At 38.0% G+C, this 1,153,433-nt stretch overlaps 10 protein-coding genes, 2 long non-coding RNA genes, 1 other non-coding gene and 6 pseudogenes across 31 annotated transcripts; 7 read left to right on the top strand and 12 right to left on the bottom strand.

The window, feature by feature from the left end:
- The first annotated feature begins 17,584 nt into the window (after positions 1-17,584).
- LIPA (lipase A, lysosomal acid type) lies at positions 17,585-43,368 on the top strand. 2 transcript variants are annotated; one of them, XM_077125366.1, is made up of 11 exons: positions 17,585-17,750; positions 19,936-20,009; positions 20,356-20,467; positions 21,646-21,763; positions 27,952-28,150; positions 29,405-29,514; positions 30,898-31,034; positions 34,577-34,723; positions 35,653-35,724; positions 41,053-41,124; positions 42,005-43,368. In XM_077125366.1, exons 3-11 carry the CDS (start codon positions 20,357-20,359, stop codon positions 42,236-42,238), a joined length of 1,200 nt encoding a protein of 399 aa, XP_076981481.1. In that variant the 5' UTR covers positions 17,585-17,750; positions 19,936-20,009; position 20,356; the 3' UTR covers positions 42,239-43,368. The 2 variants fall into 2 exon arrangements, with proteins under 2 accessions (XP_076981481.1, XP_076981482.1); XM_077125367.1 differs by lacking the exon at positions 19,936-20,009.
- A 6,321-nt stretch (positions 43,369-49,689) lies between these two features.
- On the top strand, positions 49,690-50,828 carry CH25H (cholesterol 25-hydroxylase). The gene has a single exon (XM_077124389.1). The coding sequence runs from the start codon at positions 49,856-49,858 to the stop codon at positions 50,666-50,668; it is 813 nt and encodes a 270-aa protein (XP_076980504.1). The 5' UTR covers positions 49,690-49,855; the 3' UTR covers positions 50,669-50,828.
- A 1,851-nt stretch (positions 50,829-52,679) lies between these two features.
- Positions 52,680-99,256, bottom strand: LOC143653131 (uncharacterized). The gene is made up of 3 exons (XR_013161117.1): positions 99,088-99,256; positions 98,640-98,858; positions 52,680-52,860 (listed from the first exon to the last, which is right to left on the bottom strand). It is a non-coding gene; the product is annotated as an uncharacterized LOC143653131 (long non-coding RNA).
- A 119,433-nt stretch (positions 99,257-218,689) lies between these two features.
- LOC143654536 (calcyclin-binding protein pseudogene) lies at positions 218,690-243,669 on the bottom strand (annotated as a pseudogene).
- Positions 243,670-267,816: 24,147 nt separating this feature from the next.
- On the top strand, positions 267,817-268,589 carry LOC143653130 (RRP15-like protein pseudogene; annotated as a pseudogene).
- A 52,776-nt stretch (positions 268,590-321,365) lies between these two features.
- On the bottom strand, positions 321,366-356,483 carry FAS (Fas cell surface death receptor). 2 transcript variants are annotated; one of them, XM_077125364.1, is made up of 9 exons: positions 356,269-356,483; positions 338,471-338,633; positions 331,265-331,402; positions 330,178-330,286; positions 328,215-328,276; positions 327,989-328,057; positions 326,727-326,794; positions 325,724-325,748; positions 321,366-324,979 (listed from the first exon to the last, which is right to left on the bottom strand). In XM_077125364.1, exons 1-9 carry the CDS (start codon positions 356,296-356,298, stop codon positions 324,615-324,617), a joined length of 1,029 nt encoding a protein of 342 aa, XP_076981479.1. In that variant the 5' UTR covers positions 356,299-356,483; the 3' UTR covers positions 321,366-324,614. The 2 variants fall into 2 exon arrangements, with proteins under 2 accessions (XP_076981479.1, XP_076981480.1); XM_077125365.1 differs by lacking the exon at positions 327,989-328,057.
- Positions 356,484-408,758: 52,275 nt separating this feature from the next.
- ACTA2 (actin alpha 2, smooth muscle) lies at positions 408,759-424,221 on the top strand. The gene is made up of 9 exons (XM_077125363.1): positions 408,759-408,876; positions 412,609-412,763; positions 414,343-414,471; positions 417,028-417,138; positions 418,366-418,450; positions 418,812-418,973; positions 420,443-420,634; positions 421,813-421,994; positions 423,903-424,221. The coding sequence occupies exons 2-9, from the start codon at positions 412,635-412,637 to the stop codon at positions 424,044-424,046; spliced, it is 1,134 nt and encodes a 377-aa protein (XP_076981478.1). The 5' UTR covers positions 408,759-408,876; positions 412,609-412,634; the 3' UTR covers positions 424,047-424,221.
- A 20,986-nt stretch (positions 424,222-445,207) lies between these two features.
- On the bottom strand, positions 445,208-488,913 carry STAMBPL1 (STAM binding protein like 1). 3 transcript variants are annotated; one of them, XM_077125360.1, is made up of 11 exons: positions 488,487-488,913; positions 468,507-468,588; positions 463,681-463,898; positions 460,628-460,703; positions 458,757-458,852; positions 456,471-456,828; positions 455,127-455,251; positions 453,071-453,208; positions 449,354-449,466; positions 448,106-448,205; positions 445,209-447,392 (listed from the first exon to the last, which is right to left on the bottom strand). In XM_077125360.1, the coding sequence occupies exons 2-11, from the start codon at positions 468,534-468,536 to the stop codon at positions 447,336-447,338; spliced, it is 1,311 nt and encodes a 436-aa protein (XP_076981475.1). In that variant the 5' UTR covers positions 468,537-468,588; positions 488,487-488,913; the 3' UTR covers positions 445,209-447,335. The 3 variants fall into 3 exon arrangements, with proteins under 3 accessions (XP_076981477.1, XP_076981476.1, XP_076981475.1); XM_077125362.1 differs by lacking the exon at positions 488,487-488,913 and having other exon boundaries at positions 445,208-447,392; positions 468,149-468,588; XM_077125361.1 differs by lacking the exons at positions 468,507-468,588; positions 488,487-488,913 and adding an exon at positions 466,578-468,141 and having other exon boundaries at positions 445,208-447,392.
- An 11,856-nt stretch (positions 488,914-500,769) lies between these two features.
- On the bottom strand, positions 500,770-500,960 carry LOC143654696 (U2 spliceosomal RNA). Its single transcript, XR_013161891.1, has one exon. It is a non-coding gene; the product is annotated as a U2 spliceosomal RNA (small nuclear RNA).
- A 20,160-nt stretch (positions 500,961-521,120) lies between these two features.
- Positions 521,121-550,562, top strand: ANKRD22 (ankyrin repeat domain 22). Its single transcript, XM_077125359.1, has 6 exons — positions 521,121-521,438; positions 540,570-540,761; positions 544,724-544,831; positions 547,087-547,164; positions 549,300-549,398; positions 549,675-550,562. The coding sequence occupies exons 1-6, from the start codon at positions 521,418-521,420 to the stop codon at positions 549,750-549,752; spliced, it is 576 nt and encodes a 191-aa protein (XP_076981474.1). The 5' UTR covers positions 521,121-521,417; the 3' UTR covers positions 549,753-550,562.
- LIPM (lipase family member M) lies at positions 550,399-585,468 on the bottom strand. Of its 2 annotated transcripts, XM_077125354.1 has the most exons (10): positions 585,355-585,468; positions 574,268-574,373; positions 568,200-568,317; positions 563,369-563,567; positions 562,385-562,494; positions 559,343-559,479; positions 559,057-559,203; positions 557,727-557,798; positions 554,954-555,025; positions 550,399-552,260 (listed from the first exon to the last, which is right to left on the bottom strand). In XM_077125354.1, the coding sequence occupies exons 1-10, from the start codon at positions 585,369-585,371 to the stop codon at positions 552,006-552,008; spliced, it is 1,233 nt and encodes a 410-aa protein (XP_076981469.1). In that variant the 5' UTR covers positions 585,372-585,468; the 3' UTR covers positions 550,399-552,005. The 2 variants fall into 2 exon arrangements, with proteins under 2 accessions (XP_076981469.1, XP_076981468.1); XM_077125353.1 differs by lacking the exon at positions 585,355-585,468 and having other exon boundaries at positions 574,268-574,559.
- A 17,304-nt stretch (positions 585,469-602,772) lies between these two features.
- Positions 602,773-625,254, bottom strand: LIPN (lipase family member N). Of its 4 annotated transcripts, XM_077125356.1 has the most exons (12): positions 625,169-625,254; positions 619,240-619,317; positions 618,264-618,346; positions 617,851-617,966; positions 617,114-617,231; positions 614,854-615,052; positions 613,137-613,246; positions 610,596-610,732; positions 608,728-608,874; positions 607,239-607,310; positions 606,201-606,272; positions 602,773-603,723 (listed from the first exon to the last, which is right to left on the bottom strand). In XM_077125356.1, the coding sequence occupies exons 4-12, from the start codon at positions 617,953-617,955 to the stop codon at positions 603,490-603,492; spliced, it is 1,194 nt and encodes a 397-aa protein (XP_076981471.1). In that variant the 5' UTR covers positions 617,956-617,966; positions 618,264-618,346; positions 619,240-619,317; positions 625,169-625,254; the 3' UTR covers positions 602,773-603,489. The 4 variants fall into 4 exon arrangements, with proteins under 4 accessions (XP_076981471.1, XP_076981472.1, XP_076981473.1 ...); XM_077125357.1 differs by lacking the exon at positions 625,169-625,254 and having other exon boundaries at positions 619,240-619,349; XM_077125358.1 differs by lacking the exons at positions 619,240-619,317; positions 625,169-625,254 and adding an exon at positions 618,710-618,850.
- Positions 625,255-628,929: 3,675 nt separating this feature from the next.
- On the bottom strand, positions 628,930-681,333 carry LIPK (lipase family member K). 7 transcript variants are annotated; one of them, XM_077125347.1, is made up of 12 exons: positions 681,104-681,184; positions 675,483-675,554; positions 670,244-670,318; positions 663,994-664,105; positions 661,855-661,972; positions 660,154-660,352; positions 656,056-656,165; positions 654,747-654,883; positions 651,127-651,273; positions 646,042-646,113; positions 643,196-643,267; positions 637,933-640,053 (listed from the first exon to the last, which is right to left on the bottom strand). In XM_077125347.1, the coding sequence occupies exons 3-12, from the start codon at positions 670,276-670,278 to the stop codon at positions 639,814-639,816; spliced, it is 1,242 nt and encodes a 413-aa protein (XP_076981462.1). In that variant the 5' UTR covers positions 670,279-670,318; positions 675,483-675,554; positions 681,104-681,184; the 3' UTR covers positions 637,933-639,813. The 7 variants fall into 7 exon arrangements, with proteins under 7 accessions (XP_076981467.1, XP_076981462.1, XP_076981461.1 ...); XM_077125352.1 differs by lacking the exons at positions 637,933-640,053; positions 675,483-675,554 and adding an exon at positions 628,930-629,171 and having other exon boundaries at positions 681,104-681,333; XM_077125346.1 differs by lacking the exon at positions 675,483-675,554 and having other exon boundaries at positions 681,104-681,333.
- LOC143653393 (developmental pluripotency-associated protein 2 pseudogene) lies at positions 672,369-676,283 on the top strand (annotated as a pseudogene).
- Positions 681,334-694,161: 12,828 nt separating the features above from the next.
- On the top strand, positions 694,162-1,110,248 carry RNLS (renalase, FAD dependent amine oxidase). 5 transcript variants are annotated; one of them, XM_077125343.1, is made up of 8 exons: positions 694,162-694,269; positions 697,058-697,142; positions 766,968-767,073; positions 768,015-768,157; positions 776,751-776,909; positions 1,041,055-1,041,228; positions 1,084,299-1,084,474; positions 1,108,311-1,110,248. In XM_077125343.1, exons 3-8 carry the CDS (start codon positions 766,976-766,978, stop codon positions 1,108,461-1,108,463), a joined length of 903 nt encoding a protein of 300 aa, XP_076981458.1. In that variant the 5' UTR covers positions 694,162-694,269; positions 697,058-697,142; positions 766,968-766,975; the 3' UTR covers positions 1,108,464-1,110,248. The 5 variants fall into 5 exon arrangements, with proteins under 5 accessions (XP_076981458.1, XP_076981459.1, XP_076981457.1 ...); XM_077125344.1 differs by having other exon boundaries at positions 694,175-694,246; XM_077125342.1 differs by lacking the exons at positions 694,162-694,269; positions 697,058-697,142 and adding exons at positions 765,945-766,155; positions 1,106,046-1,106,148 and having other exon boundaries at positions 1,108,311-1,108,415.
- LOC143653129 (zinc finger protein 131 pseudogene) lies at positions 740,764-742,340 on the bottom strand (annotated as a pseudogene).
- On the bottom strand, positions 1,021,957-1,023,641 carry LOC143653128 (calpastatin pseudogene; annotated as a pseudogene).
- LOC143653943 (uncharacterized) lies at positions 1,061,489-1,115,006 on the bottom strand. The gene is made up of 3 exons (XR_013161616.1): positions 1,114,952-1,115,006; positions 1,080,642-1,080,677; positions 1,061,489-1,061,863 (listed from the first exon to the last, which is right to left on the bottom strand). It is a non-coding gene; the product is annotated as an uncharacterized LOC143653943 (long non-coding RNA).
- A 35,465-nt stretch (positions 1,115,007-1,150,471) lies between these two features.
- Positions 1,150,472-1,151,665, bottom strand: LOC143653127 (magnesium transporter NIPA2-like; annotated as a pseudogene).
- Between the last annotated feature and the right edge of the window lie 1,768 nt (positions 1,151,666-1,153,433).

The raw sequence follows: 1,153,433 nt of genomic DNA, 5'->3' as shown, positions 1-1,153,433 counted from the left end.
TTTCAAATCAGTAAAAACCAAAATTCTCATAAGATCTATGAGGCTGTATGTCATCCCCCCTTCCCCATTCACCGTTGCTGGGGTTGTAGAGTTGTGAAGCCACTCTGGAAGGGCAGTGTGGCGGCTCCTCAGGAAGTCAAGTATAAAACTGCCATGTGATATGGCAATCCTGTTACTAGGTATATACTCGGAAGAACTGAAAGCAGGGACATGAATAGACATTTGCACACTGATATCCACAGCGGCATTATTCACGATTGCTGATGAGATGAAGATGGCCCAAGGGTCCATCGACTGATGAGTGGAGGGGTGGAGGGGCGAACTGTCGTATATACATTTGATGGAATATTGTGCGGCTGCAGGAAGGAATGAAGTCATGATGCGTGCATGATTTGAGTGAACTTTGAGGACACTATGTTGAGCAAAATATGCCAGAAACAAAGGAAAATATTGTATGTTCTCACTAATATGAACTAACTATAATGAACAAACTCTGAGAGTTAAACTTGAGAGCATAGGTTATCAGGAGATAGAAAGAGGGCAGAGATTGGGCAATTGATGCTTAAGAGTACAGAATGTTTGATAAGATTGATTGTAAAGGTTCGAAAATAGAGTACAATACCGTGAGGTGGTAGCACAAAATGGAAATTAACCAAGTTGAGTGTGCTATGCCTGAGAGGAAGGCTAGGGGCATGTATGTCACCAGAAAGAAAGATAGAAGATAAAATCTAGGACTGATAACTTAGTGAAACCTAGAGTGGACAATGATGGTGGTTAATTGTGAAAATATAACAAAGTTTTTACATGAAGTAGAACAAATATATGTCACTATTACAAGGTGTTAATAATGTGGTGGTATATGGAAAAAAAATACAATTAATGCAAACTAAGGTCTATAGTTAACAGTAACATTGTAATATTCTTTCATTAATTGTAACAAAGGAACTATACCAAAGCCGAATATCAATAATAGGGGGATATAAGGGCGAGGTGTGGGATTTTTTTCCTGATGAAATGGGAATATTCTCATATAGATTGTGGTGGTGAATGCATAACTATGTGATTATACCAGGAACTATCGATTGTATACTTAGGATGGATTGTATGGTGTGTGAATTAAAATGTTAAAAAGAAAAAGTGGTGTGTATACCAGAACAACAACAATTAACTCAATAAAAAAACAATATTAAAATAACACAAGCATTTTCAAATCAGTAAAAACTAAAGTTCTCATAAGGATTTATGAGCCATACGTCATCTCCCCCTGGCCCCCAGTCCCTCCCCTTGGCTCTGCTAGACGTGCCACTGCAGTCAGGGTCTCTGCACTTGCCATGCCCCGCCTCAAATGTTTCTTGGCCCCAACAGCGACAGGACTAGCTCCTCATTTCCTTCAGGGCTTGGACACAAATGGTGTCTCCTCTGTCATAAATTTTAAAAATGTTAGATGGTGTAGGTGGTGACACAATAACAATCTTAAAAAGGATCCATGGAACTGTGCTACACAGTGAACCCTAAGTTAAACCATGGATTTTACTTCACCGTACAACTATAAAAATGAGCTATCCACACCAGTGAATGGTTTTGGTGGTAGGTTGGTATATTGTTCTGTAACAATCCTGCATGATTGTTCTGGAAACCTCCAACTTCTCTAATTAAAAAAAAAACAAAAAACTGTCCATTGGCAGCTAAGCTGTTAAGAAGGAATGGAAAATTGAAATAGAAACCACAACTTCAAAATGTACCCTGACTTATAAAACTGATAAGCTGAGCCAGAGCACAACCTGATGTTTGTATCACAGCAAAAATTCTTTCAATACCAGTTTGCTCAGACCCAGGTATCTTTTTTTTAAACAGGTTTATTGAGATATAATTCATATACCATAAAATTCATCCTTTTAAAGTCTACAATTCAGTGATGGGTTTTTAGTATATTCACTAGCGTTGTGCAGCAATCCCACTGCCAGCTGGGTTGAAAGGTAATACACATCTGAGGTATGACCTCTGAAGTAGGCATCAAGTCCAGTTATTCACAGTCATGGGGGAGGGTACTGAAGGCTCAAACTTATGTTTCTGTGTCCCCGGCTCAGGGCTAGCTCTTTAGTAGGTGCCCTTGGATATTGCTCATGGGAATCAAACGTAGATTATGTGCTAGAAATTAGAGGGCCTGTACACAATAGCTTCTAGAAAGTGTCCTGGTGCTGGGATGTGCCCCTGCTAGCCCCCATCACTTTGTGATGGAACAGATGCAAAGTCCAGAAAAGGAAAGGAAGAAACAGCCTTTGCTCACCTTCACTGGCCAAAGCCTGGAATGTCCGGGATTCCTGAACTCTACAGATTTCACTCTCTGACAACCTCTTCCCCTCTCCCTGAAACCTCTTTAACCCGGAAGATTCAGCTGCATGTGAATATACCTTTTATCAGAGCTTCTGATGGAAACAAAACAAGAGGAGACACATACAAGTCACTTCCCTTTGGGAGGCAGGGAGTCACTAGAGACGGAGAGCCTCGAATTCCTAAGCACTGAATTGTTGGCTGATAAGCGGGAATGAGAGAGTGAGGAAAGGGAGCTGAACAGGCCAAAGATCTGGGAGACACTGAGGTCCTAACATACGACCTTTTAGGGATGGACCACTCTGTGGAGGCGCCGAGAAATCAGAGATAGCTTTCTTGGGGAACTGCTGCCACCTACTGGCCACGAGAAATACAATATTCTATGTTTATTGATTGATTGATTAATTTATAAATTTTTAATTTAATTTTTAAATTAAAAAAAATTACAAGAAAGAAACACAAACATTCCCAACATATGATCATTCCGTTCTACATATATAATCAGCAAATCACAATATCATCACATAGTTGCATATTCATCATCATGATAATTTCTTAGAACATTTGCATCAATTCAGAAAAAGCAATAAAAAGACAACAGAAAAATAAAATGAAAACAGAAAAAAAAATTATACACACCATACCCCTCACCCCTCCCTTTCATTGATCACTAGCATTTCAAACTAAATGTATTTTTTTTATTTTTTATTTTTTTATTAACGGAAAGAAAAAAAAAGAAATTAACACAACATTTAGAAATCATACCGTTCTACATGTGCACTCAGTAATTCTTAACATCATCACATAGATGCATGATCATCGTTTCTTAGTACATTTGCATCGGTTTAGAGGAACTAGCAACACAACAGAAAAAGATATAAAATGTTAATATAAAGAAAAGAAATAAAAGTAGTAATAATAGTAAAAAACAACAACAAACAAACAAACAAACAAGCAAACAAACAAACAAAAAACCCTATAGCTCAGATGCAGCTTCATTCAGTGTTTTAACATGATTACTTTACAATTAGGTATTATCGTGCTGTCCATTTTTGAGTTTTTGTATCTAGTCCTGTTGCACAGTCTGTATCCCTTCAGCTTCAATTACCCATTGTCTTACCCTGTTTCTAACTCCTGCTGAACTCTGTTACCAATGACATATTTCAAGTTTATTCTCGAATGTCCGTTCACATCAGTGGGACCATACAGTATTTGTCCTTTAGTTTTTGGCTGGATTCACTCAGCATAATATTCTCTAGGTCCATCCATGTTATTACATGGTTCATAAGTTTATCTTGTCTTAAAGCTGCATAATATTCCATCGTATGTATATACCACAGTTTGTTTAGCCATTCTTCTGTTGATGGACATTTTGGCGGTTTCCATCTCTTTGCAATTGTAAATAACGCTGCTATAAACATTGGTGTGCAAATGTCCTTTTGTGTCTTTGCCCTTAAGTCCTTTGAGTAGATACCTAGCAATGGTATTGCTGGGTCGTATGGCAATTCTATATTCAGCTTTTTGAGGAACCGCCAAACTGCCTTCCACAGTGGTTGCACCCTTTGACATTCCCACCAACAGTGGATAAGTGTGCCTCTTTCTCCGCATCCTCTCCAGCACTTGTCATTTTCTGTTTTGTTGATAATGGCCATTCTGGTGGGTGTGAGATGATATCTCATTGTGGTTTTGATTTGCATTTCTCTAATGGCCAGGGACATTGAGCATCTCTTCATGTGCCTCTTGGCCATCCGTATTTCCTCTTCTGTAGGTGTCTGTTCAAGTCTTTTTCCCATTTTGTAATTGGGTTGGCTGTCTTTTTGTTGTTGAGTTGAACAATCTCTTTATATATTCTGGATACTAGACCTTTATCTGATATGTCATTTCCAAATATTGTCTCCCATTGTGTAGGCTGTCTTTCTACTTTCTTGATGAAGTTCTTTGATGCACAAAAGTGTTTAATTTTGAGGAGCTCCCATTTATTTCTTTCTTTCTTCAGTGCTCTTGCTTTAGGTTTAAGGTCCATAAAACCGCCTCAAGTTGTAAGATTCATAAGATATCTCCCTACATTTTCCTCTAACTGTTTTATGGTCTTAGACCTAATGTTTAGATCTTTGATCCATTTTGAGTTAATTTTTGTATAAGGTGTGAGATACGGGTCTTCTTTCATTCTTTTACTTATGGATATCCAGTTCTCTAGGCACCATTTATTGAAGAGACTGTTCTGTCCCAGGTGAGTTGGCTTGACTGCCTTATCAAAGATCAAATGTCCATAGATGAGAAGGTCTATATCTGAGCACTCTATTCGATTCCATTGGTCGATATATCTATCTTTATGCCAATACCATGCTGTTTTGACCACTGTGGCTTCATAATATGCCTTAAAGTCCGGCATCGCTAGACCTCCAGCTTCGTTTTTTTTCCTCAAGATGTTTTTAGCAATTCGGGGCAACCTGCCCTTCCAGATAAATTTGCTTATTGGTTTTTCTATTTCTGAAAAATAAGTTGTTGGGATTTTGATTGGTATTGCATTGAATCTGTAGATGAGTTTAGGTAGGATTGACATCTTAATTATATTTAGTCTTCCAATCCATGAACACGGTATGCCCTTCCATCTATTTAGGTCTTCTGTGATTTCTTTTAACAGTTTTTTGTAGTTTTCTTTATATAGGTTTTTTGTCTCTTTGGTTAAATTTATTCCTAGGTATTTTATTCTTTTAGTTGCAATTGTAAATGGATTCATTTCTTGATTTCCCCCTCAGCTTGTTCATTACTAGTGTATAGAAAAGCTACAGATTTTTGAATGTTGATCTTGTAGCCTGCTACTTTGCTGTACTCATTTATTAGCTCTAGTAATTTTGTTGTGGATTTTTCTGGGTTTTCTACGTATAGTATCATATCGTCTGCAAACAGTGATAGTTTTACTTCTTCCTTTCCAATTTTGATGCCTTGTATTTCTTTTTCTTGCCTAATTGCTCTGGCTAGAACTTCCAACACAATGTTGAATAATAGTGGTGATAGTGGACATCCTTGTCTTGTTCCTGATCTTAGGGGGAAAGTTTTCAATTTTTCCCCATTGAGGATGATATTAGCTGTGGGTTTTTCATATATTCCCTCTATCATTTTAAGGAAGTTCCCTTGTATTCCTATCTTTTGAAGTGTTTTCAGCAGGAAAGGATGTTGAATCTTGTCAAATGCCTTCTCTGCATCAATTGAGATGATCATGTGATTTTTCTGCTTTGATTTGTTGATATGGTGTATTACATTAATTGATTTTCTTATGTTGAACCATCCTTGCATACCTGGGATGAATCCTACTTGGTCATGATGTATAATTCTTCTAATGTGTTGTTGGATATGATTTGCTAGAATTTTATTGAGGATTTTTGCATCTGTATTCATTAGAGAGATTGGTCTGTAGTTTTCTTTTTTTGTAATATCTTTGCCTGGTTTTGGTATGAGGGTGATGTTGGCTTCATAGAATGAATTAGGTAGTTTTCCCTCCACTTCGATTATGTTGAAGAGTTTGAGGAGAGCAGGTACTAATTCTTTCTGGAATGTTTGATAGAATTCACATGTGAAGCCGTCTGGTCCTGGACTTTTCTTTTTAGGGAGCTTGTGAATAACTAATTCAATCTCTTTACTTGTGATTGGTTTGTTGAGGTCGTCTATTTCTTGTTGAGTCAAAGTTGGTTGTTCATGTCTTTCCAGGAACCTGTCCATTTCATCTAAATTGTTGTATTTATTAGTGTAAAGTTGTTCATAGTATCCTGTTATTACCTCCTTTATTTCTGTGAGGTCAGTAGTTATGTCTCCTCTTCCATTTCTAATCTTATTTATTTGCATCCTCTCTCTTCTTCTTTTTGTCAATCTTGCTAAGGGCCCATCAATCTTGTTGATTTTCTCATAGAACCAACTTCTGGTCTTATCGATTTTCTCTATTGTTTTCATGTTTTCAATTTCATTTATTTCTGCTCTAATCTTCATTATTTCTTTCCTTTTGCTTGCTTTGGGATTAGTTTGCTGTTCTTTCTCCAGTTCTTCCAAGTGGACAGTTAATTCCTGCATTTTTGCCTTTTCTTCTTTTCTGATAAAGGCATTTAGGGCAATAAATTTCCTCTTAGCACTGCCTTTGCTGCGTCCCATAAGTTTTGATATGTTGTGTCTTCATTTTCATTTGCCTCTAGGTATTTACTAATTTCTCTTGCAATTTCTTCTTTGACCCACTTGTTGTTTAAGAGTGTGTTGTTGAGCCTCCATGTATTTATGAATTTTCTGGCACCCTGCCTATTATTGATTTCCAACTTCATTCCTTTATGATCCGAGAAAGTGTTGTGTATGATTTCAATCTTTTTAAATTTGTTAAGACTTGCTTTGTGACTCAGCATATGGTCTATCTTTGAGAATGATCCATGAGCACTTGAAAAAAAGGTGTATCCTGCTGTTGTGGGATGTAATGTCCTATAAATGTCTGTTAAGTCTAGCTCATTTATAGTAATATTCAGATTCTCTATTTCTTTATTGATCCTCTCTCTAGATGTTCTGTCCATTGATGAGAGTGGTGAATTGAAGTCTCCAACTATTGTGGTATATGTGTCTATTTCCCTTTTCAGTGTTTGCAGTGTATTCCTCACGTATTTTGGGGTATTCTGGTTCGGTGCGTAAATATTTATGATTGTTATGTCTTCTTGCTTAATTGTTCCTTTTAATAGTATATAGTGTCCTTCTTTGTCTCTTTTAACTGTTTTTCATTTGAAGTCTAATTTGTTGGATATTAGTATAGCCACTCCTGCTCTTTTCTGGTTGTTATTTGCATGAAATATCTTTTCCCAACCTTTCACTTTCAACCTATATTTATCTTTGGGTCTAAGATGTGTTTCCTGTAGACAGCATATAGAAGGATCCTGTTTTTTAATCCATTCTGCCAGTCTATGTCTTTTGATTGGGGAATTCAGTCCATTAACATTTAGAGTTATTACTGTTTGGATAATATTTTCCTCTACCATTTTGCCTTTTGTATTATATATATCATATCTGACTTTCCTTCTTTCTACACTTTTCTCCATGCCTCTCTCTTCTGTCTTTTTGTATCTGACTCTAGTGCTTCCTTTAGTATTTCTTGCAGAGCTGGTCTCTTGGTCACAAATTCTCTCAGTGACTTTTTGTCTGAGAATATTTTAATTTCTCCCTCATTTTTGAAGGACAATTTTGCTGGATATAGGAGTCTTGGCTGGCAGTTTTTCTCTTTTAGTAACTTAAATATATCATCCCACTGTCTTCTAGCTTCCATGGTTTCTGCTGAGAAATCTACACATAGTCTTATTGGGTTTCCCTTGTATGTGATGGATTGCTTCTCTCTCACTGCTTTCAAGATCCTCTCTTTCTCTTTGACCTCTGACATTCTAACTAGTAAGTGTCTTGGGGAACGCCTATTTGTGTCTAATCTCTTTGGGGTGCACTGCACTTCTTGGATCTGTAATTATAGGTTTTTCATAACAGTTGGGAAATTTTCAGTGATAATTTCTTCCATTAGTTTTTCTCCTCCTTTTCCCTTCTCTTCTCCTTCTGGGACACCCACTACACGTATATTTGTATGGTTCACATTGTCCTTGAGTTCCCTGATACCTTGTTCAAATTTTCCCATTCTTTTCCAGATAGTTTCTGTTTCTTTTTGGAATTCAGATGTTTCATCCTCCAAATCACTAATTCTATCTTCTGTCTCTTTAAATCTGTCATTGTAGGTATCCATTGTTTTTTCCATCTTTTCTACTTTATCTTTCACTTCCATAAGTTCTGTGTTTGTTTTTTCAGTTTTTCTATTTCTTCTTTATGTTCAGCCCATGTCTTCCTCATGTCCTCCCTCAATTTATCGATTTCGTTTTTGAAGAGGTTTTCCATTTCTGTTCGTATATTCAGCATTAGTTGTTTCAGCTCCTGTATCTCATTTGAATTATTGGTTTCTTCGTTTGACTGGGCCATATGTTCAATTTTCTGAGCGTGATCCGTTATCTTCTGCTGGCATCTGGGCATTTAGTCAGATTTCCCTGGGTGTTCGACCCCACAGGTTGAAAGATTTTTCTGTGCAATCTCTCGGTTCTGTTTTTCTTATCCTGCCCAGTAGGTGGCGCTCGTGGCACACGTTTGTCTACGGGTTCCACCAGTGAAAGTTGCTGTGGGTCCTTTAACTCTGGAAAATTCTCACCGTAGGGGAGGTTCGGCAGCCGAAGCATCTTGGAAGAGTGCTAGCCGGCCTGGGGTTCCGAATGCGGGGAGGGTCGCCGGCCGCCGCAGCACAGGAGAGCGTCCGGCCGAATTAGCTAGTCAGCCCGGGGCGCCAAGCGTGGCGGGAGGGCGCCAGCTGTCGCAGCCCGGGAGAGTGCACTGTTCCCAGCCGGACGGGGGAGTCACGTGTTTGGAAGGGATCCCCCGGTCACTGTTCTCCGCAGTCTGGGGATTTCCGACCCAACTCTCTCAGTTGGTCCGGGGGGCCTCGCGTGGTGGGGGCACCAGCCGCCGTGGCCTAAGGGGACTGCCTGTCCAATTCTACCAGCTGGCCTGGGAAGGTGGAAGGGAGGGACTCCGGTCGCTTGCCGTCCCACCCAGGAAAGCCCGTGCCCCTTGGTGATCTCACCGGAGCTGGTTCTCCCAGATAGTCAGCTGTTCCAGGATGGGGTACGCCGTCCCTTTGATCTCCCTCGTGGCTCCGGGAGCTGCTCTGTATTATCTCCACTCCCCTAGTAGCTGTTCTGGAGGAGGAAAGGTGAGGGTGGCAAGGCTGTTGAGGCTGGTGGCGGAGGAGCCGGTGAAGGTGGAAGAGGGGAGAGGAGGGCAGGCGGGTCTGCTGCTGCAGGGCGTGGGCGCCGCGCGGCGGGCCGGCGGACAAACGAGGGGAGAGGAGGGTGGGCGGGTCCGCTGCTGCCTCAAACTAAATGTATTTTAACATTTGTTCCCCCTATTATTTATTTTTATTCCATATGTTCTACTCATCTGTGACAAGGTAGATAAAAGGAGCATCAAACACAAGGTTTTCACAATCACACTGTCACATTATGAAAGCTTTATCATTATGCAATCATCATCAAGAAACATGGCTATTGGAACACAGCTCTACATTTTCAGGCAGTTCCCTCCAGTCTCTACATTACATCTTGGATATCAAGGTGATATCTACTTAATGTGTAAGAATAACCTCCAGGATAAACTCTCGATTCTGTTTGGAATCTCCCAGCCATTGACACTTTGTCTCATTTCACTCTTCCCCCTTTTGGTCAAGAAGGTTTTCTCAATCCCTTGATGCTGAGTCTCAGCTCATTCTGGGGTTTTTCTCAATCCCTTGATGCTGAGTTTCAGATCATTCTAGGATTTCTGTCCCACGTTGCCAGGAAGGTCCACACCCCGGGAGTCATGTCCCACGTAGACAAGGGGAGGGTGGTGAGTTTGCTTGTTGTGTTGGCTGGAGAGAGAGGCCACATCTGAGCAACAAAAGAGGTTCTCTTGGGGGTCACTCTAATGCCTAATTTTAAGTAGACTTGACCTACCCTTTGTGGGGTTAAGTTTCATATGAACAAACCCCAAGATTGGGAGCTCAGCCTATAGCTTTGGTTGTCCACACTGCTTGTGAGAATATCAAGAATTCAACTTGGAGAGATTGAATTTTCCCCCATTCTCACCATTCCCTGAACGGGACTTTGCAAATACTTTTCCACTCCCTGATCAAATCACTCTGGGATTCATTGGGGCATCACTCTGGACAAACCAACAAAATCTCATGTCCTACCCAAGTCCATGTACTTATGTTGTTCAACCAAGCTATCTACATAAGTTATATTAGGAGATGCACTAGTCAAAATATAAATTTTGTACCAAATAAACATTTTTGCTTTAGTCTCACACAGAAGTTGAAATTTTAAAATATTAATTACCATCTATTTTCAGCACCCTGCAGTAATGACATTCCTTCGTTCTTCCTCATGCAAGACATTTTTAAAATTTGTACATTTATTCACTATCATTGTACACTCTATGCATTCCTAGATTATACCATCTCAATCTTTATCATCTATCTTTCTTTCTGATTTCATTTATGCCCCCAGCCCTCCTCCCTCTATCATTCTCACATTCAGTGTTTTAACATAATTGTATTACAGTTAGGTAGAATTGTGCTATCCATTTCTGAGTTTTTATATTCAGTCCTGTTGCACAATCTGTATCCCTTCAGCTCCTATTACCCAATATCTTACCCTATTCCTATCTCCTGATGGTCTCTGGTACCAATGAAATATTCCAAGTTTATTCACTAATGTTAGTTCATATCAGTGAGACCATACAGTATTTGTCCTTTTGTTTTGGCTAATCTCACTCAGCATAATATCCTTAAGGTCCATCCATGTTGTTACATACTTCATAATTTTATTCTGTCTTACAGCTGCATAATATTCCATCATATGTATATACCACAGTTTGTTTAGCCACCCGTCTGTTGATGGACAATTTGGCTGTTTCCATCTCTTGGTAATTGTAAATAATGCTGCTATAACCATTGGTGTGCAAATGTCCATTTGTGTCCTTGTCCTCATGTCCTTTCAGTCAAGACAGCATGTAGATGGATCCTGTTTTTTAATCCATTCTGCCAGTCTATGTCTTTGGATTGGGGAGGTTAATCCATTAACATTTAGTGTTATTACTGCATGGGTAGTACTTTCTTCTACCATTTTGCCTTTTGGATTTCATATGTCATATCTAATTTTCCTTCTTTTTACCTTTACTCATAGTCTTAATTTCTACACTCTTCTCCACACCTCTCTCTTCTGTCTTTTCATATCTATCTCTAGTGCTCCCTTTAGTATTTCTTGCAGAGCTGGTCTCTTGGTCACAAAGTCTCTCAGTGATTTTTTTGTCTGAAAATGTTTTAATTTCTCCCTCATTTTTGAAGGACAATTTTGCTGGATATATAATTCTTGGTTGGCGAGAAGACAGTGGGATGATATATTTAAATTATTAAAAGGTAAAAACTGCCAACCAATATTCTATGTTTTAATGGCTGAAGACAGCTCAACCTTTTTCTCCACACAATTTGTCCTTATGTACTCAGGCTAGGAGAGCTGGGTCATGGTGTTTTGAGGCCCAGGGTTCTCTAACTCCTTGCCTCCTGCACTACACTCTGAGGGAGCCTGAGTACATTTTGTTCAGCTTTGAATCCCCAACACCCAGGAGAATGCCTGGCACTCAAAAAAAGAAGCCATGAGTGGAAATGGGTTACAATTCTTGGGTTTGAATAAAGCTGGATCTTTGGCATCAGACTACTTGAGTTTGAATGTTGTCTGAACGATTTTAGCTACTGTATCCTTATTTGCAGAAGAGGGAAGATAAATCTGTTGAATGGCCAACAATTCAATTAGAGAATAAACATAAACTACTTGGGATTGTATCTGGCCCAGTCAGCTACCATAAATTATAGCTATTAGTTTTTTCTAGACAGGTTTATTAAGGTGTAATTCTGAAGATAAACTGTACCAATTTAAAGTGTACATTTTGATGAAATTTGACATATGTAACTGTACCAATTTAAAGTGTACATTTTGATGAAATTTGACATATGTAACTGTACCAATTTAAAGTGTACATTTTGATGAGATTTGACATATGTATATAACTGTGAAACCATCACTACAATAAAGATAATGAACATATCCATTACCTCCAAAAGTTTCCTTATGCCCCTTTTTAATCCAACACCTCACCTCCACCCCAAATACTCTCCTCAGGCAACTATTAATCTTTGTTCACTTACTAGGGGGTTAATTTACATTTTCTAGAATTTTATACAAATTAAATCATACAGTAATATAATATTTTGGTCTGTTAGTCTTCTTTCTCTCAGCACAATTAGAGTTCTATTTAGCACAGAATAATGGTACTTCTTGATTTTATTTGCACTCCCAGATGACTAAAGAGGTTGAATATCTAACTCTTCGTGTTTATTTGCCATCCATATATCTTCCTAGTGAGGTGTCTGTTTAAATTTTTGCCAATTTTTGATTGGGCTTTGTATTAGATTCTTAAGGTTACCTTAAATAAGTACTACAAACTTGGTAGCTTAAAATAACAGAAATTTATTCTCTCTTCAGTTCTGGAGACTAGAAGCCTGAAATCATAGTGTTGGTAGAACCATGTTCTCTATGAAGCCTCCTGAGGAGGATCCTTCCTTGCCTCCTTCTAGCTTCTGGTAGTTGCCTGGTGTTTCTTGCCTTGTAGCGGCATCACATCAATCTCTGTCTCTGTCATCACATCTTCTTCCTGTGCGTGTCTCCTCTGTGTCTCTAGCCACAAATCTCCCTCTCCTTATAAGAACACCAGTGATTGGATTCAGGGCCCATTCTAATCCAGTATGACCTCATCTTAATTTGTATCTTCATTATATCTGCAAAAACCCTATTTCCAAATAAGGTCAGATTCACAGATACTGGAGGTTAGAATTTGAACATATCTTTTGGAGGACATAATTCAACCCATCACAGATTTTTAAAGTCTTATTAGTAAGTTGTAAGGAGCATGCGTCATCACTTTAATAAAAATTTTAAAAACAGCCTTATTGAGATATAATACACATATCATAAACTTCACCCACTTAAAATGCACAATTAAGTGTCTTTTTCATATTTTCACAGATTTGTGCAATCATTATCACAGTTAATTTTAGCTATTTCATCACCCCAGAAAAGAAACCTGTACCACTTAGACCTGACACCACAATTCCCCCAACTCCATCCAGTAACCTGCTTTCTGTCTCCAAAGATTTTTTTTTTTTAGAGAGAGGGAGGAAGGGAAGGAAAGACAGAGAGAAGGAAGGAAGGATGGGAGGAAGAAAGGGAAACATCTTTAAACATTTTCTTGTTTTATTGTATTTTGTTTGTTTGTTTGTTTTTTACATGGGCTGGGGCCGGGAATCGAACCGAGGTCCTCCGGCATGGCAGGCAAGCACTTTGCCCGCTGAGCCACCGCGGCCCGCCCTCCAAAGATTTTTTTATTCTGCACATTTCATATAAATGGAATGCTCTTTTGTTTCTGGCTTCTTTCACTTAGCATAACATTTTCAAGGTTCTTCCATGTTGTAGCATGTTATCAGTACTTCATTCCTTTTATTGCTGAATTATGTTTCATTGTTTGCATATATCACATTCTATCTATCCATTCTTTAGTTGATGAACATTTGGGTTATTTCTCCTTTTTGGCTATTATGAATAATTCTCCTGTGAATGTTCATGTACATGTGTTTTCGTGGACATACATTTTTATTTCTCTTGCTTATATACCTAAGAGGGAAATTGCTGGGTCATGGAGCAACTCTGTGTTTGCCTTTTTAAGGAACCATCACATTGTTTTCCAAAGTGGCTGTATCACTTTACATTCCTACCAGCAGCGTATGAAGGGTTCTGTTTTCCTCATACCACCAATATTTATTATCAACTGTCTTTTTGATTGTAGCCATTCTAGTTTGTGAAGTGGTATCTTATTGATTTAATATCTGTTCTAGTTTGCTAGATGCTGGAATGCAATACACCAGAGACGGATTGGCTTTTAATAAAAGGGAATTTATTTTGTTAGTTCTTCAGAGGAAAGGCAGCTAACTTTCATCTGAGATTCTTTCTTACATGGGAAGGCTCAGGATAATCTCTACTGGCCTTCTCTCCAGGCCTCTGGGTTCTAACAATTTTCCCTGGTGTGATTCCTTTCTGCATCTCCAAAGGCCTGGGCTGAGCTGTGAGTGCTAAGATGAGGTATGCTGAGCTGCTTGGGCTGTGCTACCTTGTGCTCTCTCATTTAAGCACCAGCCAATTAAGGCAAACATCATTCATTGCAGCAGGCACGCCTACTAGCCGACTGCAGGTGTAATTAGCAACACATGAGGTTCATGTACCATTGGCTCATGTCTGCAGCAACAAAACTAGGTAACTTCACCTGGCCAAGTTGACAACTGAATCTAACTACCACAATGTCCTTTGAGGTGCTTTTTTTTTTTTTTTTTTAAATTTTGAAGTAGTCCAATCTATTGATTTTTTTTTCTTTCATAGGTTGTGCTTTTTGTGGTGTATTTAAGAAACCTTTGACAAACCCAAGTTCCCTAAAATATGCTCATATTTTTCCCTCCGGAAGTTATATATTATTAGCTCTCAAATTTTTATCTGTGGTCCACTTTGAGTTAATTTTTTTATATGTTATGAGGTAAGAGTTGGGGTTCACTGTTTTGCTATCCAGTTGTTCCAGCACCATCTGTTGAAAAGATTATGTTTTTCCCCACTGAATTGTCTTGGCATGTTGGTGAAAAATCGATTTGAGAGTCTATTTCAGGACTCATATTTTTAAGCAGCTTTTGTGCCTCAGTACAGCCCAATGCCCTGTATATTACAGATCGCTCCACTCCAGTACTCTGCCTCAGCCTCCCTGAATTCTCATCTCTCCTCCATTCAGGTAGATTGCTGGACTTTGCCAGGGCTCTCCCGTCCAGCACTGCAGACTGGAAATTCTCTCCAGGCAGTAATCTCGGCAGTTGCAGAGCTCACTTAATTTGTTTTCCTTCTCTCAGGGATCACTGTCCTCTACTGTTGTCCTCTTGTTCAATGTCTGAAACCATAGCTTCATACTTTTTTTCCTGTTTCTTTAGGGTAGGAGAGTAAATCAGGTCATCATTGCTCCAGGATCTTGGCATTAAGCAGAACTGCTAGTGGCACTGTTGTTCCTGTCTTTGAGCCACTAGTCTGGCTTGTAAAGTGCCCAGCACATGCACTTATGGACTCACATGAACACACAATACCTGCAACCTCCTGTCATCTATAAATTTTCTTTTTATAGTCAAAGCCCAGGTCATTCTTCAGTCATGAGGATTAAAATGGGCCAAAACAGAAAGGGGAGAAATCCTCCCTCACCTGGATCAAGGAACTTGGTTGCATTTCCTCCTTCCCTCCCCTCTCCTTCTCTTCCTTTCCATTTCCAGATGACAACCTAGATTTAATTTGCCTGGGCTACATTTTGGGCTGCGTCAGTTTCTATCTTCATGACTATGGGAAATTTATTTAACTTTTCTAAGGCTCAGGTACCTGGCTTGTAAAATAGGGATCTGAATGAAACACTGTACATAAAGTGCTTAGCACAATGTCTGGCACACAGAAATAGTGCTAATTCTGATACTCATTTCTCAGTGGGTGTCACTTCCCTCAAGCTATCATTGACATTTGGCCTGGATGATCATTTCCTCTTTCTTGAAATTTTCTTCAGTTAGTTTGAACTTCAATATTGTCAGTTCTTCTCTAACCTCAGTGACTTCTGAGAAGTCTTTGTATTTTTGGAATCCCTATGTACATTCTTCAATCTCATCTAGTCTCATGGCTTTAAATACCATCTTTAAGCTTATTATTCTAAAATTATATTTCTTGTCCAGTGTCTACTGAACTTCTCCATCAGAATGCTTGTCTTTGGCTCTGGATCCTTTTCTTGACCTTCTCCTACTCCACTCTGTGTAACAGGAGGAGGAGATAGAGGTCTGGTCCCTGCAGAATACATTTCCTAGGCTCCTGTGTCAGCTAGCTTCTGGCTGAGTTTGACCCATGGAAGAGACTGGTAGGAGACTGGAGATGAGAAGGAAGGGAAAGCCATGGTTTTCTAGCTTCATTCCCTTGGTATTGGGTGGTGTCTCTGACAAAGGCTGCACTACAGCCTTTGGGCTCTGGTGATACCACGTTTTCTCAGTGATGCCCCAGTACTTCCGACTGTTGCTATTAATCTCTGCAGTTTCTTCCTAAACCCTGTTTGGGTTCTCAGCAATTCCATTACCCTTGTAACCAATTTCCTCTTGTTTAGAACACCTATAGAGTGGTTTCAGTTTCTTAATGGAAGCTTCTTCTTGTTACAGTTCTCTTACAGACATCTCAAAATTAACATGTCTAAAACAAACTGTTGATTTCCCACCCAACTTGCTTTTCCTCATACTTTCTCCATTTCACTTAGTGGCAACTCAATTCTACAAATCCTTGACTTGACACCTCTTTTCCACTCAGAACCTGTATCCAATTCACCCGCAGGTCCTGCTGGCTCGACTTTCTGAAGATACTGGGAATTGACTATTTGCTCCAGTTCCAGTGCCATCACCACCTTTGTCCAAGCCATCATTGCATCTTGGTTGGATTATTGCATTAAATTTCTAACTAGTCTCCCTCCTTCCACACTCGACTCCCACAGCCAGAGTGAACATTCTAAGCTGTAAGTCAAATCATGTTCCCCTTCTACTGAAAACCCTCCACTGGCTTTTCATCTTTGGTCAGAGCAAAAGGCAAACTCTTTACCAGGACCTACATTTGGCCCTCAAGGCAACCAGCTATCTCCAGGGCCTGATCTACTGTCCTCTACCTTATGTGTTCTGTTCTAGCCACATCCATCATTGCTCTTGCTAAAGCCCTGCCTCAGGACCTTTGTATTTGCTATTCTCTCACCCAGAATACCCTTTCCTCAGTATCCACATGGCTCTCACACCTCTTTTCTGTCTGTGCTCAGATGTCATCTAACCAGACAGTTTTTCTCTGACTACAATATATATAATACAGCAGCGTCTTTCTCTCATCCTTTCACCCTGCTTTATTTCTTCATAGCACTTGCCTCCATCTCATATGTTATATAGTTATTTGTTCATGATGTGTCTCTTCCCATTAGAATACATGCTCCAGGAGAACAGGGACCTTGTTTGGTTGGCTGCTATACCCCCAGTATCCTAATAATTCCAGCAGTCAGTACGTGCTCAGTAAAACATTTGATAAATCATATGCACATACTAAATATCATCCCACTTTTCCTTCCAGTTTCATCAAATCTTAAATAATAATGAAAATAATACTACGCACTACAGCCTTGCTTTGTGTCAGGCACAATGCTAAACGCTTAGATGGAGCAGATAATTAATTTCCATTTATAGACCCCACGTACTCTGTGCCAGGCGCAGAGGATGCCAGAACTGAAGGGGCTCCTGGGGCAGAGCCGGAGGCAGTTCTCTAAGAGACCAGGTCGGTGCGGCCTGCAGCAGCCCAGGCTCAGCCCTCTCCCGCGACAGGACAGGCTCCCTCCTCGCCCAGCCGGAATACTGCAGGGTACCTGTCCTGTCGATTCCGGAGGCTGAAGCGTACGGACCGGACGGCGCTGACCGTTCACGGCGCATGCTCTGTCCTGGCCTCCCGCCAGCAGGGAGGGGGCAGCCCTCGGCGTGGGCGGAGTCTCCCCCGCGACTTCCCGGTTGCCCGCCGCTCTGATTGGTGACGTGAGTAGCCTGAGCCGACCCCTGCTTCCGCCCTCGGGGGGGAGCCGCCTCTCCCCTCCCCAGGTTTTCTCCCCACCAGCGGACACTGCGGCTTCGGACCGCGGCCGGGGAGGACCTCTCCAAGGTGAGTGCGGAGGCGGCGTGGGAGCCCCTATCTGGGCCGCCGGCGCGGGATCCTCTGGGCTGGCCGCGCATGGATCCAAGGTGCTCATCTTCCGCGCACCTGAGCCTCTGCAGGAGGCAGGGGCGGGAGGCAAGACCCAAGGACGCAGAATGAGGGGATCTTTGAAAAACCTTCTCCGCACCCTCTTGGGTTTCCTGAACAGCCTAGAGCCTCCGGACTGTGGGACCCGCCGGGGTTCCTGACTCTAGCTCTCCTTGGTCTTCCTCGTGCTCTCTTGCTGTTAGGTCCCGCGGGCAACCTTTTCACCTCTCAACTTGTTAGCCAACGCCGTGGTCGAGAGCAGACTTTGGCGTCAATCCTTGTCAAAATCCTGGTGATATTGCTGTTTAACCACCGGCTCTTAACCTGGGTGAACTTCAGCTGGCTGAAAAATAAGTTTAACGGTACTGCATAGAGCTGGTGGATGATTAATTGACCTAATGGGTTGGAAGCACAGCCTGGAATGGTGTTTCGTGCATAGCAAGAGCTTATATTGGGAGCCGTAATAATTTATGATGTTGATTATTTTTGTAAAGCTAAATGACAGGACTGCTTTTGGCCCTTTTCTTCAGCCGCTGAACTGTTGGAGCCCACGCCCACCCCACTTTTCAAAATTTGTGTTGTGCATCTAATATGTGCATAAAGTTCAATGCGACACTGGCTTTGCCCTTGTGGGGCTGGAGTAATACAAGGGCACACATGCACTCCATAGGATTGTTACACTGTAGAAAGAATTGGGAAAAGTTGGTAAGGGAACTCAGCAAAAGGCACTGAATCTACCTTGGGGGTGAGAGAGTCAGAAAACGTTCCTGGAAGGCGCTTCTTTTCTTTCTCGCTCACCCTTGTGGGAATTGCTTGACTGATAGATAATGTTGAGAAACCTTTTTAGTGTTGTGTTGGAAGGAAAAATTAACTTGGTGACATTTCCAGCTAAGTAGCTTCAGCTGTTAGTCTTACAGAAATTTCTTCCTGGACAGCTGGTCAGGTTCTCTAGAGTAGCCTCTAAATGGAAAGCAGCTACTGCCCCTTGCTTCCTTATTTTGAATTGTGTCTGTAACTTTTAACTACTCCTTTTCAGTCTACTCCTTATTCCCTAGTGCTAATGGAGTTTTGGGAGGTTTGTATTTATGATAAAAAGTTGCTTGGATGTGCACAACACTTCCCAGGCACCATAAAGAAATGTAAAGTCTGAGTAAAAGCAGTGAGCTTGCTATGCTAGTGAAGACTCAAGAGAGTGATTCCTCCTGTCTAGAAGTTTGGGGATCACCAGTGTCCAGAGAAGTAACTTCAGGAGGAATTTCAACAGAAAAGTGTCAAGTCACTTTTCATATCCTCTCCTGACGATCGGTTTCTTAGAATTCAACAACATAATTAAAGACTTGTGAAATTCGCAGTTTAAGTACAGGTCTTTTTCTTTGTCTCTTCAAACAGCTGCATAGGTATAATTGACGTATAATAGCAGGACTTATTTAAAGTGTACAATTTTATGAATTTTGACATGCATTTACACCTGTGAAATCATCAATACGATCAAGATAATGAACAACTATCTCTCACCCCCTAAAATTTCCTTGTGCCCTTTGGTGAGCCTTTCCTCCTTGCCCTCTTCTCCTGAAGCAACCATTGATCTACTTGCTGTCAAAATGAGATCATACTGCATGCATTCTTTTTTTGTCTGGCTTCTTTCATTCAGTATAATTTTGATGTTCATGTTATGTGTTCATTCCTTTTTATTGATGAACAGTATTCCATTATATGAATATACCACAATTTATGTGTCCATTCACTAGTTGATTGGCATTTGGGTTTTACCAGTTTTTGGCTATGAACACATAGCACACAAAGCTGCTATGAACATTTTTGTACAAGTCTATATATGGGTTACACGCATCCATCTTTTTAAGTGAGTAAATTTATTTTTAAAGTAGAAGTTCTAGATTGAAGTCCCAATTTTGCCACTTACCATTTGGGCTTGCTGGGGAGAATAATTTTCCTTTGCTTTTAACACCCCCACGGTTTTTTTTTTTTTGCTACTCTCTGATTTTGAGCCATCCTAGCCAGAAACTAGATATTTTTGGTTAGTGATTGGTGGAACTCACGAGGAGAGATGGGTGTTCTTCACCTCTGTTTCTCTCTTTCATTTCAGTTTTTCCTTGGGATGACACATTTGAATTCTGCCCTTTATTCTGGGCAGGAGCGGAAGTGAGTAGATAGTGGAAGGTAAGAGCTAATATTGGCTCAACTTAAGTGGAAGGGAAGAGGTGGGAGGTTAATAGACTCTGGAATTTTGCAGATCTTCCTTTTTCTCACCCTGGCCTCCCCTGAGCCCTCCTGTTATTTTTTCAGGAATGAGTTTAATTTCGTAGTCACATAATAGCTGCAGGGATGGGGTGGGGATGGCATGGTTGTTCGTAGTAAAAAAGATGTTTTCTTTTTTTGCTTTTAGATATGGCCAGATTCATTTGCTTTAATTTGCCCTAGTTTAGAACTTTTTTTGGTAGCATAAATCTTCTATTCATGCAGTAAAATTTAGGCAATTAATAATGGACTTGACTGCTTGATACAGAATGAAAATGTGGCTCTTCGGGTTGGTGGTCTGTTTGATCCTCGGGACTGTACGTTGTGATGAGCCCAAAGGGAAGCTGGCACCTGTGAATCCTGAAGCAAACATGAATGTCGTAAGTCTCTCAAAGTCACCTGCTTTTAAAATGCATCTGTGACAAGTGTTATTTTCTTAAATCCAGTTATGTGGCCTAAATGAAGCCACAAACTCTAGTCTTCTATCCCATATACTTTTTAGTTTGCTAGAGTTTTTTTGCCAGCTGATATGTACTTACACACTCCATTGTACTGTTAAGACTCTGTCCTTTTCATAAGATGAAATGATTTTTTATTCATTTCATTTTCATTCACACTCAGTTTATATTAAAGAGCAATTAAAAAGTGACAAAACTTTGCAAAGGATGCTACTAATGAGTGTTAGTTTTAGACTTCATTGAAATGGGATTATGATTAAGAATGTCCAAGTTCAATAAAAACATCAAAGTAGTAGCTGGAAAAAAACTTTGTTAGAACAAATAAACAAAAATAACACCTTTATTAATTAGAACATTTCAAAATTAACAATCTTAAGTAAACAATAAACTCTGGGGATTCCTCATTTTGCTGTAAAATATGGGGAAAATATAAGATTATTAAAGAAAACAACAACTTTGAATGGATGATGCTGTAATCAAACTGAAGAATCAGGCAATCTTGGAGACTTAGAGCTAAAATCATATTGAGCCAAGAGAGTGTGACCTGGCATTAGAATCTTAAGGTTAAGTTTTTTTTCATGTCCCAGATCTTTTCTTGTATCCTTCCTCCCTACCTCCCTTTTTTTATTCTTCCTTCTTAGAATGATAAAATTAAATCCTTTCAAGTATTTATGGTTACTTACTTATTTACAGGAAATTTTCTGCATAATTGAGTTATCCCTATTCCACTGAAATCCTGATTAATGTAGGATTTGAAAAAATTGTGCCAGACAGTGTTAAACAGGCAAGGACGACTGTATTCAAGGACAGCTGCAGAGAAGAGATGCTAGAACCTAACTTTATCCAAAGATCAGCAGGGCTTTTTAAGGGCTGGTAGGGTGAGCTAGTGGGAAAGTATTTGGAGGATTATGTTAAGGGGAGTTGATCACTGGGACAGGGTGTTGGCTACTGTATTCAGCAGAATAAAATTTAAAAAAACAGTTGATTTTTAAAAATAAAATCTAGAGGCTATCGTTGGCTTTTGTCTTCTCTTTTGCCTGTAACGTGCAAGATCCCATGAGATTCTGTTCAAAGTGTCTCTATTGTTCTTTATTTCACAGAGTGAAATAATCTCTTACTGGGGATTCCCTAGTGAGGAGCATCTAGTTGAGACAGAAGATGGATATATTCTTTGCCTTCACCGAATCCCTCACGGGAGGCAGAACCGTTCTAACACAGGTAAGGGTGTTTTCTGCCAGGAGATAGGAAAAGCCTTAAAAGTAATTGCATTGCTGGAGCTGGTTTTTATGGCAGTCACCAACTTTAGATTTAACTTGAAATCACTTGAAATGATTTTTTTTTTAAGATCAGTGTACTAAAAGTGTTACAATTATGTTACACTAATGCATGACATGCAAAGTACTTCCTCTTTTAAAGAAATAAGGACAAGAGTCATCTGATTTCATTATTTGCTTGATGCTCAAAGGTCAGATTTGATTGAGACTAAAATCTTGGCTTTCCTTGTTGTAAGGAAGCATCTTTTTCAATGAAATGTTGTGAGTATTAAATGGCTTTTCCTATATGAAAAGATATCTAAATTTTTGATTAGGTAATGCATTTGCGTAATTCAGAGATCAAAGACAATAAAATGATACATAGTGAAATGCTGTGTATCTCATTCCCCAACTCCCCTATTTCTTGTATATTCTTTCAAAATCTCTTTATGTATATAAAAATGAACAGAAATATAGATTTTTTTCTTCTCCCCCTGCCTCTTTTTACACAAAAGGTGATATGTAACACGCTGTTTATTCCTTGTTTTTTTTTTTTTACTTAATATTGTTCAGATCTTTCCATATACTACATAAAGAGTTTCATTTTTCATATCTACAGATATATGATATTCCACTGGGTAGCTGTAGCATGGTTTGTTTGGCAAGTATTCTACTAATGAATTTGGGCTATTTCCAGGTTTTTACTAACAAATACTGCTGCTATAAATAGTTTTGTATGTGTGCAGATTATTTATAAACTACATTTCCAGAAATAGACTTTTTGAGATAGAGGATGTAAGCATCTCTGCTTTTGATAGTTGTTGAATTGCTTTCTATGTGAAGTTGTACTGGTATTCATTCTCACTAGAAATAGATGAAATTTCTTCTATAATTATATTTCTCATCTTGTAACTCAAGCAAAACTGACTTTTCAAATGCAGATTCAGGAATTTCTAGATGGTTACTTAAAATTGTTAGGATCTGATTCTTATTCAATCATTTCTTCAGACGTAGTTTATCCTTTAACACTTTCTGTTTGTACATACTCTCTTTGGGAAATTAATAGGGCTTTTGATAATACTTAAGTGGCCAAGACAGTCAATGGATTTCTTGAAATTTAATTTCTAACTGTTATACGTATGTGTTTTTCAAATTCCTTCTTATAAACATGTAACTGAGTAGTGAGTTGCAGAGAGGACTTCTTTAATTTTTATTCTGGCTAAAATACACAAAGCATATATTTTATGCAGAGTGAACCTTTTATCTTGGTTTCCTTTCCCTTTTTTTTTTTCTATTTTAAGCCAAGTAACCTGTGTATACTGATTTAAGATCCTACATAAGGGAAAATATGTACTGATATATTTTTCCTCTTTAAAGTCATTAGTTGGGTGCACAGGTGGTTCAGTGGTAGAATGCTCACCTTCCATGCGAGAGACCCGGATTTGATTCCTCGATCCTGCACTCCCCCCAAAAAAGTCATTAGTTGACTCTTATAGTCAGTAATATGAATCATTGTTAAAAGATGCCAGGACCTAACTAAAACATACTGAAGGAATGCATCTTCTCTACTTTTCTTATATCCACCTCCAGGCTTTTCTGTCCACACAGTAATTAAACCAAATAGTGCTACATGGGCTACCTGTGTATTGCGCCTGCCACATGAAGGTGCCATGCCCTGGAATATGAAGTGAGCATGACTCTTGATTTGCTCCCAGATGGTGGGAAGAAAAGTTAGGAGACCTCAGGTCTAGACGTAGGTCTGTACCTAACTACTTATATGCTTTCATCCCTGTACACCTCATTCTTCATCTGTAAAAGAGCAGTTGGTCAGGATGATCTCAAAGTTCCCCTTTTTGTTTTCACTCTCTGGTTCTATGGGTTATATTCTTTGTTTCTTTTTGGTGGATGTATGGGTGAGGTGAATATAGTTGGTCTCCAGAATGGGGGACATAGACTGCGAGTTCTCTAAGCTAAATCTGGTCATAGAGTTAGTGCCCCCATTTTCTTACTCTGTTCTGAAGAGGCCTTTCTGGATGATTAGTGACCTGTATAATATCTGCTCTGAGCTCATCTGAGAAGGAAGTTTTAAAGGAGATCATGACAAATGACTCAGCAATCTAAAGGAATCTGTGATTTTCCTAACAACTGAATAGGTGCTTCTCTAATGGTTTCCATTTCCATGACCTTAGCCAGAACATGGGATTACGATCTTAATTGTCTTCCAGTTCCTATCTTAATTACTCTCCACTCCTAATTGGAAGCCCTGGTGTTACTTTGGCTCATTTGAGACCAAATAGGCAAAAAGGATCTGTAAGTTCCTTTACTCCCAGTGTGGAACCCTGGGACTTCATCACGCCACTCCTCGCCTGACTTCCTCCTCTATTAATAGCACTTGGCCTTATAATGACCTAGACTGGAAACTGCATTTAGACCCTTTGCCCAACAGAGTCAGAGTGGAAAGGAGAGTGCTCTGCCCTGTATCAACCCCTCCCCCAGGGCTACCTCTCTCTTGGTTAACTTCTCTTTATCTTGTGTCTCAGCTTATATAATGCTTCTTTAGGGAGGCTGTCCCTGGCCACCCATGCTGTGTTAGGCCCTTAGGTATATATCCTCAGAGCTCTGTGTGGGGTCCTTCATAGCAGTTAATATAACTAACTTATTGTCCAGGTGATGAGGCGTGTAACCTGTCTTCCCTGCTAGGCCAGGAGCTCTGTGAAGGCGGAAGCCTTGTCGGACTGTTTACTTGAAAAATACTCTAGCCCAAGGCTTTCGTCTATCTGAGGACATGCCCTGAAGGCCTCTAGGACTAGGGTTAACAAAGTTTTGAAATTCAATGTGTTCCTTGTCCAAGGCCTCATGGGTTAAGGATTCCTTCCTCCTAGGCACCGAAACACCACAAACCCAACTTGAGGGCTACCCCTGATGTGTTTAATTAAAGGCTGTTTAGCCTAGTAGTTAAATGTGAGCATGTTAACAGCTGCCAGCCTTGGGTTTAAATTCTAGCTCTACTACTTTAACTAGCCGTGTGGTCTTGGCAATTTACTTAACCTCACCTAAGTTTTAATTTCTTCATGTATTAAGTACCTCCTGCTTCATGTGCTGTTGTGAAAGTTACATGAAATAAGGCTTATAAAGCATCTCACCCAATATAAATGGAAGCTGTTGTTGCCGTTCTCATTTTTTTGAATACTGTGATGGATTTGAGGACAGTATGTAAGGCCTGCTTGCTCAGGTCCTAGTCCTCCCCGACAGGGAATATGTTCTACACCATAAAGAGAGGAGGAAGATGCTGTGCCAGGATGTGTTTATCATGGACAGAAGGTGCTGAAGTAAGAATACAGTAGAAAGAACCTTGTCTGGGGGTCAGATGATGAGTGACCAGGCACCTACCTGTAGAGCATCTACATTCTCTGGATCTCTGTTCCCTTCTATTAAAATGGGTGTTTTGGACCTGAGCTAGATAATCTCCAACGTTCTGCCAGCTGTAAAGCCCTGAGATCTCAAGATGCTATAAAGTGAAACTGTCTAAGTTAGACTGTGGTAGTTGCAGTGGAAAGCAGAGGGGCAGTTTGGCACAGAGATGCCGAGTACTTTGGTGTCACACTGGATTGGATTTGAGTCCCAACTTCATCAGTTGGTGTTCTCGTTTGCTAGCTGCTGGAATGCAGAGTACCAGAATCAGAATGGCTTTTACAAAGGGGAATTTAATAAGTTGCTAGTTTACAGTTCTAAGGCCAAGAAAATGTCCCAATTAAAACAAGTCTAGAGAAATGTCCAATCAAAAGCATCCATCCAGGGAAAGATACCTTGGTTCAAGGCCAGTGAAGTTCAGGGTTTCTCTCTCAGCTGGAAGGGCACCTGGTGAACATTGCATCATCTGCTAGCTTTCTCTCCTGGCTCTACAAAAAGGGACTCTCTCCAAAATGTTTCCTCTTTTAAAGGATTGCAGTAAGCAATTCTACCTTCAATGAGAGGAGACACACCTCTATGGAAATCATCTAATCAAAAGTTACCACCCACAGTTGGGTGGGTTGCGCCTCCATGGAAACAGTCAAAATGCTCCCACCCAGCAATATTGAGTAAGGATTAAAGACATGGCTTTTCTGGGGTCCACCACAGGTTCACACCAGCACAGTTGGGAATTGTGTGTCCTGGGGCAAATTACTTATTTTCTCTAAGTCTCAAAGTCCCCATTTGTAAAGTGGAAATAATGGTGTAAATGGCCTGGCACTGTTCTGGATGCATAGTAGACAGTACCCCAAGAAAAGTGTCTAGTCCATACGTGGAGTGTGTGTGTGTGTGTGTGTGTGAGAGAGAGAGGGAGAGAGAGAGAGAGAGAGAGAGAGAGAGAGAGAGAGAGAGAGAGAGAGAAGGAAAATGTTTTTTTTTCTGTCATTCACTTATTCCTTCATTCTTTCATAACATGTGCCAGACTCTGTGTTAACCTGCTATGGAAACAGCAGTAAATAAGACCAAATTACTGCCTTTATGGGGCATAATGATCACAATGATTCTGTGGCTGTGGTGGGGAGAACGGCATTCCCAAGGTTTCTGTTGGGCCTAGTCAGGTGGAAAGTATCGTGATGGACCATCAATGGGCTGCTTCTCTTTGCCAATTCTGTGCTATTTGAGTGAACTTGATAAGGTCATTTTCCCTCTCTGGGCCAAGAAATGGTCCTTTTAGGCCTTTCCCTCAGCCCCTAGCATATCTGGGAGGGCAGCCCTTGTCTTGTCATTTTGCTGCTCAGACAAAAGCTAGGTCTTGTGTGCTTGAGTGCATTGAATAAACTGGTCCTCAGAAGAACTGTCCTGGCAGGCAGGGTCTGGTTTGGTGTCCCTACCTCCCATTTTCTTATCTCCTGCACCTACTAGAGATTATTTTCTTCTAAGCACTTGGTGGACATACCTCCAGGATAGCTTCCCCCTTTGGCACATCATTCCCTGGGGTCCTTCTCTGTGTTCTAGAGTGACTTCTTTCTTGTTCACCTTCTTTCCTGTAGCAGTGATTAAGAGCACAGACCCTGGCATGAGACATATCTGGGTTCAAATTCCAGCTTCCTATTTACGTGCTCTGATTGAACTTTAGGCAACTTGCTTGACTTCTCTTAGCTATAATTCCTTGTTTTATTCAATGGGAATAGTACCAACTTCCTAGTATTTTCAGCACAGTACCTACAGCACATAAGTACTCAATGATAGCTGATTATCATTTCCATTAGTTTCTCTTAGCAAGGCAAAAGAGATCCAATTAAAATAATTCACTAGAAGATGTGAATGGCAGTGGGCTTAACCCAGTCTCAGAAGCTTCTTTTGCAAATCTTAAAATCCTTGATTGATTGTGAGATGTGCCATTGCTGGGAGCAGATGAGAGAAGTTGGCAGATAGGGGTCAGGCCTGTTTCCAATGCCCTCATCTATTTAGTACTTTCTTATATTCACTCAGTCAAGCAGTTTAGTACCCACTTTTCACAGATTTTCCACCCCAGGTTTTAATATCTTCTTTGTGGATGATCCCATCATGCTTTTTGGAATCACCACTTCCGAAATCCAGTGGATTATATCCTCTGCATCTCCCTCATCTGAAGGTCCCTGTGGTTCTGGATGAAAGAAACCAGCTTGGCAGGGTTCCCTGGGTATCAAGTCTGTTTTACTTGTGCTACATTATAGTGTCCCAGGCACAGGAGAGAAGAGAATAAATTCACATATACATATATGTATATGAATATTCATGTGAACATATATATATTTATGAACTTGTGCTTGCTTTCTTTTGGTTTGTTTTGCTAGGGTACATTGTGAGAAATGCAGTTACTAGGATATATTGTTAGAAATGCAGTTACTGGGGCCAATTGTAGAACCCGTTTATAAGTTCTTAAGAATATATTAAAATTTGTTTGATGGTTAAGCCGGTGTGGTTTGTTTTTAGCCATGTAAAAGTAGTCTTAAAAAAAAAAGTAGTCTAGATTCGCTGCTACCCTGCCAGTACTGTTTAAAAAATTCTTTACAGTTATATGGGAGTACATTGCTGCCTCAATATTTTAATATATTTCTATTTTGTTATTTGTGGCATCTTTTATGAATTATCTCTTAAGTGAAATGTTATGTTTGCTGTGAAGCTCAGCGGTGCTAACTCTTTAGCATGAATGTTTTTCAGACCCCAAGCCAGTTGTCTTTCTGCAGCATGGCTTGCTTGCAGATTCCAGTGTCTGGGTCTCAAACCTCGACAACAACAGTCTGGGCTTCATACTTGCCGATGCTGGTTTTGACGTGTGGATGGGCAACAGCAGGGGGAACACTTGGTCTCGGAAACACAAAACCCTCTCTGTCGAACAAGACGAATTTTGGGTTTTCAGGTATATTTGAGTTGATTACAGCATGGGTCTATTTCCTTAGTACTCTTAATGCAGATGTGTGGGGATTTCAGCAGTGGAGGCAGATAGATGAGCAACTCTGAGATCAAATGAGAGGGGAAACTGACGTCCCTTGAATGGGTTTGGGGGGTAGTGGGGGGTGCATGGGCCAGGAATCAAACCCAGGTCTGCATAGCAGGCGAGTGTTCAACCACTGAACCACCCATGCACTCCTTGAAAGGTTTTAAACCTCCTAAATTGGATAAATAGCAGACGGGGAAATTATGAACAAATAATTACATTTTAAGCATTAGATTCAATTAGGGATTATGAGTTTTTAAGTTATTTTGACATTCCTGCTGGTCTGCTGGGCAAATTTTGTCCCTTAGCCTTCTCCCTTCTTCCATAAATATATATTCCAAATGTTCACTTTTCTTCCTTCCAGAAATTCTCACCTCTGAAATTCTCCTCTTTCTCTTACTTCTGGCTCTAGCAATTAATAGCTGTATGACAGGCCTATGCCTCAGTTTCTTTATATGTAAGATGGGGATAATAAACATCTACTTCATAAAGTAATTGGGGGATTGAAGTAGAAGATAGTTGGAAGGGTCTGGCACACAGCCTGGCACACCATAAGAGCTCAGAAATAGTTGGCTTTTCCATCTCCTGAAGATAGGTCTTCAGGGTTCTGTGCCCATACAGGTTTTAGAGGAGGCGAGCGCTGTGGTCTCCCCCAGGCTTGCTTCCCATCTGTCAAGCCATGCCTCCCAGAGGACTTGAAACACAAGACTGAGAGCCTTTACCTAAAGACGTGTTTCCAGTAGCACTGTTCATAGTAGTGAAAAACCAGAAACCACCCAAATACCCATCATCAGTGGAAGGGAAAAATAAAATGTGGTATATTCTCACACTGGAATGAGAACAAGCAACCTACGTGCAACTTGTATGCAGCAACATGGATGAAGTCAGGTACAGAAGAATATATATTCTATTATTCCACTTATATAAAAGCTCAAAAAATGATAAAATTAAATTTGGTGTGAAAAATTAGGGTAATAGGTACTTTGGGAGGCATGACAGGAAGGGGGCTCAAGTGAACTCTTCTGGGTTTCTGCTTAATGTTCTATTTCCTGAGCTCAGTGCTGGGTCACCTGGATGTGTTCAGTTTGTGATAATTATTTGTGTGTTGTTACTATTTGTAGCCTGTTCTATTTGTATGTAATATTTCAATGAATCATTTCCTTTGTTGGATTACAGTTATGATGAGATGGCAAAGTATGACCTACCAGCTTCAATTAACTACATTCTGAATAAAACTGGTGAAGAACAATTGTATTATGTAGCTCATTCTCAAGGCAGCACTATAGGTATGTACTAAAGACTGAAAGTTGATAAAATATCGTTATTGCAGAATTTGCATAAAGAAGGCGGGCCACGGCGGCTCAGCAGTCAGAATTCTCACCTGCCATGCCTGAGACCTGGGTTCAGTTCGCAGTGCCTGCCCATGCGGAAAAAAAGAAAAGCAAAATAAAGAAATAATGTTAGTTTACATACAGTATTTTTTGTTTTTGTTTTTTGTTGTTTTTTTTTTTGATGCCAAGCAGAAATAAACAGGGCAAGGAATTTTGGTAATATTCGGTTTTCTCTAGAAGTTTAGACTTAATAAAAATTGATAAACATAGTATATGGTTTTCTTAAAATTGAACAAATTAATGTAAGCCACAACCTACTACATATTTTCCTAGTTAAGCATTATGGAATATGAGAAGGTGGGAAACAAGAAGTTTTATAAGTTCGGAGACTTAAAAAAAAAATACAAGACAATTCATTGACCTTTAAAATTAAGTGGAACAAAACTAGTTAAAGGTTGCTAGGTTACACTGTCATTATTTAAAAACATTTTTAAAGTTTTATATGCATTTTTAATTTATGGTGATTATAAAAGTAATGTGTTCATTGTAAAGAAACTTTAAAGAAAATAAAAACTGTCCATAATACTACCAACACATACATTCTGAATATCAAAACATCAGAATCTAAGAGTTTCTGTTAAGAGGTTAGGGTCCTGTACTATAATTTATTTAATCCTCCCTTTTCTGTTGCATATTTAGAGTATTTACAATAAGTAACGCCATTGTGCTCACGTTGCATGATCTCCTTAAAATAAATTTACTGTCCTGCAAGTACAAATGCTTTAGTGTCTTGATATATATGATTACATTGCCTCTTATCACCACCAAACACTCTTTGCCAATTTGAGAGGCTAAAAACAAAAAAGCAACTTGGGTACATTTGCATTTGTTATAAATGGAGTTAAGCACTCTTCCTTGGCTTGTCTAGTGCCTTTTTTTTTTACAGGAAATATGTGTCCTTTGCCCTACCCCTTTCTCAGGTGACATTCTGGGGCCTAGTTGAAGGCAAGAAGTGACCTACAAGGAGGCTAAAAGATATTTTAAAGTTACAGATTCTAAATGTGTATGAGTTCCTTTTAACCCTTTGATTATATGACTGAATGGGTTTGCTGGTCCTTAGGGATGGCAGGAAGGGACAGTGGAGGAGGAGGACGGTGGGGTGGAGCTGTTTCTTAGAGGTTCATTTGGAGGGCCCCATTTCAAGTGTTTTGCCTCCTGATTGCAGCGCTGCTGGCATGGTTCTCAGGCTGCCTGTAGCAGATGACACAAAAGGACAGCCCTTGCCTTTTCCAGCAACCTCAAGATGAAACTCCTATTATCTTCCTTTTGTTCTCACAGGTTTTATAGCATTTTCGTGGATCCCCGGCCTGGCCAAAAGGATTAAAATGTTTTTTGCCCTGGCTCCTGTGGTTTCAGTTGAATTCTCTACTAGCCCTATGGTCAAATTGGGACAGTTTCCAGATCTTCTCATTAAGGTACATTGATCTTCCCTCCCCCTGCCCAGAAATTTCCTTTTCAGATTTGAAGAATTGGCCAGTGGTGGGAAAATCTCTGTCTTCCTCCTCCACGTTTTGCTGTCAGTAGAACAAAAGGGTTTCTTCTCTTCATGGTTTCTTTCCCCTGTCACTCCTACTTCTGGTTGCAGGGAGTCAGGGAGGAATGTTGTTAGGTGTGAGCAGAGCCACATTGTACCCACAGTTAACATGCGTCAGCTCAGCTTTCTGCCCACCACAGGGAGCACAGGAGAGTGGAAGAAAATAATTTAAACATTCTTGCAGTTGCCTTTTTTTTTGATGCGGTGAGTGCTTACTTGCACAGAAGGAGACAGGAGACAGGAAATCTGCTGTTGTGATTTAAAGGCACTGCTATATTTTATAACATGGCCCCTAAACATAAGCCAAAACCTGAGAGGTCAGTCCTAAGGCCAAGAGAGCTCGAGTCTGTCAAGGAGGAAACAGCTTTCATGAGGAGGAATTTAGAGCCATCTAAGGCCAGATAACTTATTATGCTATCATTGTATCTGTAATACTATGCAAGCATTATAGATGTTTACATAATACATTTATTTATATACATTTTTGCACACACATACCTAATGTATATATAGATATATATAATCCTGTATGTGAATATATATACACACACACATATACGTATACCTATACATACATATATGTGTGTGTATATATATATATAAATAAATCATGTATTACATATCTCATGGGCCACTAAAACACCTTTTTACGGGAAATATGGACTATACTTGAGCTTCGGCCCGAGAGCATCCGAGACAGGATCTCTGCACCAGAGAGCAGAACATGCATATAAAATGTGCCTCCCTCAAAGCCATTTATTTTAATGCCAACGTAATAGATACATTGATTTTCATTATAAGCAATTCAAAGATTACAAATAAAGTACCCCTCAACTACAAGCCTTTTCCTAGTCCCCTCCTCAGAATTAAGCAGAACACTTAGTTTGAGGTGTTTTCCTATGGATTTCCTGTGTGCATTAACATACATGTGTTTGTTCTGGAAAAAATATATTGTTTTGCTTTAATGTAAACGGTATCCTACTGTATATGCCATTCTGCAGACGGCGTTTTCATTCTTGGAGGGCTCACATGGTAATGCATAAACCTCCACCATATTCTGTTAGAGGTGCTGCCTAGTAAGCTTTCCATTAAAAGGAACTAGTATTTATTTAAATAAGACTCCTGTTTGCTGTTGCTGCGTCACTGTTAGTATATCCTTGTGCCCTTTTTTTGGTATTTCCCTAGAGTGGACATGGAGAAGTGAAATTGCTGCGTCATAGGAAATGTGCACTTTTTAATTTTCTGTAACACATGCCTTTTAGAGTGGTTCTACCAGTTTCAGCCCCTATCAGTAGGTCTTGAGCAACCCATTTCCCCATTCTGGAGGATCCTCATAACATTAAAAATTCCTGTGTGCCCCAGTCCTTGGAAATGTGATTTAGTACTTGGTAAAACTACATATTCCTTCCCTCCCTTCTTTCTTTCCTTGTCTTGGATATAGTGTTCTGTTAAATCTGGAGTGAGATATAAGAATCTGTGTCCTTCACAAATCACCCCCTAAGATTCAGATGTAGGCTTAACATCCTGGTATTTGGGACCCACTCTTCCAGATTATAGTATTATAATAAGGCAGAGGAGTGACAGAGTGGTCAAATGTTCATGAGACCTTTGAAATAGCTCCTCTGACAACTGCATGTTACTCCCATGAAAGTTGACTAGTCCATCTAATCCTTTCTCAAAATACGAAGGTATACATTACAAAGAAATCTAAGCTGATGTGACCAAGCCTGCAAATACGTAAGGTGTATTTTGCTTTTTCTGTATATTTTGTTCTGCGTCAACCTAATTTTCAGTAGAGTTGTCACATTGGTATTGGGTAGCAGTTCTGAAGTACAAGGTCAGACTGGCATCCCATGTCAGTCAAAGGAAAACTCTATTAATTGTGATTCAAGTCATTAATGTGTCATCCTATAATCTTTTTTTTTGTTTCTATTAACTTTTTTTTTTTTTACTGTCATGGTAAACTTGTTTTTAATAGAGAACCTCACAAAAATACTATTATCACATGTAACCATGATATAAGCTGAAAGCCAGGATTTGTACAATTGATGTCTTTTCATATCACATGACCTCTGCATGCCATATATGTCTCCTGGTTCTCCCCAACTAATTCTAGAGTGATGAGCCTAGAAAAGGGGAAGATGAGAGGAGACCTGGTGTCTGTCTTTAGATCTTGAAAGATTGTTTTGTAGAAGACAGATTTCACAAAAATCACAAGTAGTGTGTTAAATTTGCCTGGAGACAGTGGAATATGGCCCATAACATGTTTTGAATTTAAATAAGTTGCACCATTTAAAAGTGGGATACTTAACATTACAGTCTTGATAGCCGGTTATTTTGATGGGGAGGAGAGAAAGCTGTGCTCCACTGGGCCCACAGACCTGTTTGCCAGGGAGAGCAGAGCAAGCGGCGGTGATGCCGTTTTGATTGAGCATAATCTTTATGCAGTTCTCAACACTTCCTTATCCAAAACAGTGAGGCAGGGTGGCATTTTCCTTTCACAATTTTACTAATTTATATTTACTTGCTGCCTTTTAGGCATTTGAATTTTTCACTCCTGCTTGTCCCTCCAGAGAGTAGGCATGAGCAAGAATGTAAATTATAGATGGGTTTAGGTTCAGTATAAGGACGATTTTTTACAATTGCATGAACGTGGGAAGATCTACCTTGGAAACATAGTAATTACCCTGGGAGTAATAAGAGCACAGGTTCAGTAACCATTGATCAGGAGTGATGTAGACCAGGTGTTGGGAAAACTTCTTCTGTAACAGGCCAGCTAGCAAATATTTTCAGCTTTGTGGGCCATAGGGACTTTGTTGCAACTGCTCAGTTTTGCTGTGGTCACATGAAAGCAGCTAGAGACAATGTATAAAGAAATGAGTGTGTCTATGTTCCAAAAAAATATTATTTATAAAAACATGTAGGGTGCCAAGATTTGGCCCTAATTGGATTAGATGGATGCATCCTTGGGCAGAAATTGCTTATCAGTCACAGTCTGAGCTCTTAGAAGTCACTACCAGTCCTTCACAGTTGGGTGAAAACTATTTGGAGATGGCTCTGAGATGAGTGGACATTAAGACCCTTTCACACTATAAATTCAGCTGTCAAATCACTTGATTTTCTTTCTCCTTTCCTTCATTTTTTAAATTTTGTTTTTCTTTTTGTTATTTTTTTTTGCCTTTATTTTCCTTTCCTTCATTTTGAGATTTTAAACACATATCTGTAAGATTGGGGAAAATAATCAGGTTTTGCCTTAGTAAACTTAATTGCATAAGTGTCCTATTTGAATTGCCATTGGTTGTCATTTCACTCCTGAATTCATCATGGAGATACTTGCCTCACATCTCTGTATCCAGGGATGGGCTTCCCTTTGTACCAGAAAGAGATAACTGAGATATTCTTAGACTTGTGTTTATTTTATAGGATTTATTTGGAGTCAAAGAATTTCTTCCTCAGAGCACATTTATAAAGTGGCTGGGTACCCATATTTGCACTCATGTCATTCTGAAGGAGCTTTGTGGAAATCTCATGTTTATTCTGTGTGGATTTAATGAGAACAATTTAAATATGGTATGTATGTTTATAGTAAGACTTATTTTAAGCTTATTTGGTCTATGGATATATTTCCTTGGATTGGGTGGTGTGGGAGAGACTTACAATTATTTTATTTTGTCTATGAATTTATTTCTTTGGATTGGATGGTGGGGAGGAATGACCTCATTAGAATTCTAAAGGGTCTTTTTTTTAAGAGACACAAGAATCAGTTTTGGTAGGTGCCTAGCATGCCATCTGCTGCTGTCATCAGGCAGGCAGTTGTCCCCTTCCTACATTACACCTATATGGACGCTTTTGTTTTGCATGGGCAGGCACTATGTGGACACTTCTGAGCGAGGGAATCTGTCACAATTTAATGTCTGTTATTTATATTCTAGTGGGTTTTTTCTTTAAAAAAAATTACTCTACATGTGTCTAAATTTGAATGGCCATTAACATATTTATGTACATATGTGTATATGTGTCTATTTTATAATCTATAAACTTTTGGCCAGCAATATACTGATGTTCTTAAATATATTTGAAGTTTATAATGTTTCATTTTTGAAAATAGATTTTAAAATTCTGGAATGAAGGTTATAGGAAATTTTTAAAATGAGTCTCATTTTTCTTTTATTCTGATGAAAGTATGATGTGATACATAAAATTTTGAAATTCAGAAAATCATGAAGAAAAAAATTTACCTGTAATCTCAACCCACGAAGCTCCATGTTTACTATGTTGTTGCATTTCCTTCCTATATAATCTGTGTGCACATGTGTGTGTGTAGAGCTGTGCATATTTTTATCGGACCTATTTGTAGTCAAGAAATTTTTTCACTTTGTAATCTTTCATGTTTAGATTACAGCTCTGTAGTTTTTAATGCTTTGAAGGATAAAATATGTTTAATACTGATGTCACTTTAATGCTGTTTTCATTTTTATTTCAACATGTTTATTTTGTAGTCTAGAGTGGATGTATACACAACACATGATCCTGCTGGAACTTCTGTGCAAAACATGTTACACTGGAGCCAGGTGTGTATTCAAGGATTACAGCTGGGAATTTGCATAAAGTCCTTGTTGGAAAGGTCTGTGCATTGCGTAAAGTACCTCTCTGCAAACGCTTTCTAAATAGAAAGACCATCTGCTTACAAATATGAGCTGATTTCATTTCCCAGAGTCCGGGGAAATGAAATCTTGTTACTGTGCTTGTATTGCTTTTGTTGTCTTCTCCAGAGCATACCACACCATACCACTGGTTCAACAAACAGTAATTGGGGTTGACATTTCTTTTCCCTTCCCTCTCCTCCCCTCTTTTCCCCTCCCTTTCCTTCCCTTCCTTCATTGAGTCTTGGATTTATTTTATTGCCGTGTTGCTTCATAATGTGTGATTTTAGAGCAGCTTTGATATAGAAGCTTCTGTTTCAGTATTAACCCATAAATATAATGTGCCTGGAACATCAGTGGATAAATGAACTAACCCTATCATTGATATAAATGGGAGCCTTTAACTTTTAAAATACAGTTTTAGTTGTTTTATTGCCTATCATAAAAGTAATGCTTGTTCATTCTAGGAAATTTAGAAAGTAAATATAGGCAAAAACTAAAAGCAAAGATTCTCCTAAAAAAAAGTTATCCTGTAATTCTCCACAGAGTTAGGAAATGTGTACCCAGAGATATGAAACATTTTTGCATTCTACTCTATATCATTTCAGAAAGATAAGGTTAAAGATGTAGATAGAAATTATAATATAGAAATAGATCAATTTATTTTCTTCTACTTACTGTTTTATAACTGGGTTTTTTTTGGGGGGGGTCACTTAGAAGTATGTCATGGACTTAGTTCTACTTTAGGAAATATTTTTCCACGACTGTTTTGTAATCAGTTTCTTTTATTATATGAACAACTTTGTTTAAATTCCAAATAAGATACTATAGATGTCTTGGAAAGCAGTTTCCAAAATGAGGTAGTCACTGCCTGTATCAGAATTACCTGGATTACTTTTAAAAGTATATATTGCTTTAAAAATAATAGGAGAAGTTGGGTTTGCAAGAGAGGTGTTGGGTTGGCTACAATTCAGGCTTTTAGAAAAAAAGATTTCTGTGTTCTGTCTATAGAGATTCTGATTTATTAGTACCAAAGAATCTGTATTTAAAAAAAATTTAAATAGCTTTTTTTGAGTTATATTTGACATACAGTAAGTTGAATGTATTTAAAGTGTACAGTTTGATTTGTTTGGACACATGTAGTCATTTGTGAAACTATACTCACAATCAAGAGAGTAAACATACCCATGTCTCCCAAAAGTTTCCTGGTAACCTTTCATAATCCCTCCTATTTAGTCCTTTCCACCTCTCCATCCTCAAGCAACGACTAATTCTGCTTTCTGTCATTATTAGTTTGCATTTCCTAGTTTTATATAAGTGCAATCATGCAGAAAATGCCTTTTTTGTGTCTGACTTCCTTTACTCAGCATAATTATTTTTAAATTTATTCATGTTGTGTGTATCAGTTGTCATTCCTTTTTATTGCCTAGCAGTGAGAATCAGTTTTCTTTTTTTAAGCGACCCAATAGATTCTTCTACCTCATCAGATTTGGAAACCACTGATCTGTGGTATCAGTTTGGAATGCTCAGCTGCCCAGAACTATCATCTGCTGGGAGTCCTGTACTAAGCCTCTCTCTGGGACTTATCTCTAAGGAAGCAGAAAGGGCCTTGCATGACTGAGGCTTTTAGCTCATTGTAGTGAATGTAAACTGAACTTTAAATGTCAGTGACTCAGGGACAGAGATTGTGGGGCTTAGAATAGGGGCATCTGAAATGGAAAGTAGGTTAGCTGCTGAACAGCACACTTACCATTCAAGGAAGTTCCTGAAACCTTCAAAAATCCTCAGATTCACAAGTGTTCATTCAGGGCTCTGCTTTTCTCCCCAGTCACATGTCTCTTTTTTTTTTTTAATAGTCATTTTTTCTTTGTTTACCCTACCACCCAAACTCCCTTACCTTTTTTTTAAAGCCTCTTTTCCTCTCTTCCTTAATGGACATTTTTCAGAAAGGGTGACATCCTGTCACCTCAGGAGTTAGTGTACCCCCAAAGATGCATGGAGGATGTAGAGGTTGAAGGCACATGCCAAGCTCCCCTCCAGTTTAGCGGCCTTCGCAGTCGGTACGCGATTCTCCAGGCGCCTTAGTGAAGCATGGAGGACTACCACGTAGCCTTGCGGGAGCACTGTTCTTGCTCCAGCCCTTTTTATCTGACAGCTGGTTGGAGTCAAAAGTTGTATTTTGTTCAGTTCCAGAGCACAGCTCTCTGGCACAGTTGTCACCTTGTGGCTTTAGGCTCTAACCACATTGGCGTTTGTTTCATGAACATTTTCAAAGCCCACATTCCCTGCAGAGGGCAGCCTTGCCCTTTGCCCTCTGCCCTCTGGATCATCCCTTTGTCAGTAAAATAGTTGCTTCATTGAGTGGTTTCACTGGATCCTCTCCTTGATTCCACCTCCTCTGGGTTGTTGGCCAGGGACTGCTGCTCCCTGCCTGGCAGGGACACACTGGGCAGGCTTCCCACTCCAAAAGGCAGCCATCCTGGGAGATATGTCCTGGTACTATAGATATGTCTTTATACATTAGGAGGTTGTTTTTCTTAGATGCATTTGAACTAGTAAACTTAGTGGTCAGACTTTGATACATATTATACTATAGAAAAGTTGAACCTGTTTATATTTTCATTAGTGTTTGAGGCCTAAAAATAACTTTTTACATGTCACTTTAAAACTGTTTATCCTCAAAATAAGGTTTCAGTGGCTAAGAGTTTTCAAAGAGTTGAGATGTCATTCTTATGCAAACTTCAGCCACATATTACAGATTGCCACGGTATGCCAAGCCGCAACAAACAATATTCTGAAAACCTGAAAGAATACTCTGGGCTGTTTCTAAGACTCTATAAAAGTTTTACTTATTAAGCTTATTTTTTCAGAAACTTAAAACTCCAGATTGTTCCTGTGCCAGATAAGCCCTGAAACCCAGAGGTACCATTCTCTCCAAGAACATTAATCATTTCCATTCCTCTACCCCATAATGCCAGCACCCCTTTTCAGCATAAAGAAGATAGAATGGTCATTGCCCAAATACTGCTGAAGATTGAGAGATCAATCAGATGAGTGAGAGGAGTTGTAACAGAAGTTAGGACTTAACAAAGGATTATCAGTATTGAATCATTACATAGCTATTTCTTTTTAGTTTACTGTAACAGCCAGAAGGAAACACCTGAAATTTTTTAACTGCAACCCAGTAGCCTTGATCTTTGGTAATGATTGTAATAACTATATAGCTTTTATCTTGAGACCATGTGATTGTAAAAACCTTATGATGTATATCCTCTTTAACCAGTGTATGACTAGGTGAATGATAAAAGACATGCATGGGAGAAAAAACGTAGAATACAGGGTGCCTAGAGATAGACAGACGTTAGAGAAGGGGGAGAGGTTACCTAATGTGTATCGAATTAACAAGCTTAAACTTAAATGTTTGCGAATGGATAGAGGTGACAGTAGCTTGGTTTTGGGATTATAAGAAATAGTAACATTTTTTAGGCGAATTTGATTGAAAGTAGCTGTTTAAAGTTCTTGCAGAAACCACTACAAATATAAAAAAACAACAACAGCGATATGTGGGAAAAAGCAGCTATTGCAAACTATGGACTATAGTTAACAGTAATAGTTTAAGGGTCTCTAATCAACAGTAACATTTATTACACCAATACTGTAGATGAACAATAGGGGGTATCAGGGATATGAGAGGATTTGGGTTTTATTTTTTATTCTTATTTCTGTTTTGGAGTAATAAAAATGTTTTAATACTCAGTCATGGGGATGTATGCACAACTATGTGAAGATACTGTGAGCCAGTATGTGGTTGTGTGAATATATCTCAATAAAATTGAAGAAAAAATCATTAAGAATTTTTTTCTAAAACCTGCTTATCCTAATTTTATAAGTATTTCCTCTTGATCTTTATCTGTATAAGATTCTTATGTAAATGTAACCATAGTGCATACTTTGTCATTTACTGGCTTTTTTCACTTACTATTTATAAACATTCTTTAGAAATAATTTCTATTTGTCTTATCATATTTGTATAATTTATGGCATGGCATACTGTTTCTGCATATTGTTGTAACATAGTGTATTTAAAATATCTATTAACGGGCTTTATCTTATTTCCAGGTTTTTCTTGCTCTAAATAAACATTTCCATATTTCCCTCCTTAGTTTCTGAAGTCCTAAAGTGGCTCTCAGCATAAAATTCAAGTTTAGAATTTTAACCTTAGTACTATAATAAGCAAGATTTTCCTTTACATTCCATGCTCAGTTCGGGTGCTTTATATAAATGCTGAAAGACATGTGACAAAGTGGTAAATTCATGTCTGTGTACAGCAGACAACAGCTTGCATTTACATATTTTCATTGACAATTAGAGATAGGGAACAGATGCATTAACAGGTGCTGTAAATCCATATTTTGTTCTGCTTCTTAAATATACCACAGATATTTATCATCTGTCATTTGAAATGACAAAAGCAGATGCTAAAATTTCTTCTGTAGCAATCCTCTGTAGTATCTAATCTCACGCTACATGTCAGTACATCAAACAGTAGAATTTTATGCAATTAATAAGGACTGAAACATCACATTAGTCAAAGGCAGTTCTGACAAAGCAGGCTGTGTATCAAGTTAATATGGTGCCACCATGTGGCCAAAAAATTAAAGTTTCCAATTCATTAGGAGTGCCAATTCCGGATTTAATTCTTGACATATGTTTAATTTCAGGGTCTGGGGCGGGGGTGGGGAGTATGACTTTGCAGTATTCTAACTTTTACAAATAAGTGACTTTTTGTTCATAGTCTTAAATCTGCATAGATTTAAACTTTAAATAACTTATCATTTCATGTTTTAATTTCTCCTCATCTAAGTAGAAGTTGTACTGACCTGGTAGAAATTGGTGATTACATAGGCACTGGTACTCAATAAAAAGTGCTAAGTCATTAAAAAGTAAACAAAAAAAATAGGATGGGTATATGGAATACACGATTTTTTTTGTATCTATCTATATATTTATTTTTTGTTTACAAGGTAAAACAGTTATTCTCTGAAAAAGTTTATAATTCAGATTTCATTGGAAAACATCAAAAGCTCATCCAATGATAACACCCGCTGATTCAGTATAATTCAAAGCATACGTGTGTAGCTGCTTTATTGTGCCAGGCTATAGTCACTGTCCAATCACACTATGAGAAATTGAATCATTTAAGTAAAGGAGACCAAAAAGAAAAAATAACTTTTTCCTAAACTATTTTCTTTTTAGAGTGTCAAATTCCAAAAGTTCCAAGCCTTTGACTGGGGAAGCCGAGATGAGAATTATTTACATTACAACCAGGTAAGTCTTCAGAGTCTTCAGAATAAAATGGGTCCTGAAGACTCCTGAAGGAAGCCAGCCTGGGCTGTTGAGACCCTGATCGGGGTCGTCCTGTGGAATTGTTTGGGAGAGTTGACTCGACCATGTTTGGCTTTCCCTTGACCCTGAACAACCCAGGCTCTGTGGTTGGGGCTGTGGGATGGGCCTCTCCTCCTCGTCCTGTCGCTGGCTGTAAACAGGAATCATCACTGTGACATGGCATCTCATGGTGACAACAAACACAGACTTAGGAGTCAGACAGTCCTAGGTTTGTTACTTGTTAGCAGTGGGGCCTTGGCCAGATTACATTGCCTAAGCCTCTGCTTCCATATACGAATCAAATGAGCTTATTTTGAGTGCTAAGTGTATAGTATATTTCCCCTGTTTTTCTTATTTAATTCTTCTAACGTCCCTGTGGCATGGATATGATTATCTCTGATGGACAGACGAGCAACCTGAGGCTTGGAGAATTTTTATAGCTAGGCTTCAGTCTCAGAGTGAGAACATGGGAGGGTATAACTCCCACATACGTTCCCAAGCTGGTGGCCCTACTGCCTGCCGTCTAGTGGGAGGGAGACCTGCGCCGCTGTCACAGCGGTCCCAGCCCTTGTCATGCACCCAGCATATGGTGGCAACTCAGTAACTAGCAGCCGTTACCCTTCCATCGTTGGGGGGGGGGGGGGTTTGGTTGTTATTATTCCAGTAATGGTAATTCAAAAGGTAAACTGATAGTGATTTTCAAAATTTAATCTCTTATTCTCCCATCCAGTTGACTGAACAATGTTTAAAGGAGATTGTGCTTGTGATTGTGAAAATTAAAAAAAAAAAATAAAACAACTTTTTGTGATCTTTTTCATTGTAGAGTTACCCTCCCACTTACAATGTGAGAGACATGCTGGTGCCGACTGCAGTCTGGAACGGGGGTCAGGACTGGCTTGCAGATGACAATGACATCCATGTCTTACTGACCCAGATCACCAACTTGGTGCAACACAAACGTATTCCTGAATGGGAGCATCTCGACTTTACCTGGGGCATGGACGCCCCTTGGCAGTTGTATGCTGATATTATCAATCTAATGAGGAAATATCAGTGAAAGCCAGGCTTGAGAGATTTACAATTAAGTCATGTTAAAATTTGCTTAATTTCTGTAAAATACTTATTTGTCTTTCCCAGGCCTTTTGCATTTTATATCCAAGGACATTGTGAGACTTCAAAGATGCCCGATTCTCTCCAGTAAGGATTAAAACACCCTAGCTATTTTTATTGTTTGTTTAATTCCAATCAGCAGCTGATTAAGAAATTGTTTCAGCCATAATGTTGTTTCTTCAAGCCTTTTAAAAACATCACTGACTTGTGAAAAGATCATTAAAACCATTCTGTGTATTCTTCTCATTTAAAATGCGCTATTACCTCTTTACTCCCACAAAAGGCAAGTTAACACTTGTTGGAATTTTTAAACTGCTGTTCATTAGTAAATGACTTGAGAAAAACTCAGTGTAAAAGTACCTAGCTCTCATCTCCTTGCCTTAAAAGACTTTCCGGTCTAAAGGTCTTGTATTTAGGGACCTAAATGATACTTTTCATGTTTTCACTCAGTAGGTACAGAGTCCAATGTAGTGAAATCTCAGCTGCGCCAGTTACAAAGATTCCATAATGAATTTTATTCATCAAACTTAAACTGTGATAGCTGTTACTTAGTAATTGTTTAAATTGTCAGGCCAAGCAAAATAATTTGCTGAAATCTTCAGAGACTAATTGCACTGAATCCTGTGGAGAAACTTATACCACTGGCTTTCCCTGAAATTAATATGCTTTCTTAACCAGCTGTTGTATCTTAGTAATGATGTCTTGGTGAAGCAAAAGGCCTGTGTCTGCCCATAAGAAGAGTGTCCAAGGTCAATTTCAGACAAAAGAAATGTGACCATGACTGTTTTCAGATCAAGATTCAGGGATTCAGGTTTTTTTTTTTTTTGTAGCCTTTTGTGTCCATATTTCTAGTCTTGATTTGCATCCCTATGTTAGGAAGCCCATATTCATATACTTTTCTTGCAATGTTGTTTCCTTACAATACTCAGATGGACAGATGTTTTTGTGATATAATTACTTTTGCTGCAATAACAATACTTGATATTGGCTAATATATGCAGGCAGAATAATACTACTATGTAACATTTTAAGGATCTTTAAACTTTTCAATAAAACTCAGTGAACCTCAGGCCTGAAGGATTGTGTGTATGTGGTTTGTCCTTGATTTCTGTTCTTCTATTCTCCCCTTTTCCTTTTTGGCTGGATGTAGACTTTCTTTCTTATCTCCATCTGCTCCTTCTTACTCCTTGTGAATATCGTTGCTACTGCTCTTGAACATTTGTTCCTCTCTTTTGGGGAGGGAAACACAGTCTAAAGAGTAAGGTGGGTTAGATATGGTTTGGAAGCACTGGCTTTGAAAGTCCGCAGGGACACTGTTAGTGAGGCTGTGATGGAGACTTGGCAGAGATTACCCCACCTGCAGCGGGCTGCAGGCAGGAACTTGGATTTGAGGACTGCCCACGCAACTCCTTCATTTCATCATACAGATGAGGCAACCAAAGCTGGCACAGACAGGTTACACTGTATGGACCCGAAACATGGATTTGGGGTCCCAGTATGATCTCTCCCTCTAGACTGAGTTTAAGTTAAGAGGCTACATCTTGCTTATCTACCTATACCCAGATTCTAAACCAGAGCCTGGAATATGGTGAGTCTTGGCAGGTTTATGTAGATTGACTAAATGCATGAAAATAAGTGGACGTCTTCATGTAGCCAAAGGAAATCAGATGGACAAGTAATATTTGGGGGAGTCTAAGGAGTGAAGAGAGATCTGTGATTTTTCGCGGCATCCAGAGGAAAGAGTAAATGAACTAGAAGCAAAGGCTATACTTGTGTAGGAGGGTGCCACCCTTCCCCACTGGCCATATGTCCCCAAGAAGCTCTTGTTTCTCCTTGAGCCAATAAACTGGTTTGGCCAAGCAGGTATATGTTTCTTAAGGCTGGAAAAAAAGGGGCAGTAAGTGGTTGTTTCTATTTTTTCCACCAACAATGGGGGTTGCTGCCAGAGAATGGCTTCAGTGCCATGAGTGACTTGCTTTCTCCAGCTTTGGCAGCTGCCCTGGGGCGTCCCGTAGATGCCCTTGAGAACTTGTGGTCAGAAAAGATCCCACACATCACACAGTAGGTTGAAGAATGAGCAGTGGCTGCATTCCATAGAATCTACCTTCCACTTGCCTGCTTCTCTTTGCCTCCTTTCCAGACTTCTCTCTGGGGACTTTTTCACGGTGTGAACAAGACTAAAGGTGGAGATGTTGCACATTAGTGCAACAACTGAGTTGAGCTAAGTTGCACATTTGCCTTCCCTAGTGCCCTCTTACCCCTGACATAGCTGCATAGGCCCTCTGTAGCCTCATCACTCTGGCTGTACCGACATGGTTAAATTATTGACTGAACATATGGAACAGGTTGGAGCTTTTGCTGCCAAGAGCTCTATGACAGGTTGGTCTGACTATGTTTTCAACTGGCTTTGATGTAAATTCTGACCTCTGAGGCAAGGAAAAGACAAGTTAATATTCACTCAACTTGGAAGTCTTCTCTAAGACATGGGGAAAAGAAGGGCCACCAACTGTAGTCACAATTTAGAAGGAAGAAAAGTAATATTTTCTTTTACCACAAGAGGGCACGCTTGACTTTGCAAACTTCCCAAGCCGTTGTGACTTCATTTGGCAGGGAGGCTTTCCCCAGTGCCTTCCTCACCAAAGGTAGGTGGCTAGTTGGCAGTATGACTAGTAAGGTCAGCTGTGACAACGGTCATGTGTATCAAAGATTGTGACTAATTTCTTGTCCAATGGATAACATCTGAAAAAAAAATCCCAAAGAAGCACTGTCTCCCAAATGTTACATATGAAAAAATTTTGCCTAGGAAGTAACCAAATGGTCAGTACCACAGACATGGGTGTGCAGCTGAGAAATGGAGAAAGCCTTAACCCAGACCTCAAACTAAATAAGGACTGGAATTTAGACCACTGAAATTACCTCCAAAGAAGGTGATTTTGTGTTCGGAGGATTAAAGGTATTAACTTGTTCAATGTTAACATCTAAAATATACTGTACCTTTAACTCCTGGCATTTATTTATTTTTTAATATATGGACAGGTTTTCAAAATGGAAGTAGTCCTGGACTCTTGTGACTCTTAAAAGGCAACATCAGGCAGTAATTATTCTTATTTTTAAAGAAAACTTGTCATTCATTTAGAGTTATTTCTTTAGTATTTATTGTATTGTGCTAGCTGCAGATTCCAAGTTCAATTCCAAATTAAGCAAGTTAAACTCTTTCTCTGCCAAATGGTTTTAGTAGTACTTAAAATAATAATTTACATTTTACAGCGTGTCTTCTGGGTTTTTAAAGCCTTTTCATAAAGCTTTGATCTTTGCAACAATGCCTTCAACAGATGAGGTGAGTATTATCGTCTCTGCTTGACCAGCAATGGTATCCCTTTTGATGGGGATGCTTCATGTGCCATACATGTTTTAAAGGGGTTAGTGATGGGTGCAACAATTTCAGCAGAAACATGGCATGAATGGATCAAAATGATAAAAATAAAGTGTTCAAACCAAATATACATTAGTATCTGGGTCAATGGAAGCATCAAGATGTCTCTTAGCGGAGCTAAGGATATCCCCCATATCCTTCATCAGCGTTCCCTAATGTTTTTGGTATAGTTAAAGCTTTCTTACAATTTGTAAAGTGCCATGTAAATGCAGCTTCAGTGCCCCTCTTCCAGCCTCAAATTCTTGTAGGAATACCCTGGAAGTGACACTGACTTGGTTTCATTCTCTGGCTATTAAACTTGACTTTCCCAAGCTGAATCTTCATTTACAAAATGAGGGATTAGATTTTGATCTTTGAGATTCTACCACCCTCTCTGAGTCTCAGGTGTAACACAACACTATAATAGACATGCCTCTTTGGTATCTAGGAATTGTTTTGATTTGATAGATACCAAAAAGAGTCTCACTCTCTTTGGACCTCTCCACAGAGGTCATTAAGAAAAAGAGAGATTACATCATTGATAATGGGCTGGGCCAAGTACATACTTTTTTTTTTTTTTGAGGGTAGGGTGACATCCAAAGGTGTTTAGTGGGTTGTACCAAATAAATTTGAGATTGTGTTAAATATACAAAGACTTGATTATAGTATTTCAGAAAATTGATCTGTGATAGCTAGAAAGGAAAGGATTCTTGTCTTTCAACCTTATCAGAAAGACCGTGCCAAGACAAAAACAATGTGCAAGAAGTCAGGATCAACTGGAGAGGTGTAAGAAATCGTGCAACTAATGTCCTATTGAAATCAGCATAACACTCCCTTCTGTGGGAAACCTGTCTGTAGGTAAGTAACTACCCAGGCAGCATCAGTATTCCAGAAAAAAAAAAGCATTCTATTTTTAGCCTTGATTTAGAACTAGCATCTTTATAAGTGGTTGTTTTCATTATTCAATTGAGTCCACAAATATCTTTTGAATACTCATTATGGGCAATGTTTGACACTAAAGGAGAGTCATAGAAGATACACACTCTATTTCCTAAAAAAGATGTAAACATTTAGTAAGCTATTAAATATATTCTGTGAAAATAAAAGGTATTTACAGATGGAAGTTTGCCAAATGAAAAATCAACATCACTTGAGTTAATACTAGATAGAAATTGATTTTATTTTGGTCAGTGAAGTGGTGCTGTTTTGGTTGCCATATTTATCATGCCTACTTTTTCAACATCCTCTGTAGAGAGGGTGATGAAAAGAGTTTAACTGATCTGTTTCCCTGAGATAGTAGTATTCGAATGTGGGGTTCAAACTTCTCCCCTGGGAGAACGCAGAGAAGCGGATTTCTATGGTAAAAAGTGCTGCAAGGTAGAAGGTGAGAACCTGGACAAAGCAGGCTGAAGCCATCCCCTCCAGTTCTTCTGCATGGATTGATGCAATCGGCCCTTGTAGAATATTCCAACAGGTTTACTGATGGTGGATGGAAACCCAAAGAAGGCAAAGAAGGAATTGGTTGGGGCTGGGGCTCAAGGAAACAGCCCTGACAGCAAATCTCATACCTAAGCCCAAATTAAGCAAACTGCCAATGCCACCCACTTAAAAAATCTGTAAGACCATCAAAAGCATCCAAGCGTGGTAGCTGAAACCGTAAGAAAAGAATGGTGTGTGCTGAAAGGCAATTTGAGGGCTGACTTAATTTCTTTTGAGGGTAAATTAGAACAACTTACTTATGAACAGAATTCATCTGTAAGTCTGAAAAAATGAGCTCCAATGATCGCTTTGGAGCTGTGAGGAGCCCAAGAATGAGAGGGGAAATATCTGTCATACAGCTCAACGGCAGGTCTATTTCAACAAGGAACAAGAAAGGAGAAATTCCTGGGTTACCCAAAACTTCAAGTGGAAACAGCAAATAGAAGAGGTAGCCTAGAAAGGACAAGTTGTTTAACTGGAAGAAACAAAGGAGTAGGGAGGCCAGAAACCTGAATTGTAGCTTTTCGCTACCATCTAGATATCAGAGTAATAGAAAATCAATCCCCTTTCCCTTTTTGCATTGGGTCAAGAAGCTCAGAGCTACTTACAAACCATTTTCTCAACAAAGCAGAAGCAGAATATGGTAATATTCTTATGTCACTGAGATTAAAAAAAAAAATCCCCACCTTCTGGGGGCTCTGGGAAATTGCATCTAAGGGATATTTGCATTTAAGGAATATATGCTTATTCTTCTCCCAATGGCTGTGTGTCGATACCAGATGGGAAGTTCTGAATCATGAGTTCGACTATGATGTATGTGCGTGTATTTATATTTCCTACATATTGTATATTATTAAGTTATGAATTACCCTATTATATATTATATTTCTGGGCATATGTATTGCCCTATATTTTAAAATTCCTTCCTCATTCAATGTCCCTCTATATTTCTTTTTACATAATATTGATTTCAATTACAAGCTTCCTTAATCATTTTTAGGTACAATGTGGAGTATAAATTTAAAATAAGTGTCCTATTTTGTGTGTTTACTCTGTGCCAGGCACTATGATTTTACTTTTGTAAAATCACAGCCATAATAACACCTACACCTACTTTGGCAGAGTGGGGGAGGTGAGCTCTCCTATGGAGTAAGTGAAATCACTTCAAGTAAAATTCTTACCTAATGCCTGGACATTACATTGTAGTTTTATTATATTATTATTATTTTCATTTTACTGTTCACAACAACTTCATGAAATGGCTCCTATTACTATTTCCACTTGGAAGGATAAGAAAACCAAAGCTTTGAGGAGTGAAGCGCGGGCCCCAACCGCGCAGACACAACTGGCAAAGCTAGGACCGGAGCGGTCTCTGGCTTCAGTTTTTTTGTTCAAAGCCTCTATTCTCTAGGCGTCCCGTGTGTCGCGTGTCAGCCACCCGATCAAACGCGGAGGTTGTTTTTTCTGCTCAGCCGGGAGTCTCCATTAGCGACCTCTGTGTGTGCTTAACTTCTGGCCAGTTTGGTGGTGGAAAAACACAAAGGATGAGGCCGGCCCCGGAGTCGGGCTCTCTGGGTCGGAGATAGTTTGGGAATAGCGGATAGAGGGGACCGGGCAGGTGGGCGCCGTGAAGCCTGCTAACGGAAGGTTAGGCTGTTTTTTCTCCAGCGTCCTGGAAAGCTTCAGGATCGCTCACATCATTTCCTTGAGGAACAAAGTGGGTGGCTTACTGGTTTTATTGGTTACGCTCCAAATTAGCCAGACCAGCACAGGCTCTGTGTGTTAAGCCCAACTTTTTTTTTTTTTTCTTTTTAAGGCGAAGCCAACCAACCGCGCGCCCGGGTTCCAGAGCCGCTGTGCCTCCGGATTCCGCGGGGCTCGTGTGGGCGCGCCGGCTGGGGCTTTGAGACCCACCCGGTGCGTCTGAGCTCCGCGCGTTCTCAACCGCTCCAGAGTTTGCAGGGAGCCGGGAGGTAGAGGCCCGCTCCGGAGGCGCTGAAACCCGCGGAAGCTCCCATCCCGTCACCGGTCCCTTCCCAGTTCCTGAGTTGCTAGCCGCCGCGGGCGGCGGGGGGACCTGTAGCTCGAATTCCGGAAGGATAGTTTGCAGCTGTAGTTTACAGCTACAATGAAGGCTGCGTAGAACAGAAAAGATCCTAAATACGTAAGGTACGTCGCTTTTTGAAGTTTGAAAAAACGCATTGATGTTTGCTTTTCATGAAAACACATGCAAATATACGCACGCGTTTAAAAATACGAGTAATTCTTCATTGGTTATCCAATGAAGACAATGGAAATAGTCTCTCTTGTTAGGGACTGTGGTGACATGAGTAAATTGAGCTGTCAAAACTCATGGAAACCCTACACTCAAGATCGGTGCATTGTATCGTATGTAAATTGTATATCAGTTGAAAAGGACAGGAAATGTAAATGCATGCATGTGAAAAGGTACATAGGCATTACATACATGCATATGTAAAAGCCAATTACAGACAGCTCTAGATGTGTGTATTTATAGCAAGTAAGCCCTACTCTGTGGTGTTACCTATTTATTCAAGCTCCTTTCCTGGGAAAGGGAGCCAAAACGCTGCTGACATCACTCGGGGCGGGGCTGCTGGTCCTAAGAAAAGCCAGCGGGACGCGAGTGGCAGCAGCAGCCCGGCGCAGCTCACCATGAGCCACGGCAATAGCTCCGACGTCCAGGTCCTCTGCGGCTCCGGCCAGCTGTTCCTGCAGCCCCTCTGGGACCGCTTGAGAACCCGGGAGGCTTTCATGCATTCGCCCTTCTTTCCAGTCATCTTCTCGATCATCACCTACGTGGGCTTCTGCCTTCCCTTCGTGGTGCTGGACGCCCTGTGCCCGTGGGTGCCGGCGTTGCGGCGCTACAAGATCCACCCTGACTTCTCGCCGTCCGCACGGCAGCTGCTGCCTTGCCTGGGCCAGACGTTCTACCAGCACCTGGTGTTCGTGTTCCCGGTGACGCTGCTGCACTGGGCCCGCACCCCGGCCACCCTGCCCGCCCACGCCCCCGAGGTACTGGAGCTGGCGCGCCACGTCGTGTTCTGCCTGCTGCTCTTCGACGCCGAGTTCTTCGTGTGGCATGTGCTGCACCACAAGGTGCCCTGGCTGTACCGGACTTTCCACAAGGTGCACCACCAGCACCCGTCCTCGTTCGCGCTGGCCACGCAGTACTTGAGCGTCTGGGAGCTGTTTTCCCTGGGCTTGATTGACATGGTGAACGTCGAGCTGCTCGGGTGCCACCCGCTAACCGTCCAGGTGTTCCACGTGGTCAATATCTGGCTGTCGGTGGAGGACCACTCGGGCTACGACTTCCCCTGGTCCACGCACAGACTGGTGCCTTTCCAGTGGTACGGGGGCGTAGCGCACCACGACCTGCATCACTCCCGGTTTAACTGCAACTTCGCACCTTACTTCACACACTGGGACAGAATTCTGGGAACCCTTCAATCTGCTCATGCCAAGTAACTGCGCGCTCCCAGCCTGGTGGTGTGGCTGCTGGGACATCTGACTTCATAAACTATGAAACATGTTCCTGCTGGACAGTGACCAAGATTCTAGTACTTGTTTTCCATAGAAATGTATATTTATTTTGAAACGAATGTTATTTGTGCTTTAAAAAAAGAATAAGAGCAAAACAAATACTGGCTCCTGTTTCACTGGCATTTTGACAAGAGGCAAAAGGGAGATGGAATGGGGGGTTGGGGGTTGATCAGCTGTAAAAGGCAAGAAAGGACTCTGGGAGTTGGGAAGTGGTAGGTCTGGGGGTGTATCTATTTTGGCCTAAAGATTTCACACAGGGAAACACAGTAAGTATTGCTGGGGAAAACACTATTTTTCTGAATGTTTTTCAGCTGTTTTCTGCCTAACAAGGAACTGATAGAATTAATCTGGAAAGTTTTACAGAGAGATGAACTCTGGATGACCATTTGATTGCTTGCTGGGGTGGTAGTGGTGGTGTTTGGAGGAGAGTGAAGACAATTGGAAGAACACCTAGCTTTGCAAAACAGGTAAGTCAAGCGTGTGCATTAGAGCGGCTGATAGACACATAAGGGGTTCAGGGTAAGCCCCTTTACATGAGTCAGCATCCTTAGATAATGCAAATGATCACTGAATTCAGTGGCTCTGCAATCCAGAATTTTGGTATATTTGGTTTTCCTAATTAAGACATAATTCAAAATACATACCCCTTTTCCAAAGAAAGAGAACAAGGGGTAATGATGTGGTGAAATTTGGCCTCAGATCCCTGGTTCCTCATCTGTAAAAGGAGACGGTGTCCAAGATGTTCTTGCAGATTACTCTTGGTTGTAAATGTCTGTTACTGAACACACGTGATTCACACATCACATGCGTATCTGTCTGCTGTCTAACTGTTTTCAATTTAGCATTTGAATGTAGTTCATGTTGTGGTAAGTTGAAAATTAAGAGTTTAGATGGAGAAGTATAAAGCAAAGCAGGTTTGCATCTCAACTCATAACTTATGATACAAACTATCTTGTTTAAAGATGAAAATATCTACCCTAACTGGTCTCCACAGTCTGCCAAATGAGACTCCTTAGAAATAGGTTTAGGCCCTAAGAAGGTGGGTGGAATGCAGTTGGAATGCCCAAGGACTGATTTCCCCACATCCGCTACCCCCTACCCCACCCCCAACCCCTGCAATGTGTATGCTCCCTTGGCTTCTACGCTTAAGATCACCTCCTCATTTGTCAGCAGCAGGATTTAAAGTTTATATGGATTTATGGTATGAAAGTGAAATCTACAAGCACAGGAGGTGAGATGTGAGGGGAAAGTGCTATATTACTGGAGGTAGTGTATCAATATCAGCAGCTTGCCCACTGGAGAATGAAGAGATGTGGACTAAACAGAAAGTCCAGCTGTGAGTCATTCTGAGCAGCTCCAGGAACCTAAAAGCTGCACTTTCAAACCCTGAATAATGAGGCTTTTTCACAGTTCACCCTCAAAAGAATTTTTCTCTATAAGGGAATTTTGTATTTGGGGAAAATTGTCCACATGGTTATTTTTTGGATTTAGAAACACTTTCTCAAAATCATAGCTTATCATTTGTGATACCTGGGTGGGAGGGTAGGAGTGGGAGAGAGGAGAGGATGGGCAATTTTTCAGGTAGTTTGAAAGCCTAACAATAGCAACAACAATGATAATAATAATGAGGAAATACCATTTGCATGCACTCACTCATTGTTTTTACTTGCTCCCCACAACAATACCCTGAGGAATGTAGGACAGTTATTTTTTTTTAATTGTTTTATTGAGAAATCTTCACACATATACTTTCTATACATACTGCACAATCAGTGGCTCACAATATCATCACATAGTTGTGTATTCATCACCATGATCCTTTTTTAGAACATGTGCATCACTCCAGAAAAAGAAATAAAAAGAAAAAAGAAAAAACTCATACATCCTATACACCTTACCCCTCCCTCTCATTGACCATTAGTTTTACCATCTACCCAATTTATTTTACCCTTAGGGCAGTTATTATCATCATCATCATCTCATGTTATGGGTGGAGAACTGGTATGCACACATGTTGAGTAACTTGTTCCATATTATAAATACCAGGTGTTGGAGCCAGTTCTTGAACTTAGTTCTTGAGAGTGTCCTTTCCACTTCTCGTACGGTAATCTTCACAGCTGCAAGAAAGATGGAAACTCTGCAACATCTGTTGCTCCTTCCTCAGCCACTGTCCCTCAAACCCAGCATTCATCCCCCACCCCTGGCCCAAACTACTCTGACACTGCTGTCTTCTAATTCAAAGCCTCTGCCTGTGCAGTGGAAAAAGCGAGAGAAGCAAGGCCAAAGCCAGTCTATACAGGAACTGGGCAAGCAGGGTGGCAGGTCAAGGACTCCTTTTCCTGCATTCCTCATTGCATACTGGTTAAAAGCACAAGTTCTGGGGGTGCGAAGATAGTTCAGTGGTAGAATTTTCGACTGCCATGTAGGAGACCTGGGTTCAATTCCTGGCCCATGCACTTCCCAAACAAACAAGCAAACAAACAAATGAAAAACAAAAATTCAACAAATGGTGTTGCAATAAGGGGGATACTCACATGGAAAAAGAATGAAATGTGACCGCTGCCATACAGCATACAAAGAAAAAAAAAACGAACACAAGTACTGAGGTTAGATTACCTGGGTGGGCATCTTAGCTCTGTATCTTAGTAGCTGAGTGACTACGGGCAAGCTTCTTAAACTCTGTGCCCCAGTTTCCTAATTTATAGCATGTAGATAATTATAGAACCCACCTCACAGAATTGTGAGGGGTTTTTAGGTTACTTTATATAAAATGCTAGATCGGTTAGAGGTCTTGGCTGTGATTGATGCTTCCTGATGTGAACACTGGATTGCAGTTCAGAATTATAATCCTCTGTCCACAAGCAAGTTTGAGTTCTTCCATCTTAATAGGTATGATGGTTAATTTCTTGAGTCAACTTGGATAGGTTATAGTGTCCAATTGTTTGGTCAAGCATTGGTCTGCTTGGGACAATGAGGGTTTTTGTATATGGGGTTTGCATCTATAATCAGTTGACTGAATCTACAATCTACAAAGGAGATTGCTTTTAGCAAGGTGGGTAATCTCCTTATCCAAATAGTTAGAGATCTTAAAAGTCAGAACTGAGGTTTTCAGAGGTCAGAGAAGAATTTCTGCCTCACCTTTAACCTTGGCTCTTGCTGGAATTTTCACCCAGCCAGCTTCCCTGGGGGAATTCAGACTAAGCACTTTAACATCACTTTTATCAGAGTTTCTAGCCATGGTTCTGCCTAACAGAGTTCAGACTTGCCAATCTTCATGGTTATGTGAACCAAATCCTCATAATAAACTCTCTCTACGTATATTTATACACACACACAAATCCTGTTGGTTCTGTTTCTCTGGAACCAAATAACGCAGAGCTTTTGATCTTGCTGTTTCTCTTTTGTCATCCTTTCAAGGTCAAATTTTGGAAAGAGACGGAAGGATGTGTTTGTCTCATTCTACTTCCTCAGCTCTGAGTCATCCACTCCCACCTCTTCCTCAAACTTTTCTTTCTTGGTTTACTGCTCTATTCCTAATAATCACTTTTCTAATAATTTATTTGTTTTCCATATCCTTGGCTCCTTTTTTTTTTTTTTTGATGTACTGTACTTGTTTTTGCTAACTGCTCTCTTCTTAGAATATGATTCTTAGATTTAGTGAAGTTTCTCTATATAGTTTTCTTTCCTAATTCTCCAGTTGCTTCTTCTCTCTTCCTTGGCTCCTCTTGCTTCATATCAGGGAAGCAAGCCTCAAGGCACTTCTCCTTTTTATTTAAAAATATCTATAACAATATATATAGTATACAGCATATGTAATGCATATCCTTCTTACCATCTCCTAATGCACCCCATAAATCTCTTATTTTATGGCATTTTAATGCACACACACACACAAACACAATTGCACATGTGTATGTACGCACATCAAATATATACATGCTTATGTGTGCTATATAGTATACATCCTATATACACAAAAACTACATGTACACATACTATATTATATGTTCATGTGTATGCCCACATGAGCTAAATCATGAAAGACTGGTATACATTCAAATATGGGTATGTGCATACACGCTATATAGGAATAAATACTATACATATATTATATAAATATATACACTATATGTACACGTTATATTACATATTGTATATATGTACACATATGATATATGCACAGTACACTATATGACACATGCTATCTATGTATAAGTGCATACCCTATGTATATATACACTCACTATATATAGACATCCTTTATAGAGACACTCTATATGTACACCCATATTATGTGTACTCATCCACTCTCTCTGTATATTTAAATCTCTCTCTCTGTATATATGTATACACATATATACCATGACCATTTCTGTCCTGTTTACCTTTATCACCAACCTGAGCACCATGTGTACTTCTTGATAAATAGTTGGTTCAGTATTGCATGAATCCTGGAAGGACTAGAAACACACCTTTCCCACTACTGACATCTTTCTCATCCTGCCCTTCTTGTTCTTCTCCACTCTCCATCACTACTAGGCCTTCCCAGCTTCTTACTAATGCCATGCTCACAACCAGTGAGGCCTGTTCTAGAAAAGGTCATAGTCAACTGAGGAAGAGAATCAGACAAGCAAACTCAGCTAATCTAATGTGGTTAGTGCCATAATGAGGATATGAATAGATTGTTAAGGAGGAAAAAAAAAAAGCTGGGACAAAGAATTGTCATTTAAGCTAAATCATGAAAAATTTGTATGTATTCATCAGACAAGATAAAGGCCATACCTGATAGAAGAAATGGCAGCTGCACAATCAGAGATAAAAGAACAACACATTGAAACAGCTCAGAGCACTGGATGGGTGTGGAAAGAACTCTAAGGCACATATTTAATAAGGAAATTAGAACCTGGGTTTGGGTCTCAGAAAGCAACAATTGTCTTGCCTCTTGAGAAGACATTGAAACTGCTTAAACTGTTTATTACCAGCCTATGTCACAGGGTTATTGAAATACTATAAGTAAAATTAATTTGAAGTAAATTTGAGGCTTTGCTATTATTTGTTGATTTATAATGGATGTGTGTATGCATACATTGAGACTGGATTTGGAAATGCCATGCCAAGAAGTTTGGATTATATTCTCTGGGCAATGGTGAAGGGAGGGCTCTGCAGATTTTAAGCAGAAGAGTGACAGGATTAAATCTGGTTTAAGAAGACAACCAGCTGCAGATAAGAGTGGTAGTGATTCTAGTTAGGAGATCGTCACAAGTTCTGCTAAATTCCCACTCTGGCTCTGGTACTTAGTGATCTTGAGCAAGTTACCTAATCTCTTCAAGGTTCAATTTCCTCACCTGTAAAATGACAGGCAGAGGAGGCAGCGGTGGTGATGTAGTATCTACCCTTAGGATTATGGTGCGCATTCAAGAAGATAACATTTAGAGAACCCACTGCATTCTGCCTGGCATAGAATAAGCATTCTGTGACTAGTAGCTCTAGAAATTGTTACAAAAAATATTATGATTATACGTGAGACATAATGAGCCTGTCCCCCAACCAGCAATTGTAGATGGAATGGAGTGAAGGAAATGAATATCTGTTTTGTTATAGAAGTAAGTAACATATGCTCATGGAAACATTTTGAACACTATAAAACAGTATAAAATAAACTCCCCCCTCATTCATTTATTCCCACTCTTTCTTGGATACCCAATCAGAAAGTGTCTCTCTCTTTGTTTCTGTCTTTCTATCACTTGATCTTCTACCCATCTCTATATCTACCTATATCTATCTATCTATCATCTATCTATCTATATCTATCTATCCAGTGTATTTAATCTATATTCCTTTTCAGCTGGGATGCATTTAATTGGTTTTATAAAGTTTAAGGACAGAAAATTAATATCAACCGAAATCCTTTAGATATTTGTATACCAGGGCAAAGGTGTTTCCCCCCTTGAAATATATTTTGCTTATTTCATTTTTCTGTTACAACTTGATCACTACACAAAACAAGAAGAGAAACCTAGATTCCCTCTCTTCCACAGCTTCCAGGGAAGCTTTGCTTGGTGTAACTGCTGCACCTGAAAGCCCAGGCTACAGGAAAGGCTAGATTTGCCCACAGCTGGGAGGGAGTGTTCCCTCCTCTGTGGCCTCTTACAGCCCCCTCCCTCCCTGCCTTCCCCTGAAGCAACTGTCTTTTCAACTGAAGAGAAAGATCTCCAAAGGAAGAGGACAGGTCTTCTAAAGCTTTGAAATCTTCAAGGATCTTGCACTTGAAGGCTCTCATGGACCTTCTCTGGAATTCAGGCCCTAGGGCTTGCAGCTGAAGAGGCTGGGTTTGAGTTGCCTGTTTTGGGCAGAGTGTCTATTTGGGGGCAGAATAACTGGATGGCGAGGAGCTGGACTAGCAGAGGCAATGTCAGCCTGAGACCCACCAGGAGAGGGCTCTTTCTTCTCTCTGTGCCATGGGACAGCTCCACACCTGGCGCTGCAATCTTTTAGATAAGGGGAATTTGGCAGCAAAGTGCTTTTGAAAGGAGAAGTCTCTTGGAATTAGACACTTAGCTGGAAAAAGTCACTCCCTATTAGACAGTTTGAGCCCCTGTTAGCTGGAGAAAGGGGAGTCACTCTTCTCCGCAGTGGCTGTGCTTAGTTCCAGTCCAGCACTGCTGAGGGGAGACGGCCCATGCTCCAGCACTGCCACATTCAGAGACTTCTGGAATGCTAAGCTGAAGTGCCACTGTCATTTCTCTGTTTAAAAAATGAGGAAACTGAGGCCCAGAAATGAGAAGTGACTTTCTCCCTCGTGCCACTGGGCTAGAAGTCAAAGGCCTGTGCTCCTCCTCCTGCTCCACCTGGCAGCTTCCCTCCTGCAGAGGCTCCTGATCCACAGAGCCACTGGGGGCTGAGTCTTGCTGAAGTTCAGAAATGCCGTCGAGACGCTGCTGAGAAATTGTTGCAAAACATATTCTTTGTTGATCATTTGCATAAACTCAGGAAAAACACCTCTAACGACTGAAGTGTATATTTACTAAGACTTATTTCTAGCACATCACTTTGTGGGGATTGGTGTGAACTTTTATTTTATCTCTGTGGACTCTGAAAAGCTTTATTATGCTTAAGAAAGCATCCATACACTGGAATACAGCTCAGCAATAAACAGAAATGACCTCATAATCTGTGGAACAACAAGGATGTATCAGCAAATAATTATGTCGATTAAAAGAAACCAGACAAAAAAAGGTTAATAGTATATAGTTCCATTATATAAAACTCTAGAAAATCCAAACGAATCCATTGTAACAGAGTAGATCAGTAGTTGTTTGAGGAGGGGGCAGTGTGGCCAGGAGGGATTAGCAAGGGATGTGAGAAAACTTTCAAGGATGATGGATGTGTTCACCAGCTTGATTGTGGAGATGGTTTAACAAGTGTATGCATATGTCAAAATTCATCAAATTGTATGTGTTGAATATGTGTAGTTTATTATATGTGAAATATACTAAATTAATAATAATGACAGATTAGTCTAAGACCTTAAGCTCTGAGTCTTAGTCTTGAAATCAATTCACTAGGAAAAAATATGGGAGAGGAGTGGATGACATTACACACACATGTGTACACACACGCACTCACACACACACACATAGTCTAAGATCGATTCTTTGCCTATCCTTACTCCTGACCTATGAGAGACATCTCTCAAGTGGAAGAAGACATATTTGGGAGATTGCAAAGCCAGATCCCTTTCTCTGAGAACTCCCCCATCCATGCACACACACAGGTTGAAGCCCTGTGACCATGGGATGCTATATGATCCCCAATCATGGCCACAGATTTCTGAACCTGGGTTGGAAATCTGATCTACATAGGAATAATGAAATTATCTCCCAGGAATTTAGCATACATAAACAAGGGAGTTGAGATTGCTGTGTTGTGGCTACCACGTTGTGCCATGTGAATGGAGATGCACTGAAAGCTCATCTGTTGAACAAAAGGAGGATAAGCTGATTTTTCAGGAAGAAGAGATGGGAGACACAGAGCCCTGAAAAGGGAGTTGCGGGGGGAATGGGGGTTATGAGAGCAGTCAGCCACCTTATTTTCTGAAGCCTTTCAGGACCCAGGTTCCAGGCCCTAAGCTTACTGCACTTCCTGCCTTCAGGTTCCATGATATTCCAATAAATTCCCCTTCTTGGCTGGTTGAATGCATTTTTTGTTGTATTCAAAGAGAAAGTTGGTTAAAAACATGAGGGTTCTGTGCTGTCCTTTGGCATTTAGGTTAAAGGAGGAAACCCCATTAATACAAACCAGTCTAAGAGTTATGGGTTGTTATCATCAGTGGATAACAGTAGCTGATCACAAGTAATGGTCTGAGGCTGTGGGCCCCCACAGGCCAGGCTCCTGACTATGTGTCATTGTAAGGGGCCAAGGGGAATCCTCTGACCTTACATAGTAATTCATAGTCATTACTATGATGTACATAGTAATGTATGTGTTGCTGTTTTATAACAACATGAGTGCAAAGTTTATTTCAAACTTCTGCTAAAAGAGAGTTTGAATCAAGTCCTACTTGGAAGCCCAAACCTTACTCCAATGTCTTTCTTCCCACAGAAAACATATGAGCATATTCTTATTTCCTAACCGATCTCTTATGGGCAATGGGTCCAGCAGTGGCACACTGAGTCCTCAATGGGTTTGAGGCCTCAGCCGATGCTAGCAGCTTCTTAGCAGTTTCACTTCCTCACTGGGTTAATTTTCCATTTGATGCAGCTTAGTGTTTTCCTTGTCTGTCTGTCTCCAGCAGTGTCTCTCTTGTCTCCCTTTTCTTTTCTTTTTGTATCATATTGTTCTCTGGCTGACATTCATCAAATCCTTACTATGTGCCAGGCTCTATCCCTCTCATTTTACATCTAGTAACTCACTTAATTCCTCTAAGCAGCCCCATGAAGGGCGCAGAGAGGTTAAGACACTTGCCCTGGATCACTCAGCTACTATGTAGCAGAGCCATGATGCAAACGAGACAGACTGCATGAGAGTCCACTTTTGTCATCATTGCGGTCTGCTGTCCCTCAGTTGCTCTCTTTTTCTGTATCATTATTTCCTTCTTATGCTCACATTGGAAAATGAATCAAGAGTTGCTTAGAAGAGCTTTAACTTTTTCCTTCATGCCCCTGTTCTTTTTGTCAGGAAAAGGCTGGTTTCTTCAAGCAGAGATTATATTTTCATAAAGGGCAGCTAGTCTGTGAAGTCATCCAAGGGAACATTTCAATGGGATACTTTGGGACAGGATGAGAGGACCATCACAGGCAGTGTTCATGGGTAAAGGAAGAATGGGGTCATAAATGAAAGAGCTTTGCAAAAAATGCAGTGTGACTGTAATGCTTTTTTTTTTTTTTCTGGTACAGTGAGGTAGTACCCTCTCTTAAAGGGCAATGAGGAGGGAATTGGTAAGGGATTGAAGAGCTGGGTTCCAGGAGTGAGTTCCAGTAGCTGGGCTCCCAGCCAGCTTTGCAGTTAAGGGGAACTGTGGTCTTCTCATTCAGGGTTAGGCTTCTTTCTACGCTGACTCTTCCTAGCAGCCTGCTTCAGCGCAGGGCCTCTCTGTGGCCATGTCACCTCAGCCCAGCCCAGCCTATCAGGTCACTCAAAACAGTTCTATGCTTTGTCCCTAGCTTCCTCCCCAAGCATTTCCTCCTAACATATTCATGAGCATGACAAGAGTGATCCTGATAACAATGATGATAATAATAATAATGGCTCAAACATTACAGTTGATTGCAATGCCTCAGGCACTGTTCTAAATGCTTTGCACACATGGTTCCTTTTCATCTTTAAACAATCTTGTTCTCAGAGCTTGTTAGCTTAGTTAAATAATATCTTTATCAGCTGATCTCAAAGATCCATTCCGGGTAATAAAAAGTAAACAAATGAATGAACAAATTAATTTCCAGTTATATTAGTGCTACAAAGAAAATGAAACAGGGCCAAGGATGAAGGGGGAAAGTTCCTGTAGATGGGGGACAGGGACAATCTCTTTGAAGAGGTGATATTTAAAGGAGACCTGAATGACAAGAGGGAGCCAGCCATATAAAGTATAACGTTGTGGTTATTGCCATCTCCCTGACAAGCAAACTCTGAAAGCAAATTGCACAAGATCAAGCATGGTGAGAGATGGAGCTGGGAGCCTAAGCTAGTCTAACTTCATGGCTCATGTCCTTTCCAAGGAATCCCCATAGCATGCCATGCCTTGTTTTGGCTGCCACTGCTTTACTTGTCTAAGAGGTCTCCTTTGCTTCTTGCTCCAGCAACACCTATCCCTTTTACATTACTGTTCCTCTCTGACTTTTTAAAAATTTTTATTTACTATGATTCACACTCATTATTCAGTTGTTAAGGCAGATTTTACCCTGGAAGATTAGCTTCCAACATGATATCTGGTCTGGTTTCAGCAGTAAACCTGGGGCTGAGATTGTACATGCCTTGCCACTGCGGTCTGTCTACAGGATGCTCCATTTCAGAGCTTCCACTTCAGTCCCCAACCCAGCCTGCAGAATAAAGATGATTGCCGGACTCTGAGTTGGATCAACAGTTAAGCCCTTTTCATATCGTATTATCAGCTCTACTTCTTCTCTAGATGCCTTCAGGACTCTATCAGGTGCCCCAGAAAAGTCCTTCCAGAATCTCACTACATTGGAAAGAGTTTTGGGCAGGCAAGAAAGAAGAGATGATCAGCAATTGCATTCCTCAAGTCTCCTCACCAGAGTTTCTCCACTTTTTCTGCCTCCTTACCGTGGTCCTTAGGGAAGCAGCCTCACCCTTCCATTAGCAACCCCTGTACATCTTCACTTCTGAGTTCAGACACCGTTGAGAACTAAGACTAGGGAGTCAAATGGGAGTTAAAAATACTTTGGAGGACAGAGAGGGAAAAGTGAAGCCCTCAAAGCATTCAACTTCTTAAAACATTAACTCCCCCCATTGGAGGAATATAGACCAATATTCTCCTAATTCATCAGACTGATAATTCACTAATTTCATGGGGAAAATTGTGAAGGAGTGGAGAATAGCGCTTCAACTTCTATTCTAATGAAAGTCCTTTCCTAGAAACATGAGACCAGGAGAAGAGAGAGCATGCCTATCTTTTTTTTTTTCTTTCTTTCATGGGCAGGCACCAGAAATCGAACCCAGGTCTCAGCATGGCAGGCGAGAACTCTGCCACTGAGCCACTGTTGCACCACTCAAGGCAATACTTTTATTTTGAGAAAATACTATTGCGACCTCTTCCAGCCCAAATAATTATATATTGAACCAAATCACGCAATCTTTTTAAAAATATTTTTTGTTGAAAAATCTTCACATACGTACAGTCCAGTCCATCCATAGTATACAATCAGTGGTTCACAATATCATCACATAGTTGTGTATTCATCACCACGGTCATTTTTAGGATATTTGTATCACTCCAGAAAAAGAAATAAAAAACAAATCAAAACTCATACATCCCATACCCCTTACTCCTCCCTCTCATTGACCACTAGTATTTTAATCTACCCAATTTTTAACCCTTTACCCCCCCATTATTTATTTATTTTTTATCCTTATTTTTTTTTACTCATCTGTCCATCCCCTGGATAAAAGGAGCATCAGACACGATTTTCACAATCACACAGTCACCTTGTAAAAGCTACATAGTTGTACAATCATCTTCAAGAATCAAGGCTACCGGACCCAGTTCAACTGTTTCAGGTACTTCCCTCTAGCCACTCCAATACACCATAAACTAAAAAGGGATAGCTATATAATGCATAGAAATAACCTCCAGTATAACCTCTTGACTCTGTTTGAAATCCCTCAGCCACTGAAACTTTATTTTGTCTCATTTCTCTCTTCCCCCTTTTGGTCAAGAAGGCTTTCTCAATCCCTTGATGCCGGGTCCTGGCTCATCCTGGGATTTTGTCCCATGTTGCCAGAGATATTTACAACCCTGGGAGTCATGTCCCTAGAAGGGAGGGCAGTGAGTTCATCTGCAGAATTGGCTTAGAGAGAGAAACTATATCTGAGCCACTAAAGAGGTTCTCTGAGGGTAACTCTTAGGCACAATTTTAAGTAGGCTTAGTTTCTCTTTTGCAGGAAAAAGTTTCACAGGCACAAACTCCAAGATCGAGGGCTCAGGTGGTCCCCAGTGCTTGCGCTAATATCAGGTATTCTTCAGATGGGGAACTTGAATACGTTCTCCTTTCTCCCCAGTTCCCCAAGGGACTTTGCCCATACTTTTTTATTCGCTGCCCAAATTACTTTGGGATATATTGGGGCAGCACACTAATCAGTACAAACCAACAAGATCTCATGCCCGATTTAAGAGTCCATGCCATTACAGTGTTCAAACATACTGACCATACAAGTTAAATAAGATAATGGGCTATCCAAAATATAAATTTTGCACCAACATCTCTTCCTTTGGTCTTACATAGAAGTTGAAGTTTTGAAATATGGACAATATCATGCTTTACTCAGTATTCTGATTTATTTTAGTCTTATCCAGATCAGCTTCATTCATATCTCCAGTCGAAGTCTGATCACTTTTTTAACTTTTTAAACAGTTGCTTTATGGGGGTAATGCTGACTTTCATAGTTTCAGTGCTCTTACTCAGAGTCTCAGATGTCACATAAGTACCTGAAGTTTCTGGGAACAACCAGGTTATACACAAATAGCTCACTATCTTAAAATTTAGAAATAACAGCTAAAACTTCTGAATATATGCAACTGCTGTTAAGAGCTTAAAATCTAAGGCCCTTTACAATAGGCCCCAACCTGACAACCCAATCCCTCAACATCAGTTCACCGAGTTTTTATATTATAGTTAGTCCATATGAGTGAGGCTTGAAAATATTTGTCTTTTTGTTTTTGACATTACATTCAACATACTGTCCTCAAGGCTCATTCATCTAGCTGAATGATACATACATATGTATAATTGTACCAAAAAATATAGTTGCATGCTTTGGCATATGGATATCCAGTTCTCCAAATACAATTTATTGAAGAGGCTTCTCTGTCCCAGGTAGGTTGGCTTGACCACCTTATCAAAGATCAATTGTCCATAGATGAGAGGGTCTATTTCTGAACACTCAGTTAGATTCCATACATATGTATAGTTCCCCTTTCCAGCCCTCAGTCATTGTACCCTTCGCCACCTCCATCCACTGTGAATTGAGAATACTGCCACCATAAACACCTGTGTGCAAATGCCCATTCATATCCCCACTCTCAGTTCCTCCAGGTATATACTGAGCAATAGGATTGCAGGATTATATGGCAACTCCACCCCTAGCCTCCTGTGGAACCAGCATGCTGCCCTCTGGAGGGACTGCACGTCTCAGCTTCCCTACCAACAGGGATAGGTACATCTCTTTCTCCACATTTTCTCTAGCACTTTTTTTCCCCTCTCTGTTCATTTTTAAACAGCTTTATACACACAGCATACAATCTAATGTAAGCGTATTGCCATGCCTTAATCACCATAATCCATATGAAGACATTTCCTTTTCTTCTGCAAAGAATCCATTCCCCTCTTCCATATCCCTCACTTGTTCACATTTAGTTTTGGCCTAATGCATTTGTTATATTCAGAGGAAGCATATTACATGTGATTGTTGACTACTGACACTAGCTTGCATAGATTGTACTTTTTCCTGTACAACGTCCCATTTTCAACACCTTGGAATGTTGACATTCATTTTTTCTCCCTCATGCAAAAATGTTTTTGCATTTGTACATATAATCACCATCATTGTCCACTCTAGGCATTCCTAAATTATGTTATCTTAACTTTATCCTCTGTCGTTCTTTCTGGTGTCATGAGTGTCCCCAGCTCTTCCCCTCACACTACTCACATTCAGCTTTGATCAGAATACTTGTATTATTGTGCTATAATCAGGTAGTATCGTGCTATCCATTTTTGAATTTTTACAATCAGTCTTGTTGCACATTCTAATTCCTTTAGCACCAAATGCCCAATCTCTACCATCTTCCTATCTCCTGGTAGCCTGTGTTCTTAACTTTAACTCTCAAAGTTCACTCATTAATGTTAGTTCATGTTAGTGAGACCATACAGTATTTGTCTTTTTGTTTCTGGCTAATATAACTTGGCATAATGTTCTCAAGATTCATCCATGTTGTTACATGCTTCATGACTTTATTCTGTCTTACAGCTGTGTAATATTCCATCCTATGTATATACCACAACGTGTTTAGCCACTCGTACTTTGATGGACATTTAGGCTGTTTCCATCTCTTGGTAATCACAGATAATGCTACTGTAAACATCGGTGTGAAATGTATGTTTGTGTCCTTGCCTTCAGTTCCTCTGAATATATACCTAGTAATGGGATTGCTGGAGCATATAGCAATTCTGTACTTAGCTTCCTGAGGAACCACCAAACTGCCTTCCAGAGTGGTTGTACCATTTTATATTTCCACCAGCAGTGGATAAGTGTGCCTCTTTCTCTATATCCTCTCCACCACTTGTCGTTTTCTGTTTTTTTAATAATAGCCATTGTAGTGGGTGTGAGATGATCTCCCATTACAGTCTGGATTTGCATTTCCTTAATAGCCAGTGAAGTTGAGCATCTTTTCATGTGCCTTTTAGCCATTTGTATTTCCTCTTCTGAAAAGTGTCTCTTCATGTCTTTTGCTCACTTTTTAATTGGGTTGTTTGTCTTTCTGTTGTTGAACTGTAGAATCTCTTTATATATTCTGGATACTAAACCCTTATCTGATATATGGCTTCCAAATATTGTCTCCCATTGCGTAGCCTGCCTTTTTACTTTCCTGACAAAGTTCTTTGATGCACAAAAGTGTCTAATTTTGAGGAGATCCTATTTATCTAATTCTTTTTTCATTGCTCATGTTTTGGGTGTATGCTCTAGGAAACCACCTCCTATCACAAGATTTACATTTCCTTACATTCTCTTCTAAAAGTATTATGGTCTTAACTCTAATGTTTAGGTCTTTGATCCATTTTGAGCTAATTTTCATACAGGTTGTTAGGTATGGATCCTCTTTCATTCTTTTGCATTTGGATATCCAGTTCTCCAAGCACAATTTATTGAAGAGGCTTCTCTGTCCCAGGTAGGTTGGCTTGACCACCTTATCAAAGATCAATTGTCCATACATGAGAGGGTCTATTTCTGAATATCAATTAAATTCCATTGGTCAGTATATCTATCTTTATGTGAGTACCATGTTGTTTTGACTACTGTAGCTTTGTAATATGCTTTAAAGTCAGGTAATGTGAGACCTCCCACTTCATTTCTTTATTCTCAATATATTTTTAGCTATTTGGGGCACATTGTCTTTCCAAATAAATTTGGTTATTAGTTTTCTTATTTCTGCAGAGTAAGTTTTGGGGATTTTAACTGGTATTGCAATGAATCTATAAACCAATTTGGGTAGAATTGACATCTTTTTTTTTTTTTAATTTTTTTATTAATCAAAAAAAAGAAAAGAAATTAACACAACATTTAGAAATCATTCCATTCTACAAATGCACTCAGTAATTCTTAGTATCATCACATAGATGTATGATCATCATTTCTTAGTACATTTGCATCGATTTAGGAAAAGAACTAGCAAAACAGCAGAAAAAGATATAGAATGTTAATATAGAGAAGAGAATTAAAATAATAATACTAATTATATATATATATATAAAAAGGAAAAAGAAAAAAAACAAAAACAAAAGATACAAACACACAAACAAACAAACAAAAAACCATATTTCAGGTGCAGCTTCATTCAGTGTTCCAACCTAGTTACATTACACTTAGGTATTATTGTGCTGTCCATTTTTGAGTTTTTGTATCTAGCCCTGGTGCACAGTCTGTATCCCTTCAGCTCCAATTACCCATTATCTTACCCTGTTTCTAACTCCTGCTGGTCTCTGTTACCAATGATATATTCCAAGCTGATTCTCGAATGTCGGTTCACATCAGTGGGACCTTACAGTATTTGTCCTTTAGTTTTGGGCTAGACTCACTCAGCATAATGTTCTCTAGGTCCATCCATGTTATTACATGCTTCATAAGTTTAGTCTGTCTTAAAGCTGCATAATATTCCATCGTAGGCATACGCCACAGTTTGTTTAGCCACTCTTCTGTTGATGGACATTTTGGCTGTTTCCATCTCTTTGCAATTGTAGATAATGCTGCTATAAACACTGGTGTGCAAATGTCCGTCTGTGTCTTTGCCCTTAAGTCCTTCGAGTAGACACCTAGCAGTGGTATTGCTGGGTCGTAATCCATTCTGCCATTCTATGTCTTTTGATTGGGAAATTCAGTCCATTAACTTTTAGTGTTATTACTGTTTGGATAATATTTTCCTCTACCATTTTGGCTTTTGTATTATATATACCATATCTGATTTTCCTTCTTTCTACACTTTACTCCATACCTCTATCTTCTGTCTTTTTGTATCTGACTCTAGTGCTCCCTTTAGTATTTCTTGCAGAGCTGGTCTCTTGGTCACAAATTCTCTCAGTGACTTTTTGTCTATAAATGTTTTAATTTCTCCTTCATTTTTGAAGGACAATTTTGCTGGATATAGGAGTCTTGGTTGGCAGTTTTTCTCTTTTAGTAATTTAAATATATCATCCCACTGTCTTCTAGCTTCCATGGTTTCTGCTGAGAAATCTACACATAGTCTTATTGGGTTTCCCTTGTATGTGACAGATTGTTTTTCTCTTGCTCCTTTCAAGATCCTCTCTTTCTCTTTGACCTCTGACATTCTAACTAGTAAGTGTCTTGGAGAACGCCTATTTGGGTCTATTCTCTTTGGGGTGCGCTGCACTTCTTGGATCTGTAATTTTAGGTCTTTCATAAGAGTTGGGAAGTTTTCAGTGATAATTTCTTCCATTAGTTTTTCTCCTCCTTTTCTCTTCTCTTCTCCTTCTGGGACACCCACAACACGTATATTTGTGCGCTTCATATTGTCATTCAGTTCCCTGATCCCCTGCTCAAGTTTTTCCATTCTTTTCCCTATAGTTTCTGTTTCTTTTTGGAATTCAGATGTTCCATCCTCCAGTTCACTAATTGCAGCTTCTGTCTCTTTAGATCTACCATTGTAGGTATCCATTGTTTTTTCCATTTTTTCTTCTTTGTCCTTCACTCCCATAAGTTCTGTGATTTGTTTTTTCAGATTTTCTATTTCTTATTTTTGTTCAGCCCATGTCTTCTTCATGTCCTCCCTCAATTTATTGATTTGGTTTTTGAAGAGTTTTTCCATTTCTGTTCGTATATTCAGCATTAGTTGTCTCAGCTCCTGTATCTCATTTGAACTATTGGTTTGTTCCTTTGACTGGGCCATATCGTCAATTTTCCAAGTGTCATCCATTATTTTCTGCTGGTGTCTGGGCATTTGATCAGATTTCCCTGGGTGTGGGACCCAGCTGGTTGAAAGCTTTTTCTGTGAAATCTCTGGGCTCTGTTTTTCTTTTCCTGCCCAGTAGGTGGCGCTCGTGGCGCTCGCCTGTCTGCACGGCAGTTGGCCCGGGAAACCGCGCGTGGAGGCGGGGGTCGCTGGCCGCCGCGGCTTGGGAGAGTGCCGGTCCTAATTGCCCAGCTGGCCCTAAACGCCAAGCGTGACGGGAGGGCCCCGCTATCCAACGTTCCCAGTCAGACCGGGGAGCCACGTGCGTGGAGGGGACCCCAGTCGCCAGCCGCCCCAGCCGTGAAAACGCGCGCCCCTCGGGTATCTCACCGCAGCAGATTCTTCCTGCCCGTTCAGCTGTTCCAGAATGGGGTACGCTGTCTTTTTGGTCTCTGTCGTGACTCCGGGAGCTGTTTCATATTGTTTCTGTTTCTTTAGTTGCTTTTCTGGAGGAGGAACTAAGACCCGCGCGTCTTACTAAGCCGCCATCTTCTCCGGAAGTCTAGAATTGACATCTTAACTGTATTTAGTCTTCCAACCCATGAACATGGTATGCCCTTCCATTTATTTAGGTCTTCTATGATTTCTTTAAGCAATTTCTTGTAGTTTTCTGTGTATAGGTCTTTTGTGTCCTTAGTTAAATTTATTCCTATATATTTGATTCTTCTGGTTGCTATTGTAAATGGAATTTTTTCCTTGATTTCCTCTTCCAATTGCTCATTACTTGTGTAAAGAAACACTACTGATTTTGGGGGTGTCGATCTTGTACCCTGACACTTTACTACACTCATTTATTAGCTCTAGTGGCTTTGCTGTAGATTTTTTGGGAATTTTGACATACAGTATTATGTCATCTGCAAACAGTGAGAGTTTTACTTCTTCCTTTCCAATTTGGGTGCCTTTTATTTCTTTTTCTTGTCTAATTGCTCTAGCTAGAACTTCTGGCACAATGCTGAATAACAATGGTGGCAGCGGACATCCTTGTTTTGTTCCTGATCTTAGAGGGAAAGCTTTCAGTCTTTCCCCATTGAGGATGATGTTAGTTGTGGGTTTTTCATATATTTCCTTTATCATGTTGAGGATGTTCCCTTCTATTCCTATCCTTTGAAGTGTTTTCATCAAGAAAGGATGTTGAATTTTGTAAAATGCCTTTTCTGCATCAATCAAGACGATCATGTGTTTTTTCTGCTTTGATTTGTTGATATGGAGTATTACATGAATTGATTTTCTTATGTTGAACAAGGCTTACATACTTGGAATAAATCCCACTTGGTCATGGTATATAATTCTTTTAATGTGCTGCTGGATTTGATTCGCAAATATTTTGGAGGATTTTTGTATCTATATTCATTAAAGAGATTGGTCTGTAATTTTCTTTTATTGTATCTTTGTCTGGCTTTGGTATTAGAGTGATGTTGGCTTCAGAGAATGTTAGGTAACTTTCCCTCCTCTTCAATTTTTTTAAAGAGTTTGGGCAGGATTGGTACTAATTCTTTAGCCCTCTTAAGGTTTTTCCTGGTTGCTGTAACAAAGTACCCCAGACTAGTTTGGCCTAACCAACAGGAATATATTGCCTCGTGGTTCTGGAGACTAGATGTCTGAAATAAGAATAGCATAGTTTGCTATGCATCAATATATAAGCAGAACAAATAATATCACTCAAGTTCAGATAGCTTTATCTGCAAGGATATTCAATACAACAAGTTCCATAAAGGCAGGAACTTTATCTTGCTCATTGCTGTATTCCCAGGCACTTAATAGATGTGTATTAAACTAACAAATGAATAATTAACAAGTGGATTAAATCTAAAAAGTCCAACAGTGGAGACTGGTTATGTAGCTTATGGTATGAGTACAATGGAAACTATGTACTCTTAAATAGATGTTACAAATGTCAGCTTCAACTGAGGTAGCCTGGTTCTGGGGCCTGTGCTCTCAGCAACTCACTAGGCTGCCTGGATTCCATAAAAATGCCAATTTGTGATCCATAAATAAATAAGTATATATATTAGAAAAAAGAACTGGATTATAGATATAGTCATTAAAATTTTAAACATGGCTATAATTAGAGCAATGGTTATGGGTGAATCTTTTTCTATTTTGTGACTTTCTATGTTGCCAGATCTTTTAGAATGGACAAATAATACCCTTCAAATGAAAATAAAAGGTCATTAAAATAATTAGAAGGCTTGGACTTTACAGAAAAGATTCATGGACTTTTTAAAAAAACAGCTTTATTGAAGTCTAATTGACATACAGTAAATGGCCCATATTTGAAGTGGACAATTTGGTTACATTTTGACATGTGCATGCATCCATGAAATCATTACCTAAATCAAGAAAATGAAGATATTATCAGTCCCATAATTTCCTTTGTGCCTTTTGTAAATCCCCCCACCTCTTCCTGTGCCTCTTCACCACCAATCAATGGTCTTCCTTCTGTCACTATCCATTTTTTTGCATTTTCTAGAATTATATATAAATGGACTAATATATTGGATATTTGGTTGTTTCCAAGTTGGGGCAATTATAAATCAAGATTCTATGGATACTTCTGGAGAAGATGGTGGCTTAGTAAGACATGCGGGTCTTAGTTCCTCCTCCAGAACTAAAGAACTAGAAACAGTGCAGAACAGCTCCTGGAGCCACGATAGAGACCAGACACACAGCGTACCCCATTCTGGAATGGCTGGACCAGCTAAGAGACTCTTCTGCGGTGAGGTCCCTGAGAGGCGCGCACGTCCCTGGGCTGCGGCAGCTGGCGGCCGGCGCCCCTCCCTCACACGCGGCTTCCCAGGCCAGCTGGGAGCCTCGGAGCGGCAGTTCCCCAAGCCGCGGTGGCCGGTGACCAGAGCCCTTTCCACACACGTGGCTTCCCAGGCTGGCTGGGAACCTTGGATCGATGGTTCCCCAAGCCGCGGCGGCCCTCCCGCATGCCGCTTCCCGGGCCGGCTGGGAGCTTTGGATCGGTGGTTCCCCAAGCTGCGGTGGCCGGCGACTGCAGCCCCTTCCACACATGCAGCTTCCCGGGCTGGCTGGGAGCCTCGGAATAGCGGTTCCCCAAGCTGCGGCGGCTGGCCACCCTCCCCCACAGGCGACTTCCTGGAGGGAAAGGAAAGAGTCTCTAACAGTAGTAGAGACTGAGCCCAACCTAACACCAATAGTGGCATTAATGAACAACTTCTGACTACTAAAAATAGGTCCTCAGCTCAGGCGAAACTGGTCAAGGCGGAAGTCGTCGATTGGGCTAACTGAAAAAGAGGAAAGGGGGCAAAACAGAGCCTTCTGTGGCTGTTTATACGGAGGCTTTTTTGCCTCTGGGCTCAGCACTGGGATTACATAGGTTACAACTGCCCCAAATGCAGAAACAGGCTGCTTTCAGGGCTCTCTACCACCTGAACCTTCCCTGCGGGAGGGGTGAAACACAAATCAGGTGGAATCCCTCTCTCAAGGAATTCAGATCCCAGGACTTCACAATTTGAATCCATTAAAACCAACCAACAACCTTTCCTCTGTCTCCACCACACACCCAGCAGCGAGAGTCTTCCAAAGTTAAAGGAGCCACAACATCTTTTGCTGGTGGGACCCGCAGACAGACAAGCACCACATACTGGGCAGGATAAGAAAAACAGAGTCCAGAGACTTCACAGGAAAGTTTTTCAACCTGCTGGGTCCCACGCTCAGGGAAATCTGATTAAATGCCCAGACGCCAGCAAAAAATGACAAATCACACCAGGAATATTGAAGAGATGGCCCAGTCAAAGGAACAAACCAATAGCTCAGATGAGATACAGGAGCTGAGACAACTAATTCTGAATATACGAACAGAAATGGAAAACCTCTTCAAAAACCAAATCAATAAATTGAGGGAGGACATGAAGAAGGCATGGGATCAACAAAAAGAAGAAATGGAAAGTCTGAAAAACAAATCACAGAACTAATGGGATTGAAAGACACAGTAGAAGAGATGAAAAAAAACAATGGACAATGGTAGATTTTTTGAAAATCATTGTTTTTCAAACAATTTTCAAAATTGTTTTTCATTGAAAAAACAATCTACAATGGTAGATTTCAATAGACAGAGGATAGAATTAGTGAAATGGGGGATGGAACATCTGAAATCCGAAAAGGAACAGAAACTATAGGGAAAAGAATGGAAAAATTTGAGCAGGGGCTCAGGGAATTGAATGATAATATGAAGTGCACGAATATACGTGTTGTGGGTGTCCCAGAAGGAGAAGAGAAGGGAAAAGGAGGAGAAAAACTAATGGAAGAAATTATCACTGAAAATTTCCCAACTCTTATGAAAGACCTAAAATTACAGATCCAAGAAGTGCAGCGCACCCCAAAGAGAATAGACCCAAATAGGCGTTCTCCAAGACACTTACTAGTTAGAATGTCAGAGGTCAAAGAGAAAGAGAGGATCTTGAAAGGAGCAAGAGAAAAACAATCTGTCACATACAAGGGAAACCCAATAAGACTATGTGTAGATTTCTCAGCAGAAACCATGGAAGCTAGAAGACAGTGGGATGATATATTTAAATTACTAAAAGAGAAAAACTGCCAACCAAGACTCCTATATCCAGCAAAATTGTCCTTCAAAAATGAAGGAGAAATTAAAACATTTATAGACAAAAAGTCACTGAGAGAATTTGTGACCAAGAGACCAGCTCTGCAAGAAATACTAAAGGGAGCACTAGAGTCAGATACAAAAAGACAGAAGAGAGAGGTATGGAGAAGAGTGTAGAAAGAAGGAAAATCAGATATAATATATATAATACAAAAGGCAAAATGGTAGAGGAAAATATTACCCAAACAGTAATAACACTAAATGTTAATGGACTGAATTCCCCAATCAAAAGACATAGAGTGGCAGAATGGATTAAAAAACAGGATCCTTCTATATGCTGTCTACAGGAAACACATCTTAGACCCAAAGATAAACATAGGTTGAAAGTGAAAGGTTGGGAAAAGATATTTCATGCAAATAACAACCAGAAAAGAGCAGGCATATATAAGCCTCCGTATAAAAGAGACAAAGAAGGATACTATCTACTAATAAAAGGAACAATTAAACAAGAAGAAATAGCAATCATAAATATTTATGCACTGAATCAGAATGTCCCAAAATACATTAGGAATACACTGCAATCACAGAAAAGGGAAATAGACACATCTACCATAATAGTTGGAGACTTCAATTTGCCACTCTCATCAATGGACAGAACATCTAGAGAGAGGATCAATAAAGAAACAGAGAATTTGAATATTACAATAAATGAGCTAGACTTAACAGACATTTATAGGACATTACATCCCACAACAGCAGGATACACCTTTTTCTCAAGTGCTCATGGATCATTCTCAAAGATAGACCATATGCTGGGTCACAAAGCAAGTCTCAACAAATTTAAAAAGATTGAAATCATACACAACACTTTCTCAGATCATAAAGGAATGAAGATGGAAATCAATAATAGGCAGAGTGCCAGAAAATTCACAAATATGTGGAGGCTCAACAACACACTCTTAAACAACGAGTGGGTCAAGGAAGAAATTACAAGAGAAATTAGTAAATATCTCGAGGCTAATGAAAATGAAAACACAACATATCAAAACCTATGGGATGCAGCAAAGGCAGTGCTAAGAGGGAAATTTATTGCCCTAAATGCCTATATCAGAAAAGAAGAATGGGCAAAAATTCAGGAATTAACTGTCCACTTGGAAGAACTGGAGAAAGAACAGCAAACTGACCCCAAAGTAAGCAAAAGGAAAGAAATAACAAAGATTAGAGCAGAAATAAATGAAATTGAGAACATGAAAACAATAGAGAAAATCAATAAGACCAGAAGTTGGTTCTATGAGAAAATCAATAAGATTGAAGGGCCCTTAGCAAGATTGACAAAAAGAAGAAGAGAGAGGATGCAAATAAATAAGATCAGAAATGGAAGAGAAGACATAACCACTGACCTCAGAGAAATAAAGGAGGTAATAACAGGATACTACGAACAACTTTATGCTAGTAAATACAACAATGTAGATGAAATGGACAATTCCTAGAAAGGCATGAATAACCAACTTTGACTCAAGAAGAAATAGACGACCTCAACAAACCAATCACAAGTAAAGAAATTGAATCAGTCATTCAAAAGCTTCCCAAAAAGAAAAGTCCAGGACCAGACGGCTTCACATGTGAATTCTACCAAACATTCCAGAAAGAATTAGTACCAACTCTCCTCAAAGTCTTCAAAAAAATTGAAGTGGAGGGAAAGCTACCTAATTCATTCTATGAAGCCAACATCACCCTCATACCAAAACCAGGCAAAGATATTGCAAAAAAAGAAAACTACAGACCAATCTCTCTAATGAATATAGATGCAAAAATCCTCAACTAAATTCTAGCAAATCGAATCCAACAACACATTAAAAGAATTATTCATCATGACCAAGTAGGATTCATACAGGTATTTCTTATGATTCATAAGAAAATCAATTAATGTAATACACCATATCAACAAATCAAAGCAGAAAAATCACATTATCATCTCAATTGATGCAGAGAAGGCATTTGACAAGATTCAACATCCTTTCCTGTTGAAAACACTTCAAAAGATAGGAATACAAGGGAACTTCCTTAAAATGATAGAGGGAATATATGAAAAACCCACAGCTAATATCATCCTTAATGGGGAAAAATTGAAAACGTTCCCCCTAAGATCAGGAACAAGACAAGGATGTCCATTATCACCACTATTATTCAACATCATGTTGGAGGTTCTAGCCAGCGCAATTAGACAAGAAAAAGAAATACAAGGCATCAGAATTGGAAAGGAAGAAGTAAAACTATCACTGTTTGCAGACGATATGATACTATACGTCGAAAACCCGGAAAAATCCACAACAAAACTACTAGAGCTAATAAATGAGTACAGCAAAGTAGCAGGTTACAAGATCAACATTCAAAAATCTGTAGCATTTCTATACACCAGCAATGAACAAGCTGAGGGGGAAATCAAGAAACGAATTTCATTTACAATTGCAACTAAAAGAATAAAATACCTAGGAATAAATTTAACTAAAGAGACAAAAAACCTATACAAAGAAAACTACAAAAAACTGTCAAAAGAAATCACAGAAGACCTAAATAGATGGAAGGGCATACCGTGTTCATGGATTGGAAGACTAAATATAGTTAAGATGTCAATCCTACCTAAATTGATTTACAGATTCAATGCAATACCAATCAAAATCCCAACAACTTATTTTTCAGAAATAGAAAAACCAATAAGCAAATTTATCTGGAAGGGCAGGGTGCCCCGAATTGCTAAAAGTATCTTGAGGAAAAAAAACGAAGCTGGAGGTCTCACGCTGCCCACTTTAAGGCATATTATGAAGCCACAGTGGTCAAAACAGGATGGTATTGGCATAAAGATAGATATATCGACCAATGGAATCGAATAGAGTGCTCAGATATAGACCCTCTCATCTATGGACATTTGATCTTTGATAAGGCAGTCAAGCCAACTCACCTGGGACAGAACAGTCTCTTCAATAAATGGTGCCTAGAGAACTGGATATCCATATGCAAAAGATTGAAAGAGGACCCGTATCTCACACCTTATACAAAAGTTAACTCAAAATGGATCAAAGATCTAAACATTAGGTCTAAGACCATAAAACAGTTAGAGGAAAATGTAGGGAGATATCTTATGAATCTTACAACTGGAGGTGGTTTTATGGACCTTAAACCTAAAGCAAGAGCACTGGAGGAAGAAATTAATAAATGGGAGCTCCTCAAAATTAAACACTTTTGTGCATCAAAGAACTTCATCAAGAAAGTAGAAAGACAGCCTACACAATGGGAGACAATATTTGGAAATGACATGTCAGATAAAGGTCTAGTATCCAGAATTTATAAAGAGATTGTTCAACTCAACAACAAAAAGACAGCCAACCCAATTACAAAATGGGAAAAAGACTTGAACAGACACCTCTCAGAAGAGGAAATACAAATGGCCAAAAGGCACATGAAGAGATGCTCAATGTCCCTGGCCATTAGAGAAATGCAAATCAAAACCACAATGAGATATCATCTCACACCCACCAGAATGGCCATTATCAACAAAACAAAAAATGACAAGTGCTGGAGAGGATGCGGAGAAAGAGGCACACTTATCCACTGTTGGTGGGAATGTCAAATGTTTCAACCACTGTGGAAGGCAGTTTGGTGGTTCCTCAAAAAGCTGAATATAGAATTGCCATATGACCCAGCAATACCATTGCTAGGTATCCACTCAAAGGACTTAAGGGCAAAGACACAAACGGACATTTGCACACCAATGTTTATAGCAGCATTATTTACAATTGCAAAGAGATGGAAACAGCCAAAATGTCTATCAACAGATGAGTGGCTAAACAAACTGTGGTATATACATACGATGGAATATTATGCAGCTTTAAGGCAGAATAAACTTATGAAGCATGTAATAACATGGATGGACCTAGAGAACATTATGCTGAATGAGACTAGCCAAAAACTAAAGGACAAATACTATATGGTCCCACTGATGTGAACCGACATTAGAGAATAAACTTGGAATATGTCACTGGTAACAGAGACCATCAGGAGTTAGAAACGGTACGATAATGCGTAATTGGAGCTGAAGGGATACAGACTGTGCAACAGGACTAGATACAAAAACCTAAAAATGGACAGCACAATACTACCTAATTGTAATGTAATTATGTTAAAACACTGAATGAAGCTGCATCTGAGCTATAAAAAAAAAGATTCTATGGATATTTCTGTACAAGTCTTTGCATAGAAATATGCTTCCATTTCTTTCGGGTAGATACCTAGAACTAGAATGTCTGGGACATGTGGTAAGTATATATTTAACTTTTTAAGAAACTGCCAAACTATTTTTCAAAGTGGATGTAAACATTTAATTTTCTCCCAGCAGCATGTTTGAATTCCAGATTGTTTCACGTCTTCAGCAATATGGGTTAGTTTTTTTGTTTAATTTTTTTTATTTAAGAAAAATGTATATTTATATCTCCCAAAGGCAATACAGAATTTTTAATAAAACCATATGTGAGAAAAGTATTGAGTTGCTTTCCAAATACAATCAGTGAGAACAGCAGTATCATATCAATATTTTAAAAACATGCAGCATAGCAACAAAGGGGCTTAAGTAGTAATATACAACTTTTTGTTACTAGCTGTTCTACTTTGCAAGCTGCTGGAATGTAATATAACTGAAATGGAATGGCTTTTATAAGGGGGAATTTATTAACTTGCAAGTTTACTTATAACTGTAAATTTATTAACTTGCAATTTTACAGTTATAAGTCTGTGAAAATGTCCTAGTTAAAGCAAGTCTATTAAAAATGTCCAAACTAAGGCACCAGCAAGAGGTTACCTTCACTCAAGAAAGGCCAATCAAGTTCAGAGTTTCTCTCTCAACTGGGAAAGCACATGGTGAACATGGCATCTGCTAGCTTTTTTTTCTAGGCTTCTTGTTTCATGAATCTCCCCGGGGATGTTTTCCTTCTTCATCTCCAAAGGTCTTTGAATGCTTCGGCTCTGGTCGCTCCTGTGGCTCTGAAGCTTTTTAAATTTATAGATTTTTTTTTATGGCCCAGAATGTGGTCCATCTTAGTAAATGTTTCATGTGCACTTATTTGAACAGAGTATGTATCTTCTTGTTGTTAGGTAGAGCATTTTATAATTGTTAATTGCATTAAATTGATTGAAGTGTTATTAAAACTGGTATATTGTTTGCTGGAAAACAATATACCAGAAATGGAATGGCTTTTAAAAAGGGAATTTAATAAGTCGCAAGTTTACAGTTCTTAGGCCATGAGAATGTCCAAATTAAGGCACCAACAAGAGGTTACCTTCACTCAAGAAAGGCTGATGCCATCTGGAACATCTCTGCCAACTGAGAAGGCACATGGCGATGTCTGCTAACTTTCTCTCCTAGCTTCTTATTTCATAGGGCTTCCCTGGGAGTGTTTCCTCCTGCATCTCCTAAGGTCTCTGGCTGTGTGGGCTCTGTCAGCTATGAAGTAACTGTTCTCCAAGGGTCTTCATTGGCTAGTGTCTGTCATTTCTGAACTTTCTCCAAAATGTTTCCTCTTTTAAAGGATTCCAATAAACTAATCAAGATCCTCCTTGAATAGGTGGAGTCACATCTCATCTAATTAAATGCCACACCCACAATTGGGCATGTCACATCTCTATAGAGATAATCGAATCAAAAGTTTCTGCCCTACAGTACTGAATCAGGATTAAAAGAACCAACTGCTCCCACAAGATTGAATACGGATTAAAACATGGTTTTTCTGGGGTACCTAATACTTACAAACTGGCACACTTGTTGATTTTCTTTGCACTTGTCTATCAACTATTCAGTGTAGGATTTTGAAATCTCAGACTATTATTGTGGATATGTCTATCTCTCCTCTTAGTTCTATCAGTTTTTGGTTCATGTATTTTTTTTTTTGCATGGGCAGGCACCGGGAATGGTTCGTGTATTTTGAACTCTGTTATAAGATGCATACACATTTAAGATCATTGTATACTCTTGATTTATTATTTACTATGTAATAATAATGTTTTTATTATAATAATAAGTTTATTATTTTATTAAAATAAGTCTTATTTTATTAAACTTATTATTTAATAAGTGTTTTTGCAGGTACACTTATTATCTGCAAAAAACTTATGCAATAATTACTATCTCTTTTTGATAGAGGAGAAAATTGTGGTAAAAATGATGAAGAACTTTGCACAAAGTTATATATAAGGATATATACGAGGATAGGAATCCAAGCTGTTAGGTTCCAGAGAAAATTTTAACTAACATACTCTTCGGTGTGAAGAAGGGATTTGATGTTGGCGATGAAGAATATTAAATTCCTTGCTCCTTTTGTTGTAGTTGTTGAACTAGTGCAAATCCTAGGACATAGTTCACACCTATTATCAGACAGAAGCACAAAATACATTCTTTGGCCAAATAGAAATAATTTGGGTCAGAGCCATCATTTAAGTTCCATATATTTCTGTTTCTCTCTCTGCTCTAGTTTGCTAGCTGCTGGAATCCAATATACTAGCAAGTGGAAAATACAGAACTTAAACATCATCTTTGATTAGAAGTCCAATACTCTTTCTCTTAGTGATTCAGCAAAAAACAAAGGTTGGGCCTATTGTAAAGGGTCCTAGATTGTAAGCTCTTACAGCAGTCACATATATTCAGGAGTTAATATACCAGAAATGGAATGGCTTTTAAAAAGGGGAATTTAATAAGTTGCTAGTTTACAGTTCTAAGACTGAGAAAATGTCCCAATTAAAACAAGTCTATAGAAATGTCCAATCAAAGGCATCCATCCAGGGAAAGATACCTTGGTTCAATAAGGCCAATGAAGTTCAGGGTTTCTCTCTAAGTGAGAGGCACAAGGCGAACACAGTCAAGGCTTCTCTCTCAGCTGTAAGGGCACATGGTGAACATGGTGTCATCTGCTATCTTTCTTTCCTGGCTTCCTGTTTCATGAAGCTCCCCATGAGGCTTTTTCCTTCTTCATCTCCAAAGGTCACTGGCTCATGGACGCTCTGCTTCGTGGTGCTGCAACATTCTCTGCTCTCTCTGAATCTCCTTCATTCTCCAAAATGTTTCCTCTTTTATAGGACTTCAGAAACGAATCAAGACCCACTCAAATGGGTGGAGACATGCCTCTACCTAATCCAGTTTGACAATCAGTCTTGATTAAATCACATCTCTAGGGAGATAATCTGATTACAGTTTCAAACATACAGTATTGAATAGGGATTATTCTACCTTTATGAAATGGGATTTTGATCGAACCATGGCTTTTCTAGGGGACATACATCATCTCAAACCAGCACACTCTCCTAGAACCTCCTGCTGGCCTGTTAGCTGGCCTATCTCTTCTTGTCCCTGAGTTATAAAAAAATCGGTCCCAAAGTGACTGGTGAGAAAGGAAGGAAATATTATTTAAATACATTTTGGTAAGTCTGTGAAATCCATTGCTAAGAATGCTCAGTAGCCAACCCCAATTTGCCAACAGAGCACCAATCATGCCTCTCCCTGAACCCCACTCCCCACGTACCTTTGTTTTTTTTTTATATCTTTACTGATAAATCTTAACATGCCAACATTCCATACATGGTTTACAATCAGTGGTTCACAATATCATCACACAGTTGTGTATTCATCACCATGATCACTTTTCAGAACATTTACATCCCTCCAGAAAAAGAAAAAAGCTTATACATATCATACCCCTTACCCCTTCCTCTCATTGACCACTAGTATTTCCATTTACTCAATTTATTTTAACCTTTGTCCCCCCTATTATCTGTTCATTCTCCATCCATATTTTTAACTCATCTGTCCATACCCTAGATACAAGGAGCATCAGACACAAGGTTTTCACAATCACAGTCACAGTATAAAAGCCATATCAATATACAATCATCTTCAAGGATCAAGGCTACTGGATCACAGCTGAACAGTTTCAGGTACCTCCCTCCAGCCACTCAAACAAACCATAATCCAAAAAGGGACATTTATATAATGCATAAGAATAACCTCCAGGATAATCTCTTGACTCTGTTTGAAATCTCTCAGCCACTGAGATTTTATTTTTTGGCGAAGAAGTCTCTCTCAATCTGTTGATGCTGGGTCCTGGCTCATCTCAACATGGGATTTCTGTCCCATGTTGCGAGGGATATTTACACCCCTGGGTTCCACATAGGAGGGGGAAGGCAGAGTTTACCTTCTGCATTGGCTTAGAGAGAGAGCACCACATCTGAGCAACAAAAGAGGTTCTCTAGGGGTGACTCTTAGACCCAATTTTAAGTAGGCCTAGTCTTTCATTGCAGGAATAAGTCCCACACCAAGACCAAAGGCTCGGCCTATTGACTTAGTTATCTCTATCGCTTGTGAGAATATCAGAAATTCTCTAAATGGGGAAGTTGAACACTTCCTCCTTTCTCCTCAGTACCCAAAGGATACCTTGCAAATAATTCTTTATTCTATGCCCAAATTACCCTGGGATATTGGGGCATTGTACTAACCTGGACAAACCAACAAAGTCTGGCATGCTATTCAAGATTCCATGTACATATGGTATTCTCTAAACTGACCATACAAGTTAAATTAGGAAATATAATGCACTACCAAAAATATAATTTTGTACCAAATAAACATCTCTCCCTTTGGTCTTACATAGAAGTTGAAATCTTAAGATCATCCTTTACTCTGTATTCTGACTGACCTTAGTTCTATCCAGATCAGCTTCATTCATATCAATACTTGAAGTTTGATCTCTTTTTCAACTTTTTAAACAGTTCCTGTATGGAGTAGTGCTGACTTTCATAGCTTCAAAGCTCTAATTCTGAGTCTCAGGTGTCACATACATACCCAAAGTTTCTGGGAATGACTAGGTTATGAAAAACAGCTCAGTATCTCAGAATTTAGAACTGACAGTTACAACTCCTGAATATATATGACTGCTGTAAGAGCTTACAATCTAGAACCCTTTACAATAGGCCCAACCTTTGTTTTTGTTGAATCACTCAGAGAAAGAGTATTGGACTTCTAATCAAAGATGGTGTTTAAGTTCTGTATTTTCCACTTACTAACAATAAGCATGACTTTGGGAACATGACTTAATTTATCTAAAAAATTGGTCTACTATAGTATCTAAATAAAGGTTATTTTGATAGCAATAAATAAAACACTGCTGCTACCACCACCACCACCAAAACTACTGCTACTGATACTTATTATTATTATTAATCATCTTTCTATTGATACATAAGGTATGTCTTCTTTCAGTATCTGCTTGGCAGACTGTGAGTTAATAATGATAATTATTATTAAGACAACCAACAGAATGGTAGAAAATAAGAGTTTAATATCCAGATTTTATAAATAACTGCTACTACTTAACAAGAAAAGAATAAATGATCCAACTTAAAAATGGGCAAAGATCTTAGATAGACATTTCCCCAAAAAAGATATGTACATGACCAATAGGCACATGAAAATATAATCAATATCATTAGCCATTAGGGAAATGCAAATCAAAACAACAATGAGGTACACCTTTCACCTAGTAGAATGGTTATTATTTAAATAAATGGCAAATAATAATGCTGGTTAGGATGCAGAGAAAAAGGAATCTTAATACATTGTTGGTGGGAATGTAAAATGGTGCAGCTGCTATAGAAAATAGTTTGGTGGTTCCTCAAAAAGTTAAACATAGAACTACCATATGATCCACTAATTCCACTTTTAGATATATCCAAAGAATTGAAAGGGGGGACTCAGACATATATTTGTACACCAATGTTCTAGTAGTTTATTTGCAATAGTGAAAAGCTGGAAGCAACCCAAATATCCATCAGCGGATGAATGGATAAACGCAATGGAATATTATTCAGCCCTAAAAAGAAATGAAGTTCTGATACATGCTTCTACATAGATGAAACTTGAAAACAACATGCTGAGTAAAATAAAAAGGAACAGATATTGTTGATTCATATTATATAAAATAACTTGACAGTGTAAATTAATAGAAAGAGAAAGTAGACTACAGGTTACCAGAGGCAGGGTGGGGAGGCAGAATGCAGATTTAATAATGGTTGTAGGGTTTCTATTTAGGGTGAGAGGAAGTTCTGTAATAGATGATGGTGAGTGTAGCACAACATTGTGAACATGATTAATTTCACTACTCCAGGCTTGAGAGTGGTTGAGATGTGAAATTTTATGTTGTATGTAGGTTTCCATAATTTTTTTTTAAAGCGAGACAATAACAACTAAATGCAACACATGATTCTGGTTTGGATCTAATAATGAAGGAGAAAATGCCTAAAAGGCCATTATTGGGACTTATGAAAAGTTAGAATATAGACTGTAAGCTTTATATCAATATTATATTTTTTGAATTTGATAACTGTATTTAATTAAGATGGTTACTTGAGTGAATATCCTTGTTCTCAAGAAAAGTAAATGGAGGTATTGTGTTCAAGGAGATTGGTGTATGCAATCTACTCTGAAATGTTTAGTAGATAGATAAATGATAGAGATAGCTAGACAGCTAGCTAGCTAGCTAGCTAGCTAGAGCAAACTTGGCAAAATGTTGGATTTGGGTTTCTGGGTGAGGAGCATGGTGAAGTTCTCTGTATGGATTTTGTATTATTCTTGCAACTGTTTTGTAAGCTTGAAATTATTTCAAACAAAAAGTTTATAGAAAAAAATATATCCAAAAAGAAAAAAAGTATTATTTACTGAGTCCCTTCTATGTGTCATACATGATCTCGTTTAACTTTCATTTAATCCTGCAACCTTGGAGAATCACTGTGATATCACCCTTTTATAGAGGAGCAAATTGGGGCTCAGAGAGGTATATAACTTGCTTATCATGATCACCCAGAGTGTATATGGATAAACAAAGTACAAATTCCATCTGTAATTAAGACCCATACTCTTTCCTTAACATCTCCCCCTAATTTCCTCCCTCAAGTGATCAGGAGGTTGCCCTAGGCCTGCCATGTTTCAAGTTGTACATTATACAGTTCTAGGGAGTATCATTTTTCATAGACATGAATGTGAATGGCATCCCCTGGAGTATGCAATGCACAACTTGCACAACTGTAGGAGAATGCCCTGGAGTGGCTAATGGATTATATTTAGAGGGGAGAGAAGAGTATGCTGGTAACCGCAGCCTTACCCCATCAAACCTCCTTTCAATTATTCTTGTAGATACTTTCTCTGCTTTTTATGATCCTGCATAAGTGACCTAAAGGGGCCTGACTATACCACCTCTTACCATGTGGTGTGAATTTCTTAAAAAGGTTCTGTTGGATATACCTGCATTTGAACTATTCTTTGGTTATTTACCTTCCACATTTCCCTACATGCCTTCAATCTTTGAAGAAATTGCTGTAAAAGAAACTCTCTGACTGAATTTGACATCATGGTATCAAATATATAGGCAAAAAGTGAGCTACTTTATTCAAGTTCGTCTTGGAAGATTGCCTGCTTATACGTGTACATGCCAAACCCCTAAAAATCTTGGAGGCAGTCTCCTAAGAAACAAACCCTTCATGTCTTGTTTTCCAGAAAACACAACTTAGCACTGCTCCAAGCCTTTGGCTATGAAATATGCTTTTATGAGTATATGAGAGGGACTATAAATTTGGGGATATGATAGAAAACATGAATAGCTTTCAACTGGACATGTTTCTTCCTCCCCGGCCAACTTCCTAAATGCTATGGTCCAAAGAAGCCTGAGAAGGGTCTAATAACTGGACTCAGCCCAATTAATAATTTCATTTAGTTTTCTCAGTAGTCATGAAAAAATTATACTCGCCTTACATTGATATAGGGTTTTACAGAAAGCTTTCACAGCAAGGAACTTTGATCTACATTATAACCGTGTGATGTTGGATGCATAGATGAATTCATGTCTAAAAAATCAGGAATCTGGAACCTGAGGCTAGAAATGTTAAACAAGAAATGCAAATTCACAAAGCATCTAAGTCTGAAGTCTATTTGAACTTTTTCCTCCCAGCATGCCTGCAGCAATAACTGAAACCATTTGGAGATCATGGAGATTTAAATGCTTTGCTTTTCTCCAGTTTCAAAGTCAAAGCTTCACTACAATGACATGGAGAACATTTAAAACCTCTCCAAATTATTGTAGTTATTTTAGACTAATAAGATTTGAGTGAGTATTTCATGTCTTTGTAAGCTGTCTCAAAGCAGAAGTAGCCCTTTCTGTAACCTTTGTCTCAGCTACAGTGCCAACATAAACAACAATTGGGCAGAACCCCAATTGCTGTCTACTAAGAATTGTTTCCACAAGAACGACCCCAAGACCAAGCAGGTAGTCATAGCCCAAGATAAACGTGAGGCTCTCCTTGGCCTACAGAGAACAGCCCAGCCTGCTGATTGCCATTAGACAGATCATGATGCTACATTGATCCTTAGGGACTTGGAAATTACTTTATCCTTAGAGAAATCTGTGCTCACTCCCTCTGAAGGAGTCATCTATATATATTACTTCTGTCTTAAAATGTGGCTCCAGGGGGAGCATCAGTCTATTGTGTCTAAATGTGTATGCCTGATAGAAGCATATGTATTAATGTTCATGGTCAACTGATGATAAATTAAGAGGTCCTTCTTGTTCTGTTTCAGTATCTAGGTGTTCGGGTGAACAGGAAGCTAGGCCTTTGGTATAAGAGGCAAAGGTTGTTTTAGAATGTGGAAGGTTTCTTAATTCAATGGAGGCTGGTGCTCATCCACAGGCCAGTGGGGAGTTTAGCAAAGAGATTAGCTTGGATCAAGACTGGAGCAGGTTGGAACCAGAGAGAGAATTTGAGAAATGGGAGAGTCATGGTTTGTGGTTTAAAATAATCCTCGTGGAGCTTGACATGGTTCCCAAAACTTCTTCTTCTAAGTGAAAAGCCAGTTTAGGAGTTTCACTGAGAGCTTATGTTTCCACTGCCTCCAGCACCCATGAGTACAAAATACCTTTATTAAAGCTTAATGTGGGGAGAGAATTTATGCCACGTAAGCACTTGTCTGACATATTCTCTCTGATTAGCCAGAAATATCAAAAGAAGACAAGAAGGAGAGAGCTGAAAATAGAGTTGCCAACTCTTCGTTGAAAATAAATGCTTGATAATATGTCTGTTCTAGGGTACTATAAAATTTCTCTCTGGTCTTAACTGAAATCTTATATGGAACCATAATAAAAAAAAAATAAGTAGAAAAAACTGCAACTGCTATGATTGATTCAACAGGAAGTATTTTTACAACCTCTTCTTAATCCACCCCTACGCATTCCCTGGGGATTCTCTAAAGCATCTCAGAGCTCTAAGTAACATAGTGAAAAAACCACTCAACTGGGAAATTTCTAGAATTTCACTGTCTGGAATGAGGTGGTTGCTCTGTGGCAATTGCTAGAGGAAGTTAAGAAGAAAGGATTAGGTGGTGAGCTCTTTGATGGGAAGGATCTTATTCTATTCATCTCTGTCATGCTGGTGACAAGCACAAGACCCAGCTCATGGTGGGTGTTCATTGGTGTTTGTTGAATTAAAGAAAACATTTTGAAAAGTTTGCATTTGAGTGTCAAGAAATACCCAGAACCAATGACATTGGAAAGAAAGCATGTTGAGAAGAAAAAATCTGGCCTTATACTGACTTGGCATCCTCATAACTGCTTACACGGAGGGTACCCTCTCACTATTGGCCCTACTGGGGAATGAGTATGAAACACTAATGAGTCTTTCAGCTCAATGAAGCTTTACTCTGCTGTATTGTCAGGCCCAGTTCATATTGCACCTTAGAGATCAGGCCTCAAGCCCCTGTGCAAACTGGTTCCCAAATTTTAGAATGCATGAAAATCACCAGGGGAAATTGTAAAATATATAGATTCCTGGGCTATACTCTAGAGGTTCTGATTCAGCAGGTTGTGGGAAAGGACCGAGAGTCCTTAGGCCAATGGTTCACTGGTCACAATTTGCAAAGCTTTGACTGCCCTGGTCAAAGGTTCATACAGGTTATGAAAAGTGACTGTTTGCTTCTTGAGGTGACAACTATACAGGAAACTCACAGTGGGTTTTTGTGAATTCTAGGCATCTAAGAATTTCCACCTGGAGCATAAAAGCAGCCCTAGAAGCACTCCCACTCCCCCCAGGGGTTCCCCAAATGGCAGCATCCACCTAGGAGGTTTCCCAGCTCATAGCCTGTGGTGGGGCTTACAGGAGCAGAGCCCTGAGGAGACTGCCCCAACTGCAGCTGCATTCTCCTTGTGCCCTTTTGACACATTTCTTAGGGGACTAGAGCAGTTCCCTACAAATCAAGCAGTAGTGGGAATAGGAAAAAAATTATGTGGAAAGAATGACAGAACAACACCGCACAAATACCTGTAACCTCATTCTTACAGAAAAAGCCACTTTATTAGCAGCGTCTGTTCTAATCTACCAGCAGGACAGAATGGAAAAATCAAATTCCTTTGTAATTATGCTATTATTATCATTGCTAAATATTTTGACTACAAGAGCATGACCATTTTTATGATAATAACAACTCTCATTTGTTTACAGTGAGTGTTTTCCAGGGGCTCTTCTGTTCAGTCAATCCACAAAACAGGCTTGAGAGGTAGATAAGACAGGTTTCACTTTAGCATATTAAGCAATTTTTAAACAAAGACACCTCATCTTAAGCAATATTGGTTCCATAGTTAGTTTCAATGTCAAAAAAATTTTTTAATACCTTTGAGGATAAATGAAATAATGTGTAGAGGATAAAAAGGCTTTGAAGACATGTTAGAAAGGGAGAACCCTTCCACCCGCAATGTTCTATGAAATGGGGGCTTCAGAATAAATCAGTATGGCATCCATGTTTCAGTAAAAATACTAAGTAATCAGTTTATAGTAAAAATGTTTTCAGATTATTGTGATGTCTGTCATCTCAGCCCTCAATCCTGTAAACTTTACTCAATTGAATGGGAAACTCCACAGTGAAACTCATTAAATCTAAAAACCCAGTTTACACACAATTCTAAGGGAATATATTTGGTCTGAGGATGCCTGCTAGGAAGACTTATGGTACTTAATTAGTGTTCTCTTAATGGAAATATATTTTTCAAACTTTTGGGAGCATATGCCCCCTTTTAATTAGCATTAAGAATCTCAAATTCCACCTTTCTTCCAATTCTAATGCATTCTCCTTTCTTCCTTTGAGACCAACTCTTCTACATAAATGGAATCTTCTGTTAACACAGAAGATTACATATATAGGATTGTACCAAAAAATAGGGTCCTTTCCTTTTTTCACTTATGACATGAACTCAATCTCTAGTTTCCCTTCATGCTCTGGCCTGCTATAATGTACCATCAGAAATATAACAAAACCATAAATTGTGATCAGGATCGATGGGAAATATAAAGTAGCTGACTCATTTCCCAGTCAGATAATTTCTCAGATGGGACTTTGGGGAGCAAGAACATCACTTGGGAAAGAAAGGAGAAAAGAATCAAGAGTCATGATCAGTGCTTATATATTATCTAGATAAGGTCTGGTACAGGGAAAAAATGAATGCAGTCAATCATACTTAGACGACTCAAAGGCAAAATCAGTTCAAGAGGAAAACTATTTCCCTGCCAATGTGGCTTTGAGCTCTGTCAAATAACTACTGCTATTAAATCTGTTCAGGATGAAAGAGCCACTGTCATGAGAAAGGACCTGAAAGTGTCTTCTTTCCTTGGCACATAATGTGGCAGTTTTCAGCAGTATTCTTGGCAGGAAGTATGTGCGTATGTGTTCTGACATGAATTGACTGGTTCTTGGCCCTCTGAGAATGCCAGCTAGACAGCCATCCTGAAGCAGACTATGGATTGTTTGATATGATAAAAAAGAAATTAAACAGCTGGAGAGTAGACTGATACTGCTGGGGGAACAAAAATATCAGGGGAGAGTCATATGGTAAGTTCTTTTTAGATAATTTTAGGCACATGTATGATATCTGGACTTAACTGACACCTGCCTTCCAGATAATATCCCATGGATAAAAACTTTTAAAAAAAAAAACCTTATATTAAGGAGTCACTAGGAAACCAACTCTTTCCCTTATCCAAAATTTGCCTTATATGCTTTTTGCCATTAAAATGACACAAAAATGTCTAAAATATACTTTAAAAAGGATATAGTTTGTAACATATTGTCTAAAAAATATACACCAAATTTTTAAAAGAAATAATCTGAGTGATAAATGTGTTTTTTGTTCTATGTTCATTTCCTATATTTTCAAAATAAAAATGTGCTATTACATCATAAGAGAAATACTGTTTTTTATAAAAAGTGCAATTATAACCACAGCTAGCAGTTAAGAAAGGCTTACTCTGTAGGAGGCTTGTGCCAGAAAATTAGTTATTTTCAAAAATTCCTTGATTTTGATTTTTCTTGTGAGTTGTCTCTTTTTAGAAGGAAAGTGCTCACACAATTTTGAGTGAATAAAAGTTCTTTTGGTGAGTTCAGGTTAATGGAGAACTTACTATATTCCTTAGGGGAGTGAAGTCAATGTTGTATTTGCATGCAGATGTAATATTAAAAATATTTCGCTTCCAACACTGCACAGGCACCCACCAATCATAACAGATGTCCTCCATGTCCTCATGGCTTCTGATGGGCCTTCCCTTGAAAGATTATAGAGAAATCTAGGAAGGTGGGGTGGGGAGAGGATAGGAGAGCTGAGACAACAAGAGGTATGGGGACTAGAACTACTAGCTGTTTATTAGAGAATGTGGAAGTATTTCAATATTTTCATGTCAGGTAAGGCCATTCTTGTGCATGAAGGTCAACATCACCAGTGGTATATGAGTCCATGGTCTTGGGCAACATGACCTTGTTCTATGAGGTTGACCTTCTCCTCTCATCTTATACCACCATTTCGGCCTCTGCTGGGTCTAGTCTAAAGCACTGACAAATTACTCCCTTCTTTTCCCATTTAAACTTATACTGTTTTTAAACAGAAATTTAACCTTCTCCATAAAGTCACCCTGATAACTTTAGTCAACATTAACTTCTCACCTCTGTCATAAATATCACTTCTTCATGATATCTTGCTTCTGAGCACTGGGGCTCTTCCTTCTACATCTACCCAAAGCTTACTCAACAGAATGTTTCCTTTGGCTTTCAGGTGCCATAGAATGCAAGAGCTCTTATGGGCCACAAGGATAAAAGTTATATTCATAGATTAAAATTTCATTTATTTGATCTAGCCTAAAATTTTAACCCTTAAGTCTTTTTCTTAACATATCAAATCCAATTCTACTACAGGCTGGATAGTTCCTCAAGCTCTGCATTTTGCAGTTGTTCAGGGCTACACTTTTAGATACTTAAATTGATACCTCCAATCCAGTCATAGCCACTTTCTCTATAACTTGACTATAAACTTCATAAGGGGAAGGACCTTGTCTGATGTGTTCACCACTGAATATCCAGTGACTCGTAGAGTGCCTGGCACATTATACATGTATATGGCTGCCTGAATGCCAATGTAAAGTTTCTCTTTTCAGTTCAGTCCTACCCTAATTAATAAACAATGAACCCAATTCAGATCAGTCTTCTTGGGCAGAGTGGCTGCCAGCCACATATTCATAGTCTTCTCAAGCTGCTTTAGAATTTCTATTGCCCACTGTCTGCCTCTTGTCAAGGCATTTATCACAAACTGCCTAGTATTATAGTGATTTATGTACATTTAGCATTTCCTCTTCAGGACTATTAACACTTCAGATAGAGGATTTGTGTTTCATTGGCTTTCATGTTCCCACTCTATCCTCAATGCCTAGCATGAATGTAGATATGTACTGTGTCTATCTGTATATGTATATGCATGCATGCCACCAAATGAACATTTATCATGTGCCAGACACTATGCTAAGCACTGGGGATACAGCTGTGAATAAACAAACATCCCAGTCCTTGAGGTGTTTACATCATAGTGAAAGAGACAAACAATAATCAAGATAAGTAAGATACACATTTCCTTAGAGATTGTCAAGGGCTAGGGAGAGTAATAAAGAAAGGAAGGAGTAGAAGCCACTTTGGTTGAGATGATAGCAAGAGTGGTGACACAATTTTACATAGGGTGGGCAGGGAAAGCGTCGCTAAGAGAGTGACATTTGAATAGAGCCTGAAAGGAAATGAGGGGGTCATGCAGTTAACTGTAGAGCATCCCAGTTGAAGGGAATCCCAACAATAATGACTCCGGCAGCAGACACATGTCTAGTGCTTTTGGGGAATAGGAAGGAGGCACTGTGGTTGGAGTGGAGTGAGTGACCAGGAGTGTATAGGAGTGGAGGACAGAGAGGCCAGATTGTTTAGAACCTTGTAGGCTACTGGGAGGACTCTGGGCTTTATCCTTTTTGAGAAGCCATGGGAAAGGTTTGGCAGAGTATATATTATAACTTTTTAGCATGTTCACTATGGTTGCGATATGGGGAATAGACTATAGATGTGAGGCTGGAATAGAGTAGAGAGTTGGGCAACTATTGCAATAAATAAATGAGCAATGGTGTGGCTTGGACAAGGATGTAGCTGTGAAGAGTGTGAGAAGAGGCTGGATTTTGGATAAATTGTGAAGACAGAATAGATAGGATTTACTGAAAGATTGAATGTAAGGTGTGAGAGACAAAGAGGAATAACACGATCCTAAGATGTTTGGCTTGAAAAATGGAAGAATGGAAATTGGCGATGTCTATGAAAAGAGCAGAATTTGGGGAAGGGGGTTGGGGACAGGAGAGACAGAAGCTCAGGTTTTGATACAAGTTTAAAATGTCTATAGAAATCCAGATGGATATATGAAGTAGGCAAATGGACATATAAGTCTAAGGTTCAAGGGAGAGGAATGGATCAGAAATTTATAAATTTGAGAGTGATCAGCACAAAGACAGTATTTAAAGCCATGAAATTCAATGAGATTCACAAAAGAGAGAGCATGGCTAGAAAAAAGGGAGAGCTCCCTCCAATATTTAGAATGAACAAAGGAGACTGAGAGGGGTGGATAGAGAGTTAGGGAGAAACTAGGCAAGTGTGGTATCTTAGAAGTCAAGTGAAGAGAATGTTCCAAGAAGGAGTAAGGGAGCTACTGTATCAAATGCTGCTAATGGGACAATCAGAAGACATTCAGCATTGACCTTAGATTTAGCAACATGGAGACATTGGTGATCTTGACAAGAGCAGTTTTGGTTGAGTGATCTGAATGAAAGTCTGATTTGAGTGGGTCCAAGAGGCAATGGAAAGAGAGAAATTTGACTGGGTGAGTACTGACAATTCTTTACTGAATTTTCTATGAAAGGAGAGAAATGAAGAAAGTGGGGGATCAAGAAAGTTCTTTAATTTTTTAAGAAAAGCGAAATAGCAGATATTGTGGTTATGGAAATTGTTGATGTAGGAGGGAAAATGGAGAATTTCTGATTAAATGAGAGGAGGTGGGATCCATGGTAATTATGGAGGTACACGAAAAAGTACAGAGAGTTCACTCCGCAATAATAAGAGAGAAGGTAGCTATGTGGGCATAGATGCAATAGGTGAGTGGACATGGTGGTGTAAACTTATGGAAGTTCCTTACTGATTGCTTCTTTTTTCTCAGTAACAGAAATCAAACTCATTAGATAAAAGACAGGAGAAGAGAGGCTAGGAGTTTGAGGAAGGAAGAGAGGGAATTAACCATCTAGGGGGTGGGAGAATGAATGAACTAGGGGAAAATAGTGTGATTTCCAAGCAACATTAAGGTACCACTTGAAGTTAGTGATCATGAATTTAAAGCATAGCCAGGCAAATGATTATAACAATTGACTATGGTGTTTAACTTGGGAAAGGAGAAAAGTGAAAACACAATGGGGAAGACTGCTTAAAAGTGGGAAGAATTTACGGATTATAGGTCCTGCTGAGGTCAAAGGACTAATGAAGTTGAGGCATTAGGGAAAGTGAGGTGTAAAGCTAGGCAGTGGGCAGGTTGAAAAACTGGGACAGTAGAAATTAGATTATGGTGGGAAAGCAGTTACTGGTAATGACAATATCAAGATAATTAAAATCATCAGTTGTAACAAGGACAGATATAGAATGGTATAATCTAATGATCTGAGAATCAAAGCTGGTGATTTTAGGGGTCTGGAAGGAAAAAGAAATGGAAGTAGTAATAAAGAGCAAGAAAGGCACCTAATTACCTTTCTTCAGACCCAATGTACAGGTGTTGGGAGAGAGTGGCATTTAAGAGGGCTGTGAGTGAACTAGTACCCTCAGGGGACAGCTAGGTTTCAGTTAGGGCATGGAAGTGAATGGAATGCTCATAAGTTAAGTTGCAATAAGGGATATTTTGCTAATGATGCATGATGAATATGAGCATTGGGTTTCATTTTGGTCTACAGGAGATGGGAAGGAGCTAGAAATGGGAGTCAGAATAGATGGTGGAGATTACAGCACAGGATATGGAAGACTTGAGTGACTTGTCTCTTTTTGGATTATTTCTAATGTTCTCCATCTTGCAACAAATCATTGGTATTGTTTTATTCAAAGACTCCTGCTCCTAACATACCCCTATCCCCACCCTTCAGTTCACAAAACTAGAACCTCAACTCAGCATGAATAAAACAGCCATGGGAAAGAATATGAGGATTAAAGATCTAGGGGGCTCGACAATGAGTGGCAGAAGGAAGGAATTTATAGGGGTTGCATATATGTGCCAAGTGCAAATTTCATTTAGCCACAATTTTCCCTGGAAAAAAAACTGCTTAAAATAATGACAAGAATTGAAACTTCTTGAGGATATTGTGCAAAAACCAACCAAACAAAAAACATACAAACCAAGCTAAAGCAAAATAGAGTTTAATAAAACTTGGTGTTAAAGCTATATAAAAGCCACATAAGACTGATATATCTCCAAATCTTCTACTATTGCTGTGAAAAGTGACAGATGCTTTAAAACATTTTCTTTTCCCAAGATCATTGACCAGATTTGAAAATAAATTGCAGATTGTGCCAAAGAACTACTGAATAACCCAATCTGAAATGGTTAAGCCAGTTTGGCAGTGGCCATCACTGCTTCCTAGTCCCTTGTTGTCTTCCTGCCTTGTGCTTGTGTGTTGGGGATGTGGAGCAGACGAGGTGGGTGTTTGGGTCTTTGCATCGCCCTGTGTGTGCTCTTTCCTTTCATCCTCCCACATAAATCTCTGTGTAGGTGTCTCCCTAATGCCCTTAGGTGGGCACTTGGTTTCCAGAACTACTTAGTTGGACTGAGATTATGCCTCATCAAGAGTGCCCTCTACTGAGGAATTTATATATGTTCTAACAAGAGGCAAGGTGGGGAAGGCAACAAACAGGTAGCCCTGCTTGGGATCACAGTTCTGCCTGCCCTCCGGCAACCTTTTCTGTGCTGTGGTCTGAAGTTCCCACTTTGAGATCTGAGGTTATCTCTTCTAACTCTTTGATCAGAGTGACTCCACTGGGTCAGTTTCTCCCCAACTGATCTTGGGATGTGTGTGCATGCTCTAGTTGACCCAAATGTTGGAGATAAAGGGTTGATGGCTTTCCCCTCATGGCCTCTTTACATTCTCCCTCATTGGGAAATGAATAGGACAAAAATGTAAATGATGCCCACACTAGGATTCCCTTCTTCACTTTGAACTGGCAGCATTTGATCTGAAGTTTGCTGAAAGGGTATTCTATTTGTTCTCGGAATAGATGTGAGGTTAGGGCAGCAGACTTAGACTTCCAAATTACCTCCACATCCCTCACCCTAAAGGGTTAAACCTTCTTAGAAATATGAAAAATGAACTTGAAATTCTTGGTGTTGGTGGTGATGCATTCATTTTGTGTGGCTTCTTGGATGTGAATTTATCTTGGCAATTCTAGCTGTTAATGGAGGAAGAGGTGAAGGCCATGGTGAGGTTTACTAAAGAATATATTGGAGAGAGAGATTCTTCTCTATCTAGCACTTCTTAATAAATAAAATCCTAAACCACACATTTCTCACTAAATATAGGATGGATTAGAACAAATTTAGCAGAATCAGCAAAATTGATTTCACTTTCTTTTTGTCCTCCTGCCCTTTTTAGGAAAGATATGTACAGAAAATAGTTTCAAATACTTAGAAATTATGGGGGAATCTTTGCTTTCGAAGTCTTCTCTGAATATCATTGGCAATATCTGATTGCGTAGTCCCCATGGATTCCCATGAGGCTTTCATTCCTATGCCCTCTTTTTAATTTGCTTCTCTGGGTTGTATTAGTACACTGCAGTGCAGAATCCTAGAAGGCTTTTATTGTGAATCAGGCACAAATCACAATGCATGATTCTGTTACACTTGGCTTTCCTCAAGTTAACATAATCTTTCTTTACTTGTTGAAGTTATTATTGCATTTCTTCTTCCAGAAATTAAGCTCACAGAGTTGGATTTGCTGGGTCCTAAAGCTATTGATATCTTTTGAGAAATAATAAAGATAGCTAATATTTATTGAGCACTCAGTATACACCAGGGAAGGAGCCACACACTTTATGTGCATTATAGTATTTAATTCTTACAACTACTCTGTGGGGAACTTGTTAACATCATCCTGTTTCTACAGTGAAGAAAACTAAAGCTTGCAGTCCTCAGCTTACTCAAAGCGACATGGTTAAGAAGGCACATCTATGACTCAAATTCACATATGCTATATTCTAACCCCCTTACCTATGTGCTCAACTGCAAGTTATGCAGCTTGTAATTTTGATTTGAGGTTTTGTTATCATAACTTGGGAGTAGTAGATTTGAGAGGCAAAATGGCTATAAATCAGATAAAATATTACTTAATACTATTCATACTTGAAAAACTACATCTTTAAGTTTCAGAGTGACAGCTGCTAGATTGCAATATTTACTAAGCAAGAATTCTGCTTTAGCTAATCATATAGTCAAGTGCTAGGGAAGGTCATAAAGACTAAAGTTTAATGAGATAGACTTGTGTTTATAATAGTGTATGAGAGAAAGGTAAAGTGTAAAATGCTTTCATGTTTATGTGTGTGGCATGGTGTGTGTGTGAGTGTGGTGTGCATAGTGTGATGCGGCATGTCTGTGGTATATCTGTGTATGTGAATAGTGTCTGTGTTGTGTGATTTGCTTTTTTCTGTGTGTGGGTTTGATGTGTGGCTGTATATGCATATGTGGGATGTGTGTGTGTGTACATATATGAGCAGTCTGTGTACATGTGGGGTATGTATATATGGTGTGTGCATGTATGCGTGTTCCTCTCTGTATATGTTTCATGCTTTAGTGTGGTGTATGTGCTGTGCTGTGTTTGTGTTTGTGTGTGGTGTATGGATGCACATGTTTGTGCTCATAGGAGCAGGCATGCATGTGTGAGTTTGTGCACATGGGAGGGTTGTGCTGGTAGTGGTGGAGTGCAATTATCCCACAGAAAGATCTTGGATTTCATTTTCTTTTTCAGCCTTCAGACTTGACTTAAATTTTCAATATGATGTTTGTCCTCAGTTACAAAGAAATCAGGAGACACTTTCAAGGAAATGGTCAAGTTACAATAATTGAAAGAAACACGTGACTAAAATGCACCAGATTTTTTTCAGTGAAAGCTATGGTACAGTCATAATTTACAATGAAAGCTTAGCACACATGGAATGCCCTGATACCAAAGAAATGTCTGTGCTGGTTTGAAAATGTTATGTACCCCAGAAAAGCCATTGTGCTGGTTTGAAAGGATTGTGTGCCCTAGAAGAGCCATATTTTAATCCTGATCCATTTTGTGGATTTTTAATCCCTATTCGGTGCTGTAGGCTAGAAACTTGATTAGATGGAGATGAGACTCCACCCATTCCAGGTGGATCTTGATCAGTTTACTAGAATCCTAAAAAGAGGAAGCATTTTGGAGACAGCCCCAGAGCCACCAACAGAGCCACAAGACCCACAGAGCCCATACAGACAGAGACCTTGGAGATGTAGAAGGAAAATACCCCTGGGGAGCTTCATGAGACAAGCCTGGTGAGAAAGCTAGTAGACGTCGCCATGTTTGCCATGTACCTTTCCAGTCGAGAGAGAAACTCTGAACTTCATTGGCCTTTCTTGAGTGAAGGAAACCTGTTGCTGGTGCCTTAATTTGGTCATTTTTATAGACTTGCTTTAATTTGGAGATGTTCATGGCTTTAGAACTTTAAACTTGCAACTTAATAAATTCCCCCTTTATAAAAAGCTTCTCTGTTTCTGGTATATTGCATTCCAGAAGCTTACAAATTAGAACAGCTGTGTTCTTTTAATCCTAGTCCAATATTTTGGGGCAGACTTATTGTTTGAGCAGGACCTTTTGATTAGGTTGTTTCCATGGATGTAACTCTGCTTATTCATGGTGGGCCTTTACTCTTTTTGAGTCCTTTAAAAGGGGGATATTTTGGAGAAGCATCCAAACAGATGCTTGGAGAGCCAACACAGATGGCTGAGGCCTTGATACAGAAGTTTGAAGAAGTCAAAAAAACTCACAGGAGCTGAGAGAGCTGTTTGAAACCACATGTTAGAAGAGAAGGACAGCAGACATCACCATATACCTTCCCATGTGATGGAGAAACCCCAAATACCATCGTCTTTTCTTCTAAATCAAGATATCTTTCTCTGGATGCCTTAATTTGGACATTTTCAAGACCTCAGAACTGTAAATTTATAACCTAATGAATCCCCTTTATAAAAGCCAACCCATTTCTGTTATATTGCATTCTGGCAGCATTAGCAAAGCAAAACAAAGTCTGTGCTTTGTATGTATATGAGCAAGGAATCTGACATCATTTTTCTTCCAACGAAGTACAAGTGAATTGATCTGTATTGCCCTACCCAGTTCATTTGGCAATAAACTGGATTAGACCTAGAGTGGGGATACTGATGCATCATAAATGGGCTTCCTCTCCCCACTCTCAAATCTAATACAGACATTATCAATTCATCACAAAATCCCCCACCTTCACCCAGCTAGGAGCTGTCTGCTAATCTTCGAATGTTTGGCTCTTTGGCCTCAACTTCAATTTCAGTTTCCAGCCCAACCAAATCTGTGGTTATCCCCTATGTACTCTGGTACATGGGTGATGGCTGTTGATAATGGGCTCTATCTGTATCTACCCTTTGCTTAAGCATCTCCTATTTTATCACCTGGAAAGTTTGTGTTCTAGTCTAAGAAATTAATGGAACATGGCCAATTGTTTGGTTGGCATCAGTTTGGGTCAATCTTAGCTTTTGATAGGACGTGGAGAACCGGCTATGTTATGTCTTACTTGCCCATTTGCATTGGTAAGCCTTTAAAGTCAGGAGTGAAGCTTTGTATTTCTTTGGTTTCCCCGAATGTTGCATCAGCCTGGATCCTGAACAAATAGCAGGACATGTAAAAACATGTATGAATCTTACAAACAATGTTGAGTAAAAGAAGTAAGAATACAATGAAATTCCATTTGCAATAATATTCCATTTATATAAATTTCAAATATGGGTAAAACTAAGCTATATTGTTTAGGGATGCAAGCATCGGACTACTTTTTGAGGTAGTTGCTTTGCTCAGTTGTCTCTCATTTGCCTGTGGGGTCATGTGGGCTACTTTGATAACTTTTATTGGGCCAGACTCAAGACCACCGGTCCTTAACCATGAGATTTTACCCCGAGGGGACACTTGGCAATGTCTGGGGACATCTTTGTCACAAATAAGGGAAACTACTGCATCTAGTGGATAGAGGTCAGAGATGCTACTAAACATCCTACAATGCCCAGGACAATCTTTTGCAACAAAGGATTATTTAAGCCAGAATGTCAACAGTGCTACTTCCACAAAACCCTGTTCTAGTTTGTGTCAACCCCTGTGAGTTCAAGGAGAGAGGAGAAAAGCCTTAGGACTCCCAGTTATTCTCCTTAGGAATCACCTACCTGGCAACCCTTCCGTGACTCGGGCTTTGTTTTCAAACGCTCAGAGAGAATGGGGCCTGGCAAAGGGATGTCACTTTGCTTGCAGGAGGAGCTTATGGTGGAAGGGAGGGCTCTTGAAGCTATTCGGTCCCATTTGCTTTCTTTGCTTTCCCTCTTCAGCTGCGCTTCCGCTCTGCTTTGATTCTCCTGCATCCGTTGTTTGTCCACTGCTGTGGATTTCTGAAGAGAGAAAGCAGGTAGTTATTGCCCTAAAAAAATGGAGCAGAAAAGGCAGAAGTACAACTAATTTTGTTTCTCCAACTTATCCTCCTAGAATATCAATCACTTGCCATCCTAGGCTGCAGCCACAACCCACAGCACCACTAGAGGCACACACACCCAGTTCAAAGCAGCCATCCATCAACCTAGATTTTTTTTCTCTTTCTTTTTCCTCTTCCCCTTCTTTCACCTCCCTCCTCTTCTCCTTCTTTTCCTTTTCCTTCCTCCTTTTACTTGTCCCCCCTTTCTCTTCCTTCTCCTCTTCCTTCCTTTCTACTCCTCCTCCTCCTTCTTTATCTTCCTCATCTCCTCTTCCTTCTTTTTTCCCTCTTTAATCCCTAAAGTTCATATATTGCTCTGTAGTTTCTCTGTGTCTTATTTTGCTGGAGGGAGCCAGCATTCTATTATAATTCTCCATCTTCACAGGCATTCTGGCCATTATGATGACAGCAATAATTAGACTGGTGATTTTGCAGTCTTGTTGATTTTAGAAAATATTGCACAATCAATCCCTTGAAGATCAGTGGCTTTTTGGGCAGTATCTTCACAAACAGTAAAAGCACAATTTTGTTCCCATTTTCTGGCTAACTTCTTTCACTTTTCTGAATAAGTCCCTAGAATATAATTGGCTCTGTTTGGAACTATCACCGAAAAATACAAAGGAATAGTAACCAAATGCTTTCATTAAGTTACCCCCAAAGCTTTGGCTACTTGAGAAGTCATGTGATTGCTTTTTTAAAGGTAAAAGAGGACTTTTAAACCAAAGTTCTTTGGAGAAGTTTCTCAGGTGTCAGTTTACAGGGGATGAGAGACAGTTGCTAGTTGATGCTTAATTAGACCTGCTTTATTAAACGGATAGAATGTACACCACAGAATAACTTTCTTTGGAGAAGAATTCAAAACCAAATGAAAAAAGGGGAAAATCCAACATAAATTGGCACTAGATGAGAAAAGCAAGGTGATCAAGTGCTTTTCCCCAGAAATATGTTTATTTTGTTTTTGCCAAAGCTAAATGCGTTCCTCTTGAAGCACAGCCAAAAGTCCTTGAAGCCCTGCACATCTTTGGCTTTATTCATTCATTCCTGCATTTATTCATTCACTCCTGAAACATTGATTGACTAGGGCAGGGACTCTGTCCTGTTCACCACTGTATCCCTGGCATATAAACAATGCCAGGAACATGGTAAACAGTCGTTGAATATTTGTTGTATGAATGGTGTATAAATTGCCTATTTTGTGTCATCTGAACAAAATGAATAAACAAGAATATCTGCAGAGGGTTTTCAGCTTTCTAGTGTTTACCAAGCCAATTCCTGGCCTAGGTATTTATCATCACCTGCATTATTCCTTACTCCCACAGTCTTCTAAACTCTTCAGGTATAAGGCACTTAGCACATATTTGCGGGGTAAACTTGATGCTGAATTGGAGATTAGCACTATTGCTGACAAGAAGAATTTAAGAAGTTTTAATTCTGCTACTTTCGGAGCTCAGAGGCTATTAGCCTTTTTTCCTGGGCATTTCTTCATAGGCAGCCAGCTGCCTCCCTAGCAATAACCTCCACATCACCAAGCCCCTCCCTCCAGACACCAAAAGTTGTGAGATCTGGTTCAAGTATCCCACGGTACTGATGACCCAGCAGAGGCAGTAGTGAGAAGCCAGATTACACTCTCATGTCTCACAGGACAGGCTCTTTAATAGCAGTGATATTTGGTTACCCATGGTTATACTTGCTCTCAGAAATCCTCTTTTTTTTTCTTTAAAATGCCAGACTAAATTCTGTCTTCCACACTTATGAGAATGCATTTATTCAGAAATACAAGACTCACATTTCTGGTACAAGAACCAGACGTGTTGCTTTGTCCTCTGAGTCATCTAGACTGTTTGGTGTAAGGATAGCCTGAAGATATTTGGGATAAATTTCATTTATTTGAGTCATGCTGTGTTCTAGTTTGCTAGCTGCCGGAATGCAACATACCAGAGACGGACTGGCTTTTAATAAAAGGGGATTTATTTTGTTGGTTCTTCAGAGGAAAGGCAGCTTACTTTCCACTGAGGTTCTTTCTTACATGGAAGGCATGGTCTCTGCTGGTCTTCACTCCAGGCCCCTGGGTTCCAACAACTTTCCCCGGGGTGACTTCTTTCTGCATCTCCAAAGGCCTGGGCTGAGCTGCGAGTGCCGAGATGAGGAATGCTGAGCTGCTAGCAGTGCTGCGTTGCAATTTCTCATTTAAACACCAGCCAATTAAGTCAAACATCACTCATTGCAGCAGACACGCCTCCTAGCTGACTGCAGATGTAATTGGCAACAGATGAGGTTCACGTATGGTTGGCTTATGTCCGCAGCAACAAGACTAGGTGTGCTCACCTGGCCAAGTTGACAACTGAATCTAACTAACACATGCTGGTACAGACTTCAATTCCTTTTTCCCATAAATTTAAACAGAAGATAAGATATCAAATGTGATATGTTACCATCATTCATAGTCCTATTCAATTTGACTTTCTTTTGTCTCCAATACATTTTAATGCAATTTTATTGAGATATGTTCACACACTATATAATCACCCAAAGTATACAATCAATGATTCATAGTATGATCACATAGCTGTGCACTCATCACCACAATCAATTTTTGAACGTTTTTGTTCCTCCAAAAAAATTAAGATAAGAATAAAAATAAAAATAAAAAAGAACACACAAAACATCCCATGTCCCTAATCTCCCTTATTATTTATTTATCTATTGTTTTTATTTTCTTACTCATCTGTCCATACACTGGATAAAGGGACTGTCAGTCACAAGGTTTTCATAATCACACAGTCACACCATAAAACCTATATAATTAGGCAATCATCTTCAAGATTCAAGGTTACTGGATTACCGTTCAACAGTTTCAGGCATTTCCTTCTAGCCACTCCAATACCCCAAAACCTAAAAAAGGATATATATATATATACTGCATAAGAATAACCTCCAGAATGACTTTTTTTACTCTATTTGAAATCTCTCAGCCACTGACACTTTATTTTGTTTCATTTCTCTTCCCCATTTTGGTCAAGAAGGCTTTCTCAATCCCACAATGCCTGGACCCAACTCATCCCTGGGAGTCCTGTCTCATGTTACCAGGGAGATTTACACCCCTGGAAGTTATGTGCCACATAGAGGGGAGGGCAGTGAGTTCACCTGCAGAGTTGGCTTAGAGAGAGAGGCCGCATTTGAGCAACAAAAGAGACTCTCTGGATGTGACTTTTAGGCATAATTATAGGTAGGCTTAGCTTCTCTTTTGCAGGAATAAGTTTAGTAAGGGCAAGCCCTAAGATCAAGGGCTTGGCCTATTATATTGGTAGTTCCCAATGCCTGCAAGAATATCAGGAATTCCCAAGGTGGGGAAGTTTAATATGTCCACATTTTCCCCCAGTCTCTCAAGGGGATTTTGCAAATGCTTTTTTTATTTTCTGCCCAGATTAGTCTGTAATGTATCAGGGCATTACATTAATCCATACAAACCAACAAGGTCTCACTCCCTTTTCAAGGTTCCATGTAATTATGGTGTTCAAATAAACTGACCATACAAGCTAAATTAGATAGTGTGCTACAGAAAACAAAAAATTTGTACCAAATAAATATATTTTCCTTTGGTCTCACACAGAAGTTGAAGTTTTAAAATACAGTCTATATAATCCTTTATGCTTTAGTCTAATTTACCTTCATCCTATCCAGATAAGCTTCATATTTCTAATGAAGTCTGATCAATTTTTTAGCCTTTTAAACAGTTGTTGTTTGGGGTAATGCTGACTTTCTAGCTCTGAATCTGAGGTGTCACACAGAATTTCTGAAATTCTAGAAAATGACCATTCTTTACACAAAGCTCAGCATCTCAGAATTTAGAAATAACTGTTAGAACTCAGGAATAGATGTGACTGCTGTAACAGCTTAAAACTAGGAACCTTTATAATAAGGCTTCCACTGATAACCTATGCTCTCGAATTCAATTCTCAGACTTTGTACATTATTGTTAGTCCATATCAGTGAGTCATTATAATATTTGTTTTTTGGTTTCTGGCTTATTTCACTCAACATACTGTCCTAAAGATTCTTTCACCTAGTTGCATGCCTCTCCAGTAAATTTTAGTATGCAGTTTCTAAAGTTTGTGATTGCATATGTTATTGGGGGAAAAGTGTAAAATAGGATAGTGCTGAGGACAAATCTTGTGAATGGGCCTCCACAGTTCTCCTACCACCTGTAGGGTAGCTATTCCCCTCCTAGATCATATTTTTGGAGACCCAAATGTTTAGAGGGAGTAGTAAGTGGGGTGGGAAGGGAAATTTCCATGCAACCAAGATGGAGAAATGTTTGTTGAGTGCCTATTGCATACTAGGAACTTGTTGGGCTAAATGTTTTATAGTTATTATATGTTATCCCATTTAATCTTCATTGAGGCCCAAAAAGAAAGGTATTATTATGGATAGATGCAGGTAGGCAACTGAAGTAGAAAAACTGAGGCTGAGTAAAATACAATAACTTGCCAAAGGCCCCTTGATGAGTAAGTGAAGGAGCTAGGATTTAAATCTGGATCACCAGGTTTAGTGTCTGTTCCTTCACAACTCTTTGGCTCCATTAGTTTCCTCCTTTGCCCAAACTTCTAAAGAATTATCTGCTTTTCCTGTCTCAGAAGGAAAGAGTGGCAGCATGAAGATTAGGTAGCTTCCACCAACACACTCCAAGAAGACAGCATACATCCCAGTTGGCCACCTCGGGTCTCCACACCCCTCTCAAGACTCCCCTCTTCTTACAAGGCCTGTAAATGCGTGGGCTCCTTTTTATTGTTCTGAATTTTTTCTCCATCTGAGGGATGAACTTCATTTCTGTCATGATCTTCCATAAGGCAGAGTTTCAGATTTTTCTCCTCCCTCTATTCCTCTGTTTCCTCCTCCTCCTCATTCTTCCTCCTTTTCCTTCTATTTATTCTTTAAATTTTTTACTTTCCTTTGTGTCTTTGACTTTGATGATCTTCCAAGTGTCATCACTATTGTGTTTAGCACAGGACACTGCTTCTTCATTTATCCAATTAATATTTATGGGGTGCTTATTATGTACCAGACCCTGACCTTGATGCCAGTGGATGACAGTGAAGAAGGTACAAATCCTTCCCCAATCAGCTTTTCATTTGTGAGAAGACAAGTAACTGATCATTATAATTATATAATTATAGTGTAATAAGGGCTATAATAGGGGTAAGAAAAGATGCCATGTGGGCATATGTGATGAATTTTCAAGTCAGTGTTGTGGGTGGGAGAAATCAGGGAAGGCTTCCCAGAGGGGCTGACACTTAAGCTTGATGTGAAAGTGTAGACATCCTCTGGGGAGCATCTCATTCTATCAGCTCTAAAGATGAAACTTTTCTTCTCCCCCCTCTCTCTTACACTCTTGCCTCAACTTGGATTCCTTCAGCCTTACAAGGCTCTTGACATCTTGTTGTGTTTCTGCTAATCCAGCTAGGAATTCTTCATCCTCTCATAAATCAAAGTTTGGTGAAGCATTCCTCTGGCCCTTTCACCTTCTTCTTGGACACAACAACCAGCTTGTGTTGTTGTACATTTGTTTTTGACTTCTCCTACCTCCACCTACCCCTTACTTTGCTTCAGCTGGTCAAAATATTCTTCTCTTTAAATATTTATCATCTTTCCTAGTTTATGCCAGCTTTAAACTTAGTTAGCAAGCTCTCTGTGTTGTCATCCAAGACTGGCAGAAAACATTGAATAGGGTAGGGTCAAAGAGAATCGTGGCAAGACATTGGAGCTCACTTTTCCAATTCATATGTAATCATCAATCGGCACAAATCCACTCATAATAGATTATTGCTCAGGCCATATGAATTCATATCATCCTCTGGCTACCATGAAAGTTACTACAAAAAAAAAGCATAGAATCTTCAGGTTGAGAAGTCTCTCAGAGATCTTTGAAACAAACTTGCCATCCAATATCCTAGTTGTCTAGCCTCTTCTAACAACATGGACTTTGGCATCTTATGAGGCCTCTATTCTGGGGTTGGGTATCTCTGTTTAGAAAGATCTTCCTTCAGTTGACCCCACTCCCATGTAGGGGGGAAGACAATGGCTTCACTTGCAGAGTTGGGCTTAGAGAGAGTGAGGCCACATCTGAGCAACAAAAGGGGTCCTCTGGAGGTGACTCTTAGGCACACCTATAGGTGGGTTAAGCTTCTCCACTACATACATAAGCTTCACAAGAGCAAGCCTCAAAATCAAGGGCTTAGCCTATCGATTTTGCTGTCCCTAATGTTTGGCAAATAGTAATGTATTTTAAAATGTAAATGAGAGGTTCACATGTGATTCGGTGGTAGAATGCTTGCCTTCTATGCGGGAGACCTGGGTTTGATTCCGGGACCATGTACTCCCCTAAAAAAAAAGAAAAAGAAAAAAATGTAAATGAGGTAGACTTCATTCAAGAAATGACATGATTTATTTTGGGTATGTTCACACTGTTTAGGGGATTATTGCTTTCTACTCACTTAACATCTACTACTAAATAGGCTTCTTATAGGCTCAATTTCAAATTCAATATTGAGCGTTCAGAATTTACCTTGTGCATTTTCTACTCTCTTAGCACTTCACTCATTCTTCATAATTCCTCTATAATTTATAGACATCAGTTCCATGATTACATGTGCACTTTCTCTTAGTGTGCTGGTTTGAAATGATGTATGTACCCTAGAAAAGCTATGTTTTAATCCTAATCCCATTTTGTAAGGGCAGCCATTTCTTCTAATCGTTAGTCAATACTGTATGTTTGAAACTGTAATTAGATCATCTCCCTGGAGATGTGATTTAATCAAGACTGGTTGTTAAACTGGATTAGGTGATGACATGTCTCCACCCATTCAAGTGGGTCTTAGGTTTACTGGAGTCCTATAAAAGAGGAAACATTTTGGAGAATGAGAGATTCGGAGAGAGCAGAGAATGCTGCAGCACTATGAAGCAGAGTCCATGAGCCAACAACCTTTGGGGATGAAGAAGGAAAATGCCTCCTGGGGAGCTTCATGAAACCGGAAGCCGGAGAGAAAGCTAGCAGATGACACCGTGTTCACCATGTGCCCTTCCAACCGAGAGAGAAACCCTGAACTGTGTTCACCATGTGCCTTCTCACTTGAGAGAGAAACCCTGAACTTCATTGGCCTTCTTGAACCAAGATATCTTTCTATGGATGCCTTTGATTGGACATTTCTATAGATTTGTTTTAATTGGGACATTTTCTCAGCCTTAGAACTGTAAACTAGCAATTTATTAAATTCCCCTTTTTAAAAGTCATTCCGTTTCTGGTATATTGCATTCCGGCAGCTAAAAAACTGGAACACTTAGCATCTTGGGATCTATTTCATTTCCACTAGAAGACCTGATTTATTTTGAGTACTCATATGCTTTCTGATGGCCTTTTACTTCTCTCTAGTCAATTTTTTTCTATCTTTCTTATTTAAAAGTCCTTCTTGAGAGAGGGAAGCAAAATCAGTGTAACAATGTCCTTATCCCTTTGAAATATTTTCCCATTATATCATGTATGTCCAGCATAGAGTTCCTGCCTTCCTTGAGTACCTTCTTGTTGTAAATAAACTAAAAGTTCCTTTGAAGACACAGACCTTCTGGAACGTATTCTGACATTTCAAATGTAGTCTGGTCTTTGACCAAGTAACATCACTTCAGTGAGATTACCACATCTGTGACAGATTTACATTTCAAGAATGCTTGTTGCAGCATAACTTATAAAAAAATTTTGAAACAGCTCAGATGTTCAACAGTAACAATCCGTCTCATAAAGTATGGTAAAGCCACAATATCTAACAATAAACAGTGATTAAAATCCATATTAATACTCTATGACATTAGCAAAGATATGTAATATGTTGCTGGGTAAAAACACACTTTTAATTTAGAGTATGATTACATTATTTATACAAGATGCACAGAAAGAAGACAGATGGGAAACCTCAAAATATTAATAGGGATTCTTACAGGGTAGTGGGATTGTGAGTAGTTTCATTTTCCATTTTGCTTCTCTTTCAAAATACAATTAATAAAATTATTATCAAAGTTCTTTTTTTCCCTTTAGATTTTGCCTGAGTTTTAGTTTTCTTGGGACTTCTTAACAGGTACATAAACTAACTCTGCATGCATTTTCCTTTCCTATTTTCTACTTGCCTTTTAAAAATAAGAGTGTTGTAAAGGAGCTACCCATCCAGCCTCAGAGATTTCTTTGGCTGGCTTCTCCTCACACAACCCTGTTATCTGAATTCCTCCAAGAGGGTCCCATCATGTTTAACCACCTACTATTTTATGTTCTTAGGTCTTAGGTCATGGGATCTTCCCATGTTTCCTCAACACTTTTTTTTTAATATATCAACAAATCATAGCAGAGATTTTATTCTGTTTCACTTTTACACATTTACCAGAGTTATGTTAATTAACAGATAAAATGTAATTTATGTAGTTGTCTTGCCTTTCTTTGAAAATTTTCCTAGTTACACATGGAGCTATGACCTATAGCTGACCACATATGCTTTTAGAGAAGTATTAGAGCAAAGCTGTGCAACTGACAAATAAATTTGGCTCTTTCATGATCTGCAGCTTTTAAAAGAATAACTAAAACCATGACTAACAGCACCATACCATTATTTAACATCATATAGATTAGTATCAGAATATAACATGTACAGTGCAAATATTGTCAAATTTTTAGGAATTTTATACAATCTCTAAATTTATGAATAATGTTATTTCACCTATGCAAATTTAACCAGCAACAAGATAGAAAATCCCCTTTAACCTCTGTAATATTTCCCAAATACCTCCTATACAATATATTAAACTGTTTTAGCATTTTACTTATACAAGATGAAAGAACAAATTATTTCTAATAGTTTTCCGCTTAAGAATGAGAAGACTTGTCTTCTGAAATAAAGGATGATAAGGTCAACATAAACATTAACAAGGATATTATTGTGGTATAAAATCTTTGTTTTCTAGACAGAGTACTCAGTTGATTAAGAAACATTTTTTCAAAAAAAAATTTACATTAAGTCCAGTTTAACAATGCCTGCTATTTTAGCAAGGAGAAAACTAAACCTTAGTTTTGTTTGAATACCCAGTTTGACACAAAAGCTTTTTTTTTTTTTAAATATTTGATGGACTTATAAAATTTTAGTCAGCACTGACTGACAGACAGAATTCACTTTTATATACTCCCCCCTGCTTTTTTTTTTCACAACTTTCCATATCCATTCAGGACTTATAGTACATACTCAGAAATAAATTTGATAATAATTCACGAAGCTTTTTGAACATGTGTACTTCCTTCCAAAAACAGTATTCATGAAGGGAAGAAGAAAGAAATCTACAAAACAATGGAAAAAGGAAGAAATTTATGCTTGGGTTTGGAGCACAGCCATGCACCACCTCAATACTTTTTTATATCTATTCTCTTAAAGTATGGGGTGCGTGTGTTGGCTAAGACTAAAATTCTCATCCTAAATCCTCACACATTCCATGATGTCACATTTGCTTTCTTCCTGACATTTTCATTTGCTAGCAACTCCCCTTTTGTGGACTAGAACACCTTGCATTTTCTTTACTTCTAACTTTTTTTGAAACTAAATTCTCCAAACTAACATCACCCATTTATCCAATCCACTCATTCAACTAATTTAAGCAATGTCTAAAGGTTTTGATTGCTCCTATATTTCACTCTGTCCCAGATGAATGATCTTTATCAGAAATACATGTTTTCTTTCATGGGATATTCTCCCAAATGTACTCACATCATTATTTCTGTATTTTTCTCATTTTTTTCTAATCCTCATCTTCAGATTTATATATTTCCTTCTCTGTATACAAACATTTCTAATCTCACATCTTTATGACAGAATCAAGGGCCTTTCAGAGACACACAGAGGCCCCCTCCATTGTTTAAACCACCGTTTAGATTTCTGTAATTTGCAGCAAAAACACTCCTAAACTGAACATGAGTTTATAATTGTATGATGAGGATTTTCCCCAGTTCTGTCAGGTATCTCCTAGGACTGTTCATTGAGGCTTGCTTTGGAGACTCTGGACAAATGGCTCCTGATCCCCCACCGCGGCTCTGATTGGTACTTACTTTCGAAAAAGGAGTATTTTTCTATTATCATATGTCAATTGTGCATTCCATTTAACAAAATCCTATTGAAACTTATGGTATTATGCTTGCCTCTTTGTACTAAGAACTCAAAATCACTCTATTCATGTCCCTCTTTCTGTGCCTTAGTTGATGGACACTGGTAGCTGGGAGTATTGTTTCAAACTTCACTTATTCCCATTCAATAAATGCTTCTCAGTTGCTCTTTGGCAGCTTCCTGAAATTTTTTCCACTGATAGCTTCCTTCTCCATGAGTGATCCTGAAAGTTCTCTACCTTGCCACCCTCAACCTGGATTATACAGCTCGTTCTTTATCCTAACATAGAACATACAATAACTAGGGTCTGCTTTCTTTCCTTTTCCTTCTTCTTTTTCCTCCTTTTCCTATAAAACTTCCTTTTTCTTGCTTTTCTCTGTTAATTTTTTTCTATTCTTCTTTTCCTTATAATATCAATAAATAGGAGTCATAATCCTGGGTTTAAAATGCACCTAGGCTCAGTGTACGCCACCTGACCCTGACCCCTACCCCTACCCCTACCCCTACCGCAGTTTTGCTCCTGCTGCAATTACTCTCACAGTTCTCCTTTTTCCAACAGTTCTTCTTGGCTAGTATTCATAGCCTTCCTCTGCCTCCTTTACCTTCTGAGATGTCTCCATGAGGCATACTTCTTCCCAGCAGGTAATGTTTCTCATGAAAGCAAAATTTATTTTTTCCTTAAAACTCTGAAAATTTTTAAATAAAATTAATTTAAAAAACTCTCTGTAAGCTTAGCATCGCAGGTTATATTATTCCCTGAGGAGTTAAATGGCTCCTAATACCACAAAGTTGGTGGAAAAACCATGACTAGAATCTCCAATCAAGAACTCTACCAGATGACATGGAATCAAAACTTAATGTTACCAGTTCAAATTCATGTGTCATGTTTCATAAATAGAGGCAATTCTGTAAGCTGTGATGCTGACAGAACAATGTTGAAACATGCTATGTGGCAACTGGCCTCTCTTTTATGGTTGCGAGTTTCGATTTCTTGTTTAGTCTGTTTTTTCAGAAGATCTGATGCAAATTAGCAGGGTAGAGAGCCAGTACAAACAGAAAGCCTGCAGATACAGGAAAAATGAATTCATCTTGCAGGTGAAGCCAGTGTTTTCAGACACCTAGTCTCTTTTTTCCTTTCTAAAACTAGGTTTTGGCATTCATTTCCTTGTAGCAATTTGGAGCCATTTTATTTTGGCTTTTCATATATTCCAAAATGGGTTTTATTATATATATTGCAAAGGTTTAAAAAATTGTTCAGCAGATGATAATTTGCTTTCACCTTAGTTTTCTTAAAATGAAAATGGAAATTTAACCAAACCAAACCAAGCAGGCAGACTATCAATCAACAAAAATAAAAGAATTAAACAGTAAGATGTATCTAACATTACATAAAATGATTGTCATGATTCTTGATTCAGAGTCAAATAATGAAAGCAACTTTTATTCATTAAGTTTTTTTCATGTTCAAGAGCTATGCTATGTGCTGTCATGGATGTTTTCATTTATTATTCACAACTGTTCCAGAGATGTAACCACATTTTACAGATGAAGGAACTAAGAGCTGGAGAGTAACTTGGCAAGAGTCATGCTTTAAAAAAGAGGTAGAGTTAGACCTCACGCAAAGATGGTTGTGACCAAAATCTCCATGCTAGTAACTGCCACATGACAAATTATTTATTTAAAAAAGTACCAATTTTCTAAAGAATTATCTATATACCAATTTCAGAAATAATTAGGTTCTCATACCATTCATAAATAAATTTCAATTGTATAAAATATCTACAGTAAAAGGTATGATCACCTGAAAAGAGAAAATATAAGAGAAATATTTTTTATTACTGGGAGTCCTTATGGATTGAATTGTGTCCCAATTCAATAGCTATGTCAAACCTTAACTTTATCTCATGAATGTGACCCTATTTGGAAGTAGGATCTTTGAAGCTGATATTAGGTAAAATGAGGCTAAACTGGATGAGGGTGGGCCCTAATCCAATATGACTGGTGCCCTTATAAGGAGAAAAAACTTAGGCACAGGCAGAGAGAAAGAGAGAGAGATGGTCATGTGAAGGAGGAAGAGAGAGAAAGAGATGGTCATGTGAAGGAGGAAGAGACTGAGTTATACCACAAACCAAAGGATGTCATGGATTGCTGGCAGGCTACCATCAGAATCCCACAAACTTCAGAGGAAGCAAGACTCTGCTGACACCTTGATTTTGGATTTCTAGTTTCCAGAACTGTAAGACAGATTCTGTTGTTTTAAGCCACCCAGTTTTGTGATACTTTATTTTAGCAGCCCTATCAAACTAAGACATGGGTAGACAAGTCCCTTTTAAGTGTGGTAGGCAGCCCATAAATCATGAAAGAAAATAATGACTGACAGGACTATTTAAAAATGTCACTAGGGGAGAAGACACCAAAAGCAAAATTTAAAGGGAATGATAACTGAGGAAAAATTGCAATCTAGATAACAAATGGTTAATATGTATAATACATAAAGAAAAACGAGCCAAATAGGGTAAACAGATAAACAAATGGAAAATTAGATTAATAATGTGAAAATACGTTTAATAAAAGGTATATTTGTCATGGTAAGATCAATCAAATTTATTGATAAATAAATAAATCAAATCAACCATAATATATTATTTTTAAGAGTGAGATATTGTTAAAATTTAAAAAGTTAATGCCAAATGTCAAGCACACATAGATAATACTGAATTGGTAAATATTAAAATAGCTATCATAGTTTTAAATGTCTTTTGAGATTTTTCATTTTAGAATTTATACTAAGAAATACCCTCATCTATGCAAAAATTCACACATATTAAATGTTGTATAATTTGAAATAGAGAAAAATAGAAACAGCTAACAATAGAGTACTGAATACATACTTTATGGGTGTTTTTATTCAATGACTTTTTGCATCCATTAATAATGAAAAGGTTGACCTATAAATTCTGATATGGAAAGGAGGGCATAATTTTTTATAAAATAAAAAAGCATCTTGTTGAACAGTATTATTTTATTTGTGTTGTAGGACCATCTTTCAAAGCAACAGAAAAATAACCTTGAAAGATAAGTACTGAAATATTAGTAATAGTTACCTCTAGGGAATGGGAAGGATGGAGAGAGCTTTAGTATTTATTTTTGAATTGTTTACATTTTTCAACACACGTGCATTTCTCCAAAAGCTTTTAAGGCAAATCAGAAATAGAACTTATTTCTTTCATAAATGAAAAAGAGATTATTTATTCAAGTGTCAACTGAACAAAATATAATTTTATGCTATAGATGGTTGGCTGGTCACTTTCATTCTGTTCTAGCTTCTTTGAAGAATCTTGAAGATTGTTTTTTTTTTAAGCTTTCTGCAGATTTATAAAGGTACTATCTCAAATTTTCCTGGAGTCAAAGACAATTTCATCTGACCAGAGGTGTGGAAATGTCAGTTGGTCTGGAGAGGTGGGTCTAAGCCCAGGAACCTTACTCACACTGCAAAGAGACAGCTGTCTCTGTAGTGGGGATGCTTATTGCACACATGGCCAAGTCTCCTCCATCTTAACCCCAAATGGAAATTCCAGTTATTATGAACAGCTTCCTGGCTCGAACTGTCAAGCCTTTAAAAGTCATGCCTTTTAAAGTAGATAATGTTGCTAATTGAAAGACAACAAAGTTTGGTTGATTTTGAGCTGGATGTTCACCAGCTGGGACATGTGGTTCTGAAACTGGGAGCGCTATTAGTCACCCAATTCACAGGATGGGAGCACTCAGGAGATTCCTAAAGGAAATCATTTTTAAAATCTCATCATTTATGGTCAGGATGGTAAAGTGTAGTCTATGAAACAAGAGAAGAGAACTGGAGGGAATTTGGGTGGGATAACTGGCAAAAAAAGATGATTAATAAGTGGATCAATGTCAAACTAGAGGGAGATCCTTAATATTATGCCACCAGGTTCTGCTCTTTGTTCTATCTTTTATTTTACTCAGTTACTTAGACAAGCCCATATAAAATATGATCGAGTTTATGTATGACATGAAACTGAGAAGAATGTCAAGTTCATTGGTGGAGACAGTATCAAAAGATACCTTAAATACCTAGAGATGTGGAAGGCAACCAAGTTCTCAAACACCAAAAGGCATATACACAGATTTGGAGTGGAGGAATATATGGTGCAGAAATGGTATAATTATCAAAAAATATTATGCTCACAATGCTTCAAAAGTGTCATGTGGCTGTAAAATAGTATTTTGGGTTGCATTAAGACAAATTAAGGGTTTAGATATACAAGTTTTCAACTTTAGTTACAAATTGAAATCACTTGAGCTTTAAAAAATGCTGAGGCTTAGTTTCCACCCCCAGAGATTCTGATTTATTTGGTCTGGGTGGTGCCTGGCCACTGGGATTTTTAAGAGCTCCCCAAGTCTAGGATTCTAATTAGAAACTTAATTGTATTTATCAGAAAGAAGAAATATATTGAGGATTGTTTCTTTTTCTTACCCCCAAATGAAATTGTTAGAACCATAGCAGTCTTTAGTCTTTTGGGTCTTGGCTAATATACATGAAACATAGTGAAAATAGATCATCCAGGAAGAATGCAGGCATCATTTAAATAATTATTAACGTCTTTACAGAATTCTGGGGAAGAGCCTGAAAGAGCAATACAGCAGCTAATTTGTCCCATTCCTGGATTAGGAAAGAAAGATATTGGCATCAGGCAGCTTTGCTAATTCCCAACTTTGCAACTTATTGGCCACGTGATCTCGAAAAAGTTCTTCCCCTTTTTTAGCCTTCATCTTCAACTTAAAGGTGATGTTAATTCTAAAATTTACTCATATAGTTGAGGTGATGATAAAATAAAATAGTGGATAGGAAGTGGTTGATACATTGATGCTTTTAGTTTTATTAATGTTGCCAATATCTTTGGATCCAATTGCTTTGATGTAGTGATTGGTTACAGACCATGACAGATTGAGAGTTATTGTAGAGTTCATTCCTAGTTCTTCTGAAATTGTCTTCCTTCTGTCTCATTTCTAGCTGAATTTTTCTTTGTTTTCCTGTCTTTCCTTTTTCATTGATCAGATACTGATTTTACATAAAACCCTCCAAATATTTCATGCATATGTGGAAACTTGTCATAACCATGTTACCACTTACCAGACTCATTCAGGTGGGACCATGTTTTCTTGAAATCCTCTGCTACATTTACCTGAATTCCCTTTAACTGTATTAAAATGTCCTTTTAATGGTCAATAGTTTTTGAGTGACCAATAGAACAGTGTCTTTCTCATTCCATTTTAGGCCACAGTCCTTATGATTTGTTTTCCTTGAAACCATGTCTCTAAAATCTGTAAGTAATTGGTCTCATTCCTGTTAAAATCAGAAAATTCAGACTTCTTGAGAAGCTGGAGCCAGATTGCTTTCTGCCCAATTTATTCTCCTATCCTGTAAAACATGTGTGATTTCTTAAAAGCAATAAAAACCACATGCTTTACAGTTTCAGTTTCATTATTTGCAGACTCAAGAATCAGTCTTTTCACTTTCATCTATTCTTTCCCTCCAAAATATCAATGTAATGCCCAATAAATAGGCCCATTTCCCCAAGAATATAATAAAACGTAAATGTTTCATGTAGTTAGTAAAATATGGAAACTATCAAAAGGTGGATGAATTTAGCAAATGCCTTTCCCCATGTTGGTATATATGCATATTGTTAAAAAAATAGATAAAACATATAAATGTGAAAAGGGACTTCAATTCCAATTCTCTTCTTAGAGGAAATAAGTGTATCATAAATTTATGTTCTTAATTAAATATCCTAATTAAATTAAATATCATCAAGGACTTTTCATAAGGTTAGAAACATATGGAGTCCTACTATGTATTAGATTAATTCTTGCGATAATCTTTTATGAAAATAAGCCAATAAAACGGTTTGGATTTTATTATTGTTTAATCCTTATATGTTTGAGGTAAGGCATTTTTTAACATAGATCTTTTACTATCATTTGATCATTGTTAGTTAAAATAAGATTACACTTTGAACTCTTCAGTTAAAGAAGAGCTATATCAGAATTGTATATTTGAACTTGATTTTTAAAATTTCCAGCAGTCTGGGATAAACGGGAATTTCTAAGTAAGGGCCTCGCTTAACAAAGGAAACTCAGTTATTTCAGAGAACAGATACCAATTTAAATATTTTTACCAGGGCAAAATATTATTAAATGACAACCAAAACAGACTCTTTAGAGTTTAAGCTTACTTTTATAGACCATTTCTGAAGTCTTTGTGAGAAATCTCATTTGATGGATATCAGGTTCTCTGTAGCTATATGGAAACTATATCCTCCTTATTTTGTAGAGATGTTTTTCACCAACAGTTAAGAGGAATTGCAGTTTTTCAAGATGAATGGTCAGAATTCCACTAGTTATCACTAAGAGAAGCGGATGGGGGGAAAGCAATTCTGGAAAGATCGAAATGCACAACCTGGGGGAAAAAAAAGAATAGAATGAACAAATGAAATAGTGGGTGCACAGTATTTTTTATCTACATTATCAAGTCCTGAAATTTGGTAAAGATCTATGAAATAAAGATTTATCTTTTGAGTTATTACCATAACATTCTTAAGAACTGTTCATTTCTATACCCAATAACAAAAATAGAACTAGATAGTATTTGAGAAAAATTCTTATGAGTGAGTTTAAAATTATTAATTTATTTGAAAAGTCGCATTAAATGATGCCACAAACTTAGTAATGAAAACATTAGCATGCCATTGGCCAATGTTTTTACTTCATGCAAGTAATACATCACTAACCTCAAGAGGGGATGTTTAGTGCTGATCAGTAAACCTTCTATATTTTCTCTAGTCAAATCATTCACCCAGTCTCTGAGATGACCGTCTTCTCTCCTCGATCTCCAACACCTCTTCTCGCTGTTTCATTTTCATCTGAGGACCTTTTCACTAAGAAAAAGGGGGCGATAGGAACAAAAGTTTCCTGCACTCCCACCCGGTCTCTCTACCTACTTTCCCTTCTTCTATGGAGGAACAGACTCTACCTAGGGCCACCCCCACTCCCCCATTTGTCTCCTGGACCCCAACTCCTCTCTTCCACTCAGGGCCATGGCTCTTGCAATTGCCTCCTCTTTCTGGAATATCACTCATTTTCCCTTCTCTTACTGGAGCATTGCAATCAGTTTGTAAACAGGCTTTAATACCTTCCAACTTAGAAAACACAAACAACTGTTCCTTGATTTCCACACCTCCATTAATTTCCTTTACTGTGCAGCAAAACTCCTTGGATTCACTGCCTAAACTTGTTGTCTTCAATTGCTCTCCTTCTTTTGCCCTTGAACCCATCCAGTAAGGTTTTCATCTCTCCCCTCTGCCATAACAGTGGTTTTCAAGGTCATTAATAATCTCTACACAGACACATCCAATGATCAGTTCTCAGGCTTCAGCTGGACCTTACATACTTGGAGTAAAATATTTTTTTCCTTCTTCTAGAAATACATAAATCCCTTGGCTTCCACAACCTGCTTAAGTTTCTTATCAAACTAGTTATTCCTTTTCATTCTTCTTTGTTTGTTCCTCAGATTCCCAAACTCTAAGCTTAGAAGCACCTTGGAGCTCTGTCCTCAAATCTCTTCACTTCTCCATTAACACAGTCCTTTAAGTAAATTCATCCAGTTCCATGGTGGACAATTCTCAAATTTTGTATCTCCATCCTGGACCTCTCCTCTAACCTATACTTGCCAATCCAAATTCCTAACTGACATCTTTACTTTTTCATATCCAATAACCATTTCCAATGTTAATATATAAAAAACCGAACTCTTCTTTGATTATTTTCATTCAAGACTGCTCCTTCCATGATCTTTCCCATCCCAGTAAATAACACCTCCATGTTTCCATTTGTTTCATTAAAAAAATTTTTGACTCTTATTTTTCATTCACATCTCACATTCAGTCTATCAGCAAATTCTATCAGGTCTTCCTTCAAAATGTGTCTGGAATCTGACCACTTCTTCACAGCTACTACTTTTGTCTAGCTGACCATATTATTTTCCACATAGTCTCTTACAATCACCTCCTAACTTGTCTCCCTCTTTTCCTTACGGTCTCAGATAAAAATCTCTTAATGGCTTCCTATCAGGCTGACCTCTTTGCTGTTCCTGGAAAACATTAAGAACACTCCTGCCTCAGGACCTTTGCACTTGCTCTTTCCTCTGCCTGGAACCCTCTTTTTTGCAGATAATCTCAACGCCCTTTCTCTCATTTCCTTTAGGTCTCTGCTCAGATGGCATCTCAGTAGAAAGGACTTTCCCTAATTCCCTTCATCACTCCCCATTTCTTTCTTTAATTTTCATTATACTTTTTATGTCTTGAAATGACATATACATATATTTGTTTTTCTGTTTATGACCTGTCTCCTTCCATTATAAATTTCTTAGAATTCAGTGTTTCTGTTTTGTTGATTGCTGTTCCTTAGTTTCATAATAGGTGCTTGATAAATAAAAGACCCAAGGAATGAATAAATAAATGATAGTCACCAGTTATTGAATACTTGCTCTATAAAACATATTATATTAAGCATTCTACTTACATTACCTCATTTAATCCTTACAAAAAGCCCTTGTTATCAATACCATCTTATAGTTGGGGAAACCAAATTTAGGAAGATTAATAAAGTTGCCCAAAGTTACTCTCCAGTGAATGGTATTATCTGGATGCCAAAGTCATGCCTTACATTTGTATCTTTGCATCAGTGTCAATCCATTAATACTCATTCTCACACACATTATCTTATTTTTATTTTTATCTGCAAAAGAAATTCCCAAGAAAAGCAAGAAATATTTTGTTAAGCTTGTTAAAACAGTAAAAAACAAAACAAAACTGTAACTCAGAAGGTTAAGATATTATCCCAGAGTTACAGACCTAATAAAAATAAATTTCATAGTCAGGATGTTAATGATAATAGCCTAAGTATGACAAAACAGTCATTTCAAATTTATCAATTTATTTTATGAAATATCTTACAAAATTTTACAGTTAGTGTACAAGGAGCTGATTATTTTATGGATAAAAATGCAATTTTTTCCCAAAAAAACCTGTCCAAGAACCCAGAATGTACGGTCCTTCTATTTATCCCCTAAAGCCTGACCCTAAGCCTTGTGTCAATAAATACTGTAAAATATAATTTATAAATTTCTTGTTCATGTTTTTTATAGTCTTATTCTCTACAAGGAACATATTGGCATCCATTAAATGGATGATAATGTATCTGGTAGTAACAAATTATTTTACAAAGAGTTAACCCCAGGAAAAATGATTGGCAGAAGGTGAGTTTATCTCCTCTTCTTTGCCCATGATTTTCCTGCTTCTTCCCTATTCTTTAATACAATTCCTACCCCCAAATTCCCAGGATCTCCTCATATGGATCCCTAGCAGTCCCAGGGCCTCCATTTTGCCCTCAGTTTAGTTTGTGGCATCAAATCTTCCCAGGTCCCACACCTTACCCCAACCTCTATCTTCTTTTCTTATCCCCAGCCTTTCTTCTGATTCTTTCCCTCTAGTGATCTTAGGCAAGTGGAAAAGTAGGTGAAATGTTCTCTTCAAAACCCTTGTTCCTTTTTCTGTTTTTTCACTGCTTTTCCTTGGGTTCCCAAAGTCTTGATAGTCTTTTCTCCCAGAAAGGTGAAGACATTATGGTGGGGGCCCCACTTCACCACATATTAGGTTTGGGGCTTGGGTAATAGTTTAAACTCCTTATCTGTGAAATGGTGAAAACGATAGCACCCACTTCATAGATATGAGTGTATAAAATACGAGTGCTTTAAATAAGTACTGATGGGAAATATTTATAATGCAATTGAATGAAACATTAGCATCTCACAAGTGTTTGCATCATTTATAATAAACTTCAGATGAGCAACTAAAATGTGTGATAAGCACTATCTAGAATATATTTTGATGGGCTGATATATCTGGAGCTCACTTTTTATTATACAGTCATATCTGATACCACAAGAAAAGCAGATGTGACTGAGCCTTAACAATGACACATTTACAAGGAATACATATTTTTAGATATTCATGAAGATTGTGGGAGGAGCTTTGTCCTAAAGCTTGCAAAAAAAGTGAATCCACTTCTCTGTTTGATATAAAAAAAAAATGACTAACATTTATTGAATAATTGCCATCTACCAGGAACAGAGCTACATGATTTATATCCATTCTCTAATTTCACCCTCAAAACATCCTAGAGGTAAATATTATTCTTTTAAATATAAAAGATAGCACATGAATCTCAAAATATAAATATATATTTAAGTTAAAAATTATTTTTTTAGTGAATGGAAATAAAGTCATTTGGAAACTGCTGACATAGTCCAAATCCCTCACTTGATATTTGAGGAAATGAAATCCAAAAAGGAAAGTGATTTGATTCATGACTAAATACAGGAAAACTTGGGGAAAGAACTCTGATCTTGGCACTGTCAGTCCACAACACCTTGTCTAAGTTAAATCAGGGGTCAAAAAGGAGAAGCTGAGTTTTAATTCATCTGGGAATTCTCTCTCTCTCTCTCTCTCTCTCTTGCTCTCTCTCTCTCTCTCTCTCTCTCCCTTGGGCTTTCATATATGGTATCATTCAGATAATTTGATAAACCAATGAGATTAGATTTAACAGCGGTGAAAGATAAATATATCATCAACCCACATCTTCTTCTATTTCAAGATTTCCTAAAATGCAGGGGTTCTCAGAACAGCATCAGTTGTCTAAGGGGTACCACGCCCAAACAAGGTTATGGAGCCAGAGTTCGAAAGGTTGGTATATGTGGGGTAGACATAGTCAAGTGGGTACCCGGTACCTGTGTGTCTGCATAATACCTTATTTTCTTTCACAAACCTACAAAGGTTTTACATGTAATGATTTATATCTGTATATGAACACATAAATATATGTTTATGAATATATATGTTTATTATATTCTAAGCATAATCTTTAGATCAGTATCTCCATGGGTTGGAGGGCTGTCCAAATTCTCTACCACAGAGGGACAAAGGAATGCATCAGGATGAAGTGCAAGGTATGACAAAGCCAGAATTTACCTTGATGGTCCATAGACTGGACATTGGGAAACAGTGATCTCAAACTTAATTTCCTTCTAAAATAAATCCCAGGCTTGGGATTAGATCTGTATTCAATTCCTAACCATATTGCTTATTTGCTGTGTGTCCTCAGGCAGGTTCCTTAATATCTGTCAGCCTCATTTCCCTATTCAGGAACCACAATAAGAGTTACCTCATAGAATTATTTAGTGAATGAGATGAGAGAACACGTGTAAGGACTAATCCCTGTGTCTGGAGCTCACAGCACACACTTAATAAAGGGGTAAGTTATTATCTCTCAGTATTAATAGTAATTCTCAACACTGAAACTGCCTTTCAGTATTTCAAACTGATTTTCGCCACAAAACTTAAAAGGTAAATCTTCTCAAAATTCAAATCAAAGCAACCATAACTGGTTGAGCATTTAACATGTACAGCACCCTGAAGTGGCTCCTAAGTGTGGCCTGAGAAAAAATGGCTGTGCTCAGCAATTAACTGTTGCTACTAGTATGTTTGGAATTAGAACCTTGCCCCAGAGAAGTTTTCCCCATATTTTCAGATCACTTACATAAAATGTATAGTTGATTCTGTTTTCTGTCTCGCCATCAAAATTAATCCTTATTAGGAGATGATTAGTGTTTTATATGTGACTCATTTAACAATCTGTCTGAAACTCACCCAATGGCACTGCTCTCATTTCTAACTCTAGCTCCCTCTTGCCTGATGAGAGCAGATGCCTCTGTTGTTTTTCATTCTATATTATTTTTCCCCGATCAGTTGAATTCAATTTAAATCCTTGCTTAATCTTGCAAGAAAATATCTGACATGTGTTTGAGAGTAGAGAAGGTGAAGGACATAAATATTTCCTCTGTCTTTGTAGATATTCTCTTTAAAACTCTCCCTTTTCCTCCTCTCCATTGCTCCCTAGGTTTTTCGTTCCTCCACTATATATGATATTTTTCTTCCTGGATAAGATAGCATCTCTATATCTGTAAAGATGTGTGTCTCTCTCCATGTCCAGATATCATATAAATAACCCATTAAGCACTCTCTAAGGAAGATTTCTTGGAAGGCTTATGCACCTGGCACAAGCTTCATCCAGACAACCTGATGGAAAAAGGCAGAGCCAGTAGTAATACTTCTGCACACGTTCAGTTATTTTCTGCAAGTCCAATTTCTGTATGAAGTGGCAGAACAAGGCAAGGACATTGCTTCTAACTCTAGTGACAGAAAAGAAGTAAGTATGCTTTTCAATCCAGATCTTATTCTCAGGGGAGCCAAAGAATGTGACTCTATGTTCTTGCTGTGGGAAAAATATCATGGAACTGTTTGTGAAGGCAGAGGAAAGAGGGGGTGACAGGAAGGAATGAAGTAGAAGCATTACACATTTCCCTTTTCACTCTGATTCAGTTCTCTGAAATATGACGATTTGGAAACACTATATCATCCTAACACTTCCTTGTTGCTTGGCCTCATGCTAATATGACTTGGTAGAAACAGAGAATGCCCCAGCCCTGCTCAAGAAGATAGCTGTGAGAATTTCTGATATTCTTGCAAGCAATGGGGACAACCAAATCAATAGGTCAAGTCCTCAATCTTGGGGTTCACCCCTATGAAACTTATTCTTACAAAGGATAGGCTAAGCCTACTTACAATTATGCCTAAAAGTCACCCCAAGAGAACCTCTTTTGTTTTTGTTTGCCTGCTCAGATGTGGCCTGTCTCTCTCAGCCAACTTGGAAGGTGTACTCACTGCCTTCCTGCCCACATAGGACGTGACTCCCAGGGGTGTAAATCTTGCTGGCAATGTGGGACAGGACTCCCGGGATGAGCCTGGACCTGGCATCATGGGAATGAGAAAGCCTTTTTAACCAAAAGAGGGAAGAGAGAAATGAGACAAAATAAAGTTTCAGTGGCTGAGAGATTTCAAATAGAGTCAAGAGGTTACACTGGAGGTTATTCTTATGCATTATATAAATGCCCATTTTTAGTTTATGATGTATTGCAGTGGCTAGAGGAAAGTACCTGACACTGTAGAGCTGTGTTCCAGTAACCTTGATTTTTTTTTTTTTTAACATGGGCAGGCATGGAATCGAACCCGGGTCTCCAGCATGGCAGGCAAGAATTCTGCCTGCTGAGCCACTGTGGCTTGCCCAGTAGCCTTGATTCTTGAAGACATTTGTATAAAGATATAACTTTTACAATATGACTGTGTGATTGTGAAAACGTTGTGTCTGATGCTCCTTTTATCCAGGGTATGTACAGATGAGTAAAAATAAATATGGATAAAAATAAATAATAGAGTGGGTTAGAGGTAAAATAAATTGGGTAGATTGAAATACTAGTGGTCAATGAGAGGGAGGGGTAAGGGATATGGCATGTGTGAGTTTTTTTCTTTTTATTTCTTTTTCTGGAGTGACACAAATGTTCTAAAAATGATCATGGTGATGAATACACACCATACAATGATATTGTGAGCCATTCATTGTGCACCATGAATGGAATGTACGTGTGCTAAGATGTGTCAATAAAAATATTAAAAAAAAAAAAAAGACAGCAGTGAGCCCCCATGGACATGTTCTTCCAATCCAACTTAGCCCCAAGACCAAAAAACCATGCCTGACATGGAGTTGCCCATGATTTTAAATTAGGGACTTACTAACAGGAGAAGATTTTTTCCCAATGGTGCTAGTGTGGAAAGGGAAGTCAGTGCTCTTCATAAAAGTGAGAGAGGGGTGCCACGGGAGCGGCTTTTAAGGGTTTAAGTCCACAGGGTGTGATAAGAGAGTTTCAGCAGGGTCTCCAGAGATTTGATTAGGGGAGTGGAGTTTTACATTCTTTACCCCCTGAGGGGGTCTCTTGACTTTTAACTTTCATGAAGGTGACGGCATGCAGTTACTTGTTCTCATAATGGAGGAGGGGGCAGGGCCTGGGCCCTGGGTCCTCACACCTGTCATTTATGAAAACAAAAGATAAAGAATTAAAGTGTCTATATAAAACTGTTTCAAACGGAGGCAAGATATGATATTGATTAAAAGAAATTAAAAGATTTGCTTATAGACAGACTAGTGCTCAATTCACAGTTTTGTGATTTACTAGCTCTGTGACTATTAGGACCCTGATCCTGAATTTATGTTCCTTCAACTATAAAATGGAATCATACATTCATTCAGTGATTACTAAGCAACAACCATACTCCATGTACATACAGGGCATACTGTGGAGAATGAAAAAAAACAAAACAAAACAGAAATCCTTGCCTCATGGAGCTTAACTTTGTGGGGGGAAGAAACAAATAAGATATATAAGTAAAATACATATAACATATTAGAGAATTATAATATATACATAATTATATGTTAGATAATTAGTTAAGTGCCAAGAAGAAAAAGAAAAACAAAGCAGAAAGGAAGTTGTTAATTGTTGGTGGGGTGGGGGCACAGGGGAGATTGTAATTGAGGATACCCAGGGTAGATCTCACTGACAAAGTGACTTCTGTGTAAAGAGACGAAGGAAGAGAGGGAGTAAGCCATGCAGATTTCTGATGGCAAATGAGTTGTATTTTTGGTTTGTGGTTTAGGGGAAAGGTCCAAGTTAGTGACAAAATGTAGAAGTCATCATCTAATAGATGAAATTATAACTGAAGTCATTAGATTGAATAAGATCACCTAGGGAGTCATCACAGGTAGAAAAGAAAATTGGTTTAAGGATTGAACCCTATGGCATGCCAATATTTACAGGTTCAAAACAGAGGAAATATCAGAAAAAGAGATTGAGAAAGATATTTAAAGAAAGTGAAAACAGTTTACAGCAGCATTATTAATAATAGCTAGCCATGGACACCTAAGTGTCCATCAACAAATGAATAGTTAATGGTACACAAATACAATGGAATATCATTTGGCCAAAAGAAAGAATGAAGTTATGAGACATGCTGCAATATGGAAGAACTTTGAAAACATTATGTTCAGTGAAATAAGGAAGGTATGAGTGGACAAATACTATATGATATCACTTACAAGAGATGACTAAAATAGCAAATCTGTAGAGAAAGAAGGTGGATTGGATTTGCCAGGGGATGGGAGAGGGAAGAAGGGAGAGTGTTTAGAAATTAAATATATATATTTAAAATTTTTAGAAAGAATAAATTGCAAAGAGAAGAAATATGAGGATAACCGAATGAGTGTGGGATTCAAGTGAAAAAATATATCTTAAGGGCAAAAAGTGATTAACTCTACATGGATCCATAAATTTTATAAAAAATGTATCTGTCCATTATTCTACTTTCCTAGTTTTGCCCTTAATGCCTCAGAGATTGATTTGCATGACAGATGTATTTGCTGTCTGTCTTTTAGGGTGACAAATGTAAAAGAAATACCCAGATTATTTCCCACACTTCACAGGAGACAAGCCTACAATTACAGTGTTTAATGAGGAGGCAGGCATAATGTTTTCATAAAATATTAATTGTCTGAAGAGCCCCAAAATGAACTACAACTATTTGTCAGATGAAACAAAATGCTTTTTACTTTTTTAGAGTCATTAAACCAAAACTCATTTTAGTACTTCTGAGTCATATCAAATCCCATACCACCTATTTGTAATAAAATAAAATAAAAGCAATTTTAATAATTAAAAAAAGTGATTAACTCTAACAAATGCAGCTGATACGTTAAGTCAGATGAGGATTGAGAAATGATAGCTGGTTTAAGCGACAAGAAAGTCACTGATATCCTTGAGAAGAGCTGTTTTGGTAGGGTAGGGAGTGGGTGAAAGAGAATAGGGGACAAACAAGGCTCATGAGTCCAGACAATTCTTTCAAAGAGTTTTGCTGTAAAGGGAAAGAAGGAAAGAAAGATGGTTTTGATGGAGATGAAGTGGATCAGGAAAGAGTGATACCTATTTATTATTCTGATAATACAAAAAAATTCTGGTAATGAAAAAAAAAATCCCAATCATATTTGAATACTAATAGAAATGATCTAGTAGAGTATGAAAAACAGACAAAATTTCCAAACCATGGAACAATATCTAGAGAGAACTGGAATATTAATAACCCTAAAAATGTAATTGATTTTTTTCTATTAAATCCTACTGTGAGCCAGGTTCTTTACTAAGCCCTTTACACTTAATAGCATCTTCTCAAATGCCCTGTTTATCATTCCTATTTTACAGAGGAGGAAACAGGCTTGGAGTTTTTAGGTATTGTGCTCTAGCAAGGGGATTTTCAAATTTCAGTGAGCAGATGAATCACCTAGGGATCTTGTTAAAATCCATATTCTGATTCGGTAATGAGGTGGGTCCCAAGATCCTGCCTTTCTAGCAGGGTCCCAGGATTTCATGGCAAGGAACCAAAGTATAGAATAGATTATGGGACATTAAGTGGCAGGACAGAGACTGAATTGCTGGCTTGTTTGATGAAAAACCCTAGTTCTTTCTACTGTGCCATGTGTCCTCCCATGTTCAGTGGGAGACCACAGATTAGAAAACCAAAGTGAGAGAGACCCTAACAAGCAATGGAGGAATGAAAACAAAATTCTCTTCTGCTCGCCTGGATTGCAACCTGTATGCTTATCATCGGTCCATGTGAACACCAAGATTTCCTCACCGAGCTGCCTCAGAGTGTCTGACATGCTTTTCTAATCATGGTGACATGTCAGCCCACCGCAATCCATTCTTATTTAGCCTGACTATGGTCCCTGCTTCAATAAAGTAACAACTTAAAGTTTGTCCCATACACAAACCAAGAATGAAAAAATAGATAGCTCACTATATGATAATCCTGTCTGATTATTCAGAAAGGTGTGGTGCAAGGTGGATCACCCACATTTGTGGCATAGACAAAGCTGTTTAAATTCTGGCTCTGCTATTTATTAAATGGCTGATCTGAGCACATTTTCACTCCCTCATCTCTAAAATGGAGATAATACTATCTAATTTACCTAATTTTAGCACCATGGCTGAAAGTGTAGCCATAGGAAAGGTTAGTAGGTGCTCAAATCTTAATGCTATGACCTCCTAGTTGTATTTTGAATTCCTCTAATGAGGAAAATAATATACCTACTTTGTAAGTTTGGTGTGAGAATCAAATGGGATAGTCCGTGCAGATTATTATTATTAACATTTATGCTATTATAACAAGGCTGTTATGAAGACTGATGGAGATAGTAGATGTGAAAGTGTATAGCATGGCCCCTTACATGGAGGAGGCATGCACTAAATCTTAGTTTTCCTTTTTCTATAACCAACAAACCAAGCAGACAATTCTGGGTTGACTGAATGAAGTGTGTTAATGGAAAAATTACAGAAAAATTAAAAGCACCTTAAGTATTCAAGATTTATCAATAAAATTAACATAGCCTGAGTCATCACTGAGAAGGAAAGGAAAGCTCAGAGAAATTTTGTGTCTTGGTCAATAGGAAATATCAGAATGATGAGGATGGTGAAGACGCTCTCAGAAATCTTAGCAGCTTACCCAGAAAGGTCTTCCTGACTTCTGAGTTTCTCACTGCTGGTGCCAAACCTGAGATGTGAGGGACTCTCCACACAGTGCCCACCTGTTACTGAGGCAGCAAGAAGTTGACAACCAACACTTCCTGCAGTTTTAAGATCCAGAGAGGTATTATAGCTAACTTTATAGGAGTTTCTACCTAGACTTTATTCATACCATATTGAAAGGTTGCTATTTCAACTCCTATGTCCTCAAATCCTATGTAGAGAGACATTTTTGAATTTTATATCTTTGTTCATTTTGGAGTATACAAAGTTCATTAAAATCCATGTAAAAGCATTATCTGATTTTATCATTTAAAACTGAAAGCAAAATATCATTTAAAAAATGTTCTTTAAAAGAATCATTTGCAAAAAGTTCAGCACCTATTCCATTATCTTATCTCAAAGTACCTGCCCGTTATGTACAAGGCACTGAGTTTGGTGTTATAACTAAAATGAAATGGACATGGCTTTGACTTTCTGAAAATTACAGAAGTGTGGGGGTACAAATAAATAAAGAATGAGGTAGAAATTGAGACTTTCTTAGTCAAGCCGTGGGTAAATACACTGACAGCTCAGAGGATATAGTTATTTCAGAGAAATTCATGGAGGAGTAAAAGGGGGGCTCAATCTTAAGGCTGAAGTAGGCTATAGAAGTGAACCATCAAAAGTCACTGAATTTGCACATTTGAACATACAAATCTATGTATACCAATTAGACACAAAACACAGGAGTATTTGAAGGTAAAATCCTTATTTAGCTATAACCAATAATTTCCATTATGGGTTGATTCCACTGAGTTAGGCATTACCCTCAAAAGGATCCTCATCTGGGTTGCTGTACTGCTGGCATGGGAAAAGAAACAAGTTTTTGACAGGTAGGCTTACATGAACTCATCAGTTCCGTCACTTCTCATGTCCTGGACCAGTCATGCTCCAGCAACACGAAATTACTTGTATCCCTTAAAAGAGCATCTTTTTTCTTTCCTTTGTGCTTTTGTCCGGGCTGTTCCCTCTGTCAAAATGCTCTTCTATGTCTTCACCTAGGTAATTCAACTTAGTGCAATCTCCACCAGGGTATGACTCCACAGAGAGGATCATGCTCCTTTTTTTTTTTTTTTTAAACTTTTTCTATTGTATAGTATAACATATATACAAAGCAAATAAATAAAAAAGCAATAGTTTTCAAAGCAGTCTTCAACAAGTGGGGTTATAGGACAGAACCCACAGTTTGTCATGCATGGGCTACCATATGATACTCTCAGATTTTTCCTTCTAGCTGCTCCAGAATACAGGAAGCTAGAGGGCTTAAATTTTTTTTATCATCACAATCGACTTTTTTCCTTCTTTTTTTTTGTGAAAAATAACATATATACAAAAAAAGCTATACATTTCAAAGCACAGCACCGCAATTAGTTGTAGATCATATTTCACACTTTGACATGGGTTACAATTTCACAATTTTAGGTTTTTACTTCTAGCTGCTCTAAAATACTGGAGACTAAAAGAGATACCAATTTAATGATTCAGCATTCATATTCATTTGTTAAATCCTAGCTTCTCTGTATAACTCCACCATCACCTTTGATCTTTCTATGCCTCTCTTTAAGGGTGTTTGGGCTATGGCCATTCTAACTTCTTCATGCTGGAACGGTCTGTCACTAATATGGGGTAGGGAGATGGAAATATCTGATGTTCTAGAGAGTCTGGGTCCTCTAGGTTACAGGACTTATCTGGCCCTGGGACCCATCTGGAGGTTGTAGTTTTATGGAAAGTTACTGTAGTGCATGGAACCCTTGTGGAATCTTACATATTGTCCTAGGTATTCTTTAGGTTTGGCTGGAATAGTCCTGGTTGGGTTTGGTAGGTAATGATAGGTAGCAAGGTCTAACTGAAGCTTTTGTAAGAGCAACCTCCAGAGTAGCCTCTTGACTCTGTTTGACCTCTCTCTGCAACTGATTCCTTATTAATTACACTTCTTTTCCTCATTTTGGTCAGGATGTAATTGTTGGTCCCACGGTGCCAGGTTGGGATTCATCCCTGGGAGTCATCTCCCAGTCACCAGGGAGACTTTCACCCCTGCATGTCATGTCCCATGTAGGGCAGAGGGCAATGGTTTCACTTGCAGAGTTGGGCTTAGAGAGACTGGGGCCACATCTGAGCAACAACAGAGGTTCTCCAGAAGTAACTCTTAGGCATGCCGATAGGTAGTCTAAGCTTCTGTGCTACCTACATAAGCTTCACAAGAGTAAGCCTCATGATCGAGGGCATGGCCTATTGATTTGGGTGTTCTTAGAGTTTGACACAGTATCACGGGATTCCCTGATGGTAAGGTTTAATAGTTCCATATTCTTCCTCTCCTCCCTCAGGGGACTTTGCCAATACTTTTTGATCGTCTGTTTAATATACTTTAAGATGTATCCAGGCATTACAATAATCTATACAGGATTAAAGGACCTCTTTCTTATTCTGTGCTCTCTGTGTTTCAGTTGTTCAAATGAGCTATACAGATAGGTTGAATTAGATTATGCACTACAGAAAATTTCAGTTCCAGACCAAATAAACCTTTCTCCCATTGGTCTCAAAGAGTATGTGTGGTTCTAAAATATAGACACTACCTTCCTTACCCTTACGTTCTTAATTACTTTAACTTCAACCTGTTCAGCTTCATTTTTATCTCTAAATATCAGGCTATATATAAAACAGCCTCTCAAAATCCAGAAATATTAATCACCACTCTGGACTTAATGTGTCTGCTCTAAAAGCTTACAGTCTAGGCCCTGTTTTCTTATAAGCATTTTCTAAAGGTGACCATACCATTGTGGTTTTTTTGTTTCTGGCTTATTTTGTCTCACCAAATGTCCCACATGTTCATTCACATCGTTGTATGCCTCACGACATTGTTCCTTTTTGTAGCAGCACAGCCTTCTTTCATAAGTATACACCATCGTTCCCCAATCTACTTCGCCATCAGTGCATCCTTCAGCCACCTGCATTCATCCAGGATCATGTATAGTACCCGAAGTCCACAGTTCATCGACATTCTCATTTTACTTAATTTCATTTTTCCCCAGAGAAAGAAAACCAATAAACACAACTTCGCCAAGTAGGAAATCTAAATCTCCTCTTAACTCTTGTCCCTCCCTCCATTATTTACCACTGCTGTTGCTGTGGTAGTGCTGATGTTTCCTTTTGAACACAGATCACGCTCCTTTTGCCTGTGCTGCTACTGTAACACCTTGGGATGATCGCTGGCCTAGACTGAAGGCAAATAGTTATTTGCCTGACTTTTCACTTCCCACAAGCTACTCACATTTATTCCACCTGTGCCATACACAGTCGCAGGCTCATATAAGCACCCCAACAATTTTTTAACCCACTCTGATATGATCTAATTGGTTTGTGTAATATTAGTTCACTTATATATTCTGTAATTTATTGATTTATTTCTACGGTCTAATTTTGTGCTATTTTTACCTGTTCTTCTGTGATTAATTTTTAATTTTCTCTTGCATTTTTTTGGATGGATCACTTTATTTAAACAAACTAACAAATCTTTAATTCTCGCAATGCTTTGTGGTCGTATGTTTTATATATAGTATATTCTGTTCTGGTGATTAAACTTAACATTTAAAAATGTATACTTCACTTTAGATAGTCAAGTAAATTAATGTCCGTACACTCCTGTTAAATAGTACAATGGCCTCAGAATGCTTTAAACCTTGTCATTCCTTTCAATTTTGCATATAATGGTCTGAAATTTTGTCTCTATTATAATTAAATGTTTATTTTTCAATCAACTCTACTTTCACAGAAGAGCAATTATATATGTGAATGGGTCTAATTCTAAACTTCTTTTTAAGTGTAGAATTTAATGATTCTTTACAAATGTATGCAATCATTTAACCACAACCACAACCACAGCAGAGAGTACAACCATCACTCCATATAGTTTGCTTATGCCCATTTGTAGTCAATATCCACCCCTACTCTGGTCCCAGGCCAACACTGATCTGCTTCCTGCTACTACTGATTAGACTTGATATTGATTTTTACCAAAGGGTGTTCAGTATCTAGAAAGGTAATCATATGATTTTTCCCTTTTAATCTATTGACGTGGTAAATTACATTAATTGATATTTTAATATTAACCCAATTTTACATCCCTGGGATAAATTAATCTTGGTCATCAGATATCACTTGTTATGCATTCCTATGTTCAGTTATGTAAGATTTTGTTGAGGATTTTTTCTTCAGTTTTCATGAGTGAGATTAACCTGTTATTTTCCTTTTCTTTATTTCCTTTTTTAAGTGTCAAAAGGTGGCTCCCAAAACATTACCAACATAACTCGTGGATAAGATAAAAGTGAATCTACTGCTTACCTATTTAAAGAGAACATCACTTCACAAAGCTTTGTCAGTGTCTTGGAGGGGGAGAAAGGAGTAAGGTCACAATTTATTGAGGATTGGAAATTTGCTTTAAGGAGGATCTTCCAAAAGGGTGGGAAGGGACAGATTAGGATTGGGGAAGCATTAGGATACAACAGTCCAGGATTGATAGAAAGAGGGGAGAGATTCCAAGAATTTTAGGGTATTAACTGTCCATTGATGTTTTCCATAGAAGAATTGACAGGTCTTTTAGGAAATTCTTGAAACTTCAAGCTGTCTGCCTGGTAGAGACTCTTGGAAGAATAAAACCATACTAATGAAGACAGAGGAATAGCACAAATCCCTGTTAATGGAAACATTAATGGGGTGATTTTGGTTCTCAGTGTTCAGGCTGAGTGTAGGTATAGATGGTTTTTATTTTCCGAAGTTTGGTATCAAAATCATGTCAGACTCATAAGATGAGTTTAGGAGGGTTCCTTCATTTTCCACATTCTGGAATAGTTTATATAAGATTGGAACAGTTTGCATAAGATTTGATGTTTGGAAGCCCTTGCCTTTTAAAAATGTCTAAGTTTGGTGTTTTCTTTGTGGGGGAATTACTTTTACTACTGTTTTAATTTCCCTCATTTTCTTGTAAGTTTAGCTTTGTATTTGAAAGGATGTTTGTTTTATTTTTGCCATAATTTCCAGGTATTTTATAGGAGGAGGTTTTCAGTGTATTTATTCCATCATGATGCCAGGGAAAGAAATCCCTAGAAATGTTTGTTGAAATGATTATCTTTCATTACTAGAAAAGAATATTGAAAAGTGAGTCTTTTAGAAGAAAAAAGATGAATTAGTGAGTTCAACAGTTTGTTGTTTTCTATATAAATTGATTTCTAAGATTTTATCAGCATGTATTGTTTTACATACATGCCATGATTTTACTTAACCTTTGCCATGGACATCATTTTCCTGGATCAAGCCCAAGCCTGACATCTGTGGTGAGTTCAGATCCTGTTTGTGGCTAAGCTGGGAGGATGTAAGGGTAGAATGAGGTCAGGAAGTGGTGGCCATTTGGCCTGCAGAAAGGGAGGAGACCACACAATAAAAAGACAGCCATATTGTTTGAAAGAGAGAATTATCACAGCTAAAAGATACTTTTCAAAAAAATGTAAAAAATATGACTCTTATGGAGATGTAAAGATGAACATGTGTTCAATATTTTGTTTAACTAGTTCAAAGGAGAAGTCACATAAACACACATTTATGTGGAGTAAAGGAATGTTGAAATGAAAGTGCATATGGAGACAAAACTAACTTCTTTAACAATGGGGGAGGGCAACTAATTCTCTATTGGATAGGATAGAATTGGACTGTCTTTAGATAAGAATTAATATTTACCAGACATCTACAATTTTTAGAATTGAAAAATAGGCTTCCATAGAATTACAATAAGATATCCTGCAAGGGTGTGCCATAAACAGTGCATAGTCTTCCAAAGAAGAATATTTTCCCTGCACTGTCTAGTGTGAAACAGATCCTTGGGGGGCAGTTTGTCAACCCATGAACTGAGGGTAATTTACTATAAAATCTCTAAGATTCTTTCCAACTTGGTGAGTCTAACTTTCTAAACGATACTTGATCCACAAACTTGGTGTTCAGTAAAATAGTGAAGAAAATGATAACACTGCCTCATCAGTCTGGTTCCCCTGCTGCTTCTGCCTGCCTAGGATTCTTCACTACAGTGTCTCATCCCTTCAAATCCATGTTTATCAAATGTTTTGGGCCATGGCACATGGTAAGAATATCTTACATTCATATACATCCACACACAGAAAAGTGAAACAATATTTTGCATAAAAAATCCTACCATTATTATGTGGAATATCTTCTTATATTTTTTTATCATTCTTTTTTTTTTTTTACATGCTAGTTGTGACACATTAATGTTAAGACTTATTAATGGAATGGCATTCAACTTTGGCTACACATCATAGTCACCCAAGGAGCTTTCAGAAATACTGATGCCTAGGTCCTACCCCCAGAGATTCTGATATAACTGGCCTGCATGGCTTGGGCACCTTATCACTGAAAGTTCCTCAGGTGATTTGCTGTTTAACCAAGATTGAGAACCACTGCCCTGGACAGAGCCATACTTTCCTAGTTCATTTCTTGGCATGCCTGGCCAACATTCCATGGGCAATAAGAGTTATGGTGATGGGATGTAGTACTCAGATAAATGAATTCTTGTTAATTGGATAAGATAATCATTTTGCCATAAGCAAGGCAAAGGGAACTTGTCACTTAAGATAATCTTTATGATATTACACTAGTTATTGGCGTTTTAGGCATCTGACTGCCTGGGGCAACCCAAACACAATACTCTTACTTTTTTTTCAAAATTAAAGAGTTAATTATTCTTTTTAAGCCAAACTTCGCACACCTGTAACTTTTGTGGTTCATCAGGTAATGAAATTATGCTCTACTTGCTCCTCTAAATTGCCTGAGACTATGCCATACTTAGGACTCTCAACTTTGCATCAGACTTGGGAGTTTATGCTGGAATCTTCTATCACCTTTCTGACATTAGTCAAACACATAGTCTCCATCTGTTTCAGTTTTCTCATTTAGACAAATCATTTTAATAATTTCTGCCTCATCACTCTCATAGTATTGCTAGACAAGCCTTTGAAATCATAACAAGACCCACAGCCCTCTCAGAAGCTCCCTTGTTCACTTTCACACATGTAAGCAGCCCATTTTTGTGGCGCTCTGACCATGTACCAGCCACTATTATAGGAACTGGATTACAAAGATAAATAGGATGCCACATTTACCACAACGTTGTTCACAGATGGAACAACAGACATGAAATTAACGGAATACAATAGCTGCCAGACTGGAGCCTTGTTTCAAGTGCAGTGGAGTCAAGAGAACATGACCTGAGTTTTCCTCAGAAGCAACACTGAAGTTTTCCCAGGGAAGTTGTTTGGAAGTGGTAAGGATTCTGATCTGATCCTAACACTAATTTGAAGACACTTGAGTACTGAAGATCAGTTGCAGTCAATTTAATCTTCTCTTTTTCCTATTATTATATTTATGAGTTCTCTCCAACTACTGTATTTTTTCATAATCAAAACCACATTTCACTTCCACGCTGTTAGCTAATCTTTTCTTTATGTTTTTTTATTTGTGTTTTTTTGTGTGTTTTGCTGTTCTCTAATCTTTTAATCTTAGAAACTTTAAACAACTAGAAATGTCTTTCCTGGCAGGGATAATCACTTGTTAAAATAGAGTAACAGGATTACTGATGAAACACCATCTCTTCCTTCCATACTTCCTTTTAAGGTCATCTTATTTCAGAATGTTATCTTTTGCTTTTTACCCCATTCTAGGAAAGTGCACAGAGTAGAATTTAATCAAGCCAGCTGTGCTTCCATGTAATAAAATTACTGGATTTTAACACAAATGGATGATATAGCAACCCCAACGGTATTAAAATTTTTTTAGACAGGACTTTTATTTAAAGACTTAAGCCATTTCATCAACAATTTTTTAATTCTCCACAGAATTTAATTTATTTTTCCATAGAGTGTCTATAGTATTCATGGGGCTGGTTTAAGAAAACTTGTCTTTCAGAGTTTAAGATTGGAGTTCTGTGAGGTGTCATTTGACCATCCTGTTGATGCCTTAGTTGGGATATTTTCATGCCTTAAAACTGTAAATTTGCAAGCTAATAAATCCCCATTGTAAAACCGTCTGGCAGCTTTTGCAAACTGAAACACTCACAGTCCAGGGATAAGAAAAAAGATGTGTATAGAAAATTTAAAAATAATGTGTAGAGTTATAGCATCAATGTGTGCTGGCAAATGACCAACAATTGGTTCTCTGGGGGGAAATGTATCCATACATAATTTCATTATACATTGTACTGATTAAAGAATGTGTTGCACACAATTTATAAATAATGATATAATATTGCAATAATTTTTATTGAAATTCCATATAACCAATTGCTTCTCAAAGAACACATTCATTGATTTTTGCTGAACGCTTGTAACTGTAGTCAATCTGTATTTACAACTGACAAAGGAGTGTTGTTCTGACATAAATGTTCACTAATATTTTCATATACATTAATGAATAAGATGAAAAGGAAACAAGGGCACATGTTGGAAGCTCACATCATTAGTGATGTGAGTGACTATATTGCTGAATTGGATAATGGTTTTAGAATACTAGAAGAATATTTCCTCAGAATTTGGTGATATTTTTATAATATAACAGATATGACCCATTTTAAAAATTTAATATACATTTTTAACATTTTCTTCATTGCTTTTGTAAATCTGGACCAAAGTTTGACAAATTATGACCTGTAGGCAAAATCAGTTGTACAATTCCAGCCCACTCACTTTTGTAAAAAAATGACTTTTGGGAACACAGGTATACTCATTTGTTTCTGGATTGTCTATGGCTGCTTTTGGATTAAAAGTACAAAGTTGAGTATTTGCAATAGGGATGGATCTTAAATCTAAAATGTTTGCTTTTTGACCCTTTACAGAACAAGCTTACTAACCCCTGGTCTATACAACCAATAAAAAAAGAAATCACTCTCTGATCTATAGTGCTTGTCAATTTCCATGGTGTAAATACTCCATGGCCTATTTCAAGCTACCAATATGACATCACAAGCATGGATTTGAGAAGAGAGGCACAGTGGCACTTCATTATGTAGTACTTGCACTGTATGGTTATATTTGATATAAATAATCTCAGAAGCACAGGTAATAATAAGATGGAGCAAAATAATTAGGAATAATAATAATTAGGAAAATAATTAGAAACAATTGTTTTAAGTTAAATGTATTTAATTTATGTTTATATAGTTTATTTGTTAATTATGGTAATGCTTTAACAAGTGGTCTGCATGATTCCTGACTATTTAATAATCAGCCCTCAGGATCTGGAATGAGACAGCTTCAGCACACCACTGTTAAGTATGTCTTTGTGCACAGGGAGCTACTGGTACAGAGGGGAGGGGTGCTTAGTTTCCTGGGTGTGTGGTCACAAAAGCTTCAAAAGGGGAAGGAAGAGGACAGGAAGTGGGGAGGATTGGGGATCCTTGAAAAATGGGCAGCATTTGACTAAATGAATCATTTTTTAAAACACTTATTGAGAACTTACAGGCATTGGCTCAGAGCGGAAGATACAAAGATGAGTAAGACACAAGCCTTATTCATAAAGCTCACAACTAGTGGATGGGGTTTTCATTTACTAACTCAGTCACTCACTCCTCATTCACTCACTCCCTCTCTCATTCATTCATTCACTCAATAATTTCTTGCTCTCTACTATGAACCCAATGTTATGGACATAATAGTCCACAAGATATCACAAGTAATTATGGGGCAAAATGTCAAATTCCGTAATAGAGGTATGTGAAAAAATGTTATGGGAACACAGGGAAGAAAGGAATTAACATGGTCTGGAAGGACAGGGGAGAGCTTTTATGGAATACTTTAGAGTACATGCCACATATGCACAACACAAGTAGTTTCCCATTAATTCTCTCTCTTTTCAAGTTGTGGGCGTCTTTCATGCCCTTTACTACCTTTTGACCTGGATTTTATTACCCTATCTGTCTATCAAAATTTGAACCATTCCTGAAGATTCAGTTTAAACCTGACCTCCTTCAGAAATTTTCACTGACTTCTAGACCACGGTTCTCTATGCCTTCTTCTGGGTCCTGTAGCATATAGTATTGTAAAAATTCTCTGAAGTATTTTATCCAAAAGTTTGGAGCATAAACACAAATCCTCAACTTTTCACAAAATGAGGAATCTGCTACTTGAAAGGAAAAGATATTTCATAAATATATTTACTGAAATGTAAAAATACTGGGGTTCAAGACCAATATGAACACATTCAGTACTTGTTTTGTCTGTTAGTCTTCCTTTGAGCTGAAGATCTTATTGTACTCACTCAGCTGAGCTCAGCTAACTGGTTTTAGTCTACCATGTGTATGGCCATATTCCCTGTTTTGTTTTCAGCTCACAGAAGGGTGGGTTCAAACAAGATTTCTAAGCTTTAAATGGGCATGAAATTCTTGAAAGTTTTGATGACTATCTGGAGGTCTTTATTTCTTTATGCCACCTTGAACTACTGCCTAGTGTCCTTTTGTTTCAATGTGAAGAATTCCTTTAGCACTGGTTGTAGAGCAGGTGTAGTGGTTTATCTGGGAATGTCTTAATCTCTTTCTCATTTTTTAAAGTCTCACCAGATATGAAATTCTTGGTTGGCAGCTGTTTATTTTCACTACTTTAAGTATTTCCTCCCACTGCCTTCTTGCCTACATAGTTTTTAATGACAAATCAGCACTCAATCTAATTGGCACTGCTTTGTACATAATACATTGATTTTCTATTACATCCTTCAGAACTCTCTTCCTGTTCTTTGAATTTGACAGTTCGATCAATACATGAGGGTGAAGGTTTTATGTTTTTTCTGTTCGGTGTTTTCTGGGCTTCTTGGATGTGCAAATTCATGTCTTCAGTAAGTTCGGGAAGTTCTCTGTCTATATTTGTTTGACTGTTCCTTCTGCCCCTTTCTGTCTTTTCCTTCTGGGATTTCCATAATGTATATAATGTTATGCTTGATGCTGTGCCAGAGGTCTCAGGCTATTTTCCCTTTTTATAATTCTTTTTTCTTTCTGATCTTTAGCCTGACTCATTTCAATCGTCTGGTTCCTTTTTCAATTTTCTATTTCTTTACTAAGATTCTCATATTGCTCATTCATTGTTTCCCTGATTTCTTTTTAGTTCTTTTTCTGTGATTTCCTTCATTTTCTTGAGCATTTTAAAGATCATTTTTAAAAAATGATCCTTTTGTATGTCCACATTCTGTTCTCCTTGTTGGTATTTTCTGGATATATGTTCTCTTCCTTTGATAGGCCAACATTTCCCATTTCTTTGTTTGTCTTATACTCTTCTGTTGTACATGGTACATCTGAAATTTAAAAATCTTAACTCTGGAGTTTATTACCTGAGACAGCCGTTTCTTGATTATGTAACCAGCTGGTGATTTGACATATATTTTCCTTTTTTTTGTTTGTTTCTACTAAGTAGTTGTTTTTTTTAAAATTCATTTGATCTAAGAGGAAATAGTGAAAATTATTTATTTCTTTGTAAATAAAATTGGCCAGAGTAGGTTTGGATAGAAATAGAAACAAAAAGAATAAATTATACAAGCTTTAAATTTGTGAAATGTATATTTAGTTAACTAGAATGTAAAAATGTATAAGGTAGCCTGTTGAGATCTCTTAAAGTTATGTTGTTTATCATGAATTTAAACAACTTTATACAAGAAAAACTTAAAAAATTATAGTTTGTACTATGCCACATTAATTTCTAATCTTTGTCATTAAATAGACATACTTTACATAGTTGTAATCAATAAATCCAATTATATTTAGGCCTCAAACTTCTTTATGTACATCTCTGAATATTAACTTAGTCTTCCTAACTTTCATTTTTAGTGGTTTTATTCCACCGTGGCTCTATGCTAAATTTTGCTTGACTCTTCTGCTATTTGGTGGGTATGTTCAGTGGACTTCGAAGATCAGCTGATCATATGACATATATTTTCTTGAGTGTCAGCCATCCTGCCAGTAACACCCAGGGTGAATGGAAAGTACAGAATCCTCCTTGTCTTTTTCTGAGCTTGTGTCTTATCCTGGGTTTGTACTTGTTAGTTGCTTCCAAGCTCCCCTGTTTACATGAGTTTGAATGCCCCTCTATTTCCCAGGGGACAGACCTCCTCCCTCTTCTGGGTATTTAAAACGGGTAACTACTTGCCCCAGGCCTTCAGCCTCAATAGTTTCTTACACTGCTTTCCTGTCTCAAGCAGTTTTTGCCTGGAGAGCAAACTGAGGGCTAGGGGATCAGGAAGGGCACCAGGAACTTACATGACTCCCCAAAGCTGCACTCCCACCCCCACCCATGGCAAAACATTTTTTTTCACAAAATCTCACTTTCTTTCTTAACTCTCTGTTCAAATATGTCATAAGGTTGGAAGCTGATATTTAATATTTGCCCAGTTCTAACTCTGAATACACACTGATGTCTTTTGGATGTTCTATATCCTCAGAATATTTAGCTTCCTTCTCCTTTAATTTTTGTTTTTAAAACCAAATATTGAATAAAGAGCTCAGAGGCTAAATAAATCAGTCCCTGCTGTCCCTCCTCACCCCCATTCATAACATAATTTGTTAGGAAATCCTACTTATAAAATTATCCCCTTTTTTTTGAGGATGCTGCTAATTTGGAATGAAAGTAACTAATACAGAAATGGCTTTCAATAGCAAATGATAGACAGACATTTTTATTGCACTGGGGAATAACCACTGCTTTTCTCTGTGGTTCACAGGAGACTGCTTTACACCTCAAAAGAGATAATTCAATGTGCCAAAGGGATTATTACAACTTTTTTCCTAAGAAATTATGGGTTTTACTTCTCTAAATGTAGACCAAGCTTTCTTTTTCCATTTATTTCTGGCTCTCTTGCACTTGCCTCAAGTGATTGAAAATGAGGAATTTTGGTAGGAAGGTTATCAATTTAAAGGGGAAAGCTCAGGGAGGAGTCTTAATGTAATACTGGGAATAGACAAATATACAATGAGCTTCATAAATCAGCTAATATAAATATAAACCAAGTATGCCAGTCATGGAAATGTAAAGGTGGTCTGGTCCCCCAAAGCAGCCTACTTCAAAAACTTTTAAGAATCTTTACCTTTATCCCACCAGGCAACTCCTTGTACTTCCTTCCTGGGTGTTAACTGATGCAAGGCACTAAATATATAATGCTCTTCCCTCCTACCACCAGGCAATCAACAGAGCAAAAACCTAAGTGTAGGCTGCATACTGACAGCAATCCATGGTGTGTGGTCCCTCAATATTCCTTCATTCCCTTCCTTGCTTGAAATTTAGGAATGCTTCCTCTTATTCATGTTCTTGCCAACCAGCTGATGAAGAATGGGAACAGGTATCAGGAACCATTGGAAGGTTTCCAGAAACTTGAGGAAATAAAAAGTCTTAGCCAGCATTCTTAACACAGTGAGACACTGTGCCAGGGGCTGGTAATACAGAATTGAGTAAGATGTTGTGTTAGTTTATAAGCTGCTGGCATGTGATATGCCAGAACTGGAATGGCTTTTAAAAGAGGAATTTAATATGTTACAAGTTTACAGTTCTAAGCCTATAAAATTGTCCAAACTAAGGTACCAACAAGAGGTTACCTTCACTTAAAAATGGCCGATGGGTCAGGAACATCTGTGTCAGCTGGGTAGTCATGTGGCTGGTATCTGCTGGTCCCTTGCTTCTGGGCTCCAATGCCTTCAGCCTTTGTTCTTTTGAGGGTTCCTCACTTTGCTTCTCCAGGGCTGGCTTTCATCTCTTGGCTTCCCTTGGCTCTCTACAGGTTCTGGCTTGCTTAACATCTCATGATGATGTCTGCTGGGCTCCAAGTATTTCCAAATATCCAGGTCTCTGTTCTCTGAAGCAACTGTTCTCCAAGCACCTATATATGCTGTCTCTGATGGCTCTGAGGCATCTGTCGTTTCTGGCTATCTCCAAAATGTTTCTCTTTTTTTCATTTTTTAATTCATTTTTTAACTTTGTATTTTATTTATTTTAAAATTTATTTATTTATTAATTAAAAATTTAACAACAAATGAACAAAAACATTAACATATGATCATTCCGTTCTACATATATAATCAGTAATTCACAATATCATCACATAGTTACATATTCATCATTTCTTAGAACATTTGCATCAATTCAGAAAAGAAATAAAAAGACAACAGAAAGAAATAAAATGAAAAAAGAAAAAAAAAAGATTATACATAGCATACCTCTTACCCCTTGCTTTCATTGATCACTAGCATTTCAAACTAAATTTATTTTAACATTTGTTCCCCTTATTATTTATTCTTATTCCATATGTTCTACTCATCTGTTGACAAGGTAGATAAAATGAGCATCAGAGACAAGGTTTTCACAATCACACAATCACACTGTGAAAGCTATATCATTATACAATCATCTTCAAGAAACATGGCTACTGGAACACAGTTCTACATTTTCAGGCAGTTTCCTCCAGCCTCTCCATTACATCTTGAATAACAAGGTGCTATCTACTTAATGCATGATAATAACCTCCAGGATAACCTTTCGACTCTGTTTGGAATCTCTCAGCCATTGACACTTTGTCTCATTTCACTCTTTCCCCTTTTCGTTGAGAAGGTTTTCTCAATCCCTTGATGCTGAGTCTCAGCTCATTCTGGGTTTTTCCTCAATCCCTTGATGCCGAGTCTCAGCTCATTCTAGGATTTCTGTCCCACATTGCCAGGAAGGTCCATACCCCTGGGAATCATGTCCCACATAGACAGGGGGAGGGTGGTGAGTTTGCTTATTGTGTTGGCTGGAGAGAGAGGCCACATCTGAGCAACAAAAGAGGCTCTCTTGGGGGTGATTCTTAGGCCTAAATTTTAAGTAGACTTGACCTATCCTTTGTTGGGTTAAGTTTCATATGAACAAACCCCAAGACTGGGGATTCAGCCTACAGCTTTGGTTGTCCACACTGCTTGTGAGAATTTCAAGAATTCAACTTGGGGAAGTTGAATTTCTCCCTGTTCTCACCATTCCCCGAAAGGGACTTTGCAAATACTTTTCCACTCACTGATCGGATCACTCTGGGATTTATCGGAGCATCACTCTGGACAAACCAACAAAATCTCATGTCCTACCCAAGATTCCAAGTACTTATGGTGTTCAATCAAGCTATCTACATAAGTTATATTAGGAAATGCACTAGTCAAAATATAAATTTTGTACCAAACATTTTTTGCTTTAGTCTCACACATAAGGTGAAATTTTTTTTTTTTTTTTTTTAGAGAGGGAGGAAGGGAAGGAAAGACAGAGAAGGAAGGAAGGATGAAGGAAGGAAAGGAGGAAGAAAGGGAAACATCTTTAAACATTTTCTTGTTTTATTATATTTTGTTTGTTTGTTTGTTTTTTTACATGGGCTGGGGCCGGGAATCGAACCGGGGTCCTCCGGCATGGCAGGCAAGCACTCTTGCCCGCTGAGCCACCGCGGCCCGCCCAAGGTGAAATTTTAAAATATTAATTACCATCTATTTTCAGCACCCTGCAGTAATGACATTCCTTTGTTCTTCCTCATGCAAAAACATTTTTAAAATTTGTACATTTAGTCACTATTATTATACACTCTAGGCATTCCTAGATTATACCATCTCAATCTTTATCGTCTATCTTTCTTTCTGATTTCAGAATGTTTCTCTTTTAAAGGATCCAGTAAACTAATCAAGATCTACCTGGAATGGGTGGAGCACATCTCCATCTAATCAAAGGTCACACCCACAATTGGGCTTCCCACATCTCCATGGAGATAATCTAATAAAAAAATTCCAACCTACAGTGTTGAATCAGGATTAAAAGAAATGGTTGCCTCCACAAAATTGAATCAGGATTCAATCTCTTCTGGGGTACATAATATTTTCAAACCAGCACAGACACGATGCCTGGTCTTTCCTTTCCCCGGAATGCTTACTGTGAGGAAACTGCTGGGAAGAGAAAAGAACATACTACAAAGTCAAGAGGCCAGTCTCAGACCTTAGTTTAGTATATATTTAACATATTTCAATGCTTATGACTAGTTCTTTTACTTACAAATAATGTTTATACTGATTTTCAAAGGTCTCGCCAATCAGTAATAAGTGGATTGTATCTATATTGACAGATCTTTCAACTAGAGAATGCACTGCCAACAGACAAGAACCAATCACATTTTTTCAGGATAAAGCTATTGAGAACAAGTTTTGGTTATCTTAAGAGCAGATTTACCCCTAATTCTGTTTATTCCAAGTCAAAGAGAAAAAGTACAACAAATGTAGGATCTTGATTTCATATCCCTGTAATATGTTTCTTTTCAATGTGTATTTGTGTATCTGCTTAGGTCTTCACTACATTCTCTAATATGCCAGTTAATCCACAGATGAACATATCCACCAGCCTGGAAGTAACCAAATGCTTTAGGATTATTCCTGGACTACTATTTCCCACATCTTTTCTCCATAGACATCTGGCACTGTTGGGTGAAACCACCCAGAGGTAGGGTAAAATGAGCAAAATAAGAAAATGACTGTTTCCCAAACACAGAGGGGGAATGGTGGTGAAAATTCTAACTCCAAACTTTGAGCTATAACGGAATAAACAAACATTTTTACATGAATATTTCAAGTTCATTCTCAGCTATGCATATATTCATGTTCTGCCATGCATCTTCACTGTTACAGATGTCTCTGTTTATAAGAATGTAAAACTAAATACATGCTACACAAAGATATAGACACTCTGCTAAAATCCACAAAAACATCCAGAAGCTCAAAAAATAGAGGCGCAAACAGATGGGAGATTATATGACTTGCTCAGCAGAAAACAACACAAGTGAATGAAGGCTACAGTGAAGAAACTGGGATGGAGGTAGGAAGCAAAAGAAAATCGGGCAGAAGAGAGGAACCACTCTGCAAATACTGGTGGTTTTGAGCATTTCACTCAAACTGAACTGGGAAGTCATCTGCTTTGCCCAAAAGTACAGATAAATATCCCCAGACACCAGGATAAAAGAAGTATATTTTAATATACTGTATCTTTGCTTCAAAATGATAATTTCCAGAATCATGTTGGCAATTAGAAAACCAGATCTAAAACCATACGAAGGGGCACGGCGATGTTGAGATTCAGAGCATAGTTGCTCACCACGCTGAGGGGCGAGATCACGGTCACCATGACGGCTAAGGATCTCCTTGGGATAGCTGGCTGCTTCCTACCCACATCAGTTTCAAAGAGGAAGCCTCTCACAGCAATGAATAAAAATTGGGCAAATGGCACCAGGTTCCCGCATCCCGGGTGCTTCTTTGAGCCAGTGACGTGGAAAACTCTCAAGGCTTCCACCGCACAGCGTGAGAAAAGAGCTGAGGACCCGAGGGAGGGCGTTCTGCTTACCCGGATGTGCCGGGGGTGGGGGTGGGGGTGGGGGGTTGGAGACGGGCGCGGGAGAACCAGGCTCTGCAGGCCCCAGACTGCTCAGACGCGGACCAGGGACTCAGGGCACCCACCGGATCCTGGGTGCCTCCAGGTCGGGGTGCCTCTTCTCTGGCTTCCTCAGTGCAGCCCTGGGAGCCTAGGTGTGGCCCGAGGTGGGGGTCACCTCAAACCCGGGGAAGATCCCAGGCAGGCACCTGGGAAAACTAGGCCGGGGCCGCCAAGGCGGGCGCAGGGCCCTGGCCAGGAAAGGGAGCCAGCAGGCAGGGCAAACGCCCATTTAAACCACTACCCCTGGAAGCCCGGCTAGGCCCTCCCCTGGGGCACAGCGTAGTCTCTCCAGCTGCACTCTCTTGAGCTGCCCAGCAAATTGCAGCCCTTCAGCTAACTGTCACCCGCAGCCCTGAGGAAGCCTGTGTCTTTAAGTCTCCTCAGCCGCCTTTGTCTGGGCTGGGTTGGAACAATGGCTGCCCTCAGAGTCCGTCTCTCCAGGGTTCCCAAGGCGACAGTCAGAAGATGTGGTCAAAGATCTGCGATGCCGATCTGCCTGCCCATCCCTGGACTTGGGTAAGTTGGTTTTTGTGTCCCTTTGTGTCACCAGGGAGCTACCAGAGGCTGTACCCCATGGCCGCCTGCTGTGGAGTGGGGGGGGGGGGGGGGGATGGGCGACGGTAATGGCCACGCAGAGAGAACAATCTACCAGTCTTTATCATACTTCACCAGGTTCTTCCTTCTGCTCTTTCCTGGATACTGTTTTGGCCTCCAGAGTTTTGAAATAGTTGTTTCATGCAGTTCTAACCTATTTCGTAGTTGTTCTGGTGGAAGGACTGAATCCTCGAATTTCCTACTCTGCCATCTTCCCATAATCCTCCCTCAAGTAATTTTAGTTGGTATGTGCAGCAGTGTAAGAGGGAGTGAATGCAATATAATCAAATTGGCATGCCTAGTCAGTGGTTTTAGAATTGTAGGACTGTATTGTATACCAATGGTTATTAAAAGAAGGTCATTTTTTTTTCAGGGTCATTAACTCTCTTGGTTTCAGTAAATATAAAGTCTAGATAAGATATGAACCCAAAGTATCCAGATATAAAGTCTATTTTTTAAAGCATCTGAGTCCAAAGGAAAGCCACATAATGCAGTGGAAAGAAGAGTATTAGCATTTAGGGGGATCTGCCCTTTCACTTTCTTATGGTATGACCTTGCATGAGTTAACTTTTCTGACACTATTCTTTTCTATAGAAGTGGGGGTGCTACACCTAACTCATATGATTGTTGTGGGGATTGCTAGACACGAAATCCTTGAGATTATGGACCAAATGTGACTTATTTTTCTGTCCCAGTGCCGGGCATTAATGGGCTTGCAGTGTACATTTGTTAAAAGAATGATTGAGTCACCTCTCAATTATTCCTCTGAAATCATTTAGAAATGTCATTACTTTCCACTGCAAGGAATAGATATATGAACATTTTCTCCACCCATGTGACCAAAATAACAACCTATATTTATAACTTATGAAGGAGCCAAACAAAACTAATGTTAAAAGAAGAAATGAAATTAAGCACTCAGTGGATTTTTTAGAAACATGATCCAGTTCCTTCCTGTGGTCACTCACTCTAGATCTGTCTGTTTCATTTCCTGAACACTTAGTGTATTTTTTTTTTTTTACTTTTACATTTATTCTTTTTTTTATTTTTTTAATAATGGAAAGAAAGAAAAAAAAAGAAAGAAATTAACACAACATTTAGAAATCATACCGTTCTACATATGCACTCAGTAATTCTTAACATCATCACATAGATGCATGATCATTGTTTCTTAGTACATTTGCATCGGTTTAGAGGAACTAGCAACACAACAGAAAAAGATATAAAATGTTAATATGGAGAAAAGAAATAAAAGTAGTAATAATACTAAAAAAAACCCTATAGCTCAGATGCAGCTTCATTCAGTGTTTTAACATGATTACTTTACAATTAGGTATTATTGTGCTGTCCATTTTTTTTTTTTTTTTTTTTTTGTTTTTTTTTTTTTTTTGAATTTTAATTTTATTTAATTTTTTTTCTCTTTCCTTGTCTCTTTTTTTTTTATTAATTAAAAAAAGAATTAACAAAACAATTAGAAATCATTCCAATCTACATGTACAATCAGTAATTCTTAATAACATCACATAGTTGCATATTCATCATTTCTTAGTACATTTGCATCGATTTAGAAAAAGAAATAAAAAGACAACAGAATAAGAATTAAAACAATAATAGAAAGAAAAAAAACAAAAAACCTATACCTCACATGCAGCTTCATTCAGTGTTTTAACATAATTGCATTACAATTGGGTAGTATTGTGCTGTCCATTTCTGAGTTTTTATATCCAGTCCCGTTGTACAGTCTGTATCCCTTCATCTCCAATTATCCCTTCTCTTTTTTTTTTTTTTTAATTAACGGAAAAAAAGAAATTAACCCAACATTTAGAGATCATACCATTCTACACATGCAATCATTAATTCTTAACATCATCACATAGATGCATGATCATCATTTCTTAGTACATTTGCATTGGTTTAGAAGAACTAGCAACATAACCGAAAAAGATATAGAATGTTAATATAGAGAAAAAAATAAAAGTAATAATAGTAAAATCAAAACAAAACAACACAAAACAAAACAAAAACCTATAGCTCAGATGCAGCTTCATTCAGTGTTTTAACATGATTACTTTACAATTAGGTATTATTGTGCTGTCCATTTTTGAGTTTTTGTATCTAGTCCTGTTGCACAGTCTGTATCCCTTCAGCTTCAATTACCCATTGTCTTACCCTGTTTCTAACTCCTGCTGAACTCTGTTACCAATGACATATTTCAAGTTTATTCTCGAATGTCCGTTCGCATCAGTGGGACCATACAGTATTTGTCCTTTGGTTTTTGGCTGGACTCACTCAGCATAATATTCTCTAGGTCCATCCATGTTATTACATGCTTCATAAGTTTATCTTGTCTTAAAGCTGCATAATATTCCATCGTATGTATATACCACAGTTTGTTTAGCCATTCTTCTGTTGATGGACATTTTGGCTGTTTCCATCTCTTTGCAATTGTAAATAACGCTGCTATAAACATTGGTGTGCAAATGTCCGTTTGTGTCTTTGCCCTTAAGTCCTTTGAGTAGATACCTAGCAATGGTATTGCTGGGTCGTATGGCAATTCTATATTCAGCTTTTTGAGGAACCGCCAAACTGCCTTCCACAGTGGTTGCACCCTTTGACATTCCCACCAACAGTGGATAAGTGTGCCTCTTTCTCCGCATCCTCTCCAGCACTTGTCATTTTCTGTTTTGTTGATAATGGCCATTCTGGTGGGTGTGAGATGATATCTCATTGTGGTTTTGATTTGCATTTCTCTAATGGCCAGGGACATTGAGCATCTCTTCATGTGCCTCTTGGCCATCCGTATTTCCTCTTCTGTAGGTGTCTGTTCAAGTCTTTTTCCCATTTTGTAATTGGGTTGGCTGTCTTTTTGTTGTTGAGTTGAACAATCTCTTTATATATTCTGGATACTAGACCTTTATCTGATATGTCATTTCCAAATATTGTCTCCCATTGTGTAGGCTGTCTTTCTACTTTCTTGATGAAGTTCTTTGATGCACAAAAGTGTTTAATTTTGAGGAGTTCCCATTTATTTATTTCCTTCTTCAGTGCTCTTGCTTTAGGTTTAAGGTCCATAAAACCACCTCCAATTGTAAGATTCATAAGATATCTCCCTACATTTTCCTCTAACTGTTTTATGGTCTTAGACCTAATGTTTAGATCTTTGATCCATTTTGAGTTAACTTTTGTATAGGGTGTGAGATGCGGGTCTTCTTTCATTCTTTTACATACGGATATCCAGTTCTCTAGGCACCATTTATTGAAGAGACTGTTCTGTCCCAGGTGAATTGGCTTGACTGCCTTATCAAAGATCAAATGTCCATAGATGAGAGGGTCTATACTGAACACTCTATTCGATTCCATTGGTCGATATATCTATCTTTATGCCAATACCATGCTGTTTTGACCACTGTGGCTTCATAATATGCCTTAAAGTCCGGCATCGCGAGACCTCCAGCTTCGTTTTTTTTCCTCAAGATGTTTTTAGCAATTCGGGGCAACCTGCCCTTCTGGATAAATTTGCTTATTGGTTTTTCTAATTCTGAAAAATAAGTTGTTGGGATTTTGATTGGTATTGCATTGAATCTGTAGATCAGTTTAGGTAGGATTGACATCTTAATTATATTTAGTCTTCCAATCCATGAACACGGTAAGCCCTTCCATCTATTTAGGTCTTCTGTGATTTCTTTTAGCAGTTTTTTGTAGTTTTCTTTATATAGGTTTTTTGTCTCTTTGGTTAAATTTATTCCTAGGTATTTTATTCTTTTAGTTGCAATTGTAAATGGGATTCGTTTCTTGATTTCCCCCTCAGCTTGTTCATTACTAGTGTATAGAAAAGCTACAGATTTTTGAATGTTGATCTTGTAGGCTGCTACTTTGCTGTACTCATTTATTAGCTCTAGTAGTTTTGTTGTGGATTTTTCCGGGTTTTCGACGTATAGTATCATATCGTCTGCAAACAGTGATAGTTTTACTTCTTCCTTTCCAATTTTGATGCCTTGTATTTCTTTTTCTTGTCTAATTGCTCTGGCTAGAACCTCCAACACAATGTTGAATAATAGTGGTGATACTGGGCATCCTTGTCTTGTTCCTGATCTTAGGGGGAAAGTTTTCAATTTTTCCCCATTGAGGATGATATTAGCTGTGGGTTTTTCATATATTCCCTCTATCATTTTAAGAAAGTTCCCTTGTATTCCTATCTTTTGAAGTGTTTTCAACAGGAAAGGATGTTGAATCTTGTCAAATGCCTTCTCTGCATCAATTGAGATGATCATGTGATTTTTCTGCTTTGATTTGTTGATGTGGTGTATTACATTAATTGATTTTCTTATGTTGAACCATCCTTGCATACCTGGGATGAATCCTACTTGGTCATGATGTATAATTCTTTTAATGTGTTGTTGGATACGATTTGCTAGAATTTTATTGAGGATTTTTGCATCTATGTTCATTAGAGAGATTGGTCTGTAATTTTCTTTTTTTGTAATATCTTTGCCTGGTTTTGGTATGAGGGTGATGTTGGCTTCATAGAATGAATTAGGTAGTTTTCCCTCCACTTCGATTATTTTGAAGAGTTTGAGGAGAGTTGGTACTAATTCTTTCTGGAATGTTTGATAGAATTCACATGTGAAGCCATCTGGTCCTGGACTTTTCTTTTTAGGGAGCTTTTGAATGACTAATTCAATCTCTTTACTTGTGATTGGTTTGTTGAGGTCATCTATTTCTTCTTGAGTCAAAGTTGGTTGTTCATGTCTTTCCAGGAACCCGTCCATTTCATCTAAATTGTTGTATTTATTAGCGTAAAGTTGTTCATAGTATCCTGTTATTACCTCCTTTATTTCTGTGAGGTCAGTGGTTATGTCTCCTCTTCCATTTCTTATCTTATTTATTTACATCCTCTCTGTTCTTCTTTTTGTCAGTCTTGCTAAGGGCCCATCAATCTTGTTGATTTTCTCATAGAACCAACTTCTGGTCTTATTGATTTTCTCTATTGTTTTCATGTTTTCAATTTCATTTATTTCTGCTCTAATCTTTGTTATTTCTTTCCTTTTGCTTGCTTTGGGATTAGTTTGCTGTTCTTTCTGCAGTTCTTCCAAGTGGACAGTTAATTCCTGCATTTTTGCCTTTTCTTCTTTTCTGATATAGGCATTTAGGGCAATAAATTTCCCTCTTAGCACTGCCTTTGCTGCGTCCCATAAGTTTTGATATGTTGTGTTTTCATTTTCATTCGCCTCTAGGTATTTACTAATTTCTCTTGCAATTTCTTCTTTGACCCACTTGTTGTTTAAGAGAGTGTTGTTGAGCCTCCATGTATTTGTGAATTTTCTGGCACTCCGCCTATTATTGATTTGCAACTTCATTCCTTTATGATCTGAGAAAGTGTTGTGTATGATTTCAATCTTTTTAAATTTGTTAAGACTTGCTTTGTGACCCAGCATATGGTCTATCTTCGAGAATGATCCATGAGCACTTGAGAAAAAGGTGTATCCTGCTGTTGTGGGATGTAATGTCCTATAAATGTCTGTTAAGTCTAGCTCATTTATAGTAATATTCAGAGTCTCTATTTCTTTATTGATCCTCTGTCTAGATGTTCTGTCCATTGATGAGAGTGGTGAATTGAAGTCTCCAACTATTATGGTATATGTGTCTATTTCCCTTTTCAGTGTTTGCAGTGTATTCCTCATGTATTTTGGGGCATTCTGATTCGGTGCGTAAATATTTATGATTGTTATGTCTTCTTGTTTAATTGTTCCTTTTATTAGTATATACTGTCCTTCTTTGTCTCTTTTAACTGTTTTACATTTGAAGTCTAATTTGTTGGATATTAGTATAGCCACTCCTGCTCTTTTCTGGTTGTTATTTGCATGAAATATCTTTTCCCAACCTTTCACTTTCAACCTATATTTATCTTTGGGTCTAAGATGTGTTTCCTGTAGACAGCATATAGAAGGATCCTGTTTTTTAATCCATTCTGCCAGTCTATGTCTTTTGATTGGGGAATTCAGTCCATTAACATTTAGAGTTATTACTGTTTGGTTAATATTTTCCTCTACCATTTTGCCTTTTATATTATATATCTCATATCTGACTTTCCTTCTTTCTACACTCTTTTCCATGCCTCTCTCTTCTGTCTTTTTGTATCTGACTCTAGTGCTCCCTTTAGTATTTCTTGCAGAGCTGGTCTCTTGGTCACAGATTCTCTCAGTGACTTTTTGTCTGAGAATGTTTTAATTTCTCCTTCATTTTTGAAGGACAATTTTGCTGGATATAGGAGTCTTGGCTGGCAGTTTTTCTCTTTTAGTAACTTAAATATATCATCCCACTGTCTTCTAGCTTCCATGGTTTCTGCTGAGAAATCTACACATAGTCTAATTGGGTTTCCCTTGTATGTGATGGATTGTTTTCTCTTGCTGCTTTCAAGATCCTCTCTTTCTCTTTGACCTCTGACATTCTAACTAATAAGTGTCTTGGGGAACGCCTATTTGGGTCTAATCTCTTTGGGGTGCGCTACACTTCTTGGATCTGTAATTTTAGGTCTTTCATAAGAGTTGGGAAATTTTCAGTGATAATTTCTTCCGTTAGTTTTTCTCCTCCTTTTCCCTTCTCTTCTCCTTCTGGGACACCCACAACACATATATTTGTGCGGTTCATATTGTCCTTGAGTTCTCTGATACCCTGTTCGAATTTTTCCATTCTTTTCCGGATACTTTCTGTTTGTTTTTGGAATTCAGATGTTCCATCCTCCAAATCACTAATTCTATCTTCTGTCTCTTTAAATCTATCATTGTAGGTATCCATTGTTTTTTCCATCTTTTCTACTTTGTCCTTCACTTGCATAAGCTCTGTGATTTGTTTTTTGAGTTTTTCTATTTCTTCTTTATGTTCAGCCCATGTCTTCTTCATGTCCTCCCTCAATTTATCGATTTCGTTTTTGAAGAGGTTTTCCATTTCTGTTCGTATATTCAGCATTAGTTGTTTCAGCTCCTGTATCTCATTTGAACTATTGGTTTGTTCCTTTGACTGGGCCATATTTTCAATTTTCTGAGCGTGATCCGTTATCTTCTGCTGACATCTGGGCATTTAGTCAGAGTTCCCGGGGTGTTGGACCCCACAGGTTGAAAAATTTTTCTATGGAATCTCTGGGTTCTGTTTTTCTTATCCTGCCCAGTAGGTGGCGCTCGTGGCACACGTTTGTCTACAGGCTCCACCAGTAAAAGTTGCTGTGGGTCCTTTAACTCTGAAAAACTCTCGCCGTAGGGGAGGTTTGGCAGCCAAAGCGTCTTGGAAGAGTGCCAGCTGGCCCGGGGGTCCGACATGGGGAGGGTCACCGGCCACCGCAGTACGGGAGAGCGCCCGACCGAATTTCCTAGTCGGCCCGGGGCACCAAGCATGGCGGAAGGGCGCCAGCTGTGCAGCCCGGGAGAGTGCACTGTTCCCAGCTGGACCGGGGAGTCACGTGTTTGGAAGGGACCCCCTGGTCACCGTTCTCCGCAGTCTGGGGATTTTCGACCCAACTCTCTCAGTTGGTGCAGGGGGCCTCGCGTGGTGGGGGCACCAGCTGCCGTGGCCCAAGGGGACCGCCTGCCCAATTCTGCCAGCTGGCCTGGGAAGGAGGAAGGGAGGGACTCCGGCCGCTTGCCGTCCCGCCCAGGAAAACCCGCGCCCCTCAGTGATCTCACCGGAGCTGGTTCTCCCAGACAGTCAGCCATTCCAGGATGGGGTACGCCATCCCTTTGATCTCCGTCGTGGCTCCGAGAGCTGCTCTGTATTGTCTCCACTCCCCCAGTAGCTGTTCTGGAGGAGGAAAGGTGAGGGTGGCAAGGCTGTTGAGGCTGGTGGCGGAGGAGCCGGTGAAGGCGGAAGAGGGCACCGTGGTGGTTGGAGAGCCGCCGGAGCAGGAGGGGGAAGAGGGGAGGGCGGGCGGGTCGGCTGCTGCGGGGCGTGGGCGCCGCGCGGCGGGCCAGCGGACAGAGGAAGAGGGGAGAGGAGGGCGGGCGGGTCGGCTGCTGCGGGGAGTGGGCGCCGTGTGGTGGGCCGGCAGACAGAGGAAGAGGGGAGAGGAGGGCAGGCGGGTCGGCTGCTGCGGGGCGTGGGCGCCACGCGGCGGGCCACTTAGTCTATTTTTAATGTTCCATTCTCTGGGGACCCTACCTTCTCCAAGTGGTCATGCCTGAAGAATTCCCAGCAGCCAGGCCAATCCAAATGTCTATATAGGGAATAAGGGTAAAGATGTGTGTCCAAGGCCCATGAACTTTCTTCTATGTTGGTGCTTTCCAAAATTGTTGTGTGCACTACAAACGTAAAGGTCTACCAAGATCAGAACTCATAAGAAATGAGGTCTGCTATACACTCATCCTAAGCATTTTTGCATCAAGTATTTACTGATTCAGATTTTGGAATTAAGTTACTGTCTTGCGTGTGGTAGGCAGAAATCATGGCCCCACAAAGATGTCTACATCCTCGAGGGGAGGTCAAGACGGTGGCTATAGTGAGGTGTGGAATTTAATTTGTCCTCCAGACCAGCTAGTAAATAGCCAGAAACAGTACAGAACAACTTCTGGGGCCACATCAGTAACCAGACACACAACATACCCCAGTGTGGACAAACTGGACTGGCTGCAAGACCACCCAGAAACATGAGTCCCCCAAGCTGTGGTGGCTGGCACCCCTCCCCCACAGGCTGCTTCCCAGAGTGGAAAGGAAAGAGAGTTTACCAGCATCAGGGGCTGAGCACAACCAAATTCCAGTTGTGGAATTAATTAACAAATTCTGAGTACTAAAAATAGGCCCCCAGCTCAGCTGAACTTCGAGTGAAAGCTGAAATTGCTGGGTTTTGCCCCAGACAGAGGGGGCAGGGCTGATGGAAAAAGAAAAAGTTTTTTGAATTGCATAGCACATAATACTTGAAAGGGTCTGGGCCCTGAAGGAAAGGAGGGGGCACGTAGGACCTGAAGATACACAGAGCAACGTACCAACTTAAGCTTTTGATTGGCAAACCTGAGGAATGGGGGTCCTGCTCTGAAAATGATTTTACTTTTTCTTTTTTGTGGTTGTGCTTCTACAGCTTGACTACTATTTGGATGCAGCTGCAGGGCTTCTCAGACTCCGACTGCTCCAGGCATAGGCGGAATTAAGCTTGTTTGAGAGTTCGTCTGGAGCCTGTGCCTTCCCCAGGAGATGGATGGGGCCCAACACAGGTGGATTCCCTCCCTCACGGAATCCAGACCCAAGGGTCTGGAAAACTGAAGCGATTAAAACCAACCTACAACCTCTCCTCTGTCTCCACCACACCCCCAGCAGGGAGAGTCTGCTGAAGGTAAAGGTACTACATCACCTTATGTTGGTGGGACCTGCAGGCAGACAAGCAGCATATACTAGGCAGGATAAGAAAAACAGTCCAGAGACTTCACAGGAAAGTCTTTCAACCTGCTGGGTCTCAACCTCAGGAAAAACTGATGCAGGTGACTCTTTCCTCCTTGGAGGAGGCCAGTTTGGTTTGGGAAAATCTGGCTGGGGTCTATAATACCCAAGTAGACCCTCGTAAGGGGGTGGTAGTGGTGGAAAAGGCACCATACAGGCAGGGCAAAAAACAAGAACACAAGAACTTAAAATTCTGATCTGTTAAACAAAACCTAAGCTCAAGGTCTAGAATAAGCTGAACTGAATGTCAAAGAACAGATAGACAACAAAGTCATCTAGCAAGAACAGACATGGAAACCTCATCAAAAATCAAATCAATGAATTGAGGGAGGATATAAAGAAGGCAAAGAATGAACGAAAAGAAGAAATTGAAAGTCTGAAAAACAAATCATAGAACTTATGGGAATGAAAGGCATAGTAGAATTGATGAAAAAAACAATGGAAACGTACAATGGTAGATTTCAAGAAGCAGAAGATAGGATTAGTGAACTGGAGGATGGGACATCTGAAACCCGACAAGCAGAAGAAAATATATGAGCAGGGACTCAGGTAATTGAATGACAACATGAAGCACATGAATATACATGTTGTGGGTGTCCCAGAAGAAGAGAAGGGGAAAGGAAGAGAAAAACTAATGGAGGAAATTATCACTGAAAATTTCCCAACTCTTATGAAAGACTTAAAATTACAGATCCAAGAAGTGCAGCATACCCCAAACAGAATAGATCCAAATAGAAATACTTCAAGACACTTACTAATCAGAATATCAGATGTCAGAGAAAAAGAGAGAATCTTGAAAGCAGCAAGAGAAAAGCAATCCATCACATACAAGTGAAGCCCAATAAGACTATGCATAGATTTCTCAGCAGACACCATGGAGGTGAGAAGACAAAAGGATGATATATTTAAGTTACTAAAAGAGAAAAACTGCCAACCAAGAATTCTATATCCAGCAAAATTGTCCTTCAAAAATGAAGGAGAAATTAAAACATTTTCAGCCAAAAATCACTGAGAGAATTTGTGAACAAGAGACCGACTCAGCAAGAGATGCTAAAGGGAGCACTAGAGTCAGATAGGAAAAGTGGCAGAGAGAGGTATGGAGAAGAGTGTGTAAATGGAGACTATCAGTAAAGGTAAAAAGAAGAAAAATTAGATATGACATATAAAGCCCAAAAGACAAAATGATAGAAGAAAGTACTGCCTATACAGTAATAACACCAAATGTTGGTGGATTCAACTCCCCAATCAAAAGACATAGATTGGCAGAATGAATTAGAAAACAGGAACCTATCTACATGCTGTCTACAGGAAATACATCTTAGACCCTACGATAAACATAGGTTGAAAGTGAAAGGTTGGGGAAAGATATTTCATGCAAATAACAATCAGAAAAGAGCAGGAGTAGCTATACTAATATCCAAAAAATTAGACTTCAAATGTAAAACAGTTAAAAGAGACAAAGAAGAACACTATGTATTAATAAAAGGAACAATTCAACAATAAGACATAACAATCATAAATATTTATGCACCAAACCAGAATGCTCCAAAATACATGAAGCAAAGACTGAAAACACTGAAAAGAGAAATAGACACATTTACCATAATAGTTGGAGACTTAATTCCCTATTCTCATCAGTGGACAGAACATCTAGACAGAATATCAATGAAGAAATAGAGAATTTGAATAATACCATAAATGAGCTAGACTTAACAGACATTAATAGAACATTACACCCCACAATAGAAGGATACACCTTTTTCTTAAGTGCTTATGGATCATTCTCAAGGATAGACTATATGCTGGGTCACAATGTAAGTCTCAATAAATTTTAAAAAATTGAGATCATGCAAAACACTTTCTCAGATCATAAAGGAAGGAAATTGGAAATCAATAATAGGCAGAGGGCCAGAAAGTTCACAAATATGTGGAGGCTTAACAACACACTCTTAAACACCAGTGGGTCAAGGAAGAAATTACAAAAGAAATCAGTAAATATCTCAGGACAAATGAAAATGAAAATGAAAACATGACATATCAAAATTTATGGGATGCAGCAAAGGCAGTGCTAAGAGGAAAATTTATTGCCCTAAATACCTATATCAAAAAAAAAGAAAGAACAAAAATGAAGGAATTAACTGTCCACTTGAAAGAACTAGAAAAAGAACAGCAAAGTAATCCCAAAGCAAGCAAAAGGAAAGAAATAACAAAGATTAGAGCAGAAGTAATGAAGTTGAAAACATGAAAACAATAAAAAAAATCAACCAAACCAGAAGTTGGTTCTATGAGAAAATCAGTAAGATTAACGGACCCTTAGTGAGGTTGACAAAAAGAAGAGAGAGGATGCAAATAAATAAAATCAGAAGTGGAAGAGGAGACATAACCACTGACCCCGCAGAAATAAAGGAGATAATGAGAGAATACTATGAACAACTTTATGCTAATAAACTAGACAATGTAGATGAAATGGACAACTTCCTAGAAAGACATGAACAAACAACATTGACTTGAGAAAAAATAGATGACCTCAACAAATCAATCAGAAGTAAAGAAATTGAATGAGTCATTAAGAAGCTGCCCAGAAAGAAAAGTCCAAGACCAGATGGCTTCACATATGAATTCCACCAAACATTCCAGAAAGAATTAGTACCAATCCTGCTCAAATACTTCAAAAAATTGAAGAGGAAGGAAAGCTACCTACCTCATTCTATGAAGCCAACATCACCCTCATACCAAAGCCATACAAAGATATTACAAGAAAAGAAAACTACAAACTAGTCTCTGTAATGAATATAGATGCAAAAATCCTCAACAAAATTCTTGCAAATTAAATCCAGCAGCACATTAAAAGAATTATACACCATGACCAACAAGGATTCATCCCAGGTATGCAAGGATGGTTCAAGTAAGAAAATCAATTAATGTAATACACCATATCAACAAATCAAAGCAGAAAACCACATGATCATCTTGATTGATGCAGAAAAGGTATTTAACATAATTCAACACCATTTCTTTATGAAAACAGTTCAAAGGATAGGAATAGACGGGAACTTCCTCGATATAATAAAGGGAATATATTAAAAACCCACAGCTAACATCATCCTCAATGGGGAAAAACTGAAAACTTTCCCCCTAAGGTCAGGAAGAAGACAAGGATGCCCACTGCCACTATTGTTATTCAACATTGTTTTGAAAGTTCTAGCCAGAGCAAGTAGACAAGAAAAAGAAATACAAGGCATCAAAACTGGAAAAGAAGAAGTCAAACTTTCACTGTTTGCAGATGTTATGATACTACATGTCAAAAACCCTGAAAACTCCACAGCAAAACTACCAGTGCTAATAAATGAGTACAGCAGAGTGGCAGGTTACAAGATCAACATTCAAAAATCTGTAGTGTTTCTACACACTAGTAATGAACAATCTGAGGGGGAAATCAAGAAAAAAAATCCGTTTACAATTGCAACCAAAAGAATAAAATATTTAGGAATAAATTTAACTAAGGATACAAAAGACCTATACAAATAAAACTACAAAAAATTGTTAAAAGAAATCACAGAAGACCTAAATAAATGGAAGGGCATACTGTGTTCATGGATTGGAAGACTAAATATAGTTAAGATGTCAATTCTACCTAAATTGATTTTCAGAGTCAATGTAATACCAATTAAAATCCAAAAAAAACGACTTCCGGAGAAGATGGCGGCTTAGTAAGACGCGCGGGTCTTAGTTCCTCCTCCAGAACAGCAACTAAAGAAACAGAAACAATATGAAACAGCTCCCGGAGCCACGACAGAGTCCAAAAAGACAGCGTACCCCATTCTGGAAAGGCTGAATGGGCAGGGAGAATCTGCTGCGGTGAGATACCCGAGGGGCGCGCGCTTTCCCGGGCTGGGGCGGCTGGAGGCCGGGGTCCCTTCCATACACGTGGCTTCCCGGTCCGACTGGGAATGTTGGATAGCGGGGCTCTCCCACCACGCTTGGCATCTCGGGCCAGCTGGGCAATTTGGACCGGCACTCCCCCAAGCCACGGTGGCCGGCGACCTCCCCTCCACGCGCGGTTTCCCAGGCCGACTGCGAGATTCGGATTGGCAAGTTAAAGGAACCACAGCACCTTTTACTGGTGGGACCCGCAGACAGACAAGCGCCACGAGCGCCACCTACTGGGCAGGAAAAGAAAAACAGAGCCCAGAGATTTCACAGAAAAACCTTTCAACCAGCCGGGTCCCACACCCAGGGAAATCTGATCAAATGCCCAGACACTAGCAGAAAATAATGGATCACGCTCGGAAAATTGAAGATATGGCCCAGTCAAAGGAACAAACCAATAGTTCAAATGAGATACAGGAGCTGAGACAACTAATGCTGAATATACGAACAGAAATGGAAAACCTCTTCAAAAACCAAATCAATAAATTGAGGGAGGACATGAAGAAGACATGGGCTGAACAAAAAGAAGGAATAGAAAATCTGAAAAAACAAATCAAAGAACTTATGGGAGTGAAGGACAAAGTAGAAAAGATGGAAAAAACAATGGATACCTACAATGGTAGATTTAAAGAGACAGAAGCTACAATTAGTGAACTGGAGGATGGAACATTTGAATTCCAAAAAGAAATAGAAACTATAGGGAAAAGAATGGAAAAACTTGAGCAGGGGATCAGGGAACTGAAGGACAATATGAAGTGCACAAATATACGTGTTGTGGGTGTCCCAGAAGGAGAAGAGAAGAGAAAAGGAGGAGAAAAACTAATGGAAGAAATTATCACTGAAAATTTCCCAACTCTTATGAAAGACCTAAAATTACAGATCCAAGAAGTGCAGCGCACCGAAAGAGAATAGACCCAAATAGGCGTTCTCCAAGACACTTACTAGTTAGAATGTCAGAGGTCAAAGAGAAAGAGAGGATCTTGAAAGCAGCAAGAGAAAAACAATCTGTCACATACAAGGGAAACCCAATAAGACTATGTGTAGATTTCTCAGCAGAAACCATGAAAGCTAGAAGACAGTGGGATGATATATTTAAATTACTAAAAGAGAAAAACTGCCAACCAAGACTCCTATATCCAGCAAAATTGTCCTTCAAAAATGAAGGAGAAATTAAAACATTCTCAGACAAAAAGTCACTGAGAGAATTTGTGACCAAGAGACCAGCTCTGCAAGAAATACTAAAGGGAGCACTAGAGTCAGATACGAAAAGACAGAAGAGAGAGGTATGGGGTAAAGTGTAGAAAGAAGGAAAATCAGATATGATATATATAATACAAAAGCCAAAATGGCAGAGGAAAATATTATCCAAACAGTAATAACACTGAATGTTAATGGACTGAATTCCCCAGTCAAAAGACATAGACTGGCAGAATGGATTACGACCCAGCAATACCACTGCTAAGTAACTACTCAAAGGACTTAAGGGCAAAGACACAGACGGACATTTGCACACCAATGTTTATAGCAGCGTTACTTACAATTGCAAAGAGATGGAAACAGCCAAAATGTCCATCAACAGATGAGTGGCTAAACAAACTGTGGTGTATACCTACGATAGAATATTATGCAGCTTTAAGACAGACTAGACTTATGAAGCATGTAATAACATGGATGGACCTAGAGAACATTATGCTGAGTGAGTCTAGCCAAAAAGTAAAGGACAAATACTGTAAGGTCCCACTGATGTGAACCGACATTCGAGAATAAACTTGGAATATATCATTGGTAACAGAGACCAGCAGGAGTTAGAAACAGGGTAAGATAATGGGTAATTGGAGCTGAAGGGATGCAGACTGTGCAACAGGACTAGATACAAAAACTCAAAAATGGACAGCACAATAATACCTAATTGTAATGTAACTATGTTAAAACACTGAATGAAGCTGCACCTGAACTATATATATACTTTTTGTTTGTTTGTATCTTTTGTATTTGGTTTTTTCTTTTTCCTTTTTTTATATATATATATTTATTATTATTATTATTTTAATTTTCTTCTCTATATTAACATTCTATATCTTTTTCTGCTGTTTTGCTAGTTCTTTTCCTAAATCGATGCAAATGTACTAAGAAATGATGATCATACATCTATGTGATGATACTAAGAATTACTGAGTGCATATGTAGAATGGAATGATTTCTAAATGTTGTGTTAATTCCTTTTCTTTTTTTAATTAATAAAAAAAAAAAAAAAGAACATGGCGGGCAGGCCACGGTGGCTCAGCAGGCAAGAACACTTGTCTGCCATGCCAGAGGACCCGGGTTTGCTTCCCGGTGCCTGCCCCATGTATTTAAAAAAAAAAAAAAAGAACATGGCTTTTCTGGGGGTACATAACAACTTCAAACCAGCATAGATGACAAGCACATGGTCTTTGTCAAGGTGAAAGAGGGCATGAATATTGTGGAAGCCACTTTGAGCCACTTTGGGTCCAGGAATGGCAAGACCATCAAGAAGATCACTGTTTCTGACTGTGGAAAAATCTAATAAATTTGATTTGTGTTTTGCCTTAAAAAAAATAATAATAAAAAACTTACTTTTCAGAAATAGAAAAAACAATAACCAAAATTATCTGGAAGGGCAGTGTGCCTCGAATAGCTAAAAATATCCTGAGAAAGAAAAATGAAGTTTGAGGTCTCACGCTACCTGACTTTAAGTTGTAGTATGAAGCTGTAGTGGCCAAAAAACAGCATGGTATTGGCATAAAGATAGATCTACTAACCAGTAGAATCTGTGTTCAGATATAGACTCTCTTATCTATGGACAATTGATCTTTGATAAGTCAAGCCAACTCATCTGGTACAAAACAGTCTTTTCAATAAATAATGCCTAGAGAATGGATATCCACATGCAAAAGAATGAAAGAGGATCCATATCTCATACCCTATACAAAAATTAACTCAAAATGGATCAAAGTCCTAAACATTAGATCTAAGACCGTAAAACTCTTAGAAGAAAATGTAGGGAAATATCTTATAAATCTTATAATAGGAAGCAGTTTCCTAGACCTTACACCCAAAGCATGAGCATTGAAGAAAGAAAGAAAGAAATGGGAACTCCTCATTTACACTTTTGTGCATCAAAGAACTTCATCAAGAAAATAAAAAGCCTATACATTGGAGACAATATTTGGAAATGATATATCAGATAAAGGTCTAGTATCCAGAATATTAAAAAGATTGTTCAGTTCAACAACAAAAAGACAGGCAACCCAATTATAAAATTGGCAAAAGACATGAACAGACACTTCTCAGAAGAGGAAATACAAATGGCCAAAAGGCACATGAAAAGATGCTCAACTTCCTTGGCTTTTAGGGAAATGGAAATCAAAACCACAATGAGATATCATCTCACACTCAGCAGAATGGCCATTATCAGTAAAACAGAAAACGACAAGTGCTGGAGAGAATGTGGAGAAAGAGGCACACTTATCTACTGTTGGTGGGAATGTCAAATGGTACAACTGCTGTGCAAGGCAGTTTGGTGGTTCCTCAGGAGACTAAGTATAGAACTGCCAAATGACTCGGCAGTATTATTGCTAGGTATCTACTCAGAGAACATGAGGGCAAGGACACAAACGGACATTTGTACACCAATGTTTATAGCAGCATTATTTACAATTGCCAAGAGATGGAAACAGCCTAAATGTCCATCAACAGATGAGCAGCTAAACAAGCTGTGGTATAAACATAACAATGGAAAATTATGCAGCTGTAAGACAGAATAAAGTTAGGAAGTATGTAACAACATGGATGGTCCTTAGGGACATTATGCTGAGTGAGATTAGCCAGAAACAGAAGGTCAAATACTGTATGGTCTTACTGATATGAACTGACATTAGTGAATGAACTAGGACAATTTCAGTTGGAAATAGAGACCACCAAGAGGTAGAAATAAGGGTAGATATTGGGTAGTTGGAGCTGAAGGGATACAGATTGTGCAATAGGACTGGTTGTAAAAATTCAGAAATGGAGAGCACAATACTACCTAACTGTAATACAGTTTTGTCAGAACACTGAATGAAGCTGAATGTGAGAATGATAGAGGGAGGAGGCCTAGGGGCACAAATGAAATCAGAAGAAAAATAGACAATAAAGACTGAGGTGGTATAATCTAGGAATGCCTAGAGTGTGTAATGATAGTGACTAAATGTACAAATTAAAAAATGTTTTGCATGAGGAAGAACATAGGAATGTCAATACTGCAGGGTGTTGAAAATAGATGGTAATTAATATTTTAAACCTTGAACTTATATGTGAGACTAAAGCAAAAAATGTTTATTTGGTACCAAAAAAAAAAAAGATGTCTACATCCTCTTCCCTGTGAATTTTTTACCTTAAATGAAGTGTTTTGTCATAGGGAAGATTTCCTGGATTGTCTAGGTGGCCCAGTATAATAATCACAAGGGTCCATCAAAGATGAAAGAAGGAGACTGGAAATGTGATGATAGAAAAGAAAGGGAGTGATGCAATTGTTGGCTTTGAAGATTGAGGGAGGAGCCACAAAGCAAGGAATGTAGGCAGCCTTTAGAAGTTGGAAAAGGCAAAGGAATGGATTCTACCCTGGGGCCTCCAGAAGAAATGCAGATTTTAGCCTAGTGAGACCCATTTTGGACTTTTGATACTCAGAACTGTAAGATGATAAATTTACATTGTTTTAAGTCACTAAATTTGCGGTAATTTGTTATAGCAGCAGTATGAAGTGAATACACCATAACTATGTCCTGCCCTGTAAATTATAAGGACTTATTGATGTCTTTCCTACCAATTCCCTACCCTTCTGCCTGGTCTTCCAGGGTCCCTATCATCTGAACCTGCCTCTCCTATGACAATCTTCTCTGCCTTAGTTTGAGCAGTATTTATTTCTCCTCTGCAAATTGGTGCCATTACTGCATGTCTAAAACACCCGGAACATAATACATGAGCATGCACATGCAGGCACACACTGCTCCAGAATAGTCCATCTCCTCCTCTCCATACATCCAAATATATAGCCCAATTCTACCAGTTCATACTGCCTTGTATCTGTTCCTAAATGGTTTCCCTGACTATTTCACTGTCTTCAGTTTATCCTAATACTGAACATTTATAACCATTTTTTTGTGGTTTGATATTTGATGACTGAATGCATATGAGATTAATAAGGCCCATTCCTTTTTTTTTTTCCCTCAACCCCTTTTTGACAGAGCTAGATAGTCAAGTTTAATAAATACTTGTTGCCTTCCTTACTCTTCTGAATGCACTGAACTGTCAAGCTTTGGCCAATTAAACTGTTATGACCTTAGGTGTCATCGGGTTATAAACTTAACTATTGCAGTTTCTAAAGAACTTTGATTTTAGTATATGATTCTGGATGGCTTCCCAGGCTATGAGTTTCTGACTAATGATAAGTCCTATACCCAGCATGGATGATTTCTTGGTAGCATGGGAAGTGCAAAGCCGTGCACCAATTCTATAGTCTGCATTGCCCAAAATACTTGTTTTCCGGTTCGTCTGAACTGATTGCATCAACCCTGCTATATCCCTAAACTTCATGGTAATCCGTGCACCAATTCTATAGTCTGCATTGCCCAAAATACTTGTTTTCCGGTTTGTCTGAACTGATTGCATCAACCCTGCTATATCCCTAAACTTCATGGTAATCCTAGTCTGGTTTTGTGTTGACTTGCAAAATAACGCCAATTTGTAGTAGTTTTGCTGTTGTGAGTAGCAATTTCCTTATTTTAAATGATATTCCAGATAGGCTTGCACCATTCTTTCTTGCTACCTGTCTCTGTGTGCAATGAATGTCAAGTGTCAAGTTTTGTGCTCTTTATTTACATCTCATCAGTACTTTCTTTTAAGTCCAACATTTGCAAGGGTGAGGCATGAATCTGATATTTTGCTATTGATAGACAAAGCCTCACATTAGCATTATTTTCTGACAGAGTAAAACTAAATGAAGTAGAGGCAAAACTCTCCCTGCTGACTACCCAAAAATTATTACAGGAACCACTTCCTCCATGTGACTTACGGAGTGTTTTTGCTCAACTTCAGCTATTACCATTTGGGATCTTGCTGTCTCTTAAAAGGGAAGTGACTGCAGAAATTTGTCTTTTATAATGGGACTAAAATTTCCAGCTCTATCCTAATTAGACTACCTACCTTCTCAAAGCCTATATAAAGGAAACCAGATTTTAATTAAACAATAAAAAGATGATGGGGAAAAGTCCAGGTCTGTGCTCCAAAGGTGAAACAGGTTTTGCTATAGTTGCATTAAAGACCCAAGGGAATGCAAACTTGCCTTAGGACCAAAGTTTTTCAGAAGTTGAGGGCACAATACAGTTGTCCTAAGGAAAAATGTTTCTAAAAATGGACCGGGGAAATTGCAGCAAACATCTCAGCACTGTTAATTATCCATGTTGGACAATAATAGCGGCTCACCAGATGGTCTTCCTGTCCCCTCCCTGATTCCTGCTCCAACCCAAATACCACTGCCAGAGTGATTTTCCTAAAATCACTGTTTACAGTTTCACTGAAGTCTACTTCCAACACCTTATAGACTATCTTCAGAATTTACACCCTGCCTGAGTCTCCAGAATCAGGTCTTCACATTCCGACATACTTCTTAGAATTGGCCATTAGTGCTGTGCTATCCATGCCTCCATTCTATTGTTCATTTTATGTATATCATGGGAATATTCTACCTCTGTGTTTGCTTGGCAAATGGCAGGTCCAACTCATCATTTGTGCTGGTTTGAAGCTATTATGTACCCTAGAAAAGCCATGTCCTTTAATCCTCATTTGATATTGCTGGTGGGACCTTTTGATTGCTTCCATGGAGATGCAAAACACCCAATTGTGGGTGGTAACCTTTGATTAGATGGTTTCCATGGAGATGTGTCTCCACCCATTCAAGCTGGGGTTACTTACTAGAACCCTTAAGAGGGAACCATTTTGGAAAAAGCTACCGAGCAACCAGAGACCTTTGGAGATGAAGAAGGAAAATGCCCCTGGGGAAGCCTTATGAAATGAGAGAAAGCTAGCAGACAACACGTGCCCCCTCCCAGTTCTGAGAAAAACTCAGAACTTCATCAGCCCCTTCTTTGTAGTTAAGGTATCTTCCCCTCAATGCTTTAGATTGGACATTTTCATGGTCTTAGAACTGTAAACTTGCAAGTTAATAAATTCCCTTTTAAAAGCCATTCTGTTGCTGGCATATTTCATTCCGGCAGCTTACAAACTAACACATCATTCAAAACCCATACTGCAATATGGAAAAACTAGAGAGTACACAAATACCCATCAATAGTAAAATGGATAAATTGTTATATATTCACACAGTGGAATATTATTTAACAATGAGATAGAACAGACTACAACTATAAACAAAAATATGGAGAGCATCAGCAAATAATATTGAGTAAAACAAGTAGGACACAAAAGAATGCATGCTATGCAATTTATGTTTAAAAAAAAGTCCTAAAACCAGGCAAAACTGAGCTATGGCATTAGAAGAAATAATGTGGTTACCCTTGAGGATGGTAGCTGGGAGGAACACAATGGGGACTCTGCGATGCGGATAGTATTCTGTTTCTTGATCTGGGTGTGCACACACTGTGAACATTTCTTGGGTTGTTTTTTATGATTGGTGCATGTTACTGAATATGTTGTTTTTTAAAAATATATTTTTATTAAGAAATATTCATATACAAACAATCCATACATGGTATACAATTACTGGCTCACAATATCATCACAAAATTGTGTATTCATCACATCATTTTCAGAACATTTGTATCACTCCAGAGAAAGAAATAAAAAGAAAAAAGAAAAAACTCATACATCTTATACTCCTTACCCCTCATTCTCATTCACCACTAGTATTTCAATCTATTCAATTTTTTACCCTTTATCTCCCCCATTATTTATTTATTTTTATCTCATCTGCCCATACCTTGGATAAAAGGAGCATCAGATCCAAGGTTTTCGCAATCACATGGTCACGTTGTAAAAGCTATATCGTAATATAATCGTCTTCAAGAATCAAGACTACTGGAGCACAGCCCAACAGTTTCAGGTACTTCCTTCCAGCCACTATAATGCACCATAAACTAAAAAGGAATATGTAAATAATGCATAAGAATAAACTCCAGGAAACCTCTCTACTCTGAAATCTCTCAGCTGCTGAAGCTTTATTTTGTCTTATGCCTTTCTTTCCCATTTTGGTCAAGAAGACTTTCTGAAACCCATGATGCTGCATCCTGGCTCATCCCAGCAGTTCTGTCTGGGATATCATGGTCCACGTAGTGGGGGAAGGCAGTGAGTTCACCTTCTGAGTTGGCTTAGAGAGAGAGACCACATCTGAGCAACAAAAGAGGTTCTCTGGGGGTGACTCTTAGGTGTATTTATAAGTAGGCTCAGCTTCTCCTTTGCAGGAATAAGTTTCATAGGCACGAGCCCCAAGATCGAGGACTCTGACTACTGAATTGGTTGTCCTCAGCTTGCAAGAATATCAGGAATGGGGAAGTTGAATATTTCCTCCTTTCTCTTCAGTCCCTCAAGGGGACTTTGCAAATACTTTTTTATTTGCTGTCCAAATTACTGTGGGATATATCAGGGTAACACACTAACCTGTACAAATCAACAAGATCTCACACGTATTCAAGATTGCATGTATTTATGTTGTTCAATTAAAATGACATTACAAGTTAATTAGGTAATGCACTACCCAAAATATAAATTTTGCACCGAATAAACATCCCTCCCTTTGGTCTCACACAGAAGTTGAAGTTTTAAAATATGGACCATATCATCCTTTACCCTGTATTCTGATTTACCTTGTTCCTATCCAGATCAGCTTCATTCGTGTCTGAAGTGGAAGTCTCATCATTTTTTCAACTTTTTTTTTTTTAACAGTTTCTGTATGGGGTAATGCTGACTTTCATAGCTTCAGAGCTCAAACTCTGAGTCTCAGGTATCACATAAATACCTGAAGTTTCTGGAAACACCCAGATTATTAAAAATTGCTCAACATCTCAGAATTTAGGAATAACAGTTGGAACTCCTTAATATACTTGACTGTTGTAAGAGCTTACAATCTAGGAGCCTTTAAAATAGGCTCCAATCTGATAACCCATTTTCTCAACTCCAGTTCTCTGAGTTTGTATATTATAGTTAGTCCATATGAGTGAGGCATGATAGTTTTTGTCTTTTTGTTTCATTCAACATACTGTCCATATCTCTGTATTGTGCACATACTTGATTTATAGTTGTATTTGCCTACTGAATTGAAATTTACATGCTTTTTTGTTGATTTTCCCTTCACGCCTCCAGATCCTTTTTTTCACTCTTCTCTTGCCATGCTTTGTGTCTCAGGAAGTTTACTTGGATGGGCTACATCACAGGCTTACTTTCACACTAGCTTCTAGTTGGGTTCAGCAAAGAGGAGCCACCAGCAAGAGGCCAGAGGGTTTAAGGAGAATGAGTGTTTATTCACCCCTTCCCTCCCTACCAACTATTGGCTATTTCCCTCTACCAAAGATCACAGCTCCTTTCAAGTGGCCTTCCCAGTAACTATAACTGCACTTTTTGAGCTCCCTCCTCTTGCTTCTTTAGGTCTAGGCATAGAAATGTCTCCCTACTTTACTTTGTGCTTTACTACCCCTTGTTTGTTTCCTTCAACTCTGGCCACAAATTTGAAAATAGTCATTTTATTAAACTCTTGTTAAATACTTTGTTTCCCTGAGCTATGTGCTTCTTCCTTGGACGTTGACTGATATGGCATGCTCTCCCAACTTGCTATCATCAACTTGAAGTCTGGAACCAAGTCTTATTCATATTTGCATCATATAAATCCTACTGACTAGTCCATGTCACATAGTAGGTGCCAGAAAATATTTGCTGTATTTCAAATCCTCAAGAATAATGTAAGATAATAGAATTTGTTAAAGTGCATGAACAAAATGGATTTATAAGTCCAGTATTTTAAAAGATCTATGAGTTTATAATGAAACTCAGAAAAGATCATCTTTTGATGTATACTGCAAGGGCTCTAACTGCTGATTCTGAAAAATTTTACATCAAGGGAAACAATCAAGCATTTATCCTGCCTTTGTTGTCCATACTATGTATGTACTAATACATATGTCTTAGCTAATTAGAAAATTACCATCTTGAAACCCATAATTAAATGAAGGGCTTGGGCAATAATCATCAGTACTTTATTCCACCTGTGCCCATCAGTCAGTCTTAACACACTGAAACAGAAAGACAGATGATATGTTTCCTTGTTAGGTGAATGGGAAAGATAGAAGATACTATCAAGTATTCTTACCAAAATAAAGGTTCTAGATTTAACTACTAGTTTGAAGGAAATGCAGAGGGTGGGGATGTATCTTCAACATCATCATAAGGATATAGTCAACCAAATATATTGTGTGGGATATTCTGTAGGACAAATAAACCAGCTTTTAACAATGAACATGATAGGGGTGAAGGGGGGAAATTGTATTATAGATTAAAAAAATTAAAACTCAAGAGACATATCAACCAAATGCAATGTGTGAATTTAGTTCAGATCTATTTCAAACAAATCAACTGTGAAGACATTTTTTAGATAAGTAGGGTCAATTTAACATGGCCTGGGTATTAAATAACATTAATTTTGAAGAATTTGAAATGGTATTTTGTTTATGTTAAAAATTCTTCCCTTAGAGATTTAAAAATGGTGTTCATGTGTGACATGGTAAAGGTGAATGGTTTAACTTAAAATACTCCAACAACAAAAAAAAATGACTGGATGAGAAATAGGTACATTAAGAACAACAAACTGCTGATAAATATTAAATCTTGATAATTGAATACATGAGAGTTCAATTTTCTATTCTGTGTGTATTTGTGACTACCTGACATTTTCCATAATTAAAAAAAAAAGGTTTTTAAAAGGTCTTCTATCTTCAACTGCCTCCTTCTGAGTTTTGCATTCACAGACCTTTGTCCTAAATTTGCTCTTTTCTCTTCTCAAACATTCTGCCTGGATGAGTTCAATCATTTCCACAGCTTCTAATGTCAATTCTTACCTAGATTACTGCAAATTTACAGCTTTTCTGTCTGTCTTAAACATAATTAAAATTTTTCCATAGCCAAAATAATATTTCTAATATGTAAATCACATCATATATTCTTTGAATATATTGATTAATCATCTGTTATATGCAAGGTATTATTCTAAGCACTGAAAACAGGTTCTCTTGCTTCAAGCAACTTACAGTGTAATGGAATGAGACAGCAAATAAAAAAAAGCAAGCATAAATAAGATACTTTTTAAAAGAGGGTGTGCCAGTTTGAATCTGTGGTGGACCCGAGAAAAGCCATATCCTTTAACCCTTATTTAATATTGCTGGCTGATTGTTCCCATGGAGATGTGACTCACCTGATTGTGGGTATTTTTTGATTAGAGGGAGATGTGACTCTACCCACTCCAGGTGGACCTTGATTAGTTTTCTAGAATCCTTTAAAAGAGAAAGCACTTTGAAGAGAGACATAGAGCCTCTGCCGCCAGAGACCTTTGGAGATGAAAGAGAAATACATCCCTGGGGGAGCTTCATGAAACAAGAAGCCTGGATTGAAAGCTAGCATACATCACCATATTTGCCATGTGCCTTTCCAATTGAGAGAGAAACCTTGAACTTCATCAGATTTCTGGAACCAAGGTATCTTTCCCTGGATGCTCAGATTGGACATTTCTGTATCCTTGCTTTAACTGGGGCATTTTCAGAGCCTAAGAACTGTGAACTTGTAATTTAATAAATTCCCCCTTTTAAAAACCATTCCATTTCTGGTCTATTGCATCTGGCAGCTAGCAAACTACTACAGAGGGTGTGTCTGTTATCTATTGCGGTGTCACAAACCATCTCAACCTTAAAGGCTTAAAACAACAATTAATATTTTACTTAAAAATCTGCACTATGAACAGGATCAGCAAAGACAGCTCATCTCTCCTCCCTTTATTATGAAGGGGCGCTTCAAAGGCTGGGAGCTGGAATTATTGAATACATGTCTGACAAGTGATGTTGGCAGTTGGCGGGGACCATAGATGAAACTGGCCAGAGCACTTGAATGTGCCATTCTGTGGGGCTGTTTGGCTTCCTCACAGCATGGTGGCTAACTTCCTAAGTGGGTTAGAGTACCAGGTTGAAGCAGGATTGCTGTTGGTGATGTGGCATTGAAGTCAGATGTCATAATTTCTGCTGCGTTTTATTTATTAGAAGCAATTCACTTAAGTTTGGCCTGTAGTGAAAGGGATTATTCTGTGTTTCCCCAGAATCTACCCCTATACTTGGTGCATAGTAGGTACTTAATAAATGAATCTCAGATAACCGAATTATCACAGCCCCCATTGCATTAAAAGTGTTTACATTTCTCTTCAGAGCCCATTTGGTTTAGGAATTTTATATGATTCATCTCTGTAAACACCTCAGGGAGTACACAGTGCCTTCCACCTAGACCTAGATGATGCTCAGAACCTGTTTGTAGAATGGGCAAAACCATACTTCACAATTGCCCTTAGGCCATACATGACAACTGTTAGGCTTGAACAATAACAGGGAACATGATTATCCACTAAATTATCTCAATTTCATAATAAGAATTCTCAGAAATATCCTCTCCATTGAATTCCTAATACTTAGTAGAATTTTGACATTCAACATACATTTATGGAGCAATTTCTATATATAATGCCCATTCAGAGGGTCTGAGTGTGCGTCCATGGTTCAGATGAAAGCAGGACAATAGTGTGACTAATAAAAACCTTGAAAACATGTAATTCTATGGAAATACACTAGGATTCTCCAGTGAATTTTAAAACTGGGTAATGCGTATTTTTGTAAAATTACTACATTGTGTTTCATATTGTAAGTATGCAAAAGAGTATCCCTAGAGGATCTACATATTTTTTTCATTTTCTGTCTTCAGAATACACTCTCACCTTCATCCTGTATATTTGTTCCCTTAAGTGAGCAAGAATCTTGCCAAAAACTCATCAGTCCAATAGTAGTAGAACATAACCTTTAAAGCAGCATAAGATAAAGCAGTCAACAAGGGAGGAGTCTTCTGTCTTAGCTTCCCAGAATCATGGGATTTGATTAATAAGATGCAGAAGTTCCTTATGAATGCTGTAGCTAATACCACAAACATAGGGTTTAGCACAATATAAATGTATTATCTTACACTTCTGTGGGTCATAAGTTTCACAGGAATAAAATCAAGGTGTCAGCATGGCTGCTTTTCTTTCTGGATGCTTTTTGAGAGGCCCATTCTCTTGCTCATTTGGGTTGTTGGCAAAATTCAGCTTTTGTGGTTTTAGGATGGAGGTCCCCTTTCTCTTCCTGGCTGTCAGCTGAGGGCCATTCCCAGATTCTAGAGGCCACCTGCATTTTCTGGCTCGTGGTTCCCTTCCTCCAGCTTCAGAGTCAGCAGTTGTGAGTAAAGTCCCTCACATTTTGACTCTGTCCTTCTTCCTCCTCCATCTTATCTCTCTGATACACTTGTTTATCATAAGCCTCTACTTTTAGAGATGCATATGATTAGATTGTGCCCACCCACTTGTTGGAGATTGAATCATGTCCTCCACAAAAGACATGCTCAAGTCTTAATCCACATTCCTATGGGTTTTAACCCATTTGTAATAGGACCTTTGAAGATGTTATTAGTTAGGGAGTAGACCCATTTGTGAATAGGATCTTTAAAGTTCCAATTTTGATGAGGTAAACTGAGTTAGAGTAGGCCTAAATTCATATGACTGAAGTCCTCATAAGGAGAGAAAATCTAGGCAGAGACACAGATGACTGAGCAGGAGAAGTCAGAAAGAGAAGCCATGTGATGGAGGCAGAAATGCAAGCCAAGGAACCCCTAGGATTGCAGCAACACTATAAAGATTAGGATAAAGCATGGCTTGTCAACACCTTGATTTTGGACCCTTAGCCTCCAAAACTGTGAGACAACTTACACCAATGTTTAAACCAACCTATTGTGTGGTATATGTCATAGCAGCCCTGGCAAACTAAGATACCAGGATAATTCTGTATCTCAAGGTCCTTAACCTTAGTGACATTTACAAAGTTCCCATTGCCATGTGTATTGGTTTGCTAAATGCTTCTGGAATGCAATTTATCAGAAATGAAATGACTTTTAAAATGGGAATTTATTCAGTCACAATTTACAGTTCTAAGGCCATAAAGATGTCCAAACTAAGGCACCCAGATAAAGATACTTTGTCTCAAGAAAAGCTGATCAGCCAGAACACTTTTGTCAGCTGGGAAGGCACATGGCTGGCATCTGCTAGGGTCTTTGCCTTTTTTTTTTTTTTTTTTTTTTTTTGCATAGGCAGGCACAGTCGAACCCAGGTCTCCAGCATGGCAGACGAGAACTCTGCCACTGAGCCACCATGGCCCGCCCAAAAGGTCTTCGACTTTTGATTTCAAACAGCTTCTCGGGGGGTGCGTTCTTTCTGCATCTCCAAACACCAAGGTCTCTTGTTGGCTCTGAGCTTTCTCCAAAATGTTTCCCCTTAAAAAGGACTACAGTAAACTAATCAAGGCCCACTTTGAACGAGCATAGTCACATCTCCATCTAATCAAAAGATCATACCCACTACTGGGTGTGTCATATCTTATGGAAATAATCCAATCAAAGTTTCATATCCTAAACAATAGGTCTGGCTCCACATGATTGGATCAGGATTAAAACATGATTTTTCTGGGGTATGTAATAGTTTCAAACTAAAACTCATCCCATGTTTTTAAAATAATTTTTTTCTGACTCATTGCCCTTTTCCTGACTCCAGACAGTTGAGCTTCTATTCCTTTCACTCTCATTGTTCTCTATTTTAGACACAAAAATATATATACCCTTGAAGATTAGCAGATCTTTTGTGGGCCATTAAATATTAATTTTTTTAGTCTTGACCTCACTTTTTAATCTCAAAATGCAGAACATTTCAGATTGTGCTGTTATGCTACTTTGTATTGATTAATAATGTTTACTTATCTGCCTTCCGCATTAATCAGGCCAGTTTCCTTGAAGACTGGATGTGTGCCTTTCATTTATGTATCTCTAGGGCTTAGAACCGTTCCTTACACATAGTAGGAAGAGTTAGTTGAATCAATTTCATAAACATTTCACAAACAGTAGATTCAGGAAAAACCTATCTGTTAATTTTATAGAAATTTAGGGAAAAAGTTAGCGAGAAATTAGCCATCATTCATATGGATATATCAGTGTTCAGTAAAGGTCTGGTGCTTTCTTTCCAGAATGCCATTGTTTGCATCATCCCTTAGTGCCTGCATTTTCATTCTGACAGCTCTTCTCCAAACTTTAATCCTCTCTTCAATGTTCACCTCAACTACTGCCTTGATCTTTCCCAGATCACCCCAACCCAATGAGATATCTCTCCCTTATTTGAACTTTTATTGCTTTTATACCACACTTGAAACAATAGCCAACATAATAATGTACCTAACATACTGCCCTGAATTGTCATCAGTTAATCCACAATATTATAAATTCAAGATTGTAAACTCCTGTAGAACACAAACTTATTTTATTTACTTTTGTATCTTGTGTGTCCCCAAACAGAGTGCTTTGATTTCAGTCAGTGTTTTACACTCCAATTTGAAAATTTAGGCAATGTCTTTGTAATGCTCAGCAGTATAACTGAAGATTGAGTTTCTGACAGCTATCTGAATGTCTTCCAGAGTGGAAGACAGGTTGAGTTTTCTACTTTTCAAACCAAAAAAGTCTGTTTTTGTATAGCAACAGACTTGGCAGACAAACCTAATTATTGCTCTTCCTTTTCCATGGAGGTTTTTCCTAGCTACTCTATAAGTCAGAATGATAGCTTTGTAGGTGTTCTAGTTTGCTTACTTCTGAAATATGATATACCAGAATTGAAATGGCTTTTAAAAAGGGAAATTTAATAACTTACAAGTTTACACTTCAAAGCCTATAAAAATGTCCAAACTAGAGTATCCAGTGAAGATACCATAATTCAAGGAAGGTCAATGTGTCAGGAACACCTCTGTCAGCTGGGTAGTCATGTGGCGGGCATCTGTTGGTCCCTTGCTCCTGGGCTCTGTTGTTTTTATCCTCTGTTTCTCAGTTTTCTTCTCTGGTGCTCTTCCATCCCTTGACTTCCCTGGACTCTCTCCAGGTTCTGGCTTCTTAACATCTCATGGCAACATCTGCTGGGCTTCAAGTATCTCCAGACATTTGTGTCTGTTTTCCAAGTGTCGGCATCTGTGTCAGCTCTGCTCTGAAGTTTCTGTGGGCCCTGTTGTTTCTGAGGTTTCTTCTGTCTTTTCTGACTCTCTCCAGAATGTTTCCTCTGTTAATGGATTCCAGTAAACTAATCAAGACCCACCTGAAATGGGTGGAGCCACATCTCCATCTAATCAAAGGTCACATACACAATTGGATGTAACATCTTCATGGACATAAACTAATCAAAGGTTTCTGCTCTACAGTATTGAATTAGGATTAAAAGAAAGGGCCACCCCCACAAGATTGAATCAGTATTAAAACGTGGCTTTTCTGGGGTACATAATATTTTCAAACCAGCACAATGGGTAATGGGCTTAATGTAGAGATTAAGAGTACAATTTTGAAGCTAGTAAAACTCAAGTTCAAATTCTTGCTCTGTCCTTTACGAGCTGTATTATCATGGTTAAGTTACTTAATCCTTAGAAGTTACAATTTTCACAACTCAAAAATGGAAATACATTATATTTCACAGAGCTTTTGTGAGGATTTCTGAGATAATTTATGTAAAGGGCATTGGAAAATACCTGACACTGTGATAAGTGCTCAATAATTATTTGCCATTATCTTAGTCATTTTAGGTAGAGCATGGGGTTGAAAATGAAGGTTTATTTAAAGGTGACTTCATTGTAGCCTCTGTACCAGGCACATACATAAATTGCTCTGCATTTGAACTTTCATTTCCAGGGGGGAAAAAAATTCACTTCCTGAAGGCCTTCATAAAAGTTATCTTCTTTGAAAATTTTAAAGTTCCATACTACTGAAATTACGTGGTTTGAACAAAGGCACTTTTCTCCATTAAATGTTGTATCCCTTTAGTATCTTCAGTTTGCTTCCTGCAAAAAGAAGCAGGAAAAGACTGTGTTAAATTAAGGAATTAAATTTAAATATGAATACTTTGGCATTGACATTAAAAGAATTTCTTTCACTTAGTATAACTGAAATAGATGACAAGGAATTCTCTCTTGGGACAAAGGCACATGACTCATGACCAAACTTTCCTTTTGAATTTTTAGAGAACCTCTCATATTGTTACATTAACTTACTCTTATTTAGAAATATTTTTGTTAAAAGTTTTAAAGTTTCGCAGCATGGGAATTTAAAGACTTGAAAGACAGCCCCAGACTGGCAGAAGACCAACTTTATAGGAATGTATTTTTGGCAGGAAAAGGAATTAACAGAAATCATTTCTCATTCTTACAGGAAAGAAAGGGCAGTTTGTTGTGAGACTGCTAATTGTTCCAAGCAATTAGGTGTGGAAATGTAGAAGGCAAACAGGAATGTGCTCTCCGAATCTGATATAATAATCTGTCTCTTACTCTTTGTATCCCAAGACCCATAAGGAAGACCATCAGAATGATCACTAAGCTGAAATGACCATTGGCCGTGTAGATTGGGTGGTTAGAGATTAATGTGTTAAAGATTAAGTAAGATTTGGGTCAATCCTTCCCTTTACCATTATCCCTTGTGGAATACTTGGTACCTAAATAGAATAAGAGTGCCTCCATGTTAACTGTGGAGTAAGCATCTTCTCAACAATTCTTTGAATACTAGTGTTAGTTTAAATCTGTTACATACCCCCAGAAAAGGCATGCTCTTTTAATCCATTCCTGTGAGTGCAGACCTTGTTGTAGATGGGACCTTTTGGTTAGGTTATTTCAATTCGGATGTGAACCACTCCATTCAAACTGGGTTTTAATCCTTTTATCGGAGTCCTTTATGAGAGTATAAAAGATAGAAAAAGCACAGAAGCTCATGGAGAAAAGATAGAGACTGTAGAAGGACTCCACAAATGCTGAATTGAAGAAAAAGAAAAAGAAACACCAAAATTAGGTAGAAAATTTGTGTTCTGGATCTACCGGTGTGTATCCCTCCTCCTCAATTGGTCCTGCACAGTTTGGGAGTTGCACAGAGGCAGCATGGCCTGGTTCTCTCTAGCTGTATTATAGAGCCACTCACAGCAAACAGTTATAACACCACACATACCCAGTCACAGAGACCTACGGTGGAATGCAGGCACTGAGGAATGCCACATACAAAAGTGCCCCGAAGGAAAAATGTGACCACAGCAGAGATGTTGGCAAGAGGTGCACAGAAACAATACAGTCTCTGTTTGCTGGAGCACCTAAATGCAAAACAGACGTTTTTGGGCTAACTCCATCTGGCTTCCCAGAATGGGATACCCTAACAGGGAAGAAACTGGAAGCAGAGAAACCTCATGGAAAAAAAAGGCAGGGAAACTGAACTGCTGTGAAACAGCATAGGCCCCAGAACTGAAAAGTGTAATGTAAATGGGACAATGAGTCAGGGAGAAAATTTAAACAAAGCGTAGGAATGGGAAGAAAATTCTGCATGAGAACAAACAGAAGTAATCAAGATTCCCAGAGAAGGGACAGAGGAAAGGAAGCTTTCTCCTGGAGGTAAAACAATTTCACAGGGAAAGGACAACCTTAAAAATTATACTGCATATCCATGACAAAGATTACATGCAGAAGAGCTGAGAAAATCTATGCAGTTAAACATGGACTTTTCTAAAGGTATAAATTAAATTGAAAAAAGCATCAAAGATGAATGTTAACAAAACTGATCAATAGTAAAACCCTAGGCAAGCAGGAGAAACTGACCTTCAGAGTTAACACATCAAAATAATAAGATTCCCAGACATCAGCAAAAAATTGCAAGCCATATTAATGTTACCGGACAAAGGAGGTGGATTTTTTTTGCCTGTGTGCTCAAATTTGACCAATTACTGAGACACCAGGATTTCCAAGAGAGAAAATGTTTATTTTGCTAGATATAAAACAGGAGATCAGATACCTATCAGACCAAAAATCTGTCAAAACTAGCACTTCTCATAGTTTTATAGCATTAAAAGATGGGCAAGTTTTAGGTTAATGAGCAAAATGGCCCCAGATGATGTAATTAGAGGTGGTCTAATGATTGAATATGTGCAAATTGATTACATGCTTAGTCACCAAACGTGTAAAAAAAAGGCAGCCTTAATATGATGATGGGCATGATTTTTAGTATTGTAATAAGGTATAGATGACTTATAGGTTAAAGTCTAAGCTACCGCACTTATCAGGTGGGCCCATTTTGGTTAGATCCAGTTTTGGTTATCAAGATAACTTTGGACTTGTGGTGGGTTAGTTCTGAGCTGACCCAGAATCACTCATTAATAAACATTAGGGGCTGTCTTTAATGATTACAAGACTGTAAAGTTGAAAAGCTTTAGATACCCATTTAGATAAATGGGTACAAATGAAGGTTAATCACAAGGTTTTTCAATCATAGGGGCAGAAGGTAAGGACTATACATTCATTATCAGAGATCAAGGCAGTTGGATTACAGTTCAGAGATTTCAGTTATTTCCCTGCATCTACTCTAATGTACAAGAAAGTAAAACGGAGTATCTATATAATAATTCAGTAATCTAATCATCCCTGAAATCCTAACTTCTTGGTTACACTGAGAAGCAGGAGGAGATGACTCAGGGAGCAAAATACAAGTTCAGAGGAGACACAGAGTTTGGTACAAATAATCAAAGAAGTTCAAACAAATCTCCCAAATTAATTCAAGCTTATGAAGGAAAATATGAATACAAATATACCAATGGTGAATATAGAGCAAGGCTATTAAGTAGAGGACAATATGTGCACATTAGAATGAGTTTGAAAGTTTAAAAAGAAGCATACATTAATATGTACAGAATTTTAACTAGGTTGAACTTAAACATTTGGTAATGGATAGTGGTGACAGTAGCATACTACTGTGAGATCAATTAATAATACTGAATGGTATATGAATATGGTAGAAAGGGGAAGTTTAGTGTCATATATGTTATTGGAAAGAAAATTGGAGTTTAAAACATGGGAATGTATAATACAGTGAATCTTGTGGTAGAAAATGTCTGTGATTAATTGTATGTAAATAAAAATTTCTTTCATGAACTAGAGCAAATGGATGACACTATTACAAGGAGTTAATTATAGAGGGGTATATGGGGAAAATGGTACCTATCGCAAATTATGGACCATAGTTAACAGTAATATTTTAATATTCTTTCATCAACAGTAACATGTACCACATCTATACTATGAGTAAATAGTGGGGTGGGGAATAGAGGGGATAAGGGGTATGGGAGAATTTGAGTTTTATTTTTTACTTTTATTTATTTTCTGGAATAATGACAGTGTTCTAAAATTGATCATGGGGATGTATGCACAACTATGTGATCATACTGTGAGCTTGCTATTGTATAATTTGGATGGTTTGTGTGGTATGTGAATATAGTTTAGTAAAACTGCATTTTGAAAAAAGTATAACAAATTATGGGGATGAAAGGCACAATAAATAGATATTTAAAATACACTAAAGGCATTTTGAACAGAAAGAAGAAAGAATCAGAAAAGTAGAAAACAAGACAATCAAAGTCATACAGTCGGAAGAACAAATAGAGAAAAGAATAGAAAAATTGAACAGTGTCTTAGGGACATGATTGAAACATGAAGAGTAGAAACATACACTTCATGGGTGTCTCAGAAGAAGAAGAAAAGGGAAAAGGGGCAAAAAGTATGAGAAAATTCCCAACTCTTATGAAAGACATAAATATACATATTCAAGAAGCATAATGTACTCCAAAACCTAATAGACCTACTCTGAGACACAAACTAATCAGAATGTCAAATGCCGAAGATAAAAGAGAATTCTGAAAACAGCCAGAGACAACTGATTCATCACAAACAAGGGATCCTCAATAATACTAAGTGCTATTTTCCCATCAGAAACCATGGAGGCAAGAAGGCATTGGTATTTTTTAAGATACTGAAAAATAAAACTGCCAACTCAGAATTCTTTACCTGGCAAAACTATCATTCAAAAGTGAAGGAGAGGGGCGTGCAAGGATAGTTCAGTCATAGAATCCTTGCCTGCCATGTGAGAGACCTGGGTTTAATTTAGGTCCGTGCACTTTCCAGAAAACAAGTAAATAAGCAAAACAATAAAAAAAAAAATGAACAAATGGTGCTGCAATAACAAGATACTCACATGGAAGAATAATGAAATCTGACCCTGCCATACAGCATATAAAAAAAAGTGAGGGAGAGTTTAAAATATTCACAAATAAACAGAAAATGAGAGAATTCATCAGCAAAGACCTGACTTACAAGAATTAGTAAAGGGGGTTCTTCAGGTTGAAAGGAAAAGACAGGAGAAAGTGGCTTGGAGTAGTGTGAAGATGTGAAGATCTTTAGTAAAGGTAACTGTTTTTGTTTGCTAATGCTTCCAGAACGCAATATACCAGAAATGGATTGGCTTTTACAAAGGGAATTTATTAGGCTACAAATTTACAGTTCTAAGTCCATGAAAATGTCCAAATTAAGGCATCAACAAGCGGATACTTTCACCCTAGAAAGGCTGATCAAATCCAGGGTTTCTCTTTCACATGGGAAGGCATATGGCAAGGTAAGCTGTCCTTCTGTCTGTGCTTCTGGTTTCAAATGGCTCTCTCAGCTTCCAGCATCCCCTGGGGTGATCCCCCCTGCATCTTTAAATGTCTGTCACCTGGTATCACTCCTCTGCTCTCAATGTCAGCTCTGAGCTCTCTGTATGCTTTTCTGTCTTTTATCCTCTTCATAAAAGGATTAAGGGCTCCAGCAAAAGGATTAAGACCCACCCTGATCAGGTGGGGTCACATAGGGAAGCAACCTAATCAATCCCACCCAACAATAGGTTTGCCCCCACAAGACTGGATTAAAAGAACCTGGCTTTTCTGAGGTACATAATAGCTTCAATCCAGCACAGTAACTAAAAGAATAAATGCAAAACCCAATAATATGTTTTCCTCAATATGTAACACTACTCTTTAATTCCTGTAAGAGTCAGATAAAATCGAACAGGGGTCATATTTCCTCATAATGGACACACAAAATATAAAGAGGTATCTTAGGACAAAAACAATACAAAGAGACAAAATGGAGGGATATGGAATCAGAGAATGTATATACTATAGAAGCTGGGCTAGTATTTTTTCAGATTTGCAGGTTATAGACATAGTTCGTGTAATACAAACTCCAGGGTAACCACAAAAAGTATTTAAAAAATATTTTTGTCTAAAAAGAGAAATGAGAAAGGGGTCAGAGAGTTATATCACATAAAAAAACAACCATGCAGAGAAAGAAGCTGCAACAAAGTGGAAGAGAGACAAAAATTATGACATAAAAAAGCCAAAGGATAAAATGGCTGAAATGACTACTGCCTTTACAGTAATAGCACTGAGTATTAATGAATTAAATCCCTGTGTTAGTTTGCAAGCTGCCAGAATGCAGTATACCAGAACTGGAATTGTTTTTTTTTGGCATGGGCAGGCTCTGGAAATTGAACCCAGGTCTCTGGCATGGCAGGCGAGAATTCTGCCACTGAGTGGAATGACTTTTAAAAAGGGAAATTTAGTAAGTTGCAAGTTCACAGTTCTAAGCCTATGAAATTGCCCAAACTAAGGCATCCAGGGAAAGATATCTTAATTCAAGGAAGGCCAATGGGTCAGAAACACCTCTCTCAGCTGTGTAGTCATGTGGCTGGCATCTGCTAGTCCCTTGCTCCTGGGCTCCACTGCCTTCAGCCTCTGTTCTTGTGGGGATGCCTCACTTTGCTTCTCTAGGGCTGGCTTTCATGTCTTGGCTTCTCTTGGCTCTCTCCAGGTTCTGCCTTGCTTAACATCTATGACAACATCTGCTGGGCTCCAAGCATCTCCAAATATCCATGTTTCTTTTCTCCAAGTGTTGGCATCTGTGTCACCTCTGGGCTCTGTTGGCTCTGAGGTGTCTGTCATTTCTAACTCTTTCCAAAATGTTTCTCTTTTAAAGGCTCCCAGCAAACTAATCAAGACCTACCTGAAATAGGTGGAATCACATCTCCATCTAATCAAAAGGTCACACCCACAAATGGGTGTGGCACATCTCCCTAGAGGTAATCTAATCAAAAGTTCCAACCTACAGTATTGAATCAGGATTAAAAGAAAAGGCTGCTCCCACAAGATTGGATCACAATGAAAACATGGCTTTTCTGGGGTATTTCAAACCGGCATTCTCCCCATCAAAAGACACAGATTGGAAGAATGGATAAAAAAGCACAATAAGAGACTCATCTTAGACCCAAAGACACAAATAGGTTAAAAGTGAAAGGATGGAAACTCTGCAAGTGAAATCATTGCCCTCCCCGCTATGTGAGACATGATATCCAGGGGTGAAAGTCTCCCTGCTGGCATGGGGGATGCCTCCCAAGGATGAATCTGACCCTGACACTGTAGGTCAACAATGCCATCCTGACCAAAAGGGGTAAAAGAAGTGTAACTAATAAAGCATCGGTGGCAGAGAGAGTTCAAATTAAGTCGAGAGGCAACACTGGAGGTTGCTCTTATGCAAGCTTCAGTTAGACATTGTTGCCTATCATAACTTGCCAAACCCCAACCATTCCAGCCAAACCTAAAGAACACCTAGAGCAAGATATAAGATTGTACAAAGGTTCCACACACTAGGGTAACTTTCCAGAGACCTACAACCTCCAGATGGGTCCCTAGACCAGATAAATCCAGAAATCTGAAGGGCCCATCAGATAGTTCCATCACCCTACCCATATTATTTCCAGTCCCTTCCAACATGAAAAGGTTAAAATGGCCATAGCTCAAATACCCCAAAGAGAGGAATAGAAAGATCAAAGGTTGTGGTGAGTTATACAGAGAAGATAGGATTTAACAAATAAATATGATTGCTGAATCATTAAATTGATATTTCTTTTAGTCTCCAGTATCTTAGAGCAACTAGAAGTAAAAGCTGAAATTGTGGAATTGTAACCCATGCCAAACTCTGAAATCTATTCTACAACTAATTGCGGTATTGTTCTTTGAAATTTTTTTTTGTGTGTATATGTTATTTTTCACAAAAAAGAAAAAAAGTGGTGATAAAAAATATATATATTCCTTCTAGCCTCCAATGTTCTGGAGCAGCTAGAAGGAAAAATCTGAGATGATGGTATGGTAGCCCATGACAGACTGTGGGATCTATCCTATAACTACTTGCTGAAGAGTGCTTTGAAAACTATTGCCTTTTTCTTTCTTTGCTTTGCATATATGTTATATTATAGAATTTAAAAATATTTAAAAAGTGAAAGGATGGAAAAAGATATTATATGCAAGTAGTAGCCAAAAATAACTGGGGTAGTTATACTAATATCAGACAAAATAGACTTTAAATCGAAAGCTGTTACAAGAGACAAAGAAGGACATTACGTATTAATAAAGGGGAAATCCACAAAAAAGAAATAGCAATCATAAATATTTATACACCTACCATAGTGTCATAAAATTCATAAGGCAAACACTGGCAAACTGAACAGAGAAATAGACACCTCTGCAATAATAGTTGGAGACTTCAGTACACCACTCTTATCAATAGGTAGAATATCCAGACAGAGGATCAATAATGAAATGGAGATCTAGAATAATATTATAAATGAACTAAACCTAACAGATATATACAGAACATTCCACCTCAAAACAGCAGAATGCATTGATTATTTTTCTAGCATGGTTCTAGCACAAGGATAGATATATAGACCAGTAGAATTGAATTAAGAATTCAGAAATAGATCCTTATGTCTATGGCCAGTTGTTTTTTGACAAGGCTGCCATAGCAAATCAATTGGTACAAAGTAGTGTCTTCAACGAATAGTGCTGGAAGAACTGGAAATCCATATGCAAAAGAATGAAGTAGGACACCTATTACGTACTAATTAAAAAATTAACTCAAAATGAATCAAAGACCTAAATATAAGAACTAGTTTTGAATTACCATATGATCAAGCAATCCCACACTAGGTAAATATTCAGAAGGATTGAAAGCAGGGACCTGAACAGACATTTGCACACCATTCTGCGAATGCAGCATTATTCACAATTGCCAAGTGTCCATCAACTAGTGAATGGATAAACAAAATGCTTTATATACATACAGTGGGATATTATTCCACATTAAAAAGGAATGAAGTTTTGATTCATGCAACAACATTGATGAACCTTGAAGACATCATGTCAAGTGAAATAAGCCAGACACAAAAAGACATATTGTAAGATCTCACTGATATGAAATAATTAGAATAAACAAATTCACAGAGTCAGAATGTGGAATACAGGTTACCAGGGGCTGATTTGTTGGTTGGGAATGGGGAGTTAATGCTTAAATTGTACAGAATTTATATAGCCATTGATTGTAATGTTTTGGTAGTGGATGGTGGTGATAGTAGCACAACAATTTGAATGTAACTAACACCACTGAATTAAATATGTGAATGTAGTTAAAAGAGAAAATTTTAGGTAGTAGATATATTATTAGAATAAGAATTAAAACAAAAAACATAGGACTGTACAACACAATGAAACCTGTTAAATGATGGACTATAGTTATAATACAATTATACCTATATTCTTTCATGAATTCTAACAGATGTACCTCATGATATAAGATGTTAATAATGGGGTGACATTAATGAACTCTGTACTTTATATATCTTTTGTATAATATTTTTGTAAACCTACAACTTCTGTAACAAAAAATATTAATAAAATTAGGCGGGCCGCGGTGGCTCAGCGGGCAAAGTGCTTGCCTGCTATGCCGGAGGACCTCGGTTCGATTCCCGGCCCCAGCCCATGTAACAAAAACGGAGAAACGGAATACAATAAAACAAGAAAATGTTTAAAAAATGTTTCCCTTTCTTCCTTCCTTCCTTCCTTCTATCCTTCCTTCCTTCTCTCTGTCTTTCCTTTAAAAAAAAAAAAAAAAAAAAAAAATATTAATAAAATTAGACTTGATTTTCAAAATAACCAATGATATAAGCATTTTCTAAAAAATTAGTATTAAAATTAAAGAGATGGGTGGTTCAGTGGTAGAATGCTTGCCTTACATGCAGGAGACCTGGGTTTGATTCCTGGACCATGTACCTAAAAAAATAAATGAATAAACCTAAAGGGATGGTGGTGCAATGGTGGCTCAGTGGTAGAATTCTCACCTGCCATGTCAGAGACCCGCTTTTGATTCCCGGAGTCTGCCCATGCCAAAATAAATGAATAAATAAATAAATAAAAACTAAAGGGAGAAAAGGATTAACAAAACCAACTGCTTTCTTTAAAAGACTAATAAAGTTGATAATCTCTTACTGAGATTTTTCAAGAAAAAAAGGAAACGTAACAGATAATCGATAACAGGAATTGAAAAGAAAACTACTGATCTTTCAGAGAGTAAAATGACAGTAAGTCGTTATAATGAATGCGTATATGGCACAAATTTGAAAATGAAGAAGAAATACACAAATTTATGAAGAAACACAATCCGGATGTAAAGAGAAATAGAAAATCTGAGTATTACTATCTCCTTGAAGAAATTGCATTAAAAATTTAGAGCCTTCCTTCATAGAAAATTCAGAGCTAAAAGATTTTGACAGTGAATGATACTGTATGTTTAATGAAGAAGTATCAATATTATAACATTTATTCAAATTAATAGAATAAGGAATTACTTACTAATATGGTTTATGTAGCAGTATACTTTTGATGTTAAATCTGTCAAAACCATTACAAGAACGAAAAATTTAAGGGGCAATTTCAATCATATAAATAGATGCAAAAATTCTAAACAAAGTGTAGTAAATCAGATGCAGAGAATATAAAACAAGTAGTATATTATTCATTTTTATTACTATTATTTATTATTTCATGATGCAAGGTTGCTTTAATATTAAAAATTCAGTCAGTGTAATTGGTCATATTACAGACTAAAGGAGAAATATATGATTTTTCTATGTGAATAGATACAGATAGAGTGTTTAATAAAATGAAATATTGGTTTGTGATAAAATATCTTAGTAAACTTGGATTCAAAGACAACATCCTTAATATGAAATAAAGGTATGTACCAAAAAGCCTACAATGAATATTAAACTTAATGGTGAAACATTTGTATCTTTCTTAGATAAGGAAGAAGAAAAGGATATTCAATATTCTCATTTCTCATGTGGATGCACTTCTTAGTACAATATAGCTGGAAAAAAACCTAAAAAAGAATAAGGTGGGAAAAGAAGAAATAAAACTCATTATTTGCATAATTGTGTACATAGAGTATCTGTAGATAAATTGTAGAGTTTGTGGGTTTGGGAGATATTGGCTAAATAGATAATATTAAAAATTCAATTGCATTTTTGTATATAATAAGCAGTTCAAATGCAACAAAAATGTTATTAATTGCAATGTATCAAAAACGTAAACTAGTTAAAGATCTATTGGAAAAGTTCTCATAGAATGAAAAAAAAATGAGTTCAGCCAGGACTCAGGATACAAGATCAATATACAAAAATAAGTTGTATTTCTGTATACTAAATCTAATGAAATGTGTGTCAGATCTGTACACAAATATTCATCAAATCGTATTGAAAGTCCTAAATAAATGGAGAGATATGCCAAGTAAATCTATTGGAAGCCTCATTATTTAAAGATTTCCTCAAACTGATCTACAGTTTCAATAGAATACCAATGAAAATCCCAAATGGTAGTTTCTAAAAATTGAGAAATATTGATAAAGTTATGTGGAAATAAGATAATTATGAAGCAGAAGACCCAAGTGGGAGGAAGTACTTCTCAATTACTAAGAGTCTGTATAAAGCTATCGAAGTTAAAAGTGTGATATTGAAATAAGGACAATCAAGCAGAAACACATAACTGAATAAATGTCCAGAAACAGACCTTCACAAATGTAGACACTTGATTTATGACAGATTCTTTCTTATGTGTGGGAATTACGCAGAAAACACAGACTTACCCAATACAGTTTGATTAAAATAAGCTTTAATTTCCTGCAGCCAAATACCAGACACCATGGGGAGGGAAAGGAAAGATTTCTAGCCTTTGCGAGAGTAGGTGTTACTCTTCCTAGCCCTCAGGGTAAGGAATGGCACTCAGTCCTTTAAAGGAGGAGATAAAACTTGGTCCTTGTGGTTGACAGGGCTCCCAGGAGTGCTGGGTCTATTTAATTCCATCTGTGTGTTCTGCAGCCATAAGAGCAATCACACAGTTTAGGTCCAGAAGGGACTAGAACAATCCCTTTTATGGTGCTGACTGTAGGTATGGATCTTCTGTGAGCACCCAGGCCTTCAAACACTAGGCCACATAAACTCAAATAGCATATCAGTCCCCTCAAGGAACATTAGTAAAAGCCAGTCTCACTTTTGCACTAAAATTACCATTTGTTTCTATATGAAATCACTGTAGTATACATATTACATTATCTTCCTTTTAAGTTTAGGCCTATAGGCACCATCTGATTTAGCAGACAGACTGGTGACCATCTGGTGATGGAATGAGAATGTTTGTTCCAAATTAGCTTTTGATGAAAGGGGCTGGGCTCCATAAAATGGCATTTCCTGGGCATCCCCTCCAATACAGGTAATAAATCTCTTTGCCTCAGTTACCTTCTCTTGATTAAGTTAATGCTAAATGCCTATAAAGCAGTGCTCTTTAGAGGGTCTTGGTTTTTGTTGTTATTTGCAAAAATATCCACTAAGAGCATTTTGAGAAATCGTATATCCTCTTTAAAGTTTTTAAAGTTCAACTGAAGTTAAGTATTGCAAGGGATGAATTGGTGATGTATCATAAATATTGACATTTAAAAATAAATCAGTTTAATCCCAATGAAATAATTGATTCAGATAAGATCATCAATGGATGGTTGGCTAATTGATGTGAACAGAGGTGTACATGGTCTTAAGTATGACCCCACAGAGTATTTATTGGTTACAAAAGAAAAAATGTACATTTACAACAGTGAGATCTGATACCACTTTAACCAAGTTCTCAAACTTAACATCCCCAGTGGTGGGAGAATTTGACATAATGTGCCTCCTTATATGAGATGAGAGAGATATAAAATCAAATATGTAATATTTCTGCCAGAAAAGTTTAGTCTGTATCTGATCATGAGGATCAATCAGAGTAATTCAGAACATAGGTCATCCTATAAGTCAGTTGATATGGATTCTTAAAAAAAAGTCACCATTAGGAAAAGAATAGTTGGGGCAGCTATTTAGATTGAGACATAACAAACAATTGAGAGCATGAATCCTGATTTTATCCTGGAATAAAAAATAAAGTAGCAAAGTTATGAAATTTGGGGTAGAGTAATTGTGGAAAATTTGAATATTAGTGGATATTAAATTAATGTTAGTTTTCTTGGGTGAAATAATTGTATTGTAGTTATATAGAAGAAGACCCTTATTCTAAGGTTATGTGTGTTTAGGCATTTAGAGCTCAATATCATAGTATCTGAAACTTTCTAATCATTGAAAAAAAACCAAAGTGTATGTATGTGTGTGTTTGGGGGGGGGTTGCTAGTATTGTGAGAATGCAATTTACCAAAAATGGAATGGCTTTTTAAAAAGGAAATTTAATAAGTTCCAAGTTTACAGTCCTAAGGCCATAAAATGTCCAAACTAAGACATCCAGAGATGTCTTAATTCAAGTGAGGCCAATCTGGGAAGGTTTGTGGCTGGCATCAGTTAGTCCTTTGGATTCTGGTTTCAAACAGTGTCCCTAGGGGCATTTTCTTTCTGAATCTCCAAATGTCTCTGTGCTGGCTCTCCATGCATCTCCAAATGTCTGTCTCTGTAACTATGTTTTCTCCAAAATGGCTTCCTTGTAAAGGACTCCAGTAAACTAATTAATATCTACCTTGAGTGGGTAGAGTCGCATCTCCATCCAATCAAAAGGTCACACCCACAATTGGGTGTGTCACATCTCTGTGGTAATGATCCAATCCAAAAATCCCACCCACAACTGGGTGTGTCATATCTCTATGGAAAAAAATCAGTCAGAGTTCCCACACCACAATATTGAATCCAGATTAAAAGAAACCTGACTGACCCCACAAGATTGCAGGAAAAAGGACGTGACTTTTCTGGGGTATGTAACAGCTTCAAACTGGCATGGGGGGAAATATGTCAAAATGTTAATAATTGCTGAATCTGGGTAAAGCATATATGGAATTTATTCTGCAGTTTTGAAGGTTTTTTAAATTAAAAGTTAGTGGAGCTATAAACAGAATCTATAACCTTACTCTTTTTAATTCATCAAATGGACTTTAAATACTGATTGGACACCCATATTCATCCATTAAAATATGTACATACATATGTTCCTTGTTAGAAACTTTTACATTTCCTTTTCTCTTGAAATTGTATTGCATTTAACAGTTATTTTTGTAAGTTGACATTTGTTTATCCTTGAAAGTTTTTTGTTGATCTTTCTAGCATACATCTCTGCATCAAATATATATATTTCTTATATTATTAAATATATTAATATATATTAAATAATATATATAATTGTCTCTTTCCTGTGGTCACAAGCCTCTAAATGTCAATAATTTCTTCTTACTATTGTAATTAATTCCTATTATTATGATTAACTATAATATAAATCAAAATGACATAAATAGATTATACATTTTGATAAATAATTCTTAAACATAAAACATTAAATATTTAATGAGGAAGTTGGGGGTTATGGCATAATTGATGGAATTGTTCTATTTCTCCTTTGGTCCCTGTGAATTTTCACCTTTGGGTTTTACATCCCAGTCAGATATGGGATGGGTGGGATGCATGCTGCTCTTCTGAAAGGGGAAAAGGGTGATTGTGAAAGGGGTTGGGGAAAAGAGAATTTCAAGCAATGGTGTCTTTTCAGGCAGATCATTTTAGAAAGAGTACCGATGGAAGTTAAGGATCTAAAAATTGATTCCCTTAAAAATAGCTGTTTTCTTTCTCTTTATGAATTTTCAAGTTCCCCAGAAGTATACAGTAGCTCTTTCATCCATAGTTCTCTTTTCCCTTTGCCTTTCTGTGACAGGTTGAGCTGCTTTTTTTCTGCTCCCAAGAGGACACATAGAATTTTTTTCCACTTGTATAAGCATTTGCATAATCCAAGTTCTTGGAGTGACTCTTGTCAGTTGTTAAGGGCATCAAGGATAGAGAGAATGGCAGAATGGGTCCAGGTAGTGGAACAATTTGCTCTTGGAAAAATGTTCCCAGAAAGTAGATAGAGGCTTCTTACAAGAGTTTGAACTTAAAGAGCCAGCTTTAGCAAAGAGTTGTAAAAGGTGAATTCCTGATCTTCACTTCCTGAACCCTTTCTTCCATATCAGCCCTCTCTCATCAAATATTCTCACTTAATTTATTTTTATTTCACTGCATTTTTACTGAGTATATATTATCTGCCACTCAGCATACCAGATCCAGCATATATGGAGGTAAACAAGGGATGGCCCCTGTCTTCAAGTCATAATTCACCTGTTAAGTTTCACATCATATTAGAGTGAAAAGAGTAAGGCCATCCTTAGTGAGTTTTGCTACTATTATCACCATCTATTACCAAAATTTTCCCACCACCTCAAAACAGAAACTCTGTACCAATTAAGCATTAATTCTCCATCCTTACTCCTCAACGAAATACTTGCAAATCAAATCCAGCAGCACATTGAAAGAATTATACACCATGACTGTGCTTGTTTGAAAGGAAGTATGCCCCCTAAGGAAAGCCATGTTTTGATATAAATCCCATTTCTTAAAGGTAGAATAATCCTTATTCAATACTGTATATTTGAAACTGTAATGAGATCATCTCCCTGGTTGATGTGATTTAGTCCAGAATGGCTGTTAAACTGGATAAGGGGATGACATGTCTACACCCATTTGGGTGGATCTTGATTGGTTTATTGGAGTCCTATAAAAGAGGAAATATTTTAGAGAATGAGAGATTCAGAGAGAACAGGGAATGCTTCAGCACCACGAAGCAGAGAGTCCACCAGTCAGTGACCTTTGGACATGAAGAAGGAAGATGCCTCCTGGGGTGCTTCATGAAATAGGAAGCCAGGAGAGAAAGCTAGCAGATGACCTGTATTCACCATGTGCCCTCCAACCAAGAGAGAAGCCCTGACTGTGTCCGCCATGTGTCTTCTCACTTGAGAGAGAGACCCTGAACTTCATCGGCCTTCTTGAACCAAGGTATCTTTCCCTGATGCCTTAAATTGGACATTTCTATAGACTTGCTTTAATTGGGACATTTTCTTGGCCTTAGAACTGTGAACTAGCAACTCATTAAATTCTCCCTTTTAAAAGCCATTCCATTTCGGTAATAGTGCATTCCAGCAGCTAGCAAACTAGAACAATGACCAAGTGGAATTTATTCCAGGTATGCAAGGCTGGTTCAACACAAGAAAATCAATTAATGTAATATACCATATCAATAACTCAAAGCAGAAAAAAACCACAAGATCATCTCAACTGATGCAGAAAAGGCATTTGACAAAATTCAGGATCCTTTCTTTATGAAAACACTTAAAAGGATAGGCATAGAAGGGAACTTACTCAACATGCTAAAGGGAAAATATGAAAACCCCACAGCTAATATCGTCCTCGAGAAGAAAGGCTGAAAGCTTTCCCTTTAAAATCAGGAAAGAGACAAGGATGTTCACTGTCACCAATGTTATCCAACATTGTGCTGGAAATTCTAGCCAGAGCAATTAGACAAGAGAAAGAACTAAAAGGCATCTAAATTGGAAAGGAAGAAGTAAAACTTCACTGTTTATAGATGAGATGTCACAAATCCCAAAAAATCTACAACAAAGCTACTAGAGCTAATAAATGAGTACATCAGATGGCAGGGTACAAGATCAACAGCAAAAGATCAGTACTGCTTCTATACACTAGTAATGAACACTCTGACAAGGAAATAAAGAAAAATTCCATTTATAATAGCAAACAAACAATAAGATATTTAGGAATAAATTTAAGGACACAAAAGACCTATACACAGAAAACTACAATACATTGGTTAAAGAAGTTATGGAATACCTAGATAAATGGAATAGCATCCTGTACTCATGGAAGGAGGACTAAATATAGTTAAGCTGTCAGTTCTACCCAAATTGATTTGTAGATTCAGTGCAATACCAATTAAAATCTCAACAACTTACTTTGAAGAAACAGAGAAACTAATCAAATTTATTTGGAAGGGCAACCTGCCCCAAATAGCTAAAAATATCTTGAGAAAGAAAAAGAAATGGGAGGTCTCCTACTACCTAACTTTAAAGCATGAAAGAAAGCTACAATGGTCAAAACAGCATGGTATTGACATAAGGATAGATGTACCAACCAGTGGAATTGAATTGAGTTCAGAAATAGACCCTGTCATCTTGGACAATTGATCTTTGGTAAGGTGGTCAAACTATCCCAACTGGGACAGAGCAGCCTCTTCAATAAATGGTCTTTGGAGAATTGGATATCCACATGCAAAAGAATGAAAGGATCCATATCTCACATGCTATACAAAAATTAACTCAAAATGGGTCAAGGATCTAAGCATTGCAGCTAAGACCACAAAATTTAGAAGAAAATGTAGGAAAATAGCTTATAAATATTGTGATAGGAGGTGGTTTCCTAGGCCTAACACCCAAAGCACAAGCAATGAAAAAAGAAATAGATAGGGTGCATGGGTAGTAGAATGCTTGCATTCCATGCAGGAGACCTGGGTTCCATTCCCAGACCATGCACCTTAAAAAAAAAAAAAAAAGAAGAAGAAGAAGAAGAAATAGATAAATGTGATCTACTCAAAAGAGTCACTTTTGTCCATCAAAGAACTTTGTCATGAAAGTAAAAAGGCAGTCTATGTAGTGGGAGACAATATTTGGAAACCACATATCAGATACGGGTTTAATATCCAGAATTTATAAAGAGATTCTACAACTCAACAACAAAAAGACAGACAACCCAATTAAAAAATGGGCAAAAGACATGAACAGACACTTTTCAGAAGAGGAAATACAAATGGCTAAAAGGCGCATGAAAAGATGCTCAACTTCACTGCTGTTAGGAAACTGTAAATCAAAGAAAGCCACAATGAAATATCATCTCACACCCACTGGAATGGCCATTATCAAAAACAAAAACCAGAAAACAACAAGCTAGAGAGAATGTGGAGAAAGAAGCACACTTATTTACCATTGGTGGGAATGTAAAATTGTACAACAGCTCTGGTGGCAGTTTGGTGGTTTCTCAGGAAATTAAGTATAGAATTGGTATATGATCCAGGAATCCCATTACTAGGTATATATTCAGAGTAACTGAAGGCAAGGTCACAAATGGACATTTACACAGCAGTGTTTATAGCAGCATTATTTACAGTCGCCAAGAGATGGAAACAGCCCATATATTTATCAATGGATGAATGTCTAAACAAGCTATGGTATATATGCACAATGGAATATTATGTAGCTGATAAGCCAGAATAAAGTTATGAACCTTAAGGACATTATGCTAAGTGAAATTAGCCAGAAACAAAAGGGCAAATACTGTATGGTCTCACTAATACAAAGTAACAGTAATGAGTGAACTTTGAGAATTAAATTTAAGGACACAGGTTGTAAGGGATAGAAAGAGGGTAGAGATTGAGCATTTGGTGCTGAAGAAGTACAGAATGTACAGCAGGCATGATTGTAAAAATTCGAAAATGGATATCACAGTACTATCTGATGGTAGCACAATAATATAAGTACACTGAATAAAACTGAATGTGAGTATGGTTGCTGGAGAAGGACTTCAGGCATGTATGATACCAAAAGGAAGGATAGAGGATAAAGACTGAGACAGTATAACTTAGGAATGTCTTGAGTGGACAATGATGGTGATTAAATTTACAAATATGAGAATGTTTTTGCTGAGGGAGAACAAATGAATGTCAACATTGCAAGGTGTTGAAAATGGAATGGTATACAGGAAAAATAAAATCAAGGCAAGCTCAGGTCTGTAGTTAACAGTAACATTATAATATGCTTCCACTGAATGTAACAAAGGCATTATGCCAAAACTAAATGTCAACAAGTGGGTGCTACAGCAGAGGGTATGGGATTCTTTGCAGAAGGAAAGGAAATATCTTCATATAGATTGTGGTGGTGAAGACATGTATACCAGGAAGCACTGATTTTTTACTTAATTTGGATTGGGTTGTGTGAATAAAACCATTTAAAAATGAACAGAGAGAAACAACTGCTAGAGAAAATGTGGAAAAAGAGATGTACCTATTTACTGTTGGTAGAGAAGCTGAGAGATGCAGCCCCTTGGAGGGCAGTGTGGTGGTTCCACAGGAGGCTAAGGGTGGGGTTGCCATATCTTCCTGAAATCCCATTACTGGGTATATACATGGAGAAACTGAGTGGGGACATAAATGAACGTTTGCCCATTGGTATTTATGATGACAGTGTTTGGGATTTGCAAAGAATGGAGGTGGCCTAAGTGTACAACAACTGAGGAATGGAAGGGAAAACTGTTGTATATACATACAATGGACTAAGAGCTGCTGCAAGGAATGAAGTTGTGAGGCATAGAGCTAGGTGAATGAACCTTGAAGATAGTATGTTGAATGAAATATCAGAAACAAGAAGACAAATATTATCATGCCTCACTCATATGGACTAACTATACTATACAAACTCAGAAAATTAAAGTGGAGAGCATGGGTTTTCAGGTTGGGGGTTTATTGTAAGGGGTCCTAGATTGTAAGCTCTTACAGCAACATCTATTTGGAAAAATTTCTAAATTCTAAGATACTCAGCTATTTGTGTGTTACCTGGTCATTCCCTGAAACTTCAGGTATCTATGTGACACCTGAGACTCAGAGTTAGGGCTCTGAAGCTGTGAAAGTCAGCATTACCCCAAACAGGAACGTTTAAAAAGTTGAAATTGTGAGCAGACTTTGATTAGAGATATGAATGAAGCTGATCTGGATTGGACTAAGGTAAATCAGAACACAGGGTAAAGGATGATATGGTCTATATTTTAAAACTTCAACTGTGTGAGACCAAAGGAAGAGATGTTTATTTGGTGCAAAATTTATATTTTGGGTAACATATTATCTCATTTAACTTGTATACTCAGTTTATTCACACACTATAATTACATGGAATCTTGAATAGGGTGTGAGATTGTGTTGGTTTTTCCAGGTTAGTGTGATGCCCCGATATATCCCAAAATAATTTGGGCAGAGAATAAAAAGTATTTGCAAAGTCCACTTGGGGTACTGGTAAGAAAGGAAGAAATATTAAACTTCATATCTAGGGAATTCCTGATATTCTCAAAAGCAGTAGGGACAACCAATTCAATAGTCTGAGCTCTCAATCTTGGGGCTTACCCCTATGAAACTTGTTCCTACAAAGAAGGAGCTAAACCTACTTATAATTATACCTGAGTCACCCCCAGAGAACCTCTTTTGTTGCTCAGATGGGGCTTCTCTGTCTAAGCCAACTTGACAGGAACTCGCTGCCCTATCCTCCTACATGGAATATGGCTCCCAGGGATGTGAATCTAGTTGACAACATGGGACATAGCTCCCAAGGGTGAGCTGTGACCTGGTATCGTGGGATTAAGAAAGCCTTCTTGACCAACAGGGGGAAGAGAGAAATGAGAAAAAATAAAGTGTCAGTTATTGAGAGATTTCAGAGTCAAGAGGTTGTCCTGAAGGTTATTCTTATGCATTATATAGATATCCCTTTTTAGTTTATGATGTATTAGAGTGGTTAGAGAGAAGTATCTGAAACTGTTGAACTGAGTGCCAGTAACCTTGATTCTTATAGATAATTGTATAACTAAATAGCTTTTACAATATGACCATGTGATTGTGAAAACCTTGAGGCTAGATGCATCCTTTATCTAGGGTATAGGGGGACCAATGAGAAGTACCACCAGTTTTACAGAGAGAAGACAACTCTGGGGCAGGAACTGTGGGCACATGGAAGTCAACCTTGGTGGCTGAGGATTCAAGTAAGCAGAGAGAATTCGGACATGTTTGAGGGGAGAGCAGCAAACACAGGGCGGGGAGCCAAGGAGTATCCCGTGCCCCATACTGTTGGATGCAAACGTTTTCTAGTGTGAGGTAAACAGGGCATCCATTCTACAGCCCAGCCCTTCAGCTGCACCTGGCAGCTGACTGACAACCCCTCTGCACCCATCACTGCACCAGAGAGGATCAGGCGATCACTGCACCTCTCATAACCCTCTTATCCACAAGAGAATGGACTCTCTCCTGACATTCAGGAGGAAAAAAACCTCCAGAACTTGTTTATGCCAATGTGCTGAGCCCTTGGGAAGTGGTCTCTCATGTGCATGCTTGGAACTGCATTGCCATATCACCAGAAGCTCCTCTCTGTCCTGAACCCAGTCCCCACCCCACTTAGCTCCTGCCTCTGTGGGGCTGGTTTTGTAGCAGTATCCCCTGCCCACTAACCAAAGGGGCCTTGATGGACATCTTACCCGTATAGCTTTGCTATTCAGGAGTGGCTGGGCACTCGGGGGCTCAGGTATGATCTGCACAGACCTGCCTTGGTAATACCCTGAAGCTTCTTTTGTCTTTCTAGAGAAGGAGACCCTCCTCAGCTTCATTGGCCAACCCAGGTTTAGGCTTCCCACTTGCTCTTTCCATGATCACCCAAGACTAAGCTGACTTCTCTGTACTTTTACTATCCCTGTATTTTCTTTGCATTTTAACCTTTTTTTAAAATTGTGTTAACATACATATAAAATTTACTATTTTAACCATTTTAAGTGTATAACTCAGAGTCATTAATTACATTCATAATGTTGTACTATCATCACCACCCTCCACAACCCAAACTTTTCCTTCACCCCAAACAGAAACGCTGTTCCTTTTATACAAAAACCCTCAATTCCCATCACCCCCCAGTCCCTGGCAACCTCTAACTGACTTTCTACTTGTATAAATTTGCTTACTCTAGGTACTTCATGTAGGTGAAATCATGCAGTGTTTATTCTTTTGCGTTTGATTTAATTCACTTTGCATGTTTTCAAGATTTGCCCATGTAGTTGCATGTACCAGAACTTCATTCCTTTTTATGGATGAGTAATATTCCATGGTGTGCTGGTTTGGAACTGTTATGTATCCCAGAAAAGCCAAATTCTTCTAATCCAGTCTTGTAGGGACAGATTTATTGTTGGATGGGACCTTTTGATTAGGTTGCTTCCATGGAGATGTAACCTGCCCAATTGTGCGTGGAACTCTTTGTGGGACCCTACCCATTCAGAGTGCATCTTAATCATTTTACTGGAGTCCTACAAGAGGGAGACCTTTTGGAAAAAGCATAGATGCTTGGAGAGCCCACACAGAGAGCAGAAACATGAAACCAAGTGGCGACAGTTGGACATGCAGAAGGAAATCCCCCCAGGAGATGTTAGAAGCTGAGAAAGCCACTTAGAACCAGAAGCTGAGAGAAAAGGACCAGCAGGCATCGCCATGTGCCTTCCCTTGTGACAGAAACCCCAGATGCAATAAGCCTTTCCTGAGTGAAGGTTTCCTCTTGTTGATACCTTAATTTGGCCATTTTCATGACCTTAGAACTATAGATTTGTAACCTAATAAATCCCCTGTGAAAAAGGCAAAAAAAAGAAGCACCCCATTCTGTATCTCCAACCCTGCTTCTAATATCCTGTAATCTAGTTTCTGACTCTGTGAATTTTCATATTATAATTATTTCATATAAGTTAAATCATATAATATTTGTCCTTTTGGGTCTGGCTGATTTCATTCCTTAATGAGGTGTTCAAGGTTCATCCTTGTGGTAACATGTTTCAGAACTTCATTCCTATTTATGGTTGAATAATTTCCCATTGTATGTAAATTCCACATTTTGCTTATCCATTCATCTGTTGATGGAAACTTGGGTTGCTTCTGCCTTTTGGCATTTGGGAATAATGCCATTATGAACAGTGGTGTGCAACTATCTGTTCAAGTTCTGCTTTCATTTCTTTTGGGCATATCCCTAAAAGTGGGATATACCAAGTTACAGAGAATTCTATACATAAATTTCTAAGGAAATGGCAAACTCTTTTCCATGGTGGTTGTGCCATTTTACGTTTCCACCAACAATGGACAAGTGTTTCTATTTCTCCACATCCTCTCTGTACCTTTTTGAAAGTGTTATGTACCCCACAAAAGCCATGTTTTAATCCTGATTCAGTCTTGTGGAGGCAACTATTTCCTTTAATCCTAATTCAATACTGCCATTGGGAACTTTTGATTAGATTATCTCCACAGAAATGTGACATGCCCAATTGTGGGTGTAATCTGGGAATTGAACCTGAGTCCTCTGGCATGGCAGGAGAGCATTCTTGCCTGCTGAGTCACCCTGGCCCGCCCTTTGCCCATTTTTAAATTGATTTGTTTGTCTTAATTGTTGAGCTGTAAGATTTCTTTATATATTCTAGATATTAAACCTGTAATTAATAGGTGGTTTTCAAATATTTTCTCCCATTCTGTAGTTTTTTTAAAAATTTCACAATGAAGTCCTTTGATGCACAAAGTTTTTTATTTTAATGAAGTTCACTTACCTATTTTTCTTTTGTTGCTGTTTTAGGTGTAGCCTAAGAAACCCTTCCTAAGACAAGGTTCTGAAGATGCTTCCCTGTGATTCTAGTAGTTTTATACTTTTTTTCTTATATTTAGGTCTTTGATCCATTTTGAGTTAATTTTTGTATATGGTGTAAGGTAGAGGTCTACCTTCATCCTTTTGTAAATGAATATCTAGTTTCCCCAACATTGTTTGTTGAAGAGACTACTGTTTCCTTATTGAGTAGACATGGCGCCTTTGTTAAAAATGAATTGAGAAGAAACACAATGGTCTTGTCCAAGATGGCGGCTTAGCAAAGTGTGGGATTTAGTTCATCCTCCAGAGTAGCTAATAAATAGCCAGGAACAGTACAAAACAACTGCCAGGGCCACATCAGTGATGGGACACACAGGGTACCCTAGTCTGGACCAGCAGCTGCGAGCCAATCCAGAACCATGAGTTCTCCAAACCATGGTGGCTGGCACCCTTCCCCCACAGGCTGCTTCCCAGAGAGGAAAGGAAAGGGACTTTACCAGCAACAGGGGCTAAGCACAACCAAACTCCAGTTGTGGAATTAATTCGCAAATTCTGACTACTAAAAATAGGCCCCGAGTTCAGCTGACTCTCAAATAAAAGTGGAGGTCGCTGTTTTTTGCCCTGGTGCAAAGGGAGCAGGGCTGATGAAAAAAGAAGAAAAAAAAAAAAGAGGTTTTTTTTTTTTTTTTGTATTTGAAAAGATCTGGGCCCTGACTGAAAGTAGGGGGCACATAGGACCTGGAGATGCACAGAGCAACATACCAGCTTAAGCTCTTGATTGGCAAACCCAAGGAATGGGGATCCTGCTCTGAAAAGGATTTTTCTCCTTCATTTGGTGGCTGTGTTTCTACAGCTTGACTGCTATTTGGATACAGCTTCAAGTTTCCTCGGGTACCACTGCCCCAGGCATAGGCAGAAATTAGCTTGTTTGAGTGTTTGTCTGAAGCCTGTGCCTTCCCCAGGAGAGGGATGGGGCCAAGCTCAGGTGGAATCCCTCCCTCAGGGAGGTCAGACTCCAGGGTCTGGAAAAGTGAAGTGATTAAAACCAGGCTACAACCTCTCCTCTGTCTCCACCATGTCCCCAGCAGGGAGAGTCTGCTGAAGTTAGAGGTACCCCATCATCTTATGCTGGTGGGACCTGCAGGCAGACAAGCACCACATACTGGGTAGGATAGAACAAATGGAGCACCATATGCTTCATAGGAAAGCCTTTCAATCTGCTGGGTCATACCTCAGGGAAAACGGACCCAGGTGACTCTCTCCTCCTGCCAGGAGGCCAGTTTGTTTTGGAAAAATCTGGCTAGGGTCTATAATACCCAAGTAGACCCTCCTAAGTGGGGAAAAAAGGCACCATACAGGCAGGGCAAGAAACAAGAAAACAAGAACTGAAAAATTCCAACCTGCTAAATAAAATCTAAGCTAATCTAATCTAAGGGGTCCAGAATAAGCTGAACTGAATGAATGTAAAAGAACAGATAGGCAACAAAATCATCCAGCAAGAAAATCCTAGGTAAAAAAAAAAAGTGAAAACAATCTCCAGAATAAACTAATTACTATAATTAAATGTCTAGATGCCAGCAAAAAATAATAAATCAGACTAGGAAACTTGAACATATGGCCCAGTCAAAGGAACAAACCGACAATTCAGATGAGATATAGGAGTTGAAACAATTAATTCAGAATATATGAACAGACATGAAAAACCTCATCAAAAATCAAATCAATGAATTGAGGGAGGATATAAAGAAGGCAAGGAATGAACAAAAAGAAGAAATTAAAAGTCTGAAAAAACAAATTGCAGAAATTATGGGAATGAAAATCACAGTAGAAGAGATGAAAAAAAACAATGGAAACCTACAATGTCAGGTTTCAAGAGGCAGAAGATAGGATTAGTGAACTGGAGGATGGGACATCTGAAACCCAACAAGCAAAAGAAAATACAGGAAAAAGAATGGAAAAATACAAGCAAGGAGTTGAATGACAACATGAAGCACACAAATATACATGTTGTGGGTGTCGCGGGAGAAGAGAAGGGAAAAGGAGGAGAAAAACTAATGGAGGAAATTATCATTGAAAATTTCCCAACTCTTATGAAAGACTTTAAATTACAAATCCAAGAAGTGCAGCATACCCCAAACAGAATAGATCCAAATAGACATACTCCAAGACACTTATTAATCAGAATGTCAAAGAAAAAGAGAGAATCTTGAAAGCACCAAGAGAAAAGCAATCATTAATAAACAAGGGAAGCCCAATAAGACTATGCATAGATTTCTCCACTGAAACCATAGAGCTGAGAAGACAGTGGAATGATGTATTTAAATTAGTAAAAGAGAAAAACTGCCAACCAAGAATTCTATATCCAGCAAAATTGTCCTTCAAAAATGAGGGGGAAATTAAAACATTTTCAGACAAAGAAATCACTGAGAGAATATGTGACCAAGAGACCAGCTCTGCAAGAAACACTAAGGGAGCACTAGAGACAGATAGGAAAAGCAGCAGAGAGAGGTGTGGAGAAGAGTGTAGAAATGAAGACTATCAATAAAGGTAAAAAAAGGAAAATTAGATATGACATATAAAATCCAAAAGGCAAAATGGTAGAAGAAAGTACTGCCTGTACAGTAATAACACTAAATGTTTATGGATTAAACTCCCCAAACAAAAGACATAGACTGGCAGAATGGATTGAAAAACAGGACCCATCTATATACTATCTTTGGGTAACGCATTTTAGACCCAAGGATAAACATAAATTGAAAGTGAAAGGATGGGAAAAGATATTTCATGCAAATAAAAATCAGAAAAGAGCAGGAGTAGCTATACTAATATCCAAAAATTTAGACTTCAAATGTAAAACAGTTAAAAGTGACAAAGAAGGACACTATGTATTAATAAAAGGAACAATTCAGCAAGAAGACACAACAATCATAAATATTTATGCACCAAGCTAGAATGCTCCAAAATACTTAGGCAAATACTGAAAAGAGAAATAGACACATTACCATAATAGTTGGAGACTTCAATTCCTCACTCTCATCAATGGACAGAACATCTAGACAGAATATCAACAAAGAAATAGAAAATTTGAATAATACCATAAATGTGCTAGACTTAACAGACATTTACAAAACATTGCGCCCCACAACAGTAAGATATACCTTTTCCTCAAGTGCTCATGGATCATTCTCAAGGGTAGACCATATGCTGAGTCACAAAGCAAGTCTCAATAAATTTAAAAAGATTGAGATCATACAAAACACTTTCTCAGATCATAAAGGAATGAAGTTGGAAATCAATAATAGGCAGAGGGCCAGAAATTTCATAAATATATGGAGGCTTAACAACACACTCTTAAACAACCAGTGGGTCAAGGAAGAAATTACAAGAGAAATCAGTAAATATCTCAAGGCAAATGAAAATGAAAACATGACATATCAAAATTTATGGGATGCAGCAAAGGCAATGCTAAGAGGAAAATTTATTGCCCTAAATGCCTATATTAAAAAAGAAGAAAGAGAAAAAAATGAGGAATTAACTGTCCACTTGGAAGAACTAGAGAAAAAACAGCAAACTAACCGCAAAGCAAGCAAAGGAAAGAAATAATGAAAATAGAGCAGAAATAAATGAAATTGAGAACCTGAAAACAATTGAGAAAATCAAGAAAACCAGAAGTTGGTTCTATGAGAAAATCAATAAGATTGATGGACCCTTAGCAAGGTTGACAAAAAGAAGAGAGAGGATGCAAATAAATAAAATCAGAAATGGAAGAGGAGACATAACCCCTGATCCCACAGAAATAAAGGAGGTAATAGGAAGATACTATGAACAACAATATACTAATGAACTAGACAATGTAGATGAAATGGACAATTTCCTAGAAAGGCATGAAAAACTAACATTGACTCTAGCAGAAATAGACGACCTCAACAAACCAATCAGAAGTAAAGAAATTGAATGAGTCATTAAGAAGCTCCCCAAAAAGAAAAGTCAAGGACCAGATGGCTTCACCTGTGAATTCTACCAAACATTCCAGAAAGAATTAGAACCAATCCTGCTCAAACTCTTCAAAAAATTGAAGAGGAGGGAAAGCTACCTAACTCTTCTATGAAGCCAACCTCACCCTCATACCAAAGCCAGGCAAAGATATTACAAGAAAAGAAAACTACAGACCAATCTCTCTTATGGATATAGATGCAAAAATCCTCAACAAAATTCTAGCAAATTGAATCCAGCAGCACATCAAAAGAATTATACACCATGACCAAGTAGGATTCATCCCAGGTATGCAAGGATGGGCCAGTGTAAGAAAATCAATTAATGTAATACACCATATCAACAGATCAAAGCAGAAAAACCACATGATCATCTCAATTGATGCAGAAAAATCATTTGACAAAATTCAACATCCTTTCCTGTTGAAAACACTTCAAAGGATAGGAATAGAAGGGAACTTCCTCAACATGATAAAGGGAATATATGAAAAACCCACAACTAACATCATCCTCAATGGGGAAAGACCGAAAGCTTTCCCTCTAAGATCAGGAACAAAACAAGAATGTCCATTGTCATCATTGTTATTCAGAATTGTTTTGGAAGTTCTTGTCAGAGCAATTAGACAGAAAAAGAAGTACAAGGCATCAAAATTGGAAAGAAAAAAGTAAAACTCTCACTGTTTGCAGATGATATGATATTATATGTTGAAACCCCCAAAAAATCCACAGCAAAACTATTAGAGCTAATAAATGAGTACAGCAAAGTGGCAGGTTACAAGATCAACACTCAAAACTCTGTAGTGTTTCTATACACTAGTAATGAGCAATCTGAGGGGAAAATCAAGAAAAAAATACCATTTACAATTACAACCAAAAGAAGAAGATATTTAGGAATAAATTTAACTTAAGAGACAAAAGACCTATACAGAGAAAACTATAAGAAATTTTTAAAAGAAATCATAATAGACCTAAATCAATGGAAGGGCATACCATGTTCATGGATTGGAAAACTAAATATAATTAAGATGTCAATTCTGCCGAAATTAATTTACAGATTCAATGCAATACCAATTAAAATCACAAAAACTTACTTTTCAGAAACAGAAAAAACAATAACCAAATTTATCTGGAAGGGCAGGGTTCCTTGAATAGCTAAAAGTATCCCAAGAGGGAAAAATGAAATCAGAGGTCTCATGCTACCTGACTTTAAGGCATATTATGAAACTATGGTGAGAACAGCATGGTACTGGCATAAAGATAGATATACTGACCAATGGAATTGAGGGTTTAAATATAGACCCTCTCATCTATGGACACTTGATCTTTTTTTTTTTTTTTTTTTGGCTTTTAAAAAGGGAAATTTAATGAGTTGCTGGTTTACAGTTCTAAGGCCAAGAAAATGTCCCAATTAAAATAAGTCTATAGAAATGTCCAATCAAAGGCATCCATGGAAAGATACCTTGGTTCAAGTAGGCCGATGAAGTTCAGGGTTTCTTTCTCAAGTGAGAAAGCACATGGCGAACACAGTCAGGGCTTCTCTGTCAGCTGGAAGGGCACATGGCGAATGCAGCATCATCTGCTAGCTTTCTCTCCTGGCTTCCAGTTTCATGAAGCTCCCTGGGAGGCGTCTTCCTTCTTCATCTCCAAAGGTCGCTGGCTGGTAGACTCTCTGCTTTGTAGTATTCCTCTCTCTGAATCTCATTCTCCAAAATGTTTCCTCTTTTATAGGACTCCAATAAACCAATCAAGACCCACCCAAATGGGTGGAGAGATGCCATCCCTTAATCCAGTTTAACAACCACTCTTGACTAAATCACATCATCCAGGGAGATGATTGAATCACAGTTTCAAACATACAGTATTGAATAGAGATTATTCTACCTTTTTGAAATGATGTTTTGATTAAAACATGGCTTTTCTTAGGGGGCACACTTCCTTTCAAACCAGCACAGGGCCTTTATTGATGCTTTTTTTTAAACCAAAGTTTTCTTTATTGTGCTACTACTATACCAGTCTAGCTGGCTTAATCCTACTCATTTCTCAAGTTTCAGTTTAAACAGTTGCTCATTCTTGCTCCCATTACTTTAAAAAGATATTTTAATTGACAAAACAATATACAAACACAAGCATTCTTAACATATGAACGTTCCGTACTTGGTGTACGATCAGTTGCTAGCTCACAATATCATCCCATAGTTGTGCATTCATCACCATGATCATTTTTTTGAGCATTTTCATCATTTTAGAAAAAGAAATTAAAAAGGAAAAATGAAAAAAGAAAACCTCATACATATCATACCCTTAGTCCTCCCGCTTATTGACCACTAGTATTTCCACCTACCCAACTCATTTTAACCTTTCTCATCCCATTTTTTGCTTGTTTTTTCTCAACCTTTTTAGTGTATAAAATAACCCGCATACAAAGCAAAGAAAGAAGAAAGGAGTACTTTACAAAGCCCACTTCAACAAGTAGTCAGAGAACAGATTCCAGAGTTTATTGTGGGTTATGTACCACCATCTCAGATTTTCCCTTCTAGCTGCTCCAGAACATTGCAGGGAAGGACTATATGTATTTTTAATCCTCACTTTTTCCCCAAAAAATAACATATATACAAAACAGCAATAAATTTCGAAGCACAGCACAACAAGCAGCTGTAGAACAGATTTCAGAGTTTAGTTATGGGTTGTGATTCCACAATTAAAGTTTTGATTTTTTTTGCTGTATTTTTTAATGAAACATGTCTACATACAAACACAAACGTTCTTACCCTATGATTTTTCCATTCTTATTATATAATGAGTAATCCACAATATCATCACATAGTTGTATATTCATCATCATGATCATTTCTTAGAACATTTGCATCAATTCAGACAAAGAAATAAAAAGAAAACAGAAAAAATTCACACATTCCATACCCCTTATGCCTCCCTTTCATTGATCACCAGCATTTCCATGTACTAAGTTTATTTTAACATTTTCCCCTATTATTTCTTTATTTTTAATCCATACGTTTTACTAGTCTGTCGATAAGGTAGATAAAAGGAGCCTCAGGTGCAAGGTTTTCACAAATCACAGAGTGGCGTTGTAAAACCTGTATCATTATACAATCATCTTCAAGAAACAAGGCGACTGGAACACAGCTCTGTGGTTTCAGGTGTTTCCCTCTAGTCACACCGATATGTCATAAACTAAGAAAGGCGATCTGTATCATGCTGAAGAATAACCTCCAAGATAACCTCTTGACTCTGTGTGAAAACTCTCAGCCACTGGCACGTTATCGTTTCACATCTGTCTCTTCCCCCTTTCGGTGAAGAAAGTCTTCTCAATCGCTTCATTCCGGGCCCCGGCTCATCTCGGGATTTCTGTGTCCGGCCACCATTTGGCAGACAGACAGACAACAACCGCCTGACGCTCAAACAGCCCGTACCTGTTTTACTTTGTTTTCATTCATACTTCTGACAAAGCCCCGGCTTCCACGTCCACTATTTAATGTTGATTTACATTTCATGTGATGGCTAAATTTGGTGATTTTTCCTGCCTGAAATGGAAGGCTTCCTCAGCCCGGGGTATACATTTCTTTCTGGAAAGTTTTGTTTCGTTGGTTGTGGCTGATCGGTCATTTGGGATATCTTTTTTCTTTTCTTTTCTCTCTCTCTCTCTTTCTCTTTCTTTCTCTCTCTCTTTCTTTCTGTCTTTCTTTCTTTCTCTCTCTCTCTCTCTCTCTCTCTCTCTCTCTCTCTCTCTCTCAACAATGTCTTCACTTTCTCTCGCTAAGAGGAGCTTCCAATATTTTACGTTTAGGTGTGCGTGCATGCATGCGTGAGTGTTTGTGTGTGTGTTGGTTGTGGTTCTTTTAACTCGGTGTGTGTTGATCTCTGCAGTTGAACACTGCAGGCCTAAGGATTTCAAGAGAAGCCTGAATGTCCCCGTGGTGTGTTCTGACTCTGTAGAGAAGGTGTCTATTTTAGGTTGTTTTTTGTTTTGTTTTGTTTTACTTTTTTTATTGTATAGTATAACCTATATACAAAGCAGAGAAATAGAAAAGCATGAATTTTCAAAGCAGTCTTCAAAAAGTGGTTGCAGGATAGATTCCAGAGTTTGTCATGGGGTACAATACGATCCTCTTATCTTTCCTTTTGATTTCATTTTGATTCTTTCCTCTCTCTCTCTCTCTCTCTCTCTGTCTCTCTGTCTCTCTCTCTCTCTGTCTCTCTCTCTCTCTCACTCTGTCTCTCTCTCTGTCTCTCTCTCTCTCACTCTCTCTCTCTCTCACTTTCTTTCTCTCTCTCCCTTCTCTCCCTCTCTGCCTCTCTCCCTCTCCCTCTCCCCCACCTCTCTCTCTGTTCCCTCATCAGTATGATCAGTGGTTTATTACTTTTGAGTGTTAAAACTTTAAAGTAAGTTAATAAGTGAAAGATCGTGGGTCCTTTTTTTTGATTGCCCTCTTTTTTTAATCTTTCATTTTGATTTGTGTATGTTTGTGTGTGCATGCGTGCGTGAGTGTTTCTTAAATCTTAAGAAGGGAGCAGAGATGATCGGTCTCTTATGGGATGTTCCTGGTGCTGCCTCAGGTTTCTTTGGCCCAGGGTTCCCGGGGGGGATGAAATAAAGCATCAGGCCCGAGAAACCATGCTTCTTCCTCTGAGCATTCTTCTCAGCTGTGCCTCCTCTCATCTAGCAGGAGACACTTGATCTTTGATAAGACAGTCAAGCCAACTCACCTGGGACAGAACAGTCTCTTCAATAAATGGTGCCTAGAGAACTGGATATCCACATGCGAAAGAATGAAATAGAATCCATATTTCACACCCTATGCAAAATTTAACTCAAATGGATGAAAGACCTAAACATTAGATCTAAGACCATAAAACTGTTAGAAGAAAATGTAGGGACATATCTTATAAATCTTATAATAGGAGGTGGCTTCCTAGACCTTACACCTAAAGCATGAGCACTGAAGAAATAAATAAATAAATAAATGGGAACTCCTCAAAATTAAACACTTTTGTGCATCAAATAACTTTGTGAAGAAAGTAAAAAGACAGCCTGCACAATGGGAGACAATATTTGGAAACGATAGATCAGATGCAGGTCTATATCCAGAATATATAAAAAGATTGTTCAAATAAACAGCAAAAAGACAGCCAACCCAATTACAAAATGGGCAAAAGACTTGAACAGACACTTCTCAAAAAAGGAAATACAAATGGCTAAAAGGCACATGAAAAGATGCTTAACTTCCCTGGCTATTAGGGAAATGCAAATCAAAATCACAATGAGATATCATCTCACATCCACCAGAACGGTCAATGAAACAGAAAATGACAAGTGCTGGACAGGATGTGGAGAAAGAGGCACACTTATCCACTGTTTGTGGGAATGTAAAATGGTACAACCACTGTGGAAGGCAGTTTGGCTGTTCCTCAGGAAGCTAAATATAGAATTGCCATATGATCTGGCAATACCACTGCTAGGTATCTACTCAGAGGACATGAGGGCAAAGACACAAATGGACATTTGCACACCAATGTTTATAGCAGCATTATTTACAATTATGAAAACAGCCAAAATGTCCATCAACAGACCAGTGGCTAAACAAGCTGTGGTATATACATATGATGGAATATTATGCAGCTGTAAGACATAATAAAGTCATGAAGCATGTAACAACATGGATGGACCTTGAGGACATTAGGCTGAGTGAAATTAGCCAGAAACAGAAGGACAAATACTGTATGGTCTCACTGATATGAACTAACATTAATGAATGAACTTGGAGAATTTCAGTTAAGAACAGAGGCCATCAAAACATAAAAATAAGGTAGATTTTGGGTAATTGGAACTGAAGGGATACAGATTGTGCTGTGGGACTGATTGTAAAAATTCAGAAATGGATAGCACAATACTACCAAGCTGTAATACAATGTTAGAACACTGAATGAAACTGAATGTGAGAATAATAGAGGGAGGAGGCGGGGGGGGGGCACAAATGAAATCAGAAGGAAAGATATATGATAAAAACTGAGATGGTATAATCTAGGAATGCCTAGAGTGTAAAATGATAGTAACTAAATGTACAAATTTAAAAATGTTTTTGCGTGAGAGAAAACAAAGGAATGTCAATACTTCAGGGTACTGAAAATAGATGGTAATTAATATTTTAAACCTTTAACTTTGTGGAAGACTAAACCAAAAAAAAACTTATTTGGTACAAAATTTATATTTTGACTAGTGCATTTCCTAATATAACTTATGTAGACAGCTTAATTGAACAGCGAAAGTACATGGAACCTTAATTAGGGCATGAGATTTTGTAGGTTTGTCCAGAGTGATGCCTCAATAAATTCCAGAAGGATTTCAACAGTAAATAAAAAAGTATTTGCAAAGTCCCCTTGGGAGAATGGTGATAAAGGGGGAAAATTCAACTTCCCCACGTGGAGAATTCCTGATATTCTCACAAGCAGTGGGGACAACCAAAACTATAGGCTGAACTATCAATCTTGGGGTTTGTTCATATGAAACTTAACCCTACAAAAGATAGGCTAAGCCTCCTTAAAATTAGGCCTAAGAGTCACCCCCAAGAGAACCTCTTTTGTTGCCTCTCTCGTTCAGCCAACATGACAAGCAAACTCACTGCCCTCCCCCTCTCTATGTGGGACATGACTCCCAAGGGTGTGGACCTTCCTGACAATGTGGGACAGAAATCATAGAATGACCTGGGACTCAGCACCAAGGAATTGAGAAAACCTTCTCAACCGAAAGGGGGAAGAGAGAAATGAGACAAAATAAAGTGTCAATGGCTGAGAGATTCCAAACAGAGTTGGGAGGTTATCCTGGAGGTTATTCTTACACATTAAATAGATATCACCTTTTTTGTTAAGATGTAACAGAGAGGCTGAAGGGAACTGCCTGAAAATGTAGAGCTGTGTTCCAGTACACATGTTTCTTTAAGATGATTGTATAATGATATAGCTTTCACAATGTGACTGTGATTGTGAAAACCTTGTGTCTGATGCTTCTTTTATCTACAGTATGGACAGGTGAGTAAAACATATGGATTAAAAATCAATAAATAATAGGGGGAACAAATTTTAACTTAAATTTTGTAGATTGAAATGCTAGTGATCAATGAAAGGGAAGGGTAAGGGGTATGGTATGTATGATTTTTTTTCTGTTTTCTTTTTATTTCTTTTTCTGAGTTGATGAAAATGTTCTAAGAAATGATCATGATGATGAATATACAACTATGTGATGAAAAGAAAATGAATTGACCATAGCTCTTGTGTTGTCATGTTAATGGCAGGTGGTGGATGCTGAATGGGTCACAGATAATCGCTACCAACATGGGAAAGGTCTTCCCTGCCTACCCCCTTCTGCTTACAGCCAGTGCCCATGCTAGCCAACATGTCAGTGGTGCCACCTATTTGCTCACAGACTGGCTGGCCCCTGGGAGGGAGGAAGGGGGGGTGGGGGTGTCAACCAGTCCAACAACAAGTGCATCCAGCAGACCAAGCCCTTTACCCTGGAACGCATCATCAACCTGACCCTCTTACCAATTATATTGTTGGTACAATAGAGCCCCTCTATGAGAAAGACAGCTCTTTTGTAGCCAGATTTCAGCTCATGAGGGAGGAATTTGATAAAATTGGAATGAGGAAGACTGTAGAAGGAGTTCTGATTGTACATGAGTATTGGCTACCCTATATGTTACTGCTACAACTGGATACAAGTTTCTTCAAATGATCTGGTGATGAACTTAACCCAGAAGATGGAGTTGAAAGACAGGAATGCGGGGACTTCCGGAGAAGATGGCGGCTTAGTAAGACGCGCGGGTCTTAGTTCCTCCTCCAGAAAAGCAACTAAAGAAACAGAAACAATACAAAACAGCTCCCGGAGTCACGACAGAGACCAAAAAAGACAGCGTACCCCATTCTGGAACGGCTGAATGGGTAGGGAGAATCCACTGCTGTGAGATACCCGAGGGGTGCACGTTTTCCCGGCTGGGGTGGCTGGCGTCTGGGGTCCCCTCCATGCACGTGGCTCCCCGGTCTGACTGGGAACATTGGATAGCGGGGCCCTCCCGTCACGCTTGGCGTCTCGGGCCAGCTGGGCAATTTGGACCGGCACTCCCCCAAGCCACGGCCAGCGACCCCCGCCTCCACGCGCGGTTTCCCGGGCCGACTGCCCCGCAGACAAACGACCGCCACGAGCGCCACCTACTGGGCAGGAAAAGAAAAACAGAGCCCAGAGATTCCACAGAAAAACCTTTCAACCAGCTGGGTCCCACACCCAGGGAGATCTGATCAAATGCCCAGACACCAGCAGAAAATAATGGATGACGCTCGGAAAATTGAAGATATGGCCCAATCAAAGGAACAAACCAATAGTTCAAATGAGATACAGGAGCTGAGACAACTAATGCTGAATATACGAACAGAAATGGAAAAACTCTTCAAAAACCAAATCAATAAATTGAGGGAGGACATGAAGAAGATATGGGCTGAACAAAAAGAAGAAATAGAAAATCTGAAAAAACAAATCACAGAACTTGTGGGAGTGAAGGACAAAGAAGAAAAAATGGAAAAAACAATGGATACCTACAATGGTAGATCTAAAGAGACAGAAGCTACAATTAGTGAACTGGAGGATGGAACAACTGAATTCCAAAAAGAAACAGAAACTATAGGGAAAAGAATGGAAAAACTTGAGCAGGGAATCAGGGAACTGAATGACAATATGAAGCGCACAAATATACGTGTTGTGGGTGTCCCAGAAGGAGAAGAGAAGGGAAAAGGAGGAGAAAAACTAATGGAAGAAATTATCACTGAAAATTTCCCAACTCTTATGAAAGACCTAAATTTGCAGATCCAAGAAGTGCAGCGCACCCCAAAGAGAATAGACCCAAATAGGCGTTCTCCAAGACATTTACTAGTTAGAATGTCAGAGGTCAAAGAGAAAGAGAGGATCTTGAAAGCAGCAAGAGAAAAACAATCTGTCACATACAAGGGAAACCCAATAAGACTATGTGTAGATTTCTCAGCAGAAACCATGGAAGCTAGAAGACAGTGGGATGATATATTTAAATCACTAAAAGAGAAAAACTGCCAACCAAGACTCCTATATCCAGCAAAATTGTCCTTCAAAAATGAAGGAGAAATTAAAACATTTATAGACAAAAAGTCACTGAGAGAATTTGTGACCAAGAGACCAGCTCTGCAAGAAATACTAAAGGGAGCACTAGAGTCAGAACCGAAAAGACAGAAGAGAGAGGTATGGAGTAAAGTGTAAAAAGAAGGAAAATCAGATATGATATATATAATACAAAAGCCAAAATGGTAGAGGAAAATATTATCCAAACAGTAATAACACTAAAAGTCAATGGACTGAATTTCCCAATCAAAAGACATAGAATGGCAGAATGGATTACGACCCAGCAATACCACTGTTAGGTATCTACTCAAAGGACTTAAGGGCAAAGACACAGATGGACATTTGCACACCAGTGTTTATAGCAGCATTATCTACAACTTCAAAGAGATGGAAACAGCCAAAATGTCCATCAACAGACGAGTGGCTAAACAAACTGTGGCGTATACCTACGATGGAATATTATGCAGCGTTAAGACAGACTAAACTTATGAAGCATGTAATAACATAGATGGACCTAGAGAACATTATGCTGAGTGAGTCTAGCCAAAAACTAAAGGACAAATACTGTATGGTCCCACTGAAGTGAACCGACATTCGAGAATCAGCTTGGAATATATCATTGGTAACAGAGACCAGCAGGAGTTAGAAATAGGGTGGGATGGTGGGTAATTGGAGCTGAAGGGATACAGACTGTGCAACAGGACTGGATGCAGGGACTCGAGAATGGACAGCACGGTAGTACCTAAGTGTAATGTGGCTAGGTTGGAACGCTGAATGAAGCTGCACCTGAAATATGGATTTTTGTTTGTTTGTTTGTGTGTTTGTATCTTTTGTTTTTGTTTTTTTCTTCTTCCTTTTTATATATATATATATTATTAGTATTGTTATTTTGATTCTCTTCTCTATGTTGGCATTCTGTATCTTTTTCTGCTGTTTTGCTAGTTCTTTTCCTGGATCGATGCAAGTGTGCTGGGAGATGATGATCATGCATCTATGTGATGATGCTGGGAATTGCTGAGTGCATGTGTGGAATGGAATGATTTCTAAATGTTGTGTTAATTTCTTTTCTTTTTTTTGATTAATAAAAAAATTAAAAAAAAAAAAAAAAAAAAAAAAAAAAAAAGAAAGACAGGAATGCTTAATGACAGAGATACTAGGTTGTTAAGATTGAGTCCTGAAAAACTGGGTCATTGATGACTGTATTGGTAATTGGTGGAGACCAAATTTTGAACCTCTTCAATATCCATATATTCCTGCACATATTACAAAGCCTAAGGAACATAAGAAGTTGTTTCTGGTTCAACTTAAAGAGAAACCCTTGTTTGCAGTTCCTAAATTACAAGCTTGTACAAATTACAAGGTGAATTGTATGACAATGCACCTGATATGGGCCCATCATTTCTAGTCTCCCTCAACTTTTGAGCAGGTTCAGTCCTATTACAACTGAATTTCTGTGCAGTGGAGAAGTAAAAGAAACTGTCTCTGTGAGCACAGCTATACAGTATAGAAGAATAAACATGGCAGAAAAGTTTTTTTGGTTTTATCTCTTTCTCGACCTCTAAATTGCCCCCTACTTTCTGTTGTTTGAATAGTAATGTTAATATAAAGAACTAGATAGTGGTGTAAACAAATGTGATGTTTAATTCACTTTGGTTCTATTCATATTTTTTTGTACAACATTAAACAAAGTGGACTTCTTTGTGAAAAAAAATGAATTGACCATAGATGTGAGGGTTTATTTCTGAACACTCAATTTAATTCTGTTGGTGTATGTCTGTATTTATGCCAGTACCACTGTGTTTTGATTTCTGATACTTTGAAAAAAGTTTTAAAATTGGGAAGTGAAAGGTTTTAAAATATGAGGTATTTGAGAGAAAGGAAAGTAGATGAAATTATTTTGTGAGCATGCTTTATTGGCTGTGCTCCCGGGCAGAGCTCACCGGACCCAAGATGGAGTGAGGTGAGTCTGCGTGTGGGCTTTGGTGAGTGCAGTTTTTAAGGGCAGGTGTTAGGTGATGGCATGAAAAGGGCGGCACATTAAACAAAGGATTATTATGCTAGTGGGTTGAGCAGCGGGTGGTCAGATGTCCATTGAGCAATGAGTGAGCTGCTTAAAGACCTTGGTTGTAATGATTCACCTCCCATCCGGAAGTGACTTCATGATTCCAGCCATAGAGCCCTCCCTTATTCCGCTGACCTAACAGTCCAGCCTTTTTGTGATAGCAGGGCGTCAAGATCTTTCTAACTATTTCCTGCTGTAGTGGGGTGGTGTGGGGCTATGGGCTGAAATTGTTAGGGATGGGAGAGAGGAGAAGCTGGCTGCAGGAATTTGGTGAGGTTGGGAGGTGGTGATGTTGATGTGGAAGCATTTGGTCGACTGCTACTTGGGATAGTTCTCTTATATGACCCTGGAGGAAATTAAGGAGGCAAGGAGCTAGGAGAAAAAAGAGACAAATTAAGATAACTGGACCTAGCAGTGGGACTAGCCATCCTGCTAATGGAGAGGAGAACCAGTTTAGGGCAGAGGAGGTTTCCTGTTTCCTGCGATAGAAATCTTCCTTTAGCTTGTTTAGGGTTTGAATGTTTTGCTTTACCAGACCCGATTTATTGATGTAATAGCAACATTCTTTTTGGAGGAATATACACATCCCTCCTTTTTCGGCTGTCAGCAGGTTTAAGACCCGTCGATTTTGAAGAGTTACCTGAGCTAGTGAAGTGAGTTGGTGTTGTAGAGAGGAGAGAGATTCGGCTGTTGATTTTAGAGATACCTGTAGTCGAGTTTTAAAGTTTTGAGAGGTTAGAATATTGTGTCCTAGTGCCCCTCCAGCTGTGGCTGAGGCTGCGACCGAGGCAGTTAGGGTTATGCCTGCTAGGATAGGAAGAAAGGCAGCCCCTTTTGAGCACGATGCGGGTAATAACCAAACTAGCTCAGATTCCCCGTAGAGGGTTAGTTGAGGAACAGTAGTTACCAGGAAGCATGGTCCTGGGGTAGTGGGGTTAAGGCACTTGATAAGACTTTTATTACACGAGAAATATTGCCCTTCGGGGGCATGGGTGGTGTTGTGGATAGTGACATTGGTTTGGCATTGGTTTGGTGCCCCTTGCAGTGGATAATGGCCACTTGTGAGGGCAGCAGAAGGGCTTGAAGGAGGCATTGGATTAATTTAGCATTAATTATTGGTGAGCCCTTTGTGGTAAGGAATCCTCACTCCCTCCAGATAGCTGAATGGCAATGTGCTATTAAAAAAAGCTTATTTAGAATCTGTGTAAATATTAGCTGACTTGTGTTTAGCTAAGTGTAAAGCTCTGGTTAGAGCAGTTAGCTCAGCTTTTTGGGATGTGGTTCCCTCTGGGAGTTGTATGGTCTTAAGTATTTCAGAGGGAGTGACTATAGCATATGAAGCTCTGCGCCTCCCCTGCTGGTTTATAATTGAACTGCCGTCTATAAAAAGGGTAAGATCCGCCTCTGGCAGCAGTGTGTCTGAAAGACCCTGGCGTGGGGAGGCAAGCTCCTCTATGATTTTGGTGCAAAGGTGTGTGGGTTGGGGGAAGGGGGTTGACAAGAGCTCTTGAGGGAGAAGAGTGGCAGTGTTGAGACTAGGTGAGGTAGAGAAATCAATGTCCGGGTTTTCCAGGAATAGTAAATGAAATTCTTGGACATGAGAAGGAGTGAGCAGAGACAGAGACTTATGAGATAAGAGGTCTTGCAGACAGTGAGGGGACAGAACTTGGAGAGGTTTACCCAGGCTGAGTTTCAGAGCTTCATGGGTTACGGTGGCCGCTGCAGCTAATGCCCAGAGACAGGGAAGCCAGCCGCAGACAGTAGGTTCCATCTGTTTGGAGAGGTAAGCTACTGGAGTATAAGTTGGTCCCAGAGATTGAGTTAGAACCCCCCACCGCCATTCCCCGCTTTTCATTAGTAAATAGAATACACAGTTTGTTAGGATTTGGGAGGGCAAGAGGAGGTGACTGAAGTAAGGCACTGCTGAGGACCGAGAAGGCTTTGGATATGGCGGAGGGGTCGTCCAGCGGACCTGCAGGTATTGCTTTGGCTGCATCATAGAGGGGCTTTGCTAGAATGGAAAAATTAGGGACCCAGTGGCAGAAAAAATCCTACAAAACCTAGAAAGGATAAAATTTGTTTAGCATTTTCTGGAGGCTGGAGTTTGCGGAGTGCTTGCTGCCTGTCAAGTGTGAGGTGTCGAGAGGTGGGAGTAAGGAGGAGGACCAGATAAGTAATAGTGGAACAGGAAAGTTGGGCCTTGGTTGGTGAAACCCAGTATCCTTTCTCCGCTAAGAAATTTAATAGGGTGGCCGTGGCTTTTGTGGAGGCGTCTTCAGAAGGGTTGCAGATTGATAAGTCATTTACGTATTGGAGAATAACACTGGGAATTAGATTGCATTGTGTTAGGTCTTTGGCTAAAGTTTGGCCAAAGATGTGGGGGCTATCGTGAAACCCCTGAGGTAATACTGTCCACGTAAGTTGCTGGGCAGCTCAAGAGTCCAGGTCTTCCCAGGTAAAAGTGAAGATTGTAACAGGCAGGGTCCAGAGGTATAGTAAAAAAAGGCATTTTTGAGGTCCAGGACTGTGTAGTGAGTAGTGTGAGGAGGTATTTGCGAGAGAAGAGTATATGGGTTGGGGATCACCAGGTGGATAGGAATAATAGCTTTATTAATTAGTTTGAGGTCCTGGACTAAACGGTAAGAACCATCAGGTTTTTTAGTAGGTAAAATAGGAGTATTATATGGTGGATTAGTAGGTATAAGGAGTCCTTTCCCTTTGAGCCAGTTGATGATGGGTTGCAGTCCCCTTCGATGGGTTATGGAAATGGGGAATTGTGGCTGGGAGGGGCATGAGGATGGATTTATTAGTCAGACGAGAACTGGTTCATGATGGGAAGCTATTATAGGGGTAGAGGTATCCCATACTTTTGGGTTGATTAGGTGGGGTTGTAAGGGGTGAGTGGGAAGGGTAGGGTCCTGGGCAGAGGCGGAAGCTACACATAGAGGCAGTAGTAGATTTGTGGGAGGAGTTTTTTTCGGTGTAGTGATACCCCTAACTTGGTGAAAATATCCCACCCCAGTAGAGGGCTAGGGCAAGAAGGCATTATTAAGAAGGAATGTGTAATAGGATGTCCCTCTGTTAAACACGTGAGTAGCTTCATGGTTAAGGGGTGTGAAGGATGGCCATTTATGCCTGTAACTGTGACCCGGGAAGGACAGAGTCGACCTGAATGGGAGGGAAGGACAGAAAAGGTAGCCCCTGTGTCCACTAAAAATGATGTGGACTTACCCGCTACCTTGATTGTTACCCTGGGCTCTGCGAGGGTGATTGGGGTTGCTGAGGCCAGGCATCATCAGTCATCGGTGGCCAAGCCCAAGACTGCCAGTGGTGGACTAGGGGTTGGAAGGACGCCCCCCCCACGGCCAGTTTCCGAGGGGCAGTCACTTTTCCAGTGTTCCTTTTTTCCACAAAGAGGGCATGGTCCCTTGGGCGTTCGAGGATTGGGGTATTGGTGGGACCAGTGTCCATCGAGGCCACATTTGAAGCATTTTCCTGGTGGTGGATTAGTCGTAGCTGGCTTCTTCTCCATTGCGGTAGGCCACAGGGCCACAATCAGGGATTGGGTTTATAAGTTCACCTTTTGGTAGTTTCAGGATTCCATTTTTGCCCTTTCCAATTTATCATGTGTATTGAAAACTTTAAAGGCCAGGTTTACCAGGTTGTGAATAGGGAACAAAGGACCGTCCTCAATTTTCCTAAGTTTGAGCCTTGTGTCTGGGGCTGACTAGGATATAAAATGTGTGGCTAATATGGTTTTACCAGCCTCTGAGTCAGGGTTCAAGTGGGTGTATTGAGAGAGGGCTTCTGTGAGTCGGTGTAGAAATGCTACTGGGTTTTTTCAGGACCTTGGGTGATTTCCCTTGGTTTATGGAAGTTTATTATTTTATGTGAATCTTTCTGCACACCCATTATGAGACATGTAAGCATTTTATCCCACCTAGTTCGCCCGTTTCTCCTTGCTGGAGTGTTAACCTGATATTTCCACCCTGGCTTTTGGTCTGGCACTGCCTTGGCTTTTACTGGCATGGTGTAGTTAGTTATATGGACCTGGTTGGCATGGGCCCTGGCTGCACTGAAAATATGGTCTCTTTCATCTGGGGTTAGGGAAGAAGAACAAATTGTATGAATGTCATGCCAGGTTAGATTGTAGGCATTAGCTAGATATTGAAATTCCTTAGTATAGGCTGTCAGGTTGCTGGAGAATGAACCTAGCCATTTCTCAGTATTAGAGAGGTCAGCTAGGGAGAAAGGGGTGTGTGCTCGAACTAACCCCTCAGGTCCCGCAACTTCCCATAGCGAACAGAGTAAAGAGTCCTTTGAGTGGGTATGAGAGCTTATAGGTGAGGAGAGCAAGGCTGTTGAGGACGGTGGGGGACTGGATGGAGATGGAAGGGGAGGATAAGATGGTGGCAGGAGTGCTGCTGGGGTGGTGGGAAATGAGGATGGGGACAGATGAGATGGCGGCAAGGGTGCAGGCAGGAAAGGAGACAAATAAGATGGTGGCTGGAGTGCCATTGAGATAGGCAGGGAAAGTGAGGGATAAGATGGCGGGTGAGGTGCGGCTGAAGCAGAAAGAGAAAGTAAGGGACAAAAAGGTGGCTGAGGCTCCACCAGACCAGAAGAAGAAGGCAAAGGGCAAGATGGCATCTGAGGCACCACTGGAGGAGAAGAAGAAAAGGGGCAAGATGGCACCTGAGGCACCACTGGAGAGAGAGAGAAGGATAGAGTGAGGGAGGAGAGGATTGTGTGGAAGGATTTTGCGGAGACAGTGGTCACTTGAATAAGGATGAGTCAGGGGTTCAGAAAAGGAGAAAGTCTCATCAGAGGAGAGGGAGGGTTTGAGAGTTTCCTTGGCTAGGAGAACCTGAGCCATGGAGCAAGGAGTACAAAGAGAGGGACAGGAGTGCAGGAGAAAATAAGCCTGGACATAAGGAATTACAGCCCACTTGTTATTCTTTTGGCAGAAATTATGGAGGTCGTTAAGGACCTTAAAATCGAAAGTCCCCCACTTAGGCCAATGAGAACCATTATCCAATTAGTATTGTGGCCAAGCCTTTTTACAAAAGTAAGAGAGGCATTTCGGCTGAATGTCTGGAAGCAAATTCAGGGCGGATAAGTTTGCCAGTAGGCAACTTAGAGGAGTAAGGGGTTGTTTTTTAGAAGATTTATTGCCCATGCTGAGAGGTCTCACAGAACAAAGAAATGGCTCTAAGAACAAAGGACTGGCCCAGGGGTGTTAGCGACCCAATGCTCTGAGAGAGTCCTTAAAGCTCTTATGAGCGGATTTAAAGTCCCGTTTAGGTCTTGGACCTGAGTTTGGGAGGGAAACGAGAAGCAGGGTGTCCCCACAACTTTTTGAGTCCTGGAAAAAGGGTATGAGGCTTGCAGGCATCCCTGTTCACCTCAGCTCTCGGGAGAGAACCTGACGTGAATTCACGATTTTCAGAGAGTAAGTTACGAACAGGCTCTCTCCTCGGAACTGCGAGACCTGGCAGCTGAGCTAGGAGGGGAGGGATTTACCCAATCAGTGATGGATATAGCAGCAGGCCAAAGGATCCCTGGTCTCTGGCTATGTGGAGGAAGAGCAAGAGGAAGCCGGGGTGCCCCTGCCTGGGCGGGCAGCACCCACGCTCCTCTCCCAGGTTTCGGCACCAAGATGAAAGGTTTTAAGATATGAGGTATTTGAGAGAAAGGAAAGTATATGAAATGATTTTAAGTGAGCATGCTTTATTGACTGCGCTCCTGGGCAGAGCTCACCGAACCCAAGATGGAGTGAGGTGAGTCTGCGTGTGGGCTTTGGTGAGTGCAGTTTTTAAGGGCAGGGGTTAGGTGATAGCATGAAAGGGGTGGCACATTAAACAAAGGATTATTATGCTAGTGGGTTGAGCAGCGGATGATCAGATGTCCATTGAGCAATGAGTGAGCTGCATAAAGACCTTGGTTGTAATGATTCACCTCCCATCCCAAAGTGACTTCCTGATTCCAGCCATAGAGCCCTCCCTCATTCCTCCAACCTAACAGGAAGTATGAGTCCTCCAACTTTATTCTTCCTTTTCTGGGTGGTTTTGGCTATTTAGGGGCCCTTATCCTTCTATATAAATTTGATGATTGGCTTTTTCATTTTTACAAAGCAAGCTGTTGGAATCTTGATTGGGATTGTGTTGAATCTATAAATTGCTTATGGTAGATTTGACATCTTGACAATATTTATTCTTTCAACCCATAAACACAGAATGTCCTTCCATTTATTTAGGTCTTCTTTGATTTCTTTCAGCAGTGCTTTGCAGTTTTCTGTGTAGAGGTCCTCTGCATCTTGGTTAGATTTATCCCTTGATATTTGATTCTTTTAGCTGCTATTGTAATTGAAGCTTTTTTTCTCTTCAGATTTTTTCATTACAAGTGTATAGAAATACTTCTGATTTTTGCATGTTGATTTTGTACTCTGCTGGGTTGCTGAATTCATTTTTAGCTCTGAGCTTTGTTATGAATTTTTCAGGATTTTTAAATATAATGAATCTTCTCATTTGTAAATAAAGAAGGTTTTATGTTGCTTCCTGTGAAATGGAGCTCGAAGGATATTAAGGAATGATGAGGAAGGAAGGGAGGGAGGGAGGAAGGAAGGAAGGAAGGATAAAAAGAAAGAAACAGATGAGTTCAGGGGGTCTGAAGCTTAAGTTTACATCAGACAGACTTCAGACCCCCTGAGCCCATCTGTGTGTTTCTTTCTTTCTTTCTTTCTTTCCTTCCTTCCTTCCTTCCTTCCTTCCTTCCTTTCTTTCTTTCTTTCTCTTTCTTTCTTTCTTTCCCTCTCTCTCTCTCTCTCTCTCTCTCTCTCTCTCTCTCTCTCTCTCTCTCTCTCTCTCTCTCTCTCTCTCTCTCCCTCCCTCCCTCCCTCCCTCCCTCCCTTCCTTCCTTCTCTCTCTCTTTCTTTCTTCCCTCCCTCCCTCCCTCCCTCTCTCTCTCTTTCTTTCTCTCTCTCTCTTTCTCTCTCTCTCTCCCTCCCTCCCTCCTTCCCTCCCTCACTTCCTTCCTTTCTTTCTTGTCATTCCTTAATATCCTTCGAGCTCCATTTCATGGGAAGCAACAGTTTTATTTCTTTCTGTCTAATTTGGATGCTTTTATTTATTTTTCTTGCCTAGTTGCTCTGGCTGGAACTTCCTGCACAATGTTGAATAACTTATCTTTTTATATTTTAATGATCTTGGCTACTAACGTACTTCATCAGAGTAATTAGGCATTAGATGAAGAAGGTGTTATTTCTTTATCACATTTTTAATAATATTGCTGAAAGGGTTTTGATAACCCTTTGCAAATTCTGGTTTAATTATGAATCAATAATACATATGATGAAAAGACAGGATATCTTTGGGTCCAACTATTTTCACAGCATAAAATTAAGATGACATTGAGACAATCTTCATACTTAACCTGTCTAGAACTAGCTTGAAAACCTGTCTGGATAGTTCAAATCTGGCTTTGTTCTGTGATCATATTCTCATTACCATGTCCCAGTATTGACTTATTATCTGAATTCTTCTAGCTAAATTTCTTTCCTGACCTACTCCACACCCCTTTCTTAATTAATCTTACTCTATCATCATATTGTTTCCAGGATCACAAATATTGAGTCATTTCAAAGGTATACATTTTATACTGATGTAAAAGAGTGTTGTCATTATGTAAAATATCCACATTGATACCTGTCATTTTATAAGGGAGAGTATTTTATGTATCAGCAGTATACAGCTAGCTTCATTCATTACTCTTGTTATGTCACAATGCTGTTAATCTAGTAATATTTTGGAGACATACATTAATGCTTGTGTTTGGTGAAATTACATGATGTCCTGTGACTAACTCATTGGGCCTAATTTATCTTAAGACTTACTTCCCACTTCTTGAAATCCTCTTTCTTATTGTTAACACCTGCAAACTAAATAAAGGAATTGAGGTAATGATTTAACAATGATGGTAAAAAAGTTAAAGTTCTGACCAAATGCCCCAATGCAAATTGTGGCTGTGATATATTGAATTGTGCACCCTAGTTTGGACATGTTCTTGGTCTGGGTCTTGGTCTGCATTTCTGCATTCTGGTGGGTGTGGACTCATTGAAAATAAGATCTCTTCAAGATGTTACTTCAGTTAAGGCATAACCCAACTGGATAAGATTGGGCTTTAATCCAGATTACTGGAGTCTTTTATAAACAGAGTGAAGTTCAGACAGGGAGTAGCCAGAAGCTAAAAGTCAGTAGAACCTGGAAGTGGAAAGAGACAATGTAGCCATGTGACAGAGAAGCCAAGGAACCTAGAGATTGCTGACCAGCTGAAAGATACCAATTCCTGGAGGAAGCAAGCCTTCTAGCCTCTTAAACTGAGCAAACAATTATTTGTTTTAACAGCTAGGAAATGAAAACAGTGGAAAACTAGTTTGCAGCTTGAATTCTTCCTTCATTTTGCTCAGATTATAGCAACTAGCTGACAAACAATTAGGCCTCATGTAAGAGGACAGGTCATCCTGATTCAATTGCAGCAAAATTACCTTTAATTTCAGTATCAAATTAGCAAGTCTTGTCCTCTCTATTTCACTTAATCACTCTCTACTATAATTATATTCCACTTTGATTCAACCACAGAGCCACATTCAGAATGAAGCTCAATAAAAATCAGTCACACCATATAAGACCAGGTTTGAAAATCAATACAAGTTTACTTTACTGCTTGCATTCCACTGCTGACTTTTCTTTGTAAGCACACTCCAGTGAAGGGAGGAGCTGCTTATGATTTCCTGTGTTCCATGTAATGGAACAAGAGGACAAAATTACTTGAACTATTAGTAACTTTGGGGAAGACAGAGTCTTTTTGAACTGTGGATAGGAGACAGGAGCATGAAATAGGGTTTCCAGTTAAAAATTCAACTTTTTTTAGGGAGAATAATGGCTAAAAATTATTGATCCTCAGTATAAAATTCTAAATATTTTACATGGGCATTATTTTACCCATTTTATAGATGAATACAGGAGTTTAGAGGTTAAGTAAATTTCTCAATATCAAATGCCTAGAAACATATGGAGCTGAGATTTAAACCCAAGTTGTAGTCTTGACATTATTGCTATTCTTCCAGTTATCATTTATTTCCTTGGCATTTAGTCACCTTTTATAGTGTGAGCGGACAAAATCTGTAATTTACAAGTATCCCAAGATTTTACTGCATGTTCCCCAAACTCATCCACTAGTGAGAATTTTGCCCATTTGGTTACTTCCTCTCCCTCAGATGTGGAAAACATGAAAAATGAGGAGAAGGAGAAGAGCACACTGGCTTGGATTTGGAAGAAATGTTTCATATAGTTTGGAGAGAGGATAAATGGGACAATCTGTGGTGTAAGTGAGAACTAGATGAGAGAGAAGGGAACATCATTCTCATGGTATTTGAAAAACAAGAGGAAAGAACATGGGTTACTTTGGATTATTTTGGTTGCCGGGTTATTTCTCTAGTAATGTCCCTACTAAGACTCTACCAGGTAACCTACTGAGAATAAGATTTATATCAAAAAATTTAGTCATTTTTATCCACATGGGTATATGAAGATGAATGAGAGATGATCTCTGTTATCAAGTCATTGTCACACCTACTCTTGGTATCACATTACACTAGAGTGAAAAAAATAAGGTAAGACTTCTTGAGTTGAACCTCTGACATTAGTATTCTTGGGAAGCTGGGGAGTGTAGATTGACTATACAGTGATGTTCAACAGAAGAAAAACTTCCAGAGTGGAAAACTGGAAGATATATCTCAGAGCTATGTATAGTGGAAGGCTTCCCAAAAGAAGTGAAGATGGGGGTTGGAGCCAATGAAAAGTCTTTAGTTGTGTGCTCTGATTTGGAAGTACCTCCCTATTACCCCACAAATATTAGTGAAAATGCAAGATTGTAATGTATTTGATGAGATTGGATTTCTAATGGGAGATAGCAAAAAGATAAATTTTGTGTCTAGGCCATAAGTGCCCATACCCCATGCTAGCGCAGGAGATAAAGGACTGTAAGAAAGTAAGATCAGGAATGTATAAACATCACTTACTGCAACAATACAAGCAAAAGACCACAAAGAGGGGCACTGATTCTCTAGTGTTCCATTTTTTCCCATGGAATAGCACCAGGCCATGGTCCAGTGACATGCAGGAATTGTGTCACTTCCAAGGAGCCCCAGACTTAAGGACTTCTGACTCTTTGTGGGCTTAGGGTACCAGGGCAAGGGAGAGAGAGAGAAGGATTAGGAGTGGAAAAATAGAGAGGCAAAGTGGAGAAAAGTGTCTTAGCCAAGACACTAGATAAGAAAGTCTTAGCAGAGATGTCTGGGAAGTGCCTTATCCAAGGCCCGAGATAAGCAGGCCTTGGTGGAAGCACCTGGGCTATGAATGCAGATACATTTATGGGCCTCACTGGCTCTAGAGATGAGAAGGGTGGGGAATGGGAGGGAGGAAGGTGAGAAGTTCATGGGAGTAGGTGTGCTGAACCCTTAATGCTGAAACTCACCCTGGAAACTGCAATGCACTGACTAGGCACTAAGTCTTTTGTGGAGAGGCCCACTTTCCACCATGAGGCTGCCCTGCAAAGCCTTATACTTGCCTGTTCTTGGGCCTGATGAATCAGACATAGGATTTTGGCCTGGAGTTGGACTCTACTACTATACCAGTGTTAGATAGAGGTTGTGTAAACTACTTTACAATTGGCCATAAAACCTTTGGGAGAAGAATCACTCAAGAGTTGATATTTTTAATGGGGAATCATATGTGTGTATGCAGCTTTATCTGAGAGAATAAGAATGTCTAAGAAACTCATAAGAATGTATATTAGAAGTTAGCATTCATTCCAAGCTTCATGTACAAATCATTTGTTAAGAAATTGAGGCCTTTCTTGGATGGGAACAGTTATGTGTCTTTTGATCCATGACCTTCTTTGCTTTACTTGCCACAGTAGGAATCCCTGGATACTGGGCAGACTACTGTTATGAACAGAGCTGCCAGTGATTTGTTAGAAGCCCTGGTCAAAGCTGCATGCTCCCAGAATTCAGAGGCATTTTCTCTGCAGAGACATTCATCCTGAGGAGGATGATTTGGGGTTGTGGTTAGACCATGTCCCAGATTTGCCTAGGATATGACTTAGTTTGGGTGCTCCCAAAAGCAAACCCAGAGATAAGGATTTGGGTGAAAATAGTTTATTTGGAGGCGACACCAGAAAGCACACCAACAGAATGAATAATACAGGGAAGGTAGGAGAGCCAATAACAGTGAGTTAATAAGCAGGTGAGTGGTAGTATATTGCTCAACCCCAGTGGGAACCCTCTGAGAATATGTGTAGAACCCATTTCTGAACCATTTAAACTGGGGCAAAGAATCTCCTGTTCTCAGTGGTTGAGGGTCATTCCTGGGACCTTACTTCCTGGCACTTCTAGCCTGGCTTGTGCACAGACTGAATATTTGGTCAATAGTACTTCTAGGCAGAAAGCTGCTGGAAGCCATTGTCCTGAGTGGAACTACCTGCATGCCCCCTTTGGGGTGGGCTGAGGATATATCAGCAAGGTACAAACAGCAACTGCCAGAGGGTGCCTGGCCTTGGAGATTGAGGGACAAAGGCATCCAGTTACTCTACAGCTTGTAGGGTCCAGCTTTAAGAATTATAAGTCATCATGGAGATATAAATGACTGTAACTTTGTGGCAGAAAATCCAGTAGCACTTCAAAGTGTGTTGGTGATGTGTAGTTACTGGATTTGTATGCCAGGTTGCCACAGGAAGGAAAAGACTCTTATACAATTGTTAAGACTTCCGCAAAGAACTGTACCACAAAGTGTTATAAAGTGTAATTTGGAAAATCAGATCCAACTGGGACTTGGAAGATCAAATGACTGCTCCACCCTTCATGTTCCCACTGATAACACTAAGAATAAAAAAAATTCAAGCAGAGGAAGAGTGGAAGGATGAAGCAACATTAGGGAACAAGACCAAAGAAGGAAGCCAGGTTGGGAGATGTTGGTTTAAATCCAGGCAGTGGAGCTTATGCAGGTATGATTCAGCAACTTGAATTTGAGATTCCACAAACAGGGTCCCAGAAAGGGAAGCTGAGGACCTACTTTTGGTCACAAAAATTAAATGTTTTTTAATTTGCTTCCAAATTGAAAGGTATAGAAAAGAGACAAAAAGGAACAGTATACTTTCTAGCACATAGTATGGCCCAGTTTATGTGTTGTGGACACAGGAGAGAGTTTAAAAGCAACAGGACAAGTGAAAAAAGAACTCTGTGTTGGAAATGCTCACCTACTTATTTTGGTTGTAAAAAGGACTTGTATCTGGTAGCAGGTTTGTACATGTAAGGGAAACTATTTTATCCCTCCAAAGAGCAGGAAATGTTGGAGGCAGTTGGAGTGGCAAGTTGCTGCAGCCCCATAAGGGGTAAAGATTGGAGGGAGGAGCTGCTTTTCAGATTGGGGTGGGGGGTGGGGCAGTGACAAAGAACAGCACCTTGCCTTTGAAGGTGAGGAGAGTGGCAGAAGAAATTCAGCCTGCCTTCAGGTCACCTCCAAACCTACTCTGCTCTAATTGATGTAATAAACAGATTCCCATTGCCCTGTCTCCCAGGGTCCCCATCAACATCTTCTGGTGCTGCTAGCCCCTTGCATCGATGATGTGGTCCAGTCTGAGAAGCTGAAAAGATGTTGTTCTCATAACTAAGTCCCCAGGCTGAGTAAGAATACAACACTTCCAAAGCCTGTCTTTGTACAAAAGCCCCAAAGACTTCTGAATTCTAAAGTCATTGTTTTCAGAGATGGGTAGACAGGAAGATATGTGCTCCTAGGAGACCCCAAATTTATGGTTGAAAGTCTTTCTCACAGGGGTTCTCATGTTTGAGGGATCACCAACCCTGCCTGAGCTGAAATATCTGCATTTAAGCAAGAGAATGTGTGCATTAGCCTCCCAAGTTGAAAGCTACTTTGCTGTCACTCTAGTTCTTTCTCCTCAAATAATTCACTTTGAATGGGTTCCGTGTAAAAAAAGAAAACTGGGGCATCATTATAAAAAAGCCAGTTAGATACTGTTTTGGGGATCATGTTCTGTATGTTCTTCCCAGACAGGGAAGTTGAAAGATCAGTTTGCAGATTGAGCGGTTAGTATGGGTGATAAAAGATGTCTCCGGATGTGTTTGTAAATAGCTTGAGTTCTTTCTTAGAGAAATTTATTTCTTAGTTTATTTGGAAAATCTTTGTTCCATTCTTGATAACTGAGGTGAAAGGTCACATGTTCTTGATTAAACAAAAATATTCTTGGTACAGAGGAAGTTAATACTAAGAAAGGGCTTTGTTCTGCTTTTTCTAGATTAGTTTTCCCAGAATTGGAGAATTGAAGCTCCTGCAGTCAAGGCTTTAAATATTAAGCAAGTTTTACTAATGTGTGAACCCAAACCTAGGCAGCTGTATAGAATTCAACTCTTAAAAACTGAATCACAACCACCTGTGATGCTCTCTTTGTTTTATAACACACTTAAGTTCCTAACTGGTTTATTTGGTCTGCCAAAATTTAAGCACAGCTAGTTCTTTTGTAACAACACCAGCCAAGCAGCCAAAATATTTTGAGATGCCAAGAGAAATTGTGTTTTCAAAAATGCATCAAAACCTTGTACCAAATCATTGCAGTTTCTTGAAGGTTTTCTATTTGTGCTTTTCCATACCTCCCTGTTGTTTCTTCTTCTGGGAATATCCTTTCTCTTCTCCTTACTCTCTTGGGAACTCCTACTTATTCTTCAGAATTCAGTTCAAATGCCCTTACCTGTGATTCCCTGAACACAGTGATTCTCTGCTCTTATGCCTACTACCTGATATTCACAATTATTTGGAAATTTCTTTGGTGTGGTCATTGTTGGATATTTATTCCTAGACTAGGAATTCTCCAAGTATAATCTTCGTATCAATGACATCAAAATAATGGAGATAGAAGGGAAGGTCTTGGTAAAATGCATATTCCTAGGCTTCACCCCAGATCTTCTCAATTGGGATCTCTAGAGAAAGAACCCCCAAAATGAAGATTTTATTTTAAAAATCTTCATTTTTAATAAGCAACTTAGATAATTTTAGGCAAGTGAAAATTTGAGAGCCACTACAATATATTGCAGACAAATAAGGACTTCATTTTATTCATCTTTGTATTCCTAATGTCTAGCATACTTTTAGGCATTCAGTTGGTACTTAATGTTGAAACTTCAAATAAATACCTCATGAATACAGCATTTCTCATTCTTTCCTTTATTTTTTTTTCATTTTGTCATTCATTTCACAAATATTTATTAAACTCCTGCTAAAGCCATACGCTATCCTCGGAACTAGAAATGGAGTGGTGAACAAAGTCCATTCATGTAGAGTTTATATTGCCATGTGATCTTTTTCTGAAATTGTGGTACTGTTGTCACATAGACAACAAGCTTTGTATTCAGTTCTTACCACATAGTACTCATCATTGTGACCTCATTATGATTTCCACATTTTATCCTCACTTTGGAGTTGTGGCTACAACATGTCCCAGAGTTACCTGGAATGTGACCTAGTTTGAGTGCTCCTATGAGCAAATCCAGAGATGAAGATTTGGGTGAAAATAGTGTGTTTGGAAATGACACCAGAAAGTATACCAACAGAGTGAGTGAGACAGGAAAGGGAGGGGAGCTAGTAGGAGTGAGTTAATAAGCAGATGAGTGAGTGCTAGGGTTTCTGGGACTCAACCCCACTGGGAACCCTCTGAGAAATTGCGTAGAATCCATTTTGAACTGTCCAAATGGGGGCAAAGAATCTCTGGTTCCTCAGTGGTTCAGGGCCATTCCAGAGAATGTCTGCTTTTAGTCTCACATTTCAAATTCCACCACAACTGCTAAACTCAATTTTAGTTTCATCTTCTTCATGAAGCCTTCTTCCTTAACACCTCAATCTTACATTCATCTTTCCCCTTCTAGACCTACCCAATTGCTTCAGCAAGGGAAGAGAGAAGTCTCCTATAGTTTCCTGGATTTGTTATGGATATATGAAGTGTCTTTCACATTGGATTATAAATTCAATGAAAGCAGGGGCTAGTCATATCTTCTGCTGCAAATCCATGACACTCAACTTTTCATTCACTTGCTTACTTCTCCATTTTATCCATAAATAGTCAGTGAGCTCAAACTATGTGCGAGGCTCTATTGGCCAGACCCTGAGGACACAAAGACAGAAACATTGCAATCAAGAGTTCCCAGGCATGAGAGGAGCAGATATGTCAGGAAAGAATTACAATTAAGTGACTGGGCAGCTAAAATAAAGGCACTAACAAAGAGCCATGGGAGCATTAGCAGGGTTCATAGTAGATGTCAACCCACTAACCACTGAGTTGAATTAATTATACATAGAAGCAGTTATTTTATGTGATTTAATCAAATGCATGTACTTTTCATTTGTAATGTAGCCAAATCTCTGAACGTTTTTGCATTCATATATATTTTCCCATATTTCATTCCTTGGCCCATCACTGACAAATGGAAGGTGAAAACAAAATGAATATATGAGCAACAAATGAGAAGAGGGTAGGGAGTGTGCTCAGTATTGACTCATGCCCTCCACAAAAGGCATGCTCAGGTTCCAACCCTTGGGCCTGTGGGTCTGAACCCATTTGGAAACAGGACATTTGAAGATGTTAAGGTGTGCCCAGAATGAATGAGAGTGGGCCTAATCCAATATTGCTGAAGTCCTTATAAGCAAAGAAAATTGGACTCGAAAGGAGAAGCTAGAAGCCAGAAATAAACAGACCTGGAAGAGAAAGGAGAGAACATCACCATGTGATGAAAAGCTAAGGAACCCCCAAGGACCTTGGGGAGCCAGCCTAAAATGCCATAGTCTTCAGGGAGAAAGCATCATTTTACTGACATTTTGATTTTGAACATCTTCTAGCCTCAAAACTGTGAGCCAATAAATTCCCATTGTTTAAAGCTAATCCATTGCATGGTAGTTATTTTAGCAGCTAAGAAACAAACAGTGGGGTAAGGGATGAGGAGACTGAATGGTGTCTCACTGTTGGTTTTTAGAAGCCGTAAGCAATCCTGGCTGTCCTTGAGCAAAATAGGTATACACACACACACACACACACACACACACACACACACCCCTACCTTTACTTAGTTTGCTTTCCTTTATGGCTAGAAGCAGAGAATCCTGAAAGAGAAAGATGAAATAAAAAAGAAAGCGATACAAGCTCTTCTGTCAAACCTTCTGTCAAAGTTTCCCCTTTTACTGAAAAAAGTTTGCATTTAATTGAGGTGTTTTCCTTAATTATGGAAAAACTGGATGTATTAGTACTACTAAAAATGGAATTTATTTTAACAACATTGTATCTCCCAATGACATATAAATATTCATATAAGTCATTATAAATATGAATGAATCAGTGAACTCAAGTGAAAGATGTAAACATCTTTTCCTATAGATAACTCTTGGATACTAGCTTGGTATGTTGCATGTTAAAATCACCCGGGAACATCCTAATGCCCACTTAGACCAATTAAGTCACACTTAGACTGATTAAGTCACAATATCTGGGAGCAGCGAAGATAAATCTGATTTTTAAAGATACATAGTTGATTCCATTTTACAGCAAATTTACTGTCCCACTAGATGTTCAATGAATGATTGACAAATGTCTACAGTATAATCATAAAGATCAAATATCTTTGGTTATCTAATGCTTGGATTTTTTAAATATCTACAGTATAATCATAATAATAAAATATCTTTGGTTATCTAATGCTTGGAGTTCTAAAGGAACCAATCTCATGTAGATTTGTATTGCATTAATATATGTAAAGGGTAAATGCAACAGGGTGAGTGGCTTGAAACCCTTTAGTATACTGTAAATCAGTTTGGCTATGACATACTATCTAGCATCTTTATTAGGGGTTCCAGAGGATAGTATTCAAAAGTGCTTGTCTTCCAGTGGTAAACATCATCTACTGGTAGGAGGTAGAGTCAGAATAATGCTAGAAGTCAACTAAAAATAAATAGCAGTTGAGAGAATATAAAAATCAGTCCATTTCTAAATTCTGAGATACTGAGCTGTTTGTATATAACCTGATCAGTCCCAGAAACTTCAGGTATTTATGTGACACGTGAGACTCAGAATTAGAGCTCTGAAGCTACAGAAGTTAGCATTATCCCATAGAGGAACTATTTAGAAAGTTGAAAGGGGAATCAGCCGTCGACTAGAGATATGAACAAAGCTGATCTAGATAGGACTTAGGTAAATCAGATCATAGGGTAAAGGATGATATGGTCCATATTTTAAAATTTCAACTTCTTTGTGAAACCAAAGAAAGAGATCTTTATTTGGTGCAAAATTTGTATTTTGGGTAGCACAGTACCTAATTTAACTTGTACGGTCAGTTTAGTTGATCACCATAAATATATGGAATTTTGAATCAGGCGTGAGATCCTTCTGGTTTGTCCAGGTTAGTGTGATGCCCCAGTATATACCAGAGTAATTTGGGCAAAGAATAAAAAAGTATTTGTGAAGTCCCCTTGGGGGACTGGGGGAGAAAAGAGGATATATTCAACTTCCCCATTTGGGGAACTCCTGGTATTCTCTCAAGCAGTAGAGGCAACCAAATCAATAGGTTGAGGCTTGATCTTGGGGTTTGCCCCTATAAAACTTATTCCCGCAAAGGATAGGCTAACCCTACTTATAATTATACCTAAGAGTCACCCCCAGAGAACCTCTTTTGTTGCATAGATATGGCCTCTCTCTCTAAACTAGCTCAGATGAACTTACTGTCCTTCCCCCTACATGGATATAACTCCCAGGGTTATAACCTCCCTGGCAAAGTGGGACAGAACTCCTGGGATGAACTGGGACCCAGCATCATGGGATTAAGAGAGACTTCTTTATCAAAAGGGGGAAGAAAGGAATGAGAAAAAGTTTCAGTGGCTGAGAGATCTCAAACAGAGTTACAAGGTTTTCATGGAAGTTATTCTTATGCACTATATAGATATCCTTTTTAGTTTAAGGTGTATTGGAGTGGCTGGAAGGAAGTACCTGAAACTGTTGTGCTGTATTCCCGTAGCCTTGACTCTTGAAGATGATTGTATAATGCTATAGCTTTTACAGTGTGACTGTTTAATTGTGAAAACCTTGTGTCTGCTGCTCATTTTATCCAGGGTATGGATAGATGAGTAAAAAAAAAAAAAGGATAAAAATTAAATAAATAATAGGGGGGATATGGGGTAAAATAAATTGGGTAGATTGAAATTCTAGTGATCAATGGGGGGGCATACGGGGTATGGGGTGTATGACTTTTTTCTTTCTTTTTCTGGAATGATGCAAATGTTCAAAAAATGAACATGGTAATGAATATACAACTATGTGATGATATTGTGAGCCACTGATTGTACACCGTGTATGGGCTGTATGTGTGTGAAGATTTCTCAATAAAAATACTAAAAAAAAAAAATGAGTAAGGGCAAGGAATCTAATTTAGGGGCCATCTACAAAGCACTGGGCTGAAGAGACTTACATTCCTTCTGTTTGTCAAGGCCTTCTAGAAGAGTGTTGATCAAAATATCAAATCCCAGATCCTTGAACAATTGCCTTCTACTCCTGAAGGACAGTTGCCTTCTACTGCTGCTATTACACTTTGATTCTTAAGGGAAACAGGGCAAGGACTCCAGAAATATCTTCATATTTTCCTTCCAGTCATCCTAGTTTGTGTCCCCCCAGATGTAATTTACAGATAAAGATTGGGTACAAGTATGTATAGAGGCATGGGAAACAGAGAAGGGAAGAAAGCCAACAAATGCTTTATTATCATGAGAGTTACCACTGATACCTACTTGAATTCCTCTCCTCCCATGGATTGACCCCCACCCGTCTCCCCAACCCACCCCACTTCACTCCATCCAGTCCAACTGGTCTCCTTACTGTTCTTCAAAGTGTTTTTGCTTCAGGGACTTTGCACTTGCTGTTTCCTCTGCCTGATCTGGTTTGCATTGAGTCTATAGTGTGATTTGGGGAAAATTGATCTCTTAACAATATTTAGTCATCTGACTCATGAACACACCATATCACTCCATTAATTTAAGATTTTTAAAATTTCTCTTAGCAACATTGTATAGTTTTCAGTGAACAGGTCTTGCATATCTTTTGTCAGATTTGTCCCTAAGTATTTCATATAGTTGATGCCCTTTTAAATGGCAGTTATTTTAAGTTTCCAATTGTTCATTGCTACTATATGGAAATAAATTAATTTTTATATATTGATCCTGTATCCTGATAATGCTAAATTAACTCATGAGTTCTAGTAAGTTTATTTAGTTTGAATTGTATTTCCTTGCAGACAGTCGTGACATCAGCAAATAAAGTTTACTTCTTCCTTTCTAAGAAAAAAAGCCAATCCAGAGTGGATAAATAAACTATGATATATACATATGATGGAATATTATATAGCTTGTTAAGATGGAATAAAGTATGCATGCAACAACATGGATGAACCTTGAGGACATTATGCCGAGCGAAATAAGTCAGAAACAAAAGGGCAAATATTGTATGGTCTCACTAATATGAACTAACTTTAAGGAAAGAACTCTGAGAGTTAAATTTGAGAGCATAGGTTATCAGGAGATAGAAAAAGGGTAGACACTGGGCCATTGATGCTTAGGGAGTACTGAATGTTTAATAAAGTTGATTGTGAAGGTTCAGAAATGGATAGCACAATACTGTATGATAGCAACACAATACTGTAAGTATAATGAACAAAGTTGAGTGTGAGAATGGTTGAAAGAGGAAGACTAGGGTCTTGTATGTCACGAGAAGGAAAGCTAGAGGATAAAATCTTGGGCTGTGTAGTTTAGTGAAATCTAGAGTGGATGATGATGGCGGTTAATTGTACAAATATAGGAAAGTTTTTACATGAACTAGAACAAATGTATGTCACTATTACTGGGTGTTAAAAGTGGGATGGTGTATGGGAAAATACAGTTAATACAAACTAAAAAATAATCATAAATCTATAGAAGACAAATTGTGAGTTTCTCATAGTCATTGGAATTTAATGGCAGTATATAAAATGATATATTCTGCACAGTCTCAACCTCCAGAATGTGGTGCTTATACAATCCAAAAGAGTAATATAACAGGGATATGTGAACCTATTACCTACTACTTTATACCAGGCATTTTATATATGTTATCAGGATTAATTATGCCATCAATTCTGTAAAGTGGATATTATTGTCTCCATTTTTCAGATGAAGACAGCAAAACTCAAAAATATTAATTTCCCAAGTCAATAAAGCTACTTGTGGTGGAGCCAGAATTCAAAATCAGATCCAAATGACTCCAGGATTCATTCTTCATATTACACAGAGCTTAAAACACCATCCTTCCCTTCATCTTCTTTCTTCTCCTGTATCTCTTCATCCAATGTGCAATCTGTATGCTCTGAGCAACAGCCTGTGTCTTATAGAGAATAGGGTTACTGATTACTGATGTGAAGAAGAGTGAGCTAACAGCAGTCATGAGACCTGCCTAGCACAGTTGGTTGTAGACAGACATGTTGAAGAAATTTGATCTCCTATGTTTTGAGGAAATTGCAAATCATAGCAAGAAGACTGCAATGATTTTCATGGCTTATAATGAGTCGAAAAAAATAAGTTGCTTATAAGACTTAAAACACTTTACAACATTCTGCTCATTCCCTACAATGAGTAGAGAAAATAAGTTTATTTCTTACAAGACTTAAAACAATTTAGCCTTTACAACATTCTTCTAGAGACTAGACAAGATGTTTTGTTCCTACATTTCCAGAAACCCTTGAGGAAGGAGGATGTAGTCTGCCATGAATCTTGCTGCCTTCGGAAGAAGGTCCTCTCACTTGGATATTTTTAGAACTTCTGCCAGCCATGTCTGAGAAAAAATGGTTAGATCCTGGTGGCCTTTTATGAAGTCCTGTGACTCACTAATCTGCCCTCAGCTGTCCTCCTACTCCTCTCCACCCACATCCTTGATTTGCGTCATTAGCTTTACTCATCCATGAGGCTTGAATATTCATCAGACTCTTAATTCCCACTCCACATTATTTGGATTGCATCACTTTTGTTGTATTATGAAGAAGATAGACTCTTGTCTATTTCAATGATAGTTTATTCTGCTACCACCCCTGCTATCAGCCGATAGATTAAACCTTGCTGGTGGAGAGAATAGAGACCTCTTTGCTGTGTACAGACAGGATGGCAGTGGAATTACTCAAATAGCTGCTTCACTTTAAAATTCTCTAATATTAAACTAGTGCTACAGAAAATGTAGAGAAAGATATGTACGTATTAACTGTCAGTAGGGAAACTGAAAGGTACAGCCCCTTGGAGGGCAGGATGGTTGTTCCACAGGAGCCTATCCCTGCAACCCCATTGCTCAGTGTATGCCTGGAGTGCAGGGACACGAATACACATTTGCACAATGGTGTTTATGGTGGCATTGTTCATGATTCACAATGGAATGTGAATGGAGGTGGCCTAAGGGTACAATGACTGAGGAATGTAAGGGGGAACTGTGGTGTGTGCATACAATGGACTACAGAGTGGCTGCAAGAAGGAATGAAATTATGACATACAGCTAGGTGAATGTATTTTGAGGACAGTATGTTGAATGAAATGTCAGAAATAAAAAGACAAATATCATGCCTCTTATGGACTAATGATAAGACAAACTTGGAGAGTTGAAGTCGAGAGCATGGATTATGTTTGGGAACCTATTGTAAAGGTTCCTAGATTGTAAGCTCTTGCAGCAGTCACATCTATTCCAGAGGTATAACAGTTATTTCTAAATTCTGAGATACTGAGCTACTTGTGTATAACCTTGTCATTCCCTGAAACTTCAGGAATTTATGTGACACCTGAGACTCAGAGTTAAAGCTCTGAAGCTATGAAAGTCAGCAGTACCCCATATAGGAACTGTTTAAAAACTTGAAAAGGGATTAGGCATCAACTAGAGACATGAATGAAGCTGATCTGTCTGGATAGGACTGGGGTAGATGAGAATATAGGGTAAAGGATGATATGATCTATATTTTAAAACTTCAACTTCTGTGTGAGACCAAAGGGAGAAGATGTTTATTTGGTGCAAAATTTATATTTTGGGTAGCATATTATTTAATTTAACTTATATATTCAGTTTATTTGCATACTATAATTGCATGGAATCTTGAATAGGATGTGAGATCTTGTTGGTTGGTCCAGGTTAATGTGATGCTCCAATAAATCCCAGAGGAATTTGGGCAATGAAGAAAAAGGTATTTGTGAAGTCCCCTTGAGGGGCTGGGAGAAAGGAGGAAATATTCAACTTCCCCACTAGGAGAATTTCTGATATTCTTACAAGCAGTGGGGACAACCAACCCATAGGCTGAGACTTGATCTTGGGGTTCACCCCTGTTCTAGTTTGCTAGCTGCCAGAATGCAACACATCAGAGATGGGATTGGCTTTTAATAAAAGGAGATTTATTTTGTTGGTTCTTCAGAGGAAAGGCAGCTAACTTTCCACTGAGGTTCTTTCTTACATGGAAGGCACAGGATGGTCTCTGCTGGTCTTCTTTCCAGGCCTCTGGGTTCCAACAACTTTCCCCGGGGTGACTTCTTTCTGCATCTCCAAAGGCCTGGGCTGAGCTGCAAGTGCTGAGATGAGGAATGCCGAGCTGCTTAGCTGTGCTACGTTGTGATCTCTCATTTAAGCACCAGCCAATTAAGTCAGACGTCACTCATTGCAGCAGACACGCCTCCTAGCCAACTGCAGATATAATTAGCAACAGATGAGGTTCACGTACCCTTGGGTTATGTCCGCAGCAACAAGATTAGGTATGCTCACCTGGCCAAGTTGACAACTGAATCTAACTAACACAACCCCTATAAAATTTATTCCTGCAAATAATAGCTTATGCCTACTTATAATTATGCCTAAGAGTCACTCCCAAAGAACCTCTTTTGTAGCTCAGATGTGGCCTCTCTCTCTATGTCAGATCAGCAGATGAATTTATTGCACCTCCCACACCCCTGCATGGGACATAACTCCCAAGGATGTAAATATCTCTGGCAACGTGGGATAGACTCCTGGGATGAGCTGGGATCCAGTATTATAGGTTTAAGAAAGCCTTCTTGACCAAAAAGGGAAGGGGGAAAATGAGACAAAGTAGTTTCAGTGGCTGAGAGATTTCAAACAGAGTCATGAGGTTATCCTGGAGGTTATCCTTATGCATTACATAGATCCCTTTTTAGCTTATGGTGCATTGGAGTGGCTAGAGGGAAGTACCTGAAACTGTTGGGCTGTGTTCCAATAGCCTTGATTCTTGAATATGATTGTGTAACGATATAGCTTTTACAAGTGACTGTGTGACTTTGAAAACTTTATGTCTGATGCTTCTTTTATCCAGGATATAGACAGATGAGTAAAAAAATATGGATAAAAAATAATGTGGGAAAAACACCACATTAAAAGAATTATGCATCATGATCAAGTGGAATTCATACCAGGAATGCAAGGCTGGTTCAACGTAAGAAAATTAATGTTGCACATTAACAGATTGAAAGGGAAAAATCACATGATCATATTGATCAATCCTGAAAAAGCATTCCACAAAATCCAGCATCCTTTCCTGATAAAAACACTTCAAAAGTTAGGAATTGAAGAAATAGTTCTCAATAACATAAAGGACATATATGAAAAACCCATAGCCAGCATCATACTTAATGGTGAGAAATTGAAAGTTTTTCCCTTAAGATCAATGATGAGACAAGGATCCCCACTGTCACTGCTATTATTCAACATTGTATTAGAAGTACTAGCTAGAGCAATTAGACAGGAGAAAGAAATCAAAGGTATCCAAATAGTACAGGAAGAAGTAAAACTTTCATTATTTGCAGATAACATGATCCTAATACTTAGAAAACCCTGAGAAATCTGCAGGCAAACTACTTGAGCTAATAAACAAATTCAGCAAAGTGGCAGGATACAAGATTAGTGTACAAAAATCAGTAATGTTTCTATACACAAGCAATGACCTATCTGAGGGGACAACTAAGGGGAAAAAAGCTCTATTCAGAAAAATTAGGCATCTAGGAATAAGGCTAACCAGGGATGTCAAGAACTTATACACAAAAAAATTACAAAAAAATGCTAAAAGAATTTAAAAATGACCTAAATAGATGGAAAGATACTCCATGCTCATGGACAGGAAAGTTGAATATCATCAAGATGTTAATTCTACCTAAACTACAGATTCAATGCAGTACCAATAAAAATCCCAAATTTGAAGACTTGGAAAAACTGGTTATCAAATTTATATGGAAGGGAAAGAGACCTTGAATAGATGAAGATATCCTAAAAAAGAAGAGCGAACTGGAAGGTCTATTACTTCCTGACTTTAAAGCTTACTATAAAACCACAGTGGTCAAAGCAGCATGGTGCTGGCACTAAGACAGAAGGACTGACCAGTGGAATAGAATCGAGGTGCAGAGATTGACCACCAAATTTATGGACATTTGATTTTCAATAAGCTCCCCATATCCATTGAATTGGGGCAGAATAGTCTTTTCAATAAATGGGCATGGGAGAACTGAATTTCAGTAGTCAAAAGAATGAAAGAGGACCCACACCTTACATCCTATACAAAAATTAATTCAAAATGGAGTAAAGACCTAAATGTGACAGCCAGTACCATAAAACTTCTTGAAAAAAATGTAGGGAAACATCTTCAAGATTTAGTAATAGGAGGTAGCATCTTAAACTTTACATCTAAAGCACAAGCTGTGAAAGAAAAAATAGACACATGGGAAGTCCTTAAGATCAAGAGCTTCTGTGCCTCAGAAGACTTTGTTAAAAAGGTCAAGAAGCAGCCAACTCAATGGGAGAAAATATTTGGAAACCACATATCAGATAAAGGCTTGATATCTTGTGAACATAAAGAAGTTATACAGCTCACCAACGAGAGAACAAACAACCCAATTATAAAATGGGCAGAGGAAATGAATAGGTACTTTCTTGAAGAGCAAATACAGATGGCTAAAAAAGCACATGAAGAGCTACTCATCTTCATTGGCTGTAAGGGAAATGCAAATTAAGATGACAAAGAGATATCACCCCACAGCTATAAAAATGGCTGCTATAAAACAAACAGGAAATTGTAACTGTTGGAGAAGATGTAGAGAAATTGGAACACTTATTCACTGTTGGTGGGAATGTAAAATGGTTCAGCTACTGTGGAAGTCAGTTTGGCGATTCCTCAGAAAACTAAATATTGAGTTGCCTTATGACCTGGCAATACCCATACTCAGTATATATCCAGAAGAGTTGAGGGCAGTGACACGAACAGACATTTCCACACCAATGTTCATAGTGGCACTATTCACAGTTGCCAAGAGATGGAACCATTCCAGGTGCCCATCAACAGATGAGTGGATAAACAAAATGTGATGTATACATGTGATGGAATATTATGCAACATTTAGACAAATTGATGTCCCAAAACATATTACAACGTGGATGAACCTTGAGGATATAATGCTGAGTGAAATAAGTCAGATACTAAAGGACAGATACTGTATGATTCTGTTATTTTGACTCTGATAAACTTGTCAGTGTTTTGGAGCAGCTAGAAGGAAAAATCTGAGATGAGGGCATGGTAGCCCATGACAAACTCTGGGAACTGTTTTGTAGCTGCTTGTTTAAGTGTGCTTTAAAAATTACTGCTTTTTTTTCTTTCTTATCTTTGTATTTATATGTTATATTTTACAACAGAAAATGGTTAAAAAAAAAAAAAGCTATAGGCAGTTATAGTATTAGATAAATCCCTGAAATAAAAAATTTGAAAATACTTAGTAACATAGCTAACTACTATAACAATGGTGATATTTGTAATCATTTTTTATTTGATATTTTGAGAATGTGCACAGTTAATAGTTAATCAAATGGTATTTAAGATAGTATTTGATATTTAGAATTCAAGAAACTCTGATATCTATCTATAGAATTTTTTCTTTCCTTACTTTAATTTTAAATTGGTTTATGAAACATATTGTATAGACTGGCTTTACAATGATTACTTTGGTATATATTTTTTAATATGCCTATGGATAGGCTAACTAAGATATCCATTTTAGGTGATTAAGATTTCCATGCCAATTGTAAAAATGTTTGTATCTTCATATTTTCTTAAAATCAAAAAAATATTTAGTAACATAGGTCACTACTATAACAATATAGATATTTGTAAGAACTTTCTACTTGATATTTTGCAAACATTCACAGTTTTGACAGTTAATCAAATGGTATCGAAGTTAGTGTTTAATACTTAGAATTTAAGAACTTTGCTATCTGAATTTGTAGATTTTTTCCTTGTTACCTTAATTTTAAATTGGTTTATGAAACTTACTGTGCAAACATAGGCTTTACAATTATTATATGGATACTTTATTTAAATATGCCTATGGTTTAGCTAACTAGGATATCCATTTTTGGTGGGTCTAAATGTATTGTTTGTTTTTTTAAATAAAAAAATTAAATAAAAATTAAAAAATAAAAAATAATAGTAGGGATATGGGGTAAAATAAATTGGGTAGATTAAATACTAGTGGTCAATGAGAGGAAGGGGTAAGGAGTATGTGATGTGTAACTTTTTTTATTTCCTTTTCTGGAGTGATGTAAATGTTCTAAAAATGACCATGGTGATGAGTACACAACAATGTAATGATATTGTGAGCCACTAATTGTATGCCATGTATGGATTGTATGTGTGTGTGTGTGAAGATTTGTCAATGAAAATATATATATATATTTTTAAATTCTCTAACACCTACTCTTTTACCAACTGGAAATGTTCTATGGCCAAAACACAGTTCTGACCCACTCTGTGCTTGTAGACTGCCTACCTGCCTGCCTCCCTCACTTCCTCCTTTCTTTCTTTTCCTTAACCTTTAAAGAGTTTGAAAATAAAACACACTGCAAACATTATCCTAAATAAGAAACATGATGAGGACCTCCTTTAAAGTCCCACGCTTACCATTTCTCTTCATCTAGGCAATGATGCCAAGTCTTTCCACCTCTTTTCAACATTTTATTAGAATCCCTAGCCAAAGCAATAAAACAAGAATTTAGAAGCTCAAGAATTTAAAGGCCTTGTGGTACAACAGTAGTATCTTACTCCAGAAGCATGAGAATTTTAAAGGAGAAATGACCTGCTGTTTTTTTTTTTTAGGATGATCATTTATTACATGGACAACCCAAAGAACTACTGACTAATTATTAGAAGTAACAGGAGTATTTAAGATTTTATCTGGATTAGTATACAAAAGTCAGTTGAGCTTTTCTGTGCACCAAGTAAAAATAACTACAAAGATTAAAAAGAAAACAGCATTAACTTTTAAAAGAAATTTTTTAAATTAAAAATGATTTAAAAGTAAATCAAGTACTCAAGAACGTTATACATAAAATTTGCAAGAGCTCTATAGGAAAAGCTAAAAAACCTTATCAGGAAACACTAATGCAGGCCTAAATAAATGGACAAATATACCTTGTTTAAGAAAAGGAAGACATAAATATGTAATTTTTCATGTATATACATATATATATATTCAATGCAATTCTAATCTAAACCACCCAGGAATTTTCATGGGACTTTATGATTCTAAAATTAATGTGAGATAAAAAAGAGTCAAGAATAACAGGATGTTCTTAAAAATATATGAAAGGAGCAGGACTCACCTTACTAAACATCAGAATTTATTATGAAACTATAGTAATTCAGACAGTGTGGTTTACTGCAGGCATAGACAAATGAATCAGTATAATAGAATGAGAAACAGACTTGGGCATGCAAGTTAATTCCACGTATTCCCAAATTGCTCAGGTGTGAGAGTGTTTCCTTCCTACAATATCAGCTCCATTCTAAGTGTCTAGGGGGTGAGGGATATACAGTTTATGAATGACTTGGACCACTGAATGAAGAGTTTTACACCTGGGATAGTTAGGTTGGAGATTAAGCAAAAGTTACGAACACTGATGGGCATTCATCTTATAGGATGACCAACAAATGAGGTGCCAACTCCTGCTTATGGGTGCTTCTGAAAAGAGTGCAGTGAGAAGGAAAACACATGTAGCTCCCCAACACCTCATGAGCAGTATCGTTGAATGGTAATCCTAAAGTTTTACCTAGGCTTCTGACTCAACCCCTGCAAAGATTCCTGGTGCTGGCAACCAATGAAGTTTGCTCACATGAAGGTTGGTTGACTTTTCATGTTGACTTCATTCTTCTCCATTTATTCCTGTCCCACTTCCTGGACTCCTCTCTTTCCTTCTACCAGTCCATGGCATGCTTTCTTGATCTGGGAGATGTTAAGAGAAGGAGGAAACAGTTCCTGTATTTTTTCCTCAATCTTTCAATTTCATCCCCACAGTTTAGAAATGGTTCTTCTATGGCTCTGCACTGATACTTTATCCTAAGGCAATAGGTGATATTGCCTTCCTGAAACTCAGTCTTCTGAGGAAGAGGAGGCATGCGGACTGGAGGAAGCATCTGTTGGTTCATTGGAATATTACACTTGCATATGTGTAAATGCTGTAAGACAGTATGTCATATGCAATTCTAGAGGCATGTAAGAAACTCAGTTGGAATATAACTAAAGGAGCCAGGAAATATTGGACAGTGGTGGTGTTATAACTTAAAAGTCTCCTAATGCTCACCCCATTCTTTGGGTTCAACTAGCACACCTGTTTGAGATTAGTGGCTACTAATGTACCCAATGCAGCTTTATCTTACTTTTTTTTTTGTTTTGTTCAGGATCAGATTTTTAAAAGTCTGATTTATTTAATACTTGCTCATCAAACTTCTTACAATCCTCTTTAATTTTTTTAAGTGTTTAATAAGCACATTTTATTTAAATATATTCTCAAGTAGGAGATGGATAATTCATTGTCTTTACTTGCAAGAAGGCTATGTAAATAATTAGCTGTCAAACTGTATCTGTGCAGTTACCCAACATTCCCTTATTTGAAATATTAATATTTCTATATTGCAGTTCCCAAAAGGAACTTTAAGTCTCAAAATCCTATGTCTCCTTTGGCTTGCTTTTCTCTTAATTCTACCCATGCTTTATTATTCACTTCATATCAGCATCTCCATTTGTGCTGGTTTGAAAGTGTTGTGTACCCCAGAAAAAGCCATGTTCTTAAATCCTCACTCAACATTGCTGGGTGGGATCTTTTTATTGTTTCCATGGAGATATGATCCACCCAGATGTGGTTGCTACCTTTTGATTACGTGGTTTCCATGGAGATGTGTCCCACCTATTCAAAGTGGGGTTGCTTACTAGAGCCCTTTAAGAGAGAACCATTTTGTAAAAAGCTTCAGCACCCACAGAGCCAACAGAGCTCACACAGCTAGAGATCTTTGGAGATGCAGAGGGAAGACACTCCTGGGGAAGCCATATAAAATTAGAAGAGAAAGCTAGCAGACATTGCCAAGTGCCTTCCCAGCTGAGAGAAGTGTTCTGGATGGCATCAGCCTTTCTCGAATGAAGGTAACCTCTTGATGGTGCCTTAATTTGGACATTTTCATGGCCTTAGAATTGTAAACTTGCAACTTAATTCCCTTTATAAAAACCATTCCATTTTTGGTATATTGCATTCTGGCCATTTTAGCAGCACAGCATTTCATAAATTTTCTTTAAATGTTCATCAGTCCTTCACTAGGATCTATTTCAGTATCATAGAAGGGCTTTTCTTTCTTTTTACACTATTTTTCAACCTGAGTCAGGTAGTCCCATTGCATGATTTCTTCTTTCTTTCTATATAAGATAAGAACTGTATCAGTCTTGACATTTTGAAATGCTTTCACCAGAGACAGGTTTCAAGAGATTGTTCACAATCATGGAATAATTCTTCCCATGTAAATTCTTCATGAGAAAATCTAATGCCTCTCTATGAAGTGCACCTGCACATTTTCAGTGGGGACCTGATGAACTCCAGTTAAGGTAATGTAGATTTTCACAAACTTTATCTGACTGATCCCATCCATACTTACTGACTTTCACTGTATATCCCATTGTAATAGGAGCAGCCACTGCTGTTGGCTTTTCATTTTCAAGAGGTTCTGCTTTCCCCCTGTGAATTCTGCTACATCTTGTTCTTGATTTCCATCTCAACCTTGGAGTTTTCAGTTGTAAGCACACCATGTACTCTTTTTCTAGTGGCCTTTTCCAGCAGTACCTTCACCTCTTCCAGATCTTTCTTATCTCTTGGAAACTTGAAGCCATAGTCTTGTTGTGTCAGGCCTAAGGCCTGAGCTACAGCCATGCAGAAAGGGGAACCGGAAATGCACTACCAAGCATGCTCACTCTGATTGTGGACCACACAGGATCGATTTGCAGTATGTGCAGCCAGTGTGCACACTAGACCTTGCGTGAGATCTCTGCCCACCTCCAGCATGCTGAGCCACTGGAACTTTTGCAATCAGCCACCTCCCACCCTGACTGCTGCCCCTCCAAGCCTGCACACTCCACTTTAAAAAATGGGATGGCAAAAAAAAAAAAACACAAAAAACACAAACTTATCTTGAATAGAACTACTTGGAAACTTGGAAATTAAAATTAAATTTAAAATTAGGCTCAGGAGTTAGACATCTTGGGAATCTGGATTTTTTCTTTTGTAAACATTCCCATTTCTTCAAAAAGAATTTGGTTAATGCCCTCAGATTATTTCTACGTGACTTCACAAATAGTGGAAGAAAATGGAAAATGTGTGAATTTATGTCAATTTTTTTTCCTGGCATAAAGACAAAAACCCAGATTTGTTTAAGCATTTTTGGTTCTGCACTGTTGCATCCTGCATATTTTTTTGTGAAAGATTTTTCCTAGGTTGGAAAAATCTGGTTCTGATAGTGGATTTTTGATTTTCAGTCTCTTTTCCCTTTTCTCCCTTTCTTTGGTCTCAATGTTATTAGAATTTTTATCCAGGTTGTTCTCTTCTATTTCAGTAATACCATGAACAACTCTGTCAGTAATGATCTTTTTCATCCAATACTGAAACCATTCCTTTTTGTGCCTTGCTCACACTGATTGCACAGTGGTTTCACACCCATCTCAAATTGTTTCCAGCCCTGTGTGGGCAAATAGTTGATCAAGTTCCAGGCCATGAACCGCACCCATGAACTGGCTTTCATGTGAAGCTGTTGTTTACAGAGAAAACTGGAACTAAGAATGTTGTGCAAACAATGCAAATTTAGTCCAATCTAAGGGAAAAAAACAACTCATAGTATGTAAGTTTAAGACCGTTTGTCAGAATTTGGGGATTCTATTTAATTGCTATCATTAAATTTGAAAATGGAGCAAATAATGAGCTCTAAATTGTCCTTTTATGGGCTAAAAAAGTAAAGATGATTCTAAAAGCACCTCACCAATGAAAGGAAGTTATTTTGATTTTATGAAGAAGAGTATGCTTTTTCTCCAATTCTTTAGATGTACATGCAGTAATCTCTAACAGTCATGTCTTTAACTTGCTATTTTCAGCCAGAGACAGTGAATATTCATGACATGCAGTAATTCCAGATGCAGGTTTTATATTATATGGAGTCTTTTTTTTAAAAAAATATATGATAATGCTCCATTTGTTGCCTAGACTTCTGAAATAACTTCACAATATGCCTCCTTCCAGGCAGAGTCACTCACTCTAACCATTATGCCCAACACAGGTTCTGGTATGTAATAGGTGCTCAAAATGTATGTGTTGAATGAATGAATAAATGAATGAATTCCCATTCATTATTCCAAAGGATGGTTTCTCAAGGATTTTCATACTCTAAGAGCATGAGAAGAAATTCTGTAAGGTAGATTGGGTAAATATTCTTTCAGTGATTTATTCAAAAAAATATTTACTGAGTGTTCTAGTTTGCTAGCTGTTAGAATGCAACAAACCAAAGACGGATTGGCTTTTAATAAAAGGGATTTATTTCATTAGTTCTTCAGAAGAAAGGCAGCTAACTTTCAACTGAAGTTCTTTCTTGTGTGGGAAGGCACAGGACAATCTCTGCTGCCTTCTCTCCAGTCGTCTGGGTTCCAACAACTTTCCCTGGGGTGATTCCTTTCTGCATCTGCAAAGGCCTGGGCTGAGCTGTGAGTGCTGAGATGAGGTATGCTGAGCTGCTTGAGCTGTGCTACATTGAGCTCTCTCATTTAAGCACCAGCCAATTAAATCAGACACCATTCATTATAGCAGGCATGCCTCTTAGATAACTACAGATGTAATCAGCAACAGCTAAGGTTCATACAGAACTAGGTGCCTTCACCTGGCTAAGTTGACAACTGAATCTAACTATCACACTGAGCATTTATTCTAGGGTAAGTGCTGAGATGCCAAAATTTTAAAAGATGGGGCAATTTTCTTACCCCCATTTTATAGATGACTTGTTCAAGTTTGTGTGCCTTACAAATGAGAGAATGAGTCTGGAACCCTGACCTTCAGTCTGAGTCTTTTTCAAATGCATCTGACTATATTGTTTTCTTTGTGCTGTGGCTACCTGTTTAAGTGGGTAGACTTCATTTGCAAAGATGAAATATACCTCCAGCATAGGTAAGTGATGCACTTTGAACACTTGTTTGTTTCACTATAGATTTACATAGCTGTAGGTGGCAGATGGATTTCTGCTAGGCAAAATGTAAACAGAATTTTATAAATTGAACCATTTTTAATGTAAGACAAAGATGCTCCTTGAGGGAAAGTACTGTCTCTTGTTTGTCTTTTGATTCTCAGAACCTAGGCCAATACCTGGTATTCAGGTGCTCAATACATAAATAACAATGAATGAATGGATGCTTGTTCTCATGGATCAACCAGGGCTTCTAAAGAACCTCCCTTGGATGCTTCTGGCCCCTATATTTGGTCATGTTTTTCTCAGGTTTTGAGAAAAGGAAGGAGTAGGTACCAAGCTGCAGAGGTGCTGAGCTGAGCCTTCTCTGTAAACATACTTGAAATGTTATAAATTGCCATTCAGTGGTCAAGATAACATCTTAAGCATCCTGAACAATGTGAGGTATGCACAGCAGACATAAACTGGATACTTCCTCAAAGAGATATTCATACTCACTGAGGTGGTGGAGCATCAACTAGTGATATAATAGGGAAAATCATTGAATTTCTTGACTTTTAATACTTCTGAGATCCCACCCTTTGCTAGGACTTTGCTGTTAGAGTCTCTTCAACTATAAGGAGTTGCAAACTGCTTTGAGATGAGGGCTTATGAGGCCTCCTGAATGAGGATTCTTTTGTCCATCTTTCTTCTGAACAACAACCATTAGGAAGAAAAGAAGAAATTCCATGGATGCATACAGCTTACTCCTTGTTCCACCCTTAATTCTGACCAGTTAGGACAGAATTATTTTATTTTACTAGTAGCAATGTGATCTCCTTCCATGGCCTTTATTCCCCAAACAAAGTTTCTCAGATCTACATTGACCTCCCTTGTCCTCTTCAGCTCCAAAAATCTGTAATGCAGTGGTTCCAGCAGAACAGCAAACATTTGAAGAATGCAAACTCTTAAATCTTAACAGAATCCTTTCCTAAGTTAAACAATGCTTGTTGATGGGGGAAAAAATCATCCTCAAAACAATTTATTCTCCATTACAAAATGTGTGTTATATTTCTTAAATTGAAATATGCCTCTAGAAGTTAAAAAACTGGTTAGGATTTATGTTGAGGGAGGTCCAAGATGGTGGCTTAGTGAGGTGTGGAATTAGTTCATCCTTCAGGAAAGCTAGTAAATGGCCAGGAACAGTACAGAACAACTGCTGGGGCCACATCAGTGACCAGACACACAACGTACACCAGTCTGGACAAGCTGGACTAGCTGCAGTCCCACCCAGAACTCAGTCCCCCAAGCCACCAAGGCCAGCACCCCTCCCACACAGGCTAATTCCCAGAAGGGAAAGGAAAGATACTTTACTAAACAACAAGGGACTGAGCTCAACCAAGCTCCAATTGCAGAATTAATTAACAAATTATGACTGCTAAAAGTAGACCCCCAGCTCAGCTGAATCTCTAGTAAAAGCTAAGGTTGTTGTTTTTTGTCCCAGTACAAAGGGGGCACAGCTAATGGAAAAAGGAAAAAAAACAAAACAAATGAACAGAGATTTCCTTGGTTCAGACAGCACACAATACTTGAAAAGGTCTGGTTCCTGAAGGAAAGGAGTGGGCACATAGGACCTGGAGATACATAGAGCAATGTACCAACTTAAGCTCTTGATTGGCAAACTCAAGGAATGGGGGTCCTGCTCTGAAAAGGATATTTTTCTTTTCTTTTTTGTGGCTGTGTTTCTATGGCTTGACTGATTTTTGCATACAACTGCAAGGCTTCTCAGCTTCCCACTTCCCCAGACAAGGGTGGAATTAAGCTTGTCTGAGAGGCAAAGATGGTCAGGTGAAGGAAAGTAATTCCCTGAAGGCTGTGCCTTTCCCAGGAGAGGGATGGGGCTCAGCTCAGAAGGAATCTCTCTCTCAAGAAATTCAGACCCCAGGGTCTGGAAAAATGAAGTGATTAAAGCCAGCCTACAACCTCTCCTCTGTCTCAACCACAACCCAGCAGAGCGAGTCTGCTGAAGTTAAAGGTACCATATCACTTTATGGTCATGGGACCTGCAGGCAGACAAGCACCACATACTGGGCAGGATAGGAAAAACACAGAATCTAGAGGCTTCATAGGAAAGTCTTTCAACCTGCTGGGTCTCATCCCCAGGGAAAACTGATGCAGGTGACTCTTTCCTCCTGAGAAGAGGCCAGTCTGATCTGGGAAAATCTGACTGGAGTCTGTAAGATTCCTAAGGGGGGAAAAGGAACTATACAGGCAGGACAAGAAACAAGAAAACAAGAACTGAAAAATTCTGATCTGTTAAACAAAATCTAAGTTAGAGGTCTAGAATAAGCTGAACTGAATATCAAAGAACAGAAAGACAACAAAGTCATTCAGGAAGAGAATCCTAGGTAAGAAAGTGAAAACAATCTCCAGAATAAACTAATTAAGGTAATTAAATGTGTAGATGCCAACAAAAAATAATCACTCATACTAGGAAAATTGAAGATATGGCCCAGTCAAAGGAACAAACCAACAATTCAAATGAGATACAGGAGTTGAAACAATTAATTCAGAATGTACGAACAGACATGAAAAAGCTCATCAAAAATCAAATCACTGAATTGAGGGAGGATATAAAGAAGGGAATGGATGAACAAAAAGAAGAAATTGAAAGTCTGAAAAAACGAACCACAGAACTTATGAGAATGAAAGGCATAGTAGAAGAGATTAAAAATATGGAAACCTACAATGTGAGAATTCAAGAGGCAGAAGATAGGATTAGTGAACTGGAGGACAGGACATCTAAAATCCAACAAGCAGAAGAAAATATAGGGAAAAGAATGGAAGAATATGAGGAGGGACTCAGGGAATTGAGTGACAACATGATGCACACAAATATACATGCTGTGGGTGTGCCAGAAGGAGAAGAGAAGGGAAAAAGAGGAGAAAAACTATAGAGGAAATTATCACTCAAAATATCCCAACACTTCTGAAAGACTTTAAATTACAGATCAAAAAGTGCAATGTATCCCAAATAGTATAGATCCAAATAGACATACTCTGAGACACTTACTAATCAGAATGTCAACTGTCAAAGAAAAAGAGAGAATTTAAAAGCAGCAGGAGAAAAGTAATCCATCACATAAAAGGGAAGCCCAATAAGACTATGTGTAGATTTCTCAGCAGGAACCATGGAGGCAAGAAGACAGTGGTATGATATATTTAAGATACTGAAGGAGAAAAAATGCCAACCAAGAATTCGATGACCAGCAAAATTATTCTTCAAAAATGAAGGGGAAATTAAAACATTTTCAGACAAAAAATCACTGAGAGAATTTGTGGCCAAGAGATCGGCTTTGCAAGAAATACTAAAGAGAGCATTAGAGATAGATAGGAAAAGACAGCAGAGAGAGGTGTGGAGAAGAGGGTAAAAATAAAGACTATTAGTAAAGGTAAAAAGAAGAAAAATTAGATATGATATATAAAATCCAGAAGGCAAAATGGTAGAAGAAAGTATTGCCCATACAGTAATAACACTAAATGTTAATGGATTAAACTCCCCAGTCAAAATACATAGACTGGCAGAATGGATTGAAAACAGGACCCATCTATACACTGTCTACAGGAAACACATCTTAGACTCAAGGATAAACATAGGTTGAAAGTGAAAGGTTGCAAAAAGATATTTCATGTAAACAACAATCAGAAAAGATCAGAAGTAGCTATACTAATATCCAACAAATTAGACTTCAAATGTAAAACAATTAAAAGAGACAAAGAAGGATACTATGTATTAATAAAAGGAACAAACCAACAAGAAGACATAAATGTTTATGCAGTGAGCCAGAGTACTCCAAAATACATGAGGCAAGCACTGAAAAGAGAAATAGACTCATCTACCATAATAGTTTGAGACTTCAATTCCCCACACTCATCAATGGACAGAACATCTAGACAGAATATCAATAAAGAAACAGTGAGTTTGAATAATACAATAAATGAACTAGATTTACTAGACAATTATAGGACATAACACCCCACAAAAGCAGGATACACCTTTTTCTCAAGTGCTCATGGATCATTCTCAAGGATAGACAATATGCTGAGTCACAATGCAAGTCTCAATAAATTTAAAAGGATTGAGATCATACAAAACACTTTCTCAGATCATAAAGGAATGAAGTTGGAAATCAATAATAGCAGAGGATCAGAAAATTCACAAATATGTGGAGGCTTAACAACATACTCTTAAACAACCAGTAGGTCAAGGAAGAAATTACAAGACAAATCAGTAAATATCTCAAAGCAAATGAAAATGAAAACACAGCATATCAAAATTTATGGGATGCAGCAAAGGCAGTGCTAAGAGGCAAATTTATTGCCTAAATGCCTATATTAGAAAAGAAGAAAGAGCACAAATGGAGGAATTAACTGTTGACTTGGAAGAACTAGAGAAGAACAGGAAACTAACCACAAGACAAGCAAAAGGAAAGAAATAACAAAAATTAGAGCAGGAATAAATGGAATTGAAAACATGAAAACAATCAAGAAAATCAAGAAAACCAGAAGTTGGTTCTATGAGAAAATCAATAAGATTGAAGGACCCTTATCAAGGTGGACAAAAAGAAAAAGAGAGAGGATGCAAATAATTAAAATCAGAAATGGAAGAGGAGATATAACCCCTGACCTCACAGAAATAAAGGAGGTAATGGGAGGATACTATGAACAACTATATGCTAATAAACTAGACCATGTAGATGAAATGGAAAATTTCCTAGAAAGGCATGAACAACCAATATTGACTCGAGAAGAAATAGATGACCTCAACAAACCAATCACAAGTAAAGGAATTGAATTTGTCATTAAGAAGCTCTCAAAAAAGAAAAGTCCAGGACCAGATGACTTCACCCGTGAATTCTACCAAACATTTCATTAAGAATTAGTACCAATCCTGCTCAAACTCTTCAAAAAAATTGAAGAAGTGGGAAGGCTACCCAACTCATTCTATGAAGCCAACATCACCCTCATTCCAAAGCCAGACAAAGATACTACAAGAAAAGAGAAAGTAAATTGCAGACCAATCTCGCTAATGAATATAGATGCAAAACTCCTCAACAAAATTCTTGCAAATCAAATCCAGCAGCACATTAAAAGAATTATACACCATGACCAAGTAGGATTCATCCCAGGTATTCAAGGATGGTTCAACATAAGAAAACCAATTAATGTAATATACCATATCAACAAATCAAAACAGAAAAACCACATGATCATCTCGATTGATGCAGAAAAGGCATTTGACAAAATTCAACCCCCTTTCTTGTTGAAAACACTCCAAAGGATAGGAATAGAAAGGAACTTCCTCAACATGATAAAGGGAATATATGAAAAACCCACAGCAAACATCATCCTCCATGGGATAAAACTGAAAGCTTCTCCCTTAAGATCAGGAACAAGACAAGGATGTCCACTGTCACCATTGTTACTCAACATTGTGTTGGAAGTTCTAGCTAGAGCAATTAGACAAGAAAAAGAAATACAAGGCATCAAAATTGGAAAAGAAGAAGTAGAACTCTCACTGTTTGCAGATGATATGATACTGTATGTTGAAAACCCTGAAAAATCCACAGCAAAATTACTAGAGCTAATAAATGAGTACAGCAAAGTGGCAAGTTACAAGGTCAACACTCAAAACTCTGTAGTGTTTCTATACACTAGTAATGAGTAGTTTGAGGGGGAAATAAAAAAATACCATTTGCAATTGCAACCAAAAGAATGAAAGATTTAGAAATTAAGTTTAACTAAGGATACAAAAGACCGATACAAAGAAAGCTACAAGAAAGTGCTAAAAGATGTCACAGAAGACCTAAATAAATGGAACGGCATACAATGTTCATGGATTGGAAGACTAAATATAGTTACAATGTCAGTTCTACCTAAGTTAATTTACAGATTCAATGCAATGCCAATTAATATCCCAAAAACTTACTTTTCAGAAATAGAAAAAACAGTAACCAAATTTATCTGGAAGGGCGGAGTGCCCCGAATAGCTAAAAATATCCTGAGAAAGAAAAATGAAGTCGGAGGTCTCACGCTACCTGACTTTAAGGTGTGTTATGAAGCTACAGTGGTCAAAACAGCATGGTGCTGACATAAAGATAGACATACTGACCAATGGAATTGAATAGAGTGTTCAGATATACACCCCCTCATCTATGGACAATTGATCTTTGATAAGACAGTCAAGCCAACTCACCTGGAGTCTCTTCAATAAATCGTGCCTGGAAAACTGGATATCCACATACAAAAGAATGAAAGAGGATCCTTATCTCACACCCTATACAAAAATTAACTCAAAATAGATCAAAGACTTAAATATTAGACCTAAGGCCATAAAACTTTTAGAAGAAAATGTAGGGAAATATCTTATAAATCCTATAATAAGAGGCAGTTTCCAATTAGGTTAAAACACTGAATGAAGCTAAATGTGAGAATGATAGAGGGAGGAGGGCTGGGGGCACAAATGAAATAAGAAAGAAAGATAGACAATAAAGATTAAGATGGTATAATCTAGGAATGCCTAGAGTGTATAATGATAGTGACTAGATGTACAAATTTAAAAAATGTTTTTGCATGAGGAAGAACAAAGAAATGTCATTACTGCAGGGTGCTGAAAATAGATAGTAATTAATATTTTAAAATTTCAACTTATGCGTGAGAGTAAAGCAAAAAATATTTATTAGGTACAAAATGTATATTTTGACTAGTGCATTTCCTAATATAATATATGTGGACAGCTTAATTGAACACCATAAGTACATGGAACCTTGAGTAGGACATGAGATTTTGTGGGTTTGTCCAGAGTGATGCCCCAATAAATCCCATTGTGATTTGAACAGTGAGTAAAAAAAAAATTTGCAAAGTCCCCTTCAGGGAATGGTGAAAAAGGGGGAAAATTCAACTTCCCCAAGTTGAGTTCTTGATACTCTCACAAGCAGTGTGGACAACCAAAGCTATAGGCTGAGCCCCCAGTCTTGGGGTTTGTTCATATGAAACTTAACCCCACAAAGGATAGGTCAAGCCTACTTAAAATTAGGCCTTAGAGTCACCCCCAAGAGAACCTCTTTTGTTGCTCAGATGTTGCCTCTCTCTCCAGCCAACACAACAAGCAAACTCTCCACCCTCCCCCTGTCTACATGGGACCTGACTCCCAGGGGTGTGGACCTTCCTGGCAATGTGGGACAGAAATCCTAGAATGAGCTGAGACTCAGTGTCAAGGGATTGAGAAAACCTTCTCGACCAAAAGGGAGAAGAGAGAAATGAGACAAAGTGTCAATGGCAGAGAGATTCCAAACAGAGTGGAGAGGTTATCCTGGAGGTCATTCTTATGCATTATGTAGATATCACCTTGTTATTCAAGATGTAATGGCAAGGGCGGGCCACGGTGGCTCAGCAGGCAAGAACGCTTGCCTGTTGTGCCAGAGGACCCGGGTTCGAAATCCAGTGCCTGCCCATGTATTAAAAAAAAAAAAAAAAAAGATGTAATGGAGTGGCTGGAGGGAATGCCTGAAAATGTAGAGCTGTGTTCCAGTAGCCATGTCTCTTGAAGATGATCGTATAATGATATAACTTTCACAGTGTGATTGTGAAAACCTGTGTCTGATGCTGCTTGTATCTACCTTGTCAACAGATGAGTAGAACATATGAAATAAAAATAAATAATAGGGGGAACAAATGTTAAAATAAATTTAGTTTGAAATGCTAGTGATCAATGAAAGGGAGGGGTAAGGGGTATGGTATGTATAAATTTTTTTCTGTTTTTGTTTTATTTCTTTTTCTAAATAGATGCAAATGTTCCAAGAAATGATCATGATGATGAATATGCAACTATGTGATGATATTGTGAATTACTGATTATATATGTAGAATGGAATGATCAAAATAAGAATGTTTGCATTTGGAGTTTTTGGTATTTTAAAAAAATAATTAATTAATTTAAAAAAAAAAAAAGAGGCAGTTTCCTAGATCTTACACCCAAAACCTGAGCATTGAAGAAAGAAATAGATAAATTGGAGCTTCTCCAAATTAAACATTTTTTTTGCATCAAAGAACTTTGTCAAGAAAGCAGAAAGACAGCCTACAGAATGGGAGACAATATTTGGAAATGTTATATAAGGGTCAGCTATCCAGAATATATAAAGAGACTGTTCAACTCAACAGCCAAAAGACAAACAACCCAGTTACAAAATGAGCAAAAGACATGAACAGACACTTCTCAGAAGAGGAAGTACAAATGGCCAAAAGGCACGTGAAAAGATATCAATGATATCACCAGAATAGTCATTATCAATAAAACAGAAAATGACAAGTGCTGGACAGGATGTGGAGAAAGTGGCACACTTATCCACTGTTGGTGGAAATGTAAAATGGTACAACCACTGTGAAAGGCAGTTTGGCGGTTCCTCCGAAAACTAAGTGTAAAATTGCCATATGATCCGGCAATACCATTGTTAGGTATCTATTCAGAGGACATGAAGGCAAGGGCACAAATGGACCTTTGTACACCAACGTTTATGGCAGTATTATTTACAATTCCCAAGTGATGGAAACAGCCCAAATGTCCATCAACAGATAAGCAGCTAAACAAGCTGTGGTATATACATATGTTGGAATATTATGCAGCTGTAAGACATAATAAAGTCATGAAGCATGTAACAGCATGGATGGACCTTGAGGACATTATGCTGAGTGAAATTAGCCAGAAACAGAAGGACAAATACTGTATGGTCTCACTGATATGAACTAATATTAATGAATAAACTTGGAGAATTTCAGTTAGGAACAGAGACCATCAGGACATAGAAATAGGGTAGATTTTGAGTAATTGTAGCTGAAGGGATACAGATTGTGCAACAGGACTGATTGTAAAAATTCAGAAATGGATAGTACAATATTACCTAATTGTAACACAATGGTATAAGTACACTGAATCTTCAAAGCTGAAAGCAGAATGGTAGGTTGAGGAAGGCTGGGGGCACAAATGAAACCAGAAGAAAAGACAGACCATAAAGACTGAGATGGTATAATTTAGGAATGCCTAGAGTGTACAATGATAGTTACTAAATGTGCAAATTAAAAAATGTTTTTGCATGAGGAAGAAGAAAAGGGAAAATTCAACTTCCCCAAGTGGAGAATTCCCGATATTCTCTCAAGCAGTGGGGACAACCAAATCAATAGGCTGAGCCCTCAATCTTGGGGGTTGTTCATATGAAACTTATACCTACTTTAAGTAGACTAAGCCTACTTAAAATTAGGCCTAAGCATCACCCTCAGAGAACCTCTTTTGTTGCTCAGATGTGGCCTCTCTCTCTTTCAGCCAACACGGCAAGTAAATCCACCTCCCTTCTCCTCTCTACGTGGGACATGACTCCCAGGGGGATAAACCTCCCTGGCAACGTGACACAGAAATCCTAGAATGAGCTGGGACTCATTCTAGGGATTGAGAAAACCTTCTCAATTAAATGGGGCAAGAGAGAAATGAGACAAAATAAAGGGTCAGTGGCTGAGAGATTCCAAACAGAGTAGAGAGATTATCCTGGAGGTTATTCTTACACATTTTATAGATATCCCTTTTTTAGTTTGAGGTGATTAGAGAGGCTTGAGGAAAGTGCCTGAAACTGTAGAGCTGTATTCCGGTAGCCATGTTTCCTGAAGATGAATATATATATATTACAACTTTCGCATTGTGACTATGTGATTGTGAAAACCTTGTGTTTGATGCTCCTTTTATCTACGATATTGACAGATGAGTAAAAAAACATGGATTGAAAATAAATAAATAATGGGGGAACAAATGTTAAAATAAAGTGAGTAGCTTGCAATACTAGTGAAGAATGAAAGGGAGTGGTGGGGGGTATAGAAAAAAATAGGGGAAGCAAAGGTTTAAATCTATTGAGTAGATGGAAATACAAGTGGTCAATGAGAGGGAGGGGTAAGGGGTATGGTATATGTGAGTTTTTTCTTTCTATTTCTCTTTCTGAAGTGATGCAAATGTTCTAAAAATGATCATGGTGCTGAATATACTATTATGTATTGATATTGTGAGCCATTGATTGTACATTATACATGGAATGTTTGTATGTTAAGAATGTTCATGTTTGTATGTTGTTCTGGTTTGATAATACAAATTAAATTAAATTTAAAAAAAGAAAAATAAGAAGAAAAAAACTTGTTAGATGTTATCACACTTCTCCACTCCACATTCTAGCCCCGAGTTAGAGAGTGATCAAGGAATCAATTTTTCTCTTTCCTCAAGGAATTCAGTAACACATGTCTTTTCTGTATAGTTTTGTAGCACAATTGGATGATTATCTGAGCACCAGCTGTACTTTCCTTTGAAAATATTTTTTTTTAATATAACTAGTGAGCAGGAATTCAAATGAAATTACCTTTATCTGCCATTTCCTACCCTCTACCCAAATATTCTGCCCACATGTTTGGCTTAGAAAGGAGATATTTCTTATTCCCTCTGTAATAACTCGTTTTGGCTAGAATGATTACAAATGCACCCAAGACCCTGAGCTGGCTGGCAGGCAGCCAGATGTCACATGTAGAGCAGATATTGCCAAAGCAGTCATTTCCTTTTGGGGCATGTAAATGCAAACTTGGCCCTTGAGTGGATGGGTCGTTTTTCTTTTTCTTTTTTAAACACTATCTTAAAATATAGGGAAACAGGTGAAAGTGTAACGTTATGTCCGCAAATGCTTTTTTTTTTTTTCTGTTGGCAAAACAACAAGAACAATAAAAGCATCTTAGTTTGGGACTCCTAGATCAAAATATTTACCCTGAAAACCCTCAGTTTAGGGGGGAAAATGGTCTCAATATGATAAATCTCTAAATGTTTCCCAGGCACCAGTGCCTCAGACTCTGTCTTGTCTCTTAAGGCTCTGATGCTATCTTCAGCAAGGCTTTTTCCTTTCTGAGTCATATCCATGCCTCTTAGCCTTAAAGATGCTCTCCTAATAGCCCTTATCTCCACGACTTGCTGGTTCCCCAATAACAGAGAGATGCTGTGCTTTTTCTCCTGGTTATGAAATTTCAACTTTTTTCTTAATTTCTTGAGTAGAATTACTCATCTTCTCCACTCATTCCTGCTTACTTTGCTCTTAACTGTTCTTTGTAGCACTAGCTGTCCTTGCATTTATTGACAACAGCTATCATTTATTATGCTCTTACATGAGAGGAAGTTTAGCACTGAAGATAAGTTCAACTTGGAGCACCCTACTGCTTAGAGTCATATTACATTGCTCTCTAATGGATTCAGTTGCATTCATTTGCATCAACCTCTTCAAGTCTGTAGTAGTATTCTCCATTACACATTTGGAAATGTTTGTCCAATTTGAATGGACCACAGTGTCCCATCAAGCTATATTTCCTTTCTATATGTGCTGCCATCAACACTGTGTAGGGGTTGCCTCTTCATTCATAAGTTGGTTGTAAAAACTTGGTATACTTTCTGACAGAAAGTGTGATGTGAACTATTTCATGTAAAGTGACTTAATATCAATCTAAATGAATTTCATTCAAATAATGATTCCAGGCAATGATCACTTTAAGTATTCCAGGTACTGAGCTCAATTTTTACATTTCTGTCTTCACATATTTCCACCTTTTCATATAACTCCTTCCCTTCATTATCAAAACTCGCTGTTAGACAGCATTATCTGCTGAGTAAATAAGGAAATTCACAGAGAGGGTAAGAGACTTGCTAGAAGTCACAGAGCTGAAAATAGTTGAATGTGAACACAAATTGCTCTGGCTCCAAAGGTTTTCCTCCTTCCATTACATATGAAGTCCAGTCTACTGATCATGACAGGGTCATCCCAAAGATAAAAGGAAAGAGTGGATGTACCAAGGGATTTTGTAGCTGTAATTACAAATTTAATGGGCAATGCCTGGCACATAAAATATTCTAGAATGACTTATTAATGTTAATAAATGTAAAATTGTTTGCTGTGCAGTAATTAAAGTCCATAATAAAGTTCTATTTGAATTACAAAGAATGCCCATTAAATAGTAAGGAATAATTACCATATGGAGCTTACATTCTGGCCATTGCTGTAATCCTACCTGTGAAGAACAGCATAGCAATGAAAATGTATTTTTGCTAGCATTCTATTTCCTGAACATTGTCTTTCAGAATAGGCGAAACATGAACATCTTTCGTTTTAACTCATTCGAAAAAGAACCATTAAGTTTAGAATCCATCTCCTGTATGGAAACTGAGAAAAACTATGAGGTCAGTGAGGGAAACAGTAGAAGTAAAATATGGGAAAGAAGAGATAATATACTTGTGTGATAGCTGCGAAGATAGATGTGGGAGTAGTAGAAGAAAATGCGGGTGGCTTCAAAACAAATTTTCATATTGTCTCAATAAAGAAACTTCAACACTTATTTCCGGTTTTAATAGTATCCATCATTCCCATGGGCATTTGGCTTCAGCTTGAAAGCTTAATTTTTATGCTGGATATGGTTGTTTCTTGTGTAGCAATGATCTTCTTAGCTTAATTTAAAACTATCTCTGCAACATGTTCTGTGGCTATGGTATTAAATAAAATGGATGTCCACTTTAATACAATTTGGGACCTTAATTTTAAAAGGTTTATAAACTAGACTCAAATGTAAGCAATCCAGTCTGAAAATAACCATTGTAGGTACTGCAGCTGTTTAAGCAGCTATATTAGATGGACTCTACAGCTGGTCCTTTGAGTGCTGCAATAAATGAGTGGGTTAAATGTCTCAATTTTAAAATAACAAATTTAATCTGTTTAAACATGGCTAAAACAACCTCCTACTGAAATGATGTCATTTTCAGTCTCATTCAGCAAATTTACTTTTGTGAGCAGATAAGTTATAATAAATGATACATTGCATTTCCCACAATAAGTTTCTATTATTTGTATACCCAAAGAATTCAGACATATTTGAAGGGGCTGCTTTGTGAAAGGGCCTTGTTAAGACTGGTGGCTGGCCACAAAGACTAACTGATCAGAAAACTGTGGCTACCTCTCAGCCCCTGGGAAGGAGTGTGAGGTAAGCAAGGGGCTCACATCTCAGGGACTTGGAAAACCTATGGTGGGCTATGATGTGGGCCTGCAAAGCTATAACCGAAAACATGAGTTGACTTCTGAGGCCTCTTGCCACTGGTGGTTTCTGAATTATAGTTGTCTTTTCAACATTTGGAGACATCTCTCTGTTTTTCAAAGACGTTTTTGTCCTACTTTTTAATCTCCTTCCTTGTGCAACTTAAGAATTCAGCAGATGTCTTAACAGTATTAGGCTCAGTTCTCTGCCCTTTCCTTCTCAGAGGATTCCTAGGTCCCTTGGATCTCTAATTTTTGTCATTTCTACCCAGTGAATCTGCTCAAAGCTCTATAGATTTCTCTGCTTTTTGGTAGTGACATAAGCCTTCTGCCTGGAACCTCAACCTCTTTCAGTAGCAGTTACCTTCAGGGGAGAAATGGATACAAGGTGATGGCTCATCCCTGACATTTGGTCCCAGCTTCTCTCAGATTTTCTCTTCTTAAGTTCTGGTTGCTTCAGCATTTCTCTGGTACATAAGCACAGATATTTTCTGCTTTTTTAATCTCTTGTTTATTGTTTTCAGTGAGGATATTGGTCAGCTGTAAGCTCAACAATCATAGCCCTTCATCTCTCTCTGTTTTTAAAAAGCACGCTGAAATTTTTAATTTAAATATGCTAAATACGTCAATCCATCTGGAATCTGTTTTGCTATTGGATGAAGAGGTAATTTTTTTCCCAAGTATCTGAGTTCCCCAACATCTTTTTCCTTAGATGGATTAATTTTGTTGTGATTTCTGTTTTCATTGCTTCTTTCTCTGTGTTTAAAAAAAATTCTTTCTCTATATGTGTTTGGTTTATATTTAGTTAAAAGGAGAACTAAAATCCAAACACAAAATTCACATTTGATACAGACCATTAAAAGAGAATCTCTGAACTGTTACTTTTCTCTAGAAAACAGAGGCAATAGCTTCAGGGCTGCTCAGAATTCAGATTCTCTACCTCACTGACAGATTGCTTCCTTCAGGGATCCTGGGCTTATATGTTCCCTCATTCAGCTCTTTCTTCTTTACTTTTCCTTGGAGCTCAGTGGAATTAAGAAAGCTTGGCTGCAGACTCTCATGCCCCATTCAAAACAGAGGATTGTTGATTTTGTTTCCCATGCTGCACAAACTTTCTTTGGAGCCTGTGCTCTGCCAGCTTCAAATTTCCTTCCTCTATGACATCCCAAAGCTTGGCTTGGTCTTTGCTAAATTTAGCAGCCTTTCTTCTTCTATTAGGGTTTGTGTTATAGATCTTTCATAGTTTCCTCAAAGACAAGGTTCATGATTCTGTGTTTCATTATCATTGTGATATTTGTGTAGTATATCAGAGACAAGGGCTGATACATCTTCAATCTGGCATCTTAAAATGAGAAAAATTATAGCTAACATTTAAATAATAATTTGTCTGTACCAAGTACTGTTTTAAAACAAACATATTAACTCATAATCTTCACTTAACAGATGAAGAAAGAGGAACTGAGAAGTTAAGTAACTCACCCTAGGTCACAGCTAGGAAGTGGAAGAGCTGATATTGAACCAAGGCAGTTAGGTCCAGGGGACCATGGTCCACTTTACTACACTGCTGCTCATTCTCATATATTTCCTGCTATTTTGTGAGTCTCCATTTGACATGTATATAGCTATGCCTAGTTGGGTCATTGTAATTGCTATCTATCTGTATTTTTCACTGATCCTTTGTTGTTGTTGTTTTTTTCATGTATCAATGCTATAGTTTTTTCTTTCTTTCTTTTTTTTGGAAATCTGAAATGCATTTTAAAATGTATGAGACTACCAGTTTCCATAAGTACATGGAAACTTGAGGAAGGAGTGAGATTTTGTTGGTTTGTCCAGGTTAGTGTGATGCCCCAATAAATCCCAGAGCGATTTGGGCAGTGAATAAAGAAGTATTTGCTAAGTCCCCTTGGAGGAATGGGGAGAAGGGGGGAGGTTCAGCTTCCCCATTTGGAGAATTTCTGATATTCTTGCAAGCAGTGGGAACAACTAAATCAATAGGCTAAGCCCTCTATCTTGGGATTTGCCCCTATGAAACTTATTCCTGCAAAGGATAGGCTAAGCCTACTTAAAATTAGGCCTAAGAGTCACCCCCAGAGAACCTCTTTTGTTGCTCAGATGTGGCTTCTCTCTGTCAGCCAACTCAGCATGTGAACTCACTGTCTTTCCTCCTAAATGGGACATGACTTTCAGGGGTATAAATCTCCTTGGCAGCGTGTGACAGAACTCCTTGGATAAGCCAGGACCCGGCATCAAGAGATTGAGAAAGCCTTCTTGACCAAAAGGGAGAAGAGAGAAATGAGAAAAAATAAGGTTTCAGTGGCTGAGAGATTTCAAACAGAGTTGAGAGGTTATCCTGGAGGTTATTCTTATGCATTATATAGATAACCCTTTTTAGTTTATGGTGTATTGGAGTAGCTAGAGGGAAGTACTTGAAACTGTTGAGCTGTGTTCCAGTTGCCTAGATTCTTGAAGATGATTGTATAAAGATGTAACGTTTTCAATGTGACTGTGTGATTGTGCGAACCTTGTGTCTGCTGCTCCTTTTATCCAGAGTATGGACAGATGAATAAAAAATATGTATAAAAATAAATAAATACATATTGGGGGGAAAGGGTAAAATAAATTGGGTAGATATTGGGTAGATGGAAACACTAGTGGTCAACGAGAAGGGGGTAAGGTGTATGTTATATATGAGTTTTTTCTTTTTTCTTTTATTTCTTTTTCTGGGGTGATGCAAATGTTCCAAAGAATGATTATGGTGATGAGTACACAATTGTGTGATTATATTGTGAGCCACTGATTGTGCACCATGTAAAGAAAGTATGTGTGAAAATTTTTCTCAATATAAAAATATATTTAAAAATGTATTTTTTTAATTTATGAGACCATGTCTCACTTTATTAATTTTTCAATTTTTGTCCTAACTGTTCCATTTCATTTATTTATGCAGATTAATTTTGGACTTCTCACCAACTTCCTAAAAACCACCTAGTGATATTTTTATTTAATTGCATTAAACTTATAAATTATTTTGAGGAGAAAAGACATATTTATAGCATTATAATTCTCTACACTTATTCTTTTATAAATAACATTCTTTTTGTAGTAGTTAGGTTCAGGTGTCAACTTGGTCAGGTGATGGTGCCCAGTTCTATTGCTGTGGACTTAAATCATCAGGCTGTGAAATTCATCTATGGCTGATTACATCTGCAGTCCACTAAGAGGAATACCTTCTGCAATGAGTGGCATTTAATTTAATTAGCTGGAGGCTTAAAAGAAGAATTCAGAAGAGAGAGAGAGAGGCAGCTCAGCACAGCTCAGGTCAGTGATCAGAGATGATATAGACCCAGATGTTTGAAGATGCAGAAGGAAAATGCCCCAGGGAAAGCTGTTTGAACTCAGAAGTTGAGAGAGAAGGCCAGCATATGTCTTTATGTGCATTCCCATGTGATAGAGAAACCCGGATGAAAGCCAGCTACCTTTCCTGAGAGGAACTAAATTTGTAACTAAATAAATCCCCTTTATAAATGCCAATCCATTTCGAGTGTATTGCATTCCAGCAGCTTTAGCAAACTAAAACATATATTTATATACAAGACTAATAAAAAATAAAACAATGAAAAAGGAAAGAATTTCAAACATGAGAGATTTTAAAATATTTAATGAGTATTAAAACATCTATATTCATTAATATAATTGATTATATGTTTTCAGTATTCAAAACTAGCAAGGGATTAACATCTAGAATATACAAAAAGGTTCTGAAAATTGACAAGAGAAACAACAGAAAGCTAGGCAAATGATATAAGGTGATTACAGAAGCAGAAACCCAAAACACATGGAGAACTAAATGCATTAACGTACAGGATCGAAAAGTGGCCCCCCCTAAAACTCAGATCTACTCAGAAACTGGCATCCTTATCAGAAGAGGGAACATGAACCCATAGACACAGATGGCTATATGAAGGAGGAGAGCTTGAAGTCATGCTTCCCCAAGCCAAGGAATGCAGGAGGCTAACAAAGGCTGAAGAGGCCAGGAAGGGTTATTCCATAGAGAATTTGGAGGGAGCATGACCCTTCTGACACTTTGACTTTGAACTTCTATCCTCCAGAACTATGAGAAAATAAATTTCTGTTTGAAGCCACCCAATTTGTTGTAATTTGTTAGGGCATCCCTAGGGAACTAATACAATTAAAGATCATAGAAATTCAAATTAAAACAACATGAACTGCCACATTACATGTTAAACTGGCAAAATCATGCTAGGTATGAGCAATGATGTAGATGTAGGAACCTTCCTGTGTGGCTGGTGTTAATGTGGGCTAGAATGATTGTTCTAAGGAGCAAACAGGTATTCACATCCAATTGGATTTATTCGTACACTGTGACCCAGCATTCCATTCCTGGACTTGTGTCTCAAAGAGATTTGCTCACAGGCCCAGAAGGGGACATGTACAAAGACTTTCATCTCCGTGTTGTTCATGGTGGCTCTGGAGTTGCAAGCAACTTGCACATCCAGCCCTAGAGGAGTAGAGAGGTAAAATGTGAGGGTACACACCATGGAGTCCTAAGCAGCAGCTACACCATGGTGTATACATAGCAACTTGAATCTTAAAATCATAGAACTGCAGGAGGAAAGACACAGAATGTATTTGTAACACAATGTCACTTATGTAAATTAGAAATGCATGCTCATGAAGCCACAAAGTGCATGTTACAAGTATACTTACAATGAAACCCGCAGAATACACTTTACATACCCTAAAAATGCTGCCAAAGGAAAGAGGAGGAAAAACAAGTGAAGAATGTGGCCAAAGGGAAATGAATGAATGAGTTTTGAATAAGTAGATGTCAAAGTAAATGAAAGCAAGGAGTCTGTGAACAGACCAACGATGTTAGTGTTGAGTGTGGCCTCAACCCTGCTCCTAAGTTTGGTTTTTATGAGTCATGCTAATCTTTTCAGTTCTGATAGTGAACATCTTATCATTTAAATTATTTTAAGTATGCACTGACACAGTGAATTTTTTAAAACTTTCAGCACAAAATAGTTAGAAAATAATTTTATTTTTAGAATTGCCAAATCTTCTCGAGTAAGATGGCATGGCTAGTGGTCAAACCCACTCTCCCCTGCCTAAATCTTGAGGAAAAAAAATTCGAAACTAAGTTTTATCCCCTTCCCACCATATCCTAATAGCCAAGAGTTAGGAAATGTGCTGCAAAAGGACTGAGTCCAAGGCAGAGATTGAGGATTCTCAGTGTAAATCTTGTTTATTCAGTTGATGCTTCAAGGCCCAACTAGACCCATTCTGATAAAGTACAAGCCAAGCACCAGAGTTTGCTCAGGCCAGCTAAGGCTTTGTCCATTAAAGGTCTTGAACTTCTGTATTTGCAGCAATGATATCAGCCAGGAAATGGATACCCAGTTCTGCAAAATCTCCTCCCTTGGCCCGGGCTAAAAGTCTAGGGGCCAGGCTAATAATTAGTCCTACTTGCCATTTTTATCTTTTTGCCTCCAAACCCAAATAAATTGATCTTCCCAGACCCTCTCACTTTGTGGGGGTGCATTGTGTGAAAGTTTACTGAAAATGAACAGATAAAAAATTGAATGTTTATACCAGTCACCAACTGTACATAAGGTTATATGAATGCATGTGAGTATGTGCAAAAAACCTCTCATAGTTGGTAAAGTCTATAGCTGCCTGGCATCCTCTGGGATTGTTGACTTAGTTTGCTGCTGCCAGTGAGCAAACATCAATGTACGGGAGCAGTTTCCATTGTTTCCCCCCTTTCTAGAATCATAGAATTCACAAGCGGTAAGGAAGTCAAGGCCTAGAAAGCGAGGCATAAATCCTTTTCTATAGTCTGCTACTTCCACATCTTTCTGCATAAAGTTTTTCAGATCTCCTCCTGTGGGGCTTTAGGACTACAGACATATCTGGTTTCACCAGAGATCCCAATTGAAGGAGAAAAACAGCTGCAGTCAGTTTAGTTTTACATTTCAAGATTACCAAGATACTGTAAAAAAAAAAACTGTACAGACATACTTCTGGGGAAGCTTTGGAAATGCAAATCACAGCTGTTACTGAAGCAAAACAGTCTGTGCATTTGTGGAGCCATTCAAATAGAGCAAATAGTAATAGGGTCCCTGGATCTTATATTTACTTTAGGAAGGAATGAGCATAGACCACAAAAATCATAGTTACTGATGACTAGGACTTGCAAGTAAGGTGACTACTGGGATGATAGAAAAGTTATTAAAACATTCAGGTCTTTAAGTACCTTCTCCTACTTGAGTTTTACTTCCTCTTTAATAAAAAAAGGCAATGACTGACTAACATTCGGAAGTACATTTACAAGATTAGAATGTGGTAAATGACCCTGTCTGCAGAGGATCACTCGATGGCACTGGACAACCAAGAAAATGACAAGGCCTGGACTTACCTTGTTTTCCCTGACTGGCTATCTTGTATTGACTCACAGTTGAGAGATACAGTTACCAATGAAAATTTAACAGATCAATATTAGTTTTTTCTCCTTATCACCCCTTACTGGAAGCTGGATATAGAGAATGTTGGAGAAAAGAGGAAGGAAAAGATGGTTGTAAAGAATCTGAAATTTCAGGTTCATTGGATTTGCCCTCATCCTCCACCCCTACCCCAACCCCTGCAATCAGACATAGCCTGAAAGTATGGGGGAGCCCATGTTCCTGGGGCAACCATTTACCAGGGGTGGTACAAGACCCTAGGTAAATGCTCCAGCCTCCACACCCGCTAGTGGGACAATTTTGAAGAATTTTTCACAAATTCTCAGAGGGTTCCCGGCAGGATTGAGCCTCACAGCAACTACACGTGTATTATCACTAAAGTACTGACTTTTCCCTTTTCCCCTCTCAGCATCCTTTATTTTTGCTTGGTTTTCCTGGAATCACTTCCCGAATAAACCAGCTGTACTCAAGTTCTTGTCTCAGGGAATTTTTTTAGTTTAATCTAAAAGTAAACATCCAATAACAATTTGAGCAAATTGTTATTTTGCTCTAAGCTACCTATTTTCATACCTTTTTCCCTGGATTTTTTACCCTTTTCTCTATTCATGACCCAAACCTTCCACAGCCCATGTCAGCTCCATGTTAGACATGCACCAATCAATTTGTGATCTGGTCTCAGGTTTAGTCCATTGTGGGGATAAAGTCTACATAAGCATTTCCTGCTTCATGGTTGGACCTTCAGTAAGGATAACAGCTGCTGGAAGCAGTGAGTTATCTGCAATCAAACCAACAATAAAGAAATGATCACAGGGCTGTGTGGTTCAGTGGAATTCCTCCCTCTTCCATCAAACAATGAGATACATCTTGATATTTCAGAGTGCAGTAAAGGTTGGCCAACTATTCTTATGCATCAAGTAGATATCATCTTGTTATTAAAGATGTAATGGAGAGGCTGGAGGGAACTGCCTGAAAATATAGAGCTGTGTTCCAGTAGCCATGTTTCTTGAGGATGATACAGCTATCACAATGTGACTGTGTGATTGTGAAAACCTTGTGTCTGGTGCTCCTTTTATCTACCATGTCAACAAAGGAGTAGAACATATGGAATAAAAATAAATAGTAGGAGGAACAAATGCTAAAATAAATTCAGTTTGAAATGCTAGTGATCAATGAAAGCAAGGGGTAAGGGGTATGGTAGGTATAATCTTTTTCTTTTTTTCCTTACCTGTGTTCATTTTATTTCTTTTTCTATTGTCTTCTTATTTCTTTTTCTGAATTAATGCAAATGTTCTAAGAAATGATGAATATGCAACTAAGTGATAATATTGTGAATTACTGATTATGTATGTTGTTTTATTTTGTTTCTTATTTTTTTAATTAATAAATAAATTTTTCTTTTAAGTTGGCCAACTTTCCACTTGTTAGACACCAATTCCTTGCTTTGGGTGAGTGATTGAGGGGTAATTTTCAGTGTACAATGGTAAAAACATAGGCTTTTGAATCAGGTAAATCTAGTCTCAAATCTTAGCTCTATCTCTTGCTAGATCCATGCCTTTAGTATATTATATAACTTCCTGCCTTTTGTTTTCTTCATACACATGGAATCCAAATAAAATTGGGCTTTCTTTTCATAGTCTAGTCTCTGTTGCAGAGAAACTTGGTGTAGCATATAAAGTAAACTACCAAAAAAATTTTTTAATAAATAAATAAAATAAAATAAATTACTGGATTTCCTCAAAGTATGTCAGAACAAGGATGCAGTTTTTAACATTTTAAAAAATTGTCCTTTCTACATTCCTTTCCCTTACAATTTTTTGAATCTCTTAGTTCTAAAATTTCTGTTCTTCCTTTCACTGTAAACTCCCAACCTTAAATTCTCTCTAAACCTTTTCATGCTTAGCCCTTGACTTCCTCAAGTTCTCCTTCTGTTTAAATCTCTTCTTTCTTATCTTTCTCTTTCTGCAAACAGCTCTCCTTCCTTTCTTCAAATGTGAAATACTTAAACCACTGGTCCTTAGAATTCTTTAGGCCTTTCTATTCATTACCTCATATTCTGCCCCAAAGCCAGAACCAAGTAAATAGTCAGCCTCAGAATCTCTCTTAGAAAGCAGAGGGAGAAATACCAGCTAAACAAATACAGTTCCTTATAGCAGGGCAGGTAGACAAAATGATAGTATGTCAAGATTTAATATAGAGGTAAATGACTGTGGCCATTCAGGAATCACATGTTACTACAGGGAAGAAAAATTCTCCAAAGATGTAAATGATAGCCAGGGTCACAGCACTGGAGCTGGAAGATGAACACAGACTGTGGACAGCCAAGGTTCTGTAGGAAACTGTAGGTCAGAAAAGAATCAGTTTTCTCCTGATGGTGAAGCAATGGAAGCTGACAATGAGAATGATGTTGAACCCTGTGACAAAGAAAATGAGAATGCTCAGAATCTGGTGTTGGAACTAATACATGCTGGACAGATGCCATGGCTAATATCCTTAACAAAAAAAACTCCTAAAAGAGAACCCACCATTTTGGTCAAAAACAAAAAGCTGGAAAAGGAAAAAGAAAAGTTAAAGCAAGAGAGACTAGAGAAAATAAAACAGCTTGATAAGAAACGGGAGTGGGAAATTATATGCAGAGTAAAGCTAGACAAAAAAAAAACAGAGAAATCTTCAGAGAATTGCAATGAGGGGTGTGGTGCAATTATTTAATGCTGTTCAGAAGCATCAAAAGAATGTCGATGAAATGTTGAAGAACCTGGAAGCTCAATTAGAAAGCATGCTAAGTTGATATCAACAATTTCTAAGAACGATTTCATCAGTGCTCTTGGAGGAATGGTTGGAAATAATATGAGAAAAATTCTACTGGGGAGGAACCCAAAAGCCAAACAGGCTGAAATTAAATCAGAAGAGAGCCCAGGATGGACTATCCTATGTGATGATTTCATGATGGGAGCATCTGTGAAAGACGGGGACAAAGAAAATGATGGGCCAGATGACAGCAGACAAGAATCTGGAAATGACTCTGACACATGAAGTTATATAGGAAGCAAAATCTTCAATCATTTTATTTTTCCTGGAAAAATTCTTGATGCTATGAAAGATGGGGAATTATAAAGATATCATTTGTAAAAAAGCCAAGACTTTTACTTTTACAAAGTTTTTGATGTTTCCTTTTTTCACATTAGATGTTAAACTGTATTTTCAAGACTTTTAAAAATTATAGCATTTTTATGCTAAAACATTTTCTCAAAACATTTCATAAAAGTAAATATTTCTACTTGATCAGCAAGATATTCAATTGCCAGGATCCTTACAAGTTTACGTAAGTCATGGATATTGGTGTCTTGATACAGTATCATTAATGTTTCTAAAAATGGCAATGCCAATTCATAATTAAATGAACTATTTGAAGTAAATACTTCTCTGCCTTTCTAATTGATAGAACTATATAGTTATAGATTTGGGGGAGGAGGGTTAGAGTCTATTTGTTATGATGAGCTATTGAGAAAAACATCTGTAGTAAAACTGAAAGTTACAGTGTTTCTGATTTGGGGTGGTAATTTTATTTTTAGATAATCTGGCAAATATTTTGGTTTAAGAAATAGTCCAAATTTCTACTTTTATAGCATTTCCTTTTATATACTAAGTACTATAAACAACTTAGATTTGTTTTAAATTTCAGGTTATTTTTGTATGAGAGATTTCATGAGATGGAACTCATGTTTGAGTTATGAAATGAAACATAATTTCTTAGGAAGTATATTTGAAATGTTTTAGTTTCTTTTTTTCCTAGATATTTGAGTTGGCTTAATAAATTATCTTTATGGACTGGCCAGTGAAATGGTGGAGTCAGACAGCAGGTAGTCTATATCAGAATACTTCATCTGATTTGAGACTTGATTCTATACTGTTGCATTAAAATTTATTAAACTAGGAGACTTTTAGTATCTACCTGTTAAACAAAAGGAAAGAGAAATGTTTCATGTCATTCCAAGATGTCTATGAAACTGAATCTAATATCTAAAGTTTATAAAGGAATTATCTTTTTAAAAATTTAGCATAGATTTTTTAGAAAAATTTATCCCTGTCAAAGATAAAATGAGGATGATAATACTTAATTACAGTGTTGTTAAGAGTATCATTTGAGAAAATACATGTAAGGTGTCTGGAATAATATCAGCATGTAATAGGAGCTCATGGCATCTTGGTTCCCTTCTTTCCAGGAAGATGCCCAACACATACAGGAGTAGAATTAACAATACCCAGTCAGTTGTGCATTAAGAACCATGGGTTTACTATACTAGAGATGTGTAGTGTAGCTCTCCCATTTGATTTCTTAAGGTCACAATAATCAACACAGGTTTTCCTGAACATGTGTGATGTCTTTATTTCATACTTTCAGGATTTCTTTCTAACCAAATTTGTCAGACTTTTTTCCATCAATTGTCACCAGCAAGCTAAGAGTAGGCAACTCTGTAACTGAGATATTTAGAATTGTTTGTCATATGAATTGGCCTAGTTATAGTTTACGCCCATAGGTACAGTTATCCAAATAATATGTTCAAAGGAGAGGTGGAATGCCAGGAATTATTTAGAAATCTTTTTTAAAAACCAAAAATCTTTATGAGCTTATGGAATGATTCATTGAAATATTCACCTGGCTGCTCTTTCAATTGAACAGCAATATATGATGAAAATCAGGCCAAACTTTCATAGACTGAGAATAGACGTGCTAATTTATCATCCTTCCATCATCTGAAGAATAACTGGCTAAAATGAGCACTTGAGAATTCCAGGCAGGTGTCTATTTGAAAGGAATTTTTCCTTGTGAAAATTGTCTCTTCTGAGGCTTAGAGTCAAAGCAAAGCTTAGCTACATTATGTTCATGCACTGTCAAATAGAACCAATTTGTCAAGACCATTGATTTTTCTTTACCTAAAGACCTCAAAGATAGGTGTCGTTTTCATCATTAATAATACTCATATTTAATCCTTAGTGCCTTGTGGAGTAAGTAGGTGTCATAGTCTTCATTTTACTGGTTAGGGGATGAAGACAAATATAGCTTCTAAAGGATCAAAGTCGAACTAATAAAAAAAAATGCCATAATGGCTCAGGGCTCTGATTCATCCAGTCCTAAATGTGGGCCCAGATAAGGGATGTCCCCAGACTCTCCAATGTTCCAAAAGGGATTTTGGAATATAAATATGAACTTTTAAATTTTAGTTTACTGTGGTAAAATATATATCACATACAATTTGCCATTTTAACCATTTTTACATGTACAGTTCTGTGGCATTAATGAAATTCACAGTGTCGTGCAATTAACACCACTATTTTCAAAACTTTCTCATCACCGCTAACAGAAACTCTGTTAGGCAAAAATTCCCTATTTCCCCTCCTGAGCTCCTGATAATCTTGTTTTACTTTCTGTTTCTATAAATTTGTCTATTATAGATATTTCATATAAGTGGACTCACACAATATTTTCTATTTTGTATCCAGTTTATGTCACTGAGCATGTTTTCATTATGGTGTATTGAAATCATACATGGTTTCATACAACCATATTGAGCATGTTCATCCAACCATGCTGAGCAATACAATATGCTCATCCATGTTGTAGCATGTATCAGAATTCCATTTCTGTTTATAGCTGAATAATATTCCATGATGTAGATATACCATATTTTGCTTATCCATCCATCCATAGATGGATATTTGGGTTGTTTACACCTTCTGGCCATCGTGAATAATGTTCCTATGAACACCGGTGTACAGGTATCTCTCTGAGTTCATATTTTAAGTTCTTTGAGAGAAAGGGTATTCCATTCCGCCTAGTAGTGGAATTGCTGGGTCATTTAGTAATCCTATATTTTGAGGAACTGCCAACTGTTTTCTACAGTGGCTCTACTTCTTTACATTTCCAACAGCAATGAATGAGGGTTCTAAGTTCTTCAGACCCTTGCCAACACTTGTTATTGTTATTATTATTATTATTATTATTTAATAGCCATCCTAGTGAGTGTGAAGTGATATCTCATTGGTTTGATTTGCATTTCCCTAAGGTCTGATGATGTTGAATATTCTTCCTGTGCTTATTGACCATTTGAAAATCTTCTTTAGGGAAATATCTGTTCAGGTCTTTTGCCATTTTTTTTTTTAAACATGGGCAGGCACTGGGAATTGAACCCAGGTCTCTGGCATGGCAGGTGAGAACTCTGTCACTGAGTCACCATTGCCTGCCCTGCCAGTTTTTAAATTGAGTTGTTGGTCTTTCTGTTGTTGAGTAACATGAGTAACAGGAGTTCTTTATATATTCTGAATATTAAATCCTTATCAGATATGTGACTTGCAAATATTTTCTCCCATTCTATAGGTTGTCATTTCATTTTCTTTTTTTTTTTTTCTGGAGGCAACTTGTATGCAAACTTCAGCTAGATATTGCTAATTAGCACACTTTGCCAAACTCCAACCAACACCATTCCTGTTAACCCTAAAGAATACCTGGGGCTTTATCTGAGATTCTACAAAAGCTCCATATACTAATTTTACTTTACAGAAAAACCTCCAAATGGGTTCCTAAGCCTGATAAATCCTGAAACCCAGAGGGGCCAGCTTCTCTAAGAACATCAACTAGTTCCATCCCCCATCCCATATTATTGACAGCCCTTTCCGACATGAAAACATTAGAATGGACATAGGCCAAATACCCCTAAAGATTGGGAGAAGGATCAAAGGAGAAGGAAGTGTCATTACAAAGCATATAGGATTTCATAAATGAGTATGACTGCTGAAACACTATATTGGTATTTTTTTTAGTCTCCAGTGTCTTGGAGCAGTCAGAAGGAAAACCCCGAAACTATGAAACTGTAGCCCATACCAAACTCTGAAATCTGTTCTATAACTATTTGTTACAATCTACCTTGAAATTTATTGCTTTTTTATATATATGTTATATTTCACAATTAAATTTTTTTTTAAAGAACTAGAAGGGATTAGTTTAAAAAGTCTCTTTTTGATTTTGTTGATTGGTTTATATCTGGGTGTATCTAGATGAATTCCTTTATGCAGTTCCCGATTTCCTAATAACACCATCTGTGATAAATTAGATTCTTCCAGGTCTGCAGGTACAAGCAGAATGAACTTGGGTTCACAGCCTGAGTATGTCCTAGCAACTGGCCCATGCAGTATTGGGTGCCTAGAAATGGAAGGAGTACAGAAAGGCTCCAGATGGACCAGTGGCTATTAAATAGATTGTATGGGTTTTTGAATGCTTACAATTTCAGATATTAATAACTATTGTTGCTTAGAAATTGTTGCAGTAAACAATTTTATACTTAATCCTTTGTTAACTGACTTGTGGAAACATATGTATAAATGCATGCACATACATATTTTGTATAAGTTCATTTGATGGATGCCGACCCTTTCTGAAGTTCAACACTTGGAATTTGTGAACTTTAAAGAAAATGTTTAACAGGTACCAAATGTCTTGCTTTGTTCAAAAGTCCTACAGATAAAATTTTAGATTATTAAATGTCCATGTCGCTTCAAGAAAGCAGTAAAACAATATATAGTGGATATTTGATCTGTTAGTTCTATTTGCTTTCTGGTGTGGTTCCTTTCTATACTTGAGGATAAATGCACTGCTACGGGATAAAGATGATAGTATAATTTGGGGATAGAAGAAAGAAATTCTTTCAGAAATAGCCTCAGAGAACCTTTAAAAAATCAGTAGATGAACAAAATCACCTAAGCCAAATCTCTGCCAAATGCCCTAAGGAGCTGACTAACCAAAGTTTCTACAGACTCTCTGAGCATTATGAAAATATATTTGGACGAACTCTGATTTTTACCTCTAATACATTGACTGCCTTTACAGAAAGGATAAAAATTCTTCAATATTCAAATTTATTGGGTAATTTTTGTTGTTTTGCCTTAAATAGCTTTGTTAAAAATAGAAAGTTTTCGATCCCAAGATAGGTTAGCAATTAGGAACATGCACTCTGAATTCATATGGACTGGGTTCAAATCTTAACTGTTACTTAGTCATTTTGTGACCTGAACAGTTACTTAACATCTCTCAGCCTCAGTTTCTCTGTTTTAAAAAAGTCTGTAAGAATAGAACATATCTTATAGGGTTGTTTTGATGGTTAAAAGAATTAATCAATTTAAAACAGTTAGATGAGTACCTGGCAGAAGTCCTTGAAAAGTGTTGGCTATTGTTATGTTTTTTATCATTTTTTTAATTGTGAAATATAGCAAATATGCAAAAAAAATAAATTTCCAAGTGCATTATAACAAACAGTTGTAGAACAGATTTTAAAGTTTGGTATGGGTTACACTTCCACGAATTTTCATGTTTTTTCTTCTAGCTGCTCCAAGACACTGGAGACCAACAGAAATATCAATATAATGATTCAGCAATCATACCCATTTGTTAAATCCTGTCTTCTCTGTTATACTACATCAAGGACTTATTATTTTTTTTTAACTTTTTAACCATCATATCGACTTTTTTCCTTCTTTTTTTGTGAACAATAACATATATACAAAAAAGCTATAAATTTCCAAGCACAGCACCACAATTAGTTGTAGAACATATTTCAGACTTTGACATGGGTTACAATTTCACAATTTTAGGTTTTTACTTCTAGCTGCTCTAAAATACTGGAGACTAAAAGAGATAGCAATTTAATGATTCAGCATTCATATTCATTTGTTAAGTCCTGTCTTCTATGTATAATTCTACCATCATCTTTGATCTTTCCATACCTCTCATTGGGGTCGTTTGGGCTAAGGCAATTCTAAATTTTTGATATTTGGAAGGGTCTGTCACTAATATGGGGTAGGGAGATGGAGCTATCTGATGTTCTGGAGAGGCTGGGCTAGGTTTCAGGACTTATCTGGACTAGGGACCCATCTGGAGGTTGTAGGTTTATGGAAAGTTACTCTAGTGCCTGGAACCCTTGTGGAATCTTATAAATTGCCGAGGTGTTCTTTTGGATTGGCTGGAATGGTCCTGGTTGGGGGTTGGCAGGTTATGATAGGTAGCAAGGTCTACCTGAAGCTTGTGTAAGAGCAACCCCCAGAGTAGTCTCTCAACTGTATCTGAAATCTCTCTGCCACTGATACTTAATTAATTACACTTCTTTTCCCCCATTTGGTCAGGATGTAATTGTTGATCCCACAGTGCCAGGTCTGGATTCATCCCTGGGAGTCCTCTCCCACGTCGCCAGGGAGACTTTCACCCCTGCATGTCATGTCCCATGTAGGGGGGAGGGCAATGATTTCACTTGCAGGGTTGGGCTTAGACAGACTGATGCCACATCTGAGCAACAACAGAGGTCCTCCAGAAGTAACTCTTAGGCATGCCGATAGGTAGTCTAAGCTTCTGTGCTACCTACATAAGCTTCACAAGAGTAAGCTTCATGATTGAAGGCATGGCCTATTGATTTGGGGTCCCTAAAGTGTCACACAGTATCAGGGGATTCCCTGATAGTAAGGTTTAATAGTTCCATAGTCTTTCTCCCCTCCCTCGGGGAACTTTGCCAATACTTTTTGATTGTCTACTTAATATACTCTAGGATGTTTCCAGGCATTACAATAATCTATACAGGATTAAAGGACCTCTTTCTTATTTTGTGCTCTCTGTGTTTCAGTTGTTCAAATGAGCTATACAGATAAGTTGAATTAGATTATGCACTACAGAAAATTTCAGTTCCCGACCAAATAAACCTTTCTTCCATTGGTCTTAAAAATTATGTGTGGTTCTAAAATATAGCACTGTCTTCCTTACCCCTATGTTCTGAATTACTTTAACCCCAACCTTTTTGGCTTCATTCTTATCTCTAAATATCAGGTTATATATAAATCAGCCTCTCACAATCCAGAAATAATAATCACCACTCTGGACTTAATGCGTCTGCTCTAAAAGCTTACAATATAGAACCCCGTTTTCTTATAAGCATTTTCTCTAAAGGTGACCATACCATTGTTGTTTTTTTGTTTCTGGCTTATTTTGTCTCACCAAATGTCCCACATGTTCATTCACATCGTTGCATGCCTCACGACATTGTTCCTTTTTGTAGCAGCACAACCTTCGTTTATAAGTATACAGCCACATGCACCATTCTACTTCTCCGTCAGTGCATCCTTCAGTCATCTGCATTTCTCGGGCATCATGTAGAGGGCCCAAAGTCCACAGTCCATCGACATTCTCAGGTTTAGATAATTTCATTGTTCCCAAGAGACAGAAAACCAATAAACACACCCTCACCAAATAGGAAATCTACACCTCCTTTTAACTCTTGTCCCTCACCCTGTTATTTACCTCTGCTGTTTCTGTGGTAGTGCTGATGGTTTCCTTTTGAACATAACTCATAGCATGCAATAGCAGTTTTCCCCCTGTACCCTGGACTTAAACACTCTTTATACAAGAATCATATCTTTGAAGTAATTCTTACAAGAACTCATTCATATTTCTAGTGTGAGTCAGTGGGACATGTAGGTCTATTCAACCCCTTTCAATCTTGTTCATCTTTAATATGGTAATATTACTTCTAAACCCTCTAGAGAATCACCTTTACTCCTATCTATTCCCATACATTGGAGTTCAACCTCATTTAGCTAATGGTTTACCCGTCTCTAGCTTCTATATATCTCTAGGTCCCCTGTATTCTGTATTATACCATAAAGGTGTAATCACAGTCTTGATCTACATTTCCCTTATAGCCAGTGAAAATGAACATCTCTTTGTGTGCTTCTGAGCCATCTGTATTCGCTCTTCAGAAAAATACCTATTCATATTTTTAGCCCATTTTATAAATGGATCATTTGTTCTTTTGTTGTTGAGTTGTATGATTTATTTGTATACAGGAAATCAAACCTTTGTCTGATATGTGATCTCCAAATACCTTCCCCCATTGAGTCGGCTATCTCTTAACCCCTCTGGCAAAGTCTTTTGAGGTGCAGTCTGCCAATCTGTATTTTTCAACTGGTAAATTTAATCCTATAACATTCAAAGTTATTACTGAAAAGGTTTTTCTTGATTCCACCATCTTATCTTTTTTATTTTATTTGTCAGATCTATATATTCTTTTCCCTCTTTCTCTTTGTATTCTTTAAATTACCCTTATTGGTACTCTTCAATTCTGTGCCCTCCTCCAGACCTCCCTCTCCCGTCTTTTTTTTTTTTTCAGCTGGCAGAACTCCTTTTAGTATTTCTTGTAGGGCTGGTCTCTTGTTGACAAATTCTTTCAGGACTTCTTTGTCTTTGAAAGCTTAAATCTCTCCCTCAATTTTAAAGGACAATTTGGCTGTGTACAGAATTCTTGGCTGGAAGACTTTCTCTTTCAGAATCTTGAATATATCATACCTCTGCCTTCTTGCCTCCAGGGTGCTAGTTGAGTGGTTTGAACTCCATCTTATTTGATTTCCCTTGTATGTAGTAGATTGTTTTTCTCTTGCCACTTTCAGGAATTCCTGCTTCTCTTCAACATTTTTTTTTTCGGCATGGACAGGCACCAGAAAACAAACCCGGGTCTCTGGCATGGCAGGCAAGAACTCTGCCTACTGAGCCACTATGGCCCTCTCTTCAACATTTGACAAACTGATTAGTATGTGCCTTGGGGAAGGCCTATTTGGATTTATTCTGTCTGGAGTTCTTTGGGTTTCTTTGACTTGTATAGTTATGTCCTTTATGAGGGTTGGGAAGTTTTCGCCCATTATATCCTCAACTACTCTTCCTTTACTCCTCTCTTCTACTTCTGGGACACCAATGATTCTTATGTTTGTGTGCTTTGTTCTGTCTATCATTTCCCTGAGTTCCCATTCAATTTTTTCCATCTTTTTGCCATTTTCTGTTTTGAGTCTTCAAAGTCAATAATCCTGTCCTCTATATCACATATTCTTTTCTCTGTCTCTTCAAATCTGGTGTTGTGTGCCTCTAGTATGTTTTTTATTTGGTCAACAGAGTCTTTCATCTTTGTGATTTCCACTATTTTTCTACTTATTCTTTCAAATTCCACTTTGTGCTCTTCTACTGTCCTCTTGATCTCCTTTATGTCATTTGCTATCCCACTTATTTTATTAAGTAGAGTTGTATGAATTTATTTGATTAGTTGTTCCAATGTCTGTGTCTCCTCAGACATTGGTTTTAGTTTGGTCATTAGGCAGGGCTGTATCTGTCTGCATTGTGATATGCTTAGTGATCTTCTGCTGTCTTCATCGCATGTAGATATCTTGATTGATTTACTTTGGGAGTTGATTTCTTACAGTAGTCTAAGGCCTTGTGTTTGTGGATGGTTGTACAGCAGGGAGCAGGGCACAGGGTGGAGCACTCAGTATGGTGATTTGTTTCAGTGCAGGTATGGATGCAAGTTGGGGATGTTATGCTGGTGCTTGTAAAAGTGGGTGCCCAGCGGCCAGGAGGATGTAGCTGTGCAGGTGCACTGAACTGGGGATTGTAACCCTGGTGTGCACTGGTCTGAGGCATGGGGCCCTTTGTGCTCATGCATAGAGCTGTGGCAGCAGGTCAGTGTTATGCCTTCATGGCTTGGGGGCAGATGTGACCTGGCTGTGCAGGTTGGCACTTTCTCAGAGCTGGGAAGTGAGGCTGAGGGCTGTGTGCATGCGCAGTTCTAGGACTGCTGTAACGTGCGTTCCCAGAGCTGAATGATGTGATTGGGAGCCTGTGCACATGTGTGGGCCTGGGAGTGCTGTTCAGGGATGTGCTGAGCTCAGGGACGGTGGGGTGAGGCTGTGTGACACTATGGGGGGTTGGGTGGGGGTATGGAGGTTAGTGCCCACATTCTTTATGTGCTGGTAACAGCCTGCAGGAAACAGGGAGGGGGAGGTAGTGCTTGGGAGGGGTGTAGGAGAGGTGGGTTGGGGTGCACTTGGGGTGGGGGTGCCTGGAGCACAGGGAATGGGAGCAAATGAGGGGGTAGTAGGTTCAGGTGCATGAAGTGTGGAGTGAGTAGCCGGTCACAGGACTGTGCTGATGAGGGTAGCAAGCCCAAGGAATGTGGCCTGGCTTACTTCCTAGTCCTGTGTTCGCATCTATGCACTCCTGCAGCTCCAGTGCTCGGCTCCTCCATGCCTCTGCTCCAGGCTCCAGCTTTGTGTCTCTCATTTCCTTGGCCTCTGCAACCAGGACTGCCGCATGTGGTGCAGAAGGCTCTCCCAGGTCAGCCGCACTCCTGAATTACTCAGTTCCCCTCCTGTCCTTTCTCTAACTTTTCCATGGAGCAGGGATAATCTCAAGCTGCTCTAGTCAGCCATCTTCCTGGAAGTCTCCTGGTTATTGTTACTTTAAACCTAGGAGATCAAAGCATTAAGTTAGGCATTCACTCACCTAACTGAATCAGTTTAATGTTAGTTAAGATTGATTCTATTCACTTTTTTGAGAATGTCCTTTGAGGTACAAAAATTTTTCATTTTGATGAATTCCAATTTATCCTGTTTTTTCTTTTCTTGTTTATACTTTTGATGTCATATCTAAGAATCCATTGCCAAATCTAAGCCATGAAGATTTACCCCAATGTTTTCTTCTAAGAGTGACTATGACTTTAGATTTTGTATTTAGTTTTTAAATACATTTTGAGTTAATTAATGCATATGGAGTGAGGTAGAGTCTAATTTCATTATTTGGCATGTAGAAATCCAGATTTCATAGCATAACTTGTTGAAAAGCTATTCTCTTCACAGAACTTGGCATCCTTGTTAAAAATCAATTGGCCATAGATATGGGGGTTTATTTCTGGACTCTCAGTTCCGTTCCATTGATTTTATATCTAACCTTATGCCAGTACCACGCTGCTTTGATTACTATAGTTTTGTGATAAGTTTTGAAATTTGGGAGTGTGAGACCTCCAAATTTGTTCCTCTTTTTCTAGATGGAACTCATGACCCCTTTGAAGATTGGTTTCTCCAATTCTTAAAAAAAAAAAAAAGGCTGCTGGAATTAATTTTGATAGCAATTGCACTGGATCTGTAGCTCACTTTGGGTAATATTGACATTGTAACAATATTAAATCTTCCAATCCATGAACATAGAATGTCTTCACATTTATTTAGGTCTTCTTTAATTTCTTTCAACAATATTTTGTAGTTTTCAGTACACTTCTTGGTTAAATTTTTCCTATATATTTTAGATGCTATTATAAATGGAATTCTTTATTGCTTTTGAATTGTTCATTGCTGGTATATGGAAACACAACTGATTTTTGAGTGTTAATCTTGTACACTGCAACTTTGATGAATCTGTTTATTAGCACTGGTAGATTTCTTTTGGATCTTTGGGATTTTCAATATATAGGATCATGGTTTGAAGCTTTATGTATGTCAAAAAGTACACTCTTAAAATTAATCCATTTCTGTGGATGTAAACCATTGTAAGTAGGAATTTTTGTTGACTAGTTTCTGAAGTTAAAATGTAACCCACCTCAATCAGGGTGGGTCTTAATCCTGTTACTGGAGTCCTTTATGAGAGAATGAAATTCAGACTGAAAGAAAGCCATGGAAGCAAGAAGCTGAAAGCAACAAAACCTAGAAGAGAAGGGAGAGGTCAGTAGACTCTGTCATTTTATAGAGGAGTCCAGGATCACCAGCAGCTGGTCATCAGGAAGAAGGTATCATCTTGATGAGGCCTTGATTTGGACATATTCATGGCCTCGGAACTGTAAACTTGTAAACTAATAATTCCCCATTGTAAAAGCCAATGCATTTCATGGTTGTTGCTTTGAGCAACTTAGCAGTCTAAAACACATATCATCTGGAAAAAGGGTAAGTTTTACTTCCTTCTTTCCAATTTGGATATCTTTTATTTCTTTTTGTTGCCTAATTACTCTGGCTAGAACTTCTAAATCAATGTTAAATAGCAGTTGTGAAAGCAGTCATCCTTATCCTGCACCTGACTTAGAGGAAAAGCTTTCAGTCTTTCACTGTTGAGGATAATATTAGCTGTGGGTTTTTCATAAATGCCCTTTATCATGTTAAGAAGGTTTTCTTCTGTTCCTAGTTTCAAAGTTTTGTCGTAATGAAAGGATGTGGATTTTGTCAGTTACCTTTTATGCATCTATTCTGATGATCATATAGTTTTTCCCTTCATTATGTTAATGTGGTGTGTTACATTGCTTGATTTTTTATGTTGATCTACTCTTGCATTCCTGGGATAAATATCGCTTGGTGTATAATTTATCCCTTTTAATATGCTGTTCGATTTGGGTCGCTAGTATTTTGTTGAGTAATTTTTCATTTTATTCATAAGAGAAATTGGTCTTTAATTTTCTTCTCTTATGATGTCTTTATCTGGCTTTGATGTTAGGGTAACATTGACCTTTTAGAATGAGTTGGAAAATGTTCCCTCCTTTTCAGTTTTTCTTAAGAGTTTGAGCATGATTGGTTTTAATTCTTCTTTGAATGTTTTGAAGTATTCACCAGTAAAGTCATTTGTTCCTGGACTTCTCTCTGTTGGGGGGTTTTTTGCTTACTAATTCAATCACTTATTATAGGGGGGATTTTCTGTTTGTTCTTGAGTCATTTTAGGTAATTTGTGTGTTTCTAGATTATCTAATTTGTTGGCATATAATTATTTATGATATTCTTATAATCCTTTTTATTTCTGTAAGATCAGTAGTAATGCCTCCACTTTCATTTCTGATTTAGTTATTTCTCTTTTTTTCCTTGTAGTCTAGATAAAGGTTTGACATATTATTTTTCCTTTCAAAGAACCAACTTTTGTTTCATTTATTCTATTGTTTTTCTATTTTCTCTTTCATTTATCTCCACTCTAAACTTTATCATTTCCTTCTTTCTGCTAGCTTTGTGTTTAGTTTGCTCATATAGTTAATCTTGGAGAATGTTCCATGTGCACTTGGGAAGAATATGTATTCAGCTGTTGCTCGGTAGAATGTTCTATAGATCTTGTTCTAGTTTGCTAGCTGCTGGAATTCAATATACCAGAAACAGAATGGCTTTTTAAAAAGGGGAACTTAATAAATTGCTAGTTTACAGTTATAAGGCTGAAAAAATATCACAATTGAAACAAGTCTATAGAAATGTCCAATCTAAGGCATCCAGGGAAAGATACCTTGGTTCAAGAAGGCTGATGAAGTTCGGGTTTCTCTCTTAAGTGGAAGGCACAAGGCATGCACAGTCAGAGTTTCTCTCTTATCTGGAAAGGCACATGGTAAACACGGTCAGAGTTCCTCTCTCGTCTGGAAGGACTCATGGTGAACACAGCGTCATCTCCTAGATTCTTCTCTCCTGGCTTCCGGTTTCATAAAGCTCCCCAGGAGGCATTTTCCTTCTTCATCTCCAAAGGTCGCTGGCTTCATGGTGCTGCAGCATTCTCTGCTCTCTCTGAATCTCTATTCTCCAAAATGTGTCCTCTTTTATAGGACTCCAGAAACTTATCAAGACCCACCCAAATGGGTGGAGACATATCATCACCTAATCCAGCTTAACAACCACTCTTGATTTAATTACATCTCCAGGGAGATGATCTGATTGCAGTTTCAAACATACAGTATTAAATAGGTATTATTCTGCCTTTACAAAATGGGATTTAGATTAAAACATGGGTTTTCTAGGGGACATACATCCTTTCCAGCACATTCAACCCTCTGGAGCCTAAAAAAGACATGCTTTCCCAATGTACAAAATACATTCATTCAATATCAGAGAACCTTAAACCATTTCAGTAGCAATATATATGAAATACAAAGTTAGAAACTTACAAGCTCCTATCAAAGTTAGTTACAGGCATGGTCTGTTCTAAGGCAAAGTTATCCTCTGGCTTTGGACCTTTGAAAGCTCAAAACAAGTTATTTGCTGCCAACATACAAAGGAGGAACAGTCATGGGACACATATATGCATTTCCATAGGGAGGAAGGAACACAGGGGTCACCGGATCCATACAGTTTCGAAAACCCACAGGGCAAAGTCCATTTGATTTCAGAGTCTGAGAATCATTTATCTTCAGGGCTTCTGAAAGTGGCAGTCCCACCCTACACAGAGGCTTTCCTCTCTCTGAATGCACCCTTGGGGGATATTGGGGAGACCACCTTTTTCTCGACTTCACCCTCTCCAAGCATTGGGGCCGCACCTGGACTCTCTGCCATCTCTGGGACACACACTCACCCCTTCATGTGGTGGCAGCCAGGCTCTCCCCAAACCCCAAGGAATGTGCTTCACCCTCTCCAAGGCAAGAGGCGGCATGACTCTTCCATTGCAATGAGGTGGAAAGCCCATCCTCTGCCTTTGGGTCAAACTCACCCTCTCCATGGGCTTGTGTGGGTCCGCTCTCCTGGCCTGAGGCTTCTTGACTTCAGACCTCAGCCTCCACGGTTTTGCCTCAGAAGTTATTTTACCCCCATTGTGTCCCTTCTCTGAACCCCCCAGTCCAGACTGGCAGCAGCTCTGTTTATACAGGTCCCACAGCACTCTCATTGGCTTTCTATGCAGTAGCCTTGGATCGTGCCCATCAGACATAAGGCGTTTCCACAAATTCTTCCTGGATAACTCCATGTCTGATCCTGGCTTTTTCTGAAATGGCTGGCTGGTTCCATATTTGGTTAAATCCTCACACAGGGCACTATTCTCTGGGATCTCCCTTTCTTGAGGCCCAGAACTTTCTAGAATATCAATTTCTAGTTTCTTTGTACCTGAGAGTTCAGTTCTCAGCTTATCTTTTTCCTGTCGCATTTTACTATAAGCTGTGAGGAGAAACCAGGCTGCACTTTCCACATTTAATTTGGAGATGTCTTCTGCTAAATATCCAAGTTCATGGCTTTTAAAACTTGCTTTCCAGCCAAAGCCATTAGTCAATTTTGCCAGATTATCTTCAATTTTAAAACAAGGCTCGCTTTCCTTCCAGTCTGTAATGACACATGTTTCATTTCGGTCTAGAGCCTGGTCAGAGGTATCTTTACAGTCCACGTTTCTACCAACAGTCTCTTCAAAGCATTCTAGGCCTTCTCTATCAAGGTTCTTACAACTCCTCCAGATTCTTCCCTTATCCATTTAAAAAACCATTCCATCATGTTTGGTATTTGCAAACTACAGCAGCAGCACCTGACTCTCGGTACCAAAATCTGTTCTAGTTTGCTAGCTTCTGGAATGCAATATACCAGAAACAGAATGGCTTTTAAAAGGGGGAATTTAATAAGTTGCTAGATTACAGTTCGAAGGCCAAGAAAATGTCCCAAATTAAAACAAGTGTATAGAAATGTCCAATCTAAGGCTTCCAGAGAAAGATACCTTGATTCAAGAAGACCGATGAAGTTCAGGATTTCTCTCTTAAGTGGAAGGGCACAGGGCGAGCACAGTCAGAATTTCTCTCTCATCTGGAAGGACACATGGTGAACACAGCATCATCTGCTAGATTCTTCTCTCCTGGCTTCCGGTTTCATGAAACTCACCAGGAGGCATTTTCCTTCTTCATCTCCAAAGGTTGCTGGCTCGTGAACTCTCTGCTTCATGGTGCTGCAGCATTCTCTGCTCTCTCTGAATCTCTATTATCCAAAATGTGTTCTCTTTTATAGGACTCCAGAAACTTATCAAGACCCACGGAAATTACGTCATCACCTAATCTAGTTTAACAACCACTCTTGATTTAATCACATCTCCAGGGAGATGATCTGATTACAGTTTCAAACATACAGTATTGAATAGGGATTATTCTGCCTTTACGAAATGGGATTTAGATTAAAACATGGCTTTTCTAGGGAACATACATCCTTTCAAACCAGCACAGATATCTTTTAACACTAGTGTTTTATAGTGTCACTCAAGTCTTCCATTTCTTTATTGATCTTCTGTCTAAATGTTCTGTTACTGAAAATTATGTATTGTAGTCTTCAACAATTATGCACTTGAACTTTTAAACCTATTTATTTCTTGTTTTACATCATTGATAATAGTAGAGTTTTTATGTAAATTACCTACTATGACAAATTATCTTTTGCTTTGTCTCAGATTACCAATAACTATTATATCTTGCAAAAAAATGTCTAGATGTCCTCTCTGACAAAGTTTTGAATGGTTTTTCTAACTATGTGGTTAGTTTTAAGCTGAATCATTCACCTTTTTCATCTTGCCTTTCAAGTGTACAACATTTCCTTAAAACTAGTTCTTCAAAGTTTTGACAAGAGCCTACTCTACTCTGGGCTAATATTTGAAGATTTATTTAGTTAAATTAATTCTCTTTGCCCTATTGTTCCTTTTGAGGTTTTTATAATCCTAGGCCTTATTTCTCTCAGGCTTAATCATTCCAAGATAAAAACTTAAGATATTTTTAGTCTCTTCTTATATTACCTGATTCAGATCATTTCATTATCTATAAAATAGAAATAGTATTCATATTATATGGTTATTATGGATATTAAATTTAATTAGATGGCTATGTAAAGTGCTAATCATAGTGCCTGGCATATAGGCAGGTAGGTACTATTATAATCCACATTTACAAATGAGGAAACTGAGATAGAGAATCTAAGAAACTTGGGCAAGTTTAGAGAGCTAGTAAATTGGTCAGATTAGGCGTTGAATCCCGGCAGTCAATTTCCATACTGCATGCTTTTTACAAATATACTGATATAGTAAAAGGAATTCTTATGTCAAGTATATAATGATGAATTTCATAGAGGTACCACTGGAAAAACCTATACTTTTGAGTTTTTATCATCTCCTTGATGGTTTTGTGGTGATTTAATTGCCCACTCTATCCCATAGCTCTTGGAAATGACCACCACAATGTATTTACAAGGTTGCTAGCAAACACTCATTGTGCCAATTCAGGACAGAAAGAGTATTCCTTCATGGAATACTAGCACGCTCATTTGTGGCTTCAACCCATCTGAGCCTTGGTCTCATTAGCACTAAGCTGTGAACAAAAGAAATTCTGCATACAAGTAAATTTTGTTTTAAAATAAATATACATTTGATTTCAATCTGATAATACTGCATACTAGAATGACTAACATGAGAAAAGTTTATCAATACCTAATCTTAATGAAGATATGGATCAATCAAAATTCTCATATACACTACAGGTAAAAGTTTATTCTAGCACAGCACTTTGGTCTAAGCTAAATATATGCTTTTTTGACCCCAAAATTCCATTTCTAGATATATAGCCAACAAAAATGCATGCATATGTTCACCGAAAGAAAAGCACTAGAATGTTCATTGCAGTATTCTTTATAAAGACCAGGATATTAGAAAATTTATCCTGTCTTGACCTTTCTATTAATATTCTAAGCAGTTGAATTTGGAATTTAGCACCTTTGTATGTTGCTTTGGGGAAAAATGTGTTTGAGTTCTCATGTGATGGTTTTCCTAACAACAGAACTTGGAGCCTGTGTCTATTCTGACAAAATAAGTGCTAAGTGTGATAGTTTGAAGTTGTATGTACCCCAGAGAAGTTCATGTTCTTTTAATCCATTCCAATGGGTGCAGATCTCTTATGGGTGGGATATTTTGATTAGGTTATTTCAATTGAGATGTGACCCATTTCATTCAACATGGGTCTTAATCTCTTACTGGAGTCCTTTATAAGAGAATAAAAGAGACCCAGAAGCAAAAAGAAAGGGAAGCACACAAAAAAAGCCCCAGAGAAGCTGAGAAACAAGGAGTCATGAAGAGGCTCAGAGAGGAGACCAATGAAACCAAAAGTTGGAAGCATTGAAACCTGGGAGAAAAAGGAGAGACTGACAGACATCACCATATGCTGGGCCATGTGACAAAGGAGCCAAGGATTGCTGATAAATTTTCCTCAGGAAGAAGGTATCTTTCTGTTGATGCCTTAATTTGGACATTTCACAGTCTTAGAACTTGAACTTGTAAGCTAATAAATCCCCATTGTAAAAGCCAACCCATTTATGGCATATTGCATTCTGGCAGCTTTAGCAAGCCAAAAACTTAGTGTACTGAAATTCTAGAATATTTAGTGCTTTTCAAAACAAGAAAGAGACAAGTACTGAAAAATAATTCAGATTGCCTACTTTCTCAGAGTTTTGACAGTAATTCACTACATTGTGATCAATATTCAAGGTGCTGAACATGATCATTCTGTTTTGCCTCAAAAGGTCATTATCCCATTTCTCTTGGGAACTCAAACTTAGCCATCATTTTTTGGGAACTTACTTTGCAAAAAGAACCATTACAGATATTTCATATTCCATATTTAATTTAATTTTTATTGTAACTATGTGATATGATATTTATCCCCATTATACAGATAAGGAATCTGAAGCTATCAAGATTGATTTGTCCACCTAGAATTCTGACTTCACACAGGAGTCAGGCGACATCATGTGACCCTCAAAAACTGTCTTCCTGTAGAAATTATCACTACTGAGAAATCTAGGATAAAGGAGCCTTGTGCTGTGCCCATCAAGGTGTCATCCTATGCCCTTAGATCAGCAGATGTGAGGCCCAAACAATCAGGTATGGAAAAAGGGATATGGGCTAGGGTGAATTAAGGGAAGATAGAGCTTGCCAAGCATTTCCATTACTTTCTGTTAAGGATGAGGACTAGGCAAGTCAAACGTAGTCCAAGACTTTTTCTGAATCAGGCACAATTTTTACTACTTTAATACAAGAAAATTTAGTAGCTGTTTTTCATCTGCACAAAATTTTGACAAGAAGAAGCATATCATAAGCCCCTTTTGTCCCATTGTCTTGACCTTGGAATTGCCAAAGAATGTGTTCATTTTTCTTTGTCAGAAGCTCTGTTGGATCTGAAGAGAGAAGGAACTGAATTCCGTAAACATAGTTAAGAAGGACACACTTTGGTTCCAGGAAAGGATTCATTTTGGCTCTGGACTCAATATGGACTGAATTGGCAGCGTCTGCATCTTCTCTGGGAAGCCCCTAAGTAGCTTGGAGAACTGATGTTGCATAAAAGGGTAATTGCTGTCATTTGAAAGAATTAATGGTGGGTTCTTCGGGTGATATTGTTAAAAGAAAAATATTTATTAAAGATTGGCCTGAGCATTTAAGAAAACACCAGACCCCAGAGACAGTAACAAAAGACAGGAGAAGTAAACTCAGTTCTCCCTAAAAAGGGAGAGAAAGGCTTTTGAGATAACTGATATTTTATTCTATGTGCCTTTCTCTTTAAAACAAAAATCAACTGGCAAGTAAACAGCCGGGCCACTTAGGCTTGTACCAGATTTTCCTCTCAGATCTCACAGGAACCTTGGCCCTACTGCTATTTTCACTTCCAAATGCCATTCTGCAGGAATTAATTAACTGCTTGTGTATCAGAAAACTTTTCCTTATCTTCTCTATCTCTATCTTTGAATGGAGTAATGGGAAGTCTTTGATTTGAAAGGTTGGACTTCAAAGACTTTCAATTTCTTGCTAGACCTCCACCACTACCCAAGTAACTACCATCAAAGCTGATGCCAAAAAATGTCTTCCCAGAGAATGGTCATAATTTCTGAATCCCACATCAGGTCTATCATTTGACTACATGTTTTCTGCATTGGATTATATTTGATTGTCCATTTGACATGAACCAAATTGAAGTACATTAGGAGAGTAGCTGCTCAATAAATGTTTGTTGAGTGAATGAATGGGCTTCCTACATAAGTCTGGTTTTGTCTATGAATCTGAGAAGCAGTAGTTGACATTGTCTCTCTCTTGGTTGGCCTAAAATTTGTTCCACTTGGAGATCTCTGGCTATCTTTCCTTTGGAGTTATTCCTTTAGAGTTCCTATAAGTAGGGGATCTTGAAAATGCAACTTGCTCTTAGGAGAGATTATAAACTAATGGTCCATGGGTCAAATCCCTCCCTATATGTTTTGATTGACTTTCACAGTCTTTTACAAAATTGTAATAAAAAACTGAAAATCAAGAAACTTCACCTAAAGTTATAGATTCTGACTTTCCTTATACGAGGTCCATAATTCTCCACGACATCATTCAAGTGGAACAGCATAGCAACTACCTACTTTAGAAAAGGCATGAGCACTGTACTTTACTACAGTTCACCTCTGCCATTCTCAGATGTCTCTCTGACACTAAGAGAAATTATCATTTTATTTTCACTGTTTCTTTTCTTTTAGTAAACATATTTTGATTAGTAACATAACCTTATACTAATAGCTGGATATTTCCAGAAGAAAAAAAAAGAATGTATGTTTTTCTTTTAATAGGAAAGTACATGTAAAAAAATTAGTAATTTAGAAAATCTGTTTGACCCCTTAGAGCATTTCAGTTTATAACTCTGGTCTTGTTGTCTTTGGCTATGATGTAGAAATTGCTTTTTATTTTCCTGTTGCACCAGAAATGCCAGAATGAAAAGAGAAAAATACTGTTGCCTACAAAATAAATCTCCTTTATTCCTTTCTTTTCCCCAGTCAGTGTTTATCTGAATGATTATTTCATCAAACTCAGGGTATAAACTTATCAAAGACTGCTGATGTGGGAGCAAAAATCAAAACAGTCATTTTAAGAAGATGAAGCCATGGGTCAATGCAGATAGCAGTTCAGCCACAGACTGGGACTCATCCAACCTAGAATCAGGCAAGAAGCCAAGAACTGGAGCCCTGAGATCTTACTGGAAGAGCAAGGCAGAGGTCAGGAAACTCAAAGTGAGAAAGTGTTTGGAACCTGTGCCCTGCCTACTTTTTAAGACTTCAACACACACAGGAGTTTGAGTCCGACTTGTTTTTTGGGGGTTTTTTTTTGGCAACTAGGTTTGCTTTAAATGTTTTTTAAAATTCATATTGTAATATTCTCTTTCACCAGGTAACTTAACATAGACATAAAATGATTTCTTCAGCAACTTTTCTTAGAGTAAATGCTTTATTAAAGTGTAACACATATAAGAGTGTTCAACTTAATGAAATCTTACAGAACAATCACCATGTAACTCAGCCCCCAAATCAAGAAATAAAACATTACTAGCACCTTCAAGTCCTTAAGGCACTAACCTTCATAGGATAACCACTAACCTGAAACACCATAGCTTATATTTTCTTGTTTTTGAACTTTATACAAATTATATAATACAGTCTAAACTGGCATCTCTCATTCAATATTATATTTGTGAAAATAGTTCCTGTTGTTTCACGTAACATGGTTTCATTGCTGTATACCATTTCATTGTATGAATGAGTCATAATTTATGCATTCATTTACTCTTGATGAACAAGAGTTTGGAGCTCTTACAAAGAGCCCAGCCATGCACATTTTTGTACATGCTTTATGGTGCTTATAGGTATGCATTTTTTCTAGGTATATAGTCAGAAATGAAATTGCTGGTACATAGGAAATATTTAGGTTCAGCTTTGCTAGATACTGTTATAGAATTCCAAAGTATTTATACCATAAGTGCAGGAGAATTGTGGTTTAACCCACAATATCACCAACACTTGGAATGGCTTATCTTTTTCATTTCATCCATTCATGCATGCAATTGTGAAATTGGTTTTAGTTGGTATTTCCCCTCTAACCTCTAGAGCTGAGTACTTTTTCCTATGTTAATTGACCATTTGAATATCTTCTTTTGAAGAATTCTATTGAATTATCTGATTTTTTCTTATTCAGTTTTACGAGTTTTTATATATTCTTGATATGAGTCTTTTTTGGTATCTGTATTGTAAATATCCTCTCCTATGTCTTGTCTTTTCACTATCGTAGTATATTTTCATGAACTGACATTGTTAATTGTACTATAGACCAATATACCTTTTTATTTATTTTTGTGGTTAATGCTTTTTAGTGTATCTTGTTTAAGAAATCTTTGCTTACTTCAGGGTCTTAAAGACAGTCTTCTGTTTGAATCTAGAAGCTTTATTGTTTTGCCTGTCATATTTTGATCTACCATCTGTCCATCTGGAATTAATTTTTGTTTACAATGAGAAATGAGGGTCAATGTACATTTTTTCCAGGTGGATATCCACTTAGCTCAGTATCATTTATTATATTGCTCAGATGTGGCCTGTTTCTGAGCCCAACTCTGAAAGGAAAATCATTACTCTCCCCCCTATGTGGGACATGATGAAAGCCTCCCTGGCAATTTGGGACATGACTCCCAGGAATGAGCCTTGTCCTGGCACCATGGGATTGGCAATGCCTTCCTGATAAAAAGGGGGAAATAAATGTAACAAAAAAAGGTATCAGTGGGACTTCCGGAGAAGATGGCGGCTTAGTAAGACGCGCGGGTCTTAGTTCCTCCTCCAGAAAAGCAACTAAAGAAACAGAAACAATACGAAACAGCTCCCGGAACCACGACAGAGACCAAAAAGACAGCGTACCCCATTCTGGAACGGCTGAATGGGCAGGGAGAATCCGCTGTGGTGAGATACCCGCGGGGCGCGCGTTTTCCCGGCCGGGGCAGCTGGCGACTGGGGTCCCCTCCACGCACGTGGCTCCCCAGTCTGACTGGGAACGTTGGATAGCGGGGCCCTCCCGTCACGCTTGGCGTCTCGGGCCAGCTGGGCAATTTGGACTGGCACTCCCTCAAGCCGCAGCGGCCAGCGACCCCCGCCTCCACGCGGTTTCCCGGGCCGACTGCGAGATTCGGATTGGCGAGTTAAAGGAGCCACAGCATCTTTTACTGGTGGGCCCCGCAGACAGACGAGTGCCACGAGCGCCACCTACTGGGCAGGAAAAGAAAAACAGAGCCCAGAGATTTCACAGAAAAACCTTTCAACCAGCCGGGTCCCACACCCAGGGAAATCTGATCAAATGCCCAGACACCAGCAGAAAATAATGGATGACGCTCGGAAAATTGAAGTTATGGCCCAGTCAAAGGAACAAACCAATAGTTCAAATGAGATACAGGAGCTGAGACAACTAATGCTGAATATACGAACAGAAATGGAAAAACTCTTCAAAAACCAAATCAATAAATTGAGGGAGGACATGAAGAAGACATGGGCTGAACAAAAAGAAGAAATAGAAAATCTGAAAAAACAAATCACAGAACTTACGGGAGTGAAGGACAAAGAAGAAAAAATGGAAAAAACAATGGATACCTACAATGGTAGATCTAAAGAGACAGAAGCTACAATTAGTGAACTGGAGGATGGAACATCTGAATTCCAAAAAGAAACAGAAACTATAGGGAAAAGAATGGAAAAACTTGAGCAGGGGATCAGGGAACTGAATGACAATATCAAGCGCACAAATATACGTGTTGTGGGTGTCCCAGAAGGAGAAGAGAAGGGGAAAAGGAGGAGAAAAACTAATGGAAGAAATTATCACTGAAAACTTCCCAACTCTTATGAAAGACCTAAATTTACAGATCCAAGAAGTGCAGCGCACCCCAAAGAGAATAGACCCAAATAGGCGTTCTCCAAGACACTTACTAGTTAGAATGTCAGAGGTCAAAGAGAAAGAGAGGATCTTGAAAGCAGCAAGAGAAAAACAATCTGTCACATACAAGGGAAACCCAATAAGACTATGTGTAGATTTCTCAGCAGAAACCATGGAAGCTAGAAGACAGTGGGATGATATATTTAAAATATTAAAAGAGAAAAACTTCCAACCAAGACTCCTATATCCAGCAAAATTGTCCTTCAAAAATGAAGGAGAAATTAAAACATTTATAGACAAAAAGTCACTGAGAGAATTTGTGACCAAGAGACCAGCTCTGCAAGAAATACTAAAGGGAGCACTAGAGTCAGATACGAAAAGACAGAAGAGAGAGGTATGGAGTAAAGTGTAGAAAGAAGGAAAATCAGATATGATATATATAATACAAAAGCAAAAATGGTAGAGGAAAATATTATCCAAACAGTAATAACACTAAAAGTTAATGGATTTCCCAATCAAAGACATAGAATGGCAGAATGGATTATGACCCAGGAATACCACTGCTAGGTATCTACTCAAAGGACTTAAGGGCAAAGACACAGACGGACATTTGCACACCAGTGTTTATAGCAGCATTATCTACAATTGCAAAGAGATGGAAACAGCCAAAATGTCCATCAACAGACGAGTGGCTAAACAAACTGTGGTGTATACCTATGATGGAATATTATGCAGCTTTAAGACAGATTAAACTTATGAAGCATGTAATAACATGGATGGACCTAGAGAACATTATGCTGAGTGAGTCTAGCCCAAAACTAAAGGACAAATACTGTATGGTCCCACTGATGTGAACCGACATTCGAGAATCAGCTTGGAATATATCATTGGTAACAGAGACCAGCAGGAGTTAGAAACAGGGTAAGATAATGGGTAATTGGAGCTGAAGGGATACAGACTGTGCAACAGGACTAGATACAAAAACTCAAAAATGGGCAGCACAATAATACCTAAGTGTAATGTAACTAGGTTGGAACACTGAATGAAGCTGCACCTGAAATATGGTTTTTTGTTTGTTTGTTTGTGTGTTTGTATCTTTTGTTTTTGTTTTTTTTCTTTTTCCTTTATATATATATATATTATTAGTATTATTATTTTAATTCTCTTCTCTATATTAACATTCTATATCTTTTTCTGCTGTTTTGCTAGTTCTTTTCCTAAATCGATGCAAATGTACTAAGAAATGATGATCATACATCTATGTGATGAAACTAAGAATTACTGAGTGCATGTGTAGAATGGAATGATTTCTAAATGTTGTGTTAATTTCTTTTCTTTTTTTTTGATTAATAAAAAAAAATTTAAAAAAAAGGTATCAGTGGCTAAAAGAGTTCAGATAGAATCAAGAAGATATTCTGGAGGCTGCTGTTAAGCAAGCTTCAGCTAGATATTGCGAATTGTCATGGTTTGACAAATCCCAACCAAAACCTTTCCTGTTAACTCTAAAGAACACTTAGGGCTCTATCTGATATCGTGCAAAAGTTTCAAGCACTGAGATTACTTTCCAGAAATCTACAACCTCCAGACAGTTTCTCTCCAAGAATATCAACCAGTTCCATCCCCCTGTCTCATATTATCAACGCCCCTTTCCAACATGAAAAAGTTAGAATGGGCATAGCCCAAATACCCCTAAAAGACTGGGAGAAGGATCAAAGGAGAAGTAGTTATAACAGAGTAGATAGGTTTTGACAAATAAGTATGTCTGCTGAATCATTATATCAATATTTGTTTTAGTCTCCAGTGTCTTGGAGCAGCTAGAAAGAAAAATCTGAAATTGTGGAACTGTAACCCATACCAAACTCTGAAATCTGTTCTATAACTACTTGTTACAATGTACTTTGAAATATATTCCTTTTTTGTATGTATGTTATATTTCACGAGAAGGTCTATTGGTCTTTTCCTTTAAAAAAAAAACAAAAATTTTAAAAGCAGATCACCACATGGTTTTACTAGACAGCAAGAAAATCCTCCCTTTCCTTCAGAGGCAAATATTATATCTTCCAAGGCTATTCATTATACAAAGATCCTTGAAAAGACAGCCAGGAACAAAAGGACAATTGGTGCCTTGCTCACAGATCAGCAGAGACCCATGAAGAATTGTTTCCCAGCTCCACTTAACTCTGCCTGGAAATTAGGAAGGGCTTCATAAAGTAATTCTCTAATTCTTGATCATACCTTTATCAGGTAGAGAAGTAGAGGGTAAGGCATTTTAGGAAGTGAAAACTTAGTGTGCAAAGACCTAAACACAGAATGAGAAAAGTAAATGGACAATTTGATATTACTCCAGAGTAAGGCATTATTCTCAATTTCAAAGACTTGACCATCTTCTAACTATTATATCAAATTAATTTTTGCTATAAACTAATTCTGCAGTGATCACAGTGATGTTTGTGAGACAAATCATTGAGCTGATACACCGAATAATGGCGTATAGATCAGGGCACAGTCTGCTGGGAGAAATAAGTATTGGCTTCTGGAGCCATACAGATGAATACCCTCCACCCCCACCACTCCTTACCTTCACTCCAGCAACTTTTCAGAACAGCAGTGCTACAGATATCTGAAATCAGCTTCCTTTCCTATGACTCTGGAGTCCTCAAAATGTTCAGCCTTTCCATCTGTCATCGTTTTTAAATCTTTTGATGTCTTCTTCTTCTTCTGGACTTAAACCTAAACATTCTTAAAGAGTCTCATCAGAACTGGCCTAATTTTTAGGTGATCTTGAGTCTATCTTTTAAATTCCCGAGTATGTAAGATTATTTTTCAGGTTCTGCTAGAAGTAAAATCACCAAAACAATCAACTGAGCAGTGAAAATGCCCATTAGTAGTTTGTACATATGGCTTTCTAACTGACATGGTCCTGGCAAGGAAGGTATTGACCAGTTTGGAAAAGACAATTCTTGGTAGCTTGATAATCCTTCCTGATTTGGGGTCAGAGGACTATCTGAACCAACATAAAGGGTTGGTGGGAGGAGAAGGTGTGACTGTGAAATGTAGATTCTGGACACTACTCCTTACAAATGAGTTTCCTTGCCAGTGGGGCCTGGGAAATCTGCAGTTTTTAACATATTTTTATGCACTATGATATTTAAAATTTCCTGTTTAAGAAGAGCTTTAAGAAATGAGTTATTTTGTCCTGAAGGATTTAATAGACTTCCCAGAAGAGCCAATACACTTCCCAGCCCCTGGGAGGAATTTTCCACCCATTCCTGCCAGTGTCCTCCCAATAACATGTCAGAGGAAAGGACCATTCATTCCCCTTATCTCCCCTTTGGGGTTGATATGGGAACAGAAATTGCATTTCTTCTCGTCCTGAAGGTGACCCATTTAAGTGACCCATAGCACAGTCTACATTTATGCAGCCTGAACATAATAATCCTCAGAAAAAGGTCCAAGTGGGTTATCAGGCTCTGCGCAAAGTACTGAAGTCATAGAGGTGATCGATACACAGTGTGCTTGAATGTCTAGAGAAAGGTCCTAGCAGTAAAATGGTGAACACATCCCAAAAATACATATTGATGTTAGTCCTTTGAAGGCAATGAATGGGCTGTAGTGAGAGAAGGAATGAAAGATCAATTTAGTTTATTATCTTTCAAAGATAAAGCAGTTTCGTGAATTCCCCAAAAAAAGCACTAAATCTGTGGGAAACTCAGAGGAACATACCTACTATATGCTGTAGAATAAACATGTGACATTATACATAATTACATTTAATGCATTATTACTTTAGTCTTCACAATATTCTTATAGGACAGATACTGTTACATATGTTTAATAGATGAAGAAAATGAGACTCAGTAGGTTTAAGTCATATATCTAGTTACTCAGTAAGCATTTATGGAGCACTTACTAGGCATGGAGTCAGTAGCTGAACTGTGACTCCAAGCCAGGCCTCCGAGTTCAGAGTGCTGACTTACTGTGTCTCTACTGTGAGATTTCTGATGCCATGGTTATAAAATTTACACATGTGAAAAGATAAGTTACAATACCCTAGATAAATTAAAGTATAAGAGCCATCCCCAAGTAGAATACAGAGGACCTGACGAAGCTTCGTACAGACGTATGGACTGGAGTTAGTTTTTAAAATATTAATAGGATTTAGAAATTAATAAGATTTAGAAATAGGGAGCACATGCTCTGAACTAATACAGGAAGTTTTAAAAAAGCCAATTACATACATTATAAAACAAGTTTACGCAATCAAGGATTATTTATTCATTGAAGATCTATAATGTACATGACTTCCTAAATCACTGAGCTCTGGGTCTTCAAAATCATTCAGAAGACACAAGCTCTTGTGAAAGAGTTCACAATCCCATTAGGGTGATAGGATATGAAATGATAAAATTATTTGTGATATAAGCTAAGAGCTTTAGGAAGTTATATATTAAACTGCTCAATTGTCCAGATTAAGGAATATGACAGTAAATGGTAAGGTTGTGGTTGTTTAGACAGTAAGAGCCAAAGGAAGTAGATGCAAAATAAATCTGACCGCTTGATGATTTTTGGAAGTTCCAAGAAGAAAAAAAAAATACCGGGGGTAAATTTGTGTGCGTGTGTGTGTGTGTGCAGGTTTGTGTTTTTCCAGGAAGAATAGACCCAAGGTTGTGTTCCAGTCTTTCTGTATTCTTTTGAAGTAGATTATTTCCTGAAACTCTAAGAGGAAACTCATGTGGTATTTTCCCCTCCTCTTAAAATGACCGATTTTTATCAAATTCCTATTTCTTTGAGTTTTATCCTGTAATAGTCATTATTCTTTTCCTGAAGCTGTAAATCTTTACTTCCTATTGATTTAAGACATTATAATTATAGTCTTAGGAATGGAATTTTTGTTTATTTTATACTGTTTTTGTCTGATGTACATTTAAAAAATATTTTTATTTTAAAAATATGAAACAAATATGACAATCTGCTAATATTTATTATACATAGTTGGGATCACATGAATGTTTTTTACATTACATTTTAAAATGTCAAAATAAAATCAAGCTTTTTTTTTTGCCAGTTACAGTACTCTCAGATTTCTGACACAAGGAATACTGCTCACAGCTACATACAGCTACACCAACATCAATAATGAAGCAAATTCCAGGATGACTTAAATTCAACACTGCGGAAGGAAAATAAAAAATATCAGCTAGGACTGACTGTCACAAAGCTGTTTTAATATAAAAGAGAGTACCTTGTTCTAATTGCAATCTAGCCATATCAAATTGCTGTAGAAGTAAAATGTACCATCCAGAGAATAAAAGAAGAAATACATATAGTTCAACACTTAGATATTCCTTTTCCCCATCTCCCTTTAATACTACCAAACACATAAATCTTCATGGAGGCATTTATATTTCAAGTTCAGAAAAGCCTTTAGGAACCCAAATAAATAGAGAGACTTGCTGCATAATAGTTTGGAAGCACAATCTCAGTGGGAATCAATATCAAATCATAGCATGTATGTTCCCTTCTTATTTAAGCAGCCGGACCTAGACTTCCATCAGAATCAGTGGATGTGTCTCCATTTTTTTGAAAAATTTTTTTTTTGAAAAATTGTGTTTGGAGGGCAATGAACCTTTTAAAAAATAGTCTTTATTTTTTAGAGCTGTTTTAGAGCTACAGAAAAGTTGTGAAAATAGTTCAGGGAGTTCCCATATATCCTCAAACCCAGTTTTCTATATTATTGACACATTAGTGTGGTTCATTTGTTAAAATGTAATGAACCAATACTGATAAATTGTTATTAATTGAAGTCACACTTTATTCACATGTCCTTAGTGTTTCCTAATGTCTTTGTTCTGTACCTGGGTTCCGTCTAGGATGCCATGTTACATTTAGTTGTCATGTATTCTTCTCTTGGTTGAGACAGTTTCTCTGACATTCCTTGTTTTTTTAATGACATCGACAATTTTGAAGAGTACAGCTCAGATATTTTGTTGCATGTCCTTCAATTGGGATTTATTTTTTGATCTTTTTCAAATGATTAGGCTGGGGTTATGAATTTATGAAGAAAGGTCCCAGGGGTAAAGTATCATTTTCATCACATCATAACGATTCATGTTGTGACTACTGCTGTTGACCTTGATTGCCTAGCTGAGGCAGCATTTGTCAGATTTCACCACTGTGAAGTTACTCTTAACCGTCTTTCCATAGTGCACTCTGGAAGGAAGTTACTCCTTAAAGATGGAGTATCTATAGAAAACATTTTAAATTCCTCTAAATATCTTAAACTCTTATGTAAGGGATAAGATTTATCCCTTATTCCCTGTTTATTAGTTTATACAGTCATTCATTTACATTGGTATAGGCACGTGGCTATTTATTTTACATTTTGAGTTATAACTCAGTACTACTTTGCCACTCAAATTGTTCCATGTTTGGCCATTGGGAGCTCTTTATTTAGCTCCTGCCAGACATTTTTTTTTAAAACCTAAGAACAATGATCTCATTAGCATTTAGAGCATGGATTTTTTTAAATGTTGATTCATTCAAATTATAAAATGATATATGCTTATTTGAGAAAATTTAAATAATACAAAATGCATTAAAAATTAAAATCACACAGAATACACACTCAGGGGGGAAAATTTTAACATATCACTTTATAGTTTTTATATGGATATTTAGGGACCTTACTGATAATTTAAGGTTACTTAGCACATTCTCTGGTCCTCAAAGGAATATAATATGAGAAAGCGCTTGGTGAAAACAAATATTGGTTTCTGATGGTTTATTAGTTTATAACCAATAAAAAAGGGGAAAAGATTAGGTAATGACAAGTCATTATATATTATATTAATAAAATGTTTCTATTATAAAAAATAATTTTATAAGTTCTTGACAGAGAAAATGGTTATTACATTACTTTATACATCTTTTTGTTTGTAATTCATACAAAGCAGTGCCTGAGAGTACATAGTGAAGCCATTGTTGACATGCAACTACTTAATAGGACATCACCCTAGGGTTGTTATAAAGTTTTCAAAAAAAGGTAAGAGATTCCTTCTATTAAAGGGATGATGAATGTGATGCAGGAAACATATTGAGAATAAAGCATAAGCAGAGAAACAGCGGAAGGAGACATGCATAGCCAAGCATTGGCCTCCAAACTCCAGAATCAAGAATCAGCTTTAAACAGGATGAATAAAAGACCTACAATCCATTTATACCTTGTGTTCCCATTCTTGAGTCCTATTACTTTGAGTCCTCTATGCCATTAAAATTCCATCTTTAAACCATTTTCCTCTAAGAAGAGGAAATGGTTTTTATATTTTTTTCAGTACTTGTCAGATCACTCAGACTATTCCTTATGTTGCTGTTAGATAAAAGACAGTTTACCTGGAAATAAAAAGTATAGGGCATTATTTTTTCTTTCCATTGTCTTAGAGGTTTAGAGTTGATGAGGCCAGCCTGAACTTTTATCTTTTTTATTCAGTAAAAATTTTCCTCCTGTTTGGATGCTCACCCCGTTTAATATATAAGGTTTGCAAGCACATATTTAGACGGAGGTTCTTGTTATTGCTTTTTGCTTTCACTGTTAATCTGACAAATTCAGCTGTTTCTCCAACTTGATAATGTTGTATTCAGTCATACCAACTCTTCCTTTGATTCCAATTGTGATAGTTTCTGACTTGGAATCCTTGTACTTATTAAGTTGGAACTTAAGTATCTGACCTTCATATGGCTAATGTTCGTTTTTATCTTCATGAGGGAGCTTTCAAGTTCAAATAGACTGTTTAAAGCTATTGGGTTTAAAATTAATATTCAATTTATTAAAGTAAAAAAATTAGAAACCTAGTTATCCATAAACCTTTTTAATTCTGCATCAATCATAAATTTATAGATTGAGTAAATGTTATATAAAATAGCAAATATCACTTCCAGTAGAGTCTTTGATTTTAATGTTCAGTCATCTCAACTTAAACATAGTAAACTCTTTACAAACTTGGTAAATTAAATTCTTTGAATCTCTTAACATGCTGGCGGTGTGACTGTGGCTCAGTGGCAGAGTTCTTGCCTGCCATGCAGAGACCCAGGTTCGATTCCCAGTGCCTGCCCATGTTAAAAAAAAATAATAATCTCTTAAAATGCATTTACAATTGTTATGTTCAATTTCCCAGTTAAATACTTCAAAACCCAGACTCAACAAACTTGCAACTCTATCAGCTTTTTCATAAGTACTTAAAAAATCATTGTATGTCTAATAAATTAAATTATGTAGTTTATCTCAAATTACCTTAAACATTCCAATATTACTTGTGCTTATATATTTCGGTGAATTAGTATTATTATTTTTGGAATGGGCAGGCTCCGGAAATCGAATCGGTGAATTATTTGATACCATTCAATTTAAATCCAAAAATCTAAAGTTAATTATATAGTTCATGAAGAATCACAAGGTTTATATGTCAGAATCTCTTAAACATTGCAAACATTTTCAATTCAAATACTGGGAAACTACCCCACTGGTTCCAAAACTTATTCTTAAACCTAACTACAAATGGTAAATCTACAAGCTAAATGTTTCATCATCTCCAAATTTATTTGCCAAGGAAAGAGATCATTTTCATTAAGAATAGCAGAGTCGACTTATTAGGATGAGGTTACCTGATAAGATGAACTAAGTTTACCTTCTAGGTGAATTGAAGTTACCATCTCAAGCAGGTTGTAGTTTCTGGGTTGACAGTGATCATTTTAACATGTTATTTATCAGTTAAAGATATGGACCCAACATGAAGAGAGAGACATAATTCCAAAGTGTGTCTTCCTGAGCCTCAGATGGAAGCACCAAGTTCCCCTCCATTCTTTTGGGCAATTGCAAAGATGATGTAAATTCCAAATTAATACTTGTCATATAGGGTTAATTTTAAAATTCTGACCCCTTCATATTTTTCAAGTTTACCTTCACATGAACTTCTTTTAAAATGATGTGATGTGGTTAGATGATACTCTATAGCCCCTAGCTATATTTTTGTTTATTGATTGGATTAAACAAACCTATATAATCCCTGAGTATAGTAACCATGACTCTAAAATCATTTTAATGACAAATATTTGTGATCTCCTCCTTTTATCTTTTGCAAATCCTTTTTTCCTTTACTGGACATACAGAGAGAATTTAAGTTCCTTTTTCCTGCATTTGATTTTTCTCCAATGTAATTAGATTATTTTAAATTAAATGTATATTATAAACCTCCCCTGACCCTTATGCATTATGAACTTTTTTAAATAGCCACTTCTCACTAATGCTTGATTAATTTTTTTTTTTAGTTGAATCACAAAAAACAACTGCTAAGCCCACGTGTAAGATTAGAATTGTATTTTCCTTGGGGAACTAGCAACACTGAATTTAAATACAGTAACATTAAGTGTATGAGGTGTGATAGTGGAAATGACTTCATATGATTTCTGAGGCTAGGTCATAAGGGGCAATGCATCTTCTGCTTGGTTCTTTCGAGTGTGTGCCCTTGGGACCCAGCCACTTCTTTACCTATGAAGCCCTATGAAAGGTTGAACATTGAATTTCTGGCACTGCCCAAGCTGAGATTCCAGGTTATAGCCATCCTGAGCACTTTCACAGGTGAATCGGAAGTGAGTCTTCTTATGATACCAGCCTTCATACCTATAGTAGGATTTAGCATCCATGGTGCCTTCATCACTGCCCTCTCTCCTTCCTGGGACATGACTCCCAGGGGTATAAATTTCCCTGCCAATGTAGGACATGACTCCTGGGAATGAGCCAGGCCCTAGCATTGTGGGATTGAGAAAGCCTTCTGGATCAAAAGGTGAAAGAGAAATGAAACAAAATATGGTCTCAGTGGCTGAGAGATTTCAAATAGAGTCAAGAGGTCATTCTGGAGGTTATTCTTATGTGTTATGTAGATATCATTTTCAGCTCTGGGTGTATTGGAATAGTTAGAGGGAAATGCCTGAAACTGTTGAAATGTAATCCAGTAGCCTTGATACTTGAAGATGATTGTATAACTATATAGCTTTTACACTGTGACTGTGTGATTGTGAAAACCTTGTGACTGATATCTCCCTTAATCCAGTGTATGGGCAGACAAATAAGAAAAAAAAGGCAAAAATAAATAAATAATAGATGGGAATAAGGGGTATGGAATGTTTTGGGTGTTCTTTTTTAGTTTTATTTTTATACTTATTTTTATTGTTTTGGAGTAATGAAAATGTTTTAAAAAATCTATTGTGATGATGAATGCACAACTACATGATGATACTGTGACCCATTGATTGTACACATTGGATGATTATATGGCATGTGAATATTATAACATATCTCAATAAAATTACATTTAAAAAAAGATGCCCTCCTTGACATTCTGTGCAAAATAAGATACCATGCAGAAGTAAGAGAATGCTTCCCACATACACTCAGAACACGTTCTTATGTGCTTCACTTGTCCTTCCCGATAGATAGCAAGTTCTCAGGCAGCAGAGACTGCCTGGTATCCTCATTTGTATTCACACACAGTATATATACTCTGTTCTGAATAGGAGTTCCGTGAAGGAGGTTTGCTACCTCATGTTATAAGAAAATAAGCCTTCTGTGATGGCTTCAGTTAAGGTCTATTCCTATGAAAAATGCAACATCTGAGATGTCCTAAGTTTCTCTATGAGTATCAGATGGCTCCTTTTTGAGTTAAAGATACAAATCAACAATTTAACCTAGCTATAGCTTTGAATTGTGTTTAAATCTAACTATCAAAACAAATACCTATATAACTTATCTACATAGTAAATGTCTTCAAAGGTAACTTCTGTGGATATATATATATATATATATATGAAAATAATGATCTCAAATAATTCCACTATCTGGAGATTAACGCCTTATGTTTTCATGAATATCCTTTCATATCTATATAGAGGCACAATTAATAGGTAGAAGTTTGATGTCATTTCCTTGGAAACCCTTCCCTGATCATCCCCACCCAAGTCTATATTATGTTCCCTTCTTCTATCAGTTTACAGCACCTATATTTTCCTTAATACCCCTTATTACAGTAGAAATTGAGTTAATTTATATAAATGTTTTCTGCTATGTATGTACATCATGAGATTATAAACTTAATATAAGAAGAGTGTCTATTTTATGCATTGCTACTTCTCTAACACTTAGCTGAATACTGGGAAAATAGTTGGTTAAATATTCAGTGAACATTTGTTGAGTTAACAAAATGTTATGTTAAAAGTCTCTGTGTAAATTGAAAAGTATTGGCAAAGTCCCTTGAGGGATGGGAGAAAAAATATGGAAATATTAAACTTTACCACCAGGGAAATCTCTGATACTGTCTCAAATATTAGGGACTCCTAAGTCAATAGGCCAAGCCCTTGTATCTTGAGGTTTGCGCTTGTGAAGCCTAATTATTTAGCAGAGTAGCTAAGCCTACCTATAGTTATGCCTAAGAGTTATTCCAGAGGACCTCTTTTGTTGCTCAGATGTGGCCTCTCTCTCTCTCTCTCTAAGCCCAACTCTGTAAGTAAAATCATTACCTTCCCCTCTGGTGGGACATTGCATCCAGGAGTGAAAGCTTCCCTGGCAATGTGGAATATGAATTCCACAAATGAGCCTGGCCCTGGCCCTGTGGGAGCTACAATACCTGCCTGACTGAATGAGGGGAAAGTATTGTAACAAAATAAGATATCAGTGACTGAAAGAGTCCAAAAAGAGTTCAGAGGCTCTTCTGGAGGCTACTGTTACTCAGGTTTCAGCTAGATATTGCTATTTACCATGGTTTACCAACCCCCAACCAAAACCATTCCTAGAACACCTAGGGTTTTATCTGAAATCCACAAAAGTTCCATACACAGTGATTACTTTCCAGAAACTTACAACCTCCAGATGGGTTCTTAGGCCAGATAAGTCCTGAAATCCAGATGGGCCAGCCTCTCCAGAACACCAACTAGTTCCATCTCCCTATCCTGTATTATTGACAGCCCCTCCCAACATGAAAAAGTTAGAAAGGTTGTAGTCAAAAGACTCGTAAAGATTGGGAGAAAGATCAAAGAAGAAGGAGGAGTTATAACAGAGAAGATAAGATTTAGCTAATGAGTATGACTGCTGAATCATTATATTGAAAATTCTTTTAGTCTTTAGGGTCTTGGAGTAGCTAGTAGGAAAAATCTGAAATTGTGGAACTATAACCCTAACCAAACTCTGAAATCTGTTCTATAACTACTTGTTACAATGTACTTTGAAATTTATTGCTTTTTTTGTATCTATATTTCACAATAAAAAAAGACTCTGAGTATATGTGTTGCTTTTCTAAAGCTGTTACCTCAATCATTTTGTCAAGTGCAATTGTGAGAGAATCATGTGGAAACAATGCTACTATAATTTTAGTTTGAAACCATTTCATTTTTCAACTTGAAACAGAATAGGGAATTCACGCGGAGATGGAGATGAGAGAGAGAGAGAGAGAGAGAGAGAGAGAGAGAGTTTGTGTATGAAAAGCAATAAGGGATATAGATTATGCTTGGCGGACTTGAACCCTGTGTGGTCATTTTTATTGTGTCAAATGAGAATCTTCTCTGGGTCAGGGCAGGCACCACCTCATCTAACTCTAGATCTCATACCTAGTTGGTGTTCAGTGAAAGTTCATTGGAACTCCTGGTGAGGGCTCAACCAACATTTCCTACCAATGACATTGCTCATTATCTTAGGAATCTCTCTGAAGTGTAAGAACCCAGGCTGGGTTGTCACAGCAAAGCTGTATGAATTTTACAAAGTCTTATCTTCTCTGAGCCTAGTTTCTTCATCTTAAAATGGGGTACCTACCTCAAAATGTTCTTGTGAAAATAAAATGAGCTAACAGTTGTATGAAGTAATTTTTATTATTAATAATAAAAGTTTATTATATCTGTGCTGGAGTTCATAGAAGTGGATTAGTATAAGAAGAAGAAAAGAAAAAAAAAACAAGTAATTTGTAGGCATGAGAAGCAAAACTTAATCCTTAGGTCAAGATACATTTAATTAGCACTAACTTTGTGCCAGATTCTGTGTATGTGTATATACATATAAACACACATAAATATACACATATATACACACACATACATAGATGATATATGTTATGTATAAATATTTAGATTATATAGGCTATATAGATAGATAGATTTTTAAATATATATGCATAATATGTATTAATCCTCAAATCATGGTTCTGAGTGGAAACAATGAAGTATATAGTACAGTACCATTTATATAAATTGAAATGCAGTTACACAAAACAGCCAAATACACTTTGCAAGACCACATTCATACAAAAAATTGCATTAGAATGATTACCTTATTCAGATGGAAATGGAAGTGGAGTCTGGAAATAAAATTCATTAATAAAAACAAATCCATAAAGGGTTCTTGCATGAATTAATACACCATAAACTGAGGAGTAAGATGACTGCAGCCTGTGCAACTGACCCCATCTCCACCCCCAATAGGAAACCAAAACAGTAAATTTCCCTTTTTGAACACTTGTTCTTATTGACTGTAAAAGCATAACACTCAGGTCAGGCTATGAGATGATCTGTCAAAACAATTACTGATGTCATCCATATTCTGGATCTTTATCCAAAGCAAATTAGCCTTAGAAAACAGAAGTCTAATATACATTATATACATTTCATTTTCCTTGTGTCAGCTTCTGATAGCTGAAAAATCTAAACCTTTAATTAAAGGCTAAAAGGACTTTAATTGCTGCTTTTAGACAATAGCTAGCTGTCAGCATTTCCTTTTCTGGGTGTGCAGTAAGTAAAATCTACAGCTTCATTTGATTGTTTTTAATGCTAAGAAAGGGACTTTCCAAATTCCATTTCTTATGAAAGCCCTTTCTCAGTGAAAGGATGAGTAAGGTGTGATGCATAGGTCAATCACTGGCAAAATCAAGTGATGGGGGTGGAGAAAATGTGTATAGGCAGAGTATGGTTTGCCCAACAAGAGCTTAGAATGATGGGAATGTAGAACTGCCTTCAGTTGCTGATTCAGACTTCTGCTAATTCACAGGCTCTCCAAACTGCAATCAAGTCCTGCATTCACATCAGCATGCATTTCTAGTAAACCCTCTCCTAAAACTTAGTCCTTCAACTCAATCTCTCCCAAGATTTTGTCCTATAATGAGGCCACTTGCAATTTGAGCATCCAGTACCTGGAAAACACTGTATTAGTCGCCAAGGATATAAAGATGTGTTGAGCAAGGTATTTGTTGCTCAGTAGAACCAAGTCTATGTAATCTGGATCCCTGTTACCTCCCTGACCTCATCACCCTTGAATTTCACCTTCCTCCTCCACTATAGTCACATTCGCCTCTTTGCTACTTCTCACACGGGCCAGGTGTCTCTGCTCCTAGGGCCTTGCTCTAGTTGTCCTTGTTTGGACCTCTCCTCTTCAAGTTTCCTCAAATCACAATGAAGCTTCTCCTGTCCACTCTATTTAATAACACATTTTCCTTCTTCCCCTATATCCTTGCTTCCCCAATCCCCTATACCCTGTTTTACTTGCCAGAGAACTTTTCACTCTTTAATATATGATAATTCGCACAGTCATTATGTCTATTATTTGTTTCCTGCTGATAGAAGTGCCACAATGTGAGGAGCTTCAGGTACCTTATTCATTGATGTTTTAGGTAAGGACCTAAAATGGTGCTTGCTTCAAAAATAATGTTTGTTCAATAAATATTTGCCGAAAGATCAAAATCTTGTAGTTCGATATAAGTGCCTTCCTTTTGCTATCAGTGTGAAGTTTAAAGACAGTCCAAGTTAAACAAATTTCTGCACCCATTTCTGAAAACACTACTAACAACCCTATCTGCTGTCATATAGGTGGGACTAGAACACCCCAAATCAGGTGTTGGGGATACTGCATCCAAAATACTGTGCCTTGGCCACAGGCCCAAGGAGCCAGACCGCACATCTTTCCTGCTATAGGAAAGATCTGAACCAGACCTTCTCATCTAGGGCAACGGCCCAACGGTGGAGTACCCTCTGATGAGTGGGGGACTGAGTCTTTGTTTAGAGACCATGATAACACTGCCACTACCGTCCAAAATTCCTGGAGGTCTGTGATAGCCAAACTGATGGAGAACTCCAGGAAATTTGTGTAATTTCATTGCTAAACTTCCTGCACAGCTGCATCTTTCAGCACCGTGAAGCCTGTGATTCAGCCACTTCCAGAAGATACTGAGTTATTAGGACACAAAGATAAATCTGTTTTGGTTTAATAATGCTGCTGGAATGCAATATACCAGAAATGGATTGGCTTTTATAAGGGGGATTTATTTAAGTTACAAGTTTACAGTTCTAAGGCCATAAAAATGTCCAAATTAAGGCATCAACAAGAGTATCTCTTCACTCAAGAAAGGCTGATTCCTGTCTAGGGTGTCTCTGTCACTTGGGAAGGCACATGGCGACATCTGCAGGCCCTTTGCTCCTGGGTTTTGTTGCCTTCAGCTCCAGGTTCCAGTGGCCTCCTCTCTGAGCTTCTGTCTGTCTCCAAGCATCTCCAGATGTCTGTATCTGTCTCCGAATGTCTGAACTGTTTTCTCTCTCCATGAGCTCTCAAAGATTCCAATAAACTAAAACCCATCTGGAATGGGCAGAGTCACATCACCATCTAATCAAAAGGTTACATCCACAATTGGGTGTGTCACATCTCCATGGAAACAATCTAATCAAGAGGTCCCACCCTACATCCTACAATATTTGATCAAGATACAAAGAAAATGACTTTTCTGGGGTACATAAAAATTTCAAACTAGCACAGGGCCACAGTCAGAGCTTAGTGTAATTCTTTTGAGTCTGCTAGGTCCTGTTACCCCAATGTACCTGTAGATAAGAATACTTTACAGGGCGGGCCACGGTGGCTCAGCAGGTAAGAGTGCTTGCCTGCCATGCCCGAGGACCCAGGTTCAATTCCTAGTGCCTGCCCATGTTAAAAAAAAAAAAAAAAAGAATACTTTACAGACTGTTCAGCTTTGTTGTCCAATTATCATGCAAGAAATATTTCCAAATACTTGCTATGATCATTACAAGATGAAATATATAGAGAGATATACTTCTTCCCTTAATGAATTAACCTAAGAGTAGGGGGATTATGAAAAACTGTTATTCAAAATAGAAAATAATGTCATTGATGGAAACAAAGAGTTAACATCTGTGCCCCCATCTCTTTTCTTCCACTGATATGTATTTGCACAATGCAGTTTCTCAAATTGTGGTCCAAGGAGTTATCAAGGATATTTGGTAACATGCGGATTCCCAGGCACGGTGCTAGGAATATATATTTTAAAAATTTCGTGAGGGGGCTCATAAATATAAAGGTTCGGGATCCAGTGCCACAGCAAATTATTGTGAGTGTAATCAATGGCACTGAATGATCGAGGTGAGTGTGGTTAAAAGGGGAAACTTTAGGAAGTAAAAATCACTAGAGTAAAAACTAAAAAATAAAATATAGGACTGTATAACACAATGAATGCTATGATAGATGATGGAATACATTAATAGTACAAGAATCTTATTACATGAATTATAGCAAATGTACAATATTAATGTTAATAATTGGTCTATGGGAAAAATACATCTAAGGTAAATTATGAATGATAGAAAATAGTACAATTTTAATAATTTTTTCACGAATTTTAACAAAGGTAACTACTTTTAAAAAAAGTACAAGACAGGGACACGGATAGACATTTGCACACCGATGCTTATGGCAGCATTATTCATGATTGCCAATAGATGGAAGTGGACCAAGGGTCCAGTCACTGATGAGCAGAAGGGTGAACTGTGGTGCATACATATAATGGAATATTATGTGGCTGCATGCAGGAAAGAAGTCGTGGTGCATGCTATGACATGAATGAACCTTGAGGACATTATGTTGAGCAAAGTAAGCCAGAAGCAAAAGGGCAAATATTGTATGTGGTTTCACTAATATGAGCTAACTGTAATGAGCAAACTCTCAGTAGGTTATCAGGAGATAAAAAGAGGGCAGAGATTGGGCGATTGATGCTTAAGGAGTACAGAATATTTAATAAGGTTGATTGCAAAATGGCTCAGAAATGGATAGCACAATATTGTATAATGGTAACACAATGTTGTAAGTGTAATTAACAAAGCTGAGTGTGAGTTTGGCTGAAAGAGGAAGATTAGGGTCATGTATGTCACCAGAAGGAAAGCTAGAAGATAAAAACTGGGACAGTATAACTTAGGAAAACCTGGAGTGGAAGATCATGGTGGTAATTGTACAAATATAAGAAAGTTTTTAAATGAACCAGAACAAGTGTATGTCCCCATTACAAGGTGCTAATAAAGGGGTGATATATGGGGAAATACAATTAATGCAAAATAAAGTCTATAGCTAACAGTAACATTTGTTCACTGACTGTAGCAAAGGCACTGTATCAAAGCTAATTGTCAATAATATGGGGATATAAGGGGTATAGGATTTTTTTCTTCAGAAGAAATTAGAATGTACTCATATTGACTGTGGTGGTGATGCATAACCATGTGATTATGCCAAGAGCCATTGATTATACACCTTGGATGGATTGTAGGGTGGGTGAATAAAATTATTTTTTAAAAAAAGAACTGTCACAGTATATTATAATTTGTTAATTTGCACATATATTTTCTTATCTTGTTACTCACAATTATACAGTTAGTGAGAAGGGCAGGCATGGTGTGTCTTCATTTTATAGAGGAGAAAAACCTCAGAGATGTTAAATTCAAGGTCACGCAGTTAAATAGTGGTTGAGCTAGGATTCAAACTTGGATTTGTCTGACTTTATATTGAATCCTTACCCTACTTCATGCTGTGCTGCTTTTCTGCTGAATCAAAATATGAAATGGCTGGGATATATTTCCATTGCAATAAGAGCTGTTTATACCAGGAGGCTCAAATCTTCATACTAGGAGAAAGCCTGCCATCTTGTGGCCATATGAAAACTAAAGGTAGCCTTATTGAGCAGCAGGTGAATTCCTCTGGCATTCTAATCATTTTTGAGCAATGGAAATGGATTTGTATCGAGCCAGCCCTGCTCTCCACAGATTCCCGTAGACTATGGATTTGAAGGACCTCCTGACTGCATAGAGAGAGATAGCCTTTGGTTTTGTAGCTGAGATTTTCTCCTAGCCGAAGTTAATTTACTCACCTGGGCAGGGACCACAGGATACCAGTTAATTAGTGCCATGTGTATCAGAAGAGCCAGGAGACCCTGGTGAAATACTTTGTGCAGCCAAAATATCTCTAATTGTCGGTATTTTTTTTCCTTGCCATAGTAACAAAACCTTCCTGAAAGGAGTTAAGTTTGATCTCATTTGGGGGAAGTAGAGAAACAGCCTCTACCCAACCCTCTTCCCAGGAGTGTACAGAAATGAGTGGACTGGATCCCTCTTCTCCATTCAGTTTTACCACATTTATCTCTGCAAATTCATAGAACACAATCATTGGGCACTAACATTTGGGTACACATGACATATAGATCACAGAACTAACCAGAGAACTACAAATAGAGCCAGCACTGTCTAGTGAGGCACATATAAAACAATCAGCCTCCAAGGTAACCAAATAGCTGTTTAACCCACGCCAGACATCTGTGCAAATTGTTAGTTACTGACCAGTTCTCCATTTTAGAAATCTTTACACACACCTCCCCTGCTTCAAACAATGATCTTCTAAGTCACTTTCCTGACCTTGAATACCAGGTCAGATCCTCCTTTCATGATACCCCTCTACCTTGTCTTTTAATGGCTTCTGTCACAGTTGTGACTTAGCATTTGATTGTACCACTATCCCATTAATGTTTGTCTTTCAACTGGAAGCCCTAGGAGGTAACTGTTTATTTTGACTCACTAGATCTAGAGGTGCACAGTGCCTGGCACAGAGTGGAAGCATTCAATGAATGAATGAACATATAAATGAGGCTAATCCTGGTCCACCAGCCTCATTCTACTCCCCTCAAAACATATCTTCCTTACCACATCTTTGATGAATGGTCTGCTGTAGCCTCCAGAGTGAATCTGAGATCTTTTGCTGTCAGTCATCTCCAAGATTCTGCTTAAGCCCTATTTATCTTAATGCAAACCTCAGGGAAGTGACAAATTTGATAATTTTAGAGTCCAAAACCTTGAAAGATTGCAACTTTGCTTGACCCTAGCCTGCTATTTTCTTAGAATTCTCTACCTGTACCAGTTGAGTGACTTTGGAAGGGTTAATTGTCCTTTTCAAGCCTCACTTTACTTCACTGTAAAATGGGATGACAGAGGAGCTCACGGGTCCATTGGATAATATAATTCAGTTCTTCCCCATTAAATATGATGTTAGCCATGGGTTTTTCCTAGATGTCCTTCATGAGGTTGAGGAAATTCCATTCCTAGTATTGTAAAAATTTTTATTATGAATGGATGTTTAATTTTGTCAAATGCTTTTTCTGCATAAGCTCGCAGAATGGTTTATGATAAGCACTCTGAAGTTAATTGTCTCTCTCTCTGACTTTCTCTTCCTCTGCCTCCTCCCTGTCACTTCTTGGTTTAACTAGTTGGTCAGCGCTGAATAACATGGAAATAATCTTTTTTGCTTGGCAGGCGAAGAAAGGATATATAGCTCCAGAACCAGCACTTTTGAACTTTGCTTGAATGAGGCTCATATTGTGGGCTGAGAGTTAGAAGATAGGGCTGACCCAAATATATCTACTTAGAAAAGTCAATTTTCAGAATCAATCTGTTTTCCTTGATTTTGGTCCAGTGGTCCCCACTTCCCCAGCCACCCAGAGCTATGATGCTCATTGGAGCTGCTGTCCTAGGCAGGGCCCAGTTTCTGGGATATTGCCTCCTTGTACCTCCCAAGTCTTTACTTTAAGGTGAAGCAAATCAAGTAGGAACTTAAGTGTTAATGACCCATAGTGAGTAAATTTTTTCCTACACAGCATTTGTATGTTAGCAAACTAAATTATAAACTTTGTGTTTTAATTATGATACCGCCAAACAGGGGAATATTTCATAGTCAAAAAGAAGCAATTATTATAAAACTATATTCATTAGCAAGAAAAAATGTTGAGTGAAAAGCAGGTTACAAGCTGTGGTACTTAGGTTCAGGTGTCAACTTGGCTAGGTGATGATGCCCTGTTGTTGTTTCTGTTGCCTTAAATCATCAGTATGTGAAACTCATCTATGGCTGATTACATTTGCAGTTGGCTAAGGGGAGTCCCTTCCACAATGAGTGAGATTTAATTTAGTTAGATAGAGGCTTAAAAAAGAGGTCAGAATAAAGCTCAGCGGTTCAGCATACCTCATCTCAGCACTCACAGCTCAGTCCATACAAATGGAGATGCAGGAAGGACTCGCCCCGCCCCAGGGAAGGCCGTTGGAACCCAGAAGCCAGGAAAGGTGTCTTTCCCATGTGACAGAGAACCTCAGATGCTACCTTTCTTCTGAAGAACTGTAAGAGTTTAACTAAATAAATCCCCTTATTAAAAGCCGATCCATCTCTGGTATGTTGCATTCGGGCAGCTTTGGCAGACTAAAACACAAGGATATATGGTATGATCATCTTTAGTGAAATTCTTAGTGTATGTATGTTGGTGTGTACAAAGATATCTGGAAATTCACCAGAGTGGTTACCTCTGAGCAGTGACATTGGGTTAATATGCACTTTCTTCTTTAAAGTTTTCTGTATTGTTTAAATTTTCTAGACAACTATGTATTGACTTCATAATCAGGAGGAAAAACAATGTATGTTTTTGTTGGTTTTTCTTCAGAATCACCTACGCAAAAAACACAGGGAGTTGGTTGCTCCCAATATTGTTTGAGGAATGAATTAGGAATTGATTGGCTCATTCACTTACGTGCTCATTTGTGCGGGAAATTTGTCTTGAATACTTAGACATGCAAGAATAATCAGATATAATTCCTGCCCTCCTGCTTTTAGGGCGATTGTTCTGTATATCATTACTTATGATGAGAATGACAATTGTAATAATAGCTACCATTTTTGAATGAGCCAGATGCTGTGCTGGGTAATTTATACAGTCATTGCTAATCCACAGTACAAAAAAGTAAGGGAGGCATTATTAATCCTGATTAATCAGGTGGGGCCTGAGCTCTAAGAATGCTAGAGTAAGAAAGAGATGTTACTTTCAGCCTGAGAGACCAGGGAAGGTGTCATAGTAAAGTGGACCTCAATTAAGCCTTGAAAGAAGGGTGGTGATTGAAGCTTCCTAGATGGGAGAAAGGGGATTTCAGGTCAAAAGAAGTCTAAGAAATGGTTCAGAGGACGGGTAATCATGAGGTCAGATTACCTAACCATTTAGGTTGTTAGAATTGTTGGGAAGACTTTCAAAAGAGATAAGCTTGGTTGGGAGCAGACTGAGGAGGAGAGTGCTCTGAGTGCCAGGTGTAGGATGCAATTCTAAAATCACTGCAATTCAGAATCTGAGCTTTGTACTTTAGACAGAGGGGTTTGTGATGGGGGATGGGAGAATGCCACATAGGGGAAAAAAAAACTTTTTTGCTACTTCAATATTGCTTTCCTGTCACATTTGCTGCAGCATCATTGAGAAGAGTGAAAGGAAGGCATGAAATTAGGGGAGTCTTGACCTATTACTTGTGACGATTTTATTTGTCATGAATTTTGACCTCTCCCTCATGGCCATTTCACTGCAGACTCATTTTAAAGCAGGTAGCCAGAAGAATTTTATGGCTAGCAAAGTCAAGTCCAAAGCTTTGTGTGAAAGCCAATGTATATTCAAACACTGTTATCTCTTTGCACTGTCATCTCAATAAATCAATTTAATGAGTCACATGTCAATGACATTCATGTGCCGGGCACTAAGCTGGGCCTTTGAGGCCCTGGATATTACTGTATTATAGGAAAACTGTACTGAACACTTACCATGTGCCAGACACCATTCTTTGTGCTCTAGGTGGACAATCTCATTTAATCCTCAAAGAAGCACTACATGGCAGATAATACTGTTAGTTCTCTTTAACAGATGAGGAAACTGAGACCCTGAGAGGTTAAGGAACTTACCCAAGGTGGCTGAAGTCCAAATTCTATGAATGACAGGGATTCACATGCACTGCCTTCAGAGCCTGCCTTTAACCACTTCTTTATGGTTTCTTTCTTACCCTGAAGGACCCTACAGTTTATGTGTGTGTGTGTTGGGGGGGTGGCTCAAGATATATACATACACACCACAAATCAAGTAATACAGAAGTGCATTTTGAAATGCCAAGTGAAGTCCAGAAGATAGGTACAGATTACTTCAGAAGTGACATAAGTTTACCAGAGAGCTGGTGATGGTTTCACAGAGATTCAACACTTTCTCTGGGCCTTTGAGGAGGGGTGGGATTTGGATAGATTTTCTTTTTTGAGGGGGGAATGGGTAGTAGAGTATAGGTAGTGATGGGAGGATTTGGACAAAGGGTAATGATGCAAGAAGCTAGAAGAGGATTGGGCATCTGAGGCAAGCAGTAAGAAGTAAGGCTGGAATGCTATGGGAAGAGGGGAAACTCAAAGGGCCTTGGATACATATGATAATTCAAGGATATGATTATTTTCTTAAGGAAAAAATAATCAGCCTCTCTACCAAATGCCTGTCACAAAGTGACACAAATGACTAGTATAAACATTTATTCCTTAATTCATTCATTCAAGAAATATTGATTGAACATCTACTCTGTAGTAATCATGGTTTCTACCCTTGTGTGGCTGATAGCCTAGCAAAGGAGAAACGATTAAACAACTAACTGCAAAATAGCATTATATGTGAACACATATCAGAGATACATGGTTTGGATGACATTGGGGTAAGAATCCCATAGAAATGGACATTTAGGCTGAGATTTGAGGAATAAACTGGTAATAGGTAGGCAAATTGAAGGAACATGCTATAAGAAGGGGGGAAGAAGTAACAAAGCAAAAACTCAGAGGCAAGAATTGCATGACAGCTTTGAGCAACAAAAAGTGTGTGTTTGTTTGACATTACTGGGCCTTAAGGCTGAAAGGGAGACAGTGTTGAGAAAGGATGTAGAGGGGGCTTGTGAGGACCAGGGTTCACAGTACCTTGTAAACCAGGTGTAGACTCGATTCTGAGAGCAACAGGAGCAACATAACTAAATTGGCTTTTTAGAAAGATCATGGCATCTGCTGTTTGGAGGATGATTGGAGGGGCAAGAGTGAAAGCAAGACCAGTTAGGAAGCTGTTACAATAACTCAAGTTAAGAAGGTGGTCAGGAAGAAGTTTGTGGCAGTGAATGAGATTCATTGGATGGATTCCAGAGATATTCAGGGAGGAGAATCCACAGGACCTGGTGACAGACTGGCTATGAAGGGTAAGGGAATTCATACTACCTGTTACTAAAGTATGTCCTCATAAGAATGAGAGAAGGAAACGATATGACCAAAGCATGGAATAGAAAAAGAGAGAACAAAGATGGGGAAGAGAAATAAAAGAGAGCAGAGGGCAAGAGAGCTGTGATCTCACACCAGTGATGAAGAAGAGGGGAGAAGAAAAGAAGGAGAGAGGGAGACCAGAAAGGAAAGAGAATAGGGTGACACCTCTGCTTTGCTGGCCTGCTAGCTGCCTGTGATCCACAACTTCTGTATTTTTGAGTTTGTAGCTCAGTTAACTGACAGTTGGAGGTGACTAGTGGCATCTCCCAAGGGGGCTAATGCTACCAATTAGACCTGTTGCTTCTCATGAAAAACAAACAAACAAAAAAACAATGCTGGTGTCAGTCAGCTCCCTCCAGGAATTAGTGTGGTAGAAAAGTAATTAGAGCTTGGCCTTAATTTTATTGAAAGTAAATATCTCCAGACAGAAGCTTAGCTTGGTGTCTAAAAAGTAAATGGGACTTTAAAGCTGGAAGCAAATTCTGCAAAAGTCCACTGACACTCACTTAATTACGTAATAAACGTATCTCCTTTAGAAATGCTAAGTAAGACTTGTCTGGGCAAAGCGGCTACCTTTCATACTTGTAACCCCAAATCTCCCAGCCTACCAGTAAAGTCCCTAGCACAGATCTCCAGAGAACCTCAGTGCTTTGCCTCCCTCAGTGCTTCCTGAAGTGTTTGGGAAGCTTTCACTTAGACTTCTGGAAGTCCTCCTATTGTTTGACCAGACAGGGCAGCCTCTGAGGTTGGAGGGCCTTCTCCACTCCTTCACCAGGCACCATAGCCTCATGTCACTGACTCACAGAGCAGTGGTTTGAACAATAAGCTTCTGTTATGGTTTGGGGGAGAGACAGGGAAGAAATGAAAGAAAGAAGGAGCTCGGATCCTTTTACATTACATTTTGTCACAGGATGAGAGGCCCTGGTTTCTTTCTAAAACAGCTCTCTCAATTTTCCTTTTTTGCCCTATCTTTACCTAGGACACAGGCATTTATCTGTAGACTGAGGTGGCAAAAGATTCAAGAGATAGATGCCCTTCTATACTCAAAATACTTTCTCCTGCTACTAATCAAGGCATTTTTACTAAGTCAAATTCAGTATGCCTAATACTTTTTTCACTCAGAGTGAGTACTCTTAAGAGACCATTTGGCCCTTGTGAATCTGGTCAGTCTGCTCCCTCTCTCTTTTTTTGCCTGGGCAGGCACTGGGAAATGCACCCGGGTCTCTGGTATGGCAGGCCATGGACTCTACCTGCTGAGCGACTGTAGCCCACCCAGCCTGCTCTCTTTAACAGACACTTTTGGGGTCTGTTGAGCACAATATACAGAGACAACTATATGTTAAAAAAAAGAAAAGAAAATCAAGAAAGCTGGAAGGAACTAAAAAGCTTCATCAGATAATGCTAAGAGTTTCAGAAGTAGAAACTAAAGGGTAGTATTAGAGAAGCATTATCGAAATAGCAAATAGAGAATTTTCAATAAATGACGGAATACAACTCTGTCTTTCTGAATGAAAGTGAACACTTATTAAATAGTTTAAGTAAAAAATACATTTACACTTAGAGTCATTGTAGTGAAAGTTCAGAACATCAAGGAAGAGGATGCAGGAAGACAGTAGCTTAATCTGTTCATAGTGCTGAGGAACAATTATAAGTACTCTTGTAATTTGGTAGAGAATTTTATACCCAGATAAATTACCATCGAAATGAGGGTTGGAAAAAATTCTAAATTGCATTGATTATAACTCTTATCCAGATAGTTGTACAGAAGTTGATGGTTCAATAGCTAAACATGTTCTGATCAAATCAGAGGCAGGAGAACTCCATGGGCATGCCAATGAAGAAGGCCACGTCATCTAAGTAAGCAAAGCTCACCATGTGATCTATGACCTCTTTCTGTAGCACATGGGCAACCCAAATGATGACACTCTTTGCTGGGATGCCCACAACAGAGATGACCAGGTACACTAGGATGAGGATGATTTTGATACAAGGAGGTACCTTAGATCTGGAACATGGCTGTGAATGTTAACATGAGAGCAGTCATGCTCAGGACCATTGGGTAAAGCTATGTGGAAAACAGCCACACAACAAGCCCAAACACTTCAACCTCTCTTCCCAAAGGAGCCCAAAGCTCTTAGCTGCACATCTCTAGGGGGGCATAGTATGTTCTATAACTCAATTTCATCTTGCAAAGTTGAACTTCCATCAAGAATAACTAGTACCAGAATTGTCCTCAGCTGTCTATGGCTAGACACAGAAGACAATAGTCAGTACAGACTGTGATCCTTCAGAGAAGAGAAATTAATAAGATGAGCCCTTTGATCAGCCAGTTTTTCTGCCTGGACAACAGTATAGAAGAGGATCCCAAGGAGAGCACAGTCATCTCACTGAGTGGAGGAGTCAAAGATTGAAGTTTGGGAGGCTAAGCCTGTCAGACTGTACAGGTAAGAGTATTGGAAAGGAGGGAGCTATGGAAAGAAAGAATTCCAGAAATCTGTAGAGAGGTTCTCTTGAGTCTTTGGCTGAATACCACATGCAGAGTCTTGAAGAGCTGAATAAAGAACAAGTAGTGAGAATGAATAACTAATGGGGAGCTCCCAAAGCTCATGCAGGGTTGAGAGGTATTGAAGTTCCAATGAATCAGAAGGAAGAGCTCTCGTTAAACAGACCATGGAAGGGCCAGACCTTAATAGTGCTAAGCTAACTGTAAAGTTAAGGTTACTTTAGACCTGCTCTAACAAAGATATGAACCTTTGCTATCCAATACGGTAACCACTAGCCATATGTGCCTATTGGATATTTGAAATGTGGTTAGTCCAAACTGAGATGTGCTTATATATAAAATACACACCAGATTTTGAAGACATATGAAAAAAAGAATGTAAACGAGCTCATTCATAGTTTTTATATTGATTACATTTTGAAGTGCCAATACTTTTTGTGTAATAGGTTAAAAATATATACTATTAAAATTAAATTATTGGGAAAGGGTCAAGATGGCAGCTTAGTGAGGTATGGGATTTAGTTCGTCCTCCAGAACAGCTATGAAATAGTGAGGAATAGTACAGAACAACTGCTGGGGCCACGTCAGTGACCAGACACACAGCGTACCCCAGTCTGGACCGGCTGTGAGCCGCCCCAGAACCGTGAGTTCCCCAAGCCATGGCAGCTGGCACCCCTCCCCGACAGGCTGCTTCCCAGAGGGGAAAGGAAAGGGACTTTACCAGCAGCAGGGGCTGAGCGCAACTAAACTCCAATTGTGGAATTAATTCACAAATTCTGACTACAAAAAATAGGCCCCCAGCTCAGCTGAACCTCGCCAAATCTGAGGTTGCTGATTTTTGCCCTGGTGCTGAGGAGGCAGGGCTGACAGAAAAAGAAAAAAAGAAACAGAGGTTTTCTGGATTCCATAGCACATAATACTTGAAAGGGTCTGGTCCCTGAAGGAAAGGAGGGGGCACATAGGATCTGAAGGTATGCAAAGCAACATACCAACTTGTGCTCTTGATTGGCAAACCCAAGGATTGGGGGTCCTTCTCTGAGAAGGATTTTTCTCTTTCTTTTTTGTGGCTGTGTTTCTACAAAGGCTTGACTGCCTTTGCATACAGTGGCAGGGCTTCTCAGGCTGCAACTGCCCCAGGCATAGGCAGAAACAAGCTTGTTTGAGATCTTACCTGGAGCCTGTGCCTTCCTAAGGAGAAGAAGGGTGCCATGCTCAGGTAGATTCCCTCCCTCAAGGAATTCAGACCCCAGGGTTTGGGAAATTAAAGCTATTAAAGCCAGCCTACAACCTCTCCTCTGTCTCCACCATGCCTCCAGCAGGGAGAGTCTGCTGAAGTTAAAGGTACCACACAACCTTATGCTGATGGGATCCGCAGGCAGAACAGCACCACATATTGGGCAGTATAGGGAAAACAAAGAGTCTGGAGACTTCACAGGAAAGTCTTTCAACCTGCTGGGTCTCGCCCTCAGGGAAAACTGATGCAGTTGACTCTCTCCTCCTGACAGGAGGCCAGTTTGGTCTGGGAAGATCTGGCTGGGGTCTATAATACCTAAGGAGACCCTCCTAAGGGTAGGGGGAAAAAGGCACCATACAGGCAGGGCAAGGAACAAGAAAACAAGAAATGAAAAATTCTGCTCTGTTAAACAAAATTTAAGCTAGTGGTCCAGAATAAGCTGAACTGAATGTCAAGAATAGATAGACAGGGCGGGCCGCGGTGGCTCAGCGGGCAAAGTGCTTGCCTGCTATGCCGGAGGACCTCGGTTCGATTCCCGGCCCCAGCCCATGTAACAAAAAACGGAAAAACAAAATACAATAAAACAAGAAAATGTTTCCCTTTCTTCCTTCCTTCCTTCCTTCTATCCTTCCTTCCTTCTCTCTGTCTTTCCTTTAAAAAAAAAAAAAAAAAAAAAAAAAAAAAGAATAGATAGACAACAAAGTCATCCAGCAAGAAAATCCTAGGTAAAAGAAGTGAAAACAATCTCCAGAATAAACTAATTAAGATAATTAAATGCCTAGATGCCAGCAAAAAATAATGAATCAGACTAGGAAAACTGAAGATATGGCCCAGTCAAAGGAACAAACCAAAAATTCAAATGAGATACAGAAGTTGAAACAATTAATTCAGAATGTTCGAACAGGCATGAAAAACCTCATCAAAAATCAAATCAGTGAGTTGAGGGAGGATATAAAGAAGGCAAGGAATGAACAAAAAGAAGAAATTGAATGTCTGAAAAAACAAAGCACAGAACTTATGGGAAAGAAAGGCATAGTAGAAGAGATGAAAAAAAATGGAAACCTACACTGTCAGGTTTCAGGAGGCAGAAGATAGGATTAGTGAACTGGAGGATGGACATCTGAAATCTGACAAGCAAAAGAAATATAGGGAAAAGAATGGAAAAATATGATCAGGGATTCAGGTAATTGAATGACAACATGAAGTGCATGAATATACATGTTGTGGGTGTCCCAGAAGGAGAAGAGAAGGGAAAAGGAGGGGAAAAACTAATGGAGGAAATTATCACTCAAAATTCCCCAACTCTTATGAAAGACTTAAAATTACAGATCCAAGAAGTGCAGCGTACCTCAGACAGAATAGATCCAAATAGATGTACTCCAAGACACTTACTAATCAGAATGTCAGATGTCAAAGAAAAAGAGAGAATCTTGAAAGCAGCAAGAGAAAAGCAATCCATCACACACAAGGGGAGTCCAATAAGACTATGCATAGATTTCTCAGCAGAAATCATGGAGGCAAGAAGACAGTGGGATGATATATTTAAATTACTAAAAGAAAAAACTGCCAACCAGGAATTCTATATCCAGCAAAACTCTCCTTCAAAAATGAGGGAGAAATTAAAACATTTTCAGGCAAAAAGATCACTGAGAGGATTTGTGACCAAGAGACTGACTCTGCAAGAAATACTAAAGGGAGCACTAGAGGCAGATACAAAAAGACAGGAGAGAGAGGTGTGAAGAAGAGTGTGTAAATGAAGACTATCAGTAAAGGTAAAAAGAAGAAAAATTAGATATGGCATATAAAATCCAAAAGGCAAAATGGTAGAAGAAAGTACTACCCATACAGTAATAACACTAAATGTTAATGGATTAAACTCCCCAAACAAAAGACATAGATTGGCAGAATGGATTAAAAAACAGGACCCATCAATATGCTGTCTACAGGAAACACTCTTAGACCAAGGATAAACATAGGTTGAAAATGAAAGGTTGGGAAAAGATATTTCATGCAAATAACAATCAGAAAAGAGCAGGAGTAGCTATACTAATATCCAACAATTTAGACTTCAAATGTAAAACAGTTAAAAGTGACAAAGAAGGACACTATGTATTAATAAAAGGAACAATTCAACAAAAAGACACAACAATCATAAATATTTATGTACCGAGCTAGAATGCTTCAAAATACATTAGGCAAATACTGAAAAGAGAAATAGACACATTACCATAATAGTTGGAGACTTCAATTCCCCACTCTCATCAATGGACAGAACATCTAGACAGAGGATCAATAAAGAAACAGAATTTGAATAATACAATAAATGAGCTAGATATTGGGTAATTGGAGCTGAAGGGATACAGATTGTACAACAGGACGGAATGTAAAAACTCAGAAATAGATAGCACAATACTACGTAACTGTAATACAATTATGTTAAAACACTGAATGAAGCTGAATGTGCGAATGATAGAGGGAGGAGGACTGGGGGCACAAATGAAATCAGAAATAAAGATAGACGATAAAAACTGAGATGGTATAATCTAGGAATGCCTAGAGTGTATAATGATAGTGACTAAATGTAAAATTTAAAAATGTTTTAGCATGAGAAAGAACAAAGGAATGTCATTACTGCAGGGTGTTGAAAATAGATGGTAATTAATATTTTAAAATTTTAACTTATGTGTGAGACTAAAGCAAAAAATGTTTATTTGGCACAAAATTTGTTGTTTGACTAGTGAAGTTCCTAATATAACTTATGTGGACAGCTTAATTGAACACCATAAGTACATGGAACCTTGAGTAGGGCATACGATTTTGTAGGTTTGTCCAGAGTGATGCCCCAATAAATCCCATTGTGATTTGAACAGTGAGTAAAAAAACTATTTGCAAAGTCCCCTTGGGGGAATGTGAGAAAGGGGTAAAATTCAACTTCCCCAAGTGGAGAATTCTTAATATTCTCACAAGCAGTCGGGACAACCAAAGCAATAGGCTGAGCCCCCAATCTTGGGGTTTGTTCATATGAAACTTAACCCTGCAAAGGATAAGCTAAGCCTACTTAAAATTAGACCTAAGAGTCACCCCCAAGAGAACCTCTTTTGTTGCTCAGATGTAGCCTCTCTCTCCAGCCAACACAACAAGCAAACTCACCACCCTCCCCCTGTCTGCATGAGACATGACTCCCAGGGGGTTGGACCTTCCTGGCAACATGGGACGGAAATCCTAGAATGAGCTGGGACTCAGCATCAAGGGATTGAGAAAAACTTCTTTATCAAAAGGGGGAAGAGCAAACTGAGACAAAATAAAGTGTCAATGGCTGAAAGATTCCAAACAGAGTCAAGAGGTTATGCTGGAGGTTATTCTTATGCATTAAATAGATATCACCTTGTTAGTCAAGATGTAATGGAGAGGCTCAAGGGAACTGCCTGAAAATGTAGAGCTGTGTTGCAGTAGCCATGTTTCTTGAAGATGACTGTATAATGACAAAGCTTTCACAATGTGACTGTGTGATTATGAAAACCTTGTGTCTGATGCTCCTTTTATCTACCTTATCAAGAGATAAGTAAAACATATGGAATAAAAATAAATAATAGGGGGAACAAATGTTAAAATAAATTTAGTAGATTGAAATACTAGTGTGAATGAAAGGGAGGGGTAAGGGGTATGGTATGTATCAATTTTTTTCTGTTGTCCTTTTATTTCTTTTTCTGAATTGATGCAAATGTTCTAAGAAATTATCATGATGATGAATATGCAACTATGTGATGATATTGTGAATTACCGATTATATATGTAGAATGGAATGATATGTTAAAAATCTAGTGTTTGTTGTTATATTTTTTAAAAAATTAAAAAGTTAATTAAAAAATTAAATTATAGGAAACTGAGATGGTCCAGTGGTCATCAGTAGCTAAACAGAAGGCATGTGGAAAATAATATTTCATAGCTTTCTTATCAATACAGTGTGCTCCTTAAAATTTGTACCTTCTTATCCACATTCTAGTATCTAGCATATAATTTTATCTAACAAATAATCATGTGTTGTTCTGGAAGGGTATTCTTGGTAGTAACAGCCTATTGAGAGAATTATCTAATGTTAAAATGGGAAAAAAGAGACCAAAGAAAGCATTAAAGATTCATAAACTGATTACACTTAATAATAGCGAGAATGAAGACAAAAAACAAAAGACAAGCCACCACTTAAAAAGAAACAACCAGAAATACTAAAAACTTTATTTTAGTTAAATAATTTTATGTATATTTTCTATTTTCAATCATAAAAGCTCTTTAGGTTTCTCTGTCTGCTTCAGTTTATTACTATCTTCAATTTATGTCTATATAAATATTATTTATTAAAATCCACAGTTAATAAGAACTTTTGGAGATGACTAAATGTAAAAGCAATGAAGAAGCAGTTGTCAAAAGGGCTTAAATGTCTAAAAAGCTGCAAGAAATAGCAAAGGCAATTCTTAAAACCTGATGGTTATTTTGCCTTTGTTATATGTAAACAGCCTCTTGCTGCAAGAGAGAACACATTCTGAAACAGAGCAGACAAAATGAGGATCCACCTTACCAACTTTGGTGGTAGAAATGGGTTCGTGATATGTCATAAAGCTACCTTCTGTAAGAGGACTTAGTCTTTCCAAACCAAAGACTAGGCTAGAATTCTCTAAGGGAAGTCCTGGCTTCTAATGGTGGTAGAAATGGGTTCATGATATGTCATAAAGCTACCTTCTGTAAGAGGAATTAGTCTTTCCAAACGAAATTCTAGGCTAGAATTTTCTAAGGGAAGTCCTGGCTTCTAATGGAATGATAAGTGCTTCTTTGTGGTTCTTCCAAGTTTAGAGGTACAATAAGCTATCTAAAAACACATGAAGGAGAAAATGGATAGGTGACAATACTCTCCACTTAAAAAATACACAATATTCAAGCATTATGATTTAATCTGCATTTCCTATGTGAATTCAAAATTGAAATATTTCACAATGCAATGCTGATAGTCTGTGCAAAGATCTTTGAGGTAGAACTTTATTAAATTCTGCACTCAGATATCTGTATATATGTGTGTGTGTGTGTGTGTGTGTGTAAGCTTTACCTGTGTATGCTCTTCTCAAAATTTTAAACAAAATTTACAAAGATGATAAAATCAATAGAATCATCCAGGAGCTGGGGGAAATAATTCAGAGGCAAAGTGGCTTTTCCAGGGACTTGGACATAGCAACAAAAACTTACAATTTCTATTTATTCATGGAATGGGCTGGCCTGTGGATAGACATTTGTACCGTGCATGTTATGTTCATACCTACACACTCATGTGTTAGATTCTAGAGCATTATCCCAATGTACTGTCCATTGTATACACTCCCATTTGGGGACGTAATGTGCCATGATATTGACTTGTAACTGTCTCTTTCCCAACTCAATTTTAAGCATCCTTGAAGGCAGAACCATGATTCCTCAAAACCTATAAACATATTAGCTTTGTAAATCTAATATATCCAGTAAAAAGCCAAACAATTTTTACAACCTTTAACTAGTAAAAACTTACTGAAACAACCAGTTTTCCTTCCAATGATTGCACATACTCAGAACTGAGTCAGTTGTTTTTCACTATAAGCCAAGCTTTGTCTTCCATTTTCATTCTTGAAGTTTGCATCTTCATTGTCTTTAGTAATGTCCTTCTCGACATTATCCTGAATTTTCTCTGCAAGAGCACAAAGATTGGCTTTTTTGAGACTTTTTATCAAAGTGTTATATGCATCTTTCTTCCCATGAAATTGATACCAATTACGGAGCAGTTGGACTTTCTGTTCAGCTGTGTCTTGGGGATGGTCATTCTTGATCTCATCTATTTTGGCTTCATGGATACCATTCTTCCGAACAAATTCTTTAACTTGATTTATTGTCATTTGCCCAGCAATGTTAATGATATGTTTACTCAAGTCAACATCTGAAAAATAGAAAATAGTCTCTGAAAACTTGTTCTTCTAAAAGAAAATTCCATTACTGAAAATCATGTTTATTTCTCCCCTTAAGAATACAACCAAATCATAGAGATCTGAAGAGCTGATTGGGTAAAGAAAAGAAAACAAAACAAAACCCTGAGTTTTTATCCCAACTACTGCTGTTTTCAATGATTTGCTTCATGACTTCAGAAAGATAAATAATATCTCTTATCTTCTGTTCTCATCTGGCAAACAAGAGGGTTGGAAAAGATCACCTCTAAGCCCCTTACAAATCTGATTATCAATGATCTATTAACCTAAAAGGGTAAGCAAAGAATGTATGATCATCTTATCTCTGAATCATGTAAAAGAGCAGGACTGAATATAATCATGTACGTTGTTAGAAAGCTAGGCTACACCAAAATAAGTGAGTCTACAATTCAGGTCAACCTCTAAGTCAGTTTAGACAGGAATTCTACAATACACCTCACTGTTGAGGAGGAAAATGTGAAGCCCATAAGAATATAGTATTCCATTGCTGCTCCTTGATTTATTTTTAACTACGGGCAAGAGCGATAAATGTAAAGAAAATGCCTGAAAAATCCTTGAAAGTGAACAGGAAGAACTGTAAATGCAAGAAATAGCAAGATCCCACAATACATCACTGAAATGAGTGCCATCATTTTACTCTAAAATTAGCCTAGTACTTCTAAGGAAACCATCTCTGTGAAAATAAAATAAAACCTTACCTGGCAAATTAATTGGCACCAATTCCTTGGGAGAAAAAAAATGGAAACAGGGAGACAGATAAAAATATGTTTAGAATATTGTAAATATAATCTCTTAATTCTTCCTTGTTTCCAAAAGAAATGTAACCGGTTACTTGATATATAAAATTAGGACACTTCACTAATTTTAATCTCTGTAATCACCACTACACTAAGTGATTACAGAGATTCTTTCTCCATTAAAATTTTGATTCTGAAAGGTTCCAACTTTGTCAGAAACCAAGCAACATTTGCTTATTTTTCACAAAGGCAAGGAACCTAATGAATTCATGGGAATGGGCTGAGATTGTTTTTCATATAGATTTATTGAAGTAAACGTAATCATTCTAAAATTTATTTTATTGTAGCTGTTCTTATTGTTGACACCAAAAAATGAACTTTTTTACCATATTGATTCAAAGAACCCCAACTCCCATTGAGCCCTGCCCCCAAATGTGAAAATCATTATTCCACACAACAGACCTGTTTTTCTCTCCCCAGTATCTATATCTGCTGTTTGAAATGCCTAGATCTCATGCTGGAAAAAGATATGGTGAGGGATAAGGTCAATAGGCAGCTGGAGAGAGTTGAGCTCTCTTGACGCTTAACTCTAATGGGCCTCAAGAGGTATTTCTTTGCCCTGTCCAGGTCTGGATATGGAAATCATAATATTATTCATCTGCCATGGAAGGATGTCTAAGCAGCCTCTGTGTAGGAATAATGCCAACGTATAACACGGAAGTTGGCCCTGTCCTTATTTTCAACTCACTGAACACATTCTCTCTTACCCCCTTTGTTGAGTCTTACGTTATTTTTGCAGTAGTTTACTTTATATTAGGTGCCACCTAATTCATTTTGGCCACTCTAAACTATGCTTATACAGTAGGCCCAAAATAAATGTTTATTTTAAACAAATAATAAATAAAAATCTGAATTACTACTTTCTCTATTTTTAAAGAAAGTTGATGTATGTTTCAACACCTACAGTGGCTGAGACTGTCACTTCAGGGTGATCAATCCTTTCTCTCTTGCTCTTTCTACATCTTCGCATCTCTGAAAGATTAAAGAAATTTCTATCAGATTCAGTTATCAGCTGTATAGGAAGCATGTGAGAGCGTACTCTCACACTCAGAGAAGTGTGAAAAAGAAGGAGAATTCATTGGTGAAAGTTGAAGTGGCCAAATATCACAAGAGGAAGCATTTGTTTTGGAAATGAAGTGAAGGGAACTTCCACTTGAAATTTTGGAAATTAACTTAGAGGGAACAAGTGTTGTAGGGATATGCCACACCTAAATTGAGGTATCCAATTACTATACACTGGCCTAGCCTGATGCTGGCTTTTGACTTATGGCCTGGCCACCACTGCCCTCTACCACCAGAGGAGAGCTGCATGGTGTGGCTGCAGCAGGACACAGAAGCCACAGGAAATGGCTTGCCGTGGAGTGGCATTTAATGTCCAGAAAGTCAGGTACACACACTCAGTGAGTATCGGACTTGGAGTCAGTGTGACATGGAAGAACATAAATCTGTTACCCCCAAGTATAATTTAGTATTTAAACATTGAGAGTGTATTTTCAGCTAAACAACCTCTAAATGCAAGGCAAACTCTATCTTCAGAAAAACTGAAGAAACAGTTACTTATTCCAACAGAGAAGGAAAAACTGGTAGCTTCAAAGCTACTGAAAGTTAGATCCACCCTGCATTTAATGGATGGCTTAAAGGAATTTTCTAGAGTAACTATGGTTATATCCAATTTTTATTTACCCACTGACTTTACTAAATAACCTTGGCATAAAATGCATCTCCACAGTATTTTAAAATAAGGAAAAAGAATTTAAAAACGCTTGGTTTGGTCCAAGGGAGAAGAGAAACAGAGTGGAACGAGTTCCTCGAGAGCCGTCGGCAATGCCTTTCCCCTTGCTCTTTGTGTTCTCTTTGGCGTTGGACAATCTCAGTGAACATGGAAGCGTTACTTCTGACTTCTGGGCAACTCTGATTCTGCCATTGCAGGGAGGGCAGGAATACCAATCAATTCCCAAAAACATTTGCTCAGAAATAGCAGCTGAGAGATGATATCATCCATTCTTATCAGCTCTCAGGAGTGCATCCAGTGGGAGGAATTGGAATTTAACAATACAACAGAGCTACCAAGGTGATAGGAGCTTTCTTGTGGAGAGGAGAGAGACAGAAATTCTTTTGAATGTCCCAAGCTATTCAATCTACAGTTTGAACAAAATAAGAACTTACTCCAGTATATTAAAGGTATAAGAAGCAGGAACAGGAAGAGACACCACCATATTGAATTAGAGTTGGATCCTGTGGATTAGAACATTGGACATTGTATATAAAAATTAGCAATCTTTAAAGTTAAGCAAAGTGCTCTCAGAGATAGACTCCAAAGGGATTGATATTTTTTTCTTATTTTACATTGCGGATGGGAAAATGGAATATTGCCATAAAAATAAACCATAACCTTTTTCTTTACATTTAGTGTTACTGGTTGGAGTGCATTTCTCAATGATTCCATGTTCACACCTAGAAAAAAATACAAAAGAAATACTAAAAGTTCTGGTGGAGTGATGCCTCAATCATTTTCATTGATGCACTATAAGCCTGAAGCCATTTTATTCATCTTTGCCTCTCTGGAAAATTCTGTCCCTCAATATTTCTAGATTAGCATCTAAACCTAGTACAACTTAACATAACCTGTATGAAAAATGTCTTAAGGAGTGATTCTATGTTAAGTAGTTAAAGGAAGATAATCAAATATTAACATATAAGAGAGGGGAGAAAATAGAAACAAAAATAAATTTAAAACTGGTAATAAAGCAAACTCTTTTTTACTTTATAAATAATTAAGAGCAATTTCAAAAATGTACTATGGGGGGTAAGCAATGAGGGCTCAGTGGCAGTGTTCTTGCCTGCCATGCCGGAGACCCAGGTTCAATTCCCGGTGCCTGCCCATGTTGAAAAAAAAAAAAAAAAAAAGTACCATGGAGCAACAAAATGGCCAGAAAATGGCATTGTCTATGATCCTGCTTATGGTAGACTACTAGCTTGGTTACCAGATTTAGCATCAAGTGGTGATTAGAAGAGGCTCATATGAGATTTTTTTCAGGTTGACCCCCACTGATAGACTGTCTGAGTTCACAGCTTGCCTCTGCCCCTTACTTAACTACGTGATCTTGGGCAAGTCACTTAGCCCCTGTGAGCTTATTTGTTCATTAGTAACAAGGAGATAATACTACTACCTACCACACACAGGGTTGTGGTAAGAAGAAAATTAAATCAAGATTATAAAGTATTTTGAACTATTTTCAGACACTCAGAGCTAGAAGGAAGAGGATCGAGTAGCTGTACGTGAGTTACATTTTTTTTAGTGATAAGGAACATAAAGTATAGTGTCCTTACTCTTTATGCCTACTATATGAATCCCTGAAAGTTTCTCAAAATTAATTATGAGTTTTAGAAGAAACAAAAGGATAGTAATCCTAAACCTTTATAAATTGTACAAAACAATGTCTTAAAAGGCAAAAGCCACTTTCACAACACATGATATCAATCTGATCTTCATAGGAATGAGGCAGATAGGACAAGTAATAGAATTTACCTCCTATGAGAATTTACCTCCTATGAGTGAGGAAACTGAAGCTCAGAGAGGTTAAATGACCTGCCCAAACTCACTCAACTAATCAGCAGAGAAGTGAAATGCACAATCAGGTTTTCTAACTTTGGATCAAAACCAAGCTCTTTAGCATGAAATACAAGGCCCTTTATGATCTACCCTGACTCCTTCTCCTATCTTACCTATACTCCAGCCAGATACCCTGTTCTCTTGAGCTTCCTTTTTCTCTTTGCAGCTGCTGTTCCCCTGCCTGAAATGTGCTTTCTTTCCATGTAAACCTGTTAATGTTTTTTCTGTTCCCCTGCCTGCAATCTGCTTTCCTTCCATGTAAACATGTTAATGTTTTTTCTGTTCCCTTGCCTGAAATGTGCTTTCCTTCCATGTAAACATGTTTGTTTTTTCTTTCCTTTCTTCAAGTCTCAAGCCACGTGTCTTATCTTCACCCCTGTCTGTCCAGGCAGAGTTGAAAGGCTTTCCTGTATAACTCATAACACCCTGGACATAAGTCCCTTCGGATGCTTACAAGATATGACCCACAATAACCATTTCTTTTCTTGACTCTTTACCTCTGGACTGAGACTCTTGTTGTCAGAAATGTGTCTTGCTTATATCTTTAGTCTAAGCAGCCAGCAGTGTTAGGCACACAGGAGGTATTCAACAAATGTTTAGTGAGTGGAGCCTGATGACCATCTAGCTGCTTGGAGGGTAAGACTAGAACCCAAATTTCTGCAACCAGTGTTTCTTCCCCCTAGGAAGACATTATCTCTCAAGGTATATTTAATACTTTAATCAGAGAAAGACTAAAACTTACACAATGCAAGCTTCACAGTGTTCGCATATAGGAGCAACACAGAAAAAGTTTGATTTACATCTGCACTTGGTATTCTGGGTCCGGGTACAGTTTTTTTCCACTTCAAAGCCTAGAAAACCAGTTTGCAGACTGTTAATAAAAATGATGGACTGGAGTAACATGGATTTTTGAGATCTATGTTCGTATCAACAGTCATGCCATTTAACATAACTAGTGTTTAAATGCAATGCAACCGACCCCAGGTTGAGAAGGCCAGTGATCACTTAGCAGAGTTTTAAATGGACAGACAATCCAGAAACCAAGATAACACCTTCTCTTTTCCTCTAGTCTAGAGCCTGATGACTCAAAGTGAACCAGCAGCATCAACATAACTTGGGAGTTTTTTAGAAATGCAGAATATCAGGTCTGCCCAGAGCTACTCAATCAGACTTATTGATTCTGATTTAATTGCCCTGAGGTGGGACCTAAACACTCCATTTTTAAAATCTCCCCAGGTGATTCTAATGTAAAGCCAGGGTCGAGAAACATTACCTTGGAGTCTGACTAGGGACAAGAGAAGTTATGTCCGAGGGTTCACAATGTCGAAACTGGGAGGAAATTTTGAACATATTGTAATCTGGGCTCAACAGATTGATATATTCATGAAAATTTAGGTCTTCTACTGGAATTATGACAAATCAAGTCCCCAAAGAAGTGTGGCTTCCCTTCCACCTCTTGGTTCCTCTGTCCTTGTATCTGCAGGCTTTTGAGCACTTTCTGGACATCAATAAGAGTCATCACACAAGCATAAATTGAGGCAAAGAGCAGACAGGTTCTGCTGTTTTGATTGAAGGTGATGAACTTTGTTCACAAAGTCCATATTTAGTCATTCTCCTACATCTGAGAGAATTGCCTAGACTTGACCCACAAATATTTTGACCAGTGATTAGCTGAGTACCTGGTCCTGCTTCACACAGCCTGCCCTGACCTGTCCCTTCCTGTGTGCCATTGTGGCACCTGAGTAGGCTGCACTTCCAAATTGTATTATAAATCGTTGTACATGGAGTACCAAGATTGATTGCTTTTGATCACTTTTTAAGACACTTACCATGTCCTTCATCACAAAATCGACATCTTACGCATTTAGATAAATAATGTTCCTCGTCTGTGTACTCTTCCCCTTCTGAGCAGAGCGAACAGTTTGGTTTGCCCGCATTGACTGTGCAGTCAGTAACTTTCCTTGTACCTGCCCAAGAAAAAAAAAAGGGCAAGTTTTTTTTTTTTTTCTCAAAGTGCCCATGCCTAAGAAGTGCACAGGATGACACAAGATGGGGAGTTAGGCTAATGGCATATAACTACAAGGGGGAGAAGATTACAAATCGTATCAAGAGACAGAATCATATCGGTCTCAAGACAAAAGCTAAAAGAGAAGCTGAGGATATCTGCCTGCAGAAAACAAATATTTGACAATTGTTACATATAAAAAAGGCAGTTAAGGATGACCAAATGCATAGGAAGAAATGTCTTGATCAATTAACTCTAATTCCTTTTGGGGAGATGGTGTGTATTGATAGGTACATTCAGGGTAGAAATGACTGACACTGGCCACTAAAATTATCTAACTAGTAATTGACATTTCTCTGACTTCTGATTTTACTTTCCAAACTGCATGAATCCTGATAAGAGATTGTGTGGTGTAAGGAAAAGAACATGTGAAGTTCGAAGGACCTTGGTCAAGTCGTTACTAGAGATACAGTTTTTAACAAAGTGCTTGCCTTTCTCTAAGCCTAATTTTCTTCATGCATATGGAGATAATAATACTTCTCTTGCTTTGTTGTCAGAACTGCTCGGGGCCTGTCTAATAAGCACTCATAGTCCCCTTTTCTTTCCCCTTCCTTTTTATTACTTTTCCATCAAGGAACAGAGTTCAGTTTTGATAGGCAGACCTGACCACGTTTATAACATGACCTTTATTATCAGCCTTGTATTCTAAATACAAACACTTTTCAATGGTATTCATGTGTGCTTTAAATGTAAAGTGCAGGGCGGGCCACGGTGGCTCAGCAGGTAAGAGTGCTTGCCTGCCATGCCCAAGGACCCGGGTTCGATTCCCGGTGCCTGCCCATGTAAAAAATAGATAAATAAATAAATAAATAAAAGTAAAGTGCAGCCCCCTTGAAGGGCAGTCAGCCCCTTAGAGGGCAGTGTGTGGTTCCACAGGAGGCTAGGGGTGGGGTTGCCATATGATCCTGCAACCCTGTTGCTCAGTATATACCTGGAGGAACTCAGTGTGGGGATTCAAATGAACATTTGCACACTGCTGTTCAATCCACAATGGATGGAGGTGGCCTAAGGGTATAACGACTGAGGAATGGAAGGGGAAACTATGGTGTATAAAAACAGTGGACTATGAAGCAGCCACAAGAAGGAATGAAGTTGTGAGGCAAGCAACCAGGTATATGAACCTTAGGGAATGTATGTTGAATGAAATGTCAGGAACAAAAAGACAAATATTATCATAACTCAATCATATGAACTAACTATAATATAAAAGCACGGTAAACTGAAGTTGAGAGCATGGATTATCAGGTTGGGGCCTATTGTAAAGGTTCCTAGATTGTAAACTCTTATAGCAGTCAATCTGTTCAGGAGGTGTAACTGTTATTTCTAAATTCTGAGATACTGAGCTGTTTGTTTATAACCTGGTCATTCCCAGAAACTTTACATATTTATGTGACACCTGAGACTCAGAGTTAGAGCTCTTAAGCTATGAAAGTCAGCAGTACCCCATACAGGAACTGTTTTAAACTTGAAACGTGATCAGATTTTGAGTAGAGACCTGAATGAAGCTGATCTGGATAGGACTAAGGTAAATCAGAATACAGGGTAAAGGATGATATGTTCCATATTTTAAAACTTCAACTTCTGTGTGAAACTAAAGGGAGAGATGTTTATTTGGTGTGAAATTTATATTTTGGTTAGTGCGTTTCCTAATTTAACTAGATGTATTGGTGACTGTTGAGCTGTATTCCAGTAGCCTTGATTCTTGAAGACAATTGTATAAAGATATAACTTTTACAATATGACTGTGTGATTGTGAAAACCTTGTGTCTGTTGCTTCTTTTATCCGAGGTATGGACAGATGAGTTAAAAAATATATGGATAAAATAAATAAATAATAAGGGGACAAAGGGTAAAATAAATTGGGTAAATGGAAATACTAGTGGTCAAGGAGAGGGAGGAGTAAGGGGTGTGGTAGGTATGAGTTTTTCCTTTTTTGTTTCTTTTTCTGGAGTAATGCAAATGTTCTATTGCCTTTTCTGGAGTGATGCAAATGATCATGGTGATGAATACACAACTATGATGATATCATGAGCCATTGATTGTATACCATGTATGAAATGTGTGTGTGAAGATTTGATCAATAAAAATATTTAAAAAATAAATAAAGTGGATCACTAAATTGTGATTGCTAAGCATTATACAACAATGCCTTCTCCTGGAAAATTCATTGATTTAACAAATGTTTGTTAAATGTTAGGAACATTCTAGGAACTGGAGGAAGTGCAAGACATAAGACAAAATCTTGGTCCTCAAGGACTTTCTTTTCCTTCTTATGGTAGAGTCACAAAAGACACAATTAAAAATATCATGCTATAGAGACAGACAAGAGATACAGTCTATTTACAACAAATATAAGGACACAGTGTGAAAAGAACCATGCAGAAAGTGAATTAGGGCAAGGATACAGAGAATAAAGAAGAAAAAGACAGAAAATGTAAAGGAAAATCTAAGAGAACAGCATTCAAAGTTACTAATTGTTAGTGGCATAACTAATTTTAAAAACAGGCAAAATCACCGACTGGAAGCTATGGGCTATAGTTGTCAGTAATATTTTACTATTCTTTCATCAACAGTAACAAATGTACCACACCAATACTCTGGGTCAACAATGGGGGTGTGGATTAGGGGTGTGGGAGGATCTGAGTTTTCTTTTCTATTTTTATCTCTTTTTCTGGAGTAATGGAAATGTTCTAAAACTGATTATGGGAATGTATGCACAACTATGTGAATATTCTGTTAGCCAGTGATTATATACTTTGGATGGTTTGTAAAGTGTGTGAATATATCTCAGTAAAATTGCGTTTTGAAAAAATAGGCAATGTTTATTCTGCTTCACTCTAATATACCACAAGAATATATTATGCCATTTTTCCTGGGACATAACTTTCTTGAATAACTTCCTAACATTCTTTTGATAAAGGAAAATATTTACTATATAAGCAAATTAGGAAACTTAAACATTATATATTTTACTAAACAAAGGCAATAATATTTCAATAGAAAAAATAAAGGAAACCATGGAAACCCAGAATTAAATAAAAATATGGTGTATCAGGACTATATAACATTGTAGCAATATTTTAAACAAAGCCCAGCCAGTCAAAATACAATTTAATTTGCTTGCTGGTGGTATTACACCAGCTCCTAATGAATTTCCTAGAACAATGCCTACAGCATGATGACAATATAATAAATCACAGCTTCTTTCTTTCCTCCAAAGCATTCAAACTAAATTCATTAAAATATAAATGAGCGGTTGTTTTCTTGAAAATAAGATTTAAGATTTTTTTTCTGAGATAACAATACATATGCTCATTGTAGAAAATTTAGAAGAGGCTGGAGAGTATAAAAAGCAGTTATATATCAATTACTCTGAGATACAGCTGTACTCCAACCATATAAACACATGCACACACACATATATATACATGGGAGTTTATGTACATGTATATGTAAGTATGTATATGTATAATATATATGCAGTTTACCACAGAATCCTTCTAACTGGATATGGTGGTGTGGTCAGTACTTTTTTAACCAGTTAATCAAAAATATCAGCTCACATAAAGAATAACTGAAAAAAAATTGTAAACATTTAAAATTTTCACTTTATAAAATATAACTGTATACCTAGAATAAGAATGAGGGCCTTTAATCCTGTATTGTTTAAAGTAATGCCTGGATACATCCTAGAATATAGTAAGCAGATAATCAGAAAGTATTGGCAAAGTCCCTTGAGGGATGGGAGAAAAATTAAGGACGATTAAACTTTACCATCAGGGAATCCCCTGATGTGTCAAGCATTAGGGACACCCACATCAATAGGCCAAGCCCTTGATTTTGAGGCTTACTCCTGTGAAGCTTATGTAGGTAGGGGAGAAGCTTAACCTACCTATAGGTAGGCCTAAGAGTTACTTCTGGAGGACCTCTTTTGTTGCTCAGATGTGGCTTCACTCTCTATAAGTGAAATCATTGCCCCTCCTGCTATGTGGGACATGACATCCAGGGGCAAAAGTCTCCCTGGCAGCGTGGGCGATGACTCCCAGAGATGAATCTGGCCCTGGCACTGTGGAATTAACAGTTCCATCCCAAACAAAAGGGGGAAAAGAAGTGCAACTAATAAAGTATCAGTGGGTGAGAGAGTTCAAATAGAGTTGAGAGGTTCCTCTAGAGGTCACTCTTATGCAAGCTTCAGTTAGACATTGCTACCTATCATAACTTGCCAACCCCCAACCAAAATAATTCCAGCCAATCCTAAAGAACACCTAGGGCAATATATAAAATCCTGTTCAAAGGTTTCATGCACTAGGGTAACTTTCCAGAAACCTACAACCTCCAGATAGCTCCCTGGACCAGATAAGTCCTGAAACCTAGAGGGCCCAGCCTCTCCAGAACATCAACTAATTCCATCTTCCTATCCCATATTATTGACAGCTCCTTCCAACTCGAAAAAGTTAGAAAGGCCATAGCCCAAATACCCCTAAAGAGTGGGATAGAAAGATCAAAGGTAATAATGGAATTATACAGAGAAGGTAGGGTGGGTTAACGAACGTATATGATTGCTGAATCATTAAACAGACATTTCTTTTAGTCTCCAATATCTTAGAGCAACTAGAAGTAAAAATCTAAAATTGTGGAATTGTAACCCTTACCAAACTGTGAAATCTGTTCTACAACTAATTGTTTTGCTGTGTTTTGAAAGGTATTGCTTTTTTGTATTTAGGTTATTTTTCCAAAAAAAGTTGATGGTAATGATAAAAAAATATTCCTTTTAGCCTTCTATATTCTGGGGCAGCTAGAAGGAAAAATCTAAGAGGATGGAATGGTAGCCCATGACGAACTCTGGAATCTGTCTTGTAACTACTTGTTGAAGAGCGTTCTGAAAATTATTGCTATTTCTTTCTTTGCTTGGTATATATGTTATATTATACAATAAAAAAAAGTTTAGAAAAAAGTGTAACTGTATAATCGTTTGCCAGTCTTATGATATAGAACCAAGTTATTAGAACTCAAGATTTTTTCTCTTAAGTCACACCCATATTGCATCATCTATGGTTTCCTGTTTCTCTGTCATTCCTACCTTCATCTCTCTCTTTTCTTTGTTTCTTTCTGGAAAATAAAGCTTAAAGACACCAATAATCTCTGTCTCAAAACCAGATGTTTGTGATTTTTACCAGTATTTCACATTTTTATGCCCTCACCTAGTTCCTCAGTAATTTTTTGGCAACTTAACTTTACTGAAATTCCCTAAAGCATTCACCCTAGTTTTCAAAGAAATAAAATCTGTTTTTCTGCATTTGTGTATAATTGATTTATATAATATTTGACTAAAAGGCATATTCATGTAATGCGATCAATAAATATAAACTGATTTGGAAGACATTTGAATATTGATAAGTGTAAAATTCAACAAAAAGGAATAGAAGTATAAAGTATTTGGCATGCATTGGACAGCATTCAGGTTATATTAGATAGGGAGACGAAAGAATCAGTTCATCCAGCTGGCAGATCAATTAGATTTCACTTAAGGTGGATTTATGAACACTGACGATTATATCAGAAATGTATCAGAAAATATGACTTTGATAGATACATAATATTCTCGCCTTTGGATATTCCATAATTTAATTTAATCAATCCCACATCGTTGCATATCAAATTGAAATGTCGTGCATACAGCAGTTTCTTTTCTTTTTTTATTTTCTTAAAGCATTTTCCTAGAAGTGAGATTATTGTGTCAGAGAGTATGAACATTTTCAAGTTTTTGTCCCCTATATCCAAATTTCTTTCTTAAATGTTGTTACATTTACATTCCAACAGTGGTATATGAGAGTTCTCAGGTGACTAGGAAACTCACCAGAACTGAGATAATTTCTTAAAGAAAACAAAACAAAAGGACAAACAGAAACTCTTGATAGTTTGATATGCAAAGCATATTATCTTTTTAATTTACATTTTAATTTTAAAAATTATAAGATTCCAGTTCATATGCCAAAATGATTGTGCTTAGAGTGTTATAAAAATGCCAGGAAGCCATTCTTAATTCCCATTTGACGAAGAATAAATGTAAATGGGTCAGACCATAAGGGAGATTTTCCCATAAGGGAAATTAAAATCTAGACAGGAGGCCAAGGGAAATTGCTGGAGTCTTTTTATAGATAGGACTCGCTCCTGCTTAGTAGTTGAAGTGCTGGAAGCATGGGAAGCCAACCATCAGAATTACCACAATCCTTTCTGGTTCTATCGATGTCTGAATCAACCCCTGCACTGTCCTCCTTTATCCTCCTATCTTACTTCACAATGCAGTTAGGAGAAATCTACATTTGTATGTAATAGTAGCCAACTCTAAGCAAGTTGTGAAAAAGTTTGCACAATTGCATTTTGCTTAGCTTCTAATTTGCTAGTGATTGAAGGATTTCTGTTCTGAAACTGTTTTGCATTTCAAAATACTGAGTTCTTAAAAATGATCTTTTCTGTCCATTACTTTTCTAGCTCATCTAGCTACTTGACTGCAAAATGCAAATGTATTTTGCAGGCTTCAGCCAGGACAAATAACTTTCTTAGAGATGTTCTGATTGAAAGCAGGTGCTGAAATACATTTCACATGGTGGAAATCCCTTGCTTTCAGAGCACCACAGTTATTGTGCCATATCCTAATCCATTCAGATGTGACATTTCAATAGCCAAAAATGCATCTTCTTTTGCTCCTGAAAAGTGAAGCTAAATAGAAAAGTCCTCTCATTTTGGATGCATATATCATTTGTATATTGTAAGTATTCATGCCAACATCAGCATGATGAATAAAACCAGTCTTGGGAAAATAATGTCATTGTGGAGTTTTTGTTTTACCCTGCAATGCTCTAATGCCAGAGAATCAAAAATGGAAAAAAAAAGATTTTATTCACTATTACTGTAGGCTCCTCCTTAGCCCGGTTTTCCTGCTAAACTCTGGGCCTTTTGTGTAACATACCAGGAGGACATGGTTGACAGCAGAATTGGCCGCTATAATGAAGGCCTTCCAAGCACACAGTGTCACTTTTAGTAACATTCCACCTCAATTTCGATCCCTGAGAGTTGACATCAGTCACTTGGCCCTTATTACTTTTGGACAACACTCCAGTATTGGTAAAAACCTGTAAAAGAAAAGCATAAAGAGAATTATGTTGACTTCTGAACTAGGCAACTTGGTAAACAGCCATGACTCACCCAAAATGGTTGTATCTACTGTGACATAACAAAGTCTCAGTTTTGGGGTTTTTTTTTTTTAATCTATAATGTGGAAATAATCTCCTTCTCATGGGTTTATTGTGAGACTTATGTGGAATAATGCACTCAAAACTCTTAGCACAGGACCTGGCACATAAGATTTAGGTGCCCAGATTAGTGGTTAGAATGCCCACCTTTCATGTGGGAGACCCAGGTATGATTCCCGGACCATGCACCACCACCACCACCCCCAAAAAAAAGAATTAGGTGCCCAATTAATGGTATTATTGTTGCTGTTATTATTATTATTGTTATTGTTATTACTATTAGCAGCAGCAGTATCATCATCATAAAGATCCAGTGAGAAAATTTACATTTTGGGCAGCACGTTCCCTAATTTAACTTGTATGGCCAGTTTAGTTGAACACAGTAAGTACATGGAATCTTGAATAGGGTGTGAGATCTTGTTGGTTTGTACAGGTTAATGTGATGCCCTGATATATTCCAGAGTAATTTGGACAGTGAATAAAGCAGTATTTGCAAAGTCCCCTTGAGGGACTGGGGAGAAAGGAAGAAATACTCAACTTTACCATATGTGGAATTCCTGATATTCTCGCAAGCAGTGGGGACAACCAAATCAATAGGCTGGGCCCTGGATCTTGGGGTTTGCCCCTTTGAAACTTATTCCTGCAAAGGAGAAGCTAAGCCTACTTACAATTAGGCCTAAGAGTCACCCCCCAGAGAACCTCTTTTGCTGCACAGATGTGGCCTCTCTCTCTCAGCCAACTCAGCAGGTGAACTCACTGCCCTCCCCCACCATGTGCAACATGACTCCCAGGGGTGTAAACCTCCCTGACAATGTGGGACGGAACTCCCAAGATGAGCTGGGACCCAGGATCGAAGGATTGAGAAAGCCTTCTTGACCAAAAGGGGGAAGAGAGAAATGAGACAAAATAAAGTGTCAGTGGCTGAGAGATTTCAAACAGAGTCAAGAGGTTATCCTGGAGATTATTTTTATGCATTACATAGATATTCCATTTTAGTTTATGGTGTATTGGAGTGACTGGAGGGAAGTACCTGAAATTGTTGAGCTGTGTTCCAGTAGCCCTGAATCTTGAAGACAATTGTGTGATGATACAGCTTTTACAATGTTACTGAGTAATTGTGAAAACTTTGTGTCTGATGCTCCTTTTATCCAGGGTATGGACAGCTGAGTAAAAAAAATAAGGCTAAAAAACAGATAAATAATGGATGGGTATAAAGGTAAAAAATTGGGTAGATTGAAATACTAGTGTTCAATAAGAGGTAGGATATGTGATGCATGAGGTTTTTATTCTTTTTTCTTTTTCTGGTGTGATAAAAAATGTTCTAAAATGGTCATTGTGATGAATACACAACTATGTGATGATATTGTGAGCCATCGATTGCATACCATATATGGACAGTATGTGTGTGAAGATTTCCCAATTAAAAAAATGCAATGAGAGGCAGTATAGTGGAGAAAAAAAGCATGAAACTTAGAAATGCTTATGGTTTGTAGTCTAGCTCTGCTATCAATACTGTGAATTTAAGCAAATTATATAACATCCCTAAGCCTCAATTTCTTTAGTTGTGAAGTAAGAATAGTACCTTCTGTCTTTAAGTGTTGTGAGGATAAAAAGTGATAATTTCTACAAAATCCAGCACTTGGCTTATAACATAACCTATTTCTTCTCTTTTTTATCCATAACCACTGAATCAACAGCTTTGATATACTTCTCACTCATTAGCCAACCATATTTATTTGACAATAAATAACCCACTAAACTTAAAGGATTTGTTTTCAACCTTTGCTCAATATTGGGCTAGTCAAAAGCACTCAAAAATGATATCTGTGTGTGTGTGTGTGTGTGTGTGTGTGTGTGTGTGTGTATGCTTCCTATGACTGTAATATCTTATCTTCCTTGGTGTGCTCATTTTGCCTGGTATTGATGAGACAATATTATGAGCAGGTCCGCAATTTCAGATTTAAGTGGTCAAGTGCTCAGAGGGAGGAGCACACTCCACATTTTTGGACTGTTACTTTTAGCACTATTTTTTTTAAATGCGTATATACTCAACTTTCTGGAGCTGTCTAAAAGAAATGTACTTCCTAATTCATTTTGTTTTAGCTTTAAATTTCAATTGAAAATCAAAATAATCAAAATCCATTACACAAGGCATATTCAGAATTTCAGAATTGTGAAATCTAGAAAAGAACAATGAAGAGATACACAAATACCATTGACCATGAAGCACAGGCACCAGCACTGACCCTGTTGTGTACCTAACCGTGCCTGCCTTGCAGAGTTGAATTTCATCAAACTTTTCTTACTCAGGTCAGCATCAAAGAATTATGTCAAATGGAAAGTGGAAAGATGGCTATAAAAAGCATGTGGTGACTGTTTCATGATTGATACAAGCAGCGTTCCTTGCTACCATATGCTATTTTTTAAATTTATTCATTAACTCAAGTTTGCAGTATGCAAAGATTTAACCCAAATTTTCCGGACAGAAACTGAGGCTTTTCAACTGCAACAAAGCAGGAAATCCGCAAAGAACTAAATGTTCTGAATGCTTAATTTTTTTTCATAAAGCTGAAAAGGTCTGACAAATGAGTTAAATCAAAGGTCTGAAATGTGGATAAACTAAGGCAAATGAGCCAAATGTATAAGAACAAGGAATTAAAATTTAAATCTTCCATCATAATAAAGATTTAAAAGTCAGAGAAACCTCGCTTCTGTATTCTGTTGGACGTAAAAGTACTTAATCAATCAATCAATTAAGGAAATGTTTTCTGAGTACCTACTATGTATCCACATTATTCACATATTGGGAACAGAGCAGTGCATAACAGATGAAGTCTCTGCTCTCACGGAATCCGTATGCAAGTGAGGGGAGATGATCAATGAACAAATAAAGGTGTAATATGTCAGGGAGGCATAAAGTGCTCTTAAATGAATAAAACAAATTTAGAAACTGGGGCAATGTTGTTGTAGAAAAACTGGTCTGGGAAGGCCACTGGATGAGATGACATTTGAGCAGTGACCTGATGAAAGTGCAGGTAAGAGCCACATGGATGGAAATTCAGGAAGGGCTTTCCAGGCAGGTTACACCCAGAAATGTTATAGAAACTTGTCTTGGCTAAAATGGAGATGGACCCGAGGTCCTCAGCAAAAATACCACAGCAGCTATGAAGAGAAATAAAACCAGTGTTTGCTGAACCACACAGGTAATTAACCTGTTTAACTCTTTGGGCTCTAGTATAGTGGGACCATCTAGCCTACCACAGCCAGAGGTGTTACAATTTTACAGAATCCTGGAATGTCAAAGTAGAAAGGAACTGTAAGCCTTAGATGGAGACACTAAGGCCTAGAGCGGTCTACTGAATGCCAAAGGTACTCAGTCACCTATGCAGACATGCAGGTGGAGAAAACAGCATCTCATGTCTTGAGAGCTGTGTGCCCAGTGCGTGTGGTATGGCATGAAATGCAACAAAATCCAGTTTTCTGCTCTCCTCTAGACTTACTTTTTAGGCTCTTAATCCTTGTAGCTATTTTAATTTTTTACCAAGATTTATTTTGTTTCCTATTTTGCCATTTAAAGGATTTGGCAACTGTGTCATGTCCCAGAGCTATTAAAAACAAAAATAAATAAAAACTAAGGTGCCTCAGAAAATCCCATGCAAATAGCATTATAAAACAAACAAATAAAGCTGGAATACGAACATTATCCTTATTATACTTCAAGCAATGGTAACTAATCAGGAAAGTAGCCACATTGTGTGTGTGTGTGTGTGTGTGTGTGTGTGTGTGTGTATTTATGGTTAATATACAGAAATAAATGAATGTCTCAGGACGGGCCGCGGTGGCTCAGCAGGTAGAGTTCTCACCTGCCACACCAAAAACCCAGGTTCAATTCTCGGTGCCTGCCCATGCAAAAAAAAATAAATAATAATAAATTAATGGCACAGGCCAGGACAGGGGACACTATTATCAGTAAAGGCTGTGTCCGATTTTTATTAAAGTCAAACTGTCCTTTGATATTGATGTCCACTTTTCATTGAATTTACTCGAAAAGGTGTCAAATAACTATCCCTACAGTACAGGTAATGGAAGTGCAAATTTAGACATATCACTATTGTTTTTTCCTTAAGAAAAGACTTTGTCCCTAAATATTTTTTGTTATATGCATTTTTATACATATCTCTTGGATTTCAGCAATTTAATGAGATCAAAATATCATTATTAAACATAAAAATATGATCATTTGTGGAAATATCATCTCTACCCTTATTTTTTATTTTTTTATTTTTATCTTTTTGGGGGTGCATGGTCCAGGAATTGAACCCAGGTCTCCTGCATGAAAGGTAAGCATTCTACCACTGAACCACCCGTGCATAGTTTACCCTTGTTTTTTTATGTCTCATATTCCTGACCATAAAATATGCCCATATTTCCTAAAAGCAAATTAAATCCTTTGGTAGCTCAAAATGAACACTATGGAATATCTGCACCTGATAATTGAACTGAATCAAAATGACTGAAATGAGCAGGCACAATTAGAATTTGAATTTTAAAAGGCTTGTCTAAGCTTTTCTTTTCTGTATGCCTATAAACATTGCACTTCATTGAATTGGTGGGTGGGATGCTACTCAAGAGGCTATAATTTGTCCAAAAACAAGTCCCAAGCCAAAAGGAAATGTTCAAAACAGGTTTTGACTTTTTTGAGCCATGAGGATAAAATCGAAATTGAATCACAAACATGCAGGGACCACAATGTGGCAAGATATCCAAAGGAACAAAATTCTAAAAACTGTCCCACTGCATAGATCAACTCTCACTTGCCCCAATATTCTGTCTTTGCAAGACAAATTGTAAGCCTCTTTCCGGTAGAATTCATATCTGACTTACCTGTGTACTCTTCCCAATGCCTCCCAGAGTCCTTGTTTATAGTAGTGTACGCTAAGCATATTTCAAAGTGTGATGTAGTTGCCCACCAAAAATCTCAACATTGAAGTGTTAACAGATGGTTCCCCCAGTCCTCCTAGCTTCTGTTCACAGATATAAAGGGATCTGTCACCTGTGAACACATCTATACATTATTGCAAAACTCCAGTGACTGTCAGGAGTATTTATTAATATACACTATTATTACATCCCTTGTTCAACTTTTATATTATAATATTTAGCATTTATTGAGTATTTAATTATATATCAAGTGCTGTTCTACATGCTTTTCATGTCCTTTAATCCTCTTAACTATGTCCTCTTCCACTTTATAGCTTAGGACATTGAGGCTGGACAATTTGCCCACAGGCCCTCAGCTATTAAATAATAAGAGTTGGGTCTTAAATTCAGATACAACGGTTTGAGTCCACATTCTTAACAACAATGCCATACTGACTCCCTTTAGAAGTAGTATCTTTCCTTGATGAATAAGGAATTATGCCATGGGATAAAGACTAGGCTGGGAACCAGTGATACGGGTTCAAATCTGCCTGTACTACAACGGTTGCCTGACCTTGGACATGTTACTCATTTCTAGAGGACTTGGTACATCTATTGTACTTTCCTTGTGAACTCTTTGCCCTTGCTTCCAAAACATCCAGGTATGCATCTCTGTTTGGCATCAGGATAGATTTTTGAAATGGATTTCCATGGGTCTTTCACTATCTACAGGACTTTAATATTTTCTGCAAACTGGAAAATTCCCTAGAGAGCCGTTTACCCATTCCTCATGAAACTCCCACATGGAACTCATGAAACTTTACAAAGCTCCTTCACATACACCACCTCATTGGCAGTTACAATAAACCTATGCATGAGGAATTATTATTGTCTTATTTTATAGTTGAGGAAGCAGAGCGCAGATTACATGAAGTGACTTGTCCAATAACCCACAATTAGGAGTGGCTAAGGGAGGACTCAGACTCTGCTCTCTGGCCCAAATCCAGGTTTGTTTTCATGTTTGTAGGTCAGTTTCCTAATTATTTTTACTCCATCTGGGCACACAAATGACTCAATTTATTTTCAGACAATTGTTGGCAAGAAACTTGAGTGTTAGTTATACTAATGAACTTTCAAAACAAATGCATGTTGGGGAGGGCAGTGATGGCAAATGGGGTCTGGTAGGAATTGCCTAAAAACCAGAGTCTGCCCAAGTCCTCTAGTCTGGGAAAATTGTTACAAAATTCCCAAGGCCAGTCCTCTGTCTGGGAGGGAAGTTGAAATTCTCCTGCCTGGGCCATTAGCATAGGAAGAAATACTCCGTCCAGTTTGGGTGCTGAGTTTCTGAGAAAGACCATGTGGCACTCCCACCCCACCTACCACTTGCAGGAGCTGGGATCTGGAATGCACAGACGAATTATTAGGAATGGAAAGTCATTCTGTCAGATACTTTGCTCCCTTTGAACCTCTCGGAAACAGGGATACATGAGAGGGTAAACTTTTCATGTTATATTAGATGATGACAAACTGAGAGAATAATTGGATATTCCCTATTAGTCTGTTGCATCGATGATGAGTCACTTTTATAGCCAACTAGATTATTGAAAAAAATAGACGAAATTATCCTGGAATGGCCAGACCCAGATGATACCACATGTCACTCCTGCCCCACCTCCAGTCCGACAGGCTCTCACACTTCTCAGGAAATGTAAACACATCAAATCTAAAACAGTGACAAATACAGTAACATTTCAGTGACCGAATTTAAGTGCTGGAAGAAAGTAAGATTCCCTTTCAGTAATTCTCTGAAGAACCAGTACCACATTTGGTCCTGAAAGATGAGCTAAGATTTTAAAAGGAAGTGAAGAATAACTTTTTTGTTTTGGTTCTTATTGATCAAAGGAAACAGGAAAAGCATGTTTTTATGAACAGCAAAAAAGGAAAATAAAGGGCAGAGGTGGGAAAAACAGCAGCCATCCAAAAGGCGAGAAGGAGCAGTCAGTGAGGCTTTTCAAGTACTGAGCACAGACAGACAGACTGACCGTGAGTGGGGTATCATGACATAGTGAGACAGCAGCAAGCTGGGCGGTCGTCATTGTGGAGAGTTTTGTCCTTCTAACCACAGCCCAGAAAGGAGTTTAGTCAAGATGACCAGTAGTAAGGAAAGGGAGTATAATGGTGATCTAGACAATTCAACACTGGAAGTTTAAGGTTTAAGGAAGTGGAAGGAAGGGGGATAAAAGGAGGAAATTTCAAGAAAAAAAGCAGAAAATTATATTTAACATATCGAAATATTAAGAGACGTATGTCTAGTTGATGAGACTAGGAGTGACATTGTTTTTTCATTTTGCTTAACTTGTCTAGTCTGGACATGTACTAATTATCATTAAAAAGAAATCTTTGAATTATTAACAGTTAATCCTTCCTATGCAATTTCTGAGTCTTCCTCTTCTAGTTTTTCTTTAGTAGTTCTAAAATTTTATTGAATCTTACTTCATTATAAACATTAACCATTGTTTAATTGTATGTATATCCTAAAAAGACTTTTCCCAGCTATTTCATTTCCCTTTGGTCCACTGAGATTGAGTACGTCATCACTCATAATAGTAGTAGTTTATAAAGAAAACTCTGTTTTAGCTTTGAAGTACACAAAGTACACAAAGGATGTGTCATACTAACGGAAACTTATCTTTTTAATTTACGAAATTGAAAGCGGAGTTATACAAATCAGCACAAACTGGCAGCTACCGTTTGTAGTAAGTTCCATCTCATTAAATCTTGTTTTATTTTTCTTAAAGAATACTTACCTGAGAAATAGACCTTATTAACCACACCCTGATAGATTCTTACAGAGAAAATGTAGCACTTGAACTCCTAGGTTGTCAATGAGAAGATAAGACAAACCAAAAATTCGCAGGCTTTGGCATGTCATTCTGCTTCTGTGAACTCTGAATAAATAGATATATTTCTTAGAGCAAGGTCTATTTGTAGACACTGAGAGTGGATATGGGCTAATTTTGCTGTGTGTCTTATAAACTGACTGAAAATAATCCAGTAGCGCAGTTTTTTGATTGTTTCATACCCCCTGGAGATTACTTTGGGGGAAAACAAAAGGCGTTCATTTGAATGTATAAGTTAGAGAAAGTTTGCTTTAAAATGTCAGGAATATTCCTTTATACTTGAACCTGATATTTTAAAAATTGTACCTCATTATTCAAGTGTAATACCTTCCCTTCGAGTACAATAAAATAAAACACTTAAAAAGTAATTTAAATGCATATTAATAAAATGCAATACTATTTCACATCACTAGGATGGTTATTATAACAAAAATGTTAGATCATAACTGTTGGCAAATATGTAGAGAAATTGAAACCCTCTTGCATTGCTGTTGGGGATGTAAAATGGTGCCACTGTGGAAAACAGTTTTGTAGTTCCTCAAAAAGTTAAATAAAGAATTACCATATGACCCAGCAATTCTATTCCTAGGTATATACGCCCCCCCCCCAAAAAAAGAAAAAAACATATTTGTATAATTTTCTCAGCAGCCAATTATTCACAACAGTCAAAGATGGAAGCAGTGCAAGTGTCCATCAATAAATAAATGAATTAATGAGATGTGGTACTCACATACAGTGAAATATTATTCAACCAGAAAAGGAATCAAGTTCTGATACAGGTGAGAGCATGGCTGAACCTTGAAAACACTATACAAAGTGAAATAAACCAGGCATGAAACAGCAAATACTGTAAGATTCCACTTATATAGAATAGTTAAATTTATGGAGACAGAAAGTAGGTTGCCAGGTTTCCAGGGACAGAAACTGGGGAGAGAGTTATTGTTTACTGGGTACCGAATTTCTGATTGGAGTGATGAAAAAGTTTTGGAAATTGATGGTGATGATAGCTGTACAACACTGTCAATGTAATTAATGCTACAGAATTTACATTTACAAATGGCTAAAATTACAAATCTTATGTTTGAGATATATATATAATTTTTTTTTTTTTCTGCATGGGCATACACTGGGAATTGAACCCGGGTCTCCAGCATGGCAGGTGAGATCTCTGCCTGCTGAACCACTGTGGCCCACCCTTGTTATATGTTTTTTAAAATGCATGTTAATAAAATGATTCAAATGTTAGACATCTCCAACAGAAACTGGATATTTTAATCCCTGGCTTTGAACTTCAAATTCGTTGACGAGAATACATGGATTACGAAGTCCTAGAGAAGAAAAGTTGCTTTCCCTGCAATAAGCAAAATCTGTCTGAGAATTCAGCTAAGAGTTATCAGGAGAGCACCGCATTTGGGAGAATAGTAGAAACAGAGAATAAAAAAAATAAAAAACTTTAAAGGTGTTAACACCAGCAAAGTCTCCAGGTAATTCCTAAGACCTTCTGTTTTAGCACTGAAATTTGTTGTTTTGTTGTAATGATCATTTTAGGGTAGAAAGGATTTTAGTTAGTGTCGGCCGAACCCAAACTCCTTATCTGACAGAGGGAGCTATGATGTGATCTTCTGAAGTGACATTTCCAATCTAGCTAGCTCAGGAGATTCAGACCAGTACTAGAGCCTCTGGATTCCCTCAGATTCCTGAATTGAAGGACATCAGTGCTGCACATACATCTGGGTTCTCTTAGCTGAGCCCAAAGAGGATATCTCCATCTTAAACTGTCCACCAAGTTAAATAGACATGAGATTTCCCAGGATCTGTAGAACTGGAATCATCAGTAGCTGATGTGGACTGCTTCCCACCCCCTATTGGTCCCCTTTTAGGGTGGGTTGAAATGTTACTCCCCTCTGCTTCCAAGGACAAAAAATGGAGCAAGAGACAAAGCTCACTCTCCCTAATTCTGTTTGCTTGCTTTTTAAAACATTTTATTACTTATCCACACTTGGGGGGAAAAAAAACCAGTAATAGTTCATCCTTTCCAATAATATAACATATCTCTAATATATTTTATAAAAATAGTAATGATATTTTAGTAGGTTCATTACTGAAAAACTGAAATAAAAATGAAATAATTTTTTCTACATGAAAGATAAGTGAAGATTCCATTAAAACATTTTTTAAATTTTTATATTTTAAAATGTGTAAAAAAAACTACCCAGTGCTGTCCTCTCCCTTCCTAAAGACCAGTTTCAGGAAAGAGGTACTTCAAAGATCAGGAGTGACTGGTTAGGGTTGAGATTGAGCAAGCAATAAGAAAAAGAAAATGAGGGAACCCAGAAAATTCCACCTGGGGTTAGATTTTGAGTTTACTGCAAGGGTTAGAAAATAGTTCCCAAAACCCTGATGGTCATCAGAATTATGTGGGGATGCCTGCACACATACACACACACACAAAATAATGCTCAGGCCCCATCAACAGATCTAACAAGACAGTATCTCTGACAGTGGGGCCCTTCAGCGGATTGTCTTCAACAAGCGCCCCTAGTGATTTTGATGCTCACTACTACCATTGGAGAACCGCTGGGCCAGAGGAAGTAAAATCTGAAATTAGAAGCAATCAGATTTACCTTGAGAAAAATAAAAGTTTTGTAGAACTCACAGCATCTGAGTTTTGCCCTTGTGAATCAGAATTTTACCTTTCATGGTCAAATAATGATCCTTCTAAAAATGAGCTTGTAAAAAAGAAAAGTCATCTTTGGTGGGGGATGTGGATTATATGAGAGCCACAAAGTCCTAAACTTGAACCCTAGAGCCCATAAGTGCCCAGCGGGACCACAGAGATAACCCAAGAGTGAAGCAGCAGGTGCAAAGGACAACAAGGAGTGGGCAAGGGGGTGGTGGGCGTCAAACTGGAGAGCTCCAGCCTGGATCAGAGGGATGGCCATCATTAAACTCCAGAGGTATATGGGTCCAGATCTTCCATTCTTTAGGAGAAACCAAAATCTTCCAACATTAAAGCATTGGCAATTAATATTAAAAAGGAAAAGATAAATAAATATTTTGTGTGTCAATACTAAGCAGGTCAAACAAAACATAGTTCAGGGGCCATATAGGCCCAATTCCTAAAAGCAGGCCTAAAACCCTTCTAGGCACGCATGCAAAGAAGGACTCTACTAGGATCAAAGGCTTCTCTTGTGATGATGACTATAAACCAAAGCTCAATACTCAGCCAGGGGCAATAACTTTCACCCACTTGCTTGGGGCTCACTCTTTTTTTTTTTTTTTTCCAGATCTCTGAACTCAGAGATCAAAAGCATTGATGTTCTTCATGTCTTATATTTTTATGGCTTCACAGAATACAGACAAAAAGGAACGTATAATGCTACAGGACTTGATTAGAGGACATGATGCCATTGATGACTACAATGCTTTTGTTCTAATTGTGCAAGTTTATCCCAGCCCACTGTTTACCAAATCCTTCAGTAAACCTGCCTGCATCTGTCGCAGGGCTGAGTAAATATGCAGATTAAATTTCTGGTCAGATTTGCTAATTTACAAGGCTGGGCTTGCTCAAAGTGCACATAATCCCATATTAAAGTTATCACCATCCCCACTCGTGGAAATCTAGCCAGTTGTCCAGTATGATTATAGCTGCCGTTGCATCAAACATACTTTTCAAATCAGGAAAGGAATTGTGATTTAACGGGCAGACTAGCTCATTTCCTTCTTGAGGGGGTGAGATTACAATGTTACAATGATCAACTTTTTTTTCTAATTTGGGCTTTACTACTCACATTCTCACTTCAAAGAAAATGAAGGTAGGTGAGTTGGTTTCAATTATTTGTTTCTGTTTAAGACTGAATTGATGATACTTAAATGTCATTAGAAGGAATCCAACTATATAAAAAGCTAAAGAAATTTTATTCTTATTTTTAAAGCATAGGTTTTTTAGAAAATAAGAAAGACTTACATTATTAGGTGGTTAAATGTGGTTTTGCCACTTGTTTTTGTGAATATATATACACACGAAAATAGCAAAAAGAATACCAAGCTTTATACTAAGATTCTTAAAGTGGTTCTACAAATAATTTCTCGGTAATAGGAAAAAAGTTTTATATATACCTCCATCCCAGTACATTAAAGAAATGCTTTCTTTATAATAATAATGAAGAAGATATAATAAGTAAATAACATAATAAATGACAAAATATAATAACCCAGTTCATTTAACAAATGCCCTCTCTGAAATGTACCAAATAAAAATTATAAGATGACAGTTTTGTAGAAATAGAAAAGGTTTGTGTATAATGTATATTTGTATATTTGCTTATCAAGATTTACAATGGTTTTGTGTATAATGTAAAGTGACAAAGAGCAGACCATAAATTGCACTGATAAAACATGAAATTATGTATTGTATAGACAAGAGTAGGAGGCTATAAGTAAACAAAAAAAATTCTTGTATGAGGGTAGTGGAATAATGAGTGATTTTATTCTGTTTTTCAATATTTTCATTACTTGTTTTTACAACGTATGCTCAATTTTTCTATAATTTGCCTATTTTGAGAGATGGAAGCAAGAGTTGGATTCACTGACCTAAATTTGGTTTCAATTTGTTTTTTACCTTATAGGTAGAGTTTAAATTAGGTTCTTCCATTATTTCACTATTTTTCAGCATAGTACATAGTCTCTAATACTTATTACAATCCTATGCTCTTTAAGGGACTTTTTGCAATTCATCAAAAGGCACTTAACTCATTAGGGGCTTTCAAGGGGGGGATTTCCTTAATCAAGTTTCTGACCATCTCTGAGAAGACAGTTATTTTCTCCAACTGGCAGTTATGTCAGGTGCTATATAGTGAACTGACTCCCCTAAAGAATTGTAGTAGCCTTCAGATATATATTCCTTTGAAATATTTATACTTCCACTGTTAGAGCTACTTAGAAGTAAGTTACTTATCCAGATCCCAAAGAGACTTACTTAAAGGCAAAATCCAAATCCAAGTTCCTCTTTGCTCCTATACATCTTTCCCCACATCTAAACTCAGTGCAAAAAGTAAAATTTATTCTTCCAAATTAAATTCTTAATTTTCCACCGAGAGGGATAATTGTGTTGTGGGCAATGGAATATAAAAGACTTTTCATTCATCTAACTGTGGTCTCTATATATCAACTTAACTTCCATCTCCCGATCTTGCTATCATTTATAAATTTGTGTTTTTCCATCCTGGTTGTTAATGTCTTACTTTACATTTCATAATTGTATTGTATTCATAAAACTTATCCAGTCCTTGTGATGTAATTAAAGTCCATTTATAGACAAAACACATGCTACAACATGGAAGAATCTTGAAGACATCATGTTGAGTGAAATGAGCCAGACACAAAAGAACAAATATGATATGATTTCACTTTTATGAAATAATTAGAATATCCAAATTCATAGAGTCAGAAATTAGAATATAGGTTACCTGGGGCAAGGGTGAGGAGGGGGAATGAGGAGTTAATGCTTTGTTCATGCAGAGTTTCTATTTTGAATGCTGGAAAAAATTTGGTAATGAAAAGTGATAGCTCAACATCATGAATTTAATCAACACCGCTGAATTTTATACTTGAAAATGATTAAAATGGGAAATTTTAAGTTTATATGTGCTATCAGAGTATAAAAATTTTAAAACCTCATAGAATCTCCCTGGCAATGTGGGACATGACTCCTGGGGATGTGCCTGGACTGGGCATCGTGGGACTGAGAAAGGCTTCTTGACCAAAGCAGGGAAGAGAAATGTAATAAAATAAAATGTCAGTGGCTGAGCGATTTCAAATGGAGCAGAGAGGTCATTCTAGAGGTTATTCTTATGCATTATATAGATATCCCTTTTTAGTTTTTACTGTATTAGAATAATAGGAAGAAAATACCAGAAACTGTTGAACTGTTAATCCAGTAGCCATGTTTCTTGAAGATGATCGTATAACTACCTACCTATAGTGTGACTGTGTGAGTGTGAGAATCTTGTAGCTGATACTCCTTTTATCCAGTGTATGGATGAATAAGTGAAAAAATAAGGACAAAACATAAATAATGGGGGAGATAAGGTGTATGGGATATTTTGGCTGTTCTTTTTAAATTTTTATTCTAATTTTTAGGTTTTGGAGAGTAATGAAAATGTTCAAAAACTGATTGCAGTGATGAATGCACAACTATATATGATGAGACTGTGAACCACTGGTTGTACAGTTTAGATGATTTATATGGTATATGACTATATCTCAATAAAATTGCTTTAAAAACTCATAGAACTGTACAATATGAAAAGTGAACCCTAATGTAAACTATGGACTATAGTTAATAATATAATTATAATAATATTGGCTCATCGGTTGTAACAAAGTTACCACAATAATGAAAGTGTTAATAGGAAAAACTGTGTATGAGGGAAGTGGGGTAGACGGGGACTTTGTACATTTTGAAGATGTAAAACTACAACTGCTCTAGTAAAAAATTAAAGACAGAAATAAAATCAATAGACAGAAACATATTGCAGCCCCATTTCACGTTTCTGGGGTTGACTGGAGGAAAATGATTAAATTAAAAATTAAACAACTGTTTACTTTTGTCCCCAAAACCATGCTGTACAATTACTTGAAAATATCCTGGTTTCTTTTCCAAACATCATCTCCTCTACCTTGTCCATTGTTTTGAGACAACTGCTCTAAGAAAATATAGAGGTGGAAACTGTCCACCTCGTGGTTGCCTAGCTGTGTTACTAAGTAGTACAAAACAAAACCTATAAGTGCCATGTGTTAGTATTTTAAAAAGGCCATGCCCATAGCTATTTCACACACAAATTTCTAAGGTAAGTTCGATTCTTGTGTCTCTTTTAGAAATTTGTGGATGTTTTGGGATTTCAAACCTATTTATTATAGCCACCGTGGAAACAGTATTCAGAAGCTAGGGGTGAGAAAACTAACTCCAAATGGATTGAGAAAAAGGAAAATAAACAGGGGTAACTGATGGGGATATATGCTGACTGTAACATTAGAATTAAGGACGGAGAGAGGAAAAAAGGAGAAAATAAAGCAGGTGCCAACTCCTTCCAGCCTACTGACACGATTTAAACAAAATTTGCTTTTGTTTTCCATGTAATTAGCACTCCTCCCATTTTATATATTATTGTCAGAAGTAGCACTGTCCCTACTATTACTTCCCCATAGCTCATTTGATATCTTAAGTGCAAAGGTATAGAAAAAGCATTTTTGAAGACACATGATGTAACACAATATTGTGGAAATTTCTTTAAGAATAGGGGCATGAATAGGCCGAGCCCTCAGTTTTAGGGTTTGTTCATATGAAACTTATCCCTACAAAAGATAGTCTAAGCCTACCTAAAATTAGGCCTGGGTGGGCCACCATGGCTCAGCAGGCAGAGTTCTTGCCTGCCAGAGACCTGGGTTCAATTCCCAGTGCCTGCCCATGCAAAAAAAATATATATATATTAGGCCTCAGAGTCACCCCCAGAGAACCTCTTCTGTTGCTCAGATGTGGCCTATCTATCTCTCAACCAACATGGCAAGCAAACTCACCACCCTTCCCCTGTCTACATGGGACATGACTCCCAGAGATGTAAACCTCCCTGGCAACGTGGGACAGAAAAAAAAAAAGAGCAAAAGAATAGGGGCATGGTGTTGGGCAAGTGGTGGACACAAGGCAGGCCTCTATGTAACTAAATGTGAGAGTCATATTATGAGGGGGGTAGGTTGGAAGATACGCAACAAAATGTTAATGATTTTACCTAGATGATAGAGTTATGTCAGATTTTTTATTTACTCATCCTCACTTATAAATTTAATGTAATAAACTGATTTCCTAGTCCACACATCATACATAAACAAAATTAAAATGTTTATATTTAATTTATAATATTACAAATATAATAACTATGTATGTATACGTAAATGTATGTAAATATGTATGCATATATATGTGTGTATATATGTGCATTCTTTCAAAAAAGCAAAGTTTCCTTCGTCCTTTAAACATGTATCATCTAGTAAAGATGCTAGTGTACAAAAGTTATAACAAGCATAGCTCCGGGCTCCAAAATTTTTACTACACTTTGCTAATTAGTGCTGCCCCAAGAACTAAGGAGGATTTTCAAAACAACCAACACTGCAATATCTCTATGATGAGGAAGAGTGTTGTCTGTGGTTGTATAAATGGTTCCTCAACTTTGAATTTTAAATTTTCTCTAAGGAAGATTCTGAAGGAGCGCAAATACAGTACTACTCATCCTTTCTGGAAGGTCCAGGATATTTTCCCCAAGTCATAAGATGGCCCCACACATCACAGACCTTTCTTTTACTCCTGATGCAATCCGAAAGATGCATTTCACTAGTTAGGATGAGACGAGGGTTGTATGTATTTTATCTTCCGGGCTGCTAATGCTGCACAAAAAAACACCTTCAAAGTACGGCTCAAATACATCCAGGTTTGTAGACCATCTCCACCCAAAGCTCCTTTTTACTTTGAAAAGTTTTTAGCCCTGGTTAAATGCAGTGGGTAATAAAAAAATGTCAGGCCCAGGTAAAAGCTTATAAAACTTACAAAAGAAACAGCCTGAACTTTGGCGTTAGATCCCAGCTCTGCCACTTACCAGCCACATGGGCTCGGGTGAATTACGCGAGCACTGTGCGTCCCCCATTTACCCTGTCTGTAAAATGGGAATAATGACAACTTTACCACAAGGCTGCTGTGAGAATAGACTAAGATCACATTTGTAAACACTCCTATCACTGTGCCTGGCACTTAGTTGGAGCCAAAAAAATAAAAATAAAAATCCATTGACTCTCAGAGGCTTGGTATTCAAAAGAACCTCTTGGGGTCAGTCCCTTGGATTAGCAGTCATCAGGCTGGTATCTCCAAGGAGGGACCCTCCAAAAGAGGTGGCGGTTGTTCACGCTTCAACACCCAGAAGCATGCGCGGTGGGAGCAGGTATCATCATGCGAGGAGGGAGGCCAAAGCTTCCTCAGAAACAGCCGTGGGAGTGCTGGCTACGAAGTGATGAAAGAAGTTCAAGAAGGGATGGGGGAGCGGAGAACCTGAGGCGACAACTCAGAGTTCTAAGGAGAGGGATTCCAGGAAGGGAAACAAAACAGTTTCTTTTTCTCTGTTGTGATAAGACCGTAAACAAACCTCCAGAGGCACATTCACCAAAATAACTTTTTCAAGAGAAAGAAACGGTGCCTTCTGAAGCCTCTGCTTTAACTACTGCCTAGGGGCAGATTGATTCCCTAACTTGGAGAACTGTCAGAAAAACGCGCAATTCCTGTTCCCAGGACCTCAAATTCTCCCACCACCCTAGCGTCACCGCGCGCACACAACCAACCGCAGAAGCAGACCTTTGACTTGACTTGTAAGGACTTGTCCAGAAGAGTTCCTCTTTTCCCCTGCAGGGACCTCCCTCCGGAGATTCAAAAACCTCCCCGGCTCCTGTCCCATCCCTGCGCGCCCTCTGTGACCAGGTCTCCTCTGCGGCGCGCACCGTCTGCCGCGCCTCCTGAGCTCCCCTGCCAAAGGCAAAGTTTTAGCAGCCCCCCGGGAACCAATCTGTCAAATGCCGGTGGCATCCGAAGCGCGCATCCTCCGGCCGCCGTGGGTGCCGAGCAGGCAGAAGCCCTCACGGGAACGGAAAGGACTCACCAGACTTAGGAGAACCAAGGGCAGGAGCATGGCTGTGGAGCAACTCGCCGAAGTGAAAGCGCCGGTTTGATTCGGAGTAGAGCAAGCCACCCACCCCGGGAGAAGCCACAGTCCCGCTCGGCTCCTCCCAGAGCTTTGGCTGGCCTAAGGGTGTGCTCCCCGCCAGGCCCCGCCCCCGGCTCGCGGGCAAAGTTACTCTTGAACCGCTTCCCTTTATCTCCCCAGAAGCGTCTCTAAGCACTTTTTGTTGTTGTTGTTTCTCTTCCGAAAGAAACAAGATGACTTTACGAAATGCCCCCGGGGGAGGGGCCAAGCTTTGCTGGGGAAACCCGGGCCCGGGAAGGGGGCACCTTTGATTCAGCACTTGGCCTGCGGGGGCAGGAAGGAGTCAGGGTCTATTGCACAAGTGGGCATTCCCCATTCCAGGGCGTTTCCGGGGACGGCTGGCAAGCTCTGCTCAGGTGAAGAACCTGAGAGCTGTCATGCTGTCCGGCCTAAAGCCTTCTTTAACTCAAAATGAGGAGCTTTGGGAGGCATCGGAGCAGAAAAAGGAGGGCCTAGAGCCCAACTCTTGGTTAGGTGCAGGAGGCCCTTGGCTAAACTACTGGCATAAATCAAAGAAAGCCTGGCCTTCACTCAGCTTCCTGCATTGTGGCTGCAATCTGAGGGGCTCGCAGGAGCCTATGAATAGTGCATAAAGTGATAATTAATCGAAAAGATTCAGAAATTGTGTTAGGTTTCTGAAGAGGGAGGAGCATCTTAGTTTTTAAGTTTCCAGAGAAGAACAAAACTAACTACTTATGACAAATCACACAGCTTCGGCTATATCAAACGTTCACAATTAGTTCCTCTCCTTTGTTACTCATTATTTCCTGGCCAATTTTCTTAAGTATATACATATATTTCTTGTAATTCTTTAGTGCTCTGGTTAATACTTCAAAATCACTATTGCTTTGTAGAAGTAGATCTCTGTTTAGATAGTTTTGCATGAATTTTTACAGACGGGAAGTTTGTAAAATGACAGCCTCATAAGCCTGAGTCTGGAAGCAGTTCAAAGGCTGGGCAAAACTGAAAGTGTTCAATATTTCTTCAACATGCATTGCCAAACTCTTCACCTCACTCCATTGCCCCTCTTTCCTTCCAAGTTGGCTTCCTCCTATTAGGAATGCCCTCCTCCCTTTCACTTTGCCTGGCTGGCCCCTCATTCTTCAGGTCTTAGTTGACATTTCCTTCTGGAAGTCTGTCCTGGGTCCCCAAGTCTGTGTTAGGTCACTCTGTACTTGCCCTGCTTTGCATCTGTCACTGCATGATCTGGTAGGGATTGATTTGCTTTGTTTTTGTCCCCACTTTACTGCAGATTGTTAGTGCCAGGAAGATGCTGGCTATGCCAGTCTTGTCACATAGCTCCAGGCACATCAGAGACATAAAGAAGAAGGAAGAGGGGGAGGGGAGGAGGAAAAGGAGTAGAAAGAGATGGAAGAGGAGGAAAAAGGAGTGTAGGGGGGCATATAGAAATTCTCTGCATTATCTTGGTAAATTTCCTGCAAAACTATTCAAAAAAATAAAGTTCATTTCAATTAGACACACACCAAAGGGGGGAAAAGGTAGCAAAAATAGCGTGAGAAGGGATGATTGACAAAATCACCATCTCTTGAGTTTGAGTTATAAGCAAGCAATTTTCACAAATGATTATCCATCACTTAATACTTATCATTTTAACCCAGTGAGATAAATGATTATTAGACTTACTTTACAAATAAAAAATTGTAGCCAAATAAGTTTGAGCAGCATTGGCAATGTTCTTGGTTGGTAAATGGCAGAGCCAGGAATTAAATTTAGATATTCTAGCTGTCAAGGTTCTGCTCTTTATACTCTTCCCCCCTTCTCACTCCTATGTACATAATTTCCCTCAAGTTCAATTAGATACTAAAAGATTCTTCATAGGGAGAAGGAAGGGGGGAAATGTTCCATGGTCAAATGTTTTGGAAAATTCTGGCTGAATTTAATTTAAACACATCTCTTTAATCCAAGGCTTTTCAGAGCCTTTACTATGTTAATGTGCATTGTAAATATCTAAGGGGGGGGTGGTGGGTGGTGAGCTATAATACAGATATTGCCTAAACTTGTTTGTCTTTGGAACCCTTCAAAGAATAACTGTTAAAACCTCATGAATGTTGGTGTTCTGAGAAAACCAGTTTGGGCATCTCTGAAGGTATTTTTATTTTAATAACACATTCTTGAGGATGCCCAAGATGTCAAGTGTATATATATATATAAGATCAAAGACCATATATATATGGTCTTAGTTATAAATTAGGCACTTTATCAGATCTGGGATATATTTTAGAAAAACATCCTGATTTTATGAAAACCAATCCATATAAATTAAAATTTGCTTCTTCTATTTTACAGATACGCTTGCCTCTGAACAACTCTGAATAGCCTTTAAACTTGTTCACGACTATGTAAAAAGCTGAGGCAAACCTATTCCCCACCAATTTATTCCTTTCCCTTATGGACCTAATGTTTTAAAAATCATTGTCAATCAAATTGCTCTTACTAAATAGCAGTAAGTTGATTTTAATAATTCTCAGCAGTAGTGGCCACACATGATTGTTTATCCTCCTTCACTTCTTCCTTGTAACAAGGAACTGTCCCTCTCCCTTCTTCCTAGCTATTGACGTGGGTGGCATTGACACCAATCCCAGATCCAACAGGTATATATGGGGGCCTGTAGGAAGAGGGGAAACCAGGAAGTCCACTTCACTTAAGCCAATCAGCACATCACATTCGATCAGAGAAAACCTCCAGACCTTTGCTAGAAACTCTGGGACATAAACTCCTTTTTCTTCTCTTGTGGACTTGAAGTGGGGGAATGAGCTGGTGCACCTGCCAGAGTTGAAGATGGAGTCATCCCACAGGAAACAAGGCTGAGAGGTGGAGCCTCAGTCCTGAAATCTCACCCAAACTACACAGTTACTCAACTCAATGAATTCTCAGTTGTTACTTAAACCAGTTACTTCTAACTAAAAGAATCCTGATATATCATCAGAGTTTATGATCAGTATGAAAAATCCTTTGTATCAAAATTAGTTGTCATGGTTGAATTCTCACCTGCCATGCCAGAGACCCGGGTTTCATTCCTGGTGCCTGCCCATGCACCGCTCCCCCCAAAAAAATTAGTTGTTACAAATTAAGTATGATTTCAGGAACAAGTAAGGATAATTGCCTAAACAATCCCATAGAGATAGCTCTTCCTTTACTGAAGAATTTTTTGTCACTAGAGGGCGGCAGAACCCACATCAGCCAAGTGACAGACAACTGAATTTTTTAGCAGTTAATAGGAACATATTTGGTTTCTTAGGAAAGACAAGGGGGGGCAGTGGGGAGAACTGGATTTGGCAGGCTAATATGTGAAACTGATCATGCAGATATTTTCATCTCCATGGTAGTTTATTAATTCTTACAGGGTTAAAGAAATGATTGATGCAAAGCTTCTAGCACAATCAATGAATACTAGTTAATAATTTTATTATGTAGCTATATGTAACGTAATTTTACACTGTTTTTCCCAAATGAGGTATCTTCACAGGAGCAAGTCGCTAATCTGAGGCCGTAGTTCAGATGGAAAGAAAGACAAATTGAGTAGCTTCCTTTCCTGTGCTGCTTCCTTTATGAACTGCTCAGATGTCTGAAGACAGCCTGGCCTAAGGAAAAGTGCTGTAGAGTCTGACTGACCAGGGTTGGAAAGTTTGGCCACCATTCAACTCAGATATGAAGGAAACTGTTACATCTCCCAATTTCTTCCACCATGAGACTGGTATACTAATTTACCTCTTGAGCAGTAATCTGGAAAAGACAGTGGATTAAAGAAAGTTTAGATCATAGCAGCTAGAATTCAGAAAGCATTCTGAGCCATAATTGGGTGGAGAAAAATTGTTCAGTGGGCCCTGGATTCATAAACCAACTGGGCCCTCTTCCTGTGCCATTTCTGCATATAGAATTTCCTTGAAAGCATAGATAATCTATGAATCCATGTGTGACAAATGTGCCCACTCTCAGATATTCAGAAATAACATATGAGATGCTAGGAACCACTTTTAAAAAGGCTCTGGTCTGAGGCAGATTAGATTTAGTTTTGGGTGGGCTCAGTTTAAAACTATGATTCTTAGACCTCACCTATTCACACCCCACCCCTTTGTCATTTCTGTGTTACACTTTTACTTTAAACTAAAACATATTTTAAATCAACTTACTTTGTTTCTTAAGTCATTTTATTCTAAGTTGAAAGATTGCATTATAGCCATAAATGGAAAAAATCAGCTCTCCTTAAAAAAATTAGAAGGTATCCATATACAGCTATTGAACCAAAATATTTTCCCCGAAAAACTGTTTCCCAAACCACCAGTGGTAAGATGGCTATGCTTCTGAAAAGGCTGGCTTAAGGCATGGTTGTGCCTTCTCTCTTGTTTAGGAGTAGCCCTTCTCCTTGGTGTGTCCTCTGCCTTCCCCCCAACCCTGTCCCTGTAATGACCACCAGAGAAAATACTAGAAAATCTGGGGATCAGGCCCTCTCTAGGAGATTGGCAAGGAGTGGATGGGAAATAGCAAAAAAAAAGATGTCAGAGCAGCACAGGTGAGGGGCAGTTGTGGAGTCAGGCATTTCTGTGGAGCCATGTTTACCCATATGCCTTTCCTTAGAGAACTGAGACACTTCAGTTATAGGTTTATGCTTGGGTAAGTCCTTAGCACCCTCCAATGATACAGAAAGGTGGGCCTGTCCTGCAAGGTTCTTGGGGTTTTAGGAGGAGCTGTTGTTATACACAGGGCCCACTCTCTATCCCTGTTCTGTAAGTACCCCAGCACCAGTCCTGCCCACCAACAGCCTTGAAAAGGATGCTCAGTACAGGCCCTGGCTGAGTCTCTTTCGTAGGAAATAAGTGCCCAAAATAAGGGAATCCAAATCAGAGTTCAGATTGCCCTAAACCTCTGAAGAATCCATGGTCTTTATGGTTTCAGTGTTTCTGTCTAGAACACCAACTGACTACAACCTTTGGTCCTGAGTGTGGGCAGATTACTGGAAAATAAAGACTTTGCTCTCTAAGACTCTTTTCAGATTCATAACCTTCTATTACTGAGTCCTTATTATGTGCCAGACACTTTGTTTGGTGTTTTAAATTAATTATCTCATTTAGAGATGGCTCTAATATATGCACGAATAATCTGAGACTGAGAGTTAGGTGGCCTGTCCAATGTCACATGGCTGGGAAGGAGTAGAAAAGAGAATTGCTTCCAAGTCCATCCCATTACAAATCCTAGGCTCTTAACCTCAACACAATGAATGGGTGTCTGGACTATGTTGTTTTAATTCAATGAGGTAGTCTGACTTAGAAGCTTTTATAAACCCAGTCATGGCATTACCATTTTCTTTTAGGCCCAATGTTCTAGGCAAAGTTTGAAGCAACTTACAGATAATTAAGGATTGGGTAAACATAAGTCCTTTCAGCAACAATGGTTTATCTCTGTGTTTGTCTTGACTTTTGTAAATTTGTTTTATTTTATTTTTGCAATTTGCACAGGGTCCTCTCGAGACCAGGCAGATCACCAACATTTTTACTGGTGACAACTTACATGGGCCCTGTCTACTGTCACCAACATCAGTGTCCTTTTTACTTACCTACATTATTCTCCTCAGCAGATTAAAGAGCATAACCCAGCAGCTCATCATCTTGACTTCTCTGAGAAGAAAACCATATTTCAAGACAACTTTCCCCAAAAGAAATAAAACAGTATCATTGGATCAGGCTCTTCATTCCCATGAGAGTCACCTGTTGTCACCGCTGCTCAGGTCTGAAGGTAGGGAGATGTCTCTCTACTCTTTTATGATGTGGCCATTTAGACTGGTCCAGTGGTGTTGTGAGTAACTAAATGCAAACTGCAGGCCAACGTAGCTCTGTGTCTATGGTTCATTTACTGGTTCTATATTGGAAAACTGATAAAGTTTTATTTGAAAAGGAAATAACAAAGATATTAATGGCCTACTTTATGATGTGCCTAAATAATTATAAAGTAATTCAAAACCGTAAGGGGAAATGGCCAAAAAAGGCCATTTGTCCATCATATATGTATGTCACTCGACATTCATATATGATTAGAAATGGTTTAAAATTTCAAACCACCCCTCCCATGTACATATCACCTTCTAAGGATAGTTTCCTAGAAGACACTCCTGAATGCTGGAATGGCTGTGAGTCTACTGGTTCAGAGAGAGTGGGATGAGCACACTTGCCATGTATGACAGTGGGTGGAGGATTAAGGTTGGGATGGGGAACTTTGGGTAAGGATGGATAAGGCAAGAGCCAGGGAAGTGAGGTCAATAAAAATGACTTAGGAAAAGACCACTCTGATGCATTTTTTTTTCCCACGAAAATACTCTGTGCTGTGCCCTGTTTGATGGGTCCTCTCACTGCAAATAACCACATGCTTGATTCTATTGAATTTCTTTTGGAAGGGGTAAAGGGGCCAGAGAGAAGCATGGAACAAGGGAACCATGGACCACAGGGGCATGTACACTAAAACAAGACCTTTCAGAGGTCACGAGTGACCCCAAGAGCCTGGGCCACATCTGGCTTTTGACGTTCTCTTGATATATTCAAGTAAAATAAAAATGAATATGAATATCAAAACTGGTTGACACTGAATGTGGTATACTTTAAGGATTTCCATTAAAAACTTGGTGCTTTTAACACAAAAAGTGTCAATGCAGAATCTCATTTGGGGTTAGTATCTAAAATCTTCAATGAGACCTAGGTCAAATTGCCATTCGATCAATCACTGAGAGCCTCTGATCTATACAGTCACAGAATCTTAGGCTAGAAAGGGCCTTTAGATTAACATCTCCCACTTTGCCCAGTCCTCAAATAGCCCTAAGAGCCAAGCACCAGCTTTAGCTTGAATCTTTCCACTACTTCATGTTTCCCACTACTTCATGAGGCTGTACATTCCATTTTAGAGCATGTTTCAATGGTTAGAAATTCTCCTTGATGTTATAACTTCCTGGAGTTTGACCTGTGTTTGCTCAACATCCACTCTGCAAAGAACACTGCTTATAAACAGAACTGGACTAGTTCCGTGAAAAAGGTTGATAGTAGCCCTCCTGCCCAGCTGAAGTAGGAAGAGGCATTTGACTATCTGACACCTCCCCATCACCTCTTCAACAAACCTGCATCTTAAGAGTCTTTTATCCAGGTGGCAAGGAGGAGAGGTGACCTGGCTCTATGATCATAGCAACCCAGGGGAGGGAGGGGTTGGGACTTTTAACAGCCACCACTATCCTGAAGAAAGATACTGAGCAGGCATTGCTCACCTGGCTTTGAAATTCCCTGGGAGCTTCCAAAATGGGAAGGGAGTTATCAACATTCTTTTAAAAATTTCTTCAAATTTGTTTTTATTTGAACCGTGAAAATATGTTGGGAGGTATAGTTTAAGAGGACAGGAATTATGAAATCAAACAAAAACAGATTTTCATTAGTAATGTATCAAATATTTACATAGGGCTGGGGACAGTTGTTTATTCTTTCTATATCTGTTAATTTATCTAAGCCTCTGAGCCCCCAGTCTTGGGGTTTGTTCACATGAAACTTAGCCCCACAAAAAATAGGTCAAGTCTACTTAAAATTTAGACCTAACAGTCACCCCCAAGAGAGCCTCTTTTGTTGCTCAGATGTAGCCTCTCTCTCCAGCCAATATGATGAACAGTCTCACCACCCTCCCCCTCTCTGCGTGGGACATGACTCCCAGGGGTGTGGACCTTCCTGGCAACGTGGGACAAAGATCCTGGAATGAGCTGAGACTCAGCATCAAAGGACTGAGAAAAACCCTAGAATGAGCTGAGAATTAACATCAAGAGACTGAGAGAACCTTCTCGACCAAAAGGGGGAAGAGTAAAATGAGGCAAAGTGTCAATGGCTGAGAGATTCCAAACAGAGTCGAGAGGTTATCCTGGAGGTTATTCTTACACATTAAGTAGCTATCACTTTGTTGTTCAAGATGTAGCAGAGAGGCTGGAGGGAACTGCCTGAAAATGTAGTGCTGTGTTCCAGTAGCCATGTTTCTTGATGACTGAACAATGATATAGCTTTCACAATGAGACTCTGTGAATGTGAAAACCTTATGTCTGATGCTCCTTTTAGCTACTATATCAACAGAAGAGTAGAACATATGGAATAAAAATAAATAATAGGGGGAACAAATGTTAAAATAAATTCAGTTTGAAATAGTGGTAAATGAAAGCGAGGGGTAAGGGGTATGGTACGTATAGTTTTTTTTCTCTATTATCATTTTATTTCTTTTTCTGTTGTCTTTTTATTTGTTTTTCTAAATCAATGCAAATGTTCTAAGAAATGATGAATATGCAACTATATGATGATATTAAGAATTACTGATTATATATGTAGAATGGAATGATTTCTAAATGTTTTGTTTGTTAATTTTTTTTAATTAATTAAAAAAAAGTTAAAAAAAAATTTTATCTAAGCCTCACAACTACCCCATGAAGTGGATCTTGTTAACATTCCCATTTTACAGATGAATAACTTGCAGCAACTTACCCAAGGTCCTCAGTCACGAGATGGCAGAGGTAAACCTCTGGAGTGAATATTGTTACCACTGTGATCCAGTTCCTCTTTATAAACATTACGATAACAGCCTTCTGATTAACAAGTAAACTCTCCTCAAAGCAGTAAACCCAACTGTTTTGTTGAATGTACAGTTTTTGGTTGATTAACAGCATACTTTTATTTTATTTTCATTAAGTTCAGGCTTTATCTACTAAGATCATAAAATATTGAGCTAGAGGGACTCTTTTTTGCACTAGTTCTCTTGAGTAAGAAATGTTTCTGTGTCTATATCCATTCCTCTTTTAAGAATCCTAGTTTGTATCCATGTAAATCAGATTGAAATAAAGACTGCATAATAAAGGTTGAGTGGCCACAACTCCAAACTCAAAGTCAGTGCTTTCCAAACCTTGGTATGGATATAAATCACTTGAGGGGAGTGTTAAAATTTGAATTCTGATTCAGTAGGTCTGAGAAGGAACGTGAGATTCTGTATTTCTCACAAGCTCTTAGGCGGTGTCGATTCCACCATTTAGAGAAGAAACTTAGCAAAAGTCTCAGGGAAACAATCCATCAAACCAGTCACTTGATATATGGATAAAACAAGCTGGCTCTATTGCATTGGCCAGTTGTATTCATGCTATTTGAGCCATCCGTTGATTGCTATTAGACAGGAAATGTTGAAAAATCAACAAACTAATCTCAAAATAAACATTTTTCCAGTTTCCTTTTAGTTTAATATTGTACTATTTAAAACAAATCTTCAGTTAGCAGAAACTAGTCTGACTTTACTTCTTAGATAAATTCTATTAAGAAAAAGAAAGGAAATAAAAAACCTAGCTCATTTTTCAAATGCAACCAGCATTTATTTCTGTGAACAGAAAGAAAATTGGCGAGAAGCCTGCTGATTCCCTAAGCCAATCAGAATAATGTGACCATAAATGTCCATGAAATCCCACCTTAGTGAGTCTCTGCTTTTTTTTAAAGTTTCTGTTGTGGGGACATGTGTCATACATTTCTGTGCCATATATTCTGCCTTTTATGTCTTTAATTATTCTCTTCAAATAGGAGATTTAAACTCAGCGGGACCTCTTGGCTGGAAGACAGTGTCTGTTGAGAGCTATTAACTTAATACACTTGAAGTTTTTTATATACTACCATCAAACCTGCCTAGAGCATTTACATGAACCAGGTACTATTCTCAGGACTTTATAAATGTGATTTCATTTATGTTCATAAAAATCTTGTGAAGTAGGTCTTCTTATTATGCCCACTGTATAGAGGAACACACCAAGGCCGCAGGCAGTTAAGGATCTTGCACTAGTCGCACAGAGAATAATTTAAAGGGCTGGGATTTGAACCAAGGCAATTCCTTAGTCCGTGTAACAATATACTATACTCTTGCTGAACTCATACACACCTGCTAATTGAGTACTGACTCTGTGTCAGGCTCTTTTACATATATTATCTCATTTAATTCTCATACCCACTCCTATAAGGAAAGATACATTTTTTTGTATCTACCTGAACAGGTAATCTGATCAAGTTCATGTGGCAAGTAAGGGACACAGGTCTGTCTGACTATGGAGACTGTGTTCTTTGCACAATATCACAACATCTCCCACCTATTTAGTGAATGAGACTGTTTGCCTGATGCCACTTTATATAGCATACTAATGTGAAACATTCATCTATACCCAAGCGCAGAATGAAACATGTGGTATCTGTTATTGGGACATTTTCTGGAAGGCTCCGAAATACCTTGCCTAAGTCTTCTTTCCATCCTTTTTCACGTCTTGCCTTTCCCACCTCTCCCACAGTTCCCTTTTCCTATGACATCATGTCTCCCCCACTCTGCCACCTAGCTTTCTGTGGCCTTACTAACAAAGTAGACATTGGACTGAGCTGGGAAATGATCCTCTCATGCTTTTCTCTAACCTCTTCCCCATGCCCTAGGATTGTACCTCTCCATTTTGCTTCCTATTCCTTGGATATTAGTCCAGATCTCACCCCAAATTGAATTTACTAGATCATTTTCATGTTGGGAATACAGCTAAAGTCTATAAACCACAATGATGGAGGATAAGGCAGTACCTTCTTCCTTCAAAAAAGCCGTTGCTTTCCCAGCTTAATGATGAACAAATCTCTAACATTTATCAAGGATTTAATTGCACTAGAAAAGTGCTTCACTACCACAGTATCTCACATGATCCTCACATTATCTTATCCAGCATCTAATATGATCCTCATCTTCCAGTTTAAGAACTTTAGGTTTAGAGAATTAAGTCATTTACCCGAGGCCATATAACCCCTTTGTGGCTAACACCTCACTAACCGCTTGGCCACATATCCCTCCTTCTTTGATTGTAATGTCTTTGACCATTGCTTAGGTTGACTTCTTTGTGTTCTGCTTCCCCATACCCCGTCTACACCCTGCCATCCAAACTTCCCCTCTGGAGGGACCATCTTTCTCCACTTTGACAATCCAAATCCAACTTTTCATATGAGGCAAAAATCAAAACCTCATGGCCTTACCTGATTCACTGCACCTATTGTGACCTTTCTAAACCTAAAACTTTCTCTGCACTTTCGAGGAGTGAGTGAGGCTAATTTTCCTATTTGGAGTCTTCCTTTAAATGGAAAAAGCAATTTGGAATCTTTGAAAGTTGCCCCTCTCCTTTTTAAACTTACACTTTGGATAAATCCATATTCACCTGGAATTGAACTATCACACTCTTCCTTACGTGTTGCCTTGGAACTGTACTTGACTTTAAAGGGCATGAAACACATTTTGCCAAAGATAAACTGAAGCATTTAAAATTTTTTGTTTAAGTTTATTTGAGCAACATGTGACTTGTGAACCAGGCAGCACCAACCAGAAAAATGATAAAAAGCTTACCTAGGGGGTAGAAAGGGGAAGATTATATAAGGGAAAATGAAGAAGCAAGCGAGGAAATGTTCTGATTGGGTGACATGAAGTTTCCATTTTATATACGGGGGGTTCCTACAGAGTGGGAAACAGATATACAGTGATTAGTATGTATGCTGGTCCATTCTGATAAACTATCTCTGCTGAAGGGAAATTGGTTCATCATCAGGTGTGATCAGTAATTCTGAATTCTGTAGGTTCCATTGTTCCACTTTCTCTCAGAAAGACTCTGTAGGTCAATTGTTTTTATATTCTGGAAAACTTTTCTTGGAAAAAGGGTCCCTCCCAGTGCAGCAGCCATTTTATTTTACTTAACATTCCTACCCAGAATGCAAATTGTCTGAGTGCTTTTTTTCCCACTTTATTTAAATGAGGGTTTCAGGCTTAAGTCTGCCTCCCAACAACCATTCCTTAATTAAGCAAGTATTTATGAGTACCTACTCTTTCACGGACTGGGGGATAGTAGCAGGATGGACATAATTCCTACCTTCATGGACTTCACATATTAGTGGGGTCAGCACATTACACAAATAATTATGATGATCAGCCTGACTTTTCTTAGCCTCCTGAAACAACTTCTCTTCTTTCATTTACCAGACCTCACTGCTGTGGTCATTGCTTCTTTGTTGCCTTCACGCTGGTTATGTCTAGCATCCCTTTACTTACTCAAGCAACATCCTCAGCCCCCTGTTTGTTTTACGCCTTCAAAGATGCTTTAAAGCCTCAACCACTCTTCTCAGATCGTTATCTCTTCTCAGATCATTTTCAAATCTACACCTGTGGTGTTTAATTTTATGTGTCATTCTGGCTAGGTCATAGTGTTAAGTTGTTTGGCCTAGTTGTTCCTGTGGAATTATTTCGTAAAAGAGATTAGCATCTACAATCAGTTGACTTTAAGTAAACGAGATTATCTTCAGCAATGTGAGTGGGTCTTATCCAATTAGTTGGAAGTCTTAAAACTAAAACCTAGAGTTCAAGAATCAGATGGGATTTTGCTTCAAGACTATACCCTTTCACCAGTCCCTGGCCTCCCCTACAGACTCCAACTAAACACAGCATCACCCTTACTGGAATTTCCAGCCTCTAACCTGCTCTACAGAATTCAGACTTGCCAGCCCCAAAATTGCTTGAGCCGATTCCTTATACTCAAACTCTTTATATATGTGTGTGAATGTTTGTATGTGTACATGTATATGTAACTTATGTTTCCCTGGAGAACCCTGACTAATATAATACCTCATGTTCTAACTTCTTAGGTTTAAATATCAAGTGTATTATTTTAAATTATTACTCATTTTCCACACAGTGTTTCAAATTGTTAGTGTTCCTAAAGCAGATCTCTTTGATTTCTACTCAGAGCAGAAGGCTAAAGAGTTTGGAAGCAGTGAACACTGTTGAAAAAAAAAAAAAAAAGGAAAGAAAGGAAAAAAAATAGATTATTAAAAAATAAAATGGGGGCGGGCCGCGGTGGCTCAGCGGGCAAGAGTGCTTGCCTGCCATGCCGGAGGACCCCGGTTCGATTCCCGGCCCTAGCCCATGTAAAAAACAAACAAACAAACAAAATATAATAAAAACAAGAAAATGTTTAAAGATGTTTCCCTTCCTTCCTTCTATCCTTCCTTCCTTCTCTGTCTTTAAAAAAAAAATAAATAAATAAATAAAAAAAATAAAATGGAATTTCAGGTAGAAAGACATCCACTTCAGTCTGGACCCATCTAGCCATCTTTTGAACCCACTTTGCTACTGACCTTTGCCTTTTTCTGAGTCTGTCAATCTCCATAAAAGATTGGAAACTCCAAGAACTATGTCTTTTAGTACTCCATGTTGCTGTTGGCCACCCCAAAACCTTACAGGCACTTCACTCATGTTTGAGGAGGTGTGAGATAACGATGCAGACTCTTGAAATGGCCTTTGCTGTTGTCCTACAGAGTCACCTACATTTGACTGTGGAGTCAAGCAGGACAAGACAGTTAGCAAATTACATGGTCAAGTACCTTGTGGTGGGTGGAATTATGTACACCAAGGAGAGACATGCTCTTAATCTTAATCAGCTTTCCTGTGGGTCTGAACATCTGGGTAAATAGGACCTTTTGAAGATGTTATTTTTAGTAAAGGTCATTTGAATCAGGTTGGACCTTAATCTGTATTACTGAAATCTTTTATAAGTGGAAGAAATTCAGAGACAGTCAATTGGAGAAGGCCAAACTGGAGATGCCTGGAGTCAGCAGAAACAGGAAGAGCAGACATAGGAGAGTGAGATCACTGTAATGCGAGCAGAGGTACAAGCCAAGGAATCCAGGGATTGCTGTGAACCAACAACAGAACTTCACAGATGCCCAAGAGAAAGCATAGCCTTGCTGAGGCCTTGATTTTGGACTTCTGGCCTCTTTTATGGGAGGTAAATAAATTCCCATTGTTTAAGCCAATCCGTTGTGTGATATTGGCTATCATTGCAGCCTGGCAGACCAAGACATACCTTTAACATTTTTTTAATGAATTGGACATGGATTTTGTCCTGATTTTTTATTGAAAAAACAAAGCAGTGCTCTCCTTCCCCCATTCTCAGATTTTACATACATGCTAAGAAAAGGAGAAACAACAAAAAAGCAGAAAGAAAGAAGGAGAAAAAGGAAAGGAAGGAACAGAGAGAGGGAGGGAGAGAGAGAGGGAAATGAATCCCTATTTGAGACCATCATGTTCACTTTCCTCATACTTTATTAAGGTTGTTGCATTATTCACTTGGTAGAGTTTCATATTCTCCCAATATAAGCTACATTTTAAGGGTGCTTGGCAATTATATGGCCAGACACTCATCCCTTTTAATGCTAGTATCTTCTCTTGAACATCCTCTTTAAAGTCAGCAAGAATATCAGGTCTGTGATGAATCACAAAGCCTCTTTATTTAGGAGCCAAAGTTGGCAAAGCACCTCCCTGCAGAGCATGGAACTCACTGACCCCATTTTTCCCTTCCTTATATCTCAGCTCTCACGTCCTTCCCTGCCCCATGGCCTCACACATGATATACAACAGTGTAATGCATTACAGCTTGCTTAATAACAGCTAAAGAATTTATAATTTTGAATTGTGCTCCCCCCAGCCCCCAGCTTTCAGATTTTCAGACAGTAAATGATGCTTCTAAACATAAAAAAAAAGGCATTTATTTTTTCTTACCAATGCCCTTTTTTATTAGAGAAGTTGTGGATTTACAGAATAATCCTGCAAAAAATACAGGATTCCAACACCCCACCCCACCATCAACACCTTGCATTGGTATAGAACATTTGTTACCATTAATGATGGCGCTTTTTCTTTTTCTTTTCATGGGCAGGCACCAGGAATCAAACCTGGGTCTCTGGTATGGCAGGCAAGAACTCTGCCACTGAGCCACCGTGGCCCACCTTTAATGATGGCAGTTTTTATACTTGTACTATTAAATAAGGTTCATGGCTTAACTTAGGTTTCACTGTGTAATGTCATTCCATAGATTTTTAAAAATTCTTATTTTGCTACCATATATACAGTCTAACATGACTCCCTTCTAATTATATTCAGATGTGTATTTCAATGCTGTTAATTATGCTCGCAATATTGTGCTACCATCACCATCATACCTTACCAAAACATTTCCATCATTCCAAATAGGAGCCCTGTACATTTCAAGCCTTAACTTCCCATTCCCTATCCCCACCCTTGGTAACCTATATTCTAAATTTTGACTCATTGAGTTTGCTTATTCTAATTGTTTCAAAACAGTGAGAGCATATAATATTTGTCCTTTTGTGTCTGGCTTATTTCACTCAACATGATGTCTTCAAGGTTAATCCATGCTATCACATGTATCAGGACTTCATTTCTTTTTATGGCATGTAACTGTCGCTATTGTATGTATAAACCACATTTTATTTATCCATTCATCAGTTGATGGACACTTGGGTTGCATCCATCTTTTGGCAATAGTGAATAGTGCTCCTATGATTATTGGTGTGTAAATATCCAAGTCCCTGCTTTCAGTTCTTGAGGGTAAATGCCTACCATTTTTGGTATTGCCAAGTTCATGATAGTGCTGTACTTAGCTTTCTGAGGAACTATCTTCCACAGCGGCTGCACCATTTTACATTGCCACCAGCAATGAATGAGTGTCCCTATTTCTCCACATCCTCTCCAACACTTATTTTCTGTTTTGTTTTATTTTTTTTAACAGCAGCCATTTTAATGGGTGTGAAATGGTATCTCATTGTGGTTTTTGATTTGCATTTCCCTGATGGCTAATGATGTTGAGCATCTTTTCATGTACTTTTTGGTAATTTGTATATCTCCTTTGGAGACATGCCTGGTCAAGTCTTTGGGCCCTCTTTAAATTGGGTTCTTTGTTTTTTTTGTTGCTAAGTTAAAGGATTTCTTTATATATTCTGATACATTTACCAGATAATGTGGTTTCCAAATATTTTCTCCCATTGTATAGGTTGTCTTTTCACTTTCATGATAAAGCCTTTTGAGGAACAAAACTTTTTAATTTTGATGAGGTCCCATTTATTTATTTTTTCTTTGTTGTTTACGCTTTGGGTTTAAAGTCTAAGGAACCATTGCCTAACACAAGTTCCCCAATGCTCATTTTTTTAATGCACATTTTTTCTTTACTTCTTCCTTTTCTTTACCCCCCTCTTTTTTTCTCCAGTAAAGAGAGGACATGGTAGCAAAGCATTGTGAATGTAATTAACAACACTGAATTATTTGTTTGAATGTGGTTAAAAGGGGACATTTTAGCTTATTTATATATGTTATTAGAATAAAATTTTAAAAAATACCCATGGAACTGCAAACACAGTGAACCCCAAGTTAAACCACGGGCTATAGTTAATAAAACAGTTGTAAAAATGCGCTTTTATCAATTGTAACAAATGTATCACACTAATGCCAGATGCTAATAATAGGGTGGTATATGGGAATCCTGAACTTTATGCATGATTGTTCTATAAACCCACAATTAAAATAAAGAGAGAGAGAAAGAAGAGAGAGAAGACAGAGTAACAACTTACTTGATGTGGATGTAGATCAGGACAAGGAAAATGTTGTGTACGCCATTCACTCTGGGGGACTGTTCTGAGCCAAGATCCTTCTGAACCTTCTGTTTCCTAGGAGCCACATTTCCTGCACTTCTGCTTCCAAAGCCTCACTTGTATGAAGGTATTTTCCTTGTTACCTTGTGGAGTATGGTAGAATTCTGGTTTGTGCAATAGGGTGAAGTGAAACCTGATATTGCCTTTAACAAGGTGAAGGAGAACAGGAACTTCCCAGATCAGTTGAAAACCCACCATGGGGGTTTTATTCATCTTTAGATCTGTACTCAAATAGCTCTCAGAGCTGTGTGACTGTTCCATGTCTCACACATTGAAAGCAGTGATGAACTGGAACCATTACACATTGTCAGCTATCCTGGCTCTGGAGTGAAACTCAGGACCAATGCACTTCTGGGCTTTAATTCTATAAATGTTTGCTGAATTTGGGGCATAGTGCTGTCTTTGCAGTGACAGGAGAAGAGTAAGGTTTAGGATACAAAGATGAATGCGAGGCAGACCAGTATACTCCAAGGGCTAATAACATGGGCTCTGAAGATAAATTCTGGCCCCACCCACATTAGATATGTGGATATGGGCCAGTTTTTTTTTTTTAATCTAAGCTCTTCGTTTATTGATCTGTAAAATAAAGATAACAACAGAATTAACTTAAATGCTTGCTATGAGGGTTAAATGAGGAAATTCATGGAAAACATTTTTAGTAGTAGTGGTGGTAGTAGTAATATAGGAGAAGTAAAATTGCAAAGAGGAGGAAGGGCAGCCTCTAGCTTCAGGTAGCGTTGAAGGCTTTACAGAGAAGCTATTAGAGGTGGAGCAATTTAGCTGAGTTAATGGAGGAGAGGACTCACTTTAATAAATCCTCTCTCTCAGGATGGTCCCCAGATGACCTAGATTTCTGAGGTTTCCTCTAGTAGTAGGGTGACCTGAAGTTCTGAGGTGAATGTACTTAGCCTGACTAGCAATAAGACTCAAGTTCTCATCATGAGACTGAACTGGTTGCCATGTCTTCTTTTCTTTGGCTACAACAGCATGAAATCTTTTCTCAACTATCACTTGTTGAGAGGTCAGAGCTGGCACAGTAGAAACTTTATCAGTGCCCACAAAAAACAGCTTCATGCAGATTTGCACAAATCTATTACATATTCAAGGGTGTGTTTTCTTAGCTTTACCTACTGATGCAAAATGGAGAGTCGGTGTCCTTTTTTAGTTTCTTAATACTTTAGTCCCTTCCCAAAATATTAATTCATTGATGTCAAAGGACCAGAAAAGAAACTTCTTTTGGGATCCTTAGAAATGCACCTGGATGCTTCTCCAAAGGAATCTGGTGACAAAAGCCAAAATTCCCTTAACCAGAGTTATGCATCTGAACATAATGTAAACCTGCTCAACGAACATTGGTGTCTGTTTTGGTTTGTTAAATGCTGTCAGAATGTAATATGCCAGAAATGGTAGTTTTTAATAAAGGAGTTTATTAAGTTACAAGTTTATAGTTGTAAAGCCATAAAAAATGTCCAAACTAAGGCATCCAGAAAAATGTACCCTGACTCAAGAAAGGACCAACGATGTTTGGAGTTTCTCTGTCAGCTGGGAAGGCACACAGTGATGACTATTAGCTTTCTCTCCCGGCTTCTTTAAATGGCTTCCCCAGGGATGTTTCTTTCTGCAACTCCAAACTTCTGTGTCAACTGTGTCTTGTCTGAAACTTTTTCCAAAATGGCTACCTCTTAAAGAACTCCAGTAAGCAACCCCACCTTAAATGGGTGCAGACACATCTCCATGGAAATGACGTAATCAGAAGGTCCCAGCCACAGTTGTATGGGTCATATATCCATGGAAACAACTTTATCAAAAAAGTCCCACCCAACAATATTGAATCAGGATTAAAGAACATGGGTTTTCTGGGGTACACAACTGTTTCAAACTGGCACAGTGGCTAAGATCTAAAAGGGCCTAAAAATGTTTAATAAAAGAAATAATTATTTCCTTTTCAAATCCCAACTCTATCCAGATGTCCAGACATTTGCAAGTTTTGCTTTACTTAATCAAAGATTTTTAAGAAATTCTGATCAACATTTTCTTTCTGTTATAGCTTTTTGATAATGACTCTGCATTTTTAAACATCAGTAACATATGATTCTATTAATTAAAAATTATATTCAGTCTCAAGAATTATCATGTGCTCTAAAACGATATATCACTTAATTGCCACTCATTATATTTAAGATGCATTAAAAATATTATATTTATCATTCACAAATCACAGAGGAGGAAGTAGGTCTTAGCTATTGATTACAGAATTTTGGTTCAGAAAATCTGAAATCATATTGGTACAATGCAAGGGATATTTGAATGCAATTAATAAAATGTCTTTCTCCATTTTCATGATCCTCAGAAAGACCCAATATTGTCCTCAACTCTATCGAGGGTTAGACTCAAGTCTAAGACTAAGTACCACTCCTCCCACTCCCCATTCCTCCCCATTACTTTAGCATTTGTGGCAACAGTCAAAGCCTAAGTCTAGAAGGGATGTAAGGATCAGAAGCTCAGGCATTTGGCCCTGACCTCAAACTTGAGAAGAACCTCAGGCTTGGGGGATAATTCACAAACCTAACTGGAGGAGCCATGTGAGGCCTCTGTCACAAATATTGTTCTAACTCAAACTCTCAAATTATAGCTACATGGCATCATCAAGTAGTACTGTAGTATTAACCAACTCTAATAGGAGAGACAAGACAAATCCAGGAAAAAGAGTTTCAAAACTTCAAGTTGCCAAAGCTTACTGAGGCTCTTGAAGGTTCTGCTCTTACTGCCTTTTCAGTAATCTCCCAGTTGGTGGCTTTGCTTTTGTTCTAGAATATTAATTGTGAGTCTACAATGTGCCAAGTACTTTTTTAAGTCCTGGAGTTGTTTCATTTCGACAACAACAACAACAAAAAAAAAAAAATAGAAAAAAATATTCCTACCCTCATAGAGTTTACAATCCAGGGGAAAACAATTATGCCTCTATTTTACGGAGTCCACAGATTTGTTTTCTAATAGCTCCCTTTTCACTCTATCCTTGTCCCTTCCCATACCCGGCTCCCAATTCCCTCCTCACCTTATTAGAGGAGAAAAGAGATTCTTGAGAACCAGGGACTCAGGAATAACAGGAAACATTTTGTTATCTAATTTGTAAAGCAACACAGTTCTTTTTTAAGTACGGTGCTTCACCTTGTTTCTTGAAGATGATTGTATAATGATATAGCTATTAAAATGTGACTGTGTGGTTGTGAAAACCTTGTGTCTGATCCTCCCTTTATCTAGGGTATGGACAGATGAATAAAAAATATGGATAAAAATAAACAAATAATAGGGGAAACAGAGATTAAAGTAAATTGGGTAGATGAAAATACTAGTGGTCTGTGAGAGGGAGGGGTAAGGGGTATGGTATGTAAGAGTTTTTTCTTTTTATTTCTTTTTCTGGAGCAATGCAAATGTTCTAAAAAATGATCATGGTGATGAATACACAACTATGTGATGATAATGTGAGCCACTGATTGTACACCATGTATGGAATGTTTGTATGTTAAGAATGTTTGTGTTTGTATAGTGTTTTATCAATAAAAATATTTTTAAAAAATAAATTAAGATGCTTCATTTTTCTGAACCACAAATGCGGATCTCCAGGGATCCTCTTCCACTTCTGATTGAACACCTTTTTTTTTTTTCTTTTTGCATCAGCAGTCACCGGGAATCGAACCCAGGTCTCTAGCATGGCAGGCAAGAACTTTGCCTGCTGAGGCACTATAGCCTGCCCTGATCACCTCATTTTTATAAATATAACAGTCTTTTCTTCACAAATTTATAATGCTCAAATGCTCAAAGATTTAGGAAATGTAGAGTCAATTCACTGATTGCTCCCTTGAAGTGTTGTCCTTTTTCAACTGATTAGTTAAAATACTGGTTTTACTTTGACTTCAGTTGGTAATCTAATGGATCCTGTTGTAATAGTTAAATGCATTGAGCACTAATTAGGCATTCCATTAAACAATTTGCATTGGCCAATATAATTTTCAAGATAATCTGATTGTTTCCTGCATGTTAAAAATGAGATTAGAGAGATTAAGTAAATAGCCCAGGGTCACAAACCAGCAAGTAGTTTATCTGGAATTTGAGTCCAGCTCAGCTAACTCCAGAGTCTGAACTCTAGACCATTATACTTTCTACTGTTTATCCCAATGACCGTGCCCCTCTCCTGACTCCTGCCCATAACTGAGGAAGAGATGGATTATTATTTAAAAACAGGGCCTTGCTCCACATATTTTTTGACCATACAAGATTAGAGACTAGTCAGTTTCCCTAAAATGTTTCCTAATTAGAAGGAAAAAGATTTATTTTACCAAACAAAATTATGTAAGCTATGCCAAGGTCGACGGTCAGGTGGAATTTCACAAGAACATTTTTATTACTTAATAACCATTAACTGATCTATCTGGCTACCAGAAGAATTCGTTTTGGAAAAAAACATCAGTATTCAATTGCATGCTTTGGCAATTGCTTTTTCCCCTATTTTCAAATCAATTGGGTAAGGTTTCAGCTTCAATCTCACTTTTAATACACAAAGTACTTGAATTAAAGCAAAAACTCTCTGGACATCTATATTGAGGAAAACACCAAGAATGTTTATCTCTTTGTTGGTGGTTTCCTAAATAGAGGTCTTGAGGACCTGACTTCTTTAAGAGAAATTCAAGCCAATTGCAGCATCACTTTAGTCAGATTACATTTATGGGCTATCTCAATGTCCAATTTAATCCCAGGTTAAATGTTTAAACAAAAACCTAAAGATAAATATGCATATATATGTGCATATATACCTATTTGGATTTGGCCTGACCAAAACTAGATTTTGGGGTGAATTCTTTGGTTCAGTTGCAAAAATGAATATGGATTTTATTCAAATGTCTTAGATTAATGAAGACCATTTAGGGTTCATTGGATTTAAGTAGTTTGTACTTGATAAAGATGAGCCATGTTAGAGGCTTTGGAGGAGTGGAGACAAGGCCAGTTATTGCATCCCAAATAGGGCCTAGTTGACAGAGCTGCCTCACATCCGTGAGTACTTGATAAATAGATTCATCAGAGAAAATAGTATTTATTTATAGAAAGAGGAGGGAAGAAACCATCTCTAATGGGGGGGGGGGAAGTCCTCTTTGTAGAGAGCTCCAGTGAAAGGCTTTCACAATCATCCCCCCTGGTAATCTCTTGGAGTGTCTAATCACTTGCCCCATTAAGACATTCCTCTTCTTGTCTCTATTAAAGTTGTTCGGATGGTGATGATGACCTGGAGATCCACAAGTGTGGGAATCCATTAGGTCCATGGCAGGGATCTCCAGGGTCAGTTTTCTGTGCTCTATTTCCAAAGCAGTGCCAGGAATTATCCCATCAAGGAAATTCTGATTCTGTGGGTCACACTGAGGAAAGGAGGGGGCAGTCAGAAAAGTCCAGGCAAAGTGAAAATAGAAAAATGAAATGTAGAACTTAAAATTATTTTTGGAAAGACTAAGGATATACAAGGGCAGGTTTTAAAATAAAACAACCACAACTCCATCCACATGGGTTTGATCTTGTTTTCATATTCTGCAATGGCTCTTTTTGATCGTTTGGCCCTCATGCAAACACACACACACATACACACAAACACAATCTTTGCATCTGCCATCTAAAATGCCTGGTATGCTACAAAAGTATCTTGGGATTCTCAATTCCAACAGATATTGGGGAAATGGATTAGAACAGATTAAAAGATAAGCGGGTGCTCATTTTAGCAGCAAATACTCTAGTAAAAAAGTAGTGATACAGAATATATTAAAGCAATAGTTATACCATTTTATGGGGTTTACAAATATACATTGTAACAGGATGGAGGATACATATGTTGCCAGATTTGGGTTCCTAGGTTCTTGGCCATTTGTGGGGAAGAATTCAAGAGCATAGCACAAATAGAACAAACAAGTAGAAAATTTATTAAGAACACATATGAGAGGACATGTGTCACTCTCAAGAAAAGATTGGTGAGAGGCCCTGGCATTGTGGGACAAGCTGCTTTTATAGATTTTTATTCCTTTTTGCAATTTTTATTAACTGTTTTACTACTGTCCCCTGTTCCCTTTATCGCTGATGCTTGGTCATAGATCAGTCACTCAGGAGTGGTCATTTGGCTCCCAGATGCGCTTTCACTGCTGTTCTCAGCGATATCTTTCTCCTTAGGTACTGACCACTTCTTAGAATTTGCCCTTTGCTCAGTCAGCCACTGCCCTGATTCCAATGCTGCCTCACATGAATTTAAACACTTGTAACATTTCTCAATTTTCCTTGGAGTGGTACAATATTAACCCTAAGTGGAATGAATTATATACATAGGATGTATATTATAATCCCTAGAGCATCCACTAAAAAAAAGTGAAAAGGAATAGTTAACAAGCCAATAGATAAATTAAAATTATATTTAGAAAATATCTAATAACACAAAAGAAGACAGGAAAGGAGAAAGATGAAATTCAGATGGGACAAACAAAATAAAACATAAAATGTTAGCCTTAAATCCAATCATGTCAAAAATTACAGTAAGTGATAATGGCTAACAAATAAATGGGGATCAAATGTTTCCCTAAACTGTTCCCCATCTTCCTCTTGTGACATCAGTCACTTAAAAATCACAGTAGATCATCCCTTATTTTCCTGCTGCCTGAAAATCTGCCAATAGCTGAATTTAAACCCTTCTCCCCTTAGTTACTACCAATTTAAGAAGACTTTTTATTTGCTTGCAATGACCAATTAATAAGTACTCCCCTTGGGCAGCAGCTTCTAGTTCTCAAGAACTATAAATCTGGTTTTAACTATTTTGGAGAGGCTACCGACTGACATGTCAGCTCACCTTGAGCATTTCCCCCTTTGAATACTCATTCTTAACTGCTTTTTAGGTAAAAATTATACAACAAGGGAAAGAAGAGGGTCATTACACAGAAAAATTACTGAAATAGCTATAGGTATGACCATATCTGCATTATAGTCTTGCGCTTACAAAAGTTCTATTACTTAAAAAGAAATAAATCCCTTTAAATATTTGGCATTGTTACTTCTGCTTCTAGCACATACATAAAAAAATATATCAAACCCAAATGTTCTGGAAGGGAGGGAGTTAATCCCTTAGCAGATGGGATTTCTTTTTTTACTTTCAATTTTATTGAGGTATATTCACAAACCACACAAACCATCCAAAGTAAACAATCACTGGCTCATTATTCTCACATATATCCCCATTATCAAGTTTTTCCTTTGCATAGTTGTGTATCCCTCATCAGGGTCACTTTTAGAAGATTTGCATCACTCCAGAAAAAGAAATAAATAAACAAAAGGAGGGCGGGCTATGGTGGCTCAGTGGCAGAGTTCTCGACTGCCATGCCAGAGACCGGGTTTGATTCCCAGTGCCTGCCCATGCAAACAAACAAACAAACAAAAACAACAACAACAGCAAAAAGGAAAAATCCATCCATCCCATACCCTTTACCCCTCCCTCTCATTGACCACTAGTATTAAATCTACCCAATTTTTTTTTTACCCCTTATCCCTCCGTATTATTTATTTATTTATTGTCCTTTATTTTTTTTATTCATATGTCCATACTCTGGATAAAGGGAGCATTAGATATCAGGTTTTCACAATCAAACAGTCACATTGTAAAAGCTATGCAGTTATACAATCGTCTTCAAGAATCAGTTGGAATACAGTTGAACAATTTCAGGCACTTCCCTCTAGCCATTCCAACACACCATAAACTAAAAAGGAATATCTTTAGAATGCATAAGAATAACCTCCAGGATAACCTCTTGGCTCTGTTTGAGATCTCTCAGCCACTGAAACTTTGTTTTGTCTCATTTCTCCTTTCCCCCTTTTGGTCAAGAAGGCTTTCTCAATCCTGTGATTCTGGGTCCGGGCTCATCTCTGGGAGTCATATTCCACACTGCCAGAGAGATTACACACTGCCAGAGAGATTACACACTGCCAGAGAGATTAAGTGGGGATTATATCCCACTTAATGGGATACCAGTGAGTTCACATGCTGAGTTGGTTTAGAGAGCGAGGTCACATCTGAGCAAAAAAGAGGTTCTCTGGGGGTGACTCTTAGGCATAATTATAAATAGCCTTAGCTTCTCATTTGAGGAATAAATTTCACAGGGGCAAGCCCCAATATCCAGGGCTCAGCCTATTGAATTTGTTATCTCCACTGTTTACAAAATAGCAGATGGAATTTGAGCAAATATGTTTTAGTGATTTATATTTCCCCCAACACTCCTATTCTAATTTGAATTCAAATGGGCTATGCTGATAGAGATTGAAACAGATTGATAAGGCTCCATCCCATTGACACCTTTACAAAATTTGCTGCATGGGATTTGCTTATTTTGTGTTTGTCCTTAACTGTACTTATTTCATCATTTCATCAGGTTAGCACTTTGGGGATAGAAAGCAAATATATCATCTATTATCCCACATACTCAGAGGTGAATTCTCAATTAGGTAGCTAAATGTTTGAAATTCCAGCAAAGTTCTTTGGAAAATCCCTTCTTGCCTAAATCCATAATTATGTGAACAATGTTTGAAAATCAGATGCCATGATTCATGAAGATGTCTATTTGTGCCTTTTAGAGATAAGGACAAGAGATGACAAAGTTTACTTCTACATTTTCTTTGTACGCTTGTCTTTGGGTGGTAGAATCCCAGTGTCAGAGAGATCGCTGTCAGATTTTGGATTTACAAGCATAAAATGAGGAATCTTAGCACTATACATGCTTTTCAATTTTTTGGACTATTCAAATGCAATTTTAATATTTATGGTATAATTTCCTTTTCCCCAACTCCCATCACTCACTACTCATCTGAGTTGCATTTACCTAGAACTAAACCTATTTAGATGGTCAAGCACTGCTAACTGAATGCCTTTCCTAACCCTTGCTGACCAGATAAACGTGGTGTTAGGAGTCAAGAGAATGATGACTCAGCAATGGGTTGCATTCAAACAGAACTCAGCAAGAAAACAATCAGGGTCAACAAAACTTTGCTAGGGGCCCAGTGGGTTATCTGAGGATGGAATAGGAGTCAGAGAATGGAGACACACTTTTTGGAAAGTCAAAACTACCTGAAGGAGCCAGTGACTTTGCCTGTGAGTGGAGAAAGAGCTGGTAAGTACCTTGATCCAGGTACATAAAACTCTTAACTGTCACATCCTTCATTTTAACACTAAATATAAGGATTTATGAATTGTCTGAAAATTGGAAATAGTTTTCTACCTCTAAAAATGCATCCAAATCCATCTTTTTTGTTTAATAAACTTTTTATTATGAAATAATTTCAAACCTACAGGATACTTGCAAAAATAATACAAAGCCCATAAAGAGAGTTCCAGTATAATCCCCCACAGACACAATCAGATTTCTGGGTCCAACAACGTCTAACATTTTGCCACATATGCCTTATCATTCTATCTATCCATTCATCATCCATTCATGCATTCTGTCTTTATTCTTCCGTCTGTCTGCCTGTCTGCGTATTTTCTCAACTTCTTAGAGCAGGTTATAGGCATCATACTCCTTGAACACTTAATACTTCCATGTACATTTCCTAAGAACAAAGACAGTCACTTATGTAAACACCTAAGTATAATTATCAAGCTCAAGAAATTTAACATTGATATAAAGCTTACATTCTATATTCCAATTTTTTCATTCATCCCAATAATATCCTTTTGGGCTTTTTCTCCTCCATTATTAGATCCAGTCTGTATTTCTTTGTAATTATTACTTTAATTTCTCTCTCTCTTTTTTTTGTTCTCATTTGTGGAAACATATATAGAACATGAACATCCCCACCTCAACAACTCCCAAACATATAAATATTGTTGGTGGGAACAACAGTAATTAATCACATTCATAATGTTGCACTATCCTCATACCATCCATTAAAACTATCATGTCACCCCAAAGAGTAACCCTACACCCCCTATGCATTAATTCCCCATTTTCCCTTTCCTCTGTCCGTGATAACCTGTAGTCTACTTTCTGTCTCTGAATTTGCAGGGTCTAGCTATTTCATATGTTGAGTGAAGCAATATCTGTCCTTTTGTGACTGGCTTATTTCACTCAACATGATGTCTTCAAAGTTCATCCATGTCTTAGTACATATCAGACCTTCATTTCTTTTTAAGGCTGAATAATATTCCATTGTGTGTTTATACCACATTTTGTTTATCCATCTGTCTTCTGATGGACATTTGGGCTGCTCACACCTTTTGTCTATTGTTAATTATATTGTTGTAAACATTGGTGTACAGATATCTGTCCAAGTCTCTGCTTTTTATTCTTTTGGTGTATGGGATTGCCAGAAGTGGGATTGCCAGGTCATATGTCAGTCCTACACTTAACTTTTTGAGGACTCACTAAACTGCTTTCCATATGACTGCATCATTTTACATTTCCATCAATAATGTACTAAAGTTCTTATTACTCACCATTGTGCTGGTTTGAAGCTGTTATGTACACAGAAAAGGACATGTTCTTTTCATCCATTCCTGTGAATGCAGACCTGTTGTGGGTGGGACCTTTTGGTTAGGTTATTTCCGTTTGAGATGTGACTCATCCCATACAAGGTGTGTGTCAATTCTTTTACTGGAGTCTTTTATGAGAGGATAAAGAACAGAGAAAGCTTAGAGAGAAAAGCCCCAGAGAAGCTAAGAGAGGACACACAGAGGAAGCCACTGGAACCATAAGCTGAAAGCCTTGAGCCAAGGACCAGCATACTCCAGCCATGTGCTTTCCCATTTGACAGAGGCGTCCTGGATGCTAGCAGCCTGTCTTCACAATCCAAGTATCATCCTGTTGATGCCTTAATTACAACATTTTCATGGCCTAAGAACTGTAAATTGTAAGTTAATAAATCCCCATTGTAAAAGCCAATTCATTTATGATATATTGCATTCTGGCAGCTTTAGCAAACCAAAATAGCATCCTCATTAGCACTTGTTATTTTCCTTTTTTTTTTTTTAATAATAGTCATTCTAGTGGGTGTGAGGTGGTATCTCATTGTGGTTTTTATTTATATTTTCCTAATGGTTAACGATACTAATAGTCCTTAAATAGAACTTTTTTTAACTGGGTTACTTCTATTTGTTGTTGAGTTGTAAGAGTTCTTTATCTTAGATATTAAACCCTTATCAGATAATATGTTTTCCAAATATTTTCTCCCATTCTACTGATTGTCTTTTTACTTTCTTGGTAATGTCATTTGATGCACAAAAGTTTTTCATTTTAATTAAGTCCTATTCATCAATTTTTCATTCTGTTCCTCATGGTTTTGGTATGAAGTCCAAGTATCCGTTGCCTAATTCAAATTCCAGAGGATATTTACCTGTGTTTTTTTTCTACAGATTTTATTGTTTTAACCCTTTTGTTTAGGTCATTGATCCATTTTGAGTTAATTTGTGTATAAGGTGTGAGGTAAGGATCCACTTTCATTCTTTTACATGTGGGTATCCAATTTTTCCTGGAAATTCATGTTTATTTACAGTTGACCATGCAGTTACAGCTGAAGTCTAATATCAGCATATTTTTCATAAAGTGCCTAATTCATGAATGCATTCATTCATCATAACCTCCTGGAGAGAGTTCATGATCTACCAATATCAATGTGAAAGGTATTTACTGGCCACTGTGATAGACACTGGGAACACCATGATGAATAATCAGATGGAGTACATGCCCTAGTCTAGTAAGGAAAGTATACATTAATGAAATAAACATATATAAACATATTACAAACTATTATAAGTGCCAGAAGAGAAAGATAGAGTGATATTAAGGAATATAGCAAGATCTATTTGGGAGGGTGCGAAAGTTGTCAAGGAGGGCTTCCTTTAGAAATTGATCATCTGAAAGATCTGAAAAAGCCCGATGTTTCAGTTTGCTAAGGTTACCAGAATACAATATACCAGAAATGAATGGGCTTTTACAATGGGGATTTATTAAGTTATGAATTTAAAGTTCTAAGGCTATAAAAATGTCCAAATTAAGGCATCTAGAGAAATATGACTCTGAAGAAAGACCTATGGTGTCTGGGATTCCTCTGCCCAATGGGGAAGCATGTGGCTGGCATCTACTGGTCCTTCAGTCCCAGGTTGTGTTGCTTTCAGCTTCTGATTCCAGTGGTTTTCTCTCTGAGCTTCAGTAGGTCCTTGTTTACTCCCCCAGAGACACCTCCCTGAGTTCTCTGTGTCCTGCAAGTCCAAACTTAGTGTCTCCATGGCATTTCTCTTTTCCTGTGTCCTTCTCTTGGTTTCATCTCTCTGCAATCTGTATCTATCTCTGAGCTCCCTCTCACAAAAAACTCAAGGATTAAGACCCACTTTGAATTGTGTGGCTCCCATCTTCCTGAAAACAATAAAATCAAATGGCCCCACCCAACAATAGATCTGTCCCCACAAGATTGGAGTAAAAGGACATGGCCTTTTGGGGTATTTAATAGTTTTAAACCAGTACAGCTGAGTTAGAGTAAACCAGTCCTAAATGATCACGAGAGATGAAGACTAAAGCTTTGAAAGTTTCCTTTGCACAAAAAATATTCCATTCTGAGCTTCTTTATCCTGGATTTACAAGATCTTTCAAACAGAAACATCAGAGGTACATTGAGACAGGGTGACTGCTAAGCCTACATCATGGGTTTGGGCACAGCCATTGCCCAAAGGCATACCAGAATGAGGAAATATTCATTTTTTCCAACATAGCTTTTTTTAGATGCAATATTGGCACTCAAGACCTTTTATGGGAGACAAAGGAGATGGCAAGGTGAAACAGGGCATTTGAAAACTCTATTTTAATCCTATGGAAACAGCAACATTTTCCAATTTTTCCTACCCCTACCATTTGAGATTATACTTCTTAGTTCAAAATCAAGATCCTATTTACAAAAATTACTGTAGGGTCTCCAGTACTATCTAGTATTACAGAAAAAAATGATGAAGTCTTAGTACAACACAGATACAGTCGTACAAACTCTCCTCATTTTTATGTTCCCTGGGGTGCCTCTATTAAGAGAAATCTTATATTAAGATGCTTTTGCCCTCTGTATCTACTCTGGGGGAAAAGCAATAAAGCAAACCTTACTCAAAATGCCAAATCCATGCAGAGTTTTAAAAGAGACACTCTTTCTTCTCAAACTCTGGGAAATCCTCTCTCCACATCTACTTTCCAAGAAAAAGGGTTTAAGAGAGATGAGTGAGGTCTATGGACCTGCCAAAGACAAAATATGTACACAATCTCTTACTAGAAAAGATTTCTGAGTCAGAAATCCCAAAATCAGCAGTTGCCTGAACCCTTTTTAGCAGAGCTTCATTCCAGGCCAATCAGTGAGAATTAACCAGGGAAGACTTTCTGTGATTCAGAAGCTGCCTTCCCTTATAAAGTCAAGGTTCTCTGTAGTCGTATTTTGATTGCTTTGGAGGAGGGGTTGCTTTTATCCAGTTCTTTGAAGAATTTTCTTTTCCTCTTTACCAAAAAAAAAAAATTCCCCGTCGACAAATAAGTGCATGAAATGCAGACCACAAATGCATTCTTTCAGGTCACTGGAGTGCCTGTTTCACCAGTGTTCACAGCTGGTTTCTGGATAATATTATTGTTGCCATGGATTCAGGAAAGCAAATATGTTTTCAATTGTCTCATTATAAGTTTTAAACCGGAGGTAACCAAAAATGCTGCAAGTAGTTTTTCCAGGTCCCATGCCTACAAGGAATCACCTCTATTACAATTCTTGCTGAAAAAAATGCAAAAGTTCATGAAATACATAGATCTGATCACAAAATCCATCATTAGATACTCTGTCTAGTCAAATATTCTGGGAAAATGAGAACTGCTCTGTCTAATATATCTGAATTATCAGTTTTTAAAGATTGATTAAATATGCTAAATACAAATAATTCTACATGCATAAATGACTGAATTGAACACTTTACTTCTGAAGAAATGTCAGGACCATGAAATGCCTTAAGGTCACAACTGGAAAACGCCAATTATTGTTACAAGTCAACAGCTGCAAAAAAGCGGCTGTTATCCAGGAACTGAAGTTTTTGAATTCTGGATAAAACATAAGCTTCCAGAATGAAGATCATACATGTAAATTCATAAGATATTATTTGTCAAAAAAAAATCACATCCCCTAAGATGGGAAGAACAGGTGTATAAACCGTGATTTTTTCTGAACTGGCTGAAGTAATTCACAGAGATTGAGACTATTTTCCTTTTACTGGTTTTCACAAGAAACAGCTTATAGTGAGAAAATCATGACGCAAAACGTTTTATTTTGTGTGTTCACCTTCCATCTTTAAATGTTTATGAAGGAGAATATAAGTTCTATTTTTGTTACTGTTTGAAAGTTGCCAGGATGTATTACATTTAGCTATTTATGCAATCTGGAATGTAATAAAATGCACACAGGGATACAACAAGGCTGAGAAAATAATATTGTCTTAATAGTAAGTATTTCATTGTGCTGTCTCTTCAGACCTCACAGTGTCCTGGTGAAGTGGGTGTTATGCCATTCCCATTTTATGGATGAGAAAACTGAGGTGCAAAGATGCTGGATGATTTGCCTGATGACTCAAAATAAGTTGATGGGGGAAAAAAAAAGGGTTTGAATCCAACCCAATTCCAATGCCTGTACCCTTGCTTCTACTTTCTATGCCTTTCATGATAGATAGAGACTTGGCCTGTTCCAACTATCTCAAATTCCAATCTGGGTTTAAAGAAATGGGAGGTTCGCAGAATGAAATTACCCTATAGGGCCTCAATGTGGGTGGAAAGGAAGTGGATGCCTTGAATTCCATGCTGCAGCTTTTTGAATTCTTTAAGCATCTAAACATATCTTCCAGAGCCCTTCCTGTTTTGCTTTCTTTCCTTGGGACTAAAGTATGTCTGATGCTAGCACAAGTGTTTGTGTAAGCGCCTTGAAACTTCCACACTGATCTCAATGCATGGTCTGCCCTCTGTCAGACCACTTAGCTTTTTATGGGATTTTCTCACTCAGGTCTCAGTGTCTTATAATGGAACCCCAATTCATCATGCTTTCCACATCACTCTGGATATTAAGCATTTAAGCTCCTCCCAACACCTGATACTCACTTGAATTAACCCCAATATAGGCGATGAATGATACTATTTCCCATTGGTTGCAACTTTAAAGACATTTTATGTCTTTAACCTGCTCAGGAGCTGGTTGAGTAGAAGTTGAGTTACAGATGAGGAAACTGAAGTTCAGGTGACTTGCCCAAGTCACATAACCAGTGGGTGATAAGGCACTGGCTCCTGGGGCAGAAATTTAGCAACTGTACCTGAGTCATGCTTTCCTTTTGTGTGAATTATCAACCTCTTCTGTCAATTACCTCACAGCTCTCAACAGGAGAGTTTATACTTTCTATTTATATTTTCAAACTCAACATTTCAGTCACAGATTACTAGAGGTAGAAAGGATATTAAAATATATAGGTCCACAAACTTATAGCTATGGATAACAAAAGTGAGGCCAGACAACATGGGACCTGACTTCCAGGGACGAGCCAGGACCCGGCATCAAGGGATTGTGAAAGCCTTCTTGACCAAAAAGGGGAAGAGAGAAATGAGACAAAATAAAGTCTCAGTGGCTGAGAGATTTCAAACAGAGTTGAGAAACTGCATTATATAAATATTCCTTTTTAGTTTATGTTGTATTGGAGTGGCCAGAGGGAAGTACCTGAAACTGTAGAGCTGTGTTCCAGTTAGCCTTGATTCTTAAAGAAGATTGTGTAACTATGTAGCTTTTATAATGTTACTGTGTGATTTTGAAAACCTTGTGTCTTTTGCTCCTTTTATCCAGGGAATTTGCAGATGAGTGGAAAAAAAAAAAAGGCTAAAAATAAATAAATAATAGGGGGAGAGAAAGGGTAAAAATTGGGTAGATTGAAATTCTGCGGTCAATGAGAAGGTGGGGTAAGGGATGTGAGATGTATGAGTCCTTTTGTTTTCTTTTTTTCTGGAGTGATGCAAATGTTCTAAAAATTGTGATGAATATACAACTTTGTGATGATATTGTGAGCCATTGACTGTATATATAAGGTGGTTTGGCTGTATATTATGTGGATATTTCTCAACTAAAAATATATATTTTTTATAGTGAGGCCAGAGGGGTTAGTGAAACTGTTCCAAGTCAAACAGACAGTTAGTAGCAGAGTTTAAACTAGAGCATAGGCCTCCAGCCTCATCTAATCTCCTTCCCAGTCCATAGAGTATCCACTCTGCTCTCCCATAGCCTGGGACTCTGGGACCTAATGAGAGGCCATAATGATTAAGGACCCCTCATTATTTTTCTACATTTTTGGGAATTCTGCATGACATTATTATCCTGCCTTCTTATCCCAGTGGTTCTGAGTGGCTATTGTTTAATGCAGAACTCTAGACCCCACTCCAGGGAGTTTGGCCTGGGTGAAGTCCAGGAATGTACATTTTTAACAAACTCTCCAAGTGATTCTGATGACTATGGTTTATAACTTTAGGCCACACGTTAAGAAACTGCTCCCACTCACTATTTTAAAGGCTTTGAGTAGGGAAAAAAATGGTTAACTACATTTATGGAACAATTGATTTTTCATAAGACTTTTCCAGAGACAAGCCAACTGGCTGTTAATAAATGATTAGCAGCAAATCAGCCAAAGCAAGAGACCATGTATCATAAAATAGAGACTCCACTGTTCCTTTAGCACCTTCGCTCAGCAATCCCTGGACAAACCTGCACTTTATGAAAGTACAAGGAGAGAAGTATAGGGGGTACCCTTGTGTGCTTTGCCTTATAATACCTGACCTCCCAAACTACGGCCCAATCTACTTGGCCAAGGGCCTCTTTTGTGTACAACAAGTTTTGACAGTTTATGTATATTGATATACTTGCTTGACCTCCTCAGGCTGAAACTTTAGGCAGCCACACTGTATTTAAGGAAAATAGGGCAAAGCTGTTATGTTGTAATAATCCTGAAATGTGCTAAAGAAAGCCTAGAGCTATGGAACCTCTCTTATCTTACACATCTTATCTGTTCTTTTCTTAAAATAAATTAGAAAAACTTTCTGAAAATAACAATGTCTGAGATAATCATTGCAACTCTTTTAAGGCTTGGAGAAAATAGGAAGTTGCTTAACTACATTCTTGAGTATCTACTACATGTGGAAGGGCAGAGTGCCCTAAAAGAATCAGCTATCTCCTAAAGTGTATGCCTAATGGGGCTGTAGGGCAAATGTGAGAAAATATAGGAACTTGGAACAAGTAAATGTGTCAAGGAAATCAATGGAGTGATTAGAGTATTCTTGTGTAAACAAATTAATCTAAGACTTCTAGATGAATTTGAACAGGCTTTAAAAGTAAGGTAGAATGCGGCAGGACAGGGTTCAATTCCTAGTCCATGCACTCAAAAAAATTTTTTTTTCAACAAATGGTGCTGCGACAATGGAATAGTCATATGGAAGAGAATGAAACATGACCCTGCCACACAACATAGAAAAAAAAAAACAATAGTAAGGGAGAAACATGACTTAGCAAAACAAAAAGAAGGAAAGCATCGAAGGCTCTGGAAATGGAATGCATGAGGGCTTAGAGACTGGACCATATGAATTTGTGTGCTGGAGAAAAGGAGCAACTTAGGATATTAAAGACATTTGTGAAGCTTAGAGTGAAAATTGCAAGTGAGCAGAAAAAGAGGGGTAGAAGAGAGTCTCTTTTGAGTTCTCTCCTAATGTTTAATTCTTATAGCCACATGGAGGGAAAATGGCCAGTTGATGCAAAATATATAGATACAAAATGCAAAATACATATTTGCATGGTTCAAACTTAGACAGGGCCTGCTAGGAAAAACAGGAATCAGAAATGAGATACCAGAATCAGAAAGTGTTTTAGTCTAGCTAGAAAATTATTAGAGACTGGAGCATTGCAATAAAGTATTTGCAGGTTAGACATGAAGAAATAAAGGAACTTTAAGAAAATCTACAAGAACTAAATGTATGTTATACATCCTGGTTCTTTAAATGCCACACATGGACATCAATCTGATACTCCAGAATCTATGTCCTTTTTGACCAAAAATGGTAATAAGCAAGCCTGTGCATTCACCTTCTCACCAACCGTGAATGAAAATGACACTTGGCTGCAGACAGAAGTCAAATCTACCCTCAAAGGGCAGAGAGTTGCCAACATTACAGTTATTCAAAATAATTTGCTCATGGCTTGAACCATGGCTCCAAAATTGAAGATCTGAGCAGTGGCAGGCATTGTTGAAATAGTTTAACTTTCCAAGGTGACTTCTAAGAGAGGAGCAAAAAAATAAATTAAACTAAACTAAAATAAAAATGATAAAAAAAGAGAGAAAAGCAAAGCTTATTTGGCTATATAAATTCAGGTGAGGGTAAAATAATATTCTCCTAAGACTCTAATCATATTTGATCCTAGCAGTCAAATCTGCTGTCTTACTCCCAAATGGTAAGAAACTATTGCATTCATTTTCTTATCTATGTAATAAGCACTATGCTTGGGTACATGCCAGGTACTAAACAAATGCAAGTTCTATTGCCCTGTGAATCTTAAGAATTAAATTCAGGCTACCTAAGAGATTATCAAGCATTTGCTCCAAATCCTTGTGTTCCTCAAATATTGCCCATAAAATTGGCATCCTAGAAATTTCCCTGGATTTCCTTATGAAATTTATTCCACTTCACAGTAATCACTTAATGTTCAGATGGTCATTTATCCTTATTTTAGACACAACATAATGTGTCATATTTTTATGTTCGCACACTCAAGATTTTACACCATCTGTGCAATTATCTTCAAAGACAATGGCCCCAAAATTCTGTTACTTCTTCCTTCATAAGTGAAAGTTGAAAAAGCATATTAAAAGGCTGGTAAAAAAAAAATAAGAGGATCCATATATCAAATATCCTATATCCTTAACTGAGAATGTCCCTGTCCTGATTCAAAAGGATGTATGTCCCCTAGAAAAGCCATGTTGTAATCTAAATCCCATTTCATAAAGGCAGAATAATCCCTGTTCAACACTGTATGTTTGAAACTGTCATCAGATCATCTCCCTGGAGATGTGATTTAATCATGGGTGGTTGTTAAACTGGATTAGGTGATGACATGTCTCCACCCATTTGGGTGGGTCTTGATAAATTTCTGGAGTCCTATAAGAGAGGAAACATTTTAGAGATTGGAGATTCAGCGAGAGCAGAGAATGCTGCAGCACCATGAAGCAAAGAGTCCATCAGCCAGTGCTTTGGAGATGAAGAAGGAAGATGCTTCCCAGGGAGCTTCACGAAAGCCAGGAGAGAAAGCTAGCAGATGACGCTGTGCTTATTATGTGCCCTTCCAGCTGAGGGAGAAACCATGACTGTGTTCACCATGTGCCTTCTCAGATGAGAGAGAGAGACCCTGAACTTCCTTGGCCTTCTTCAACCAAGGTATCTTTCCCTGGATACCTTTGATTGGACATTTCTATGGACTTGTTTTAATTGGGACATTTTCTCAGCCTTAAAACTGCAGACTTGCAATTTATTAAATTCCCCTTTTAAAAAGCCATTCCGTTCCTGGTATATTGCATTCCAGCAGCTAGCAAACTAGAACAGTCCCCTTCTTTGGGTTTATTGCCCTTTTACACCTATTCTACTATATCATCTATAACATATTTTTCCTTACCAGTCCTTGATAATGTTCCTCACTTCTGCACACTCACACACCCCTCACCCCCATTTTCAAAAATCAATCATCCATTGAAATACTGTACGGTGGAGGAGTGCCAGGGAGCATTAGTGTGGTGTTTGGATTCATTGTTCTTGCTGTTTTCAGATCAGAATTTACAAACTAGAATTCTAATGAAAGGTTTGGTTTGGCCTCGGTTTTATTTTTATGTGAATTAATGCCATCATTTAAAAATGAGGGGCTTTCCCATAAAAATCACAATTTCTGGTCTCTCTTACAAAGTGGAAAATCTAGCAACCCTGAACTAGTATGTCAACAATGAAGAGGAGCTGAATGAGGACTGATTTCCTCGGGGAAACCTGGGTCTCTTGCTCATTGCAGGCCCCACTTCACCTTTTCAGCCATTCCTGCCCCTCTGGCATTTGGATTTGCAAAACTTGTGCTAGATTTTAGAACATAAATGACGACATATGGCAAAAATATCACATATAGATTGTGCACACTGGAAGAAATTAAGAAATAGAAAGGCAAATCAGTGCAACAATAACAGCCCTGTCATTTATGTTTGTGGGAGCATTGTCAGCAAACCCTTGCCTCAAGACTTGTGAATATCATTAAATCACAATACCTAGTACTTTCATGCTGAGGTTTAGCAAACACTGTTTGAGGGTAACAGCAAAGGGAAGATCATATAAAATTTCCCACATAGCACAGGAATCCTTTCTATAATAGAACTGAAACTATCTTGCTTCTGTTTATTTGGTTCAATGAGCACAGCACTCAATACCACATAAGGCAATTTGTCCTCGGTGTCATTAGGCTGTTAGAAACTTTAACCTAATTTTCTTGGTGGAAGTGAATGAAATTGCCTCCTTGTCGACACAACTTATGGATCCTAGTTATAATTTCACCAGGAGCATGGAAGACACCCGTTCTCCTATCTCCTAATACGCCAGCATGTATCTCCCCTAAATCCTCACTGTTAAGCTTCCTCACTCAGTGTGTGCAATCAGTTTTCTAGGCCTCCAACAAATCCTTGGTCATTTCTTTGATTATTAAAATTTGACTCTGCTGATCAATGAGAAACCCATAGATCAAGTCTCCGGTTATAGCTTTTCTAAGGCCAAGCAGGTGTCCAGGGAAGAGACAAGTTCTATAGTTTATAAACAACAATTACAAAACACTTCCCTTTTGGGAAGACAGCTTTGTTACAAATTCAAGGCATCTACTAGCCACAAGCAGGTTTCTGAATTACCTCTTACACCATAAACTCAACAGTTCCTCTGCCAGAACACTTGCTGATGGTTCCTTCTTCAGCTTGCCTTTCCTGTATTGTTCTCTGAAGTCAGTGGCTTCAATTGGGGTGGGTCCTTATTCTTCCTTCCACAGTGGGAGCATGCTGCTCTTCCTCTATTTCATATTGCAGCATGTCCTTCGGATATCTTTGGGGATTCCCTATTTCTCTAAGAATTGTAATTAGCTTTCTCTTTAACCCCAGGCCCCAAATTTGTACAGACTTGAAGGCTGCCACTTAGTAGTGGTGTGAACTTGGGCAAATTATTTAAATTCTTTCAGTCTCACTTTCATAATTTTATGAAGGAGTATATTAATAGTGCCAACCTCACTCAGGTAGTTGTAAGGATTAAATGAGACAATTCATGATAAATGCTAAGCTAGTCCCTGGTACATGGTAACTGCTTAATAAATGTGCATTGTGTTTTTTTAATAATGGTATTATAGATCGAAGTCTCCTATACTGTTTATACATCATGATGATCCTCTTCACGCTGCCCTATATAAAACAGGATCCTTTGCTACATTTTTACAAAGCCCATTTCTCTAACTGATACAGCTAATAATTTCTCCTCTTTCTCTGTCTCCTCAGGCTATGACTTCAATCCATTGTACTATATATATCCTCCTCGGTATGGCTTTTTTTCTCCTCCAATATGCTGGGTTCCAACTCCAAAACACTCCATGGTGGTAATATCAACAATTCTTTATTTATTCATTGTTTTGTGTCCAGAAGATATGCAATGTGGTTTTTAGACTAAATAAGTGACTATCAGTCGGCCTTCTAAGCAGTCCCCTGAATCCAGTGTCCACTATGTCACCCACACTCAGATCAGAGAATCATCAAGCTGGAAGGAATCCCAGCACATCATGTGGTTCAACTTCTTTTGACCATTTGTACCAATGATTCTCAAATTTTGGTATAAATATGAATCATTTAGAATCCTATTAAAATATATTCTCTATTTCAGACAATTTATATAGATACTCTGCCCTCAAGGAGGTGGAGCATAACTCCTTACTCCTTAGTGACTTCCTTCCAAAGAGCATAGTATGGAAAGGGGGAGAGGAAGAGAGAAAATTAATTTTAAAACGGAAAAACGTGATGATCACTACTGCAGTCAGGTGATAAAGATCAACTTCTACAGTAGTAAATCATCTTGTTAGCATATATACCCTTGATATGAAATGATGAGAAGGGCACTTTTATCTCTGGTGAGATAAAAACACATAACCCCAGTCTAATTATGAGAAAAATATTAGACATATCTCCATTGAGGAACATGCTACAAAATACTTGACCAGTCAAAGTCATCAGAAGCAAGGCACAAAATGATAGATATTGTGTGATCTCACTGATATGAAATAATTAGAACAAGTAAACTCAAAGAGTCAGAATCTAGAATATTCTAGATTATTCTAGTTCTAGTTTGCTAGCTGCCAGAATGCAACACACCAGAGATGGATTGGCTTTTAATAAAAGGGGATTTATTTCATTAGTTCTTCAGAGGAAAGGCAGCTAACTTTCAACTGAAGTTCTTTCTTACATGGGAAGGCACAGGATGATCTCTGCTGGTCTTCTCTCCAGGCCTCTGGGTTCCAACAAATTTCCCCGGGGTGATTTCTTTCTGCATCTCCAAAGGTCTGGGCTGAGCTGCAAGTGCTAAGATGAGGTATGCTGAGCTGCAAGGGCTGTGCTATGTTGAGTCTCTCATTTAAGCATCAGTCAATTAAATCAAACATCGTTCATTGCAGCAGGCACGCCTCCTAGCCAACTGCAGTTGTAACAAGCTACAGATGAGGTTCACTACCATTGGCTCATAACCGCAGCAACAGAACTAGGTACCTTCACCTGGTCAAGTTGACAACTGACTCTAACTACCACAATAGGTTGCCAGGGGATGGGGAGGAAATAAGGAATAGGGAGTTAAGGCTTAAAATGTAACGAGTTCCTATTTGAAATGATGGAGATGTTTTGGCAATGAATGATAGTGATGGTAGCAAAACATTATGAATGTAATTCATAGCAGATATAAATATATATATATATATATATGAATGTGGTTAAAATGGGAAATGTTTGTTGTATCTATGGCAATAAATTTAAAATTTTTTAGGATCCATGGAACTTCATTACACAAACAATGAATCTAAGTTAAATCATGAACTGTATTTAATAGTAGAATCACAAAAACTTGTTTCCATCAATTGTAACAAAATTTTTTTTGTGTGCTATATGGTGGGGGACATATTTCATTCTTTTTCCATGTGAGTATCCCATTACTGCAGCACCATTTGTTGGATTTTTGTTTGGTAGGTTGGTTTTTGCTTGTTTGTTTGTCTTTTGGGAAGTGCATGGACCAGGAATTGGACCGGGGTCTCCCACATGGCAGGTGAGAATTCTACCACTGAACTACACTTGCACCCCACCAATTGTAACAAATTTAACATAGCCAATGCAAGGTGTTAATAAAAGGGATATTATATGGGAATCCTATGTTTTATGCATGATTGTTCTGTAAACCCACAACTTCTCAAATAAATAAAATTAAAAATTGAGTTCTTAACCAAATATCAGTGCTTGGTAGTAACATGGCAAGTTGCTACTGTATTGGGCGGTGCAGATCTTAAACATAACCATCATCACAGAAAGTTTTGACGGACAGCAATAGTATAAACCATTGGTGTGAAGTGGATATTTGCGATCTTCTTCAGGACCATGTGAGAGGCAGAATCCCTAAAGATTTTCTATGAGTAGTACATAGTATAAACCACTCTTATCATTAGTGAAAATCTGAATGACCAACTTGTCTTGGTTTGCTCAGATTTTCTTGGTTTTAGCTATGAAGTTCCAAGGGCTTTTATGTCCAGGAGAGCTTCAACCAGGAGGAAGGTAGGAGGGTTGGGCTTGGACAGGGTAGGAAGGAAGACTTTGGTGCTGGAGAAGTCTCCTCTCACTTGGAGCAGTTGGTGTCAATTTTGTCTTGTGTGCCTAGGATTTCATGAGGCAAGGATGTTGAATAATGAAGTCATAATGCCTTTGCATGATGGTGTAATCTCCCACTTCCCACTAACTTGGTAACCCTTACTCTCACACCACTACCTAAACCTCTGTGGGTGTGTTCAAACTCATTCTCATGTCAAACTGTCTAGCTTTGAATCCCTGATTCACCACTTACTAGCTATGAGGTCTTTGGCAAGACATTTAGCTTATCTGGAACCTCCATTTTCTCATCTATAAAATGGTAGTAATAGTTTCCCATATGATTACTGGGAAGGTTAAATGAGCTGATTTATAGAGATCAAATAACTCATTGTTATGTCTGATGACTATTACTTGATGTTACTATTTTCTTTCTCAGAATTCACTTGCCCTTTTTGTTAAAAGCTTTTGTTTAAAACATGCTGTGCTTAATTTACTTTAGTTCAAGAAACATTTATTCAATGTTCCAAGTTTTACATGAAATCAATTTAGTTTTCACCCTCACAACTTATAGTCTAGACTCCAGTTAGATATGTTATTGTACAACAATTAGTGAGTGTTATGAGAGACATAATCATAGTGTGGTTAGGAATACAAAGGGGGGTTAACCAAAACAAGTGCAGGAGGGGCAGGGAAGTCTTCCTGGGGGAAATGACAGAAACTGAGTTGAGCAGGAGTAAAGCATGCCAGGTGGAGAAATTGGGTGTGTGAAAAGATGGAAGGGAGTAGTTAGAGGAGTGAATGGGGAAAGATTTTGTTGCAAACAGAGAAAAACTTGTAAAAAGATCATAAACTATGAACTGGTCTGATTTGTTAATGGGATGATCCATTGTTCCATATTATTGGGGCAATATTGATACATACTGCTTTGAAGTAGAAGTTGATAAGGTAGGAGAAATGGGCAAAATTTAAGTGTTGTTAACAAGGGATTGATAAGTATAGTCCCTCTCCTCCAGGAATTCAACTCAGCTTTTCTTTTTATTAAAGAAGTTGTAGATTTACAGAAAAATCATGCATAAAATATGGTGTTCCTGTATACCACCCTCCTATTCACACCTTGCATCAGTGTGGTGCATTTCTTACAATTCATGAAAGAATGCTTTTATAATTATACTACTGACTGTAATTATGAAACATTGCTTACAATAGGGTTCATTGCTTGTGTTGTATTTTATTCTAGTGACATGTATGTGACCTAAAATGCATTCTTTTAATCATAGTCAAATAAATAGTTCAGTGCTGTTAATTATATTCACAATGTTGTGCTACCATCACCACCACCCATTACCAAAACTTTACAATAAACCTATGCAGAAACTCTGTACAATTTAAGCATCAACTCCCCATTCCCTATCCCCACTCTGATCCTTGGTAATCTATATTCTAGACTCTGACTCTACAAGTTTGCATATTCTAATTATTTCATATCAATGAGATCTTACAATATTTGTCCTGTTGTGTCTTGATGGTTCATCCATGTTGTTGCATTTATCAGAACTTCATTCCTTTTTACTGCTGAATAATATTCCTCTGTGTGTGTGTGTGTGTGTGTGTGTGTGTGTGTGTGTGACATTTTATTTATTCATTCATCAACCAATAGATGCATAAGTTGCTTTCATCTTTTGGCAATTGTGAATAATGCCATTATGAACATTGGTATGCAAATATTTGAGTCTCTGCTTTCAAATCTTTGGGATAATACTTAGAAATGGGTTTGCTGGATATATAATAATTCTATATCTAACTTTCTGTAATACAGTTCTTAAAGCTCTGTGCTTTTAGTGGTAAAATGTAACTTCCCAAGTAATCTTTTAGTGACAAAGAAAATGTTAAAACTTTTCTGCCTCCAAAATATCTGGGTACTGTTTTTCAATCTACTATGTATTTGGCTCTTCCATACTAAAATAAAAATAAATAAAATGATATAAAGCGCTTGAAGTTTCCCCCTGTCTTGTAAGTATATTACCTTTTCTAGACATCCCAGAAATCTTAAAGGAGTGAAAGAGGCTAACTCTGCTTTCCTAGTTGGCCTTTATGTGATCACCAACAGACAGCTTTACAGTTCTCTGATCTTTTTCCTTAGACAGAATTTGGACACCTCCGTTTAAATTTCTATTAAAATGTTAGTAAGTATTAAAAAAAAAATGTTAGTAAGTGTATCTAATGTCAACACCATTGTTGAAAATCTTTTTTTTTTTTTTAATTGAAAACTATTGCAAATGCTTTGACACAGAACAGAAAACACATGTGTGTGGCGGGGGGCAGCGGGGTAGGGAGGGAATTGACAGTATGTGATAGGCAGAATAATGATAACCCCAAAATAAATGTCCACATGCTAATCTCAAAATTTGTGTGTATATTACCTTACATGGAAAAGAGAACTTTGAAGATTAAGTCAAGGATCTTGAAATGGGAAGATTATCCTGGACTGCCCTGGTTGGTCCAATGTAATCACAGGGGTTCTTATAAAAGGGAGGCGTGAAGATTAGAGACAGAGAGAGATTTGAAGATGCTATGCTACCGATTTAGAAGATGGAGAAAGGAGCCAGGATTCAAGGAATGCAAATGGCCTCTAGAAACTGGAAAAGGAAAAGGAAACCGATTCTCCCCCAGAACTTCCAGAAGGACCACAGCCCCACTGACACCCTACACTTAGCCTAGTGAAACAATTTCCTAGACTTCTGACTTCCAGAACTGAAGACAATAAATTTATGTTAATTTAAGCATTTGTAATTTGAGGTAATTTGTTACAGCAGAACTGGGAAACTAAGGTGTCACATTCTTCTGGCTAAGAGTTGACCTCTGCCCTTTTGTTATTTAAAACAGTACCTCTGTTATCCCTAGACCTAGATTCTTACCATAAACTTGATAATAATAATAATAGCTAATAATTACATAGTTTTCACCATGGGCTACGTGGAATTCTAGGCACTAGACATTTATTACCACATCGCATCCACATTACCACCTTGTGGTAAGGTACCATGAAATGCATTACTTTAACAATGGAAACTTATTGGCCTACAATCTTACAGTTTTGAGACTGAGAAAAATGTCTAAATCAAGACACCATCAGGTGATGCTTTCTGCTTAAAGACTGGTAGCTGGCAATTCTGGACTCCTCTATCACGTAGCAAGGCATATGGTATCATCTGCTGGTCTCTCCCTTCTCTTTCAGTTGTTGTTGCTTCAGTTTCTTGCTTCCATGGCTTCCTTTCTCTCTCTGTTTTCATTCACTTATAAAGGACTCCAGTAAGAAGAATAAGACCTACCCTGGGCCACACCTTGACTGAATTAATCTCTTCCAAAGGACCTACTTAAAATAGGTTTATTTCCACAGAGATGGGTTAGTTTTAAGAACTTCATTTATCAGGGTACATACAGTTTTAAACCACCACACTAAGGCACAGAGAGGACACAGTGCTAGTAAGTGGCGTATCCATAACTTCAACTCTCAATCATAATCTCTTGTATATCACTTCAAACTTCTTGCCTTTATACAAAGACAACTGCTCAGGGTCAGTTGTCACTAAGTTCCTCTGTCATGTTGCATGTCATTTCTCTCACATTGACTATGCCAAGTGTCTTGTCTTATGGGAGAATCTTTGTTCATCTCAGATTTTGAAATAAATAGAAACATTGTGAAAATAAACACCATCTACTGAGTATGAACACATCTCCAAGAGACAGCTCTTATAACTCCATAGGAGGCATCCAATCAAATTTCATGTAAAGATTTCTGATTCTGCCAAAGTGAAGACCAGAACAGGGCTTGGAAACTCCTTGCGGATGTGGCTAAGGATGTAGGGTTGAAATGATGGTCATTGGGCCAATGTGGGTTTAATGAGCTCGTCTGCTTTGGCTGTCATAGGAAAACTAGGCCTTTGGTTCCAACCTGGAGAAATTCCAAGAAAGAGAGATAGAAATGGTACTTTGCTCTCACTGTGTCTTCTCAAGCAAAATGAATTGGCTAGAATAGCAAAATACTTAGTGAATGTTATTGCTCTAGAGAAAATAATTCCTGTAACCCAAGTTTTCACCCGCAGCAGAGAGTCTTTTTTTTTCTTATGCACATCCATATTGTATGGATACTTGTCAGCATAGACATAGCATAATTTACTTCCACAAAGCAGTTGGTATAAAGAATAATCAATAAAGAAACTCTTAGATATTAACAGCACTGAAATATATATCCTGACTATGACTAAAGGAAAATTTTTGATTGTATATATGGTAACAGAATAAAATTTTTAAAAAATCCATGGAACTATGGTATACAAATAGTAAACCCTAAGTTAAATCATGGACTTTAACTAACAGTACAATTATAAAAATGTGCTATCATTAGTTGTAACAAATGTTTCACACCAATGCAAGGTGTTGATGGTGAGGAGGTGTATGTATTTTGTGCATGATTGTCTTATAAACTCACAACTTCTCTAATTAAAAAAAAAAGAAACTCTTAGGTAATTATTGAGCACTCCTTACTTCCTAAGCTCTGGACTGAGTCTGAGAAAGGATTAAAAAAATCTGATTGTCCCAGATTTTAAGGAATTTACTATAAATCATCACTAAATAACATTACCAAGATGATGTGTCATGATTGCAGAACAGTGTGTCTGGAGATAATTCTTGAATGTGTCCTTATAGCTTGGAACTTATTTTATAGTTTCCCTGAATTGCAACCAAGTCATCAGATGCTATACTTTTCTAATTGCTCCATGGCTTCTTGGATACATGGCTGACAACACCAAGAAATATCTGGCTACTTAACTGTAGATTTCTTTCTACAGACACATACGCATCCAGTTCTGCTTTCTCTCACTGAAGAGACTTGAATGGAGTATGAAAGTATAAATCTCAAGTCCAGACAATGAGACCATTTAATTACTTGCTCAGAAAGTTATTTTCAGTTAGCAGGTCTTCTCTGGTTAGTGTCATAGATAAAAAAAAAAAAAAAAAAGGTAAGACAAACTAAATATTGAGTACTATTCTTGTCTGTCTGTTTATGTCATCATAGTTAGCCTGATTATGCTCCAGGCTGTGACTGTATATTACTATAATCAAGGAAGAAAACTATGTAAGAATCAAAAGGTGAGCCGCAAAAACTCTTTGACGGATCATTCATTTCTTAAAACGTACAAAGAACTGCACAGACGCTGCTTGAGACTGAAGGGGGGCAAGAAGAGATTTTGTTTCTACTCAAACTGCGCTCTTAATCATGAAAAAGGGAGAACTTTTGCTTCACGTGATCCTTGTGATGGAATCCCAAACACAAGTTTATGTTGTACTGTGAGGTCTTAATATTTGAACACTCAGACAGTTAATATTTTCAGGTTGATGGAAACTAGACATGGCTGACAAATTCCTGAGCAATGCAGAGAAATCTTGTTATGATTTAGTTTTAGGCCATTTAAAATTTTCTAATGATCAGTGGTGCAATTTATCAAAGATAAATATGTGTTTGTGTGCATACCATGAATCAAACAAGTCAGTAAGAGTAAGAAGAGTCAACAGCTAGGCACAGCTGTAAAATAAAACCATTCATTCTGGTATTTTTCTCTCATGTCAGCAGCCTAGAAATTTCAGGATATTCATAAAAATATTTTTCACAATTTTAGTGAGGAACCTTGGCTTGGAGGATGGGAGTTGATAAATATAACATCACTGAAGTTATCTATCAACTCTTGGGAGTGAGAGCTGAAGGCTAGATTATTGTTCAATCACTGCCTACCTGTCAAATGGGTTAATGGGGAAACAGAAAGCAGGTTTCCTTTGAATACTCTCCTTTGAATACTAGACAATAGATAGCTCCTAAACATGATGCTAAATTACTCAATGTCAAGTTAGTAGAACTGCTTAATGTACCAAAAGATTAGAGGGGTTATGATAAAGTGGACTTCCAAGTTCCTCTGTGCAAAATGTGGGCCTGCCAAACACTGCCTCTATTCCTATGTCCATTAACACCACATAGAGACTTGATTTATAAAACCACGGTGGAAGCTTTCTCCTGGAGGTGAGACAATTGCATAAAAAGTACAATCCTATAAATTGTACTGCACATCCAGGGCAAGAATCAGAAGAAGAAGACCCAAAAAAATCTGATCAGTTAAATACAGGCTATTTTAAAGATATAGAATAAGGTGAGCTAAGCATAAAAGAAGAGCCTAACATAAAGCCAATCAACAATAAAACAGAGGTAAGAGAGAGAAACTGTCCTTCAGAGTAGACTCATCAAGATAATGAGATGCCTAGACATCAACAAAAAATTACAAGCTGTACTAAGAAATGGGAAGATATGGCCCAGTCAAGGGAACAAATTAAAACTTCTGAGGAGACTCAGAATTTGGAATAACTAATCAAAGATGTTTAAACAAATCTCTTTAACCAATTCAAGGAGATGAAGGAAAATATGGCTAAAGAGATAAAGGATAGTAAGAAAACAATATGTGAGCATAAAGAAGAATTTGAAAGTATAAAAAGAAATAACAGAAATTATGGTGATGAAAAGCACTACTGTGTTAAAAATTTAAAATACAGTAGAGGGTGAGCCATGGTGGCTCAGCAAGCAGAATTCTCACCTGCCATGCCAGAGACCTGGGTTTGATTCCCGATGCCTGCCTAAGCAAAAAAATAAATAAATAAATATAGTAGAGGCATAAAAGAGCAGATTTGAAAAGGCAGAAGGAAGAATCTGCAAACTAGAAGACAGGACTATTGAAATCTCACACACAGAAGAAGAGATAGAGAAAAGGATGGAAAAATTGAGCAGTGTCTCAGGGATTTGAATGGCAGAGAGAAGCATGCAAACATATTCATCGTGGGTATCCCAGAAGGAGAAGAGAAGGAAAAAGGGGCAGAAGAAATATTTGAGGAAATAACGGCCAAAAATTTCCCAACTCTTAAGAAAGACATAAGTATACAGGAAACATACTCCAAACAGAATAAATCTGAACAGACCTACCCTAAGACACATACTAATCAGAATGTGAAACACTAAAGATAAAGAGAGAATTCTAAAAGGGGCAATATATATATTTGTCACATACGAGGGATCTGCAATAAGAGTAAGTGCCAATTTCTTATCAGAAGCCATTGAGGCAAGAAGACAGTGGTCTGATATATTTAAGGTACTGAAAGAGAAAAGCTGCCAGCCCAAAATTCTTTATCCGGAAAAACCGTCCTTCAAAAATGAGGAAGAGTTTAAAATATTCACAGATAAACAGAAGCTGAGAGAGTTCATCACCAAGAAACTTGCTCTATGAAAAATACTAAAGTGAGCCCTGTTGGCTGAAAGGAAGTTAAAAGAGAAGAGCTCGGAGTGGTGTGAAGAAATGAATATTTATCAATAAGTAAAAAAAAAGAGAGAGACACACAAAAAGATATGACATATAAAAACCAAAGGATAAAATGGCTGAAGTAAGTACTGCCCTTACAGTAATGACAATCAATGCTAATGGATTAAACTCCTCAATCAAAAGACACAGATTGGCAGAATGGATTAAAACAGCATGATCCAACTATATGCTGTTTACAAGAAACTCACCTTAGATGCAAATAGGTTGAAAGTAAAAAGCTGGAAAAAGATACTCCATGCAAATAGTAATCAAAAAAGAGTTGAAGTAGCTATACTAATATTAATATATTAATAATATTAATATTATTATCATGCTTTGACCATAATTAAATGAAGCTGGAAATCAGTAACAGGTGAAAAACTAAAAATTTCACAAATATATGGCAGTCAAACAACACATTTTTAGACAATCAGTGGGTCAAAGAAGACATTGCAAGGCAGATCAGTAAATATCCTAAGAAAATGACACCAAGAACATAGCATATCAAAATGAATGAGATATATTCTGGAGCAGCTAGAAGGAAAAATCTGAAAGATGGTATGGTAGCCCATGACAAACTCTGTGATCTGTCCTGTAACTACTTGAGGAGTCCTCTGAAAATTATTTCTTTTTTCTTTCTTCGCTTTGTATATATGTTATATTATACAATAAAAAGGTTAAAAAAAAAAAAGTATGGGATACAGCAAAGCCAATGTTGAGAGGGAAATTTATAGCCCTAACACTTACATTAGAAAAGAAGAAAAAGCTAAAATCAAAGTCCTAACTGCACACTTGGAGAAGTAGGAAACTGATCCCACAGCAGAAGGAAAGAATGAAAATCTGGAGCATAAATAAATGAAAATGAAACTAAAATGACCATAAAGAGAATTAACAAAACCGAAAGTTGGTTCTTTGAAAAGATCAATAAAATTTACAAACCCTTAGTTATACTGACAAAGAAAAGAAAACAGAAGCTACAAATAAAATCAGAAAAGAGAGCGAGAACATAACTACTGACCCCATAGAAATAAAAAGGATCATATGAGGATACTATGAAAAACTGTATGCCAACAAATTAGACACTCTAGAAACACACAAATTTACAGACTCAAGAAGAGACTGAAGACCTCGACAGACCAATTACAAGTAGAGACTGAATCGGTCATCTAAAATCTCCCAACAGATCTTAGGTGGTGGGTCAGCTGACCCTAGGGGAGTGACTCAGGTCACTCACTTTGGCCTGTAGAACCACCACCACCATGGCCTGTCAGTCTCAGGGCATCCAGCAGCTGCTGCAGGCGGAGAAACACACCACCAAGAAGGTGTCCAAGGTTCAAAAGCAAAAGAGGCTGAAGCAGGCCCAAGAAGCTCAGGCTGACTTTCTCCCACCTACAGAGGGTGAATGAGTTCAAAGCCAAAGAAGCTGTGGCTCTGGGGTTCCATGGCTGTGGTAGCACTAAAGTGGAGAAGGAGACCCAGGAGAAGGTGACCATCCTCCAGACCTACTTCTAGCAGAACAGGGAGGAAGTTCTGGAGAACCTCTTGGCCTTTGTCTGTGACACCTGGCCAGCAATCCGTGGAAACTACCATGCAAGTGGATGGGGAGAAGGAACACCTGTTCTGTGGCTAGGCACTTTAGATGCCCTCACATGGAATATGAAGCTTTAGCAAAGCTAGAGTTATATTCTTGTGGAAAGGTATTAAATTATTTCTGTATGTTATATTGTCGTTCCTTTCACTTTTTGGAGAGGAGCAAACCTAGCTTCCTTGTACAGACTTAGAGCTTATTCAAAGATTTCATCTTTTTACTTTGTATTTCTTATAAATTTAATAGGTATATGCTGTCTGCTTTCCTATGTAGTTTAGCTCAAGTTCCATATATGGCAATATTGGCTTTTTCTTTCTTAGATCTAAGGCCAAAAACCCGCACTTATTTGAAGAAAGAAAGAGTTAAATGTTTTCTTAAAGGTCAGGGGCTTTACTGATGAAAAAGTAGTAAATAGTCATTTGTAAAGTATGTGAAGCAACAGCCAGCTTCACATAAAGTAGTCCTTTCTGTCCAAAGTTTAGAACAATGAGTGCAAGAATAATTGTTTGGACTGCTTTTAATTTCTCTTAATAGAAATTATTAGATAGAATTCAAGAACTTGTTACATTGCTTTTTATTGCTTAATGTACTAATAATCACTTAACAGTGAAGACTCTGACATGCAACAAGTAAACAAACAAAACCTTCCAACAAAGGAAAGCCCATGACCAGATGGCTTTACAGGTAAATTCTACCAGTCACTCCAAGAATTAGTGCCAATCCTGCTCAAACTCTTCCAAAAAATTGAAGACAAGGAAACATTACTTAACTCATTCTATGAGGCCAACATCACCCTTATACCAAAGCCACATAAAGATACTACAAGAAAAGAAAATTACAGACCAATTTCTTTAATGAATATAGACGCAAAAATCCTCAACAAAATACTTGCAAATCAAATCCAACAGTACATTAAAAGAATTCTACACCATGTTCAAGTGGGTTTTATTCCAGGTATGCAACATAAGAAAATCAATTACTGTAATATACCACTTTAACAAAACGAAGAGAAAAAACCAAATGATCATCTCAATTGACAGGAGAGTGCGTTTGACAAAATCCAGCATTCTATTTTGATAAAATCACCATGAAAAATAGGAATAGAAGGTGTGAGGGTTAAGTTCATGTGTCAACTTGGCCAAGTGATGATGCCCGGTTACCTGATCAAGCAAGCCCTGGCCTAACTGTCACTGCAAGGATATTTTTAGCCAGAAGTCTTGTTCCTCAGCATGATGAAGGGCATACATAAAAACATCACTGCTAATATCATATTCAATGTTGAAAGAGTGAAATCTTTACCTCTATATCAGGAACAAGACAAGGATGCACCAGTTTTTCAATATTGTGCTGGAAGTGACCAGAGCAGTTAGGAAAAAAAAAAGAAAGAAAGAAAAAGCATCCAAATTGGAATGGAAGAACTAAAACTTGCACTATTTGCAAATGACATGATCCTATATAGAGAAAGTCCTGGAAAATCTGCAACAAAGATACTAGAGCTAATAGATGAATTCAGCAAAGTGGTGCAATTTAAGGTCAATATGCAAAAATCAGTAGCATTTCTATACACTGGTAAGGAGCAATCTGAGGAGGAAATTTTTAAAAATTTCCATTTACAATAGCAACCAAAAGAATCAAACACCTAGGACTAAATTTAACCAAGGACGTAAATGACTTATACACAGAAGTATATATATATTTCTTCAAAGAGGAAATGCAAATTGCTAAAAAGCACATGAAAATATGCTCAACATCACTGGCAACTAGAGAAATGCAACTCAAGACCACAATGATATATCATTTCATGCTTACTAGAATGTCTGTTATTTAAAAAACAGAAAACTACAAGTGTTGGAAAGGGTGTGGATAAATAGGAACACTTATTCGTTGCTGGTGGAATTGTAAAATGGTGCAGCCACTGTGGAAAACAGTTTGGCAGTCCCTCAGGAAGCTCATATGATCCGGCAAGGTATATACCCAGGAGAATGGAAAGCAGGGACTCAAACAGAATGAATATGGTTATAAGGGGAAACTGTAGGATGTATATATTACTAGAATAAAAATTAAAAGATAAAGCATAGGACTGTACAATACAGTGAATCCTATTGTAGATAATGGACTATAGTTAATAGTATAAGAATGTTCCTTCATGAATTATAACAAATGCAAGGTGTTAATAATAGGGTAGTATATGGAAAAAAACACCTGATGTAAATTATGGATAATAAATAATAGTATGCTTTTAATGATTTTTCATCATTTGTGACGAAGGAGCCACTGTTAAAAAAAATAGAGTTATTTTAGAAATGCTATCATCAATTGTAACAAGTGTTCTATACCAAGACAAGGATTGAGGATGGGATGGTGTATGGAAATCCTGCATTTTATGCATGACTGTTTTGTAAACCTACAACTTCTCTAATAAAAAAAACAAACACACTGTGACTACTATAAAATCGTGACTTCACCTGTATATTTACGAGGAAATAGAAGCAATCTCTTTCTACCTTGCAGGCCACTTTGGTAGGAGAATTTTAAAAAATTTGTACTCCTCGGGGGCAGCCAGTTTGATTCTTCTCTCAGCTCATTAGGAAATGCCCTGAGATGCAAAGCATGGCAGCAGGCTGGCATCTCCTGAGGAATGTGTAAACCTTGCCTGCATCTGCCCTGTTTCACTAGTCCATGTCTCTGGGCATTTCAGCAGTTGTTCTGAAGGCTTGGAGTGTTGATCTCCCACAGGCAGCTGAGCTGCCTCGCGTTTCGTGAGCAGAGCAGTGGAATGCAGTGGAGAAACCCAAGCCTTCGGCCACCCAGATTAGAGAGTTTTGTGCTGAGGTCCCTATATGGTTGTGTTAGACTTAACGATGGGCTCAACTCTGTCTTTGCTCCTTGTTTGGGAAGCAAGTGGGAGGGGAGCAGGCCAAGGGGCTATATAACCCTTCAGCTTTCAGCTCCCTGAACACCACCCAGAGCAGAGAAGCCCGGCCAAGCACTGTCAGGGTAAGTGGCACCAGCCCAAGGATGTGACTTACAGATTCCAGTGGCTCTTTTATTACCCTGAATAATCAGATGTCGGCTGCAGGAATTTGGCAGGGCTCATGTACTCTCTCATATTCTTGAATGAAGGTTGTACTATTAAATGATGTTAGCTTTTAGTTCTAATTATCTGACTGTTAAAGATAAGGCTAATATGGAACTTAATGTGTGAAAAGGTGAAGAGGAAGATGAAATGAAATTTTTTGGATACATGTCACCTGTATAATCTATTTATACTAAACCAATACTCCAAATCTTGCAGCACATTAAAGGTACACACAGTCGCGCTGTTTGTTATAGGTTATTTATCTATTTATATTTATGCACATCAAGGATTTGGTTGTGTTTCAGATTTGGTCTGGGAGGTTTGCATTAGACTGTTTTTTTGGTGCAGTTAAGTCTGGAAGTGGATTTTGGAAGTGAACAGAGGGTAGTTGCCTAGTCTTTGATTTGGGCTGGATTTGTGAATTTGCTTCTGGGTTCCTCTGGCTCCAATTGGTTGTGTCTTGGGTCGAAAGTTTATGTCTCCAGAGTGTGGTCTGTGAGCTTACATTTTAGGATATGCGTCATTTGCAACTGAGCGCAACGGGCAGCCAGCTGAATCTTTCTCTGCAAAGAAAGAGGGAGGGTGCAGAATATACATCTGACAGCTATGTGTGTCTCAGGCTGTGGGGTGTCTGGTTTGCTTTTCTCTAGCCTGAAGATCCCCTCAAGGTGGTGAAGCCAGCGTAGCTGTGGCGTCAGCTCTGCCACCCCAGGCTGAATTTCAGGGCTTGGCTATGCTTCACCTCTGGTTGGAGTTTTCATGCTAAGATTTTTCCTTCCATTTTGTGATTCATGACTAAATATGGTTTGTGTTTCAAGTCCAATGAGCTGAGAACTGTAACGTTTTTCTCCTCCACCCCCTCCCTCTAACGACTCATTTTTGGCACAAGATGCACTCTAGTTGATTGGAGCAGACCCCCTGACCCGGGTGCAGTTCCAAAAGCAAACATTCGTGCTCGTTTTACCTAATTAGGAAATGCTTTGCTCCAAACGGAGCTTCTCATTCAGGTTAGATAGGAGTTGTAAACCACTGAGCCCTGCTCATTTTAGCCTGGGAGACAAAGATTTCTTCTTTTAAGGGCAGTGTACTTTTTAGAGATTATAATCCTCCTCCTGAATATTTTTGCCAAATAATAATACATTTACTGAATTTTAGATTTCTCTGCATCCTTGCTGATGCAGATGCTTTGTTTGCCATAGATCATAGTTACCCTCACAACCCTCCCTGCCCAACAAATGGGATTTTAAGAATATTCCTGTATTTATGGTAACCATACCTCCTCATTTTCAGAGACCATCTTAATTTCAAATAATTCATTCTTGTTTTTAAGCCCTTATTTTTGGTTTGGAAAGTCCGCTTAGCTTATTCACAGAGCCTGCTGATTTTCTTGGTGCTGGCTGCCTCTGACAAATACCCTAGCCATCCGTCTTGCTTCCCATACACTTTTTGCCTGTCTTCTGGCATGTTAATCTACTAGAGAAGAAGCCAAATCACATGGTTGCTAAACATAATTCAGTCTCTGGAAATGGGAGGGAAGGGTGGGAAAGGAAAGGACAAGCCATTTATAAATTCTGTTTTCCATTGTTGCATACGAAACCCGCAAGTTGAGTATTTCCATTCTAACTCTAGAGCCAGTGTGGAAAGGAAGCAAAGACTAGAAATAAAAAAGATCCGTGTAATAACAACTTTATAATTATATTAATAAGAAGAATGAAAGACATTTATTAAGAACTCATGTGAGCCACTGTGGTTATAAATGCTTTAAACATTTTTTAATACCTCTAAGAATCCTATAAGCTATATACCAATATTATTGCTATCTTGTAGATAAGGACATTGAGAGCTAGAGAAGTTAAACAACTTTTCTAAGCCAGAAAGCTTGTAGGTGGTAGAGTCTAGATTCAAACCCTGACAGTATTCTAGATTCTAGATTCTAATTCAAACCCTGACAGTCTAATGCCAGAACCCAAGCTTATAATCACAAGGCTCTGTAATCTGTGATGTCCTGACTTTGTCAGTTTGGGAAACTTGCATAAATCACTTTAACTCCTTGAGCCTCAATTTTCTCATCCATCAGTTGGAGATAATATTACATGCCTTGGGTTTTAAAATATATCATTTTACTCGAGGTTCATATTTGCAATATGAGGCACTGGCATGGCAGGTGTAGGCATCTGGAAAGACACTGACCTCGTGGAACAGTCTGAACCCCAACTGCAATCACTTTTTTCTTTTCTTACTTTCCAGAGATTTCCTTAGCAGAGTTGCCTTTTATACCCAGGTGGCTGTGCATTGAGTTCACCAATATAAAAAAGAATCTTCCTCAACTTGAAATTCTAACCAAGATCTCAATGCCAGGCAGAGAACACTGGGTGCCTCTCTCTTTAAAGGCTAGTTTCCCTTAATTCTGTGTGGAAAATGGAGGAGAGCCTGGATTGGAAAACTGAGGCATCTGAAGGCTAAAGTGATCTGCTTTCAAGTTCAAGTTTTGCCTCTAATGCCCGTGTGCCCTTGAGCAAGTTATTGCCCTCTGGGTTTTCTCTGGTTTATAAAAACGAATGTATTGGGGGAAAATTTTCTCCACTAGGCCTTCAATTTCCCAAACCAATAATAGATAGTTTTGCTTATATAATAGATTGATTTTTGTCAAAGTATCCAAGCTTATGAGTAAGCTATTTAAAATAAATTATTTTATAACTGAAGGGATATGGGCTCAGTTTAGAAAATAACAGAAAACCTAGAAAAAAAATTAGAATCCTATGAAATCCACTGCTCAAAAATAACCGCAGCAGTTGACATTTTGGTAAATATGTTTGCTCTTTTTTGCGATTCATATAAGCACATTTTTAATGGGATCATAAAATGTTAACTTGTTATTCATATATAAGACTATATCTCTAGCTTATCCTTTAATTTTATCCTTTTAATGGAAACACAGGATTTTACAGGTTTTTTTACACTCACTCTCACTTGTTGGACTTACAGGTTGTTTAAACAGTGACTTTTACTGATGGAGAATAATTTTGGCCCCTAAAGTTTAAAGCATCTTCCTAGAAAGTTTGATTCATACTAATGTTTTTCTGAAGGTAAAATAAAAGTTCAGAGTCTCCAAAGATTTTTTTTTTAATATTTTACCTTAAACATTTCAAAAATTTCATTTGTCTTAACTCTCAGAATCTACCATTTTGAAAAAAAAAAAAAGATGTTATAAATTATCTAGAAAAATGTGAGTTTGGATTAATTCAAACTGCAAATTCTACTTACTTCTTTAATGTATGGCAAGCAATATGTCCCTGTGAAGATCTGGTCTCATTGTCTATTTCCATCTGCACTCTGCAATTTGTCAATTTGATTCATTTACTTGGTCTGTCTTTAAAGTTCTAACTGAGCTGGTATGATGTGCCAGCCACTGTGCCAGGGGCCAGGTGGTGAAGATGAAGTCAGAGTTTCACCCTATAAGTTGAACATGAATTAGACAACCATGCAGTCTAATGAACACACTTTGAGGTAAATGCTGTGTTAGATAAGGGTCTGCAGAGGAGAGCACTGTAGGAGGACACAAGAAGGTCCCCAAGCCCAGTCTGGAAGGCAGGGTGGACAGGTAAGCACCACAGCTGCTCAGTGACAGGCTTCCTCCCTGTCTCCGTTAGGACCGTTTAGCGTAGCTCCAGCGACCATGTGTGAAGAAGAGGACAGCACCGCCCTGGTGTGCGACAATGGCTCTGGGCTCTGTAAAGCTGGCTTCGCTGGGGACGATGCTCCCAGGGCTGTTTTCCCATCCATCGTGGGCCGTCCCAGACATCAGGTAAGCAAAATTCTGATGAAACAGGAAGCACAGGGCTAAGGATTAGGTCTCTCCATGTTCATGGGTATCCACGGATTAGTCCATCACGCTCTGCCCAGAGGTTATGTAACCTTGTTAAAGACATATTTCCTAAATTTAATGTCCAGGAATGAGTGCCAATTCCACATGTACTGTGGATGGTTTGCCTGGTGGCTGTCTCTCAGCCAGGGTCTACCTCTTTTTCATTCGTCTTTGGTTTTGTGGTTATAATTAAGGGCAGGGTTAGTGCCGAGGTGATCACCGTGGCCTATGATCAAACGGGTTTTTAAAACATTTTTTATTATAGTGACATATATATATATAACTCAGGATTTCCTACTTTAACTACTTTCAAATGTACAATTGAGTGGTATTAATTACATTCACAATATTGTGCTACGGTCACCCATCACCCAACTCATGAGTTCTTTCTGTTGAGCATAGTCATATCACCACCATCATCATCAGAAACACTTATGCATTACCCTGATGTGTAACATAGCTGCTCTTTGGAAAGAAACGAAAATAAAATCCTAGGCCCTTCCCCTCATAGAACATGATGTTAGATGAAAATAATATTGTTATGAAATATAAGTTAACATAATGATGACTGTCAGCAAAATATACCCTGACAGCCATATGGTATTTGAGCCGATCTGACTGATGTTTACAGCTCTCAGCAGGGTGTACATTCACAAGAAGATCTGATAGAAGCCTCCCCCAGTGAATGAAGCTGGGCTGTCTCTGTGTTGGATTGTATGCAGTGGAGAGATTTTTGTATAAGCCATTATTTAATGGATCTACAGCAGCTATGGCAGTTTTGCAATTCTAAAACAGCCACTCCAGTGCGGTTTAAAATCCAGTTGTGAAAATTCTTTCTTTGTTTTATTATTATGTTTTTAAGGTTGACCTTAATGATGGAAACAAAAAATGCACCTGACCAGCACAGGCAAATGTTCTTCCTTATTTATTTATTTATTTATTTATTTGCATGGGCAGGCACCGGGAATGGAACCCGGGTCTCCAGTATGGTAGGCAAGAACTCTGCCTGCCAAGCCACCGTGGCCTGCCCAGGCAAATGTTTTAACAGCTGATTTGTGTGGTCTTATTCATTAGTCCATTTGTAGATGTAATGCTTTTGTTATAATGATTATAATATATTTATATACTCTTGGGTAGGTGACAATTTTAAAAGTACACTTGAAGGATTTATAAGAAGCAAAATGCCATTTATCTAATACATACTGGGTTCAGACATTCCTTCAACAAGTAATTATTGAGTGCCAAATATGTGCCAGGTGATTTGCTATAGTGGTGAACAACACAAACTTGATCTCTGCCTTAACAGAGTTTATCATGAAAGATAAAAAACATTATGTAAAGTTGCCTTACCAACAGGTTCTCTGGTTATTTGAAGGCTAATTCAGATCTGTTTCAAATCAATTGAGCTGTTTAAGAGCATAGTGACAATAAATCGCATTATACTGTTGCTGACCCCAAAAGAGGGGTCAATTCACAAGTTTGGGGAGAGGCTGACTCTTAATGTCTTGAACTCTTTTAGGGGGTGATGGTAGGAATGGGTCAGAAAGACAGCTACGTGGGTGATGAAGCACAAAGCAAAAGAGGAATCCTGACTTTGAAGTACCCGATAGAACACGGCATCATCACCAACTGGGATGACATGGAAAAGGTACTGGAAGGTTTTCTGCAGGCTGAGCCCTCCTGGGCATGACTTATGCAGCCCCTGATTCAAAACCTCTGATGACTACTTAAAAAATAACTAGCTTGCACTGCTTAATTATACTTTTACTTGTTAATGTTTATTCTAGATTACTGCTAACTGAAAAAAATTCTGAAGTTTTTTTTTATTAAACCTATGCTTGGCAGGTATTATGAGCTAACTAGTAGAAGACAGTTTTACAGATTAGAACAGCAACCTTTTGCCAGTAGTGAGAATTATTAGTCTGTTGCTCAGGCTAACAGGATTTCTCTCCTAGGATAAGCATCCTACAAGCAATGGCCCAGAGTATAATCCTCCCTTTCATTTTCATCAGAGGCTGCATGGCTAAACCCTCAGTGCAAATCTGCCAAAGGGGAATTGATGAGCTGGAAATAGACTTATCCCACACATTGTTGACTTCCTATTAATTTACCTGACAGTTAAAAAAGGAAAAGATCTTTAGCTTTGACTATAGAGAAAAGGAATTGCAATTTTGTGGCTTTAGTACATTCCTGAATGACCCTCAAATTATTGATGCACAGTAGCAACTAACAAAAGTTTTCAAATAAATATTTTAAAAATTATCTCTTCTATGTTTTATTTTGTGAGGTCTTTATCTCCCAAATTCATCTAAATGAGCTAATGGAGAGGAGAGTTAAATGCTAGAATGTTGATGTTTGTTATTAGGCAAAATAGAAACACCAGTTGTAAGAGAAAAAGCAAAAGAAATGGTGATGAAAGAGAAATTCAAATTTTTGAATTTGAGAAAGTGTCAAAATTTTGGAAATGCAGCAAAATATATTAGAACTACAACATTTGCCTTCTATTTATGTGTCAATTCACTATACACACACACATACAAATGCACGCACATAATAGTTTAAAAAAAAAACATACTGTGGGTAGAATTCATCAGTAATAATGCTTAATCCTATGTCTCCCTACAAAACAAAAGACAAACAAACAAGCAAAAAAACTGAATTTCATGAGGTTTGCTTAAACCAAGGCTCTGAATTTGCACATTGCAAAAAAACCTTAATTTGCACAGTGAGGATAAGATACCAATATCAGTGAGAAAATACTCAATATATTTTCCATGGACCTGGCAGCTCCTCAGAATATATGCACCCAGAAAAAGATTCTTGGAATGGAAAAAAAATCATTTCTACAATTTAAATTCAAATTGTTTTTTGTCAAGGTCATCCAACAGGATAGTGATAGAGATACAGAGAGGAAGAGAGGGTTAGGCAGGAGGGAGAGGGAAAGAGATTGCTTTTAAAATGATCACCACAGTGTTAATGACTGGCAGAATTTCTTGAGAATTCTGCCAATTTTACTCCATCAGCAGAACCAAGCTTTCAGGAGTCCCACTTCCTTTCAAGAAACCACAAATTTAAAACCAAAGAAACTGGAACAAGTTTAAGAGTCTTTGAAGTTCTTGCATCAATAGTTTATAAACTTTCACCAGTGGTTTTTGTTGCTGTTTTTAGTTTTGTTTTTCTTTAATTTTGGATGAATCTGATATTTCTGTTGCTGGTGAAGAATTTTCAGGCTTTTACAATTATTTTTAATTAATTTAGCCTTTTAAAAAATAAAATAATTGTTTGCTCCTGTTGGCACTTAGGCATTACAGAGTGTGCTTGACTGTAAATCAAACAAACTTGTGTCCAAAGCACATGAATTCAAATACGCTATATGTGGGCCTTGTTTTTTTTTTTTTTTGAAACCCCTGAAGTCCAAATGTCTGACCTATAGGAATGAAAGGCCCAGAGAGGGGCAAGAGACAGGTTTTTTCCCAACCCTGGAAAGCAAGACTGGAAAGGAGGCAAGAGGCAAGGAGACCTGTGCTCTTCTCACTGTATACTGCAGAGGGCAATTTGCCTAGAAGCACTAAAAATGGCAATTAGGTTCTCAGTTCAGCTTCATTGGTTTATTCATTTGATCATATATTCATTCATTTGTCCTTTTATTTATGAAACTAAATCACTTTCCCATCAATATTCTGTAAAATGGAAGGAGAAGGTAAAGAAGGTGTCATTGAATAATAACAACATTTGCTTGGTGTCAGGAACTGGGCTGAATAGTAACTCTGGGATAATTTCTTTAATTCTCACAAAAAGCCAATGAGATACACACTAAATGATTTTCATCCCCATATAACCAATGGTGAGACTCAAGCTGAGATGGGTTAAAACTTGCCTAATACTTGCACAACCAAGAAGTGGCAGAGCTGGGATATCAACCCAGGTCTGACTCCAGAGCCTGTATCTTTAAGCACATGGCCCCCTGCTGCACAGACCTAGACTCAGGTGTTTGTCGGTCACTTGCTAGATGTGAATCCTTGGGTAAGTCTCTCACATTCTTTGAGCTTCAGTCTCTGCATTTGTAAAAATGGAGACACATAATGAGTCTCTGTAACATTTCATTTGGCCTGGTTTCATTTAGCTCATTCTGCTCTCTTTTCGGGGTCTGCCCCACAACACCGTATTGCTGTGTTTCTTCTCTCTCCCCTCTATCCTCTGCTAGATCTGGCACCACTCTTTCTACAATGAGCTTCGTGTTGCCCCTGAAGAGCACCCAACCCTGCTCACCGAGGCACCCCTGAACCCCAAGGCCAATCGGGAGAAAATGACTCAGGTAAATCTCCACCCAGGATCCAGCCGTGGAATGATGGAAGATAGCTTCTCCAATTGGTTTGGGAAAATCCTGTTTGAAAGAGGTTCTGCAGGACAGCAGAGATAAGACCCAAACCAGCAGTCCACCATCAGATGGATAACTTTCCAGGGGCTCAGAGATTCCAAAGAATAGGAACATCCTGATGGAACTCAAATCATCAAGGAAGGAACAGGCCCTTTGAGCTTCTAGAGAAATGGGGAATTTAAGAGTTTAATTGAGAAGCTGATATGTTTGAGTTTAAAACTTCTAAGGAGAAGTCATTTGAAAATGCCTTATAATATATGGCGAGAAAATCTGGTTTTGGAGTTAGACTGATTAGGTTTGAAAACTGAATTTGTCACTTAGCCATGTGATGTTGAAGAACCCACTTTGATTTCTTTTTCTAGACATTGAGGATAAAAGTGCTATTATTTGTCAAAAGATTGATGTGAAGAATAATGAGGCAAAATGATAAATGTGTATCCTGGTGCCTGATATAATAAACATTCAATAAATGGTAGTTATTATTGCTATTATTGTTACTTCTTTGAGGCTCAGAAGTCTTTACTTCAGGGGATCATCCAGTCCTCCAGCCAGAGAAAGTTTCTAGTTTGAATGAGTTATTACTAATAGCACCTAATATCCATTTAACCCTTGCTATGGGCAAGCAGTGGCCTAAGTGTTTCTCATGCTTTGTCTCATTAAATCCTAACAATAGCTTTGGGAGGCAGGAACTATTATTATCCTGAGTATACAAATGAAAAAATCCAAACTGATACATTAAGTGATTTTTTTCCCCAACATCACATAGCTAAGAGTAGCAGAGTTTGGGAATTGATCCATGATCTTCCAGCCTTGGAGAAGACTAAATGTTAATACTGCAGGGCCTTTCCCTTAGAAGAGCTTTTGGTGTTTATACTAACACACCAGTATAATATGAAACCCCTGCAAGTCAGCAATTAGTTTGGTGAGTTCTCCCGGGTCACATTCAGCCTGGCAAGTTCATGTGTACACACTGCCTCCTCCCTTCCCCATTCACACCTCCATTTCTCCTCTTTGAGTGATGAGCACCGCCCTGGCCCTCTGTACCTGTACCTGCTCTGCCAGAACCAGGCAGGTACATCTGCTTTCATCAAAAGGGCATGTTCTCTGGAATATTCTTTGTAAGACTGGCAATGTTACTAATTAGCTCTTTGGATTGTTTTGCAGATTATGTTTGAGACTTTCAATGTCCCAGCCATGTATGTGGCTATTCAGGCTGTGCTGTCCCTCTATGCCTCTGGACGTACAACTGGTAAGGAGCTGGGAGGAGCTGGGAACTCCATTATCAGATATGACAGCTGTAAACACGTGGCTTGTGATATACTGGGAGTTTGTTGGACTTGGCAGGCCCAATGCCAACCCTAAAAGAACTCCTTTCCACATAGGAACAAACAAGCCTTTGACCTCATACTTCTGGCAGGGCTTTCTCTATTATCGTCTTTTCCTTTTTTTTTTCATCTTTCCCAAGCCGTGCCTTACCTCTTGTAGGCTATCAAATGCCTTCTTTCTTCCCTTTCAAATAAGAGGCTCAGAAATTCCCTCTCCTCCAAGGCTTCTTTCTACTCAGTCAGGAAGTGACCAGGTGACTTTTGTCATGCCCAATTGTACCCAAGGCATCGTGCTGGACTCTGGGGATGGTGTTACCCACAACGTACCCATCTATGAGGGCTACGCCCTGCCCCACGCCATCATGCGTCTAGACCTGGCTGGCCGGGATCTCACTGACTACCTCATGAAGATTCTCACTGAGCGGGGCTACTCCTTCGTGACTACTGGTGAGGCCTGCGGGAGATATGGGGAAGGGGGTGCTGAGGCAGGGAGTCCCTCACAGGGACTTATAGGACCCAGCGACTCTGGAAAGAGATGATATGGGAGCCTCACAAATGGCAAGGCCTGACTCTAATGCAACACAGGAAAAAACATAGCCTTTCTTGCTATGTGAAATTAGAAAAAAACGATTATGTTCTTTCCCTAAGGATGACAGTTATAATAATCCAATATTGTGAGACAGCTAGAGTTGAATTATTTGATGATTTTTTAATTTCCTCTGTTCACAAATAGAAAAGAGCACAGAGACAAAAGATAATGTGGTGAGATTTGGTTTTGACAGTCTTTGGGGATATCTGGACAGGGCATGGGCCCAATCCTGCCATTCACTAGCTATGTGAACTTGGACAACTATCCAACCTAACTGAGCCATAGTCTCTTTATCTCTAAAATGAGCATAATAGACCCTATCTCACATGATTGTTGCATTAAATGAGATAATGCGTGTGAAGTACCCGGCACAGAGTATGTGTTCAATATTTTTAACTGTTATTAATACCAACCCAGTAGGCAGTGATGAAAGTCTTCACTCTAAGCTGATGCCACCCAAGCTCCCATCACAAGGTGGCAGTGACAAAACTACTGAAAACATTGGTTTGTCCTTAGCACCCATTGCTCTAGCTGCCTTCTCCTTACCAATTTGGTCTTGTCCAAATGTTTGGATTTCTGGATATGCTTGAGGCTTACTCTAGACTCCCTGTTTGTGCCCTGAAGATGTTAAAGTCTCCTTTTATGATAGAAAATTGAATTAATTCCATTCTTCCTCTATTCCCCACAAAGAATCCCAAGACGCCTCCAAAAAGTTCTCAGGGACTCAGAAGTATCCCATAGCTTAGCACTTCAGAAGGCAGGAGCCTGAAAGGTATCTGCCTGCCCGTGTCCTCCACACATCCTTCCATATACATCCCTGGAGCCTTCTGGAGCAGACTGGTCCTAAGCCAGGGCCTGCTTCTTCCTAGAAGGGGATGAAAATGTCAAAGATTTGAGGTGGAATTTACCTGTGCCAGGCAACGGAATCCCTGAGGCTTTTGAGGACTTGGGGCCCCTGATGAGCTGATTCATCTCAAGACTTCCTTGTCAACTGAATCCAACATAACAATAAAACAATTATAACAGAGGGTGATTTATTACCCTGTAAAAAAAAATATTGTACTAAAGAGTTTCCTGCTCTGTTCCTTTCTCCAGCTAGCTATTTCAATCTTGCCATGCATTTCCATTAAGCACCTACTATGTGTGAGGCACTTTGCCAGGAACAGATGGGATTCCACAGTGGACATAAAATTTAATTACCATCATAAATTTTAAGACTGCAGAGTGTTGATTCTACACAGTTCTTTAAAGGAACATGCCATGTAGGAGAGATTGAAGGGAGGTACACACCCTAACATTTGTTGTAATGTTTGCATCTCATTGACAGCTGAGCGTGAGATTGTCCGGGACATCAAAGAGAAACTGTGCTATGTAGCTCTGGACTTTGAAAATGAGATGGCCACTGCTGCATCATCCTCGTCCCTTGAGAAGAGCTATGAGCTACCTGATGGTCAGGTGATCACCATTGGAAATGAGCGCTTCCGCTGTCCGGAGACCTTGTTCCAGCCATCCTTCATTGGTAGGCAACGCATGCCCCTTCCCTGGAAAGGGGAGCTCACCCTATTCTCCGGCATCCAGCCAGCCTTTGGCTGCCTGAGTCATTCTGCACGTGGGGCATATGGTAGCTGTCATAAGACCCAAAGCATTTCCAAACAGAGCAAGGAAAAAACTTTCTTATTTTTAAGATGGGAGCACTTAAGGAGCATTGGAAAGGGGTTTTCTTTCTAGGAAAACACTGATTATCTATGTTATAGTCAAGGCAAAAGCATTCTTAGTGTATGGTGAGAGAATCAAATATTGTCTATACTTAGGGCACAACAAAGCCACTGGAATGGGGAGGGAAGGGTGTGCTGAGAGTAAGGGAATGGTAGGGGAGAGAAAAATGGAAGAGCACCTCTGTAGTTGTTTACAGAGAGCAAGCTCTGGCAAGTGGTGAGTCTGTGTTTTAATCTCATTCCACCATGTCTGGCTTTTATGATTTTGGGAAACCATTAAATGAGGATGGTGATAGTACCTATGTCTTAGGATGACTCTGAGAATGACATGAGCCACATATAGAGCACTTAGCCCAGTGCCTAGCAAACTGTAAGTATGAGACATTGTTAGTAATCAATAATTAGATATTATTATTACTGTTATTTCTATTATTATTACATCACAGTCTGCAAAAGATGAAGGGCCACCCAGAGATTCTTTTCAAAGGTCCCACATCAGAAATTAACAAAAAGTTCAGACAGAAAAAAAAATTATCAGAATTGAAAAAAAATAAGTCTTTATCCAATTAGGAGGAAATACTTTTCCAAAGGTTCAGTACCATTTAGCTCTTATGGGTAAATACAAGGCAGCAGTCAAGGAGAGGCCTAGGAGAGTTCTGAGCAACGACCGTGACATTGGCTCAGTGTAGAACCTTCTTCAGGGAGTCAGATGGCTTTGCCCTCATCTGAACCATACATACTAGCGAGTGTATTAAAAACTGAGTGATCTTTTATTGCAGCCCTACTCTGGAGGTGCTGCAGCAGGACCTCCTCATTAGGCAGGAGGACATGGACACAGCAAGGCCCTTTGGTCTCTGACTTGGGTATTTCTAGATGGTCATATCTGCCTGGCTTCAGTCCACAGTAAGGCCGAGTCTGATCTTGCATGTCTGAGCCAGGTTTCAATCCCACCCAAAGATGTCGGCCTGGATATCTTTTCCAGGGATGGAATCTGCTGGAATCCATGAAACCACCTACAACAGCATCATGAAGTGTGATATCGACATCAGGAAGGACCTCTATGCTAACAATGTCCTCTCGGGGGGCACCACCATGTACCCCGGCATTGCTGACAGGATGCAGAAAGAGATCACAGCCTTAGCACCCAGCACCATGAAGATCAAGGTACGAACTAGTGATGGGCCCACAGCTGTGCTTCCAGCGGTGCCAGCCCTCTTACCAGATGTGAAGGACTCTTGGAGGCCACATCTTAGTCACACGTGCTCATGGGTTCTTGGGCTAAGCAGTGAGGGGAAAAAGATCCACCTGTTATAACTTATATGTCAATCCAGTTCATAAGAGAAACAGAATTATTTTGCATAAAATTTTATCCATAATCACCCTTATCCATCTGCTACATTCAGCAGCTGCAAAAAAAAAGAAAAAAAGTCAACAGATCTCCCTACACACCCACTTCTCTTAATTTTGTCTCTCTTTAATATAAATTTTTTATTAGTGAAGTTGTTAGGTTTACAAAAAATCAGGCAGAAAATAGAATTCCCTTATACCCCCCACGCTATGCTTTAGAAATATATATATTTGTTGTTTATTCTCATTGCAGGTATAGTGCATCTCTCACATAGAACATTAAAAAAAAGTACATTTGCCCTGTGCTTATTTCTGAAGCAATCTAAACACCGTGGACACTGGCGGGAGGGAGATGAAACCAGCTGACAATAGGTTAGGGCTATAGTACAGAAAGAGGCCATTGCTAGGACTGGGCAGCTCCTAGTTCTCCTAACCTGACTTCTTAAATAGAAATGAATGTGGAACTTCGGGCCACAGAGTGGTAAGGGAGAATAGAGAACAGTTAAAAACAGTCAGATGATAGTAGTCATTAGAGAAAACTGATTAAAGAAAACTGAAACTGGAGAGGGATATGCAGGAGCTCTCTGTTCTATCTTTTCAAAATTTCTGTACATCTGAAATTATCTCCAAATAAAAATCTTATTCCTAAAAATAAAAACCAAACACCTGGGGCAGACCTGGGTTTCAATATTGGATTTGATATTTACAGTCACTTACAACTGGTGTGACCTGGACAGGTGACTTAGACCTCTCTCAGCCTCCATTTCCTCAACTGTATAATGGGAATGATTTAAAACTTTTCCAGGTGGTTGGGAGAATTCAATGAGATAGACATGCAAAATGCTTAGTCCAATGTCTGGCATACGTAAGTGTTCAGTAAATGCTGATTATTTTTATTTTCAAAATAAATTCTTAATCAGAGCCTGGAGGTTAAAAAAAAAAAAATTAAACTCTCTAACCACAGTTTCAGAAGTATCTGGTTTGTTGGCCTAAAATGCCCATGTTCACTTCTACCCAAAAGCTAAGTCTGGAATGGAATCTAGAAGTCCTCAACTTGGGCTATTCCTTGAGATGCTACAGGTGGGGGAGACCCCTGCCTGAGTCACGGCTCTAGCTCCCATGGCAGCAGTGACATCTCCGGGATGAAACCATTGATTCCTTTAAGAAACATCAGCTCAACCTTGCAGGTCATGCCTGTGCTGTTGGTAAAGCAGGGTGACTTAACTCAGGGGAACGTCCACCCCAAGAGGGAGCCCTAAACCTATCAGTGTATATTGGTGGGGCTTCAGAGAGCAGCAGTTGACTTAAGCTGTTGGATGGGCACTTGTATAATAAGTGCTGGCACAAGTGAGAATTTCTCTTGTGCAGACACTGGTGTTTGTTTCATCAGAAAGGATATCTCCTGCTGAGTTCTGAGATATATCAGGTCTCTTAAGCGGAGATCATGGCAGAAGTAGGGGCCAATTTCCAGTGTACGCAATAGTAGAGGGAAGGCAGTAGAGGTGTTGCAGCTAATGTGGAATAGATCTTGTGAAGGAAGCCAGAAAAATCATATGCACTCATTGAAAGATCTCTACATCAGCGAAGCATTTGCATCTAACGGCCCTGCATGTCACTGCTGACCTGGAACTATAGCCGTATAATAGCCAAGTCACGAAGCTTAGACCGTGGTAGAACCTTGGTCCTAGGGCACTAAATGATCCTTTTTCTCTTCCTGACCAACAGATCATTGCCCCTCCGGAGCGCAAGTACTCTGTCTGGATTGGAGGCTCCATCCTGGCCTCTCTGTCCACCTTCCAGCAGATGTGGATCAGCAAACAGGAATACGATGAAGCTGGGCCCTCCATTGTCCACCGCAAATGCTTCTAAAACACTCCTCTGCTTTCTGTCTGTTTCTAGCACACACTGTGAATGTTTTGTGGAAGAACGCCTTCTATTCCTTTCCAAATCATTCTTAGCCAAAGCTCTGATTGGTTACCTATGTATTTTTTAAATAAATCTGAAATATGCTACCAGTAAATCGCCATGCGGGGCTCTGATCAACTCCTGGCTGACTGCTTACTTGTGTTAGGTTGACCTCACCTATAATAAGGTGAAGCTCTCTAATGGCCCCAGCAGAAATGGTACAGTGGGGGGGTTCCCAGACCCACTCCACATTTACATGGGAGGCACCACCTAACTGTGTGAAGGGGGGGGAAATTTGAGAACATGTTGGAGACTGAAAAAATAAACATGGATTAATGTATATCAATGCCATAATCTATAGTGGCTTCACAATTTGCCAAGTGATTTTATTACTTGGCAAACTTAATAACCCTAGTACTAGTAGCCTGACTGGTTAAACAAAAAACAACTATATATACATATATAATATACATTATAGTATATGTATATCATTTTTATATATAATACATGTTATATACAATACACATATTATATATATATATATTAAAAGAAGTTTTAAATTTATCAGGGAGGGGAACATGTTTGTAAAAACACTGAGAAATGTTGCCCTAAATTCTCGTTATACACCTGTACCAGCTGTTTCCCTTCTCCTGATCACCATCTGTCTCTGAAAAGGGTGTATGAATATATTCACATCAGATGGGATGGGAGAGGTAACAGTACTTTCCAGGGACTACTAATATCAGTTATTGTACTAAGGGTTTTGCACGTATTATCTCATTTGTTTTTCAGGACTATGTAGGAAACACATTATTATTCCTTTTATAGATGAAGAAACAAAGGTTGCTCCATAAATGCAGTTTACTGGGGGAGCTACCAATTTCAGCCATTCCATTGGCCATCTGGACTAGGGAGGCACAAATATACAACATCATACCTTCCGTGCTCTTCAGCTCGTGGCCGCCCAAGCAAGGTGTTAGTCTTAAAGCCCTTTCCTGCCCATCCTTCACAGCTCTCCAGCTGGGGGCTTCTTGTCCTCTGGTGTGTAGATATGTGAACGGAGCCAGAACCCGCTGAGTGTGCTGGGGAGTGAGTGGTCTCTGCCTAAGGCAACACCACGCTGCTGAGATCCTGGAGCTCAGGATTCGGCTTCCGTGTGGGACAGAAAACCCAAGCTTCTCTTGGTATTCTCTGGTTCTGGAAGCTTGTAGATAGACAATCAGGATCAAGATCACCAACAACAGTAGCTGACTTTTGTATTGGGTGCCTGCCCTGTGCCATTTCCTATTCTAAGCTCTTTATATGTTGTCTCATTTTACATTCACTGCAGCGCTATGATTTGGTGGTGTGACTGCCTTTGCACAGGTGGGGAAACTGGGGCTTTGAGTGGTTAAGGGATATTCCTGTTGCCACACTAATGGCAGACATGGAACTTGACGGTGGATCCAGATCCACACTCTTTGCCACCAGGCTAGCATTTCTCAACGAAAAGGCCACACAGATCAACCTCATCCGGGACTCATTTTAAATGGGAAGATTCCTGAGCCACATCTCAAGCCAGCCAAATTTGAATTTTGGAGCTGAGGGCCGGAGACTTGAGCTTTAAACAAATTTCACAGTGATTTTTATGCACAAGAAAATTTGAGAGCCATTGGCACGCTATGATTGAAGGAAATTTTCCAGCTCACATACGTTCCAGGCAAGGGTGCTCCATATCCAAGGACTTAAATTTAAGGACTAGTGTACAGATACTTGAAAACAGGTAGCTTTCTTAATCCAGGCAAAAATCACCAACATTTTATTCCATCACAGTTTACTTAAAGCAAAACAAGTCTGTTGTACTGTGTACTTTACATTAACCACCAGGGGGCATGTGCTTTCTGATAAAGAATTGGAAGCAGGCATACCAAGAGGCAAAAATCAGGAAACCCAGAACCCCCTGGATGTACCAGGATGTACATGAATGAAAGGCCTCTTCCTTGTGAGCTACCCAGCTGCAGTGCCTAGGCAGACACTTAACCTTGCTCTCAGTCACAGATCAATCGTTCTTCCTCCTGATTCTACAACACGCCAGCTACCTGAAGTGGGAGCATCTGTTGGGGAACTTTGCAGGGATCATCAGAGGAGATACAACTGCCAACACATAGGCTTTCCTATCTCCTGAGTAGTCTTCTCTGTCCTAACAATAACAAACGAGACTTTTATGTATATTTAAAAAAAAAAATTCTCTATAGTCAGTGTGGGTTCATTTGCGCAGCCAGGCTGAGCTTGATTCTCCTGGGTAGAATTCCCGACAGGAATAGGCTGAAGAATTTCTGACTGTAGGGAGGCTGCCTGGGCCAGCACACACTCAGGGGTGGGCCGGAAGCCATGGTGCGGCTAAGCTTGTTTTTAAAGATACCATTAAAAAAATAAGGGAAAGGGGCAACGGGGGATGGGGTTCCCCCACAGAGTATGAAAATTGTTTGTGCACAATCTTAGCAAGTAAATTCTTATTTCTGGGAGAGCCAAGTCGATTCAGGTAAGGTTTGAGGAGCACTTACAAGAGCTAAGATAGGGATAGCTGTGAAATTTGTAAAGAGAACAAAACAGAGTTCTGCCTAGGTGGAGCTTACAGTCTAGTGAGGAAGATAAGGTATGCTGTAAGAGTTACTAACGGGGAAATTTATTACATATACAATAATTTGCTACTATTGGCACATTCTATTACCAAAACTTTTCCATCACCCAAAACAGAACTACCCCAAGGCCCTGGTAACCTCTAATCTATTTTGAGGTAATATATGAGGTAAGGAAACCTGTCACCCAGGGCTTTAAACTGGGCCAAGGGCTCAGTGAATCCTCCCTGAGGAGGTAATGCCTCAGTGGAAGGGTAAGAGTTTACTAGGCAACTAGTGTGTGTGTTGGGGGGGGGGCGGAGGGTTGGAAGCTGAATTTGGGAGAGGGGATGTAGGGCACACCTGGGCAGAGATGTTAGAAATGTGACTATGACTTGACTACAATTTTCCAAAGCAGGATTCATCATATTTTCTCTGTGAAATGTCTGTCTTGAAATCGAACACCACTTACAAGCAATTAAGGTAATTCTGAGTGAGAAATGTATCGCTGATTCAATTGCCTTTTTTTTTTTATTTGCCATTCTTGAGCATTCCATCTCATCTTGCAGGTTAATTAATTCTTCATCTCATTTTCAGAAATGTATCTTGGAAACGAAAATCCAAACACTACCACCGCTAATGCTAATTTGTTCCTGATGGCTTCAGCTAGTCCAGAAAGTTCTCCTCATAGGAATTTAATGTCCCTTACGGGCTGAAGGGAATATAAATGATTGCTCTTTGCCTGGTTGGGTTCAAAATGTATCCTATTCATAAGGAAAACTGATGATTAAACAGGCTATCACAGTGTAGTCACTGACAGCTTTTCAGAGCAGCCTAATGCTCAGGCATCCCACCTTGGAGAGAAATACCTGGTACTATAGGCACACCAAATCAGAAGCTCTTTTATCGTCTTTTTAGATCATATCCTTCTATTTCTTTGCCTCCACATTTAGGTTTGTGTGTGTGTGTGTTAACATATATATGACATGAAATTTACATGTGATAAAATACATGTATATAACATAAACTTTACATGTTAATCAGTTTTTAATGTACAATTCAGTGGCATTTATTACATATACAATAATTTGCTACTATTGGCACATTCTATTACCAAAACTTTTTCATCACCCAAAACAGAACTACCCCAAGGCCCTGGTAACCTCTAATCTATTTTCTGTCTCTATGAAATTTGCTTATTCTAGAAATTTCATCTAAATGAAGTCATATATTTGTCCTCTTGTGTCTGGCGTATTTCACTTAGCCTATGTTTTCAAGGTCTGTTCATGTTGTAGCATGTATCACTTCATTCATTCCTTTTTATGGCTAAATACTATTCCATTATACAGACCACTTATCTGTCAATGAAAGTTTGGGTTGTTTCCACCAAATTTAATTTTGAACCTTATTTCCTCTGCTTTTCCATTGGATCAATTACTTCCTCCTTTAGAACTCTCTGCGTATATTACTCCTTACAAAATAGCCTGAAATCATTTAACTTCAGGCCTTCCTTTACAAAATGCCATCACCTAGTCATGCAAAAATATGCCAGGCAGGTAAATTTTACCCTTCTAAAGTAGAACAAGTCCTAGTTTTATAAAAAAAGTTATTTCGGGTGGATATGCCTTTGCCTTCTCTTTTATGAAGGCATTAACCATTGAATTTAATGGAAAGCAAAGGTAGAACTGTAAAGTGTTATTGCTGGTGGCTCTCATTGGTTACTTTCCCTTTTGTATTCCTAATTCTACCCAGCCAAAAGCGCCAACCGACTATCCTTGGTCTTGATAAAGGCCTAGGACTGGTTTCCACCACAGTAAGCTTGGCGACCACGAGTTCTAGAAGTTTTCCACAACTTGGTCAACTCAATTTCATCATGAAAAATTTGGCTTTCAAAGAATTAAGTTAAAAAGGCATGTGTTTGAAAAAAATTCTGTAAACACAAAACTTTATTGCTGAAAGTAACCTCCTTAATTATTTAATCTGCATACCTCATTTGTGAAGATCCCCAAAGTGATATAACTTGCCACAACATTATCCAAAGTTAGGAATACAGCGATGTCTTCTATTTGTTTACTTTACTCACACTGTTCATCAGCCTTTATCTTAGAAGGAAAACATAATGGAACTTATTCTTTGAACGATCTGTAAATACTTCTCTTAAAAAGCAGCAGAGGGACTTCCGGAGAAGATGGCGGCTTAGTAAGGCGTGCGGGTCTTAGTTCCTCCTCCAGAACAACTACTAAAGAACTAGAAACAGTACAGAACAGCTCCCGGAGCCACGACAGAGACCACACACACAGTGCACCCCATTCAGGACCAGCTGGACCGGCTAAGAGACTCCACTGTGGTGAGGTCCCCGAGAGGCGCGTGCTTCCCCGGGCTGAGGCAGCTGGGGGCCGGAGCCCCTCCCTCCCTCCTTCCTGGGCCGGCTGGGAGCTTTGGATCGGGTTCCCCAAGCCGCAGCGACCGGAGCCCCTTCCACACACGTGGCTCCCTGGGCCGGCTGGAAACCTTGGATCGACGGTTCCACAAGCCACGGCGGCCCTCCCACACACGGCTTCCCGGGCCGGCTGGGAGCTTTGGATCAGCAGTTCCCCAAGCCGCGGCGACCTGTGACCCTCCCCCACGCACGGCTTCCCGGGCCGGCTGGTAGCCTCGGAACAGTGGTCCCCAAGCTGCGGTGGCCGACGACTGCAGCCCCTTCCACACACGTGGCTTCCCGGGCCGGCTGGGAGCATCGGAACAGCGGTTCCCCAAGCCACGGCGGCCGGCGACCCTCCCCCACAGGTGACTTCCCGGAGGGAAAGGAAAGAGTCTCTAACAGTAGTAGAGACTGAGCCCAACCTAACACCAATAGTGGCATTAATGAACAACTTCTGACTACTAAAAATAGGCCCTCAGCTCAGGCGAAACTGATCAAGGCAGAAGTCGCCGATTGCGCTAACTGAAAAAGAGGAAAGGGGGCGAAACAGAGCCTTCTGCGGCTGTTTGTATGGAGACTTCATTGCCTCTGGGCTCAGCGCTGGGATTACATAGGTTACAACTGCCCCAAACGCAGAAACAGGCAGCTTTTAGGGCTCTCTACCACCTGAACCTTCCCCGCGGGAGGGGTGAAATGCAACTAAGGTGGAATCCCTCTCTCAAGGAATTCAGATCCCAGGACTTCACAATTTGAAGCCATTAAAACCAACCTACAACCTTTCCTCTGTCTCCACCACACACCCAGCAGTGAGAGTCTTCCAAAGTTAAAGGAGCCACAACATCTTTTGCTGGTGGGACCCGCAGACAGACAAGCACCATGTACTGGGCAGGATAAGAAAAACAGCCCAGAGACTTCACAGGAAAGTCTTTCAACCTGCTGGGTCACACACTCAGGGAAATCTGATTAAATGCCCAGACGCCAGCAAAAAATAACAAATCACACCAGGAAAATTGAAGATATGGCCCAGTCAAAGGAACAAACCAATAGCTCAAATGAGATACAGGAGCTGAGACAACTAATTCTGAATATACAAACAGAAATGAAAACCTCTAAAAAAACCAAATCGATAAATGGAGGGAGGACATGAAGAAGGCATGGGATCAACAAAAAGAAGAAATGGAAAGTCTGAAAAAACAAATCACAGAACTTATGGGAGTGAAGGACAAAGAAGAAAAAATGGAAAAAACAATGGATACCTACAATGGTAGACTTAAAGAGACAGAGGATAGAATTAGTGAACTGGAGGATGGAACATCTGAAATCCAAAAAGAAACAGAAACTATAGGGAAAAGAATGGAAAAATTTGAGCAGGTGCTCAGGGAATTGAATGATAATATGAAGCGCACAAATATACGTGTTGTGGGTGTCCCAGAAGGAGAAGAGAAGGGAAAAGGAAGAGAAAAACTAATGGAAGAAATTATCACTGAAAATTTCCCAACTCTTATGAAAGACCTAAAATTACAGATCCAAGAAGTGCAGCACACCCCAAAGAGAATAGATCCAAATAGGCGTTCTCCAAGACATGTACTAGTTAGAATGTCAGAGGTCAAAGAGAAAGAGAGGATCTTGAAAGCAGCAAGAGAAAAACAATCCATCACATACAAGGGAAACCCAATAAGACTATGTGTAGATTTCTCAACAGAAACCATGGAAGCTGGAAGACAGTGGGATGATATATTTAAAATACTAAAAGAGAAAAACTGCCAACCAAGACTTCTATATCCAGCAAAATTGTCCTTCAAAAATGAGGGAGAAATTAAAACATTCTCAGACAAAAAGTCACTGAGAGAATTTGTGATCAAGAGACCAGCTCTGCAAGAAATACTAAAGGGAGCACTAGAGTCAGATACAAAAAGACAGAAGAGAGAGGTATGGAGAAGAGTGTAGAAAGAAGGAAAATCAGATATGATATATATAATACAAAAGGCAAAATGGTAGAGGAAAGCATTACCCAAACAGTAATAACACTAAATGTTAATGGACTGAATTCCCCAATCAAAAGACATAGACTAGCAGACTGGATTAAAAAACAGGATCCTTCTATATGCTGTCTACAGGAAACACATCTTAGACCCAAAGATAAACATAGGTTGAAAGTGAAAGGTTGGGAAAAGATATTTCATGCAAATAACAACCAGAAAAGAGCAGGAGTGGCTATACTAATATCCAACAAACTAGACTTCCAATGTAAAACAGTTAAAAGAGACAAAGAAGGATACTATCTAGTAATAAAAGGAACAATTAAACAAAAAGACACAACAATCATAAATATTTATGCACCGAATCAAAATGCCCCAAAATACGTGAGGAATACACTGCAATCACTGAAAAGGGAAATAGACACATCTACCATAATAGTTGGAGACTTCAATTCGCCACTCTCATCAATGGACAGAACATCTAGACAGAGGATCACTAAAGAAACAGAGAATTTGAATATTACAATAAATGAGCTAGACTTAACAGATATTTATAGGGCATTACACCCCACAACAGCAGGATACACCTTTTTCTCAAGTGCTCATGGATCATTCTCAAAGATAGACCATATGCTGGGTCACAAAGCAAGTCTCAACAAATTTAAAAAGATTGAAATCATACACAACACTTTCTTGGATCATAAAGGAATGAAGTTGGAAATCAATAATAGGCAGAGTGCCAGAAAATCCACAAATACGTGGAGGCTCAACAACACACTCTTAAACAACGAGTGGGTCAAGGAAGAAATTGCAAGAGAAATTAGTAAATATCTCGAGGCGAATGAAAACGAAAACACAACATATCAAAATCTATGGGATGCAGCAAAGGCAGTGCTAAGAGGGAAATTTATTGCCCTAAATGCCTATATCAGAAAAGAAGAAAAGGCAAAAATTCAGGAATTAACTGTCCACTTGGAAAAACTGGAGAAAGAAGAGCAAACTGACCCCAAAGCAAGCAAAAGGAAAGAAATAACAAAGATTAGATCAGAAATAAATGAAATTGAGAACATGAAAACAATAGAGAAAATCAATAAGACCAGAAGTTGGTTCTATGAGAAAATCAATAAGATTGAAGTGCCCTTATCAAGATTGACAAAAAGAAGAAGAGAGAGGACGCAAATAAATAAGATCAGAAATGGAAGAGGAGACATAACCACTGACCTCACAGAAATAAAGGAGGTAATAACAGGATACTATGAACAACTTTACGCTAATAAATACAACAATGTAGATGAAATGGACGAGTTCCTAGAAAGGCATGAACAACCAACTTTGACTCAAGAAGAAATAGATGACCTCAACAAACCAATCACAAGTAAAGAAATTGAATCAGTCATTCAAAAGCTTCCCAAAAAGAAAAGTCCAGGACCAGATGGCTTCACATGTGAATTCTACCAAACATTCCAGAAAGAATTAGTACCAACTCTCCTCAAACTCTTCAAAAAAATCGAAGTGGAGGGAAAGCTACCTAATTCATTCTATGAAACCAACATCACCCTCATACCAAAACCAGGCAAAGATATTGCAAAAAAAGAAAACTGCAGACCAATCTCTCTAATGAATATAGGTGCAAAAATCCTCAACAAAATTCTAGCAAATCGAATCCAACAACACATTAAAAGAATTATACATCATGTCCAAGTAGGATTCATCCCAGGTATGCAAGGATGGTTCAACATAAGAAAATCAATTAATGTAATACACCATATCAACAAATCAAAGCAGAAAAATCACATGATCATCTCAATTGATGCAGAGAAGGCATTTGACAAGATTCAACATCCTTTCCAGTTGAAAACACTTCAAAGGATAGGAATACAAGGGAACTTCCTTAAAATGATAGAGGGAATATATGAAAAACCCACAGCTAATATCATCCTCAATGGGGAAAAATTGAAAACTTTCCCCCTAAGATCAGGAACAAGACAAGGATGTCCACTATCACCACTATTATTCAACATCGTGTTGGAGGTTCTAGCCAGAGCAATTAGACAAGAAAAAGAAATACAAGGCATCAAAATTGGAAAGGAAGAAGTAAAACTATCACTGTTTGCAGATGATATGATACTATACCTCGAAAACCCGGAAAAATCCGCAACCAAACTACTAGAGCTAATAAATGTGTACAGCAAAGTAGCAGGTTACAAGATCAACATTCAAAAATCTGTAGCGTTTCTATACACTAGCAATGAACAAGCTGAGGGGGAAATCAAGAAATGAATTCCATTTACAATTACAACTAAAAGAATAAAGTACTTTGGAATAAATTTAACTAAAGAGACAAAAGACCTATACAAAGAAAACTACAAAAAACTGGTAAAAGAAATCACAGAAAACCTAAATAGATGGAAGGGCATACCGTGTTCATGGATTGGCAGACTAAATATAGTTAAGATGTCAGTCCTACCTAAATTGATTTACAGATTCAATGCAATACCAATCAAAATCCCAACAACTTATTTTTCAGAAATAGAAAAACCAATAAGCAAATTTATCTGGAAGGGCAGGGTGCCCCGAATTGCTAAAAGTATCTTGAGGAAAAAAAAACGAAGCTGGAGGTCTCACGCTGCCTGACTTTAAGGCATATTATGAAGCCACAGTGATCAAAACAGCATGGTATTGGCATAAAGATAGATATATCGACCAATGGAATCAAATAGAGTGCTCAGATATAGACCCTCTCGTCTATGGACATTTGATCTTTGTTAAGGCAGTCAAGCCAATTCACCTGGGACAGAAATTATTCAATTTCTTCAATAAATGGTGCCTAGAGAACTGGATATCCATATGCAAAAGAATGAAAGAGGACCCATATCTCACACCGTATACAAAAGTTAACTCAAAATGGATAAAAGATCTAAACATTAGGCCTTAAACCATAAAACAGTTAGAGGAAAATGTAGGGAGATATCTTATGAAACTTACAATTGGAGGCGGTTTTATGGACCTTAAACCTAAAGCAAGAGCACTGAAGAAAGAAAGAAAGAAATGGGAGCTCCTCAAAATTAAACACTTTTGTGCATCAATGAACTTCATCAAGAAAGTAGAAAGACAGCCTACACAATGGGAGATAATATTTGGAAATGACATATCAGATAAAGGTCTAGTATCCAGAATTTATAAAGAGATTGTTCAACTCAACAACAGAAAGACAGCAAACTCAATTACAAAATGGGAAAAAGACTTGAACAGACACCTCTCAGAAGAGGAAATACAAATGGCCAACAGGCACATGAAGAGATGCTCAATGTCCCTGGCCATTAGAGAAATGCAAATCAAAACCACAATGAGATATTATCTCACACCCACCAGAATGGCCATTATCAACAAAACAGAAAATGACAAGTGCTGGAGAGGATGCGGAGAAAGAGGCACACTTATCCACTGTTGGTGGGAATGTCAAATGGTACAACCACTGTGGAAGGCAATTTGATGGTTCCTCAAAAAACTGAATATAGAATTGCCATATGACCCAGCAATACCATTGCTAGGTATCCACTCAAAGGACTTAAGGGCAAAGACACAAACGGACATTTGCACACCAATGTTTATAGCAGCACTATTTACAATTGCAAAGAGATGGAAACAGCCAAAATGTCCATCAACAGATGAGTGGCTAAACAAACTGTGGTATATACATACGATGGAATATTATGCAGCTTTAAGACAGAATAAACTTATGAAGCATGTAATAACATGGATGGACCTAGAGAACATTATGCTGAGTGAGACTAGCCAAAAACTAAAGGACAAATACTGTATGGTCCCACTGATGTGAACTGACATTAGAGAATAAACTTGGAATATGTCATTGGTAACAGAGACCATCAGGAGTTAGAAACAGGGTAAGATAATGGGTAATTGGAGCTGAAGGGATACAGGCTGTGCAACAGGACTAGATACAAAAACTCAAAAATGGACAGCACAATAGTACCTAATTGTAATGTAATTATGTTAAAACACTGAATGAAGCTGCATCTGAGCTATAGTTTTTGTTTGTTTGTTTTTATATATATTTTTTGTATTCTTTATTTTTATTTTTTTCTCTATATTATCATTTTATTTCTTTTTCTGTTGTCTTGCTATTTCTTTTTCTAAATCGATGCAAATGTACTAAGAAATGATGATCATACATCTATGTGATGATATTAAGAATTACTGATTGCATATGTAGAATGGAATGATTTCTAAATGTTGTGTGTGTTAGTTTTTTTCTAATTAATTAGAAAAAAAAAAAAAGCAGCAGAGGAATTGCCCTCCCCCTCTCTACGTGGGACATGACTCCCAGGTGTGTGGACCTTCCTGACAACATGGGACAGAAATCCTAGAATGAGCTGGGACTCAGCACCAAGAGATTGAGAAAACCTTCTCGACTAAAAGGGGGAAGAGAGAAAAGAGACAAAATAAAGTGTCAGTGGCTGAGAGATTCCGAACAGAGTGGAGAGGTTATCTTGGAGGTTTTTCTTACGCAATAAATAGGTATCACCTTTTTAGTTAAGGAGTAACAGAGAGGCTGGAGGGAACTGCCTGAAAATGTAGGAATGTGCTCTGGTGGCCACGTTTCTTGAAGGCGATTGTATAGTGATATAGCTTTCACAATGTGACTGTGTGATTGTGAAAACTTTGTGTCTGATGCTTCTTTTATCTATCTTACGGAAAGATGAGTGAAGCATATAAATTAAAAATAAAGAAATAATAGGGGGAACAGATGTCAAAATAAATTTAGTAGATTGAAATGCTAGTGATCAATGAAAGGGAGGGGTAAGGGGTATGGTATGTATGATTTTTTTCCTGCTTTCTTTTTCTGAATTGATGCAAGCGTTCTAAGAAATGATCATGATGATGAATATACAACTATGTGTTAAAAAAAGAATGTTCATATTGTATGTTGATTGGTTTTATTAAGAAAAATTTTTTTAAAAAGCAGTGGAGGAATGTCCTAGTTTGCTAGCTGCCGGAATGCAACACATCAGAGATGGATTGGCTTTTAATAAAAGGGCATTTATTTTGTTAGTTCTTCAGAAAGAAAGGTAGCTAACTTTCCACTGAGGTTCTTTCTTATGTGGGAAGGCACAGTATGGTCTCTACTGGTCTTCTCTCCAGGCCTCTGGGTGCCGACAACCTTCCCCGGGGTGATTCCTTTCTGCACCTCCAAAGGCCTGGATTGAGCTGCAAGTGCTGAGATGAGGAATGCCTAGCTGCTTAGGCTGTGCTACATTGAGCTCTCTCATTTAAGCACCAGCCAATTAAGTCAAACGTCATTCATTGCAGCAGGCACGCCTCCTAGCTGACTGCAGATGTAATTAGCAACAGATGAGGCTCACATACCATTGACTCAAGTCCACAGCAACAGAATGAGGTGCCTTCACCTGGCCAAGTTGACAACTGAATCTAACTGCCACAAGGAATTTTTAAACATCCTCTTCAGAGTCTAGAATATGGACGCACAACTCATTCCATTGGTACTTCCTGGGCCCACCCTAACAATGACTAAATGTAGTAAACAATTTTGATTTTTCATAGTCAGCTCTTATTTATCTGATGCAGATGCAAACCATTGGGCAAGCATTCTTGACTGACAAAAAAAAATCTAATTAACTCCATGTGGTTTGAGAATGTGTTTTGATATAGCTAATACCTGAGGCAATTTACTTCAAATAAACAGATTAAATAAAATAAGTCTGCAATTTTTTAATCTACCTCTCTCCTCCAGGGTCCATCTTGGTTTTCTTTCCTTCATCCTCTGCATCTCCCCAACTCCCCTATCCCAACCCCACCCAAATTCTGGTAAACCACAATGACAGGTTTTAGGAATATAAAGAGCTTCCTTTCTAAATAATGTTCTCTCCACAGTTTTCTCTTGATTTTTTCCCATTTTTTGATGTCTCCTTTGGTTATTCAAACATATAGATGAATAGGGATTTTATTATATTGCTTTAAATATAAAAACATAAAACTTAAAACACTATAAGTATATAACATTATAAAAATATAGTTTTAATTCTTTTTAATTTGCTTTTCAAGAATTTTGTTCTTCCATAACTTTGACTCTAATGTCTAGTATACCTAAATCAATTGGTTGTTCTGTTTGAAAACTCTTTTAATTTAAGTAATTCCTTAAATCTATTAGAAGGCATTTTAATCCCAGATCAGAGATACTTTTTAGTACAATAACTATAGGATCTTAGGAGATTTATAGCAGAGCCTCCAAACGGACTGCAAATAGACCCAAAATTAGCTTTGAGGCATTTTCTCTTAGATAATTTCAAAAAATATATATCGTCTTAATAATCAGCATTATGACTCTCTAGGAGCCACTAAATGGTGTTTTTGCTAGCTGTCCCCAAGGGAAATATATTCTTGCCTCATGAATAGCCAACAACCTAGAAAAGGAAACAAGTTTCTTAAGGAAACAGAGAAGAGTTCTTTGCATATTTATTGCCTTCACAATAAATAGCAAATTAAATTCTTCTAAGAACACAGGAGCTGAAAGTGAGCCTTCCTTCTTTTATCATTGCCAAATGTGTAACATTTTTCAAGCTTCCTCTTCACAGAAGAGGAATTGCTGGATAATTCTGCAAGAGATGCCTTAGGAGAAACATCTGCTTTCCACATTTTGCACCACATCTGCTGGCTTCATAACAGAAACCTCAATCTAAGGCCAAGGCCTTGTAATAACACAATCTTTAGTATTGTTAATATGGCTGCAGCATGGAATGGAATGGGGGTGGGGGAGGAAAAACTGAACCAATTATAGAATGTGGCTTTAACTGACATAAATTTGTTCCTTGTCCTCAGCGTAAATAAAATATCCATTTCCCGCAAGTAAAATTGTACCATAAAGAAACCAAAAGGGAGGATGGGTAGTTCAGTGGTATAGGAGATCCGGGTTTGAATCCCAGTCCATGCACCAAGAAAAAGAAAAGAAAAGAAACCAGGAAAAATTTCAGTGACTGAGAGCAATCCACACACGTTCTGCATTTGCTCTTAAGTGACTGAGAGTATCTGAGAGAATGATTCCTGCCAGAGCAACATGTGTCCCACAGGACAATGAAGAAACTCATTTCCAAGTCAGCCTATAGGGTGGGGGTGGGGGTGAAAAAGAAAAACAAATAACTCCAACAAATACTTAATTGAGTACTTATTAAGTGCCAGGCATCATGTACAGATTAGTGCAGGCTTAACTGGTTCATTCTCTACAGAAAGAAAAATCTATAAAAACTTAAGAACTATTTCTGTCTTAAGGGGTAAGGAAGTGGCCAATGGGGCTTTGGAAATGATTTATATCTGAGATTCCCTCAAAAGAGTGAGCTGCACTAGCCCATGGTGAATAAGATCTTCCAAAGGAAGACGGTCCAAAGAACACCTGTGGTCTCAAACACACATACCCGTGGGCCCAGGTTGACCTGCACGGTCTCTGCTTTCCTGACCTCACCATTGCCCAATGGTGTGGGGACATTTCTGATGCTTCTTCTTTCAGACACAGGTTTGCTGCCTCCAGGAGTCTCTCAGTTCTGTGACAAGTTTTGGTTTGCATTTGGCAATAAGAAAACCACATACCCTTCAAAAATAAGCTTTCAAACTTCACCTCAGACCTGAGGAGATTTTGCTTCTCACTGCAAGAAAATGAAAGTGCCCCAAAAATGACCCCACTCATTTAGGGGATATAATACACCTCTTAGTGAGAAAAAGGTTCTCTTCTAACTTGCTATTCAGAAGGGAAATAATTGAATTTGCATACCCATAGCCTCTCTGTTCTCTCTGGAAATCTAAGCTAAATGTTCTTGGCTTTCAATTGAGTCCTTTCTTTAGGCATTAAAATATCTATAGTTCTTTCAACAAGCACCTCTCATTTTACATCCTCTTGGTCTGCTAATGTATCTTTGATTTCTACGATGAAGATATCACTCATTTCTCAACGATCTCTAGTCCCAGCAGTCATTTTTACTTGAATAAATTATATAACATCTTCCTTTTCTCAAGTATGTAATAATATCATGGTCTCCTTACAGGCTAACAAGATGAGGATTGTATCACTTAGGAAAAAAGTATTGTCTGTGATGCCAGCCTTGCAGTTAATTTGCCTACAACTGTGGTGGCAGTGAACTCAAAGCCCACGCAAAGGGCAAGCCAAGCTCTCCTTCTGAAGCTTGGAACCTGAACTTTCCCAGCTACAAGTTGTCAAAAGGCAGAAACAAGCTACTGAGCTGCCCATTGTAGGCTCTTCATGAATGAGATTAGACCAGAATTTGGGTGGCATGATGCCAGTATTCATGAATAGACAAGGGGTGAAGAATGTTAACCCATCCAAATGCAGAATAGAGAGAATACACCTTTTTGGAAACACAAAAATTGCTGAACTAAAAAGTAGATGTTATCCTATGGGCTTCATTTAACAGGAAGTCAACAATAGTAGCACAGCAATACCAGGGGTAAATTAATTGCGGTGCAGGGGAAGGACAAGAGTTAAGGGGAGGTTTCGATTTTCTGTTTGATGAGGGTGTGTTAATCCGTTATTCTTCTCTTGGGAATAATGACAACTGTCTAAAATTGAGGGGGCTGATGATTATACATCTAAGTGAGGATAATGTGAAACATGGACTGTTGACTTTGGACATTATACGTGATGCCCAATGGATGGAGATGGCTGAAGGATACACTGAGAAGTAGAATGGTGAACTGCAATGCATACATATGATCGAACACTGTTGTAAAGAAGGATTTTATAAAACTTAACAGTAGCTAACTTTTCTTATGTAAAGAAGGATTTTATAAAGAAAAGAGTTATGGGCCCCATCAGGCTAAAAGAACCCGGGACTTCCCAGGGGCGGTTATCTGCTGCCTTTGTTATGCAAGGTTTTCTGCTGCCTTGGTTATGCAAGGTTGTAACTGCCGGAGAAAGTTTATCTAAGAATGCAACTGAGAAGGTTGAGTAAGGGAGTTTTGCACGAGACAGCTGCTTCTTGCAAGAAGCAGCTCCCATGACTCATGCGCGAAAAATGTTTGTTATCTGCTTCTTGCAAAATGTTCGTTATCTACTTCCTGCATAAAGCAGAACCTGTAACTAATGTTCAACCCTCAAACCCCACACCCTTATCCTGGCCCTCAAAAGGCTTCCCAAAACCCAGGTTCGGGGCTCTCTGTTCCTGCGTGTTCAGTGAGCCCCACGCATGTGTGGTAAATAAACCCCTTGCGTGTTGCATGAGAGAACGTCTCTTGGAGTCCTCCTTTGCGCGGCAAAACTCTCAAATTCTTACACTGTGATGCTACAGAAAGGAACAAAGTCATGAGGCATGCAACAATATGAGTAAACCTAGGGTGACATTATGTGATGCAAAATAAACCAGAAACAGAAGAGCAAATATTTATGGTTGCATTTGGAAAATACTTATAAGACAATCTGGGCCTAAATTGTAAGGTCTTATAGCAGTCACATTTAGTCTGGATTTGTGCTATTTCTAGATTTTGAGAGGCTAGTGCTACATATGTATAAGTTGGTATTTCCCTGGAACTTTGGGTACCTGTGTGACACGTAAGACTCAGAGTAGGAACTCCACAGGTCTTTCTACTGTGGAAGGCAGCATTGCCGCTTATAACAACTGTTAAAGAAATTGAAAAAGAGATCAGGGTTCAATTATAGATAAGAACAAAGCCGATATGGTCCAAACTAAGGTAAATCAGAATACAGGGGTAAGGAAGACACTGTCTATATTTTAGAATTTCACCTTCTCTATGAGACCAAGGAAGAGAGGTTTATTTTGTGCAAAACCTAAATTTTCTGTAGCACATAATCTAACTCAAGCTGTCTGGATAGATAATTTAAACAACCCAAACACAGGGAGCCCAGAATGGGAATGAGGGCTTGTACTTCTGTATAGCTTAATGTAATGCTCAGATACATCCCAGAGTATGTTGAGCAGGTAGTCAAAAAGTATTGACAGGGGTGCGAGGGTAGTTCAGTGGTAGAATTCTCACCTGCCATGTGGGAGACCTGAGTCTGATTCCTGGCCATGTACTTCCCAAACAAACCAACCAACAAAACATACAAACAAACAAATAAAAATTCAACAAATGGAGGTGCAATAATGGGATACACACATGGAAAAAGAATGAAATGTGACCCCACTATACAGCATACCAAAAAAAAAAGTATTGACAAAGTCCCTTGAGGGATGGGAGAAAAAAATTGGGACTATTAAACTTTATCACTGGGGAAATCCCTGATACTGTCTCAAACACTAGGAACTTCCAAATCAATAGGCCAAGCCCTTAATCTTGAGGCTCACTTTTGTGAAGCATATTTATATAGCAAAGAAGCTAAGCCAACCAATAGTTACGCCTAAGACTTACTTCTAGAGAAACTCTTTTGTTGCTCAGATGTGGCCTCTTTCTCTAGACCCAACTCTGCAAGTAAAGTCATTACCCTTTCCATCTAGATGGGACATGACAGCCAGTGGTGAAGAAGTCTCCCTGGCAATGTGGGATATGACTCCTAGGGATGAGCCTGGCCCTGGAACCACAGGATTAACAATGCCTTCCTGACCAAAAGGGGGCAAAAAAAAAAAAAAAAACCCAGTAATAAAATAAGGTATCAGTGGCTGAGAATTCAAATAGAGTTGAGAGGTTATTCGGAGTCCACTCTTACTCAAGCTTCAGCTAAATATTGCTATTTACCATGATTTGTCAAACCCCAACCAAAACCATTCTGCCAGCCCTAAAGAGCACCTAGGGCTCCTTAGCACCTGAGCATCTGAGATTCTACAAAGGTTCCATGTACTATGATTACTTTCCAGAAAGCTACAACCTCCTAGATGGGGTCCTAGGCCAGATAAGTCCTGAAACCCAGAGGGGCCAGACTCTCTAGAACATCAACTAGTTCCACTCCCCTACCCCATATTATCAAAAGCTCTTCCCAATATGAAAAATTAAGAGTGGGCATAGCCCAAATACCCCTAAAGATTGGGAGAAAGATCAAAGGAGAAGGTGGAGTTATAACAGAGAAGATAGGATTTCACAAATGAGTCTAACTGCTGAATCGTTATATTGATATTTCTTTCAGTCTCCATTGTCTTAGAGTAGCCAGAAGGAAAAACCTGAAATTATGGGAGCATAACCCACACCAAACTCTGAAATCTGTTCTATAACTAATTGTTGTACCGTGCTTCGAAATTTATTGCTTTTTTGTATATATGCTCGTTTTCACAATAAAAATATAAAAAAGAAAGTGAGTTTAAAAAAAAAGTAGATGCTAGCACATGCACACAAGGTTTTTTAGACAATTCAGATATAATTCCACGACAAAAGCAAAGCCTAGGAAATCTGTGGTTACTGTAAGTCAATGCAAAAGGGGAAGGTTAGATGGGGACTATGTTTGGCCCTGTTGGGAAAAACACTGGAGGTCCATCTATAGTCATATAGATGACTATAGAGAAGGAAACTGAAAAGTTGGAAGGAAAAAGGAGAGAGAAGAAAGATAGATTAGAGTAAGGTAAGAGCCCAGAGGCTGAGCAGGAAGAATCAAAGGTGACTGGAAGACTGTCATCAAGGAAAAGGCAATCAGTTCAGGATTTTCTGAGACAGTTGGGAGTAATTTCCACTGCAATTAAGGTTATAAAGTGTCCCATAGATTATTTAATACTCTTTTAAAATGTCTCCCCACAAATTACTTATTAATTACAAAGGGAAATGGTAATCTTGTAGAGGAGAAATCTGGTGGATTCTACCTTAGCCAATTCTCTAAAGGAACCAACAGAACTGGTACAAAATAGCATTATGTGCCTCCTATATGAAGCACTGAGAGTACAGCATCATGTCATGTGGTATTCCTACCAAAATGCATCACTAGAATCTAATCATGAAGAAATTAAACCCAAATTGAGGAACATTCTACAAAATAAATGGTCTGAAGTCCTCAAAAATGTCAAGGCAAAGAAAAAAATGGTTCCACATTAAAGAAGACTAAAGGTTTAGTATGATAAGTAAATATGATGTGTGATTCTAGATTGGATTCTGGCTGTAAAGAAAAAATGCCACAAAAGACATTATTGAGATAACTGATAAAAAATAATATATGAATTATGGATTAGATAATAGTATTGCATCAATATTACATTTTCTGATCTTGATAATTTTACTGTAGTTAAAAGAAAGTCTTTTCCAGAGAAGCTATATAATCAAGCATTTAGTGGGAAAGGGACTCAATAAATCAAGCTTACTGAAATGGTTTAGAAAAAAATTTGTATACGGATGTGTATGTATGTGTGTGTACAAGGATAAAGTAGATGGAGCGAAATGTAAACAACAGATGATCTGAGTAAAGGGTACATGATAGGTCCTTGTACTACTCTTGCAACTTTTCTACTTGTTCAAATTGATGTCAAAATAAAAAGGGTCCAAAAAATGTTTATTTGGTACAAAATTTATTTTGACTCGTGCATTTCCTAATATAACTTCTGTAGACAGCTTAATTGAACACCGTAAGTACATGGAACATTGAGTAGGACATGAGATTTTGCTGGTTTGTCCAGAGTGATGCCCAATAAATCCCAGAGTGATTTGAACAGTGAATAAAAAAGTATTTGCAAAGCCCCCTTCGGGGAATGGTGAGAAAGGGAAAATTCAACTTCCCCAAGTTGAATTCTTGATATTCTCACAAGCAGTGCAGACAATCAAAGCTATAGGCTGAGCCCCCACTCTTGGGGTTTGCTCATATGGAAGTTAACCCTACAAAGGATAGGTCAAGCCTACTTAAAATTAGGCCTCAGAGTCACCCCCAAGAGAACCTCTTTTGTTGCTCAGATGTGGCCTCTCTCTCTAGCCAACACAACAAGCAAACTCACCACCCTCCCCCTGTCTACGTGGGACATGGCTCCCAGGGGTGTGGACCTTCCTGGCAACGTGGGACAGAAATCCTGGAATGAGCTGAGACTCAGCATCAGGGGATTGAGAAAACCTTCTGGACCAAAAGGGGGAAGAGTGAAATGCGACAAAATAAGTGTCAATGGCTGAGAGATTCCAAACAGAGACAAGAGGAGGTTATCCTGGAGGTTATTCTTATGCATTAAGTAGATATCACCTTGTCATTCAAGATGTAATGGAGAGGCTGGAGGGAACTGCCTGAAAATGTAGAGCTGAGTTCCAGTAGCCATGTTTCGTGATGATGAATGAATAATGATATAGCTTTCACAATGTGACTTTGTGATTGTGAAAACCTAGTGTCTGATGCTCCTTTTATCTACCTTGTCAAGAGATGAGTAGAACATATGGAATAAAAATAAATAATAGGGGGAACAAATGCTAAAATAAATTTAGTTTGAAATGCTAGTGATCAATGAAAGGGAGGGGTAAGGGGTATGGTATGTATAATCTTTTTTTTTCTGTTTTCGTTTATTTGTTTTTCTGTTGTCTTTTTCTTTTTCTGAATTGATGCAAATGTTCTAAGAAATGATCTTGATGATGAATATGCAGCTATGTGATGATGCCGTGAATTACTGATTATATATGTAGAACAGAATGATTATATGTTAAGAATGTTTGTGTTTCTTTCTTGTCATATTTGTTTTTAATTTAAAAATTAATTTAAAAAATTTAAAAAAAGATATCACCTTGTTAGTCAAGATGTAGTAGAGAGGCTGGAGGGAACAGCCTGAAAATGTAGAGCTGTGTTCCAGCAGCCATGTTTCTTGAAGATGATTGTATAATGATATAGCTTTCACAAAATATGACTGTGTGATTGTGAAAACCTTGTGTCTAATGCTCCTTTTATCTACTTTATCAACAGACGAGTAAAACATATAGAATAAAGATGAATAATAGGGGGAACAAATGTTAAAATAAATTGAGTAAAATGCTGGTGATCGGTGATGGGGAGGGGTGGGTGATATGGTATGTATGAATTTTTTTCTGTTTTATTTTTATTTCTTTTTCTGAATAGATGCAAATGTTCCAAGAAATGATCATGATGATGAGTATGCAACTATGTGATGATATTGTGAATTACTGATTATATATGTAGAATGGAATGATCAAAAATAACGAATGTTTGTGTTTGGTGTTTTTTGGTATTTAAAAAAAAAGAAAAAAATTAATAAAAAAAGAAAAGAAAAAGGGTCCTGATTATTCAGCAGATTCTGAGAGAGTTAGCCTGAACAAGAGCCGGAAAACAGTGAAGTGAGAGCGATTACCCAGGTAAGCCTGACACGTTAACCTAGGCAAGACGGCCATGGGCTGGCCCACATCCCTGAAACTGCCCAGCCTGTATGTTTCTTATATTCTGATTTTCATGCTGTCATAGTGTTGGCTTGTACGTGGCAGAACCAGAACTTCAACCCAGGTGCTCTCGCTCCAGAGCATGAGCTTTTAATCTCTCTGCTGTCCTGCTTCTATGCTCCATTTGTGTCCCATCTTCCTGATCTATATAGTAATAAGCCTACCTACATTAATATGAAATAGATTTGGGTGGTATAAATAGTTCCTAGAAAAGTTATGGTGACTCCTAGTTAATCCTTGTTGCCAATTTTTATTCTTCTCTTTCAGAATTGTTCTTGGGCTCTGGGTACAACTGTTTATTTGGGGTCCTTTGAAACCTGAGCAGATCAGCAAGCTTGTGTGGCTACCACACAGTTTTCTCCATTGCCTTTCCTGAGTTCAACACACTGGAACATCTACTTTGCCATAGTGAGCATTTGGATTTCCTGGAAACTTTCCTACATGTTTTAGTCACTAGCCCCTTTTAGAGTTACCCACTATAGGGTCACTGGAAACGTATTCCCAAAACAAAATTCCCTTACAGACAACTCTCAGACAATGTGTTCACTTTCCTCCAAAGTTCCTGTCAATTCAGCATTCATTTGTTTTTCCTTGCTGGTTAACATTCAAGTCCTCTACAAAGAAATTAAACAATCAGTAAGTTAAATCAATGACGTATCATGATTTGCTTTCAGATGAACGTAATGTCCAACAAATGACAGGCGTGTTGAAGCCCCCATTGCTATTTCATGTTGCATCACTGTCAGCTTGCTTAAGCCCCCAGAAAGAAGGTACCATACAATATAGGTACCTATATATATACGTATATCCATACTGTCCTTCTATCTGGAGAGGCTAGACTTGGAGCCTCAACAATATCACTTGCATTTGTTTCTCCTTATACTTATAGCTAAATTTTCTCCACCCTCAGGATTTTCCTACCTATTCAACTTGAAAACATGGCACATGCATCTGCCATTCCTCCTATTTAATCTGTATCTTCTGATCCAGGTAAAACTTTACTATACAGAGCCTTAGTTATTCCATAACATTGTATTTAAATTACCCTATTAAATTTCCAAATTACCTTTTCTTTCTTATTCCCTATGCATTAATTTATATATAGATATATTTAATCACAAGTACTCTTTTCAAATTATTTCTTTTACCTGCTATTTTTGGCTGAGGATTATCAGTCATTTCCTATGCCCTACCTGTTCTCCTTGCCATTCTTGCTGACTCTCATAGTAACAGACTTCATATCTTTATAGGCACTTTTTTTTAGCCCTCTCTCAAGCTCTTCTGCTTTCAGTCTCCTAAATTAAATTAATGAGTTGTCGCTTCCCAGGTCCCTTGGATACCTCATCCCTAAGTAGAAGCCGGTTTTTCTGGTATCCCATGCCATGATTCACTGCAAACATTTCTCAGTCTGGCACTTGAGGAAATGGAAAACAAGGAAGGGCTCTATCATTTTAGCCACATTTCTTCTCATATGCAGAAGCGACTCATCTTCTCCTACCACAGGGAAATGTTGCAGAAATTGATGACCTGCCTTGGAGATCACCTACTCAGAGTTTTCTGGTAGAAGTACCTATTACACGAATGGAAAAAAAATCAGTGAAACATCTAAAGCTCTGAAAATGTACACAGAGACCTTTATAAATATTGGACAGATCATTGTTTGCAGCACAATTTATTATCAGGCCGTGGTATTTGGGTACATTAATAGGTACTGATTTAACATCACTGGGACCTCCCTTGAGACAGAGCAACCCCCCAAAAAAGAAAACTTTAAAATATGCAAAAGCAATAAATATCAAACCTTCTGATCTAAAATGTATAAATATAAAATATCAGTCATCTCTGGAAACTTCTTAAGAAAATGCAGCAACGATGTTCACGGGTGTTTGGTACTGACAGCACTGATGGTGCTAATCTTGACAGCACATCACCTCAGATCCAGCACAGTTATTTTAATGTCTTTTACCAGCACATGTTTGCATATCTAGGAAAGAAAAAAATTAGTTTTACATCATGATGTTTAACAGATGACTCCATTTAGAGAGGGAGTATGAATTTCCTAACTTTAAAAATATTTCCAATCAGAACAAATAAAATCAGGTTTGCTCAGTGTCAACAACAAAATATTTATGGAGGTGGCAAAGTGATTCATTTAATTCTTTTAAATGAAGTCTAACTTCAAAATAACGCTTCTCTGATATTACTGCCACAGATCTGCCAAGCAAACAGTTCAAAGGAAGAGATGTATTCAAATAATGTTTTCTTTGGGGCTATAAAATTTAATCAGGAAGTATGATGGCTGTTTTCATTGAATTGCTCAGAAAATATCAATTTGGCCATATCAAGCAGAAACAGTTCATGAGACATTTAATATCATTTTCTTTATAATCATTTGCTTTATTGGACTGAAGAAAACTTTTAGTGTGCAGGTACACAAACGAAAAGGTAACTTTATAAGTAACCAACTCTGCAACAAAATACTGGAATTTCCTTATAAATTAAAAAAAAAGCGAGAAAAAAATCAGAAAGTAAGAAAGTACAAAGATTTATTCATTTTCTGAGATAAGAAAATGCCAAACTAAGCAATATGGTGTTTTATCCTGTATCATACTGCTACTATTTCTCTTCTTAGAATAATAATAATAAAAAGCTTGAAAAATAAATAGCTACATGAAATAACCAAAACCATCTACTCACACTGAACAGCCTGGGGTCCTTGGTGTGCGGGTGAAAGCCCTTCTTTTTACAAGCAGAAACCTCAAGCATGCCAGCACTGGTGAGCCTGAAGACGCCAGTGCTAAATTTCAGGGTGAAAGAAAGGTGTAAAAATTAATGATCATTTGGGCTTTCCAGATGCTTCATTGACTAGCACAAGCATACATGTTCCTCAAATGGATACAGAAAAAAAAAAAAAAAACCCACAAACTAGGCATTCCATAGTGTTTTTTTTAACCAATACTGCAACTGTTGGCCTAGAAGAGAGAAGCCCAGGAGGGAGCGCTGCTGTGTCCATGTGCCCACAGGGTGTAATGGGGAAAAGGCACCGAGCATGTGTGAGACCTGCAGAGGGCAGAACGAGGCCCCAGGCAGAAAATTACAGGTGGCATATATCCCCTCATTAGGAGGGAAATATCCTAATAATGCTAGTACTATTTATAACAACAGCAAACAATTATTGAATGCATGCTGTGGCACCAGCACTTTGCTTCAACTTATTTTTTTATTAGAGAAGTTGTGGGCTTACAGAACAATCATACATGAAACACAGGAGTCCCATTTACCACCCTATTATTAACACCTGGCACATTTTTATAGTTGAACTATTAACTACAGACTATGGCTTAACTGAGGGTGTAGTGCAGTTCCACGTATTTTTTTTTTTAATTTATTCTGGTAACATACATACAACTTAAAATTTCTGTAAACTTTTTATCATCTAATTTCATCCTCACATTGACTTGTGATGGACACGTGTTAGGGATGAAGAAACTGAGGGTCACAGTGGCCAGGTGTCCTGCTACCAAATGTGTCGCCTGAGGGTGGCCCTAAGGATCCTAATAAAAGTTTCTCTGACTCCCCTGCTCTACAATAATCACTGTTGCCCCAAACTAAGAAGGTTTCAGAGGTAATTAAACTGAGGCTGGATTTCTTACAAAAAAGTAAATAATATAATAGAACTAAGATCTTGAAAGGCAAACTGGCATAGCATTCCCTATAAATTTCATCCATTCCAAGGTCATGCTAACTAAAGAGAATCAATATTTCTACCACTGAAAAGACCTCAAAACACAAAAAAACAAAGATCAAGGGCTGCAGATAAGTGGAACCTAGCTCGCGTACATCTTTTACCCAAGGGCATCCCTACCTAACCAAGGCAGGGGCACACCTGAGCCCACCACCCCAGACAAAGCTTTTCCCTGGGCTCACCACGAGAGTTACACTTACTCCTTATGTTTTGGTGAACAAACAATAGCAACAGCCTCTGGCAACATGAGCTGATAGGAACAGTGAGTGTGTAGATCAACGCTGGATAAGAATGCAGTTTGAGTTGGATGTGTCTACAAAAAGAAAAGAATACTCTTATTAGGATAGTTGAGACTTAGTCAAGGACACAGCCCATTCTCAGAAAAAGCTTACTTGCTTTTTTTTTTAAACCATCATTATTCAAATAGAGACTTAAAAAAAATGCTTTATTAGCATAATCCTTCCCTTCGTGCATTCCTTTTATTTCCTTCTTTGGAATAACTGTGACTTTGAGAAAAGGCTCCTGAGAGTGTTAAGAGAAATGTACATTCTTACTAGGAATGAAAGTCATGGAAATTAATTTGCCAGAGGCAAGTTCAAGTAGCTTGCCCGTGGTCACACAGTTGGTAAGCAGCAGAGCTGCGAAAGGAAGCTTGGACAAAGTTGCTTATACACAAGGGCCATGGACATGAAAGGAAACTTCTATTCAAAAAATTTGTCCCTTGTTGTTATGTATCCTTTTGTGGATCACTATTCCCTATAAATAGAAAACGAAACTATCCAAGCTGTTGAAAGCAACTCGGGACTCATCTTGCACCAAAACTAAATACCTTGTGATAAGAAAGAAGAGGGAATTTTAAATAAAAAAAGGTGTCTTCACGGGTTTTGACCACATACAAACTTGCGTTTATGAGAGATTGGAAACCAGAGGTTCCTATTTGAATATGACAAAAATGCATGCACACATAAATTTAAAATTCACATCAAAGCCTAAATACCCATGGAAAAGGACCCTGACCATTGTAATCATAAAACAAAGGTCCTTGACATGACTCTCTGGGCGTGAATCCTGGCTCCATCACTCACTAGCTGTATGACATCGCGAAGGTTACTTCTCTTCCCGGTGCCTATTCCATCATTCATAAAATGGGGGTAATAATCATTTTCTTTTTGGGATGGTTATGAAGATCAAATGGGACAATCCTTGTAAAGTGCTTAGAACAGTGCCTGGCACATAGAAAGGAGTCAAAATTGTTAGCTGCCATTATGACTGCTGTGTCAGTGCTTCACAGCACATTTAACGCTGCCATTATTAAAGGACATAAGCTCCCAAAGAGAAAGAAACACTTTTGAACACAACTACGGTCTCTTGGAGAAATACCAGATTTTCAAACTCCTTTATACACTACATAATAGAATGAAGGTAAAATCAGCTGATTTCTATGTACAGAAAACTATATGTTATGCAAGGGAAAAATAACATGGCCTGTACACACTTAGATCAACTGAGGAATGAAAATTATCCTCATCTTTTAAGCCCAAATATCCTGTGAGGGTCTGAGTGGGAGAGTCTGACTCTGTCTACATGATTTAGTATAAATACCCTCCCTTTCGGGCCTTCCGTGTCTTAATGAGAAAGTAATAAGTGCTCAAGGGCATTAGAAGGCTGTGGAGGTAGCTAGTAACCTGTCCACTTAAAAAGACAAATCCCTAGGCCCGGTCAATTTATTTCCAATCACATGAGATTCTGAGCCCTTCTATTCCACCAAGAGGAATCATTTCTGCTCCAGTAACAGCCCTCCCAAGGGAAAACAGTGCTCCCACTCCTTCACTCCTTGGAAATAAAAATGAGAGGAAGATGATGATACAGGAGCAGCAGATTCCGTTTATTGTAAGTGAATAATGTACCAGACACTAAACTACTAACTTCGTATGAATTACGTCATTTAATTCTTGCAATGACCCAGTGACATAAGAACTATTATCATGCCTATTTTACAGAAGAGGAAAATTAGCTAAGCAGGAGAGTAAGTAACTTGCTGAAGGTCATACACTGAGTTGAGTTGAAAAGTCTACATTTAAATCCAGCTCTGCCTGATGCTAAGCCCTTCTTCCTAATGACTAAACCTGGAAAAAGTCAGCTCTGGAATTTCTTGCTTTGTTATGCTCAATAAAAAACATCACAAAAGGGCACTATAACCATTGAGGTTCAAAAATGTAACATTTTAGTGTTTTTCCTTAAACCACAACAATTTAATATGGTGAAATAAATTACACAAAAACAAAATCCTGGAATTTGAGAGTTATGCCAACTTCATTATTTAAATGAGTTAACCTCATTGTAGTATGTATTATATTACACAGAAGGTCATAAGGAAGAAAACTTTTCTTTCTAAATTGGGAAAATATTTTTGTAAGAATTAATGAAAACTGCTAGTTCAATATGAATTTGTAATTAAATGGACTGTCCTTTTCTCTTGGTTTGTGTTACAACTTCTTTGCTACAATTTGTTTTACTTTAAAATGTATTTTTGTTCAGAAAATCATGTTAAACTAAACAATTTCTGTGAAATCCAGAAATCTCTAAGGAAGAGTAAGCCACATTAGCAAAGACATCTGGAAAGTTGTGCAAACTCTTCAATCAAAAATTCTTGCATTTGAAAGGCAGTTATACTTTTCAAAGGACTTTCACACCTGGTACCTTGGTTATGCCTCACATAAACCCATGAGGGAGAGAAGGCATTCATTAACTCCACTTGATCACCGAGGGAGCCTGGAAACAAGGAGGCTAAAGGTCCTGACTGCGGTCACACAGTCATTTATAGGTGGAGCTGGGACTAGAGCTGCCTCCACACTCCTAAAGTACATAATACCAGTGCTTGGTGAGTGTGTATGCACATACACTCATGTGTGTGTGTGTGCGCGTGTGTCCTGCCCCACCCCATGTCTCTCTATAAAGTAAATAAAATAGGCAATGACCACCAATCACTCTTCAGGGGATTTTAGAGGTCTCCAGGATGGGCCCTAACTTGTCCCTACCCAGCCATGCAAGAATGAATGAAAAAATGTCCCCCAGGTGGATTAAACCAAAGACAGAAAAAGTAGAGTATCATCGACAAAAGTACTAGCCTCACTTTTCTGAGTGCCTAGAAGAATGTGCTGATCGTCACTTACATTATCTTATTTAATTCTCCCTCTCTTATGAAATCAGGTCCTATGACCCCCATTTTAGAGATGCTAAAGCTAATGCGCAGGCTGCTTAAATAACTTGTCAGCGTCCTTAAGGTGAATTCTTAGCAGAGCTGGGATTTGAACTCACATCTGTTTCACACATAAGCCCTATCATGCTCCTATGATGGCGGATGGACATTCGACCTAATGTCTTTGCCCCGTCCCCTCAGTCCTACTTGTGGCAGTTTATACAGTGAAACATGATATATACCCTTAGCCTGCAGGGCAGGGCAGGTGGAGCGTATGATCTCTATTCCATATATACAAATACCTATTTCAAGAGTTCTTGATTTTGAAATATTTTCAGGCATTTTCTTAAATTAATCTAATTTAGACTCACAGCAAAGGGAAAGAAAACACTAATAATTGTCTAGTTAATTGGTTAAGAAGCTGGCCTACACTGGACTGTCTAAATTAACCAAAACAAGCCACCTAATTTTCAAATGTTTCTCTCTCTCTTTTTTTTTTTAACCTGTGGATGGCAGAAAATGCCTCTGATACCCGTTTCCAAATCAGCTTTCACAGACATAGACACGTACAACACAGAAGAAAAGACTTTATTTTGATGATATTTATTGCACTTAACAAAATTACACAAAAGAAACTCTTGAAATTAAGCTAAATTTCCTCAAGGAGGAAGACGACACATAAAAGAAAAGAAATGGAAAACCAAAAGGTCAGACATACGTGGATCCATCCGAGAGTGAGGAGATCATGTTGATCTTGGACACTGAATAATTCCTCTACGTTCCCCATGTCGCAGTAGTCTGGTCCCGCAGACTGCTTTGGCACGATTACGTGGGTAATGGTAAATTCGTTATGTGTCTAAAGAACAATTAGCAAAAAGGATAACAAGTATCTGGCTGAAAAAACCCTGAACAGGAAATGCAATTCTTGCTACAAGACTAGAGAGGATTCCTATCACTTGTATCATTTTCTCCCACCCCCAAATCACAATTCAAAAACGAAGTCCCAAAGTTGAAAAATGAATTCTTTGCCAAAAGTTTGTGAGTTTGAAAGTATGGAACTCGAAATGCATTTTTTTGGGTAATAGAAGCATATCATAAAATATGAATTAGCATCCAAAGCTGATCCCTGGAAGTTTAGTTAATAAATAATGCCTACAATGGGAAAATTAGAACAAAACAACAGCAGGTTTATTTGGAGAGGGAGATACTAGCTACTTTTGTGGTGTCACTAAAGGATATTCGTAAGGGTTGTGGAGGTTGACAGTCTTTTGTGGTTGTTAATATTCTACTATTGAGGGATCTTACTGGGACCTTCCATAAATAAGGCAATGTTTTTGATTTGCAATTAGATAAAGAGAAAGGAAAAATAACTATCCCCCCAGATAAAAGATAAGAGTTGAAGAGAGAAGGGTTGTGGGCAGGTGGCTGGGTCACAGGTGTCTGAGCTGTGAGGAGCTGTCTTCCCACTGGCAGGCTGGCCCTTCATCGCATCCGTGTGCAGGCTCAGAGCCCTCCTGCAAGCGCACACTACTCCTTCAGTCTTGACCGCAACTCTTCCTTCCATCCCGCCCCTCCTTTCATGGTCAACTTTCATGTAATCTTCAGGTCTCAGTCCAAACACGGCTTCTCCGGGATGTCCTTCTAGACCCTTGCAGATGAGGTCCCCAGGATGCGCTGCACCTCCGTTGCAAGCACTCAAGCCCACCTGGACTCTCTCGGCCGTGTGCATCTTCACAGACAACACGCAGGCCTCGTGTGCCGGGGCTGTGACCGTGACAGGCTACTAAACTCCAGCACCTCACACCATGTCGTAGCAGGGCCTCAGTAAGTGCTTGTCTGATGAGTGAATGAATCAAACTAACTACAACACATGGTGTGGGGAGGAAACACCAACAGCACCCCCATCCCCTGAAGGGCAAGGGGAGGGGACGGCAGGAGGGGAGGGGACGGCAGGTCATTCTCCTGTGCTTGTCATCAGGGCTTCCTCCCTCGTGGAGGGAAAGTGTTGGAGAACAGTCGGAGAATGCCTATTTAATAAAACAAATTCAGCTAAACAAGAATTTCCAAGGTAAATGTGCATGACTGAAAATGTCCCTGGTTGCGGAAATATAAGCTGATATCCAAAAAAGACTATGAAGGGACACCTCCAAAAAACACTTTTCCTCTTTGTGAAAGGTAGAATATTAAATGCATCATCTCTTTTATTTCCCTTTGTTTTGAAATTGTCTTCATCACACATTCCTGATTAAAAAAAAAATCTTCCATACGTAAATATGACCTGTGCTAACAGATTTCAGTTTGCTGAAACTACTGCCTTAAACTAAAGAAAACCCTAGTTTTAATTCTACATGTATCTAAAAAAGGAAGGAAAAATGATATGCAGCACAGGTAAAAGCAGGGAGAAAATTAATTATGTGCATGCATGTGACACCAACAATCGCAATGGAAATGTGATTTAGCAAACTAGCTGGAGGTGGTAATCTGAGGATCTCTAATACACCTTTTTTTTTAATATACCTTTTTTTCTAAGCAAAGATATAACTTATGGTTTAATTCTTAAAACCAAAATTTTATAGTATCTCTAAAATTTTATGATCCACTTAATAATAATAATTCCATTAATAATATAAGTAGTTTTATAATATAAATCTGTGTAATATCAATTTCATAATCTTCACAACACTTAATATGAATTTATTCTGCTCTATTATATCACAATAAAGCACATATTATGAAAGTATCCTGTCCGGAGAGATGTAAAACAAGGGCCATACCAGTTTCCCACAGAGTATTCCACAGGTTTCTATTCCTCTTACTGTATTGGATTCTGCCAGCAGCAGAAATCTGTGGCAAAGATCTCTTGGTAAAACTACGCATCTCAGTCCTTCAACTGCTAAATCTAAGAAACAGAAAAAGGAAAAAAAAACACACAGATCTCACGCCCCATCCTTCAAAAACGTTATTAGCAAGCATTTGTGGCTAAATAGGAATTTCAAAAATGAAATTACTCTGTTCCTCACTTTCCCTAATTTGTTTTAAAACGTTTAAGGGTAAATATTGAATAGAAGGAAGGTAAAATTGCATTTTACATATAAAATTCTTTTATAAACAAGGAGGGAAAGTGCAAGCAGTTTTACATCTCTGTGCTCCAAATTAACTATTTACATGTATGTGTGTGTGTATATGTTTTCTCTAAGCACCAGTAAACTATACTATTAAATGCACAGGCTTTACAGAATGTCTCATATCCTATAAAACATAGCACAAATATTCTTCGTTATACTGTGATCATCTATTAGTAATCAGTAAGTAAAATCACAAAGTTTTCTGAATTAAATAGCAGCAGAGCAGTTTATAAAATGGTTGCCTATTTTAACTCTTTTAAAATGAATGGGAAGACAAACTCCATTTGACAGTATCAGCCAGGAAGAAATCCCTATTTGATTTTAGAAATTTGTCAGCAATGATCTAGCATTATACCAAGAAACACTCAATAATTGTTGGCAGAAACACATAATCCATCTGGAGATTAGGTATGTGCATGAGACACTCCTGAGCCAGAGATAATGCTAAATATACTGAGCATAGACATTTCATTGCTAAGCAAAGGTCTGCACCAACAGTTTCTCAACATTTTCTTTCCTCTCCAGTATGTGTTTACCTTTAAGTGGTATGTGATTCTTGGTTAAAATACATGTAAGAAAATGCTTGGCATTTTTTCATCTCTGTACAATGACAAAACACAGTCCTATTACAGAGTCTCTGCTTTAATATGTTTTAAAACATTTAAATCATGTTTCCTGAATTTTTTTTTAATTTTAATTTTTTTGGGGGGGTGGTGGTGGTTGCATGGTCTGGGAACTGAACCTGGGTCTCCCAACTGGAAGGCAAGCATTCTACCACTGAACCACCTGTGCACCCCATGTTTCCTGAATTTTAAGGATACATGTAGTAAAAACTAGAGAGTACTGAAAGATTAGCTCTGTCATTCACATCACAACACGTAGGGGTCCTACCACAATTAATAAGGAAAGGAGGAGAACCCTCCCAGATGGTACAGAAATGTGGTCTCATCAGAAGTGCCTCAATAAGTTGTAGGAGTGCAATTAGTCACTTACTCTGAACAGCACTTAGAGTAGCTGCTGGCTTTAAAGCCCTGTTTACGGGAGGAGAGTGGCTAGCGTAACTGGTGGCGTCGCTTTTATTAGGTTGATCTGCAAATACATTCAGCAGGGAGCTGTTCTGGTGTGTGGAAAAGCAGGACAAGGCGCTCCCATCGATCTGCTCGGAGAGTGCTGGGCCCTCCCGACTCCGCATCTGACCTCGCGCTAATTCTTGCTTCTTGAGTTGATCCTCAAAGAACAGAAACTGCTCCGACTCCAGCTGCTGCTGGCGCATCTGAGCAATCCGCCTCCTTTCCGCCTCTATCAATCTCTGATGCTCCAGTTTTTTGAGAATTTCAGCTTTATATTTATTCTAAAAAATGTGGTTGCCAGAATAAAAGATTAGTTTCCAAGGTAGGAACATCAAGCTGGAATTCGACACTTTGAATCCTCCAGCAGAGAGACACAGCTTGAGACAGTGATATGCCCATAGGGACACTCATGAAACAGAGGAAAAGATCCCTCATGGCAAAAGCCCCTTAATCTGATTAAGACAGCAGTTCTAAATCCACTCATATTTTACCAGAGACAAGCCATGACAGTCAAGTTCCCTTTGTCTCTCTGAGCTTCTAACTCTTGGAAAATCAAAGTCAGGGTTTTCTGGTCAGCTCGATCAGACCCATGGGACAAAGTGTCTCAGAAATGATTATATCAATCGAGACTGCACTGTATAATACAGTAAACGCTAGCCATGCATGGCTATTTATGCTTACATGAATTAAAACTAAATAAAATGAGAAAGTCAGTTTCTCAGCTGCACATTTTAAGTGCCCAATAACCACATGAGGCTAGTGGCTACCACATCAGACAGTGCCAAATCATCACAGATAATCCTTTAGAAAGTGCTCCCCTAACATTTTGCATTTGACCCTAGAACTCTTACTGTTGGAGCTTTATAGGGAAGGGGGGGTATCTGCACTGAATCCTTAAGAAATTTCTCAAAATGTAGTCCAAACATCTCCTACAAAATATTCAGGGATTATGTCAGAGAAAATAAATTTTTAAAAAGCTCCCAAAATAATTTTGATGGAAACTAAATTTGGGAGCCACTGTAAAGTGGGGGTGGGGGAGGGCAGGGGTCCCATGTACAGAGCATCAGCTGCACATGAATCACCCTGGGGTCTTGTTCCAGTCCCCAGATGACGTAGGTGCTACCTGTAGCTGAGGCTCACAGGCACCTCCACTCATCCTTCCAGGTGTAGATGCTGCCGCTCCTACCTCATAAGACATGTCCACATGCCCAGGATTTGGAATCCTACAATGGACTACGAAGTAACTGGCATCACTGGAGGCAGCGTGGCATAGTGTGGAACGTGGAACAGCAGCCAAGGATGAGTGCGAAGCTCAGGATTATATATCCCTTGCTTTGTCTTAGCCTCCAAGATAATTTTTATCTTCCATATTTCAAAAAATATCAATATTCACAGGTGAGGGAAACTTCTGATTTAAACATACCCTCTGCCACTTAGTTAAAACACACCTCACTCAAACCAAGCTTCTGGGCTATGCCCAGAGAAACTAGAAAAGCTTGTGACCATTGCTTGAGCTAATGAAATTGAATTGAAATGCCAGTCAGTGAAAGTGGCAAACTCCAAAGCAAATAAACCGAGAAACAAATGAACAAAAAGGCAAAACAAACTTTATAATAATACCATAACACTATGCGTTGAACATGAGTATCTCACAGGCTGGTCGATTTCTTCCTCCCGTGCCTTTCTGCCTCTTACACGTCATTATCATACTCTCTGTATTTAAGAATGATCTATAAATCACCACCCCTTGGTGGGACAATTAGAGATACCAATATGGATAGCTATTCTTTTATCCCAGTGGAATTGAAGAATCGAATACGCATTTACAAGGCCTACATAATTAGATCCATCAGAAACCATACACGCACTCTCTACCTCCTACTGCCTCTGTTCACCTGGGAAAAAGCAGCCACCTGGCTCAAGGTTACAACGGCAAGATTTGGACATAAAGTTCTATCTAAATCACCGTAGGAAATCTATTTTCTAATGCATCACTTTATCAGAGGTTGCTGGGGAAATAAAATGACCACACCTTTGGTGCAAGTGCTTAACCTGGATGTCAACACAAATTTTTTATTGGTTTTAAATCACTGCATCTTTATTTTTAATTTAAATGCAATGGCATTTGGAAAATTCAGCATACGAAAATGCAATTTAAAAATATTTGCACAGAAAACAATCATGAAATAAATGTACCAACTGAACTTACTTTGCTTTGCAAATATTCTTGGTATTCTACGTTATATTTCTTTATAAGGTCCTTTTTCAATTCATCTGTCCTTGGGAATGCAATCTCCTTCAGTTTCTTTTAAAAATATACACATACATATTGATTAGTGGGGATTTTCAGTGTATTCTTTCAGATCATCAGCTGAGAAAGAAAAACAGCTGGTATGTGTATTAGAAATCAAGTCACAAGTAACCAAAGATGATGGCAGGAAAATAAATCTCTCTTTTCTAGAACTCTAAGACATAACTTTTCTGTAGGGAAGGGGAAAAAATGATCCCTTTTGTAAAACCTAAATTATCTCCACTGGTGAGATAAGCATCCCCCATTTTCAGATAATGGGTTTATAATTGCACACTCCACAGCACATAAATCATAAAGCATTAGAATCCGAAGAATCATTTAAGAATATGGTAGAAAGGGTTTCCTAAACTTACCATGCTGTAAAAAGCAACTAGAGCCCTTTTGATAAAAATAGAGATTCCTGGGCCTAAACCTAGATCTACCGAATCAAGTTCTCTAGGGAAGGATTTCAATTAACTTCCCCCAATGAATCTAAATGGCAGGAAAATCTGGGAAACCCAATGTAGTCCAACCATTACCACCTCCCCTTTAAGAAAAAAGTAATCAAGTCTTAGAAGAATAAAAGGGTTGTTCTGTGTCGTACAACTAGCTAGTGACCCCCTTAGAACTGGAACTGAAGTCTCCTGACACTAGCCAGGACTCCCTCCAAAATTTCTGTTCTTCCTTTTTCATTCATTCATTTATCCACATTCAATAAGCATAAACAAGGGAAATGTATATGCTTTGGGAAATTTTTTTTTTCCCTACAAATACAAATAAGAATATCCCTAAACTATGGTGAATAAAAAGTAACCTTGGCAACCTGGGACATTTGATTTCCATGCAGAACTCTCTGAAGATAAACTAATAAAAACATTTAGGGGAAATACTGCGGAAGGGCCCACAATGAATGAAGCTTCATAAAGCATGTGCAGAATATTTTTTTTAATGTAAATCATCATTTGACAAAATCTGGGTTCTGCTGACAGGCAACCCAGGTTGAACACAACTGGAGATAAGCTTTATTCCATTATATGTAATGGAATACATATCATTAAATGACTCTATTATCTTCCAAGAGTCATTTAAAATTTCTTGCTGTGATTAACTTTGGATACAATGTTTTATCTTCCTTCATATAAGATCAGGTTAAACTTCTAAAATAAAAAAAGAGGAGAAATGTCTTTAAAATGTTTATTTTAAAAACTACATATTCTCATGCTAAAGATATTTGAACTATGTATATAGCAAATGCTATTGATAAATAAATACACTTCGACAACCTTCCTTTTCCTTGGGAATATTTCAGGCTACCTCCCAAACACTATATTACCTATTAGGGTAGTACTGTAAGAGGAGAACAATTAGAACTTTGTGGCTACCTGAAAAATCAACACGAAGCTTTGAACAGTCATTTGATTTAGGGCTGTATGAAACAATCAAAGCCAGCCAAAATGACTACCTCAGGCAAGTATGGGGAAATATTACCATTCTCTCGATCTCTGGGAGGGATTGTGAAATCATTGTTTCTTCACTATATAAGGTGATTGAGCACGTTCTTGACCTTTCGTCCCCCACCTCCACCCCCAGTTTCAGTTAGACACAGAGTGGTTCAGTAATGAGGATTCATTGTCTAAGAAGAAATTGAAACATCATGGCTAATGGAATGAATTTCTTGTGCGTAAACTCTCAAGAGGATGTTCTGGAGAAGGAAAGGAGGAAGGAGAGTGGACAGTAATGTATACTTGTGCAGCATTTGATTCCAAGAGGGAGAATCAATCCCACAATACCTTCATGATGTCCTGCTTTTCGGGGACTGCACATTGCTGGTAATCTCGATGACTGGGCAGCTTTTCTACAAACAAGCTGGAGAAAGAGAAAACACGCTTTAACAATGCATGACAGAAAAAAATCAATGATGGCTTCTAATGCGGGAACGAGCATCCTTTTCAAAAATGATGTGCTTCACAACTCATTATTCAACCTATACTCTTCCCATCTGCTTTTCACCAAAGGTTGACATGAGCATTAGTTTGGCATTATGGGGTAGTAAACTTCAGCAAGCTAAACACTGATGCTGGCAGGACTAAGAACAGGGCAACTCCCTAATAGCACTGTCCTTTCTCAGGTCCTGGGCTGTTCTCTTAACCTTACCCGAGTACCATCATATATATGTGTGCTGCCGGCCACCGAGAGGGTCACTTAAAAATATAAGAGTTTGGGAAGATCAGTGTGATCACCTCTCACTGCTGAAAACAGTCACTAATGGCTTAGCAGTGTCATCCTTGTATATATCAAGAACTCTAAACTGAAAACTCATAGCTAAGGGAAACGACCAGAACCTTTAGTAGATCAGAAGGTACTGATTGCCAATACTGGGAATTATTTATTTTTTCATCACTTTTATGAGGAACAAGGGACAGCAGTCGAAGGAAGTCCCTACGAAGAAACAGGCACATAAATTCCAGGTCGGCTGAAGATCCTGCTTCCACAAGGGCCAGGAAACCTGTCTCCCCATCCCCAGCTGCTGTACCCTTTCTCCCTGCCCACCTCCCATCCCTGTAGAAGAGTGTCCAATCATAAGTGCTCAACAAATATTTGTTAAGTGAAGGAATATCCTTCTCTGGTGGATAATGAAGGGTGTAAATGTTGTTTTTAATCAATTGAAATGTGCAATCATATAATTACTTGGTGTTCTGCTGTTTACAGATCACACATCCATCCATTATCCCAAAGGACAATGCAGACAGGAATCATACCATAACTCCCATTTCTCAAATGAGAAAGTTAAGGCTTAGACAAGCCTCATAGATTGTTAGCTGCCTGAGGCTTTATAGGTCGAAGAGACCTCGGAGAGCACCTCCTACAAGTCTTTCATTTGTAGAAGGGGGGCTGAGACCCGGGGAGGAAAACTGAACTATGGAGCAGAACACCGCTGATGACAGAAGAGAACTCAAACACTCAGACCACTCTGTAACGCAGAGTGTATAGTGCCCTTTTCCTTCGCCACACTAAGGATTCCATGACGTGTGCAAAACTCGAGCAGAAGGTCAAAAACAGATAATATCAACCGGTAACTTATAGTTCTGAAATGTAAAAATTTTGGAAAATTTCTACATTCAATGGCAATTGATAACTTCCAATTTCATATTTATAGCTTAACTTTCCGGAAACAAGTGCTTTTCCCAGGGAGGGTAAAGTTCAACCAGTCTCTAAATTTCCAAGAAGTCAATTACCGAGAATAAAATGCAAAACCGAATTTCCATGCCCACTGCTGTGAATTTCACCCTTGAGAGGATCATGGGACACAGTTTTTTAAACAGATTATATTTTCAGCTTCTCAAAAGTTCTCAGGTTAAGTTCCCAACTAAAGTAGTGGAATTAATCAGTACATAACCTTCCATTTTTTGAAAAAGGGAGGGTTCAGCTTAGAGTAAGTAATTACTGACAGCAGGAGATCCTCCTAATCAGTTAGATGGCAAACTGGCAAGGGAAACCCCGATCCTAGTTCTTTTAATTCTTAAACTAGGATATACTAAAAATGAAAAAATCTACCGAATGGAAATTATACTTTCACGCAGTAGTTTTAATGTAGCCACTTTCATTCAACATTTAGAAAAACTCTTGTATACCTAGTAGTCTTACAAATAAATTCTTTTTTAATAAAAATTACTAAGTACTACATGAAACTGACTCCTACATGCTATAATTAATCAGATCCTTTTGATGGCTCCCAGCTGGTCCCTCAGTCTCACCCCATCAGTTCAAATTTTAAAGATGGTGAGTACATGTTCCAGATGCTGCACGTGGAACCACGTATGGCTCCAGCTCTCAAAAAGCATCCATTCCTCCTAGAACGAGCTGGGGCTCAGCATCAAGGGATTGAGAAAACCTTCTAGACCAAAAGGGGGAAGAATGAAATGAGACAAAGTGTCTGAGAGATTCTAAACAGAGTCGAGAGGTTATCCTGGATGTTATTCTTATGCATTAAGTAGAGATCACCTTGTTATCCAAGATGTAGTGGAGAGGCTGGGGGTGACTGCCTGGGGGTGTGGAGCTGTGTTCCAGTGGCCCCGTTTCTTGGGGATGATTGTGTGGTGGTGTAGCTTTCACAGTGTGGCTGTGTGGTTGTGGGGGACTTGTATCGGATGCTCCGTTGTCTACCTTGTCAGCAGACGAGTGGAACATATGGAGTGAGGATGGATGGTAGGGGGAACAGCTGTTAAAGTGAATTTAGTTTGAGATGCTGGTGATCGGTGGTGGGGAGGGCTGGGATGTGGTGTGTATGAATTTTTTTTTTCTGTTTTCATTTTGTTTCTTTTTCTGGGTGGATGCAGGTGTTCTGGGAGATGGTCATGGTGATGAATGGACAGCTATGTGATGATGTGAATTGCTGATTGTGTGTGTAGAATGGAGTGATCAAGATGGGAATGTTTGCATTTGTTTGGTGTTTTTTGGTATTTAAAAAAATAAAATAAAATAAAACTTTACGAAAAAAAAGCACACATTCCTGTGGGACAAGAAAGGCATTAAACAAGAAAGGAAACTGGTGAAGAGGATTATAGAAAAGTACGGGAAGGGAACTGTGCAGGCTGGCCTATTGGGAGGTTCTCATTTTCCTGAGCCTCATCCCACTCCTTCCCATTCCTAAACCCTGGAGGTGGTATGGGGACTCCTTGAAGCACACTACTTGGTAACCTAAAAACCTGAACATTTACTGCTTTGGGAAGACTGTAAAGTGGTCTGAATGTCAAAAAGTTCCTGGCATGCAAACAACCACTTCAAAATGTCACACAAATACTTCTCCAATTCATTGCAAAGGCCTCCACAACACAAGACTTACGTGATAAATTTATTATAAAGAACAAAGGCGTTTTCCAAGTTTCCTTCTTCCAAATACACAGATGCCATCCGTTCCATTTCTACCCCAGATCTAAAATAGCGGCGGGGAGTGATATCTTCATTGATTGTAATATTACAACCAAGCTTGCTTAGGGCACGGACTCGCTCTTCTGGGCTTAAAGAGACATCTGTATGGTCGGGCATAGCAGCTAACTTTTTCTGTAAAGTGAAATTTGAATATCTGATTATAAGAATACAACTGAAATTATGGATTCATTTTCTGTATTAAATACCTGACACTAAGACCTACGGAAATATTTTCATAAGAGTTAATAATATAAAAATGAAGTTATTTTCATTGAACCCAGGGTCTAAACACAAAAAAAGACATATAATCTCAAAGGAGACAGGCAGACATGCATTTTTAACAGGGTAAGATCTCTTTTAGGTTACAGGGTACAATTATGTGGCAGTTCCTGGGTACACAAATGTTTTAGGTCATTTAAGGTAGAGTTTACATCCCCATGGATGTTTCCACGCTGCAGCCTGCCAGGTAGGGCTCATGACATTCCACTCTGAAGGGTCTCCAAGTGATAGCTCGGCTTCAATTCAGTCTAAGGATTCACTCTATTCCTAATGCACCTAAGTTTAATAGGAAGCTTTCTGGGTTCCCTGCATCTTCACTGTGTGCATAAAACCCTACCAATAAACCCTGGAGAAGAATTTTCAGGTATAAGGACACCTCTACCCTCCATATTTTTAACATAAAATGACACAGAGTGGATAGTGTTGATGGTAGCACAATACTGTAAATGTAATTGATGCCATTGCATTGTACACTTAAAAATTGTTAAAAAGGCAAATTTTATGCTATGTATAAATAACCACAATTTAAGAAAAAACATGTGATTAGCCATTAATGGGAAAACAAAAACAACTCTTAGACCTCCACATAACAGTAATTACTATTTTAATTAATAATTAAATTATCTTTAATTAGTCCCTGACAGAAAATGATTCAAAAGTTACTATGAAACAGTCAGCGATATTAATTAATAAAGTTATACTTTATTCATGTATACACAGTTAGAAAAGCAAAGTGTATACACACTCAGGAAAATTATTCAATTAGTCGATAAAAAGTCAGACCACCACCCTCCCCCTTTCTGTGTGGGACATGACTCCCAGGGGTGTGGAACTTCCTGGCAAAGTGGGACAAAGATCCTGGAATGAGCTGAGACTCAGCATCAAAGGACTGAGACAAACCCTAGAATGAGCTGAGAATTAACATCAAGAGACTGAGAGAACCTTCTCGACCAAAAGGGGGAAGAGTAAAATGAGACCAAGTGTCAATGGCTGAGAGATTCCAAACAGAGTCGAGAGGTTATCCTGGAGGTTATTCTTACGCATTACATAGGTATCACCTTGTTGTTCAAGATGTAGTGGAGAGGCTGGAGGGAATTGCCTGAAAATGTAGAGCTGTGTTCCAGTAGCCATGTTTCTTGATGATGATTGAACAATGATATAGCTTTCACAATGTGACTCTGTGAATGTGAAAACCTTGTGTCCAATGCTCCTTTTAGCTACTATATCAACAGAAGAGTAGAACATATGGAATAAAAATAAATAATAGGGGGAACAAATGTTAAAATAAATCCAGTTTGAAATAGTGGTAAATGAAAGCGAGGGGTAAGGGGTATGGTACGTATAGTTTTTTTTCTCTATTATCATTTTATTTCTTTTTCTGTTGTCTTTTTATTTCTTTTTCTAAATCGATGCAAATGTACTAAGAAATGATGAATATGCAACTATGCGATGATATTAAGAATTACTGATTATATATGTAGAATGGAATGATTTCTAAATGTTTTGTTTGTTAATTTTTTTAATTAATAAAAAAAGTCAGACCAGAGGTTGGCACATATTTCCCATAAAGGGCCAGATATTGAATAATTTTAGCCTCTGTGGGATATCGAGTCTGTGTTGCAACTATTGCGCATGGCCAATGTGAAAGCAGCCATAAACAGCATGCAAACAAATGAGCATGGCTGTGTTCCAAAAATATTTATGTACAAAAACAGGGATATGAATGTGGACACAGTTTACTGACACTTGCTTCAGACCAAGTGTCACTCAAAGCAGCAGCATCACCTGGAGTTTCTTAAAAATGCATCTAACAGATCCGACCTCAGATGTACAGAAGCAGAATGGCTGATGGTGGGACCTGGTTGGTATCTGTGCTGGAACTCGTGTTCCTGGAGGAATTTATGCAAGCCAAAGCTCGAGAAGCCCTACTCTAGACCATTCTTCCATCATTTGATCTCCAAGAATGGAGTTAGCCCAGAGCTAATTTAGCTTCCTGAGTCCTCCTTATTCAGGGAAGGGCAGAAAATACTATAGTGTAAGCAATTACTTGATTAAGGTCTGCAGAAGCTACCAAAAAAATCAACCTAGATATCATTTTAGTCGGGTCCTGAGTTACTGAACCATTCAGGGGTCAGATATAGTGACTTAGATATGTGGAATTTTCTCCAATATTGTCTGGTCTACTTTGGTGGTAATTTTATATCAGAATCTCAGAGACCAGAAATGATTCTCCTGAAGGCTTAATATATAGCCAGGATAACAATAAACTTGCATTGCAAAGGCCCCATTCAGTCAGAAACAGGCCAGGCCTCCTGCACCATCTTTTTCTTTTGACCTGGCCTGGAATGAAACAGGTGAGTCTTCCTATTTCTTCTCCCCAGAGCAGCTCACACAGCTGGCCTTCCTCACCCTGAAGGTCTCCAGCTATCCCACCTGTAACAGAGTGGGTAGCCAATTCATTTAGAGAAGAGATAAGAAGACCTTTATTCCAAGTGACCAGGAATAAAGGACACACTTGGCTCTAATCCCCACCTGGCGTTTTATGTCCATTTTCTACTGGTGCAGAATGCTGAGAGCAGAGGTGTGGCTGGCAGCGTCACCAACACACAGCCCTTCCGAAGCGACTTCATCTCCAATTAAAATGCACATTTTTCTGTCCACATGCTGTTCTGCCGCTGCTCTAATGCTCTGAAAGACTTTCCAATTTCAGAGATGCCGTGAGAGGCTTTCCCCCTTCAGGACAGGAATCTGAGTTTGTGAGTTCTGAGCCTCAGGTTTGGGTGCACAGGATCTTTTCCAACTGAAATATTTCAAATATCATAGCAGCATATCCATTTTTCCTTAATCAAACTCACTTAGAACTCATCAGACCTAAGGAAAATAGGGTTATCCAACCAGAGGTCAATGCTCCAGTGACATCAGAAAATGATTGAAAAAAATCTATGGAAATTAGGGCATATCCTAAAGCAGGCTTCCAACCTCCTGTATGTACAAAAGTAATTTGTCCAACTTTGATTACTATACAGCACACAATGAATTATAATGATCTGTTTACAAGATTTCCCATCCCTTATCTACTCCTTGAGGGAAAGGAATATCTTGTCTCTTCTCCAAGATGCAGTGTTTCCTCTACAAAACTGATGATAATCAATAAAGAACAAATAAATGAGAAGAAAAACTGCAGAAGAGAGGAAAGGAGCTATAAGATTATAATTAGATAATCTTTTAACTGACTACAAAAATAAGATTTATTTTCTTTTCCTGAATAGTTATCCTTCCCAAATTTAAAATTGGTTTCAGAGATAAACGAGGAGACAACTAAAGTTCTCATTAATCTATATATGTTTCATTGAATGTGAGCTTCTTGGATGAAAACAAATTTTCCAGAAAAAAAGCCTTAGAGCTCATTTTCACATTGACATGTACACTAAAATGTTAATTATTCCTACATAACTTCCTAGGACAACACACTAAACACTCCATAAGGATAATTCCTTCCTTTGCAGAGATGGAAATGGGGCAGTCTTTCTTTCGCTACAATGGATTACAACATGGGTTCAAAAAGTGGGAAAGTTTCTGCAATTTTCTTCTCCTCAAATACAGTCTCAAGCCAATGGAGATCCTGTGAAGGACTTTCTTGGATCAGAGAGATGGTGACCTATTTCAGAGCAGGAATGAGATCCTTGATTTCTTCATGTTCCGGTGCTAGATTTTGTGTGTGAGAGCAAATGGGTGGGTGAAGAGGGGAGCCTGAAGGAAAAGAAGCGTAATGAAAGCGTCCATTTATTGAGCCCCCATAATAGCCTGGGAACATTAGAAATATTGTTTTCAGTTGCCATAAGGCACAAGGTAGAAAAACAAGAGGTTATGTAATGTGCCTGTGTTCACCCTCAGAGACTGAACGGGGACACGGAACAAGCCCTTCTGATCCCAAGGCCCCCGTTCTTTCCTCCCTTTGCTTCTAATATGAGTGTTCAGTGTTAGACGGTAAGGGAGAAACGGAGAAGGGCAAGAGTTTCAAGTACGCAGATATCAACATTTACTACCAGGGACCTAAACCAATATCCAAGTGTTAAAGATAAAACTGTTTCCTCGGTCATTACCTCACAAGGTAAGCCTCCAATTTTATCTGTCGTGCAACTGAGGCACAGAGAGACTGGGGACCTCCTATGATGCCAGCGTTGAAGATCTCTTCTCCAGTGTTCTACCAAAGGTCGACACTCGTGGAATGTAGCCAGACAAATTAAAATTTCACGATTTTGTGGGAAAATAAGCCTTATCTTGAATTCTAATGAAGAGGGCTTTATTAATCACTTCCTCAGAGGAAACAACCACACAGATAGATGAAAAACCATAAATGCCAAACATCTTGAAGTAATTCTGACCCCTTGCGCATTTGGTATGTTTCTGTTCTTCTTTTTAGGCTTTTCAACCACACGGAAGTCAGTTGGTGCTACCCACCAGAGAATTCACAGTAAACGGCTGATCCATGTCGTCCCGTCTGCAAATGGATGTGTTCACTCTTTCTTCACGATCACTTCATCTGTTTCAAAGACAAAAAGCAGAACTAGGGTTAGAACGCAATCCTCAACATCAAGGCTATTTCTGCTTTAGAAGCATCTGGACAAACTAAATGAACTTATATATGAAAACCTTGGTTTGTAGAGAAACATTTGGAAATATTTTCCTGCCGATCTAAAAGTGCAGGCGGATATGGGTTCTCGAAGCAGACCTTAAAAAGTGGAAGTGGGAATGGAATTTGCATTTGACTAGCACCCAGTATAGATCAGCTGGGTGTTATCCTACTTGAAATGCTTGCCCAAGGTTTTATCAAGTACCTCTGTTCTCTCCAAAGGGAGAAAGACTGTATCACAATGGGTAAGAACAGGACTCTGAGCCTGATGGGCTGGGTTTAAACTCAGCCTTCCATGCACTAGCTATGGTAGGCAGAATCTGAGGTGCCTCCTGTGATTCCGGTTCCTTTGTACCATAGTTAAAGGTAATTCCCTCCCTTTGAGTGGGAGCAGGACCTGTAGCTTGTTTTTAAACCAGCAGACTATACCAAAGGTGATAGGATATCAGTCCCATTTTATGTCATATGGTAAAGATGAGAAGATTTTTCAGCTGTATTAAGGCTCCCAACCAGTTGACTTTAATCACAAGGAAAATTATCCTGGGTGGGCCAGTCTAATCAGGCGAACCCTTTAGAAGAGGGAGACACCTTCCCGCTGGCCTTGAAGAAGCAAGCTGCTGTGACTGCTACAGCTTCAAGGAAATGAATTCCGCCAACAACCATGCGAGTTTGGAAGAGGAGCCTGAGCCCCAGGTGAGATGACAGCCTGGCAGGCTAAGACTGTGAGGAGAGGACGCAGGTAAGCTGTCGCCGGACTCTGGACCCACCCAAAGGTATGTGGTTGTTTTAAGTCATTACACACGTGGTAACTTGTAATGCAGCCACAGAAATCTAATACGCTAGCTAGGAAACTGCAGGTGAGTTACACAACCTTTCCGAAAAATGGGGAAATGATGGTATCTATGTCATATTTATGGTGGTGCTAAGGATTAAATGAGTTATAAAGTGCTTCGAGTACTTCCTAGCACTCAGTCCATACTACATACGTATTATCTGTTATTAAAATCTTTATTTTGCAGTTGAAGAAACAGGTGAATATACCCGATGCCCAGTCCCCTTCCTTTTTATACTAGTTTAGGCCAAGCTCTGCATAACCACTTCCCACTTGTTTTGGCCTTTATATGCCACTAGTGACTTCTGTGATTTGGATATTTATTTTCTCTTTAGTTTTCAATTTGTGACATTCTTTCAAGACATTCCATGATTGTAGACATCTCAGGAGGATATAGGTTAACGTTTCATTGCCTTAATCTGGCCTGAATCCATGGCTAAGAAACCCTCCAAGGAAAGTCATCCTGCGTGTTCTAGTCCTTCTCCTTTATCCTCTCCAGTGATCCCTGGAATAAACATTAAGGTCTAAGCCTGCAGGTTGCAGAAATATCCAAGAAACAAACAACCTAGAGAGAGCCAGAGTCACACTATAGTTTAAAATCCAAGTTAGCAATTCTGGCACCACTGAATGCAGGCGATCCCAATTGGGGAATAATCACTTCTCAACAAGAAGAAATAAACCAGAAAAAAAAAAGACTTAAAGAGTTCAAGAAATAGAACAAAGGTTTATGGAGTGTGTAGAGAGGGAGGGAGAAGAGAAGGAAATACTGGTCAGCTGTATATTAGTTCTTGCAAAAGTCGAGAATTATTTCTTCTACGGGTTGCTAAAAGAAACAGACAGCAAATTATAAACAAAGAAGAGCAGACAACAAATAATTTTTAAATTTGGAAATATCAGAACAATGGTTCTTAAACTTCCCTGTACCTAAAAACCTGAGACAACAAACCTGAAACTGTTAAAAATGCGGGTTCCTGGGATTTGACCACAAGGATTCTGAATCCAGTGACTTTAAGCCCATGAACAGGCATTTTTAGAAGTAGTCCAAGTAATTTGGATACATGAGATTTCTAAACAATATTTTGAAAGACACTGCATTTGAGAACGCATCAAACTTGGTTGCAAGCAAAGATACTGACTCTGAATTCATAGAAGGATAATGGAAAGATCACAAATTTCCAGGAGTACAAGAGAAATCAGGCTTGGAAGCTACACTCAAAAGTCACCCTGTGGCTCTGTACTTTAGGCCTAACTTTTCTGTAGAACTAAAACCTCTCTAAAAAAAATTTTTTAATGAAAAAAAGAAGAAAAAATCACCCTGTGGCACTGCTCTGGTGAAGACACTGTGCTGCCTGTCACTGCCAAACAGGGGAGTTTGCAGCTTCCACCATCAGCCCAGATGCTGCTTTGGAATCTGTAAGCAGCTGCTCTTATTTCAGTCACATCACTAGCTTTTGTTCACAGTATGAGATGGAGACTCACGGGCAGAGCCTCCTCTGGCTGTAGCACCTCGGCATCCTGTCCGCAGCCTGACTGTGCAGGAGGCAGAAAATGCAAATATCAAGCCTTTTTCACCTCTAGAGAAGGCCGAGGGCTCTGCCTTCCAAGCTATGGAACTGCCAAGTGAGAAAAGGCAGATTTGGAGCTCTCTGTCTGAGATAAAAATAAATTTTTAGCTGATACAGACCACCCAGCTGAAATCACCATTTCCCGGAGTTGGATGTGGCGATGTGTCCAAGTTCTGGCCAGCGGGGGTGGGGAGCAGGAGTGAGGTGACCAGCATCTGCATGGCTGGCTGCACCTCCCCTTCCCTTCTGCCAGCGGGACTGCTGACCCACAGATGGGCCATCTTGCATCATGAGGACAAGTGACAGCAATGCAGGAAGGATAAAAGAGGCATCCTAGTTTGTTTACACTCAGACTGAGAAGCACATAGAGAAGTTGAGAGAAAAACCAGAAAAGCTGAGAGAACACACAGAAAACAGAGAGAAACCACAGAAACAAAGAGGTAGCCAGAAGCTGGAAGCAACGAAACCTGGGAGAATGGAGAGACCAGCAGACATCAGCATGTGCCTGGCCATGTGCAGAGCTGCTGAGGGTCACTGGCAGCTGGTCTTTGGGGAGAAAGTATCGCCTGGTGATGCCTTGATTTGAACATTTCCACAGCCTCAGAACTATAAACTTGTAAGCTAATAAATCTCCATTATAAAAGCCATCCCATTTCTGATATAATGCATCTTGTCCACTTAGCAAACCAAACAGTTTCCACTGCCTCAGCCTCAGCACCTGTCTGTCCAGCCTCTGCATCCTGTCTGTCCTGCCACCACACCCTTGCCCCAGGTACAGGAAATAGCAGGAATATGCTCTTTCCTCCTTCCCTTCCCCTCAGCTCATGGAAATACTGAGCATGTGAGATCCCACTTCTCCATCTAGAAATTTCACCCTTCTTCAGTGTCAGCAGCACAATCCCTCAGGCGAGCATGTAAGCCAGATATTGTACCCTATAGCCCTACAGGCAATATTTGGCTATTACTCTTATTTAATTTGGTCATGACAGTAAATTTTAACTTCTAAATTAGTTACTAACACTTGAAAATTAGAAGAGTTCACACAAAAATTCAAATTTTGAGCTTGTCAAAAAATAAAACAAAATCAGAGAATCTAGCACCACTGGAACATTTATTTATTACTATTTGTCTTCTTTGCTAACTTGAGAACAGTACCTACTGCACAACAGGTACTTGATATATATTTGTCAAACAAATGAATGAAGCAGCAATCTACTTGGAACCTACAGTATGTCTCCATCCCATCTCCAGGTATAGAGAAGAAGCTTGGTAAATACTTGCTTGTAATTCTGTGCTAAAATGTGCCTCTGAGCCCAAACATACCAGGCTTAATACATTAATTCTCTTAATACATGACCATTCATTAATTCAGTCATATATTCACCCAACACATATGATTGGAGCACCAAGAATGCTCCAGGCACTGTTCAAGGTGCGTAGGTCATATTGGTGAACAGAATAAGCCAAGATTACTTGTGAAGTTTACATTTATAAACAGTAAATCTAATAAATAAGTTAGTTAGATGGTAATGGATGCAATCAAAAAAAGAAAAAGAGCAGATGAGGAGAACTAGGAATAGTGTAGGGTGGGCAGCAGGTTTCAGTGTTAAATGGTGTTGTCAAGGAATGTCTCACTTGGAAATAAAAAATGAAGCAAGCGGTTGAAGGAAGTGAGGTGAGGGGGTTGGGAAAGAGCTAACGCAGGAGCCCTAAGGTGAAGCCTAAGCCTAAGCCCTAAACTGGCTCTAAGGAGAAACCAGAAGGGCCGTGTGGCTGGTGCATGGCAGCAGATGGCAGAACGACGGGAAACAAAGTCAGAGCTCAGGAAGGCTGAGCTGTCATGGCCTTTGTAGATTGTAGAATGGGCTTTTGCTTTTATTCAGAGTGAAATGGGAGCTATTTAGGGTGTTAAGCAAGGGATTGACATAAACTGCTCTTCATTTTCAAAAGAGAGCTCTGGAGGAGTTAAGGTCTGATACATTCTACAATCTGGGTGAACCCTGAAAACATTACGCTGAGTGAAAAACGCCAGATACGAAAGGACAATACACATTGTGAGGGTTAGGGGCGCAGCATCCCCATGATATGGAAAGTCCAGGTAAATCTGTTTTTCAGGGTTTCAGGGAATTCCTCAGCTACCTCTTGATCAGCAGAGGTTGCCTCTCCCATCACTTTTACATCGCATATTTGCATACATATATTTTATGCATTTCTGAGCTTCTAAACTTTTTCTGTGTCTACTGGCCTTTGTGTGTCTTCTGCAGCTTTTGCAAAACTCCCCTCAAATTCCCATTTAATTTCTTAGGTTGTCCTGCGATATAACGAAACCCTGATGGAGAGAGTTGGGACATGGAAGGGATAACTGCATTGTATGATTCCACTAGGTGAATTATCTAAAATACACAAACTAAGAGAGACAAAGAGTAGATTAAAGATCACCAGGGCCGGGTAGAGGGGGAAAATGGAGAGTTATTGCTTAATGGGTACAGAATCTCTGTCTGCAGTGATGGAAAAGCTTTGACAGTGGATGGCGGTGATGGTAGCACAAAACCGTAGGCACAATGAATGCCAGTGAATTGCAAATAAAAACAGTTAATTGGCAAATTTTATGTTTTTTAAAAAAGAGAAGTTAGTCTATGTAAATGAGGAGGTAGCAAGCTCAGTTAGCAGGTTACTGTAGGAAACCAGAGAACTGACAGTGTTTTAGGTAGTACAGGGAGGTGGGGACAGCAGTGTATCAAGCAAATAGAACGAACGTTTAGTCTCTGAATGAGGAAATCGAAGCCATTTTACTTTCAGTTCTCTATTTCCGAAAGGAGGAAAGGCAAACAACTTAAGTGCCATGATTGTAAGTAAATGCTACTTCAGAGAAAGAAGCAGTCTATGCAGCATTAACTACTTGAGAAAGCTCAGGAAGCTGGCCAGGGGGTCTGCTCTAATTCCTTACACTTGAGCAATCACTGTGGGGAAGATAGGCTGAAGTTGTCTTAAAATGTTAAAGATAAGATACACATCACAATTTGGAGAACCGGAAATATCCTGAAGCAAGACAGCCAGAGAATGCCCAAGGCTGATGGAAGTATTCAACCTCCTGCACAAATGAAATATGAACTCCCGTGTGCTATGGAGTATACTGCGCGGACCCGTGCCTTGGAGTCACACAGCCCTGTGCAAGTCCTGGCACCACAATCTACTTGCTGGGGACCCTGATTAGCCCCCGCCCCCCGAGGCTCACTTTCCTTCCGCACAAGGGGCCTTTTACTTTATCGCTCTGAGAGGAGCTTACAACGGATTTGAAATGTTCAGCAGGAATTCCTGGTTTAATTTCAACCTATTCCTTACCCTCCCCGGCAGCGCCTACATTCTCGTTGCTTGATAACATCTGACCTACAGCCTTGTGATATATTTAACCTGTTTTAAAACCTCGTGAGAGCTCTTTCTGGTTCAGAGTTTCCTGTCTTCTTGCCTTCATCTCTAGCCTCTTTCCCTCATGGAAGCCTCCAAGGACTACAACCACCTTCACCCCGAAACTGACCTTAGAAAGAGGAGTATGAGAGCTGTGCTTTCTGTTGGTCCTGGCATATAAGGGCTCGGGGAACGGGGGCGACGAAGAGATGTGGGAACCATGTATATTCACCGTGAGCACCCGGAGGCCACCAGCCCCAGCTGTTCAGCTAAGAAGTAGCTCCTGGGCCAACCGATCTCCATGCCCAGAGGTGATGTGGCAAAAATGGAGTCTCATCCATGGGGCCTGGCAGGGGGCAGGGACCCTCAGCAAGCCGACATCCCAGAGCTCTGAGCTTGTAACACTTTACTCTCAGTTCTACAGCCCAAGGGCAAAATCCCCCTGACTTTGGGATCCCAATTCAATGACTCTAAGATTCAACACCCCCCACCCCCCAAGAAGTTATGGAAGAAGCCCTGCAAATCTGCCTCGGAGAGACAAGAATGAACAGGGGAAAATATCTGACCTAGTAGAGTGTTTATTTTGTGATTTTTTTTTCAGTCTTAATTTCCTTTTGTCTTTTTTTGTAAATTCTATTATTTTATTTCATTATTTTATTATTATTATTGTTTTTGTTATTTTTGGTTTGGCTAAGCTCAGAATCTTGGCTCATTTTCAGGTATAAAGCAGTATCTTCCAGCATCCGGGAAGGGAATCCCTAGGCAGCCAACAGTCCCTTTAGATGTTTGAATAGTGAAAGAAAGAAGAGTCAGTGAGTCCAACACCCCAATTTATCATTTTCTCTCTGGTGCTTCTTTCACCCTGAATGGTGTAGTCACCTCTATAAGCACCTCTATAATGGCCCAGCAGATGAGAGAAGCCAGGACACCTCACCCCAACTCCTGAAGGAGGTGGCAATATCCAGTCGACCAAAAGGAATAGCCTTTCCTTTCCCTCCTGGGTTAGAGTTCAGGTTTTCCAGGAAGAACACAGAGTGCTTTAAATAGTCTGAGATGCATAACAGAAATTATCGTAACAGATTGTGGGCTATAGTGATCTAATCTGATTTTGATAAAGGGAGGTGAAGGGTCACTCCAATGCCTTAAATGACAGAGGCACAAAGAAGGATCTCCTGAGTCATACACTTACAGTTTGGGACCTCCTCTAGGGAAAAACAACACAAAAACATCTAAGCCCACCCCGGCTGCTCATTTTGAAAGATTTTAAAATTCAGACATTAAAACCCAAAAATTACTTTGTTTTTTTTATACTCATCAGTAGTATCTGCAACTCTGAATAATGCTGTGACCCAGTTGATACCTTATCTGCACAAAAATGTAGATAAGACAAAAATGAAACTTAATCAGAATATATATAGCTTTTATTGCATAGTTTTCTATACTTGTAAGTAACATAGGTGAGGACATCGTAGGTGCCAGGTGCTTGTCTCATATCCCGAGACGTATAGTCCACGTTAAACGTAGCACAACAGCGTGGCTGGGATGAGATCACTTAGCAAGAATGCAGTCATTACTGAAAAATGTATTAAATAAACCATTCTGGGTGCATATTTTCAATTACATTGAAGTTTTGTCTAACCTGACAGCAATGGAGTCATACTTATAACCATAATAAAATGAAATAATTATTTTACATGGTGTGATACAATTTTTGTCACGACACCAGGATGAAGACATTGGCCACCTCTGTACTAAGAACTCAAGGCTTTGGGGCCATATACACTTGTATGAGAACCCAGCTTCCATCACCATGAGTTAGGAGTGCTACAGTATCTTATTTAACTTTTTGGTGACATTATTTTCATCTATTAAATGGGGACAATAATACCTTTCCAGAAGAACTCAAGTGAAAATGAAATGAAGTGATAAATAAATATTCTACCACAGTTTTTGGCTTGCAGTAGGAAAATTCAACAAAAGTCGGTGCCTTCGCACATCAAATGGTTTGAGAAGTAGATGACTTACTTCTGTCCTACATATCTTATAGATATCAGAGATGATTGATGTTTAACTACTTAATTCTTTGCAGTTACTTATTGACAGACCCTACCACTTGTCTATCGAGCAGCCAACCACCCACCCCACCGTCATTTCTTTCTTGCCTGCACTGCCCAATCCCACCAGTTATCCACATTCTCCACCTCCCCTGCAGCCAGAATTTGGCAAGTTGACAAGTTACTAAATCTTGGCCAATGGGAGCTGAAGGGAAATCTGTCAGGAGAATTTAGGAATGGAGTTTCATCTCTAATACAAAGACATCCTGGAGTATATGACAGATGCACACACACACACAAAAGGCTCTTCTGAGTCACACACTTACAGCTTCTCATCAGCTGGACGTTATGTTCTTCATGCAAGACTTGACATGCAGCCACTGTCTTGCAACTAGAAAAGCCAAGCCTAAGAAGCAGGCCAGTGTGCCCAGGATGGTAGAGACATAGGATGGAATGAGCCTGGCTCCTTGCTGACGTTTTGAGCTGCTGAACTAATCCTGTAACTGTTCACCTAACTTATTATGTAAGATAGTGAATGCCATTACTCAAGGCACTCGGTATTCTGTACCAAAGATGCCTACCTGGTATAGGGTTCCTTTGTCAATATAAAGGATATTTTTACCTATGTGAGTCCCATGACAATGGCAGTAATTCTGAATGGCTTTCAAAAGCTAAAATAAATTTTGTGATATTCAACCATGTTGGGAGGAAATATTTCTAAAATATGTTACATTCTTCCTTGACTTAACATATGAACACTATTTAGCTCTGTCTTGATGATGAACAGGCCTATTTCAACATATCTGCCAATAACAATGCTTATTTCCACTTCTAATTTGTTCCTTTTAACGTATAACAGGTCCAGAATTTCATTAAATAGCAACTTCTTTATTCAAGTTTTCTGACGTCAGTCCTTCTCCCCGCCCCCTTCTTTAAGCTATTTTATAGCAACAATTTAAATTTTTGGTGATAAACTTACAGAGTAGAGTAGGTGGGGATCTGAAGGACCCTCCTGTGATTAAACCACATGCTGATCACAGTGAATGTGCTCCATGAGTTCTAACTTCACTGCTCAAAAAGCATTTTTTCATCTTTGGTTTTTCCCCTCCACACTTTTCTAGATAATTAGGAATTGAGTTCTGGGTAGGTAAACCATTATGGTTAAGACTATATACTATTTTTAACATAGCAAAAGGTGGCAAAAGAGCTGTCAAAATAACAATAGGTCCCTTTTACAGAACACTTTCCTTCCCTGGTTAATTGAGATGAAGGAATAATGTACATATAATCTCAGCCCTCATGATAGCATCATTAAATAGGGGGGCAGTTGAACCTGGAGATTAAAAATGCAACATCCAGAGTCAGACAGCCTGGGTTTAAATTTTGATTTCCAGCAATCACTAAACTGCAGTTAAGTTTCCCAAACTGCAAAATGGGCTCGGTAAATTAATAACAAATGAACCGAGGTGTTGAGAAGGTGTAGTGAAATAACGTCTGTGAAACATACAGCACATGCCTGGTGTCGGTAAGCACTCAATAAATGACCCCTACTGCTCTCGCTGCTTTAGAGCTGAGAAAACTAATGTCTAAAAGAGTTAAGTAACTTGAGCAAATAATGGAGGAGGGAGCACAATTTAGGTGCATGTAACACCAGAGCTCATTCTCTTAGTCACACACTGATACTGGCAATTAGAGTTTAACAGTTAACAGTGAAATCCAGGGGAAGGGCAGATTCTTGGATAAGGATGAAAATTTACTGCAGAAATGAAGATTTCGATTCAGCATTACAAATATCTGATTCATAAACTTCTCCCTGCTGAAGAAATGAATGAGCATTCCCTTTATTCGCTGCTTTGGCAGAATGATTTGGGTCAGTGGACTAGCCCCTGGAATTCAGTTTAAAAATTCAAATGCATAATTATTATACCAAGACACCACTCAATTCAAAATATTTTCTGGTTTTTAATAACAAATTCTAAGCTTTGTGGTATTCAAAAGGCATTTTATATGCTCATAAACCAAGTTAGGATGCTGTGGGGTTTCTTTGTTCTTTGAATGAGATGATTCCATTAATATGCATCATAAAACATTTGGTGTCACTGGGCCTAGTGAATTTGAGGTGTTGAGGGAGAAATTCATATTTGTCCACAAATATTTCTGCATCACAAAAATGAATTTGTACATTTTACTCTGCTGCTGGTGAAACAGCAAAAATTCCTGGAAATTATGCATAGCCACTCAAACTTCAATGCATATTTTAATATGCTTCCCTTTTATTCAATTTGCTTTTAAGAAAATACTATCTAGAGACTACTTAATTCAATGGAGTATATTCAATGGGTGTAACAAGCCAGAAAGACATTTTTTTAAATATATGAAAATATATATAATATAATAATAAACATATTTAAAAATTTTCCTACTGGCCATATCCCTGAAGTTCAGAGTTAGGATCAGTCCTTGGGCATTTTTATTTCATTCCATGTAATCTTCATACATTTCCTAAGGACGTACTTCAGCAAGATGAATTTAGTCCAGCACTACTATTCACAAGCAAAAGACAACTTTTCTAAAATACTTCTCCAACTATCCTAACACAGGAATCTTTACTGTTCAACCTGTTCCATTCACAGACTTGGCTTCACACTAGACAATCTTCTCAATTCAGAAGACAAAGGCAAAAAAAGGCAGTGTCTCTAAATAACTTTCCCTGGCAGTTCTTGAGAAAGGCTTGAAGAGCTCCTCCTACTGCCAGAGCTGTTAGCAAGAGGCCCACCTGCCGTCTCTGTCTTCTCACCACTCATTCCCTCCCCACCTTCCTTCCTTGCAGGTGACATCCCCCAACTTCTGATGCAATATTTCCTTAGAGTGTAGATCCTGGATCAACTGCACCATAATTACTTGGTAGGGAATGGGGCTCTGATGACCAAAAGAAAATTTCTAGGCCCCACTGACTTAGAATTTGTGGGAAGCGTGCCCTGGGATCTCTATTTTTATCAAGCAGCCCACGGAATCTTTATGCACATTAAAGCTTGAGAGTCACTGCATCAAATAAACCTGTTATAAAGCAGTTAATCTCCTAAGTGCCTGGCCTTCATCGGCAGAATATTCCCTACTTTAGAACAAACCCTCTGCCTTGGTCTCTGTAAACTAGGGGGTTATTTTCTTTCTACCCTCTTTCCTCTCTCTTCATCTCAACTATTAATTTTCTGGGGTTTTTATTATACCTTTCTTCCACAAGATGCAATTTTTTCATGGTTTCAACGAAAACTACCTGAGCTTTAGCACTGAGCCTTCACATATCCTCCCATCCATTTATGCCAAGCCATTCAATCATAATTTCTTACTCAATATGTTCCAAGGCTAAATATTGCTAGCTTGAAATAAATTCATTCATTTATTTATTCAACATTATTTATCAAACTCCTACTTTGTGCTAGAAGCCAGTGATACAACAGTGAGTTTTTTGGGGAACTTACATTCTGCTAATGGTGAGGGGCTGGGGCGGAGAGGTGTAAGTAGATATTAAGCAATTTTAGATACAATTATATCATTAAAATCGTGGCAAGTGCTACAAAGCAGAAATACAGGAAACAGCGAGCGATATGCATTTTTGGCAAAAGAGTGAGGATGTGGAGGCACGTGTCATCAATTTGTCCCATTACTCATGATGTTAATTTTTTCACTTGTTTAAGCTATGATTGCTAAAATTCTCCATTTTAAAGATACTATTTGTCCCTTCATAATTAAAAAGTATCTTTAGGGAGTTATTTTGAGACTATGCAAATGTTTTTTGCCCACTAATTTTAGCAACCAAAGAGAACTCTTGCTGGAAACAATTAGTACTGTGGTGTTGGAAAATGGTGGTTTTCTATTTCCTTCATACCATCTACATTTTTTCTGTCATACAAAATTTTTAAATTTTAGGTTGTCAATGGACCTATTTTTTCTTTTATTGTATCACGGTTTATTATGCTTTATTAAAAGGCCATCAAACTCCCTGATCATAAAAATCTTTTAATTACATCCACCAACCTTTTCTTCTGGTAATTTTATGATTGAATACTTCTGTATAAATATCTTTGATCCACATGGAACTTACTTTTACATAAGGAGTCAGACCAGGATGAAGTTTCTTTTACCACCAGCCAAAATGGACTTCTTTCCTTCTGCCTCAAATTTTAACTGGGGAGGGACCCCCTGAGTCTGCTTAAACATGTTTAGTTACTTAAACATGATCTGCCCAAACTAGACACTTTAGTATGTGAAGTCACGGTCTATACTGGAATACAGGAGCATAAACAGGCAAGGGTATTTTTAAACGTTAGCATCTAAAGGAATTGGAAATGGCAATGCTTCTGACTTGAAGAAAGAAAACACCTCCCCGATCTTAACTTAGTAAATTGTTTGAATGTCATCTGAGTACTCAAAACTTACCAAAACCTTGCATTCTGCCCTCTCCCTCAACCACATGCCCAATCTACCCGGACATCTGCTCATTCTCCCTCCAAAATATTTCTCAGATCATCTTCTCACCATCTTTGCTCATAGCACCCTAATCTATGCCTCCCTGCTTTATTAGAAGCCTTCTAATTGGCCTCTCTGTTTCCATCTTGCTCCCTTTGAATTAATTCTACATACAACACGTATCATGACCTTTTAGAAATCTGACCCAGATATTGTCATTCCTTTGCTTAAAACTCTTTCATGGCTTTCCACCTCAGTCTTTCATGGGTCCCACAAAGCTCAGTCCCACCAGCTGCCCCTCAGCAGCTTCCTCTCGCGAGCCCTGCTTCACACACTGGTATCTTTCAGTTTGAGATACACCAAGCAAGATTATGCAAATACACTCCAACCTCACTTTACACTTCTACATCCGACTCATCTTTCCAGTGTCAGCTTCAGCATATCTCTTCTCAGGGAAGATGTTTTTGACCAGCTCTAGACTAGGTCACACCCTTGATGAGATACTCATGAAGAAATGTCAGACAAACCCAAGTAACTGTCCAGTACTCTGAAAAGTATCAAAATCATGGAAGACAATGAAAGACAGAGGAACAGTTCCAGATTAAGAGACTGAGACATGACAACCATAACCATTCAAGAAGCAGTGTTTGTGCCCCACCGTCCACCAATTTGTTCCTAGTGTTAAAAAAAAAAAATTATCCGTCAACCAATTTATAAACTACTCTTTCAAGGACAGAATGGATTGGAAAAACAACAACAAAAAACTAGAGTCAATCCACCAGAAGACTGTAGGATGAACTCACAGGTACAAAGGCCTACGTATTTCTTCTCAGTTGCTAGAATGCACATTTCCAGTGTTAAATCACCACTCCTGACTATAATTTTCCTCCTGCCTTTGATTATCAAAATATGCACTTGATTGACTGCCCAAGCCATTCAATCCTGAAATGGAGCATTCTCAAAATAGACTCATACTGCAACTTCTCTCTGAGCACAGGCAAATGTAAAACAAGCAGGCAGTGTTCACAGGGAGCACAGAAGGGTTAAAAATGAGTCACTGCTGATCTTGTGTTTAAAAAAAAATCTCAGTCATCAAATCAAATGATCAAAATGCATAATTCCTGATGCATCTCTTAAGAGTTATCTCTTCCTTGTATAAGCCTCTGCTGCGTCTTTGGTTCTGTTACCATAATGCCATTGAAATATAAGCACAACAAAAATTTAAAACAAAAAATAAAACACCAAATTAAACCTCGAATTCTGTCATACTTAATCAAGTTTAAACTAATGAAATTAAGAAACAGTTCCTTTTATTGGAAATTTAACTTTAGTTAAGTAATCAAATGTGTAACTTACATAGAAGGATAAATCAAAGAGACTCAGAACATATGTATTTCTAATTAACTTTTTCTAACATTTTGCCATATTTGCCATTGCCACATCATTTCGTCTATTCTCATGTTTATTTATTTTCTAAACATTTGAGAATAGACTGTATAAATCCTGCTCCTTGAATACTTAATATTTCCACGTATGTTTACTAAAAACAAGGACAAGAGTGTGTGTATATATATATTTGTACATATATATATATGTACTTGGTGGTTTTTTTTTTTTTTTTTTTTGCATGGGCAGGTATTGGGAATCAGAGTATATTTTTTTTTTTTTTTTTTTTTTTTTTTTTAAAGAGAGAGGGAGGAAAGGAAGGAAAGACAGAGAAGGAAGGAAGGATGGAAGGAAGGAAGGGAGGAAGAAAGGGAAACATTTTTTTTTTTTTAAACATTTTCTTGTTTTATTATATTTTTGTTTGTTTGTTTGTTTTTTACATGGGCTGGGGCCGGGAATCGAACCGGGGTCCTCCGGCACGGCAGGCAAGCACTCTTGCCCGCTGAGCCACCACGGCCCGCCCCAGAGTATATTTTTAAAGATGGGATTTTCATTTTTTTACTCAAATAGTGCATGTTTTACCCATGAACTTTATTCAAGATCAAGAAAAAATTTTGCCTCCTTAGAAAATGCAACATTTCTGAGAGTTATTTATGGGAACGAAGAATTATAAGGATTAAGTAATAATGTTAAAATACTGAAATCAGGGTATTTTCTATCCTAAAGAAGCTCCAGAATCAGTAAGTTTTTTTTATTCTTTGCTGCTAAAGTAGTCTTCCCACCTATAATTAAAATCCATCCTCTTATAATTAGCCTTAATTACTTCAACAAGTCAAAGAACAGCTAAAATTTACTCTGCTGTTACTCTATAAAATGCCCTGAATGTGCTGAATAAAAGTGTTTAGAAATGCCATCACTCACAGCTCATGGACAGGAAGATACTTCAGAATCTGGTAGTATGGAGAGAAATGGATGGCATAGCTTTTTCCAACTACTGATACCTACCTGCTCCAGAGTCTCATACATTAGACGACTTCATATAGTATATGTCAACAGTGTTAGACCAAATAAAATAAAAACAACCCTTAAAGTATAAGTAAAAGCACAAAAATTGGGACTTCATAAAAAAGAACACCATTTATGAAATACTAAAACATCAGCGAAAATTAGTAAAAAATTTGTAATTCTTTATTAGAGATGGCAAATTCTACATGGGAGATGACAGGAGTCCTGAAGCTCTACAAGAAAAAGTCCCTTTTTTGCTCCCTTCAGTGCCCCCAACACCTGGCAGGTAGTAAGTACATAGGAGGCAGGGATATGTACAACTTCGGAAAGGAGGCGTTAGAGTTAGATTATCTGGCTTTGACTTCCAGCTCTCACATTTTACCAGCCTATGACCCTGAACAATTTACCTACCTCTTCATATCTCAATTGTTAAGGCTGCAAATGGTACCTAGTACAAAAGGTTGCTTTATGAATTAATAACAACAATTATATATAGCACTTTGTGCCAGACACTATTCTGAGCACTTTTCATTTACACCTATTTGAAATCCTCCCCCAAACCCTATGAGATAGAAACTAATATCCCAGTTGAAAGATGAGGAAACTGACACTCAGAGGAGTTAGTAACTTGCCAAGGACATGCAAATAGTAAGAGGTAAACACCAGCCACATAACGTGTTAAGGCTTAGTCCAGTGCCTGCTAGCTAGCACATGTTCAAATAACTAATACATGTTAATAACTATTTGTCAAATCATTCAAGATTCTAAGTCTGTGCCAGGACTCAGCAGGAAAGAGTGCTCTGGTCGACTGGTGATGTCTGCTGTGGGTGTGGAATGCATTAGTGATCCTGCTCGTGCCATAGGTTTGCCACCCCTTTTCCACATAAAACAAAGAGTCCTGATTTATGCCTGACTGAACTTTTCCCTTCTCCATCTCAGTGTCCCTAAGATCTTATTTGAGGCTGCCATTATCACACACCAGATGACTGTTTTCCACTCCTTCTATCAGTTCATTTCCCAACCAACTGCTAAAGGACTCTCCCCAAAGATATTTTCATCAAGCACTCCCTTTCCAGGACCTGCGATTGCGCACCACATCAAATCCCGCGGTTTCGAGGGCCTTAGTAAGACTCGAAGGAACATGCCTTCAACTTCCATTCAAGTGCTCAAGTGCCTAGTTATCAAATACTTGATAAGAATGGTCTCGTTTTACTATGCAGAGCAGAACAGTGTTCGCCATTCTTCATTTTATTTATTTTTGGACATAGTTCAACAGAGAAAATATAAACTCACTTCATTTTTATTCTGAATGAAACAAGCTTAGGGAGCGCCATGAAGAATTTCAAAGAGAAAATCTGCTCTAACAATGCAATACAATGTTAATATCCGGGCATATTTCAGACAGCATTTTAATCTTTCCTCCTAAAAGTAGATCATGAATCACTGCGAAAACCTCTAGTGGCTGGGGATGGAAAGTCAGAACCAAAACAGTAAAGAAGACGGCATACAATTGGAGTTGAAGGGATACAGACGGTGTAACAGGACTAGATACAAAAACTCAAAAATGGACAGCACAATAATACCTAATCGTAAAGTAATCATGTTAAAACACTGAATGAAGCTGCATCTGAGCTATAGGTTTTTGTTTTGTTTTGTTTTGTTTTGATTTTACTATTATTACTTTTATTTTTTTCTCTATATTAACATTCTATATCTTTTTCGGTTATGTTGCTAGTTCTTCTAAACCAATGCATATGTACTAAGAAATGATGATCATGCATCTATGTGATGATGTTAAGAATTAATGATTGCATATGTAGAATGGTATGATCTCTAAATGTTGGGTTAATTTCTTTTTTTTCCGTTAATTAAAAAAAAAAAAAAAGAGAAGGGATAATTGGAGCTGAAGGGATACAGACTGTACAACGGGACTGGATATAAAAACTCAGAAATGGACAGCACAATACTACCCAATTGTAATGCAATTATGTTAAAACACTGAATGAAGCTGCATGTGAGGTATAGGTTTTTTGTTTTTGGTTTTTTTTTTTTTTTCTTTCTATTATTGTTTTAATTCTTATTCTGTTGTCTTTTTATTTCTTTTTCTAAATCGATGCAAATGTACTAAGAAATGATGAATATGCAACTATGTGATGTTATTAAGAATTACTGATTGTACATGTAGATTGGAATGATTTCTAATTGTTTTGTTAATTCTTTTTTTAATTAATAAAAAAAAAAAAAAAGAAGACGGCATAAACACCCTTAATATTAAAGACCACGCAATGTACCCATTGCCTTAACTAGAGCAAATCAAAGCACAGGAATTATTGGTGCTTACATAAAGAGGCTGCTGTTAATAAAATAAGTTACTAGGTAGCCCCCAGTTTGAATTAATGTCTCTAAGCAAACCACATCAATGGATAAAAAATAACAAGGATGTATTTTAATATTTAGAAAGAAAATCTAACAATACGTGCTTTGAAGACTAAGCAAGTGGCCAAATGTTTAACTGGCCTCTGCACTTGGCATGAAGAGATGCAGGATTGTACTAGAAGTTCCTCTGACTTGCTTAACAATGCAAATAATTTGACAAAAGCCACATCCAGATGTAGCTACGTCCAGATTATTCCTGAGTCGAATATTCTGATGTCAACTCAGGTTCTGCAAACATACACTCAAACAGTCAGCTCAACAGTTCACATGTTCAAATGGTGGAATTAAGCAAATCAACAGGTGCAGTACAATGTTTTTAAAAAAATTTTTCCCTTTACTTGAGGAAGTTGGTGTTCTTAGTTGAATATATTAACTAGGTTTCAATTTGATGAAATGTTTGGTGATTCATATAAAGTTATGGTTAACAATCAATATTAGAAGAGGTGATGTAGTTAGGCTGGGAAGAAGAAAAAGGCATTCTAGAATTGTTACCCAGTTAACAAATATTTATTGAGTAGCTGCTCTCTGTCAACCTCAAGAGAAAGAAAGCTGACTCTAATGATTCCAGAGATGGGATATGACTAATTTCTCATAGCTTCAGCTGAAGTCGCCTATAAATCTTTCACAGGGTCAAGGGAAAATGCTAGTTTTAGAGAGAATTACGAATCCATTGGACTCAGTCAAATGGTTCTAACTAGTAACTATATCCGCCAGAAAGGCAGGTGACACTTCCTGAGCAACAGCTATATACTTCCTCTCACATGTCTTCTCTCATCTTTTTTGAGTAAGAATGACCAGGCTTTGCTTCTTGGTAAAATCCAACCCCACTCCCTGGGACTGGAGCTGTAAGCAGATCTGGGAAGCATCCTTGAAGGAGGGGTAATGTCAAACTGAGTTGAATTAAGTGCCATGTGCCGAAAGGAAGCAGAGGTAGGGAACCAATAATACTAATCTGTTAACCGTTCTTATCAGTCTCCTCAAGAACCAGTCCAAGAGGCAGCTGCTGGTGACTGTGCCCCCCTTCTCCAGGAGGAACAGGCCAGCACTGAGGATGCAGCTCTTCCTACGTGAGGACATCACCCCAACACTGCCCCACCACTCCTCCCCCTCCCTCCAAGGGGCAATGAGAGTCCTATGAAATGGGACAAAAGTAGGCAAGAAAGTGGCCTTCAAAACCCAGACATGGCTTGAGGCCTTGGGTTCTTGGCCTTAAGATCTTAAAAAAAGATTTTAAGAAAACAAGCTTCTTCTTAAAACCCCCAAGAACCACCTGATACATAAATTACAGGTGAAGTATATGCACACGTAGATTCCCAAGGGGCAAACAATTCATTACATATATGCTTGAAGGGAAAACAAGCAGCCAGTTCATTTTCCAGGCAGATCCCAGTAATATTTCATGCCTTTGAATGAAGAAGCTGTACTGGAGCAAATGGCAAACAAGAACAGCGCACTGCTCAAAGGCGTAACACGGCTTAAAAAAGAGATGTTTATATTATAGCTACAAAATGGCCACTATAATTTAGTTGCAGGTTACATTTTTAAAGTTCAATGTAGCATCCATCCTGCAAGCATACAATTGATTGAAACAGGGTCTGGAAAAAAAATAGAATACAGCGGCTTTCAATCTGTGTAAAACGGCCATAGAAAATCACACCCAAAAATTCAACATAAAATCAAACACTCAGGTGCAATTTATCTGCTGGAAGAGCTCTGCCACGTTGCCTTTGACAGGGCCTTGAATCATGAGGCCATAAAGGAGCTTCCAAGTGATATAAATCTAGGACTTCATTTTTTCTCAGTAATAGCAGGATGTTTGGAAATTAGTGTGTTCACTGAGGCTTGCTTTGAAAGATGTTTCACTTACCACTAAATATTGCTTCCCAGAAAGCCCCTCCCTCCTTTCTTCCAACCCCCAACAATTTTTTTTTTAATTCCCTAGGTCCGGTTCTCTCTCTTGAATTATTTATTCCTTGTGTAAAATTTTTTTTTTTAATTTCAGTAATTATAGCACCTTAGGCTCTTGGCTATTGGCTTGTTTTATATGGGTTGTTTGGGCGAAAGTTCTGGTAAATCACAAGTTTTTATAACATTCCATTTCTGCGCATTTCTTTGGAAGCCTTCATTCTGCGTAGGGCACATGTCTCAGAGTGACTCGGAGACGACATAAAAGTAAAACTCATACAGAAAGCCGTGCCGCACATCCAGCTGGGTTAAAAGGTCCGCTTTTCCAAACACTCGCCCTCCTCCATCACACACGGGCAAAGAAAGAGCTTGCTGCCCCTCTGACTGCCGGCATTATCTCCAAGGCTGCACCCTACATCAGAACCAGAAATGCACGCACATCCACGTAGAGGTCACCTCCAGAGTTCCGCCCTGCCACCAGAAGCCACAGCTTCCTTCCTTCCTCCCTTCCCCATCAAGGTGAGACTAACCCCCAGGGCCCGGCTGGGGGCGCGCAGAGGAAAGAGCAGGAGGCTGCGGCCCCGGGGAGGACCGGCGAGAAGAAGGAGGACTCTGGGGGAAGCACATTTTCCTCCTGCCGAGCCAAACGCGACCGGACGCCGCCACGGGGCTCACGCACCGGGCACACGCACCCGTTGTGCACACACACTCGCCCGCGCCGGGGCGCGCTCACTCACACGCGCGCCCGCTCACCAGCAACCCGCGATATCCGGAGCCCGCGTGGGACGGCGACTGTGGCGGCTGCCCCGGCGCCTGCCGTGTGGCCTTCGCATCCGTCTGGCGGCTGCAGCCCGGGCCGCGGTGGCTTTTGCTAGAAGGCACTGCGGGCCGGGGATATCGGCCCCCAGCGAGGCGGCGCCTGCTCGCTAGCCTTGGCCGTGCCTCCTCCCCGTCTCTTCTGCGTCCCGGTAGAGCTTCGCGGGTTCCAGTCGCTCGGGCTGCAAGCGTTGCACTCCTCCCCCTCCTCCTCCTCCTCGTTCTCGTCGCTGCGGTGGCCTCCCAGGGCCTGGGACTAACAGCGCCCTCCGCCAACCCACGCGCAGGCTGTCCAGACTGCAGCAGCCTTCGCTGCCGCGGCCGCCACAGGAAGAGAAATTGTCACCGCGAAGGTCCGGGCCTCCCCTGCCTTGGCCCCTGGGTGCCGCCTCCACCTCTCCCTCCGCCCCCTCCTCCCTTCCGCGGCCGCGGCAGCAGGCTCCAGCATTCTGTAGAAAAAGTGACGGGTGGAAGCAAGTTCCTGTAGATGCCCTAAAGCTAGAGTAAATGGGTTGTGTGCGGCGGCTTTCGCGTCTGACACGCTGCATGCTTCACCCCTGGCCCAAGGAACCACCTGGGTGCTCCCTTTTCCCAGTATCACTTTTCACCGATATGAACAGGACTGGGTGCCTTTAAGACTGCAGAGTACACATGCAGTGATGCAGCTGGATTTGACCGTGAAACTGGCATTGGAATTGGAGGGAAAGGAAATTGGGAGTTTTGGTGAAAATCCCATTTATTACTCATAACAGAAATTCAGTTTGGGATTTATCCACAGCCTACCCTCACTTTTAAACACCCTCGCCCCTAACCGTGTACTCAAGAAATCCAAACGATTATGTCTTAATAATATTATTGTATTAGTAATCTTTTTCTCGTGTGCAGTGAATATGATGTGCCTGCACTGTGCCGGACACCCCATACAAATAATCTCATTTCATCCCCCCGCAGCCCTATAAAAAGATACTCTATTCCCATGACTGAGACAAAGAGAAGTAATTTGTCCCAGGTTACCGGTCTAGAAAGCAAGAAAAGCTACTATTTGAATGAACTCTGATCTGATACCAGAAGCTCTTTCTATTGGCTGGACAAATTCTATTAATTTATTAACATTTTACACACAGGGTTGCTACTGAATGAATTACAAGCACCTTTCCTGACTTTGTTAGTGAGATTTACTCCAAGTGAGAAAAGTAACTGCAGAGTGGGAGTGTTGCAGGGTGGGCTTTTGCTGGTTGGCTTTCCCACCAGACTTCTAGCCCTGGCTCTGTTACCAGCTGAGCTGTTGGACACCAGGCATTTCACCTTCCGAGGCCTCATGAAGCCTTAGTTTTTAAGATGAGGGGGTTTAGCTATTGGAGGTCACAAACTGGCAGCCTACAGCCTTGATTTTTAAGAAGCAACAATGTTGTTGTTTTTCTAATTTTTAAAAAAATGAAGTCATTGCAAACTTTATATACAAATCATAAACGTCAGTAAAGAAGTTCTTGATCCCATCTTCTTGGCTTATGTCATGAAGCATGATACATCTCATATGACCTGCAGTAACAAATGCTGAAACAAACCTCTAGCTGAATTTGTCCACCGTTTTCAAGTACATGTTTTCAAGTACATTCAAGCTGCCAAGCCACAAGTTTTGACCTACAAGGTTGAGGGCAGTGTTCAAATGGCAATGGTTCTCTTTGGATTCTGCTTTTCCAGCTCACAAAAACTCCATTTCAAAAACTGGACTATCAGGGTGGCCAACAATGACAAAATGGAAGCTTCCAGACATTGTCTTCAACAAATGGCTCCTGTGGCGAGATGTAAACAGCAAAAGCACTGAGAAGTATATTTCTTTTTATTTTTTTTAATTTTTATTGATACGACCAAACAACATACAAACATGAACATTCTTAACATATGGACATTCCATGCTTGGTATGCAATCAGTGGCTCACAATATCACCACATAGTTGTATATTCATCACCGTTATCATTTCTTAGAACATTTGCATCGCTTCAGAAAAAGAAATAAAAAGAAAAAACTTAGGCGGGCCACAGTGGCTTAGCAGGTAGAGTTCTTGCCTGCCCTGCTGGAGACCTGGGTTCAATTCCTGGTGCCTCCCCATGGCAAAAAAAGAAAAAACTCAAACATGTCATACCCCTGTTTTTCTGATTTTGAGTATGATTTCAAATTTATAAATCAGGAAGTTTCACGAAAATTTGGATTTTTGGCATCTTCTAAGCAATTAGAAGATTTAGTGACATTTGGTCCATGGTGGGTTATGGCAACTATCAGCTGGAGCCAATACCGGGTGCCTCTTTTGTCTGGGAAGATGATTGTCAGTTTTTCATACTCCTCAACACTCCCTTATGCCCCACCCCACAGATATTTCAGGCTCCATTTGACATTTGAGTTTGCCATTCTGAACTAGATAATTTCATGTAAATAAAATAATAATAATAAAAATTTCATGTTAATTAAGGTTAACCAGATTCCTAAAAAGTATTATAAAACAAAAACTTCCACATAAATGTTTATAGGAGTCATTAATCAGTGTCTGACTAAGTAGCATCCAAATCCTTATAATGCCAAAATGGCTCAAAACTCATTGCACTGTCCCCTGGCAGCTATGGCATAGTCATGGGACCAAAGTTCAGCTAATCAGAGGCTCCTGTCCAAGTCTTCATATCTGGACTCTGTGATTCGAAGAGTCGTTTTAGGGCTAATTCCATGACCTACCAAATGCCATCTGTGTCCAAGGACAGCAGTGCCAGAGGGATAGGTGGTTTGTCCAGTGGCAGTGCCAGTGGTGTGACCTCTGGCCTGATTCAAGCTGCCAAGCCTCCCTGTCTCTTTGCTAAGCCTGGCTCCCAGCCTTCTTGCTTCTTTGCTATGCCAGCTGATAGTCTGCCAATAAATTCCTCTTCTAATTACGTTAGTCAGAATCGGTTTTAGTATTTGACACCAAGAGCTCTGATATTGACTTTTAGGGTAATCCAAACTCTGCCTCCCTCTCATTAATTGAGTTAATGAACAGCTGGCAGAAATATATTCATGTAACTTGTATCTCAGAGAATTTTAGTGTCCTATAAGTTTACATGTACTTTTAAAGATTCGATCTCAATATTAATACAAATGAAAATTTTGGAAAAAGATAGGAATTTTCCCCCTTACCAGTCATTTTAGCAAAGATAGATTATAAATAAATATCACCCTCAATTCCGATGAGGGTGCAATGAAATGGACCTTCTGATCTAGTGGTGTAATTTTGATACACTATTGGGAAAAGAATTTGCCGTGAGGTTAACAGAAGCTATAAAATGTGCACACCCTTTTTGGGTAACAATTCTACTTCTAGGAAGGAATTTATCCTAAGGAAATCTGAAATGAGGAAAGAGATTTCTCTATGAGGTATTTGTCACAGTGTTATTTGTACAAACTAAAATACCAACTTTGAGCATCAAAATGATGCTTAGAATGGGGTTTTAATAACATTGAAACTGCTTAACAATACAAAGCTAAGCAAAAAAGAAAGATACAAAATGCATATGTATAAAATCTCAAGTGAGTAAAAATACAGGGAAAAAATGGAAGAATTTATTAAAATTACGCCTTGGAGATAACTTATAGACACTTATAGTTGTGTTTTTTTATATTTCACTATTTTTTTCAAATTTTCTATTATGGACATACTTTGCTTTTATTTAGAAAAAAATATTTAATAATTAGAAATAAACAAAATTGATAGCCAGATAAAAGTGAGGTTGTATCTCTCACGGTGCCTCATTTATAGCAGGTACATTGTAAATGTTTGTGGGAGATAGGACATAGGTCACACTATTTAACAGGCAGATTGATAAATTAAGGATTGTAACTGCAGTCAACTGCTTAGTCAATGATATTTGTATAAATTGGACATTACATTCTAAATTGCTCTCATTAGATAATGCTACTATGCTCATTTTAAACTGTTGTGTATCCCAGAAAAGCCATCTTCTTTAATCCTGTTTCAATATTGCTGAGTGGGATGACTTATTATTAAGTTTTTCCGTGGAGATGTGACCCACTCAGTCGTGGGTGGGACCTTTTGATTAGGTGGTTTCCATGGACATGTGTGTCCACCCATTCAAGGTGGGGTTGCTTACTGGAGTCCTTTGAGAGGGAAGCATTTCTGAAAAAGGTTCAGAGCCAGCACAAGTCCCAGACAGTTGGAGATGAAAAAAGAAAATGCCCCAGGGAAGCAGTTTGAAACAAGAAGCCAAAGACCCCAGCAGATGCCAGCCACATGCCTTCCCAGCTGACAGAGGTGTTCCAGATGCATCAGCCTTCTTGAGCCACGGTGTCTTTCCCTGGATGCCTTAGATTGGACATTTTAATGGCCTTGGAACCATATACTTGCAACTTAATAAATTTCCTTTTTAAAAACCATTCCATTTCTGGTACATTGCATTCCAGCAGCTTTAACAAACTAAAACAGCTGCATTTTCTTATTTCCCAGTTGATGACAAGTGACAAAACTTTGACACCTTTCTCACTAGATGGGTAACATGGGGTCAGCACTCAGATTTTTTTCCTGTCCCACAACATCAGAGATACATCTGTTCTGGAAAGCTAAAATATTCTCAGGCTGTCGGTATCCAAGGTGAGAAGCCCTTCTTGCCTCTGGCCATAATATGAGGATCTGTCACCCTCTTAGGGCCACCCAAGAGCCAGCACCCAGAGCAGTCTCCCCACATATCAGCATTCTACTCAGAACTTATTTCTTGAAACTGAAAGTACAAAGAGAAATTATGAAGGGGTTAAATTAACATTAACCAGGAAACCAAGATTATATTCATGTACTCTAATTTTTGGATGTACGCAAATAAGGGGTGGTCCCTGAGGTAAATAACTGCTCTTACTGTGGTTTCTTGGTGCAACCAGATGGGCCGGAAATGTTGTTTTTAGTTTCACAGATTTAAAAGGTCCTGCCTTCCGGATTATCTGTAGAGTTGATATCTCCAGGGAAAATCAACAATTGAAATATGCATCTGATTCTGTTGGAAGAGTTATCCTTCTCAGAGGTTATTATGGACTTAAAAGCATGTATCTGTTAAAAGCATGCACTTAAAAACATGTAACTGTTCGTGGTGATAACACGCTTTAGTAATGGATGGTGGTGATGGTAACACAACCATCCATTGTGAATGTATTTAACGCCACGGAATTGTCCATCTGAAGGTGGTTAAGTGATGAATTCTAGATGGTATATATGTTACCAGAATAAAAAATTTAAAACGACAACATAGAACTGTACAATACAACAGGGAACCCTAATATAAACTATGGACTGTAGTCAATAATCTAATTGTAATAAAATTGGTACACTGATTGTAATCAAGGTACCACATTAATGCAAAATGTTAATGATTGGGGAAAACTGTGGGGAGGGTGGGGCAGGGGAGTATATGGGAACTGAACTTCCTGTGTGATATTTCTGTAATCCTACAACTGCTCTAATAAAAAATTTTCTTAAAGTGTCCACCTCAGGGCTGGTCAGAGTTCTCGCCTGCCATGCGGGAGACCCAGGTTTGCTTCCCAGTGCCTGCCCATGCCAAAAAAAAAAAAAAAAAAAAAAAAAAATTGAAGTATGCACCTCAGAAATTATTATATTCTTCTGCACATGTAGCCTTAAATTCTGAGTTCTGACATTGTTTATACGAACGATTTCCCAAATGTCGTCCAGGGACCCCTGAAGACCTTACAGAGAGACTGCAAGGTCAAACTATTTTTATAACACTGTGAAGACAGTATCTGCCCTTTTCTATGTTCCTCCCCTCATGGATTTACAGTGGAGTTTTCCAGGGCTAAATGATGTATGATATTGCATTAGTTTGATTGACTGTAGAAGCTGAGATGAGAATCCAGTTGACTTCTTTTACGTCGGACATTACAGAGTTTTGTAAAAATGTGAACAATACCAGTCTTCTCACCAATTTTTTTTCATTTTGGAAAACAATTATACTATAATAAAAATTAGATATGTAGGTGAATGTGTAATTGGTTAATTATTGTTTATTTTGTTGTTTGGTGCTGAAACTCAAGTTATTACAGCTTTTAAATAAATTAACAAAATATCCCTTAAAGTTCTGTTTATTTTCTACTGTAGTAAAAATTGATATAATGCACATAAACAAAAGCTCTCTGGAATCCTTGATAGTTTTTAAGAGTATAAAGCAGTCCTAAGACTAATAAGTTTGAGAACAAACCAGTATATGCTATTAAGGAGCTAGTAATTCTGGATAACCTATTTTTCATTTGAGGAATTCTACAATAACAGTGATAAAGTAGCTAGTGTCATTAAATGCAGGAAGTAATTGCTTCACAAGTGGAAACTCAGGCACATTTGACTGACTTTTTCTGCTCACGTGACTTATTTTATGTGCCCTCCATTCAGTTACTTTAGACTTAAGAATTTTATGTCCGTTGTCCTTCTGTATCCAGTATGCTGGAAGAGGATTCAGAATTCCTGGAACTTTGTCCTCTGTTTCCATTTACATACTGTCCTGGGCCTGAAAACAAAAGAACGACAGCTTCAGATACCTGTGAGGGTATGTGTGAAGCCAATGAGCTAAGATACATGCATGAAAGTATTTTGACCTAAAATGTGCTTTGTGGCTATGTCTTAGTACTCTAGAAATGTTTCAATATACAAACCAACTTTTAATGGCAAATGTAAATTCTCTCTGCTTTTAATTGAACTGCTTTTAATTGAACCCTTGGATTTAGGTACATTAGACACTGGCAAATGTAGAACAAAATATTAATAGTCTTTGGGGTGTTCTATGTTTTTAGAGACCTTTTTTCCAGGCTGCTTTACAGATGAAAATTATGCATGTGGAAGGAGAGAAAGGTGAGGGGTGGCAGAGGGAGGTCATTGAAAATGTGTCTGGCTTGCTCCTCACAGTCAAAACACATCCTGTAACAGTCTCATCTCTCCAGGGGCAGCTCTGATGCAAATTTTGTTTCCTTTCATCGCGGGCTTTTGCTATTATTTAGCAGCCAATGATTAAGTTTGCGCAGTTTCTTTTCGAAAGAGAGAGTGTGAAACGCAGAATGGAATTATACCGGTTATTTACATTTAAAATTGCTTTGGTCAGCTGAAAAAGAATGTCTTCTGTTTATAGAAAAAACACAGTTTTTACTGGAGTGAATAATATTGTCTTAAAATACAGCTCTTAAATTTATTCATGGCTATACAAACAAAGATATGACCTTACCCAAGGTCAAATGAAGAAAATAATGGATATTTAAATATATTTTTAGGCCTGTACTGCTGGGTTTAATGTTTAGACTCCTAATGTAGATAACATTTATTTGTCACTTGAAAGTACACACAAATGGGTCTTGAATGAGACCACCCACGTAATTTCATACCAGTCTCTTAGAATGGGATTCTTTGCACTCCAGAGGTCAAATCGTCTTGAAACTGTCATTTTAGATATTGATTTACTCAGTCTCTCAGATTAAACCTCAAACGTTGCCGTCATACTTCACCCTGCCCTATTAGGTGGTTATATTTTCAGGAACTCGATTTAATACAAAGATCACCCGCCCACATCAAACTCTCCTCTTACCTAAAAAAGAAATGGAGAAGTTCTAAGAAGTTGCTGATGTCAATTTTCTCTGACTTAAATTTTGTTTTTTTCTATCAGAGGAATTTTTTTTTTTTTTACCATTTCTCAAGGTGGAAACAGGGTTCATTCTGAATATGCAGAATTCTCAAGTTTTAGAATCAGAAGTTACCATAGACAGCATCTGGTTCAAGTTTCTTACCTTACAGAAGAGGAAACAGTTCTTGAAAGCGATGGTGACATGTCAGGTCACTGAAGACCACAATAGTCTAGTCTTGTGTCTGTGCCATGACAGTCACTGGGAATCAAGAGATCCCATTAGCTGCCACTAGTTAGTTCTATTAGATTTTAGCTTTGCTGCTTGCTTATTAGTTTCCCATGCAGCATGCTAATTAGTTTCCTTAACAACCCTGTTGTGTAGGATGGACATATTTTAGGTCAAAAGAGGAAAGATTATTGTTTCTAGATGTGATGCTCAGAAGGAAACAGAGGGGAAAAGACTGCACATCTGCAAGGCATGTGACAATAAGGGTCAGAATTAAAGTGAACTCAAAGACCACATAGGAAAGAATGGGTATCTATTATATAGTGTAAAGGCATAAGTGACAGAAATTTGTAGAAAGTTGGCCATTAAGTGGCAGGGTCACTCAGTGCAAAAAAAAAACGGGTGTTTTTGTTGGATAGATTGTCATTCAGATATAAGTTGATTAATTTATCTAAGCATCAATTACTTTGTGAGTAAATATAGATTAATCAAAATAACTTCTATCAAGCCACTAATATGATGTCTAGGTCAAGAAAGGTCCCAGAAGGTTTTTGAACCTAGCCAACAAAAGGAGTGATGTTATCATTGCTAGAAATGAAAAAAAAAATCAAGCAATAGTAAAGGTGGTAGTAAGATGATAATAACTGCAGACCACTCAAATAGAAATGCCTAGTAGTCCTCAGAAATCAATTTAGCTATATAAATTTGGGAGTCACCTGCTAAATGGTGATAGGTAAAACCCAGGGAACAGGTGCAATTCCCAAGGACAGTGAGTGGTACAGAAGGCCCAGGTACTAAGGCATGAGCCTTGACGATGTCCACATGTACTGGGCAGCGGAATGAAGAGTGGCCAGGAAAAGATAATCTTACTTGTGAGCCTGGCATAACTGAGTATGGGTAGTATTAATTATAGCTGCTGACCTTTACTGATGCTTACTCGGTACCAGCCACTGTGCTAAGTGATCTGCCTGGATCATTTCCCTTAGTTCCCTGTGAGGTAGTTCATATTATGACCATTTTACAGGTGAGGAACCTGAGTGGGCAATCCATGATGACAGCTGGTGCTCTAAACCACAAGGAGGAAGAATCTCGAGGAGGAGGGGATGGTGGGCAGTGTCACATGCAGCAGTGATGGCAACGAAAATAAAGTCTGAGAAGACGGCAATTTGACTTGGACAATTGAAACTCTTTGGTCATTGAGAGTGCATTTTCAGATAAGAAGTGGGCACATAAGACAGGCTACCGGGTATTGAAGAGTGGATGTTGGGAAGGAAATGGGGACAATCACCATGGATCAGTTATTCACAAGGAAGATGAGAGCTGGATTGATGCTAAGAACGACAACAGCCTGCTGCCTGCACAGAGGTAGGATCTGGTAGAGAATATTTCCATTTTCCTCATCCCTACCTGGTAGAGAAAGGGTGGTGGAAGACTGTGGGAACAGAGACATGAAGAGAGTAAAATTCACAAAGAGACTAAACTGAGTGGGTGTTCTAGTTTGCTAGCTGCCGGAATGCAATATTCCAGAAATGGAATGACTTTTTAAAAGGGGGATTTAATAAGTTGCTAGTTTACAGTTCTAAGTCTGAGAAAATGTCCCAATTAAAGCAAGTCCTTAGAAATGTCCAATCTAGGGCATCCAGGGAAAGATACCTTGGTTCAAGAAGGCTGATGAAGTTCAGGGTTTCTCTTTCATCCAAGAAGGCACATGGCGAACACAGTTATTGTTTCCCCCTCAGCTGGAAGGGCACATGGCAAGCAGGGAGTCATCTGCTAGCTTTCTCTCCTGGCTTCCTGTTTCATGAAGCTTCCCGGGAGGCATTTTCCTTCTTCTCCAAAGGTCACTGGCTGTGGACTCTGTTTCGTGGTGCTGCAGCATTCTCTGCTCTCTCTGAATCTCCCTCATTCTCCAAAATATTTCCTCTTTTATAGGACTCCGGAAACTTATCAAGACCCACCCAAATGGGTGGAGACATGTCATCACCTAATCCAGTTTAACAACCACTCTTGATTAAATCACATCTCCAGGGAGATCATCTAATTACAGTTTCAAACATAGAGTATTGACTAGGGATTATTCTGCCTTTATGAAATGGAATTTAGATGAAAATATGGCTTTTCTAGGGGACATACATCCTTTCAAACCAGCACAGTGGGATTAAGAATGCAGGCAGGACAAAGAGATTTCAGAAGGAAGAAGAATGCCTGAAACTTAAGTTGACTCATGAAAGCTTCTTTCAGCGCCCAAACTTTAGAGAGCAATTCAAATCTTCACAGTGTGTGAAGATGCCAGAGGGAACCGCTTTCATAATGTTAAAAATTCTCTGACATTTTCAATAGCATATAGATGGCAGCTGTTCTGAGCCTTTTCTACTGTTTCCCCCCAACTCCAAACTGTACAAATATCTCTCTAATACAGCCTGCACAGGTCTCCTTATCTTCCATGCCGCTCTCTGACTCAGGTCTTTAGTGTGTAAATCTGTATAACTCCCTAGAGTTCTTCCTCATTTTCTATTCTTGAATTACCCAGACTGACCTGGCAAAGAAGCTTTTCATCAATCCTTCTTCCTCTCTAAGTTCAAGAAGAGAGCAGATGACACACACATAAATGATTGTATTCCTGTCACAGTTCTTTCCTCTGAGGCAAAAGGAAATTATGGAAGGAAAAGTAAGAGGCAAAGATATCTGGATGGTTTCTTCCCCCAAACAAAGTTCCTTTATATGAAATCCCATCAGATAAAAGTGTATCTGGAAGACAAGCTATCTTAACAAATTGGTGATTTTAAAAATTGGTAGTAAAAAAAATGGATAAGAAATAAACAAATAATAGTGGGAATAAAGGTTAAAATAAATGGAGTAGATTGAAATACTAGTGGTCAATGAGAGGGAGGGGTAAGGGGTATTGCATGCATGAATTTTTTTCTTTTTTCTTTCTAATGCTAGAGACATGCAAATGTTCAAAAAGATGGTCATGGTGATAAATACACAAATATGTGATGATATTTGTGAGCCATGGATTGCAACCATGTCAATAATGATTGTACGTTTGTTGTTTATAATTAAAAAAAAAATCGATGGACATCTGTACTCAACCAAATTCCAAGTGTTTTGTCCCCAAGAAAGTTGAACTGAAGGTCTACAGGTGGAATCTTTAGAGTTTGAGTGGATGACCTTTGCATTATCTTGGTCCAGAATGTTCTGCTGTACTTGGAGCCTCAGAACTCTGAATGAGCCATGCTGGAAGAAGACTTTAGTGCAACTATTAAGAGAATAAACTCTGAAATAGACAGACCTGAGTTGGAATCTTAGTTCTGTCTCTGTTCAAGTGTGTGACTTTTGAGCCAGCCAATTAACTTCTCTAAATTTCCATTTCCTCATCTCTAAAGCACCTCTCAAAGGGAGTTGGCATACTAAAGTGTTTACCACAGTGACTTGTATGCAGAAGGAACTCAATAGTCATCTCCGCCTTTAGTCGTAAAAGAGAATTCCCAAGTAACGGATAGTAATAAGGGCTGAGGAAGATGAGGAAGACATCCCTGAGCAATCCTGCACGTCCATTAGCCCCAGAAGAATAAAAAGCTGGGGTGAGGGGTGGTGGTGATAGAGGCACAAAGTCTGCCTGTGTGCTTACAACAATTTAGCTTGCAAATATCAAACAATTTTCTGGGAAAATGGTGTGTTCTACTTGTAAGGAAGGATTTGGTTACTCTTTCAACCCTGACATCAGCCAAAAAGAAGAGACTTTGGTAATGCAGTCTCCACAAAGGAGACAAAAATGCATCTATCAAGATTGGATTAAGATCAAGACATGGCTTTTCTAGGGTACATAAATCCTTTCAAACCAGCATATCAAATCTCAAGAAAATCAAACTTCAAAAAATCCTAGAAAGCTTGAGAAGCATATATTACATTTTCTTTATGACCTTATGAAGCACCACACTTCTGAGAAGTTGTATAGTATCAATATCAATTTCTTTACATGTCATTTTATTCCCCCAGAAAGCTCACATAGCTCCCCTTTTGATTTCAAATAGAAATTTCAAATAAAGCTCTGCTCGATTTTTTTTTAATGAAGGCATACAATCTTACGTGAGGATGCCAGGTCTGCACAGGTCACACTGCACTCAGATCTTTAACAACGATAAATGCAAACACCTAGGTTTAATCTGATATCGAGGCCCTCTTCCCTGAACCACACTATCATCTACACATTTGCCTCATGAACCTAGCTGTGCACAGAATTCCTATAGCAAATGGAGTCTTTGAATTCTGAATTGACACAAAGATCTCTAGATGACCTTTTTTTTTCCCCAACTTTAAAGCTTACGTTTATGAACCAACGCATGTTTCCCCCACAGGGGATGCACCGTTCCTGGGGGTACTGCGATACCAGGTCGATGTGTGGAGTGGACGGAGCAAGCTCCTATTCCATCTCCCTGCTCCAAAAATCCATTTAATATATAGTCCTCGGATAGAGGACGTATCAGATATTAAACTGATAAGAACAGATACTACACTTGATCTTAGCTAAAAGGCCAAGAAGCGATTCTAGATGACTTTTTAAAAACATGTTCCTTTGTTTTCCAATTTTAAAAATAATAAGCAAGTATTAGTTATTTATAGCAAATGGGATTTCTTCTTCCTTTTAAAATTGAGGATTAAACCAGAAGATGACTTCTAAGGCCCCTTCCCACTCTAACAGACTATGACTCTTTAAATTAAAAGGGAGTGCAATGTAATAGTTAACTTGAAGTGCAAAAGAGGGAATATAATCAAAGTAGCTTGTCTTAGAGGGAAGATGATGAACTATATGCAATGCCTCTTGGGAAATAGTTAGAAAAATATTATTTTTTATTATAAGGATGATGTAAAAACTATGAATAATATTTTTAGATAAGAAAATCAATATTAAACTATGTGCTCTTTGAGAGACAATCCTTCAAGTATAACCTCTCCCCCTTTTCTTTAACGATTTTCAGCAATGAATGTATACACTAACCAAAAAATATTAAAACTTGGGTCATTATTCAATCAATATACATGTGCTTGTACAAATCAATGAATAAACATTATATCTTGCATGAACTGTGAAACACTATCCTAAAAAGCTTTTTGCAGAGTAAGCAATCAATAATGATTAAACTCATCAATAGTTCTCATGAAACTGAGTTTTTTTATATCCTGGATTAAGTCAAAATCTCCAAGTTTCTAGCAACTTGAAAGCCAGGGATCTTCCACCTCTAAAGACTATATTATCAGGGGATTTTACCCCACAGCCAGGCTTTCTGGGTGTTACAATCCCCACTTCTTTTTTCTTTAAGACCAGATAGAGGAGAGATTTTACACCCAGATTTGGCAGATATGAAGGCAGATCATTTACCCACCGTGTAAGAGGATAAATAAACCAACCAATGAAGGACAAAAGATGAACATGAATAGGGATTTTCCCATGAAAAGTGGCCACTTCTTTAGCAAATCAGTCAGGACTGATAGATGTGTGTGAGAGAAGCCAAGGAGAAAATATTAGCTTGTGAACTCCAGATGGGTCTAAGAATCAGATGTGAAGACAATACAACCAAAGTCAATGCCAGAAATTATGCTGCTGAGCTAGTCTGGTGAAAATACTGTTGGCACCATTGCCGAGTTGGGTCACTACAATTAGTACATCCAATTTCATCAGCACTGGTGATTGAACCCCATGTTAGGAGACAATTCTCCATTGTGTCTTGCACTTCTGAACAACTTGTGAGCAGAGGCACTGATTGCCTATGCCCCAGACTACCTTCTCATAGATGATGTTATGAAAGGTAAAAATATTGTTTCCCTCCAGAGTAAAGGGTAGTCACACTTACTGCCAACTATAAAATATTATGCTTCCCTAAGATCAGGGCTCCTCTCCTGTACCACACCCACTGCTTGTGCAGGCATCTATCTGAGCCCATCTGCATCGCCTCTGTGAGATTTGGGGCAAGGGAAACCAATGCATGTGCTGACGTTCATATGGCTGACTGAGCCATGAGTGACAGTTCTTTTTCTCTGACCCAAGGGTCTCATGCCTTATGTCAGCATACTGGAAACTGTGGCAGGTGAATTTGTTACCTTGCAGGTGGGGTAAAACTAATCCTTTACAATTCTTGCAATTTGCTGCTAAAATTAGTGTATTACTCTCTTTTGACACTGCAAGCTCACTCTAGAATGGAAATGTCAGAGTTTCATTGGGGCTTTACCCAATTGTTAGCCCAAGTTAGCAGGTGCTTCTAACTGGTGGATGCCAGGCCGTATGCCCACGTCTGATGTGAAAAGGAGTCTAGGAAGCACAATATTTATTTGTTTTACTTTTTCCAAAAATGGGGAAGTCCTGTGTTCAGCACCAAAGCCAAAAACATGTACTAATGTCCACTATATTCAGACATTCTATGGTTCTCAAACTGATACATAGAGGAGTTCTTAGGACCCTTCCAAAGGTTAGATCCAAAGCAAGGGATCTATAACCATTCCTCAGAGGAAAGGTTTAAACTCCATGGCTCTTAGCAGACATGTTTGTGCCACTTGGCAAAAATAACCACATGGTATTCTAGATGGTAATTTTACTACTGCTTTCTTAACTACATTGAATGATACATATATTTTTTCATGGCCTGTTAATGGAGGAAAGGCAAGTCAGGGCATACAAGGATCCTTCCAGGAAAAGGAGAGGGAGATAGCCAGATTCCAGTTTTTGCTATCACACATCTCAAATAAGATGGTTTTCTGGATGATTCAGAGCTGGGAGGAGGCATGTGCTTCTGATGTCCACCGCTTGCCTTATCTAATCGTAGGTGGGACCCAATCATTGCCATTTGAGATAACAGTAAAAGGGCAGGACCGAGGATGGAAAAATGGCCCAAGAGCCTGTGCCTTCTCCAATTTAGGGTGGGGAAAGGCAGCTGTGCAGGGAGAGGGCCCATTGTTGGAAACTGCTTGCAGATTTAAATCCATTTGTCCTGGAGAAGGCTGGGCCTGTTTTTGCTTTTTAAATTGAAGAGTAGCATATATAAATGAATGTGTGTAGATCAGAAGCTGATAAGTTACCCTAGAATGTATATACCTGTGGAAACATAACCAATATCAAGAAATAGAACATTGCAAACACCTCAGAAACTCTTCAAGTTCCCTCCCAGTTACTATAGCCTTCTCCTCCTGAAAATTGGCAGTACTCTGATTCTAACACCCTGGATTTGTTTGTCTCATTTGAATTTATATAAATAGAATTAGACATATACATAAGAGGGTATACCCTTTTATGTCTGCTTCTTTGCTCAACATTATGTTTCTGAGATTTAGCCACATTTTTTTTTGCATGTCGTAATTTGTTCATTCTTATTGCTGTATAGTAGTCTATCATATTGATTTACCAAATTTTATTTATCCAGGTAACCATTGATGGAATTTGAATTGATCCCAACCTTTGTCTGTTGCAAATAATACTGTTTGGACAGTTTTGTGTGTCCTTGGTACACACATATTTACATTTTGATTGGGTATAAAGCTAAGAGTAGAATTTTTTGGTCATATAATATTCATGTGTAGAGTTTCAGTAGATACTTCCAAACAATTTGCCAGAGTAACTGTAGAAATTTACATTCCCACCTGTGCTGGGGTTAAACTTTGAAGGGTACCAAGCCTCTGAAGATGCATGGAATCATCTACCTTGTATCATCTGACTGCTTTGTTTGGTTAACTTAGTTTGTGGGATGAATGAATGTTTAGAAAGGTCTCATGTTTCTTAGTACCAACTGGTGCAGTCACCTCCTTCTCTGCCAGAAGGATTTTTCCTTCTCCCATCCTGAGTGAATGCCCAAATTCCTAAGTATGATTTTATAATCATAAATCAGAATAATAAACTAGGAGTCAAAATTAAGTTCAAACCAAGTTCAAATATACCAAGAGAAACTCAACTCATTAATTTGGCTACGCTAGAAATTTCCCTAGGGAATGGCTTTGCATATCTCTCTTTTCTTATCGTTTTTGAGACATGTATTGAAATATGGGTGATGACAGTTGGAAGAATAGCACTTTATAATCCTCTTGTCAGAGGGCATGGAATAGCCCCAGGTAAATACGGAAATTTTTGCTATTCTTTCTTTTTTCTACTTAGCATTTGAAACAGAAAATACAAAAAGCAATATTGAATTTTATAAGTCAATAGTTTTTCTATTGAGATGGCTACTTTGAAATATTTCCTTATAAAATGTGAAAATAAAAACAAGACAAGCAAGACAATTAAACATGTGTAAATTCTTTTGATGTATTTCTGAGTAGACAAAGCTGAACATTATCCATAATAGTTAATATTCACTGAGTTGTTGTAATGTGCTGTTACTTACGTATTCAATCTCTATATTTAACTCGAGAACAACCTTCTGAGTTATGCAGAATTAAAATCTCTATTTCATAGATGAGGAAATAGAGGCATAGTATGTGCATTCCATGAGGCTAGAGATATGGTTAATTTTATTTACATTACATACTGAGTATTTAAAATAGTGCTTTGCATATAGTGGGTGCTCAATATGTATTTATTATGTAGATTAATAAATGAATAAAATGGCACATCCAAGGTTTTATAGCAAGTGAATCTAGCTCTGAGTCCAGAGAAGGCATCCTTAACCTCTACTCTGTACTACTGAAAAGAGAAAAGTCCTTATGCTGATTGTGTGTCATAGATGAGGCTCCACCAAGCCAAAATGCAAAAAAGAGCTGAATGGAGATTGGCAGGAGATGAACTTCATCAAGGGGCTGGGGCGGGGGGGGAGGGAGGGGAGACCTAAACATTGTCCCAAATCCCTCAATCTATCATGCTTTGATGAAAATACATCATCTGCGGTCATTCAAACAAGCATTGCTTTTTGGTTAAAGACCAAATGGTTAGAGACCATTTGGATATTAAATTTAAGCAACTTTAAGCTCAAAGGCATGGGAAGTCATCTTGTCCAACCTCTTCATCTCTCAGTTGAAGAAAGTGAAGCCTAAGTAGATTCAAATTCACAAAAGAATTTAGAGCAAGGACTTGAAATCTGGTGTCCTAACCTTTTATACCACAGATTGAACCAAGGTCTAATGTTGGACTTAGGAGTCTGAAGCTTCAGAGAAGCATCTGGTATATGAGCTCACCCACACCATCAGATATCCTAGCATCCATGGCTGTATCTGCAGGGCTTGCTCATTTTCTCATCTGAATGTTAGGATTTGCTGACTGCTGGGCCTCTTGGGTATACTCAGTCATGCATGAAGCTGAGATGAGCCAGTGGAGGGTTTCTACCTGACCCAGGTGATGGAGCTGCGTGGGGAAGAAGATCCCTGAGGTGAGGGGCTGGGAAAATGTACAGAAAGCCTGACATTGGCTCCTAGCTAATTTGGCTTTCTACTTGATTAACCATTTACAAATGATTCTGTCTCATGCTGTTTGACTTGGGATTAAAGTCAGGAAGACTTTGCCCTGAAAGGGAAAAATTCTAAGATTTATGGATTATATTATTGGGTCCACGTTCATTAAATGCCATATTTGTAATCCAAAAGGACAAAACCTGGTTAAATTGGACTTAAAAAACTAACGTCAAAAGAAATAAAGGTAAAAGAGTTTGTATTTGCTTCATAGGACCGCCAAACAAATTACCATAAACTTGCTGGCTTAAAACAAAAGAAATTTATTTTTATAGCTCTGGAGGCTAGAAGTCCAAAATCAAGATTTTGGGGAGCTATGCTCTCTCTGAAGGTTCTAGAGAAGAGTTCCTTGCCTCTGTCTCAGCTTCTGGTAGTTCCTAGCAATCCTTGGCATTCCTTGGCTTGTAGCTGCATCACTCCAGGCTCTGCCTCTGCCTTCACATGGCCATTTTTCTTGTGTATTTCTCTTTGCATCCTCCCCTCTTCTTACAAGGGCACCAGTTACTGGATTTAAGGCCCATCCTAATCCAGTATGACCCTATCCTAACTTGATTATCTCTGCAAAGACCTTATTTTCAAATGACATCACATTCACAGGTCCCAGTGGTTAGGACTTGAACATATCCTTTGGAGGACATGCTTCAACCTGCACAGAGTCCAAAATCACAATAGGCAATATGGTGTATCAGAGGTCTCGTGGTGCCTGAGGGAGTGAGGCAAAGTAAGGTAAGGACTGGAAAACAAGAAGTCATCACACTGGCAAGAAGTCTATTTGCTGCCAAGGACTATAAAGCAAATTGGGGTTAAACAAAGGACAGTCTCTGAGGTAGCAAGAGTGTGCAGCAGTTCAGAAGAAGATTTGGAGACAGATCTGGGTTTGTGTTCAGGTTCTGCTGTTTACCTTTTACCCCTCAGAACCTTAGTTTCCTCATCAGTAAAATGGGGGTAATAATAGTACCTACCTCATAATGCTACTGTGGATGAGCATTAAGTGAGGGGATGTAGACGGGGTTCTTAAGATGTGTCTAGTGAGTAGTAAGCACTTAATAAATGTTTCTCACTATTTTTTATTGTTATCTCAAGGAATTACCAAGAGGATTAAACTAGGCTATTTGTTAAGCATCTGGCAGAAGACTTAGCACATTCAAGTGCTAAATAAATACCAGCTGTTACTACCCATGAAAAGGAAATGCTAGGTAATGCTAAAAATGACATTGAAGACTATTTTATAATATAGAAAAGACTCACTATATGAGTCCCTTTTGCTATTAAAAGGAAAATGTAGAATACAAAATTGTGCATAAAATCTCACTTTTTTGCAAATATATAAATTAACAATGAATGAAGGAAGGAAGGAGTGAATGAATTGTGCTTATATAGCCATCAGAAGAGGTTAGAAAGAATATATACTAAAAGAAAGGCCATATGCTCTAATGATTAAAATCCTGAATTCTGAAGCTAAACATCCTGGGGTTTTAACCTTGGTATCACCATTTATTAATCCTGTGTTCCTGAGCAAGTTACTTAATGTGTCTGTGTCTTAGTTGCCTTATCTGTAAAATGTGGGTGATAATCATACTTACCTCATAAGATTGTTGACCCTAGTAAAGGAGTTAATACATGTAAAGGGCTTAGATTACTCCCTGGCTACAAGCAAGTACCATCTATAGTGTTGATGTTATGTGTGAGTATTTTATACATATATATATGTATATATACACATATATATTTTATACATATATATATACATACACATACATATGTGTATATATATGTATGTATATGTATATATATATGTATGTATGTATGTATATATACACACATACATGTTTTGGGGATTTTTTTCATTTCTCTTTTCTATGTGTTCTATAATGACTGTCTAGTATTATTTTTAATATCAAAAAAGTCAAGAAGAGTTCATCATTTTAAAGACAAGAAAATCAAAATTTATATCAGTGAAAGTTGTGTTTCTCAGCCTTTTTATCAATGTTGCCCTCTGAGAAAAATTTGTACAAAATTTTCTCGTAATGGCCACTCCTCTGTAAAACTTTAATACCACATATATTAAATATCTGTTTAGGTACTCTATTTATCTGTGCTACATTCATAAAAAATAGTAAGATATTTCTTGCCCCACAAAAAATCAGTTTTGTCTCCTTGAGAGTGATATTGCCTCCCTTGAGAATGTATGAATTAAAATAAGAAAATTGTCACAGTCAGATTCATGTGTCAACTTGGCCAATTGTGGTGGTACCTGTTCGTCTGGTTGGGCAGGTGCTGGCCTGTCTGTTGCAATGAGGACATTTCATAGAATTAAATCATGATCATGTCAGCTGCATTCACAGCAGCCAAAGGGAGTGTTTTCTGCAATGAGTGATGCTTAATCTAATCACTGAAATTCTTTTAAGGAGAATTCAGAAGAGACAGGCTCTCTTCCTGTTTCGGCTGGTGAGCCTCTCCTATGGAGTTCATCCAGACCCTCCATCGGAGTTGTCGGCTTCACAGCCTGCCCTGTGGATTTTGGACTCTATGTTCCCACAGTCACGTGAGACATTCTTATAAATTTTATATCTGCAAGTGTTCCCTGTTGATTCTGTCTCTCTAGAGAACCCTAACTAATACAAAATCAACCAAATATTGATGGTTTTAAGGAAGAAAGATCTAGTGTCCAAGAAATTTAGGTGATCAAAATCATGGTACTAGCAATTCAGACACATAGATGAGCCTGTTCCTAGTTCATGGGTTATTTACAGTAAAGACTCTTTTTAGACTTAATGCCTAGAATAGAAAGGAGAGGGCAGCCTTGATCCCAAAACTGCCCAGAGGGAAATGAGTGAAGCTGATAAGAGTAGGTTACAGAAGTGTTAAGATTATAGATGTGTTATAACCTAGCTAGGGCAGGCGTAGGAGCACCCTGACCACAGGGAAAGCAATGTACTTCAAAGTATCAAACTCAGTATCTCGCAAAATTTAAGTACTTAATATTTATTTAATGAATAAATGAATTGCTTATTAATAAGGAATCCTAGGAATTTTTTGACTCTTTTTCTTGGCCCACTAGAGCCACCGAGCCTAAGAAAGAACTAATACATAGGGGAACTGATTCTGTTTCAGGTGAACAAAGGAAAAGACTCTTAAACAGAACTGCCATCAACCTTGGAGCCAATACCAGGACCTTTTAGGCAAGATCAAAGAACTGATGCCAGCTACGCCCAGTGTGGAAAGGGACCTATGGAGACCAGCAGTGGGAAAGGATAGAAAAGCTGTCCTTGTGTGCTTTCTGGTTTTGTTTTCTTTTTTTCTTCCTGGTTCTGTCTTCATAATATAGCATCATTAATTTTATGGGAGGAGTTTTCAAGTTTTAATACTCAAACAACTCATTTAAATATAAATGCAAAACATTGCAACCGAAGCCGGATAAAATGTTACATTTTTTCCCTGTGCCTTCCTTCCCAGGATTTTGTGTTTGAAAGATCAACTATCACCATTTCTCGAAGTGTCCTCAGCCTCCCAGGTTCAGACTTATCTGGGAGCCGTATTAAAATGCAGGTTCCAGGCCCTTACCTAGAGGTTGATTCATTATTCATCAACTCTGGCACGGATATGAGGAGTTTACATTTTAGCAAGCTCCCTAGTTATTCTTAGGTACATTACATAATAGTGTTAAGCAGAATGTGAATGACAGTGATAGCTAAAATGCATAATGATTACTGTATGTCTCATCCCAGGGGTTCCCCTGTATCCCAAGGAAGAGGAAATCCCAATAAGTATGCTCAATATTGGATTTTTTTCAGAGCCTTGGAAAGTAAGGTTCAAGCCACATATAATTTGAATTAAAAAATAAAGATGTCTGGAATGAGGCAAGGATGCCCACGCACCACTGCTATTCAACATTGTGCTAGAAGTTCTAGCTAGAGTAGTTAGCAAGAAAAAGAAATAAAAGGCACCCAAATTGGAAAGGAAGAACTAAAGCTTTCACTATTTGTAATGATATGAATCTGTTTGTATAACATCCAGAAAAATTTACATGCAAAACTACTAGAGCTAACATATGAGTTCAACAAAGTGGCAGGAAACAAGAGCATTGTGCACAAATCAGTAGTGTTTCTATACAGTAGCAATAAGCAATGTGAGGAAGAAATCAAGAAAAAAAATTCCACAGCTGCTAAAAGAATCAAATATCTAGGAAAAAATTTAACCAAGGAGGTAAAGGACTTGTGCCTAGAAAACTACAAAACATTGCTAAAAGAAATCAGAAGACCTAAATAAATGGAAGGGCAGTCCATATTCATGGATTGGAAAACTAAATATTTTTAAGATGTCAATTTTATCCAAATTGATTTACAGATTCAATGCAATCCAATCAAAATTTCAACAGCTTGCTTTGCAGAAATAGAAAAGCCAGCTATCAAATTTATTTGAAAGGGTAAGGGGCCCTAAATAGCCAAACACATCTTGAAAAGAAGAACAAAGTTGGACAACTCACACTACATGACTTTAAAGCATATTATGAAGCTACAGTGGTCAAAACAGTGTGGTACTGGCACAAAGATAGAAGTATCCACCAATAGAATCAAACTGAGAGTTCAGAAATAGACCCTCATATCTATAGTCAATTGATTTTTGACAAAGCTGCTAAGTCTACTCAACTGGGTAAGAATAGTCTCATCAACAAATGGTGCTGGGAGAATTGGATATTGATATCCAAAAGAATGAAAGAAGACTCCTATCTCACACGTTTTACAAAACTGAACTCAAAATGGATCATAGACCTAAAAATAAGAACCATGAAACTCCTAGAGGAACATGTAGGGAAGCTTCTTCAACATCTTGTGGTAGGTAATTGTTCCTTAGACTTTACACACAAATCATAAGCAATGAAAAAAGAAATAGATAAATGCGACCTCCTCAAAATGGAAAACTTTTGTGCTTCAAAACATTGTCAAAAAAGTGAGAGCAGCCTATTCAATAGGAGGAAAATATTTGGAAACCATGTTTCTGATAAGGGTTTAATAACCAGAGCATATGAAGAAATCTTACACTCAACAATAAAAAGACAAACAACCCAATTAAAAAATGGACAAAAGACTTGAGTAGATATTTTTCCATAGAAGAAATACAAATGGCTAAAAAGTACATGGAAAGACCCTCAGCATCACTAGTAGATTAGAGAAATGCAAATCAAAACCACTATGGTGCAGAAAAATCACATGATCATCTCAATTGATGCAGAGAAGGCATTTGACAAGATTCAACATCCTTTCCTGCTGAAAACACTTCAAAAGATAGGAATACAAGGGAACTTCCTTAAAATGATAGAGGGAATATATGAAAAACCCACAGCTAATATCATCCTCAATGGGGAAAAATTGAAAACTTTCCCCCTAAGATCAGGAACAAGACAAGGATGTCCACTATCACCACTATTATTCAACATTGTGTTGGAAGTTCTAGCCAGAGCAATTAGGCAAGAAAAAGAAATACAAGGCATCAAAATAGGAAAGGAAGAAGTAAAACTATCATTGTTTGCAGACAATATGATACTATATGTAGAAAACCCAGAAAAATCCACAACAAAATTACTAGAGCTAATAAATGAGTACAGCAAAGTAGCAGGCTACAAGATCAACATTCAAAAATCTGTAGCTTTTCTATACACTAGTAATGAACAAGCTGAGGCGGAAATCAAGAAACGAATCCCATTTACAATCGCAACTAAAAGAATAAAATACCTAGGAATAAATTTAACCAAAGAGACAAAAAACCTATATAAAGAAAACTACAAAAAACTGTTAAAAGAAATCACAGAAGACCTAAATAGATGGAAGGGCATACCGTGTTCATGGATTGGAAGACTAAATATAGTCAAGATGTCAATCCTACCTAAATTGATTTACAGATTCAATGCAATACCAATCAAAATCCCAACAACTTATTTTTCAGAAATAGAAAAACCAATAAGCAAATTTATCTGGAAGGGCAGGGTGCCCCGAATTGCTAAAAACATCTTGAGGAAAAAAAACGAAGCTGGAGGTCTCGCACTGCCTGACTTTAAGGCATATTATGAAGCCACAGTGGTCAAAACAGCATGGTATTGGCATAAAGATAGATATATCGACCAATGGAATCGAATAGAGTGCTCAGATATAGACCCTCTCATCTATGGACATTTGATCTTTGATAAGGCAGTCAAGCCAACTCACCTGGGACAGAACAGTCTCTTCAATAAATGGTGCCTAGAGAACTGGATATCCATATGCAAAAGAATGAAAGAGGATCCGTATCTCACGCCCTATACAAAAGTTAACTCAAAATGGATCAAAGATCTAAACATTAGGTCTAAGACCATAAAACAGTTAGAGGAAAATGTTGGGAGATATCTTATGGATCTTACAACTGGAGGTGGTTTTATGGACCTTAAACCTAAAGCAAGAACACTGAAGAAGGAAATAAATAAATGGGAGCTCCTCAAAATTAAACACTTTTGTGCATCAAAGAACTTCATCAAGAAAGTAGAAAGACAGCCTACACAATGGGAGACAATATTTGGAAACGACATATCAGATAAAGGTCTAGTATCCAGAATTTATAAAGAGATTGTTCAACTCAACAACAAAAAGACAGCCAACCCAATTACAAAATGGGAAAAAGACTTAAACAGACACCTACCAGAAGAAGAAATACGGATGGCCAAGAGGCACATGAAGAGATGCTCAATGTCCCTGGCCATTAGAGAAATGCAAATCAAAACCACAATGAGATATCATCTCACACCCACCAGAATGGCCATTATGAACAAAACAGAAAATGACAAGTGCTGGAGAGGATGCGGAGAAAGAGGCACACTTATCCACTGTTGGTGGGAATGTCAAAGGGTGCAACCACTGTGGAAGGCAGTTTGGCGGTTCCTCAAAAAGCTGAATATAGAATTGCCATATGACCCAGCAATACCATTGCTAGGTATCTACTCAAAGGACTTAAGGGCAAAGACACAAACGGACATTTGCACACCAATGTTTATAGCAGCGTTATTTACAATTGCAAAGAGATGGAAACAGCCAAAATCTCCATCAACAGAAGAGTGGCTAAACAAACTGTGGTATATACATACGATGGAATATTATTCAGCTTTAAGACAAGATAAACTTATGAACCATGTAATAACATGGATGGACCTAGAGAATATTATGCTGAGTGAATCCAGCCAAAAACTAAAGGACAAATACTGTATGGTCCCACTGATGTGAACGGACATTCGAGAATAAACTTGAAATATGTCATTGGTAACAGAGTTCAGCAGGAGTTAGAAACAGGGTAAGACAATGGGTAATTGAAGCTGAAGGGATACAGACTGTGCAACAGGACTAGATACAAAAACTCAAAAATGGACAGCACAATAATACCTAATTGTAAAGTAATCATGTTAAAATACTGAATGAAGCTGCATCTGAGCTATAGGGTTTTTTTTGTTTTTGTTTGCTTGTTGGTTTGTTTGTTGTTGTTGTTTTTTACTATTATTACTACTTTTATTTCTTTTCTTTATATTAACATTTTATATCTTTTTCTGTTGTGTTGCTAGTTCCTCTAAACTGATGCAAATGTACTAAGAAACAATGATCATGCATCTATGTGATGATGTTAAGAATTACTGAGTGCATATGTAGAATGGTATGATTTCTAAATGTTGTGTTAATTTCTTTTTTTTTTTTCTTTCCGTTAATTAAAAAAAAAAAAAAACCACTATGGTATATCATTTCACACTCACTAGAATAGCTACCATTAAAAAACCAGAAAATTACAAGTGCTGGAGAAGATGTGTAGAAATAGGAACACTCAGTCACTGCTGGTAGGAATGTAAAATGGTGCAGCCACTGTAGAAGACAGTGGGTCCTCAGGAAGCTAAGACTAGAATTGCCCATCTGATCCAGCAACCCTGCTATGAGGCATATATCCAGAAGAACTAAAAGCAGAGATGTGAACAGACATTTGCACACTGATGTTCATGGTGATACTATTCACAGTTGCCAAAGATGGAAGCAACCCAAGTTTCCATTAATTGATGAATAGATAAACAAAAAGTGGTTTATACATATGATGGAAAATTATGCAGGAGTAAAAAAGAACGAAGTCCTGAATCATGCATGCAACAGCATGGATGAACCTTGAGGATATTATGTTGAGTGAAATAAGCCAGACAAAAGTGACAAATATTGTATGATCTCACTAATATGAACTAATTATAATAAGCAAACTCATACAGTTAGAATCTAGAATATAGGTTACCAAGAGACAGAATGAGGATAGAGAATGGGGAGCTAATACTTAATTTGAACAGAATTCCTAATTAGGTTGATTGTAAACATTTGGCAATGGATAGAGGTTGTGTAGCACATTATTGTGTATATAATTAACAGTGCTGAATTGAATGTGAGTGTGGTTGAAAGGGGAAGTTCAGGGTCCTGCATGTCCCTAGAAGGAAAGCCTGTATGTATAACATAATGAACCCTATTGTGAACGATGACTGTGGCTGATGGTGCAAATATAATAATATTCTTTCATGAATATAACAAATGTATGTCACTATTACAAGGTGTTAATAAGTGGGGACAACCAAATCATAGGCCAAGCTCTCAATCTTGGGCTTTGTTCATATGAAACTTACCCCTGCAAAGGATAGACTAAGACTACTTAAAAATAGGCCTAAGAGTCATCCCCAGAGAACCTCTTCTGTTGCTCAGATGTGGCCTATCTCTCTCTCAGCCAACAAGGCAAACAAACTCACTGCCCTCCCACTCTCTACGTGGGACATGATGCCCAGGGATGTAAACCTCCCTGGCACATGGGACAGAAATCCTAGAATGAGCTGGGACTCAGCATGAACAGATTGAGAAAACCTTCTCAACCAAAAGGGAAAGAGAGAAATGAGACAAAATAAAGTGTCAGTGGCTTAGAGATTTCAAACAGAATCGAGAGATTATCCTGGAGGTTATTCTTACACATTATACAGATATCCCCTTTTTAGTTTAAGGTGTATTAGAGAGGCTAGGGGAAAGTGCCTGAAACTGTAGAGCTGTGTTCCAGGAGCCATGTTTCTTGAAGATGATTGTATAATGATATAGCTTTCGTAATGTGATGGTGTTATTGTAAAAACCTTGTGTCTGATGCTCCTTTTATCTACAGTGTGGACAGATGAGTAAAAAATCTGGATTAAAAATAAATAAATAGGGCAGGCCACAGTGGCTCAGCAGGTAGAGTTCTTGCCTGCCATGCCGGAGACCAGGGTTTGATTCCCAGTGCCTGCCCATGCAAAAATAAATAAATAAATACAAATAAAAATAAATAAATAATAGGGGGAAAAAAAACAAAAACAAGGTGTTAATAAAAGGGTGGTATATGGGAAGAAAATACCTAATACAAACTATGGACTATAGCTAACGGTAATATTTTTATATTCTTTCGTCAATTGTAACAAGGGTACCACACAAATGTTAAGTTTCAAATAGGAAAATAGAATGGGTAGAAGGGCTTTCTTTTTGGAGTAATGAAAATGATCAAATGATCAAATGAAAATGATTGTGGTGATGAATGCACAACTCTGTGATTATACTCAGAGTCTTTGATTATACACTTTGAATGGATTATATGGAGTGTGAATATATCTCAATAAAACTGCTTAAAAAAATAAAGATGCATAGGGTTTCTTAGGCCCTGAATATCGTGAAGAATTCCTATCTGTCACAGTTTGATTATTTTATTTAATGCTGCATTACACAGCTGGGTATGAGTAATGTAAAATTGGGAGGGGAAGAGTGACTAAGAATACGGGAAAACCCTTCCATCGTTCAGTGTGGTAGGTAGATTTAAAATGGTTGGTTATGAATGAAGTACTTAAAATGAAGTACATTTTTAAGTTTTTAGATGCTGCTATTCTTAATACTTTCAATGCAATTTTAAAAAGTCAACTTGATTGACTGTTTTATTTCAGGTCAGTGAAGAGGTCCGCTCACTTGTTTGTGACTGATAGAGGAAACAAAAGACTGTTTTGATTTGCTAGAGAGGCACCTGAAACGACTTCCTTAGGACCATACCTTATTCTATGATAGATGGTCAGTTGAAAAGGTCTGGGCATTACTAGGAGTTAGAGAAATAGGTCAGCTTCTAAAGAGAAAGGGTAGGATTCCGGTAAACCAAAGGTCCCTAATAACAGTTTCATTAAAAAGAAAAAAGAAAACCCTTATTATAACATAGAACCATAAAAACATGAGGTTATGGTTCATAGGCCTGGAGCAGAATATATACTGCAAAACACATTAGGGCCCTCAAAGGGAGTAGACATACCTCATCTCTTTTAAACTCTGAGAGGCACCAGTAGTAAGAGAAAATTATAGTTACAAGTTTAAAGTGGGCAGCACACTCCATCCGAGGTCAGAGTAGGAAACATTTTAGTCACATCCTAAAGAGTAAACTTGTCTTATACTGTGAAACCGGTTGTACTAGAAAGTAGAAAGAGTCTCACAATTTAAGTTCCCTGGCTGGTTTCTGAGTCACTGGAGGGGTAGTGGACAGTTTGCAGAATTAGGCTACTATATTCTTAGTCATCCAACAAAAAAGGACTTGTCAATATTATTATCACTCCCTAATTTTCTGTTTTACCAAGAAATGTTAGTAAAATCCCTCGTCTCAAATATGTTTAAATGCTGCAAAAAGTAGGAAACACACATCACAGCATTCCAATGACTGTGGAAGCTTGAGTATGATATTTATCCTTCGTGTTTCCATTAAAGCAGCATGATAATGACTAATGCCGAAAGTACATAGTAGAGGACGACACAGAAAGAGAATACACCATGGAATTAAGTGTTGCATGAGTGCTAAACAATCTTACTTAGCAATTAAATGACCTATTTTAAATTTAAACTTACAATGCCAATCTTTTTAAAAGCTGGTTGACCCCATTTCCTCCTCTGTTATAAATTTCTTATTTACTGGAAAACGCAAAATCGATTTTAAAATTGACAAGATTATTTATGATTTAGGAATAAAGACCCTATATTGGTGCAAAGCAATAATTTTTACTGCCAGTTGGCCTCTGACTCCTGGACTTAAATTTTAGTGAAGAAACAATATATAAAGCATTCACTGGCAGAATTACAGAAAGAAGTGGCAAGGCTCCAATGCCTACAACTCAGAAACACAAACATCCTGAGTAACAAAAGTATGTATTTCGTTTGATAGCAATTGTTCATATTAAAAGTGCTAAAATGAAAAGAAAAAAAGTTCTTTTGTTATTTAAAGAAGAAATAACTTTACATAATCAAGGACTTTATGCTGATTGTAGGGAAAACCCCCAGACTTTAATGAGGATCTAAATTCTTCCATTTCCTAAGCTAAGGCTCACTGGTCTATAAGCTAATGACTCTCAAAATCTTTCTCTGTAGCTCAAACCTCACTCTAAAATTTGAGAACCAAAAAACAAACTTACTATTGGTTATCTCCACTTAAATGTGCCAACCAGTACAAAACTGAGCTAACCCTCTCTCCCTTCTCCTTCTGTATTTGCTCCTTTTCTAGTATTTTGCATTTTGGTAAAAGATAATAAAATCTACCAAATTTTTAGGAAAAACACACTAGCTGTTTTAATATAAAGAAATTAATATGGATAATTGGTAAATAGATCTTGGAGGAATGTAAAGACAAAGAGCGAACACAGGTAATACAGAGATAGGACTGCAGGAGGAGCTACCACCCCTAGAACTGGGAAAACAGAAGGGGTTGAGGTTATGAGAATTTAGATGTTTGAGGGAAGGATCCTAAAACTCTGTAATCCAGGCCTTGAGAAGAGTTGATTGCCTGCTGCTTGCTGGAGGAGGAGCTCCGTGAAGTTGGCTAAGGGATGAGGGTGGGAGGTGATCGGCTGGTACTGGTATCTCTGAAGGGTATGCTTAAGCTGATCTTGGAAGTGTGGAAAAAAAGTTGAATCATTTGCTGTTTCTAGGTTGAAGGGTTATTGTTGGAATGATTCTGAGATATGTAGCACTGAGCGGGTCTCTTTCTTCACCTTCAGCCTTAGAGTCTCCCTGGAGCATCTCCAGTCTTCCTGGAGCACCCTCTTTGGGGAGAACCTAGTAGGAGGCCAGCTGTAAAACAAAGAAATGGGGCTTGCAGAGATCCAAGTGCTTTGGTTCACTGTTGTTGCCATAATGAAGTATCCCAAAGTATGTGGCTTAAAACAACAGAAATATATTTTCTCACAGTTCTGGAGACTAGAAGGCTGAGATCAAGGTGTCAGCATAGCTCTGCTCCCTCTGAAACTTTCGCTGCCTCTTCTAGCTGCTGGTGTTTCCCAGCAATCCTTGGTGTTTTTCTAGCATGTAGGTGCATTTGACTCCTTCTGATGTCTCCTCTCCCTTTCTTTTAAGGACACCAGTGATATTAGAGTAAAGATCAGCCTAATCCAGTTTGGCCTCATTTTAACTAATCATATCACCAAAGGCCATACTTCCAAATAAGGTCATCTTCACAGGTACTTGAACATATCTTTTGGGGGAATACAATTCAATCCTTAGAAATCAGGTTCAGTATCACAAAACAAAATATAGAAAAGTGGGTTTGGAGTTGGGAGACAGCCTAATAACTCACAGTTGTCAAAATCCTGCTATCTCTACCTCTGAAACTCTTCGAGTTCATTTTCTTCTCTCTAGCCCCATGGCTGCTTAGGTAGAATTATCTCTCAGCTGATCTAATGTAGTGGCCTGTAACTGGTCTCGCTGTTTCCTTTCTTGCTTACCTCAAAGCTACTGCCCACAAAATAACCACAGCAAGCTTTATTATATAACTAAAATTCTGATTATGACACTCCTTTACTTAAAAACCTCCAATGGGAACCTCTATACAATGCCAGCGGGTCAAGATCCAGTGGGAAATGGTGAGGGTCTGTGAGTCCCTCCCTAGCTATGCTCTACTGAAACCTTCAGGGAAAGCCTTTGGGATCCACCTGGGTGGAGCCTCTTTCCTCACAAGGCAGTAGATGCTGGACAGCAGAGGTGAGCCACATTCACAACCAGCACTGAATGGACACCTCTAATGTTTAGCCTCGGTGTATGACTCAGATACTATTTCTTGACAGAAGACATTCATGTCTGAAAGTAGTTTCTTAGAACTTCCTTCTCTTTATCTGTCTTTTTAATTATAGGCTCAGTTTGTCAGAGAGCAAATCTTAAATGCTTCTTTAAAAATGATCTGCTTATCAGATTTCATTTTGACAGCATTTCATCATATTTCATTCTAACATTATAACTTATGCTTCACCTTTAATTGTCCAAGGTTTTTCAAGCACTCATTGGAGCCAGATAATTATTTGTTGTAAAAGGCGGTCCCGTGGACTGGAGAGTGTTGAGCACCATCCCTGGCCTCTACCCACTAGTACCACTTGTGAAAATGAAAAATGTATCCAAGACATTGTCAAATGTTCTCTGGGGATGAGTGTGCCAAACAAAATACATGTCTCCCAGTTTAATTTGAATTTCAGTCAAGCAACAAAAACTTCTTTGCTATAGGTCTATTCCACATAATACATAGGAAATTTATTTGAAATTCAAATTTAACTGCGCATCCTGTATTTTTATTTGCTAAGTCTGACAATCCTACCTGGGAGACCAAATCACCCCTGGTTAAGAACCACTAGACTAGAGCTAAATACAAGTGTTTTGCCAATATTGCAACGAGTTCATTGTTTTTTTATTGGTTTGTTTTTGAGTCAACCCTACACTGAAATAGTTAATCTTTCACAATTATAATGAATATTGGGCCTTAAGAACCAGATGTAGCCGAGAGAGAGATGACATCACAGTCCTGATAGAAAAGTAAAGAAATATTCAGAGTTCTGTCTGGAAGGAAAGGGCTTGAAGAAGAGGGCTAGCAGCAAGCTTAGCAGAGAGGAAATGGGAGTGAAGACTCGCTCCACAAAGTTAGAAGAGGTTTCAAAAAAAAGAGAAAAGGGGTTACAAGAAGTGTTGCATAAAATAGCGAAGTACCCAGAGGAAATATTATTGTTTTTTTAAGTTAATGGGAAAACTCTAAAGTGTCTCAATACACTAGAGAAATGTAAAATCAAGCCAAGCCAAAGAGGAAGTTGGCTGCAAGCTTAGTGGATGTTGCAGGCTTCCAATTCCTCCAACAGAGGAATTAACTACTTCTTCAACTCCTGAGAGGTTGGCTTTAAAGCCACTCCACAGTGGAATATGGAGTACTCATGTTCCAGGAAATATAACAACTCCGTGTTACAGCACAATAGAAATAGCTCAGCATATCTAACAGTGGCAGGTAGGATACAGGGCTTATATCCTAGCCACTAGGGAACCTCATGCGACAGGGACAATGAATGACACAGTTAGCTTGTGGTCGTTGAACTGCTTCTTTTATGGATGTGTGTGAGGGGAAGTTTTAATTCTGGGAAAGTTAAAAATATTAATTTGATTGTATTAAGGTCAGAGATAATGTGAATATTTGGTGTTGTATTTTGGGTATAAGATGTTCGCAATGGTTAAGAGAATTTGGCATACTAGTATGCTTGACCAAGAAACCTGGTGATTTAACTTAAAATGTGTAATAGAGAATTGAATTTAGACTTAAGATTTTTAAATGGGATGCAATAAAATAATTTGGCTAAATTTGCCAACAGTAATCAGATATTTAAGACAAGTTAAAATTTATTAAGTTGGTTAATTTAATTTGTTAGATTTACAACATGCTTTAAGTAGCTGGGAAAGTGTTACTAGGCTGGCAATTGAAGTGCTTAAAAAAGAAAATTAATATACCGCATTAACCTTATAAGTGTTGTTTAAACATTTAAAGGGAATTTAATTAGGATGTAAGTGAGACAGCCTTCAAATAGTTTAGCTTTTTTCTATTTGAGTCGCTCAAACATTGCCCTTCAAGAGATTATGAGTACATTTAAAACCATGTATGTAAAATAGTCATAAATCAACCTCAATTTATTATTTGTTGTTGTATAAGTTAACATTCATCAAAGCTCTCAAGGAATGATAAATAATCTTATTTGTACTTAAAAATACCCAAGAATTCATATTGAATATCAAGCTGTATACACTTTGGCAGCTATTGTAGGTTCGCAGAAGTGAGTTTGTTGGTCTCTAGCCTTTCTCAATGATGACTGGAAACCAGATTTCAATTAGGAAATGTCCCAACCACCATACACTAATTTGAACCCCGAGTTCTTCCGGCCAATGTGAGAACTTTGCTTCCTTCTTTCCTGCAGGCTTCCATTGGCAGAGCAAAAATGACTCAGAAACCGGCTGGTCAGGGTTGTAACACCAGATGCTACGCCACTTGGGTCGTTACAGGGTAAACCACCGCCTTCACTTCACTTGGCTGAGCTCTCGAGCAGGTGGCTGGCTGGCTGCCCACGTTACTGGAAAAGCACTCACAGGTGTGGAAAGAAAGGACCCCTACCTGCGCTTCTAGGAGCCTTCTCTCTATCGGAAGGGATCTTGATGTGAATCAGAAATACCTCTAAAGAGTCAAGAAGCTTTGGAGGTGAATTAGGACTGTGAAGGGCCAGCATGGGAATCCTATACTCTGAGGTATGTAACTTTTTTTGGAAGAAGGGCTAGAAAGATATTTTAGACCACTCAAGCTTTTCAAATGTAATTTCCTATCCCGGTTACTGTGTCTTACTTTCTTCTCCTCAACTTTCTCTTTTGAGCGTTTAGTCAGAAAAAATAAAGTCCTGTGGGTTATTTTTATGGATATATTTTTTTATAGCAAATTAATTTGTGACTCCAAAATGTTAAGTAAATGTAAGTAAAAAGTGGTATGATATACATTTCGTGACGTTTAGATGTTTACAGGGTTAATTTGGACTTCAAAATGGACTCTAAATCGTGCTTTACTGACGTCGACATCCAGAGGAAAAGTGGTAATTGTACCCAAATAGGTTTTCTAAACTTCTGGAAGATTGACTAGTTTTTTTATGGGACTTTTGTGCAGTTCAAAAACCTTACAGCTTATCCTTTGAAAGGAAAGCCACCTCTAGCAATAATCCATAAAAACTATCGCTGTGTAGAAGAAGGATAAAAACAGTATCTTTTTTGACATTTTGAGTTTCTTATTGTAAAACGTTAAACATTCTTTTTACATCTGATGGGCACAAAATACTTTTCCCTGTGTTGAAGGTAACCTGTTAGAATCAAATGGGTTTTTAATAATGTTTCAAAGGTAACAGGAAACTGATGTTAAAACAAGAGTGTAAGAGGCTTAATGACATTATTATTCATGATTTACTCCCTTTCCCCTCTGACACAATTAACCAGTTAGTCTGCATTCCATTGCAGATGCTCGACAGACCCTCCTAGGGTAGTTTTGATAGAATATTAAAGGCAGTCTCCCTGTGTTTTCAGATATTTTTAATGCTGAGTATGTGAAATTGTCTTTCTATGGTAAAATGTTCTCTTTGGTTTGTAATTCTAGATTTCTTGCTGTGTGACCTTTGTCTTGTGAAGAGGTCATATATATGAAAATGACAAAAATATCTTTTAAAATGCCCCTGGTATTCTCGAACTTTAGATCATGTAAGTATCAGGGAGAAGAACTTGCTAAAAATGCAGTTTCAAAGACTGTGTTTCACTTGGTGGTAGGGTCCAGAAACCTAGGGGTTAGAGGAGCATGCCAGGGGCTGCCTGTAGGTGATCCGAGAGAAACACTGCTCTGGGCTAGTGCTTTTCAAACTTTAATGTGCGTACTGATCACCTGAAGATCTTGTTTAAATGTAGATTCTTTTTCTGTCGGTTTGGGTGGCGCCTTAGAATCTGCATTTCCGGCCCCTCCCCACCCATCCAGGTGTTACCGGGCCTTTGTCTGCCCTGTAAGTAGGTGAGGCTTTAGTGCAGATTTTAAAAAAGGCTTGGTGAGAGCAGTGCAATTGTCTGTTAGTGGGAGCTGATTTGGCAAGTGGCTTGAAGCAAGGCAAGACTTGAATTACCTCCAAGTCTCAATGAGAATATTCCAGGAAGTAGAATAAATGTTTCACTTTTCACATGTATTGAGGACAAATCTGCTATATATTTTTTAGAAAAACACAATCCCCCCCCACCCCCCGTCACAAACAAACCTAATTTACCTAGAAGCTCACAGGCAATTATTTAAAGCTCACAATATTGAATAAAAGATAATCAAACCTATTGTGAAATAAATGCTGTTGCCAGGCAACTTACTATCACAAATGGAAACAGATTCTAAGCCCTTATAATTGATCCTGCCCACTTGTCCACTTACTCTAGTATCAGCAATATACATATATGAGCCACCTGGAAAGTCTTAGGAAATAGTTGTTGTCTGCCCCTTTGGCAAATACATTGTCAATTTGCTTTAAGCAGAATTTCCTCTATCGTCAGCTTTTTGATATCTTAACTGATATTGTGCTGTAGGGTGCACGGGTAGTTCAGTGGTTAGAATGCACGCCTTTCATGTTGGAGACCCGGGTTTGATTCCTGGACCATATTCCACCCTCACCCCCCCACCCCCCCAAAAAAAATTGTGCTGTGAAATGTCCTGGACTAGGATAATCTGACTTGGGCAATGTGTGGAAAACACTGAAGAGGGATGAGGTCTTCTAGATTGAAAGGAAGTTTGGCTGCTTCTTATGGTTGTGGTGGAGTTAACATGTGGGTTTGCAGAATCTGGTCCCACCCTCGTATTCTGAGGCAGAAGGTCTGTGGTGGGACTCTCCCATCTGAAAATTTAAAAAGGTGGAGAAGCTCTGAAGTAATTTTTCAAATATTTGAACAACCCACTTCTCTGCCATATGCCATCTCTCACCTGTCACGTACCAGCTGTTCCGTGTTTCTCAGGTATAGAGACTGAGCTACTGATGGAGGCAAGGGCAAGTGCCTCCAGTCCTTCTCCATTCTCTGGTCTTACACCGCTTCAAGGCCTCTATTTTTATCTAATCCTTTAAGGAAATTCTACTTCCCATTTTGAACGTGGGAACCTCCTGTAGCTTTTCATTCTTCCTTCGAGCTTTGCATTTTTAGTGGTTCTGCATATGCCTTTTGAGAAAGAAGTGGAGAATGAGAGGGTGTCTCACAGATGACCCTAAAACCTGCAGTAGAGGATAAGCCTAGAGCTTGGTGAGGGCCTAACTTTGGAATAATCGACCTCAACGAGGTAAACTGGCCTTGTAAACACGGCCGAATTATTTTAATCCTTATCAAACACATTCGCTCCTAATGTTTTTAGTAATAAATAACATTTATCGAGAGATTAATGCATACGCCATCCTTCTATCTGTTCTAATAGATATCAATTAGTCCTCACACCATCTTATACAATAGTCACTACTTTTATTCTTATTTTATAAATAAGGAAACTGAAGCAAAGATGGTTTAAGTAACGTGCCCAAAATTATGCAGCTGGAAACCCTTCCTGGGGCTGGGGTACGAGATTTGTGCTTGTACATTTGGAGCAATTCTTACACCACTGATGAACACTCAGTTTTTTTTTCTACTTACTGTCTCAGTAGGGATGCCACCTCCTTTTCTAGTCCGCAAAGGAGGTGGTCTGCCTGCTCTGCCATTCTGCCTGTGCTCTTTGCACTAGGATAGACAATAGTCCTTTCCTTTAAGATAAAGAATGGAGTCAACTCAGTCCAGGTTCCAGAGAGGCACCTTCTCCTCCTACCCAGAGGAAGAGAACTGTTGCATTGCAAAGAATGAAAAATACTCGTAAGAAGGAAGATGTGTGAGAATGTAAAGACCCCGGGAACTCATGTTTAGGAGACCCACAGAATTTTACAGACTTTCCCGTAGATGCTTGACCCTGTCAGCTGTGGAAACAGGCTCCAAATGGAAGTTTCCTGCTAATCAGATCACAATGCTGCCTCCTTTTAAATTTAGTTATAAGGTTATAAGGAGATCTAATTATAAGGTTACCAGGAGGGGAGCAGGGTACACACATGTGCGTTATACAATCCTTTGAGAATGAATCCGTTTTTCAAAGAAGCTGATGTAAAGCTTTTTGCTATAGGAAAAGGGCATAGGGTTCCACAACGAAACAGTTTGGTTGAAGCCATCCGGTGTCCAGAGAGAGTAATTTAGGTTGAGGAAGGCCTTATTAGGGAAAGCTGGTAGAGGTGAGGAGGAGAACGCAGAGACAGGGAGAGTGCTGTGACTGGGGGGACATTGGCCTGGCACTCAGGGAGACCGAGCTGTATTCCTGATTGTGCCAGGAACACTGTGATTGGGGGAAGTCATTTTACCTCTCTGGGTCACACTTTCTGTTTGTATAAAACCAGAGAGCTGGATGAGATCCAGTTCAGCACTTAACATGGAGCCATTTTGTGGTACAGGGAAAAGAAAGACAGAAAAACTGGAAAAAAAAAAATGGACACCCTCACAATTTTCCCAGCTCTTCCTATCTACTATGTTTGATTATCGAACTCTGAGCAAATTTTGGGCATCCTATATGCAGAAAGAACACCAAGGGCTTCTTGGGCTTCTACCCCAATGGATTTCCTAAGTTTTTCCTTGTATATTGTAAGAATTATACAAATTGTTATGTGGTACTAAGTCACAATTCAAAAAAGATACGATAACTATAATGTCTGAACAGAAACCAGAACTGAAAATGTGTAAACATTCACTCATTCACCCATCCTCTAATTCAAACAACAAATATTTAGTGAGCATATAATATACTCTAGTAGCTGGTACATGGTGGTAAATTAAAGTGGTCCCAGACCTCATGGAGCTACTAATGTAAAAAATAAGCAGCAAATAAAAAGAATTATAAATAATAAAAAGGAAGCAAAGATGGAAACACAAAGAAGTGATCGTTTAATAGAGGAATAGGCAGGGGCCTATGTATTTAACTAGACTTGACCCAAGGGCTCCTCTTAGTAATGACATTCAAATTGAGAATCCAAACTTGGGAGCCTGGAAAAAGAGTGTCCTAGACAGACAGAATGTTTATGTGGGGCATCAAAATGAAAACACTGGGCCTGTTGTAACAACTGACAGAGAGTTAAATTAACAATGTGCCGTGGGGGCAGTTTACCTTAGTGCTGGCAATAAAAGCGTGTATTGTCTGTAGGAAAATAAAAATAATAAAACTGACTAAAAGTTGATTTACTTTCTGTTGTCACCATTCCCCAGTAGTTCTAAACATTGTCAGTGTAGGATGTCAGTTTAATTTCCTTCCACCAGGGCAAACCACTGCTGCTGCCCTTGGGTACCCTTTGCTTGACAGAAAGTCCTGTGCCCTGAGTGACTGGAGCTGCAGCTGGAGAAGTTATCAAGGACCGGGTCACATAGGTTTTGTAGGCCAAGATGAGAAATCTAGATTCTATCCTGAACCGAGTGGAAAGTGATAGAGGATTTTTAAAAGGGAAATAACATGACCCAGATAGTGTTTAAAAAGGTCACTCTGGTAGCTAGGGGAAATATAAATTGGAAAGATGCAAGAGAAGGAGCTGGGGGCCTGGAAGCAGGCTATTGCAGGAGACTAGGTGGTGATAATGGTGGTTATATTAGGCTGGCTGAGGAATCTGAGATATATCTTGAACAGAAAAATTTCCTGGTTTGGAGGTAGGGGGAGGGTAAAGGAAAGAGAAGAATTAAAATTGACATGTACGATTCTGCCTTAGGCAAGCCATTGGAGGCTGGTGCCAGTGAGATGGGAATGCCAGACAGAGGGAAGTGTGAGATTCAGAGTCCTTTTTTGACATGTACTGGAGACTCTTGTGAGACATCAGGGGGGGATGGAAGATGGATATAGGGAGATAGCTCTGAGGAGAGGCTGGTGCAGTAGGTAATAATTTGGAAGAAATCTGCATATAGATGATGTTAATAAAGCCATGGGAAAGGATGCATTCACCCAGGGAGAGATTATGGAGAAGCAGAGGACAAGAGAATGTTTTAGGAAGGCGTGGCTTGCCAGAGGAGTAAGAGCCATCACGGGACAACCTCCCCTGAGCATCTGTCTGCGGCTCATCAGACTGATAAACAAACACCTTAGTCAAACAAGAGGTTTTTAAAAAATATTTATTTTTAAACAAATCCTTTCTTTCTCATAGAAATAAAAGCTTCGGGATTTCCAGCCTCTGTCTATGAAGTTAACTGGATCAGTATAAATTGTAGTAAGTGAGGAAAATTGTCAGGAGTCAGTCCTGAGTTCTGTATATGAAGTTAGGCAATCAGAACAATATGTGGTAAATTAGGAGAAACTCAAGTTCTCAGTCTTGTAGAAAGACAAGGACATACAATAGCTCGTGCCCCAGAAGTTCTGCTTCTCTGAAAGCGCAAAGCAGGAATGTATTGTGGTTAAGAATTCAGTCAGCCTTTGGGCTCAGAAAGACCTGGGTTCAAATCTCAGCTCTACTAATGCCAAGGAGAAAGCAGGGGGAGGAAAGAAAAATAACAAACATTCTTTAAGGGGAAGAAAATAAGGCATTTTATTTGAATATGCATTCTACACGATAAACTAAAATTTTATTTATATTTGCGTAATATATATAGAAATTGCACATAATCTTTTGGCTAAATAAATGGAGTGTTTTAATCAATGGCATTTTTAAAGGACAGTCTAGGAGATTATTTGAGATGAGAAAAGAAGGCACAGAAGAGATTTCTTTCTTGTAACCATAAAGATTACATAGACTCTAGGCAATAATTAGTTTAATTAAAAGTCTATGCTGTTTACTTGCATTATATAAACAGCTCTAATGGTGACAATAAAAACCAAACCAACTTTTAGTCAGTTTTATTATTTTTATTTTCCTAAAATAAAAATAAAAAAATCTTTTTTTCTGTTATTGTTTTATTTCTTTTTCTGAATTGATGCAAATGTTCTAAGAAATGATGAATATGCAACTATGTGATGATACTGAGAATTACTGAATATATATGTAGAACGGAATTATATGTTAATGTTTTTGTTTGTTCTTAATTTTTTTAAATAAATAAATTTAAAAAATATAAAAAAATTATAGCTTCTCTAATCTTAAAATTATTAAGATTGGAAATGACTTTTTGGAAAACCTCTGAAATAGGGATGAGAATGGGAAATATTAACTATTTGGGAATCCAGAGAGCACTGCAACAAAATGGTTTTCATCATGAATAACTGGGAAGTCTTAAAATTGAATTTCTGAACTTAGGTTAGATTATGTCAACACTCTGCAAAAGCTTCCTATCAAACCGTGCTTGGTAACACCCAGGGCTCTTTGGTCCTGATTACCTCTCTAACCTCCTACCGCTCTCCTTGCCCCCGCTGAGACTGACCCCTTGTGTCCCTAGAACACACCAAACACGTTCCCACCTCAAGGCCTTGCCATTTCGATTCCCTTCATCTTTAAGTTTTTTCCCCCTTAAATTTGTCTGGCTCCCTCCACCACTTAAACATCGATCACGAATCTCTGCTCAAATCTTCACTTCTTAAAGTGATTTAGAAGAAAGACCCCATCATTCTCTGTCTATGCTCCTCCTGTGCGTCATTGTCCCCAGGGCTCACTGAAAATATTTTACATTTCCATTTGTTTTCTATCACTTCTACCTCCCTTACTAAAATGTAAGCTCTACGAGGGCAGGGACTTTGTCTGGGTCCTTTTTCCAATGTCTATAACAGTACCTGGCACAGCGGAGGAGATTAAAAAAATAATCGGTTGAATGGATGAATGAGAATTTAAATTAGAAATAAGGAAGATTTTTCTGACTTTTCAGGTGATGAAACATGAAAAGATGCTATCAATATTAACATAATACCCTTTCTCCAAAGAGCTTTACATCTCAGATAACTTCTTAATGCTCTAAGAATAGTTGGCTTATTGGCAGTGGGGGTACAAAATGATTTCTCAGGACAGTTCTAGTCCTTTATAATCTTACATATCTTTTTCATGGCCTGCCTTTGGGAGCTACACATTTTAAAGCTGCAAGCTCTACTGGGGTACACCTCGGCAAACGAAATGGTATCACTTTCATGTTGTTTAGGGTCGTTAGCTTTACCTAAGGCCATGTTTCCACTGATAAGGCAATGGCAAAGGAAAGGGGCAGCCATTTGGGCTGCAGCCCAAGCGTACCTGTATGGTATTGGGAGCTAAATCAAGGTGAAGATGTTAACAGCTGAGACCCAGACCCAGAGCTACAGGTCAATGAGAATTCCCCTGGGTGGAGCTCCATGTGCTTAGGGAATCTGTAAGTATAGGGAAATTCAGCTCTCCCAGATCCATAGACACTTGATTCCTTTGATCCTCTGGGAATCATAGCAGAGTAGTTAAAACTTGAGCTGTGTGCCAGGCAGACCTGACTTCCAATCCTGGCTTTGCTATTTATGGGTGGAAGTTACTTAACCATGCTTTTGGGTCTTGGTTTTCTCATGTGTAAAATGTGGATAATATTAATATCTAATAATAATCAGTAGGTTGTGGTGATAACTGAATGAAATAATGAGAAGAAAGCACCTGGAATGGTACCACATAAATTAAACATTTACAAATGTTAGCTATTATTATTGGTTTTTATTTTTTTTTAATTAGAGCAGTTCAGTGGCCAGGATTTTAGGTTTTTTCCCCCTCAGATCCCAGATAAAATATATTCTTCCCTACCTCTCTCCTTTGGCTATATAAACCATAGAAATGTCCATGAGATTCTAACATTTCAGTGTTGAAACTTTATTAGTTTTAGGCAAGGAAGGAATTTAGTCTAGCTCCTTTGTGTTCTAGGAAATAATCCTGCATATGAATCATGATTTATTTTTTGGGCCATAGTATTATTATTTCAAATCTTTCCAGTTTGTTGGAGGAGCCATCATTCATTTTTTTTCGTTCTTGTTATTATGATTTTATGATTCCTAATTTCCTGGATGCTATAAGGGAAGGTATAATGGCAGCTTTAATACCCCGAATGTTAGTTTGAAAAACATGCACAAAAAAAAAAAAAAAAAAAAAAAGAAGAGGATGGGCAACGGCGGTGGCTCAGCAGGCAGACTTCTCGCCTGCCATGCCAGAGACCCGGGTTTGATTCCCGGTGCCTGCCCATGTGAAAAAAAAAAAACAAAAACCAAATAAATAAAACAAAACATGCATAGTGTAGAAAATGATATACTAGGTTATGTGAGAATTACAAGAATAATATGCAAAATAAAATACTTGTTTTTCTCTAAAGTGCTTATAAGGGCCATAAGACAGAAATAATTCTCCATTCAATGCCCCTTGTGGGCAACTCTTGAATATACATGGCTCCCCATTTTATAACAGTTCAATTTTTTGCTATTATAAAGAAATTTATTTTGAATGAAATTTCATAACAACCAATAGTTATTTATGACATCAAAAAATTCCAACTGATCCTGGCACCAACCATCCACTTTTCCAGTTAATTGGTGCCACTGATAAAAACATCTGAAGCGTGGAATGTATTCTCATTGCACTGATGTATGATCAGACAACATGAATCTTTGGAAATATGCAAACATTTCTGCAAAAGGCATTATTTTTCTCCAACATACTTAAGATTTGGTGTGATGAAGCCTCAAAAGGAGGAGGTGTTAGCTATCTTTACAAATGATTTGTGGCTTCATCAACAACTGACCTTTGGCAGGCATCCAAGATCCCATTAGGGCTTAATACAAGGTGAGGTGATGTCTACTGTCTAACAACCTTAGGACTTCTCATTTCTGTGTATGTGACTAATCAATAAGAGTACCTTCCCACCCAGAGTACTCAAGACACAAGGCATTGGGGTTAAGAGTTGATCATAGGAAAAAGGCGAAGTTGAATGGCAGGGCAGGAGAAGAGGGTTTTATAGAGAAGCCTTACTTGGGAAAGGTAAATGAAGATGAGAACAATAAAAGGTGGTTCTACTGGAAGCTGGTAGCTACTTGGGGAGATAGTGGTTATTTGGATGGAGGATCAGGAGAAAAGAAATTGTCCTTAAAAAACAGTTGGCAAAGACCCTTTGGTGAAATGGTGAGAAAGGGGGAAAATTCAACTTCCCCAAGTGGGGACAACCAAAGCAACAGGCTGAGCCCCCCATCTTGGGTTTGTTCATATGAAACTTAACCCCACAAAGGATAGGCTAAGCCTACTTAAAATTAGGCCTAAAGTCACCCCTAAGAGAACTTCTTCTGTTGCTCAGATGCGGCCTCTCTCTCTCAACCAACAAGCCAAGCAAACTCACTGCCCTCCCCCTGTCTACAGGGGACATGACTCCCAGGGGTGTGGACCTTCCTGGCAACATGGGACAGAAATCCTAGAATGAGCTGGAACTCAGCATCAAGGGATTGAGAAAACCTTCTTGACCGAAAGGGGGAAGAGTGAAATGAGACAAAATAAAGTGTCAATGGCTGTTGATTCCAGAGTCGAGAGATTATTCTGGAGGTTATTCTTATGCATTAAATAGACATCACCTCTTTCTTTAGGGTGTAACAGAGAGGCAGGAGGGAACTGCCTGAAAATGTAGAACTGTGCTCCAGTAGCCGTGTTTTTTTAAGATGATTGTATAATGATATCGCTTTCACAACGTGACTGTGTGATTGTGAAAACCTTGTGTCTGATGCTTCTTTTATCTGCCTTATTGACAGATGAGTAAAACATATGATTTAAAAATAAATAAATAATAGGGGGAACAAATGTTGAAATGAATTTAGTGGATTGAAATGCTAGAGATCAATGAGAGGGAGGGATAAGGGGTATGGAATGTATGAATTTTTTTCCGTTTTCTTTTTATTTCTTTTTCTGAATTGATGCAAATATTCTAAGAAATTGTCATGATGATGTATAACTATGTGATTAAAAAAACAGTCGGCAAGCATATTATTGAAACCACAAGTGAGTGCAAATCAATTTAACTTCCTGTAAACAAAGATTGACAGATGAAAATTAATAGCACTATATCTCTCACTGCCTTACTTATTTTCCAGTGTGGAAAATATCACTTATGTTTTCTTAATTCCATGAGAATCATTCTTGTTTCATGTATGTCGAATTTTTATGATAGTTTTGATAGGTTCACATACCCTGGTCTCCTAATCTAAATTCCTCAATTATGAATTTTAGGGAATTTCAGCAATTTTATTAATGCTGCTGAATGCCAGGGAGGGACTATGTACTGTGATATAAAATGTGATGAGTTCGGCTGCCGTGCCAGAGGCCTGGGTTTGATTCCGGGGCCTCCCCAATGCAAAAAAAAAAAAACAGGATGAGTGCTATCACAGACCCTGTGTGAGGGTCTACTGGTTATATTCATCTGCATATCCCTAGAACCCAGCACAGTGCCTGGGAGCTCAAAGTCTGCTGAATTGAACTGAAAAATAAAAAGCAAAAAACTACCCATGTCTATTGATGCTTTGGGAACGTTTATGGGTAGGATTATGATGACGCAATGCACAGGGATGCAGGAGGGTAGGAGAGACATAGTGGGCTTCTGAGTGTTCGCGTCCCAGGCCCTTCCTCAGACCACCACTCTTCTAGGTTGGGGAACCGGGTGTACAGAAGCCCTGGGAGCATGTGTCAGTTGCTATCTGTGGTGTGCAGGAGCTTCATGGAGCCGGGGGAACCAGTCTATGAGAACTGGTAACACCATAATCACTAACCAGGGGCCTCTCCTTGGTAGTTTGAAATCAGCTAAGTGGGAGTACTTGCCCCACTGACAGTACAAACATCACAAAGAAGGTTTTCTTTCCTTTGATTCCTTTTGAAGAGCTGGTTGCTCCACATTAGCTAGCACACCAATACTTCCTTTCTTTTGTAAGTTACACCTCTGTTTTGTGGTCTGAGGTAGTAAGGGGTTCTCAGGACTTCTGTATTCGCACAGTCCTCCTCGCTGCGCCGGAAGAGCTCCTGAGATGGTTCTGGAGTTCAAGGCGCAGCTTCCTGCCAGAGAGGCTCTCAAGAAGACCTTGTTGGAGAAATGAAAGCATAGGTAAATGTGGGTTCTGCCTTGATTTCCCCTTCACAGCTGTCGTCCCTCATGACCCCAGTCCTGCTGGAAACTTCCTTCATGCTACATAAAGGCTAAGCGGGCCTAAGAAAATCTTAAAAGAAAAAATCTTATGCCTTTATATTTGTCTGAAAGAGGGAATTTACAAATCACAGTATGTGAAGGAGTGAGTCATCAGAAATAGACTTGAGATGAATTGTACAAATAAAGCAAAACCTAATAGGTGTTCATTATGTTCCCTAGGATTCCTTAATTTGAAAGGGAAGAAAACTGTCTCCTTTTGTTGAGAAAGCCTTTCATTAGTGCATATTTGTAATCTTTCACTTCAAAAACTGCCAAGTCTCATCCTCCTCAGAAATTGTGACAGAACGTCTTAAATGAGTGACAATTTGTTGGTTAATAAACAACTTTCAAGTCCTCTGAGCCTCAGGAAGAGTTCCAAATCATCTTTCCTTAGATTGGGAATTATGGAAAATCCATTAGATTTTAGAGGAAATGATACAAAAAAAGTTGGGTGGTGGGGAAAAGGTTTGCTTTTAGAGACATCCATAATGCACAGTGCAAACAGTTGGCGATTTCTATGTTAATAAAATAATACCAACTTTTTTATTGGCACCTTTATATATCTCTATATCTATATAGCTATAGAATTTCTATTTGATAATTTTTAAGTTGGCAGAAAATACAGAACCCCTGTATACTCCCCACCCCATTACTGACCCCTTGCATTAGTGTAGCACCTTTATTACAATTGATGAAAGAATATTATTATAATTGTAATCACTTATAATCCGTAGTCTACATTAGGGTTCATGTTTGTCTTGTACGATTTTATGGATTAAAAAAAAATGTTTATTAACATATATAAACCTAAAATTTCCCCTTTAACCACACTGAATGCTCCTTAACAATATGAGTTTAAGCATTGGAAGTATTTTTTATGGTTTTACTTTCATTATGAGGGCTGGTTTCTTTTACCTTTGCAGGGGTTTTCAACTGTCACTGTGCATCACAGTCACTGAGGACCTTTTAATTGGCACTAATGTCCTGGCCCTTTTCCCAGAGACTCTGATTCAGTTGACCAGTGGTGGGGGCTGGGCCAGTGTTTTAAAAGTGCCCTAATGCTTAGTCAGGGCTGGGAACCATGGAGCTAAAACATTGACCTGGTTCTCATGTGGAAACTCAGCCTCTCCTGATCTTAACCTCTTCCCTGTCCTCCCTTCCCCAGTTACATCAGGAGGATCAGTCTGTCAATCAACACATGGTTCCATGCTCGTTGGAGGTGCTCATGCTGCAGAGCGTCTGCCTTCAGGAAGGTTATAGTCTAGTTAAGGGGAATGGACTTAACTCACTGGGGCGAGGCCCACGAGCAGTGTGTACTTCTTGCTGTTGGTAGGAGAGGTCAAGGAAGGTTTCTTGGAGGTGGACTCAGACTGGGCCTTGAAAGATAGTACAGTTTGAAAGGCATAAGGCCATGGCAGGCAGGAACGCCAGAAGGTAGACATGAGGAGATCATCTAATCAGGAGGTGAGAACGTGTAGAAGAGCAGTGGTTTATAGGTGGTTTGTCTCCAGAGAGAGGCTTTGAAAACCAGGCTGAAAGCATTTCACCTGATTCTCTAGGAAGTAGGGAGCATTAAACCCAATTGATATGTGCAATAAAAAAATTAACACAGTATGATGTGCTAGAGAAGGCCTTGGCTGGAGATGTCCTTTTGATTGGATGTTCAGGGAAGTCCTCTCTGAAGAGTAACATAGGGCTAATACCTGATCTGGCCTAAAGGAAAGTCCACCTTGTAGTGCATTAGCAAATGCAAAGACCTAAAGACAGAAAACATTGAGTGTTCCAAAAGTAGCTGAAATGTCATGAGCCAAGGGGGGGCATGGCAGGAAAGGTTAGAGAGAAAAGTTGGCATTTCAGTGTGCTCCCTTAATCCCAGTTTTTCAGGTTGTACAGAACACAACTCTAGGGAGCTCCTTTCACAGGTTTTCCACGAGAATTTGCACTCACCTTTGGCAAATATTCCTTCTCTTCAATCTCTTCCTTGCCTATCCAACCCATCCTTTTCTATGCTTTCACTGAAATATGGCTTTGCCAGGCATCCTCCTCCTCTGACAGATCTCTAGTCCAGTCTATTCCTTGCTCACTATTGCTGTTTCAGAATCATGGCTCAATTTCCTACTTGACGTCTTTGCTTATGCCCCTTTGTCTGCCTTTTTGCTTATTTCCACCATATTCCAGGACTCTCTTCCATCTTCCTTTTTATTTTTTTCTGTTTGTTGATTTTGTCAGTGACCTCAATATCCTTGGGTCTTCATTCTCCTCACCTGACCTCTGTCTCCATTCCAGATCACCCACCCAACATGGTTACCCTTGATTTCTCATCCTTGGAGAAAGTTCTATCTTAACACTTAGAATTTGGTACCTCCTGTCCTAACATATTAACAGCTTATGTTTCCTGTGAGATTTCATGTAGAGTGCTCTGCTCCTTCACTTTGTTTCTACTTGGTTGTGTCTCTTTTTTTCAGCAAGCCCACCAGTCTCCTTCTGGTTCCCATAGATGGTGCCTGCTGTAGTTTACCAGACCTGCTATGGCAAACAATGCACAAAGGGTTGGCTTAATTGGCAAGCATTTATTGTCTCCTGATTTCAGAGGCTAAAAGTACAACATCAAGGCATTGATAGGGCTTGCTTTCTCCAAAATCTTTAGTGTTCCAGCAATCCTCTGTCACATGGTAATTTCTCTCTCCTTGCGTCTGCTGTTTTAGTTTTGGCTGACTTCCAGTTTCGGGTTTCTTCTGACTTCTGCATCAGGATTTCTTCTCTTTATTAGGCCTCCAGTCATAAAGATTAAGTTTGGCCACAAGAGCCTATGCATAAATAAGCTCATATCTTGACTCACCTTAGAATATTCAAAGATACTGTTTACAAATGAGGGTTCATACCTACTGGAAAGCAAAGTAAGATTTAAACATGTCTTTTATGGGAACATGATTAAGTCCCCAGCAGTGCCCATTCTGCCTGAATTCATAATAAGCTACTCTTCTCTCATAAGTTTCTAATAAGACTTGCTTCCTAACCCTTGCTCTTTGACCCCTGCACATTCTCCACCCTTCCCTGATCATAGATTAATTGAAGAAAATCACAAACTTGTATTGTAGGCTTGGTGCATTACACCTTTTTTTACTGTTTTTTGCATCCTGATGTTTAAAGCATTTATCATATTTTTTTTCATCTCATATAGACACTTTCCATTGTGGCTGTCCCAAATTTCCACCACCGTGCTCAGAAGCTCATCCACACTTGCCCCCATTTCATCTCCTATGTCATTTTAACCTATTCATCTATTTAAATATCACTGAAATTAATTAATTGATTAATTAACTTTAAATACATGTTAGTGTAAAGCATTGAAGATCAAACCTCTGACTTTCTGGCAAAAAAATAATAACTGAGCTACTCAATAAATGTTAGCTCATATTATAATTTATTCATTCGTTTATTTATTTATTTATCAAATCTGTCGAATGCCTGTGGTGTGTCCGGCACTATGTTGAAACTCATACCTTCATTTCCTTAGTTCAGGGGTGCATAGGAGGGAGTGGTAGGAGATGAAAACACAAAGGTAGGATGTGTGAGATCTGAGGAATCGTGTCCACTTGAAGGGTAGCATACGGACGGCAGTGGCCCTAGCTTGGTTTTCTTCAGGGAAGTGACATGAGGCTGCTGTTTGCAGGAGGGGTTGCAGCCAGGGTGGGTGAGGGTGGAGGAAGGGAGGCCAGCTAGGACTAGTTTTGCAATTGCCCTGCTGAGAAATTTATGAGGACTTGTACTTTCGTGATGAGGCTGGACAGATTTTTAGGAGATAAAATTAGAGTAATTCCCCAGGTTTCCTGAGTATTTTCCTCTATATCCAGAATTCTCCTAGTTACAGGAACTGCAGAGGCCAGGAGGGAGGCATAATTCCCTCAACCCAAATGGATGGCCCCCTTCCCTTTTTCATTCCTAGTTCGTCAGCCAGCGTTTTCCCACTGGACTTCCTTTCCATCAGCGGTCATTGCTTTAAAAACACGGAGCTGCCCCCTCGTGGAAAGAAGCAGCACAGACTCTTCCAGCTGTTGGTACAATCCATGGATCCAGTCATTCATATGCCTCAGCTAAGCCAGGAAGACACGTCACTTTTCAAAAACAGAAACTCTGAAGCATACACGAAGCCTAGGGAGTATTGAAAGATACGGCCAGGTTAATATTTTAAGTAATATTGCTCAAGTGGGATTGAGAAAGCGCTCAGAAGCACTGAGTGACTCTTAAGGAAAATTCTCTGCCTTTTCCTCCCTTTTCTTCCTAGTTAACTGTCAGTAAAGATTTTGACCCCTCAAGCAGAGGGGGACTTATCCTGGAGGTCTGGGGCCAGGCAGGTAACACGGGTGCATGAAATGAACCAGCTGGAAAGTGGAAGTGGGAGGGACTGTGGAGGATTGGAGCTGCTGCCCATTAACGACCATTGCTTGGTGCCCTATGGGGATGTGGGTACAGTATAGCAAATCTTTCCGTTTTTAAAGAGAAGCTGGAAAGCCAGATTACTACAATTTTTAAATATTAAGAAAGTAATAAAAAGTTTTAAGAAAACAAAAAATAACTGTTTGGTCATCTGTTTTCAAGTTCTGCATGATAGACCATCAGAGCCCAAAGGCTGGTCCCTGATTAGTACTGATCAGCAAAAAATTTTCACTGATCTATGTTGAAATTTAAAAAATAAGAAAATAAAAACAAAAGACAATGAAGTGAGTTTTCCCATAAAGCTAAATTTATCCAATATAAAGGACTGTTCCCCCGCCCCCGTGAATATATCCTTATATATTTTGTGCTAATGTATTCTTTTACTACAAACAGAGCATTTAGCCACTGACTTTTTGTAGGACATTTTGGTTATTTCTGGTTTTGGAAGATTACAAATAAAACTGATAGAAACATTGATATCTGTTTTGTGTGTGTGTGTGTACATAAACTTTCATTTTTGTGGCATACATGCTCATAAGTGCTTCAAACTTGTGTTAAAAGATCCTTTATTTTATGAATTGATAGCATTATTTCTAATGCATTTAACTGGTCAAGAGTTGGTGACTTTACATCAGTCTTCTTGCATTTTGTTTTGTTTTGCTTATTGAAATCCGAGTGAATGGGTGTAGGAGCAAAGGGTAAAAACAAGACCCACAGAATTTGTGGGGAACAGCTGGCCTTGGGGTGGTGGCGGTAAACTGTGGAGATTGTTATGTAGAGCAGTCTGGGAGGGAGAGAATGTCTACCCCTAATGGTTATGTTAAGTATGAAGGAAGAGAACACTGAAAATTAAGCACTCTGATTCCTCAAGAAATGCATGTATGCCTTTTGTCACCTTGTTAGTATATAGGTTGGATCTGGTTAAGAATAAAGTTGTCTGTTGTTTGTTTTGGCTGATCTTCAGACCCCCTGATCCTGTCCTTCTTTCTTTCTCATCATTCCTTAATATCCTTCGAGCTCTGTTCCATAGGAAGCAACAAATAGGCACCAAAGGTAATTCATTGAAAGTTTTTAGCATTATTTGTGTTGGACTAGTCCTAGACCTTTGCTATGATGTTGAAGTCCTTATAAGCAAGGATGTGAAAGTAGAAGCCACAAGTCAGAAGAAGTCAGAAAATGAGGCACACTGTCACATGACAGAGGCAGAGAGACGCAAGCCAAGGAACTCCAAGTATTGCAGCTAGCCAGCGCCAGAAATGCTGCAGACTTCAGGAGAAAGCATAGACTTTCAAGGCCTTGATTTTGAACTTCTAGCCTCCCAAACTAGGAACTAATAAATTCTCATTGTTTCAGACAACCAATGTGTGGTATTTGTCATAGCCTTGGCAAACTAAGTTAGCAGATTACCCGCTTGACTTCTCACTGGTTTCCTCTCTCACTGGTACTTACATACCCAAGTTTACACCTTTGAAATTATTTTCTTGATTTTTACTTTGTGTGTACGTGTGTGTGTGTGTGTGTGTGTGTGTGTGTGTGTGTGTGTGTGTGTGTTTGCCTTCTATTTCCCCACTTGGTAGATACATTTCACACAGTTAAGAATAATCTATTTTATACTCTTGTTTTCCCTAGCACCAAGGCTGGCACAATAGAAATTTGGCATGGTTATTAAATTAAATAATCACTTAATAAGAAATAATGATGTTTCATAAATTGAACACTTTCCAGGCATTATTTTAAGTGCTCTTTTTACATTGTCGAATTAAAGTCAGTATAAAAATGTTTAGTGTTTGCCTGTGGTGTGCCCAGTGCTGTGCTACTTGTTGGGGATATAGTAGAGGATCAAATAGCCTCGCCCGCATGGAGTTTACAGTCTGAACTTCAATGCCTCTCCTCACTCAGTGATGCCCTAAACCCCCTCCTTATGCATGCTAACCTAGAACAAATGAGAATAAGTAATTCAGAAAATAGTTACAGTTCTAAAATGTGAGTGAAGGAAAATTACTAAGTATTAGGAATCAAGAAAGACCTCTTGGATAAAATGAAAATGAAATGATGACCTGTGGGATAAGTAGGAATTAGCCCAGAGATGAGGGGAAGTGGGGGAGGTGTTTTATGCACTTCTTACAGACAGCATCTATCAAATTGTAGTTAATTATGTGATCTGTTACTTGTGTGTTGTCTAAAATCTGCCTTTCCCACTCTGCTAAGGAGGCAGAGACCATGAGAGTCTCATTACCCTGCTTTCTCAGTTCCTGGTTCAGGACCTGGACCATAAGGAGTGTTTATTAATAGTTTGTGGAATGAACACAGCAACACTGGGAGGTTAATTACGACTCCCGTTTTGCAGAAGAGAAAACTGGGGGATTCCATGAGGATGTGGTTGTAGGATCCCTCCAGCCTTGCTGGGCTGCAATAGCATGAGAGTGACAATGTGCCTTCAAGTCATTTATGAGTAGTCCAAGACAATCATCTCAGCTCACCGATGCGCTTCATCTATGTGATTTTTTTAGAGCAGTGCCTTTTCATCCCTGACTATTCTGTCACTTCCAGAGATTCTGATTTCTTTACTCAGGTGTGGTGCCCAGGTATTGGTATTCTTTGAAAGCTCCCCAAGTGATTCTGAGAGGAGTGCATGGGCAGGATTCAGAACCACCATTCTAGAGCATCTTCTTTTTCAAAGGTGTAGAATGCTATATGTATGAGAGAATAATGAAAATAAACCTGTTTAATTCACCCGATAAGTTTTGCATGGACATCTGAATGTTTGTTTCAGGCATTGAAAGTACTGGTAGCTTTATGCTGGATGGTGAAGGCTGACATCAGAGTTAAGTCATTTGCTTCACAAAGATATCCTTGTTAAAACACGTGATGGCTTGTAGTTTCTGACTTGAAACGCTAAGGCCTCTCATCCCCAGGTCCCGGCCTAAACCCCTTCTGATAAGGCTATTTTACCCTTAGAGAAATCCTACTTTTCTGAGAGGCCCATCTATCCCTGAGCATGATGAACAGTTTCCTGACTGAACAGAATCTACAATATTTCTTTCCTCTATTCACGCATTCATCTATTCTACGAACTTTTCTGTGTGCCTTGCAATTGAGGAAAATTCATCCTGATCTATGCCTGGTCTAGATTTAAGGCTAGGCATAACTGAGACCAAATATCTGATGTACCAAGGAATTTATTAATTTTGGAAGCGCATCCATTTTAAGTTAGTGGATAATGAGTTTTTTGGTGGTATAGTTATGCATATATTTCAAAACCTGTGTTTGTTTTTCTTTACTCAGCCCATCTGCCAGGCGGCCTATCAGAATGACCTTGGCCAGGTGTGGCGGTGGGTGAGGGAGGAGAACAGCTATGTCAACGTTCACGATGCCTTTAATGGAGACACCCCCCTGATCTGCGCTTGCAGACGAGGGCACCTAAGAGTCGTTTCCTTCCTTTTAAGAAGAAATGCTGATGTGAACCTAAAAAACCAGGTGAGGTCATGACACAGCCATGGAGGGAATAATCGATCATGGTAATTCCTTTCTCCGCTCATCAGTGGAAGTGGTGAACGTCGTTTTCTCGCCACTTATAGCTGCTGATAGCAACTGTAGACACGAATACATGCTTTAGAGAGATTCGCACGCGCCGAGGATGTTCTTTAGGCTAAAAAGCAGTGTGTAACGTAGTTCAGTCAGCAGGCATATTGCGTAGTCAATTGTGTCTTTGAACTTCTGAAGAGAAAGAGAATGGCTCACCCCGTTAGCAGGACAGAGTTTCCTCCTTTCTCCTCCTTCTCCTCTGCACTATTAGAGTAATGGAAAGGATTTCCTGGAAAAGAAATATTGACCTGGTGGTGCTATTTCCTTAGTTAGATTTTTACTTGCTGTTTCAGGAAAGAAATGCTTAGTCATATAGTTTGCTCGTACAATGAAAGACGGCAGCAATTTCAAGACTATCGGGACTGAAAAGGATGTTAGAGAAGAGCTGGTCAAATTGTTGATAACACAACAGGGGCCCACGGAGGTGAGGCCATTTGGCTAGCTGAGGAAAGAAAAGGAGCCTTGGGGGGGATAATTCTGCTTTTCCTGTGGTAGCTCAGGAAGCTGGAGGGGATGAAAGCAGGAGGACCAAGCATTCTTCCAGAAAAAGATGTTTTAGACAACTTGACTTTACGTGAAATGCTCTTTTCCTGTCTTACTGAGATAGGACTATTTTGAAAAGGGCAATGGATAAAGATTTTAAAGAGGCCCTAGGAGAACCCCAGAGTCTAAAAAGAAAAGATTCCAGGTTTCTCCCGTTGGCACGTGAGGCTTGTGAAGTGAGGGGTCCAGCGCAGCGTTTGCAGGGTTTAGTGTGCTTCAGATCTACCTGAGAAAGTTGCGTTTTTAATAAGTGCCTTTATTGACTCTAATTTAGCCATTCAGGGAACATTATTGAACAGAATACATAATCAAATCTTTTATTTCTGCTCATTAAAACAGTAAAGAACCACAAACCACATTAATTTGTTTAACACTTTAAGAAACAATCCGTGGAATTTTTTCCATTATGTTCTTCATTGTTTGATATAAATAGGATATCTCCTTTCAGATAGACAAAATAAAAGAAAAACCAAAAATTTAATCTCATCAGTAAGGAAAGTAGGGATTTTCAACCCTAGCTGAATAGCAGAATCAACTGAAGAAACATTTTAAAATCTACAGGTCTGTGTCCCATCCCCAGAGAGTTTGATTTAGCAGGTTTGCAAGGAATCTGGCAACCTGAATTTTTAAAAGCATCACAGAAGGCTACCAGTATCTGAGTAGAAAACGGAGTTCAACTATTACTTTGAAATATTCACTTACAATATTTCCTCAAGGCAAACAATTAAGTGTGTTGTGGTTGGGAATGCTGTTAGATGTGCCTTCCGATGTGATCGTCTGCTAAACGTGTGACCTTGGAAACGGGCACATACCTGTGGGATGCCAGCATGGGCACTGTAGCCCAGGGATGTGATGACAGACTATGATCCCTTAGCTACCCACTGGAGGATATATCCTTTGACTGTTTCTCTATGTTTTCCATCCTCATTTGAAAATATTATGGAAAGTAGGTTATCTAAAATTGTCCAAATACCCCAATGTCAGAATGGCTGTCAACTATTAAGAAATTTTCCATGAACAAGCCAGCTGTTCAAACAGAGGTTTCCATGCAGTCCCATAGAGAGGCACAAAGGATATATTGGAAGATGCAGTTTTAGCTGCCTCGGAGCCTTCAGGAGCGAGAACAGGACGTGCTAGCACAGCGGTAACCATGTTTCTGGAACTCCTTCTGAACGTCTAGTATCTGCATCATGGTAAAGGCAACATTTAAATTAGATTGACTAAAAATTAAGCATCATTTTTGCAATAGCCACAAATACCCTGTACCTATTCAGTGTGTTTAGTGAGAAAAAGAGCCCTATAGGGTCCCACTTGCTTCTTCCAATTCAGTTTAAATACCAGCTAATTTGGAATACTAATTTATTACCAGAAATTGATCCCTACTGGACTGTCTTGTGTAAATGTGCGAGTCACGTGTGTAGTGACTCTAACAGATACGCAGCCTAATAGAGTGTGATGTGATGGCCTCAGAACATGGCTGTGGAACCAGGGGTGTGGCAATGTGGTGGCAGGTGGTGCAGGAAGACAGATGTCTGTGGGATGATTCATCCTTCTAGGAGGATGTGCTCATCAACAGGAGGGAAGGAGGGGATTGACAGCCCCAGGCTAGGGCTGGCAACACACCGTTGTCTCTGTAGCAGAGGGGAAACGGGAACCAGCAGCTGGGCTTGTCTGGTATCAGAACAATCCTGGGGAGAACTTCAGTGGATACTTCTAGATTAAAAGAGACTTTATCAGAATAAATTTTTGGTTTGAATTTTCTATTTTTTTAATGTTTAGGTAATCTTTTTTATTTTTCTCATTTTCTAATCTCTCTACATTGATCGAACCAGTACTTTCTTATTTCTTAAATCTATGCTTATGAATAATTATCAGAAGTACCAAACAAATACCTTGAAAGCAAAATAAAAGGCTCTGCTGGTGATTCAGACACGTTCCCAATTAAACAAAACAAAACAAAACACAGGCTCAACAGAAAACAAATTAAAACATAAGGATGTAGTTTTTGTCTGTCCAGTTGACTAGGATTAAAAAAGAAAACTAAGTGTTGATGAGGAAGGAGGGGTAAATTATTATCTTTTTGGAGACCAGTTTGGCAGTAGGTTATAAAAAGCATTAACACTTTGTATGACAGGAATTCTATTTTTAGAAACTGATGCTCAGGACAAATTTAGAAGCGTTGACAAAGCTTTATGAATGAGGATGTTCAGTCAGTGTTATTTATAAAAATGAAGAGATAAAAGACCGGAAATGCTCAGCAGATAGGGTTTGGCTAAATAAATTAGAGTAGTTTCACTTGGTAGAAAGCCATGCAGCCATTAAAATCATATGTTTACCAATATTAAACAGCATGGAAAACGCACATATTCTAAATGTTAAGTGGCAGAAAAGCAAGGTCTGATTTTGCATCTACCATGTGATCCTACATTTTAAAATTCCATGATGTGCATTTAAAGGGACCAGAAGAAACTATACCAGAATGTCAGCATCAAACTCTGGGCAGTTTGATAATGGGTGTTTTAAAGTTTACCTTTATATTCTTGCTCAGTTTTCAGATATTTTATAGAGAACGCATATTCTTTGATATTTAGAAAAACAAAAACTGTTCTTATTTAAGAACAGCCTCCCCCATGGAAATGAACCTCTCTTTCCTTCTGAACCTCCCCGTCCTCTCATAATTCGGTTGGCTGGTCGTGTTAAGCTATTTGTGTGTTTCTGTCCACTTTTGTTTGATTATGGCTTTACATCCCCCATAATCCCTAAAACTTTAGTATATCACCTGGTAAATATTCACAAGTTTAAGAAATGAGTTATTTGTATCCTTATAGCCCTGCCAGTGTTAGCCTAGGTTCATGGAAAAATTACCATGTGGTTAAGATTTTCCTGGATACAAACAACGAAATGGATAATCTGTAGACCATAGATGGCTAAGGTATAACTATAGCTTTTAATACTTGATCCAGTACTATGTTTATATCTCTGTTTTTTTTTCTTCTTTTTTTTTTGCCCAAACTAAAACAAATGTCAGAATCCATCTTTTGATGATTTGTAAAATTCACCTCTTCTGTCTTCCTGTGGTCCTTTCCTGGCTTTTTGGTTTAGACTGGCCTATGTTCAGTATTCCAGCCAATGGAATCCTGAGTTTATTGATCACTATGCCCCACAGGAAAGATGTCTGGGTGAGAATCCTATGGAGTACCATAAAAATACAATGCACAAACTCAACTTTTGATATAGTAATCTGAAAATACTAAAAGAAATGCTTTTATTAATAAAAAATACCCCCCCCCCCTTTTTCTTTTAATTTTTAGAAGGAGAGAACGTGTTTACATTATGCTGTGAAGAAAAGATTTACCTTCTTTGATTACCTACTCATTATCCTCTTAATGCCGGTTCTGTTAATTGGGTATTTCCTCATGGTGAGTGCAACTCTTGTGAGGGCAAACGTGTGGGACATCACTGACCTGACTCATTAAGCTTTGATAGGCCACTGAGCTATTGTCAAGAGAGAATAATGAAATAAACCCTTGGTTTGTACTCCATAAATGATGTTTCCAACAGATAGGCAATCCTAGGTTTGAGGTAAAGCAAGAAGAAAGGTAGTGGAAGTAATCAGTAGTAAAATATTTCCCTCTCAACTAGGAGTCTTCTGAAGAGAAGACAAAAGTCTTGAATGTTAAGAAAAAAACTTCCCCTTCCTATTTTCTTTTCTCCTTTTTTGCAAGGGTAGTTTGTGTTGATGTATGTATATTTCTGAGTTTCTGATTTTTAAGGACTCCCTCTCATTTTTAGTTAAGAAACAGATTCTAAGAGATTTGCACCTAGAATCTGACAAAGACAAAATATATTTGTAGAGAATGTCAAGCCCATCTTTCACCTTAGTGGATTTATTCATGTTCAAAGATATCTTTGGCATGTAAAAATTTTCTCGGGAATAAAAGATAGGTGTAGTTTGTGTATGAATGTAGTCATACTAAGAGTAGAAGATGAACCATGAGTTTTTTTTTTTTTTTGAGACAAGGTGGCAGGTCTACATTTTCCTTCTGGTGCCTCATGACTCACCATGTATGTAATTCACTACAATTAAATAATCAAGCTTCCTCCTTCCTGGAACTTTTGGACATTAGTTATTCCTGTTAACATGAGCTCCAGAACAAAGTCTACCAGATGGAGAAGTTGTTACCTCCTTGGGCATTTAAATGTGTTACAGAGTTTGAGGAATAGCAGTAAAGTACCCTAATGTTGATTTTGATGCTTGGGTTTATGAGAAAGAGAGAGGGAGGGAGACTAAGAAATTGTAATTCACCAATAAACATAACCTGTTTATCTAGAGATTACGAATCAAAAAATCACAACCTGTCAAGTCCCCGTTAGAATTTGTTGACACATACCCTACTTACTAATGTTTAGGGGCTGGAGGCCTAGGCAAAAATGCTAACTGGGGTGAATAGCCCTACTTGCATGTACCCTATTCATTCATGGGGGCCTTAAAATGTAAAGTTATGATGTGTCAGGGACAAGAGACATGAGAGAAGTTCTGGGGAGAGCAGAGAGGATGCTACTATTCAGAGAAGGGTAGAAGGAGAGAGGCAGTGCAGAGACTGACACTGGAGGGAAGCACAAGGGGAGGATAAGGCAGCTGGCTGGAGCTTCCTGGGTGATCAAGGGGCCAACACCAGGGCTCTGTCTACAGGAGCAGAGAGAGCTTGGCTTCCTCCCTCAGGCAGTGGGATGTTGAGGGAAGCCTCCAACTGGCATAAAGCCAGGGCCTGAGGGGTCTGGGCAGGACAAGTGGATTTCTGAGGAAGCTAGTTCATTTCATTCAATCTTTCAACATTTGGGCATACCCTGTGCCTGGTAATTGCTACTGTTAAGAATACAATGATGAGCAAAACAGGTATGGCATCATCCTCATGAGAGAGGGTGTTGAAAGGGGGAGTCGTTAATCAAATAATGACACAACATATGTAAAATTACCATGAAGCAAGAGGTACAGAGAAATCATTGGTGTTTCAAGAGCATAGAAGAAAGGGATTCCGCCTGGCCAGGTATGTCAGAGCAGGCTTTCTGCAGGAGGGGAGGCTTAGGCTGAGATGGGGAAGATGACTTTACCGGGTAAAGAAGAGAGTGAGCAGGCAGGGGAACATCCTGTGCCACAGTCCTCAGACAGTGGGGAGCTGGGTGATAATGAAAGACTGAAAAAAGGCCCGAGTAGCCAGAGCAAGGTGAGTTCAGGAGTGTGGAGTGAGAGAAGGAGCTGGAGAGGTAGGTGGAGGCCGAGACAGATGGAGGCCATGCTTAAGAGACTACTTTGTCCTCAGAGCAATAGTAACTTACTGAAGGGCTTGGAGAGAGGACGGGATAGACAGGTCACTGGACCCCATCCTCAGCAGGATTACGACGTCTGATGTGGACCTGAGAATTTGCACTCCTAGCAAGTTTCTGGGTGGTGGTGGTGCTGCTGCTCCAGGACCACACTCTGAGAAGCACAGTTTAACTGATCGATGTCGGGGGATGGGGTGATGAGGTGGGGGACTCTTAAGAAAGATGCCTGGAAGCACAGCAATACTGGGTGTTATCACAAAAAGGAAGCATATTGATTAAAATAGCCTCAGACATAAGCTGGAGAAAATGTTTTTAAGCAAGGCTCTCTTGTACTTGCCATTTGTAATAGGTATCAAAGACCAAGCAGAATGAGACTCTTGTACGGATGCTACTTGATGCTGGTGTTGATGTTAATGCTACAGACTGTGTAAGTTCATATTTTTTTTAGCTGTTTTGAAATAATATTCAAAATGGTATTTGGGGGTAGCAGATATAACTGTCATCTGTAGAGCTGCTTGCTTTCTTTTCCTAGACACTTCTACATTTATTTATCATTTCCTTTTTTTTTTTATTGCCAGTAAAGTGACCTATATTCTGGAAACTCATGGGAATGAAATCCTTCTTGATCATAGAATGCTTTATAAAGAACTGGCTTTAATTTTGGTGAGAATTTAAGAAAAATGGAGGCTCTGATAACAAAGGTGTTTAAGAAGCTGGAGTCAGAAAGCCTATGTGCAAATCTAGGTTTCCCACTTTTTACCTATGTAAATTTTGGCAAGTTATGAGCTTATTTGTATCTCAGTTTCCTCATCTGCAAAGTGAGGATGTTGAGTGCATTTACTTTGTAGACTCATATAAAGGGCCTAGCAGAGGGCCTCATGCCTAGTAAGTGCTCAATTAATGGTAACAGCTGCTGGTGCAGCCAGATCCCAGCCCATTGGTAAGAGAGTCCCCATCTGTAAACTAAAAAAAAAAGATAAGGGCACAGAAAATTCAAATGATGATAATAGAAGCAAATAATAAGCACAGCATCAGCTAAGTTCATGTCGTCTGTCAGTATTACATTTTATTTTCATCTTCTACCCCTGTACCCTTGCACATATCTTCCTCTTGCAAATGATCATAATGGGTTAGAAGTTGATTTGAATAGATCTTCTATTTGCTTGTATTTATTGAATAAAACTCTGGGTTTCTAATTCATTTTTGAAAATGTAGGCAAACTGAAATATGGTTAAAAAGATAACATCCTGTTTGTGATACCTGACTTACATGTGCACGTGTGTGTGTTACTTTAGTTTGGGTTTGGTCATATTGGTATCATTTATCTAAATGTGGGCAGTTTACTGTGTGTGTATGTGTGAGTGTATGTGATGTGCACACGTGCATGAGAGAAAGTTGATGAGCCATTTCTTTTCTTATTTCCAGTGGAATTTTGTGATCCAGACTTTACTACTATGTGGCATCATTTCTTTAAATGCCTTTGAAATGTATTAAGTAAATTATTACTAAAGATGATGTAAAAGATTTGTTGAAGGTTTTTCTTGGACAGGAAAGTCTATTATTTTAAATTAAAATGGTTTGAAATGTGTGACTTTGACCAAAATTTCTGTGGATTTTTTCCTATGTATGTCTAACTGTATCTCTGGAAAGAGATATGACATTTCTGTGAATCCACATACGTAGGCACAAACACACACACATTTTTCATGACACATTCTCCCCAAATTATCAGAAAATAAAAATCCATTTTCTAACTTAAAGTGATATACTATTTTGTATTTTTAGAGAATTAGGCTCTCTTTCACATGGAAAACTTCATAGCCAGCTCTTGCATTCATCATGCCTTTACTTAATCAGAATAAATGGCTGCAGCATTATTTTCTATGACCTTAGAAGTGTTTCCAGGGAACAAGACCCAGTTTGTCCTTCGTCTGGATGGCCAAGGATATGATTTCCTCAGAAATGATCCAGCCATATACTTTTCACCTTCAGTTAGGGTTTTAAATTAATATCCGCAGAATGTCCCCACTGTTTCACAATGAATGCTAAAAGCTGCTGTAAACTGAGGATGGACAGCCTCTCGGTAGGACTGCACAGCTCTTGCAGGCACACTGTGGCAATAGGAGCGCCACATATCTCACGGGTTAGGGATTTTGATCAAGAACCACGGAGAATAGTATCTGCCCTATAAAGGCCCATGCGAACGTTCTTCAAGGCAAAAAATGGCAGCATGATCAAGGTAGTGATTACTTACACATGTAGAATTTTAAAAAGACAGGTTAGGTGATTTAGCGTCCGCTTTTTATAAGATGTATTTTTTAGTTCAGAACAGAAAATGAGGAAGGGTGGTACGGACGGCTCCCAGAGTGAAAGCCTACACGGAGGCAGAGAAGAAAGCGCTTTTTCCATTTAAGAAGTACAGTTGCCCATAGATGGTTTGCAGACTCTGTGTTGTGCTTAGTTGCACACTACCAAATGTGAAAAGGACTTGCTGAAGAAGCCACGTGCTGCTCCCCGGAGAGCCCACGTGGTGAGCAGTCACATTGGCCCTCTGTGTTTCAGTACGGCTGCACCGCACTACATTACGCCTGTAAAATGAAAAACCAGACTGTCATTCCTCTGCTCCTGGAAGCTCATGCAGACCCCTCGATAAGGGATAAGGTAAGGGTCAGCGGGCCGTGGTCTGAGTCCTTCCAGCAGCATACTCTCCGAACCTAGGTCTTCTGTCAAGGTCAATTATTTCCCTCTGACTTTAATAACAGAAGAATTAATTGTCCTCATTATAGAAATTAAGTGATCCTATTCCTATTAGAACCAAATGACATTTAAATCCCTTGCCAAGTATGAGAGTCAGTGAATCTAAACTGCTTACTAGACCCTTTGCATTAACATGTGACTCTATTATAAAAAAATAACAGTCATTTTTTTTCTCCTCAGCATGGTGAGAGTTCACTGGATATTGCAAGAAGATTAAAATTTCCCCAGATTGAATTAATGCTAAGGAAAGTATCGTAATCTCTGTGGCCTCACAGATGAGGAAGTAGACAAAGTTCAAGGACTTGGATTCTACTTCCACCGAGGACCGTTGGAGAGTGGGCCACTTAACCTGGATGCCACAATTTTATGGGGAAAATGATGGTTCCTTGGGTAGTTTTTGGAGAGTTTTGTATTTATGATGGTTTTTGTGCTCAGGAGTTCGCCAAGGCCATAGGCCTCTAGTGGGGTCTCTACTTTGGCCTAAAGATATGATGTTTCAACCTCAGGCTCTTCTGAAGGAAAGGATCAGGGTTATCTGGGAGAGTGTTGTCTCCCCAGCTGTTTCACTCTTATAAAGGGGCTGGCCTGCCTGCTTCAGTCCCTAGGAGACAAACGGCTCCTTCAGTGCACCTTTCAGTATTAAGAGGAAGATTTTAAACTATGTACGTTTTTACAGGGTGTACATGTTTGTGCATTCAGAGGTTCACGTGTAAATATTGCTTTGGGGAGCCAACCTCAACAAGATGTCAGTGGTCAATGGTGGGAGGGTTTATCCCAAAGGAATTGGCAAATGCCACAGGGCTGGTTCCCCCCACCCCCAGAGAGTCAGTTTACCAGCCACCACTCGGCATTACCAGTCGACAAGTAAAAACCATCTTGATTCTGAACATGATAGTATAGCTGTTAAAATTTTAGTTCAAGAAGGTACTTAGGATTCTCTTGAGAATACAAAGCAACTCCTAGACTTGTTCGTTTTGTTTATTTTTATTGATAAAATTTAAAAAACATTGTAAAGTATTTGGGTAAAGGGCTTGGTTACGAGAAATAAAGTTATATGATGATGTGGTGTTTGGAATATATTTCTAGGTAAGAGACCATAAACTGAATATCTGTCTTAACTCCTTTGTGAATAAGACAGAGTAGAAATAAATACATTTTTAAAAACATCATTGAATTTTGCAAATCACGCCTGAATGTCTCATAGCTGTGGACACAGATTAAGCCATACTATGCGTGATCACAAACACATTCTAAGAATGGAAAATTCACCATCCCTGAACAAAACAAAGGTCTAATAAAATCAAGTCCAGGAATATGTGTTGAACTATGATCATGTTATTCAGGTGCATTTTCTGTGAGGGAAGGGATGTGTAGAAATGGACTCTGAAGCCCTGAATGTCTCTTAATAAAGTATTTAAGATCCAATATAATTGACCTGCATTACCAGGTGACCCAGGGGGAGGGAAAAAAAACCTTCAACAATATTCCTGCTACACAAACCGGCATACCTTTGATTTTGTTGTAGAGTAGATTTTGCAACATTGTGCTATTACTCATGTAATTTACAACTGTCGTTTCTGAAACTGTGTGAACATTGAACAATTTTTCTAAAGAAATCTAGATTTGTGAACAAATTGGGGAGACCTTCTGACAGTAACTTTTTAAATATACAACAGTTTGCTTTATTGTGTCCATGAAATATAAAACTTTCTTTCTAGCTCTTAATTTTTGGAGGCAGAAAACTGGGCCAAAAATTCCTAGCCATTAGGTCTCCTAGCAATAGTCTGTGAACTTTCAAACAAGCTTGTGCTAGAGGCTGGGACTGAAATACACATGCGTGCTTTATGTAATGCATAATGCATGTATAGGAAAACTCATAAGAGTTAAATTATCTTCCCTGAGACCCAACAATAAAACTTTGTCCTATTGTGATATGTTTAAAATATATTTCACCCACGCTGTCCTTTCCCTCTTTTGTAAGCAACTTCGCTTCCTGAGGTAGTATTGTCTCTAAGGCAGTAAGGTAAAAAAAAAAAAAAAGAGTCTAGTTTATTTTATCAAAGTCCACAAAAGTCCAGTGATTTCGGACTACAGTATCTAACACAATTTGTCATTTTGCTTTGCTCCCACAACACGTCTTATAGAAAAAGTAAATGTTTTCAAGAAGGTTTACCCCAGTGACACAGAGAATGTCTAGTTAACTTCTGGCTGTTAGACAAAGTTTTCCCTTCAAGATGTACAATATATAATAGCACAAGAAGTCTATTTTTCCCCAATGAGTAGTTTAATTAACTGAGAAAAAAATTAAATGTCAGGTTTAGTACCGATGCAGGAAATCTGAAGGAATGTATATGCTATCTCTTCCCTCCCCTTTCTACCTCCCTTCCACTGATGTGGCAGGTTTCTAATTATGAATATCCTCTTCAAAATTCCATCCCTGACCCCTGGCTCTGTCTTCCATGAGGATGTTTTTAGGACTTGTCTGTATCAGATGCTTAACAGCCTGGTCTCTCATGTCCCCTGGGAAAGACTGGTTTCCTCCTGCTTCATCAGGTGTATGATTTCATTGTACACGCGGTGAGGAGCATCCAAACCCCAGATGAAGTCCGTGTGAGCCCATTCGGGAATGTTCTTATGGTAGATGAGGTTGGTCACTTCAGAGAGCAGAGTTTTCACGTCTTCTGGGTTGGATAGCCAGTCCTGACCTCCGGTCCACATTGCTGTGGGCACCGTCATATCACCAATTTTGTACCTCACAGGAGTCGGCTAGAGAAAAGGAATACTTTCAAACTCTAGGTAACATTAGGATTTCCACATCTATAATTTGCTTTAAAACAGATATAATAAATACTCCCTGAGCTGTGGTAGAAGGTGCATAGGCATTAGAGCTGTGGAGAATAGCATTAGCTTCCCTTCCACTTCCCACTTTCCGATAAAATTACTTATCAGTGAACCTCAGCTACTTTATCTGTGAAATGAAGATCACATCTGTGATAACTTTCTAGATCAAATGAGAAAACATGTGAATGGCTTAGCACCTTAGGCATTGAGTAATGTTCAATTCTTTTCCTTCTTATTAATAAATATTTTGCACATAAACTGCCTTTAATCAAATAATGTCATCGTGCTTTTTAAAACATCATCTCACAAATGTGTCATGAGGTAAGAGTTAGAGATATTCTAATGAGAAAGGCAAAAGAATGAAACCTACTAGATTGGGATTTTCAGAGACTCGCATCACAGGAAGTCCTTGAAGCAGGCTTCTCCAAAAACATGGGAAACCCACAAACTGACCTACGGCACAGGAACTGAGGTCATTTGAACCAAGGGGAGGTAAAAATTAGATCCTTGCTTCAACTTCCTGTCACCCAAAGAAGGGTGCCTGAATTTCTTGTTCCTGGGGATTTCTCTGATTGAAACAGGACTACCAGATCAGACTGGCTGTTTGAGCCTCGAGTCCATCAGCCCCCCAGACCTTCCCACAGAAATGGGGATGACCAATTCTTACTCAGCTAATTCACAGTGGAGCTCAGGCTCCAGCCCCAGAGGCCCTCATTCCTCTGTGTGGCTCCCTAAGAAGTTGAAGGTATAATCTAACTTAGATATGTAAGGTGGATTATGGAGCCGGTGATATTTTCTTCTCATCTCAGGTGAAACCATTGAACTAAAGGTCACGGGTCCACAAGCTCTAGGGTCCATGATTTTATTACACCTCTTTGTATGTTTGCTTCTCCTCCCTTTCCCGTAACCATGTTCCAATGCCTGCTCTCCACTTGTCATCTTCTTTAGAAATCAGTACAATAAATGTTAATGAATTAAAATCATAAAAACATTGTGGAACTGGAATGCTTTCTCCAGAGGCATATTTTTGGGATCAGTGAAGAAGGACGAGTCTTAAAGTGGTAGCTTATACCTGTGACTGAGAGCTTGTTATTCAGGGGGCACTACCCAGTCTCCAGTTTCCCAGCCTTTGATATGTGGTTGATATATGGCAGGCAGATGCTGAGTATGATATGAGACTTGCAAAGAAAGACTAGGATGTGTCTCTGCCCCCTCTGGCTTTCTGTCTATGGCCAATATTTGTTTCCATCTCACACCGGCTGACCAGTCACCTCAAGTGAAGATTTCATGCTCAGGAGAGCATTATAATATCCTCTTCTGATTCTCCACAAGCTTTTTTTTTACATTGCTGTTTTTGTTTTTCCTTTTTTTTAAATTGTGAAATACATATACAAAAAAAGCAATGCATTTCAAAATACATTTTACCAAGTAGTTACAGAACAGATTTTAAAGTTTGGTATGGATTATAGTTCCATAGTTTCCGATTTTTCCTTCTAGCTGCTCTAAGACACTGGAGACTAAAAATAAATATCAATATAATGATTCAAAAGTCTTACTCATTTGTTAAACCCTATCTTCTCTTTTTTAACTCCTCCTTCTTTGATCCTTTTCCCCAATCTTTAGGTGTATTTGGGTTATACCCATTCTAGTTTTTTTCATGTTGAAAAGGGGCATCGACAATATGGGAGAGGGGGATGGAATTGGGTGATGTACTTGCAGGGACTGGCATCTCTGGGTTTCAGGACTTATCTGGCCTAGGAACCATCTGAAAGTTTTAGGTTTCTGAAAAATAAATTCGGTGTGTGTAAGTTTTGCAGGGTCTCAGGTAGAGCCCTGAGTGTTCTTTAGGGTTAACAGGAATGATGCTGGTTGGGGGTTAGCAAACCGGGTTTCTTTACAACTTTTTAATTTTACTCCATAGATTTGACTGCATTATTTTCTTGACTATGTAATGACATGCTTTTTTTTCTTTTTTGCATAGACAGGCACCGGGAATTGAACCTGGGTTCTGGCAGAGTGTAGCTTGTGTTGGATACGAGACAGGCAGGCGAGAACTCTGCTTGCTGAGCCACTGTGGCCCACCCTGCTTTTACATTTTATTACTTGCAAATTTCAAATTCATACAAATGTGACCTGGGAGAATCCTTAGGAATTGCTTAATCCAATAATTTTTACGTTAAAGGTAGGAAACCCGAGGCCTGAAGAATCCATTCGGCCTGCCTGTGATCACATGAGCTTAGAATTCAGAGGCAGGCTAAAAGCAGTAATTCCCACTCACCATTAAATATTCTTTTCACTGTACCAAGAAACACACCTCCTTCTACCATCCCCTTTCTTTTTTAAGCCTAAAAGGGTCGTTCTTGTATCCAACACAAGCTACTCTGCCCTTTACTAAATCCACCCCATCTTGCTCTTGGAAGGCCCAGTTTCCAGTGCACAGAGGTAGTTAAAAAAAAAAAAAAAAACCAAAAAAAAACCTCTCCTTCTCCATTTGAGAACCAGTGAGGTCTCTCGGCTATTTTCTGCTTGAATTCTGTATTTTACCCCCATCTCTAGAATAAATTGCCTTTTCACACATATCAGAAGGATACGTTTTCAGTAGGAGGCATAATTTTTACCTGATTGCTTTTCTCCAGGTTTTTGGTCTCACTCCCCCAGTCAAATGCTCGGAGTTCTCCTGAATTCACTGCCTAAAAAGGAAACAGAGAAGATTATATGGCATTTAACTGTGGTATTGGGTTGCGGTAGGGGCGGGGGCTGGTGTGGAATTGTGCAGTTGTGTGGAAAGCAGAGCCCAAAGGCCAAGACTGCTCTTCCTTTCAGTGTCGGGATACTCTCCAGGAAAACCTAAGGGCAAGAAGGAGGTCCTTTCAGGAAGAAAAATGTATCACGGAAATACTTGATCCCCATGTTACACAACTCCAGGAAGTGTGCCCACAGCAGGCTATGTGGATGGGTACTCTGCACAAATCCATGGGCTACAGTGGGACAGCGCCCCCTGGAGTTGTGTGGCGTGATGGTCCTGGGAGATCGTGACCAAAACTTAATCAAATTCAGAATTCTTTGATTTTGGTTATAAGCGCCCCCCCCCCCCCCACAGACACACCCATACATACAGCAGTGGTCTTTGAAGAATAATTTGACCAGACTTGAAGTTCTTAGAACAGATAGGATCAACATTTATGATTTATAGATGTCATCATCATTATTCTTAAAACTTTTTGCTTCAGCTGTGTTCCAGTAGCTTTGGTTCTTGAAGATGATTGTATAATGATATAGCTTTTACAGTGTGACTGTGTGATGGTGAAAACCTTGTGTCTGATGCTCCTTTTATTGATCGTATAGACAAATGAGTAAAAAAAATAAATAATGGGGGGTGGTAAGGGGTATAATAAATTGAATAGATGTAAATGTTCTAAAACGATCATGGTGATGATTACACAACTGGGTGATGATATTGTGAGCAACTGATTATACCCCATGTATGGACTGTATCTGTGTGAAGATTGAACAATACAAATATAAAACAAAAAACAAAAAACTTTTTGCTTGAGTTAAAAGCCCTTCCTAATTTTTCTATAATCCGAATATTTTTAGGACTTAAGAATCCAAGGGTAGCTACGCATTAGCTCTTGGTCCTTATATCCATTCTATTTCCAGCACAATTGGAGCCATTCTATAGTATCACCTATAATGAACAATATTAGGGTCAGAGTAAAAACAATTAGATACATCTATGATACTCCATTGCCCTTTATTCAAATTTGAAATTTTTACCTTAAAATCAACCACCCCTTCCCTAGATTGGTAATCTCTTAGTCCTGTGATTGCAGGCAAAATATGCAGCACAGATGCCTGCTGTGAAAGCCTCTTTGGGCACTTAGCCATCCCCACACTCCCTTGGCATTTTTGGTTACTACTTAATCACACTGCTGGAGAAGCTGAAAGGAAGAATGTGGGCACAATTTCTTCTCTGGCCTCATCTTATAGTGGCTGGAGACTTTTGTTTTTTAATAATTTTATTGACAAAATAACATACAAACACAAACATTCTTAACACACAAACATTCCATACATGGTGTATAATCAATGACACACAATATCATCACATAGTTGTGTATTCATCAGTGTGATCAGTTTTTAGAATATTTGCATCACTCTAGAAAAAGGAATAAAAAGAAAAAAGAAAAAACTCATACATACCTTACCCCTACCTCTCATTGACCACTAGTATTTCCATCTACCCAATGTATTTAACCTTTGTTCCCTCATTATTTGTTTATTTTTTTATCCATATTTTGTACTCATCTGTCCATACCCTAGATAAAGGGAACATCAGACACAAGGTTTTCAAAATCACACAGTCACATTGCAAAGGTTATATCATTATACAATTATCTTCAAGAAACAAGGCTACTGGAACACAGCTCTACAGTTTCAGGTACTTCCCTGAGAAGGGATATCTATATAATGCGTAAGAATAACCTCTAGGATAACTTCTTGACTCTGTTTGAAATTTCTCAGCCACTGACACTTTATTTTATCTTATTTCTCTCTTCCCACTTTTGGTCAAGAAGGTTTTCTCAATCCCTTGGTGCCAAGTCCCAGCTCATCCTGGGATTTCTGTCCCATGTTGCCAGGGAGATTCACACCCTGGGAATCATATCCCGTGTAGGAGGGGAAGGGAAATGAGTTTACCTATGGAATTGGTGTTGAAGGAGAGGCCACATCTGAGCTACAAAAGAGGTTCTCTGGGGGTGACTCTTAGGCATAATCATAAATAGGCTTAACTTCTCCTTTGCAGGAATAAGTTTCATAGGGCTGAACCCCAAGATCGGGGGCTCAGCCTATTGATTTGATTGTCCCCACTGCTTGTGAGAGTATCAGAAATTCTCCAAATGGGGAAGTTGAATCCTCTCCCCTTTGCCCCCTTCCCCCGAAGGGGACCCCGCAAATACTTCTTTATTCACTGTAATTTATCGGGGCATCACACTAACCTGGACAAACCAACCAAATCTCATGCCCTATTCAAGATTCCCTGTATTTGTGGTGTTCAACTAAATTGATCACACAAGTTACATTAGGAAATGCACTACGCAAAATATAAACTTTGCACCAAATAAACATCTCTCCTTTTGGTCGGCTGAAGATATCTTGATTCACACTTTTAAGATCCACTGTAGATGTCCTTAGGCCACTCTGCCCTTCCCTCCCATGTCCTGAAAACTTTCAATGTCCTTGGTCAAATTCACGGTTGAAACAGCACAGGCAGGGTTGCTTTTCATCTCAGAATAAATGTGAAATAAACTCTGGGCTGTCAGTAGCATCCTTTGACTATTCCAGACAAAACATGCAATGCTTTTAGCAATTCTACACATTCAACATACTTACCTGGCTCCAGTGGAGAATATTTTGCACAGATGTTCCCGCTGGAGTATGGGCAACGTACACATTTGCTCGGCTCTGTAACAAAGCATGAGTTGTTTGTGGGGCATAGAAAAACTCACAAATTGTGCATCTTGTCAAGTCAAGTCCCCAGGATGTCAGACTAAGAAATGGGAAGATCGTTAAATTTTCAGCAGCTCTCTAAGAAACATTAATACACATATGCACATAAAAGTGTTACTCAATGTACTTCTGGGCACCTATATTTTTCATCTGAGAATCACTTCTCATTAGAGATCTGAATACTTTAAAAATTTCACTAGAGTGGTTATGGATGAGGGCTCTGAAATTGGGCTGCCAGCTCTGTTGTCTAATTTTTGGGTGAACTTGGGGGAATTACTTAATCACACTAAACTACAGGATACTAACCTATAAAGTGACAATATCTCTCTCCTAGGGCTCTTACAGGGGCTAATTTAGCTTGACACATAATAAATGTTTTTCAAATAGTAGCTACTAATGTTATATTGATAGACATTGAGAATTCAAGACTTCTTTCCTCAGCTGCTGGGAATGCTGCTAGCAGATAGTCCTTCCCTGTCATTCCCCTTTGGGGGCTGCCTCAACTGCAGTTTCTCAACATCTCACCTAGTCCCTGGGCAGCCTGAATTAAATGAAGTGGGAGGATAAAAGCCCAGCCTTCTCACCAAACTTGGGACAGCTCTGAAGGGTCATTTCATCTTCACAACTCCCTGTAGGATCAGCTGAGACTTCAGTTGAGACAGCATCACAGCTCAGCTATTCCATGTGCCAAATCCTATTTCCTTCCCTTCTCCAGATGCTATCGCGAGAGCATAGTTTTGAAATCACTCTGCACACTATTTGCAGCTTAATGTCAGCTTCCCAGAAAAGCCATCCTGTGACAGTCACCAAATGATAGCTATGCCTAAGCAGCCCCGAAACTCCCAGACGGTCCATCAAAGGACTTAAACACACCAGCAGACCCCCCAGTGCAGGGAAGGGGTGATGCATGGCAGCTCTTCCTTTCAACTCCTGAGTTCTAATCGCTTTTTTCATCTGCTAATTCACCTTAGTAAAACTGCTTTCAGACGCCTTAAATCAATTATCTGTGAAGTTAATACCTAACAAAGCCTTTATGTTTTACCTTGCCTCAGCCCATCTTGAAGGATTGCCTTCATATTATGATTTGTTGAGAATTGAATTACCAGAGGTATGTTGTTTCTCCGTCTTCAGTGTCATTACCTCCCCCTGCATGAGTGACTCCCAGCTCCCAGTTTTGCTTTGGGAATGAGAGAATTTACTGGGTTCCACTTACCATGTTCATATTGTTCGTGTTAAATCCGCCCAGAAGTAATATGACATTGCTACAAATCTGATCAATTATCACCTGGCCACAAAGGTAAATAACAAACTGTTTGAGAAATCTGTTCTGGTGAAGAAATTCTTTTTTGCCAAACAATCCCTGTAAAAATAGGAAGTAAAAATAGAGTCTATTCATTACAGGCAGAGAACTGGCTCTAATTTTTCAAAGTATATAGTTTAGCAAACTGTACTGGAAGACTCTTCTAGGAAGACAAGGGATTACTTGAGGAGCCACATACCTTGATCATCATATCCGGCAGCAACAAAAATTTGGTTCCAGGGCTTTTTGCATGTTTAACAGTGGCTACGGGTGCTAAAGCAAAATTCATTTTGATTTTCTGAGCCAGCTCTGGCATGGTAGAAAATGCAATAAAACCTGTGAGAGGAGAATTATATCAATATATATATATATTTTTTGAATATCTGTGAAATTATAAAATATTTATTCAAATTTTATTAAAATAGTTCAGTCAGCATGTGGGATTATGTCTTAACTCTTCTATGAAATTTTAAGTTCCTTGAAGGGGAAAAACACAACTCTTCCACCCCCCTGCCAAATATGGGAAAAAACACACCTCTATATTTCCTATGATGCCTAGCATATTTTCCTTCAAGTGGGAGGTTTTCATTAAATTACTGAATTAAATTATTAAGTCCAATAATAATAACTTTGAGGAAATATGTATATTGAGATATAACTATGTGTTAGGTGGACACTTTGTTGGGGACTTCCATAGTTCTTACCTCATTTAATTATGAGCTTTTTTTTTTCATCTCCAATTTACAAAGAAAGAAATTCTGAATCAGAGAATTTTCCTTGCTAATTGATAACAAATATGTTCGACTACATAATGAACATTGAGATTAGCCGGCTTTTTGATGGTTTTCCTTGATCCCTCACTTTTCTGGAGCCTAAATCTTAGCATAATCTAATGGACAAGCTGTCTAGTGAACTGTATTCCAATTCCTGTTTCTGCCACAGACTTGGTAGGAGATCCTAGTTAAATTGGTCTGTGCCTCAGTTTCTTTATCTATAAAATAGGGAGAGGAGTTCTTGGAATTACCACTGACCAGGGAAGATTTCGGAGGACACTTTGGGAGGAAAAACTATTCCATACCAGGCCATTGTCACTACATTTGAAATACTGTGTCTATTTCAAAAGAACCTGTGCACTCTTCATCTAGGCTGATAATAGCAGTTGGGGGTGGGAGTTGGGGGGCCTGGGCAGAGAGAAACTAGAATCACACAACTTCTGTCTAGTTCCCAGAAGGTGAGCAAGCAGTAAGGCAGAATTGATCTTTTCTACTTTCCCTCCATCTGGTCAGCCACATTCTAAAGCAGGTACCAAAGTAACCTGCTGTTTCTTCTTGCTCTCTCAGCTGTGCCATCAGTACGACTGGCTGGGAAATACATTAATTATATCCCAGCTTAACTCCTCCCAGCAATACTTCTTTTTATGCAAAGCACATTCGGATTCTTCAAATTAACAGCCCCGTGGTACACTTCTGGAAAAATCCTATCCTTTTTTTGCCCTCCTTTTTTCTCTCGACATAGCATTTTGCCTCATCATTAGCTTCTTTGTGTTCATATCAAACTGAAGAGTTTGGAATGTAGAGAAAATATTAAAAGGCCTCTGGATATTAGAGTAAAAGCAGACGTAACACCTGAACTTTCTATGAAGTGCATGGAGAGAACTAGCATCAGTTCTAACTGATCAGTTAGAATCAGTTAATGTTATTGAAAAGCAAGGAAAAGAAAATACGAGTTAAAAATGGGCCAACTGCACTTCCACTCTTGAGTTCCAACAGTCCTAGAACTTTTGATTCACAATTTAACCTGATTTTTTTGGAATAATGCCACAGAAGTGAGTAACAATCATAAATATTTTTTTTTTTTGTTTGAAAAGAGGCTTGGAAAATTCTATAGAAAAAGAGACTCTAGTAACACAACCAGTGCTCAGGAAGCTCCGTTGAGTCATATCTTCCATAATAGACAAATACAGAAAAATTAAGATTTATACAAATAAGAAAAAAGGGAGAGAATTAAACACAAATAGCCGAGTATCCTGCTGCATTTACCCTACTTGGGAGTTTGGTTAACCCTGTGTGCTAAACTACACATGATATCTGATTGACAAAAGTTGGTGGCCAGGAGCTCCAGGCCATATGGTTTAGTCTTGGCAACCAGGTTTACTATGCATCTACAATCCTTCTTTAAGATGCTAAAGCTCAGTAACTTGCAGGAGAGATTTAAGTGATGTGACTAAAGTCTGCTAAGAGGTTTTCTTAGAAAACATTGGACTTCCATACACATTGGCCTTCCCCTTTCAATGGCACCTTCTTTTTTCACTTGAAATTTCTCAGAGTAAGTACTTTATCTCTCTTGCTTGAGGATAGAGATTCGACCTGAGGAATTTCAGGGAGGGGTAAAGTTGCCACTTCATTGCATAAAAAGCCAGAAAAGCGGAACTCATGGTTTGACAACAAATAATGATCATTGTGAACTTTTGCAGAATCAAATCACCTGACAAATCAGTATCAGTAGCCAAAAAGAGTGAATGACCTGCTGAGATCTCAGAAATCAAATTGCTTAAGATTGACCCCATGGTGTGTGGAAGTAAAGGAACAGCAGTGTCTTTTGAGTTAACTAAAAAGCTGGCTGAGATTTACCCATTATTGTATTAAATTCATGTGCTTTAGGTATGACAATGGCTTTCTTTAGGGTCTCTATTTCTATAGCCTGAAGGATTTTTATGTAAGAATCCCCAGTAACTCTGGAGGTGGCAATAATACCCTGAACTCAGGGCTTCATTCATTCACTTAACACATATTTATTGGGTGCATACTATGTGCCAGGAACTACTCTTACAGCTGTTATCATAGACACAGTCTCTGCCTTCACAGAATGTATACTCTAACTTTATATACATTAACATTTTGAATACTTCAAACTCTCTAAAAGGAAAGCCTTATTATCCCTATTTTATAGATGAGGAAACTGAGATCAAGTTAGTAAAATGATTTTTCAAGGATAGTTACCTAAGAGGTAGAAGAACGAGTATCTGAATTCACATCTGGCTCCAAAGCCCTTCTCCCTTCTACCATACCAATTCAGTCCCTGTTTTGTGTGTGTGTGTGTGTGTGTGTGCGTGTGTGTATGTGGCTCTTGGAGTCACTGAGAGCATAAGGCCGAGATAAGGCGGGCACAGCCATAGCTGTGCAGCATATGCTTACATTTCTTCTGAGCATTTCCGAACAAACCTGTTTGCTTTTGAACCTACCTGTGGTGGTGCCTTGTGAATATCCAATATAATAGATCTTTTCCTGGCCTGTTTTCTGCAAAATAAAGTTTATCACTGCAGGAAGGTCAAACCTAGCCATCTCATCATAACTATAAGGGGAAAAGACAAAGTTAGATGAAAAATTATAATGAAAAACCAACAAAAGCAGCCCCACGGTTAACAAGCAAGCCTTTGTGTGGTCAGCCCCCAAGGCTTGTGTCCCTCACAACACGCAGAGTGGACTTGTTTCAAACCTGTGAGGCATGGGGTGAGGGGTGGGGCTCGGGGGCACAGCCGGCTGTTTTCTCTGGCTGTTATCACAGAGTGATAAGCATCATCAAGAATAGTACTGAGTATGTTATTCGCCTCCTAATGGAAATGTTCTGTTGCACTCTTAGCTGGACAGCAATGGGCCTTATAGATTCATTCATAAGGAAAGGATTAAAGAGGCTGCAGGGGCCCTTCTCTGTTGAAATGTATAAAGAGCAGATTGAATGCCCATAAGTACTTTAAATAAAAATGTTAAAATCCTTTTGTAAGAAGGTGAGAGATGTGTTAGTCAAATTGATGGTCCCTATGGCTTAGGAGTTTTCCTTATTTCTTTAATGCTGCCTGGTTGGTCTCACCTTCTCCTTGGGGTACTGGCCCTTGTCATCACTCACTGAAGTGTCAGTCCCAGAACATGCACCACAAGGAAATGGGACTATATACACATCTCTCGTTCCAGTTTCCGGATACCGGCCACCAACTGCCATTCTCACCCCATTTGCCGGGTCCAACTTTCTTCCTGGGAAGCCCAATCTTCCCCACTACCTTCTCTCAAACATCACTGAGACCTTTGTCAATTAAGACAATTGGAGGGGTATCGGCTGAGGATGTTGATAGCAACCAAATTAAATTACCCACATACTAGAAGCTATAATTCTTTACCAAGTTGTCCCAAGGACATTCACGTCCACCTCAGTTCTCACGATTTTTGTGTACCTGAAAGCCCAAAACTCATCTTGATCTATGGAGAGGGTTTTGTGTTTCCGAGACCAGGTGTTTCCCCGGCTGTTTCCCAACCACACGTCACAGCCGGCGTCTGCCAGAATGAAACCCAGGCTGTTGTTGGGCAGGTTGGAGATCCAGTTGGTGGCGTCCCCAAGCAGCCCGTGCTGCAGCAGCACCACTGGTCTGGCACCTGCAAAGACGAGAACTGTAACGGCGTGAAAGGGTCTCCACCTTTCGTATTATCCCCTGATGCGCAAGGGTTTTTAAGTCAGACAAACCTGCTCAAATCCTGATTCAACTGCTTGTTAGCTTAACAATCTTGGCTAGATACTTGACCTTTCTGTTCTCGACTTCCTTATCAGTAAAGCGAGTTTTGATATGATTAAATAAAATAGTGAATGAGGAGCAGAAGGCATAATGCCTGGCACAAAGAAAGAATCGATGTAAATCAGTTTGCACTGTTGTTTTGGGTAGCTACTATTCCAGGCCTGGGCTCCTTAGAGGATATTGGAAGTGCCCCAGGAGCAAGTGCAGTATGATGACATATATATATATACATATATATAATAGTTTTGGGCTTTGGAATAAGGTGTGCCTGTGTTTGAAGGCAACAGTTATTATTTGATGAAGGAAAATTAAAAGGCTTTTTACTACAAGCTTATAGGCATTTTTTTCACAGTTGTTTTCAGTAAGAATTTGATTGGCCCTCTTTTTTTTTTTTCAGAGAAGTTGTAGTTTTACATAAAAATCATGCAGAAAATATGGAGTTTCCCTATATTAACATTTTGTTAGTAGTTTGGTGCCTTTGTTACAATTGATGAAACAATAGCATCATAGTTATACTGTTACCTACAGACTATAGTTTACCTTTATTCTAAGGTTTACTGTTTGTGTTGATCAGTCCTGTTTTTTTTTTTCCCAAATATTATTCTGGTAACATGTATACAAGCTAAAATTTCCACTTTTAATCACATTCAAATATATAATTCAGCAATACTGATTACATTCACAATTGTGCTACCATTACTGCTATCTATTACCAAAACTTTCCCATTACGCCAAACAGAAATTTTGTACCAATTAAGCATTAATTCTCTATTCCCTACCCAAACCCTGGCTCCTGGTAACCTATACTTTAGTTTCTGATGCTAGTAATTTGCTTTATTCTAATTATTTTATATCAGTGAGATTATACAATACATATCCTTTTGTGTCAGGCTTATTTCACTCAGCCATGATGTCATTAAGATTCATGTTGTCACATGAATAAGAACTTCATTCCTTTTTATGGCCAAATAATATTCCATGGTATGTTTAAACTACGTTGTGTTTATGTATTTATCTGTGGATGCACAACTGGTTTGCTTCCATCTTTTGGCAATTGTGAATAATGCTGCTATGTACATCAGTGGGCAAATATCTGAATCCCTACACTTAATTATTTGGGGTATTTACCTAGAAGTGCGATTTCCATACCATACGGTAATTCTATACTTATGATAGCCACATTGTTTCCCACAGCATGACTGGCCCTTTGTTGAAAGGGTGGTAGGTACATACATTTTCTTTCAGTGCTGGAAAGGGAGCTGCGGGGTCAACATCAGCCACTAGGGGGCGCATTCTGCAGGGCTACACGAAGATTCCTTACACTGTGAGCTCCAGGGCAAGGCATACATAACCAAAGTAAATGGGGATGAGAAGACAAACTCCATCCATGAATGGGTGCTGCTTAGGAACTGCTGTCCCCACTCAATTGTTTGGAAGAGGCGAGAACCTGGCATGGAGTGGGGAGAAGGGGGTGAGCGGCTGCTTTGCTCCACCCCTCAGATTTGCGGGACTTAGTATGAAATTCTTTGTGTCCCCAATTTCATTTACTTTTATGAAATTCATGAATTCATCCCATATATATTTATTAACATTACAATGTGCTGGACACTTTTTCAGGCACTGGATATAGCCTTAAACAAAATAGATAAAGTCTCTGCTTCTACTGAGTTTATGTTGGAGGGAGACAGATATACAAACCATCAAATATCTATCACCTTTAGTGGTGATTAGTGCTTTAAACAAAAGTAAGTAGCGTAGGCTTCAAGTTGACTAAGACGGTGGCATAAGACACTCCAGGGTGCCAGTACCCTACAGAATCTTTGACTAACTAGCAAAAACTGACAGAGCTATCTTCCTCAAAGCTCCAAAAAAAGAGTGAAAAGGTTGCAGTAACTGGGCAAGGGCCAAACACAGCTTCAAAAATGGTAAGAGAAGCTCATGGTGCCCTCTTTGGTCTCTCCCCCAGTGCTGGCACAGTGTGGAGGCAGCCTACACTTGCCATGGTTACTCCCTGTCCCAGATCATAGGAATTATAGACATATCTATCAAAAATTGAAAGTGTGTGTACAGAGCCTTGACTTTTTTTGGGGGGGGACTCCATTTTTAATTTGTACATGTTCTAAAATGCAGATGCATAAAGAGTAATCATAAATCTATGGTTTTGGACATACAAAATATAAAAATATAATTTGTAGCAACTATAACAAATTATACAACAATTATCCAGCAATTATAGTTGGAGGGCTATGGGGACAATGCACATGCACGCTATTGAAGTTAAGTTGATATCAAATCAAACATGATTGCTGCAGTTTAGGATTAAATTTTAGCCCCATGATAACCACAAATAAAATATATGAAAAAATATATACAGAAGGAAATAAAAAGGTACTAAATATGAAACTCTACAAAAAAAAATTATGAAAGTAGGTATTAACAGAAGAATCAAGGGACAAAGACCAACCAGGAAAATGTCAGAAAAAATCCTGCATTATCAGTAGTTACTTCAATTATAAATGAATTTAACTCTCCAGCCAATAGGCAGAGATTGGCAGAATAGATAAAAAAGTGCAACTCAACTATATGCTGTTTACAAGACTCCCTTGAAATTCAAAGTGGGACTGTATGATTGTACAAGACAAACAGCGACCTCTGATGTTAACTATGCATTATGTTTAATAGCCCAATTGTAACAATATCCTTTCCTCAATTATAACATAGGTACCACACTAATGCAAAGTGTTAATAATACATGGGAACTCTGTTTTTCCTGCAGATTTCTCTGTAAACACATAACTTCTCAAATAAAAAAATATTAATGAATAAAAGCTAGCAGCGTAAGGGGTTAGAGCACAATTGGTGGCAAAAAATGACGTGGCCAGGGAAGGAATCTCTGACATGGAAGAAGTTGCTGGGCAAGCTGTATAGATACAGGATGATTCTGTCATCTGGAGGGGTCTGTAAGTTCAAAGGCACTGAGGTGAGAGCGTATGGACATGTAAGATAGCTGTGTAGCTGTTATGAACAGAAACATATTTTTTAAAAAGCAGTACAAATGCAAATCAGAATAAAATGAAATCCTGAAGCTCCTTTACCACCAAAGCCATATCACACACCTGCCCAGTATTTTCTGCTGAGACCATGGATTATAGTGGCAGAGAGATCATGATTTGAATGCAAATTTTGGCATATACTAGCAAGTTCAAGCACATACTTTCTGGGCAAGTTACTTCATCTCTGTGAGTGGCAGCTTCTTCCTGAAGTTAAATACTATTGCAAATAAAGCACTTAGCACAATGCCTGGCATATAGAAAAAAATACAATAAAAATGTAACTTCCTGTACCCATAACAGAGATTGTCTAGCAAACATGGAGCTAGAGTAGTAAAAGGAATAGAGTCAAGATAGAAATGGAGCTGGGGTGAGCTTTAATTAGTGATAAGGTACATTTTTTTAAAGCCTGCAATTGCTGCAAATCCCATATATGGAAGATAGCATTATATACATTCTGAAAATATGTATCAAAGATTGAAAATGTATATACAGAGTCCGGTTGTTAAAATTCCTTAGTCAAAGGCTGGATAGTACTGTAAATATTTGAAATGCTTTCTGGATGGTGAATATAGAGTGTGCAGAGGTGAATGCCAGGTGCCACACTGGAGTTTGCATTCTCCATGGGCAGGGATTGCAGTGGGCTACTCAACAGACTCCATCAGTGGATGTTCTAGAATATCTATCTATTTAGGAGGGGGTTGAGGCACAGGTTAAGTGTTAGAAGTGGGTTAGAAGTGAGGCAAGGAAGGGGATTTTTTTTTTTTTTACAGTTTTTGAAAAGCAAATACTGTATGTTTATTTTTTATTTTTACTTTATTTTATTATTTTTTTTTTACATGGGCAGGCACCAGGAATTGAACCCGGGTCCTCGGGCGTGGCAGGCAAGCATTCTTATCTGCTGAGCCACCGTGGCCCACCCTATTTTTATTTTTTGTGTGCTGTATGGCAGGGGTCACATTTCATTCTTTTTCCACATGAGTTTCCCTTTAGTGTAGCACCATTTGTTGAATTTTTGTTTGGTTTTTCATTTGCTTGCTTGTTTGTTTGTTTGTAAGTGCATGGGCCAGGAATCGAACCCGGGTCTTCTCCATGGCAGGCGAGAATTCTACCACTGAGCCACCCTCGCACCCCCCTGTATGTTTATTGGAGGTGACTGATGGGGTGGGGGTGGAGGTGATGCTGGGGGGAACTGAAGCCATTCCTTGTTCCCAACTACTGGGCCCCTGTCTGTATCAAGAACCCAGATTCTCGTCTACAGCCTCAAATCACAAAGAAATCTTTGCTTCAGGGAAGCCTGCCCTGCTGGGAGGACCTAGGGTGATCTGTACCTGTCTTTTTTTTTTTTTTTTTTAACATGGGCAGGCACCGGGAATCGAACCCGGGTCCTCGGGCATGGCAGGCAAGCACTCTTACCTGCTGAGCCACCGTGGCCCGCCCCGTACCTGTCTTCTTCAGTGGCACTAGGCCTTGAGGAATTCTGTTCAGAGAAAGGATATAGCCATCTTCAGTCATGACTTCATACTCCTCGCAGGGATAACCTTGATGCTGGATGATTTCGCTCTATGGAAAAAGCATAATTTCTCTGAAGTTCAGTTCTGGATGGCTGTGTTCTCAAGGATCTAACGTTGAAGAGTAGAGTCTTTTTTTTTTTTTTTTTTTTAAGGAAAGACAGAGAGAAGGAAGGAAGGAAGGAAGGAAGGGAAACATCTTTAAACATTTTCTTGTATTCTGTTTCTCCGTTTTTGTTACATGGGCTGGGGCCGGGAATCGAACCGAGGTCCTCCCGCATAGCAGGCAAGCACTTTGCCCGCTGAGCCACCGCGGCCCGCCCCAAGAGTAGAGTCTTTGATACTGCAAGATGTGAAGAAGAAAGACCTTGATTTTCCCTCGCTAATCATGTTATTTTGGCAAAATGAGTCAACCCCGCCCAGGCCTGAATTTCTTAATTGTTAATATGGGGACTGCACTAGAACAGCAGCTTTCCAGGTACGGGCTCTGGCCCGACAACACCCATGTCCTTGGGCCTTGTTAGACGTGCACGTGACCAGGCTCTGCCCCAGATCTACCGAATCAGGAACCCTGAGGAGGGGATCCAGCGATGCACGTTTTTAAAGGAATTCTGAAACACCCCAGAGCCAGAACAACTGGACCAGAACCCTCATTCCAAAACCTGAGGAAGTGTCAGAAACATCTGGGGCACCTAGACATACAGCCTCCTGGGCCCGCTTTAGGAAGAGGGCCAGATAATTCTAATGCAGTTAGTAGGGCACCTGTCCAACCTTGGGAACTCTGGGGCCGTGCATTCCCTAAGGGTCTTTCCAGTTCTAGGACTGCAGCTTCAAGCAGTGGTGATGAACATTTTGGGGCCAAAGATTCGTTAGAGAATTTGGAGAGAACCATAAGAATGAATATGTGTATACACGCACACACACACTTTGCAGACAATTTCAGGGGTTTCAGATTCTTTGTGGCTTATTTCTGGACCCCTGTTTAAGGATCCCCACTCTATATAGTTGATACATGTAGAAAAGCTCCGAAAAGCATGAAGCTTCAGAGCTCGCCTAAGGATCCTTGCAGCTCCTTTCCATCGCGGTCATCACCCTGAGAAGGAGGGCACTATTCTTTTTTATCACCTTTCTTTTAAAAGGAGCAAGAGAGTAGAGACCAAGTGCCTATGTGTCCATTGTAGGATATGGCGGTGTAGCCTAGTGGTTAGCAGAGAGGCCCTGGAGTCCCGCCGTGTCGTTTTAATCGTGGCTCTCACACTTATGCACAAACCAGCTATATGATCTTGGGAAATTTAGTTATCTCATTCATCTCAGTTCATTCATCTGTAAATTAGGGATACCTATGGTTCATACTTCATTGGATTTGTGCAAGGACTGTAAAATGGTAGTGTTCATATTAACACGAACTATATTGCCCAGCATATAGTAGGCACTCAATCAGCATGAGCTAATACTGTAATTAAAATCAGTTAGCCAAGTCTTATGGAATGCAATATGTTTATGTGTGTGTGAATCTGTGTGTGTGTGTGTGTGTTCGTGCATAGCACCATGCTATACTAAATCTTAAAGAATTTAGAGACCAGTAGTTCTCAATCTTCAGCATACATCAAAAGTATTTGGAGGGCTTGTTAAAACGCAAGTTGCTGGATCACACCCTCAGAGGTTCTGATTCAGTAGGTCTGGGGTAAAGCCAAAGAATTTATATTTCTAACAAGTTCCCAGGTGCTGCTGCTGCTACTGGCCCCAGGACCATCCTTCAAGAACACTGTTGTAGGCTATTTGTGGAGATCAGCATACAAAATATGAGAATGGAAGACACCTGTCAAGTGTTAAACGAGAGGGCATATGTTAGGTGTCAAATGAGGTATGGAGCATGTGAGTGAAGGAAGAAGCAAAGGAATTCTGAACAGAGAATGCAAAGTAAGCAGGTCTGTTACTGTTCGAGTTCCAGGACTTCCCCTGGGGTTTGCCGAGGCTGTTTTTGATCCTACATTCAGATAAGCTTCTCTGTTTGCCCAGTCCTGTTTCTTTGCCTTCCATTTCACAGATGTTGTTCCCAAGGGTTGCCCTTAAACATCATGCATGTGAATTCTGTCTCAGAGTCTGCTTCCCAGAGAATCCACTTTGGGACAAATATATATTTTTAAAAAATGGAATACAACACAGGCAGTTAAAATGATATCGTGGAAGGGCATTTAAAGCTATGAGAAATTCTTTATGATATATATGATTAAGTAGAAAAAAAATGAGAGAAGAGTAAACTATGCATGGCATATCCTTCCACCTTTAAGAGAAGATGGAAGGAGTCATAGATAAATTTAGAAGAAAGATGACAGAGTACACATGGCAAAATTATTAATGGTTAGTTTTGGGTACTGAGTGTACTGGTGATTTTGTCTCTTCTTAGCAAACGTCTGTATTTTTCAGATTTTCTGTGATGAACATGTATAATTTTTGCAACAAGGAAAAAATCAATCTTTAGAAGACAACTAAATATGGACTATTTACAGCTCCTTGATTATAGCACATGCTTAGCTGTCCAGAGGCATCCCACATACTGTTCTCTTTTCTTGAAACACACTTCTCAAATGTCACCTTCTCCCATCCATGCAGCCTTGCTTTCTCAAGTAACTCCTGTTCGTGTTCCAGATGTCAGATATAAAAAATTTTCTCAGAAAAGCTTTCCTAAGCTGCCTGCATTATGTTCCCCTATTTTACATTCTCTTTGATCTCATTACTCTTGAAATTACTAATTTTTCATCTTTCTTGGTATATTGTAAGCTCCATGCGGTTAAGTCATTTGATATGCTTAGCTGCAATGCATAGTACAATATCCAGGCCCTGTAGGTGATCAACAAACGTTTGCTAAAAAAATACATGGATGCAGCCAGTTGCATGCCAAAGACGATGATAGAGCATATCCAGATAAATCAGTATGCATTGTTAAGCCAGATAAGGCCCTGAACCACTTTTATTCTATTTCGTTGAATTATACCAACGGATATATAAATTCCCTATTTTACTTTCCTCTCCAAGCATAGCTACTCAATGACAGGCCCAATTCAATGGATGCGAGTATTAGATTTCCTGAAACCCAAAGACTGTGGGTGCTTAGCACACCCCGTGGGCAAAGCATAGGAGAGTGGCTCTGCTTACAATTGAATAGATTCTCTCTACCCAAGAACCTGGAGAAATTTGTATAGGACATGAAAGGGCCAGAAAGGTTGCCTCTACACACCTGTACAAATTAGGTACATCTGGACAAACCATCAAAAGACAGTCAATTATTGGAATGGTCAAGAGAAACCTGATATTTGGCATCATGTAGTTTAGAATATTTCTATGTCCTGACAGTGTTTTGGATCCATGCAATAAGGCTTCTGTAAAAACAGGCTTAAATCTGAGATAGAAATAGGGTAAGGTATTGGGTAATTGGAGCTGGAGGGATACAAATTGTGCACAGGACTGATTGTAAAAATTCAGAAATGGACAGCACAATACTACCTAACTGTAATACACTCATGTTAGAACACTGAATGAAGCTGAATGTGAGAATGATAGAGGGAGGAGGGCTGGGGGCACAAATGAAATCAGAAAGAAAGAAAGACAATAAAGACTGAGATGGTATAGTCTAGGAATGCCTAGAGTGTATAATGATAGTGACTAAATGTACAAATTAAAAAATGTTTTTGCATGAGGAAGAAAAAAGGAGTGTCAGTACCGAAGGTTGCTGAAAATAGATGGTAGTTAATATTTCAAAATTTTAACTTATCTGTGAGACTAAAGCAAAAAATGTTTATTTGGTACAAAATTTATATTTCAACTAGTGCAGTTCCTAATATAACTTATATGGACAGCTTGATTGAACACCATAAGTACATGCAACCTTGAGTAGAGCATAAGATTTTGTAGGTTTGTCCAGAGTGATGCCCCAATACATCCCAGAGTGATTTGAACAGTGAGTATAAGAGTATTTGCAAGTCTCCTTGGGGGAATGGTGAGAAAGGGGGAAAATTCAACTTCCCCAAGTGGAGAATTCTTAATATTCTCACAAGTAGTGTGGACAACCAAAGCAATAGGCTGAGCCCCCTATCTTGGGGTTTGTTCACATGAAACTTAACCCCACAAAGGATAGGTCAAGCCTACTTAAAATTAGGCCTAAGAGTCACCCCCAAGAGAGCCTCTTTTGTTGCTCAGATGTGGCCTCTCTCTCCAGCCAACACAACAAGCAAACTCACTGCTCTCCCCCTCTCTACATGGGACATGACTCCCAGGGGTGTGGACCTTCCTGGCAATGTGGGACAGAAATCCTGGGATGAGCTGGGACTTAGCATCAAGGGATTGAGAAAACTTTCTCGACCAAAATGGGGAAGAGTGAAATGAGATAAAATGAAGTGTCAATGGCTAAGAGATTCCAAATAGAGTCGAGAGGTTATCCTGGAGGTTATTCTTCTGCATTAAATAGATACCACCTTATTAGTCAAGATGTAATGAAGAGAGTGGAGGGAACTGCCTGAAAATGTAGAGCAGTGTTGCAGTAGCCATGTTTCTTGAAGATGATTATATAATAATATAGCTTTCACAGTGTGACTGTGTGATTGTGAAAAACTTGTGTCTGATGCTCCTTTTATCTGCCTTAACAAGAGACAAGTAAAACATAGGGAATAAAAATACATAATAGGGGGAACAAATGTTAAAATAAATTTAGTAGATTGAAATGCTAGTGATCAATGAAAGGGAGGGGTAAGTGCTACGGTATGTATGAATTTTTTTCTATTGTCTTTTTATTTCTTTTTCTGAATTGATGCAAATATTCTAAGAAATGATCATGATGATGAATATGCAACTATGTGATGATATTGTAAATTACTGATATATATGTAGAATGGAATGATCATATGTTAAGAATGTTTGTGTTGTTGTTATATTTAAAACAAATTTAAAAATTAATTTAAAAAACTCTCAAAAAAGATAAAAACAACAAAAACAGGCTTAAATCTGTATAAATGCATGTTAGACCCCTTTCTGTATACATTGAGTCTATGGTACCCAATGAGTATTGCACACAATCATCTAACTCATCTGGAGGTATTCTCTCTTCCTACTCACATGGGAGGGTTTATTGCAAAGTAATTACAATTATGGGGTTTGGGTTCGGGTTGACCTGGATTAAATTGTAGCTCTACTGTGTACTACTAGTGGTATGGCCTAGTTTCAGAAAATCTCTTTAATTCTCCGTTTCTTGATTTGAAAAATGGGGATGATCATACCTACTGCATAGGGCAGTGAGGATGAAATAAAATGAAATGGTATGTGTGCAGCTTTCATCACAATGTTTGGTTTCAGATGTGTCCGTATGTGTGGCAGGCAGTAGGAAAACTCAGCTAAGAATCTGAAAGTCAGGATAAAAAAAAAAAAAAATCTCTGGGACACCTAAAGAGATGTCACATCATTTTTCTCAGATTTTTTTCTAACACTCAGTCAGGGTCCTTTTATTGCCATTTTGGACAGAGTTACCAGTCAAGAAGAGGATAAAAAGAGTACACTAGAAAGGCACAGGATGCTATTAGAAGCAGGCACCCTGGTAGAAAGAAACTGGGGCTTAATATTTTAACAATATGGGAGAAAGTACAAAAGGAACGAAAAGCACAGACAAAATGGAACCAATCATAAAGGTCTTGGATTGGTCCAAGAGACCTCAGTGAGTTCTCTGGTCATAAGGATGAACCTAAGGGTTTAAGGAAAAGTTAAATTATGCTCACAGCCCACAGGGATTGAGTCATTTGCCAAAGTTTTTTGAACTTGTTGAAGGAAAAACCGAGGTCTACTGAGACCAACTTCAGCATTCTTTCCAGTACAATATGCTACTTTGCATGATGTTCTGCTAGTGTGAATCACCACCATCTAGAAATATAACTCATAACACAGATAATACACAGATGCAAACATTAACATGTAGGGCACTTCATTTTCTGAAAAGATTATGGAAAATCACAACTTACAATATTCATGAATGCTTCCGGGTCTGCAGCTTTAGTTGGCATTTGTCCTGAATTCACATTTCTTTGGAACAAATGTGCCAGCAGGATCAGAAGCCACATCTCCATCCTGTGTGAAACAATCCACTCTCTTGAAAAGATTTCTGACATGGTCCAATATCAGTATTTAGTTTTTTTCCTGGCAATATAACCACTAATTCTAAAGTGAGAAGAAGGATCTTAAAAACTCTTTCATGTGTTTCCCAGTTGCAATTCCTTCTCCAAAGTATGAAGCAACTTAGCCAGGCTTAATTGATAGGAGTGGAGGGACACGAAGTAGGCTGGAAACATGGCCCAGGATGTCCCAATACCACCTGGCTCCTCCCCTCCTCCCTCACCAACACGTAGCCGCCAATCCTTTGGCTTCTAGGTGTGTAGAGCTTTCTTAGATGCAAGCTCGAGTGATGTTCGTGTGCTGCCATCCACCAGATGGGAAGGACCACTGGGAACATCTTTTTACTATTATTACCATTTAAGTTTTTTCTTCCCTTGATAGGTAGCAAGATATGGAGTCTGCAGAAAACATTGCAAGTTTATGTAGTCACTTTCTGGGGCTTCACTGATCACTGTCTTTTGGTGGAAGATCAGTGTCAACAATTTTAAGACTATTTTCTATTTCTATCTTTTTTTTTTTTTTTTAACATGGGCAGGCACTGGGAATCAAACTCGGGTCTCTGGCATGGCAGGCGAGAACTCTGCCTTCTGAGCCATCGTGGCCTGCCTGGCTATTTTCTATTTTTAATGATGGGCGAGAACATTAACTGGAGGAAAATATATCTTCTATAATTTAAGCCATTTCTATCTTGTTCAACTAACCAGACATGTACAAACATTTTATTTGGGGCTATAATCACCACATTCATTGCTGAGAGATTGATTAGATGGATACTTGGTGATGAAACTGTCTGCAATAGCTAAAATAAAGACACGTTTAGTTTTTGCATGAACAAAACTTCCTAGTTCAGCTGACCATATGGAGATGTGGGCATTCCTTTAGCTTGTTTATTATTTAGCACACAGGCGGGTAGACTTGTTACCATTTTAATTAGGGAATTTATTAGAATTTAAGAAAAAATAGTATCCAAAGTAAAATATTTCTTCACTTTTACATCAGTTCTTCAGAACTGAGCCAAATGTGGGCACATCAGTTTGCAAACTCTCAGAATGTGGTTCGTGAAGTTGCTGAACCTGAAACTGGAAGGACAAGTCTTGTGAGAAAATACCTGCCCACATGACTCAGCCTCACACACTGTGGGCTGGCTGGAAAGGTGTGATGGCATAACCTTGGGCTCTTCCCTGGACTAATCTGAGCATTCCCACCGACTGTTGATCTCATGCGTGCTAGAGGACAAATTTGACCTAATTAGAAGAGCAGAGGGAAAACTTGTCCAACAAGTTTCAGCTTGTCTAATGCTACTGGTTTAATTTCATAGCATATATCTCCAGAAAGTATTTTTGGGAAGTCACACACATACATTTTTAATTAAAATGAATTAAGATCTATTTTGTTTTGAGGATTTTATGAGACCATTTATGGGAGTTAAAGATCCTTTAGGTAGAATAGAAACTGGGTCAGAACCAGAATAATAGTGTTGCAGGAGTGCGTCTGGGAACAGAAGCAATCCCTTCTTAGGGGGGATTTTTTGCTGGGGAGGGGTGAAGCCTCAGGTTGCTCCACAGCCTGGCATGGAGCCCACTGGGCCACCGCTTCCCCTGGCTTTACATCCACATTCACTAAGCAACCTTCTTGAGTATAAGGGAATTGGTAGTTCTTTCCCAGATAATTTGGGAAACTAGTAATACACTATTTGGCATAGAGGCTTGAAGCATTTTGACCACTGTTTTAGGGATAGTTTCCCTGAGAATGATTAAATTCCTGTGCTGGCTTCTGCATTAAAATCACCTGATTATCTGTGGGTGTGAATCAAAAATTCATTTAGTGTCTATTTGCCAGTGTGGGATTAGAAGACTGCTGACCACCTGGTCGCACCTGGAGACACTGCCATCCTGTCTGCTCTCTCTACTGCATTGCCTTCCACTTCAATCTGACTTTGCTTGGCTTTCTGAGTGAGTCTGTATCTGAAAATTGTTCTATTAAGGGAAGGAATTTCTTATTGTTCACCCAGGTGACTGCTCTTCCTGTTGGTCTGATTCAAATTGCAAAGTTGTAGCCTCTGGAGTGAGACGCTAATACTCTATCTCTATCTGCCAGTCTCCCCAATGACGCACGTTAGCTATGGTCCCCTTTCTGCAATGATCTACTCTTGCAGTCACCGAACCACTGATACTAGGACTCATTTGTGCTGTCCAGTTTCTATATCTCACAAACTGTGGGCACCAATTGGGTCACATTAATTGTAATATTTTGACCCTTGAATCCTGTGTTGAATCAGGATTTGAAGAAGCTCTGAAATGTCCCACAAAGGTGACCATCTTGGCATCTCACTGCTCACAGGAGGTTCTTGGGGCTGCTGCTATGCTGGGCCAATGCTCTTCACTTCTGGGCAAATAATGCTCACCCTGTCTCCTGCTGGGTCAATAGTGCCCACTTCCATTCTTTCCCGAGATTCTGCTGCCTTCAGATGGACATGTATTAGAAAGGCCACATGAGTCTGGCTCTCCTGCCACTGAGCAGTCGTTGGAACCCTTGAGATGTCAAATCAGCACGGAGCCCTTTTGCAAAGAGAGATGAGAATTCCTCTTCCTTTTGAAGCACAGGTTAGAGAGCTCTCAAGTTAGTACCTCTTCCCCTGCTCCCCCCGCCCCAAAGTGTTGCAGTGAGTTTTATTAAAACCATTCTTTCAGGTTTCATAACCCCCTGAGTTCAGCGGGAGCTGGGCATAGAATCGATCTGAAAGTCATGCTCTTGTGGGAATCCCTTTTGGCTCAAATAACCAAAACTTTTGGACTGAGTCAAGCTTGTGTCCTACTCCTTCGCTCTACATGAGTTATCTCACAGGAGGCTTGATGTCTTCAGACAAATGGGTTTTCAGTGCACCTGCACTCCCACTTTGTCCTTCTGGCTTGCCCACACATGTATGCTTCTCACTTAGACTCCAGTTGGTATCTCGGCTACTTTCATAAACATGTGATGGCTTCTTCACAGACTGTACCCCAGTATTGAAATATTATAAACCACTCCACACTAAAAGCACATAGGCAAATAATTTATATCTGATGACTAGTATTGGCCTAGGAATTGTATAACAGCAAACATCTTACAGTTTCTATTTTTTCTTTTCCAAATTTTGTCCACTTTTCACTGCATGTGGTAATTACGAAGCTCATCTGTGGAGTCGGAGTGTTCATTACTTGCTATAAATGAGTCTGGGCAACTTTCTCACATTCGCTGAGCCTCAGGGTCCACATTCTCGAGATGTGAGTAGTGATGGTCCTTCCCTAGTGGAAGCAGTGCCTTGTGCAGAGTAAGCACTGACTGCATAGCAGCAATTTCCCCTCATGCAGGTTTTGAGAGTTATGCTGCTAGAAAGATGCCCGGGTCCTCTGCTCTCTGCTCTGAAGCTTCCTACATAAACCTGAGTTTCTGCTTCAGTTAGTGAAACTGAGCTATCTGCAGTGCAGAGCTGCTTCACACCCCCACACCCTAAGCCAAGTGGCATTCTGCCTCTGTCTCTTCCTCGCCCTGCAATCTCAGTCAAAACACTTAAATCTCTCAGAGCCTCAGTTCATTTAATATTAAAATAAGATGCTATGAGGATAAATATGAAAATGTATACAAATGGAACAAGCATGTATAGGTGCCTGAAGAATCTCAATTCCTTTTCCTTTTTCTTCTTGAAGGAACCAGTGGCATGGACACAGCTTAGTGGCTTCAAATTTGTTTCTAGACCCGGTTTAACTCCTGGTATGTTAGACCTGAAATCACAGACTTCATAGATCATTTAGTTCAAACTTGTCACTTGTATTTCTTTGTTTAAAAATTATGTAATATACAGAATATGCATTTGTGATAAAACTTCAAAGACTACAAAGCACATAGACTAAGGGGTACATCTTATTTTTCCTCCTGGAATTAGTTCCTGTTAATAGTTTCATGTGTATGCTTTCAGGCATTTTTTTATGTGTTTATATACACAACACAATTACAAATGCACAACCGTATGCAACTTCAGTAACATATATGGATTATAAAGTATATGTATATATATATATATATATATACCCATTTATATATAGCCCTTTCTGTCATATAAAAGGCCTTTCCATGTCACTATTTTAGATCTATATCATTCTATTTATTTACTGCATAAAGCATAGTATGGATTTATCAAGATATGATGATTTATCAACCATTAACTTGATGGGCACTTTGATTGCAACGTTTACCTATAACAAGGAATATTATAGCAACTACCTTTGTACATTCATATTGTGTGCACATATGAAAGTATGTTTTTAAACTTTTATTATATAATATAACATATATACAAAGCAAAGAGAGGAAAAAAGTAATAGTTTTTAAAGCACCCTTCAACAAGTAGTTACAGGACAGACCCCGCAGTTTCTCATGGGCTACCATACCATTCTCTCAGATTTTTCCTTCCAGCTGCTCCAGAATATAGGAAGCAAGAAGGCATAAATTTTTTTTTATCAACACACTTGAGTTTTCTTTCTTTTTTTGTGAAAAATAGATATACAAAAGAGCAATAAATTTCAAATCACAACCCAACAATTAGTTGTAGAACAGGTTTCAGGGTTTGGTATGGGTTTTAATTCCACAATTTTAAGTTTTTACTTCTAGCTGCTCTAAGATACTGGAGGCTAAAAGAAATGTCAATTTTAATGATTCAGCAATCATATTCCTTTGTTAAACCTATCTTCTCATATAACTTCATCATCACCTTTGATCTTTCTATCACACTCTCTAGGGGTATTTGGGCTATGGCTATTCTAACTTTTTCATGTTGGAAGGGGCTGTCAATAATATGGGGTAGGGAGTTGGAACTAGCTGATGTTCTGAAGAGGCTGGACCCTCTAGGTTTCAGAACTTATCTGGTCCAGGGACCCTCTGAGGTTGTAGGTTTCTGGAAAGTTACCCTAGTGCATGGAACTTTTGTATAATCTTATATATTGCCCTAGATGTTCTTTAGGATTGGCAGGAATGGTTTTGCTTGGGGGTTGGCAAGTTATGATAGGTAGCAATGTCTAACTGAAGCTTGTGTAAGAGTGACCTCCAGAGTAGCCTCTTGACTCTATTCGGACTCTCCCAGCCACTGATATTTTATTAGTTACACTTCTTTCCCCCTTTAGGTCAGGGTAGAATTGTTGATCCCATGGTGCCAGAGCCAGACTCATCCCTGGGAGATTGGACAGTATTTTTATAGGCTAGATTTATAGATGTGGATACTGGGTGATAGGTTTTACACAGTCTACATTTTGAAAGTTCCTGCTAAATTGCCTCCAAAAAGGTTGAACCAATGTAATTTCTCATAATAGGGCATGACTATTTCTCCATACCTTCACCAATTCTGCATTTCATAAATCTTAATTTGGCCAATCTGATGGGATGAAAGTGATATCTCATATTTTAATTTGCATTTTCCTGACTATAATGAAATTGAGAAATTTTATATGTATTTTGGTAATTTGATTTTCCTTAAGAATTGTCTTTTCAAATTACTAGTCTATTATTGTTGGGCTTTTTTTTTTTAATTTAATGGTTCACCTGGATTTTTTTCTTTATTATGGATATTAATCTTCAGTTCATTATACATATTGCAAATATTTTCTGTCTTTTTCTTTAAAAATTTATATTATGGAAGTTTTAATTATTATTTCATCAAACAGAATTGTTAAAATGTATGAACTTAGATCTATTGAGGTTTTCATTTTTAGCTACTGGGTTTTCCATTTCCTTAGACAGGTCTTCCTTACCCCAGGGTTCTATAAAATATATTCTAATTTTTCCAAATATTGAAAGTATTTTATTTAGAACTCTAGACCATTTGAAATTTATTTCTCAGTATGGGGTGGCATTGAATCAAAATTATTTTCTTCTAAATAAATGTTTAATTTTACCACTATCACTTATAGTGTCTTCTGAGTTCACTGATATGAACACCACCTGTACCCTCTCACCCTATATTACAAAAACCTGAAAGCCTCAGAAACTCCCAGGATTTTATTAGAGCAACGGTTCACAACCCAGAACGAGTTCTCCTCTCAGGATGTGTTTGGGAATGGCTGGAGACATCTTCGGTTATCCTCAAGGGGAGCAGGGGGGCCCTACCGGCACCTAGTGGGAGAAGATAGCGAAGCAGCTATCCTACATCTCTCAGGACGGCCTCCCCAACAAAGGATTATCTGACCCCACCCAAAATGTAAGTAGCACTGAGGTTGAGAAACCCTGGTCTGGAGTCCTCACAGTATCTTAGTAAAAATAAATACATTTTCTCCAACTTAGAAAAGTTATGTGAACATGTTTCTTTTCTTTTTTTTCTTTCTATCTTTGGCATGTGCAGGCCCAGGGAATCAAACCCGGGTCTCCTGCACAGTGGGCAAGAATTCTACCAGTGAGCTGAACTCGTTTCTTAAATTTGTTTTCAAAAATCTTAGCTCTCAGTATCCATTGATGAATTCCCCAAAACTCGTTAGCATATGAGCTTGTCACCTTGCTTTAGTAACTGTCTGATTTCCAGGTGAGAATGTGAATTTTTCTCATTTTCCTTCTTGGAAGCAATGTCAGTTCATTTCTATGAGATGCTCCCCATTGTCCATGACACTGAAATATTTTTTTATAACCAAGCCTAGAACAGATTGTTTGATCCCCGGGCAACACATACCTATGTGCCTTGTGTGCTCTTTTCAAAGCATTTTAATCAGGCCAGGTGGGGCTCAAGTTTTCAAACCCGACTTTACTGTTCATCTTTGAGTCAAGAAAATTAGAATCATCAGAATCACCTGATGGATGATACTGGTTTCAGGCCCAACCCTGGCCACTAAAGCAGAGTCTCCAGGATTGGAGACCAGGCGTCTGTATTTTTATCAAGTGAATGAAATGATTCTGAGGCCAAGTTGGATTTGGGGGCCACTGCTGTGAAGTCCTCACAGATCCCTGCCTGCAGGGACAGATGCTCTCATCCCTGTACCATGAATTGTCCCAGCTTGGTGCCTGGAAGTTGGTTCCAGATAGAGAAATAAGACTGGGGCATTTAAGAATTAACGATTTCTAGCATGAAAAATAGTAAAATGATGATTCATAGTAATCATGACTTTGAGACTTTGAAATACATGGAGAAACTACAGGGGTTGAAGAAACAACACATTTGTTACTCATTTCTATGACTGGTAATGATAGTTTATGTTGGTTCAGTTTTCTTTCATCTCAAAGTGGATTTAAACATTAATTAAGCGTCATAAAACCAGCTAGCATTTAACAAACAAATATAGCAAAATATAGAGAATAAGATGACATGGGTTTGATCTGCATGATGCCAAGTGGAAAATGCAGTGAATCACCTAATGCCACCTGTGGAGGCATTTTGCAAATGGCCTGATGGTAAACCAAACTTTCCATGGTTTATGAAGATATTTAGCATTCAGACTCACTCAATCCTAAAAGTAAAACGGATATGAGAACAGCAATGAAGGACTCGAATTTCCAACTTTGCTTCAGTGATAGCAAAATAATTTTCTTAATGACCCTTAGCACTTAGGAAAAAATAAATGGTTATTTTGAAGTCTTTATATCTTGGCATGTCAGGTTTTTCTTTTAATAGAGACACTATATTTATTATCAAAATAGTTTCCTGAAGGATGTGCTAAAGAAGAAAGAAATTTGAAATAAATTAACAAAATTGAATATGTGTTTGTAAATCCCGAAGGGGGATATTTTGTGTCAGAGAAACAAACACAAATTTTTTTGGAGCGTTAGTGAGACCCATAGTTATTCCCAAGTGGAGTGCATTTTGGTGAACTAAAGCTAAGGGCAGAAATCGGAGCAGCTCTAAGGTCCTTTCTCTCCCCAGAGGTTTGGTGAAACCTGCAGACAGTCAGTGTCTCACCTGGTGTAAAGCCTGTGAGGAAACGTGACTGTGGACCTAACGGGGATGCTGCTTCATTGTACTTGCCCAAAAGAGAGAAATGTGGCATCAAAATTGTCTCCAAATAGCCATGGACAGAGAATCTCCTAGGTGCTACTTGTGGGTTAATGGCTTCCTGAGCAGGTGATCTGGGTCATGAGTGCAGACTGGTAGCAAATTGAGAAGAGGACTGGAAAAAAGGAGGGTCTTAGAACTTTTTACACTTGCTATAAACCAGCAAGAAAAGAAGTGAAAATGCTGATGTCTAAATCACCTAAGATTTGTGAGTAAATTTATACATATAAATGAAGCCAATAGTAATCAGATGTAGGATCAAATTATCCAAGAAGGCTGATGAATAAGTTAAGGCTTCCTAAATCAATTCCTTTCCTCCACAAACTTCTCTCTATCACTAATCATGAAAAATTTCCTCATTTTGTTTGGTCATAAGGCCTGAAATTCCACTAAAATCAAACAAGTTTGGTTAATAAGGGTTCAAATGACATGGAGTCAGGGGTCTGGGCTTTGGTTCCTCAGTTGCAAGTTGACTGTCCTTAGAGATGTCACTGCTCCTTTCTAGACCCCAGTATCTATAAAATTCAGTTTGAATCACATCAGCAGTTTTCAAACAGCATTATGTGGTAGCTTGCTTTCTGTAGAAGGGCTTCAAGAAACCTGCAAACATATGACTTAAATTTTGTTTTGAAATATAATTTTACCTATTCAAATGACTACCCATAATATCAAATGTATTATTGTATATCAAGTTTCAAGCCATAAGGAACTGCATACTCATTAACTTGTTCTGGAACTTTAGAATAAAGCTTTTTCAGCTATCTTGTATAATTGAAGAGAATTGAGTTTGTTTAAAACTTTCTAATTGTCTAAAAACAGTGATGGCTTCGATTATTTATTTGTGCAGATTTTTCATGCCATATATCCAAACAAAAACACTAAAGTGTAAGCAGAGACTGATATAAGCTAAAACACCAAAGTACTGTCACTTCCCTTCCCATTATTAATTTTGGGGACCATCAAAGTTACTATATCCTTATAACTTTATGATGTGTGAATGCCAGAGATTTGAATTTTTTTGTAACTCTTTTTTTTCACATAGCACAAAATTTACTTGCATTCAGTGTACAAATCAATGATTTTCATGCATTGTGCGAATATCACCGTAATCCAGTTGCAGAAGATTTCTATAACCTCCAAAATATTCCTTCATACCCAGTTGCAGCCAATCCCCCTTGCTCCCAGCCTACCATTTGAACTACCTTACACATATTACTGGCATTTATCATCCCAGTAGATGAACCTTTCTTTTTAATAATAGATGGTAATAATATAAACAAAGTATAAAATGTCATAAAACAGGGATTTGAATTTTTATATGACAAATTAAGATGGGCTCCTTTTTTAAATGTAGGTTGGGGCTTTGTGTCACCTTTTTATTTGAAAAAACTTTTGCTTCTAAAAATGTTTAAAAATCACTGAGAATGATGGTTTCTATAATCCTTCTCTGCTCTGGCATTATATTCTGGGCCCTTCACAAAAAAAGTAGATGGTATCTACATCAGTCTGAAACTTTGGAAATTTTGATGTAGGTAGTGGAGAAATGGCTGGGGATTATTTGAGGCCTGGAGTCCTTAGGGGAGGAGGGTCAGGCTTGGGTGGCTTCTGAAGCTAGGGTTTGTGGTCAGCTGGAGGAGAGCACGAGGCACCACAAACCCTTAGGAAGGGAGAGCGGAACTAAAAGCGGGGAGGTACCCCAGAGGCCTGGAATAGAGCAGGCTCGTTAACTCCCCTGGGTGGTGGGGTGCAGAAATACAGGGTTCTCCAGCTGTGCTTTCTTCCTGCCCTGGTTTGTAAGGGGATCACATTTATAGGGTTATAACACTTTGAGGCTGGCAAAAATCTGAGAGATGAGCTAGTTTTCCCTAGTCCATCCACTACCTGCACTGAAACCACTGACACTACAAATGCTTTTAAGTTCTTCTTAATGCCTCTAGGAAAAAAAATCCCTCACCTTTTTTTTTTTCCTTTAAGAAGTTGCTCCATTTCCAGAGCAGCTCTTTTTCTTTTTAGTAGATGGCCAAGTCGAGAGGAAAGCAAGCTCATTCCCTTGCTATCACATGAAATATGAAATAAAGGAATTCAAAAATGACTAATACTCATTTCTCCCTTTTTTATCACTCAAACTTGCAATCAACTCCCTTTAAAAATTCATTTATTTATATAAAATGTTACAACTCTGATGGGCAGTTTGGCACTATGTATCAAAATTTTTAAATATTCTTAATTGAGAAATTCATTTGTAAGAGTCATTAGCAGTGAACAACAATATTTACATATGAGGAAAAGAGTGAAAAATTGGAAACAGTATAAATAGCCTTGCGAGTGAAATAGTTAATAAATTCTAGTTCATCTTTACAACAGAATACTACACTGTCTTTACAAAAATAGTGTAGGCATATATCATAAGTCATACAAAAGTGTTCATGATATATTTTAAGGAGCAAAATGAAGGCTACTAAACAGTATTTATTGAATAATTTAAAATTATAAACCTAGATGATTGGAAATGTGACCAGAGACAAATCTACCAAAATATTAATCAAATTGTTTTCTCTGGGTGGCAAGGGTATTGGTGATTTATTCTTCTCTTTCTTTTCTTTTCCTTTTTTTTTGGCTTCTCTCTATTTTCCAAAATGTCTATAATAGACAGCTCTTAATTTTGTAAATAGATAAAAACACAATATATATTTTTTAATTTAAGAAAATAACCCATACCTATTTTTTCCTTTTCTTAAAGAGCAATTTTATTGAGAGATATTCACATACCATACAATCCATCCAAAGTATACAATCAGTGTCCCACAAATTCATGACATAGCTGTGCACTCATCACCACAATCAATGTTGGAACATTTTCATTCCCATGGGCATTTTAATCTCAGAGAAGAGCAGTGCAATTTAGAAGCAGAAAGAACCATAGGTGTGACCTACCTCAATGCAGAATCCATTTGCTGGAGGGCTGACTGAGGGATAATGCCACCCCACCTAGGATGCTGCAGTATAAAGGGAGGTTGGTGGCACCAGTGAAGGAAACAGGACACTGACTCCGCGGAGCTTCCCCTATTATCAGCCGTCACCTTAGCAACCAGCTTCCCCGCCTCCGGCCTGAATGCTTCTGCAGTTGCTTTAATATGTGGATACATTTTCCCTGTCAGCCGAGTGGAATTCATTAGACAACGTTTCCTCCTGAGTGGTGTGAGTACTGCTGGGATCACCGGGGATTTTAGGTGGTACAGTGGGCTTGGGCTTAAATAACATTGAGACACAAGTGTGAGAATTAATCTCTATATTAGTTTCCTATTGCTTCTGTGGCAAATTACCCCAAATTCAGTCACTGAAGACCACAGATTTCTTCTCTCACAGTTCTAGAGGTCAGAAGGCTGAAAATCCAAATACAGGTGGAGCTGCATTCTTTTGTGGGCATGGTGAGGGTGGGGGGCAAGTTCCCTTCCTTGTGTTTTCGAATTTCTGGAGGCTGGCTGCATTCCTTGGCTCACAACGTGTCACTCCAACCTCTGGTTCCACTTCACACCTTCTTTTCCTGACTCTTGTTTCCCTCTCATAAGGGTCCTTGGCTTACCCTGCAAGAGACTCTTCCCAACTTAATCACATTTGGGGGGAATCATCATTCATCCTACCGCAGTCTCCCTGTCAAATTTCAGCCTTCTGGGTCAGTCAAGGAGAAAGTCTAGGTTTGGCTCATGTCTGTGTTTCAAGTATTTAGTTATGTATGGGCCCTCCCTTGAGCAATGTAACACAATTTCCATTCTGTCTTCTTTTGATGGTTGGTTCTGCACATGGGTAGAGGGTGAACCCCCAAGACAGAAATCTCTTCCTTCTCATTCATGAAAAATGCAAATTGCCTATGGAAAATCTGTGGGGATCATTTATTGGGCATTGGCTATGGGCAAATCTAGTAAGGCTTGCTGAAAATTAAGGGTAAGTTCCTAACTTAGGTAGAGCACTACAAAACAGGGCAATTCAAGGTAGAAAAAGGCTAGGCACATGAGAAAGCAATGATAAGTACCACGGAATACAGGCAGAGAGATGATCCTTTCAGCTTGGAAGTGGAGAGGATGGGTGAGGAAGGAATTGAGTGAGAATGGGAGGACCAAGGAATCCTTCATGGTGGAGGTAGCTTTTCATCAGAGTCTTTAGCAGGAATTTCCCCAAGGAGCATTTGGGGTGAGGGAGTCTTGTCATTGCCAACCCTTTAGGTTTTCCCCTGATGGCATTCTCAGTTCTAGGAAGATTTCCTGAGTACCAAACACTTACCAGGCACTATGCTTGGGTCTTCATATATGTTATTGCATTAGGGGTAACACTATGAGGGTAGTTTTGTTATTTGTCCCCATTTTACAGAAGTGTAAACTGAGTCTCAGAGAGGTTCGGTTACTGGCTTGAGATCACATAGTGGTAAGGAGATATCTGTTTCAAGTACTGTCTGGTTGCAGCATTGGTATGTTTCCTCTGCAATAAGCTGATCTCAGTAGTCTTTTTTTCTTTTTTACCAACAAGTGTTTCTGCCAGCTTGGAACCAACTGACCTGAGTTCTATTTAAATGAATCCTGCTTCTGGTAGAGTTCACCATTCTCATTCAGTGAACATTCCTAATGCTTATTTAGTACTGAGTAATAGCCTCTCTTTGATGATGGAAATATTCTGCATGCATGTTGTCAAATACAATGACCTCTAGCTCCACCTGGCTACTGGGCACGTGATAGGTGGCTAGAATGAGGGATTGAATTTCACATTTTATTTTTAATTACTCAAAATTTAAATTTCTATAGACATGTGGCTAGTAGCTATGGCATTCAACAGCGTGGCATATAGACTACACTAAAAAATATTTAGAGTGAAAAAGATAATTGAATCTAACTCTCAGAAAACTGAGACCCAAAAAGAGAAAGTGACTTGCTCAAGGTAAAACAAACAAAAAATAATCCTCCAAAAAATAAAATAAAAAGCTCTAGTGCCTTAATTTTAGAAGTCATGTTCAGTGCCACATTTGTCCTCCCTGGAGAAGGAGGGAAGCATGTGGAATAAATTGAGAAATATGGTTACCAGCCCGTAGTGGGAAAGTGGTTGATTCCCAAAGGTCACTCAGGAAGGATCCAGCTGGCACTAAAGACTGACCACGTCTGAGACGTAGAGGATGCAGTTTGTTGGGGAAGTGTTCTTGCTTTCCAAATGGGCTAATACTAAGATTTCTTTAAGGGATCTGAAAGAAAATATCAGAAAATAAAAGTATACTGATATGAAAGAATACAGTAAAAGGGGAAGTAGATAAAAATGAAGGTGTGTCCTATAATTAATGTGATATTATATATATGTATGTATATATCCAGTCCACTCATATGATATACATATATAGATTGATAGATAGGAATATAAATAAATTCAGATGTAATAGACTGAACAATCCTGGAAAAATAGAATATACCAAAATTGATATAGAGAGAGTCAGAAACTTCATTTGTAACATTTCATTTCCAAACCTGGGTAGGTATAGGTGTTCGTTATAATATTTTCTATATGGTTTTAGAGGTTTGAAATTTTTTATTATAAAAAGACAACATAATATGTCATTGGTAACAGAGTCCAGCAGGAGTCAGAAACAAGGTAAGATAATGGGTAATTTGAGCTGAAGGGATACAGACTGTGCAATGGGACTAGATACAAAAACTCAAAAATGGACAGCACAATAATACCTAATTGTAAAGTAATCATGTTAAAACACTGAATGAAGCTGCATCTGAGCTATAGGTTTTTTTTTTTTTTGTTTGTTTGTTTGTTTTTGTCTGTCTGGTTATTTGTTTGTCTTTTTTTTTTTTTTACTATTGTTATTACTTTTATTTTTTTCTCTATATTAACATTCTATATCTTTTTCTGTTGTGTTGCTAGTTCTTCTAAACCGATGCAAATGTACTAAGAAATGATGATCATGCATCTATGTGATGATGTTAAGAATTACTGATTGCATATGTAGAATGGTATGATTTCTAAATGTTGGGTTAATTTCTTTTTTTTCTGTTAATTAATAAAAAAATAGTAAATGGGAAAAAAAAAGACAACATAAGTGATAAGGGAGGAGGAAGGAGATAGTGAAAAATTGAAAGAAAATTAACAACAAATTGCTAATTGCATAGATGCACTTCAGTGAATCCTGAGGACAAACCTGATTACCAAGGCCATAAGTCAGGGGAAAAGACTAAGATGTAAAAACAATGAGAGAAAAGATATCAGATATTGAAGAAACAAAGAATGGCTAAATGAGGTTTCTTGACTAGATTAAAACAAAGGAGTAGAACAAAGGACTAGATATAATATTTGAAAGCATGATAGAAGAAAACTTTTTGAGTTGATGAAAATTTATAGATATAGATTGAAAGGACTCATTGCAAAATCAAAATCAAACCTTTGTATATTTATATGTTTGCTAAACTGTTTGAATTATAGGAATGAAATGAAACATCAACAACAAAAGGCATACATGTTTGCAGAGAAATAATAATTAAAAATCAACTACAGGTTACCTACACATGTGTACAAACTAAGACCTCTCTGCTGTAAACTCCAGAAGACCATGGAAATATGTCTTCAGAAGTTTATAGAAGGAAAATGTTTTGATCCAAGATGTTTTGAGCCTTTGAGTTAAGGCAATACAAAGACATTCTCCGACACACCTAGGCAACATTCAACACCATCTTCCTTGAAAATTTTCCTGAAACATTTATTAAATGATTAAGAAATATAACATGTTAAAAATGGAAAAAAAAGTTAGAATGAGATAAATATAAAGAACTGTGGGAATATATATGCATTAGGCCAAATCCAAAAAAATATCCATTTAAGGGATGTTTGAAACATTCAAGTATTGAAACAATTTTACAATATTTGCACTTTGCTAATTTTGTATCAGGCACATGTATTGTTTTTGTAATATGAAAAAATAGTCAATTAAAACATTAAACATTCTCGGGTTCCATGTACACTGTGACAAGTCTTGTGGGACTGGGGATTTTTCTTTTGTCCCATCCCAGTGCTGAAAATGGCTGCTATTTTCAATGTGCAGTGCTTCACCACCCCTACACCACTGGACCCTAGTTTAGACAGAGTCAAGGGCCAGGTGTCCATTACCTATCACGTAAGTCCAGTGATCTTTCTTGGGGTAGGAAACAGGGCTCAGAAGTGTTAAAAAGAAATGTGCTTATTTTGATGAAGATTATTAAGGACACATGATACTTTGTATAAATTAACTTTATCAGGGCAATTGACTGGTTTGAGGAGGAAAACAATTCACCCAGAAATTAAAACGGCACACAATGGTAGGACAGACAGAAGAAAGCAAGGCTTGTCTCTAGAATTCCTCCAAAGAAGGAGTTTAGGGATGTTCTAGTTGGAAATGGGACGTTGGGAAATGGTGGGATGCCTTTGAAGCTGTTTTCCACAGAAAGCATACTGTTTTTACTAGATTCAGGTTTTTTATGTGTGTGTTTATATCAATAAAAATAGAAAAATATTATTGACACTTTTATTTGCATCTTTCAGAAGATTTTTTTAAAATGACCACGTACATCATTATCATCGCTATTATTATTTTTATTATTTTAATTTGTGCTGGCTGTGTAGGAGATGTGATGATGCTGATGGTGATTTTGATGGGCTGAAGCACTGCCACACCTTGATACTGGTTGGGGGAAATATTTCATAATCTATTAAGGTATGAACACCAGGAATCCATTTTTACCCAACCCCAATACGCTCTTTAACCACATGTTGACTCTACAAGGAAAAGAGAACAACATCAATGTTTTCCAATCTCCAAATGTCTGATTAAGATGTGAATGATAGGGTGGGTAGTCAAGTCACTGGAAGTTTGTAGAGAAACTGATATTTTCCTTTAGGGCAGTGTATACATCAGAGAAGGTGTCAGTACAGGCGATTCCATTTTGGGTGGGGCTAGTAATTAACTGAAATTTGAAAATCTGAACTGAATGTTTTGTAATTTCAGTCACCAATACTGAAAAGTTTAAAGATTGACCCAAAACTTGGAAACCACTCAAAATGTCCTTCAGTGAAATGGTGAAACAAATTGTGATAATCCATACTCAGCAATAAAAAGGAATACATTTGATAGATGCAACAACTTGGATGGATCTCAAGAGTCTTACGATAAGTGGAAAAAAAAAACCAATATCAAGTACATAATCTAAAGTGGTTGTACCAATTTTCTTTTGTTGTGCTTTGTGTTTTAACCATACTGGTGAATGTGTAATGATACATTGCATTTAAATTGGCATTTTCTGGTTAATTATGAAGTTGGGCACTTATATTTTGTATGAGGATATATCCTCCTTTATGAAGATATAAAAATATCTTGCTCATTCTTGTTATGTTGGCTGTCATATTTTAAAGTTGATTAGAATGAGTTATTTATATATTCTAATAAAATCTTAGGAGAAAGACATACATTTCTTCCAATCTGCAGCTTACATTTCACTTTTACATTTTCACTTATATTTTCTTTCCATGAATAGAGGCCCTTAATTTTTTTTAGGAGGTTCTTAATTTTAATGTAGTATAATTTACTAATTTTTTTCATGTTGTTTTGAAGACTATTAAAAGTTATGAGGATATTTTCAAAATAAACCCACTCTTCTATGGACAGTTCATCTTCAGATTTGGGGGGCTGGGGCAGTGCGTGGTCCGGGAATCAAACCTGGGTCTCGCTCATGGGAGGCGAGCATTCTACCACTGACCACCCTATGCTGTCTTCTGAAGTGTCATTTTACCATTCAGATTTAGACTTGTAATCTATGATTTTCACATATAGTATGAGGTAGGGTATGTAATTGTTAATAATGCTGCTATCAACATTGGTGTGTAAATGTCCATTTGTGTCCTTGGCCTCATGTTCTTTGAGTAGAGACAGCATATAGATGGGTCCTGTTTTTTAATCCATTCTGCCAGACTATGTCTTTTGATTAGAGAGTTTAATCCATTAACACTTAGTGTTATTATTGTATGGGTAGTACTTTCTTCTACTATTTTGCCTTCTGGATTTTATATGTCATATCTAATTTTCCTTCTTTTTACCTTTACTCATAGTCTTCCTTTCTACACTCTTCTCCACACCTCTCTCTTCTGTCTTCATATCTGTCTCTAGTGTTCCCTTTAGTATTTCTTGCAGAGCTGGTCTCTTGGTCACAAATTCTCTTAGTGATTTTTTTGTCTGAAAATGTTTTAATTTCTCCCTCATTTTTGAAGGACAATTTTTCTGGATATAGAATTCTTTGTTGGCAGTTTTTCTCTTTTAATAATTTAAATATATTATCCCACTGTCTTCTCGCCTCCATGGTTTCTGCTGAGAGATCTGGCAATAGTCTTATTGGGCTTCCCTTGTATGTGATGGATTGCTTTTCTCTTGCTGCTTTCAAGATCCTCTCTTTCTCTTTGACCTCTGACATTCTGATTATTAAATGTCTTGGAGTATGTCTATTTGGATCGATTCTCTTTGGGGTACGCTGCACTTCTTGGATCTGTAATTTTAAGTCTTTCATAAGAGTTGGGAAATTTTCAGTGACAATTTCCTCAATTAGTTTTTCTCCTCCTTTTCCCTTCTCTTCTCCTTCTGGGACACCCACAACATGTATATTTGTGCGCTTCATATTGTCTTTCAATTACCTGAGTCCCTGATCATATTTTTCCATTTTTTCCCCTATAGCTTCTGTTTCTTGTCAGATTTCAGATGTTCCGTCTTCCAATTCAGAAATCCTATGTTCTGTCTCTCGAAATCTACCATTGTAGGTTTCCATTGTTTTTTTCATCTCTTCTACTGTGTCTTTCATTCCCATAAGTTCTGTGATTTTTTTTTCAGACTTTAGGTTTCTTCTTTTTGTGCTTTCCTTGCCTTCTTTATAGCCTCCCTCAATTCATTGATTTGGTTTTTGATGAGGTTTTCCATGTCTGTTCGTACATTCTGAATTAATTGTTTCAGCTCCTGTATGTCATTTGAATTGTTGGTTTGTTCCTTTGACTGGGCCATATCTTTAATTTTCCTAGTGTGATTTGTTATTTTTTGCTGGCATCAAGGCATTTAATTACCTTAATTACTTTATTCTGGAGATTGCTTTCACTTCTTTTACCTAGGGTTTTCTTGCTGGATGAATTTGTTATCTATCTATTCTTTGACATTCCGTTCAGCTTTATCTGGACCTTTAGCTTAAGTTTTGTTTAACAGAGGAGAATTTTTCAGTTCTTGTTTTCTTGTTTCTTGCCCTGCTTATGTGGTGCCTTCCCCTGCCCCCACACTTAGGAGGGTCTACTTAGATATTATAGACCCCAGCCAGATTTTCCCAGACCAAACTGGCCTCCTATTAGGAGGAAAGAGTCACCTGTGTTGGTTTCCCTAAGGGTGAGACCCAGCAGGTTGAAAGACTTTCCTGTGAAGTCTCTGGACTCTGTTTTTATTATCCTGCCCAGTATGTGGCGCTTGTCTGACTGCAGGTCCCACCAGCATAAGATGATGTGGTACCTTTAACTTTGGCAGATTCTCCCTGCTGGGGGCATGGTGCAGACAGAGGAGAGGTTGTAGGCTGATTTTAATGGCTTCAAATTACCAAGCCCTGGTGTCTGAATTCCTTGATGGAGGGATTCCACCTGGGTGAGGCTTCACCCCTCCCCTGGGGAAGGCACAGGCTCCAGATAAGCCCCCAAAAGAGCTCACTTCTGCCTATGCCTGGGGCAGTTGCAGCCTGAAAAGTCCTGCCGCTGTATCCAGAGACAGTCAAGCCTTTGTAGATGCACAGCCACAAAAACCTCTGTTTCCTTCTTTTTTTTTTTCCCCCTTTTTCTGTCAGTCCTGCCCCCTTGGTGCCGGGGCAAAAATGAGCAACCTCCGCTTTGATCAGGTTCACCTAAGCTGGGGGCCTATTTTTAGTAGTCAGAATTTGTTAATTAGTTCCACAATTGGCGTTTGATTGTGCCCAGTCCCTGCTGCTGGTAAGGTCCTTTCCTTTCTCCTCTGGGAAGCAGCCTGTGGGGGAGGGGTGCTGGCTGCCACAGCTTTGGGAACTCACGGTTCTGGGGGGTGCTCGCAGCCAGTCCAGCTGGTCCAGACTGGGATATACTGTGTGTCTGGTCACTGACGTGGCCCCAGGAGCTGTTCTGTACTGTTTCTGGTTATTTAGTAGTTGTTCTGGAGGATGAACTAAAATGCGCATATTGTTAAGCCACAATCTTGACCGGTGCATATATCTGTTTGAGCCCCTGCTTTCAATTCTTTTGGGGATATACCTAGACATGGGATTGCTGAGTCCTTTGGTAATTCTACAATTACCTTTCTGGGGAATCACCATATGATTTCTACATTTCCACCAACAATGGACTAGTGTTCCTATTTGGTCACAACCACTCCAAGACTTGTTATTTTCTGTTTGTTTGTTTTTTTTAAATAGTTGCCATCTAGCAATTGAGAGGTGGTATCTTGTTGTGGTTTTGATTGGCATTTCCAAGACAGTTAATGACTTTGAGCATCTTTTCATGTGCTTATTAGCCATTTGTATTTTCTTTTTGGAGAAATGTCTATTTGACATTTTTTCCCATTTTTTTAAATTGGGTCATTTCTTTTTACTGTTGAGTTGTAGAAGTTCTTATATATTATGGATATAAAACCCTTATATGGTTTCCAAATACTTTCTCTGAAGGTTGTCTTTAATGAAATAATTGTTGAGAATGAGCTATGTTTAAGCTGAGAATGTGCTAGACATGGTTAGTTTCCTTCTGGGAGCTTATCTATTGGGAGAAGGGTAGAGCAACAAAGCACAATGCTATAAAACTGTGAGATTTTCTAGAATATGGAGGCCTAAACCTTTGAGGGTTTAAATCTAGAAGTAATACATTTCTAATTATTCCAATTGTGAATTGGTAGAGTTCTTATTATGGTAGTATTATATTAATAAATATTAATTTACTATCTTCAAATAGAAACCCCCTAGGCAGGTTACAGCATACATTGTGATGCAAAAGTTCTATTTTAGTGAGCATGCTCTGCCTGAGACAAGAGTGTGACTGTCTTGAAGAACTACCAGGCATTCTCTGGGATTATCATCACTTTTTGCTCATTTCTCTGCTTTGGGGAAGACATGGTATATTAGTTTGGAAGCTGCCGGAGTGCAATACACCAGAACTGGAATGGCTTTTTAAAAGGGGAATCTAATAAGTTACAAGTTTACAGTTCTTGGCCTATAAAAATGTCCCAACTAAGGCAGCCAGGAAAAGATACTTAACTCAAGGAAGGTCGATGGGCCAGTAACTCCTTTGTCAGCTGGGAAGTCACATGGCTCACATCTGCTGGTCTCTTGATCCTGGAATCCATTGCTTTCAGCCTCTGTTCCTGTGGGGGTTCCTCACTTTGCTTCTCCAGGGCTGGCTTTCATCTCCTGGCTTCCTGTGGCTCTCTCCAAAGTTCTGGCTTGCTTAACATCTCATGGTAACATCTGCTGGGCTCCAAGCATCTCCAAACATCCATGTCTCTGTTCTCCAAGTGTTGGCATCTGTGTCAACTCTGCTGTGAAGTTTCTGTCGGCTCTGAGGCTTCTGTTATTTGTGTCAGCTCTTTCTCTGTTGGCTCTGTCATTTCTGGCTCTCTCCAAAATGTTTCCTCTTTTAAAGGATTCCAGTAAGCTAATCAAGACCTGCCCGGAATGGGTGAATCTCATCTCCATCTAATCAAATGTTCACACCCACAATTGGGCATGTCATATCTGTGGAGATAATCTAATAAAAAGATTCCAACCTGCAAAATTAAATTAAGGTTGGAAAAAAATGCTGTTCCCACAAGATTGGATCAGGATTAAAACTTGGCTTTTCTGGGGTACATGATGTTTTCAAACCAGCACACACGGCATTGTGGAAATTTGGCCTAATTTAGGGAGGGGAAAAAAAAACCCCTGCTTGATCCCTCCTACTAGAAAAATTAATATATGTGTGGGCATTACAAAAAACATGTTGCTACCACTGGTCACTAGTATGACTTGAGCCTCAGTCGACCTATGGTTGCAGTGTTTATCCACTTGTCTGATTCCACTATGGCTGCATAGTTCAAACAAGAGACCGTCACACAGAAAAGCTATTTTTCACTAAAAACTTAAAATGTCATGTGGCCTTTCAGCCAGCAATTCTACTTCAAGGTATTTAACCCTGTAAGAATAGATGATAGTCGTACAAAGTACAAAATGATATTTGTACAAGGGTGTTTCTTGCAGCACTGCTTGTAATGACAAAATATTCCATTTTATTTAAATTTCCCTTAAAAATGGAATTCTATATAGCTTTTAATGAACTTGTATGGATACCACAAGATATAATTAAGTGATCAAAATGAGATGTGGAAAAGTATGTACAATATACTATATTTGGTGAAAAATGAAATGAGTGTGTACAGATCTATTTGAAAATGCATGGTATAGTCTGTAGAAGGAGAATACAAAAACCTTAGTAAGACTTAAGTGTCTTTGAAGGTGAGAATGTATGATGGAATCAGGGGAAGAAAACTTAGTTTTCATTGTATTCTATTTGATCTTTTGAATTTCATCTATGTGTGCGGTAGAATGAATTATTTCCCCCAATTACTAACTCCTCTATAATAGGACTGTAAATCTACGTCCTTTGGCTATAATTTCGCAGTACCTCCCACTGTTGGTGAAGCATGCTACCCACCTGCTGAATCTGGGCTTGGTAATGTGAACTGCTTCAGCCAAAGGCATGCTATCAGACATGAAGCAAGCTGAAGCTTAGACATATTGGCCTGGTTTAGCTGACCCTCTTGTGCAGTTAAATTTAATTAATTGTGTGTCATTTGACCAAGTGAGACAAAAGAAAAGGATCACTTGTATGAAATTACATTGTGTTCTTTGGAGAGGCTAGAAGAAAAGTTTGTTGCTAATAACTGTGGTCAAATTAGTCTAATCTCGGTAAATAAACGTTATGAAAATATAGAAGAATTTGGAGGATTGTAAGATGACAGAGTAGGAAGTTTTAGGATGCAGTCCTCCCACAAAAACAACTATTAACCAGTCAGGAAGTGTTTGAAACAACTACTGTGAAATTCCAGGGTCAGTCCAACACTGTACAGCACCCGGGGAAGAGCAAGGGCAAGGGGTGGCAAACAACGGTAAAGACCAGCAACTTGCATCCTCCACCTGGCCGTCTCTGGTCTCCATTCCCTACTGTCATGGCAGGCTTCTGGCTAGCTCACTGTTGACAAAAGGGATATAAAAGTCCTCTTTCCAAGATCAGGAGTGGGCACAGCAGACCACTAATGGCTTTTGAAGAGCAACTTTGGATTGCTGGGGGCTCAGCTCTGAGGGAAGCCATTGTTCAAACTAGCCCTGGAAAAAGGCAGCAGTGGAGGGGATGTAAAAATGCTGCTCTTCCTTGGGGCTGTGGAGGACAGTTAGTTGGAAGGCTATATTTGCTGAGTGGGTCAAGAAACTCAGCTTTGGGGATCCATGAAAGAGCCTCTTGCTGCCCTTCCTGATCCCCTCCCCAGAGCATTTTAGACCAATCTGCACCCTCTTCATGGGTCCCTGGCCCTATTTCAGCTGGGAAGGATTGACTTGGGAGACTTGTTCCCCTCTCAGCATTTGCCCTCCAGGTGAAAAGAAATCATTACTCAAACTAATTGGGGTTCCCTTGTGCATAACATGCTTTTTTATTCTCTTGCAACTTTCAAAACTCTCTCCCTGTCCTATGCATTTGATAGTGTGATCAGTATATTACAGGGTATACTTTCTTCATGTTTATCCTCTTTGATGTTCTCTGGGCTTCTTCATGTGCATATTCATACCTTTTGCTAAGTTTGGAAAGTTCTTTGTCATTATTTTTCGTATATTCCTTCTGCCCCTTTCTCTTTCCTCTTCTTCTAGGACTCCAATAATGCATCTTTTGGGGTGCTTGATGGTGTTCCACAGGTGTCTTTGGCTATTTTCACTTTTTATAATTCTTTCTTCTTTCTGTTCCTCAGCCTGACTCATTTCAAGTGTCTTGTCTTTGAGTTCACTTATTCTTTCTTTTGCTAGCTCCAATCTGCCCTTGAAACCTTCCTGGAAATTTTTTCATTTCAGTTAGTGTGGTCCTCAACTCCAATAGTTCTGTTTGGTTTCTTTTTAATAGTGCTTTTTAAGAATCAAGGCTACTGGAATACCATTCAACAGTTTCAGGGACTTCCCTCTAGCTACTCTAATACACCATAAACTAAAAAAGGGTTATCTATATCTATATAATGCATAAGAATAACATTCAGGATGACCTCTCAACTCTATTTGAAATCTCTCAGCCACTGAAACTTTGTTTTATCTCATTTCTCTCTTCCCCCTTTTGGTCAAGAAGACTTTCTCAATCCCATGATGCTAGATCCTGTCCTATTCCTGGGAGTCAAGTTCCAGGTTGCCAGGGAGATGTTCACCCCCTGGGAGTTATATCCCATGTTGGGGGAAGGGCAATGAGTTCACCTGCTGAGTTGGTTTAGAGAGAGAGAGTCCACATCTGAGCATTAAATGAGATTTTCTGGGTGTGACTCAGGCATGATTATAAGAAAACTTAGCTTCTCCTTTGCAGGAATAAAGTTCGTAGGAGTGAACCCCAAGATCAAGGGCTCAGCCTATCGAATTGGTTGTCCCCACTGTATGTGAGAATATCAGGAATTCCCCAGATGGGAAAGTTAGATATTTCCTCCTTTCTCCCCTGTCCCCCAAAGGAACTTTGCAAACACTTTTTTATTCTCTGGCCAAATTATTCTGGGATGTGTTAGGGCATCACACTAAACTGTACAAACCAAGAAGATCTAACTCCTTATTCTAGATTCCATGTAATTATAGTGTTCAAATAAACTGACCATACAAGTTAAATTAGACAATGCATTACCAAAAACAAAAATTTTGCACCAAATAAACGTTTCTTCCTTTGGTCTCACACAGAAGTTGAAGTTTTAAAATATAGACTACATCATCATTTACCCTGTATTCTGATTTACCTTAGTCCTATCCATGTACGCTTCATTCATATCTCTAGTCAAAGTGTGATCACTTTTTCAAGTTATTGAGCAATTGCTATATGGGGTAATGCTGATTTTCATAGCTTAAGAGCTCTAACTCTGAGTCTCAGGTGTCACACAAATACCCGAAGTTCCAGGGAACAACCAGGTTATACACAGATAGCTTAGTATCTCAGAATTTAGAAATAAGTTATAACTCCAGAATAGATGTGACTGCTTTAAGAGGTAACAATGTAGGAACCTTTACAATAGGCCCCAACACAATAACCCATGCTAATGACTTCAATTCTCCAAGTTTTTATATTATAGCTAGTCCATATAAGTGAGGCATGATAACATTTGTCTTTTTGTTCCTGAAATTTCATTCAACATACTGTCTTCAAGTTTTATTCACCTAGTTGCAAGCCTTGCAACTTATTCCTTCTTGCAGCCACTCAATAGTCCACTGTATGTAAACATTACAGTTCCCCATTTTTCCATTTCTTAGTAGATGTACCCTTAGGTCACCTCCATCCATTGCAAATCAGAACACAGCCACCATAAACCCCAGTGTACAAATGTCTGCTCATGTCCCTATTCTCAGTTTCTCCAGGTATATACCTAGAAATGGGGTTGCAGGATCATATGACAACCCTATACTTAGCCTTCTATGGAACTACCACACTGCCCTCCACAGGGGCTATGCCACTGCTTCCCTACCAACAGTGAAATAGCTATGTCTCTTTCTCCACATTTTCTCCAGCACTTGTATCTTTCTGTTCATTTTTAAACAGTTTTATTTGCACATTATGCAATACACCCTATGTAAAAAATCAGTGGTTGCTTGTATAATCACATAGTCATGTCATTGCTACCACAGTTTATACAAGGGCATTTCCTTTATTTCCGCAAAGAATCCCTTACCCTTCTTGCATATCTACTGCTTACTGACATTTAAAGTTTTGGCATACTGATTTTGCTACATTCAATGGATGTATATTACAGTGTTACTGTTAACTATAGACCCTAGCTTGCATTGATTGTATTTTTTTCCTTTATACCATCCCATTTTCAACACCTTGCCATGTTTACATTCCTTTGTTCTCTATTATGCAAAAATATTCTTATATTTGTACATTTAATCACCTCCATTGTCCACTCTAGGCATTTCTAAGTTATACCATCTAGTCTTTACCCACTATCTTTCCTTCTGGTTTCAGAGGTGCCCCCAGTCCTTCTCGCTCAACCATACTTCATCCATTGTATGTAAATTATCGTGCTATCATCAGATAGTATTGTGCTACCCATTTCTGAATCTTTACAGTCAGTCCTGTTGCATATTCGTGTACTAGAAGTTCTTGCTGCAGCAGTTGAACAAGTAAAATAAATAAAAGCCATCCGAATTGGAAAGGGCGAAGTAAACCTTTCTCTATTTATAGGTTACATGATCCTATATACTGAAAATCCTGATAAAATTCACAACAAAGCTTCTAGAGCTAATACACGAATTCACCAAAATGGTGGGCAAAAGATCAGCACTCTAAAATAAAAATCAATAGTGTTTTCATACACAAACAATGAACAATAATAAGAAATCAAGAAAAAAATTCATTTACAATAGCAGCTCTAAAAGAATGAAATACCTTGGGATAAATCTAACCAAAGGATGGAGAGTCTTATATGTAAAAAACTACAAAATATTGCTAAAAAAAAAAAAAAAAGAAGAGTTAAATAAATGGAAGGATATGCCATGTTCATGGATTGCAATAATAAATATTGTTAAGATGTCAAACCTAACCCAAATAATGTATAGATTCAACTCAATCCCAATCAAAATTCCTCCAACCTTCTTTGCAGAAATGGAAAAGCCAATCATCAAATATATATAGAAGAATAAGTGTTCCCGAATAGCCAAACCCATCTTGAAAGAGAAGAATGAAGGTGGAGGACTCACATTTCCAGGTCTTAAAACTTATTATAAAGTCACTAAATCAAAACAGCATGGTACTAGCCCAAGGACAGACATATAGCCCGACAAAATCAAACTGAGAGCTGAGAAATCAACCCTCATTTTTATGGCCAACTGATTTTTGATAAGGGGGCAAAGACCACTCAATTGGGAAAGAATAGTTTCTTCAAGAAATGGTGCTGAGAAAACTGGATCTCCAAAGGAGCTCCAGAGGAGGACCCCTACCTCACACCTTTTACAGAAATCAACTCAAAATGTATATAAGAGCCTAAACTATCAAACTTTACATCCAAGCATAATCAATAAAAGAAAAAAAATAGATAAATGGCACCTGATTAACATAAAAAACTTTTGCACATCAAAGGACTTAACATGAAAGTAAATGATAACCTACACAATTAGAGAAAATATTTGGCAACCATGTATCTAATAAGTATTTAATAACCAGAATAAATAAAGAAATTCTTAAACTTAACAACAGAAAGACAAGAAACTGAACCAAGAAACAGAAAGACGAACAACCTGATTAAAAAATGGACAAAATATTTGAATAGACATGTCTCCAAAGATGCTATACAAATGGCCAGAAAGCACATGAAAAGATGCTCAACATCCTTAGCCCTCAGGGATATGCAAATCAAAACTGTGAGATACTCTTTCACATGAGATACTATTTCATAATAAAATGACTGCTATTAGAAAAATGGAAAATTATAAGTGTTGGGAAGGATACAGAGAAATATGAACACTCATTCACTGCTGGTACCAGTGTAAAATGATGCAGTCACTGTGGAAGACAGTTTGGCAATTCCTCAGAAAGTTAAGTATAGAATTACCATATGACCTGGCAATCCCACTAATAGTCATATGCCCAAAGGAATAGACAGCAGGGATTCAAACAGATATTTTCACACTGATGCTCATAGCAGCATTATCTACAATTACCAAAAGATTTAAGCAACCCAAGTTTCCATCAACCAATAAATGGATAAACAAAATGTGTATACACACACACACACACACACACACACACACACACACACACACACACACACAATGGAATATTATTCAGCCGTAAAAAGGAATGAAATCCTGATATATGTGACAACATGGATGGATCTTGAAGACGTCATGTTAAGTGAAACAAGCCAGACACAAAAGGTACACTATTGTATGCTCTCACTGATATAATTAGAATAAACAAACTCATAGAATCAGAATTTAGAACATAGGTTACCAGGGGATGGGTTAGAGATAGGGAATGGGGAGTTAAGGCTTAAAATGTACAGGATTCCCATTTGGAATGATGGAAATGTTTTGGTAATGGATGGTGGTGATGGTTAGCACAACTTTGAGAATGTAATTAACATTACTGAAATATATATCTGAATGTGGTGAAAAGGGGAAATGTTAGACTGTATATATGGTGACAATTATTATTTTTTTAATTCATGGAATTACACTACACTAATAGTGAGCCCTAAGTTCAGCCATGGATTATAGTTAATAGTACAATTATAAAAATGTACTTTTATCAATTGTAACAAATGTTCCACACCAAGGCAAGGTGTTAATAATAAGATGGTATATGGGAATCCTGTATTTTTTATGCATGATTGTTCATAAATCCACAACCTCTCTAATAAAGAAAGAACTATATAGAAGGACTTGCATATGACATTGTTTCCCAAATATTTTAAAATTTTCACTCCATTTCAAAGATACTAAAACTAAAAATTGAATGTGATGACTCATGGATTATTTCTTAAAGACCAACCTAGGTTGTATCCAACCTAGAAATCCATATAAAAAAATCAAACTTCATTCTACACACAAATAATGGTGAACTAATTTACATTTATGTTTTAAGTTAAAATAAACTGTTGAAGGTATGTATGTGCATCATTTGCATATAATTCCCTGGGAGTCATAAACTCTTTTTCAGTAATTACATCTTCATAGAAGGTAAAGAAATTGTTCAAGTTCACATCATTGAAGAATGGAGGAATTGACTCTCAAATTCCAATCTTCAAACTGGCCAGCATTCCATGCTACTCTTTGAACTTTATCATAAACTCTAGAATCAATGTCCAGCATGCTTAGAGACTGAAATGTCGGCTCTTCCCAGTGCTTCCCTTGCTGATTACAGGTTAGGTTTTCTGCTAGCGGCTTTAAATGTTACTTGGGTACAAATGCAGTAGTATAATCTACTTTGATAATGAAGACATAAGGGCATATCAATTCACTTTATCTTCAGAGCAAAACAAGAAGAAATTATTTCCCATGTGTTATAAGTTAAGACTGTTGCCTGATGTCAATGAGTGACAATGCACTATTATTCAACAACTTTATTACTTTACTTTTCAAAGACACTTTTTAAAAACAGTGGCCAATAGTGACAATTTTAAAAATTAGTAATTCAGTTTACCCCATTATTCTCAATTTTGTCTCATTTCTTCTACCTTGGAACAGCAGAAGAAGCAAACTCCTGAAATATTTGAATTTTATTAGCTTTCCACTATGTTGTTTTCTTTCAGCTTGTTGATGTGGGTTAGGGTTTATTTCATGGCTTGTTTTAGTTGACCATAAGGTGATTGCTGTAATTGTGATTTCAGGTAAGCCACAAGGTAACAGAACCCCAAAATTATATTCTTAGATGGCTGCCTTGATGAGGTCTTACTCTCTAGCCCAGTAATCCTATGATTATGTTTAATCATTTGACAAAGGAGGTGGGAGTATTTTTTTTGCATGAAGCCACTGCTAATATGTGTGTATATTACTTGAAATAAGAACGAAAAGGCCCCTTTTAACTACTTTCCCAATTGAGCATTTAGCAAAGAAGAGTTTACTAGCTCATCTTGGATGAAAGAGAGAGCCTTACCTTGACTGAATGAGATTCTACAATTTCAGATATGGACATTTCTTATGAAGAAAAAGGAGACTCTTCACCAACAGCAACCAGGTGGAGGGTACTGGGGGCAACCTAACGGCTAGTTAGTATTTGTCCTAGACACCTTTGTGGACTGGGAAGCAACTTTTAACTGAGGTGAATATATGGCATTTAGGGATATGCCTTCATCAAAGCTATGATTTTACTGTATACCCGTTGAGCAGCATCAAGGCCCCAGATGAAATCAAAGTGGTTCCAGTCTGGCAATAGGTTGAAGTAACTGAGGTTCTTGATTTGGGGTAGAACCCTAGCCACATCCTGGGGTGTTATAAGGACATCTTTTCCAGCAGCCCAAACAGCAGTAGGCACTGTCATGGCAGTCAAGTCATACAGTGGGGGACGACTCTATGGAAGAGGAAAGAAAGAGAATTCATGGAGAAAGGTCCTCATAGCAACAACCATTGCAATAAATGGAAAGTTTGCTAAATAAGTATCTACTATGATCATAGCTCTGTTAGGTACCTTAGGAGATAAGGAAGAAAGCAGCAGTGGTCCCTACCTTCAAGGAGCTTGCAAAAGAGTGAGCAAGACAAGATAGCTAAACATTTGTATAGAGTGTAGTGTTAAATGCTATAAAACACTCCCAACGCACAATGAATGTAAAGACAAGGAAGAAATTATTTCCAGTTGGAGGCTTTATAAATAGAAATAATTTGAAATGACTCTTGAAGGATGGTTGGATTTTGATTGACAGGCAGGGATTGGGGTGGAGGGTGTCCACCCCAATAGATAGAAAGAGTGTACAGATGTTGATCAGGAATGGGCAAACTGTCTGCAATGCCTGGAGAGCAAAATGTGTGAGGCAGCACAGTAGGATATAAGGTTGGAGGTGAAAAGTCTGAATGCCAGGCTATAGTATTTGGACAACTTTCAGAAGTTTAGGGGGCAAAGCATGATCATTTTTCAGAGCTCTGTCTTAGGAAGATTGGATTGGCATCAGTGGATAAATTGAAGAAGGGGTAGGTTGGAGGTAGGTGCTGAAAAAAATCTAGACCAGTAGTATGGATGGTCTAGAGAAAGGGATATATGAAGCTACGGGGATGGCTAGTTCTTCCAAAGAAGGATAAAGAGCTCTGTTAAGACACTGAGGGAATGCCAACAATTTGAGAGAGGTAGGAGGAAGAGTAACCAGTGAAGAATAAAAAGGAAGCAATCAAAAAGGGAAGGAAAATCAGAGTTCACATTCTCAAGTAGGGAAGAGGGAAGTTAAGACATTTCTTTTATTCAACAAATATATTTTTAGTACCTATAAAGTGCCAGGTACTCTTCTGGGTGAGAAAACATCCAAAAACAATACAGAGGGAAATCCCTGTTCTCATGGAATTTACAAGAGTTAATACTCTTATTTTCAATAAAACATAAAAAGTGGGAACAGAGATGGAACTGGAAATTTGAGGAGAAGGCAAATTGTTGAGATTAGTCCTTTTACTCTGAGGGGGATATAATAAAAATCAGCTGCAAATGATCTAAAATTACAAACATTATAGGTTTGGACCAGGAATAGGTGGTAAATTCTGAGGATGTTGGCACTCTCACATTCTTTAGAATTTGACTATACAGGCTTTTGAGTGGTTTTTTTTGTTGTTGTTCTATTTTCTTGTCAGTGTAAAAAATATAAACAGAACATGCTCACTAAAAAAAATGAAGAAAAGAGAAGTATAGTCCAAAATGAGAGTCCTCCTTTACTTCTTCATGCCCATCCACTTCTCTTCTCCTTTCTTCCTCTCTCTGAAGGTAATCACTTTAAAGTTTTTTCCTTAAGCCTTTTCTAAGCATTTGAAGAAATATACATTTGCAAACATACATAGTCTGAGAGGCAGGGGAAAACTTTTTTTGTGGATTAAAAAAAGAAAACTTTTTTGATGGATTTGGTGGAGGGGGATTATGGGAATATTCTATGTCATGATTGTGATGGAATGCTTGTCAAGACTCACTCAACTGGGCACATAAAATTGGTGAATTTTATTATATACAAATCACATCTTAATCAAGCTGATTAAAATAAGGTGTTCATAGTTTGGCTCTTGTAGTTGTCATAAGGACTAGTAGAATTATTCCGCTAACAATTCAATCTATATCGAGAAAGGGACTGCTCTGATTGACTCATTTGATGCTCAAAAACAACTTAACTGATCTACATTTGCACCAATAAAGAGCTTCAAATATGTTAATCTGGGGAAGAGTAAATGCATTGGGAGTATGTAATTTAATGTGCGTAGTCAATGAGTGAAGTCCCAGCCCCCTGCCTGTGGGAACAGAAAGGGTGACAACAGGAATGATTAAAAAGCACTGGATGAATGAGTCTATGAATTTGATGCATACAATCACAGTGAAAAACAATATTTAAGACTCAGCTCTTCAAGGATGCATACTACTCTTAACTTCTATGTGGAATCCTGATTTTTTTTGCATTAGCATCAAGAAGTGTGTATTTATTTACTTTACATTACATTATTATACAACTATTAAATTTGTGTTTAAAAACATCTCAATAACATTGATTATCTCTGGATAATCAGTATGCTTTTATCTCTTGATAAGGGCAGTATGATGCTAAGCAGATTAGAATAAATACACCAAAATATTGTTATTCCTAGTTATCTCTGGATGGAGGGATTACACATAATTTAATTTCCTTTCTATGTGCTTTTTTCCCTAAATTTTCTGCAAAGAATAAAGATTAAAATTAGACTATTTTTGTGTGTGTGTGTAAAAGCTCCAGTGCAAATGCCAATTGCCAGGTAGGATTTTTCTCCCTCTCAATGAATTTATTAGTATAGTTTACCTAAACCGCTGTCTAGGAGTCACATAGGGTAGCTCACCTGATTATAATGATGCATGTTCTCGACTTTATTTCCCCAGTCATAAGCTCTTAATTCATTGGATCCATAAAGCTGAAATAAATAAGAGTAATAATATTATATAGAGAAAGCTCTGGGGAACCGCCAGAGTCCCTAAACTTGTGCCCTACTTCTTCTTTGAGCTACCTCTTGAGTTGCCTTTTGATATTTTTAAATTTTGAAAACCCTATCAAGGCAGCTGACCCATATAGCCAATCAAGCCCCTGGTCCATTACCTTTGACCAAGACCCCCAGTACAAAACAAAGCCTACCTACCCTAAACTCACCCCATCAGATAGGACATCCCCTGTCCAGTCAAGAGGAGTCAAACCAACTTCCTTTCTAGGGCTATAGAAATTATTGCCATGCCTAGAAAATCAAAACTACTTCCAGATTTACATGTGATCAGGCATCCTTGCTGCAGCAAGACAATTTATTCAGGAATAAATCGCTGTAATCTACAGACAAACTTGACTCCTAGTTGTCTTTTTTTCTATTTAATTTGTCTTTTGACAAGAGTAAGAATCATGAGGGCTAATAGCAAATCTTAGAAAAACACTGTGCACTGGTAATAAAATAAGACTTTTGGATAACCAGGAGGATGTGAATACCTTTTTGCCACTTGAAAAATGGGCTCCCACAGAGGGAGAGAAGCCGTGGCCTCCTGTGTTTGGAAGGAAAGGCTAATGGAAAACTAAGGAGGAAGTTAAATCCCAGATGGCTCCTTTCTGGAGAAGCTTCTGCTCTCCTGAGGCTTCTCCGGCTAATGTCTTGTCTCAGCTCAGGGGTCTGTTTTACAAGGCTGGTTTAAGATGGGATTCATTTGTGTTATCTACTTAATTTTAACTATATCCTGTTCTTTTTGATAAAATCTAGGGAAATCAGAACATATAGATGGTGATGGGATAAAATGGAAGCTAGCTGCAATGCTTCTTAGAGCAGGCCTGTTAACAAGGTCAGTTCTGTCTGTAAATATATCTTGAAAATAAAGATTGGAATATTTTTCCTTTTAGACTTTACCTGTTTTATATGCAAGATGTTCTGTACTGATGAGCCAGTGGGAGCATGTGACATATACATACCCATGCGACTCTGAAGGAAAAAAATCACTCGTTACAGCAAGAATCACCAATTATCGTAAATCATGCCTTTTAAATGCAGAGAATGATTGTGCTAAGAACCAGTAAATAAATATTGGAATCTTGAAAATGGTGAGGCAGAATCATTTAGAGATGTGTTCAAATCAGACACTTGGATGTGAGTGAATTATGGGCTAGCTAGTGGGATGGGTTCCTTGGGAGGTAAACCTCCACCAGCTCTGAAGCTGTGGGGTAATTTGCTGACTGAAGCAGAAGGAATAACAATGAACATAATGGAACAAAGCAACTAGAACAGTGCTGCATGTGAGTGTGTGTGCGTGTGTATGCACATACAGGGGCACAGTGACAGGCCAGTAGAGCAGAAGACCTGAATTTCAGGCCCTAACTTTGTTAATTATATGCTTTGTGTCTTTGGACAAGTTATTTAACAACTTAAAGTGTCTATTTTTCCATCTGTTCAGTGACTATACTGAAAATTATACTACCAACTTGCTGGACTCTTGTGAAGCTAAAATAAGATGTTGTAAAAGAAAAGCAAAAGAAAAACACAATCACTTCCATATGCATTGTATTTCACACTTGGCAAATATTATACAGAGGAAAAATTATAATTGTAATTCCATGTCTTAGATATAATGAAATGACTCAAGGGGACTATAAAAAATCTATTTTTTAGCAAGCAGTCTTTGAATAATGATATTGCGTTGTTTTCAGTCCAACACAACTTAGCTTCTTAAAGAATGTGAGTGGGACAAGTGGAGAACAGCTATCTTCTTGGGGCCTCGCTGTAAGTCTTATTGGCTGGCCTTTGGAAAACAGCAGAGAAAACCACTCAACCATAGTAGGTCGTGAATGTAAACTGTTCTCCTCCTCCTCTTTCTCTTCTTCTTTCAAAATTCTACATAACAGGAAACAGGACTCTTGCTTCTTCACAGGAAGTAGGTCCCATCTCCCTCCCATACTGTCCTTTATATTCTAGGTTAAGCCGTGAGTTTTATTTGAGGCCAAATCACTCAAAAGTGAAGACACATGTAAAATAAGCCTTGATGCTTGCATGTGCTTCTCTTCTTTTCTAGGATTTTTTCAATGCACTGTATTAATTGTTAGTGCAAATTAACTATAGTTAAGTGATGGTTGATTGCGAGCATGTGAAAATACTACCCATTATGGCACCAACATTCTCCTACGTTTGACAGCTATTCCCCTCTCCAATCCTCACTCTCCTGGCAGACTGAGTTCATGACACTCAGATTCCTTAAATATCTGATCTTCTATGCACAATGAATCTCTATTTTTGAGGGTTTAGAATGCCATATGGATTTAGGCAATATAATAGATGCATCAAAATGAATCAAAGGAAAACTGAAATTTCTTAAATTATCAAATAATCCCATAATCACTATACATACCATATTCATATTTTTCTTGTTGGGTCCAGCCCATAAGGACATAAAGTCACTACATAATGCCCAGAGTACTCTATTGTTGCAAATTCTGGCAGGAGGTAACTTCTCTTTCTCGTATCCTAAAAGGAAACCTTTGGTACCAAAAACAGCCTGTAAAATTAAAAAACAAAACAAAACAAACAATTACCTTTTCAAGGATCATCTTCAGACTTCCTGACATTTCCTTCATCCCAGGCATGAACCACACTTGGGGATATGTTTCTATTTGATGGTTCGGTCATAGAGACCAAGACAGTGAGGGAATGTGACTTATGAATCCATATCCAAGTGGAGAACACATATTAATTAAAAGAAGATTGTTGTAAGGTCCCTCCCAACCCCCAAATTCACTTTGTTTATTTAAAAATTTTTATATTTATTTATTTCTCAAAAAAATTTTTCCTGAAGGTTAGACAGTGCCCTGGATAGGAAAGAAGATCAGGCTTTTCCCTATTATGCATCAGCACTCTGGCTTTATATTATTTTCCCAAAATAGCTAGCTCTCCTGCTAAAAAATAGAAATCTGAGCACTAAAATGAGGAGCCACTGGGCAGGAAAGATTTGATGCTGTGATAGAAGGCAGTACAGTTAAAAATCCTAAAAAATTTGGAAAGTAAGAATGGGTAGGCATCTCTGACTCTCTGGACCATCAGTGGGCAGTGGAAGTTCTGAATCAGAGACTATGTGGGGGACGGGAATGGGACTTAGTGGCAGGAAATTTGGCAGTAAGGAAGGGAATTGAATGTGAAAGTCAGAAACATTCTTTGCCTCAGTCCTGAGCTATGTAGGCAGAACAATACACATACAAAACTGGCTTATTTCAAGATAGGTGTGTCTGCCTCTGTATTTAATTTAACACATCAGCCTGATCAACCCTGCCCAATTGTAGGAAACATTCAGAACTTACTGATCATAGCACACTTTGAAGTGTAATTATTAGCCACACAAAAAGGACGTTACCTCACTGTGCTTATAGTAAGCAAAACAATTAACTGGTATCAAATCAATCATCAGGTCATGGAAAGTTTCCCTCTGTTGGCTCACAATAATATAGATTTTTTTCTATTCCCAAAACTACCATCCATAGCCAGAGCCTCAACTTTAATTTATGTGAATTACTGTGAACCCAGCTTGTCTCCTTGACCTAATTTTAGCTCCAGTCCAATTTATCCTTTACTCCAAACTGAATAAGCAACTTTGGTAAAATACTGTATTCATTGTGGCAATGCCAATTTTAAAGAAACAAAAAAACAAACAGGAAAAAATACCTTTCAGTGAATAAATTTACAATGGGCAGTTGAACTACTTTTCTAATCCTTGGAAAATAGACAGTAAATATCGGAATGAATAATTGAGCCGCAAGACATTTAGACTCTGTATTTTTAGCTCTAGTAAATCAGAACAAGCTCCCAGATGGGAGGGGATATATCTGTCAGGCTTTTCTGACATCAAAGTCAGGGACAGGTGTAACTCCAAAGTCAAGTCTAACTCCAAAAGAGTCTTCCATTTTTTGCCATTGTGAATCCATTACCTGCCCAACTGAAGGCCACAAGAAAACTTGTAAATAGACCCTCTACTGATGCTGCCTTCATTCCAGCTAGAGATTCACATCAATGACTGAATATAGTAAATTGAAGACAAGGGCTCTAGGTACAATTGTACAGACATGCACTCACACAGGCACACACGTACATAAGCACATGCACAGAATCTGATTTCTATAGATTTCACCTAAATTTCATACTTTTGCTTCATAACAATTTTTAATGTGATAAGGATCAAAAATCCAAGATGAAATACTCAAATAAATTTTGGCAAAAGAAGGTACCTACCTTGATTATGGAATTTGGAAGTAGAAAAAAACTGGCAAAAACACTTCTGGGATATTTGAATGAGGCCATAGGACCCAAGGCAAAATTCATTTTGATTCTCTGCGCTATTTCAGGTATGGTGGAAAAGGCTATAAACCCTGAGGGAACAGGAGGCAAGACAAGCTCTTAAAAATTAGAAATATTTATGTATTGTGTTTAGTAACAGTAGTGGGGCCCTGATTTGGTGTTATCCTTCTGTTGCCCTGATCTTGGGGATGACTTGTGAAATTCTTCTAGCCGAGCTATTCTGCAGAGACAAGTTGCTTTCCGTCTTCTCTACTTCTAGGTCCCCAATTTCCTCTTATTTCCCTGATGGGCAATTTAAACTGGTTGGAGAGATGGAGTACTGGTGAGGAAAAGGTGAGACGCAAAATGTTGAAGCAGCTGCTTCTGGAGTGACCTGTGGGCAACCTCATTCCCTGGCATGGGGTGAATTGGTAACGTTGTCATTTTACCCCCAACTCTGAGATGCTGGAACGAGTCACAGAGCTTCCAGAAGTAAGGAATCCACGTCCAAGGGAGGGGAATCAACCTGTTCCTTCTGATCATCCAGTTATCCCACAGGTTTTCTTTTTCGCTATGAATGAGCACTCATTGCTTCCAGTGCTTCACTGGATGCTGGCCAACCCCCCAGACCCCTCTGTGATTCCAAGAGGGAAGGGACTTGCCCTGGGCCCTCCGGGGTCACAGTAAGTTATCCATCTGCGCTATTCTGTCATCGATAGCATTGCAACCATTTTTATAGCCTTGGGGAGATAAGGGGGGAGAGCAGCACAACACAGGAAAAATGACGGGAAGTATCTGTATTTTAGTTACCTGAGGTGCCGTTAGGGGCCTGTGTGTGTGTGTGTGTGTGTGTGTGTGTGTAAGAAGCCATTAGCAGAGACTTTTTTCTGGAATTCTTGTTGAAATATTAAAAGAGACTGGGCCAGAAAAAAGAACTGAAATGACTGGCTGAACAATACAAAGACTCTAAACCATGCCTAGGACTGTCTCCCCGGGTTGGGATATTTGGAAATGTGTGGAGATGGGTTTTGGGGGGCTTACACTGACTGGAAGCTCTATTGGCACTTAGTGGGCTGAAGCTTGGGTAGCCAAATACGTGACAAAGTGTGGGGTGGGCCCTTCCCACATAACAAAAATTGCCCTACCCAAAATACCAGGAGTGTTCATTGAAAAGTGTCACGCTCTAATTGCGCACAGGACACTGATGATTCACTCCTCCATGTTTTCTTTGCAGGCCAGATATAAGAGCACATCTAAGTCCTGCCCATTTTTCTAACTCCATCTCAAGCTTTCCCTCCCCTGTGTGGTTTTTGCACAGTGCCTAAACACCCCACTGACCTGGTTTGCATCTAGGCTCTGACTCTTAGGCACTATAGGATCGTGAGCAACTTGATGTCTCTAAACTTCTATTTCCTATTCCCATCTGAAGATTAGGGGAAGATAATATATGAAAAGCCCTGAACACAGAGTTCTATGTATAATAAATACTCAATAAATGTTAATTACCATGGGATAATTATTTGGCTGTTAGTGGCATTTTTGGGGGGGGGGGTCTCCTGTGAGTCAGATAATACTCAGTTGATATAGAAAACATAGTATATGTTCTCTGATGCTCACTGTCTCAAGCTTGTAAACTGCCCAAGAATCAATATAAAGCACTGAACAATATATGTTTGCTTTTGATGATAATGGCGATAATGAGAACATTACAAGAATATTTATTATCTTTTGCACAATTCTACCCAAGCAAAAATAGTGCCTTTCTACATGACACAATCCCCTAAAATGGCATATTTTAATGGAAAATCAATAAGAATTTCAATTTTTTATCAGTATAGGTTCCTTTTTATTTGGAACTGGACTATTGAATTCTTCCCAAAAGGTCTAGGAACTCATCAAAGAGTAAATTTCCAAAAAGCAGGGTCTTGAACTTTTTAAAAAATGTCCTCTATTGGTGCTTACATTTAAGTGTTTTTACGTTAAAAAAAAAAAAAGTAGACTTCACATTTGACTTATTATAGTGAGTTTTGTCTTCCAACCCACAAACAATATGTAACCATATTTTCTCAATTTGTTCAAATATAAGTAGGAATCCTTCCATTTATTTTTTAAGTATGATGTGGGGGTTGTGAGAAAGGCATTATTTATATATATGTACCATTCCTCAGGGGTATTTCATGGACCTAAGCTTTACTTTTTCAGAGAGGATTTAGAAGCTTGCTCTTTAGAATTATTTCTTTGGATTTTGGGCCCATATTTTTCCTGGAAATTTATGTCATCATTAAAAATGGGATTCTATAACCACAGAATGGGGAAAGGTTTGGTCTACATAGCCACAGTCCTGGGCATGCCGGGAGGGGCGTGCTCGGGCCTTAGGACACAAGGGGATCTGTCTCTCACAGGCTAGAGAATTACACATGCTATAAATGACACTCTGTTCCACTTTAATGGCGAACCCTTGCATGACTCCAATAATATCTGCCCTTCTAAACATACCTATTGTAGTGCCAAGTGAATGTCCGATGAAATACAACTTCTCCTGACCAGTTTTATTTACAATGAAGTCTATTATAGCTGGAAGATCATATTTGGCCATTTCATCAAAACTGCAAAATAAAACAGATGTTTATCAATACTTGCCACTAAGTTTAAAGCTCCAAGTGCTCGCTCACTCCTTTTCTACACTCAGAATTTTGTGCTGTCCACCTATTCAGTGTTTATTTTATTGTTTATCCAATCAAATCTGGGCTATTGCAGCTTTAGTTTGCTGTATGTTAATATTTTACTTCCCAATAACAGGAATGGATTTTAAGACCTGTATCTTAAGTTTGGTCATATCATCCCCTCTTCATCATTCTCTTGCTTTACATTTCTTTTTCTCTTCTTCCTCCATCTAGTTTGCATGCCTCTATTTCTGACTTCTCCAAGGAACATCAAGACTCTTAGAACCATTTAGTTCTCAATTGAAAACAGGACTGGTTATAAATCATGGTTCTACCAATTATCAGCTGAGTAGTTTTCAGTCAGTTACTTAAATATTTTGAGGCCAAGTTTTCTTTTCTGTATAATGAATGTGATAGTTCCTGGTTTGCAGGGTTGTCATAGGATGGACTAGTATGAAAACACCTCTAGTTGCCAGAGGGCACTTAATGCAATGTAGCTATTATTAATGTTTCAGCCCAAATAAAGACAAATTCAACATATACCAAAACCCTATAGAACCACTTTAGCTTGCATTAATACAAAAAAAGAGAAAGGGCCCTCTGTAACATTTAGTCAAGTCAGGTGTCCCATAAGCCAGAGAGCTGTTTATAAAAAACAACTCAATAGAGGAAATTTCTAGACTGATACTCCCAAGGGTAAGAGAATTGTTGTAATTTCCTTAAAGTGAGCAGGTTCCAAATGCTCAGCCAAATATAGGTGATACAAAAAAAATTTCCTGATTTGTTTACCTCTGTCCCAGAGCTCAACCATAATAATTTATTCTGTCTTCCTCTCCTCTCAACCAGTCAGTGGATACCGAATACCTCAGTGACATGATATGTATGCACACTGTTCTAGCTGCAAGCAAACAAACAGGAAGCTCAGGTCTGAGGAAGGGAAGTCCATTGTGGGATTGGCCTGGCCTCTGGCGCTGGCAAAGAAACACTCCCAAAAAGAATCAACATAGCAAAAGATTCCTCTTCATTGCCTAGTAAAAAGGTTTTAAAAACCTCACATTGGAGTTTGCCTGAAAATGGTATTCTGTGGTCTTAATGATGGTTTCTTTGCAAAAATACAGCATGATACGCATCATCTTTGCAAAACCTTTTCTGCTCAGGAGAAAAAAATGTGTAAACACATTACTTTACAACATAAACTTCATGAGGGTTAGACTTTGTCTTGTTCACAGTTGGATGTTCAGTGCCTAGAATGGTGCATAAATAGGCATTCAATACGTGTTGCTTGGGTGAATGTAGGCCTTGACCATACAGAATTTCCTGAGATGTTCCTTGAGGCAAACATATAATGTGATTATACAGAATTGGGTGTTCAAATGATCTTGTTCAAATGGTAAAATTTGTCTGTGGAAGAGTCGTTGGAAGTCAAATTTGCAGGCTTTTTCTCTCCTTTGAGATGTTGGTAGAAACTACAAGGAGCTATACGATTCTGAGATGCATAGATTATTATTATCAACACTATAATTTGTAAGGAAATTCTCTTGAGTTTTTACCTAAAGGCCCAGAATTTCTCTTCAGTCACTGAGAATGTTTTGTGTCTTCTTGACCAAGTGTTCCCCCGACTGTTTCCCATCCAAACATCGTAACCTGCGTCCGCTAGAAGGAATCCGAGGCTGCCATTGGCATAGTTCTCAAGCCAGACAGCATTGTCTGCAAACAGGGCATGCTGCAAATACACAACTGGCTGGGGACCTTGAAGGAGAGAGAGAGAGAGAGTGTGTGATAGAGATAGAAATAGAGACAGATAGAGCTAGAGAATCATTTATGATAAATAGAGCATCTCTGGAACATGATAGAAGCTCATATTCAGGAAAAAAAGTAGAACCTAAAAGCAGCATTTGCTTTTTCCCTTTGTCATTAATGTAGAGCCATATAATCATATAACTTAAAGCAAAGTATGATCACGTTCTTTGTACTTAATGCTGTGCAACTGATTTGTATGCATTTTCTCATTAATTCCTACAATCACTGTAAAAAGTAGCTGCTACTTTGAGGATCCTCATTTTACAGATGTAAAAACTGAAGCTTGAACTTTCCCAAGGTCACCCAGCTAACAAGGAACAGAGCAGGAACTCAAGCCTAGTTCTGTTCTCATGCCAAAGCATGTGTTTGTAACTGCTCTGCTCTACTACATGTGTGTACATATATATATGTTATATATTGGTATATGTTATATACGCCAGGCTTGTCTTAAAAGAAACATGAAATTTAGCATGTTTGATGTTGTCCTGTGTCTCTTCCAGAGAGGAAAAGGAGGTGACCATAAATGGGCACTGACTAGTTTGTCACCAAGTTTTATCCACATTCCCAGCCTCTGCGTACTGGGGAGCATCTGAAAATGTGAGTAGTAGAATCAGCTCAACATCTCTCTACGAAGTCCCAGATTTCCAAGGGAAAGAACTTCCAGGGAGATTTTAAAAAGCTGGGTGGAAGGTCCAGAAAGGGCACCATCCAGAGGTGAAGAGCACAGGCTCTGGAGCCAGGTTGCTGGGTTTGAATCCCAGCTCTGCCACTTGCTGTCTGTGTAGGGCCAGTCGCATTACCTACCGTGCTCCAGTTTCAACATGTGAGATGGTGACTATGAATAACACCCAGCTCATGGGGTTGCTGGGAGGCTTAACTGATTTAATTCATGGAAAAACACCTATTGTACACTTAACAAATGCAATTTGGTTTGCAATTCCAAATCTTTCTAAAACTTTCCCTCCTTAAGCAAGACCTTTTATATAAAAGCTTCCTCCTTTGATATTTCACAACCTCTTTTTTCCCCCATACCCGGAACAGCCAGATTTAGCAAAAGGTAAAGAAACAAAAAACTCCAGGTTGTCCAGTTAAATTTGAATTTCAGACCAATAAAAACATACTTATACTAAAAAGCTATTTATTGTTTGTCTGAAATTCAGATGTATTTTGTATAGGAACCCCATCCTTGCCCTACCCTGTTTTTCATTCTGAAACACTTGAATGACTGCAGATTTCTTTCTAAGGGGGACTGTTGAACACCATGGTTTTCACTGCATTGAGGCTGGATGATGGGAGAGAAGGTGCAGTGTGTACATGGCAAGCAGTTGCCAGTAAATGACTTGAGACTCAAGCCTTTGCTGGTATTTTGCTTACTCATTTCTCCCTCCACAGAGGCTTTGCAGTTATTGTTCCCTTTTTAAGGAACATCATTTCCCTGCCTTTGGGTGACTAGTTCCTTCTCATTCTAGAATCCAGGCCTTAACGCCACCATTTTCTGTCACTATATAATCCACCCCTTAGGTTAAAACATATGCAAATGTTACATTTTTCATTCCTGGAAAAAGTTTCAGAAATGTCATAGTTATTTAATTTAACTAGTTATCCTGCAGAGGAAGCAAAGTGATTCCAGTGGAGTCAGGAGAAACTCTTTTGGGGTACCCGGAAAATCTCTTTACGGTAGTGAGGAAATCCACTTTCCTGACACATTCAATTTTTCCACATGAGAAATCAGTCATAAGCTAGCAACACGTTGGTCTCCACCTTTGCATTTATACACTAATGAGCTTGTCTGAGGATAGTTAGCAAGATCAGTCTTGCCCTTTGTATTTTTAGGTTCTTGCCTGTCTTTAGAGAATTCAAAGAGAGTAAGTGAGCCTACCTGTTAACCCTTCAAAGACTAATCCAATAATCCAAACTAATTTTGATGAATCAGCCACTCCCTTGCTAAACAGCCAGCAGGGAATGTCAGACATATTCAGACCTCTTTTTCCGGAGAGACTTATCTTGTACCTGTGCTTCCAGACTCTCTTTGCCCATGGGGAATTCTGTTGACGCTAAGTATATACCCATCTTCCGTGATGACGTCATACTCCTCACTGGGATAGCCATTATAGGTGATGATTTCACTCTGTCCAGCAAAAAAAATGTAGGCATTAGCTGAGCTTCTTCTCTAAAGGATGTCAAAAGAAAAAGAACAAAGCATCTTCTGTGTGCTTTTTGGGATGAATTATCTGGTCTGTTGTGCCAGGTAATTGTAAAAATTTGCTGCATAAAGTTTTGATATAAATAGGACATTAGAAAATATCAGTTAGTGGCAAGTATATGTATATATATTTTGTGTGGGAAGAAGTTAGTATCGGCCCATTCTTTCTGAAGAATCTAGATTCTCAGGCCAAATGTCTTTTGAGAACTTGATTTGAAATCTCTTGATTTAAAGACAATAAAACCATAGATAAGTAGAGGGCATTCATATACGACATTAAAATGGCCTATTGTTCCTAAAATATTAATTCAAAAGAGGAGTGATCTATAAAAAATGGAATTATGTTTTTTATTATTAGGATATATTATTTATCCTGCCCAAAGACCAGCTCTATGCAGCTTGATATTTTATAGAGATGTTAAAAACCATCTATGTTTTACCTGTTTCCTTATCAGAAATTTTCTGCTATACCAGGACCTTTGATAATCTCACCACCAATTAATCCTGCTTTATGTGATGCTTTTTGGAAATTTCCATGACTTACAATATTCATCAACACTTCAGGATTCACTTCCTTTTGAAAATCAATTAATCCATCAACATTTAAAGTTCCACAAAGCAAACATGTTGTTGTTAAAAACAGCCACATCCTGGGAATGCCTGGCATAAAACATTTAATAGTCACAGATTAATTTTATCCACCAAAGTTGACTAATGAAATGAAAATAGAGCCCTAAAAACAGATTTGAATAATACCCAAGAAAGCTGAGAAAATGTGGAAGGGAAAAAATTCAGTGAGCAAATCTTGGAGCACTATTAATCTATTTTTCCATACATAGAAAATGTTTTAACACAGTCCAGTTCTCAAAATGAAATGAATGTATCTAGTACAGAGGCTTATTTTTTTTATGTCTTATTTTACTCTAAGCTTTTCAATAACTTAAAGTCTTGACTCACCTGTGAGTTGCCAGAACACCTAAAGGTTCAGATGGGAAGTTTCCATACCATGGCAAAGCTGCAGGGTAGGCTTATCCCCTGATCTAGACCAGGGTCCCACAAAACAAGACAAAAAACAAAACAAGGTTAATGAACAAATGAAACTTCAGATCCATAGGCTTGCAATCACCTTCTAGTGGCATGGCTATTTCTCAAGTGAACATCCAAAGGCAAAATTGGTATGTGAAATTGTGCTGTCTCACTCTCTTGCCAATGATTATGTCTCTTCAAAGGCTGGCCACAAGAGCACAGTGCTGTGTGCTCAGCATCTCGGGGCGGAAGTCCAACGGCCTGAATTTGAAGTCCAGCCTCAACCCCGAACACGCTTTTTGACCTTGGGCAAGTTATTTAATAGCTTTGTCTCCTGATTTACTCACTGGTAAAGTTAGAGTAATCATATAACCTACCTCACGGTTTTATAGTAGGATTCAGTGACATAATATATGTAAAGCCCTCAACACAGAGCAAGCTCTTAATAAATGCTTTCGCTGTTTTTCTTATTCTAAGAAACAGCAGGAGAACAGCACTATGAAGCCTTGACTGCAACCGCCAATCACTGGCTTCCAGAATGCAGAATTTGCTTTTGAAGTTAAATAGCTTCCCACACGTTTGTTGTAGGGTGGAGGATGATTGTGTATCTGTAACCGCTAAAATTTTTAAGCTTTGAGAGCAGTAACTGCTAATATCTATGGAGTGCTTACTCTGTGCCAGGCAATGTTCTAAATGCTTCATGCGTGTTTTTAAACCTCACAGAAACTCCTCAATGCAGTACTATTATTGTCCTCATGTGATTATTGAATAAACAAAGGCTTAGAGAGATTTAAGACCTGCCCTAGTTGACAGAGCCAGATGGGAATCCCATCAGCCTCGGTGTAACATCTTTATCCTTGACTGCCGCCCCAACTTGCCTTGGGGTTGCTTCAAATCTTGATCTTACCTAGTTAGATGAGCCTCCCCTGTTCCTGAGGACTCCTTTCTGATGAGGAACTCCTGAAGTTTTGTCTTTGGCACTAGGCTGAAAAAAGACATATGGTTGCAGAGACAGTTAGAAACTTGAGAGGTGAAAGACAGGAAGCTTCTGGAAATGAGGAAACCTGGAACCGTGACACATACTCCCAGGGTGTTTTCCTGACACACCAAATGCCATGATGCAATCACAGGTTGGAAAATATGGTCTGCATGATGCCTCATAGCCAGTTTGACTGAATCCATCATGCGTCTGAGTGCCTATTGCTACCGAGAGGGTTCAGCAACATTTTCAAACTAGTGGATCGCTAGTTTGGGGAAGTAGCATTCTAGTTGACAAGATCCGATACTAAATCTGCCTTCCCAACCCACAGAATGACTAGTAGGGTCAGATGAAGCCATGTTTATGAAAAGACGGTGTGAACAATAGAGAAGATAGGGATGTGAGTCATTGTAACTAAATTGGGAAGGTGAGGCAGTCATGACTCCCAACTCTTGAGGTCAGAAGAAATTTGGAAACAGCAGTTTGGCAGAGGAAAACTGACCCACAGACCAAAAAATTGTGGCCAATTTCAGTAGCTCCACAATCTTTCTTCTTTTCTTAGCTTTTTTAAACTCTTTTTTTAACTCATGGTAACATGTATAACTCAAAATTTCCCATTTTAACCACTTTGAAGTGTACAATTCAGTGGTAGTAATTTTATTTACAATGTTGTGCTACTATCATCACCATTTGTTACCAAAAATTTTCCATCACCCCAAACAGAAAGTCAGTAATAATTAAGTATTAACTCCCCCATTCTCTATCCCTGCACGAGATCTTGGAAACTTGTAATCTACTTTCTGAATTTATGAATTTCCTTATTCTAGGTATTTCACACAAGTGAAATCATGCAATATTTGTCCTTTTGTGTGTGACTTTTTTCCCTCAACCTGATATTTTCAAGGTTTATCTACATTGTAGCAAACATCATAGCTTCATTATTTTTGATAGCTGAATAATATTCCATAGTGTGTGAATGTGTGTATATATATATATATATTACATTTTCTTTTTCAACTTGTCTATTTATGAACACTTGGGCTTCCACCTTTAGGCTATTGTTCAATCACCTATTTGAATCCCTGCTTACGGTACTTTTGGGTATATGGTTACAATGAGATTGTGGTTTGATATGGTAATTTTGTGTCAACTTTCTGAGAAATGGCCAAACTGTTTGTCATTATACAATCCCACCAATGATATACAGACATTCCAGTTTGTCAACATTCTCATCAATACTTTTTTTTTGAATGCATTTTTCTTTTTATCAAAGAGGTTGTAGGTTTACGAAAGAATCATGCAGAGAATACAGAGTTCCCATACACCTCCCCTATCATTAACACTTTTCTTTGGTATGCTAGCTCTATCACAATTGAGGAAACAATTATTATTATAATTGTACTTTTAACTATAGTCTATAGTTTACTTTAGGGTTCACTGTATTGTAGAGTCCTTTATTTTTTTTTTTTAAATTTATTCTAGTGACATATATATAACTTAAAATGTCCTTTTAACCACATTCAAATATATAATTCAGTGGTGTTAATAACGTTCACAAAGTTACACTACCATTGCCACCATCCATTACCATATGTTTTCTGTCACCCTAAACAGAAATTTTGTACCAATTAAGCATTAATTCCCCCATTCACTTTCTCAACCCCAGACCCTGGTACCTATATTATAATTTTTGACTGTTTATTTTTTTAAATTAGAGAAGGTATAGTTTATAGAAAAATCATGCATAAAATACACAGTCCCCATGTACCACTCAATTATTAACACCTTGCATTAGTGTTCTTCTTCTTTTTTTTTTTTTTAACATGGGCAGGCACCGGGAATTGAACCCGGGTCCTTGGGCATGGCAGGCAAGCATTCTTACCTGCTGAGCCACCATGGCCTGCCCCCCCCCCTTTTTTTTTTTTTAAATAATAGTTATCCTAGTGAGTGTGAAGTGGTACCTTACATTGGTTTTGATTTGCATTTTTCTGATGGCTAGTGAGGTTAAACATCTGTTCATTGTTATTGGCCATTTATAAATGTCTATGCTAAATCTCTGCCCTGTTTTAATTGGATTGTTTGGTTTTTTATAGTGGAGTTGTAGGAATTCTTTATAGGTTCTGGATATTAAACTTTTATCAGAGATATGGTTGTAACTATTTCCTCTTATTTTGTGGCTTCCTTAATAATGTCCCTTGATGCACAAAAGTTTTAATTTTGATGAAGACCATTTTTCTTTTGTTGCTCATGCCTTTAGTGTCAATTTAAGAAATCACTTCCAAGTACAAAGTCATGAAATTTTCTCCTATGTTTTCTGTAGATTATTTGGGGGTAGTATTGGCATTTTAACAATATTAAGTCTTCCAGTCCATAAACATGGTATGGTATGCCGTTTATTAATTCTTCATTAATATCTTTCAGCAGGGTTTTGTAGTTTTCAGTGTACCAGTCCTTCACCTCCTTGATAAAATTTATTCCTAGATATTTTATTCTTGTAGATGCTATTGTAAATTGAATTGTTTTCTTAATTTCCATTTAAGATATTCATTGGTAGGGCGGGCCATGGTGGCTCAGTGGCAGAGTTCTTGCCTGCCATGCTGGAGACCTGGGTTTGATTCCCAGTGTCTGCCCATGCTAAAAAAAAAAAAAAAAAAAAAGATATTCATTGGCAGTATATAGAAACACAATTTATTTTTTTGTTTTATTTTATTATTATTATTTTTTTTGCATGGGCAAAAACACTGGGAATCGAACCCAGGTCTCTGGCATGGCAGGCAAGAACCCTGCCTGTTTAGCCATTATGACCTGCCCAACATAATTTATTTTTGCATGTTAATCTTGTATCCTAAAATTCTGCTCAATAAATTTATTAGGTTTATTAATTATCTTATGGATTCTTGGGGATTTTCTTTATATAGGTTCATGTCACCTGTGAATAGAGATAGTTTTATTTCTTTCTTTCAAATTTGGACATCTTTTATTTCTTTTTCTTGCTTTTGGTGAATAGCAGTGGTGTAAATGGGCACCCTTGTCTTGTTAATAATCTTAAAGGAAAAGCTTTCGTTTTTTTACCATTGAGTACAATATTAGCTCTGGGTTTTATATAAATGTCCTTATCATGCTAAGGATATTATTTTTCTGAGTGTTTTAATCATGAAAGTGAGTTGCATTTTGTCAAATGCCCCCTTTTTTAAAAATCAGTTGAGATGATCATGTGACTTTTTTCCTTTATCCTATTAATGTGGTGTATTATGTTGCTTGATTTTTTTTATGCTTGCATTTCTAGAAAAAATACCATTTAATCATAGCATATCATTCTTTCAATATGCTTTTGGGTTTAGTTTGCCAGTATTATATTGAGGATGTTTGCATTTATATTCATAAGGGAAATTGTTCTGTAGCTTTCTTTTTCTTGCAATGTCTTTATTTGACTTTGATATCAGAGTAATGCTAACCTCATGAAATGAGTTGAAAAGAGTTCTCTCCTCTTCATTTTTTCAGAAAAGTTTGATCAGTATTGGTGTTAATTCTTGGAAAGTTTGGTAGAATTCATCAATGATGCCAGCTCTTTGTTGGGAGGATTTTGGTACTGTTTCAACCTCTTTATTTGATATAGGTGTGTTTTGATCATCTGTCACTTCCTGAGTCAGCTTAGGTAAATTGTGTGTTTGTAGGAATTTATTCATTTCATCTAAATTATCTGATTTCTTTGTGTATGGTTGACCACAAACTGACAAACTATTTAACTATTACCTTAAGCATAGTAGAGTGCCTACTAACCCCTTAGGATGCCTAAGGGGTTAATGATGACAATTTAGCTCTAAACCCCATCTGTAATACCAGATAATAGAGGCATGCTTCAATTTTCTACTTCACTAAATATTAACTGAATCTCTTTCATCCTCCAGCATAAAGAAGGGTAGGGAAAATTAGGTGTTTTCAAATATGATACAGAAGTTTCTGTTTTATTAGTTATGGTCTGATACTCAAATTTTTCAGAAACAAAGAATTATTCATATGTGTCTAAATACTAAGATCTGCTTCATTGGGTGGGAAAGCTTTTGTTAATTAGGCAAATTATAGTAAAGGAAAGTGCATCGCTTGTTGGAACAGGTGGAGAAGTTATGCACCTCTCCAAACTCACTCAGTATTGGATGAAAGACTCAATCTTACTAATTGACAGTACCATGCCATGGGTGTGTAGGCTTGCTTGGAATCTCTCAGGGGCCATAGCTGTATAAACAATCCCTATTAACAAAACTTTAATGGACACCTCGGAGAGTTCTGGTAAATGCATTATTATTAATATTAATATTGATATCAAAGCTATGATTTCTTGTACAAATACTATGACTATATTTAAATTTATCAGGCCTTTACAGATTGCAAACTAGCTCAAATCTTAGAAAGATTTCTACACTATTGACTTCTCATATTTAAGGGTTAGCTAAATAATCCAGACAATTCTTTCAGCTTTTCATTTCCTTTTTTTGTACAAAAACATAAGATGTATCAAATAAATAAAGTTAATATTCTCCACAATGTTTTCATCTTATGTGAACTTATTGTTTTAGTACCTGTCCAATACATTGGAATGAATTAAAATGAAATACATTGAAAGCTCTTCTTTGACCCTGGGAAATACAAAATGATAGTCCCTATACTCTAAAAGCTTATATTTTTTTCTGCACTTTTTCAAAGAACTAGGTGATATTAGAAGTGGTAAGGGATCTTTTGCAAAAATAGCCTAATGAAAATCCATAAGAAGGCCTATGGTATTTCTGGTATCTTGAAATTATAACTGAGCAAATTATATAATTATGGCTGTCCATTCAGTTATAAAGATGGCTAAAATACACAGTTGAACATAGGTCCTTGGCTGTGGTGTCTATCTGTGAAAATGATTTTTATTTTCCTTTCAATGTCCTAATTAAAAACACATCTGTTGAGCATGCCATGGTGGCTCAGTAGGCAGAGTTTGTCCCTGCCATGCCAGAGACCTGAGTTCGATTCCCAGTGCCATGTAAAACAAAAAACAACCCCCCCAAAACACATCTGTTATTATAATATTTTATCTTTTTTTGTTTGATTTTTTCTCTCTTCCCAAAGACTGCCTTTCCTTAACACATTGTTTTGTGTGAAAGATGAAAATAACAGAAAATTGAAAGGTTAGGCTGCAACCAATAAAACTAAAATTAATTAGAATTTTGGAAAGAGAAATAATTTGAAATCTCATGTGCGTGGGATAAATTCTGCCTTGGAGAAAAAGAATTTGCAAGAACAAGAACATGGCGCTTGTCCCTGGTTCACTAGATAATTTCCCTAATCCAGCCTGCATCCAGAAATCCAAACAGGGGTCAATAGAGCCATAAGTGTGTGTACAATGACTAATTAGCACATTTTCACTTGAGGAAAGACATTTAAATTACATTTAAAAATTTCGTTTCTTTATGCATAAAACAAAACTGGTAATGTTCACGAAATCTATAAGGAACAATGTTGTTTTTTTCTTTTTTTTTTTCACATGGGCAGACCCTAGGAATCGAACCAGGTCTCTGTCATGGCAGGTGAGAACTCTGCCACTGAGCTACCACAGCCCACCCCAACGTTGTTTTTGAAATTATGCTTTCAAGTAGAGTCTGTTCCTCTTAGTGTTGGTGCTAATGAATTTCTGTTTCAGCTCCACCCTATACACCCATCTTCAAACACAATATGCTATGTTAAAGATGCCGAAGAAAGAAATGACAAATATCTATCATAAATAACTGAAATAATAAAGGTTTGTGAAAGGAGGGCTAATAAACTCTTGAATATGCATGCATCCCAATTAAAAATGCTCAAAGGGAAGATCACTTACATTTATAAGAGAAGTTATGATAGGAAGATTCCAGTGCCTTCCCTTGATGACATCCACATCTTGAAGTGGCAAGACCAAGGCTGTGTTGGTAGTAAAGGGCAAAGGTTTGCGAGATTGGAGAGGAAGGGCCGAACCATCAAACAGGAGGAAAATTATGCCATCTACTCCCCAGTCAGGTTTATCTGCCTCACTGTTTGCTTAATATATAGAACTTATTTGTGGTATTCTCTAGACTCATTTGTATTTGCATTCCCGTAGGAGGATTATTCAAATGGAGATTCTTTTCTAAAAAACCACACAGCGAAGACTTAGCCAGAAATTCAAGTTGGTTCTGGTTTATATATGGTTTCATCCAATTTGTGGAGGTAAATAAATGATGGTTAGAATTTGCAAAGAGGTAACATTGGCTGCTTTGATATAGGTTTTTGTTCCTTTCTTGAGTTAATTTTCCATTTTGTTGAATTACCATGAAGTCACCTTCAAATCTGCCCAGCACTCTTGAAAATGAGTAGATGGCTTTCAGTTTTAGAATATTTGGTTAAGACTCCTGATTTCAGCCCTCCCCTTATTGTCACCAACATGGCAGCAGTCAAAAATATTTGCTGAGTGAGTGACTAAATGAATGGATGAATGAATCCAGAAATCTTAGCTTAGTTACTGAGAAATAATAATATGAATGCTAATATTATTAATAACTGAATTATTAATTATTTACTGCATTCTAGGTGTTCGACTTTGATACATTATCAGCTTGGCTGTAAATTCTTCTGAATCTCTTTGCTCTTGAGTATGTTTAAATGGACATTTTTCTCAATATTATTACTAATAAAGTTTATAGGACAGAGGAAAATGCATAGGAAAAATTTATCTTGCTTTGTTTTTGAACTATTTTGGAAGAGGTGCACCATTATTCTTAGACTGCAGGGTATGCTAATAAAATAAAAATTTGCTATTCAATAACATTTCTCTTCTATTCAGCCAACAAAATATTCTTAAACCTGGTGACCACTGTGGTACAACCTGATATCTTTCATATAATCCATATTCTCTTATGCCTCCATTTATTTATTTATTTTTCCTCCATTTATTTAAAAGAAAACATAAATTCAGATTTATTCAAGTTTTTCTACAATCAGATTTTTTTAGGATTAATTACCTCACTCTTTGCTCTGTACCAATGCTGTTCAATAGGAATGTAATATGAACCACATGTATAATTTAAAATTTTCTAAGTCACATTAAAAAATGTAGAAACAGGTGAAATCAATTTTAGTGGTGCACTTTATTTTAGCCTAACATATCCAAGTGTTATCATTTTAACATGTAATGAATGTAATTATGAATGGGTTATTTTACTTTTTTTCATTCAAGTTGTTGAAATCAGTATATATGTCATACTTACTTCTTAATTAGGACTAGCCACATTTGAAGGGCTCAGTAGCCACGTGTGGTTAGGGGCAGCATTATTGGACAGTTCTGTACGTGTCAATCTTATGCTTGTTTTTCCCCCAACTTTTTTTCAACCAAATTATTTTTCATATAGAACTCACCTCAAATATATAACTTTGCATTATATATTTAGCTTGAGTGTTAATAAACAACTATATGTGTGTCTGTGCAATTAACATAGCAGATTTCTTAAGAGGTTTTGCTTTAAGATAACAGGTATCAGCATAAATTCACTGAAAATTGTTGTCCATGTACAGTTTTGTGGTTCCAAAGACCCATGTAATGGCCTAAGTTGTTCTCATCTCCAGCTGACCCTTCTAACCTGACTACTTGCATTTTTCTAATTCATTGTCCGCATTGCAGTCATGGCACTCATTTCAATGACACATCTGGTTGTGCTTTCAGACCTCTTGCATTAAAACATTTCAGTGGCTTTGCATTCCAAATCCCATGCGTGGTAGGAAGGCCTACAAAGCAGACTCTTCCGTCTCATCTTGCCTCATTCTCTCCCAAGCTCTCTGTGCTTCTTCCAGTTTTCTCCATCAAGTGTAGCTCCTTGCCACCTGAGCTCTCCTGCCTGTAATATCTGCCAGATGGTATAGGTCTTAGCCAAAGTTTCATTTCCTCCGAAAAGAATCCACAGATCACCAGATGAGGATGCACTTCTCTTGGGAGACTCATCACATTATATTTAAATATTTAACTATGTGAGTCAGTCACTGTGTAGGATCTGCCTTTTTCCTTACACTGTAAGTTCACTTGGGCAGGAACTATGGCTACCTTATTACTCTTGTTCTGAGTCTCTAGCTGTTCATAACGGATACTCACAACATGACAGAGTAGAGATGAAGACCTTGGGTATAAGAAATCCAAACTTCAGACTCTTGAAAACTGATATTTTGGGGCAGGTTGCCTGATATCTACAAATTTCAGTTTCCTAGTCTATAAGAAAGAGATAAGAATGGTACCATTATATAAGGATGTCCTGAAGATTAAATGAGATAATTCATATAGGGTGCTCAGACTGTTTTATTTTTTTCAATATAAAAATCCCTATATAAATAGGGCCAGTCTACTTTAATTTATATGATGGTGTTAGTTTTGAAAACATCTTTAGCAAATAAATAAAAGGAGATTAAGATATTGTGGCTTGCTTGGTGAACTTAGTTGTGAAATTTCTTTCCTGCTGCATTTCTGCCTTTTCAGCCATGATCTCTGAGTACTTCCTTCAGTTATACCTGTTCGGACTGTTCTTGCCTTAGATAAAGGTTCAGTGAATTTGAATAACTGTGGAGTTGATGATTTTTGTAAAATCATATTCTTCCTCTGGGTTTTTTATTCCAACTCACCAAGCAACATTTGAATACTAGAACTTCCCAAGTGTTTCATTACAGGGAAAGAATCGACCACTCTAGCCAATATATACACATACTTCTTTGACAATTATAACTTCATTGTAAATGATAAGCTGGTCCGCTGACCTGTGCAAACTTCACTTGTGCGGCTCAGCATTTATAAATACAGTTATTTCTGTAACATTGACAAGATTGATTGCCTGCATATACTAATGTGATATGCCATCATCATCAAAGCGGTTCCTTCTTGTGAAGCCTCTAGGTAATTCTTCCTCTGCCAAGGCACGAGATCCCCTCCCCACTGCCCCTTTATTTAAGCCAATAATAACTCGTTTCTTGAGAAACGAGTCTTAGCCAAATGTGTATTATTACATGTCTTAAAAGTACCCCAGTTTCTAAAGGGCCCAACCAAGTACTTCATAATATAGAGAACACTCCCAGCCATTCAGCAACTATTTATTGGTCACTGACTGTGCCTGGGTGGTTGTGGATGGAAACATGGACGAGACAGACATAACACCTGCCATCACTAAGCAACCTCCCATCCAAGTTCATTTGGAAACCAGATAGTCTTCCGACTCTGCCCCTTCCTTCATCTGTAGACACCTCAAGCCTTCCTTTATGACTTAGCTCATCCTTTTTCCTCTTCTGTGGTATCTATTCTGATGCTTTGACTTCCTGTGACCTTTTTTCCTTTAATATTCAATAATACCTCCAGCTTCACTATTCATGTGGTGTTTAGTGTCTAATATGAAATGCTATTCATGTGGCATTTAGTGTCTAATATGATATTTCTAATGCTTGGTTTCTTCATGTGTAAAATGAGGATACTAATTTGTAACTCACAAGCTATTATGAGGATAAATGAGATAATATGCGTCCTGTGTGTCTTATATGGTACTTGGCACATGGTAGGAACTCAATAAATTTTACTCCACATCACATTCAATACCTCCTCCTTTATTACTCCCATAGCAGATAGCAACAGCACTGGGTAAAATATTAAAAATTGATTGGGGGAACAAATGAAGAATAATTGATTGACAGAACTATTATGTTGGCAGTATTACACCGTGAATGGCAGTATAACATCACGGTTAGTTAGGAGTGCTAGCCCTGCAGTGAGGTAGCTCTGTCCAGACACTGACTCCACTACTTCAGGACACTTGTTACCTTCTGGAAATTCCCCGTCTCCTCATCTGTAAAATAGGGGAAATAATAAGACCTTACCTTCTGGGCTATTATGAGACTCAAACAAGATAATGCATGAAAAGCACTTATCATAATGTCTGACAAATGCTAAGTGCTTAAAAACAATGGGTAGAGAGTATGTCTGTTAATATTATTAAGATGAAATATATAAAATTTTCAATAGGCCAAAGAAATAAGTCATATGATTGTTTAGATATGTTTAAATATCTGGATTATTTATATATAGTCATTTAATCTATTTTGTATTTATTTTATTCCTATGTTGCTATGAATTCTATTTGCTCATCTAGGGGTCGTAATTAAAAACATTAAGCCTTTATCTGAACATAGCATTTTATAAATAACAATACCTAATATTTATTAAGCCCTTTCTAACATAAGTAGAATTGTACTAAATTCTTTTAATGCATTGTCCAATCTGCACAACAACTCAATAATGGACATAAAACATTACCTCCATTTAATACATGGTAAAAATGCAGATTAGAGTGATTATCTAACTTGCATTTGATAGGGAGATAATGAATAATGGAGCCAGGACTTGAACTTAGACAGGTTGACTTCAAGGCCCATATTTAACCACTATGCCTTGCAAACATGCTCACATTTACACCTCTGAACTTCATGATAGCCTATAGGGTAGGCAGAATGATTATCCCCTGTTTTAGAAAAGGAAATGGCTAGAATAAATACATTTCTAGGTTCAAACCAGCTAATAAGTAGTGGAGCACTGCTGGGACACCTGTTTTCCAGTGCTAACTTGAGTGTTCTTTCCATTGCATCCCATGTTAAGTCTAAATCAATAAAAAGGAAAGGCAATTTTGCTTGTGAAAGTACTTTGAAAAGAACATTAAGTGCCATAGAGATGAGAGTATTTGTTTTTGTGAAGATCTTTATAATTATTGGTAGTAACCATGATGTCCTAAAAACAGGACCGGCACAAAACTAGCAGGTTTTACTAAACCGAATGTATCCACCTGACATCATATTGGTGAGCAGGATGCGACAGTTAGAAACAGCATTGAAAGGACTGGTCCTGGAAGCCAGAACCCAAAAGATGTGAATATGTTTGGCTTCAGTAGAAGTCTCAGGTATGAAGACAAGGCAAAGATATCTTACAGGGGACAGTGACTCTTCCAATTGCTGATTCTATTCTATTTAGAAGGAGAGAGAGTTCTTTTGGGGGCCTGGGCAATTAATTCTTCAGTTTCACGATGTGGGGCTTCCTTGAGAGGAATTACATTGGGTATGGACAAGCGGTGACTCCTGTCTTCTGTCTTCAGGTGCTGTGGCAATGGAGAAGCCATTGTGACATACCTGTGAGCAAATTTCAGTCAGATAGGGACCAACCAAGCCAGCAACCCTAGCCCTGCTCTCTGCCAGTTTGATTTTGACTCAGAACTTAGGTAACCTGTTTTACATATCTATGGCACTCCTCTTCCTTCTTGGCATTGCCCATTTCCTCCCCTGCCCCTCTTGTTGGTTCAGCCACTCCCTCTTTTTGATTTGCTTTAATTACTCAGTTCACTTTAAATCTGTCCCACATTCTGCCCTTGCCCCCTTGTACAGATCCCCAAGAATTCTCTAACAATCAGGAGCTCTGTGCTTCCCTGACTAGGACACTCTGTTCTAGGCTTCCTTTATCTATATATCTTTTTTTTGTTTTTTTTTTTTAACATGAGCAGGCACCGGGAATTGAACCCGGGTCCTCTGGCATGGTAGGCAAGCATTCTTGCCTGCTGAGCCACCGTGGCCCTCCCCCTTTATCTATATTTTGATAGAGACAACAAAAGGAAGTCTTAAGACCTTGGGTTTTGCATTCAGATAACTCTGAGTTCAAGACCCAGATTTGATGCCAATTCTTAAATTTTGACCTATGATAGTATGCAAATTTTTCAGCATCAGTATTCTTATCTGTAAAATGAGATAAGCATAGTACCTGTATCATAGAAATGTGGGTAGGATAAATGACTTAACCATGTCTTTGGCACATAAAAGGCAATAGTTATTTTCCTTATTATACTCTAAGGGCTAAAAGTCACACACAAGATTTTTAAATTCAACATAAATGATAAAGGAAAGTACCATATTTTTCTTGTTTCATGTATGTCTTCAGCCCCTAACACATAGCAGGTGCAGGTAAATGCTTCTTAATTAGTGGATTGTAATGTTGAGGAAACTGCTTTGGGAGCAATTACAAAAACAAAACACACACAACACAACCCTATTGCTAAGTTGTGTCCTTCATAAAGTAGGCTTATTGTGGAACTGAAAAATGTTCAATGTTAAAATTTTCTTCTTTTTAGAAGCTGTGTGTTCAGACTCCCTAAACACATATGTAATATAAACTCAAAGTATGAAATTTATATGATTGATGATTGTGATGGTGATGTTTCTTGATGTTCCTTCTGGAAATAAATTAAAAAGAAAAAAATAATCGTTTAAAGATATAGCAATTAAAACAAGAAAATCTTACTTAATTGAGAAATCCAATGTTGGACCTAGTTTTGATTAAGCCCCATTCGGGTTAGAGTAAATAGTTTGAGCAAATCCTGTTGATGAGAATGAGAAAGATAATGTGAGAGGGTTATTAAGGGTACAAACCTTGCTTGAATGGGAGATGTTGCATCTGGTTAGGAAGAAGAGACAAATGTAATTGGGTAAGCATGTGAAATCAGATTATGGAAAAACCCTGAAAGACAGATAAAGGAGTTAGGATTTAGTAGGATATAATAATAGAGAATCATTGTAGGTTCTGGTACAGTGGTATTTCATGGTGAAAACAGCTTTTCAGAGACTGTTAGGGAATGTGGATCCATGTGTAAGCCTATAACTAGAGATCTTATGGAGGAAGATAGAGATATTAGATAGAGATATTCGGGAGGAAGCAGAAAAGCTTTTGGAGAGAAAGATTGATATGGCAGAAATAGCCTTTGATCAGCCTTCTGGTGATATGATGGTAATATTTGTCACTAACTCATACACCTTGGATGTGCACACAAACTCCTTCTGACTCTACCTACTCATCCCAAAATGAGAATGTTGGATTCCATCAGAGTCTCCTACAGTATGGTATTATATACACTGATAGTAAGAGACAGTTTTTGGTGGAACATAAAGGAACATTAAAATTTTTATTGTTCTAATTTTTTTGTAGTTACCTTCTATGTGTCAAGTTATGCTGGCTTTCTGTTAGCAGAATGGTACAATTTACAGTGATAATCTTGATACTTCTGCCATGAGGGAATAACAGGATCTGGAGTTACCACACCATAAAAATTAGAATATTGGAACCAAAGTAATAAACAACAGTTTTCAGACATTGGACATCAGACAGCATGGAACTATGAGCCCTAACAGAAATAAAATAAATAAATGAGACCTATGAAGACCTTGATTTTCTGTCTAGCAGCAATTTCTGGATAGTAGGAGAAAGGAGAGTCCAAAAGAGTTCTGTGACTTAAGGGGACTTAAGACTGACTTAAGGAGACAGAGGCTGAAGACACTAGAGTTTATGGTTCAAAATACTAGAGAGAGAGAGAAGAAATATGTAGAGAAAGAGCACCAGAAATTTGCACAGGCATTCCTGTTTGACTGAATAATAATCTGCATATGCAAAGGGTAAAATTCCAAAGACTAGACAAAGTAAACTTCCAGAGAAAGAACAATTACTTGGGAACTGTAAGCAAAACAATTCTTAGAATGTACATGGTGCACATAGGGGAATAATTTGAGCTTCCACCAATCAGTGTGGAGAGATTTTTCTGAACAAATTGAGTATGCAATAGATTTCAGAAGGTTCATGCTTCAGTAGTACAGCAAAACTTCCTTAGGGTAGAGGTTACTCTAGAACAGCCCTTAGAGAGATGAAAAATAAGCCCCACAACAATCAAAGTGATCTATGAGCAACTTAACCACCTGCTGAAAAAAATTCCTACACTACATAAGAATAAAACAAAATCCAGCATGCAGCAATGCAAATTCAATGTCCAGCACCAAATAAGAAGTATTAAATATATAAAGAAACAGGGAAATATAACCTATAAACAAGGAAAAAATCAATCAGGAAAATATAATGTAAAATCAGTGGAAAAAATCAAACAGTAGAACTAAGAAATGATAGAGCTAATGGAATAAGCAACTTTAAGTACTGTCTCAAAGCAGGTATTAAAATGTGCTCCTTTTGTTCAGGGATTTATATAAAAACATGAAAATGACAAGGAGAGAAACATAAAGAAGACCCAAATTTCTAGAAATGAAAACTACAATATCCAAAATGAAAAATACATTGAATGCAATTATAATAGATGACATACTGAAGAAGAAAAGATCAGTGCATATGAAGACAAAGCCACAGAAACTTTAAAATGAAGCACATAGATGACAAGTACTAGAAAAAATAGTGACTTGTAGGTCAATATCAAGTGATCTAGCAAACATGTAATTGGAGTCCCAGAAAAGGTGGGAGGTAGAGAAAATATTTAAAGAACTAAAGGCCAAAATTTTCCAAATTTGATGAAAACTATAAATGCATAGATCCAAGAGGCTCATCAAACTACAAACAGATACACAATAAAACCATGAGGCTTATCAAAATCAGATTGCTGGAAACCATTCATAAAGTGAATATTTTAAAAGCAGACAAAGAAAAATACTACATTAAACACTGAGAAACAAAGATGAGAGATCATAATCACAAACTATATATGCCAGAAGAAATTGAACTTTTTAAAGCACTGAAAAAATAACAACAAAATATGAGACATATCAATTTATAATTATATTCTCAGAAAAAAACAGCTTTTATAAACTAGGCAAAAATAAATATATTCTTCAGATGAACAAACATTGAGAGTATCAATCAGTAGCAGATATACAAAACCAGAAATATTTCAGGAAGTTCATCAGGCATAAGAGAAATAAAACAAGACAGAAACTTGGACCTACACAAAAGAATAAATTTCACTAGAAATGAGCTTTCTAGATGTAAATATAAAAGGCATTTTCTCATTTTTAACTTTTCAAAAATAATTACCTGTAAGGCAAACAAATGACAATGTATTTTGGGATTCAGAATATAAGTAAAAATAAAATGTAAGACAAAAATAGCAAAAAGATGGGGAAACGGAAGTGTACTGGTATCAGGTTTTTAATTACATGGAAAGTCAGATAATATTTGAAAGTAGATGATGAGATACTAAAGATTCATATTATGATCCTTCCTTATAGCAACCACTAAAAATAAAGAGGTGTAGTGAACAAGCTAATAAAATAGATTAAATGGAATATTCAATAATATATTATTGAAAGTCAGGAAAAGAATGAATAATACAAATATAAAACAAATACCAAGCTTTACACTAAATAATATCAATATTTACATTAAATATAAGTGGTCTAAGTGTTCCAATAAAAGGTAGAGATTATTAAGTTTATAAAAAGACCCATCTCTACACTGTCTAATAGAGACTCTTGCTTTGTTTATAAAACAGAGTTAGGGTAAAAGAGAATGGGTGGGGAAATGACATACTAAACAAATACTAATCACAAGAAAGCATGAGTAGCTAGATTGATATCAGGCAAAGTAGGAATATAAGTGGGTTAGAGATGTTTTAAATTGATAAAAGTGTCAACTCTTCAAAAAGAAATATAAATATGCAAAACTAACAACAGTTTCAAGATAAATGAAGCAAAAAATTGATGGAACTTGAAAGAGAAAAATCCACAACACTAGAGATTTTCACAGTCTTCTCTAGGTAATTGAAGAAGTAAAAAAAAAAAAAAAAAAAAAGTAAGGTTATAGAAGATTTGAACAACACAGCAAGCCAACTTGACCTAGTCAATACTTATTCAAAACTACACCCAACAAAGTAGAATAAACTGTCTTCCTAAATGTATATGAAACCATCACCAAGAAAAATCATATGCTGCTCCATAAAATATTTTAATAAATTCAAAAGGGATGAAATCACAGATAGTGTGTTCTCTGATCAAAGTAATTAGAAAGCAATAACAAAAAGATATCTGAAAAACCCAAGTATTTGAATTCAACAACTTATTTCTAAACAACTAGGTGTTAAAACGATATCAAAAAGGACATTAGAAAATATTTGAATGGAGTGAGCTATGAAAATACAACATCAAAATTTATGGTGTGCAGCTAAAGCAGTGTGTTCTAGTTTGCTAGCTGCCAGAATGCAATATACCAGAAATGGAACATCTTTTAAAAAGGGGAATTAAATAAATTGCAAGTTAAGAGTTTTTAGGCTGCAGAAATGTCCCAGTTAAAGCAAGTCTATAGAAATGTCCAATCTAAGGCATCCACGGAAAGATACCTTGATTCAAGAAGGCCGATGAAGTTCAGGGTTTCTCTTTCAAGTGGAAAGTACATGGTGAACATGGTCAGTGTTTCTCTCTAGCTGGAAGGACACATAGCATCATCTGGTAGCTTCCTCTCTAGGAAGACATTTTTCTTCTTCATCTCCCAAAGTTGCTGGCTGGTGTACTCTCTGCTTCATGGTTTTGTGGCATTCTGTCATCCTTCTCTGCTCTCTCTGAATCTCTAACTTCCTCCAAAATGTTTACTCTTTTATAGGATTCCAGTAAACTAATCAAGACCACATAGAATGGGTGGAGACACATCGCTATCGAATCAAGTTTAATACCCACATTGATTAAATCACATCTTCATGGACTTAACCCAATCAAGTTTCCAACCTATAGTACTGAATACAGATTAGAAGAAACCGTTGCTCCCACCCAGGGATTGAGATTAAAGCATAACTTATCTAGGGAACATAAATTCTTTCAAACTGGCACACAGTGCTTTGAGAAATATATCACATTCATTGCTTATATTAGAAAAGTCAAAAGGTCTGAAATAAATTATTCCAACTTCTACTTTAAAAAGCTTGTAAAAGAAGGAAAATGGAGCCCAAAGAAATAGAAGGGAAAATGGAACCTAAAGTATAAGAAAAGAAAATTGAACCCAAAGTAGCAAGAGAAAATAGTAGAGTAGAATCAATAAAATAGAAAAAAAAAAAGGAATAGCATATAATTTTTAAATGGTTTTTTGAAAAGGCCAGTGAATTTGATAATTTTCTAGTTAGACTCATAAAGAAAAAATATATAGACAAATTACTAATATCAGAAATGAGAGGTGTAACATGATTGCAGATTCTACAAACATTAAATGGAAAAATAAGGGACTATATCATGAACAATCCTATGCAAACAATTTGTTAACCTGGATAAAGTGGACAAATTCTTTAAAAATCATTATTAAAACTAAAAAAAGAAATTAAAAACCTTATGTCAACTGAAGAAATTGACTTTGAAATCAAAAATCTTCCCAAAATGAGACATGACATCCAGGGACAAAAGTCTCTCTGGCAACGTGGGACATGACTCCCTGGGATGAGCCTGGCTCTGATACACTAAAATGGACAACACCTTCCTGACCAAAAGGGGGGGAAAATGTAACAAAATAAGCTATCAGTGGCTGAGAGAGTTCAAATAGAGCTGAGAGGCTATTCTGGAGGCTATTCTTAGGTAAGCTTCAACTAGATTTTGCTAATTACCACATTTTGCCAAACCCCAACCATAACCATTCCTTTTAACCCTAAAGAACACCCAGGGCTCTATCTGAGATCCTACAAAAGTTTCAGGCACTATGATTACTTTCCAGAAACCTACAACCTCCAAATAGATTCCTAGTCCATATAAGTCCTGAAACCCAGCAGGGCTGGCCTCTCCAAGAACATCAACTTGTTCTATCCCCCATCCCATATTATCACCAGCCTTTTCCAACGTGAAAAAGTCAGAATGGGCATAGCCCAAATACCCCTAAAGATTGGGAGAAGGATCAAAGTAGAAGGTGGAGTTAAAACAGAGAAGATAGAATTTAAGAAATGGGTATGATTGCTGAATCATTATATTGATATTTCTTTTAGATTCCAGTGTCTTAGAGTAGCTAGAAGGAAAAACCTAAAATTGTGGAAATGTAACCCATACCAAACTCTGAAATCTGTTCTGTAGCTACTTGTTCCAATGGACGTTGACATTTTTTGCCTTTTTGTATGTTATATTTCACAATAAAAAAATTAAAAAAAGAAACTTCCCACAATGAAAACTGATGGCTTAATAATACCAATGTTATATATCCCTTTAAGAAAATAAAGGAATAAGAAATACTTTGATCCCATTCAATGAGGCTAATGTTACCCTGTTACCAAAAAAAGACAAAGATATTACACGAAAAGAAAACTATAAGCCAATATCACTCAAGAACATAGACATAACATTCCTAACAAAAGATTAGCAAATTAAGTCCAGCAATACATAAAATTGATGATGCACTTTGTCCAAGTATAGTTTATGTGGAAAAGCAAGATTGGTATAATACTCAAACTCAATCTACATAATTCACTATATTAGCAATATAAAAGGGATTATCCATATAATCATCTCACAACATAAAGAAGAAACATTTGAAAAAAATCAACACTCATTCATGATAAAAATCTCTCACCAAACTATGAATACAAAGAACTCTCTCAACCTGATAAAGGGAGCCTACAATGAACGTCACACATAGGGTGAAGGGTGAAATGTTTTCCTCTAAAATCAAGAAACAAAACAAGAATACCTAGTCTCATTCTTCATTTTGACATCCTTCTGGAGGTGCTAATTAACCAGTGCAATAAGCACAGCAGAACAGATAAAATGCACACCAAATTGGGAAAGGAAATATAAAACTGTCTTTATTCCGGATGATATGGTAGTACTAGACAATCCTAAAAAATCTACAAATGCTAACAGTTCATTTATTGAAGTCATAGGATACAATGTCAATATACAAAAATCTATTGTATTACCATTTGCTAGCAATGAACAACTGGAAATTACAATATAAAAATGCCATTTTTAATAGCATCAAAACCATGGAATACTTATGGACACATTTTCTGATATATTTGCAAGAACTGTACACTGATAATCACAAACCACTGTTGAGAAGGTAAAGGATGAAGAGGTAAAAAATGAGGCGATGATCAAAAGAGATTGAGATGGTGGTTCTGAGAATGATGAGGACCAGCATGACAAAATTCTGATGAAGGTACAGCAAGTGTTTCACACTTACACAGTAGTACTAATAATAACAAAGTAAAAATTTCAACAGATTTTTTGATAAGTCTCTTTCTCCTCTTGTCCATAAGCCAAAATGGCTTTTTATAATATCCTCCTTTGGAGAGTGATATGTGCTTAATGCAAGAATAATGGAGATATTCAAAATGATTGAATGAATGACTTACTAAGATTAGGTGATAAATGATCATACACTGAAGACTTTCTTGGCAAAACTTATTTTATATATTCCATTATTTTATTAGACTTTATATCATATGATGCCTTAGGCTTGTGATCTCCAAATTAGGGTAAAGGGACCACTAGGGGTATGGGGTAGAGAAGAGTTTCTTGGTAAGGTACAGGCTCAGACAGTTTAAAGGAAAATAATTTCCAGGCCTTCAACTTCTATATATATTCTTCCCTAAATCCAATCTTTCTAAACATTTTCCTGCATTCTTTTCTTCCCCTTCCCCACCATGACCCCTATCACAATGAGCTTTCTTCCACTTTAGAGTAGAAGAAACATCTCTCATCCATCCCAAGTCCTATCATGGTGCATTACCCCGGGATTTGAATCATCTGGGCACCAATCAAAGGGAAATTTAGATTGTGCAGCTCCTGAGAGAAGAGTATGAGAGGAAAGCAAAGAGAGTTTTTAATCACTGGTAGAAAAATGCCTTACTTCAAAAGTTTACTCAGGGAAGTTATGTGAAATGTATATGAAGGCTCTCCAAGAGGTCTAAAAATTTGGAAAATTTTAAAGGAATTTATTTCAAATCTTATATTTCTGTGTGTTACTTACTTTCTTAATACCTTTCTGCTGAGAATATAGGTGTACACTTTCCCACTTCCTCATTCACAATCGTCCTTTTTCCTCTACCAAAACAAAGACATCCTTTGCCCTCCATTATAAATCTTAAAGTGGTGCATTTCTCCAGGGGGTGATAGGCTCTAGGGTACTGAATCTTGATTGACCAAGTGGGTCATCGGTGTGGGTACTAGTATAGACAATGAATATTTATTAATACACTTTTGTAAAAGCATCATACATTCTCTTTTTACTCTTCATTTCCATAAAGTAGATTAAACTGCACTGTGAAAAACATAAAATCCACTTGCATTTGTGATGAAAGATAAAATATTCCCATAATTAAATTCAGGTTTAATACTCCGGACTTTAGAATACAAACTCATTTAGTAAGGATTAATCCCCCCACCCTCAGATGTTGATATGGTTTTCTAATTCTATCAAATGCATAATTATGTTTATTACTTTTAACTGTGAGATAAAGTTACTTATCTGTGTATAAGAATTCTCAATTACATGTCTCTCTAGCACATGTACTCTTAAGATATTTGAGGATAACCTACCCACAATCAAGGAAAGCAGATCACACAAATGCATAAATACAGGAGGTAGGAATCACCGGGGATCAACCACATTATGGTCTGTATGCCACATTATTATTACCAAAATTCACTTGCTGAGAGAAAGTGTATTTAATTTGGAAAACATTCCTTCATCAACTTAATTAAGTCTTGGTAAATTTCTTGGGGTGCATCCTGTCCAAGGTAAAAATCCACATGATTGTAGTGTGGAATCCACTTGTAATAAATAAGGTTGGAAATTTTAGGGAGTAAATTTGCAATATCCCTTGGATCAGCTATGCGGTCTTGTCCACCACTCCATACTGCTGTTGGAACTTCCATCTTAGTAACGTTGTACAAAGGAGGTGTAAGCTAAATACAAAGAAAGAGATAGAGAGGGATAAAAGAGTTTTCCCAGAGAGCCACATTACAGAATTAAAATTTCAGCCATTCTTCAAATGCTCAAAGGTGCAATTAGAAATTAATGATATATAAACATTTAATGTTAAAATTTAAAAAGAACTTAAGCATTTTTGTATAATAATACAAATTGTGAATAATCTGAACAATAAGGACAACCTTTATATCCTTGACTTGCACTTGGGGAAATAGGAAACAATCTTAGAGGAAGGAAGTTCTTATTTCCACAGGGGACTATCTTCCTAGTAGCACTTGGGGAATATATTCTTCCCAAACATAATGTTAGGTAGGATAATAGCCCTTCTCATATACAGAAATCTGGGCTCAGTAAATTATTGAGACTCAGCAACCCCTTCAGGAAGCATTGAGGCAGATGCATGAAAAAAACATTGGAAATGCGATAATTAAAAAGAAGCCAACCTATGATAGCAAAAGACAGTGGCGCTGATGTTACTCCCCTACAAGTCTCTCATCTCCCCTTCTTTCTAGTAACATATACTTTATTTGTGCTAACTCAGTCCATCCTATTGGCACCATCCCCTCATTCCAGAATGATCCAGGTGTTACTATTAGTCCACCTTTCCATAAGCCATAGCGGTTGTATGAGGGATGGGCAAGTGACAAAAATCTCCCTGAAACTCTTTACCAGAGTTGAGAAAAATATTGGCTTTTCCTTTGGGGTTGAGGATGAAAGAACTATACGAGTTAAGCACATCCAGTTACCATCTTACTACTATGTTAGAAAGAGCCTAAGAATGGCAGTAAAGATACAGAAGCAGAATTAAGAGAGAGAGAGAGAACTGACGACAAAGTTCCTAGCTATGTGATTTACCACTGAACTTTCCAGTTCCTTAAGATATTATTATTATTATTATTTTTGTAAAACCTAACATAGAGTTTGTTTCTGCTGCTTGCAACTGAAAGATATTTGTCTATTACAGATAATTACTGGTCACCATAGGTAAGTTTGGCAACAAGATTAGCAAGAAGAGGTCATGTAGATAAAGGTGTTGGTCCTTAGGAGACTGGACCTTAGCCAGGAAGAGATTTCTTAAAGGACAAGTTGTCTGCCTGAGGGGCAATCCCTGACCCCTGACGTGCACCCTAAGCAGGCTGATATTTAGGCAGAGGGTACTGGTACAGCCATTCTAGGTGGCTGTACCTAGATAACCCATCAACCCACTAGTTGATGGGTTAGTGCCTGGATCTTTCCATTACTAAGTAGTTTAAGGATATCACCTCTGTCCGTGGTACTAACAGACCTTAGATCTGGTCTTGGAAGTAAGTGGTAAATACGAATCTGTAGCTTTGAAAAGGCAATGCAATGAGCAGAGGAGGACTGAGTGCAAATTAGCACTGACTAGTGGTGCACGCAAAGGGAAGATGGGCTCAGGCAAGCCTGGTAATTTGTTTCAAATGTAAAGTGCAATCCATGAAAAAAAGAGTCATTTTTTCTTTCTTTCTTTCTTTTTATACTGTTGAGTCTTCTCAGTAGAATAATGCAAAGCATAAATATTTAAATGCAAAGACAGAGAGGGATAAAGTGTAGGAAAATAACACAACAGTAGAAGCAACAACAAATACCACAAGTTTTAAGATCTAAAGTAGGTTTCAGGAGGCCCTAAAAGCAGAAGGTCTTTAGTACAACATTACCCTGCTAAGGATGAAGGGGCTACAGAAGATGACAAAGCAAAAACAAATATCAAGATTAGGATTAAAATAATATTTGGTGGCTTTTGGCTAAAAATTTTTCTCTCTTCTTTGTAAGATAGGATTGTGATTTCTTTGTTAATTATACTGGTCTAATTTATGGTGTTTTAAATTATAGTTGTAAGTAAGGATCTTGCTTTTTGAACATGCATACACTTCAAACTCAGTGTTGTTTAGGTTTTCCTTAATTATTGTCACCCCCCTCACAGTCTCAAGGAAAAGCTCCATAAGTGATCCTGAGTTATCATGTAGTCATGATTTTGACTGAATCAATGCAAAAGCTGTGACCTACCCTTCATTGAAGCAGGTATATAGTCTTAAGAGAAAGGTCATCTCCCAAAAGAAGCTTTTGCTAAAAACAGCTATTGACTCTTGTTGGGACAAAGGGTTGGTTAATAACAGTGGTAAACAGTAAATAATGTGTATATGTGTACACACACCCATGCATATTTGACTACTGCAGTTTAGGGGAAAATATCAGATTTTTCATGCCAGATAAGCATTATCACTATTGCAGTTATTATGATAACTGAAAATTCATCATTTAAGAGAATTTCCATATTCTTGAATTGGAAAAAGCACATCTTTGATGACTACTTGCTCAATTTGATCTCAGACTATCAGCAAGAAGCCAAAATTATTATTGGATGTCTTTATATACTGGGATGACAATAATAAAGATAATAAAAGAGCAACAACAAGGAAAATACACATTTCCCTACTAAAGGGAAATAGAATTTTTATAGAATTTTTGCCCCTGAAATTTTCATAGGTGATGTCAAGAAATGTCTTGACACAACATTTCTTGAGATACAATCATTTCTTCCTAAAGGTGCTGTTTCTCTCTGGTATATCTTTAATAATTTATATGTTAGTTTTCAACAATAAATAGTAAATAGTATCTGAAAGAACCATTAGGACTGAGTTGGTCCATTTTATTAGAGATGGATAAGAAGTCAATATACGTTAGAAACAAAGATGTATGCATCTTTAATTCTGTCTTCAAAATATGTTCTCAATTATTGCTGAGGTTTTCTGTGTTTTTTTTTTTTTTGAGAAGCAATAGGCATACTGGAAGAAGAATGGACTTTAGATCCAGGAATCCCTGTTTTTTAACTACCTAAATAATATTTGCAATTTATCTAAACACCTTGAACCTCTGGGAAAATGGACATAATGGCATTTACCTTGAAAAGTCATTGTGAGAATTAGAAATGATGATCTGGCACATGGTAAGAATCCACTAAGCATAATTAGAATCCAATAAGAGCCTAATGTATATAAAAATATCCCATAGTGAATGAGATCTAGTAGGTACTCAACAAGTGTGTGCTCTATTTATTAATTAATTGCTTTATGCTATTGATCATTATTATTACTGTACCTGGTAGAAATGCATCATGTTCTGATCTGCGTTTCCCCAATCAAAAGCTTGGAACTGACCAGATTTAGCAGCCTAAAATAAAATGAAAATACTAAACATAATTTAAGTGGTATAAGAAAATAGTGTTATTTAAAGACAATAAACAAGAAATACACAAAGAGGTTTGCTATTACATCCCACTACTTAGGCACATTATTTTCAATTCAGTACAGGTCAATAAGCCAAATAATTAAAATGATGACATTTAAATTAATTCACAGAGGTGACTTGATGTCTTATAGACACAACCTTTTACTCCACTCTATACCTTCCCAGTGAAAATCGTTAGGCAGGGTGCCTTTAAATGTTGTAATACTACACGTAAAAATTTGAAAAAGAATGTTCAATTGAATGCTTCTTGAATATATTGACTCCCGGAATTTTGATAATTTCTTTTAAAAAAGGCACTAGCTATACATTTCATGCATTAAAAAATTACTGTTATTACTATTCAACATCTTTATACCTTTTTTATCCTAGTCATGTGGTCAGGCTATTATGATTATACTCCCTATTCTTAAACATTTTTTATTTTTGTATGCTGTATGGTAGGGTCACATTTCATTATTTTTCCATGTGAGCATCCCGTTATTGCAGCACCATTTGTTGAATTTTTGTTTGTTTGTTTTGCTTATTTGTTTGTTTTTGGTGCACGGACCAGGATTCGAACCTGGGTCTCCTGCATGGCAGGGGAGAATTCTACCACTCAACTACCCTTGCACCCCCATTCTTAAACATTTTCATTATACTTGTAGAGAAACGCCCACCCACAGAACTCCCTCCATGCTTTTTGGGTGGGCTGCAGCCTGCCCCTTGCCTGATGGGCCAACCTGCCTTCATATAAAAAGTAACAGAGCCACGGGCTGAGCCATTGAGTCACCAGGCAGGGGCCATTTCAGCATTTTTATTTTCAGACTTCAGATTTTAGAATAGAAACATTTATACACATTGACTTTCATTTTTCTGTTCTTTTTCATGTGCATTAGAGGCAGGAGGTGAAAACTTTCCACAGTTTACCTCAAGTATTTTGTTAAAACATTCCCAGACTATACTGTAAGGGGGTTTTCTACTAAGCTTGAGTCTCAGGGTTTTATTTTCACATTCATTGATCTTCTCTCAATTTTTAATTAAAAGTTATTTCCATCTTGGTTTATGCTTGCAGGAGATCAGTGGGCTGCTGCTTGAATTCCCCAGGTTTTCAGCCCTGGGTGGCAGAAGAGCGCACTGTACAATTTAAGAGTATGGCTTCTAGCATCAAACAGACCTGGGCTTGAATTCAAGCTTAGCCAATTATAGAATCTGTGACTCAGGGCAAGATACTTAACTTCTGTAAACTTGTTTCCTCATTTGTGAAAGGAAAATGATCATATTTATCTCATCAGGTCATGAAGATTAAATAAGGTGATGAATAGGGTCAAGCACATAACACCTAGTAATGCTCAACAATTAGCTCTTTTTACTAATGTTAATACCATCATCATCATCCTTGCCTCAGCCGGCTGCAAAACTTGTGACCACATACTTCATGCCCCTTCTTTATTCTCTCCTGAAGGGACTGTCAAAGCAGAAGCATTCTTAAGAGAAGTCAGCTAAGGAATTTATAAGGGGTTGGCTAAAACCTTTGAAGAATTAGGATAGCAGGGTCTTCACTGAAAGATTGTTGCAAGAATCCAATGAGAGTGAATGAAATTGTGCATGTGAACAGCAGGAAGAACACATAATAAGTGCTCAATAAACATGAACTGAAGTTGAGTTTACTGGGAGACCGTGCCCATCAGAGGGTTTATCTGTCTCCTCACCAGTAGGAGGCCCCATGTCTCTGAACATCTTTCTTCCTGTAGGAACTTGAAAGCTGATCTCCTGAATGTAGAGCTCTTCAAAGCAATACAACAAACTTCAACTTGAGTTTCAATCCATACCTGTACTAAAGAGAACTGTTTCTCTAAATCTTTAGTGTGGTTCTCAATTTTAAAGCAGGCCAAAATGCAAATTCCTAGAGATCCCAGTGGCCAACCTCTTTCTCTCTTTCCTCCCTACACGCATTGATTCCCCTCTCCTCCCAAAAGAATGCCTTCTACTTTCCAAAAGGGTTTGAGACTAAAGCCATTAGCCAAGAAATCAGGCAAAGGTTACATAATGAAAGGGATGATATATATATATATATATATATATATATATATATATATATATATATATATATATATATATATATATATATAAATATACACACACACACACAATAAGACATATTATATATATTCCTAGAGAACTATAGCAATTTGACTTACCTCTGAGCTTGCTGAATACTGAGTTAAAATAGCACAATAACTGAACTTAAACTGAAGATAGAACATGAGACATTAACCTATTTTGATCCCTCCCCAGTATCTGACTTGTTCTGAATAAAGCATTATTTTTTATACTTTGAAATGCTCCAAATGCCAACTCGAGGATGAACAGATCTTTTTGGAGTAGGTTGTAACATTTTATAAAGTTTTAGTAGAGCCAAAGAGGAAATAGAAGACTTTCTTGAAAAGGCAGTATGGAATAATTGAAGGATGGGAACTCAAATCAGAGTATCTGAGAACTGAGCTCAAAATCCACAAGGAGAAGGGGAATAATGGGGCTCAAAACCAGATTCCGTGGAAAGAGAGGCCTTGTCACTATGAGGAGTTGGTGTTGATTCCGGAACCTCACACTGACAGTGGCAGGTGCCTGCCAGACCCTGTGATGAGCTCTCTCGGAAGTGCTCCCGAGGGATATTGCAGAGACACATGTATGTGGTATCAGGAATAGGACGCATGTACCTGAGCCCAGTGCAGCATGTTCTGAACAGATGTTCCTGCAGGGGCCTGTGCCAAATAAACATCCAAGCGACTCTGCAGAGTAAAGAGATTATTTCTCATTTAGAGGGTAAATATACCAGAAGTAAACATTTGAAAGAAATTTGAATATTTTGTTTAAAGAAAAAAACTCTTACTATTTTCTCTGAAGACATATTAATCAAAGAAGCTGTTTTTAAGAACTTCCTTCTCCCCAGTTCTGTCCTGAGAAGCACCTCAGCAAATCCTACAGGGGTATTTGCCTATCAGAGATCTCAGATACTGCCTCTATCCTTTCCAGACTCACTTCTGACAGGTCCAAGAGTAGAGGGATAAAAGTCAAGGGATAAAAGCCCCAGTGACCTCTCTGGAAAGGAAACATCCTCCTTCATCCTGTGTTAAGTTCCAAAGAGCCTTTAGAGAAAGCCCTTCATAATAACAGTTGTAAATATTTCCCTGTTCCTTTTGATAAACAAGGTGGTCAATATTCTAAGGTCTCTTAGAAAATTGGTGGGATATAATCCATCCTCCGTTAACATTTAGATTTCTTCTAGATCAGACGAAAATTTATTTCTCTCATATTTAAATTGCATTACAACAGAGCTATTTTTCACTAACATGAGTTTTATAAACATGGAGCTTTAAAAATGCACCTACCTACAAGTCACCCAAACCGACCAAATCAGAATTTCTACGATTGAGTTCTTGGCCTGTGAATTTTTATTACTCAGTTACTCCTATTCCAAGCCTATTCGTATTTCAATAATTATCTCATTGCTGTGGTTATCATTGCAAAGGTATTATTGAAAAAAGAATAATTTTTACAAATGGCCTATTCTAAAGTATTTTCTATGCCTACCATTTCTACTCTCCAGGCTTAGTTGAAAGAATTCTAAACCACAACTCCGCCATCTTTCTACACTCAGTTTTTCACTCATATCTGCCTTGGGTGGTTAGAATCTGGGGGTGGGGATAGGTGAGACAAGAAAAGATGAGGTCTGATCTGTTGAACTTGGTTTTAAAAATTTTCAGTGAGGGCACTCAGATTTGAGAGTTTCCATGCCTGTCTTTTAATTATTTCCAATTATTAGCTCTATTTCACTTAAATCTATGACCCAAATAATTGAAAAAGGTCTTTTGTCTTTTTCTCTGAGGCAGCTCTCTGGTAGCTCAGGGAAATTCCAGTGCCAGTTTCTTTCTAATGTCCAGGGTTGTTTACAGTTATTATAAAATTTGAACTCTGCTGCCAGATGGCTATTCTTTCTTTCTTTTTTTTTTTTACTACAGAAGTACCACTTTATATATTTTTATAAAAGTGCCTGCTTATTTTTAAGCAATTTGAATAAAGCTCTTTGAGAATTGTATGTTACTTGGCTATCCAGAGGTATGAGATATATGTTGAACAGGCAGATAGACATAAATAGAAAGTTAGTTACATAGAAACACAGAAACACTTTGAGAGGGCCAAATAAAGGATTGAATATACCTCATTTCATCCCATTTCTGCCCTTTTGCAGAACAGTTTTAACAGCAATAAAGTGTTCTTTCCATAGAGTCATTCCCTAGGCCATTTCTACCTTGATTCTAAATCATATTGAGGCCAGATTGTGTTACAGAAATAAACTTTTTTTCATAAGCTCATAACTAATTTTCCCCCCCATTTTTCAATACAGCCCAAAGGTTTCCATTTTAAAGAATTTCTCTAATCAGTTACCAATTAGGAACACTTGACTAACATGAATGCAGTAAGATACCAACTGGCAAATCTAAAGACACTTAACATTTACTATATATTTAAGTAACACAATACTTAACAATTAAGAGGGCATTGTTATATGTAACACACCGAGGAACAGTTAAACAAGCAGTAAACACTTACTATATCTAGGTAACATGCACTGCCACGACAGAAAAGCCAAGGGCCCTAGGATCACTGACAGCCAGGCTCAGAATGCTGCAGTGTTTGGGAAGAAAGCATCACTTTGATGATGTCTCAGTTTTGGAACTCTCCTAACCTCGAAACCAAAAGCCAATACATTTTCATTGTTTAAGCTACACATTGTAGGATATTTGTTCCTGGGTGACTAGGACAGTTTTTAGTACTAGAAAAAGGAGTGCCACTATTACAAATATCCAAAAAATGTAGAAATGGCTTTGGAATTGGGTAATGGGTAGAAGCTGGAAGAATTGTGAAGCATTTGATAGAAAAGCCTAGATTGCTTTGAAGAGACCATTGGTAGAAATATGATCATTAAAGTACTTCCAATGAGATCTTAAAAGGAAGCTATGAATGTGTTATTGGAAACTGGAAGAAAGGTGATCCTTATTATAAATTTGCAGAGAACTTGGTGAAATTGTGTTCTGATGTTGGATAGAGGGCAGAATTTGTAAGTTATGAACTTGGATATTTAGCTGAGGAGATTTCCAAGCTAGGTGTGGAAGGTCCAGTCTGGCTTCTCTTTACGGCGTATAGTAAAAGTGAGATGAATGAGATAAGCTTGAATTAAACCCATAAGTATAAAGAAACCTGAGATTGATGATTTTGAAAATTCTTAGCCTATCCAGATAGTGTACTCTGAGACTAGGGCCATAAGTGGCTCTATCAGGGGCTTCCCTGAGTTTCTCAAAAGTGAGTTCCCAGAGAACAGGGTTCCATATAAGGGTTTAACTGAAAAATCCTTTGTCAGAGAGGATATGCCTGAATATGGACCCAGTCAGTCATTTCAGTGGAAATCAGGATTGGAAATGCAAATACCTATTAAGGATTTATGGAAAGTCCTTTGCTCTGTTGGTTTGAAGACCCTTGAACTGCAGAGTCAACAAGGTTTATGTGAAATTGTCTGAGTAGAACTACTGCCAGGAACAAATTGAAGGAACTGAGAAGGAACAATTGAAGGAAGAATAACTTTGGGAAGAACTATGGAAACCAAGGTCTATACCCAAAAGATCTTCTCAAGCCAAGAGAGTGGGCCAGTTCATGTGTGTGTAGAAAAGGTGGGTCCACCCTGCATTTGGAGGGCACAGGCCATCTGTCCCAGTGCTTGGAGGATGTGGGGCTTGTGCCCCAATATTCAGGGAGAGTGTTGCCACGTCAATGATCAGAGATGCATTCATGGAGAGCCTGGTCACCATCTAATGCTCAGAGAGGGTGAAGCCTCCACCCCACTATTCAGAGAGGGCATGGCCAGTATGCAAGTGCTTGGAAGGTGCAGGGCTGCCACTCCAGCAGACCTGAGGGATAAAGTATTGATCCACAGATGACTCTCAGATCTTGAAATCTAATGGAGTTTGTGGTACCAGGTTTTAGACTTTTTGGGGACCTGTGACCTCTGTTTTCTTTCCAATTCTACCTTCGGGAATGTGAATGTCTATCTTATGCTTGCCCTACCACTGTATATTGGAAGCAGATAATTTGTTTTTTAGGTTTCACATGTCCATCAGACAGACAGGAATTGTGTCCCAGGGTGGACCGTACCCATTACTGATGTTGATGAGACTTTGACCTTAGAGTTGTTACTGGAATGACTTAAGGATTTGGGGTTGTTATGATGGAATGGATGTATTTCACATATGGGAAGAACATTTATTTTGCAGGTCCAGAGGGTGGACTTGGGTAGGTTGAATTACATACACCAGAAATGTTCTTAATCTTGATCCTTTCCTGTTGGTGTGAACCCATTGTAAATAGAACCTTTGAAAATGTTGTTTCAATTAAGGTATGGACAACTGAAACAGGATTGGTCTACATCCAGATTACTGGAGTCCTTTGTAAACAGAAGAAATTCAGTAATAATGGAAGAAGACCCTGGGGGGAAGCAAGAAGTTGGAAGTCAACAGAGCCCATAAGAGAAGGAGAGAGTGTCACCGTGTGCACTGCCACGTGACAGAAAAGACAAGGACCCAAGGGCCACTGGAAGCCAGCCATGAATACCACAGTCTTTGGGAAGAAAGCATCGCTTTGCTGATGCCTCAGTTTTGGACTTCTCCTAGCCTCAAAGTCATGAGCCAACAAATTCCCATTGTTTAAGCCACCCTATTGTGTGATGTTTGTTTTAGCAGCTGGGAAACTAAGACATCTATCAAACTATCATACTTTTGAAACGACCTATTCTGTATTTACTTAAAGATCATCTTACTTGGCTCCATCTATAATATATGTTTCCATATACAAGATATGCTTTCACTAATTTATATGCGAGAATAGTTTCTTTAGTAAATAGAGAAAGTGAGAAAGGAATATGAGATGTTGGTGGCTAAGGCATGCTTTGTATAGAAAGTCCCTTATAAATCTTGCATGAAAACAAGGGAAGTGTTAATCAGTGTTTTCTAGCTGAAAGAGAGAGAATAGGGTCTAGGTGGTAAGTCTTTGAGGTGGAAATCACCTTCAGTTCTGTCATATCTCTGGTTTCGAACTTATTTCCTGTCTATCTGGGGAGTAAAGAGTAGCTTCTTCTCTTTCGCCCTCCCACTTTCTGGGCAACTCAGCTAGTGGTAACCCAGAAAGGAAAAGATCTCAACTAATTTGGATATGATCTAACAAGGACCCCAAAATCTATCCTTCTTAGGATGTGTTATAATAGTAGCTCTACAGCTATCAATGAAACGCCATTTCTTTAGCCCTTTGGATTAAGGAAGTAAGTGGATCACAAAATTATTATTTCTAAATCACCCACAAAAGTGGAAAACTGGTTTTTAAAAAAAGATATCTGGGCTTACTACCTGAAATTATACTTCATTAGGTCTGGGATAGGTCTTCAGACACCAGATAAGTTTTCAAATCATAGCCCTAATTATAAGTTTTCAAATCATAGCCCTAATTCAAATGAATGGCATTTCAAAGGTGGCATTTTGGGCAAAAGCAATAGTTGGTGAGAATCCTCCTTTAAACGTGATAGACCCTTAGCCCTGGTTGGAAGGGCTGCTTCCTAGTAAGTATATTCATATACTTACTAGATTTCAGGAAACAAAAAGTGAGACCTTGACATGTGGTTTCATGTAGTACGGAACAAACTCTCATCCCCTCTGTGCAACAAAGTGGTTACTTTCCCAGACCTGACTGCTTGCACATACCATGTTTAAGTTTTTTGGATCAAATCCACTCAAAGTAAATAGGAAGTTGCTGCAAATTTGATGAAATAGCTTCCTGTTACACACCTTGGTGGCAATAAATTGGTCAAAAAATGAATGAGGGTAGAACATCTTATTCCCAAATAAAACCTGCAAGATAAATTAAAAAAATAATCAAATCTCATGAATCTGGTAATCAAGTGTAAAATAAGTGGTAATGCAGACAAGGACTGGACAGAGGCTCCTGTCTACTCAGTATTGGTCCTTGTTGAAACCATCAAACCTGTTAAATTTTGCCTTTGTCATCCTCACACCTCACCTTGGTGGTTCTCCCAACTCACCTCTTGATGCCTTTTCCCCAAGAACATTTAACTGGGGTGTTTTCTTGGAATGTCCCCTCAGAAACCAGTCCCCATGGGAAATTGGTAAGGTTTTGGAGTCAGGTATACATGCATTTGATTCTAATTCCATCTCTCATATCTTAAGAAGGTAACTAAATTTCTATTACCTTGAATGTTCTCAATATAAAATCGAAAAATTAGTATCTACTAGGTAAAACTATTGTGAAGATAATAGGTCACATTTTAGAAAGCACCAAATATAGTTCCTAGCCTCTAGTAAACAGCTCCACAACAGTAGCTATTATAACTAACGAGGCAATGGGCTGTGCCCTCCAGAATCTTTTATTGAACTCTAGGGGCAAAAGCTTAACCCAAAATAGTGAATCTCAGAGGCAATGTTGCAAGTGAGTCAAATTCATCTTTTGAACTGTAAGAACCATTCATATCATAATATAAATTAATATTTAATCTGTATACAAATAAATCCATTCTTACCTTTGTTTCATAATAACAAGTTTGATAAACTTAGCATCATTTAAACTATATTGGATGGTAAAAGACTTTTTTAGCTCTTTAGAATTTTTGGCAACACCTACTTGAAATAAAAACTGGCCATTCTCCTCAAATCCTTTAGTAACTGGCAATTGCAACCAAAGAACAATAATAATTAGCATTTACTGTTATTGTACTAATGTGCCATAAGCTCTTACACTATATTTGGTAAATTCAATCCAGTAGTTCCCTAGTGGGAATAATTTGTTGAATTCAGAGTTTGAAAAATGGTTATTGTGTATTGTCAAAGGTAATCCATATTTAATGGAATATTAATAGAATATATAATACAGCAGGACTTCATATTCTCATATCATGCCAAAGAGAGCAGGAGAAATAAAGAGAGAAGACTAGAATATGTTAAGCTTGTTCAAATCACAAGTTGTCTCAGTACAGGAGCTCACCAGTGGAAGAGGAAGTCATGTTCCAAGCACCCTGAGAACATGTGGCTAAAGAGAGCAAAGGACGAGAAGGAAAGCTCTGTCCTCTGAAGTTTACACCATGCCTAAAAGGCTTTTTGTCATTTAATTGCCAAATCCTATGTATTTTATCTTCTTTTCATGCAACTCTGGTTCAAATCACCAACACCTATTAACCAAAGTATAACCATAACCATTCTCCAGAACTTTTGCCCCTCTTGATATCTTTTATACTTATCTACTCACATTTGTTACCAGGAGAATCTTTCTTAAAAAGAGCATTATGCATCTCACTTTTCTGTGTAAATATTGTCTATGGTCACCTATCACCTACAGAATCAATTCAAATTCATCAGCTTGGCATTCAAAACTTATTAAAACTTACCCATATTTTCAATATCAATATAAAATATAGGCTCATATTTTCCTTCACGAATTTTCCATCCCAGTTAAGTCAGTTACATGTGGTCGCTTGTGGCCTGAGCTCTGTTGCTTCAGTGTTGCTCATTGAAGCATCACTCCCCCTTGGTTTGGAAGACCTTTCTGCACCACCCTGTATATTGAATTCTTGTCCTTGAGCCAAAATTTAAATGCCATCTCACTCAAGAAGTCTCTTGTGATTCCACCAGCTAAAAGCATTTTTACTTTTCTCTAGCCTAACACTTTCTTTGCTCTATCGTTACGATGATTACATTTCTACTAGGAATCAGTGGGACACGTAGTAGCTCGTCTATTGCAGTAACAGCTCTTTGAGGACAATCTTTCTAAAAAGCGACTCTGACAGTGCACCTTCCTGGCTTAACATTCTTCAATGGCTTCCCATTAGGACAGGAAAAAGTCTGAGCTCCTTAAAATGACATAACTTCCCTCCATTAACTGGTCCCCTCCACCCTTAGTTGAGTCTTCCATTACTCTCCCATGTACCCTAATTTTCAGTCCTACAATCTGCTGAAGAGTCACCTTACAGACATAAACTGCTTCCTGATGCTATGCTTTTGATAAGGCAATACTGTTTTGCTGAATTGACTTGCACAGTACTATACCCCAGGAAAACAGAACACATGGAAGGTTGAGGCAGGGTTGTGTTAATTGAGGAGAGTAGAAAGATCCTGCCATCCCAGAATATCTCTGATCTGGGTGGGCATGCTGAAATAAATTAGCAAGGAATCCAAAGTTGTTTGCTGAATAATCTAGGATGATACTAGAATGGTAACCAAGGATGGACAAGGGTGTCAAGGTTGGGCTACACACACATAAATAAGAACACAACTGTAATGCAAGTGATCTTGACTCTAAAAATAGCTCCCAATATAACTTATTGTGAAGCCTCTGTGATACAGGAGGTCCAAGTACCATGAGGCAAATATATTTTTTGGCTTGTCCTGCTACCTATCTTTCTGGGCTTGATAGGTTGGACTTGAATCACCATGAGCTAATTTGTTTATCTCTCAACTCTTCTCAACTCCCAGAATCCCTGGGTTCTGTAAGGATTGTTTTGCTTTCATTTGCTCTCTCTGAGATCTCTGGATGATACAATAGCTGTTACTCTGCTATGGGAGAGGCCCATGTTACAATGCAACAGGAAAATCCATCAACTCACAATTTATTTACATAAATTCACTTAGACAGGGTAAGTGATCAAATTCCTTAGCTATCAGTTGACAGAGAGAATGTGGGGCCTGTGGTGTTGTCTAGGGTTTGGGGGATTGGCAGAAGGAGGGCCTGTGAAATGGCAGGCAATTGAGTAAGTTTGGGCTTCAAATGGTTGGAGAGGGTGTGCTGTATGAAGTTTATGACAGCAATAATAATAGCTGACATTTATTAAAGGCTAATAATGTACGTGACCTGCTTCTAAGGGATTTACATGTAACAACTCCCTTAATCCTCAGGGCAGCCCTATGAGGTAGGGACTATCATTATTCCCATTTTACAGATGATGAAGATGATTCAGAGAGCTTAAGATCTTGCCCAAATTTGCCCAGCAATCTGGCTCCATGCTGTGATCTCAACTACTATGCTATACTGCCCCTGAAAAATTAGGGCACACTGGAGAGAAATTTAACCTCATAGATTCACCTGGTGATTGAGGGGTGACATGGGAGAGAAGCTTCTAGACATAGGTGTGGACAATAGGATGGAATGATATTGGCATGAACTTCCTGAGCTTTCCTAGTAATACTTCATATAATAGTAAACCCACAGGGATGTTCTGAAGTCTGTAAAATGTCATTTATCACAGGTTCTCTCCTTGAAATGAATGGAAATAGAGCTACTTTTAGTTATTGGTTTTAAATGTGGGGAAGTCACGTACCTTGACTACTTTCCTAGAAAGAACTGTTAAACTTTTCAGAGGACTTCGGGTGTATTTTACTGTGATGACTGGAGCCAAAGCAAAAAAGATTTTAATCCTTTTAGCTAGTTCTGGATTTGTAGAGAATGCTATGAAAGCTGAAAAGGAACAAGACACTAGTTTAAAACAAATCTTCATCTATTTGAAATGATAGTAGAAGTAGCCAGACTAAAAAACAACACAACACAAAACAAACAAAAAACAATTCTGGGTAAGTATTGTTTGTAGGGAAAGATTTCGTGAATTTCTCAAGGAAAGAATTGGATAATTCAGAATAAAGTGAGTTTCCTATGCCTGGAGAGCACACTTCTACTTATTTGGGGTATTATGGAGAAGGTTCAAGTATCTGTTGTTAGGCATGTCTAGATAAACTCCAAGTGTCAATCTTTGGCATCAGACAACCTGGGCACTGATCTCAGCTTCCCTCTCACTAGCTGTTGAAAACTTAGGTCAGTTACTTCCCCTCTATGAGTCTCAGTTTCCTCAATCTGTAAATGTAGGTAATGGAATCCGTATAGCAATCTTTTTAGGGGTCCACATCCATACACAAAGCACTCAGTGTATTACCTGGCATTATCATCAATGATCTCAAAATTCAGCCATTTGTAAGATATTGATGATAATAATAGTCCCAGATGTCTGTGGTTTCCAATGAGAAATGCCTAGTGCAGTACAGGCATGTAAAGACCTACTTTATGCTAGAAACCTGAATAAGATTACGACAGAGAAAAGAGGCTGGAGGGAATTCTGTTGGTATTGCTGAAGTCTCTAGCCCAATAGAGAGCAGCTTGGGGAGTGAGGTGAGTGCTTCGTGGCACAGCTAATGTGGCCCTGCCTGTATTTTGCCCACTCCAGCTCATGTCTGGCAATAAAAGTCACCCTGATTGTAGCATCTAATGATCATGTTTAGTAATTCTCTGCTTTCTTTTTGGAGTTCCTCACTACACTGTGAGCTCTTTATAGGAAGGACAACATGCCATATTATCTCTGTTACCCTGCCATCTAGCCCAGTTTCTGACAAATATTTCTTGAGTGCACAAATGAATAAATGCCTAATACTCTCTCCTTCAGGCTTATCTATCAACCTCCAAATTCAGTGTTGGGGAAAAGTCCCTGTTGCCATTCTTTTTTTCACTCTTCAGAAACCAGCCCGTAAAATGGCTTCCCACTCAGGTTTCCAGAATAGATACTGCACAGAGAGAAGAAATCCTGACCCCTGTCATGAGTACAGGGAAAGAGCCATTCTCAGTCACATCTGTCCCCAGCGCACCGATGGTGGTTCCTTGAGAGTGGCCCACGTAGAAGAGTCGCTCCTGCCCAGTTTTTTCTACTATGAAATTGATGGTGGCTGGAAGGTCATATTTAGCCATCTCATCCATACTGCCAAGGAGAAGGAACAACAAAATTGGAAACACATCACATTGTTAGACCTGTAATATTTAAGCACATTTACCACAGACACAGATGTTTTGCTTTTATTACATATAAGACTGAGAGCCTAATTATCCAACATTATGAGACAGTGCGCCTGTTAAGACCATCATCTTGATTGCAAGAGACAAATTTTGTTTTCTATTTTCCTTTATTAGAAAAGAATAACCTGCTTTCTTCTTTTTTTATTGTGGTACATACATAAAATATGTCATCTTAATCATTTTAAGTGTCATTGATTTTATTAATAATGTTGTGCTGCTATGACCACCATCCATTACCAAAACTTTCTCATCACATCCAGGAGAATCCCATATTGCCTACTCATAATATCCCTACCCCATAATCCCACTGCAGCCCTAAGCAACCACTAATCTTCTTTCTGTCTCAATGGATTTCCCTATTCTGAATTTCTTATGAATAGAATCAAATAGCATATGGTCTTCTGTGATAGTGTCTCTCACTTAGCACAATGTCTTTGAGGCTGATGCGTGTTGTCAAAATTCATTGCTTTTTATGGCCAAATAATATTCCATTGTTTGTACATGTCATATTTTGTTTAACCATTCATCTGTTAATGGACACTTCGTTTGTTTCCACCTTTTGGATATTGTGGACAATGCCATATGTACATTGATGTTCAAGTGCTGTTTGAGTCCTGTTTTCAATTCTTTGGGGTATATACTTAGAGGTGGAATTACCAAATCATATGATAATTCTATTTTCAACTTTTTGAGGAACTGCCAAACATTTTCATGGTGGCTGTACCATTTTACATTCGTACCAGCCATACATGAGGGTTTTTATTTCTTCACATTCTAGTCAACTCGTGTTATTTTCTGCTTTAAAAAAAATAATAGTAGCCATGCTAATGAGTATGAAGTAGTATTTTATTGGGGTTTTGATTTGCATTTCACTCATGTCTAATATGTTGAGCATCTTTTCATGCACTTAATTGGTCATTTGTATATTTTCTTTGGAGAAGTGTCTACTCAAGTCCTTTGCCCATTATCTAATTGTGTTTGTCTTTTTGTTGTTGAGTTGTAAGAGTCCTTTATAGCTTCCGGATATTAAAACTTTATCAGATATATGATTTGCAACCATTTTTTCCTATTCTGTAGGTTGTCTTTTCACTTTCTTGATAATGTTCTTTGATGCACAAAAGTTTTCATTTTGATGAAGTCCAATTTATCTTTTTTTCTTTTGTTGCTCATGCTTTTGGTGTCATATCTAAGAATCCATTGCCAAGCCCAAGAAAAGCCAACATTTTTAAGAAATATTTTTTATGAATCAGAAAAATCTGATTTTCAAAGGCCTACTGCAAGGCTAGTAATATTTCCCATATGTCTATATCAGATTTACTAAACTCCCCTGGAAAGAACAATTACCTGGAGTGCTTATTTATAAAACAGAAGGAAGTAAACAGATTTTCAGGCCTCAGCCCTGATCCACTAAATCAGAACTTCCAGGGAAGAGGCCTGGTGGTAATCTGAATATCTAACTGTCATCTCAGGTTCTTCTCATTCTTCATACAGTTTGGGAAACACCGGCCTAGGGAATGCTCATGTCCCTTGCAATGGTGTGGTGGCATATCTACACTGGGGTGTGGATTTGGAGAGGCCAAATGCCTTTCAGGAACAAGGCAGAAATGAGGCCCAGGAACCACAGCTTTGTTGACCTTCAAGGCCTGGTTCTTATCTCCTATGTAAGTGTATGGATTTGTTCCTGTGACTACACTGGCCTGGTTTCTGAGGCAGACAGTATCCAATGGCTGCTGCCGCCAACTCTGTGCTCCCTATCCTATCTGTGATCAGGCTCTGTCCTTTACTACCCCAGGACCTGATTCCAGGGATGGTTTCAGCACAGCCAGCCTATTAGAGTATCATCTATACCCAAGGACTAGCTCACTCTTGGCTTACCATGAATATTTTGGGCTCAGGATTTTTTATCAGAACCTTGCTCCTATTTCCATTTCTCTATCAGCTTCATTTTACTTCTTAGTAAGGTAGGGGTCTCACAACTTCCTCCAGGATCCACGTTGATTATCAGTCCTGGAATTAACCTATTCTTTCTAAAATTGACTTTTGACCCCACATGCACACGTGCACTCACACACTTTGCGCACTCACACACACACACACATGCACACCAGGAAGCAGGGGTTTTAAAAACAAAGAGCATAAGTATAGAATTACCATAGGACCCAGTAATTCCGCTTCTAGGTATATAGCCAAAAGAACTGAAGGTGGAGACTCAGACATTTGCACACTGATGCTCATATTGGTTCATTTTATTCACAATTGCCAAAAGATGCAAGCAACCTAAGCATCCACCAATCAATGAATGGATAAACAGAATGTGGTAGATACATACCAAGGAATATTAGTCAGCCATTAAGAATGAATGAAGTTCTGATACATGCAACAACATGGGTGAACCTTGAAGCATTGTGTTCAGTGATATAAGCCAGACACAAAAGGACAAAAATTGTAGGATCTCACTATTATAAAATAATTAGTTTAAGAAATTCATAGAGTTAGAGACTAGGTTATCAGGGGCTAGGGTGGGTATAAGGAATGGGGAATTAATGCTTAAATTGTACAGTTCTATTTGCGGTGAAGGGAAACTCTTGGTAATGGATGGGTGGGGATGGTAACACAGCATTATGACTATAATTAGCAGCACCAAATTATATATTTGATTGTGGTTAAAAGGGAAATCTCAAGTTCATTCATATTGTCACACGCATCAGGACTTCATTCCTTCTTACAGCTGAATGATATTCTATTATATGTATATACCATATTTTGTTTATCCATTATGTTGAGTGAAATAAGCCAGACACAAAGGGATAAATATTGTGTGGTTTCATTAATATGAGCTAATTATAATGAGCAAATTCTTGGAGTTAAAATCTAGAGTATAGTTGACGAGGAGATAGAATGAGGGAGAGAATGGGGAGTAGACACTTAATTTGTACATAATTTTTAATAAGGTTGATTGTAAATGTTTGGGAAGGGATAGAGGTGATGGTAACGCATATTACTGTGAGTGGAGTTAACAGCACTGAGCTATGGTTGAAAGGGAAAGTTTACGGTCATGTGTGTCACTAGAAAGAAAGCTAGAGAATAAAAGAGCAAAATTTTTTATCTGTTGTGGATGATGACTGTGGCCAGTTGTAGAAATATAAGAATGTTCTTCCAGGAACTAGAACAAACTTTGTCACTATTCCAAGGTATTAATAATAGGGTGGTATATGGGGGAAAATAAACCTAATGCAAACTATGGACTCTAACAGTAATACTGTAATGTGATTTCATCAAGTGTAAGAAAGGTACTATACTAATGCTAAGTGTCAATAATAGAGGGGTAGAAGGGATATGGGATTTTTCCTTCTGGGGCAATGAGAATGCTCTAAAGTTAATTGTGGTGATGAATGCACAACTCTGTGATTATACAGAGAACCACTAATTGTACACTTTAGATATATTGTATGGTGTGCGATAAAACTTTTTTTCAAGAGGAAAATCTTAGGTTGTGTATATGTGACTAGAATAAAAAATTTTAAAATAATAACAGGCTAGAACACAACCATGGAACCCCAGTGTAAACCATGGACAATAGTTATAATTATAATTGTACCCTTTCATCAATTGTAACAAATGTATCACACTACTGTGTTATATGGGAGCTTTGTATTTTCTGCATGATTTTTCTGCGAATCTACATTTTTTATAATGAAGAAAAGAACAACAACAAAAAAACCAATAATGCAATAATATGGGTCTTTCTTCAGAGGCTGTGAAGGAAGCCTGGGTGGAGGATCCATTTCCTGGATCCCATTAGATGCATTTGAACAAGAAGGGAAAATGAGAGGTTGTCCAGACTTCTAACTGAACAAAGTACACCCCTTATTCATTAGTAGGTATCTCCTTACCTGAAGGCCCAGTATTCTGGTGACTGGGGTGATAATTGCAAGTGTTTTCTGGACCAAGTGTTTCCCCGACTATTCCCCAGCCACACATCATAACCAGTATCTGCCAGAAGGAAAGCCAAGCTGTTGTTGGGCAGATTGCAAATCCAGTTACTGGCAGAGGCAATTAAGCCATGCTGCAAATACACAACAGGCTTTTGACCTGTAAAACACAGGCAACAAGAATTTCATGTCTGAACTTCTTCAGTGTTTATGAGAAAGTCTCTTACTGACTTCCAGTAGTATAGAAGAAAAGATAAAAGATGAAATTTGGTGACAGACAAAAGATTCCAATATTTTCTGAACTACTTACTGGACAAGTTATTTATCTTCTCTATGTCTTGTTTTTCCTCATTTGTAAAATTGGGATTATATAGAATGCATTGTTTTGTTATGTAGTACTGGGGTTAGAGAGACTTGGTTCAAAATCCATTGTCACTTATTAGTATCTTTGCCCTCAGTTAACTCATCTGTATAATGGAGAATAACAGATTCTATCTCATAGTGTCATTATAACGATAAGGATTAAGTCACTTAAAAGACCATCTAGCACAATAAGTATTAGCTCTATTATTATTATTCAGGTAATAATATTTCTCAAGAAGTGCTTGATTACAAAACTTTTAAGTTTTGCTTAAGTTCAAATCTTGTTCAACTTCTTTCTTTCTATATGTGCGGCACGGGAAAATTACACTCTGAAGTCTCAGTTTTCACATCTATAAATTGGTAGTGATAATAATACCTACCTCAGAGGGTTATTAGGAAGGGTAGATGTGGTAATGCAGGTGAAGCACTTAACTCAATGAAACAAACAACAGGGAGGGGGTATGAAAAGATTCCCTGAAAAAGTAATGTGCATAAACTAAAATCTGGAAATGAGTTAAGTGGTGTAGCAAAATGTGGACATCAGTGGGGAACCTTCTGGGCAAAAGCCATTGGATTAAAGGGAAGGGACAGGGAGCAATTAAGAACTCAAGGAAAACCAGTGTGTTCTATTCAGAGAAGCCAGGGGAATGTGGTGGTACACGTGGCTGGAAATATGAGAGCAGGTCCTTCAGGGCCTCATAGGGTATTTATCTCAAGATCAATGGGATGTTTAAGCCTGGAATTAAAAGATCAGATTAACTTTAAAAAAAAATCACACTGGCTCAGATAGAGAACTGATTACAAGTAGTGTAACACCAGTTAGGAGGAGATACAGCAGTTGATGCAAGAGATGACATCCAAGCCGAGACTTGAATGATGTTAAAATGGAGAGAAGTTTTCAAATTAAAAAGAAATTTAGATGATAAAATTGATAGATCTTTGGGATGGCTGGATATGAGGTGAGGGAGGAGATGGTATCAAGAATGACTCTTAGGTTTCTGGCTTTCAAAACTGGAAAGGGCACTCTACTGTAAGAACAAGTTTTCCCTGTTTGTAAGGAGGGTAAAGTGGTGGAGAAAAGGAGAGAAAGGGAGAGAACTTAACAGTATATATGAAAATTCTTTAAAACCTCCAAAGGGTTATGCAAATGCAATGGGGTAGTTGAGAAAGACACAATGATTCCCACTTTAATGGAAGGAACTAAGACCTATTTCAGAACCAAGGCTGCCCTGCTGCTTCCAGGGCATCTAAGCATCACTGCTTCAGGCATTATCACTTTCAAAATGAAATAAAACCTACCCGTTGTCTTTGAGCATCCTCTTCCATGAGGAATCCTGTAAATTCCAAGGACATAACCATCTTTGGTCACAACATCATAGTTTTCATAGGGGTAACCCCAATAGGAAATAATTTGGCTCTGAAAGGAGGAAAGGAAAATAAATACCTTCATGATGTGCTCTCTAAACTATTGCATATGCATTGCAATGTAGAACTTTAAGTCACAACATATTGTTAGTCTGTCTATCTATTGGAACAGTATGTATGGGGGAAAATAGAATAATTTAGCCGGGTTTAAAGAAGGGGCTACATAAGTAAAGCAAAAGGTGGGGAGACCATACATCCCAGTTTGGCTCACGACAGTCCCTGATTTTGCCTGCTGACCTGGTATTATCAATGTGCCCTGGTTCACTCTCAAAATGTCTTGACAAAAAAGATTATATGATCATCTAATGAGGGGAACCCCAAGGTATAGTGTAATGCTGTATGGGTGACAACAAGTGAGCTGTTACTAACTTTGGACCTGAAGGCAGGTGGGAGAAAGTGGTTACCAGAACCCGGAAGGAGAAAGTCAAGTAGACAAAGCCACATTGAGATGAGCTGTGACTTGCAGTGGGGGGATGCAGCCATCCTAAGATTACCTCAGAAGAAGGACACCATGGCAATAAATAGCTCAACCTCATTCTTTTCCTTCCTGATGTCCTGTTCAAGATTTCCATTGGCTAGACTGACTGAGAAATCAAAGGCCAAGGGAACTTATTGACCTAGTTCTTATATGCACCCTGGGCAGAGAGAAGAATGTAAAACAATGGGGAGTGTCTCTGGCGGGGTGGGGTGGTGGGGGTGTGGGGTGTGTGTGAGGGGTGTGGGTGGGTGAGTGGCAATATAGAAGATGCCCCATCCACAAATATACAAAGAAGAGGGAACTGGTGGTTATTGGCCACCTTCTACGTGAATGATGATTTCTATCAACTGGCTCATTAATCCTACAATAGGTCTTTGAGTTAGAATTGTACCCATTTTACAGTTGGAAAAAACTCAAGTTCAGGAAGATTAATAATCTCTCCAAGGTTATACACTAGAAACATATAAAGAAAAGATTAAAGCCACTAACCTTGGCTTCAAAGTCTATGCCCTTGCCACAAAAGTGTGCATTTGTCTACATCAGATATACAAAATATGTGTATATATTATGGGGCTGTCTAGGGCAGTGCTTAAGAGCCCAGAATCTGGAGACAGACTGCATGGCATTGAATTCCAGCTCTTTCTCTACTAGCTATGTAACTTTGGCAAGGTACTTAATTTCTCCATGTCTTATTTCCCTCAGCTGTAAAGTAAAGTTGATACTAGTGTCTTCTCACAGATTTGTTTTAAGAATTATACATAAAGTATCAAAACAGCACTTGCCCTGAAGTCTGTGCCTTATAAGTATTTGTTATTCTTACTTTCATTATAGAAAGAGCCAAGAAACAATCAGACCAGGGAGGAAAAGAATGTGTGTGAATATGGGATGAATCAGGAAGTTTGGATTTGGGGACATGTTTTCATGGACTGTGAGTTCAGCAGAGGGGTTAGAGAATAGGGGTATATGCAGAATACTTTGGAGAAAGCAACAAGAAGATGCTAATAAAAAACCTTGACATTTCCATTCTTCCTAAAGTTCTAATACAAGCTTGGGTATGGGAATAGCATCCATAGTAGACAATCTCATTGGAATGAAGCCTGTGGTAGACATTGTCATTTGCCTTTTTTATTGGGGGGGGGGGAGGGTGGTTGTCCTGCACTTTCCACTTCACTTTTGGTATGAATTTCTGCATAAGTTAAGATATTTTGGTTACAAGCAACAGAAACCAACCATAGCTTGCTAAACCAAAGTACTAAAATGACATTTGCAAAATTAAAGAAACTGCTCTAGAAAAAAGGCTCAGTAAAGACTCAAGGATGCTTGGATGAGATCATCATATGAACTCATGGACCATCTCTTTAGGAGACCTGCACCATCAGATGGCAGTTCAAAGCACCAGTGAAGGGAATGTTACTGTCCTAACTTGGGTCAGACTTGGTTCCTGGAGGAATTGTTGGCAAATAGGAAGGCACACCAGATTATATCTAAATTAATAATTCTCCATCTTAATGCTTTTTCCTTAATGAATGACTTACAATATTCATATTAGCTTCAGGATTTGTGTTGCTGTCTTTCTCATTATAACCATATATAGGTCCAAGAAGAAGCATCCAGCATGCTGCTGCTAAAAGCTGCCACATTTGGGGTCTGCTTGGGAAAGGAAATATTAAATATTTGTCATCAAAGAGAAATTCCACAAAATCAAATTTGGTGTAATCTATTTATAACTCTACCCTGGCAGAGAACAGAAGCATATGTTTCCAGATTGTGCTTTAACAAATTTTATTTAATGCTTCAAGAATTACTCCATGAAAAATCTGAAGTATTTGTTCATTAGTTTTGGGAGACATGATATGGCCATGGATATAAATGACATCATATTAATACACCATTATTTAATAGTGTAAAATTATGCTCAAAATTAGTTTTAAGCTTCCTCATTTTTGTTTAGCAGTATTCTGTAAATATTTAATGTGGTGAAACAAGAAATAGGAGATATTGGTCAAGTGGGCACAGTTTATTATTATTTTCAATTAGCAAGATTATCTAATCTTACTTTAGATAAGATTAGATAAGATTATCTTATCTAGAAAAGATTATTTAAATAAGATTATCTAATCTTACTAATTGAAGAGCATCTAGATAATGGTTAATCTAGAATTTTTTTTTGAATAAGTAAGAAATTGCTATAACATCAATGAACTTAAGATAAATATAGAAAATTAATAGCTGTCTGGTATATTAGGAATAGCCTGACAGATATGTAGTAAAAACAGTACATTTTAAAAGATGGTGTGAAATAACTTGATCGAAAAGTCAAAATGTGTGAGAATAATTTTTGTTGGCTATGCATGACAAAAATAGAGAACAAGATTGACAAACACAAACATGAACCCCTTGTTCCTATATCCAAAGACTTGCTAAGAACGATTTGCAGGACTTCCCCTTGCCATATATCAGCACAGTTAAAATCAAATACATAATAAAGCAACAAGCCTTAGCAAGCATTGTGTGTTTATATAAATAAATATATGATAAAGTGACAAAGGATGGAGTCATCATAAGATAATTGCTAAAAGCATTATCTCTCAAACTCAGGTTGGCATCTTTGCTCTACCACTAATTAGCCAGACACACATTATTTCATTTTACTCCCAAAATAATCACAAGGAGTAGAAAATATCCACATTTTATTTAAAATGAAAGTAGGTCTGGAAGAGGCCATTTTCCCCCAAGGTTAAACAGGTAGTAATGGAGCCAGAATCTGAACTCTGGTTGCTTATCTCTAAAGGAAATGCTTGGAAGCATTATGCCCTTAACCACTCAGTCTATTCGGAACACAGCTAGGGCACTTTGGTGGCTATGTCCCTGATTAATGTTTCTGTCTGTATAGCCCACAGACTTTATGCATCATATTCACCATAAAACAACAATGAAGGACCCCACCCCAGCCCAAATGAATGAGAATCTCTGGGAGTAGGGCCCAGGAATCTGCATTTTACATCATCATAGCAAGTGATTCATATGCCCAACAGAGTTTAAAGAACAGTTTGAAAAACTGGATTCCTTTAGAACAGAAATTGTTCCATTCTTATTTCTGTCCCTCTGGGACCTAGCATGGAAATCCCTTTACATGTTCTTAAATAAATGGATGAAGGAGTGAATGAGTAAATCAATTTCTCTTAATAACTATGCTGAATTGACTCATTATTTTGTATCATAGCTTTCTTGACTGGTTTCAATTCGTCTTATCTCATTGGTCCTCTCTGACAATAAGCTTTGAGAATTTATGATGTCCTTAATCTAGGGCTGTATTTCATGGTAAGATAGCAGGGAAATTTTAACAAATGGTCTTCTTCCTCAAGGAATTTATAATTTGGATGCTCTGGTTTTGGCTAAGTGATTGCCAGTTGGAGATCTCTGAGTCACAATCCCTGGCAGCTGGTCCTGGGTCCCTCCATTAGAGCAGACCCAGGTCTTTATTGAAATGAGCAAGCCAGAGAGCCAGTGGGGCTTGTCAGGGTGCAGGGGAGATGGACTGGGTGGCCAGCAGGGAGTGATGCTTGAAGGAACTGCTGAAGTCCAAGCCTCAAGGAATGGCATGCAAATGCACGAGTCAGGACAGGTTGCCTGTTACAGCCATGACATAGAACCCATTCAGCTACCTTTGTTTCATTCGTCTGTGTAAATGGATCTGCCTAGAGAAGGGTAACATGCCCAGGCAAAAGCAGTTTCTGTTCCATTTTATAAGGAGGGGCAGGTCCTACCAAAGAGCCTCTCTTTAGTACTTCTTGCCATGGGTTTCCTTACCTGTTTTACCCTAATCTATGCCCACAACATTAATTGTAATTGTTGGGTAAGCCTGTCTGAGATAGGTACCCCTTCTTATTACTTCAAGGGTCTCTGATTTTAATGCTTTGTTTCTGTAACAGCTCCTCGATGAATATCTAAGTATGGTTTATTTAGGGAAACACATGAAGGCCAGCTTCCACATATGGCCTCTGATGGTCCAGTTTGCTCAATAGTAAAATGAAGCCCCCCCCCCCCAAAAAAAACCTGTCCTACCTGTCTCATAGAGTAGAGAGTCAAACGGAAAAAGAAAATGAGTTTTTAACTTTAAAAGATGAAGCCGGATAGGGTGGAGTGGGGAAGACTTTGCACCTGCAGGTTTCAAATCTTATACTTGTCACCCTCTATGACTAGATGCTGCCCTTGCAAATTGCTTGGCCCTCCTGTGTCTGGTGTGCTATTTCCTCCTGGGCCTGTTCGGTAGGTCCTGAACTCAGACTGTGCCCCTCACCCTGGTCCTCAAGCTCAGCCCTGCTTGGACTCAGTCTCCAGCCATTCAACTAATAGAATGTGATTTCTGCCCATTGACTATTTCACCGGCAGCAGAGCTACACTGCGCCTATATTTCTAACTTCTTTTCTGCTATATAGATGGGAGAGTCAAAGGTAGCTTACCTTGTCATGTGATTGAGTACAGGAAAGAGAGAAGGAATACCTGGGGGCTTTGTGAAGTTGTGAGTTAAATTTCTGGCTCTGTCCTGCTCCACAAGTGTTAGCTGTTACTGATATTATTATTAGTCATGTGACTTTTTGCCAGTCAATTTAATTCCTGAAATTTAGTTTCTTTATTTGTATCATGGGGATAATAATACCTACCTTTTAGGGTTGTTTGAAGATGATATAATGACTATAAAACATTGGACAATGCTTGGCATTCAATAAATGCCCTGTCATTCAATAAATGGTAACTTTTGTCATAACCATACCTTCTATTATGCAGTGATTGTTTCAGATATGCATGTCTTTGCTCCCCAGCTACTCCAAAAGCTTTGTAAAGGAAAGAACCATATTTTACACTTTGCTTATATTTACAATTCTCTTACATCTTGAGTCCCTAACCTTGTTCATGCTGGAAGGTTCATGTTATTGAAATGAATTGTGAGTATATGACAACATATTTTATATCAAGAATTTCCCCTCAAATAGGATCAGTTAAGAACAGTGAAGAATTTTTGTTTTCTTATTACTTCTATAATAATTCTCACTTGTGGATATATAAAGTACCTTATCTAGTTAATCTGTAATTTTTATACTATGGATTGAGCATCTGCATACTTTACAATGGTAATTGTTTTTATTTTCTTCACTTATTCTGTTAAGAAAATGGTGACTTAAACATGTTAAATAAGTTGCTTAATATCACATAGCTAGCAAATACCAAATCTAGGATTGAATAAGATCTATTTTTCTCCATATTCTTTCCACTAACTCTTGTTCCCTCTTAAAAAATTATTCTAGAATGAAAATTTCTCAAAGTCAAGTATTAGAATCTTTAGAAACTTTGGGCATAGTATATTTCAAGTATATGGTTAGAACAGAATGGTAATTTTATCTTAACAGATTTGGGTATAAAATACTTATCAATGACAAAGTTGATGGCATAAGACCCAGAAATATGAAACCAGCCCACACATGCAGGTTACTGGCAACCTAATAACAGGCAAACCTATGTGAACATATTAAATAAACTGGCAGATGTAACACAGCTGAGGAAGAAATGGCAACAGGGAAAACAATTATATATAATGTTAAAAGGAAGCTACCTGTAGCATTAGTAAAAGAGACATGTAATCTGAGCTTCCTGTCATCAGTGATGGTATTGTTTTTGGTTTCATATTTTTTGGTTAAAATGAGCTGAGAAGGACAGGGGAAAGAAAGGAGGAAGAGAGCATATGGGAGGAAGAGCAGAATTATCTCATGGATAGTTTTTCCACTTACTATCTTAACTGGACATGTTTGAGTAATTTTTGCATATTCAATTTGACAATTTGAGCCCTGTGATCCTGTAAATCAGCAAAGGTTAAGAAATCCCCCCCAACCTTTGTATTCCTGAAAACAGCCTACTGCAAAGAACCACCCTTCCCCATATGAGTTAGATGAGAGCCCCCATGACAAGGCAGGACCAGACCCTCCACATTCCCACTCTGCCTCATGAATGATTAGCTGAACTGCTTGTCCCCACTGATCAATCAGAACAAATTGCTAATTAACCAAACATTTGTTAAGTTTCTCTCCTTCCTCCAAACCCTTGAACTCTCAGGGTGTCTCCCAGAAAGCAAGCTGCTTCAGCATAAAATATTCTCAGATCTACTACCCAATGAAGTCAACCTTCCATCCTGCCTCTCTACTCCCAGTTCTTTCCCCGTAGAAAAGAGATGCTTGCAGACCTTAGGGTCGGAGCATTCTCCCTATTGCAATAACCCCTTCCCACTATTGTGATAGCTTCTCTCCCCCTCTGCAATAATCCATTTGAATAAAGTCCCTCCTTACCAAGCCCAGATTTGTTTTTTATTTGACAAGTTGGTAAACAATGTTCTCAGTAGATACAAACAGGGCTGGACTTGAGCCATGCATTTCTATTTATTTTTTTCAGTGAGGTATTAGTACAAAGTTTTATGAGAATTTGCTTTCTGCTCTGCAGATCAAATCATGCATCATTATCTCTCTCTCTCTCTTTTTTTTTTTTTACATGGGCAGGCACCGGGAATCGAACCCGGGTTCTCTGGCATGGCAGGCAAGCATCTGAGCCACCGTGGCCCGCCTATCATTATCTCTCTTGACATACACAAAGCAGGGAAAATTTAATATACTATTATCCATCAAAATGTAAAATTAGGTGAGGTACTACTGGAGGTTAATGAAAGAATTCTAGGAGTCAGCAGACAGAAGACCTCTTGTTGGGTCTTTTTTTCCTTATCTAGGATGGCACCTGGGCTAGGAAAAAAAAATGCCCTGTGCAGCCTACTTGATAAGGTTGTTGTGAGGTTCTCATGAGCTAATGTTAAAGAAAGCATCTTTAAATCATTAATAATTATAAGCCCAAGAACATAAGGCAGCTTCATTTTCCTTCTAGAAAAACTCAAGAGAGAAATGTGAATGCCTTTTAATGTTTTACTAAATTAATTGGAACAGAATTTGAGATCACACCTGTGCTGTTTTGAATCTGTTGTGGACCCCAGAAAAACCATGTGCTTTCATCCTCATTCAATATTGCTGGGTGGGAGGTTTTGGATTGTTCCCATGGAGATGTGACCCACCCAGTTGTGGGTGATAATTTTTGATTAGATGGGTTTTGTGGTGGGGTTGCTTACTGAAGCCCTTTAAGAGGAAACCATTCTGGAGAAAGCTTTAGAGCCCATGCAACCAGAGACCTTTGGAGGTGAAGAAGAAAAATGCCACTGGGGGAGCTTTGTGAAACAAGAAACCTGGAGAGAAAGCTAGCAAATGTCGCCATGTTCACCAAGTGCCTTTCCAGTTGAGAGAGACACCCTGAACATCATCGGCCTTCTTGAACCAAGGTTTCTTTCCCTGGGTGGCTTAGATTGGACATTTCTATATTTCTATAGCCTTGCTTTAATTTGGACATTTTCATGGCCTTAGAACATGTAAACTTGCAACTTAATAAATTCCCCTTTTAAACAGCCATTCCGTTTCTGGTATATCACATTCCAACAGCTAGCAAACTAGAACAGTACCCAATCTCTCATTTATCATCCCTTGAATGAAGAGATCTGGAAGAGGGTGGAGAGGCATTCCAAGAAATCTGGTATTTACAACCAGGCATTTAGCAAGGCTTTGAGTTTGTCTCTATGTTTATCATGTAAATGAGCTGGATGACAAAACAGATACTACCACGATCAAAACATGTGATTTCTCCTGCTGTCTTCTATTTTCCTATCCCTTTATTCAGTTCTGGTGTTCTGATTCATAGCCCCACCTTCTCTTGCCACATCCACTGGTTTCCGTCCCCATTCCTCTTGATCCAATTGCATCATATGTTCCGTCCACTGCTCTGTAACCGATAAATTAGGATTTAAGGGATGATTTTGATTACTGAATCATTACATAAATATTCCTTTTTGCTTTCTGGTATATTGAAATTGACAGAGGGGACTAACTGAAATCCTTAAACTATAATTCAGCTGCCCTGATATTTGAAATGATTGTAAAAGCCCTTATCTTGTGCCTTTGTGACTGTAAGATCTGTTACTCCATTTATCCGGTCTTTTTCTTAATGTAACTTGTAGGGCAAAGGCCCTAAGGCTAATGAAGAATTTGAAGTCAGTCACTGATTAGTTCTAGTCCCTTACATTTATAAACTGTATCAGCTAGACTCTGCTATTGGAAAGATAACTGTCTCCCTTCCTTTCAGCTTATACCTTTAGTATTGAAATGATAGCTCTGCCTCCCTTCTTTCCCACTTATGTCTTCCTTTTGAAATAACACTGTCTCCTTTTCTGCTTAGAACTTGCTATTTGAAACTGTAATGACCTCATCCTCCTTTGTTAAAATCCATAAAAATCTTGAACCTGCTAAACTCGGGGAGACAGATTTTGGGCCAATAGTCTCTCTGCTCTCCTACTATGTGCCTAGTAATAAACCTTTTCTCTTTGAAACCCTGGTGTCTCAGGAATTGGTCATTTGAGTGCATCGGGTGAAAGAATCCACGGCCTTTGTCCGGTAACACTCCCTCTTCTTTTCTCCCCATACTCATTTTCTCAGGTATCTCCCCCTAAACACAAGCTTTCATATGTTCCCAGTGAAAAATAAATCCAAATCCATACGTTCTCTCATGACCACTCATCTAAACTCTAAGCCCACATTTCCTTGAGATTTCAGGATATAACCACTTTGGTTTCTTCTTGAAACTTTAATCCAACATGCTCCCAAATGAAATAAGCTCTTTTCCTTTCTCAATTTCTCTTTTGTCTTCTCAATTCAAGACCCATTTTTTTTTCTAATTTTGAAAGCAGAAAAAAGAATTTTTCTCATATTGTCTTATTTCCTCAAAACTTATCACTAATCTATTACTACATAATGAAATTCTTCTTTCAAATTTGGAAATTTTTTTCAAAAGTTTGCTCAAATTATCTATTCTTTCATACTTTTATAAAATTTTTAAATTACTGCTGTTTCCTCTCCATTCCATCTTAGCCCTAATAATATAATTTCACTGGAGCCCTGGTTTGCTCTTTTTAGCTATCATGGCCTCAAATCATTATATATAGTGCTGCCAGATTACCTTTTTTGTGTATGCTGTATGGTGGGGTTACATTTCATTATTTTTCCATGTGAGTATTACCTGTTATTATAGTACCATTTGTTGAATTTTTTGTTTGGTTGGTTTTCGTTTGTTTGTTTTTTAGGAAGTGCATGGGCCGGGAATCGAACCCGGGTCTCCCTCATGGCAGGAGAGAATTCTACCCCTAAACCACCCTTATACCACCTAGATTATTATTATTATTATTATTATTTTGGCATGGGCAGGCTCTGGGACTCAAACCCAGATCTCCAGCACAGCCGGCAAGAACTCTGCCACTGAGCCACCCCCCACATTACCTTTTATAAAACATTTCTGTCTAATTTCTACTCAGGAAACCACAATGAAAGGCTTCTACTTCCAGCCATGATGGAGGAACTCATACAAGACAGGTTCTCCCACTGATAAAATAAACAAGTCAATTGTTTTCAAGCATTGAACTAACAACAGGGTGCAATATTAGAATCCTTGAGATAGCATATTTTAAAAAGCTAATAGAGGAATCAAACAGAATGCTAAAAATATGTGATTTTTCTAGAAGAAAACAGGAAAGGTGTAATAAAGAAACAAGGGAGGGTTAGAAAATAGAAAGATGGCAAGTGTATAAAAATTATAGATATATAAATTAAACACAAATGTATAAAAATTACTTAACTGCTAATGTACAAAACAGTCCAATTAAATGGTAGATGTTGTCAGACTGGATTAAAAAAAGCAAGGCCCTGTTGTATGCTTTCAACAAGAGACATTTTAAATAGAAAGGAAAATAGGTTGAAAGTAAAAGAAACAAAAGGCGCACAGCATGCATAATGAGAAAGCTGGCATGATATGTCAGTGTCAGAAAGTAAGTTTCAAGACAGAGTTTTAAAGGAGATAAAGATGGATATTTTATAATGTTAATTTATGAGGAAGACAAAGTCAAGGCATCAGGGAGGAAAAACAATCCTAAACATGTGGGCATGTAATAATAGAGCAAGGGAATTCATTTTCATAGATAGAAATTTTGTCATCTTTCTTTCTGTAATTGATGGAAAAAGCTGACAGGAAATTAGTAAGAATATAGAAAATCTTAACAATGTTATCAAACAAGTTGATCTAATTGATGTTTACAGAACATTTCTAAAGAATCCATACATTACTGAAGGATTCAAAAGGGAAATAAAAAAATACTTGTAATGGAATGATAATAAAATCACAATAGATCAAAATTTGGGATACAGCCGAAGTAGTGTTCATAAAGAAATTTAGAGATTTAATTGCCTGAATTAGGAAAGCTACAGGTTTATAATCAATGGCTCAAGCTTCCATGTCAATAAGGTAGGGGGAAAAAAAACAAATTAAAGCCAAAGCAAGTAGGAGGAGAGAATAAAGAAAAGAGAAAAAAAGTCAATAATATAAAAAACATAGAACAGTAGAGTAAATTAACAAAGTTAAAAACTGGTAGTACCAGTTGATTTTTTTTTTTTTACTTTAAAAATAAATTTATTATAACTAATGAATATAAACCTGACAGATGTTTTCAAGCCTTTTTTCAAAAAAATAATAAAACTACCCTGTGCCCCCTGCCCTCAAGAAGTGGCATAAGAACTTGGGACAGAGAAACAGTACAAACTAAATGTGGGATATCATTTGATCTCTTGGTCAATTCTAAAAGATTTGAACTTGTATTCTAAGTAAAGGTCCATTAAAATTAAGAACCCAATAAACTATTTGACACTTCTGTAGTTTAACTTGCTTTCTACAGTTAATGTGATGCTTATCTGAAATGCTGAAGCTATTTTAGAACTCCCAGTTGATTCTTGATATAAGTGGTTCCAAAGTCACACTTTGAGAAACACAGGTCTCTAAACAGATTTAATTCCTATTTTTCTGAATTTGTCGTTGTTTCCCATACCTGTTATCCTCGTCTCTATCTCCCTGAATTCTATCTTTCTTGCTTGGTTCAGTCTTCTGAGCTATTCTCTGACTGCTCATTGTTCTTTGCTCTGAACTTTTCTTTTAATGACTGCATGTGACATCAATAAATTTCAAATCAGTTTTCAATTGTTTCATTTATGTTGTCTCTTTAATGAGATAGAAAGTTCCTTGTAATATCATTTCTTCATACACTTCTCAGGGATGAAAAGGACATATTTTTTCTATCGTCACTCTTCTTAAATTATATATGATTTACAATGTCTAAGAAATAACCTAATACGCTCCTCTAGATCCTCAGTTGGAATTACCATTTTGTTTTACTTCTGTGCTGAAATTTAATTTGATTGTTGAAAACAAAATACTTTGACATTTTGCTTTTTATTTCATCTCTCAATGTTCATTTTAAAAGCAAGTTTCTCTGGGCCTGGTTTCCACAAAGAGAACTTTCCTTAGAATTTGGTATATAGTTGATATTTGATTATAGTTTGAATCTCACTTAACTGACAAGTCACAGAACCAAACTCATTCATCTCTGCCTGCTACCACTGGGATGTATGCTATTCAAATGGATTCTTTTTCAGATATAACTTTTGCACAGAAATTCCATTAGTCTTCCCTTTGGATATGATTCTGGCAAGTCATGCAGTCATACTAAAAGGTCAGCAACTGGGCAGACAACTGGGTGGGCCACAGTGGCTCAGCAGGCAGAGTTCTTGCCTGCCATGCCGGAGACCCAGGTTTGATTCCTGGTGCCTGCCCGTGCAAAAAAAAAAAAAAAAAAAAAAAAAATCAGCAACCCGGCTATGACAGAAAATTGATTGTTCATATTGTTCATATGACCATTATGTTTCATTCAGAAACGTATTCTCTTGCTTTCAAAACTCATCTCTCTCTTCTTCAAGTCACAAGCAATAAAAACATTGTAATAGTGGCAATGTTAAAATTTTAAAAAGCAATGAAAATATCAGCTACCATTTTTAGTATCTATCATGATAATAATAATAATTGCAAATATTTGTTGTGTGCCTTCAATGGGTCAGACACTTTTTAAAGAGATTTATACGAATTAACTTACTTCACAAAAGAAGCTTATTGGTAGGTAGTACTATTAATGTCTTCGTTAGTTTGTTTTTCTTATAGAAGGTGCAACTGAGGCACAGAGAAGTAATGGCTAAGTTCACATAGCTAGTAAGTGGTGGCACAGAGATTTGTTCTTGATGGTTTGACCCAAGATTCTACAGATTCATATGAACTAGTCATACAGCCTCTCCTGTGTGGTAGTGGAGCAATCCCATGCATCATTTCATTTTTTTAATGATTATCAGAATGACTACAACTCATAGAATTTCCAGTGTTTTAAAACTCCTATAAAAAGATATAAGTAGGGCTTTGTTACAATAGGGCCAGGATGGAGTTTCTTCACCCTTGGGTTTGAGAGCAAAGAATGTCTCTGAGGAGGAAGTAGATGAGGAACATGTGATAATCACTTTAGTTCCAATAAAAGAGGAACTTCAAGAAGACCATCAAATGGAACCAAGTACTTCTACTGCAGAAGTTAAACCAAAGAAGTCTAGGAAAAGGGATAAAGTTCCTCTTCCTCAATCCAAAGCTTGCTCAAAACCTAAAGTACCAGCGCTTCCCTTGCCAACCATTTTGCCTCCAATTAATAAGGTACACCGGGACACTTTGCGGAAGTGGTGCCAGCATTTTAATTTGAGTACTGATGGCCCGAAAATAGAGGTTTATCTGAGACTCCAGCAACATGCTTACCCTGAGCAAAAACAGGATATTCCTGACACACCGTGGAAGGCCAAGTTGGAGTCACATTCGAAGAATTGCAAGACAATGACCAAGACAGGAAAGGGTCAGAAAAAGGAGAAAGAAGAAATGACTAAAAAAATTGAAGTAATAACGTCTGCTCAGGAGGCAATGTTAGCATCATGGACAAGAATTGCTGCAAGAGCAGTTCAGCCTAAGACTGTGAATTCATGTCCCATACCTACTTCTGTTGAGACCTTTTTGCTGCAAGCCTCAGGTGTCAGATGATGTGTGGTCCATGGCAGAGTTCTCCCTGCAGACACAAAGGGTTGGGTTCGCCTACAGTTCCATGCAGGTCAGGCCTGGGTACCTGACACTCCCAAGAGGATGATCTCTCTCTTTCTGTTACCAGCCTGCACTTTTGCATCAGCGGACGTAGAAGACAATATGTTGTGCCCAGAATGTGTGAAGAGGAACAAGAAGTTAATGAAAAGATTAATTTTAATTGGGAAGGAGAAGCGATCTGCTTTGAACACACCACCATCTCTATTTTTGGAAGGGCAATGTTTTAGTAAACAACAAATGACTGAGAGTCCGTAGCTAAATTGGCTTGCATCCAGATGATTAATGTGCTGTGTCCTAAACATCCTCAATGCTGCTTGCTTTTTTGAGTAAAAATGTGAATTTCTGGATTCTGGACTTTGGGTTTATCAAAAAGTGACTGCTACTGCTACTTTTTATGAATTGGGTTTAGTAAAAGGCAATCCTGTCCACGTCAATTAAAATTTTCTCCATGTGTTGGTTCCATAGAAATTACTGCTAGAGGAGAGCTCAAGTACAGGAAATGTATCCATAAATATTTTAACATTCTGTGTATAGCTATATAGAATATGTTTTTGCTATCTTAAAAATCTTTATGTGGGTATATCCACAATATTTAAAAACTACTTGGATATATTATGAAATATTTCTCATTGTAATACTCACACAGTTAGCCTTGTTCAATCATATTGTGTGTGTGTGCATTTGTACAATGAAATTTCTACACGTGGATTTGTTAAAATTTGTGCAAGTGGGAAAAAAAAGATATAAGCAGAAAATCTTATTCGAAAGAGTTTGGTCATCTTTCCAACTTCCTCAAACCTGAAAGATGAGATGGATTTTACTCATAAGAAAAAGGAATTACCAACCATTGCAATATTGCAGAGCACAGTCTCAAAGGCTTTCTTTCTCTTTCTCCCTCCCTATAGTAGGAGGACTCATAGAAGCATTTTGGTTTCAAAGGACTTCTAAATAGGACTATTCTTTCTGAAGAAAATAAGCAGACGAGTACATAGAAACAGCAAACACAAATCTGTTTTTGATACCAGCAAAAGGTTGCCATTAGACACCTACAGGAGTAGGGTGTTAATGAGAAATGGAAAGCAAGGTTTGGCATGGATGACACTGCGTGGAGAACCTGTCTGGAATGGTCAGTGATAAGGCTGCTGCAAAGAATATCTGAGGGGGTGATACTGTACTTATAATGAACACCTTATTTACTTAAGTAAATAAGTGTCATTATTTACTTACCATTTATGGGAATTGAGGCCATTAATGTGTGGCACTTGGTTGGTCCACAGTATGAATTTGCTGAATAAAATGTGGAATGGTAAGTAGGGAAATAAAACTCACTTCCTTTGTTACCAAATTTCTTGTTGCTGCTGAGTTTAGCTATTTATAGATGAATCTTGACAATCACCCCAGTCATAATATAGAGCACTGCCAGCACCCTAGAAAGTTTCCTCTTGTACCTTTCCTGTCAACCCCACCCCAAGCAAACTTGGGGGATAGTGTCATTTCTATCCCCAAAGATTTTTTTTCCCCATTCTTGATCTTCACAGAATCAGAACTATAGTGTACACATTCTTTTGTGCCTGGCTTCTTTTGCTCAGAATAATGTTTGTGAGATTCATCCCTGCTGATGCATGTGTTGATGGGTAGTGTTGCAATGTATGAATTCTACAATTAAATTAAAATGAGTAGAATACAAACATTTAACAGAGAGTATATGAAAGGCCAATAAACATATAAAAGTAGCTTAATATTACTAGCCATCAGGAAAATGATGGTAGTATTTTACTGTTAGTGGACCTTTGGTTATTTCCAATAATTTGCTATTATGAACAAAGCCTCAATGAACAATCTTGCACAAGTCTTTATGTAGTCAGGTATTTAATATTATTTTGAGCAACTCTCTAAAATTAGAATTGCTGTCTCATAGGGTTATAAGAAATTGCCAAAGGGTTTTTCACGTGGTTATAACATTATAAACTCCCATTGGCAATGTATGACGGATCCAGTTACTCCTTTCCCTCTCCAACGTGTGATGATGGTGATCTTTTTAATGCTAGTCAATCTAGTGGGTATGCAGTGGCATCTCATAAGGGTTTTGATACGCATTTTCCTGATGGCTAATAATATTAAGCTACTTTTATATGTTTATTGGCCTTTATGCATTTTCCTGATGACTAATAATATTAAGCTACTTTTATATGTTTATTGGCCTTTCATATACTCTCTCTTAAGTGTCTGTATTCCACTCATTTTAATTTAATTGTTTCTCTTTATTATTTATTTCTGGAGTTCTTATTATATCGTAGCTATAAACCTTTTTTCTGATATGTTGCAAATATTTTCTTCTTGTTTGTTTTGTGCATTGCCTTTTAATTTTCTGAATGGCATTGTCAATAATCAGATTTTTAAATTTTAATAAAGATATAAACTGCATCCTTTGCAACTCTTTAAAATTGTGATTAAAAACTTCATATGCCATCCTAAAATTTGAAGGCTTATGCGGTTTCTCAAAATTTGTTTGAGGATATCAAAGCAGAAACAGTTTTACAGCAACTGTGATGTATATATATTATTACAATTTTGTTTAAAAAAATATCTCAAACTAACAAACAGACAAACAAAAGTAGGATGTTCAAAAAGACTGGAAAGATTATTCCAAAATGGGTACTGGGAATAAAAATTTTACCTCTTCTATTAATTTCTTTATTGGTTACATATTTTCCTCAATGACATTAATATCTTGAAGTACTCATGTAACAATGTAACTGAGAAGTTAGGATTTAAGGAATGATAATTAATAAATCATTATATAAATATTCTTTTTCACTTTCTGGTATAGTAGTAGACAGAAGGAAATATTTGAAATCCCGGAACTATAATCCAGCAGCCCTGATATCTAGTAATGGTTGGAAAAGCCCTTATCTTGTGCCTTGTGATTATAAGAGCTATTATCTGATCATTTTCTTAAAGTGACTTGTAGGTCAAAGGCCCTAATGCTAATCAAGAATTTGAATTTTCCATTAACCAGCTCCAGCCCTTCACATTTGTAAATTGTATCGGCCAGACTCTGTTATTGAAATAACTCTGCCTCCCTTTCTTTCAGCTTACTTTTTTTTGGGGGGTTGGGGGGCAGTGCATCATCTGAGAACCGAACCACCATACATTTTTCCTATTGAAATGATAACTCTGCCTCACTTTCTTTAGGCTTGCGCTTTTGAAACTCTGTCTCCTTTTCTGCTTAGAACTTGCTATTTGAAATTGTAATGACCTCCTTTCCCCCCTTGTTAGAAACCATAAAATCCTTGAATCCCCTAAACTCAGGGAGACAGATTTTTGGGCTGCTAGGCCATCTGCTTTCCTGCTATGTGCCTAGTAAGAAACTCTTTCTTTTGTTGAAACCCTGGTGTCTCAGGAATTGGTCATTTGCGTGCACAGGCAAAAAATTCCACTGCCTTTGTCTGGTATCAATAAGATAATAATGACATTTATAAATAATTATGTGTAAATTTAAACTCAGTACCTCTCTTTAATGTCCTAGAAGCCTTCTCATGGGCAAAGCCTACAAATTCTAGTATATCTACCTTGTATTATTTCAGCAGTTCCTGCATTTTTGTTTATTACAGGATTTTTGTCAGGAATACAAATGATTGGGTTTGCTAGAAGACTGTTGTTGTCAATGAGACTGTTTTACTATCTGCCACATTTACCCCTTTTAGTCTGATATTTTCAATCCAAATGAAGCCAATTGGGGTGTCCACAAAAATTTAGGTTCTATCTTGCCCCTACCTCAATGCCCTTCTCAAAACTCTGATATTCTCAATCTCTACCAAAGAACAATGACTCACGTCTTTACACACCTATTAGCAGCAAAGTTAATCATACTGTAGATCTAAAATTGTTTCTCTGCTTTCTGGAATTTCCCCTCCTGTAGAGGAAAGACTTAATGAATCAGGAAGAGTGAGGAAACATTCCCATAAGTGAATGAAGGAAATATTTACACAATAGGATAATCCAGGACTGCAAATTTCATATTTGTGAGTTCATACACCTCTGAATCAAAGGACTAACTAGGCAGCTTTGATAGGATCTTCAGATAGGGGTGATAAGTCAATATCTCTGAGCTCCAAACCTAAAGGCAGCTGAAAAGAATTTTAGGATGAATGGCAAATAAATGCCCAGGGGAAAAAAAGAAAAATGAATAGCAAACATCGAGAGGGCACTATATTTTCTAGCCTCTTCTACAGTGCCAAGAACAAAGCACTAGTTCTGCTTGAGCAAAATAGGCCCCAAAAGACTATTGCTTCAAATAAAAAAATTAATAATAAAATAAATAACAAAGGAGGAGCCATGGAGGAAATAATTTCCTCCTCAACTTCTTAAAAAATAAAGGAGAGATGGGTTAGGAGGTAAAGGAATGTTTAAGCAAACTGTATTAGGATTCTTTTAACACTGCTTTCTTCTCCCCAAATTTAATTCTGCACTATCCTATTTCCAGTCTGAAGTGCTACGCAAACTAATGCGATTATTTTGATATTGATTTTTTTTCAGACACGGAGAAAGTCTGGTAAAAATTGTTCTCTTATTTCTGAAAACAGAAGTAAAGATTAAGTATTTTGTAAAAGCAAACAATGGTTTGGGTTTTACAAATAAAAATCAAAGGACAATCATTTAGTCTCTCCATGCCTAGGGGGGTTTATCCATCAGTTCTGCTCATCTTTGTCTCTCAAGCCTCCAATACAAGTCTGCATTTACAAGGGGCAGAGGACAACGAAGGCTTCGATCCCATCCATGTTAATGTGAACCACTCCTCATGCAGTAAGGCTTTTTATTTCAAAGCAGCAGAAAAGGAGAATGGTGTGTCCTTTAGAAACAATGAGAAGCATTTCCTCATTTCCATAAACACATAGTATGGTGACTCCGGTCAATGGCCTGGCCCCAGGTACCTCTCCTGATGATCTGGTTTATAAGAAATAATCATACTTGAGGCCGACACAATGAGAAAATGAACGGCTTTTTGAAAGTGCTAAACACTTTTTTTTTTTTTTTTTTGGCATGGACAGGCTCTCGGAATCGAACCCGGGTTTTCTACATAGCAGGCGAGGATCCTGCCACTGAGCTACCAGGGCACTGCCCCAGCTAAACACTTTATAATAAGAAAAAAATTGTTAAATATTATCCCAACATTATTTCCCAATCCCCTAAATGCACAAACCTAAGGGAAATTCTCTTAAATCTATAAGAGTATCTATCACTGGCCTTTCCCAGGTGCAGACTTGTGATAGTTTCCCTCATTGAGCTTCAAACAGAGCTATGTCTGCTTTCTGAATGAAAGACACTCATCATAGCATAAAATTCCACAATTAAATTCTTCTGTCAGCAGCGGGTGTGTTCATTCTTGTTCTCTCCTGTTTAACTCGATAAAGCCAAAGTAAAACATTCTTCACTAATATTTAAGATGTGTACCTCCCAAACTTCCCACATCTCACTGACATACCACAGCTGTGCAAATGGACCAACAGGCATTACCTGATAGCTGAAGGCTCTGGGGTCTGTCTTCCAGTCCTGGGAGCTTCGGATTGTTTCCAGCTCCTTACAGGAGCAGCTGTTAGTGGAGCATGCTGTTTTCTAAACAGCTCAGAAGATGTTGCAATCAGAAATGTCTCAACTGAAGGAAGATTAATTAGGGCTACAAATATGACAGATGCTGCCCGGAGAACCTCGTTGGGTGAGTTCTTGGACAGTGATAATAAGAAAATGTCAATGGGACTAAAATTCCTCCTCCTGCCAAGCCAGTCCCAGAAGGCTGTGCCTCAGAATCAGAAGGACTGGGAACTTCTCGGCAGAATATAGACTCAGAAAGTAATTTTCACCTATTGGTGGATGCAATGACCCTAGTCACTGAAACACCTCTTTGTTTAAAAAATTTATTTATTAAAAAAATTAACAAATGAAATAAAAATTAACATAGATAATCAGTAATTCATAATATCATCACTTAGTTGCATATTCATCATTTCTTAGAACATTTGCATCCATTCAGAAAAAGAAATAAAAAGACAATAGAAAAAGAAATAAAACAAAAACAGAAAAAATATGTATATATACCTACCATACCCCTTACCCCTCGCTTTCACTGATCACTAGCATTTCAAACTAAATTTATTTTAACATTTGTTCTCCCTATTATTCATCTTTATTCCTTATGTTTTCCTAGTCTGTTGATAAGGTAGATAAAAGGAGCATCAGACACAAGGTTTTCACAATCACACAGTCACATTATGAAAGCTGTATCATTATAGAGTCATCTTCAACAAACATGGCTACTGGAACACAGCTCTACATTTTCAGGCAGTTCCCTCCAGCCTCTCCACTACATCTTGAACAACAAGGTGATATCTACTTAATGCATAAGAATAACCCCCAGGATAACCTCTCGACTCTGTTTGGAATCTCTGAGCCATTGACACTTTGTCTCATTTCACTCTTCCCTCTTTTGGTCAAGAAGGTTTTCTCAATCCCTTGATGCTGAGTCAGCTCATTCTAGGGGTTTTCTCAATCCCTAGAATAAATAAGATCAGAAATGGAAGAGGAGACATAACCACTGACCCCACAGAAATAAAGGAGGTAATAACAGGATACTATGAACAACTTTATGCTAATAAATACAACAATGTAGATGAAAAGGACAACTTCCTAGAAAGGCATGAAAACCAACTTTGACTTGAGATGAAATAGACGACCTCAACAAACCAATCACAAGTAAAGAAATTGAATCAGTCATTAAGAAGCTTCCTAAAAAGAAAAGTCCAGGACCAGATGGCTTCACATGTGAATTCTACCAAACATTCCAGAAAGAATTAGTACCAATCCTGCTCAAACTCTTCAAAAAAATTGAAGAGTAGGGAAAGCTACCTAATTCCTTCTATTAAGCCAACATCACCCTCATACCAAAACCAGGCAAAGATATTACAAAAAAAGAAAACTACAGACCAATCTCTCTAATGAATATAGATGCAAAAATCCTCAACAAAATTCTAGCAAATCGAATCCAGCAACACATTAAAAGAATTATACATCATGACCAAGTAGGATTCATCCCAGGTATACAAGGATGGTTTGACATAAGAAAATCAGTTAATGTAATACACCCTATCAATAAATCAAAGCAGAAAAACCACATGATCATCTCGATTGATGCAGAGAAGGCATTGGACAAAATTCAACATCCTTTCCTGTTGAAAACACTTCAAAGAATAAGAATACAAGGGAACTTCCTTACAATGATAGAGGGAATATATGAAAAACCCACAGCTAATATCATCCTCAATGGGGAAAAATGGAAAACTTTCCCCCTAAGATCAGGAACAAGACAAGGATGTCCACTATCACCATTGTTATTCAACATCGTGTTGGAAGTTCTAGCCAGAGCAATTAGACAAGAAAAACAAATACAAGCATCAAAATTGGAAAGAAGAAGTCAAACTATCACTGTTTGCAGATAATATGATATTATACATCGAAAACCCTGAAATATCCACAGCAAAACTCCTAGAGCTAATAAACGAGTACAGCAAAGTGGCAGGTTACAAGATCAACACTCAAAAATCTGTAGTGTTTCTATACACTAGTAATGAACAATCTGAGGGGGAAATCAAGAAACGAATTCCATTTATAATTGCAACCAAAAGAATAAAATGTATAGGAATAAATTTAACTAAAGAGACAAAAGACCTATACAGAGAAAACTACAATAAATAGTTGAAAGAAATCACAGAAGACCTAAATAGATGGAAGAGCATACCATGTTCATCAATTGGAAGACTAAATATAGTTAAGATGTCAATTCTACCTAAACTGATTTACAGAGTCTACGCAATACCAATCAAAATCCCAACAACTTATTTTTCAGAAATAGAAAAACCAATACGCAAATTTATCTGGAACGGCAGGGTGCCCTGAATTGCTAAAAGTATCCCGAGGAAAAAAAATGAAGCCAGAGGTCTCATGCTGCCTGACTTTAAGGTGTATTCTGAAGCTACAGTGGTCAAAACAGCATGGTACTGGCATAAAGATAGATATACTAACCAATGGAATTGAATAGTGTTCAGATATAGACCCTCTCATCTACGGACAATTGATCTTTGATAAGGCAGTCAAGCCAACTCACCTGGGACAGAACAGTCTCTTCAATAAATAGTGCCTAGAGAATTGGATATCCATATGCAAAAGAATGAAAGAGGACCCATATCTCACACCCTATACAAAAGTTAACTCAAAATGGATCAAAGATCTAAACATTAGGTCTAAGACCACAAACCAGTTAGAGGAAAACATAGGGAAATATCTTATAAATCTTATACTTGGAGGTGGTTTTTATAGACCTTACACCCAAAGCAAAAGCACTGAAGAAAGAAAGAAAGAAATGGGAACTCCTCAAAATTAAACACTTTTGCACATCAAAGAACTTCATCAAGAAAGTAAAAAGACAGCCTACACAATGGGAGACAATATTTGGAAACAACGTATCAGATAAAGGTCTAGTATCCAGAATTTATAAAGAGATTGCTCAACTCAACAACAAAAAGACAGCCAATCCAATTACAAAATGGGAAAAAAACTTGAACAGACACTTCTCAGAAGAGAAAATACAAATGGCCAAAAGGCACATGAAGAGATGCTCAAATTCCCTAGCCATTAGAGAAATTCAAATCAAAATCACAATGAGATATCATCTCACACCCACCAGAATGGCCATTATCAACAAAACAGAAAATGACAAGTGCTGGAGAGGATGTGGAGAAAGAGGCACACTTATTCACTGTTGTTGGGAATGTCAAATGGTGCAACCACTGTGGAAGGCAGTTTGTCGGTTCCTCAAAAAGCTGAATATAGAATTGCCATACGACCCAGCAATACCATTGCTAGGTATCTACTCAAAGCACATAAGGGCAAAGATACAAACAGACATTTGCACACCAGTGTTTATAGCAGCATTATTTACAATTGCAAGGAGATGGAAACAGCCAAAATGTCCATCAACAGATGAATGGCTAAACAAACTGTGGTATATACATACGATGGAATATTATGAGCTTTATACAGAATAAAGTTATGAAGTATGTAACAACATGGATGGACCTTGAGAACATTATGCTGAGTGAGATTAGCCAGAAACGAAAGGACAAATACTGTATGGTCTCACTGAGATGACTGACATTAGTGAATAAATTTGTAATATTTCGTTGGTTACAGAGACCATCAGGAAATAGAAATAGGGTAAGATATTGGGTAATTGAAGCTGAAGGGATACAGATTGTGTAACAGGACTGAATGTAAAAACTCAAAAATGGACAGCACAATACTACCTAACTGTAATACAATTATGTTAAAACACTGAATGAAGCTGAATGTGAGAATGATAGAGGGAGGAGCGCTGGGGTCATAAATGAAATCAGAAAGAAAGATAGAGGATAAAGATTGAGATGGTATAATCTAGGAATGCCTAGAGTGTATAGTAATAGTGACTAAATGTACAAATTTTAAAAATGTTTGTGCATGAGGAAGAACAAAGAAATGTCATTACTGCAGGATGCTGAAAAATAGATGGTAATTAATATTTTAAAATGTCACCTTATGTGTGAGACTAAAGCAAAAAATATTTATTTGGTACAAAATTTATATTTTGACTAGTGCATTTCCTAATATAACTTATGTAGATAGCCTGATTGAACACCATAAGTACTTGGAATCTTGGGTAGGACATGAGATTTTTTTGATTTGTCCATAGTGGTACCCCAGTGAATCCCAGAGTGATTTGATCAGTGAGTGGAAAAGTATTTGCAAAGTCCCCTTCAGGAAATGGTGAGAACAGGGAGAAATTCAACTTTCCCAAGTTGAATTCTTGATATTCTCACAAGCAGTGTGGACAACCAAAACTCTGGGCTGAGCCCCCAGTCTTGGGGTTTGTTCATATGAAACTTAACCCCACAAAGGATAGGTCAATTCTGCTTAAAATTTAGGCCTAAGAGTCACCCCCAAGAGAACCTCTTTTGTTGCTCAGATGTGGACTCTCTCTCCAGTCAACACAAACAAGCAAACTCACCACCCTCCCCCTGTCTACATGGGACATGACTCCCAGGGGTGTGTACCTTCCTGTCAGCATGGGACAGAAATCCTGGAATGAGCTGAGACTCAGCATCAAGGGATTGAGAAAAATCCTACAATGAGCTGAGACCAGCATCAAGGGATTGAGTAAACCTTCTCAACCAAAAGGGGGAAGAGTGAAATGAGACAAAGTGGCAATGGCTGAGCGATTCCAAACAGTCAAGAGGTTATCCTGGAGGTTATTATTACACATTAAGTAAATGTCACCTTGTTATTCAAGATGTAATGGAGAGGCTGGAGGGAACTGCCTGAAAATGTAGAGCTGTGTTCCAGTGGCCATGTTTCTTGATGGTGATTGAATAATGATATAGCTTTCACAATGTGTCTGTGTGATTGTGAAAACCTTGCATCTGATGCTCCTTTTATCTACCATGTCAACAGACGAGTAGAACATATCGAATAAAAATAAATAATAGAGGGAAAAAAATGTTAAAATAAATTTAATTTGAAATGCTAGTGATAAATGAAAGCGAGGGGTAAGGGGTATAGTATGTACAATCTTTTTTTTCCTCTGTTATCATTTTATCTCTTTTTCTGTTCTTTCATTTCTTTTCCTGAATTCATGCAAATGTTCTAAGAAATGATGAATATGCAACTATGTGATCATATTGAGAATTCCTGATTACATATGTAGAATGGAATGATATGTTAATGTTTTTGTTTGTTCTTAATTTTTTAAGTCAATCAATAAATTAATTAAAAAAGAAAAGAAAAGAAAAGAATTCAGTTTGGAGAAGTTGAATTTTCTCCTTTTCTCACCATTCCCCGAAGGGGACTTTGCAAATACTTTTTTATTCACTGTTCAAATCACTCTGGGATTTATCAGGGCATCCCTCTGGACAAACCAACAAAATCTCATGTCCTACGCAAGGTTCCATGTACTTATGGTGTTCAATTAAGGTGTCTACATAAGTTATATTAGGAAATGCACTAGTCAAAATACAAATTCTGTACCAAATAAACATTTTTTTGCTTTAGTCTCACATGTAAGTTAAAATTTAAAAATATTATCAATTAATTATTTTTAATAAAGGAAAAACAAAATGTCTAGCAAAACATCTGTACATACTACAGGTAAACCCTATTTAGTTATATATATCATTATTTGTTAAATAATTATGCATTGTTGTAATATAGATTGCTCATGTGATGTAATTTGAGAAACTCTGGGAAGGAATTTCTTCCCTGATCTCTGCTACCATTAAAAAAAATTTCATGTTCTGGGGCTCCGTTCTCTGATACAATCTTTGTGACACAATCTTTGAACAACCTGCAAGAGGTGGCAGAAAGATCTTTCTCAAAGCTCCAGAGAACAGTTAAAGGACCGCGGTAATAGGTCAGCGTCCAACCAAGTGAAAGTCTCTGTAGAAGCAGCAACCTCTCATAGTGCCGTCGCCTCCGCCGCCCCCCACCCCCACCCCACCAGTCTGGCCTGGGGCTGGCCCACGTTCCCAGTGCACATCACCCGGCCCGGTGCCGGACGAGGAAGAGGAGCCTAAGGAGACATGATCATTAAATGGAATGTGACACTCTGGATGGGAATGAAAAATGACAATAGGAAAGAAACTAAGAAAATCTGAATAGTGTATGGACTTTAGTTAATAACTGTGTTGACTAATTGTATATTGTATTTGTTACAATAACTAATTGTAACAAATGTACCATACTAATATACGATATTAACAGTAGCAGAAACTGGGTATAGAATAGATGGGAACTAGCTGTGCTGTCTTCACAAGTTTTCTGTCTAAAACTGTTCTAAAATAAGTCCAACAATATTCAATCATATAAAATGTGTATAAGTGTTTTGCTAAAAATGTTCCTTATTAAAAATAATTATTTCAAAGGACCTATCACTTAGAAAGGGCATCCTGTTTTCAGAGATGTTAAAATGTAGAAATATGTAATTCTTAGCATTGATGAGATGTGATAGAAGTTTTCATTTAGTTCTTGGCTCCTTCCCATTGCCCTTAAAAAAAACATTAATACCTTCAATTTAGATTACAAATCCCTCTTGTCTCAGTACTTGTTCACAAGCCATCTGCCAACAAAGCTTGACCCTCCTTGCTTTCCTTTCCCAAATCAGCCTTTATCTTTTACAACTGTCTTCTTACCTCCTCTCACCCTCTACCTAATTTTTTCCTATACCAAAGAATGTTATATTTTACTCTTTCTAGAGATACAGCATTCACACCAGCTATTTCTTCTCTCTGGAATGTTCCACCCCTCATTTCCTCACTTGCACAATTGTTATTTAGGACTTATTTGAAATGACATTTAATAAGAATGTCTTTCTCTGCCATTCGTCTGCCCGAACAAGATTAGATAGCCATGTCATCCCATCTCCCCCCAATAGCACTGTCTGCCTCCTCTTTCTTTATATTGAGTGAATACTAATTTCTTGTTACCACTCTGGTTTCCCTGGAGTCAATGAAGCGGGAATATCCTTTATTTCCTCTCTCTTCCCTCGCCTCCTCTCTTTCTCTTTTAACCACTCTTTGCCTAAAGTCTGGAGCAGGGTCAGACTGCAGAAAAGAGAAGACTTAGGAAATTCTAAATAGCTAAAATAACATTATAATATGTGGAAATGGGGTGGTTAAAATTTAAAAAGTTTCTAATGATTAGAATCGGAAAGAGAAGTATGTGAGCAATAGGATTTAGGATACATATAAACATGTGTAATTATATGATGCTTTAGATAATGTAGGATATATGGATATATAGGCTATATAGATACTATATATAATCAAGTCTTTAACAATAACATCAGCGTCACCTGGTGATTTGCAGGCTAAGTTGCTGAGTCACTTCTTCCAAATACCCAGTGGGTATGTTTATCCATCTGGACACTCTTTTCCTGGCTTCCCTTAGGAAAAACAGAGATTATGAAGTTATATGAGAGAAAGAGGTTGACGTTTCAGCTAAAACTCATAAAATAGGTCTAAAACTGTGATTTCCCTCTCAATCATTCCACTAATTCATTACATCAGCCTTAACATTTTAATTTTATAAATAGAAGTCCTAATGCACATTAAATGAGATTTGACCTATGTATGAAAGGCGTGATTTCACAGTTTACTGGAGAGAGAAGGAGAAGAATCCTAGGAGCCCTGGGATAATAGCATTCATGAATACAGCCCTGAACCACTCTTCCCAGAGATGCGTCTTCCCAAAGACTGAAAGCCCTGGGTGAGGAAGCAGGATGTGGCTTCCCGAGATGGACTGTGCAATAGTGATTCTGAGACATTGCAAAGAGGTAGGCTATAGTTCCCTGATTCTCAAGGAACTCAGTAACAGTCACAGAAACTACCTATTCTCTTCCAGAATTAATGGTTTCCACCTCAGTTATTACCAACTCTTCCTTCTGTAGCTGTCCCTATCAGTATTATCAGGAGTCCATTAAAATCCCCTTAATGGTCTCATGCACTTGACAACAGAAAATAAAAGAGCAGGTGTCTTTTATTTTTCTCTTGTGGCATGAAATACCTAATTTAGAAACCATAGAAGGAACTTCAAGCTCTGGAAATTTCTTTAGAAGGATGGTTAGAGGACAAGGGCACAAAAATATGCATTTCAAAACTTTCCATTGTATGATAACTAATTTGCAAAAAAAATCTTCAATGTTTTAAATTTTTACTAAAATCTGATTTCACAAATAAAATTCATTGCATAATTAAAGTTTACTGAGGACTCTACAATATTATTTTTTTTAAAAGTCAACACTTTTGAAAAGTTTGCACATGTTTTTAATGCTAAGTACACAAGCATATAGTTAGAATGCCATTAATGTTCAGGGGAAATACTATGTTACCAGTTCTCTCGAATTAGTTTTAGTCTTTCGTTTCTGTTCTTCTTGACTCTTATTATAAATTACAAGATGTTTTAACTTTACCATTATGGGGTGAACCTCTGTTTTGTTGTGAAATATGTTTGCATGTAAACCATAATTGGGCTATCTCCAATTAAGATATATCCATTGCAATTAAAATATGGATCCTCAATGCTCATCTTAATAAAGAAGTTGTATATATTATGCCCCACCTTTATTATATACAAAATGAGCTTTACTGATGGTATATTGATGTACTTTCTATGAGATATTTACTGTAGATACTGTTAGACACTGTAAAATAGGAATGGCACCATGAGAGATCCTTGTGTTTTGCAACTGTTCAGTATGGATACATGTGTCCTGTGGACACATGGCCTACAAAGACCTTAATTCACTCACACACAATGAGTGCAAGTGAAACTGGAAAAAATACGAATACTCATTCTACAGACTGATATGTATGTCCCTAATGATACTGTTACTGAGCATAAAAGTGTATTATGGAACAAACACATTATTTGAAGCGCTTTTAAAATAGTTGTATTATTTCCAATGGAAGAAACATTCTGTTCTTTTCAGCAATAAAATTTAATGCACACATACCTGCATAAATACATAAACACACACAGAGATGAACTACATAAAGATATAAACTTTAGAAAGGATTCATATTAACCCAAAACTTAAGCTCATTTTTATTTCAAATATATTGGCAAATAAATGTACAGAAGTTTTCAAAGGATTCGTAGCGCAATTGATAAATGCAAATTTCAGAAGCCAGGAAGAAGTAATCCAACTGTGTGACTTTATATAATATCTTTTTTCCAAAGCTCTATCTTTTCTGTATTTCTCTTAGATCTCCTTTACCTTCTTTAATAGAAGTTCTCCTAGTTCCCATGGTATTAAATCAGTAACATGCAGTTTATCAATTGCATCAATACCTATAGAATATGTTGGATACCTAAATAACACAAATCAGTGTGCTTTCTTGACAGGAGGAATCCATAAATGCTAAATTACAGTAATGTGTGCTCAGTGTTACTGCTTACAGGATGTCTTGTTAATCAGAACAAATTGGCAAAGTTATGTAAGAAGAAACAACAGGAATTATAAAGTTTTGCACATAGATTAAAAATGAAATTGTGTAAATGCAGGTTGGAGAGATGTGATTAAAGAGCTGTTTGAATTTAAAACTTTAGGTGAATTTACTGCTATCAAAACTTGAGAAAAGTTCATCCAAAGGAAGAGAACGTTTCCAGAACCATTTGTTGGTTGATAGCCCTGCTCTGCTTTATTAAGTTCAGATCCTGCCTGGACTAATGTGCTCAATTTTAGAGTCTGGAAATTAAATGGGATATTAAAAAGTTGGAATACTTAAAAGAGGGGTGTGGTCAGAATTACTATTACTACTAAAATTTGTATTTGAGGACTAGTGGAAAGCAGTGGAGACATTGACTAAGACTAGTGAGAATTAAGGGAAGTTCGAATAGATTTCTTCAAATGTCTGACAGGATTAGAAGGGAAATCTGAAATGGGAGAGGTGCACAGAAGAACTTTATAAAGTTTTAAATATTCACTATCCAAATGGTAGTCACAAACTACATGAGTGCTTGAAATGTGGCTAGGGTGATCCAGAAACTTTCTATTTCTTGTGTTTCCAAAAGATTGTTTAAATTAAATAATAAAAGTAAACCACTTTATTGAACAAGAAGACTCTATGAATGTATAGATTTTTACAATTAAGTAAAGTTCTATATAAATGCAAATGCTATTATTGATATTTTAGCTTTGCTTAACTTGAATAGCACATAATATCGTTTGGTTTTCTATTAAGATTACCTCAGAGAATGATTCTTTCTGAATTTTAATTCTCAATGTTAAGACTCAGGCCTCCTAAACATTCACAGGGCACAAGTTGTACTAAACAATTTTTTGTTTTCAAATTGCTTGCCTTAAAGCATTGTTCAGTATGCCACTGAGTACTGTAAATTAACATTGCTTTGGGAATCAAATGGTTGAGTATTGAAATGACTATTATGCCCTATTCTAATTTTAATATAAATGCAAAATATTTCTACTTCTTAGTAGGTTAATTTGAGCTAAATGATTAGAGATCTATTATTAAACATTTTATGCTTTGATAATGTTCCTTCATAGGAACAGTATATTGATAGGAAATTTTGCACATGCAAGTACTGGGTTAAATTATTTTCCTCACTATAGCTCTGAGATTCTAATGATCTCATGGTCTTTCTTAAACATCCTAGAAAGGATGATTTATATACACCATATTTTAATGTTTTTTATTATTAGTTTTGCTTTTGGATTTGGTACTTGAACTGTGGATGCCATTCTGTGATTAAGCCAAGTACCAACAAGTTGGCGTATGTTATTGGTTATTGATCCCGGTGTATAAATTTGTGTATAGGGTGAAAAATAAGAACTGTTGTTCTTATGCGGGAGAATTTAAAGTATTTTCAGACAAACAGAAGACACTAAAAGAGTTTGTAAACAAGATGCCTGCTCTACAAGAAATACCCAAGAGAACACTATAAGTAGTTAGGAAAAGACAGGAGAGGTTTGGAGAAGAGTATAAAAATGTAGACTATCACTAAGGGTACAGAATAAAGTTATGACACATACAATAATGTGGATGACCCTTGAGGACTACATGTTGGGTGAAATTAGTCAGAAATAAAAGGACAAACACTGTATGGTTTCACTACTATGAATTAATGTTTGAGAGTTAAAGTCAAGAACACAGGTTATAAGGAGATAGAAAAAGGGTAGAGATTGGGCATTTGATGCTGAAGAAGTACAGAATGTTCAACAGAGTTGATTGTAAAGATCTAGAAATGAACAGCACAATACTATCTGATGGTAACATGATATTGTGAGCACGCTGAACAAAACTGAGTGTGAGTATGGTTGAAAGAGGAAGGCTAGGGACAAAAATGATACCAGAAAGAAAGATAGAAGATAAAGATGAAACTGTATGACTAAACAAAACCTAGAGTAGATAATAATGAGAATTAAATGGACAAATATAAGAACGTTTTTACACGAGGGAGAACAAATGAATGTCAGCATTGCAAGATGCTGAAAGTGGGATGGTATATGGAAAAAACACAGTCAATGCAAACTAGGGCCTATAGTTAACAGTAACATTGTAATATGCTTCTGTTAAGTTTAACACAGGCAATATACCAAAGCTAAATGTCAATAAGAGGAGGATATAAGGGAGAGGTGTGAGATTCTTGGGGATGTTATTGTTGTTTCTCCTTTTAATTTTATTTTGTTGATTTTTTTATTCTTCATTTTTTCCTCTTTCTTTGTCAAAGAAATGGAGATGTCCTTGTATTAATTAGGGTTCTCTAAAGAAACAGAATCAAAAGGGAACACTCGCAAATATAAAATTTATAAAAGTGTCTCATGTGACCGTGGGAATGCAGAGTCCAAAATCCGCAGGGCAGGCTGTGAAAGCTGAAGATTCTGATGGAAGATCTGGACGAACTCCACAGGAGAGGTTCACCAGACGAAGCAGGAAGAAAGCCTGTCTCTTCTGAATCCTCCTTAAAAGGCTTCCAGTGATTAGATTAAGCATCACTCATTGCAGAAGATACTCCCCTTGGCTGATTATAAATCAGCTGTGGATGCAGCTGACATGATCATGATTTAATTCTATGAAATGTCCTCATCACAACAGACAGGCCAGCACTTGCCCAACCAGACAAACAGGTGTCACCCCTTGGCCAAGATGACGTGTGAACCTGACCATGAGAGTCCACATACAGATGTAGTGGTGAATGCATAACTATAACTGCGTGTTTATACCAGGAACCATTGCTTTTTACTTAGGTTGGATTGTATGATGTGAATAAAACTGTTTAAAAAAGAAAAGATAGATACAAATGCTGGAGAAAAATGTGGAAAGAGAGATGTACGTATTTGCTGCTGGTTGGGGAGTAGAACGGAACAGCCCTCTGGAAAGCAGTGTTGTGACGCCACAAGATGCTGAGCATAGGGTTGCCATACGATCCTGAAACCCACTTAATGCTATGTACTTGGAAGAACTGAAAGTAGGGGCACAATTGGACATTACACAGTGGTGTTTATGGCAGCAGTATTCACAATTTGCAATAGATGGAGGTGGCCTAATGGCACCTTGACTGATAAATGGATGGACAAACTGGTGTATACATACACTGGAACACTGAGCAATTGTAAGAGGCAATGAAGTTGTGAAGCATGCAACAAGGTGAAGGAAGCTTGAGGAAAGTATGTTGAGTGAAATAAGTCAGAAACAAAAAGACAAATGCTTTATCTCACTAATATGGACTGACTATAATGTGTAAAATCTGAGAATTGAATTTGAGAACATAGATTATCAGGGGAAGACTTATTGTAAAGGTTCCTGGATTGTAAGTTCTTACAATAGTCGCATCTATTCCTGAATTGTAATGATTATTTCTAAATTCTGAGATACTGAGCTCTTTGTGTATAACCTGGTCATTCCCTAGAACTCTGGGTATATGTGTGACAACTGAGACTCAGAGCTAGAATTCTGGAGCTATGAAAGTCAGCATTACCTCATAAAGCAACTGTTTAAAAGCTGAAAAAGTGATCAGACTTCAATTAGAGATATGAATGAAGCTGACCTGTTTAAGACTAAGGTAACAGAGATGAGAGAGGAATGGTTGGTATTGACTGTGTTTTAAACTTCAATTTCTGTGTGAGCTCAAAGGAAGAGATGTTTATTTGGTGCGAAATTTATATTTTCTGTAGTACACTATCTATTCTAACTTGTATGGTTAGTTTATTTGAACAACATAATTATATGGAACCTTGAATAGGGAGTGAGATCCCATTGGTTTGTAGAGGTTAGTGTGATGCCCTGATATATCCCAGAGTAATCTAGGCAGGAAACAAAAAATTTTTGCAAAGTCCCCTTGAGGGACTGGGGTAAAAAGTGGAAATATTAAACTTCCCCACCTGGGGAACTCCTGATATTCTCACCAACACTGGGTTTACCAATTTAATAGACCAAGCCCTCAAACTTAGGGCTTTCCCTTATGAATCCTATTCCTGCAAATGAGAAGCTAGGGCTACTTACAATTATACCTAAGAGTGATCCCTAGAGAACCTCTTTTGTTGCGCAGATGTGGCCTCTCTCTCTAAGCCAACTCTGTAAGGTAAAGCCCTGCCCTCCCCACTATATGGGACATGACTCCCAGGGGTGCACATCTCCCTGGAAGCATGGGACAGGACTGCTAGAGATGAGCCTGGACCTGGCATCATGGGATTGAGAAAGGCTTCTTTACCAAAAGGGGGAGGAGAAATGAAGCAAAATAGTTTCAGTGGCTGAGAGATTTCAAATAGAGTTGAGAGGCCACTCTGTAGGTATTCTTATGCATTATATAGACATCCTTTTTTAGTTTTTGTGTATCAGTAGAGCTAGAAGAAAATACTTGAAACTGTTGAACTATAATCCAGTAGCCTTAATTCTTGAAAATGATTTATATATAGCTTTATATATATATACATATATGATAACTATATAGCTTTCACAGTGTGATGGTATGATTGTTAAAACCTTGTAACTGACACTCCTTTTATCCTGTATATGGACAGATGAGTAAGAAAATAAAGACAAGCAAAAACTAAATAATAGGAGGGTTAAGGGTTATGTGATGTTTTGAGTGTTCATTTTTATTTTTATTTTTGTTTTTGAAGTAATGAAAATATTCAAATATTGATTGTGGTAATGAATATGTAACTGAGAAATTAGGATTTAAGGGATGGTTTTGATTACTGAATCATTATATAGATATTCTTTTTCTTTTCTGGTATATTGGAGTAGACAAAGGGAATACCTGAAATCTTTGAACTGTAATCCGGTTGCCTTGGTCTCTAATGATATCGTATAACTTTTATCTTCTTCCCCCTGTGATTGTAAAAACCTTGTGACTAACCTTCATTTGTACCCACTTACCCGGTTTTTCAACTTTAGAGTCTTGTAATCACTAAAGACAGCCCCTAATGTTTATGAATGAAGGGTCTTGGATCAATCTAGAGCTAACCCACCCAAGTCCAAAATTATCTTGATAACTGAGACTGGATCAAGTCAAAGTGGGCTCACCTGACATGTGCAGTATATGGACTTTAACCAATAAGTCACTTACACCCTTCATCATATTATAATACTAAAAATCTTGCCTGTCATCATATCGGGGTTGCCATTTGCTTACATATGTTCTATGAATAAGTATGTAACCAATCTGTGCATGCTCAATAATAAGATAATCTCTATTTATATCATCTGGGGTCACGGTGCTCATTCTCCTAAATCCTGTCCATATTGTTCTCTAATAGAACTATCAGAATTACTGCAGTTTGGAGAGACACATTTTGAGCCGATAGGCCATCTGCTTTCCTGCTATGTGCCTAGTTATGAACTCTTTCTCCTTTGAAAACGTTTATTGTCTCAGGAATTGTTAATCTGAGCACATTGGGCAAAAAAATCTACTGCTTTTGTCCAGCAACAAAGGAACAACTATTTGATGATGCTGTGAACTATTGATTGTACACTTGGATGATTATATGATATGTGAATATAATAAAATTGCATAAAAAAAGAAGTGTGAGGTAATTTTTGGGGGGAAGTTATATTTTGATTGTAACGGTGGTTACATGACTACATACATTTGTTAAAATTCATCAAACCGTACCCTTAATAGGTATGGATTTGATTCTATATCAATTATAAATTGTATGTGAAATATAAACCTGACTTTTATAAAAACTAAAAAAAAAAAATCAACATTAGACATGGGACTACTGTTAACATTATTAAATATCAAGAAGTAGAGTTTTTTCTTTTCCTCCATCATTTGAACTGTCTCCTTTGTTTCATATCTGGGGTAACTGAAGTTGTTAAAAGCTGAGGTTTGTCTGAATTGAAAGTCTAAACTTAGTAAGCTCAAATGCATTGCAAGATATAAGAATTATTGCCAAGAAGATATTTGTTATATACAAGATTAAATAACAATAAACAATAAATCTTTTATTGAAATAAAAGATAACAATAGGTGTAAGTAATTGAGAATGGTGAGTTGCTGATTATAAAACATAGCCAATGAGAGCAAACCAACAATACACAAACAAAAAGTGGTCTGTCCAAGAGACTTATAACAAAGATCCTGAAAGAAGGGATCCTGCCAGCGGCACAGTGTCACTAGGGAGTTTATTAGAAATGCGGATTGTTTGACTCACTCCCCAGGTACTGAGTCGGGGACACTGGGGCTGAGGCTCAGCGATGCAGGTTTGAAGCCGCCCTCCAGGTGCTTCTGCTTACCCTAAAGGGTACTATCGGGAGATCATTCTTGGCATTTCTGCACAAGATCAGGTCTTGTTCTAAACTCTCTTTTCAAGACTATTGGGACAATGAACAACCTTGGAAGATTAAAAGTAGTGTCTCCTTCTAGGGCAAAGGTCTCCTGACCCAGGACTTTGCAGTCTTCTTCCTGCATCTAAGAAGCTGCAGCAGGCTACCTTGTTAGCTACGAGCAGGTAAAATCTTGGACTCTTCACAGTTCTTGACAGTTAAGAACCCACTGGATCAGAACATTCAATTTAATTAGATTACTCTCATTTTAGTCAGTTCTCTGATCAGTCGTCACTTTTCAGAGGGGTCTTTTCTGAGCACTCCATTAAAAATAGTGTCTTTTATCCTTCCTACTCCCTTACCTGCTATATTTTATCAGCAATTATTTTTATCTGATATTATAATATCGGTTGAATTTTTTTTATTATCTATTTCTACTAGTGGGAGGTAAGCTCTATGAGGGCAAAGGGTTTGTCTATTGTTTCTGTACTTAGAACAGTGTCTGCCTTGATACGAATATCGATATGACATATTAATATGAATATCAATACAAAGGTTTTAAGAATGAATCTTAATATTTTCCCCAAGCAGTACAAATTTGACCAAGAACTTTTTTTTTCCAATATCTGCTCTAATCAATTTTGGCCTTGTTTCATAGTAAATTTCACCACATTTTCTACCATGCATTGAAAATGCAGTGGCAGAAGTTATATAAAACAGCCCTGGAATATCATTTGCAATGCCTTCTCATCTCTTTTTTTTGTTTGTTTGTTTAAACTTGCTTTAGAGTCATACCATTTGTACATCCTTTAATCTTCTAGTCTTCTCTGTTGATCAGGCATGTTTTGAGATCAAGCAGCCTTTAGCATTCTGAAGAATAATAAATAAACGCTCTGAGGTGCTTCAGAATGAAGGTGTGAAACAATCCTAAATTTATTAGAATGCAATTTTTTAAGTTCTGACAAAAGGTATATTTATGCTTAGAGGTTTGAAATTGTTTAGCAGAATATTTATCCAAGGAAGTACAATTCCTTTTTTAACTGTATACTTGTGTTTGCATAAACACTCACGCTCTCACTGAATAGTATAAATGTACACATACACACAAGGATAAATTCTTCAATTGTTCCATAACCTGAACTAATATATTTAGGATTAGGATCCACCATGAGCCAGTAAATATTTTCAATCACGCATCTCTACATAGCAAGTATTGGCATTAAGTAGAATAATATAATGAATGGTAAGCCAGGTAATAATCGTGGGTGCTACTGAGTGAGTTATAGTCACTCCAATAAAGAACAGTAGATAGCTGGGACTTATGACGAGGTCTTGAATGGAAGAATTTTTAAAAAGTATAAATGCCTCTCTTAAATGTTGAGCTCACAAATAAGGCAAGTTAAGGAGCCCTGGATGATATGTACAGTAGAAGAAGGAAGAACCTGGAAATGAGCAAGCAAACCAAATGAATGCAGGAAGATGCTTCTCAGTTTTAAAAATAAACTTTGAAATGATTACACAAAAGGATTAAAATTCAAAGAAATATAATCTGTGAAGTGTCGAAATGTGTAACACTAAAATAAAATAATTAGATGGAAGCCAGCTAGGTCCTCAGATTGGGTTTAACTTGGTACCATCACTGTGTGTAAACTTTGGCTCCTCATGTACATGAATTTGAGTTTACAAGTTTACTAAGGATAATCAGGCTTTCAGGAACAGATCTGTGCTAACCAAAATCACAGAAAAAATCCCAGTAAGTCAGAGTATCAATGTTTTATATGTGGAGAGAAACTACTTGCTACTCAGTAGATCAGAATACCCATATTGGCTGCTCTATTACCCACCTAGTAGGTTAGTCTATCTTGAAACAAAATTGTCCTAACAAGGCTGCTGATATGTAAGAGGAAAGAAAGTTGATCTTAATGGATAGTGCTTTGGAGCTGTGATAATAATCTTGAATATTGATTTAGTGCTATCTTGAATCATCCACTAATTACATTAGAATGCCTGACATAGAGAAGCCATTCGATAGATATTTATTTAATAATGAACACAGAAACCATCACAATAATCTTCTGAGGTAGTCTTGTTATTTCCTTCGGAGAAAATTGAGGCTCAGGGAAGTTAATAACCTTCCCCATATTATGAATGGCTAAGCTGGAACTCAAACCCAGATCTTTCTGACTCCCTAGTGCATGCTTGCAGCCATTTCATTACTTACCAGTTCTTTGAAAATGTATGTCCTCTTTCCTGCCTTTAAGCAGACCAGAACCTACTCAGTTTTAGGTACCCATGTGTACATGCTTACTGCAGACCTTTTTATGATATTGCTTTATGAATTCTTGAATTGTTTTATAGTTTGTTTTAGCTATAATTTGTTTGAGGAGATTTTGGAGACTCTGATTTCATCAGCAAGCCAATGAAAACTAAAGCTTAGGGTGGGTTATTTTTATTTTTTAAAAATATTTTTATTGAGATATCTTTACACACCATACAGTCCATCCAAAATAACAATCAATGGCTCGCAATATCACCACATGGTTGTGGATATATCATCATGACCATTTTTAGAACATTTGCATCACTCCAGAAAAAGAAATAAAGAGACAAAAGATAAAACCCATACATCCATACACCTTACCCCTCCCTCTCGTTGACCACTAATATTGCAATTTACCCAATTCTTCTTTACCCTTTACCCCCCTATTATTTATTTATTTTTGTCCTTATTTTTTTTTTTTTAACTCATCTGTCTATATCCTGGATAAAGGGAGCATAAGACACAACATTTTCACAACCACATGGTCACAGTTGTAAAAAGCTATATAGTTTTACTATTATTACTTTTATTTTTTTCTCTATATTAACATTCTATATCTTTTTCGGTTATGTTGCTAGTTCTTCTAAACCAATGCAAATGTACTAAGAAATGATGATCATGCATCTATGTGATGATGTTAAGAATTAATGATTGCATATGTAGAATGGTATGATCTCTAAATGCTGGGTTAATTTCTTTTTTTCCGTTAATTAAAAAAAAAAAAAAAAGAGAAGGGATAATTGGAGCTGAAGGGATACAGACTGTACAACGGGACTGGATATAAAAACTCAGAAATGGACAGCACAATACTACCCAATTGTAATGCAATTATGTTAAAACACTGAATGAAGCTGCATGTGAGGTATAGGTTTTTTGTTTTTGTTTTTTTTGTTTTTTTTCTTTCTATTATTGTTTTAATTCTTATTCTGTTGTCTTTTTATTTCTTTTTCTAAATCGATGCAAATGTACTAAGAAATGATGAATATGCAACTATGTGATGTTATTAAGAATTACTGATTGTACATGTAGATTGGAATGATTTCTAATTGTTTTGTTAATTCTTTTTTTAATTAATTAAAAAAAATGAAAAAAAATGAAAAAAAAAAAAGCTATATAGTTATACAATCTTCATGAATCAAGTCTACTGTAACATAATTCAACAGTTTCAGGTACTTCCCTCTAGCCATTCCAATAGACATAAAACTAAAATCTTTCTTGCGAAAGATTAACCTCCAGGATAACCTCTCAACTGTGTTTGAAATCTCTCAGCAAATTTATTTTGTCTCATGTCTCTCTTCCGATTTTAGTCAGGAAGCCTTCTCAATTCCATGATGCCAGTTCATCCCTGGGAGTCATGTCCCACATTGCCAGAGAGAATTTACACCACTGGGTGTGATGTTCCACAAGGGGAGAAGAGGGCAGTGAGTTCACCTGCTGATTTGGCTTAGAGAGAGGGGCCACATTTGAGCAACAAAAGAGGCTCTGTGTGTGTGACTCTCAGGCATAATTATAAGTAGACTTGGCTTCTCCTTTGCAGGAATAAGTTTCATAGGGGCGAGTCCCAAGATCAAGGGCCCAGACTTGGTTGTCCTCAGTGCTGGGAGAATATCAGGAATTCCCCAGATGGGAAAGTTGAATATTTCCTCCTTTCTCTCCAGTTCTCCAAGGAGACTTTGTAAATATTTTTTTTATTCTCTGCCCAAAATATTCTAGGATGTATCGGGACATCACACTAACCTGTGCAAACCATCAAAATCTTACTCCCTATTTAAGATTCCCTGTAAATATGGTGTTCGAATAAACTGGCTATAAAAGTTAAATTAGATAATGTGCTACCAAAAATATAAATTTTGCAAAAAATAAACATCTTTTCCTTTGGTCTCACACAGAATTGAGGTTTTAAAATATAGACCGTATCATCCTCTGTATGGTGGGTTATTTAAGTAAGTATTCGTCTCATCCATTTTTCTATTTATTCTTCTGAGTGTCATTTTCAAAAGAAAATTCTGGGTGACTTCTTACTAATATGTCTTGCTTTTCCCTGTTTGGCTTAGATTATATATGGCTTTTAAAATGTTGTCTCTTTCATTAGACCCTGGAGCAGTGACCACTTTAGACAAGGCAAAGCAGATGGAATTTGCATCTGGAAGTTCAGGTTGCTTTCTGAACCTTTTGACATCGTACTTTCTTCTTGCCTCCCTTCATTCTTCCTCGTTCTAACTTCAATCCTGCTGTTTCTTTCTTCCTTTCTCTCATAGTTACAAAGAAAGTTCATTCTCAACTGACATTTTTCTTTCATCAGATTTCTGTGTGGTGCCTATGAACTTAGGTACTACTAACACCCTGAGTAATACTTCATAAAATCCTCAGTACCCATTCCCTCCCTCAGATAGCTCTAGAAATGTTTGATTTGGCAGTTCAGTAGAGCTAATATCAGCAATGTGCAGCAAAAAAGAGAAGAGTGCTGTCATGGTCAGGTTCATGTGTCAACTTGGCCAGGTTGTCTGGTTGGGCAAGCGCTGGCCTGTCTGTTGCTATGAGGACATTTCATGGACTTAAATTATGATCACGTTGGCTGTATCCACAGCTGATTGCATTTGCACCATTGTATTACATTTCATGAACTTAAATTATGATCATGTTGGCTGAATCCACAGCTGATTGCATTTGCACCATTGTATTACATTTCATGGACTTAAATTATGATCACGTTGGCTGTATCCACAGCTGATTGCATTTGCAATCAGCCGAGGGGAGTGTCTTCTGCAATGAGTGATGCTTAATCAGAAGAGACAGTCACTCTTCTGCTATAGCCAGCCAGCCTCTTCTGAGAGTTCATCAAGGACCTTCATCAGAAATGCCGGCTTGCAACCTGCCCTGCAGACCTTGGACTCTACATCCCCACGGTTATGTGAGACACTTTGATAAATTTTATATTTTTGGATATCTCCTGCTGGTTCTGTTTCTCTAGAGAAGCCTGGCTAATACAAGTGCTTAACTAAGAGGTGTGACTTTTGGGTCTGATAGTGTCACTCTTGTAACATTTACTAAGGTATTCAACCTCTATGAACTTTAATGTCCTCACTTGGAAAATGATGGGATTATATTCTGCACTTGGCTTTCAATTCATATTAGAAATCTTAATTAACAAAAAACTCTTCTAATTGGTTGCCATACATCATGCTCTTATTAGGCCTCTGTTTATGACTTTTGCCAACTCGTTTTGGAGCAGCATTTGACTTTTCTAGAGTCAATCTCAAAAAACATGCATTCAAACCAGTCACGATAAATATATAATATTATATATATATAATATTATATATTATATATATAATATTATATTATATAATATATATATTATATTCTATAATGGCTGTATATAATAGCCACTCCATAAATATTTATATATTTGATGTCATTATGTGGATTTCAAAGTTGCCACCCCCTTCTTGGTATAGAATATTTAACATTGGACACCAGAATATCTAAACTTTCTTCTTTTGTAATTCCAAAGTGTGAGTTTGAAAATATTCAGATATTAAGATGGCAAAAAAGCCTCAGGAGAGATATATTTGTCTTTAAATATTGGAAAGATGCCATGTGGGAGATGATTTAAAATTGAGTCATATTTAGTGTACCAGAAATAAACCATTCAATATGTGTTTTTTTGGAAATCTACTATATTCTAGGAAGCAACATTTCAAGTCTCATGTAGAAAGATTTCAATTTTAACCAGTTAAGAAGATGTAAAATTTTGATTGTTGAATTCAAAAGGAATTCTTTGAAAAGTAGTGACTTCTCAGTTGATGATATGTCAATAAAGGTTATATAACCACTTAGCATAATTCACACAGAACATAGTTCCTAATTTACAGTAAAGTCAGACTAGAACTATTAAGACTGAAATATGATTCTTCTGGTCTAACAGTTTGGTTGGTTACTTAGAATAAATACATTTAGTGTTGTCTCTTAAAAATGAGTTTTTAACTGCATCGTATCTTTTCAGTGACACATTTTAGGAAAGTACAAATTAGTACATAAAGGCAAACTTGCAGTTTTTTTAAAAAAACACTTTTTACTGAAATATATATAACAAGTGGTAAATTACAATACATTTAACAAATAGTTTTAGAACAAATTTCAATGTATGGTATGGGGGTTACAGTTCCACCATTTCAGGTATTTCCTTCTAGCTGCTCTAAGACACTGGAGACTAAAAAGAAATATATCTCCTTATATCATTATAAAGAATATAATGATTCAGTAGTCATACGTATTTGTTAAATCCTATCTTCTCTATTACAACTCTTACTTCTCCTTTGCTCCTTCTACCAATCTTTAGGAATATTTGCACAATGACCATTCTAACCTCTTCATGTTGAAAAGGGGTGTTGACATTATGGGGTAGGGATGCAACCCATTGATGCTCTTGGAGACACTGGTAACTCTGGGTTTCAGGGCTTATCTGTCTTAGGAACAATCTGCAGGTTTTAGGTTTCTGAAAAATAAACCTAGTGAATAAAACTTTTATAGAATCTCAGATAGAACCCTAGGTTCTTCAGGGTTTACAGGAATACTGTTGGTTGGGGCTGGCATACCATGGCAATTAGCAATATCTAGTTGAAGCTTGCATAAGAGTAACCTCCAGAATAGCTTCTGGACTCTATTTGAACTCTCTTAGCCATTGACACCTTATTTGTTACATTTCTTTTCCCCCTTTTCATCAGGTCGGCATTGTTAATCTCATGGTGTCAGGGCCAGGCAAATAATTTGAAGAGACTGTTGGTAGAAACATGGACTCTAAAGATACCTCTGACAAGGCTCAAGACAGAAATCAGGCATGTTTTATTGCAAACTGAGAGAAAAATAATCCTTGTTTTAAAATGGCAGATAATCTGGCAAAATTGACTAGTGGCTTTGTCTGGGAGGCAAACTTTAAAGCCATGGACTTGGATATTTAGCAGAAGATATTTCCAAATTAAATGTGGAAAGTGCGGCCTGGTTTCTCCTTGCAGCTTATAGCAAAATGCAGCAGGAAAAAGATAAACTGAGAACTGAACTCTTGGGTGCAAAGAAACCAGAAATTGATGTTCTGGAAGATTTGGGGCTTCCAGAAAGGGAGACCCTAGAGAATGGTGCCCCATTGAGGATTTTGCCAAATGTGGAACCAGACAGCCATTTCAGAGAAAGCCAGGATTGGAGATGGAGTTATCCAGGAAGGATTTGGAGAAACTCCTGCTGTCTGATGGGCATGATCTGAGGCTATGCATAGAAAGCCAACAAGAGTACTCTGGGACCTGCATGAAAAGAACCGCTACCAATCTTGACTGGAGGGCTCAGAAAAGGGGGAAAGGGAAGGCGAAATGTCTCCAGAGGCAGAACTATGGAATCTAAGGTCTGAAGTCTAGAAACCATGGGCCAGGAGAGTAGATCCACCCAAGCACTTGGAGAAGGTGAGTTTACCCCAGAGGCAGAGGGTGGGCCTTCCACCTCCATCCAATGGAAGAGTGGTGCTGCCTCAGGCCTTGGAGAGGGTGGAGCAGAGATATTCCTTGGGGGTTGGGGAGAGCCTGGCTGTCACCACATGGAGGGGTTGAGTGTGTGCTCTGGAGGTGGCAGAGAGCCCAGGTGCAGCCCTAGTGCTTGGAGAGGGTGGAGTTGAGAAAAAGGTGGTTTCCCCAATGTCCCCCAAGATTGCATTCTGAGAGAGGTAGGTCGCTGCGTAGACCTTGGAAAGGGTAGGACTGCTACTTTCCAAAGCGCTGAGGATGAACGTTTGTCAGACTGAAATCGAATTGAATTTGTCCTGCATGTTTTAGGAACTGCTTGGGTCCAGTGACCCCTGTGTTCCTTCCACTTCTTCCCTATGGAAATGGGTATATGTATCCTATGACTGTTCCTCCTTTGTATGTTGGCAGCAAATAACTTGTTCTGAGTTTTTACAGGTGCAGAGCTAGAGGAAAATTTTGCCTTAGGATGGGCCATGTTTGTAACTAACTTTGAGATTTTATACTGTTTCTGACTTTGTATTGTATTTGTATGATTACTGAAATGGTTTAAGGCTTTCTGATATTGTTATGGAATGAATGTATTTTGTATATGGGAAAAACATGTCTTTTTTAGGGTCCAGAGGTGGAATGTGCTGGTTTGAATGGACTAAGTACCCTAGAAAAGCCATGTTTTAATCCTGATCCATGCTGTGGATCTTTTGATCCCTTATTCAGTACTGTAGGTTGGGAACTTGATTAGATTATCTCCACAGAGATGTGACTCACCCAATTGTAGGTATTAACCTTCGATTAGAGGGAGATGTAGCTCAACCCATTCAGGTGGGTCTTAATTAGTTTTCTGGACTCCTTTAAAAGAGGAAACGTTTTGGAGAAAGTGAGAGAGAACCATCAGAACCACGAGAGCCCACACAGCCAGAGACCTTTGGAGATGAAGGAAAATGCCCCTGGTGGAGCTTCATGAACCAGGAAGCCTGGAGATAAAGCTAGCAGATGTTACCATGTTTGCCATGTGCCTTTCCATTTGAGAAAGAAACCCTGAACATCATCAGCCTTCTTGAACCAAGGTATCTTTCCCTGGATGCCTTAGATTGAACATTTCTGTAGACTTGCTTTAATTTGTACATTTTCACAGCTTTAGAACTGTAAGATTGCAACTTATTAAATTCCTCTTTTAAAAAGCCATACCATTTCTGGTATATTGCATTCCAGCAGCTTGCAAACTAGAACACTCCTGTATTTATTACTAATCTTCACAGTTCTTAACCCTGATCTTTACAGTTCAGAAGGAATATTATCCATTTTTAAAATTTGTTTTAACTAATTTTTTATTGTGGTAACATGTATTGTAACATAATAGCTACCATAAAATTTGCCATTTTAACCACTTTTATGTATGTACTTCAGTAGCATTAACAACATTCACAGCATTGGGCTACCATCACCACCATCCAGTACCAAATCTGTCACGAAAGAAACTCTGTACCCATTAAGCAATAACTCTACAGTCCACCTTCCTCTAGCCCCTGGTAACTTATAATTTACCATCTGTCTCTGTGAATTTGCTTATTCTAGATATTTCATATAAGTGGACTCATCCTATATTTGTCTTTTTGTGTCTGGCTTACTTCACTTAGCATAAGGTTCATCCATGTTGAGGCATGTATCAGCACTTCATTCTGTTACCTTTTTATGGCTAAATACTATTCATTTTTATGTATACAATATTTTGTTTATCTCTTCATCTTTCAATAGACATTTGATTGTTTCCACCTTTAGAAATGCTGCTGGTAACACTGATGTACCAATGTCTGAGTCCCTTCCTGTAGTTCTTTTGGAAATAGTCCTAGGAGCGAAATTGCTGGGTGATTTGGTAATTCTATGTTCAACTCTTTGAGGAATTGCCAAATCATTTTCCACAGTGCTGCACCATTTTACATTCCCACCAGCAATGTGCAAGTGTTCCAATTTCTTTATATCCCGGCCAACACTTGTTATTTTCCATTTTAAAAATAATAGCTATCCTAGTGGGTGTGCAGTGGTGTCATGTTGTAGTTTGGTTTGCATTTCCCTAATGATCAATGATGTTGAGCAACTTTTCATATGCTTATTGGCCACTTGTATATCTTCTTTGGAGAAGTGTCTATTCGAGGCTTTGCCCATTGGTTTTGCTATTTTATTCTTGAGTCGTAGGTATTCTTTGTCATATTCTGGATATTAAAGTCTTATCAGAGATATGATTTGCAATTATTTCTCCCATCCTATAGGTTGTAATTTTAACTTTCTTGCTAATGAGCCAAATTTTGAATCTGGCAATACTCATATAACCTTCCACAAGTCCGCTTTGAACCAGGAGATGTATAAGTAAAAAGTAGAGCTAGGACTTATGGGTGGGAGCCCTTCTGTGCTAAGGCTGGGCCAATCCTACAGCCTGGCAGCTGGATACTTCATAACCATTTCCTGATTCATGGTCACTTTTGAAGGTTATGTATACTTAAAAAATCTGATGAAAGGTATGGGCCCTATTTTCAGCTACATACATATACACATGTAAACAATATGTCTGTAATATCTAATGGTTTGAGCATCTATTTTAACACAGCTGTTCCAGTGGAATCACCGTTTCTTAGGAGTCATCCTACATATAATGTAGCTTGTCATGTTTCCCTTCCTACTTTCTCTAATTCTGACAGTGAACAGGAATATTTTTATAGACATTTAAGATAAAATATTGGTATCATTTTTGATAAACCCACCTATCTTTTGTCTTTACATTCAAGCAGTCCTCAAGTCCTACTGTGTTTGTCTTTGAAGCATCTCCTTTTCATTGTTCACTTATTTCCCTTCATAATTCTACAATTCTATTCTAGGCTTTTATTACATCTCTTCTATAATGTCACATGCTTCTTTGGCTGTCCTTAACTGGGATTCCAGACTGATCTTCCATTTTTTTTCAGTGCATCTCTAAACTGTTGCCCAATTTGCAACCTAAAGTACAAGTCCAATTATATCTTTTATTTTTTTTGGCTCAGAAACTTGTATAGTTTCTCACTATCCCCAGAAAAGAGTACATATGACAAAGAATATATTTCATTCGAGCAGTTTTTGAGAATCTCCTCTGTTCCAAGGAATGGAGTGGTCCTAAAAAAATCCCAACCAACACCAATTGATCTCCCTATTTCTTATGACCTCCTATTATATGTTGGTGACAATAAAATTTATTTTGTCCCTTAGAGCTCTGCTGTTCTGTGTTGCATTATTATTATTATTATTATTTGCATGGGCAGGTACTAGGAATTGAACCCGGGTCTCTGCATGGCAGGCAAGAACTCTGCCTGCTGAGCCACCATGGCCCGCCCTGCATTGCTTTTTTATTCGTATGGGCAGGCACCAGCACCGGGAAATGAACCCGGGTCCCTGCATTTTTTTTTTTTTTTCACATGGGCAGGCACCAGGAATCGAACCCAGGTCCTCTGGCATGGCAGGCAAGCATTCTTGCTTGCTGAGCCGCTGTGGCCCACCCCCTGCATTGTTTTTTAATGACCATATGTTTGTATCACTTTAGAGTATAGTTTAGGACTTTCCATTCAGCTTGTTCTCAGTACTTTAGATATTAAATTAATTAACTTTTCTCTGCATAATTTCACAAATACATGAGGCTACTCTTATCAAATTAGTAAATCTGACTGTCTTCATAAAATTCCAAAGTTTCTTCATCACTTGGAGATGATTGAATTGTCATTACAACCATACTTGGAAACCTAGTATGGCCCTTGTCACTCTGAATAGTTCCCTTGATACTGACATTTAACAGGCAGATATTCTTAACCTGGGTCCCATGGAAATTTGTGCATATTTGTGTTTGTGCATCTCTCAGGGAAGTGGCTCCATTGCTTCCATTAGCATCTCAAACCTATTCTTCACCTCCATAAAGGTTGAGAATAATTAAGACCAGTCGTGTCTAACAAAAGTTAATATAACAAGCAATCAGAAGGTTCTCAATAAATGAATGTTGGATGAGACTGAATGGCAATGAAGAGCAGAAGGAACAGTATTTACAATGATAGAACAATTCCCTATATATAAAAAACAATATGACTCAAAGGTAATTAATTTCACATATATTATGCATTCAATGTTCAGCATTGAAAAATGATACAGATCATAAATGTGATCACTATTTCTAAAACCCTTATTTTAGTGAAATAAAATTTTATAGTGAAACTTGAGGAACAGTTTGAATGTGGAGCATAAATAAGAGGAATTCCATTGTTGATAAAACAGAGAACTTTGTGTCTAATAAGATTTTCTTCACTGGCCGGTGATTTCATAGTAAATGTCCTGAGGTGCTCCAAATCCCCAGATCAAATCCAACTGATTATAGGAAGGTAGAGAGAGATGGTGGATGAGGTTAAGGATTTGATAAAGCAAATCTCTGACATCCTTAGGATGAGACAATAGGCCCTGTCTCCATCTACAGTAGGGCTGGCATTTTCCTGCAGTTCACATGATAGTATGAGCAGCAGGTTAGATGAATACAAAGAAAGTGAAGAGGTTCACAAATGATCACAGCTAAAAGTCCATATTAGGCCTTTGTAATACCAACGCTTTACTATAAGAGACTATGCATTTTATTTACATTATTACTGTATTGTTTTAGTGAAAGGGAGTTGACAGAAGAAAGATCACTTGCAAATTAGTAAAATGTGAAGGTTGATACCAGAGTAGCCCCATTCTACCTGGCAAGTTATTTAGTGCCCTTCTGCATGTAGACTAAGATTAGAGAAGAAATGACTGTTTTATTCCTAATCTTTAAGGCAACAGTAAACTAGATTATTGAAAATCAAACTGGATCTGTTTTATTAACTTTTTTGAAGAGACAAAAGCATTTTCTTAGAACTTCTAGGAAAAGCCTGGTCTTGTCATTGATTATTCTTCTAGTCTGGTCAATTGGTCTTGAATATGATCCCTTCAGGCTAGGGAAAGTGTTGATTCCACCCTTGGAGTAGACAAGTTTCTGCCCTAATCCTGCTGAAGCCTGCCCCTCCCCCAACTCTGGTGTAAAATCACTTTTGAAGAGTCTCTGACACAGAGACAATAGGGGAGTTGAAGAAGGAAGTTAAAGAGGATTTGACCAAGAGGCAGAGAGAATTGGGATGCAATTATGGAAAATTATTTGGGGAAGAGAAAAATTTTAGATATTCTGAGTAAGAGAATTTAAGGCCAGAATCCCAATTGACACCCAAGTATATGAAAGAAATTTAAGAAAAAAAGTTGTTTTGTGGCTGTATGGTGTGATGCCTATAGTTGTTTGAACAGATTCAAAAATATTAAGATTCTCTTAGTGTTATATAACACTCGATATTCTATATGTGCCTTTTCCTGCATTATTGTGTATAATCTTTAAAGGCAATTTATGAGATAGCCAGAAGGTATTAGCTTCAGTTTACAAAGAAGAGAACCTGCTCAGGAAAGTTTGAACCAGCCAGCACATTTTACCCTTTGGACCCCCAAAGACATGTACTTTCCATATAAAAAAATATATTCACTTCATTATTTTGATAAGATAACTGTCTTATCAAAATCAGTTACAGGTGTAGTTTGTCCTAAGGCAAAATTCTCCTCTGGCTGACAGCTGTGAAACTTAGAATAAATTATCTGCTTCCAATATACAAAGGAGGACAGTCATAGGATAAATGCTCCCATTGTCATACGGAGAACTTGAAAGAAAAACAGGATTCACTAGACCCAAACCAAACAGTTCCAAAAATCTCTAATGGAGGACAAACTCCATTAGATTTCAAAGTTTGAGAGTCATTTATTATAGGATGACGTTTTATCCTTGGGGCTTGAAAGAGTGGCAGTCCCACTGTCTCCAAGGGCTTGGGCAGCAGATCTGCTCTCTCCAAACACTGGGGTGAGGATTTTAACATTTCCAGACACTGGGGAGAAAACTTTGTTCTCCGCTCCACCCTCTCCAAGCATTGTGGTGGCACTCGGACTCTCTACCATCTCTACAGCATATGCTTAACCCCTTCAGAACAGTGAGGTGGTGGCCAGGCTCTCGGTAAACCCCAGGGAATGTGCTCCACCTCTCTGAGGCCTGGAACACCAAAACTCTTCCTGAACATCGAGTTAGAAGGCCTGCCCTCTGCCTCAGGGACAAACTCACCCTCTCTGTGTGCATAGGTGTGTCCGCTCTCCTGGCCCGAGATTTCTTGACTTCAGACATTAGCTTCTATGGTTTTGCCTTTGAAGTAATTTTTCCTTCAATTTGTCCTTTTTCTGTCCTTTTTTGTCCAGACTGGCCATGGTTCTGTTCATATAGATCTTGCAAAAAAAAAAAATGTATATATATTAGCTTGGCATGCAGCATACAGAGATTCCAACCATCAGACTATAAGACTTTCCACAAATTCTTTCTGTATAGCTGAATTTCCAACTCCTGTGTTGTCCTGCAATGGCTGACTAGTTCCAAGTTTGGTTAAAGCCTCATGTGGGGCACTATTCTCTAGGGACTCATTTTTCAAAAGTTCAGAATATTCTAAATTATCAGTTTCTGGCTCAGTTATAGAATAATGTTTTATCAGTGGGGCTTGAGAGAGTGGCAGTCTCATTGACTCCAAGGGCTTGTGCTAAGCCTTCTTACCAAGAGTTCAGTTCTCAGCTTATCCCTTTTTCTCTCAAATTTTATTATGAGCTGCAAGAAGTAGCCATGCTGCATTTTCCCAATTTAGTTTGGAAATCTCTTCAGCTAAGTATCCCAGGTCATCACTTTGAAATTTTACATTCCATCCAACACCAGTACACAATTTTGCCCAATTCTCTGCCACTTTAAAAGAAGGGTTACTTTCCTTCTAGTTTGCATTGACACATTCATCATTTCTGTCTTAAGTCCTCATCAGAAATATCTTTGGTGTCTTTATTTCTACCAACAATCTCCTCAAAGCAACCTAGGCCTTCTCTATCAAGCATCTCATAATTCTACCAAAATCTTCCCCTTATCTATTTATAAAGTTGTTCCTGCATTTTTGATATTTGCAATTGCAGCATCCCACTTCTCTGGTGCCAAAATCTGTTTGGGTTTGCTGAAGCTGCTAGAATGCAATATACCAGAAATGGATTGGCTTTTACAAGGGGATTTACTAGGTTGCAAATTTACAGTTTTAAGACCATAAAAATGCCCAAATTGAGGCACCAAGAGTAAGATACCTTCTCAGAGGAAAGGCTGCTGTCATCTGGGATTCCTCTGAAACATGGGAAGGCACATGGTGATGTCTGCTTGTCCTTTCTTCCAAAATGTTTCCATGTACCATTTCCTTTCTCTCTTATCTCTCAGCTCTGAGCTCTCTCCAAAAATGTGTCTCCTTCAAATGACTCCAGCAAGCAGATTAAGACTCCCCTTGAATCGGCAGAGTCACATGTCCATGGAAACAACCTAATCAAAAGATCCCACCTAAAATAGTCAGCCCCATGGGATTGGATTAAAAGAACATGGTTTTTCTGGGGTACATGGAATACTGAATAAACAACTATGGAATACATATTTAGTGAGATCTTTATTAATTCCTTTGTTGTCAGACAATGCTTAGAAATTACCTGATTATAGAATTTGATAGGTGGTATGCTACTACTTGGATTATATGCTTTAATAATTACCAGATATAGCTTAAAATTTTTAAGGGAATAAAATTAAAATTCTCTAAAAATTTAAGAAAAATATTCCCTTTCTGGAAAGACAAAGAAACAGCACAAAGCTAGCCAAAACAGAAAATTGAGAAATTATTATCTACAGAAGAGGAATTTTAGCTTTTTCTTCCATGTTTACTGAAAAGAATAAAGGTTACGTGTCTTCTGGGGATGACGGAAAGATTTCATGTTGACCTGTCATATACAGCAAGTCACCTAGGAATAGAGAAGTGCAGACAGATAAAATAAATTTGTAAAACTTGTCATACTTTAGGTATGAAATGTTATTTAAATGAATAAAAATTAAATGATATAGAATATATTTTATTCAAACATTTTATTTTATTAAAATATATCATATAAATAAATAAAATCAGTAGTCAGGTAAAGTTAAGCTGATTATTTCAACAAACTATGTAGTCCATTAGTTGAATTTTAATACCATGTAATGACCTGGCTTAGTATTTTGGGAAAACATAATATCTCTATCAAGATAATATTCCTGTGAATTTTTACATCAATAGTCAATTCTAGATTTACTTGATTTGACTAAACGTTTAAAAATTAAAAAACAAAAAAAAACTACAAGTATGTCTATTTTTTAGATACAGGTGTAAATGAACCAGAGTTTAACTTACTATTCTTTGGCCTTTTTCCTTTCTGCTAGGCCATATTCTCCCTAAAGGACAACTTTATTTTAATTTGTTTCAATAATGACTCTCTTGAGTCATTCATCATTTGTGTGAGCATCAAATTCTTTGTATTAAAAAAAAAAAAAGACTTTATGTGTGGATACCTTAGAGTGGCTTCTTTATCCTGACCAAACTTTGCTGTAGACAGCTCCATTCTTGTGAAAAAAAAATCATTCAGTTAGCATGTAAGTGGCAGGGTTTTCTAAAATATTTTTTTTCTTTCCTATTGAAAAAGCATGATTAACACGAAAATATTATAAAAAAGAAAAAAGGTTAATTTTTAATGTTTCAGATATTCAGAAATAAACAATCACAGGCACCAAAGCATCTCTGGCAAAGCTTGGTCGTGGTTAATAGAAAAGCTGAGACTAGAATCCAAGCAAGCCCACTTCTTTCACAAATTACAGGTTCAGAAAGCCCTTTCTTTAAAGAAAATAAGCAATAAACAAATGGCCATTTTCTGTGTATATGTGCATACCCACACACATTCAAATTCAGCCCCGTACCATCTTGATGTTGTCCCAAACTGCTCCAAGCAGCCTCAGTTCTTATGCTTTTAGCCTCTTGGATATCTCAACAGGATGTTTTGTAGGAAGTCTGAGACCAAAACAGAATCTAAATCTGGTGGAAGATTTACTTTCTTTTCTCTTTTTCCAGTGGCATGGTACAGATATGGAGGCATGTGGAATTTTTTTCTCCTAAGAAACATGTAGGACTTGTGGGGACAGTCCTCTCCTCACTGTCTCATGACCTGGCAATTAGTCAGGTGCCTTCAGCAGCTTCCCTCTTTTAGCTTACCCCAGGCCTTCCCTTGACACTTTCCTTACCTTCAGGATAGATATAATAATGATCGACAGGCTTCCTTATTTGAAGTGTGTGTGTATGTGTATGCATGCATGTAGATGCAGGTATGAGCATGTGCATGTGGGACCAAAATAGAAGAGTAGGCTGAAAATCCCCAGCTTCAAGAAGAGAGTGCTATCAGATTTTCCCAGGATCCCATGACTACTTCCTTTTAATAGAGCCTTCCTTGCTTGCACAGTAATTCATCAAGCATTTGAACTGTTTTAACTGTTCCAGGCTCACATTTCTGAAATTGAATGAATCATAGTCTCTGCTTTGAAAATCTCATAATTGTGGGAGCCAGACATGTGCACAAGCAGTTATAACTGATTATGTGTTTTATCATTCTGATTAAGGGCAAAAAAAAAAAAAAAAATGGTAACCATCACAAATAGAGTGGTTTGTGTGTTATGTGATCTCCCAAACCTGACTGTGAATCCTTCAAAGGAAGGATTTTATGTGTGGATACCCTAGAGTGGCTTCTTCTTCAGTCTTCTTCATAAAATCTACAATGAAACTATAATGAAATATTAGTAGAGGAGAATCACCTAGTTTTCCTCAGCTTCCCAAATGTTATTATAGCCTAGGAACCTAAGGCTTCATGAGATTGAGTTGGAAAATGTCACAACACTTGTAACTGATTGAACCAAGGTAGACTCACAGGTCACTGCTCTCTTCATTACACAATCGTTATCTTTCAAATGTCACAAAGTGCTTGAGTATTTTGCATATGGTTTTTCAGACATGTCATCTTTTTATTTTATTATACTTGATTTGGGCTTGATTTACAATTTGATTTTAAAAGCAATCATTTCCACCATAAATCATTAAGCCTAACCTCCAACTAGTATAATTTTTCAGTATTCATGTTAAAATTCCATCATTTACAATTTCTATGCCCCTTAAAAGAAATAACTGTCTTGTACAGGCTCTAATTAAGTACAGTAACTTTGGTGAGCTAAGGGCTTTATTTATAAGTGGATCGAAATTTCCCTATAAATGACAAACACATTTTTAATGAGTAGAAGGGGATTTGAAGTGGAGATGATATTGCTGTGAATTGAGGATTTTTCTTTTGGGGGATGGACTTTGGAAGGAAGTAAGGTGGATCCTAGACTACTGGAGCCAATAAATCATCTAAGTTGGTCATGGCTCATAAATAACATTGCGTAGGTGAATCCCCTGCCAACTTGACATTTGCTTCCTATTCTGCATCGAAATATCACAGGAGAGTCAGAGTAGTAAAAGGGAAAGACTTAACAGAAATCATTTGTTTTATTTTCCATGACTGGATCTCTGAACACACCCCCAAAACTATCTTTTCTTTTATGCTTTCCCTTCCATTTCAGTTCCCAGGAAACATTAAAGGAGATAAAGATTATCTTTTCATATCTCTCTTATTTCTTCTTTTTCCCCTCTTCCACTTATCCAGTTGCTCATACTGACCTCTGGATGACTTGTCCTTTCCCTCTGCTTCCCTGTACCATCTCATTCACTCTCACAGAATAAATGCTCCCTCTTTCTACACCCTCCACCCATTCAAAATATTTGGGACTTTTGCACTTTCGGCTTTTAAGTCTGCAACCTATTGAGTTTTTATGGCTACTGTGGTTTAATCATGTAACTTTTTCATCTACTGCATTCCTTGCATTTTGTTTACTACTGTAGATAATCAATAGAAATTTCACAAAAGAGGTGAAACCAAAAATGAAGCATTTAGAAAATGAAAGAGGAGGAAATAGAGTTGAAGAATGTCTTTCAGAGGCCCATTACACCATATGCAATAACATTCTTAACTCTAGGGAGTTGGGAGTGCTGTTAATTTCACTAATCCTTCCTTTCCATCCCTGCTGCTCCAGCTCATTTCAGAGCCTCATTATTATGCTCGATTTATGGCATCAGATTCCTAGCTCGGTGTTTCTCTAAGGTACTCTTTGGGTTTCAGGTATCTGGATCATCTCGGTGGTACTTAAACTAGAACCCTGCATTCTACACCAGCTCTACTTGATCACAATTTCTTGGAACGGGGCCTGGGATGAAATGCTTTATGTAAATAAGCACTCCAGGAGATTATTGTGCATATTAACTAAATGCTCTCCCTTTCTCAAACTTTGCCGACTTTAATATATCTTCCACATGGCTGCCAATGGTTTTTCTAAAATATGAACTTGTTCGTCGATTAATGGATTCATTAGGAGTCTGCTATTTGCCAGACACTGTGGTGAGTAAACCAGACTAAAGCAGGTAAGCGGCCTGTCCTCATGGAGTTGTCAGTGTAGTGGGTTATAACCAACATTAAGTAAGTCCCCACGCAAATACTTGTATAGGGGCAATATGATGAGTACAGGAGCAAAAACACCAGCATGTCTTTCATAGTCAGAGAATGCCTCTTTGGGGAAGTGGTATTCAAATATGAGAACTGAGGGCTGAGAAGGTGCTAGCTGTTTGAAGAGTGTGAGAAAATTATTTCAGAGCACAAGTCTTAAAACCCTGAGCTTGGAAGACGTATGTAGTTTGAGAAACTGAAAGTAGGACAAATTACTGAAGAACCAAGAGTGAGGGTAAGTGTTGTGTGAGATGAGGAGGAGGATGAAAAATATTTCTCTCTTTTAATCACTCTTGTTGAAAGAAGTGAAATAGAGGGGGTGGTATCATTGCTGGGAAAAGGCAAAAGTTCAAACGGAAAATATGGTAGCTGAAACCACAGTGATCAAAGGCACATGAGATGCATTTGTTCTAAATATGAACAGATTTCTGGTTCATCCAATAAGGTAATGACTTTGACATTTAATGAGTTGGAAAAGACTAGGAAACAGACACTTCTGTGAAGAGAAATCCAGAACCAGATTTGGGAATGTTAAGTTTGAAACAACCTGAGACGTTTCATGACCTCTCTGTTACCCGCCGAATAAAATTTCGCTTGATTTGTTGTAGTTCTTCAGTCTTATAACGCTTGTCCCCAGTCCCTGACACCTATATGGACCTTTGGGAAATCCCTATCTAGAGAATCACCGATCTATACTGAACTAATAGACTCTGAGAATACTATGTTCTTGGTCACCTTTCTTGGCTCAGCACTTTTGTTTCACTGGTTTCCTTTTACTAAAATGAACTCAAGTCCATTTTCAGGGTGGGAAACTTCTAGTTTTGCTTCATGATCAATTTCAAATAGCGCTGCTATGGAATTTTCCATGTTCCCTTTAAGCAGAGCTTGTCATTTTTTTTATGTACCACTATTATTCTTTGACACTGCCTCTTGCATATCTCTAATAATACTGTATTGAAATTATTTGTTTACATGTATTTCCCAATTCTCAAACCCTGTAGACTTAATGAATTCAGAAAGCACACATTATGGTGTGTGTTTTTTTTCTTTTTTTGTTGCATTATGATGTATTTTATAGCCAGGATTACTTATAGAGCCTTATACATAGAAAAATTCAGTGAATGCTTGCAGAAACAAAGAAGGGAGAAAGACTATTGATAGTAACTATGTGTAGCTTTCTATAATAATTTTTTTTGTGTGTGGGGAGACACAGGATTATTTACAAATTTTTCTTGTACTTCCAGGGAGCTGGAGGTTAACATGGGTGGACCTACAGAGATTCCATTTGAGACCAACTCTTGACACATTGAAAACTAATCAAGGTGCCATGTCTCCAACCTAAGCCTGGGACTGTCCATGAGGGGACTTTGAATAGGGGGTCAAAAATCTACATATTCTGGACCCTGGGACTTTTCTTATGAGGGACTCAGCTGAGGGAGTCGAGTCAGATCTATTTCACTTCAAGATCCCCAAATCTGGTCTGATTCAATCATCAATGTCCACTTTAGACCTTGTTCTCTGAGCACAGCCACAGTTTCTTCCTTCTCGTCTGCCTCCAAAATTTAGCTCCATTAACAGTCAAGTGTTGTATAGTCAAATTGGGTTCTATTGAAGCCCAACTTGCTGGACAATTCTTGCCTATACATCACAGTCACTCTAAATTGATCCATTTGGTCCAGGTTCCACCGTTTGTGCTCCATGGCCCTAATTCTTCACCTTCATAAATATTCTTTATAGTAGAGTTAAACATTCCAAAACATTTTGCTGTTTTGACTTCACAGATATTTCCTAGGATTAAACCCTTTTCTCTCTTACTGCTACCATATCTCCACATCTGAGACTTGTTATGTCTGAGGTGTTTCAGTTTTAACATACCTCAAATAATTCTTCCCTTGTCCATGGTACTAATATCTTCTCCCATTTACCTAATCTCTGTTGTTTTGTGCTCTCTACCGGTGGTTATAAAGACTGATTCATGGCTTGCCCCATGGCAGCCCAGTTTCTTCAGAATTGTTGCTGAGGTGGAGAAGCAAGGCAGAACGCTGAACCAAGCAAAGACATTTTTGAGTTTTAGAAATGACCCCATTTCATAAAACATTGTGTTAGGTTTATAGAGAGTTAAACCTGAATTTTCAGCTACTATTACAAAATTTTAATTTTTTTCTCAATTTAATTTCCTCGTATAATCCTGCTTACAGCTGGTTCTTCTTGAGAAATATATCTTTTTAAACAATGCCTTCTCTCAAAGGTGATTCCTGCTTACAAAGTTCTCACTATATTCCTCTGACTCTGAGGTGGCATACCAGAAACATCCTGTATGAAATCACGCAGACTCGGTTTCCCTTTCTTGTACTTTACAGCCCTTATTTCTTGTCAAGCATCCACTCTTGATTCAGTTCTACTGTGAGCAATGGCTCTGAGATGCTGCTGGTTCTTTTGGTTCCAAATGCTATATAATAATTAAATATACTGGAATATAGTGGACATCCTTAATACCAGCCCATGCAGTACAAAGTAAACAACTTTCCAACTCTGAAAGTTAGTTAGTGGAATTTTACTGAAGTTTGTGAGAAACCTGAGAAGATTTTTATATTGTAGAGGAATCAAAAAATTTTAAATGCCTCTTCTAATTACATCAAATTCTTTCTTTTTTTTTTTTTTACATCAAATTCTTTCTTTTCCCAAAAACATTCCATCTCTTCTGAGAGCAGTCATTTCCTTCTTTCTGATATTTCTTCCACCCCAGAAGCAATTAGCTTTGCTTTTCATCCTTAAAGCCCCTCTCCAAAATTCCAAATTCATGGTATACTAGTCAGCAAGCAAAAGCTAAACAAAAAACAGCGGTGCAATGGTGGCTCAGTGGCAGAATTCTCGCCTGCCATGCCTGAGACCTGGGTTTGATTCCCAGTACCTGCCTATGTTAAAGAAAAAAGTTCAGCAAAAAGTATTTAGTCAGACAAAAACTCTTTTTTTTATCCATGACCCATCGTACTGTGATGTAGGAGAGAATTGTGGGGTATAATGAAAAGGAGAATTCTCAGGTGTTATGAAAGAGAGTAATGGAGATTCATAACTCTGTAAACTCCATAACTGGTAGTTTAGAGAAGCTCACTTGACCAGATAACATTCATATTGGATAAGCAGAATGAGTAGGAAATATTTGACTAAGTTGATTTGTTAGGGGCGAATATTCCAAGCAGAGGAAATGACGTGTGAAGCCCCTAGAATAGTAAGAAAATGGTCATTTCAATGGCTAAAAGAAGGATAATATGAATGAAGCTCCCATTTCAAGGCAGAATTCTGAAGGCGAGGCTGGTAGGACTCACAAAGACTGGGTTAGAGAGGACCTTTTGGGTCATGTTTGGGATATGGAGCTTTATCCTAAGAACAAACGAAACCACTGAATTGTTTTAAACATGTAGTGAATTGACGATATATGTGCTTTTTACAAGGCTCACTCTGATGAGAATGTGGAGAGTGGATCTGAGGAGTGCTGCAAATGGGGAACCTAGCTAGGGTCCTTTTTCAGGAGTCCAGGTGAAATGGTGCTTTAGAAAAGATGATGATATGGAAGAAAATGGCAGATTTGAAAAACATTTAACAGGTAAAAGCAACAGAACTTGGTGGTTAATTTAATATGAAGGATTAAGGGGGTAGATGTATTGAGGGTAAGTAGGTTTCTGGCCTGGGCAGGTTGATGGTGATAGTACCTTCCACAGAATTTGGCATTCTGGAGTGACCATGATTAAAGAACGAGATATTAACTTCCATGTGGGATGTGTCCATTTTGAAACACATGTAAATTGCTTAATTTGCATCACTGAAGAGGCAATTAAAGCTGTGGATCTGGCACAAAGAGCTGAGGTGTTTTTTAAAATAACCATGATACATAAGATGAATAATAAAATTAGTCACTATAAAATTAGTAACTAGTCAATATTTGGCAGAGAATGATGGTGTACAGAAAACAGTACAAAAAGTATTGGGCTGAGAATTAAACTTTATCTGTTTAGGGCAGTTGTCTCAATGTCCTAGGACCTCCATTTCATTTGTCTTAAATGAGAGCTGGAGTTGATTCTGATAAATGGTTCTATGACGAACCCTCAGCCACTTAGCCTCAAGTTGCTGGAAATACTGTTGAACCCAACTACAGAGAATTAAACCCATAGCTTTGGTCACCTTCATCATCTCCATACTGGCCTTAGCTGAGACATTTAGGATAATCTGTGTTTTTCCCCTGGCTCTGTGGTTTGGTTAGCTTAAGCAGCCAGAATGCAATATACTAGAAATGAATTGGCTTTTTTCGAAGGGGCTTTATTAAGTTACAAACTTACAATCCTAAGGTGATGAAAATGTCTGAATTAAGGCATCCAGAGAAAGATACCTGGACTCTGAAGAAAGGCCAATAGCATCTTGGATTTCTCTGGCACATGGTAATGTCTGCTATCCTCTCCAGCGTCTGGTTTCAAACGGCTCACCCAGGTCCTGTTTCTAGTGGCTTTCTCTCTAAGCATCTGTGGATCCTTACTTTAGCTTCTCTGGGGCAGACTGGGTTTCATCTCTTAGCATCTCCAAACGTCTGTGTCTGATTTCATCTCTCTGCCCTCTTTGTCAGCACTCAGTTCTCTCTGTGTGTTTTCTGTCTATTGCTCTCTTTATAGAAGATGCCAGTAAAAGTATTAAGTCCCATTTGAATTGAGTGGGTCACATCTCCATGCGAACAGCCTAATGAATAGATCCCACCCAATAATAGGTCTGCCCCGCCAAGACTGGATTTGAAGAACATGGCTTTTCTGGAGTATACAACAGTTTCAAACCAGCACACTCTGAAGTGTAAAGTATAAACCTCCTACAAAAGATAAATTCTCCTTCCTTACACCTTTTTGCCAGCCTAATTGGTGGCCCCAGTACATGTTCTATAAATGAAAGGAACATTCCATTCTTGTCCAAAGTGTATTAATTATTCTTGGGTGTCAGGACCCAACTAGATTGTTATTCCCCTTGTTACTCAAAAGGGATGAGGTCTAGAGTTCTTCTGAAATAGGAAACACCACATATATCAGTAAGATTCTGAATAGTGAGGTGGGTCATAAGGGTAAAAATACCAGCTCTGCATATTAAATTGCAAATTATCTACCTTCTCCTCATTATCTTCCTTTACCCTGTATAGCTTTCACACTCTTCTCTTCTATTCAAAATTCCTTATTGTTTACCAGTGGGCCACCACAGAATTAAAAAAAAATTTTTTTAAAGAATCAAGAATTCTCATTTGATAATGATTGCGTCTCCAAGACCAAGAAATAGAAACCATAGGCAGTTAATAGAGAAGATAATCATTTTCTTGGCCATATCTCAACTCTTTCTTTTGCTTCTTTCTTGCTAATGTTCAAGGAGAACCCATGAAATGAATATTTCTAGCATCTAGAAAAAATATGGGCGCTTTGTATTTTTTAGGCTAGCAACTTCATTTGCAAAATCAAATTTAATTTGTATGGGGTTGATTTATCAAAAAATTTTAGGACAGAAATTAAATTACCCTTAGGAATCATCTAGCCCCAACATTCTATTACAAAAGATGCAATGGAGACCTAGGGAGAGGTGAGGTGATCTGCTCCAAAAGCACAGAGCTATTTAGTAGCTCGATCATAACCAGAGCACAGTCCTGAGAACTTTCTACTATATTTCACTTGGTGTGTGAGAAGAAGGGGATAAAAAGGAAAGCAAAGAAAGCTCGAGTGTTTGAACTTTTTAAATAGGTGGGTCTTTAATCCTTTTTGTTCTTAGTCTGTGCATTTTTTTTACAATATGTTTTATAAACCAATTTAAAATTAAAGCAAGGAAGGAAAAAAATCTATAGATATTGCTGCTGCTGCAGTTTGCAAATACCAAACATGTTGGAATGGCTTTTTAAATGGCTAAAGGGAAGAATCTGGAGGAGTTGTGAGAAGCTTGATAGAGAAGGCCTAGAATGCTTTGAAGAGACTGTTGGTAGAAACATGGACTCTAAAGATACCTCTGACCAGGCTCTAGACAGAAATGAGGCATGTGTTATTGAAAACTGGAAGGAAAGTGAGCCTTGTTTTAAAATGGCAGATAATCTGGCAAAATTGACTAGTAGCTTTGGCTGGAAGGTAGATTTTAAAAACCATAAGCTTGGATATTTAGCAGAAAAGATTTCCAAATTAAATGTCGAAAGTGCAGTTTGGTTTCTCCTTGCAGCTTATAGTGAAATGCGACAGGAAAGAGATAAGCTGAGAACTGAACTCTTAGATACAAAGAAACCAGAGATTGATGTCCTAGAAAATTCTGGGCTTCCAGGAAAGGAGACTCAGAGAGAGAGCAGAGAATGCTGCAGCACCATGAAGCAGAGAGTCCACCAGCCAGTGAGCTTTGGAGATGAAGAAGGAAATCACCTCCTGGGGAGCTTCATGAAACTGGAAGCCAGGAGAGAAAGCTAGCAGATGATGCTGTGTTCACCATGTGCCCTTCCAGCTGAGAGAGAAACCCTGAACTTCATCAGCCTTCTTGAACCAAGGTATCTTTCCCTGGATGCCCTTTGATTGGACATTTCTATAGACTTGTTTTAATTGGGACATTTTCTCGGCCTTAGAACCGTAAACTAGCAACTCATTAAATTCCCCTTGTTAAAAGCCATTCCTGGTATATTGCATTCCAGCAGCTAGCAAACTAGAACAGATATAGATAAAAGAGTTTCCTAAATTCTAAATACTGAACACTATTTTAAACACCATTTGAACTATCAAAACTGTGTGTGTTTTCAAAATATCAAGTGAAAAGTTATTACAATATCATATTTGCTACAGTAGTGAACTATGTTACTAAAAATTTTCAAATTTTTGATTTCAGGAATTCATTTTATCTAATATTACTATAGATACCTATAGTTCTTTTTAAACTGTTCTTTTTGTTGTAAAATATAATACATATATATAACACACACATATATATATATATACACACACACACAAAGAAAGGAAATAAAAAAGTAATAACTTTCAAAGCACACTTCAACAAGCATCTACAGAACAGTCCCCACAGTTTGTCATGGGCTGCCATGCCCTCATCTCAGATTTTTCTTTCTAGCTCCAAAACACTGGCGGCTTTATCAGAGTCATAATAACAGAATCATACAGTATCTGTCCTTTTGTGTGTCTTATTTCACTCAGCATTATGTACCCAAGGTTCATCCATGCTGTAATATGTTTCAGGACATATTTTGGGACATAAATGCTGCATAATATTCCATTGTATGTATTTATCACATTTTGTTTATCCACTCTTCTATTGATGATCACCTGGATTGTTTCTATCTCTTGGCAATTGTGAATAGTGCTGCTATGAACATCAGTGTCAAATGTCTGTTCATGTCACTGCCCTCAACTCTTCTGGGTATATACCAAATTTTGGTATTGCCAGTTCATAGGGCAGCTTGATATTTAGTTTTCTGAAGAATTGCCAAACTGACTTCCACAGCAGCCGAACCATTTTACATTCCCACCAACAGTGAATAAGTGTTCCAATTTCTCGGCATCCTCTCCAACATTTATAGTTTCCTGTTTGTTTAATAGCAGTCATTCTTATAGGCGTGAGGTGATATCTCATTGTCATCTTAATTTGCATTTCCCTTATAGCCAATGAAAATGAGCAGCTCTTCATGTGCTTTTTAGCCATTTGTATTTGCTCATCAGAAATGTGTCTATTCTATCCTCTGCCCATTTTATAATTGGATTGTTTGTTCTTTTGTTGTTAAGCTGTATAATTTCTTTATATACACAGGATATCAAGCCTTAATCCGATATTTGGCTTCCAAATATATGTTCTCCCATTGAGCTGACTGCCTCTTCACCTTTTTAACAAAGTCCTTTGAGGCACAGAAGCTCTTGATCTTAAGGAGTTCCATTTATCTAGTTTTTCTTTTGCAGCTTATACTTTAAGTGCAAAGTTTAAGAAGCTACCTCCTATTACTAGATCTTGAAGATGCTTCCCTACATTTTTTTTCTAGAAGTTTTATAGTTCTAGCTCTTACATTACACTTATAGAGTGTAAGTTAGGGATTCTCTTTTATTCTTTTGGCTATTGAAATCCAGTTCTCCCATGTCCATTTATTGAAAAGACTATCCTGTCCAAATTCAGTATATTTGGGGGGTTTATCAAAGATCAAATATCCATAAATTTGGTGGTCAATCTCTGCACTCTCAATTCTATTCCACTGGTCAGTCCTTCTATCTTTGTGCCATGTTCTTTTGACCCCTGTAACTTTATAGTAAGTTTAAAGTCAGGAAGTGATAGACCTCCCAGTTTACTCTTCTTTTTAAGGATATCTTTAGCTATTTGGGGTCTCTTTCCCTTCCGTATAAATTTGATAACCAGCTTTTCCAAGTCTTCAAAGTAGATTGTTGGGATTTTTATTGGTATTGCATTGAATCTATAGATATGTTTGGGTAGAATTGACATTTCGACAATTTCAATCTTCCTATCCATGAGCATGAAATATCTTTCCATCTATGTAGGTCACTTTTTATTTCTTTTAGCATTTTTTTTGTAATTTTCTGTGTAAAAATCCTTAACATCCCTGGTTAGGCTTTGTCATGGTCAGGTTCATGTGTCAACTTGGCCAGGTAGTGGTGCCCAGTTGTGTGGTCAGGAAAGTTCTGGCCTGTCTTTTGCCATGAGGACATTTCATGGACTTAAATCATGATTACATTGGCTGTATCCACAGCTGCTTGCATTTGTAATCAGCTAAAGGGGGTGTCTTTTGCAATGAGTGATGCTTAATCTAATCACCAGAAGGCTTTAAAGGAGGATTCAGAAGAGACAGTCACTCTTCCTGCTTCACCGGTGAGCCTCACCTGTGAAGTTCATCCAGACTTTTCACTGGAGTCACCAGCTTCACAGCCTGCCCTAAGGATTTTGGATTCTTACACTCTCACGGTTGTCCAGACAGCCTCTCCTGAGAGTTCATTGAGGAATTTCATCAGAGTTACCATCTTTGAGCCTACCCTACAGACCTTGGACACTTACATTCCCATAGTGAGATCTACCATTGCTGATAACCTGAAGGAACTTCCTGAAGTATTCTAAAAGCATATCTGCAGGGTAGGCCATCGTGGCTCAATGGGCAGATATCTCACCTGCCATGCTGGAGACCTGGGTTCAATTCCTGGTGCCTGCCCATGCAAAAAAAAATAAAAGCATATCTGCAAAGGAGGAAAAAAATATAAATTCAGTTTGTGAGAGGTGCAAAAGCTGTGATCAGGTTCTTTTCTTAGCAGCCCTCAATTCTACTGCCTTTGCCCATTCCCTGTCTTTTTTGACTCAAATATTCTCCTCTCTTCCTTCTCTCTTTCCTTTTCTTTATCCTTCCCTATGAACATATGGACAGTGTCAGGAGGTGGATTACCCCTGGGAACATATGAAAGGATCTGAGGGCTCTCTAGGGAAGACTTACATATTTCACAAATCCATAATGGCTGTTGTTTTCACTTTAACTAGCAATCTACCTCTAGATAATGGGTTGGCAGACTAATAGCCCAAGGGAAAAGTTTGGACCACCACCTGTTTTTGAAGGGCCTGTGAGCTAAGAAATCTGTTTCCATTTCTAAATGGTTAGAAAAAAAATCAAAAGAAGAATCACAAAAAAATATATGAAATTCAGATTTCAGTGTCCATAAATAAATGTCACATGTCTATGCCTATTTGTTTAGATGTAACTGCTTGTTCTAGTTTGCTAGCTGCCAGAATGCTATATACCGAAATGGAATGGCTTTTAACAAGGGGAATTTAATGATTTGCTAATTTACAGATCTAAGGCCAATAAAATGTCCCAATTAAAACAAGTCTATAGACATGTCCAATTTAAGGCATCCGAGGAAAGATACCTTGGTTCAAGAAGGCCAACGACGTTCAATGTTTCTCTCTCAGCTGGAAGGGCACATGGCAAACGTGGCGGCGTCTGCTGGCTTTCATGTGGCTCTACCAAAAGGGACTTTCTCCAAAATGTTTCCTCTTTTAAAGGATTCCAGTAAGCAACTCCACCTTCAGTGGGTGGAGACACACCTCCATGGAAATCATGTAATCAAAAGTTAGCACCCACAATTGGGTGAGTCATATCTTCATGGAAACAATCAAAATGCTCCCACCCAGCTGAATGAGGATCAAAGGGCATGGCTTTTCTGGGGTCCACCACAGATTCAGACCAGCACAGTGCTCTTACATTACAATGATAGATTTGAGTGGTTATGACAGTGATCATATGGCCTGCAAAACCTAAATTTTTTATTCTCCAACCCTTCACAATAAAAAGTTTGCTGATTCCTTGTCTACAACACTAATCTGTATTTTTTCCCTGCTCACCTCTCTACATAACCTCAGCTCTGCAATCTCTGATCCAGACTGCTTTTTTTTCTCCTAAGACTACTAGGGTGTTTTGAAGCTGTATGTACCCTGAAAAAGCATGTTGTTAAATCTAATCCATTCCTGTGAGTGTGAACCCCATTTTAAGTAGGACCTTTTGATGAGGTTACTTTAAAGTGTGGCCTAGAACAATCAGGAGGGTCTTAATCCTATTACTGAAATCCTTTATAAGCAGAGTGAAATTCAGACAGTTGGAGAGAAAACCACAGGAATTACAAACTGGAATCATGGGGACCCAGAAGAGAAGGGAGAGGCCTGGACAGTCGCCATGTACATTGCCATGTGACAAGTTAAGGGCCAAGAATCGCCAGCAGCCAGCCCCAGAATGCCAGAGTCTGAGAGAAGAAGCATTACCTTGATAATACCTTGATTTGGATTTTCTTTTAGCCTGAAAACTGTAAGCTAATACATTCCTATTTTTTTAAGCCGATCCATTGCATGATATTTGCTTGAGCAGCATAGGAAATTAAAACAACTGCTTTATCTTTAGAATTTTTATTAAAGCTTTAATTGTAATAGCCTCAAATTGGAAACTGCCGAAGTATCTACCAACAGGAAATTATAGACAAACTGTGGTAAATCCATCCAATGGACTACTACCCAGCAATAAAGAGGAGTAAATTATTGCTATAGCATGGAAGAATCTCAAAATGATTATGCTAAGTAAAAGAAGCAAGATAAAAAAGAATACCTACTATATGACTCCATTTTTTTTTAATGTTCTGGAAAAGGCAGACTAATCTATAGTGATAGAAAACAGTGATTTCTGTTGATCAGGGTTTTCCTAATGTTCTAGTTTGCTAGCTGCTGGAATGCAACACACCAGAGACAGATTGGCTTTTAATAAAAGGGGATTTATTTTGTTAGTTCTTTAGAGGAAAGGCAGCTAACTTTCAACTGAGGTTCTTTCTTACATGGGAAGGCTCAGCATGGTCTCTGCTGGCCTTCTCTCTAGGCCTCTGGGTTCCAACAACTTTCCCCGGGGTGATTCCTTTCTGCGTCTCCAAAGGCCTGGGCTGAGCTGCTTGGGCTGTGCTATGTTGACCTCTCTTATTTAAGCACCAGCTGATTAAATCAAACATCATTCATTGCAGCAGGCGTGCCTGTTAGCCGACTGCAGATGTAATCAACAGATGAGGTTCACACGCCATTGGCTAATGTCAGCAATAGATCCAGGCACCTTCACCTGGCCAAGTTGACAACTGAATCTAACTACCACACCTAGCAATGAGCAAGTTTGGAATAGGCAACAGAGGAATGACAAAGAGGCACAAGGAAATTCATTGGGAGTGATGGATATGTTCATTCTCTTGATTGTTGTGATGGTTTCACATGTACATTCATATGTCAAAATTTATTAAATTGTATAATTTAGAGGTGTACACTTTATTATATGACAGTAATAACTCAAGAAGTCTGCTTAAAAATAAGTGACTAAATTTCTTCCAGATCTTATAGGTCAAAAAATGAAATTCCTTTCAGTGGTGGATTGCCATTGTGTTTAAGAAAATCTGTTATGAAAGAAAAAATGGTGGAGGGGTCGATCTAAACAAAGGGGTATTTAGACAAAAGACAATTAAAATGCCTTACATAATAAAATAAACCTAGTCTGAAAATTGTCCCCTGATAGTGGCAATACTGGAGATGAAATGCCTGCTGGATTCAGAGGAATAATGAAGTGACCAAGTGCTTTTAACAGTGAAAACAGAAGCCTGAAGATTTTTTTCCTGAGTAGGCCATGGCTGGTGAAACCATAATGTCTTATATGCAAGCTTCTCTTATAAAGTAATTATTCTCTGTGAGCTCTAAAATTGTATTAAACTATCTTTTTGTTGACATAACAGCCTTTTAGTTGCCAGTGCTTTATGGAACGAATATCAACAGGACCACACTTGAGTCAAAGAAATGCTGAAAAATATAGAACCTGTGGGCGTGAAGCAGAAAAACAAGACAAAAGAATTTAGAATGAGTAATTTAAAAAAATAACAACTTTCTCTCCACAGTAAATAAAAAAAAAAACTTCCTCCCTGTTCTCACCTAACCTTCATTGATCCTCAGAAATACTGGGGAGGTTAATTTTCTTGTAGTTTTGGAAGATAGAGTCTCAAGTGTTTGTGTTTGTGTGTGCATGCCGACACAGCTATTTTGGTGACCACAAAGTTCAAGAAGTTTTGAGGATCTTCAGGTTACATAAAGAATTTACTTTCTATCCTAATTACAGTGAATGGCAACAAAAAAAGGGGTTTAAAGAAAGGAACTACATTATAGGATTGGCATTTGAATAAGATCACTTTGATATTCATAAGGAATTGAGTGGAAGGCTCTATAAATAGAGGTGGAGGAAGAAGTTTGGGTTCTTTTTTTTATCAATAGCTACAGTGGCTTGGGTAGGACGAGTGCAATAATAGTGGGGCAAGTAGACAAATTGGAGTTACTCAGAAGGTAGAATCAGCATGATTCGGTTGTTGAGAATTTGACAAAAAGGCAATTTGCAGTCAACATTTGCAATGAGTCCTAAAAATCACACAAGTGCATGGTTGAGGAAAATGATTAATTTCCATGGATCTATTTCAAAGAATCTTTATTAAATCTGTTGTGAAAGAGAAGAAATCAGTGTGACCACTCTCAAAGAAAATAAATTTATTTATTTACTTGTGCATGGGAAGGCACCGGGAATCGACGCCCGGTTTTCCAGCATGGCAGGCGACCACTCTGCCTGCGGAGCCACCGTAGCCTGCCCCAAAGAAAATAAATTTAAGAATAAGATCTAGAATTAAGGGGTGGTGCAACTGTGGCTCCTCAGGCAGAATTCTCGCCTGCCATGCCGGAGACCAGGGTTCGATTTCTGGAGCCTGTCCAGGCCAAAAACAAACAAACAAAAAGTTAGAATTATGAGATATTCTTCATTATATTGGTGATTTCATAATAAATATCCCAAGGTGCTTTACGGCCAAAGGTAAATCTAAATGACTGTGTTAAGGTAGCATCTGTACGTGACGGAGGGTAGAGATCTGCGGGAGTAGAACGTTAGCGCCCTGGGGTTAGTCGTGCTGTCCTTTAGACCAGACCTCCCTGCCGTCCTCACTCTCAAGGTCTTCGCACTACACCGGGGGGTAATGGGCGAAAGGAAAATAGTGGAAGAAAGGAATAGCACATGTAATTCTACTTTGAAAGCAGCATTAGATAATGTGACATGATTTTAAAAAAAAGTTTAATTTTTTCATCTTTTAATTATAGCCACATATATTCAACTCAAAATTTCCCATTTTAACCCCCTTCAAGTACACAATTCACTGATATTAACTACATTCAAAATCCTTTGCTATCACCACTACCATCCTTTACTCTAACTTTTTCATCACCTCAAACAGAAACTGCACCTATTAAACTATAGCTTCCCTCTTTCTGCCCTTCCCCTGGCCCCCAGTAACGTATAATCTATTACCTATCTCTGAAATTTTAAGTGAATGTTTTTAGGATAGAATTTGCCCTCTCTGAAAACAAAGAGGAGCCCTGTGGTTGTGGGGAATGATAAGGAGCTAAGCCCGAGGAGCCCGCTCGCATGCCCAGGCGTTCAAAAAGCACCTCTGCTGAACTCTGTGTTTAGAGTGTTTCTGTGTTTAGAAAGTGAAATGGTTACAGCAACAAAATGTGGGAGAGTTTGGGTATAAACATGTAGTGGAAACATTTTGTATCCTTCAAAAATTATGAGCTCTCTTATTTACTATTTAAAAATTTACCTGTTTGTAGTCTTTCAGTTTCTGAACAAGACTTCCAAAATCATAAGCACAAAGTTCTTTAACATACTGATATGCCTTAAATTAATAAAATAAAATAAAAACACGTTTGAAATTTCTTACTTACTTGAGGCAGTCATATAAAAAAAAAATTACTTGAAACCTTCCAAAACAGGGAGTGAAAACTAATAACCCCAAAGAAACATAAGTGTTAGAGGATTTCTCTTCTCACTTTACTCATAAGCATTTGTCCCAGTCTAAAGAAAACATGATCTAATAAGCTTCCCTATGTCCTCTGGGATCTTAGTAAGCCCAGTTTTCACTGTTCAGGTAGAATTTGGTTGAAATGCACTGGGGGATGAATAGATCTTTCTAGGTGTAGACCATCCTTCACTTTCCCCCAGGATGATTTCCTTGTGTTCAAGCCAGCTCTAAGATACACACATTACCCTGTAGAAAGTGTCTGGGCTGTATAGTTTGCTCTCAATTTGGTTTCCACTGTTAATGCATAAGAGAACAGAGACACTAATAATGATAGCTAATGCTTGCATAGCACTTAGCCGTTGTTCACATGTTTTTTCCTTCAATTCTCACCATGAGCATATGAGATAGATTCTATTATCACTTCCATTAAAGATGAAGAAACAGGGCCACAGAGAGGTTGATAAATTGCCCAAGATCAAAGAGCTCTCATTCACATAGTTGTGATGACTACAGTATATTGACATGCAGGCTGATAAGAAAATGATCAGATGTCTGGGAATTGATAATGCACATTATGGCAAAGGTTGAAAAAAGAGCCTTTCAGGCTCTGAATCTGCTCTGCTAAATACAATGCATTTCCTCATTCTGGAAAAGATAAAAACTACTATGCTGATAATAGCAAGTTACTTCAATATCGAGTAGGCATTGAATCCGAAATATCTAGAACCCCATGGATCACTAAGAGTTATTTGAGCTATCTGGCTGGAAGAGCAGGTGTTATCTCATCTCTCGCCATTCTTTCTGGTTTCCTTCTCCAAGCTCCTATTTTGTGTGTGTGTGCGGGGGTGGGGGTGGGGGTGGTGGGGGGTGGGGGGTGGGGGTGGTGGGGGGTGGGGGTGGGGGTGGTGGGGGGTGGGGGTGGGGGTGGGGGTGGTGGGGGGTGGGGGTGGGGGTGGGGGGTGGTGGTGGGAGAAAGCCCATTTATCAGTTAGCAGTATAAGCACAAATGCGTTTCCTTTATAGATGCACCAAACATGTTTTTAAGGTCCATTAGTAAGAACATGAAAGGTGGTAAAGTATATTTAAAATACTCCTTTCTAAATAATGATTTATTTACTCCAGATTATTTGCTGTAAAAAATAATAGAAATTATAGAACTCTACAGTTTGTTCACTACAGTCAGAGAAGTTTAGGAGAAATTGAATAGCATCTTATAGCTGATTTCATTAAAATACTGTGCCTCATATTTGGATAGTTATTTGCAATTTTCAAAGATAGTTCCTATCTGATTTAATCTGCATGATCATTTTGTCAGGTAAGTAGAATGAGCCGTATTATCATCATTTTATTGGAGAAAAAATGGATTCAGAGAATTTATAACAGCTAGTTCACATGGTTAAAAGTAAAAGTATTTCTTTATTTCTCAGAACATAAGTTCCTGAAAATATGCTTGAAATCTAAAGGACTAAAATCAAATTATGGCCTTCTTTATATGTTATGAGAGGGGGTCAGGGATTCCACTCTAAGAGAACTTGAAAATATTACTTACAACTCCTGGCCTATGCTTAAGAACTCCAGCGGCTGTGTGACAACCTTCACAGGCTTCAGAGAGCCCAGGGAGGGATACTTTTCCTGCAAGGGCTCAACTGCTCTTCCCTTTCTCTTGGAAAGTTAAAGCAGAGATCATCTTTAGTCAGCAGGTTTATAAAGAAAAGCACCTTCAATGCATAATTCAACATAGGTCAATTAATATATGATGTGAGCAAGGTGGACTTCATGAAGTTTGAATACATTGAAATTGGTGAACTACCCGGCCCACATCTTCAATCTCCTATTTCGGTATTCTGAACCAGTATTCTGTCTGCATTAATGGCTGAAAGACTTCAGGAAACCAGTAGAAGTGAAACTTGGGTTTCAAAATAGCGTAGTTGAATAAGACATTCTGCTTGTTTAGCTGTTTCTCCAATTAAACAAAGATAATAAAAGCAGCTATGCAAATTTCCATTTTACCATTTTAATTTACTTTCATTTTGTATTAATTTTTTACAGAAGCTATAGCTGCAGTGATCTAGAACAATTCATATTGCGGATTCTTCCTATACAATGATTTGAATATCTGTCAATACATACAGCAGAAGATGCTTCTTTGATGAGACCCATGCTCCTTTTTGATAACGAAGAATCCTTTTAAATTATGAAGTTTCAACCTCTGATAGATATTTTTGCAAGTAAGATATCTATGTACTAAGCTCTGCATGCCTTATAGTTATGTAGAAAGGCATCTCTAGATAGTTCTCACTAATACCACCTGTCTCCTCCCCTGCCCCCACCTGTGGACCACTACATTGATAGAGGAAATTTGGCTACACTACAGCACAGTGAAAAGTTGTTCAAAGTCCTTGAAAAGTCCTACACGCAAGACATGCAAAATATTTTGAAGAGAGGTTCCAAAAAAAAATATTTTGGGTTTTATGACAAATACACATCAAGGTGACTCTGGAAAGAAATATTAACAGGCATTATTTCATCTTAAGTACTTGAAACTAAATGAAAAACTCAACTGGGCTAAGAGGCTAATCATAGCTTAACAACTATGTGAGCAAGTGCAAGTAAATGGAAACTTTTTGTAAATTAAACATTAAATTAGCTGTATTTTCTAGTACCTAAACTATGTTCATTGTGTTAATTTGGAAATTTGGAGAAAGCATTAAACTTATCACATTATTTACCAGAACATTTAAAATGAACTGTGTAAGGGCAGGCCAAAGTGGCTCAGCGCGCAGAGTTTTTGCCTGCCATGCTGGAGACCCGGGTTCGATTCCTGGTGCCTGCCCATCCATGTGAGAAAAAACAACATAAAATGAACTGTATATCAAGGGGATCTCTGATTAAAGCTTTAAAATATTGAAATGTTCATGTAAAAAGCTTTTTACATTTCATTGAAATTCTGGTTTGATTTGAAACCTCTTTGTTTCTCCCTTAAACTGTTAGTAGTCCTTGGTGTGGCCCATATCAGGCAGGCCTTATACAATTGCAAGGAATTTTGAGGTATAAAACTACTTTATATTCACAGATATATAGTTATATGTTTTTATTAATGAATGAGTAAATGATTTAGCATTACAGATTCATGTCTTTTTCTCCACAGACCTCTGAGCAGCAGATCGGTCAAGCGACACCAATGGACACTTTTGTTAAAACAAAAACCTCCCACTTCCCTACTGGTCTGCATCCGACATGTGCAAGGCCCAGGGCAGGAGAGCAGATATAGGCCTACACGCCATGCTTATAAATATTTATTTGTTTCAAAGTAAGAACTGGCAAATGAAACATGTTCTTAACTTATTTCTGAGAAAGAGGACAGCAGTCCCTGACATCTGGGGCCTGGCCTGGCACCGTCACCCAGGCTTTGGTGTCTCCTGCTGAGCATAAGCAGGTTTACAGAATAGCAGACAAGTCACCCTGCAGTCCCCATCCTTTCCTGTCTGGCTACATCCACTGGCAACTACCACTCCCCACAAAGCCTCGTGGAGCATAAGGTGGGGGGGTGGATTGTGGAGATCAGTGTCCTGGTACGTGAGTTTGGGCAAGGCTTGGGAATGCTGCACTTAGGGTGTGAGAGTTACAATTTTCCATGTTTTAAAAAGTTATTGGCTGTTATCAGTCAGGCATCATTCTAGGTTTTGGGGATTCATTGTTTGGTTTTCTCTCACGGGGGCTTACATTCTAGTTTGGGGAAGACAGTTAAATATAAGACAAGAAATAAAGTGGTTTTATGGATGGCGTGAACTAGATGGCAAAAATCTTTGAGGCTTTAGCTTGGCGATCTCATTAGACCAATTAAATAATAAAAGCTGCCTTGCTGAGAGCAGACCATGTGAATCCATGTAGTGTGGGTGTTAAATGCATATTTTCTGCCACCAGACTGTCTGACTTTGAAATTTGGCTCTGCTGCTTATTAGTCACGTGACAATGGTCATTTTTTTTTTTAATGTGTCTAGGCTTTGTTTATAAAATGGGGGTAAGAGGGTAAGAATAACTCACCTCAAATGGCTGTTAGGAGGATAGAGTGAATCTTTATAAAGCACTTATCTCAGTGCCATACATATTATGGGCTATAGAAATATTTGTCACATAAATGTGTTGTCTGGCTAATGATTTTGCTGCACCATGTCATTTAGTTTTTAGAGCCACCTTGAAAGGTAAATATTACTGCACCCATTTTACAGATAAGGAAATTAAAGCGTAGAGAAGATAACTGACTTAAGAATACACATTGAATGTATGTGATGAGCTCTATAAGAATAGGGGCAATGTTTTGTACACCACTATTATCCCTGGGAAATTTATTTATTTACAACTTAGTTTGAAATACCCAATTCTTTGATTCCAAAGTCAGTTGCTTTATTATTATTTTTTCCCTGATTGCTTCTCTTGATGCCCAGGTGAGTTTGCTGAGCCTTTAATAAAGAACTGATGCCCCAGAAGCTGACACACAGCATAATATAGGATTCAAACACTACCTCTAAAAAATAAAAGCATTTTTCCACTTATGGAGCATATATGCTATGCTAATCAAGCTGCAATCAGGATCCAGGAAAAATTCTCTCTTCAACATCAGAAGATAAGGGGCTGGAAAAAGAACATCACCCATATTTACAGACCCAACAAATGAATCATTGCTAGACTAATTAGTCTGTTATCACCACAATAATGCTTGCAAAACAAAGCAACCCCAAACTCAACATCAAACATGGATACTCAAAGGTCTTGCAGATTGCTGTAAGGCTAATCTAAAATCGGCTCAGCTGGGCAGTTCTGCTTTGGCAGAAGTTTAGCTGGTTTAGTTCCAGGCTGTAAATTGGTTTCAGGTCAGTGTTCAGGTATTTGGGATGGGACTGAAATTGCAGAAGCCAGTTAGGGTGTGTTCTCTGGACAGCTCACTATAGCTCGAGGGCCAAACCAAAACCTCTTAAACCCTTTTCTCAAATTGCAGCCACTATCATTCTATTGACCAAAGTCAAGTACTCAAGTCCAGCACCAAAAGCATGGGAAATCATGCTTTACCCCACAGTAAGAGGGGAATGAATGTTTGCTGAACGATAGTCCAAACCAGTAAACTAGATGTTTACATACGGTTAGAAGCTGAGTTAATCAACCTGCCTTTCAGTTATACAGCAAGGGACGAATTCTACCTATACAAATGTGGACAAACAAGGAAGACCAAGTAAGATCTGTGCAAATATCTGCAGGTCATAGAACTTCTAGGGAATCTGTTTTATTCAGTGTTTTTCTGTTTTTTCATTCTATAATTGACATATGAAGAGCAATATGCTCTTAAAGAAGCAGAGGGAAAATATACTTTTGAAAAAGATTTGCTGTAGTACAAATGGCAATTTCAGACCATGACGGCATTGTTTAATGAAAATATAAGATGGAGGCCACCTGCTGTCTCATGGAATCTGTGTACATCCAGGCCACAACTATTGTATTAAGAATAAGTGCCTATTCTCCTCTAACAACATCTAGATTAAATCCTTGCTGTTCCTCCTTCATCATAATAGTCACTCAGGGCTGAATAATGCCGTCTAATCTTGTAAATGTTCTCAAACTCTCAATTACATAATATCTGCTCCACTGAAATAACTTCCTTTTCCATCCCAACCCTTACACTTCCACCATGTTCTCTCATTATGTTTCAACCCCATGATTAGCAAACTCTCATATATAGTAGTTTATTATCAGAACAGATGCTCAAAACAACTTTTATGACAATAGTTGCTTATTCAATGTTAATCTTACCATATAACTTAATCTCATGATGTCAAGAATATGCCTGTCTGGTTTATCATTGTATACCCAATAACTAAAACAGTTCTGATATAGAATTATTTATTGTCTAATAACTTCTGATACAGATGTATGAAAAGAGTGAAAGGAAAAATAAATAACTTTTGGATCAAATTGACAACATGCTATCTGACTGCAATAATAAATGGAGTTTAAACTCCTGCCTGGCTGCAAAATTGGGGGAGCAGATTCAAAATCAGCTTGATGCATAAATGATAAAGAATGGTGATATTTCTTGCATCTTGAATTTATGCTTTGATTAAATCTATTATATTATAAAATAAAATTTTATAATTCTAAGCAACTTATATCCTTACTTAAAGTTTCTGTACTTTCTCAAGCACTAAAGGGTTCTCCCTAAATACCATTGGCTTTTACTTAGCATGCATCAGTGATAAATTGTTTCATGCATACAATTTCATGATAATTTTATATTCCTAGTAGTTCATATTCTTGATAAAGTGACCCTTTGGTTGCTTGAAAAATCAGAAGATGATTTGATGAATGCCTGAACTGGAATAATTCAAAACATTGAAAAGGTTTTCAGGAAAAAGTGTCCTGTTATTCATGCATACCATATTTACATTTTGTGGGTCAAATCCAAACACAGCAGAGTTGATCTTGCCACAAATAAAGTCTATTATATGACGGCTGCTCAATTTTGTGCCAACAGTCCAGTTTAAAATGGTCTGTGGGAGGGCTTCTTGTTGAGGAAATATAATCTATGAAAATGAAATTGAAAAAAAAGATACCGTTTTACAAGGTACACACACACCACCTCCACCACCACCACCACAGCAGCAGGGAGCTCTGGATCCCTCCTCAATAGTCTGAGATACAATAGTATGGACTGTCCTAATCTAAAACTGGTACCAGGGAATGATCTCCCTGATATTAGGAACTGGAATGCAAAATACATTTTAAGAAGGGATAAAATATTCATCTCATTCTTTAAGTTAATTATAAGCTGAACAACCTTTTTTGGGTTGACCCAAGAAATCTGTAACTTATGGGGCATTAAGAACCACTGATTGTATTTAATCATTTTTGTCCTGAAATTATACTCTATGGCATTTCATGCTTCATGTTTGACTTTGCAGTATAGATTGGCGGCAGTCATTGGATATTGGATGATGAATCCTGTAATGTTAATTTAATTTTAGTATTATTAAAAAAAATTGTATATATTTTGTCTTAAAGACTCAATATGGTCAGTCCCTTTGAAGAGATAAAATAAAGCTTCTGGGTTGCTTTCAAATAAAAAATTCAAAGAGGAAAGTGTTTCTGTTTTATTGCTATTTAGTTTTGTTACTTACATATACTAGCTGTAGGCCCAAGAACATCAGATAAACTGACCTGATAGGGTGTTTGGAATGAAAAGTCTTGGGTAGGTATTTAAATTCATCCATGCTTAGAAAACCTGCTGTGATTTTTTAACTGACACCTAATTAAAGCAGCTACTTTTGAAATATTAAAAGAGAAATTAGATTGTATAGAATAGATTGTTGCATGAATAATTTTCTGATAGTCCTTTCTAGTTTGAATAAAGGAACATTAAAAAACAACAAAAAGACAGCCAACCCAATTACAAAATGGGAAAAAGACTTGAACAGACACCTCTCAGAAGAGGAAATACAAATGGCCAAAAGGCACATGAAGAGATGCTGAATGTCCCTGGCCAGTAGAGAAATGCAAATCAAAACCACAATGAGATATCATCTCACACCCACCAGAATGGCCATTATCAACAAAACAGAAAATGACAAGTGCTGGAGAGGATGCGGAGAAAGAGGCACACTTATCCACTGTTGGTGGGAATGTCAAATGGTGCAACCACTGTGGAAGGCAGTTTGGCGGTTCCTCAAAAAACTGAATATAGAATTGCCATACGACCCAGCAATACCATTGCTAGGTATCTACTCAGAGGACTTAAGGGCAAAAACACAAATGGACATTTGCACACCAATGTTTATAGCAGCATTATTTACAATTGCAAAGAGATGAAAACAGCCAAAATGTCCATCAACAGAAGAGTGGCTAAACAAACCGTGGTATATACATACGATGGAATATTATGCAGCTTTAAGACAGAATAAACTTATGAAGCACGTAATAACATGGATGGACCTAGAGAACATTATGCTGAGTGAGTCTAGCCAAAAACTAAAGGACAAATACTGTATGGTCCCACTGATGTGAACCGACATTCGAGAATAAACTTGGAATATGTCATTGGTAACAGAGACCAGCAGGAGTTAGAAACAGGGTAAGATAATGGGTAATTGGAGCTGAAGGGATATAGACTGTGCAACAGGACTCAAAACTCAAAAATGGACAGCACAATAATACCTAATTGTAATGTAATTATGTTAAAACACTGAATGAAGCTGCATCTGAGCTATAGTTTTTTTTGTTTATTTATTTGTTTGTTTGTGTCTTTTTTTATTATTTTTATTTTTTCTCTATATTAACATTCTATATCTTTTTCTGTTGTTTTGCTAGTTCTTTTCCTAAATCGATGCAAATGTACTAAGAAATGATGATCATACATCTATGTGATGATGTTAAGAATTACTGATTGCATATGTAGAATGGAATGATTTCTAAATGTTGTGTTAATTTCTCTTTTTTCTTTAATTAATAAAAAAAGTAAAAAAAAAAGAATTGATTATGAAATATTTGTGTTGCTTGTCTGTCCTATAAGGATGGATATATAACTTGTATGTACTTCATTAAACATAGTTTTCTAATCAATAATCCCTAGGCAACGTTGTTTTTGCTATTGCTGAGTTTGAAATAATCAAGTTTACCATAATTTAAATACAGAACCATTTACACATTCAAGTTGAAGTCTAGGCCATTACTGAATGAGATTGAAGTAACAATTCCTTCTCTGATGTTTAATCAATTTACTCTACTGAATGTTAATATCTAGTAAACGTGGTTACCCTCATCATTTATACAGGATATTGTGTACTTGATACATAGTCCATCCAAATTTTTTCATAATTTTAAAGTTTACTTCAAAAATGTAAATATCTCCCAATATTCAACAAGTTAAGAAAATAGCATATTGGTTTCTTTTTATGTGGTTGTTATATTTTATTTTCCAAATAATAATGATTAAAAATATTTACACACCTACTTTTAAGTCCACAGTTTAGCACTCTTATTTGCATGGCTTTAAAAGTTATAGCACAAGATCTTTATGTTAACGATTGGGGATAAAAGATTACATTCAAAACAAAGCCTGATATATATATATGTTTTTCTCTGTACTTTATTTTAAATACATTAATTTAAAAATGATGCCTATCTTTTTTTTTTTCATCTGGTGGTAAAACACTAGTGTAACTTTTCAACAAAATAAAGTTTACCACAGATGTAAATGAATTTTCCCAATTGAGAATGGCCCTTCAGCTGCCATTAAATAAAATTTCTCAACCTAAGTGAAAAAACAAAACAAAACAAAACTGATGGTTGACATTTATAAGCAAAAATATAAAATACTATAGACTCTTCTACATTGCTTCTGACCAACTGAACTTTGAAAATACCAGAGATGCTTTTATAGAAGTTTCACTGGTTTTGAAAAGGCACATGGGTGTGGATTTTTTTTTTTTTTAACATTCTAGAAATTTTGCCACTAGCACTCTATTCCTGCTGCAGAGATGGCATCTGTGACTATCAGGGTAGACAATAATATTGTTTAAACCCAAAGAAAGCCAGAAGCCAAAACTTAACTGCATAGTAACAATGCACTTTTCTTCATGCAGCCTTGTGGTTCCTATATATTCAATTTTCTAACATCCAATAGAATACATAAACTTGTATTCTAATGATTTTACATCTGATTTTACAACATGGAAAAATTTGAGGAAGGACATGACCCGGAAATGAGAGATGGGAGAAGCCTTACCACAATAAAAATAGATACATTTGTACACAACTTATATAATAAGAATATAATCCATTTAAATTTCCAGAAATACACTTCTCAAAGCTTCCCATTCATTTATGGAAAAGATTCCTCTTCTGTGGCATTATGTATGGGGAAATCAGTTTGTTTCAAAAGAAACAGTTCAGCACACCAGGAAATTGTTTAACTTTGGCCCACTTGTCTTTTAGCTTAAGGACAGTCACACTGCCCATAATCAGTTCAAAAACCCAGCACGTAAATTAAAAAATATATTCCTTTGTTATTTCACTCTAAAACTGGCATAGCTGTTCTGTCCTCATTCCCTGCACTTTCAGCTTGGGAATTCACTGTTGATTTGGTCTCTAAGCCCTCAGTATCTTCATGATCTTCCTGGGTAGCCTCAGCAGCATCTGCTTGGCTAGGATTGTTCTCCTGGTTCACGATTTCAGGGGTCACTTGATCCAGGTCGGCTTCTAAAAGCTCAGTCTGTACTTCCACTGGCACCTCATTTACCCGTTCAACATGCAGCTCCTCTTCATGTACTTCAGTACCTTCTTCAGTCTGAATTCGACCCACTTCTAGGTAACTCACCTGGACCTGCTCTGGAAGCTCACTCATATGTGAATCGTGCACCTGGCTGTCCTGGAGGAGATCAGGATGGACTTGTTCCACAGTCACTTGTGCTGAATCCACTTGGACCTGAAGCAATGGTAGTACATGGACCTTCCCAGCGTGTTCTATAATAGTCACTGATGTCACAGGTTCAGCTTGCACACGTGTTTCTACTGAAAGAACTTCTTCAGTTACTAGATGCTCTGAAATATTGTGAGTATCACTGATATGCCTCCTTAGTTCGTTTCCTTGCATAAACCACAAGTCACATAAAGTACAATGGTTGTGTTTATCTCCAGTATGTATTACCAAGTGATCTTTGAACTAGTCTCAGCTGTTAAACACACTATTACAGACCTGGCATTCATAAAGCCTCTTTCTTCCCTTTTTTGCCCCAACTCCAGTTTGGCAAGCAGTCAGGTGACACTTAAGTGTGTTATTTCTAGCAAATCGTTCATGACAATTTGGACATTCAAAGGTTTTTCACGTGTATGTTTTTGAAGATGCTCTTTAAAATATCCAAAGTGGTCAAACTGTTTTGCACAGTACTGACATAAGTGAATTTTTTTCCCGGTTCTTTGCTTCTTACTGACGGCACCTTCCTCAGGGTGGTAACAATTGAGGTGCTGTTTCCACGCACTCTCCTGAAGATACTTTTTATTGCATATTTCACACTTGAAACTCTCAGTGGCATGTGATTTCATGTGCTCTACCTGTTTGCTTGTGGGGTCAGATGCACAGCCATCTTCTCTAATCTGCCCTTTTCTATCACCTTGATGGTACTTGCTGGTAATATCTGCCAATAGTGCGAAAGCAGAATCATCAGAGAAACCTGTGCTCTGAATGTACTTTATAGACTGCTTGGCTGAAGACACCACCTCTATTGTTTCAATGTCTTCATCTTCCACTTCAATTGTGCCTTCAGCAATCTCCACTTCGATTTCAACAGGTTCTGATTCAGCAGATGGTAGTGACTCAGTGATACCATTTGAAATTTCTGCAATCTTTCTTTCTTTTTTTTCCCTCACTTTTTCCTGTATTATTTTCCTCCAGTGGAGCTGAATTTTCTTTGTTCCTGACTTCAAGGGCTTTGATGGCTTCTAGCATTTGTAGAAACTGCGCTGCTTTCCATACATCATTAGCTGCTTCTTTTCCTTGTATCATTAATTTTGCTGTATAGGTGAACTCAATTGAATGACGAAAGGCCATTTTACTAACACCTTCTATCTCCACCAAAGGTTCCTGAGTAAACTCCTGAAAGAATTTGTAGAAGAATTTACTGCAAGCAGCCAAAACTGCCTTGTGGGCCTTAAAATGGTGTCATCGACAATCAGAGGGATGTCAGTAAACCGGTCCTGCTCTCACTGTTCATTCAGTCGGTCCAAGATCATTTTATGATGTTCAGGAAACTCCTGAAGGCATTCCATCATCTCTTCGGCCTCCAAGACCGTTGGGTTACTCTACAAAAGAGGAGCATGATAACTTACACCCATGAGCTCGGGCAGAGGAACAACAAAACCCCTAAAGCATAAAACAAACAAAGCATTTAGACAAAGTTCAAAATCTGATCATAATAAAACTTTTCTGTAAACTAGGAATAGAGAGGACCTTTCTTTACCTGTTCTAGTTTGCTAGCTGCTGGAATGCAATATACCAAAACGGAATGGCTTTCAAAAGGGGTAATTTAATGAGTTGCAAGTTTACAGTTCTAAGGTCGATAAAATGTTCCAATTAAAACAAGTCTATAGAAATGTCCAATCAAAGGCATCCAGGGAAAGATACCTTGGTTCAAGAAGGCCGATGAAGTTCAGGGTCTCTCTCTCAAGTGAGATGGCACATGGTGAACACAGTCAGGACTTCTCTCTCAGCTGGAAGGGCACATGGCGAACACGGCGTCATCTGTTAGCTTTCTCTCCTGGCTTCTGGTTTCATGACGCTCCCCAGGAGGTGTTTTCCTTCTTCATCTCCAAAGGTCTCTGGCTGCTGGACTCTCTGCTTTGTGGTGCTGCAGCATTCTCTGCTCTCTCTCAATCTCTCTGAATCTCCAAAATATTTCCTCTTTTATAGGACTCCAATAAACCAATCAAGACCCACTCAAATGGGTGGAGACATGTCATCCTCTTATCCAGTTAAACAACCATTCTTGACTAAATCACATCACCTAGGGAGATGATCTCATTACAGTTTCAAATATACAGTATTGAATAGGGATTATTCTACCTTTATGAAATGGGATTTATATCAAAACATGGCTTTTCTTAGGGGGCATACTTCCTTTCAAACCAGCACATTACCTGATAAAGGCCATCTATTAAAAAAAATCCTTAAGCTAAGATCATACTTAATGATGGAAAACTAAATGATTTCCTGCTGAGATCTGGAGAAAGGCACGCATTACTTCTAATCAACATCACACTGGAAATCCTCACTAGTTGCAATATTGAAAGGCAAAGAAATAAAGCTTTGAATGATAAGACTCTATTTGAAATCTCTCAGCCACTGAGACTTTATTTTGTCTCATTTCTTTCTTCCCCTTTTGGTAAAGAAGGCTTTTTCATTCCTATGATGTCAGGTCCCAGTTCATCCCTGGAAGTCAGGTCCCACATTGCCAGGGAGAATTATTCCCCTAGGAGTCACGTCCCACATAGGGGGAAGGGCAGTGAGTTCACCTGCTGAGTTTGCTTAGGGAGAGAGGCCACATCTGAGCAACAAAAGAGGTTCTCTGGGGGTGACTCTTAGGCATAATTATCAAGAGGCTTAACTTCTCCTTTGCAGGAATAATCTCCGTAGGAATGATCCCCAAGACTGAGGGCTTAGCCTACTGAGTTTGTTGTTCCCACTGCTTGCAAGAGCATCGGGAATTCCCCAGATGGGAAGCTGAATATTTTCTTCTTTCTCCCCAGTCCCCCAAGGGGGACTTTGCAAATATTTTTTCATTCTCTGCTCAAATTATTCAGGGATGTATTGGGGCATCACACTAACCTGTACAAACCAACAAGATCTTATGCCTTTTTCAAAATTCCATGTAATTAAGGTGTTAAGTAAACTGATCAGACAAGTTAAGTTAGATAATGCACTACCCAAAATATAAATTTTGCACCAAATAAACATCTTTCCCTTTGGTCTCACACACAGGTTTGAAAACATGATACTGCTTTTTCAAATTCCCTTAGAATTTGCAAGTGTTTTGAAAGATAGACCCCAGGAATTAGAATCATGGGGTTAAATGATTAAAATTTGCATAAATTGTAAAATTTTGTTTAAATGTATAAAATTATACTCCAAAAATTATACTAGCAATTTACCCTCCTGCACAAAAAGTATGGGAGTGCTCAACTTCTTTATCCTATAATTTTGCTAGTATATTTTCAATCTTTAGACTGGAGAAAAATAAATATTTTTGTAATTTCCAAATTTGGTGGTTATTTATAGAGTAACTTTTTCATTGCAGGATGGTATCATTAGGAATACAAACACACACACTCTGAAAGTATTCTGATATATGTGTATGTGTGTAAAATGTATTTGTGTGTGTGTGTACAATTTATGTAATTCTTGGTTGGCATTTTGATTGAAGGGCTACAGAAATGATTCCAATATGTTTCAAATTAGTGTCATATCCACCAGTCCAAGTTCACTCTTATATTTAAGTTAATATTTGTATCGAAGTTTAGATTAATTTTTATTTTCTTTTTCTTCTGTCTCTCAAATGTAGCTTTAAATGAAATAAAAACAAATTTTATTTGTCTATAGCGTTCTCCATTCTAATATTTGTGTGTGGAGAAAATAATGGCTGGTTGAATGTTAGATTATTTTGCAAAATCCATATAGGGCTGTGACAAAGAGGAGAATTTTGTCTTTGAATGGTAAAATACATTCATTCACTTTTATACAAATGTTCTTTTATGCTGTTTATTCTTTATAATATAAGGATGCCCCATACCTAAAAAAAAAAAAAGAAAATGAATTAGATCTAAACATTGAGATATGAAAGAGGAAACAGGATCATTTAACATCAATATAAGTAAAAAATAATTGGTGTGTGGGTAGGTAGGTAGAGCATAGATAGTAGGTAGATAGATGGGTGGATAGGTAAATAGGTAAGTTCCAAACAATGACAATTCTATGAGCAATTTGCAGAATTCAAGGTTCATAAATGAAAACAATAAAAAGTGTGACTAGTTTGATTTTTTGTCAGAGTGGAAGAGAGAGATTGAGTCTAATAGATGTTTCTGTTTGAATCTTGCAGCATTTAGGGGTTCTCCTCTCTTGTAGTCGCCTCATGACCTGGGACTCCTTGACTGGGTCTGAGCTGTAAGAAACCAACCCGTTTTTGCCCCTCCTCCAATCTCTACCAGGCCCATCATCTGACCATTCTAGGGTGCAGCAACCTTTGCCCACCCCTAGTCTTCAACAGAGAGATAACCAAATACAGGTTCAATCACTTGTAGGTCAGAAGGTGGAGGAACAGATACAACAGGGAATATGGCAAAGGGAATAAGGGAAGGTCTTTTTCATGTAAGTGGAGGAGATAGAAAAGTAACAGAGGCAGAATGGGCATCATATGCCCCTTTATTCCTTTCTGTAGCCTCCTCCCATTCAAACAATTTCTGAACATCTCAAATGAGATATTATTCTGGAGTTTCCATAGCCTTGCAAGATAGTCCTGTAAACAAATACAATTGATTGTATCATAGCAGCTTAAGTGTTCTGATTTTTTTTAAAAAAGTCATTGGATGAAAAATAAATGAGTTGTTGACTGTTTCCTTAAATTGGATTCCTTAAGGAAAGGCAGTGGTTCAAGTAATTTTGTGTCTTCCTCACAAACTTTAGAAATAGTCTAAGAATCAAAGATATATGAAGCAAATGCTTCAATTCAATAACTCATGAAATATTTGCTTTAACACACATTCTAGTCTCTGACTAGAAAAACAGAAAAAATATATAGAACTTGTGTAACAAGATATAGAACTAAAAATAGTTCATGGGTTTACAGTCTTGGGGACAGATAATTCACGATTGACCAGAAAAAGCCTGCTTATTCTTAAATGGCTAACACCAGTTGGTTGATCTGACTCAAGCCATTGCACCTTTTATTGTATTCACCTCTTTCAGACTACTTGAAATTGCACAATCTTCCTTTCCACATATAAATTCATTTCATTAACATGTAAAATCAACATGACTTCAGTAAGAAATTTTTATCCCTAAATCACGATGATAGCAAAAACAATAATCTTTTAGCATGAATGTTTAAATAATTGCTTATATCATATTTTGGTTTTCGTGAAAAAACTATTCATACAAAAAATTAATTAAATATACTTACCTTATGAATGTTAGAAGTGTTATACTTATCTTATGAATGTTGAGCTTCCTTTCTTAAATTATAAGAAATCCACTATTCCTGCTTACAAATTTTAGGGGAAAAGCTACTGTGGAAGTGATTACTGTTATTTCTGAGGCAACGGAAAATGGAAAGAAGCAAGCTGCAGCTTTTGATCTGAAGTTACAAAACCCCTAAAGATCCAAGTTTTCTGATCTAAGAATTCCTAAATAGCATTGAGGAGCACACATTATAATTAATCTCCATAATGACATTTTTACTTCCTAGTGCATGAAAAATTGACAGGACTACAGACAGAGAAGCAACTGTAAAAGGCTCAGGAGAAATCTGTTAACTGACCTATGAATAATTCCTGAATTCAGCTTCAAACTCCTTCTTTCCAGAAAACTTCTCTCACAGACTCTCAGCCAAAGGATTGTAAAGGTAAAGCAGGCCCTTCAGATTTCTCCATGACTCATTCTCGCACCCCTAAGCCCCTTATCTCAGGTTGAGGGCTCTCACTGTTCCTTCCTCTGTACCCTTGCCTTCACCACACCATTTTGATGAACCTCAGTAGGATGGCACCTTCCTTTTCCTTCCACATTCAAGTAAACGTCCTGTTATTCTGTCCCTTATTAGCTGCAGGCCCTGCTATCTAATAAGTGAGCATGTGAACTCTGAGTTCATGCATTGAATAATTCTGAATGCTTAATGTGTTCTCTGCTACTGGATTTAATTTACCCTTAAATTCAAAATGTCATTCAGACATTTCCTTCAAAGCTTTGATCAAATGCCACCATATCAGTGAAACTTTTCCATGCCCACACTGTTTATAATTATAACACAGGCCCTACCCACGAATTATTGTCTCAATTTCACCTATTTCCTTCTAGACTCCTATATGATTTACATATATACACATTTCATATATACATCTATCGTCTGTCTCAACCTACTAGAATGTAATGCCCATTTGAACAGACTTTTTTAAAAAAATATTTTTATTGAAAAATCTTCACACATACAGTCCATACATGGTATATAATCAATGGCTCACAATATCATCACTTAGTTGTGTATTCATCACCATGATCATTTTTAGAACATTTGCATCATTTCAGAAAAAGAAATTAAAAAAAAAACCCTCATACATCCCATGCCCCTTACCCCTCCCTCTCACTGGCCAACAGTACTTCAATCTACCCAATTTATTTTACCCCTTATCCCCACTATTATTTATTTATTTATTTATCCATAAATATTTTTTACTCATCTGTCCATACCCTAGATAAAAGGAGCATCAAGCACAAGGTTTTCACAATCAAACATTCGCATTGTAAACGTTATATTATTATACAATCATCTTCAAGAATTAAGTCTACTGGAATACAGCTCAACAGTTTCAGGTACTTCCCTCCAGCCACTCCAATACACCATAAACTAAAAAGGGTGACTATATAATGCATAAGAATAACCTCCATTTATCACCTCTCAACTCTCTTTATTTTGTCTCATTTCTCTTTCCCCTTTTGGTCAAGAAGGCTTTCTCAGTCCTATGATGCTGAGTCCTGGCAAATCCTGGGAGTCCTGTCCCATACTGCCAGGGAGATTTACACTGGGAGTCATGTCCCATGTAGGAAGGAGGGTAGTGAATTCACCTGCAGAGTTGGCGTAGAGAGAGAGGCCACATCTGAGCAATAAGAGAGGTTCTCTGGGGTGAGTCTTAGGCCTCATTTTAAGTAGGCTTAGCCTATCCTTTGGAGGAATAAATTTTATATGTGCAAACCCCAAGATCTAGGGTTCAGCCTATTGATTTGGTTATCCCCATTCCTTGTGAGAATATCGGAAATTCTCCTAATGGGTAAGGTGAATATTTCCTCCTTTCTCTCCAGCCCCCCAAGGGGACTTTGCAATACTTCTTTACTCATTGCCCAAATTACTCTGGAATATACTGGGGCATCACATTAACCTGGACAAACCAACAAGATGTCACACACTGTTCAAGATCCCATGTACATATAATGTTCAACTAAACTGATCATTAAGTTAAATTAGGTAATGCATACCCAAAATATAAATTTTGCACCAAATAAACATCTCTCCCTTTGATCTCACACAGAAGTTGAAGTTTAAAAACATAAACAATATCATCGTTTACCCTGTATTCTGGTCTACCCCAGTCCTAAGCGGAACAGCTTCATTCATAACTCTAGCTGATCCTCTTTCAACTTTTTGAAACTTCCTGTATGGGTACTGCTGACTTTCATAGCTTCAGAGCCTAACTCTGAGTCTCAGGTATTACATAAATACCCAAACTTTCTGGGAACAGCCAGGTTATATACAAACAGCTCAGTATCTCAGAATTTAGAAATAGTAGTTACAACTCCTGAATATATTTGGCTGTTATAAGAGTTTACCAGCTAGGGTCCTTTACGATAGGCTCCGATCTGATAACACATGCTCTCAACTTCAGTTCAGTATTTATAATTAGTCTATATGAGTGAGGCATGATAATATTTGTCTTTTTATTTCTGACATTTCATTCAACATACAGTCCTTAAGGTTCATTCATCTAGTTGCATGCCTCGCCACTTTAATTCTTCTTGCAGTCACTCAAAAGTCCATTGTATGTACACACCACAGTTCCCCCTTCTATTCTTCATTGTACCCTTAGGCCACCTCCACCCATTGTGAATCAGAACGCTGCCACCATAAACACCAGTGTGCAAATGTGCATTCATGTCCCCACACAGGGTTCATCCAGGTATACACTGAGTAACAGAATTGCAGGATTGTTCCCTAGTCTCTGTGGAACCACCACACTGCCCTCCAAGGGGTGCACTTCTCAGTTTCCCTACTAATAGTGAGTGTCTTTCTTTACATTTCTCTAGCACTTTTTTCATTTTTAAAGTTTTAGTCCCACGTCATACAATCCAACCTAAGTAAATAGACATGACTTTGCCACGATAATATACCTGAAGACATTTCCTTTTCTTCCACAAAGAATCCATAGACCTCCCCCATGACTACTGCCTGTTGACATTTAGTTTTGGCAAAATACCTTTGTTACATTCAGTAGAAGCCTAATACAATGCTACTGTTGACTATAGACCCTAGCTTGCATTGATTGTATTTTTCCCTGTGTACCATCCATTTTCAACACCTTGCAATGTTGACATTCATTTATTCTCCCTCATGCAAAAATGTTTTTTTTTGTTTGTACATTTAATCACTATCATTGTTCACTCTAGGTATTCCTAAGTTATATCCTGAGTCTTTAGTCTCTATCTTTCGTTCTGGTTTCCTACATTCTGGTTTCATTCTGGCTTCAGCCCTTCTCCTTCAATCATACTCACATTTACCTTCATTCAGTGTACTTATATTATTGTGTTACAGTCAGGTAGTATCGTGCTAACCATTTCTAAATTTTTACAATCAGTCCTGTTGCACATCTGTATTCCTTCAGCATCAAAGGCCCAGCCTCTATCCTATTTCTACCTCCTGATAACCTGTGTTCTTAACTTCAAATCTCAAAGTTCACTCATTAATATTAGTTCATATAGTGAGACCATACAGTTTGTCCTTTTATTTCTGGTTGATTTCACTCAGCATAATGTCCTCAAGTTTCATCCACGTTATTACATGCTTTATGACGTTATTCTGTCTTGCAGCTGCATAATATTCCATAGTATATATATATACCACAGCTTGTTTGGCCCTTCTTCTGTTAATGGACATTTGGACCATTTCCATCTCTTGGCAATCATAAATAATGCTGCTATAAACATCAGTGTGCAAATGTCCATTTGTGTCCTTGCCTTCAGTTCCTCTGAACATATACCTAGTAATGGGATTGCTGGATCATATGGAAATTCTATACTTGCTTCCAGGGGAACCACCAAACTACCTTCCAAAGTGGTTGTACCATTTTACATTCCCACCAACAGTGGATAAGTGTTCCTCTTTCCCCACATCCTCTCCAGCATTTTCTGAATGTTTTCAATCAGTCCTGTTGCACATTCTGTGTTCTTTTTTTTTTTTTTTTTTTGATAATGGGCCATTCCAGTGGAGTGAGATGATATCTCATTGTGGTTTTGATTTGCATTTCCCTAATAGCCAATGAAGGTGAGCATCTTTTCATGTGTCTTTTAGCCATTTGTATTTCCTCTTATGAGAAGTATATGCTCATGTCTTTTGCCCATTTCTTTAATTGGGTTGTTTGCCCTTTTATTGTTGAGTTGAAGAATATCTTTATATATTCTGGATACTAAATCCTTATCTGACATGTGGTTTCCAAAATTTGTCTCCCCATTGCATTGGCTGTCTTTTTACTTTCTTTACAAAATTCTTTGATGCACAAAAGTGTTTAATTTTGAGGAGATCCTGTTTACCTATTTCTTCTCTCAATGTTTGTGCTTTGAGTGTAAGATCTAGGAAACCACTTCCTATTATAAGATTTATAAGATAGTCCCCTACATTTTCTTTTAAAAGTTTTGTGGTCTTAGCTCTAATGTCTAGGTCTTTGATCCATTTTGAGTTAATTTTTGTATAAAGTGTGAAATATGGATCCTCTTTCATTCTTTTGCATATAGGTATCCAGTTCTCCAAATACCATTTATTGAAGAAGATGCCCTGTCCCAGGGGCTGGCTTGACTGCCTTATCAAAGATCAATGGTCCATTTTTGAGAAGGTCTAGTTCTGAACACTCAATTTGATTCCATTGGTTAGTATATCTATCTTTATGCCAGTACCATGCTTTTTTAACCACTGTAGCTCATTTGAACAGACTTTTGTCTATTATTTTGTAAGAATTTGAGAATTCGAGAGTTTTGCCACGCAAAGGAGGACTCCAAGAGACGTTCTCTCATGCAACATGCAAGGGGTTTATTTTCCACACATGTGTGGGGCTCACTGAACACGCAGGAACAGAGAGCCCCGAGTCTGAGTTTGCAAAAGCTTTTTAAGGGGTAAGATGAGGGGGGTGGGGGTTGAGCATGGGTCACAGGTGCTGTTTTGCAAAAAAGCAGATAACGAACAGTTTTACAACAAGCATTTCTTAACAGTTTTACAACAAGTAATCTTGGTGCCAGGATTGTTTATCTTCAGCCTGATGGGGCCCATAACTCTTTTCTTTTCAACTCACACCAAATGTATAGCAGTGAATATAAGATGACACAAATGTTTTTGCTGGATATTTCTGTTATTCAGAAGCTAAAATATATGTAAATAGCTAAATTAAGCAGGAAAAATAAGCTACTGCTAAGCTTTATAAAATCCTTCTTTACATAAGAAAAGTTAGCTACTGTTAAGCTTTATAAAATCCTTCTTTACATAAGAAAAGTTAGCTACTGTTAAGCTTTATAAAATCCTTCTTTACAATTTTATTGTTTTATCCTGGAGACTAGAAGAAGGCCCTAGCACATAATAGTGCTCAATAAATATTTGTTGGATTATTTAATTCATCTGGGGTGGGTTTGGGAAATCTTTTTTGTGATCACCTTATGTGCCACAGTTTTTAAACTGCTACAGCTATTAAGCAATTGTCATTGTTTAATTATACCTCCTCTCTCTCCTTGCTGTTTCTACCTTATATCAGGCCTTCACCATCTCTTGCCTGAATTGTTACAACCTTGCTTGCTCTCTAGTCTGCTTCCAGATACAATTGTTCCTTCATCTGACTGCTAAAGTGAAATTTCTAAATTATAAAATTTGACCCAGTCTATATGTTCTAAAAGATTTCTTTGCCTCTCCATTGTTTTAGGATAAATCTTAGCATAGAGGACCCTCCCTGATCCTACTTGTTTCTATCTTGGTCTAAATGATTCCCATCCACTGATATGCTGGAAGCGGTTTGAACTGGTTCTTGAGAATTGATTGTATGCATCTCTTCCCAACCAGCATTCAGTGACTACACAGTGGTGGCTTGAAATTGGCTATGTTGAGAATATTTAACCCACGAAAACTGGCAAACTCTACAAATCAGGGCTCTTTTTCCCCCTGGAGAGACAGTTGGTCAAATAGTTTCCAGACACCATTGCACCCATCCCACCAATCACATAATGCTCATTGGTGCTCTTCAACTCCAGACTCATAGGAGCATGATATTCTATTCATGACACATTTTGATGGGATCCGTCAAATTGAGAAGCTGCTTGAAGTCTCTCAGTTTACCTTTAATTCTCATATGACTTTTGCACTGTAGTCCACAAATTTGTGGGACAAAATGAAATTTTAGATAGTCTATAATTTAAGTAAAAAATTGATGTTGTGGGAAGACTTGCAAGTTTACTTTGTGATTTCAGAGCTCTCTTCCTTCATATCAATGTACTTTCTAAAATCAGATCTTCCTGAACTGATTATAGGCACCTGAGAACATTATGCTTTTTCACACCTCTTTGGTCAGTTCTTGCTGTTCCCTAGGGTTGAAATTGCCGTTTCCTTTATAGAACTTCCCTCTCAGTTACTCAGGACAGGAATTCTGGAGTCATCTTCGATTCTTGTCTCGGTCTCTATTTTAGTTTGCTAAAGTTGCTGGAATGCAATATGCCAAAAATGGAACAGCTTTTCAAAAGAAATTTAATAAGTTACAATTTTACAGTTCTAAGGCCAAAAAATGTCCAAACTAAGCATCCAGGAAAAGATACCTTGACTCAAGAAAGGCTGAAGTCTGTCACATGGGAAGGCACATGGCTGGCATCTGCTGGTCCTCACTCCCCATTTCTTTGCTTCCAGTTTCTGATGCCAGTGGACCCTCTCTAAGCATCTATGGGCTTTCACTTAGCTTGTTTGGGACAAAATTCTGGTTTCTTTCTTGCTCAGCATCTCATGGAAAGGCACATGGTGACATCTGCTAGGTCCTGCCCATGTCTAACCATCTGCTTGTGGCACTCCAAGCATCTCTAAATAAATGTGTCTCTGTCAGCTCTGAAGCTGTCCTCCAAGCATCTGCATCTGAGACTTCTCCAAAATGTTTCCCCTTTTAAAGGACTCTAGTTAACGTATCAAAACCCATCCTGAATGGGTGGAGTCACATCTCCAACTAATCAAAAGGCCACACACACAATTGGGTGTGTCACATCTCCATGAGACGATCCAATCAAAGTTTTAACCCTAAACAATTGGTTTGGTCCCGCCTGATTGGATCAGGATTAAAGCATGACTTTTCAGGGGTACATAATAATTTCAAACTGGCACAGTCTCCAGCCCACATTAGCTCAGGAAATCCTATTGCCTCTTCTTTAATAATATATCTACAAATCATCTACATTTTCACCTCCACTGTTTCTACCTCGGTAAATCATCACTGTGTCTCCCATGAATTACTATAATGTTCTCTTGGCTTATCTCCTTGTTCTCACATGTGCCTCCTCTAGCCTATTCTAATTCAACAACCAGAGGGGATCCTTCTTAAGACATTAGACAGGTCATGTCTCTGCTATAAGCACTGCCATGGCTCCTCATTTCCTTCATTAAGACTTAAATTGTAACAACGACTTACAAGGTCCTGCAAAATCTGATTTATTGGTACCATCCTGGTTTCCACCTGCTACTATATTGTCCTGTTGACCCTATACGAACTATTCCAGGAACTTTCTGGCCTTAGATATTTCTAAGGCAGTCATGTATTAACTTTTTGGGGGGTATGTGATGGGAGTATGAAAGAGGGGGAGTTTTATGGGGGAAGAAAAGGCTGAAAGTCAGCATGATATTAGGAGTAGATAGTTGTTTTTTAAAAAAATGTGGTTCTTAAGTCTCTTGATGTTATAGATGAGATAATGGACATGTATAAATCTACTTATTTCAGTTGATTCAGTGGTAACTGCTGGCTAAGAATCACATTTTGCCATAATATACCACTATTGGTCTTAAAAAAACTGAAAATGACTTTAAACTGGTAAGATAATTAATTCTTGAATTTTTCCCATTCTTTCCTTTCCCATTGCATTATAAAGAAGAGGCAATCTCTTTTCAAGAGGGGAACTTACTTTGCCATAAGGTTTTGTTTTTTGTTTTTTTTTTTCTTTTTTTTTTTTACATGGGCAGGCACCGGGAATCAAACCCAGGTCTCTGGCATGGCAGGCGAGAACCCTTCCACTGAGTTACCATTGCCCGCCCTTTGCCATAAGATTTTATAACGAAGAATTGCTAAGAGCCAAGAAGGAGACATAGAATGAAAACAAATTCCCAGGAGAAAGTCTGAACCACTAAAAGAATATCTTTGAATAGAGCAGCTGTGTTATGTGGGATATTGGATTGAGAAGAAAAACAAAAGCAATTAAAAGCAGGAGACCATTTTTTTCTTTTATGATGTTTGAGAAATACAAGTAAAGGTTTTTATTAATTTGTAATATGTTTCAGTTGCATCAATCCTTTTAAAAAATGTTTATTGTGAAAAATAACACATTTAATGTTATTTTTCACATAACATGATATACAAATAAGTAATACATTTCATATAACATAATATACAAATAAATTTCATATAACATAATACGCAGGTCATAAATTTCAAAGCACACAGCAAAAATTAGTTATAGAACAGATTTCAGGGTTTGATATTGGTTACAGTTCCACAATTTTAGTATTTTTCTTCTAGCTGCTCCAAGACCCTGGAGACTAAAAGAACTATCAATATATGATTCAGCAGTCATACTCATTTGTTAAATCCTATCTTCCCTGTTATAACTCCATCTTCTCCTTTGATCTTTCTCCCAATTCTTTAGGGATATTTGGTCTATGCCCATTCTAAATTTTTTCATGTTGGAAAGGCTATCAGTAATATGGGAGATGGGGATGGAACTGGTTGATGTTCTGGAGAGGCTGACCACTATGGGTTTCAGGATTTATCTGGCCTCAGAACTCATCTGGAAGTTGTAGGTTTCTGGAAAGTGATCATAGTATGTGGAAACTTTGCAGAATCTCAGATACAGCCGTACGTGTTCTTTAGGGTTGGCAAGGATGGTTGTGGTTGTGGTTTGGCATACTATGATAAATACCAATATCTACCTGAAGCTTGAGTAAGAGAAGCCTCCAGAGTAGCCTCTCAACATTATTTAACTCTCTCAGCACTGATACCTTATTTGATACAATTCTTTCACCCCTTTTGGTCAGGAAGGCATCGTCAATCCCACTGTGTCAGGGCCAGGCTTATCCCTGGGTGTCATATCCCATGACACCAACCCTTTTTATAAAACTGGAATACCTCTCTGATACTGTATCATATGATCCATATTCTATTACAGTAGAATTGTGGGATTCACAGATCTTATTTAAAATTTCAACAATTTATAGTGATGCTCCAATACATTAGAGAATATATAAAGGCCTGGATGAGAAAGTGGAAAAGTAAGTGCTCAGACTAAAGAGCTGACTGGACACTTGTTAGGTGGGGCAGTTTGAATGTTAGTATATTTCATCTCTGCTTGTAATTATCTATTTTCTTATGTCCCATGTAGTAGGTATAGTTCATGTAACTTGGGGAAAGGAAATTCAGTTACTTGATGATATATCACAAATATCTAAACATATTTTTATAAAAAAATGCAGAAGGAAAATTGTATTTTACTCATATTTGTTTCAGTAACCCTAAACTAATTTGGACTAGCCAAAGAAATGTAGAGTGCTTTGTGAAGACCAGAATTTACTTTGAGAGTCAAATTGAAAATTAGAGGTATGAAATGCTTTTCAGTATAGACTAACCATGTAAGAAAGTTAAACTATGTTGTCCATACCACAAACCATACACTTTTTATTTTTTATTAAAAGCTATATATGCACATAATTTAAAAACTTGGATAGATTTATAAGGCCCATTCTCTGTTTAATATCTTGCTCAGTTTTTTATAGCATTCCATATCTCTAAATAACATGCTTTTACTGATAATGCCTGTTTGATTTCTCACTATAAAATCTAAGGGTTAACTCTCTTTTACCACTAACTTTCTAATCCAGTTACCTCCATGAGGGACTTTTTCCTATTCCCACCATTTTTAGACAGGCCAATTTTACCTTATTATGACTATATAAATTATATTCCCACATGAGCTATGAAGCTCTGCTTTTTACTTCATTTTTGTAAAAAGCTCTTGTTTTCCCAATAGAGTTAATAATATTTTTGTTTATTTCTTTCCTTGTTCATTCGACTGGTTTTCTATGTATCTATCAGTAATTACACCAAACCCTCCATTATAAATCTAAGTTTCTTCTCAATTTATCCATGCAACGTTGGTAGCCCAACAATTTAATTCTTTGGGAAATATCTCTCCTAGAACTCTTATGTCATCTGCTCAATCAAGATTAGTTATTTTCTCAGTTTGCTCCACAGGATCATCTTAATGCCTCCATTCTTCCTCATCCTGGGGATTCTCTTCACCCTCTTTTCCATTTTTATGGATCTCATGTCTTCTTTATTGGGTTACTGTCTTGTTTCGGTAGAGCCCCATTTTACCAGGAGCTTCCTGAAAAACAAATATGCATGAGAAGTAAATTATTTGATGTACGCATATCTGAAAATGTCTTTCAACTAACCCTTATTGACTATTTGGCTGGGTCTAGATTTTTAGGATGTAAAAATTTTACCTCAGAATTTGAAGACTTTGGTCTTTTGTCCTCTAGTTTAGAAAGCTGTTGATGCCATTCTGACCATTTATCCTTTGTATTTTACCTGCACTTCCCCAACCCTTCCCCTTCCTGGAAGCTTTTAGGATCTCACCTTTGTTCCTAGTTTCTAAGATTTAAAGTAACATGACTTGGTAGGGATATATTTTCATCCATTTTTACAGAACATTCAGTGGCTCAATAGAAATCTGGAAACTCATATCTTGCAATTCTGGGAAATTTTCTTAAATTATTTCTTTGATAATATCCTCCTTGTTATTTCTCTTTTCTAAAATTTGTATTCTTCAAATATCAGAACTTTTATACTGGCCATTTGATTTTCTCTTCTTTCTCCTTATTTTTCTTATTTCCATTACTTTTTTTCCCCCCCTATTTTTTCAACTTTTCTGTTTTCTTAAACTTCTATTGAAATTTCTAATTTGTTATTACATAATTTTGAGTTTTTATTGTTGTTTTTCTTTGCCTAACTCCTTTTTAATAGACTTCTTTCACTGTGTCAAGAATGAAATATCTTTTCCTAATTCAAAGACAGTATCAATGATGGCTTTTTTTTGTATGCTGTATGCAGGGGTCACATTTCATTCTTTTTCCATGTGAGTATCCCTTTATTGCAGCACCATTTGTTGAAGTTTTGTTTGATTGTTTTTTCATTTGTTTGTCTGCTTATTTCTTTGGGAAGTGCATGGACCAGGAATTGAACCCAGGTCTTCTGTATGGCAGGCAAGAATTCTACCACTGAACTACCCTCACATACCCCCAATGATAGCTTTTAAAACATTTTTTTCCTACCTTTACTGATTCTTTTTATTTTACATTCCCGTATTTATAATATTTTGTGTTATTATCCCAGATGCTTTCCTCAAATATCATTAATCCTTGTCTCTGTTCTTTAAAAGTGAGGAACTATAAAAAATTATTGTAAAGTCTGCATGCCTAGGCCAGTCTTGTCATTTGATGGCTTCACTGTAGAGTGATCCATCAATTTGGGCTCTATTGTGGGCACAGTCCCAGCTCTGAGGCTCTCCGGGTCTTTCCTTTTGAGATGGCAAGATACCCCAGAGAGGAATATTTCCTGCTGGAAAAAATGTTCTTTTTGTCAGCAGTCCAAAAATTAAAGGGAAGAAGGACTTTTGGAATTTTAAAGCTTAAAGTACATTTTCACTTCATCCCCTAATTCCTACACAGTACCACATGTTCTCAATTGTGCCCAATGTTTTCCTGGTGAGAGTTTCTCAGGAAGCCCAGGTTATCAGTCTGTGAACCTCGTCTCTTTCTATTCACTTTCACTCCCTTGATGATCTTATCTAGTTTTATAGTGTTGATTATGTTCTATATGCTAATGACTACCAAACTTATATATCCAACCTGGACCTCATCCTTGAATTTTAAACTACATATCCATTACATATCCCTATGTAGATGTCCAATAGTCATCCATACCCTTATTCCCAAAAGTGAGTTTCTTATATGCTATCATCCCTCAGTCACCACCAGTAAAATCTGGTTCACTTAGAATCTTCCCACCTCTGTGGCAACTCTGTTCTTCCTTTTGCTCAGACAAAAATTCTTGGCATCATCCTTGACTCCTTTCTTTTGTATTTATCTCATATCCAAGCTTTTGGAAATTTTTCAGTTCTACTTTCAAAATATGTGAAGAATCAGTTCTCACACCCTCCATTGCTACCACAAATCTAAGCAACCATCTCTCTCTCTCCTGGATTAGTACAATGTGGCATCTTAACTGGTCTTGTTTCTGTATTGCTCCCTATAGCCTATTCTCGGCACAGCCACCAGGGTGACCTTGTCATATACTTCTCTCCTCTAAACACTCCTTCTCACATAGAGTAAAACTCATAGTGCTTTTAATGACCTGAAACATTCTGAATAATCTTGCCTCCAGTTCCCTTTCCAATCTCATCTCTGACTCCTCCCCTCGCTCAGACATCTCAAGGCACACTGGCCTTCTAGAGACTTCAAACACTCCAGGCATACTTCCACCCCAGGGCCTCGACCTAGTTGAGTGCATCTCAATAGTCTGGCCCCTGGATGGAGAGTGTCAGCATCATCTGGGAACATGTAACAAATATTACCCAGTGCCTTAGGTTGAGTCCTTTTATAACTATAGCCTGAAAAAGGATGTTTTATCTGATATAAATAACAATTGCTCTCAGATAAAATAGTTAAGGGAACAGGGGAAGCAGGAAAAGGCAGGGTAAGAAGCTAAGCTCAGTCTGATCCCACAGGGAGCTCTGTAGTACAAATGCCTTATCTGGAGATAAGGGGTCCAATTATTAATAAGAAGCATTTTTAACTATAAGTTCCTTTTTTTTTGTTTTGTTTTACATGGGCAGGCACCAGGAACCAAACCTACTATAAGTTCTCAAAAGCTGATTTGAGAATGATTTTTCTTCCACTTCTGTCATTAAAATGATTAGTCTGACTCCAATCACAACCTCTAACAATGAAAAATATTGTGCCATATCTCTCTCTGCTCTCTTTTCTGTGATTTTTTGTCCCTTTTAGCCCAGGCTGGTAGTGATTCAGTTAACAGAGATCTCGCAAAAAAAAAAAAAAAAAAAAAAAAAATTGTCCATTTTGCAAAAGTACACAAGGGCCCAAACTATCAGACAAAAGAATTGTCCACAAATCCTTCCTGCATCACTGCCTTTCCAATCCTTACTTCCCCAGAAATTGCTGACTGGTTCCATGATCAAGTGGGTATTGTTCTCTGGGGACTCACTTTCAAAAATTTTCAAACCATCATTCTGGTTTCTTTGTGTCCAGGAGTTTAGGTCTTAGCTTATCCATTCCTCTCATATTTTACTATGGGCTGCAAGGAGAAACCAGGCTGTATTTCCACATTTAGCTTGAAATTCTCTTCAGCTAAATATCCAAGTTTATAACTCTCACATTCTGCCTTCCATCCGACATCAGAACTCACTTTGTGAAGTTCTGACACTTTACAACAAGGATTGCCTTTCCTCCAGTTTCTAATAACACATTCATCATTTTTTTAAGGCCTCATCAGAAGTACTTTTCATATTCATGTTTCTACAAACAGTCTTTCCAAAGCAATCTAGGCTTTTCTATCAAGCACCTCACAATTCCTCCAGCATCTACCCATTACCTAATCACAAAGCTGTTTCCACATTTTTGATTATTTGCAATAACAACACCCCACTTTTCTGATACCAAAATCTTAGTTTCCTAAGCTGCTGAAAGCAAATATCACAAAATGAGTTGAGTTAAACAATGGGAATTTATAAGCTCATGGTTTTGATGGTGGGACAATGATGGTGGGTGTCGTCAAGGTGAAGTTTTCCTCCTGAACACTAGCTGCCAGTGATTGCTGGCTTCTCTGTCACAAACAAGGCACATTGCAGCAACTGCTGTTCTCTCCCTTCTCTTCTGGATGTCACTGATTTCAGCTTCCTGCCTCTCTCTCATGTATGAATTCATTCTGTTTATAAAAGATTCTAGCATAAGGATGAAGACGTATCCTGATTGAGGAGGGACATATCTTAACTGAAGTAACCTCATCAAAATGTCTTATTTGCATTTGGCTTACATCCACAGGAATGAATTAGATTTAAGAACATGTTTTTCTGGGGTACATACAGCTTTAAACCATCACAGATAACGAAGACTTTAACAATGCAACCCCAATCAAAATCATAGCAGGTGTTTTTGTAAAAATTAGTAAGCTGCTTTTAATAGTTCCATGGAAATGATACAGACCTGGACTAGTCAAAAGAATGTTGGGGGAAAAAAACACAATTGTTAAGTCTTAGGCCACCTCATTTCAAAATGTATTTATTATGAAGCTAACAATCCAGATAGTGTGGTATTAGGATCAACAAGATAGACAAACAGATAAGAACAGAGTTCAAAATAGAACCACACTTACATGATCAATTATTTTCAACAAAGGTGCAAAGGCAATATAGTCTAAAACAATGAAGTTGAAACCACTGGATATCCATATGCAAAAACAGGAACTTCACTTCATGCCTTGCTCATACCATTATAAAAAATCAAAATGGGTCATGGATCTAATTGTAAAACCTAACCTTATAAAACTTCTAGAAGAAAACATAAGATAAAATCCTAAACTGATATCTGCCATGTTTTCTTGCGAATTTGGCACCTTATCCAACTATGATCTAATTGATATTGCCCGTTGGTTGTCTAATAGGTATTTTACATTACATAAAATTGAACACTTAACCTCATCTTTCCTAAACTCCAAATCTGCCTATCTTGCTGTATTAAGTGCTACCTTAGCACTTAATATCTGAAATATTATATAGTTTAGTTATTGTATTCATTGTTTCCGGTCTGTCTTCCTATTCTAGTTTGCTAGCTGCTGGAATGCAATATATCAGAAATGGAATGGCTTTTAAAAAGGGGAATAAGTTGCCAGTTTACAGTTCTAAGGCCGAGAAAATGTCCCAGTTACAACAAGTCTATAGAAATGTCCAATCAAAGACATCCAGGGAAAGATACCTTGGTTCAAGAAGGCCGATGAAGTTCAGGGTTTCTCTCTCAAGTGGAAGGGCACATGGCGAGCACAGTCAGAGTTTCTCTCTCATCTGGAAAGGCACATGGTGAACACGGTCAGAGTTTCTCTCTCATCTGGAAGGGCAAATGGCGAACACGGTGTCATCTGCTAGCTTTCTCTCCTGGCTTCCGGTTTCATGAAGCTCCCCAGGAGGCATTTTCCTTCTTCATCTCCAAAGGTCGCTGGTTCGTGGACTCTCTGCTTCATGGTGCTGCAGCCTTCTCTGCTCTCTCTGAATCTCTTTCATTCTTCAAAATGTCTCCTCTTTTACGGGACTCCAGAAACATATTAAGACCCACCCAAATGGGTGGAGACATGTTGTCACCTAATTCAGTTTAACAACCACTCTTGATTAAATCACATGCCCAGGGAGATGATCTGATTACAGTTTCAAACATACAGTATTGAAAAGGGATTATACTGCCTTTACAAAATGGGATTTTGATTAAAACATGGCTTTTCCTTATATACTTCCAAACCAGCACACTTCCATACTAGAATGAAAACCTAAGAAGGGCAGAGATTTTTGTCTGTTTTATTCTTTGATACATCCTTTCCAAGCATTGAACATAACCTGGCATATAGTGGGTATTCAATAAATTTATGTTGAATAAATTGATCACCCTATTATCCTTTTCAGTTACAACAATATTTTCTCCAAAGTTTCCTGTGAATGTAAGGCTCTAAGCGTGACAATTATTCTGGATTGAATTATTCAATTCATTACTAATACACAATCAAAATTATATGTATTATGTATTTTGAGAAATAGTTATTAAGTATGTAAAGTGATTTTTATTAGCAGTGCATCTCAATGAATATTACTCATTGCTAGAATGAGACTGGAATTAGCATTAAGTCAATTCCCCCTTTTGTTTAACAGTTTTAGCGGCTGAGATACCTTGTTCACATGATAAGTAGATAGGAATGGCAGTACTTTTGTTAAAACAATGCCACTCAGCTCTGTGAATTCTTCGAGTTACATGTCAAAAATATATTGATTCATCATTGAAGATATTTTAAGTAATTTTTCAGCTGAAAACTCTATAGGTTCTCCTAATAGTTTGTTAAAAGTGAAGAATTGGAAACAATTGAATTGCAGAAAGATTTGAAATTTTGTCATGGAAATCATCAATTTAATGAATACCAATTCCAGAGTTTGGAATCGTCCCTTGTTTGGCAGATCAGAAGTTTCTTAGAGGTAAATGAGACATATAGCTTTCTTCCTTTTTTTTCTTCTTTTTTCATTCGTGAAGTTGTTGAAGGGTAACTGTGAAAGGGAAGATGGGAAAGGAGAATCTGCTTGACCATAAAATCTCTTATGAGTATATGCATGAAAAATGCCTTTGGCAGCTGAAGATATGGAAATCAATTCACTTAAAAGTCTTTATGTATAGGTGCCATTTAGAAACTCTTCATTTACTTACATGGACCCCAGTGTTCATTCACTGCTGGCTTGAAGGCTCCCCAAATGGAAAGCTACTTCCTGAGGAAATTCTTACCATTGATGCCTCCACTTAAAATTTGTCCTTGAACATGTTCTTTCAGTTAGTTGAACCAGTACCTTTTTTCTTATATTTTTCATTAATTGGTGCCGTATACTGAAAATGTCCAATTCTTTTAATCGCTTAAGGTCTCTCATATATGTGAAGCTAGCTTTCATGTTCCTCCCAAGTCTTCTCTAATGTAAAGGCTCTTCTTTCCCTGCTCAAGTTAGATAATTTCAAATCTGCTTACCATTCCGGTCATTTTTCTTTGGAATGGCATCACTTTCTGAATGATAGCCTTAAATTTTTGTACTCATGACTGAACACACGCTCTAGATGTGGTCTGCCCGGCCAAGTAGCGTATGGGGCAATCACCTCTTTTGTTCTACACACTTTATTTATCATAGTTTAGGTTCAGATTTACATTTTTTCTTGGCAGCTCTATTATATTGCTAATTCATAATGAGCTTAAGGTCAATTAAAACTAAGCCCTCTCTCCCTGATTTCATTGAACTATTTTCTAGATACAAGCTCTGAATGTCCTTATTCAATTTTCTTTTGGTTACCTTTTTTCACTGAAAGCCTGTTTAAATCTTTAAAAATCCTGATCTTATCATTTAATACAAGGCTATTCATCTTGTTTTATGCCATCCACAAACTTGGTTAGGTATACCATCAAAAGTTATTCAACTTATAAAACACAGTTAAATGGGAGAGACAGCAGTGTGCACCACACCAGTACATATCTTTGTTGACAGAGATATTTTCTATTGTTACCGTCATGTTACACCATAGAAAAGCATTCTCTTGGGAAGGACACTTAATAATAATCAGACCATAGCAGAAGATAATGGAACAATGCAGGTCAGGACTCCGAAGACCATGGTGAACTGCCCTAGCCTCATCATTGATATGTTGTGTAACCTCAAGCAAGCTTTACTTAAACCCAGCTGTCTATATTTACATACATAAAATTGGTGGAAATGAATGGGAGAGGGATGTTAAAATAGATAACTTCAAATGTCCTTTCTACCTAGACAACTCTGAGATTTTATGGCATTCTATGGCTGTTAATCACATTATTTAAGCTTTTAATTACAGAAAAGTCTCTTATACTGGACCACAAGCAACTTGAGGGCAGGAACTTACTAGCTTATTATGTCTTCCATATTAAATTTACTTTGTTTATAACAAACTAAATAAATAATGGCTATAAATATGCTGTTTATAAAATATTTTAAATTAATTTTAAATCCCCTACATATTTCTCTAATATTCCATTTATATTTGTGTGTTTATGAAAATTTGGGACTAGACTGTAACTATGTAGCCTGTGTTTTTCAGCAATATAAGTAGTTTCCCCATACGTCCTTAAGTATTTAAAACAATGTTTTTTTAGTAGCTTTTATATAGCTGTATGGATGGCCATACATTTTTATATTATTTCTCCAGGACCTGGAATTACTGATTTAAAGGGAACAAACAGTTTTAAGGCTTGTGATTTTAAACTGTATTCCAGAAAACATGTCCATTACAATTCTATGACTAATGAATCAAGATGCCTGTTTTGCTGCATTCTTGCCCAGTTAGAAACTTAGCATTTTAGAAAGTAATTCCCAACAAATGAAAAACAGCATCTCTATTGTATCCGAATACAGTAAGGTAAAACAGTCTCATATCTTTAATGATTTTTGTATTTCCTTCAATAATTTCATTCACATTTTCCTTTTCTGTTTTGGCATTAATTGTCTTCAAGACTTATATATAATAAGGATATTAACATTCATCTTTCACACATTACAAAAATTGTTTACTCTTTGTATTTTGTCTTGTGGACGTTGTAACATGCAAGTTGCAAATGATTACTTATTCAATGTTTTTCTGTTCAGTTCAACCTTTTTTTATGCTTAGAAGCATTTTATCATGCTAATCTATATTTTCTTCTACTTCTCTTATGTGCTTACTAGAGATATGTAATATTAATCCATCACCTACTTGACACATTATAATTTCATTATGTGGATATACATAAAGCTTCTGATTTTTAAATGTTTCCATTATAATTGGCCATCATTGACAACTTTCTTATTAGTTCAAACAACTATTCAGTTTCTCTAGGGTTTTCTAGGTAATAACTTACCTGCAAATCAGGTAACTTAATTTCCTTCTTTAATAGCTGAGATTTCACATTCCTTTCTGCTGTTTCATCCAGAACTTCCAAGACAATGTTTAATAAACACCAAAACAGTAATGGCAAGAATCTTTGTCTATCTCATCTTTAATCTCCACAGTTTTACAAGGGCTACTTTACTGTCCCCATTTCACAGAAGGAGAAAATTGAGGTTCAGGTAGTTTAAGTAAATTACACAAAATCCCAAAAAAACAAGTCTCTTCCTGATTCCAAAATCATTTTCTATTACGTGAAGAGTGGCCGTTTAAGCATTACAGGAGTGGTTGCATTGGCATTGCTGGTTATGTTGCTCGCCCCGTTTCTCCCTTTTGTACCTACGATATTAAGACAGCAAAGGTTCCACAAGGCAGACTGCTACCCTAGCAGTTCGGTTGGTCTTACCCTGTATCAACACCAGTCCTGTGGTGAGACAGGTTATTTCACTATAACTTGCATGATTCCGAGGCTTTAAGGGAGGGCTGGGCAAGAAAAGCGGGGTCGAAAACTTATCTGATGGCTCTGGCCCATCTTGGACACCTGCCCCCCTGTCCTCCAACCGAGGGGCAGCCCCAGGTGTCCGCAGCCCGCGAGGAGCGTGGCCTGGCCTTGGGGCTGACCTTCCTCTCAGTCCCGGCCGCCTCCTCTCTGCCCCCTGCAGGCCGGGCCGAGGGAGTGCACAAGGGATCGTCGGAGCCTGGGGCGTGGAGCCCGGAGAGCCCTGAGCTGGGTTTGGCCCGGGCTCCGCAGACCGCGGGACCGCCCGCCGGAGAGCAGAAGGCCGCGGCCATGGCACGGGTGCTGATCGTGGGCGCAGGGCTGACGGGGAGCTTGTGCGCCGCCCTGCTAAGGCGGGCGGCGTCCCGTCCTTTGCACCTCACTGTGTGGGACAAGGCTGAGGATCCAGGTGGGTGGGCTGACAGCCGAAACCGGGGGCGGGAAGTGAAGCTAACGCAGTCCCTGAAGTTGACGTAGATTGAGTAGAAAACGCGGAATCGAGGCGCCTGAGCGGCCGTGGAGCAGCACATGCGCAGTGCGCACATCGTCCAGTGACCGGAAACTTCCGCGGCCTGGGAAAGGCCGGAGAAGAGGGTGGGCCGGCGACCCCGACTGGGTTGGGGGTAGGGCAGGTGTTAGCACAAGCACTTTGATTGGAGGCTTGAGCACCTCGGAGGGAGCCTAGCCAGAGCTTGCAAAGTTAGGGCCGATTGCTGTCCGTAATAATTGTGTCTTCTTCTTGGCCCTTTCCGTGCCTTTGCAGGGTTCTGCGAAGTATGAGATCCCAAAGTACCCATTGACTAAGAATTCCCGAAGATCTAGTTTAGAGAATGAATCCAGTTATTCTCGTGAAATCTTACGGCATGAGAGCATTCACTGATTCATTCATTATGACATTCCCCACCCAATATTTTGTTTCATTAATCCATTCATTCATTCCTTTTATGCAAGTTATTAAAGTATATGCACCATGCACAGCGCCGGATGCCATTGCATTTATGAGCCCCCCCTCTTTTTTTTAAAAAAAAGCAATCTCACCGTCATTGACCAAATTATGTTTTTCTATCTCATGACAGTGTAGATGACAAAACCATCAACTTTAAAAAGTTTTCTGATCCATTTGTAACGTAATCCATTTGGGATAACTTCAGGGTGAATTGCATTACTTGTAAAAGACTCATTCTAACGTGCACTAAGATATTTTCCTGTGGATTATTAAAGGGGGAAGAATGCCTACGATCAGCTGTACTCATAATCCACAATGCACAGCTGACTTGGGTGCTCAGTACATCACCTGCGCTCCTTATTATGCCAAGAAACACCGAAGGTAAGTTAGCTGAAAGGGGAGGAATCAGTCTTCCGAGCTGCACAAAGAAAAAAATACAAATTATCCATATTTAACAGGGCTAAACTTTATTTCTTGTAATACAGTGAAATTATTATGATGTTATTTGTTGATGGTGTTAGCAATAAAAGATTAACCTGAATAGAGTTGGAACTGTAATACCTGCTTCACAGGGTTGTTGTAAAGATTAGATGAGAAGATGTACAGAACATAGTAAGTGCTCAGTAAATATGATGAGTTACCATGCTGGTGTTGAGGAAGAGGACAATACCTGAAACACAAGTCAAAAAAATCTTCTCTTTTTTTTTTTTTAGAAATCATACCATTCTACATATGCAATCAGTAATTCTTAACATCATCACATAGATGCATGATCATCGTTTCTTAGCACATTTGCATCGGTTTAGAAGAACTAGCAACACAACAGAAAAAGATATAGAATGTTAATATAGAGAAAAAAATAAAAGTAATAATAATAGTAAAAACAAAACAAAAAAAACAACCAGACAGACAAAAACAAACAAAAAACAAAAACCTACAGCTCAGATGCAGCTTCATTCAGTGTTTTAACATGATTACTTTACAATTAGGTATTATTGTGTTGTCCATTTTAGAGAAAAAAATCTTCTTAACCAAACTTAATATTGGTGCATTTTGAACCAGAAGAATACCTGGTTCTGCTTATTTTCACTGACTTGAATTCTAAAGTATATGGGGAAATGGGCTAATGTCAGCAAAAGATTTATGTGTTTTTTAAACACTTCTTTGCCTATGGTTTGTTTAACACAAAATATACATTGAGTTAATCACGTGAAAATTGCTAGTCATGAATTATAACCTCTAAGAATTCTTAGAAGAGAATGTAATGTTTTTGAACTAATTATAACATATGGTTACATTATATATATGTTGATTTTTTTCAGTTTTTATGATGAACTGTTAGCTCATGGCATTTTGAAGCCTCTGACCTCTCCCATTGAAGGAATGGTGGTGAAAGAAGGAGACTGTAACTTTGTGGCACCTCAAGGAGTTTCTTCAATTATTAAGCATTACTTAAAAGAATCAGGTGAGAATAAGATTTTCTCTGCCTTTAAAAAAATTAGTATTTAAAAATAAAATTATATTTGTGATTAAATGGGTCATTTTCAAATCAGAAAACTCAGTGTGCTTTGCTCTTATTAATAGCTATCCATTATTAAATACTGTAGTATGTGTGAACCATAATTTCTTCAACTATTAACTTTCTGCTAAGTACTTAGGGTGTTTGCAGGTAGGAGGATGTTTTGTTTTTTGTTAATACAGACATTGCTGCCATGTTCGGTCTTGACATGCTTTTGTAAGTGTATTTGTAGGACCAATTGCTAACAGAAGAGCTGTATTAAATGTACATTTTTAATTTAACTAGATTGTGGCATGTATTTCTCTTTAAAAACATCTCATTGATAGTGAATGAGAATATCACTTTCGCCTCATCTGCGTATTATGGAAGTTTTTTATTTTGCCAATGTTCAGGTTAACAAATTGTATATTTTTGTGGTTCAATTTGCATTTCCTTGTTTTTGAGTGAAATTTTACTTTTGTTTTAACTGACATATTGCATATTTTTTCTATGAATGTCTTATTTATAACCTTTGCCCATCTTATATGAGGATTTTCATTTGTTCCTTATATATTTTATATTTTGAAAGTTGATTTTTTCTTAAGAAAATAGAACTTTTCTTGGATGATAAATGGTTTGATTTTTTTAACCAGAAATAGGCTTCTTGATGAGTCATAATGCAGTAAGTTCCTAATTAAAGATCACTGAAGCTGAGAATACGTTTGCTTCCTAAGATATTTCTGGAACAATTGCTGTTTTGATCTTGCTCATTAAATAATGCATATTGAGAACTGCATTTGTCAGGGTTCTACAGAGAAACAGAACCAACAGGATATATATATATATGTGTGCGTGTGTATTTATATAGATATGAATATTATGAGATTTATTATGGGAATTGGCAACTGTAGGGTAGGCCACAAGTTGGGAGCCCTGAAGAAGAGTTCAGTGAATTCCCCATGTGAAGCTCGTTGATTGGAGTAGAGATCGAATTTTTCTTTTTGAATGTTGAAATCCTCAGTTCTCCCATTAAGGCCTTCTTCAGTTGATTGGATGAGACGTCTCTCATTGCTGAGGGGAAGCTCCTTTGTGATTATAGGTGTAATCAGCTGTGGATACAATTAACCAACTAATGATTTAAATCCTTGTAATACCCACAAAGTAACAATCAGGCCAGTGTTGCTTGACATAAAAACCTGGACAGCATGACTGAGCCAAGTTGACATATGTCCTCAAGCATCACGAGAACCCCCAGCATTCCTGATGCTGTGTGTGCCAGATTAGTGAAAGTTAGTACACAGCCGAAGAGCACAATAAGTTCCTTTCTGTGTCAGATCATTTCTCCATCCAGGATTCCATCTCTGATGGTGTCATCATTGGGCATTTGGTGGCATGCCACCATCAGCTTCACATATTGCCACCATAAGAGTTTTTTAAAATCTTAACTTCATAATTTTCACCTGACTGAAGTTTGATATGCATACTTACTGAATCCTCAGGAACTTACTAACAGTGTTGTACATCTATCTGTTTATGCTGCTCCCATCCATCCATTCATTCAATAAACATTTATTTTGTGAGCACTTACTATGTACCAGACGCTGTTTTAGGTACTGATGATACAAGGGTGAGCCAAAGTCCCTGCCCTCGTGGAGCTAATGTTATGGTAGAGGGTCCTTCCTTCATACTTTGTATCCACCTCCATATTGTGTTAGTGTTTGGGAGAGTATATCTGCTTTACCTCCCAGTTGTGCTTAGGAAGCTCTTGGGTAGAGATCATATTTACTTCTCTGTAGTTCACACAGAATATAACAGTACTTTATATATTGCAGGTACATGGATATAGATACAGATACAGATTTCTAACATATGTATAGTTTATATATATTAGCTGATTACCAGTTCAATGAATTTAACTGATTCTTGGTAAAACAAAACAAAACTCTATTTTCAATTTATATAGCCTCTTGGCACAGTAAGTCCTGTGGGTTTTCCAATCTTCTATGTAAAATGGTAGAAGTATTTGTTAGTATAAGTCATTGTGAAAAGTAGCTCTTTTAATTTTTTTTTAAGAATTACATATTTCTGGTGGAAAATTGGAAAATACAAAAAAAAATCAAGGAAAATATCATAACATAAATCAGCAGTAAGTCCTTTGTTCATTGTTGTGACTTTTTTTACTGCTTATTTTCAAATGACTAGTTACATCATTGAGTTCATGGTCTACAATAGTTTAGTCTATATAAGCTTTTCCTTTGTTTGTCTTAATATTCTCTTTGTAATTCTTCAAGATTCCTTTCACCCTCTACCAAGATCTATTATTACATGATTTAGTAGATCTTTCGATCTTTAAATGGGCCATGAAAGTATTTTAGTTTTTATACAATATAAGTAGACAGAGCCTAGAATTGAAATGACCTGGATTCAAATTAAAGAAGGCTCTACCATAACGTTCTAGCTGCATAATATCAGGAAAGTATTAAAGCTTTCTTCAGTTCTTTCATCTGTGAAATGGGAGTAATAACGCATACATAGGGTTGTTGTGAATAAAGAAGGAGATAATGAATTCATTGTCAGGCCAGATAAATAGTAGGCCAGGGACATGGGAAGTCTGCTTGAAGGAGACTGACCTTCGTATGTTCCTAGTCCTGAAGGACCCTAGATGTCAAGGCATTCCATAGATATTCTACATTTTGAAATCTGGTTGCATTCACAAACCCACAGTCTGATGGACCAATCAGTGAGCACTCAGATTGGAAACAGAGTTCCAGGGAAATTATTCAGATGGGCTATGACATGCTTCAGAAAAGGTCCAAACCTCTAAAGCCAGTATTTAATTAGACCATTTTCCCTGAACAAGTAAGAAAGGGCAGAGGAATGTAGATGCTTGCCTCAATCTTATGTTTTTATTTATTTTCTGATGTGTTCACATTGACCTTATTACAGCTAGAGCTGTATTTATTGATATCGATCTTAGGACTGCCTGCCTTCCGCAGTAATGCAGTCTTCTCCCTGAGTGGGTGGAACCTGATTTTCTGTGGTTCTTTTTGTTGTTGCTTTTATTGTCGTTGTTGCTGGGGTGAGAGAACCTCAAAACAACAAAAGCTGCTGTAGCTATCATTTATTAAGTGCTGACCATTACTAGGAACTATGTTATGCACTGCACATGCATTATTTCTAATGCTCTCAACAACCTTTCAAGGTAGTTATGACCATATCTACATTTCACTAATAATAAAAATGAGACTCAGATTAAGTACTTGGCCTGAGGTCACTTGTCCAAGAGCTAGAACTCCCTGTTGTCTTTTCCTATTGGCTGTTCCACTGGAGGGAGGGCAATGAGAGGTGCTTATAACCTCTGACTCAACTTTGATTTTGTAGGGCCTTCTCCTTCCTTCCTGACTTGCTTCCCATCTCACCCTGGTGTTACCTGTCAGTGGTCGCGTGGCTTATGAGACTTCTTCCCCTAGTTCCTCTCTCTCATTGTTTACTTGTTTACTCTTAAAGGGTAATACCAGGGGTGCGAGAGTAGCTCAGTGGTAGAATTCTCCCCTGCCATGTGGGAGACCCAGGTTTGATTCCCAGCCCATGCACGTCCCTCACCTCCAAAACACAAAACAAAGCAAACAACAACTGGTGTTGCAATAACAAGATACTCACATGGAAAAAGAATAAAATGTGAACCCCACCATGCTGCATACAAAAAAAAAAAAAAGAAAGAAAATAGTAATACCATCCCATTTCTTTATGTAACCTGGGAGATTGAGCACCTGACGGCTCCTGCCTGTGATATTTTGGAGAGTGATGGGCCAAGTCCTTTTACTTTTAAATAAGATCCCATATCATTAAACCATTCATGAGGTGAATTCAGTCTCCAGGACACACAAGGCAAGAAGCTTTTATTTGGCTTGGCCTGCCAATAAGGAGAACTGTTGCTACATTTATTTGTTTTTATTTTATCATCTACTTTAAAATGGACATTGGTTAGCAATCTAAAAAGTCAGTATGTTGTCCAGAGTTGGCAGGGTGAATTTCTTAGAAAAGATCCTTTATGTTGCAAGTGCCATTGGCCGTCTTTACTTTTATGATTCTTTCCCCTCTTGCTTTTGTGCCTGTTTTTGTTCTATAATTGATGTAGGGGAAGTGAGCCTGGGTGTGTCTCCAGATTTCTCCCAGGCAGGTGATCTTAGCACTCAAACCATAACAGTATCCTTCAGAGAGAACCTAGAGAATAACTGGTGAACCCTGGTTAAATGTTCTTCAGTTTTCTTTAAGCAGTGCATTTTGTTCGACTTACGTGTTCAGTATCTTCAGGTCCCATCTCAGTAGTTCTGAAAGTACTGCTGAATAAATATGTTTGTGGGAAACTATATGAGAAAAATACATATGAATTTTTTTCTTTAAAATGGAGGAAGGCAGAAGAGAAAATCAGATAAGTATATAACAGAAACACATTTGTCTTTGTAAAATGTTTTAACCTATTTTAGTCTTCTGATATCTTTATGGCTACCCAAATACTTTGTATTCTCCTTAAATATTATGGTCTGGGGAAACAATTGTAAAAAAATAGGCATGGTACTTGCCTTTGTAATATAGTGGGGGTAAAGGATATTAAAAACCAGCTACACAAAAAAGGTATGTAATAAGTGCTAAGAACTAAGAGTGAGAGCATTATAAGAGAATATAAAACTAAAGGACCTAAAATGTGCATTTCATAGGAGTGAGGGAAAAGGTATGTCAGGGACTGTGTCCTGGTACTGACATTTTTATGGGGATCTGCAAGGTGGGGAGGATTGAATGAGGCCAAGAAGTGATTGATGAGAATTCCATGCAGTGAGCACATCAAATTGAACTGTCCTGAGGTAGGAGGAAGTTGCTGTGTCCAGGGAATTGAAAGAATTTCATTAAATTGGAGGGTAGTGAATGAGGGGAGAAGTGACAGATGATGTTCAAGACTGAGGCAGGGACCACATGATAGGGGATTTCATAAGCAAGGATGGAGATTGTGTACTTTATCTTAAGTGGAGTGGGAAGCCATTGAAGGGTTTTACATAGAAGAGTGACTTGGTCAAATTCACCAAACTCTTGGGAGTTGTTTATAACAAAAATATATATTTTTAAATCTCCCAAGAGATACCTTTCATTAGGCATCTATGATATGTCAATATTCTTGACATATGATCATTCTTGACATACAAACGTTCTTGACATGGTTACAATCAATGGCTTACAATATCATCACATAGTAGTGTATTCATCACCATGATCATTTTTTGAACATTTATATCTCTCCAGCAAAATAAAGAAAAAAGAAGAAAACTCATACATGCCATACCTCTTACCACTCCCTCTCATTGACCACTAGTATTTCAATCTACCCAATTTATTTTACCCCTAACCCCTTCTTTTATTTATTTATTTTTATTCATGTTGTTTTTACTCATCTGTCCATACCCTAGATAAAAGGAGTATTAGACACAAGGTTTTCATAATCACTCAGTCACACTGAAAAAGCTATATCATTATACAATCATCTTTAAGAAACATGGCTACTGGAACACAGCTCTACAGTTTCAGGCACTTCCCTCCAGTCTCTCCATTACACCTTAACCAAAAAGGTGATATCTATACAATACATAAGAATAACCTCCAGGATAACCTATTGACTCTGAAATCTCTCAGCCATTGACACTTTATTTTGTCTCATTTCTCTCTTCCCCCTTTTGGTCTAGAAGGTTTTCTCAATCCCTTGATGCTGAGTCCCAGCTCATTCTAGGATTTCTGTCCCATATTGCTAGGAAGTTTACACCCTTAGGTGTCATGTCCCACATGAGAGGGGGAGGCAGTGGGCTTGTGTGTCATGTTGGCTGAGAAATAGAGACCACATCTGGGCAACGAGAGGTTCTCTGGGAGTGACTCTTAGGCGTAATTTTAAGTAGGCTTGCCTATCCTTTGCAGGAATAAGTTTCATAGGACCAAACCCCAAGATTGAGGGTTCGGCCTATTGCTTTGGTTGTTCCCAGTGCTTGTGAGAGTATCAGGAATTCTCCAAACAGGGAAGTTGAATTTTTCCCCCTTTATCCCCATTCCCTCAAGGGGACTTTGCAAATACTTCTTTATTCACTGGTCAGATCACTCTAGGATTTTTTTGGGCATCACACTAACCTGGACAAACCTACAAAATCTCAAGCCCTGTTCAAGGGCATGGTGTTCAGTTAAACTGTCCATATAAGTTAGATTAGGAAATGCACTAGTCAAAATATAAATTTTGTATGAAAAAAATATTTTCTAGCTTTAGTTTCTTGAGAGATTTTTATGTATATCTCTAACTGCTCTAAAATGGGAGTTTCCAGAGCCTATGGTTTTTAACATGTCCTCTTGACAGATTTTAATTCTCTTCCCAAGAAGATGCCACTTTCCCTGAAATTTCATTCCTAACAGTTGGAAAGGATAACTTCCTGCTTAGTAGGGGCATCTAGACTACTGCCCCAGACTCTTGACAAATATGACCTGGTGGGTTTTTCTACCATTGATGGTGTTAGATTCGGGCCATTCATATACCCCAGTGGTTCTTACATTTCAGTGTGCCTCTGGATTACACTAATGTGTGCACACTTTAATAAGCCTGGAGTGCTTGTTAAAACACAGATTGTTGGACCTTGCCCCCAGGATTGGGCCTGGAACTGTACCTTTCTAACAAGTTTTCAGGTGCTGCTTGGCCTGCTCATCCAGAATTCACACTTAGAGAACCGCCTGCACACACCTTGGGGAATATCTTGCAGCTATTAGGGTGCATTTCTAAGATATTTGGCTGAGTTACAGAGAATTTTCTAGGTCAGTGGACTTCAGTTTCCTTCAAAACAAACAAACAAACAAACAAAAAACACATCATCACACCACCAGCAAAAACATTATAATGTTTTCTTCAAAGGAATTATCATGTGAGATCATGACCAACTAAAATGGATAAAATCAATTGGCTTAGTTGAAGTCCTGGGTAGGGCCAGGACTAGGGTAAGGCCAATGAGCCAAGTGATTCTGGCTTAAGAAATCCTAAAAAAATAAAAGAGAAGCACAGTTGCTCTGGTTGGAATAAAGTGAAATAAAGGGGATGGGAGAGAGCTGAATGCTTCAATTATTTGCACTTTCCCTTGTCTAAACAAAGCAGGGGCTTTGGAGAACCCCTCAGGCACATTGGCATGCAGTTTACAAATGCTTGCTCTCATCTTTGAACAGGATGATGATTAACTCAAGGAGAGTTGAATCCCTGGGCCGAGTCAGCACCATGTTCCTTCTGACATATTTACAGCTGGCTTTAAGAATATAAGCATTTACTATGTTGCAGTATTATTGAAGGGACGGTGAAAGATGTAGAGGTATAAGAGACCTATAGACATGGCATAAAGGAGTCTAGACCATTATTGGGTAGGTAAGCCATACCTAAATTTAGCCTGCCAATGTTTTGAATTAGTGTCAGAATAAGTGGCAAAGGCAGTGATGGCTGTAGGACATCACAGATGGGAAGACTCACATTGAGCTGGAATGGAAGGAAGCTTTGTGGACAAGGTTGGACTTAAAGTGGATTTTTGGTGGCTAGGAATGTAAGGTGTCCCTGGTAATGATGAACATTCAGTATGCTCTTTTTCATACTTAATCTTCATTTCTTTCTTTTTTATTCCTTGAGGCTGAAAAAATAAAGAGTGGATTTGTTTTTAAATCAAAGTTTTCTGAAAACTATAATGTGAGTTAAGTGCTAGTGTACTAACAAGACTTAATCAGTTTATTTTCTTATCTTCCAGTTTATGGTTCCTAAATTCGTTCCTTTAAACAAATATTGATTAAATAGCTAGCATACACCAAGTACTGTGTTACATATGCCATCTGCTGCTCTACATGGAAACAAAAGGGCATAATTTCAGCTTCATGGGTTTACAAACTAAAAAAAGAAGATGACATTAAACAAATAATTAGCCAAATTATTCTTATAATACTTTCGTGATAAGTATAATAAAAGAAGTTTAATGAGAGGGCGTTATAAATTATATTTCTCTTAATTCTAATTCTTCTTAATAAAGGTAACAGATCCAGTGATGAGGACTTGCATTTCCCTTGGAGAGTTCTTTTTGCCCTGGTTAAATTCCTTTAATAGTGAATTCTGCTCTTCTCCACGTTACTGGAGAGTAGTAGCTGTAAATTATTTCATAATATTTCTGAATTTCAGTTTTCTTATCTGTGGAATTTATTGGTATAATGTGTATCACGTCCTTATCACATTGCTTGACAAATCGTAGATGTCTGATGAAAGATATCTACTGTTACTATTTTGATTATTATTATTGATTATAGTAGTTTTATTATTTTCCTTCAGAGCAAGCACTGATAAGAATTACCATTGATCAAGAAAGAAGGTAAAGAAAGAGAACTCAGGAGAGGGAGGGCAGGTGACCGTAGAAGACATACTTCTCCATTTTGTTCACCTGGATGGATCCAGTTTTGACTCTTTTGTGTCATTGATATGGGAAATCCTGGTTATGTGAACATGACTTTGCTTTTGGATTAGGTGCAGACATCTACTTCAGACAGTGTGTGACCCAGATCAACCTGAGGAATGATAAGTGGGAGGTCTCCAGCGAGACAGGCCCTCCTGAGCAGTTTGATCTTCTTGTTCTCACAATGCCAGTTCCTCAGATTCTGCAGCTTCAAGGTGACATCGTGAACTGTGAGTCTCTGCCTCCACTGTCTGTTTCCCTTGAGCAAAGGGCTTTTTCTGCTAGAGCATGAACTTGGTTTAGGTCTCTTAGTGAAACAAGTATTATGGATTCTATTGACTTGCCTGTTTTAAAAACTGATGCACTTATGGTTCATGACATTAGTCTGGGCCAAACTGAAGTCCATAGAGTTTTTTTTTTTTTTAAAACAGTTAAAAATTAAACATTTTCTTAGTGCTTCTTGCCCTCAAAAGTTCAGTATTCTTGATGAAATGCATTAGTTTGGCCTAAAAAAAGAGTGGTCTCTTTGTGGCCTCCTGAGAAAAGAAGGGTTTTTAATGATACTACCACTTGCTTGGATTGCATTTCTTGTATGTTTGCTTTTAGGACTGCCCTCTAGATATTTACTTCTGTTTGTGGCAATGGCCCAACCTCGTTATGAAAAAGAGGCATAATAGGAAGGAGGGTTGGGAGAAGTAAATTATGCTAAGGGAGTTAAAATTATGGTGAAGGAGCCATAGTTATGATAAAGGAAGTAAAACCAAGGGAAAGTCTCCTGTCTGAAGTAATAAAGACCCCCCCCAAAATTATTTTTCTTGGTAAGAACAACAATGTTACATTTTAAGGAGCAATGTGATGGCCTCTTGATCTCTTGATGTGTAGAATTTCATATGTTATTTAGTAAGTCAGATCTTACTATTTTATAATACTGAATTAATTTTCATATGGAGAGATACTATTAGAGATTTTTTTTTGTTTAGAAAGTGAACATTTTTTATTTATATCTATAAATAAAACATATTTTATTTATATAAACAACAACGTTTCCTTGGGAGCATTGATTTTAGATTTGCAATGTCAGGGGATTGGAGCGTAATAAGGTACTGGGAAACTCTTGGTTGCCTCCTCAGAAAGCTAGGATATGTAAAAAGATGGGATAGGGAAACTAGGACGATATGACCTTGTCTCAAGCATGGGTTCTGTAATATCATAGACTTTGCTACGTCCAAAAGAGTAACCTCAGTCCATTCAACACAAAAAAGAACCTGATGCTATTCTTCTGTTTTTTCACTTAGATTTTACTTAATGAATTAGCCTTTCTAAGTTTCAGAAATGTGAAGCTGGTTAAGTTTTGTGTCATATTGTGATATTAGTTAACCAGTTATTATCATTAAATTTTATCAAATTTTATAGTGTTGTCAGTAGACTCTATGAAATCTTGATATTTATTCCTCAGTTACCCATTGGGGAATCTTAAATATGAAGGGTTATTAAGTACCTTTAATACATTGATTAGAATTTTTCAAATTAAGGCAGGGTTGCCCTCTAATGGCACACTCTGTATTTATATGCTATATGAGTTTACGTATAAAACATTTTATATGTATATATAATTTGCATGTTTAAAGAAATATTTTAAAATAGGATATATTTATTTAACAATGTTTTCATTTCATGAGTGTCTAGGAAATAAAAGTAAAAGAATATTTAAATAGTGACTATTATAGGTTGATTTATAAGAAATTGTGATTTTTTTGGTTAAAATGGTCAAATATTGACAATTTCATGTGGTTCAACCTAAATACTATATGTAAATATATAGATAGAAAAATTAACAATGAAAATCAGTAACTACTGAAGTAGATTTGAAGATTTTTTTTAGACTCATAAGACTACTTTGACATGTTCTTCTCTAATTATAGTGCTATTCAAAATTTTCTATGCAGTATTGGCAAGTCTTTATTGTCACAATCTTTTGTTTTCATTTTTCAAATTGGTGTTAATTTTATACTATCTTTAAATATTGCAAATGGTTTAGCGTTATTCACTGTACCCTGTATCTTTAGATAGTAACCTTCGTCTAGTTTTTAAATATAAAATCTGGGTTGGCAAGGGTATGACATCCTATTCTTCCCCGAAAATGACTTTAGTCTATAAATGGCCCATTGAACAATATCTTTCCTAGTTGACATTTTCTATACACTCCTGGAAGTGGGGGTGGGGTGGGAGTTGGTTACCAAAGATTTTCTGCTTTATTCCTAAGGATTCCTGGGGTACTGTCACCAGCAACCTCTTATAAATCTACAGATATCCCTTCCCTGCCACTGACTCAGCATAGGTGTAAGGTGGTGGTGGTAGCAAGTTTCCACTTTTACTCCTGTGGATGCTGGGCATAGGGGAAAGGAGAATAGGACAGGCAAGCCACCCAAATTTGGATTTATAGTATGCAGGCAAGCAGTGGGGCCCTTTGGATATGCTCAAGTCAATTCTGCATTTCAGATGTGAGTAGGACAGTGTGGCAGTAGCAAAGAGCATGTGTGAAGAGTCAGAAAACTGAAATTCTGAAATTGTCAAAAGGAGATTCAGATATAAGAGATGAAGTGCAGAGAGATATCAAGCAAGGCAGGGAGCATACGTTTCTCCAAGCAGGTGAGCTCCTTGGTTTGCTTTCGTTGTATCGGCTGTTTACACTTCAGTTCTAGCTGACCATTTCCATTGTAATCCTAGAAAACTAAAAGTTGGAAGGGGTGTTAGAGAGCACCCATCCTTATTGTTAGCTCTTGTTGGAGTCTTTACTACAATAACCTTGATAAGCAGTATCAGCCAGAACCTATGGAAACCCCTTCATTTCATGTTAGTTCATTAGCTCATATGGCAGTTCATAACCTTATCAGAAAGCTGTTCTTATCCTGACCCCGGTTCCAACTAGTTGTTGAAATTTATCTTTCACAAGAAATGGAAAAACATGTAGGCACCTCTTAGGGTTTTGATACTCAAAGTGTGATTTTTGGACCAGCCAAATCTGCCTTTCTCCCTTCAGATCCTATCTCAGTTATCCACTTCATCATAGAAACTTTCCTTATTTCCATTACTATTGACTGGTGGAATTTCTTTCTCATTTGGCACTTCTCTTCTTTAATCCTAGGATCACCAGGCCACGTTGCTGCCCCGTATCTGTCTTTGTCTCCCTTGGTCTGCCCACCAGACCTCCTTTCTCCCTGCCTTTTATAATCAGACACCTACATAAATAATGGTGGTTTGAGAATTACAGTTGAGTTAAAATATAGTGAAATCGAACCCACACAAGTGTGGCTTAGACTGAAGCTTTGCTTTGATGATAGGGAAGTAGATAACTGCTACTAACTTAAATAAGAAATATAGGAGGAGGAGGGATCATTTTGATTGGAAAAGATAAGAGAAGTTTCGAGCGTTAAGCATCCAACAGTATCAGATATTTCAGAGCCATTAGATAAGGAAGAAGATTGACCATAAACCAGGAATAGTTTCAGAGCAGTGGTGGAGGAGAAGCTCAAATCCAGGAGGTTGAGGATTAAACCAGTCTTCTCACACCTCGTATTTCGGGAGGGCCTCCTGCTCAGCGGTTCCGAGGATGGTCCCCAAGGAGCAGCGCATCAGCAAGACCTGGGAACTTGTTATTGCAACTTCTCGGCCTCATCTCACCCTGCTGACTCAGTGTGTTTTAACAATCCCATCAGGTGATTCTAATGAACTCTGATGTTTGAAAGTCACCAGTCTAGCTCCTAGAACAGATAAATAGCTGTTTCTTGGGAAAGATTGCATGGATTGGCTCAGCAAAACCATGAAAATCTTTAGAATACAGAGGGTCTCTTCTTCCTTCTGATCTCTTGATTCCATGGAAATTATCTTAAGAATTATTGAAATGGTTGTATTTGATGACAAGTTAGAATTATATGAAGAATGAAATTGTCTTATTAGTTGTATCTAATTGGTAGGCACTGACATCTAGAAGAGACCTTTCAAATTAATGGTAACAGAAGCAGCTAGCAGATTGAGTAATATTTTTCTTCACATTCCCAGTATGAGATGATAATATCCTTAGAAATTATTTGTGAAAAATAAATAGATTCATTAATTTTTGTTTTGATAAGTCATCTGTCCCAGCACCTCTTCAGGTATTTCAACAATGTAGCTATAAGGTGGTCCTTGTATCCCTCAACACAAATGAAAAAACACACAATAAAACTTGCGATAGCCATCTTCAGGCCTGAAAAAAAGGACAACAGAATGGTATGATATACTAGTTTCACATCAGAGGGTTTGGGAACAGAAAGTTCAGCCTGCCTTTAGTGGATTTTTGTGGTTGTTGCGGCTGTTTTGTTTTCAATCCTGGATGAGTTAGTTATACATGCACCCTAATCAACTGAAGGGTTTGTGAAGACGGATTGCTGGGCCTCACTCTGGGGGTTTCTGATTGAGTTTGGGACCAAGAATTTGCATTTCTTACAAATTCCCAAGTGATCCTGAAATCACTGGTTGAGGGACCATCATTTCGGAACCATTTGCATGCCTAAGAGTGTCAACTGTTTTCTGAAGCCAAATAATAGAACTTCAAATAACACTTCATCCAATGGAACAGATGATTGTAATGCGCAGCCAGGATTGAGAACTACTGGCTAAAACATCGGTTCAGCCACACAGTTTGTATCTACATTTCTCACATTTACAACCTATTTTGCAGTTACTGTTTATGTGAACCCCTGGCAAACCGCATCTGTGATTGCTTTTGGGTCTGAGGTTTTGCTTGTCCAAGCTTACCTGGCTTCTTTAAAAAGGTTTCCTATGGTCTTGTTTTGTCTCCATCTGTATCAGCTTTCACTGATTTCCCCCCTGCCTTTCAGCGTGTAGGACTGCATTGACATTTACAAGTTATCTCATCTTGCCTTGAAGCCATGAATTACAACAAATCAGTCTGGTGATGGCAGGAGAAGGCTTTAGGGATGTGGAGAGGTGGTGGTTATTGACATGCCTATAGCTTTTGACCTTGTTGCATGGATGAAGTTGACAATGAATTTGATTGAAAAACAGCCTTTTCTGCTACTATTAGAAAGAAAAATGGTAATAAATATGGTTTATAGAGCTTAGATTTAGAACTGTAGTAGAAGTTGTTTTCTGAACAAGAGCTTAGGTGCTATTACATCTTGAAAGGAATTTATTTTTCTTTGAATATCAGTTCCCCTGCGCAGTAACAATACAGCTTCTTTTCTAGTACAGTGTGAGATAATAATATAGAAGGGATTGGAATATTTATTAGGTAGCTACAGGCAAGGCAGAAAACCAGTTTGAAAGATCTCTTTCATGTGTCTACCTCAGTCACTTTAAAGGAGGATAATTTACTGCCACGGAGGACTGGGATAACTGGATTGATTTTGAGGCTGTTAAATAACATACTATAACATTTTACTAAAACACAGCTATTAGTGTGTGCAGTTGTGCTGTAAATTATGTTTTCCAATTTTTAAAACTATGTGGTGCAGAAGCTTGGTGTATCAAGAGAATGCCATCAACATTGCATTTTTAACGTAATTCTCAATATTTTCTATCAATGATATCTAGAACAAAATACCATGGCATAGAATGACTCCTGAGATGTGTTTAAGGGCCTGGTAATAAATACTTTTATTTATATCTTCTATATCCTTATTTTTTGTTGTTGTTCACCTGAACTGTGTTAGGCTGAGAGATATAACTTAATTCTATTATTATTGCATTTCTTTTTATCTTTTCCTGTCCTTTTTTTTTTTTTACAATTTTTGCTTTATGTTTTTTTGACACCATGTTATTTGATTCATAATAAATATTTATTATGTTTATAGTCTTTGACCCAAAAAGTCCTCTCTGTAGTCTCATTTAAATTTATTTTGCCTTGGAATCACCTTTGATAGAGAGAGCTTGGTCTTCTGTTTTGTTTGCCTGGTGCATTTTTTTTTTTTTTTTTTACTTTTAACCTTCGAGACTATTTTAGAGTTACCTTTTTTAAAAATATTTATCCATCTTTGAGCCATCGATTTCATAAATATGTATCTTATTGTTAATTGTTTTGCGTCACTTTTTCATGGAGTATGTCCATTTTTGACTTGAAGATTGAGCTCTTTCCTTATTTTCAGGTAAGTTTCTTTCTAAAATGTGTTTGAATATTTGTTTCTGTTCCACGTTTGATCTCAGATAATCTTTAAAAATAGTATCTTTTTTCCCCATATCTGCCATTTTTTTTCAAATCACTTTAACTTTAATCTTTGCTTTACTTTTCCCCGACCCCAGCCTTTCTAAAGTGTTTCTCTTGACCCTTCCCTGAAGTTTTGTTTCACAGAGGTCATATGTTCTTTTATTGTTTTCAGTTTATTGCCTGAGTGTTTGTTGAAGTGATCTGCTTACTGTCTGAATTCTTATGATGTGTATTCTTCATCTGCTTATTTGTTAGGTTCTATGATGCTATGTTCTTCTCCTCCTTTTCTCTACCATGCTTCCTCTTTAATCATTACGTATCATTAAAATGGGTCTTTTTTGTATGGAGAGCAGTGCTGTGGGGAGAGCCTGGACTTTTCAATCCATTATGTTGACTCAGAACACTTTTTTACCCATTCTGATGCGGACGTGGCTTGGACAACCCATCTGAACTTCACGCCTTTGTGTTTTTCAGTTTGGGGTGATAGTAGTTCTGTGTGGCTTGTGCTGTCATGGATTTTAGGTTGTGTGCTTGTGGGGGGTTGAAGGGTGATTTTGTTTTTATTCTGTTTTTCTTGTAGTTGACTGTGTTCAGAAGCTGCAAATTGTTAGATTGCTTCTCCAGGGGCCACACTGATGAAGGTGCCTTCTACCAAGATAGCACCTCGGTTCTGCTTTCCCTTTAGCCCTGACCTCTAGAAAGGTACTGTGTAGTCGATTAGAACAGAGCTGCCTCTGCAGTATACCTGCTAACTCAGGCTCCTAGGGATGGTGTTTTGGTTGGGTTTTTGGGGCTAAGCCATATTCTTTTGGAAAACTATGATTTTCTTGAAGTTATCTGTCTTGTCCTCGTAGGGCTGCTTTCTGTTTGTTCAAAAGTTAGATGTTTTGTCAGCAGTCATTATATATGGTTTAAAGTTACAGGTTCTTGTTTCATCAGTGATTGACTCAGTTCCTCTTCCTCTCTCTGTTTTCAGTTATTTTACAAAAGGAGGACAAATTGAAATGCCTTTATTTCACTAATGTAAACAGATGTTCTCATTTGCTCTTAAAAACATTGCAAACAACATTTTGATATTGTGTTTGATGGCACTAGATATAATTTTTAAAATTAGTTGTAAGCTTATCCTCTATTATTTTAAATCTTTTTATTTGAAATAATTGTATACTAACATGTAGTTGTGAGAAATAATACAGAGAGATCCCATGTACCATTTAACCAGTTTTCCTGATAGTAACATCTTGCAAAAACAGTATCACTTCCATCATGCTGATATCATTTTGACATCATAGAGTTAAGGTACAGAACATTTTCATCTCAAGGAGATTCTCTCATGTGACCCTTAGATAGCTACATGTACTTCCCTTTCAGTCACCCGCCTTCCTTTAACCCTTGACAACCACTAATCTCTTCTCCATTTCTATTGTTTTGTCATTTCAAGAATGTTATATAAATGGAATCATACAGTATGCAACCACTCTGTTTTCTTTTTTTTTTTAATATTTATATTATAGCATCATTTTGGAACCTTAAGAAAATCTGCAACACTTTATATAGGCATTCTTTGTTTTCCTTTTTTTTTCAAATAACTAAGGTATTTGGCAATGATTAGGGTATAATCATCATACTCTAAAATATTTGGCATAATTTTTGTGTAACATAGAAATCAGGGCAGTAGTAGTTTATCCATCATATATGTGTTGCAAAAGTCGAGTCCCCTCTCCTTTATCTACCATTCCTTAATGTGGCTGTTATTATAATGATATCTGTCTACCTCTTCTGTAGTTCAGTGATGCGCAGCAGGATGAATTTATTAGATGCACGTTATTAAAGAGCCTCCTGAACCCTCAGAGAGGCAGTGTGAGATAGTATTAGCACTAAGTGTAATTTTGTGAATCTTTTGTGTGAATGCTTAGAATGCTATCTATTTAGCGGATGCTAGTGATCATTGATGTAATAATGTATTTATTAAAGTGGAGAGATTTTAAAAGATTGAGTTAAAAAAGATTAAAAGCTGCATCACTATTTGTTCTAGTTTGCTAGCTGCCGGAATGCAACACACCAGAGACGGATTGGCTTTTAATAAATGGGGATTTATTTTGTTGGTTCTTCAGAGGAAAGGCAGCTAACTTTCCACTGAGGTTCTTTCTTACGTGGAAGGCACAGGATGGTCTCTGCTGGTCTTCTCTCCAGGCCCCTGGGTTCCAACAACTTTCCCCGGGGTGATTTCTTTCTCCATCTCCAAAGGCCTGGGCTGAGCTGCAAGTGCTGAGATGAGGAATGCCAAGCTGCTAGCAGTGCTACCTTGCAATCTCCCATTTAAGCACCAGCCAATTAAGTCAAACATTGCTCATTGCAGCAGACACGCCTCCTAGCTGACTGCAGATGTAATTGGCAACAGATGAGGTTCACGCACCATTGGCTTATGTCCTCAGCAACAAGACTAGGTATGCTCACCTGGCCAAGTTGACAACTGAATCTAACTAACACACTATTTCTGTCTATTTATCAACAAAAGTCTGACAACAGCGTATTAGTATTGGTTATTGATTGGAGATAATTTTCACTTTCTTCTCTATAATTTTTTGAATAGCCAGAATTTTAGAAATAAGGACTGTTGATTCTTACTATTAAAAATGGTAATGTTGACAACATTTTGAAAATAATGTATCAACCCAAAAGAAATAATTTTTTTCCGCTTCTTTTTTTAGTGTAGGAGTATTATGAAGTATATAGGCTGTTTGTGATACAAAAAATAGTTTAAAAATGATTTATTTGGTGCATTTAACTGAAGTTGAGGATATTTGGAGTGTTGTCCTGCTTCACCCACTAATTCAGAGTTGTTTCCCTTACACATCATTCCAGTTACTTTATTGTTAATGAAATAGTCTTTGGTGGTGAAGGGCTAAACTAGAATATCCTTATTTAACTCCTAGGTGTCTTAAGAAAACAACAACAGGTCTGCTTTTTCTTTATTTTATAGATATCAAAAAATTATCTTAGTGTGAGGAATAAGTTGATGTCTACCCTTCTCTCTGTATTTTCCAGAGAACCTTAAATAAATTCTCCTTTGATTATTAGACACCTTACATTTCTATGAGAAAGAAAATCCATTTCCAAAGTTGTATATTTCCATCTAGTGGAGTAAATGTTTACTGCAGTTCCCCTCAGACTTTAAACGAGGACTGTGATGATATAAACAGACTAATATGTGATATAATTTATGCCCAACCCATAGTATCACAGGGAAATAAGTTTAGGCCCAGGGTAATTACCGTACACCAAAATGCGTAGCTGATTAGTGACAGAACTAGGAATGCTTTGCAGGTTTCCCATTCACAGGAACTACGAGCAGCTCCACCTCTTTGCCTTCCTTTATACTGTTCTCTTTCTCTTTCTCCACCGTATAGAGCGTGGGATCAACATGCTTAGCAGCTCTTACATGAAATGCTTCCCTGTTGATTACAGTGTGCTCTGGACTTTCCCTTTTCCAAATCTTCTCTCTCGTTTGCTTTTTTATAGCAAAAACAGAACTGTTTTTTTTTTTTTTTTAATTACAATGATTTATTGCATTCAGGAAGAATAGAGAAGCTTTATGTATCATATAGTGAGCCTTTTATGCTTTATCTTCTGGTCCCATTATTGTGCTGTGTAACATGTTAATTTTACAAAGGTTATCTCATTTAATCCTCAAAATAATCCGGAAGTATTACTATTATCCTTTCGGTTCTTGGAGGTGGAGCTGAGATGTGAACCTTGGGGGTCTCAGTCCGGAGGCTGTGCTCTTTCCACATGGAAACGCAGCCTCATTTTGGAGCCTTAAGAGAATCTGGAACACTTTACTTGACATTCTTTGTTTTCCTTGATCTTTAGATTAGGAAAGATTCCCTTTACTTGATCTTAGATGATCCTATTACTGATTGTCTCATGTAGATATGAGTTTCCACATATTCTGTTCTTTCTCAACCACGTGTTTTCCATAGTTGCCTAATGAAAGTCATTATTTAAAAAAATTGAAGGAGTGCTTTTGTGAAGATTTTGACTCCTCAAATCTGGGTAGGGAATCTGTATTTTTAACAAGAATCCCATGGAAATTTTTTTTTCCCCAATCAGACCCCTTTAGAATACTCTAACCTGTCATAACACTCACCAGATCTTATTGTGATCCTTATTTTTCAGGAAGTATCTTCCACGTTAAACCACCAGCTCTATAAGGAAGGGGACCTGCATGCCACTTTGGCCCACCCAGCATCAGGCACTGTGTCAGACACAAACCCGCGCACCACTCGTAGTTGTCCAATCAGTGTCTGTGGAATGGATGAGCATCTGCTTGGTTCCCCAACTTGATTATAAGCTCCTTTCAATCTGGGAGTCTTAGAGCCTTCCTCTCCCTGCTTGGTGCCTGCTTCACTGTGCTAACACAAAAGGGTGAAGCTTAGATGGCTCATAGAATTTTATCACCTTGGGGTCTTTTGCTTCCTCCACCCTGATTTTAGAGCTCACTCAAGATTACATAGTTTTTTAAGGGCAGGGAGGGAGGGAGCATGGATGAGCAAAAAGATACCATTATTTTCTTCATTCCATGTTTCCTTAGCATTTAACTCTTCAGTATGCTATAATGGAATACCTGGGCCTGAAATCCATGGCATTGAATTTTATGCCACTGTCCCTCTGTTTTCCTGCCACGATAGTAGCAGGGCCAGCGGAAAGGATGTGGGGTGAACATTGTCAAAGCAGGTGGGCTGTGGGGCCTGATTGTGAGGAGTAAGGAGTGGGCAGTTCCTTCCTCCCTGCTGCCGTGCACAGGGAGCTCCTCAGGTTCTCCCACAAATTTAGGGGAATGACTCTTCTTTGTTAAAAAAGAGAATGAAGATTTGTTTCTAAAGAAAATTTACTAATCAGTATGAGTTTTCTTCATAGGTTGGTATGCTAGCTCATGTCCTTAGAGCCACAGTATTCTTTTTTTTTAGTTTGTTTTCAGTTTTTCACGAAAGTGGCTAGGTGTGGGGCTCAAATCTCCCTGTGAGTGTGACTCCTCCCACTTGTGTGCACTGCTCCTCCAATCAGATGAATCTGTAGAGATGAGAAGCATATTCGTTTGAGCAGAAACATGCCAGTATAGCTCTGGGGGGAAAGAGTGTAGTCCTGCCACAAACTCCTCCCACAAAATGCTGCTAATTGGGAATGAAATCCTCAGGTCATGGTAGACCAGAGCCACCTACCATCTCTTCAGGATGCAGACGAATGAAAACTAAACTTGCAGAGCATCTGACCACAGATCAGAGCAGGTTCCAGGAAGAAGGATGAGAGAGTCAAATAGAATCATGGCGTTGGCTCCCTTTCTTCAGGAATCGTTTTCTACTTAGGGCTCCTTGAATGAACCAATACATTCCCCTTCTGGAATAATCTGATGTGACCTCTATGTTCTCCCTCCTTCGGGACCCAGCAAGGGACCTATGAGTGCTTCAAAGGCTTCTCTAACTGCCCTATTTTCAGGGATAGCACCTCCAGAGACCCCCGTTGCTCTTGTTTCTGTACTACTCATTTATCTCCTGGCATTGAATGCTTTGTTGAGGTTGGTTAAGAGCATAGGTTGAGAAAGTCTGGGTAACCTTGGGTAAGTGTGATAAAACTGGAGAAAATCTTAACAAGGCAAGCTTTCATAACCAAATAATCGTTTCTGTATATGAATGTTGGCTAAAAGAAATGAAAACTTCTCTATCTGGAAATTAAGAGCCCTACAGCTCTACCATGGAGAGCTACACTATGTATATTTTAAAATTATAAATTAGGAGAACATGGATTCTTTTTAAAATTCTACAATATAAATACTACGGAAAGGGCAGCAACCTTTAAGCCTTAAAGTAGATAGATTTCAGATAGAGGAAATGCTATTTTATGTCAATTTAGAGAAGTTTTCAACCCAATAAAACCCTGCTTGACTGAACTTTTTCAAAAAGCTGCTTGTTTACATTTTTAAAATTATACCACTTGTTCACCCAAACAATAATAGTCCAGAAATTTCAGTAAATTCACACATGGTAGGTTTTTAATGACCTACTGAAATAAAGATCTTGGGGGTTCATGTCTAACTTTCTAAAGATGCCCTAATAACCTCTTTCTCAAGTTACTGATGTACTATACCTTCCCTTCTCTTACATCATGCTCTAGCAAGCAAGGTGCCTCCTCACTCTGTTCTCCTATCCAACCCCTGCCTGCATACCCTGGCCTCAGCTATTCAACCATCATTGGGACCTTAATGCTGTACTTAAGGTATACAAAATTGTGTTCAGTTTTTTTTTTCACTCTATGTGTTAGTTTTCACTTTTAATTTTATTTCATAAGTAGTATACTTTATTGAAAATAAAATAGAATATAAAAATAAGGTCAATCCATCCATATTTCCAGCCCCCAGAGAACTAACCTAATGAACACTTACTTTTAGATATTCTTTATTAGGTATACATATGTGTACTGTTTTGTTATATGTATTAATTTTTACTTCATATTATATTAGGAACAGCTTTCCAGTGCCAATGACTGTTCATGTTTTTTACTGCATGGTGTTCTAGTATTTGGATTGACCTTAATGTATTAAGACAGTTCCCTATTAATGGTTGTCATGGTCTGGTTTATGTGCTAGTTTGGCCAGGTGGTGGTGCCCAGTTGTCTGGTTGTACAAACGCTGGCCTGTCTGTTGCTATGAGGACATTTCATGTAGTTAAATCATGATCACATTGGCGGCATCCACAGCTGATTGCATTTGCAATCAGTTAAGGGGAGTGTCTTCTGCAATGAGTGGTGGTTAATCTAATCAGAAGACTTTTAAGGAGGATTCAGAAGAGACAATCAGTCTTCCTGCTTCCTGCTTCAGCCAGCTCCTGGCCTGCCCTACAGATTTTAGGTTCTTACATTGCCACGGTTGTTCAGTCACCCTCTCCTGAGAGTCCTTTGAGAACATTCATCGGAGCTGCCAGCTTGCAGCCTGCCCTACAGACCTCAATGTCCCATAGTTACGTGAGGCACCTTTATAAATTTTGTATTTACAACTATCTCCTGCTGATTTTGTTTCTCTAGAGAACCCTAGCTAATACATTGGTCATTTAGGAGGGTTATAATTTTATACAGGGCTATTTTGACAATGCAAATCTGAAACAAAGATTCTCTCCATTAAACTCCTTTTCTCTATGGAAATGGTTATTTTAATAGAGAGTAAGGAAAGACCCCATTGATGGTTTTGGTTCTGATTTTTATTGGATAATCTATATTTTATTTTCCATGTGTACATTAGAGTCAGGCTCCATTAAAAATTCCTGTTCAAATATTGATTTGAATTACACTGAATTTAAGAATTAATTTAGGGAAAAGTGACATCTTTACATTAATGCATCTTACTATCCAAGGACATGATCCATTTTCTCCATTTCTTTAGGTATTTTTTATATCCTTCAGCAAATTTTCAAACTTTATTCTGCAGAGCTCATACATTGTATGTTAAGCATATTCTGAAATACTTTATGTTGTTTTGCAGAGTCTGAATTGGATTCTGTTTGTTTTGTTTATGTTCATTTTGTTTGAAGTATTTTCAGAAACAATACCTAGCTGAAGTTTTAAATCCTACATGAGAATCTATTTCTTTTGATAAAGAAACTCAACTCTTTTCACATTTATTGGAGAAACTGCTGTGCTGGTTTTATCCTTTCCATTGGGGTCTCTTATTTATTTTACTTTTTTCCCTCACTTTTCATTGTCTTATTTTTTGCCTTGATCAAGTGTCTTATTCCCTCTTTCTGTTCATCTAGAGAATTTACAATACATTTTCATTCCATTGTTAGTTTTCTTCTTTTCACTACCAAATATATTTAAACTTATTTCAACCCTCACTCATGCCTCCTTCCCACATTCCACAGATATATATTGAATGCCTCTTATATTAGATACTGTTGCATAGGGTTAAAAATTAATCCTTCCCCTGCCACCCCAAAATTAATTTTTTCATTACGTTTAACGACAGAGATAATGTGTAATCTTATAACAAGTGAAGCAATTCAAAGACATATAAAGGAAAAGTTAATAATCCATTCCCTGCCCTCATCCTCCCTCCCCACTTCCCAGAGGTAACTGATGTTAATAATGTAGTGAATATCTTTCTTCACCTGTCTCCAGGCATATAGTGCTTCTAATCAATGGGCTCATTACAAACAAATTGTCCTGCAACTTGCTTTTTAAATTGACATCCCTTCAGATAATACATAGAGATCTAACTTACTTCAATTTAGCCACTGCATAACTTTTCATGCTTTGAAAGTACCAGAATTTAGTCTTTCATTCCTTATTTTTTCTTTCATATGGTTTCCAAGTTGTTTTGTTTATATATCCTTGTTCATATATCTTTATACAAGAGGGCATTTATTGCTCTGTGAAGTCCTCAAAGTAGAATTTCCAGTTCAAAAGATGTGTATATTTTAATAGATATTTAATATATGTCTATTTAATAGATATTGTCATATTACTTTCCAAAAAGTTCATAGCAATTCTCGCCCTTAATTTATGAGACTGCTTCTTTTCCTTGCTATATTCTCTTTGCTTCTTCTCTCTCTCTCTCTCTGTGTATGTGTGTGTGTATACATATTCATTAGTATTGGATGTTTTTAATTTTTTAAAACTTGAAAAATTAAAAAAAAATTTTTAAGTGATAAATGATAACAGATATATCATCTCCTTTAATTTGCATTTCCTTTGACTAAAAGTAAAATTGAATCTCTTTTCATATGTTCATTGGATAGTTTTCCTCTTCTGTGAATTTCCTTTTCATCTCTTATGCTCACTTTTCTAATGAATTATTTATCTTTTAGAGCTTTTTGTATATGTGGGATATTAAAGTTTGTCATATGATATAACAGATGTTCCCCAGACTATCACTTATTTGTCTTTTGATTTCGTTTATTACATCTTTTCTTTTGTCAGAATAATTTCTTAACATTTTTATTTAGTCAAGTATGTCTTACTTTTCTTTCTGAGATTCTGGGTGCTCTGACCTGCTAAGGACTGTCTTTCCCACTCAAAAGTTATATGAATTTTCTGTTAAAAAGAAAACCCGTCTCCTAGCCTAGAGGCATCCACATCTCTCTGGGGCAGTTCCACCAGCAGAGCTTTGCCCCAGCTTTCTGGGGTTCTGCAGTTTAGAAGGTACCCAGCCAGGGAACAAGGTTGTAGTCACCCCTTCGTGTAGCTCTCTCCCCAAGGTGTATTTCTGAATCATTCTCTTGGGACCTCATAAGGAAGAGAATCCTTGTGGCACTGCCCTCAAGGCTGAACTTTGATAGCACTTGAGTCTTCTTCCTCTGCTCACTGGGGAATGAGGCTTGAAGGAATAAGGTCAGTTTTATCTTAGAGCCCCCTGAGGGTAGTTGGCAAGCACCTCTTCCTGGTGGCTTCTTTAACTTCAAATGTCGGATCATCATTGCTTTTTATTTATTTTTTATTTTTTTATTTTTTATTTATTAACTAAAAAAATTAACAACAAACGAACTAAAACATTAACATGTGATCATTCTGTTCTACATATATAATCAGTAATTCACAATATCATCACTTAGTTGCATATTCATCATTTCTTAGAACATTTGCACCAATTCAGAAAAAGAAACAAAAAGACAACAGAAAAAGAAATAAAACGAAAACAGAAAAAAAAAAAGATTATACATAACATACCCCTTACCCCGTGCTTTCATTGATCACTAGCATTTCAAACTAAATTTATTTTAACATTTGTTCCCCCTATTATTTACTTTTATTCCATATGTTCAACTCATCTGTTGACAAGGTAGATAAAAGGAGCATCAGATACAAGCTTTTCACAATCACACAGTCACATTGTGAAAGCTATATCATTACTCAATCATCATCAAGAAACATGGCTACTGGAACACAGCTCTACATTTTCAGGCAGTTCCCTCCAGCCTCTCCATTACATCTTGAATAACAAGGTGATATCTTCTTTTTTTTTTTTTTCTTAAATTTTTTTTTTATTAATCAAAAAAAAGAAAAGAAATTAACACAACATTTAGAAATCATTCCATTCTACACATGCACTCAGTAATTCTTAGCATCATCACATAGATGTATGATCATCATTTCTTAGTACATTTGCATCGATTTAGGAAAAGAACTAGCAAAACAGCAGAAAAAGATATAGAATGTTAATATAGAGAAGAGAATTAAAATAATAATACTAATAAAAATATATATTTATATAAAAAAAGGAAAAAGAAAAAAAACAAAAACAAAAGATACAAACAAACAAACAAACAAACAAAAAACTATATTTCAGGTGCAGCTTCATACAGTGTTCCAACATAGTTACATTACACTTAGGTATTATTGTGCTGTCATCATTGCTTTTTGTTCTTAGTTTTTGAGAAAATCAGGATAATAAGCAACATTCTGGTACAGTAAGTTTTCATGTCTGGACACCAAGAATTTCTTTTACCATGTAATTTTTAAATACATTACAATTAAATAATAACTGTGTATCCATCAGGAAAGTTTACTTGTTGACGTCTCTCTGCCCCACCGTGTTCATCCTTCAAATTCAGTTCAAAACCACTTCCTCAAGTAAGGTTTCCTGACCTCCCCCAGCCAGGTCATTTATCCTATGACATATTAGCCTAGTTTCCTGTGCCTTATATTTTTAGCACTTATCACAATTGTACTTAAATAATTAATGGTTTCATTCATTGTGTAGTATGTGTCTTTCCTGCCGGAATATAAAGTACACAAGGACAGGAACTTGCTCTGATTTGTTTATTTCTATTTTCCCAGGATCCCACATGAGTGCCTCTTGTTTGGTAGGCACTCACATCTGTACTTACTCAATGAATGAGTGAGCCAGAATCTGAAGTACGTCTTGAATAGCAAGCAGAGGGAAAAGAGGGAGAGCTCCAGAGGATAAAAAGGTCTTACCGAACATTTGGAAATAGATATGCCCACTGTATATTTTGAGGACCAAAATAGACCTGCTCGGCAGAAACAAGGCTTCACCTGGGAAATCTGGGGAGATGAAGCTAGAGATGTGGATTTGGGGTAGATGTGGCGAGCCTTGAACGTGAACATCTGCTGTACCAGTAGCAGGGCTGCTAGTTAGAATACTGAATCTACCTTTTAAAAGTGGTCTGGATGCACTGAGGTGCTAAATGACTTTACCTAATTGGATTGAAGGAAGAAAACACTTGCAGAATTTGGGGAGATGTTACTCAAAAGGATTTTAAACTTAGCATATGCTGTTCTTAAACAGACATGTAAAAAGTCAGTAAATTGTGCTACAAATATGCGTAATCTCGGAACACATGCACTACAGAATATAATGATAAAATATTGCCCATAATGAACAACCTCCTTTCTACAGTTTCCAGAATCCCCCATCATCCTTGATGCAAAAATGAGAACTAATTGTTTTACAAATAGAAGTTTAAATTCTTTATTTTTGCCTTGGCATTCTGCTGAAAATATTTTGATTAAAAGCAGAGAAAAAAAACAAGTCCTTGATTCATCAAGTAACATGCTTCATTGCATTTTTCAACAGACGTTTACCATAGGAGGGGGATAGTTCCGTTTCTAAACTCCTTTGAAAGTCTCCTAAAATTAAGGTTTTAGGAGAACCAATTATTATATAAAATTCCTTTTATTATGTCTTGATCTTTACTATATATACGTATTTGTTTTTGTAAAAATTATCTGCAAAATAGCAGAGACTGAGAGAGTTGGTTCTCCTTTGTCTTCCTTTTTGTCTCAAAACGCCGGCGTGGTGGCCCAAGCCCATCTTTGCCTCCTCGCCACCCTCCAGGACCTTGGAAAGTGATAAAAGCAGAAGAGACTCCCATCCATCTTGGTGTTTAGAGTCACTTGACACTACTATTAATTGTACTCACCTCCCACTCCAGGTCCTAGCATAACAGAGGGAATTTCCCAAGTGTCCCTCTGAGGAACTGATTACTCGCGTTGGGGAAAGAAAAGTCCGGGGAAAAAATAGAAGATGATTATAATACCAACATCAAACACCATTTTGTGAATATTTATATTAAGTATTTTCCCTGTATTTCATCATTTACTCCTCACCTTCATTTAATAAGAAGTATTACAGTCTCCGTTTCATATAAGAGAGAGGCTCAGGAAAAGTACCTTGCTTGAAGTCACATAGCTGTTAAATGGCCGAGCCAATTATGAAATCCAGATCTTTGCCAGGCTCTAGTACTTGGACCATGTACCTTTTTTGCCTCTTTGCCCAGCACTGGTCTGGTATGTGTTCGCCCCATATTTGATATAAAGTGCATCAGTGATGTAAATAATTTCACACTCTTTTCTTGTACACATGCTGTCAATAGATAAGTAATGTTTTAAACTAGGCCACCAGGTTGCCTCCCTAATAGAAGAAAAGCTTGCATCTTAACACTGCCATATTGACTGTGTACTTCCCTTAGGACTCAGAGCTCCATTTTTTTGTTCAGAGTTCTTCGATAACAGAAAGGCTTTAAAAATAAATGTCAAAACTAGAGATGGCATGAGATGAGAGACTGGGGAGCTATAATTTATTGAATTGCGTCATTATCACCAACTGAGTCACCAACTGAATTGAATTAAACTTGTCCCCATCTGAGCTGGCAAAGACATTAAAAAGAGAAGGAATTATAGAATTAAGATCTTAGCTCTTTGGCAGGGATCTCCAAAGTGCAAATAAAATACACTAATTCTCAATTAGAGTATTACCACAATCAACTACTGATTTTGAATATTAGGATTATGAGACAGGGAAGGCTAAAGAAAAGAACAGGATGAATGTGAGTGTTCTGCACTGAATAAGCCTTCTCCCAAATTAGTTTTTCTTTCTCACAAATATATCTCCTTTAAGAAGTCTTTTATTCTATTGCATAAGATTTATGAGACATGGTTATATGCTGACCTTGCACTCAGGCCATCTATCATTCTTCTGAAGTCCTGTCCAGAGTATGACATTTTTTTCATTGATCAGAGTGTTTATTTCTAAAAAAGAATGAGAGAAAGAATTCAAAAAGTGTTCAAGTGGCTGGCATAGGGCAGTTTTATTATGTGTATTTGTGTAGAAGTTTCTGTTGGTTTGGGGAAACTATTTAAATTGCTCTGCTAAATTTTGTTCCATAAAATAGCCACAGAAAATCACCACACACAAAGCAGAGTTTGCTTTTCATTTCTGTGAAGCATTAGAAATTTTTTTGCTTATTATAAGTTTACTTGCCAACGACATATGAGAATATGAGGTTTTTATTCCAAAAGAGAAATTAAAGGCCTGTTTTGTATTAAGATGGTAATTGTAATCTTTTATTCAGATATTGAATTCATTTGATTCATGAAACAAATATTTATTGAATACCTCCTGTGTGGTAGACACTCTGGGTATGCACTGAGCCAAATGATAGAAGCTCCAAGGAACTTAAAATCCAGTGAGAGGAGGCAGATAATAAGTAAATATCCATGTCAGATGATAGTAAGTGCTGGGAAAAGAAAATGAAGCATGATAATGGGAAGAAAAAATGGCAAGAAATGTGCTTTTATATTGCACAGGCATATCTGTGATAAGTGACTTTTGAGCAGCACAGACCTGTAGGTGGTGAAGGTGGCTCTCTGGAAGAATATCCAAACAGAAGCAAGCACCAAGGACCCAAAAAAGGAGCAGTTTCACAAGGTCACCAGTGTAATTGGAGTACTGTGTATAAGGAGAGGAGATGATAGAAGATGAGTTGAGAGAGGAAGCAGGAGGATCAGTCATACAGGACTCTGTAGGCTATGATAAAGTCATTGGATTTTGCAACCTGTGAAATGGAAAGACATCGAAGAAATAACATGATCTGCTGACATCTGAGGAGGAGTTCTCTTGTTGTTGTGTGGAAATAAAACTAAGAGAAATGGGCTGACCAGGTGGGCCAATGTTGCGAAAAAGTTTATGCCAAAAGTGACCATGGCTTGGCCTACAGCAGTATTGCTGGCATGTTGAGAAGTGGGTGTAATGCAGATATACAAGAATCCTTAGTTTTCTCATCAGTTCTAATTCTGAGATCAGATCTCAAGAGTTCAGGAAGCTAGAGATACTTGATTCCAAATGTACAGCTCCCAGGATGTACTGACAGATTAGACGTAGGGTATGACAGAAAGGGGAGCTAAGAGTGACACCACTGCTTTTGGACTTGAGTGATTGGGGAAACAGCGTTGCCTTTTACTGAAAGGGAAAAAACACTGGGAATAAGCAGATTTGTGAGGCAGATAATGAGGTAGGAATCATGAGTAGTGATTTGAGCATGGATTAGATTTGACAAGCCTACAGATTCAGGTGGAGATGCTTAGGCAATTGGATCTAGGAGTCTGGAGTTTAGAAGTGACACTTGAGCTACAGATACATATTTTAAACCATCAGGGTGGAGATAGCTCTGCTGTGGTTGTCCTGGAGGTGGTTGTCGATGAAGTATGTGTAGATAGAAAAAAGTTCAAGATTGAACCTAGAGTAACTCCAGCATTGGAGATGGGAAGACAAGAGGAACAAGAAAAGAAAGCTTAGAGGGAGAGGCCAGCGAGTTGGTAAGAAAACCAATCATGAGTGTTATTCTGTGGGTCCAGAAAGTGTTGGAAGAAAGAGGGGGGTGATCAGCTATGCAAAATGCTGCTTATAGTTTTATGTAAGAATTGGCCATTGGGGTGGTCAATATAGAGGGCTTAGGTGATATTGAAAGTAGTTCCTATTGGGGTGCTGGGAATGAAAACCAGATTGGAGATGACTTGAGAAAAAAAAAAACAGGTAGAGAGGATGAGATGGAATGTTTAGATCAGTGTTTCTTGACCTTTTTTTTTTTTTTTTCCCCATCATCGCTGCCTGCCCCCTTCCTTCAAGGAGCTTTTTTATCCTACTTGTCCTGGTCCCCTGCCATGAAATTTTAACATGACAGATATACCTTATGTCTAAGATTTATATACTAGAAAAACAATACTCTTTTTTTGGCCCCATAAGAACCAGTTTTTGCCCCCGATGGGTGATACCACCCCTATTCAGAATGGTGTAGTTTAGACAATTCTTTAGAAGAATTTTGCTGGAAACAGGGGCAAAGAATTGGGCTGGTAGCTGTAGAAGGAGGTTAGATCAAGTTGTTTTTGTCATGTAGTGTGTTTTAAGATGAGCTATAGTATAATATGCTTGTGTCCTGATGGGGACAATCTAGTGGAAAGGGGGAAATTGATGATGCAGGAACAAGATTTCACAGTTGCAGGAGTCGTGGTCTTGAGTAGGAGATAAAGCAGGGGCCTACGATGGCAGCCAGCTAGGATCTTTGGAGGTTACGGCCTGTGGAGGTTGGAGCCCCTTCTGATGGCTTGTTTTCCCGTGAAATGAGACGAAACGTTGTCTGCTGAGTTTGAAAGGGGCAGGAGATGTTGAAGTTTTAAAGAGAGAGGAGAAGTGTAGTCATCTAGGGAAATGAATTGAGTGAAATATAGCGAGAGTTAGGAAGCACGAAGACCCACTTGAAGTTAGTGATTGTGAGTTTAAGATGAGACTGATTGATATGTTTGCTCCTCTAGCATGTGACTCCTCTAACCATATGAGAGATTTTAAGTATTTGAGTGAATGAATAAATGAAAAAATAAATTAGTTGATACTGAGTTTATGCTGTATGCACATGAGATTTCTTCCATTTGTTCTTTAATATATTTGTAATTGGAAATGCTTTATACTTGATTTTGCTAAAATTAAGGACGTTGGATAAGAACATTGAAAGCACACCCTAGTTTAGTGTTTCTCATGAAAGTAATTAAAATCGACAAGGGTTTTTTAGTACTTTTAGTTTGTTAATGATGATGTTGATTTTAGAGAAGGAAATGTAAAACTGACAGTTTTAAGTCTCTCCATGTACATATAATTTTCAGAAAACTAAAAGCAAATGCTGGTTACTTTGAGAATAGGTAGTTATTCCCTAGAAATTTCTAAAATTCTGAATTATACTTATTCATTAATTCATTTAGTCATTCAACATGCATTTTCTTAGCATCTTCTCCTACACACTATTTTTAGAAGAGGTATATATACTTTTCCTTAGAGTATATAAAGACATATTTAAAAAATAAAATATATTTAGGTGACTTAACCTCTATGTGGCACTACACAGACTCAGTACTCATAAGGAAAGAATGTTAAGAAATTTGTAAAATAAAAAATTCAAACACATTAATAATTTCAATACATTGCATGGAAAAATCTTTCTGGTAGGATCTCTGCTTTTTTAAAAAGCAATATTGTTTTCACAGAGATACTATGTTGCAACTACAGTTGTGTGCTTTTTGGAATCTTAATTAGAACAGACTATTGGATTCTTAGGATTGTTATACTTCCCTCTGTGAAGACTAGTTGGTGCTTTTTGAAGAGTTAACTGCTTCCTAAAACTGGCAGTGCTTGTGATTCAGCCTTCAGTTGAGGCCACAGGAGAAGCTGAGACTTGCCAGACTGCAAGGTTGCAGACGAACAGCGTGTGGCAGTGTTTAAATGCTCTTCTGAAAGCTGATGCCACAGACCTAAGACAATTTAGAAGAGTTCTCTGCAATAATTGCAGATGCATCCCGGGATTATATTTTTCTTTTATATTGCTATTTGTCATGCTTTGTTTGCCAAACAGAATATAGAAAATGAATAGGCAGTTTTCTGGCACAATTCTTAGTAGATAGATTATCCAAACGAAATCCATTGCCTGAGAAAAGCATAAACACAATTTAGTCACTGGATGCGGTTGTATGTGGGTTGTTGCTTGTGGGAAATTGTGGTTTGGCCAAAGTGTCATTTGATTTGAAAATTCTGATAAACCAAGATTCTCTTTATTTCCAGAGTATTAAAAAAAAAAGCAAGTTCACCCTCAAATTACCGAGGTTTCACTTGTATGAATGTAGTTGCATATATCTAACTTAATTGTTAATTTATTTTGTCAGGACTTTAAATTTTAGGTATTATTTGAATGAAAGAGAACTGTCAACTTTCTTTCATATAGATTTTTTTCCATACAACATATGCAATAGAATGAATTTTAAACCATCCCCCAAATGCAGATGTGTATGTGTGTATATTATTTCCTCATTAGGTCCTTCACAGTTTAAGGTGGTACCACTCGCAGCAATTTGAATCTTCTTATAAAAATACAACGGGGGAAAAACTCAATAAACACAGTAGCCATGATTGGGCAGTAGATATGTAAAGGTATTTTTAATCTATGACCCTTGTCCTTTTGCATGAATGTTCTCACTACTCCACTTTTTACGTTTGCTGATATCACACAGATTTTGCTTTACGAGAATATAATTGTTTATTGTCCACAGTGGCAATACCATTCCAATTAATTATGGAATACATACATCTACGGAGCACCCACTGTATTCCAGGAATTGTCCCACGGTTCAGTTTATATCAGAGTGAGCCATAGCACCTACTCTTACAGAGCTCATAGTGGGAATATGTGCCTTTTGCTTTTCACTCCCAGCTACTTCTGAGATGTGGTACTTTGTTTCCGGCTAGGCATTAGGGTAGCCTCCAGTCCTTTCTTCTGCCCTTCTTACTGGTGTTACTGCTCCTTGTTAGCTGTGTGACCTTGGCCACATTAATTAACCTTTCTGGGTCTCCGATTCCTTTTCTCAACAATGGAGGTGACGATTCCTACCTTTTTAGGATATTTGGGGAGATTAAATAAGATATGAAGCACCTATAAATTGCTGGCACATGATAAGTGGTCAATGAAAGAAGACCTGCTGCTATTTAATCTGTATTCATCAGAGATACCTTAGGTTTAATTCCTAGGTAACAAACCTTAGTTCCCTTTCTGCTATCCATTCTTTATACATATGGCCAGATGGGAAATTTAGGACTAGTGTAAATACTAACTTATGAATATCTATTATGTGCTAGGTATTTTACAGGCCTTGTCAATAATCCTTAAAGTAACCCAGCATTGTTACTATCCCCAGTGTACGGGTGAAGTCCGGGGAAATAGCAATATTTTTCTAACACTGCAAAACTGCTTAGTAACAGAGCTAAAATCCTGACGCCATCACCTGTCTTCTTTTCACTGCCACACAGTTCCTCCAAGGTCCCTTCTACTAGATTTAAAGTCTGTATCTCTGATGAAGTAATTAACAAGCTGAAGGTTTAGTGATCTGTGTTTAATAAAATAAGTGTGACTTTTAGCCAATAGACAGATCAAATTCCCCAAATAGTTCTCAGATGTTGCCATTTGTATCAGCAGATTTTTCCTTATCAGCTGAAATGAGTACTGGTTTTAAGGGGGGGGGGCAGTGCTTTCCTTCTTTAGACTTTTGGAAATATTTAAAAATATTTGATAAAAGTTTATCACTTTGATTTTTAATCAGAGGTCTGTTTCAATCTTTTGTCTTTTCTTTAGTCATAAGTGGTAAACTTTGAAAATCTTTGGCAGAGCAGTTTTCTGTCTTTACTCATACTTCTAGGTCCCGAATAGCCAGGGAACATCAGGCGCTAAGAAGAGATGATACAATTAAGGATGTATGTGGCTCAGTTGCCAAGTCACAACTTCTGGGGTCAATGTGACAAGTGTTCCTGATTTGGGAAAGTGATATTTATATCTGTGTGGCTGTATTTTCTACAGAGGAATGGAAAAAGTAGTGAGAATTCTATGTAAAATTCTCAATATCATCCTCTAAATGATGACTTTGAACAAATGCCAGTATATCTGGACTTTATTTTCCTTTGTAAAAATAGGCCATTGAGTTCTAAATCTCTAAGATCCCTGCTCAGTTGCAAATACATTATAAAATGATTCTATAAAAAGGCAGGTATGTGCATGTCAAGTGTGTGTGTGTGATCTCTGTTAGGGGTGTGAGTTTTTTCAATAGGCGTTCCTATGATATAGATGTCAGAAAGTGTGTTTGTAAAATAATGTGGGTGAGTGAGGGAGAAATATTTTATTGTTGTTTTGAACACTTTGATTAACAAGCTTGCTCCTTTCCTGAATATATTCGACTTTGAAGGATGAAAGGAAAGAGAAAGACTTATATTCAAACCAGGATTCAATTAGTTTTTTTAGAATGGTTGGTTTGTTTCTCTAACCCACTAAATTTGAGCTCCTTGAGGCTTTCGTTATCTCTACTACATTGCATCAGCCCCAGTAAATGTTTCTTGACTGAATGAATTATTAAATGAACCATCAAATCCCTAGTTTGATTAAACATAAAATACAAGTGGGAGAAATAGCTCCCTTAGTATGTGCTCTCACTGGCCTCAACTATCCTAATCACCTAAAATCTTCCTAGATTATGTTAAAGGGGAAAAAGTCAGTTATGAAAGGGGGAAAAATCTTCTCTTACACTTCCCTTCACTAACCTCTTATTTAAAGAATGTATTTTGGATAGCTAGCTGAATTTTTTTTTTCAGTTTTATGAACATAACTACACTTCATTTCTGTTAAGCAGTTCCACTTGTATGATAAAACCACTAAATGAAATGTGGCAGAAGTTTGGGAGTGTGGGGGGGGAGAGAGGTGCTTTTCTCCCAGAAAACAGGCTTTTTTTGCCTTTTTCAGAAGGGTGTTTGTAAAGCAAAAGCAAAACCAAACAACCACCAGAAAAAAAAAAAGAAATTGTATGAGTGTTGTGTACTGAGGAGGAGATGTGGGAATTAGAGTTAATTAATTAATTAATTAATTTAAAACTGTAATAAATAATCACAGTTATTTATATATTTTGGAAGCAACCCATGAATCCAGTACCAAGTCTAACAATGTTAAGTTTCAATTTTAGTTGTTTTGAATCTGATATTTTATACATGGAGAAGTTGAAAAACTGGATATCAATTTGTATCTATATCAGAATCACACCACTTCTTTCTCTGGTCTGCAGTATCCTCAACTGTGCTACGAGGATTCAGAATAAATGATGTTTAAGGTTCTCCAGCACTAAGTATTAGCTGATTTTATAAATCAACTGATGAATCAGTTATAATGCAGGCTATCCAGACTGACCAGGAGGGCATTTCTCTACCTTTTTAAATTCATCTTTCCTATGTTGCTTATTTTCACTCTCCCTTATGTTTATCTGCTCTCAGCAAGAATATTGTTTTAGTTTTACTTTTGTATTTTGTATTTTGAAAAAAAATGAAAAACAATGGCAAATTGAATATTTTGTTTTACAAATATGGCAATATTTTCTATTTTTAAATGGTGGGACCAAGGATTTAGGAGGTGAGATAGTATTGGGCTTCAGCTATATGACAGAAGCTCTAGCTTGTTCTAGTGGCCTGATGTATGCCTTGGGCATTCGCTGGGAGTTTTCACCTTGAATGCAGTCTGTTGCATTCTAACCATTCAGTGGTGCCATTAGCACTCTACTAAATGTGAAATACGAGACCTTACCTAAGCTGTTATGCCACAAACGCTTGTGAATCTACTCACTGTCCTTAGTGATTCTGAATCAGTGTATCCTAATGCATAGTGATGCTGCTATAATGTGACAGTTTTTTGACATCAGGAATTTGCCTTCATTTTTGCATTCCTGGGCCTAATATGAAATACTACATTTGCTAAATGAATGCTTCTATAATTTGTCTTTGAACATATATATATGTGTTCTTATAGAATACGCAGGATTATAGGTGTAATGATGTCAAAGTGTAATACAAATCGTCATCTCATGAGATGTGCATAAGTAATGTATTTTAATTTACTTAGTTTTATGTTTTAAATTAGTAATGTAGGACCTGTGCTAGTGATACTACCTCCTCAAAACGTTTTGCTCTGGATTCCCTCTTCTAGAGTCATGGGTTTGCCTACTCTTATGACAGCCTTATGAGGTAGGATGTTATCATCTTTTGATATTTGGGGACAGCCACTGAGAACCTTGACTTAAGACTAAATAAATTGGGTGACCAAGCAAGGGAAAGCTGGGTTTTGAAAAGAAAAAAAAAATTTAGATGGCTCAAAAACTGAACTGGAGGTTGTGCCAAGGAATTCTAGAAATATTTTAAAGATGGTGGGATTAGGGGATGTATCATTAGATATACTCTTTTGGCTTTTAGTGGCTTTTCTCTGAAGGCTATGCTTTCTGTTTCCCCCCTGTTTTTTTATAGTAGCTTACTCATAAAGAGTTTTCAAAACTTCTAATGAAATGAACTGCATAAGTTATTTTGAGGGAAGAAAACTGACATGACATTTAGCATTTATTAAATATCTGTATCTTTTTTTTTGTTTTGTTTTTCAACTTGAATAATTTAATATAAGTTAAAATGAACACATTATAGGCCATGAAGGATACATATGCTGTAACATTAGTGAAGGCAATAGCAATAGTCCAAACTCTTTGACTTGATCAAATTTGATATGCAAATGATGATCACAGAAGCCCTTTTTTAATATGGTATCGTGGTTAAGAATTAACAGTCCACTTGGGAACAACCATGTGTCTAACTTGGTGTTTCAGTTTTCCTGTCTGTGAAATGGGGAAAATAATATCACCACCTTATAGGCCTGTAACTATATACTGGATGACTCCCCAATTTATTTACCAGTTCTGACATCTCATTTGAGCTGTAAAAAGTCTTACGTGCAATGGCCTACTGTATTTATTCCCATCGAGGTGTCACAATCATCATAATCTTAGCATGCTCATGACTAAAGTTTTGATTTGTCTCCAAAATTAGAGAGTCTCTCCTAAGCTTTTCTCTGTCCATAAGTGTCATCCCATCTGCCTGTTTGCTTAAACAAGGGCCATGAATTGCATCATTATTCCCTTCTTTTTCTTTCACTCACCACAATTCAAGGGCATATCTGGTTGACATGTTCTACTCCTTGCAGTTTCCATTGCCATCATCTTGTTTAAAACCATTTCTTTTCTTGGTTGAACCGTTATAATAGTTTTAATTTTAATGTTTAATTTGCTGGCGCTGCTAGAGAAAATATCACAGACTGATTGGCTTAACAACAGGAATTTATTGTCTCACATTTTGGAGGCTAAAAGCCCAAAATCACGGAATCAGCAAGCCACGCTTTCTCGGGGGTTTGTTCTGATGGTAGCTTGCTGGCAACTCATAACTCAATCTCAAGGAGACATGGCTGTGTCTCTTTCTGTCCCTCCTCCTCCTGTGTCCTAGTTCCCCTATTTATAAGGTCTCTAGGCATATTAGATGAAGGCTACCATGATTCAGTTTGGCCTCATGTTAACCATAACATTTTCAAAGATGCTATTTACAAATAGGTTCATGTCCACAGGACTGGAGGTGAGGACTTGAACATATTTTTGTGGGGGAAACGAAATGCATAAAACTTCCTAAAACTAATCCTTCCACTTCTTATATTGTAGAAACTCCATGAGACAGGTATTGTTTTCTTAGAGAGAAAATGGAGGTTGAAAAGTTTAAAGGACATGTTAGGTGTAATGCAGCTTTTAAAAAGTTAGTCATATTCAAAATTAGGGGGATATGATTCAAAAGTGTGCACTTAACCCCCTAGAAACTGTAAAGATAGCAAGTGATTCTAGAGACTGTTGGTAGTTGGAATCGTAAGAATAGCTTTAGCTACAAAGAATAACACAGCCAGGTCTTAAAGAAAAAAGATCAGCAGATAAAAGAAAGAAAGGCATCCATTTTCTTTAGCTACCACAAGAGCAAAGAACTGAAAGTAGAAATTAGCACACTGTATGAGGGCTTATCAGATGGGCTAGTGGGAAATAATGTGAGAAAATTAAATAGTGACTATGCTTTGTTCTAGTCTCTGAAACATTTTTACATGTTGATAATATAATATGTTTGCAATTGAATAAATGTTTTCTTACCTGATTTTAGTTTTATTATGACATAATATGAGCCCCATGATTTTTTCATTTGCCATTGTGATTTTCACCTTTGATTGAGTTTTTTAAATTACATTTGAATGAAGTAGATGATCCACACAAATTATCTCAAGCAATCTTCCAAGTAACCTATACATTATAGAAAGAATTAGAAATTTTCTTTTCTTTTTTAACTATTAGTATTTCAGGATGCGAAATGAAATCATAAAAAAAATTATGATTCTGAACCTTGCTTAGTGATGACAGAACTAGCCCGATGTTTGAGCACACATTTATTACATTGAAGGAAGGGGCTGGTATGGTAATATACAGCCAAAATCTTCCAGGATACCTTACATTAAAAACATCAAAACATTTTGGTTAAAAATAGCATATTCAGTAGAATTTCCAAATCCTTTTTTTTCAATGATTTTTTAATTGAGATATTATCATCTAAAGTGTATAATCAGTGGTTCACAGTACCATCATAAAGCTGTGCATTCATCATTTCAATAGATTTTGAACTTTTTATTACTCCAAAAACCATAAAAATGAGAATAAAAATAAAAATAAAAAAGAGCTCCTCAGCCATCCCATAATCCTTATATCCCTATTGTTTATTTATTTTTGTCTTTTCTTTTTCTTATTGGATAAAGGGAGTGTCACCCACAAGGTTTTCATACTCACATGTTCACACCTTAAAAGCTCTGAAGTTATTCAGTCATCTTCAAGAATCAAGGATACTGGATTACGATTTAACAATTTCAGTTTTTCCCTCTAGCTATTCCAATCCACCAAAAACTGAAAAGGGATGTCTATATAATGCATAAGAATAGCCTCCAGAATGACCTCTTTAGTCTAGTTGAAATCTCTCAGCCACTGATTATTTATTTTGTTTCATTTATCTTCCCCCTTTTGGTCAAGAAGTCTCTCTCATTCCCATGGTGCCAGGGCCAGGCTCATCCCTGGGAGTCATGCCCCATGTAGGGAGTAGGGTAGAGAGTTCACCTGTGGAGTTGGCTACGAAAAAGAGGCCACATCTGAGCAACAACAGAGCTCCCTGGGGGTGACTCTTAGGCATAATCATAAGTAGGCTTAGTTTCTCCTTTGCAGGAATAAGGTTTCATAAGGACAATCCCCAAGATCTGCTGGCCCATCAAATAGGCAGTCTCTAATGCTTGTGAGAATATTGGATCTTCCCCAGGTGGGGAAGTTTAATATTTCCACCTTTTATCCCAGTCCCTTGAAGGGACTTTGCAAATATTTTCTATTTCCTGCCTAGATTACTTTGGGTTATGTCGGGGCATCACGCTAAACTGTACAGACCACTAGGGGTCTCACTCCCTATTCAAGGTTCTATTTAAGTGTGAGTGTTTGAATAAACTGACGTACAAGTTAAATTAGGTAGTGTGCTGCCAAAAATATAAAATTTGCACCAAATAAACATCCCTTCCTTTGGGCTTACACAGAAGTTAAAGTTTTAAAATCATCCTTAACCCTTTAGTCTAATTTATTTACTTAGTCCTACCCAGATCAGCTTTATTCATCTCTCTAATTTAAAGACTAATCACTTTTTCAGTGTTTTCAACAATTGCTACATAGGGTAATGCTAATTTTTAGAGCTACAGAAATCTAACTCTGTGTGCTAGCTTGAAAGTATTATATACTCCAGAAAAGCCATGTTTTAATCTTGATTCAGTCTTGTGGAGGCACTGTTTTCTTTTAGTCCTGATTCAATAGTGTGAGTTGGAAATTTTAGATTCTCTCTTTCGAGATGTGATATGCCCAATCACATCTTGTGGATATGATCTTTTGATTAGATGGCAATGTGACCCCACCCATTCCAGATGGATCTTGATTAGTTTACTGGAATCCTTTAAACGAGGAAACATTTTGGGAGAGAGACATGACAGAAGCCTTAGAGCTGACAAAGCCCAGAGCTGACATAGATGCCTGTATGTTTGGAGACGCTTGGAGCCCAGCAGATGTCACCAGAACATAGATATTAAGCAAGCCAGAACCTGGAGAGAGCCAAGGGAAGCCAAGAGATGAAAGCCAGCCCTGGAGAAGTAAAGTGAGGGACCCCCACAGGAACAGAGGTTGAAAGCAATGGAGCCCAGGAGCAAGGGACTAGCAGATGCCAGCCACGTGACTGCCCAGCTGACAGAGGTGTTCCTGACCCATCGGCCTTCCTTAACTTAAGGTAGCTTTCCTTGGATGCCTTAGCTTGGACAATTTTATAGGCTTAAGAAGTATAAACTCGTAGTTTATTAAATTCCCCTTATTAAAAGCCTTTCTAGTTCTGGTCTACCACATTCTGGCAGTTTGTAAACTAACACACTCTGTGTCTCAGGTGTCATACAAATACGCGAAGTTCCACGGAATGATCTGGTTATATATAAAGAGCTCAGCATCTCAGAATTTAGAAATAACAGTTACAACTCAGGAATAGATGTGACTGCCATAAAAGCTTATAATCTGGGAATCAGTACAATAGGCCTTCACCTGATAACCTGTGCTCTGAGTTCACTTCTCAGAGTTTGTGCATTATAGTTAGTCCGTATTACTGAGGCATTATAATATTTGTCTTTTTGTTTCTGGCTTGTTTCACTCAACTTACTGTCCTCAAGTTTCATTCATCTAGTTTCATGTCTCATGACTTCATTCCTTCTTGCAGACATTCAGTAGTCCATTCTATGTACACAGCACAGTTCCCCCTTCCAGTCCTCAGTCAGTGTACCCTTAGATCACCTCCATCCATTGCAGTTTGCAAACACTGCCACCGTAAACACCAGTGTGCAAATCTCCATTTGTTTCCCTACTGTCAGTTTCTCCAAGTATACGCCTAACTACCTGGTTGCAGGATCATATGGCAACCCCACCCCTAGCCTTCTGTGGAGCCACCACACTGTCCTCCAGAGGGGCTGTGTCACTGTACTTTCCTACCAACAGTGAATAGGTACAGCTCTGTCTACATTTTCTCCAGCACTTGTATCTCTCTGTTCATTTTTAAGCAGTTTTATTTATACATCATACAATCCAATCTAAGTAAAAAAAATCAGTGGTTCCTGGTGTAATCACATAGCCATGATGTCACCATCACAGTCTACATGAGGACATTTCCATTTCCTCTGCAAAGAATCCCATATCCCTCCCTTCTATCCCCTGCTTATTGACATTTAGCTTCGGCTTAATGTCTTTGTTACATTCAATGGAAACATATTACGATGTTACTGATAATTGTAGACCCTAGTAAGTATTGATTGTACTTTTACTGTATACCATTCCATTTTCAACATCTTGCAATGTTGACATTCATTTGTTCTCCCTCATGCACAACATTCTTATATTTGTACATTTAATCACTGTCATTGTCCACTCCAGGCATTGCTAAGTTATACCATCATGGTCTTTATCTTCTGTCTCACCTTTTGGTGTCATATATGCCCCCAGTCCTTCTCCCTCAACCATACTCATACTCAGCTTAATTCGGTGTATTTACAATATTGTGCTACCATCAGATAGTATTATGCTATCCATTTCTGTGTCTTTACAATCAGTCCTGTTGAACGTTTCTGTACTCCTTCATCAAATGCCCAATCTCTACCCTCTTTCTATCTCCTGGTAACCTGTGTTCTCAACTTTAGCTCTCAAAGTTCACTCACAAATGTTAATTCATAACAGTGAGACCATACGGTGTTTGTCCTTTTGTTTCTGGTTAATTTCACTCAGCATAATGTCCTCAAGGCTCATCCACATTATTACGTGTTTTATGACTTTGTTCTTACAGATGCATAATATTCCATTGTATATATAAACCACAGTTTGGTTATCCACTCATTCATTGATGGACATTTGGGCTGTTTCTATCTCTTGGCAGTTGTGAATAATGCTGCTATAAATATCAGTGTGAAAATGTCTGTTTTCGTCCTTGCCTTTAGTTCCTCCGAATATGTACCTGGTAATGGGATTGCTAGATCATATGGAAATTCTATACTTAGCTTTCTGGGCAAGTGCCAAACTACCTTTCAGAGCTGCTGCACCATTCTACATTCCCACCAACAGTGAATCAGTGTTTCTCTTTCTCCACATCTTCTCCAGCAATTGTAGTTTTGTTTTTCTTTTTTAATAATGGCCATTCTAGTATGTAACATGACATGATCTTTTATGTAAAAAGTTCTGAAAAGTCTACAATAAAGCTACTAGAGTTAATAAATGAGTACAGTAAGGTGAAGTTATACTTTACTGTAGGTGTGAAATTATATCTCAGCATGGCTTTGATTTGTATTTTCCTAATAGCTAGTGACATTGAACATCTTTTCATATGTTTTTGAGCCATTTGTATTTCCCCTTCTAAAAATGTCTATGCCTTTTGCCCATTTATTGTGTTATTTGATTTTTTTTGTTGTTGTTGAGTTGTAGGATCTCTTTATATATATTCTGGATATAAAATCTTTATCTGATATGTGGTTTCCAAATATTGTCTTCCATTGGGTAGGCTGCCCTTTAATTTTCCTGACAAAGTTCTTTGATGCATAAAAGTGTTCAGTTTTGAGGAGATCCCATTTATCTAGTTCTTCTTTCATTGTTTGTGCTTTGGGTGGAAGGTCTAGGAAACTACCACCTATCACATATCCTTAAGATGTTTCCCTACATTTTCTTCCAAATGTTTTTTGGTCTTAGCTCTAATGTTTATGTCTTTGATCCATTTTGATTTAATTTTTGCATAAGGTTTGAGTAGGGATCATTTTTCATTCTTTTTGTATTTGGATATCCAGTTCTCCAAGCACCATTTGTTGAAGAGTCTTCTCTATCCTAGTGCAGTTGACTTACTGCATTATCAACATCAATTGGCCATAGATGTGTGGGTCCAACTCTGAGCATTGAATTCTATTCCATTGATCAGTACACCTATCTTTATGCCAGTATCATGCTGTTTTGAACAGTTTTCTTTGTTGTTTTGGATTTTGTTTTTTTGTTTTGGCCACTGTGGGTTTTTAATGTGTTTGAAAGTCATATAGTGTGAGACCTCCCACTTCATTTTTCTTTCTCAAGATATTTTTAGTTATTTGGACATAGTGCTCTTCAAAATAAATTTGATTATTGTTTTTTCTATTTCTGCAAAGTAAGTTGTTGGGATTTTAATTGGCATTGCATTCAAATCTATTATTCATTTTGGGCAGAATTTGCATCTTAATTATATTTAGTCAACCAATCTATGAACATGGTATGCCCTTCCATTATTTAGGGATTCCTTGATTTCCTTTAGCAAAGTTTTGTAGTTTTATGTGAATAGGACTTTTATGTCCTTGGTTAAATTAGTTCCTAGATATTTGATCTTTTGGGTGTTATTGTAAATGGATGTCTTTTCTTAATTTCCTCCTCACTTTGGTCATTACTGGAGTATAAAAACACTACTGATTTTTTATGTTAATCTTGTATTCTGTCACTTTACTGTACTCATTTATTAGCTCTAGTAGCTTTATTGTAGACTTTTCAGGATTTTTTACATACAAGATCATGTCACCTGCAAACAGTGAAAACTTTTTCTTCCTTTCCACTTTGGATGCCTTTTACTTATTTTTCTTGCCTAATTGCTCTAGCTAGAACTTCCAGCACAATGTTGAATACAGTGGTGACAGTGGGCATCCTTGCTTGTTCTTGATCTAAGAGGGAAAGCTTCCAGTATTTCCCCATTAAGTATGATGTAAACTGTGGGTTTTCTTTCATATATTCTATTTTATTGACTTTCTCAAAGAATCATCTTTCTGGTTTTAGTGATTCTATTGTTTCCATGTTCTCAATTTCATTTATTTCTGCTCTAATCTTTATTTCTTTCCTTCTGTTTGCTTTGGGGTTAATTTGCTATTCTTTTTCTAGTTCTTCCAGGTGAGCAGTTGATTCCTTGATTTTTGCTCTTTCTTCTTTTTTAAATATAGGCATTGAGGGCATTAAATTTCCCTTCAGCACTACCTTTTCTGCATCCTTAAGTTTTGATATGTTGTGTTCTCATTTGCCTCAAGATATTTACTGATTTCTCTTGTAATTTCTTCCTTGACCCACTGGTTGTTAAAGAGTGTGTTGTTTAACCTCCATATATTTGTGAATTTTCTGGCCCTCTGCCTGTTATTGATTTCCATCATTATTCTATTATGATCTGAGAAAGTGCTTTGTATAATTTCAGTACTCTTAAATTTACTGAGACTTGCCTTGTGCCCAACATGTGGTCTATTCTGGAGAATGATCCATGAGCACTTGAGAAGAATGTTTATCATGCTGTTGTTGCATGCAATGTTCTGTAAATGTATGTTAAGACTAGTTTATTTATTGTATTTTTCAAGATCTCTGTTCCTTATTGATCCTCTGTCTACTATTGTAGAAGTGTCTACTTTTTCCTTCAGTGTTGTCAGTCTTTGCCTTATGTATTTTGGAGCACTCTGGCTAGTTGCATAGTTATTTATGATTTTTACATCTTCCTGATGAATTGTCATTTTTATTAATAATAGTGTCCTTCCTTGTCTCTCTCAGTGGTTTTACATTTGAAGTCTAATTTGTCTGATACTAGTACAGCTACCCTCATTCTTTTCTGATTTTTGTTTGCATGGGGTATCTTTTCCTCACCTTTCAGCCTCAATGTGTTTTGTCCTTGGGTCTTAAATGAATCTTTTAGACAGCATATAGATGGATCCTTTTTTTTTCTTTTTCAAAATCCATTCTGCCAATCTATGTCCTTTGATTGGGGAGTTTAATCCATTAACATTTAATGTTATTACTGTAAAGACTGTACTTTCTTCAACCATTTTTCCTATTAGATTGAATCTATCATATCTTAAATTTTTTCTCCTTGAATTCTATTACCTTTCCTGCTAATCTGCATTTCTACACTCTTCTCTAAACTATTCCTTCCTGTCTTTTTCTATATGCCTATAGTGCTCTTTTTAGTGTTTCTTGTAGAGCAGGTCTCTTATTCATGAACTCTCCCTGTGTCTGTTTGTCTGTAAATATTTTAAACTCTCCCTCAGTTTTTTTTTTGTTTTTTTGTTTTTTTTTTGGCATGGGCAGGCACCAGGAATCAAACCTGGGTCTCTGGCATGGTAGGTGAGAAATCTGCCACTGAGCCACCATTGCACCACCCACTGTCCCTCAGTTTTGAAGGACACTTTTGCCAGATGTAGAATTTGGTTGGTGGTTTTTCTCTTTCAATATCTTAAACTTATCATACCACTCCATGGTTTCTCCTGAGAGATCCCCACTTAATCTTATTAAGCTTTCTTGTATGTTATGGATTGCTTTTCTCTTGCCATGTTCGGAATTCTCTCTTTCATCTTTGACACTTGACAATCTGATTAGTAAGTATCTTGGAGTAGGTCTATTTGGATCTGTTTTGTTGGTATATACTGCACTTCTTGGACCTGTCTTTCATAGGAATTGAAAGGTAGGACATCTGAAATCTGGCTCAATATAGGTCTGAGTCTCCCACTTTATTTGTGGCAGAGTACACTACCAGCTGTCCCAGTCTTTAGCCTTTCCCCAGGGAGGGGTCAGGTGTCTCACTGCCATTTCTCAGGGGTGGGGGGAGGACTTCAGGACCCAGGGCTGGAAACACAGCTTTTGTCCATGTTTTCTCAGACTCTGATTCTCACTCACCTGGGACTCGAAATGCTCTCCCCTGTCCCCCAGGTCTCCAGAAGGTGAGGGTCTGTTCTGTCCCATTGCTGGGAGAGAATGTACATTCTTTGTCCCTATAGGGAGGGGTCTCTGCTGCTGTTTCTCTGCTCGCTGTGAGACTGAGCGAGGAGGAGGGAGGACTGGTCCATCCAGGATGGAAATTTCCTACCTAATATTCTACCACTTCTTCAATTCTGGATTCCTAGCATCCTCCAGATATCTGAATAATTCAGAATTGCTCTTTTTTAACACTGAATCTCTGAGGAGAAGTTTTCAGTAGCTATTTATGTCGCCATGTCCATGACATCACCAAATGTCTATATCTTGAGGAGCACTTTTGTAATATGTTTAGATATAGTCTCTACCCTCAGAAACAACACAATAAAGATAAGGCACAAAACAAATGAGCCAGGTGCAGTAAGAAACACGTACCTACAACTGTGTTGGTTTACAAGGCCTCAGAAACCTGTCTTTCCACCAACCACCCTTTATTCAAGTGGGAGGAGACTGTAAGCCAACATGAGCCACCCAAAGGGCTTTGGTGATACAGTGAAGTAAAGATATTTAAGTAAGAAAAGAAACCTCACTCCCTAATTCATCTCTTCTGTTAATTTTTTACCACTGTATTCAGCAACACAATTCCTAGCTCCTGGGGCTGCTACCAAAAAGGATGAAGATTATTTTAAATTTGGACTAAAATTTCAAATCACAGCCAGTAAAACTGTCGTGTCCTACCTAGGTAACTCTCAAAGGATTCTTTGGCTTCAACATGAACAAATCTTCCAAACTACAGCAACAATTCTTTTACTCTGCAACCCTGTTCCAAAGCTCAAAGAATGTTTAATAATTGATGCTAATATAGCTAGTGCTTTTGATATGTTAGTGTTTTACATACATAAGTAATTTAGTTCTTACAACAACCTGAGAAGGTAGATGCCATTATTATTGCCACTTTAAAGACGAGGAAATTGAGTATAAGAACTGTACCAAGGTCACACAAGTAATGTGTGGGTTCCAGGCAGTCTGCATCTAGGGGTCAGGCCTTCACCACCACTCTTCACCAGTTTTCACTGTTTTTGCTGCTTTTCTTACTAAACATGTGGTAGAAGAGCAAGAGGGACAATCTTTCACTTTCCATGTTTTGATACCTGGTATGGTAGGCAGAATAATGGCCTCCCCAGAATGTCCATATCCTGATCCCAGGGTCCTGTGAATACGCAGCCTTACATGGCAGAAGGGGCTGTGCCATGTGATTGTGTTGAGGATCTTGGGATGGGAGATTATCCTGGATTGTCTGGTGGGCCAGGGTAGAACCACATGTTCGTAGAAGTGAGAGAGAGAGAGGCAGGAGAGCAGAGTCAGAGAAGGGAATGTGTTCACCAGAAGCAGAGGTCAGAGTGAGACAGCTGCTGGCTTTGAGTCTGGAAGGCAGCCACGGGCTGTGGGGGAAGTGCTGTCACTAGAAGGTGCAGAAGGCAAGGAGTGGATTCTTGCCCAGATCGTCCAGAAGAGCGCAGCCCTGCTGACACCGTCGGTGTAGCACCATTAAGACCCATTTTGGACTTGACTTCAGACCTCTAATAAATTTATGTTGTTTTGCGCCACTGTGTTTATCGCAGTGTTTTAGAGTGGCAGTAGGAAACCAGTAAACCCAGTAATTATTTTCATTAGCGATAGTGTTTTTTCATGGAACTAGTTCATTGTCAACTGAGAATTATAATCCTATTGAACCATTTCTAACTGAATACCTATGTAGGAATCTTTTGCAAGGAACTTGCCTCTCTTTTCTCTTATAAATGATTGTAATTGACCGCTTTCTCCTAGAGATTGAAAGAACCTTTACATCGTTAGAGTGTTGCTGTGTCCAAGTACTGATAGCCTGACTGTTTCTAAGGAAGTTTTGCAGCAGTTCTCTTGGAAATGAGTAGGAACTTGTTTAAGTACAGATTTTTTAAAAAGGTAATTACTTTTTTGTTTGGTGAAAAAAGCTTGCCTTTTTCTAATTCTCTGTTATTGCTCTCAATGTAAATCAGTGAATTGCTTATCCTTTTTAAAAAACTCTTCAGAGTTTTTAAGACTCACCATCATTTATTTTTGAATTTTATGCTTTTCATTTCTTGTTCAAGTAGGTGAAAAAAAACAAGATTGTTTCTTTGCGTCTTATTTTTTCTTTTAATAATAATTTAAAATGTTCAGAATGGACATACCCTTTTTGCATTTAGAACTGATTTCACTATCACATGGATGGAAAAATTGAACATAGAGCTCTACTAATATGAGTTAACCCTAGACAATCAAATATATTTATGATACTTAGAGAATTAGGTGGACTTTGAATTTTAACTCTTGGTATAAGAATAATTATAAAATTTTCCTGCCATTAAAAATATAGATATTGAATATGATCTATATTCTTTCATAATTAGTCCTCATGGTATTTTTGATACTTACAGCACCCCCTAGTTTAAGATACTTCATCTCACTTGACCATATGACCATATACATAATTTTTTACTTAATAATTTTTGAGTGAATAAGTAAATAAGTAAGTGACTCAGATTCTAGAAATACTTCAAAATGATCATCTTACCTAATTGTTATCGTTTAGTGCTATTGTTAAGGAAAATATATTTTTAAGTTCCCTATTAATTAAAATGTGTACCTTTGAATATTTTTTCCCTGAAACATCAAGTCTCACATTGTTTTTAGATAGATTAAATAGATAGATAATGGCAGAAACTGCCAAAAAACGATGCCTTTTGACATAATCAAGTTACTGGGAACTAATCTGTCACTTCTTTAACATAAGAGCAGTATAATCCTGAGTTGTGCTGTTAAATTTTTTGATTCCATATTGTGATTTTCCCCTTCCTTATTAAAGTTTTTCTTTTTATTTTATTTAAGTTTTTGGTCACTATGTAGAAAAGTGAAGATGAAAATCCAGAAGAATATGTAGGGAACATGCCAGCAGTTTCCTACATTGAAAATCCAGGTTGTAGTATGAATGCCTGAGAAGCAGTAAGCTCAGAACAGCCTGGGGAGAAGAAAGAAGTGCCTGTGATAAGAGAGTGCTGCAGCAGAGGGATATTACCAGACAAGCTTCTAATGGTGAAGATCCAGAGAAGCAGAGGTATTCCAGGATACCTCACCTTGAAGTAGGACTGTCATACTTATAATGTATGCTATACTTATAAAAGCTGCCAAATGGGATTGTCCTGGGCTGAATGGGTCATATGGCTGGGACACTAATCATGTGTTCTTTATTATACAACATAAACAGCACACCATCTTTCAAACTCTTATTTAAAAATATCAAACTAAAACAAAACTCTGTCCTTTTTCTTACCAGAGCATCCTTTCAACACTGATATTTCACAACTAGGTACAAAAGAAGACTGGAAGGGTGGGCCATGGTGGCTCAGCAGGGAGAGTTCTTGCCTGCTATACCGGAGACCCGGGTTCGATTTCCGTGCCTGCCCATGCAGGAAAAAAAGAAGAAGACTGAAAGTTACCACTGGCCTAAATGCACTGAAGAAAGTGAAATTCTGCCTCCTAGGGTGGTTGTATGTATTCAGGCACCCATGGTTGTTATTCAGAGTCCTATCAAATGAGCCAAGGTATCCGTTCTTAGAGTTTCTTACCTATGAGCCACACTTGACATTTTAAGGTGAAGTTATTATTAGATTCCCAGAATGCAGAGGTACCCTGGAAAATATTCTTTTAAGTCAAAACCTTTGTTTTGATAGCCAAATAATTAGACATGACTTGTCAGTTTTTCCCTACTTTTATTAAACGAATTTTGGGGGTAATAGGAGCAAATGAGGGAAAGGCAGAAGAGCAGGGGTGAGCCAAAGAGAAGATTGACAAATCTGAGTCCCTTAAACTGGTAGAAATTGGTAATCAAAAGAAATGAGGGGGAGTTGTACCAGAGAGCATTTGTTTCTGACACGGACAAGTCAAAACGGGCAAAAACGTATGGATGTTTGCCCTTCCTGATTCCTTTGGGTGCTTTTAAATGAGGTAAACTTAGAAGGATATGGAGAAATATTATTTTTCTGAATAAAACAGTGAAATAAAATAGTGAACACTTAGTGTTTGTCTAGCAGGTATCTTCAAAGTGTTTTACATATACTAAGAAATTTAAATCTTATACCCCTCCTAACATTACTGTCTCCATTTACTTAATGAGACTAAAATTCAGAAAATTTAAATAGCTTTTCCAGGATCACAGAGCATCTAAATAACTGAGGCTAAATCAGAATTCCTACTTAGGCTGTCTGCCTACAGACCATACCGTACAATTAGTTGTATGTTGAATTTTTCAGATTTAATAGAAAATTTAGACTTTGAATACAATGTTGTCTCCATTCTCACATTATTAAGATCTCATAAGTTTATTCAATTAGAAGTAAGACTCTCATGATGTCTCAAACACAAGCAAATAATATATATTTTATGTGAGGGCCCAAATTTCTTTTTTGTCATTTTGGATATTATATGTCAGTAGGTCCTAAGATGTATTTTAGGAACTGGTTCTTATATAGACTAGTTTGTTGGAATCCATTGGTCACAAATGCCTTCTATTGTCGTTTTAATATATTCAAATCTTTATAATTTGCTTGCCTTAATTTTATTATGATTAATTTTAAAATATTTTGGGATGTCTATAAAGTATTTTTGTGTTTATTTAGTACCTTTTAACTTATTGTTTCTGCTAAATAAATGTCTTAGTGTATTTTAGGTTTGCTTTTACTGAGACAGGTCATTTGAGTTGTAAATATATTTTATATGAGTTGTAAAATATATTATATGAGAGTATGAAGTGGCATTTAATAAGTTTCAGAAGAAAATGGGGAGCTAGAGGCTAACCAATTTTAGAAGTTGTTTTTTGTTTGTTTTTTTTTCAATGTTGGAGTGCATTTTACCACATGTAGGTGTTTTATTGTATCTGAGGCTTATTGGTGTCAGAACTTTCTACTTGACTAATGAGAAGAGAGAAACCTTGAGCTGGCCCTATGTGGGCATGCCGGGAGCAGGGGATGAGAAAGAGGGATGGAGTAGAGGATGGAAAGATGGTGGAAGATGGGAAAGAGGCTGGCAGTGAATATAATGAGGGATTAGGCTGGAAGCATTGAGCAGAAAAGATTATATAACTAAGGCATGGGGACAAAGGGAAAGGGTAGAGTAGAGAGGTGGGAATGCACAGGTTGGAGTCAATTTAAGTAAGTTCACCTCTTTTTTTTTTTAACTTTTAATTTTGAAATACTTTTAAACTTACAGGACAGTTTCAAAAATAATATAAACCCCATGCAGAGAACTCCAACATACCCCAGCACAATCCCCCCCCTCCCCATCATTGCCCCCCCAAAACCACCTCTTTTTAAAGGATAGTTTAAAAGAGTCATCATTGGGCAGGCCACAGTGGCTCAGCAGGCAGAGTTCTCGCCAGCCATGCCAGAGACCCGGGTTCGATTCCTGGTGCCTGCCCATGAAACAAACAAACAAACAAACAAAAAAGACTCATCATGGGTTGTCTGTGATACCAATTAGACAGTGCCTCCGTTTGGGGGTAACTTCGTCATCATTGCTCTGTATTCAGAAAGAAATGGTTTTATATTATTCACTGGTGCTACACTTGCAAGTCACATGAGAACCCAGAACATTTTAATTACATTTTGTGATTACAGTTGGAGATGCTGTTTATCTTATTTCTTGTAAAAATCAGAGGGAAGCCTTCCAAGGGCTTTACTGCTTTTGGGTCCCTTCGTAATCAAATATGCTTCTTCAGCAGGAATCACAGCATCTATTATCAGCTCTTGAGCCTCTGGCAGCACAGCAGCCTTTCAGTTTTGACATCACTTGCGGTTTGCAGACCATGATGCAGGGCTGTCTAGTGTTCCTGATAATTGTTTCTCAATGCTTAGCTGAGTTTACTGACTGGAATTGTCCCATCTCTTCCTAGCAGTTGAATTTGGCAGATTGATCATTTAACCTTTTCAGAACAATGCACAAGCCTCACTATGAGGTCATTGGTGTCATGCCAGTAAGACTTCACATTGAAAGGAAAAAAAAACCTTTGTGCTGGAATTGTGAATGTGCACCTGCTTTGGAAGATGCACATATTGTCTTTTCAGTTAAAAAAACCCATGGCAAACAAGGGCTTATTCTTCCACATATACTTAATGAGCCCACAGCAGAAACACAAAAGAAAACTGTGTGTCTTATTCTCAGTCACGTATTTGGCCCCTCTTTTCTTAGCAAAGTCCTGTGCCTACAGCATGGAATAATCATGCTCAAATCCAGGCTCACACTTGGGCTCACAGGGCTGATTCCAAGATGCTAGGTCCGAGGTTTTAAGAGAGTATCATGGAAACCTGTGCTATTTTGACAGTGATAGCTCTCCATTCACTGTTAACCTGGACTTTTTTATATCCCAAGGATGGATCTTTTATTATGGCAAGTAATTAAGCAGAAACTCAGTAGAAAGGGACTCAAATAGGCCCGTGACTGGTTCCACAAGGAAAATGCAGTCATTTTTCTTCTCTGTTTAGCTCACCACCCTCAGAAATGCCTCGTCATGTCCTTGGAGTAAGGCGAGGAGGACTCCAGTTACTAGTCCCCATTTCCTCCGTTCTCCTCCTTTACCCCAACTCTTGCCAAATAATCACGTCAGGGCCCAGAGGTTTCCTCCTCCAAAGAGAATTCTCAAAAATATCAAAGTCCTTGTTTGTACCCTACCATTGACTCAAAGGGTCACAACAGGGATACTTCTCTTTGACTCAAGGATCAATTTAATCTGGACTACACAGATTTAGATTGTAAGGCTGCTGTCGTTAGGGTCGATTGCTTTCTCAAGCCAAAGAATGTGAGAATGATTTTCTTTTGCAAACATATTCTTTCCACTCTGATTTACTGATTTCTGGGGCACAATATGTTCTCAAGACTAATTCTTGGAACAGACTAGGAAAGTTCATGTCCTTCTTATTTTGTTGCTACTTGTCGAAAGCCAGAGGGGTTGAACGTGTCAGACACGATAGGTCATTTGTATGACATACTACATATTAATAAAAAGGATATGTGGGAATTAGAGGATGTGTTTCATCCTGTTTCAGCATTTAATTTCGAACTGCAGCCAAGTATCTGTTTTCATTGAGAAAAGCCAGAATCCGCCAAAATCAACATGAAGCAAATGAATTGCATGGCGATGAAAAAAGAGTTAAGTCATGTACATAGACACATTGTTCCTTTCAATTGTTATCTAAGCAGCCTTGTTCTTTTAAAAAATATAACACTAGTAATTGCAATTTAGAAAACCTTTAGAGGATTCGGCCTATGTATTTGTTTATATTCCATTCTGCCCACAAATTTGAAATCCTTTCCTCTCTGCATAATAGAAATATTCAGGCAACACTTTTCACAGTCAGCGGCATTATCATGGATAGGAACTGGTAGACGTTGACATTTATTATTTAAACCGTATTCTAAAATATCAGTTTTAAGCTATTTAAGAAATGTACATTTCTGGCAGTGAGGAGAACATTATAGTGACCACATATCAGAATGTGTCTCTTAATCATGGTGAGATAACAACCTGGAATTTCCAAAACCTGGAGGTGGCAAATTATCCTTTTTTTTCAGCAAACAGATAATATATTGCCTCATCTAGGTTTGATGGGCGAAGAAGGTACATGTGGCACACCTATAAAGCAAAGAGATGTAATTTTTAAATTGTTTGTACCTGGCCTTATTCAAAATATGTGTTGTCCTTGAGAGATTTCCTCTGGAAGTATGCACTTATTATTCCACAATGCTCGAAATCTTTTTTGAAACTTCTTAGAATATGTAAGAATGGATTATGGAATTTGAAGCCACCCTGAAAAAATTCTTCAAATTGCTATTGCAGTCTTACACTCTTCTAGATATATACTTCATCACTAGCTATGGCCTGGATAAGTTTTGACTTGTCTAAAATTTTTTCCACTTTCAAAGAAAAAAGCTTTTCTATCATTGCAAATATTCAAAAGACTGATCATCATTCTCTGAAAGCAGTTCCAAAAGGGCCTTTGCAAAATGTTTATGATAACAGTAACAATTTTGGTATAACAACATCACTTTTGAAATTGCACAGTCATCTGGGTTTGTTGGTTCTTATATGTTTGTTGAAAATATATAGTATTTATTGCCACACTTCTGAGAGTGAGCTGGTAGGTGCCTTCTTTTAGGAAAGTTTCATTTCCTTTCACCCAAATCCAATTGCTGTTCTACTAGACTCCATAATAGCTTTGAAACACTTGTATTTGACCTTTAAAAGAAAATGTGGGGCAGTGCGACGGTGGCTCAGCGGCCAAGTTCTTGCCTGCATGCCGTAGAGCCAGGTTTGTTTCCCGGTGCCTGCCCATGTTAAAAAAAGAAAAAAGAATATGTGATCTTGTAATTTTGCAAAAGTTATGATGGCCTAGTCTATCACAGTTGTTCCACAGGCATTCGTTTTTCTTATCATTCTTTATGTCTGATTTTGGAATCAGAATTGACATAGTTTTATCATATGAAAGTCTTTTCGAAAGGGGCGGTTGTTTTTTTTTTTTTTTTTTAATTTTTTTATTAATCAAAAAAAAGAAAAGAAATTAACACAACATTTAGAAATCATTCCATTCTACAAATGCACTCAGTAATTCTTAGTATCATCACATAGATGTATGATCATCATTTCTTAGTACATTTGCATCGATTTAGGAAAAAAACTAGCAAAACAGCAGAAAAAGATATAGAATGTTAATATAGAGAAGAGAATTAAAATAATAATACTAATAATATATATATATATAAAAAGGAAAAAGAAAAAAACAAAAACAAAAGATACAAACACACAAACAAACAAAAAACCATATTTCAGGTGCAGCTTCATTCAGTGTTCCAACCTAGTTACATTACACTTAGGTATTATTGTGCTGTCCATTTTTGAGTTTTTGTATCTAGTCCTGTTGCACAGTCTGTATCCCTTCAGTTCCAATTACCCATTATCTTACCCTGTTTCTAACTCCTGCTGGTCTCTGTTACCAATAATATATTCCAAGCTGATTCTCGAATGTCGGTTCACATCAGTGGGACCTTACAGTATTTGTCCTTTAGTTTTGGGCTAGACTCACTCAGCATAATGTTCTCTAGGTCCATCCATGTTATTACATGCTTCATAAATTTAGTCTGTCTTAAAGCTGCATAATATTCCATCATAGGTATACGCCACAGTTTGTTTAGCCACTCGTGTGTTGATGAACATTTTGGCTGTTTCCATCTCTTTGCAATTGTAGATAATGCTGCTATAAACACTGGTGTGCAAATGTCCATCTGTGTCTTTGCCCTTAAGTCCCTTGAGTAGATACCTAGCAGTGGTATTGCTGGGTCGTAATCCATTCTGCCATTCTATGTCTTTTGATTGGGAAATTCAGTCCATTAACTTTTAGTATTATTACTGTTTGGATAATATTTTCCTCTACCATTTTGGCTTTTGTATTATATATATCATATCTGATTTTCCTTCTTTCTACACTTTACTCCATACCTCTCTCTTCTGTCTTTTCGTATCTGACTCTAGTGCTCCCTTTAGTATTTCTTGCAGAGCTGGTCTCTTGGTCACAAATTCTCTCAGTGACTTTTTGTCTGAGAATGTTTTAATTTCTCCTTCATTTTTGAAGGACAATTTTGCTGGATATAGGAGTCTTGGTTGGCAGTTTTTCTCTTTTAGTAATTTAAATATATCATCCCACTGTCTTCTAGCTTCCATGGTTTCTGCTGAGAAATCTACACATAGTCTTATTGGGTTTCCCTTGTATGTGACAGATTGTTTTTCTCTTGCTGCTTTCAAGATCCTCTCTTTCTCTTTGACCTCTGACATTCTAACTAGTAAGTGTCTTGGAGAACGCCTATTTGGGTCTATTCTCTTTGGGGTGCGCTGCACTTCTTGGATCTGCAAATTTAGGTCTTTCATAAGAGTTGGGAAATTTTCAGTGATAATTTCTTCCATTAGTTTTTCTCCTTTTCCCTTCTCTTCTCCTTCTGGGACACCCACAACATGTATATTTGTGCGCTTCATATTGTCATTCAGTTCCCTGATCCCCTGCTCAAGTTTTTCCATTCTTTTCCCTATAGTTTTTGTTTCTTTTTGGAATTCAGATGTTCCATCCTCCAGTTCACTAATTGCAGCTTCTGTCTCTTTAGATCTACCATTGTAGGTATCCATTGTTTTTTCCATTTTTTCTTCTTTGTCCTTCACTCCCATAAGTTCTGTGATTTGTTTTTTCAGATTTTCTATTTCTTCTTTTTGTTCAGCCCATGTCTTCTTCATGTCCTCCCGCAATTTATTGATTTGGTTTTTGAAGAGTTTTTCCATTTCTGTTCGTATATTCAGCATTAGTTGTCTCAGCTCCTGTATCTCATTTGAACTATTGGTTTGTTCCTTTGACTGGGCCATATCTTCAATTTTCCGAGCGTCATCCATTATTTTCTGCTGGTGTCTGGGCATTTGATCAGATTTCCCTGGGTGTGGGACCCAGCTGGTTGAAAGCTTTTTCTGTGAAATCTCTGGGCTCTGTTTTTCTTTTCCTGCCCAGTAGGTGGCGCTCGTGGCGCTCGTCTGTCTGCACGGCAGTCGGCCCGGGAAACCGCGCGTGGAGGCGGGGGTCGCTGGCCACCGCGGCTTGGGAGAGTGCCGGTCCTAATTGCCCAGCTGGCCCGAAACGCCAAGCGTGACGGGAGGGCCCCGCTATCCAACGTTCCCAGTCAGACCGGGGAGCCACGTGCGTGGAGGGGACCCTAGTCGCCAGCCGCCCCGGCCGGGAAAACGCGCGCCTCTCGGGTAGCTCACCGCAGCAGATTCTCCCTGCCCGTTCAGCTGTTCCAGAATGGGGTACGCTGTCTTTTTGGTCTCTGTCGTGACTCTGGGAGGTGTTTCGTATTGTTTCTGTTTCTTTAGTTGCTTTTCTGGAGGAGGAACTAAGACCCGCGCGTCTTACTAAGCCGCCATCTTCTCCGGAAGTCAGGGGCGGGTGTTTTAATAAAATATTATTGTTTTCTAAAAAAAATGACAATGATAAATAGGAATGGTTACTGTTCAGTTTTTTTGAAAACAAAGTAATGTAGTACAAACTTTTGAAGGTAGTTAGTATATTTCTAGCAAGATATACCCAACTCCGGAGAGCCATGTAGGTAGCTCCTTTGACAAAATTAACAGATTTCTCAGAATAATAATATATCTTGCCAAAGTAGAATATTCATAGACCAATTTAGTATGAGAATACCGCCCTGGGATTCCATAAAGATAATAGTAAGTTAGTCCTCAAGAGTAATCTATCAACTAGTTCTTGATGTACCTCAAGCAATGCATTTCCCAATTTATAGTTATCAGTATTTTTTACGAAGACGTAACTAGAAAGAATTTCTGGCTCAAGATTGAATGGATAATAACTCTATTAGAGACTTCCCTCTTTCAGGATAAAAATTATGTTAGGGTTCTCCAGGGAAACATAATACTCTATCTATCTATTTTTTTTTTTAAGAAATTTATTATGGGAATTGGCTTATGGGACCATGGGGATTGACAGCTCCTAATTCTGCATGGCAGGCCAGAAGTTGGCAACTTCATGAAGGTGACCATGAATTCCCCATGAGAAGCTGCAGATTGGTTATTCTGAGAAAGATGATGATGCGTTCCCTGGGAGAACCTGGCTGACTGAAGTAGAGATAGGAATTCTTCTTTCTGACCGAAATCCTCAAATCTCTGTTTAAAGCCACCAACTGATTCATGAAGAGATCCCCTCATTGCTGAAGGCAGTTTCCTTTGTTGATTGTAGTTGTAATCAGCCATAGATACATCAGCTGAATAATGGTGTAAATCCATGAAATACTCTCACAGTTACAATGAAGTGTAACTAGCAAAGTTGAAGTAGTAACCTGGCCTAAAATTTAACACCTAAAATTGACCATAACAGATATGAAAACATTGTTATCCTGGGAGTTATGATCAAGTGAAAGACTAAGCATTTAGTGACTTCAACTGAGATGACTTAATTAGGAATGGCTGAGATTAAAATGCTAGATAATCAGTTAAAAAGAGAAAAAAATCAGCGCAAATCATGGGCATATCATTTATTTATTTATTTTTGTAGAGAAATTGTGTGTTTACAGAAAAATCATGCAGAAAATATGGAGTTCCTATATACCTCCATCACACTCATAGTTTTCCTTATTAGTAACACTTTGCATAAGTGTGGTACATTTCTTATAATTGATGAAAGACTGTCATTATAACTGTGCTATTAATTATAGTCCATATATACACTATTTGTGTTGTACAATCCTATGGTTTCATTTTTAAAAAATTTATTCTAATAATGTTTATATAACCTAAAATTTCCCTTTTAAGCCCCATTCAACTATGTATTTCAGTGGTGTTAATTGCTTTCACAATGTTGTGCTACCATCACAATCATTTGAATATTACCAAAACTTTTCCGTTACCCTAACCAGAAGCTCTGTACCAATTAAGGATTGATACACCACTCCTTACCACCACCCCAGCCCCTGAAAACATGTATTCTGTTTTTTTTTAAATTTTTATTTTAGTAACATATATACAATCTAAAATTTACCTTTTAAAGTGGCATTAATTACATTCAAAATGCTGTGCTATCATGGTGACATTTCTTCCACCCTCAATAGAAATTCTGTACCAGTTAAGCTTTAATTCACCATTCCTAGCCCCTGGTAACCTACATTCTAGTTTCTGATTCTATGGATTTACTAATTCTGATTATTTCATATCTGGCTTATTTCTTATCTTCAAGGTTTAACCGTGTCATTGCATGTAACAGAACTTTGTCCCTTTTCATGGCTGTATAATATTCCATTGTATGTATATACTGCATTTTGCCTATCCATTTATCTGGTGATGGACACTTGAGATGTTCCCATCTTTTGACAATTATGAATAATGCCACTATGAACACCAGTGTGCAAATATCAGCTTAAGTCCCTACTTTCAGTTGTTTCTGAGTGTATAACTAGAAGTGGGTTTGCTGGTTTATATGGTAAGTCTCTACTCAACTTCTTGAAGAAACACCAAACCTTTTTCCACAGTGGCTGTACCATTTTATATTCTTCTGGAGGAAATGCCAAACCTTCTTCCACAATGGCTGCACCATTTTATACTCCCACCAATAATGAACAAGTGTTCCTATTTTTCTATAACTTTACCAATACTTGCTATTTCCTGTTTTTTTTTTTAATAGTAGCCCTTCTAGTGGGTGTGAAATGATATCTCGTGCTTTTTGATATGCATTTCCCTAATGGCTAATGATGTTGAGCATCTTTTCATGTGATTTTTTTTTTTTTTTTACCATTTGTACATCTTTGGAAAGATGTCTATTTAAGATGTTTGCTCATTTTTTAATTAGGTTGTTTGTCTTTACTTTTGAAGTTGCAGGATTTCTTTATATAGTCTAGATATTGACTCCTTAGGGCATATGTTGTTTTTAAAAGTTTTCTCCCACTTTGTAGGTTGTCTTTTTACTTTTATGGTGAAGTCCATTGATGCACAATTTTTTTTTTTTGATGAAGTCATATTTATCTATTTTTTTCTTTTGTTAATCATGCTTTTCATGTCTAAGAAACCATTGCCTAATACAAGGTTCTAAAGATACTGCTCTGCGCTTTCTTCCAGGAATTTTAGTTTTGGTTCTTGTACACACATACCTCAGCGATGTTGCGGATTCAGTTCCAGACAATTGTGAAAAAAATGAAAAACTCAAAGTTTGTTACACAAAGTTTTTCATTTCTTAGTGCATATGGAAGTTTTGTTTCATTTATGGTGTCACAGTGTTGAATGATGTATGTGGAGTTGAGTGTTCATTTGGTTGCTGAAAACTTTGGCTATTTTACATAGTTCCAATAAGGTTGCTTATAAAAGTTAACAAAAGTTATGTTTACACTTATACTGTAGTCTAGTAAGTGTGCAGTAGCATTATGTCTAGAAAAAAATGTACAAACCTGAATTAAAATATAATACAAAGACATGAAGTGAGCACATACTATGGGAAAAATGGCATTAATAGACTTGCTCCATGCAGGTTTGCCACAGGCCTTTAATTTGTAAAAAAAAAAGAAAAAAAAAGAGTATTATTTGTGAAGCACAATAAAATGAGGAGTAACTGTATTAGGTCTTTGATCTAATTTTAGTTAATTTTTGTTTATGGTGTGAGGTAGGATCCACCTTCATTCTTTTGCATATGAATATACAGTTTTCCAAGAACCATTTGTTGAAGAGGCTATTCTTTCCCTATTAATTGGACTTGGCACTCTTATCAAATATAAATTGGTCATAAATGTGTGGGTCTTTTTCTGAAGTCTCAATTTGATTCCATTGGTCTTTAGGTGTTTCGTTGCCAGTACCATATCGTTATGATTACTGTTGCTTTGTATGAAGGTTTAAAATCAGGAAGTGTAGGTCCACCAGCTTCATTCTTCTTTTTCAAGATGGTTTTGGATATTTGGGACCCATACTTTCCATATAATTATAATGATTGGCTTTTCCATTTCTGCAAAGAAGGCTGTTGGAATTTTGATTGGGATTGCATTGAATCTGTAAAATCACTTTGGGTAGAATTGCCATCTTAACAATATATATTTTTCCAATTCATATAATGCAGGATTTCTTTTCATTCATTGAGGTCTTCTTTTATTTCAGCAGTGTTTTATAGTTTTCCATGTGCAAGACCTTTGCACACTTTATTTAATGGCTAAGTTCATAACTCTTCACGCGACCCCTCCCCACCACCCCTCTTTTCTCCCAGACCTGTAACTAGGTTGAAGTTCCAACAGGCCCCAAGAGGTGAAATACAGTGTGACCCATAAGGAGATGTGCAATACTCCAAAAGAACTGTATGATTTTTCCGATTTATGTAGACAGAAATCAGGGCAATGTGTCTGGGTATAGATATTAAGGGTGTGGGATAATGGTTAAAGGAATGTAAAGTTGGGTAAGGCTGAATTTACTGATAAGGGTTTACCAAGCAGAGATTCTGGATTCAATTTTGAAGCTCAAAGAGTTAGAAAGGGCTTTAATAGTTTGTTTGGGTGGTTAGCTAAAACGTGGAACAAAAGATGGCTAATGTTGCCTAAGGTCAAAATTCCAGAACTTTTGCCCTTATGTAATGCAAATGAGAGGATCCAAAACTTAGAAAGATTGGAGTGTTAGAGTGTATTTATCATGTAAGATCTGCTCACCCACCCCAGGAATGTCCAGAGGGCACAACTTTCACCAGGACTGTGAGGAAAAAAATTGTGAGGCTAACTCGATCATCCCTGAAGAGCTCAGTGATTTCTGTTCTCTGTAGGCCAGATGTTACTGTGGGAACTGCTGCCACTGAACCTAGATACTTAAGCACAATGGGACGATCAGATCTGGAGTTGTTAGAAGCCAAGTGGCAGCACTTAATTGCTAAAGACAGGGTAGGCATGGCTACCTTAATGCCCAGCAGCAATGAAAATAGTCTGATTTGTGCAGACCCATGGTGTTGGCTGGTAGATCGTGGGGTACCTAGAAGTGAAATAGGGCAGGCTACTAAATTCTTATTCGGTCTGTATAAGCACAGAAGAGTTATAGGTCAAGTGAACAAAAGTCTAACTCGAATTACAAAAATAGTAACAGTCCCTTAATCAGTTCCCAGACTTAAGACAGTGTACAGACCCAGAGTCCCTTGAATGAAGAGAAGGCGCTTTACTCATACTAGTCAAATCTGGAAACAGACCAACTGTTCAGAAATAAATAAATGGATAAACAAAGTGTGGCACATCCATATCATGAGATAACACTCAGCAATGAAAAGGAATAGGTATTGATGCATACAGTGGGATGAAAGAGTCTCAAGAACACCATGCTAAGTAAAAGAAGCCAGGCATATGACATATTTTCCAAATTATTTAAATTTTTTGAAAAGGTAACATAACTCTCTAATGATAGATGTTAATCAGTGATTGCCTAACGGTGGGGTTGTGGAATATAACTAAAGATTGGGGGTGAAGGGAATATTCTATAAATTGATTGGCATTGTGGTGACACAAATGTGGACATTTGTCAAAACTCAATGAATTATAACTTACAATGGGTACACTTTATTGTTTTCAAATTATGCTTCAATAAAGTGATGGGGAAAAACAGATCCTGGATGATTTGAATGGCTAGCCAACATGTAGAACCACTGGTATCAGTAGCCCAACCTCCTCAGTGTACAAAATGGGATACAGTCACAGAAAGGGATCGAGACTTACCCAAGGTCACACAAATTGTTAAGTGCTACACCTAAGGCTAGAATCTTGGTACCTGACACCAGGCAGGTTTTGTTTCACACTCCTGCCTCAAAGATCAAGCCTATGCCTGACTTCCATGGGTGAAAATGGGCATATCCCTCAGGATGGGCCCTGGGTTAGGGGCCACAGGGCATGGTTCAGAATCACCCCCAGGCATCCATACCACCTACACTGTTGAGTGGAAGGAACCGTAGAGGTCAAGTGGCTGGTTGACTTGTTCAGCAGGCTTTACATCTTGAGGACATGGTCAGCCTGCCAGCCCCAGGGTTGGTCTCTCTGCAAAAGCCCAGATAAGGAGCCCCTGGAACATATTCCAAGGATGCTGAATGTTGAAGGGCACACAGAAGAACCAGGAGAAAGCAGATGTCATTTAAGCATCTGTATTTCAGAACTAGTAAGAAGTAAAAAGCTGAATTACATACCAAAAAATATAATACAGTAGTCCTGGCATTTGTAGTTACCCATATGGCTGCCTTTACTGGAGGTCTTTATTTCTTTATGCCACTTCAATTTACTGTCTAGATGCTTTCCCTTCAATCTGAAGGATTACTTTTTACATTTCTTGTGGGTCAGGTGTAGTAGGGCCAAACTCCCTTAGCTTTTGTTTATCTCAGAACTTCTTAATCTCTATTTCGTTTTTGAAACTCTTTCTGGAGATAAAATTCTTGGTTGGCAATTGTTTTCTTTTAGTAATTTAAATGTTTTGTCCCACCACCTTCTTGCCTCCCTGGTTTCTGATGAGAAATTAGAACTTAATCTTATTGGGACCTCACTGTGTACAATATGTTACTTTTTCTTTGAGGCTTTTAGAACTCTCTTCTTGTCCTTGGCATTTGACAGTTTGACTACTGTGTGTCTGGGCATAGTTCTCTTTGGGTTTATCCTGTTTGACATTTATTGAACTTTTTGAATGTGCCTATTCATGTCTTGCATTAAATATGGGAAGTTTTCTGCATTATTTTTTTTTGCATATTATTTCTGCCCTTTTATCTCTTTCTTCTCCTTCTGTGATTTCCATATGCATGTATTAGTACTTGTGCTGGTTTGAAAGGAAGTATGCCCCCTAAGAAAAGCCATGTTTTAATATAAATCTCATTTCTTAAAGGTAGAATAATCCCTATTCAATACTGTATATTTGAAACTGTAATGAGATCATCTCCCTGGTTGATGTGATTTAGTTAAGAATGGTTGTTAAACTGGATTAGGGGATGTCATGTCTCCACCCATTTGAGTGGGTCTTGATTCGTTTCTGAAGTCCTATAAAAGAGGAAACATTTTGGAGATTCAGAGAGACTCAGAGAGAGAGCAGAGAATGCTGCAGCACCATGAAGCAGAGAGTCCACCAGCCAGCGACCTTTGGAGATGAAGAAGGAAAACGCCTCCCGGGGAGCTTCATGAAACAGGAAGCCAGGAGACCAAGCTAGCAGATGACACCGTATTCGCCATGTGCCTGTCCAGCTGAGAGAGAAGCCCTGACTGTGTTCGCCATGTGCCTTCTCACTTGAGAGAGAAACCCTGAACTTCATCGGCCTTCTTGAAACAAGGTATCTTTCCCTGGATGCCTTTGATTAGACATTTCTATAGACTTGTTTTAATTGGGACATTTTCTCAGCCTTAGAACTGTAAACGAGCAACTTATTAAATTCCCCTTTTGAAAAGCCATTCCATTTCTGGTATATTGCATTCTGGCAGCTAGCAAACTAGAACAGTACTTTTAATAGTGTCCCTGAGTTCTCTTAGGTTCTGTTCATTTTTTTTCTTTTTTATTAGAAAAAGTTGTGGGTTAACAGAACAATCATTCATAAAATACAGATTCCTAGGTACCACCCCACTGCCAACACCTAGCCTCAGTGGGGAATATTTGTTACAATTGATGATAGCTCATTTTTATAATTGTACTATTAAGTAAACTCATGGCTTAACTTAGAAATCACTGTTTGGGTGGTATAGTGGTATAGATTTTTTCTTTATTCTGTTATATACAGTCTAACATTTCCACTTTCAATCATATTCAGGTTTCTATTTCACTGCTGTTAATTGCGTTCACATTGTTGGCCTACCATCACCACCAGCCATTACCAAAACGTTTCCATCATTCCGAATAGGAACTCTATACATTTTCAGACTTAAATTCCCATTCGCTATCCCTACCCCATTCCCAAGTAACCTGTATTCTAGATTCTATTGTTATGAATTTGCTTATTCTAATTGTTTCAAAACAGTGAGATCCTACTGTATTTGTCTTTTTGTGTATTTGTCATTTCACTCAACATGATGTCTTCAGGGTTCATTGTTGCATGTATCAGGGCTTCATTCACTTCTTCAGCTGAATAATATTCCTTTGTATGTAAATGCCACATTTAATTTATCCATTCATTGGTTGTTGGTCACTTAGGTTACTTTCATCTTTTGGCAATTGTGAGTAATACTGCTATGAGCATCAGTGTGCAAATATCTGTTTGAATCCCTGCTTTCAGTTATTTGGGGTGTTTACCTAGTAGTGGGATTGCTGAGGCATAAGGTAATGCTATATTTGGCTTTCTGAGGAACAATCAAACTATCTTCCACAGTGGGTGCACCATATTGTGTTGCCACCAGCAGATAACATCTATTTGGGTCATATTTAAAAAATTTTTTCTGTCAATCTCTGCCTTTTGAGTGGAGAGTTTAATCTGTATATATTTAAAGCCACTACTGATAATACAAAACTTTCTTCTGCTGCTTTGCCATTTAGCTTTTGTAAATCTTGTCATTTTGTGTCCCTCACTTCTCTTAAAGCCTGCTTTTATATTTATTTATATTACCATATTGAGTACCCTCTAGGGAATTTTTAATTTGTTACTTGGCCTTCAGCCATGTTCTGTTCCTTTTTAAAAGATTTCCTTCTCTCTGGTGACATTCTGCTTCTGTTCATCTATCATTTTCCTGATTTCCTTTAGTTCTTTGTCCATATTTTCCTTTAGTTCTTTGAGCATATATAAGGATTTTTCTTTTTAAGTGTTTGGTATGTCCCAGGTCTGGTCTTTTTCATCAATAGTTTCTGCTGATTTAATATTCTCCTTTTCTGGGCAATTGACTCCTATTTCTTTGTATTTTTATAAAAATCTTATGTTGAAACTTGACTATTTTGTCTCTTTAGTGGGTTATCACTAAGTTTATACCCTAAGGTATCTGTTCCTTAAGGTTTTATCTGTCTAGTGTTATGATAGAGCTTTCGTTGAATGCCAGAAGTTGCCAGAGAGTGGGGGGGGGAGGAGAAAGGAGGAGGAGGGGAGAAATGGAAGAGGAGTGAGAAAGAGAGGAATAGAGAAAGAGTGGAAAGGGAAGGGGCTCCAGGCCAAAGTGTAGGGGTCTCTGTAATCCTTTCTGTGCATGAGTCTTGTTTTGGGCATGTACATACAGCCCTAGCAATTTCACCATTTACACGGATACAAATGTCCATCTTTCCCCTAGGAAATGGTTTCCTCACAGCCCTAGACGCTGCACTGTATGTCCTACCACCAGCACCCCTTTGCTGTAGGCAGCCATAAGTTGATCACTCCCCCATAGCCGTCTTTCAGAGAGTACTGCCAACTACGTTCCACCTGTAGGGCAAGTTTTGGGATGGCTAGACTGTGATGAGTATCCAGTTTATTCCCTCGGGCTGCCACGAGTCAGAATGTGCCAGGCACACATGCTCCCAGTGTGTGCAGGGCAGCTCCTCTGCTGCCTGCAGAACCAGGAGCAGGGACCTGTGCTGGGAGCACAGGGATGAAAAGATACAGCCAAGACGCTTTGAGATCCTGCTGCTTTTTAAGTAACCTTTTTTGTTGATTCAGTGCTCACCTTGTTTCTGGGAAGCCTTTAAGTGTTTTATGGAGCTTTGAGAAAAATGTCTCTGCCTGCGGTTGCTGGTTGTTCAAAGCTTCTGGGGGAGGATGGAGGCCTGAAACATCTCATTCCTCCGTCTTGATGGAGCCCCGGAGGCACTTTTTTTAAAGCTACACCTTTAGTAGTAAAACTTTGTTGTTAATAAGGTAGGACCTCACAAAATGGAAAACTCACCTATATTTTGAAAATCAGATGAGTACTTGAAATATTTTTATTGCAATATAAATTTTATGTATGAGTATATTGACATTCTGCTGGAGGTTTATCGGATTTAACTTATCTTTGTTGGTTTGTGGCCTATGTTATTAAATGATAGTACAGTATCTTATCCATGAATGGTGGCTAAAAATCTATTGATGGAACAGATGAGTGCAAATACTGAAAAAGTTGATCATGAGCAAAATTTGATATAATAGTTTGTGGGTGTTTAAAAGTAAATACAGACCTATTTTTGTAAGTCATTTTTTGAATGATTTAAATTTCAAATATATTACATGGGCTCCGTAATCATTAGCCTGCTATCAGATTCAAGAGAATATTAGATGTCTCCATGTTGAAAGCAAATTTTATTCAACACATATGTGCTGAGTGATTACTGTGGTTCCAGGTGCTATGCTCCATGCTATGGATACCACAGTGGGAGGACAGAAAGCATCCCTTGCTGTTGGTTGCATACACTCTAGTTGACTGGAGGGCTCCAGAGGAAAGAGACCAAACTCGGACTCTTCTCTGCAGCTCTGCGTTCCATGGAAAGTCTCATTCCAAATTTCTGGAGTTTGTTCTTTATTATGAAGTGAAATAAATTTGGCCTTGTGGTTCCAGATCAAAATTTGTGCTATGATTTTCTGAATTCTCCTTTATCATCTCGAGTGATAGAGTCCTTACCCCCAAATTCTCAGTATTTTCAGTAACGTTTATAGGTAACGACTATATGTGAAAGTATTTTATGGACTGTAAAATCTTTTAAAATAGTAGTAAAGTAGTGCTACTATTTATTCCACAAGAAGATATTTGAGCTGTGTCTACATAAGCAAAGAAGAACATAACATTTTTGCAGTTATGCAGATATTACAAAAAGAGCTAATCTGAGGTTCCTTCTTTCCTTCCCCATCCCCTGTCATCTCAAAAATTGGAGGTATTTTTGGCTGAATTTTCTGGTTAATTTATTAACTGTCCACTTAATCTTTGTTGAAACAATTTCTAGATTCCTTGAAACTACAGTTTATGTTCACTATGGTTTAGAGCTTACATTTTCTGGCGGGCACAGAATATGTCACCCCATAAAGAGAGACTCTCAATATTGTTTATGGAAGCAGAGAACAAAATGAAGTCATAAATCTGGAAGATGCTATTTGGCCACATCCTTTTGAGAAGTAATTCCAAATAATTTAGAAGAGCTAGTTAACTTTTTCTTAGACATTTTGCAGAAAAAAGATGCTATAACTTCTTTCAGTAACTTAAGTCAACAGTCAAATGTTTTCTTAAATTGGTTCATTAGTGTGGAAAACTGAAACAAAGGAAATGACAAAATAAAATGTAAGACTATCCCCTAAATCTTCCTGAATTTTGCTGTTGGTTTGCTTTCATTTTAAAAGCCTCAACCCATAGTTAAGTCTTCTTGAAAATAAACTGCAACTGAACATGCTCAAAAGTAAAAAAAAATAAAATCAGATTTCACTCACATTGTCTTTCAGTAAGAATGAAGAAGTATTTTATTATTTCATTCAAATTCTGCTTCTTTTATACTTTTCTGGAAGCATTCCAGAAGACAGGCATTGAAAGAGATTTTGAGAAGAGATAAATGTGATCAAATTCAATAATGGCAGAAATGTCTTTTCTAAGGGTTAATGAGGTCACACTGTTAAATTTTTTGATGTCTTAGAAGAGTTGTGGATTTTGATTCTGATGACGAAGTGCAGCTGTTCCTAGTCAACTCTTTTAAATAAAGTTCTTTCTTAGCACATCCTTTTCAAATTCAGCAAACTTCTCGGCCCAGAGTCAACCTTCCGTTATGTGCATGCCAGGCACTTTCGTCTATTCGTGGGAGTTACAGGTTAGTCTCCAAGGACAAATTTTTTCCAGTCAGAATCACATATGAGTAAATAATGGCCCATCTGGCTCTCTGCATTTGAGACTTGTTTTCAGTTTGTATATAAATTCTTTATTTCCACACAATTGTGCTACATTAACCATCTCTCTTCATCAATTATGTTTTTCCACTGCTGAAAATCTCAAGTGGTTTAACAGGTACAAAAAAGTTTGTAAGAGGCATCGCTCTTTTTCCCCCCCCGAAATCCCCTCTGGGGATCCTAGATTTGGAAAGATTTCCCCTACAAAATTATTCTCATCATCAAGACCATTGTTTCCCAGTTTTTATATTATTGTTTTTTATTGATGTATAATACACATATAGAAAAATGCACATATATTAACTGCACGGCTTGATGAATTGTTACAAATTGAACATGTACCCATATAACCAGCACCTAAATCAAGAGAGAACACACCAGAGCCTGCGGAGTCTCTTTTTTTGCTCTTCCAGTCATTCACTCACCACTCCATCTTCCCACCCTAAGTAACAATTGCCTGGATTTCCAACAACGTAGATTAGTTTTTCATGTTTTGTATTTCATTTGTTTTTTGTATTTATTTTTTTACGCTCTAGGCATTCCTATATTATATCATCTCAGTCTTTTTCGTCTTTCCTTCTGATTTCATTTGTGCCCCCAGCCCTCCTCCCTCTGTCATTCAGCTTCATTCAGTGTACTTACACTATTGTATTTCATTAAAATGGAATCAAATGCTATGTACTCTTTTGTGTTTGGATTCTTTCACTCAGCATTTATCTGTGCGCCAGTTTGAAAATATTATGTACCCCAGAAAAGCCATGTTTTTAACCCTGATCCAATCTTGTGGGAGCAGCCATTTCTTTTAATCCTGATTAATATCGTAGGTTGGAAACTTTGATTAGGTTATCTCTGTGGAGATGTGATACACCCAATTGTGGTATGTGACCTTTTGACTAGATGGGGCTGTGACTCCACCCATTTCCGGTGGGCCTTTATTAGTTTACTAGAGTCTTTAAAAGGGAAGACATTTTGGAGAAACCTGAGAAACAGCAGAGCTGACTGAGAGAGCAGATGTGGACACTTAAGAGACACAGATGTTTGGAGATGCTTGGAGCTCAGCAGATACTGCCTTGTACCTTCCCATGAGATGTTAATGTCAAGCCAGAACCTGGAGAGAGCCAAGGGAAGCCAAGAGATGAAGGCCAGCCCTGGAGAAGCAAAGTGAGGAACCCCCACAGGGACAGAAGAGTCCAGGAGCAAGGGACCAGTAGATGCCAGCCGTGTGACTTTGTCGCTGACAGAGGTGTTACAGATGCATCGGCCTCTTTTGAATTAAGATATCTTTTCCTGGCTGCCTTAGTTTGGACATTTTTATAGGTTTAGAACTGTAAACTTGCAATTTATTAAATTCCCTTTTTAAAAACCACTCCATTTCTGGTATATTGCATTCTGGCAACTTACAAACCAAAACAGTCTGTGAGAGTTAGCTTATTGGTACGTGTGGTTCATTCTTAATGCTATGAAGTGTTTCATTGTGTGGCTATGGCACATTTTATCCATTCTACTGATGATGGGCATTTGGGTAGTTTCATGGTGGTGCTATACTGCTCCTGTGAAAATTCTTGAATATTTGTTTTTATCATTTGTTAGAAAAATACATAGATCATCAACATATTTTAGTTTTTCAACTTTATTAAGGAAAAATTTACATAACTGAGAATTTCTGATGAGTATGAACCACTCAGAGTTGCTATATTGATTTGAAATAATTTTTTAAATCAGAAACCTAACATTTTGAAGCTTTGATTTTTTTTTTTTTTTTTATGGTTCAAAACTTTAATGCTTAGTGAAAGTACATGGTTGAAGGGGAATGAGCACAGGTGTTCTCCAAAGGAGGAGAAGCTTTCTGAAGTTGGGAGCCTTGCATTATAAGAACTTGGAAGGTCTCTTCCTCCTCTGGCTGTGCTAATAAGTGATTGATGAGCTGCACTTTTCAGGTGCCAACATGAGAGGACTAGGTGTGTGCGTTCCAAAAGGAGCTTTTTGTTGAAGGCTTTAGGGTAGCTTCCCCCTCTCTCCTGCCCCATCTAACCTGCCTCATTCCCCTCTCAGAGATTCTGTCCCTTAATCTTAAGGAGTTAAAGTATTAATTTTTACTATACCTTTAGAGCTACGGAAAATAGTTTATGGATTCCTCATTACTACCTTCAGAGACCTCTAGGAGTTCAGGAACTCCAGCCTGAGAGCTGCTTTGTATCATTTCTTTTCTGCATTAATTTTAGTACAAGTGAATAATCTAGCTTGCTTGCAAAAATAATCAATGATATGTGATTCATTCATTCACTCACTCAATTATTTAGCCAGTGTTTATTGAGTGCTCACTTGCCTCTAGGATACAGCACTAAGCAAACTGGCTGAAGGCCATGCCCTCATGAAGTTATTTTTTAATGGAGGACAGACAATCAGCTAATAAAATGATATTGAATGTCATATCTGATAGTGATAAATGCTTTGAATTGATAACAAGGTAATGTAAGGGGAAAGAGGGCGAGTTGGTTAGGGAGTGCTGCCGTGGAGGACAGCGCAATTAGGGACGATCTCTCTGAAGAGGTTATGTCTGAGAAGAGACATCTGGATATGTGGGGCAAGAGTGTTCCAGGCCGAGTGAGCAAGGAGAGTACTGAGTGTGTTTGAGGGTTGACAAGGAAACCAGTACGGCAAAACATTATGAGCAAGGAGGAGACTGGGAAGAGGTGAGGTTGGTGAAGAAGGCAGGGATTAAAGCTTGAGGGATCTTCCAGGACTTGATTCTGCAAGAAGAGAAGCCAGTGAGGACTTGGAAGAACAGAAGTGGTACCATCTGATTTTGTTTTAAAGCCTTCCCTCTGACTGCTGTGTGGAGAATAAATTTGTTGGGGTGAGCAAGACTGGCAGCAGGAAGACTGCAGGATTCAAGTGAGAAATTATGCTGCCACTGAAGTGGGTGTGGTGGGAGCACCGAGGGTGCTTCTGTGTTTTAAGGTAGACTGAACGGGATGTTCGGGTGGATTGGATTTTCCACGTGAGAGCAAGTAGTGCAAGGCTGACTATCACTGTACTAGTGTCCTTCTAGAGATGAGGTAATTCTCACAACAGCCCGAGGAGGAAGGTACCATTACTAAAACCAGTTTACCGCAAGGAAACAGTCTTCCATTAAGAGACTTGCTCAGTATGACACCTTGTGTTAGTGGTAAGAGAGATGATCCGATGCATGAACTTTTGGAATTAGAGCCAGGCCTAAAACTCAGGTCTGTCTGATTCAAAAGGTTCATGCTTCTGATCATGTCTCTATATCACTTCTCAAATCTCTCTTATTTTAGTGAGATTGGGCTCCTGCCCCGTTAGCATTATCTTTGATTTTTCTCACCCCTTTCTCTTTATTTCTTAGATGGCCATCAAGTCATCTTGTTTCTTTGTGGATTTCTTATTTCTCTGAGATTCATCTATATGACATTTCTACTTTCAACCTTTCCCAGATTTCTAGCTCTGATACCCTTCAACCCCAATTACTGAATTAGTTTCTGAACCCCTTTTTCCATTCTTGCTTATTCGTTTCATTTCTGTGTTTTTTGAATCTTAAAGCACCACTTTCATTTTGTTTCTTCCCCTGATCCAAACTTCAGCTATAGTGACACATTATTGTCAGTGTAAAAGCCCTCCAAAATAGGGTCCCTTCTTCCTCCCACACCTATACAATTTGATTTCCCACAACCACCTAAGCTGCCCCTTGGTTTCAGTCAAGACAATTTCATCTCGGCCCCTTCCGCTGCCTTCCTCCCACCCCGGATACTCATTTATACATATTGTGTTCGCTCCCCGCCTTTGCCTTTACTTCTGTTTCCTACAATGGGATAGTAATAATAATTTAACAATAGTAATAAATAATATTAATTATGTGAAAAGCACTATATTATGGTATCTATTACAATATTTTATTTACTCTTCACCTAATCCTGATTTTATGTAGATGTTATTATCCCCATTGTTCAATAATGTTTAATTATGACAGGTTAGAAATTTACAAAAAAAGGACCAGGATCAATCTAGCCGACATTCATGGTCCCGTCTCTCAGACTGAATTTTTTAAAGAATCTGCCATTTTTGCTTCAATGTTTTCTCTCCTCAGGGTTTAGAATTACGTGACTTGCTCACATCACAGCACTATGAAGTGACAGAGTCTATACTTGCACTCAGCTGCTATTTGACTCTCCATTACCCCACTTTTCTCCTCCCATTTTATATCTATTTTATGCTCACCAGCTCCAGAGAGCTCATCCTGGTGTGATTCTATCCTGCTTTTGATCCTAAGAATACTAGCAGTTGTTTATTCATTCGTTCATTCAACAAATATTTATGAAATATACTAATGCCTGTCTATGCCTCATGTAATTTTCACCACAACCCAACAGGGAGATACTGGTAATGAACCAGTTGACACAAGAGGAAACCACAGTTTAGAGATTAAATCGCTTTTTTCAGTATTATCAACCTATTAGAATTCCACGCCAGCATCAATCTCAGTAGCATCTGACTCTAAAGACAATATTTTTAACAACCTCTCAAATCTTTGGTTTATTGGAGAAGAAATATTATTTTATTATCTCTTGAAGTTGCATTTAGTGTAAGAGGCAGCTGGGGGATGAGGGAAGGTTCGCATCCAGTATTATTAGTAACTTATATTGCATTGTCTTATTCTCAAGTTGTCTTTAGCTCTATTTTATTACATGTTCCCCTGCTTATTGATTGTTTCTTCTGCTTTTGTCTTCTCTCTGCCCCACAAAATTTGAGTTCCCTAAATATGTCACATTGTTTGTAATTGCACTGAAGAGCTGAAGGGACTGAATGATCCTTTCTTCCGAGCCCCTGCCCTCTTCTGTTTTACAGGTGAGGGTGTTATTGTCCAGAGGGCTTATATGACCAGTACCAGGTGGCATGACTACTCAGAAGTCAGGGCTAGAATCCCAGCTGCAGGACTCCGAGCCCAGGGCCTCTCTATTCCAAGAGGCTGCAGGTCTCCAGTCTACAGATAGATGTATGAAAGGTCCATAAAACACAGTTAAATCTCTTTTTGTTAATCCTTTGATAAAACCGTTCTCTTAATGGTTATTCCCAATGACCTCTGAAACATCACATTTAAATTTTTTTCAGTTTTCAGCTTCCTTATTTTAATAGCTCCTTTTTGAAGCTCATCTTTCCTTGGCTACTCTGAAGCCGAACACTCCTTGTTCTTCTTCTGTTTTCACACCTTTTTTTTTGTTAACTGTTCTTCCTCTTTCCTTCTAAAATATAGGCAATTCTCAAGGTTTTGGCTTGAGCCCTCTTCTTTTTCTTTGCTTTCTTCATTAGCAATTTAATCTACCTCATGACCTTCTGTGTAGAAGACTCCAAAGTTTTACTTTTAGTCCTGTCTTCTCCTCCTGTATATAGACCTGGGACTCTAGCTGCCTGTGGAATTTAACATGTACAAAGTTAATTTCAACATTTGCTTTCCTCATAAAAATTATTCTTCCCTTTAGGTTCAGTGGAGTGCCATTTTATTTGCCATGACTCTATGGTTCCCTTGTGTGCACATTAAAAAATTATTGTGGTAACATATGTATTACATAAAATTTACCATTTTAGCCACTTTTAAGTATATACTTCAGTGGTGCTGATACTTCTGCAATGTTGTGCTACCATTACCACCTTCTGTTATTAAAACTTTTCATCTTCCGGAACAGAAACTCTTCACCCATTAAGCAGTAATTCCCCATCTTTCCTCCCTGTTCCCAGTCCCTATTAACCTCTAATCTACTTTCTGTCTCTCTAATTTAGCTTATTCTGTATATTCCATATAAAGGGAATCATGCAATATTTGTCTTTTTGTTATTGGCTTATTTCACTTAGCATAATGTTTTCTCAAGGTTCATTCATGTTGTTGCATGTATCAGAACTTCATTCCTTTCTATAGCTGAATAGTACCCTATTGTGTGGCTATACCACGTTTTGTTTATCCATTCATCTATTGGTGGACATTTGGGTTGCTTCCATCTTTTGATTATTGTGAATAATGCTGCTATGCACATTGGTGTACAGACGTCTGTCTGAGTCGCTGCTTTCGCTTCTTTGGGGGCATATACCTGGGAGTGGGAATTGTAGGGTCATATGGTAATTCTCTATTTCATATTTTGAGGAACTGCAGCACTGTTTTCCAGAGCTGCTGTACCATTTTATATTTCTACCAGCGATCCATGAGTGTTCCAATTTTCCACATCCGCTTTGTTTTTCATAATGGCCATGCTTTTAGGTGTGAAGTGTTCTCACTGTTGTTTTGATTTTCGTTTCCTAAGGGCTAATGATGTTAAGCATTTTCATGTCCATTTTTATACCTTCTTTAAAGAAATTTTCTATTAAAGTCCTTTGTCTATTTTTAGTTTTTTTCATATTTTTGTTTCTGAATTGTAAGAGTATATTCTGTATACTGAACCCTTATCATATGGTGTCTACATATTTTCTCTAATTCTTTAGGCTGTCACTTCATTTTCTTTGCAATGGCCATTTATGCTCAAATATTTTAAATTTTGATGAAGTTTGATTTATTGCTATTTTTCTTTTTTTTGCTGCTTGTGCTTTTGGTTTCATATCTAAGAACCCATGGCTTAATACAAGGTCCTAAAGATTTTCCCCTGTATTTTCTTCTAAGCATATTTTAGTGGTTTTAGCTTTTCTAGCTTGCTCTTTCATAGAAGCCCCTTAACAGATCTATCACTACTACTTAAGTAGTAGTTAAATATTCCTTCAACTCATCCTAATAGCTAATCTCAAAGGAATCTTTTTAATGACCCTTGGATCATTTCACTCTACTGGGTGAATAAACTTTGAGAGGTTGCCTAGTGCCTACCCACTAAGATTAGGCCTTCAAAGCTCCTTCTTATAATCTGTTTTTTCTGACTTTTCAGGTCAAATTAATGTATTTCTTTTCCTCTTGACATATCTGTAATTTCCTATATCTTGTATTATTTCCTAAATATTGTTTCTTTCTCTAGAAAGAGTTTCCTCATTTGTGTTAAGACCCAGCTCATCCTTAGGAAATCACATTGCATCTTGCAGATTGTGTAATGATTACATCAATGCTAATCTACTGCAAAGAGAATCTGTAGATAGTGAAAATCTGCATGATTGAATAAGGTCAATGAAAGTAAAGATGAGGGAGAACCGCTCAAATCAAACTCCAAGTTACTTATAAATGAGGATCTGGCAGAGAGAAACCAGTTAATTGAAGAAGAGATAGTGGATGATGGCATGATGCTTTTAACATCAAATAATCAAGAGATACTCTAGGTAAAATGGAATTTCTAGAATATATTTGCAAAAAATTTATGTTTGTGCTCCAAAAGTCAAAGCTGATGACTAAATTAGTCTATCATACAATTATCAGAAAATTATGCCAAAAATCCAGTAAAGAACTTAAATTTGTTCTTTGTACATTCTAAGAATTAACGCATAATTTCAATTATAATCTAAATTTTATGAATTATAAGGAAGTGTCATTCAAGGAAGTCTTGAGCTGATACTTCATTTGACTCCTCAAAAAATAGAGAAGGGAAGTGGTGGAGGCCAATAATTTCATTGACCTTACATCTGCCTCATCACATTGAAGGGGTTGCTCAGTACTTGTTTTGGGAAATGATTTTTCTTTTATCACTGAAGAGCTGATGTAACATTTTTCTCATGTACCCTCTCCTTATTCTACTTAATGGCATTCAATCTCAGAACAAATAAACTCTAAACAAGACGGAAAAATAGTTATGCCATTCTGCTTGATATTTAATTATGAGAATACTTCACACATCATTGGAAAATCATAAAAACTATTACCAGGTCATTGAATGGACTTTTAAAAGGGAATGGCTGGCAGAGGATGGGGCCACGACTTACTATGTGCTGTTATATGAAAATCACTGAATGAATAAAGGTGGCAGAAATCCAGGAGTGGTGAGAAATATGCAGCTATGATACAGTGCATTGGGATCTATGAAGTGACTTGCCTTGGGAACTGCCTGCATTGCTAACATCTGATCGGAAAAGAAAAAATGGCTCCATAACTTGAATGACCTTGCTTTCTTTATAGAGCTTTTATCTAGACTAAGTGGAATTATAGTGTACCTAATTTAATGTGGCTTTTTAAAATACTCTGATAAATCCAATTTGTAGTGGCAATAAATTAAAACATAGTAAATTTAGCCAGAGGATGAATTTGGAAACCATTCCCTTATCCTTCCTTTCTTTTCAGTACTTTTCAGCCCTTAGGCATGCCCTTCTGCCTTTATGTTTCCCTTTGTTGCCATGGCAATGCCTGTTAACCTGCAAGGACATTAATAAAGGACGACTGCCTACTAATGTACTTTTCAGTCATCTCTGTAATCATGACAACTGAAGTCAGATGCTGTTCTTTCGTTCTCTTTAGCTGGAATGAACTGACTCCTCTACTTTTATAAGTGTTTCCTACATGCTGGGTCAGGTATTGGGACCAGTGAGTGGTTTTAGGGACATTTATTGAGAAACAGTTGCTCATTTCAACTTGATTTAATAATACTTAATTCAAGCTTGTTTTTTATTCTCATCAAAATTTAAAAACAAATCTAATTCTCATTTTTTATTAATTAGATAATGAACCCACATGCATTTCTTGAAACTCTATGTTATCTCAGTATTCTTTGATGATCCTGTACCCTTGATTCCCTATGGAGTAATTAATTCATTTATTAAGCCATCCAACACATACTTATTAAAACAAAGCTTTTTCTGAGTGAAGCATTATATCTAGCCAGAGCCAAAGCTACTTATTATGGGGAAAATAATACATTTTCAGTCTTACAAAGACTAAAGGAATGTTAGCACTTATACTCAATCACTGTAAGAAGTGTTAAAGGACATTCTTAAACAGAATGAAAAGCAAAACCAAAGGAAAAATGTGAGATAAAACAATGGTGAGCACAGTAAGGGATTAAATATATCTCTAAATGAGGTTAACTATAGATGGTAAATAGCTCTTTTTTTCTTTGTAGTTTATTAAACATTAAATGAAATCCTAGACAACAATAAAGAGATTTGTGTGTACCTGTGTTCATTGGTTGGTTAAATTTGAAGTAAAACAAAACAATAACAAAAAACAACTGTACAGAATTTTAGCTTCTAAACTGACGGAGGACAAAACATGAAATTTAGAAAAAATTATTATGATGATTAGGTTCTGATGTCAACTCAGCCAAGTGATGAGGCCCAGTTGTCTGCTCAGGCAAGCACTGGACTGACCATTGCTGCAAGGATATTTCCTGGCTGGTTGATAAACCAGAAGGCTGGTGTGTTAAATCATCAATCAGTTGACTGTAGCTGTGGCTGGTTACATCTGCGATCAATTAAGGCCTGTTACCCACAACAAGATAGTCCAATCAGTTGAGGGCTTTTAAGGAAGAAGAGACCCTCACTGCTTCTTCAGCCAGCAAGCTTCTCCTGTGGAGGTCATCCAGACCCTTCATCGAAGACTCCAGCTTCACGTCCTGCCCTATAGATTTTGGGCTTTTTCATTCCCACAGTTGTGTGAGACACCTTTGTAAATCTCCTAATTACAGATCTCTTCTCTTGGTTCTGTTTCTCTAGAGAGCCCTGACACAATTGTCGGTTCAACAGAAGTCAATAAAAGGGAAAAAAGAAACAAAAGAGACAGAAAACATGGAATGAGGGGATAGAAATAAATCATAGTATTACTAATCAATATCAGTATAAATAGATTGAAGTCACCATTGAAAAACAAGACTCATAGCAAATATTTCGGTACCTGCTAGGTACTGTTCTGCTGTGCTGTACCTATATGAACTCATTCCTTCTTAACAATGATCTCATGTTGAAGGAACAGCTATTATCCCCAGTGTGTAAGTGAAGAAACTGTGGTTCACAAAAATTAAGTCATTTGCCCAAAGTCATACAGCTTACAGGTCTTGGAGCCAGGATCTTATCCAGGTTAGGTGCTCCTGAGTCTTCTCCCATTCATTTGCATTGCTTTGTTAGTGATGCTGCCTGAGAGAGCCAAGTTGTGGAATGAAATGTATGCTATGATACCATTTATTTAAATGCTAAAACGAAACAGTACTATGACAGAATGATAGGTATTAATTTCAGGAGAGTGTTTGCCATTAGACTGGGAGGAGAATCAAGGAGCCATCTCCAAGGATTCCAGTTCTATCTGTTAAGTGTTACTTGTCTTAAAATATAAAGTGAATCAAACATGGCAAAAATATTAAGATATATTATAGTGAATGACAATCCATAAATATTTTAATGGGGTTTTCTCTTCTTTTTGTATAATGGAAATATTTCACAATTAAAATATTTTCTCTTAAGCAAAGAACCATTATAGGAGTAGACTTTGTTCTCTCTACACCTTGGGAAATTAGTATTTAATTCCAATTTAAATATTCATGGTCTCCTTTTTTTTTTGCCTACACTTCATTTAGATGATACACTACTTCCCATCATATACAGAAATACAAGATCACGACCATGTACATGTTTGGGAAAGCAAAAAAAAGCAGTCCTTTATTCCACCCTAATTTGGAGTGGAATAGCTGAGGGAGAGACAAGGAAGTCAGGCAAATGCAATCCAAATCACCACCTTTGTTACCAGTAAAGCATTTTGGAGAATGTGGGTAGGTTTGTGGTAGAAGTGGGCTTTCAGTACTGAGTGCATCTTCCCACTAAGTCAGAGGCAGTGCTGGACAGCCATAGACCTTTGTAGGGGAAGGCCCATGCCTGTAAAATTATGGCAGGGAGGTGCTGACCAGACTGCAGTCTTGCTGGAGGGAGAGATAGCTGAGCTACGTATTTGTTCCTCTCCCACAGGTCCTCTAAATTCACATCTGTAGAGCCCTGAGGAATGGGACAGAGAGACCAGGAGTTTTTAGAGAAAATTATCCTGATTGAACTGTGAAGAGTGAGGAAGAAACATTCCTACAGCCTCCACTCAAATAATGGTGTATCTGCCATGTGTGCCTTTCAGACACGTGAATTAGTAGGAACTTTGAGGATATTTTTATCACCAATTCATAGCCAAGCCATCTGGTACATCTGAAAGCATTCCCCTAATCCATTCAGGTATATTAGATAGTCTTTCGGTTTGTCTGTTTATTACTTACTCACTCATTTTCTTGGAAGCATTCCTCCCTAGAGCCCTCTTTCCTCCCGCTCCACTCTGGACTAGTTCCTCTCTAAATCTGCTGCATTGCTGGCATCCTTCACTATCGTACTGGAAGTTCCCATCACCTCTCTCTTATTATGTTGTATCCTCTTTCCTGCTTTCTTGTGATACCCCATTGTTTGGGTGGAGCTCTTCCTCCATTAGCTTTCTAAGACCAGGTGCATGGGGGATATATTTTTTACCTTGCCTGTCTGAAAGCACATTTAACCTACTTGAGTTATAATTGGACTGGATACAGAACTCTAGGTATGATTTATCCCTTAGGTTTCTGAAAGTATTGTTCTGTTGTCCTCTGCTTTCCAGTGTGATCACTAAAAATTATGCCATTCTAATTTTTTAGCCTTTGTTCTTAACCACCACTCCCACTATCTGGAAGCGTTGAGAATCTTCTCTTTACTCCAGGTCTTCTGAAACTTTAAAGCTCTGTGCTTATACATATATATACATACATACATACATACACACATGTATGCAAACATATATAATACATACATACATACAGAAGTACATATACATTTTGTCTTTGGAATGATGGTTCTCCTTCACTCATTCTCATGTTTTATAAACTCTTCTCTGCTATTTTCCATATTTTTGTCTTTTTGTTCTACTTTTGTGGAGATTTCCTCAATGTTAATTTTTTTTAATAAAAAAATTTATTAGAGAAGTGGTGGGTTTACCATGATTGTTCTGTACAAAATATAAGATTCCCATACACTATCCCACTACTGATACTTGCATTGGTGTGGAAAATTTGTTACAATTGATGATAACACTTTTTTTTTTTGTAATTTTGTTATTTTTTAACAGTAGTTACATTTGTTATAATTCATGAAAGAATATTAAAGTAATACTATAACTATTGTCTGTAGTGTATGTAGGGATATTTTTCTAGTGCATGGAACCTTTGTAAAATCTTATATAATGCCCTAGGTTATCTTTAGGATTGGCAGGAATGGTTTTGGTTGTGATTTGACAAGTTATGAAAGGTAGCAATGTCTAACTGAAGCTTTTGTAAGAGTGACCTCCAGAGTAATTTCTCTGTTTGAACTCTTGCAGCCACTGATACCTTATATATTACACTTCTTTCCCACCTTTTGGTCAGGATGGCATTGTTGATCCCATGGTGCCAGGGCCAGGCTCATCCCTGGGAGTCATCTCCCATACTGCCAGAGAGACATTCATTCCTGGATGTCATATCCTACGGAGGGGGTAGGGCAGTGGTTTCAGAGTTGGGCTTAGAGAGAGAGAGAGAGAGAGAGAGAGAGGGCACATCTAGCAACAAAAGAGGTCCTCCAGAGGTGACTCTTAGGTGTACCTATGGGTAGGCTAATTTTCTCCGCTACATATATAAGCTTCACAAGAGAAAGCCTTAAGATCAAGAGCTTGGCCTATTGATTTGGGTGTCCTTAATGTTTGACACAGTATCCAGGGTTTCCCTAGTGGTAAAGTTTAATAGTTCCATATTTTTTTCTCTCATCCTTCAAGGGACTTTGCCAATAGTTTTTGATTATCTGCTTAATATACTCTGGGATGAATGCGGGCATTACATTAAGCTCTACAGGATTAAAGGCTCTCATTCTTATTCTGAACTCTCTGTGTTTGGATTGTTGAAATGATCTATCCAGACAGGTTGAGTTAGATTATGTGCTATAGAAAATTTAGGTTCTGGACAAAATAAACCTTTCTTCCTTTGGCCTCAAAGAATAGGTGCAGTTCTAAAATATAGACAATGTCTATTTTTTTAACAGACATTCTGAATTATTCTGAATTACCTTAATCCTGAACTGGTCAGCTTCATTCTTATCTCTAAATAACAGGTTATACATATATTGAACAGCCTCTCAAAATCCAGAAATAATAATTGCCACTCTGGACTAAATGTGACTGCTATGAGGTTACAATCTGGGCCCCAGTTTTCTTATAAGTATTTTCTAAATGAGATCATACAATATTTACTCTTTTGTTTCTGGCTAATTTTACCTCACCCAGTGTTCCACAGGTTCATTCCCATCATTGCATGCCTCACAACTTCGTTCCTTTTTATAGTAGCGCAATGTTCATATGTATACACCTTTGTTCGCCAATCTTCTTCTCGGTCAGTGCATCTTTCAGCCACCTCCATCTACTGGACCTCATGAATAACATCCAAAGTCAACAGTCCATCAACACTCTCTTTTTTTTTTTTAATTAATTAAAAAAAATTAACAAAACATTTAGAAATCATTCCCTTCTACATGTACAATCAGTAATTCTTAATATCATCACATAGTTGCATATTCATCATTTCTTAGTACATTTGCATCGATTTAGAAAAAGAAATAAAAAGACAACAGAATAAGAATTAAAACGATAATAGAGAGAAAAAAAAACCTATACCTCACATGCAGCTTCATTCAATGTTTTAACATAATTGCATTACAATTAGGTAGTATTGTGCTGTCCATTTCTGAGTTTTTATATCCAGTCCTGTTGCACAGTCTGTATCCCTTCAGCTCGAATTACCCCTTCTCTCTTTTTTTTTTTTTTAATTAACGGAAAAAAAGAAATTAACCCAACATTTAGAAATCATACCATTCTACATATGCAATCAGTAATTCTTAACATCATCACATAGATGCATGATCATCGTTTCTTAGTACATTTGAATCGGTTTAGAAGAACTAGCAACACAACCGAAAAAGGTATAGAATGTTAATATAGAGAAAAAAATAAAAGTAATAATAGTAAAAACAAAACAAAACAAAACAAAAACCTATAGCTCAGATGCAGCTACATTCAGTGTTTTAACATGATTACTTTACAATTAGGTATTATTGTGCTGTCCATTTTTGAGTTTTTTTATCTAGTCCTGTTGCACAGTCTGTATCCCTTCAGCTCCAATTGCCCATTATCTTACCCTGTTTCTACCTCCTGCTGGACTCTGTTACCAATGCATATTCCAAATTTATTCTCGAATGTCCATTCACATCAGTGGGACCATACAGTATTTGTCCTTTAGTTTTTGGCTAGACTCACTCAGCATAATGTTCTCTAGGTCCATCCATGTTATTACATGCTTCATAAGTTTATCCTGTCTTAAAGCTGCATAATATTCCATCGTATGTATATACCACAGTTTGTTTAGCCACTCTTCTGTTGATGGAGATTTTGGCTGTTTCCATCTCTTTGCAATTGTAAATAATGCTGCTATAAACATTGGTGTGCAAATGTCCGTTTGTGTCTTTGCCCTTAAGTCCTTTGAGTATATTCCCAGCAATGGTATTGCTGGGTCGTATGGCAATTCTATATTCAGCTTTTTGAGGAACCGCCAAACAGCCTTCCACAGTGGTTGCACCATTTGACATTCCCACCAGCAGTGGATAAGTGTGCCTCTTTCTCCTCATCCTCTCCAGCACTTGTCATTTTCTGTTTTGTTGATAATGGCCATTCTGGTGGGTGTGAGATGATATCTCATTGTGGTTTTGATTTGCATTTCTCTAATGGCCAGGGACATTGAGCATCTCTTCATGTGCCTTTTGGCCATTTGTATTTCCTCTTCTGATAGGTGTCTGTTCAAGTCTTTTTCCCATTTTGTAATTGGGTTGGCTGTCTTTTTGTTGTTGAGTTGAACAATCACTTTATAAATTCTGGATACTAGACCTTTATCTGATATGTCATTTCCAAATATTGTCTCCCATTGTGTAGGCTGTCTTTCTACTTTCCTGATGAAGTTCTTGATGCACAAAAGTGTTTAATTTTGAGGAGCTCCCATTTATTTATTTCCTTCTTCAGTGCTCTTGCTTTAGGTGTAAGGTCCATAAAACCGCCTCCAATTGTAAGTTTCATAAGATATCTCCCTACATTTTCCTCTAACTGTTTTATGGTCTTAGACCTAATGTTTAGATCTTTGATCCATTTTGAGTTAACTTTTGTAGAGGGTGCGAGACATGGGTCTTCTTTCATTCTTTTACATATGGATATCCAGTTCTCTAGGCACCATTTATTGAAGAGACTGTTCTGTCCCAGGTGAGTTGGCTTGACTGCCTTATCAAAGATTAAATGTCCATAGATGACAGGGTCTATATCTGAGCACTCTATTCGATTCCATTGGTCGATATATCTATCTTTATGCCAATAACAGGCTGTTTTGACCACTGTGGCTTCATAATATGCCTTAAAGTCAGGCAGTGTGAGACCTCCTGCTTTGTTTTTTCCTCAAGATGTTTTTAGCAATTCGGGGCACCCTACCCTTCCAGATAAATTTGCTTATTGGTTATTCTATTTCTGAAAAATAAGTTGTTGGGATTTTGATTGGTATTGCATTGAATCTGTAAATCAATTTAGGTAGGATTGACATCTTAACTATATTTAGTCTTCCAATCCATGAACACGGTATACCCTTCCATCTATTTAGGTCTTCTGTGATTTCTTTTAACAGTTTTTTGTAGTTTTCTTTATATAGGTTTTTTGTCTCTTTAGTTAAATTTATACCTAGGTATTTTATTCTTTTAGTTGCAATTGCAAATGGGATTCATTTCTTGATTTCCCCCTCAGCTTGTACATTGCTAGTGTATAGAAATGCTACAGATTTTTGAATGTTGATCTTGTAACCTGCTACTTTGCTGTACTCATTTATTAGCTCTAGTAGTTTTGTTGTGGATTTTTCCGGGTTTTTGACGTATAGTATCATATCGTCTGCAAACAGTGATACTTCTTCCTTTCCAATTTTGATGCCTTGTATTTCTTTTTCTTGTCTAATTGCTCTGCGTAGAACCTCCAACACAATGTTGAATAATAGTGGTGATAGTGGACATCCTTGTCTTGTTCCTGATCTTAGGGGGAAAGTTTTCAATTTTTCCCCATTGAGGATGATATTAGCTGTGGGTTTTTCATATATTCCCTCTATCATTTTAAGGAAGTTCCCTTGTATTCCTATCTTTTGAAGTGTTTTCAACAGGAAAGGATGTTGAATCTTGTCAAATGTCTTCTCTGCATCAATTGAGATGATCATGTGATTTTTCTGCTTTGATTTGTGGATATGGTGTATTACATTAATTGATTTTCTTATGTTGAACCATCCTTGCATACCTGGGATGAATCCTACTTGGTCATGCTGTATAATTCTTTTAATGTGTTGTTGGATACGATTTGCTAGAATTTTACTGAGGTTTTTTGCATCTATATTCATTAGAGAGATTGGTCTGTAGTTTTCTTTTTTTGTAATATCTTTGCCTGGTTTTGGTATGAGGGTGATGTTGGCTTCATAGAATGAATTAGGTAGTTTTCCCTCCACTTTGATTTTTTTGAACAGTTTGAGGAGAGTTGGTATTAATTCTTTCTGAAATGTTTGGTAGAATTCACATGTGAAGCCATCTGGTCCTGGACTTTTCTTTTTAGGAAGCTTTTAAATGACTAATTCAATTTCTTTACTTGTGATTGGTTTGTTGAGGTCATCTATTTCTTCTTGAGTCAAAGTTGGTTGTTCATGTCTTTCCAGGAACCCGTCCATTTCATCTAAATTGTTGTATTTATTAGCGTAAAGTTGTTCATAGTATCCTGTTATTACCTCCTTTATTTCTGTGAGGTCAGTAGTTATGTCTCCTCTTCCATTTCTGATCTTATTTATTTGCATCCTCTCTCTTCTTCTTTTTGTCAGTCTTGATAAGGGCCCCTCAATCTTATTGATTTTCTCATAGAACCAACTTCTGGCCTTATTGATTTTCTCTATTGTTTTCATGTTCTCAATTTCATTTATTTCTGCTCTAATCTTTGTTATTTCTTTCCTTTTGCTTGCTTTGGGATTAGTTTGCTGTTCTTTCTCCAGTTCTTCCAAGTGGACAGTTAATTCCTGCATTTTTGCCTTTTCTTCTTTTCTGATATAGGCATTTAGGGTAATAAATTTCCCTCTTAGCACTGCCTTTGCTGCATCCCATAAGTTTTGATATGTTGTGTTTTCATTTTCATTCGCCTCAAGGTATTTACTAATTTCTCTTGCAATTTCTTCTTTGACCCACTGGTTGTTTAAGAGTGTGTTGTAGAGCCTCCACATATTTGTGAATTTTCTGGCACTCCGCCTATTATTGATTTCCAACTTCATTCCTTTATGATCCGAGAAAGTGTTGTGTATGATTTCAATCTTTTTAAATTTTTTAAGACTTGCTTTGTGACCCAGCATATGGTCTATCTTTGAGAATGATCCATGAGCACTTGAGAAAAAGGTGTATCCTGCTGTTGTGGGGTGTAATATCCTATAAATGTCTGTTAAGTCTAGCTCATTTATAGTAATATTCAGATTCTCTATTTCTTTATTGAACCTCTGTCTAGATGTTCTTTCCATTGATGAGAGTGGGGAATTGAAGTCTCCAACTATTATGGTAGATGTGTCTATTTCCCTTTTCAGTGTTTGCAGTGTATTCCTCACGTATTTTGGGGCATTCTGGTTCGGTGCATAAATATTTATGATTGTTATGTCTTCTTGTTTAATTGTTCCTTTTATTAGTAGATAGTGTCCTTCTTTGTCTCTTTTAACTGTTTTACATTTGAAGTCTAATTTGTTGGATATTAGTATAGCTACTCCTGCTCTTTTCTGGTTGTTATTTGCATGAAATATCTTTTCCCAACCTTTCACTTTCCACCTATGTTTATCTTTGGGTCTAAGATGTGTTTCCTGTAGACAGCATATAGAAGGATCCTGTTTTTTAATCCATTCTGCCAGTCTATGCCTTTTTATTGGGGAATTCAGTCCATTAACATTTAGTGTTATTACTGTTTGGATAATATTTTCCTCTACCATTTTGCCTTTTGTATTATATATATCATATCTGACTTTCCTTCTTTCTACACTCTTCTCCATACCTCTCTCTTCTGTCTTTTCGTTTCTGACTGTAGTGCTCCCTTTAGTATTTCTTGCAGAGCTGTTCTCTTGGTCACAAATTCTCTCATTGACTTTTTGTCTGAGAATGTTTTAATTTCTCCCTTGTTCATGAAGGACAATTTTGCTGGATATAGAAGTCTTGGTTGGCAGTTTTTCTCTTTTAGTAATTTAAATATATTATCCCACTGTCTTCTAGACTCCATGGTTTCTGCTGAGAAATCTGCACATAGTCTTTTTGGGTTTCCCTTGTATGTGATGGATTGTTTTTCTCATGCTGCTTTCAAGATCCTCTCTTTCTCTTTGACCTCTGACATTCTAACTAGTAAGTGTCTTGGAGAACACCTATTTGGGTCTAATCTCTTTGGGGTGCGCTGTACTTCTTGGGTCTGTAATTTTAGGTCTTTCATAAAAGTTGGGAAATTTTCATTGATAATTTCTTCCATTAGTTTTTCTCCTCCTTTTCCCTTCTCTTCTCCTTCTGGGACACCCACAACACGTATATTTGTGCGCTTCATATTGTCCTTGAGTTCCCTGATACCCTGTTCAAATTTTTCCATTCTTTTCCCGGTAGTTTCTGTTTCTTTTTGGAATTCAGATGTTCCATCCTCCAAATCACTAATTCTATCTTCTGTATCTTTGAATCTATCATTGTAGGTATCCATTGTTTTTTCCATCTTTTCTACTTTTTCCTTCACTTCCATAAGTTCTGTGATTTGTTTTTTCAGTTTTTCTATTTCTTCTTTATGTTCAGCCCATGTCTTCTTCATGTCCTCCCTCAATTTATCGATTTCGTTTTTGAAGAGGTTTTCCATTTCTGTTCATATATTCAGCATTAGTTGTCTCAGCTCCTGTATCTCATTTGAACTATTGGTTTGTTCCTTTGACTGGGCCATATTTTCAATTTTTTGAGCATGATCCGTTATCTTCTGCTGGCGTCTGCGCATTTAGACAGATTTCCCTGGGTGTTGGATCCAAAAGTTTGGAGGATTTTTCTGTGAAATCTCTGGGTTCTGTTTTTCTTATCCTGCCCAGTAGGTGGCGCTCGTGGCACACATTTGTCTGCGGGTCCCACCAGTAAAAGGTGCTGTGGGTCCTTTTACTTTGGAAAACTCTCGCCGTCTGGGAGGTTCGCTAGCCGAAGCGGCTTGGAAGAGTGCCAGCCGGCCTGGGGTCTGAACGCAGGGAGGGTCATTGGCCGCCGCAGCCCGGGAAAGCGCCCGTCCGAATTTCCTAGTCAGCCCAGGGCGCCAAGCATGGCGGGAGGGCGCCAGCTGCAGCGGCCCGCCCGGGAGAGTGCACCGTTCCCAGGGAGTCACGGGTTTGGAAGGCGACCCCTCTGTCACCGTTCTCTGCGGCCTGGGGATTTCAGATCCAATTCTCTCAGTTGGTCCGGGGGGCTGCGCGTGGTGTGGGCGCCAGCTGCCGCAGTTTGAGGGGACCGCCTGTCCAATTCTCCCAGCTGGCCCGGGAAGGGGGAAGGGAGTGACTCCGGCCGCTTGCCGCCCCGCCCGGTGAAGCCCGCACCCCTCGGCGATCTCACCAGAGCAGGTTCTCTCAGCCAACCAGCCGTTCCAGGATGGGGTACGCTGTCTTTTTTATCTCTGTCATGGCTTTGGGAGCTGTTCTGTATCATTTCTACTCCCATAGTAGCTGTTCTGGAGGAGAAACTAAGCTCTGCGCGTCTTACTAAGCCGCCATCTTCTCCCGGAAGTCTCCCATCAACACTCTCAATTTTAAATAATTTCATTGTTCCCAAGTGAAAGATAACCAATAAACATACCCTCACCAAATATAAAATCCAAACCTCCCCCTAACTCTTGTCCCTCCCCCCATCATGTACCCCTGGTATTGTTACAGTACTGTTGATGTTTTCCTGTTAAACATAGCCCATAGTATGCAATGCATTTTGCCCCATTCCCTGAAATTATACATTCTTTGTACGAGATTCGTACCTTTGCAGTAGTTCATGCAAGAACCTATAAGTTCTTTATAGTGGGTACCCCCTTCACTTCTATCTATTCCCTTACAATTAATTTCAACCTCATAAGCTAATTGTTCACTCATCTCAAGCTTCTGTGTATCTCTAGGTTCCCTATATTCTGTATTATAAGCCTCTGATTTTACCTTTACGATGGTCATTAAAGTGGAATCCTACAGTACCTGTCCTTTTGTGTCTGGCTTATTTCACTCAGCATTGTGTTCTCAAGACTTATCCATCTTATTATGTGCTTCAGGATGTCATTTGGTCTTACTGCTGCATTAACCACATTTTGTTAATCCACTCGTCTGTTGATGAACACTTGGATTGTTTCCATCTTTTGGCAATTGTGAATAGTGCTGCTATGAACATTGGTGTGCAAATGTCTGCTTGTGTCACTGCTTTCAGCTCTTCTGGGTATATATATATGGAGGAGTGGTATTGCTGGGTCATAGGGCAACTTGATAGTTTTCTGAGGAACTGCCAGACTGTCTTCCATAGTGGCTGCACCATTATACATTCCCACCAGCAGTGCATAAGTATCCCAGTTTCTCCTCATCCTCTCCAACATTTGTAGTTTCCTGTTTGTTTAAATAGCAGCCATTCATATAGGTGTGAGGTGGTATCTTGCAGTCTTGATCTGCATTTCCCTTACAGCTAATGAGAATGAGCATCTCTTCATGTGCTTTTTAGCCATCTGTATTTTCTTTTCAGAAAAATGTCTATTCATATCTTCAACTCATGTTATAATTGGGTTGTTTGTCCTTTTGTTATTGAGTTGTTTGATTTCTTTATGTATACAGGATGTCAAACCTTTATCTGATATGTGATTTCCAAATATTTTCTCCCATTAAGTTGGCAGCCTCTTTACCTTTTGGCAAAATCTTTTGAGGCACAGAAACATTTGATTTTGAGGAGTCCCCATTTATCTATTTTTTTTCTTTTGTTGCTTGTTTTTTGGGTGTAAATTTTAGAAAGCTACCTCCTATTACTAGGTCTTGAAGATGTTTCCCTAAATTTTCTTCTCGAAACATTATGGTATTGGATCTTATATTTAGGTGTTTGGTCCAATTTGAGTTAATTTTTGTATAAGGTGTAAAATAAGGGTCCTCTTTCATTCTTCTGGTTATTGATATCTAATTCTCCCATGCCCATTTATTGAAAAGGCTATTTTGTCCCAGTTCAGTGGGTCAAAGATCAGTTTGCCATAGATTTGGTGGTCAATTTCTGACTCTTGATTCAATTCTATTGGTTAATACTTCACTCTTTGTTCCAGTACCATGCTGTTTTGATCACTGTGGCTTCATAAATTTTTAAATTGGGGATTGTTAATCCTCCCACTTCTGACCTATTACTCTTAATATTATTTTTTCATGTATGTCTTTATTTTATTACTCATGTACCCATACACTGGATAAAGGGAGTGTCAGTCAGAAGGTTTTTACAAGTACACAATCACACAATTAAAGCTATAAAATTATATAATCATTATCAAAGATCAGGGTTACTGGATTCAGTTCAACAACTTCAGGTATTACCTTCTGACTATTCTAATATAAAAGAAACAGCTCTATAATGAATCAGTAGTCATAATAATCATTTGTTAAATCCTAATTTCTCAGTTATATCTCCTCCCCCTCAACTGATCATTCTCTCAATATTCAGAGATATCGGGGCAATGACCATTTTAACTTCTTCGTGGTGGAAAGGGGTATCTTATGGGGTAGAGATTGAAACTGGTTGATATTTTTGGCAAAACTGATACTTGTGGATTTCAGGGCTTACCTGGCATAGAAATAATCTGGAGGTCTTAAGTTTCAGAAAAAGTAAACTTACTAGGTAAAACTTTTATAAAGTCTTAGATAGAACCCAGGGTATTCTTTAAAGTTTCCAGAAAGACTGTTGGTTGAGGCTTGTCATATGGTGGCAGTTTGCAACATCTGCCGATAGCTTGCATAAGAGGAACCTACAGAATGACCTCTTGACTATTGAACTCTCTTAACCACTGAATATTTATTTTGTTTCAGTTTTTCCCCCTTTTGGTAAGCAGGTATTTTCTATTCCACCATGCCAGGGCCAGGCTCATCCCTGGGAGTCTTGTACCATGTTGCCAGGGTGACTTATATAGGAATCATGTCCCACATAGTGGGGGGAGGGTAGCAAGTTTATTTGCAGAGTCAGCTTAGAGAGACAGAGGTCACATCTGAGCAACAAAAGAGGTTCGATGAGGGTGACTCTTAGGCATAATTATAAGTAGGCTTTGCTTTGCCATTGCAGAAATAAATTTCATAAGAGGAAGGCTTAATATGAAGGGTTTGGCTTGTTAAATTGGGAGTGCCTAATGCTTGGGAGAGTATCAGGAATTCCCCAGCTGGGAAAGTTTAATAGTTGCACATTATTTGCCGAAGTCCTCAAGGGGAATTTGCTAATACTTTTTTTATTTTCTGCCCTAAATACTCTAGACTGTATCATGGTATTACTTTAATCTGTACAGAATAACGAGTTTTCATTCCCTGTTGTAGGTTTCATGTAATTAGTTTGTTTAAATAAACTAACCAGACAGGTTAAATTTAGGTAGTGTGCTACAGAAAATTTAAATTTTGGATAAAATAAATGTCTCTTCCTTTGGTATTAGACAGAAGTCGAAGTTTTAAAATACAGACAATATCTGTATCTGATTCACACCTGTAAATGATGTCTGATTTCTTTTCAGCTTCTTTAACTGTTGCTGTATGGAGGAATGCTGACTTTCAGAGCTGTAGAATTCTAACTTTGAGTCTCAGGTGTCACATGGATACCTAAATTATACACAAAATAGGTACCAGATTATACACAAAGAGCACAGCATCTCAGAATTTAGAAATAACCCTTAAAACTAAGGAATAAATATGAATGCTATAAGACCTTACAATCTAGGAACTTTTGCAATGAGCCTTATCGAATATTCTGTACCCCTTGTCATTTATTGCCCGATTTCTGCCCACTGTCTATCCCCTGAGACCCTATGCTCGTGAATTCGTTTCCCAGAATGTGCTCATTTTAGTTAATTTATATTAGTGAGACCATGCAATATTTATCCTTTTGTTTCTGGTTTATTTCATACAACATAATGTCCTTAAGGTTATTTACATAGTTCTAGACCTCATGTCTTCATTCCTTTCTGCAGCCACACAATATTCTGTCATATGTATCACCAGAGTTTGCCCTTCCATTCATCAGTTGATGTACCCTTAGCCCATCTCCATCTATTGGCAATTGTGAATATGCCACCATAAATACCAGAGTGTAAATGATTATTCGTGTCCCTGCTTTTAATTCTTCCAAGTATATTCCTAGTAATGGGGTTGCAGGATCATATGGCAACCCTAAACTTAGCCTCCTGTGTAACCACCACACTGTCCTCCAGAGGAGCTACACCATTTTTCTTCTCTATGAACAGTGATTAGATCTGTATTTTTCTCCATGTCTTCTCTGAGCACTTGGATCTTTTTTTTTTTTTTAAACAATTTTATTCACATAGCATACAATTCATCCAAACTGTTCAAAACCAGTGGCACCTAGTATAATCACATAGTTATGCATCCACCACCACAATCATATGAGACTATTTCATTTCTTCTGTAAAGAAAGTACAAGAGAAAAAAGCTAAAAAAGAAAACAGCTAGAACAAAAATCCCATACCTCTCCCTGCCATCCCCCTCTCGTGGACATTTAGCTTTGGTATATTGCCTTTGTTACAATTAATGAAAGAGTATTACAGTGTTACTGTTCAGTATAGACCCTCGTTTGCCTTAATGGTATTTTCTCCATACACCATTCCATTTTTAACACCTTATAATGGTGACATTCAGTTGTTTCCCTTCATGTAAAAGCTTTCTTATATTTGAACATTTAATCACTATTGCTGTCCACTATAAGTTTCTCTAAGTTATACAGACCCAGTTTTTATACTCTGTCTTTCCTTTTGGTGTCATACATGCCCCTACCCTTCTTCTTTCACCTATACTCATACTTAGCTTTATTCATTATACTTATAATATTGTGATACCATCGCATGGTGCTGTGCTATCCATTTCTGTGGCTTTACAAACTTATTAAACATTCTGTACTCCTTCAGCCTCAAATGCCCAACATCTAACCTCTTTTTATCTCCTAATAGCTTCTGTTCTCAACTTTAATTCTCAGAGTTTGCTCATCATAGTTAGTTTGTTTTAGTGAGACCATACAGTATTTTTCCATTTTTTTGGCTTATTTTGCTCAACATAATGTGCTCAAGGTTCATCCACATTTTTGCATGTGTCACTTTATTCCATCTTATAGTTGTGTGATATTCCATTGTATGTATATGCCACAGTTTGTTTATGTATTCCTCTGTTCATGGACATTTGGACTGTTTTCATGTATTGACAATTATGAATAATACCAGTGTAAAACGTTGGTGTGCAAATGTCTGTGTTCCTGTTTTAAGTTCTTTAAAGTAAATACCTAGGAATGGGATTTCTGGATCATACTGCAGTTCTATACTTAGCTTCCTGAGGAACTGCCAAACTGCCTGCTAGAGCTGCTGCATCATTCTGCATTCCCACAAACAGTGAATAAATGAACCCATTCCTCCACATCCTCCCCAGCACTTGCAGTTTTCTGTTTTTATTTTGATAATGGCCATTCTAGTAGGTATGAAATGATATCTCATTATGGTTTTAATTTGCATTTCCCTAATAGCTAGTGAAATTGAGCATCTTTTCATATGCCTTTGAGCCATTTGTATTTTTTTCTTTTGCCCATTTTTTAATTGGGTTGTCTTTTTGTTGTTGAGTTGTAGGATCTCTTTATATATCTGGATATTATCTGAATATATAATCTGATATGTAGTTTCTGATAAATGGTTTCCAAATATTGTTTCCCATTGAGTTGGCTACATTTCACTTTCTTAACAAAGTCCTTTGATGCCCCGAAGTATTCGATTTTGAGAAGATTCCATTTATCTATATCTTCTGTCATTCCTTGGGCTTTGGGTGTAAGGTCCAGAAAACCACATCCTACAAGATATTTAAGATATTTCCTTACATTTCTTCTAAAAGTTTTATGGTCTTACCCATAATGTTTTGGTCTTTGATCCATTTTGACCTAATTTTCCGTAAGTTGTGAGATAGTCCCTGTTTCATTCTTTTGGATATGGATATTCAGTTCTCCATGTACCATTTGTTGAAGAGAATGCTCTGTCCCAGTTGAGTGGACTTGGCTGCCTTATTAAAAGTCAGTTGTTGACTTCCGGAGAAGATGGCGGCTTAGTAAGATGCGCGGGTCTTAGTTCCTCCTCCAGAACAGCTACTAGGAAGGTAGAAATGGTACAGAACAGCTTCCGGAGCCACGACAGAGACCAAGAAGACAGCGTACCCCATTCTGGAATGGCTGACTGGCTGGGAGAACCCACTGTGGTGAGATCACCTAGGGGCGCGTGCTTCCCTGGGCTGGGGTGGCAGGTGGCCAGAGTCCCTCCCTCCCTCCTTCCCAGCCCGACTGGGAGAATTGGACAGGCGATCCCCTCAAGCCATGGCAGCTGGCGCCCCACCCCCACACGCGGCCCCCCGGATCAGCTGGGAGAATTGGATCGGAGATACCCCAAGCTGCGGAGACCTGCGACCGGGGTCCTTTCCAAACACGTGGCTTCCCGGTCCGGCTGGGAACGGTGGATAGGCACTCCCCCAAGCCGCGGTGGCCGGTGCCCCCCAGCCATGCTTGGCGCCCCGGGCCGGCTGGGAAATTTGGACATGCGCTCCGCCAAGCCGCGGAGGCCGGCGCTCCCCCACCATGCTTGGCACCCCGGGCCAGCTGGAAAATTTGGACAGGCGCTCCCCCAAGCTGCAGAGGCCGGCAACCTTCCCCATGGGCGGATTCCCGAGCCGGCTGGGAGATTCAGATTGGCACTCCCCCAAGCCGCTTCGGCTGGCAACCCTCCCCTACAGTGAGAGTTTTCCAAAGTTAAAGGAGCCACAGCATCTTTTACTGGTGGGTCCCGCAGACAGACGAGCACCACGAGCGCCACCTACTGGGCAGGATAAGAAAAACAGAGCCCAGAGATTTCACAGAAAAATCTTTCAACCTGCTGGGTCCCACACCCAGGGAAATCTGATTAAATGCCCAGACACCAGCAGAAGATAATGGATCATGCTTGGAAAATTGAAGATATGGCCTAGTCAAAGAAACAAACCAATAGTTCAAATGAGATACAGGAGCTGAGACAACTAATGCTGAATAAACGAACAGAAATGGAAAACCTCTTCAAAAACCAAATCAATAAATTGAGGGAGGACCTGAAGAAGACATGGGCTGAACAAAAAGAAGAAATAGAAAAACTGAAAAAACAAATCACAGAACTTATGGGAGTGAAGGACAAAGTACAAAAGATGGAAAAAAAAATGGATACCTACAATGGTAGATTTAAAGAGAGAGAAGCTAGAATTAGTGAATTGGAGGATGGAACATCTGAACTCCAAAAAGAAACAGAAACTATAGGGATAAAAATGGAAATATTTGAACAGGGGATCAGGGAACTGAATGACAATATCAAGCGCACAAATATACATGTTGTGGGTGTCCCAGAAGGAGAAGAGAAGGGAAAAGGAGGAGAAAAACTAATGGAAGAAATTATCACTGAAAATTTCCCAACTCTTATGAAAGACCTAAAATTACAGATCCAAGAAGTGCAGCGCACCCCAAAGAGAATAGACCCAAATAGGTGTTCTCCAAGATACTTACTAGTTAGAATGTCAAAGGTCAAAGAGAAAGAGAGGATCTTGAAAGCAGCATGAGAAAAACAATCCATCACATACAAGGGAAACCCAATAAGACTATATGTAGATTTCTCAGCAGAAACCATGGAAGCTAGAAGACAGTGGGATGATATATTTAAATTACTAAAAGAGAAAAACTGCCAACCAAGACTTCTATATCCAGCAAAATTGTCCTTCAAAAACAAGGGAGAAATTAAAACATTTATAGACAAAAAGTCACTGAGAGAATTTGTGACCAAGAGACCAGCTCTGCAAGAAATACTAAAGGGAGCACTAGAGTCAGAAATGAAAAGACAGAAGAGAGAGGTATGGAGAAGAGTGTAGAAAGAAGGAAAATCAGATATGATATATATATAATACAAAAGGCAAAATGGTAGAGGAAAATATTATCCAAACAGTAATAACACTAAATGCTAATGGGCTGAATTTCCCAATCAAAAGACATAGACTGGCAGAATGGATTAAAAAACAGGATCCTTCTATATGCTGTCTACAGGAAACACATCTTAGACCCAAAGATAAACATAGGTTGAAAGTGAAAGGTTGGGAAAAGATATTTCATGCAAATAACAACCAGAAAAGAGCAGGAGTAGCTATACTAATATCCAACAAATTAGACTTCAAATATAAAACAGTTAAAAGAGACAAAGAAGGACACTATCTACAGATAAACGGAACAATTAAACAAGAAGACATAACAATCATAAATATTTATGCACTGAACCAGAATGCCCCAAAATATGTGAGGAATACACAGCAAACACTGAAAAGGGAAATAGACACATCTACCATAATAGTTGGAGACTTCAGTTCCCCACTCTCATCAATGGACAGAACATCTAGACAGAGGATCAATAAAGAAATAGAGAATTTGAATATTACTATAAATGAGCTAGACTTAACAGACATTTATAGGACATTACATCCCACAACAGCAGGATACACCTTTTTCTCAAGTGCTCATGGATCATTCTCAAAGATAGACCATATGCTGGGTCACAAAGCAAGTCTTAACAAATTTAAAAAGATTGAAATCATACACAACACTTTCTCGGCTCATAAAGGAATGAAGTTGGAAATCAATAATAGGCACAGTGCCAGAAAATTCACAAATAAGTGGAGGCTCAACAACACACTCTTAAACAACAAGTGGGTCAAAGAAGAAATTGCAAGAGAAATTAGTAAATATCTCAATGCGAATGAAAATGAAAACACAACATATCAAAACCTATGGGATGCAGCAAAGGCAGTGCTAAGAGAGAAATTTATTGTGCTAAATGCCTATATCAGAAAAGAAGAAAAGGCAAAAATTCAGGAATTAACTGTCCACTTGGAAGAACTGGAGAAAGAACAGCAAACTAACCCCAAAGCAAGCAAAAGGAAAGACATAACAAAGATTAGAGCAGAAATAAATGAAATTGAAAACATGAAAACAATAGAGAAAATCAGTAAGACCAGAAGTTGGTTCTATGAGAAAATCAATAAGATTGAGGGGCCCTTAGCAAGATTGACAAAAAGAAGAAGAGAGAGGATGCAAATAAATAAGATCAGAAATGGAAGAGGAGACATAACCACTGACCTCACAGAAATAAAGGAGGTAATAACAGGATACTATGAACAACTTTACGCTAATAAATACAACAATTTAGATGGAATGGATGGGTTCCTGGAAAGACATGAACAACCAACTTTGACTCAAGAAGAAATAGATGAGCTCAACAAACCAATCACTAGTAAAGAAATTGAATCACTCATTCAAAAGCTTCCTAAAAAGAAAAGTCCAGGACCAGATGGCTTCACATGTGAATTCTACCAAACATTCCAGAAAAAATTAGTACCAACTCTCCTTAAACTCTTCAAAATAATCGAAGTGGAGGGAAAACTACCTAATTCATTCTATGAAGCCAACATCACCCTCATACCAAAACCAGGCAAAGATATTACAAAAAAAAGAAAACTACAGACCAATCTCTCTAATGAATACAGATGCAAAAATCCTCAATAAAATTCTAGCAAATCGTATCCAACAACACATTAAAAGAATTATACATCATGACCAAGTAGGATTCATCCCAGGTATGCAAGGATGGTTCAACATAAGAAAATCAATTAATGTAATACACCATATCAACAAATCAAAGCAGAAAAATCACATGATCATCTCAATTGATGCAGAGAAGGTATTTGACAAGATTCAACATCCTTTCCTGTTGAAACACTTCAAAAGATAGGAATACAAGGGAACTATCTTAAAATGATAGAGGGAATAGATGAAAAACCCACAGCTAATATCATCCTCAATGGGGAAAAATTGAAAACTTTCCCCCTAAGATCAGGAACAAGGCAAGTATGTCCATTATCACCACTATTATTCAACATCATATTGGAGGTTCTAGCCAGAGCAATTAGACAAGAAAAAGAAATACAAGGCATCAAAATCATAAAGGAAGAAGTAAAACTATCACTGTTTGCAGACGATATGATATTATACGTTGAAAACCCGGAAAAATCCACAACAAAACTACTAGAGCTAATAAATGAGTACAGCAAAGTAGCAGGTTACAAGATCAACATTCAAATAATCTGTAGCATTTCTATACACTAGCAATGAACAAGCTGAGGGGGAAATCAAGAAACGAATCCCATTTACAATTGCAACTAAAAGAATAAAATACCTAGGAATAAATTTAACTAAAGAGACAAAAAACCTATATAAAGAAAACTACAAAAATCTGTTAAAAGGAATCACAGAAGACCTAAATAGATGGAAGGGTATACCGTGTTCATGGATTGGAAGACTAAATATAGTTAAGATGTCAATCCTACCTAAATTGATTTACAGATTCAATGCAATACCAATCAAAATCCCAACAACTTATTTTTCAGAAATAGAAAAACCAATAAGCAAATTTATCTGGAAGGGCAGGTTGCCCCGAATTGCTAAAAGTATCTTGAGGAAAAAAAAAAGAAGCTGGAGGTCTCACGCTGCCGGACTTTAAGGCATATTATGAAGCCACAGTGGTCAAAACAGCCTGGTATTGGCATAAAGATAGATATATCAACCAATTGAATCGAATAGAGTGCTCAGATATAGACCCTGTCATCTCTGGACATTAGATCTTTGATAAGGCAGTCAAGCCAACTCACCTGGGACAGAACAGTCTCTTCAATAAATGGTGCCTAGAGAACTGGATATCCCTATGCAAAAGAATGAAAGAGGACCCGTATCTCACACCCTATACAAAAGTTAACTCAAAATAGATCAAAGATCTAAACATTAGGGCTAAGACCATAAAATAGTTAGAGGGAAATGTAGGGAGATATCTTATGAAACTTACAATTGGAGGTGGTTTTATGGACCTTAAACCTAAAGCAAGAGCACTGAAGAAATAAATAAATAAATGGGAGCTCCTAAAAATTAAACACTTTTGTGCATCAAAGAACTTCATCAAGAAAATAGAAAGACAGCCTACACAATGGGAGACAATATTTGGAAATGACATATCAGATAAAGGTCTAGTATCCAGAATTTATAAAGAGATTATTCAACTCAACAACAAAAAGACAGCCAACCCAATTACAAAATGGGAAAAAGACTTGAACAGACACCTCTCAGAAGAGGAAATACAAATGGCCAAAAGGCACATGAAGAGATGCTCAATGTCCCTGGCCAGTAGAGAAATGCAAATCAAAACCACAATGAGATATCATCTCACACCCACCAGAGTGGCAATTATCAACAAAACAAAAAATGACAAGTGCTGGAGAGGATCGGAGAAAGAGGCACACTTATCCACTGTTGGTGGGAATGTCAAATGGTGACAATGGAAATATAGAATTCCCATACGACCCAGCAATACCATTGCTAGGTATCTACTCAACAGACTTATGGGCAAAGACACAAACGGACATTTGCACAACAATGTTTATAGGAGCATTTTTACAATTGCAAAGAGGTGGAAACATCCAGAATGTCCATCAACAGATGAGTGGCTAAACAAACTGTGGTATATACATGCGATGGAATATTATGCAGCTTTAAGACAGGATAAACTTATGAAGTATGTAATAACATGGATGGACCTAGAGAACATTATGCTGAGTGAGTCTAGCCAAAAACTAAAGGACAAATACTGTATGGTCCCACTGATGTGAATCGACATTAGTGAATAAACTTGGAACATGTCATTGGTAACAGAGACCAGCAGGAGTTAGAAACAGGGTAAGATAATGGGTAATTGAAGCTGAAGGGATACAGACTGTGCAACAGGACTAGATACAAAAACTCAAAAATGGACAGCACAATAATACCTAATTGTAAAGTAATCATGTTAAAACACTGAATGAAGCTGCATCTGAGCTATAGTTTTTGTTTGTTTGTTTGTCTTTTGTTTTTTTTTCTTTTCCCTTTCTTTTTATTATTATTATTATTATTTTTATTTTTTTCTCTATATTAACATTCTATTTCTTTTTCTGTTGTTTTGCTAGTTCTTTTCCTAAATCGATGCAAATGTACTAAGAAATGATGATCATGCATCTATGTGATGATGTTAAGAATTACTGATTGCATATGTAGAATGGAATGATTTCTAAATGTTGGGTTAATTTCTTTTTTTCTTTAATCAATAAAAAAAATTCAAATTCAACAATATAAAAAAAAAAAGTCAGTTGTCCATAGATGAGATGGTCTGTTTTTATACACTGAATTTGATTCCATTGGTCAGTATATCTATCTTTATGTCAGTCCCATGCTGTTTTGACCACTGTACCTTTGTGTTATGTCTTGAAGTGTTCGATCTCCTACTTCATTTTTCTTTCTTAAGATATTTTTAACTATCTGGGGTACCCTGCCCTTACAAATAAATTTGATTATTCATTTTTCTATTTCTGCAAAGTAAGGTTTTGGGATTTTAATTGGTATTGCATTGAATCTATAAATCAGTTTGGGTAGAATGAGAACTTAGTTATGTTTAGTCTTCCAATCCATGAACATGGTATGCCCTTCCATTTATTTAGGTCTTCCTTGATTTCTTTTAGTGAAGTTTAATCGTTTTTTGTGCATAGATCTTTGATTTCCTGGTTAAATTTATTCTTAATATTTTGGTTGCTATTGTAAAAGGATCCTTTTTTCTTGACTTCCTCTTAGATTGTTCATTACTATAGAAACACTACTGATTTTTGCATGTTAATCTTGTATCCTACCACTTGCTATACTCTTTATTAGCTCTAGTAGTAGCTTTATTAGGTTTGTAGTAGATTTTTCAGGATTTTCTGCATATAGGATCATGTCATCTGCAAACAGTGAAAGTTTTACATCTTCCTTTCCAATATGGATACCTTTTATTTCTTTTTCTTGCCTAATTGCTCTTTCTAGAACTTCCAGCACAGTGTTGAATAACAATGGTGACAATGGGCATCCTTGTCTTGTTCCTGATATTAAACGAAAGCTTTCAGTCTTTCCCCATTGAATATGTTAGTTGTGGCCTTTTTATATATTTCCATTATTGTGTTATGAAGTTTCCTTCTATTCCTATCCTTTGAAATGTTTTAATCAAGAAAGAATGCTGAATTTTATAAAATGCTTTTTCTGCATCAACTGAGATGACCAAGTCGTTTTTCTGCTTTGATGTATAGATGTGGTATATCACATTAATTTATTTTCTTATGTTGACTCAACCTTGCATACCTGGAATAAAATTTATTTGGTCATGGTGTATAGTTCTTTTAATGTGCTGCTGTATTCAATTAGCAATTATTTTGCTCAGGATTTTTGCATCTATATTCATGAAATAGATTGGTCTGAATTTTTCTTTTCTTGTAGTATCTTTGTCTGGCTTTGGTATTAGGGTGATCTTGGCTTCATAAAATGAGTTATATAGCTTTCCCTTGAAGTTTGAGCAGGATTAGTACCCACTCTTTGAATGCTTGGTAGAATTCACATGTGAGGTGATCTGGTTCTGGACTTTTCTTTTTGGAGAGATTTTCTAATGACTGAGTCTATCTATTTGTGATTGATTTGTTGAGGTCTTCTGTTTCTTCTCGAGTCACTGTTGATTGTTCATGTGTTTCTAGGAAGTTATCCATTTCATCCAAGTTGTCTAGTTTGTTAGCATATAGTTGTTCATAGTCTCCTCTCATTATCTCCTTAATTTCTCCAGGGTACGTAGTTATGTCCTGCCTCCAATTTCGGATTATTTATTTGCATCCTATCTCTTTTTTACTTTGTCAGCTTAGCTAATGGCCCATCCATTTTATTGATTTTTCTCAAAGAACTGACTTTTAGTTTTGTTCATTCTGTTTTTTTTTTCTTTTCTTCATATTCTCAGTTTCCTTTAGTTCTGCTCTAATCTTTCTTTCCTTCTGTTTGCTTTGTGGTTAGTTTGCTGTTCTTTTTGTAGTTTCTCCATGTGAGCAATTCAGTCTTCAGATTTTTCTATTTCTTCTTTTTTTAAGTAGGCTTTTACAGCAATTAACTTCCCTCTCTCCACTGCCTTTGCTGCATCCCATAAATTTTGATATGTTGTATTTTCATTTTCGTTTACCATTAGATATTTCCTGATTTTTCTTGTAATTTCCTTTTACCCTTTGGTTTTCTAAGAGTGTGTTGTTTTGTCTCCACGTATTTCTGAATTTTCTAGTCTTCCTTCTGTTATTGATTTCGAGCTTCACTCCATTATTTTCCAAAAAAAGTGTTTTGCATAATTTCAATCTTTTTCAATTTGTTGAGACCTATATGTTATCCAATATGTGATCTGTCCTGGAGAATGATCCATGAGCACTTGGGAAAAATGTATGTCCTTCTATTGTGGGGTACAATGTTCTGTAAATGTTTGTTGACTCTAGTTCATTTATCATATTATTCAAGATCTCTGTTTCCTTATTTATCCTTGTCTAGATGTTTTATCCATTGATGAGAATGGTGTATTGAATTCTCCAATTATTAGTGTAGAGGTGTCTACTTCTCCCTTCACTGTTTTCTTCATGTATTTTGGGGCACTCTGGCTTGATGCATAAATATTTATGATTGCCATGTCTTCCTGAAGAATTGTCCCTTTTATTGATACATAGTGTCCTTCTTTGTCTCTTTTAACTGTTTTACATTTGAGGTCTAATTTGTCTGATATTAGTATAGCTCTTTTCTGGTTGATGTTTGCATGAGATATCTTTCCCCAACCTTTCAACCTATTTTTGCCCTTTTGTCTAAAGTGAGTCTCTTGTAGACAGTAAATAGATGGGTTTGTTTTTTAATCCATTCTGCTAGTCTTTGTCTTTTGATTGGGGACTTTAGTCCATTAACATTTAATGTTATTACTGTAAAGGGATGCTTTCTTCTACTATTTTGTCTTCGGATTTTATGTCATATCTTATTTTTTTTTCTCTTTTTCCCTTAATGATAATCTTCATTTCTGCCCTCTTTTTCCAGATGTCTTTCCTGTCTTTTCCTATCTGCCTGTAGTACTCCCTTTGGTATTTCTTATAGAGCAGGTCTCTTGTTATAAACTCTCTCAGTGTCTGTTTGGGTGTAAATATTTTAATCTCTCCCTCAGTTTTGAAGGGTTTTTTCACCAGATGTAGAATTCTTGGTAGGGAGGTCTTCTCTTTCAGTACCTCAAATATATCATCCCACTATCTTCTTACCTTCATGGTTTCTGCTGAGAGATCACACTTAGTGTTACCAAGCTTCCCTTGTATGTTATGGATAACTTTTCTCTTGCTGCTTTAATAATTCTCTCTTTATCTTTGACATTTGACAATCTGATTAGTACATTTCTTTTTTTTTTTATTTTTTTATTAATCAAAAAAAGAAAAGAAATTAACACAACATTTAGAAATCATTCCATTCTACAAATGCACTCAGTAATTCTTAGTATCATCACATAGATGTATGCTCATCATTTCTTAGTACATTTGCATCGATTTAGGAAAAGAACTAGCAAAACAGCAGAAAAAGATATAGAATGTTAATATAGAGAAGAGAATTAAAATAATAATACTAATTATATATATATATATATATATATATAAAGGAAAAAGAAAAAAAAACAAAAACAAAAGATACAAACACACAAACAAACAAACAAAAAGCCATATTTCAGGTGCAGCTTCATTCAGTGTTCCAACATAGTTACATTACACTTAGGTATTATTGTGCTGTCCATTTTTGAGTTTTTGTATTTAGTCCTGTTGCACAGTCTGTATCCCTTCAGCTCCAATTACCCATTATCTTACCCTGTTTCTAACTCCTGCTGGTCTCTGTTACCAATGATATATTCCAAGCTGATTCTCGAATGTCGGTTCACATCAGTGGGACCTTACAGTATTTGTCCTTTAGTTTTGGGCTAGACTCACTCAGCATAATGTTCTCTAGGTCCATCCATGTTATTACATGCTTCATAAGTTTAGTCTGTCTTAAAGCTGCATAGTATTCCATCGTAGGTATACGCCACAGTTTGTTTAGCCACTCGTCTGTTGATGAACATTTTGGCTGTTTCCATCTCTTTGCAATTGTAGATAATGCTGCTATAAACACTGGTGTGCAAATGTCCGTCTGTGTCTTTGCCCTTAAGTCCCTTGAGTAGATACCTAGCAGTGGTATTGCTGGGTCATAATCCATTCTGCCATTCTATGCCTTTTGATTGGGAAATTCAGTCCATTAACTTTTGGTATTATTACTGTTTGGATAATATTTTCCTCTACCATTTTGGCTTTTGTATTATATATATCATATCTGATTTTCCTTCTTTCTACACTTTACTCCGTACCTCTCTCTTCTGTCTTTTCATATCTGACTCTAGTGCTCCCTTTAGTATTTCTTGCAGAGCTGGTCTCTTGGTCACAAATTCTCTCAGTGACTTTTTGTCTATAAATGTTTTAATTTCTCCTTCATTTTTGAAGGACAATTTTGCTGGATATAGGAGTCTTGGTTGGCAGTTTTTCTCTTTTAGTAATTTAAATATATCATCCCACTGTCTTCTAGCTTCCATGGTTTCTGCTGAGAAATCTGCACATAGTCTTATTGGGTTTCCCTTGTATGTGACAGATTGTTTTTCTCTTGCTGCTTTCAAGATCCTCTCTTTCTCTTTGACCTCTGACATTCTAACTAGTAAGTGTCTTGGAGAACGCCTATTTGGGTCTATTCTCTTTGGGGTGCACTGCACTTCTTGGATCTGCAAATTTAGGTCTTTCATAAGAGTTGGGAAATTTTCAGTGATAATTTCTTCCATTAGTTTTTCTCCTCCTTTTCCCTTCTCTTCTCCTTCTGGGACACCCACAACACGTATATTTGTGCGCTTCATATTGTCATTCAGTTCCCTGATCCCCTGCTCAAGTTTTTCCATTCTTTTCCCTATAGTTTCTGTTTCTTTTTGGAATTCAGATGTTCCATCCTCCAGTTCACTAATTGTAGCTTCTGTCTCTTTAGATCTACCATTGTAGGTATCCATTGTTTTTTCCATTTTTTCTTCTTTGTCCTTCACTCCCATAAGTTCTGTGATTTGTTTTTTCAGATTTTCTATTTCTTCTTTTTGTTCAGCCCGTGTCTTCTTCATGTCCTCCCTCAATTTATTGATTTGGTTTTTGAAGACTTTTTTCATTTCTGTTCGTATATTCAGCATTAGTTGTCTCAGCTCCTGTATCTCATTTGAACTATCGGTTTGTTCCTTTGACTGGGCCATATCTTCAATTTTCCGAGCGTCATCCATTATTTTCTGCTGGTGTCTGGGCATTTGATCAGATTTCCCTGGGTATGGGACCCAGCTGGTTGAAAGCTTTTTCTGTGAAATCTCTGGGCTCTGTTTTTCTTTTCCTGCCCAGTAGGTGGCGCTCGTGGCACTTGTCTGTCTGCACGGCAGTCGCCCGGGAAACCGCGCGTGGAGGCAGGGGTCGCTGGCCGCCACGGCTTGGGAGAGTGCCGGTCCTAATTGCCCAGCTGGCCCGAAATGCCAAGCGTGACGGGAGGGCCCCGCTATCCAATGTTCCCAGTCAGACCGGGGAGCCACGTGCGTGGAGGGGACCCCAGTCGCCAGCCGCCCCGGCTGGGAAAATGCGCGCCCCTCGGGTATCTCACCGCAGCAGATTCTCCCTGCCCGTTCAGCTGTTCCAGAATGGGGTACGCTGTCTTTTTGGTCTCTGTAGTGACTCCGGGAGCTGTTTCGTATTGTTTCTGTTTCTTTAGTTGCTTTTCTGGAGGAGGAACTAAGACCCGTGCGTCTTACTAAGCCGCCATCTTCTCCGGAAGTCTGATTAGTACATTTCTTGACATAGGTCTATTTGGATTTATTTTGTTTGTGGTATGCTGTGCTTCTTGGACCTGTAGTTTTATATCTTTCATAAGGGTTTTAAATTTTTCATAGATTATTTCCTCTGTTATTCTTTCTGCCTCTTTTCCCTTTTCTTCTCCTTCTGGGCACCCCTGGCACCCATTCAATTTTCTGAGACCCTGTTTATATTTTTGCGTTCTTTCCCCTATATGTATTCATTTGTTTGTAAGATTTCTGATGCCCTGTCCTCTAGTTCACTACCACTTTCTTCTTCCTCTTCAAATCTACTGTTGTAAGGCGCCGTTGTATTTTTAATCTCTTCTATTGCGTATTTCATTCCTATATTCTGCCATTTGGTCTTTCAAACTTTTGAGTTCTTCTTTATGATCACCCAGTGTCTTCTTTATAGCCTTCATCTGTCTCTCAACTTATTGATTTGATATAGTATGTCTGTTTGAACATCCTTAATTTGTTGTTTCAACTCCTATATCTATTTTGACTGGGCTATATCTTCATTTTTCCTAGTGTGACTTGTAATTTTTTGTTGGTGTCTAGGTGCCTGATTTGCTTGATTAGTTTTCACTCTTTTACCTAGGGTTAATCTTTTGGGTTAGATTTGTTCTCTATCTGTTCTTTGGCATTCAGTTAAACTATTCTAGACATCTAGCATATCTTCTGTTGAGCTTGTCAGAATTTTTCTGTTCTTGTTTTTCAGATTCTTGCTCTGCCTAAATGGAACCTATTTTTTTGTGTGTTTGTGTTCGTTTTTGTTTTTGTTTTGAGGATGGTCTCCCAGATAGGATCATCCCCAATCAGTATCAAGTTTCCTGAGGATGAGACCCAGCAGGTTGTCAGAGTTTCCTGTGAAGTTTCTGAGCTCTGTGTACACTTTTCCTGTCCTACCCAGTAGGCGGTGCTTGTCAGCCCATGTTTCCCCTCTGGCATAGTAGTGTCATGCCTCTCATGTTATTTCAGTTCCCAGCAGACTCTGTCCCTGCCAAAGGCATGGTGGGGACAGAGGCTGAGATAGAAGGTTGTCTTAGGCTGTTTCTGTTTTTCAGCTCCTGGTATCTTAATTATTTGAATCAGGGCCCCCACTTCAGTGGGGCTCTGTCCCCTCCCTTTACTTGGAAAAGATATGCCCATTGGGGAATTATCTCCTTTTTACTAGTTCTTTGTCTCTCAGATCTTCTTAACTCAACCCTTGCCTCTGTCAGTGCTGACAATTGAAAATGTCTGAGGCTTTCTCTAATGAGCTGCTTTAAATAGTTTTTTTTTAAAAGGGAAGAAAAAGAAAGAAGAAAAAATCCCTTTTCAGAGCTGGTCCCCAGACCCCAAGGTTTGTGAGTCAAGGGCTGGAGTTGATACTCATTCTTTGTGCCCCTTTTCTTGGTATCCAGTCCTTTTCCAGTATCCTGAGCTTGGCCAAATCCAAAGCCTTATTTATTTATTTATTTTTGTCAGCTCCACCTCCTCTCTGCTGGGAGAAGCTTCAGTATTCCTTTCCTGCTTGACCTGAGTTTATCTGTATTTGGAGCCTGTACTCAGCAGTCCAAATTTGTTAATTAAAATCATGGTTGGGGACTGGTTGAGCTACCTTCTCTTGCTCCCAGCAGAAATTTCTTCTTTTTCCCACAGGGAAATGTCTCCAGCTGAGCCTGCCATGCCATTGGAGCAGGGGTGCCAGCCTCCAGACTTTGGGGTTCTGTGCCATGATCTGGGCCCTTCTATCCATTCCAAACTGGTGTACAATGTGTGTCCAATCATGGATGTACCTTAAGCAGTTGTTCCAAATAGTTCCTCACTATTTTCTAGCTACTGTAGAGGACTAAGTAAATTCTACATCTCTCTATGCTGCCATTTCCCTCTGTATATTTTTAACACTCCTTTAGTATCTCTAGCAACTTTTACATTGAGGACTGGCTCTGGAGAAGGAGGTTCTCCCTAGGTAGAATTGACCCCAGTTCGATTTTCCCAGACAAAACAGGCCCAGGACTCAGGAGAAGGGTATTATCAGTATCGAGTTTCCCTGACAATGAGACCCAGCAGGGTGCTAGTTTTTCCTGTGAAGCCCCTTGACTCTATGCTTTTTCTGTCCTGCCCAGCAGATGGCATGTATTAGCCCGCTGCTGCTCACAGGCATAAAGTGTTACTATGCCTTTAACTCTCAGCAGACCCTATCCCTGCTAGGGTTGTGATTCAGAGGCTGAGGCTGAAGGTGGGCTTAAACTATTTCCGTTTTCCAACTCCTGGTGCTTGAATTCTCTAAATAACAGTCACTGCTTGTGTTTGCTCTTACTGCCCCTTCTTTTTTTTAGGGGGTGAGGAGTAGGGGGGTTGAGGCCACTCTTCAGACCCCTGTTGCCTACAGGCTGGAAATATTACAGAACCTTCAAGCAGTCCCCCTGCCCTCTACAGGGAGTGTGTTTGGGACAGAGGCTGGGCTCCGTTTTTGTACATTGAAACTGCTGTTTCCCAGTCCCTTGGGTGTAAATTCTCTGAATGAGAGCCACCAGCCACTTGTGCATCCCCCTGCTTTTCTTGAGGGAAGATACACACTTTAGGGAATTATCTCCTTAATGGTATTAGTTGGTTTGTCCCTCAGCCATTCCTTAGTTCCACATTTGCCTGGGGCAGGGCTGATAGCTGAGAATGCCTGCTGCTTTATTTAATGGGATGCTAAGGAAAAAAAGAGAAAAGAAAAATAAAGTCCTTTTCAGAGCCAGTCCCCAGCCCCCCAGGGTTTACACATCAAGAACCAGAGTTCGTACCAGCTCTATGTGTCTGTTTTCTTGTGGCACAGCTCTAGTCCAGTATTCTGACATCAGCTAACTCTAAAAACCTCTGTGTGTATTATTTTTTCTTTTTTTGGTCATCCTGACTTCCTCACTTCTGGGGGCAGGACTGCTAGATCTCCTAGTTTCTTTACGGTTTATGTAGTAGATTTATCTATGCTCAGAACTGCTATTCAGTCGTCTGCATTTTTAAATTGAATCTGCAATTAGAGCTTGGTTGAGCTCTCCTTACTTGTTCTTAGTAGAGAGGGCTTCTGTGTTTCACCAGGGAAGAGATCCCATGATAGACAGTCGTGCCAGTGGGGGAGTGGCACCCACCTCCACAGCATGGAATTATGTACTTACAGTTCTGTGCTGTAAACTCAGTCCTTCCGCGTGTTCCAGGCTGATGTATGATGTGCTTCTGGTCACAGAAATCCCTCAAAGAGTAGTTCAAGACAGTTCATGGCTATTTACTGGCTGCCCTAGAAGACAAACTAAATCCTACACCTTCCTATGCTGCCATTTTACCCAGCCTCTCCCTCAATGTTATCTTTCAGTACTTCCACTGAGATTGTTTTTGTTTCTGTTTTATTTTTATTTTAGTGTCTTGTTATTTTATGGAAACAATAGGATGGAAATTTTCTCTTTCTGAACCATCTGAAATGGTAGACATTAAACATATATGTCTAGTTAGCTCTTGAAACTGATTAGTGGGATTGAAAAACTGAAACTTACAAATTACTTAACTTTTAATTTAAACTTAAGTTTAAATCACTAATAAGAAATAGTATGTTCTTTTACAATTGCCTGTGAATATAGATAACCAAATAAAATTATTTTGGATAGCAGGCTAATCTATAACACAGAAAATTCCAGTAGCTTGTCTGTGGCACACAGGACTTTTTCATTCATTCAGACATTGATTAAATAAATATTAATTACATACTATGTACTATATTTACTGTATCATACAATATTATGATAGATACTAAGGTTAACAATTTTTTTGCATAATTGGGCTCCAAATAAATGAAAACCTTTTTTATGTCACAAAATATATATGAAGCTGATCGCTTGAGGTTGGAGGGGCAAATGGTTCTGTTGTTGTTATAGAATATGAAGAAAGAAGTACAGGATGTAGGAAGCCATTGGGAATACTGGTTAGGGTCAGAGAAAGAGGACAGAAACCAGGTGACCCAAATAACTTTTTACAACTAAACAGTCTAAAAAACATGATATGTGATTAAAAATGGTCAGAACACAGAGTTCCCAAAAGGCCAAAAAAGAAACCAGAGCCAAAGCTTAGCAGAGATTATTGCAAAATTGCATAGTAGATGGCACATCCCAGGAAGCTGTTGTTGAACAAGATAAAATATTGTTCTGAAGTACAGTTGAGTGAGCTTGAGCCCTAGGTGAACTCCATCCAGCAAACAAATGTAGATTTGCTAAGGTGTGTGCCTGCCACTCAATCATTTCCCTTATGCATTGTCCCAGATCAGTGGTAAAGGAAGAATGGGTGAATTTATAATTTGCGCATTGATTCTACTATTGTGCAGGTGATTCTTATACCCATTCTGACCTTGAGAATCCTGGCAAGATTCTGCATTTCCATACAATGTCCACAAAAGATTTTCCTTCAATACTAAATTTGTAAACTGAGTCTGAGACCAAAAAGCTACAGTGACACATGAGGTCTGAGTTTTTGGAATTAAGAAAGAGATGGAGAGTGTCATCTTTCATTTTGTACTTTGTGATTTTCTAAACTCAAAGGAAAAGATGATTGTAGCCTAATGTTGCTGAGCTTGGAACCTGATGGTGTAAAGTGATTCCTTGCTAATAAAAATGCCACCATCTAATCATTTTGCTTTGTAGTCTTTTTTTTATTATTAATTAAAAAATTAACTAACAACGATTAGAAATCATTCCATTCTACATATACAATCAGTAATTCTTAATATCATCACATAGATGCATATTCATTGTATCTTAGTACATTTGCATTGATTTAGAAAAAGAAATAGAAAGACAACAGAAAAAGAAATAAAATGATAATAGAGAGAAAAAAATAAAAGAAAAAAGGAAAAAAGAAAGAAGAAGAAGAAAAAAAAACTATACCTCAGATGTAGCTTCATTCAGTGTTTTAACCTAATTACATTAAAATTAGGTAGTATTGTATTGTCCATTTCTGAGTATTTGTATCCAGTCTTGTTGCACAGTCTGTATCCCTTCAGCTCCAATTACCCATTATCTTACCCTATTTCTATCTCCTGCTGGTCTCTGTTACCAATGACATATTCCAAGTTTATTCTCTAATGTCGGTTCACATCAGTGGGACCATACAGTATTTGTCCTTTAGTTTTTGGCTAGTCTCACTCAGCATAATGTTCTCTAGGTCCAGCCATGTTATTACATGCTTCATAAGTTTATTCTGTTTTAAAGCTGCATAATATTCGATCATATGTATATACCACAGTTTGTTTAGCCACTCGTCTGTTGATGGACATTTTGGCTGTTTCCATCTCTTTGCAATTGTAAATAATGCTGCTATAAACATTGGTGTGCAAATGTCTGTTTATGTCTTTGCCCTTAAGTCCTCTGAGCAGATACCTAGCAATGGTATTGCTGGGTCGTATGGGAATTCTATGTTCAGCTTTTTGAGGAACCGCCAAACTGCCTTCCACAGTGGTTGCACCATTTGACATTCCCACCAACAGTGGATAAGTGTGCCTCTTTCTCTGCATCCTCTCCAGCACTTGTCATTTTCTGTTTTGTTGATAATGGCCATTCTGGTGGGTGTGAGATGATATCTCATTGTGGGTTTTGATTTGCATTTCTCTACTGGCCAGGGACATTGAGCATCTCTTCATGTGCCTTTTGGCCATTTGTATTTCCTCTTCTGAGAGGTGTCTGTTCAAGTCTTTTTCCCATTTTGCAATTGGATTGGCTGTCTTTTTGTTGTTGAGTTGAACAATCTCTTTATAAATTCTGGATACTAGACCTTTATCTGATGTCGTTTCCAAATATTGTCTCCCATTGTGTAGGCTGTCTTTCTATTTTCTTGATGAAGTTCTTTGATGCACAAAAGTGTTTAATTTTTAGGCGCTCCCATTTATCTATTTCTTTCTTCAGTGCTCTTGCTTTAGGTTTAAGGTCTCCATAAAACCACCTCCAATTGTAAGATTCATAAGATATCTCCCTACATTTTCCTCTAACTGTTTTATGGTCTTAGACCTAATGTTTAGATCTTTGATCCATTTTGAGTTAACTTTTGTATAGGGTGTGAGATATGGGTCCTCTTTCATTCTTTTGCATATGGATATCCAGTTCTCTAGGCACCATTTATTGAAGAGACTGCTCTGTCCCAGGTGAGTTGGCTTGACTGCCTTATCAAAGATCAAATGTCCAGAGATGACAGGGTCTATATCTGAGCACTCTGTTCGATTCCATTGGTCGATATATCTATCTTTATGCCAGTACCATGCTGTTTTGACCACTGTGGCTTCATAATATGCCTTAAAGTCAGGCAGCGTGAGACCTCCAGCTTCATTTTTTTTCCTCAAGATACTTTTAGCGATTCAGGGCACCCTGCCCTTCCAGATAAATTTGCTTATTGGTTTTTCTATTTCTGAAAAATAAGTTGTTGGGATTTTGATTGGTATTGCGTTGAATCTGTAAATCAATTTAGGTAGAATTGACATCTTAACTATATTTAGTCTTCCAATCCATGAACACGGTATGCCCTTCCATCTATTTAGGTCTTCTGTGATTTCTTTTAACAGTTTTTTGTAGTTTTCTTTGTATAGGTCTTTTGTCTCTTTAGTTAAATTTATTCCTAAGTATTTTATTCTTTTAGTTGCAATTGTAAATGGAATCTGTTTCTTGATTTCCCCCTCAGCTTGTTCATTGCTAGTGTATAGAAACACTACAGATTTTTGAATGATGACCTTGTAACCTGCTACTTTGCTGTACTCATTTATTACCTCTAGTAGTTTTGCTGTGCATTTTTCAGGGTTTTCGACGTATAGTATCGTATCATCTGCAAACAGTGATAGTTTTACTTCTTCCTTTATGATTTTGATGCCTTGTATTTCTTTTTCTTGTCTAATTGCTCTGGCTAGAACCTCCAACACGATGTTGAATAATACTGGAGATAGTGGACATCCTTGTCTTGTTCCTGATCTTAGGGGGAAAGTTTTCAATTTTTCCCCATTGAGGATGATATTAGCTGTGGGTTTTTCATCTATTCCCTCTATCATTTTAAGGAAGTTCCCTTGTATTCCTATCCTTTGAAGTGTTTTCAACAGGAAAGGATGTTGAATCTTGTCGAATGCCTTCTCTGCATCAATTGAGATGATCATGTGATTTTTCTGCTTTGATTTGTTGATATGGTGTATTACATTAATTGATTTTCTTATGTTGAACCATCCTTGCATACCTGGGATGAATCCTACTTGGTCATGATGTATAATTCTTTTAATGTGCTGCTGGATTCGATTTGCTAGAATTTTGTTGAGGACTTTTGCATCTATATTCATTAGAGAGATTGGTCTGTAGTTTTCTTTTTTTGTAATATCTTTGCCTGGTTTTGGTATGAGGGTGATGTTGGCATCATAGAATGAATTAGGTAGCTTTCCCTCTACTTCAATTGTTTTGAAGAGTTTGAGGAGAGTTGGTACTAATTCTTTCTGAAATGTTTGGTAGAATTCACATGTGAAGCCATCTGGTCCTGGACTTTTCTTTTTGGGAAGCTTTTGAATGACTGATTCAATTTCTTTACTTGTGATTGGTTTGTTGAGGTCATCTATTTCTTCTTGAGTCAAAGTTGGCTGTTCATGTCTTTCCAGGAACCCGTCCATTTCATCTACATTGTTGTATTTATTAGCGTAGAGTTGTTCATAGTATCCTGTTATTACCTCCTTTATTTCTGTGAGGTCAGTGGTTATGTCTCCTCTTCCATTTCTGATCCTATTTATTTGCGTCCTCTCTCTTCTTCTTTTTGTCAATCTTGCTAAGGGCCCATCAATCTTATTGATTTTCTCATAGAACCAACTTCTGGTCTTATTGATTTTCTCTATTGTTTTCATGTTTTCAATTTCATTTATTTCTGCTCTAATCTTTGTTATTTCTTTCCTTTTGCTTGCTTTGGGATTAGTTTGCTGTTCTTTCTCCAGTTCTTCCAAGTGGACAGTTAATTCCCGAATTTTTGCCCTTTCTTCTTTTTTTGATATAGACATTTAGGGCAATAAATTTCTCTCTTAGCACTGCCTTTGCTGCATCCCACAGGTTTTGATATGTTGTGTTTTCATTTTCATTCGCTTTGAAATATTTACTAATTTCTCTTGTAATCTTCCTTGATGCACTGGTTGTTTAAGAGTGTGTTGTTGAGCCTCCACGTATTTGTGAATTTTCTGGCACTCTGCCTATTGTTGATTTCCAACTTCATTCCTTTATGATCTGAGAAAGTGTTGTGTATGATTTCAATCTTTTTAAATTTGTTAAGACTTGCTTTGTGACCCAGCATATGGTCTATCTTTGAGAATGATCCATGAGCACTTGAGAAAAAGGTGTATCCTGCTGTTGTGGGGTGTAATGTCCTATAAATGTCTGTTAAGTCTAGCTCATTTATTGTAATATTCAAATTCTCTGTTTCTTTATTGATCCTCTGTCTAGATGTTCTTGTTGAGCCTCCACATATTTGTGAATTTTCTGGCACTCTGCCTATTGTTGATTTCCAACTTCATTCCTTTATGATCTGAGAAAGTATTGTGTATGATTTCAATCTTTTTAAATTTGTTGAGACTTGCTTTGTGACCCAGCATATGGTCTATCTTTGAGAATGATCCATGAGTGCTTGAGAAAAAGGTGTATCCTGTTGTTGTGGGGTGTAATGTCCTATAAATGTCTGTTAAGTCTAGCTCATTTATTGTAATATTCAAATTCTCTATTTCTTTATTGATCCTCTGTCTAAATGTTCTGTCCATTGATGAGAGTGGGGAATTGAAGTCTCCAACTATTATGGTAGATGTGTCTATTTCCCTTTTCAGTATTTGTAGTGTATTCCTCACGTATTTTGGGGCATTCTGATTCGGTGCGTAAATATTTATGATTGTTATGTTTTCTTGTTTAATTGTTCCTTTTATTAGTAGATAGTATCCTTCTTTGTCTCTTTTAACTGTGTTACATTTGAAGTCTAATTTGTTGGATATTAGTATAGCTACTCTTGCTCTTTTCTGGTTGTTATTTGTATGAAATATCTTTTCCCAACCTTTCACTTTCAACCTATGTTTATCTTTGGGTCTAAGATGTGTTTCCTGTAGACAGCATATAGAAGGATCCTGTTTTTTAATCCGTTCTGCCAGTCTATGTCTTTTGATTTGGGAATTCAGTCCATTAACATTTAGTGTTATTGCTGTTTGGGTAATACTTTCCTCTACCATTTTGCCTTTTGTATTATATCTATCATATCTAATTTTCCTTCTTTCTACACTCTTCTCCACACCTCTCTCTTCTGTCTTTTCGTATTTAACTTTAGTGCTCCCTTTAGTATTTCTTGCAGAGCTGGTCTCTTGGTCACAAATTCTCTCAGTGACTTTTTGTCTGAAAATGTTTTAATTTCTCCCTCATTTTTGAAGGACAATTTTGCTGAATATAGAATTCTTGGTTGGCAGTTTTTCTCTTTTAGTAATTTAAATATATCATCCCACTCTCTTCTTGCCTCCATGGTTTCTGCTGAGAAATCTACACATAGTCTTTTTGGGTTTCCCTTCTATGTGATGGATTGTTTTTCTCTTGCTGCTTTCAAGATCCTCTCTTTCTCTTTGACCTCTGACATTCTAACTAGTAAGTGTCTTGGAGAACGCCTATTTGGATCTATTCTCTTTGGGGTGTGCTGCACTTCTTGGATCTGTAATTTTAGGTCTTTCATAAGACTTGGGAAATTTTCAGTGATAATTTCTTCCATTAGTTTTTCTCCTCCTTTTCCCTTCTCTTCCCCTTCTCGGACACCCACAACATGTATATTTGTCGCTTCATATTGTCATTCAGTTCCCTGAGCCTCTGCTCAAATTTTTCCATTCTTTTCCCTATAGTTTCTGTTTCTTTTTGAATTTCAGATGTTCCATCCTCTAATTCACTAATTCTAACCTCTGTCTCTTGAAATCTACCATTGTAGATTTCCATTGTTTTTTTTCATCTCTTGTACTGTATCTTTCATTCCCATAAGTTCTGTGATTTGTTTTTTCAGACTTTCCATTTCTTCTTTTTGTTCATCCCTTGCCTTCTTCATGTCCTCCCTCAATTTATTGATTTGGTTTTTGAAGAGGTTTCCCATTTCTGTTCGTATATTCAGCATTAGTTGTCTCAGCTCCTGTATCTCATTTGAACTATTGGTTTGTTCCTTTGACTGGGCCATATCTTCAATTTTCCTGGTGTGATTTGTTATTTTTTGCTGGCGTCTGGACATTTAATCAGATTTCCCTGAGTGTGAGACCCAGCAGGTTGAAAGATTTTCCTGTGAAGTCTCTGGACTCTGTTTTTTTTTATCCTGCCCAGTAGGTGGCGCTTGTCTGTCTGCGGTTCCCACCAGCAAAAGATGTTGTGGCTCCTTTATGAATGCCACTATTGGTGTTTGGTTGGACCCAGTTCCTGCCACTGTCGAAAGTCCCTCCTCTCCCTCCAGGCAACCGCCTATGGGGGAGGGGCGCCGGTTGCTGGCCGCCGCAGCCCAGGGAACTCGCCCCCGGACCGGGAAGCCGCCCGCAGAAGAGGGGTGCCAGTTGCCGGCTGCCGCGGCTTGCGGAGGCCGCTGATCCGAGATTCATAGCCAGTCCGGGAAGCTGCCCACGAAAGAGGGGCGCTGGCCGCTGCGGCTTGGAAACTTGCCTCTCCAAGACTCTCAGCCGGCCCGGGAAGGAGGGAGGGAGGAGCTCCAGCCGCCAGCTGCAGCGGCCCAGGGAAGGGCATGCCGCTCGGGGATCTCACCGCAGCAGAGTCTCGCAGTCGGTCTAGCCAGTCCAGACTGGGGTACGCTGTGTGTCCGTTCCCTGCCGTGGCCCCAGGAGCTGTTCTGCACTGTTTTTGGTCACCTAGTAATTGCTCTGGAGGAGGAACTAAGGCACGCGTACCTTACTAAGCCTCCATCTTGGCCTCCTGTCTTGACCTATCTTAAATCTGCTTTGTAGTCTTAAATGGACATTTGAATGATTCCTTTCAGAAAAGTTACAAGTTATTTTCAAAAAGTCTATAAAGATTCAAGTTTGTGCAATATGGATAATAGAGTGTTCATTTGTACTCAACTGGGAATGCAGATAACAGAATAAAACTGTTCTTTGAATGGTACAGTGGGACATGTGCAAAGCAGACCTGTAGCTAAGCAATTTTTTCTTTTTAAAAAAATATTTTATCATTAAGAGTCTGAATCCCCCCTCTTTGGAATCTTAAGAAAAATGACTCTTGTGAAAGTTCCTTCTCACATCACTTGTTGCCCATCTGTATATAATGATTTTGAGAACTGCAAAGATAGGAAAGGACTTCTTTGTCTATAGATTTTTCTCTCCCTTCCTGGACAGCTGTTTAGATATATAGCTGTGTACTCATGCTAAGGAAAGTCCAGAGAAGGAAATTTTGCTTCCCTCCTTGGTGTTATCAAACAGTATACCCCAGCCCTTGCAGCGGGGAGTTCTTCTTTGGGGAATAGCCAGTGGTACAGTCACACCCCCCACCCCCACACTCACTGCCTCAGCTGTGAAAGCTCCTTTTCTCTTATCCTGCCTACAAGAGAAACAGAACAGCTGCTTGCCACATTGACAAAATACTTGAAGATGGTTATTTGCTTATCAGCCTTCTCTTTCTAAGGCTAAATAAATCTTGTTTCTTTTGTCTTTCTGTTCAGGGTCAATTTTCTTATTTCTTTTGTTCATTTTAATCTCTTTTGATCAGTCTCCAAATTCTCTAAAGACTTTTTCTGCTTGTGGGCCTAAAACTGAAGCGAGTAACTATCCTGTAAAGGCTTGACCAGTGCCGAAACTAAAGGGATGATTGCCCTGTAATTCCTATCGGCGACATGCTGCAAAATACTCTTGTGCAACATTTAGTTTTTAAATTGCTGCGTGTCATCATTCACTTGTATTAAACCTGCAGTTTTCATAGGGGTGAAGGTTTTTTATAGAATGAACATTCAACACCTGGCTTTCTGTATCCTTATTGGTTCAGATTGATATTACTTGGAAAAATCTATGCTACTAAAGTTTTTGTTGCCTCCATTTGGCAATTTCTGTAATACTGCCATTTAGAATTCTTACTCAGTATTCCAACTTCTATATCTAGTTTGTGCAGAATTAAATTTTTGCACTTTTAATCATTTATATATTCATTCAACATGTGTTTCTTAAACCCTTGTATTTTAGACTCTGCCTGTCCTATGATGCAAGTTATTAATGTATCGATAAATACTTTGGAAATACACTACATCTTTGTTTCAACCCAAGGCAAGTGTTTGTGTTGACCCCATTTCAGGGGTGTGTAGTTAATGAAGTAAAAAAAAATGTCCTCATTAGTAGACGAGACTTCAAAGATGTTAGGATGATGTTCTGGCATAGTACCAGCCAGAGAACTAAGCCTGCCAGAGCTTGTTTGAGCATTTGCTTCAGGGTAAAAGTTAAGCAAGGGTTACTGTTTCTTGGGCAACACATTTAACGAGAGTTATGACAGGCGTCCCCCTTTAGTGTCCACTTATTGACTATACTCTGAATCCCACTTTTTTTTCACCTTCCTTTCTGGTAACTGGGTATTCCTAAGGTTAATTTCATTCTCGGTATTCTGTTCTCTCTGTTCTTGTCTTGGTGATATGATGCCATGCCACAATTTAAACTCCTTTTCTCTGAACTTATGTTTATACCTTTTCTATCCAAGCTCTAGTTCTGTACTACTTTCCAATAGTGTATGAATACTGAAAGACTACGCTTCTCAAAAGCCTCCATGTTTTCCCCACCATCTACAGGATACATTCCCAACATTTCAGAGTATACCAACCCGGTGGCAAATCAGGTCAGAATATTAGAAAGAGATATTCTCTGGCCTTGTACTCTGCTATTGCTTGTTCCTTTCAATGTTATCCAACCAATTCTGTCAAAGCCCAGGCTGTGTCAGGGAAAAAAATACCTTTCAGGTGTCGTAGATAAAAGAGCAATGCAGGTATGTGCATGATAGAGCTGGTGAAATCACTGTTTCATCATGGAAACTTACAAGCTTCAGAAACTTCTTAAAAACAAATTTCTTTAAAAGACAAGGCAGGGAAATAGGATACCCATGGTTAGAATATAAACCAGAGGAGGCTAACTCAGGAATAGGATGATTGGACAGAGGTTTTAAACACATTTCCCAGCAAAGCCTGAAGAAGACAACACAAGTGGACAGGAGATAAGATATCCACCAGATGCCTAGTGAAGATTTTGAGAGAGAGAGTAGAGAAGAACAGATCCTTAGAAGAAAAAAAAGAAAGTGAAAACTCCAGGGATGTCTGAAAAGTTACTATAAATTAGTATTTACACAGATTCATGGCATTTAATAACTTACCCTTCCTACAGCTCTTCAACTGAGATTTCTTTTCAATAGGCCAGCATTCAGGGGACACAATTCTGTGCTGGATTAGAATTTCACCCCCAAATGGAGGTTTTTCTGCATATGTTCAGTAAAATTTTGTTCAGCAACGTGGCTAGCCCAGCTCTACATGTATGAAATATAGAGGACAGCAAACAAGAAGCAAAGTATGGGATTGCCTATCTATCCCTTCACCACCTCAATCATCCCTCTCTTTTCTTAAGTCATTGTATTACTCATGGTTCTCTAGGGAAACAGAATGAACAGGAGATATCTGTAAATATGAGATATTATAAAACTGTCTCACACAACTTTGGGGATGCATGAGTCCAAATTCTGTAGGGCAGTCTGCAAGGTGGCAATTCCAATGAAGGTTTTTGATGAAACCCCCAGGAGTGGCTGGCTGGCCTAGAGACCAAAATTCTGTCTTCTGACTGCTGAAGTTATCACTTCTCCCTTTGAAGCTTTCAAGTGATTGCATTAATCATCTCGTTGTAGAAGACACTCCCCTTAGTTGATTGTAGATGTAATCAGCCATAGAGGCAATCCACTTACTTAGGCTAGTGCTTGCTTGACCAGACAGCTGGGCACCCTTCCCTGGCCAAGTTGACATGTGAACCTAACCATCACACTCATTCTTCAGGAAACAGTTTCATATGTGTAGGTATCATGGTGGCTCCAAGCTTAAGCCTAAACCAGGCCCTGTGTCAAAACTGACACGTCTGGACATGTTAATTAAGCTGTGGAAAAGACTTGCCAGAAGACAATTCACATGAAAGCCTAGAGCTTCTGGGGAGAGGATTCACTTTTTGGGAAGGCGAAGTTACACAAAATTGACCTAGTAACAAAGTTTTAGTAATTGTGAGGAGTAATACTTCTGAGGGGACCATAGTATCTATCACTTGATTTGTCTGTCAGCCATTTCCCCTTTAAATCTGATGTGCATCTTATAGAGAGATAGGCAGGAGGGAATTATAAAGAAAAACTGAGAGAGCTGCTCACTAAAGTTGAAAACCTTTGGAGCCACACTACTTCAGCATCTGTGTGGAAAAATATAACAGTGATTTGAGGAATGAGGCACTCTCAGCCATCCTCCACTTTTCATGCAACACAGAGTGACTCCTGTATTGCTATGTTCTCCAAAGAACTTGAAGACAGTTTAGTTCTTTGAGGACTCTGGCTCCATGGAAGGAAAATAACCAGAGATAGTATGGTATCTTCCAGTAAAGGGCAGAATGCTTAGCAAAGGCAGCAATCCCCAGAAAGGTTTGCTGGTAAATCAGTGATATGTCAGCCAGAGACAGATGACAGAGACATTTAGATACCATTGAAGACCTCACACGTCTTTATGGGGTGGGGATGGGGGTGTCCAAAACAGGAAAGGAGAATGGAAGGCCCCATACAGTAGCTAACAGAGCTCGCTCAAAAGTACACATTAGATAACCTTGAAGAGTCATAAACATTTCAGGGGCTTTGCAGAGACATGGGTTTTAATAGGTAAGGTCAAGAAGTGGCACAACGTTAATTCCTCACCTTCTTATGTTTAGGGGAAGTCTTTTATTAAGTTTTTATTTGGATGTTTGAGAAGTCTTGAATTGAAAAATGATGTTTGAATTTTTTAAGAGAGATGATGTATGTTTTAGAAATAAGATATACATTGTTCTTGTAAGATTAAAGAAAATGTAACTGGGCCTATATAAGTATTGGTCTGATGTTTGCTGTCTGCTAAGTGAGATTATGTTTTACACAATGCCCGGCACTTGTATGTTCAATAAATATTAATGTGCAGACACTTCTAATCTCCCTCTCTCAACAAGAAAAAAAAAAGTTTATTAGGGAACAAAAGGGATGGAATATTTGCTTGGCTTGTAAAAAATAGCACGTCAAGCCTGGGTGCACATCAGATTCACCTGTGGAGAATTTTAAAATTAGAAATGCCTGAGAAGATGCCAGTCCTTCTGAATCAAGATCTCACAGCCTTCTTAAACACTCTTTGGATGATTCTGATGAGCTTTCAGCTTGAATCACTGATGTGGAGGAGGTTGGAGAAAATACTGTTTTCTGCTTTAGTAAACAAAAAACAAAAGACTGTTTTCTTTCCTTGAGAGGGTGCATCACGGTCAAACAGAGGGAGTATCGGGCTAGGATCTAGGCCTGACTCTCCACTGGACTTGGCTCTTCTAATGGTGAAGTTCATTTAATCTCTTTTTCTCAGTTTCCAAATTGTCTCATAGAGATTCTGATAAGTTCCTTGCAAAGCTATTGTATTAAAATAAGTGATGCATCTATGGCATAGGAGCCGACCTGTAGTAGATGGACAATGAATGTTCTTCTTTTCCTTCTCCTCTTCCCTTGCTCTCTAGGTAACCAGAGAGTCTTCAAAACAAATGCTTCAGTATTGTAATCTCACCCTGATCTTTAGTTTTCAACAGCTATTTATTGCAAACGTACTATGTGCCTGACACTGTGCCAGGTAGTCAGTTACATAGTTTTGCATTTTACTGTCTAATGGGACATATAAACAACAAACCAATTATACTGATATTTATTAAATTAATATTCTGTTAAATGTCATGAGTGTAAATTACATGTTATGAAGGTCTCTAACAAGATTTTCTGAACTAATTCACATAGCTTTTTAGACTTCTGTCTTAGCTACAACTTTTTTCATATTGATGCATTGCAATAAGTTTTTTCTCCAGTTTTGTTAATGCAGTAAAGTTGATTATTGGATCTAGAAATCCCTTCTCTACAAGTGTAAATGAACAGATGCATACTATATTATCCCTGTGGGTTATATTACACATATATATGCTCCTTACTGTTATGGTTAAATGCATATACCCTTAATGCCAAACTGTTTGAAAGCCCCTTTTTCATGAATTTTAATAAAGCATGTAGATTTTAAGTTTTATTTAAGCTATTTAATTGAAGACTAAAGGACTGGTTCTCATCATAGTCTAACTTAGCTGAAGTGACAATGAAGAAGCATCCAGAATCAGTTCTATTTGGCAATAGTTAAAAGAGAATCTCTCTTACCATATTTTTAAAAACATCTTTCAATTAAGTTTCATTTGGGATTATGGTCTGTCTTAGTTACATACTTCAGAAAATTGAGATCTGTAGCTAAAGAATCTTAGTGTCTTAACACCATTAGGCAGACCTGTAATCTGTTCATTGTTTCTCATTGTTCCTTTTCAACTCCCATAAGAACTGCCTACCCCAAATGTTCTGGCTTTGGCAATCAGGTTTTCTTAGGTGGAAAAATATCTATTCAGTTAAAAAATATAGTGTTTTCCTTGGCTTTTCATTCTTTATAAGTTACTTAGGCTTTTAGGCATTTGTGCCTAAAAGAAATCTCTTCACTGAGTGGCGTAGGTATTCATGTTGAAGGATAATTTTAAAAATTACCAGTGAAAAATATACAAATAAAGAATAGCTTGTTGGAAGGCGATGTTTTAAATTTATCTACCTATATGTATGTGTGTGTGTATAAATGCATCAAACAAAAGGCATTTCTCTCAGTTTACATAAGATAAATAACCAAAGTAAACCTCAAAGACAACGTCATACAAATTGGGACAGGAAAGCATTGGAATTCTCAAAGCATTGCTAAAACACTGAACCTTTTAGATATGTTGTCAACTAAATATCATATCTTCATTTTATAGCCAGTGTTATGGACATCCGAGGGCAATTTTGAGTTTTGTTAATAAATGGTGCATCAGATAAGTGCATGGTTAAAAAAAATGGAAGAGTTGATACATCTATCCTTATTATGTAAAGTCTGTTTGTAATTAAAAGAATTTCTGTACACAGGGCAATAGATTTATGCACAGTGAATTCATAATGGTTTCCCAGATGTTCATATTTAACTAGCAACCATTATGAAAGGAGTAAGGCTTTCAAAGGTTATCTTCCTGATTAACAGCTTTCACCATCCTTAGCTGGATGATTTTATGGTCTGTCAGGGAAATTAACCATGTAACCTCTAGATCATAGCTATTATAGTATAGACAGAATATGATTTCACATTTCAATTATATTTTGAAATGAAAACCAGATATTACTTGAATGCATTTAATGATTTATGTGCCATCATAGATATACTGACTTCCACAAAATCTGAAGGGAAATGAATACTTCTAACTTTTGTAAAAGTTAGTATATAGTTTTTAGTATAAAAATATAGCCATAATCATAGATGAAACATAGGACCACAAAAGCACCTGAAGGCACCTTCCGTGATTAATTTTTCTTTTCTCTAATGCCATTGAGTATGCCAATATGTCAAATCTCATTTTCTAAGTACAGCATCTCTTTGAAATAAACTAATCCAGTAGTAGAGTGGGAACCACTAAATCAGAAAAATACCATCAAACTTTATAGGGAGACTAAAAATTATAGGGATTTCCCACCAGTCCTAACTCTCAATATTGCTATGAATGCATGTGCCTCCTTAAGCTTATTATAATCAGAGTAAATAGTCACACCATGTAAATCCATTATAGTTTATGACTCAAATCCTAGAGAATTATATCAGAGAGCTTACCCAATCAAAATCAAATTTAATTATATGTTCACATTACAATCTAGGGAACAGAGGTTTTACTTTAAAATCATCCTCATCTCTTTGTACTGAATGGAAAAATAACCATTTTTTCCCTTCGGTTGTGACATACTTGACAGAACATAGGAATGGTTCCATATGTCTCTAATGGTCCGCATTTAATTAGTCCCTAATCCAGCCATCTCTCCATCTGTATCTCCTAGCCCTCTGTTTAGCTCTCCTCTCTCTCCTTCCTTTGCTCTTTTTTTTCTTATTTTTCTCCTTAAAATTTGAGTACCTATTTGTTTGCAGGCACTGAGCTAGAGGCTGAAGATACAATGGTGAGTGAATATGATATAATCTTTTCCCCCAAAGATTTGGGGGGAAAAACAAGTAAACAGAACTGCATTGCAGAAGGATAGTGTTCTGACCTGGGTGCACGTAGGATGCTATGGAAGGACAGGACAAGGGCATTAAGGAAATGCTTCACTGAAGAAGCAGCCTTTCACCTGAGTCTGAATGACCAGTAGCAGTCACCCAGGAGAGAATGATACACAAAGAAGAAGCAACATACACATGAGGCCCAAGGTGGGACAGGCAAAGGCATAATTGGATTCTGCAAGTGGGACTGGGACAGTAAGGAATGGGGAAATACTAAATCAGTATTTAGTACTGCTTGGAAATAAATTTGCATATACATAAATTTACGCTTGTTAAAATATGTCCTATTAAAATTAAAATAGAAAAGACAAACTTGGAAAAACTATTTGCAACTCACAGAAGAAAGGGCTACTTCCCTTAATATATAGAGTTCCAAAAACCAGTGTGCATTAGTTTGTAAACTGCTAGAATGCAATATACCAGGATTGGAATGGCTTTTATAAAGGGAATTTAGTAAGTTACAAGTTTACAATGCTAAGTCTATAAAAATGTTCAAACTAAGGCATCCAGGGAAAGATTCCTTAATTCAAGAAAGGCTGATGGGTCAGAAATACCTCTGTCAGCTGGGTAATCATGTTGCTGACATCTGCTGGTCCCTTACTCCTGCGCTCTGTTGCTTCCAGGCTCTGTTCCTGTGGGTGTTTCTCATTTTGCTTCTCCAGGGCTGGCATTCATCTCTTGGCTTCCCTTGGCTCTCTCCAGGTTTTGGCTTGCTTTATATCTCATGGTGACACCTCCTGGGCTCCAAGCATCCCTAAACATCCATGTCTCTGTTCTCTACGTGTTGACATCTGGGTCAACTCTGCTCTGAAGTTTCTTTCATTTCTGAGCCTTCTCCAAAATGTTTCTCTTTTTAAACACTCCAATAAACTAATCAAGACCCACCTGAAATGGGTGGAATCACATCTTCATCTAATAAAAAGTCACACCTACAATTGAGTGTGTCACATCTCCATGGAGATAATCTAATGAAAAGTTTCCACCTACAGTATTGAATCAGATTAAAAGAAATGGCTGTCCCCCCAGATTGGATCAGGATTAAAACATGGCTTTTCTGGGGTACATAATAGATTCAAACAGGCGCATAGGGTGAAAAAGCCAATACTCAAATAGAAAAAAATACACAAAGGAATAGAGAGTTAAAGATAAATGCAAGTAGTTCTTAAACATGAGAAAATTGAACTTCAGTCATAATAAGGAATGCAAAATAAAACTACAAGATACATCTTTCACCTTTTACATTGGCAAATATTTCACAATTTAACAATAATGTATGTTAAAGGGTAGAGTGAAACAGGCATTTGTCTACATTACTCAGGGGAATGTCAGTTAGTCATTCAGTCTCAACAGAGGGAAAATTTGCAGTATCCTCCAAAATTGTAAGGGCGTAGTCCCAGCAATTCAAGTTGTAGGAAATATCTGCACCTGTGGGAAATGGTGTGTATATAAGTTTTTATTCTGGTACTATTTGTAATAGTGAAAGTTTAGCATCAAATTAATGATATACATTAAGTATGTTGAGGCAACTTATTCTGAAATGAAGAAAAACCTAGATGAATGATAATAGATGGATGAAGGGATGGGTAGATATATGGTGTGCTGATTTGAAACTGTTGTGTACCCCAGAAAAGCTTTAATCCTTATTCAATATTGCTGGATGGGATCTTTTTTATGTTGTTTCCATGGAGATGTGATCCACCTACCCTGGGTGGGACCTTTTGATTAGGTGATTTCCATGCAGATGTGTCACCATCTATTCAGGGTGGGGTTGGTTACTGGGGCCCTTTAAGAGGAAACCATTTTGGAAAAAGTTTAAGAGACCACACATCCAAATACCTTTGGAGATGCAGAAGGAAAACACCCCCTGTGGAATCTTTATGAAAGTAGAAGCCAGGAGAGAAAGCAAGCAGATGTCTTGCTATCTGCCTTCTCAGCTGACAGAGGTGTCCAGAAGCAAAAGATGCCAGCAGATGCCAGCCACATACCTTCCCAGTTGACAGAGGTGTTCTAGATGGCATCAGCATTTCTTGAGTGAAGGAAACCACTTGTTGGTGCCTTAATTTGGAAATTATCATAGCCTTAGAACTATAAACTTGCAACTTAATACATTCCCTTTTTAAAACCTGTTCCATTTCTGGTATATTGTATTCTGGCAGCTTTAGCAAACTAAAACATATGGTAAAGCAAATATGTAATAAAATATTAATTATAGAATCTAGATGGTGGGTAAATAGATGCATAGTCTAAAATTCTTTCAACTTTAGTACATGCTTCAATATTTTAATAGTAAAATGTGTGTGTGGGGGAGGTGCAGAATTGCCTACAATCTTAAATTCTACCCATAGAATTTAACAATGGTTTATTCAACAATGGTTCTTCCATACCTTGGAAAATCTTGCAACTGTTTAAAAAAATCTAAGCGACAATGCTTATGTATAGATTAGGGAAAATTGAACAAGGTGTATTGTGACATGTAATAAGTAAGATGTCAAATACCGGCATTGGTAATTAAATACCTATATATTTTTTTCATATAATATGTATGTATATGTATAGATATTATTGCCATTTGAACATGAAGAAAAGAGAACTTCTGAGAAGCTCAATAATTTTCCCAAGGCCACACAACCAATAAGTGAAAAAAAGGTACAGCTGGGACATAGGTCTATCTAAATGATTCTAAACCCTTAGCCCAGTGCATGGTAGGAGCACTACATTTCAGGTAGAGGAGATGGCTTGAGCAAAGGGCGTGAAGGTGAGAAAGAGCAGTGCTCATTTGGGCAACTGTGAACAGTGGAAAGTAACAGGACTGTAGAATGCATTGTGGAGGGTAATAGGAGAGAATGCAAAAAGAAAATGGCTGGCCAGATTGCAAAGGAAACTGTAGAGGCTACATTATGAAATTTGAATTTTGTCTTACAGATATTTAGAAGTTATGGATGATGCTAAATAAAGATTTGATTACTTTTTAATTGGGTATGATGAAATATAGAGAGGAGTAAACGCATGATGAATTTGGGCAACTGACTTAATGGGGAGCTTCTGTCACTGTGTTGTTTTCTCTGCCTCAGGGAAGTAATGGATGAGACATGTTTTGTGAAACTGTAGTGCACTTTTCCAATATAAATTGTCCTGTTTACATTTTACACACACATGTGAAGAAGATCCTACTTGTGTGTAATAGAAACCTCCCAATTAGAACTATCTATACATGATTTGATATAACAAGAATTATGGCCAAAGGGGACTTATTCCTGACATAAAAAGATGCAAACAGCTCCTCACTTTTTCTCTAAATCTCACCCTCCTGAAATAACAATAGAAATGACTAATAAAAGTAGTTGTATTACTATCTACCCAAATTTCCTAACTGCTTCATTACAACACTTAGTACCCATGCATGCTATTAGTAGCAAAATTTCCCTAGTATTTTGTGTTATTTTGGTGCATGCTGTGACACTCACTTGATTCGTTTAAATAGAGTATTGCTGATATCCATCAAGGTTGATTTTGCATTGTTGTTTATAAAAATAAAAAATTGGGAATAATCCAAATATCCACAGTAGCTGTTTGGTTAAATAAATTATTGTATATATATATATATGATGGGCCATCAGGAAGACATTAAAATTATGATTTCAATGAGTGTTTAGTGGCAAATGTAGAAAGTGGGAAACAAAATGATGTATATAGTATAAATATCTCTTATCAAAGACATCAGTGGCTTCCAGATCGCTAAATGCAATGATCATTCCTCAGCAATCGTTGTAGTTGGCATATCTGGGGTACTTGTGTACAGCTCACTCCTCTGTCTTGAAGGACTGTTTTCACTTGGCTTCTGGGACTCTGCTTGCTCTTTCATTTTTCCTACCTGTCTGAATCTCTTCTCATTCCTTCTCATCTTCTCTGGATTTCTAAATGTTGGGCTGTGTGGCGGATTGAATTGTGTACCCCAGTTTGGACATGTGCTTGGTCTGGCCCCATCTGGTGGGTGTGGACCCGTTATAAATAGAATCTCTCGAAGACGTTACTTTAGTTAAGGTGTGGCCTAATGGAACAAGTTTTGGCTTTAACCTGGATTACCTGTGTCCTTTATAAGCAGAATGAAATGAAGATATATATATATATATATATATATATATATATATATAGAGAGAGAGAGAGAGAGAGAGAGAGAGAGAGAGAAAGCCATGGAAAGAAGTCAGAAGCTAATGGAACCCAGAGGAGAATACAGTGCTGTATGCATTGCCATGTGACAGAAAAGGATTATCAGTAGCCAGCCCCCAAATACCATAGTCTTTGGGGGGAAAACATCACCTTGCTGATGCCTGGATTCTGGATTTCTCCTAACCTGAAAACCTCATATGAGCCAATAAATTCCTATTGTTTAAGCCAGCCTTTTGCATGATACTTGTTTTAGCAGCAGGAAAACCAAGACAGAGTGTCCCAAGACTCCATCTAATATCCTCTTTCCTTCTCTATTTGCGTCTCTCACCCCATCCAGTTTCATGACTTTAAGTCTCAAATGTACGTCTTCAACTTGGATCTCCTAAACTCTAGCTTACTCAGGAACTACACCTGTTTGTGTGATAGGCTCTCCAAATTTATCCAAAATAAACTTCTGATTTCTCCCTTTACAAACGTGTTCCTCCCGCGGCCTTACCCATCTCCGAAAAAGGGAGTTCTGTCTGTCTCCAGTTGTTCAGGCCAAACTTCATTGCATTGTCCTTGACTCTTTTCTTTCTCTCGCACCCCACATCTTAGGGACCCCTGCTGTGAGGGAGCTGCTGTCATCACTTGTGGCTTGTATATCTCTCAGGGATGATTCTCCTGAAAAATGAGAGCCTGAGTGTCTCAGAGCAGATGAGGAAGGCTGGAAACCTGCCAGTGACCAGCTTGAGAGGGAGAAGGTTGAAATAATGCCCCACTGAACCCATATTTTAGGATAGATAGATTTCTCCCTACTTCCTAATCCATATTCTTTTCTCTCTCACTGTTTCCATTCAAAACCTGTTTTTCATCAGAAAAATGATTATAATAATGTATGTATATAATATAATATGTATGTACCTAATAAAATATTTTTGAGGATTAAATGAGAAAATTTATATAAGGTGCTTATTAATATAGTGCTTGGCACATAAAAAGCCTTCATTAAATATTAGCTGTTCCTTATCTATTTTGATCTCTGGTGATGCACATACATCCTCCTTATTAATACAGGTGCTGCTATGAGTTGGTAACTACTGAGTGAAGGATTTTAGAGATATGGGAAGTTTTGCAAAAGCTTTATTCTGAGGCTGCCTGTGATGTAAGTCAGTGAAACTTTTAATCAGCACTAGTAAGTAACTTCTCGCTAGTTATATTGTTCTCTGTGGTATTTTCTTTGCAGTTTATATCAGGATGGTTAGAATTACCTGCCCAAATGTTTTTTCTTTTATAATTTTTGAAATTTTATCCAAAGCGTTCATGAAATTTATATACATACTATACTATTCTATTAGGGAAAATATAGTTCTCCATCTAGAAGTCTGACATGAATTTAATGTACTTTCATGAAATGTGAAATGGTTGAGACTTCCAATCCTAAATCATTCTCCAAAGGCTAATTTATATTAAAACCTTCGGCAGGTGTATGGATTCCAAATGTTAATATCCCAGCGGATTACTTGCAATTGTAATGGGCATTTGGACATAGTTGGAAGGAGACCATGGAAAATTTATCAGAGTTGGAATGGGGCTTAATACATCCTTTTGGCATAAATACTCCTAAATTGTTCCAGGCAGATTTTTTAAAAGATATTTGAGGAAGAAAAATTATATAAGCTCAATTGTTATCTCGTTTTAGTACTTAATAATCCAAGATATATGAAAATCTTTCCCTACAGGTATCCCTAGTTAAGCTTTTCACCCTTTTATATTGGCAGAGACCAGCTTACCAATAACTTTTTAGTCTTTTTTTGCGTGTATTTTTTACTTGTCCTGTAATCCTTGTTTTTTAAAGCTAAGCTGTTCTTAAAGATTCAAATTAAGCATTGTTTTAGTTTGCAAGCCACTGGAATGTAATATACCAGAAACAGAATGGTTTTTAAGAAGGGTGATTTATTAAGTTGTAAGTTTACAGTTCTAAGGCCATGAAAATGTCCAAATTAAGGCAAGGCAATGAAAATGTCCAAATTAAGGTACCAGCAAGAAGTTACCTTTACTTAAGAAAGACAGATGAAGTTCAGGGTTTCTCTCTCAGCTGAAATGGCACATGGTGAAGCTTTCTATCCTGGCTTCTTGCTTCATGAAGCTCTGCTGGGGGCATTTTCCTTCTTCATCTCCAAAGGTCTCTGGCTGCGTGGGCTCTGGTGGCTCTTTCCAAAATGGTTCCCTCTTAAAGGGCTCCAGTAAGCAACACTACCTTGAATGGGTGGAGACACATCTCCATGGAAACCATCTAATCAAAAGTTACCACCCAAATTGGGTGTATCACATCTCCATGGGAACAATCAAAAAGCTCCTACCTAGCATAATTGCATGAGGATTCTGGGGTTCACAAGAGATTCAAACCAGCATAAGCATATTTTTTAAAAAGCAATCATATGTTTTGTTTATTTCATTTTGTGTTCAGAACTGAGATTTGGATTATCCTTTTTCTTTCCTTTCCTCTCTCTCTTACCATTTATTTTATCATGCAACAGACGCTTTCTTGACACCTGCCCTTATCAGGTTCTGTACTAGCTGCAATGAATTCCGTGGAGTATAAAATATATGCAGTTTATTTTCTCATGGATCTTATAGACAAGTGCAATTCTGTCCTCTGTTTAGAATCGCAGGCAATAATCTGCCTGTTCGTGTTTTCCAATGTCAGTGCATCACAAAACTATAATCATCCAAATTAAGAAGAAAGGGATGAGTCCATCTAAGTGCTCATTATTGTCCCAATGTCAAACTTCAAAGTCCTACATTTTATTTCATGCATGTCGCTTCAATGTGAGATCAAGAAGAGCTATAGAGAAACTCAGTTCTAGAATGAATGGGGAAAGCTCTGTGGGCAGTCTTATAAGGGGATTAAAAACCAGTACCCAATTGCCCCCAACTCAATAAAAAAATGCCTTGCTGAGGAAAAGCAGTTGTTCTAAAATTATTGCATCCCAGAATCCAGGGAGAAATGTGCAGTGCCTTCGAGAAAGAGTGGTGGAGGGTGGTCATAAATCATCAAGTTATACCAGGGATTAAGCTGATAATGGGAAACCTTTGGTATTACCTGTGCCAGTGTTTCTTTAAATATTGGTAAAGTTTTATTCTATATAAACAGTGTCTCAAATAGACCTTTCTGGATGGGGTGGGATATTGGGAAAGCAGTAGAGGGGAATTATGGGAAACAGACCTCCACCAAAAGGCTGAAAGAAGCAATATCCCAAGGCTGGGGCCTTTTAGCTCCCCACACCTACAGCTGCTCCAACCCTTAACACTACAGCTACCATCCCACCACCAAATAACTTGCTACTAATGGAAAACATTGGTGAAACTATTAGGATTACATCAAACGATAATGCTAAATAGCAATAATAGTAGCAACCACTGAGCATTTACAGGGTGTCAGACACGGTGGCTGTTACTTACCATGCATTATCCCCTAGAATCATTAGAACGTATCCAAGTTGTAGGCAACTATTAACATCCGTATTATGGATGGAAGAATAAAGACATGGAAAGTTTCTGTAATTTTCATTAAGTGGAATTATCCAAACAGAGGTCCTCTATCACCAGAGAACACAATTGTAACTGCAAGGCTGTCACGTCTCTCTAGAGCCCCTGACCTTTTGCCTAACTCAAGAATGCTCACTTCAAGTTTTTCATCACTTGGAACTTGCTGTTTTCCCCACATCTAATATACACACAGCTGGTAAGTGAAGACAGGATAAGACTTAATGATAAAAGGCTTCAAAATAGTGATTACTTATAGTATAGAGACCATTCGAGATTAGAATGCAGATTGTCAAAGACTGGTGATTCATTTTGTAGCTGCAACTGCTATCTAGTAACTGATTAACTCCTCTTCCTATTGACTGTTTACCCTATTTTAAGCCTGCAGAAATATGCAGTTAAACCTGCAGGTATCAATTTTGGAGGCAATAGATTTACATATAATCACAGCTCAGAATCATGCTTGTGGATGTAATAAAGGGTTATATTCTTTTATCTGTGGTTTTAGTTTCCTAGTGGTCAGTGATTTTGAACTTTCAATGTGTGTTGCATTGAAATTAAATATTCATTATGATCTTTTGAAGTTTACATTGGAAAGTACTTCAAACACTATCAATACATCAAATTACAATGTATTGCTTCACTTTTAAAAATATCTGATAGTGATAATCCTTTGTGAATTTTGTTATTTACCATTCTTTCATCACTGCAGATGTTAGCAACTCACATGTGGAAGAAAATCAGCCATAAATCATGCACTTTAATTATAGGGAGAGTGGCTTACTATGGATAGTATAGTTGCTCAAGAACAGATGATTGTAAAATAAGTTTCAATACTTCCATTATGTTAACCTATCATAGCACTTTCATTAGTAATTTGTTTGCAGCTAATTGGACCCGCTTATTGACAAATATCATTTAGGTCTTACTATTTTGTATTTTACAATTTTTTTTAATACCAGGAATGATGTTCAAGGAAAATTATACTCTATTTGTATATTCGTGTGTGTGTGTGTGTGTGTGTGTAATAGGCAGGCAGGCCCTCAAACTATGCATTCATATTTAATTACATTTCATATTTCATCTTATGCCTTTTGTACTTGACTGATGGTTAAGAGTAAACACATATAATTATTCTTTCATGCAACTTGGCCATTGGCAGTGATTTCCACAGCAGTAATTTAACTGCTGAGACTGCAAGTCAAGATTCATCGGTTTTATTAGGATGGTGGACCTTAAAAGCTTATGGTTGATGATGTTATTAACTCTCTCTGCATTTCCTCTGTAGTAAAGGAGAAATGGAAGTGCAGCACTTTTTAATATAGTCCACATGTTGGTGACTATAAAATACAGGGATGAAAACTCCATCAGAGCTCAATAAGTAACTAATCCAGCTATCTCAATGCAGCCACTTTATCATCAGTTTCTAGACATATCTTTTGCAATAACTTTGTCCAACTTTTTGTTCTGAAAACGTTCAAAATTACAGAAAAGTTGAAAACATCTTTATACTCTTCTTCTAGGGCCATCACTGGTTACTACTGTTCCAGATTTATTTTCTCTTTCCCTCTCTTTACAGATATTAATATATGGATTTTACTAATTTGTTTGTGTTTATTTTTCCTGAACAATTTGAAACTAAGATGCAGATATCATGCCATTTTATTTATAGTTGCTTCAGCATGGGTCACCTAAAAATAAGGATATTCTGTTTTATAATTGAAGTGCTATCATCATACCTAAGATAATTAATGATAAATGTATACTATCTAACATACAATCCATATTTAAATTTCCCCAGTTGTCTCCCAAATAACTTTATGAATCATTTTCCTTTAAATATGGATTCAAATTAAAATTCACTTAACTACATTAGGTTGTTGTCTCTTTAGCTTTGATCTAAAAGTTTCCTTCTACAATCTTTCTCCATTTTCTTGTTCTTTGTGACCTTGACTTTTTGGAGAGTCCAGACCAATTGTTTTGTAGAATGTCTGACCGTCCAGATTTGTCTAACTGTTTCTTCATTAGATTCAGGTTAAACCGGTGGTTCTGGACTTCAGTGTGCTTCAGAATCATAGATTGCCTGGTCTCACTCCCAGAGTTTCTGATTCTCGCATTCTGTATTGAAACCTAGGCGGCTGCATTTCTGAGACCCCAGGTGATGTTGATGCCACTGGCTCATGACCACACTCTGAGGACCACGGGGTTGAATGTTTTGGTATAGATGATCTGCATGCTTCTTGTTGTATCACATCAAGGCCACCTGATGCCAGCTTCTTCCACTACCATGATAAGTTTAATGTTTTGGTTAAGCTGCTGACAGCTAGATCTCTCCATTGTAGAGGACCATGTTCTTTTTTTTGTTTTTTACATTTCAAACTAAATTTATTTTAACATGTTCCCCCTATTATTTATTTTTATTCTGTATGTTCTACTCATCTGTTGACAAGGTAGGTAAAAGGAACATCAGACACAAGGTTTTCACAATCCCACAGTCACATTGTGAAAGCTTTATCATTATACAATCATCTTCAAGAAACATGGCTACTGTCACACAGCTCTACATTTTCAGGCAGTTCCCTCTAGCCTCTCCATTACCTCTTGGATAACAAGGTGATATCTACTTTACATGTAAGAATAACCTCCAGGATAACCTCTCGACTCTGTTTGGAATCTCTTAGCCATTGACACTTTGCCTCATTTCACTCTTCCCCTTTTTCATTGAGAAGGTTTTCTCAATCCCTTGATGCTGGATCTCAGCTCATTCTAGGATTTCTGTCCCCAGGAGTCATGTCCTGCGTAGACAGGGGGAGGGTGGTGAGTTTGCTTATTGTGTTGGCTGGAGAGAGAGGCCACATCTGAGCAACAAAAGAGGTTCTGTTGGGGGTGACTCTTAGGCCTAATTTTAAGTAGGATTGACCTATTCTTTTTGGGGTTAAGTTTCATATGAACAGGCCCGAAGACTGGGGGCTCAGCCTATAGCTTTGGTTGTCCACACTGCTTGTGAGAATATCAAGATTTCAACTTGGGGAGGTTGAATTTTCCCCCGTTCTCACCATTCCCCAAAGGGGACTTTGCAAATACTTTTCCACTCACTGATCAAATCACTCTGGGATTCATCGGGGCATCACTCTGGACAAACCAACAAAATCTCATGTCCTACCCAAGGACTCATGTATTTATGGTGTTCAACCAACTATCTACATAAGTTATATTAGGAAATGCACTAGTCAAAATATAAATTTTGTACCAAATAAACATTTTTTTGCTTTAGTCTCACACAGAAGTTGAAATTTTAAAATATTAATTACCATCTATTTTCAGCACCCTGCAGTAATGATATCGCTTTGTTCTTCCTCATGCAAAAACATTTTTTAAATTTGTACATTTAGGCCCATGTTCTTTACATGTACATGTACATATTCTTATTTCACCTTCTTTCTTATACAAAAGGAACATACAATACACATTGTTTGGCATCTTTTATTAAATTTCAACAAACAGTATACTCTGAGACTCACCCTAACATCCGTTCATAAAGATCTTTGTTGTTCTTTCTTGCAGGTACATATATTCCGTGGGACATATGCACCATAGGTAATTCAACCAGTCTCATAGTAGAATAGTTTGCTGTTTCCAAACCTTGCTGTAATAAGTAATGTGAATGGCTTAGCTGGGTTATGATTTATTCTTTCATGAGGTGGCAAACTGTGGGCCAGTCATCTTAAGGCTCATTTAGGGTTCGAGAACCTAGCTCGCTCCCATTATTGCTAGTGGGACTAAGTTCCTTGCTTCTTGGGCTCTGCCCACAAACTGCCCTTGTTTCCTTATGAAGAGGTAGTAGCTGGCTTCCTTCTCCCCAGAACTGCCTTATGACATGAGAGCTATGCTCAGTTAAACTGGAAGTGAGTCACTAAGTCCAGCCCACAATCAAGAGAATGGAAGAATAGGCTCCAGGTTTTCAGGGGAGGGGCATCAAAAAAGTTGTAGACAGAAAACGACAGCATTGTCTAACTCAAAGCCCTCAAGTTTGGCCTCTCCAGAACAGCAACTAATTCCATCCCCCTATCCCATATTATCAACAGCCCTTTCCCGTTTGGTAGCCCAAATACCCCTAAAGAGTGAGAGAAAGATCAAAGGTGATGGTGGAGTTATACAGAGAAGATTGGATTTAACAAAATGAGTGTGAGAGCTGAATCATTATACTGATATTTTTCTTTGTCTCCAGTACCTTAGAGCAGCTTGAAGGAAAAACCTAAAATTGTGGAATTGTAACACATACCAAACTCTGAAATCTGTTCTACAACTAGTTGTTGCAATGTAGTTTGAAATTCATTGCTTTTTTTTTGGTATATATGCTATTTTTCCCAAAAAAGGAAAAAGAGGAGTATAACAAGAAGATAGGATTTAACAAGTGAGTATGACTGCTGAATCATTATATTGATTTTTCTTTTGGTCTCCAGTGTCTTGGAGCAGCTAGAGGAAAAAAAGAAAAATTGTGGAATTGTAACACATAACAAACTTTGAAGTCTTCTCAATAACTACTTGTTAAGATGTACTTGGAAATTTATTGCTTTTTGTATATGTGTTATGTTTCACAATAAAAAAAAAAAAGGACTTCAAGTTCAACACCAGTTTATGGAACACTTATCTGTAACCTCATCTATACTTGATGCAGTCACAAATATTATCCCATTTAATTCTAACCACCATTTATTTGTACTTGCTTCAGAGTAGAACTACACATCTATCCAACTGCAACTCTAGAGTTCTAATGATGCTTCAAGGTTATTTTAGCCAAAACAAATTCATATGACTATATTTAATATTAAAATAAATTTCAGTAGTTCACCTTATACATTCCTGCTATTCGGTATCTGAGCTTTTGTTTTCATGCCTTAAGAGCAATGATAAAAAATAGATCTCTTTGGATGGAAAGAAATGGATGCAGTGGCAGATAAAAAAGTTTAGCTAAAAGTTGATGGTTGTTGAAGCCGAAGATAGGTACATGTGTTCTGTATTGATTTCCTAGAACTGCTGTAACAAAGGACCACAAACTAGATGGCTTAAAACAACAGAAATTTGTTGCGTCACATTTCTGGAGGCTAAGAAATCTAAATTCAAGGTGTTAGCAGGGCCATGCTCCATTTGAAATCTGTGCAGGAGAGTTCTTCCTCATCTCTTCCAGCTTCTGGTGTTGGCTGGCAGTCCTTGGTGCGCCGTGGCTTGTGGATACCTCACTTTGTAGCCTTTATCTTCGTGTGGCCTTCTCCCCAGGATCTGTTTGTGTGTCCAGATCTATTCTTGTAATGAGGTAATGAGGGTACCAGTAATAATGAATTAGGGACCATCCCTAGTCCAGTGTAGCTTCATCTTAACTAATGACATCTTTAATGATCCCATTTCTGAATAGGGTCACACTCAGAGGACTGGGGATTGGGACTTGCACTATCTTTTCTTTTTGTGGGGTGGAGGGGCACAATTCATAGCAGGCTCATTATACTCTGCAGTTACCTTATATAATTTCTAAGTTTTCCAATATAAAAAGTAAATAAAAAAGTAAAAAAGAAAACATTCTCTTTTTATTTCATTTCAATGCTAATGAATTTTCTGTTCTTCAAGATTTATTACAGTAAGAATTTATAAGTGCCTTTTTAAACAGTTTTTTTGTGAAATATATATACTAAGAAAAGAAAGAGAAAGCAATAATTTTCAAGGTACACTTCAATAAGTAGTTACAGAACAAAGTTTAGAGTTTGTTATGGGTTACCATTCCACTATTTCAGATTTTTCCTGTTAGCTGCTCTAAGACACTGGAGGCTAAAAGAAATATCAGTATAGTGATGCAGCAGTCATACTGATTTGTTAAATCCTATTTTCTCTGTTACAACTCTTCCTTCTCCTTTGATCCTTCTCCCAATCTTTAGGGATCTTTAGGCAATGCCCATTCTGACTTTTTCATGTTGAAAAGGGGTGTTGACATTGAAAGATGGGGGGATGTAATTTTACTGATTTTCTCAGTGAGTCAATCTTTGGTTTTATTGATTCTTGCTATTGATTTTTTTGTTCTCCAGTTCCTTTATTTCTGCTTTAATATTTATTTTTTCTCTTATTTTGTTTGCTCTGGGGTTAGTTTGCTCTTCTTTCTTTAATTTCTCCAGGTAAACAGTTAAGTCCTTGATTTTTCCTTGTCCTTGTTTTTTAATATAGCTACTTAGGGCAATAAATTTCCCCCTCAGCACTCCCTTTGCTGCATCTCATAAGTTTTGATATGTTGTTTCCTCATTATCATTCATATCCAGGTATTTATTGACTTCTTTTTTTTTTTTTTTTTTTTTTTTTTTTTTTTTTTTGAGAGAGGGAGGAAGGGAAGGAAAGACAGAGAGAAGGAAGGAAGGATGGAAGGAAGGAAGGGAAACATCTTTAAACATTTTCTTGTTTTATTGTATTTTGTTTGTTTGTTTTGTTTTTTACATGGGCTGGGGCCGGGAATCGAACCGAGGTCCTCCGGCATGGCAGGCAAGCACTTTGCCCGCTGAGCCACCGCGGCCCGCCCATATTGACTTCTTTAGCAATTTATTTTTTGACCTACTGACTATTTAAGAGTGTGTTGTTTAATCTCTTTATATTGTGAAACCTCTGTTTCCTTGGTGATTATTAATTTCCAGTTTCATCTGTTGTGGTCGTAGAAACTGCTTTGGATAATTTCACACTTATTAAATTTATAAAGACTTATTATAAGTCCCAGCATATGATCTATCCTAGAGAACCTTCCATGTGCATTAGAGAAGAATGTTTATCCTGGTGTTTTGGGGTGTGTATTAGTCAGGGTTCTCTAGAGAGACAGAACCAACAGAAGATATCTGTAAATATGAGATTTATGAAACTGTCTCATACAAATGTAGGGGTGCAGGCTTCCAGTATCCACAGGGCAGGCTGCAAGGCTGGCAGCTCCGATGAAGGGTCTCAACAAACTCCATGGGAGAGACTCGCTGGCTGAAGAAGCAGTGAAAATTCTCTCTTCTCCCTTAAAAGTCTTCAACTGATTGGATCAAATCCAACTAATTGAATTCTCTCATTTGTGGAAGACACACCCTATAGATGCAATCAGTCACAGATGCAGTCACAGATACAAATCATCTGGTTTAGCAACCAGCCATGAAATATCCGTGCACTATTGCAGTAAAGGTTAGGCCAATGTTTGTCTGACAAGACAATTAATTGGGTACCATCTCTTGGCCAAGTTGACACCTAAGCCTAACCATCACAGGGTGTGATGATCTATATATGTCTATTAGGTCCAACTAATTTATCACATTGGGTAGGTTCTCTGTTTCTTTGTTGATCCTTTGTCCGGTTGTTCTATCTATGGTAGAGAATGATGTTTTGAAATCTCCCAGTATTATCGTTGAAACATCAATAGGTCCTTCAGTTTTGTCAGTCTTTGCCTCATGCACTTTGGTCTCCTTGATTGGGAGCCTAATCATCTATGATTATTATTTCCTCTTGGTGAATGTCCCTTTTATTAATATGTAGTGTCTTTCTTTGTTTCTTACAACATCTTTACACTTAAAGTCTATTTTATCTTATGTTAGTATATCTAACCCTGATTTCTTTTGGTTACAGCTTGCATAGAACATCTTCTTCTATCCTTTCACTTTCAATCTCATTGTGTCCTTGGATCTAAGACGTGTCTCTTATAAACAGTCTATAGATGGATTGTATTTTTTTAATCCATTCTGCCATTCTGTATCTTTTATTTGGTGAGTTTAGTCCATTAAAAAAGTTATTACATTAAAAGCAGTTCTTGAATCTACCATCTTATCCTTTAGTTTTTATTTGCCAAATCTGTATATTCTTTTCCTGCTCTCTCTTTTTATCCTTTAAGTTACCCTTATTGGTATTCTTCAATTCTGTGCTCTCCTCCAGACCTCACTGTCCTGTCTTTTTCCTGTTTTTTTAAGCTGACAGGACAGTCTTTAGTACTTCTTATAGGACAGGTCTTTTGTTGACTAGTTCTCTCAGTCTTTGTCTTTGAAGATTTTGATCTCTCCCTCAATTTTGAAGGACAACTTTGCTGGAGAAAGAATTCTTGACTGGTGGCCTTTCTCATTCAGGATCTTAAATATATCATACCACTGCCTTCTTGCCTCCGTGATATCTGTTGAGTAGTCTGAACTTAGACTTATGTGTTTTCCTTTGTATGTAGTAGATTGCTTTTCTCGTGGTGCTTTCAGGACTTTCTACTTCTCTTCAACATTTGACAGTTTGATCAATATGTGTCTTTGAGTAGGCCTATTTGGACTTATTGTATTTGGGGTTTGTTTGGTCTCTTTGATTTGCATATTTATGTATTTTATAAGATTTGGGAAGTTTTCCCTAATTATATCTTCAGATAACCTTTCCAGCCCTTTACTCTTCTTTTCTCCCTTTGGGACACCAATGATTCTTCTATTTGTGTGCTTCGTGTTGTCTGTCATTTCCCTGAGATCCAGTTCCATTTCTTCCATCTTTCTTACCATTTGTTCTTTTGTGCACTCTAGTTCAATTGTTCTATCTTCTATCCCACTTATTCTTCCTTCTGCTTCTTAAAATCTACTATTCTGTGTCTCTAGTATATTTCTAATTTAGTCTACTGTATCTTTCTTCTCTATGAGATCTGCCATTTTTCTATCTAATCTTTCAGATTCTTCTTTATGCTTTTCTAGTGTTTTCCTTATATCTTTTATTTCTTTATAAATATCTGTGAGTAGTTCTATACTGTGTCCTCTCTAGTGTTTTGATTTGGTCATTTGGCTGGGCCATTTGTGCCTGGATCTTCACATGCTTTGTGATTTTCTGTTGCATTCAGTGCATTTGATTATCTTAATAAGGTTATTTTGCAAGTGGTTTCCTTTTCTTGTCTAAAGTTTTGTATTTACTTGGTTTGGTATCAAAGGTTCCCTTTTGTTCGTGGTTTGTAATTCCTCACCAAACCAAGGCCCAGATCTCATGTAGGGAGTACAATTCTACTTGAGGGTCTATAAAAATCTAGGCAGAGGTGTACAGATAGTTCAGTGGCAGAATGCCCACCTACCACACAGGAGACAATTCCCAGCCCACACACCCAAAATAATAATAATAAAATAAAATAAAATAAAAAGGATTAAAAATATACCTTGGCAATAGTAGGCCCTGATATCAAAAGGATATATCCCATGGTATATTGGGACTGAACTAAGTTGGGTGCCCACAGAAGAGAGAGAAAATAAAAAAAAATTAGAATAAAAAATAAAAGTAAATAAATATTAAAAAAACAAAAAATAAAGTAATAATAAAATATGAAAAAATATCTTTCTCTTGGGAAGAATGAAATTATCTAAAATTGAGAGTGTTGATGGACTGTGTACTTTGCACATTATATATGATGTCTAATGAATACGGATGGCTGAAGGATGCACTGACTGAGAAGTAGATTGGTGAATGATGATGTATACATATAATCAAATTTGTGCTGCTACAAAAGGAACGAAGTTGTGAGACATGCAACGATGTTGAAATGAAACTGTGGGACATTTGGTGAGGCAAAATAAGCCAGAAATGAAATAACAATTGTTGTATAGTCTCCTTTAGAAAATGCTTATAAGGAAACAGAGGCCTAGATTGTAAACTCTTATAGCAGACACATTTAGTCCGGGGTGGTAATTATTATTTTTGGATTTTGAGAGGCTATTTTTTTATAACTGTAACCTGTATTTAGAGATGAAAAGAAAGCCAATCAGGTAGGGATTAAGACAATTCAGAACGTGGGATTAAAGAAGACATTGTCTATATTTTAGAACCGTACCTATTCTTTGAGACCAGAGGAAGAAAGCTTTATTTTGTCCAGAACCTAAATTTTCTGTAGCACATAATCTAATTCAGTTTGTCTGGATAGTGCATTTGAACAATTGAAACACAGGGAGCCCAGAAAAACAATGAGGGCGTTTAATCCTGTATAGCTTAATGTAATGCCTGGATGCATCCTATAATATATTAAGCAGATAATCAAAAAGTATTGACAAAGTCCCTTGAGGAATGGGAGAAAAAATATGAAACGATTAAACTTTACCATCAGGGAATCCCCTGGTACTGTATTAAACATTAGGGACACCCAAATTAATAGGCCAAGCCCTTGATCTTGAGGCTTACTCTTGTGAAGCTTATGTATGTAGTGGAGAAGCTTAGCCTACCTATAGGTATGCCTAAGAATTACTTCTGGAGGACCTCTGTTGTTGCTCAGATGTGGCCTCACTCTCTCTAAGCCCAACTCCGCAAGTGAAATCATTGCCCTCTCCCTACATGGGACATGACATCCAGGGGTGAAAGTCTCCCTGGGGTGGTGTGGGAGATGACTGCCAGGGATGAGTCCGGCTCTGGCACTGTGGGATCAACAATTCCATCCTGACCAAAAGGGGGAAAAGAAGTGTAACTAATAAAGTACCATTGGTTGAGAGAGTTCAAATAGAGTTGAGAGGCTACTCTGGAGGTTGCTCTCATGCAAGCTTCAGGTAGACCTTGCTACCTATCATAACCTGCCAACCCCCAACCAGGACCATTCTAGCCAATCCTAAAGAACACCTAGGGCAATATATAAGATTCTACAAAGATTCCATGCACTAGAGTAACCTTCCAGAAACCTATAACCTCCAGATAGGTCCCTGGGCCAAATAAATCCGGAAACCTAGAGGGCCCAGCCTCTCCAGAACATCACTAGTTAAATCTCCCTACCCCATATTATTGACAGCCCTTCCAATATGAAACAGTTGGAATGACCATAGCCCAAATACCCCTAAAGAGTGGGATAGAAAGATCAAAGATGATGGTGGAGTTATACCATGATGATGGAGAAGGTAGTAACAAATGAATATGATTGCTGAATCATTAAATTGATATTTGTTTTAGTTTCTAGTATCCTAGCGTAGCTAGAAGTAAAAACCTAAAATTGTGGAATTGTAACCCATACCAAACTCTGAAATCTGTCCTACAGCTAATTTTAGTACTGTGCTGCTTGAAATGTATTGCTTTTTTGTATATATGCTATTTTTCACAAAAAAGAAAAAAGTCGATTGTGATAATAAAAAGAATATTTAGTCCTTCTAGTCTCCTATATTCTGGAGCAGCTGGAAGGAAAAATCTGAGAGATTGGTAAGGTAGCCCATGACAACTCTGGGATTTGTCCTGTAACTACTTGTTGAAGAGTGCTTTGAATACTATTGCTTTTTTCTTTCTTTGCTTTGTATATATGTTATACGATAAAAAACCAAAACAAAACAAAACCAAAAAACCTCAGCAGACAAGTTAGCCAGACACTGCACTTACTGCTTCTTTCCAGCAGGTGGTGCTCCTGAGGCCCCTCCTCCCCTCAGGCGCACTTCTCCCAGTCTGCGGCTGTAAACTGAGAAGATGGCATGGCAGTGGGAGGAGCGCCCAGTGGAGCAGCTGATCAGTGTGTGATGGGACAGCTATGCACATCGCCTGGCTGGGTGATTGATCCAAGCTCCTGGGGATGTGGCTTTTCATGATAGACAGCTATGCACACCTCTGGGCTCCCAACAGGTTGCTGCCAGTTGCAAAGCCACGTGGGGATGTTTCTCCAGCCAGCAGCTTGTGCAGGATAGAACAGAGGGACAGTCTGTTCCCTCGGATCTACACTTCTCCGCATGGTGCCACCTGCCCTGGTGGGGGTCAGGGTCAGTCAGACACCCCCTGCTCTTCCCATCCCAATCTTTCTGAGTCTCTTCTCCCTGTGAAATATTGAAGACCCTCTTTGATCACTCACTTCTCAGGACTGCAACCCCAGACATTTTTTCTGTGGAGCAAGGGCAAATCCAGCCATCCCTACCCTGCCATCTTCCTGGAAGTATAAGTGCTTTTGATCACTGAAGAAATATATGAGTTGCTCTTTTGATAACCATCAGGTTTTTTGGATACCCGAAGGAACTTCACATTCCTAACATATGCCAAGGTTCCCAAACTTTACTGTATATAAGAATCACCTATAGAGTTGGTTAAAATGTTTCAGGTCCCAGGACCAGCAGTTCTAACTTAGAAGACCTGGGTAGAATGAAGAAGTCTACATTTTAAATAAGAACTCCTGTTGTGTCTGATTCTGTGATACATGTATCACACTTTGATGCACATTGTCCCTTAGTGAGGAAACTCTTACGAGTAAGGCAGTATAAGAAATGACATAGAGGTGAACAAGATGTCCTTATACTATCTTGTATCTGTTCCAGAAACTTACTAACCAACAGGGGAGACAGACATGCAGTAAATGTCATAATAGCATTAAAGAATAAATAAATATTAAGAAGAAATTAAGAATAAAGTGTTGAGCTGCTTCCATATTATTCTGCAAGCTCTTAGCAGGGAGTGAAGATCATATGGGAGTAAATTTCTTATCTGGATGAACAGAATATATTGAGAGGTTTGAAAATATAGAGAAATATATCAGTATTTGCTTCTCTCAAGAATCAGATGTTCCAAGCTAGTCTTGGCAAGTGCTAAAAATTGTTCATTTGGTAGATGATACCTCTGACAAGTGCCAGGGTTCTGGGTTATCAATTAAAAAGGAAACCACATGCTTTGAATACAATATGTGCAAATAACAAAGGTAGTTAAAGAATTAACACACTGCAGCTCAGAAAACCTGCTTGCTTAAATGTCATGGTAGACCTTGCAGGAGCCCATGGGCATGACAGGCAAAGTTACTTTATTTTAATTCTTTGGATCTTCTCAGGAACCTTGACAGACTCCTAAGAACCCAAACTGTTGAGAACTCAGGTGTTACCATTTGATTGTCTCTTTCATGAATTAAAATCTGTTTTGTAAATAATGCTGTGGAGGTCATGGGGTTTGGGTAGAAAACTGTCATTCAGTTGAGTGTCTTTGATAGAGTCTTCACTTTTCTTCAAAACCAAATTATGAGCTAGGTATTATTCCCCATTTCAATAATGAGGACGCAGTTTTTAAGGCAATGACTTTCACAGCTAATTCATAACAGTCAATCATGTAAAATGCATTCCCATACGATTGAATGAGTTGCCTTTTGGTGTGAAATTAAATTTATATTTTTAGTAAGTTTTTTTAATAATAGACAAGCAAGAGACTCAGTTACTGTAAGTTACAGTTCAACAACATCAAAATAATAATAGCTGACATTTATTGAGAACTGAATATGTGTGAGGTATAGTGTTTAATGTATGTATATATATCATACACACATATATATGTAAATAATCTCAGGATTTTAAGACAGTCTCATTCTATAAATGGTTATTAATCCAGAGTAAGGAAAATAAAATCCAATTCATCCAATAGATAGAACAAGTTACACTTCTGTGTTTAGTTTTCTCTTCCTGCTATACTGCTTCTAGGTAACCTCTTAAAGGGATGAGTAAGGTCAGAGGCAGAATATAGCAGCCAAGCCAAAGTTTTTAAAAGGACAGTCAATGTTTTAAAATAAACCTTTAAATTAAACCCAGTGATTGAGGTTAGACTTTTCTCATTTTGAGAGCTCTTTTAACACTAACTAGCATGATTCACCTGCCTTAGTTTGAACCTGAAGTTTAGAAGAACTGCTTTTGCTCTGAATGAAACAAAACAAAGAATACAAAAGTTGAATTATATTCCTTTGCTCAAAATTATGACCAAAGGAATCCAGGAGATTGGAGGAGCATTAACAGCCCGTTGTGTGTTCCTAAATAATAGTCCAGAACTAATCTGGTTACACCCAAAATCATTCTAGAGATAAGTTTCCTTCCAGTTTAAAAAACACAGATCCCTCAAATGCAGAGGAGTTTGTTCAGCTCTAAAAGATATCTAGCCTATGTGCTGGCACTTAGTTAATATCTTTTGTCTTAATCCCTATGTTCTAAGTGAGACGTCGCTCTCCTCACCACCTCCAGAGAAATTAGTGTGTGAGATGATTCCTCTGGTGAAATTGGTTTTGAATCAATGATCTGCTGTTCAGACTGCAACAGGAATTGACCCATGGCTAAGATATTTGAGAACTTGTCTTCAAACTTCATATCCCGATAGTCAAAAGTTCTGTTGGGTGCACCAACAGAAATAGTTGCTTAGAAAACACTGTTGCAATTATATTTCAGCTGTAAGCAGAGCTTTGTTCTCATTAAATATTTACAGGTTCATTATGAAGGGTATTTATGATTGCACGTGTTTGTAATTCTTTCACCATGCCTCAACATGGAGAATTTCTAAAAACCTGCATACCATATAAATATATGCAAAAAAGTTATTACTTCCCTGTTCTCTTAGTCACGTGTCTTTAGACTGAAGTGCATCCTTCCTGCTCACCGGCCTAATTCTTTTATGTACTTCTTGAGACGTCAGATGGATAGTAAGTTGGACCCACTGGTGGGGCACAAATGAAGGCAGATGTGCTGGGTCAGGGCAGGCAGAAGTTAACTGTTGAGAATTCAGGGGGAGCGAAGAGCCTGCAAAGCTCCTTGAGAAATAACTTAGGCTTTGTCCTCTTCTGGGTTTTGTGCCTTTCTGGCAATTGTGGAGGTGGTCCAAAGAAATCTATTTGCAGAGTAGCTGAGGAATTTCCTTTTGGGAGACTAGAGAGGTAGGAGGAGAGTGCATGCTAAGCCAAGCCAAACAAACAAACAAAAAACTCAAGCCTGATAATGGAGTTTAAAGCACTTATAACTTATTATCTGTTACAAACTCATGACTGAGTCCTTGAGAGAGAGAGAGAGAGAGGCCGAGGCCGAGGGGGAACTATAAAGAAATGCTAAAAGGCCATTTTCGCTAAATTTTGGAACTCATTGGAACCAAAAATTCTTGCTTTAAAACCCTTCTAATATGGGCAGACCATGGTGGCTCAGTGGCAGAGTTCTTGCCTGCCATGTCGGAGACCCAGGTTTGATTTCCGGTTCCTGCCCCTGTTAAAAAAAAACAAAACAAAACCTAATAGAGTGTCTATTCATCCCTCAGGGATGAAAACAGCAACTGAGAGAGAATCTCTGTGCCCACCTAAGGAACAGAGAGACACAGTACAGCTGCTGCTATGCCTGGTGAAGCAGCCATTCCATTGCCATGCTCCACATGCCCTTAGCTAATTCAGCTCTCATCTCCTAAGAATAAGGACATTATCCTATATAAGCACATTACCATTGTCAAATTTAAGAAAAATTATAATAATTCCATAATACCATCTAATATCCAGCCTGTATTCATATTGCCCAAATTCTTCCCAAATGACTGTTACAGCTCCCTCCCCAGACACACAGCCCCAACCAAGATCCAAAGCTTGGGAAATATATTAGCTTGTTCTTTGCAGGGAATTTTTAACTTTTTATTTTGAAATAATTCCAGACTTAGAAAAAAAACCGCATTTGCAAGAATAATGTAAAGAATTTCCATGTATCTTTCATCTATAATCTCTGAATGTTAACATTTTAGCACATTTGCTTTATTAATCGCTCTACATAAAATGCATGTTTTTATTTCCTCTCGAATTGTTTGAGAGAAAGTCTCAAATGTCATGCCTCATATCCCTAAGGACTTCTTGTGCATTTCCTTAAAATGCAGACTTTCTATTACATAACTGTAAAATAATTATCAAAATCAGGAAATTAACATGGACATAATACTATTAACTAATTACAAAATTTATTCAAATTTTTCTAACTGTCTTGGTAATGCCCTTTATAATAAAAGAAAAAAATGCATTTTTTTTATGCCCCAGATTCAACCCAGGCTCATGTGTTAGTTGTCATGTTTCTTTCGTTTCCTTTAATCTGTAACAGTTCAGTAACATGACCTTGATATTTTCTGTATCAACTTTATCGAAAAAATATTGGACAATTATAATACAAAGTATCCTTTATTTAAGTTTGTCTGATGTTTCCTCATGATTAGATTTGGATGTGATGTTGCATCCTTCTGGGTACATTATGTTTATAAGTTACAAAATCCTGATTTATCCCATCACTGGGGATATTAACTTTGATCACTTGATTAAGTTGTTCATAGTGAGGTTTCTCTACTCTTAAGACACTGTTTTTCCCTTTCTAATTAATAAGTAATTTGTGGGGAGATACTTTGAGACTAAATAAGTGCCTGTTTCTCTTCAAAAAACCCACGAATTACAGTATCTGTTGATGATTCTTTACAGCTCACATCTAGGTAAATTTTATGCTCTTGACCAGGATATTTTGCTTTTCCTCTCTCCTAAATGGCTTTACAAACACTGTTTTATCGCTCTATTTTACTCACAGTTGCTTCTAAAAATTCTAGTTCGTTGGCTTCAAAAATCTTTCCATGGTTTATTCAGAGACCAGGTGTTGTATCTTTTCCTCCCCACACTTTCCTCCGGACAGGTGCTCATCCTTCTCTCCCAGAACTTTGGTTGGCTTACACCATCAGTTTGTTATGTAAGATATTTTGCATGACATTTCTGCTTTGTCCTAGTTTTTCTCCTGCCTGGTCCTCATTTAAAAGAAAAAAACAAAAAACAAAAAAATCTCTTCAATGCTTGTATCTTCATTTCTATTTCTTACATTTAGGCCTCTGACTTCCCTCTTTGTCAAAGACTTTCCCAGTTTCTCTTTCTCTCTTTTTTTAATTCATGGCTATTATTCTCCAGATCTTACATTTTCTTTATTGTATCCTTTTTGTATCTCTCCCATTTTAGCTTTGGAAAATCATCTTTGTCAAATCTTTTTACATTTCTTTCAGTGTGGGCTACTGAAATGCTTAAATGTTAAAATAAGCTCATTCTGTATTGTTCCTCTTTAGCCCCTCTGATTCCAGAAAACTGACTTGGGTCCATTATCTGTGTTTTTCTTTTTTTCTTTAAGTTGTGTTTCTCAATTTCAATTTATTCTCCAAAACAACTTTGGATTATTTATTTGTTTATTTATCTACCATTTCCGCATCCTGTGTTGCCTTCTGTGTTGCTAAACAATCAGATTCATTCTCAGTTGGACCCAGTACGTAGCCCATTCTCTTTTTTCTTTCATTTTCATTTTGATGTTTCCCAGGGTAGCAATACATTGTTAGAGGTTCTCATACTTTAGTGTACTTAATTTGTCCTCCCTTTTAAAAATGGCCTGCCTTTTGACCATCCCCATAGCTGTCTATTCCCGTAAAAGTTCTGCATATTCTCCCTATCAGAAAAACTAGGAAAGTTGTAGTTTTCAGCCTTGAAAACTTTCCTGGCTGTGCATCACAGGATGATCCTTTCTTTAATTGTATCTGTCATTTCTTGAGCTGTATAGCATGTTTCTGCCTATCCAACTTTAACCCTTCTCTTCCATGAAGTCAGGTGTTCTTTACAGGGACTCCAGGATGCTGTGTATTGCAGGGCTTTGGGCCTATAATTCTTATGGTGACAGATTGTGTTATGTCACATGAGTAAGTTAAATTCTTCAAGCTTCAGCTATATCTTTTTAAGATGGAGGATATAATACATCTGCTCTCGCTTGCTCACAGGGTTGTGTCAGAGAAAATAATCCCCATTTAAGTGAGTGGACCATACTGAAAAGAAGTTAATCAAAAGAGGGTATCAGTGGGGAATGGGAGGGAATGGAAAACTGGGGGAGAAAGGAGAGAAAGTAGAAACAGAAATGAGAAAGGCCAGTGTATGTGGGGAGGAAGAGGTGGGAAGGAATCAAGAAGAGAAAGGGAAGGAATGGGACGAGAAAGGGAACACATGAACACTTAGTCTGGGTTTTGGGGGAAAGGGAGCAGGATTAAGGGCAGCAGAGGTAGACGGACTTGGGGATGCGGATCAGCACTTTTTTCTTTGGTTCTGGACTTTGGGGTGTCAGGTATCAGCTTTAAGTCGGAATTTTGGAAGGAGGAAAAACAGAAAATATTTGAAAAACTGGGGCAGGATTGAGGAACACAGCTTAAAAAAGTTGTCAGGGGAATGAGGAAGACGAAAAGGGAAAGTAGGCAGACATTTTTAACTCATCTATTTTGCCTTCCATATGGGTTACAGAAGGCAAGGCGGACAGAAGGAAGAGGAGAGGGAACACTTATGCAGCTACTGGAAGGGGAGAAGGACCCCAGAGGGACACTTTAAAGGGAACAACATTTGAAATGATCTATATATGAAATGAGGAGAGGAACTGTACGATAGAGTGATTAGCACCCAGATTGCTTGAATCCAACACAGTAATTAAAACCTCTGAAATGAAGGAATTGACATGATTTTCAAATGGTAAAATGGGGTTCCCTTTGGGATAATATTATAAGACTGGGATACTTCCAAGAGAACTATTTAGAATTTCTTAAATCTGGCAAAAGCTAAACCCAATGCACACTTCAAGAATGACATAATAGAAGGAAGATTCTTGATGATGATTTACTTCAAACACTGAGATTAAGAAAAACAGTAGTCTAGTTGGCTTTTGTACTAAAGAATATGAACTTCAACTGGAACTTGAAGAAGGTGAAAGGATAACCACCCTCCAGGTGCTTTTCCTTTAAAGTCATAGATACTACCTTCTTTTGGGGGGAGACACAGGAAAGGATGCTTTAGAGAATTTGATGAAATTATGAACCCATTTCAGGAGAAATTCACAAAAATTTACACACCATTTTAAAAAAGGCTTCAGAGGTTACCTTTGGCCATGTACTCCATTCCTTCCCCAAACGCAATACACAGCATCCTGGAGTCCCTGTAAGGAACACCTGATTTCATGGAAGAGAAGGGTTAAAGTTGGATAGGCAGAAACATGCAATACAGCTCAAGAAATGACAGATACAATTAAAGAAAGACTCACCCTGTGATGCACAGCCAGGAAAGTTTTCAAGGTTGAAAAACTACAACTTCCCTAGTTTTTCTGATATGGAGAATATGCAGAACTTTTACAGCAACAGACATAGCTATGGGGATGGTCAAAACGCAGGCCATTTTTCAAAGGGAGGACAAATTAAGTACACTAAAGTATGAGAACCTCTAACAATGTATTGCTACCCTGGGAAACATATCAAAATGAAAATGAAATTTATTTAATAATTTATTTAATGACCCTGACTCTACCCCCTTGGAACTAAAAAAGATAAATTGAGGCTTATTAACTATTTTTACCAAGTCATACAAAGATCTGTGTGCACCTTCTCAAAAAGATAAATTTCACCTATTTGCAAAAAATAAAACATGCAATTCTTGCAAAGTTCCAAAAGGAAATCTTTATCCAGAAGTTGGACAAGTTTGTTATTTAACATTGCCCCTGAAAAAGAGGGTAAGTTTTAACGTATCCAAAATTAGGTAATGGAAGTCAGATTTGAAGTAATCACTAGGGATCATATTCATTCTAGGAGATGTTCTACAAAGTATAGAACACCTTCCTTTGAAACAGATGCTGAACTGGAGATAAACCTCAGTGTCTACCCTGCAAAAACCTGAGAAGTTCCAGATTTGTTCATACATAGAAAGAAAAGTCTCACACGTGAAGGGATGGCTCCATATGGGTAAATTATAATACCGGTATTTTAAAATGTGATTTATTGTTTCTTTGAGTAGAGAATGTAAGGACAGCAAAGTAACCCTTTTCCTGGTATCTTGGTGTCCAGAAATTCCTGTTGAACTGTTCAATTTAAAAGAACCAAAAATTAAGCCTGGCTTAGAGAAGGAGCTCACCAATGATTTTAATAGGTACCTATCGAAGGATCCCCAAGTTACACAGCTGGTTAAGCAATGGAACCAAGACTTGGTCCTAGTTCTCCAGTCCCAAATTGGATGCACTTCTGATATATCTCCACTCTTTTTTTTTTTTTTTTATTAACGGAAAGAAAAAAATAAATAAATAAATTAACACAACATTTAGAAATCATACCATTCTACATATGCACTCAGTAATTCTTAACATCATCACATAGATGCATGATCATCGTTTCTTAGTACATTTGCATCGGTTTAGAGGAACTAGCAACAGAACAGAAAAAGATATAAAATGTTAATACAGAGAAAAGAAATAAAAGTAGTAATAATAGTAAAAAAAAAAAAAAACCCTATAGCTCAGATGCAGCTTCATTCAGTGTTTTAACATGATTACTTTACAATTAGGTATTATTGTGCTGTCTATTTTTGAGTTTTTGTATCTAGTCCTGTTGCACAGTCTGTATCCCTTCAGCTTCAATTACCCATTATCTTACCCTGTTTCTAACTCTTGCTGGACTCTGTTACCAATGACATACTTCAAGTTTATTCTCGAATGTCCGTTCACATCAGTGGGACCATACAGTATTTGTCCTTTAGTTTTTGGCTGGACTCACTCAGCATAATATTCTCTAGGTCCATCCATGTTGTTACATGCTTCATAAGTTTATCTTGTCTTAAAGCTGCATAATATTCCATTGTATGTATATACCACAGTTTGTTTAGCCATTCTTCTGTTGATGGACATTTTGGCTGTTTCCATCTCTTTGCAATTGTAAATAACACTGCTATAAACATTGGTGTGAAAATGTCCGTTTGTGTCTTTGCCCTTAAGTCCTTTGAGTAGATACCTAGCAATGGGATTGCTGGGTCATATGGCAATTCTATATTCAGCTTTTTGAGGAACCGCCAAACTGCCTTCCACAGTGGTTGCACCATTTGACATTCCCACCAACAGTGGATAAGTGTGCCTCTTTCTCTGCATCCTCTCCAGCACTTGTCATTTTCTGTTTTGTTGATAATGGCCATTCTGGTGGGTGTGAGATGATATCTCCTTGTGGTTTTGATTTGCATTTCTCTAATGGCCAGGGACATTGAGCATCTCTTTATGTGCCTCTTGGCCATCCGTATTTCCTCTTCTGGTAGGTGTCTGTTCAAGTCTTTTTCCCATTTTGTAATTGGGTTGGCTGTCTTTTTGTTGTTGAGTTGAACAATCTCTTTATAAATTCTGGATACTAGACCTTTATCTGATATGTCATTTCCAAATATTATCTCCCATTGTGTAGGCTGTCTTTCTACTTTCTTGATGAAGTTCTTTGATGAACAAAAGTGTTTAATTTTTAGGCGCTCCCATTTCTTTCTTTCTTTCTTCAGTGCTCTTGCTTTAGGTTTAAGGTCCATAAAACCGCCTCCAGTTGTAAGATTCATAAGATATCTCCCTACATTTTCCTCTAACTGTTTTATGGTCTTAGACCTAATGTTTAGATCTTTGATCCATTTTGAGTTAACTTCTGTATAAAGTGTGAGATACGGGTCTTCTTTCATTCTTTTACATATGGATATCCAGTTCTCTAGGCACCATTTATTGAAGAGACTGTTCTGTCCCAGGTGAGTTGGCTTGATTGCCTTATCAAAGATCAAATGTCCATAGATGAGAGGGTCTATATCTGAGCACTCTATTCGATTCAATTGGTCGATATGTCTATCTTTATGCCAATACCATGCTGTTTTGACCACTGTGGCTTCATAATATGCCTTAAAGTCCGGCATTGCGAGACTTCCAGCTTCATTTTTTTTCCTCAAGATGTTTTTAGCAATTCGGGGCAACCGGCCCTTCCACATAAATTTGCTTATTGGTTTTTCTAATTCTGAAAAATAAGTTGTTGGGATTTTGATTGGTATTGCATTGAATCTGTAGATCAGCTTAGGTAGGATTGACATCTTAATTATATTTAGTCTTCCAATCCATGAACATGGTATGCCCTTCCATCTATTTAGGTCTTCTGTGATTTCTTTTAGCAATTTTTTGTAGTTTTCTTTATATAGGTTTTTTGTCTCTTTGGTTAAATTTATTCCTAGGTATTTTATTCTTTTAGTTGCGATTGTAAATGGGATTCGTTTCTTGATTTCCCCCTCAGCTTGTTCATTACTAGTGTATAGAAAAGCTACAGATTTTTGAATGTTGATCTTGTAGCCTGCTACTTTACTGTACTCATTTATTAGCTCTAGAAATTTTGTTGTGAATTTTTCTGGGTTTTCTACATATAGTATCATATCATCTGCAAACAGTGATAGTTTTACTTCTTCCTTTCCAATTTTGATGCCTTGTATTTCTTTTTCTTGTCTAATTGCTCTGGCTAGAACCTCCAACACAATGTTGAATAATAGTGGTGATAGTGGACATCCTTGTCTTGTTCCTGATCTTAGGGGGAAAGTTTTCAATTTTTCCCCATTGAGGATGATATTAGCTGTGGGTTTTTCATATATTCCCTCTATCATTTTAAGGAAGTTCCCTTGTATTCCTATCTTTTGAAGTGTTTTCAACAGGAAAGGATGTTGAATCTTGTCAAATGCCTTCTCTGCATCAGTTGAGATGATCATGTGATTTTTCTGCTTTGGTTTGTTGAGGTGGTGTATTACATTAATTGATTTTCTTATGTTGAACCATCCTTGCATACCTGGGATGAATCCTACTTGGTCATGATGTATAATTCTTTTAATGTGTTGTTGGATACGATTTGCTAGAATTTTATTGAGGATTTTTGCATCTATATTCATTAGAGAGATTGGTCTGTAGTCTTCGTTTTTTGTAATATCTTTGCCTGGTTTGGTATGAGGGTGATGTTGGCGTCATAGAATGAATTAGGTAGCTTTCCCTCTACTTCAATTGTTTTGAAGAGTTTGAGCAGGGTTGGTACTAATTCTTTCTGAAATGTTTGGTAGAATTCACATGTGAAGCTGTCTGGTCCTGGACTTTTCTTTTTGGGAAGCTTTTGAATGACTAATTCAATCTCTTTACTTGTGATTGGTTTGTTGAGGTCATCTATTTTTTCTTGAGTCAAAGTTGGTTGTTCATGTCTTTCCAGGAACCCGTCCATTTCATCTAAATTGTTGTATTTATTAGCGTAGAGTTGTTCATAGTATCCTGTTATTACCTCCTTTATTTCTGTGAGGTCAGTAGTTATGTCTCCTCTTCCATTTCTGATCTTATTTATTTGCATCCTCTCTCTTCTTCTTTTTGTCAATCTTGCTAAGGGCCCATCAATCTTATTGATTTTCTCATAGAACCAACTTCTGGTCTTATTGATTTTCTCTATTGTTTTCATGTTTTCAATTTCATTTATTTCTGCTCTAATCTTTGTTATTTCTTTCCTTTTGCTTGCTTTGGGATTAGTTTGCTGTTCTTTCTCTAGTTCTTCCAAGTGGACAGTTAATTCCTGAATTTTTTGCCTTTTCTTCTTTTCTGATAAAGGCATTTTGGGCAATAAATTTCCCTCTTAGTACTGCCTTTGCTGCGTCCCATAAGTTTTGATATGTTGTGTTTTCATTTTCATTCGCCTCGAGGTATTTACTAATTTCTCTTGCAATTTCTTCTTTGACCCACTTGTTGTTTAAGAGTGTGTTGTTGAGCCTCCACGTATTTGTGAATTTTCTGGCACTGCGCCTATTATTGATTTCCAACTTCATTCCTTTATGATCCGAGAAAGTGTTGTGTATGATTTCAATCTTTTTAAATTTGTTAAGACTTGCTTTGCGACCCAGCATATGGTCTATCTTTGAGAATGATCCATGAGCACTTAAAAAAAAGGTGTATCCTGCTGTTGTGGGATGCAATGTCCTATAAATGTCTGTTAAGTCTAGCTCATTTATAGTAATATTCAGATTCTCTATTTCTTTATTGATCCTCTGTCTAGATGTTCTGTCCATTGATGAGAGTGGTGAATTGAAGTCTCCAACTATTATGGTAGATGTGTCTATTTCCCTTTTCAGTGTTTGCAGTGTATTCCTCACGTATTTTGGGGCATTCTGGTTCGGTGCGTAAATATTTATGATTGTTATGTCTTCTTATTTAATTGTTCCTTTTATTAGTATATAGTGTCCTTCTTTGTCTCTTTTAACTGTTTTACATTTGAAGTCTAATTTGTTGGATATTAGTATAGCCACTCCTGCTCTTTCTGGTTGTTATTTGCATGAAATATCTTTTCCCAACCTTTCACTTTCAACCTATGTTTATCTTTGGGTCTAAGATGTGTTTCCTGTAGACAGCATATAGAAGGATCCTGTTTTTTAATCCATTCTGCCATTATGTCTTTTGATTGGGGAATTCAGTCCATTAACATTTAGAGTTATTACTGTTTGGATAATATTTTCTTCTACCATTTTGCCTTTTGTATTATATATATCATATCTGACTTTCCTTCTTTCTAACTCTTCTCCATGCCTCTCTCTTCTGTTTTTTTGTATCTGACTCTAGTGCTCCCTTTAGTATTTCTTGCAGAGCTGGTCTCTTGGTCACAAATTCTCTCAGTGACTTTTTGTCTGAGAATGTTTTAATTTCTCCCTCATTTTTGAAGGACAATTTTGCTGGATATAGGAGTCTTGGTTGGCAGTTTTTCTCTTTTAGTAACTTAAATATATCATCCCACTGTCTTCTAGCTTCCATGGTTTCTGCTGAGAAATCTACACATAGTCTTACTGGGTTTCCCTTGTATGTGATGGAGTGTTTTTCTCTTGCTGCTTTCAAGATCCTCTCTTTCTCTTTGACCTCTGACATTCTAACTACTAAGTGTCTTGGGGAACGCCTATTTGGGTCTAATCTCTTTGGGGTGCACTGCACTTCTTGGATCTGTAATTTTAGGTCTTTCATAAGAGTTGGGAAATTTTCAGTGATAATTTCTTCCATTAGTTTTTCTCCTCCTTTTCCCTTCTCTTCTCCTTCTGGGACACCCACAACACGTATATTTGTGTGGTTCACATTGTCCTTGAGTTCCCTGATACCCTGTTCAAATTTTTCCATTCTTTTCTGGATAGTTTCTGTTTCTTTTTGGAATTCAGATGTTCCATCCTCCAAATCACTAATTCTGTCTTCTGTCTCTTTAAATCTATCATTGTAGGTATCCATTGTTTTTTCCATCTTTTCTACTTTATCCTTCACTTCTATAAGCTCTGTGATTTGTTTTTTCAGTTTTTCTATTTCTTCTTTTTGATCAACCCATGTCTTCTTCATGTCCTCCCTCAATTTATCGATTTCGTTTTTGAAGAGGTTTTCCATTTCTGTTAGTTTATTCAGTATTAGTTGTTTCTGCTCCTGTATCTCATTTGAACTATTGGTTTGTTCCTGTGACTGGGCCATATTTTCAATTTTCTGAGCGTGATCCGTTATCTTCTGCTGGCATCTGGGCATTAAGTCAGATTTCCCTGGGTGTTGGACCCCACAGGTTGAAAGATTTTTCTGTGAAATCTCTGGGTTCTGTTTTTCTTATCCTGCCCAGTAGGTGGCGCTCGTGGCACACGTTTGTCTACGGGTTCCACCAGTGAAAGTTGCTGTGGGTCCTTTAACTCTGGAAAACTCTTGCCGTAGGGGAGGTTCGGCAGCCAAAGCATCGTGGAAGAGTGCCAGCCGGCCCGGGGGTCCGAACGCGGGGAGGGTCGCCGGCCGCCGCAGCACAGGAGAGCGCCCGACCAAATTTCCTAGTCGGCCCGGGGCGCCAAGCGTGGCAGGAGGGCGCCAGCTGTCGCAGCCCGGGAGAGTGCACTGTTCCCAGCCGGACTGGGGAGTCACGTGTTTGGAAGGGACCCCCGGTCACCATTCTCCGCAGTCTGGGGATTTCCGACCCAAGTCTCTCAGTTGGTCCGGGGGGCCTCGCGTGGTGGGGGGCGCCAGCCGCCGCGGCCCAAGTGGACCGCCTGCCCAATTCTGCCAGCTGGCCTGGGAAGGAGGAAGGGAGGAACTCCGGCCGCTTGCCGTCCCGCCCGGGAAAGCCCGCGCCCCTCGGTGATCTCACCGGAGCTGGTTCTCCCAGACAGTCAGCCGTTCCAGGATGGGGTACGCCGTCCTTTTGATCTCCGTCGTGGCTCCGGGAGCTGCTCTGTATTGTCTGCACTCCCCCAGTAGCTGTTCTTGAGGAGGAAAGGTGAGGATGGCAAGGCTGTCGAGGCCGGTGGTGGAGGAGCCGGTGAAGGCGGAAGAGGGCACGGTGGTGGTTGGAGAGCCCTATCTCCACTCTTAATGATAATGTTAGCCCTGAGAATATTTCCTCTGGCAGGCTGACTTTTGAATATCAGTACCACCATATTCAGAAAGACTTCACACATGTAATTTCTAAAAAAATTCGAGTCACCTTAGAAACAGTGCATTTAATACTTCTTAAAAGTAAGTAGAGCTTCAAATAAATATTTTAATGAAATGGAAAGGAATAATGAATATGCTTCTTTTAGATCACAGAATCTCTTATTAATTAATTTTATTCATTCCCATTTAAACTCTTTATCATTGTGTCTCTCACTGGCCCAACACATAGCCTAGTCATAGCATGGCTGCAGAAAATGTTTTGTTGAATGGATAGATGAATGAACATTCCATTTGTATCCTGATTATTAAAGAAGTGAAAACCACTGAGCTTTTTCCTATTTTCACTTTTTTAAAAATAGTCTTTAATATTTTGCCAGGTAACTTCCTAATGTGGAACTTTCTTTCATCTGAAGCTAATTGCAACACTGTTCAAAACCTGAATATCACCAACTCCTGCTTTCCCTATTCCTTTCACAACCTGTCACTGTCAATGTATGTGCTTTAACAGAATTCATATGCTTCATTTTTTCTACCTTATCTTTTTGTATGTATATACTGTGCTTTTTATGCACAGCTCTTGGCATTCATCTTATACTGTCATGACAAAGAATAATCAGTTTTCTTTTCATTTAATTTCAGAGTTAGAAGTCAAGACATTTTCATTTGAATGCTTCCAGTGTTCTCCATCGTGCTTATGATTTGCCAGTGTTCAGAATTGTTTGGTAATGTTTTTATATCCCAGTCATCAGCAGTGGTAAAAAGCAACACTAACAAATACAGCTCTAAATGACTGCACGTCCCCCATTAGATCTAAGGAAACAATTTTAGTATAGCCGAGATTTGTGCCTCTCAAGTTGTCCTTACAGTGAAAAGGGAAGGTAGAAAGGAGGACAGGGAAAGGAGAAAGAAAAAAGGAAGGGAAACTTTATTACCCCACATTATAAGAGACCTAAATTCCTAGACATATTCCTGTGATAATATAGGACCATGATCCTTAGCTGGTTTATAAAGTGATAAGTAAAAGTAGAGCACTCATCTTTTAAAAAAATAAAGAAATGTTAAGGAAAAACTCTGAGATTTCTTCAAGTTAGAAGGTGATCTAGAGAGGACAATTTGTGGAATGTTTAAATAATCATGAATAGTTGATGCCATATTGTAGCCATTCACTGGCCAATAACCAATACTCGGCTTAGATGTCTCCCTCTGTTCATACATATCATTTCTATTGATATCAGAAGATGCTCTGCCTGAGATGGGGAGAAACAAGATTATAATCTGCTTAAGCCCCTATTAAATATCCATTTTCTACATTTATTATTTACGATCCCAAGATATCAGACTATTCATCACAGATGGAAAAAATTATAATACATATAACTCCTGTTAAATATCCATTTATTGCCTATTCTAACAATACATCAACTTTTCATAATGGCTCATTTAAAGCTGCCTTCATATAAACACATTCTAGAACCAGAGATGACACATGCATATAGGATAGCGAAACAGAAGCATCTGTTACCACTGATTTAACTTCTTATATAACAGAAAAAGTTGACATTATTAGTTGAGGTATGCAACACTTGTCCACAAATGTTTTGAGCTTTAAAATACATGTAAGTTGTACTACACTTTACTCTTAAACGTTAAAAATCTCATACTCAGAACTTTATCCTGAATAGAAAGTGGACTGCCATAAACATCTGGAAAGAAGAGAAAATATCGTATCTCTAAGTTTAGTGACTACTTCGCCATTTTCAGGAGACATCTACAAATCACCTTTTATTAAATATTTTGGGATGATGAGGTTGAAAAAGAATAGGATAAACCAGAGGGAAGAGGTAGAGAGTAAAAGCATATCAAAAAAAAATAAAAATAAATAAAAAAGCAGGTTAATAATTTACATTATATTATTATAAACACACCAGCAGTTTGCATACCATTTCCCAGGGCTTCCCCCAGTACCCATCTGTCATGCTTTTTTTGGTGTTTGGTAAGAAGGCTAAATGCTACCCCCAGACTTTCCTCTCTAAAACTCAGTAGAACATCTTTTCCTAGAATGTATTCTAGGAAATGCTTTGCAGGGCAGAGGCCATGGATGGGGGGGTGAGGTGGCGGGGGCGGGTGTCAAGCTCCTGGGAAAATAAGAGTGGTAGGTTCTGGCACAGTCTGTTTTCTACTTGGAAATATGCAATGCGTAATAGAATATGAAAGTCTCTGATATACAGATTTATCTTCATAAGTCAAACCTAGTTTTTATTTTTCTTTTTACTATTTCAACCTTTTATTGTATGTTATTTATTTTATTTTAACCTTACAATTTTTTTTTACTCCACTACCCTTTAACATCTCAAGGAACTAGTATTTTCAACATTGCATTAGAACCTTTAGCCTTCGCCTTTATGCTCCTGCCCTTTCTCCTCTTTACAGCAGCCTGCACTCAGACCCCGATGCTCTCATCCCATCATTGCTACCGCCTCAAGATCTGCAATGCTCTTATCAGTGATAATGTAGCACATTATCTACTGATTAATGCTCCTTCTCCTTACACATACTGAAAATATGCACAGGGATATGCGTAGTACTCTCAGAGCCCTTAGCATGGTTTGATATCTATGATGAGGAAATTTTAATAAATAATATATAGGTTAGTAAGAAATCAGTTTCGTGCATTGAACAGTTTTAAAGTATGGGCCAGAGTACTAAATAGGCTTTCTGGAAATAGTTAGCTTTTGTATAATTAAGAGAAAATGGACAAAAAAATTATTAACCTCAGTTCTTCATCATGAAGGAGATTTCATTGCACTCAGAAATCTAATCCTGCCAAGAACCTCAGATATTTAGGCCTAGTTTTTATAATTTTCTGACTTCCTGAAAAACTAGGCATTGAGAAGTTCTCCTGAATGCTTTCATATCATGGCCCCATTCCATTAAGGCTGTGGATTGGCTCTATCCATAAAGGGGCCAGATTAGAAGCTGGTAAGGGTAGACCAAGCTTATCCTAAATATCAGATGCTTCTAATGGGAATTCTAAATCCAGTGCCCTTTCCTTTCCTTAATGAGTTTTGCAATCAATCAGAGTATAGTGGGCCAGGAATCCTGGAAAAGAAACCTCGAGTATGAAATGCTAAATATGGACCACTAGCATTAACAGTGTTTTCTGAAGCATATTTGATGTTCCTCTCTGCCTCAGTTTCCTCATTAGCAAAATGGAGATGAGATTATTCAGCTACATGTTTGACCAAGAGTCATTTATCACACTGCACCAATATGGAAGGCATTGTGTCTTTGTCAGAGATGTAAAAATTAACATGACATGGCCATTATTGCACAACTTACTAGGAAACTATGAAGAACAGATTTGTAAAAGTACCTTGGAAGAAGTTAAAACTGTTTTACAAATTTAAGCCATTTGTTTATTATTTCATTTTTGATAAACTAATAATTTTGGCTTTTCTTATAGAGTCCATATCAGTCTATTTTGAGGATCCATAAACAAAGGAAAATATTTCAGATAAGGTTTTGAAATTCCATAGGGTTTTGGTAGTTTTTTTCCTTCTTGTTTTAGATTCTATGTTAAAACTTTTGGTAGTCTCCTTGCTGTAGCTGAAGCATGTAACTTTAGTTGCATCCAGAAATTTTATAATAAAAACAAATTTTGGCTTTTGAAAATCCAAATTTTAGATAAGAAGAGGTTGATATTTGGGTGCTATATTGTATGACCTTAGAGTTCTGAGACTTCCTATAGGCTACACAATAAAATGAAAGAATGAAAGTAAGTTTAAATAAGAATAAGTACATTATATTTCTAAAGTAATTGTCTTTGTAGCTTGTAGTCCATAAAGTTATTTTTAGGAGCATAAAAGGCATTGCTCCTGCAAAAACTGTTTACATGTGCTAACAAAAAGCAGAATTCTTGATCTTAAGAAAAGTAGACATGCCCTCAGAATTATAGTATGATCTCCTTTGATAATTTATTTTCAGCATGGAAATGTTCACTTTGTGTGTGCACAGTTCTTTCATGTTCAGGCTGCATGAGCTCCCATTCGTGAGATTAAAATGTTTAGAGAGCTGAGAATTATACAGTAGAGAATTTAGCTGCAATTACAGTAACTGCATACGATATTTGCTTTTTTTGAGATAACCTCAGACTATTTGATATTTAATGAACTTAGCAGAATTACCTTGAGGCATTGCAAATTAATTTCAATAGTTCAACTTCTAAAAGGTAAATGCTTTGCTACATACAACTTGCTTAAAAATCAGCTTAAATCATGTCATTTGGATGACTATTAAATGAGCAAATTGAAATTGGTATTCTGGAACATTGCTTTTTTTCTATAAAATCTAGCCAAAATCCATGCAGAAAGTTTATTTTTAAAAGATCTTTTAAGAGCCTTTTCATGTTGTTCTAGTCAATTTTCCCTCTAGTGTAACAATGGACAGCCTTTTAGGTATCTCTCCTCTCTAGTAGTTCAGCACAGAAAATCAGTGACTCATAGAAGAGTGATTCAATTAAGGCCAGACTTTTGAATCTTCCTTCTTGCTTCATTAGAAATGAAGCCCGAATAGCTTGCTCTGATGTAGGAAAAGCTCTAGTATACAAATTGACGCTTGATGCTTGCAACACCCTTAATATCTCATATGATGAACTGAGCCATACAGACTCTCAGACACAGCCGTTTCAAAGAATTTACTGGCCTGAGCACGTCTGTGAGAGGAGTGATGCACTGATGTAGCCCTCTCTACAAGAGGGATCTGTTCCTGTGGGAAAATGGGGAGCTCAAATTGATGAGGTACATGCGATTAAGTTTCAATTTGAATCACCTGGGAACCACAGGATCCTCATACATTTCCACTTTTTACTTGTTTACACAAAGGGAGCAGCTTCAAAGGGCTATTGCTCTTATATTAGTACTGGCTTCATCACACAGAGCTGTAGGTTTGATTAGTTCTCGTTCCCAGTTTATTGCCAGTGTCCAAGTACCATGGTGTTAAAGTGCCATTGAAATACATAGGCAATCAGGTACGGTATTAGAGGATTGATTCCTTTCTTTCCTTTTCTGAACAAAAGCAGTTTTCTCCGAAGCAGTGGTAGTAGGCGGACACTTATCATTCCCTTTGTGAACAGTAATGATAAGGGAAAAGATTCTATTTAATTAATAAATTCATCTCAGTGGTGACTACCCAGGGAATTGAAAGTATTACGAACCCTAATTGACCTCTCTTTATAGAAAACTCAGGCCTCTGTTTTCCCATGTTTAAATGGGTAGACATAGAAAAGGGAAATCATTTGCTCCTGAGCTGACTTCAGGTCTATAATGGAATTGGGATCAGGACTCAGACTCTTGAATCTCAAGGCAAGGCTGCTGTGTACAGTATGTCTTATTACGGGCAATGATCTCGATTTTAGTCACTTGTCCGTCCCGGAGGGCACAAAGCTATTTAAAAGAGGCCATGCAATCTGAGACCTGGCTACAAAGAATGCACGTATTTTTAAAGTCTTTTAAATATTGATGCAAACACGTCATTTTCAATGTTGGCAGCTTTGCCATTCAGAGCTATGACCCAAATTCCTTGATCAAGCATTTTAATTGAAGCCCAATTATTTTACTTGCTATTTTATGTAATAACATAGCACACTCATTGCTATGATAGCAGTCATATAAAATTTGATTTTTTGTACCTTTTCTCTTTTAGCTTTTCAACTTTCTTTCTTCACTTTTACTTCATTTGTCACTTCAATTTCTCATATGTTAATATATTTTATTTTCTCTAATTTGTATATTGGTCTTTTCTTTACTTTCATTGTCCTAAACTTTGTAACAGGTAATGCCCTGTCATTTTTTCTCCTTTAACGTGTTTATTGAGATATACTTGACATAAAACAAGCTGCACGTTTAAAATATATAACTTTGATAAGTTTTGATGAAACCATTTGATGGTATCATTTAATGAACCCATGAAACCTCTTAAGATAGTGAGTATATCCATTCACAATATATTTGGGGGGTTAATAACCCCCAAACATTGGGGGGTTAATAACCCCCCAAATTTCCTCATGATTCTTTGAAATCCATTTCTCCCTCCTTCATCCAGCCCTTACAACCCCAGCAGCCATTATCTCTTTTTGGTCTCTACAGATAAATTTGCATTTAATATAATTTTATATAAATGGGATAATAAATATGTACTCTTTTTTTGGTCTAATTCCTTTCACTCAGCAGAATTGTTTTCAGTATCGTCTGTATTGTGTGTATCAATAATCAATTACTTTTTATTGCTGATTAATATTCCATTGTATGGCTCTTCAGTAGCATGTTTACCCATTTATCTATTGATGGACCTTTGGGTGGTTTTCAATTTTTGACTTTGACAAGGCTGTTGTGAACATTTGTGTACAAGTGTTTGTATGGACATGTGTTTCTTTTTCTCAGGTAAATACATAGGAGTAGATCCTGTGTTAGGCATAGCTTAGCTTTTTTTTTTTTTTTTAATGGGCAAGCACCAGAAACGAACCTGGGTCTCCAGCATGGCAGGTGAGAACTCTGCCACTGAGCCTCCGTTGCCTGCCCAGGTATAGCTTAACTTTTTAAGAAATTTTCAAACTGTTCTAAAGTGGTGGTACCATCTTACATTCCTACCACCAGTGTAGTTCCAATTTCTCCACCTCTTTTCCAATATTTTCTTTTAGCCATTCTAATATTTGTGCAGGGGTATCTCATTGTGTTTTTAATTCATGTTTTTCTAATAACTAATGATGTATAGATCATCTTTCCATGTGCTTATTTACCATTCCTGTATCTTCTTTGATGACCTATCTATTACGTCTTTTGCCTTTATTTTTGTTGAGTGGTTTCTTTTCTTATTGCTGATTTTTGAGATCTGGATGTATTCTGGATTCAAGTTCTTCATCAGATATATGTTTTGCAAATATTTTCTCTCATTCTGTGACTTTTTCCTTGTCTTAGCAGTAGAAGAAAAGTAGAAAAGAGGAGAAGTTTTTAATTATTGAGTCCAATTTAGCAATTTGTTCTTCCATGGGTCATGCTTTTGATATGATATTTTCTTCTAACTTCAAGAAGTTTTTTAGGTTTTAAGTTTCATTTAGGTCTATGATCCATTGTAAGCTTATATATATATGATATATGTATATTTTATATATATATATATATAGTAAGATATGACTGAAAGTTTAACATTTGCATATGAAGATCCATTTATTCCAGCACAACTTGTTGTAAAAAACTATCCTTTCTCCTTTTGAACTGCCTTTGCGCCTTTACCATCAATCAATTGTCAATATATGTATGGGTCTATATCTGGAATCTCTATGCTGTTCCATTGACCTGTCTATCTTTACACATTTCCATACTGTATTTTACTATAACTTTATAAAAAATCTCGAAATCAGGTAGTGTTATCCTTCCTACTTTGTTCTTTTGTGAAGTTGTGTTGTTAATTCTAGGTCCTTTGTATTTCCACATGACTTTTAAAATCAGTTTTTCAATTTCTAGAAAGAAACCTGTGGGGATTGTATTGAATCTATCGATCGATTTGGGGGTAATTGACATCTTAACAATATTGAGTCTTCCAAACCATGAACAAACATCAAAAAATCTGAAATGCTTAGGGATAAATCAGACAAAATTTGTGTAAAATATGTACATTGAAAACTACAGATCTTTGCTGAGAGAAATTAAAGACCATAGTATATGAAAAGATATATCTTATTCACCTGAACGTTTAGAAATTTTGCTGTGCTTTCTTTGCCTTGTTGTTTTCTTCTTCTCTCTGTCATGCAGTCCAGTTTAAAAGAAATTACGATATATGAACTTTAAAGTTGTGCTGTTTGCCTCTACTTTTAACTAGTAGTACTGAAAAAGGTATTGATTGAAAGTAGTATTATAAATAAATTATTAATGGAATCATTAGCTGTTCTGTGTATTATCCAAGCACTTTGTTGTTTCCCTTTGCCTATTTTCCTGTCTACCTTTTGGGACTTTCACTTTTTATTAGCATATTTAGTGGAAATAGGAGTGGAGAAGAAAAATAAGTCTAAACTCACAAATCCTTTCTTCTCCTTTTATTAAAAGCCTTTATGGAAGAAGAGATTGAATGTTGTGCTTGGTGATTTCACTTATCCTTCTTTTTCCTGTTCTGTGTTCCTCATTATCATAGATCAATGAGGATTGGTAATATTGGGAAAGCACAAATATGCACATTTAAATATCATATGCAGCTTTCTAAATCTGTTCATGTGTTTTATCAGTGAATACCCAGAACATATGTGAAACACATTTCTCAAGAGGAAGCCTATCTTTTTGAGGGAGAGTTTGTCATTATAATAAATATTTGCAATTCTGAAATTGGTTAAATTATATAAAAGAGTTGGCTTGGTAGCCATTGAGATTAAAACAGGCTATTATAGAGAACCCTCACAGACGTCTGTTATTCAACCTTCAGATTAATTCTTATGAAAATTTGCTTTTGGTTCTTATCAAAGGCTTGATTTGAGTTAAAGCTGAGGTATTGTGCTACCAAGACATGACTTTTTTTTTGGAAATGTGTGGTATGATATATTGACTTATACAAAAGAGTATTTTCAATAAGTAGTAATTAAAATTTTGCTAGCCTGGGTAAAATAAAGAAAGAAAATGCATATCGTGATGCAAGACCCCCAATTATCTTAATTATATTCACTTGATTTTTAATTTGGAAAATTAGGCAACTTGCAAGAGATTCTCAGTTATTATTACCAATAATAAGGTTTTAATGTAACTTAATTTAGAATAAAATTACTTGGACAGTACAAAACATGAAGGATTTTTTTTCTCAATAGGTGGTATGAAATTATGGATTCTTTAGCAGGAAGTGTTGTGAACAAAGAGCAACAAACAAATAAATAGAACACAGGAATTGTCAAGAAAACATATTTGGTCTTTGAGAAAGAAATATAAAAAGCAAACTAGAAAAGGAGAAGACAAGTTAAAGAAAGCCAACTTTACTCAAATAAAAAAATAAGTAAAGTAGGTGATGGGCATCATATGACATTTAAGAAATCTGCAAATGCCATTACAGAATCAGTAGCTATCCATTTGAAAAATCACAGTTGACAGGAAAATTTTCTTTGTAAAGTTTGGACATATATCCTTCTTAGAAAAGGGAAATAGTAAAGAGAAATTCTACCAACATTTACTGAGAATCTACTGTGTCCTAAGCCCTAGAATGCAAAGATGAAAAGTCAAGACCTTGAGCTCAAGGAATCTATGTTTGCTCATATTAGAACAAATCATTGGACTTCCAGCTATGACAAAGGGAGGCATTTAGCAAATCCTCTCCCTACAAAAGGACAAAACTGACAGACACAACCATTTCAGTGATTTGGAATCAACCAAAGGCACAGAGTAGTCTGAGCAGCTTTATACTTGAAAAAGTTTTGAACTTTGAATCTGTCATCAGAGGTTGGAAGCTTTCCTAGCTTAAGGTGTTTGAATCTAACCTCATTCCGATCATTGGCTGACCATAAAACTATGTAGTCATAAGGGTTGCTTTTTAAACTAGGCTTAAATTAAAACAAGAATTGGAAAACAAAACAAAACTTGAGCAGGGACATGAGTAGTCATACTCCATGCGGAGGCAGATTTCACAGATTTGCTCCCAGGCAAATAAACAATTAAATGACAACAAAAACAACCTTAGGAGGGAAAACTCAGAGTGCAGAGTTCCTACAATATTATAAAAAAATGTCCAACTTTCAACAAAAAGTTAGATGACAGGCCAGGAAGTAGGAAAGTATGACTAAAGGGGAAAAAAAGATGGTCAATAGAAACTGTCTGTGAGTATCCCCATATTTTGGATTTCATAGATAAAGACTTCAAAGCATCTATCATAAATATTTTCAAAGAACTAAATGAAATCATGTTTAAAGAATTGAAGGAAATTATGACAACATGAATCAAGTAATCTCAATAAGGAGAAAGAAATGATTAAAAGGATCAAATGGAAATTCTGGATTTGAAAATACAGGGACTGAAATAAAAACTTCACTAGAGGTTCAACAACAGATTTGAGATGGCAGAAGAGAGAAGTCACGAACTTGAGGACAGACCAATAGAAAATATTCAGTATGAAGACACAGAGATAAAAAGATTCAAGAAGAATGAATAGAGAGTTGGACACCACTGTGACAACATCAAGCATACCAACATACATGTAATAGGAGTCCCAGGATGAGAGCAGAGACAAAGAGGAACAGAAAAAAAAGTTTGGTGAAATAATGTCCAAAATTTTCTGAATTTGAAAACTAGTATTAATGTATACATTGAAGAAACTGTTGAACTCTAACTAGGATAAACTCAAAGCTACTCACACTGAGACACAATAGTCACACTGTTGAAAGCCAAAGAAAATGTTGAAAGCATCAAAAGACAGTTCATGACATAGAGAGAATGGACACCATTGATGGATGGACTTCTCCTGTGAAACAGTAGAGTCGGAAAGTAGTTGACTGGCATATCCAAAGTTCAGGGGGTGAAAAAGGTAATCAGTAATTCCATAGCCAACAAAACTAGCTTTCTGAAAAAGAAAGTGAAACACATACCTTTAAGTTAACAAAGACTGAGTGAATTCATTGCTAATAGACCTTCTTACAAGAATACCAAAATAATATTTCAGGCTAAAAGGAGGTGACACCAGAAAATAACACAGATTCACAGAAAGAAATGTAAAGCACCAGAAGTGATAAATAAGTAGGATGTAAAAGGCTCTATAAATATGTTTTTCAGATTTCTTTTCATAACTTCTTCTAAAGACATAAGATTCTGTAAAGTAATTATAATGTTGTACTGTCGAGTTTATATATTTCATGGCAATTAAGCTACTCATCTGCAGTTGATTGTGATACATTAAGATGCATATAATAATCCCTAGAGCATCCATTAAAAAAAAAGAACTCCAGAAATCATTTAAAAATCACCATAGGAATTAAAAAGTTGTATTAAAAATATTTATTCACACAAAAATGGCAGTAAAGGAGGAATATACGAACAAAAAAGATGGGAGGCATATAGAAAACAGATAGCAAAATGGAAAATGTAAATCCAACCACGTTAATTAAATGTGAATAATCTAAACACCTCAAACAAAAGAGAGGTTGCAAAACTGGATAAAAAAGTAAGATTCGATTATAAGCTGCCTACAAGAGACATACCTTAGATTCAAAGATACCAATGCGGTGAAAGTAAACAGATCTAAAAAAATGTATTAAACAGTATAATCATAAGAGAGATCTAGTGGTTATATTAATATCAGACAAAATAGACTTTAAGACAAGCTATATTATTAGAAATAAATGAGAGGCATTTCATAAAGGATCAATAGACCAGGATGATAAAACAATTATAATTTTATATGTATCTAACAATAGAGCTCCATAATACATGAAGCAAAAACTGATAGAACTAAAAGAACTAGAACAAATGATGAAACTGAATAGAGTAATTTCAATAATTTAAAATGCATAAAATATTTAGATGTTACCAGTCACATCTTTGTAAAAATAATATTCTACCATACCAATATAAGTTCTTTTGGTAATATTTATATACCGCATCCACACACACAAAAAATTTACATAGGTATGGACAATATTGATTTCGGTCCTATAGTAATCTTTAAAAAAATCTTAATTTGACAAAGGGATAATTATCATTGGCTAGGTATCAACTTTGCAAACCTATCAAATCAGGTCAAAGACACTTGTACTTAACTGATGATCTAGATGAAAGAATTTAGAACACCCTTACCAGATTAAAAGATCCCAAATGAGGTGACGTTTCTGATGCTCTCAAAAGTAGTAATAAAATTCAAAATATATGTTATTGAATAGGAAAATAAGCCTTTAGAAATTAGATGAAGTTTTAGCCAGGCAAGTACAATGCAAAAACTCGGTAAAAGAGGAAATATGAAAGATCAACACTGACTGATATACATTGTACCTGTCTATGATGAGATAAGGCAGACGTTGAGATAAGTGCTTAGAAATTTCTGTAGTAATTTAACACTTCCGGAACATCCAGGCACATGATTTTGTTGTTAACAAAAGCCTTCCTCCTCAGTTGGTTGGAAGTTAAAAAAAAAAGCAAAAGTAGCGACAACAACCGAACCAAAGGCAACCCTGGTCCTTCACAATAGTCTAGAGAATGCTACTTCTGTGGAATATTATTAGATATTCCATTTGAAGCATAACCATCCTTAGAAAAGGTTGAGAGGCACTGGGATAGAATAAGTCGCATAAGTTCTTGACTTCAGGACTCTTTGGGGACTGACTTGTGAATCTCCAGGAGAGAGTGGGGTAACCAGAGTCCCTGGATCACATAACCTGGATTTGTAAAGCATCTCCAATGATAGTGTTCTATGGAAGACATTTTAGAAAGAGAGCTAGTATTCCATAGCTATTTTAACCTTTTCAATCACTTTATTTTTATGGATATAAAACCTTTATTCTCATATATTTTTATGAGGGCTCTTTATTTTCTGGAAATTTTTCTAATCAAAATTTTATTCTTTTTTTTTTCCTTCAATGATTTTTTAAATTGAGATATAATCATCTAAAGTGTACAGTCAGTAGTAGTTAGGTTCATACTGTCATCATAAAGCTCTGCATTCATCATTACAATAGATTTTTGAACATTTTTATTGCAAAAACAATAAAAATAACCCCAAACATCTCATAACCCCCATGCCCCCTATTGTTTATTTTTTGTCTTTTTTTTTTTTTACTCATCCGTCCATACACCGGATAAAGGGAGTATCAGTCACAAGGCTTTCACAATCACACAGTCACACCTTAAAAGCTGTATAGTTATTCAATTATCTTCAAGAATGAAGGCTATTGGATTACAGTTTAATAGTTTCAAATATTTCCGTCTAGCTGCCCCAATACACCAAAAATCGAAAAGAGGTATCTGTATACTGCATAGGAATAATATCTAGAAGGACCTCTCAACTCTCTTTGAAATCTCTCAATCACTGAAACTTAGTTTCATTTCTCTTCTGCCTTTTGGTCAGTCTTTCTCACTCCACTATGCCAGGGCCAGGCTCATCCCCAGGAGTCATGTCTCACATTGCCAAGGTAATTTAAACCCCTGGGAGTCATGCCCCATATAGAGGGGGAGGGCAGTGTGTTCATCTGTGGTGTTGGCTTCGAGAGAGAGACTGTATCTGAGTAACAAAAGAGGTTCTCTGGTTCTCTGGGAGTGACTCTTAGGCATTGTTCTAGTTTGCTAGCTACCGGAATGCTATATACCAGAAGCAGAGTGGCTTTTTAAAAGGGGAATTTAATAAGTTGCTAGTTTACAGTTCTAAGGCTGAGAAAATGTTCCAATTACAAGAAGTCCACAGAAATGTCCAATCAAAGGCATCCAGGCCTTCAAGAAGGCCAATGAAGTTCAGGGTTTCTCTCTCAATTGGAAGGGCACATGGCGAACACAGAGTTTCTTTCTCATCTGGAAAGGTACATGGTGAACACGGTTAGGGTTCCTCTCTCATCTGGAAGGGAACATGCTGAACACAGAGTCATCTGCTAGCTTCTTCTCCTGGCTTCCTGTTTCATGAAGCTCTCTGGGAGTCGTTTTTCCTTCTTCATCTCCAAGGGTCACGCTGGCTGTTCGACTCTGCTTCTCGTGGCTATGTTGTTCTGCTCTGCTCTCTCTGAATCTCTTTCATTCTCCAAAGCGTTTCCTCTTTTATAGGACTTCAGAAACCTAATCAAGACCCACCCAAATGGGTGGAGATACGCCTCCACCTAATCCAGTTTAACAACCACTCTTGATTAAATTATATCTCCAGGGAGATGATCTAATTACAGTTTCAAACACACAATACTAAATAGGAATTTGAAGAAACGGCTGCCTTTATAAAATGGGATTAGGATTAAAACATGGCTTTTCTAGGATACATACATCATTTCAAACTAGCACAGGTATAATCATAAATAGGCTTAGCTTCTCCTTTTCAATTGCTTCTTATATATCTTCAGTGCAGTATTATACTTTTTCACGTTTGATTTTGCCTTTATTTCTTAATTTTTGAAAGAGGCCAACAATGTTGCCATTTTTCTCATTTCATGGTTTTCTTTAGTTTATTTAAAAAGCAAATAAACAAACTAAAAAGTGGTCAGGAAGAGACAAAGTCCCAAACCTTTGAAATCTTGTTTCCACTGATTTCTGGATCATCACAGAGAATATGGAGCAAACCTCTGCAGTTTGCATGAGGGGTGACTTGAAAAGAATTCTGTTGGAAAATTCTACTTGGCAAAGGTAGGTGAGATCAGGGACTGTAGGACATTGGAATGATACGAAAAGGTTGTTTTACTTCTATTCATAGAAAGTAGAAGAAAAAAGAAAGGACAACTGAAGGTTTAAAAATCAATGAAAAGATAACATAAAGAAAGAAACTGAAAGAGTGGTCCTGGAGATGCTAGCAGATGTCAGACCATGAAATCAAAGTTTAGTTCCTGGGACATGTTATATGGAGGAGGTTGTTTCTCCTCCTGGTGGACTGGTCTCCCTTATTTAACCAACATACTCTGAGGTCCAGATTCCTTTTTCCCGAACACAGTCACATTAAAGCAGCTCTGTTGATTGCAGACCATCACTTTTAGAGTGAGGTGCTGATCAAGTATGGAGCAGCTCAAAATCCCCATGAAATTGGACAGGCTTTATGACTATGTAAACCTGGCTTCGTGTTTAGAAGAACCACAGCGGAGCTCCAGTGGTTTCTTCTCTCCCTGTGTGCCCAAGCCTGCTTAGCCTTCCTCATCGCCTCTCCTCATGTAGCCAGCCTTTCTGTCCTCCTGGGCTTCAGCCTCAGTCTCACCATTGTTTCCTTCCCTTCCACCTTCAGATATGCACAGCCTTCCTCTATCTTAAAAAGGGGGAAAAAAGCTGATAACTCCACTCTCTCTGGTTTCTTTTTATTTACCCAATTCTAATTTTTACAAAATTTCTTGAACAAGGTATCTCATCTCCTTGCCACCTCTTCCATCAGTCCCAGGCTTCTGGCTTTGATAATAATCCTGACTGCAGCAACCACGCTGACTTGACCAGCTCGGTGCTTAGTGCTCAGCACGTTACTTCATTTAATCCTCACGGTAATCTTCTGGGTCAGCCACTATTCCTGTTAACTTCATAGATGACCTGATCAGGTTTGGATTAAGCCACTCCTGACAGGGCTGTGATTAAGTGCAGGTCTGACCACTCAAAGCGTTCTGTTAACTACCTCTATGTATCCTCAAAGTGCCAGGGAGATGCTTTCTTGTAAACCACCATAGTCAGAGAGGTATTATTATAGTCCATCTAATGCACTTGCTTCTAACAGAGAACATCACCACCCTTCTGGGGAACATTTGCGAATTTGCGGGGGCATTTGGTTGTCCCAAAGCTAGAAGTGATGATTCTGACATTTAATGGCCAGGGGTAGGGGATTGGGGAGGGTATAATGATGCTAACCACCCTGCAGTGCTCAAAACCGCTATGCAATAAAGAATTATCCTGCCTCATATGCCAATAATGCTCCATTCTGAAACAATGATAATGGATGAGAATCTAATAATGGATTCAAAGGGCCTAAATAACTTCCCCGAATCTGGAGCCATAAATCAAACTGAGATCTCTCTGGCTCTAAAGCTTGTGCTTTTTTTCACTCTATTCAAGTTCATCTAACAAAACATTAAAATATTATGTATAATTTGATTTGTTCATAGAATTACCATTTTTATATGTAACATCCCAAATATAATTTACTTAGAGAATTGTTAACTAATTTCCTGATTGAATGTTCTTTTAATACATTTAACAGAGATAGCATGTATTGTAGTATTTGCCAGATTTTCAGAGGGATGCAAAAACTAATGAAAGAAACCATGAACATTTTATTAAGCAAAGACAGCTGCATGTTCTGGAACATGAGATCTTCTGTACTGTCAACCAGGAGCAGGAAGGCATTTAAAAAGGAAAAAAAGGAGGGGGGAGGGGTGCCTAGGTGAAGAGGATGGGAGAGAGAAAAAATACAATTAGATTTGTATTTAATTAGCCTTATTTACTGAGCTCTGAGCTGTCACTTGCAATGTTTGTTCTTCAGAATCTTCCTTTTTAAAAAATCTCCTTCATAAGCATTCTGAGGCCAAAAGGGTTGCCCAACTTGGGGAACATTTTCTACTTTCTATGTAAAAGTTAACTCTTTTTTTTTTTACGTGGGTAGGCACCGGGAAGCGAACCCGGGTCCTCTGGCATCACAGGCAAGCATTCCTGCCTGCTGAGCCACCGTGGCCCTAAAAGTCAACTCTTATTTTAATATGCTTATTTCCAAAATATAGACCATAAATTTTCTGTAACAGTCATAGCTTGTGCTGGGCAAAGACTTTGTTACCCTTGATAAAGGCGGGCTATGCTTTCCGTAATTGTGGGTTGCACACCTGGACCAACGACATGAACATACCCCATGTTTGCAGTATTTAGCTATCCTTTCTTAACCTCAAGGCCTGTGTGCATTCTCTTCCTTTCTGTTTCCTAGGAAATGCAGTAGTAGTTCTAGCCCCATCCCGGTGCCTACCTTTGAAACTTCCATGTTAGAGACTTGTAGCCTCTTGAATTGCCTGGAGGAAAAAAGTTTATCTGTTTCAATGCTTTTTTCTCTTTCCCATTTTCAAAACCTGAGCTATTACAACTATCAATATAGATGATTTTCTGTGCACGATAGAGAACAGAGAGTCTCAGACGTTAGTGGTGATAAGGATATCTGGGGAGCTTATTAAAAATGTAGATTTCTAAGCCCTATAGTAGAGACTCAAATTCGGTAGCTTTGGGGAGGAGTAATCTGCCTTTTCAGCAAGCTCACCTAGTATGTAATAGTGTGCAGTCGGTTTATGGACCTTAGTTGGAATTGGCCTGAAACTTTGTAGTTGTTGAACACATGAGTATATCGGAAGACTGCCCTACCCTATTTATTTTCTGTCACCAGAAGCTTTTATCATAACCACTGAAACTTACAATCCTAGAAGAGTCTTTGACCCCTCCCTTTCCCCCACCTTTGTCCACTCGTTTTCATTCACTCTTGAATCTTGTGGTTGTCTCTCAGTCCCTGCAAGGACCCTTTCCATTTGCACAGTGATGACCTGCTTCAGGCCGCTGTTCATGGCTTGTTAATAGATTTCCCAAGGTCTGGTATTTTTCACTTACTCAATTTAAAACTACTACCAGCTTAATCTTCCTCAAATCTATTCCCATCTGCATTCAAGACTCTCCAGGATTTGATCCAAGCAATGTTTCTATAATCTTCTTTCTGTTCTAGGAGATCTTTTCTCCAACATATATTTACTACCTGGTTCTTAGTCAGGCTTAAGTATTTGACCTCCTGACTTTGCTCTGCCTCCCCTTGCAGGATTGTTTCTTTTCTGCTTCTCCATACCTGCTCTTCAAAATCTTGTCAGATTACTTTCTTCCACGTTGCTTCCCAGATTGCTCTATACACAATTCTGTCTGTAGGACTTATTTCACCTAGGTTGACATATTTTGTTGATGCCTCTTACATTATTTTCCTGTTTCAGTTAAATTTCTGTGTTTTGTCTCCCCAAAAGTAGTTTATTTTTTAAACTACTTAAATCTTTGCATGATCATCATTGTACTTAGCACATAAACTGGTTGAATGAAATTCTATTCTCTGCCCTCTTTTTGCCTTAATACTAGTGATATCTATTAAAGTTTCTTGTATGTAAGTGACAAGTACTTGGCTCATATTAGCTCAGACAAAAAAATAAATAGGGAATTGGCTCTCAGAACAAATTGCATGAAGGATATGAATGTGACTGGGTCCTGGGTCTCAAAGACAACCTAAAAGCAGGCATTGGAATCCCACCGAAGGACTTTGCCTCCTCTCTCTGCTTGTCAAGACTCATCAGTTTGTTCTTTCCTGTCTTATAGACTTAATTCTCTAACACTCCAGGAAACATGATTATTGACTGCCAAATTACGCATGACTCTCTCAAATATCCTTCTTTCTCAAGATAGACTGCCCCTTTCCTCATTTTGTTGGTTTGTTTTGTTTTTTAACTGAAGAAAGAGTGGGGCCCACTTGGGTCAAATGCACAACCCTGGGGAAGCCCCCATGAGAGACATAGGCTGAAATGCATGGGGAAATAATGCTCCCAAATAAGGAGATTTTCTTTCCTTTAGAAGTGATGAACCTAGAAGATGCAACAAAAGAACAAAATAGATGCCCACCAATACTATGGGCCAGTAAACTATGCTTTTTGCTTTTGCTCTTACCTTGTCTTTGTTCCTGCTTTTGAATTTTTCTTCCTTTCCTTTCCTTCATGCTCTAACAATTTCCAGGATATAAGAACTCGACCTCAAGAGTGGGGACAGGCTTAAGAGCTGTACACAGGGTAGCGGAGGGTTCAATGTAAGAGAATGTGCAAGTTTCAAGGGCTCAGTGATGTAAAGTGAAAAAGGAAAGCAGGATGAACCTGGCGGGCATGGGCAAGGTTTTTTGTTCCATTAGAGTAATTTTTTCCTCATTGATTTTTCATGATACTCTCATTGTTTAAGCATTAAGTGAATTATAGTCCTTAAATAAGGGTACAAATTGCCCTGCACCACTTACCCAATTCTATTTCTGTAGCACACATCGCTGAATAGGGATCTTCGTATGTTTTGTTCACTGATGTACCCAGACACCTAGAACAGTGCCTGATACATAGAGACACTAGTCTTTATTGAGTGAATGAAGTAAAAAATATAATTGTAACCATGAGTGAAACAGGATTAATATACTAGGCTCCTAGGACCTGATGCAATGTTAGGCAAAATATCATTGTTCCCTGTTTCTTTCTTTCTTTTTTTTTTTTTTAAGTAATTCTAATAAAATGCAGCCATCTGTGTGTTATATTATATATCCAGTTGTAGGATTAAGGATTTGGGTTGCTGCTTTGAACACATTTTGATATTTAGGTTGTTTTATTGGTTTAATATTTGCTAACCTAAATAAACTTCAGACAAAAGAATATCCCTCACTTCTCTATTAGGAGAGAGTGGCAAACAAGAGAGTTTTAAATTCAGGTCTGGGTTCAGATCCAGACTCTGCCACTTATTAGCTAGCAGGTCCTGTTAACTTCTCTAAGCCTCAGTGTCCTCACCTCTAAAATGGGGATAATAATAAATCAAAAATGCCAGGGCATTGCAAAGCTTAAGGAGATATACTTGGTAAAGCTCTCTTAGCATAAATCTCAATAAACAGTAAACGTGGAGAAGACAGCAGTTGTTGTTCTGTTATTATTGCTATTAGAGTATTGCTGCAAATAAACTTTACTTCTTCTAAAACCCTTTCCTTTTCCTTTGCTTCTATTCAAATATACCAAATATCTCAATTTTGTAAACAAGTTTGCCAGTGTGACTGAGAAGTCCCCTACTAATTCCTACAAAAATAATCAGGCCTAGCTAGGATTAAAAAATGGAGTGGTTCAATAGTGTGAAACTGAAGAATGTACTAAAGTGTTTTTGTATGTAATCTTCCTATATACCTGGAAGTGGAGTAATGCGTTGGAGAATATGCTAAAAATGATGACAGCTCTGTAGCCCACCCATTTGTTTCAATGAGGAAAAAAGCTTTATCCTAATGCCACTTCCATTTAACAGCTGACATGGATAGTCTTTCTAACTTTGTAGAATCAGATTCCCTGAGCTCAGTGGTTTCAAATCCTAGCTTCAAATTAGGAATACTTAGGGGAGCTTTTAAAAATCTCTGAAATTAAAAATTAAAAATCATTAAAATTGAAAACTTCTGTGCAAGAGATACTGTTAAGAGAATGAAAAAACAAGCCATAGACTGGGAGAAAATATTTGTGAAACATGGGTCTGATAAAGGACTTGTACCCAAATACACAAAGAACTTTTAAAACTCAATAAGAAAACAACCCAATTTTAAAAATAGGCAAGAGATCTGAACAGACATCTCAACAAAGAAGGAATATGGAAAAATGCTCAATAGCATATGTCAGTAGGGAATTGCATATTGAAACAGCAATGAGATCTCAACTACACCCTGTCAGTAATCCTAAAATCCAAAACACTGACAACACCAAATGCTGGTGAGGATATGAAGCAACAGGGACTCTCATTCATTGCTGGTGGAAGTGCAAAATTGTACAGCCACTTTGGAAGGCAGTTTAGAAGTTTCTTTCAAAGCTAAACATAGACCTACCATATGATCCAGCCATTCTGCTCCTAGGTATTTACCCAAATGAGTTGAAAACTTAGGTCCACACAGAAACTTGCAGATGAATGTTGATAGCAGTTTTATTCATAATAGCCAAAAATTAGAAGAACTAAGATGTCCTTTGATAGGTGAACAGATAAACTGTGGTACAGGCATATAATAGAATATTATTCAGGAATAAAAAGAAATGAGCTATTAAGCCAAGAAAAGACATAGAGGAACCTTAAGTGCATATTGCTAAGTGAAAGAAGCCAGTCATCATATTGTATGATTCCACATATAAGGCATTATTGAAAAGGTGAAACTAAAGAGACAATAGAAAGGTCAGTGGTTGAGAGCCCCTCCCTACAGAGGAAGGCATAAGAGTGAGCCAGCCAGCAGCACACACTGCTGGTGGGAATGCTTACTGAAGTGCCTTTCTCAAAACCAATTAACAGTGTTATCCAACCTTAAAATGGGCATGCCATTGGCCTAGAAGTTCTACTTTTTGGAACTTATTCTATAGAAACCTTCGCACAAGGGTGCAAAGATAAAGTTATAATGAATGTGTTGCAGTCTTGTTGGTTGAAGCAAAATTGGGAAATACACCAATTATCCATTAATAGCATTTGTAGAATAATCTCTTAATAGTAATGATAAAGCACCCATTTACTGAGCACAGTATGTTCCAGCCCTGTGCTAAGTGCTTTATTTAAAGTATTTCATTAAATTTTAAAGCAAATCTTTGATGTAGATACCTTATCCTCCTTTGTTTAGACAAAAATTGAGGCACATTAACTGAGGTTAAATGATTTGACAGGTCATACAGCTAAGGTCTGTATGACTCCGTCCTTACCATTAAAATCAGGTTGTGGTTAATAAAGAGGGGTAGAGCTCTATATGCTGGCATGGAAAGATTCCCATCACATATTATTGTTTTAGAATTGAAATTACATTATGAAATAATTTGTATAGTAGGTTACCATTTTTGTAAAAGTCAAATATATGTATTTACATATTTGCATAGGAAACACAAAGTGCAATAACATTTATTTATTGATCAGGTAACAACTTCTTTTCTCCTAATATACTAATTGTCCAGTTTCAAGAGCACCCTACTCAGGAAAGCCCAATGCTGTGGTTCCTATCAGTTATTCATAGTTCTCCTAATCCAGATGCCACTAATAATCCAGGGTCATTTTTACCCTAAGCCATGTTGGCTAGAAACATAGCTGATATGTCCCCTCCTCAGGTTTCCAGGTAATTGAAGGCCAAATTCTCCTGCAGTGGAAAGGGATTTGTGGTGGGAGAAGGGGATGGGGGCAGGGTTATTAGTTTTCCCCACAGACATCCCTAATCATAAATCATGGTCTAGTATTTGATTAGCTCCCTAAAACGGATCCCCCAAAGTAGATTACTAAATGGAAAAGAACAAAAAATTTAGAATGTCCTAATGCATTACTCCTAAGTTATTTTCCAGAAAGATATACCAAATTAAAATTCCATTTTCAGGATGCTTGTAATTGTTGCAACCCTACCTGACTTTCCAGCATCATTTCTGTCACCTTCTAGCTGAAAGTAACTCTCCTTCCAACCCCACTAGACTCTGCACCATTCCCCCATTTCATTCACTTTAACATTTCTTGCTTATCTTTGTCCTCTTACTAGAACGTTCTGCCTTCATTTCTCTCCCTGGTGCCATCAGATTTACCTTTCAGAGTACACTACAGATGTCCCCACCTCTTGAAATGGTCTCCAACAATGGCTTCCCCTCAGTGCTCCTCTTTGCAGAATTCATAACTCATTCCTCCCATGCCTTTTGTTCTGAAGACCAGGTTAGTGTTTTTTTCAGGTTATGTTACTGAATTTAAACTCCCTGTAGCTAGAGACTACATTTCAGATTCTCCAGCTCAGAACACTGAATAGTCCATAATAGGCTTTTTCAAAAAGTTTGCAGAAGAATATGAGGTAATACAATAATAAACAAGTATTGAGCAGTTATGGGCCATGCACTGTGAAAATGTTCTGTCCCCACCATCCAAACACTGTACCTGCACATTATAGATGACCACTAAGTACTGGGTGAATGAGGGAGAGAATACAGCACTGAATAAAACAAGGCTCCTATTCACATGAAGTTTAAATTTAAAGAGGAGAGAGAGAATAAGTAAGCAAATGAGAAAACCATCAGATGTAATTAGTGCTATGAAGAGTAAAATTTAAGTGAGGATGTTATAAATGCTGGGTGGCTACTTTAGATTGGACAGTCAAGGAAGGTTTTGCTGTGGACTGACAAGCTTTGATCTGTATGCTAAGGAGCTGGCTATGCAAAGGTTGGAAAAGGGCATTCTTGGCCGAGGTAAGCCAAGTACATAGCCCCAGTCCATGGAAAGAGCTGTGTGTTTTAGGTAAGGCAGAAGGCTTTGTTTCATTCTATTTAAAGGGCAAATAAAAGATCTAGATCATTTTCTTTGCTCAGCACTCACTAAAGACCAGCAAGAATTGCTCTGGGGTTGGCCCGAAGAGGATTGATATTGAAAATATTTAATGACTGCTACTGCAAGAACATCAGCCAGTGAGAATCATTCCTTCCATTGCTGCCTCTCTCCATCCCTCTTCCCCACTTCCTGACTCAGCAGAAAGGCCCAGGAAGAGCAGTCTCATCAGTCCCATCCTATTGTTCTCTTCCAACTTCTAATTAAATGTAGGTACACTCTCTTACCTATTTTTAGTTCATAGAACGTAAAGTGGATCATATTTTCAGTGGGTTTTTTGAGACTCCTGTAGGATTAACTTTAAGATTGTCAGGAGGTTGTTTGTAGTGGCTTTAGTATAGGGCAATGCTTCTCAAATTTTCATGAGCTTGTGAATCCCCTGAGCATCTTGTTAAAAAGCAGGTTCTGATTTATCAGGTCTTGGTTGGCCTAAGATTCTCCATTTCTAATAAGTTTCCAGGAAATGCTGATCCTGCTGGTGAGCAGTTCCCACTCTGAGTAGAAGGGCGTAGGGCACTAGTTCTGAGTCCTGGCTGCCATTGCAATCCACTGGGGAGCTTTTAAATCTCCTAATGCCCAGGCTGCACCCCATGCTAATTAAATCTGAATCTCTGGTGGTAGGATAGGGGCAGGATTTTATTACTTCCCCAGGTGATTGTAGGGTGCAGGAAGTTTGAGAAGCACTGGCTAGGGCAAAAGGTCGGTAAATTGTAGGGCCAGATCTCCTAGGTCACAGGCTGCATTCTACAGTCATTGATGAAGCACCAGGTGCTTTTTTTTTTTTAAGGAAACAGACCTCCTAGGAAGAGTAAATCCTACCATGCCAAAGTCTTAAAAGAAGCCTGAAGTTAAAGATTTTTTTCCTTAATTATTTAGTTTTGTTTTTATTAATACTGTGTTTGTGCTTTCCCCTCTAAGAGCAGGCAGGTGTTTGTGCATTCTTTCTTACCCTTAGGCTGTCCAAATTTAAAAGTCCTGTTATTGATACTGGCCTCTTTTGAAAGAACTTTTCTTCTCCTGAAATCTTTGGGCAAACTGAGGCTATAAAATAAAGGGACCCTCTCTCTGGCCTTTGCCATATAACCTAACAAAATGAAATAATGGAGTCTGGGTTTGGGATGAATATGGTCACATCAGATCGGTTTCATCCAAACTCCACACTTGATGAAAAAAATTATACCCTACTGGAGCCCACTGTAATTAACTCCCCAACAGCATTTCCATTATAAATCTGGGTTTTAAGAGGTTTGTTACTCAGCTGTAAAAGTTTGCTCTAGGCTATGGCTTGGCCATAGGCAATTTCAGCTTGAAAGGGGTTTTAAATATAAAAGGAGGTTTTTTTTTTCATTGTATATGTGAAGTGTGGTTTTAAAAAGAATGAAATATTCACCATGCTCAGAAATTCTTTGCATCTCTATTTTTCCCAAGTGACCTGACCTTGATTTCAACACGTGGGACCTAGCTTGTTTGTATGTTTTTAAACTAAAAGTTTGAATTACCAAATGTTTTGAGGACTCTTTAAATTAAGGATATGCATTTTGAGGGCCACAACTCAGTAAGAAGGAAGAAAATGTTCTTTGCTATGTTTCCTGTGCAGGACTAGGGTGGGACAAGATTCTGGGTTTTTTGAAGGTACTAAGTCTGTTGTTCATTTTCAAAAAGTGGGAGGATGTTACGAATTAAATTCCTGAGCTTTAGAAACCCTATTCACTATTTGCATGCATTCACTGAAAAATTTCCAAAGGAATTCTAAAATGTCTCTGTCATAAGTGCCTGAAATAATAAATATTGATCAATTTGATGACTGAAATCTTGATTTCTGCTTATTGGTGTTAACCTTTCCCCCATATTTAAAAAGGAACTGTTGCCTCTCTCTGGCTTACCTTGTTCCTCCAATGGGTATGTTGAGCAGGGCCATCTCAGACTTCTCAGGATACATCACCAAAATGTCTCTCATTAATGTCCCAGCTGCCCACAGCATGTCCTTTATCCCCTATTTTTTTCTCTCCTTTTGGCAATTGATGCAAGAGTTATCACCTTTACCTCATGCTTGATTGTGGCATAACTAAAACCCAATAGTACATTGGTGCCCCAGAGCAGCTCTACCCTTGAGTTCTAGTCTGGAAAACCTCATTATTGGTCAGAAGTGGTCAGCCAGAGACCTCAGGATTTCATGTGGCCTAACAGACTTTGCATGAATATGACTGAAGCCAATTTACCAATTATAAATAAATGATGCAATCATTAAGAGTAATATCTCGTTTGAAAGACCAAATAATAAAATCATGACATATAAAGGTTATTTAAGCAACCATCAATAGAAGAATAAGTAAGCAAAGGTAGGCATTAACTTTAAAACATTCCCTAGGCTCTTTGTCCATGATGCTAGGAGATTTGTGGTGTTCTGGCTATTACCTTCAACCCGATTGGCCATGTTTATTCTAACAAAAAGAGTATTGCCTCACATTTTAGTTCAGCTAGTACCTTTAGGAAATGCTGCCACATCATCTCTCCACCCACCCAATCCGGATCAACGGTACTGACCGCCCCCCCCACTTTGTACTTCTACTGTATCCTCCGCTTAGCTCAAATACAGCTCCAAGGAATTTTCTGTTTGTCCCCTCTCCACCAACTCGGCCGTGAATTCCTTGGGTTCAGAGAGCGTGTGTCTTCTTTGTTGTTGGAGTCCTAAGGCCTAACACATTGCCCCAGCACCATGCTCAAAAATATTTGTTGGACAAATCAAAGACAAAGTAAATAAGCAAACATAATTACAACATAGATATTTGTGCCTAAATAAGAATCCTTGAATTCATTTACCAATATTTTATAATATATTGTTTTTAACTGAATATTTTGGGGAAAAAAATCTTGTTTTATTTTACAAGTGCTCGCAGCCTGGAAAGGAGAGGAAGACAGGAAATAGAAGTAAGAATTAGTAGCGACAGCTAACATTTATTGAGCACTGAGTGGCCAGACACTATTTTAAGTGCCTTCTTACATGTTTGAACTCATCTGATCTTCACATCAGTCTATATGTGGACACTGTTACCGTCCACTTTTTTATAGATAAACAAACTAAGGTATTTTCAAATCATGCAACTAGCAATTGGTGGAGTTTAGATTCAAACCCAGCCATTCTAGCCTGAGCCTCCCCTAAGTACCATGCTACATGGTTGAGATAAACAGGCCCAGCTCTGGCCCTTCCCTATGGGCATGCCCTGGTTGACTCTGTTTTTGTGTCAGAGAAGTAACCAGTCTTCCATGTTTAGTCCGTTTTCCCTGATCTCCATTTTCCTGTAGTGTGTGAATGTGTTTTTCTTTTAGTTCCTCACTGTGTTTTATGACTCAGGGAGCTTAAAGAGACAGCTGTATTGTTAATGTAAGCTATTACCTCAAAGGTTTCTGTTCTTTTTCAGAACCTCATAATTTGTTAAAAGTTCTGGTTTGGGTTTTCCTCACATCTTCTGGCTGACAGTTTTAGCAGTATATGCAGACATTATCAGCTGTCTCCAGGGTACTGATTGAGTTATAAAGGTTTCTGTAATTGTCCAAGATCATTTGCTGCTTTATATAGCACAACTTGCTTACTTAGGTGCACCCTGCTTCCAAGTGTTTTCCTGTCCCCAAAGGGCTGTATAATCATTCGATGCCACTATAATTCTAAGGATAGCAAAATATTAGCTCTGAATTGTTTGCGTTTGTTAATTCACGTTTTAAGGTTATCTTTATATACTGAGAAGGAGTGAATGATAAGCAGGGATTCTTTAATTAATTGAAGAAAATAAAAGGATATTTTTCTTGTCGTCGCTTTTTCCCCCTGCTGCTGATACCAGTTTGCAGTGCAGTTGTTATAGGGCTTCAATGAGTACCTTCTCATTTTGAAGCATGAGTATTAAAGTTTTTTGCAAAAAAACAGTGGATTGTGGGCAATATCAAATGCTTCTGTGATACAAGTTTTTGCTTCTGTGATACAAGTTTTCAAGTTTTTCTTAAGCTAATAGCTATAAGCAATTGTCCAAGGCCACTCACTTGTTAAGGCCAAAACTGAGGCAAGCCTTCTGGTCTTTGGACTTGCAGTTCAGTTCTCTTTTGTTCTATATCAGTAGAGTTTTCTTTGTTTGAAGTAATGGTCAATATTGCACCTTCAGAAGAGAAGTTAAAGAAAAATTCACTTGTTAAATTTATTTTGAGAGCTCAAATGCTCCTAGTTATAAGTTCCCAAAGGATAATGTACACTTATGCATTATGCGTGCACACACACCCATAGCAGGGGCCTTCTAAGAATCTAGCAGAAGGGGCTGTAAAAACTGTATTTTACTTTCTAGCTGAACACTATTACTGATCTAAGTTAAAGTTTAAAAAAAAGTATGTTTTATGTATTTGAATGCTCTCAAAAATTACTGCATAAAGAAACTGAAAAAGGTGTGGTTACCCCCAACCCATTTATATATTTTTTTCTCAATAGAGTTAATGATCTGATACTGTATAGAATCCAGTTTAAAAAACATCAAGGCCCCAAGATGAATTTATAGTCTATTTAAGAAAATGTTAATTCTTCGATTAGCTACATCAAACAGGAAAAATGTAAATATGGGCAACACGGTTTACCATCCATTACAAAAAGAAAGTTAAGTGGCAATTATTTACTTTAAGTTAATCATTCAATCCACTAAATCCATCATTTACTTTCAAATAAAGCCCCTATAATTCAAGACCACGCTATGTAGAGATTAAGAATATAATGAACTGTTTTATTACCTGAGATACTCCTTGATGTTTACAGGCTTTCCTCTTGGCTATTTTTTTCCTTAGCAGGACAAATACTCTGGTTTGCCGTGAATGAATTCTTGATAAGTTCTTATTCCTCAGATTCCAACTCTAGTTTTATTTAAAAGGTTATTTAGAAGACAGATTTCCCTAAGTCCTACAAGCAGGGTTATTGTTTCCTTCTCTGTGTTCCCATGATCTTTAGCACATGCCTCTGTGGTAGCACTTTTGCATTCATTAAGGCCATTTTTGTTTTTTTGGCCTGACTTTTTTCATTAGAATGTGCTCAAACTTGAGGACTGGGGCTATCTATATGATTTATAAGACAGTGTCTTATTTATTTTCCCAGTACCTGGCATAGGCTCTGGCAGATACTACCTGGGACATTTTAAGCACCCAAAAAGGTTCATTAAAGATGAAATAAACGTAGAAGAGTTCATAGAGGCATATCACTTTAGAACTGGAAGAGGTCTCACGTTAAACTTTAATCTATGTGTGGTATCCAGTCAGTGGTCTTTATCTACTCATTATACGCAACTATAAAGGAGTAAATAATTAAAGCATGTTAGTATTCACCTAGCAGCTATTTTCAAGGATAATAGAAAAACCAACACTTATGTATAGGACAATCATTATTTGGCCCATTTTCAAAAGTATGAAACAAATTATCCTTTGAAACCCTGTGAACTATTTTCCATAAAGTCTGAGCATTATGACTAGATACAAGGTACTTTTCATTGCTCTAGATTTAAAAACTTTCAGAAAGTCTCTATCATGATGATTAAATTCCAAATAATTAAAATATTTATTTGGGAAAAGCCTTTCTGATACTTTGTAGCTGTTGTGGCAATCAATTTGCTCTTCTCCAGGTTTTATAACATAGCCCACAATTCGGGGTCTGTTTTAGTTTTCCAGCATCTAGAACAAATATCACACATGGGTTGGCTTAAACAATGGGAATTTAATGGCTCTTGCTTTTGAGACTGGGAAAGGTCCAAAACCGAGGCATTAGCAAGGCCATGCTTCCTCCTTGAGGACTGTGGCATTCTTGGTCCTTGTCTTTTCTGTCACATGGCAGTGTCTTCTCCTTTCTCTTCTGGGTTCTGTTGACTTCCAGCTTTCTGGATGCTCCCAGTGATATCTCCTTCCATTCCCAATTTCCTATGGATTCACATTTGAATTAGATCTATCCTCAGTCAGGTTGGGCACACCTTAACTGACAGCATCTTCAAAGGCCCACTTTACAGATAGTCTCACACTCACAAATCAGGGTTGGGACCTGAACATGCCTTCTGTGGGGAACATGAGTCAATCCCCAACATGGTCTTCTCTCTAAAAGTCTATTATTCAGATATATAGCCTATAATTAAATATCATGCACTCATTATGTTCCTGCCAAATTGCAAGTTACTGTGAAGGATCCAAAAGTGTATAAGACACATTTCCTCCATGGGGCTACAAACTGGATGTTTTCCAAGACATGTGAGAGTGTGGATGTTCTACAACATAGACAAGTCCTGTGAGAGGCACAGAGATGGAGGTGTGGGTAATCAGAAATCTCTTTATATATCTGGGAAGCCAGAGAAAGCCTCGTGGGGAATAGGAACATTTGAACTGGACTTTGATCTGTTATCACTGAAACATTTCTTAAATAAAAGAGAAGCTGATTTTCACAGGGAAAGCCTATTTGCTTTAAATTTGGTGGACACTTTTAAAGAGGTAGTCAGACCTTCCCTTTTCATCCCCAGCTGCCTTTGAATTGGCAGCTGAATGGTCAGCAATTTCATGCAAGTGGAGCCGAGTCCAACTAGAGGCACCAGAGGGCCTCCTCCCACTTCCAGGCTGAGAAGAACCTTTCTTGATTCTTGCCAGAGCTCTGGATAAATTCTGAGGCTTAACAACAGAGCCTGATTTTACAAGTTCAGGACTCAAAAAGGACATTTGACCATTGCCATGACCTGGGAAGTGAAGGGCAGTTTGGCAAGATAGAGAAGTATCTTCAGGAGCTCCCTGAGGAGGCTCCCAGACAGTTGTGGGAAGTTTCAGTGCATCACAGAGGTCATTTCTTCTCTCCCATTGTTAAATCTGTCCACCCTGCCGCAGACAAAGGGAGCCACCAGATCTTTAGCTTCTGCTAAGGTCCAACATAGGCAGATCTTGTCCCTAAGACAAGAAAAAAAAACAGCCCAAGTCCTTTTGCTACAAAGCAAGAACAAAGTCAGCTTTCCTCTCCTGCTTCAACTGCAGGCCAGTATAATGTGATAGAAGGATCACTTTTAAGATCACTTCTTTTTTTAATGCCCGATTCTTCCATTAAACTGTGAGCAACTCGAAGTGACCAAGATGAAAAATGAGGTAAATGGCAAGTGAACAACAGAACAACCAGGGAAAGTGGGAAGTAAAGGGAACTTTCATTTATTAAGCATTTATTAAGTAGCCCTAAACTGCTAGGTGCTTTATCATTCACTTATTCTTGCATCCATTCAACTGATATTTTTAAGCACTTACTACATATGCCAGACTCTGTGATAGGCCTTAGACCTCAAGTATTAACAAAATAAAAATAGTCATTTTTTTGTAGATGCTGCATTCTGGTATAGAAGACAGAAAATAATGATATAATTACAGATTTTTTTTAAATTACAGATTATATAATAGGTGATATAGAGTAGATTACAGAGGATATGATAGCAAGTCAGGGGGTTGGAGACTTTATATGGGTAACCCGAGAGGGCTTCTTGGAGACAGGGACATCTAAGCTCGTATTTGAAAGATGAAAAGGAGCCAGCCATTCAGAGAGGCGGGCAGAGGCGCTGCATGTGTGAAGATAACATGCGCTGCATCGCTTATGCCTTGCAGCAGCTGCATGAAGTAGGTGTCATAATTCTTCATTTAACAAGTAAGAAAATGAGAACGAGAAAAGAATAAAAATATACTGATCTGCTTTCTGTCCTATCTCCTAGAAAACAGATTTCCCTGGAGGGATACTTTTCTAGCCTCTTGCCTGGATGCTATGTCACAAGGTGATGAAGTTCTTTTACTTCTCTGAGCCTTAGTTTCCACTTCTGTAAAAAGAGCATAAAACCTATGCTGCAGAGGGTTCTGGTGAGGGTTCATTAAACTAGTAAAGTGTGCAGCACCATGCTGAACTCAACAAATGCTCCATCAGTGTTAGCTTACTGCCTTTTGGCCATCTTTTTCCAGTGCCAGGATAAAAGACACCTTAAAACATCTGGGCTATGAGGTGATTCTTTACTGGCCACATATTTTTGAGCTGTGACTTGTAGGGTTCACCTCAATTTCAATTTGGCCTAATAGTCCATTTAGTACTGTTAGAGGTCTAGAGTGATTCAGGGCCCTTTAATCGAGAATGTGGTTATGTAGGAACACAAATGCCTTTCAGTGAACAGAGAATTGACCTGATGGCTTAAGTCATGCTGGAAAGAAGTCAATGATGCATCACGTTCTCTGTCGCCAGTGAACACTATTTGTCCTCTGCCAAGCAGTAGAAACACAGAGAGGAGGAAGCCCAATAATTTGTTTTCCTTTTAAACTAACACTGAAAACCTTGAATTTTCTTAACACTGTCCTGGGGCTCTGTTGAAGCCAACCAAAATTGATTAGCAAGCTCCCAGGGCACCTGGGCAGTTTTAGTAGCAAAGATGCATGCCACATTTCTGGTGTGGAACAATATTGACCAGACAAAAAGAGCAAACTGCCTCATCTGGACTCAAAATTAATGAATTGCCTCTCTTCCCTAGCACGGCAGTTTCCAGTAAAAGGTAATGAGTTAAGTCTTGTGGCATTGTCTCCAGATTGAACACTGAATTTACCCACTGACAGATGTTTAATCACTAGAAACATGTTTCCATCAAAAGATGTAACTCCTGGAAAGCAGAGAAGCTATAAAATGCATCTTTTTAATAGCAAAGGAAAAAAAAAAACCCTTATCTACCTCAAAGAGTTTTGAAAATAGACCTTTTCCTCCTTCTCTGTTTCTGTCTTAACTGCCCCCTCTCACTTATCCACCCTATCCCCTCAACAACAACAACAACAAAAACAAAGGAAGAAAAAAAAAAATAACCCCACAAAGGAACAAATGAAAGAATGAGTCACACTGTATGCCTCTACTAAACAGTGAACAGTGAATTTCCGATTTATAAAATAAGATTTGAATGGTTAAAGTTCTAATGCTCGGGGTCCATGCTATTGTACGAATCTTCCTCCTTCCCTCTCATGAAAATGTCTTCTGCTGCCCATTTTCATAACCACATTCTAATGTTCCCTGGGGAAATGAGTCCTTTTGACTTCTAACATGGAACTCATATCTAAGATATCAACCAGGGCAAAACTAGCATTGAGGAACACATTTGCTCCTTTCCAAACCTGGCTGAGGACTATTCTCATGAGTTTTCTGTCTAAATCATTAGACAAGTACTATTCTTCCCTCAAGTTTTGAGTGAAATATTCTTCTAGGCCATGTAAAAAGAAAGCATGACAAATTAGGTGATGTCCCATATTTTCAGAGAGTTTCTGGCATATTGAACCCAAGACATCTATATGGAAAAAGAAAACTACCACACCAAGTGGTGTGTTCTCCTTGTAAAACGGTTGTGCTGCAGGTGTCGATTGGAAATCAGCAGAGAAAGGTGACCACTGGTGCAGCTAGAGAAAGGCGAAATGACCATATAGGAGGGGCTGGACCCTGAAGACTGGGCATGAATGTATGAAGTGTTTGGACTCATGGAGACAGATTTTGGGCTGTTAAGCCATCTGCTCCCCTACTATGTGCTGAGTAATAAACTTTCTGTCTTTGAAAAAAAAGGAGAAAGAAGTGTTTGGGGATGGAAAGAAGGAGTCGACACAGAGGAGAGGGGAGACCATATTGGTGGAGAAAGAACTGCACACGAGGGTCTTGGCTTCGTGGAAAGGGAGCTGTATTTGGTATTTGCACAATAGAATGGAATTTGGGCTCAAAAACTGTGGAAGGTTTTAAGTCTCTGCCATACATGTATCACACATGTGCCACGCATCTGCAGAATATATGTGGCAGAACCTTGTGAGAGAATAGTGAGGAATAAGCAACGAAAACAATTTGAAACACTCTTAGCTAATATGCCATGCTGGAAGGCAATGCTAAGATGGACAGGCTACCTCTCACTTCTACCCCATGCTGGAAGTGATATCTGGTAGATGTCCTGAGAGGACAGACACCTTGGGGTGGAAAATGATTTGGGTGAAACATCAGGAGAGATGCCCAAAAAGTTGCCACGCAGGATGCAAGGTGTCTGTAAAAACAAGCCTTGTTTTCAGAGTCCTCCTGGCCCCATTTCTCCCCAGTGGAGGACATTCTCAGCTACCTGCTGCTTCAGAGGTCAAATCTCATTTCAAGACCTCCACAGCTGCTGGAGACTGTTCTGCTTGAGAGTTCAGGAGGCTTTGTTCATGAAGACACCAAGACACTAAAGACTGATAGGATGCTGAGGTAGTGTATGAAGGAGGAATTTCACAAAGCCTTTTGGGAAGGGACAAACTTTTTAGTAAAAGATACCTCCTGCATTTGAATTAAAATGCAAACAATCCTCTGCTAAAAAACGACAAACATCAACAGCTGAAATCCCATAGAACCCCTGATCTTTTTCCTTGCAATGCAGCTCACACTAGAGACAGTGCATTGCATGTGTTTGAATGTCATTGCATTCTTTCAGCAGAAAATCCATTATGTTTACCCTGAATTTGGGGATATATCAGCTTTAATATGCAGTTAAGGCAGCAAATGGTTTCTTTGGTGATTTGCATCATCTTCTTCTTCATTGTTCCCACCCCCTGCTGATGTTTTTCTCCTTGGGATGGACCAGTGCATCAGATAATGAGCTAACATTTAGTATTATGATTTTGTTACACTTTATTACCTCCTTTAGCAACACAAATCCCCACACTCTCTACAAAAACAACATTGTATCTTTATGCTGAGTGGCTGTAGTGACTATGGCATGATGTATCAACTGTCTACTAAACAGCAGCAGAAATGGGGAGGGCTGCTTCAAGTTAAAATTCCTCCAACCACTGCTGTACTACACGGTACGAACTCCTGGGCAGTGGCGGAAAGAGAAGCCATTGTGGCTTCACAAAAGCTTCCAGGTTTTTAGCTGGGGGTGGGATTCTTCCTAAAATTTTTAGGTTTTGATTTTGTTTTTGTTTTTGTTTTTAACATGGGTGAAGGAAAGTTGCCTTTATTTTCTATCCTGCTTTATCAAACCACGTAGAAGGTTTATGCTATGTACATCTTACAAGTATGACTCAATAGGACCTTTCTGAAAGTCCAGCAATATTGTACAAGAAGGCAGAGGAAAATATTTTAGCTCATAATAGCTGTGATGGAATGATACACTAGTAAACTTGGACCAAATTTCATAACCACAAGCCTTCCCATTTCTTTTGAGGAAACCAACTGTATGGAGGGGAAAAAACTGGCTTTGATTATTTTGTATTAGATCATGCCTTGAATATTTTGTATCTGATAAGGCTGAGCTCTCAAGCATAAGAACAGTGGAACAGTTGATACTTTTCTGGACATTCTGAGACTGCTGTATTACAGAGTCATCAGAGTCCCCACTGTGGAAGGTCCCAGGACTGATCCCTTCTGTGCGTTCAGGGAGTGGTGCCATTCTGTGTGGATGCTGCCCTTTTCCTTAAGCAGTGAGCAGCCATGCCCGTTACGTAGCAGGTAGGGGCCCCACTTCCTTCACCGGGACTCTCACGGCTCTGTTGTTACATGGCTACTCGACCTTGGGCAAGTCATTTAACCTCGGTTTTGCCTTATCAAAAATAATCCCTATGGTTCCTTCAATTTCTAGAATTACCTCATACTCATTTTTCTCCTCTCCACCTCTGTTTCAATATTATTTGGGAATTTTAGAGTATGAACTTCATAGTCATACCAATATAGTACAGTGTAAGAAATAAAAGTGTGTGTGTGTGTGTGTGTGTGTGTATATAATGTTATATATATATATATATATATATATATATATATATATAAAATCTCATCAATGAAAGATGTAATAGAAACCAAAGCAAACTAGAAGTACACCTCAGGAGAGCCATAAGAATTTAATTCTGTTAAAACTTTGAGTGCTTATTCAACTCTCATAGAAACACAGTTCGGAGTAACTTGAGTTCCAGTGCCCAGCATGGGCAGAAATGCAAATAACTGTGCCTAATTCACTTAGTTGAAACAGGAAGTGGGAGAGTCCCTGGCAGTAAGACAAACATAATTCCTTTCCCAAATCTTCAGAATTCCTCTTAGGACTGGTTTTATTGAAAAATGTTCTTGCTTACTTCTCATGCAACTTATTGGATGGCCTTCCATCCAGTAAGCCTATCGTTTAAAACTGTTCCATGCCCACTGCAGCTAAAGACCCATTGGAAACCTTTTAACAGAGGTACATTAATAATCACTTAAAAACAAACAAAGTAAATGATAAAGAGTTATGCATTGGGATAAAAAGATTTTGTTTTCTAGAAAATAATGGGTGGAAATTTCTAACAAAAATGTGAACACTGTGTTGTCTACCTGTTGCTAGTCTTTTCTTTGAGAACAAGAGAAAAAGGAGAGCTTAAAATGTTTCAGAAGGCCATGGAATTAGAGGTTAATTATGGGAAGAATTCCCTTCCTGCATAGGTTTTTAAATACCTGAATTCATTGCCCTAGTAGGTTTAGAACTTTTATTTCTATGGCTTTTCTAGAAAACAGTGGATTTTCCCCCACTGCTTTGATTGCCCTTTCCTTCTCCAATTCCATCGTAATCCACCGGCAAGAGCTAGTGTAGATGGCTCTAGCCTTCCTTATTGTAACACCCCTCCAAAGCTCAACTGAATTGTCCCTTCCCCTGTCTCCATAGTGTTTTGTACATAGTATTCTTAAAATGCTTTTAAAATTATAAGGAAATTTGGGGTATTTCTATAAACCATGAACTCCTTAAGGACAGAAACCATGTTGCTTATTTTTGTTGGCGTGTATTTGTTCAGTCTTTTTCCCTGGTTCATACAATGCTTGACAAATATCTGGTGAATTGAATTAAAATGAGTATTTTATATAGATCAAATAGTTCAAATGTAGAAAACATGTCCAGACTTGCTGACCTGACTCTCAGGGCTCTTCATAGTACAATACAAGGTCACTGACCATTGGAACAAGTTCTACTTCTTGCTTCTTTGACCCCAAGGGAAAGAAATCTGATAAACCTACTTATACCAAGTTGTAATTGACTTTAATATGTTTCCCTTGGGTGATTTAACCACCTCTGTTTTATTTGAGCTCTGAGTAATTCTTGGTTAGGCTTTATAACTTTTAGTAAAAGGCTGACCTTGTTAGAGGTTTGGAAGTTATAAGCACTCACTTGACCTCCTCTCTGGGTCCTAATTATTGAAAATAGATACAAAATGCCATGTCTGTATCAAAGCATTATTAATGGAACCCCAATCAGTCCTAAAGAAAAAGAGTCCCCTACTGAATTGGGATTAGAAAACAAGGTTTAAACAAGGAGCTGAAGTTAATGATTCCAATCACCTCTTCAGACATTAATGCCACACCCACTTATAAGAAAAGTTGGGCGTCGTTATCTCCCACCATCCCACTGCAATATCACATGAAAAAATAGCCAGTAGTTCCCTAATTATCAAATCCAACAGTCATGTTTTTGTCTTTATCTTAACTGATTTCCAATTATTTCTCCCCGTCCCCTCTTAAATTTCTCTCTGCCCTAGGCTTCCAGGGTACTGCACTCCCCTGAACCCCTCTTATTCCACCAACTGTTCTTTCTTGGGCTCTTCTTCCTCTGACCACCCCTTAAATATTGGCATTTCTTCAGGATTCCCTGATACACCATTTTCTCTTCTCATTCTATACATAATCCGTCAGAAATCTCATCCACTCCCATAGCTTCTACCCTTTTCTGTATCCCAAAGACTCCATAAAATCTATATCACCAACTGTGCAATTTGAAAGGATTATATACCCTTAGAAAAGCCATGTTTTAATCCTGATCCATTCTGGAGGGAGTGATTTCTTTTAATACCTATTCAGTACTGTGGATGGGAACTTGATTAGATTATCTCCAGGGATATGTGACTCGCCCAATTGTGGATATTAACCTTTGATTAGAGGGAGATCTGACTCCACACATTTGAGGTGGGCTTTATTAGTTTACTGGACTCCTTTAAAAGAGGAAACATTTTGGACAGAGCCCCAAGAGCCCACGCAGCCAGAGACCTTTGGAAATGAAGAAGGAAAACACCCCCAGGGGAGCTTCATGAAGCAAGAAGCCTGGAGCGAAAGCTAGCAGACATTGCCATGTTCTCAAGGTACCTTGCTAGTTGAGAGAGAAGCCCTGAATGTCACTGGCCTTCTAGAACAAAGCTACCTTTCCCTCGATGCCTTAGATTGGACATTTCTATAGACTTGCTTTAATTTGGATATTTTCACAGCTTTAGAACTGTAAACTTTCAACTTAATAAATTCCTCCTTATAAAAACCATTCTGTTTCTGGTATATCACATGCTGGCAGCTAGCAAACTAGAACACCAACCCAGGCGACTCTCTATTCTCCAGATCATTATATTTCTCCTTTTGTATAATTCCACAAATATTTATTGATAAATTACTGTGTGAGAGCAAATAACAGGGCTACAATGATGAAAGTTCCTAACTCTAAGGAACAGACCAGTAGCAGAGAGAGCTATATAAACAGAGTGGGTTGGTGGTAACCAAGACAACATTTTGGAAACTCTGAATAAGAAAGCTCAAATCAAGCCAGGAGATTTATACAAAGAGCTTAGAAAGAAAGGATGCTCTAGGTGACTTGTGAATGATGACTAATAGCTAGCATTGTTAGGGGAATGGAGGGAGTAATATAGGCAGACGGTGCATAAGAACATTTCCGTATATTGGCGGTCCACAGATTCTCAGAATTAGCATGTCTGTCACAAGTCAGGTTTCCCAGAAAGTGGACTCCAGCCAGGATTTGCATGCAGGAAGATATTTGGGAGTGATCTCAGATGGACACCTAAGGGTAAGTGAAAGAAGCGGGATTGGGCCCAGAGAGAAGTTAAATTGTCATTCAAGCTCCACGCAGCCTCCCCTGATGCTAATGGGAGCTCTGCAATGGGAATGGCCCTTTAGAGTTGTTCCAAATGGAGATGAGGGGAACCGTCTTTTAGGACTCTTTCTATTATGCCAGTTTCCATGGTGTCCATGAGCCAAGCATCAGACAGAAGTATCATAGAGGAAAGGAGAAATGAATGTATGGATGTAGAACACTCCAGTGAGATTCAGTTCTCAAGACAAATGGACAACAGGGCTAAGTTACTTGTCTTGCGTATGTGGGGGTGGGTGGAGGGAGATAAACCCTGTTGAGCCTGGGTCACCCACAGCTTCTGTTTTTGCCCTACCACAACCTTGAAGATACACTCAGCACTACTTGCATTTACTTTAAAGAATTTTAGGTTTCACTGAAGATAATTCAGGGGGTAAATGAGACCATTTATATTGCTTATCACCCAGAAGACAATTAAAGGAAACCCCAGGAGACATCTGAATTCTCCCCAAGTATATCTTTAACTGCATTGCTAACTAGGGCTCCTCTCTCTCTGCATTTCCATATCATTGGCTTATTCCCTCATGTTCCAGAAGCTGAGCTCTAAACACATGCTATGAAGCATCTTGCACTGGATGCTTCTGTCACTGGGAATGGTCCAGCTAAGTCACTTTGCCTTCCTCAGCCACTTTCATCTCCACCCCCTATTTCTGGTGAATAAAAATCCTTCAGTCTCAGTCCACAATATGGGAGAATTGTGCATACCAAAAGGCAGAGAAAGTTACCATTAGAAAGGCAGATCTCATCTCTTTCTGCGGAGGCACACCTCTGTTGGAGTCTTTTCCTGAATGCCACTCAGCATATTTTGGTTCCTAAAGATCTACCTCTTCATCTTCGCACTCTGAGACCCTTTTAATCTGACACTAAGGTCTCATTTTTCACATTTCAGCCTCTGGATTCAAATTGGTCCCATCACCTCCCGCTCATTCCTACCTTTAAGGCTTTATACCTCTTCCTTCTTCCTGTCACATCTTTTCCTCCTCTTGACTTACATCCTTTGTGTCTTTTAACAGCTTTCACGCACGTTCTGTGTCATAAACCCTTCTCTGACAACTCTCACCATTTAAATATCTCCTGTTGCTATTATTTCTACTCCCAACTCAGTGGTGCAAAAATTAAATTGAGAAAAATTAACAAAATATTGAATATAAACAAAATGTCTCTTAGCATTAGACTTCCATTTCTGCTAATGGTAATAAACCTATCAGTTCACTGTAAATAGGTCATTTCTGGGGCTAATCAAGGTTTTCAACATTATGGCTCAAGGGTCTTCCTTTCGTTTTCTCCCCTTTGCTCTGGTGATTATCTTAGTTCAAGAAGGGGATTGGTCTGCAGGTCCCCCTTTCTGTATGCTTGGCACCCTCTGATCTTCAGGGCTCTTCAGTGACTTCCAGTCAATGTGTCTACACTCTAATTGATCCAGTTCCTTACCTGCTGGCCGTCTCAGTACTTGAGGCCACAAAAATAAATCTCTTAACTGCTCTCCCTTCACCAGGAGGGGATGTGACAGTTCCTCTGAGCCTGACCTCAGATCCCTCTGCATAGATACCACCTCTCAGATGACAAGTCGGACATAAAAATTTTCTGATATGTGTAGACTTCCTAGGCTCTTCCCTGAGATATGAGCACGGAGTCCTCTGTATTTCATAATCTACCTCTCCAACTTATCTAAGATTTTCTGTCATCTTATTCTCATGGGCTTTACCTAGGGACTGGGGACAGAGAGCAGGCATACTATACCCACATGCCATTCGGTCTTCTGCCTTTCATTTGCCAGGGCCTACCCTTGTCCCAAGAAGGTTTTGATTTCCACTCTGTCCTTTTGCATCAGCTTCTGTTGCTTTTCCTACTCTCAAGTTCTTAATATAAATTCCACATTTTAAGTCTTCCAGGCCTTGCTGCAACTTACAAATCTTTTTCTTTCTCCAAAGGCCCAGCTCTTGCAAATCAAAAGTTCTTTGGCTTTCAAAACTGTTGACACCGCCATGACTTTCAAGGGCCTATTTTGGAATGCAAAGCCAAGAACTGGACTTTTTTGTTCTTGTTGCTCCTTTTGTGTCCTCTCTTCCCTGAGGCAAAAAGCTTCAGCCTTCTTCAGTTTAATGTTAGAAATGTCAAGAGGTTATAAAAATAAAAAGAATTAAGGAAAAGGAAAATACATTGGATTTCATGCACTAATAGCCCATACCAATTTTCCATTTTTAATTGTCCTCTGGTTTCTTAATTCCACGATTAAAATTTAGCACGTTTTAGGGCAAAGAACAAGTCAGGGATGTCTTTGAATTCCTCAGAGCACCTGGGTTTGTCTGTTCATGCATTCATTCATTCAGCAAACGTTCATTGAATACTAATGCTGGAGACAAAACGATTGGTAAGAACATTTCTTGCCCTTTATGAGTTTGTAAGTTAATAAAAAATTATTGTTAGGTAGTAAAAGGAAAGTAAAAGTAAACAATAGTATCAGAGGACATGAATATAAATTAGGATGAAGAATTCAAAATAGCTTCCTAGAGAAGGTGAACTTGAGGTTCAGTGAGTTAAAAACGTAGAAAATTGTTTTACTTCATTCATGGGGACCTGCATGGATGAACAAATGGAAAAATGAAATACCATATTTGCAAATTATCAATATTTAATTTTCCCAGAAGAAGTAAAGAGTCTTTGGTGGTCAGGGAAGAAGAAGGTAGAGAGGTGAGATTGATGTTTAATCAATAAACAGACTAAGGAAGACCTTCCATGCCCATAAGAAGTTTGAACTTAATTCAGAAAACTGTGAAGAAAAATGAAAGAACTTTAAGGAGAGTAGTAGCATGTGAAATGTGTGTTTTAGAAAGACCACTCTGGCCACAGTATGAAAAATGTAGAGAATAAATTGCATTTTCAGAAGAATCCAATATTAGAAGGATCAAAATTTGTAAAAATTGCAATGAGGAGTGGAAAGAACCTGGATAAAGATTACGCAGTAGAGGAGAGGGGTAGAGAAGAAAAATGTTCAACAGGTCAAATCTTCAGACCTGGATATAGGAATTGAGAGAGAGGATGACTGAGGTTTCTAAAGCCCTCAAACAATTGTGAAAATAGTAGTTTAAATCTCTGGATTAGAGAGGGGAAATTTGAGGGGAAATATCAAGTTCAGACTTGGTTGTATTCAATTTGACATCCCCAAGGGATATGTGGAAAGCTCGACATTTGGATCTGTGGCTCAACCAAGTGTTGGGCTAGAAACATCGAAGTGAGCTAAGGTGAGACTGATTGCTGCAGGTACGAGTATGAGCACGATGGTCAGGAGGAGTGTGGAAACGTGGGGAAATAAATGGCAGAGAGCAACATTCTGTAGAACAAGGTGCAGGCAAAGGGAAAGGAAGCCTCAGAGGGACTACAGAGGAACTGCTGGGAGGAGAACGGGAGAGCTAGAGGATGAGGGAGAGATTTAAAAAAAAAGGGTGTGAGGGTGGTGTCATGGTGGCTCAGTGACAGAGTTCTCGCCTGCCATGCTGGAGACCTGGGTTTGATTCCCGGAGCCTGCCCATGCTAAAAAATAAAAAGCATTTGGTCAGCACAGCCTCATGTAGTGTGGCTCCTGTCAGAAAAGAACAGAACAATAATAAGGAGACCACTGGAGAGTATTAACATTAGGATGCTGTGGCTTAGGTGAGTTCTATTTTTTCCAGAAACTTAACAAGAAAGGAAAATGGGGGTGTCAATTGTGGCATTTTTTGGTGGTTGTTCATTTTTAAACAAGTCCTGAGCATTAAAACCAGATTTTAATCAGATAAATGCCCGATAAATACAGGTAAATTTCATTGAAACCCATTTTAGTAAGTCATATAGAGATACCCTTCCTAAATAAATAAAATTTTTGTATAATATGCACAATATATACTTAATAGAGTAATAATCTGAAACAATAAACCATTTGCTTTTTCTGTACCTTCTGAAAAAGCCAAACAACAACAGAAACCAACATAAAGCTAAATTATGCCACATGTAAGAGAACTATATCATACTATTCTCGGTTTATATATCATATAATTGAGGACTCACGAGACTCCCTGTCTCTGTAGAAAGGCTTCCTGAACTATTTCCAAATTCCAGAAAAATGTACCCAGATTCTTGTCATATTGTGTGAGCTTGTCACTACTGCAGCAGAGAAGTTTTTGGAAGTTAGTGTTTCACTACGTAAGTGAAAGCATCAGAGCTGGGAGCTTTCTTCCTCAGCCCCATTCAGACCCGTCAAGGTTTTCTACTTCCATTCATGTTCATTAGTCACAGAATTAACAGAGTAACATTGGAGAGCAGCCACTGCATCTCCAGTCCACCTTAGGTGTTTGCTTGATTGTCTTTCTGATGCCTAGAGAATGATTTCTTCCTCAGGAAACATACACCTGAGTTATTTCACACACCATGGGAGGCAGCCCTCACCATTGTGCCTGCCAAGCAGGCTGGGATTGAAGGGTGCAAATCCATGTTTCACTGTGAAAGAGGATGAGTCCCAAATATCCAAAATCATGAAGCACAAGGTGTCCCAGAATTAGCATTTTGTACAGAGAGGACAACACTGAATACCGCAAATATGCTGGGAAATGATATTAAGATCCATGAGAAATTTACCTTTCAGTATCAATTTTTGGTTGTTGTCTTGAAAGAGGTGCCCACTTCCCAGCACAGTAACGTGCTTGTCGCCTTCCCTCATCATGATGCTCAGCAAAGCACGATCCAGTGAATCATCCTCAAGTTCTGTATAAGTAGGTGGGAAGGAAGAGCTTGCTTAAAGAAATTGCTGCATAGATAGGAACTTGGAAGAATTAAAAGGGAAAATTAAAGTGAAATTTTTGATAAAGAAATTGCCATGGGTTCCCAAAAATAGATTAATAGGCATGAAAAGTAAGAACTGCTCCCTGATCAGTCAACTCATAAGTCACTGGAATGTAACTCATTTGATCCACTGGAAAGATAATCCTGAAATTTCTGACATGTAGAACACATGATTATTTGTCAAAATAAACAGTGATTTTCCTTCTCTTGACTCTTGCCTCAAAATGTCATAAAAGGGGATATTTGTGCTAATTTACAGTTTGAAGAATTGTCATCCTTTGATAGTGGATACTAGTGATTCCCTACCCCAACATCCATCTTCCCTCCTTTTTCCTAACAGAATCTGAATTTGTTTGGTATCCACTCTTCTCCCAAGCATCCTAGGAGACTGCGGGAACTCTAATCCTATCCCCGCTTCACAGTCCAGGCAGCGTCTGCCTCTCCTCTAGTGACTAATTGGCCAGTGTTGGTTGTGTGACCTAGGTGCAGCCTAAAGGGAAGGATCTTTATTGTATAGTTGGAAGGAGGATTTTCTTTCTCTTATTAGACATAGATAAGGAAGTATGTAGTCCTGATTGCCTGTGGCAGCCATCTAATGGCCAGGACAGGAAAAAGCTGACACCCAGGATTATTGAGGAGTGGCAGAAAAGGAATTTAGCCCAGAGAAACATGATACGGCCACTGAATCAACCAAACTTAAAGTCTCTCCTTGTGGGGTTTCCCTTATGGACGATAATTATTTCTTTATTGTTTAAGTCAAAGTAATTATGGCTGTTCTTTCTTTGTATCTGAAAGTATCCTAAACGAGGTATTTATGATTAACATTGTATATTCATTTCTGGGCACACCCTGCAAGTAATTGAAGTCAGTGACTGCCTGATTGGAGGAGGAGCACCAACCACAGATTATCTCTTCCATCAGCCTGACCGCAGATCTAAATTCCTGACTTTTTTTTTCTTTGCACAGGCAGGCACAGGAAATCAAACCCGGGTCTTCAGCATGGTAGGCGAGAACTCTGCCGGCTAACCCACCGTGGCCCGCCCAATTCCTGACTTTTAACAACTACTTTAGGCTAATGCACTGGGTATCCCTGGAGGTGCTTGTTAGGATGCCAAGAGGACGGAGATCTTAAACCATGGATTCCCACAAACATATCAGCACATTTCAGTATAACACAGCAAACATTGTATCACTCAACAAACTGTTAGGACCTATGATGACAATGAGGTTAAAGATTAAAAAGACACAGTCTTTGTCCTCAGAGAATTTAAAATTTAGCCATGGGGACAGGTATGTATATTGTTAGCTGTGTTGCTAGCAGATCATAAAGGATTCAATAATGCAAGCACCAATTGAGAGCTCCGAGAGCAGACAAGAGGTATTGGAGAAGATTTCAGAAATAAGCATCTGACCCAGATCTTGATAGTTAGGCAGGATTTTAAGAAGGGGGAAAAGGACAGTTCAAACAGTTGAAATATTTGCTTAAAAGAAGAAATAAGACGGGACCTTGATGTGGAGTATTATGATGGACTCAGAGTTGGGAGACTGGAGTCACCATTCCACCTCTGTTGCTTTGGGCAATTCATTTCTCACCACACTGGGTCTTGGCTTCCTTATCTGTGAAATGAGAGTTTGAGAGGGTGATCTGTGAGTGATCCTCCAACTCTGACACGTCATGATTCTACAGATATCTCAAGAGTTGTAAATCCTATGCAGTGCTTACTTCTTTTTTTTTTTTTTGGCTATGAAATTTGCTACAAAATTACTTTGCCAAGCGTTGATTCTAATCATACTTATGTAATCTTTTTTAGTGTGTGGTGTTTACTAGGTCCTAGAAACCATCCTAAGATGCAAAAAATGTTTCAATAATTAGCACGCCTGGTGGCAAGACATCTCTTTGGTGGCTTTAGAACCTAAAATCACTCTGAGGAAAACAATCCTTTGTTGTATTTTCTACCACCTCATATACTTACCTGGAGTTGTTGAGGTTTCTCACACAGGCAATAAATAGGAAGTTAAATTAAATGATACCAGTACCCCTGGAATTTAAGATGCTGCATCCCTGCTAAATATTCACTAGCAGGCATTAGATTTATTTAGAGCAGACATGGGCAACAATAAATTGCCTCTTCTTTTATGACTGAAAAGAGTTTGGAGTTTGGTGTAGTTCTTTGGAAGTTAAAATGGTTTTTGATATATGAGGAAGGGGAAATAAAACGAAATTTATTCCCAGTCCATGCATTCCAAAAAAAATTTAACAGGGAGAACAAATACTATGATTCACATGAGACTATGTTAGATTGACCTGTGTTTATCAGGAGAAGCTCTTTTGGCTGTTGGTGCTGAGGATAGCATCTCCCTGGTGATATCAATCAACTCATCATTGTTTTTGTTCTTGGCAAGATACTGAAATCTATTCTGGTTAACTTAAGCAAAAGGGAATTTATTGTGGAATTTGGATGTATATATGGAATATATCTATTTTTCATTTCAAAGAATGAAAAGGAGAGTGGAAGTTTGGCCTTGGGACTGGACAGAAACCAAGCGACCTCCAATGAGCTAAGAAGGAGGCTGAGCAAACAGTCTCTAGCAGACTTCTGGTCAGCCCACACTATTACAATAAATGTTGCCATCCATATTCTTTCCATTACTGTAATGGCAGTTTAAAGTTAAATGTGCAGATTCTGCTATTTGCTGGCTATTCCAGGGGAGAGGGGGAGAAAGATCTCTGCCTCTGTACTAGAACACATAACTCTTTCTCCAAGGTTACCCCTTACACACAAATAAGAGGTAAATTCCCAAAAGGTGGAATTAGGATGGGGTGAAAACAGATACTGGGCAGCCAAAAAAGTGACGAATGGCCCATAGGTAAATCATAATGCCTTCAGTTATAAGTAACATACATTTTTACTCAAATATACTTAAATTAGAGGAGGATTTATTAGCTTATATAACTGTTTAAGAAGTCTAGAGGTGAGGCATGCACTAAGATTGGTTGGATAAGCAACTCAAGTCCCAGATTGTGTCCATTTTTCCCCACTCCTATTTTCAGTGTGTTGATTTTGCCCTTTGGCTGGATTCCCTAATACCTGCAAGATGGATGCATCATCTTCAGGTATCGCGTCCAATTATGACAGGTCTAGAGAAGGAATGAGATCATCTTTTCCTACGTCTCATTTTTAGGAGTAAGAAACCTTTCCCAGAAGCCCCCCAGCACATTTCCTTCACATCTCATTGGCTAGAATTGAACCTTAGGACCATCGATAAGCACAGAAAATGGGATTACCATGATTGGCTTAGACTAAATAGCATCTTCCTCCTAGTCGCTGAAAATGGGGACAAATTCAACCTTGCATGACTATGAACACTTGGACGGAATTGAGGTTTTATTTGAAATCAGGTTGTGGGAATGAGAGTTGAGAAGGCTTCCAAAAGTGTCAATTACAGGCCACTATTCTATGGTCTGAAAATTCTTTGTAGAAAACTGGTCCATTTAGGAATCTTTGAATGGTATTTCTCCCTAAGAAGTAAACCTGGGATATAATAATTGTAATAATTTTATTATAATATAAATATCTTGGTTTTAAAATAAACTAAACTACAAATTTGTTTTTAGTTCATATAAAATTCAGCCCCATCTATTTAGTGCTTTAAATGCAATCTTTTATTAGTATCTGTTCTGCATGCAAATGTTAATGAGAGGTTCATATAACTAGAGAACTAGAGAGGCAGGCAAGCAGGAAAATGACTGCTTGCCTTCTTCAGGCAGTTTGGTGCTTCTTTATGTAGCTTACAGATTGAAAACTAATGGACTATCAGTTTCCCACCAAGATACCCTTGTTACAGAAAATAAAGCTAAAGTGCCTTAATTTTGTAGCTGGAATTTTGTCAGGCACGGCCAGTGTGCAAAATTCTCACTCTTGTTCATGAAGTTGTTTAGTGTTGTAAATTATACATTAGCCTCCAAACTGCTATAAGCATCACCTCTTTGTGTGCTTCATCAATTAATCATGGCATTTCAATAATATGCAAATTCCTATCAACATTTTTGTTCTTGAAATTACAAACTCAAGCTTGTATAAATAATATATGGAAATAATATATGGAAATGTAGATGACACCTGAAAGTGATTTATTACTGGGCACTTAATGGCAATGAAGTATAATATTTAGTTGGATGAGTGCTTTATAAAAGATCTAGAAATGAGTCCCTAGCTGTCCTGTAACATCCTCTTAAAAATAAGACATTTGTTTAGTTATAGTTGTAAGTGATAGAATTCTGTGGGACAAAGACCAACTTGAAGCCCAAAGGATAGTTTCAAAGAAGCAGCTCATTTAAACAACACTTGGGAGTTTGTCTGCATTTAGAGGTTTGTGGATATATAGTCTGTAGTCCAGTAACATTTTTCAGTAGGAAACAGAAAATTGCTTGGCTGCCATTACTGACATTAAGTGGTAGAAACTTTGATTAAGAAATATAACTGTGAGCAGTTCTGTCAAACTTGACTAAAATAAAATGCTAAAACATTTTTAGATGTGTGCATTTGCTTTAGGGAAGAGGCCCAGAATTCTTGTTCTAATTCAGAAAGTCCTGTGAAACCCATCTGATCTGAAGTTGTCTCTGATCCAAACATTGTGGAGCAACAAGGATATTTTTGAGGGCAGGGAGCAAGAGGCTGTGGGATGAGTCTAATGCTGCCCCCTGTGTGGCATCTGACATTTACAGGGCCTCCCTCTAGCCACCAGGCAATACCACACTTTCACTTAGCTAGGGCAGCAAGTTCCCACATCAGAACCAATACTGGCCCAGAAGCAGCTCCTCACTTAATCTAATGTGAAGAATGATTTCCCCTTTACCTTTCCAAGTTTGATCCCTTCTTGTCCTCACTCCTTGCCTTCTTGATTTCTTCATCTGACTGTCCAGCAAGTATGAGATTCCAGCCCCATGACTCTCCCACCCTACCTTCCTGGCTCCCCTTGACCTCTGTCTCCTTTTCACTGTCATCTGCTTTCAGAGTGTTTGATCTAGGACCTTGCAGATAGATCAATTGCTGAGACCTTCTCATTTTATTGATAACATAATAATTATAATAATATCAGTAGTTAATAATTATGTAGTGTAGTTATGGCAACAATATCAATAATAAAAAAATTAGCTCACCTTTACCACCTTCCTATGTAGTAGTCACTAGACTAAGCAATCTCACATGATTTTTCTTGCTCAGTCCTCAAAATAACTCTAAAGAGAGCTGCTATTATTATATCTTACTTTTACCTTTTCTTTTCCTATTGTACTGCAGCTGTGACTCTTTGGCTATCCAACCATCTTTTGAGGTGCTTTTGAGTTGTCTGAAAATTTTTAATTTCAGATTCTTAAATTGTTTCATTTTCATGATAACCACTTCTTATTTTACAGCTTTGCTATCCTATAGATTTTCTCTTATAATGTTTTTATGTGAGATATTGAAGTATTCTAGTCCTGCTACTTCTATTTCCTTATGTACTTTTACAAATTTCACTATTCGTTCATATTGTTAGATTGTCAATCTGATTCTGAATTGTCTTTTAACTTTGTGTTTGGAAATCCTTTTTTTTTTTTTTTTTCTGGCTGCAGGTTGTAATTACAGGGGTTCTCAAATGAAGGGGAATGGAAAGATATATGGTTATTGTAGTTGTCTATATGGACTTGGAGGTGTCTTGCCCCCAGGGTCCTCTATTTGTCCTTGGCTAATAGGACAAGGGTTCCACGTCACAGGGTTCGTCCTCACTGTTTGAGCAAATGGAGGAATTGGGGTGGGAGTGTGGGCCAGTTAGACAGCTGATAATAACTTAGTCTCCCAGTTAATCACACAGACATATTTCTGCTGTTTGTACCTTTGTACACTATGCACAGAGCACATCTTTAACTGCTTTCACTCTTCTGCTTCTGGTTTGGGGCATAGTTTTCCTCTAGCCTTGGTCTCTATCACAACAGGACCATCTGCAGGAATGCCTCAAGTGTTCTATCCCTTCGATGGATGGCACAAATCCTTATTTTCCATTGTTGTTGTTGTTTTATAATTATTATTTTTTAAAACTTTGCCTGTCATTTCATGAGATTTTGTATGTGAGGGAATGGAGCTCCTGAATTCAATCCTCCATTCTAATTCAATCTTTATTCCATTTTTAAGATGAAATAACTAGAGCTTAGCCTAAAGAATGTATCCAAGAATCTAAGATTATAGCTTTTCTAACCAAGTTCTCCATAGCCAGAACCTATGTTCTCAACCAATATACATAATGATTGTCAGTACAGGGGTCCTAGTTTATATGTAGTTATATACAGTGACTCATTTGATTCACACAATAGCCTATAAGATATTAGGATTATTGTCCCCAATTTATTAATAAGAAAACAGACTCATAAATGTTAAATTACTAGTTCAGGAACACATAGCTGTTGGTGGTATGAAGCTAATAGTTCTATAAATGCAGCAAATACTGCCTGGCACATAATAAGAACTAAGGATACAGAGAAAAGCTTATGCTCCAAGAGCTCACAGAATAGAACCCAAAATAGAACTCAAGTTTCCTAATTCTTAACTGATCTAAACATCTTCATACTATATCTCGCTCTCTCAATTTCCTTGGTCCTGTTATCATTTTTTCAAAATCACCTTGTAAATACACACACACACACACACACACACACACACACACACTATGCATTCACACATACTGTATTGGGAGGCTGCAAGTAGCAAGACCTGGCTTCTTTGGAGATATGACTTAACTTGAATGCATTGATGTTTCCTGCAAGCATACATCAAAGAATTAGCCCTTAGGTGTTTGTAAAAGATTTCCAATATGGCTTCAGTGCTCTAAAGGTTATGCATCTCTGTTTTAAGGAGCTGTGCGATGTGCTTGGAAATATTCTATGGAGTTATATTATATATTCATATAGCATATAATCATCCAAAGTATATAACCAGTGGTTCACAGTGTCATTACTGTGCATTTATCATAACAACTAATTTTTGAACATTTTCTTTACTCCCAAAAAAGTAACAATAAGAACAAAAATAAAAGTAAAAAAGAACACCCAAAACATCCATACCCTCCAGACCCTCTATTATTTATTTATTTATTGTCTTTTTTTTTTTACTTTACTTACCTTTTTTTTTACTTTACTTTACTTATGCTTATGTACATACACACAAATATAATATACATTTTAAAATATACTATACATTTTAAAATACATGCAAAAATGGTTAGAACTGCATGGAAAATGGATTAATCCATAATTATTGTCAGAGACAGCAATGCCCTGCTCCGATAATTTATTAGAACAAGGAGATATATCAACTAACTTGACCTAATTGACTTATAAAACTCCACCCAACAATAGCAGACTATGCATTATTTTCAAATCCACATGGAACATTTAGTAAGATAGACCATGCAAATATTCTCAGAAAATTTTAAAAGATTCAAATCATATAAAGTATGTTTTCTTTTTTAAAACTTACTAAGTAAGTTTAAAAAAAACTTACTTACAGGTAAGTAAGGGAGTGTCAGTCACAAGATTTTCACAATCATACAATCACACATAATAAAAGCTATATAATTATACAATCATCTTCAAGAATCAAGGGTACTGGATTAGAATTCAACAGTTTCAGGTATTTCCTTCTAGCTACTCCAATGCACCAAAACTGAAAAGGGATGTCTATATCCTGCATAAGAATAACCTCCAGAATGACCTTTCGACTGTATTTGAAATCTCTCAGCCACTGAAACTTTCTTTTGTTTCATTTTTCTTCCCCTTTTGGTCAAGAATCCCTTCTGAATCCCATGATTCCAGGTCCAGGCTTGTCCCCTGGAGTCATGTCCCACATTGCCAGGGAGATTTACACCCTTGGGAGTCATGTCTCACTTAGGGGAGAGGGCAGTGAGTTCCCCCGTGGAGTTGGCTTAGAGAGAGAGGCCACATCTGAGCAACAGAATAAGTTCTCTGGGGGTGTTCTTAGGAATAATCATAAGTAGGCTTAGCTTCTCCTTTATAGGAATAAATTGTGTAAGGGCAAGTCCCAAGATCAAGGGCCTGGCCCATCAAATTGGCAGTCCCTAAGGCTTGTGAGAATATCAAGTCTTCCCTAGGTGGGGAAGTTGAATATTTCCACTCTTTTCCCCAGTCCCTCAGGGGGACTTTGCAAAATCTTTTTAATTTTCTGCCCAGATTAGTCTGGGATATATTGGGACATCATACCAACCTGTACAAACCAACAAGATCTCATTCCCTATTCAAGTTCCATATTGTTATGGTGTTAGAATAAGCTGACCATACAAATTAAATTAGATAATGTGTGGAACAAAGAATTTTATCAGGGATAAATGAAGTTATTTTATAATGCTATAGGGGCTCATTCATCAAAGGACAAATGAATCCTAAATGCTTATGTACATACACACAAATAAAATATACATTTTTAAATATACTATACATTTTAAAATACATGCAAAAATGGTTAGAACTGCATGGAAAATGGATTAATCCATAATTATTGTCAGAGACAGCAATGCCCTGCTCCGATAATTTATTAGAACAAGGAGATATATCAACTAACTTGACCTAATTGACTTATAAAACTCCACCCAACAATAGCAGACTATGCATTATTTTCAAATCCACATGGAACATTTACTAAGATAGACCATGCAAATATTCTCAGAAAATTTTAAAAGATTCAAATCATATAAAGTATGTTTTCTGACCGCAATGGAATTAGGTTATAAATCAGTAAAAGAAATAGTTCTTCCAAATACTTGGAAACTATGTAATGCTTCAAAATAACTCGCAGGTCAAGGAAAAATCAAAACGGAAATTAGAAAGTATTTTGAACTAAAGGAATATGAAAATAAAAAAATCAGAATTTGTGGGATACTGCTGAAAGAGTATTTAGGGAGAAATTTATGACGCTAATTCCTACGCTGGTAAGAAGGAAAGGTCTCAAATCATTGATCTCAGCTATTACCTTAAGGAACTAGAAAACCAAGAGCAAAATAAGCACAAGAAAGGACCTAATAAAGATCAACATCGAAATGAATAACAGAGGAACAAGAAGACAATAAAGAAATCCAATAATGTATACAAAGGATCATGACCAAATGGAATTTATCCTATCACTGCAAAGCCAACAATCCCTTATGTGGCTCTGAATGGCAATTTTCTCTTGTTTTGGAGCTATAAGTAATAAAGACTTCTTCCTCTTATTTGTATGGGCATTTTTGTGTTATGTCCAAAGATTCTATAACGTATCTAGTTTGCTGGTTTGAAGCTATTGTATACCCCAGAAAAGTCATGCCCTTTAATCCGCATTCAGTATTGCTGGGTGGGAGCTTTTGGATTATTTCCATGGAGATGTGACCCACCCAATTGTGGGTGGTAACTTTTGATGAGATACACATCTCCATGGAAACATGGAGATGTGTACCCATTCAAGGTGGGATTGCTTACTGGAGCCCTTTAAGAGGGAACCATTTTTGAAAAAACTTTAGAGCCAGCAGAACTGACAGAACTAACAATGGACAGAACACTGGGGAAGCCACTGAAGAGTCCTAAAGCCAGCAGAGGTTACTGTGTCCCCTCCCAGCTGAGAGAGAAACCCTGAACATCATCGGCCTTCTAGAACCAAAGTATCTTTTCCTGGGTGCCTTAATTTGGACATTTTCATTCCTTGCCTTAATTTGGACATTTTCAGAGCCTTGGAATTGTGAACTTGCTACTTAATAAGTTCCCTCTTTAAAAGACATTCCATTTTAGGTAAATCGCATTTCAGCAGCTTGCAAACTAACATACCTAGTATCATATAATTATAAAAATCACTGACAAATATTAAAGTAGACTTAAATTAATCGAGAGATATCTTTCTCATGGAAAAATTCAGTATTTTCTCCACATTGATCTATAATTTAATGCAGTCCCAAACAAATGCCCTGCAGGATTTTTGTAAAAATTGACAACTGATTCTAAAATTCATGTGTAAATTTAAAGGGCCTAGAATAGCAAAAGCAAATTTGAAAAAGAAGAACAAAATTGGAGAACTAAATACTGTGTGGCATTGACTAAAGATATAGTTGATCAATGAAATCAAATATATTGTCCAGAAATAGTTCCATGCTTAGAAAGACAGCTGATTTTTTACACAGGTGCAAATGAAATTCAATTGAGAAAAGTTTTTTCCCCCAACAAATTGTACTGGAACAATTAGATAGCTATATGCAAAAAAAGAAAAAGAAAAAATGAACTTTGGTCCATATCTCACAACATAAAAATTAGCTCAAAGTGGATTATAGCTCTAAATATAAAACCTAAAATTATACAATTTCTGAAAGGAAATGCAGGAGATTGTGGTTTGGAATTAGGCAAAGATTTCTTAGATTTAACATCAAAAGCACAATCCTTAAAAGAACAAACTGATGAGTTGGACTTCGGTTCAGTAGATAGCTCCAGCCACCCTTGTCCTTCTTAGCCCTGGGAAGTAAGATCAGCTTGAACTTCAGGTTTGTTCAACATTCCTGTTTAGGATACTGAAATATGAACTATATTGCCTAGGAATCCTTTTTTTTTTTTTAACTTTTAAATAAAGCAATAATAATTACATTTTGTTTAGCAGAGTTCAAGTTACACATGGACTTTCTAGAAATAATCTTAACTATACAGCAACTTTATAAAGAACATACTGTTATTATGTCCATTTTACAGATGAATAATTGAGGCTCAGAGAAATTCAGTTACTTGCCCAACGTTACCCTGCTAGAAAGTGGCTAAACCAGTCTCTAACACAGGTTCCTTATCTCAGAACCTGATTGCTTTTCTACTGTGCCACTTTGTCTCTCTATACAGAATGGTGAATTTGATCTCTGATTTTGTAAAGGAAGCCTCCTTTAAGCCAGTTCTTGCTAGATGAGAAGACAGACTAATCATGATATTATTTAGTAAATTACTTAGTAAATTAGATAGTTATCCTTTACTTTCAAACCTGTTGTGGCTGCCATCCATGTTTGCAAGTGTGGCTAAACGGAGAAGATGCAGGACCAGCTACCCTTCCGAGCTTGAACAGAAATAAAGTCTGCCTTAGCCTTTAATGACTCTTTAACACTTTGTACGCAGGCTGTTGTAAGTTAATGTAATTCCCAAAATGACTACCAAATGCCTATGGTGTGACCCCTTCACCCAGTAGGATCTGACCTGATAGCCCTCTGATGGTGTCTAAGTAGATGACTCACTTCGCGGAGCCTCCCTTTGAATTCAGTGTTCTTGGCATTTGCCCCAGTTCTGTAATAGCCACATACCCCAGGGGTAAAGTAATGGATCTCTGGCAATCTGGCTGTCCCCTTTATTTCTCTTTCACATTTGTTTACAGATTTGTGCCTGTCCTTTGAGATGGCACCAAGTAGAAAGGATAATAACCTTCTCACCATCCTTTCTAAGGGTCTAAACCACACGGACAGTCTTATCAGTCTCAGCAATATTCTTTAATTGTGCTCCTAGACACAGTTAAGCATTTGGAAGCTTAAGTAGAGCATCATTAACAGAGCCAAATTTAGACTAGTACATGTATTGCAAAAGACAATAGTTGAGAAGGATAAATGAATAAAAGGGGCCTTTTGCATTACAGCTGAGATTTTAACATTGGGAGGTGAAAAATCATCTTATAAAGCTATCCAGGGAAATACAAAACTGTGTTTTTGTATTAGTTATAGTTCTAGCCTTTTTTTTTTTTTTTTGGTAAAATAAATTTAGGATCATGCTTGCACATCACCCTAGAAACAGAGATAGTGATAGAGAAATGGCGAAAGAGAGAAAATAGAGATAATTTGAAAAAAATAAGATTGAAAGTCAAATACTTTACTTCAGGTATCACATACAGGTCTGCCTGACAATGGTTCTTTGCCCTTTTTTATTTGCATTATTTCTGCCTTTAAATCCCTTTTTTTTTCCTGTTTTTCAGGATATGTGTAGTCTTTATAGCAATTCTGATAGGAACCAAGAGGTGTTTTCTAGCCTATCTCTTAGTAGCTTAATCAAAAAGAGCATAGGTGTATCTGGACCAATTCAGCCACTTATTAACTATGTGGCCTGGACTGGAGGACTTAACTATGCCAAAGCTTACTTGCTCATTTAAAAAAAAAAAAAAAAAAGATGTCATAATTCATGGGTCACTGTGAGCACCAAATTGAGTTACTGTAAAATATGTGAAACATTAAGCACATTGAAGATATCTAATACACATCATTTTCTTTTCCTTCCCCTTAATGAGTTTGACAATATGACTAATTTCTGTTCTGTATAGTTTGTTGGTGGGTTTTCCTTATCTGGATCAGGCAATGAATAAGTTCTTATTTAGCAATCAGAAATTTAATAGGAGCAATCCATTCCCCAACTCCTAGGCTTCAGTTGATTAGGGTCTTCTATTCTTGGAACTGGAAATGAGATGTGATTTTCAGTACTGCTTCTGTCTTTCTAACTTGAAATGTGTTGGGTGAGTAAAATATCTTACTTCAAAAGAAAGAATAGTTAAAAGATATTAAATACTAGGTATTGCAGAGAAACCCAGTTTTCCACCCTTACATAGAGGCAGAGACTTGGATAATCCAAAACCCTAAATAGACCTTTTGGGTCTAAAATGACATGGAGAGCCAGCCACCCTGTCAAAGAAATATAGTCTAACCACTCATTGCCATGTGCTGATTCCGCTCCAGCAGAGCAGGGCTTTTGGTCTCTAACAGATCAGTAGAAGAAGGGTGAAACTGGAGAATCCTCAGGGCTGATAACCTGGAGGTAACTATAGGCATAATTAAAATATGTGCTGGTACGTTGGTCAGATGTGCATTCCAGCCCTTGCTCACTGTGTGAATTGTGATAAAGATGAAATAAGCCTCTCCCTGTTTAACTATGAGTCTCTCAATTTTCTCTTTGTAAAACGGGGATAATAATGGTGCTGTGTGGAGTACCAGGCACATATAGACAATCAGTATTAGATATAGATTTTTTTGTTACCCACAAAAGCCATTTTCCGTTTATGTTTAATTCTAACCACGGTGTTAAAAAATGAGAAAATGTTGGCTATTTGAATCAATTTGCTACACCCATTCTAACTCTTCACAGATTTAGCTGATCTTTATTTGTTACCTTTCTGGAGACTTTCCACTTCCCCATATCACCACCACCCCATAGGGGTCTTCCATGCATGAGAAAGCACTGTGGCATGCTGATTAAGAGCAGGACTGAGTTTGGAACTGTCTCCTCCATTACTAGCATTGGTGCCTTGGACAACTTAACCACTAGGAATCTATAAACGGAATAATAATAGTACCTCTCATGGGGGTGTTGTGATAATTGAGTTAATAGATATAGAGCACCTAGATAATTGAATTAATGGATATAAAGCACCTAGAAAGTGTCTATAAGTGTTGGCTATGATTAAATATGAGCAATTAAAAGCAACAAACTTGATTCATTCATCTTTTTCTTTGCTGAAAGCACCTATTTATTCAGGTGCTTCCTATTGGGATGATTTTTTTTCTTGATTGTGTCCTCTTTTTTTCCAATAGTAAAAGAAAGAGAGAAAAGTGTTATCTATATGAACATAAAAATAAATTATAAATAGAGGAGTCCTGTGTTATAGTATCGAAGATATGAATGATGTTAAGTCTTTCCCTGATGTCCTTTCTGTGCTTCCTCTTGCACACATGAGCCCACTTCATTGAAACGGGGCTTTTGGAAACTGCCAAAGGTGCTCCAATTTTGGTACAACTCTGACTTTCAGCCTGGATTGTAATTCACACGTATTTCTCTGTGTTCCCTGTTAAACTATGATCTCCTTGAGGGCAAAGGACCATGTCCTAATTTCATTATATCTACAGTACCTAATAGTACCGAGTGCCCAGTAACACTCAGTTAACTGTCAAATTACTAAATGAATGAATGAATGCATCATATTCAAGATGTGGTATCCTAATACTCTGTTCAGCAGAAGAGAAAACTTCCAAGTTAGTTTTAAAATAATTCTGGATGTTTTAAATTTCCAAAGCTGCTCTCATATATCTTACTCCGGTACTTCCTACCTCTTAAGTTTCATCATTCCTGCCATAGTTCATTGTCTGCAAAAGCACCTTGTGTTTTCCTGTCTCCCTGCCTTTACACTTTTCCTTCTCTGTGGAGTACCTTCTCCCCTCACTACTGTTCTGAATTTTCAGTTGACACCTCATGTGAATATTTCCTTCTCTACGAAGTGTAAATCACTTCACCTTCTCCTGACCTCTACTAGGAATTGTTGTATAAGGCAATTAGCGGTTACTTAGCAAATGCTAATATATATTTTTATTTACCGTTTTACAAGAAAAAATACTTAAAACAGTTTCTAATCCCTTCAGAGCAATGACAATGTCTTATAATTCTATACCTAGCTTCATGCCTCAAACTTAATGCAGTGATCAGTAAATAATTGTCACTGGATTGACTTGTTCTCTACCATCTTCAGCAGTAGTACCCTACAAAACTAGATGCAGCACAATAAAAACATCAATTTATGAGTAAGTGGAGAGATTAAGTGTGCTGAAGCATCAGGACAAAGATGGAATTTGCAGGTGGAATTTCAGCCTTATTAGTTCTTTTTTTACTGTGTTTTATTTTATTTGGTCTGATGCTGTTTTTTTTTTTTTTTTTTTTTAACTTGTGCTTGCAGAGTACTGGGTTAAGGGCATTTAACTTCACTCTAGATCTAGTTGCATGCACTAACAAATAAAAATTCTACTGCAGAATTGTTTATTTTACAATGAAACATTTCAAAACAAAACATGAGACAACTAATGCATCTCTGCCATCTGTTCTGTTGATGTGTGGGGAAAGCGTAGATGGGGGTGAAGAGTTATATGTATAGTTCCCTTCCCCCTCTTCAAAACTTCCAGGAACATAGTGCTAATGACTGTGGCATGGGTATTATTCAAATCTACAGTATGCAGCAATGTATTTGAGCATTCTGATTATCACAGTATATGGAGCTACCAAATCCAATCAATTGTAAAGAGTTTTAAATGAGCAGGAGGCTGGGAGGTCATGTAAATTCTTGTTACATAATTTAAATCCTGGTGAATTAGCTTTTTAAAAATGCAGCCAAAGGGAAAAGCATTAACAACCTTCCCTCCAAACCTCAGAGCAGCCAAGATCATAGCAGATCTTGTGCCAAGGACCAAGGTTGTCTTGGACCAAGGAGACTTTCTCTGTCACAGTTGCCAAGAGCATCTGGTTCTATGCATTTTCCTTACTCTTCATTTCATGCATTAAATTTTTTTACATTGATTCATTGTGTGAATGTTACCACCTTGCATGGAGACTAGACCTACAGCTTTCTTCACTCATCACGCTATTAACATTTGTCTTTTGATTGTGTATCCCCAAAGGAGATAATAATGGCCTGTTTTTTTAGGACATGACAGAACTCTTTAGGATTGATGTGGCTGCCTCAAGTGATCAGCTTGGCATAGTGTCATCTCCTCCATCGAGCCTCTACTTCAGTTCAGTTTGGCATACTGCTTTTCTCATGATCTGCATTTGAGAAACTATATGAAACTGCTTTAATGCCACCTGTCTCTTTCTTCTTTCCCCAAGTTATTAAACTCCTTTTCCTTCCACTCCTGGATTATTTCTTGTATTCTAATGATATATTTCTATTGTTTATTTTCTCTGTTTAGTCTTGTAAGTTTTCTGGCAGCATCACAGAGGAACTGGCATGTTGCCCATTTGGCCCCCATCTCCAGTTTCCATTCATTCATTCATTCATCTCTCCCTCCCTTCCTTCCTTCATTAGCTTATGTAGATGGATTTCTTACATGCCAGGCACTATCATAGGTGCTGTGTGAACAAGACAAAGTCTCAGCACTCTTGAATCTTCAATTCCAGTGAAGAGAGTCAGGAAGTGAATACATACGCACTGTGCCAGGGTATAATAAGAACTATGAAGAAAAATAAAACAAAGTAAGGGAGATTGATGGGTAGTAGGGGAGGAGATAGGGTGGTGAGTAAATGGCTCACATGACAAATGAGGAAACTGTGACCCAGGAGGCTTAAGTAACTTGCCTGAAAAGTGAGGGGCACAGCTGGGCTCGAAATGGGGCTGCCTGGCATAAGAGCCCATGCTCTTCACCTCTGCCACTCTGGGCTCTTGCTGTGCCAACTTATAATGTATAGCTGAGAGTATTTATAGAGGAAGGATTCACACCTGCTATAGACAGTACCTCATTCCCAGCAGGAATTAACACAGTATGAGAACCTGAAGAGCTGAGGAGAGTGGGGGATACAAGTTCACAGTCCCATTGATGAAAACAGACAAGCCAATCAACAAAGTTTATCAGGTAAATACCAAAATATCCAATGCAGTCAGCTCATTTTTTTATTCCATCAGTAGGCTTTGTAAGATTTATATAAAAGTCTCAGTTTGAGATTTGTTGTGTCCTACTTAAGCTATTAAAGTTATAAGCAGTGCTAATTTCAGGACATTCAAACCCATAAATTCAGCATTGTGCACCTTGTTGAATAAAGCAACTCTTTCAGTCAATGTTCCTAAAGATGTGGCAAGTATTAAGTAATTAACCTTAACAAATTCAGTCTCTGTCCATTTCCATGAAATTAGTTTCTAAGGAAGTGTTAATAGCACTCTAAGTAATATCCCTGGGTCCAAATAAATAGAATATGCCCTTATACAATAAGAAATATGGAAAATGCTGACAGATGATGTGTTAGCCTCTGTGTAGAATGAATGCAGACACAAGGCAAGCCTAATCAAGCTCAGGGTCATTAACAATGAAGCATTCTTAGATTTCATGTAAAATGATTTGGAAATATGACGAGAATAGAATGCATTACTTTAGAACGAGTATTCAGTGATTTCAAATTTCATCACCGAGGTTCCTTGAATTTTGAAAAGTATTCTCTGTATAAAAGCCAACTAATAAGGAAATAGCAATAACTATTACAGCAACAAGAGAGAATGGAAGTGATTTCTTTCACTGTCTACTTTTCTGCATCTTACCTGTTATGGGATCTCTATCAAGCTTCTCACTTAAGGAATCATGAAATAGGAATAGTTTCTAAGCAAAGATTGGTATATGTTCTGTGGTTTAGTCAAAATTAGTAAACACCCTGATGAAGCTTAAAGTAGTTAATCCACAGAATTTCAGGAGATGTGGAAGAAAGTATAAAGAAGCAGCACAGATGTCCCATTAAGAGAAATCATGGCCATCAAAAAAAATCCACTTACAATTCATTGAAAGAAATACCCTTGAAAAGGCCATTTATTTTTTCAGTTATTTGCTGCATGCCATATTTTGGTTTTGAAATAGTGACCATCTGATGTAAAATTATGTACTTTCTGAAAACTTTTTTCTTCTGGACTTCTAATTCATATCCTCCATCCTTCATTTTTAAATAGTCTTAAAAACAGTGTACTGAATAAGGCAGTGTTGGCAGAAAAAACAAGTTGCAATATTAGGGAAAAGTCCATTATCAGTCTCCTGTGGGAAGGCCATCTTCAAGTTTTGGAGCAATCATTTTATGCTAGTATGGCTATTTCATACAGAGTATAAGTAAATGAAAGTTTTTTCCCTCTAGAAGACTTATCCTTATCAAGAGTTAGCTACTTATGAGAAAGATGATAGAATGCTGGGCCTTAAAAGAGATTTTTAAAAAATAATCCTGCCCTTGAGGGACCCAGTCCAGATGTGGTGACAAGTCAAGCACATGGAAGATGAATTATGGTACAGTGTGAGCTTGTATAATGAGCAGTGAGGAGAACAGTGATGTGTGGGCTTTCGCTGGATCTTCCAGAAGGAGGTGATGGGAAGATACAGAACATTCTAGGCAGGAGAACGGTCAACAACAAAGGTCAGAGAAGACGTGTTTGGCAGCAACCAGTGGACCAGATTAGCTGAGCAGGAAAAGGCAGGAACAAGAGGTTAGGGCTTGGCTGTATGCAGGCTTAAATGCCAGGCTAAGCAACTGGGATATCTTTCTGTAAGAAAAAAGAGGATCTTAATTAATCGTATGAGTAATAGAGACTAAAGAGCATTTTGGGAAGATTAACCCAATAGCAGAATGGATTAGAAAGGAGAGTAATTAGAGGCAGGTGATCTAATTAGAAGACCATTCCACAAGTCCAGACATGTAAATGACACCGACTACGGAAATACATATGGCTATAGTCAATCAGACCCTTTTATTTCAAAAATAGCATTAGTGTCTAAATGCTAACTATTGTTGTAGTGCGTTGAATGGAGACCCCCCCCCCCCCAAAAAAAACATATGTGTATATCTCTGGAACCTGGGAATATTGCCTTCTTTGGAAAAAGGGTCTGTGTATGTATAATTAATATAAAGATCTTGAGATGAGCAAGTCATTCTGGGCTCTCCTAATGGACCTTGAATCCAATGACAAATGTCTTTAAAAGAGACGCAGAGAGGAGAAGGCTTTCTGGAAAAAGTGGCAGAGTTTGCAGTTATGTGGCCACAAGCCAGCAGCCACCAGAAGCTGGCAGAGGCAAGGAAGAATGGAACATGGCTCTACCAAAGTCCTGATTTCAGACCTCTGGCCTCCGAGTGTGTGAGAGATTAAATTTCTATTGTTTTAAGCAACCCAGCTTGTGGTAATTCGTTATGTCAGCTTTAGGAAGCTAAAACAACTATGTTAAAATCAGTTAGCATCAACCAGCTTTATATTCTAAGGCCTATAAGACTTAGTAATTTATAAGGCACGCTGGTGATCAAAATGAAAAATATGGCTTTTTTTCATTATATTATGATAATATACATAATATGATAATATACATAATGATGATATACATAATATATTATGTATAATAATAATAGCTTTGGTCTATGAAATGAGTGCCTACTATATACTAGGAACAGAGTATTAATAGCTGTTTCATTTAATTCTCACAAAAACAAACGCAAAAAAATCCACTGAGATAGGTTTAAACCACCATTTAACAGATAACAAAATTGTGACCAGGAAAATCTAAGTCACTTATGTAGCAGAGGCAAGGCCAGTCCTTCTGTCTCTAAATCCAATGCTTTTTCTGTTAAGTGACACATGTGCAGCAGAAAGGGCTTACATGTAAAAGGAAAACACTCCTCAATATTTGAAAACAGAACAATTAACTTAAATGTTTTTTAAAAGACATCTGAATATTTTAATAGTCATTATTTTCCTTCTGATTTTTACATTTAAAAAATGCAGAAGAATATTAAGGAAATATTAAGGAAAATAAAGACAGTGACCTGGAGAGAAAGAAAGCAACATGTCCAGTCTTGTTTTCCTCAACTCCTGTGGCCCATTACCCTGCATACATGGGTCCAAAAGAGTTTTGGATGGACATAAGGATTCAGATCCATTCAGAACGCCCTGGCAGAGCAGTTGCATATGTTTTCTGGCAGCGTCTGTAAGAATGACCTTTCAGACAGAATTCTTGCATTATGTTCCTAGTCCCTGTTGGCCAGAGCCAGTTCTGGGTTTACAGGTTCTAGAAGTAGCAGTTTGCTTGGAAGGAAGAGCTAGGAAGCCTCCTTGAAATACCACTTGTATAGCAAAGGCATCATTTTTACTTAGTTGGTGTGACCATGAGTGGCAGGGGGCTCCTGAGGCCCCACCTGGAGCCATATTGACCTGGCAGTAGACTTTAGCAAGCAATCGGAAGTACTGTCAGACTTGGGAGGGAGTCCTAAGGCATCTGGACCTCCCTATACCTGACTCTGTTCCTTGAGGTCTGCCAATGGAATATTTGAGCAACTTTGTCTAAATTGGAGCTTGGCCATCAGGACTCTGGACGATAGAGCGAGAAAGAGTAGGCCGGCATCTCAGAGAAAAGTCATTTAAAACATTGCTTTTAAAGTGATGGCCAAGAACTTGAGAGCATAAACAATCCTTTTCATGATGGCTCTTTCCTTATGGTCCTACAGATTTTCTGCTTCAATCCATCATTCCTAGAGTTCTCAATAACATTTGTAAAGACTCCTCAGTCCAGGAACATAAACACTATGTGTAGTTTATTCTTCAGTGTATACACACATACCCCAAGAGTGCTCGATGAGTACTAGTAGATGGAGATGTCTAACCAACTTAACATCCTGCCTGCTTGGACCACTTGTGCAATTCTATAAGAATTCTTGTTAATGAAGATAGAATATATAGAGTATATATTTGATCCTTATCTTGAATGAGATACTTCTTAGCCATGCATTCAGGAGATTCCTGACGGTAGATTTTGTAAGCTTTGATGAAACAGATGCCACCATTTGGGATGCCAAAGTTGAGGACACTCTGCTCTTTTCAATAGCATTATTATGACGTAAGGATATCCATGAACAGGTATATCATAAAATGATGGATTAGCAATGCATGCTTTCTAAATCCTCCCCAAATAACGATTTACTATACATTATTTAAATTGCATACTTTATAAAAGGGAGCAGAGCATAGTGTTAGGAGTCAGAGTTGGAGTGAAGTCCCAACCATGTCACATATTGGCTGAAGAGCCTGGAAAAGGTCATTTTACCTCTGAGCCTTGCTTTCTTCAACTGTAAAACAGGATTAATTATTTCTACTTCCTTAAGTTGTTGCAGAAAACAAATGAGCTAGCAGTGGAAGCTTCTAGCATGTATAGACATGTAATACAAAATTTCTGTTGAATTTTTATCTTTGCTCAGGCAAAAATATGGTACTTATTCCTGCATCTCCAGCAAAGAATTAAAAATAATTTTTTACAAAGACAAGGAGTCATTGTTTAAATTCTGAACTTACTGGATGGTTCCCGAACATTGGCTTTGCTTTATGTGTGTAACTTTATAAATTTTAAGTCTGTGGAAGTCCAGTTCAGATCACTAAAAGAGATAGTAAGTAGTTATACGATATGGAAATAAGACGCAGCAGGGAGGTGAATGTTGTCACATAAAACTGTATTCATATCTGCATTGTAAAAGAAGGCTGCTACAGTGCATAAAATTTTGGCATGTGAGCAGCAAACAGCCAAAAGTGCAAAGGTTCCATAGAAGATAATCCACTGAGATCCTGAGTGGAAATTTCATGAAGTGAAAACAAAGAATATTTTATTGCATTTTCTTTGTTTTCATTCCCCAGGCTAGAAATTGATGTTAAACTGAAGTCCTTGGTATTGTCATATTAATATCGACATTTAAAGGGTTGTGGCTCATATTTCAGGAGCTGGCCTTCAAGTCAGTCACAATGAACAAGAGTACCATTTTATTCAGCCCTGTTGGCATTTTGACCTTTTTGGGAAACATGCTGTATTATCTTTCACACTGTTACACCATTTGTTAATTCGCCTGTCAAATTAACATAGTAGACTATTCACAGCTGTTCTGTGTAAAATTTTACTGATAAAAGTTCCCTATAAATGTGTACTCTTATCATTTAAAAAAGAACCAATTCATTAATCAAAGGCTTTTAAAGGCAAACTCCAACTTAAATATGGTATTTTATGCCAGGATTTTCTAATTATATGAAGCATATAAGAGGAAGCACCAATTTTAAAAGGTTTGGGAAATATCTGCTCAAACTACATGTACAAACCCAAGTTTTAAGCCACTACACAATACTACATTCTTTATACCCTGCTGTTTAAGATCCTCTGGACATTTAAAAACATATAAAATCTCAATTGAGAAAGTACAACTTTCCCCAAAAGAATATGTAAAAAAATAAAAATAACTTAGCTGAGCCCCCACTCCCCTCTCCAAACATATCATAAAGTCTAGGAAGGCCAGATTCTCATCCTATGTAAGTCTGAGAATTCCCACAGGGAAATCTGTGAAAGAATTCAGAAACCTCTATTGCGGAAATTCTCATAGAGCTGCATAGGATGAGAATCTGGTTTATAAACAATAAACATAAAATTCTTTAAGATTTGATCTTTGCCCTCAGTTAAGCCCCAGATGTTAACTGGAAGAGATAATCTTGGGGCTCTAGTTCTTTGGTCCCTGGCTTCCCAAGAATTCAGTCAGGCCATTCACAACTCCATTGCCTTAAAGGGACATAAGGATATCTGTGAACTTGTCTCCTCTTTTTTTTATTCAGTGTTCAATTGGGTGGGAGCTAGGACATACAGGACGAATCATCTTTTAGGCAGAGGGGTAGTATGAGTAGATTTGCATATGTGATATTTTTTTAATTGCAAAAATTACATGCTTATGGTGAAACATTTGAAAATAGAGATTTATATAAAAAAATTTAAATACTCAGAAATAAAATCTAATAGATCTTGTCAATGCAGATAATTCACATAATTCTTTCCCCAGAGCAAATTAAAAAATGAGGTGAGTTTATCAGGTAGTGATTGAATAACTATGAAACCTTCACCCACTTAGAATTCACTGTAGCATTTTCTGTACACAAGGAGAGTAGAAGTTTATTATGTGCTTTACTGATAAGGCAGACTTGTAGTGATGTAAATACAGAAACAGGAATCAAGTTTGGGGTCAATAATGACAGAAATAGGCATGTCATGCTAAACGCAGTCGTGAAGGCTGAAGATCTAAAGAAAGCATTGCAGGAATTGCACCCCTCACACAACCACCTTCCCCCAAAAAAGTACAGAAGTCACGTCAGTGGCAGGAATGAGAAAGCCTGTAATACCCAAACTGCTACCAATGAAACTTTAGTAGTATCTCCTTCTCCATCACCTGCTGTGACTTTCAGGTTAACCAGCCCATATGCATTCTAGTCTAGGAGCAAGAGCAAATGCTCTTTACAGACTATAAGGAATGCTGACACTAAGCCAGGTGCTATTCTAATAGCTGTACATGCACGTCTCATTTCTTCAAAACAACCCAATAAGACAGGCCAACTGTTATGCCCATTTTCTACATGGTAAAACTGAGTCTTAGAAAGATCAAGTAATTTGCTCAAGTCACATAACTAATAAGTATGCATGAGGTCAACTTTTATTCTTAGGGTAGTTTTCAGCTACATAAACTAATGTTAGTATATTCAACATATTGATCAGTCTGTACAGGGGAAAAATGCTGTTCAACAAGCATTAGTCAACTCAGTCTAATAAGTGGTTTAGTTGAGATTTGGGGATGTGAAATCATCAGCTAATCCAGCCAAAATTAATAATCTATCTTTCAAATATAAAGAACCATAGGACACTCAGGGATTCCAGGTCTTTCAGATGCCACATATCTTTTCTAAGCTTCATAATGAGTGCCAGTCATTTCTAAAATGGAGTGTTTATTTGGGGAGAAATGGGAGCTGACTTTGTTAATAGGTCAGAGAATTAAATATTTACCATCCTCCAAAACCATCTCTCATAGATTCATTTGCCCATATACCAACGAATTTTTACCCCAGTCCTCAGATTGTTGCCCTTCCAACACTCTGTAGAAGCTTGCCAGGAGGAGGGTCTGACTAAGAATTCACACATATTATAAAGTGTCTGTCTGGGTTTAAGTGATATTTGGCTCAAGACAGTGCTGAAAACTAGAATAGAATTCTGCCCCTTTTGCAGTTTCCCCTCTACCCACTTTTTCCAGAGCTTTAGCTACCCCATAGCCTAACTTCTTGCCTGCCCAAGATATAAAACTTTGGTTAACTCATTGCAGTAGATCTGAAAGGCACAGAAGCAATCTCTGATGAGTTAATTACAATCAACATAAAAGACAAGTTTAGTTAAATAAATTAATTGCTAAAGGGTAGGTTGATTGGTGTGGTCCTTTCTGAGCAAAGGACCTTCTCGATACTTGAAATTACCAAACTCCATAAATAGATCATTAAAATAAGAGTTAGCCAGGTCCAAAATGTTGCCAGTGACTGTATTTTACTGTAAGCTTCTAAAAAGTCTTTTGTAATTTTTCCTATTCATACAGTGAGCAAAATGCAGACATAAATTTTGGGATTTCTCATTAAGATGGCATCACAGTCAAAGCTGAAACTCTAAAAGCAATAATCTCAAATAATAATTCTTTGACAGTTTGATAAGTGGCATATACATGCACGTATGCATACTGCAATAAGATCCCACGACATGAGCTGTTGTAGAGCAAAGAAAGAAAATGGAAACTGTACCCTGAAACCAGTCTCCAATCTTATCTTTCCTAGATTCAATTTCCTCATCTCTAAAATTAAGGGATTTGGATTTCCTAATTTCTAATGTCCTGTCAGCTCTAGGACTTTTTGACAGGACTATTTTTTCTTACACTCATGGAAATTTTGTGTTTATTGCATTCCTGCAGTGGTAATGATGCACTCTCCCAAGACAAGCTTGGTATACAGGAGCAAATTATAAACTTCCGGTGTAATTCTTCAAATAGATTCAAAATATTTGCTTCATGGCAACAGGTATCAAAAATAAACATACAAAACTCCTCACAAGTCCTTTAAAGTAGAAAGGGTATATACATGGAACCAGCCTAAATAACAGAATGGCATGATATTTGTATTAAATTTCATCAGATAGAAAGTATTTTCCTTGTCTCCTGGGATCATTTCTTTTTTCTTTTTTTGGTATGAAAAATAAAACTGAAGGACCAAAATAAGGTCAGGGTTTTCAGTGACTTGCCTATTAAACTCAAATGACAAGTAGAAAATCTTGACATGGGGAAATGTCATGTTTGCCTAAAAGAGGAATAGAAAATGGAATGGGTCAGATCTACTCAGATAAATTGTCTGAAACATTTCTGAACATGAGAATTGGAGGCAAAGCAAAATAATCTGATTTGCCAACCAGAAAACCACTGAAGCACAGAAAGGAGATATCTGAAAGAAAAAGAAGTGGCCCTTGAACATACATGGAAAATATGACACCACTGTTTCACCTCAGTGATACTTAATAGTTTAGGCCAAATTGCAAATACATCAATGAGCATTTGGCCAGATACTTGGAGGAATACCATAAATACAATGCAGGGATGGTATAAGATCAAGTCAATGTAAGATCAAGTTAGTGTTAAGATCAAGTGGATGAGAAATCCTTCAAAGTATGATGGGAACGTTGTGAAGGAAGGGAATATGCTGTCATTCCTGGTGTTTGTGCAGTGCCAAAAGCAATATTGGTACAGAGATGCTTAATTAACATTTGTAAAATGAATGAATGAATGAATGTTAAATAATATTAGGAATGACGTTCCAGTTTCGACAGGGGAAGACTGGAAGAAACTACAGGCCAGTAAAACTTGTTAACAGAGCTAGAGCCTCAGCTCTAGATTAGTAAAGAGGAGGGGGCAGGGAAAAAGGTCAAGAAAAGAAATATTAATTGCCAAAGCACAAGGATTTTGAGCACAATGTCTGGAAGCGTTTGATTGGGAACTAGGCAATCTTTGTCTCCAATCTCTGCCTTGATGCCTAATGTGACCAGAGCAGAAAATCTGACCCATATTTTCCTCTTAATAATTGGAATTGACATTTTCTCTCACCTTTAAAGGAACATAAGAGACTGTTCAAGCACAATAGTGAATGAACACTTCTCCTTTAGGGCTGTACATCATTAACAGATCTGTGTCCAGAACATACACTGTCAATATTTCCAGTTTCTCTTCAGAATTAGTGCTATTAATAAGCATCTTATTCATTCAACAAACATTTAGAGAGTGCCTGCTATGTGACAGATACATGGGCATGGGAAAAGTTTTCTTTATGTTGTGATTCCAGTAGTTTGTGGTATAGTCTATGAAGAGATATTGGGAAACTACAGAATATTTAGGATCACTTTCTTCTCATTATAGCCGAGATCTTGAGGGGGTGGTTTATAAACCCCATCACCTCTCATTCATTTCTCATCTCTGTGCCATTTGACCTTAAGCCTCCACAATTGTCCTCTGTTTCTGCCTAATCCACTGGATATTATCTGGGTCTTTTTTTCAACTTTTGTTTCAGATTTGACATTGTTAATCATTCTCTCTTTCATTAAAATTCCCATCTTCCCTGGACTTCATATCAGTAGTTTCATGTGTTTAAAATTTTATTTAAGTAATTGGAGCTAGGGAGATCTGAATCCAAGTCTCATCTTTGTCATCTTGCAAACCTGAGCAAATTATTTATTCCAATTAGTTTGTTCATCTATAAAATGAGGTGCTTGTAGTCTTATTCAACACTTGCCTTACATTGTTCTTTAGGGGATTTCATGAAAGTAAAATGTGGTACCCGGCACATAGTAAGATGAAAGAATCAACCTGAGAGCTCTACTTATGTTTCTTGAGCTATTTGTTTCCCCTTCTCTCAATCCTCAAAGCTACTCTCTTAGTTCAGGCCTCTCAACATCTCCCTGAATTATTGCAATGGCCTTCAACTGCTCTAGTGGCCCCATTGCATCTTCCACTTGGAGACTTTTCAGAATGCAAATCTGATCATATTTCATTCATCAGAGGAACCCAGTGGCCTGTAGGATAAACATCCAGACTCCTAACCTGGTAGCCCAGGCTTACCTCTCCAGTCTCTTTAACTCCCACTGCCTAACATCCCCTTCGTTTTGGCCGTGTTGAACTATCTGTAGTTCCCAGAGTGCTCCGTGTGCTCACATACCTCATGCCTTTACACAGGATTCTAACTCTGCTTGGAAAGCCTTTTTCCCTCCTTGTCTATCTGGATAACTTCTGCATGTTTGTGTTCTAAAAATTCATCTCTCCAGTACATCTTTTAAAATTTTTCCCAGAGAAGATTCAGTTCTACCTCTGAAGAGCTTCAGCACTATCTAAAGCATACATTATGCTTTAACCATGACTCTTGCTTATCTATCTTCCCAATTAGACATGAGCTCCATGAGGGACTGTATCTGGGCTACAGTTCCTGTCATAGGGCCTTGCACCTGATAAGCTGTATCCATGTTGGTTGAGCTAATTACATAAACGATGGGTTTTAGTATTTTGGCATAGGCAGAAGTAAGAAAAAAAAGACATGAGCTTTGATCAGTCTGAATGTGAAAGTAAATTAACCATGAGTAAGTGGTCTTATTTGCAAAATCAATGATGAACGAGGTGTGAAATAGGGATAGGGTTTGCCTAAAACAAATGTGTGGGCAAATGTGTATTTTCCTCATATTCCAGTGAGGAAACAGATTTTACATTTTCTTTTTTTTAAAAAGGAAAAATATAAGAGTATATGTAAATTCCATAGCTTCGAGTCATAATCAAATTCTCACATGCAAACAATATTACACAGAGTGAGAGAAGACCACAGGATTGCCTTGGGTTGACCACTAGAATATGCAGTGACCAACTCCTGTAGAAGCCATTGACTGAGATGAGAAGCAGGTGAGGGCAATCCAGGAAATGGCTTTGTCTTTTGGAGTCATGAGAATTTAACTTGTTTTGAGGGGAGAATCTGACCTTGCCACATAACAGCTCCAAAGGAAGAATCATGTATTTCTATGTGCATCTTCATGGCTTTTAACTCCCTTCTAAGGCTTCCCTTGAATCACTTAAAAACACAGGAAAGAACTAATGATATGATATTGCTAAATGTCACAAACCATTATATTTTAGCATTGACCACTGAATATGTTTCTTAGACTTCATCATATTTTTCTGGGACTAATTTATTTGGTGACTTCCTGGAACTGAGTTTATGATTTAGCCTCGGTTGCCAGAGCACCTGTGTCGTTTGAACTTAGAAACAAAATGTCAAGAGTGTAACGGGTATTTTTATAAATTTAACTCTTTGGGGATTTTATTCTGGTATGGCCCAAACTTTTTTATTTTCTAATATGCAATGAAAATATAATAAAGTGATAGATAATATAATATATTAAATAATTTTAGAGTAAAATCATTAAATTTGTGTTATTAAATTATAGTAAATATTTTAAATTCTCCAATTTAATTCATTTGAATAATACAACAGTAAATACTTAAATGACTTAATAAAACATCTATGGATTTTTTCTCCTTTATTAAACTTGGCATAGAATGTTCCCTATATTGTCCACTGTTTTATGAATATGTATTGACATCATATAGAAGACGGCTCAGCAAACTATGGCCATTGAACCAAATCTGGCCTGACTCCTGCTTTTGTAAATGAAGTTTTATTGGAACACAGCCACACTCATTCATTTGTGTATATCCATGACTGCTTTTGCATTACCATGGAAGAGTTGAGAAGTTCCATGAGAGACCGTGTGGCCCACGAAGTCTAGAATATTTACTACCTAGTCCTTTGCAGAAAGATTTACTGAGCTCTGATAAAGACAATAGAGATTAAGAAAAATCAGCAAAGCCTGCTGTTTAAGATTTGGAGCCCAGAGGTCCTGAGCTGACAGACTATTTGGCAATTTCTCATTCATCAAAAATGAACCCAAATAGATAAGATAAGCCATATTACTAAGCACCAGAATGGCTATGGTTTTAGTCTGGTTCACAGATAAATGACTGTATAGTAAAGAATTTGACTTCACCCAAGAGAAGGTCTGGCCTTTACCTTAGGCTTCTGGGAGGTAACCCCCCGTCTCCTGGACTGTTATGCCTGACAGGAGTGCCTTTGTTTACCCGGATTATTCTGGATAGTCTAACAAGGTAACTTAGGGTGGGGAGCTGGGTCAAGAACTCAGGCAATCAATCAATCAATCAATCATGACCACATAAAGGAGCCCCAATAAAACTCTGCACACTGAGGTTCAGCTCAGCATTCCAACTGACAATGCTCCATGCATACTGTCACATATCCTGATTCGATGGGGAGAAGACTATGGGGGTTTTGCACTTGGTGCTTCTCTTGAACTCTGTCTACACTTCTTACTTGGCTGATTTTAATCTGTATCCTTTCCCTGTAATAAACCAGAACCATGGACATAAAAAAATAAAAAATAAAAAAAAATGAACCCAAATCCTTTTAAAAAGAGGTTTATTTAAAAATAAGCTGTAAGTCAAAAATTTATTTCCAAATAAAAAAATTATACATTATATAAACACTGAAATGCAAATACAATTTTATTTGCATTTATTTGCAAGTAGAAAAGGAGGTATTTCATCTAACTGCACAATGCTTAAAGACTAAACAAAAAGCAAGAGAAAAAATTAAAGAAATGAAAAGCTCCAGTAGCAATTTATCCAAACAAGTAATTGACAGAGGTTCTTTACCCACCGCGAAGTAGGTTTAGAAGTCCAAAATGTGACTTGAGCATTTTACGTGCATAGAAAATGTCATTTGACTCCACCACATGATTTAATCCTTCAAAAATCATAAGTGCATAACTTTTTGGCTATATGGGAGAATGGCAATTGAGAACCAATTTTTTTGTAGGAAAGTGGGGCAGAAGATAAGATTAAATTACTATCTAAGTTAGAGGCCCTAATGACTCATTAAATCTTTTTTGGCTCTCTTTAAATATTTGAAACTGAAATTAATGATTCATATATATGATGGCTTTTGCCAAAGTAAGAAAGGACTCATGATTCATCTATTATTAGATGTGGACTTTGTTCTTGTGGCATAGGGTGGAGAAAATGCATTTCAAATGCCTTGAGATGTGTCTTCTTGCATGTGCACTTTCCCTGATTTTGGATCTTAAGTAGAAAATAAGGCTAATTAAATTAACTTCCTCGTAACATTACTATGAATTTGCTCACAGAGAACATCTGAAAATGAGAAGTTATTCTGTTCAGAGAGATTAGAAATGGTTGCCTCTGTGCACATTCAAATAATGACTAAATGACATGGTGTATAGATTATTTGTTCTTGTTCCCATCATATATGAAAAAAGTTTTACACAGTACTTTTCTAAACAGTTTTGTTATAAAGCAACATTTTTATAAATTGAATCATATTTTCCTATTTATGTAAACTGCATTTTCAAAAATGGATCTCCACTAAGAGTCTGTTCTTAACAACAAAAAAAACAATGAAAATAAATCGTATTTTTCATAGAAAATACAATTTACTAATAAGCCAACAGAAATCCTTTTGAAAGGAGGCTTATTTAAAAATAAACTGTAAGTCAAAAATTTATTTCCAAATAAAAAAGTTATACATTATATAAACACTAAAATGCAAATACAATTTTATTTGCATTTATTTGCAAGTAGAACAGCAGGTATTTCATCTAACTGCACAATGCTTAAAGACTAAACAAAAAAGAAAGAAAAAAAATTAAAGAAAATGAAAAGGAAAAGAAAAGTTTTCACACCTAATTTGAATAACTTTTCTCCTGATGAAGACATCATGATTATATATTGACCATATATTGGTCACTTTTAAGACATCCTTAGCTGAGATGCTAAAGTTATAGTTTAAACATATTTAACAATTGCATTTATATCATAAATGTACTATCTCTTTAAGAACTTGCCTTTTCTTCCATCTTTCATCAACATATTACTGAGATTGAGGGAGGGTAGGGGAAAGTGCATAAGAAAATAATAAATAAAAAAACAAACAGTAGAAAAGACAGCAGAGCTGTCTTTTTATTAATATTTGTATTAATATTTGTATTAATAATAATGTTCCTAGCCAGAAGCATTTTTCACTGTATGTTGACCCAGTGTGTAAGTCAGGTCACCATTGTCATTCATGTTTTATGTGCAGAACAGATTTCTGTGTGCAACTGAGTAGGTACTAATACTGAGATCGGAGTCCCCTAGTAATAACTTTCAAAGCAGGGACCTGCTGCCCTTCTTAGCACCAGCAATTGTGATCTCTAGGTTAGGCCAGCAGCTGTAGCAGGGCTCAGGAAGCCCCAGGAGGGCCAGAATCACAACTGTTCTGCTCACTGTTGTATTTGCAGCCCTTAATAAGTATTTGTTGACTTTCTAAAGAAGTTAGAATTGACCCTGCTACATTTCTTTAACTCCTACCATTTTTCCTAAGTTTTTCTTTCATGGTGATCCTACCGTTACCTTAGTTCTTATTCCCTTGTTCTCCTCTGTGCTGTTATTCATTCTCTCCGATCCATCCATATATAGCACAATGCTCTCTCTTTTTCTCACCCTTTCATCGTAAAGGATGGTAATGATAGAAAAAGAAATTCCAAACCAAACTAAGCAAGCAATGAAAAATAGAAGTCATGTCTTTCCAAGTTGCATTTTTTTCTATGGTTAGATGTACTAGAAACTCAAGAGGCTAGAGCTTATCTTCTTTCCATTGGGAATGAGCTGGTATATCCCATGTGTACCTAGAGCTTAATAAGAATTTTTTGATGTTGATGATTATGATAGGTCAAGGGAACAGGAAATTGAAAAGATCAGAGAAGGAATTGAGACCTGGTTTATATCTGCCAGATTTGGATCTATAGTCCACACAAAAGCAATTATTTTTACCCACAACTATGAAATTTGAACGTAAATCACTGCATATGCATCACTTGATCATCTTCACAATTTCAAGAAGACTCCACTAAAGTCAACTCAACAGAGTTGTCTTCTCTGTGCTTAAAGATTCCCAGGGAAGGAACATTTCCAATTTCCCAGGTGCCAGGAAGTTTTTCCTCAGCCTAACTGTAATTCTTTCTTCTGTATTAATAAGCCATGACTCTGTCCAGCTGACTAAAACAGCACTTTGCCTTCATCTGGTTAATATTTCTTTGCCTATTTGAAGATTGTTATTACAGCTTCCCTCTGCTCTAACATTCTCTTCCCTGAGCCAAGTGATCCTAGTCCCCTGGGCTTTGCCTATTTTGAAAATTTTTCAACACTTTTATGTCTGTTTTTTGATAATCTCAGAGTGCTCTATATCTCATTTAAATAACCCAAGAATGAACTAGTTGAAACTTGGGCATTGTTGAATTAGGTGTCTGGGTTACTTGGTGATTTCTGTTTACAGTAGTTATTATTTACACATCTTATTATCAAGCTTGAGTTTTCCATGATAGTACTATTTTGTTACTTCTTTTTACATTTGGGATCCATTATTTAGCTATTTCCCATTAAACTCGAGTCATATTTCCCACCATGCTTTGCTTCCCTATAAATAATCCTTGCATTTTTTTGAAGCCACTTGGCCCATGACTTAAGCATTTAGGCATAGTTTTAAACTCCCATCCTTCTGTTTTTAGGAAAATGCTTTAGTACTTTTTCAGTAGAATAAAACCTCTAGAGAAAAAGAATGTTAGATATAATAGAGGTCTGAATTGTAGAGAAGGCAAGCTCAATTCCTTCATTATACATATGATGAAACTGAGTCTTAGAATGATTAAACAGATTGTCATAAGTCACATGGATTCCCAGGAGCACAGGCAGGGTTGGAACCAAAGTCACCTGACTCTCACTTGGTTGCCCTTTCTATGGCATTCATAAGCCTTTCAACAATGCTTTATGCTATGTTACACCAACAAAGTAAAAAAAGCTGGGATCACCAAATGAGTAAGATATGAAAATTCTAAGTTTGAAGGAATTGAATGAAAAACTTCTTGTGGTGTAAATTCTGCAATCTCATCAATAAATGGTATATGAATCATAAACTAGACTTTGATCATAAATTAAAGTGGAAATCATTATGTAGATTTTTTTTAATTGCCAGAATTGACAAGCTGATTCTAAAATTCATATGGAAATTCAAGGGACCTGTAAAAAATAGCCAATACAGTCTTAAGAAAGAAAAAGTTGGAAGACTCACACCTCCCAATTTTCAAAACATACGATGGGCTACAGTACTCAAGACAGAATAGAATTGACATAAATATAGACTTATAGATCCATGGAATAGAATTTAAAATCCAGAAATAAACCCATACATCTATGGGCAATTGATTTCCAACAAGGGTGCCTAGATCATTAAACGGGGAGAGTTAATGGTCTTTTCACAAACGGTGCTGGGATAACTGGATAGCCACATGTAAAAGAATGAATTTGGATCAATACCTCACATCATATACAAAATTAACTTAAAACAGATCAAAGATGTAAATTTAAGAGCAAAATTCTAAAACTCTTAGAAGAAAATATAGTCACAGTATATTATATGCAATCTTATTTGGCCATAAGAAGGGATGAAATATTGATACATGCTGCAACTTTGATGGACACATTCCATTGAATTAATAATAATAAAAACAAAAGAAAACTTCCCTCAAAAAAATCCCAGAACTAGATGGCTTCACTGATGAATGCTAACCAACATTTAATGAAGAATTAACACCAATCCTTCACACACTCTTCCTATAAATAGAAGAGGAGGCTAAGGCCAGTATTAACCTAATACCAAAAAGTGAAAGTGAAAGAAGTCACTTGAATTTCCATATGAACTTTAGAATCAGCTTGTCAATTCCTGCAATTAAAAAAAAATCAGCTAGGATTTGATAGGGATTTTGTTGCATCTGTAGATCAATTTGAGGATTATTGCCAACTCAGCATATGAAGCTTTCTAATCCATGAAATAGGTGTTTCCACTTATTTAGGTCGTCTTCAATTTCTTTCAACAGTGTTTTTTAGTTTTCAGTTTATAATAACTCACAGTCTCTGACAACAGTTTCTCAGTCTTTTCATCCTGCACTCCCCTAATGTTACACTGATACCCCTGGTTCCTGGATCCCCAGTTGATTCACACAGTTTCTGCCTGTATACTCGCTTGCTTTTGGGATAGAAGTAGGTTCTGCCATTCCCTCCCTAATCCTCCATTCCCTCCCTAATCCTCCTTTTGGGAGCCCTTTTGTATTCAGCACTCCTCAGCAGCTTGGCTTGTGTTCTGCCCTGGGTCTCTGTAGACTTGGGGTGTCTGGATATGCATAGGATTCTAACTCAGTGGTCCTATAGTCTGTGTCCCCATTGGAATGTGGGAGGGATCTTCCCAGTTGAATTGAATGAAAAACTTCTGATGGTGTAAATTCTGCAATCTCATCAATAAATAGTATATGCATCATAAACTAGACTTTCATCCTAAATTAAAGTGGAAATCTTTATGTAGATTTTTTTTAATTGCCAGAATTGACAAGCTGATTCTAAAATTCATATGGAAATCCAAGGGACCTGTAAAAAAATAGCCAATACAATCTTAAGAAAGAAAAAGAGCACTTCCCAAGCTGCATAGGACCAAGTGAGGGGGGAGGGAAGAGGACTGGTTGATCCTGGACAAAACTTTCCTACCTGATATTTTTCTCTTTCTTTGATTCAGCATTTGTAGAGTCCTTCTCCAGTCTCTACCTACCTCCAGAGGTCTAAGCAAGTGATATTTGTTCTTTTATTTGCTGAATTTCTAAGAGGTTTTTTCAGAGTATGTCTTAGATCACCTCATTGATGATATCACCACACAATTGATTTTTAATATAAATTTATGTACTACAACCTTGCTGAAATAGATCATTAGCTCTAATAGTCATCTCTCTGTATATAGAGATAGTTTTACTTCTGCCTTTCCAATCTGAATGTTTCTTTTTCTTCCCTAAATTGTGTGGGCTGTGTAGAACCTCTAGTACTGTGTTCAAAATCTGACATCCTGGTCTTGTTCCTGATCTTAGAAGAAAAGATTTGCCTTTCACCAGTTAGTGTTATAGATGCCTTTTATCAAGTCAGTGAGGAAGTTCCCTTCTATTCTTAGTTTATTAGTGTTTTTAATGTGAAAGAGTATTGGATATATGTTTTTCTTTATTTATTGAGATGATCATGTGATTTTTGAACTTTATTCCATTAATATGGTATTGGTGCATTACATTAATGGACTTTCATATGTTGACCCACTTTTTATTCCTGGGATAAATCTCACTTGGTCATGATATATAATCTTGTTTATATATTGCTGGGTTTGGTTTGTTAGTATTTGTTTGCATTTATAGGGATATTGAACTATAGTTTTCTTTTATTGTGATAGTCTTATCCAATTTTTGGTATTAGGTTAGTACTGGCCTTAGCGAATAAGTTGGAAAGTGGGTCCCTCTCTTCTGTTTATAGAAGAGTGTGTGAAGGATTGGTGTTAATTCTTCATTAAATGTTTGTTAGCTTTCATCAGTGAAGCCATCTAGTCCTGGGATTTTTTTTGAAGGAAGTTTTCTTTTATTACTAATTCAGTCTCTTTACTTTTGAAAGTCTGTTCAGATTTTCTTTTCTTTCTTGTGTTGGTTTTAGTAGTTTCTCAGTAGCATTTTGTCCATTTCATCTAGGTTATTTAATTTGTTGGCACACAATTGTTTATACTCCTCTCTTATAATCTTTTTTTTTTATTCCTGAAAAGATCAATAGTAATTTCCCCTCTTTTGTTCCTGATTTTAGTAATTGAGTCTCCTTTTTTATCTGTCAGCATACCTAAAGGTTTATCAATTTTGTTATTTTTTTAATTAAGAGACTTTAATTTTTAGAACTATTTTAGGTTTATAGCAAATTGGGCAGATAATACAGAGTTCCCATATAATCCCTCCCCACCCAACCCTCCCCAACAGTTTCCCCTATTACTAAAATTTTTCATTAGTGTGGTATATTTGTTTCAATTGATGAGCCCATCTTGATACACAGTTTGTAACGAAAGTCCATAGTAGATATGAAGGTTCTCTTTCTGTTGTAAAATTCTATAGGTTTGACAAATGCATGTTTCACTGCCCTAAAAATGCCCTGTGATTCACTTTTCCACGCTATCCCCTGGATCCCTGGCAATCGCTGATACATTTATTGTCTCTATAGCTTTGCCTTTTCTAGAATGTCACATAGTTGGGATCAAACAAATGCATTCTTTTCAGACTGGCTTTTTTCACTTAGGAATAGGCATTTTAAGATTCCTCCATGACTTTTCATGGCTCATAAATTCATTTATTTTTCTCATTGAATAACCTTCCCTTGTATGTGTATGCAGTTTGTTTATCCATTCACCTTTGAATGACAACTTGACTGCTTACGGTTTTGGTGATTATAAATAAATCTGTTATAAATATTCGTGTGCAGGTTTGTGCGTGGTCATAGGTTTTCAGCTCAACTGGATAAAAACCTAGGAGTATAGTTGCTGGAGCATATGAAAAAACCATGTTTAACTTTATAAGAAACAACCAAACAATCTTCCAAAGTGACTGTACTATTCTCCACTCCTTCCAAAAATTAATGGGCATTCCTGTTGCTTCACATCCTTGTCAGCATTTGGTATTGTCAGTATTTCCTATTTTAAGCATGCTAATAGGTATGTAATGGGATTTGTTTCAGTTTGCAAATTCCCTAATGATAAATTATATTGAACATCTTTCACATACTTTTCCATCTATATATTTTCTTTGGTGAAGTGTCTCTCCAGATGTCTGCTTTCTTATTGCTGAGTCTTAAAGGTTCTTTATATATTTGGGGTACAAGTCCTTTATCAGATACGTGTTTTACAGATATTTTCTCCCAGTCTGCAGCTTGTCTTTTCATTCTTTTAAAAATGTATTTTGCAGAACTGAAGTTTTAAATTTAACGAAGTCAAACTTTTTTGTTTTCTTTCGTGTATCATCCTTTTGATGTTGTAGCCAAAAAGTTGTTCACCATTCACATTTAAAGTGATTATTGATATAGTTGGATCAATGTCTACTATATTTGAAAGTTTTACATTCATTACCCTTATTTTTTGTATCTTTTATGTTTATTTATTTTTGTCATATACTGCCTTCTCATTTTAACTGAAAATTTTATATGATGTTACTTTCTCTCCTCTCAGCATATTGACTATACCTCTTTTTAAAAACATTTTAAGCATTTGTCCTTGAGTTTTCAGTATACATTTAAAACCAGTCTAAGTCCACTATCAAATAACACTGCACTATTTAGCGGATAGTTCAGATACCTTATAACACATTATTCCTAATTTCTCCCTCCTGTCCCTTATAAGATTGTTGCCTGTCGTTTCCGTTATCTATAAGCTATAATCATTCAATAAATTGTTACTATTATTATTTCTAACAAAGCTGTATGTTAAATTAAGAATAAGTAAAATAAGATTGTGTTTTAATTATTCCTTCTAGAACAGCCTTCCTTTCTTTATGAAGATCCGAGTTTCTGACCTGTATTATTTTCCCCCTCTCTGAAGAACTTCTTTTAAAATTTCTTGCAAGTCTACGGAAGACAAATTCCCTCAGTTTTTATTTGTCTGAAAAAGTCTTTTGCTGAATACAGAATTCTAGGTTGATTTTTTTGTTTATTTTTCTCTTTCAACACTTTATTTCACTCCACTCTCTTCTTGCGTGTATCATATCTGAAGACAAATATGATGTAATTTTTATCCTTGCTCCTCTTTTGGTACGGTGTTTTTTCCTCTTGGCTCTTTCAAGATTTTCTTTTCTTTTTGTCTGCAGTTTGAATATAATATGCCTAAGTGTAGATTTTTGTTGTTATCATTTATCCTGATTGTTTTTTTTCCTGAGCTTCCTGGACTGTGATTTGGTGTCTGTCAATAATTTTGGAAAATTCTCATTGTTATTGCAAATATTTTTCTTTTCCTTTCTTCTTCTCCCGTTCCCATTCATACATGTTATACTTTTTGTAATTGTCCCACAAATTCTGCTGTCTTTTTCATTCTTTTCTTTCCTTGCATTACAGTTTTGAAAGTTTATATTGACATATCTTCAAGTTCACTGATTATTTCCTTGACTGTTTCCAGTTTACTGATGAAGTCATCAAAGGCATTCTTCATTTCTGTTATAGTGTTTGTTTCTAACATTTCCTTTTGATTCTTTATTAGAATTTCAGTCTCTCTGCTTACATTATTTATCTGTTCTTGCAGATTGTCCATTTATTCCTTAGTCTTAATGATAGTTATGTTAAATTCCATGTCTGATAATTCCAACGTCTCTGCCATACCCGAGTCTGGTTCTGATACTTGTTCTGTCTCTTTAGACTGTACTTTTTGTTTTTTTAGCATGCTTTGTAATTTTTACTTCAAAGCTAGATGTGATATACCAAGTAAAAAGGTACCGAGGTGGATGGGGCTTTAGTGTGAGGTGGTGTATTTTTCTGGCTAAGATTAGACTTATGGTCTGTTGAAAACTAAACTTCCTCCCTGGTGTTCTTGTTTTTGTTTCCCCTGCTTTGGGTTCCTTCAGAGACTTTTAAAAATAAGGTCTGAACCTTGCAGTTCCTTTCCTTGTAATCTTCTGTTATGTAAGAGCTATACTGATATGTTTTTGGAGAAAAGAGAAGCACTCCATAATCCTATAATTAGGTTCTTTCAGTGGTCTGTGCTGTGACCTTCATTAGTGCTTCTCAGTTCCATCTCCCTTCTTTAGGTGAGAAAAAAAGCCTAGAGGAAGCTGGAGTTGGGTATTTCCATTGCCCCACATCAAAGGCCAGAGGGATTTAGAGTTTAGTATTTCCCTTACCCCACATTGGTTAGGCTCTGGTAAATAGTTTCTTTGGAAGGCAGTCCTTTTTTTAAGAGAATGGAATGCTGTGGACATATATCAAAATGATTACTTTTCCCCTCCCCCTACTGGAAGCATGTAAGAATTTCACCAGTCTTCACCATGAGTACCTGGTAGGTTTATGGAAGTAAAGCGAAAGCATGGGAGCCCCCCTAAAACTGGATTCCCTGGAGTTTTTAACTCTCAGGCTGGTCAACACTGAGCCTCCAGGAATTCATCACTTACATTTTAAGTCTTCCTACTGGTACAGACTCAGGCAGGCACGTTTCTGTCCCTGCACTTCTGCATCAGATAAGGTGCAATTCTCTTCATCTGCCTCTTCTTCTGATTTCTGGGCAGCAGTTCACCCTGTGATCTCAGTTCTTTCTTGGATCTAAGAGTTGTTTTTCAGTTTTTTTTTCTTCCCTTGTTTTTAGGATGGGAGTAAAAACTTCCAAGATCTTTATTTGCCGAACCAGAAACCAGAAGTTCTTGCCTTATACTCTTATTCCTCCATTACAGCCTTCTTTTGTATTAAATATTTTTCTGTGGTGATTTTTAATATTAATTACTGTTGTTTTTCAACTCCAAAAATTTCTATTTGGTTATGTTTTATAATTTGTATATCTCTATCGATCTCTTAATTTGGTGAAACATGTTTCTCATACTTTCCCTTAGTTCTTTAGACATGAGTTTCTCTATTTTGAACACAACTAAAATAACTGATGTAAAGCTTTGCCTAGTAAGCCCATTATCAGGGCTTCCTCAGAAATCTATTGACTGCTCTTTTGTCGTGTATTTGGGCCTTGATTTTGTGTTTCTTTGCATGTCTCCTAATATTTGGTTGAACACTGGACGTTTTAAATAATATAATGTGACAGTTTTTGAATTTAGATTTTTCTTCCTCCCCAGGGTTTGTCGTAGTTGCTGTTTCTTGTATTTGTTTGTTTAGTGACTTTTATGAATTAACTCTATAACGTCAGTATTCATTATCATGGGTGTCTCTACAGGTTAGCTTAGTGTTGATCTAATGATTAGACAGAGATTTCCTTAAATACCTGGAACCAGTACATCTCCCAGTCTTAGCTGAGGTGTTCTGTGTGTGTGTGTTTGGGATATACTGTCAACACTCCAGCAGGTAGTTTGTGTAACTCTTAGCATTCATTTCCTGCTTGCACAGAGCCTCAAGTGTAGCCAGAGGTGAGAGCTTAGGGCTTTATCATATCTTTTCTGAATGTGTACACACCCCTGGAAATGCTTAGAGCCATGTGTGGCCTTCTACACTCCCAGTAATATGTCTGAACTTTTCTAAGCCCCCTATATATGTATCTTTCCCCAGATTTTTCTTTCATGTTTTTTTGGTAGGTCTGTTAGTTGTCCCCAGTTGTTAGCCACTGACTGAAGTATACTTGCCAGGATGTTAAACTATTGCCTCTCATTGTCTTTGACAAATGATCCCAGGGAAAAGGCTGTTCATACTGGGTGAACTCCAAATCAAGTCAAATACTGACAATCTCATGAGTGGGATATTCCAAGAAGCTACAAAACCGGTTAAATAATGACAAGTTTCTGGGAATGGGGCTTTGAAGGAGCTCTAACACTGTTCTGCTTCCTTCAATAACTTCCAGGCTGCTGGCTTTCAGTATAATTGCAGGCTGTTTTCAAGGGTATCATGGAGCTGGAAAGGTAGGAATAGGGCAGTTAAAACCCAACCAATCTCACTGTTTTTACTGAGATCCAGCCATTTTTCTTGAATAAACACAGCCCTGCATCCTGCAAGCCTTTGATTAATTTCCAGAGTTCTGTACAAGTTCATTCTGACAATTTTTGCCAGTGACCTCATGGCTGTTACAGAGGAGAGGCTTTCCAGAATTCCTTCTTCTACCATTTTACCTGATACCACCCAATGTCTTCTTTTAAATATAAGTTGTTTTAATAACCTTCTTCAATAACCTAAAATGAAATTCATGGATAATGCATCCTACCAGTACACATCATTTCAAACCTATCAGTACCATTACTTAACTATAATATAAAACAGGAGGAAAGAGCATAACACCATTTGAACATGTTGGGATGTAACTACACTAAAATACATAATGCAGGAGTCATGTATTTATACCCATACATAGAATCGCTTTGAACCGGGACATTACAAATACAAACGATTAGCGTTATAGTTTTGGAGAACTCAAATACCATGTGTGTCATGACCATTGATAATACAGTTTTCTAAAATGCTGAACAAGTCTAGGTAAACTTCCGAACAAAACAAAGTACAATATTCCCTTGATTTATATTGCACTTGCATTTCTGGAAAAGTCGGTATATAGTAAAACCAGGTCTAAAAAAATAGTATTTTCATGTAAAACTGAATCTGGTCCTAGTCTTAGATAATTATGTACAGGTTTGTCATCTATATGAATAGCTGGTGGGACTAGGAAAATGTACCATGGAATGGAACTGCCACACACATCCTTGGACACTGAATGTCAAGAACAACCCCATAATCGTTGATACACTTTGAGACACCCTCCCTGTAAAAAATGCGCCCCCCCCCGACAAATTTCCAGAACACTCCCCTAGGGGGCAGTACCAGCCTTTTTAAAATCTCTGCTGTAACAAACCTCAAAAAATGGTCCCCAGTAAGAAAACTATTACAAGTTGATTGAATGGAAGTATGCTATATTCACAGTTCAATGCTACTGTGTCTCAAAATTTGCCTTTCAGGAAACTTGAATACTGAAATAATCAGTAAATTTGCAGACACCTTGGTAGATTAGGTGCTCAAGCATTTTGTTTTGTTTTTCATTTTTCACTTTTATTTTGAATGAGAGTTTCATTCGGTACAATCAAATGAATACTGAAACTGATCAAGTAGCTTAACACGACTTCCCTCTGTCCTAAGCTCCTACATCCTCAGAAAAGGGCTTTGCAATTCCATTAACATCTTTCTGTAGTTGGCTGCTCCGGAGATCTCAATTCCTTGAGCAGGATCTCTGTGGTATGTCACTCAGATTGTTTGCAAGAGACCTTTACTTTATCCCCTTGTGAAGATAAGTAAAAGCTGTTCTACAAAGGAGCCACTAAATTTCACGTTCACAGCAAAGTAACCCTTGCCATTTTGATGATACATTGTGGTTTTATCAACTCTGATGAAGAGTCTAGGGACAAATGTCCTATAAAATATATCCCCACTGGTTCTTGATAAACCACACCGACTTCTATTTCCCTCTCCTGTTCAACAACTATTTATAAATATTACTGCAAATAATTGTAACAGTAATAACCTTCTTTTGACCGTCTGAATTTAATACTTAATTAGTCAGCTTTACTGTGAAATGCTCTGACTCTCAGCCCTCAGTCTAATGGTTTTGGAATTGCATGCATGTATATGATGTCGCAACTTCTGCAGTATCTGCATTGCTATATCCTTGTATCTGAAAGCAGATGTTCTGAGATATATATATATTTCTTTCAGTCCCCCAGTAGCAACAGCACCCAATTAAAGTTGTTCCTTTCATTTCTGCAACACGAATTGATGCATTCTTACTAGACAGGGCATTAGCTTTTAAAATGTCCAAATTTGATTCCACCAGAGGGCACCATGTTAAACTTCATTTTCAAGGGATTCTGAAATAGGTCAGGTAAGAAATCCCCAAAGCCAGAATACCGAAACAAATTATGTAATTAAAGAAACAATAACTTTGATCAGGACATTGATTCCATTGTGACTTCAAATTCGCATTAGAATGACTTCGCTAATGGGAAAGGTGTGCTAATTACTCACAGGCTCAACTTTGGAAAACAAAGAATGTCTAAGGCCTTACTGTAGCCAATCTGTGGGCTCCATAGACTGTCAAGAAAACAGCCCAGTTCCATTCTGGGACCATCTCCTTTTGTGGCTTCAAAAAAGAATGAATGTCTTTCAGCACGTGAATCCAAGGAAGCAACCCAATTATCACACTTTCCTAAATGCTACAAAATACCTATCTTTAGAAAAGCTCCAATTTCAGGCTACATTTCAATTGTTTATTACTACTAGACCTTGGGAGTGAATTTATACCACAACCTAAGTCCCAACCCAAACACGATTTCATTCCTTTTGCCAGAAATCAAGGTATTGGTATTCCACAAACTTCCCAAATGAAGTCAGCTCTGTAGGAGCTCTCAACTCCAAGAGGAATTAACAAACCTGCATACGTGGCTTCCTCAGTCCATGGGTGATATGCCTTATAGGACATGTTTATGTCCTGATCTTCATTCATTCAAAAAATAATATTTGAGTACTCCTGTGTACCACGGTTAGGCACTCTGGGGACACAGAGGTGAGGGAAATTGCCCTAATGACACTTGGTAACTAGTAGAGAAAAGATACAGAAGATGATAAAAAGGGAATCAAATGAAACATATCTAATTTCAGATGGAGAAATTGCAGGAAGTTAGGGAAAAGATACCAGAGAGAGAATGAAGAGGAACCCTTTTATAATGAGCTCGTGAGAGGAGCCTTATCTGCGTAGGTTAGAAGAAATAGGAGATAGAGCCAGCCACGGCGAAAGGGAACTGTAAAGTTGAAGCCTTTAAAGCTGGAAAGAGGGTGGGCCACCATGGCTCAGTGGCCGAGTTCTTGCCTGCCATGCCGGAGACCCGGTTCAATTCCCTGTGCCTGCCCATGCAAAGAAAAGTAAATAAATAAAGCTGGAAAGACTGTATTGTGTTCTAATACCTGAAATGCAGCCTCCTTTACTAGAGTAGTAAATTCTAGGGAGAGTGATACGTGGTAATATGGGGCATCTTGAATTTACTCTCATGCAAGTATTGAGCAGAGGGCTGACATGAGCCAGAGAATGGATCTGAAGAGAGTGGGACAAGTGTTGGAGAACTAGCAGTGTAAGAAAATAGAGAAACCAACTAACTAGGAAGCTATTGTAGTGGCCCAGGTGAGAAAATAGTGGTGACTGTAGTGTGGCCCAATTCAAGATACATTTAAAAATATTTTTTGGACTTGCTGATAAATTGGATATAAGAAGAAAGTGAAAACAAAGATGACTTTGGGTTTTTTAGCTAGAGCAGTGGGGTGGATAGAGGTCCCGTTTCCGAAGATGGTGAAGGCTGAGGAAGAAGTGGGTTTGTGTGTGTGTGTGTGGGGGGGGTGATGGCGGTGGTGGTAATATATTTTGGATACACATAAATGAAATAGATTCAGGGTCGCCCTCCGAGCTCCTTGGGAACAAGTCTCATTTGTACCACTACCATATACCCTTTCAAATACCCTCTCTGTGTTTTCAGCGTCTGAGGTGGTCAAGGGCAGGCAGCCTATTTCTCCCACTATAGCGCAGGCTGATGTGGCTTCTGATTCCTTCTGTGATCAGAGCATCTGCTGCTCTCTGGCGCCCAGGACAACTCCAGATTAGTATCTCCACAACCCCTGTGTTGGATTTGTAGCCAGAAGACCTGTGCTACCTTTCTTATTAGCTAGGTGACCTGGGGCTCGCTCGAGCCCTGCAGGACTTTGGGAAGACTGCATCAGTGATTACAGGTAAAAGCACTTTGTAAACAGTTACATACTCAGGTATTGTTATTCTCATTAGCATTGTAATCTCAGTCACCACCTCTGTTACAGATAATCTGTTTCACTGCTGTCTGTTTCACCCCGTTTGCTTCCCTTTCCTTCTTGCCTGCTTCTTCTGTCTCTTGTCCCTTCTGCCACATTAATTTGCTTTCCTGAAAAAGGCTGGTTATTTGGAGACATCATCACCGGCCAATCAGAGCTTGCCATTCCTTCTGGCTGGTAAGCCAATCAGATATAATCTCCAGGTCTCTTTTCAGTGTTGCTAGGGCTTCAGGTCTACTTCTAAAAGCTGACTTGCTTGCTTTCTGCTAGTTTGCTCTCGCTTTCTCTCTCCCTCCCTCCCTCCCTCCCTTCCCCCACTCTGGCACGTTCTTTCTCTCTCTCTCTCTCTCCCCCCTCCCCCGCCTCTCCCCTTTCCCTCCATCCCTTTCACTCCCCATCCCCCTCTGGCTTTGGAACAATTCCAAATACTTAAGCCTTCAGGAAGTTTGGGTTACGGATAAGCAAGGTTTGACTGTGTATTTTTTCCCTTGAGAAATAGAAGACAAATATTTCTTATTCAATATTGAAGCAATCGTTTTAGCAGCCAATGTCCCTTGGTCACATAATATTTAGTTTTGTTTATGGGATTTTGGGGGCGGGGTGGGGTATACAAATTGACTTTTATTCAGATGGACTGGAGCGTAAACTGGTCTTAAATTTAGCAATGAAACATCTGAGTACTTGAATCTCATTGGACTTCATAAAATGCATTCAAAATATTTTAAAGCTCTTCCAATTTTTAACTGACAGCCGAAGATGATACATACATGTGGTCACTCTGCTCCCGTGTGTCCGACTTTCAGCACGGGGGTTTCTGGAGAAAACCACAGTGGACGGCAGTGATTTCGGAACGAATACCTAATCCCTAATTGGGTGTCCTCTCTTACACAGTGCTAATCTGTGGAAGCCAGTTAATGTGGGGATAGTAGATAGAAACCTCCCTTTTCAAAGGGCCACGGGACCATCTTAAATGCTTTATAGCTGGGTATGTTTTGAAGAGTCCCTTAACACAGAACAGCTCTGCCTCCCAAAGCCCAAAAGACATTTGATAAGGAAAAATAACAAGTGATGTCTTTCTCATAACCTTTGCTACCTACTTAAAAATTGAAACAGTACAAGAATTTGCAGCTTAAAATGACCAGAGAAGTGGCAGAAAGCCAGAAACCTGTCAGAGACAGCTTAGAAAAGCTTAATGATTAACAAATGGGTCACTGCCTTCAGGCTCTGACCTTTTAGAACTGGCCACTTTTTGCCTTTCAGTTAGGTTCCTTCAAATCGTTATGTATCAAGGAAAAAAAAAAACATATTCCCTGATGCCACAGTCCCACCTCATCCTCCCTCCAGAAAAAGGATTTTTAGCAGCCTACTTCTTCAGTAAACAGCATTTCCAATAAACTGAAGTTGGTTCTAAACACAGTATTAAGAACTGTTAAATCATATAATATACATGCACATATATATGTTAAACTATATATATATATATATATGTATGTATAGTTTAGGGAAAGCCCTAAGCTCTGCTGCATATCCTGCAGGTGAAATGTTGTACAAAATTCGGTTTACATGGTAACGGCTCTAAAAATACCTAGGCTACAGTTTAACCACAGAGTTTCCTCCTTAACGTAAAAGAGCCACTGTCACGAGCTGTTCGAAAGTGCACCAAAAGCAATCTCTGTCGGACTTTGTGCAAGCAGGCTATTAAATCAGGCCTGGCAAAGACAATCTGCAGCCACTCTGTATCCAAGTAATAATTAACATTTTGCAGGCCCAAACAGCAAAGCAGGGCCCAGCTAAGAAAAATGTTAAATTGGTATGCCTTTTTGTTGCTCCTCCAACCTCCTTTACTGCTCCTACCCCCACCCCAGGTGGACTAAGCAGGGCGTGGCAGGAGCACAGAGATAAAGAGCCACCACACAGCAACCGCAGGGCCCCACCCGAGGGAAAGCCTCCGGCAGAGGGACCCACGGGGACCGTAGGCAAGCTGTCATGGTTTTCCCAGCAGCCTCTGCATCAGCTGCCGCAGGGGTGCACTGCACGGAAGACAAAAAATGCTCCCTTGGGGCTCCCCATTCGGTTCTTCACTAAGCTGAGACAGGTGAGGTGGAGTCAATCTTTCCTTGACGTCTTTTAGGCTCCTTTGAATTCTGGGTCTCATTGGCTGTGCAGGGTGAGGAACTTCTTGCTAAATTCTGTCCTGTGTACAATGGCCAGGTTTAGCATATAAAAATACAGGATGCTCAATTAAATTTGAATTTGCTGATAAATAAATTATTTATTTAGTCTGAATATGTCTCAAATATTGGAACATACTGATAACTCCAAAAAATAATTGCTTATCTGAAATCCAAATTTATCTGGCCATCCTGTATTTTGTCATGCAATCCTACTCATGGCCTCTCAGTTCTTTCCTTCCTCGTGGTCTCCTTATCCTCTAACACCCAATCAAAGGAGTTGGGTTTTGTTATTTTTGCTTTTTTGTGAGTGTTTTTTCTTTTGTTTGTTGGTTTGGTTTGCTTTGGGTCAAATTAGAAAGACTGGGAGCAAGGGGAAGTAAATTAGCATTTACTAGTTACATCCTTCCTTCCAGACCTTGTATTAGGTACTTTTTTTTTTTTTTTTTTTTTTGTAACATGGGCAGGCAATGGGAATCAAACCCTTGTCTCTGGCATGGCAGGCAAGAACTCTGCCTGCTGAGCCATCATGGCCCGCCCAATAGTAGGTACTCTTAATGCCTATTCTTTTTTAATCTTTACATCATCCCTCAATGATAGGCTATTTATAATCTATACTTTGTAGAAGAGTATATTGAGGCTCAGAGAGGTTAAATAACTTGACCAGGGTTACACAAGTAAGTAAAACTGGGGTGAAGCCCATGTAAGTATGACTGCAACTGACTTTCTCAACTAATGCATCTGCATTCATCAGATTTAAATGTAATATTTTAATTTTTGCATATTTACTACATATTAGGTTATTTTTCCTAATGATCTTCAACCAAATAGAACAGATTACATAATAATTGAGAAGTTCTAATTGCAAGCTGATTTGAGAACTTTTCTCTATCAACTTCTAAATAATAAATAATACTTCTCTTAAAAGATCTCCTTTCTATAATTGAACCTACCCCATTTCTGACTCTCTTCATTCATTGAAGCTATTCTAAGTGCTTTCCATGTATTAATTAATTTAATGCTTAAGTCATAGAAATGACTTTATCACATAATAAGTTTCACATTGGAATGCTCTTTTGCCTTATAATTTTAGGTTAAATTCATTAAGAAATATTCTCAAGTCTGCAGCTAAAGCTAATTTCCAAAGCCATGCAGGGTTCAATTATAATGGTTTGTCTCATTAAGAAAAATTTCAGTCTTGGCCTTAAGCTAAAGCTTGGCCTTTTTTTTTGAAAAAAGAAAATCACAATAAAATTTTAACACTGCTAAGCAATTGATTTGCAATAAACAAGAAGTATCAAGATATTCAGATTTGAATCTTACAAAGTGTTGTGGAACTGATGATGCTTAGATCCACAAAAGTGAAGGAAGCTCACCATTGATACTGCTGGTTCAATTATACATAGATTAAATGGATTTAAATGTTTTCTGTAAAGTTCCTGCTGATGAATAATTCAATGAAAAACCAAAGGCTTTAAAGTGCCTTTTACACAAGCTTCATACATTTATACAAATAAAACTTTTTCTGCTCAAAAACAAATTAGAGGTGGGCAATGGTGGTGCAGTGGCAAAGTTCTCACCTGCCATGCCAGAAACCCGGGTTTGATTCCCGGTGCCTGCCCATGCCAAAAAAAAAAAAAAAGTTTTACCACCATTAATTGGAACATATCTTAGGAGATTCCCCTTCAGGTTATACTAAATTGGTGTTGTCTCTGTTTTGTTTTTTTTTTAATATTCTCACTTATAATTTTACACAGTAAGCTATGTAGAGAGGCAAATTCTTTCTTTCTCTTTTTCACATGGGCAGACACTGGGAATCAAACCCTGGTCTCCCGCATGGCAGGTGAGAACTCTACCACCGAGCCACCATTGCCCGCCCTATACAGAGGCAAATTCTTTAGTCACCTCCAACTCAGGATTGATTCTTCAAGTGAATAATACTGGAGCGATATCAGTAACATCTGTTGACTCATCAAGAGCCAAGAAAACCACTCAGAATCATTTGTTCTGTTTTTTAATTGACTATTCTTGTTCAGCTCTTCAGGTCAGAAAGCTAATAGTGTGCAACAAGTTGGTTTTCACTAGGCATTTCTTTGATTGCTGTAACCAGTTTGTTCATCACTGATAAACAGTTTTCCTTTTTGGCAAATAAGACATTTGGAAACTTACTTTGGTTGCAGCCACATTTTCACTTTTTATTCTGTGAAAAAAATTAGATGTGATTAGATATTATATTTTTAAATTTGACATTATAGCAGAAAAGCAGCCATAGATAGTGAATGAGTGTGTCCCAATAAAACTTTCTTTATGGACAGTGAAATATGAATTTTGTGTCATTCTCTTGTGTCACGAAATATTCTCCTTTTGATTTTTTTCCAATTAGTTAAAAAATTAAGTATATGAAAACAAGCAGCAGGTCAGATTTGGCCCATGGAACATAGTTTAGCAACTCCTGCTCTAGGTATGAAAATTTTATAGGTGGTACATGATCTCCATGTTAAAACAGACTCTGTTAGACATACATTAATCCTTTTTAATCACTGAAAATTAGAGTAGCTATATATATGAAAAACAAGAGCTTTGAAATTGCTGATTTTTGTTTGAGTCTTAATCTGCTATTTGCTACTTGGGCAAGGTACTTAATTCATCTAAATCTGTTTGTTTATGGATGTAAATGAGGTTGAAAATTAGAAGAATTCTTATTGAGGTATAAATAAGACAGCGGGATGAGTATCATCACTACTACTTAACATAGTAGAAGACCTTGCTACTCAAAATATGGTCTGCATCACCTGGCAGCTTAATAGAATCACTGTCAGTACTTTAATAAGGTCTTTGGGTGATCTGAATAGACATAAAAGTTTAAGAAGTACCGGTATGTGAGATACTAACCAGTATATTGGATACTGGCCAGTATATGGGATCACCAATAGATCAAATAGATCAGAATAGAGAGCTCAGAAGCATACATTTTACTTAAGAACTTAGGTGACAAAGGAGATATTTCAAATTTGTAGAGAAAGAATGGACTATTTAAATAAATGGGATAAAGACAATTGGTGATCCATTTATTAAAAAGCTGTATTTCCCCCAACCCCATACCATGTAAAATAATAAATGCAATCTGGTATAAAGAGTTGATCATGAATACAGTTATAAAAGTACTAGAAAAATATATAGGATATTTTTACAATCTTCAATTGGGAAAGCCTTTCCAAATCCCACAATCAAGAACGAAAAGAATTAAAAGGTTTGACCACATAAAATTCCAATTTCTCTATCACCTAACAACTAGGAGAATACATTTACAACATGTGTAACAAATATGGGATTAATATATAGAAGACAAAAACAACCCAGCAGTAACATGGGCAAGGTTTATGAAAAGGCTGTTCACAGACAAAATAATAAATAAAATAAAATAAAAAAAAAGATGATCAACCTCACTGGTTGCAGTGGTTTTCTATTGCTGTATAACAAACCCCCAAAAAATTAGTGACATCAAACAGCCACCATATTATGTTCACAAACTCTGTAAGTCAGAGATTTGGGCAGGTTACAGTGAGGACAGCACATCTTAGCTCCAAAGCATCCTCAACCTTAGGTGGAAAACTCAGACTGAGAGTGGGGTGGAGGGGGTTACTGGGCAGCTGGGGCCAGGACATCTTCCAGGGGTCATGTTCACCCACATGTCTGTGGGCTGAAGCTGGTGTAGGATTAAGCTGTTGGCAAACCACCTTTGTAGCCTCTGCATGAAGTCTAGGATTCTTCCCAACATGTTGGCTGGGTTCCAAGATTAAGTGTCATAAGTTATATCATTTTTATGACCTAGCCTCAAAAGTCACGTAAGTGCCAGTTCTGCTTAAATCACAAGTTCACTCAGATTCAAGGTAAGGGCATATGGGTCCTACACTTGATAGAAGCAATGTCAAAAAAGAACATGTAAGAAGAGCATGTGGGATGGAAGATTTTGTTGCATCCATTTTGGGACTATCTATCTGCCACACAGGTTATCAGGAAAATGCAAAATAAACACCTAGAGACCATTTATCACACATCAGATTGATATGTCTTCCTAGTTTCATTATTTTTATGGGGGACAAAGAATAAGATGGAGTAAAAGGGAAAAAAGAAAAACAAAGTAGTATTTTTCCCCATTTGCAAAAAAAAAAACAACCAACCTTCATCTGGGAGGAATTTCTTTTTACTCAAAATGTTATTAAACATTCCAGAAGAATTAATACCAATCCTACTCAAATTCTTTCAAATAATTGAAGAGGATGGAACACTACCTAACTCATTCTGGGTGGCTAACATCACCCTGTTACCAAAACCTGAAAAAGATCTACAAAAACAGAAAACTACAGACCAATCTCTCTAATGAACATAGATTCAAAAATCCTCTAATGAACATAGAACTTGCAAATTGAATCCAATACTATATTTAAAAAATCATACACTGTGATCAAGTGGGTTTTATTCCAGGTATGCAAGGGTGATTCAACAGAAGACCATCAATTAATGTAATAAACTGCATTAACAAATCAAAGGGGAAAAACCACATGATCACATTGATTGACACAAAAAGTATTTGTCAAAATGCAGCATCGTTTCTTAATAAAAACACTTTGAAAGATAGGAATAGAAGGAAACGTACTCAAGATGATTAACGGCATATATGAAAAACCCATAGCTAACATAAATGGTGAGAGACTAAAAGCTTTTTACCTTTAAGATTGGAAACAAGGGTGGGCCACGGTGGCTCAGCAGGCAGGAATGCTTGCCTGCAATGCTAGAGGACCCGGGTTGGATTCCCAGTGCCTGCCCATGTAAAAAAAAAAAAAAAAAAAGCTGGAAACAAGACGAATTTGCCTACTGTCACCACTTATATTCAACATCGTGCTGGAAATCCTAGCTATAACATTTAGGCAAGAAAAAGAAATAAGGCATCCAAATAGGAAAGGAAGGAATAAAATTTTCACTATTTGCAGATGATTTGATCCTATATTTAGAAATTCCCAAAAAATCTTCAACAAAGCTACTAGAGCTAATAAACAAGTTCAGCAAAGTGGCAAGATACAAGATCAACTCAGAAAAATCAAGAGTATTTCTATACACTATTAATGAGCTATCTGAGGAGGAAATTTTTTTTAAAAAATCCATTTTCAATAGCAGCTAAAAGAATCAAATGTCTAGGAATAAATTTAACCAAGGATGTAAACTACCTATATTCAGAAAACTGGAAAACATTGCTAAAAGAAATCAAAGAAGACCTAAATAAATGGAAGGGCATTCTGTGTTCAGGGATTAGAAAACTAAATGTCATTAAGATGTCAGTTCTACCAAAATTGATCTATAGATTCAGAACAATCCCAATCAAATTTTCAACAGCCTATTTTGCAGAAATAGAAAAGCTAATTCTCAAATTTATTTGGAAGGGTAAGGGGCTTCAAGTAGCAATAAAATCTTGAAGATGAATAATGAAGTTGGACATCTCACATTTCCTGAATTTAAACCATATTACAAAGCTACAGTGGTCAAAACAGCATGTTACTGGCATAAAGATAGTCATATTGATCAAGGGAACCAAATTGGGACTTCAAAAATAAACCCACACATTTATAGTCAATTGATTTTCAACACTCAACTGGGACAGAACAGTTTCTTCAATAAATGGTGCTGGGAGAACTGGATATCCATAACCAAAAGAATGAAAGAGGACCCCTCTCTCAAATACTATACAAAAAAATAACTCAAGATGGATCAAAGACCTAGATATAAGAGCCAATACCATAAAACTATTAGAAGAAAATATAGAGAAGCATCTTAATGATCTTGTTTACATCCTTGGTTAAATTTATTCCTAGATGCAAGTTCCTTAGACTTGACAGCCAAAACACAAGCAACAAAAGGAAAAATAGATAAATGGGACCACATCAAAATTGATACTTCTGTGCATCAAAGGACTCTGTCAAAAAGGTGAGAGGATAGCCTACTCAATGGAAGAAGATATTTAGAAACCACATATCTGATAAGGCTTTACTATCTAGAATATATAAAGAAATCCTACAACAACAATGAAAAAGCAAACTGAATTTTAAAATGGGCAAAAAACTTGAATAGACATTTTTCCAAAGAGGAAATACAAATGCCTAAAAAATACATAAAAGGATGCTCATCTTCACTAGCTATTAGGGAAATGTAAATCAAAACCTCAGTGAGATATCATTTCACGCTTACTAGAATGCCCAGTATTAAATAAACAGGAAACTATAACTTTTGGAAAGGATGTGGAGAAATAGAAACAGTTATTCACTGTTGGTGGGAATGGAAAATGGTACAACCACTGTGAAAGATGGTTTGGCAGTTCCTCAGGAAGCTAAGTATAGAACTGCCATATGACCCAATAATCCCCCTACTAAGGTATATACTCTGAAGAACTGAAAGCAGGGACATGGACAGACATTTACACATCCATGTTCATAGCTACATTATTCACTATTGCCAAAAGGTAGAAACAACACAAATGTCTGTCAGCAGATGAATGGATAAACAAAATGTGGTATATACATTCAATGGAATATTAGTCAGCATTAAGAAGGAATGATGTCCTGAAGTATGCGATAACATGGATGAAACATGAGGACACTATGTTGAGTAAAATAAGAAAGACACAAAGGGGCAACTATTGTATGAGCTCACTAATATGAGCTAATTATGAGAAGTAAACTCTTAGAGTTAAAATCTAGAATATGGTCTACCAAGAGATAGAATGAGGGTAGGGAATGGGTAGTAGATGCTTAAGCTGTACAGAATTTTTAATTAGGTTGAATTTCAATTTTTGGAGGTGGATAGAGGTGATGGTAGCATATTATGGTAAGTGTAATTAACAGCACTGAATTATGTGTGTGACTGTGGTCAAAAGGGTAAGTTTAGAGTCATGTGTGTCACTAGAAGGAAAGCTAGTGGATAAAACACGGGACTGTATAATACAGTGAACCGTGTGATAGACAATGATGGCGATTAATAGTACAAATATAAGAATGTTCTTTCGTAAATCAGAACAAGTGTATCACTATTGCAAGGAGTTAATAATAGAGTGGTATGTGGGGAAAATACACCTATGGCAAACTTAGACTATATTTAACAGTGACATTTTATTATTCTTTCATCAACAGTAACACATACCACACCCACGTTAAGGGTCAATAGTAGGAGACAGTGAAGGATATGGGATTATTTGGAAATTTCTTTGGAGTAATGAAAACATTCTAAAATTGATTGTGGTGATAAATGCACAACTACGTGCTGATTCTGTGAGCCACTGATTGTACACTTTGGATGGATTGTGTCATACGTGAGTGAGTATGCCTCAAGAAAACTGCTTAAAAATCTTATTTAAACCTGTCCACTTTATTATATTATGAACATTTTATTTATTTTGTGCGCTCTGCTTACATAGCAATCCATTTTCACATTTAAATAAACAAAGTCAAAAAATTCTCTGTCCTTAATGTAACTCACTCTTGTGAACATACACATTCCTGAACATAACTGTTGTCTTCTACAGGGAATTGAGGGAAGACATTTGAAAGAGAATAATGGTATTTCTATGTTTCTGAGTGTGGGGGAAAGGGAGAGAGAAGAAAGAGCCACACAGGGAGGAGAATACACCTTATCTTGTATTTGAGCTTTTTAAAGAATATTTTTGAATTATATGCAAAAGAATAAGAGGCTCAAGTGTAGCTAATCTTTCCTGATTTTCATAAGCTATACAAATATTATTTTGTTCAAAGAGAACTTTCCTATATAAAAGAATTCATTAAGTTTAGTGAATGGTTTGTTATGAATGGCTTGATATTTCTGGTGAAGTTAAAAGCATCATATTATTTTATATGTTTTTATATGCATTTGTGCATAGGGTAGGATTTTACCAAGACTATTAGAATAAAAGTTTTTTTTTTCTAAAACAAAAAGGTTTTACATTCTTTACCAAAACCCTTTTGGTATCTTTTTTTTTTTCCTACGAATTAGATTTTATTTGGGTTCAGATTTTGTTCTCGGAACTTATATAGTCTATATTTTGTTCTTCTGATGACTTGATCATATCTCAATGTGTTTTGTGCTTCTGATTCCTGGCAAAGAAGAGAACAAATCTAAGAGGGACTTGGTGTTTACTAGTCTGTCCTGGTTATTCAGTATTAATTTATTATCAGCAGCCCAAAAGAGGTATGTGCGCAATGTACAATATTTTATGATTGACTTAGAATATTATTAACATTAACCCAAAGAAACATCAAATACAGTTCAAAAGCCCAGGAGGAAAGGGAGTAATGAGAAATCAGATCATCAAAGAATGTTGAAAGCATTGTTTTCCAAATGCCAACTAATAAAAATAAGTGCAAACTGAAAATGCTAATGAGATTTATGGCCATGTGTATAAAATGTGCAAAAGTTTGCAAAGTTTTTTCTATTTTTGGTGTTGCTTTAAGAAATGTTATCAAATGTATATCTTATAAATATAAGGCTTCCTTTCTCTCAAGGACTGAAGGCAATTTTTTAAAAAGTTCAAAGTACATCAATACCTAGTACAATAACACAGGTGAACCAGACCAATTCAATTTTTTTCCTGGACAAAAATAACAAACCTATGTTTGAGATGTCAAAAGACTCAACAGATACCATTGTCTAGAAGCCACCCAGAAAAAATTGTTTTCTGTTGCCAAAAGGTTTTGCTCTTCAAGAGTCACCATCTACCCAGCTGAAGATTTTATTGAAGTTACCAAATAGTGCAAACCTTAACTTGTATTTCTTTGATCAGGTTTTGACTTAGAATCTTCCTCTTTTGCCTTTTTTGAATCCTTTGCTTTACCCCCATTCTTGGATGCTTTGGTGCTGGAGGCTGTTTTCTTCCCTTTGTCCTGTGCTATTTTCCATGAGGTTGCTGCAGTCAAGGGCATTGTCACAATCTCCTGAGAGGGCATCGGCGGGGGCTTAGTCATCTGCAAATTTCTTTGATTCTTTGGGTGTCTTTGTAGGTGGCTTCACTGGTTTGCCACTGATGAGCATGATCCAGGAGGTGTCTACTTTGGGTGGGAGAGTTTCATCTCTTTCTCCTAGCTCGTCTTTATGTTCAGCTGCAGCTTTTTGCTTTACTTTATCTTCCACTGGTTTCTTCTCATCTGGGTCAGGCCTTCTTTGCACTAGACTGTCAGAAAGTTGGTCTAGGGCCCCATCAAGTTCTTTGTTGTCACTCTGTGGTGTGTCAGTAGGTGGGCCTGCAGAGTGGGTGGTTGTTGTTGGGGTTTGGGAAACCACCTCAGAGATCACGGCAGAACGTTTTGCTCTGTCAAATTTAAGAGATGAAATGTTTGAGGGGTCAAGAAGGAAGGCTTCACTCAGGGATGGAAGCTGCTCCTTGGGCTTTTTTGGCAGGGGCAGTTTTCCATCTTTATCCTTGATCTCTTCTAACCTGTAGTCAGAAGGAATTGTTTCTTCTTTTTCATCAAGGTTTTCACGGTCTTCTTCTTTGGCTTTGGCTTTGACTTTAAGCCTTCTATGTCATCTGGCACCAGGCCCTTTGAGATCGCTGGCTTGGGGGTGCTGGCTGTGCACTATACATCAAGGTCCAGCACATGGTCCCTCCCACGGGAGTCTGAGCAGGGCCCTTAGGTTCTTGTTTCGGTTGGCTTAGATTGTTTTTCTTTACATTTAGACTGCTTAAATCTTCTGAAAGTTCATCAGTGAGTTCTGATTCACTCTGGGGCTGTGATTTTCCATCAGGCTCTAGCAATAGGGGTTTTGTGTTTTTATCCATGGCTGGTTTTAATCTGGACTCAGTTGGGGCTGTTCCATGATCCTCACCGCACTTCTTTAGTTTTTCTTCTCTCTGGGTATCTTTTAGCATTGAAAATGTGGATTATAATGGTATGTTTAGTTAGTGTACCTGTGCATATTTAGGTAATGTTAATTATATAGTTAACTACACAGCATGTAATGGAAAATCTGCATATATTTATATAACTAGATTGTTACATATACTGTCATACAAATTCCATAATCCCACCCTGATTTTGGTACCTATCACCACAGAAATAAAGCCAGGGGGTTCAGTATCTAGCAAGGGACAATGAAGAGTGCAGGTTCTTTCTAGTCATGCTGGAGTAATATTTGAAGCTGTTTTCCCCTCAACATCGCCTTTTGATGCTTATAAGAGAATAACAGATTATTCTTTTGCAGTCACTAATAAAATACAGGCACCAAGTTAGCAAATTAAAAAATTAAATTTCTCAGAATGACACTGACTCATCTATATTGCATATTAGAAATAAATATTTCATTTTCTGCATCACTCAATTGCATTCTTAAAATACATTTTTTTGAAATAAAGGTGAATTAATTTTATTGTGGAATGCCTCATCTGATTTTCCCCTTTTGCACCATGTCCCTGAACATTTATGCAAGAGGAGAAATTAGGCACAGTGAAATTTTTGCAGAGAATCCAGAGCATTAATAAGTTTCCACTCTAGGCAGTTCTCAACATAGAAAGTCTGTACTGGTAAACTGGTTTTTTAAAATTAGGATGTGCATTCCCATGGAAGCAATATTCTAGTCTGCTATCTCATGCTTGCCCACTAAAAGTTTGCTTAATCCTTAATAAAATAAAAATACCATCCATTTTCAAAAATGAAATAGAGAACAACACACTTGAATAGAAATAAATTTTCTATTTATATTGAACATTGGTTATTGAGCAAAGGGCAGATGAGGAGAGAGATGGAATCTTTTATGAGATTCAGAAGGGGACTCCTGGAAACTCTTACCAGTTGATGGTGCTTTATTACTTCTAATTTCACTTGAAACTATTTAGCTTCCCTTATTCCTGCATTACCAGCTATTAAAGCCATTTTCAATTTATTATTATTATTTTGAAATTTTTCCTGTTCTTTTAGTGACAAAGGGTTGTATTGTTCTGGTGTTTGGGTGGTTGTTGGTGTCTGGCTCATAAGTGGAAGAAAAGAGGAGAAAGGGGAGGTAATCAGTGTGCAAAGAAGAGATCTTCCTATGATAACAGTACAATAAATTGAAGGGAGTGAGACAGAAATAAGACTGGTTTTTAAAAGATGTATATATATATATATATTGAAAGATTAGCTGAGCAGTGAACTGTCAACTGAGAAAAGTTTGGGCAAGGAGAAAGGCAAGTGGGGAGAAGGTGGTTTTGTTTCTAGTTGAGGAAGGGAGATGGGAAAGGGAAGCCATCAGGTGGTCATTCCGCCTAGACAAGCTTGTCTGCTAACTGACCTAGAGGGTGAGGGGCAGGTCAACTTTGGATGGGAACTCATAAAGGCAGTCTACGATTGAGTGCTTATAAACATGAGGTGTCCATTACCTAGGGTAAACCCAGTTATGTCCAAAAAGAATTTCAGAAGGTAACCCACTAATTTACCCTCGATTCCCTTGTAATCAATGAGCTTGTCTCCCTTTTAATGTCCCTAAGAAGATCCATTTAGCACCCACAGGTGTGGAAACAAGTTAGGTCTTTGGAATTTGCTCTTTAAATGATGGAAGTGACATGATCCCCATTTGTCATCCCATCATGGGAGTTCATGCCCTAGCAGATGTACACATTTACCTGCAAGCAAAGAATAAATAGGTGTGTGAGGTAGGTGTGTTAATGGAGGGAAGCAAAAGGAGAAATATGTGTTTCTCAGTCCTGCAAATGGAAGAACTAGGGGTCAGGAATATGTTATTAGAAGGAAGAAAATGAGTTACTGTGTTTCAGCCTGTCAAGTGCTTTGGTTAATGGCATTAGAGTTAAATTATATACCAACTCTGAATAGTAACAGATACCTGATAAATCTGGAAAATATTTTAATAGGGCGATATTTTTGATACAATGATATTTAACTGGAGTTAAGTTATAGATCAGAAGCAAACACCTTGAGGCAGTAAAATTACACATCTTTCCAGAGATGAATTAGAAAAAATTAATCTTCTTCCTTCCTTGCTCCCACTGCTGAATCGCTTGTTAACAATTGTGCCTTCCTACATGACTGAAGCGATCTTGTTCAGCCCTTTCCTTGCAAAAGCAACAATTGCTGTTTTTCTTATATTAAAAATAATATACATACAAATTCTAATCTTTATAATCACGATTATTTAATAGATGAGGAAACTGAAGCTCAGCAAGGTAAAATATGAATATCACATTATATTGTTATGCAACTTATTTATATATCTACATGCAATCTTTTGCTGTGGCTCAGGAATGCAAATGTTAAGGATAACCTCTGTTGTCATAAATCTCTCAGCGTAAACATTTGCTGTGATGTAATTTCAGATGAGAAATAAGAGGAAAAAACTGAAAACCTGGCAGTAAAAATTTACAGTTCAGTAGGGTGAGTAAAATGGAAATAAAACAAAGATAAAGACAAATGAACAATATTTTATTAATGTACAGACCAATACATTAATAAAAGCAAGTTTTAAAACAGAGAAAAGAAAAGGTAAGCTGATAAGGGACCAAAAATAATTGTGCTTTCCATCAAGTTGAGATTTTTATTAGTTAGGGGAGTATAAAGATTTTTAAATGAGTAAAATACTGTAGACTTCCACTAGATTAAAGCTGATGCCATTGAGTTTTTATTCCCAAATCCAATTTATTTGTTTTGGTTTTAGCTAAACATTAGGACTGTTATTATTATGGAAACAAAAGAAGCTTGTGGATCTATAAAGTGCAAGTTGAGCATATTTCCTAGAGGGTCTACCACCCAATTCTGACATTTTGCCTCAATCCCACAGTTTCCAGGTCTTTGTAAGCATTGCTTTCTGATTTTTAAAACTATAAAAGTTTTGAATTAGGACATTTATTCTCCAAGTCATTGCCTTAGTATAAAGTAACCCTAACTATAAATATAAAAATATGTATCTGTATAGAAATATGAGGTGACATGTAATAAAGTTTTTTATTGTTATGAATTTTGGAATAACTACACTGTTTATGGATGGTATGGCCATAAAGTAATTAAATGGATAGGCTAGAAAGAGTGGCTGTAAAATATGTATGATATTCGGTGACATTTTCTGTAGTAGCATTCACAATGCTTTATTTTCATATGCTTTCCCATCTGAATCTAAGCACTTTTCCTACAAGAAAGAATGAACAGTCTAAAAAGTTTAGAATGCATAGAAATAAGGCAAATATTTTCCAACCATATTATTGTGGACTTCAGACATACTGTATATATCTTCTGCAAAGAAAATAGGTAATCCAACTAAATTTCTATTCTGAAATTCAACAAGAAAGTTCCCAAGATCAAAATCAGTAATAGCCACAGTGAAATTATTTTACAATTCAATCCAAACTATCCTAGACTCTGCTAAAGTGTTCTATTAAGAATTACTTGACTATGCTGGATGCAGAGTGGCCCTTCAGGAAGCATTCCTGGAGTTTAATAATCCAGATTCTTTCAGAAAAGAATTCCTACATTAAAAATATTTGTTTTTCAAATTCCACAGTTAGATCTAGTTGATATAGAATGTCATTTAAGTTTCACAGGGCCCCAGGTAAAAAGAAGAGTGGGTAGTGAGTTTGTAAAGCAGCAGAGACCATATCTGATTGGGAGAAAGAAAGTCCTAAGGCTTTATAAAAGGCCAGCTATAGCCATGTCTATATAACTAAATGTTTATCTCAAAGGCCACTGCAACAGCATTGTAAGAAAGAAGTAAAAGCAGGAACCAGAGAGGGAACATTGTCTTTTTCCCTTGACAGATTGTTTTTTAAGATTACAGAGATGGGGAGACAGCAGGGATTAGAAAACCCTCCCAATCTGTTCTGCAGGGCCCTGGAAACAGGACTAAGTGTTTGGTCCTTCCCCAGTACTGCAAAGACCTTTTAGCAGGAAATCTTCCCCAACTATGGCATGATTGCCTGTTTGATGACAGAGGCCTAAGACCCTGCTCCTGAAATAATGCCTTTTTTTTTTCAACTTTACCAGACACAAAATAAGATAAACTCATGATATTTTTTTCTTTAAATGTCATTTAATACACTGATTGTTAAGGTTCCTCAAAAATTGGGAAATACTAGTATAAAACTCCCCTTACTAGATGTAAACTTTATTACTCTGAAAGTCTACACCTTCTAAAGTCATTCTGACAACTTCAGAAAAACCCAAGTAGTTGGAATTTACCTAAGTTTTGAATTCAGGTACTTGTTAGCATTCCCAAAACACATAAAAATATAAAAACCACTTAGTCCTAAATTTTTGCCAAAATATAATCTCAAGTGACTAATGAACAACATAGAGCAATTCATATCTTCACTAGCCTTCATTTTTATGAATTCTGGGATATGGTTGTCATGGTCAGGTTCATGTGTCAACTTGGCCAGGTGGTGGTACCTGTTTGTCTGGTTGGGCAAGTGCTGGCCTGTCTGTTGCAATGAGGACATTTCATAGAATTAAATCATGATCACATCAGCTGCATCCACAGCTGATTCCATTTGTAATCAGGCAAGGGGAGTGTCTTCTGCAATGAGTGATACTTAATCTAATCACTGGAAGCCTTTTAAGGAGGATTCTGAAGAGACAGGCTCTTCTTCCTGCTTTGACTGATGAGCCTCTCCTGTGGAGTTCATCCAGACCCTCCATTGGAATCATCAGCTTCACGGTCTGCCCTGCAGATTTTGGATTCTGCATTCTCACAGTCATGTGAGACACTTTTATAAATTTTATATTTGTAAATGTTTCCTGTTGATTCTGTTTCTCTAACTTATACAACTTGGTACCAGGAGTGGGGTGCTGCTGCAGTTTGCAAATACCAGTCATGTTGTACCAGTTTTTTTTATGGATAAGGGGAAGATTTTGGAGGAACTGTGAAGAAAATGGTGGAGAAGTCCTGGAGTGCTTGAAGAGACTGTTGGTATAAATAGAACCACTGCCAATCTGGACAGAGGGGGACACAAAAGGGAGTTTGCAGAGTGAAAACCATGGAAGTTTGGGTATAAAGCCAAGAAATCTCAGGCCAGGAGAGTAGACCCACTCATATGCATGGAGAGGGTGAGTTTGCCCTGAGGGCAGAGGATTAGTCTCCCATCTCATTGCAGTGGAAGAGCTGTGCTGCCTCAAACCTTTGAGAAGGTGTAGCATACTCTTGGGGACTGGGGAGAGCCTGCCTGCCACCACATGGAGGGGTTGAGCATATGCCCCAGAAATGGCAGAGAGCCTAGGTGTGGCCCTGGTGCTTGGAGAGGGTGGAGCCAACAACAACAAAAAAAAGGTGATCTCCTCAATGTCCCCCAAGGTTGATTTGGAAAGAGGCAGGTCACTGAATAGGCCCTTGGAAAGGGTAGGACTGCCACTTTCTAAAGCCAAAGGATAAATGACTTTCAGACTTTGAAATCCAATGGAGGTTGCCCTGCAGGTTTCCATAACTGTTTGGGTCTTGTGACTCATGTGTTCCTTCCAATTTCTCCCTATGGAAATGAAATCCTGTGACTGTCCTCCTTTGCATATTGGTACCAGATAGCTTGTTTTGAGATTCATAGGTCCACAGCTAGAAGAGAATTTTTTGCACCTTAATATTGTTTAAGGTGATCTGTGTAGTTGCCAAGTTGACAAGGGGTGGACATGTGGTAGTTAGATTCAGTTGTCAACTTGGCCAGGTGAAGGTGCCTAGATCTATTGCTGTGGACATGAGCCATGAGCCAATGGTGTGTGAACTCATCTGTTGCTGATTACATCTGCAGTCAGTCAGCTAGGAGGCGTGCCTGCTGCAATGAATGATGTTTGATTTAATTGGGTGGTGCTTAAATGAGAGACACAATGTAGCACAGGCCAAGCAGCTCGGCATACCTCATCTCAGTACTCACAGCTCAGTCCAGGCCTTTGGAGATGCAGAAAGGAATCAGCCTGGGGAAAGTTGTTGGAACCCAGAGGCCTGGAGAGAAGGCCAGTAGAGATCACCCTGTGCCTTCCCACATAAGAAAGAACCTCAGTTGAAAGTTAGCTGCCTTTCCTCTGAAGAACTAATAAAATAAATCCCCTTTTATTAAAAGCCAATCCATCTCTGGTATGTTGCATTCCAGCAGCTAGCAAACTAGAACAATGGTTATGAGAATATAATGCCTTGATGATGTGATAATGTAGTGATAATGCACAATTTGGATTTTCATTCCATTTGGAAGAATGGTCTTTAAACCTTCAGGCTTCTATATTAGAAGGATGGTCAAAGAATTATATTAATTTTTAAAAACATATTAATTTTTAAAAAAACTTATATTAATTTTTTATTAATAATTTTATTACTAATAACTTATATTAATTTTTAAAAAATTATTGCCTGAGGTATTTTTGGCATCCTTAAAACTCCTTTCTTTACAAACAAAAATTATTTGTTCTTGCTGCTTTTTTAAACCTCTCTGAAAGAGAAGGGTATCCTTTACACTTTAGTAGCCAAAGCTGTCTTTGACTTAATAATTTCCTTTTATGCTTAAATATTAGGATGATACAATAAAGGTTAAAAAAAAATTTTTTTCTAAACTATGATATACAGATAGATGTCCCTAAAGGCTTTTAAAGTCAAGTACCATAGTTGGGTTTCTGCAATATGCTCATTTTGTGCCAGAAATTGTGCTATGCACTTACTATCTATTGTCTCATTTAATTCTCCTACTCCTTTAAGGTAGGCACTGTTATTATCCTCATTTTAAAAGATAACACAAATGCATAGCAGGATTAAGTAACTTGACCAAGGTCACAAGGGTAAATGTCAATACCAGAATTCAATTTCTCTGATTCCAGGCTACCTTTCAAATGTAACAAGTATTTTCCCCCAAGAAAAACCACATAGATAGAATTGCTACACCAGTAAACTAGATTTATTGCTTGCCAAAGCTATTTTGGAAATTCTGCTTCCAAGCTTAATGATGTCTATAGCTATAAAGTTCAAGTGAACTTTAAATTTATTCCAGGTGAAGTGAAACAAGACTGATTCTGTGATGCTTTTATACAATAGGAATGACTCATGAATGGTAAAATTTCAAATTCTACCTTTGCCTTCTAAGAGAACTATTTATGGAAAGTGGGTCTTTCAGCACTATTTCTACAGCCTCTTTGAGCAAAGAGGAATGAGTACTCTGGCTAAAATACTATTGGCTTCATTTATCAATAGAGCTAGGTGGTTTAATGTTGGGAGTTGAATTGATTTATAAAATTTCTTGACATTCTTAGAATTCAACATAAAAGATAAAAGCAAGAATAATCATATCAAGAACAATCAGTTGGGCAGGCAACGGTAGCTCAGTGGCAGATTCTCGCCTGCCATGCTGGAGACCTGGCTTCATTTCCCAGTGCCTGCCCATGTTTAAAAAAAAAAAGAAAGCAATCAGTTACCCTTGCTGAAGACCTTAAATAGAAATAATACAAATTAACTTCCTAATTTCAACTATGCCTGAACTGAAGTTCTTTATATATATAGTGGCAAATCAGGTAGTTAGCAATCCTCTGTAATTGGTTATAAAGAAAACTTCCGGCAGGATGTTAAGGCTTTGAGCAGCAAGAGTCAATGTGAGCAGCATTTTCTATTCACTATAATATAGGTAAGGAATACTATTTGGTGTTAAAAGGTGTTATTTTACTTTTAACATTGAAATATTCATTATCATGCCAAAAAAGGTCAGTGTTAGGCAGAGGGAAGTAGAGTTGAAAGCAATACTTTCTTTACTTATGAAAACACAAACCTTCATAAATTGTAAAATATTCTGACTCAGAATACTCCAGGGCCCAAGGATTTGGTTTTAAGAGCTTGCTCTCTACCACTTCATAGGAGTAGAATGCATCATGCTTTTTCCGCCTCAGAGTGCTTTTCTTGAAGATGCTAGAAGAAAATGTAGTTCAATATTGTTTCTGTCAGGGTGCTAGCAAAAAATAAATGGTATACTCAAAAGGGTTTTATTGAAAGAATTTAATGAAGGGGCATTTACAAAAGGGTGAGCAGGATACAGCCAACAGTGAAAGAAGCTGTGACTTGTAGGGGTAGCAACATCAGGAAGCCATTACTGCCTTGTGCCGTGTACCCTAGAAAAGCCGTGTTCTGTAATCCTCATTCAGTATTGCTGAGTGGGACCTTTTTGATTGTTTCCAAGGAGATGTGGCCCACAAATTGTGAGTGGTAACTTTTCATTAGGTGGTTTCCATGGAGATGTGTCTCCACCCATTCAAGGTGGGGTTGCTTGCTGAAGCTCTTTAAGAGGAAACCATTTTGGAAAAAGCTTTAGTGCCGGCAGAGCCCACAAAGTCAAAGACCTTTGTAGATGCATAAGGAAAGCACCCCCAGGATAGCCTTATGAAATGAGAAGAGAAATCTAACAGATGTTGCCATGTGCCTTCCCAGCTGACAGAGGTATTCTGGACCCATCGGCCTTTCTTGATACCAGGTATTTTTCCCTGGATGCCTTAGTTTGGACATTTTCATTGGCTTAGAACTGTAAACTTGCAATTTAATCAATTCTCCTTTTTAAAAGCTATTCCATTTCTGGTATTTTGCATTCCAGCAGCTTTAAAAAACTAAAATATACCCCCAGGCCTAAAAGACAAGGTAAGAAAACAAAAGTTCGAGTGTCTTGTGAGTCCTGGTATCGTGAAAGAAATACTGCCTGATAGGAAGTTTAACTGCAGAACTACCTCAGTCATTGCCAGCACTTGGCAAAGCTGGAAGGAGCAGGAGGAATCAGACTTCCAACCCGAGTCTCCTTTTATCTTGGGATGTCCTGCCTGTGCCTTCTATCTGTTGACAAAACCATCCTGAATCCAGAATTCAAGGTACTTCAGCCTCCCGTGTGGAGGTAGAGACCCTGAAAGGCAGCCTCCCAGGGTACAGAGCAGAGAAGGGCAAGGGAAAGGGGCCAGGGAGCAAAAACAACCAGCACAAACAAATTTCTGACCTCTAAGTGTTTAAACAGCAAAGAAAAAGAAAACAATTGATAGATTATCTACACAAATATTGTTATATCTAATACTAAAATGTAAACAACACATAGGGAAAAAATTGTAAGATTACTTAAGATAAATGGAGAATTTCTATAATACACCACCCATTAATAAAAATCTATTTAAAAACATGAAGAATCTAATAGACCAATTAGCAAAATGACACTTACAGATTATTTCCAACAGTGCAAATACATATGGTCTAATAGACTTATGAGGAATGCCTAATCTCATTAGTAGTTGAAGAAATACATATTAGAACCAAAATGACATCAGTTTTTCCTATCAACTTGTCAAAAAAAAAAGGCCATAATACTGGCAAAGATACAGTGAAATAGGTCTTTCATACACTGTTAGTGGAAGTGTAAATTGGTGCAGTCTTTCTGAAAAGGCATTAAACTGTAATTCCACTTCCTATATTCTATCTTAAGGAAATAATTAGAAACATATTTAAAGATTTATCCTCAAAATTGTGCAAAACAGCTTTAATTATAATAGCAAAAACAAAAAAAAATGTCCAACATTAATGGAATGGTTAAGCAAATTAACAACATCCATTCCATCAAATTTTATGAAGCCATTAAAAATGAGGTTTACAATATGTTTTTTGTCATATAGTAAGCAAAAGTACGGCATGCAAAATTGTACACACAATATGATCACAATTATAATTGAAGAAAAAATCAGGAAAAGTTTAAAGAAAATATCAAAATATTAATAGCTGCTGGTTTTTTGGGTGACAAGAATATGGTGTTTTGCCCCCTTTTGCCTCTTTATACCTTCCTGTACCTGTGAAATTTTTTAAGACGAGGGTATATTAATTATGTATCTGTGACTTTCCTGGAACCTGGAAACACAAAGTTCCAGAAGGCACAGTCCTTGCCTCAAAGAGCTTACAATCTAATGTTCTATGTTTATATTGTAATTTTAAAGATCATATAACAATTAAATTATTGGTTTGTTTTTAATGGAAATAGGTGAAGGGAAGTAGTGTCATATATATTCTTCATAGGATCTCTTTTGCTCACACCATGTTTCCAAGTCCACAGCAAATCCTGGCCAGTTTATCTTCAAAATGCATCCAGAGTCCCATGAAAGCTAAATCAATGAAGCTTTCTGGGTGGAAGGGAGGAGACCATAAAAAATATCTTCATGACCTTTGAGTAGGAAAGGAGTTCTTAAATAGGACACAAAAATGACAAATATAAATGAAAAGCAATAAATTGGACTAAAATAAAATTTAAACTGTCAATCAAACCACTCTAAGAAGTGAAAATATTAAAGACTAAATAAGTGGAAAGACATCTTGTCTTTCATGGATTGGAAGACTTAACATTGTTAAGATGTCAATTCTCCCTAAAGTGATCAACAAATTTAATACAATCCCTATCAAAGTTACAATAACATTTTTTGTGAAAATGAAAAAGCTGATCCTCAATTTCATATGGAATCACATTGAGCCCAGAACAGCTAAAACGGTCTTAAAGAAGAAGAACAAAGTTGGAGGACTCATTTTTCCTGACTTCAAACTTACTAAAAGTAACAATAATAAAAAGTGTAGTACTGGCATAAGAAAAGACATATAGGCCAATGGAATAAAGTTGAGCATCCAGAGGTAAATCCACACATCTATGGTCAGTTGATTTTCTTTTTTTTTGGAGGGTGGTGGTGCAGGGACCAGGACTTGAACTCAGGTCTCCTGCATGGACGGTGAACATTCTACCACTGAACCACCCATGCATACCCTGGTCAACTGATTTTTGACAAGGATGCTGAGTCCATTCAATGGGACAATAATTCTCTTCAACAAACGGTGTTGGACCAACTGGAAATCCACATGCCAGAGAATAAATGTGGACCTGTTCCTCTCATGATATATAAATACTAATACAAAATGGATCAATGACCTAGATATATAAGCTAATATTATAAAATATTTGCAAGTTAACATAGGGAAATACCTTCAGATCCTTTGTAGTATGCAATGGATTTTTAGATTTTATACCAAAAGCACAAGAAACAAAAGAAAAAAAACAGACAAAATGGACTACATCAAAAATTAAAAGCTTTTGTGCAAAGGACATTATCAAGAAAATGAAAAGGCAACCTACATGATGGAAGAAAATATCTGGAAGCCATATGTATTCGTTTGCTAATGCTGCCAGAAAGCAATATACCAAACATGGACAGCCTTAAGAAAGGGAATTTATTAAGCTATAAGTTTACAGTTCTAAGGCCATAAATATGTCCTAACTAAGGCATCCAGAGAGAGATACCTTGGCTCAAGGCAGGGTGATCTGGAAAGGCACATAGCTGGTGTCTGTTGGTCCTTGTTTCTGGTTTCGTTGCTTCCAGCTTCTGATGCCAGTGGTTTCTCCCTATGCATCTGTGAGCCTTCACTTAGCTGCTCTGGGACAAAACTCTGGGTTTCAACCTTTAGCTTAGCATCTGCTGGGATGGAAGATTTCTTCTCTCCAGGTTCAGGCTATTTCTGTGAGTCCTTGCTTAGCACCCAGGCTATTTCGGTCTTTATCTCCAAATGTCTGCCTCAGTTCTGCATTTCTCCAAAATGTTTCCTTTTTAAAAGGACTCCAGTAAACTAATCGTGACCCACCTTTGGATGGGTGGAGTCACATCTCCATCTAATCAAAGGTCATACCCACAGTTGGGTGTGCCACATCTCTATGGAGATAATCTGCCCTACAGTACTGAATCAGGATTAAAAGATATGGCTGCCCCCACAAGATTACATCAGAATTACAATATGGCTTTTCTGGGGTACATAATAGATTCAAACCAGCCCACCATATGTATCTGATAAGGGTTTAATATCCAGAAATATAAAGAATGCATACAACTCAACAACAGAAAGACAACCCAATTAAAAAATGGGCCAAAGGTTTGAGTAGACATTTCTGTGAAGAAGATATTCAAATGGCCAATAATTATATGAAAGATTCTCAACATCATTAGCAATTAAAGAAATGCAAATTGGAACTACAATGATAATAAAATATCATTTTATTAAATAAATAATAAATTAAAAAATTTTAATAAATTAAAAAAATTAACAAAAAAAAAAAAAAAAGAAACTACAATGATACCACTTCATACCTTCCAAGATGGCTATTATTTAAAAATCTGAAAATAGCAAATGTTGGCCAGGATGCAGAGAACTAGGAACACTCATTGTTGGTGAGAATATAAATGGTGCAGCTGCTGTGGAAAACAGTTTGGCAGTTGTCATATGACCTGACAATTCCATTCCTAGGTTTATATCCCAAAGACTGAAAGCAGGGACTTGGACAGAGGTTTGCACACCAGTGTTCATTGTAGCATTATTACAATAGCCAAAAGGTGGAAACAACCCAAGTGTCCACCTATGGATGAATGGATAAACAAAATGTGTTGTACATACAATGGAACATACTCAGCTGTAAGAAGACAGGAAGTTCTGGTTCATTATAACACAGATGAACATTAAAGACATCACACTGGAGTGAAATAAACGAGGCACAAAAGGACAAACACTGTATGATTTATTTTAAATGAAATCATTAGAATAAGAAAATTCATAGAGAAAAGAGAAGAACAGTGGTTATGAAGGGTTGGGAGTAGAAGGTGGAATGGAGAGCTATTACTAAGTGAATATGAGTTTGGGATTGGAAATGAGATAACGGTGTTAGTGCTGCCAATGTACTTAACATCAAAGAATTGTCTGCTTAAAATGGATAAAGTTATGTTTATGCTATATATATATATATATATATATATTACCACAATTAAAATTTTTTTAAAAGACGATCTTCAGGGAATAAGATTTTTGCAATTCATATATATCACTCATATTCAAAATATAAAGATTTTACGTAGTAAGAAGAAGAAGGCAGACATTTGAACAAGAAGTCATAAAAGAAGGAAATCTAAAAGATTAAAAAACATTAAAAAGCTCCCAAATATTAGTCATTATGGAATGCAAATTAAAACTACAATATAATACCACAATACCCCAAATTTAAAAAGCAGATGGTATCAAATGTTGACAAGTATGTGGAGCAACTGGAACTTTCAGACATTGCTGGTGGGAATACAAATGAGTCTATCACTTTAGCAAACCATTTGGCAGTATCTCCTAAAGCTGAATATATGCTAATGCCATGATCTAGGAATTCTACTGCTAGATTAATACCCAAGGGAAATGCATACATATGTTCTTCAAAAGTTACCATTTGTAATAGCCAAAAACTATAAACAGTTCGAATGTCTGTTAACAGTAAAATCAATAAATAAGTTGTACTACATACAGACAAACAATATGTACCAACGTGAGAACGAATTAACCACAGAGCATTCAACAACATTTATAAATACTACAAGTATAACGTTAAGTGAAAGAGGTCAGGCACAAAAGTGTACATATTAAATGGTTCTATTTATGTGAAGTTCAAAAACAGCTAGACTGATCTATACTGTTAGAATTCAGGATACTGATTACCCTAAGCAAGAGGCAGGGATTGTCTGAAAAGAGGGAGAAGGGGGCTTCTGAAATTCTGATAACGTCCTGTTTGTTGAAGGTGTTTTAGTTTGCTAAAGCTGCCAAGATGCAATGTCCAGAAATGGATTGGCTTTTATAAAGGGAATTTATTAAATTACAAATTATAATTCTAAGACCATGAAAAAGTCCAAATTAAAGCACCAAGAAGAGGATACCATCTCAGAGGAAATACAGTCAGCATCCGGAACACCTCGGCAGCTGGGAAGGCACGTGGCCAACATCTGATTATTCTTTCCTCCTGGGTTCTGGTGACCTCAGCTGATTCCAGTGGCTCTCCAAGAGTCTGTGGTCCTCAGTTAGGGCAAACTGGGTTACATCTCATAACTTAGCATATTCAAACAACCGTATGTGGTTTCATCTCTCTACTCTCTATTTTGGCTCTGACTCTCTTGTCTCTCTCTCTCTCTCTGAGTTCTTTTAAGGACTCCAGTAAACTAATTAAGACCCAGCTAAAATGGCCACAATTTCCATAGACATAATCTAATGAAAAGATCCCACCCACAATAAGTCTGCACCCACAAGATTAAAGATTAAAAGTGCTTGGCTTTTCTGTTGTATTTAACAGCTTCAAACCAGTACCACCTCAGTTCTGGCTATACTGGTATGTTCACTTTAGGAAAATTCTTCAAGATGTATTTTTCTCTATATATGATAAAACTCAACTAAAATTGACATTATATACAGGTATGTGTATGCTAATATCTGTATGTATAGAAATATTTTATATATATGATATATATACCTAATCATCTAGAATGTAACACTTCTGACCTCTTCCCCCATGTCTTTCCTGCTAGACTACTATAATAGCTGTTTTCCCAAGCCCTCTTTTGCATACCTGTATGGTAGATAATAATTTTTAAAGAGAAACCAGGTTATATGTTCTCTCAGTATATAACACTCCAGTGGGTTCCCATGTCAATCAGAATAAATCCTCAGAGGAGACTATATGCCTGGCAGCTTATATAAAATAGCCTCCTGACCTACATCTGTCACTTTTATCTCCTTACCTTGCTTTATTTTTCTTTATAGTTTGTTTTCACCAACTGACATACCATTAACTCAGTTATTTATTCATAATTTGTCCCTCTACCAATAGTAAGTAAGCTGCATGAGAGCAGAAACTTTACTTTCTGCTATACATCCCTATCATCTAGTAAATGCCGGGCATAAAGTAGGGAATGAATGAATGAATGAATGAACTAAACGAATGAACGAACAAATTAGATATTTGCAAAAAATATAGGAGATGAAAAGAATATGTGTCCTTAGCCTTTTTTTTAAAGATTAGGAAACTAAGAGAATGAAGTTACATTAGGAAACAAAGAAAATGTAATTACTTACACAGTGTTATTCAGGAGAGCAGCCCAAGTCTTGTTTCTTTTTTCTTCCCCCTCCATCTCCTTCACCTACACTCCTACACATGCACACTTAGCAGAGGCTGAAGGAAAATGGAAGAAGAACAATTTTCCTTATTGACAAAAGTATGAATGTAAATTAAGCTGTTCCCTGCAGTTTTTAGTCACTTTAGTTACATCAGTGATAGTTCATAAATGTATTTTTTATTTTATATATGTGTATATACACACACGTATATATTATTTACAGAGATTATATAATCCTAGTATTTCCAAATTAAACAAGGATGACTTCCAGGTAAACTATTCAATATATGGAAATTAGGCATTTTTATATAAGCCTTCTTATTTGATCATATGCTCTTTTTTGAATAAAATAAAGAACAAATTGGATTTTTGCCAAAATATAGGGCTGCTCCCTTTTGCTTTATTTTTTTTTTTAACATGGGCAGGCACCAAGAATCAAACCCGGGTCTCCGGCATGGCAGGCAAGAATTCTTCCACTGAGCCACTGCAGCACTACCTTCCCTTTTGCATTTTGTATGAGAAAACATTTTGTTAGGTCCTGCCTGCATTGCAACAATCAAAAAATTTTGCAGGCACTAAATCGGATTTTTTTCTAAGTGAATATATCCAGAAATAGAGATTGTTTCCGTCAAAAGTCTCACTTGCCTGTTCTCAGACTGAATTGTAGAGCCCCTTGAGCAGACAAACGTATTTAAGGGTTAATTGCTGTTTCTGTATAGACATCAATTTCCTTTTCAAAGGCTTACCCAGTAGGATTTACTACTTGTCAGTTTGTCTAAAACTAGCTAAAGATTTGGATGGGGGAGGGTAAGTTCCAGTTTGGTGGTCTACCTAGTCGATCCTTGAGTTTTGGTTTAGAAAAAAAATGTAGGCCCTTTCAGTTACTAAATAGCTGACTACACAAGTCTTGTTGTTATTGTTGTTTGATGGGGAAAAATATGGGGAACTTGATGAATCCCAAGGACACAGTAACCACTCAGCTGGCATTAATCTTTTTCACCTCCTCTCTCAAAAAAGCATCAGGTATGACATCGTCATAACTTTAGAAGCAGATTAAACAATGTAATGAGGCCCAAGATACATTGAGAAGAAAGAGAACAATGTCAGAAGATCATTTTTTTATCAAGTAGTTAAAGCTTTTAATAATGAAAAAAAATGATGATTAAAGGGAGTGGAGTCATTTACTTGAGTGCAAAATAAGAATTAGCATCAGAGGAGAAAGCAGTGCTAAAGGTCATTTTGAAGTCTACACTTACAGATCAGGCAGGGAAGGTCCTGGCTACTGAGGATGTAAGCTGGACTTGAGAGCAGGATCTCTGGCTTCATCTTGACCACTTGGCTAGGAGACTGTGCATCCTAGGGCAAATTACTTACTCTCTCTAACTCTCAACTTCTTGAGCATGTAAAATGAGAATGGTGAAAACACCTATCTTGCAGGAGTTTTGTTAAAATTAAATGTCGTAGTTGTAAAAATGTTTTATAGCCGAGAATATGCTATTAACAAAGTACAGCTTATTTCTGTGCTTAAATAATGCATCGAATACTCTTCACCTTCTCTCTACCTCTGAAGGCCACTTCTAAGACTTAGCCAAAGTTACCACCCATCCTTGAGGTCTGCCTATACCTGTTTTAAATGAGGATATTTTTCACTGATTGAATGAGAATTTTCCATGTTTTATTTCTGAACCAACCTGTCTAAGGTTTCAGAATAGAACTTTGTATATAACCCTTCTCTGAAACCCAAATTACTAACATTGTACACATATAAACAAGTACCTCCTTAAGACCCTTAAGAATGGAGGGATTGGCATTGGAGATTAGCGAGAGGGGGAAATCTCTTCCTTCTCCACCCCACGATGGAATTTTGTTCCAGTGTCCTAAATATTTTTAGTAAAAAATATTTTTAAAATATTTTAAATATCAACTTTTTTAGTGACTATTTAATGAATTACTTTATGCCAAGCACTGCGCTATGCATTATTTCATTTAATCCTCACAATAGCCTAATGCATTCAGTATTATTATTGTCACTTATAGACAAGGGGACTATAATCAGAGTAACTAACTATTAAGTGGCTTGGCTGGTGTCACATATATAGTAAATATCAGAGTCAGGGCTTAAACCTACATCTGCCTAATTCCATTCCCAGACATTTTCCATTTTATGATATATAATTACCTCCCATGTTTCAATTCATTTTGCATGTGTGTGTTTGCTTTCTATCCCTTTGTACTTTCATCACTGGCGTCCCTGTAATGAGTAGGGTAGATTTGGGGGCTATAACAAAGATGATAAAGTGTGGTCTCTATGCTTAAAGAACTATTATTACCCACTTAGAGTGGTGACAGACAAGCAAATCACTATAATACATAGAAGAATTTAAGAGTTCCAGAATGAATCGAGCATCAGTCTTCTCAGCTATTAAGTGGGAATAATACTCTACCACTTCAGGTTTTTGTTATGATCAAATGACTTGCTTTTGTAGAGTACTTCGCAAAGATCTGGTAAATATATGGAATCTGTAATGCTGCCAGACACTCCCAGGCAGTAACTAGGATATAAAGCTAGAAAATTAGAGCTGATGCTATTTTATGTTACCTTTCAAAATGCATTGTAAGTGAGTTGGTGGAAGCAGTTGGAACTGGTTTAAAGTAGTTTTGTATTTGATGTACTAAAAGGAAAGATGATATTTTCAAGTTTGATGCCCTTTATTTTTTCTTCCATAGTAACTAGCGAATGCCAAAGGCAGCAACTGGAGTCTGTGAGCTACTCCTCTCGCTACGCTCTGGGCCTCTTTTATGAAGCTGGCACGAAGATTGATGTCCCTTGGGCTGGGCAGTACATCACCAGTAATCCCTGCATACGCTTCATCTCCATTGATAATAAGAAGCGCAATATAGGTCAGTCCCCCATTATTTCCCTTGAATACAGTAACAATGGTGGGTGTAGATCATGAGAGATGCTGTTTAATTGAGTGTTGCCATCTGAACAGAGCAAGCATTTAACTCTAAGCCACAGGGGATAAAATTTAATGTCACTATTTGGCCAATAATACAAAATACAGTGAAACCAGCAAAGTTTTTCAGAAAATCATTCACCACATGGTTTGTATTACTGAGTTCATGAAAACAGTGTCAGGAGGTTTAAGATTTCAAAATGTCCCTTTTTCTGTTGCATTAATATGGGATCCATCTAAATGCAAATGTTTAGCCATTATTTGTTTCTTGGTGGAGTTTGTGTGTTTGTTTTGTTTTAAGTTGTTAAGTGCTACTCTTTGTACTTCCCAGGCTAGAAATACAAAGTTAATTTTACTATATTACAGTAAAGTATAGTAAAGTATAGTAAGTATAAGGAAACTTACTTTATATGCAGTATAACTAAAATGAAAGGCAAATGTTTCAAAAGAGCTTTACTAGAATTCGGTGAAACTTATACCCCACCCTTTTTGATGAGGAGAGTTTATGAAAATTAGGACTGAATTGCAAGAAAAACATAGGTTTTTTTTTTCAGGCATAAAGGTGAACACATTCGTATTTGTATGACTGTGATAATCCTCGAGATGCTGGGGTTTTTTGTTGTTGTTTGTTTTTGTGGAACAAACTATAATGATCCAAAATCATTAAACTCTTGAAAGAAATTGCCATTTAAATTTGTCACGGTGTTTTATGGAGCACTAATGGTTTCATCAAGTCATTAGTTAAAAGTCTTGCTTGATAAAATCACCAACTAATGTCTCCTGGCTTGCCAGAACTTTATAATGATAGAACTGGGCTAGAGTACGATTTCTATATCAGAGCACATGATCATAGAAAATTGCTTCTTTTATAACTCAAAACTCCCTAAGGGCCCGACTATTTATGTTAACATGATACCACATATATGTACAATCAGCAGTTCGTGAAATGCCCTATAACAATAGACTAACCGTTATTTTTAACTCTGCAACTGCTTTGCTCTGAGAAAAGGAAAAATAACCCTTGATCGTCTCATGGTTTGGGTCATGATTTAGACAATATCCTTTGTGTATTATTTCATAAGATGTAATATCCATGAGGGGTATATTCAGCTGTATGTAACAGAAAAAAAGAAAAATAATTTAAACTTGTATAAATTATAAGGATATTTGTTACATTACCTACAAGGAAGGGGTTGGTTAGGTTCTAGGATTGGTTAATTTAGAATCTGAGCAATGTCTTTGAGGACCTGAGGTTCCTCTTGTGCTGCTCTCTGCCACTCTTGATGTCCACAACATCCTCAGAGGACAGGTAGCAATATAGCAATAGCTGTTAGAGTTACATCTAGATCCAACAACATGCTTAGGAAGAACCGGGACTATCACTACCTCTGTACCTCTCTAAGAATCAAAGACATCTTTCTAGAAGTCCCTGTTTCTCATGGGCCAGAATTGGGTTACTTGACCAGTCCTAAGCCACTCACAAAAAGATGAGATTGCCATGATGAGCCTAGAAGAACGAAGATCTACTCCTGGAACTAGTCCTAGGGTCATTTTACCCTTAATAATCTGAAAGAAGAGTAGATGTCTAAATAAAATGAGGTTTTCTTAGGAAAAAAAAGAAGGGAGTAGTAGATACTGGGTTGTCAGCCAGTATCTTCAAGTAGAGTAATATCATATGCCTCTAAAAGAGGTGAAATTCTAAGGTTGACATATGAAGAGAAGAATCCCATATATCCACAATCACCTTTGAAAATCCCTTGACACTACATGATATTTTGGAAAGCAACAGCTTAACTTTCAGTAGCTTCAGAACAATTACATTTCAGTTTCTCTGGGTGAGGCCAGATAAAGTAGTTGGTTTGCATTTATGGACCAAAGTGTTATTTTCTATGACGAAAGGCACACAGGAAGGAAAGAAAGCAGAATCATATCTCCTAACAGACTAAATCCAGGCATGCAAATGGAGTAGGATAGTGGGTGAAAGCACCCTCACCACGACACAATAGCAATTTATAAAATCAGAGCCATGCAAATTTGGAAGAGTGCACATAAAAATATTAATAAACCCTCATGTTATTGGCAGTATTTGAAATAGAAATACAAAACAAAATCTTTTGTATTAACGGTCACACCAGTTTAAAGCTGATGGGCCACATGAGTTGGAAAGCATGTCTTTGCTGTAACCCATGGTGATGCATCAAAGCTGGCAAAGAAATACCTGCCTTCCTTCGTCAATCTAATGGAAAATTAGTTTGGGATAATGCAAGTTTTAAATTACATGAGGCCTCCCATGGTGGCATTCCCTAACATAGACTGTAACTGCCTTGCATTTAAATTTTTTTTTTCTCATGATCTGGGGGGCACGGTGCTAAGTGTGTATAGTTGAATTCACATAATGTAAATGTCCATGTAATGTAACTCCACTCTGTGTTACTGATAATGACATTTAAGCCATCAGCAATGTTTTTTTCATACTACTAACACCATTTCACACCTGTCCTTTATTTGAGGTTTTTAATTGAATCAAGAAATTAATGCTGTAATGCAGATAAGTCAATCAATGAAGGGGAACATTTGTGTTCTGTCAAGATGGGCAGCACAAGACAAATGAAGGCTTGCAGCTTGAGACCACAAAGGACAGGCCATTGTTAAGTCTTAAGAAAGCTGAAGGAGAAGAAATTAGTGGCCCAAACCAAACAAAAGATCAAGGAATAATCATTTATCATATATTAGTATATATATTATAGGCAGAAAATCACAACCAGAACCTGAATGGAGGGGCAAAAATTCCAGGATGCACCCAATCCAACTTCAAGTACCAATAATTATGGGTATGACCCAATATGCTTAGTTCTGTGCTTCCCCAATTGTATTCCATGGAATACTGCACCTGGAGATGCTCTTTGGGAAAGGGCTCTGTGATAAGTTTGCAAAGTACGATAGCCTTTGCCTCAAATCTGGAGAGTCTTAGGGCATCCATCCTATTAAAAGATATTCCTACAGGAATAAAAATACTTTTCACTTCATTTTATCTAAAATTTCCTAAATATTCTTCATTGTGGAGTATTTTATTTGGGCACCACACCTATTAATATCCCACAGAAATGCTTCTCCAGAACATACTTGAGAAACCCTGATGATATCTCCTTTTATGCTTCCTACATAGGCAGAATTGTAATCCAGACCTGACCAGGAGGGTGGGGGTAGGGGTCTGGTTCTGAAGGCATCAATGGGGAAGTACCCAAGATTGTTTAGCGATGGGAGAAATCTTGTTGCAGATGAACCCAAATCTTGGTGGGGTTAGAATTTGAGACAATTTATTTAAAAATAAAGTCTATCTTCTGCATGGGTCATTTAAAAATATTATTTATATGATTGGCATAGTGGAAGAATTTGGACTCACAAGACGTAGATTCAAGTTCTGGTCCTGAAATTTGTAAGTGATATGATCTTATATGACCCTTGTATTTGTAATACTAGTTATTGTTACAAGCACATCCCCAAATTTTAATATTCTGAGTTTTACAGTAGTTTATTTCTCGCTCAGATAAAGTCCAAACAGGGATTTTTTGATTGGTAGTTAGCTTTATGCTAAAAGGTAATTCGGGGACCCAGATCCTTCTATCTTTTGACTCTGCCAGTTTCATTAGATGGCTACTTCATCAGGCAATCACATGGAAGTTTCTAGGTTGACCTGGAAATGGTGCATATGAGGTCTGCTCACCTACTGAGTAGAATAGTTGTGTGACCATACACACCTATTTGGAAGGGAGACTGGGTATGTAGTCTACCTATCTATGTAGAACGAAGACAGTGTGGATTTGGTGACCATCTGAGACCTTCTGTGAGAGGAGCAGATAATACCTACATATATGATAAACAGCTTTCAACGTAAGTGTGAATTATTCAACTGATAGTCACCATCTAGGAAAAAATCAAGAATTCCAAGGCTGGGTCAAGACTCAGTAGAAAAGGATTCTGCCAGCAATTAGCAATGTCTGTCATGCAGAGGGCATAAGGAGTAATGCCACAAGTGGGATACTTTTACCTCCCAAGAAGATCTCTGAGGGCCCTCCCAAGATCTTAAATTTGGACTCAGACTGGCCTATAAACTACCAGAATTCAACTCACTTCCAATACTTACTAGATGTGTGACATTGGGCAAATTAGTTGAACTTTTTTGTCAATTTTAGGTAACCCTGAAAATGATTGGTCTGAATTTTAGCATCCTTTCCTAGTTCACCATCTGGAAAGGTGTTAATGATGAATAAAATACTTAATAGCCAACAGTCTAAGGAGATTAATACAGTCTGTACCTCTGGTAATGTGATGGTTAGTGACCATAATTACATAGCTTTCAATAGTTAATTTACAGAAAAAATCCAACTAATCCAAAAAGAAAACAAGCAAACTTTTTCATTGCATGGAATTTATCCTTGCAAGGTAAAAGTAAAGTTAGGATCCTTGAATAAGAAAAACTAATGTAATGTATAGGGCCCTCAATGGCTATTTTATAAAACATGCAAAAATATTATTCCTGGTGACTATTTCTTATTTCAACTCTTTAGAGAAGCCAAGAGCTAAATAAATCCAGTAACTTTGTGTGAGTTAAGATAGACATGATGATTCTGAATAAGCAGATAGCCATGCAATTGACAACACGAAATGGCTTGCTTTAGGTTTTGAATAAATATGGAATTATTTGTCCTTGAACTTGTAGAAAATGGAATCCAGTCAGGAAGAACTTCATAAATAGAACAAAAAAGGAAGAGTGAAAAAAAGAAGAGGGAAAAGGTAAAGAAGAAAAGGGAAAGAACTGTCATCATAAGAAAGCTGTCAGATTTTCTGAATGAGGCTTTGTTTTAAAATACCAACCCCAGAAAAAGAAATTGCAGATAAAATAACCACCATCATCTTAAAATAATAACAAACAGTAACCATTACAAAATTCATATGATGCCTTTTATATAATAGACATAGTAATTTGTAATTCAATTATTTAACTGTTGCTCTCCATCTAAATCTGTTAAGGCAATTTAGCAGCAAATACTAATTGCAAATATCCATTTCCTTATTACAATGGTGCCCTAGAATATCACATGATTATATATAATATCAGATCTTGGGATGCTCCCTCAGGAAATGTATGTGTATGTACATGTATATGTACACAGATGAAATATATGCATGTGGATGTATGTATATTTATGTATTATTGTTATCATTTAAATTAATAGTCATGTTATAAAACAGACTAATCTTATTCCACATATATCCCTTTTTTTTCTTTCTTCATGGGCAGGCACCAGGAGTCGAACCCTGGTCTCCAGCATGGCAGGCGAGAATTCTGCCATTGAGCCACCATTGCACCACCCACATATATCCCATTTTTTAAAACAAAAATGGACTTTAATTTGTGAATGAGTTAAACCTATTTTGTAAGGAAAACATCTTCACACAAAGTAAAAATAAGTAGCACACTTCTTTTCAGTCTCTGATTTCCCCATCAAGCAATCATCAATGGCAAAAAATGTATATCCAAGACAACACTTATAAGCAACTTAATTCAGTATGAAAATCAGTAGCAGAGATGAAGGAAAAGTGTAAAAGCAGCTAAATATAGCTATCAAAAGTGAACTTTAAAAATATCCTGTGGAGTATATTACTAAAAAATATACATCCTATGGGAGAATCTTTCAGCAAATTGAATTGTCAAATATTTGTTTGATTAATGTGTTTTCCATTCTCAACTCATTCCATTGAACAAATATTTACAAATACATATTGAATGTTTTCCCTGTGCCAGGAACTAGAGGTTCAGTATTCCCTGCCCTCATGGGAACATACATTTTCATAAAGTCTACTCAAATGTGAAATTCTGAAGGAAACAAGTACATGAGGCTTAAGTAGATAAGTGACTTGGAGTCAAGTAAGAGTTCACATGAATATAAAGAGATGCACTCACTGATTTGATAAAAAACCAGGAAGGCTCATGTTGCCTTTGTGGCAAGATTATGGATATTTAAAAGAACATTTAAGACCTTTTGTCAACATGAACCCCAAAATATCCTTTCTTTAGATGAGGAAATGAAAGATGAGAATTGTGTATCATTTAAATCCACGAATAAATCAGAAACTTCAGTGTGACCTGTTATTTAACTCTTCTCTACTGCTAAAAAGTTCAGTAGATGCTTATAAGTCATTGTCTAGTTTTCCAGCAGCTAAACAAATACCATATAAAATGGATTAACTTAAAACAATGGAATTTTATTGACTCATGGTTTTGAGGCTAGGAGATGTTCAAAATCGAGGCATGAGCCAGGTGATGTTTTCTCCCCCAGGACTGTGGCATTCTGGGGTGGCCAGTGATCCTTGGGTCCTTGGCTTAGCTATCACATGGCAGCACACTTGGAAATGTCTTCTTTTTCTTCTTTGTCCAGCTTCTTGCTCTTCCATGCGACTTTGTCTTCATAGAGCTTCCAGTAATAGGATTAGGACCCAAGCTCATTTATCTGGGCCACACTTTAACTAAAAATAACATCCTCCAGAGGTCCTATTTACAATGGGTTCATACCCATAGCAATCAACTAAGATTAAGAACATTATTTTCTGGAGTGCGTACTTCAACCTACCACAGTCATGAAATGTCCAAGAAGTGAACAGTAGGATGAATAAATTTATGGATATGAAATTTACAGGTCATAGATGAGAGCAATAGAAAACACTGGCAGCGGCTGCCATCACTGCTGCCAATTTACAAAGGAAACAGCATGGAGAAATCCCACTGTTTGTTGGCTTTGGAAAGAGGAGAGGAAGGGCAATGTAAAGCGTGGAGGGAAGACTTAGCAGGAAAAGCGTGGTGGAATTGCCACAGTCCCTCTGACCTCCCCACTAACACAGGCCAAGTAACTAGGTGTGTCACTCTTCTCTAGTGAAGACACTATTGCAATAAATACAATAGCAGCTAATTTTTGCTGTCTATAACTATAATCCTTTTAACGGATAGTTCTTTCATCTACTGAGCACCTAGAAGAAATTTGATGCAAATTTGGGAGTAGGAGCAAGGAGAGCCAAACTGCTCTGCCTAATCAAGGAGAAAATTTCAAGCCTCCTGAGGTAATGGGGAGGGGACGGAAAAGAAGAAAGCTATACGGTGAGAAGCTGTGGTTTGACCTGAGGGATTACTATGTAAATGTGGACTTTTAAATTGCTTGTTGCAGAGTTTTCTGTGTGATCTCTCTCAGCAACCTGTCATCTTCAATATAGTTCTGATAGGAGAAGCAGCTTTATATCTATGGTTGCTTTTTATTAGAAGGTTAGTGCATAAATCAGTGAAAACAGGCTGTATCTCATGTTTGGCCCCAAATCAGAGATAAGACAGCACCACCCTGTTCACAAAGGACAATGACATTTTCATTTATAAGCAAGAGATCTGGGGCATAAGGATATCCCTTGGGGAATCCAGAGAAATCCTGACGAGGACTTGAAATTTCTGCAGTCTATGGAATGGTTGGGCAAGCCAGTGTTATCTCAAGCAGCGGCAAAGCTCTACCTAAAATTTAGGTCACTAATGTGAAACCAGGGTGCACTCTGCATATTGTCTCTCATTCTGAACAAAAGGTACCATAGGCTCCACTTTTCCCCAAATATTTGCCACAGTAGCCTGTTTTAGTGTTGCCCTGCATGCTACTGGACCTGAAGCATCCAACTGATCCATAACACCATGCCAGAGAATGGAAGCAGAGGCATGTGTTCCAGGAGACCAGTGTTAAGTGGATATGTATTACTTGTGTTCACACTAACACTCTTTCATAGGAATCAATTAGCGTATCACCCTAGCAGACTGTCATTGTGGAATTCACAAGAGCCTATCCTGAGAGAATAGGCTATAAGATAGATACGTTGCAAAATCTCCTGGAATTGGTTGGAACTCTCTTTTCTCCTGGGTTAAATTCCTGGTTTCCTAATTGCTAGCCAGCATGCTTTTCGTGACATCTTTTGAAAATAGCTCTCTAATCTCCTCTAAGAATACAATGGCACGCAATATGGCACGATTGCTGTGATGTAAGTGTACGCTGGGCACTCTGGAAGAATACAAGAAGAACCACCAACCACGCCAGAGAGGGTCCAGACAGACGTGCTAGAGATAGTGTTTGAGCTGAAACTGGAAAGACAAGGAGGAGTTAGCCAGCCACATGGGTGTTACCCAGGTCTCCGGGTTGTTTACAGGTCTTCATAGGTAAAATTACCTTTTATCCTAGTCCTCAGGAAATGTAGGTGCTATAGCTTGGTTGTAGCTTTTAAACCTGGAGAGACTTAAAAGTGTAGGTTCAGTGTTGTAATAATGACTAAAAAAGGATCATTTTTAATGGTCAATGTCAATTCAGTAGACATTTCTTGAACATCTATATATGCCAGGCATTTCAGAGTACTGGGGCTTAAGCATTAATATGACACTATGTTCTTGTGAGTTTTTGCCAGAAGTCTGAGCTGGCACCCATTATTCAAATAAATGACAAATGCCCAGCAAAGGTCGAGAAATATCCTATTGTGAAATCTCACCTAGGCTTCCCTACACATGCAACCGTTGGATTCTTGCATTATATGACTACGCAAGACTAGGATGTTTGTTTAATTGTTTTTATTATAGAACTTGTAGATTTATAGAAAAATCATGCATAAAATACAGAGTTCTCATATACCAACCAATTATTAACACTTTGCGTGAGTGTGGTACTTTTGTTATAATTCATGAAAGAACATTTTTATAATTGTGCTGTTAACTCTAGTCCATTGCTTACAATAGGGTTCAGTGTTTGCATTGTACAGTCATGTTTGTTTGTTTTTTCTAGTAGTACATTATAAAATTTTAAATTTTTTTCACTAACTACATTTAAATATATAATTCAGTGCTGTTAATTATGTTCAAAATGTTGTGCTACAATCACCATCATCCATTAGCAAAACTTTGATTGTGAACATATCTCATAAAAATACTTTAAGTTAAAATAAATAAATAACTTTACAATCAATCCAAATACAAACTGCGTGCAATTTAAGTATTAACTCCCCATTCCCTATTGCCACCCCAGCCCCTGGTAACCTATATTCTAGTTTCTGACTCTCTTAATTTGCTTATTCTAATTATTCAGTATCAGTGACATCATAAAATATCTGTCCTTTTGTGTCTGGCTTATTTCACTCAACATGATATCTTTAAGGTTCAATCCATTTTTTGCATAAATCAGAATTTCATTCCTTTTTACAGCTGAATAACATTTCAGTGTATTTACTTGTCCATTCATCAGCTGATAGACACTTGGATTGATTCAGTCTTGGCAATGGTGAATAATGCTGCTATAAACATCAGCGTACAAACATCTGTTCAAATCTCTGCTTTCCGTTCTTTTGGGTATATAACTAAAAGTGGGATTGCCTAGTCTTTTGATAACACTATACTTAACTGAGTGAGTAACTACCAAACTGTCTTCAATAGCGGCTGAATAATTTTACATTGCCAGCAGCAGTGAATGAGTTGTTCCTATTTCTCTGCATCTTCTTTTTTTTTTTTTTTTTTGTATGCTGTATGGCAGGGATCACATTTCATTCTTTTTCCACATGAGTATCTTCTTATTGCAGCACCATTTGTTGAATTTTTGTTTGGTTTGTTTTTTGTTTGTTTGGGAAGTACATGGGACAGGAATTGAACCTGGGTCTCCCACATGGCAGGTGAGAATTCTACCACTGAATTGCCCTTTTACCTCCTATATTTTTCTTTTTTTAATAATAGCCATTCTAGTGAGTGTGAAATGGTATCTCATTCTGATTTTGATTTGTATTTCCCTGGTAGCTAATGATGTTCAGCACCTTTTCACATGCTTGTTTACCATTTGTATGTCTTCTATGTAGAGATGTCTATTCAAGTACTTTGCCCATTTTATCTTTATTAGAATAGCTGTGGGTTTACAGAACAATCATGCATAAAATACAGGATTCCCATATACCACCCCATTATTGATACCATGCATTGGTGTGGTACATTGGTTACAATTGATAAAAGCACACTTTTATCAAAATACTATTAATTGTAGTCCAGGTTTAACTTAGGGCTAACTATATTATGCAGTTGCATAGATTTTTTTTTAATTTTTTATTCTATTACCATATATACAACCTAACATTTCCCCTTTTAACCACATTCAGATATATATGTCTGTGCTGTTAGCTACATTCAGAATGTTTACTACCATCATCATTCATGATACTAAATCTGTACATTTTAAGCCTTTAAATTCCCATTGCTTATCCCACCCATCCCCCCTTGACCTATATTCTAGATTCTGAATCTGAGTGTGTTTATTTTAATTTTTGAATATCAGTGAGGTCATACTCTATCTGCCCTTTTGTCTCTGGCTTATTTCACTCAGCATGATATTCTCAAGGTTCATCCATTTTGTCACGTATATTAGAACTTCATTCTGATATATAGAATAATATTCTGGTCTGTATATATACCACATTTTGTTTATCTGTTCATCAATTAATGGACACTTGGGTTGCTTCCATCTTTTGCCAATTGTGAATAATACCACTGTGAATGTCAGTGTGCAAAAATCTGTTTGAATCCCTGCTTTCAATACTTTTGGATGTTTACCTAGTACTGGGATCGTCGGGTCATATGGTAATTCTATACTTAATTTTGTGAGAAACCACCAATCTGTCTTCCATATATAGCAGCACCATCTCACATTGCCACCAGCAATGAACGAGTGTTCCTATTCCTCTGCAACCTCTCCAACACGTCTTATTTTCTCTCTTTTTTCTTTTAATGGGAACCATTCTAGTGGATGTGAAATGGTATCTCATTGTGGTTTTGATTTACATTTCCCGGATAGCTGAAGATGTTGAGTGTCTTTTCACATGCTTTCTGTCCATTTGTATGTCTTCTTTGGAGAGATGTCTATTCAGATCTTTTGCCATTGTTTAATCAGATACTTTATCATTGTTGTTAAGTTGAAGAAATTCTTCATCTATTCTGAGCATTAAACCTTTACCAGATATGTGGTTTCCTAATATTTTCTCTCATTGTATAGATTGCAGTTACACTTTCATGATAAAGTCCTTTGAGGTGCCAAAGCTTTTTATTTTGATGAGATGCCTTTATTTTGTTGTTGTTGTTACTTGTGTTTTGGATGTGAAGTTAAGAAACCATTGCCTTGCACAAGGTCCTGAAGATGCTTTCCTATGTTTTCTTCTAGGAGTTTAACAATAGTGGCTCTTATATTTAGGTCTTTGATCCTCTTTGATTTTTGTATAAGGTGTGAGATAGGGGGCTTCCTCCTTTCTTTTGTAAATGGTGATGGTTTTCCCACAGGAATTTGTGAAAAAGACTGTTCTTTCCCAATTGAGTAGTCTTTGCCACCCTATCAAAAGCAGTTGGCCATAAATGTGAGTGTTGATTTCTGAGCTCTCAGTTCTATTCCATTGGTCTATATGTCTATCCTTGTGCCAGTCCCAGGCTGTTTTGATTATTGTGGCTTTATAATAAGTTTTAAGATTGGGAAGTATGAGTCCCTCAACTTCATTCTTTGTTTTCAAGATGGCTTTGGTTATTTGGAGCCCCTCACTCTTTCATGTAAATTTAATGATTAACTTCCCCATTTCTGCAAAGAAGTATGTTGGAATTTTGTTTGTGGTTACACTGCCTCTGTAAATTACTTAGGGTAGGATTGCTATCTTAACAATATTTAGTCTTCAAATCCATGAACACAGAATGTCCTTCCATTTATTTAGTTCTTCTTGGATTAATTTCAGTGTTTTGTATTTTTCAATATACAAGCCCTTCACATCCTCGGTTAAATTTGTTCCTATATTTTTGACTCTTTTAGTGGCTATCGTAAATGAAGTTTTATTAATCTTTTCAATGAAGCAACTTTTGGTTTTGTTGGTCCTATTGTTTGTTATTCTTTGTTTCATTTATTTTCACCCTCATCTTTGCTTTTTCATTCTTTCTTGTTCACTTTGGGTTTAGTTTGCTCTTTTTCTAGATCCCTTAATTCTGTGGCATGGCTCCGATTTGAGATTTTTCCTTTTTAATGTAAGCATTCAGAGCTATAAATTCCCCTCTCAGCACTGCCTTTACTGTATTCCATAAGTTTTGGTATGTTGTGTTTTCATTTTCATTAACCTCAAGATACTTCCCTCTTCTTGTGATTTCTTCTTTCACCTATAGTTTAAGAGTATGTTGTTTAATTTCCCCATATTTGAGAATCTTCCATGTCTCCTTCTTTTATTGATTTCTAGCTCATTCCATTGTTGTAGGAGAAGATACACTATATGACTTCAATACCTTTGAATTTATTCAGACTTTTTTTGTGACCTGAGATATGGTCTACCCTTGAGATTGTGCACTAGGCAAAAAAGTATATTCTGCTGCTATAGGGTGAGATGTTCTATGTATGTCCTTTAGGTCTAGCTGGTTTAGAGTTTCATTAAGTCTTCTATTTGATCTTCTGTCTAGATGATCTATCTAGAATTGAATGTGGGGTATTGAAATCTTCTAATATTAGTGTAGAACCATCTATTTCTCCTTTCAAATCTGATAATATTTGCTCCATATATTTGGGGCTCTGATGTTAGGTTTAAATATATTTATAATTGTTAGCTCTATCTTGTTGAATTTACCCCTTTATCAGTAAGTAGTGATTCTCTCTGTACCTCTTAACAGTTTTGATTTGTCTATTTTATCTGATATTACTATAGCTACCCCAGTTCTCTTTTGGTTACTATTTACATGGCATATATATATGCATATATATATATATATATATATATATATATATATATAGCATCATTTCACTATCACCCTACTTGTGTCTTTGAATTTAAGGTGAGTCTCTTGAAGACAGCATTTAGTTGGGTCATGCTTATTTTAAGCATGAGAGAGTTTCTTTAAATTTAAAGTCATTACTGATCATAACAAAATAGCAGAAGAAAATTCTGCATTAAATCTTTGTAAATCTCATACCTTTTTTGTCCCTCCTTTCTTCCATTAATGCCTAATTTTATATTATTTGTTTTGTACCATTTTGAGTCCTTTTCACTTCTTTCTGAATATATTTTAATGTATTTTCTTTGTGGTTACCATGGGTTAAAATCTGTCTTCCCAAATCTGTAGCAATCATATTTGACTTGATTCTAACTTCTCTTCAAAAGCATATACTGTTCCTCTATCTCTACATACCTGTGGCCTTTCTATTTTATACTTTTAAAAAATTACATGTCCTCTTTATGCATTTGTGTTAGCACCTGTGAGAGGAAGTGTATTTACATAGCAATATAATAACAATAGTACTGGCATTCATAATTACCCATATTTTGCCCTTACCAGAGATCTTTCTTTATGCTGCTTTATCCACTGTCTAGTGTCTGAAAAGCTCCCTTTAGCATTACTTTTAGGGCAGATTTACTGGTGACAAACTCCCTCACCTTTTGTTATCTGGGAATGTCTTTATATCTCCCTCATTTTTGAAGGAAAGTCTTGCCAGTTATAAAATTCTTGATTGGCAATTGTTTTCTTTTAGCACTTTATTTTGTGTCACTTGTTTTCTTGCCTCCATGATTTCTAATCAGAAAATGGTATTTAATCTTATTGAAATTCCCTTGTACATAACTTGTTGCTTTTCTCTTGTAGCAACTTGTAGAGAACTTGTAGAGTTCTCTTGTAGAACTCGCTCCTTATCCTTGTCCTTGGACAATTTGATTCTTATGAGTCTGGGCATGTTTCTTTCTGAGTTTATCCTGTTTGTGGTTCTAGTTTGGAAGTTGAATGTGCATATTCATGTTCTTCCTTAAATTTTTGAAGTTTTCTGTATTTATTTGAGTATTCATTATGTCCCTTTCTCTCTTCTCCTTCTGGCACCACCACAATGCATGTATTGTTTCACTTGATTTTGGTGTCCCAAAATCTGTTCATTCTTTTTTATTCTTTTATCATTATGCTTCTCAGTCTGAATCATTTCAGTTGCCTTTTCTTCACGTTCGCTGATTCTTTCTTTTGCCACCTCCAATCTGTTGATTTCTTCTAGAGAATTTTTCATTTATTTTAACCTGGAAATAAACTAAGCTGCCAGGCAATAAAGGCATTTATTTGGGATCTTAGAATTGCAATTTGGAGAGTATAGAATCGGGTAGCAATCCAAATGTGTCTCATCTTATTTCTAGGCAAGGGTTTTTAAAGGAAAAGAAGATTACACAAGTTTTTTTTTTGTGGTTGATAAATATTAGTGGTACTAAATTGTTGGTGGTACTCCAGTTGTCCTTCAGGTTAGTTAACTGATCCTTACCTTGTGGTTTATGGTATCCAGATGTCCTTTGAGTTTTCAGGAAGATTGTTGCTTGAAGCTTTGCACGCTGTGGCAGTTTGTGATATCTGGCTGAGACTTGTGCAAGAGTAACCTCTAGAATGACTTCCTGACTCCACTGAAATTTCTTAGCCATAGACGGTTTCATTTTTTTTTTTAACATTTCAGTTGTGTTCTTCAACTTCAGTGTTTCTTTGGAGAGATTCTCATTGTTCATTCATTGTTTTCCTCATATCCTTTAGTTATTTCTCCATATTTTCCTTTATCTTCTTGAACATATTGAGGATCATTATTTAAAGCCTCTATCTGATAAATTCTGAGTCTGGTCCTCTTGTTGATGGTCTCTGTATTTTCATCTTGTTTGTTTGGAGGGGCCATGAGTTCCTGTTTCTTTGTCTTGTAATCTTTTATTTGCACAGTATACATTTTAATATATTAAAGGGTCAAAACTGGGAGTTAGTCCCTGGGCTGTCCCTTAAATTTGCATCCAGCTATTGATATGACAGAGGTTTTCTTGAATGTCAGGAGATAATCAAAACAAAACAAACCAAGTCTAAATGCACCTTTCACTGTCTTTGCAATTTGGCTCTGCTTTGGTTGGTGGTCTGGAGGCCTTCGGAGCTTAGCCCTTCTGTCAAGAAGCCCAGCCCAAGGCAACTGGGGAGTGCTGGATCCTCTCTGTCTTATCTGAGCCTGTGTTGAGCCAGAGCCAGGAGCCTGCTGCTTTTCCTGAGCCTGTGCTTGCTGGAGGCCCTAGGAATTCTCCGTTTGCAGTTTACAGGCGTTTCAGTGACGACCCCCACTACTGCCTTTGAAGTAAGAGCGTACCCAGCATGGGGAGAAGGTTTAAGTGATTTAATCCAAGTTGTCCTTTGCCCTAGTCTGCTTCAACTTGTTTCTTACACTGTCCTAGCTGTCTGCTAGTGGCTTCTCTGCCCTTAGGAAAAATTCTAGGACAGCAAGCCTGAAACATGTACCCTGACTCAGCCGCTCAGACTTCTACCTGATAGATTGCATACTGGGATGCATGTATATCAGTGCCAAACAGGGGGTCACTCTGCTCCTTCTGGAACAGAACCAGGGACCCAAAATGGGAGTGCAAGCTGGCTCCACCCTTTGTTGTAGAAGGGTTGGTGAGGGCCAGCAAGTGCACTAGGAGCTCCTTCCATGGCTATTGAAGCTGCTTTTATTTATTTCAGCACTTGCCTGGTTAATGTAGTCCTTGAACAGTTTTTCTGTAGTTTTGAGGACCAGGAATTAATTGTCTTTAGGATTCTTCTGCCCCCTTTGCCCAGGGCAGGTTGGAACAATGACAGCCCTCAGAGCTTACCCCCAGCAATGTGATCAAAGATAGAGATCTGGGATCAGATCATACACCCCAGAGTGTGGAGGACTACTTTATGTCCCACCCTGGCACCAGCAAGCTAAGCCAGGAGCCAGAGCCCCAATCCGCGCTGCTGCCTGCCACAAGGCTGGGGGAAGAGAGACAGTAAGTGCTGCAGAGAGGGTGATTGTCACCAGTCTTTATCACGGTTTACCAGCGTCTTCCTCCCACTCTTCCTGGCGGCTGCACAATGCTCCCCTAGACGCCGGGATTTCAGTGCGGTTGATCCAGACAGTTCCTGACAGTTCAGTAGCTGTTTTGGTAGAGAAACAGATTCCTGGAGTTTCCTACTCTGCCATCTTCCCAAACAATCCCTCCTTGGCTTTGATGTTTGACGCTGCACGGGTTTTCTTCTAAATATTTGTCAATATTTGAGAAATTTAATTTTAAAAGATCTCTTTTTATCACTTGGCAATGTCGTGTTCAAATTCCTTATACAAGCCAGTGTGAAAGGAAGTTGATAACCCACCACTGCCCACAGATTCCTGAATGTGGCATATGTGGAATGCCTCAGGAAGAGAAAGCCTTCTATGTATTTAAGCAGGACTAGATTGAAGTCAGGTCATGAGGTGATCAGGTGAATACAGTGGCACTGAAAGAACTGGAGAGTCCACCTGTGCAGATACAGATTGTAGTAGCATCAATTCAAGGATCAGGAAGGGGCCACTGTTGCTACCAAAACCACTTCTCAGCACTCCGAAATCCAGGGCCTGGGCACTGAATCACTGAGTTGAGCCCTCATTGTCATTATAGCCACCTTGGCATCCAAGAAAGTAGGACTGAACAGTACTGTAGAAGTGTCTACGAGTGTTTCTGCCGCAGTCAAAGGGACAGGAAGACAGGAAAATGGCTTCCACCTCACTTCTCTTTTCTAAATGTCAAGCCAGTGCAGATTAGGTCATTGGCATCCAGAACCATAGTTGCAAAGGAGTCTAGGAAATATGAGTTTTAGCTTTCTAACCTCTGCAGTTAAAAAAAAAAAAAAAAAAAAAAAGGCACTCTGAAAAGCAATCCGCCATTTCTGACACAAAAGCAAATCCTTTTTACATCCTATTTCTTAACTGTGTTTGGACTCTGCTAGTAAGATCACATGTCACTTACATACAGAGGTGGGAAGAGCCCCCATTTTCTGCTGCGGGAACTATGTGAGTAGTGGGATGATCGTGTTCTGTTTGAGGACCCCTGGGTGAAGAGTATAACCACCACCACGTCAATAACACTGAGTACTACCGCTATGTGCTAAGCACTTAATAAACAGTATCTCATTTCATTCCCTTAATAACTACATGAGGTAATAAATCCTGTTATTTCATCTTAAGTTGCGTAGACTGAACACAGGTTATTAAATGGTTTCCCAAGGGCACACATTAGTAAGCAGGGAAGTTCTGAATATACCTGATTAGTCTGGGGAGTGATTCCTTCTGTGAAGTTGGCCATCTCTGAGGCTGTGGTACCTGTGGGGTCAGCCCTGTCACAGTGACTCTTCAGTGTTGCTACCTTAGGGACATCTGGGTGACAATCCAGGAAATACTGCTATTGACTTGAATAGGAGAAAAGAAAGGCTCAGAGAAGGGGGTATCCAAATTTCCTATTTGCCAGTGTTCAGCTTGCTTGCTTTTTTCAACAAGATGTTTCAGGTACTTTTTGGAGCACCTAGGTAAAATTAAGTAGGAACTATGTTTTCTTTAAGCAGGTCCCTTTGCAGAAATTTTGAATCTACTGAACTACCAAGCCTCACATCTATGTGAGAGCCTTATTTTTAATTAAGACAGAACTCATTTTTTTCTGGTCCTCAAATAAAGCAAGCTGAAGTTGCTGATTCTGTAATACCTGCAGCCACTTCAACCTGTTGAAAGAGATGGAAATTGGGAGAAAGCTCTTTCTGTGGGACTGAGCTGCTTTAACGGATCTTGAAGTTCAGTCCTTACTTCAGTTTGAAGTGAAGCTGTCAACACTCTCGGTTGTAAGCCAGGGTTCAGAATGATGTGCTCTGCTCTGCTTCCCAGACAAGTGCCTGTTTCTCATCATACTAGAGGCATCTGAAATCCTTTGCAAGTTGAGAACAGTCTTATTAAGACTGTGTAAATCTCAGACAGCTTGTGAGCCTCAGGTCCTGGGAGATAGAAAAGACTGGTTGAGCTGGATAAGAGCTTGGGGAGTCTTCGTCCGGGTCCATTCTTATCTGGAACCACGACAACACTATCCCAAAGAGACAGGACTTATGTGCCTAAAGCTCCCTCAGAAAAGATTTCACCACTTTCCTCACTGTCAAGAATTCCTCCTCAGATCAATCTAAATATCTCCTAGGCTAAAGAATTGATATGCCCTGCCTGCAGAGCCTGCTGCTTTCTCCAAAATTAGACGCTCTTGCCTTTAGCAAATATGCATGCCTCTTTCCATCTATATAGCAGTTGATCTCTCTTATCTTAATTCAGATTAGAAATAAGAGATAGACACTAATATCGTGGCATAATAGGAGTGTGTATTTGGTGCTTAATAAATATTTACTGAGCAAGTTATTCTTTATGCAGACCTGAGATGGCCTTCCTGCATCCCAAAATAACAATGAGAATCAATACTTCAGCACCGGTCACTCCTTAGTAGACAAGGACAAGTAATGGCTAGTCAGCATATTTTTATCCCCAACACAGTCTAAGTATCTGTTACCACTGCCCTTTAAATCATAGAAAATGAATGAGCTCTCTATTTAATTCCTGAATCTGGAAGCCATTATAAGGCATATGTGAGTTCTTAGCATTTGGAGAGATTAGAAGACTTTTGAATCCTCTGTACCATGCCTAGAACATAGGGAATACTTCACTATATAGAATCAAGGCATTTCCAGTAAGACCTGGAAGTTTTATCGAGTCCTCTTCACAGAGGTACAGTCTTCTCAGTAACAATTGTACCGTGGTCTCCAGGGAATAGACATCTGCTTTGAATGATGCCCTGTAACACATCATTTCCAAGGTTACACTTCAAAGGATCCCACTGTTCTCTTTGTGGAAGATATTTCTTCTTAATACTTCGTTAAGAAAACAACTGTGCTCCAGCTGAGATATTTAACTTAGAAAATATGTGATAAGTACTGTAAATGTGCCATTGCTCTGTTGCATTTAGCAGTATATATAAAATCACAGTGGTATTAAAATGAAATGCCATCTTCCACAGGAACCCTTGCCATTACTCATATTAACCCCAGCTTGGTGAGTGATGAATTCTTTATTGTATAACTCATTTGCATTTTTTATTATCATGGTTGGTCAAAAATGAGCAGTGTTAATCCATCATGGTATGGTAGACTCACACAGACCTTGATTCAGGCTGTAATTCAGCATCAGAATTAAGTTGAACCATATGATATTGCTACTCTGTGATTTTAAATGGTCAGAAATCAGCATTTGCATGTGATTCAGCCTCATAGCTCTGTGATCATCAAGTTCATTAATTTCTCTGAGCTTCCATAACCTCAACTGTAAAAATAAAATGATAATGTCTACCAGGAATGTTGTAATGACTGCATGAGATAGTTTATTCAAAGCTTCTAGCACAATGCCTGGCCCGTGGTAGGTACCCAGTAGATTCTCCTTTATAGTTGGTGTCACATACAAATGATATCATTTCTGTCTATCAGTTACATAAACTTTTCTTTTACTTTGAGAAAGAGAAGAAGGAAAAGACCAACACTGCAGGTTTTGTTAAATCATACTGGCTCACGTTAAAAAATAGTAATATTTACATATTAGGGTGGCTAAATAATATCTCATTACCTGAATAAGGTGTTAAGCTCAGAACATTAAGTTAGATGCAGTTCTTCTATTTTTATGGGCTCTCAAATCACTTTTTGTACGAAAATGATACAAACAGTTTGGCACCACTGTGTATTTGAGAAGAGGAAGGCACAGTGAAGTCGATTGTCCCAGAACTTTCAGCAAATGAAAGGGCTGACACAAATTCAAGAAAAGTTTCCACGGTCTGGATACAGAACCTCACCACAGGAAATTGTTTCATTGCATTTCATAAAGACTGTATATCAGTTAGCATTTTAACTCTGTCCGGGATCACCAATCCGTCTTTTTGCCCCAACATGATATGATTGAGTCAGTTTAGCCTAAAAGACCTCTAGTTTATTACCAGTGACTTTCTTGTTATTAAGTGACCTGAGGAGGCTTTGATATCCTTTCTAAGATCATATTATGGGGCCTTGCCATTTTTAATGATCCTTGCCCCTGCAGACTTCATATATGTGCTCATTTAGATAATGAGAGGAATCCACGTGTACTGTATAAGACATTGAATTCCCTGCATAATATGAAAGAATATTAAACATTGGACTCTGAAAAGATTCTGTTGAAATTTCATTAATATTTATAACCGGTCTGTGGGACTAGGGGAATTCTTCAGTGTAAAATATTCCAAATTCAGATTTGTAAGATTGAAGCATTCTTGAACTTAAATATAGTTTTCCATACTGAAATAGATTTTTATTATAAATACACCTGGTGAATTTTTTGTTACTGTTGTTACATATCCTTACATTATTTTAGAGTCAGAAAGGCATTTTAGACCCTTGAGCACAATCGAACCTAATCCCCTCTTTTTTATTAAAAAAAAAAAATGCCTGTTTCCTTTTCTGCTCTTTTAATAATAGTGGTTTCTCAGGAGTAGCTAACAATATCATAAAGATTATAGTCCCTTTGATTTAAGGACTTCTGCCAAAATACCCAGATTCAACCTTTTATTTTCTTGTCAAAATATAGCAGGAAGAGTAAGTCCATCGGTCTTATTGGTGAAGATGGTAAGAATACCAACAGGAAACCAGTTGATTCCCTCTGAAAAGGACCAGAAACATTCAATGTTATAGGAAATTAAAACTTTACGATCTGATTAGTCTCATTCTTCCAAATTCAACATGTTATAATATCGAGGCAAGAATTTCACAATGAACCAAATGAGCTAGCACAAATCTTTAGGTCAAATTCTCTAGCCTGAAGGTCTATATTTCATCTATTCAGAGAATCCTTTTGAACAGTTAGTTACAAGTCTAAAGCCAAACCCAATTATGCAACTGCAGTGATAAAATGATTTTCTTAGAGGCAAACCAGTATGCTGTCTCAAGGGGAAAACCTTGCCCAATTCAGGAAAAGAGTCCAAACATAATACCACTTAACATACAAAATTTCATAGGGGGCACGATGCTGAGTAGCCAGAATAATAATGCATAATAAGGGGCGGCTGCTTATTGTTGGTGAGTATTGGGAAAGTGGAGCATTTTAGTGGACTGTCATCATAGAAAACCAAGGCTCTCTTACACATTGCAGAAGAACTCCAGTGAGATCCTGAAAAACCAAGTGTGAGTTAGGATAAATCCCCTGCTCTAGGGACCTGAGTAAGGTCCAATTAAAGGACTTTGAAATCCTTCCATTTTTCCTTTTGGCAGTACAAATAAAAACTGCAACAGGCTAAAAATCTCCTTGTGTCCCAGGATAAATAGATGTTTTCATAAAACTTGGGAGGTCTTAACCAAAGAAAAAACTTTTCCCGAAGAGATCCTGAAATATATGTACTGCCACTAAATGTAACCGTTTTCATTAAATGGACAGAACCTATGGAATTTTAAAAGGAATTAATGCCTGGACATAGAGGAAAGATTATTCCAGCCCTAGCAATAAGCAGAATTCAGAATGAGCATGTGAGATTAAACATAACATGTTCGGAATGGTTCTTAAATGCCTCCCCTTCCCAACTCTGATCCTTTCCCTCCTCCACTCTTCTCCTGACAACTGAGCCACTAATCCCTTGGCTCTTTAAGCCCAAATCAGGAATAATCTTTGGTTCCTTCTTTTTCATCACCCCAAAGTTCAATCTGTTACCCAAGACCCTTTCCCCCATGATATGACTAGCCCTTAAAGGATATTCCTACAGCACCCTCCATTACTAAATCATACTGATTCTGCTTCCAAATAGACATGGAACCCACTTCTCTTCATCACCACTGTCACTACTTTTCCAAGTCACCTTCTTATCTTTGCTGGGGCTTCTCCATACTTGCCCTTCTCCAGTTCATTCTTCACATAGCCAAAACGGTCTTCCTAGAACAAATCTGTTCATGCCACTCACTTTTCTGTTTAAAACCCTTTATGATGCCTTTCCTTTGCACATAGGATTAAATCTCACATCCTGCATGACCTACAAGACCCTTAATAGTCAAGTACGGGGGTCAACAAACTTTTTCTTGTAAAGGTCAGATGGTAAGTATTTTAAACTTTGTGAGCCAGAGGTGTCTGTTCTAACTACTCGGCTCTACTGGTATGTCAATGGCTATAGAGAATATGTAAAGGAATGGATATGGCTATGTTCCAATAAAACTCGATCTAAAATATATTGGTAGTGGTCCAGATTTGGCCTGAGGACCATGTTTCCCAAACCCTGTTCCAGTACATTTCTATCTCACTGGCCCTGAGAATACTTAGCTCTCCAGTCACACATACTTCTCTTTCCTGCCGTGGTTTTTCCCCACCTCCAGATGTTTGTATACTATATTCTCTCTGCCTAGATTGTCTCTCTGCCTAGACTATCTTAAATGTCACTTACATAAAGGCCTTTCCTGAATTACCAATTTAGGTTTCTTGTCATACTCTTTCATAGCACCCTATATTTTTTATTAATCTTCATTAACCATACATTAATTTGTGTGATCATTTGTGTAACGCCTATTTCGCTTTCAATTTATAAATCTATAAATGAAGAGATAGAGTTTGCTTTGCTCATCTCTGTATGAGCACACCTGGCACAGGGCTTAATATATAGTAAGATCTCAAATATTTGTTAAGTGCATTAATGAGATCTATTAAAACATGAGAGAAGAAAACAAAGGATAACAATTTGGGGATCTCAGATCTGAATTAGGAAGTGCTTTATATTAAGTCCATTCATATGTATATCATTTAAAACAGTCTTTTTATTATTATTGGCATAATAATAATAATGCATGTCTCCAAATCTTAATGCCACAGAGGCTTACCTGTGGCTTACACAGAGTGGATGTAGGTTAGACAACCCTACTCTACGTTCTGTCTCTGCCAGCTGGGACTTGAGCCCCTAAGGTCAGCGTGGAGGTAAGAAAGGAATGGAAGAGGCACAACAGCTTTTAACAGCCTTGGCCTAGAAGTGACACACTTCCCTTCCCTTGTAGTCTATAGACCAAAACTAGTTACACTACTTCAACTGCCAGGTAGACTGGTTATTGTGAGGGAGCACATGGAATATTTGGTATGAACTATTTCTGCCAGAGAACGTAAAAAAAAAAAAAAAAGCTTGAAATGCAATTCCTAATATTGGTAAAATTTGGCTATAGAAATCTACTATAAACCCCACAGATTGGTATACTACGTGTTATGTTTTACCAATTTTGAGATGCTGTTCTAAAGTTTAAACTTACCTCCTTGACGGTAAATCTCACTTAGTAGTAATCTTTCCTGTCTCACTCTCATGCATCTCTCAAACTCTTTCCTACAAAGACCTTTAGTGCTTACTGGAGGAAAATGTTCATTCTTTAATCATTTTGTGTTATGTTTATGATTTTTCTATATACTCTGTATATTTTGCTAATCATTTTTTAAAGACTTCTATGGCACATTTCTTTGTAAAAGTGAAAGATCAGAATCTAAAATTTCACTATAGGGGAATGATCTGTGCAATATAGGACTATATGTATTTCCCTTTACTTGCCCAAATTATTTAAGTCCACATGTTATTCATTAACCATACATTCAATAAATATTTATTACACTCCAACTTTGGGCCAGGCATTGTTCTAGGTGTCCAGGTGAATAAGATAACCAACATACTGTAGTTTATATTTTACAGGGGATGTTAAAACATATTCCAGCAAAATAATAAGAAGTTAGAATTCCTTATGAGCAAATTTCAACAACATTTAATGTGATGCTCTCTTTATTTTCTTCCTGTTATTTCCGCAAAATTTTCAGGATATGTTTTAAAGTTTGTAGAATTGAAGTGGGGTATGTCAATGAGAAATTGTCTTTTCATCTGGCTGGTAATCCTAGTCAGTTTTTTAGCAATCCCTGAGTCTCACAGGAATATAAAAATATACCTTCTTTTAAAGAGACAGTAATAAGTTCTGAGGCCGTATCTTTTCCATCAGAGGGGGGTGGAAACACTCCTCTAATTTGAAATCTGTCTCCTGAGACTTATCCTTCTTACTTGTATGACATGCCTGAAGGTATTCTGGATAGAAAAGCTTCTCACAAAACCAGATCTGCTTCTTGCATACACACGTGAAAGCGGGAGCCTAAGGCATAGTGGAAGTAGAATGGATTCTAACTTGAATTCTGGGCCACGTAGAAACTTTCCATGGCCAGGAAACTTCTGAGTACCGTACCTACAACATGGATTCTGTGTAGATCTGCAGGGGTTTATCTTTGCTGTGGAATCTGGAAATCTTGCCTCTTTGGTTTACCACAATGGAAACCTTCAAGAAATTACTTCTTTTGTAGAGGTCTGAATTACTGGAAATCATTAGAATTTCCAATTCAGTAGTTAGGTGTGATAGGAATAACTCATAAGTCTGAAGTCTAAAAATGGGGATGGGGTGTTATCTGAGACCCTATATGAGGCAGAAATATTTACATGTCTTGAGCTCTGATTCGCACAGTATATATCTGGGGGTGTAATAAACCACAGGTATGCCTCACAGCCTCTCCACTGCCTCCTTGTTCCCCTTTCCATACCAATATCTAAGTATATATTTGCTTCTGTGGGTGCCAATTGTATCTCAAATTGTAAATAAGAAACTTCATCCTCTAAAAACTATTTCTACATAAGAAAAGAAAAGAAAACTTTTCTATAGCCTCAATTTAGAATAAATTATGCGAGGAGTTTGAAAACTAAAAAGGGGTAAAATAATAAGTAGAACAATGTCATTCAACCTTTTAAAACCCTCATGCTGATAAACTTTATTGAACCTAGCACTGTGTCCAGGCACTGTACTTTACATCTTTTATCTCGTATAATCCTAGCAAGAACACTATAATTAGATCAATATTATCCCCATTTTATATATGAGTAAACCAGAGCTTAGAGAAATTATATAAAACCATGGCTGCAGTCTGAGCTTCATTTGTCTCTAATACATCTTTTTTTGATAAATGTAAAAATCTCTATTAGAGATCTTAATAAAACTCCCCAGAGAGACTTGTCTCTTCTACCACCACCCACCCGGCCACATGCTGGGATTGACTGATCCCTGGAATCTAGACTCTTCTTTTTCAAATTTTTCTTCAAGCTATAACTTTGTCATTTGTATGCTGAAAACAACAGTGGCTTTTAAAATTTTTAAAAATTCATCTTCTAAAGATGAGATTATAAACCTTAAATGACTTATTTCAAACCTCACTTACTCCCTCACCCCTTTCCAAGATTCAAGTGAGTCAGTTAATGCATGCCTTCACCACCAGCCCCAGCACGTCACTCCGCACTGACCGCACCGTCAACACCCCAGAAACAGAAGAGGCCTTGAGAAATCTAGTCCTGCCATCACTTACATGGCAAATGGCATTCACACGCATGCCACACTTCATGAGGATAACTCAAATTATGAGGAATTCTTAGAGGCCAAGCATTGCCTCCCACTCAAGACCACATATATCAGAATATATGTGGGTGAGAATAAAGTTATTTTGGGGAATCAACTTGAATCTTCCTTATGTCTTTAAAGGGTAAACCATTCCCAATCCTGGATACATTAATTTAATTAGTATTAGTTACGTGTGACTCTCCAGAGTGTTGTGGCACTTGTGAATCATTTATCCATTTCAGTGCATGAATCGTGTTTCTGTGGTATGTTAAAACTGTTATAGGGTATAGCACAGCCAAAACTAGATCAACGCTTTCTTAAGCAATTTGATATTTTTTTCTTACCGTATTACAAGATAGCCCATTGTATCTCACCTCAAGAGTAGAATAGAGGTCAGGGCCCTAAAATCCAGGATAAGCTCAAGGATTGAGAAAGTGAAAGCTCAGATGAAGGGAACTATTTCTGTCATATTTACCCTGTGGATCCTTAATTTTAGCCTCTTCTTTGAGGACCCGAAATTGCTACACTAGTGAGAGCATGGACTGCCTGAGGGCAGTATAGGTGGTCAGGGAAAGGTTGAGAGTCACTTCTGAAATCACCACTAACTAGAGCGCCATGCTATGGACTCAGAAAATGAAGGCTGATAGGAATCTTAAGAAGATGGCCTTATCTAACCCCTTTACATCACATAAGAAGAAACTGCAACCCAAAAGGGACTCTTCTAATAATTCTTGGATCATGCTTTCTAAAGAAAATACTCAAACCTCATGTTCTTTATATATTGGAGATATAAAGTAAAATAAAGGGCAGGCTAGAGAAAAGGGAAGGGAAGGGGGAAAAAGAAAGGAAGGAAGGAAATTATACTGATAGTTACCTACTTCTAGTAGTAAGAAATATGCTATATGACAGACACAGTATGAAATACTGCATACATTTTGGATAATTTAGGTGGAAAGTGACATAAAACCCAACTCTTAGTGGCTTAAACATAAGGAATTTATTGGCTTATGTTCCTGAAAAATGCAGGATTTCTGGATAGGTTCAACCAACATTGTGAAGACTTAGCTTGTATATACTTCTTGGCTCTGCTTTCTACTCCATTGGATTCTCAAGTGCCAAGCTGACAAAAATAGAGAACCCGTTTCCTCAAAACCTCAACACTAGTCCTGGAATTGAATCTCATTGATATGATTGGCCTGGCTTGACTTACGTACCCGCTCCTGAACCAGTCACTGTGGCCAGGAAGATGGGATTAATATCAGTTTAACCCAAGTCACCCTTATCAGGACTGATGGTAGGGGAGGGGCGATTCCTCTGAAACAAAGTGTGGGTACCATTGCCCCAGAAGAGCCAGGGGATGCTGAGCAGATATGTCCAACACACAGACATTCATAAGATCCTCATAACTTGCCCAGAGGTAAATATTTAATTGCACTTTAACCTCTGTCTCTCTAAAGGATACTGATAATCCATTAAGTAGATTGCCAAACAGAAGACCCTTCACCATTTATGAACTGGTTTGAGTCCCTTCGTGAGACCCAAAGTCAGCCCAGGAAAGGAAATACTAAAATGATTTGAGTGGGCAATTTTATATTTTTCCTTCCTAGAAGTGGAAGTACTTCATGCCTTGTCTACCAGTCCCAAGCCTGCCCGTAATCCCCTATTTAAGTCAGCCATTCCCACTGACCCCAATTTAAGTCATCCATTCCCACTGACCACTATTCTTGCCTTGTTGGTTTTGAAGATTTGGTTCCAAACCTTAATTCTTCCATCTGCTCTCCTCTCAGGCTAGAGAGGCTTACCATATGCCTCGAAGTGGTAGAAAATTATCCCACAGGCCCAACCCAGCCCCTGTTCCAGCCCTCCTGACTCCATCCCATAACCTCTAGCTTCCAGCACTCCTGAGTATTATAGAAGTAGGCAATGTGTTATTTATTACTCAGGTAGTTTGGATTACTAGTGCATGTTATTTACTTTCTCAACTGGCTGGAGAAGTGAAAGCATACCCTTCTGTGAACAATTTTCCATTGTTTACTGGAAGATTATTTCCTGAATTTGTATACATTTACTTATGCTCAGACTCTGGGGAAACATCTTCTGACATAACTATAAGGGAGTTCTCATCTTATTTCCAGTTCATCGTGTGGGGTTTTACACACTTGTTTATATTTAACTCAAATGCCTATCAGAATGGTTATCTTATATGGGATTGTTTACAGGGTGACCGTGTGTCTTGTTAAACATAAGAAAGCCAAACATATATAGTTTGGGTTAACAAGGATTACAAATATACATGTGTATCAGTTTTAAACTTCCCTTCCTATGTTTTATTTTAAATAGCAAATGCATACATGCATAGATATATTAATACCCACAGACCTATAATAAACAAGTCAAAGACCAAAAGAAGACAAAAAATGAATAGGTATTAGTTTTTAAAAAGCTGTTATTTCTAACCTAACCCAATGATGGAAAAGTTCTGTGAGTCACATATGGAATTGCAGCTATAATTGTTCAACTGTGAGCATTTGATGTTGTCAGTTTCTAAATGTTTCATTGTTTGTTCAGTAGAATTGATCTCATCCTGTTTATTTAATAGATACAGAAAAGCTAGCTTTATCTATCCATGCTCTCTGGTGCATGGGTAGATACTTTATTCATCTATTCTTTACTTCATTTATTCATCTATTCGTCCTAATATTTTAATTATTGTCAGTTTCTAAATGTTATCATGTGCCAGACGTTGAGATAGATTTTAGATTTAGAGATTTAAAACAAGACAGGATTGCTCGCCTGCCACGCCAGACACCCGGGTTCAATTTCCAGTGCCTGCCTATGCAAAAAAAAAAAAAAAAAAAAAAAAAGACAGGATCAATACATTCAGGTAGCTTTCAGACTAGAGAGAAATCAAACAAACTCACAATTAAAATATAATGTGATAACTGAGTCCAGGGAGCCCTTTACTCCCATAGTGATCATTTTCTGAGATTTAGATTACCCATCAGTGAAGTGGAAGGTAAGAGTGATGATACGATAAAACCTTGCTGATGTCAATCCTTTGAAACAGAGTCAGGCTGCCAGGTAGGTTTTCCAGAGAACACTCAGTGAGCACTTACTATGTGCCAAACCCCTAAACCTCCTCATTTTACATGGGTTCAAGGGTTTAATCTGCCCCGTAATCCTGAGGTTAACACTACTGTCCCCAGAAGAACAAGAAAAAGGCAGATCACTGCAAAATTAATATATACAAATAGCCAATTTGTGTATAAAAATATGTGCAACCACACTCACAAGTAATCAACTGAAAACTAAAACTAAAATAAGATACATTTTAAATCTCTCAGATTGGCAAAATAAAAGAATTTGAAGGCACCCAGTTTGTTTTCACAGTTGGTAAGACTGTGGAAAATAAAAACTCTTGCCTGCTATTGGTAGGAGCATTGTTTCAGAGGGCCGTTTAACTATATCTAAAATAACTTAAAATGTGCTTACCTACCCTTTGACCCAGCAATTCTATTTTTAGGAATTTACGCTACAGATATCCTCAAATAAGTTCAACAAAGACATGTGAATAAATGTGTTCACTGCAACACATTTGTAACAGCAGCAAACTAGAAAAAACTAAATGTCCAGCTGTGGAAGACTAGCTAATAAACCATGGTAATTCCATATTATTAAATTAACTAGATCTACATAAAATTATATCCAAGATATGTTAAATGAACAAAAGCAAGTTAAATAAAAAAATTCATGGTAAGTTTTTATGTCCATTTTAAAGAGATCGGTAAATATGCAGGTTCATGTGTCAAAACTTTTGTAAGAACAAGTAATCTGTTGGCAGTGGTATACCCCTGGGGAGTATACACTCAGACTGCCAGGTCAGAGATAGAAGCAGTACTTTTATTTTTCATTTTGCACTCTTAGTGCTTGAATAACTTTTTTATAATTCTGTAATTTAAGTAAAACTCATCTCACAATACCATAAATAGTTTCATAGTATTGTTTCTTTAAAGATTAACGTTGTGTGTAATAATATTAGGGAATCTGCGAAGTCCTATTTAATTTTGTTTAGAACAGATATTTCCAACAAAATATATTTGTCCAAAGATTGTGTTGTTTCTCTTTTGTCTAATAACTATTAATATGCCATGGAACATACTGTGGGGAAATACTGACCTAAGGAATCACAGAAACATTCTAACCTGCCTCAAGTCGCACAGCCAGGGAATGGGGAGAAAGGGCTTCTGACTCACAGTCCAAAGCTCAACTGATATAACTCAAAAACCACACAATCGGAGGGTGAAAGGGACTGAGTTTTCACAATAAATGAAGTTTATCATTTTGTCAGGAGTGAAAAACAAATAACACTCCAGAATTTTCTATAAATCTTAGATGGCACATCATAGTTTCCTAGGAAGATTTAGGTACTACCTTCAGTAGGAAGGAAAAAAAGAAGCACTTGTAAACTTGAGTTATATTTCTTGTATTTTAAAAGAGTATCATCTCACCCTTATCGTTTCACCCCTCTTTCAATAGATATTTTACGTTTCAAAAGGTGAGGGGAGGCTTTTCAGGTAATTTTGGTTTCTAAGTGCTGACAAGACCGCAGTTTCCCCATTCCTTTCTCTCTCTGAATCAGGAATACTTTTTTAGATGAGGTTATCTTTATGTCTTCCAAATAAGGCTGCTCATTTCAAAACTCCTCATCTGTTTTACTTGGATATTTAGAATTGTTATTATCACTGAATACAGCCCCCTACCTCCAGGGAAATAATACAGAAAAAAATAAAGTTGGTCTTTCTCCACAAAGATGAAAGACTAAAAATAAAAGTATTTAAAGGGTAGGACAGTGAGTAAAGCCACCTTTTCTCTATGCCTGGTCCAGGTCGTCATTTCAGAGGTTTGTATTTCCAGAACTTTACCCTTCAGTTAAATCATTTAAAGCTGTGTTTAATGAATGTAAATGCTACCAAAGTCCCTGCAGCAGATAAAGTTGGAGGTAATGAAGTTACCCAGGGCTCTTGCTGCTCAATTTTGGCTTCTGTAGCCTATATATAAGAGCTAGGTTTGAGATTTTTTTAAAAAAGCAAATAAAATCTGCAGGTGGTCCCTCTGAATAGTGAAGCCTCGTTCCTGATTCGGGGCCAGCAGTAGACACACAGAACAGCAGACATGCTGCCAAGGAGGAGGAATGCCAAATGGCAGAATGCTATATGCTTGTTTGGCTTGGCTCTGCTAGAAAGGCAAGGAAGGGGAGAAAGAAAGACATCAGGAGCACACACTCTTCCCTCTCAGCCTCCCCTTCCCCTCCCCACCTACCTACCCCATCTATCCTCTGCTATTCTCTCATCATCAAGGGCAAGTTAGATTTCACGTTGGATTTAACTGATATGATTTGTTTCTTTCCTTACATTTGCTGCTAAGCCCCAGAGCCTTATAAAAGAGCTAAATTGTAATAAGAACTCTTTGCGGTTAGAAGGCAAGGATAGTTGAGCCAGTTCCATATGGAGTAGAGAGAAGGAAACTTACCACCAACCTTCACTGGCCTGTGAGTTTCCTGCCAGGAGGAAAAAGTTGACCACCACCATTCCCCCAACCTGGGTGACTTTCAAATCCTTAGAACAGATATTTCTTCACATGAATCTGCTGTTTTCTGAACTTCACTTGCATACATTGTCGATACTACACCACTTAGGAGATGACAGTTCTCTATTTTTGCATGAATTTCATCTCTCCCACCAAGATGTAAGCTCCTCAGAGGTCTCAGTTGTGGTTCTCATGGCACCAAGCACTGCACTAGACACCCACATGCTCATCCTATTGAATTAATGAGGGATTAAAGATTCCACACATTTCCTGATGCTCTTGTTCTGCAACTATAGTGCCTGCCACTTCTTTTTTCTCTTTAGTCCTCTACCTCCTTGTCAAAGATGGAACATAGAGCTGCACTGGGGGAACCCAAACTCCGAGGCTTGGAAGATGCTGCAAAAAGTAATAATAAAATTTTTCAGATGGTAACGATCTCTAAGGTATTTGCATGTGAATAGGGTGTCTCAATGTAAAGGTATGAGAACTAGTCTGAGGGCAGAGACTGACCTAAGAATGTACATTCCCCATTATTGCAAAGATAGAAAATCAGAAAGGTGAGAAATCTGGCTCAGAAATGGAAGGAAAATACCTAAGTTATTTTTTCCCAAATACTCAGTTTTCTTAACAATATAAAAAATGCATTAAGCTTCTGATATCCTATTGTAAGTATTTAATATATTTTAGGATTTTTTTCCAGAGATATCTATTCCAATTCATTGACTATCCTTTGTCAAACAGTACCAGACTGTTTTAATCATCATAACTTTATAATGCATTTAAATATATAGCAGAGCAACTCTATACGAACTGATTTTTTTCACAAAAATCTTCTTTTTTTTTTTTTTTTTTACATGGGCAGGCACCAGGAATAGAACCTGGGTCCTCAGGCTTGGCAGGCAAGCATTCTTACCTGCTGAGCCACGTGGCCCACAAAAGTCTTCTTAAACATTCTTATCCTTTGTTTTTCCTTTAGAATCATTTTATCAAATACCAAAAAATCTTGTACAATTAAGAATTTTTCTCACTAGTTGTGGCTGATCTATAGGGAAAACTATTTCAAAAAATTTTAATTAATTTGATGGATTTTTACATTGGTTCACTTCAGTTTTCAGTGAAATTATTTTTTTTCCTTCCTAATAATTATGTTTTATTTCTATTTTTTTTCTTTCTTACTGCTCTAGGCTGAGCAATGTTAAATACCCTTGGTGTTTTCAAGCATCCTTAGTTTTGTTCTGATTTTATTGTGAAGTTATATATTATTTCATTGTAAAATATAAACTATTGGTGGCTTAAGAAAGAATCGCCTTTTGAGGAAGTCACCTTTTATATACTGTATTTTTTTTCATGATTGCTATTAAATGTTAATCCTTTTTAAATATATATATTTAGATTGTCATGTTTTTAATGTACCTATTAATATGATACATTTACAATAGATTAATGTTAGAAAAATCTATATGGTTATATTTTTTAAAATATGACAACCATTTTACACATGGATTTCAATTTTTGTTCATAAGGTGGAAAGTCCATAGTTTAGCATATGTGTTTATGTGTACATGTACATATGTGATGTGTGTTCACAGTCAACATTATTACTAGCTTGAAAGTTTGAAAGAAATCACAAGTAAAACATTTAGGTCCTGAGTCTTTTTTTATGTTTAATCAATGTTGATAACTTCCAAGTAGAATCACTCTCGGATATAAAAATTTATTAGTGTACATATGGATGTTTTTACAGCTTTAAAGAACTTCTCTATATCTGATAAATGCTAAACTGCAGAGGAAGACAATGCAGCTGCTTGACTGTCTTTGAGTAGAATAGAACAAAAGAAAAACAACCAAAAAAGAAATGTAATGTCTCCCCCTGAGAGGCCAAACCACAAATCCACCCTCAGGCAAATTTGATGCCAGCATTTTCTAAAAAGCTAGTTTAAGTAGTCATGGGTAGTAGTGATCCCTAAGGCATCTGGGAGAAGCAAAAGCATATCTTCAAGAAGAATATTCTTTAAACGTTGACCTCAAAGAATTTCTCAGATAAAGGTCCTAGAAACATGAGCTCATAATAAAAAAATTTTAAAACCTTTGAAAAAACGAAGCACACAAGAAAAGAAGCCATGATTAGCAATAGCCGTCTGAAATAACAACAATAAAAAACAGAATCAGATTGATAAAAAGTGAAGATTTTAGACTAATCAGGCATACAGTACAAAATAACTATATTGAATAGGTTTAAAAAGAAAAAGGCAAAAGTATGACTAGGGAGAAAGATTATCAAAATTGATCATGCAGATCTGAAAAAGAGCCAAGTAGAAGTTTATAAATGAAATATAAAAGAATTAACCATCAGAATAAATACAGGTATTGGTTGGAAAAGAAAGATAAATCAGAAGAAATTACATAGAATATAGCATGAGTAGACAAAGAGAAGGAAAATGTTAAAAATAGATCAAGACTCATGAAGTACAGAAGAATAGTCTCTAAAATATATCTAATTAGATAATATTTCCTTCTCCCCCTTCTTTTCTTATGGAAGAAGTACTCACTGAACAATTTCAGAGCTAATGATAAAATGAATATTCAGATTCAGCAAACCAAATGAAGTCATTTAAGTGAAACTACGGAACACCAAAGGCAAAAAGAGAGCTTTAAAAGCAGCCAGATATGAAAGAAAAATTACCTATAAAGGAGCTAAAATTAAATTACAATAGCAAATGCAAACGACAAGGAAAACTTCAAGACAAAAGCAATGTGCTATGTCCAGGGGAGTCCCAGTTGGTGCTTATTTCTCATCAGAAGCCATGGAGGCAAGAAGGCTATGGGTTGCAATACTTAAAGTGCTGAAGGGAAATAACTGCCAGCCAAGAATCTTATATCTGGCAAGACTCTCTTTCAAAAATGAGGGAAAGAATAAGACATTCTCAAATGAATAAAAACTGAGGAAGTTCATCACTACTAGACCAGCTCTACAAGCAATGCTACAAGGAGTTCTTCAGACTGAAAGGAGAGAGCACTAAACAATGTTTCAAATCAGCATAAAGAAATAACCTGAGATAAGGGTAATCAATTAGGTAATTATAAATGCCAGTATTATCGTATTGTATTTTGGGTATATAACCAGACTTCTTACTTCTGATAAGTGCTGCGGTTTAAATGCACAAAATATAATGATAAATCTACAGTTTTGGCCCTGTAATATACAAAAATTTAAGTTGTAACAAGTGAAAAAAAATGGTGGGAAGACAGAGGATTTTAGGAAAAGAATATATGCATGCTATTGAAGTTAAGTTGGTATCAAACCAAATATGATGGTTATAAATTTAGGATGTTAAATTTTAACCCATTGGTAACCACAAGGAAAATATTTGAAAAATATAACCAGATAGAACGGAGAAGCCATTCAATACAGTAAAACCAAAAAAACAAATTAATATAAAAGTAAGCTCTAATGAAAGTGAGAGACAAAAAATATATAAGGCTTGGGTGGGCAATTGTGGCTTAGTGGCAGAGTTCTCACCTGCCATGCCAGAAACCTAGGTTCAATTCCCAGAGCCTACCCATGCAAAAAAAAAACATAAAAAAAAAAAAAAGATATAAGGCTTACAAAAGCTGGATAGCAAGATGGCAAAAGAAAGTACTGTACTATCAATAGTCACTTTAAATGTAAAAGATTAAACTTTCCAGTCAAAAGACAGAGATTGGCTGAATAGATAAAAAAGCACGATCCAACTATATGCTATCTGCAAGAGACCCACCTTAAATCAAACATACAAATAGGTCAACAGTAAAAGGATGGAAAAAATATATACCATACAAGTAGTAACCAAAACAAAGCCGGGGTGACTATACTAGTATCAGATAAAGTAGACTTTAAGTAATAAAACAGTAAGAAGGCCAAAGACAGTTATTATATACAGATAAAAGGGACAACTCTGCAAGAAGATATAACAATTATAAATACATATGCACGTAACAGTAGAGTCTCAAAATATATGAAGTAAATACTGAAAGATTTGAAGGGAGAAATTGACAGGTCTACATTGACACTAGAAGACTTTAACACACAACTCTCAATAATGCTTACAAACTCTAGTCACAAGAAATAATTTAAAAAGTGAGCAGAGCCTATGGGACCTGTGTGTCAGTATGAAGCATAACAGCATATGTGTTATGGGAGTCACAGAAGGAGAAAAGAAGGAAAAAAGGACAGAATATTTGAGGAGGTAATTACCAAAATTTTCCTAACAATTATGAAAGGCATGACATACCTGTCCAAGAAGTGCAATTTCTCCACACAGACCTATTCTAAGATACATACTAATCAAAGCGTCAAATGCCAAAGAGAAGAGAATTGAATTCTGAAAGCAGCAAGAGAAAAGATATTCATCATATACAAGGGGAGCCTTGCTGATTTCTCAACAGAAGCCCTGGCAGAAAGAAGGCAGAGATATGGCATATTTAAGGTACCGAAAAAGAAAAACTGCCAGCCCAAAATTCTTTATCTGGCAAAACTGTCCTTCAAAAATTAGGGAGAGTTTAAGACATTCTTGAACAAACAAAAATTGACTGAGTTCATCACCAAAAGACCTTTCCTATAAGAAATGCTAAAAGGAGTTCTTCAGATTGAAAGGAAAGGACAGGAAAAAATGGCATAAGGCAGTATGAAGAAATGAATATATTCAGTAAAGGTAATCATTAAGTAAATGCAAGCTCCAATAGAACTGTATCTTCAGTACACAGGTAAAGCTATTCTTTATTTCCTATAAGAGTTGGAATACAATTGAAGAATCTTATTTCCTTGTAACAGATATACAAAATACATGTGTATATACAAAATATGCAATGTGTGACAAAATAAAAAGGGGAAAAGAGGGACATGGGAGCAGAGAACGTGTATGCTATTGAAGTTAAATTGGTATCTTTTCAAGCTACTAGGTTATAGACATAGGTTGTTTAATACAAACCCCAGAGTAACTACAAAAAAAGTATTTGAAAATATACAGAAATGGGAATGAGAAAGGGACAGTAGTGGTTTGAAGCTGTATTTACCTTAGAAAAATATGTTCTTATGAACCCATTGTAAGTAGGACCTTTACTTTAGTTAAGAAGGTATGGCCCCAAAATGTCCATCAACAGAAGAGTGGCTAAACAAACTGTGGTATATACATACGATGGAATGTTATGCAGCTTTAAGACAGGATAAACTTATGAAGCATGTAATAACATGGATGGACCTAGAGAACATTATGCTGAGTGAGTCTAGCCAAAAACTAAAGGACAAATACTATATGGTCCCACTGATGTGAACGGACATTCGAGAATAAACTTGGAATATGTCATTGGTAACAGAGTCCAGCAGGAGTTAGAAACAGGGTAAGATAATGGGTAATTGGAGCGGAAGGGATACAGACTGTGCAACAGGACTAGATACAAAAACTCAAAAATAGACAGCACAATAATACCTAATTGTAAAGTAATCATGTTAAAACACTGAATGAAGCTGCATCTGAGCTATAGGTTTTTTTTTTTTTTACTATTATTATTACTTTTATTTCTTTTCTCTATATTAACATTCTATATCTTTTTCTGTTGTGTTGCTAGTTCTTCTAAACCGATGCAAATGTACTAAGAAATGATGATCATGCATCTATGTGATGATGTTAAGAATTACTGATTGCATATGTAGAATGGTATGATTTCTAAATGTTGGGTTAATTTCTTTTTTTTCCGTTAATTAAAAAAAAAAAAAAAAAAGGTATGACCCATCTCAGGCAGGATGGATCTTAATCCTATTACTGGAATCCTTTATAAGTGGAATGCTCAGAGAAGACCAGAAGCTGAAACCAATGGAACCTGAAAGAGAAGGGAAAGACCAGGATGTGCCTTACCATGTGACAAACTAATGACCAAGGATCACCAGCAGCCAGCCCCAAACATCAGTCTCCCAGGAGAAAACATTACCTTGATGATGCCTTAATTTGGACCCTCCTTTAGCCTCAAAACCATAAGCAAATAAATTCCCATTGCTTAGCCTGACTCATTTTGTGGCATTTGCTTGAGCAGCCCAGGAAACTAAACAGATTTTGGTACCAGGAGAGTAGGGTACAGCTATTGCAAATATCAAAAATGTAGAAAGGGCCTTGGAATTGGGTAACATTGGCCTGGAAGAATTGCTAGGTGCTAGATTTAAAAGGTCTAGATTGCTTTGACGAGATCACTGGTAGAAATTTGGATGCTAAAGGTACTTCTGAAGAGGTCTTAGAGGAAAATGATTAATGTGATATTAGAAACTAGAGCAAAGGTGATCCTTGTTTTAAAGTGGCAGATCACTTGGTAAAATTCAGTTCTGATAAGAGTAATGTTACATGGAAGCAAATTTAAGAGTGATTAACTTGGATATTTAGCAAAGAAGATTCCCAAGCTAAGTATAAAGAGTGCAGCCTGGTTTCTCCTTGCAGCTTAAAATAAAATATGAAAAGAAAGGGATACACTGACAACTGAACTTCTGGGTACAAAGAAACCAGAAATTGATGGTTTGGAAAACCCTGAGTTTCAAGAAAGCAGTTCTCCAGAGAATGCCCCATGTGAGGGTTTAACTGAATGTGGAACCAGTCAGCCATTTCATGGGAAGCTGAGATTGTAAATGCAATTATGTAGGAAAGATCTATGGAAGGCTCCATTATCTGATGATTTGAACACCAGTGAACTGCATACAAAACCAACACTTTTTATGCACAATTTATATGACTGGAACCACTGCTAGCCTGGACTAAAAGGGACAAAGGAAGAATTGCTTCGAGGGCAGAACTGTGGAAGCTAAGGCCTGGACCAAACATATGTCCTTGTGCCACAAAAGTGTCCCTCCCCACTGCCAATATGTGTGGAGAGAGTAAGTCTGTGTACTTGAAAGGGTGGGCCTTCTGCCCCATGGTACAGGAAAATAATGTAATACACCACATTAATAAAATGAAGGGACAAAAATGTGATCTTCTTAGCTGATACAGGAATGACATTTGACAAAAAAAAAAAAAAAACTTACCTTGATAAAAATACCTAAAAAGCTAGAAATAGAAGGAAACTTCCTCAATAGGATAAAGAACATATGTGAAAAAGTCACAGCTAATGTCATACTCAACTGTAAAGACTGAAAGCTTTCCCTCTAAGATTAGGAATAAACAAGGATGCTCACTGTCACCAATATCTTCAGTGTTGAACTGAAAGTTCTACCCAGAGCAATTAGGCAAGAAAAAGAAATAAAAGGCATCCAAATTGGAAATGAAGAAATAAAACTTTCCCTATTTGCAGATAGCACAATACTATATATACACAGTCCCAAAAAATCTACCACAAAGCTACTAGAACTAATAAACAAATTCAGCAAAGGGGCAGGATTCAAGATCAAGATGCAAAAATCAGTAGTACTGTTTCTATTATACTAATAATGAACACTCTAAAAAGGAAACAAAGAAAATAATTCCATTTATAACAGCAATTAAAAGAACCAATTGTCTAGGAAAAAATTTAACCAAAGATTAAAGGATGTGTATGTAGAAACTATAAAGCATTACTAAATGAAATCAAAGAAGACCTAAATAAATGGAAGGACAGCCCATGCTCATGTATTAGAAGACTAATATAGTCAAGATGTCAGTTCTACCCAAAGCTGTTTACAGATTCAAACCATCCCAATCAAAATTCAAACCACTGTTGTTGCAGAAATGGACAACCAATCATCAAATTTATTGGAAAGGGAAAGGTTCCTGAATAACCAAAACTATCCTTAAAAAGAATGAAATTGGAGGACTCACATTTCCCGATTTTAAAACTTAATACAAAGCTACAATGGTCAATGCAGCATGGTACTAGAATAAGGACAAGCAAACAGACCAATGGAATCAAATTGAGAGTTCAGAAATAGACTTTCATATCTATGGCCAACTGATTTCTGACTAGGGTACCAAGTATACTCAATTGGGACAGAACAGTCTCTTCACCAAATGGAAAAATTCTCTTCAACAATTGGTGATGGGAAAACTGGATCTCCATAGGTAAAAGAAGGAAGGGGGACTCCTATCTCATACTATGCACAAAAATTAACTAGAAGTGGATCAAAGACCTAAATATAAGAACCAGTTAAGCATCTTCAGGAAACCAGGCACTGGTTGCCTAGACTTTACACCAAAAGTAAAAGCAACAAAGAAAAAATAGATAAATGGGATCTCCTCAAAAATTAAAAGCTTTTGCATATTAAAGGCCTTCACCATAAAAGTAAAGATAGAACCCTTCAATGGGATAAAATATTTGGAAACTACATCTCTGATAAGGGTTTAATATCCAGAATTTATTAAGAAATTCTACAACTCAACAATAAAAGGACAAACAACCCAGGGAGGGCAATGGTGGCTCAGTTGCAGAGTTCTCACCTGCCATGGTGGAGACCTGGGTTCGTTTCCTGGTACCTGCCCATGTGAAAAAAGAAAGGAAAAGGCAAATAACCCAGTCAAAAAGTGTGCAAAAGTCTTATATAGAAATTTATCTAAAAAAGGTATACAAACAGCCTAAAAGCACATGGAAACATTCTTAACATCATTAGCCATTAGGGAAATGCAAGTCAAAATCACAATGAGGCACCATTTCACACCCACTGGAATGGCTTCTATTTTTTAAATGGAAAATAAGTTTTGGACAGGTTGTGAAGAAACAGGACCACTTCATTGTTGGTGGGAATGTAAAATGGTACAGCCACTGTCAAAAAAGAATGTGACAGTTCCTCAGAAAGCTAAGCATAGAATTACCATATGACTCAATAATCCCACTTCAAAGTATATACACCAAAAGCATTGAAAGCAAGGGCATGAATGGATATTTGCACACCAATATTTATAGTAGCATTATTCACAATAGCCAAAAGGTGGAACCTTTTAAATGGATACGTAAAATATGGTATACATACAATAGAATATTCAGGCATGTAAGAAGTTCTGATACATGCAACAACATGATGAAGCTTGAAGATATCAAGTTGAATGAAATTAAGGCAGACACAAAAGGGCCAATATTTTATGATGTCACTAATATGAAATAATTAGGATAAGCAAATTCATTGAGTATATGAGAGCCTTCGTAGCTTAGGTGCTGTATTAACAGTAGGTGACAAAACTAGCACTACTGCTGGGGCTGCTGCTTCTGTTATCAGCTTTCAGTGTCCTGACCCCCACCCAAAATTGTAGACTAAAACCTGCTGTGTCAATGCCTAGAAATAGCTTGCCACTGTTCCTCGGATGTTAATATAATAATCAAACCTTAATGTTTTGAGAGAACCAACTCTGTTATATCTTTCTAAAGCTGTACATACCACAGTAGAGTTAAAAACCAGAATATTATCCAGGAATGCCTTCCATTTGTGTGTCACTTTATATTTGAAGAAAGGCTTTCATGTGTCCTATCCCATTTAATCCTTACAATAGCCTTATAGAGTAAGTAGCATTATTCTTTTTTTACTTGATGAAAGGAAATGAAGCCAGAAGGATTAAGTTGTACAAGACTGCAGGAATATTAAGGGAGGAGGCAGGGGTTCAAATGCTTATCTTCTCACTCTGAAGCCATTGATCTCTCAAAGTGCAGAAATACTTGTCAATTTACTATTAACTTTACATTTAAAATATCAAAAGCAAAAAGCTATGCCTGTTGAACCAAGAAAAAGAAAACAAAAGATAGCATCCTTACCTTTACAGTGAACCAGGAATAATGCTTATACTAAATTTATACTCTGAGACCTATTAACATGTGTATAGCTTTTTATAACGTTCCTCATCCAAACCTTGTTCACATTTCAACTCTGGCTTGCTGTTTGTATTTTGGGAGGATAGCTTTAAAAAATATACTTTAATTGGGGGTGGGGAAAGCTTGCCTCTAAAACTCATTGTTCTAGGTTGTTCAAATTTTAATCTAAGTTCTTGAAACTTCCTGTCTGATCCCAATAAAAACAAGTAGCCGGGTTGTTCTCTCATTGTTATGCATTAACAGTTTTACTTTGGGTCTTAAATTTCATTTTTTATTGCTCTCACTGGAGTGGATGGCTAATGTAAATGGTAGAAACCTGGCAGTGCAGTACCGCTGACCTCAGTGACTTTATGAGTTCCCCCTAGAACAAACGGTTAGGTCAGTGCAACCTTCTAATTATTCTCAGAACAGGGCTAGCATTCATTTTCCTTTGAAGCCTGCCACAGATAAATCAACTCGGAGCCCCCACTCTCCTGCTTCAGCATACTAACCTAGTAACTTGGTCTCTGGGAAGATGTGGTACTCTGTGAAAGAGGGCTGGCAATGACCTCCCCCTCCCCATAAACAATCATGCTTGATTTATTAACCAATAGCATAAATCTACACTGCCTGAAGCAATATGCAATCGGTTTCTTGCATGTTTTCCCATGAAGGAACTTGAGGACTTTGCATTCCTTGGGCCCTTCCCTCTGTGTGGTACCTGTGAAAGCCTTCACTAAAAGGTTAAATATTGAGCGTTCAAAGAGATGGCCCCTCTATTTCCTCTTTCAGGCTGTGCCAGCTACGGCGAGGTGAAAACAGTGGGCAGTCTAGCTTATCGTGTCATTTACTACGCAGCTGCTGAAGTCAGTCGCCCACATATTATATGTGAATCTGTACCGAAGCCCACATCTCACCTTAAAATGCTTTACAAGCATGGGACTTTCCTTTCTGGTGTGTTGTCGTAAAACTCATTAGTTAGGGTTCCCTGAGCTAAGAACAATGGAGAAACAGTGCTTTTACAGAAAAACACTCGCATCTATTTGGGCAACATCAGGGTCTTTTCCCTTGGCATATCTGGTTTATTGCCTGCATTCCCATAGCTAAAATCTATTAAGCACCTACTTTGTGCCAGAGACTGTGTTAAGCAGTTCATGTGCATTCTGTCATTTAACCCACAGCACGGAGCCCTGTGGTAGATAACGAACTTATTCTTTTCACAATTAGTAAGAGCCTGAAATGTAAAGAGGTTAAGTGGGTACATAGCAAGTAAGTGGCTTATCTCATTCAACCCTTATTTTCTGGGTTAAATTGTACCAACCTAGCTCAAATAGATCATTATCTCACTCTTTACAATCCCAAATCCCAAATACAATTCCAAATTCTAAAAACTAGGCTTGCCAGTCCTTTCCAGTACCTTACTTTAACATCTTTCAACAGAGAAGAACATCAGCTTTTGCAGATCTGTCATTGTTTCCCCCTCAACTCTCTCTTCTGCATAATTTAGACAAGTGATAATACTAAACAAACTCTTGTTAATTATTCCTTCAAAGATTCTTATTATAATGCATCAGTTGCTTTGCTCTGAACTTAAGCTTTATTCCATTTCCTTACATCCTATTAAAGGGTGAAAGCTACAAAACAGACATTCATTAGTTGCAATTATGAAAATAAAGCAGAAAAAGTTTCCACATCAAACAAAACAAAGTAGATCCGAATTATGAATGAGGCAGACTTTATTTTTAATGCTGCATAAAAGATAAGGAAAGAATATTATGAGGACAAGTTTGCGTTTAGAGAGATGCTTGGTTATTTTGAAAGTGCTAAAGATATTTTATTCAGGCGTCTATATGATTTCAACAAAATATTTTGCAGTCCATTTAATATTGAATACTGAGGCAACAGCTCTACTTTGAACATCTACTTCGTTCTCAGCAGTTAAAAAAAAAATACTGAATATGTATAAGAAATGAACGCTGCCCTGAAGAGCTTGCAATTTAGTGGATGAGAGAAAACATGAATGTAGCAAAGTATTTCATTGCCCCCAAGTGATATATATATATATTCAGTTTTCTTCTTACCCTTCCTTCCTGTTCTTTAGCAAGATCTGACAATTTGTTCTCTAAAATACATCTTGAATCTATCTCTTGAGAGAAGTTTGATTCTGAATTTCAGAAATAGCCTAATTTTATATTTTAAAGACTAGAATCTTTATTGCCAGATTATTGTGTTTAGTCCTTAAGTGTGGGTTAAAATGCTAGAAGATGCTTCCCCATTCCCACCTTCAGATGTATCTTTATGTTCCTCTTACACCACAGAGTCGTCAGAAGTCGGACCTTCCCTCGTGATTCACACCACCGTTCCATTTGGAGTTGCACACTTGGAACACAGACTTGAGGATGTACAGGAATTAATCTTCCAGCAGTTGAACAGCATTTTGCCAAGTTTGCCTCAGCCAGTTGATACCAAATGCCAGAAATGGAGATACTCACAGGTAATCAAAGAATCCAAGGGTATGAGAACAATTTTTTTTTTTTTTTAAGAAAACAGCAGGATTGGCTTTACTTTTTCATCCTTTACCACTGTCTAGTAAAAGAAATTAATGTGATCTTTGGAGCAAACGTGTTTGCCTAACATGTAAGTGTTAACTTCTACATGTTTTATTGCCCCTTTATTTCTCAACAACATCTCAACAACAGGTACATACCATTTTCCCCCAAATTATTTTCAAATTCTAGCATTTGGAGACTTATATACCCTGAAAATCTAGGGCTTCCTTTGACAGGCAAAGCAGATTATATATCAAAATGCAGCTGTTTCTCTTGGGTTTTCTAAATCAGTATTGTGGTTATTTAGAAACCACTATAACCTTCCGAATTTTTGCAATATGTCAAAGTAACCTTGCAAGTGTATTTTGCTGCCACAATAGTCAGTTTTATTAAGTTCCTACTTTGGTTTTGACTGCTGTGAGTATGAGTTCTTTGGAAGAGAAAGATGAGTACCTGTATTAAGCAGCTAGCTGAGATGTTTTTTCAGAGTTAGATAAACCTCCTGATCACTCTACCAGTTCAAACTTTAATCTCTTTATACTAAGTGAATTGACTTTTCTGAAAATCTCTGCATATTCCAAAGGATGATTGTAAGTATTCATAGAAAAATTCTTTTGATCTGTCAACCCAGTTATGAAGTTATTTGGGGACAATGAAACAATAGGAAGTAGGTGAAAAGAAGCAATGAATTAATTACCCAGTTTTTCCTAAGACTTCTGAGCCCATTGGTCAACTAACTTATCAGCACTATTTTGGCTATCTAAACTGTGAAGCCTTTAGAAAGTGGCGTTGTAAGAAATCACTGCAGATTTTGTGTATTTTAAAGGGCTTTCCAAAGTCAGAGGAAGTGGTAAATTATTTCCTAAAATATTGCAGTAGGTCTCTGTGTTTACCCATATCTTCTCAAGTTAAATTATACTGTGAAACTCTGGGGAAAATATTTACTAAACATGTCATCGTCACTTTAGTAGACTTTACTTTTCCCTTTTAAAAGCATTGAAAAATCCCCAAAGCTAATGTCTTTAAATGATATTAATTCAATTTTAGACAAGAAAATAATCTTTTTTATATAATTTGAATTTATATATTTTAGGCAGCAAGTTACTTTGCAATTTATAAATATTTCTGCAAAAGAAAAAGTAGTTTGTGAGCTTCCCTTTTATGCCTTTCTCAAATAATTGTTAATAAACTGAAACAAAGGTTAAAATCTACTTATTTCTTAAAATGCAATGTGCTAATAAAAATAGATTTGTCCTCACCACAAAATGCCCTATTCAAAGTTGTGCAGTATCACAAAATTTAATGAAAATCTTTGAACATAGTGTACATCCAAACTCTAGCAATAATTTTTATTACATTTTGGATGTTCTTTCTTGAAATTATCCAGCTAGCATTTACAGCTCTGTAGGCATGAAGTCTACATTGGCTGCAAAACCTAAAAGGGAAAATAAGTTATCATTCAAACTTAGAAATTTCCACTTTTCACCATATACTTCTCAACGTACCTTGAACATCTTGTAGAACCTAGTAGCATTGTCATTTATGACAGAGATCTTACTACATTATGTTTGACCTTTTTTTTCCCAAATAAATCATACCACTCTAGCAAAAGGAATAATGAACGGTCCAGAGATTTAATAGTATTCAGTTTCTAGTTACCATTCCCCCCAAAAATATTTCTCCAATTCTTTTAAAAGGTCCATCTCTACCCTTTGAAAACTGACATAAATGCCTGCACCCCTCTTCCCTTGTAACCTAGTACATGTGCTCTACCATCCATGAATTCATTTCTGTTGGTCTGTGAATATGGTTAAAATAGTCCTTAAAGTGAAGGGAAGGATGACATGGGACCAGGAGAGGAAGACCAACTGATTTTTAGGTTTCCTTCATTTCTGAGTAGAAGTTCCCCTTGCAGGAGAAATGCCATCCATACTTTCTTCTAGCCACAATCCCACCCTATGTTTCCTGTCGGTGTTTTTTCCTTCCCAGTCCTGCTCCACTCAAACCTTCTTCTACTCTCCTGCACACCAACTCTGCCCCTTTCCTTTTCTTCTCTCTCTTTCTCTGGAAAAATGAAAGATCAAACCCATTCAGACTCTCCCTTTATGAAAGCCTAGATAGACCACAGCTTCTTGGCCCCTGTGTGCTGCAAATTTCCCACCCTGGACCCCTCATTTTTACCTACTCATTTACTTTTTTTTCCTCCCTATTTCTCTTCTTTTGTGATCCTTGGCACCCAGGGACTGTGATGGGTGAGGTAAAAGCCGAGAACAGAAGGGGATAGCAAAGCTGAGCACCTACAGTATGCCAGGACTGGGCTGCAATGCCTCCCTCAAGCTACAGCAAATGTCTGACTTGCTCTTGAATTTAACTACAATTTTCCCCATCCTTCTTTGATTTCTGAAAGCCCAGTGGCCCTTATCTCCACTTGATTTAGCATTACTTGATTTTTTTTCAGCATCACCAAATGTATTTTCAAGTGCCAAGGAGATGGCAAGAGGAACTTGGCTGAGGCAGTGAATGACCACTTGGGCGTCTTTGGCTACAATAGATTCATTTGCAGCAGCCCGTGAAGTTTCAGCAGGAGAATTAAAAGTTAATTCTCTTCCCTAGTTGCATTTCTCATTGGCCTTCTGCCCTGACATTGTACCTTCTTTCTCCCCAATTGTAGGTCATTAATTTTTATTTTTATTTTTTGAGAAGGCAGATCATAACGTCTCTAAGAATCTGATAAAAGCTCAGAACATGAATTTTCATATCATTAAAAAATGTACCTGTGCACCAACACAAAAGTCACATATAACTACGAGGATTCATAAACACCTTGAACCCCTTCCATGAATCCAGCATTGGGAGCACCTGCCGTAAAGGTTACACTGACAAAAGCTGAACATATCAAGCGTCCCCCATAGCCCACTCTTGGCATAGTGCTGCAGTGAAAGAAACAAAGTCCAGTGACCAAAGGGAATTTAAAGGAATTCTAATCTTTGTTGATACCTTGTAAGGAATATCCAAAAAATCATCATCTTCAGCAGAACTTTTTGAAATCTCTCTCCTCATTCCTAGTACTTCTGGAAGCTCCCTCAAATCCTCTTTAATTTTTAATTCCCCACAAAAACTTTTCCCTGACATCAACAATGTGGATTCCTCTTTTTTCATGTTCTCTCTTTACCCTTCACTTCAGAGGCTTCACTTTTGACCATTTTTTTTTCTTCCCCAACTTAGAGAAGTAACTGTATGCACTTCTCAATGCTAATGTCTCATTTTGGATTCCTCAGGTCTTCCCCAACTGATTACCTCAGTTGGCAAAGTCCTACCCAGGAGTTAGAAGGAATAAGAGAGGAGAAAAGAAGAAATGTGAAACAGCTTTAAGGCCAGAATTTTCCTAAGAGGTGTGGGTTTGAAGGGCGAGGGGTGTATTCAGAGAAGAGATTGAAAGTCCCCATATATTTATATTATTCCCCAGTGAGGTTAATTTTTGGTGGGTAATTGTGCCTATTCACCCTTGAAAGGTCAGGTGGTGAATTGATAATTTAACTTTCTTTCTCTTTCTAATGTATCTTTTTGTTTTTGTCTTCCTTATTATATATATTAAACATATCAAAAAATATTATGTTTAATATTATATATTGAACATAAATCCAAAGGATCATTGTCCCCTTCAATGTGGTCAGTCGCAGTGACAAGCTGTACCCTTATTCTGATAAGATTGGGCAGCCCCCTCAGAGCCTGACATATCTCCTTTTGCATATTTCATTCAAATCTTGGTAAAACGGAGTTGACGATGTTTTTGAAACAACCAGAATCACCGAGATTTAAATCTTTTAAATAAGATAGATAATTGATCTTGAAAAATTTTTAAATGTCCGTTAGATGTAACTAAAGAAATAGAAATTTTCCATTTATTTATGTTTTAATGTGGCTGGTAAACTGATTCCAAAAACGGTTTTAAAGCTGGCACCCCTAAATGACACTGGCCAGTGCAGCATCACAAATATAAACATCTGACCTTCTCATCAAAGGATGAGTACTTTGAAAGACAACAGTCAATTGTGCTTATTGGTTAAAGTATATTAAATATATTTAATTTTTGTTTTATGGTTTGTTTCCCAAAAAAATCATGATTTTTATACTTTGGTCATTCTGCCACCTCTCCTATGACTTTTCTCCCATATTTGTGCCTTATAATTCCTGTTTCTTTTTTTTTTTTTTTTTTTTTTTTTTAATAAAATGGTATCACGATGATCATGAGCTTTGGAGTCAGACAGATTCCATTCAAACCCAGGCTCTGCATGTACCTTTCGGCAGGGCTGGTCAGCAACCCTAAGCCTTGGGGTACTCGTCTGTGGATGGTAACACTTGAAACGACCTCTTAGGGTTGAGGTTAAGGATGAAATGAGAGAATACAGACAGCACTTATACAAACAGTAGTACCAGGTAAGTTCTCGATAAATATTACTAAATAGTGGTAAAAAGTAGAAGAGGGAGAGTAGAGGAGGTGGGAGTAGGTGCATGATGGTCGTTTCTTTGTTGGTATCTTAGCTCTTGTGTCCCTTGCTCCCTTTTCTTGAGTAACTCTCCTAACACCCCCATGCTGTCCCAGGTTTTTGTTTTCCCTACTCACTCTCTTTTATTCTCAGAGTCAGTCTCTATTTTCTTCTCTCTGTTTCAAGTATACAAATATTGCAGGCTGGTAAAACCTGGACAAGGATGTTTCAAAAGGGCTGGTTCAATGCCAGTGACTATGACCCTCAGGTATACCCATAAGGGATTGTTAAAGAGAATCAGAACAAAGCGAGGTAAAGTGGCGGATCACTCTAATCACAAGGAACTCTTGTCTGTGGGGTTTTTTAAGCTTACACATTTTGCAGCTTTTTACTAACGTACATATTTTCCACTGTTTGGTCATTTAACACATTTATGCCATGAGTCAACATTTCCTGGAATGAAATACTGGCCACGAGAGTTCTCTTGTCTAGTTGACACTGACCTTTGGACAGCCAAAACAGGCTCTTTGGGATAGGTGTACTGTGGCATGACCCAATCTCTCAATGGCAAGAAACCTAACAGGTGTTAGTCTTAAACATTTCATTGAGTGATCTTCAACCTGCTTGTCACTGGCATGTAACTAGATGCTTCAGTTTATTATGAGGCGGCTATATATGTGTGAGATCAGCAGCTAAGAAACTCTGATCATTGAATTAAAGATGTATTGTCAGTGTGATTGAAGTGTAGATGGGTGGATAATTCCCTATTTCACAAAATTCCATATCATATGAACTTTTAAATGTTTTAACACATGAATTTAATGAAGTCGTTTTTTTTCCTTAGGTGCCTTTGAGACATACCCTGCTGTACAGTGTCAGTATCATACTTTTTCATAAGAAATAATTATTTCGAACAACACTTCTTTTTAGAAAACTTTAAAAAAGAGCTTGCATCATCTAGTCCTTGACAAATGCTGTATATATTCATTAATACCCAAATTAATACTTAAAATTAGATGATCGATGTTATATGGTGTAGACACCCCAAGAAAATTCCAGCACTGTTCCAGAAAGCAGAAATCTACTTGGTCTACTTAGAGTCGACACCAGAATTAGCTCTAAAACTAACAAACATGAAAAGTTCAGTTGACAAGAGTGTTTATACCCATATTACGAATTAATAGTAAATACTTATCTCTTCATTCAACAAATATTTATAGTTGAGCTCCTACTATGTGCCAGACATTGTACCATGTTCTAAGGATTCAAAGACAGCATCCTTCCTTCAAGGAGCTTCCCACACAATAAGCAAAGCAGACCAACAAATAGATAATCAACATAATGTGGAATATACTGTAAGAGAAGTATGTACAATGTACTGTGTAAACACAGAGCAGATCTGAACAGAGAGTGGTCAGAAATAGCTTCCTAAAAAAGATGTCACTTGAGCTAAACCTTACTACAAGTTGAGGGAATAAGACAAGCAAAGGAATGATGCTGGAATTTCAACAACGCATGCACTTTTGCAGAGGCAGGAGAGTGCTTGGTGTAGTTGAGAACTGGCAGTAGTTCAACAGGCTACAGGAGAATATGAAACAGTGAGGCTGGAGAGATAAACTGGATCCAGCACTTCAAGGACCTTGTTTGTCATGCTAAGAAGTCTGGATGTTATCTTCTAATTCAGCTCAGCCTAGTAATGATGCTGTCAATTACTTCTGTCTGGGACATTGCTATCATCACAATCAGAAATGTCTGAAGTAGAGGTTCTACTGGTTCTATTTCAGATTCCCTTTTTCTCTTTATACGATTTTGGCCATCATTTCCTATAAACCATTTTGGTCTACACCAGATTGATCAAAGTCAGCATCATTTTTAAGCAGCCCTCATAAATATTTTAAGCATCATTATTAAGAGGCCCTCATATATATTTTCTCACCCCCTCCCTCCCTCCATCTCTCTCCCTCCCTCCATCTCTCTCTCTCCCTCCCTCCCTCCATCTCTCTCTCTCTCCCTCCCTCCCTCCATCTCTCTCTCTCTCCCTCCCTCCCTCCATCTCTCTCTCTCTCCCTCCCTCCTTCCATCTCTCTCTCTCTCCCTCCCTCCTTCCATCTCTCTCTCTCTCCCTCCCTCCTTCCATCTCTCTCTCTCTCCCTCCCTCCTTCCATCTCTCTCTCTCTCCCTCCCTCCTTCCATCTCTCTCTCTCTCCCTCCCTCCTTCCATCTCTCTCTCTCCCTCCCTCCCTCCCTCCATCTCTCTCTCCCTCCCTCCCTCCATCTCTCTCTCTCCCTCCCTCCCTCCATCTCTCTCTCCCTCCCTCCCTCCCTCCATCTCTCTCTCCCTCCCTCCCTCCATCTCTCTCTCCCTCCCTCCCTCCATCTCTCTCTCTCTCCCTCCCTCCCTCCCTCCATCTCTCTCTCCCTCCCTCCCTCCCTCCATCTCTCTCTCCCTCCCTCCCTCCCTCCATCTCTCTCTCCCTCCCTCCCTCCCTCCATCTCTCTCTCTCTCCCTCCCTCCCTCCATCTCTCTCTCTCTCCCTCCCTCCCTCTCTCTCTCTCCCTCCCTCCCTCTCTCTCTCCCTCCCTCCCTCTCTCTCTCCCTCCCTCCCTCTCTCTCCCTCCCTCCCTCCATCTCTCTCTCTCTCCCTCCCTCCATCTCTCTCTCTCTCCCTCCCTCCATCTCTCTCTCTCTCCCTCCCTCCATCTCTCTCTCTCCCTCCCTCCCTCCATCTCTCTCTCTCTCCCTCCCTCCCTCCATCTCTCTCTCTCTCCCTCCCTCCCTCCATCTCTCTCTCTCTCCCTCCCTCCCTCCATCTCTCTCTCTCTCCCTCCCTCCATCTCTCTCTCTCTCCCTCCCTCCCTCCATCTCTCTCTCTCTCCCTCCCTCCCTCCATCTCTCTCTCTCTCCCTCCCTCCCTCCATCTCTCTCTCTCTCCCTCCCTCCATCTCTCTCTCCCTCCCTCCCTCCATCTCTCTCCCTCTCCCTCCTTCCATCTCTCTCTCTCTCCCTCCCTCCCTCCATCTTTCTCCCTCCCTCTCTCTCTCCCTCCCTCCCTCCATCTCTCTCTCTCTCTCCCTCCCTCCCTCCATCTCTCTCTCTCCCTCCCTCCCTCCCTCCATCTCTCTCTCTCCCTCCCTCCATCTCTCTCTCTCTCTCTCTCTCCCTCCCTCTCTCTCTCCCTCCCTCCCTCCATCTCTCTCTCTCTCCCCCTCCCTCCATCTCTCTCTCTCTCCCTCCCTCCCTCCATCTCTCTCTCTCTCCCTCCCTCCCTCCCTCCATCTCTCTCTCTCTCCCTCCCTCCATCTCTATCTCTTTCCCTCCCTCCTTCCCTCTATCTCTCTCTCACTCCCTCCTTCTATTTCTCTCTCTCTCTCAATCTCTGCCTCCTTCTCAAAAATGCCTTTTATTAATCCCCACTCCATGTATCTCACTGAACTCTATATGTAACTCACTTCATCATCCTCCAGCCTCCTTATAGAGTTTATATTCCTTCCACATTTCTTAAGTTAGAAATTTGAAGATTAAAGATCTCAGGTTCCTTGTGTGAGTTTCTGCCGCTAGGAAGTGGCAAAACTGGGATTCAAATACAGACATTTAAAGCTGGCAGCTTTAAACACATCACTACACTGTTGTTCTGGTTCTGCTTCTCCCTTTCCAGTTACAAAACAACCTCATGCCATCTTCCCTTTTGCTGCTGTCAGCTAGAAGTAATAATAGTATTTATACACTGATTTTAGAAAACACTCATAGTTATTTTCACTTGGTCCGCATAACAATTCTGACAGATCAGGAAGTAAATATTATCATCTTTGCTACAAATGAGGCAACTGATGTTTTATTGAAAATTCTGCCTAGAATGATGTCGCTAGTAAGCAGCAAAATAGAAATTGGAACTCGTTGCTTCAGATTCAAAAATTCATGTTTCTTACCACATATACAAGTTAACTAGAAATGGATCATAGACTTTAACATAAAACCTAAAATTATAAAACTTCTAGAAGAAAAAATAGAAAATCTTTATAATATTGGGTTTGGTAAAAATTTATGTAAGCTCTTATAGCAGCCACATATATTCAGGAGTTGTAACTCTGAGTTCTAAATTCTGAAATACTGTGCTATTTGTTTATAACCTGGTCATTCCCAGAAACTTCAGGTACTTATGTGACACATGAGACTCAGAATTAGAGCTCTGAAGCTATGAAAGTCAGCGGTACCCCATACAGGAACTGTTTAAAAAGTTGAAAAAGGGATCCGATTTCAAGTAGAGATGTGTATGAGGCTGATCTGGATAGGACTGATTTCAATCAGAATACAAGGTAAAGGATAATATCATCCATAATTTAAAACTTCAACTTCTGTATGAGACCAAAGGGAGAGATGTTTATTTGGTGCAAAATTTATATTTTGGGTTGTGCATTTCCTAATTTAACTTGTATGATCAGTTCAATTTAGTTGAAGACCATAAGTACATGGAATCTGGAATAGGGCGCAAGACTTTGTTGGTTTGTCCAGGTTAGTGTGATGCCCCAATATATCCCAGAGTAATTTGGGTAGTGAATATAGAATTATTTGCAAGGTCCCCTTGGGGCACTGAGGAGAAAGGAAGAAATATTCAGTTTTCCCATTTGGAGAATGCCTGATATTCTCACAAGCAGTGGAGGCAACCAAATCAATAGGCCTAGCCCTCAGTCTGGGGTTTGCCCCTCTGAAACTTATTCCTGCAAAGGAGAAGCTAAGTCTATTTAAAATTAGGCCAAAGAGTCATCCCCAGAGAACCTCTTTTGTTGCTCAGATGTGGCGTCTCTCTCTAAACTAATGCAGCAAGTGAACTCACTGCCCTTCCTCCTTCCCCCAACATGTCCCTGGCCTGGCAGCATGGGACAGAAATCTCAGGATGAGCTGGGACCTGGCATGAAGGGTTTGAGAAAGCCTTCTGGACCAAAAGGGGGAAGATATAAATAGTGGTTGAGAGATTTCAAACAAAGTCGAGAGACCCTCCTGGAGGTTATTCTTATGCATTATATAGATCTCCCTTTTTAGTTTATGCTGTTGGAGTGGCTAGAGGGAAATACCTGAAACTGTCAAGCTATGTTTCAGTAGCCTTGTTCTTGAAGATGATTGTATAGTGATACAGCTTTTACAATGTAACTGTGTGATTGTGAAAACATTGTGTCTGATGTTCCTTTTATCTAGACAGATGAGTAAAAAATATGGATAAAAATGGACAAATAATGGGGGGACAAAGGTTAAAATAAGTTGGGTAAATGGAAATACTAGTGGTCAATGAGAGGGTAGGGTAAAGGGTACGAGATGTATGAGCTTTTTCTTTTTTTTTATTTCTTTTTCTGGAGTGATGCAAATGTTCTAAAAAATGAACAGGGTGATGAATGCACAAGTATGTGACGATATTGTGAGCCATTAATTGTACACCATGTATGGAATATTTGTGTTAAAATTTATCAATAAAAATATATTTTTTAAAAGTTTCTTACATAGAACAAAACAACATGAAACAGAAGAAGTTGATAAGGTGTACTTCATCAAAATTGATAGCAGCATCCTTGAAAACATTGTTAAGAAAATGAAAAGACAAGCCAGAAACTGGGAGAAAATGGTTACAAAATAAATATTTGAGGAAAGATTGGTATCCAGAATACATAAAGAATACTGGCAACTCAATAATAAGAAAACAAACAACCAGTTATTTCAAAATGGGCAAAGGATTTGAGAGGACACTTCACTAAAGAAGAGATATGATGACAAATAAGCATACAAAAAGATGTCAAATATAATTGGTCATTAGGGAGATGCAAATTAAAACTACAATGACCATGGCACAACTACTAGAATGACTCATATCAAAACCCTGATGATCCAAATTCTGATAAGGATGTAGAGCAACTAGAATTGAAACATATATCTGGTGGGAATGCAAAATGGCACAGCCACTTCAGAAAAACTGAATAAAACTGACTTAAAAAAAAACACCAGTGTCCTCCATTACTGTCTCTGAGGAGCACAAGAGTTAACCCTTCTGTTTTCACAGTATTGAAAAAGAAGGGGGGCTGATTCTAGATGTGAAAGTCAAAAGTACTGCAGTTTTCTTTGCCACAATCTCACAGCCCAGACACAAAGCTGTTAGGTCCATTCAACATGAATGAGAACCTGAAAGAAATGTCAATGTCCATGTTTCTGGGCCTTCAAGAAGAAGAATGGAGAGGAAATGAGACAAAGGGTGAAGAATGGTCAAATCAGTGGGAAATTAAGCAGCTATCAACATAAATTGGTGAGAAGTGATGCTTAAGCTTAGTTGAATTGGAATTATAATTTTAGGTTTATCTGTAGACTCGACACCAAACATTTTTTACTATGTTCTATGTTCCCAAGTAATTTAATTCTTTGAGAGACTGTGATGGAACATTTATGTTTAGTGGAAATAAAAGGCTCCTAAATATGTTCAATCACCTTAATGACAAGAACTTGTTTCTGTACCCTAGCAACACACACAATGCTTAGCATCTACTGGGAACTCAACAAATATTTGAAAGACTAATGAACAAATATAGTAAAATTCGCTGAAGAACAGAACAATTTTCTATTAAATTAGAAACTCTAAAGGGAAATGTAATAGGAATGATGTCTTGTCTGCTGTGACTACAATACTACTAGATAATTCTTTATTGTGTGCTTATTCTGAACATGTCCTCATCAAAATGGACTCCTGCAGCATCTTCATGACTGTAAGGTATAGATCTAAACAGATTCAACTGAATGTACAATTTCAGGAAAGTATGTACTTTGCAGTTCAGGCCCACTAAAGTTGCAGCATGGATCATATAATTGATTTGTGGTACATTCTGCCTGTATCTATCCAATGGTTTATTAAAATAAAATGGACAAATACCATTAAAGTGAAAAGCTCCACTGAGAATTGACCAAACCACATCACTTTCTTCACACCTAGGATATTCTGACCACTAATACTTTTACTGCAGCCTTCTATAGTAACACATACAAACGGGTCAATGAAGTCGCCGTTAAATATAATAAAACAGTGCCATGCTAGGGACCCAGGTTCAATTCCCAGTGTCTACTCATGCAAAAAAAAATAAGTAAATAAATATAATAAAACAGTGGGAAGGCAAGTAGAAGAACAGAGGCAAAATGATGAGACAAATGATATACAAGAACCAATTTAAAATGTACCATCGCTGCAAGAAAGCACCCTGTGTTGATGAAGCTGTCTAAGAATATTAAGTACAATAACATAAAATAATATGGGACTGAGAGCCTCAAAAGAGGTACAATATTATTTAAGGAAATATCTAAAAATAGCCTAAATAGTAGAATCAGCACTCTAATACATCATTACTATCCCAGTTCTGAACTTCACTTAAATAATATGCAATGTTTGGTAAACAGAAAATCTCTATCATCACTTTTTTCTCTAATATATCAAATATTCCAAATGTATATGATTTCTAGCTGCTCCACAAAAACCCAAGCAGAGATTGTTTTAAGAAAGAATTTTTTAAAGTTATAGACACAATCTGTCAAAGTCGCCCGAAGAAAGTGGTTTCTTTACTCTGTGCCATCTAAAGCTTTCAAAAATATATTTACCATGTCCCAGAAAAAAAAAACTATTTAAAGATTTATTCAGACTTTAAGTCTGTGACATTTCCCTGCTGCTTAGCCATAAGCTATATCATAGTGGCCTTCCTCGTTTGAAATTAAAGCAAATGTGCACATCTCATTATACAGACACATATACATTCACACACACTGGTCTAGTTTCATTTTATACACTTTTCAAGGTATTTTTGCGATGGTATTTGATGAGATGAGGGTGAATTTGCTGGGTAGGCAATCATCCTCTCACTTCCCATTTGTAATTCAAGCTGATTCAGATATTCCTGGTGTTTTTTTCTGGCATACATAAAAAGTGAGCCAGAGCCAGAGCAATCAGCTTTCTCAGGGTGGACACATAAGTTTCAAAGCAAGGATGGTGGGTAAAGTTGTTGGGAATAGTTGTCCCAGGCAGGGCAACCATTCAAAAACTAAGTTAGAATGGAAGTAAAATAGGACAAAATGCCACATGGTAAATGACATGTTTATTTAGCAAGAAAAAGTAAAATTTAGAGATTGAGAAACCAAAGAAAGTTCTTTCCATAGAGAAAACAAATCTACATTTAGAGACCATTTGAATATTGAGAATTTAAAACATTCAAAAAGTATGGCCCATGTACATACACTCTTTGAGAAGGCATTTATTCAATACCAGTGATGTACAATGGAGGAAGAGATGTCAGAAATATCAAGATCAGAAAAACACAGGCCCCATAGCTTGCTGTTTCTGAAGACTCAAAAGACTCTCAAACATCAACTCTCTTTTATCAAATTGCATTTTGGTGAAAGTTAAGTGTAAAGGAATCAGCAACATTTTATTGCATTTTTATCAGTACCCAGAAGGATTAAAAAAAAAAAAAGATAGGAGAAAGGGGCAGAAACATTACATTTTGAATTTGGCTAATAAAAATATTTCATATATATATATATATATTTTAACATCAACTTCCATTCTCCCCATTTTTCTTTTCTGTAACACTGAAATTTACTTAGTGGTTGATGGTATTTTGTACTGTTGACACAAAGCTTTAGTCCCATCCTTTTTAGAGTGCCTGGACAACTTCTCCATCTTTAAATATATATACAGACATTTCTATTGACATCTGCTTAAGTTCTGGTCTCTCCTTTATTTATTTACATTTCTCCCTGTTTTTGTCAACAGGCCTATACAGAAGGTCTAGTCAATGCCTTGAGAAGAGGGAAAGAATGGAGACACAGATACAGAAAACCAGGAGGGGGTGCATTTACCCTCCAGGGCACTTGCAATTTGAAGTTAGCTATTTATTCTACAATGATTAGTCTTTCCCCCTACATCCCAAACAAGGTTTTCTCCAAAACTTTTATGATTACTACCCAAATATTTAGCCATTAGGTGAACAAATGAAGACTCTAGTTCTATCTAGATTTAAACGGTTGTACAAAAGAGAAGTTGTGCAAGTTTCTAGGGAGTAAGTTTTTCACAAGATTTCATTCATTTTTTAAACATGCGTCTCCCTCGCCAAGTCCAGACTAAGGCTGTCCAGCATTCTCTGAGATCACTGATGGTTTTCCCAAGCCAACTTAAGCATTTCCCGTGCCTTTTAAATAAAACATTCCTCAGGCTGGCAGAGATACACATCAAGCCTCACGAAGTGGTTCCTGGGAGCAGTGAGTTCCCACTACATGTTTGAGAACTGATATAATTTTGCCATCCTTTTTGTGTGTGATTAAGAATTTAAAAAACAAAAGCACAACTGTTAAGAATTTCATGAAAAGGATAACCAGAAAACATGATTTATCAATATTATAACACATTTAACTCTCCGAAAAAGCTCATTATCCTCTTTTTTTTTTCCTCATTTTGCCATGGATTGGTTCTTGGAAACCACTGCCTCTGAGCTATGCATGGGGCCATAGAAGAATAAGTTAACCAAATATTCAAGTTCTGCTGTTTATGTACTGTGGCATGGGTTCAGGTTTACACTGGCAGGAGAGTAGAAGAGGCAAGGAAGTAAGAAAATGTATGAATCAGCTCTACACCATCTTGGCCTCACAGTTATTCATTATCGCTGGTGTGGTCGTACATCACACGCACACAATGGGCAGGGGAGACGCCAAGGCAAGGAGTTTATTACTCTGTGTTTGCCCCAATCAAATTAACGTACAACTAGGAGACAATAAGATTTACTAGGAATCTTGGGAGAATTTAAGGAAAAAGTCACCCACTGATGCTTGAATTAATAAAGATCAATTTAAAAGCACAGATCAAAAAAGGAACAAAGTTGTGAGGCATGCAACGATGGAATGAACATGTGGGACATCTGATGAGACAAAATAAGCTAGAAACAAAAGAACCACAATGGTATGGTCACCTTTAGAAAATGCTTATAAGAAAACAGGGGCCTAGATTGTAAACTTCTAGAGCAGACATATTAAGTCTGGAGTGGTGATTGATATTTCTGGATTTTGAGAGGCTGTTTTATACATATAACCTGATATTTAGAGATAAGAATGAAGCTGAACAGGTTAGGGTTAAAGTAATTCAGAACACAGGGAGTAAGGAAGACAGTGTCTGTATTTTAGAACCACACATACTCTTTGAGACCAATGAAAAAGAAGCTTATTTGATCTGGAACTAAAATTTTCTGTAGTGCATAATCTAATTCAACCTATCTATATAGCTCATTTGAACAACTGAACACAGGGAGCACAGAATAAGAAAGAGATTCTTTAATCCTGTATACATTATTGTGATGCCTGGAAACATCCTAGAGTGTATTAAGCAGATAATCAAAAAGTATTGGCAAAGTCCCTTGAGGGAGGGGAGAAAAAATATGGCACTATTAAACCTCACCATCAGGGAATCCCCTGAGACTTTACAGACACCCAAATCAATAGGCCATGCCCTCAATCATGAGGCTTACTCTTGTGAAGTTTTTGTAGGTAGCGGAGAAGCTTAGACTACCTGTCGGCATGCCTAAGAGTTACTCCTGGAGGACCTCTGTTGTTGCTCAGATGTGGCCTCAGTCTCTCTAAGCCCAACTCTGCAAGTGAAATCTTTGCCCCCCCCCCCCCCAACGTGGGACATGACATCCAGGGGTGAAAGTCTCCTTGGCGACATGGGAGATGACTCCCAGGATGAATCCAGCCCTGGCACCATGGGATTAACAATTACATCCTGACCAAAAGGGGGAAAAGATGTGTAATTAATAAAGTATCAGTGGCAGAGAGAGTTCAAATAGAGTTGAGAGGTTACTCTGGAGGTTGCTCTTACACAAGCTTGCTACCTATCATAACCTGCCAACCCCCAACCAGGACCATTCCAGCCAATCCAAAAGAACACCTAGGGCAATTTATAAGATTCCACGAGGGTTCCAGGCATTAGAGTAACTTTCCAGAAACTTCTAGATGGGTCCCTGGTTCAGATAAGTCCTGAAACCTAGCCCAGCCTCTCCAGAGCATCAGATAGCTCCATCTCCCTAACCCATATTAGTGACAGACCCTTCCAATATGAATAATTTAGAATGGCCATAACCCAAACACCCCTAAAGAAAGGGATGGAAAGATCAAAGGTGATCGTGGAGTTATACAGAGAAGATAGGATTTAACAAATGAATATGAATGCTGAATCATTAAATTGATATTCCTTTTTAGTCTCCAGTATTTTAGAGCAGCTAGAAGTAAAAACCTAAAATTGTGAAATTGTGACCCATATCAAAGTCTGAAATATGTTCTACAACTAATTGTGGTGCTGTGCTTTGAAATTATTTTGTATATGTTATTTTTCACAAAAAAGGAAAAAAGTTAATTGTGATGACAAAATATTTAAGCCCTCTAGCCTCCTATATTCTGGAGCAGCTAGAAGGAAAAATCTGAGAGGATCGTATGGTAGCCCATGACAAACTCTGGAATCTGTCCTGTAACCACTTGTTGAAGAGTGCTTTGAAAACTATTGCTTTTTTATTTCTTTGCTTTGTACATTATACTACACACAATAAAAAAGTTTAAAAAAATGCAGTAGATCAAAAGCACAGATGATGTCTCAGCCATCTCCATTGGCTGCTTAGACTAGGACATATCCAAGGCTAATTAAAGTGGCCCAGAGGAATATAAGGTAACTTTAAAAAGCAATAAAATTATCTACAGCCTTTTACTTTACAACATGTTTGTTCATTTAATATGAATTATTTCATATGTAATTGAGAAATAGGAGATCGTATCACAGGGGGATCATATTTGTTTCATACTTAGTTTATGTTTTGAAATGATCACGGTAAGTTATCTATGAGATGAAGCCATGGCAAATATTAGGATCTTAAGAAAGTGAAAATCTACAAAAGTGTTTTCTTTTAGTGCAAATAGTAGCTGTTCTTCTAGCTTTAGGAACTGTTAGGTTTTCCACCATGTTGCGCTCTTCAGCAAAGGTACAAGTGCAGATGAAGAAACTGCAAAGACATTTACCCCTTTGCTAAAATGATGGACTCACAAAGAAGGCTATATCCTGAATAATATTTTCATTTAAATCATAATTGGTCTCTTTGTCCCCCAGCATCTGTATCTCAGAGGAAGCTGAAGCCCCAAATTTTAGGCTGCAAAGGATTAACCAACTGTAATGCTTGGCGCAGATGCTGCGAGAATGTTAACCGTGCCATTTTACCATGATGTTATTGTTTCCATTAGTGCTTGCTTCAAAGTGCCATAGGTTTCAAGGCATCTGCCCCAACTATTTTTCCCTTTAGCCCTGATATTCTTAGAGCTCAATTTTGAAGATCTAAGGTTGTAGCTAAAACACCGATATTCATTTTTTCACATGGCAGTCAAAGCCCTGATGTGACCATGGAAGGGCAAAGATCCAGAGGGGGTGGTTATTAGAAGGAATTGTAATTGAGCCTCCAGTATCAGCTGGAGGAAATGGATCCTGACCTGATCCTAATTCATAGCACTGAAATATCACTGGGTAGAGAAGGGCAGTGCATCAGGCTTTCCTGGCTTAATGGGCAAAGTGGGTAGAGGAAGGAACCTGAGGAAGGAAAATTTAATTCCCTTATTTTTAATTACATGTTTGCTCACAATCTTCTAATCCAGGGTTGGTATAGAAGATTTCTCTTGAGAGCCAATTCCAATTGACCGGTAGCAGCTGCCTGAAGCACTGAAGTGAGAAAGATGCCAAGGCCACTTCTGGGCTCAGTGGAAAAGAATGCCACAATTGATTAGTGAAGTCTGTCAAGAGTTGCTCCACACATCTCACCCCTATAACATATGATACAGTTGAGGAAATTTGCCTACCAAGACGAATGATCTGAGAAGACAACCATACTTTGTTCTGGAATCGGTACATTTACCTTTGTAAATGAACAAATCAATTCTCTGATAACTAGTCTCTGTCAGTTTCACCTGCAGCTGCTCATTCGGATGAACTGATAAAATGGAGGATTTAAACCAGCAAGGCTGAGGACCCGATATGACAATGATGCGGATGTGAAAAGGCCCTGCTTAATGGATACTGCTGCTTTTCTTTTCTTTTCCATTTTCTTTAATTGAGGTAAAATTCACAAAATATAAAATCAACCATTGATATTTAGTAGATCACCACTGTCTAGTTCCAAAACATTTTCATCATCCCCAAAGTAAATCCTTACCCATTAAACAGTCATTCTCCATTCCCTCATTCCTACCCACCTCCAATCCCTAGAAAACATTAATCAGCATTTTTTCTAAGGATTTGCCTATTTTTGGATATTTCATATAAATGGAATCATACATGGCCTTTTGTGTCTGACTACTTTCACTTAGCATAAGGTTTTCCAGGTTCATCCACGTCGTAGCATGGAACAGAACTTCATCTATACCACATTTTGTTTCTCCATCCAGTAGTTGATGGACATTTAGATTGTTTTCAACTTTTGCCTATTGTAAATAGTGCTATTAGGAACATTCATGCACAAGTATTTGCTTGAATACTTGTTTTCAGTTCTCTTGGTTATCTAACTAGGAATGGCATTGTCAGGTCATATAGTAATTCTGTGTTTAACTTTTTGAGGAACTGCCAAAATGTTTTCCTTGTGACATGTTTGCTAAGTATTAGGCATTCACCTTACTTCTCCCTGTACCCAATTTAATGTTTGCCAGATTTCATGAACTCTAAGATGCCATAAAGTGAGAAACACCAGGAGGCAGTCAGAATATAGTTGCCACACATGTGAACTTGGTTATTATTTCTGAAGGCCTAACAGTGGGCAATTGAAATTCCTTGATATTTAAGTTAGTAAACCATTTAAGGACCACTGGATGAAAGAATATGAGTCTGGGTTGTTTGAAAACCTTTCTTTCCCACAGAAGAGATTGCAGAGTTTTCAGAACAAATGCCATTAGCTTGGAAGCAAACGCTAGAAAGAATACCTCAGTGGAGCACTCTTGTGAGAAATGCTGTTATCTCCAGTGTTCTAGATGGTGCAGAGCACAGACTGGGCACGGTGGGAGCAGGGGGAAGCGTGGACTTCAACAACTTGGAGCTAATGAGAGATTCAGAGTCAAACTCTGAATATGAAGAAGTTTGTAGGAAAGACTTCACCAATTTATTCTTCTGGCATTTTCCTTTTTATGTATGCAAAAGATATAGGTGTAGATACAAAAGAACTTTTTTAAGTATAAAATCAAGCATTTTTGTCATCTTGACACCATTTTTTTTCTTCCTCATTGGTACATAAACTATGGGTGCCTCAAAATTGAGGGTATCTTAGATTGAATGAAATGTAGTATAAGGTACATCCATAACAAAAGAGGAAATTGAACAGTCAGGATCTGATTGTTCATAGGTTGTCCAAGTCCATCATTAAGTTACTTGCATATCTAGGATCAGAACTCATAAGCCCTTAATTCTTAGCCCACTTCAACAGTGCCTAGTGCCATGTTTCAAAAAGGTTGGTTGTAAGTAATTAAAGTACAGGCTGGATGGCCAACTGGAACTGGACAACATGAACTATAACTTTTCTATAGGCCAAACCAATGAGATTATCTGCATGAATAGATATCTGACAGTCCAAGGGCAAGCTTCAGCTCTCAGTGTAGGTATATATACTTCTAGGAGGAAAAATGCACATCAAGTCATGTATGTCACTGAGCTTTTTTCTAATCAACTAGCATTTTGTGGAAATGCTGATCAGCCTACTAGTCTGTGTCTCTGTAATCTCATCCTCAGACTGAAGGGACCTTTTTTGTATGAATTTTAACAAGTAATAATCATGATGCAAAGAAACAATTAGGTCAATAACATGAAAGAAACAACTAGGTCAATAACACGTAAGAATTGTCAACATTAACATTTCTGACTTCTAGAATCAGCAAGTTTGTGGCTTATGGTGGTTTGAAGCTGTATGTACCTCTGAAGTACATATTCTTAAATCTAATCCATTCCTGTGGGCACAAACATGTTGTCGGACCTTTTGATGAAGTAACTTCAGTTAAGGTATGGCCCAACCCAGTTAGGATGGGTCTTACTCCTGTTACTGGAGTCCTTTATAAGTGGAATGAAAGTCTGTGAGAGAGAAAAAGGCAATGGAAGCAAGAAGCCAAATAGCAACGGAACCCAGAGAGAAGGGAGAGACCACCACGTGCCCTGCCATGTGACAAGTTAAGGATCAAAGATTGCCAGCAGCCAGCTCCAGAATGCATCAGGGTTTGGGAAGCAAGAACCACCTTGTTGACATCTAAATTTGGACTTTTTCCCAGCTTCAAACCACGAGCAAATAAATTCACATTGTGTAACCCTGTTCATTTAATGGTATTTGCTTAATCAGCCTAGGAAACTAAAACATGGCTCAACCTAATACACAACGTACAGGACTGTTCCCTTGAAGCACACTCGGGCTTTGTATTTTCTGCAAGATTTTTCTGTAAACCTACAACTTCTCTAATGGGGTGGGGGACAAGCACAGTCAGGATGAAGGACAGCCCTTCGTTCATCATTACTGATGGCCTTCTAAATGCAGTAGACCTTCCATCTGAGTTTCTGTCCAGCTCCACCTGAGAGCTCAGAATAATATTTTTGGTGTAGATGGTTACCTCCATTTGATCAGCTGTATGTACAATATTCTGTCCTTTTTAAAATTCACTACCCATGTATTGCACACTTCATGTGGACCAGACACAGTTCTAGCCTTGGATTCAAAGATTAGTGAATCACAGTCCCTACTCTTAGTCTAGGAAAGGAAATAGGCATAGGAATTAATTATAACGCAAAATAGCAAGTAACATATATTAGGTAAAAATAACATAAGCAAAAGGCACTTAATCCTGCCTGGCAGAGCAGGATCTCAGAGGAAGTGACACTTGTGCTGGGCCTTAAAGGATGAGCAGTTCGGTTGGCAAAAGAGGGAGGGAAAGATATACCATCACCAAGCAAAATGCCTTGCTTGTTCAAAGCTATGAAACAAGAAAGAAAAGTATGTTTGAAGAACTTTAGCTTGGATACAGGTAGGATGTGTTCCAGAAAGCAAGAGAAGTGGCAGAGGTAAGGATGAATGGAGGCAAAATCCAGGTCATCAAGGTCCTTCAGTGCTTTTCCTCTGCAGGTGAAAAGAGGACTTTGCTTTTCCTCTACAGGTGAAAAGAAGGCACAGGCAGCTCGTTCTGCTTTGAATTTGTAAGTCCAGTTGTCATCCAGAACCATTACATTAATAACTCTGGAGCCTCAGCTTTTGCAGGCAAGGGTCCTTTCTGACTAGCCCTGGCATATATAAGCTGAACAACCTGGATTTCCAAGGAGTTGTTTCAGCCCTGACATGTCTCTTAAACACAGTCATTGAGCTGCGGTTCCTCACTGTGGCTGGAAGTGTAGCCAAAGGCTGCATTATTGTGAGAGATTGTGGCTTTGACAATTATGAGCTCCTCCACTGCAGGGCACTTTACTTCACAGGGGCAAAAGAGCTTGCCAACGTACACTCCATGTTTCCATATTTCCCTCATTGGCTAATTGCAAAATGGGCAATTCCATCTAAATGCGGCAAGATTGATTTCACCCCAACTGCGGACTGGCTAATCGGTGGCCGTTTTCCAGCCATGTGATTTGGCATCCAACATTTACCACTCACCAAACTAAGTAACACAGCACTGATAAATTACCAGCTCACCCCTGGGCAGAACTTTTCCCTTTAAACTCCCTCCTGTCTATTTTACACTTATTTAATAGTGCCATAGTTTATCTGTGCAGGGACCTCAACTGAGACATATCAAAATTACCACAGATTTTTTTGTTTATATGTGGGTATATACATATATATAAAAATTACATACATAAGATAATGTTAGACATGTTTATATATGTGTATATATGAATATATATGAATGAGTTTTCCCATTTATGTGGATTTTCCAGATGCCTAAAGCTAAGTGACTATCAAATGTTTTTGTTGTGCTTTATTTAAATAGAGTCTTTATGGAAACATTTGTAAAAGTATTGGAAGCTTGAGCTCTGCAGTCAGCCTGCGCCATCTGAATCCCTGCATCTTCACCTTCTAGCCCTGTGTCTTGGGCAAGTAACAATCTTTCTCGAGTCTCAACTTTCTCATCTACGAAATGAGGCTATTAGCAGTAACACTACATAGGTTTGGTATGAGAACCGTGCATGTAAAGCATTTGGTATGTGGTAAACTTTCAAGAAATGCTAACAAGTAATCCTTCAAGCATATTAGAGTTGGTTCTTGAGACTTGGGTCATCATCATGAGCATTAATAATTGCAGGACAACTTAAATAGCTAACACCCTCAAGCCTGTTATGGGCCAGAGGTTATTTGTCCTTCCACTAAATAGCTCCTCACTGCCTGGCTTCTTCCCAGTCCTGAATATTTTTGAGTTTTATATAGCATCCTTTGCTATCATGCCATCAGTTGTCTTATCTGAGATCACTAATAAATAGAAACCCAGCAATTTTCTTTCCCACTCACTGACAAATCAAACATGATCCAACTTGTTAAAATTTCATCAAAAGCAGGAATTTAAAAAGCTTCCATTGAAACCCCAAGCCTGTGCTTTTGTGCCTGCACTTTTTGCTGTCTGTTTTAGTCAAAGATCTCTTCTGCTGATTTTTATGATAGATGGTATTCCTATAAAATGATCTCCAGAGAAGTGAAAGGATACTCTTTTAATAGTTTATGTTTGTGTCTAAGTCACCCAGGCTTCTAAATGTCCCTGTCTTTAGAGGTTTGACAGGAAAAAATAGTATCACTGTTTTTTGTTTGTTCATTTTTTAAAAAAGTAAAATACAGCATATAAATAAAAATATCCATGCAAAATTTTCTGGCTTTAAAGCATTGTAAAGGCATGTGCTGGCTTAGTCTATCTAGGAACAACATCTCAGCACCATAATCCAAGAAGCATGTACTACATTTGATTGCTTTTTTCCTGGCTTTTAAATAAGCATGTCCTCCTGGACCTTACCTTGTCACTTTCCATGAAAATACTGTACAAGAGAGACCACAACTGTCACCTAGTAGCCTATGTGAATGGCACCTCCTGAGGTTGTGTGGGGAAGCAGTCCTGGGTGCCACTGTCTTTGCAATAAGTTTGTGTATGAGTGTGTTGATTACTTAGGATTTTTTGGTGCTTCAGTGGTCAAACCAGCCAAGTGTCTAAGACAACTAAATTCATCTCTCACTCATTCACTGTGAATATTTATTAGCATCATCCATCCCAATTTTGAGACTGTCTTTTTTTCCCCCCAGAAAATAACCTCAATGCTTATTCATCATTTCAAATATTATCAACTTGGTTCAACAAAAGAAAATAAATCCTAGACTTCAGCTGTTCTCTCCTTTTTGGTTCATAACTAGCAAATTCTTTGTTTTTAATAGACTTTTTAAAATGTATGAGTTTTATGTATTTTCTAAGTTTAAAAAGTTATATCCCTCTTGTCTTGCCACTCCACCACCCCCTTGCCTGCAGCTGACCCTCTCCTCCAACACAAACACACTGTGACCCACAGTTCCCTCAACATGCGCCGCTCTCTCTTTGCCCATGGAGGTATTTTCACCACCCATTGTCCCCTCTCCTTGGAATGACCTTCTCATGTTTCCTTGACCGACACATCCTAATGCTTCCCTGAGACCTGAGATCTCAAGTGAAGTATCCAGCCTGGACACTCTTTGTCCCGGTTGGGCCCCTGTCTTGTGTTCCCATAGCACCCTCTCCTTTACTCTGCCTTAGCCCTGGGCCCCTGTCTTGTATTCCTATAGCACCCTCTCCTTCACTCTGCCTTAGCCCTTGCCCCTCAGGGTTACATGCCCGCAGCTGAACTGCAGACTCCTTAAAGATGTGGCTCACATCTTAGTCTCCACCTCATCTGGTACATGGCAGATAGTCATTTTTTTGGCAAATGATTTTGTGAATAGCATTTCCTACTTATAAAAATAAAAGTCACTGTATTTCATATTAATTTAGCATATTATGACAATGATTTTGAAGTTCAGCACACTCCTGTTTATTGTCATAAATAACTGAAAATATAAACATACAAGGATGTAAATGTAAACACTTTGGGTAGGGGAGGAGTTTAGGAAATGTGGGTATTGTTTTTCATTGCTCATCGATTTCTCCAGGTAGAGAAGCCCTCCCTAGGAGGGTGTTATCAAGACAGCACGATGACCCATGGAATGTCAATTATAATCTCACTTTTTTTTTTTTTTTAAACTTTTTCAGGTCACAAGTGCTGCTGTGAACTGCCCTGGCCAAATGACTCTTCATCGCAGACCTTTCCTTGTGTGTGGAGGGGATGGATTTACTCAGTCCAACTTTGATGGCTGCATAACGTCTGCCTTATGTGTTCTAGAAGCTTTAAGGAGTCACATTTAGTGCCGTGTCCTTATTTTCTCCATGCACTTTGGGTTTCTGCTTTCATGATTTTCTGTGATTATATTGTTTTCTATTTTGTTGAGGGAAATTACTGGAAAACTTTTTCACCTGTTTGTCAGTTTTCATATGGAGTACAAAAATCAATAATTTCAGTAGCTACAACCCATGCTAACATTACGATTCCATGCATCTCAGACATCTTTTGCCACTCTTCTGAGTTGCCATGACTATCCCTTTATTAAAGGAACCTAGTGTTTAAGAATAAGTTCCAATAAACCCCCCTCCAATTTTTATATCAAATCAAAGTAACAGTTCATATTCCAAAACTTCTGTTATTCTTTTGAAAATTCTAATTCCAAACAAAGAATAATCAATATCAAGTCTTCATTTTTAGTCCTCAAATATTTCCTCTCATCAATACTCAGCAAAGTACTAAACCACAAGAGTCCTCTAAACTGTGGCTAATAGAGTGTAATTTGTATTTCATTTCTATCCCAAGTTATTAAATGATCCTAAATTGTAGGTCATATTCATCATCCTCTCTAGAATGGCACTTGATTGACAAAGAAAACACTCTGAGGATATTCAGAAAATAAACAGATTCAACTTGACTTTCAAAGTCACACAGTCCATTTTAATCTTTAGAAAATTCCAGTCTTAATACGAAAGATAAAAATTAAATAGAAACAGAAAAAACATATGGATTGTTACCTTCCACTATCTCACATTGCTGGTACCGTTACCTTGATGTGCCCTCCAGGATGTGCTATGGCATTTAAATTGTGCTCGGTTTAATGAATTCAACACAAAAAAATTTACTGAACCAGAAAATAGATGCACTTAAAAATAGGGTAATATTTGCCAACTTAGTGGTTCAGGGTATCACCCTCATGCTTCAGTGATGTGACCTCAGGACTTGCTGGCTAGAGAGAAATTGATTCCCAGCCTTCCAAACAGGCTCTTTGTTGCTAATTTAGAAAGCAAAATGGTGAGTTCCATTTTTATTATTTTGAAAGGAAAAGAAACTGTTGCAGGTTCTCAAAGAAAAGCTCAACTAAAGATTTCTTATCTTGGTAGTATCTAAAGTTTCACACTTATAAATAACAGGCACAGGCAGGAGTCACTTATGTATCTACAAAAGGTTCTGTGGTCAGGAGTTCATTATTTCATGTGTCCTTTTAGCAATCAATTGTTGCTAACCTGATATGCCTACATGGGCTTAATATCACTTATTTTGAAAGTAAGGAAAGGAAAACACAAATTAATGGAGTCTTTGGTATGAAAAGATGAAAATGTGGGATTTTTTCATAATTTTGGCCATATTTTATTAACATTTGTCTTTATTTTGACTTTACCCCTTAATTATAGTAGAAAAGCTATTCAATGATATTAACTGTTTTGTTTTTAATTCATGTAATTCTGGAGCCATTTGAAACTATCCTGAAATTTTAAGAACAATATTATATTACTTTCATCAACTTGTCTCCTGTGAAAGGGAAACAAAATAAATTATGGAAGTGGGGTGGTTACTTCGAGTATTCTAGTAAGCCATTACAGAAGGCTTTTGATACCTATTCCTTCTAAGTGTGTTTCCCTAATAATTCTGCATCTGTTTGGAGAAAATTATGACAATATGAGATAAAAGTCAACCCTACGTAATATGTAGACCACTGTTATTTTGCTATTTTAATCATTTGGGCAACTCATTTTTCAGTTAGGATCCATTTCTGACTGAAGAATAAGCCATTTCTCTGATGGTCTAATAAAGAAAGGAAATGAAGCAAATGCATGCGTTCTTATTTTCATTTACCTCTTCTTCTTTAGGAACCTAAGGGGCATGTGACTGTATCAGGCTGGGAGCCATCCCAGAGGGCTGTGAAAACCAGGACGGAATGCCCGACAAGCCTGCAGGGCTAATGCCCCTGGGAAAGAAGGGTCCACACCATTTAAGACAGTTGTTCAGGTGTATATATGTCAGCCCCACAGGACCACACATCACCACAATATTTCCAAGCAAGGACCTTTAATAATCGAGCCAGCCAAGGAAAACTGCTCTGTTTTGAAAGGAGCGTATTCAAGTGAGAAACGGCTTGAGCAGCCGAGTGATTTAATACTTGTTAGCTGATAAATATAGCCTTCGCTGGAATAAAACTTTATGACGCGGCGTTGAAAAGCTTAATTACTAAACTGTTTATGCACATCTTGCTCAGGCAGCAAGGGTGACAAATTATAGCAGTGGAATAGTATTTTTCACCTTTGGCATTTCTGAAGGGGAAAAGTATGTCTAAAAACATCAAGAAAGCAGTAATAATCCCAAGACCAGATATTATGGAGGGAAAAAAAGGCACTTCATTGAGTCACCAAGCCTTCTGTGCAAAATGCTAGCGTCCCCACCCCACGCCTACCCGCTACCTTGTTAAGTGAAAAGAACAAGGTCAGTTTTACATTTATCTGGTATTTTATACTCATCCAAGCATGTATATATATTTCTACTTTTTATCCTCCTAACACCCCTGTGAAATAAGCAGAGTAGGGAATTCTTGTTCACATTTGACAAATGAAGAACCTGAGGCACACACCTTGGCCAAACAAGGTCATGTAGCGATATGCCAGGACAAGAATCCAGGCCTCCCATGACCCATTTCTATTTACGTGGCACCATGCTGCTGCCAGATGAGCATGATAATTAAAGCTGAATTGAAATATTAGTTGGAAATGCAGTCAGCACCATGTGGTCCTCTTATTGATGTCTCATTTCAGAGAGCTAACACTAATCCTGATGTGATATATACAGGAGTCTAATCTGGAATAAAGTCCCCATAAGTACTGGCTAAATGATTTATACTTCCGTTATTTTCATTTGCTGGCTTATTTCCTTCTTTGGGGGAACACTTGCTGTGAGAAATAGCTGCATCCTAATGGTGCTGAATTTGCACCCAGCAGAGGTCGGTTGGTAGACATGCTGCTTTCCTCCTTTCCTTCTGAATTCTTCTTTGTCTCTGTTCCCTTTGTTTCATTCTCTTATCTTCCAGCTTCTGCCCTTTCTTCCTCCCCACCTAGTTTTTTCTCCTCCCGCCTATTCCCCTAAGCCCAATTCTACATTCTCAAAATAACCAGGAATATAACGCACATTATGATTCAGAATATTTGCACTTCCTTGTTTTAATATATCAGGTTTTTCCTAAATTTCAAAGCAGATGTGCCTGCTTTTTATTCAAGGTGATTAGACAACTGTGATCTTGATTTTTCAAAAGTAGTGCAAGAAACTAAGACTAGTGACAGCTTTCAGGGTTAATAACCTAACACATGACTTCTCGAGTTCTGTCACTTACTATCATGTGTGTTCAGAGCCTAGTACCTGGCTCTGGGGCAGACACAAGGGAATACAACCAGGAATCCCAACCCAAAGATCTGGTTAGGGGAAGACAAAACCCACGGTGTGGGAGGCAGGGTAAGCTAAGTGTCAGTGTCGTCAGAAGGCAATCAGAAGCTCAACTCATGAAGCTGGGGAATCCTAAAACGAGGTACCAGATTTCCTTAGGGGAGAGAGGGGACCCGAGCAGATGCAAAGACACACCAGGTAAATGCATGCAGTGACCCTCTCCCCTCAGCAACAGACCTGGGCAAAACTGGCCGACCCCCAGGCATCCCAACTGCTTATTAGTATGGTCAGGATGAATGGGTCCTTTTCTGTGGAGAGGGTTCAGTGGAAAACAGAGTAGTCACTGGAAGAAGAAAAACCTCAGCAAACCTCAGGGCAGATGGTGCAACACAGCACTGCTGAGCTTCAGTCTGGAATGCATTTATGTTTTAACCAGTATCATCTAACTAGGTAAACCAGAGGAGGGTGAAATGGTGATGGATCCCACATTTTCTCCTCAACAGACTAATTATAGTCCTCTTAGGGCTTCAGGGCAGAATCCAACAAACAATCTTGCTGAGGAGAGGGCATCTCTAAGAGAATGTAAAAGACACATAGAATTAAAGAATCCTGGAATATCCAAACTTAGAGAGGCTTGGAGACCATTAGACTAGTCATTTTTAACCATCTTGAATTTCAAACATACTGAGACACTATGGAAAGTTATGGATCTTCTCTCCTAAAACAGCAGCAGCAAAACAAACAAGTATACAATAGGCATATAGTACTTGCATACCATTTTAGACCATTAGCCAGCCATCTGTTTTGTACATAAAGTTTTACTGGATCCCTGCCTCACCCATTCCTTTGTTGTCTCTTGCTATTTTTGTGCTACAACAGCAGAGATAAGTGCTTGCAACTGTTAAAAAATAAAATTGAGGTTTTTAAGTTGGATCTCAAAGAGAAAACAATCCATGAATTAGAGAAACCCCAATCTCCATGAGGTACAGCAGAATTCCTCGTAAGCAAGAGAACAACAGGCTTTTATAGACAGAACAAGGAAATTTTCATTGGTCAATGCAGACCCCACTTCCTATGGTTAGTGCAGGCAGTTGCTCAGCAATAAGGAAGTTAGCTGGAGTAGGAATAGGAAGTTGGCAACAGTTGATTGGTTGTATTTAAATTCTCTTTTCTGGGCGGGCTAGACACTTAGAGGGAATAGACACTCACTTAGATTTTGTTTTGCTGATGTGGGCTTAGCACAAGTGACTCTACCTTGAACCTACTAGATTCTATCACCAGAGACCACATAAGCTGCAAAGCCTAAATTACGATATGGACCTCTAAAACGTTGTCTGCTGACCCTTATTTTAGGGTGTTACAGAGCCCCCAAACTATCTGTGGACATTCAGGAGATGGTGGATCCCAGGTTGAGAAACCCCTAAAGCTCAACCCTATTATTTTATGTAAATATGGATTTATCTTAGTTCCAAATTGTTCCTTGTCTAGACCACATCATAAATCCTTAAAGGCAAGCAGCAAAGCCTTGCAGTTAACATCATATTCTCTGGAGTTAAGTCGGCTTGTGTTTTAATCCAGACTCTCATTGTGCGACCTTGAGGCATTTGAACAATTTCACTTAGTCTCCTTCGGAAAAATGAGTTAATAGCAGTTACCTCATAAGACTATTGTGAGGCTTAAATGTATATAAAACCTTAGGTGGGTGCTTGACACCTAGTAAATGCTGAATAAATGGGAACAATGTGGAGGAGGAGGAGGAAGTGGAAAGATACAAGCACGGCTTTCCCTGGTACTTTGGAGGCCCCCCTCATGAAGGACAGTTTTCTCTGCATTTATAGATGATACTCAGGAGGGCTGTCGGTAAGGAAAGTCTCTATACTGATAGCAAACGATGATGAAACTCAGAAGTTTAAAAGTTCTAAGTTGCTTCAAACCTTCAAGTAACAAAGTAATACTTTCAGCCTAAGACAGCTGTGGGCTCCTTTCTCTTTTCCTGTTACAGTAGACACTTGCTGCTTGGGAAAGAGGTGGTTTGCTCTAAAAGGGTGGTTTGGGAAAGAAAAAAAAAAAAAGGCAGGAAAGGTGGTTACCAGCAGTTGGGATGCTGTAAAGTACTAGAATTCTCTGCCATGAACAGTGCCTTTTTTTTTAAGCAAGTACGTATGCTGAATGCAAAGAAGTGCACGCTTAGAGTGAATTTTGCTGAAGATTACTTAATCTCTGAATACTGTGAAAACTGGGAGTGAGTTTTTTCACATTCTTATCATGTTTGCTTAACTATGCAGATTTATTTCCTGTCTCGGGACTGCGTTCCCAAAAGCTCCATTCCTAGTGGATTCGTTCACATCTGGCAGTTCCATGCCATCCTGAATCCATCAGTTACTAGATGTGTGATCTTAGACAAACTTCTTATGTCTTTTGAGTCTCAGGGTCTTCATCTATAAAAATGGGGATACTAATTTTAACTCCTTAGGGTTATTCTGAAGATTATAGACATAATGTCAAGTGTTAAGCATTGTGCCCTGCACATAGAAAATACTTAATAAATGTTAGCAATTATTAGTAAAATATTAATAATTAGTAAAATTACTAATACTAATTTCTAAGTATGGCTTAGAAAAATAATACTCTTCCCAAATCATCACCACATCTATAAATAGCTTTAGAATGAGCTAAGAAGCTAGTTCAATATTTGTAGAACTCATCAGGGACTGTATAGTAGCTCCAAGGGCTGCTGTAAGCTTGGCCTCATCCATTGTTCTCAGAAATTCTTAACCCTTGAGAGAATGAATGAATAAATGCTATAATCGTCAAACTGCTATGCTCCTTAACAAACCTTGCACCCTGTTCTCCCCCAACCAGTCTAGCCCTCCCTCTCCCTTAATACTTCTCACATGTAACTACTTGTTCAAAATCTACTTGTTACCAAAACTGCAAGATCCACAAAAAGCAAGGCCTGACACATAGGAGGTACTCAGTAAATATTTATGGATGCGATGAATAAAATGAATTCAGCTAATTAACATTTCTTATGCTAATTTAAATAAGTACCAAAGGAAAACATTGCTAACACAAAATTATCCCGCAGAACAAAAGATGTACCAACCTTTTCCTCAATTGGCATAATTACAACAATATCCACATTCTGCCTATGCAGTTTCTATTCAGAGTCAATAGGTTAACTCAGAAAATCCTTAATTTATACTGCTTCCCATGATTTGGGGGTGGGGGCATGGGGGGTGGAGCATTTTGAGAACTGCCATACCATTGAAACCACCTGATAAACTAACTTGAACTTCCCTTCTCAACCTTTGGTTTCTGCCCATGCAGCTAGAAATTTGAGCAGAGAAATGCAACAGCATAGAGAAGCCTGCTGAGTCCATTTTCTGGTGTCCTTCCTAAAAAGCTGAAATCATGTATATTGAAATTTATTAAAACTACAAATAATTGAACTACCTGGAGAAGGGTGTTAAGTGAATTTCAGTTTAAATGATTACTAACTAGAAATTCTTTGTGTACCAACTCTTGCTTTGCTCTTTCCAGACTGCTTGGCTCACTATACATATATATATTTTTACCTTTGGTATAGATTGCATAATAAATTCAAATGAATCTTGCAAAGCCTTCAAGGGATTTTGCCAGAATCTAGTAAATTCCATGGCAGCAAAGATTTTGTTCTTTTTTCCTCTTCACTTTAGAATTCACAGTGCCCAGAACAGTGCCTCGTACTTAATGAATGAATAATTCAAGAACATTCAGACCATCAGCAATTAGGAAACTATATTACATAATTAGAAAATGCAGTGAAAATAATGAAAGGCTGGCCATTTATGAAGTCTGGGAAGATGCAAAATATGAAAATTTTACAATCCCAGCCATGCTTCTAAATCTGCACAGTAAATTCCACAAAGACAGGGATAAGGTCCAACTTTTCTAAAATGTATCCCTAAAACCTACCACATGGTAAACCCTGAATAAATTTTTGTTGAATGATTAAATGACTAAAAGAATGAAAAACCTAAATGAAAATGAGCACTACATCTTAAAAGTCCCAAGAGAAATAAATGATCAGAGAAATACAAGGAGAACTTAAAATAGTCCATGCCTGTGGCTGGTAAGTGTGTACATGCGGGTGTGAAGGGCTTCCAGGGTGATACATTCTGCCGTGGTATTCATCACCTACTGGACAGCAGGCAGTCAGGTTTTACTGGCTGACATCTTTATTTTCTCATCATTTTCTTTTTACTAGAATTGCTGTAAAGTGGCGAGACTTAAGTTTAGAGTAGAATCCACTTCGACCAGTCACCAACCTCAAATTTGCTCTATATAGATTAACCCTTACAAGAAGCCATGTTTATTTACCTTTTGGAAAATAATCACACTATTTGCTGCGAACCCAAGATTGTGGGTCAAAAAATACAAGGATGTTAAAAAAAGATCATTGACAGAGAAAAAAAATGACAAATGTCACTCAAATTGATAAAAGTTTACATCCTGGCTGAACAGTACTAAAAAGTTAGCTCTACAGTATGGGAAGAAACTAAAAATATATGCTTATAATCAGGACATCCATTCACTCAATAAACCACATCAATAGTTGAAATAATAAGAACCTTATCATTTTTTCAATAGATGCTAAAAAATTATGTAATAAACTTGAACATGTATTACAGTTAAAACCTTAGGTAAACTCAGAAAATGGAGATGCTACCATAGAGAAATAAAGAATATTTATTTGTAAACTCTATCTAACAACGTAATTAAGAATAAATCATTAGCACAATCTCCACTAAATAAGGGAGAAGTCAAAGATCCTCAAATCAATATTCCGAAATTTCTGGGGAATGCATAAAAGTCCAGAAAAAAAATTTTAAGGCTGCTACCAAAGTATGGACTCTAAGCAATTCAGAGATTCAAAGGACTGGAGATAATCTGCCTATTTGCATTATAAAATCAAGGACAGCAGTACAGATGCAAAGGGAGGTGTGCTGGAGGGGGGAGGGGAGGGTGGGCAGGGAGGATGGAGTCACTTGATGACAGGCACTTGCCCACTATTCACTAATTTAAGTATTTAACCTCAGGTCTTGAGTCCTTCACACTGTAACCTAAAATGAGAAAACGTTCTTGTTCTTACAGCTAATTATCACATGGGTCAGAAGAAAAAAAGCAGATAGATGACCATAGGAAGGTGGTAGGGAGGTAGGGAGGTCAAGCCAGCCAGAGAATGCAAATGTGGCTAAACTAGAATGGCTAAAAGATAAATGGGGATCTCTGTCCTATTTTTACATCCTTTTTATAAGTTTGAGGTACTATAAAAATAAAATATTACGCCACAGACACAAAAATAATTAGGACATATTGAAAACAATTGTAATCTGTAGACCACCTGAGTCAAAATCATCCGAAAATGTTTTTTCATCATTCATTTACTTGATCAGTATTTACCAAGGGCCTATTCTGTACTGGGCTCCCCATTCAAAGCACTTGGGATATAAAAGGGATCAAAACAGACAGTTTCTTACCTTCATCCTGATCACATTCAATTCAGGTTACTGTAAAATGCAGATTACCAGCTGAACTGGATTGGTGAGGAAGTGTTATGCTGCTTTGGGATGGCCAAGGCAGAGCTCCAGCTGTAGGACCTGACGGACACACGGCTGCCACAGCCACTGTGCTGCGTGCCACGTGCTTGCAGGTGTGCATTCACAAAGAGCTGTCCCTGCCCAGCGCCTGTCGGGAGGAACGGCGAGGTGTTGGGACCACAGGGGTTTGGAAGTGGCTGTGAGTGTGGCTGAAGCAGGCATTGGGAAGAGTCCTCAGGAGAAAAGGTGCCATAGACTATCAGAACCGTCCCAGTGCAAGACCACCTAGTACCGGAACCTTTCCTACCGCTGATGGTGAAGGGGTGCAGACACATCGTGTGAAACTTGTGTGGACTCCCTGTTTGTGAGAGAGGCTGGAAATTGTCCTAAGTGCAGTACTTCACTTAGAAAGAATGACTTCAGAGTTTAGATCTTTGACAAGGAGGCTGAGATTCCAAGAGAGAGTGCTAAAGACATGTATTATAGAAGAGATGACTTGCCTACTCTGAGAGGATATAATGATTTTCTGGAAGAAGTGGAAAAACTTGTTTTCAACTTAATGTAGATTTAGACAAATTAGAGTCTAGCTTTATTTATTTATTTTAAATGTAATTTTATTGAGCTCTAGTCACACACCATAAAATCCATTCAAAGTATACAATCAATGGCTCATGGTATCATCATATAGTTGTGTATTCATCACAATTAATTTTAGATCATCTTCATTACTCAAAAATAAAAATAAAAATAACACCCCAAACATTCTGTAACTTATAGTTCTTAAAAAAAATGGAGACATATCAAGGAAAACAAGTATCTCTTTTAGAAAAAATAAGTTAAAGCTGACTTGGGTACAGGAAGGCGTGGAAGAAGCTTTAGAGGTAGAATGGCAGGAAAATGAACCAAGAAGTCTATGCACACAAAAAGAAGAACTGAAGCAGCTTCTATAAAGGAAGAGCAAGCAAGCTTTTCAAGATGAGCTGGGAGATCTGATTTGTTACTTTTGTTTTTGACTCAGCATAAAAATGGATCTACCCTACTGGAAATGCAGCTTGAGAAACCCAAAAGTATAAAAACCAGTGACATTTTCCACAGGCATCAAACCTTATGTTTGACGCTCCATTTACCCAGTGTATGGGCAAATGAGTAATAAAACAAAAATATAAATGAATAAATAACTAATAAAGGGGATAAGAGGTATGGGATGTATTGATTGTTCTCTATTTTTAAAATTTTTTTTGAGTAATGAAAATGTTCTAAAATTGTGGTGATGAATGTACAACTATATGATGATACCATGAGCCTCTGATTGTATACTTTGGATGGATTACATGGTGTGTGACTATATCTCAATAAAACTACATTAAAAGATAAATAAAGTTAGACTTCAATTATTTTAAAATGTAGATTGCCAGGCTCTCAAACAGACTGACTAAATTTGAATCTCTGAAGACAGGGCCCAAGAATCCACATTTATAAAAAGGATCCATTGTATATGTTACTTATACATATTAATACAGTGTTTTTCAAAATATGGGCTTTGACCCAAAGTTTCTAATAATGTAGTGCGCCAAAAAGCTTTTTTTAAATTAAAATAATAGACAAGAAAGAAAAAGAGAAGTAAAGAACAGAAAAAGGAAATCAGAGTACAGATGCATAATGAGAGTAGTTACTGTTTCATGGAATTTTTCTTTCAGTAGAACTGGGTTTCTTACTGAAAAGTCACTCTAGAAAATCTGACATATAAAATCCAGCCCTGCTTAGCCCTTCACCCAGAAGTCCTCTCAGCCCATATCTGGAGGTGCTGAGAGGCTGGGCACATAGGGCGCCTTGGGAGGAGACGCCTTGTGCTGGGACTATGACTCACAGGCAGATCCCTGACATAATGTCACTTCTCTTGTCTGGGTAGAGCCCAGAGCCACACTCTCCCACAGATGGCAATGTCTCCAGCATATGTTGCATCATTTTCTTTGATAGACATGGCACAGCACAGTGCACTCTCTGACCGGCAAGTCCATGGCAGAGGCTGAACAGCAGCAGCCCCTGGAACAGGGTGTTTCCATTTGCTTACATACTCTTGGAGGAAACAAGAGCATAGGGCAGACACGACCAATTTTCCAGGTCAAAGTGCTTGATGTTTGATTCAGGCCCTGTACAACAGGTGAAGACGAGATGCAAGCCATACTTTCTGACCCAGATGAGAGATAACAGTTGTCCTAAATCAAAGCAAAACAGGATGTTTAAACCAGCAAGACAGTGACATAGGGAGGTGCGGAATTTGGTTCATCTTCGAGAGTACCCAGTAAATAACCAGGAACTGTCTGGAACACCTGTCTGGAGGACATCCATGACCAGACACACATTGTGCACCAGTCTGGACTGGATGGAAGAGCTGAGATCACACCACAGAACTGTGAGTAAAACCTCCAAATCTGGAGACTGATACCCCTCCCTCACTGGTATAGCCGCTCAGTCAGACACACTTCCCCTCGGGAAAAAATGAAGCAGTCACTGTTGGGAGCAAGGGAAGGTAGCCCAGCCAAGCTGCAGCTGTGGGTTTTTTTAATTTTTATTTTATTTAATTTTATTTATTTATTTATTTTTGAACTCCTCCACACTTTTATTTTCACATATACAGTTTTTTGGAATAGCTTTTACATTTTGCAAGATAGGTTCTGGTCAATTGAGAAAATTAAAATGAGAAAAGGTAAAAAACACTCTTAAGTACCTAAATGAATGGATGGTTACATTTAAGTCAGTGTTCATAGACCCCTTATAGAAGGAGTTTACTCTATAAGCTTGATTGTAGGAATACAATTCTACCCTTAAGGAATGAGTCAAAGTGCCTCTCACCCTGGCATATACTATATGTGTTCATTTTTTTTCCTTTATTGGAAGAAAACAGAAAACAGAACTTAGAAAGTAAGCTTAGAGTTCAAATTGTTTTAAGAGGTTAAAAGTCAACAGAATGAAGTTTATGTGACTACAGTGACAAGTAATAAAGGAAGTCCCACTGTACTCATACATTAAGACAGTGGTGTAAAATGCTTCAATAATCATTTCCTGTCAAAACCCATGACAAGCCCACTATCAAACTAGACACTGTAGCAAAAATATGGGTGTTATTAAAGGTTTTCTTTTCTTCCCTCACCTAGTCATCCAAAGCTATCAATTCTACTTTAAGTCTCTTTAAAATTAATTCCCTTTTCTATTTTCACTGCAATGGACGTAACTAAAGTCCTATTAAAGTTTTGTTTTGTTTTACCTAAAATACTATTGTATTTTGTTTTTTAAGCTGCCAGAATGCAGTATACTAGAAATGGAACAGCTTTTATAAAGGGAATTCAATAAGTTGCAAGTTTACAGTTTTGAGTCTATAAAAATGTCCAAACTAAGGCATCCAGGGAAAGATACCTTAATTCAAGAAAGGCTGATGGATCTGGAACATCTCTTCAGGTGGGAAGGCACATGGCTGGCATCTGCTGGGGTCCTTGGCTTCTAGTCTCAAACAGCTTCCCCAGGGGCATTTTATTTTATTTTTTTTTATTAATTATAAAAATTAACTAACACAACATTTAGAAATCATTCCATTCTACATATGCAATCAGTAATTCTTAATATCATCACACTGCAGCTATGGTTTTAATTAACAAAGTTGGTCTGCTGAATATAAGCTCCAGATAAAATGAGAGCAAGCAGAAAAGGAATCCTGAGGTTTTGTCCTACAGTCAGGAGGTAGGGCTGATGGAAAAACAAACAAAAAACCCAGACTTTTAGAGTCAGCCCAGCTCAGAATACTAGAAAAGGGCTATGCCCCGAGGCTCATAGAGATAGGTACCAACTCAAGTTCTTGACAGGCAAACCTTGGGAGCTTGGACTGTCTCTGAAAAGGAGATTTTTTTTTTTTTATCTTTTCTTTTTTTTTTTTTTTTTTTTTTTTAACTATTCTAAGTAGCTCATTAGGGAAAGCCTCAGACATTTTTAATTGTCAGCCCCAACCTAGGCAAGTGTGGAGTTAAGGTAGGTATGGGAGACAAAGTAACAAGTCAAATGAAGGAGTAAATTCCCTGAAGGGCTTACCTTCCCCAGGAAAAGGTGAGGGAGGGGTGGCCCCACCTCCAGTGGCAGCACCCTCAATCAGAGAATTCAGACCCCTAGAGCTAAGCCCTAAGCCTGCCTTCTATATCAGCCTGTCTCAACCATGCCTCTGGCAACTAAATGGTCTTCTTAGAATTTAAAGGCACTGTGCCACTTTACATCAGTGGGGACCTGCAGGTTGATAACCACCACATACTGGGGAGGAAAGGAAAGCACAGGGTCTAGAGGGTTCAGAGGAATCTCTAGCAACCTGCTGGGTCTCATCTCCAGGAAAACTAGATACTGATCACACCCTCCTCCTGAGAATGCGGTGTGTCTTATCTGGGAAAACCTGAATAGGGTAGATGATATCTGGGAAGACTATACCAAAAAAGGAAAAAAACGGTTTCATTTAGGCAGAGCAAAAACAAGAAAATCATGAGCTGAAAAACTCTGAATAGTTAAATAGAAGCTATGTATGAAGTCTAGAATAAGTTGAACTGAATGTCAAAAAAACAGAGAACAAAGCCAACTAACAAGAAAACCCAAGGTAAAGGAGTGAAAATGATGCCCAGAATAAACTAATCAAGGAAATCAGTTGCCAAGACACCAACAAAAAATTATGAGCTATGCTAGAAAAAATGAAGAATATGGCCCACTAAAAGGACCAAACTAACACTTCAAATGAGATGAAGGAATTGAAACAACTAATTAATGTTTAATAAAACATGCTAAATAAAGTAAAAAATCAAATCAATAAGTTGAGGAAAAAAGGTATAGGGACATAAAGAAGACATTAGGCAACTGTAAAGAAGAACCAGAAAGCTTGCAAAAACAAGTGGCAGAACTTATAAAATGAAAAGCACAATAGAAGAAATGAAAAAAAGCACAATGGAGACTTAAAATAACAATTTGCAGAGGCAGAAAAAAGGATTAGCAATCTAGAGGACAAGACAGGACATCTGAAATACTACACACAAAAGAACAGATAGGGAAAAGAATGAAGAAATATGAGCAGGGTCTCAGGCAATTAAATGACAACATGAAGCATATGAATATAGGTATTACTGGTATCCCAGAAGAAGAAGAGAAGGGAAAAGAGGCAGAATAATGGGGGAAATAACCACTGAAAATTTCCCATCTCTTATGAAAGACATAAAATTATAGATCCAAGAAGTGCAGTATATCCCAAACAGAACAGGTCCACATAGAACTACTCCAAGACACTTAGTAATCAGATTGCCAAATGTCAAAGACAAAAAAGATAATTCTGAAAAAATTAAGAGAAAAGCAATCCACAACATGCAAGGGAATAAGACTAGGTGCAGATTTTTCAGCAGGAACCATGGAGGCAAGAAGGCAGTGGTATGATATAGTTAAGATTCTGAAAGAGAAAAACTACCAACGAATAATTCTATACTTGGCAAAACTGTCCTTCAAAAATGAGCGAGTTTTAAATTATTTTCAGACTAACAGTCACTGAGAGAGTTTGTGACAAAAAGACTAGCTCTACAAGAAATACTAAAGGGAGAACTACAGGCTGATAGGAAAAGACAGGAGAGAGAAATGTGGACATGAGTGTAGAAATGAAGACTACTAGGGAGAGTGAAAAGAGAAAAAGATAAAATATGAAATATAAAATCCAAAGACAAAATGATAGAAAATACTGCCTTTACAGTAAAAAAAATTAAATATTAACGGATTAAACTCCCCAATCAAAGATATAGATTGGCAGAATGAATTAAAAAAACATGACCCATCTATATTCTGTCTACAAAAGACTCACTTTAGACCCAAGGACAAAAAGAGATTGAAAGTGAAAGGTTGGAGAAAGATAGCTCATGCAAACAACAATGAGAAAAGAGCAGGGGTAGCTATACTAATATCCAACAAATTAGACTTCAAATGTAAAACAATTGAAACAAAGAAGGACACTATGTATTAAGAGGAACAATCCATCAAGAAGACATATCATAAATATTTATGCCCCAAGCCAGAGTGCCCCCAAAATACATGAGGCACACAGTGACAACACTGAAGGGAAAAGTAGACACCTCTACAAAAATAGTTGGAGACTTCAATACTCTCTTCTCATCCAATGGATAGAACATCTAGATAGAGGTTCAATAATGAAACAGAGATTTTGAATTATATGATAAATGAGCTAGACTTAAGAGACATTTACAGAATATCACACCCCACAACAGCATATACACATTTTTCTCAAGTGCTCATGGATCATTCTCCAGGATCGACCACGTGTTGGGTCACAAAGCAAGTATCAATAAATGTTAAAAGATTAAAGTTATATAAAACACTTTCTTGGATCATAATAGAATGAAGTTGGAAATCAATAACAGGTAGAAGGCTAAATATATGGAGTCTAAACAACACACTGTTAAACAACCAGTAGGTCGAGGAAGAAATTACAAGGGAAATCAGTAAATATCTTAAGGAAAATGAAAATGAAACACAACATATCAAAACTTATGAGATGCAGCAAAGTTGGTGCTGTGAGGGAAATTTATTGCCCTAAATGCCTATATTAAAAAAGACAAAAGAGCAAAAAAAAAAAAAAAAAAAAAATCGAGAAATTAACTGTTCACCTGGAAGAACTAGAGAAAGACAGCAAACTAATCCCAAGGTAAGCAGAACAAAAGAAATAATGAAGATTAGAGCAGAAATAAATGAAATTGATAACACGTAAACAATAGAGAATATCAAGAAAAACAGAACTGGTACTTTGAGAAAAATCAAGTTGATGGACTCTTAGCTTGCTGACTAAATTTTAAAAAGAGAGAAAAAAAAAGAGAGAGGATGCAAATTAGTAAGATTAGAAATGGGAGAGGGGACATAACTACTGGCCCTGCAGAAATAAAGGAGATAATGAGAAGATTCTGTGAACTATATGCCAATAAACTAGGCAACATGAATGAAATGCACAACTTCCTAGAAAAACATAAACAACCAACACTGACTTAAGAAACAGATGACTTAAATAAAGCAATCACAACTAAAGAGATTAAACCAGTCATCAAGAAGCTCCCCCAAGAGGAAAAGTCCAGGACCAGATGGCTTCATGAGTGAATTCTACCAAACATTCAAGAAAGAATACCAATCCTGTTCAGACTCTTCAAAACAACTGAAGAGGAAGGAAAACTACCTAATTCATTCTATGATGTCAAATGACTCTAATACGAAAGCCAGACAAAGACACTACAAGAAAAGAAAATTACAGCCCAATCTTTTCAACGAACATAGATTCAAAAATTCTCAGCAAAATATTTGCAAATCAAATCCAGGAGCACTTTAAAAGAATTATACACCATGACCAAGTGGGATTTATTCCAGGTATGCAAGCCTGGTTCAACACAAGAAAATTAATTAATAGAATACACCACATCAATAAATCAAAGCAGAAAAACAACATGATCATCTCCATTGATGCAGAAAACGCAACTGACAAAATTCAACATCCTTTCCTGGTGAAAATACTTCAAAAGATAGGAATAGAAGGGAACTTCCTCAATGCAAAACAGAGAATATATGAAAAATGCACAGCTAACATCATCCTCAATGGGGAAAGATTGAAAGCTTTCCCTCTATGATCAGGAACAAGATTAAGGATGCCCACTGCCGCCACTGTTATTCAACATTGTGCTAGAAGTTCTAGCTACGGCAATCAGACAAGAAAAAAATAATAATAAAAGGCATCCAAATTGAAAAGGAAGAAGCAAAACTTTCACTGTTTGCAGATGACATGATACCATATATCAAAAATCCCCCCTGTTCTAGTTTGCTAGCTGCAAGAATGCAATATACCAGAAACTGAATGGCTTTTAGAAAGGGGAATTTAATCAGATGCTAGTTTACGGTTTCAAGGCCAAGAAAATGTCGCAATTAAAACAAGTCTATAGAAATGTCCACCACAAGATTCACTGTGTTATACATTTCCATATTCTAATCTCCAACTTTCCTTCTGGTGACATATATAACTCTAAACTACCCCTTTCCACCAGATTCACACACCAATCAGCACTGTTAATTATTCTCACAAGAAGGTGCTAACATTATCTCTGCCCAGTTATTCTTTAGCCTCATTATATATTCTGGTAACCTATTTTACGTATCATATGTTTATAAGTTTACATATTATAAGTATGTATCAATGAGATCATAAAATATTTGTCCTTTTGTGTCTGACTTATTAAAAGTAAGGTCTTCCATGATCTGAATTGATTTTTAAAAGATTGTTCATTCTGAATACTGCATAAAGAATATAAGTGAAGACCCAGTGTATTAGTTAGGGTTCTCTAGAGCAACAGAATCAACAGGAAACACTTGCAAATATAAAATTTATAAAAGTGTCTCAAGTGACCATGGGAACACTGAGTCCAAAATTCGCAGGGCAGGCTGTGAAGCCGATGATTCTGATGGAGGGTCTGGATGAACTCCACAGGAGAGGCTCGCCAGCTGAAGCAGGAAAAGAGCCTGCCTTCTGAATCTTCCTTAAAAGGCTTCCAGTGATCAGATTAAGCCTCACTCATTGCAGAAGACACTCCCCTTATCATAATTTAATTCTATGAAATGTCCTCATTGCAACAGACAGGCCAGCACTTGCCCAACCAGACAAACAGGTACCACCACTTGACCATGTTGACACACGAACCTGACCATGACACCCCCCCCAAAAAAAAACCTACAGCAAAGCTACTAGAGTTAATATATGAGTTCAGCAAAATGGTAGGGTACTAAATGAACACCCCAAAAGCAGTCATGTTCCTATACATTAGTAATTAGTAATCTGAAGAGGAAATCGAGAAGAAAATTCCATTTACTATAGCAACCAAAAGAATAAAATATTTAGGAATAAATTTCACCAAAGCCACAAAAGACCTAGACACAGAAAACTACAAGAAATTGCTAAAAGAAATAAAAAACCTAAATAAATAGAAGGGCATACTGTGTTCATGGTTTGGAAGACTGAATATAGTTAAGATATCAGTTCTACCCAAATTGAATTATAGATTCAATGCAATACCAATTAAAATTCCAACAACTTTCTTTGCAGAAATAGGAAAAACAATAACCAATTTTATTTGGAAGGCCAGGGTACCCTGAATAGCTAAAAATATCTTGAGAAAGAGGAATGAAACGGGAGGTCTCACATTATCTGACTTTAAATCATATTATAAAGCTACAGTGGTCAATACAGCATGATACTGGCATAACGATACATAGACTGACCAGTGGAATCTAAATGCAGGTTCAGACATAGACCCTCTCATCTACAGACAACTGACCTTTCATAAGGTGGTCAGCCCAAGGTTACTGGGACAGAGCTGCCTCTTCAATAAATGGTATTTGGAAAACTGGATATCCATATCCAAAAGAATGACAGAGGACTCCTATCTCGTACTTTATACAAAAATTAACTCAAAATGGATCAGATATCTCCACATTAGAGCTAAGAGCCTAAAGCTTTTAGAAGAAAATGTAGTGAAACATCTTAGAGCTCTTGTGATAGCAGGTAGTTTTGTAGACCTTATACCAGAAGCATGAGCAATGAAAAAAGAGGTAGATAAATGGAATCTCCTCAAAATTAAACATTTTTGTACATTTTGTCAGGAAAGTAAAAAGGCAGCCTATACAATGAGAGATAATGTTTGGAAACCCCATCATATAAGGGTTTAATATCCAGAATATATAAAAAGATTCTATAACTCAATAATAAAAAAAACAAACAATGCAAGTATAAAATGGGCAAAAAACAAGAAAAACATTTTTCTGAACAGGAAATACAAATGGTTCAGAAACATATGAAAATGTACTTAACCTCGCTGGCTATTAGGGAAGTGTGGATCAAAACCACAACGAGATTTCATCTCACACCTACTAGCATGGCATTATGAAAAAACAAACAAACTAACAAGTGCTAGAGATAATGTAGAGAAAGAGGCACACGTAAAATGATGCAAACGCTCTGGAAAGCAGTTTGGCAGTTCCTCAGGAAGCTAAGTGTAGAATTGCCATACGATCCAGCAGTCCTATTACTAGATCTATATTCTGAGGAACTGAAGGCAAGGACATAAGCAGACATTTGCACACCGATGTTTACAGCAGCATTATTCATGATTGCCAAGAAAAGGGAACAGCCCAAACGTCGGTCAACGGATGAGTGGCTAAACAAACTGTGGCATATACATTCAATAGAATATTACACAGTTGTAAGACACAATAAAGTCATGAGGCATGCAACAACGTTGCTTCAGGACACTATGCTAAGTGAAATTAGCCAAAAAAAAAAAGGATAAATATTGTATGGTTTCACTAATATGAACTAACATTAATGAGTAAATTTTGAGAGTTAAAGTTAAGAACACGGGTTATCAGGAGATAGAAAGGGGATAGAGATTGGCATTTGATGCTGAAGGCATGGAGAACGTTCAACAGGACTGATTATTAAGACCCAGAAGTGGATAGCACAGTACTATCAGATGGTAGCACAATAATGTAAGTACACTGAACAAAGCTGAGGGTGGGTGTGGTTGAGGGAAGAGGATTGGGGACGAGTGTGACCCTGGAAGGAAAGGTAAAGGATAAAGATGTGATGGTATAATTTAGTGATACCCCAGGGTAGACAATGATGGGGATTAAATGTACAAATATAAGAAGGTTTTTGCATGACAGAACAAATAATTATCAACATTGCAAGGTGTTGGAAATGGGATGGTGTACAGGGGGCAAATGCAACCAATACAAGCTAGGGTCTATAGTTAATATTAACGTTGTAGTCTGCTTCCATTGAATGTAACAAAGGCAATGTGCCAAAGCTAAATATCAGTAGGTGGGGGGGTGTGAGGGAGGGATATGGGATTCTTTGGGGAAGAAATAGAAATGGCCTTACATAGACTGTGGTGCTGAAGTCATGGCTGTGTAATTATACCAGGAACCATTCATTTTTTACTTAGGTTGGATTGTATGATGTGTGGATAAAACTGTTTAAAATTGAACAGAGAGATACAAGTACTGGAGAAAATGTAGAGAAAGAGATATACCTATTCACCGTTGGTGGGTGCTTTGATTTGCTAACGCTGTCAGAATGCAACAAACCAGAAATGGAACAGCTTTTAAAAAGGGAGTTTATTAAGTTGCATGTTTATAGCTCTAAGGCTATAAAAATGTACAAGCTAAGGCATCCAGATAAAGATAACTTGACTCAAGAAAACCCTCTGTTCCAGAACACCTCTGTCAGCTGGAAAGGCACCTGGCTTGTATTTACTGGTCCTTTGGCTTCTGGTCTCAAATAGCTTCCACAGGGGCATTTCCTTTCACATCTTCAGACATCTAGGTCTCATGTTGGCTCTGTCACAACTGTTCTCCAAGCATCTGCATCTGAGGTTTCTTCAAAATGTTTCCCCTTTTAAAGGGCTCTAAAACTAATCAAGACCCACTTTGAATGGGTGGAGTCACATCTCCATCTAATCAAAAGGCCATACCCACAACTGGGTATGTCACATCTCCATGGAAACAATCCAAAGTTTTCCACTCTAAACAACAGGTGTAGCTATAAGATAGGATCAGGATTAAAATGTGGCTGTTCTGGGGTCATAACAGTTTCAAACTGGCACAGTAGGGAATTAGAATGGTGCAGCCCCTCTAGTGAGCAGTGTGGTGGCTCCGCGGGGATACAAACGGGCATTTGCACACTGGTGTTTATGGTGACTGATCATGTTATGCACTGGATGGAGGTGGCCTAAGGGTACATGACTGAGGAATAGAAGGTGGAACTGGTATATTTATACAATGGGATATTGCGCAGCTGCAAGAAAACAAGGTAAATGGACCTTGAGGACAACCTGTTGAGTGAAATAAGCCAGAAAACAAAAAGACAAATATTATAGCACCTCGATAATATAGAATAACTATCATGTACAAACTCTGAGAATTGAATTTGAGAGCATAGGTTATCAGGTGAAGGTCTATTGTAAAGATTCCTAGATCATAATCGCTTACAGAAGTCACATTTATTCCAGAGTTGTTGTTTCTAAATTCTGAGATACTTAGCTCTTTGTATATAATCTGGTCATTCCCCAGAACTTCAGGTATTTGTGTGTCACCTGAGACTCAAAGCTAGAGTTCTACAGCTATGAAAGTCAGCATTATCCCATATAGCAACTGTTAAAAAAGCACTGAAAAAGTGATCAGACTTTGATTAGAGATGTGAATGAAACTGATCTAGTTAGGACTAAGGTAAATCAGCCTAAAGAATAAAGAATGATACTGCCTACTTAAACTTCAACTTCTATGTGAGACCATAGGAAGAGATGTTTATTTGGTGCAAATCTATATTTTTAATAGCATACTATCTAATCTCACTTGTATGGTGAGCTTATTTTATCACTATAACTACATGGGACCTTGAATAGGGAGTGAGATCATCTTGGTTTGCACAGGTTGCTGTGATGCCTGATATATCCCAGAGTAATCTGGGCTAAAGACAAAAAAGTATTTGCAGAGTCCCCTTGAAGGACTGGGGAAAAGGTAGAAATATTAAACTTCCCCACCTAGGGAAGACCTGCTCTTCTCACAAGCATTGGGGACTGCCAGGTTGATGGGCCAGGCCCTCAATTTTGGGGCTTGCCCTTACGAAACTTATTCCCACAAAGGAGAAGCTAATCCTACTTATGATTATGCTTATGAGTCACCCCCCTCCCACCAGAGGGCCTCTTTTGTTGCTCAGACGTGGCCTCTTTCTCTACGCCAACTCCGCAGATGAACTCACTGCCCTACCCCCTACATAGGGCATGACTCCCAGGGGTGTAAATCTCCCTGGCAACATAGGACATGACCCCCAGGGATAAGCCTGGCCCTGGCACCACATTGGCCCTGGTGCCATGGGATTGAGAAAGACTTCTGGACCAAATAGGGGAACAGAAAATAATATTTCAGTGGCTGAGAGATTTCAAATGGTGTTAAGAGGTCTTCTGGAAGTTATTCTTATGAAGTATATAGATATTCCTTTTCAGTTTTTAGTGTATTGGAGTAGCTAGAGGGAAATAACTAAAACTGTTGAAAAGTAATCCAATTGCCTTGATTCTTGAAGATGACTGAATAACTATAGAATTTTAAGGTGTGACCATGTGGTTATGAACATCTAATAACTGATACTCCCTTCATCTAGTGCATGGACAGATGAGAAGATGGCAGGATGGGATGTTTTGGGTATTCTTTCTTACTTCTAATTTTACTTTTATTCTCATTTTTAGTTTTTTGGAATAATGAAAATATTCAGAAATCAATTATGATAATGAATGTACAGCTATATGATGATACTATAAACCACTGATTATATATTTTGGATGATTATATGGCATGTGAATATATACTATTTCAATAAAGTTACATTAAAAAAAAACAACAATGAAATAGGATGGGGTAACCAAACTCACATGAGACAAGCTGAGAGCCTTCCCATGCTCTCTGGGAACTCATGAACTGCTGAGCTGACCAGAACAGGGAAGCTCCTGTGGTCTACTCCCGAGTTGACTTGGAAGTTTTACTGTCACTAAGAAGAGAAACCCAAACGCTACTTCAGCATGAATGGCCCCCTGGGTACACTGAAAGCAGTCACAGGTGAGTCATATACAGCGTAGGAAGTAGAGATGCACTCCAGAAGCCTAAGAAATGTTGCTTTTATCTCCAACCTATGACAAGAGGAGTATCTCTAAAGGAACTGAAAATGGAATTACTCAAACTAAAAGCTGCTGTCCCCCCAGGGCGATTCCTTTCTTGACCCACGTCTGGGACGTGGCTCCAGTAAATCCCCAGAAATGAGTTAGCTCATCAAAGGACAGAATTAGATATTTGCAGATGTAATCAGTGACATTCTCACAGCATTAAAAGCCAAGCCTTCTCTACCTCAAACCAAAGCCCCAAAATGCTTGATTCCGTGCAGTTGTGGTAGAAATGCCTTCTATCAAAGGCAAGCTCAAATACCACAAGGCAAAGATAAATAACAGAGGAAATGATTGAGACCCTGACCTCTTGGTGACCCTCTGGGGCTAAATCTTTGCTCGACCTCAGAATATCAAACAGGCCACCAGCCCGCCACTTCTCCCAAGAGCCGATGATGCAGGAGCAGCATGAGAGCCACCTCGGCCTGCAGGGGCCTAACTTCCCGGAAGCCTGAGAAAAGAAATCCCAAGAGAATTTCTTGTATCCCCCTAAAGCAAGAATTCGTAGGTCATTCTTTAGGTACAGAAACCCCTTCTGAGAAATGAGCTCATTCCCGGGACTTTGACAAGGTCATCTGGAAAAGGTATTTTCCATTTGCTTGTGAGTTGGTATAGTATGTATCTCCTATCCAGCTAAAACTAATAGCATTTGGAAAATGTTGTCTCCCACTAATTAACCAACAAATGAACCTGCAGCAACTCACAGAAGCCTTCCTCTGTGGGTTTGAGTAATGGATTCAAATCGGCAAGTATACATGGAGTGTTTGCTCTATGAGAGGCATTGCACTAAGTTCTTTAAAGGACTCGGATCAGAGCCAGGCTCAGTCCCCATCCTCGAGGAACCCATGTCTCCATGGGGGAAGCACTGATCAGCTTCAGGTCAAAGCATGGATTTCCTTCTGGGGACAGTATCAATAGGACATAGAAGAGGACACCAGCCACCACTTCCAGTTTAGGAACCCCTAAGGCTGAAGAAAACCAATATCTAACAAGCAAGGCTTGACCCCTAAATGGCCCTTGAAGTGCTTGGCCTGAAGACGGTCACAAAGTCAGCTAAGCTCTCAGAGTAAATGTAGCGGAGAGAAGAGGGAAGCCAAAACCTGCCCCTCAGCGTGCTAGGAAGACCCTGAACACACAAGGAGTTCAAACAGACCTAATTCGCATCTCCTGCCTGCAAGATACCAAGTGGGGTTCAAAGGTCAATTTTTCAGAGATTATATATGTAGAAATAGGTGTCATTGTTTCTTTTCCCCTTCTCTTCTCTTGTCAAAGAGATCCTCTCTCTCTCCCAGAACCTAAAATTGCCTTGCAGTTTAGTACACTTATATCCCCAACTGGTTTGAAGAACTGGCTCTTCTTCTCAGGGCTTCACCAGAAATATGAAGGTTGTAGGTGAGATTAGTGGACTTCAAAGTTTGTTTTGGTCATAGAAGTCTTTATTCAAATAAAATCTTCCATTCTTCTACAAATGAAGAAGTCACATAATGGAGGAGCAGCTCTTCCAGTTGAAGTAGGGCTCTGACTGGGTTCCACCTAGGGACCCTCAAAGCAGTTTGAACCACTGCACAGTGAACTTCTCAGGTTGCTGCTGCCCCAACTCTGTAGTTCTCTGACCCTACTGCAGACGCCCCTCAGACATCCCTGACCTCTGTCCTAGGTCCACTGAGGTACCGTCTTCCAAGTAATGTATTAGAGCTTTAAACACTGAACCCTCTCTTTAAGCATGTGCTCCTGCTAGGAGCAAGCTAGGCCAGTCCATACAGGCTGGCTCTAGTTTGTTGATGGGTGAGAACAAACAACTAGCCCTGGCTAACATCATGGTCACTTTAGTTCTACCAAAGAATCAAATAAGCAGTGGGGAAAAAAAAAATGAATTAAGAGGGGAAATCCTCTAATAAAATTCTTACATGCACAGGACCTTAGATTAGCATTCTAATTCTATTTACAGTGGGGTTCCTTAAGATCATATGGATAACCTGTTCTCAGCAATCCACTGTAAATATTCCTTCATCCAGAGAAATACCTTCATATCCACTCTTTGTGACATTTAAACCAAGGCCCTGTGCATGAAGACATGGTATTCAATCCTTCAGTTAGCAAATATTTTTAACAGTGGCCAAAGAAGTCTGATAGACTTGATTCACCTGAACTTTGCATTATATTGCTTTTTCCACCAAGAGGATATGCCTGCCTGTGTTTCACTGATATAATCTTTTATTATAGACTCCAAAAAATTTGCTAGCTCTAGTGAATATTTGTCGATTGCTTCCCAAGCATCTATTGACTCTTTCCAAGTTTCTTTTGGTTTCCCACCCTTCCCTTACCGTCAGTCCATGTGGGCTAGAGTGGGGGAAGCAGCACCCCTAGGCCTCAGTCAGTCAGTGTTTCACATTGCTTTGGACACAGCAACTGGTCCAAGGGTCAAATAGAGATGAAATAAACACATTCTATCAGACCAGGCCTCAGGACTTGCAAGGGCTTCCTACTGGACTTAAATCTGAGAGGATCTGCAGCTTGGGCCGCTGTAGGCATCCCACTATAAGGGCAAGCCTGGAGCTGCCAAGGCCCCCATAGGGAGGTCAAGAGTAAAGCCAGCCCAGTGGAAGACAGAACCAACAGATGGGGAGTGACCGAGTTCTGAAGACATCATTCGGGTGCCGAATCCTGTCCTGGCTTCTTTAGTTGTTTGAATCAGAATCTTATTTGGCTTAAGCCAACTGACTCAGGTTTTTTTGTTAATTTTTTTTTTTTTGTCACTTGTTACAGAAAGAGTTCTAATTTATGCAGTGACCACGCCACTGTCCCTAGAAAGGAAGAATGAATTCTTCTTCTGATTTCTACATGTTCAGTCTCCGGACATTATTCTAGGAGTAGTATGTAGGAGGAGGAGCTACCTGTAATTAAAGACTTATCTCCCTAGGGATTGTACCTAGAGCTTTACATGCATCATCTCACTGGTACTATTACTTCCACTTTACAGTTGAGAAAACTGAGGTGAACATCATAATAGCTTGTAAGTGGTAGAGATGGAATTTGAACCCCAGTGTACCTGACCCCTTAGCTTATGCCTATGCCTACCTGGTGTGGCAGGTGCTGTGTAGGCATTAGGGATGAAACTGACAAATATGTTGCCTTGTCCTTAAGGAATATTCATTCTGGTGAGAGAAAGAGAGAGAGAGAAATACAAAATGTGGGAGCTATGGAGTCAAACTCCCACCCCACATATAGCTATGTCTATTCAATGGCAATTACTTCTTTTTTTGGTATGTTGTATGGCAGGGTCACATTTTGTTATTTTTCCATGTGAGTATCCCATTATTGCAGCACCATTTGCTGAATTTTTTGTTTGTTGGTTTTGCTTTTGTTTTTTGGGAAGTACATGGACCAGGAATCGAAGCCAGGTGTCCTGCATGGCAGGCAAGAATTCTACCACTGAACAACCCTTGCACCCCCAATGGCAATTACTTTTTTTCTCAACCAGACATGGCACCACATCCCTAAGGAAGAGTGGAGAGGATCTGGAAACATGGAGAGCTTTCTGGTTGTCACAATGACTGGAAGGTGGTATTTAGTGTACACAGCCCAGGGATGTTAGCCTGATATGTATGGGACTATCCTGCCCAACAAAGGATAGTCTCACTCAAAATGCCAATTGAGAAGCTCTGGGAAGGTGAAGCTAGATATTGAAATAATCCAACCCAGAAATGATGACAGGTCTGAAAATAGACCTCATTTGTGTTGTTTTAGGAGAAGAATCTAAAAGTTCAAAAATTTATGAAAAGCATATAATAAAACTAAGTGTTGATGCTAATATAGTCTTTGACTATGACTAACCATTCATAGAACTATCTTTGCTTATTTGCAAATATTATACCAAAGTTTCTTGCCCCACTAATATGTCCATTTTCCTTCCCAAGATAACTAAGATCCAACATTTTCTCTGCGAACAGCCGAGGCTTTGGAGGCCTCATCCTTTCTGAGTAGCCTCTGAGCCCCTTAGGAAGACAACGGATCATGCCCCTTCTCAACCTCCCTCTCCCTTTTTCTTAGGCCTCTTAACCTTTCCATCATTGTCATCTTAAAAAAAAAAAATGTGCCCACACCTCCCATGTGGAAGCTTGATTTTATCGTTCAGATGTCTATGATTTGTAGGTTATATGCTCTTCTAGATGAGCTTACAGTATGCATGAGTGGTGTTTGCCTCCAGGAACCTAAACACTCTCGTCTTTTACAGAACTGCTTAGATATTGCATCTTGTGGTGACAGCAAAGTGTGCTCAAATATCCACCAAGCTGCCTGGGTTTTCATGCTGTGAAATTTGTAAATCATTAAAATAGAACTTATGGTGTGCCCATTTGGGTCCTCTGGAATCAGATACCAAGACTGAATTAAATGTAGAGGGGGAAATGCCTGTGAAGAATAGAGGGTAGAAGGAGCAAGAATAGGCATGGAGAGCCTTCAGAGAGTGAGGGTTCTGACACCTGTGAAAAGAAAGAAGGAAGGAAGGATGGGTTTAGAAGAGCCAAAGTGCAGCTCTGAGTTTGTCTCAGCCTGGCCATCTAGGAGCCTGAGAGCAAAGACTGCCTGTTGAGAAATCACCAATCAGGCAAAAAAGGCCCAGTTATAGTGTCTCCACTGTGCTCAGTGCAGCAGCTGGATAGATGGTCAGCCTTTCTTGTAGCAGTTCCCTTTGAAGGGGGATCTGAGTGGTATACCTCTTGGCAGCCAATTACAGGACTACAGGTATTATTTTAAGTGAGAGCTGTCTGGCATATAGTATTTGTGTGTGTATTTGTTTGTTTTCTTAAAGAGAGAAAATTGCCTTGAACGTAGGGATCTGAACTGTGACATGCTAGAACAATGAAAACCAGAATGGAATCTTCCCATCTGGGAGTACAAGTCCCACCCCCAACTTCTAGTCTGTTGGCCTGTTTAAAAGAGAATAATTTCACCACTTTAAAAAAATGATGGGATTAGAAATGAGAGCTGGCTAGCCAAGAGTACAAAGTATTCTGGGACTGCTGGGCATTCAACATGCTGTGTTAATAGTAAAGAGGGGGAAAGCCCTCTGCTTTGGCCAGAAACCAGGGGAATTATTTTGGGAGAGGCTTTATCAGTGACCCAGACATAACCAATTGAGTTCCAAAGCTCTGAAAAACATAAGCCTTTAGAGCACTTTTCCATTGTCCTGTGTTTCTCTTTCTCCATAGGGCTTTTTGCACAGATCTGCTACAAATCCAGCATTCTCCTTCTCAGGGGTCCATCACTGTCCCTACAGGAGGTGTGCCTTCCTGGGAAGAGACATGTCTGCCTATTCCAGGACCTCACTGCTTATAGTCACCCAGCCTCATAGTTTACCAATATGCTCTGAATCTTACCAAGCCCATCTTCTGCCAATAAAATGTCCCATATAAGAAAACCCAAGTGATGACAATCCACTTCTACAATCTTTAAGATGTTCTCTATGTAAATTTCTTTACTATGAGTAGCTTTGTGCTGGTTAGCAGGGAGATGTAGGGAAATGAAGTCAAAGACAAGTAAAGCATGACCATTGCCCTAACAGAGACGAATTCACCACTCGAATCACCTATGACCTCTTACTCAAAAGGGGAAGATAAATCAGTTATAGTAACTAATATTCACTCACTGTGTACTTCTGCCTGACCATGTTCCATATTTAGAACAACCCTATCAAAAAGTTATTATCTTTATCCTCCTTTGACACACGAGGACACTTGGGCTCACAGAGCTTAAGTAATTCATCTAAACTAACCTAGTTTCCAAATAGTGGAGCTGAGACTTGAACTCAGGTCAGTCCAACTCCAGAGGCTCTATCCTTACCCAAACACTGCATTCAGGGCAGAGCCAAGTTTTGTGGAGCCTGATGCTTCTACACTTTGGGGTGTACTCTCTCTTTAAAGAAAAGAAAAACATATATGAAATAAAAAATTAGGTACAGGGTCTCAGAAGGAGTCCAAGCAAGAGAGAGTGGCTAAAGCTTAACTTTCATTAGCGTCACAGTAAATCTACTTTTGTTTATGATAATGCTATTAATTTCAACAATGTTAATGTGAACAATAATTATTCTTCAAATCCAAATATATGAAAATCTGGTTGGTTTAGGATTTTAGAATTTACTTGGGTGTAACAGTTTTTCTGGGTACTCAGAGACCCAACATGTCCACTCTGTAACCACCTTATAATTTATCTAGTTCTGAATTGCACCTAACCTACCCAAATTCTCTTTATATTATCCTTGAATCTTTATTGGTCCTACCTCAATCCCACCCTCACTTTCAAATTCTTAATAATCATTGTTATTATAGCTAACACTTCGTGCACCAGACATTGCTCTAAGTTGTTTTCTCACTAGCTTGAGAAAACCTAGTATCACTCCCGTTTTTTCCAGAAGGAACTGAGGCCCTGAGAAAATAAATAGTTTGACCAATATCATAGCTGGCAAGTAGCAAAGACAGGATTTGAAATAAAGCAGTTTGGCTCTTACCCATTCCACCATAGTGCCTTAAATCATCCAAGCAAATCACACATGAACACACCCAAAGTCCATAGAGGCCAGAGTAGAATGCAAAGTTTATATTGTCTTGATATAGAAAACCTGGCTTTATATTTGTTACCAAAGTACCTCACTCAATACTTTGGTCAAAATCCCTATTTGCACCTGTAAGTAGTTGCAAAAGTAAAATACATTTGGAATCAAATCAGTATTTCTGAGATGTGGAAGACCTTTAAAATATGAGGAATATTTTTTTCCCTTGGTTGCAAATTTTGAAACCCAGAGAATAAGCTTAGCAGTACTTGAATTTAGATACTTATCATGCGCATTATACTTTTATAGTCATTAATTAATTAGTTGTAACAGGAAGGTGTGCTGCCCCTGAAAACTAGTTCAAGCTGGTAGTCAAACAGGAATGGTGTTTGAGGAAACTAGGCCACAGGGTAAAATGATCTAGTAAAACTGGCTTCCTGGGGCTGACGCACCCTGGAGGATACATAACTGAATCATGTTCCTTGAACTTTAATGTGTGAAGGAACCTCAAAGGTTACCTTGCAGCCACTTCGTTTACAGATGACAGCAGTGAGACCCTGAGAAGTCAAAGGTCACACAGCTAATGAACACCATTTCATTCAATAAACTTATTAAGCAGATTATAGGACTAGGATACAGGACTTTCCACTACACATCATTAAGATCCACTTTCACCCCCATTGTTAAGACACACTGTTGGGCACAGCATCATTTATTCTTCAATTTTTAAGAAATTCCAAAGACATAGACATAAAGTCTTCACTGTCTGGGACTGCCTACTTCTCCAACATTACCTCCCACCAATTCTCAGGGTGAATGGTTGTTCTCTACATTTCTCAGAAAGTACTCATGATGCACTCTGCTGCCTCTGAGCCTCTGCGTGGGCTGTTTTCCTCACCAGGATTTGACCTTCTCCCTATTCTTCACCATAGGGACCCCCACTCATTCATCAGAACTCAGCAGGAAATCACCTTCATGCTGAAGCTTCCATGAAGACACTTCCCCCATCCCCTCTTCTGTTCTCTTGAAGTGCAGTTCTTGGGGCTGTGGACATTTATCACACTGTTTTTCGGCTCCTAATTTTGTTCCTTCCAGTAAACTCTGAGCTGCTTTGAGCCAGGGACACAATGTTGGTCATCTTTTTAATCCCCTAATATCTGGACCCTAGTGAGTACTTGAAATAAGTCACAACAATATTGATTAACATTTAATCCCTACAATAACCCCAAAGGGAGGTTGTCTTAGAGGTAGGCATTGCTAGCGTTCCCCAAGATTTCTGGTTGTCTCCTTGAAGTTAGTTTTGGTCATAGGACTTGCTTTGGCCATGAAATTCAAGCAGATCTGGTATGTGGCACTTCTATGTACAATCATCTAAGAATTGTTACTCTTTCCTCCTGTAATGGTGGGCCCTAGATTTAGCTTTGTGATGATCAGGGAACATTATAAGCTGGTGAAGTCACAGATACCCTCTGTTGACTCATATTGGCATATAGTACATGTGAGAAATAAATCTTTGTTTAAATCACTAATATTTTGTTTTTGTTACTGAGGCATAACTTAGCCTCTCCTGAGTAATACCGAGGGGTTCTACTATTATCCTATTTTCATAAATGAGTTCAGGTCATCCAGCTGATTGGTGGCAGAATTGGAGATCCCAACTCGCTAAATAGGATAATAAAGTTTAGGAAAAGGGAAAGAAGCCACTTTTCTTTGACCCTGGACATTCCAACTATGCTTTCTTCCAGTTTCCAGCCATGGTCAGGAATTGGTAAAGAAGTTACTCCTTCAGAGACTAAGAGAATTCTCTTCAACCTTCTTTCCTTATCTTCTGATAGCCCCTTCCCTAATCCTACCTTAACTTCCTACCTGGAAGGTCTTTAAAGTATTTATCCTTTACTAAAAACAAGGAAGAATATTTTACTGGCATGTTCACTTTCCAGTTGGATTTTTTAAGTCCTTAAAATCGTCCTTTTTTAGTTTCTGCCAAGCAAAAATAGTCTTTTATCAAATGCCAAATACATATGGTTTTGTTTGCTACAGTGTCCTTAAAGAAAGTTTCAACTGAAAGTAAACTTTTTTTTTTTTGCTCGTGGTATCAATGAGTTGATAAAGCATTGAAGTTAGGGGAGATGAGAAGTGTTCAAATTCAAGCTAAAGATATCATCAATGCTTGTCTAAGTGAGCCGAAGGAGCCTTCCCAGGAGGACTTTGAAAGGGCAGGGTTTTCTAGGCATCACACTAATATTAGCTAGTGTTTAAGAGCAGAGTTTCAAAGACAAGTTAATTCAAATCCAAACTCTGCCCTTTAGTTGCTCTATGACTATGGTCAAATTATTTAACCTCTCAGAGGCTTAGTTTTATCACCTGAAAAATGGGTAAACAGTATCTACCTGCATACTATTGTTGTAAGGGTTAAATGAGATCATGTAAAAAAAGCCCTTGGTAGGTCACTAGAAGCTAATAAGCACTTGAAGAGTACATTAAGTCAACATAACTAACACCTGCCCATTTGCACAACTTGGGTTGAAAGAAAATCAGAAGAATACTACAAGAAAGTGGCTACAGGACTTAAAAAAAAAAAAAGAACTCAAGTTCGCTTTTGTCCACATTTCCTGTTCTTTTGGGAAATTTGTTGGTCAGGAAATCATGAGGGGGATTGGCTACAAGCAGGGGTTATGTGCTGTAAACTTGGGAGTTCAGGATTAGGGCCTTTTAGATATTTAGTGCATGTTTGTAGGCAGTGATTAAATGATTTGGTGTGTTCCAGACCACACCTTAACTCCTAGTCAGAAGGTACTAATGTGTGAAGGTATTTGCTACTATTCCCATGGTGTTTAGAATTTGAAAATGATTAAAGCACACAAGATGAATGTGCAGGGAAATGGGGGATCCAGAATGCTCTTTAACTTGGAGAAGTTTAGCTCACAAATCTAAACTTTCTTTCCCCTGGGGAAGGGTTCCCTAGGATTCTGGGGAAGGGAGGATCCTGCCTTTTCCCACATGCAGACATCACAAGGGTGAACACAGCACCTAATACTCCCAAGGAAAGACTACATCTGCAGAAGATGATCTAACAGTTCCTATTTATGGCCTAATGACCAGGTGTTAAGCCTTGAATTTATTCCTAACCACCACCTTATCTCACTTTGGCATTGTGACTTTTATCACTTTCCCAGTACCTCAGTTCATTGACAAAAGAGAAGAATGAATATTTGCAATCATCAGATAATCACTGCACTTTGCTTGGAGATTCGCAGCATAGGAAACAGCCATGATTTAAATGCATACCAGGACTCTACAGTTTATATGCATTTTTGCATGTATTTCCCACTACAGAGCTAGGAGGAAAGCATTATTATTTCTTCTTTTTACAGCTATGGAAAATGAGACTTAGAAAAATTACTTTTCCCAAAGGTATCAGAGTGAGTGAGAAGTAGAGATGGGATTCAAATCTGACTTTAAAGACTGTGTTTCTACCACAATTCAAATTAGCTGTTACTTACTGGGACCTAGAAGGCATGGTCCTTAATGTTTATCTTCAGTGTCCAAAGTTCTTTGATAACTTATGTCTGAAAGAATCTTTTACAAGAATTAGCATCACTCTCATAGTCAGCAGTATATATAAACTGCTTTTATGTCCAATCAAGGGTAAAAGTAATAAGATCTTACATCCCCAAACTCCTTTCAAACAAAAAGAACTATTGATATATCTATTGCTGCATTTTATTCTCCTAGAAATCCTATGATTCAATAGAACTTTGGAAATGGGAGCCCATGAGGTTAAAGGACATGCCTTGTTAATTATAAAATGTCCCGACTCTTCTCAATCCAGTGAAATATACTTGTGGGGAGGGGGGCAGGGGGCAGGGATAAGGACCGTATGTCTGTGTCTAGTGATCCATTTCTTTTACTGGGTTTTTGAGGTAAAAAAAAAATAATGAGTGTTTGTTGTAACCCATCAAACAGTCCAGATCTGTTTTTGAGGTTAATTGCCTTCCCCTTCCTTCTTTCAATCCCACCCTCCCAAAGTCATCCACAGTAATAGATTGGTGCATTTCCCCTGCAGACTATGAAAATCCTTGGTTTGAAAGATTATAGCATAAACCAAGTCATCTAGTGACAGAAACTTCCTCCAGGAAGTTGGGAAGTATGATTTTATTTTTTTTAGCTCAGATATCCATTTCAGATTCCCTCACTGGCATAGAATCTATTTCTGCTTCCCTCATTCACCTCCTTCCTGAATCTCCTTCCTTACAATAGGCCTCTTGGCCCAAACACTAACAAACTGGGCTCCAGGAATTAATTGGCACTGGCTGAGCTTGGTGCGTTTCTAGTTTGTCACCCACTTGACATAACATCTGCCCATCTTAATACTACAGAAAAAATTTGAAGTAAACCTACTCTGTCACCCTAGCCAGCTGCCCATCAAATTCCTTAGAGGGTATTTTGTGATCTCCAGCGGAGGACTTCACAAAAACTTTCCACTGGGAGAGAAGTCTTGCTGCTCTCCCAACAAGGTGAGCACTGTGATGCTTGAATGTAAATGCTGCAGAGTTTTTTCCAGTTATTTCTGCCTGCCAGCCTCCTGACAGTATAAGAGTGTCTCTTGGACTCTGTCCTAAAATTGTTTTACAATCATTCAACTTACACTCACATCACATCAATTTTAACATCATACTGTGATTTGCATTGATACAAGGCCATCAGGATGAGCTCATAACCATGTCAAAATCTCTACTGTGTAAATAAAGAACTGATTTTCATTGTGGGGAATGATGGAAGATGGGAAAAAAAAAAAAAAAAAAAAACCACAGAAGACCAGAAACAATACAAGCTCAGTAGGGAATTTTAGACATCAAACATTTTTTTTTTTAAACACAAAATACCAAAGGTCACTAGTCTCCCACATCAAATACAGATTTTTTTTTTAAAACAAATCCATTTCAGTCTAAATCTTGAAACAAGTCTAAAATATGTGACTTTGCAAAGAAGATTCTAGGATAATTTTAATTTTGTTGTTTATTAAAAAAATGAAGGAAGAACTATTTAGGATGTCAGAGGAGTGAGGGGAGAATGGTGGGTCCGTTTTATGCTTTCTTTCTGCAGACTTCAACCTATCCACAGCAGCTAACATTTGAACAATTGAAACTGAAGTGCAAAATTCTAGATTCATACTCATTTATGGACCTAAGACGCCACCAAAGGGGTAAAGTAAACACCAAAATGTGGCTTTGAGCCTGTCTTTAAAGAGCTAGAAGCCCCCTCTGTGCTCAATCAAGGCTTAGTAGAACACCCCACCCTTTCCCCAAGATGCAACTTCTGCATTTATCTTGGCAACAGCCCAACAAAGGGGGTGAGATTTGGCCAAAGGTGGGTGGGATCAGCAAGAAAATGTCCCTCCGCCCATCTCATCCTGTCTGAAGAAGGCATATTGAAACAGAAGGTTTTCAGGCTGAGTTCCCGCCGACCTTAACTGGAATAACTTGCTCTCTTTCACATCTGCAGCTGTGTCCTCCTCAGGGAGTTGTCCAACTAAATGTGATTTTAAACATCTGTCAGCTAAATCAGAGATCCAAATTTAGCACTCGGGAACATTATGTGGATTTGTGATGCTCACTGGAGGACACGGATGCATAAACCAAGCTCACATGAGACAGCCGGGTGGTACTCTGGTTGGTAATTTCATCTATGACACATTTAATTTGACTGCACATTTATGAATGTTTAGTAAAGGGGAAGAGTGGCCATTTCCTCACAAACAGCTTTCTGAATTGCTACAAGATCAATAGTGAGAAGGGAAAGTCTCCTCTGGGAACACGGATTATATTTCTATCCAGTCACTTGCCTGGGGTTTAAAAAAATTCCCCCCTAAACTGGTTTTATCTGACCTTCCTGAAATTTTATTCCCACTCTGAGTTGCTTTTCTGGTCTACAACTTGGCTCCGCCATACCTTCCTGGAGGAAGAGAAGTTCTGCACACAGTCATGATTTCTGTTTGCCGTGTCTGAAGACATCAAGCATGGGAGAATCATCACATGGTGCCTTTCCTTCCATTCGCCACAGTCACACAGGCAACCCAACAGGACTGGATTGACATTCCCGAAATCCTTCCCGAAAATGATGAAGCAAGGTCTTTCCTGCTCAAAGACTCTCTTTGCTGAAGCAAACGCCTGGATTCTACCAATTCCTGAGATCCTGTTCCCTTGAAGGGATCCTCCCCTCTATTTATCTCAGATCAGGGTTCAAATCCCAGTTCCACAATTCATTCAGATGTATTATCCTGGGAAAATTACAAAACATCCCTGAGCTAGCTCATTAGGTAGTTGTAGGGATTAAATGAGCCAGTATGCATCAAGTATCTGGCACACAGCAAACAGTCAGTGTAGTCAATATTATCACCATTCCTATAATTAGTTTGGACTCTTGTTTGCAAATGATTAAAAACAAACCCAAGCTGGCTTAAGCTAAAAATACAGATGTTTCATAGAACCCAGGAACAGGAATATAGCTGCACCTCAGGGAGGTGCTGTCACCTCTGCCCTTCTCTATACATGGGCTTCATTCTCTCTCTCTCTCTCCCTCAGCTTCCTTTCTTTTCTGATCCATATCATTGTTGGAGATCTTTCACCTTCCAACTACTAAGCTGACATGTTGCCGGTTCAATTACCCCACCACCACCAAAAAAAAAATAGAAAGACCAACACAAGTCTTTTTCCTGGCCCTGTTTCCATATTGCAAGAGGAAGGACTTGGATTGACTCACCTTGGGATCTGGAGCTACTCCTCTCCAATCAGCCTTGGCAGGAGGCTAAGCATAAGTGGGGGCAAGGTTCCCAGTTAGAGAATGGCCACTGGGCTTCACATTATTGGCAGAGAGAGGAGGGCAGCTGAATGGGTGGGGAATAAGTCATCATGAGATGGGCAGAGTTGCAAAAGGTACTTTCAAACGATTATGATGATGAAAATGGGACATGTACAGATGTGAAGAAATATCTGAAATGCCCTATGTTTAAAAAAAAAGGAACCACACTTTTTAAATATATTATGCTTATAACTCTACCCACTTTTACAGGTAAATATTTATAGGGAACACAAAGAGAATGCTTTTTTATGTTATAGTGATGATTTTTTAATGCCCTTCGATTTAATAACAAAATTGTGTTTAATTTGGAAAGTTCCTACAAAGATTAATAACCCCTGAGCCTTTACCACCTAACACCTTAGCAAGGATTAGTTGAGGACTGGCTGAGAGCCAGGCCCCAGGGGGCATACCCAGGCCAGGAAGAAGGGAGGGAAGAAGGGAGGGAGCAGAAAAGTGCCAAGGGCTCTGGACACAAGTTTCTTGTTCTTCACAGCTGTATGGATATGAAGGCTCTTGCTTCCTGGAAAGGCAGGAACCTGGCTCAGAATTCTGAAACCGCCATAGCATTTTCACAGAACTCAGGAACTCAGTGAATTCCAGGCCAGAGACTCGGCAGCTACTAGAAATAAAAGGGCATCAAGAATATTGGGAAAGGGCCTGGCATGGTTTTCAGGGTAAGACTGGTGCCAACTTGCAAAGGCCCTACAGTGCCACTGCAGTGCCATCCTTTAGTGACATTACTATAGAACAAACACTCCCCTTGCCCACCCTGAAGGCTCTGAGCCCATCTGGCACTTTATGCTGGGTTCCACCCCTGCATACAGTGAGGATAACGCCGGGAAAAGTCCTTTCATTTAGTCTTTGGCATCTTGCTTCTTCTAGCCTGAGTATCAATGTGTTGCTGCTTCTAATGTTTCCCTCAGGGGTTGGGTAGGACAGATGGTTACTGTCATGTTAAAGCCAAAGACTTATGAAGCAACTTTGTAGCACTGTGAGAGCTTAACTCCTACCCCAGAGACAGACCCCTGAGACTCTTGCCTGGACAGGGACCCACGCTCTGAAATGCAGTGGGTAAATCACATCCACACACAGCCCAGTCGGTGGAACAGAAACAGTGTTTATGAAATTGCTCAAGTTGGCTGCCCTGAGAGACATTGCCCAAATGTTCCCTTCAACACTTTTATCTTCAGCAAAGCTATGTATGGCCAAATTTTGAGAAAAATTCACCTCAGCCCAAGGGCTTTAAGCAAGTGTTCTAGGAGCAAGCATTTAGAAGATGCTGAGTTTGGGTGCCAGAGCCACTGCCTTTCTGCTTCCATGACTACTGCCTTAATTGAAACCCTTCATATCACTAGCTTGTGCTATTTCAGGGGCGTTTCAGTAGTCTTCAGACCTCTATGTCCTACAGAGTGTAGCTTACAAAGATATCTATATGACAAATTTACAGAATAATCATTGAATAAGGTGGTCAGTTAATTGAGCACCTACTATGTGATCAGTAATGTGTTTGGAGCTGGATATAAAATGATGACTAAGAGTCAGTCCTGGCCCAAGGTGTCTACAGTCCAGTAAAGAATGACCAGCTAATGACAATACAAGGTGATAAGTGCTCACTGGATTAAGGGCAGAGCACTTGGCACATCAAGAGAAACTTAACAGGATCTTAAGAGGTCATAGAAAGTTTTCTAGAACAGAGGACAGTTCTGGAGAGTCCTAAGGGAAGTCAAGGAGTTGGCCAGGTGAAGATGGAACAACATTTCAGTCCCTCAACCTTCCAGCAATGACTCTGGCCTACTTCTACTCATGAAACCTAACTGTGAGCTGAGTTTGCAAATATAGCAAAAGCGTATGTGTTCATGTGGAGGGTTGAAAGTGATGAGAAATTAGACATACAGAAATGAAAACAAAGGCTTTCCCTGTTCCTGGAATTGTTGCAAAACCTGACTTTCTGATTGGCAGCTTAAAGAACCACCAGCTCTTTCTGTCAGAACAAGTTAGGCAGGTCGCTCTGAATAGTTTATCAAATATGTAGGTACCAACTGTGTGCCAGGCGTCTGGGGTGCAGAGATAAAGAAGATAAGTCAGAGGGAGAAGAGCAGAGGAGATGGAAAATAGCATGAGGGTTGAGGAGAAGGGAAAAGTTATCAAGCAGCCTAGGTGACCCAACAGAAGTTTACTGTTTTATGGGTTGATTTTTATCTCATGACTGAGGACTAGAAACTTCCTCTCTGTTGAGGACCAAACAAAAATGGACATACTTGGAAGAAAAGAGATTTTGGTTCAATATAATAAAGTGTTTGTGTGTGAAAGTTGTCTCTAACATGCGTCAAGGTGGGATAAATGCTTTATGGTATAGCACACCAATAGAAGAGGCTTTAGACACACTTAGATTTCTTCCTGACCTGTGCCTGAGATTTGACAAAGCTTAAATGAAATACAGGGTAAGGGATACTTCAAAATAGGCTCAGAGATTAAGTTCATGAGCATTCTACATTATTACACATAGTTAAATCACAAGAAGACATCAAATACCAAAATGTGTCATTCCAGCTTTGTGTGTGGGGCATGTATGCATGCTGGTACATTTGTATGCCTATGTGTGTGAGCGCATATGTGCACTGATGGTGGTAGTGCGTGGCACTTGGTGAATTTCAGATCTCTGTTCATTTTCACACAATTCAAACTCAGAGGATGAGCCCTCTACCAGGTCAGTACATGGCCACCCAATCTGTTCTCTGTTCTTTGGAACTCCAAATTTATAGAATTTTAAGGTTGTAAGGTCCCTAGAAATTAAATGAGAACCTGTTATTAGGATGTTTACCATGGACTTGGCACATGTATAAATGGTAGCAACTGTAAATTAATCGGTTCAAATTCCCCACATTAAAGATAAGGAAATTGAAGAATAAACAGTTTGGATGAATTGCTCAGAGTCACACAGTGGCTCATTCTTTCATGCACAATTCATCACATATGGGACCCCGGCAAATCTGCATACTATAAGTCAGTCCAGTGCTCACCTCATGTGTTTTGGAATCGACATTTTAGGTGTCTAAATAAGAGGTATCCACCCAGAAATCACCTTCCTTAGAAGCTGGGCAACATAGGATGATCTAATTCCTTGACAGTAATCTTCATTTTCCCCACACTAATGGAAAAATCTGGAGGAAAGATAGTTACCTCAAAAGATAAAACTGTCGTGAATTATAGTTTTATAACTGCTGAAACAATTTCGGTGCACAGAATGAAGCAAACTGAACAGAATGAAGCAAGGACAGTTTGCTATATTATACTATTAGACTGTTGTCTATTTTATTGTGCTAATGACATATATAGCAAGCTGATATGTCTGTTTCCCAGATTATATTTTTAGGGTGATAATCTCAAACTACTAACATCTGGATTAAGTGATCTATGCACCCTTCCCAAGCAACTCTAAATCAGAAAATACAAACAAGTGGTTAGAATCAAATCCAGCCTTTGGATGTATTTGGTTTGGCTTGCAGAGTGTTGGCCCACACAAGGAATTTTTAGTTTTGAATTAGTTTACAATATCTAAAAACCAGGAATTTTTTTATATATTTTGAGATTATGGCTTCTCCTAAAAAACCACAGATCTTGAAATACCAAGCACCACATCCTCCCACAGTATAAGTTTGCTAGGGGTATGTACAGAGTGGCCTTTTCAGAGAGGGCAACACTCATCACAGCCCCCTTCCTCCCACTTCTCCCTGTACCTGCCTGATTCTTCATGTACATACCAGGACCTGTGGCATTTGAGCTCATGGGTCAAAATCCTTGCAAAGCTGCATGGAGGCTTCCAACCAATTCCTTCAGGGTGCTGAGTACAAAATGGTTTTGTTGATCAGCCAAAGGGGCCAACCCCACCCATGTCAGAACTATGTGATCCCAATGGGACATCTCTGCCCAGAAATTTGAATCTTGAGTAGCACAAAGAGATAGATAAAAAGATATGTACAGTAGCAGCGGTGGCATTGAGTATCCACAACTATTGGCATTGAGTGTCCAGTAGAAGCCTTTGAACATTACCAGTCTTCATTTTGGCCCTGTCAACTGCTTCATGATCGTTCTCAACTCCTGCTAATTTTCTGAGTCTGCAGTTTTCTGCAGCCTTCCAGCTAATCCTATGAACCAGCCAGTATCTCGCCAACAAATTCTTTTTCTGCTTAAGTTAGAGAGAGTAAGTTTCTGTTGCTTGTAGCCAGGAATCTAGACTAATACAATAAGAACTATGCTCTAAGCCACTATTTATAGAATGTACTTCTTTATGGATCAATTTGTGTTTTTATTATAACAGGAGTTAAATTTAAGAAATGACCCTAGCCTTCTGATTGTATTTTATTTCCCAGAGTTGTTAAAAGGTCTAAATAACAACATAACTCATGAAGAAAATAGTTTGAAAAGTATAAGAGTGATGTAAAATAATCACGTTTCAAGTATCACAAGACTGGACTAACTGAAGAATAAAACTGGCAGACTCCAGAAGAGAACCCAGTCCCCAGAGAGGCAAGACATACCTGGTTTAACAAAATGGCTGCCCAAGAAGTCCATCAGATAAATGCATGAAATCTTACCTGCGGTAACCAAGTCACGGCCTTTTTTGTGTCTAGAGTTTACCCTCATTTAGTAACTTAAGATTCCCTTAAAATAACAGTTGAATATTAAAATAATTCATTATTCACCATAATTCACTATGGTTTACCTTAGTATAACGTATTCAAGATAATTTTATTTTTTTAATAAAAAAGCTTTAAAATGGACAGGGATTGACAGAGAAGATGACATTTCAGACTTTTATCGTCTATGAAAAAATAAAGCATTTTCATAGACTTAAAATTGAATTCAGGGCATTTAGTTTTGGGTAAAGGATGCAAAATTTAAAGTATCTCTAAAATAATCCAGTGTTGGGCAGGCCATCGTGGCTCAGCAGGCAGCATTCTCGCCTGCCATGCCAGAGACCTGGGTTTGATTCCTGGTGCCTGCCCATGCAACAAACAAATAAATAAAATAATAATAATGATGATGATAATACAGTGTTAATAGAAATAGGAATTGGCCACATACTAAGGTCATTTTAGTGAGTTACCATTGTTTAAATGTAAGAAAAGCAGCATCTTGGTCTCAATTAACATTACCTTTAAAAAGATTATCTTAAGAGAACCTTATTTTTTTTAATTAATTTTTAAATTTTTTTAAAATAACAACTCAAACATTCTTAACATATGATCATTCCGTGCTACATACATAATCAGTAATTCACAATATTACCACAGAGTTGCATATTCATCATCATGATCATTTCTTAGAACTTTTGTATCAATTCAGAAAAAGAAAAGAAAACAAAACAAAAATTCATACATACCATATCCCTCCCTTTCATTGATTACTAGCATTTCAATATTTCAATCTACTAAATTTATTGTAACATTCATTCCCCCATTATGTATTTTTAGTCCGTATGTTTCATTCGTCTGTTGATAAGGTAGATAAAAGGAGCATCACACACAAAGTTTTCACAATCGCACAGTCACATTGCAAAAGCTGTATCATTATGCAATCATCTTCAAGAAACATGGCTACTGGAACACAGCTCTACATTTTTAGGCAGTTCCCTCCAGCCTCTCCATTACACTTTAACTGAAAAGGTGATATCTATTTAATGTGTAAGAATAACCTCCAGGATAACCTCTCAACTCTGTTTGGAATCTCTCAGCCATTGACATTCCGTCTCATTTCTCTCTTCCTCCTTTCAGTGGAGAATAGAGAACCTTATTTGAGGACAATGCTTTTTCAGACCCATTCTGAAATTCAAATTCACTTTATAGCAGAATTGTAGATTAAATTTTTAATTTTTTCTTTTTAAAAAAGCTGTCAGATTTCCATTTCTTTGGGAGATAGTTTCACAAGTGTGTTCTTCAATTCCACAGGGCAAGCTTTCTTACTAAGAATTTCATATGCATTAGAGAGATTGTTATTCATTGCTTTCTTGTCTTTTTGAAAAGGCTGTGGCAGACTTAGACTAAAACTGACATCTTTCAAGGCATACAATAACAATATCCCCATAATGATGGTCAGGAAAGTCAAAGTACCAATGACATAATCACGCATATCTTGCCACTCCTTAAAAAGAATAGCCGAACCAGTTAAAACGCATTGTGTGTGGGGCAGGCCAAGAATGCTTGCCTGCCATGCCAGAGGACCCGGGTTCGATCCCCCGTGCCTGCCCATGTAAAAAAAAAAAAAAGAAGAAGAAGAAGAAAAAAAACCTCATTGTGAAGAATACGCAATATTTCAGCATCACAATGGAAGTGTTGACTATGTCCAGCACCCTATTCAGCTCAATAATCTGCGTGCTCACACATACTAACAGGCCGGGCAGCAAAACTCACGCCGCAGCACATGCTCTCCAGCAAACAGTTCTTCACTAGCAATGCCCAGGCTTTGACAGAGGAGGTGGAAAACGCTGCAGTCACAGAGCAGATTACCATACAACACAAGAACATTCGTCCGTGGCAAGGCCCCACCGCGAAGATGGATATCAAGGACACAATGACCACACGATTGCAAAGCTCACAAAACCTGCATCACCGAGCTTGTGAGACATTTCATTTAAGGTCTCCATCTCCTCTTCTGGGGCACGAACGAACTTAAGTGCAGACTCAAATACTTAACAAACACCCAGTTTTCCCACAACACTGAAGTCTTTCACTTAGTATGAAGAAAGAAGGGCACTCGCTAAGACACCGAGTGCCCTCACCCGGGTCACTAAGAGGCCGGAGGCAACGCTTACCGCGAGGTGGGCCGCCTCACCAGCCCCGGCCCCGGCCGGGCCTTCAGATGTGCGAGGCCACTTTGCCCGGCTTTCACGGAGCCTTTTCTGGCAAATGGCCCGAGGCCTTCCCCGCACCTCTCCAAAATGAAACTCCCTCCAATGACAATGCTGACCCTCACAGACAATCCATACGCAAGTCATATTTTCCATGTCCCTGGCACATCTCGTTTTCTACTTAAGAAGTTCCTGTGACTCACACTGATCACCGAACACAGAACCTGCTGGTACTGGAGACAGGACAATGCAGTCTTAAATAGTTTGAACACAGGGCATAGGCGGGAGCTATTGGGCTAATCTCAGACCTGATAATGCTCTGCTCCCATTCCATGTACTAAAGGTCAGTCCCAGCGGTGAGCTGGGTCAGCAGGCCTGCAGCAGGGCTGCCCCTCCTGGCTCCGCCGTGTCTCCGCGGCTCACACCCCGGTGCAGGCTGCCCCACCACCACCACTGCCAGCGCCCCAGCGGCCACTGCTCTCCTAGCTCGAGGACCTCCGGCTGCAGCTGAGCGCGCCGCCTCCTCCCTGGGGGACCCTGCCCGGGACCACCTCCACCCGGCTGCCGCTGCTGCTGGGGGCTTATAGTATTTATTCTGAGAACACTAGGAAAATATTGAAGTGAAAATGAACCCAGACAGAGACGCTAGATCTATAAATAGGACGTTCATCACTCTGAGCTTGCCAACCATAACATGAACGTCACTTAATAAGAGGGAAAAATTAAATTATCAGCTAGCACGTATTAAGTATTGTGTTCCTGTCCTATGGCTATTGTAACAAATTACCACAGACTTTAAACAATGTTTATTTATTAACTTACAGTTCTGGAGGTAGGAGTTCAAAATGGGTCTCAGGGAGCTAAAATCAGGTATGAACAGGACGCCTTCCTTTCTCCTGGAACTAGGAAAGAATCTGGAGTGTCTAGCTTCTGGGGACCACCCATTTTCCTTGGCTAGAGGGCTCCAAAGCCGGCAATGGCTAGTAGAGTCTTTCTCTTCTTTTATCACTTTGATTTGCTTGCCTCCCCCTTTTATGGTCAAAGGATCCTTATGATTACATTGGGACCACCTGATAATCAGGTTAATCTTATTTTAAGGTCTTATAATTAGCAACATTCACTCCACCTGTAACCTTAACTCTTCCTTGCCATGGAGCATACCATATTCACAAGTTCCAGGGTTTGGGGCATGGACATCTTTGGGGACCATCATTCTGCCTGTCACAAGTACTTACTGAGTACTGTTTCTAACATATCTCACTTAATCCTCACCACAATCCTGAGGTAGGTACTGTTTTGTCCCATTTTATAGATGAGAAAACTGAGACTGAGAGCGATAAGTTGGCCCAAAGTCACACAGAAATGGCGCCCCAGGAACTCAATGTCAGGCCTATTTGCCTCTGCTACTCAATTCTACCAACTCACCATGGCCCTTCCATCCTACAGCCTTCATACTTGCTCCCTCTGCCTGGCACCCACTCTCCACCTTCCTCACCTGACCACTTACACTCATCCTTCACACTCCAACTATGTGTCATTTCCTCAGGGGAGCCTTCTCTGCTACCACCATGAGGCAAGGTACCTCTATTGCATGGATCATAATTATGCTTGATTTGTGTCTTTTCTCAGATAAAACACCCAGTCCACATCTCAGCCCTGCATAAACCCCTATCCCTTATCCAGCCTCATCTCGCTGCCACTTTCTGCCTCATCAGAATTACCTGTAGAGCCCTGACTTTGAGTCCCAGAGACTTTGAATCAGGTATTCTAGAACAGGGTCTGGAATTTTGCATTTCTAGCCAGTTCCTACCAGGAGGCTGGATGCTGGTGCTGCCAATTTTGGGAGTAGCAGTGGTAAGTGGTTCTCAACCTTAGGTTGTGTTAAGAATCACCTGAAAGTGAAGTATAAATTACCATAAGATCCAGCAATCCTGTTA

Source organism: Tamandua tetradactyla, chromosome 13 (assembly GCF_023851605.1).
Source record: "Tamandua tetradactyla isolate mTamTet1 chromosome 13, mTamTet1.pri, whole genome shotgun sequence".
NCBI classification, from domain to species: Eukaryota; Metazoa; Chordata; class Mammalia; order Pilosa; family Myrmecophagidae; genus Tamandua; species Tamandua tetradactyla.
Note: the sequence above shows the minus strand (reverse complement) of the source record. Positions and strands in the feature narration are given on the sequence as shown.

Coding starts and splice junctions, on each gene's coding strand:
- ACTA2 (XM_077125363.1), top strand. CDS start 412,635: ATGTGTGAAGAAGAGGACAGCACCGCCCTGGTGTGCGACAATGGCTCT. Junction 414,472..417,027: donor ACTGGGATGACATGGAAAAG/GTACTGGAAGGT, acceptor ATCCTCTGCTAG/ATCTGGCACCACTCTTTCTA. Junction 417,139..418,365: donor ATCGGGAGAAAATGACTCAG/GTAAATCTCCAC, acceptor ATTGTTTTGCAG/ATTATGTTTGAGACTTTCAA.
- LIPM (XM_077125353.1), bottom strand. CDS start 574,414: ATGTCAGAAATCTTTTCAAGAGAGTGGATTGTTTCACACAGGATGGAG. Junction 568,318..574,267: donor CGGAAGCATTCATGAATATT/GTAAGTTGTGAT, acceptor CTTTTTCCATAG/AGCGAAATCATCCAGCATCA. Junction 552,261..554,953: donor ACCTGGAGAAAAGCAATCAG/GTAAAAATTATG, acceptor CCTTTTCTCTAG/CCGACTCCTGTGAGGTACAA.
- FAS (XM_077125364.1), bottom strand. CDS start 356,298: ATGCTCCTGCCCTTGGTTCTCCTAAGTCTG. Junction 328,058..328,214: donor CACTAAATGTAAAGAAAAAG/GTTATGGTTTAT, acceptor TCTAATCCACAG/GATCCAACTCTAATTCAATA. Junction 325,749..326,726: donor AAGTGACAGTCTCAGCCACT/GTAGGTGTTGAA, acceptor TTTTCTCCCAAG/GAATTGGTGCCAATTAATTT.
- STAMBPL1 (XM_077125360.1), bottom strand. CDS start 468,536: ATGGATCAGCCGTTTACTGTGAATTCTCTG. Junction 455,252..456,470: donor TACTCTAAGTGCTGTTCAGA/GTAAGTGACTAA, acceptor TCTGTTTCTTAG/ATTTAGCAGTTGAAGGACTG. Junction 448,206..449,353: donor TGTTCACCAAAACATAAGGA/GTAAGTGTAACT, acceptor CCTGAAATTTAG/CACTGGCGTCTTCAGGCTCA.
- CH25H (XM_077124389.1), top strand. CDS start 49,856: ATGAGCCACGGCAATAGCTCCGACGTCCAGGTCCTCTGCGGCTCCGGC.
- LIPN (XM_077125356.1), bottom strand. CDS start 617,955: ATGTGGCTGTTTTTAACAACAACATGTTTGCTTTGTGGAACTTTAAAT. Junction 615,053..617,113: donor AAGAGAGTCTGGAAGCACAG/GTACAAGATAAG, acceptor CTCTCCTTCAAG/GTCCCCAGCCAGTTGTGTAT. Junction 610,733..613,136: donor TTCACTTGGCACTACAATAG/GTATGTTTAGAA, acceptor CTGTTCCCTCAG/GGTTTATAGCCTTTTCCACC.
- RNLS (XM_077125341.1), top strand. CDS start 766,038: ATGGCACGGGTGCTGATCGTGGGCGCAGGGCTGACGGGGAGCTTGTGC. Junction 776,910..1,041,054: donor TCAAGGTGACATCGTGAACT/GTGAGTCTCTGC, acceptor TTTCTTCCATAG/TAACTAGCGAATGCCAAAGG. Junction 1,041,229..1,084,298: donor TAATAAGAAGCGCAATATAG/GTCAGTCCCCCA, acceptor CTTACACCACAG/AGTCGTCAGAAGTCGGACCT.
- LIPA (XM_077125367.1), top strand. CDS start 20,357: ATGAAAATGTGGCTCTTCGGGTTGGTGGTCTGTTTGATCCTCGGGACT. Junction 21,764..27,951: donor GCAGAACCGTTCTAACACAG/GTAAGGGTGTTT, acceptor AATGTTTTTCAG/ACCCCAAGCCAGTTGTCTTT. Junction 31,035..34,576: donor TTCCAGATCTTCTCATTAAG/GTACATTGATCT, acceptor TTTATTTTATAG/GATTTATTTGGAGTCAAAGA.
- ANKRD22 (XM_077125359.1), top strand. CDS start 521,418: ATGGGAATCCTATACTCTGAG. Junction 547,165..549,299: donor ATGTTAATGCTACAGACTGT/GTAAGTTCATAT, acceptor TCTGTGTTTCAG/TACGGCTGCACCGCACTACA. Junction 549,399..549,674: donor ACCCCTCGATAAGGGATAAG/GTAAGGGTCAGC, acceptor TTTTCTCCTCAG/CATGGTGAGAGTTCACTGGA.
- LIPK (XM_077125346.1), bottom strand. CDS start 670,278: ATGGGGACGGAAACCAGTGGATGTGGCAAGAGAAG. Junction 664,106..670,243: donor AGTGGATGTGGCAAGAGAAG/GTGGGGCTATGA, acceptor TTTCCCAAGCAG/ACCCCAAATGTGGCAGCTTT. Junction 643,268..646,041: donor ACATGCTGCACTGGGCTCAG/GTACATGCGTCC, acceptor ATTTTATTTTAG/GCTGCTAAATCTGGTCAGTT.